The 1,141,600-nt window shown below is 48.4% G+C and overlaps 4 protein-coding genes, 3 long non-coding RNA genes and 1 pseudogene across 19 annotated transcripts; 4 read left to right on the plus strand and 4 right to left on the minus strand.

The window, feature by feature from the left end:
• The first annotated feature begins 259 nt into the window (after nucleotides 1-259).
• Nucleotides 260-155,556, plus strand: LOC140389431 (bile salt export pump-like). 4 transcript variants are annotated; one of them, XM_072473575.1, is made up of 29 exons: nucleotides 260-358; nucleotides 7,672-7,790; nucleotides 23,308-23,329; nucleotides 23,502-23,561; nucleotides 23,675-23,723; nucleotides 34,581-34,822; nucleotides 46,257-46,344; nucleotides 50,746-50,879; nucleotides 53,538-53,709; nucleotides 59,978-60,102; nucleotides 60,429-60,603; nucleotides 61,669-61,782; nucleotides 61,872-61,982; nucleotides 68,408-68,533; nucleotides 76,083-76,286; nucleotides 78,855-79,025; nucleotides 79,562-79,763; nucleotides 79,877-79,958; nucleotides 89,901-90,021; nucleotides 105,321-105,488; nucleotides 105,579-105,683; nucleotides 108,822-108,983; nucleotides 121,814-122,017; nucleotides 122,111-122,352; nucleotides 122,445-122,601; nucleotides 134,669-134,866; nucleotides 134,973-135,179; nucleotides 151,827-151,973; nucleotides 153,829-155,556. In XM_072473575.1, the coding sequence occupies exons 2-29, from the start codon at nucleotides 7,715-7,717 to the stop codon at nucleotides 154,027-154,029; spliced, it is 4,065 nt and encodes a 1,354-aa protein (XP_072329676.1). In that variant the 5' UTR covers nucleotides 260-358; nucleotides 7,672-7,714; the 3' UTR covers nucleotides 154,030-155,556. The 4 variants fall into 4 exon arrangements, with proteins under 4 accessions (XP_072329676.1, XP_072329682.1, XP_072329689.1 ...); XM_072473581.1 differs by lacking the exon at nucleotides 105,321-105,488; XM_072473584.1 differs by lacking the exon at nucleotides 7,672-7,790 and having other exon boundaries at nucleotides 305-358.
• Nucleotides 155,557-161,005: 5,449 nt separating this feature from the next.
• On the plus strand, nucleotides 161,006-164,645 carry LOC140389458 (uncharacterized). Its single transcript, XR_011934402.1, has 3 exons — nucleotides 161,006-162,005; nucleotides 163,845-163,936; nucleotides 164,370-164,645. It is a non-coding gene; the product is annotated as an uncharacterized lncRNA (long non-coding RNA).
• A 3,973-nt stretch (nucleotides 164,646-168,618) lies between these two features.
• LOC140389523 (uncharacterized) lies at nucleotides 168,619-187,782 on the minus strand. Its single transcript, XR_011934413.1, has 2 exons — nucleotides 187,609-187,782; nucleotides 168,619-170,092 (listed from the first exon to the last, which is right to left on the minus strand). It is a non-coding gene; the product is annotated as an uncharacterized lncRNA (long non-coding RNA).
• A 481-nt stretch (nucleotides 187,783-188,263) lies between these two features.
• Nucleotides 188,264-255,839, plus strand: spc25 (SPC25 component of NDC80 kinetochore complex). Of its 4 annotated transcripts, XR_011934412.1 has the most exons (9): nucleotides 188,264-188,542; nucleotides 194,744-194,957; nucleotides 208,212-208,357; nucleotides 209,783-209,848; nucleotides 209,935-210,081; nucleotides 220,851-220,955; nucleotides 221,651-221,749; nucleotides 237,272-237,383; nucleotides 255,228-255,839. XR_011934412.1 is itself a non-coding variant. In XM_072473671.1 (8 exons), exons 3-8 carry the CDS (start codon nucleotides 208,216-208,218, stop codon nucleotides 255,344-255,346), a joined length of 678 nt encoding a protein of 225 aa, XP_072329772.1. In that variant the 5' UTR covers nucleotides 188,273-188,542; nucleotides 194,744-194,957; nucleotides 208,212-208,215; the 3' UTR covers nucleotides 255,347-255,839. The 4 variants fall into 4 exon arrangements, 3 of the variants coding, with proteins under 3 accessions (XP_072329772.1, XP_072329783.1, XP_072329791.1); XM_072473671.1 differs by lacking the exon at nucleotides 237,272-237,383 and having other exon boundaries at nucleotides 188,273-188,542; XM_072473682.1 differs by lacking the exon at nucleotides 237,272-237,383 and having other exon boundaries at nucleotides 188,273-188,523.
• Nucleotides 255,840-256,689: 850 nt separating this feature from the next.
• nostrin (nitric oxide synthase trafficking) lies at nucleotides 256,690-342,835 on the minus strand. 6 transcript variants are annotated; one of them, XM_072473607.1, is made up of 17 exons: nucleotides 342,469-342,835; nucleotides 339,335-339,420; nucleotides 335,621-335,704; nucleotides 317,843-317,887; nucleotides 301,530-301,592; nucleotides 293,831-293,912; nucleotides 293,657-293,719; nucleotides 293,283-293,381; nucleotides 280,203-280,328; nucleotides 275,219-275,317; nucleotides 274,960-275,085; nucleotides 273,456-273,564; nucleotides 273,274-273,359; nucleotides 270,575-270,700; nucleotides 266,662-266,881; nucleotides 263,723-263,809; nucleotides 256,690-257,532 (listed from the first exon to the last, which is right to left on the minus strand). In XM_072473607.1, the coding sequence occupies exons 1-17, from the start codon at nucleotides 342,622-342,624 to the stop codon at nucleotides 257,396-257,398; spliced, it is 1,794 nt and encodes a 597-aa protein (XP_072329708.1). In that variant the 5' UTR covers nucleotides 342,625-342,835; the 3' UTR covers nucleotides 256,690-257,395. The 6 variants fall into 6 exon arrangements, with proteins under 6 accessions (XP_072329708.1, XP_072329699.1, XP_072329741.1 ...); XM_072473598.1 differs by having other exon boundaries at nucleotides 266,653-266,881; nucleotides 342,469-342,830; XM_072473640.1 differs by lacking the exon at nucleotides 280,203-280,328 and having other exon boundaries at nucleotides 266,653-266,881; nucleotides 342,469-342,833.
• LOC140389526 (uncharacterized) lies at nucleotides 341,275-435,674 on the plus strand. Its single transcript, XR_011934414.1, has 3 exons — nucleotides 341,275-341,311; nucleotides 342,859-342,987; nucleotides 435,549-435,674. It is a non-coding gene; the product is annotated as an uncharacterized lncRNA (long non-coding RNA).
• On the minus strand, nucleotides 408,395-921,192 carry cers6 (ceramide synthase 6). Of its 2 annotated transcripts, XM_072473649.1 has the most exons (11): nucleotides 920,771-921,192; nucleotides 813,437-813,542; nucleotides 751,336-751,466; nucleotides 678,823-678,880; nucleotides 534,716-534,766; nucleotides 524,787-524,879; nucleotides 465,758-465,886; nucleotides 455,997-456,103; nucleotides 426,276-426,432; nucleotides 424,219-424,242; nucleotides 408,395-409,257 (listed from the first exon to the last, which is right to left on the minus strand). In XM_072473649.1, exons 1-11 carry the CDS (start codon nucleotides 920,938-920,940, stop codon nucleotides 409,114-409,116), a joined length of 1,170 nt encoding a protein of 389 aa, XP_072329750.1. In that variant the 5' UTR covers nucleotides 920,941-921,192; the 3' UTR covers nucleotides 408,395-409,113. The 2 variants fall into 2 exon arrangements, with proteins under 2 accessions (XP_072329750.1, XP_072329757.1); XM_072473656.1 differs by lacking the exon at nucleotides 424,219-424,242.
• A 54,444-nt stretch (nucleotides 921,193-975,636) lies between these two features.
• On the minus strand, nucleotides 975,637-995,381 carry LOC140406719 (uncharacterized; annotated as a pseudogene).
• Nucleotides 995,382-1,141,600: the final 146,219 nt, after the last annotated feature.

Genomic DNA, 1,141,600 nt, shown 5'->3' on the forward strand with positions numbered 1-1,141,600 from the left:
GCAGAAAGATATTGAAAATCCACATTTCTAATTCCGTTCACATTTGTAGAAGTAACAAAACTGAATATGACCTCATAAATGAGAAGCAAATTAAGTGATGGGAGGTTTTCTTATTACCAGCTGACTGTGCATGCTTGTTTGTAATTATTTGCCACCAGCAGGACTTGCAAAATATCATTGACCTATTGGATACAATAAACTTCAAGTCATTTACCTTCACCTTTAGGCAGATAAATATTCGTATTCAAACTTTAAAGCTATTGGTTGCTAGTTTTGAAAGTAGTGAGCAGACCAGTGGCAACACAAATCATAGCTCAGAGTAGCCATGCGAGTGGATTCTGTTTTCTACATTGAATAGGTATGTTAGACAGATTTAATTGTCGATCTGTTATCCTCAAGCACAACAATATTGTTGAAATGCAGTATAGTTTTGACAATAATAAGATGTAATATGTTATTTTGCTAAATGTTCCAATTAAGCTGGTTATTACCACATGTATAGATCATAACTAGTTCTTTTGTAAGATTTTCAAAGGCTTTGATGTATGGGGCGACATGCTGGCACAGTGGTTAGCACTGCTGCCTTACAGCACCAGAGGCCTGAGTTCAATTCCGTCGTTTGGTGTCTGTCTGTGTAGAGTTTGCACTTTCTCCCCGTGTCTGAATCGGTTTCCTCTGGGTGTCCTGGTTTCCTCCAACAGTCCAAAGTTGTGCAGGTTAGGTGGGGTTATGGGGTGACAAGGATTGGGTAGGGGAGTGGGCCTAGGTGCTCTTTCAGAGGGTTGGTGCAGACTCAATGGGCCGGATGGCCCCCTTCGGCACTGGAGGAATTCTCTGGTGTTATGTTGAGGAATTAGAACCATGAAGTATTTGGAAATGACTTTCTTGGCAGAAAATATTGATTTCTATGCTGCATGAATGCCGAAGTGTGTAAATTGTCGCATTATTAATATAAAATTATTACAGTATTTTTATTTTACAATTAATTCTTAAAATCATTTTCCTTTCATTTTGGTCAAACAGTTGCTGTTGGTGAAGTCAGAAAATTAGTAAAATTATCGAAATATTCCTGTGCTCCTTATTTGCACTTATCCAGTACCAAAAAAAAATGTAATTACATATTATTATTAAAACATCTTAATAAGTTCATAAGTTCATAAGATACAGGAGCAGAATTAGGCCATTTGGCCCATCAAGTCTGCTCCGCCATTCAATCATGGCTGATCGCATCCTGGCCTTAACTCCACCGTCCTACCTATTCACCATAACCCTTCAACCCATTGCCAATTAAAAATCTGTCTAACCACTCTTTAAATTAACTCATTGTCCCAGCATCCACCGCACTTTGGGGTAGCGAATTCCACAGATTCACACCCCTTTGGGAGAAGTAGTTACTCCCCATCTCTGATTTAAATTTGCTACCCGTTATCCTGACACTATGATCTCTCGTTCTGAATGTCCCACAAGAGGAAGCATCAGCTCCCATCTACTTTATCCAAACCTTTTATTGTCTTGTATACCTCAATTTAATCTCCCCTCATTCTTCTAAACTCTACAGAGTATAGGCCTAAACTTTTCAATCTCTCTTCATATGACAAACCCTCTCATCTCTGGAATCAACCTAATGAATCTCCCCTGAACTGCCTCCAATATCACATCATTCCTCAAATAAAGGGACCAAAACCAAATCTTCTTGCTAAATTGCCCCTTAGAGTCTAAAAATGTTAGATGGGGTTACGGGGAAAGGGTGGGGGCATGGGTCTAGATTGGGTGCTCTTTCAAAGGGCCGGTGCAGTCTTGTTAGGCTGAATAGCCTCCTTCTGCACTATAGGAATTCTAATCAAAGTGAGCTGGGATTTTTGGAGCTGAGATCTCATTTTGATAGCTCTTAACTGTGACAAACAATTATGGAATCTCATGATTCAACACAAATGAACCAAGAAGATAAATAATTATATATATTATTGTTTGTTTCCTTTCCCATCTTAAAGAGTCTGGCATATTGCACTAAATTAATCATTATTTGGAGACTCCTAGCTCTCATAATGTTAACTCAAGGAACTTGACATTTACTAGAGTATGTCGGGTTGGGTGTTCCGATACACAAATGGTCCAACACAGTTGTAGATGGTACAACTCTGTTTTATTGTCTTAAACAATAACAACTAATAACTGCTGGCTGAGGTTTGTGCTTCACCAGCTAACCTGTGGACCCAGCCCTATCACTATCTTGATGAGGCACTCAGCACATAGTGTATGTCTGAGTGGCACGCTGTGAGCTCTGTGCTCTGAGCTATCTCCTGGTAGAATGAATGAAATTAAAATTAAAATCACTTATTGTCACAAGTAGGCTTCAAATGAAGTTACTGTGAAAAGCCCCGAGTCGCCACATTCCGACACCTGTTCATGGAGGCTGGTACAGGAATTGAACCGTGCTGCTGGCCTGCCTTGGTCTGCTTTAAAAGCCAGCGATTTAGCCCTGTGTGCTAAACCAGCCCCTATGAGCAGGAACTGTGGTGTTCCCTGTTTTATAGTGCGTGTGCTCTCACTGGTGATTGGCTGCGATGTTGTGCGTGTGTTGGTTGGTCCAACTACCTGTCCATCAGTGTGTGTGTGATTGCACCATGCTAATGTGGATATCATGACAGAGTAATGGTTTGACAACTCCTTGCAACAATGCTTCAGTTTCTTCGAATGATTTAAGAGGCTGAAATATTCTGCCAGTTGTTAAATCCAGGCAAGAATGTCGAAAAGATCTGGAGCCAGATTCTCCGTTCCTGAAACTGTTGACGCTGGGGCAGGATTAGTGAACTTCAATGACAGCAATATTGGCGCTGCACCTAGACCAATTCATCGATTGTTGAGGGCCTATCACCGGCACCATGTGGACTAAGATTAATTACAATGACAAATGGTGTTGGATTTGACGGCTTCAGGTTTGACACTCAAGAGGCTGGCATGCTCGGCCCAGGACCGCAAGAAACTTCAGAGAGTCGTGAACACCGCCCAGTCCATCACACGAACCTGCCTCCCATCCATTGACTCCATCTACACCTCCCGCTGCCTGGGGAAAGCGGGCAGTATAATCAAAGATCCCTCCCACCCGGCTTACTCACTCTTCCAACTTCTTCCATCGGGCAGGAGATACAGAAGTCTGAGAACACGCACGAACAGACTCAAAAACAGCTTCTTCCCCACTGTCACCAGACTCCTAAATGACCCTCTTATGGACTGATTTCATGAACACTACACCCTGTATGCTTCATCCGATGCCAGTGCTTTTGTAGTTACATTGTATATGTTGTGTTGCCCTATTATGTATTTTCTTTTATTCCCTTTTCTTCTCATGTACTTAATGATCTGTTGAGCTGCTCGCAGAAAAATACTTTTCACTGTACCTCGGTACACGTGACAATTAACAAATCCAATCCAATCCAATCCAATTAGTTGATAACTAATCAAATATGTCCTGTCAAATTAACAATATTTCATAATCCTCCCCATGTGTGCATGGGTTTCCTCCGGGTGCTCCGGTTTCCTCCCACAGTCTAAAGATGTACAGGTTAGGTGGATTGGCCATGATAAATTGCCCTTAGTGTCCAAAATTGCCCTTAGTGTTGGGTGGGGTTACTGGGTTATGGGGATAGGGTGGAGGTGATGACCTTGGGTAGGGTGCTCTTTCCAAGAGCCGGTGCAGACTCGATGGGCCAATTGGCCTCCTTCTACACTGTAAATTCTATGATTCTATGATAATGCTATGAAAGCAAAATGTGTACTCCCTGGTTTGTTTAACCATTGTGGTGGGATCACCTATAGGGTGCACACTAGCAATCACTGCATTATACCTTTGCTGCTCTTAATATATGCTGCCTATATATTGGATGATGTCTATAACTAGATGCCAACAATGGGTATTATCACCTTGCTCAGATCTGAATTGATCAGTGAACCTTGAAAGGAGAAAAAATATCATGCAAGATTGAGTGAGACGGTTAAGTGATAGGGTATTGGAAAAAGGGACCCAGAAGCAGGAGCAGATGTTTAACCTTCCTGGCCCTTGGTATCTGCTCATATTGAATAGTGAGGAAGCATGCCGGTTGTATAGTTGGACAGGGAAAAACAGAACCTTTTATTCTGTGGCAGAATATAACTGTTCGTGGCGCTCGGGAAGAGAGCAATTTTATAATGCAAAAAAGCTCTTTCCTGTCCACACCACTACATCACGATGCCTAGAGGCATTTGTTTGGTAGGTCATTAAGCAGTAGCACCATGTTGATATGGGGGCTATAATCTGTTCATGATTCTCACTTAGAGCTATCAGGTGTAATTTAGCTGCAGACTCACTTAACATTTTTTCATTCAAGTGAAGTGGGCTTCGCTGGCTAGGCCAGCAGTAATGCCCATCCTTAGTTGCCCTTGAGAAGGTGGTGATGAGCTGCCTTCTTGAAGTGCTGAAGTCCATGTGGTGTAGGTACACCCACAGTGCTGTTGGGGAGCGGGTTCTAAAACTTTGCCCCAGCGAGAGTGAAGGAACGGTGATGTATTTCCAAGTCATGATGGTAAGTGGCTTGGAGGGGAATCTCCAGGTGGTGGTGTTCCCATGTATCTGTTGCCCTTGCCCTTCAAGTTGGTAGTGATTGTGGGTTTGGAAGGTACTGCCTAAGGAGCCTTGGTGAGTTCTTGCAGTGCATCCTGTAGATGCGACACACTTCTGCTACTGTGCACCGGTGGTGGAGGAAGTGATTGTTTGAGTGAGGGTGCTAATCAAGCAGGCTGCTTTGTCTTAGATGGTGTTGGGTTTCTTGAGTGTTGTTAGAGCTGCACTCATCCAAGTAAGTAGAGAGTATTCCATCACACTCCTGACTTATGCCTTGTAGATGATGGACAGGCTTTGGGGAGCCTTGAAGTCACTTACTTGCACAAGATTTCTAGCCTGCCATTTCTGATGGTGTACCTAACAATTCTCACACTCACATTTGTCCATAAGACCATAAGACCATAAAAAATAAGAAACACAAAGGAAATCAGAAGCACAAAGGGACTTGGGAGTCCTTGTTCACGATTCTCTTAAGGTTAATGCGCAGGTTCAGTCGGTAGTTAGGAAGGCAAATGCAATGTTAGCATTCATGTCAAGAGGGCTAGAATACAAGATCAGGGATGTACTTCTGAGGCTGTATAAGGGTCTGGTCAGACCCCATTTGGAGTATTGTGAGCAGTTTTCGGCCCCATATCTAAGGAAGGATGTGCTGGCTTTGGAAAGGGCCCAGAGGAGGTTCACAAGAATGATCCCTAGAATGAAGAACTTGTCGTATGAAGAACAGTTGAGGACTCTGGGTCTGTACCCGTTGGAGTTTAGAAAGATGAGGGGGGATCTTATTGAAACTTACAGGATATTGCGAGGCCTGGATAGAGTGGACGTGGAGAGGATGTTTCCACTTGTAGGAAAAACTGGAACCAGAGGACACCATCTCAGACTAAAGGGACGATCCTTTAAAACAGAGATGAGGAGGAATTTCTTCAGCCAGAGGGTGGTAAATCTGTGGAACTCTTTGCCACAGAAGGCTATGGAGGCCAAATCACTGAGTGTCTTTAAGACAGAGATATATAGGTTCTTGATTAATAAGGGGATCAGGGGTTATGGGGAAAAAGCAGGAGAATGAGGATGAGAAAATATAAGTCATGATTGAATGGCAGAGCAGACTCGATGGGCCGAGTGGCCTAATTCTGCTCCTATGTCTTATGGTCTTATGATCTTATAGCTTCTTGTAGCAATTGTATTTCTATGGCTAGTTCAGTTGAGTTTCTGATCAATGATATCCCCCATGATTTTGATAGTAGGGATTCAGTGATGGTAATGCCTTTGAATGTCAAGGGACAATAGTTAGATTCTCTCTTATTGGAGATGATCATTGCTTGGCACTTGTGTGGTGTGAATGTTACTTGCCACTTTTCAGCACATGCCTGGATATTGTGCAGGTCTTTATGAATTAAGACATGGACTGTTTCAGTGTCTGAGGAGTTGCGAATGGTGCTGAATATTTTGTGATCATCAGTGAAAATCCCCACTTCTGACCTTATGATGGAAGAGAGGTCATTGATAAAGCAGCTGAAGATTGTTGGGCCCAGGACATTACCCTGAGGAACTTCTGCAGTGCTGTCCTGGAGCTGAGATGACTGACCTCCAATAACCCTAATTATTTTCCTTTGTGCTAAGTATAACTCCAACCAGTGGAGAGTTTTGCCACAATTTCCATTTTCTAGGGCTCCTTGATGCTATACTCAGTCAAATGCAGCTTTGATGTCAAGGGCAGTCACTCTCCCTTTACCTCAAGAGTTCAGTTCTTTTGTTCATGTTTTAACCAAGGCTGTAATGAGGTCAGGAGCAGAGTGACCCTGGCAGAAGTCAAACTGAGCATCAGTGAGCAGGTTATTTCTAAGCAAGTACCACTTGGTAACATTGTTGATGTTCCGTTCTTCAATTCATCTTTACCGATGATTGAACAGCCATTGCTATGTAAATTACATTTCTGGCCCCTCTTCAGGCACAATCAGATGTAAACAAGAATATTGGGGTAATTCTATTCAGGTCCAGAATTGGTTAAAGGATTCGTGTCTAATCTTTCATTGAATTAATGCAAGCAATATTTGGGAGCAAGTGCAGGAACATCTATCTTCCACCTTATGCCTCACAATGAGCAACTCCATGGAATATCTGTTAACATGATACATACCAGGAGCTTGGTGTGCTTTCTGATCTCCTGATCCCCTTCCAAGATGCCCAGTCTATTTAACCATTTTATTATTATTGTATGTTCTTCCATGTTTACATAGATGCCCTATGGTGAAGTATGAGTTCAGCATTGAAACATAGTATCAACAGGGGCTGAGTCAGACCCATGGAAATTCCTTCCAATGGTACATTCTCTTTCTCGTTATGGAATGGGTAACACTATCATTTCACTTTGCTACAAGGGTTCCTTTCTATGCAATTGGACTGCAGTTTGTTTATCATAAATGATCTCTTGGTTGAAAGGTTAACCAGCCAGCCATCTCAGGACTCTACTTAAGATGGTAGCAGCTGGAGAACCAGCATAAATAGGACAAAAAGTGACACAGTGCCATTTTCAGAGTGCTCTGGGCACAGTGAGTTAAAATCAGCCCTACTGTATCTGTAATAATATGCTATTTCCATGACCTCTTTTTCATATTTACAGCTGGTATTCCAATATAAATCCTCAACAACTGCCCTTTACAATGGTTACCATTCCGTCTCGCCTCATCTCGAAAACTGGGATGTTCTTGTTCCATTGTTCTATCCCCACAAATTCTGTATTCTCAACAGCTGGATTAATAAAGTTCATTCTGGTTAAATGGCCAGTTAGCCGTTTGTCATGACTAGTTGCTATTTCTTTCATTCTCAGTGACAAAATCATATTCTCAAAAAAAAACACATATCATGTCGCAATTATCATTATTATTGTTGTGATTTGGTCAGTGAGTTATAAATTACCGGGGTGTGAAATTTTCTCTCATTCTTGTACTGAGAGGGAAATCGGCAATCATTCAGAATTAGGCAGTAACTGTTAATTTTATTTATAATTTCATTGTTATCACTTGTTTCTGAGCTGCGATGTTCTTTGTATCTGTGCTTAAATGTTCCCTTGTTTTCAGTCAATCAACAGCTCAGTAGCCTGTGAAAGCAAAAATCTGGAAAATGTCAAACTCCGTTGTTCTGCGTCGCTTTCGAACACATGGTGAAGATAACAATGCATTTGAGTCTGAATACCTAGGTAACAAGAACGTGTAGGAGTAACTTCTTTGTTTCTGTAAAAACTGTGCTCTCACAACAACGCTTAGAAAAATTACATCCTGATCTTTTAAAAATTGCCTAGGCATTTTGCCAATAATTTATTTTGTTCATTTTCTGAAATTCCTATTTAATTTTGATGTGGAATTTCTGTGGTCATAAGAAATAGGAGCAGGAGTAGGCCATTCAGCCCATCGAGCCTGATCCTCCACTGAATAAGATCATGGCTGGTCTGATTGTGGCCTTAACTCCAATTTCCTCTGTTACCCATAACCCTTAATTCCTTTGTCAATCAAAATAATGTCTGACTCAGCCTTGAATATGTTCAATGACGCAACCTCCACTACTCTCTGTGAAAAGGGAATTCCAAAGGCTAACAAACCTCTTGAGAGAAAAAAATCCTCCTCATCTCTGTCTTAAATGGGAGACCCCATTATTTTGACTCTGTGCCCCTTACTCCTTATTCTGACTCTGTGCCCCTTAGTTTTTGATTCCAGCATGAGAGAGCACCCACCCTTCCAGTATCTATCCTGTCAAGCTCCGTCAGAATTTAATAGGTTGAAATAAGATCGCCTTTCGTTCTTCTAAACTACAATGAGTATTGGCCCAACCAACGTAAACTTTCCTCATCAGACAAATATATTCATTCTTAAGTAAAGAGAGCAAATTTGTACACAGGACTGCAGGTGGTGGTCTCTCCACTGCCCTGGCAGCTGTAGCAAGTTTATACGCTATACCTTTTGCAATAAAGGCCAATATTCCATTTGCCTTCCCAATTACTTGCTGTACCTGCATGCTAACATTTTGTGATTTGTGTACAAGGACACTAGGATCTCTCTGTACTGTGGCACTCTGCAATCTCTATTTAAATAATATTTTATTCGTCTATTCTTCCTGCTAAAGTGGACAACCTCACATGTTCCCACATAATACTGCATCTGCCAGTTTTTTTTGCCTATTCATTTAACCTATCTGTGTCGCTTCGCAAACTTTTTGTATGCTCCTCACAACTTGCTTTCCTACCTCTGTATTGACAGCAAATTTAGCTACAATACTGTAAAGTCTGTCCTTTCATCCAAAACATTAATACAGATCATAAATAGCTGGAGCACCAACTCTGAACCATGTAACACTCCACGAGTCACAATTTGCAAGTTGAAAATTATCCATTTATCCCAACTCTCTCCTGTTAATTAGCCCATCCTCTATCCACGTTAAACTATCACCCCCAACACAGGGGCCGGGATTCTCTGACCCTGAATCCCTGGGGGGAGCACGAGAATCGTGCCACGCTGCCCCGATGACGGCTCGCCGATTCTCCGGCACCGATTTTCGGGTGCCCGCGAGATCGCCGCCACGCCGGTCGGTGGCCGTTGAAAGCGTTTCCCCCCCACCCCCGCTGATTCTCCGGGCCTCGACAGGCTGAGTGCCCGCCAAGTTTGGCCGAGTTCCGCCGGCGTGGGTTACTATGGTCCCACCCGGCGGGACCTCGGACTACGGTTTGCGAGGGCCGTCCTGGTTGGGGGGGCGGGGGGGGGGGGGGGAATCCTCCACGGTGGCCTGGCGATCGGCGGGCGGGCTGGTTCTATGGGGGCCTATGTTCCTCAGCACCGGGCCCCTGTATTACCCGGGGGCTGGGGCGGAGACGGGAACCCACATGCATGCACAAACTCGTGCCGGCCATGGCGTGCATGCACGAATTCCCGCCGGCTGTGGCGCACCGGCTTTCGCTGCCGGAGCTGCGGAGACCACTCTGGCACCATACTAGCCACCTGGGAAGGGGTGGATAGCTGCCAGGTGAGGCCCGTTGATGCCGGAGTAGCTCGTGCCACTTTTCACACCGGCATCACGCCATGTTTGGAGAATCCCGGCCATGAACTCCTACCTTGTGAAGTAACTTTTTATATGGCACCTTACTGAATATTCTTTGGAAATCCAAATCCAAATACATCACATTTACTGGTTTTCTTTTGTCCACTCTGCTTGTTACATCCTCAAAGATCTCAAATAAATTTTTCACACACAATTTCCCTTTCACAAAACCTTGCTGACTCTGCCTGATTACATAATTATCTTCTAAATACCCTACTACTTCGTCCTTAATAATGGATTACGAAACTTTCCCAATGACATGTTTGACTAACTGCCTATATTTCCTGCTTTCTGTTTTCCTCCTTTCCTGAATAGTGGCGCTCCATTTGCATTTTTCCAATCTGCTCGGACCTTTCCAGAATTTAGGTAAGTGGGGAAGATTACAGCCATTGCAACCTTACGTCAGTGGTAGGGAAATTACTGGAGAGGATTCTTCGAGACAGGATCTACTCCCATTTGGAAGCAAGTGGATGTATGAGCGAGAGACAGCACGGTTTTGTGAAGGGGAGGTCATGTCTCACTAACTTGATAGAGCTTTTTGAGGAGGTCACAAAGATGGTTGATGCAGGTAGGGTAGTGGATGTTGTCTACATGGATTTCAGTAAGGCCTTTGACAAGGTCCCTCATGGCAGACTGGTACAAAAGATGAAGACACATGGGATCAGAGGTGAGCTGGCAAGATGGATAGGCAATAGAAGGCAGAGAGTAGCAATGGAAGGGTGCTTTTCTGATTGGAGGGCTGTGACTAGTGGTGTTCCGCAGGGATCAATACTGGGACCATTGCTTTTCGTAGTATATATAAATGATTTGGAGGAAAATGTAACTGGTCTGATTAGTAAGTTTGCGGACGACACAAAGGTTGTGGATTTGCGGATAGCGATGAGAACTGTCAGAGGATACAGCAGGATTTAGATCGTTTGGAGACTTGGGCGGAGAGATGGCAGATGGAGTTTAATCCGGACAAATGTGAGATAATGTATTTTGGAAGGTCTAATACAGGTGGGGAATATACAATGAAAGGTAGAACCCTCAAGAGTATTGACAGCCAGAGAAATCTAGGTGTACAGGTCCACAGATCACTGAAAAGGGCAACACAGGTGGAGAAGGTAGTCAAGAAGGCATATGGCATGCTTGCCTTCATTGGCCGGGGCATTGAGTATTAAAATTGGCAAGTCATGTTGCAGCTGTATAGAACCTTAGTTAGGCCACACTTGGAGTATAGTGTTCAATTCTGGTCGCCACACTACCAGAAGGATGTGGAGGCTTTGGAGAGGGTGCAGAAGAGATTTACCAGGATGTTGCCTGGTATGGAGGGCATAAGCTATGAGGAGAGGTTGAATAAACTCGGTTTGTTCTCACTGGAACGATGGAGGTTGAGGGGCGACCTGATAGAGGTCTACAAAATTCTGAGGGGCACAGACAGAGTGGATGGTCAGGGACTTTTTCCCAGGGTGGAGGGGTCAATTACTAGGGGGCATAGGTTTAAGGTGCGAAGGGCAAGGTTTAGAGGAGATGTACGAGGCAAGTTTTTTACACAGAGGGTAGTGGGTGCCTGGAACCCGCTACCGGAGGAGGTGGTGGAAGCAAGGACGATAGTGACGTTTAAGGGGCATCTTGACAAATACATGAATAGGATGGGAATAGAGCCATACGGACCACGGAAGTGTAGAAGATTTTAGTTTAGACGGGCAGCATGGTCGGCGCAGGCTTGGAGAGCCAAAGGGCCTGTTCCTGTGCTGTACTTTTCTTTGTTCTTTGTTCACCCACTTTCTCTGCAGCCACTTCTATTAGGAATCCAGGATGCAAGCCATCAGGTCTAAGCTACTTCTCAGCTTTTCGTGCCATTGTTTTTCTAGTACTTTTTCTCTGGTGATCGTGATTCTTTTAAGTTCCTCTCTCTTGATTTTCTACTGTTCTTAGAATGTTTTCTGTGTGATCTACTGTGGAGACAGATACAAAGTACTCTGTCATTTCTGTGACTCTCTTTATTAATTCCCCACTCTCACCCTCCCAGGGGCCAACGCTTATTTTAACAACAAAAACAGAACATACTGAACAATCTCAGCAGGCCTGGCAGTGTCTGTGAAGAGAAAAGAGAGCTGATGTTTCGAGTCAGGATGACTCTGATTACTTCAGCTACTTTCTTCCTTTTTATATGCTTGTAGGAACGTTTAATGCTTGTTTTTATTTTTTATTTTTTGTTCATTTATCTTGATTATTTTCTACTTGTTAGGAAATAGAGATAGATTTAAATAAGCTATATTTATATTAATATCTGTTGGGCATAACCAAAGCTTTAAATTTTAGTTTCATTTTAAAAGTTGCCTGTAAGTTTGTGGAAACGTTTTAAATGCCTGCGTGGTGAATGAGATTTACGACCCTGAAGAAAACGCAGGATATAAAAAATCTGGGCTGTTGCCTCATAACAGAGCGGCCACTGTAGAACAGAAAGCAATTTGAGTAGTTGAAGGAATGCAACCAAGAAATAAGAAGCTGGAACTGCTGAAACAATAGATAGCAGGGAAATTGCAGAGAGCAGGTCCCAAACTAAAGAACAGAAAAGTCCTGAAACCAGGGAGAGGGAAAGAAGCCAATTCTAAGAAGAGCTTCTGATCAAAGGAACAAAGAACAGGAAGCTGGAAAAAAAAGGTTCTCTTCCGTGAAGTTAAGACTGAAGAACAGAGGTGAAGGTTAGGTGGATTGGCCATGCTAAATTACCCGTAGTGTCCATAAGGGTTGGGAGGGGTTATTGGGTTGCAGGGATAAGGTGGAAGTGAGGGATTAATGTGGGTCGGTGCAGACTCGATGGGCCGAATGGCCTCCTTCTGCATTGTATGTTCTATGTAAACAGAGAGAGACTCCAATTTGAAAAGACAACGATGCAGACATCAAACATAAAGCGAAGTGGGCTTGCGAGAAGTCAGAGATCTGAGGTGGCTAGAAGGTTGATGACTCCTTACCATGGGCCTGTGAAGCAGTCGTGTTCTGTTGGCATGGCTGGGTATCTGAGAGATTGTGTGGAAAGGAAACTTGAAGGGCAATGGAACGCTGGAAAGAGAGGTTGATATCCTGGCAGTGAGTCCTTGGTGAAGACATCAGGGGGAAAGAGTCATTTGGGGAAGGATTCCGAGGTGTGTTGTTTAAGAACAGAGATTGAAAACCCTTCAATTGAAGAGTTCCAGAGAGATCAGTTGACTCAATGTAGCAAGCGTCTGGTAGGAAGTGATGAGAAATCTGTAGAAGTTGTTTTGGATGGCATCTGTCACATGGTATCAGAGTGTGGAGTGTCCAACCACAGTTTGGTTTACATGGACTGTGTACTTCTGGCACATTGGAGTATAAGTTGGATTTTGTAACTTGTGTTAGCCATACAAATCTGTATATATCTGCGAAGGTACAGTGAGGTGCAGGAGTAATGTATTATAATTCATGTTCTCCTATTTCAGACCATAAGACATTGGAGCAGAATTAGGCCATTCGGCCCATCGGATCTGCTCCGCCATTCAATCATGGCTGATATGTTTCTCATCCCCATTCTCCTGCCTTCTCACCAAAACCCCTGATCCCCTTATTAATCAAGAATCTATGTATCTTTGTCTTAAAATACTCATTAATTTGGCCTCCACAGCCTTCTGTGGCAAAGAGTTCCACAGATTCATCACCCTCTGGCTGAGGAAATTCCTCCTCATCTCAATTTTAAAGGATTGTCCCTTCAGTCTGGGGCTGTGCTCAAAGATTCTAGTTTTTCCTACTAGTGGAAACATCCACTCCTCGATCACTCTATCTCGGCCTCTCAGTAAGTTTCAATAAGTTCTCCCCTCATCTTTCTAAACTCCAGTGAGTACAGACCCAGAGTCGTCAACCGCTCCTCATATGACAAGCTCCTCATTCCCCAGATAATTCTTGTGAACCTCCTCTGGAACCTTTCCAAGCCCAGAACATCCTTTCTCAGATACGGGGCCCAAAACTGCTCACAATACTCCAAATGGGGTCTGACCAGAGCCTTATACAGCCTCAGAAGTACATCCCTGTCTTGTATTCCAGCCCTCTCTACATGAATGCTAACATTGCATTTGCCTTCCTGACTGCCGACTGAACCTGCACATTAACCGTAAGAGACTCATGAACAAGGGCTCCCAAGTTCCTTTGTGCTTTTTATTTCCTAAGCATTTCCCCATTTAGAAAGTAGTCTATGCCTCCATTCTTCTTACCAAAGTACATGACTTCATACCTTTCCATATTGTATTCCATCTGTCATTTCTTTGCCCACTCTCCTAACCTGTCAAAGTCCTTCTGCAGCCCCCCTGCTTCCTCAATATTACCTGTCCCTCTACAGATCTTTGTATCATCAGCAAACTTAGCAACAGTGCCTTCAGTTCCTTCTTCCAGTTCGTTAATGTATATTATGAAAAGTTGTCGTCCCAACACTGACCCTGAGGCACACCGGCTGCCATCCTGAAAAAGACTCCTTTGTCCCAACTCTTTGCCTTCTGCCAGTCAGCCATTCCTCTATCCATGCCAGGATCTTACCCTTAACACCATGGGCTAATAACTTATTTGATATCTTCATGTATGGCATGTCAAAGGTCTTCTGGAAATCTAAATAGATCATGTCCATTGGTTCTCCTTTGTCTATCCTCCTTGTTACTTCCTCAAAGAATTCTAACAGATTTTTCAGACATGACCTCCCCTTGATGAAGCCATGCTGACTCAGTCCTATTTTACCATGCACTTCCAAGTATTCCATGATCTCATTTTAATAATTGACACTAGAATCTTACCAAGGACCGAAGTCAGGCTAACCGGCCTATAATTTCCCGTCTTCTGCCTCCCTCCCGTCTTAAACAGGGGTGTTACATTAGCCACTTTCTAGTGTTCTGGGACCGTCCCTGATTCCTGAATAACTGTTATATTATTTTATTTAAAGTAGACATACAGCGGATGCTTCCTCTTGTGGAGCGTTCTAGAACGAGAGGTCATAGCTTTAAGATAAGGCGTAGCAGATTTAAAACAGAGATGAAAATAAATAATTTCTCTCAAAGTGTCGTGAATCTGTGGAATTATCTACCCCAGAGTGCGGCGGATGCTGGGGCATTGAGTAAATTCAAGGAGGAGATGGATAGATTTTTAATTAGTAATGGGTTGAAGGGTTACAGAGAACGGGCAGAAAAGTGGAGTTGAGGCCGAGTTGCGATCAGCCATGATTATATTGAATGGGGTGGACCAGGCTCGAGGGGCTGAATTCCCTACTCCTGCTCCTAGTTCTTGTGTTTTTATCAGCAGATCCTGTGACGCTGTTCAGTTGCCAGGTTCCATATACCTAAATAAAAAACAAAAGTTAAGAAGCAGGATTCTCTAAGCCCGTGCCGGGTCGGAGAATTGGCGGGGGCGCGCAAGATTCCCGCCACGCCACTCCGACGCCGGGACTCCGATTCTCCGACCGGGCCAGAGCCGCGCGAACGCTGAGTGCGCCGCGCGTGCTGGAGAATCGCCGGAAGTGGCGTGACGTGCTGGCCCTCGGGCCTGCAGCGATTCCCTCCATCCCACCACCCTCACCCCACCCACCATCGGATAACAGGGCTGTGTTCATGAATAGGACGGTGTCCTACTCCATGATAGGCGGTCTGTGACCACCGGATGAGGATCCTGCACGTCTGCGCCCTGTACCCGAGCAGTGTACATGACTCGTTCATATTGGCACAATCCTTCATCCCCGCCATGTTCGAGGGACACCCCTGCCAAGCTGCGGGGCTGGTTGCTGGGCGACGGGTTACCTGTTGTGGTCATGGCTGATGACGCCTATACGGAGGCCACAGACTGACGCGGAGCACCGCTACAACGATGCCCATTGTGTGACTAGGGGTGTGGTTAAGAGGTGCTACAGGCTGACGAAGATGCGCTTCAGGTGCCTTGACCGCTCTGGAGAGGCCCTCGTTGTAGTATGCTGCATCCTGCACAATATAGCCCAGCAGAGGGGCGATGTGCTGGAGGCAGACGGGGGAGAGGAGGAGAAGGAGGGAGAAGATCACGACGAAGGGAACACCTCTCCAGTTGAGGAGAATGGTGGGGGGGGCGGTGCAATGTACGGGACATAGGGGCTGGGCAGGGACAGGATGCTGCCCGACGATACCGGCCGGGCCAGCGGGCACAGGAGGAGTAGATAGTCGCACGGTTCACAGACTAGAGGGGGTATTCGCTGAGTATGGGCACGGACGGCACAGTACGGCACCCCCCACCACCCTCACCCCGCCCACTACCGACCTCCCTCACCCCTCCATCACACATCCACATGTGGCACAACGGTCAGGGCTCACACAGTCGCCAGTGGAAGCAGATCTATTGCATGGCATGGAGAATGATGACAACCTGCTCTGCAATGAGCTCCGGGCTCTACATCTTTAGACAATGTCTGACTCATGGCCACAGTTATACCCTCCACCTGAGTGGTCCCTGCATGTGACCTGGACACTGCATCGCATGGACCTGTCATCTGGCTGGGGGCAGGGTGGCAGGTGCAACCCAGGGTGATGGGGGAGCTCAACGTCTCATCACCCCTCACACACACTGGCGCTCACTTCCCACCCCAACCCCGCACGCATCGGACAGAACACAGAGGCAGCTTCTGTAGGTTTAATAGTAAGTTTAATTACAAACATTACATACACGTGCTCTAGCCCCTATAACTAGTCTGTGATCTGCACCCGTGCCAACTTACTCAGTGCCTACTTTTCTGGCCTTACGGGTCCTATGACACGGTGGTTCCCCAGAAGGTACAGCAGAGTTGGAGGTGGACTGCTGTGATTCTTGCCCTGTGACTTGGGTCCCCTTTGACATTCGTTTCCTGGGGCGGCCCGGCCTGGATGGCACCACCATGCCAACCCCTGGATTGCTTACCCATTCTGGGGACAACCCTTGTCCCTGCTCGTCTGCCCCAACAATCCACTCCTAACCCCCACCAAATGCCGAGGCCTCTGGCCGTGCGCCTGAAGGCTATTGCTGATAGGGAATCGGCATTCGTGGTTAAGTGAGCACTTCACATATCCCAAGTAGATTCCCGTGGGTGGACCGGACCATGTAGCATCTGTGAGTCATTGCCTAGCATCGCAATTAAATCTTGATGCCTGGACACTGTGCCTGAACACTGAGGGAGGCACCACCACACACAGAGCAGCCAACATCCGAACTCCCAGGAGGTGGGACACAGCTCCGGGGACATGTCCATGGCCGGAGAGTGGGTGGGTGCTACGTAAAGGGGGGGATGCCTGGAGAGATGGGCAAAGGCTTTGGACGTCAGCCTGCATTGTGGAAGAAAGTGACAGAGGCATCATAATAGTTGTGCACAAAGGCATATGATGTGTTTTGCAATTCCCCACTCTCCCAATGGCGCCACCCTCCCACCTTCCCCAACCCCTACCCCTCCAAACCCTACCTAACCCTCTACATCCTCCCCCCCTTCCCCGGTGCCCTCAGTGACCCTCAATGTGCTTGGCCCTCCTAGCGCTGCCGCTACGTCTCGGCGTCACCCCAGGATGCACACCTGAGATGGAGGCAACCGGCGCTTACCCCGTCCCATGGACGTCCTCTGGGGGCTCTGGGGCTGGAGGGCCCCGGCTTATTTGTCGGTGGCACATGCACAGCCGTGCCACCCTGTCCCATGTGTTGACTTTGAGACACGGCCTCATCAGAAGGGTGGAACCTGGGGAGTGGTGGCCACCGTCACCACTTCATGGGACGGGTCCGGGTTGGCACCCAACACCCCCTCCTCCTGGTCGTGCTCTTAAGGCCCTGGGATTCACCCTGGGATGGAGGGGCAGCTGGTTCAAGCCCCGGCTGCCCTGCATCATCTGGTTCTGCCAGCCCTGACAGTTCCTCATGGTCTGCATCATAGTGTCGACGCCCTCGGCGATGCTCCTCAGTGACTGGAACATGCTCTGCAATGCCCACCTATGACTGGGACAAGTTTTGCAGCACCCTGGCCATTCCCATCTGAGAGTGGGACATGTCCAGCAGAACCTCATCAAGCTTGGCACTGGGCGACATCCCCCAGCGAGTAAAACATTCTGCCAAGGCCCTCAGCCATGGCCTTGTTTGCATAATGATGCATCTAACTTCTTTATCACAATTAATTAATATACCATTATTACCATCATTATTATGATTGTGATATAGGACGATATACATACCCACAGGTGTATTTGTATATTATTTCCCTAATTCCATGTGTCATCCCACCTTGTAATTTCTTTTATAATCTTAATTTCCTCGCCAATTTTCTTTGTCTCTTGTTTAACCCTTACATATGTTTCAAACACTTTTTCCAGCATTCATCTTAACTCTTCGAGTTTTTCATCTAACTTCGGGATTTCTGCCAAATATTTCTCCTGCTATTGTGGGTGATAGGCAAAGTAAAATTTCTGATCTATCCTTAACAATGCCATAGTGTTTTGCATAACTTGGGCGGTAAATTGTGTTTCTTGGTCTGATTCAATACAATGGGGCAGTCCCAATCACGTAGTAACCTGTTGGACCAGAATGTTCACTGTGGCCATTGCCATGTTCAAGATTGTAGAAAAAGATTAAACCCCATTTGCTGAGAGTATCAATTATGACCAGGATGGACTTGTATTCCCCCTTGCACTGTGGCAGAGGATCCACATAATAAGAACATAGGAACAGGAGTAGGCCATTCAGCCCCTCGAGCCTGTCCCGCCATTCAATGAGATCATGGCTGATCTGTGACCTAACTCCATGTAGCTGCCTTTGGCCAATATCCCTCACTATCTTTGCTTAACAAAAACCTATCTAGCTCAGATTTAAAATTAACAACTGATTTAGTTTCAACTGTCGTTTGTGGGAGAGAGTTCCAAACCTCTACCATCATTTGAGGAAAGAAGTTCTTCCTAACACCTCTCCTAAACGGTTTAGCGTTAATGTTTCGACGAATCTACCTAGTTTTAGAGTCTCCGACCAGTGAAAATAGTTTATTTTTATCTACCCTGGGATGGATTCTCCGCCCCGCCACGCCATTTTTCTGCCCCAACCCGCCGGCGGGATTCTCTGTTGCCCCGGCCGGTCAATGGGGTTCCCCATTGTGGGGCAACCCCAAGCCCCGGGCGCTGGCAAAACAGAGAATCACGCCGGCGGAGAATCCCACCCCATGTCTTTCCCTGTTCATATCTTAAAATCAATTTGGAGATTAGTCTATAGGCCATCTACCAGTCGAATCTGTCTGAGAGCTGCTTTATTCAGTTCATAATGTCTCTTTTGTTTCTTCAGTGTCTCTGTTACTTGGCCTCATTTCCCAGCAGCCTTAGTGTCCCTTCACTTGGCCATGTTTCCCAGTAGGCTTTGGGCCAGGGTGACACTCTATCCTACTCATATGGGCCTTGTAAGTTGCTCCCACCAGTGACTTAGTTCCTCTGCCAATTCTTATCTCCACCTAAACTAATTCTGCATTTTGATCCCCCAAACCAAGATAATTTCTCACTACTGCACTGATCTCATTGTTAACAGAACCATCACACCTCCTTTTACTTTCCTCCTGTCCTTTTAAAATGCCAAATACCATTGAATATTCAGGTCCCAGCAGTGGTCACTTTGTAACCATGTTGTTGTAATGGTTGTACGTTCATACTTATTTATTTCTATTTGTGCTATCAATTCATCCATCTTGTTATGAATGCTGCATCCATTCAGATAAAGAGAAGAGATTGTTCTGAAAAATTAAAGCGCATGGGATTGGGGGAAATATATTGAGGTGGATAGCAAACTGGTTGGCAGCGAGGAAACAAAGAGTAGGAAGCAATGGGTCCTTTTCAAATTGGCAGGCAGTAACTAGTGAGGTGCCACAGGGATCGGTGCTGGGACCCCAGCTATTCACAATATTGGCGGGATTCTCCGCTCCCGGGACTAAGTGCCCGCGCTGTCGTGAACGCCGCCGCGTTTCACGATGGCGCAAACAGGGCCTGGGCACGACCTATTCTGGCCCCCACAGGGGGCCAGCAAGGTGCTGGAGCGGTTCACGCCGCTCCAGCCTCCTTACGCAGTGCCAAATGGGCGCCGTGCCAACCCACGCCTGCGCACTTGGGGCAGCTCATTCCTGCGCATGCGCAGTTGGGCCGCGCCATCCTGCGCATGCGTGGGGAACTTCTTACGCGCACCGGCCCCTCACCAACATGGCGCCGGAGTTCTGGGGGCGGCCACGGAAGGAGGCAGGCCCGGAGGGGGGTAGAGGCCGGCCCGCCGATCGGTGGGCCCCGATCGGGTGGCCAGACCCCATCGGAGGCCCCACCCCGATGAAGGAGCACCCCCCCTCACAGGCTGCCCCCCCCCCCCCCCAGCGTTCCCGCACAGTTCCCGCCAGCAGCGACCAGGGGTGAACGGCACCGGCGGGACTATCATTCTTTTCGGCAGCCGCTCGGCCCATCCGGGCCAGAGAATCGCCGCTTGCCGTTTGCAGCGATTCTCCGAGCGGCCCGGCGCGATTCTCACAACGCTGGTTTCGGGGGGGAAGAATCGCGTGCGGGTGTCGGGGCGGTGTGACGCGACTCGCATGGCGCCCCGGCGATTCTCCCACCCGACCTATATATTAATGATTTGGATGAGGGAATAAAATGTAACATCTCAAAGTTTGCAGATGATATCAAGTTGGGTGGGAGGGTGAACTGTGACGAGGATACAGGGATCCTACAGCATGATGTGGACAGGTTGGGCGAGTGGGCAAATCAATGGCAGATGCAGTATAGTTTGGATAAGTGTGAGGTTATTCACTTTGGAAGCAAAACCAGGAAGGCAGATTACTACCTGAATGGTTGTAAATTGGGAGAGGGGAGTGTGCAGTGGGACCTGGGTGTCCTTGTCCACAAATCGCTGAAGGTAAGCATGCAGTGCAGCAGGCGGTAAAGAAGGCTAATGGTATGTTGGCCTTCATTGCGAGAGGTTTCAAGTACAGAAGCAGGGATTTGTTGTTGCTATTATACAGGGCTATGGTGAGGCCACACCTAGAATATTGTGTGCAGTTTTGGTCTTCTTTTCTGAGGAAGGATATTCTTGCTCTCGAGGGAGTGCAGCGAAGGTTTACCAGACTGATTCTAGGGTTGGCGGGACTGTCATATGAGGAGAGATTGACTAGGTTAGGATTGTTCTCGCTGGAGTTCAGAAGAATGAGGGGGGATCTCATAGAGACTTATAAAATTCTAACAGGACAAGACAGGGTAGATGCAGGGAAGCTGTTCCCAATAGTGGTTGTGTCCAGAACTGGGGTCACAGTCTGAGGATTCAGTGTAAACCATTTCGGACAGAGATGAGGAGACATTTCTTCACCCAAAGAGTGGAATTAATTACCACAGGAAGTAGTTGATGCTAAAACACTGAATATATTCAAGAGGCGACTAGACACAGCACTTGGGGGAATGGGATCAAAGGCTATGGGGAGAAAGCAGGATTAGGCTATTGAGTTGGATGATCAGCCATGATCGTGATAAATTGTGGAGCAGGCTCGAAGGGCTAAAAGGCCTCCTCCTGCTCCTATCTTCTATGTATCTATATGTATCTATGTAAGCCCTTAATTTTGCCTGGGTACTATCTTTCCCTATTCTAAACCTATTAGCTGGTGCACTCGTTTATTTTTATGCTCAATCCCTTCCTGTCTTCCTGTGGCATTGCTCCCCTTCATTATCGTCTTGACCATTCTCTTTAACTTTCTAAATCTTCCCTCATATGAACCCTCATTCCCACTGTTTAGTTTAAAGCCCTCTCCACAGTCCTAGTTATATGATTCACCAGTACACCCGTCCCATCTCCCTGGTTCAGCTAAGGGCCATCTCAACAAGGACTGTAATTACTGTAGTGGCAACAAAATGGAGCTGATTTTAATTTTCAGGTGGCTAATTGGCACAGCACACTAGCTACCACCGTGCCATGAGGAAATATGCCAGAACCATTTCAAAACCTGGGCCTCAATTGAATAGAACCGACAATGCCTCAACCAACCAAGCTGGATTCAGACTAGCACTATGGTTGGGATTTTATGACCTCTCCTGCCCGATGAAATATTGTGCTTCCACCAAAGTAAATGGGAGTTTAAATTTCCCACCCTACTCACTGGCAGTTAACACACTATGGAAGTCTGTAAAATCCTGGCCTATACTTTATGGAGGCCACCTTGCTGGCAGCAAAGAAATTGAAAAAATAATTCCCTCAAACATTCTTCAGAAATTTGGAGTAGTATTCTCATTCTCTTGTTAATTCTTTTAATTTCACACAAATTTACTGATACCATCTTGACACAGAGTACATGTAATCTTTGCAAGGGTAAGTGTTTTGTAAGCAACATTCTAACCATATGTTCCCCTCCTAAATCCTTCCACTTCTTCAGCTTTCTCTCCTCGGAAGGGCTGCATTGCACATTCACTGGAAATGTCCCCATGCCGGCGTGGGAACGGTGGCGTTTTACACCAGAATAAATGGTGTAAAACGGCCACCGATTCCCCGTTTGGCTGGGGGCTAGCATGCCGGCGGCAGAGAGCACCCAGCTCTAGCTGCCGATATGGCTTGGAGAATTGCCGGATCCGTGGCTGCGCATGCACACGGTGGTGACCTGCAGCGGCCGCGCTGTGAAACATGGCGGTTGCCGCTTGCGGACCTGGTCAGTGAAATAGTCCCTCCTTTGGCTGGCTTGTGCGCCCCGGACCCCCCCCCCCCCCCCACACACACAGTGCCCCCAGCCTCTAATAAAGCCTGTGGATTGGCCCTCCCTGACTGTGGCAGTGCTGGACTGAGTCAGCAGCCTCCACATCAAGTTCCAACGGATGAGGCCACACATGACCGACACCGTCAGGAACTCGGCCGGTCGGGGACGGATTTCCTGAGGCCATCGATACGTGGCTTTGGAGGGGGTGGAGTATCGCTAAAGCGGCGCCCCCCCCCCAATTTGGTTGAGAACTTTGATTCTCCGGCCGATCGCCGAACGCATTTCGGCATCAGCAACCGCAGAATCCTGCCCACTGTCTCCTAGTGTTAGATTATAAAGACAGATAAATAAACTAGGTTTGTATTCCCCGAAATATAAAAGGATATATCGTGATTTGATTCAACATTTAAGGATTTTGAAAGGAATGAATAGTGTGGATGGGGATAAATACTTTTAATTGGTTGAGGACTCCAAGACATACCCTTAAATCAAAGCCAGGCCATTCAGATATTATGAAACATAAATAACATGTAAAGGATGATAGGAGCGTGAAACCGTCTCCCATAGAAAGCACCCAAACTCCATTATTAATTTTAAATCTGAGATTGGTAGTTTTGATAGCCATGGGTGTTAAAGTGGAGTTAGGAAACAGATCAACTATGATCTCATTGAACAGAATAGACTTGAAGGGCGGAATGGTCTACAATTGATGCTCTATTGTCCCTATGTTCCTTTAATCCCTTTGTTAAAAAAACACCTTACTGAATAAGCCTTTGGTCACTTATACGAATACCTCCTTCTGCAGCTCAGTTTCCATTTTTTATAATATGCCTTCGTGAGGTGCATTGATATATTTTCCACACTACAAATGATCAATTAATGCAAGTTGGTCCTTTTTTCTCCTACATTGTATGATGAGCTTTTTTTTCTATTACAGATATTGATGGTTCTCAACAAAAGTGAGTATGCTAATATAATTTACTTAGACGCTTATCAAATGAAGTGCCTTTGTACGTGTGTTTTATTCGATGGAAAATAAAGTGTTCTTTGGACACTGTTAGAATGGAAATGATTTCCTCTTTCTCACTCAGTAACTTACTCCAAGCCATATTCCTGTTTCCTGTCTTACAGAAATACCTACACGGTAAATGGACAACCCCTATCAAAAACTAAGAACAGTAATGGAGACAAGTAAGTATTATATAAATTCTTGCATATAAAATGTTGGCTACATGCTGATTGCAATTTCTTCATATTCATATATCCGAGGTTTAAATTGACATTTAATTTTGTTGTAATTAAAGATCGACACAGAAAAAAGAAAATAGCATTAGGATCGGCTTCTTTGAGCTGGTAATTCTGACTTTTCTTATTGCCAATGTTTCTGTGCTGTAAATTCTATGTAATACCTTTAAGTGTTCAGAATATTTTTCTGAAGAAAAATAATTAAACTGAAGTGAATTTCTTTGTGATTATTTTTTCCCTGGATTATAACCCAGGGATTTCAATTTTGTGCTTGACTATTTCCGGGTGAAAGTTGGCCAGTTTTTCAAAGCACTTAAATATCGCAGGCCTGAAATGACATTTTTGTGGTGCCAAAATTGGGGTAATTGTGGCTGAAGTGACCAAAACCTAGGGCATATATTAGATGCCTCAGACTTACACAATAAGGCCAAAATTTTCACTAGCTCCACTCCTCAGCCATAATGGTGCAGGAGAACCAATACTGGTGATCGTGCCCCTGAAGCCAACACCCAGAATTTTCACAGGGAAACGCGGTGGGTTGTAGTGTGCACATCCATCATTTCCAAAGATGGCTGAGCATTCTATAACTGCAGCTGCCAAACAGATGCAATTTTCTTAACTGGGATGTCCACAATGTGACTCATGAGCTTTCGACTTTTGAGGAAAAGGTGTAAAGCTGCCAGAATTATTTGGAAAGGCTGGGAGCCCCTTTGGAGACACCTATGTAGCCTTTTTGAAGAGGCTGGGTGCCCTTTGGGAGAGGTAAGGTGCTCTTTGAGATAGTTAAGTGTGGACATGAATGTGAATAAAAAACTTATAAGCTTAGCGGAACTCTCAAGCTGTCAATCATTTAAATTCTCAAGTCCTTTAATTATTTTGGCGAAAAAACAGCCTGCTAGGACTGCTTGCAATTTCACTCGCTCTCTATAGACATTAGGCTGAGGATTATCATTATAGGATTCATGCTGCATGACTGATTCCACAACCTATCATTATCACAGTGGGAAGCCTGTAAATTGACAGTTTGACAGCTTCATATGGTTATAATGGCGGAATTTAATGGAAAAATGTCTAAGTTTATTTGTGGCAGATTTTGCTGGGGGTTTCCCACCGGTTCTGCCAGCGAGTTCTCCACCTCTATCAAATGTCACTTAGTCACTTTTTTGGGCCTTGGGGAGTGTCTGACCGGTTTAGCCCACATTTGAATTTTTTTCAGTATTGGGGAGCTGAACACAGAGATCGGGCCGCCATTTTGAAAGAATGCTTCGATCTCTAAGTGAGTTTGTGGGTCACTCACCCCCCCCAAGCAATGGGCAATGTCACCCTCCACACACATGGGCACTGCCCCACACATCCCCAAGTGAGAACACCCCGCTATGGGGTCCCTGGGGGCCCCATTTCAGTCTTCCCCACGCCCCCCTAGAGGCCCCCCTCCAGGACCCCCACCCATCACCCCCCCCACATCCCAGAGACCCCAACCTACCTGCCCTGCACCTCCCCACCTTCTATCCCCCCCTCCACCCTCCTTTCATGGTCATGGCCCCCATTGGGCCCTGGCCTTTGGTGGTGCCATCCGGGCACCCTTGCACTGCCACCCTGGCATCCTAGCAGTGCTCCTATCAGCTTGGAAGTGCTACACAGGCACCTTGGCAGTGCCAGGGTGGCAGTGCCAAGCTGCCAGCCGGGCAGTGCCAAGATGCCCACATTCCAGGACGAAGGACCAGGGAGCACCCTGTACTATCCCTAGCCACTCAGAGGCCTCTGATGGCCTGGGAAACCCCTCAGGTGCCATTCCACCTGGTCCACATTTGTGTGGACCAGTACTGAACGGCACCCAGCTGCAGCCTTCCTGAGGAGGATGGTAAATCCCGGGAGGCCAGTAGATCCCAGGTAAGCCTGCCTATGTTGGTTTAAAACCTACATAGGTGTGCCGGTTTGTCAAGCCCCTTTTGGCCAGGATTCTGATGTCCCACGAGGTGTAAAGGCTGCTGGGAAGCCTGCGGGAGGCCTCTCCCGTCATCTACCAGCTGTGTCGCGGTAGACCATGACCATCCCCATGTTTGATGTGGGGCTATGTTTGTAAATGTTTGTTTTCATAATGTAATTGGGTACTTGAGGGGCGGCACTGTGGTGCAGTGGTTAGCACTGCTGCCTCACAACGCTGAGGACCCAGGTTCGATTCTGGCCCCAGGTCATTGTCTGTGTGGAGTTTGCACATTCTCCCCGTGTTTGTGTGGGTCTCACCCCCACAACCCAAAGTTGTGCAGGGTAAGTGGATTGGCCACACTAAATTGCCCCTTAATTGGAAAAAAAGAATTGGATACTCTAAATTTTTTTTTTTTAAAGTACTTGAAAAAAATATTCATTTTTATATGTGACTAAGCAATTGAAAAAATGTAAATGTATTGAATGTTTTTTGTTTATAAATGAGAGTGTATAAATCAGTGATGTCTGCAACAGAGACTCAAAACTTTATTTTATTTCATCTCACCATGGCTTCTAAGGTCAGCCCATGTCACATATTGGGTGAATAAGCATGGAGGATGTAAGGAAAAAGGGTGGGGAGTAGGGGTCATGGGTTTGCATGAATATGCACTAAGTTTCCATAGCAGCTGTAAAAGTGATTGCGTGTTGGTAGAGGGCATTGATTGACATGGAGGTATGAGAGGCCATGGGAATTGGGTACAGGGGAATGAGGTGGTATGAGTTGACATGGATGGGACATGGGGAGTGTTTGAGTTGAGATCTGTCTTTTGTTTTCTTGTTTTTATTCAACACTGAGGCTGGTCTGTTTAACAGGTGAGATACACTATAATTTACACCTGATTATACCTGACAGAAACATAGAAACTAGGTGCAGGTGCAAACACAATCTGCAGAAAAGGGGAACATATTACCTATAGAAATCAACAGAGCAGCAAATATTTCCGTTCACAGGCTTTGAATGGCTCCTTGCATGCTGCTAAGAAAGGATTCTGCAAACTGCCATTCAGGGGCGAGATTCTCCGACCCCCCGCCGTTTTGGGCGCCAGTCAGCGGACATCGCGCCGATACCGGAGAATTTCGCCCCAGAAGTTAATCAGAGAATTATTTAATTTCTCATTCTTCTGTTATGGAGTTCTTTGTCTTTGGGTTAACAATGGTTATTCCTTTGATGTTGTTATTATGATGTGGAGATGCCAGCGTTGGACTGGGGTGGGCACAGTACCCTGAGCCGTGGTACATTGCAGACGCTGCGACAACGGATGAACAGATATCGCGTGACAGTCGCCAAGCAGGAATGTTCCCTTCCAGTCGGGGAACACTTCAGCAGTCAAGGGCATTCAGCCTCTGATCTTCGGGTAAGCGTTCTCCAAGGCGGCCTTCAGGACGCGCGACAACGCAGAATCGCCAAGCAGCACGCATAAGTACGGCCTCAACTGGGACCTTGGATTCATGTCTCATTACATTCCGCTCCTCCATCTGGCCTGGGCTTTCGAAATCCTACCAATTATCCTGGCTTGAGACAATTCACACCTCTTTAACCTGTGATTATCCCTCTCTCCAGTCGCACCATCTAGACCTGTAAAGACTTAATTACCTGCAAAGACTGGCATTCAAAGGATCATCTTGCATCATTGACTTTGTCCATATAAGCGTTTGTGGAACCCACCTCTTCACTCACCTGATGAAGGAGCTGCGCTCCGAAATCTAGTGATTCGAAACAAACCTGTTGGACTTTAATCTGGTGTTTTTATTATGGAGGCAGAGGAGAACAGGAAGAAGAGAATATGAGAAGTTTACAGATGATTCTATATCAAATGGGAAGACTAATTAGGAAGTATCCTTTTTCCAAGGCCTATAGATCATGCTGGGATAATGTCTCAGAAATATCTATATGGAAGTAACAGGACATTAAAGAGACATAGGAGGAATAATCTTCCATTGCAAACTGATTTTGAAACATCTTTTCATGCATACATGTATTTCAGAATATGTATCACAAAATAGCTTAACTGTGCACATATATATATAAATGTTTTTTTAACCATCATGGCTACCTTGGAGGTCTGGTGGCACAATGGGTAGACTTTTTGCTTCTGTGACAGAACCTCCGAGTGCAAGTCCTATCTAAGACTTGATGGCAAAAGAAGGTGTGTTCATAAGGTGGCCAACACATTGAGCGTCAAGCCGCAAAGTCCTTCCAACACGCCAATGGCAGGCGGTAAGAGTGGGAGAGATTCTTGGCCATCATGCTGGATACAGAGTGGTACCCTTCAAGCTCTAGGCCTCTGATGACATGGTAGTGACCTGTTCTGGGAAAAACCTCGCTACGAGAACTGACCAATGTCTGCCTTGTGCACCACTAGGTCCAAGAAGAGAAACAATAACATCATGTTTATCTTGATGTCTATTGTTAAACATACCTGAAGTTTAGACAAGCACCATGTGCTTGGGCGTGTTTTAGTAATGAGGAAAAAAATGAATGAATCACTTTTTTTGGGGTGTGGAAGAGGCTGATATGATGACTAATTAAGGGCTGACTGCTGTTAAGTGGAGTCAGAGCATTGTTATGTTCAGTCACTTGAGGTTTTATTTTTGCCTCACAGAACAAGCTGTGAAATAGAGGATTGTTCCGCAGTGATTTATCACCAGTCACTTGCCTGTTTGCAAAGCATGATGCAAATAATTGATTCAGATTTTGGTCATGCAGTGCATTATATTTCCCTTTCTCCAGACTGTTGATAAAGAGCATGCAGCATGAGGGACCTGTAGGAGAAACTCAAGTATGCTGAACAAAAGCATCAGTTGCCACAAACCTGCCAATCATTCCTGTCCAGGAGCTATGCTCTACACTCCATGATACATTAAGGACTGGCTCCGACACACTTGGAGGCAGATCCAGAGTGAAAGTTTAAAAGGTTTCTTGGCAGTGCAATACAAGTAGCTAATGAAAAGAGCGCTGTCTCCATTAGGGCCATAGGAATTAGTAGTGATCCTGAAATCACTACTACCCCTGGCCTGTAATTGTCTCTGGACAAGTTAAAGTGGAAAGACCAAAAAAAAGAAATGATTGCCATCAGTAAAAAACTGACCCCACTTCTAAGTAGGACCATAAGACCATAAGACATGGGAGCAGAATTAGGCCACTCGGCCCATCGAGTCTGCTCCGCCACTCAATCATGGCTGATATTTTCTCATCCCCATTCTCCTGCCTTCTCCCCCTAACCCCTGATCCCCTTATTAATCAAGAACCTATCTATCTTTGTCTTAAAGACACTAAGTGATTTGGCCTCCACAACCTTCTGCAGCAAAGAATTCCACAGATTCACCACCCTCTGGCTGAAGAAATTCCTTCTCATCTCTGTTTTAAAGGATCGTCCCTTTAGTCTGATATGGTGTCCTCTGGTTCTAGTTTTTCCTACTAGTGGAAACATCCTCCCCACGTCCACTCTATCCAGGCCTCGCAGTATCCTGTAAGTTTCGATAAGACCTCTCCTCATCCTTCTGAACTCCAATGAGCACAGACCAAGAGTCCTCAACCGCTCCTCATACAACAAGTTCTTCATTCCAGGGATCATTCTTGTCAACCTCCTCTGGACCCTTTCCAAGAACCAGCACATCCTTCCTTGGATACAGGGTCCAAAACTGCTCACAATACTCCAAATGGGGTCTGACCAGAGCCTTATACAGCCTCAGAAGTATATCTCTGCTCTTGTATTCTAGCCCTCTTGACATGAATGCTAACATTGCATTTGCCTTCCTAACTGCCGACTGAACCTGCACGTTAACCTTAAGAGAATCGTGAACAAGGACTCCCAAGTCCCTTTGTGCTTCTGATTTCCTAAGCATTTCCCCATTTAGAAAATAGTCTATGCCTAAATTCCTCCTTCCAAAGTGCATAACCTCACACTTTTCCACATTGTATTTCATTTGCCACTTCATTGCCCACTCTTTTAGCCTATCCAAATCCTTCTGCAGCCCCCTGCTTCCTCAATACTACCTGTCCCTCTACAGATCTTTGTATCATCTGCAAACTTAGCAACAGTGCCTTCAGTTCCTTCTTCCAGATCATTAATGTATATTGGGAAAAGCTGTGGTCCCAGCACAGACCCCTGAGACACACCACTAGTCACCGGCTGCCATCCTGAAAAAGACCGCTTTATCCCCACTCTCTGCCTTCTGCCATCTGCATTGGCCATTCATCAACATAAACAGTTGTTGAATCACCTCTGGATTATGATCGAGCTCACTATCTTCTCCTGTACATTCTTTCATTGGTGGTTAAAAAGCCTTATCCATTACGACTTGTGCAACATGTTAAGAATAGAATTGAATCCCGACAGTGCAGAAGGAGGCCACTCAGCCCATCGCGTCTGCACCGACCCCTTTTAAAGAGTACCATCCCAATGTCCAAGACTCCAGGAGCACTCTGAGGCCACAAGATGGACATAATAATAATATTATATCCAGGGTGCAGGGTTGCTGTTGGCCTACATCATGAATTCCGCATTGCTTAGGTGAGTCCTGACATCTTCATGCCACGTTGTCTGTGATGTGTTTTGCGCTGCTGTGTTTTCCCGCTAGTGTCGCGGAGAATCGGACATTGGAGGTCAGGCGTTTATTTACATCTGATTAGCAGGATGCAAATCAGTTTCACGCCGGCCCACAGCAGATTTTCTGATCCGCCATGGGCACCAGCAGAGAATTCACACCAGCGTAAAACCGAGCTGGCCCACCTTCATTTCCGAATAGCTATGGATGGGCAATAAATGTAGTCGGGCGGCATTGACCGCATCGCAGGAATATATATATTTTTAATTCATTGTTCATTTTCATTGGTTGGTCTGCTGCGGAAAATTTTATTTTATTATTTTTTAACTAAGTGTCAACGTGGGAAAAAACAATGGGCTGGATTCTCCGTCCCGCCGCACCACATTTCTGTCCCAACCCGCCGGTTGGATTCTCCGTTACGCCGGCCGGTCAATGGGTTTCTCATTGTGGGGGGCAGTCCCACGCCGTCGGGAAACCCCCAGGCACCGGCAAAACAGGGAATCCCGCCGGCGGAGAATCCCGCCCAATGTGCTGCCCTCCAGTTCCACTGCCAGATTTTCCCACCATATATTTTGCCATTTAGTTGATAAAGTCCTGGAGGTGGGTCCCACAATGCCATGTTGCTGGAGGTCTCGGAATGCATCCATTGTGTGAGCAACTACAAATGATCGGGCCACGTTTAAAAAAAATCATAAATGAAAAGGGTCCCCCACACATGCGGAGACCACCACCACCCACGCATATGCCCCATCCCCTCAGGTAATCCCCTCTCGATGAACACAGAGACCCCCACCCATGCACACATCGCACCCCACCAGAAAAGCCCCTCTCCCACAGACACAGGAACCTCCCCAATGGAAGCTCCCCCCTCCCCGCCCCCACCCTCTCCCCCACAGCAGTGCTACATGGCACTGACCCCTGGCCCTGGCCCGTGCCAGGGGGCACTGCCTGGTCATGAGCCTCTTCCCCCCGGGGACTGTGTGCCACCAGCAGGCCCATTATGTCATTGGCGGTGGGCGTAGACAATCTGAATGGGAATCCTGCCAGTATAAAGCCGTTTTGGGCCTCCCATTGATTTCCCCACCAGTTTTCCTATCTGCCGAAAATGGGGCGGAGGATCCCGGCCCATATTTCAGTTGATGAACTGCAAACAGAAAATTATTTGCTGTGTGTTCTCCTTGTATCACTCAAGAGTTGCAAGCATTCCTTTCTTAATCCTACAGCAATGTAAACGCAAAACACTGCAGATTTTGGAAATCTGCAATAAAAGCAGAAATCCTGGAAATATTCAGCAAATCTGACAGCATTTGTGAAGAGAGAAATGGGGTTAAAGAGCCATATTGTCAAATGATGATGGGCTCGAGACTCAGTGCAAGCAAGATTTGAAAATCACCTCTATGTCCCGAAGCCTCTGAGACAGTTTGCAATTTTTCTGTTGGGGCGGGTGGGTTTACAAAGAACAAAGAACAAAGAAATGTACAGCACAGGAACAGGCCCTTCGGCCCTCCAAGCCCGTGCCGACCATGCTGCCCGACTAAACTACAATCTTCTACACTTCCTGGGTCCGTATCCCTCTATTCCCATCCTATTCATGTATTTGGCAAGATGCCCCTTAAATGTCACTATCGTCCCTGCTTCCACCACCTCCTCCGGTAGCGAGTTCCAGGCACCCACTACCCTCTGTATAAAAAACTTGCCTCGTACATCTACTCTAAACCTTGCCCCTCTCACCTTAAACCTATGCCCCCAAGTAATTGACCCCTCTACCCCGGGGAAAAGCCTCTGACAATCCACTCTGTCTATGCCCCTCATAATTTTGTAGACCTCTATCAGGTCGCCCCTCAACCTCCTTCGTTCCAGTGAGAACAAACCGAGTTTATTCAACCGCTCCTCATAGCTACTGCCCTCCATACCAGGCAACATTCTGGTAAATCTCTTCTGCACCTCTCTAAAGCCTCCACATCCTTCTGGTAGTGTGGCGACCAGAATTGAACACTATACTCCAAGTGTGGCCTAACTAAGGTTCTATACAGCTGCAACATGACTTGCCAATTCTTATACTCAATGCCCCAGCCAATGAAGGCAAGCATGCCGTATGCCTTCTTGACTACCTTCTCCACCTGTGTTGCCCCTTTCAGTGACCTGTGGACCTGTACTCCTAGATCTCTCTGACTTTTGAGGGTTCTACCATTCACTGTATATTCCCTACCTGCATTAGACCTTCCAAAATGCATTACCTCACATTTGTCCGGATTAAACTCCATCTGCCATCTCTCCGCCCAAGTCTCCAAACAATCTAAATCCTGCTGTATCCTCTGACAGTCCTCATCGCTATCCGCAATTCCACCAACCTTTGTGTCGTCTGCAAACTTCCTAATCAGACCAGTTACATTTTCCTCCAAATCATTTATATATACTACAAACAGCAAAGGTCCCAGCACTGATCTCTGCGGAACACCACTGGTCACAGCCCTCCAATTAGAAAAGCATCCTTCCATTGAAAAAAAAAATGAAAATCGCTTATTGTCATGAGTAGGCTTCAATGAAGTTACTGTGAAAAGCCCCTAGTCGCCACAGTCCGGCGCCTGTTTGGGGAGTCTGGTACGGGAATTGAACTATGTTGCTGGCCTGCCTTGGTCTGCTTTAAAAGCCAGCGATTTAGCCCAGTGTGCTAAACCAGCCCCTTAGTGTGTTAAACCAGCCCCATTGCTACTCTCTGCCTTCTATGACCTAGCCAGTTCTGTATCCACCTTGCCAGCTCACCCCTGATCCCGTGTGACTTCACCTTTTGTACGAGTCTACCATGAGGGACCTTGTCAAAGGCCTTACTGAAGTTCATATAGACAACATCTACTGCCCTACCTGCATCAATCATCTTTGTGACCTCCTCGAAAAACTCTATCAAGTTAGTGAGACATGACCTCCCCTTCACAAAACCATGCTGCCTCTCACTAATACGTCCATTTGCTTCCAAATGGGAGTAGATCCTGTCTCGAAGAATTCTCTCCAGTAATTTCCCTACCACTGAAGTAAGGCTCACCAGCCTGTAGTTCCCTGGATTATCCTTGCTACCCCTCTTAAACAGAGGAACAACATTGGCTATTCTCCAGTCCTCCGGGACATCACCTGAAGACAGTGAGGATCCAAAGATTTCTGTCAAGGCCTCAGCAATTTCCTCTCCAGCCTCCCTCAGTATTCTGGGGTAGATCCCATCAGGCCCTGGGGACTTATCTACCTTAATATTTTTTAAGACGCCCAACACCTCGTCTTTTTGGATCTCAGTGTGACCCAGGCTATCTACACACCCTTCTCCAGACTCAACATCTACCAATTCCTTCTCTTTGGTGAATACTGATGCAAAGTATTCATTTAGTACCTCGCCCATTTCCTCTGGCTCCACATATAGATTCCATTGCCTATCCTTCAGTGGGCCAACCCTTTCCCTGGCTACCCTCTTGCTTTTTATGTACGTGTAAAAAGCCTTTAGGGAATGGGAAATCCATTTGCCACCTGAAGGAGCTAGGGCATTCAAGAAAGCAATTTTGATGTCTCGTTTTGGTGATTCCACATAGTCTCGCACACATTAGTGCACAGTTGATGGCGTTAACCACAGGCCAAAAGAAAATGTGTTTGTCTTTGTGTTAAATTGAAATTTGAGGATTCAAATACTGTCAGGATCAGCACTGCACCTCAACATGACGTCCTTTTGGCCATCGTCATACTCCTGGGCCGAGAATGAGCTTCCTGATGTCCTCAGGAAGACAACGACCGCCCCCAACCCACCTTTGCCACTGGTGTCAGGCAGGCAGGCAGCTATTGCCCCCGGAGGCACTCAGTATTCACTCAGGGGGTCGTGTTCCCTGATCCCACATTGAAATTCCGGTCCAATGTTTCAGTTTGATGATCTTTCACCAGGACTAGAAGTGTAATAGCTGCATGCCAGGTAGGAGAGACAAATGAAAATCGCGTGGGAGAGAAGAGCAGAGCACCTCCAAGGTGGACATTCTCGAGGAGAAGTCGCAGTGAATTAAACATCAGGGTAAAAGCAAAATGCTGCTGGAAATCTGAGATGGAAGTAGAAAATAATGGAAACTCAGCAAGTCCAGCAGCATCTATGGAGAAAGAAACAGAGTTACACCTCAAGTCGATGAACCGAAAATTAGAGATGTAACAGGTTTTTACCAAGGTAAATTCTTGGTTAGGATCATTTGTCCGCTACACATTGACCTCCTCAGGATATATTTCTAAACTCTGTTAATATAATGGCCAAATTCATTAACAGATTGTTAGGCACACTCCATTGTCAATTTGTCATGTCACTTCATTACCATTGGGGAGTCTTTTTTTTTGACAAGTGCTCAGTTTTCTGAGAATGGAACATAGAAAACAGCTGCTCCTGTCACAAATAATATTAAATGTTCTTTCTTCCAGTTCAGGTTTGCTTCCTGCTCTGAAATCGTCCTGATGGTATTTGGAGGCCTCTGTGCAATGCTTCATGGAGTAGCCCAGCCTGCTATGTTATTGGTGTTTGGTTTGCTGACCGATACATTCATTGCTTATGACATTGAATTACAAGAACTAAATGACCCAGAAAAAATGTGTATGAATAAAACCATAACTTGGGTGAATGGGTCAGAGTACCAAAACCAAAACAATGAAACAGTGCCATGTGGGTAAGTTGATGCCTGAGTTACTTACTTTCTTTTTATATTCTTTGCCCATTTGTGGCTACTCACTGATATTGCTTCTGCAACAGGCAGATAGACAGTGTGGTGTAATCTTAGGTTGCTATTCAACATTCTGTCAGTGTTGGTTCATTATCGGCTAGCGATGCTCCGGCAGTGAACTGTGAAATATCAGTTGTCCTTTAAGTTCAACTTGTCATCCCATGCTCTCACTCAGTAAGCAATATTTTCTGTCTAGTGGGATGAGCCGGCAGGGGAAGAATTGATGAGAAGAGGCTGCAAATGACCTCGCTGCTGTTTTGCTCAAAATTAAGGAGGCTGGGCCTGTAGTTTCTGGAGTTCAGAAGAATGAGAGGTGATGTCATTGAAATATATAAAATGAGAGCTCGAAAGGGTAGATGCAGGAAGGATGATTACCCTGGCTGGGGGTGGGAGCGGGCTGGGGGCGCGGTTGGTTAACCAGAATCAGGAGAGATACTCTCAGGATAAGATGCCAGGCCACTTAGGACTGAGATGAGAAGGAATTTCTTCATTCAGAGAGTGGTGTATCATTGGAAGTCTTTACCCGAGAGAGCTGTGGAGGCTCAGCCATTGAGTAAGTTCAAGACGGAGATTGATAGATTTCTACATATTGGAGAAATCAAGGGCTATGGGGACAGTGCAGGAAAATGGCACTGAGGTAAAAGATCAGACATGATCGGGTTGAGTGGTAGAGCCGGCTCGAGAGGCTGTATGGCCATTTCCTCATTCCGATGCCTGAGAGGTTAAAATGCATTTAAACTAAGAACATTGCAACTTACCACCTGTTAAGGATGGGATTCTGCTGTGAATGCTACTCACCCACCCACAGCAGGCGGCAGGGTAGCACAGTGGTTAGCACTATTGCTTCACAGCATTAGGGTCCCAGGTTCGATTCCAGCTTGGGTCACTGTCTGTGCATGTTCTCACCGTGTCTGCGTGGGTTTCCTCTGGGTGCTCCAGTTTGTCATGGAATTTGCAGTGCAGAAGTTTATAAGTAATGGAGAGGGATAGGTGCGTGCAACAGGGCAAGGTTTACAATTGGGGGAAGGGTAAATACGATGTTGTCAGACAAGAATTGAAGTGCATAAGTTGGGAACATAGGCTGTCAGTGAAGGACACAAGTGAAATGTGGAACTTGTTCAAGGAACAGGTACTACGTGTCCTTGATATGTATGTCCCTGTCAGGCAGGGAAGAGATGGTCGAGTGAGGGAACCATGGTTGACAAGAGAGGTTGAATGTCTTGTTAAGAGGAAAAGGGAGACTTATGTAAGGCTGAGGAAACAAGGTTCAGACAGGGCGTTGGAGGGATACAAGATAGCCAGGAGGGAACTGAAGAAAGGGATTAGGAGAGTTAAGAGAGGGCATGAACAATCTTTGGCGGGTAGGATCAAGGAAAACCCCAAGGCCTTTTACACATATGTGAGAAATATGAGAATGACTAGAGCGAGGGTAGGTCCGATCAAGGACAGTAGCGGGAGATTGTGTATTGAGTCTGAAGAGATAGGAGAGGTCTTGAACGAGTACTTTTCTTCTGTATTTACAAATGAGAGGGGCCATATTGTTGGAGAGGACAGTGTGAAACAGACTGGTAAGCTCGAGGAAATACTTGTTAGGAAGGAAGATGTGTTGGGCATTTTGAAAAACTTGAGTATAGACAAGTCCCCCGGGCCTGACGGGATATATCCAAGGATTCTATGGGAAGCAAGAGATGAAATTGCAGAGCCGTTGGCAATGATCTTTTCGTCCTCACTGTCAACAGGGGTGGTACCTGGGGATTGGAGAGTGGCGAATGTCGTGCCCCTGTTCAAAAAAGGGACTAGGGATAACCCTGGGAATTACAGGCCAGTTAGTCTTACTTCGGTGGTAGGCAAAGTCGTGGAAAGGGTACTGAAGGATAGGATTTCTGAGCATCTGGAAAGGCACTGCTTGATTAGGGATAGTCAGCACGGATTTGTGAGGGGTAGGTCTTGCCTTACAAGGCTTATTGAATTTTTTGAGGAGGTGACCAAGCATGTGGATGAAGGTAAAGCAGTGGATGTAGTGTACATGGACTTTAGTAAGGCATTTGATAAGGTTCCCCATGGTAGGCTTCTGCAGAAAGTAAGGAGGCATGGGATAGTGGGAAATTTGGCCAGTTGGATAACGAACTGGCTAACCGATAGAAGTCAGAGAGTGGTGGTGGATGGCAAATATTCAACCTGGATCCCAGTTACCAGTGGCGTACCGCAGGGATCAGTTCTGGGTCCTCTGCTGTTTTTGATTTTCATTAATGACTTGGATGAGGGAGTTGAAGGGTGGGTCAGTAAATTTACAGACGATACGAAGATTGGTGGAGTTGTGGATAGTGTTGTCGGCTGCAAAGAGACATAGATAGGATGCAGAGCTGGGCTGAGAAGTGGCAGATGGAGTTTAACCCTGAAAAGTGTGAAGTTGTCCATTTTGGAAGGACAAATATGAATGCGGAATACAGGGTTAACGGTAGAGTGCTTGGCAATGTGGAGGAGCAGAGAGATCTTGGGGTCTATGTTCATACATCTTTGAAAGTTGCCACTCAAGTGGATAGAGCTGTGAAGAAGGCCTATGGTGTGCTCGCGTTCATTAACAGAGGGATTGAATTTAAGAGCCGTGAGGTGATGATGCAGCTGTACAAAACTTTGGTAAGGCCACATTTGGAGTACTGTGTACAGTTCTGGTCGCCTCATTTTAGGAAGGATGTGGAAGCTTTGGAAAAGGTGCAAAGGAGATTTACCAGGATGTTGCCTGGAATGGAGAGTAGGTCTTACGATGAAAGGTTGAGGGTGCTAGGCCTTTTCTCATTAGAACGGAGAAGGATGAGGGGCAACTTGATAGAGGTTTATAAGATGATCAGGGGAATAGATAGAGTAGACAGTCAGAGACTTTATCCCCAGGTGGAACAAACCATTACAAGGGGACATAAATTTAAGGTGAATGGTGGAAGATATAGGGGGGATGTCAGAGGTAGGTTCTTTACCCAGAGAGTAGTGGGGGCATGGAATGCACCGCCTGTGGAAGTAGTTGAGTCGCAAACATTAGGGACCTTCAAGCAGCTATTGGATAGGTACATGGATTACGGTAAAATGATATAGTGTAGATTAATTTGTTCTTAAGGGCAGCACGGTAGCATTGTGGATAGCACAATTGCTTCACAGCTCCAGGGTCCCAGGTTCGATTCCGGCTTGGGTCACTGTCTGTGCTGTGATGCTAGGCGATACCGTGCACGGACTACCCACGGATCATCATGGTGGAGGCTGGCCCCCCCGGTGGCTCCCCCACCCCCCTCTGAGCATCAGGGCAGCAACCCCAGTGCCCCCGGCCTCTTTGCCTGTGAATGAAGGTGGCTACTCACCTCCCCGGGTCCCCGCAGCAGCCCTTCCACCAGCTTCACGTTTTGTACCAATCGACACCCCCGTGACCACTTGCTGGGGTGGCCGTTAGATGGGGGGCTGCTCCTGTGAATTATATGGTGATTATTGGTTTCTCGCCATGCTGCGGCAGGACACTGATTTCGCCAATGGGAGTGAGCTGGTTAGATCACAAACAGATCGGCACCTGCCACGGTTCTTGTTTTTGGCCACTCCTGTGATTTAATGGCCTTATCGTGCTCACGCTTAAGCGCAATTTGGCCATTAAATCGCCCTCTAAGTCTCTGAAATGGAGAATCTAGCCCAATTTCTTTTGAACATACTTTTATTATCTATTCTTTGTAATTCATTTTGAGAATTTCGGAAGAGTAAAATTGCTTTGAATCAATCAGCTGAATATTCTAAACTTAGCAGGAAACGCTCTAATTTGAAACAGGGTGATCTCGTAAATGTTACAATGAAAATGTCATGTAGACCGGGAATCAACAAGACATCTGAAAGGAATCTGAAGCACATATAATCGCCAAATGTAATTTAACTTAACGATGAGGGTTGACCTTAAACTTCCCAAAACATAGCATTTAACATCTGTAATGATATAAAAGAAGATATGCCAGAAAATCAAGTATATCAGGATATATGAGGCACCAATGCTAAGCTTGAAGGAGGCCCGTGGGCCTCCATTTATTCTCTCCTGCATTTTATTAGGAGGAATAAGAGGTATAGCATTTTCAAAGTCAATGACTTTTAAGGTCTCAGCTCTCTCCCAGGTCAGACCTGTTCTCTTTTATTTTCCTAGAATCTTACAGCACAGAAGGTGTCACTCAGCCCTTCCTGCCTGGCAACTATCTGCGATATTGTTATGCAATAGTTTTGTGATGCTGTGAGGAAAAGGAGCAAGAGCACAATGACAGCTTTATGTCTAAACTGCAGTCCATCCTAAGTGCCATTAAGTGAATATGAGGCCGCTTCAAAGTAATTTTAACTGGTTAGTCCCTTGAAAGGGTTTCAGTTGTCGATAGCAGATTAAATTTGTGCCTTACTAGAGTATGGGCATGCATGAGAAGCAATTAAAGTGCTGTAAAGCTACATGAAGGCCTGGCTTGGGCCAGCAGTACCTGTTGAGGCATCATTTCTCGCTATTCCCAATCAACTTCGGGAAAGGTCAACTGAAACCTGGAGAAATGGTGTGATCAGCCTTTCCGTGCTTTTCCTAATCTTTTGATAAGCTACGACAGAAGCTTAAGAGAGATTTACAGGAATGTGACCACATGGAATAGATTGACAAGCAGCATCTTGTGCATACTTTGTCTGAGATATCTGTTAAATGGTGAGAGTGGATTTTCTCTTAAAATGACTGGCAACACCCAAGATCCCACACTCAAGTTGGCCCTTTAAATTATTGTGCATGCACTCTCACATAATAAGAATTAAAGGGACAGTTTACTTAAATACAAAGAAAAGTACAGCACAGGAACAGGCCATTTGGCCCTCCAAGCCAGAGCCGACCATGCTGCCCGTCTAAACTAAAATCTTCTACACTTCCGGGGTCCATATCCCTCTATTCCCATCCTATCCATGTATTTGTCAAGATGCCCCTTAATTGTCACTGTCGTCCCTGCTTCCACCACCTCCTCCGGCAGTGAGTTTCAGGCACCCACTACCCTCTGTGTAAATAAACTTGTCTCGTACATCTCCTCTAAACCTTGCCCCTCTCACCTTAAACCTATGCCCCCTAATAATTGACCCCTCTACCCTAGGAAAAAGTCTCTGACTGTCCACTCTGTCTGTGCCCTTCATAATTTTGCAGACCTCTATCGGGTCGCCCCTCAACCTCCTCGTTTCAGTGAGAACAAACCAAATTTATTCAACCTCTCCCCATAGCTAATGCCCTCCATTCCATGCAACATCCTGGTAAATCTCTTCTGCACCCTCTCTAAAGCCTCCACATCCTTCTGGTAGTGTGGTGACCAGAATTGAACACTATACTCCAAGTGTGGCCTAACTAAGGTTCTATACAAAGAACAAGAACAAAGAACAAAGAAATGTACAGCACAGGAACAGGCCCTTCGGCCCTCCAAGCCCGTGCCGACCATGCTGCCCGACTAAACTACAATCTTCTACACTTCCTGGGTCCGTATTCCTTTTTTCCCATCCTATTCATGTATTTGTCAAGATGCCCCTTAAATGTCACTATCGTCCCTGCTTCCACCACCTCCTCCGGTAGCGAGTTCCAGGCACCCACTACCCTCTGCGTAAAAAACTTGCCTCGTACATCTACTCTAAACCTTGCCCCTCTCACCTTAAACCTATGCCCCCTTGTAATTGACCCCTCTACTCCGGGGAAAAGCCTCTGACTATCCACTCGGTCTATGCCCCTCATAATTTTGTAGACCTCTATCAGGTCGCCCCTCAACCTCCTTCGTTCCAGTGAGAACAAACCGAGTTTATTCAACCGCTCCTCATAGCTATGCCCTCCATACCAGGCAACATTCTGGTAAATCTCTTCTGCACTCTCTCTAAAGCCTCCACATCCTTCTGATAGTGTGGCGACCAGAATTGAACACTACACTCCAAGTGTGGCCTAACTAAGGTTCTATACAGCTGCAACATGACTTGCCAATTCTTATACTCAATGCCCCAGCCAATGAAGGCAAGCATGCCGTATGCCTTCTTGACTACCTTCTCCACCTGTGTTGTCCCTTTCAGTGACCTGTGGACCTGTACTCCTAGATCTCTTTGACTTTCAATACTCTTGAGGGTTCTACCATTCACTGTATATTCCCTACCTGCATTAGACCTTCCAAAATGCATTACCTCACATTTGTCCGGATTAAACTCCATCTGCCATCTCTCCGCCCAAGTCTCCAAACAATCTAAATCCTGCTGTATCCTCTGACAGTCCTCATCGCTATCCGCAATTCCACCAACCTTTGTGTCGTCTGCAAACTTCCTAATCAGACCAGTTACATTTTCCTCCAAATCATTTATATATACTACAAACAGCAAAGGTCCCAGCACTGATCCCTGTGGAACACCACTGGTCACAGCCCTCCAATTAGAAAAGCATCCTTCCATTGCTACTCTCTGCCTTCTATGACCTAGCCAGTTCTGTATCCACCTTGCCAGCTCACCCCTGATCCCGTGTGACTTCACCTTTTGTACTAGTCTACCATGAGGGACCTTGTCAAAGGCCTTACTGAAGTCCATATAGACAACATCCACTGCTCTAGCTGCATCAATCATCTTAGTGACCTCCTCGAAAAACTCTATCAAGTTAGTGAGACACGACCTCCCCTTCACAAAACCATGCTGTCTCTCACTAATACGTCCATTTGCTTCCAAATGGGAGTAGATCCTGTCTCGAAGAATTCTCTCCAGTAATTTCCCTACCACTGAAGTAAGGCTCACCAGCCTGTAGTTCCCTGGATTATCCTTGCTACCTTTCTTAAACAGAGGAACAACATTGGCTATTCTCCAGTCCTCCGGGACATCCCCTGAAGACAGTGAGGATCCAAAGATTTCTGTCAAGGCCTCAGCAATTTCCTCTCCAGCCTCCTTCAGTATTCTGGGGTAGATCCCATCAGGCCCTGGGGACCTATCTACCTTAATATTTTTGAAGACACCCAACACCTTGTCTTTTTGGATCTCAATGTGACCCAGGCTATCTACACACCCTTCTCCAGACTCAACATCTACCAATTTCTTCTCTTTGGTGAATACTGATGCAAAGTATTCATTTAGTACCTCACCCATTTCCTCTGGCTCCACACATAGATACCCTTGCCTATCCTTCAGTGGGCCAACCCTTTCCCTGGCTACCCTCTTGCTTTTTATGTACCTGTAAAAAGCCTTGGAATTTTCCTTAACCCTATTTGCCAACGACTTTTCGTGACCCCTTCTAGCCCTCCTGACTCCTTGCTTAAATTCCTTCCTACTTTTCTTGTATTCCACGCAGGCTTCGTCTGTTCCCAACCTTTTAGCCCTGACAAATGCCTCCTTTTTCTTTTTGACGAGGCCTACAATATCTCTTGTTATCCAAGGTTCCCGAAAATTGCCGTATTTATCCTTCTTCCTCACAGCAACATGCCGGTCCTGAATTCCTTTCAACTGACACTTGAAAGCCTCCCACATGTCAGATGTTGATTTACCCTCAAACATCCACCCCCAATTCTATGTTCTTCAGTTCCCGCCTAATATTGTTATAATTAGCCTTCCCCCAATTTAGCACATTCATCCTAGGACCACTCTTATCCTTGTCCACCAGTACTTTAAAACTTACTGAATTGTGGTCACTGTTACCAAAATGCTCCCCCACTGAAACATCTACCACCAGGCCGGGCTCATTCCCCAATACTAGGTCCAGTACCGCTCCTTCCCTAGTTGGACTGTCTACATATTGTTTTAAGAAGCCCTCCTGGATGCTCCTTACAAACTCCGCCCCGTCTAAGCCCCTGGCACCAAGTGAGTCCCAGTCAATATTGGGAAGGTTGAACTCTCCCATCACCACAACCCTGTTGTTTTTACTCTTTTCCAAAATCTGTCTACCTATCTGCTCCTCTATCTCCCGCTGGCTGTTGGGAGGCCTGTAGTAAACCCCCAACATTGTGACTGCACCCTTCTTATTCCTGATCTCTACCCATTTAGCCTCACTGCCCTCTGAGGTGTCCTCCCGCAGTACAGCTGTGATATTCTCCCTAACCAGTAGCGCAACTCCGCCTCCCCTTTTACATCCCCCTCTATCCCACCTGAAACATCTAAATCCTGGAACGTTTAGCTGCCAATCCTGCCCTTCCCTCAACCAGGTCTCTGTAATGGCAACAACATCATAGTTCCAAGTACTAATCCAAGCTCTAAGGTCATCTGCCTTACCCGTAATACTTCTTGCATTAAAACATATGCACTTCAGGCCACCAGACCCGCTGTGTTTAGCAACTTCTCCCTGTCTGCTCTGCCTCAGAGCCCCACTGTCCCTATTCCCTAGTTCTCCCTCAATGCTCTCACCTTCTGACCTATTGCTCCCGTGCCCACCCCCCTGCCATACTAGTTTAAACCCTCCCGTGTGACACCAGCAAACCTCGAGGCCAGGATATTTATGCCTCTCCGGTTTAGATGCAACCCGTCCTTCTTGTATAGGTCACACCTGCCCCGGAAGAGCCCCTGTCCTGTCTTTTAACTTTCTGCCTAGCTCCCTGAACTCCTGCTGCAGGACCTCATGCCCCTTCCTGCCTATGTCGTTAGTACCAATATGTACAACGACCTCTGCCTGTTTGCCCTCCCCCTTCAGGATGCCCTCTACCCGTTCGGAGACATCCTGGACCCTGGCACCAGGGAGGCAACATACCATCCTGGAGTCTCTTTCATGTCCACAGAAGCGCCTATCTGTGCCCCTGACTATAGAGTCCCCTATTACTCTTGCTGTTCTGAGCTTTGACCCTCCCTTCTGAACATCAGAGCCAGCCGTGGTGCCACTGCTCTGGCTGCTGCTGTTTTCCCCTGATAGGCTATCCCCCCCGACAGTATCCAAAGGGGTATACCTGTTCGAGAGGGGAACAACCACAGGGGATTCCTGCACTGACTGCCTGCCCTTTCTGGTGGTCACCCATACAGCTGCAACATGACCTGCCAATTTTTATACTCAATGCCCCGGCCAATGAAGGCAAGCGTGCCGTATGCCTCCTTGACTACCTTCTCCACCTGTGTTGCCCCTTTCAGTGACCTGTGGATCTGTACACCTAGATCTCTCTGACTGTCAATACTCTTGAGGGTTCTACCATTCACTGCATAGTCCCTACCTGCATTAGACCTTCCAAAATGCATTACCTCACATTTGTCCGGATTAAACTCCATCTTCCATCTCTCCGCCCAAGTGTCCAAACGATCTAAATCCTGCTGTATCCTCCAACAGTCCTCATCACTATCCACAATTCCACCAACCTTTGTGTCGTCCGCAAACTTACTAATCAGACCAGTTACATTTTCCTCCAAATCATTGATATATACTACGAACAGCAAAGGTCCTGGCACTGAACCCTGCGGAACACCACTAGTCACAGCCCTCCAATCAGAAAAGCACCCTTCCATTGTTGCTCTCTGCCTTCTATGACCTAGCCAGTTCTGTATCCATCAAGGCAGTTCTGTATCCATCAGCCAGTTCTGTATCCATCAAATAAATCATCTGTGCACTTGAAATAAAATAGAGGAAATATTGGCCATTTTCCAATTGACAGTTTTCTTTCAGTGTGTCTCCTTCCTGTACATCTGCACACAGCATCTCAATTTGTTCAGTCTTCAGATTCAGTGACTTTGGGTGTTGCACTGATCCATCACTTGCCCATGGATTGGAAGCACATGGAATGAATTTGCCATTCAATGAAAGTGGTTAGAGGCTTCTTGACCACATCAATGCAAGTTGCCTGAACATTTGAAGAAACTTGTCAATCAAGTGGGAAGGATAAAAAAGTCTAATCAAGGTATTGGGGGGAGAGATAATCTCAAGCAAGAGGCATGGATAGTTATGGACTTGGGCGACTCAATTTTAGTGGAATAAAAAGTGTTAATGCTCCTCCTGACCTCACAAAAATCACTAAAAAAAAAACCTACCCGTCCCAATTTTGGAGCAGCCTCCCTTTTAGGATCAAGGTTCGGTCACGTTTAGGCTGCTCCAGTCCAATATTAAATCCGCTTTTACGGGCAGCCTGTTGGCGCAGTGGTGGGCACTGCTGCCTCACGGCGACGAGGACCCGGGTTCGATCCCGGCCCCGGGGCATTGTCCGTGTGGATTTTGCACGTTCTCCCCATGTCTCTGTGGGTCGCACCCCCACAACCCAAAAATGTGCAGGGTAGGTGGATTGGCCACCCTAAATTGCCCCTTCATTGGAAAAATATAATTGGGTATACTAAATTTATATTTTTAAAAATCCACTTTTGCAATTTAAGTGAAGGAAGATTTTTGTATGGAATGGACCAACCAATGATCACCACTCCCAGGTCAGGAAAAGTGATGCCTGGTATTAGGATGGTACTCGAGGTAATTTTGATGATTTACCAAATGACAAGAACTAAAGAGCCATCGTAGTGAATGCATATTTCATTCTATTGTAAGAAAACCCAAAACATAGTATGATAGGATATTCTTATGCATATGAGTTTATGAATTTCTATTAAATCAACAGGATGTTATGAAAAACAGGGGGCTGGATTTCCTGTTTCAGCGGTTAAGTGCCAGCACCAGCGGAGCATGCATGGTCTTTACGACCAAAATATCAGCGTGAAACCCTTCTCGATTCCGGCACTGGTGAGGGGCTAGCACCGACGCCAACTGAAACTCCCGCCTCCCCCGCCGAAAACGCTGGAGAATGGCCGTGTCTCGGGCCGCGCATGCGCACGACTGATAACCTGCATCCGTTGCGCCATACAACATGGCGCCAGCTGTGCACCAACCCAACCCACCATCCGTGACCCCCTGGCAATGCCCCTCATCATTCCCCCCAGTCCTAGCAGAAGCTCCCCCGGGCCTGCAGCACAGGCCCCGGCTGAGTGTGGTGGCACTGGACACAATCCACAGCTGGCACGCCAGATTCCCGACCGCTGAGACCGCACGTGTCCCGCGCCTTCGGGAACTCGGCCCATCGGGCCGGAGCATCGCAGGTGGACCGGCCAATAACGCGCCAAAGCTGTTGAAACGGCGCACGTCACAATGATGCCAGTTTGGAGGGGGCAGAGCATGGCAGGCCAACATCAAACCGGTGTCGGCCCCAATTTTAGCAGGAAAATCCATTCTCCACCAGATCGCAGAACACGATTTCGGTGTTTAGCTACGGAAAATCCCGCCCAGGATCTTTATTTAACAGAAGTCCAATGGCGCAGTGTCATTGTAAGCAATGACTTAATTAGGAATCAGACTATTAAAGTTAGCATTGCCCCAAATTATATAAATAAGTTGCTATCCATACAAATTGTGTCTTCAGCAATAAATAAAATTTGAGGCCGATAAATTTTGATGGTGTCGTTCCAGGGTCTTAGACATTGAGAAAGAAATGTCCATGTTTGCTTACTACTACATTTCAATTGGAGTATCTGTGTTCTTACTGGGCTACTGTCAGGTAGGTTTTTATTGCTGAACCTCATTTTCAACTGATAATTTCAGATAATTGATCATCAATTATGGCATCAAAGAGAAAATGCCGGAAAATCTCAGCAGATCTGGCAGCATCTGTAGGGAGAGAAAAGAGCTAGCGTTTCGAGTCCATATGACTCTTTGTCAAAGCGAACAAGACAGAGAAAGTGGGAAATATTTATACTGTGGAGTGAGAATGAAAGATGAGTCATAGCCACAGAAACCCAGGAAAACCGGGTGCTAATAGCCACATAAACTACGGGGAAAGAGTGTTAATGACAGTCCCCAGAGAGAACAAAAGATGTGAAAGGCCAAACAGCAGAGAAACTAACATCAGACGGTAAACTGTGACAGATGTAGATGTGGGGAGAGAGGAAGGGGAAAGCAAAGGGGAGAAAGGGTAAGGAATGAAAAATGAGCTTCACTGGAACATTGCAGCAGGCCTAATACACTCATTCCAGGCTAAACAGCGTCTCACTTGCACCTCTTCCAATCTGGTCTATTGCATTCGCTGCTCCCAATGTGGTCTCCTCTATATGGGAGAGACCAAACGCAGACTGCGTGATCGCTTTGCTGAGCACCTTCAGTCTGTGTACATTCAGGACCCTGACCTCCCCGTTGCTTGCCATTTTAACACAAGACCCTGCTCCCATGCCCACATGTCTGTCCTTGGCCTGCTTCAATGTTCCAGTGAAGCTCAACGCAAACTGGAGGAACAACATCTCATCTTCCGGTCAGGCACGCTACAGCCTTCCGGTCTCAACATCGAATTCAACAACTTCAGATGATTAGCTCTGCTCTACCTCGACCCATTTGTTTTCAGTCCATTTCATTTTAACTGTCTTTTACCATTTCTTTCTCTCTTGTCTTTCTTTATATATATTCAACCCCCCCCCCCCATCTTTTCCATCTTTCCTTACCCTTTCTTCCCTTTGCTTCCCCCTTCCCCTCCCCCCACATCTACATCTGTCACAGTTTACCGTCTGATGTTAGTTTCTCTGCTGTTTGGCCTTTCTCACCTTTTGTTCTCTCTGGGGACTGCCATTAGCACTCTTTCCCTATAGTTTCTGTGGCTATTAGCACCCTGTTTCCTGGGTTTCTGTGGCTATGACTCATCTTTCATTCTCACTCCACAGTATAAATATTTCCCACTTTCGCTGTCTTATAGCTTTGACAAAGGGTCATCTGGACTCGAAATGTTAGCTCTTTTCTCTCCCCACAGATGCTGCCAGACCTGCTGAGATTTTCCAGCATTTTCTCTTCGGTTTCAGATTCCAGCATCCGCAGTAATTTGCTTTTATCAATATGGCATGGTTTCTAAGGTGAGAAATATTTCAACCCCCAGTTAAACTGAGAATGTTTTGTGTCATGCAATGATAGGGGCCGTCAGCAATGGCAAATCTCTTACACTTCCTATTATTAAACAAGCTAGTAATTATTTATGGACCACATTTAGCTGAATGTTGCTCAAAATGGCCAACATTTTCTTCAGTAATGATATCCAAATATAAATTAATATTTACTTGGGGGATTTAAAGTCAGTAACCTGTCACATATATATTGTAGATATCTTTCTTGCTCTTTGTGTGAGTTTTGAATGAAATAGTTATTCAGAATGAGGAATTATCTCAAGCATTAAGGAATGGCTGTCACATGGATAGGCTCTGAGTTGTTGCATAACATGAATGCCAATCAGTTTTCCTTATGTTACTCACTTAATCCACTGATTTGTAAGAAATTATTTCAATAAACTTACCATCTTCTGACAAAGTATAAAAGCAAACCAAGTAAATCGTACTTTTTCCAATGATGACAAATATCTTTTCTTAATTTACTATTTCACAAATTGGGAGTGGAACAACAGCATAGTGGTTATGCTACTGGGCTAGTAATCCAAACACTTGTAATTATGATCCAGATAAATTCCCCCACAAGCAGTTGGGAAATTTAAATGTAGTTGAATACATCTGGACCCAGAAAGTTAGTTTCAGGAATGATGACAATGTAACTACAGTGTCTTAAAAACCCACCTGGTTCACTTTAGAGAAGGAAATCTGCCAATCTTACCTGTCTGGCCTGGCCTATATGTAACTTCAGATTCACAGCAATATGCTTCACTCATAACTGTCCTTGAAGTGGCCTAGCAAGCCACTCTGTTGACAAGAAGATGGCTCCCTATCACCTTTGTAAAGGCAATCAGGTATAGTCAATAAATGTTGGCTTTGCTCATGATGTGAATGAATAGAAAATATTTTTATACGAGGTGACAAGTTTTGTATTTTCAGTGTGATGGAATTATATTTCAATTCTGTAGCTGCAGTACTTCACTTCTGCATTGGGTCACTGACATTCTTTTGATTAAAAAAAATGGCATCCTGCTCTATCCCATCGAGTCCACTGAAACTCCAGGTCTGAAATTCCTGGGACTGAAGTTGCTCCAATAATGATGCTCACTGGCCATTTGCCTCACAAGAGAGCCTAAGATTTCAGAGCAGCAACTCAAGTTCCCATTGGGGCAATATAAAGATTCCGGCTGAGGATCTAAGATGTTTTGAACATAAATAATTAATTTTGCAAAAGCCACTTCCCAGTGATGCCATTAGGAAAGTGCCATTGTGGGCCCCGCTTCGGCCAAAATGTTATCCTGACACTCAACATGCAACCTGCCTTCAGGGCAAAGGGACTTTAGCAGGAGACATTAGTCCCATCGACTCCTTTGGGAATGGGACAGGGAGCTACCATTCCTGCACACAACACAGCCCCACCCCTCTCATCATCAGAACTTTTCATTTTGAAAAAGACTGTCTCTCTTTCCCCACCCAACCATAAAAGTGCAGAGAGATCTGGGTGTCTGTGTACATGAATCAAAATGGTTGGCATGAAGGTACATGTTATTAGGAAAGCAAATAGATGGCTGGCATTTATTGCAAGGGGAATGGAACAACAAAATCAGAAAGTCTTGCGACAACTATACAGGGCACTGGTGAGAGGCAACTGGTGAGAAGGGCTGGTTTAGCACAGTGGGCTAAGACAGCTGGCTTGTAATGCAGAACAAGACCAGCAGCGCAGGTTCAATTCCCATTACAGGCGCCGGAATGTGGCGACTCGCGGCTACGTATTCTGTACATTTTCAGTTTCCTTATTTAAGTAAGCAGTTCAGAGAACATTTACTAGATTGATCCTGGGATGAAGGAGTTGCCTTAGGAGGAAAGACAGAGCAGGTTCCGTGTAGACTTATTGGAGTTTAGAAGACTGAGAAATTATCTTAATGAATCATGTAAGATTCTGAAGGGGCTTGACAGGGTAGATGCCAAGATGATGTTTATCATCATGAAGGAATCTAGAACAAGAGGGCACAGTTTCAGAATAAGGGGCCTTAAGGAGATGAGGAGGAATTGCTTCTCTCAGGTGGTTTTAATCTTTGAAATCTTCTACCCCAAAGAGCAATGGAGGCTGGGTCATTTGGTATATTCAAGGCTGCGTTGGACAGATTTTTGATTTACAAGGGGGTAAAGGGATGTGGGGTGTAGGGGGGGGGGGGGGGGCAGGCTTGAAAGTGCAGTTAAAGCCACTTAGATCAGCCATGGTTTTCTTGAATGGGAAAGCAGGCACAAAGGGCCAAATTGCCCAGAATCCCCACAGTGCAGAAGGAGGCCATTCAGCCCATCGAGTCTGGACCTGAAAGAGCACTCCAGCCAAGCCCACTTCCCTGCCCTATCCCAATAACCCCTTAACCTAACCTACATATCCCTGGACACTAAGGGGCAATTTAACATGGCCAATCCACCTAACATGCACATCTTTGGACTGTGGGAGGAAAGTGGGGCACCTGGAGGAGACCCACCCAGTCACAGGGAGAATGTGCAAACTCCACACAGGCAGTCACCCGAGGTCGGAATTGAACTTGGGTCCCTGGTGCTGTGGGGGCAGCAGTGCTAACCACTGTGCCACCATGCAGCCTACTCCAGCTCCTATTCCTTATGTTCTTCTCGAAGGTCCAGGAATTTAAAAATCATTACTCTGTCCATTACTGTTTGTTTTGATACCCAACATCTTTTGCACTCACAAGTCAAGTATAGCTTAACTAGATATATAGCAGAGCTCCATCAATTCTGCTCCAATGGAGGAACCAAATGAAATGCACCTTTAGAAAACATGTTCAGACTTCCAAATTCATTTCATATAGAACACTTATACCTGACATGGAGAGAGGGGATATTATGTCCATCATTCTGGTTTGAATTGAAATTGTGATCTTGAATTGAAAAGAATAGCCTGCTACCTAATCCCAAAACCCATAAACTCACTGCCTCGCATATTAGAAAAGATGAAGGTAGTAATAAAAACAAATCTGTGTTCCTAATTTTGTGACATCTACCTCTGCTAGATATCCTTCTGGGTCACAGCTGCAGCCCGGCAGGTTCAAAAAATAAGAAAAGCTTACTTCAAACAAATTATGAGAATGGAGATTGGTTGGTTTGACTGTAATTCTGCTGGAGAATTGAACACAAGGATGTCAGAGTAAGTATATTATTTAACTTCCTCAAACAGCTTTCCTTTGGCTATAAAAACAACTGTCCCAATAAAGATTCATACTGGGTACACAGTTAATTACACCAATAATAATTGCAACTTAAAAATAGAAGTTCTGAAGATAGGCTTTAAATGATTAATTTGCTTTACATTATCTTTTGTTATGATCCAGTTGATACTATAACTGGACGCGAAGGTCCCAGAATGGAACCCGAGCTCAAATCATTGTAACTTTTCCTTTTCCTTTATAAAACATGGAGGAATAAAGTCACAGGACCACTAATTAGTGTTAACAAGGAAAAAACATATATTAAGGATGAAAATTTGCAGTATTATACAGTACTCCTGTACTTCCCCCTTAGTTTAACAGATACACACAGATTCTAGGATTGTCCCAGATTACAAAGTACATCGTAAACTACAATGGTCTCACTAATACAAAGTCCCTCTTAAACACACAGATTGGCGTGGTCAAATACACACTTTAAACAAAGCTTCCACTCCACATTTAATTTTGATTCCAGTCCAAGTATCTTACACCACTCCCTTTTGGATTTCTGTGGTGGCTCGAAACAATACACTGGAGACTTCCAGTCACAGCAAAGGGGATTTCTTAACAAAAAGCACAAATAACTATGTACAGGCGCAGAGCCATGATGGCTAGGGGTGAGATTTTCCGTCGGCCAACGCCAAAAATCATGGCCGGTGCTGGGTGCCAAACGGAATGCGATGCTTCGGCCCCTCAACAATGGCGTGAATGCGTTCTGTGCCACATGTCGGCGTGGCCATGCAAACTGCACAGTAAACACCATTGGCATATCATTAATAGGCCAGCCCCGGTATCCTCCAGGCCTCCAATGATGCTCCACCTCCGCCAGGAGGAATTACCGATGGTGAGATCTGCTTGTGGTATATAAAATCAGGAAGCAAGTGCCTTGGCTGCTGAGGGAGAGGGAGGCGGAAGGACATGTTCCCAAAGCGTAACAGTGGTGCTACCACTGGCCGTGGAGATATCTGCCGCGCCCAGGATGAGTAGCATGAGGTGGCCAGGGAATGGGCCATGGGGTCAGGGTGACACCCCAGGACCGGAGTGTGCAGGCAGGAGCCGCCAATGCCCTGGCTTGCAAGGCAGCCAGCTTTCTGCGCATCTCACTGACCATCCACTGTGCAGAGCGACACCGGCCGTATGGGTGCCCCCACCACCCATTCCCCACCCTCCCCACACACCCCGGAACCACCCTGCTGGCAGGGCATCACGTGGCTGGTTATCCCCCTAACCCCAAAACCTAACCTGCACATCCCTGGACACTAAGGGATAATTTGCATGACCAATCCGCCTAACCCGCACATTTTTGGACTGTGGGAGGAAACCAGAGCACCCGGAGAAAACCCATGCAGACATGGGGAAACGTACAAACTCCACACAGTGACTCAAGGCCAGAATTGAACCCGGGTCCCTGACGCTGTGAGGCAGCAGTACTGCCACCGCACTGCCCTAACGTTGAACACTTCATGCCCTCAATGAGAATCATAATCCATTTTGATGGCCGGATCTCATTTTCATAATGCCAGCAAGCTGAGAGCACTAAATAAGTGCCTCGAGGCAGCTGGTTGATTGAGGGGCAGCGGAAAATCCAGCAATTCTTTTAAACAGCTAAGGTAAAAGTTCAACATTAAAAGTTGAAATAGGGATGAGTGGCACGGAGGAGCTACTTGCAGGCTGGAATATTTTGGTGGAGCCAGGAGGAACATTCATTGTTTAAGAGCAGCTGAGTAGGCTGCTCAATGCCACTGGGCATTACCTTTGGTTTCTCAAAGTTACATTGGTCTACTTCACACTACCAGCAGCCCAATTTGCATATTTTAATTAACCTCCCACCTGAAAGATGAACTAATTCACAGCCAAGTGGATTAGGAGCAGGAACATCGTGATAAGTCCAGCTTCGTCATTTTTAGAATCCTACTTTTCTATTCCCATCCGAAAACAAGATGAAAATCGCTGAAAATGTTCATGACGCCGCCATATCAAATGTAAAATCTATTTCTTTCCTCGCAGAGTCTTTGGTTTTAAGCCTTTATTAATTGAACCCATTATTCTCCTCTATCATTACAAGAAAGTAAATGATCCCCATTCTCAGCCTCAGCATAATGGTTCAATTGATAACCAATACTTCCCGCACAGGAATTCCAGACATTAGATTGTCTTACTACTTAATGGCGCAGAGATTACAAATTGCAACCAGCCCTTAAAATTGATGAGTGACTAAGAGTTAGGTTATGCCTGGACTGTAGCAGAGTAGAGACCACTTTTGGAAGACGTGAAATAATTTGCTATATATAGATACTTCCCAATAATTTGCTATTGCTGTCACATACCCGTGTACAGTTTGGATATGATTGCCATTGTTTTCTTTGATTCACTTGACTTTACAGCAACAGCTTTGCAGCAGAATAACACACAGCTGAAGCTCTGCTTTCAACCAATAGTTAAGTTCTAAATTTACCACATATGTGTGGGCGCAGGGTGAAGGGGGCGTGTGTCAGTATTCTACAATTATAACAATAATCTTATTATGCTTCAGCATTACAGCTGTCAAAACAATTTGATGAACACAAGTGCCTTCAATGTTCTTCATATTTTTACAGTGATATTAACAAAATCAATGATGCCATTGCTGATCAAGTTGGGATTTTTATTCAACGTTTCACTACTTTTGTTAGTGGATTTCTGCTTGGATTTGTCAGCGGTTGGAAGCTTACACTGGTTATTATTGCTGTCAGTCCGATGATTGGTCTTGGAGCTGCTCTCATGGCATTGGTGAGGAAATAATTGCAGACACAACAATTTGTACCATAACTGCGCTTCCATCACATGTTTCTCAGGTTACATAGAATATACAGCACAGAAAAATGCATTTAACCCAACTGATCTGAACCATATTCTACACCTTCCACCCTACTTGATCTAATCCTGTCAGCAAACCCTGCAATTCCATTCTCCCTACTGCATTTATCTAGCTTTACCTTAAAAGCATCTATGATATTGATAAGTTCCATTTCTGCTCATTCACAGAAGTAGAAGGTGTAAGCGTGAAATTTAATATTGGTCTTTTTCTGCTGAGTGTTGACTGGGTATGTGTAGGTATTGGGAAGAGTACTCACTTTCAAAGATCAGGAGCTGGATTCTCTGCTCACCGACGCCAAAATCATATACGGCGATAGGCTGGAGAATCCACGTTTACGCTGGAATCGGGGGCGGTGACGTTTATGGGATGCTCCGCCCCCTCAAAAGCGGCATACTCCCCGAGTACGTATGGACGGCCTCAGGACGTCACCTGAGGCCCTTCCCCGATGCTCCGCCCCCGATGGGCTGGGTCCATGATGGCGTCGTTCGTGTGTACTCACATCGTTCGGGGGCCTTGCATGGTGGCTGTGGACTGTGTCCAGCACTGCCACCCGAACAGGTGCCAGAATGTGGCGACTAGGGACTTTTCACAGTAACTTCATTTGAAGCCTACTTGTGGCAATAAGTGATTTTCATTTTCATTTCATTTTGTGGGGGAGCCGTTCCACCAGCAGGGGGTGCTTCGGCGGGAGCTTGGGGGCTAGTAGGGGGTGGTCTGAGAGTGATAAGGCTGGTTACAGGGGGGCAGATTTTGGCAGGCCGGGTCCGCACGCACCCGGCGCCATGTTGCATGGCGCAGCCACCACTGGCCGCCGCCGTGCACATGCGTGGCCACCGACCCGGCCATGTCCGCAGGTAAAGCCGGGGCTGCTTAACCCCCCACTGGACGGAAGATCAGTGCGGGGGCGGCGCCAACTTCCTGGTCCAGACGGATCCTGCGGAAATAGCTGCAGGATCGAAGAATCCAGCCCCAGTACTCTAAGACCCATTACAATGACCAGGCGTTATTGATAGTTTGAACCTGGAAGGTCAATGTTGGTTGAGGCACAGGTGAAGAATTGGAGATACCTCGCAAATTTAGGAAGGTTATAAAAGATGTGTACGAAAAAGACTAAAAAAGCAAAGTACTGCAGATTCTGGAAATGTGATGTAAAAACCGAAAACACTAGATTACGCAACAGATTGGCCAGTACCAATAGAGAGAGAGAGGCAGAGTTCACATTTCAGAACGATGTCAGAACTTCTCTACTTTTCCCATCAACCTAAAACACTTGGGGGGAGGGGATTTTCGGATGCCGTTTTCAGGCGGCGGGATAGGCAGTGCGAAATCCGACAGAAGTACCAAATCGCATTTTATGCTGGCGGGTTTTCCCATTGCAATTGTCCCCGCCCCCGTCACTGATGCAACGGGTGTCCCGACATACAACATGTGGATATACTTAAATATAATTATCAGGCCTTTATGCCTGATAGTTCCCCACCCTCTTAAGTTGTCCACTCACGTTGGCATTCCCTCTCACCAACAAAAAGCAGAACTGGTCCCCATGACGTGCACATAGTGAGCAGAACCTGCCAGAGGTGCACAGGTGAGTGCATCACCATGGGGGGGAGGGTCATGCATAACTAGTACCCTAGCTCTGCCTGGACACTGCCTTTTAGCACTGTCTTCTGGCACTGCTCCCTGGCATCATCCAAGCACTTTCCCCTCACACTGCGCTGGGGGCAGTGCAAGAGAAAGCGCCTGGGACGTGCAAGGGAGCAGTGCCAGGGAGGCTTCCGTGGTTGTGGAATTACATAGAAGTTGAGGGGGGTGGGGAGGAGTTCCATGGAGGAGAGAGGAAAGAGATCCGTTGTGGGTGGAGGTTCCGCGATGGAGAGGGTTCCATGGTGCATGGGGAGTAGTTCCGCAATGGAGAGGTTCCATGGGGGCAAGGGGGCTGGGGGAGGGGGGTGATAGTTCAGGGCACCCACAATCTTTTAAAAATCCAGGTTGCTGGTGGGGTGTCGTGGGACCCGGCCCTTAACTTTTTAATTTAAATGTTCCTAAACATATGGCAAAGGACGCCACCCTTGGTAACAGCGGCTTCCACCCCGTTTTTCCCACCCACTGTGCCACAGAGAAAGTTCCGCCCTTTAACTCTATTTCTCACTTGATAGGTGACACGAGTCCTGTTGAGTTTTTTCAGAAATTCTGACTTTTTAGGTGGGTGAAAAAGACTATTTAATTGGAAGTGGTACAAGTTAATTACAAATCAGACTTGATAATTTGTAGGTTGATTCATTTTAAGTTCGATGCGAAAGAGTGACCAAATACTGAGGATTTCAGGAAGGCAACGGAAGAGAGAAGGAAATAGAAAAACAGATTAATTCTAATGGATCTAGAGAAAATCATAGTTCCTCAATATGGAAATATTCAAAAACAGGGTGAATGATACGAGCTACTATGCTCAGAGATGCTGCATATTGTAGCATAATAGTCAATTGGTTCGGCTACAAAAAAATAAAACTATCAAACAACAAAGAAAATCACAGCACAGGACCCTCCAAGCCTGCACTGACCATGCTGCCCATCTGAACTAAAACCCGCTACCCTTCCGGGGACCATATCCCTCTATTCCCATCCTATTCATTTAGCTGTTTTAGCTGGCGTTTGATTGTTGGATGAGCAGGAAGATAATTTTGTTACAGTTATTCAATTATCACATTACAGATAAAATAGCATAAAATATTTTTGAGTTCATGAATCTTGTTGAGATTACTTGGTACTAGTAATTTTAACATTAGTCCTGGTGTCTGGATTTTATCCTACTTTACATAAATTGTTGTTTTTCAATGCATCAAAGTTACCTTTCATAATCCAACCCATAATACTACAATAGTTTAAATGCTAAGTTTTATGTGCCTGGTCCATCACTGCCATCAGTAGATACTTTAAAGCGACTCCTGCAAACCAAACACTCGAAGCAGGATAACAAGCGAGGGAAGGTGTTTGTGTGCACAATCTGGCAGCATGTAAAGCAGCTCTGTTGCATGAATTAGGCATATTGGTTATAACGTATCTCACACCTCAGTGAGATCAACAGAGAATGTGAAACTGAAAGAAGTTACACTTCGCTCAGTTTCACAAGCTATGCAACATCTGAAAAGTGCATAGTTATGCAATTCTCCAATCTCAGTGAGACCCAGGTGACAATAGACAGCTACTAGTTTGGGAAAGCCCTGGATTCGAGACTGATCCTGACAAATGTCAAATTGTCCTATTTGTCCAATTGTCCAAATTGTTTGTGATATACATAAATGATCTGGATGAAGGTATAGGTGGTCTGATTAACAAGTTTGCAGATGATACTAAGATTGGTGGAGTTGCAGATAACGAGGAGGACTGCCAGAGAATACAGCAAAATATAGATAGATTGGAGAGTTGGGCAGAGAAATGGCAGATGGAGTTCAATCCAGGCAAATGCGAGGTGATGCATTTTGGAAGATCTAATTCAAGAGCGGACTATACGGTCAATGGAAGAGTCCTGGGGAAAATTGATGTACAGAGAGATCTGGGAGTTCAGGTCTATTGCACCCTGAAGTTGGCAACGCAGGTCGATAGAGTGGTCAAGAAGGCATATAGCATGCTTGCCTTCATCGGACGGGGTATTGAGTACAAGAGTCGGCAGGTCTTGTTACAGTTGTATAGGACTTTGGTTAGGCCACATTTGGAATACTGCGTGCAGTTCTGGTCGCCACATTACCAGAAGGATGTGGATGCTTTAGCGAGGGTGAAAAGGAGGTTCACCAGGATGGAGGGTGCTAGCTGTGAAGAAAGGTTGAGTAGATTAGGATTGTTTTCGTTGGAAGAAGGAGGTTGAGGGGGGACCTGATTGAGGTCTACAAAATTGAGAGGTATGGACAGAGTGGATAGCAACAAGGTTTTTCCAAGAGTGGGGGTGTCAATTACAAGGGGTCACGATTTCAAGGTGAGAGGGGGAAAGTTTAAGGGAGATGTGCGTGGAAAGTTTTTTACGCAGAGGGTGGTGGGTGCCTAGAATGCTTTGCCAGCGGAGGTGGCAGAGGCGGGCATGACAGCATCATTTAAGATGCATCTAGACAGATATATGAATGGGCGGGGAACAGAGGGAAGTAGATCCTTGGAAAATAGAAGACAGGTTTAGAAAAAGGACCTGGATCGGCGCAGGCTGGGGGGGCTGAAGGGCCTGTTCCAGTGCTGTAATTTTCTTTGTTCTACTCCTTTTACTCACCTCTCTTTTCCTGAAAACCCCATGCTCAAGATAAATGCTCTTCAAATCAACCGCAATCATTTTAATAAATAAAAATGACATAGCTCACCTCAATTCATAGCACTCCTTAATGCCTGCCAGAACACATTTGCTCAGAATCCTGGCATTCAGATAGGCAGCAGTTACCTTTTCGCTGCATCGGATCACACCAAGACATCCAAAGTACAAGCTAAAGGCACTGACCATAAAACATATTCATGAATGCTAAGGAGATAATACTGCACATAATCACTCTGATCACCACACTCCACAACATCATTCTAATAACAAAGATCTTGTGCAATTTTCAAATAAAAAACTCTTAAACAGAGGGCATGTCCCTCACATACTTGAGTCTTATACCTTTGCTTAGTTGGACTCTCGCTTCAGATACCTGGACATAAAGTTACATTGAAAATTATCTTGACAATTAATGGAAAAGATAGGCCTTTAAGCCCCTTAAACCTGTTAGGTCATTTAATTAGATCATTGTTAATCTGTACCTCAATTCTATTTACCTGACTTTGATCCATATCCTTTGATATCAATACTCATTCAAATCTGTCAGTCTCAATATTGCAAATTTAAACTGAGCCTGTATTTACTGCCTTTTGGAAGAAAAGGGGTGGAATTTTAAACCCGTCACGGGTTTAATGGCGGGCAGGGTGGCACAATGCAGCAGGTACTCAGAAATCTATTTTGTACCGGCGCAAAATTATGGCGAGATGTCTGCTCCCAGTTTCCATGGCGAGTCACAGGTCCCACCAGTGGCTAGTGTGAAAACTATTTGCATCCTGATCCTGCTGATATGATGCAAATGAAGGCCCAATCACAACCCCCTGAAGCTTAAGGGGTATGGGGAGATTGGTGCTGGTATGGGAAAGAGAGGGATTCAGCAGCGGCTTGCAATGGATGAGCTGGTACAGAATGGGAGGGTGGAAAGGGCCATGTTGTTTTGCAGGCTGCGAGGGCTTGTATAGAGGTGTGGATGGGTTGGGAGGGGGGGGGGGTCAAGGAGAGGGATCAGTGGAGTCACTGGTGATTCCTGTGGGTCAAACCAAGGGTACCAGTTGTAAAGAGGGAATAGTGACAGTTGAAGATGGAAGTGGGAGCCAGTAGGGTGGGAGGGTGCGGGGGCAGTGATTGTGTGAAAGGTGCCGAGGGGTGTTGGTGGGAATGCGAAAAGTGACTCGGATTCAGGAATGTCAGAAGGCTGAGGGGGGTAAGTCTATTGAAACTGGGGTGGGATTTTTGGGAAGAAAGGGGACCACCTCTACATTTACTTGGATAGGATAGAAGGTGAAGGGGGAGGGTTGAAGGGTGATGGTGAGGAGGTTGAATGTGATTCCTGTGGGAGTTAATAGTTATGGCGGAGAGAATGTGGGTGATGGGGGAAGGGGAAAAGGTGTTCTGAAGTTATTTCCAATTTCAAGCAGTCTCATTTTTGCTGATAACTTTACCTAATTAATTTTAATTCAAAGTCCATATCCATAAACATTCGATACACATCCACAAAAAATATCAACCAGATTAGTAGGCATGACCGATCCTTCACAAGTCCATGATCAGTTCATACATGTTCAAATACTCAATCCCTAATAATAGTTTCGAGTAACTCTCTTGCCAATGATATCCATCTGACAGGTCTTTACTTTCCTGGTTCCACCCGCCCCACTGTCGTAAATCATTGCATTTGTAGTCACAAATGAAATTTGTTGTAAATGACTGAAAATGCTATTAATTAATTTTCTAAAGGCTTCTATGTAGGGGTTCAATTTGATATATATGTGCAGAATCCATTACAATGCAAGCTGATTTAAAATAATATTTAAATCAATCTGCATACAATTGCATGTTTTAATAGAGAACATGGTTGGTGTATTGGAATAATATTAACTATAATTGTTTTACAGTCTGTCTCAAAACTGACTGGGCTTGGATTAAAGGCTTATGCTAAAGCTGGTGCTGTCGCAGATGAAGTACTTTCATCCATAAGAACAGTGGCTGCTTTCAGTGGTGAGAAAAAAGAGGTGGAAAGGTTAGTTACCATGGTACAATTGTTCTTTTACATATTGTATCAGTTATTAATAAAAAAAGATAAAAGTTATTTGATACATACAGTGAAGCCTGTATTAAAGATTGCAAATCCATAATCCGAATAATAGGTCAGGATTTATACTGACAAACATAATAAAGATGAGGAAATGACCCAAGCTCCAGAATTTATTTAAGCTGTTTTTAACATTTCCTAATATCCTATTTTGGATATTAGGAAATGTTTTTAAAAAAAACATTCTGCAAAATAAAATAATATGCTCACGAAATAATTATTCATTATTTATTATTTCAAAATCTATTATGCAGGTATGATAAAAACTTGGTCTACGCTCAACGCTGGGGTGTTAGGAAAGGCATGATCGTGGGATTTTTCACGGGCTATGTTTGGATGATAATCTTCTTCTGCTATGCTCTAGCATTTTGGTACGGGTCTCGGCTGGTCATAGAGCAGAATGAATATACACCTGGAGGTCTTTTACAGGTATATTTATAGAAAAATGTCCAATTGTTAATTGACATTTACTGAAGTCGCAATGAATATAAAAGAAAACTTCAGACCAAAAATAAATCGGGTAGAATTTTACCTTCTTGTCCACAGGATCAGTCATAATTTGATTGATAGGAGGAGCAGGTTCAAGGGGCATAATGGCCTACTCCTGCTCCTAATTCACATGCTCAAAAGTGTAAAACTTGCTTTGCAGATCAGCAGCTTTAATTTTTAATGTATTACTTTTTTATAGTTTAGAACAAGCCATGTTTCGTATTTACTTGGATAAATACAGTGGTAGTGTAATTAACTGCTAAGTGTTTCTGATTTAAAAATCATTAAATCTGAAATGTGGCACTCCAAAATCAGGTTGCGATCTGTCACGCTCCTCCCTCAAAGTTTACTGACAACGTCCAATTGTCCAGGGTGCCTGCCTGAAACAGGCATTCGACATACTGGTTATGCAAATCAGTGTCCGTTTAGGGCCCCTTCACCACACTTAGCAGTGACTTGGCAGAGCATAAACTGAGTGTGCTCCATTCAGTTTTCCTGGTCCACAACGGCTTAACCTTCAGAGACTTCTGGAGGCTCCCCATAAGTCATAAAGTAACCTTCTTGATCTGTGATACAGGAAGATTGTTCCCCTCAGCTCCTCTCAAGTATTTTAGGTTGTTGTTAGTCCTGCTCACCTCTCCACCCCCTCCCAAGAGTTATCTACGAGCTGGTTTAATGTCAGAGCTGACCAAATTTCCTAAGGCGTTAACCGAAGGCGTGGTTGGCATCTGCAGCTTTCTGGGTTTGTGTGAGGCGTGAGGCTCAGCTTGCAGCACACCTTGGTCCAGCAAGTTCTGCTGCATGCCTTTAGCCGCAGTGTCCATTTCATGCCACTTCTGGCAGCACACAAATTTTTCCTCCAAAAATTGTGAGTTAGCGCAGTCTCATCATTTGAAGGCTTTTTCAAATCCATTTTTCAATACCAGCATTATTTCCCAATTTCATCAATATTCATACATCAAAGTTGAATTTAGAGTGAGCTTTAAATGTATTATTTTATTTTAGGTGTTCCTGGGAGTACTAGTAGCTGCTATGAATCTTGGTCAGGCTTCACCTTGTTTGGAGACATTTGCCTCTGGGCGTGGCGCTGCCACAAATATATTTGAAACTATAGACCGAGTGAGTTCAAGTATTATTATTCAGGTCTTTGGTTCAGATTAAAATGATGTGAACTCAGCAAACTAAAGTAATAAATTCATTCTTCTTAGGAGCCTGAGATTGACTGCATGTCAGAAGAAGGATACAAGCTGAATAAAGTAAAAGGTGATATTGAATTCCACAATGTGACCTTCAATTATCCCTCCAGGCCAGAAGTCAAGGTATTCTCTGAAACATGTTTTATTTATTTACACAATACAGGTGGCACAGGCTCTGCAGTCAGAGTGAAATAAGGGTCCAAGTGCTTAAACTAATGTGATGTTAAGTAAAATCAGAAACATTTTTATAGCATGTCGATCCTTAATTTTTTTGATATCGTCAGTATTCATGATATTATTACACCAGTATTACACTACAAAAGATCGAGGAAGCTCCGGTTCAGCACATTTTGAACAAAGAACAAAGAACAAAGAAAAGTACAGCACAGGAACAGGCCCTTCGGCCCTCCAGCCCGTGCCGACCATGCTGCCCGACTAAACTACAAACTTCTACACTTCCTGGGTCCGTATCCCTCTATTCCTATCCTATTCATGTGTTTGTCAAGATGCCCCTTAAATGTCACTATCGTCCCTGCTTCCACCACCTCCTCCGGCAGCGGGTTCCAGACACCCACTACCCTCTGTGTAAAAAACTTGCCTCGTACATCTACTCTAAACCTTGCCCCTTGCACCTTAAACCTATGCCCCCTAGTAATTGACCCCTCTATCCTGGGGAAAAGCCTCTGACTATCCACTCTGTCTATGCCCCTCATAATTTTGTAGACCTCTATCAGGTCGCCCCTCAACCTCCGTCGTTCCAGTGAGAACAAACCAAGTTTATACAACCGCTCCTCATAGCTAATGCCTTCCATACCAGGCATCATTCTGGTAAATCTCTTCTGCACCCTCTCTAAAGCCTCCACATCCTTCTGGTAGTGTGGCAACCAGAATTGAACACTATACTCCAAGTGTGGCCTAACTAAGGTTCTATACAGCTGCAACATGACTTGTCAATTCTTATACTCAATGCCCCAGCTAATGAAGGCAAGCATGCCGTATGCCTTCTTCACTACCTTCTCCACCTGTGTTGCGCCTTTCAGTGACCTGTGGACCTGTACTCCTAGAACTCTTTGACTTTCAATACTCTTGAGGGTTCTACCATTCACTGTATATTCCCTACCTGCATTAGACCTTCCAAAATGCATTACCTCACATTTGTCCGGATTAAACTCCATCTGCCATCTCTCCGTCCATGTCTCCAAACAATCTAAATCCTTCTGTATCCTCTGACAGTCCTCATCGCTATCCACAATTCCACCAACCTCTGTGTGGTCTGCAAACTTACGAATCAGACCAGTTACATTTTCCTCCAAATCATTTATGCATACTACAAACAGCAAAGGTCCCAGTACTGATCCCTGCGGAACACCACTAGTCACAGCCCTCCAATTAGAAAAGCATCCTTCCATTGCTACTCTCTGCCTTCTATGACCTAGCCAGTTCTGTATCCACCTTGCCAGCTCACCCTGCTCCCATGTGATTTCACCTTTTGTAATAGTCTACCATGAGGGATCTTGTCAAAGGCCTTACTGAAGTCCAGAAAGACAACATCCACAGCCCTACCTGCATCAATCATCTTTGTGACCTCTTCAAAAAAATCTATCAAGTTAGTGAGACACGACCTCCCCTTCACAAAACCATGCTGCCTCTCACTAATTTGTCCATTTGCTTCCAAATGGGAGTAGATCCTTTCTCGAAGAATTCTCTCCAGTAATTTCCCTACCACTGACGTAACCACCGGCCTGTAGTTCCCTGGATTATCCTTGCTACCCTTCTTAAACAGAGGAACAACATTGGCTGTTCTCCAGTCCTCCGCGACATCACCTGAAGACAGTGAGGATCCAAGGATTTCTGTCAAGGCCTCAGCAATTTCCTCTCTAGCCTCCTTCAGTATTCTGGGGTAGATCCCATCAGGCCCTGGGGGACTTATCTACCTTAATATTTTTCAAGACGCCCAACACCTCATCTTTTTGGATCTCAATGTGACCCAGGCTATCTACACACCCTTCTCCAGACTCAACATTCACCAATTCCTTCTCTTTGGTGAATACTGATACAAAGTATTCATTTAATACCTCGCCCATTTCCTCTGGCTCCACACATAGATTCCCTTGCCTATCCTTCAGTGGACCAACCCTTTCCCTGGCTACCCTCTTGCTTTTTATGTACGTGTAAAAAGCCTTGGGATTTTCCTTAACCTTGTTGGCCAATAACTTTTCGTGACCCCTTCTAGCCCTCCTGACTCCTTGCTTAAGTTCCTTTCTACTTTCCTTATATTCGACTCAGGCTTCGTCTGTTCCCAACCTTTTAGCCCTGACAAATGCCTCCTTTTTCTTTTTGACGAGGCCTACACTATCTCTCGTTATCCAAGGTTCCCGAAAATTGCCGTATTTATCCTTCTTCCTCACAGGAACATGCCGGTCCTGAATTCCTTTCAACAGACACTTGAAAGCCTCCCACATGTCAGATGTTCATTTACCCTCAAACATCCGCCCCCAATCTAGGTTCTTCAGTTCCCGCCTAATATTGTTATAATTAGCCTTCCCCCAATTTCGCACATTCACCCTAGGACCACTCTTATCCTTGTCCACCAGCACTTTAAAACTTACTGAATTGTGGTCACTGTTCCCGAAATGCTCCCCTACTGAAACTTCTACCAACTGGCCGGGCTCATTCCCCAACACCATGTCCAGTACAGCCCCTTCCCTAGTTGGACTGTCTACATATTGTTTTAAGAAGCCCTCCTGGATGCTGCTTACAAACTCTGCCCCGTCTAAGCCCCTGGCACTACGTGAGTCCCAGTCAATATTAGGGAAGTTGAAGTCTCCCATCACAAAATGTGTCTACATATCTGCTCCTCTATCTCCCGCTGGCTGTTGGGAGGCCTATAGTAAACCTCCAACATTATGACTGCACCCTTCTTATTCCTGATCTCTACCCATATAGCCTCACTGCCCTCTGAGGTGGCCTCCCATAGTACAGCTGTGATATTCTCTCTAACCAGTAGCGCAACTCCTCCACCCCTTTTACATCCTCCTCTATCCTGCCTGAAACATCTAAATCCTGGAACGTTTAGCTGCCAATCCTGTCCTTCCCTCAACCATGTCTCTGTAATGGCAACAACATCATAGTTCCAAGTACTAATCCAAGCTCTAGGTTCATCTGCCTTACCCGTAATACTTCTTGCATTAAAACATTTGCACTTCAGGTCACCAGACCTGCTGTGTTCGGCAACTTCTCCCTGTCTGCTCTGCCTCAGAGCCACACTGGCCCTATACCCTAGTTCTCCCTCAATGCTCTCACCTTCTGACCTATTGCTCCTGTGCCCCCCCGCCATACTAGTTTAAACCCTCCTGTGTGACACCAGCAAACCTCGCGGCCAGGATATTTATGCCTCTCCAGTTTAGATGCAACCCGTCTTTCTTATATAGGTCACACCTGCCCCGGAAAAGCTCCCAGTGGTCCAGATAATGGAAACCTTCCCTCCTACACCAGCTGTTTAGCCACGTGTTTAGCTGCTCTATTTTCCTATTTCTAGCCTCACTGGCACGTGGCACAGGGAGTAATCCCGAGATTACAACCCTGGAGGTCCTGTCTTTTAACTTTCTGCCTAGCTCCCTGAACTCCTGCTGCAGGACCTCAGGCCCCTTCCTGCCTATGTCGTTAGTACCAATATGTACAACAACCTCAGCCTGTTTGCCCTCCCCCTTCAGGTTGCCCGCTACCAGCTCGGAGACATCCTGGACCCTGGTACCAGGGAGGCAACATACCATCCTGGAGTCTCTTTCACGTCCACAGAAGTGCCTATCTGTGCCCCTGACTATGGAGTCCCCTATGACTATTGCTCTTCTGCGCTTTGACCCTCCCTTCTGACCATCAGAGCCAGCCGTGGTGCCACTGCTCTGGCTGCTGCTGTTTTCCCCTGATAGGCTATCCCCCCCCCCCCCCCCCCCGACAGTATCCAAAGGGGTATACCTGTTTGAGAGGGGGACAACCACAGGGGATTCCTACACTGACTGCCTGCCCTTTCTGGTGGTCACCCATTTCTCTGCCTGCACCTTGGGTGTGACCACATTTATATAACTGCTATCTATGACGCTTTCCGCCACCTGCATGCTCCTAAGTGCATCCAACTGCTGCTCCAACCGAACCATGCGGTCTGTGAAGAGCTCCAGTTGGGTGCACTTTCTGCAGATGAAGCCATCCGGGACGCTGGAAGCCTCCCGGACCTGCCACATCTCACAGTCAGAGCACTGCACCTCTCTAATTGACATTGCGACAATTAATTAGTAAATTAAATTTAAAAGTTTTTTAAAAAAGTTACTGTTAACTATATGTTTCCTAGCACTAGATTTCTACTATAAATGTGAAAGCTAAATACTGTACTCTCTGATCTCTGGCTTAGATACCCCTCTAAATTATAATTAAGTAATTATGTTTAATTAGTTTACCAATGCTAAATTTTTTTAATTTAGTGTAGATTCCCAACCAGCCAATCAGGTCACAGCTTTTCTGTGATGTCACTTCAGTCCCCCCCCCCCCCCCCCCACCACACACACAATTTGAAAAGGTAATAAAAGTAAAAATGAGTAAAAATCACTTACTTACCTTCTGAGGGTCTCAGATGCTCTCTGGTTCTCTCCCTGCAGATTAAAAGTTACAGGCCAGAAAAAAGAGAACAAAACAATAGGGGAAAAGCACCTTCTCCCACTCTGCACCGAATTACATCACTGCACCAAATTACCAAGTTCCAAATTCCCACTCTGGATGTGTCTCACTCAGGCTGTGTCTCTTCGACCTGCGCAAAGCTTTTTTGCTGGTTATATGCCATTAATGCATTAAAAGTGAGCTTCATGTGAAAAGATGAAAATGACAGACGGGAAAATTGGCACTGGTTCATCCAGCCTGCCCGATATTGTTGTGATGCCACATGTATCCCAACGCAGGTACTCCCCATCCACCCAGAGCCATTTGATCTCCTCGGAGAATAAAAAATCAGGAAGAATCTCAGGACCTTAGTGAAGAGAGCGTGGGATATTTCCTTTGCAGCCTCATTCGGCAATCAAACCAGTCCAAGTCCTTCCATGATGTTATGCATTTATGATGTCACATAGACTAGTATTTATTTAATTGGATACTCACCTCTTGTACAAGATAATCTTTCTCCTAGCCACAAACAAATCTAGCTCTGAGTACAGGAATTTTCGGGTCCCTCGTGGTTTAATGGTAAGTGGTGCGAGGGCGGGCGGGGGGAGGGGCTGGGGGGAATAATATGGTGGGAACTAAAGGGTTTCCTCCCGGTGTAAAATGGCAGCAGATTTCTTTTTCCACTCATCATGGCGGGTTGCCAGAGGCTGATGGGAAACTGATTTTCATCCTGCTAATGGGATGCAGATGAAGATCCAACCAGAACTGCACCCCCACCGCCCAATTTTCTGCGCTGCCAGTGGGAAATCATGCTGGTCCAGAACACATCTGGAGCAACTTGAGTCAGACTTATCCGATGAAGGCTTGGGGCAGCTCACAAAGATCCAAAGACAAGATGGAGGCCTCCAGCGACCTGACCTTGGATCACCAAGTGCAGAAGTGGGTGACTTTGCATCAATGACGTGGATATTCTGACTTCAGGATCCTCATGGAGGTGGATCTTCTGTGTTCTACGGTGGGTCAGCTGATGTCTGGGTGCATTTTAAAACTGGTGCCTAGATATGACGGTGCAGCACTTGCCTTCCAATCTGCCCTGCCATATAAAACGGCGGGAAATCTCCATCTTCATAATAAATGTTGTGGGAGTCACATGGTACTGCATGTAAATCCTGGCTTCCACAGTGGGAAACGCCCCCACCCCCGCCACGGAACCTAGTCCCGGAAAGGAAAATTCCACCCAAGGTAGCATTCTCAAACCAACCAGCAGGAATTGTCTTCCACATATAAAGGAAGGCATGGGGCAGGATTCTCCGTGGGCTAACGCCAAAATCTCGAAACATGATTGGGCGGAGAATAGGTTCCAATGCTAAAGTCACAGCGGGCGCTGATTTGACGCCAAATCACAATTCTTTGTCACCTTGACAACGACATCAATGTGATCCGGAACGCACTGTTTGCATATCATCAGCGGGCCGGACCCGGTATTCGTGAAAGTCCACGAATTCTGTGTTGGCGTTAACACTTAATCTCAGAAACGGTGAAACCCGCACATCAGGCTGAATTCTGCACTGGCAGGATTCTCTGTTGTGCCGGCAACGCACCCACACCCGTGGATTTCCCGACGGCGTGGGGCTGCCCACAATGGGAAACCTCATTGGCCGGCTGGGGGGATGGAGAATCCTGCCCATTGACTTTCACTAAGTACCTTCGCACAGCATTATGGATGTGTTAGTTACCATGTTGCTCCATAAAGTAAATTTAAAATAAATGAATATTTAAAGAATATTCAAAATCACCTCCATTACAAATCTCCTCTTTGTCTGGATATATATTTTTTAATATATATATATATAATTTATTTTACTCATGCAGGTTATGACTTGCCTTTATACATTTCACAGATTCTTGACCGGCTCAGTATGGTGATTAAAGCCAGTGAAACAACAGCCTTTGTTGGACCGAGTGGGTCTGGTAAAAGCACCACAGTACAGCTCATTCAGAGATTCTATGATCCTAATCAAGGAATGGTATGCTTTCAAATTGTTTTCAAAAGTCAAAAATAAATACTAAAGCATTTTTATGATTGCCTGCCTTCTGTATGGATAAATGTTTCCTATAGCTTACAGTCATAGTCATTTGGGATATTCTGGTTGCCACATACACTATTCCTTTCCCAACTGCAGATGCTTGCTTTCTATTCAGTCCTGCAATATTCAACATGCATCCAAAAACCATTTGCCTCCCTCAGGTTACTATCTTGTTGTTAAAGTTCCTGATTTTGACTTGACTCTGTGGTTGATTGCTCACTGGAAATGTTAGCACTTGCAGCCATAGGTGTAAGTCTGCTATGACCATAACTTCATTGCAGTGTTAATGGAAGCCTACTTGTGACACTAATAAAGATTATTATTATTTTTTTCTGCATTGGGGTCATCATATGTAGGTCAAGCTCCCGGAGAAACAAAAGACGAACTAAGAGCACCTAACTGAGATCACACTGGCTTGTCTGAGGGTATACTGCAAGGCATACAGCCTCTGAGTTTTGAGATTTCTCAGAAGATATTTTATTGGCCCACATCAGATAAAGGAGGGAGGAGAGTTATTTGGTATCGATGGAACGAGGCCAAACAAAAGATGCCTTAAACACAGTAAAACGATAAATCGTAGGTAATCCTTGACTTTGGCGTAGCAACTATATGCTGGAGAAGGTTGAATTACCTCTGAGGCTACCGAGGTAGGAGAAGGTAGTTGAGATACCCTCAATTACGACTCAGGAGAGAAGATTGATAATTCAAAGGCTTTAATTACCAGAGAACCAGACAGCTGCCGAGAAGTGTGCTCACTGCACGCTGCCCATTGAACATAACCTTATATACAGTTACCTGGGGGTGGAGCCAGAGGCGGAGCCCCCCAAGGTTCCAACCCCGTTCTTAAAGGGGCCTACGCATTAAAGGTACATGTGTATATAGATATCATTCATCACATTCACCCCCTGTTTAAAAAAAAAATGCATAGTCCGTCGGGGATGAAGTGGAATTACATGTTCAGTCTTTTGAGTGGTCTGATTGTCCGTGTCGACCTTCTCAGCTCCGGCGGTGGTGCGATGGATACAGTCGTCCTCGGTGGTGGTATATCCGGGAGCACGGTTGTCTGAGCCTTTGCCCGCGTTGGAGCAGGGGGGGGGGGGTATCCGGGGTGACTAGGGTGATTGGTACCGGCGCCGGCTGGGGGGAGGGGGGCGCTCTGGGGGGGCGCTGTCAGAGTCGACAGCCGGTGCGGGGAGGAGAGTGTCGGTAGAAGGGGGGGCTTCGGTGGGCGAGCCAGCGGGTGCCAGGTCTTGCAGGGAAATGGTGTCCTGCCTGCCGTCAGGGTGCTCGACGTAGGCGTATTGAGGGTTTGTGTGTAATAGTTGGTCCCTCTCGACCAGCGGATCTGTCTTATGGCTCATCACATGCCTCTGGAGTAGAACTGGTCCAGGAGTCTTCAGCCAGCCTGGAAGCGAGACCCCAGAGGTGGACTTCCTGGGGAAGACAAACAAACGGTTGTGAGGGGTCTCATTCGTGGCCGTACAGAGTAGCGACCTAATGGAGGGTAGGGCATCGGGTAGGACCTCCTGCCAGTGGGCGATTGGGAGACGTCTTGACCGTAGGGCTAGAAGGACAGCCTTCCAAATTGTCGCGTTCTCCCTCTCCACCTGCGGGTTATAGCTGGTCATTCTGCTCGAGGCGATGCCCTTGTTGAGCAGATATCGACGAGCTCATCGCTCATGAACGATGTACCCCGGTCGCTGTGGATATAAGCGGGGAAACCAAACAGCGTGAAGATGCTGTGCAGTGCCTTGATTACGGAGGCCGAGGTCATAACAGGGCAAGGGACAGCGAAAGGGAAGCGGGAGAATTCATCGACCACAGTGAGGAAATAAATGTTGCGGTTGGTGGACGGGAGGGGCCCTTTGAAGTCCACGCTTAGTCGCTCAAAGGGCCCAGGGGCCTTTACCAGGCGGGCCCTGTCTGATCTGTAGAAGTGCAGTTTGCACTCTGCGCAGATCTGGCAAGCCTTGGTCATGGCCTTGGCCTCCTCAGTGGAGTAAGGTAGGTTGCGGGACTTGATGAAATGGGCAAGCCGGGTGACCCCCGGGTGGCAGAGGTCATCGTGGATGGCCCTCAGGCAGTCTCTTTGCGCGTTGGTGCACGTGCCGCAGGGCAGGGCATCTGGGGACTCGTTGAGTGTAGGTGGAGAGTTCGATCCTCCACCTCAGAATTTTATCATTCTTTATTTTGCCCTGTTGTGCGTTATCGAACATAAAGGCGACCGACCGTTGGTCGGTGACGAGGGCAAACCCCCTACCGGCTGGGTAGTGCCTCCAGTGCAGCACGGCCTCCACTATGGCTTGTGCCTCCTTCTCGACTGCAGAGTGTCGAATTTCCGAGGCGGTGAGGGTTCGGGAGAAGAACGCTACTGGTCTGCCCACCTGGTTGAGGCTAGCAGCGAGGGCGACGTCTGATGCGTCGCTTTCTACCTGGAAGGGAATGGTTTGGTCCACTGCGTGCATGGCGGCCTTGATGACATTGGCCTTGATACGACTGAAGGCCGACTGAGCCTCAGCCATCAGGGGAAAAACCGTGGTCTTAATGAGTGGACGGGCTTTGTCCGCATATCTGGGGACCCACTGGACATAATAGGAAAAGAGCCCCAGGCACCGTTTGAGTGCCTTCAGGCTACGGGGGAGGGGAAGTTCCTTAAGGGGGCGCATGCGGTCGAGGTCTGGGCCTAGGACCCCGTTTTCCACGACGTAGCCGAGGATGGCTAGCCAGGCTGTGTGGAACATGCATTTCTCTTTATTGTATGTCAGATTGAGGGCCTGTGCGGTCTGGAGGAACTTCCTCAGGTTTGCGTCGTGGTCCTGCTGCTCATGGCTGCAGATGGTGACGTTGTCCAAGTACGGATATGTACCCCGTAAGCCGTACTGGTCCACCATTTGATTCACTGCCCTTTGGAAAACGGAGACTCCGTTTGTGACGTCAAAAGGGACCCTGAGGAAGTGGAAGAGCCAACCGGCTGCTTCGAAGGCTGTATAGGGGCGGTCCACTGGGCGGATAGGGAGTTGATGATAGGCAGATTTTAGGTCGACCGTGGAGAATACTCGATACTGGGCGATTTGGTTCACTATTTCTGCTATGCGGGGAAGTGGTTACACATCGAGTTGCGTAAAGTGGTTTATGGTCTGACTATAGTCCACCACATATGTTGTTTTTCTCCGGAGCGGACTACCAGTACTTGTGCCCTCCAAGGGCTGTTGCTAGCCTCTATGACCCCTTCTTTTAGTAGCCGCTGAACATCTGACTTGATGAAAGTCATGTCTTGGGCACTGTACTGCCGACTCCTGGTGGCGACGGGCTTACAGTCGGGAGTGGGGTTCACGAAGAGGTGAGGTGGTGCGACTTTGAGTGTCGCCAGGCTACATACCATGAGCGGGTGCAGGGGTCCGCCGAACTTCAGTGTCAGGCTTCGGTGGCTGCACTGAAAGTCCAGACCGAGCAGCAGGGGAGCGCAGAGGTGAGGGAGGGCATAAAGTTTAAAATAGGCGTATTTGGCGCCTTGAATAGCGAGGTTCACGACACAATACCCCGTGATTTGAACCGAATGAGACCCAGATGCGAGGGCGATAGTTTGGGAGGCGGGATAGGTGCGCAGGGAGCAGCGTCTTACCGTGTCTGGATGGAATAAACTCTCCGTGCTCCCGAAGTCAAATAGGCATGGGGTGTCGCGGCCGTTGATTTGAACCTGCATCACTGAGTTTTGCAGGTGTTTCGGCCGAGATTGAGCGAGGGTGATCACTTCTAGTTGCGGGCAGTCAGAGTCCTCGGTTGAATCGGACTCGCAAAATGGCCACCGCCGTCGGTCGCACGTGTTGTGTTTTGAAGATGGCCGCGCCCATGACTCGCACAAGGCCGATGACGCGTCGGAAGTAGGCGTGCCCGGCCACCACCCGGGCGCGTTGCGGGGCCTGTGGTCCCGGGAGTTCGATTTCTGGGCCCGATGAGACTTTTGTTTCTGGCTTTTGGGCCCAGTCAGGCAGACCTTGCGAAGTGCCCCTTCTTTCCGCATTCGTTTCAGATAGCGGAGGGGGCCGGGCAACGCTGGTGTGAGTGCTGGCCTTGCCCTCAGAAATAGCATGGGGGGCCCCCGGTGTGAGCGGGTCATCGCGCGGCGCAGGCCTGTAGCGCGGCCGAGTCTGTGGGGGATCGAGAGGGGTTCGCAAGGACCGCGGAGTACGTGTGTAGATTATGGTGGGCCGCTTCCAGGGAAGAGGCGAGTGTTACCGTGCCTTGAAGGTCCTTAGCTCCGTCTTCTAGGAGCCGCTGCAGGATATACGTGGATCGGATACCGGACATGAAAGCACCACGAATATGTAAGTTCATGTGGACTTCTGCCGTCACCTCTTTATGGTCGCAGTTCCTGGCGAGCACGGTGAGTCTCTCCAAATATTCGTCTAGCGTTTCCCCGGAGCGCTGGCGACATGTCGAGAGCAAATGTCTGGCTTATACCTCGTTTATCGGCTTTACGAAGCGCTTCTGTAGGATTTCGACCACCGTTTCGTACGTCGTAGCTTTCTCGATCACGGAGGATAGTCGGTGGCCCACCAGGGCATGTAGTAAGCTCAGCTTGCGAGGTCCGTCAACTTCAGTCTCTGAGGAATTCAGATAGGCCTCAAAACACCGGAGCCAGTATTTAAAAATTTCATTGGCCTCCGGCGACCGAGCGTCCAAATTGAGCTTCTCCGGCTTCAGACCGCTGTCCATCTTGATATAGTCTGGTAATTAAATTGAGATACCCTCAATTACGACTCAGGAGAGAAGATTGATAATTCAAAGGCTTTAATTACCTGAGAACCAGACAGCTGCCGAGAAGTGTGCTCACTACACGCTTCCCACTGAACGTAACCTTATATACAGTTCCCTGAGGGCGGAGCCAGAGGCGGAGTCCCCCAGGGTTCCAAACCCGGTCTGAAAGGGGCCTACGCATTAAAGGTACATGTATGTACAGATATCATTCATCACAGTAGTCAGACCTTATAACAGTGCAGTGTGAGAAGCATATTTTATATTACCTTTAGTCGAGCGAACACCAATTATGTCCAATATCACCTGAGGAAGGAGCAGCGCTCCGAAAGCTAGTGACATCAAAACAAACCTGTTGGACTTTAACCTGGTGTTGTAAGACTTCGTACCAATTATAAATTAACAGAAGTATTCACAAGAAACCTCTTTCTTGTCCAATATGGGTGGTTTCACTTCACTAAACATGAATCCAAGCAGTAAAGACCTGGGGCGGGATTCTCCGACCCCCCGCCGGGTCGGAGAATCTCTGGGGGCTGGCGTGAGTTCTGCCCCCGCCGGTTGCCAAATTCTCCGGCACTGGAGGTTCGGCGGGGGCGGGAATCGCGCTGCGCCGGTTGGTGGGCCCCCCCCGGCGATTCTCCGGCCCGGATGGGCCGAAGTCCCGCTGCTGGAATGCCTGTCCCGCCAGCGTGGATTAAACCACCTCTCTTACCGGCGGGACAAGGCAGCGCGGGCGGGCTCCGGGGTCCTGGGGGGGGCGCGGGGCGATCTGACCCGGGGGGTGCCCCCACGGTGGCCTGGCCCACGATCGGGGCCCACCGATCCACGGGCGGGCCTGTGCCGTGGGGGCACTCTTTTCCTTCCGCCTTCGCCATGGTCTCCACCATGGCGGAGGCGGAAGAGACCCCCTCCACTGCGCATGCGCAGGGATGCCGTGAGTGGCCGCTGACGCTCCCGTGCATGCGCCGCCCGGCAATGTCATTTCCACGCCAGCTGGCGGGGCACCAAAGTCCTTTCCCGCCAGCTGGCGGGGCGGAAATCAGTCCAGCGCGGGCCTAGCCCCTCAAGGTTAGAGCTCGGCCGTTCAAGATGCGGAGGATTCTGCACCTTTGGGGCGGCGTGATGCGGACTGATTTGCGCCGTTTTTGGCGCTGGTCGGCGGACATCGCGCCGATTACAGAGAATTTCGCCCCTGATAGCTGTACCTAAAAAGATTCAAGGCTAATGATAGATTATCGTATCTACCTCTCAGCTAGATTTAAAAGGTTCCATCATTTCTTCGCCTTTTGGCTAACATCAAGAGGAGGAACAAGTGTGAGATGAGGTGCAATGCCTTTTCTTGTCAGCTTGGATCCTGTATGTCTCTCTTGTGGGCACTATGAATTGGATTCAATTTGAATTTGAATTGTATTTTGGAGAAATGAAGGAAATTGATTAGGGGCTTGCCCCGTCCACTCTGCACATTGCCTTTGTAACTCAGAGGATGGAATAACATTTTTTATTAAAGATGTAAAAGATTCCATGGTACCTTTTGCAAAAATGAGCAGAAAGTTTCCTGGACCATATTGTCTACAAATTGTTTACATTATTAACTACAGTGACCATTCTTCAAAAGTCTTTCATTAGCTGTGAAGTACATTGCGATATCCTGGAGATGGGAATGGTGCTGCAGTATGATGCAAGTTGTTTCTTTGGACAAAGCAATGAATTCCGAAATGTGGGGAGCGAAGGGGATCTTAAATTAGTTTGGATTTCTACTTGCCAAAGTATATTGTGCACCTATTAGGAAAAATGAATATATAAAATAGCACTCATGTTTAGGATTCAAGCCGGACCATCTCATATTCCTCAATTACTTTTTATTTCAGGGTGGAATTCTCCCAAGCCCCTTCTAGCGTGTTCAATGACGGGCATAGGGGGGAGAATATTGCGGGAGGCCCAGCAATCAGTTTCACACTGGCATGCTTTTGAAGGGGAACCTTCCATTGGTACCCACCATGGCTGGTCAGAAAACCCACCAGAAGCCGAAATTTGCATCCCATTAAGGCCCAACACCACCACCCCCTCTCCTACCCCCCACACCATATTCTCTGCAATACTAGCAGGAAAACACACCGGCGTGGTACACATTTGGAACAACGTGGCATGCAGATGTCGAGACTCACCTGATCAACATCAGGGGCTGCATTGGGAGCTCAGGACGGAAGCAGCCCACAATCCTGGACCCTGGGACACCACAGCAGTAGGTCTGGGATTCATCTACTGGTAGACCTTCCAGATTAGGTGTCCTGGAGAGGATTAATCTTCCAGCCTAAAAATGTTCGGCGATCCAGCTTCCAGTCCCAGTGCTCCCAGAGATCTATCTTTATTTTCCAGCTGTTCGCCTTCTTTATTCAATAGTGCCTTTTCAATATGGCACCCGGACACAACGGCGGACTACGCATCATCCAGGCCTGCCCTGCCACTGGATATGGCACAAAACACTTGTCTGCATAATTAATGAGATCAAGGCTGGAAAACTTGGCGTGTTTTCTTGCCGGCCTCGGCAGTGGAAATCACTCCATGTTTCTGCCTCTGTCGTGGCACTTGGTCTTAAAATGGGAGAATTCCACCCACCATATCAGTATTTATAGATCATAATTGATATAATGTATCGATTTACAATAAATTAACCTTTTTAATACAAAGTACTGCATATATCATGTGTTGTTATAAATTTGATTTGTTCTTGCAGGTAACACTGGATGGCCATGATATCCGCTCTCTGAATATTCAATGGCTGCGTTCTTTGATTGGAATCGTTGAGCAGGAGCCTGTCTTGTTTGCTACCACCATCGAAGAGAATATTCGCTATGGTTGTGACAGTTTGACAAAGGATCAGATTATCAGAGCAGCCAAGGAAGCCAATGCATACAACTTCATTATGGATCTGCCAGAGGTATCATCCAGAAATCACTATTCGCATGTGGCAAGAGTCGGTATCCAAATAGTAAAGTGACTCAATGGAACTGCCGCCCAGGCAATATAATTGATGTTCCCTTAATTAGCTTATTTAGTTCAGAATTGTAAGGAACTGGTATAGATGGAAATAATCAAATACTCTAATGAAGATAATAACCCAAAATAAAAATGGCACATAGAAATAAAATATTTACTTAATAGGATTGTCAATTTGTTTCCTTCATGTGTTGAAAGACTGTTCCAGCATTACTCTTTCACAAATTTGTGCAGGATGCACCAACATGATGTAATACTAATCTCCTCCATAAGAGGGACATGTCAGATTATTTTTGCAAATATCCTGTGAAAATCGTGTTGTTATTTGTTCTGTAATATGGAAAGTGAGGGAAAAATATACAGATAGTCCTTTAAAACTATGTGAACAACTCTTTTTATTAAATGCCCCCAAAATACATTGTTAAGAATAATGGGCGTCATTCTCCGACCCCCCGCCGGGTCGGAGAATCGCCGGGGGCTGGGGTGAGTCCCGCCCCCGCCGGTTGCCGAAGTCTCCGGCACCGGAGATTCGGCGGGGGCGGGAATCGCGCCGCGCCGTTTGGCGGGCCCACCCGCTCCATTCTCCGGACCGGATGGGCCGAAGTCCCGCCGAAAAATTGCCTGTCCCGCCGGCGTGGATTAAACCACCTTTTGAACGGCGGGACAAGGCGGCGTGGGCGGGGTCCTGGGGGGGGCGCGGGGTGATCTGGCCCCGGGGGGTGCCCCCACGGTGGCCTGGCCCACGATCGGGGCCCACCGACCCGCCGGCGGGCCTGTGCCGTGGGGGCACTCTTTCCCTTCCGCTCCGCCACGGTCTCCACCATGGCGGAGGCGGAAGAGACTCCCTCCACTGCGCATGCGGGGAAACTGTCAGCGGCCGCTGACGCTCCCGCGCATGCGCCGCCCAGGGATGTCATTTCCGCGCCAGCTGGCGGGGCAACAAAGGCCGTTTCCGCCAGCTGGCGGGGCGGAAATTCCTCCGGCGCTGGCCTAGCCCCTCAATGTTGGGGCTCGGCCCCCAAAGATGCGGAGCATTCCGCACCTTTGGGGCAGCGCGATGCCTGTCTGATTGGCGCCGTTTTGGGCGCCAGTCGGCGGACATCGTGCCGTTTCGGGAGAATTTCACCCAATATATTATTCTGGGCTGGATTCTTAGATTTTGAGGCAATGTCCCCATAACAGCGTGTGAACGGTGGCGTTTTGCGACAGAAAAAATGGTGTAATTATGGCCACCGATTTTCCGTTTGGCTGGGGGCTAGCATCACGGCAGCGTAGAGCACCCGGCTCTAGCTGCCGATACGGCCTGGAGAATTGCCGGGTCTGTGACCACGCATGCGCACGGCGGCAGCCTGCAGCAGCCACGCTGTGCAACATGGCACCAGCTGCTCACGGACCAGGCCTGCACAATAGTACTTCTCCCCTTGGCCGGCTCGCGCACCCCGGACCATCCCCCCAACAGTGCTCCCAGTCCCTGGCAAAGTCGCCCCTGCCCGCGGATCGGACGTCCCCCGACTGCGGCGGTGCTGGACTGAATCCGCAGCCACCGTGCCGAGTTCCAGACAAATGTGACCACATGCGAGCGACGCCTTCGGGAACACGGCCAGTTGGGGCAGAGCATCGTGAGGTGGGCCACAGGCAATGTCCTGAGGCCATCGATACGGCGTGCGGCGTATTCTCCGAGTATGCCGTTTTGGAGGAGGCGGAGCATCACAAAAGCGGTGCCGCCCCCGATTTGGTCGGAATCGGGTATTCTCCGCCCGATCGCCGAACCCGATTTCACCGTCGCCAAATGGAGAATCCCACCCCTTGTATTAGTTCCTTTTTATATTTTTGGGAATAGCCAAGATATCTTTGATTCCACAGGATATTTGAATAGTGTGCCGTGCTCTAGAAACAAAAAGTAAAATGTAATTTTTGCTGAATGTATTGTGTTCTTCCAAATGTAGGGTGTTAAGAGTGGGGACACAATTTTCCAACTTTTGGCACAAGGTCTTGTTATTCTCAAATCCGGTATTCCCAAAAACTTGCTGCACAGTTGTGCCATTTTTCCTAACTCCCCTGGCAGTTTTGTGCTGTACACCACACTTAAATAGAAATTAGCCAGGTTGATTCTAAATCGCTCCACATTGGATTCTTACAGTTGTCCAACAGAGGGGATTTTCTGTTCATCAGGCCATGCACAATTGGAGCCATAGTGACAAATAGAATTGATAATGTGTTAACTCCCTGTAGCGCACAAAGACTCACGAGAGACGAATAGAGATGAAGTCGATGAGGCTTTTTTAAGCGTGACTTGTTCCCCGCAGTTCAGTAGCAGACTGGCCTGCGGGGGAGAACACCTGGTTCTTATACTCCGCCTTCAGGGCGGAGCTAGAGGTCAACAGCCAACCAGGACCCGGGATCTGTCAGCCAATGACATCACGGCTTCACAGTCCCACATGACCCCTAATGCATACTACCACACTCCCTTCTTCCTCGACTTGCTCATACGTACTAATTTCTTTTTCAGAAATTTAACACCCTTGTGGGTGAAGGGGGGGGTCAAATGAGTGGAGGACAAAAGCAGCGTATTGCCATTGCTCGAGCTCTTGTGAGAAACCCCAAAATTCTGTTGCTGGACATGGCAACGTCAGCACTGGACAACGAGAGTGAGGCGGTTGTTCAACATGCATTGGACAAGGTGTGTTTCCATTACAAAAAAACAGTTGGCACATATCCTCTGAAACCTCCTTCAATTTCCCAACCTCCCCAGGGGTTCCCCAGTCCTGTGATGCTGGCCTTTATTGCATCCCTCTTCAGCACACATCCTTGCCTTCATCCTATCTTTAGCGGTGGTGCTTTCATCTGTCTAAATTCCACTTCCATTATTTTTTTTCTTCTTAAACCTGCCTTCCTCTATATCCCTGGCTCTCCCTGGAAATCTATCTCTTTAACCAAGTTTTTGGTGACCTTTCCTCATTTTCATTCCTGGGTTTGCTGCATGTTTAGCTTTACCCCTTTAAGAAGCTCCTTTGGATATTTTCCAACTTTAAAGGCCTGTATAAATGATTAATGTTGTTGCTGTTATTCTTATTGTTGTATTGCATTATTGTTTTACTACCCATCTTTTGTCCTATATAATTTAGTTAATGAAGTAACTAAGTAAATTTCATTATCATGTTTAAAGACATTAAATTCAACATTTCTGAAGCATGATGAAATTATTTTTGTGCAAAGGTTCGGTTGGGTCGGACAACAATCTCCATCGCTCATCGTTTATCCACAGTAAGGAATGCTGATGTGATCATTGGTTTTGAGCATGGAAGAGCTGTGGAACAGGGAAAACATGCAGAACTACTTGAAAGAAAAGGAGTTTATTTCACTTTGGTAACCCTGCAAAGCCAGGGCGACAAAGCTCTCAATGAAAAAGCACGGCAAAGTGAGAAACTTTACCACTTCAAATATTCTGCTTAAAACAAAATGCTCATCGATTAATTATATAATGAATGCCAGAAACATTTTGCTTACTTTCCACATTTGCTCATTTCTTAGTGGCAGCAAACTGCCCAGTTGAAGAACCAAGAATTGAAAAGCAACAGTCTTTCAGAAGAGGGAGCTATCAAGCAAGTTTACGGTAAGAAGCAAATGCTGCACTATGGAGATCTTGGGGGCCTCGCTGCACTCTCGCTCAAGCATAACGAGGCTGATGATTAGCGGGAGAGCGAGAAACGAGATCCGAGCCAGGCGCCAAACAGTCTGCAATGCAACCGGCCCACTCCCATAGGCGTAATCGGGATGGCGAGAAACCAATTATCATCACTGAAGCCCCATTTCCATACAATTAACAGGAGCTGCCCCATATTCTGTCATCCAGTGGTCTCTCCAGCAAGTGCTCACGCTGGCACCGATTAGTACTCCTTTTGAAAAATGTGAACCTGTTGGAAGGGCTTTTGTGGGAAGCCGAGGAGGTGACTAGCCATCTTTGCTCACAGGCAAAGAGCCCAGGGACTCTGGGCTTGCCACCCCAGTGCTCGGTGGCAGGTGGAGGGCCTTCGGCTGGGGGTGGGGACCCTCCACAGGGGTGGATCACCATGGGGGGGTGGGAGGCTGCGCTGGGGCGGACAACCAGGGGGCAACTGCTCACGGCACTGCCATGCCAACCCCTGAATTGTGTGTACCTGTTCCTGGGGCAACCCTTGGCCCTGCCCGTCCATCCCACCGACCGCCCATAACCCCCACCGACTGCCGATGCCTCTGGCTGTGCGGCTGAAGGCTATTTCTAGTTGGGAATTTGCAATCGTGGTTACGTGAGCACTTCACACCAGGCAAGTGGATTCCCATGGGTGGGTGGGCCATGTAGCATGTGGGGTCATTGCCTAGCATCCCAATCACATCTTGATGGCTGGACACTGTGCTTAAACACTGCAGGAGGCAAGACCATACACGCAACATCCGAACACCCTGGGGTTCTCTGGTTCCAAGGAGAGCACAGGTGTCGTCCTCGGAGTCAGAAGAGGGGGCCACCCAGGGTGGGTCGGCGCCATCAGCTGGAGGACCTGCAGGAGAATGGACATGTGGTCAGTGGGAGGGATGGGTCAGTCAGGAAGCCAATCACTACTCATGTGACAGGTCCTCCGGTGGAGCACGGTGGTTCCTCACCTCTGCGGCGTCCGCCAGCCTCCATGTTGGTGACCGCTCTGTCCACGGCAACCCAGTCACCTCCAGGGCATGCTCCTCGAAGGAAATGAGGATTTTTATATCTTGCAACCCTCTGCCAGTCTGGGCCCTCTCCTGATGATTATGGGAGAGCATTTCCTGAGGAGACACAGAGGGCATCGTTAGCCACATGCGTGGTTCACAGTGGTGGGGAGAGGGGGTGTGAAAAAGAGGTTTGAGGGGGTTAACGGAGAAGGAGCGGAGGAAGGGCTGGTGATTGCCTGGAGAGTTGGGGGTGGATGCTCCCTTGGGTGCGGGGGGGAGGCAGTGGGGGTGTTGGTGTCTACTCATTTGTGCTGCCCAGTGTAGGTCATTTACCTTTATTCGGCACTGAAGGTCAGTCCTCTTGGTCACAGTCCCTGAGCTGACAGCTGCCGCCACTTCGTCCCAGGCAGCGCTTGCTGCCTTGTGGCTGACTCTCCAGGACTCTCGGAACAGGCCAACCCTCCTGGTCTCCATACCGTCTAGCAGCCTCCCAGGTTAGCATCTCCAAATCTCGGGGCTGGTCTCCTCGGCGCCATGGTTGTGAGCTGGCTGGGGTTGGCTGAGCAAGTGCTGCTTAAGTGCTGCTTGACCTTGTTAGTGGGGAGCCGGCAAGTGTGGTCCCGGTGAATCATGTGGCGAGCCTTCATTTGTGACGAGAAGCCCATGAGGCTTCATTAAGTGGACCAATTAAAGTTGAATTGTGTTGCCGGCCTCGTTGGGCCGAGCGCCGGGAATCTTCTGGCAATTCCCACTCAGATCCACACTTAGACATTTTTCCAGAGAATTCCGCCCTTGGATCAAGATTTGTCTTGTTATTAAGTAAGTGCGCACCAAGGGAAGGCTATTTCCAGTATAATTTAAAAGGGGCCAGATTGCCATTTTAGGACATATTAAGTTTTATCGATCTTTTCTAATCTTCCTACTCTAGATTATTTCAACTCTCATATTGTAGCTCATATTCTTGAGTGCCAACTATCCATATGGTTGCCTTGCAACCTAAATAAGCTTTCATAATCCACCAAGGTAAATGGCTAAACCAAACTTAGTAATTGCTTTCAGGTTTTTGTCTCGGGTGTCGGCCGAAATCTTGCAATGCCAAATATGAGAAAAACATATTGCAGTCGAGTCCCTCATGGCAAGCCAATTGGCCGGTAAGGCCTACTGCCATTCTATCATCCCAACAAAGCTTTCCTTCTAATAGAAGAACAAAATACTGCAGGTACAAGAAATCTGAAATAAAACCAAAAGAAAAAAGTCAAAATACTTAGCAAATAAGGCAGCATCTTTAGAGAAACAGAGATCATGGGCGCGATTTAACTAAATGGGAACAAAATCCCAAAGCGAGCACGTTTAGCAGTGTGTTTCCCAAACACAAGGCTATAAAATGCGACTCGCGTTTGCTAAGGGGCCTCAACAGGGAACACACGGCCGAGGCAACACATAGTCCCGTTTTGTGCACTGAGGAGCTCCTCTTGCTGGAACGCCTCAGTGTAGCGAGAGATTTAATTTGGCGTCACAATCGCCAAGGCCCCCGAAGCAACCCCGACCCCCTTCCAATTCCTAACGCACTCTGGGAGGGTGCCCAGGCCTGCTCCCAACACCCCCACAGGGCACCCCCCGGCCCCGTGCAAAAAATGCCAGTTTGGCACTTTGGCAGTGCCTACCTGGCACCCTGCCAGTGCCCCTCACATCTGCAAGTGCCACCTGGGCACCTTGGCAGTACCAGACAGGCTTGTATCAGCCATGCTGTCCTGTGACGAGCTGCTTTTCGGGCGCAGCGTGGCCATTAATTTCCTGAGTGGGGAGTCTCTGTGGAGGGATAGAAATGGCGTCCGGGCTCGGATACTGAAATCATAGACACCTTACTGTGCAGGAGGGGGACAATCAGCCCATCGACTCTGCACTGACCCTCTGAAAGAGCACCATACCCATGCCCTAACCCCACCCTACCCCCGTTACCCCAACTAGGGGCAATTTAGCATATACAATCCACCTAACTGTGGGAGGAAACCAGAGCATCCAGAGGAAACCCACATAGATATGGGAAGAAAGACATCATGATCCCCATTCCCAGGGTTTACGTTTTTGAACAGTGCTATTTAAGGGTGTGAGCTGATTCGGGGCAGAATCTGTGCCCTGTACTCCCGACCTGACAAGTTCCATTGTGAGGCTAAGCATGTCCTAGTCCTCTGCACTTTTGATGGGGTCAGGTCAGCTTTTAAAGGACTCTGATTCACGAAACCTCTGAGGTGACGTGAACTATAGTGTGGATGAGGGAAACTTTAAAAAAGTTCAAAAATGCCTACCTAGAGGAAGAAACACCTGTAAATTCCAGGAAAGAGGAGATTAGTCAGCTGGGTTTAAAGCCCTTCAGATCTTTGATCTGCAAGCTTTTCATTCATCTCTCTGTGAAATTGCTTTCCCTCAGCTGTGATTTACAGCTTCCACACACACTCTATTGTTTGCATTTTCATTCATCTCCCTTCGGTGTTATGGGCCAGGGTTTAGAGAACCCCAAAGTGTATCATGGAGTTCACCTGACCCACAACTTTTAATAGATTGTGGTATGGGGAGCACACGGACCACTCTACAGGTGTGGTACAGCAGAAATGGAAAAGTATTTTTTTCAACAAAACAATGTTTTTTCTATGAACTCAAGTTAACCTTTCTAAAACAAAGTGAACATCTTAGCAACCAGTAAATCAAATACACCCCCCAAAGAATACAACACTAAGTAATCTGTATGCTGTCCTTTTCACCCAGAAGACTTAACAAACCTTTGAACAGGAGCACATCAGGGTTTACATTCAATACTGAAAACATTTATAAATCTGAATTCACCAAATGATTAAGAAATAGTCCTTCATGGCAGAGACCATCAGTGCAGCTGCTTTGTCTGACTTCAGCTGCGACACATTGCTAAACAAAACCAAAAATACAGACACACCCAAGCTTTTCTCAAAGTGAAACTAAAAAGCAGAACGAGAGCTCAGCTCTACCCACACTCTGACATCACTGCAGTAACATGAGCAGCCAAACATTTCTTAAAGCCACATTCTCATGACACCTCCCCCCCCCAAAAAAAACCATCAACTTCAAGATGGTTTCATTTTTCACCTTTTCACCATCCTTTAAGAAATGCACACAATAAATATACTTTATCGTTGCAAAAAACAACACACGCAAACAGGTATAATAATAGTCCATTTTTTTACGTTCTTCTTCCTCCAACTGAAATCCGTCTCGATTGACAGTCTCTTTGAACAAGAAGGTGTCTGCACGATCCGTCATTGCTCTAAGCCTCGGAGTTTTTCTTTAAAGTCAGGTACTTTAGTTCAATCTGATCACAGAGTCTCTTGCTTTTACAGGATCATCTACTACTGCTAACAACACTAAAACTTTATTCCCACTGGCAAAACGACGAACTTTGGATTTCTTGTCTGCTACCCGTTTCATCACATTTTGTGCACCTTTTAAATGTTGTCTAGCCAATTCACCTGCTCTATTTAATCGTTCCCTAAAATTTGACACGTAATCCAATAATGTAATTTCCGATTTCTCACTCACCAATTTTTCCTTAATCAATTTAAGTGGTGCTCTTACCTCATGACCAAAAATTAATTCAAAAGGACTAAATTTGGTTGACTCATTAGGTGCATCCCTAATTGCAAACAGTACGAATGGAATTCCTTTATCCCAATCCTCTGGATAATCTTGACAATAAGCCCTCAACAGTTTCTTTAATGTCTGATGCCACCTTTCTAATGCTCCCTGCGATTCTGGATGGTACACAGTTGATTTAAATTGTTTTATTCCTAAGCTATCCATAATTTCTTTGAATAACCTTGAGGTAAAATTTGATCCTTGATCCGATTATATTTCTGTGGGTAGTCCATATCTAGTAAAGAATTTAAGTAATTCCTCCACAATCTTTTTAGCTGTAATATTACGTACTGGAATGGCCTCTGGAAACCTAGTAGACACATCCATTATAGTCAAAAGATATTGATTCCCACTTTTCGTTTTCGGAAGCGGTCCTATGAAATCAATTAGGACCCTTGTAAAAGGTTCCTCAAATGCTGGAATGGGTATTAAGGACGCTGGTTTTATCATTGCGTGAGGTTTCCCTATCACGTGACATGTGTGACATGATTGACAAAATGTAACTACATCTTTATGTAGTCCAGGCCAATAAAAATGTTTCTGGATTTTAGCTTAAGTTTTCCTTATCCCCAAATGACCTCCCACTGGTACCTCATGTGCAACTCGCAACACCTCCTTTCTATACCCTACCGGCAATACTACTTGATGAACTTCTGCCCACTTTTCATCCGCCTGCATATGTAAAGGTCTCTATTGTCTCATCATGACATTACTTTTATGGAAATAACACTCTGGTATACACGCAGATTCCTCTTCCATGTATGCTTTCTGATAAATCCGTTTTATTTCTATATCTTTCTCTTGCAACTCCGCCAATTTTCCTAAAAATATCCGCCTCATCCTCCACCTGTTCTTGTTCTTTTTCAACCATCTGATCAAAAATCGTTTCTGACAATTGCACTTCAACGTCATCTTCACTCTTTGATTTCTCCTCTTGTCTTAACCTGTGACTTTGCGACCTTGTTACCACATAATCTGGAAAAATCCTAGGATATTCGTCCGTCAACACTTCAGTTGTCTGATTTTCCACTGGCTGATCAATCACAGTAGGCATCACTCCCACTTGCGATCCAGCTACATCATTACCCAAGATAAACTGTATTCCTGGACAAGATAGTTTCTTTATTACTCCTACTACCACTTCACCACTCTTTACTGGACTTTCCAACCTTACCATATATAATTGAACACTACTCCTCTCAACCTGAATTCCACATATTACCACCTTTTCTGGCAACATTCTTCCCAAACTACATGACTCCTCATCTCTTACCATTAAAGATTGACTAGCTCCCATATCTATTAAAATTGTGACTTCTTTACCTGCTCCTCCTGATACACATGAGTAAACTTTACCCACACAAGTAAATTCTTTAAAGAAATCTGGCACCTTCTGATCAATCACCTCTTGATCAGGCTGTACAATCTTTTACACTTCCTTCGCTTCACTTGGGCTTTCCTTTACCACTTTAACACACGCCACTGTCTTATCCTGTTTTACCACATCAGCCTTCCCAGTGCTTTTCTTCAACCACCAACACTGTGACTTTACATGGCCTAGTTTATTACAGTGAAAACATTTGAAACTTTTCATTTCTTTTCCACCCTCCTGGATTTCTTTTTTAATCTGAGGTACACTCTCCTTATTATCTCCCATCAGATCACCTTTACCTTTACCACTTGAGTATTTCTCATGTCCCCAGTTTCTATCCCTCACAGGCTGAAACTGATGTCGGAAACCAAGCTTTGATTTATGAACTAATTCAGAATCATCTACCATTTTGGCTGCTAATCTCGCAGTTTTAACCCTCTGTTCTTCCACATGAGTTCTCACTATATCAGGAACTGAATTTTTAAACTCGTCCAAAAGTATAATTTCTCTGAGAGCTTCATACGTTTGATCTATTTTCAAAGCCCTATCCATCTATCAAAATTACTCTGTTTGATCCTTTCAAACTCCATGTATGTTTGACCAAATTCTTTCCTTAAATATCTAAACCTTTGTCTGTAGTCTTCAGGCACTAGTTCATATGCACCTGAGATGGATTTTTTCACCTCCTCATACGTCCCAGATACGTCCTCCGGTAGTGATGCAAACACTTCACTAGCTCTACCTACCAGCTTTGTTTGAATCAGTAATACCCATATGTCCTGTGGTCATTTCCTTTGTTTAGCTACCTTCTCAAATGAAATGAAAAAGGCTTCCACCTCCTTCTCATCAAACCTTGGCAATGATTGGACATATTTAAATAGATTCCCACCAAGCCTTCGCCTTTGACGCTCTTTCTCACTATCCTCATCACACCAACTGTACATTTCCCTTTACATCTTCCAATTTTAACTGACTGTCATGTTTCATGGCCATTTTTTGAAGTTCAAACTCTCTCTCTTTATCTTTTTCCCTGATCTGTATCACCCTTTCTCTTTCTTTTTGTTCTGCTATTCTTTCTTTTCTCCTTTCTTCCTCTGTCCTTTTCTTTTTCCTCTCTCTCTCTTTCTCTTTCCGCTCTCTCTCTTTCGTATTCAAGCTGCTTTAATTATTTCTCATGTTCCATTTGTTTAATTTGCAACTGAATTTTTGCCATTTCCAATGAGTCAAACTGTATCTCAGGCAACTTTAAATGCTTAGCCACCGCCATAATTACTTCATCTTTTCGCATTTTGTCAGGTAATGTTAACTGCAATGTTTTTGCCAAATCTAACAGTCTGCTTTTAGTCTCTGTCCATAAGGTACTGTGTGTGACCGTCTCCACCCCGAAAAACTTCTGAGCCTCTGAAAGAGCCATTGTCCACAACACACTCCCCACTTTAACTAAAGTGCCACACCTGAAAAGCAACCACAATATGCTCACCCCTCACTGTCTTTAAGTTCACTAAGCCAATCCAATAGATATACTTTTATCCCCCTTGAGCCCCCAATTGTTATGGGCCAGGGTTTAGAGAACCCCAAAGTGTATCATGGAGTTCACCTGACCCACAACTTTTAATAGATTGTGGTATGGGGAGCACACGGCCCACTCTACAGGTGTGGTACAGCAGAAATGGAAAAGTATCTTTTAAAACAAAACAATGTTTATTCTATGAACTCAAGTTAACCTTTCTAAAACAAAGTGAACATCTTAGCAACCAGTAAATCAAATACACCCCCCAAAGAATACAACACTAAGTAATCTGTATGCTGTCCTTTTCACCCAGAAGACTTAACAAACCTTTGAACAGGAGCACATCAGGGTTTACATTCAATACTGAAAACATTTATAAATCTGAATTCACCAAATGATTAAGAAATAGTCCTTCATGGCAGAGATCAACAGTACAGCTGCTTAGTCTGACTTCAGCTGCACAAACTGCTAAACAAAACCAAAAATACAGACACACCCAAGCTTTTCTCAAAGTGAAACTAAAAAGCAGAACGAGAGCTCAGCTCCACCCACACTCTGACATCACTGCAGTAACATGAGCAGCCAAACATTTCTTAAAGCGACATTCTCATGACATCAGGCTTGAGTGACAGAAAACAATAACTCTCTTTGATGTGATCCAGGAGCTGTCAATCAAAGCTTGATGTTTATCAACGTTGCGGTTAGTTTCACAGTTAACTACTTCAAAGTCACTGAACCGTGAAGAGAGATGAATGGAACAATGCAGACAGCTGTGTGTGGGTGGAAGCTTTCAATCACAGCCTAGTGAAAGCAATTTCACAGAGAAATGAATGAAATGCTTGCAGATCAAAGATCAGAGGGAGTTTAAACCCAGCTGACTGTTTTGTCTTTTCAGGAATTGACAGGTGGTGCTTCCTCTGGGAAGAACTGCCATCCTGTGAATGGTCTCTCTTCTGGGGTGTGGGGGGTTCAGATAGTCGTCTCTCTTCTGGGGGCTTCCAGATAGGCGTCTCTCTCTTTGCGAGACTTCCAGAGAGGGGTTCTCTTTTGGGAGGTCTTTGGTGGGGGAGCTCTTTAATTAGGGGTCTCTGGGGGGTCTCTTTAATTAGGGGGTCTCTGGCAGAGTGGTGGGGGATCTGGTTGGGGTGGGGTGGACAGGGTTTATGCTGTGGGGGGGAGGGTGACCTTCTGAGGGGTTTTAGAGACAACTCCCTTCAAATGTTACCACCTTGGCCCATCGTGAGTTCCACCGCGTTAGGTACATGGTTGTTTAGACCTGCATCAATTCTTGCCCACATGATTCCTGTCCCAGAGGACCAGAGAATCACAAGGGCCCGGAGAATATGGTGCCCGGCCCTATAATAGGATGCAAATGGGTCTTAATGATCATTTGTATCCTCCCGCTGACGCGGGACGCAAACCTCGATCCCAACACCAGCAGGGGACTGGAGCACTGGAACGGGATCGACGCTGGATTCTTCGTCACTCACTGCTGGGAGCGAAGTTCCCAATACGGCAGAGAATACAGCCCGTTAACTCTGATTCCCTCAGCCTGACTTACTGAGTAGTTCCAGCACTTATTGAAGTTTTCCCTCTTCCACTCCCACCAGATCCCAGAGGATTTTCCTTCTTTCCGCCTTAAGTTACCACCACTTCTTGGAGTATATCTTGGGGAAGGTGGCAGTGGACCATGGTAAATAATAGTATATTGCTCTGAAGTGGAGTATCCATTCTACACTGAATGTTTTGTCCATTAAAAGTCTCAAGCTATGCTGAGACCCATCAGTGGTTTCCAATCTTTGGGATATTTATACTCATTTAAGGATCCATTCCACCTTTCACCTCTGCCCTTTCATATATAGGATTAGATCTTGTACACACTGTAATTCTTCAATATATCCAGCCTTCAAGAGTGCCTTTTTATGGGTAATTCTACTTTAAATTAAGTAGCTGTCTAGCAGATAAGACAACATCCTAAGGGATGACTCCTCGGTTGTGCATTACGTTTAGCATTATAATGTATTCAAGCAAGTACGTTTCTGTAATCCCCATTTATAGACCGTCTATACATCAGGAATAATTTCACCCAGATGCATGTTTTGATTTAATTCTTGAAGCACAATTGCACTTAATTAGTCTTTAACTTTGTTTAGATTAAACAATTTGATTAAATTCTTCAAAACGTAATCATGTAAAAAGGCAATGATAATCATAAATAGAGAAACCACGTCCTTCCTTAAGACTTGCCAATTGAACAAATTGAACCTCTTGTTGTTTTAAAGTGCATATTGGACAATATAATTGTATTAAAAATCACTATATATCTGCAGGTCCTCGATTCGTCAGCGTTCTAGGTCTCAAGTGTCAAACCTGCTTGCCGATTTGTCTATGCCTGGAGACGTTGCTTCAACTGTCCGTCGTTCCTCTGGGTATCTTGATGATGAAGACAAGGTTGGAAATTCCACTGAATTAATGCAAAATGCATTGTCAATTACCTGACTTTTGTTTTATTATTGTGAGCGGAACAAAAGTCACTTGTGATATTAAGTTGATATATCAAACGTGTCCAGGAATAGAATTGTACTGGCAATGAACAGAGTTCAGAGTGAATTCCTCAGAATCCAACAAGTTGATCCATTTCTTTCTGTTACATCTTATTCACAAGGAAAATAATACATTCTTTATTGTCCAGTATCATCTTTCGAAGAAAGGTATTTTCCTTTTTTTTTTTACTTCAAACTTGCAAAACAAAAATGCAAGTTTTAAAAAAAAGTATGCATGTCTTTCCATTTTTCTGTTCTGGTATACTGGATTTTATAGCAGACTGAGTATATCAGCAACTTTATGGTAGATTATTAAACCGTGTAAAGCAGAGTCTTGCTCTCCTGGCACAATGAACTCTCCAATCCCACTGGGGCAATCACATTTGTAATTTAACTCAAGTATTTTGTCTAAAAAGTCTGCTGTCTCACTAAATTTGGGGATTCAAGTCATTTCTGGTAGAGATACAAAGGCAGGTAAATTTATTCTTCACGCAATATGCATATATTTGCAGAATTCTATCAGTGGCTAAACTGTTTTGGAAATTGATAACAAATGGAAGCAACAATAAGGTCTTATAATGTTACTGAACTAAACAGGATACATCCTGAATCCTTAAGGAAAGATTTTAAAATATAAGCAAAGCACTAATTAAATTTTCTGGATCTCCCTGAATCAAAGGTGGGAATTTGTGTTAACATTTCCAAATTTAAAGTGCAAATTTACATTGATAAATTACAATTGTTGAAGCTCAAAAAGCATTAGTAACTAAAAAAAGAGAGTTTCTAAGTACGGAGAAGTCGGACAGCAATAGAGATGAGCAAGGACCACAATAAGGAATGGATCAGCTAAGCACTATTTCTAAATATTGGTCGAAGAATTAGGTGTTTGTCTGGGGCCCTCCTACTGCCCATGTTGTGTAGCGTTTTGGGTCTTTTTCTTGGTGTCTTTCCATTTTTCCTCAACACACTCTTGTTGGGTTTCAGCCACTTTACCAGCCCTCTATCTGCCCCAATATCTTTTGGTCTTCCGTGAGCATTTCTTCATGTCCTGCCGTCTCTTTCCTCCTCTTCACCTCCCCCCACCCCACCCATCTAATTAGAATATATAGAGAGGGAGGGAGGAATGCAGCAAAGAGAAAAGGAAGAGGGGAAGAAAAGTAGATGTGATTGAGAAAAATAGTAGAATGTGAAAAGAAATGGAGATAGAGAGAGAAACAAGTAAAATAGGAGAAAGAATGAATCAATAATGGATAGGATACTGAAAGACAAATTCAAAAAATATCTAGAACTCAAACTTATTACAACTCGTGGTCAACGTCAATTTCAAAAGGTAAAGTCATGCTTGACCAACATCATTGAATTCTTTGAAGAAGTACAAAAGAGTAAACTAGGGTGATGTAGTACATCAACATTTATTTCCAAAAGGCATTTGATTAGATATCACATAACAGACAAATTAATAAATTCAGAGCATGAGAAGTCATGGGGCAAATAGTAGAAATTATAACGTACTGGTGACAAGACAGAAAGCGGGGGTAGTGGTACCCAAGAGACCACACTTGCAGTACTGTGCACAATTCTACTTACCATGTAAGAAAAATTAATATTGAGGTACTGGGGAGGGTGAAGAAAAGACTTACAAGGATGATACCAGAACTGGAAGGTTACACCTATCAGGAAAGGTGGAAAAGTCAGGACCTGAAAAGGGAAAGCTGATGAGAGACAATGGACATCTTTAAAGTTATACAAAACTTTGACAGGGTCAACATAGAAATAAACCACTTGTGGGGAAATGCCTAAATCAGAGACCATTAATATAAAATAGTCAGAAAGGAATCAAATTGGGAATTCAAAAAACTACCTCTTTACCCTGAGAGTGGAATTCCCTACCATGTAAGAACTAGGCCATTCTCAATAATGCTGTTGCAAATGCTTGTTGAAGATACAACTTCTATGTAAGAAAGTGAATCAAAAAGGAAAATAAGTTAGTGTCGCACATAACAAAAATGGAAAAGGACATATAAACAATGAAAAGGGTCATAGTACATATAAAGGAAGAAAATATAAAATATAGCAAGGAAGTGAGAGTGCAGAGACCGAAGGGAAGGTGATAAGAAAATAAAATATAGAATGGAAGAAGAAATAGTGTTAAAAGAAAAAAAGAGACAATGCAGTATGAGCATGGGAGGTTGGCTCCTTAAATTGGACTTTTCTTCTGCCTGTAAAACAAGTTCAGTTAAGTCCAATTTAAACTACCTGACTTTGTAAAGGGCATTAATGGCAGATTGGCAGAGATGGGAAATGGGCAAGGCACTGCTTGTGGAGGAGTGATGGGTGGAACCCTTCAGGTGTATCTTAGAGTTCTACACTATTTGCACCATTTCTTAATGCGATCAGGAACAATTCCCAATATTATCAAATTTACAGATGACTTTGTGGAACTATCACTGAGGTTCCCTAGTTCCAAGGTTAGCTGGAAAATGATACAATCTGAAAAGCCCAGGCTTCAAGCTTTTTCAGGATATTTCCTTAAACTTGTTCCTCCATTCTAGATTATTATTGACAGTATCTTGGGTTGGACACCCTTTGATGATTAACTTTCATGATGAAAGGGAGGAATATCACTGAGCTTCAGTGAATGCAAGGCATATATAACAGTCCAAATGATGTGGCTTGGATTTTGGAATCAAACCATTTGGGCCGGGATTCTCCGAGCCCACGCTGGGTCGGAGAATCGGCGTTGAGGCCGTAAATTCCCGCCACGCCGCTCCGACGCCAGGACGCGCGGAGAATCGGTGCCAATCACGCCCACGCGGTCGACGCTGCGCCGGTCAGAGGCTGCTGAAAGAGGCCACCACGGTGATTCTCCGTGGTCGACCGGCCGAATTCCCACCAAGTTCCACCGAGTCCCGCCGGCATGGTACCACCCGGCGGGAGCTCGGACCTGCGTCCGCGGTGGCTGTCCTAGTGGGGGGTGGGGGGATCAGACTCCAGGTGGGGGCCTCCACGGCGTTCAGGCCCGCGATCGGTGGTAACCCAGCGGCGGGCGCCCGCAATCTGGAGATGCCCGACCTCCTACCGCACGGGCCTGCTGTAGGGCTCCGCCATGTTGCACGACACTGGCATGGAAACGGCCACCACACGCATGCGCCGGCGTGGAGACGGCCACCAAGCGCATGCACGGACGCGCACCGGCAGTGCAGGGCCGCGTATCGGCGTCTGAGCTGTGTGGAGCACTCCGGCTTCGTGCTGGTACCCTGTGGGCATCGCCGACTGGACCAGCAACTGTTGTCTTTCCATAATTGCCCTTGGTTAGTGAGCCACCTTCTTGAACCGCTGCAGTCCATGTGGTGTGGGTACATCCATAGTGCTGTTAGGGAGGGAGTTCCTGGATTTTGACTCAGCGACAGTGAAGCAATGACGATATAGTTTCAAGTCAGGATTGTGTGTAGTTTGGAGGAGAACTTGCAGGTGATGGTGTTCCCATGCATCTGATACTTTTGTGCCTTCTAGTTGGTAGAGGCTGCAGGTTTGGAAAATGCAGTCAAAGGATACTTGATGATTTTCTGCAACATTGTGCATCAGTGGTGCAGGGAGTGAATGTTGACTGTGGTGAAAGGGTGCCAACCAAGTGGGCTATTTGTTCCTTGATGATGTTGAGCTTCTTGAGTGTTGTAGGAGCTGCACTCATCCAGGCAAGTGGAGAGTGTTCCATCACAATCTTGACAAGTGTCTTGGAGATGGTGGACTAGTTTTGGAGAATCAGGAGATAAGGTAACTGCCACAGAATTCCCAGCCTCTGACCTGTTCTAACAGCCACAATATTCTGGTTAATATTGATTACCGCTATTGGTCATCGTACGATAAACCCAGGATGTTGACCGTGGGAGAACTCAATGTAACTGAAGTCTCTCATCTCATGAAGTTTTTTTTGCACCCTCTCTAATGCCTTCATATCCTTCCTGAAATGTGCTGCCCAGAACTGGATGCAATACTTCAGTTGAGACCAAACCAGTGTTTTAAACAGGCTTAACATACCTTCTATTACTTTTAGACCACAAGAGCATAAGATGTAGGAGCAGAAGTAGGCCATTCGACCCATCAAGTTTGTTCCATCATTTAATGCGATCATGGCTGATCTGATATAATCCTCAACTCCACTTTCCCACCTTTTTCCCATGATCCTTCAATCCCTTGCCGATTAAAAATTTGTCTGTCTCAGCCTTGAACATATTAATGACCCAGCCTCAACAGAACTCTTTGGTAAAGAATTCTGCAGGTTTACTACCCTCCGAGAGAGGAAATTCCACCTCATCTCCATCTTAAATGTGTGACCCCTTACTCTGAGATTATGCCTTCTGGTCCTAGATTCTGCCACAGGAGAAAACATCCTCTCAGCATCTACCCTGTCAAGCGCCCTGAGAATCCTACATATCTCAATAAGATCATCTCTCATTATTTTAAACTCCAATTATTACAGGCCCAATTTATTTAACATCTCCTCATAAGAAAATCTCTCCATTCCCAGGATCAATCTAGTGAACCTTCTCTGGACTACCTCCAATGCCAGCGTTTCTTTCCTTAGATAAGGGGCCAAAACTGTTCACAGTATTCCAGGTGTGGTCGAACTAGTGCCCTGTATAGTTTTAACAGGATTTCGCTATTTTTATGCTCCATGCCCTTTGAAATATAGGCCAACATTCCTTTTGCCTTTCGAATTACCTTGCATGCCAAATTTTTGTGATTTATACACGAGGACCCCCAAATTCCTCTATGCTGGGGTTTTCTGAAGTCTTTCTCAATTTAAATAATATTCAGCTCTTTTATTCTTTCTACCAAAGTGCATAACTCCACATTTTCCTACATTATATTCCATCTGCCAAGTTTTTGCCCACTCACCTAGCCTGTCTATATCCCTCTGTAGACTCTTTGTTTAATCCTCACCGCTTGCCTTTCCACCTATTTTTGTGTTGTAGCCACCTCGGTTGGCCATTTCCCGACTTAAAATGGAGATCCGCAAAGACTACAGGGAAATTCAGCCAACACAGGCAAAAACTAGAAAGTGCAAAAATCCTGTGTATTAGAACTTGCAAAAGCCCAGACAGCACTGAAACTCAGCCATCTGCATATTAATGAGCGATCCCCGGGTACAATTGAAACATGTAAGGTGAATAAGGCCAAGCCAGACTCCTCGGCGCCAGCAGGAGCCAAGACAAAGGAAGGCCAACGGACACTCGGGGACCGCCCAGCGATCAGGGAACAACTCCGGTATTGGAGAAATCGATCCAAGTGATCGGAACGTAGTCCAATCACTTGGAACCAGATACGGGTCCGCCCCGAAGGGGCGTGAAGCCCCTGGGGACTATAAAGTAGAGTCCCCAAGTTCAAATCGTCCTTCTTGGCAGGGTCACTCAGCAACGCGAACCAACCCTTGACCGTGACCTGCCTAGCTGCCGCAACAACCAAGTAAGTCTCCAGTCAACGCACGCTATGAGATAGGCGCTCCTAGCTACCAGTCCATACCAGCTTTTCAATCCTGCAGACTCAGAATCGAACGAAAGGCCATTTGTTCCCCTGACCTGGTAGGCCAGTTCCGAAGCTAAGTATAGGCCTTTTAGTGATAGAGATAGCCTAGAAAGTAGAGTTTTATGCATGAGTAGTGATTTACTGTGTATAATAAATGTGTTTTGATTGAATCTTACTAATTGGTGCATTGAGTTATTGATCAGTACTTGAACTTGAACCTCGTGGCGGTATCATAAAGATACCTCGCGACTCTAGAGCAAAGGTTATAGAAACAAAGCAAATTAAGTAAAGATACAACGGGCAACGAATTAAGAGCCAACCAAAGTTAGCAACATTTACTGGCGACATCCTGACGGGACCCAATTTAGAAGTGGCCTAACCACTCCGGGAGAACCCAAAATTTGAATTAAAATCCAATTGGGATCAGAAAAACCACAAGTGTTCAAGCAGTTCTGATCAATCCTCATAATTCGGAAGTGTGTTAATGCATGCGTAACTAACAGGGCTATAAGGAAAAACTGATAGATTTTTGTTGCGAAAAACTGTCAGGAGTTTGTATTCCGGAAAATAGCACATGCCATACCCGTGAGTACAGCACCGCCTTAGTACCCCTCGTTCCAAATTTGAAAAGAGCATTCAGATAGGAAAAATGGCAATGAAGGCAATAGAATGCCTTATGAACCCCCAGGAATTTGAGGTTGCAGCAACCAGCAGCAGAGTAGGACAGTGTCCCGTTTGGGAAGAAGAGATCAGAAAATATCTCAAAGGGAAAGGATGGCCCCTTTGGAGTGAATTCTGTGATAATGAGGAAACAGGACCCGGGAGTATAGGATATACTTGGTGGGAGAACCTGTCAGAGATCCATAAGAAAAGCTTAGGGAAAGCTCGCAAGCCGATGGCAATCGTGTCCTGTCTGGCACAATTGCGAGGCACAGAGGAGGTCGTTCGGACACTCTGCAAAGAGATAGAAGAGAGACATCGAATTAGCAAGGTCGATGTTAGTGAGATCGAGAGAAAGAATATAGATTTAAGAAGGAAGTTGGCAGCAAAGGATGGAGAGGTGGATGATGCCAAGTGGGCACACCAGTCCTGTCTAGTGCATCTGAGCAGCTTCCAAACCCAACATGAAAAGGCCTATCAGGACACGCAACGTGCAGTCCTGGTAAGAGAAGAGACAGAGAAACAGGTAGAGGCATTGCAAAGGCAGTGCAGCGATTTAAAAGCAGCGTTAAGAGCACTCCATGCTGCCACCACTGAGCACAGACAAAGCTCATGAGATCATGCGAAATGCAGGAAGCAGATTGCGGAACTGCAGTCTTTGCTTTCAGTGCAAAATGGGTTTCAGAGCACCTTTGGATCCCAATTAGATGAGGAAGATGGCCCTGATTGGCAAGAATTAAATGAAACCGCGCATAGGTATGTTCAGGGAACATGTGCGCAAGGAAAGCCCCAAAAGAGGAAAGCATCCCAACCCCCCACAGAGCAGATAGATCAGGCACCCATGAATCCAATCACTAAGCTCTGCACAGTCACATCGGAAGGAGACGCAGAATTCCTTTACACCACCCCCTTAACCGTGACCCAATTACGGGACGCATGCGAAAAGATCACACCGTTCCTCCCCACCTCAGACCCCCACCACTTATTTGCTAGAGTGAAGCAGCAGGCGACCATGTACGGCCTGGATGAGTGTGAGCAAGTGAAGCTCACAGTTTTAAGCTTAGACCCTTCGGTTGTAGCAGCCCTTCTCGACCCGCACAATGTAGGCGGAGGCATCCTTGCAGAGATGCACATGGCGATCCTAGACGTGATCGGTTATAACAGAGGTGACCCAGTAGAAGGCCTGAATAAGTGCAGGCAGAAAAAGACAGAACACCCCACAGTGTTTGCTGGACGCCTGTGGATCCATTTTACAGCCATTTTTGGAAACTTAGATCGCGCCCATTTGTCCCAAGATGATATGGCCAAATGGACCCGCACCCTTATCTCCCATGCCACAGAGGCAGGACAAAAGGCCTGTACCAACTATGACTCCTCGGAAGAAGCGCACAACGAAAAGTGGTTTTAAAAAGGTTGTCCCGCACCTGGGAGCAATCTGTCCAAAACAAACCCGCAATCAGGAAACCCGAAGAATAGCAGGCAGAGGCAGGTATCCAAGCAGTTAAAATGCACCAGAACCCCGCATGGGTGAACAAAGGCAGGAACAGCCCCCCACAGAAACCACAGGAGTATTACAACTGTGGACAATTCGGTCACTTTGCACGAGGGTGCAATGCCCCACAAAAGCCACAGAAAGCCCAGCAGGCAGGCACTCTGAATAATTACAGGACATAGCCCATACATAGTGTGAGTGCCCGTTCAGACCAGGCAGACCTGAACGGAACTGACTGACAGTGTTCGGGCTCCCCCAGTTGGGTCTGCGACACCCTTTGGGATAGGTCCAGCCGACCAGTCATTGCAGCGAAAATACGGGGTCAGCCCAGCGAATTTCTCTGGGACACAGGAGGGTCCCGCACCACAATTAATTCCTCCACCATGTTCCAAAAAGACACGTGGCCCACTACAGTCACAATCACCCTCAGCGGCTTCACAGGCCACTCACAGCAGGGACACATCACAGCCCCTGTACCCATTCAAATTGGCAACATTACGACAAAACACCCCATAGTTTTGGTCAATCTGGACCACACAGCAGAACACATTTTGGGCAGTGATTTCATGAACTCCCACAACCTTTCATTTGACCCAGTAAATCAATGTGTCTGGAAAATGACAAAGTCAGCAAGAGCCCCCGCAACGCTCACAGTAGGTGAGTATGCAAACAAGATTAGCGCCGTCGGCAATTTTTGGTTTGACCCGACCACGATTAGCGCAGACAAACAGGTTAGGGCAGTTCTTCAGAAGAACAGGACCGCATTTGCAAGTCATAAACATGACTGCGGCAGAATGGCTGGTTTGGTTCAAATAATAGGACCTGACCCTAGACCCCAGAAGCAATATGGATTTCCCCAAGAGGCAGAGGGAGAAATCTCAAAGGTTATTGCAACTTATTAGAACAAGGCGTACTTAGATCGGTAGCCTCTACTAATAATGCCCCGATTTGGCCAGTGAGAAAGCCCGATGGATCATGGCGACTGACCATCGATTACCAGGAACTCAACAAAGTCACCCCCGTAGCAGCCCCCACGGTAGCCACAAGTCCCGAGACCATGTTCAAACAGGGACTCAACTCACGATATTTTACGGTCTTGGACGGCAGTAACGGATTCTGGTCCATTCCATTGGCAAAAGCGTGCCAATACAAATTTGCCTTCACTTTTAAAGGTCAGCAGTACACGTGGACATGCCTTCCACAAGGATTCCACAACTCCAGGCCGAACTCCTGGAACTCCTACAGCAAATTGGATGCAAAGTAAACCCCCAAAAGGCCCAAATTTTGGAAAACAAAGTGGTATATTTGGGAACGATTATCACGCATGGTAAACGCAAGATCGAGCATAAATGAATTGACTCGATTGTCAAATTGCCCCTTCCCCGGAATGTTTCAGTCCTCCGGTCGTTTTTAGGACTGGTTGGCTACTGCCGAAACCATATTGACGGTTTTGCCACCAAGGCAGCACCCCTCTCGGAACTCCTGAAGAAAGGAGCCCCTTGGGAATGGCTTCCGCAGCACACGGATGCTGTAGATGTTTTAAAGCGCGCACTCATTGCAGCCCGCGCACTACAGGTTCCAGACCCGCTTTCCCCCTATGCTATAGAGATAGCTAGCACAGACCGTACCCTTTCAGCCGTGCTCCTCCAGGAACGGCACGAACAGTTAACGCCTCCAGAGTTTTAGATCCTGTGGAGCAGGGATTTTCAGCCTGTGAAAGGCCGGATCCATTTTCCACCGACAGCTGGCAAATGGTTTATCAAAATTCTCTCGCCCCAAATGTCTGGTCCAGTATGTGGACGACCTATTACTACAGACAGACACCAAGGCAGAGCGCAACACGCTTCTGGCCGAACTCCTGGAACTCCTACAGCAAATTGGATGCAAAGTAAACCCCAAAAAAGAGGCCCAATGGCTCGCAGTTTTCTGGGCAGTCCAATACTTCTCACACATCACTGGACTAAACCCCATCATAATCCTCACGGAACTCACCCCGACCCAACTTTTACTAGACGGACGACTTAAGGACGTTACAGTAAGGCAGATTAGAGCAGCCAGATGGACCCTTCTTTTGCAGGGATGGGACATTACTGTTAAAAGGACCAAGACCCACACTTTCCTTGCTGACAACCTTCAGTATCCAGGCACCCTCCACGAATATGAAATAATCTCAACGCACCACAACACAGGCCCCTTTATCGCAAATACACCCTCCAGAAAAATAGGTAGTTCACCCCAGAGCCCCCAGCACACAGACACGTGCGCACCTTTGCGATTATATGTGGCTGGTTCTTCCACTGTATTAGACGGGAAGCACATTACAGGATGCGGCATCTATGTTGAGGACGCGCAGGGATGTGCCCTGGAAGAAATCGCCTTAAAACTACCAGGCCACGTAGGCGCACAGGCGGCAGAACTAGCAGCCATTGCGTACATCATAGATCACCCAGATTCCTTCCCCAGCCCAGCAGACATATACTCGGACAGCCTCTATGTCTGTAACAGCCTCACAGAATTCCTACCCCTGTGGAAAGCAAGAGGATTTGTTTCCGCAGACGGAAAATCACTCCCTTCAGCCCCATTGCTCCGGCACATTTTAGACAAAGCACAGGACAGGATATTTGGCATCGTTAAAATTCGAAGTCACCACCGTTCCTCCCCACCTGGAAATGTAAAAGCCGACGCACTGGCCAAAGAAGGTTCCAGACATGGACATTTTTGGAACCCCCCCGAAAGCGCCCCAGTGAATGCAGTTCAGGTCTTGCAGACTAATAGCGAGGATTTAGTGCAGGCCCAGAAGCAAGACAGTAATCTCAGGGAGATTTTAAAAGGAAGCTTTCCAGCCCCATACGATAGGTTTAAAAATGCACTGACCACACATGACAGTGTGATCCTAAAAGACACCTGTGGTTCCTGAACAGGACAGGAATCAGCTCATTTGTTTGTTCCATGACAGTCATGGGCATCAGGAAATTGACCCCACTACAGCCCACCTCAGGCAGTTCTGTTGGTGGCCGAATTTAAAGGACGACGTCACGCAATATGTTGAAAATTGCCTTATCTGTGCCCAAAACAATCCGGACAGATACGCAAAGAAAGCTCAGCTTAGCCACACCCGCCCCGTTAATGGCCCCTGGACTAACCTCCAGATTGATTTTATAGGACCTTTGCCCCCTTCCAGGAATGGTTACAAGTATGTCTTAGTTGTCATAGACACATTTACAAAATGGGTAGAAGCATTCCCATCTAGGACGAACACGGCAAAGACTACCGCAAATACTTTAACCCATCACATTTTTACGAGATGGGGACTCCCCCACAGCATTGAATCCGACCAAGATTCCCATTTTACGGGATGTGGCATGAAGAACGTCCTCACGATATTTGGCATTGCCCAAAAATTCCACATCGCATACCACCCCCAGTCAAGTGGTATCATGGAGCGAATGAATCGGACTCTAAAATCCACCCTCAGAAAAATGGTCCAAAAAACAGCACCACTTGGGATTCAGTCCTCCCTTTTGCATTAATGTTTTTACGTAACACTGTTTCGACATCCACAGGATACACCCCACACACTCTCATGACTGGACGCCCCATGAAAGGCACAGAATTTTTATTAGGACTTGACTTGACCAGCCCCGAAGTGACGGCCCTCACACACGAGAACGCAGTCAAACAATTAGTGGAAAATGTAAAAATGGCTCAGCTAGCAGCCGCAGTAAGATAGGCACTAGGAAGAAACAGAGCAAGGCCTGTTTCGACAAGACAGTGCACGCGACTGAGTTTGAGGTAGGACAGCAGGTCATGCTCTCCATTTACAACCCCAGCACATTCCTGTCACCCAAGTATTTGGGTCCGTACTCCATTGCGGACAAAGTAAGCCCCTCCGTGTATAAAATTAAGTACCCCAACGGGAAGACCGCGTGGTTCCATATTAACCAGCTCAAGGCATATGGCTCGCAGTCTAACCACACACACCACGTCATGCTCGACGCAGCAGACCACACCCCGCCCAAAGCCAACGTATCCCCACCCTCCCCCAACACGTCCACCCCATCCACGGACTCGACCTTGACTCCACCCCCGAACTCTGGACTCCGCCCCGGAACGCCCACAGACAGCAGCAGCAGAGACAGCGACTGTGACACAGACAATAGCCACATCACGCCTCCCTCCTATCCCCATGCAACAGCACCCACACCCAGCGAATCTGAACACGATTCGAGTGATCCCTTCCTGATCGTATTCCTCAACAAACCCCACCAAAGTCCACCGCCCTCCCTTGTTTGCATACTCACCTACTGTCCACCAAAGTCACAACATGCAGCTTTGGCAACCCTCATCCATTCACGAGTATGGCATCCGGGAGAAGATGATGACATTGAGTCTGACTCCCAAAACGAGAACCCCTTTGTGACCCTGTTCGCAACTGATAACTGAGGTGTCCAGATGATGTTTTAAAAAGGAACCGCTTGGGAGAAATGGTGTCCTTTCTGATGGAACTTGCAGCATGTTGTCCAATGTTTGTTTATTAGTGTTATTGTTAAGTGTTGTTAATACACTCGGAAGTTCCACGGCCACACGCCATATTTGTCGGCAGAAACATGTGAAAACTTGCCAGCATGCTTATCGGCAGAAACCGCTGAGAGCTTGCCAGCCCCCGTTCATAACTGCTCTTCTGGTTCAACGGTAGAACCTTTACAGCAACCCCCCACAATGACTACATTTTTGCCCATTCTTGCCGGTTGCTCAGGCAATGGAGAAATGGCATTGGTCTCCGCCCTGCCTGAGGACCCCCCTCTGGTCAGCTACGCTCGGGTAGAGCACATACGGCATTGATCACCGTCCTACCCAGGGATTCCATCCAATTCTTACCCGCCGTGGCCCATACGCACCCCATTTTTGGCTCATTATGTTCAAAATTCTTTTGTTTGGTTTCGGCAGCCTATGGTTGCTTCCCTCTGCTATTTACATCCTCAAACACTAGGATGGTAAATCACACAGGCTGCGAGATGCCTCGCAGTACAGCAGTATTTTCTAAGATGTCAATCCAAATTTTCGGTTTAAAAAAAAAAATGAGGGAGTCACACATGGTGACCAATTAGAAAGGGAAATTGGCACTAAAAGACAGACATGCTAACAAGATATTACACAAGATAGTAACAGATATTATGCTTGTGTCCATAGAACTCCGGAACCTCAGGAACTCAAGAGGAAGAAAAGGAAGAAGACAGAAAGACGGAAAGATGAAGACAACCTTCATGTTCACCTGGATCTTAGCAGGATCCCTTCAGTTGTGCACGGATGCTACCCCCTTGACCCCTACCACACAGGCCGTGAATGATTCCCACCCCTACCATACACTACACCCTGACATAGTTAACCCTGAGATAGTTACCGACACCCCGACCTGGTGTGGCAAGTTTCTAACCTGGTATTCACTATCATACGGAATTGAATCCCTCCTAGTATTGGCAATATTCTGAAGCATCGTGCAGACTATCCGCATGAGAAAATGGCAAAGGAGAGCCTACCGCTCTAGCACCCTGGTATACAGGAAGAGATCCCCTATTTTCGATCTACAATAAAGGACATTTGTTCGGCGCGTTTTCTTCAATAAAGAATGTAAATCTCTGTGCTTGACTGCCAAGCCAGACAAACTTGTGTTGCTGCTATTTGTAAATATAAAGTGTTGTAGATTATATGAGTGAGGATAGTTTATTGAGGATAGTTAGAGGTACCATTTTTTAAATGTTGTAATGCATGCCCCTGTTGTGACATAGCGCCACTTAGAATTGTTAGTTAAAAATTTTCATACATAGTTATGGTCAGTGTAGAGGCCATGGAAGAGTGCTCGCTGGGTCAGGAAGTGAAGACAACGCAGTTATGTGATCCTTCACGCTTCGCGTTAGGGATCACAATGAGGGAGTGTAGCCACTTGGGTTGGCCACTTCTCGACTTAAAATGGAGGTCCGCAAAGACTACAGGGAAATTCAGCCAACACAGGCAAAAACTAGAATGTGCAAAAATCCTGTGTATTAGAACTTGCAAAAGCCCAGACAGCACTGAAACTCAGCCATCTGCATACTAATGAGCGATCCCCGGGTACAATTGAAACATGTAAGGTGAATAAGGCCAAGCCAGACTCCTCGGCGCCAGCAGGAGCCAAGACAAAGGAAGGCCAACGGACACTCAGGGACCGCCCAGCGATCAGGGAACAACTCCAGTATTGGAGAAATCGATCCAAGTGATCGGAACGTAGTCCAATCACTTGGAACCAGATACGGGGTCTGCCCCGAAGGGGCATGAAGCCCCTGGGGACTATAAAGTAGAGTCCCCAAGTTCAAATCGTCCTTCTTGGCAGGGTCACTCAGCAACGCGAACCAACCCTTGACAGTAAACTGCCTAGCTGACGCAACAACCAAGTAATTCTCCAGTCAATGCACGCTACGAGATAGGCGCTCCTAGCTACCAGTCCATACCAGCTTTTGAATCTTGCAGACTCGGGACCGAATGAAAGGCCATTTGTTCCCCTGACCTGGTGGGCCAGTTCCGAAGCTAAGTATAGGCCTTTTAGTGATAGAGATAGCCTAAAAAGTAAAGTTTTATGCATGAGTAGTGATTTACTGTGTATAATAAATGTGTTTTGATTTGAATCTTACTAATTGGCGCGTTGAGTTATTGATCAGTACTTGAACTTGAACCTCGTGGCGGTATCATAAAGATACCTCGTGACTCTAGAGCAAAGGTTATAGAAACAGAGCAAATTAAGTAAAGATACAACGGGCAACGAATTAAGAGCCAACCAAAGTTAGCAACACTGTCATCCGCAAGCTTGGCAAAGTGCATTCACTTCCCTCGTCAAAGTCATTAATATATATTGTCAATAATTGTGGTTCCAGCATGGATCCCAGTGTCACTCCATTAGTTACAGGCTGCCATCATTCCAATTCTCTGTCTGTATTCTATGCCGGATTTGATAAATCCCTGGATCCTGTATGTTTTATTAACCACTCTCCCAACCTGTCCTGTCACCTTTAATAATTTATGAATTATGTATGTATACACATAGGACCCTCTTATCCTGTTTAGAATTGTTCCCTTTATTGTCTCTCTCTGTTCTTCCTCCCAAAAATGAATCACATCACAATTCTCTGCATTACATTTCAGATATCTTTTTAGTATCTTCTCTTTGTTACTCTGATCTTCCATGATCTAAACATTAGTTTGACTGTTATGCGAATGTTAAATTAAAAGAAAATATTGAGTTTTATTAATTGGTCTCAATTGTCCTTCACCTAAAATGAAAAGACACCCAAGAATCAATGACATCTCCACATTCAGCTGAATCTTGCATGAATTCACAATCATGTTCATCTAATTTTCATTTTTTATTGCCAGTACAGTACTATCACATCATAAAATTTGATTGTTTTTTTTGTAAGAGCTGCCATCCTGTAAATGGTCAATAAATTTAATCAGGCCTAATTTAATTATGGTCTAAAAGAGATTTATTTTACAATAAGGTTATGGAGAAGGAGGAGGTGGAGGAGGATATTAAGCCTGCACCAGTGACTAGAATTCTGAAATACAATGTTGCTGAATGGCCGTATATGTTGCTTGGTTCACTTGGTGCCGCTGTTAATGGTGGAGTCAATCCAGTCTATGCACTGTTGTTCAGTCAGATTCTTGGGGTAGGAAACATCTTTTCCCATTATACTGTTAATTCAAATTGAAAACACAATCCGGACACGAGGTAATAATTGTTTCTTTCATTTCCCTAGACATTTTCTATCCAGAATGAAGAAGAGAAAAGGAATCAGATCAACTCAATATGCTTATTTTTTGCTATTGTCGGAATGGTGTCATTTCTGACACAGTTTCTGCAGGTATAAACTTATTCCGGTTTGATTCTAGATTTTCCCTGGCGATTTTCTGTGTGCTCATTAATCTTTAATGCTTTGTGGTCTCACTATGTAAGTAACATCCTCTGGTCATTTTTAGTACAGGCTAGGTGCAAGGACAAGTTACGTCTAATCTATCCCAACAATATGGGCGGAATGCTGCCATTTTGAGACAACCGCGGTAGTGCAAGAACAGGGGGCGGGATTGTCCCCTCTGGGGACTAAGTCCCCACGCTGGCGGGAAAACCGGCACCAATGACTCCGGCATCAACAGCCCCCAAAAGTGAGGAATTCTACAATTATTCAGGGGCTAGATTGACGCCGGAGCGGTTGGCGCCGCTCCAGCCTGCGGCGAAGGGTCGACGCAAGTTCGCGCATGCACAGAATGGCCTCGTGATCGCGCGCATGAGCGGACCGGCCGGCGTATTTCCGCGCATGCACAGGGGTTCCCTTTTCCGGGCCGGCCCCCAGGCAATATGGCGGAGCCCTACAGGGGCTCGGCGCGAAGGAAAGAAGGCCCCCCACGGAACCAGCCTGCCCACAGATCGGTAGGCCCCGATCGCAGGCCAGGCCATCGTGGGGGCCACCCTCCATGGTCGGATCCCCCCACGTCCCCCTCGCCCCCAGGACCGCCCCTGCACATTTAGCTGGCAGGTCCCGCCGTGCGTGAGGTGAGTAATTCACGCCGGCGGGATTGGCCAAAATATTACGGCCACTTGGCCCATCGGGACCCGGAGAATCACCGGGGGGGGGGGGGGGCGCTATCAACAGCCCCTGACCGGCGTGGCGAGAATCCCCCGGACCCCCAAATAACAGCGCCGGAAGATAGGGCAGCCAGCGTCGGGCGGGATTCGCGCCCCCCCCCCCCCCCCCCCCCCCGGGCCGGGCCGGAGAATCCCGGCCACGGAATGTTTCCCGCTGTGGTGGCTGGTGGGGATGCTTCCAGCCCTGATTCATTAATTATATACCTACCCAGTGTTTTAAGCTGTATTTAATGGTGGCATAGGCCTGGTTGGAATGTTGTCTGCCATTGTGTCTGGGTGCCATATTGAAAGGATTTCCAACATCACCAACCCACTATTGAAGAAAGAAACTGGATCTCCTTACAATGAAGATAGATCTCCAAGAGCATTCTGAGGCTGGAAGAGCGGCCTCTGGATGCAAATGGGTTTCATGCAAGCCTCTGGAAGGTTTTCCCACCTTCCATGATGGGACTAGCGGAAGATCCCGCTGCAAATTCACTCTGGCGTGAAACCAATTTCTAAGCCTCCCACCATATTCTCCCACCCTGCCTGTCATCAAACATGCCGACAGGAGCTTGGGAGAATTCCACCCTCTATCTTACTTCAAATTCAAAATTACATCCTCTACGTTATGAGATTCATGTTTGACACATCCATCATCCATCTGACCCCTCTGAACAACTAACCAATTGCCATTGGCCAGATCATCCGTGCAGCAGCAATGATCATTGGATCGCTGCTGCAATCAGAAATATCTCTGGGGCAGCACAGTGGCTAGCCCTGTTGCCTCACGGTGCCGAGGTTCCAGGTTCAACCCCGGCTCTGGGTCACTGTCCGTGTGGAGTTTGCACAATCTCCCCGTGTTTGCGTGGGTTTCGCCCCCACAACACAAAAATGTGCAGGCTAGGCGGATTGGCCATGCTAAATTGCCCATTAATTGGAAAAAATTAATTGTGTACTCTAAATTTTAAAAAAAATGTCCCTGACTCGATGATTCTGCACATTGCACCGGGACCTCCAAGAGCTGGCTTTCCTTGAAATCTGCAGCATCCCCCAGGAAACTCAGTCAAAGTGGGGAAGAGTCTAGGGAGAACAGGACCTGCCAACTTTTTACAGCTGCTGTATGATAAGTTTACAGGTCCTATTTGCATAGTAGTGAAGTGAATGTGTAAGTGGGTGAGGTTGGGGACTGGAGGTGGGTGGGTGGCAGTGTGGGTGATTGGATGGGTGAGTGAGGTGGGCATATGGGTAGGATGGGTGAGGTGGCAGTTGGATGGTTGGTTGGGTTGGGTCTGGAAGGTAGTCAGGTCAGGTCTTGGCTAAATCAAGTTGTTGAGGAGGATTAGGTTTGTCAAGTTTGGTTGGGAAGGCTGTTAGGTCGGGTGGGGTCTGAAGACTAGTTGGGCAATTCAGGGTGTAGTCAGGTCTGTTTGGGGAGTGTAGTCAGGTCTGCTTGGGGGGGTGTAGTCAGGTCTGTTTGGGGGTTGTAGTTGGGTCTGTTGGGGGGGGTGGAGTCAGGTCAGTTTGGGTAAGTTGTCGGGTCAGTTTGAGGGGTGTAGTTGGGTGGTTGGTGGGGCAGCCTGTTCAGGGGGCAATTGGTTCCAGTCAAGTGGGGTACATAGTCAGGTTGGGTTGGGGTGGGATAGGGGTGGTGTCGTGGTGATTGGGGCATCAGTTATTTCGATAACCGGGAAAAGCTAAACCAGGTTTTCACTGTCTAACATTTACTGGATAAATATTCAGGTGAGTAAAATGAAAATGAAAATCGCTTATTGTCACAAGTAGGCTTCAAATGAAGTTACTGTGAAAAGCCCCTAGTCGCCACATTCCAGCACCTGTTCGGGGTGGCTGGTACGGGAATTGAACCGTGCTGCTGGTTTGCCTGGGTCTGCTTTCAAAGCCAGCTCTTTAGCCCTGTGCTAAACAGCCCTGTCCAACAGATCTGTCCAAAGTCTTTGACCCTAACTCATAGTTGGAGACATTTGTGGTGGGTTTCAGGAAGCAGGAGATTTGCCCATTGCAAATATAAAGTTCCCAGTTAATTCCCACAAATGTGTGTGCATCGGAACATTCACAGTGTCCCGATGCACAGCATCAGCCGCACATCTGAAAACCAGAAGATTTGGGCCATTGACCTTTAAGTAATTTTGTAATTTTAACTAAATCTCAAAAGAATGTAAGATAATCTGTCCAAATTAATATTCGTTGGGACTTTACATTTTGGTCAGGTAAATTGCAAATTATTCAAATCCATGCCTAAGATGTGAAGGAACAGCTTCCCATTATGCCATTAAACCCTCCATTACTTTTTATTCTATTCTACGCTGCCATCTTATTCTGCATCCTTTTTGTCAAAAATAGGTGTTTTCTTTCCCAATAGAGCTACTTTTTTGCCAAATCTGGAGAATTGTTGACGCGAAGACTACGTAAGTTAGGTTTCCAAGCAATGTTAGGACAAGAAATTGGTTGGTTTGATGATCACAAGAACAGCCCTGGTACCTTAACAACGAGGCTTGCGACGGATGCATCACAGGTTCAAGGGGTAAGCTATGGTCATTTCTACTAATAGTATTTTAAAATGTAAATAGTTTTGTAATGTGCATTGATGAATTACAAGTTCTACTTCCTGATATCATGGTTTTGATCAATGAAGTATTCCTCAAATATCCTGAAATTAGCATTATTAGCATTAGTTATTATGTAAAACTTCAATAAATATATATATTTTTAATCCTGAAATTAAAGGCTTTTGAAACCGTCCAGGCAAATTTTGACTACAGGCTGAGATTAGGTGATCAGTGGATGGTGCGGGCCTACAGTCTACCATATCTTGCTGGCCTGAGGCTGGTGTTGCTTGTTGCCCAGCTTCATTAACAGGCCACTATGGTCATAGAACCCTGATTCGTATATTCTGTTTAACCTTCTCTGCAGGAAGTTGGGCACCCTGGCTTCTTATTTCAGGACCCAAGGGGTCAGAGCATCAGCACTAACTGGGCAGTAAGGGACCTGATAACTGTATTGAACAGCTACACATGTTTACAGATGCCAATGGAAACTGAAGTCTGCCCAGTTAGCTCTTGTTGACTCATGGGGCAACATTGATGTCAAAAAGAGTGAAGAAATTTAGCAAACTCCTTTGGTTCCCAAAAAGTATAACAGTTCTGTGGCAATAGGGTTATATAAAACAGACATACCAAGTAATCCTCTTTTGGTGGATGAAGCCCAAATTAAAAGAAAAAGATTTACTTACTTATTTTTTTTTCATAAATGTTTTTTATTGGATTTTTGAACAAAGTATATTTGCCGTTGTGTACACAGGATATGATATATATATATATATAAGTAGGCAGCTGTTTGTGCCGGAGAGACAATTCCAGAGGGCAATCCTCGAATGGGTCTGGTGTTGGTGTTGCCCCTTGTTTCTCCTGGACGGATTTCGCTGCCGTTGTCGTCTCGCGCTCACCTCCGCTTCAGCCGGCCCTCCCGTGCTCCGCCTGTATTCTCCTTTTTCTCTGTTCCTGTGGATGTCAAGTTAGTTAACGTTTCGCTGCCTCGTTTGTTGGCCACAAACAGGTCCCGGAACAATTGGGTGAATGGCTCCCACGTTCTGTGGAAGCCGTCGTCTGACCCTCGGATGGTGAATTTGATTTTCTCCATTTGGAGAGATTCTGAGAGGTCGGACAGCCAGTCTGCAGCTTTGGGTGGTGCTGCTGACCGCCAGCCGAACAGGATTCTACGGCGGGCGATCAGGGAGGCAAAGGCAAGGGCGTCCGCCCTCCTACCCAGGAATAGATCTGGCTGGTTTGATACCCCGAAGACTGCCACTTTCGGGCATGGCTCCACCCTCATCCCCACCACTTTGGACATTGCCTCGAAGAAGGCTGTCCAGTACCCCGCAAGTCTGGGGCAAGACCAGAACATGTGGGCGTGGTTGGCCGGGCCTCCTTGGCACCGTTCACATCTATCCTCCACCTCCGGAAGAACCTACTCATACGAGTTCTTGTTAAGTGGGCTCTATGTACCACTTTTAGTTGTGTCAGGCTGAGCCTTGCGCACGTGGAGGTGGAGTTGACCCTATGCAGTGCTTCGCTCCAGAGTCCCCACCCTAATTCGATCCCCAGGTCCTCCTCCCATTTCATTCTTGTTGCGTCCAGTACGGTGTCGGCCCCTTCTACCAGTCGGTCATACATGTTGCTACAGTTTCCTTTCTCTAATATGCTTGCATCCAGTAACTCTTACAGTAATGTCTGTCGTGGCGGTTGTGGGTAAGTCCTTGTCTCCTTTCGTAGCAAGTTTTTGAGTTGTAAATACCTTAGCTCGTTCCCCCTGGCTAGCTGTAATTTCTCTGTCAGTTCATCCAGTGTTGCGACCCTGCCGTCCGTGTATAGGTCTCTGACTGTCAGTGTCCCCCGTCCTGTCTCCATCTTTTGAAGATGGCGTCGGTCAGTGCTGGTGTGAACCAATGGTTGTTGCAGATGGGAGTTTTGTCCGACATTTTGGTCAGGCCAAATTGCTGCCGCAGTTGATTCCAGGACTGGAGGATAGCTATCACCACCAGGCTGCTGGAGTGTTTTTTGGGTGGGGATGGGAGTGCTGCCGTGGCGAGGGCCCGGAGGGAGGTCCCCTTGCAGGAGGCCTCTTCTGCGCGCACCCACTCAGCGTCTGGCTCCTTGGTCCATCCCCTTATTCGCTCGGCCGTCGCCGCCCAGTGGTAGAATTGTATGTTTGGGAGGACTGGCCCTCCCCTTGATTTTGTTTTTTGTAAGACCTTCTTTGGGATCCTAGCATTCTTCCTCCCCCCCCCCCACCCCCCCCTGCCCCCCCTAATACGAACGTCATGATTAGTTTGTCTAATGCTTTGAAAAAGGCCTTGGGGATGTAGATCGGGATGGATCTGAATAGGAAGAGGTACCTGGGCAGTACGTTCATTTTGATTGTCTGGACTCTCCCCACGAGGGAGAGTGGGAGTGTGTTCCATCTTTGCAGGTCCTTTTTTACTTCCTCTATCAGGCTGGTGAGATTCCATTTGTGGATCCCTTTCCAGTCATGGGCTATTTGGATCCCCAGGTAGCAGAATTTGTGTCGGGCTTGTTTAAACGGCAGTCCCGTTAGTGCTGCCCCACCTACTTGTCGGTGTACCGGGAAGATCTCGCTGTGGTAAACACCATTTGTGGTATATTGTATGTATTACGGTACTGCCCATATATTACAGGTACGACGGTAAATCCCTGCCTGCTGGCTCCACCCAGCAGGCGGCGTATAATAGTGTGTGCTCTCTTGCGCTGCAGCCATTCTGGTTCCAGCTACAGGAGGCACAACATCTTGTTAAATAAAGCCTCGATTGTTCCACCATTCTCGTCTCGTGGTAATTGACGGTACATCAATTTATTGAACAAGATTTTAAAAGATGGATTTCCTCATCAAGCCTGATCGCCTGCAGCTGAGCCCTCAAGCAGCCAACGCCACGTCCACCTTCAACCACTGGCTAGCCTGTTTCGAAGGCTACCTCAGAGCAGCCACTGAAGAACCCTCGGACTCGCAGAAGATCCAAGTCCTCTACCCACGTGAGCCCTGACATTTTTCCCCTCATCCGGGATGCGCCCACCTACTTCGAAGCGATGACGCTCCTGAAGGGACATTACGTTAAACCGGTGAATTAAATGTACGCCAGGCACCTCCTGGCCACGAGACAGCAACTCCCCGGAGAGACTTCTTATGGGCCCTGCAGATCCTCGGTAGGAACTGTGACTGCCAGGCAGTTTCGGCAGTCCAACACACCAAACTTTTAATTAGGGACGCTTATGTCACGGGCATGAAGTCTAGGTACGTCCGCCAGTGACTATTGGAAGGGGGTACGCTTGATCTCGCGGGGTCTAGGCAGCTTGCTAATTCATTAGAAGTGGCCTCCCGTAACCTGCAGTCCTACACTCCCGACCGTGCGGCACCCTCATGGGCATCGTGGGCCCCACCAGCTCCCGACTCCAGCTCACCGCAAGCCTGCGCCGCGCGGCAGCCAGCCAACCCTGGGGGGCCCAAGTGTTATTTTTGTGGACAAAGCAAACACCCCAGGCAGCGCTGCCCAGCGCGGAGCGCGACCTGCAATGGGTGTGGGAGGAAAGGGCACTTTAAGTTTCCGTTTGCCAGGCCCGGTCGGTCGCCGCTGTTTCCAGGCCTGGCATTTCTACACCCCCCACGTGCGACCCAGGGGCGCCGCCATCTTCCTCACCACACGCCATGGGCGCCGCCATCTTTGGCGCCATTTTTGACCGCGCCTCAGGTCCCCTGCTCGTCTGGCCGTTTGCCGCCTACCGCTACCTCCGCCACTGCTGATCAGCCCGGGACCTCCTAGCATCTTCCGCAGCTCGCCTCTATCACCCTGGATCAGTCTTGGCTCTGCAACCTCGCGACGCTACAACGACGGTGAAGATCAATGGGCACGAGACGATCTGCCTCTTTGACTCCGGGTGCACAGAGAGTTTCATCCACCCCACTACGGTAAGGTGCTGCACCCGGTACACCCCATCATCCAGAAAATCTCCCTGGCCTCCGGATCCCATTCCGTTGAAATCTGGGGGTACTGTATCGCGCCCCTCACCGTCCAGGTCGTAGAGTTGAGCAACTTCCGGCTCTGCGTCCTCCCCCTGGTGCTCGGCCTGGATTTTCAGTGCCATCTCCAGAGCCTGACTTTGAAATTCGGCCGACACCTGCCCCCCCTCACTGTCTACGGCCTCACGACCCTTAAGGTTGATCCACCTTCCCCGTTTGTGAACCCCACTCCGGACTGCAAACCCGTCGCCACTAGGAGCAGACGGGACAGTGCCCAGGGCAGGACCTTCATCAGGAGGTCCAACGGCTTCTGCGGGAGGGGATCATCGAGGCCAGCAACAGCCCCTGGAGAGCTCAAGTAGTGGTAGTGAAAACTGGGGAGAAGCACAGGATGGTCATTGACTACAGTCAGACCATCAATCGGTACACGCAGCTCGACGCGTACCCCCTCCCACGCATATCTGACATGGTCAATCAGATTGCGCAGTATCGAGTCTTTTCCACAGTAGACTTGAAGTCCGCCTACCACCAGCTCCCCATCCATCCGGAGGACCGCCAATACACTGCATTCGAAGCAGATGGCCACTTCTATCACTTCCTTAGGGTTCCCTTCGGCGTCACCAATGGGGTCTCGGTCTTCCAGCGAGAGATGGCAGCGACCGAATGGTTGACCAGTACGGGCTGCGGGCCACCTCCCCGTAGCTAGATAACGTCACCATCTGCGGCCACGATCAGCAGGACCACGATGCAAACCTCCAAAAATTCCTCCATACCGCCAAACTCCTTAACCTCACGTACAATAAGGAGAAATGCATGTTACGCACCAACCGCTTAGCCATCCTTGGCTATGTAGTGGAAAATGGAGTCCTAGAGCCTGACCCCGACCGCATATGCCCCTCCTGGAACTCCCTCTCCCCCAATGCCCCAAGGCGCTCAAACGTTGCCTGGGGTTTTTCTCATATTACGCCCAGTGGGTCCCTAATTATGCGGACAAGGTCCGCCTATTCATCACGTCCACAATTTTTCCTCTGACGGCTGAGGCCCGCCAGGCTTTCAACCACATCAAGGCGGACATCGCCAAGGCCACGATGCACATAGTCAACGAGTCCCTTCCCTTCCACGTGGAGAGTGATGAATCGGACGTGGCTCTGGCCGCCACCCTCAACCAGGTGGCCAGGCCCGTGGCTTTCTTTTCCCGCACCCTCCATGCCTCCGAAATCCGGCACTCCTCTGTCGAGAAGGAGGCCCAAGCCATTGTGGAAGCTGTGCAGCGTTGGAGGCATTACCTGGCCGGCAGGAGATTAATTTTCCTCACTGACCAACGGTCGGTTGCCTTCATGTTTAATAATACACAGCAGGGCAAGATCAAAAATGTCAAGACCTTGAGGTGGAGGATCAAGCTCTCCACCGATAACTATGAGATCTTGTATCGCCCGGGGAAGCTCAATGAGCCCCCAGATGCCCTATCCTGCGGTACATGTGCCAGCGCATAGGTCGACCGACTCCAGGCTCTCCACTATGACCTCTGCCACCCAGGGGTCACCCGGTTCTTCCATTTTGTCAAGGTCCGCAACCTGCCCTACTCCATTGAGGAGGTCAGGACCGTAACCAGAGACTGCCAAGTCTGCGCAGAGTACAAGCCGCACTTCTACCGTCCAAATAGAGCACACCTAGTGAAGGCCTCCCGCCCCTCTGAACGCCTCAGCATGGATTTCAAAGGGCCCTCCCCTCCACTGACCGCAACGTGTACTTCCTGAACGTGATTGATGAGTACTCCCGGTTCCCCTTCGCCATCCCATGCCCCGACATGACTTCTGCCACGGTAATTAAAGCCCTGCACAGCATCTTCACTTTGTTCAGTTTCCCCACCTACATCCACAGCGATTGGGGATCCTCTTTCATGAGCGATGAGCTGCGTCAGTTCCTGCTCAGCAAGGGCATCGCCTCGAGCAGGACGACCAGCTGCAACCCCCGGGGAAACGGGCAGGTGGAGAGGGAGAATGGGACGGTCTGGAAGGCCGTCCTGCCGGCTCTGCGGTCTAAACATCTCTTGGTCTCACGCTGGCAGGAGGTCCTCCCCGACGCGCTCCACTCCATCCGGTCGTTCCTCTGCATCGCCACTAATGAGACCCCTCATGAACGTGTGTTTGCCTTCCCAGGACATCCACCTCCGGGGTCTCGCTCCCAACATGGCTGACAGTTCCTGGACCCGTCCTCCTCCAGAAGCATGTGCGGACCCATAAATCGGATCCCCTGGTCGAGAACATGCAAACCCACAGTACGCCTACGTGGCACACCCCGATGGGCGCCAAGACACCGTCTCCCTCCGGGACCTGGCACCCGCTGGGTCCCCACCCACGACCCCCGACCTGACACCGCTCCTCCTCTCCCCCCCCCCCCCCCCCCAGTTGCCTCATTCACCCCTGCGCCACTCACCCTCCCTCCAGCAAACCTCACCACAGCCCCTCCCCCAGCAGGATCCGTCCTCCGAGGTGGATCCACTCAGAGGTGACGAAAATTAGGACAACACGCTCCCTGAGTCGCAGGTGACCACGCCGGTGCCCACATCACCACCAGGACTGAGGCGATCGCGGCGGAGGGTCAAAGCCCCCGACACACTTAACTTGTAATGTTTCCGTCACCCCCGCCGGACTCTTTCTTTAACAGGGGGTGAATGTGGTAAACACCACTAGTGGTATATTGTATGTATTATGGCACTGCCCGTATATTACATCTACGACGGTAAATCCCTGCCTGAAGGCTCCTCCCAGCAGGCGGCGTATAAAAGTGTATGCTCTCCTGCGCTGCAGCCATTCTGGTTCCAGCTGCAGGAGGCACAACATCTTGTGCAATAAAGCCTCGATTGTTCCACCATTCTCGTCTCGTGGTAATAGATGGTACATCACTCGCTTTTGCACATGTTGAGTTTGTAGCCCGAGAAGGCGCCAAACTCTTTCAGGAGCGCGATGATTCCATCCATGCTGCTTTGTGGGTCCAAAATGTGGAGGAGCAGGTAATCTGCATAGAGTGAGACTCTGTGCTCTCTGCCGCCCCTTTGGATCCCCCTCCAGCTTTTTGCCGCTCTGAGCGCAATTGCTAGTAGCTCGATCGCTAGAGCGAACAGCAGCGGGGACAGTGGGCATCCTTGTCTGGTGTATGTACTTTAACGCCTTGTGTATTTACAGTGATGCATATCACCACACAGGTGTCTATCCTGGTGGGGGGCTTCTGTCCCCTCGTTCCTGTGGGATTAACCATATTTACCTGGTGGACGCGCCCCTGCCCTCCGAGGTTCCCCCTTGTTAGGGGGCCGTCCAGGATGGCCGCTGTCACTGATCTGTCCATGCGGTCGAGCCCCTGCGCTCCGGGGTTTCCCTCTGTCCGGGGGGCCCCCGGCATGGCGGCCCGCTGTGCGACTGCCACGCGGGTAGATCCCTGCACTCTGGGGTCTCCCTTCGCCCAGAGACCGTACTGGGTGGATGCTTGCAACGATTCCCTGTTCTGAGCCCTTGGTTGTGGCACTCTGTAGCCCTATTACTGTTCCTATTCTAGCCTTGTTTGTCCGACCGTCCCTGTGTTCCGCCCCCCCCCAGTTCCCTCCCTTCCTGTGGCCCCACCCCCCCAGTCCCTCCCTTTCCTCCCCCTCTCCCGTATATTCTTCCTCCTTTATCCCTCTTTCCCCTGCTCCTATCCCCGTTTGCTCTCCCGCCTCTATTGAGTGGTCCCGTCCCGGCGCCGTCCACCCTGTTGGGGGTGCGCTGCGGCCCTGCTTTTTTGCATGTCCCCGGTGCGAGCTTTCTTGCTAGTGCGGTGACCCCCCTCTAGGGAGTTACTGTCTCGCTTCTCCCCTGCCCAGCCTCTGCACAGCGACCGGTCTGCTCTGTCCATTTCTGGTGGGTTGGGGAAAGTTTCCCTCCCCACTAAGTTGCCCAGCATCTCGGCCACGTAGGCCGTGGGCTTTCTACCCTCGATCCCCTCTGGTAGGCCCACTATCCTGACATTTTGTCTTCTTGAGCGGTTTTCCTGATCATCCACCCTGCCCTTCAGGCTCCCTGCGTTGTGCCCAGTCTCGCCACCACTTCCTCCAGGGCCGTGATCCGGTCGCTCATGCCAGTCGCAGCTTTTACCAGCTCCTTAATGGTCGCCTCTTGGGTTTCCAGTTTCTCCTCTGCTCTGCACAGCGTGAGCTGCCCCCCCCCCCCCACCAGGGCCGTGGCCATTGCTGCCTGTACTGCGGCCTCTATGTCTGCTTTGGTCCCTGCCTTGCTTTCCTGCTGGTGTTCCCTCAGCGCCTCGGCAAAGGCTGCCTTCCAGTTCCCCTCTGGCCCAGGGGGAAAATGCTCCTGGCTGCCCAGTTCTTTTTGTTGCGGCGAGGCTTCCATTCCGCCGCTTCGTGCGCCGATTAGCTCGTCTGAACGGGCTTGCGTATTGCGCCGTTTGCTTTTGGTGCCCTTTCTCCCTCTGCTTTGGCTCCCTTCTGGCATTTATTCCCCCCTTTTCTTTTCACCCCTCCCCCTCTTTTTTTCCCCCTCCCTTTTCTTCCCACCACCACCCCCCATTCTTTTTTCTCTCCCCCCTCCCTTCTAAAAAGACTCTTTTCAGGTAAGTTTTTTTTCTTTTCGGAAAAACGTGGAGAGAGGGAATTTTCTGTCCCTTTAACAGTTTTCTTTTCAAAGTTCCCGCCCCCCAAAAAGAGGAAGTCCTTGTTTTCTTTTTCTCCTCCTCACTCGCCCAGGGACCAGAGAGAGAGAGAGAGAGGCTTCTTGTCGGGCCGGGAGTCTTCCTTTGTTCCGCCGCCCGCCTCGTGGTGGTTGCCGCCCCGGGGGTGGGGGGCACGACTCTCTCCGCCCGCTTCCAGGCCTCCGGCCCCTCTCGCACAACTTTCCTCCCCCGGGCCCACAGCTTACCGGTCCGGTCTGTTGCGGCCTCTTCTCCTTCTCCCCGGGGGTTGGGTGGGGGGGGCTCTCTCTTTGTCACTCGCTCTGCTCCTGAGCGCTCAGGTCTCTGACTTTGCTCCATTTTGGAGTCCGGGTCACTCCTCTTCTTCCGCACTCTCTTACTGTGCCCAGTCGGACAGGTTTGCGCACTTAGGTGCACATTCTCCGCGGGGAACGGGACGCAACTGAGTCCCCCCCCCCCCCCCCCCCCAGAAGCTCGTCTACCCGCGACCGCTCTCTTCCCCCGCCGGAAGCCCAGATTTACTTACTTATGTCATTATTTGAAGATCTAGATTCTTATTCACAATAATCCATGCTGCCTGGATCTGTGGTAAACTTACTGTGTCTCCTCTCTGAATTTGTAGTTCCTGTCAGTGGATCCCTTTCTGTCATCTACCTCCCGTCTTGGACATGACTTAACGGGTGATGAGCAAGGCCTTGGATGGCCTGCCTGCCCTCATGCCAATTGAGGCACTTTACTTAACCGTCACTTCCCACCCAGCTGGAAGCCCGGCAGGTAAACTTGGGCCTCAGTTAGGAAAGAGGGGCTGCTCCCTTCAAGGACTCTCTATTCTGATCAGAGATCATGACAGCAAGGTTGTGCACCATGAATTAGAAGATGACAAATCCGAACACCCACCCTGCCGAATACTGCAGAGCCCTCCTGTGGGGTGCAGGCAGCAGAACCATTGTTTCAGTACGCCAATGGTCTGCTCTATCATATTTTGTATGAAACATGGCTTTTATTAGATCAGTGCAGCACACATGTGCATGGGCTCCACACTGGTATTATCAGTTGTCAGTGGACAGCCATTGTCATCAGTAGCAACGCTTTTGTTTATCATGGTGATTCAAATGCAGCCAGCACAGCAGATTGCTACAAACTGAAGGCATCATTGCTGCCAGCACAGCAAGGTTTGACCAGCATGATGCATGATTCTATGTCCATGGCTACACACCAGTTGCATATTGAGGAGCTTTTCAGTTCTGGTGTAGGACAGACGTGACATATGACTCTCACAAAACAATGTTATTGCAGTCAACAGGGCACCATGGGGAAACCTGCAATCCCAACAGAACTGCAGGCTCATTCTGTCTACTTCTCTCTGGCAAGAGGGAATGAAATGTAGTTAGCTCTCAATGAATAGAGAACCTCGGTGACCTCCCGTACACAACAGTCAATGACAAACTGTGGGATGTTACAAATATCACCAGCTCCAGACTGCAGAGCCAGGCACACAAATGTTCATCATCACGGTCACCTTCGCAGTCATTAATAATGTCGTCCTCACTCTGAGGTTGCAGTTGTGCTTGCAGCAACTGACCGATTTCAATAAGGACGTCCTTGCTGAAGCATAGCTATTTCACATATTGTTTCTTGCTGAGGTTTAAGACAGAAGGTTGCTGCCTGAACACCCCCATTGAACACAGCCTCCTGCTAAGAATTCATCCCCTCCCCCTTCCATCTTCTCTTCCTCCCCTTTCCAGAAGCTTGTCCTGCTCTGGCATGGCCTCGGCTCATTCTCCGAGTCATGCTATATTCCAAAGAGAATGCCAACTAGTTCACCATGTAATGGAGCAATTAATTTGAGCAAAAGTCGTACAGTCAAGAGAAACCAACCAACAATAATCCTTTAAATAGCATTGGCAGAGGGTTCCTCCTGCGGTTAAACATATGTTCAGGTCTGTGAGGTTAGTCAAGGACATTAACTAGAGCACTGAACACCAAAATGGCACTATCGGTGTGAAATCAGTATTACACACGAATAGATATCATAAAGCAACCATTTACTGCGTCCATGCTGACACTCTCACGAATATTACATTTGGTGCAACTCACCCAAAAAGTGTGCACAGGCATTCCATTACCATTTTGGTCACCAAATAGCACCCACAGTACCCAAACAGTGCCCAATGTGCGGTCAATTCCAGTCCCACTTGATCTGGAGTCATAACACAAATGAAATTAGATGTTATTTTTAAAATACCTGATGATCTTAGCTGAGCCCAATAAATTGCAGTCACCAGGGGCTGGATTCTCTGGTCTCCTGGCCGCATATTTCTCGATTGCACGCCATTCACTGGCAGCGGGATTCTCTACTTCTGCCGCTGGAATTTCCCAACAAGACACCCCACGTTGCCAGGGAATACGCTTCTGGCAGGAACAAAGAATCCCAACGGCCAAAAAATTCCAGCCCAGGTATGTAAATTTTACGTATTTATTTAACAGTAATATAATTAAACTGACAAAAATGTAACTGACTAGGACTTCCGGTGGCGGCATGTAGGAGGGCTCCTGCTCGAGGCTTGATTTTTTAGAATTTGATGCCCGGTCGCAGGGGCAATTTTGGGTTAAATAAGTGCAGGAAGACATAAGGAAGAAAGATGTCCAAAACCAAAGGAAAACGGCCGTGAAGAAGGGAGCTAATGAAGATCCGCCGTCGAGTGGAACGGTCGGCTCATGAACTGGAAGAAAAGCGGAGGCTGGGTCACCGGGTGAGGCCGCACTGCTCATTGCAGAAAAGATGACCAATGTGATGGTTCGTTCTCCTTTCAGGTCTAATCACTTCTGCTCCACCTCCTTCAGAAGATCATACAGGAACCAATCATTGGCTGTTGTCAGGCAGAACACGGTCCTGGCCAACTCACAGGTTGCCAGCCAGCCAATTGAACCGACTTCCTCCAAAGCTGGCTCTTAAGATTCACCCAGTACCGACAAGTCTATTTTCTCCTCTCCACCATACAAAACCTGGAACACAATGACCTGACTAGAAGGCTGCTTGAGCTTGAGTTCACTGCTTAAAGGCACATTCCGATTATGGGTCCACAGACCAAAAATAGTAAAATAAAATAATAATAATCTTAATTAGTGTCACAAGTAGGCTTACATTAACTCTGCAATGAAGTTACTGTGAAAATCCCCTACTTGCCACATTCCGGCGCCTGTCCAGATACACTGAGGGAGAATTCAGAATGTCCAATGCACCTAACAAGCATGTCTTCGGGACTTGTGGGAGGAAACCGGAGCACCCGGAGGGAAACCACGCGGACACGGGGAGAACATGCAGACTCCGCACAGACAGTGACCCAAGCTGGGAATTGAACCTGGGACCCTGGCACTGTGAAGCAACAGTGCTAACCACTGTGCTACCGTGCCACTCCCCGAGCTGACGGTCATTTCTACTTTCCCCCAGGCAGCACAGGCTCTCCTGCAGCTGACCCTCCGAGCCCTTCGAGGGAACAGGACATTCCATCTGGTCTTGGCTGCGTCCAGAAATCTGGCCAGGCTGGTATCATGGGGCTTGTCTCCTCAATGACATGGCTGTGAGCTGTATGGAATTTTCTCTACGGGATCAGTTTAAGTGCTGCTCCCCCTCGTTCGCGGGAATTGGCGGGTGCGGTCCTGGCAAATCAGCTGGCGGGATTTGGATTGGATTGATTTATTGTCACGTCTACCAAGGTACAGGGAAAAGTATTGTTCTGCGTGCGGCTCAGACAGATCATTCCGTACATGAAAGGAAAATACATAATAGGGCAAACATAAAAGACACAATGTAAATACATAGACACAGGCATCGCGTGAAGCATATAGGAGGTACTACATTGGCCATTATTTGCGGTGTGAAGCCAGTGGGGCCTCTTTAAGTGGACCAATTAGCATTTGATACCGGTGGCGACCTCGCTGGGCCACGCGTTGAGAAGCTCGCGGCAGTTCCCGCTTGCTATCACCCTTGGAAACCTTCCATTAAAACGTGCCCTTTAGCTCCACAGCAATGCTCCATCAAGGATGGTACGGTTTTGTTTTCAGTTTGCACAACAGTTGAACAACTGAAATGGTGCTCGCTGAGTGTTTAGTGTAACGGGTTTTCTATTGTGTCTCTTCCCTCAGGCAACTGGATCTCAGATTGGGATGATAGTGAATTCTCTCACCAACATAGGAGTGTCCTTGATCATCGCTTTCTACTTCAGCTGGAAACTAACTTTGGTCATACTCTGTTTCCTACCCTTTCTGGCATTGTCTGGCGCTCTGCAAGCTAAAATGTTAACAGGATTTGCAAACCAGGATAAGCAAGCCCTTGAAGTTGCTGGACGGGTATATAATTCAGATTATTATCTTTCTTGCCATTCAGGATTTTGTCTTATTCCAATAAACATACTCTTAATTCAGCATTCTTTTACTCTTTAGATTTCCAGTGAAGCCCTGAGTAACATTCGGACAATAGCTGGCTTAGCAAAGGAGAAAATGTTTGTGCAGTTGTACGAGAAGCAGCTAGAAGCCCCTTACAGAGCTGCAATTAAGAAAGCCAATGTTTACGGCTTATGCTTTGGTTTTGCCCAATCTGTAATCTTCATGGCCAATGCTGCATCATATAGATTTGGCGGTTATTTGGTTGTTGCTGAGAGCCTCCATTTCAGTATAGTATTCAGGTATGATTACGCTGTTGAATAATAAAAATGTGTATCATATGTAAGTCACAAAGTTTGGCAATTTTAAAATCGGTAATGTAACTTTATTTCAGGGTGATTGCTGCCATAGTAACAAGCGGTACGGCACTGGGAAGAGCCTCATCATACACCCCGGACTACGCAAAAGCTAAGATAGCTGCTGCACGCTTTTTTCAACTGATTGACCATGTTCCCAAAATCAATATTTACAACGATGAAGGCGAAAAATGGGTATTGTATCAATTTCTCATCAGTAGAAAGCTAGACTTTCATTTCAGAACAATGATGCATACAACATTAGTAGGTTTCATATTATCCCCTGAAAAGATCATTGTTTCGACAGTTCACTAATCAAGAAAACAGATACGGAAGAAAACCCTTCTATAACTGTTTTCCCATTTCAAGCGATAATTTATGAAATTAGTTATCAATTCCGCACAAAGTAGCACAGATTGGAGTGGGTTTCAGGACTGTAACACTGGGCAGGATTCTCCATTTGGGAGACATGGAGCGGGATTCTCCGGCCGCCGATGCCAAAGTCGCGTTCAGCAATCAGCAGGGGAATCGGGGGGAGGCGCCGCTTTCGCGATGCTCCGCCCGCTCCAAAGTGGCGTACTCTAGGAGTGTGCCGCACGCCGTATCAACAGCCTCAGGACAGCCTCGGGGGTTGGGCCTCAGCCTGAGGCCCAACCCCCGAAATTCATCCCCCCACCCGCCGAGTTCCCGATGGCATGGGTCTCTCATGCTACTTATTTTCGGGAACTCGGTGTGATGGCTGCGGACTCAGTCCCGCGCTGCCACAGTCAGGGGTGGGCCAATCTGCGGGCAGGGGAAATATTGGCAGGGGCTGGGGGCACTGTTGAGGGGTGGTCCAGAGGGCGCGAGCCGGCCAAAAGGCTGGCACTATTTTGCAGAACAGGTCCGCATGCGGCTGGCGCCATGTTGCACTGCGCGGCTGCTGCAGGCCACCGCTGTGTGCATGCGCAGCCACGGACCCAACAATTCTCCGGCCGTGTCGGCAGCTAGAGCCAGGTGCTCTATGCTGCCTTCATGCTAGCCCCAGCCAAACAGAGGATTAGTGGCCCTTCTGGGCCGAATTCTAGGTCTTAAAACGCCACCATTCCCCCGCCGGCATCAGGGCGTAGCCTGAAAATCATAGAATCCAGCCCAGGTTCTCCTGCCGGAGTAGAATTGCTCCTTCTCTGCGCTGGCATAGGAGCGGCGCACAAGAGCGGTTCACTCTCCCTTGCCATGCTAATTTATGAATGGCAGGGAGCTCCTGGGATTTCATTCCAAATCATGCTACCGGGTCAGCATTTTGAGCAGGCGGCCCGATACCAAGGTCAGGAGTTTGGCCCTTCCCCCATAGCATGTACTCATGAGGGTGACTCCACCCCGCCCCCCCACTTAGCCATGATTGACAGGTTGTCACCACATCAAAAGCATTTAAGTGCTTTCTGCCGAGAAAAAGAGGACATGAAAGGACTTATCTCCTCCATGTTTAGAAACATTGTAGTTAGCTTCACAGCAGGATATTCGAGATGCATTCAAGCATGAAGGGAAAAGAAAATAACCAATTCCAATGCCTGGCTTTCTAGATGCTATTACCTTGTCAATTATAGCCCACTAAAAGCAATTTCTCTTTGAAAGTGCATAGAATCCTCGCTGGTCAAAGGATCTGAAGGGGTGTAAAGACTTGTAATATGGTTTTGGGTTTCTATGAAGTGACAGCTGCTGCTTTCTACACCATTGTCTGAGGCAGCAGGTGTAAGGGACAGGTAAGTGAAAAAGCAGTTAGATTTCACTGTTTCTGCCTGGTCTGCTCTTTAGCTTTCAGGCATGAGTGACTGATGGGGGTGTTTCTGATATGGAGGCCTCTGATAGGCAGTCACCAATCTGGGTGGGGGGTCTCTGATAAGGGGGGGTCTCTGATATGGGGAGGTCTCCCTTATGGGAAGGTTTCTAATGTGAGGGATCTCCGATATGGGGTCTGATGGGGGTCTCTGATAGGATGGTCCGATGGGGGGTCTGTAAGGTGAGGTAGGCAGGATTTTCATTGTAGTTGGAGAGAGAGGCCCTCCGATGGACTTTGGGGAAACCAATGTTAAATATTTACCCCCTTGGGCCCACCGTGAGGTCCACCATGCCATGCGAGAAAATACTTGCAGCAATCCTTGCTCACATGAACCATGGCTGAGAAGGTTGGATCATCACGGCGGCGTGGAGACTCCGGTGTACAGCCTGTTAGTCAGCTCCAAATTGGTTTAAATCATCCAGTTGCACCCTCCCGCTCGTGTAGGGCATGTTGCCTGCTGTCACTGTGAGCAGGGGATCGGAGTATTGGAGACGGCGCCAATCCCATTTTTTGCTCGATGCGGGATTATCCGCCACATCAGGAATTCCGCTACTGACCACGAGCAGTGAAGAAAGGGGTCCCTTTAGTTAGGAGGTCTCTGTGGGGGGTTTCTTTAGTTAAGAGGTCTCTGTGGGGGGTTCCTTAAGTTAGGAGGTCTCTGTGGGGGGTTCCTTAAGTTAGGAGGTCTCTATGGGGGGTCTCTTTAGTTAGGAGGTCTCTGTGGGGGGTTCCTTTAGTTAGGAGGTCTCTGTGGGGGGTTCCTTTAATTCAGAGGTCTCTGGGGGGGTTCCTTAAGTTAGGAGGTCTCTATGGGGGGTCTCTTTAGTTAGGAGGTCTCTGTGGGGGGTTCCTTTAGTTAGGAGGTCTCTATGGGGGGTCTCTTTAGTTAGGTGGTCTCTGTGGGGGGTTCCTTTACTTAGGGGGTCTCTGTGGGAGGTTCCTTTAGTTAGGAGGTCTCTGTGGGGGGTTCCTTTAATTCAGAGGTCTCTATGGGGGGTTCCTTTAGTTAGGAGGTCTCTGTGGGGGTTCCTTTAGTTAGGAGGTCTCTATGGGGGGTCTCTTTAGTTAGGAGGTCTCTGTGGGGGGTTCCTTTAATTCAGAGGTCTCTGTGGGGGGTTCTTTTAGTTAGGAGGTCTCCGTGGGGGGGTTCATTTAGTTAGGAGGTCTCTGTGGGGGATATTTTTAGTTAGGAAGTCTCTGTGGGGGGTTCCTTTACTTCGGGGGTCTCTGTGGGAGGTTCCTTTAGTTAGGAGGTCTCTGTGGGGGAGTTCCTTTAGTTGGAGGGTCTCTGTGGGGGGGGTTCCTTTAGTTTGGGGTTCTTTGTGGGTGTTTCTTTAGTTAGGAGGTCTCTGCGGGGGGTTTGTTTAGTTAGGGGTTCTCTGTGGGGGGTGCCTTTAGTTAGGGGGTCTCTGTGGGGTGTTCCTTTGGTTGGAGGGTCTCTGGGGGGGGGTTTCTTTAGTTTGGGGTTCTCTGTTGGGGGTTTGTTTAGTTGGAGGGTCTCTGGGTGGGTTCCTTTAGTTAAGGGGTCTCTGTGGGGGGTTCCTTTAGTTGGAGGGTCTCTATGGGGGGGTCCTTTAGTTAGGGGGTCTCTGTGGTGGGGTTCTTTAGTTAGGGGGTCTCTGTGAGGGGGTTCCGTTAGTTGGAGGGTCTCTGTGGGTGGGGCGGGAGTCTCTCTATCAGGTATCCACATCTGTCACAGTTGCCCATGAGCTTTATGGTAGGTCAAAGCCAGAGTGCATCTGTGTTGGGATTTTCATGAGGTGTTTGTTTGTGACTTCTTGTGAGGATTTATATCATTTGATCGAACATATGACAGAGCTCATAATCAAAGTTTCCAGTTATTTTGTTTTGAATGAAATAAAAATAAAGTGAATAGTAAATGTTTCTTCTTACGATTCATTAATTTCTTTCACGCATTGTTGAAACTCTGCTGTTGAGAATATTCAGTAAAAAGAATCAATAGACATGCAGATTGCTTTGAAAGAAGGTTGGCTGACTTGTTTTGACAAAGACATATGTCTACCTTTCGCAATGAACTGATTGAGAATTCAGCATAATTCACAGATTGAAGAGTGAGTGTGGGGGCAAGGGGGGGGGGGATGGCGGGGGAGCGGGGACATTTTTGACCTGACCTACCAGCTGTGTCCCACCGGAAGCAGAGCGTGATGTGCCAGTAGATCCCGGGAGAGGCCTCACCTGGGCTTCTCGACACCTGATATGCCTCGTGAGTATCTATCCCGGTCCCACGAGGCGTTGTGATTGATGCATGATCAATTGCACAAAGACTAAGGTTGGGTACAACTGTGGCTTTATTGCAGTTAACTTACATCCCCAAATACAGGTGCACAGTGGTTCACCACAATGATCAATGTGCCCAGGTGGTACTGCCAAGCTGGCAGGTGCACTGCCAGGGAGACAGGCTGGTGGTACGAGGGTTCCTGGTGCTAGGGTGGCACAGCCAAGGGTCAGGGCCTGAGGGGGATCATGCCCATGAAAGTAGGTTGGAGGGGCGTTATGAATGGTGGAGGGTGCATGGCAAGTATGAAGGGGCCTCCGGAAGGTTGGGGGGCGTGAAGGGTGGGGGTCCTGAAAAGTGGGGGATCTCAGCCATTTCAGAGCAAGGTGTCATCACTTGGCGGGGGTGGAGTAGTGCAAGTCACCCAGAAAATCTCCCTGGCCTCTGGATCCCATTCCGTTGAAACCCGGGGGTACTGTATCGCGACCCTCACCGTCCAGGGCGTAGAGTTCAGCGAATTCCGGCTCTACATCCTCCCCTACCTCTGGGCTGCCCTGTTACTCGGCCTGGATTTTCAGTGCCATATCCAAAGCCTGACTGTAAAATTCGGCGGACCCCTACCCCCCTCACTGTCTGTGGCCTCACGACCCTTAAGGTCGATCCACCTTTCCTGTTTGCGAACATCACCCCGGACTGCAAACCCGTCGTCACCAGGAGCAGACGGTACAGTGCTCAGGGCAGGACCTTCATCAGGTCGGAGCTCTGATGGCTTCTGCGGGAAGGGGTCATTGAGGCCAGCAACAGCCCCTGGAGAGCTCAAGTAGTGATAGTGAAGACTGGGGAGAAGCACAGGATGGTCATTGACTACAGTCAGACCATCAATCGGTACACGCAGCTCGACGCGTACCTCCTCCCACGCATATCTGACATGGTCAATCAGATTGCGCAGTATTGAGTCTTTTCCACAGTAGACTTGAAGTCCGCCTACCACCAGCTCCCCATCCGCCCGGAGGACCGCCAATACACTGCGTTTGAAGCAGATGGCCACTTCTATCACTTCTTTAGAGTTCCCTTCGGCGCTTAGCCATCCTTGGCTACGTCATGGAAAATGGAGTCCTAGGGCCCGACCCCGACCGCATGCAAACACTCCTGGAACTCCATCTCCCCCACTTTCCCAAGGCCCTGAAACGATGCCTGGGGTTTTTCCTATTACGCCCAGTGGGTCCCCAATTATGCGGACAAGGCCCACCCACTCATTCAGTACACAGTTTTTTCATCGCCAAGGCCATGGTGCACGCGGTCGATGAGTCCCTCCGCTTTCAGGTGGAGAGCGACGCATCGGACGTAGCTCTGGCCGCCACCTTCAACCAGGCGGGCAGACCCATGGCCTTCTTCTCCTGCACCCTCCATGCCTCCGGAATTCGGCACTCCTCTGTCAAAAAGGAGGCCGAAGCCATTGTGGAAGCTGTGCGACATTGGAGGCATTACCTGGCCGGCAGGAGATTCATTTTCCTCACTGACCAACGGTCGGTTGCCTTTATGTTTAATAATACACAGCGGGGCAAGATCATAAATGACAAGATCTTGAGGCGGAGGATCGAGCTCTCCACCTATAATTATGAGATCTTGTATCAACCGGGGGAGCTCAACGAACCCCCTGATGCCCTATCCCGCAGTCCATGTGCCAACACACAAGTGGACCGGCTCCGGGCTCTCCACTATGACCTCTGCCACCCGGGGCTCACCTGGTTCTTCCATTTTGCCAAGGCCCGCAACCTGCCCTGCTCCATTGAGGAGGTCAGGACCGCCACCAGAGACTGCCAAGGCTACGCAGAGTGCAAGCCGCACTTCTACCGTCCAGATAGAACGCACCTGGTGAAGGCCTCCCGCCCCTTTGAACGCATCAGCGTGGACTTCAAAGGGCCCCTCCCCTCCATCGATCGCAACATGTACTTCCTGAACGTGATTGACGAGTACTCCCGGTTCCCTTTCACCATCCCGTGCCCCGACATGACTTCTGCCACGGTAATCAAAGCCCTTCACAGCATCTTCACTCTGTTCGGTTTCCCCACCTATATCCACAGCGATCGGGGATCCTCTTTCATGAGCGATGAGCTGCGTCAGTTCCTGCTCAGGAAGGGCATCGCCTCGAGCAGGGCGATCAGCTACAACCCCCGGGGAAACGGGCAGGTGGAGAGGGAGAACGGGATGGTTTGGAAGGCCATCCTGCTGGTTCTGTGGTCTAAACATCTCCTGGTCTCCCACTGCCAGGAGGTCCTCCCCGACGCGTTCCACTGGCGGCGCTCTTCTGCGCCGCCAGTAAGGAGACCCCTCACGAACGTGTTTGCCTTCCCCAGGAAGTCCACCTCCGGGGTCTCGCTCCCAACATGGCTGACAGTTCCTGGACCCGTCCGTCTCCGGAAGCATGTGCGGAGCCATAAATTGGACCCCTTGGTCGAAAAAGTCCACCTCCTACATGCAAACCCGCAGTACGCCTACGTGGCACACCCCGACGGGCGCCAACACACAGTCTCCCTCCGGGACCTGGCACACGCTGGGTGCCCACCCACGACCCCCGAACTGACACCGCCCCCCCCCCTCCCGGTTGCCTCATTCACCCCTGCGCCACTCACCCTCCCTCCAGCGAACTTCACCCCAGCAAGATCCGTCCTCCCACTGGATCCACTCAGGGGTGACGAAGACGAGGAGAACTTGCTCCCGGAGTTGCAGGTGACCAGGTCGGCGCCCACATCACCACCAGGACTGAGGTGATCGCGGAGGAAGGTCAAGGCCCCCGACAGACCTAATTTGTAATGTTTCCACCACCCCGCCGGACTTTTTTTCTAACAGGGGGTGAATGTGGTGAACACCACTAGTGGTATATTATATGTATTATGGCACTACACGTATATTAGAGGTACGATGGTAAATCCTTGCCTGCTGGCTCTGCCCAGCAGGCGGCGTATAAAAGTGTGTGCTCGCCTGAGCTGCAGCCATTCTGGTTCCAGCTACAGGAGGCACAACACCTTGTTCAATTAGGCCTCGATTGTTCCACCATTCTCGTTTTGTGGTAATTGACAGTACGTCATTCACTTAACATCCAAGAATATGATTATCAGTCAGGCCACTTGTTTAACAAGCTTATTCAAGTATCGAATATTTTAGAACTGCAGCACAGTGGAGCCTGAATTAGCACACGGTAAGTTTGAATGACAGTTATTTTGAAGCATTTTAGGAAACAATTAGACAGACAAACCAATCAGTGAATTTCTGAGTCATCTTGACATGAAGATTTTTAAGGTAATAGCACCGTGGTGGCATCCTAACCTAACGAGTTGTGATCACAGTCAGACTATGCAGGCATTTCCTCTTTTCATTCATTGGATGTAGGCATCACTGGCAAGCCCAGCATTCATTTTCCATCCCTAATTATTGTTGAGTGGGTGAGCTGCATTCTTGAATAGCAGTGATCCATATGGTGCAAGTACACTCATGGTGCTGTTAGAATGGGAGTTCCAGGATTTTGACCCAGTGACAGGTAAGGAATGGCAATATAGCTCCAAATCAGGATGGTGTGTTTACTTGGAGGGAATTGTGGAAGGACTGGTGTTTCCACACATAGAATAAGAATATAGAACATGCAGTGCAGAAGGAGGCTATTATGCCCATCGAGTCTGCACCGACCCGCTTAAGCCCTCACTTTCACCCTATCCCCGTGACCCAATAACCTTTTGGACACAAAGGGCAATTTTTTAGCATAGCCAATCCACCTAACCTGCTCGTCTTTGGACTGTGGGAGGAAACCGGAGCACCCGGAGGAAACTCACGCAGACACGGGGAGAGCGTGCAGACTCTGCACAGACATTGACGCAGCAGGGAATCGAACCTGGGACCATGGCACTGTGAAGCCACAGTGCTAGCCACTTGTGCTACATCTATGCTGCCTTTTTTCTTTGAGGTAATAGAGGTTGCAGGTTTGGAAGGTTCTGTCACAGAAACCTTGGCGAATTGCTGCAGTACATCCTGTAGATGTACAAGCAACTGCTACTCTGCGTCAGTGAATTTGGGCCTCAATCAAATGAACTGTTTTATCCTGGATGGTGTTGTCCCAGTATTGTCAAATCTCCATTTATCTGGATAAGTGGAGAGAGTATTCTATCATATTCCTGACTTGTATCTGTAACCAGTGAACAGGCATTGGAGAGTCAGGAGATGAGTTACTCTCTACAGAATCCCCAGCCTCTGACCTAATCATGTAGCCACAACATTTATGTAGCTGGTCCAGTTAGGTGTCTGGTCAATGGTAACCCCCAGGATATTGATAGTGAGATTCAACAACAGTAATGCCATTGAAGCCGGGGGAAAGAAGTGGTTAGTGTTCTATTCCAGAAAATCAGTTGATAAAGGATAGAACCAGAGCCAGTTGTGATTATAATTACAAGGTTACACATTACAACTCTACACCTCCGAACCCAGCAATTACAGTTTTAGTCTGTGTCTATTTTCATAGCAGATCAAGTAAATCCCCAGTTTATGCCGACTAACTATATAAAATTAAACATAATTAACAGTTAAGAGATTCTCTTTTGTTGAATAGGGTCATTGGGGGCACTTAAATGGCAAACATTGATGACATGTATCTGTCCAAGCCGAAATGTTGCCAGGCGTTGATGCATGCTGGCACAGACTTCTTCATTACCTGAGAAGTCTTGAATGGAACAAAACACTATGCAATCATCAGTGAACATCCCCATTTCTCATGTTAGATGAAAGAACTTTGATGAAGCAGCTGAAGATGGTTGAGCCTAGGATACTACCCTGAGGAACTCTTGCAGAAATGTCCTAAGGCTGGGATGATTGGCCTCCAAAAACCACAACCATTTTCCTTTGTGCTAGGTATGACTCCAACCAGTAGAGGATTCCCCCCCACCCATTCAAAATGATTTCAATATTACTAAGTTTTCTTGATTCCACACTTGTCCAAATGTTGCTTTGACTTCAAGAGCATCACTCGCAACTCACCTTTGAATTCAGATGTTTGTGCATGTTTGTACCAAGGTTGAAATGAGGTCAGGACCTGAGTGGTCCTGGTGGAACCCAAGCTGAGCATTGGTGAGCCAGTTACTATTGCCTAGTTCATACTTGAAAGCACTGTCAACAACATCTTCCATCACTTTTCTGGAGATTATGGGCGCGAACCAATGGCCACGTTGCACCAAAAAAGCAGCTCGCTGCGACGCAGTGTGACCGATAAAATCCAGGAAACCCCACTCCCGGGATGTACCCTGCTCAAATCGCCCTGGGTGACCCAATCCGATCTCGAGAGACGTTGCGATGCAAATCACGCCCATTGGGCCAGCCTGACACCCTGGCAGTGCCACCTGAGTGCAAGACTGGTACCGCCAAGGTGCATGGGTGGCATGGACAGCTAGCAGGATGGCAGGTTGTCACTGCAAGGTACCAAGGTGACATTTTCTATGTGTTAGCGGTCAGGCAAGGGGTGCTCTGTGCGGGTGTTGGGGGGTGTGCCGGGAACGATCCCATAGTGCGTTGGGGCTTGGTGGGGGGGGGGGGGGGGGCGTTGGGGTTGCATCAGGAGATTTTGAAATCGGGACGCTATTTAAAAATGGCATCACGATCTCTCGCCACACTGAGGGGTTCCGGCAAGTGGAGCTCCGCGGGGCAGCAAACGAGGAAATGCGCAGCCTCAGCCACGCATTCCCTGCTGAGGTCCCTTATTTAATGCGAGTGTTGTTGTATAGCCATGTGTTTCCTGGTGCTGTGAGTGCTGGGAAACTATCAGCTAAACGTGCTCGCTGTGGGACTTTGTTCCCATTTAATTGAATCGCGCCCTGTGTGTCGACTGTTTGGATGGCTGGATTGAATTTATCCTGCATTTTGTGGACAGGATGTAACTAGGCACTTTTCCACACTGCCAGTAGATGCTGCATTGGAACAGCTTGGCTGGAAGTGTGACTAGTTCTGGATTGCAAGTCTTCAGCAGTACGGTCTGAATGTTGGCAGGACCCATAGCCTTTGCTGTATCTCTTGTGCTCAGCCATTGTTTGTTATTTTGTGAAGTGAATTTAATTGGTACCTCGGGTGGGATTCTCTGCCCCTGGGCCGGGTAAGAGAATTGCTGGGTCGGGCGCGATTCATGCGACGCCGGTCCGCCGATTCACCGGTGAGATTCTCCGCACGGGATGGGCCGAGTGGCCGCCGAGTCCTGCCGGCGTCGTTCACATGTGGTCCTACCCGGCAGGACCTCGCCATCCATCCTGCGGGGGGGCGGCCTGGTGGGGGGGGAGAGGGGTTACGACCCCCGGGTGAGGCCTCCACCGTGGCCTGGCCCGCGATCGGGGCCTACCGATCGGCGGGCCGGCTTCTCCTGGTGGGGGCCTCTTTTACTCTGTGCCGGGTCCCTGTAGCTCTACGCCATGTTGCATCGGGGCCGGCGCGGAAAAGGAAACTAGTGCGCATGCTCGAGTTCGCGCCGGGCGCAGCGCCTATGCGCAAATTCGCGCCGGTCGCAGCGCGCATGTGCAGACCCGCGGCGCCCGTTTGATGCCAGTATCAGCAGCTGGAGCTGCGTGAGTCGCTCCAGTGCCGTGCTGGCCCCCTGTAGGGCTCAGGATCGCTGTTCCTGGGGACCTGTTGACTCCGTCATAAAACGCGACGGTGTTTACGATGGCGTCAACACTTAGCCTCAGGGTCAGAGAATACTGCCCCTCATGTTTAGGTGTATGTTGTACTGCTCCTGGCATGCTCTCCTTTTGAACAAGGGTTGACTGCCTACCTTGATATTAATGGTAGAGTGAGGTTATGTCAGGCCATGAGGGTATAGATTGAGTACACTTTTACTGCTGCTGATGGCCTACAGTGCCTCATGAATGTCAAGCATTTGAGCTGCTGGATCCGATCCAAACCAGTCCTGTTAAGCAAGTGATGGAGGGTATCATCAAATGCTTTTGTGACAAGTAGATTGGTGAGGATGTGGTCAAGCACTTATTCATTAATGTTGGGTTCCCTCGCCACTGCCTACAGGCCCAGTCCAGCAGCCAGATCCTTCAGGGCTTGGCCAGCTCAGTTAGTAATGGTGGTATAACAATGAACACTTAGTGATGGACATTGAAGTCGCCCACGCAGAGGGCATTCTATAACCTTGCTAAACTCAGTGCCTCGTGCAGTCATTTTTAATGCAGGGAAGCACTGATTCATCAGCTGAGGGAGGGTGGCAGGTAGTAATCAGCAAGAGGTTTCTCTGCCCATGTTTGACTTGATGCCATGAGAGTTCATGGGGTCTGGAGTCAATGTTGCGTACTCTCAGGGTCACTCTCTCCTGATGTATACCATTGTGCCATGACATCTGGTGGGCCTGCCTCGCCAATGGAGCAGGACATACCCACCGATGCTGACGGAGGTATTTGGGACTTTGGTTGTCAGGTATGATTCTGTAATTAGGACTATGTCAGACTGTTGTTTGACTAGTCTTTATGACAACTTTCCCAGTTTTAGCATAAAACATTAGTGAAGAGGATTTTGCAGAGTCGACTGGGTTGTGTGTATCTTTGTTGTGTCTGATGCCGATTGTCCTGTCTTGCTCTTATTTGACTTTCTGCAGCAGTTTGATACAACCAAATTTTTTACTTAACTGAACGGCTGGCTGGGTCATTTCAGAGTGCAGGTAAGAGTTTTCTATGCCCATGAGTGAAGCAGAGGTCTTACAAGGATTTGGGGTCACTGATTGTGGAGCAGGCTGCAAATATGGGGTGAGCGGGATGCTGAGAGTGGGGGAGCATCTGTTGTGAATCGTAGCAGTGGCTAGAAAGAGAGATGCCATGATTGGCTGTGTGCAGTTAGTGCAGACTCGATGGGCCAAATGGCCTCCTTCTGCACTTTCGGGATTTGATTAAATTCTGTGGCAAAGGGGAGGCCAAAGACTTCCTTTAGTGTCCAGAGGGGATTTCTCTGGTTCCTCAAGGCCCACTAGGAGTCGTACAAGAAATATTTACTTCTGAAGTCGGTGGTTTTGGCCTTCCTTTTACATCCAGGTTGCCAAGCCCAGGGAGATCAGTGGGGCAAGTGTCAAATTTAAATCCAAATTCCAATTGTGGGAGCCTGATTTATTTGGTAAAAAATTAACTGACTGTTCGCAATGAATGATCATAATAACTGCATTTAAAATAATACATTTCTTTTTGAAACAGGACAACTTTAAAGGAGAAATTCACTTCAAGGACTGCAAATTTACATATCCCGCTCGGCCAGACTTCCAAGTTCTGAATGGTCTTTCAATTTCAGTTAAACCTGGGCAAACACTTGCTTTTGTTGGCAGTAGCGGATGTGGAAAAAGCACGAGCGTGCAACTGCTTGAGCGATTTTATGACCCTAATGAGGGAAAAGTGGTGAGAGAATATATTCTGTTCCAATCTGTTGTGTTTGCTTGCAAACGTTTTACTTTGAAATGTCCTTTACTTAACTCAGTTTTTTTTCCTGTTTCATTAATTTCAGTTAATTGATGGCCATAACACAGAGACCGTAAACATTGTCTTCTTAAGATCTAAAATTGGAATAGTGTCCCAGGAGCCTGTCCTTTTTGACTGCAGCATTGCAGAGAATATTAAATATGGTGACAACAACCGTCAAGTCAGTATGGATGAAGTCATCGCAGCTTCAAGGAAAGCTCAACTGCATGACTTTGTGATGGCATTACCAAATGTACGGTTTGTTAGATTTTACTCGATTTGGAATTGGAAATCATTTTTAATATATAATATGCTCTGCCCATTGGTAATAATGTAATATCAGATCATCAAAATTGTATAATAGCTGCAAGATTCCCTGAAGGTACCACTTGATAAAGTCGGCATTAAACTAAGACATCCCAGGAAGAAGGTTGTTCAGTCAATTCCTGGGGAGGGGGGATTTTTCAACGGTTCTCGCCAGTGGGATCTTCCCTTCCTGCCGATGGCAAACCCCTGCTGTGGGTTTCCCGCTGGCCCGGGATGGATTCAATGGCAAATCCCATTGACAGTAGCGGGACCAAAAGATCCCGCAGCCAGCCAATGGCGGGCCACTGAGAAACATACACAGAGGTGCGCAGAAAATGCCCCCCCCCCCCCCCCCCATAGAATGGTTATGCCACAGAATGAGGTCATTCGACCTGTCATGTTTGTGCTGGTTTGCTGGAAGTTGATTGGTCCCACTGTGTGTCCATCAGTGAGTATCTGCACCATGATATACTGGTGTATATTATAACATCCCCCCTTTTATAAAAAATTTACCTGCGTGGCAATAAATAGTGTATGGTGAATGTTCCTGACTACGTGTGTGCGAAATATTTACAGGACTATGTACATAAAAACTAAGCTATTTACATGGGAAGGTGCCTGGTGCAGAAAAACAGTGTGTCACAAGAATAACGAGATGAACACTATATACAAACTACTTAAACGATTAAGCGGAAGAACAGAACAAATCAGAAAGTCCATAAGTCCACAAAGTTCACAAATTAAGTCTCTGCGGTGGGCGATGAATTCTGGTTGACCGCCTCAAGGGTGGGTCGGGAGCCGCCGGCTGAGGAGCGGGCTGGACTGTGTCAGAGTGAGGAGGATGCAGATTGACCGGAATCTCTGCATAGTCCAGGTCAGGGTCAACAGGAGGGCGTGGCAATGGTGGAGGATCACGTAGAGAGCGTGGAATGAGACGAAGGGCACGTCGATTGCGGCGCAGAATGGAGCCATCCGGTAGACGAACCAGCGGGGAGCCAACTGCCGAAAAACCACAGCGGTTGCAGACCAGCCACCATCCGGAAGATGGATACGGACGTTGTCATCTGGAGCCAGAGCAGGGAGATCAGCTGCACGGGAGTCATGAGCCGCCTTGTGCTGTGCACGAGACAGTTGCATTCGTTGAAGGACCGGAACGTGGTCGAGGTCTGGGACATGAATGGACGGCACCGTCGTCCTCAAGGTGCGACCCATGAGCAGGCGGGCTGGCGACAGGCCAGTGGACAGTGGGGCCGAGCGATAGGCCAGCAGGGCAAGGTGGAAATCGGACCCAGCATTGGCAGCCTTGCAGAGGAGCCTTTTGACTATGTGGACGCCCTTCTCTGCTTTGCCGTTGGACTGGGGGTACAGGGGACTGGATGTCACATGCACAAAGTTGTACCTCCTGGCAAAGTTGGACCATTCCTGGCTTGCGAAGCAGGGGCTATTGTCCGACATCACAGTGAGTAGGATGCCGTGTTGAGCAAAGGTGTCCTTGCAGGCACGGATGACTGCAGACGATGTGATGTGTAAACGTTCCACCTCCGGGTAGTTTGAAAAATAGTCTACAATCAAGACATAGTCCCTGCCCAGCGCGTGGAACAGGTTGATGCCGACTTTGGACCAAGGGGACGTGACCAACTCATGGGGCTGTAGGGTCTCATGTGGTTGGGCCGGCTGGAAGCGCTGACAGGTGGGGCAGTTGAGCACTGTGTTGGTGATGTCGTCATTGATGCCGGGCCAGTACACAGCCTCTCGGGCCCGTCAGCGGCACTTTTCCACGCCAAGATGGCCCTCGTGTAGCTGTTCCAAGACGAGCTGGCGCATACTGTGCGGGATGACAATGTGGTCCAGTTTCAGGAGAACACCATTGACCACCGCCAGATCGTCTCTGATGTTGTAGAACTGCAGACATTGGCCCTTAAGCCACCCATCTGTTAGGTGGCGCATGACCCGCTGTAGCAAAGGGTCAGCCGCTGTCTCGCGGCGAATGTGGACGAGGCGTTCATCCGTGGCAGGTAGATTGGAGGCCACGAAGGCCACATGGGCGTCAACCTGACAGACGAATCCCGCTGGGTCACACGGAGTGTTGACTGTCCTGGAGAGAGTGTCGGCAATGATTAGGTCTTTGCCCGGGGTGTATACCAGCTGGAAGTCGTATCGCCGGAATACGCTGGAGGTGAGGCGTCATGTCGCTCAAGTCTTTCTGTATTATATTGACCAGCAGGCAATGGTCGGTCTCGACGGTGAATTGGGGAAGGCCGTACACATAATCATGAAGCTTGATGACACTGGTCAAAAGGCCCAGGCACTCCTTTTCTATCTGCGCGTAGCGCTGTTCCGTGGGGGTCATGGCGCGTGACGCATATGCAACGGGGGCCCATGATGAGGCCTCATCACGTTGCAGGAGCACTGCCCCAATGCCAGACTGGCTGGCATCGGTCAAAATTTTTGTCTCTTTCGCTGGATCAAAAGAAGCTAAGACCGGGGCTGTGGTGAGTTTGGTTTTGAGTTCTCTCCATTCGCGCTCGTGGACAGGAAGCCACTGGAGGTCTGTCGTCTTCCTGACCAGGTTCCTGAGAGCCGTGGTATGAGAGGCGAGGTTAGGGATGAACTTTCCTAGGAAGTCGACCATGCCCAGAAATCGGAGGACCGCCTTCTTGACCTCTGGCGTTTTCATGGCTGTGATAGCAGCCACCTTGTCCGCATCCGGCCGGACACCCAACTGTGAGATGTGGTCCCCTAGGAACTTGAGTTCTGTCTGACCAAAGGAGCATTTGGCTCTGTTGAGGCGTAGGCCCTGCTCCCGTATGCATTTGAACACACGCTGGAGGCGACTGACATGCTCCTGCGGGGTGGTGGACCAAATGATTATGTCATCGACATAAACGCGAACACCTTCAATGCCTTCCATGATTTGTTCCATGATCCTGTGGAACACTTCTGAAGCCGATATGATCCCAAATGGCATCCTGTTGTAACAATATCTGCCAAAGGGGGTGTTAAAGGTACACAGTTTCCTGCTGAATTTGTCGAGCTGGATTTGCCAGAAACCTTTCGAGGCATCATGTTTGGTGAAGAGCTTGCCGCGAGCCATCTTGCATGTGATCTCTTCGTGCTTGGGAATCGGATAATGCTCCCTCATGATATTGCGATTCAGATCCTTGGGATCAATGCAAATTCTCAGCTCGCCGGAAGGCTTTTTTACGCACACCATGGAACTGACACAGTCGGTTGGTTCCGTAACTCTGGAGATCACTCCTTGGTCCTGGAGGTCCTGGAGCTGCTGCTTGAGGCGGTCCTTGAGGGGTGCCGGGACTCTGTGAGGTGCATGCACCACAGGCGTGGCATTCTGTTTGAATAGGATCTTGTAAGTATATGGGAGTGTGCCCATGCCTTTGAAGACGTCGCGGTGCTGGTCGAAGATGGTGTCGAGTTGCGCCCTGATGTCAGCGTCCTGGAAGGCAGACGTGTCATCGGGAGAGAGAGAGTGAACTCTTTGAACGAGGTTCAACAGCTTGCACGCCTGCGTGCCAAGCAGGGAGTCCTTTGAGGAGCCCACGATCTCAAAAGGAAGGATGGCTTTCTGTGACTTGTGCATCACTTCAAGTTGGCACGAGCTGGTAGCAGGAATGATGTTGCCATTGTAGTCCAATAGCTGGCAGGCCAATGGATGGCTGGTTTGACACGAAGGCTTTGGAAAGCAGACCACGCCATGAGATTGGCGGAGGCACCTGTGTACAGGCGGAATCATATTTGGGACCGGTTGACCGTCAGGGTGGCACACCACTCATCGTCTGGATCGATGCTGTATACCAACAGCGGCTGGTGTCTTTGCTTCGGGGACAGCCTGTTTTTCGTTACCGACTCGAAAAGGCGCCTTTGGGTCCTCGGTGTCACTGCTGTGTGGGAGGTCTGCATTGGACTCGGTGACCGTGGGTTGAATTGCCCGAACATTCCTGCGAGGCTGGCTGAAGCGATATGAATTGGAAGGCTGAGCTGCTCGACAAAAGGCAGCATAGTGGCCAAGTCTTCCACATCGTAGGCATTGTCGAGATTTTGCGGGGCATTGCCGCATTAAGTGGGCGGAGCAACAGTTGCCACACGTCGTGACGTCAGCACGTTCATTGTGCCACCGCGCATGCGCGGTGCGGTCGTGCGTGGTGCGCGCCTGCGCATTACGTTCCTCAATGTCGCCGTCCCCTCGTTTGGTGCGTACAAGCGTGGGAGTCCGCAAAAAGTGCACAAAATGGCCGCCCTCATCCAGGCTGAGGCCCTGCAGGTGCTCAATCACTTGGACCCGTTCCGCCTCGTGGGGACCTTGCCGCACCGTTTCAGCTGCTTGTATATGGGAATACCGACTCGTGGCGTTTTCATGTAAGACACAGGTCTCGATGGTGGTCGCTACGGTGAGTTGCTTTACTTTGAGGAGCTGCTGACGTAGGGGGTCCGACTGAACACCAAAAACGATCTGGTCGCGTATCATGGAGTCGGAGGTGGGCCTGTAGATGCAAGATTGCGCAAGGATGCGGAGGTGCGTGAAAAAGGATTGGAAAGGTTCATCGTTACCCTGCAAATGCTGCTGGAACACGTAGCATTCGAAACTTTCATTCACCTGCAGTGAGTGTCAAACTTGAGGAGGACCGTCTTGAACTTTGTCTTATCTTCGTCATCTGCAAAGGTGAGAGAGTTGAAAATGTGGATGGCATGGTCCCCGGCCGTGGAGAGGAGAAGAGCAATCTTTCTGGTGTCCAAGCCCTGTCCGTGGCTTCGAGGAAGAGCTGGAAGCGCTGTTTGAAAATCTTCCAGTTGGCCCCGAGGTTGCCGGCGATGCGGAGCGGCGGCGGCGGCTGATGTTGTCCATTTTGCAGGATGACGGAATGCTGGCGGAAGGCAGGTCACTTGCAGATAGGTCTAAGAAGTGCTAATATCCCACCACCCCTGGTATCATGATGTGTCGGGTGTTCTGGATCACATACAGGTCACCAACACTTGAAATAGTGCAATACCATTTTATTGAATCATTAACTGTTTAAACATACTCAGACTGTGGGTTAATACGATACTAGCTTTAAATAAAGACATTTGCCTTGTCCTAACCAGTCGATGCACTCAGAACATGGTGAATTTCTGTGTTGCAGGCTGTGAGCTCTGTCCTCTTAGCTAGCTGCAACCCGAATGAGCGGGAACTCTGATGCCCCCTGTCTTTATAGTGCGTGTGCTCTCACTGGTGATTGGCTGCGGTGTTGTGTGTGTTGATTGGTCCCACTGTGTGTCCATCAGTGTGTGTCTGCACCATTTAAATACTGCTGTATATTATGACAAGCCCTGTCTCTGAGCCGATAGCTCTGGGTTTGAGTCGCACCCCAGGACCTGATGCCCTAGGTGCAGGCAGGATAGCAAACTGTCCCAGGAAATTCTAGCCATCTAGTTAATGGACATGAGTGTGTGCTTTGTCTGCCTCATATGAATGGAATTACAGAATAGATGATTGATGATTGGACACTCTCAGGCAGTGCATTTCAGATTGTAGACACTACTGCTCAGGTTTTTGCCAATCACCTTAAATCCGTTTTCTCTGTTTTTTGATCCTTCCGCCAATCCTTCCTTTTCCACTATCACTGAGGATGTTCGAGACACCATAGACAGCCTGCCTGACACGGCAGAATTGCATTTGGGCAGCACGGTAGCACAAGTGACTAGCACTGTGGCTTCACAGCGCCAGGGTCCCAGGTTCGATTCCCCGCTGGGTCACTGTCTGTGCAGAGTCTGCACGCCCTCCCCGTGTCTGTGTGGGTTCGAGTGCTCTGGTTTCCGCCCACAGTCCAAAGGCGTGCAAGTTAGGTGGACTGGCCATGCTAAATTGCCCTTAGTGTCCAAAAAGGTTCTCCGGGTAAGCGTTCTCCAAGACGGCCTTCAGGACACGCGACAATGCAAAATCGCCGAGCAGAAACTTACAGCCAAGTTCCGCACACATGAGTACGGCCTCAACCGGGACCTTGGATTCATGTTGCATTACATTCACCCCCTACCATCTGGCCTGGGCTTGCAAAATCCTACCATCTGTCCTGGCTTGAGACAATTCACACCTCTTTAACCTGGGGTTACCCCTATCTCTGGATCTGTAAAGACTTAATTACCTGCTCGCATTCAAAGCATTGTCTTGCATATTTGACTTTGTCTATATATATGTTTCTGGAACACACCTCTTCATTCACCTGAGGAAGGCGCAATGCTCCGAAAGCTCGTGTTTGAAACAAACCTGTTGGACTTTAAACTGGTGTTGTAAGACTTCTTACGGTACTCACCCCAGTTCAACGCCAGCATCTCCACATCCAAAAAGGTTAGGGGGGATTATTGGGTTACAGGGATAGGGTGGAAGTGAGGGCTTAAGTGGGTCGATGCAGACTCGATGGGCCTAATGGCCTCCTTCTGCACTGTATGTTCTATGTTTTATGTAACCCACAGTGGAGGAGCTTAGCAAAGCTTTTGATTCTCTTGCAAAGGGTAAAGCCAGGGTTTGATGGAATATTGCCTGAACTTATCAAGCACGGATAGCCAGCATTCCTGCAGTGTCTGTACAAACCTCTCTGTCTCTTCTGGAGGGAGACAAATATAGTGACCCTGTACAAGGGCAACTGCAGTGATTGTAACAACAATCATGGCATTTGCCTGCTGAGTATCACGGGCAAAGTAATTTCCCATGGTGCGCTGGTCAGACTGCAGTCAGATGTGACTGGGCAACATCCAAACCATTAAGATCTGCAGTGGGGTCAAACAGGGTTGCGTTCTGGTACTGACATACTTTGGCATATTCTTCTCTTTGCTGCTGGTGTGACTTCAGATCATCTACAGAGAATATCTACTGAACTGACAGAATGCTGCTCAGCCTTGCTCAGCTGAGATCCAAGACAAAGATGCAATAAGTCCTCATCAGAGAGTTACTCTACGCTGACAATCCCACACCAATATTCTGTATTGAGGAACTCTTGCAGCAGCAAATGGAGAGACCCTCTGATGCCTGAAAATAGGTTGGTTAGTCCATCAGCATCAGGAGGACAAATGGATGTTGCCATACTTGGTTTAGCACAGGGCTAAATCGCTGGCTTTGAAAGCAGACCAAGGCAGGCCAGCAGCACGGTTCAATTCCCGTACCAGCCTCTCCGAACAGGCGCCAGAATGTGGTAACTAGAGGCTTTTCACAGTAACTTCATTTGAAATTTACTTGTGACAATAAGCGATTTTCATTTCATTTAAGCATTAATAACTTGATGCTGGAGTTTGTTGATAAGTTCACATATCAAGGCTCATCAGCAATCTGTCACATGATGCTGAAATCAACATATGTATCAGAAAAGCTGCAGCTGTTATGTCCAAGCTCATTAAGAGAATGTAGAACAACAGCATCCTGACTGAGAACAACAATCTGCAAATCTACCAAGCCTGCATCCCGCAATGCATCCCTCTACGGTGGTGAGATCTGGACAATATATGCTAATGTTATATTGAGGAGGTGTTGGATTTTCTAGCCTCTGCTTCCTCTGAGCCCTCATCTTGCTAGCTGAGCTTTCATTTCTGCCCACCTCCTCCAATGCCTTTCCAAACAGTCAGTCTCCAAAAATCACAGACATCAGAGATTATCTCCCAGTTGTCAGCATCAATATCTGCCACTTTCATTTCTCACTTGCAGGTGTCCTTGTAGTAGAAATAGGGATACTCAGGAGGCCATGACCCCCTAATGGGTTAGTGCGGGGTCATTTCCAGCCACACAGGCCCTGAAATCCCAACACAAGTGAATTAACCAAGAGTTTGTATAAATATTCCCGAAATCATTGACCCTTGGCTGCCCAATAATTACAATCACCAGGTTTGTAATTTGAAACACAATTATTGTTTATTTATAACAGAAATAAAGGTGAAATATGAGGAAATTTCAGCTGGATAAGAAGCAAGTTAATTTACTACCCCCCCTCCCCCCCCTTTAACTGTCCCACCCTCTACCCACACACATAGACAGACAAACACAGAGGGGTGGAAAGGGGTAAAATAATAAGGGTTAAGGACAAAAGAAAAGAGTCCTTGATTCATTTGATGAGTTCTTTGCAGTCGGCTTTCTTCTGGAGAGAAACTTCAGCTTTTATTAAACTGGGCCTTCAACTCAAACTTCAGGCCTGTTTCTTTCTTGAGACCCTTTGTCTCACATCAAACCTGGCTTTGAGCTCTCACGCTAGATTTTTAGAGAGAGAGACTTAGAGCTGCTTCCATGCTTCGGAACCAAAGGCGAAACGAGAAAATCAACTTTGTCTCTGAAAAACATATCAGTGAGATCAGAACCAATCACCTCTGGTTATCGGACAAAGCACAGCATTTCCAGCCAGTTCATTGGCCACCAACCAAGTCAATCGAATCGAGTTATCGCTGATGTCAGTCTAAAACAGCACAGCCTTCTACTTGTTTGAATTAAAGGCTGCTTCCAGGAAGCTTCTCTGCATTAAAGTCACAGATCTATTACTCATCCATGAATCAAAATGGTAATTGCAAAAATAAAAGAAAGGGAAAAAAATGAGGGAATAGACAGGAACAAACAGGAGGGCCCTTAAACAAGAAAAGGGTGACCATTTCCACCTTGCTGTCTTGGAATAAACCACAGCATCTCTTAGCAGGCTAAGCCAACAACACATTTGCACTGGCTTGACCACGTTCATCATATGGATGACAGCCAGAGATGGTGTATTGGCCTCTGGGGGGGTCATGGCCTCCTGAGTATCCCTATTTCTACTACAAGGACACCTGCAAGTGAGAAATGAAAGTGGCAGATATTGATGCTGACAACTGGGAGATAATCTCTGATGTCTGTGATTTTTGGAGACTGACTGTTTGGAAAGGCATTGGAGGAGGTGGGCAGAAATGAAAGCTCAGCTAGCAAGATGAGGGCTCAGAGGAAGCAGAGGCTAGAAAATCCAACACCTCCTCAACCCACTGTCATTCTCGGCAGAAAATGCAGTAGAGGCTACCATGCCAGAGTTGTAACTCCTGAGCCACAGGTAATGCTCAACAGAGTTGACCATCAAGGCACAAACTATCATCTTATGGAGATAGAAGGTTGCCACATAGAATTTTTACAAAACACAGTTCACAACTACTCCCTGTTCCCTGTCACTCAGCCAACTTTGTATCTGTGTCACTGTTCCTTTTATTCCATGGGTTGAACTTTGCTGACAAGCCTGTTGTGTGAGACTATCGAATGCCCTTTGGAAGTCCATGAACACAACATTAACCACATGACCCCACCAACTCTCTCTGTTAGATTGACCAAAAAAAAAACTCAAGCAGGTTATTTAAATGTGATTTACCCTTAACAAATACATAATGGTTCACCTTAATTAATCTACATTGTCTGAGTGACTGATAATTTTGTTTGAAATTATTGTTTCTAACAGCTTTCCTACACTGTGGTTAAAGTGACTGACCTAAGGGCGGCACGGCGGTGCAGTGGTTTGCACTGCTGCCCACGGCACTGAGGACCCGGGTTCAATCCTGGCCCTGGGTCACTGTCTGTGTGGAGATTGCACATTCACCCTGCGTCTGTGTGTGTTTCACCCCCACAACCCAAATATGTTCAGGTTAGGTGATTGGACACACTAAATTGCCCCTTAATTGGAAAAAAATAATTGGGTACACTAATTTGTTTTAAAAAGTGACACACCTAGGGATGCTGGGTCTTAAACATCCATCCTTTTTTGAAATGAGGTGTAACATTTGCAATTCTCAAGGATTCCAGCACAATCCCTGTATCTAAGGAGATTGGAAGATTATGGCCTATGCCTCTCCAGGTTCCACCCCATTTCCTTCAGTATCCGTGGATGCAACTCATTCAGACCTGGTGTCTTATCAATGTTTTTTTTAAATAAATATTTTATTGAAAATTTTTGGTCAACCAACACAGTACATTGTGCATCCTTTACACAATATTATAACAGCACAAATAACAATGACCTATTTTATATAAACAAAAAAAAAAGAATAAATATTAAATAACAAAAATGAAAACTAGCCCTAATGGGCAACTGCCTTGTCACAAGTTACACCCCCCCCCGCCCACCCCCCCCCCCCCCTCCCCCCCCCCCCCCCCCCAAATCCTGGGCTGCTGCTGCTGCCTTCTTTTTCCCATTCCATCTATCTATCCGCAAGGTATTCGACGAACGGTTGCCACCGCCTGGTGAACCCTTGAGCCGACCCCCTTAGGACGAACTTAATCCGCTCTAGCTTTATAAACCCCGCCATGTCATTTATCCAGGTCTCCACCCCCGGGGGCTTGGCTTCTTTCCACATTAGCAATATCCTGCGCCGGGCTACTAGGGACGCAAAGGCCAAAACATCGGCCTCTCTCGCCTCCTGCACTCCCGGCTCTTGTGCAACCCCAAATATAGCCAACCCCCAGCTTGGTTCGACCCGGACCCCCACTACTTTTGAAAGCACCTTTGTCACCCCCATCCAAAACCCCCGTAGTGCCGGGCATGACCAAAACATATGGGTATGATTCGCTGGGCTTCTCGAGCACCTCGCACACCTATCCTCCACCCCAAAAAATTTACTGAGCCGTGCTCCAGTCATATGCGCCCTGTGTAATACCTTAAACTGAATCAGGCTTAGCCTGGCACACGAGGACGACGAGTTTACCCTGCTTAGGGCATCTGCCCACAGCCCCTCCTCGATCTCCTCCCCCAGCTCTTCTTCCCATTTCCCTTTTAGTTCATCTACCATAGTCTCCCCTTCGTCCCTCATTTCCCTATATATATCTGACACCTTACCATCCCCCACCCATGTCTTTGAGATCACTCTGTCCTGCACCTCTTGTGTCGGGAGCTGCGGAAATTCCCTCACCTGTTGCCTCGCAAAAGCCCTCAGTTGCATATACCTGAATGCATTCCCTTGGGGCAACCCATATTTCTCGGTCAGCGCTCCCAGATTCGCGAACTTCCCATCCACAAATAGATCTTTCAGTTGCGTTATTCCTGCTCTTTGCCACATTCCATATCCCCCATCCATTCCCCCCGGGGCAAACCTATGGTTGTTTCTTATCGGGGACCCCCCCAAGGCTCCAGTCTTTCCCCTATGCCGTCTCCACTGTCCCCAAATCTTCAGTGTAGCTACCACCACCGGGCTTGTGGTGTAGTTCCTCGGTGAGAACGGCAATGGGGCTGTCACCATAGCCTGCAGGCTAGTCCCCCTACAGGACGCCCTCTCTAATCTCTTCCACGCCGCTCCCTCCTCCTCTCCCATCCACTTACTCACCATTGAAATATTAGCGGCCCAATAGTACTCACTTAGGCTCGGTAGTGCCAGCCCCCCCTATCCCTGCTACGCTGTAAGAATCCCTTCCTCACTCTCGGGGTCTTCCCGGCCCAAACAAAACCCATGATGCTCTTTTCAATCCTTTTAAAAAAAGCCTTCGTGATCACCACCGGGAGGCACTGAAACACAAAGAGGAATCTCGGGAGGACCACCATCTTAACCGCCTGCACCCTCCCTGCCATTGACAGGGCTACCATATCCCATCTCTTGAAATCTTCCTCCATCTGTTCCACCAACCGCGTTAAATTTAACCTGTGCAATGTGCCCCAATTCTTAGCTATCTGGATCCCCAGGTAACGAAAGTCTCTTGTTACCTTCCTCAACGGTAGGTCCTCTATTTCTCTACTCTGCTCCCCTGGATGCACCACAAACAACTCACTCTTCCCCATGTTTAATTTATACCCTGAAAAATCCCCAAACTCCCCAAGTATCCGCATTATTTCTGGCATCCCCTCCGCCGGATCCGCCACATATAGTAGCAAATCGTCCGCATACAAAGATACCCGGTGTTCTTCTCCTCCCCTAAGTACTCCCCTCCACTTCTTGGAACCCCTCAACGCTATCGCCAGGGGCTCAATCGCCAGTGCAAACAATAATGGGGACAGAGGGCATCCCTGCCTTGTCCCTCTATGGAGCCGAAAATATGCCGATCCCCGTCCATTCGTGACCACGCTCGCCACTGGGGCCCTATACAATAGCTGCACCCATCTAACATACCCCTCTCCAAAACCAAATCTCCTCAACACCTCCCACAAATAATCCCATTCCACTCTATCAAATGCTTTCTCGGCATCCATCGCCACTACTATCTCTGTTTCTCCCTCTGGTGGGGCCATCATCATTACCCCTAACAACCTCCGTATATTCGTGTTCAGCTGTCTCCCCTTCACAAACCCAGTTTGGTCCTCGTGGACCACCCCCGGGACACATTCCTCTATTCTCATTGCCATTACCTTGGCCAGGACCTTGGCATCCACATTTAGGAGGGAAATTGGTCTGTAGGACCCGCATTGTAGCGGGTCCTTTTCCTTCTTTAAGAGAAGCGATATCGTTGCTTCAGACATAGTCGGGGGCAGTTGTCCCCTTTCCTTTGCCTCATTAAAGGTCCTCGTCAGTACCGGGGCGAGCAAGTCCAAATATTTTCTATAGAATTCGACTGGGAATCCGTCCGTTCCTGGGGCCTTTCCCGTCTGCATGCTCCTAATACCTTTCACCACTTCTTCTACCTCGATCTGTGCTCCCAGTCCCACCCTTTCCTGCTCTTTCACCTTGGGAATTTCCAGCCGATCCAAAAAGTCCATCATTCTCTCCCTCCCATCCGGGGGTTGAGCTTCATATAATTTTTTATAAAATGTCTTAAACACTTCATTCACTCTCTCCGCTCCCCGCTCCGTCTCTCCTTCCTCGTCCCTCACTCCCCCTATTTCCCTCGCTGCTCCCCTTTTCCTCAATTGGTGTGCCAGCAACCTGCTCGCCTTCTCCCCATATTCATACTGTACACCCTGTGCCTTCCTCCACTGTGCCTCTGCAGTGCCTGTAGTCAGCAAGTCAAATTCCACATGCAGCCTTTGCCTTTCCCTGTACAATCCCTCCTCCGGTGCTTCCGCATATTGTCTGTCCACCCTCAAAAGTTCTTGCAGCAACCGCTCCCGTTCCTTACTCTCCTGCTTCCCTTTATGTGCCCTTATTGATATCAGCTCCCCCCTAACCACCGCCTTCAACGCCTCCCAGACCACTCCCACCTGGACCTCCCCATTGTCATTGAGTTCCAAGTACTTTTCAATACATCCCCTCACCCTTAGACACACCCCCTCATCCGCCATTAGTCCCATGTCCATTCTCCAGGGTGGGCGCCCTCCTGTTTCCTCCCCTATCTCCAAGTCCACCCAGTGTGGGGCGTGATCCGAAATGGCTATAGCCATATACTCCGTTCCCCTCACCTTCGGGATCAATGCCCTACCCAGCACAAAAAAGTCTATGCGCGAGTAGACTTTATGAACATAGGAGAAAAACGAGAACTCCTTACTCCTAGGTCTACTGAATCTCCACGGGTCTACCCCTCCCATCTGCTCCATAAAATCTTTAAGCACCTTGGCTGCTGCCGGCCTCCATCCAGTCCTGGACTTCGACCTATCCAGCCCTGGTTCCAACACCGTGTTAAAGTCTCCCCCCATTATCAGCTTTCCCGTCTCTAGGTCCGGAATGCATCCTAGCATCCGCCTCATAAAATTGGCATCATCCCAGTTCGGGGCATACACGTTTACCAAAACCACCGTCTCTCCCTGTAGTTTGCCACTCACCATCACGTATCTGCCCCCGTTATCCGCCACTATAGTCTTTGCCTCGAACATTACCCGCTTCCCCACTAATATAGCCACCCCCCTGTTTTTCGCATCTAGCCCCGAATGGAACACCTGCCCCACCCATCCTTTGCGCAGCCTAACCTGGTCTATCAGTTTCAGGTGCGTTTCCTGTAACATAACCACATCTGCTTTAAGTTTCTTAAGGTGTGCGAGTACACGTGCCCTCTTTATCGGCCCGTTCAGCCCTCTCACGTTCCACGTGATCAGCCGAGTTGGGGGGCTTCCCACCCCCCCCCCCTTGCCGATTAGCCATCATCTTTTTCCAGCTTCTCACCCAGTTCCCACGCAGCTGTATCTCCCCCAGGCGGTGCCCCCCCGCCCATCTTCTCCCGTACCCGCTCCCCCCTTTCCCCAGCAGCAGCAACCCAGTAATTCCCCCCTCCCACCCCCCCCCCCCGCTAGACCCCCCGCTAGCGTAGTTACTCCCCCCATGTTGCTCCCAGAAGTCAGCAAACTCTGGCTGACCTCGGCTTCCCCCCGTGACCACGGCTCGCACCGTGCGACGCCCCCTCCTTCCTGCTTCTCTATTCCCGCCATAATTATCATAGCGCGGGAGCCAAGCCCGCGCTTCTCCCTTGGCCCCGCCCCCCATGGCCAACGCCCCATCTCCTCTCCCTCCCCACCTCCCCCCATCACCCCCTGTGGGAGAGAGAAAAGTTACCACACCGCAGGATTAGAACATAAAACCCCTCTTCGCCCCCCACATTCGCCCCACCACTTTGTCCAAACGTTCTTTTTAATAATCCACTCATTCCAGTTTTTCTTCTACAATAAAAGTCCACGCTTCATCCGCCGTCTCAATGTAGTGGTGCCTCCCTTGATATGTGACCCACAGTCTTGCCGGTTGCAGCATTCCAAATTTTATCTTCTTTTTATGAAGCACCACCTTGGCCCGATTAAAGCTCGCCCTCCTTCTCGCCACCTCCGCACTCCAGTCTTGATAAACGCGGATCACCGCGTTCTCCCATTTACTGCTCCGGGTTTTCTTCGCCCATCTAAGGACCATTTCTCTATCCTTAAAACGGAGGAATCTCACCACTATGGCTCTGGGAGTTTCTCCTGCTCTCGGTCCTCGCGCCATAACTCGGTATGCTCCCTCCACCTCCAACGGACCCGCCGGGGCCTCCGCTCCCATTAACGAGTGCAGCATCGTGCTCACATATGCCCCGACGTCCGCACCCTCCACACCTTCAGGAAGACCAAGAATCCTCAGGTTGTTCCTCCTTGCGTTGTTCTCCAGTGCCTCCAGCCTCTCCACACATCGTTTCTGATGTGCCTCCTGTATCTCCGTCTTCACCACCAGGCCCTGTATATCGTCCTCATTCTCGGCTGCCTTCGCCTTCACGACCCGAAGCTCCCGCTCCTGGGTCTTTTGTTCCTCCTTTAGCCCTTCGATCGCCTGTAGTATCGGGGCCAACAGCTCTTTCTTCATTTCCTTTTTTATCTCTTCCACGCAGCATTTCAAGAACTCTTGTTGTTCAGGGCCCCATGTGAAACTGCCACCTTCCGACGCCATCTTGGTTTTTGCTTGCCTTCCTTGCCGCTGTTCCATAGGATCTGCTGCAATCCGGCCACTTTCCTCTCTTTCCATCCGTGTCCAGGGGGAATTCCCTTCTGGTTTACCGCACGGTGTTTTTAGCCGTTAAAATTGCCGTTGGGGCTCCTATCAAGAGCCCAAAAGTCCGTTCCACCGGGAGCTGCCAAAACGTGCGACTCAGCTGGTCATCGCCGCACCCGGAAGTCGTCTTATCAATGTTAAGCACAGTCCAACCTATCCATGCTTTCCCTTTATCAATTTTTAGTCTATCCAGTGTATCTCCCATGTCTGGGGTGGCGGGATTGATGAAAATGAAATGAAATGAAAATCGTTTATTGTCACAAGTAGGCTTCAAATGAAGTTACTGTGAAAAGCCCCTAGTCGCCACATTCCGGCGCCTGTTCGGGGAGGCTGGTACGGGACTTGAACCGTGCTGCTGACCAGCCTTGGTCTGCTTTAAAAGCCAGCTCTTTAGCCCTGTGCTAAACCATTCCCTTGAAGGTGGGGGACATTGGATCTCATGGAAGGTCAAGCCTCAGGGAGGTGGGACACCAGGGTTGTTCGGGGATGAGACCATGGGTGGGGTCTGGGAAGGCTGTCCTTGAGGATGTCTCGGGATTGGGTCATGTTGGGGTAGATCAGGCCGTGTCTACAGGGGCATTTGGTTTGGGCCTGTGGTGGATGAGGGTAGGGATCAGCTCGGGTCTTTGCTGCGGGGGAGGGGGGGGGGGGGGGGGGGAGAGAGAGAGAGAGAGAGGAGAAGTCCTGTGCAGGTGGGTGCAATCGATGGTGGTGGTGGTTGGATGAACGGGGGGTGTTGGGAAATACAGTGGGTGAATGGTTAATCAGGGGTTGGGGGAGTCACCGGATGTTCAGGGTGTGAGAGTAGTCCCCTGCGTGGTCAGGGTGTGGGGAGAGTTCCCCTGGGTGGCCGGGGTGTAGGGGTGTCCTGTGGGTGGTGGGGTTTGGGGGGGATCCTCTGGCTGGTCGAGGTGTGAGGAGTCCCGCCGGTGATTGGGATGTCAGGTGAGTCCTGTGGATGGTCGAGTGTTCGGGGGTGGGGTGCAACGCAAATGCCCAGGGAAAGTTGCACTTCGCGGCAATTGTCATTCAAACCCTCACCTGTGAAGTTCTGAGGGATTTCCCAACGCATCTTAGGGATACCCCTAATCCGAAGGTGGGGAGATGTTATGACTAATTATTTTATTATATGTAACATTACTCGCTCTATTCTGAATTTTTAAAAAATGTTCACATCTGACATAAAAGTCCAAAAGCTCCTAAACTGGTTACTTCATTCATAACATTACTCTCTATGATTTTTTTATATTTTTTCTCTTAGAAATATGATACTAATGTGGGTGCCCAAGGTTCTCAGTTATCACGTGGACAGAAACAACGTATTGCGATAGCTCGAGCCATTGTCCGCAATCCAAAAATTCTTTTACTGGATGAAGCAACATCTGCACTAGATACGGAAAGTGAAAAGGTACTAACAATGAAAATATTGAGGCATGACTGGTTAAAGGCTGACAGATATCTGGGGATATTTAAGGCTGTAACGCACCTGAAAGGCTAAATGACTACTTATGTGTCATCAAATCATCCATCGTAAGATGTATTATGGTCTTCAGCACACTTTCAGTTATCTTTTAACATCTAATTTGTTTCAAACCATTTCCTTTTCAAAATTTACATTACATTTTTCATTTCCATTATCCAAATTGTTATTGTGTTTTGTGTTTTGTAGCATGACGAGAACAGCTTTCATAAGATTACTGAGTGACTGTTGATCAGCCTCACACATATATATTTTTATTATTTTTGACAACGAATGATGCCACAGGACATCAATTAGTACCTTGCTCTTTAATTAAAAGTCCTATATTACTTTCTATGTTGTACTTTAAACCTGAATGTTATACTTTAAATCTGCCACACTTGAATAATTTGTCTAAATAATAAGAACCTCGGATAACTCTTTTCAATTTGCTTAAATATCCCATTACATCATCGTCAATTAGGAACAGAAGGGGCAATCCTTCGCTCTCTGTCTACCTGATTTTAGATGGATGCAGGGGGCTGGTGAGCTGGAAAGTTGGGGATGGAACCATTTAGCAAGTTCTTGCAGCCTGCTACCATGTCTAACAAAAGTGATGATAAGTGCTGTGTGCAACATTGCTTTGGAGGTGGAGGGAGATTTCCAGTTCTGTTTTCCTTGCCAATATTTTTACCTTTAGCTGCACCAGAGACAGACAGTACTGCTCGATGGGTCTAATGTTTTCCGTTACAAAATTCCATGTGCTCCTTAGGTATGGGCTCATAGGTGGGAATTTTTCTGGGGGGAGGGGCACAAAAATTGTTTAATTGAGGCAAACCCCATTAAATCAGCCCGGATTAGCATTGATTCTTTTATATAAAGTCTTCCTAGTTTAATAAAGTTGTGGTTAGTTTCCAATTGAGCAGAAAATATAATCTTATAAAGAAGCTACGAGCACAAAACTAACCAATTAAATTGCTCAAATAACTTATGTTGTTTTGATCCCATGCTGCTTTTACCCTAAATTAACTTTCTAATAAAATATTTTTGAAGATATTGCTACACATATCTGCACTGATCTTTAGTATTCCCCTTAATGATGTTCCTTCTACAAATGTGGTCCTTTTTCTGAATCATCATTCCAATATTTTGGTCTCTGTTGATGCATTGAGATCAGCCATACCTGAAAACTTTAACAGAATTCAACACGCAACGGGGTTGACTTGCACTTTATTGTGAAACACTGTGTTCAAAAATTATTTTAAAGTAATCATTTGATAACTGAAAACAATCAAGTGAAGGATCTGACCTGAAACCAACAATTGCAAACATTTATTTGTTTTCAACCATAGAAACTACACCAATTGAGAACAGCAACTGTTTACCTGACATCAGTTAGACCCTCATGGGTCAACGATTGTCCAGCTCCAAAGTGTGCTCATGCATGGCAAGTGCTTGGCCTGTTTAAGTGCCCACAGGTAGAATGTTGTTGGAAATTAACAAATGCCCTTTGTATTGGAACCTCTGTGCATGCATAGCTTGCTCATGATTTCATACCGAGAAATGTTTGATGCTTAAGACATCACAAATCCAGCCTTTGCCAACTGGCACCTCGAGGAAGTGAGTGACCCAACATGTGAGATTGTCAGCAGGTGAAACACAATTATTTTATGACTGGTTTACAATGATGAAGCTGGTGCAATATGAGTTTTACAACCTGCCACAGGCAGTATCTATTAGTATTTCAACTGTATTATGTAGTGTCCAACAGTCAAAAAAGTTTAATGCATTTTCTTGAGTTTAGATTGTCCAAGCTGCTTTAGATGAAGCAAGACAAGGAAGAACCTGCATCGTGATTGCACATCGGTTGTCAACCATTCAGAACTCAGATATTATCGCTGTCATGTCTCGAGGTCTCATTGTTGAGCAGGGAGCTCATGAGGAACTAATGGCTCTTAAAGGGGCTTATTATAAACTTGTCACAACTGGTGCTCCTATCAGTTAAACTAAATTAAATCCACACTGTTTATTAGACAAATTGCTTTCCAAATGAACCTTCAAATCATGCAATTTACTCCAGGTTTTTTGCCCTGCAGTAAATACAGTAACTTAACTACAATAAGTACTGTAAAACAAATGTGTTGACTATATTTTTTATGTCTACTTATTTGCAAGTAGTATTTCTTGGTACACTGTGATGGTAGTTTTTATATATCGGCAATACAATCATTGCACATCGCTTTAGCTCTGCTAATATGAGATACTAAAATATAATATGTCTATAGTATTAGTGATTTTGAATTAAAACTGTGTAGCGTCAGTAAGAGAAATCTTGAATTAAAGTGCATCGATAATTTTTTTGAAAATTAAAACACTTTCAATGAACTGCAGAAGTTTTTAATATATAATTTTAAGATGACTTATTTGAATTGAAAATAAAAATTATTGTCCTCATAGTGTTATCAACACAAACGATGGGGAAGATTTTGCAGTGCCAATTACGTTATCGGACTAGTTCAGCAGCTTCAGAACTGCGCACATTGTGTTGTGTAAATCTACAAGTTGCAGTGGGCTAACCAATGCTACTCTCAAAGCATCACAACTTCAATCATCGAGCTTCAGATTTCAGCAGTAGCTAGGGAACAAGCATGAATTTGGGTTAATTGCCCATTAAAAACAAAGTATTCACAAAGAAAAATATCTCTATCAGGTCGTCATCGAAGTACATGACAAATGTGTAGACCATCATGCTCTTTTAAACCATCCGAAAACAGCAATAGTAGATGACCTAATTTGAGGTTCTGTAAACCAGTTGTTACCGTTGTCTAACTGCTTCCTTTCCTGTTGGTTTGTTGATTTCCATCTGTTAATCCTTCAGATGGTGATTTGGCACTCCTCTTATTTTGCTAATGCTTGAGGAGCCAGCACAAAAAATAATCTATTTTTTTTCTATCCACTCAAGTGATGTGCACTTCGCTAGCTAGTTATTGCCTGTCTCTAACTGCTCTTGAGAAGGTGGCGGTGAGCTGCCTTCTTGAAACACTGCAGTCCATGTGGTGTAGGTACATCCACAGTGCTGAGGGAGGGAGTTCCTTTGATTGTTGAAATGGATTCCAAGTAATGAGTATTTAAAAACTTCAACCTGACTTTGTTTTAAGAAGTTACATCAGACTTTTTCACTAGTTTAATGTAAATATATTTTAAGCATGTTTTATCATTGCTTTAATGGTTAATTGTTTAATTTAAATAACTTTTTAAATGAGAAATTTTGTTGAAAGATCGCGTGAACACTTTTTAAAGATATGGTAAAAGTCATTCACATTAAAGTCTCATAAATCATTTTAAATCATGCTAGAAAATCCAGGGATTTTACTTCCCAGATTTTTCAAGTTTCAATGTAAATCACTTTTTAAAATTTCTCCAAATTACAAATAAACATGGCTTGGATCAAAATTGTTGCACTTTATTAAAATGCTTAAATTTTTTATTTTGTAACATGATATATGTCAAATAAATCTGATTTACTCCTTTGCTCCAATGTCTTTTCACTGAAGCAGCCTGGTTTACACAAATTTTCTGGTGTAGTGGGTGGGTGCCTCATTCACAACTGCCAATCGTTTTTCTTTTAATGTAAAAGAAGCTCTATGCTAACCCCCAGTACGCCTACGTGGCGTACCCCGACGGCCGACAAGATACGGTCTCCCTACGGGACCTGGCGCTCGCCGGAACCCCATGCACATTCCAACCACCAGTCCCACCCTCCCGTCCACCGCAGCACCTTACAGGAGAATCGGTCCTTCCGCCGCCCCCGTCTAGGCCGCCCCACCCAGACGCCCACCGCAGGCGCTCCCTTCCCAGGTCAGCGGTCAGCCGTTTTCCCCACCAGCGCCGTGGGGTGACGAAGCTGCCATCGAGACCGAAGCCACGCTCCCGGAGTCACAGACGCCCGAGCCTCCACCGGAGTCACCACCGAGGCTCCGACGATCACAGAGGACGGCCAGGGCCCCCGATCGACTGATTGCTTCATTTTAACTGTAATCTGCAAATATAAACCATCAAACGTACATAGCTACCAGACTTGTAAATAGTTACTAAACACTGTACGGAGGTATTACGGTACCTCCATAACTAATTATACCATGTTGTTATGTTTTGTAGTTTCTAGCCACCACCCACGCCGGACTCTTTTTTAACTGGGGGTGAATGTGGTATTATAGGTATGATGCATGATCAATGACCACTAAAGCAAGGTTGTAGTCCAACTGAAGGCTTTAATAAGCTAGATGTTTCCCCCAGCAGCTCAGGTACAGAATGAGTGCTGCTGGGGCAGCATGGGTTCTTATACCCCGCTTATCAGGGCGGAGCTATCATACACTGTAACCAATAGAAAGCATAGTTTCCACCAATGGTGCTTTAGCCTATCAGGTACTGTAATACCTATAATACCACAAGGTATTACGGTACCTGATAGGCTAAAGCACCATTGGTGGAAACTGTGTGCTTTCTATTGGTTAGAGTGTATGATAGCTCTGCCCTGATAGGCGGGGTATAAGAACCCGTGCCGCCCTAGCAGCCCTCATTCTGTACCTGAGCTGCTGGGGGAAACATCTAGCTTATTAAAGCCTTCAATTGGACTACAACCTCGCTTTCGTGGTCACTGATCGTGCATCAGGATGATAATATCTATAGGCCCCCATTAGGACTTGCCACCTTCAGTCCCATTAATTTCACCAATACAGCCTTCTTACTAAAGCAATTTCTTATAGTCGGTTTCATTCGTCTCATTGATCTTGCTTGCATCTTATTATCCAAGGCACAGGGTGATTATTATTCTGTGCTCGGTGGGCAAGTTGGACTGCTTCATGGACCCCAGTTCTCACATTTTGATTTAATGTTTTTAAGTTTCCGTTCCGCTATGTTCTTTTTGGGCTGAGCTCCGTTTGTCTTTAAAGGAGCGGCCCCCTTTAATTCATCCCTCAGTTAATTTCTGTTCTTCTATTTAGTCGATTGGGCCCTAAAATAAAACAACAACAACGATTTCCAAGACCGAGTTAGGGAACCCCAAGACCGAGTTAGGGAACTCCAAGACCGAGTTAGGGAACTGGAGCTGGAGTTGGAAGAACTTCGGATCATTCGGGAGGCAGAAGGGGTCATAGATAGCAGCTTCAGGGAATTAGTTACACCAAAGATTGGAGATAGGTGGGTAACTAAGAGGGACTGGGAAAAAGCAGTCAGTGCAGGGATCCCCTGCGGTCGTTCCCCTGAGAAACAAGTATACCGCTTTGGATACTTGTGGGGGGGGGGGACTTACCAGGGGTAAGCCATGGGGTACGGGCCTCTGGCACGGAGTCTGTCCCTGTTGCTCAGAAGGGAAGGGGGGAGAGGAGCAGAGCATTAGTAATTGGGGACTCTATAGTCAGGGGCACAGATAGGAGATTTTGTGGGAGCGTGAGAGACTCACGTTTGGTATGTTGCCTCCCAGGTGCAAGGGTACGTGATGTCTCGGATCGATTTTTCCGGGTCCTTAGGGGGGAGGGGGAGCAGCCCCAAGTCGTGGTCCACATTGGCACTAACGACATAGGTTGGAAAAGGGGACAAGGATGTCAGGCAGGCTTTCAGGGAGCTAGGATGGAAGCTCAGAACTAGAACAAACAGAGTTGTTATCTCTGGGTTGTTGCCCGTGCCACGTGATAGTGAGATGAGGAATAGGGAGAGAGAGCATTTAAACACGTGGCTACAGGGATGGTGCAGGCGGGAGGGATTCAGATTTTTGGATAACTGGGGCTCTTTCTGGGGAAGGTGGGACCTCTACAGACAGGATGGTCTACATCTGAACCTGAGGGGCACAAATATCCTGGGGGGGGAGATTTGTTAGTGCTCTTTGGGGGGGTTTAAACTAATGCAGCAGGGGCATGGGAACCTGGATTGTAGTTTTAGGGTAAGGGAGAATGAGAGTATAGAGGTCAGGAGCACAGATTTGACGTCGCAGGAGGGGGCCAGTGTTCAGGTAGGTGGTTTGAAGTGTGTCTACTTCAATGCCAGGAGTATACGAAACAAGGTAGGGGAACTGGCAGCATGGGTTGGTACCTGGGACTTCGATGTTGTGGCCATTTCGGAGACATGGATAGAGCAGGGACAGGAATGGATGTTGCAGGTTCCGGGGTTTAGGTGTTTTAGTAAGCTCAGAGAAGGAGGCAAAAGAGGGGGAGGTGTGGCGCTGCTAGTCAAGAGCAGTATTACGGTGGCAGAGAGGGTGCTAGATGGGGACTCTTCTTCCGAGGTAGTATGGGCTGAAGTTAGAAACAGGAAAAGAGAGGTCACCCTGTTGGGAATTTTTTATAGGCCTCCTAATAGTTCTAGGGATGTAGAGGAAAGGATGGCGAAGATGATTCTGGATATGAGCGAAAGTAACAGGGTAGTTATTATGGGAGACTTTAACTTTCCAAATATTGACTGGAAAAGATATAGTTTGAGTACAATAGATGGGTCGTTTTTTGTACAGTGTGTGCAGGAGGGTTTCTTGAAACAATATGTTGACAGGCCAACAAGAGGCGAGGCCACGTTGGATTTGGTTTTGGGTAATGAACCAGGCCAGGTGTTGGATTTGGAGGTAGGAGAGCACTTTGGGGACAGTGACCACAATTCGGTGACGTTTACGTTAATGATGGAAAGGGATAAGTATACACCGCAGGGCAAGAGTTATAGCTGGGGGAAGGGCAATTATGATGCTATTAGACGTGACTTGGGGGGGATAAGGTGGAGAAGTAGGCTGCAAGTGTTGGGCACACTGGATAAGTGGGGCTTGTTCAAGGATCAGCTACTGCGAGTTCTTGATAAGTATGTACCGGTCAGACAGGGAGGAAGGCGTCGAGCGAGGGAACCGTGGTTTACCAAGGAAGTGGAATCTCTTGTTAAGAGGAAGAAGGAGGCCTATGTGAAGATGAAGTGTGAAGTTTTGGTTGGGGCGATGGATAGTTACAAGGTAGCGAGGAAGGATCTAAAGAGAGAGCTAAGACGAGCAAGGAGGGGACATGAGAAGTATTTGGCAGGAAGGATCAAGGAAAACCCAAAAGCTTTCTATAGGTCTGTCAGGAATAAGCGAATGACTAGGGAAAGAGTAGGACCAGTCAAGGACAGGGATGGGAAATTGTGTGTGGAGTCTGAAGAGATAGGCGAGATACTAAATGAATATTTTTCGTCAGTATTCACTCAGGAAAAAGATAATGTTGTGGAGGAGAATGCTGAGCCCCAGGCTAATAGAATAGATGGCATTGAGGTACGTAGGGAAGAGGTGTTGGCAATTCTGGACAGGCTGAAAATAGATAAGTCCCCGGGACCTGATGGGATTTATCCTAGGATTCTCTGGGAGGCCAGGGAAGAGATTGCTGGACATTTGGCTTTGATTTTTATGTCATCATTGGCTACAGGAATAGTGCCAGAGGACTGGAGGACAGCAAATGTGGTCCCTTTGTTCAAAAAGGGGAGCAGAGACAACCCCGGCAACTATAGACCGGTGAGCCTCACGTCTGTAGTGGGTAAAGTCTTGGAGGGGATTATAAGAGACAAGATTTATAATCATCTAGATAGGAATAATATGATCAGGGATAGTCAGCATGGCTTTGTGAAGGGTAGGTCATGCCTCACAAACCTTATTGAGTTCTTTGAGAAGGTGACTGAACAGGTAGACGAGGGTAGAGCAGTTGATGTGGTGTATATGGATTTCAGCAAAGCGTTTGATAAGGTTCCCCACGGTAGGCTATTGCAAAAAATACGGAGGCTGGGGATTGAGGGTGATTTAGAGATGTGGATCAGAAATTGGCTAGCTGAAAGAAGACAGAGGGTGGTGGTTGATGGGAAATGTTCAGAATGGAGTACAGTCACAAGTGGAGTACCACAAGGATCTGTTCTGGGGCCGTTGCTGTTTGTCATTTTTATCAATGACCTAGAGGAAGGCGCAGAAGGGTGGGTGAGTAAATTTGCAGACGATACTAAAGTCGGTGGTGTTGTCGATAGTGTGGAAGGATGTAGCAGGTTACAGAGGGATATAGATAAGCTGCAGAGCTGGGCTGAGAGGTGGCAAATGGAGTTTAATGTAGAGAAGTGTGAGGTGATTCACTTTGGAAGGAATAACAGGAATGCGGAATATTTGGCTAATGGTAAAGTTCTTGAAAGTGTGGATGAGCAGAGGGATCTAGGTGTCCATGTACATAGATCCCTGAAAGTTGTCACCCAGGTTGATAGGGTTGTGAAGAAGGCCTATGGAGTGTTGGCCTTTATTGGTAGAGGGATTGAGTTCCGGAGTCGGGAGGTCATGTTGCAGCTGTACAGAACTCTGGTACGGTCGCATTTGGAGTATTGCGTACAGTTCTGGTCGCCGCATTATAGGAAGGACGTGGAGGCTTTGGAGCGGGTGCAGAGGAGATTTACCAGGATATTGCCTGGTATGGAGGGAAAATCTTATGAGGAAAGGCTGATGGACTTGAGGTTGTTTTCGTTGGAGAGAAGACGGTTAAGAGGAGACTTAATAGAGGCATGCAAAATGATCAGGGGGTTGGATAGGGTGGACAGTGAGAGCCTTCTCCCGCGGATGGATATGGCTGGCACGAGGGGACATAACTTTAAACTGAGGGGTAATAGATATAGGACAGAGGTCAGAGGTAGGTTCTTTACGCAAAGAGTAGTGAGGCCGTGGAATGCCCTACCTGCTACAGTAGTGAACTCGCCAACATTGAGAGCATTTAAAAGTTTATTGGATAAACATATGGATGATAATGGCATAGTGTAGGTTAGATGGCTTTTGTTTCGGTGCAACATCGTGGGCCGAAGGGCCTGTACTGCGCTGTATCGTTCTGTGTTCTATGACAGTTTTATCATTTATCGTCTGTGCCATTTCTGCATCCCTATTATAAACTCTCCTGACTGCCGGTCTGTGATATGACCGGTTTACAGCAGGGCCCCACCTCCAGCAGGTGGGCGTTCCCATTCCGCCATTTCACCATCGGGCGAGTCGGTGAGAAGCTGTCAGTTCGAAAATGTCTGCGGCTCCGGCCTGGGGTGCTGGCAGCTCAGCGAAATATAAATGTCCGTGGCTCCAGCGAGAAGGGGAGGTCGGCGAAACACAAACGTCCGGGCTCACCCCCACTTTGTGGGGAGACGGCCGGAGGTTTAGTGCCGGTGATTGAGGGGCGGTGAGGCCGCTCCAGGCGCGAGTATCCGATTTCCGGTGCACCTGGGCCCGAGGCGCGGGTGTGCGGTTCCGTCGCCTGGGCCCGAGGCGCCGGTGTGCCGTCCCCCCACCTGGGCCCGAGGCGCCGGTGTGCGGTTCCCCTGTCTGGGCCCGAGGCTCCGGTGTGCCGTCCCTCCTGCCTGGGCCCGAGGCTCCGGTGTGCCGTCCCTCCTGCCAGGGCCCGAGGCTCCGGTGTGCCGTCCCTCCTGCCAGGGCCCGAGGCTCGGGTATGCGCCCCCCCCTCCCCCCCCGGGCCCGAGGCTCTGATGTGTGGTCCCCCCGCCTGGGCCCGAGGCTCGGGTGTGCGGTCTCCCCCGCCTGGGCTCGAGTGTGCGGTCTTCCCCCGCCTGGGCCCGAAGCTCAGGTGTGCGGTCTCCCCCGCCTGGGCCCGAGGCTCCGGTGTGTGGTCCCCCCGCCTGGGCCCGAGGCGCCGGTGTGCGGTCCCTCCCGCCTGGGCCCGAGGCGCCGGTGTGCGGTCCCTCCCGCCTGGGCCCGAGGCGCCGGTGTGCGGTCCCCCCACCTGGGCCCGAGGCTCGGGTGTGCGGTTCCCCTGTCTGGGCCAGGCTCCTCTCGGTGGTTTGCCCGGGGGATTGAGGCTTCTGCGGGGCCGAGAGTTGGTGTGCCCAGACATGTCCTGGTAAGTGGACACCGGGTTTTATTTGTGCGGGGGGACTGACTGGAAAGCCCCGGGCCACACTGAACACCGGGCGGGGAAACGACAGTCATCGTGGTTATTCTCAGGAATTGCGTCCACGGTGAGTAAAAACTGCCTTTAATTAACCTGCAGTGAGAAACATTTTAGTTTATTATCTCGGGTATGGGTGACTTTGGAATCGGTATTGACCACATGAAGGTCTTAAATTAATTGGGAGGGTTCGACAGAAGCTGTCCACGTGGCGAATGTGGCTCGCGACAAACACCATCCAGGGCATTTTGTCTGGGGATCCATTCACACTTCAATCTTTTGGGGGGGTTTTGTGACTAAAATGAAAAACTGTGGAAGTGTTTTGTCAATGTTAATATGAGCTTGTGATTTTCCTGAAATGTGCGTACAAAGCATTTTCTGCTGAAATTTCCAATCTGACCTATTAAATGGGAATGTTTAAGCTACCACAGGGTGTAATCTTGGATATGAGGTTAAGAGGGTACAGGAATGATCTGAACGGTTTTTAATGCAAGTTTTGGAAACTGAACTAGTATTTTTTTTTTTTTAAATGATAGTTTAGCAAATGGAGGAATTGCAAAAGGTGGTGGGCTCCTTGATTAGAGTATGTCTAAACTGTAACTTCATTGTCTTCTGATGATCCTCATGACTGGAGGAGCCTGCTGCAAAATCTGATCCACCGAACTGCAGTTAATGTTACTGTTGGTGTTTGGGTGAGATTCTGTAGCTGTGCCACATTTGGCCACCACTAGATTTTTTGAGTTTGCTGCAGATAGCTTTGAAACATGCTAAACCAAATGTGTTGAATTTAGTTTCCCTGAAAGAAGGCCATGGGTGTTTGTGAGCATGGTTGTTTGTGAGCATGGTTTAGCTTTCTTATTGCTGGTTGCCAATGTTAACAGGAACCCTCCAGTCAAAGACTGACTTGTAAAATGTAGCAAGTTTGCATCATACGTGGAGGGAAGATGAAATGGAAGATACCTACGACTGGCCATGTTTTGCTCAATATACTGGCTGGTATACATTAATTCCAACAAATTCAGTCTTCATGAGCAGAAGTTTATTTTAATGTTGAAATTCATTGAAGGGGTTGAGCAGATGTAACCATGTTTTGTAATTTGAATGTTAAATATTTACCAAGTGTTTTGGTGGGGAGGGAAGTTTAAAATAAAATTATTTAGAATTTATAGCTACTGATTTTAATGCAGTATTGTAAATGTTTTAATCGTGTAAAACTTAGTTCTTTAAATTAGCTGTCAGCGATTCTGCTTCAATTATTTTCTACCAGCTCTCAGTCAAACATAATCTGTATTTTCAACAATTATCTTTTACTAATTTTAGTGTACAATTTTCAACATTCCTCTTCATGAAGTCCCATTACCACTTCATTCCAAGCTACTTCTGCCATCCTCTACAGATGTGTCCTCGCATATACTCTAGTCTTTCTGCCCTCTTGTTTGGCTGTGTCTTGTCTTCCCCGACTTTCAACCACACCTGCACTTTGGAATTCTCTGTAAATCCTACTCTGCTACTTCTCTTCAACCCTACCTCTTAAATCTATTTGGTTGCATTCCATACCTTCCACTTCCTGCATCTATATCCTCAATCACTAACTCTACAGTCCTGGAGATATTTGTTACATGAAAGAGTCTATATGTATGTTTGAAAACAGTGAACACATATGTATGAATGGGAATATTATCTACTGGGAATAATCTTTAAACTTCCTTCAGCAACTCTTTCTTTTCCTCTAAGTTGCTCCTTAAACCCCTTTTTGATTTTTTTTTTTGTTCAATTGTCATTTTTCCTGATGTAGCCTTGATGTCAAATTTTGTTTGAAGCTCTTGTGAAACACCATGGATTGCTTTACTACATTAAAGATGCTATATAAATGCTTCTTGTAATAAATTGTAGTACTTTGTTTTTTCAGGCATTTACATTTTTTTAGTATCTGAAGTCTCATTTTGAAAATTAGTGCTTGGCTCTACTGAGAAGGCCTTCCCTCTTGTGATATAAGCTCTGGTAAGACATATTTTCTCGTGTAACAATTGTGATTTTGAATAATACGATTCTTTAAGTTAGGAAACAGTTGAACCTAACACCGTTTGCTGAGTCATATAATGGAATTGGGCATTTTTATGTAAACTAAGCAATTATGCTGGCCTACTTGGCTACAGTTATTCTGGCATGTGTGGACTATTATAGTTACTAATTATAAGAATTTGATCCATAATGTTTTTAAGGGACTTTGAGACTTAGCTTTATAAAAGATCCTCCCACAAAGGCATGCTTGCATTGTTTTGCTTGCAAGCTTGTAAGAAATGGAGGAATATTAAGTGATTGGCTGCTTTTACAATGGACTATATTTTGGTAAATAGTTCATCTAAGTGCATATTCATACATTTTATTAATACTCAAATAGTTTGCTTAAGGTGAATGTTCTCCTATTTTCCAGATGTAAAGCGACTTGAACCCTGAAAGGTCGACAGCCTATTTTGGTATTCGTGCAGGAGAGCAATGTTTGGAGAATGCAGGCTTCAGTGTTGTAACTTCTCGAGCAGTAAACTTGCTATTTTGAAGAAATTTAGCATTGTGAATTGCAATGAAATCACATTCTGGAAAAATAATAGATTTTTAAAGCTAGATTGTGATACCAGCTAAAATAATGCTCTTTGCTATCGGTTATATTAATCTCTGGTGTCTACCTTCCAAATAAAATATTTATTATAAATATTTTTCTTGGCGTGAAAATTACTCACTGATTCTAAATTATTTGTATGCATTTCAGATATTCTAGTTTGTTTTAGAAAAATACTATTTCCTGGAAGTATACAAATAAAGATTTTATATAAGAAATCAATGCAAAGTATTTGAAGGACCATTAAGACCTTTGATAAGCTACAGCCAAGTTGAAGAAAAGTGACATCATGGATATGAAATCGGCTGGGTGACAGGGAATAGCAGTGGTGAATGGCTGTTTTGGACTGAAAAAATGTATGTAGTGTGGTTCGTCTGGTTGGTACCAGGACAACTACTTTTCTTGATACATTTAAATGACCTAGACTTGGGTGTACAGGGCGCAAATAAGTATTGTAAACTGAAGAGAATAGTGATTGACTTTTAGGATATGAGTGGATATGTGGCAGATTCATTTAATGTGGAGTGGTGAAATTATGCATTTCAGTGGCCGGATTGAGGAGAGAATATATACTAATGGCTACAATTCTAAAGAGGATGTAGAAACAGTGAGACCTAATGTTATATGCTCACGGGGCTAAATCGCTGGCTTTTAAAGCAGACCAAGGCAGGCCAGCAGCACGGTTCAATTCCCGTACCAGCCTCCCCGAACAGGCGCTGGAATGTGGCGACTAGGGGCTTTTCACAGTAACTTCATTTGAAGCCTACTTGTGACAATAAGCGATTTTCATTTCATTTCTACAGCCAATAAATTGAACAAATTACCAGTCCCCTAAAGAGGACCTGATTAAGTGCACAAATTATTAGGAGGTGGAAGTGCAGTTTAAGTGGTTAGGGCATATGAGAACTTGGGCTTTGTGCATAAGAGTACAAAGCAGGGAGATATAGTGGGACTTTATAAAGCTTGAACCATTGCATATAATTATGTAGGAGACTGACGGTTTTAGTGCATGCAGGAATGGTTCAGTGATGAGAAAAGTTGGGGGAAATTTGATTGCAATGCTTAATCGTTAGGAGCCCAGTTGGGAAGAAACGCTTAATTTGACAAGTCACAAATCAGGATGACAATTTAAGGTGATGCCAAACATCAACATTTAAAAACTTCTAATACAAGAGTGGTTAGGATCTGGAAAATATTGAGAATGTGGCGGAAGCCGAGGCAACTGTCGCTTTCAAAAGGCCACTGGATATAATCCCGAAGAGGGGGAAAAGTTGCTGAACTATGGGAAAGTGGGATTAGCTGAGTTGCTGCTGTAGAGAGTCACATGGACAAAATGGCCTCATGAGTCATAGATATTTACAGCATGGAAACAGGCCCTTTGGCCCAGCTTGTCCATGCCGGCCAGTTTCAATCACTAAGCTTGTCCCACTTGCCCACATTTGGCCCATATCCCTCTACCCACCCTGTCCATGTAACTTTTAACTTTTTTAAAGGAAAAAATTATACCGCCTCTACTACTGCCTCTGGCAGCTCGTTCCAGGGGTCTCACCGCCCTCTGAAAAAAATTCCCCTCTGATCTTTAGTATCTCTCACCTTAAACCTATACCCTCTAGTTCTAGCTTTGGGAAAAGTTGTTGACTATTTACCTTATCTATGCTCATTAAAAAAATTCAAGGATAGGCTGGTACTGCTGATGGTGGGGATGTTTGAGGATGCGATAGGGAAGGGGGTGTTCCCACAAACATTGGGGCAAGCATCGATTTCCCTGTTTAAGAAAGATAAAGATCTGACGGACATGGGTCGTATAGGCCCATATCACTTTTAAATGTGGCAAAGGTACTGACAGGTAGGAGTGCCTCCCGAAGGTGATGGGTGAGAATCAGATGGGGTTTATGAGAGGGAGGTAGATCTTTTTGAACATTGGGAGGGTATTGAACGTGGTTATGGCACCGACGGAGGCAAGGGAAACAGGTGGTTGTGGCAGTGGACGCTGAGAAAGCATTCAACTGGGTAGAATGGGGGTACTTGATGGCAGTTATGGAGCGGTTTGAGATTGGACCACGATTTGTGGACTGGGGAAAGCTACTGTAAAAGGAGCCAAGGGTGAGTGTCCACACAAATAACGTCAGCTCGGGATATTTTTCTCAATGTGGGACTAGGCAGGGATGTCCTATGTCCCCCCTGTTTGCACTCGCGATTGAGCCGTTGGCCAACGCGTTAAGAAGCTCTGAGTTCTGGAGAAAAGGATAATGCGGATATACACGGTTGATTTGCTGTTATACGTGTCGGAACCGAGTGTCAATAGGGGAAATATTGGAGCTGCTTCGTGTGTTTGTCTTTTCACGGGGTACAAATTATTAAATCTAGACGAGTGGGTATTTTGTGAAAGCTGATCTGGCAAGGTGGGATGGTCTCTTGCTGGTGGGTCGGGCACAGGTGCTTAAAATGAACATGTTGCTGCAATTTTTGTTTATTTTCAAATGCCTGCCCGAATTTGATCTACCAAAATGCATCACCTCACATTTATCCAAATATGAATAAACATTAAAGGAATGGGGGAAAACATGAAGCTGCCTCACTGCCAGGAGAAAAGGGACTTGTAACTTTAATGCTGTCCAGTGGTTAAAACACTTGCTTACAATTTAAGCTAACAATCACTATTTTGAACATGATTACTTGTCAGGAGTGGTGTTGATATGGTGGTTATTGCCTACTTAGAAACAACTTGTTGGCATTTGGCAAATGTGTACTCCATTTTCTTCCAAAAATATATTTTATTCCTAAAATTTATAAAAGTACAATGCATAGTTCAAAATTGGCATTCACATAAAGTCCAAAACTGATCAGTTTCAGTACAATATTGTGGCTCTCGGGTGCCTCATTACACATCACTAGGTTATATTTACATAGAACAGCCCTTCAGCCCACGATGTGTGCCGACCATTTATCCTAATCTAAGATCAACCAAACCTACACCCCTTCAATTTACTGCTGTCGATGTGCCTAAGAGTTACTTAAATGTCCCGAATGACTCTGACTCCACCACCTCTGCTGACAGTGCATTCCACACACCCACCACTCTAAAGAATCTACCTCTGACATCACTTCACATTTATCGGTTGAACTCTGCCACTTCTCAGCCCAGCTCTGCATCCTGTCTGTCCTGTTGTAATCTACAACTTCCCCAAACTTTGTGACATCGGCAAACTTACTAACCCACCCTTCCACTTCCTCATCCAAGTCATTTATAAAAACCACAAAGAACAGGTCCCAGAACAGATCCTTGCGGGACACCTCTGGTCACCGACCTCCAGGCGGAATACTTACCATCCACTACCACTCGCTGTCTTTCGGACAGCCAATTCTGTATCCAGCCAAATTTCCCTGCATCCCATGCCCCCTAACTTTATTCATTTCATGTTAAACTTACAGTCTATGGGGTTTTGCAGTTTCCAGCCCCTCAGTATACTATGGCAGGAGCACCTTGAAAGTGGCCTTTCCCCATAAACCTTTATGGCGGCTGGCCAAGTTTTAATCCATCCCTCAGCACGTCGCCCTGGACCATGGAATGTGCTAGTCAGCAACAGCTGGTTGTTCAGTTATTTTACTCAGGATTGTTCAGAAAGTGCTGCCCAATCATAGAATCATGTCTTATTTCGATTTGCTAGATGTGACATACATTCATAAACCAGGACACAGTCTGCAAACGTATACCAGGATTAAAAGCAGCTGCAAATAATATTGTTTGTGTAGGGCGGGGGGGCAATTATTCTGATCACACAATCTGAACATTGATGGAAATGAAACGCGTTCCTATTAATCCAACTGTTTGTTTTGGCGCTTGTTGCCAATTGTGTTTCTCTTAATTTGGCTCTGAAGATGGCGGCCAATATGGTCGCTTTCCTTCATTCTAATTACATTTTAGAACATAGTAAAATACAGCACAGAACAGGCCCTTCGGCCTACGATGTTGTGCCGAACCTTTGTCCTAGATTAATCAGATTATCGAGATACCACCACAAGGTTCAAAACCGAATACAGATCAAAGACTCGATACACCAGTTAGTAAGTTGAAACTCAATGCTAATTTATTTACACACAGTCAAATATACTCATGCATAAAACTCTACAAACTAAACTATCACTACTGCTAAAGCCTATACTTGGCTTTGGGTGCCCACTCAGTCAGAGGTACAATGGCCGTTCGGTTCTGAGGCTGCTGGGGTCAAACTGGTATGGAACAACAGCTAAGAGCGCCTGTCTCGTAGCGTGCGTTGACCTTGGACTTGTTCTGATGTTGTTGGGCAGGTCTCCTTGGTGAGAGCCGGAGCCAAGTGAGCGATTCTCTCTTGGGGGATCCTTCTACCCAAAAGGGGCTTCGCGCGCTTTTGGGCGGACCTTGAACTTGGCCCCAATTAATTGGGCCGTTTCCCAATCGTTCCTATAGATTCCCTCCAATAGAGGGGTGGGTGCCCTGATGGCTGGGCGTGTCCTAGGTGGCCGTTGGCCTGCTTTGTTCTAGTCTCCTCTGGCGCCGGGGTGTCTGCCTTGGTATTGTTTACTTAAATGTTACTCTTTTGTCCCCGGGGATGGTTTATTAGTATGGTAATGGTTTTGCAGTTTCGGTCTTGTCTGGGAGCTGCGGCCCCAATCAACAGACAAACCCTGCACCTGCTTGCTTTCTCAGTATTGTCCATTTTCCCTGCAATCTTTGCAAAGTGTCCATTTTGTAATTGGGAAGTGGCCATCCCAGATGTCTACATTCCCTCCTTGTGATCCTCAACGCGAAGCATGAAGGGTCACATTACTGCGTCATCGTCGTCTTCGTTCTTTGACCAAGCAGGGCACCCATAAGCACTTCACGGGCTCTATACTGCCCTATCCTATGAAACACAATTTTTACCTAAAATCATTTTACTTACATACATTAGTATAAAACTGCTATGACATTCAGGCATGCATTACAAAATTTTAAAAAACGAACCTCTAACTATCCTCAATAAACTATCCTTACTCAAACAAGCAACAATAATTCTACAACATTTTAAATGCACAAAATAGCAACGCAAGTTTCTCTGGCTTGGCAGTCAGGCACAGAGGTTTACATTTCTTTATTGAACAAAACACAAAGAGAAGCGGATGCACTTTAATTCATTCAAGGGGTTGGGGGGTTTGGTGAAGTCCGAAAATAGGGGACCTAAACGTGTATACCGGGGTGCGAGAGCGGTAGGCTCTCCGCCATTTTCTGATTCTGAGTGTCTGCACGACACTGCAGAGTATTGCCAGTACTAAGAGTGATTGTACGATGTACGATAGTGAATACCAGGTTATGAACTTGTCACACCAGGTCGGGATGTCGGTAACTATCTCGGGGAGTAGTGTATAGTAGGAGTGGGAATCATTCATGGCCTGTGTGGTAGGGGTCAGGGGGGTAGCGTCCGCGCGCAACTGAAGGGATCCCGCTAAGATCCAGGTGAACATGAAGGTTGTCTTCATCTTTTCCGTCTTTCTGTCTTTTTTCTTCCTCGGGTTCCGGAGTTCTATGGACACGAGCATAATATCTGTTATTATCTTGCTTAAGATCTCGTATGTCTGTCTGTCCTTTGTTGCCAATTACCCATTATGATTGGTCGCCATCTGTGACTCCTTCATTTAAAAAAAAACTTTGGGACAATACATCCAAGAAAAATACTGACACAGTGTGAGCTGTCTCGCAGTCTGTGCGATCTACCATCCTAGTGTTTGAGGATGTAAATAGCATACGGAAGCAACCTAAGGGTCGCCAAAAACAAACAAAAGAATTTTGAACTGAAAGTGCCAAAATGGGGTGTGTGTGGGCCGCGGCGGGTAAGAAATGGGTGGAATCGCCAGGTAGGACGGTGACCAGTGACGTATGTGCTCTACAGGAGCGTAGCTGACCTCAGGCAGGGCGGGGACCAGTGCCATTTCTCCACTGCCTGAGCGACCGGCAAGAACGGGTAAGAATGTGGTCGTCGTGGGGGGCTGCCTCTCGTGATCGAATCAGGAGAGTAGCTATGAGTGGTGTCTGTCGACAAACTAGTTCCTCTAACAGCCATTGGGCGTCAAAGGGTGGTGGCGTGGGGCCATGAAAAACTTTCAAATTCACAAACAACAAACATGTACCTTAAACGAACAAACATACAACAAACATGGTGCAGGTTCCATCAGAAAGGACACTATCGCTTCATCGGTTTCTTTTTTCCATCATCTGGACACCCCATTGCTCAGTAGCGAACAGGGTCACAAAGGGAGTTTGGTCAGACTCTGTCATCATCTTCTCCTGGCTGCCATACTCTTGATTGGAGTAGTTTGGCTAAAGCTGCGTGGGTGAATTGGGGTCCATCTCATCATTCCGGATGAGCCTGAACGAATTGTCGCGGTGCCAGAATCGTGTGTCGAGGTTGGAGTTGTTAGGTTGTAATCCGTAATCGTCAGGCGGTGGGTCGGAGCTTTGATGTATGTGATTTCGAAGGGGTCACTGGAATCATGCTCGGATTTGCTGAGAGTGGGGCCTGGTGCAGGGGTGTATTCATAACGTGGTGTGCTGTGGCTTTCGTCATTGCTGTCGCTATCACTGTCGCTGCTGGTTGAAGGAAGGGAGAGGCGGAGTCGTGCCTCTGGGGGTGGAGTTGAAGTTGTGTCTGAGGATGGGCTGGACTGGCTGGGGGAGGGTAGGAATACATTATCTGTGGGTGGGGCGTGCTCGTCTGCTGCTGCGAGCAAGATGTGGTGAGAATGGTTGTCTGTGTGCCATAATCCTTAAGCTGGTTTATGTGAAACCACGCAGACTTGCCATTGGGATATGTGATTTTGTATACCGGGGGCTTACTTTGTCCGAAATGGAGTACGGTCCGGAAAATTTGGGGGAAAGGAATGAACTGGGGTTGTAGAGGGAAAGCATCACTTGCTGCCCTACTACAAACTCGGCGGCGTGTACCTTTTTGTCGAAACAAGCTTTGCTTTGTTTCCTCCTGGTCCCAAGTCTCACAGCTGCTGCGAGTTGGGCTGCCTTTATATTCTCAAGTAACTGCTGGACAGCATTTTCATGCGTGAGGGCGGTGACTGCGGGGCTGGCCAAATCCAGTCCTAATAAATACTCTGTCCCTTTCATGGGGCGTCCGATCATGAGGGTGTGGGGGGTGTATCTAGTGGATGTGAATACCGTGTTTCGTAAGAACATCAGTGCAAATGGGAGAACTGAGTCCCAGGTGCTGTTCTGTTGTACCATTTTCCTGAGGGTGGCTTTTAGAGTTCTGTTCATCCTCTCTACAATGCTGCTTGACTGGGGGTGGTAGGCTATGTGAAACTTTTGCCTAATTCCGAAAATTGTGAGGGCGTTTTTCATTACTCGTCCTGTAAAATGGGAGCCTTGATCGGACTCTATACTGCGTGGGAGGCCCCATCTTGTAAAGATGTGCTGTGTTAGTATTTTAGCTGTTGTCTTGGCCGTATTCGTTCTCGATGGAAAAGCTTCCACCCATTTTGTGAAGGTGTCGATGACCACCAATACATACTTATAACTATTTCTGCAGGGGGGTAGGGGTCCTATGTAGTTATCTGCAAATTCGTCCAGGGGCCATTAACGGCGTGTGTGACTAAGCTGAGCCTTTCTTGCATATCTGTCCGGATTGTTCTGGGCACAGATCAAGCAATTTTCAATGTCGTGACTAACATCGGCTTTTAAATCTTAATTTAGTTTAATAGCTTATTGTCACAAGTAGGCTTCAATGAAGTTACTGTGAGAAGCCCCTAGTCGCCACATTCTGACGCCTGTTCTGGGAGGCCGGTAGGTGAATTGAACCCACGCTGCTGGCCTTGTTCTGCATTACAAACCAGCTGTTTAGCCCACTGTGCTAAACCAGCCCCTAAATCAGGCCACCAGGAGAGCGGTCTGAGGTGGGCTTGATGTCCATGATTGTCATGGAACTGACAAATAATCTGGTTCCTGTCCTGGCTGGGAACTACATAAATGCCTTCTTTTAAAATCACACCGTCGTGTGTGGTGATTGCGTTTTTAAAATTGTCATACGGGGCTGGGAAGGTTCCTTTTAAAACTTCCCTGAGTTTTTCATCTTCCTTCTGGGCCTTTGCTAGATCCTGAATGTTGGTCTGTGAGACCTGAACTGGGGTGCTCTCGGGGGGGGGGTTCCAAAAATAACCATGCTTGGAACCTGCCTTCGCTAGGGCGTCTGCTTTAACGTTACCGGGGGGGGGGGGGGGGGGGGGGAGAACGGTGATGACTGCGAACCTTAATTATGCCATATTTCCTATTTTTGGCTGTCTCTAGGATATGTCGAAGTAATGGGGCTGAGGGTAGGGGCTTTCCATCTGCGGAAACAAATCCTCTAGTTTCCCACAGGGATAGGAATTCCGTTAAGCTATTACAGACATATAAGCTGTCCGAATAGATGTCTGCTGGGGTCGGAAACGAGTCAGGGCAGTCTACGATATAAGCTATGGCTGCCAGTTCTGCTGCCTGCGAGCCTAGATGTCCTGGCAACTTTAGTGAAATCTCTTCAAGGGCGCGTCCCTGCACGTCCACTACACAAATGCCGCAACTGGTAATTCTCTTTCCGTTCAAAACTGGAGGAGCCATCCACATAAATGTTCAGGAATGCGCACGTGTCTGTGGGCTGGGGTCTCTGGGGTGTTATACCTGCTTTCCTGGGAGCTGTCTTAGGTATAAATGGGCCTGTGTTGTGTTTTGTGGTGATGATCTCACACTCATGTGGGGTACCGGCATATTGCAAATTATCGGCTAGGAAAGAGTGGGTCTTGGTTCTTTTAACTGTAATGTCCCGTCCCTGTAAAAGAAGGGTCCAACGGGCTGCACGGATTTGGCTGACTGCACCATCTTTAAGTCGACCGTCTAATAATAGCTGTGTTGGGGTGTGTTCAGTGAGAATGGTGATGGGGTTGAGTCCTGTAATGCAGGCGAAGTACTGTACTGCCCACAAAACTGCGAGCTGGTGCCTTTCGCAGGCAGAAATTCCTTGCTCGACAGGATCTAACACGCGTGAGGCGTATGCCACGGGGCGTAATTGGTCATGGCGTTCCTGGAGGAGTACGGCCGAAAGGGTTCGGTCGGTGCTTGCGACTTCAATTGCGTACGGGGAAAGTGGATCTGGGTCCTGTAATGCGGGGGCTGTGCTGAGGACTCTTTTTAAAGCATCCCCGGCTTCCGTGTGCTGTGGAAGCCATTCCCAAGGTGCCTGCTTCTTGAGGTCGGATAGGGGCGCTGCTTTTGTGGCGAAACCATCGATATGGTTTCGGCAGTAGCCAACCAGTCCTAAAAATGACTGAGACATTATGGGGAAGGGGCAATTTGACGATCGAGTCAATTCACTTTTGCTCGATCTCGCGTTTACCATGTGTGATTACTGTACCCAAGTAAATCACTTTTTCCCTGCAAAATCTGGGCCTTCTTGGGGTTGACTTTACATCCAATTTCTTTTAGGAGTGCTAGGAGTTTGGCGAGAAGCGAAATGTGCTCTCCCTTTGTGTCTGTCTGTAGTAACAAGTCACCTACATACTGGACCAGACAATCGGGGCGGGAAAATTTTGCTAGTCCATTTGCCAGCTGTCGGTGGAAAATGGAGGGGGAGTTGTGGAAGCCTTGTGGAAGGCACGTCCACGTATACTGTTGTCCCTGGAACGTAAAGCTGAATTTGTACTGGCACGCTTTATCCAATGGAATGGACCAAAAGCCGTTGCTAATGTCCAAAACCAAAATTTATTTTAACTGGAGTCCCTGTTTGAGCATGGTCTCGGGACTAGTGGTTACGTTGGGGGCTGCTACTGGGGTTACTTTGTTCAGTTCCCGGTAATCAATGGTCAGTCGACATGATCCATCGGGTTTCCTGACGGGCCAAATTGGTGCGTTGTTCGTGGAGGCTACTGATCTGAGTATGCCTTGATCAAGCAGACTCTCTATTACTTTGGAGATTTCTCCCTCTGCCTCTTGGGGAAAACCATACTGCTTTTGGGATCTGGGGTCGGGACCTGTAATGTTTACCAAGCATCGCTACAGGGGCTGTGATGTGTCCTTGTTGTAAATGACCTGTAAAGCCGCTGAGTGTGATGGTGTCTGTTGTGGGCCACGTGTCTCGCTGAAACATCGTGGAGGAATTGAGTGTGGTGCGGGACCCTCCTGTGTCCCAAAGAAATTCTACGGGGTGTCCCCGGACTTTGCCTGGTCTACCGGACTTGTCCCAAAGGGTGTCGCAGACCCAAGTTGGGGAGCCCGAACACCGTCAGTCGGTGCCGTTCATGTCTATGTTCTCTGAATGGGCACTAATGCTATGGATTGGCTTTGCCTATTCTTATTTAGGGTGCCTGTCTGTCGGTTTCTCTTCTGCTGCTTTTGGGGCACGTTGCACTCTCGTGCAAAGTGTCCTAAATGTCCACAGTTGTAACATTCCTGGGGTTTTGGCTGTGGTGGGCTGTTCCTGCCCTCATTTACCCATGCGGGGTTCTAGTGCGTTTAACTGGATTCATGTCTGCCTGCTCTTCCTCGGGTTTTGCAAATGCGGTTTTGCCTTGGACGGATTGTTCCCAAGTGCGGGACAATCTCTTCAAAACCCATTTCTCGTTGTGGGCCTCGTCTGAGGGGTCGTAATTTGTGCAAGCTCTCTGTCCTGTGTCTGTCGCGTGAGAGACTAGGATTCAAGTCCATTTGGCCATGTTATCTGGGGACAAATGGGCGCGGGCTAACTCTCCGAAAACTGCTGTGAAATAGAACATAGAACATAGAACAATACAGCGCAGTACAGGCCCTTCGGCCCACGATGTTGCACCGAAACAAAAGCCATCTAACCTACACTATGCCATTATCATCCATATGTTTATCCAATAAACTTTTAAATGCCCTCAATGTTGGCGAGTTCACTACTGTAGCAGGTAGGGCATTCCACGGCCTCACTACTCTTTTCGTAAAGAACCTACCTCTGACCTCTGTCCTATATCTAGTACCCCTCAGTTTAAAGTTATGTCCCCTCGTGCCAGCCATATCCATCCGCGGGAGAAGGCTCTCACTGTCCACCCTATCCAACCCCCTGATCATTTTGTATGCCTCTATTAAGTCTCCTCTTAACCTTCTTCTCTCCAACGAAAACAACCTCAAGTCCGTCAGCCTTTCCTCATAAGATTTTCCCTCCATACCAGGCAACATCCTGGTAAATCTCCTCTGCCCCCGCTCCAAAGCCTCCACGTCCTTCCTATAATGCGGTGACCAGAACTGTACGCAATACTCCAAATGCGGCCGGACCAGAGTTCTGTACAGCTGCAACATGACCTCCCGACTCCGGAACTCAATCCCTCTACCAATAAACGCCAACACTCCATAGGCCTTCTTCACAACCCTATCAACCTTGGTGGCAACTTTCAGGGATCTATGTACATGGACACCTAGATCCCTCTGCTCATCCACACTTTCAAGAACTTTACCATTAGCCAAATATTCCGCATTCCTGTTATTCCTTCCAAAGTGAATCACCTCACACTTCTCTACATTAAACTCCATTTGCCACCTCTCAGCCCAGCTCTGCAGCTTATCTATATCCCTCTGTAACCTGCTACATCCTTCCACACTATCGACAACACCACCGACTTTAGTATCGTCTGCAAATTTACTCACCCACCCTTCTGCGCCTTCCTCTAGGTCATTGATAAAAATGACAAACAGCAACAGCCCCAGAACAGATCCTTGTGGTACTCCACTTGTGACTGTACTCCATTCTGAACATTTCCCATCAACCACCACCCTCTGTCTTCTTTCAGCTAGCCAATTTCTGATCCACATCTCTAAATCACCCTCAATCCCCAGCCTCCGTATTTTTTGCAATAGCCTACCGTGGGGAACCTTATCAAACGCTTTGCTGAAATCCATATACACCACATCAACTGCTCTACCCTCGTCTACCTGTTCAGTCACCTTCTCAAAGAACTCAATAAGGTTTGTGAGGCATGACCTACCCTTCACAAAGCCATGCTGACTATCCCTGATCATATTGTTCCTATCTAGATGATTATAAATCTTGTCCCTTATAATCCCCTCCAAGACTTTACCCACTACAGACGTGAGGCTCACCGGTCTATAGTTGCCGGGGTTGTCTCTGCTCCCCTTTTTGAACAAAGGGAGCACATTTGCTGTCCTCCAGTCCTCTGGCACTATTCCTATAGCCAATGATGACATAAAAATCAAAGCCAAAGGTCCAGCAATCTCTTCCCTGGCCTCCCATAGAATCCTAGGATAAATCCCATCAGGTCCCGGGGACTTATCTATTTTCAGCCTGTCCAGAATTGCCAACACCTCTTCCCTACGTACCTCAATGCCATCTATTCTATTAGCCTGGGGCTCAGCATTCTCCTCCACAACATTATCTTTTTCCTGAGTGAATACTGACGAAAAATATTCATTTAGTATCTCGCCTATCTCTTCAGACTCCACACACAATTTCCCATCCCTGTCCTTGACTGGTCCTACTCTTTCCCTAGTCATTCGCTTATTCCTGACATACCTATAGAAAGCTTTTGGGTTTTCCTTGATCCTTCCTGCCAAATACTTCTCATGTCCCCTCCTTGCTCGTCTTAGCTCTCTCTTTAGATCCTTCCTCGCTACCTTGTAACTATCCATCGCCCCAACCGAAACTTCACACTTCATCTTCACATAGGCCTTCTTCTTCCTCTTAACAAGAGATTCCACTTCCTTGGTAAACCACGGTTCCCTCGCTCGACGCCTTCCTCCCTGTCTGACCGGTACATACTTATCAAGAACACGCAGTAGCTGATCCTTGAACAAGCCCCACTTATCCAGTGTGCCCAACACTTGCAGCCTACTTCTCCACCTTATCCCCCCCAAGTCACGTCTAATAGCATCATAATTGCCCTTCCCCCAGCTATAACTCTTGCCCTGCGGTGTATACTTATCCCTTTCCATCATTAACGTAAACGTCACCGAATTGTGGTCACTGTCCCCAAAGTGCTCTCCTACCTCCAAATCCAACACCTGGCCTGGTTCATTACCCAAAACCAAATCCAACGTGGCCTCGCCTCTTGTTGGCCTGTCAACATATTGTTTCAGGAAACCCTCCTGCACACACTGTACAAAAAACGACCCATCTATTGTACTCGAACTATATCTTTTCCAGTCAATATTTGGAAAGTTAAAGTCTCCCATAATAACTACCCTGTTACTTTCGCTCATATCCAGAATCATCTTCGCCATCCTTTCCTCTACATCCCTAGAACTATTAGGAGGCCTATAAAAAACTCCCAACAGGGTGACCTCTCCTTTCCTGTTTCTAACTTCAGCCAATACTACCTCGGAAGAAGAGTCCCCATCTAGCATCCTCTCCGCCACCGTAATACTGCTCCTGACTAGCAGCGCCACACCTCCCCCTCTTTTGCCTCCTTCTCTGAGCTTACTAAAACACCTAAACCCCGGAACCTGCAACATCCATTCCTGTCCCTGCTCTATCCATGTCTCCGAAATGGCCACAACATCGAAGTCCCAGGTACCAACCCACGCTGCCAGTTCCCCTACCTTGTTTCGTATACTCCTGGCATTGAAGTAGACACACTTCAAACCACCTACCTGAACGCTGGCCCCCTCCTGCGACGTCAAATCTGTGCTCCTGACCTCTATACTCTCATTCTCCCTTACCCTAAAACTACAATCCAGGTTCCCATGCCACTGCTGCATTAGTTTAAACCCCCCCAAAGAGCACTAACAAATCTCCCCCCCAGGATATTTGTGCCCCTCAGGTTCAGATGTAGACCATCCTGTCTGTAGAGGTCCCACCTTCCCCAGAAAGAGCCCCAGTTATCCAAAAATCTGAAACCCTCCCGCCTGCACCATCCCTGTAGCCACGTGTTTAAATGCTCTCTCTCCCTATTCCTCATCTCACTATCACATGGCACGGGCAACAACCCAGAGATAACAACTCTGTTTGTTCTAGTTCTGAGCTTCCATCCTAGCTCCCTGAAAGCCTGCCTGACATCCTTGTCCCCTTTCCTACCTATGTCGTTGGTGCCAATGTGGACCACGACTTGGGGCTGCTCCCCCTCCCCCCTAAGGACCCGGAAAACACGATCCGAGACATCACGTACCCTTGCACCTGGGAGGCAACATACCAAACGTGAGTCTCTCACGCTCCCACAAAATCTCCTATCTGTGCCCCTGACTATAGAGTCCCCAATTACTAATGCTCTGCTCCTCTCCCCCCTTCCCCTCTGAGCAACAGGGACAGACTCCGTGCCAGAGGCCCGTACCCCATGGCTTACCCCTGGTAATTCCCCCCCCCCCCACAAGTATCCAAAGCGGTATACTTGTTTCTCAGGGGAACGACCGCAGGGGATCCCTGCACTGACTGTTTTTTCCCAGTCCCTCTTACAGTTACCCACCTATCTCCAATCTTTGGTGTAACTAATTCCCTGAAGCTGCTATCTATGACCCCTTCTGCCTCCCGAATGATCCGAAGTTCTTCCAACTCCAGCTCCAGTTCCCTAACTCGGTCTTGGAGGAGCTGGAGATGGCAGCACTTCCTGCAGGTAAAATCAGCAGGGACACTAACTGCATCCCTCACCTCAAACATCCTGCAGGAGGAACATTGCACTCCCTTCCCTGCCATTCCTCTAACTTTCTACCAAGATCTGGCTAACAACTAAATTAAATTTTTATAAAAAATAATAATATAATAAAAATATGGTACTTACCTCCGACCAATGGGTTTTATTATTAGGTTAGAGGAGGAGGGTGGGTGGGAGACACTACACGTGTAGTGTCTCGGGTTTCCTCTCCACCAGAATTTATTGGTGAGGGTCTTCCCAGACGTCCGCGGGTCGACTTCCTGATCCCGCCTAAAAAACTAATTTAAAAAAAAAGAAAAATTCTCAGCTCCTGCTGAAATTGACTAACCAGCCAGCTCCACTCCCGCCGAAATCGACTGGCCTGCCCCTGCAAAGAGAAGTGCTTTTAAAGGTTGACTTACCTCCCAGCAACCTCCTTTCGCAATGCTCCCGCTGAAACTGACTCACCAGCTGCTCTCACGCCGCCGAAATCGACTGGCCTGCCCCTGCAAAGAGAAGTGCTTTTAAAGGTTGACTTACCTCCCAGCAACCTCCTTCCGCAATGCTCCCGCTGAAATTGACTAACCAGCTGCTCTCACGCCGCCGAAATCGACTGGCCTGCCCCTGCAAAGAGAAGTGCTTTTAAAGGTTGACTTACCTCCCAGCAACCTCCTTCCGCAATGCTCCCGCTGAAATTGACTAACCAGCTGCTCTCACGCCGCCGAAATCGACTGGCCTGCCCCTGCAAAGAGAAGTGCTTTTAAAGGTTGACTTACCTCCCAGCAACCTCCTTCCGCAATGCTCCCGCTGAAACTGACTCACCAGCTGCTCTCACGCCGCCGAAATCGACTGGCCTGCCCCTGCAAAGAGAAGTGCTTTTAAAGGTTGACTTACCTCCCAGCAACCTCCTTCCGCAATGCTCCCGCTGAAATTGACTAACCAGCTGCTCTCACGCCGCCGAAATCGACTGGCCTGCCCCTGCAAAGAGAAGTGCTTTTAAAGGTTGACTTACCTCCCAGCAACCTCCTTCCGCAATGCTCCCGCTGAAACTGACTCACCAGCTGCTCTCACGCCGCCGAAATCGACTGGCCTGCCCCTGCAAAGAGAAGTGCTTTTAAAGGTTGACTTACCTCCCAGCAACCTCCTTCCGCAATGCTCCCGCTGAAATTGACTAACCAGCTGCTCTCACGCCGCCGAAATCGACTGGCCTGCCCCTGCAAAGAGAAGTGCTTTTAAAGGTTGACTTACCTCCCAGCAACCTCCTTCCGCAATGCTCCCGCTGAAATTGACTAACCAGCTGCTCTCACGCCGCCGAAATCGACTGGCCTGCCCCTGCAAAGAGAAGTGCTTTTAAAGGTTGACTTACCTCCCAGCAACCTCCTTCCGCAATGCTCCCGCTGAAACTGACTCACCAGCTGCTCTCACGCCGCCGAAATCGACTGGCCTGCCCCTGCAAAGAGAAGTGCTTTTAAAGGTTGACTTACCTCCCAGCAACCTCCTTCCGCAATGCTCCCGCTGAAATTGACTAACCAGCTGCTCTCACGCCGCCGAAATCGACTGGCCTGCCCCTGCAAAGAGAAGTGCTTTTAAAGGTTGACTTACCTCCCAGCAACCTCCTTCCGCAATGCTCCCGCTGAAATTGACTAACCAGCTGCTCTCACGCCGCCGAAATCGACTGGCCTGCCCCTGCAAAGAGAAGTGCTTTTAAAGGTTGACTTACCTCCCAGCAACCTCCTTTCGCAATGCTCCCGCTGAAACTGACTCACCAGCTGCTCTCACGCTGCCGAAATCGACTGGCCTGCCCCTGCAAAGAGAAGTGCTTTTAAAGGTTGACTTACCTCCCAGCAACCTCCTTCCGCAATGCTCCCGCTGAAATTGACTAACCAGCTGCTCTCACGCCGCCGAAATCGACTGGCCTGCCCCTGCAAAGAGAAGTGCTTTTAAAGGTTGACTTACCTCCCAGCAACCTCCTTCCGCAATGCTCCCGCTGAAACTGACTCACCAGCTGCTCTCACGCCGCCGAAATCGACTGGCCTGCCCCTGCAAAGAGAAGTGCTTTTAAAGGTTGACTTACCTCCCAGCAACCTCCTTCCGCAATGCTCCCGCTGAAACTGACTAACCAGCTGCTCTCCCGCCGCCGAAATCGACTGGCCTGCCCCTGCAAAGAGAAGTGCTTTTAAAGGTTGACTTACCTCCCAGCAACCTCCTTTCGCAATGCTCCCGCTGAAACTGACTCACCAGCTGCTCTCACGCCGCCGAAATCGACTGGCCTGCCCCTGCAAAGAGAAGTGCTTTTAAAGGTTGACTTACCTCCCAGCAACCTCTTTCCGCAATGCTCCCGCTGAAATTGACTAACCAGCTGCTCGCACGCCGCCGAAATCGACTGGCCTGCCCCTGCAAAGAGAAGTGCTTTTAAAGGTTGACTTACCTCCCAGCAACCTCCTTCCGCAATGCTCCCGCTGAAACTGACTCACCAGCTGCTCTCACGCCGCCGAAATCGACTGGCCTGCCCCTGCAAAGAGAAGTGCTTTTAAAGGTTGACTTACCTCCCAGCAACCTCCTTCCACAATGCTCCCGCTGTAATTGACTAACCAGCTGCTCTCACGCCGCCGAAATCGACTGGCCTGCCCCTGCAAAGAGAAGTGCTTTTAAAGGTTGACTTACCTCCCAGCAACCTCCTTTCGCAATGCTCCCGCTGAAACTGACTCACCAGCTGCTCTCACGCCGCCGAAATCGACTGGCCTGCCCCTGCAAAGAGAAGTGCTTTTAAAGGTTGACTTACCTCCCAGCAACCTCCTTCCGCAATGCTCCCGCTGAAATTGACTAACCAGCTGCTCTCACGCCGCCGAAATCGACTGGCCTGCCCCTGCAAAGAGAAGTGCTTTTAAAGGTTGACTTACCTCCCAGCAACCTCCTTCCGCAATGCTCCCGCTGAAACTGACTCACCAGCTGCTCTCACGCCGCCGAAATCGACTGGCCTGCCCCTGCAAAGAGAAGTGCTTTTAAAGGTTGACTTACCTCCCAGCAACCTCCTTCCGCAATGCTCCCGCTGAAACTGACTAACCAGCTGCTCTCACGCCGCCGAAATCGACTGGCCTGCCCCTGCAAAGAGAAGTGCTTTTAAAGGTTGACTTACCTCCCAGCAACCTCCTTTCGCAATGCTCCCGCTGAAACTGACTCACCAGCTGCTCTCACGCCGCCGAAATCGACTGGCCTGCCCCTGCAAAGAGAAGTGCTTTTAAAGGTTGACTTACCTCCCAGCAACCTCTTTCCGCAATGCTCCCGCTGAAATTGACTAACCAGCTGCTCGCACGCCGCCGAAATCGACTGGCCTGCCCCTGCAAAGAGAAGTGCTTTTAAAGGTTGACTTACCTCCCAGCAACCTCCTTCCGCAATGCTCCCGCTGAAACTGACTCACCAGCTGCTCTCACGCCGCCGAAATCGACTGGCCTGCCCCTGCAAAGAGAAGTGCTTTTAAAGGTTGACTTACCTCCCAGCAACCTCCTTTCGCAATGCTCCCGCTGAAACTGACTCACCAGCTGCTCTCACGCCGCCGAAATCGACTGGCCTGCCCCTGCAAAGAGAAGTGCTTTTAAAGGTTGACTTACCTCCCAGCAACCTCCTTCCGCAATGCTCCCGCTGAAATTGACTAACCAGCTGCTCTCACGCCGCCGAAATCGACTGGCCTGCCCCTGCAAAGAGAAGTGCTTTTAAAGGTTGACTTACCTCCCAGCAACCTCCTTCCGCAATGCTCCCGCTGAAACTGACTCACCAGCTGCTCTCACGCCGCCGAAATCGACTGTATCCACAAGCATCCAGCAAACGCTGTGGGATACTCTGGCTTCTTTTGCCTACACTTGTTTAGGCCTTCTACGGGGTCTCCTCTGTTATAGCCGATCGCATCCAGGATCGCTGTGTGCATTTCTTGGAGTGTGCCTCCTCCTACATTACTGTCGGGAAGGGCTGCCACGACTGAAGGGCCGAGGCTTAAAACTGTGAGCTTCACTTGCTCCTTTTCGTCCAGGCCATACATGGTAGCCTGCTGTTTAACTCTAGCCAAAAACTGGTGGGGGTCTGATGTGGGAAGGAACGGTGTAATCTTTCCACATGCGTCCCGTAATTGGGTCATGGTTAAAGGGGTTGTATACAGGAAATCTGTGTTTCCTTCTGCTGCGGCCCTGCGGTGTGTGGTTACAGGGTTCATGGGGGTGTGTTCTGCCTGTTCAGTCGGGGGTTGGGGTGCTTTCCTCTTTTGGGGTTTTTCTTGCGTACATGTCCCATGTACGTATCTGTGGGCAGTCTCATTTAACTCCTGCCAATCGGGTACGTTTTCCTGGTCTAATTGGGGTCCAAACGTACTTTGAAACCCATTCTGGACAGAAAGCAGAGATTGCAATTCTGCAATTTGCTTCCGGCACTTTGCGTGATCTACGGAGCTCTGCCTTTGTTCCGTCGTGGAAGCATGGAGCGCTCGTAGGGCTGCTTTCAAATCAATGCACTGTTTCTGCAATTTCTTTACCTGTTGCTCGGTTTCTTGTCTTACCAAGACCGCATGTCGCGTGTCCTAGTAGGCCTTATCAGGTAGGGGCTGTTTAGCACAGGGCTAAATCGCTGGCTTTGAAAGCAGACAAAGCAAGCCAGCAGCACGGTTCAATTCCTGTAACAGCCTTCCCGAACAGGCGCCGGAATGTGGCGACTAGGGGCTTTTCACAGTAACTTCATTGAAGCTACTTGTGACAATAAGCGATTTTCATTTCATTTCATTTTCATATTGGGTCTGAAAACTACTCAAATGGGCGAGACAAGACTGGTGTGCCATCTTGGCATCATCCACCTCTTTGTCCCTCGCTGCTAACTGTTCTCTTAAATCTTTATTCTCTTTCTCAAACTCGCTCACATCTCCCTCACTATTTCTGTCTCTCTCCTCAATCTCTCTACGGAGCGTCCTAACGATCTCCTCTGTGCCTCGCAATTGTGCCAAACAGGACACGATTGCCATCGGCTTGCGAGCTTTCCCTAAGCTCTCCTTGTGGATCTCTGACAGGTTCTCCCACCAAGTATGTCCTATACTCCCGGGACCCGTTTCATCATTCGCGCAGAATTCGCTCCAAAGGGGCCATCCTTTCCCTTTGAGGTACTTTCTGATTTCCTCTTCCCGTACGGGACACTGTCCTACTCTACTGGTCGCTGCGACCTCGAATTCCTGGAGGTTCATAAGGCGTTCCATTGCCTTCATTGCTATTTTCTCTATCTGGGTTCTCTACTGAATTTGGAACAGGGGGTGAGAAAGTGGTGATGTAAACACGGGTACGGCTTACGCTAATTTCCGGCATACAAAACTCCCGACAGTCTTACGCAACAAAGTCTCTCCGATTTACCTTATATCCCTGTTAGTACGCATGCATTAACACACTTCCGAATCTCGGAGGTATGATCAGTATCGTTCTTACACTTGTGGTTTTTCTGTTTCCAATTGGATTCCAATTCAAATTTGGTTCTCTCGGAGTGGTTAGGCCACTTCTCAGTCAAGTCCCGTCAGATGTCGCAGTAAATGTTGCTAATTGTATTTCTCTTAATTTAGCTCTGAAGATGGCGGCCAATATGGTCGCCATTCTTAATTCTAATTACGTTTTGCTCTAGAGTCGCCAGGTATCTCTCGATACCGCCACAAGGTTCAAAACTGAATACTGATCAAAGACTCGATACACCATTAGTAAGTTCAAACTCAATGCTCATTTATTTACACACACAGTCAAATATACTCATGCATAAAACTCTACAAATTAAACTATCACTACTGCTAAAGCCTATACTTAGCTTTGGGCGCCCATTCAGTCAGAGGAACAATGGCCGTTGTTCGGTTCTGAGGCTGCTGGGGTCAAACTGGTATGGAATAACAGCTAAGAGCGTCTGTCTGGTAGCGTGCGTTGACCTTGGACTTGCTTGTTCTGATGTTGCTGTTGGGCAGGTCTCTCCTTGGTGAGAGCGATTCTCTCTTGGGGGATCCTTCTTATACCCAAAAGGGGCTTCACGTGCTTTTGGGCGGGTCTTGAACTTGGCCCCAATTAATTGGGCCGTTTCCCAATCGTTCCTATCGATTCCCTCCAAGAGAGGGGTGGGTGCCCTGATGGCTGGGCGTGTCCTAGGTGACCGTTGGCCTGCTTTGTTCTGGTCTCCTCTGGCGCCGGGGTGACTGCCTTGGTATCATTTACTTAAATGTTACTCTTTTGTCCCCGGGGATGGCTCATTAGTATGGTAATGGTTTTGCACTTTCAGTCTTGTCTGGGAGCTGCGACCCCAATCAACAGACAAACCCTGCACCTGCTTGCTTTCTCAGTATTGTCCATTTTCCCTGCAATCTTTGCAAAGTGTCCATTGTGTAATTGGGAAGTGGCCATCAAAGATGGCTACAAGCTGCATACTTGCAATTACTCTTTGTACCCATGGGAAACCAGTTATAGATGCAAGGCCTCTGGCTCTACTTGACTTGCATTGTTAGATACACCGATGGGGAAAGCTAAATAAATGTAGCTGTCACCACAGTCTGAGGGGACTATAGGCTGTTCTCCCCTATGAGAGCTAACTAATGGCGATTTAACTTGGTGATTCAGTTTACCAGCCGATACGGTAATTGAACCCATGCTGTTGGCATTGTTCCACATCATGAACCAGTCACCAGCCAACTGTAGCCACTAAAATTGGCCAACTCCCGATTCAAAATGGCGAACGGCAAAGGCTGATGGGCAAGTCAGCCAACAAGACAAAAACCAGCAGCTGCAGGTTTGCTGTGTATTTACCTCTGCAAAAACCAGACAACATCGATACCAGCGACCATCAGCATAACAAAGTGAACAGCCATCTGCATACTGATGAGCAATCCCCGGGAACAATAAGTAACATTTTGACACACAAAGCAAAGCCAGACTCCTCGGCGCCAGCAGGAGCCAACACAAAGGAGGTGAACGAGCACCTCAAGACCGCCCATCGATCAGGGAACCGCTCCAGTATTGGAGAAAATCGAACCAAGCGATTGGGACAAAGTCCAATCACTTGGGACCAGGTACAGGGTCCGCCCCGAAAGGCGGGAAGCCCCTGGGGACTATAAGAGTCAAGCTCAAATCGCACGCTTCTTCAACTCTTCGCTCTCTTCACGCTCTTCTTCCTGCCCGGGTCACCCAGCAACAACGAACCAACATTGACCGTGACCGGTGCAGTGACTCCAGTGATCATCGAACTCGTAAGTCTTAATTCAACGCTCGCTACGAGATAGGCGCTCCTAGCTACCAATCCGTACCAACTTTGAATCCCGCAGACTCAGAACCCGAACAAAAGGCCATTTGTTCCCATGACCTGGTGGGCCAGTTCAAAGTTAAGTATAGGCCTGTTAGTTGTAGAAGTAGCTTAGACGTAGAAATTGTGCATGAGTAGCGATTACTGTGTATAATAAATGTGCTTTGTTTTAAATCTTTTTAATCGGTGTATTGGATTATTGATCATTACTCGGACTTGAACCTCATGGCGGTATCATAAAGATACCTGGCGACTCGAGAGCAAAGGTAAAGCAGAGCAATTGAACCAAGGAGAAAATCAGCAACACAACTGAGCGAAGCGATCCCCAAAGGTGAATATGGCATCAATGAAGACCTTAATCCAGTGATGTACTGCCAGCCGCATAGAATTTACAGTGCAGAAGAAGGCCATTCAGCCCATCGAGTCTGCAGCGGCTCTTGGAAAGAGCACCCTATCCCCATAACCCAGTAACCCCACCCAACACTAAGGGCAATCTTGGACACTAAGGGCAATTTATCATGGCCAATCCACCTAACCTGCACATCTTTGGACTGTGGGAGAAAACCGGAGCACCCGGAGGAAACCCACACACACACGGGGAGGATGTGCAGACTCCGCACAGACAGTGACCCAAGCCAGAATCGAACCTGGGACCCTGGAGCTGTGAAGCAATTGTGCTATCCACAATGCTACCGTGCTGCCATGACGTCACTAAAGTCTCCACATGCAACCTGGAATCACCCGGAGGCAAAAACGTTCAGTGCCACAATTACTGTTCGAGCCATTGGGTGGCCACCCACACGGCTATCTCACTGGAAAGCATGTAACAAAGGGACGTGAGTATTTTGATACACAAAATCTTTGGAGGCAGTGTCACTCCGTCACTGCAGGCAAGACATCCTGACTCGGTACACTCAGTTGGCAGGCCTTCACCTACCCCTGCCTGCTGCTGCTGCCACCCCTTCCTCAGCCCCATACTCTGTAGCAGGTTGTCCACCTTTCTGCAACCCCTGGCCACCTGGCCTCCACCTTCTCTTCACTGGAATGATGTCTCAACAGAATGGACAAACCCTATATCAGACACAGGTTCACAGCGCAAGTGGTGCAGTGTTGGTGAGAACCCCTCCATTCTGCCCCTTTCTTTGAGGAGATTCTCCGGTGCAGATCTAACTGTTACCTTATCTGTCTTTTCGAGTGTCGCTGAAAAATAAAGCTGCCGCGACTCAACATTGGGCGCATGCGATGTTTTATTCCAGTTAAGCGGCTGCTGAACAAGTTCCATTGTTCAGTAATGATTTTAAAAAGCGCGGCGCCCACCCTCCTGCTACAAGATGGGGCTCGATGTGGTGACGTCAGGTTTTCATCCAGACACTGAGTGCCGGCAACTCGGCCCCGCCCCCTCCCGGCTCACTGCCCCGCCCCCTCACTGCCCCGCCCCCTCCCGGCTCACTGCCCCGCCCCCTCCCGGCTCACTGCCCCGTCCCTTTCCGCTCACTGCCCCGCATCCTTCCGGCTCACAACCCCTCCCCTCCGGCTCACTGCCTGCCCCCTCCCTGCTCACTGCCCCGCCCCCTCACTGCCCCGCCCCTTTCAGCTCACTGCCCCGCATCCTTCCGGCTCACAACCCCTCCCCTCCGGCTCACTGCCTGCCCCCATTCCTGCTCACTGCCCCGCCCCCTCCCGATTACAGCTCCGCCTCTCACCGCCCACAATCCCAGCTCCTGGATCACCGTCTGGCCCCCTTCCGCACCCAGCCTCTCCCAGCTCAGTCCCGCCCCCTATTTACAGTGCGTTCCTCCCTTTACACTTTGATCTTTGCCGGATGTTACTGTCTGGGTCCTGGGTTGTACCACCGCGAAATCATGCGGCTTGCAGAAACATTGTCCAAACCTGAAAGGGTTTAACGCCCAATCGATTAAAGAATTCCACATTATGGCTTCTATTTTGTTTGACAGGGAGTAAGACAGGTCCGCCTGGACCGCGCCCCCCCCCCCCCCCGGCAGCTTTCACTGACTTGGTACATTCCACTTGAGGCGCCACCGTTGAAATTTGAAAAGGAGAGAGCGCGAGACGGGGAATCGCCGAGGAGCGGGTGAGCGCGAGCTGGTCCTGTGAGTTCTTGCATTGTCCCACTGCCTGGCAGCGCCGCACAGCTCAGCCCATCACCTGGTTGTGCGATCGCTTAGCTCCATTAATGAGGGCGGCAAGGAGAGGGTGGAGCGGCGAGGTGGCAACTGCAACCTCGGAAGCTGTGGCAAAACCTACCCTTATTCTTGACAAAGTATTTTTTTCCCGATTCATTCTTTCGCAGGATGTGGTCGATATTGGCCAGGCCAGAATTTATTGCCCACTCCTAATTGCCCTTCAGAAGGTGGTGGCGAGCTGCTGCAGTCCCTGAGGTGTAGGTAGACCCACAGTGCTGTTAGGGAGAGAGCGCCTGGATTTTAACCCAGTGACAGTGAAGGAACATGAAACATCGAGTAAGATGTCTCACAACACCAGGTTAAAGTCCAACAGGTTTGTTTGGAATCACTAGCTTTTGGAGCGCTGCTCCTTAGGTGACTTTAACCTGGTGTTGTAAGACTTCTTACTGTGCTTCCCCCAGTCCAACGCCGGCATCTCCACATCATAGAAAATCAAAGCAGGAGGAGGCCATCCGGCCTTTGAGCCTGCTCGTCATTCATTATGATCATGGCTGATCAAGTTCAACACCCTGATCATGCCTTGCCTCCATATCCCATTAGCCCCAAGAGTTATATCCAATTCCTTGTTGAAATTACACCATGTTTTGGCCTCAACTACTTTCTGTGGCAGTGGATTCCACAGATTCACCAATCTGGGTGAAGACATTTCTCCTCCCCTCAATTCTAAAAGGTTTACCCTTTTTCCTCAAGCTATGACCCCTAGTTTTGGACTTCCCATGATGCGGAACAGAGAATCACTACAGTACAGAAAGAGACCATTTGGCCAATTGAATCTGCACTGATCCATATCCCACCCTATCCCTGCAACTCCATAATCTAACCTAACCTTCACATCCCTGGACACTAAGGGGCAATTTTAGCATGGCCAATTCGCCTACCCTGTACACTTTGGACTGTTGGAGAAAACCGGAGCACCCGGAGAAAACCCGCACAGACATAGGGAGAGTACAAACTCCACACCAATAGTGACCTAAGGCAGGGTATCATAGATTATCATAGAATTTACAGTGCAGAAAGAGGCCATTCGGCCCATCGAGTCTGCACCGGCTCTTAGAAAGAGCACCCTACCCAAGGTCAACACCTCCACCCTATCCCCATAACCCAGTAACCCCACCCAACACTAAGGGCAATTTTGGACACTAATGGCAATTTATCACGGTCATTCCACGTAACCTGCACATCTTTGGACTGTGGGAGGAAACCGGAGCACCCGGAGGAAACCCACGCACACACTGGGAGGATGTGTAGACTCCGCACGGAGAGTGACCCAATCCGGAATCGAACCTGGGACCCTCCAGAGGAAGCTGAGGTGTTTGTGCAGAAACAGTGACTGGGATCGAGATAACTGAATTATATTGGTTGGGAGATGTATGGCTCGGGGTGGGAGTGTAAAATGTGAGGTTTTGGTGGGGTGTTTATTGGGCATTTTGGAGCTTTGTACCTGAATTTGTACTGTGGGCTTTGTGGGATGGATGTTATTGCTGTTCGAACATTTTAAAGTTAGATTTCACTGGGGGGGGGGCGGGGGTGGGGGGGGGGGGCTGGTTGGCGTTATGGTTTTTTGTTGCAATGCTTTTTACTCTGATGGGGATCGTCCTGTGTGATAAATAGCTGAATAATTAGTTCCTTTTAGCATAAACTTGGGTGTTTTGTTTTGATTGGGTTTTGGGGAGGGGTGGTGGTCTTTATTTGCTTTGTTTGCTGGGTTATTTGGTGTGGTATTAATGCCAGAGGGGTGGTTCTGTGACAATGACTGTAAACCTTTCTTGCTGGAGGCTTTGGCGGCTGTGTTGGGTGGTTCTGGTGTCAGCTCCCTGAGCAGTTGCTGGACAACCTCCCCAGGTGAGAATGCCTGATTCTGGGGGGGGGGGGTTAAACGGCCCGGTAAAGTGTTTGTCCAGCTTTGAATAAGGGTCATCTGGATTTGAAACATTAGCTCTTTTCTCTCCCTATAGATGCTGCCAGACCTGCTGAGATTTTCCAGCATTTTCTCTTTGGTTTCAGATTCCAGCATCCGCAGTAATTTGCTTTTATTGAGCGTCATTGAGGAGGTTTATTGCTGAGCAAGTGTCACTTGCTAACACTGTTAATGTCACTTCCATTATCTTATGATGCCAAGACTAGACTGATAGAGCAGTAGTTGGCGAGGTTAGATATGCCCCACCTCTTATGCATAAGACATATTGGGCATTTTTCCACTTTACCAGACAAATGCCCGTGCTGTAGCCGTAGTGGAACAGTTGGGCTAGAAGCCCAGATAGTTTGGAGCACAGGTCTTCACTGCTATTGCTGGAACGCTGTCGGGGCCCATAATCTTTGCGGCATCCAGTGCCTTCAGATGTTTCTTGGTATCATGGAGTGAATTGAAATGGCTGAAGACTGGCATCTGTGATAGTGGGGGACCTCCAGAGGAGGTCAAGTTGGATCATCCACTTCTGGCTAAAGATTGTTGGCAATGCTTCAGCCTTACCTTTTGTGCTGGTCTCCCCCATCATTAAGTATGGGGATATTCCTGGGGTTTCCTCCTCCTGTTCGTTGTTTAATTATCCGCCACCATTCCCAACTGGAAATGGCAGGTCTGCAGCACTTAACCTGATCCGTTGGTTTATGGGATCAATCACGCAGCTCATTCTGTTTGAAATTTATCCCATATAACATGGTATCAGTGCCACAAAACATGATGGAGGGAATCCTCAATGTGAGGAGAGGACTTCACCTCCATATAAGGACTGTGTGGTAGTCACTCTGACGAATACTGTCAGATAGGTAGTTTGTTGAGGGTAAGGTCAGTTTTTCCTTGTATTAGTCAGGCCGCACTACAAAATGCTCAATTTTGTGGCTCTTTCTCCCCCCCCCCCCCCCACTCCCAAAAATGCTTGCATTGAAAACTGTACAGAGCTTTGCAGTAATTAAAATTATTTAAATTAAAATCGTCCAAAATTATATGTGTTGCATTAGAAAGATTGCTGATGCTCAAAAGGAGAAGGAAAGTACTGCCACATCTCAGGGCCTCTTCTGGATGCTTCCAGATCACTCCTGTACTGATAAAAAGGGGAGCAGAGACAACCCCGGCAACTATAGACCGGTGAGCCTCACGTCTGTAGTGGGTAAAGTCTTGGAGGGGATTATAAGAGACAAGATTTATAATCATCTAGATAGGAATAATATGATCAGGGATAGTCAGCATGGCTTTGTGAAGGGTAGGTCATGTCTCACAAACCTTATCGAGTTCTTTGAGAAGGTGACTGAACAGGTAGACGAGGGTAGAGCAGTTGATGTGGTGTATATGGATTTCAGCAAAGCGTTTGATAAGGTTCCCCACGGTAGGCTATTGCAGAAAATACGGAGGCTGGGGATTGAGGGTGATTTAGAGATGTGGATCAGAAATTGGCTAGCTGAAAGAAGACAGAGGGTGTTGGTTGAGGGGAAATGTTCAGAATGGAGTTCAGTTACAAGTGGAGTACCACAAGGATCTGTTCTGGGGCCGTTGCTGTTTGTCATTTTTATCAATGACCTAGAGGAAGGCACAGAAGGGTGGGTGAGTAAATTTGCAGACGATACTAAAGTCGGTGGTGTTGTCGATAGTGTGGAAGGATGTAGCAGGTTACAGAGGGATATAGATAAGCTGCAGAGCTGGGCTGAGAGGTGGCAAATGGAGTTTAATGTAGAGAAGTGTGAGGTGATTCACTTTGGAAGGAATAACAGGAATGCGGAATATTTGGCTAATGGTAAAGTTCTTGGAAGTGTGGATGAGCAGAGGGATCTAGGTGTTCATGTACATAGATCCCTGAAAGTTGCCACCCAGGTTGATAGGGTTGTGAAGAAGGCCTATGGAGTGTTGGCCTTTATTGGTCGAGGGATTGAGTTCCGGAGTCAGGAGGTCATGTTGCAGCTGTACAGAACTCTGGTGCGGACGCATTTAGAGTATTGCGTACAGTTCTGGTCACCGCATTATAGGAAGGACGTGGAGGCTTTGGAGCGGGGGCAGAGGAGATTTACCAGGATGTTGCCTGGTATGGAGGGAAATACTTATGAGGAAAGGCTGATGGACTTGAGGTTGTTTTCGTTGGAGAGAAGAAGGTTAAGAGGAGACTTAATAGAGGCATGCAAAATGATCGGGGGGTTGGATAGGGTGGACAGTGAGAGCCTTCTCCCGCGGATGGAAATGGCTGGCACGAGGGGACATAGCTTTAAACTGAGGGGTAATAGATATAGGACAGAGGTCAGAGGTAGGTTCTTTACGCAAAGAGTAGTGAGGCCGTGGAATGCCCTACCTGCTACAGTAGTGAACTCGCGAACATTGAGGGCATTTAAAAGTTTATTGGATAAACATATGGATGATAATGGCATAGTGTAGGTTAGATGGCTTTTGTTTCGGTGCAACATCGTAGGCCGAAGGGCCTGTACTGCGCTGTATCGTTCTATGTTCTAAATATGTGCTTAGTAATACTCCTTACCTTATCACCCAATGTTCTTGGATATCTGACTGAATAACGTCATAGGAATTTGCCAGTGGTTTTGCAATAAATTATTAAGAACGGAGCATTTTTAAAAATAAAAGTAAGAAGCGGGGTAGGAGACATTTCTTTGTAAGTTATCTTGGTCAGGAATAGAAAGGCCAAGTGAGTTGTAAATGTACTGAACAATGCAACTACACAGTGTCATGTTCTGTTGTGTGGCCGAAGTGAACAATGAGCTTCAGAACATGTAGTTTAAAATAATTTCTTATAGAACAAACTTCGTGGTAAGATAATTAGAGTAAATTAACGAACAAACAACTAACACCAAACAACTCTTGTGGAACTACTGCAAATACGGCGATCTATCTCCCAACACGATCAGCTCCCAACTCCCAGATCACATGGTGACGTGATGGGATTACAATGCCACCTACTGGTCGGAGGTCGTGCATAACAACATTATGTACAAACTCATATTATGCATATCATCACACATAGAATCTAAATTGATTTGTGCACATTATTTTGCAAATCTTCGTTCAAGAGAAGTGGGCTTCACTGGCCAGGCCAGAATTTATTGTCCATTGCTAACTGCCCTTGAGAAGGTGGTGAGCTGCCTTCTTGAATCGCTGCAGTCCATACAGTGCAAGTACACCTGCAGAGCTGTTAGGGAGGGAGTTCCAGGATTTAACCCAGTGAGCGTGAAGGAGCAATGATCCATTTCCAAGTCAGGATGTTGAGTGGCTTGGAGGGGAACTTGCAGATGGCAGTGTTCTTCTATATCTGCTTATCTTGTGTTCTAGGTGGTAATGGTCATTGGTTTTGAAGGTGCTGACTTAAGGAGTTGGTGAGTTCCTCCAGTGCATCTTGTAGATGGTACATACTGTTGCCACTGTGCATTGGTGGCGGCAGGAGTGAATGTTTGTGGATGGGGCGCCAATCAAGCGGGCTACTTTGTCCTGGATGGTGTCAAGCTTCTTGTGTTGTTTGAGCTACACTCATCCAGGCAAGTGGGGCGTATTTTATTACACTCAGACTTGTGACTTGTAGATGGTGGACAGGCTTTGGGGAGTCAGGAGGTGTCAGGGGCTGGTATAGCACAGTGGGCTAAAATAGCTGGCTTGCAATGCAGAACAATGCCAGCAGCGCGGGTTCAATTCCCGTACCGGCCTCCCCGAACAAGCGCTGGAATGTGGCGACTAGGGGCTTTTCACAGTAACTTCATTGAAGCCCACTTGTGACAATAAGCGATTATTATTATTAATTGCCACTGTATTCCTAGCCTCTGACCTCTTCTTGTAGTCACAGTATTTATGGCTAGTCCAGTTCAGTATCTAGTCGGTGGTAACTGCCAGGATGTTGATTGTTATTGGTATGTTTTCTATTTATGATCCTGTAATACCCCCTATTATATATTGCCGTGCTTTCATTTGATTAAAGCAACCCATTGACACTGTTTTTAATTTATTTAAAGAAGATTATAAGATCATGTAACAAAACATAGCACTCTCAAAGCTCTAAATTCTGCTTAGTTTGCCATGAATGGGGAACAGTACAACACCTTGGGAAGGAATTCGGTCTTTTATTGATTGGAAAAAAAAATGCTTGTTTCTTTCTGTAAATGTTTGACAAATTTCAACTTTTGCAGATCGCTGTTGAAATGTCGTTTTAAAACATAAACGAATGCCTACAGATTGACGTTACTGCCAAGAAAACTCCCTTCCTGAATTGATTCTCATTGAGGGTGAAAGATTGTATTGATCCTGGAACCGTTCCTTAGCCTGCCACGTAAAGGGTGCACTCTAATTGTCATCTGTTCATCAAACACATTGAAAGCTTTAAATATCACTGGACTACCTGAGGTGAGTGAGTGTGCTGGTGATCTGTATAATGCCAGATCTTGGACTGCATTCCAGTTCTTATGAAAAAACAGTTATATAAGATATAAACAAATGATCGCAAAGGAGGAGAAGTTGGACAAGGGACGTGAATGCACTACAAATTTGAGGATGACATAAATAGGTGGGTGGGAAGGCAAATAGTGTGGATGATGCCAGAGTCTACAGAGAGTTATAGACCGTTTGAGTGGGCAAACACTTGGCAGAAGGAATATAATGTAGGAAAGTGTGAAGTTATGTACTTTGGTAAGAAGAATAAAGGAGCTGAATATTATTTAAATTGGGAAAGATTGCAGAAAACTGGAACACGGATTTTAGTGTCCTCGTATATAACATAGAACAGTACAGCACAGAACAGGCCCTTCGGCCCTCGATATTGTGCCGAGCATTGTCCGAAACCAAGATCAAGCTATCCCATTCCCTGTCATTCGGGTGTGCTCCATGTGCCTATCCAATAACCGCTTGAAAGTTCCTAAAGTGTCCGACTCCACTATCACAGCAGGCAGTCCATTCCACACCCTAACCACTCTCTAAGTAAAGAACCTACCTCGGACATCCCTCCTATATCTCCCACCCTGAATCTTATAGTTATGCCCCCTTGTTACAGCTACATCCACCCGAGGAAATAGTCTCTAAACGTCCACTCTATCTATCCGCCTCATCATCTTATAAACCTCTATTAAGTCGCCTCTCATCCTCCTCCGCTCCAAAGAGAAAAGCCCTAGCCCCCTCAACCTTCCTCATAAGACCTATCCTGCAAACCAGGCAGCATCCTGGTAAATCTCCTTTGCACCCTTTCCAATGCTTCCACATCCTTCCTATAATGAGGTGACCAGAACTGCACACAATACTCCAAATGTGGTCTCACAAGGGTCATGTATTGTTGCAGCATAACCCCGCGGCTCTTAAACTCAAGCCCCCTGTTAACAAACGCTAACACACGATAAGCCTTCTTCACGGCTCTATCCACTTGAGTGGCAACCTTCAGAGATATGTGGACATGAACCCCAAGATCTCTCTGTTCCTCCACATTCCTCAGAACCCTGCCGTTGACCCTGTAATCCGCATTCAAATTTTTTCTACCAAAATGAATCACCTCGCACTTATCAGGGTTAAACTCCATCTGCCATTTTTCGGCCCAGCCCTGCATCCTATCAATGTCTCTTTGCAGCCTACAACAGCCCTCCACCTCATCCACTACTCCACCAATCTTGGTGTCATCAGCAAATTTACTGACCCACCCTTCAACCCCCTCCTCCAAGTCATTGATAAAAATCACAAATAGCAGAGGACCCAGCACTGATTCCTGCGGTACACCGCTGGTAACTGGTCTCCAGTCTGAGAATTTTCAATCCACCACCACCCTCTGTCTTCTATGTGATAGCCAGTTACTTATCCAATTGGCCAAATTTCCCTCTATCCCACACCTCCTTACTTTCTTCGTGAGCCGACCATGGGGAACCTTATCAAACGCCTTACTAAAATCCATGTATACGACATCAACTGCTCTACCTTCAACTACACACTTAGTTACCTCCTCAAAGAATTCAATCAAATTTGTGAGGCAAGACTTACCCTTCACAAATCCGTGTTGACTATCCCGGATTCAGCTGCAACTTTCCAAATGGTCATAAATCCTATCCTTCAGGACCTTTTCCATTAACTTACTGACCACCGAAGTAAGACTAACTGGCCTATAATTACCAGGGTCATTCCTATTCCCTTTCTTGAACAGAAGAACAACATTCACCACTCTCCAGTCCTCTGGCACTATCCCCGTGGACAGTGAGGACCCAAAGATCAAAGCCAAAGGCTCTGCAATGTCATCCCTTGCCTCCCAAAGAATCCTTGGATATATCCCAACTGGCCCAGGTGACTTGTCGACCCTCAGGTTTTTCTAAATTGCTAATACATCTTTCCTCAGAACATCTACCTCCTCCAGCCTACCCGCCTGTATCACACTCTCATCCTCAAAAACATGGACCCTCTCCTTGGTGAACACGGAAGAAAAGTATTCATTCAACGCCTCTCCTATTTCTTCTGACTCCATGCACAAGTTCCCACTACTGTCCTTGATCGGCCCTACCCTCACCCTGGTCATTTTTTTATTTCTCACATAAGAGTAAAAAGCCTTGGGGTTGGACTTTCGGGTGCGGCTATGCAGAGCTAGGTCGCATATTCGGTAGCTCCCGCTTGGAACGGACTTTTGGGCTCTTTTACAGGGCCCCCACGGCATTTGTTTGACATTTCCAGGTGTGGGAAGAAGACTGCAGCATTCCCCTGATAGTGTCCCCCAGGAATGTTATGTCTTTTGGCTACCAGACCCGGCAGAAACAGTAAAAGATTTGGCTTGAGCTGCAGGAATAGACAAAGGCCTCTTCCAGCATGCAGGCGGGGGAAGGGCAAGCTTAAAGCTGCAATCTGACTTGACTCTATCAAAGGTGAATTCTAGCAGCAGAGGGAACAACTGTGAAAAGATCTACCAAGGCCATTGAAGAAGCAGGGACGAGGCTTCCGGTGGCGGCCATGGAGGAGTAGGTTGCGCATTCGGCAGCTCCCGTCTGGAACGGACTCTCAGACCTTTTTCAGGAATTTCCATAGACTTTTTGGGGCAGACTGGTGAAGCGGACACTGCCAAAAGGATTCCCTCTCGACTTCCGGTTGCGGCTATGCGGAGCTAAGCCGCACGATTCGGCAGCTCCCGCTACCACGGACCTTCGGGCTCGTTAGAGGAGCCCCAACAGAACTTTTTTTTTTTTTTTTTTTTTTTGACGCAACCCGTGGGGAAGGGAAGAGAGAGGTCCCCCTCCAACTTCTATGAAACGGACCAGAAGTGTAACGGCCAAAGGGGCGGCACTGGAGCAACTGGAGAAGCGAGGGAAAGAAAACAAAATGGCGGCAGCCAGGGACAAAGGGGAGCCGCAGGAGTTCATCAAGCGCTGCTTCGAGGAGCAGCGCGAGGAGATGCGCAAGGAGATGTTGGCGCCTATGCTTTCGGCAATTGAAGGACTCGGGATCACCCAGAAGGCCCACGAAGCTAAGATCCAGGAGGTACAGAAAAGAGTCAGTCAGAACGATGAAGAGCTCGTGGGCCTGGCGGTGAGAGTGGAGCAGAACGAGGCACTACACAAGAGGTGGGCGGGAAGACTCGAAGACCTGGAGAACAGGTTGAGGAGAAAGAATCTGCGAATCCTGGGTCTCCCTGGGGGAGTGGAGGGGGCTGATGCCGGGGCATACGCGAGCACGATGCTCGAGGCGATGATGGGCACGAAGGCCCCTTCGAGGCCGCTGGAGTTGGACAGGGCACATCGGGTGCTGGCGAAGAAGCCCCAGGCAAATAAGCCGCCAAGGGCGATGGTGGTGAGGTTTCACCGGTTCACGGACAGAGAGTGGGTTCTGAGATGGGCCAAGAAGGAGCGGAGCAGTAAGTGGGACAATGCAGAGATCCGAATATACCCGGACTGAAGCACGGAGGTTGCAAAGCGGAGAGCGGGTTTCAACCGGGCAAAAGCAGCGTTGTACCGGAAAGAAGTGAAATTCGGAATGCTGCAGCCAGCGCGACTGTGGGTCACATACAAGGGCCAACACTATTACTTCGAAACGCCTGAAGAGGCGTGGACCTTTGTACAAGCCGAAAAGTTGGACTCTAACTGAGGGTTTGTGAGGGTGGGGGGGATGTTTTGGGGTTTGATGTGTGATGGTTGTTGTATATAGGGGGTCAATCACGCGCAGGAAATGTTACATGGGCTGGGGGAGAGAGACAAGGCCGCGACAGGAGCTGCGCCAGAGGGGGCGGAGCGGGCTTTGGAAAGCGCGGGATGTTTTCCCGCGTGCGGGAAGAAAGGCAGGAAGGGGAACTAAGGAATGCATTTGGATTGGGAGACTCCCACGCGGGGAGGTCAATGGGACGGCGGGGGAAGCCGGGGTCAGCAGGCGTCAGCTGACTTACGGGAGTGACATGGGGGCAGCAAAAAAGCTAGACGGATCTAGCAGGGGGGAGGGGAGGGGAGGGGGGGAAGGGGGGGGGGGGGAAAGGGTTGCTGCTGCACTGTCCGAAAGGGAATGGGACACAGAAGAGGTGGTCGGGACGGGGGTCCCCCCCTCAGGGGGACTGGAGGGTGAGGGAGGCATGTACATGGGACTGGACCAGAAAAGGAGATGGTTAGTCCGCGGGGCGTGGGGGGGGGTTGTGAGAGCCCCTCCAATCCGGCTGATAACGTGGAATGTGAAGGGCCTGAATGGGCCGGTGAAGAGGGCTCGAGTGTTTGCGCACTTAAAGGGACTGAAGGCGGACGTGGCCATGCTCCAAGAGCCACACCTGAAGGTGGCGGACTAGGTCAGGCTAAGAAAGGGATGGGTAGGACATGTATTCCACTCGGGACTGGACGCGAAGAATAGAGGGGTGGCAATATTGGTGGGAAAGCGGGTGTCATTTGAGGCCAAGACTATTGTAGCGGACAATGGAGGGCGATATGTAATGGTGAGCGGTCGGCTGCAAGGGACGTGGGTGGTGTTGGTAAACGTATACGCCCCGAACTGGGATGATGCAGGATTCATGAAGCGTATGTAGGGGCGCATTCCGGACCTGGAGGCAGGAGGCCTGATAATGGGAGGGGATTTCAATACAGTGTTGGATGCAGCACTGGACCGCTCCAAATCAAGGACTGGAAAGAGGCCGGCGGCGGCCAAGGTACTTAGGGGGTTTATGGATCAGATGGGGGGAGTGGACCCATGGCGGTTTGCAAGGCCGCAGGCCAGGGAATTGTCTTTCTTCCCCCATGTACACAAAGCCTACTCCCGGATAGATTTCTTTGTTCTGGGTAGGGCGCTCATCCCGAGGGTGGAGGGGACGGAGTATTCGGCTATAGCCGTTTCGGACCATGCCCCGCACTGGGTGGAACTGGACCTGGGAGAGGAGAGGGACCAACGCCCATTGTGGCGGCCAGATGTGGGACTGCTGGCGGACGAGGTGGTGTGTGGGAAGGTGAGGGGGTGTATCGAAAGGTACTTGGAGGCCAACGACAACGGGGAGGTGGGGGTGGTATGGGAGGCGTTGAAGGCGGTGATCAGGGGAGAGCTAATTTCCATTCGGGCTCATAGGGAGAAGACAGAGGGTATGGAAAGGGAGAGGTTAGTGGGGGAGATTTTGAGAGTGGACAGGAGATACGCAGAGGCCCCGGAGGAAAGATTACTTGGGGAAAGACGACGGCTCCAGGCGAAGTTTGACCTGTTGACCACAGGGAAGGCGGAGGCACAGTGGAGGAAAGCGCAGGGGGCGACCTACGAGTATGGGGAAAAGGCTAGTCGGATGCTGGCACACCAGCTCCGTAAGAGGATGGCAGCGAGGGAAATGGGAGTCATAGATGGAAGGGGAGCCACGGTTCGGAGTGCGACAAACGAGGTATTCAAGGCCTTTTATGAAGAGCTGTACAGATCCTAGCCCCCAGCAGGGGAAGAGGGGATGAGACGATTCCTAGATCAGCTGAGATTCCCGAGGGTGGAGGAGCAAGAGGTGGCTGGTTTGGGGGCACCAATTGGGTTGGAGGAGCTGAGCAAGGGTTTGGGGAGCATGCAGGCGGGGAAGGTCCCGGGACCGGACGGATTCCCGGTGGAGTTCTACAGGAAGTACGCAGACCTGTTGGCCCCGCTACTGGCGAGGACCTTTAATGGGGCAAGAGTGGAGGGGACCCTGCCCCCGACAATGTCGGAAGCAACAATTTCTTTGATCCTAAAGCGGGACAAGGACCCATTGCAATGTGGATCGTACGGGCCAATCTCGCTCCTCAATGTGGATGCAAAATTGCTGGCAAAAGTGCTGGCCACGAGGATCGAGGACTGTGTCCCGGGGATAATCCACGAGGACCAGACTGGATTTGTAAAGGGCAGGCAACTAAACACCAATGTGCGGCGGCTCTTAAACGTGATAATGATGCCATCGGAGGAGGGAGAGGCGGAAAAAGTGGCAGCTATGGACGCGGAGAAGGCCTTTGACCGAGTAGAGTGGGAGTACCTCTGGGAGGTGCTGCGTAGGTTTGGGTTCGGGGTAGGGTTTATCAATTGGGTTAAGCTCCTTTACAGAGCCCCGATGGCGAGTGTAGTGACGAACCGGCGGAGGTCGGAGTACTTTCGACTGTACCGAGGGACGAGGCAGAGGTGCCCCCTGTCCCCCCTGTTGTTCGCATTGGCGATCGAACCATTGGCCATGTCATTGAAGGAGTCTAATAAATGGAGGGGGGTGGTCCAAGGGGGAGAAGAGCATCAGGTGTCGCTATATGCGGATGACCTGTTGCTGTACGTGGCGGATCCAATGGAGGGGATGGTGGAGGTCATGCAGACTCTAAGGGAGTTTGGGGAGTTTTCGGGCTATAATCTCAATGTAGGGAAGAGTGAGCTCTTTGTATTACAGGCGGGGGACCAAGAAAGAGGGCTAGGGGACCTACCGCTGAGGAGGGCGGAGGGGAGCTTTCGGTATCTGGGGATCCAGATAGCCAGGAATTGGGGGACCCTACATAAACTGAATCTGACGAGGTTGGTGGAGCAAATGGAGGAGGATTTCAAAAGATGGGACATGTTACCACTCGCTGGAGGGTAGAGTGCAGTCGGTCAAAATGGTGGCCCTTCCGAGGTTTCTGTTTGTTTCAGTGCCTTCCCATCGTGATCACTAAGGCCTTTTTTAAGAGAGTAGGCAGGAATATTATGGGGTTTGTGTGGGCGAATAAGACCCCGAGAGTAAGGAGAGGGTTCCTGGAACGCAGTAGGGACCGAGGAGGGTTGGCGCTGCCAAACCTGGGGAGCTACTACTGGGCAGCAAATGTGGCGATGATCCGTAAGTGGGTTATGGAGGGAGAGGGGGCGGCATGGAAGAGGATGGAGATGGCGTCCTGTAAAGGAACGAGCCTGGGGGCGTTGGTGACGGCACCGCTGCCGCTCTCGCCGACAAAGTATACCACGAGCCCTGTCGTGGCGGCAACGCTAAGGATCTGGGGCCAGTGGAGACGGCACCGGGGTGCAATGGGAGCATCGGTGTGGTCCCCGATCAGGGGTAACCACCGGTTTGTCCCGGGGAAGATGGACGGGGGGTTCCAGAGCTGGCATCGGGCGGGGATTGGAAGAATGGGGGACCTGTTCATCGACGGGACGTTTGCAAGCCTAGGGGCACTGGAGGAGAAGTTCGAGTTACCCCCGGGAAATGCCTTTAGATATATGCAGGTGAGGGCTTTTGTGAGGCGACAGGTGAGGGAATTCCCGTTGCTCCCGGCACAAGAAGTTCAAGATAGGGTGATCTCGGGTGTATGGGTCGGGGAGGGCAAGGTGTCGGAAATACATCAGGAGTTGAAAGAAGAGGGGGAAGCGCTGGTAGAAGAGTTGAAGGGTAAATGGGAGGAGGAGCTGGGGGAGGAGATCGCGGAAGGTCTGTGGGCTGATGCCCTAGGTAGGGTTAATTCCTCCTTCTCATGTGCCAGGCTCAGCCTGATACAATTTAAGGTGGTCCACAGAGCGCACTTGACGGGGGCGAGGTTGAGTAGGTTCTTTGGGGTAGAGGACAGATGTGGAAGGTGATCAGGGAGCCCGGTGAACCATGTCCATATGTTTTGGTCATGCCCGGCACTGGGGGGGTTCTGGAGAGGAGTGGCGGGAGCAATATCTCAGGTGGTGGAAGTCCGGGTCAAGCCAAGCTGGGGGCTAGCAATATTTGGAGTAGTGGACGAACCGGGAGTGCAGGAGGCGAAAGAGGCCGGCATTCTGGCCTTTGCGTCCCTAGTAGCCCGGCGAAGGATCTTTCTAATGTGGAAGGAGGCGAAGCCCCCCAGCCTGGAGGCCTGGATAAATGATATGGCTGGGTTCATAAAGTTGGAGAGGATTAAGTTTGCCTTGAGAGGGTCTACGCAGGGGTTCTACAGGCGGTGGCAACCGTTCCTAGACTATCTCGCGGAGCGTTAGAGGAAGGTCGGTCAGCAGCAGCAGCAACCTTAGGGGGGGGTGGGAAGGGAGGGGACGTCCTGGGAGGCGGGGGGGGGGGGGGGAGAAGGGGGGGCTGCCTGGGAGGGTGGATGAGCAAGAGATAACATGAATGGTTGGGGAAACTGGCACGTACGGGTGAGGGCCAGTGTACAAAGCTGTGTAAATATATCATTTTGCCATGTATATATCTTGCTCTGCGCGATTTCTCTTTTTTTTTGTTATGGGGGGGGGTGGTAGTATTGTTTGTAAGGGAGAAAAACTGTGTTAAAAAACTTTAATAAATATATATATATTTTTTTAAAGCCTTTGGGTTTTCCTTGATCTGACCCGCCAAGGACTTCTCATGCCCCCTCCTAGCTCTCCTAAGCCCTTTTTGCAGCTCATTCCTTGCTACCTTGTAACCCTCAAGCGACCCAACTGAACCTTGTTTTCTCATCCTTTTTCCTCTTGACAAGACATTCAATCTCTTTTGTGAACCATGGTTCCCTCACACAGCCATTTCCTCCCTGCCTGACAGGGACATACCTATCAAGGACACACAGTATTTGTTCCTTGAACAAGCTCCACTTTTCATTTGTGCCTTTCCCTGACGGTTTCTGTTCTCATCTTATGCTCCCTAATTCTTGCCTAATCGCATCATAATTACCCCTCCCCCAATTATAAACCTTGCCCAGCCGTATGGCCCTATCCCCCTCCATTGCAATAGTGAAAGACATCGTATTGTGGTCACTATCTCCAAAGTGCTCTCCCACAAACAAATTTAACACTTGGCCAGGTTCATTACCCAGTACCAATGTGGCCCTCCCTCTTGTCGGCCTATCCACATATCGTGTCAGGAAACCCTCCTGCACACACTGTACAAAAACTGCCCCATTCGAACTGTTCAACCTATAGAGGTTCCAATCAATATTTGGAAAGTTAAAGTCACCCATGACAACTACACTGAGACCTCCACACCTATCCATAATCTGTTTTGCAATTTCTTCCTCCACATCTCTATTACTATTTGGGGGCCTATAGAAAACTCCTAACGATGTGACCGCTCCTTTCCTATTTCTAACTTCTGCCCATATTACCTCAGTAGGCAGATCCCCTTCGAACTGCCTTTCTGCAGCCGTTAAACTATCCTTGATTAACAATGCTACTCCTCCGCCTCTTTTACCACCTTCCCTACTCTTACTGAAACATCTATACCCCAGAACTTCCAACAACCATTCCTGTCCCTGTTCTACCCATGTCTCCGTAATGGCCACAACATCGTAGTCCCAAGTACCAATCCACGCTCCAAGTTCACCTACCTTATTCCGGATGCTCCTTGCATTGAAGTAGACACACTTCAACCCACCTTTCTGTCTGCCGGTACACTCCTGTGACCTTGATACCCTCCTCAGTACCTCACTACTCTATACACTGGCTTCTGGAACACAGCTCGTTTTCCCAGCCCCCTGACAAATTAGTTTAAACCCCACCGAAGAGCCGTAGCAAATTTCCCTCCCAGGATATTGGTGCCCCTCTGGTTCAGGTGCAAACCGTCCTGTCTGTACAGGTCCCGCCTTCCCCAGAATGTGCTCCAATTATCCACGTACCTGAAACCCTCCCTCCTACACCAACCCTGCAGCCACGTGTTTATCTGCACTCTCTCCCTGTTCCTCACCTCACTAGCACGTGGCACCGGCAACAAACCAGAGATGACAACATGGTTTGTCCTGGCTCTCAGCTTCCACCCTAGCTCCTTAAATTCCTGTTTTAAATCCCCGTCCCTTCTCTTACCTATGTCGTTGGTGCCGATGTGTACCACGACTTGTGACTGTCCGAGACGTCACGGACCCTGGCACCCGGGAGGCAACATACCATCCGTGAGTCTCTTTCGCTGCCACAGAACCGTCTATCTGTCCCTCTAACTATCGAGTCCCCAATAACTATTGCTCTCCTGCTCTCCCTCCTTTCCTTCTGAGCTACAGGGACGGACTCAGTGCTGGAGATCCGTTCACTGTGGCTTACCCCTAGTAGGTCGTCCCCCTCAACTGTATCCCCGTAACAGCCTCCCCGAACAGGGGCCGGAATGTGGCGACTAGGGGCTTTTCACAGTAACTTCATTTGAAGCCTACTTGTGACAATAAGCGATTTTCATGTATCAGGATTCACCTGAGGAAGGAGGTATGCTCCGAGAGCTACTGATTCGAAACAAAGCTGTTGGACTTTAACCTGGTGTTGTAAGACTTCTTACTGTGCTCAGCCCCAGTCCAATGCCGGCACCTCCACATCATAAATTGCAAGCTCAGCAGGTCAGACGGAAGGCAAATGGAATGCTGGCCTTTATTTCAAAGGGACTGGACTATGTGAACAGGGAAGTCTTGCTAAAACTATTTAGGGCACTGGTTAGACCACACCTGGAATACTCTGAACAGTTTTGGTTCCCTTATTTAAGGAAAGATGTATGGCAGTCTAGAGAAGATTCACTAGGTTGATCCTGGGTATGGATGGATTTTCTTTTTTTTAAAAAATATTTTTATTAAGGCATTTATATATACATTAAACACAATCAAAACAAGAACAAACAATAAATCTCATAACAAATAACTAGCACTCCCCCCGCCCCTCCCCTCCGCTGACATCTTAACTGTCCTTGAAGTCGATAAACGGCTTGCATCTCCGTCTATCTGTCCCTCTAACTATCGAGTCCCCAATAACTATTGCTCTCCTGCTCTCCCTCCTTTCCTTCTGACCCCCTCAAAGTGAACTTAATTTATTCCAGCCTAAGGAACTCCGCCAGGTCGCTCACCCACACCCCAGGCTTCGGCCACCCCAAGTCTCTCTACTCCCAACAAAATCTGCCTCCAGGCTCCAGGGAGACAAAGGCCAAGACGTTGGCCCATCTCGCTCCGTGGACTCCTGGGTCTTCCGACACTCCAAATAATCGCCACTTCTGGACTCGGAGGTCACCTTTACTCTCAGTACCTGACATAATGTCCGCGAATCCCTGCCAGTACCACTTCAGCTTCGGACATTCCAAAAAAATGTGAACATGGTTCGCAGGCCTCCCGGGCACCATTCACATCTGTGCTCCACCTCCTCAAAGAACCTGCTCATTCTGGCCACTGTCAAACGGGCCCTGTGCACTATTCTGAATTAAATAAGGCTAAGCCTAGAACACAAGGAAGATGCGTTCACCCTCCTCAAAGTCTCCTCCCACAACCCTCCATTTCCCCTCCCAGCTCCTTCTCCCACTTCAGATTAACGCCCCTTATCGGGGCTCCCTCCAAGTCCATTAACTCCTTGTAAATCTCAGATACCCTACCCTCACCTACTCCTTTCAGTACCACCTTGTCTTGTAGCCCCGGGGTGGCAGGTCGGGAAAGGACGGCACCTGCTTCCTCACATAATTCTGCACGTGTAAGTATCGAAACCCATTATAGCTGGGCAGCTCATACTCCTCTTCCAATTCCTCTAAACTTGAAAAACCGCCCCCACAAAAGAATCCTCGAACCGCACCACCTCCTCCCCATTACACCACAACACCCTCACCTTTTGCAGCAGTCCCTTCTCCCCTAAACAAAACAACAATACCATCTCCCTCTATTATTCTAACCACCTGTTCACCCCCCATCACGCTCCCGCTAACTAGCCTGCCGAGCTAGCCTGGAAGTCCTTGGCGCCAAACATCCTATACCCCACTGATACCCTCACCCCCGCTTGCACACTTCCATGGTGCAAACAATAAAATAAGAAAAAAGTGCACTCATCCTCCATGTTCCTCCAGCATCCCATCACAGAGTCCCCCACAAAAAAAATCTCAAAGAAGAGAGGTTCTCCCCTAACCATCACCCAAAAAAACAACAGAAAGAAGGGCAGAGAGAACCAATCTCTCCTCACGCTTCTTCCAAAGTTCAATGTCCTCCCCCGTCCTGCCAGTTTATTGTCTCTCAAAAACTCCGGTGCCTCCTCTAGTGTCCCAAAATAATGCTCACGGCCATTGTAAGTCACCCAGAAGTGGGCCGGGCACAGCATCCCAAACTTCACTCCCTTCTTGAAGAGGGCAGCCTTGACTCGATTGAACCCAGCTCTCTTCTTAGCCAGTTCCACACCCAAGTCTTGATATACCAAGAGCTCATTACCTTCCCAGATACACCTCCTCATCTGCCTGGCCCACCACAAGATCTTCTCTTTATCATGGACGGATTTTCTTATGGAGTATGTTGGGCTAGTACTCATTGGAGTTTAGAAGAATGAGAGGTGACCTTATTGAGACAAATATGATTCTCAGGGGCCTCGACAGGGCACAGGATGTTTCCCCTTTAGGGAGAGGCTTGGACCAGAGGGCATGATCTCAGAGTAAGGGGTTGCCCATTTAAGACAGATGAGGAGGAATTTCTTCTCTGAAGGTAATGAATCTGTGGAATTCTTTACCATAGAGGCTGGGCCATTAAGTCTGTTCAGAGCCGGAGATTTCTAATCAGTAAGGGATCAAGGGTTATGGGGACAAGGCGGGAAAGTTTAGGATTGTCACGTCAGATCAGCCATGATCTCACTGAATGGTGGAGCAAACTCAATGGGCTGAATGGCCTACTTCTGCTCCTACATCTCATGGTCTTCTCACTTGTCCAGGAATGATTCCTCATCGTTTAGTTTGAACATGTACAGTAACCATCATTTCAAATCTCCACTTGCATAAGGGTAGCTCTTTCACCCCCGCCCTAATTTTAAGCTCTTTGCTGTTGGATCTTTCATGTCTATCCCAGCGAAACATGGCTGGTTTCCATGTGAGTCTTTTGCATAAATGATACAAAGCAAGGAATCGCAAAATGTAATTTTTTCACAGGACTGGTTCACAGTCCTGTGAAAAATTAATCTCATTACTCCAGCTGAACACCTAGAGAAAACCATTTTATGAAATGTACAGTTTTAAGAAAGTGTGTTTCCCCTTTTCTGTTCAGTACCATTCATCACCTCACTACAGATGGGTAGCCATCTCTCATTGAACTTTTTCCATCTTTGATATTTGTTAATTAGCCTTTTTTAATGTTCAGTCACAAATTGTGTTCTGTGTAGCTGCACTACTTATCCTTTCCCAGATTAAGACTTTAATGGATTTTCAAAGTATATCAATACCAGTGTTATTAATGCCACAGGTTATTGTGATATGGTGAGTGATCTGATAACTAATTCTGCATATCTTAATGTATCTGGACGATACCAATTGTTTAATTCCCTTTTGTACTGTTGTGAAGCATTTTAACACTGAATAATTTGCTATAGATCAATGGATATCTTCAAAGAAGATGCACAATGTCAGTTAAATGAAAAACTAAATGAAACCAGGATCAAATTTTTGAGTTTGTGGGAAAATTATAATCCAGCAGGATTTAAACAGAAGTACAAAGAATCTTTAAAAATCACAAAAGGTACAGTCTCTAGTTTGTAATTTTATTTACTATATATGAAAATTAAGCTGAGTAATTACAAATGTTGTGAAGATAACTGATATCAATGTGAATAGTGTTGTATACACTTTAAACATAGTGTTTATGTTCCTTACAAATCTGTTTTTTGTGTTTTTAAAGAACTTATAGAGTCTGCTGTAAGAAAGGTAGAAAATATCAAATTCTTATCTGTAATGAAATTCCTAACTTCCCCTCATTCTTTTTCTGATTTTTGTTCCTTAAATTTTCAATGTTAGACTGATCACAGTCTTTCATAAACTTGAAGATTCTATTGAAGTTGAGCAGGAACTGATGTTACAAACATTTTGATCCAGCCTGAGTCTGTAGGTGAGGGATTTGGGTGGGGAGGGAGGGTGGCAGAGTTATTGGTGAAGATTATGGTGTTTATGTTGGGAGCTAAAGTTGACACCTTTGGCCTTTCCAATATTTAGCTGGAGGACCTCATGAGTTCATCAAAGATTGGATAACGTTTAAGCAGTTTGGTAGCACGAGAGCTCTTGAGGTGGTGGAGATGTAGAGCTGTATGTTAAAGATGTACATGTGGAAACTGATCCTATCTGTGTATGATGCCACTAAGTGGCAACATCTTGATAAGGAAGAGGATGGGGGTCAAGGATTGGGATTGTAAATATAATGGTGTGAGAAAATAATTTTTTTTGTTTTATGCCTTCTATGTCTGATGATTCATCATATTTCTGATTCCATTTTCAATTAACTTGTTTCACAAAAATAAATGTTGTTGGCTCAGCTAATAATTTTAGTGGCCATCATTAACCATTATTTAGATTGGTCACTGTACTTGAGTGCCTTTTGAAAATGTTGTAATATGCATAAAAACAATATAATAGTAAATTTAGGAGTTGCAATGATTTTCAATCTGCAGTTATCTTGTGTGTGTGTGTGTGTGTGTGTATATAGCGCTGATTTTAAAGCATCTCTTGCTAAATATACATTTTAAACGTTCATGCATCTTTAAAAACAAATTTCCAATGAGGGACAATTTAGCGTGGCCAATCCACCTACCCTGCACATCTTTGGGTTGAGTCCCATGCAGATGAGGGGAGAATGTACCTGTGCAAACTCCACACGGATAGTGACTCGGTACCACGAGGCAGCAGTGCTAACCACTGCACCACCCTGCCGCCCCAATGTTCGTGTATCTAATATTACGCTCCATTACCACATGCAAGATTTCAAAAGTTAAGTTGTGAAGTACTCTGTCAAAAACTCAGATTGAGTTTATTTTTCAATATTTAAACACTTTGTTCTAATATGAGGTACTGGCACTTTAGTATGGTATTAAGTATCATTTTCAAATGGCTAATTTCTAAGAATTAATTTGCTATCATCTTTAGAGAACTATCATAATTGTTAATTATTTTACAGGCAAATGCTTGGAAATATATGAAGAGGAGAAACAGATGTGTGAAAGGATCCAATTAACCAAAAAGGGTATTTGCTAATATACTACTTTACTACAGTTTTGTTCTTCAACTGAAACAACACACCACTAATTGGAAATGTCACTTTCCTTGCAGCTGTTGCTGAGCAGATTGCATTCCTAGAACAAACATGCTTAAAGATGCAGAGTGTGAACAAAAATTTTGAAAATATTGAAAGACAAAAGCAGGAAATGTTAGAAAAGATTGAGAAGCTGAAAGAAGGTCTTCACACAAAACAGGAATGTATGTATAATGTGATTTGTTCAGGGGAAAGAAAGGGTAACCTGACTACCTTTTATAAAAACATGAGAAATAGGAGCAGTAGAACTTGTGCCCCCCCCCCCGCCCCCAAGCCTGCTCCACTACGGCTGACCATTGGCCGTAACTACATTTTCTTACCTACTTCCCATATCCCTTGATTACCTGAAAGTTCTCAGCCTTAAATATATTCAACGATGGAATATCCACAGCCCCCTAGAGTAGAGAATTCCAAAGATTCACAATTGTTTGAGTGAAGTAATTTCTCCGCCAATGGAACCAAACTGTGTCTACCCTGTCTAACCCCTTCAGAATCTCATATGTTTCAATAAAATCATGTCTCACCTTCTAAAAGCCAGAGACCATGGGCGAAATTCTCCGTAATCGGCGCAAAGTCCGCCGATCGGCGCCAAAAACGGCGCAAATCAGACTTTCATCACGCCGCCCCAAATGTCGCAAAGTCTCCAGCCCGGAATGGGCTAGCAGCGACGTGATGGGATCCGCGCTTGCTCACGTGCTTCACGCCGTGCGGCGTGACGGCTCATCAGGACGCGCTGCTCCCACCCCCCATCCGACCGGAACACACAATCGGAACACCCGACCGGATGGCCGCCCACCGCTCAGCCCCGAGGTTCCAGTCACGGGATGTGGAGGCGCTCCTGGACGCAGTGGAGCAGAGGAGGGAGGCCCTGTATCCCGAACACGGCCGCAGAGTTGCCCCATGCCACAGCCGGCGTCTGTGGAGGGAGGTGGCAGAGGCCGTCACCGCTGTGGCCCTGACACCACGGACAGGCACCCAGTGCCACAAGAAGGTGAACGACCTCGTCTGAGCAGCCAGGGTGAGCCCCCCCCCCCCTGCCCGATATCCCCCATTTCCCCCCCATCCCCCCATATCCACCCATCCCCCCCATATCCACCCATCCCCCCCATATCCACCCATCCCCCCCATATCCACCCATCCCCCCCATATCCACCCATCCCCCCCATATCCACCCATCCCCCCCCATATCCACCCATCCCCCCCCATATCCACCCATCCCCCCCATATCCACCCATCCCCCCCATATCCACCCATCCCCCCCATATCCACCCATCCCCCCCATATCCACCCATCCCCCCCATATCCACCCATCCCCCCCATATCCACCCATCCCCCCCATATCCACCCATCCCCCCCATATCCACCCATCCCCCCCATATCCACCCATCCCCCCCATATCCACCCATCCCCCCCATATCCACCCATCCCCCCCATATCCACCCATCCCCCCCATATCCACCCATCCCCCCCATATCCACCCATCCCCCCCATATCCACCCATCCCCCCCATATCCACCCATCCCCCCCATATCCACCCATCCCCCCCATATCCACCCATCCCCCCCATATCCACCCATCCCCCCCATATCCACCCATCCCCCCCATATCCACCCATCCCCCCCATATCCACCCATCCCCCCCCATATCCACCCATCCCCCCCCATATCCACCCATCCCCCCCATATCCACCCATCCCCCCATATCCACCCATATCCCCCCATATCCCCCCCATCCCCCATATCCCCCCATATCCCCCATATCCCCCCCCATCCCCCATATCCCCCCCCCATCCCCCATATCCCCCCCATCCCCCATATCCCCCCCATCCCCCATATCCCCCCCATCCCCCATATCCCCCCCATCCCCCATATCCCCCCCATCCCCCATATCCCCCCCATCCCCCATATCCCCCCCATCCCCCATATCCCCCCCATCCCCCATATCCCCCCCATCCCCCATATCCCCCCCATCCCCCATATCCCCAAGTGAATCCAGCCCTAACCTTAACCCCTGCAATACACGTGCAACCGATGGCGTGCATTCATATACCTGTCTAACACTGTTGCCTTTTACCCATGCCACCCCCCCCCCCCCACAGGAGAAACGCGCACACAACACCAGGGAGCATGTGAGGACTGGAGGAGGCCCCGCTGATGAGAGGCCACTGACCGAACACGAGGAAAGGGCCCTGGAACTGGCTGGCGGACCTGAGGACCGGGAGGTTGCTGATGCAGGGGTCGGGGGTGTACTAGCAAGTGAGCCACCGACAGCCCGTTCCCATATCCCCCCTCCCCTATATCCCCCTCCCCCATATCACCTGATCACTGCCTGCGTGTCTAACCATGCATGCTTCATTGTGTATCGCAGGAGCAAACGTCGAGGCACCCATCCCCGCAGATGCAGACTGCCCGCATGATGCCCCTCGGAGACCACGGGAGACGGAGAGACCCGGACCCTCCGGCATGCAACGCCCGCATGATGCCCCTCGGAGGAGACGGAGAGACCCGGACCCTCCGGCATACGACGCCCGCAGGATGTCCCTTGGAGACCACTGGAGACGGAGAGACCTGGAGCAACAGGGAGACGACGCCCCGTCTCGTGCGGGTGCGACGACGCAGGCGTGTGCCAGCCAGCGACGAGAGGGGCAGCCACAGGCCCCTGTCACAGCCGAGCCAGGACACCAATCCCCAGGACACCACTCCCCAGGACACCACTCCCCAGGACGCCACTACCCAGGGCACCCCTACCCCGGACAGCACTACCCAGGAAGATGAAATACCGGACAGTGACTCAGAGTGGATGGGTGGAGACGAACCCCCACCCCAAAGTGCCATGGACTCAGAGTGGGACGAAGAGCACGACACAACGCCACTGCTGTCACCAACACCCTCCACCATCGCAGAAACACTCACCTTGGTTGGGCACTTTAGTGATGAGGCGTCTGGTACACTCACTGGTGTGCACAACACAGCCGTCCCAGTACAGCAGGTGGAGGTAGGAGCAGCAGAGTGGCCGGGCGGTCGGCGGGCAGCCCAGCCCAAGCGAACATCAGCCGCCCAGATGGATCCCGGGTTCCTGGAGTTACCACACCCACCCATAGATCCGATGCAACCACCGACCCGGAGACGAGCGAAGAGGGTGACGGCCGGCTTGCGGCGGCTGCAGTCGCAGATGGAGGAGTCCACCCGCGTCCAGGAGCTGGGAGTGGTGCCGGTCATGCGTGCCACCCAGGCCGACACCGCACGGGTGGCGTCCGCGGTGGAGGCAATGGGTGCGACGGTGTCAGACATGGGTAACGGTTTGCGAGGCCTGGGGCTTTCCGTGCAGGCGGCGTCTGTGGCCCAGGACATGGCTGCCCTCTCAGGAGGCCATGAGCCAGTGCCAGCACCAGATGGCAGAGGCGCTCAACGCCATGGCTCAGTCTCAGCAGGCCATGGCCCAGTCTCAGCAGGCCATTTCCCAGTCTCAGCAGGCCATGGCCCAGTCTCAGCAGGCCATGGCCCAGTCTCAGCAGGCCATGGCCCAGTCTCAGCAGGCCATGGCCCAGTCTCAGCAGGCCATGGCCCAGTCTCAGCAGGCCATGGCCCAGTCTCAGCAGGCCATGGCCCAGTCTCAGCAGGCCATGGCCCAGTCTCAGCAGGCCATGGCCCAGTCTCAGCAGGCCATGGCCCAGTCTCAGCAGGCCATGGCCCAGTCTCAGCAGGCCATGGCCCAGTCTCAGCAGGCCATGGCCCAGTCTCAGCAGGCCATGGCCCAGTCTCCGCAGGCCATGGCCCAGTCTCCGCAGGCCATGGCCCAGTCTCCGCAGGCCATGGCCCAGTCTCCGCAGGCCATGGCCCAGTCTCCGCAGGCCATGGCCCAGTCTCCGCAGGCCATGGCCCAGTCTCCGCAGGCCATGGCCCAGTCTCCGCAGGCCATGGCCCAGTCTCCGCAGGCCATGGCCCAGTCTCCGCAGGCCATGGCCCAGTCTCCGCAGGCCATGGCCCAGTCTCCGCAGGCCATGGCCCAGTCTCCGCAGGCCATGGCCCAGTCTCCGCAGGCCATGGCCCAGTCTCCGCAGGCCATGGCCCAGTCTCCGCAGGCCATGGCCCAGTCTCCGCAGGCCATGGCCCAGTCTCCGCAGGCCATGGCCCAGTCTCCGCAGGCCATGGCCCAGTCTCCGCAGGCCATGGCCCAGTCTCAGCAGGCCATGGCCCAGTCTCCGCAGGCCATGGCCCAGTCTCCGCAGGCCATGGCCCAGTCTCCGCAGGCCATGGCCCAGTCTCCGCAGGCCATGGCCCAGTCTCCGCAGGCCATGGCCCAGTCTCCGCAGGCCATGGCCCAGTCTCCGCAGGCCATGGCCCAGTCTCCGCAGGCCATGGCCCAGTCTCCGCAGGCCATGGCCCAGTCTCCGCAGGCCATGGCCCAGTCTCCGCAGGCCATGGCCCAGTCTCCGCAGGCCATGGCCCAGTCTCCGCAGGCCATGGCCCAGTCTCCGCAGGCCATGGCCCAGTCTCCGCAGGCCATGGCCCAGTCTCCGCAGGCCATGGCCCAGTCTCCGCAGGCCATGGCCCAGTCTCCGCAGGCCATGGCCCAGTCTCCGCAGGCCATGGCCCAGTCTCCGCAGGCCATGGCCCAGTCTCCGCAGGCCATGGCCCAGTCTCCGCAGGCCATGGCCCAGTCTCCGCAGGCCATGGCCCAGTCTCCGCAGGCCATGGCCCAGTCTCCGCAGGCCATGGCCCAGTCTCCGCAGGCCATGGCCCAGTCTCCGCAGGCCATGGCCCAGTCTCCGCAGGCCATGGCCCAGTCTCCGCAGGCCATGGCCCAGTCTCCGCAGGCCATGGCCCAGTCTCCGCAGGCCATGGCCCAGTCTCCGCAGGCCATGGCCCAGTCTCCGCAGGCCATGGCCCAGTCTCCGCAGGCCATGGCCCAGTCTCCGCAGGCCATGGCCCAGTCTCCGCAGGCCATGGCCCAGTCTCCGCAGGCCATGGCCCAGTCTCCGCAGGCCATGGCCCAGTCTCCGCAGGCCATGGCCCAGTCTCCGCAGGCCATGGCCCAGTCTCCGCAGGCCATGGCCCAGTCTCCGCAGGCCATGGCCCAGTCTCCGCAGGCCATGGCCCAGTCTCCGCAGGCCATGGCCCAGTCTCCGCAGGCCATGGCCCAGTCTCCGCAGGCCATGGCCCAGTCTCCGCAGGCCATGGCCCAGTCTCCGCAGGCCATGGCCCAGTCTCCGCAGGCCATGGCCCAGTCTCCGCAGGCCATGGCCCAGTCTCCGCAGGCCATGGCCCAGTCTCCGCAGGCCATGGCCCAGTCTCCGCAGGCCATGGCCCAGTCTCCGCAGGCCATGGCCCAGTCTCCGCAGGCCATGGCCCAGTCTCCGCAGGCCATGGCCCAGTCTCCGCAGGCCATGGCCCAGTCTCCGCAGGCCATGGCCCAGTCTCCGCAGGCCATGGCCCAGTCTCCGCAGGCCATGGCCCAGTCTCCGCAGGCCATGGCCCAGTCTCCGCAGGCCATGGCCCAGTCTCCGCAGGCCATGGCCCAGTCTCCGCAGGCCATGGCCCAGTCTCCGCAGGCCATGGCCCAGTCTCCGCAGGCCATGGCCCAGTCTCCGCAGGCCATGGCCCAGTCTCCGCAGGCCATGGCCCAGTCTCCGCAGGCCATGGCCCAGTCTCCGCAGGCCATGGCCCAGTCTCCGCAGGCCATTGCTGAGGGCATCGGCGCCATTGGCCATGTGCGAGCCGGCGTCGCACAGTCACAGACAGGGTTTGCCAATCCCCTGAGCTCCATGGCTGCAAACCGGCAGACCCCTGTCGATACCAGCACGGGCCTCCAGGACTGGCAGCGCCAGATGTCGGGGGGGCGTCGGATGGCCAGTCCGTTCGCATCCCCCACCCATGTAGAGGCCTGGGGGCCATCGGGCACCCCGAGGGAGGAGGAGGTGCTATGGTCTGTCCCGGGTCCCCCTGTAGGGGAGGTCCCGGAACACCGCGACACCTCGGACTCCCCCCTTACGTCCCAGGTGCATTGGGTGGGCAACGGGCAGGACAGGCTGGCAGCTCGCCATCCCAGTCGCTCGGGCCGCAGCCTGGCCCATCTAGGCCAGGACGCCCCAGGAAACGGCCGCCAAAGGGATCCCGTGTCAGAGGGCAGGAATCACAGGAGTCCACCTCCAGTTCTGCTGTGCCGTCTGGGGAACCACGTAGACGTAGTCAAAGGGCCCGTAAGGCCAAACAATTAGACACTGAGTAAGTTGGCACGGGTGCAGGGCACAGATGAGTTTTAGGGGCTAGGGCACGTGCATGAACTCCTTTTGTTATTAAAGTCAATGTTACACCTACAGAAGCTGCCTTTGTGCTCTGTCCAAAGCGTGCGGGGGTGTCATGTACGTTGAGTGCAAGTGTGTGTGTGTGAGGGGTGGTCTAACCTCAGCCACAGGTGAGTCTGCCCCCTTCCCCCTGGGCCGCCATCAACATCCCCCCGGGCAGAGGACGGGACCGTGCGCTGCAGTGTCACAGCCGCATGCAGGGATGGTCCGGGTGGATGGTGGTACTGTGGCCATGGGTCAGACATAGTCCAACGATGTTGAGCCAGGAGCTCATCATAGGGCGGGTTGTCATCATCCTCCATGGCCTGCAATAGACACGCGTCCACCGGCAACTGTGTGAGCCCAGCCGTTGTGCCGCAGGTGGATCGGCAATGGGGGGGTGGTGTGCATGCGGATGGGGTGGGTGGGGTTGGGGAGGGGGGTGAGGGTGCTGGGTGGGTGGATGGGTGGGGGTTGTGGGTGGTCGGCTGTTGCCATGGTGTGCGGTCTGTGGCCATACTACCCGATTCCCACGCCCATCTAGTCAGTGAAGCAGGCGTCTATCAGCCTGTCCCGTGCCCGCTGGCCCAGCCGGTAACGGTGGACAGCCACCCGCCTGTGTCTAGCCCGCCTGCCCTGACCATTGCCCCCATCCCCCTCATCTGGGGAGGACTGTGCCTCTTCCTGCTGCTCCTCCACTCCGCCCTCCTCTGCCTGCGGCACATCGCCCCTCTGCTGGGCTATATTGTGCAGGACGCAGCACACCACAATGATGCGGCCGACCCTATCTGACCGATACTGGAGGGCGCCCCCAGAGAGGTCCAGGCACCTGAAACGCATCTTCAGCACGCCAAAGCACCTCTCTATCACTCCCCTTGTCGCTACATGGGCATCATTGTAGCGGTTCTCCGCCTCATTGCGTGGCCTCCGTGCAGGCATCATCAGCCACGATCGCAATGGGTAGCCCCTGTCGCCCAGCAACCAGCCCCTCAGCCGGGGATGGCGTCCCTCGTACATGCCGGTGATGGATGACCGCGACAACACGTATGAGTCGTGTACACTGCCCGGGTAACGGGCGCAGACGTGCAGGATCATCATGCGGTGGTCGCAGACCCCCTGTGTGTTCATCAAATAGGTCCCCTTCCTATTGGTGAACACTGCCCTGTTATCTGCAGGTGGCCGCACGGCGACATGCATCCCATCAATCGCGCCCTGGACCATGGGGAACCCGGCCACGGCAGAGAAGCCGACGGCCCGGGCATCTTGGCTGGCCCGGTCCACAAGGAAGCGGATGTAGCGGTGCGCCATGGCATATAGGGCGTCTGTCACTGCCCGGATGCATCGGTGCACCGATGTCTGCGATATGCCGGACAGGTCCCCACTCGGTGCCTGGAATGACCCCGTTGCATAAAAGTTCAGGGCCACCGTAACCTTGACGGACACGGGGAGAGGGTGTCCCCTGCCAGTGCCGCGCGGTGACAGGTGTGCCAGCAGGTGGCAGATGTGTGCCACGGTTTCCCGCCTCATCCGGAGTCTCCTGCATTCCCGGTCCGTGAGGTCCTGGTATGACTGCCGGAGCCGGTACACACGGGGCGCCCTCGGGTTCCTCCGTTGCCGTGGTGCCGCGACATCCTCCTCCCCCTCCTCGTCCTGTCGGTCAGGTGTCCCTCCAGCCTGGGCGGCTGCCGCCTGCCCCTCTGTGGCAGCCTGCGCCGCCTCTCTGGCACGCTCCTCCTCATCCAGGGCAACATAGACATTAGCGGCTGCCGCCACGGCGGCCAACATCGCTGGCTGATCGGAAAACATGACGGCCTGGTTGGGGGACGACGACGACATGTCATCATTGCCCATACCCCCTCCTCCCACCAGCCAGGTGGCATGGACCGCATGGGTCCAACTGTTGGAGGCTGGCACCTGGCCAGGTGGACCAACTCACTTGCCCTCGCACCCCCTGTGCCCGGCACGGACCCCATCCTCCTCCCCGGCACGGATTCCCCCCTCCCCGGCACGGACCCCATCCCCCTCCCCGGCACGGACCCCATCCTCCTCCCCGGCACGGACCCCCCCCCATCCCTCCCTCCCCGGCACGGACCCCATCCTCCTCCCCGGCACGGATCCCCCCTCCCTGGCACGGACCCCCCCCCCCATCCTCATCCCCGGCACGGACCCCCCCCCATCCTCCCGTCCCCGGCACTCAACCCCCCTCCCGGCACTCCCCCGGAGCCCAGCCCACTCTAACCACCCCCCCCCCCCCCCCCCCCCCCCCCGCCGCGCACACACACAAAACCCTAGACACACCTCTCCCCCACACATTCAGACTGCGGCCACGCCATCACCTGTCCAGCGGTCAACCCCCCAGGCCGTCATCCACCTCCACGCTGGTCGGCGTAAACCTTGAGCACAGGTTGACGCCGATTAAAAGGAGGTTTGATTTACGCCGACGTGACCCATCATCACGTCGACGGGACTTCGGCCCATCCGGACGGGAGAATATCGGCAGGCCCAAAATCGATTGCCTTGCGCCCACCCGTGCCATTCTCCGAGGTCTGCGGCGCCATTGACGCCCCACCGACTTTTCTCCCTGCGGCGGGGGCGGAATTCACGGCGGCCAACGACCATTCTCCGACCCGCTGGGGTGTCGGAGAATCTCGCCCAATGATTCCAATTTTCTCAACCTGTCAATGTAGGACAACCCAGGAACCACACTATGTAAATTCACAGTACTGCTTCCAAAGCAAGTATATCCTTCCTTAGATATTGAGACCAAAACTATACACCAAACTCCAGATGTGGTATCACCAAAGCCTTGTAGCAAAAGATTTAAATCAAATAATTTTTGATTTAAATATTTTTGATAAATTATTCCTAATTGTTTAAAATGAAATTGTTGATTAATGTGGGTTTTGTGAAATTTGTTCTTTATTCTAATAATTCATAAATAATTGGAACTACTCTTTAAAATTGATGGGCTTTACTGGTGGGTCGGGTACAGGCGGTTAAAATGAACGTGTTGCCGCGATTTCTGTTTATTTTTCAATGCCTGCCGATTTTCCTGCCAAAGGCTTTTTTCAGAGAGATTGAGGGAAGGATTACTTCGTTCATATGGGGAGGGAAGGTGGCCAGAGTTAGAAAGTGCTGCTACAGAGGGGAAGGCAGGGTGTTTGGGTTTTCCAAACCTGATGTATTACTACTGGGCGGCGAATGTGGAGAAGGTGCGGAGCTGGGTCAGAGGGGTTGATTCCCAGTGGGTCAGAATGGAGGAGAGTTTGTGCAGGGGGTCGGGATTGAAATCACTAGCAACAGCGCCGCTCCCGATGGCTCCGGGGAAATACTCAGGGAGTCGGTAATAATAGCTTCATTGAGAATTTGGAGGCAGGTTCGGCAACACTTCGGGTTGGGGGTAGGGTCAAGGGAAATGCCGATTCGGGGGAACCACAGATTTGAGCTAGGGAGGTGGGATGGAAATTTTCGGAAATGGGAGGAGAAGGGGATTAAGACACTAAAAGATTTGTTTTTTAGGGATCGGTTTGCAGGATTGAAGGAGCTGGAAGCGAAGTATGGGCTGGAGCAGGGGAAATGTTTAGATACATGCAGGTTCGAGATTTTGCCAGAAAGGAGAGACAGAGCTTCCCGGTGGAGCCGGCCTCCACATTGCTGGAGGAGGTGCTGACAACAGGGGGACTGGAGAAGGGGGTAGTGTCAGCGGTTTACAGAGCTATTTTGGAAGTGGAGAAGGCACCACTGGAAGGGATCAAAGCAAAGTGGGAGGAAGAGTTGGGAGAGGATATGGAGGCGGGGTTCTGGTGTGAGGTGCTCCGGAGAGTGAATGCCTCCACCCCGTGCGCGAGGTTGGGGCTGATACAGCTGAAGGTGGTACACAGAGCACACCTCAAGGGCGAGGATGAGCCGATTCTTTGAAGGAGTAGAAGATGTGTGTGAACGTTGCGGGAGGGGGGGGGGGGGGGGGGGCGCTAATCATATGTTTTGGTCCTGTCCAAAGCTAGAGGATTACTGGAAGGAGGTCTTTAGGGTAATTTCTAAAGTGGTGCATGTGAAACTGGATCCGGGCCCCAGGGAGGCCATATCCGGGGTGTCGGATCAGCCAGGGTTGGAAACGGGTGCAGAGGCAGATGTTGTAGCCTTTGTCTCGTTGATCGCTCGAAGGAGGATCCTGATAGGCTGGAGAGCAACCTCTTCACCCTGTGCCCTGGTGTGGCGGGGGGACCTGTTGGAATTCTTGACTCTTGAGAAGGTTAAGTTTGAACTGAGGGGAAGGATGGAGGGGTTCTACAATTCATGGGCATTATTCATTATACACTTTCAAGAACTGGATAACATCGAACATTAGTTGGGGCGGGTGGGTGGGAGGGTTGAGGGGAGGGGGGCGGTGTGTGTTAATGGCGACTATGGGTGATCCCTAATTCCTTTTTGTCATTTGTTTGTGAATATGCGGGCTAATGTTTGGGGTTTGGTGGGAGGATGGGATTGTTGTTATTGGTATGGGGATTGATATATTTGTTACTGATTATTGCTTATTGTTGGTGGGTGTAAATTTGGGAGAAAATGTGAAAAAGGAGAATAAAATATATTTATTTAAAAATTGATGGGTTTTTCAACCATGAAAGTAATTAGTTCTTCCTCCATAAACAGTAATTTCTACACAACAACGAGAAAATAAAGCAAAGTTGAAGGAATTAAATAAGTCTGCAGACTTATTTAAAAAGCGGATGAGACTGGAAATTCGGAAGGTGCAGGGTAAGTAAGAACAAAGAATTTCTTTTTATAAAAGTTGCAAAGTTGGCAGTCGTTTAATACTGTGTGCAAATACTTTTAATATCCTCAATATCTGTTTTGATACACTGTTTTCTACTTCACACATTTAATTTAGTCTAACTTAGCTCATGCTAGTTTTCCAACTTTGGAATCTGACCTTTTTTTCTTATAAATTTAGAGTACCCAATTATTTGTTTTTCCAATTAAGGGTCAATTTAACGTGGGCATTCCACCTAACCTGTACATCTTTGGGTTGTGGGGGTGAAACCCACGCAGACACGAGGAGAATGTGCAAACTCCACACGGGCAGTGACCCAGGGCCGGGATTCGATCCCGGGTCCTCAGCACCATAGCCCCATTGCTAACCGTGCCGCCCCAAGGAATCTGACCTTTAAAATAGAAATTGACTTTGAAAACATAATTTAAAAAAGAAATTACTATCTGAATTGTCCAGATGAAATTAACCTTAATGCTAAGATTGAAATGCTAACAATGTTGCTTGCTCAAGTTAAATACAGTTGTATTGTGCAAAGCAAGTCACAAAATAGCAATCCAAGATCAATTTTGTTGCTTATAAAAAGTAAGGTGTGAATCGTTGGATTTAATTTTGAATTGTTCTTTGTGATCTACTTATTTGCGTTTTGTGGCATGAAACTAATTTAATGGTTCTTCAAAAGGGGAACAACTGCAATTCATCTTCAGAAACATCAGCTATAAAAATCTTGAGCAGCCGTTTACATTTCTGCTGAAATTCAATGAAGAAGGAAATTATGAAGGTATTGCTTTTTAAACATCTAATGTAGAACCTCCCTATGAACATGAAATGAGGAAAGGTGATTTGAACCCAACAAGCTTGTTTCTGCCATAAACCATGTACCACCTACCCTGTCATGGCTTCAATCCTTTTTATTTAATCTTTTGAGGAAAAGTTCTGCATAAATGCTTCCTAAGCATTCGCCTTTTCACAGTAACTTCATTGCAATATTAATGTAAGCCTACTTGTGACAATAATGATTGCTATTATTATCTCCAAACATCGAAGCAATCTTTGCATCTCTAGCTCCATTTTTGCTCTGGACTCCAGATAACATTAACCCTTTTTGCCCAGTGATATTAGAACTACCTTGGGATATTTAATGTATTCAGCCTGTACATGAATGATCAACAATGCCTTCATAGCTGCATATTTATCCAGCAATCTAGTTACATGCTCATACTCTTGTACGCGACACCTTTATCTCAACAGATAGTTCAATGGAGCTCCATCCAACTGATTAAATTGGATCAAAAGTTATTTGTTGGAACACTTAGTTGTACAGAGGCCTTACTAAGAGTAAAATGCTCAAAGTTTGGCTGTTGGCCTTCTCCGTAGAATCATGACCATATACTTGGCAAGGAATAGCTACGAGGCCCTTGTGAAGATGGGGTTAAAACTTTCAACTTCACATGAAACTTGAAAAAATCTGACTACTTTTTCTAGGCAGTCAGCATGGTTTTGGGAATGGGAAATCATGTTAAACCAATTTATTGGAGTTCTTTGAAGGAGTCACATGTGTTGTGGATAAAGGGAAACTGGTGAATGTACTGTACTTAGATTTCCAGACGACGGACTTCCAGTGGCGGCTATGAAGGAGTAGGTCGCACATTTGGTGGCTCCCGCTCAGGTCGGACCTTTGGACCTTTTCCCCCGATTTTGTACCGGACTTGATTTAGTAAATTGATTGTAGAGGCAATTGTGGAGTGGATTCCTACATCGGTGCATGGAGAGGCGGACTAGAAGTGCTCGCAAAGGAAGAATTAGACGAGCAGAGAAGGCTTGGGCTGAAGCTGCAGCAGGAGAAAGCATGGCGGATGACTGGAGTCCTGGTTTGTCAACCCAGCGGTCAACGGAGCAGCTGATGCAGTTTATTCAGGAGGGCTTCGCCAAGCAGAAGCAGGAATGCTTGGACCCGATTAAAGAATCGAATGCGTGGCTGGAACTGAGACTGGATGCCCAAGATCGGGCGATCCAGAAAGTAGAGAAGGAGCTGGCTGAGCAGGAGGAACATCAAACTGCGGTGGAGTTGGAGGTGGGATGCTGAGAGACCAGCAGAAAAGGCTCCTAGAGAAGGTGGAGGATCTAGAGAATAGGTCCCGCCGGCAGAACTTGAGAATCATCGGTCTCCCGGAGGGGTCTGAAGGAGCGTACGCTGGGGCATACATAGCGGGCATGTTCGAGAAGTGGCTGGGGGATGGGACGTTCTCCCGAACCTTGGAGGTAGACAGGGCAATGGTGGTGAGATTCCACAGGTACTTGGACAAGGAGCGTATTTTTCGGTGGGCCAGGCAGACACGGAGTTGTAAATGGGAGAACACTATCCTGTAGATCTATCAGCATCTGAGTGCGGAGGTGGCCAGGAGAAGAGCGGGGTTCAATCAGATAAAGGCGACCCTTTTTAAGAAATAGGCCCGTCTCTGGGTCACGTATGAGGAGCAACATTTTTTTTTTTTCAGTCGCCCGAGGAAGCAATGGACTTCGCTAGAAGAAAAGGACTGGTGGCAGACTGAGGACTTTGAACTTTGCTGCAGCGCTCAAGTTAAAAAAGTTTCTTTTTCTTTTTGGGGGATGTTTGTAATGCCTTCTGTATTGATTTGGGGCCTGTTGCAGAGCTGAGTGAGTTAAAGTTTACATTTGTACTGATGGGGGAATGGAGGTGTGTTTGTTAGATGCTGGATCTTCTGTTTGATCTTTTCTTTGTTTATTGTGCTTTTTGTTTGCTTTTTTTAAGGGCAATTGTGTTGGGACTGCTTTTCTTTTGAATATGTGTGTCCGAATGGGGGGGGAGGGAACGAGGTGGGCGAATGTCTGGCGCCATGGGCGAGGTTCACCAAGCTAGCTGGGTGGGCTACTCACGGAAGCGCAGTGGGGGGTGAGCAGATGTTATGCTTGTCGAAGGGGTCGGTTTACATAGTGCTGTTACTTGGGTTGGGGGGGGGGGTGAAATGTTCTGCTGACGGGGGAGGAAATTTTGGTGTGGGACAGAAAGGAGGTCGGGGACGGAGGCTGCCTGGGGGAGGGCCGGCGGATGCATTGGGCGCGGGCTGGAGACTGGCCCAAGAAATGTGATGGCTGATCAGCGAGGGGGGGGGGGGCGTAAGCCCCCCAACTAGGCTGATCACAAAGGTGATGGCTGATCAGCATTTCCCACATCTACATCATGTAGAGTCATTTTAGTACTTCCCAATTTATCTCTACAAACTTGCCCACGTGATATCAATAACTCTTTTAGGTCAGTTTGTTATTCCTCTGGAAGGTAACTCAACAATTTATCCCAATTTTTAAGAACATCCTCGTTTTCCAATTTAATTTGAGGTATGTCAAATTTACAGTCATATGGATTTGGTTTGTCACTTTGAGTTAGATTCATTAAAGCCTCCTCCTTTTTCTCTCCTTCCCTTTCAAAGTACCTTTTAAGCATATTCACATGACACACTCGGTGAGTCTTCCTTCTATCTGGTTACCACATAATTCACCTCGCTTAATTTCCTTTCAATCTGATAAGGTCCACAAAACCTTGCTTTTAAAGGCTCACCTACCACTGGTAACAACACACCTTTATCACCACTGGCAAAACTACGAACTTTAGATTTCTTGTCCGCTACCCGTTTCATCACATTTTGTGCAACTTTAAAATGTTGGCGAGCCAATTCACCTGCTCTATTTAATCGTTCCCTAAAATTTGACACGTAATCCAATAATGTAATTTCCGATTTCTCACTCACCAATTTTTCCTTAATCATTTTAAGTGGTCCTCTTACCCCATGACCAAAGATTAGTTCAAAAGGACTAAATCTGGTTGACTCATTAGGAGCATCCCTAATTTCAAACAGTATGAATGGAATTCCTTTATCCCAATCCTCTGGATAATCGTGACAAGTCCCCAACATTGTCTTTAATATCTGATGCCACCTTTCTAATGCTCCATGCGATTCTGGATGGTACGCAGTTGAATTAAATTGTCTTATTCCTAAGATATCCATAACTTCTTTGAATAACCTTGAGGTAAAATTCGATCCTTGATCCGATTGTATTTCTGTGGGTAGCTCATATCTCGTAAAGAATTTAAGTAACTCCTCCACAATCTTTTTAGCTGTAATATTAATCGAATACAATGTTGACAAATGTGAGGTTATCCATTTTGGTAGGAATAACAGCAAAAGGGATTATTATTTAAATGATAAAATATTAAAACATGCTGCTGTGCAGAGAGACCTGGGTGTGCTAGTGCATGAGTCGCAAAAAGTTGGTTTTCAGGTGCAACAGGTGATTAAGAAGGCAAATGGAATTTTGTCCTTCATTGCTAGAGGGATGGAGTTTAAGACTAGGGAGGTTCTGCTGCAATTGTATAAGGTGTTAGTGAGGCCACACCTGGAGTATTGTGTTCAGTTTTGGTCTCCTTACTTGAGAAAGGACGTACTGGCACTGGAGGGTGTGCAGAGGAGATTCACTAGGTTAATCCCAGAGCTAAAGGGGTTGGATTACGAGGAGAGGTTGAGTAGACTGGGACTGTACTCGTTGGAATTTAGAAGGATGAGGGGGGATCTTATAGAAACATAAGATTATGAAGGGAATAGATAGGATAGATGCGGGCAGGTTGTTTCCACTGGCGGGTGAAAGCAGAACTAGGGGGCATAGCCTCAAAATAAGGGGAAGTAGATTTAGGACTGAGTTTAGGAGGAACTTCTTCACCCAAAGGGTTGTGAATCTATGGAATTCCTTGCCCAGTGAAGCAGTAGAGGCTCATTCATTAAATGTTTTTAAGATAAAGATAGATAGTTTTTTGAAGAATAAAGGGATTAAGGGTTATGGTGTTCGGGCCGGAAAGTGGAGCTGAATCCACAAAAGATCAGCCATGATCTCATTGAATGGTGGAGCAGGCTCGAGGGGCCAGATGGCCTACTCCTGCTCCTAGTTCTTATGTTCTTATATTACGTACTGGAATGGCCTCTAGAAAGCTAGTAGACACATCCATTATCGTCAAAAGATATTGATTCGCACTTTTTGTTTTAGGAAGCGGTCATACTCAATCAATTAGGACCCTTGTAAAAGGTTCCTCAAATGCTGGAATGGGTATTAAGGGCGTTGGTTTTATCACTGCATGAGGTTTCCCTATCACTTGACATGTGTGACATGATTGACAAAATTTAACTACATCTTTATGTAGTCCAGGCCAAGAAAGATGTTTTTGGATTTTAGCTTGAGTTTTGCTTATTCCCAAATGACCTCCCACTGGTACCTCATGTGCAACTCGCAACACCTCCTTTCTATACCCTACTGGCAATACCACTTGATTAACTTCTGCCCACTTTTCATCCACCTGCATATGTAAAGGTCTCCATTTTTTCATCAAGACATCACTTTTATGGTAATAACACTCTGGTATACACTCAGATTCCTCTTCCGTGTATGCTTTCTGATACATCCATTTTATTTCCATATCTTTTTGTTGTAACTCCACCAATTTTCCTGAACTAAAAATATCCGCCTCATCCTCCACCTGTTCTTGTTCCTTTTCAACCATCTGATCAAAAATCATTTGATAATTGTACTTCAATGTCATCTTCACTCTTTGATTTCTCCTCTTGTTTTAACCTGTGACTTTGTGACTTTGTCGCTATACAATCCGGAAAAATCCCAGGATATTTGTCTTTCAACACTTCAGTTGTCTGATTTTTCACTGGCTGATCAACCACCGTAGGTATCACTCCCACCTGTGATCCAGCTATATCATTACCCAAGATAAACTGTATTCCTGGACAAGATAGTTTCTCTATTACTCCTACTACCACTTTACCACTCTTCACTGGACTTTCCAGCCTTACCTTATATAATGGAACACTACTCCTCTCACCATGAATTCCACATATTACCACTTTTTCGGGCAACATTCTTCCCAAACTGCATAACGCCTCATCTCTTACCATTAAAGATTGACGAGCTCCTGTATCTCTTAAAATTGTGACTTTTTTATCTGCTCCTCCTGATACACATGAGTAAACTTTACCCACACAAGTACATTCTTTGAAGACATCTGGCACCTTCTTATCAATCACCTCTTGATCAGGCTGTACAATCTTTTGCACCTCCTTCGCTTCAATTGGGCTATCCTTTACCACTTTAACAAACCCCACTGTCTTATCCTGTTTTACCACATCAGCCTTCCCAGTGCTTTTCTTCAACCACCAACAGTGTGACTTTACATGGCCTAGTTTATTACAGTGAAAATATTTGAAACTTTTCATTTCTTTCCTACCCTCCTGGATTTCTTTTTTAATCTGAGGTGCACTCTCCTTATTATCTCCCATCAGATCACCTTTACCTTTACCACTTGAGTATTTCTCATCTCCCTAGTTTCTATTCCTCACAGGCTGAAACTGATGTCGGAAACTAAGCTTCGATTTATGAACTAATTCATAATCAGCTGCCATTTCTGCTGCTGATCTCGCAGTTTTAACCCTCTGCTCTTCCACATGAGTTCTCACTACATCAGGAATTGAATTTTTAAACTTCTCCAAAAGTATAATTTCTCTGAGAGCGTCATACATTTGGTCTATTTTCAAAGCCCTTATCCACCTCTCAAAATTATTCTGATCCTTTGAAACTGCATGTAAGTTTGACCAAATTCTTTCCATAAATTTCTAAACCTTTGTCTGTAGGCTTCAGGCACTAGTTCATATGCACCAAAGATGTATTTGTTCACCTCGTCATATGTCCCAGATACATCCTCCGGTAGTGATGCAAACATTTCACTAGCCCTATCTATCAGCTTTGTTTGAATCAGTAATACCCACATGTCCTGTGACCATTTCATTTGTTGAGCTACCTTCTCAAATGAAATGAAAAAGGCTTCTACCTCCTACTCGTCAAACCTTGGCAATGCTTGGACATATTTAAATAGATTCCCACCAAGCCTTCGACTTTGATGCTCTTTCTCACTATCCTCATCACTACCACCCATCTGTACGTTTCCCTTTACGTCTGCCAATTTTAAGTGACTGTCATGTTTCATGGCCATTTTCTGAAGTTCAATCTCTCTCTCTTTATCTTTATCTTTTTCCCTCATCTGTATCTCCCTTTTTTTCTTTTTGTTCTGCTAAGGCTATTCTTTTCTTTTCTCATTTCTTTTCTTTCCTTTTCTTTTTCCTCTCTCTCTCTTTCGTACTCAAGCTGCTTTCAAGCTGTTCCATTTGTTTAAGTTGCAACTGAATTTTTTGCTATTTCCAATGAGTCAAACTATCTCGGGCAACTTTAAATGCTTAGCCAACGCCATAATTACCTCATCTTTTCGCATTTTGTCAGGTAATGTTAACAGCAATGTTTTTGCCAAATCTTAACAGTCTGCTTTTAGTCTCTGTCCGTAAGGTACTGCGTGTGACCGGCTCCACCCCCAAAAAGCTCATAGCCTCTGAAAGAACCATTGTCCACAACACACTCCGTACTTAAACTATAATACCACACCTGAAAAGCAACCACAATATGCTCACCCCTCACTGTCTTTAAGTTCACTAAGCCAATCCAATAGATAGACTTTTATCCCCCTCGTGCCCCCAATTTGTTATGGGCCAGGGTTTAGAGAACCCCATAGTGTATCATGGAGTTCACCTGACCTACAACTTTTACTAGATTGTGGTATAGTGAGTACAAGGCCCACTCTACAGGTGTGGTACAGCAAAAATGGAAAAGTATTTTTTAAAGTAAAACAATGATTATTCTATGAACTCAATTTAACCTTTTTAAAACACCCAGTGAACATCTTAGCGACCATCAAAAAAACCTTTAAACAGAAGCACATCAGGTTAAAGTCACTACTGAGAGCAGTTATTAGTTTTAAATCACTAGGATCGATTTGCGGTCTTTAGATTACAGAGAGAGATTCATACACCTTCTGGCTATGACTGCAGCTATCCAGCTCTGAAAATGAAACTAAAACACCCTGCAGCAAACAGCCTAAAACGAAAGTAAAAAGCTGGCAGACAGCCCAGCTCCACCCACTCTCTGACATCACTGCAGTAATAAACACCCATTTCTTAAAGGTACTCTCACTACAGATACTTATATACACACCCATTTATAAACACCCATTTCTTAAAGGTACTCTCACATGACAGTGTAAGGGTTGGTTTTTTTTTGTTCCCTCCTGTTTGGAGGTTTCTTTTGGTGGGGGGGTTGTTGTTTACTATTGGGTTGGTAAGGGGTAGCAGGGGTAAAATGTTTATGTAGGGATGGATGTTCCCATTCCCGCCCCCCTCCTGTTTCAAAAACCTGTTTGTTTGTGTTTATTGTTTCTTTGTTTGCTCTCGGGGGAGGTGACCTGGAGTTCAGGATGACGCTTTGTTTGGGTGGGGGAGGGTAAGGTCAGCAGGGAGCCTCCTTCTATGAATAGAGGGGGGGGGAGGCGGAGAGGAGGTCATTGGGAGCGACCTTAGGGCAGAGGCTGCCACGCTGGCAAGTAATGCTGGTGCACGGAAGTGAGGTAGGGTAGAAGGCCAAGAGAGGTGGCCGTGGAGAAGGGGGGTGCGGGGAATGGGAGGGTGGAGGGGGAGGTTGATGCGACGTGGCAGGGGGTGAGCGATGACATGGTCAGGGGCGATGAAGGGGGCCATCTGGGATGGTTTAGGTATAGGGTGGAAGTAATGGGGCTGGAGCTAAGTGGGGAGGATGACAGACGGGAGAGGGGGCTGGAGGCATAAGCCTCCGGTAAGTCTGGTGATGTGTAACGTCCGTGGGCTTACTGGACTGGTTACAAAATCGCAGGTGTTTGCATACCTCAGGAGCTTGAAAGCGGAGGTGGTTTTTCTGCAGGAGATACACCTCCGCGTGAAGGAACAGGTTAGGTTAAGGTAGGGGTGGGTCGGGAAGGTTTTCCACTCAGGAATTGATTCACTTGTGGGGAGTGTCAATTTTAATGAGCAAGAAAGAATGGTTTGTGAGTGTGAAGGAAGTGAGGGATCCGGGTGGGAGATATTTAATTGAGTGGGGTATTGGAAGGGACACTAGTGGTGTTGGTGAATGTGTATGCACCAAATTGGGATGATGTAGGTTTTATGAGGGGGTTGCTGGCAGCAATCCCGGGCTTGGCCGTGCACCAGGTGATTATGGGAAGCGATTTTAACTGTGTCCTAGAGCCAAGAGTGGATAGGTTGAGCCCCAGACCGATGGGTAGGGTACGAATGGCAAAGGAGCTGGGTGGGTTTGTGGAAAGGATGGGTATGGTGGATCCGTGGTGTTTTAAGAACCTGGGGGCAAGGGAGTATTCCTTTTTTTCACATGTTCATGACGTGTATTCGATAATTGATTATTTTGTGGTGAACCAGGAGATTTTGATCTGTGTAGAGGGGGCAGTGTAAGCGGGGATATTTATTTCGGACCATGCGCCCCACTGGCTGGAGCTTCGGCTAAGGCTGGGATGAGAGCAGAGGCCGGGGTGGAGGTTTGATTTGAGGTTGTTGGCGGATGGAGGCATTTGTGACAAGACAAGGTGTGGTTAGCAATTCAGGATTATGTGGAGTTGAATCAAAATGGGTAGGTGTTAGCAGCCACCGGAGGGAGGAATATGACCGTCTAATTAGCGAGATAGTGGAGGTGGATATTGAGTATTTGCAGATGTCCACCACTGAGGGATTGGCAAGGAGGAAACAGTTGCAGGGGCAATTTGACAGGCAGACAATGAGGAGGGCGATTGGACAGCTATGTAGGGCAAGAGGGGTATTTATGTAGGGCAGCATAAATATGGGGAGAAGGCGAGTCGCATGCTAGCGCACCAGCTGCGGAGGCAGCCTGCGTCAAGGGAAATATTGAGGATACTGCCCTGCGCTTGGCCAGGTCAGCCCCAAAGTCCTGATAAATTCGGAGTCTATGTCCTTCCTAACAGCAGTTTTTGGACTGCCTAGCCCAGCTCTGGCTTCCCTCTTGGTCCTAATACCTGTGCAATTTGGCTATGATGACCCTTGGTTATTGCCCAGCTTTGGGTTCCGGTCACAGCGACTGGTGGGCCCTGTCGATTTCTGATGGGCAAACTAGGAAGACATACAACAGCAGGTTAAAGTCCAACAGGTTTGTTTGGAATCACTAGCTTTCAGAACGTAGCTCCTTCATCAGGTGAGTGGATGAGAAGGGGAGGTGATTCAGCGGATAAAGGAGCTAAGCTCCGAAAGCTAGTGATTCCAAACAAACCTGTTAGACTTTAACCTGGTATTGTAACACTTCTTACTGTGCCCACCCCAGTCCAACGGCAGCATCTCCACACTATTTCTGGTGGGTTAGGGAAGGTCTCCCTTCCCACCAGGTTACCCAGCATTTGGGCCACCTAGTTTGTAGGGTCCGTGCCTTTGGTTACTTCTGGTAGGCCCACGATCCGCAGGTTATGCCTCCTTGACCGATACTCTTGGTCCTCGACCTTTCCCCTCGGGTTACCCTGCGTTGTGACCAGTCTCGCCACCTCCTTTGCCAATGCCACTTTCCGATCACTGGTCGGTTGCGGCTCTTTCATGGTGGATTCTTGGGCCTCCAGTTTCTTTTCGGACCTGCTCAGAGCAATCTGTATTTACACCAGGGTTTCAGCAACCGCATCTTTCACCGTCGCCTGTATGTCCGTTTTGATTTCTTGCCGGTGCTCTTTCAGTGCCTTTTGAGAGGGATGCCGTCCAGTTCCCTCCCGGTGAGGGAACTTGTACTTGGCTGTTCTGCCCTTTTCACTCCGGAGTGACTTGCGCTCCACCGCCTTGTGCCTCTGCTCCAGACCCCTTCCACTCCTGGTCTCCATGTGGCCCCAGGACTGGCTTTTTCCCGTCATTTTTTCTTTCACCTTTTTAACGCCCCGTCTTTTTAACGTTTGGGGAACAAATCAATGTGATTTTTGGTAAGTTTTGTTAAAAAGTGATTGTTTTACGGATCTGCGGGATAAGAGCCACTTGACGTCAACTGCTCAGCCCAATGTCATCACCGGAAGTCACAAACTGTATAGTTGACTGTTCGGAAGCATGCTTCGAGGAAGAGTAATAGAACATACAGTGCAGAAGGCGGCCATTCGGCCCATCGAGTCTGCACCGACCCACTTAAGTCCTCACTTCCACCCTATCTCCGTAAACCAATAACCCCATCTAACCATTTTTTGGTCACAGGGCAATTTATCATGGCCAATCCACCTAATCTGCACGTCTTTTTAAAAAATATTTCTTTATTCTCCTCCCTTTTTCACATTTTCTCCTAAATTTACACCCACCAACGATAAACAATAATCAATAACAAATATGTCAATCCCCATATCAATAACAACGATCCCATCCTCCCACCAAAGCCCAAATAGTAGCCCGCAGGTTCACATAAACAAATAACAAAAAGGAATCAGGAATCACCCATAGTCACCATCAACACACACCGCCCCCTCCCCCCAACCCTTCTCCCCCCCCCCCCCCCCCCCCCCCAACTAATGTTCGATGTTATCCAGTTCTTGAAAGTGCATGATGAATAATGCCCATGAATTGTAGAACCCCTCCACCCTTCCCCTCAATTCAAACTTAACCTTCTCAGGAGTCAAGAATTCCAACAAGTTCCCCCGCCATGCCAGGGCACAGGGTGGAAAGGCTGCCCTCCATCCCATCAGGATCTTCCTTTGGGCGATCAACGAGGCGAAGGCTACAACATCTGTCTCCGCACCCGTTTCCAACCCTGGCTGGTCTGACACTCCGAATATGGCCACCCGGGGGCTGGGTCCTGTTTCACACGCACCACTTTAGAAATTACCCTAAAAACCTCCTTCCAGTAATCCTCTAGCTTTGGACAGGACCAAAACATATGAATGTGATTAGTGCCCCCTCCCCCCCCACCCCCGCAACGTTCACACACATCTTCTGCTCCTTCAAAGAATCGGCTCATCCTCGCTCTCGTGAGGTGTGCACTGTGTACCACCTTCAGCTCTATCAGCCCCAACCTCGCCCACGAGGTGGAGGCATTCACTCTCTGGAACACCTTGCACCAGAACCCCTCCTCCATATTCTCTCCCAACTCTTCCTCCCACTTTGCTTTGACCCCTTCCAGTGGTGCATTCTCCTCTTCCAAAATAGCTCCGTAAACCGCTGACACTTCCCCGTTCTCCAGTCCCCCTGTCGTCAGCACCTCTTCCAGCAATGTGGAGGCCGGCTCCTCCGGGAGGTAACCGGCACATCTTTGTACTGTGGGAGGAAACCAGAACACCCGGAGGAAAACCACGCAACACGGGGAGAACGTCTAATATTCTAACCTCGCTTTACCTAGAAACTTCTAATATTCTAGGCTCTCTTCACCTAGAAACTTCTAATATTCCAGGCCTCCATGTTGGGCGCACTGAAGTTGAAACCTCACCACTATTCTTAGAATTCCCCCTATACCAAAAAAGGGTCAAGATATTCTAAATGGTGAACAGGGATTCTCACTCCCTGACTCCTATGCAGACTTAGGTGGGTGCTATTCGGGTCAAACTAGTGTTTCAAGTTATCCCCTGGCATAACCCATATCTTCATAGAAGAATTTTATTTACTTACCACTTAGTAGCTTACACACGGGTCCGACTTGCTAAGTAGAGTAAAGTAAACTTTCTAATAATAATAATAACCACTCTTTCAGGTTATCAATTTAAACTTAATTTTATTTTCAAGTTAAAAAGATAAAAACTACTTTGACAGAAAGGTAAAAAGATTTTTCTTGTTCGGACCAGTGTGTAAGACTTTCAAGTCTATCTTGTCATTCGTTTTTCTTTAGCTTTTGCTCTTCTGTTCGCTTCTCTGGGTTGCTCGGTCTTCAGATGCTGCTCGTCACATCGAGGAAGAATGAATGTTTCTGCTCACTTTTCATAGTTTTTATAGCAATTTGTGCAGCCTGACCTTTACAAATGACACCCTTCTGCTGTTTGAGCCCAACAGTTGAAGGTTAGTTTCTATCGGTTAGAAGCGTGGCGCCTTTGCAACAGCACAGCTTCATTCCACCAGCTCGCCATTACTTACTTTGAACTTTCTCACTTTGCTTGACATGTAATAAATTTGTCTGTGTCTTCGTCAGTACCCTTTCAGATTTATGTCTTTTTTAATGATTCTTTCAGTCTCAACCCGGGTCATCTTTGGATCAAGCTAATGTCATGTTCAGGTTACCCCCTTTGACTCTATCCTCATCTGGCTTGGCCATTTTCTAAAAGGTTTTAACGTCAAAATGGTGTATGTTATAGTGTAACCTTGTCACCTTCTAATTTTCTTTATTTGTAAATCAGTTGTCTCATAGATCATAGCATTTACAGTGCAGAAGGAGGCCACTCGGCCCATCGAGTCTGCACCGGTTCTTGGAAAGAGCACCCTACCCAAGGTCAACACCTCCACCCTATCCCCATAACCCAGTAACCCCACCCAACACTAAGGGCAATTTTGGACACTGAGGGCAATTTATCATAGCCAATCCACCTAACCTGCACATCTTTGGACTGTGGGAGGAAACCGGAGCACCCGGAGGAAACCCACGCACACACTGGGAGGATGTGCAGACTCCGCACAGACAGTGACCCAAGCCAGAATCGAACCTGGGACCCTGGAGCTGTGAAGCAATTGTGCTATCCACAATGCTACCGTGCTGCCGCATTACTGGTGTCAGCAAGTTTTCACGCTTAACAGTCATCCCTTATTTTAAACTTTAGATTCTGGCTGTTTTCTTAATTGTTCAATAAAATAATTTATTGCTTAAAGAATTGTGAAATACTGTTTCCTTTCATATAACTTAAGAATTTAAGTCAATCTTTTAACTTTTTAACTTGTAAATCAAAGTGAATTGTTCCTATCTGTTTTCCTCCCTGTCTGTGAAGCTGTCTGCTTTTCAAACATGCTGCTGCTGTTAACCCCTTGTGGGACTGCTCCCTATCATTAAAAGTCTCAGGCATTCTCAATGTTACTTTCATGTTTTAAATGCCATATTTTGCCAATTTTTCATTACACCCCGTCTTAACATTTGAAACATGACATATCACTTCCAACAATTATCTCCCTAATCATTTTGTCAATATCCAATTTCCTTTTTTAAATTTTGTGTAAATATCCCTCGCTCACACCAGTGCCGATAGACCGGTTATACCTTAATTGCAATTAGTTTGAATCATAGTGGCTACCGTCCACTATAGGTATTTGCCGCGTGTTCCACTATCTCCAAAGCGTTTTAGCTCCTTGGGATAGCAGCACCGGATAATCCTCCTCATGTCCCTTAGGATCAGTAAGCCTCTTAATCCAGCAATAACCAAAAAGGTTGTTTATTTATTGCTGGCATGCGAGAATCCCCTTCCTTTTGCATCCAAATCGCCTCGCATTCCTCATAGGTCTCATAAATGATTACATCATGTATTAACCATTTACACCCAGTCTTCATCAATCTAAAAGGTGTCTTTGTTCCTGCTTCTATCCCTGGATATCTCTCATGAGTTTGCAATATGTCTCTAAACGAAGTACTGCCGTGGCCATTCGCTCTACATCCTATCGAAACTGTTGCCATGTCTCATTAAGATCCCTGTCCTCTGTTATAATGTCCCGAAGGGCATGAAGTTTATACCTGCCTTGATAACAGTTACCACACAGCCATCCCAGGGTATTTGAAAACCCGTTCCTATTACTAGCCCTGAAACATTTAATACATCCAGCAGGTGGGGGAGTAACCCAGTCGAATCCACTTTCCTCACACCGAACCACGATCTTATCATTCTCCAGATAAACATCGATGCCGCCCTATTGTCAAATACAAAGTTACAAAAAGTAAGTCTTATCTTAACATGTTGTCTAGCAACTAATCACATAACTATTTGTGTGTCCTCGCACTACATAATTATTTCAACAACCATTACAATTCTATTAATAAAAGATAAAATGTAACATTGACAGTTCAAATCCTGGTCTGACCAGGGTGCTATTTGAGTTAACATTGGCGGACCCCCCGCTCGATTCTCCGGCCTGGATGGGCCGAAGTCCCGCCGATAAATTGCCTGTCCCGCCGGCGTGGATTAAACCACCTTTTGAACGGCGGGACAAGGCGGAGTGGGCGGGCTCCGGGGTCCTGGGGGGGGGCACGGGGCGATCTGGCCCCGGGGGGTGCCCCCACGGTGGCCTGGCCCGCGATCGGGGCCCACCGATCGGCGGGCGGGCCTGTGCCGTGGGGGCACTCTTTCCCTTCCGCCGCCGCCACGGTCTCCACCATGGCGGAGTCGGAAGAGACTCCCTCCGCTGCGCATGCGTGGGAAACTGTCAGCGGCCGCTGACGCTCCCGCGCATGCGCCGCCCGGGGATGTCATTTCTGCGCCAGCTGGCGGGGCAACAAAGGCTGTTTCCGCCAGCTGGCGGGGCGGAAATTCCTCCGGCGTCGGCCTAGCCCCTCAATGTTGGGGCTCGGCCCCCAAAGATGTGTCAATTGATTCCGCACCTTTGGGGCGGCGCGATGCCCGTCTGATTGGCGCTGTTTTGGGCACCAGTCGGTGGACATCGCGCCATTTCGGGAGAATTTCGCCCATTAGCAGCCACATGAACCTTCATTGTGATATCATATGCCCCATTACTCAGGTAATTTACCCACTAAACTACTACCATTATAAACTCAGTCAAACCTTATGGGACCCCTCTGTTTACATAGTCCCATACTACAGAGAAAAATAACTCTCACCCCCTGCGGTTGCTGATTTAACAGTATTTGTTCAAACGACTGCACGTCCTGCAGACCCCCAGCAAACAACATGCCGAGTTCTCCTGCTATCTTCAGCCGTGAGAGATGAAGTAATGTCCCTGTCACTTGCTCCAAATCTTTCTAAAAACTTTTAGCTGTTGCACATCTTTATATACCTATCCATGACGTACCTAACCCTCACTGGTGTCTTATAATAATTCATGCTTTACACAGAACCCACTGCTCTCTTGGTGCCAATCCTTCGATTGCCGACCTAACTGTAGCTTGTTGGTATTTTCAGAGTTGTAACTCTTGCTTTGAACAACAAACCATCAGCGTCAAGTATTTTCCTGTTATCCGTAGGCATCACATATATTTACTCTTTTTTTTTTTTTTTTTTTTTTTCTTCTTGCATACATAAAAATACTGTATAGATACATAATATCTTTTAATAAGTATCATAATGCCTCAAGGCAACTACGTTTAATACATTTGTCATGTATTCTCCGTCGCAACATCAAGCTTAAATATATTTGCTTCATTAGGTAATAAAAAGACATTTGTCTTCCATGCCATTGTTTTCTCTTTTTTTTTTCTTTCACTGTAGGGTTCCTCGTCAGGAACGAGGAGACCTGCAATAAATCCATCATGTAATACACATCCCATGGAGACCTCAGATCATCCATCAGCTGGCTCTCAGGACACATGTCTCGCCAGAGGTGTGTGACCGGAGATTTCACTCCTCAGCAATGATTTGATATCTTGGTTTATTTCTAAATCGAGAAGATTTCTTCCTGGCTTTATCATTTACTTTCCTCAAATATGTAGCCAATTGTATAATTTTTCTCTCTTTTCTTTGAGCAATTTTATTGCAACATTTACAGCATAAAATTCAACATAATTTAAAAATTCCCAATTTCCATAGCAATGCAGCAATGATCGCCCCTCCTGCAACTGATATTAGCAAGTACCAGTTGTTTATGATCCAGGTTCATATAGTCCAAAACCATTTAAACGGACTTGTTATAATCTTAATTGCTGTTTTAACTGTTTCTGTCATTTGTAAACCCACGTCTACCAAATCGTGTCCCAAAATCCTCCAGCTGGGATAATATGGAAGGTGTTCTATTCCAGACACGCAAGTGCTGTTTATTTTATCTGGGCTTGTCTTATTCCAATTTCCACCCTTACACCATTCTTCTTCCTTGAAATCTTTCCATCCTTCCATTAACATTTCGTTATCGTCTACCTGGCACACTATTCCTGATCCTACTGCCCTATCCAAATGCCAAGTGGCTTCTCCATCTTCTTTTCTGTGCGACCCATACCTGGTTGTTAATTGTTTCATCAGATTTGGCCCTGTTCCAGGGTGTTCTCGTCTTAAACATATCGGCTTTGCCCGACTACTGTCTTTTATTCTAATCATATCCCCCCATGAACACCGTTCAAATTCAATCTCCTTCGGTTCCCTCCATTTACTGAATTTTCATATAAATTTATATCCTTTCTTGATCTTTGCCCAAGGTATTGGAACAACAGCCCTATACCTGAGATCACAGCTCTTGATGCAATTTTAATTTCCCTGTTCCAGTGGTATCTCGCTCTTCTTAGTCTCACCCTTAATGGTGTCACTATTTTTAATGTGTTTTTGATAACGAAGTCGGCAAACCATTTTGCCAATACCAAATGTATATTCAGGTGTCCATGTAGTTGGTTTTTCTAATATCTTAATTAGTTCTCCCTCAGTAATCCAATAAACTTGTAGGCTTGAACTATACTTCCTTCATAGGCCTCAAGTTGACTAAATGCTCCTGCTACTCTTTGTCTCACTAGATATTTTTCCATTCTTCCTTCGTGTAACTGCTCAGTACAGTTGTATTTTCTTTCAGAGGCATCGCAATTTGTTGCCCTTTTTGAGAGACTGCTACTGACACATTGTTCTTTACACGGACCTAATATCCATTCTCCTTCAGCATCCTCTGGGTGGGTAGCCAAACCCTTCCATCCGTTAGTAACATCTTTCTTTTGTCGACCATGCCATAATTCCATTATTTTTCTCATCATCCCTTTTTCTATGTCCTGAATTTTTATCCATGACCACGTTTCATCCTTTACTAGAAAATATTCCTAATTTACTTAATTTGAGTTTTTCCCCTCGTATGCCAATAATTCCTTCTATACTTGCTGTTTATCCTGAAGTTGTTTGCTTCCAATCTATTGCTAATCCCCATTCCTCTCTATAATGTACCCATGGAAATGAATTGTTTAGTGCTACCTTTACTTTGCTCTTATCCTTCGGTCTTATTATCAGCCACACTGGTCCTTGTGTAAACAGGGGAGAACAGGCCATGCCATGCAATCCATTCTTCCATTGCCCCTTTAAATTGGTCCACCAAATCCTCATTTTGTTCTCTATATTCTTATTATTGTTATTATTCAAACTTGGATCTTCTAAACTAATTTGTGTTATGACTTCTTCTTGGTTTATTATCTCATAACATGTCCCTCTATCTATTAACGTTACATTCCTGATTATAGTGATTTCATTCCAGCCTTCTAATCTGTCCATTATTTCTTTTAGCCATACCTGTTCTTTTCCTGTCTTTACTTTAGTTAACTCAATACTTCCTCCATTCACCCATACATCACTAATGTTCCAACCTGTGAGATTGGATTTTAATTCACATAAACTTCCTTTTATTGGTAGTTTGAGGCATTTATTCCATCTATTTTGTTTCATTCTCCTACTAGTGGTTTTATTCTGTAATGCATTTCCTATCTTAATTTGTCCTTTCTCGGGGTCCCATTGAGTATCACTGGTTTTTCCCTCATTCTGTTTAAAAATCTTCAATCTGTCTGATGGGTTCAGTATGTATCCCAGACTGTTTGTAAGTGCTCCCCAGATCTTACTGAACATGTTGTTACTGGCGCTCTCTCTTGATTCTAACATACTGCTGTTAATGTCCTGAAAATTAACGATTTCCTCCGTTATATTTAAACATTTGTTTATTCTTATTTTTATTATGTGTTCTCTGTGATTCAATCTGGTACCTATTTTTCCATATCCCATTATTTCACCTGACTTCCCTAATGCAATTAGCCATACTAATACTCCCAAACTAATTACTGTAATCCCCATTAATATCGTTGCCCCCCATTTTAGCCAATCTATTTTACTCTTTGTCCTAATTACTTCCATTCCTTCTTCGACCCTGATTCTTATTTCCCTCTTGGTTGTAGTTCTTTTTCTCCTTCCAAACAAATGGGTCTGTATCATTCTTTCCATCTGAAAAATCAAACGAATAGGTTAAAGTTGGAGAGGGCCCTATTTCTTCTATTTTTAAAATTTGTGTTTCCTATTCTTGTCTGGATATTCCAGAAGTGCCCTCTCCAGGACTTCTGGATTTCCTTTGCCACCATCTCTTTCTTTTTCCTTTCTTTGCTGGTGTGAATTTTTTCTCATGTACATACATCATACCATTAAGAACAAAGAAAAGTACAGCACAGGAACAGGCCCTTCGGCCCTCCAAGCCGTGCCGACTATGCTGCCCGACTAAACTACAATCTTCTACACTTCATGGGTCCATCTCCCTCTATTCCCATCCTATTCATGCATTTGTCAAGATGCCCCTTAAATGTCACTATCGTCCCTGCTTCCACCACCTCCTCCGGCAGCGAGTTCCAGGCACACACTACTCTCTGTGTAAAAAGACTTGCCTCGTACATTTACTCCAAACCTTGCCCCTCGCACCTTAAACCTATGCTCCCTAGTAATTGACCCCTCTACCCTGGGGAAAAGCCTCTGACTATCCACTCTGTCTATGCCCCTCATAATTTTGTAGACCTCTATCAGGTCGCCCCTCAACCTCCTTCGTTCCAGTGAGAACAAACTGAGTTTATTCAACCGCTCTTCATAGCAATGCCCTCCAGACCATGCAACATCCTGGTAAATCTCTTCTGCACCCTCTCTAAAGCCTCCACATCCTTCTGGTAGTGTGGCGACCAGAATTGAACACTATACTCCAAGTGTGGCATAACTAAGGTTCTATACAGCTGCAACATGACTTGCCAATTCTTATACTCAATGCCCCGGCAAATGAAGGCAAGCATGCCGTATGCCTTCTTGACTACCTTCTCCACCTATGTTGCCCCTTTCAGTGACCTGTGGACCTGTACACCTAGATCTCTCTGACTTTCAATGCTCTTAAGGGTTCTGCCATTCACTGTATATTCCCTACCTGCATTAGACCTTCCAAAATGCATTACCTCACATTTGTCCGGATTAAACTCCATCTGCCATCTCTCCATCCAAGTCTCCAAACGATCTAAATCCTGCTGTATCCTCCGACAGTCCTTACCGCTATCCGCAATTCCACCAATCTTTGTGTCGTCTGCAAACATACTAATCAGACCAGTTACATTTTCCTCCAAATCATTTATATATACTACGAACAGCAAAGGGCCCAGCACTGATCCGTGCGGAACACCACTAATCACAGCCCTCCAATTAGAAAAGCACCCTTCCATTGCTATTCTTTGCCTTCTATGACCTAGCCAGTTCTGTATCCACCTTGCCAGCTCACCCCTGATCCCGTGTGACTTCACCTTTTGTACTAGTCTACCATGAGGGACCTTGTCAAAGGCCTTACTGAAGTCCATATGGACAACATCCACTGCCCTACCTGCATCAATCATCTTTGTGACCTCTTCGAAAAACTCTATCAAGTTAGTGAGACACGACCTCCCCTTCAAAAACCATGCTGCCTCTCACTAATACGTCCATTTGCTTCCAAATGGGAGTAGATCCTGTCTCGAAGAATTCCCTTGCCTATCCATAGATTCCCTTGCCTATCCTTCAGTGGGCCAACACTTTCCCTGGCTACCCTCTTGCTTTTTATGTACGTGTAAAAAGCCTTGGGATTTTCCTTAACCCTATTTGCCAATGGCCTTTTGTGATCCCTTTTAGCCCTCCTGACTCTGCTTAAGTTCCTTCCTACTTTCCTTATATTCGACACAGGCTTTGTCTGTCCCCAGCCTTCTAGCCCTGACAAATGCCTCCTTTTTCTTTTTGACGAGGCCTACAATATCTCTAGTTAACCAAGGTTCCCGAAATTTGCCGTATTTATCCTTCTTCCTCACAGGAACATGCCGGTCCTGAATTCCTTTCAACTGACACTTGAAAGCCTCCCACATGTCAGATGTTGATTTACCCTCAAACATCCGCCCCCAATCTAGGTTCTTCAGTTCCCACCTAATATTGTTATAATTTGTCTTCCCCCAATTTAGCACATTCACCCTAAGACCGCTCTTATTCTGTCCACCAGCACTTTAAAACTTACTGAATTGTGGTCACTGTTCCCGAAATGCTCCCCTACTGAAACATCTACCACCTGGCTGGGCTCATTCCCCAATACCAGGTCCAGTACAGCCCCTTCCCTAGTTGAACTGTCTGCATATTGTTTTAAGAAGCCCTCCTGGATGCTCCTTACAAACTCTGCACCGTCTAAGCCCCAAGGACTAAGTGAGTCCCAGCCAATATTGGGGAAGTTGAAGTCTCCCATCACAACAACCCTGTTGTTTTTACTCTTTTCCAAAATCTGTCGACCTATCTGTTCCTCTATCTCCTGCTGGCTGTTGGGAGGCCTGTAGTAAACCCCCAACATTGTGACTGCACCCTTCTTATTCCTGATCTCTACCCATATAGCCTCACTGCCCTCTGAGGTGTCCTCCCGTAGTACAGTTGTGATATTCTCCCTTACCAGTAGCGCAACTCCGCCACCCCTTTTACATCCCCCTCTATCCCGCCTGAAACATCTAAATTCTGGAACGTTAAGCTGCCAATTCTGTCCTTCCCTCAACCAGGTCTCTGTAATGGCAACAACATCATAGTTCCAACTACTAATCCAAGCTCTAAATTCATCTGCCTTATCAGTAATATGTCTTGCATTAAAACATATGCACTTCAGGCCACCAGGCCCACTGTGTTCAGCAACATCTCCCTGTCTGCTCTGCCTCAGAGCCATACTGGCCCTATTCCCTGGTTCTCCCTCAATGCGTTCACCTTCTGACCTATTGCTCTGGTGCCCACCCCCCTCCCACACTATTTAAACCCTCCGGTGTGACACTAGCAAACCTCGCGACAAGGATATTTATGCCTCTCCAGTTTAGATGCAACCTGTCCTTATACAGGTCACACCTGCCTAGGAAGAGCTCCCAGTAATCCAGATAACGGAAACCCTCCCTCCTACACCAGCTGTTTAGCCACGTGTTTAGCTGCTCTATCTTCCTATTTCTAGCCTGACTGGCACATGGCACAGGGAGTAATCCTGAGATTACAACCCTGGAGGTCCTGTCGTTTAACTTTCTGCCCAGCTCCCTGAACTCCTGCTGCAGGACCTCATGCCCCTTCCTGCCTATGTCGTTAGTACCAATATGTACAACGACCTCTGCCTGTTTGCCCTCCCCCCTTCAGGATGCCCACTACCCGTTCGGAGACATCCTGAACCCTGGCACCAGGTAGGCAACATATCATCCTGGAGTCTCTTTCACGTCCACAGAAGCGTCTATCTGTGCCCCTGACTATACAGTCCCCTATGACTATTGCTCTTCTGCGCTTTGACCCTCCCTTCTGAACATCAGAGCCAGCCGTGGTGCCGCTGCTCTGGCTGCTGCTGTTTTCCCCTGATCGGCTATTCCCCCCCGACAGTATCCAAAGGGGTATACCTGGTCGAGAGGGTGACAACCACAGGGGTTTCCTGCACTGACTGCCTGCCCTTTCTGGTGGTCCCCCCATTTCTCTGCCTGCACCTTGGGTGTGACCACATTTATATAACTGCTATCTATGACGCTTTCCGCCAGCTGCATGCTCCTAAGTGCATCCAACTGCTGCTCCAACTGAACCATGCGTCTGTGAGGAGCTCCAGTTGGGTGCACTTTCTGCAGATGAAGCCATCCGGGACGCTGGAAGCCTCCCGGACCTGCCACATCTCACAGTCAGGGCACTGCACCCCTCTAATTGACATTGTGTCAATTGATTAGTAAATTAAATTTAAAAGTTTTTTAAAAAAGTTACTGTTAACTATATGTTTCCTAGCACTAGATTTCGACTATAAATGTGAACGCTAAATACAGTATTCTCTGATCTCTGGCTTAGATACTCCTCCAAATTATAATTAAGTAATTATGTTTAATTAGTTTAACAATGCTTAATTTTTAAATTTAGAGTAGCTTTCCAACCAGCCAATCAGGTCACAGCTTTACTGTGATGTCACTTCAGTTTCTCCCCCCCCCCCCACACAATTTGAAAAGGTAATAAAAATAAATACAAATCGCTTACCCTCCCAGGTTCTCAGATGCTCTCTGGTTCTGTCCCTGCAGATTAAAAGTTACAGGCCAGAAGAAAGAGAGAGAACAAAACAGTAGGGAAAAAGCACCTTCTCCCACTCTGCACCAAATTACCTCACTGCACCAAATTACCAAGTTCCAAATTCCCACTCCGGCTGTGTCTCCTTGACTTGCGCAAAGCTAAGGCCAGTTAAGCCTCCTCCTTCTATCATTGCATCCCTAAGTGAGATTCGAAGAATCTCAAACACCTCCTCTTTTGCTCGCACAGTGGTCCAATCTGGTCTGAACTTTTCCTGATACATTTCGGGTATTGCTACTGTCTTCACTTCAATTTCTTTAATTCTGATTATGACAAGGTTTTTATGAAAGGTAAGTTCGGAACACGACATTTGAACTCTATCATGTGTCCTATCAATGCTGCTAACAGGTTTCAAGTCAGCGGTGTCCCACTCTGCTTCATCACACAAGAGTAGCAAATGTAGTAATCCCCTGACACTCATAACGAAACATTCCTTCCCTTCTACAGCCTGTTTACAATCTAGGGTCTTCAATCCTGCCTCAGGACCCTTTGTCACATCTACGGGTCTATTCTGATGCATATATTTCCCAAATCCATATTCCTGGTCAATCATTAACTTTGTGCAACACTCCTTCTTTACTTGTCCGATTGATTTGGGGGTATGATCTATCCCATGGCACGGTATTGTTGCAGTGATACACACTCTAAATATCATAATGCAGACTTTGTATCCCGGTGTCATTCCAACATCATGCAGTACGTACACTCCCTCACTAATTGGGACTACAAGTTTGTCACTCCTCCATAATCCTGCATAGCCTCTCAGAGTCACGTTGTTGTCGGCCAAATTATCCTTGCAGTAATTACACGTTGTAATTAATCTACTATCCCACTTACGTTGGCACTCTCCGGAGTCAAAATCTACCTTGTGGTCACAAACTTCAATCATTAAAGTTGCCTGATATTTCAATAAAACAATCGTGGCAAAACTGAATGCCTCAAGTCTCCCTGGGGGCAGCAGCATCTCCCCATCGCTGTCGTTGCAAATGCTTTATCAAATCTCCCGAATACCCAGGGCGAAATTCTCCGACCACCCGCCGGGTCGGAGAATCGCCGGGAGCTGGCGTGAATCCCGCCCCTGCTGGTTGCCGAAGTCTCCGGCATCGGAGATTCAGCGGGGGCGGGAATCGCGCCGGTTGGCGGGCCCCTCCGCTCGATTCTCCGGCCCAGATGCCGAAGTCCCGCCGGTGTAAATTAGACCACCTACCTTACCGGCGGGACAAGGCGGCGCGGGCGGGCTCCGGGGTCCTGGGGGGGGGCGATCTGGCCCCAGGGGGTGCCCCCGCGGTGGCCTAGCCCGCGATCGGGGCCCACCGATCCGCGGGCGGGCCTGTGCCGTGGGGGCACTCTTTCCCTTCCGCCTCCGCCACGGTCTCCACCATGGCAGAGGCAGAAGAGACTCCCTCCACTGCGCATGCGTGGGAAGCTGTCAGCGTCCGCTGACGCTCCCGCGCATGCGTCGCCTGGAGATGTCATTTCCGCGCCAGCTGACAGGGCTCCAAAGGCCTTTTCCGCCAGCTGGCGGGGCGGAAATTCGTCCGCCGCGGGCCTAGCCCCTCAATGTTGGGGCTCGGCCCCCAAAGATGCGGAGCATTCCGCACCTTTGGGGCGGCGCGATGCCCATCTGATTTGCGCCGTTTTGGGCGCCAGTCGGCGGACATCGCGCCGTTTCCGGAGAATTTCGCCCCCAGTATCTGACAATCACCTGGACTTCATATGACTACTGCCTGTCCAAACAATTGGGCTACAAAATGCCCCACAGCCTTGACATGTTGTCCCCTGATGCTCACAGCGAATCATTTTAAACTGAGGGCCATTAATAACGGCCCTTGATCTATCGTTCCATATGTTTAACACCTTACTGATTATGTTCTTGCGCTCACTGCCCATAGGTTGCCTATGGAGTATCATAATTCCTCTCTTATTATTCAATTGGGTCAGATTTTTTCGTTCTGATGCTATTTCTTTTGCTCCAGACGCCATGTTTCTCTAATTCAACTGTGTTTACCCAAATATTTTATGATCGTGTCTTTACCTGTCACGGCCTCACTGATTACCTTTCCTGTGGTTTTAGTCTGTAGTTTCACCCACACTTCCTCTCCTACTTGGTAACTGCCTGGTGTCCTCTTGTCCCTGGGAGACAGAGGTTCCAAGATTACTATTAAGATCAAACATCATTCTCAATATCTCCATTTTGATTTTTAATTATCCAATCTTCAACTTTTCTTAGCCATTCCATTACTCAGGCGCATATTTCACTGCCCAATTGATTGTTATTCCTCTGTCCGCACAAAAGTTAATAACTGTATTATTTCTGAAGTGTGATGCATTAAGTGATTTTGGCCTACCTCTCGAGTTCATCATTTCTGCTAACACCCTTTTGGTAGTGGCTCCATTTGCTTTGTAGGTGGGTCTAAGGTCAATTTTCCCCCATACAACTGTCAGCTTTGACCAAAAAGTACAGATTACCTCTGCTGCTTCTAGGTCCACCATTGGTTTCTCAGTTTTTATACTCCCATAAGTTTTATTCCCTTTCTGGCCTCCACAGGCCACACATCGTTCACAACCTCGTCTAACTGCCGCTAAGTGTTTCCTCCAATATGCTATTCTAATTCCTAGCTTTCTCATTTCTCTTGCCACCACAGTGGTACCTCCATGTCCTGTAGCTTCATGTATCTGTCTAATGATTATTCGATGCTCGGCCATTGTGTCCCCAATGTTCCCCAGAATGAATGTTCGAAGTCTGGCTAGCTCATCCACTTTCTGATTGCCCTTACACAGTTCTACTGTTCCTTTTGTGTGTGCTTTCTGATGAATTGTTTAGATATGGGCAGCACGGTAGCATTGTGGATAGCACAATTGCTTCACAGCTCCAGGGTCCCAGGTTCGATTCCGGATTGGATCACTGTCTGTGCGGAGTCTGCACATCCTCCCCGTGTGTGCGTGGGTTTCCTCCGGGTGCTTCGGTTTCCTCCCACAGTCCAAAGATGTGCAGGTTAGGTGGATTGGCCATGATAAATTGCCCTTAGTGTCCAAAATTGCCCTTAGTGTTGGGTGGGGTTACTGGGTTATGGGGATAGGGTGGAGGTGTTGACCTTGGGTAGGGTGCTCTTTCCAAGAGCCGGTGCAGACTCGACGGGCCGAATGGCCTCCTTCTGCACTGTAAATTCTATGATAATATCCATATTTGCCAAAATTTCATCTATCTTTTCCCACTGCTCTTTCTGTTCTAGTTGTTTATGTTTGCCGTTTGTCCAACCATTAAGTTTCCAGAACACCAGTCCCTTCTCTAAGCCCTGCTGTACGAAAAAGCTGTCGGTTACAATGGTTGCTTCCTGCAGCTGTCTCTGTTGGCACTCCTTTAACCCTTGCAATACTCCTTCAACTTCGGCGGTTTGTGCTGACCCAATAATTCCTTGTTTCTCCACCACTTTGTCTCCTGAATTTTTAAAAATGAATGCCCATCTGGCTTGCTCTTCGTCCTCCTTGATTTACTACCATCAGTATATAACACCCAAGCATTTACCAACTCCGTTTTGCTAACTGGTTTATCGAGTTACTGTCCCTTTTTGATGTCATGAGCAAAAATTAAGTCAGGGTTCAAGAGAATGGTTTCCCATCTCTCCTATCGTGCTGTGTTTGCGCCTTGCTGGCAAACTTGTCTCTTGGTTATCTCCGTCAACGCCAAAAATTCAGTTGTGACATAAATCTTTTTACCAGCTGACAAGTTTTCAATTTCTGCTTTTCTTTTTGTTATGGCCGCTAGACACTTCTCGAGGTCTGAAAACTTTTGTTCAGCCCTTGACCAATTTCCTGTCAGATGTTTGATAGGTGTCTGATTACTATGATTAGCAAGCACCATGCCATATCCGTTTGCGAGCAGGTCGAATTTAATGCTCAAATCGTCCTCTTCATGTCTCTCCGCTAATGGCCCTGATGTTGCTACAGCTGTTTTTAACTGATGTAAATCCCTCTGTGCTCCGCTGGTCCACCTAAAGTCCCCTCTCAAAGTTTCATAAATGGGTTTAGCATAAAGACTAAAGTCTTTCACTACGGGCCTCAAATACCCCCAAATTCCCGTGATTATTTGAACCCCGTTTCTCGAAACGGGCGCCGTGATCTCAGCAACTTTCTCTCTCATCCCGACACTAGTTTCCCTACCTTCCTTTGATACTGAATAACCTAAATAGTCGACTTCGCTCCTGCCAATCTGGCATTTCTTTAACCCTATATTAAACCCTGCATCACTAAGTGTTTTAATAATCTTGGTCACTCTCTCTACATATGTTCCCTGATCGTCATCTCCAATTAATACAGCATCAATATATACTAAGGCCAATTCATCTTCAATCCGCTTCCTTGCTATTGCCTGAAAGTGGTTTGGGGAATTAACATATCCCTGTGGCAATCTACAGTATACGTAATGTTGAGTGCCAAAGGTAAATGCTGTCTTCTCCCTGCTGCCTGGGTCTAATGGAACCCTCCAGAATCCATTTGCTAAATCTATACCAGTTAAGTAAGTTTTGCCTGCCACCTTTTCCAATGTAGTTTGTGGATTTATCAAATACCGTTTATCCTTTTTTGTTTAACGCTTTGTAATTCGTTACCATTCTAAATGTACCGTCAGGCTTGCTGACTGTGGGCTATTTGTCGAGGCATATGTGACCTCTTGAATAATCCCCTGCTGTTCTAATTCCTTAATCGTTATCTCCAGCTTGCATTTGGCACCACAGGTCAAAGGATATTGCTTTTGGGGCCTGTGTTGGCCTCCTTGAATTGTGTGTTGGAATTGTGTGCTGATTAACCCTGTGTCATTCTTTCCTATTGCTAGGTTTGCTCCCATTAACACCTCTTCCATCTTTCGCCATGCCTCGTCACTTAAAATACTTTTCTCCTTCTGTTTCCTCATTTCCTCCATGTTATCAATTGGTTTCAGTACCCTAATCTTCCCGGTATCTATCTTGATTAAATCTTTTCCTGCCATCAGATTCTCGTTTCCTGATACTGCCAGCAACTCGCCTAATCTCACTTCGGGTCTAACATTTCTATTTCCTCAGACTCCCTCAATAATGTAATCCTTTCCTGTCGGATTTCCAGCTTCTTCCCTGACCATTGACACTTCAGCCCCCGTGTCCACTATAAATCTCTCTCCACTATATTCTACTTCCAAATCACCGTTTTCAGTTTCTGTCGTTTGATTTTGGATTGCCAGTTTTAGGGGAGAAGCCACATCCGTTCAATTTGCACTGGGACCTCCTCTGCCTCTACCTCTGAATCCCCCTTTGAAGTGTCCCGAATACTTCTCCGGTTGTTGATATCTGCTTTGGTCAATTCTCCCCCGATCAGCCACTCCTCTTCTCCTATCCTCAATGAACCTGTCTCTTTCTTCCCGACAGAGGTCCATAAACTGCTCCCTTGGTAAGTAATTTGGGTTTTGTGGCAGGGGTGGTCCTTGTGACCGTAGATTGTATCTGAGTTGTCGCATTGATGATTGAGCTAAGTTTTGTCCCTCTCTATCAGACATTTGTCTATTAGGGGGTCGGGCTTGAATGCTTCGTGTCGAAATGTCATTCTGTTGTTCGTCTGTGTTCTCCTTTAGCTTGCTTATCCCTGATTGCCTTTCCAGCCAAATCTAATCTGACCAGCTCCTTCCCAATCTCTCTTTTGGAAGCTGTTAGCAGTATTGTAGAGAAACTATTTCCCCTTGAAATTTTGGGTCCCAATTCCTTCAGGAATCTGACCACTTCAGCACCCTCTGCTTTAGTAACCTCATATATCTGATCAATATATGACATGAGGTGTTCCCCTGCATATGCTTCATCTGTCATTTCCTTCATTAACTTAGCTCTCTCATTTCCCAAATCCAATTTGTCTATTAAATCAGACACTTCCCCTGTAACTGTCTCCCACGGTATGTAGCTCAATCAATTTGGTCGCTTCATCGGACGTCCCCATTTTCCTTCCTAATTGTTTAACCCTCTGTGAATACTCAATTTTTGTCTCCCCATCTTTCTTTGGGCCTGCTGTCTTCATTACTGCTGCTACTACTTTATACGGTACCATACCTCCCTGTCCTTCCTCTGGACCTGGTGTAAATGACCGGACTGTTTTCTCGCCTCGAGAGAGCAACGTTCTTAAAGGGGCGCTGTAAAGGGTTTCTCTCCTGTCGGGTTCCCTGCACCTGAAAAACGTATTTGTCGTTGTACTGGCTCTTTCTCCAAGTACGGGGTATGATGTATAAAATCCTCCACCGGTCCCCCATATTCATTAGACATTGCCATCGGTATTTGGCCATCCTCTTGGGTAAAATCTACCCCGTTTACCGGAGTGGGGGCAGCTTTCCTGGGTCTTGGGAGATTCTGTAACCTTGTGGTCGTAATGCTGCTGTTATCTGGCCTTGTGTTTCTGTCCTGTTTCGCACTCTATTCATGGCTCTCCCGAATGTGTCATACCCCTTGCTTATTTGCCGAATTTTCACTTTGAGAGTTACGTGTGCTAACCCCAGCAGTTGTGTAGAGTCAATTTGTTGACTTCCTCCTAATATTTCTCTTATCGTAAGTCCCCTAGATATGATTTCTTTATTCCATCCTTCCTGATCTCTGCTGTGTACTTTTTGCGCTACCGGATTATACATACAATATGGTAATTCCTCATTTACTGGTTGGTATGTGGGAGGCTGCCGCTGCTTCCAGAAATCGCCGTAATCCCCTATGTCCACTGGTTTTGAATTCCATCTATTCCCTGTTCTTTTTCTCGCTTTCCTTTTTTCCTCATTCTCTGAAGAGCATGATGCTTCATCCTGTTCCATAAAGGGAGCGCAGCAATCCCAGCTATGCTTTGTTCTTCCTCACTTTCGTGTCGATTAAAATAATCTATGAAAGCTCCTACTTTATGTGAGTTAGATTGACTGGGCCAATTATCCTTTCTAAACTGTGCCAAATCTGGGTATTGATACTGGTATCCTTCTGGAAAATCCTCAAAGGGGCTCTGATTCTCTTGGTTATCTGGGGCACTGGGGTGTATTTCATCTATCTCTGCCAGGGGCGACAGTACTTGTCTGAAGTGCTGTTCAAACCGCTGCTGTGTCTAAAAGGGCTTGTGACCAGTGCTGTCTCCAAATTATCTGATCCATACTAACCAGTGGCGATAACACACACACACCCTCATTATTGCTCTCAGTGATTCTCCTGAGTTATTTCAGAATATTCCGTCTCCGAACAATATCAGGTCCCCATCTCTCCCTACGCTATATCTTAGGATACCTTCCATGTTTGCTTGATTTGTCACTGATTCGTCTGCTGTAGTATGCGCTTGTCCAGAATTGTCCAATGATATTACATGTATAATATTTAACCCGCAGCTCAGGACTGTGGCTCTCGCTAACCCTTCTCTAAACTCTCCTCTTTCTGCTATTTCCTCATTCATTTTCTGCTGTAGCTCCGGATTTAACTTGTGAGCTAATACCCCCGATATTCCTGCTCCTAATTTTCCCTCTTTTTTGGAAGGATTGACCTGCACATTCTCTTTGGCATTCACAAAATCCCCTGCCACTAATTGTATTTGCTTTCCTCCTTGGTGTAGGATTTTTAAAATCTCCATCTGCTCCTTTTTGCCTCTGTTTTCACGTAACGCACTTGTTTGCAGCCCTACTGTTTTCTCAGTGCTATCTGATTCTAAAACTGATTACTCATCCTCCTCCATTTCTAACATTTCATTCTTTTGCAACTGTTTTCTGTACTCTTTTGCCAATTTTGACCTTATTTTGTATTCACTAGGAATCTGAGTTATCTCTTTGATATTTTCCTGATCGAGAATTCCAGTCCAGTGCATACCCTGCCCACTTGAGCAGCTGCTTGCTTCTGCTTGGGTCCGAACAAAATTAGTGATTCAGCTTTCTTCTCAAATGCAAATTTTCACTGCCTTAAGAACCCCGATTGGATCTCTATTCTTTAATGCTTTAGGTACTCTAACAAAGACTGATATGTCTCCTTCCTGATAAATCGTTTTCTCCCAAGGGTTTTTTTGCTTTTTTAATTTTTTCCACTTCTGTTCCATTGCTCCATCTCTCGCCCGTATTCCAGGGCAAGAGTATTACCCGAATTGCCATTTTTCATATTTTTAACTGTTTTCGTTTTTCTGTTCCTGGCGGTCCATTTCCGAGACGATTTGAAATCAAGGGATAAGTACCCGTTGTGGGTAGTTATCGCAAAGGTACCTAAGGCACTATCCTCCTGTGTTCGTTAAGGGTCGATTGATTGGTCCCCAAAGGTTTCTAGGCGTCCCTATTTCTCCAGGTTTTACCCTCACAATCTGCCTGACTCCAAGGAGGATTTATTTTTGGCCTACTTCTACCAGTGATGGATGCAGGACACTCGGTACTTGTTACTAAGCCGTCCTGCAGGCTTTTACTCTGGGTTAGCATCTTCTAGTCTACTAACACTCGCACCCAACTGAGTTTTATGCCCCCTCGATCCACAGAATATCCTTTTAAGTCTTTGACTTCGTCACATGACTTTCCAAACTAAACCCGGCCGGTAGAGTTTGACTCACACAGAGACTAAAAACTTCTAATATTTTAGCTTCTGTGCCGATTAGAAACTTCTAATATTCTAACCGTTATTTGGGAACTAGAAACTTCTAATATTCTATTCCCTGTGTCGGTCAGAAACTTCTAATATTCTAACCTCCACCTGCTTAACTAACAACTACTAATATTCTAGCCTCGCTTTACCTAGAAACTTCTAATATTCGAAGGCTCTCTTCACCTAGAAACTTCTAATATTCCAGGCCTCCACGCTGGGCGCCATGAAGTTGAAACCTCACCACTATTCTTAGAATTCCCCCTATACCAAAAAAGGGTCAAGATATTCTAAATGGTGAACAGGGATTCTCACTCTCTTGACTCCTATGCAGACTTAGGTGGGTGCTATTCGGGTCAAACTAGTGTTTCAAGTTATCCCTCGGCATAACCCATATCTTCATAGAAGAATTTTATCTACTTACCACTTAGTAGCTTACACACGGGTCCGGCTTGCTAAGTAGAGTAAAGTAAACTTTCTAATAATAATAATAACCACTCTTTCAGGTTATCAATTTAAACTTAACTTTATTTTCAAGTTAAAAAGATAACAACTACTTTTACCGAAAGGTAAAATGATCTTTTCTTGTTCGGACCAGTTGTAAGACTTTCAAGTCTATTTTGTCAATCGTTTTTCTTTAACTTTTGGTCTTCTGTTCGCTTCTCTGGGTTGCTCGGTCTTCAGATGCTGCTCGTCCCATCACTGAGGAAGAATGAATGTTTCTGCTCACTTTTCATAGTTTTTATAGCAATTTGTGCAGCCTGACCTTTACAAATGACACCCTTCTGCTGTTTGAGCCCAACAGTTGAAGGTTAGTTTCTATCGGTTAGAAGCGTGGCGCCTTTGCAACAGCACGGCTTCATTCCACCAGCTCGCCATTACTTACTTTGAACTTTCTCACTTTGCTTGACATGTAATAAATTTGTCTGTGTCTTCGTCAGTACCCTTCAGATTTATTTCTTTTTTAATGATTCTTTCAGTCTCAACCCGGGTCATCTTTGGGTCAAGCTAATGTCATGTTCAGGTTACCCCCTTTGACTATCCTTATCTGGCTTGGCCATTTTCTAAAAGGTTTTAAAGTAAAAATGGTGTATGTTATAGTGTAACCTTGTCACAGTATAGTTTTATTTACTTGTAAATCAGTTGTTTCGTCTTATTACTGGGTGCCAGCAAGTTTTAACGCTTAACAGCAATCCCTTATTTTAAACTTTACATTCTGGCTGTTTTCTAATTTAATTGTTCAATAAAATAATTTATTGCTTAAAGAATTGTGAAATACTGTTCCCTTTCATATAACTTAAGAATTTAAGTCAATCAAAAGACTTTTTAACTTGTAAATCAAAATAAATTATTCCTATCTGTTTTCCACCCTGTCTGTGAAGCTGTCTGCTTTTCAAACAGGCTGCTGCAGTTAACCCCTTGTGGGTCTTCTCCCTTTCATTAAAAGTCTCAGGCATTCTCAGTGTTACTTTCATATTTTAAATGTCATATTTTCCCAATTTTTCATTACAGCACATACAGTGAACCAGCAGGGAATCAAACCTGGGACACTGGCGCTGTGAAACCACAGTGCTAATCACTTGTGCTACCGTGCTGCCCATCAATGTTTCCCGGGATGTTTATGTGCTGTAACTTTTTTTTGATACACGTTTGTAATAAAATACATTTTTTTAAAAAAAATCTAAATATAGGTAGTAAAGGTACCACAATTTTTAGTTAAGGTATAAACCTAGCATTAATCCCAAATGTAAATTAAATTTCCATGTAGTAGTGTTGCAAATCCCCCCCAAATTTTCCGCATTTGTCAACTTAAAAAAACATTTTTGTTTTGGGATTTACAATTGCATGTGGGGATGAGAAGGGACGTGGACATGCTTTGAAAATTGCGATACTGGATGATCTATGTTCAATGCTCCTGGGATGCACAGAATGGTGGGTGGGAGCTTTAAGACCACTTCTCCAATTAATGGCCTGTTATACCCCTTGAAGAGCTTGTCAACAGGGTGGGAGGACCAGAAGGCTATTTTCACATGTAGTTCACTGACCTGAACAGTGTGGTGCATGTTTAGTGCAGGTGTTCGATTTCATATAGTTTTTTTTTATATAATGATCAAATTTTAACCACTAAGGTTTTCAGGTGACAGATTGGCACAGTACCATTTTGTTGGCTATTTGGCCACTTCTGTGCAGTGAGGCTGCTGGTCCTTCAGTGTTATGATGCAATTCAGCAGACCCCATCGTAGTTGCTATCTGCGTTTGACAATAATGCTCGGCAGGCAGTGCTTCTAATTGGGAGCTGAAATTGCCTCTAGCCCAATTAGGGTATCTACATTTGAAGATACGTGGTCATTTTTTCTACTGTGGTGCTGGTCCACACATTTAGTTTACTATCTTGCATTAATGGAATTTTGAGCTCATGACCTTTGGCCTCTGGCCCAGTGATCTACGCAGAAAAGAGCTGCTAAAATGTTGATCATGCAACAGTATTATGGACAGTATAGTATCTGAACGTATCAATTTCCATTTTGCTAACTTTCTGCTGTTTTCCTTTACCTTTTCAGTCACATCATGTGAACCACCATCGGAATGTATGCCTTTGCTGCTGGAAAAACTCAAAGAAACCAACAATTTCTCTGCATTTCTTGCAAATGTCAGGAAAGCTTTTACAAAATTGGTATAATTCTAGGTTGTAATCCTTGTTTTTGTATTTAGCTGAGCATTTCCCTTGCTGTGAAATCTTTTTCATCTCTGAATCCATGTTAGCACCTGGCTGTGTAATATAGTAATTTTCTAATTGAAGCCTTTCTTTAAAGAAAATTGTTTTCAAACCTGTTTCTCTGATATCGCTGCCAGGATTATTTAGTTTGTGATAAATTAAACATAAATTAACAATAGATGAAATGTTTCCATGACGAACATAAGAAATTGAAGCAGTCGGCCATTTGGCCCTTCAAGCTTGCTCCGCCATTTAATAAGATCATGACTTCTCTGACTGTGGCCGTAGCTCTTTCTTGGCTGACAATGCGCCCCCCCCCCCCCCTTAAACCGTGGACATCCATGTAGGTGAAGAATCTGTCTAATTGCTTTGAGTTCAGCCATTGTTTCTGACTTGAAGACAAGATTTTTTCTGTCTTAAGTTTACTATAGCTATGATTAATAAACATTTACATCAACATTTTTTGTACAAAGTGTTATTTAATTGTTAAAATAGTTTTCATGTGAATATCAATAAAATAATGGTAGAAATAGTCGGGCTCTTGGCTTCATTCTTTTGAGCTCCCACTTGGCATCCATTTGTATGTGCCTTGTAGAGCAGAATTTAATCAATAGTGCCTTACAAATACAAATTGTTGATGGTGTTGTGGATAGTGTTGTTGAAGTAGCAGATTAGATGTTCCATAAAATGCTGGAATTACCACGTCTGGACTATGCATCATGAAATTATCCTCTAGGCTGTTCTTTCTGGATTTTGAAGGAACATGACTTGAATCTAGTTACTTTCTGCACTATTTCCACATGAATGCAAATAAATTATAGTCTTGTAATGTTAGTTATGCTGGTAATTATGAGCTTTAGTTATTATTGACTTTGGCTGGTACTTGAAGTAGCCCTGTTTTCAACTGTCCCGTGCATACTTATTCATGTAAATACAAATTATGCAGATTACCTGTGTTATTTTTACAGTAGGAGCTGTTGAATGATGCTTGAATAGCCTCCGAGTTGATTAAAATTGTGTAACTGAGCACGAAATTTGTTTCCAAGTAAACAGTATTAATGGAGTGATATTTCTCAAGTGTAAATCTTACTTGTGATGGAAGTTGGATAAAATAACCAAGTGTAGGTTGACATATTTTTAAAGCATTTTAACAGCTTTCCATCTTTAAAAAGAAAATGCGTGCTTCGGATATAAATCACTGCCAGGTAAAGATTTGGCCTCATCCTGATTCTCCACTTAACCCGGGTTCATGAATTCAAAGTAGCCATAAGGACCATTATTTACTGTAAAAATGACAGCGAGACTAACAGTGTTTACTATCATTCATGTGCAATTCACACGTCAACCAAGCACATGATTACATTTGAAAATCCAAGATGCACCACTCTTCAGTAAGCTGCTTAAAACTATCTTGTTCTCTGCTCCACCATTCAAATGCATTGAATGATGTGGCATTCCGATATTGTACTTCCAATTAAGTACCCCTTTGTAATTGATAATAAGTCTATTGACAAGGTACCTCTTAATACTGAAAATTAACTTTTATAGTCGTCTAATTCCTTCAGAATTTAATTGGGGATTTAAAAAATATTTTTCTTTGTCCTGTTTCTCTCAATTATCCCCCATTGTTTTTCCAGACTACACTGTCCTATCTTCAACTTGATGAAGGAGATGCAGTTGCTTGTCTTGGTCACATAGATCCCAGATGTCCTATAGAGGGTGCTGTTTCCCTCTTCCATTTACAGTACTCCAATGAAAATGGGTTTAGAAATTGAAAGGGCAAATCCATTTTTTGACTTCTGTAAATTCTTTCCCATTAATGTTTGCTTTCTAGTACATATGCATAAATTGTCAGAATATTCATCAGATTAAAAAGGTCTTTGTCTAAAATATGAATCAACTTATTGAATTTAAAACCTAGTACAAATCCACATTATGGTGTTCTTTGTCTTTTCAGCATTTTGTTAAGCCAGTCTTCATCCAGAAATCAGTGACACCAAGGGTTTGCATTGTTTATGCATCTGTTGATCCGTTTTTTCCCACTTGGGCTAATTCCTCGACATAGGTAGCTGGGAAAATGCCCTTCTTTCCTCGCAAGCTGCCAAACCACCATCCAGAAGCATCCTTTTTGTGAATAATAAGTATATCGCCTACAGAGAAAAAATAAATTATCAAAATTTGTATCCAAGACTAGTATTTTCTGTTTACTGAATTTTGCAGGTATTCCTGTAATAGTTGCTACTGCCCATTGCTCTTCCATTAATGCATAAACTGTGATCAATTAACTAAATGTAGCCAGCTTTCTCAACGCTAATATGGGCAACATTACATTCATCTATTGGAGACATACATAAATAATCATAATACAATCACTGAATTTTACAGCGCAGAAGGAAGCCAATTAGGTTTGCACTTGCTCTCCAAATCAGTATTATGACTTAGTGCCATTGTGATGATTTGAAGATTTTAAGGAAAATTGGATTATAATTCTGTTGGGCAATTTTAAAGATTAAAAGTCAGGTCGAGTTAGAATGTGTTTTGAAAATAATTCTATTTGCAGAGCCTGCACGGTTTTAGCAACCAGCAAAAGAAATTGACAAATCAACCGTGTACCAGTCTGCCATGAGGTGGCTTTGACAAGGTGGCTCATGGCAAACTGTTACAAAAGGGGAAATCACACGGGATCAGAGGTGAGGTGATAAGATGGATACAGAACTGGCTCGGTCGCAGAAGGCAAAGGGGGGCAGTAGAAGGGTGTTTTTCTGAATGGAATGTTGTGACTAGTGGTGTTCCTCAGGGATCTGTGCTTGGGCCTCTGTTGTTTGTAGTGTACATAAACGATTTGGAGGAAAATGTAGCCGGTCTAATTAATAAATACGCGGATGACACCAAGGTTGGTGGAGTGGCAGATAGTGTTGAGGATTGTCAGAAGATACAGCAGGACATAAATAGGTTGGATACTTGGGCAGAGAAATGGCAAATGGAGTTTAATCCAGACAAATGTGCAGTAATGCATTTTGGTAGGTCTAACATAGAGGGGCAATATACAGTAAATGGCAAAACTCTTGGGAATATAGAAAGTCAGAGAAACCCATTTTACATCGGGAGCTATGAGGGAGAAATTCAGAGTGCAGCTTGGGAAGGTAAGTTATTCTCTGATTCACTAAAACTGACGAGTTCCGACTGGGGAGGGGGGGTGGAGCTGAAGTGACATCACAAGAAGTCTGATTTGATTGGCTAAAATTTGAAAATCCATATAAATTACTGGTTATAAATTGCTTTCAGACAGGTAATGAGATATTTTTTAAAAGTTTTTTTTTTAATTTAAAAAATAAATTAGAAACTAAATAAATGGAGATGGAGGGGCAAGTGATGTGTTGTTCCTGCATGATGTGGGAGCTGGTGCACCCCATTTTGGTTCCTAGTGACCACATCTGTAGTAAGTGTTGGCTGCTTGAGGAACTCCAGCTCAAGAGTTGATGAGCTGGATTCTGAGCGTCCGACTCTGTGACACATCAGGGAGGGGGACAGGTACCTGGGCACTGTTTCAGAAGGCAGTCACACCTCTGATTAAATACCTTGAATGTGGTCAGGGACAGGAAGGTGTGGCTATGTGAGGCAGGTAGAGGGATCCAGGAGGTAGGGTTGCAGGAGCCTCAGCCCTTGAGCTTGTCCAACAGGTTTGAGATTCTTGCTCCCTGAGTGGACAGGGACTGCAGGGAGCATGAGCAAACTGACCACAGCAGGTGGTACAGGGAGCCGTTCAAGTGGGGGGGGAGAGAGAAAGTAAATAGTCGTAATTGGGAATAGTATAGTTCGGGGCATTGACACTGTTCTCTGTGACCAAGATTGAGAATCCCGAAGATTTTATTGCCTGCTTGGTGCTCGGATTTGGGATATCTCATCTGTGCTGCAGAAGCACTTGGAGAGGGAGGGTAAAGATCCAGTTATCGTCCACGGAGGTACGAAAGATGCAGGTAGAACATGTACAGAGATTCTGCTAAGGGAGTATCAATACTTAGGAGATAAATTAGAAAGCTGAACCAAAAAGGTGGTAATCTCTGGATTACTACCTGAACCACGAGCAAACGCACAGGGTCAATAAGGTTAAGGCAGTAAATGTGTGGCTCAAAGATTGGTGTGGGAGGAATGGGTTTGAATTTATGGGGCATTGGCATCAGTACTGGGGAAGAGGGGACCTGTTCCGATGGGGCGGTCCTCATCTGAATCATGCTTGGACCAGAATCCTGGTGAATTGCATAACTGGGGCTTTAAAGTAAATAGTGGGGGGCACATTGAAATTGGCCGGTACGATGTTGTGGGCATCACAGAGACGTGGCTGCAAGGGGATCAGGGCTGGGATCTAATTATACAAGGATATGTGTCGAAAGGAAAGGCAGATGGGCAAAGGGGGCGGGGTTGCATTGTTAGTGAGGAATGAAGTTAAATCGATAGCAATATAGGATCAGAAGGCATAGAATCTGTGTGGATAGAGTTAAGAAATCGCAAAGGTAAAAAGTCCCTGATGGGAGTTATGTACAGGCCCCTTAGCAATGTGGGACAAAAAATAAATCAGAAGAGAGAAAAGGCATATTAAAAAAGGCAATGTTACAATAATCATGGGGGACTTCAATATGCAGGTGGACTGGGAAAATCAGGTTGGTGGTGGATCCCAAGAAAAGGAATTTGTGGAATGTCTAAAAGATGTTTTTTTTTTTTTTTTTTGGAGCAGCTTTTGACAGCCTACTAGGGAACAGGCAATTCTGGATTAGGTGTTGTGTAATGAGGCAGACTTGATCAGGGAACTGAAGGTGAAGGAACCCTTGAGGGGCAGTGACCACAATATGATAGAATTTACCTGCAGTTTGAGAGGGAGAGGCTGGAATCAGATATAATGGCGTTACAATTGAATAAAGATAACTACAAAGACGAGGCATCCACGGCTGATGAGGGAAGTCAAGGACAGCGTAAAAGAAAAAGCATACAAACTGGTGAGGATTAGTGGGAAGCCAGAGGATCGGGAAACCTTTAAGATCGAGCAGAGGACAACTAAAAAAGCAATATGGGGGGAGAAGATAAAATATAAGCTAGCTAGTAATAGAAAAGAAGTAGGAAGAGTTTTGTTTTCAATATATAAAAGGTAAGAGGGAGGCAAGAATAGACATTGGACCACTGGAAAATGAGGCTGGAGAAGTAGTAATGGGAAACAAAGAAATGGGAAAGGAACGGAATAGTTACTTTACATCAGTCTTCATGGTAGAAGACACCAGAGGGAACTGGAACTCCAGGAAATCAGGGGCATCGATGAGTAGTGGCCATCATTAAGGAGAAGGTTCTGGGGAAACTGAAAGGTCTGAAGATGGATAAATAACCCAGGCCGGATGGACTATACTGCAGGGTTCTAAAGGAGATAGCTGAGGATATTGTGGAGGCATTGGTGGTGATCTTTCAGGAATCACTGAAGGCAGGGAGGGTCCAGAGGACTGGAAAATGGCTAATGTAACACCCCTGTTTAAGAAAGGAGGGAGGCAGAAGATGGGAAATTATAAGCCGGTTAGCTTGACTTCAATCACTGATAAGATTTTAGAGTCCATTATTAACGATGAGATTGTGGAGTACTTGGAAGTGCATGATAAATTAGGACTGAGTCAGCACGGCTTCATCAAGGGAGGTAATGTCTGTAGAATCTGTTAGAATTCTTTGGTAACCAGGAAGTTGGACAAAGGAGAACCTGTGGATGGGATCTCTTTCAATTTTGAGAAGGCCCTTGACAAGGGTAAGATACTGGCATGGATTGAGGATTGGCTGACTGGCAGAAGACAGAGAGTGGGGACAAATGGGTCTTTTTCAGAATGGCAGCTGGTGACTAGTGGTGTGCCTCAGGCGTCAGGGTTGAGACTACAACTTTTCACAATCTGCATTAATGATCTGAAAGATGGAACTGAAGGCACTGTGGCTAAGTTTGCAGATGATACAAAGATATCCAGAGGAACAGGTAGTACTGAGGAACCAGAGGGGGCTGCAGAAGGACTTGGACAGGCTGGGAGAGTGGGCAAAGAAGTGGCAGATGGAATACAATGTGGAAAAGTGAGAGATTATGCACGTTAGAAGGAAGAATGGAGGCATAGATTTCAAAATGGGGGAAATGCTTGGGAAATCCAAAACATAAAGGAACCTAGGAGTCCTAGTTCAAGATTCTCGTAAGGTAAACGTGCAGGTTCAGTCGGCAGTTAGAAAGGCAAACAAAATGTTAGCATTCATGTCAAGAGGACCAGAATACAAGAGCAGGGATGTACTTCTGAGGCTGTGGGCGAAATTCTCCCCCAACGGCGCGATGTCCGCCGACTGGCGCCAAAAACTGCGCCAATTAGACGGGCATCGCGCCGGCCCAAAGGTGCGGAATGCTCCGCATCTTTGGGGGCCGAGCCCCAACATTGAGGGGCTAGGCCGACGCCGGAGGGATTTCCGCCCCGCCAGCTGGCGGAAATAGCGTTTGGTGCCCCGCCAGCTGGCGCGGAAATGCGGCGCATGCGCGGGAGCGTCAGCGGCCGCCGACAGTTTCCCGCGCATGCGCAGTGGGGAGAGTCTCTTCCGCCTCCGCCATGGTGGAGGCCGTGGCGGAGGCGGAAGGGAAAGAGTGCCCCCACGGCACAGGCCCACCCGCGGATCGGTGGGCCCCGATCGCGGGCCAGGCCACCGTGGGGGCACCCCCCCAGGGTCAGATCGCCCCGCGCCCCCCCCAGGACCCCGGAGCCCGCCCACGCCGCCTGGTCCCGCCGATAAATACCAGCTTTGATTTACGCCGGCGGGACAGGCAATTTCTGGGCGGGACTTCGGCCCATCCGGGCCGGAGAATTGAGCGGGGGGTCCCGCCAACCGGCGCGGCCCGATTCCCGCCCCCGCCCAATCTCCGGTACCGGAGACTTCGGCGGGGGCGGGATTCACGGCGGCCAACGGCCATTCTCCGACCCGGCGGGGGGGTCGGAGAATGACGCCCTGTATACGGCTCTGGTCAGACCCCATTTGGAATCTTATGAGCAGTTTTGGGCCCCGTATCAAAGGAAGGATATGCTGGCTTTTGAAAGGGTCCAGAGGAAGTTCACAAGACTGAACCCTGGAATGAAGAGCTTGTCATATGAAGAGCGATTGAGGACTCTGGGTCTGTACTCGTTGGGAGTTTAGAAGGATGAGGGTGGATTTTATTGAAACCTGCAGGATACTGCGAGGCCTGGATAGAGTGGACGTGAAGAGGATGTTTCCACTAGTAAAAAAAAAAACTAGAACCAGAAGGCACCGCCTCAGACTGAAGGGACAATCCTTTCAAAGAGATGAGGAAGAAGCTAAAGGGTAGTGAATCTTTTTTAAAATAATTTGTTCATGGGATGTGGGCGTCGCTGGCTGGGCCAGCATTTATTGCCTGTACCTAATTGTCTTTGAGTGGGCAGTAAGAGTCAACCAAATTGCTGTGGGTCTGGAGTCACATGTCGGACAGACCAGGTAACGATGGCAGATTTCCTTCCCTAAAGAACATCAGTGAACCAGATGGGATTTTACAACAATCGGCTATGGTTTCATGGTCATCATTAGACTTCTAATTCCAGATTTTTATTGAATTCAAATATCACCATCTGCAGTGGTGGGATTTGAACCTGGGTCCCCAGAGTTCTGGGTCCCCTCTGTTTCTGGTTTGCTAGTCCAGTGACAATACCACTATGCCACCACCTCCCCTAATGTGGGACTCTTTGCCGCAAACGGCTGTGGAAGCCAAATCATTGTCTTTCAGACAGAGATAGATAGGTTCTTGATTAATAAGGGGATCAGGGGTTATGGGGAGATGGCAGGAGAATAGGGATGAGAAAAATATCAGCCATGATTGACTGGTGGAGCAGACCTGATGGGCCGAGGGCATTATTCTGCTCCTATGTCTTATAGTTTCTCCAAAATTCTTCCTACCAAAATATATCACCTGACACTTGTCCGCGTTGAACTTCATTGGCCACCTATCTGCCCACTCCACCAATTTGTCCATGTCCTTTTGAAGTTCTACACTGTCCTCTTCACAGTATCATCTGCAATCTTTGAAATTGTCCCTGCACACCAAGCTCGAGATCATTAATATACATCAGGAAACGCAAGGGTCCCAATACCAACCCCAGGGAACCCCACAACAAATTTTCTTCCAGTCTGAATCCATTGACCATTACTCTGCTTCCTATTACTCAGCCAATTTTGTATCCACGTTGCTACTGTCCCTTTTACTCCATGAGCTATAACTTTTCTCACAAGTCTGTTGCACAAACTTGTTAATCCCAGCCCTACACTGGGGATGTGAGTCCTTACCTTGCTGTACGTTAAGTTCATCATCTCTGCCAGCCTGATAGTCATACAGAGCTTTACATGTTCCAATCTCCTGAGTGGGATCAGTTACTGCAGAATGAAATAAGAATCTTCTAAATGGTTTGAAATAACTAAGTTATCAATCTATGAACAAATATTTCTTCTTGGCCTACAAAACTACTTGTTTGAATTTTGTCATATCTTGACCAGACATCACATAATGAGAAGTAATTTAATGCCATCTAAGTTTCAAATGTAGGATGTTTTACTCGAAAAATCACAGGTAGCACACCTCTTTGAATAAGGGGTGTGAAACTGGCCTTTATGAGCACTTGTATCAGTGACAGTGAATTGGCAACATATTTTCACCTGTCCTTCATTTTCTTTTTCATTGACTGCCAATTTGTCATGAGCACATTTCAAACTACTGGTGAAACTCAATTTCACCCCCTTTCCTCTGCAAGTCAGACTGGTAATTGACAGGAAAGCACAACCTTGTTGGGGTGCGATGATATCTGAAATTCCAGACTACCTCGGAACATATTCCCAAGAACTGATTCTGTTTATTGCACAGAAACTTGATGGTACCTTCTATTGCTTTCCTTTTCTTTTACCCTGATGACAATCGTGGAAGACAGGATCCTTTAACTTGACATGTTAATTGCGAGCTGTGAAACTGATATTTTACTGACCTACACAGAGCAATATCATAGCTGCCGCATCTAATGAATATGCATAAGTGAAGTTGGATAACTGATGAAAATGTAAAATACCTCTGGTCACTCCAAAAATAGCAACTTCATATTGATTTAACTTACTACTCACTAACACTTCACTATAATTGATTTAAAAAAATTCTTAATGCTGCCATAACATTTTCCTTATATTGCTGAAAAAGATACATGCTGTCAAAGCTAGTCATCTTGTAATCATCAGGACATGGTTGCAAGACCACTTGGTAAAGAGAACAACTATTTATACCAGATGCGAGAGGGTGTTAGTTGCCAAAAATTATACTGACAACTAATTTGAAATTATCAGTCTGGCTCGCAGTGTGGCTCTCGTATGTGTGCTAGAAACAACATATATTTACGCATGGCACTGTCCTTTGCAGACAGAAGTAGTATGTCCATTCATTTCACCTTTTATTCAATTAAACAAAAGCCTGGTGGACAGCCATTCCCATGTCAATGACTTGATCACAGTCTAATTTGAATTTAAACAAAAGTTTGGTAGTTAACTATTCCCTGGTGCATTCTCCATGACAACTGCTCTACCAATCAGAGTTCACTTGTCAACCAATCAGCATCATCTTTTAATAACAGTATGAATTGTTCTTTTACTTTTTTTAATTTAAAGTACCCAATTCATTTTTTTCCAATTAAGGGGCAATTTAGTGTGGCCAATCGACCTATCCTACACATCTTTGGGGGTGAGACCCACGCAGACACGGGGAGAATCTGCAAACTCCACACAGACAGTGACCTGGAGCCGAGATCAAACTCAGGTCCTTGGAGCTGTGAGGCAACAGTACTAACCACTGCACCACCATGCCATCCTTGTTCTTCCTTTTACAATTGGTATTTTTGCTAATCTGGCCTGATTGCAAAATAAAAAGCGTCTTTTTCATCACTACTCACGTTCTGTACTACCAACCAACTATTTTCATTACAAAGAAGTTTCACTGTTTTCAATGTACTTCAAAGTACTTTGAAATAGCTTTGCAAAATGCAGTCATCTTGTAACATAATATATTTATATTCAATTTCATATTTAAACACTTATGCCCATATCCCTAACATTCCCTTATCAGTCTTTGTCTTGAATATACTTAACAACTGAGAATCCAGTACTTTTGGGGTTAGAATGAAATAAGACCTTCTTAAGCAAGTCCTAAATAACTAACTCCTTATTTTGGAACTTCAATCCATAGTTCTAGACTCCTGAACCAGAAGAAAAACTTTACCAGAATAAAACAATGTACAAACAATTAACATCTACTTTGATGAGATGTTTTGCATTCTTAGAATTCTGCGTCCTTGGCTACACACTATTCAATAAATACATTGCCTCCAAAAATATTTTCACTCTTATTCTTTGTAATGAAGGAAAATTGTTTTGGAATTTCAAATTCTGCAGTTGTTGATGTTCCAGAGCAGCGATTTCAAACATAAAAATTTTGAACCACCAGAATGCTAATTGTAAATGCTTCAAAAATATGAAAATATTAAAGTATGTGCTGCAACAAAAGCAAAAGAGCACAAAAAATAATTTTATTCTGCTTAAATTGTATTTCTCCCTGCTTCAGATTTTTCTGCTTTCAGCAACAAAGATCAGTTTGTTGCCGAAACTTTTCATCTTGCACTGATGAATGCCAAATTTCAAATAGTCACAACAATTTATACTACTGGAGCAAAGCCTGCTGATTGGTTGGCTAGTCGACTCTGATTGGCACTGTCACAGAAAAATCAATGGGGAACAATACTAAGCTCTCAGGCAAATTCATAAAAGGCACAAAGGTATTCCTTTTCTTTGCAGAGAATGTGTGTCCCTGTGTATGAATGTATATCACATCCAGCAAGCATAAATGAGCTTGATTAATTATCTTAAATTGCTTGTTAGTGTAGCTATTGGTGCACTCAGGATTGTTCAGCAATTGTCTGATGTTAGATGTGATTTCACGATTGAGAAGCACTTGCTCAACAATCCAGAATGTGCTAATAGCTACATATGCTAATAGCTACACTAACAACTAATTTAAGATAATCAGTCAGGCCCATTTTGTAGTTCATTAATACAATCTTGCTTTTGTCTTGAGGAGTGCAAGATGAAAAGCTTTGCAACATGTCTCTTTTCAGCAATATTCAAATCACTTTGCATAAAACTGATCAGAAAGGTTGTGCAATCATTTAGACCAAAATCGCCTTGTTTACCTAAATTACCATCGTCAGCTGAACTTGCATCTGCCTTTGATCGCTGAACTTCCATCTCTGAATGAATTGAATTAGTTGTGTGATTGCTGTATATGGGTTCAGCTATCTGCTGGGGGCTGTGTCTGTGGTGGTCTTGTCTGCCATCTGAAGATACTGAGTTTGTTCTGTGAGCCTGCACATTTTTCATTTTCATAGGACGTGATACCTGCACCAAACTGTGATGATATTCCTGCCAAATTAAAGGTTAATAATTAAAAATGATTTAAAGTTATTAAATTAACTGAAGAGCTTGGTGTATGAAATATCACATTATGCAACCCAATATTTTTCAGTAGGATAGCTTACGGTTCAGGTCTACGGTTCCCTCAAGTACTTTGATTTGGTAAAGAAATTAAGATTCCTAAAGTTGCCTACTCAAAAGGTACAGTGTTATACTGTGATTATTGTTCCGATGGTGGGTATCTCAAAAGAGCTAGAAGGAATCTTTGCAACTTCCAATCATATCTTGGATATCATCATCAGGTGCTGGCTACGATAAGTGAATAAAAATACCCGTCTCCCCAGAAATGTGTTGATAATGTTACGACACCCTGGGCGAATGCAGTCATTTCCAACCCCACAGACCTTGGAGTCCCAACATAAGTGAATTAACCAATAATGTGTGTTTTCCTGAGATCTTTAACCCCTGTCTGCTCCATTAAAGTACAGACACCAGATTTAAGTAAAACAGTAACAGACTTTATTTCCAACAAGAGTAAAAGATGAACATGTAAAGGAATTAATTGGAACTATGGTCTACTAGTCTACCTTGACCCACCCGCCACCCCGACATACATAAGACAGACACAAGGTGAAGAAATAAGAAACTGGTTAGAATAATGGGAATGGAAGGAAAAGATTTGAGATGAATCTTCACTGCTGCGGTTGTGGCCTCTGTAGGCACTGGTCTTCTCCGAATGCGGCCCTTTCTGAAATTGCTTTATACAAGAGAATCGGGTTGGTGCAATTCTGACCTCCAACAGCCATATGGAGCTTTACTGGAGATTCAGGTTGGTACAATTTTGACCTCCAACCACCAGGTGGATCAGGTCAATGCAATTCAGACCTCTGATCAGCAGATGGCGCCTCTGTCTCCCTGAGATACTGCTGGCACTTTAAACGTGAGAACCTTAGTGTTTTCCATTTGCCTGATCTCTGTGCAGGAATCCCAGCTGTATTATAAAGAGGGTTCTCAGTTTGGATTCTTCCCAGCCATTCAGACAGTGGATTAAAGAATCACAGACCTGGTGAGAAACGACTTCCACTCCAAAAGATCCATTCATAGTTTTGACTGCTGCCTGTCTTTTAGACAGGAGTGCCGTAACAGGTCTGACTAGGAGGTTTTAAATAACCTGACAGAGAGACGGAAGATGAGAGGGTCTTCCAGCTGCTTTCTGGCCTGTGTCTTCTCACAAAACTCAGGACAAAATGGAGCTCTTCACATCACCTGCCTTTCTTCCGGAAGGTTCAGTATGGCTCCACTAATCGTAAGCAACTTTTTTTTTTCTTTATTCGTTCGTGGGAAGTGGGCGTCGCTGGCTGGGTCAGCATTTTCTGCCCATCCCTGAGGGCATTTAAGAGTCAACCGCATTGTTGTGGGTTTGGAGTCACACGCAGGCAAGACAAGGTAAGGACGGCGGAATTTCCTTTCCTAAAGGACATTAGTGAATCAGATGAGTTTTTACAACAATCGATTCTGGTCGTGAATAGAGTTTTAATTCCAGGTTTTAATTGAATTAAAATTCCGCCATCTGCCCTGGTGGGATTCAAACCCAAGTGCCCTGAGCATCACCCTGGGTGTCTGGATTACTGGATCACTAGTCCAGTGACAATACCACCACACCACTGCCTCCCCTAACAAGAGATGGCTTAGATTTTCAGCCTCACTGATTGGCTGCTTGCCAAGTCTATCAAACTGACATCAGGGAACCTAAAAGGGAAGTCCTGGATTGTGCATTGGACACAGGGACCAGGATTCAACATCCGGCCAGCCCCGTTTTCTAGCATGGCGCACCACTGCCAGCAGCAGCATTCTCTGGTCCTGCTGCCGGCCAATGTGGTTTCCCATTGTGGGCCACCCCACACAGTCAGGAAATCTAGGAGTGTGGATCCGCTGCTGGTGAAGTGGAGGATCCCGCCGACGGAGAATCACGCAGAGGTTGTTTTGGTTTGCAGCAGCTAGCAAGAAGATTGTAGATTAAAGGCAGTAAGCAGGACAGGGGATAAGAAGAAAACACAGAATAGACAAAGGGTTTACAATAGTATCCTAACAATATGATTCTGATTTGTCTGCTACCATTTTAAATCCAAAATATATCTATCTCATTCTTGAAACCATTTAATCACTCAGATTCCACCGCTGTATGGGGCAGCGAGTTCCACAAATTCACCACCCTCTGCGAGTAGTAGTTCCTCCACATCTCAGTTTCAAATCTCCTGCCTCTCAATTTATATCTGTGACCTCTCGTTCTAGATTGCCCCACAAAGGGGAACATTTATTTTATCAATCCCTTTTAGTGCTTTACATACCTCAATCAGATCCCCTCTCAGCCTTCTAAACTCCAGCGAGTATAAGCCCAAACTGTTGAATCTCTCCTCATACATCAACCCTTTTATCCCTGGAATTAATCTGGTGAACCTACTCTGAACTGCATCCAATGCCACCACATCTTTCCTCAAATAAGGAGACCAAAACAGGACACAATTCTCCAGATGTGGTCTCACCAGCACCCTATACAATTGCAACAACAGTTTTCTACTTTTATACTCCAGTCCTTTTACAATAAACTGCAACATGCCATTTGCCTTTTTAATTACATGCTGTACCTGCATTACGACTTACTGCAATTCATGAACAAAGACACCGAGATCCCTCTGCCCAGATGCATTTTGAATCAGCTTTCCATCTACAAGATGCACTGCAGGAACTTGCCATGGTTCTTAGGCAACACCTTCCAAACCCACTCCACTATCATCTAGAAAGTCAAGAGCAGCAGGTATATGCGACCACCACCACCACTTGGACGTTCCCCTCCAGGTCCCTCACCATCCTGACTTCGAAAAATACTTCCCTTCTTTCACTGTAACTTGGGCAATATCCTAGAACCCCCACTCTAATAGCACATTGGGTGTACCTACACCACATCGACTTTAGCGGTTCAAAAAGGCAGCTCACTACCACCTGCTCAAGGGTAATTAAGGATGGGCAACAAATGCTGGCCTAGCCAGTGACGCCTACAACCCGTAAAAATTAATTTAAAAAAAGAAAAGGCCTGCTGGGTCGAAACCTGCCTCACATCATGATGGCTGGACCATTATGGAAAAACTTTCTTCCTACTGCCCTGCATCACCTAACCTCACCCCCAAAAGCTATGCAATCTTCCAAGAGAGAAAAATAAAACAAAAAATACCCTTTTGTATCTGGTCTGCTTATTCGGTATTGGTTGAAAGCCTCATTCCCAATTTAATGGTATTTTAAAACTTAGGTTAGTTTCCAGCCCAGATTACAACTCATTTATATATTCTGTAAATAGCATTGGTCTTAACACTATTTGACTACACATTCAAAATTTTTTGTAGACATTTCCTGATACTTAGGTTTTAAGCACAAAAAATAAATTAAAAGCAAAGTGAGAACTTAATGCAAAAAAAATTCAGGGTAAGTTGAATAGCCTTTATTTAACTGGACCCTCAAAGGAAAATTTAGTTGTGGATTAGTCAATTGTAATAAGTAACCAATTATTTTACAAATTAAATGAAGCCAAAATTCATCTTTTTCAATTTATTTATCAAAACCAATATAAAGTGATATATCATCATATGACAGTATAGTAAAGAAATTAGGAGACAAGTATAATACAGTTAGCTTAAATTTGAAATGCACCTTATCTTTCAATTTAATGATGCTGTCACTTAGTGGATGGGATGGCTTGGGATTCCCTTCTAGTTCCGCCACAATTGACGCCAGTTTGTAGAAATTTAATTCCAAGAGAATTAATTTCAGTGTTGCCTAGGAACAGAAATTAGATTGTTATAATTCTTAAAATGGATAAATGATATACAACAATTATTGCATTGGATTGATCTTATTTTCCGATCTCTTAGTTTGTGATAAATTGATTTCTGATATCCATTTTAATTTAACCACATTCTTCTGAAGAAAAAAATATAAAGCTATTTTTCAGTTCAGCACGCATTCTCACTATAACCATTGTCAATATGAAATGGTTTCTCTTCGAGTCTAATATGCAATTAGAGTGTTGAGTGTCGGGTGTAACTTCTTCAAACCGAATACAATGCTCTTTCCTAGTATTAGGACGTGATGTTTTTATATGGCTTGGACTTAGGGGCACAGGCCCAATTTAGAAGTTTACCGATGACACAAAACTTACAGTACAGTAAACCAGTGTTCTTCAAAGTCGGGGGCGCGACCCGCAGGTGGGTCGCGTGTCGGGAGGGTCGCGGAGCCGTTGTCCGCGGCGCTCCTGATCGCGCAAATCCCCCCATAGCAGCCGGCTGCAAGCGGCTGCGAACGTGTAAAAAAAAAATTTGCCCGCATTGCAGAAGCGCGCACGATGATCGGGCACGCATGCGCAGTGCGACCGCTATTTTTTTAAACGGTTGCAGCTTTTTGTTTTACAAGTTCTGTAGTGGTTTTTATTCATTTATTTTATTCATTAAATTTTTATTTTGTTCATTTATTTTATTCATTTTTTTTTATATACAAGTTCGGGGTTTCCATTTATTTTACTCATTTTATTTATTTATTTTTTTTACAAGTTCGGGGGGGGGGGTGTTATTTGATAAAATTTTACAGGAAAAAAAGTCAGAACTTTGGACAGATGGAGACTCCATACTTTCCGACATCAGAAGGCTTCACCTTCATCCAACAGGTTCCACTGGAGGAGGGTGTACGAGGGCCAAAGGGACCCAAAGCCATTTTCTCCATTTTTGTCAGCAGCAAACAAGGTAAGAGAAAATAGTGGGTCGTGCAGGTCGGCCGGCGTGGGTCGCGAAGGTCGGCCGGCGTGGGTCGCGAAGGTCGGCTGGGTTGGGTCCCGAAGGTTGGCCGGTTGGTAAAAATGGGTCCCCCCCAAAAAAGTTTGAAGGACACTGCAGTAAACGGTCAGAAATATCGCAATACACTTGAAGAGGAGTAGAGAGGCTGGTGGAATGGCAGACATGTGACAGATGATATTCAACATAGACAAGCATGAGGTGATGCAATTTGAGAGGAAGAACAAGGAGAGAATACAAGCCAAATGGTGTGTTGTTAAAGGTACACAAGAACTTGGTGATGTTTGTGCACAAATCTTTGAAGGTGGCAGGGCAAGTTTAACAAAACAGTTAATGAAGCATATGAGATCCTGGGCTTTATTAATGGAGGCATAGTGTAAAAAAAAATCCAAGAAATTATGGTAAGCCAGTATAAAACTCTAGCAGCCTCAGATGGAGTATTGTGTCTGGCCCTGGACACCACATTTTAGGAAGGAGGTGCAGGTTTTGGAAACATTCTAGAAGGAATTTACTAGAATGGTTCCGGGGATGAGAGATTACAGTTACATGGCTAGATGGGAAAAGCTGGAATTGCTCTCCTGACAGCAGAGAAGGTTAAGAGGAGATTTGATAGGATTGTTTGAAATCCTGCAAGGTTCGAGTGGAGAAAACAAAAAGAAAATGTTTCTAATAACAGAAGGATTGATAAACGGGGCACATATTTAAAGTGATTGGTTAAAGGAGCAGGCACAACAGGAGGAAAAAGTGTTTACATGAGTGGGTAGGATTTGGAATTCAATGTCTGATCGCGTAGTGGCTATAAATTCAACAGTAACTTTCAAAAAGGAATTGGATAAATGCTCGAAGAGGAAAAAATACAGCGATATGGGGAAAGAGCTGGGAAGTGGGACAAACTTGATTAATCTTTAAAAGAGCTTCATTGACACTACAATGAAGTTACTGTGAAAAGCCCCTAGTCGCCACATTCCAACGCCTGTTCGGGTACACGGAGGGAGAATTCAGAATGTCCAAATTACCTAACAGCACGTCTTTTGGGACTTGTGGGAGGAAACCGGAGCACCCGGAGGAAACCCACACAGTCACAGGGAGAACGTGCAGACTCCGCACTGACCCAAGCCGGTAATCGAACCCTGGTCCCTGGCGCTGTGCTTCTGTGCTGTACTATTGAGCACACTGGATTGAAGCAGACCAACCCTTCCTCGAAGTGTTGGTCTCACTCTACTTCCCTTTGAATTCAGCTTAGACTTTGACAACTGATCTACACTCTGAATTTAGCAATTAGAACATCACGTCAACATTAATCTTGTAGAGTGTGAATGGATTGAGTAATGTCACAGTTGGCATGAGTGAACCGAATGAAAAATTAAAACCATTTCAAAACAAGGCATTTTGGACTTATTTGCAAAAAAACAGAATTTTCCTAGTATTTACCAGGAGACCTACATTTGGTTCCTTTACATATAAGTATCTTTTATCCAATAATTACGTGGTGTTACTCACTGTTAAGTCTCAGAATCCCTTAGTCTAACTTTTATCAAAACACTAATGTGATAGTGAGCGATTTACCTCATCTCGCATTGATACAGTCTCTTCAGTCGGTGGACCTGAAAATGATGGACTTCTGAAGCCTGTTCTAATAATTTTCTCTAACCCTGAAAAAGCAACCAAAATATTTATTTTAATTAGAGTTTAAAAAATAACATATTCGCATTAAATCATTTTATATCTTTTTAGAGGAAAATCCCAACCTTCTTTGTCTTTATTTACTTTGGTTATATCATCTTGAAGTCTTTGTAATTTCAGTGCTAGTGCAGTCTTCCTTCTTTCCTTATCCATTGTGTTCCTATTATCTTCTTCCTGTTAGAAGAAGAAAGATTTTACTTTTTCTTCTTTCTTGGGATTTGGCCAGTATTTATTGCCCATCGTGTGTGCATTGACACCAGTCCCTTAAGGTAGCAAAGCAGGTGGATACAGTGGTTAAGAAGGCATATGGTATACTTGTCTTTATTAGCCGAGGCAGGGAGGTTATGCTGGAACTGTATAAAACATTGTTTAGGCCACAGCTAGAATATTGTGGCAGGACGAGGATCCACATTATAGGAGGGATATGATAGCAATGGAAAGGGCGCGGAGGAGATTTACCTGGATGTTGCCTGGGTTTTCGTTATGAAGAGAGATTGGATCAACTTGGGTTGTTTTGCTTGAGTGGGGAACATGATTGAGATGTGCAAAATTATGAGGGGCATAGATAAAGTAGACAAAAAATAAACATTTGCCCTTGGTTGAAGGATCAATGACCAGGGGCCATAGACTTAAGGTAATGGGCAGGAGGTTTAGCAGGGATGTGATCACTCTGTTATCACTCAGAGTGAGGTAGGAATCTGGAACTCACTGCCTGAAAGGCTGGAGGCAGAGATGCTCATAACATTTCAGAAGTATTTAGATGTGCACTTGCGATCCCAGGGATTACAAGGTGAAGTGTCAGAAAATGGGATCAGGTTAGGTGGTTGTTTTTGACTGGCGCAGAAGCGATGGGGCGAAGGCCCTCTCTGTGATGTAGAACTTTAATCTATCTCTAATTACTCTTGAACTGAGTAGCTTCATTTAAGAGTCAACCACATTTCTGTGGATCTGGAGTCACATGTCAGCCACACCAGGGTGGCAGATTTCCTACCCTTAAGGACATTAGTGAACCAGATGTGTTTTTATGACAATCGACAATGACATCTGCCGTGGTGGGATTTGAACCTGGAGCTTTACCCTGGGTCTTTGGATTACTAATCCAGGGATAACGCCATTTCACCACCACCTCCCTGTCTTCTCTAACCCTGAAAAAGCAACCAAAATATTTACTTTTATTCATGTTTTAAAACTAACATATTCACCTTTACATAGTACCTATCATCAGCTCAGGCACATCCCAAAGAGTATATAGTCATTTTGTGTTCAAATGTTCCTTCAGATTTTCTGAATCCAGAACACTTCTAAATCAAGAGTGGCAGTATGAATGTGGGAAAAGGCTTCCAATTGAAATATTAATATTTTTCTGCTGCTAACTGACTTGTTGCATATTTCCAGCACTTCCACTGTCTAATATTTCCCAACCCTTGCTAACATTATTTTTAGTCTTTGTTTACACAAAACTATGGGATAACTTGCAATCATTTGATATTTTACTTTTGGTACAATATAAACATATAAAGGAACAGTGCAGTATTTAGTAAAAATGACAATATTTAAATATCTACTTACATAATAATCTGTAAGCAAAAATTCTATTTTGTTTTCATCTGACAACATAGACGTGCTGTCCAGCAACGTCTGGATATCTTTCTCAATGTTGACATTTTGCACAGCTTCGTGAATTTGCCTTTGACGCTAAAGGTAACATAAATGTATTTCATTTAATTCCATAAACTCAGGATTTTAAAATATTTCTGCATCAATATTGCTTAACAACAGTCTTTCCTGGAATGGTAGGAATGAAGTGTACTGATGGCACAATTCTTACTTCAATGAGTGTTCTTCCAAAACAAGTGATGTGGTCGCTGTATTTGTTTAAGATATCACAAAGCAGCTTTATTTTTTCTTTTTCCAAAGTCTGTATTACCTGTTAGAAAGCAGAAAATAATCATGAATAATCAATGATCTGGAACACATTAAATGCAAATCAAACAGATAAAATCATAGAATCTGGGAGCTTTTTAAACAACTGAGAGAAATACAGATTTAAATTGTGGAGCAAAGGAACAGGACTATAACAATCAGCTGTACCAGATGTTTTCAGGTGTGTATTTGTACAATTCCTACAGTGCAGAAGGAGGCCATTCGGCCCATCAGGACTGCACCGACCCTCCGAAGGAACACCTCCCTAGATTCACTCATCTGCCCACCCCGCCCATCCCTGTAAACTAACCTGTGCAGCCCTGGACATTAAGGGGCAATTTAGCGTGGCCAGTCTACCTAACCTGCACATCTTGAGATGGTGGGAGGTAACCGGAGCACCCGGAGGAAACTCACGCAGACATGGGGAGAAGGCTGGAATTGAACCCGGGTCCCTGGAGCTGTGAAGCAGCAGTGCTAACCACTGTGCCAGCATGTCACCCATACTTTTTGCTAACGCATGATGTAATCACACCTAAGTACTTATTTTGGAGTTATTCTTCTCCTTGTGTTTAAATGAAATATATCCTCCACTTTAATAAAGGATTTAAAGAAAAGGGGCTGGATTCTCATTTGGGAGACTAAGGGCGCTATTCTCCCCCCCCCCCACCAACGCCGGGTGGGAGAATCGCCAGGACGCCGCGCAAATCGCGCCACGCTGCCCCGACCCCCACACGCGATTCTCCCATCCCCCGGAAACCAGCGGCGTGCAATTCGCACCGGGCCGCTCGGAGAACCGGTGATCGGTGATTCTCCGGCCGGATGGGCCGAGCGGCTGCTACGACACGAAAGGTTCCCGCCAGTGCCGTCCACCCCTGGTCGCTGCCGGCAGGAACTCTGCGGGAACGTTGGTGGGGCGGCCTTTGGGAGGGGAGGGGGGCTCCTTCACCGGGGTGGCCTCCGATGGGGACTGGCCCACGATCAGGGCCCACTGATCGGCGGGCCGGCCTATCCCACCCTGGGCCTACCTCCTTCCGCACGCGGCCCCAGAACACCGGCTCCATGTTGGTGAGGAGCCGGTGTGCATAAGACGTTCCCCCGCGCATGCGCAGGATGCGCAAATGATGCTGGAGCGGCGTGAACCACCGATTCCCTGCTCAGGGGAGGAGGCTAGCAGGGAGGCAGCGTAGAGCTCGCAGCACGGTGGCAGCCTGCAGCAGCCGCGCCGTGTTTCATGGCGGACTCAGCCCCCAGACCCGGACCGCAAAAATAGTACCCCCCTTCGGCCGCTCGCGCGCTAAAGGCAATGGCCTGAAGCCGTGGATAAGGCGTGCGGCATATGCCTTTCAGGGGCGGAGCATCGCGAAAGCGACGGAGCCCCCGATTTGGGCATCATCAGGGATTCTCCGCCCGTTGCCGAACGCGATTTTGGCGTCAGGGACCAGAGAATCCAGCCCAAGGTCTTTTTAGGTCGTCCAAACACCATTCTCTGACTTAGAAGACCTTAAAATGTCTGGCTTAGATATTGATATTTGCTGCTATTTTACAAAATAAAAATAATTAGAAGACACTCAGGACATGTTTCCAGGTCTCTACCCATACATCTCTGTATCTACAACCGAGAGATATAGAATCATTGAATTTACAGTGCAGAAGGAGGCCATTCGGCCCATCGAGTCAGCACCGGCTCTTTGAAAGAGCACCCTACCCAAGCCCACACCTCCACCCTATCCCCATAACCCAGTAACCCCACCCAACACTAAGGGCAATTTTGGACACTAAGGGCAATTTAGCATGACCAATCCGCCTAACCTGCACATCTTTGGACTGTGGGAGGAAACCGGAGCACCCGGAGGAAACCCACGCACACACGGGGAGAACGTGCAGACTCCGCACAGGCAGTGACCCAAGCCGGGAATCGAACCTGGGACCCTGGAGCTGTGAAGCAATTGTGCTAGCCACTGTGCTACCGTGCTGCCCATATGTAAGAGCATCACAGGTTAAGGCATAAATAGTAAAATTTCACCCTCCAACTAGCTGTAGTTATTTTCCAGATTCAATAAAGAAATCAACCTGCTTGTGATTCAATAAAGAAATCAACCAAACATTATTATGTTTGTTGTTTCAATTTATTGGCACTAGGACCAAGTCCTGGAGCTGTTTACCTAACAGCATTGTAGAAATGATTTAACTTGAGGACTGCAGCGGTTCAGGAAGAAAGCTTACCACTACCGCCACAAAGGCAACTGAGGGTAGGCAATAAAAACACAAGGACATACAAATGAGATGCAAGAGTAGAACATGTGGCCCTTCACGCCTGCTCCGCCATTTGATAAGATTGCAGCTGATCTAATTGTGGCCTCAACACTGATAATAATAATAATAATCTTTATTATTGTCACAAGTAGGCTGCAATGAAGTTACTGTGAAAATCCCCTTGTCGCCACACTCCGGCACCTGTTTGGATGCACAGACGGAGAATTCACCTAACTAGCACGTCTTTCGGGGCTTGTGGGAGGAAACAGGAGCAGACACGGGGAGAACGTGCAGACTCTGCACAGTGAACCAAGCGGGAATCGAACCTGGGACTCTGGCGCTGTGAAGCAACAGCGCTAACCACTGTGCTGCCTTTACTTTTCTCTTCTTTTTCTCTGCTCTACTTTTCTGTCTACCTCCTTTGATTCCCTTGTCAATAAAAAATCCATCTAACTCAGTCTTAAAAATATTCAATGACCCAGCTTCCATCGTTTTCTGGGGAATTCCACAGGTTAATGATCTTCTCCTCATCTCCGTCATAAATGGAAGACCTCTTAATTTTAAATTAGGTTTAAATTCTGGCCTGCCACTGATGTCCAACTTTCAAAAACGTGTTTTTTAAAAGATTCATTTGCTTTATTTAATTTGTGTTGTATCTAATGCTGCCTACCCACCCTAAGCTGTTACGTTTGTCCTTTTTCAAATTATTTAGCTTTTCAATGAGCATTTGTCTGGCTAAAATATTCATGTCAGATCCAGCCATATCTAGGAAATAATTTCCCAGTCAGTAAACATGTACCCTAATAATTATAAGGGCCAAATCTCCACTGATAAAAAAAATGGGAAATTGACGGTTATATGTTAACAACCCATTGGTTCCTTTTTGAAAAAATTGCACACTTCATCCAATGTAGCATTTTTTGATAGCAGACCATTAATAATGGAGATGAAATAGTTTGTTAAAAGAAGGAATTTTACCCTCCCCCTGACAAAGTTGGGAGCGAGCACATCCCTGCTTGGTTGGGTTGTCTTGCAGTCATTTAATAACCATTTGCCATTAATTGGTTTGAAGCAAGAATTCAGCCCTTATTGTGGGGAGGTGAAGTCCTGCCTCCAAGAGCTATTGGCAAAGAATGGTCAACAGTTCTCTGGTCTCAGCAGCGCCACCGGGACTGGTGGCCAATGTTGGGACTGCAACGGGTTTCTGAAGGAAGTGTGCTGCTATGGAACTGGACTTGACGGTGAGTCTCGGGTTTTGCCCGGCTGGCAGGCCCTGGTGAGCAGGGCAAGGGTGTGGGTGGCTGGGGTGGCCAGAGCATGGGGGAAGTGGAAGATGAGATTGGGGGAATACTTTGGTGGGGCCTCTTATTGGCACAGGGGACCAGAAAAGAACCCCTCCTCTAGCCTAGCCACCGGGTTTCAATGGGCAGGTAAACTCCTGGCAATGATGGGAAGAGGCCTTAACGCTCATTGCCCCACAGGTAAGCAGGCTGCCCAATGTTTCCCCTGATACTGCTAAGGTGGGAACGGTTAGGCGTCGGGATCAGTGTCACTGGTTTGTCACCCAATTGTACAGCCACTACTCTCCCAATTCTTAACCTGCCCAGAGGAGACGCAGGCCGAGGAGCTGAAGCGCAAGTGGGAGGAGGAGCTGGGGAGGTGAGATAGAGGATGGTCTATGGGTAGACGCGTTGAATAGAGTCAACATGTCCGCAACATGTGCCAGGCTCAGCCTGATACAATTTAAGGTTGTTCACCGGGCTCACATGACAGTGGCCCGGATGAGCAGATTCTTTGGGGTGGAGGACAGGTGCGCAAAATGTGCGGGGAAGACTGGCGAACCATGTCCACATGTTTTGGAATGTCCAAAGCTTAGGGGGTTTTGGCAGGGGTTTGCGGACGTCATGTCCACGGTGTTAAAAACAAGGGTGGCGCTGAGTCCAGAGGTGGCGATTTTCGGGGTGTCAGAAGACCCGGGAATCCAGGAGGAGAGAGGGGCAGAAGTTCTGGCCTTTGTTTCCCTGGTAGCCTGGAGACAGATACTATTAGCTTGGAGGGACTCAAAGCCCCCAAAGTCGGAGACCTGGCTATCGGACATGGCTAGCTTTCTCTGTTTGGAGAAAATCAAATTCGTCTTGAGAGGGTCACTGTTAGGATTCACCCGGCGGTGGCAACCGTTCGACGACTTCTTTGCGGGAAATTAATCGTCAGCAGACCGGGGGGGGGGGGGGGGGGGGGGCAGTAGTTTAGATTAGAGTAGGGGGTCAATAAGGGTGGGACTTGTACGAGAGGTAAATGGTTTTTGCACTATGTTTATAGTTTCATGTTTATTTTGTTGTTGTTACTATACCAAAAATACCTCAATAAAATGTTTATTAAAAAAAAAAAATTATTCACCTGCCATCCCACCCCTTCAAAACTTGGCCCATATTTATGCAGAACCTTCTATCACAAAGTTAGAAACATTTGGTGATAGATCTGAAAGGAGTGAACATCGACCTCAAATTGTAAGGAAAGAAATAATTGAGCCAGAATTTTACTTTCAAAATTAAAAGTACACTGCATGAATCATGTAAACCTTTAAAATAGGCTTCTGCAAACCTTTAAAATGGCTTTCTGAAATACCTTTAACTTGCCTGATAAGACTGCTCAAACATGGACTCCCACTTTAGTCTGATGTCCTCACCAGCCCTGTTTAGTTCATAGTACCTTTGGTCAATTTTTGTCAGTAATTCTGTTGACTTTTTCAGTTTAATCAGCAGCTACGGAATTAAACCATTAACAACAAGCATTTGGTTAAAATAGTTACAACAGCCCAATGTGTAAAAAATATACCTTCACTGGATAGTAATTCACGTTAGAGCATAGTTAATATAACACCTGTCAGGTTAGGTGAATGGTTATGATACTAAACGTATAATTAAGAGTTCTGATGAAAGGTGAACACCTCAAATGTTATTTGCAAGGGCCTATCTGTACGTCATCTTCGACTGGGACCACAGAAACCAGGTTACCAGGGCCATCCGCTTTGTCCGCAGAGCTGGCCTGCCCTAGGTGCAGGGTGTCATCGACTGCTCCAATGTGACTTGCGTTTTTCATGGTGGCATGGGGCACTGTTTGAGAACTGCAAGGGATACTACTCCCTTAATGTACAGATGTGCATTATGCTGTGACCACATGATGTGCATTATGCATTTGTGTACCCATTTCCCAGGGAGAGTTCATGACAGTTACATCCTGGGACACTCGCATATCCCAGCCATTTTTGAGGGAGAACAGCGGCTGGAGAGATGGTTTCTTGGGAACCAAAGGTACCCACTCATGAGGTGGTTGATAATGCCAATGTGGAGGCTCCAAGTACCGCTGAGACTCACTACAAGGAAGGTCAACGCTGGTTGAGCAGGTGATTTGGACTGCTCAGGATGGCATTCTGATGCCTGGACCTGTCATGGGGAGCCTTCCAATACAGCCCTCAGAGCGTGTCTCACATCATAGTGGTCTGCTGTGCTTTGCACAACCTGGCACCGTAGTGGGGAGAGCCTCTGGACCAGGAGGTGGAGGAGTGCCACATCATCTTGGAGATGGTCGAGGAGGGCAGCAAGGGGCCATCGACAGAGGAAGCAGAGGAAGGATCTTGGGAGATATCCAGGGTCTGCATGAGGCGTAGGGCAAGGGATGCCATCATTGCCTCTCAGTTTGGGGACAACCAGGACTAGGGTGCCAAGACTTCTCCCAACATGGGGTATTACATCTTCTCAGTACTGTGGTGCCCGTGGGAGGTCATCATGATGGTCCCACCATTCATGGGCAGAGTGCTAAAGCGACTAACCAGACGCTGCTGGAGAATGATGGTGACTTGCAGTGAGAACAGAGCGATGCTCCTCTTATCCTCTGCGATGTGTCTGACTCCTGCCTGACAGTGAGCTGAACATGACCTGCCATCGAACAGGGTGATCTTGGGGCTCAAGAGAGGCCGAATGACGCATCTCAACTGCTACTGCCTCCTCTGAGGTCAGGGGTCCTGGTGTGTTTCTCCACCTACTGAAGAGGTGGACAGCCTCTCAGATGTTTTCAACCCTTGGCATCTTTATCACAAGAGGATGTTGGCAGACATGAGAGGCCTGACAGTTGCTGTGGGGGGAACGTTTCATAGATGGGGGGGTTGTGGGGACTGGGCCCGGGGGGTCCATTCCAGGAGCGGTGCGTTTTTACTGCGTCATCAATGTGAGAGGTGGGAGAAACATAGCACTGCCATTCTCAAACTGCACAGGGAGGAAGGGCTGAGTTTGTGAAGCATAACGCTATGACATGAGAGCACGGAGGCTCTTTATGGTGATCAAAGTGAATTTGAATACATGCTAGCTATTGCAATGGTGTCTTTTCTCTACTATTGCCTAGGTTCACCCATTTTTCCTACTATTGCCCAGGTTCACCCGTTCCAAACTGCAGGGAGAGGCCTCCCACAGGCTTCTCGACAGCCAGTTCGCCTCATCAGATCTACCCAGGTTTCGCGAGGCGTCGCGATCAATGGGCAGGACCAAGCTTCACATGCCTAAGTAGGTTTGAAACCCGCTTAGGCGTGGTGACCCAGGATCTATCTGTCTCCTGGTATTTACCAGCATCCCCAGGGAGTGCCCTGCCGAGCGCCGTCCAGTACTGGTCCAAATTTCGAAAACCCGTGTGTTCAGAGACAGGACAGGGACAGGGACCCCTGGTCCTCCCCCTTGCAGACTGGCTTGGTACTGCCAGGGTGATAGTGTGTGGTGGTATGCATTAGGGGTATTACAGTACCCAGTGATGCCGAGAGGCTATTGGTGGATAGACGCCGGGTCCCGATTGGATCAGCCGCCTACTTGTTCCACCCAGTAAGGCGGAGTATAAGAGCCCGGGTTCTCCCAGCAGCCGCATTCTGTAACTGTGCTGCTGGGAAACAAGTCTGCGTAATAAAGCCATCGATTGACTCCTTCTCATCTCGTTTCATGAGTGATTGATTGTGCTACAATTTATTACGCAGACTTTAAAGGACATGGAGCTCCGAATCAGTGCGCTGCGAATCAGCCCCCACGCGGCAAACTCAGCGGCCACTTTTAAACACTGGTTAGCGTGATTTGAAGGATACCTCTGAACGGCCGCCTGCGTACCTACGGAAGACCAGAAAATGCTGGTCCTGCATTCCAGGGTGAGCCCGGAAATCTACACTCTCATAGAGGACGCGGACGATTACCAGGCGGCGCTAACCATTATGAAAGGACTCTATGTTCGGCCCGTCAACCAGATTTACGCACGCCACCAGACGGCAAATTCCCGGGGAATCGCTGGACAAATTCTACAGTGCGCTGCTAATACTGGGGAGAAATTGCAATTGCCCGATGGTTCCGGCTAATGAACATACTGATTCGGGATGCTTTCGTGGCAGGTATGTTTTTGTCCCAAATTCGCCAGCAATTGCTGGAAAGAGACTCACTAGGCCTCAAGGAGGCACGGGCCCTCGCGGCCTCGTTCGATGTGGCATCGCAGAACGCCCGTGCCTACGCCCCCGACCGCGCGGCAGCCCCTTGGGCACCCCCGGCAGGCCTGTGCTGTCAGAGCGCCAGATCACCCAGGTGGGACCCGCTGCTACTTTTGTGGGCAAGCAAAACACCCCCGACTGCGCTGCCTGGCCCGCTCAGCCCTCTGTAAAGAGTGCGGCAAAAAGGGGCACTTTGTAGCAGTGTGCCAGGCTCGGGGGGTCGGCGCAATCTCCGGGGGAGAACCAGGACCCCAACCCCCCCAACGATCCATGTGCGGCCACCGGGCACCGCCATCTTGGGTCCCGGACTCCATGCGGGAGGGATGGGCACCGCCATTTTGTGCTCCTCCGGCCACGTGTGATCAATGGGCGGCACCACCTTGTCCACCCCCGACCGTGTGTGACCCGTGGATGCCGCCATCTTGGCTGACGGCTAAGGACCCCGGGATGGACGGCCCCACGGGGCCTGGGGAAAACGCCCCAATGCAGCAACAGCGACTGGGTTCGGTAACCTTGGACCAGTCGCGGCCCCGAATGCTCCAAACGGCAACAACGACGATATTCATAAACGGGTACGAGACGCCCTGCCTGATCGACTCTGGGAGCACGGAGAGTTTTATACATCCCGATACGGTAAGATGCTGTTCCCTTCCAATTCACCCGAGTAATCAAAAGATTTTCCTGGCAGCAGGATCCCATTCTGTAGAGATCAAAGGGTTTTGCAACGCGAACCTCACGGTGCAGGGGAGGGAGTTCAAGAACTATCGGCTTTACGTCCTTCCACAACTCTGCGCTGCCACACTCCTAGGGTTGGATTTCCAGTTTAACGTTTCAATTCGGCGGCCCTATACCCCCACTCACTATCTGCGGCCTCGCGACCCTCAAGGTCGACCCGCCTTCCCTGTTTGCGAACCTCACCCCGGATTGCAAACCCGTCGCCACTAGGAGCAGACGGTACAGCGCCCAGGACCGAACCTTTTCCGCTCAGAAGTCCAACGGCTACTGAAGGAAGGCATAATCCAGGCCAGCAATAGTCCCTGAAGAGCTCAGGTGGTAGTTGTAAAGACCGGGGAGAAGCAGAGGATGGTCATAGACTATAGTCAAACCATCAATAGGTGCTTCCGGTGATGGCGGGCAGGAGGTGGCCGCACAATGGAGGGCTCCCATTCGGGAACGGCATTTTCGGGGCTTTAAGCCCGGTCCCAGGGTCCACGGAGGCGGCAAAAGCAGGGAGAAGGCACAGAGACGGCAGAGTGAAGGCTCAGTGAAGAAAAATGTCGAGGGTGAGCAAAAGAACGTCCGTAAGGAAAACAGCTGGAGGTCCGTCGGGGAGTGGAAAGGTCACTGCGGGGTCACCAAGGAAAATGGAGGATGGAGCACCAGGGGAGGCCGCATTGCTTACGGCTGAAGAAATAACTAAGGTGATGGCTGCGGAATTCGAAAGGCAGTTTACAAAATACATGGAGGCAATGAGGAAGGAGATGAGAGAGGTTTTGAGTGTGCTGGTGGAGGAGGCGATTTCCCCGGTGACTAAGGCGGTGGCGAGCGCAGTGGCGGAGGTGCGAGAGCAAGGGGAGGCGCTGAAGGAAGTGGAGGAGAAGTTATTGCAGCACGGTGATCAACTTGCCTCGATGGGGAAGGAGATGCGGAAGGTGATGGACATTAACAAGGATCTGCGAGGAAAAATGGAAGACCTGGAAAACAGATCCAGGCGACAGAATTTGAGGATTGTGGGGCTGCCCAAAGGAGTTGAAGGACCAAAGCCGACTGAGTATTTTGCCGCGATGCTAGCAAAACTATTGGGGTGGGGGAGGATCCCTCACGATATGAACTGGATCGGGCTCATCGGTCGTGGAGGCCTGTACCAAAGGCGAGTGAGCCGCCAAAGATAGTGACTCTGTGCTTCCGTAGGTACAGTGTGAAGGAGAAGGTCCTGAGCTGGGCCAAGCAGAAGCGGGTGGTGCAGTGGGCTGGAGCTGGTATACATGTATACCAGGACTTTACGGTGGAGCTGGCGAGGAGGCGGGCTGCCTTCAACCGGGTGAAGAAGGCACTGTACATTAGCAAGGTGCGGTGCGGCATTGTATATCCAGCGAAGCTGAGGGTGACTTACAAGCTCAGGGACTTTTATTTTGGAACGGCGGAAGCAGTGGAGGAGTTTGCGAAGGCAGAAGGACTGTGGCAGAACTGAGAAATGGCCATGTGCCGATGTAACCTCATGACTGTATTTTCTTCTTTTTTGTTTCACTGCGTGCGGATGTATGGGCTAAAGGAGCCAATGTTGTATATATTTGGACAAGGGAAGTGATGGGACTTTCACTCGAAACGAGAGTTCTTTGGGGTGTAGGTGGATATGTGGGGTTTGTGTGCTAAAAGGGGATTTCTGGGCTTTCCTAGGGCCGGGCAAGGGGGAAAGGGACCCGGGCGGGGGCCTCCACGCTGGCCGGTTTAAGCCGGCCTGTGAATGGGAGTGAGGCGGGGGGAGGGTCTGCGGCCATCGGAGCCTGGCAGAACAGGGTCCGAGTGGTCTAGCTGGGGTGGAAAGTTGGGGGGAAGGAACCGAGGTTGGGAGGAGGAGTTTTACAAGAGGCAGTGGACGGGAGGAGCTGGAGACTGGAGGGGGGGGGGGGGGGGGGTGGGGGTGTACAACTCTTGGGTAGCATGTACAGTACTCTTTCAGAGGTTGGAGGACGTTGAGTCTGGGGGGGGGGGGGGGGGGGGAACGACTCCATAGGTCAATGGTGACCATGGGCGGTCCCGGACTCCTTTTTCTCCTTTGTGTTTTTTGTTGCCACAGTGGGAGGAATTTGTTTTATTGGATGCATATATTGACAGGTGGACCGTTGTTTGGGGTGGTGGGAGGATGGGATCGTTGGTATTGTTAAGGGGATTGATTTTGTATTTGTTACTGTTTACTGTTTATGGGTGAGGTGTAAATTTTGAAGGAAAATGTGAAAATGGAGAATAAAAACATTTTTTTAAAAAAACCATCAACCCTCCCCTTCCAAGTACGCAGCGGGATGCGTACCCTCTCTCCCGCATATCCAACATGGTCAATCGGATTGCACAGTACAAGGTCTTTTCCACGGTGGACCTTAAGTCCGCCTATAACCAGCTCCCCATCCGCCAGAGCGACCGCAAATACACTGCTTTTTAAGCAGATGGGCAGCTCTATCACTTTTTAAGGGTTCCATTCGGCATCACTAATGGGGTCTCGGTCTTCCAACGGGAGATGGACCGAATGGTTGATCGGTACGGTTTGCGGGCCACGCTTCCGTATCTCGATAACGTCACCATCTGCGGCCACGACCAACAGGACCACTACGCCAACCTCCGAAAATTCCTCCAGACCTCAAAAGCCCTGAATCTCACATACAACAGGGAGAAATGCGTGTTTAGCACCAACTGTCTAGCCGTCCTCGGCTACGTAGTGCGAAACGGAGTTATAGGCCCAGACCCGGAACACATGCGTCCCCTTATGGAGTTCCTCCTCCCTCACTGCTCTAAGGCCCTGAAACGCTGCCTTCTCTTATTACACCCAGTGGGTCCCCAACTACGCGGACAAGGCCCGTCTGCTAATTCAGTCCACTGTCTTTCCCCTGTCGACAGAAGCCCGCCAAGCCTTCAGCCGCAACAAAGCGGATATAGCAAAGGCCACGATGCACGCCATCGACGAGTCCCTCCCCTTCCAAATCGAGAACGACGCGTCCGACGTAGCTCTGGCGGCCACCCTCAACCAAGAGGGCAGACCTGTGGCCTTTTTCTCACGCACCCTCCAAGCCTCAGAAATCTGACACTCCTCAGTGGAAAAGGAGGCCCAGGCCATAGTGGAAGCTGTGCGACATTGGAGACATTACCTGGCCGGCAGGAGATTCACTCTCCTCACTGACCAACGGTCGGTTACCTTCATGTTCGATAATGCACAGCGGGACAAGATCAAGAACGACAACATCTTGCGGTGGAGGATCAAACTCTCCACCTATAACTCTGAGATCTTGTATCGTCCCGGGAAGCTAAACGAGCCTCCTGATGCCCTATCCCACGGAACATGTGCCAACTCACAAGTGGACCACCTCCGAACCCAGCATGAGGACCTCTGCCACCCGGGGGTCACTTGGTTCTATCACGTCGTGAAGACCCGCAACCTGCCCTACTCCATCGAGGAGGTCAGAACAGCCACCAGGAATTGCCAAATCTGCGCAGAGTGCAAGCCGCACTTCTACAGGCCAGATAAAGCGCACCTGATAAAGACTTCCCGTCCCTTTGAACGCCTCAGTCTGGCCATCAAAGGACCCCTCCCCTACACCGACCGCAACCTGAACGTGGTTGACGAGTACTCCCGTTTCCCATTCGCCATCCCCTGCCCCGACATGACCGCGGCTACGGTCATTAAAGCCCTCTGCACCGGTTTCCCTGCCTACATACATAGCGATAGGGGGTCCTCCTTCATGAGCGACGAACTGCGTCAATTCCTGCTCAGCAAGGGCATTGCCTCGAGCAGGATGACCAGTTACAGCCCCCAGGGTAACGGACAGGTAGAGAGGGAGAACGGAACGGTCTGGAAGACCGTCCTACTGGCCCTACGGTCCAGAAACCTCCCAGTCCCCCGCTGGCAGGAAGTCCTCCCAGGCGCCCTTCACTCCATCCAGTCGCTGTTTGTACCACAACAAATCAAACACCTCACGAACACCTGTTGTCTTCCCTAGGAAGTCCTCCTCCGGAACGTCACTCCCGACCTGGCTGGCAGCCCCGGGACCCATCCTGCTCCGAAAACATGTGCGGCTACACAAATCGGACCCGTTGGTCGAGAGGGTTTACCTCCTCCACGCGAACCCTCAGTACACCCATGTGGCGTACCCCGACGGCCGACAGGACACGGTCTCACTGCGGGACCTGGCGCCCACCGGATCTACACCAATCACCCCCTCCCTCCCACTGGCGCGCCCCACAGCCGCCCCCTTCCCGGGTGGATCGGTCCTTCCCCCGGCCCCACCTAAGGATAGAGAAGAAGGAAGAGACATCGCTACGCTCCCAGAGACGACGGTGCCGGAGCCAGCACCTGCATCACCGCCGGGGCTGAGACGATCGGGGAGGACGACCAGGGCACCAATTCAACTCATCGAATCATTATAACAAAGCAAGAAATGCCTCTGTAAATAATTCAGTTGCCCAGTAAAAGAGGCATTGTAAATAGTGCTAGCAGTTTGATATCGGAGCATAGCCGCTGTGTTAGTGGCATCCCAGGTACCGATTCTGTAAACCCCTACCACCATACGGCCCACTACCCCCGCCGGGTTCTTTTTTAACAAGGGGTGAATGTGGTGGTATGCATTCGGGGTATTACCGTACCCTGTGATGCTGAGAGGCTATTGGTGGATAGATGCCGGGTCCCGATTGGATCAGCCGCCTACTGGCTCCACCCAGTAAGGCGGAGTATAAGAGCCCGGGTTCTCCCAGCAGTCGCATTCTGTAACTGTGCTGCTGGGGAACAAGTCTGCGTAATAAAGCCATCGATTGACACCTTCTCATCTCGTCTCGTGAGTGATTTCTTGTGCTACACAGTGCCTGAGTGCCAGGGTTGCACTGCCAAGGGTCAGGTCCTCAGGGGTACCATGTCCATGAAAGGAGTGTGGAGGGGGGTATGATGGGTGGGGGGGGAATGAACGCGCCTCCGGAATGTTGGGGGGGTGAAAGGTGGATGAAAAGGCCTAAAAAGGCAGGGCCCTCAGCGACCTCATGGCGGCGTGTCATCACTTAGGGGGGGGGGGGGGGGTTGTGGATTAATGCCCATGTGTGTGGGGGGGTGACAATGCCCATGGGTGGACAATGTGGGGCACCCAAGAGCACGTATAAATCGGGGCACCCTTTCAAAATGGTGGCCCGACCTTTCAGGAGCCGGTCTGGTCAATGTGTTCAGCTCTCGAGTGATGAAAATAATTCTTAAGTGTGGGCTTGACCTGGGAGAAACTCCCCAGGGCACAGAATAGTGACTAAGTGCAGTTACATAGTGGTGGGGAACAAAGAACAATCCAGCACAGGAACAGGCCCTTCGGCCCTCCAAGCCTGCGCCGACCATGGTACCTGATTAAACTATAAGCATATGCACTTACGGAGTCCGTATCCTTCCATTCCCACCATGTTCATATATTTGTCTCGATGCCCTTTAAATGCCGCTATCGTACCTGCTCCCAGCACCTCCCCAGGCAGCACGTTCCATATACTTACCACCCTCTGTGTAAATAAAATGCCTTGCACATTTGTTCTTTTCCCCACGCAATTTAAACCTATGTCCCCTCGTACTTGACTCTCCTACCCTAGGAAAGAGCATCTGACGATCCACTCTGACCATGCCACTCATAATCTTGTAGACCTCTATCAGGTCGCCTCTCAACCTCCGTTGTTCCAGTGAGAACAGACCGAGTTTATCTAACCCCTCCTCATAGCTAATGCCCTCCATACCAGGCAACATCCTAGTAAACCGCTTCTGTACCCTCTCCAAAGCAGCCACATCCTTCTGGTAGTGTGCTGACCAGAATGAGGCCAAACTAAGGTCCTGTACAGCTGCAACATGACTTGCCAATTTTTAGATTTAATGCCCCAACCGATGAAGGCCACCATGCCTCTTTGAGCACTTATCCACTGCGTTGTCACTTTCAGTGATCGGTGGCCACGCACGCCCAGATCTCTCTGCCTGTCAATACTCGCAAGAGTTCTACCATTTACTGTGTAATTCCTACATGCATTGTACGTTCCAAAGTGCATTACCTCACACTTGTCCAGATTAAACTCCATCTGCCATTTCTCCGCCCAAGACTCCAACTAGTTTATATCTTACTGTATCGGAACTCGGCGACAGAGCCGGGGTGAACCCCCAGCAAAATCCGCCACAAATGACACTTAGAAACGTTTCCATTAGTTCACGCCCCACAGATGCTGCCAGACCTGCTGAGTAGTTTCGGCACTTTCTGTTTTTATTTTTGTGATCTGGACTAGTTTCACCCTTCCCAGGAGATTACATTGTTCTGGACAGGTGGGAATAGCTGTATTGCAATCCACTAGGGATCACAACTCTATGAGACAAGCTAAATGGACCAAGGGGACTATGTTACTTCCATACTTTTGAAATACCTGCACATGCCACAAATAGTAATATTATGGTGGGGCAGGCAATAAACAAAGAAATAACGGATGCATGTAGAAATGGTACAGCAATTATCATGGGGGATTTTAAACTACATGTTGATTGGTTTAACCAGGTCGGTCAAGGCAGCCTTGAGGAGGAGTTTATAGAATGTATCTGCGATAGTTTCCTAGAACAGCATGTAATGGAACCTACGAGGGAACAAGCGGTCCTAGATCTGGTCCTGTGTAATGAGACAGGATTGATTCAGGGTCTCATAGTTAGGGATCCACTCGGAAGGAGCGATCACAATATGGTGGAATTTAAAATACAGATGGAGGGTGAGAAGGTAAAATCAAACACGAGTGTTTTGTGCTTAGAAAAGGAGATTACAATGGGATGAGAGAAGAACTAGCTAAGGTAGACTGGGAGCAAAGACTTTATGGTGAAACAGTTGAGGAACAGTGGAGAACCTTCCAAGCGATTTTTCACAGTGCTCAGCAAAGGTTTATACCAACAAAAAGGTGGGACGGTAGAAGGAGGGAAAATTGACCGTGGATATCTAAGGAAATAAGGGAGAGTATCAAATTGAAGGAAAAAGCATACAAAGTAGCAAAGATTAGTGGGAGACGAGAGGACTGGGAAATCTTTAGGGGGCAACAGAAAGCTACTAAAAAAGCTATAAAGAGTAAGATAGATTATGAAAGTAAACTTGCTCAGAATATAAAAACAGACAGTAAATGTTTCTGCAAATATATAAAACAAAAAAAGAGTGGCTAAGGTAAATATTGGTCCTTTAGAGAATGAGAAGGGAGATTTAATAATGGGGGATGAGAAAATGGCTGAGGAACTGAACAGGTTTTTTGGGTCGGTCTTCACAGTGGAAGACACAAATAACATGCCAGTGACTGATGGAAATGAGGCTATGGCAGGTGAGGACCTTGAGAGGATTGTTATCACTAAGGAGGTAGTGATGGGCAAGCTAATGGGGCTAAAGGTAGACAAGTCTCCTGGCCCTGATGGAATGCACCCCAGAGTGCTAAAACAGATGTCTAGGGAAATTGCAAATGCACTAGAGATAATTTACCAAAACCCGGCGGATTGGAAATGAGCAAACGTGACACCACTGTTTAAAAAAGGAGGTAGGCAGAAAGCGGGTAATTATAGGCCAGTGAGCTTAACTTCGGTAGTAGGGAAGATGCTGGAATCTACCTTCAAGGAAGAAATAGCAAGGCATCTGGATGGAAACTGTCCCATTGGGCAGACGCAGCATGGGTTCATAAAGGGCAGGTCGTGCCTAACTAATTTAGTGGAATGTTTTGAGGACATTACCAGTGCGGTAGATAACGGGGAGCCAATGGATGTGGTATATCTGGATTTCCAGAAAGCCTTTGACAAGGTGCCACACAAAAGGTTGCTGCATAAGATAAAGATGCATGGCATTAAGGGGAAAGTAGTAGCATGGATAGAGGATTGGTTAATTAATAGAAAGCAAAGAGTGGGGATTAATGGGTGTTTCTCTGGTTGGCAATCAATAGCTAGTGGTGTCCCTCAGGGATCAGTGTTGGGCCCGCAATTGTTCATAATTTACATAGATGATTTGGAGTTGGAGACCAAGGGCAGACGACACTCAGATGAGTGGTAAAGCAAAAAGTGCAGAGGATACTGGAAGTCTGCAGAGGGATTTGGATAGGCTAAGTGAATGGGCTAGGTTCTGGCAGATGGAATACAATGTTGACAATTGTGACGTTGTCCATTTTGGTAGGAATAACAGCAAAAGCGATTATTATTTAAATGATAAAATATTAAAACATGCTGCTGTGCAGAGAGACCTGGGTGTGCTAGTGCATGAGTCGCAAAAAGTTGGTTTACATGTGCAACAGGTGATTACGAAGGCAAATGGAATTTTGTCCTTCATTGCTAGAGGGATGGAGTTTAAGACTAGGGAGGTTATGCTACAATTATATAAGGTGTTAGTGAGGCCACACCTGGAGTATTGTGTTCAGATTTGGTCTCCTTACTTGAGAAAGGACGTACTGGCACTGGAGGGTGTGCAGAGGAGATTCACTAGGTTAATCCCAGAGCTGAAGGGGCTGGATTACGAGGAGAGATTGAGTAGACTGGGACTGTACTCGTTGGAATTTAGAAGGATGAGGGGGGATCTTATAGAAACATATACAATTATGAAGGGAATAGATAGGATACATGCGGGCAGGTTGTTTCCACTGGCAGGTGAAAGCAGAACTAGGGGACATAGCCCCAAAATAAGGGGAAGTAGATTTAGGACTGAGTTTAGGAGGAACTTCTTCACCCAAAGGGTTGTGAATCTATGGAATTCCTTGCCCAGTGAAGCAGTAGAGGCTCCTTCATTAAATGTTTTTAAGATAAAGATAGATAGTTTTTTGAAGAATAAAGGGATTAAGGGTTATGGTGTTCGGGCCAGAAAGTGGAGCTGAGCCCACAAAAGATCAGCCATGATCTCATTGAATGGTGGAGCAGGCCCGAGGGGCCAGATGGCCTACTCCTGCTCCTAGTTCTTATGTTCTTATGATCCTAAAGAGAACTACTTTCTTGTATTAGCTCTGATGGATAATAAGGTACCTTGAGTACCTTTTTTCTTAATGGTGTTACAAAATTTGACTATATCACTCATTATTGTGTCCACCCAATTTGTTGAATCCAACAAGACTCTGCCTGTAACGGTTACTTGACACAACCTGCCAATGGCAATTTTGTAATGTGTAACCAAAACAACTAGAGAATGGAAAGCAACCCAAAGATGAAGAGCCTGAAGTCTTTGTGGAAATATTAGAGCTGTTCAATGATAAACAGCTTGAAGTATTGCCAGCCAATAACCAGATAACAATGCAAAAAGGAAAATGCTGGAAAATCTCAGCAGGTCTGCCAGCATCTGTAGGGAGAGAATAGAGCTAACGTTTCGAGTCCAATAACTCTTTGTCAAAGCCAGATAACAATGTTAAGCAAGTAATTTCAATAAAATATTTCAGTCTCAGCACAGCTCACTTAAGATCAAACAGCAGCGTTAATGCGATAGTTAGCTATTTTATATACTCTAGTCTGAACAACCTTTCTTTTCTCCTTTTCAGATACTATTTGTTTGTTGTTTTCCACTAAATCAAAGGCAGCTTCATGGTCCTTGGTTGATCTCATCAATTTCTTTTTATTCTGTAATCCAAAAATATTGCAACAAGTTAGAATCTGAATTGGAAATTGTAAACTGAGCAACATCTTCGATGTGATAATGTTTGATAAAGCAAGAAAACAATATAATATTTTTATAATGTGGTTAATGCCTTTGAACCCAAAATCAAGGTGGACAATCTGTATCTAAAACTACTGGTTTCCAAACAAAATTATCTCGGTGCTTTTACATAATATGCCAAAAAAAAGTTAAAATGATTTTCAAGTATTGTGCTTATATGAAAAATGTTAAATTCTACCTTAATTTGTTGACTCCAGTTGTCGGTAACAAGCTTTGATGACTTTTCGACTGCACTATCCGACTGATGTACGTGATGGACAGGATAGGAAAGATTAATGCAAAAGGAGCAACAAAAATAGATGATCTAAAATCCATGAAAATATTGGTATTTTGTAGAATGCACAATACATACTGACTTTATCCTTTTAGTATGCTCGTCCAGCATTTGACGGATTGGTTTAATGGCTTCTTGCTGAATGGTACCGGCTAATTTCCTGTTTTAAATAACAGATACAATAGTTATTACATCTAGATTTCTCTGGATATTTAAAAAACATACGCCACAAGTTTATTTTTTCTATGGATGTTATCACCAACAAAAAAAAACAGTAAAAAGTTGCACTTATAAAGTGTTCATCAGAATGCTTTGGGAGAGGTAGACGCTGAATGGAGGGTACAGCAATTTGGAGGACCAAAGAATGACAAAAATAGATAAAGATTTTTCAAGGCAAGAGAGGGAGGAAGCCTAAGTGGTTTTAGAAGAGTGTTTTAGAGACATTGGTAGGAGCGAAGGGATTTAGGTGTGCCTTATTCAAATTATTAAAGATTAGCATACAAGAATAAAAAGTAATCAAAGAGGTTAATGGTATGTTTGCCTTTATCTCAAGAATGGAAATACAGCAGTGAAGACATGAGCCCTGGTCAGACCGCATCTGAAGTGCTGGATTGAGTTGTAGGCGCCCAAACTCAGGAGGGACATAATGGTATTGAAGAGGGTATGATAGGGCAGCAAGGTAACACAGTGGTTAGCATTGTGGCTTCACAGCGCTCGGGACCTGGGTTTGATTCCCGGCTTCAGTCACTGTGCAGAGTCTGCATGTTCTCCCCGTGTTGGCGTGGGCTTCCTCCGGGTGCTCCGCGGAGTTTCCTCCCACAAGTCCCTTTTTATTTTATTTTATTTAAATACATGCTGTTAGGTAATTTGGACATTCTGAATTCTCCCTCAGTGTACCCAAACAGGCGCCGGAGTGTGGCGACTAGGGAATTTTCACAGTAACTTTAGTGCAGTATTAATGTAAGCCTACTTGTGACACTAATTAAGATTATTTTTATTATGCAGATTCACCAGAATAATAATGGAGCAGAAAGGCTTTACTTATGAGGATAAACTGGGTTTGTATTAGGGTCACATATAGAATTTTGACAACATGAAAAGAGGTGCTCGGCCCATCATGTCATCACTGGCCATCAAGCACCTATCTACTTTAATCCCATTTTCCAGCACTTTGTCCATAGCTTTGTATGCTATGGCATTTCAAGTGCTCATCTAAATACTTCTTAAATGTTGTGAGGGTTCCCGCCTCAACGCTGGAGGGTGTGCAGAGGAGATTCACTAGGTTAATCCCAGAGCTGAAGGGGTTGGATTACGAGGAGAGGTTGAGTAGACTGGGACTGTACTCATTGGAATTTAGAAGGATGCGGGGGGATCTTATAGAAACATATACAATTATGAAGGGAATAGATAGGATAGATGCGGGCAGGTTGTTTCCACTGGCGGGTGAAAGCACAACTAGGGGGCATAGCCTCAAAATAAGGGGAAGTAGATTTAGGACTGAGCTGAGGAGGAACTTCTTCACCCAAAGGGTTGTGAATCTATGGAATTCCTTGCCCGGAGAAGCAGTTGAGGCTCCTTCATTAAATGTTTATAAGATAAAGATAGATAGTTTTTTGAAGAATAAAGGGATTAAGGGTTATGGTGTTCGGGCCGGAAAGTGGAGCTGAGTCCACAAAAGATCAGTCATGATCTCATTGAATGGTGGAGCAGGCTCGAGGGGCCAGATGGCCTACTCATGCTCCTAGTTCTTATGATCGTATGTAACCACCGTTCCAGATTCCAACTACTCTCTGGGGAAAAAGGTTTTCCTCACATTCCCTCCAAACCTCCTATCCCTTACCTTAAATCCATGTCCGCTGGTTATTGACCCCTCCGTTAAAGGGAAAAGTTCCTTCCTATCCACCTATCTGTGCCCCTCATAATTTTATCCATTAGATTTCAGAAGACTGAGGGCTCATCAAATGGTGATGTTTAAAATAATAAAAAATTCAACAGAGTACAAACAGAGAAACTATTTCTTCTTGTGGGTGAATCTGGAACAAAGGAATAATTTAAAACTTGATGCCAGGCCAGTTACGAGTGAAATCAAGAAGCACTTTGTCACATAAAGGGTAGTGGAAATCTGAACTCACTTCCCTGGATTGATTGGAATTTTCAGTGCTGAGAATAATAAATATTCGTTAGGTAAAGCTATCAAGGACATGGAGAAAATGTGGGTAAATAGAAGTAAGGTAGAGATCAGCCATGATGTAATAGAGTAGCAGAATTAGTTCTAGGTGCAGAATAGCCTCCCTAGTTCCTGTTACAGCTGCAATCAGCCTCTGATGATGGTGGAACAGAGGGAATGGTACAACACGCAATAATCCCGATTTGGAGGAAATGAGTACACTTCTAGTTAAATTCCCAGTTAGAGTGGAGTGAGACGATGGAGAAATACTACAGAGTTAGTGATGTTGGCAAAGAAGTAGAGTAGGGTGGCGTCAGGATACGTGTAGAAACTGACTTCATGGTTGTGACTATTAGAGGCTGGATGATGAGTGCACCGCCTTTGGAACGCTGCGCACATCATGAGTGATTGGACAAGAGAAAGCATTTGAGGAGACATAGTGGCTACTTTGGAATCAGGACAAGAACGCCTATGCAGATTGGTGTCACATTGTTGAATTCCAGAACAGAGGCAGGAGAATGGAAAGGGATGATTAACAGTTTCTGAGGCAGCACTGAGAGCGAGTAGGAGTAATTAATAGGCACACAAAGCTATAGTTTTAATCTCACAGACTGCCGTCAGTGTCTTTCATCAGACTGGTTAGACAGGTGAAGTGCAATCCGTTTTATAATGGAAGCATGTTTGCTGACCGATTCAACATTATTCAGTAAGCGTTTGATTAATCTGTAAATGTATTGCACAATTTGGCATCACATTCTCAGCATTAATTTATACAATCTCAATTCCTCTAAGGATCTTCATCCTCATTTTCCATGAGGCAGAATCCTCCCAAGCCCCTGCCAATCACCTTCCCAATCTTGTCACAGAAGCTTCATTCCGCCAATAACCCCACATCCATTCTCCATCCCGGCCTCTGGGCAGCCCCCTTATCCAAAACCATATCCATTCAATGCAGAGCATGATCCAAGATCACAATTGCCAAATACTCCAACCTCTTAACCGGAGCCAATAGTGCCTTATCCACCACAAAATAGTCAATCCTCAAATACACCTTGTGCACTGGGGAGAAAAATGAATTCTCTCAATCCCTTGGGTGTAAAAACCTCCACGGGTTTGCTCCTCCCATCTCTCTCATGAGCCCAGCCAACACCTTCGCCCCCACCGATTAGGTCAGCGAGCGCAGTTGGGACCTATCCATTTTCGGTTCCAACACTATGTTCCAGTCCCCCCCCTACTATCAACTCATGGGTATCCAAATCCGGGCTGGCACCCAGCACCCTCTTCACAAACCCCGCATCATTCCAATTGGAGCAATATACTCTTGCCAGCACCACCAGTCTTCCCTCTAACGCACCCGTCACTCACCCTTCCCAGCCTCCCTGATCAACCAGCACCTTCTCCATTTGGAACCTCACTCTCTTGCCCACCAATATCACTACCCCCCAAGCCCTACTATCAAACCCTGAATGAAGCACCTGACTCATCCAACCCTTCCTAAGCCTCACCTGATCCTTCACCCTCTAATTGGTCATCTGCATCGTCACCACATCAACCTTTAAACTCTTCAAGTGCCCAAAAACTCTCGATCTCTTCACCAGCCCCACAACCCCCTCACATTCTATGTCACTATTCTGACTGAGATCTCGCACCGCCCCCCTGCACCCCTTATCCACCATCTAATAACCCCGGGCTCTGCCCTTCGGGCCTCACCCACCCCATCCCTTTGTTGCCATCGAACCCGTCCCCCCCAGAATCTCCACATCAATTTCCTCTTGCAAACACCTCTCCCAGTATCGATCCCCAACTTTCACACCTCCCAGGCCCATCTAAACCTGCTCGACCAGGCTCCAACGACCGCGGTCCATCCCCCCCACCACACTCCCGTTCACGAGCCAACATTCGCTTCCTAGTGCAGTGACCCCTGCCAGCGCCCCCCCCCCCCCCTCCTCGCATCCCTCTCTTCAGTAACCTGGCCCCACATACCCTAACAATCCCCCACCTCCCTCATATTAAAGAACAATACAAAACCGTGCCCACAGAAAATAAGCGATAAACCCAAAACCAGTACACATGTGAATAAATGTAAACAACCCCCCCCCCCCCACCTATTCAAGAGACAGAAAATCAAAACCCAATCAAATAGAAAAGCCTCCATAAGAAAAACACCATCCCCATCCCCACCAACCAAGTCTAAATCCCAACTCTCATCTCAGTCCCAGTCCTTCAGTCTCCGCCGCCTCCGCCGTCTCAAAATAAAAATCCCTTGGGTTCTGCGTCACTCTCAGCTTTGCAAGGTAGACCACTCCAAATCTCACTCCGCTGCTATACAATGCCACCTTCACCTGTCCAAAGGCCACTCGCCTTCTCGCCAACTCTGCCATCAGTTTGGTATATTTGTATACCAGCACCTTCCCACTTCATAGAATTTATCATAGAATTTACAGTGCAGAAGGAGGCCATTTGGCCCATCGAGTCTGCACCGGCTCTTGGAAAGAGCACCCTACCCAAGGTCAACACCTCCACCCTATCCCCATAACCCAGTAACCCCACCCAACACTAAGGGCAATTTTGGACACTAAGGGCAATTTATCATGGCCAATCCACCTAACCTGCACATCTTTGGACTGTGGGAGGAAACCGGAGCACCCGGAGGAAACCCACGCACACACGGGGAGGATGTGCAGACTCCGCACAGACAGTGACCCAAGCCGGATTCGAACCTGGGACCCTGGAGCTGTGAAGCAATTGTGCTATCCACAACTGCTGCCCACTTCACCTCTTGTCTCTGCTTCACCCAACTCAAGACCTTCTCCTTCATGCGGATCTTATGAAAGCAGATTATAATCGCCCTTGATGGCTCATTTGCTTTAGGCTTTGGCCTGAACGATCGATGTGCCCTGTCCAACTCTTAGCGGAAGTGTTCTTTCCCCTCCCCTATCAACTCCGCTAACATTTCTGCGAAGTACTTGATGTGTTAAGTAAGTTGGTTCTGTGCGCCATCGCGCATGCACAGTACGGTCGGTCGACGTTCACGCATGCGCCTCAGGGTCTTCGGCCTCATCGTCCACCCGGTCGTGGCGCGCATGCGTGGGGACCCGAGAAAAGCGCGCGAAACAGCCACTCTCCTTGATGCTCAGGCCTTGCATTTTAGCTATGGCCTGCACCCTTTCTGCCTCGTGGGAGGCCAGTTTTGCAGTTTCTGCCGCCCTGATGCGGGAGTAGCGATTTCTGGCATGCTTATGGACAACGCAAGTTTCGATGGCGACCGAGAGGGTGAACTGTTTGATTTTTAGGAGCTGCTCCCACAGGGAGTCGGACTGGACCCCGAAAACGATCTGATCCCGGATCATGGAATCAGTCGTCGAGTCATAATTACATGACTACGCTAGGATGTGGAGATGGGTCAAGAAGGTCTGAAAAGGTTCATCCTTACCCTGAAGCCTCTGTTGGAAGATGTACCGTTCAAAGCTCTCATTCACCTCAATGTCGCAGTGGCTGTCGAATTTCAGCAGAACTGTCTTGAACTTTGTCTTGTCTTCGCCATCGGCAAATGTAAGCGAGTTATAGATGTGGATGGCGTGATCCCCCGCAGTTGACAGGAACAGCGCGATCTTTCTGGCATCCGATGCTCCTCGAGGTCGGAGGCCTCGATGTACAGGAGGATCTTTTGTTTGAAGACTTTCCAGTTGGCGCCGAGGTTGCCGGAGATCCGGAGTTGTGGACGAGGCTGGATGTTTTCCGTGCTGCTGGATGGCTGCTTGCTGGTCGTTGCAGATGCACTCGAGGTAGGTTCGTTCGGATTAATAACACTCTGGTACCATGATGTGTTCAGTAAGTTGGTTCAACGTTGACTGCAACTGGATGCAGTGAAACTAGAAACAGGTTTCTGACACAGGAGATGGTCCAACACTGTTTTATTGAACTTGCTGATTGCTGTACATAATCTGCTGTGAGTTGACACTCTATCAATCTACCTGATAACCTCTTACTGGCTTGACCAGACTAGCTCTCTACCTCATGGTGATAGTGCTCACTGGCTTGTGCACTCTTACTATCTCAGTAGCTGTGTCCTGTAGAGAGAGAGAGAGAGTCTTAATGCCCTGTGTGCTTTATAGTGGTGGTGTCCTGTCTGGTGATTGGTTGTTATGTGTGTCAATCACTGCCTGTCTGCATCTCATTATATACATGAGTGGATATTATGACAGTACTCGGTCAGCCTTGGGCCCTCCACCCTCTCAGGCAAACCCACGATTCACAACTTTTGCCTCCCGTTCTCCAGGTCCTCCACCTTAGCTTTGTGCCCTTTGTTGGTTTCCGCCACCCTCCGCAGCTCCTCACCTGTAGAGGCAAACTGGTCGCGATGTTGCGACAAAGCCTCCTCCACCCCCTTCAACTTCTCTCCTTGCTCCCGCACCATGACTGACATCTTCATCACTGCTGCCTTTACCGGGACAATCGCCTTCTCCACCCACTCTTTCATCACAGTCATCGTCTCCCTCCGCAGCACTTCCATATGCTTGGCAAACGGCCTCTCGAACTTCCCCGCCATTGACTCGGTCATAGTTTCTACTGTGAGGGGAGCGGCCCCACCAACGACGCAGCCGCCGCCATCTTTCTTCCTACAGGACACTCAGACTGACTCGATGGCGGACTTTCACTCAGCCCCTTCTTTCCAGCGCCTTTCTTCTGGGTCATTAACATTTCACACCTTCCTTATAACTTCCCACACCAGGGGAGCACGGTGGCACAGTGGTTAGCACTGCTTCCTCACGGCGCCGAGGGCCCAGGTTCGATCCCGGCTCTGGGTCACTGTCCGTGTGGAGTTTGCACATTCTCCCCGTGTTTGCATGGGTTTCCCCCCCACAACCCAAAGATGTGCAGGGTAAGTGGATTGGCCATGCTAAATTGCCCCTTGATTGGAAAAAATGAATTGGGTGCTCTAAATTTAAAAAAAATACTTCCCACACCAAATCATTCACAAACTACCTCTGAAGCCGGGCATAAAATTCCAAAAACCAGAGATTCTAGCCGGAGCCACCTAACATGCAATCTCCACCTACATGCCGCCACCGGAAGTCCCATAAAAAAGCTACCATAAAATTCCGACTGTGCAGGAGGCCATTCAGCCCATCGAGTTTGCACTGACCCTCTGAAAGAGCACCTCACCCAGGTCCACCCCCTAACCTAACCCTGCAACCCCACATAACCTGCACACCATTGGGCCCCAAGGGGCAATTTAATATGGCCAATCCATCTAACGTGCACATCTTTGGACTGTGGGAGAAAACCAGAGCATCCGGAGGAAACGCAGACACTTGGAGAACATGCAAACTCCACACAGACAGTCTTCCAAGGTTGGAATTGAACCCGGATACCTGGTGCTGTAAGGCAGCAATGCTAAACACTGTGCCATCTGCCCTGGCCAACAAATCTCTAAAACTTTGACCATTACAATGCCAGCTCTCAGCATTATATGTAGCAGAATAAAGTGAAATAAAAATCCTTCAATGCTCAAGATCACACAATAGTCAGGTAGACATGGTTCCAAACTATTTCTAAGACAGTGGCTCTGAGTCATCCCAGCCCATCGAAGGCCACGTAGACACCCACCCGTGCAAATCCGCTGTGAATGTCATTTCTTGAGAGACGCAGTTCCACCCATCAAAAATGGAGCTGCAAAATTAAATGTTAAATAATTAATAACATGAAGTCATCAATAAGTAAACTGAAAATAAATTTATTTTTTTTTAAAAATCATTTTGGACTGTCCAAAAATATTCTGAGAAAAAATATAGTTGAAGGTTGGTAAATATTTTTAAAGAGTCACTTTACTGGGGTGCTGGAAATGTAGTTACTACAGAAACTTGAGCAATTGAACATTACAAGAATATCTAGACCCAAAGATATAGGTTTCCATGGAGACTAGCACAAACAGTTCTTTATTTTTGCTGCCAATTGTCTGCCTTCGCTGTCACTCTTAATGACATTGACTCCCAGCTGGGACACAATTCCTTGAATGTCAGTTACCATCTGCCCATTATTCCTGTATGAATCCTACTGATGAGCGCTAACAGGCGGTTGACCACACAGAGCATCACTGCCAAGTCCGATCCTGGGCTTACTTGTGTTATAATCATAATAATAATCGCTTATTGTCACAAGTAGGCTTCAATGAAGTTACTGTGAAAAACCCCTAGCAGGGATGAATTTGCAGAAATCACTCCACACTCAGAGTCTTATTGCATGCAGTCTTCAAAAGTAGTTTATTTTACACTGACGAGCAAAGTGCCTGGTCTATCCCAGTGCTTCTCCAAAGATCAGCCGAAAGATTTCAGTATTTATAGATTTCGTAGAAAGATACATTCACACAGTTCAACTTGACTGGATGTCGTCCTGTCAAAGATAATCACTATTTCATTGTTTTAAGGGTCAGAGACATCAAAATACATTTCCATATGATGACCTGGTAAGCGCTCCACATTCATGAGAGGACAGGAACGTCGACTTACAGTGGGCCACATGGGTTTCATTCATAGATACCAGCGGGATGCCTTTAACAAGTCAACCCTTCCCGGTCTTATCTTTGTGTTTTAAACGCTGTTCCCTTGCTCTTTATTTTAACTAATGCTATCCCTGATTGCTGTCTGGTTCCAGCGATTTATCAGGATCTTAGATTGAGTGTCTGATCAGTGTCTTTCTGTTTGTGCTAATGTTTTTGAGGGTGTGGGCTGATTCAGATTTGCTATGTCCCGGCAGGACACCATTTTCTCTATGGCGTCAGTTCTGAGCTACAGAATCCCTGTCCTGGCTTGTCACAAAACGGATGCTGGGTGCCACCCCTGGCGTAGGGTTTTTTTGCCCCCTACCATACTTGATGTTTGAAATTCTATATGTCCGGTTGTATAGTGCTCAAGAATAGTAAACTTGGCTCTTAACCCCTACCTATCCAGAGATGCTGAACGATTCAGCAACTGTAGATAACCTCACAGAATAACTGACAGATTTGAATGCAAATGTTTAACCACTTGTAAATGAATATTTACTTTGTTCATTCACACATCATGACATATTGATGCACGATCAATTGCACAGAGACGAGAGTTGAATACAACTGAGGCTTTATTCTCTAAGATGTGTGGCCTCCTACTGCAGCTGGTGAAATGGGTGCTGTATAGGGAGCACACATATTTATACTCCGCCTACTGGGCGGAGCCAGCTGGCAGGGACTACCGCCGTACCTGTAGTACAGGGGCCTTACCACACACCTCCTAATATATACAACAGTGGTGATTACCACATTCACCCCCTGTTAAAATAGAGTCCGGCGGGAGTGGTGGGTAACTATATATAGAGCAAGTTTAATATGCAGAAGCAAAAAATATATATTTCTTTCTGAAGCCCTGTACAAGGTGGTTTGATAGTCCCGAACCAATTATAGATTTAGCCGGTCCGGGGCCTTGATGTGGCGTTGGGAGCGACGCAGTGGTGGTGGCAATTCTGGTGTTGGTCTGGTCCTCGGTGACTCCAGGAGCATGCCAAAACCCTCTTCATCCTCGGGCGTGGGCAGGGGGAGGACGGATGGTCCTGGGGGGGTTGATGCTGGGTGTGCCGGGGGAGGGGGGGGTGGAGCTGGGCCGGAGGGGAGTGTGTGTGTGGAACCTGCTCGTGCCAGGTTCCTGAGGGAGACAGTATCCTGGCGGCCATCGGGGTGCGCTACATAGACATACTGGGGGTTAGCGTGGAGTAACTGCACCCTTTCAACCAACGGGTCCGCCTTGTGGAGTTAGACCTGCCTACGTAGGAGTACGGGTCCTGGAGCTGCAAGCAAGTCGGGAGCGACACCTCGGATGTGGACTTACTGGGGAAGGCAAAGAGATGTTCATGGGGTGTGCCGTTAGTGGCGGTGCATAGTAGCGACCAAATGGAGTGCAGTGCATCAGGGAGGACCTCCTGCCAGCGGGAGGCCAGGAGGTTTCTGGACCATTGGACGGCCCTCCAGACCGTCCCGTTCTCCTTCTCCACCTGCCCGTGTCCCCGGGGATTACAGCTGGTCGTCGTGCTGGAGGCGATACCCCTGCTGAGCAGGAACTGACGCAGCTCATCACTCATGAATGATGATCCCCTGTCACTTAGGATGTAGGCGGGAAAGCCAAACAGACCGAAGATTATGTTGAGGGCTTTGATGACGGTGGCAGACGTCCTATCGGGGCATGGGATGGCGAAGGGTAATCTGGAGTATACATCGACCACACTGAGGAAATACGTGTTACGGTCGGTGGAGGGGAGGGGCCCTTTGAAATCCACGCTGAGGCTTTCAAAGGGGCGGGAGGCCTTCACCAGGCGCGCGCGGTCTGGCTGGTAGAAGTGCAGTTTGCACTCCGCACAGACCTGGCAGTCCCTGGTGATTGCCCTGACTTCCTCGACGGAGTAGGGCAGATTGCGGGCCTTTATGAAGTGGTACAACCGTGTGACTCCCGGGTGACAAAGGTTATCGTGCAGGGTCCGGAGTCGGGCCACCTGTGCGCTGGCACATGTACCTCGGGATAGGGCATCTGGGGGCTCGTTGAGCTTGCCGGGGCGATACAAAATCTCATAGTTGTAGGTGGAGAGCTCGATCCTTCACCTCAAGATTTTATCAGTTTTGATCTTACCCCGCTGTGTGTTATTGAACATGAAGGCTACCGACCGTTGGTCAGTGAGGAGAGTGAAACTCCTGCCGGCCAGGTAATGCCTCCAATGCCGCACCGCTTCAACGATGGCTTGGGCTGCTTTTTCGACGGAGGGGTGCCGAATTTCGGCGGCATGAAGGGTGCGGGAAAAGAATGCCATGGTATGCCTGCCTGATTGAGCGTGGCGGCTAGGGCGGCGTCTGATGCGTCGCTCTCCACTTGAAAGGGCAGCGTCTCGTCTACTGCGTGCATCGCGGCCTTGGCGATATCGGCTCTAATACAGTTGAAGGCATGTTGAGCCTCGGCTGTCAGTGGGACAAGAGTGGACTGGATGAGTAGGCGGGCCTTGTCCGGGTAGTTTGGGACCCACTGGGCGTAGTATGAAAAGAACCCCAGGCAGCATTTGAGGGCCTTGGGGCAGTGGGGGAGGGGAAGCTCCATGAGGGGGCGCATGCGGTCGGGATCGGGCCCCAGAACGGAGTTCTGGACCACATAGCCGAGGATGGCTAAACGGTTCATGCTGAACACACACTTCTCCTTGTTATAGGGGAGGTTTAGGAGCGTGGCGGTGTGGAGAAATTTGGCAAGGTTGGCATCATGGTCCTGCTGATCATGGCCGCAGATGGTGACATTATCTAGGTACAAGAAGGTGGCCCGCAACCTGTACTGGTCGACCATTCAGTCCATCTCCCTTTGGAAGACCGAGACCCCATTGGTGACGCCGAAGGGAACCCTGAGAAAATGGTAGAGGCGGCCAACTGCCTCGAAGGCAGTGTATGGGCGGTCCGCCTTCCGGATGGGGAGCTGGTGGTAGGCGGATTTGAGGTCTACCGTTGAGAAGACTCGGCACTGTGCAATCTGATTGACCATATCAGATATGCGTGGGAGGGGGTACGCGTCGAGCTGCGTGTACCTATTGATGGTCTGGCTGTAGTCCACGACCATTCTGTGTTTCTCCACAGTTTTCACCATTACCACTTGGGCTCTCCAGGGGCTGTTGCTGGCTTCGATGATGCCTTCCCGAAGCAGCCGCTGGACCGCGGACCTGATGAAGGCCCTGTCCTGGGTGCTGTACCGTCTGCTCCTGGTGGCGACGGGTTTTTAATCTGGGGTTAGGTTTGCGAATAGGGAAGGTGGGTCAACCTTTAGGGTCACGAGGCCGCACACAGTAAGGGTTCGTAGGGACCCGCCGAATTTCAAGGTTAGGCTCTGGAGGTTACACTGGAAGTCCAGGCCGAGTAGCAGGGCAGCGCAGAGGTTGGGGAGGACATAGAGGCGGAAGCCACTGAATTCTACGCCCTGGACCATGAGTGTGACAATACATTACTATACAGGCCAGGGAGATTCTTTGATTGGCGGGGCGTACCGCAAGGGAGCAGCGCCTTACTGTTTCTGGATGGATGAAGCTTTCGGTGCTCCCGGAGTCCAGCAGGCAAGAGGTCTCGTGCCCATCGATCTTCACGCTTGTCGAGGCGGTGGCTAGACTGGTCGATCGTGACCGAGGCGAGTCGTGGCTGGTCATCGTTGGTGTCGAATGAAGGGGTGCCCGGGTCCTGGAACAATGGTGGTGCCCATGTGACGTGGGGAAGACAAGATGGCGGCGCCTGATGATCTTGAGGTGGACAAGATAGCGGTGTCCACGGGCCGCAGGGATTGAAAAAGATGGCGGCGCCCATGGCAGCTCGTAGTCCGAGAAGGGGAAGATAGCTGCGCCCACTGGCCGCGCGTGATCTGAGGGGGAGAAGATTGCGGCGCTCATTGGCCGCGTGTGTCTGAGGAGGAGAAGATGGCTGCGCCCACTGGCCGCGCGTGGTCCGGGGAGGTGAAGATGGCGGTGCTCATTATCTGTACGCAAGGGGGGTCGGGGAATAGTGGCGACTGAGCGGGCCTGGCACACCGCAGCGAAGTGCCCCAACTTGCCGCAGGCCTTGCAAAGGGCAGTGCAGGCCGGGCAGCGTTGGCGGGAGTGTTTCTGTTGCCCGCAGAAGTAACATCGGGGCCCCCGGTGTTGGCTGGCTGGCGCGTGACACAGGTGTATTGACTGGGTGAGGCCCCCGGTGGGGCGGTCGTCTGCGGAGTCCACGATGTGTAGGAGGGGTGGGCCACGCGGCTGGGGGTGTAGGCCTGAATATTGCGCGAGACGACCGTCATCGATAGCGCCAGTTTTTTTGTTGCTGCGAGGTCGAGCGTGGCCCCCTCTAAAAGTCACTGGCGTATTGGGTCTGACCCTATCCCCGTAACGAAGGCGTCCCGCAGGAGGAGGTTTGAATGTTCCGTGGCCGTGACGGCCTGACAGTCGCAGTCTCTGACCAGAGGAATGAAAGCACGCCAGAAATCTTCTACGGACTCACCAGGGAGTTGACTGTGAGTAGAAAGTGCGTGCCTGGCGAAGAGCGTGTTCGTCTGCTGGGCGTAATTCTCTTTCAGTAGCGCCATGGCTTCGGCGTAGTTCGGTGCGTCCTGAATAAGAGGAATAACGTTGGAGCTCAGCCGCAAGTAGAGTATCTGGATCTTCTGAGCTTCCGGGATTGGGTCTGGTGCAGACCTGATGTAAGCTTCGAAACAAGCTTGCCAGTGTTGAAAGTCCTTTTTGGCGTCGCTTGATTGCGAATCCAGCTGCGGGCGATCCGGCTTGATGCGGAGGTCCATCTTCTGAAAATCTTAGAGTGATAAATTGATGCACGATCAATTGCACAGAGACCAGAGTTGAATACAACTGAGGCTTTATTACTCTAAGATGTGTGGCCTCCTACAGCAGCTGGCGAAATGGGTGCTGTATAGGGAGCACACATATTTATACTCCGCCTACTGGGCGGGGCCAGCAGGCAGGAACTACCCCCGTACCTGTAGTACAGGGCCTTACCACACATCTCCTAATATATACAACAGTGGTGATTACCACACATACCACATGAATCAATAAGACCACACCAAGAATGTAACCACTAAGACGCATCTATAGGTGGCTTCAAGTTGTTTCCTGCTTAGCATTAATTTTTTTTTTTTTATCATTAAGTAACTGCTCCGAGAATTTGAACAAATGGCTATGGGTGAGATTTGCTCTGATATCGGCAAAGGCCTGGGAAAAGCCGCGTTGAGGCCGACGTTGGCATTGCCGTCTTTTTCCGCTACCGTCCCACAGTGTGTGACATAGAAGAATAAGAAGGCTGGCAGGCGCTCCATGACATATCACTGGTCTCTGATTCGCCATCAAAGCAAATTGATGATCTGGCTGCCATTTTTAAAAGTTGCCGCAACACACAGCGAGCACACCAGGAAACAATTTTCACCCAGGTGCAGCCCCGGCACCAAACTGGCATCCAACTGACATTACCCTGGCACCCCTTGCCATGACCCACTCCCCCGAATGCTACACTCACCCCCGAGCTACCTTCAGATTTCTGCTTCTGAGACCAGCTGTGCATCCTGCCGGTCTGGGATCATGCCACTGTGGATGCATTTTTTGACGTGGGGGTAAGATCCTGACTTATGGGACCGATATGATATTCAAATATAGTACAATAAGATTCCTGACGTTGAACGGTGGGAAACACGGCCCGCCACTGAGACGGGAGCTGCTTTTATATCGACGTGAAACTCAATTTTGGCCTTCCTGCGATCTTTTCCACTCTCGTTGCCAAACCCACCTGACGTGAACAGGAGTGGAAAACCCCAGCTTTTGGAGCTTATTTATGAATTTGGTGAATGACCTGGGCCAATTCTTCGAGACAGAAAAATACGACTATCCATTTAATATTTGTTTGCCACCAAATAGGATAGCCTAATGCGATGTTGAACTTTAATCTTAACTCGCGGTGGATTGGTGCTAAATGACACACATTTTTATTTTTGTACATGTGGTAGTCACCACTAGCAGTATTATACGTATTACGGTAAGACACATATACTCGAGGTACATGGGTAAATCCCTGCCTGCTGGCTCCGCCCAGTAGGCGGCGTATAAATGTGTGTGCTCGCCGGTGCTGCAGCCATTCTGGTTCCAGCTACAGGAGGCACAACATCTTTGCTCAATAAAGCCTCGATTATTCCACTACTCTCGTCTTTGTGGTAATTGATAGTGCATCAGTACATTAATTCAGATTAATATGTTAGAGCCATGAGCAAACTTAAATTATATTTTTTCTTAAATAAACCTCCAAGCGTAACTAATGTTTTTGTCTTGTCCCCACTGGGGAAAGTCATTAACTATTCATCTGTAGTGATCCTGCAAATACTGGCTCCACATTCAGGTAATTATTATTTTAAAATAGCTTATCATTTTGGTGGCAATTTCAAGTGGTTCCTAAACGGACCACATTTCCCCTAACACTCGGTTCAAGGCAGCCAAATTTTACAAAAGGGGCAATTAACACATGTTGGGCTTCCTATCTGTTTATATCTCAAACACAGATCACAGATGCTTAAGTATCTATTACTTTTTCTGAATTACAAAGCCAGGGCTCAGAGTGTGGACAGGGGTGAGCCCCTCATCCAGCTCCTTGCCTGCTCCAAAAACCAATTCAAATTCAAATTGAATCCAATTCATGGTCCCCACAAGAGAGACATACCAGATCTGAGCCAAGAGGCAGAGCAGATTTTCAGCTGAAAAATGATGTGGTGAGAATTTTTTAGATCATGGTTTTGACATTTACTTTCAGTAAAGAATTAAATAATGTACTCCTTTTAAATGCGTTAGTCGCAATAAAAGTGGCATTATAATCAGTTCCGAAAATGTCTGTGTAGGAGCCGTCTTTTGGAATGAAGAGAGACTGAAGGAGGAGAGCCATAGTAATGTGCTTTCAACCTAAAAACATCATTCATCTCAGCTCATAATCACAGGCTTCTTTTTTTAAAAAAAATATGTTTATTCAAGGTTTTCAATAAATTTTTACAAAACACTCCAAAAAGGAAAGAAAATATACATAAGAAAAATAAACGCCATCCCCTCCAACAACTTAAACCACTAAACATTAAACTATCTCATAAACTAAGAACAAAAAAGGGGCAAACGCCCCTTCCAATAATAAAAACAAGGCAAACCCCCCCCCGGGTTGCTGCTGCTCTTGACCTCCGCCTAACGTTCCGTGAGAAAGTCTAGGAACGTTTGCCACCGCCTGGAGAACCCCTGCACAGACCCTCGCAAGGCAAACTTTATCCTCTCCAACTTGATGAACGCTGCCATGTCATTAATCAAAGCCTCCATGCTTGGGGGTTTCGCATCCCTCCACATTAGTAGGATCCTCCTCCGGGCTACCAAAGATGCAAAGGCCAGAACTCCGGCCTCTTTCGGCTCCTGTACTCCTGGCTCATCTGATACCCCGAATATTGCTATCCCCCAGCTCGGTTTTACCCACGTGTCCAAGACTTTGAACATAGCCTTTGCGAAGCCCCTCCAGGACCCCTCTAGCGCTGGGCACGCCCAGAACATATGGACGTGATTTGCTGGGCTCCCCGAGCACCTCACGCATTTGTCCTCCACCCCAAAAAACTTGCACATCCTCGTCCCGGTCATATGTGCCCTGTGAACCAGTTTGAACTGGATCAGGCTCAGTCTTGCGCAAGATGAGGAGTTAACCCTGCCCAGGGCCTCCGCCCACAAGCCCTCATTCAGTTCCTCGCCCAGCTCCTCCTCCCACTTGCCCTTCAGCTCCTCCACCGAGGCTTCCTCCACCTCCTGCAACTCCTGATAGTTCGCCGAGACCTTGCCCTCTCCCACCCATTCACCCGAGGTCACTCTGTCCTGAATCCTCCGTGCAGGAAGCAGCGGAAATTCCCTTACTTGTCTTCTCACAAACGCCCTCACCTGCATGTACCTTCTCCTCCAGCGGCCCCAGGCTAGCAAAAGCCCTGTCGATAAATAGGTCCCCCATCCTTTTAATCCCGGCCCGATGCCAGCTTAGGAATCCGCCATCTCTCCTGCTCGGTGCAAACCTATGATTATTCCGTATTGGGGACCAAATTGAGGCCCCCAACTCACCTCTGTGCCATCTCCACTGCCCCCAGATCCTCAGTATCGCCGCCACCACTGGGCTCGTGGTGTACCGCGTTGGCGGTAGCGGCAAAGGTGCCGTCACCAGCGCCATGCTAGTGCCCACGCATGACGCTGCCTCTAATCTTTTCCACGCAACCCCCTCTCCCTCCATTACCCATTTCCGAATCATTGCCACATTGGCTGCCCAGTAATAACTACACAGGTTCGGTAGTGCCAGCCCAACCCTGTCCCGACTACGCTCCAGAAAGAGCCTCTTGACCCTCGGGGTCTTACTTGCCCATACAAGCCCCATAATGCTCCTGCTTACTCGCTTAAAAAGGCCTTGGAGATGAGGATGGGCAGGCACTGGAACACAAACAGGAACCTAGGGAGGACTGTCATCTTAACGGACTGCACCCCCCCCCCCCGCCAGGGAGAGCGGCAACACGTCCCATCTCCTAAAGTCTTCCTCCATCTGGTCTACCAACTGCGCCAAATTAAGCTTATGCAGGGCCCCCCAACTCCTGGCCACCTGGATAACCAAATATCGGAAACTCCTCTCCGCCCTCTTAAGCGGAAGCTCCTCAATATATAGAACAAAGCAGCAGGTTGGACTAATACCCCATTCACCGCCTTAAGCATTCACTCCTTCCCTACTGGTACACAGTGGCTGAAAAGTGTGGCATACTTCCACAAGATACACTGCAGCAACTTTCCACTGCTACTTCGATAGCACCATTCAAACCGGTGACCTCTACTCGCGAAAGAGATAAGGTCAGCAGATGTATGGAAACACTACCACTTGTAGTTAAGTGCTTTCTGCAGAGAAAAAGAGGAAGTGAGAGCACTTAACTGTTTTTGATGTGATCCAAGAGCTGTCAATAATAGCTAGATGTTTATAAATGTTATGCCTTTAGTTTCACAGCAGGGAACTTGGGACCCATTCAAGCATGAAGGGAAATGAAATCAAACAATCCAAACAGCTGGTTTTGTGCAAGCTGTCAATCACAGCCTAGTAAAACTAATTTCCCTTTGATGTGAATGAAAGCCTTGCTGATCAAAGATCTGAGGGGGTTTAAACCCAGCTGATGTGGTTTACCATTTCTTGGAATTTACAACTACTGCTTTTTCTGCCTGAGCCAGCAGGTTTGGTGCACAGGTGAGTTTTAAAATAGTGATTTGTTTTCATTGTCTCCATTTGTACTGCTCTCTAGCTTCCAGGCAGGTGTCTACGTAATGGGAGAGGCGGGGAGGGTTTCTAGTGAGGGTCTCTCTTATGGGGAGAGTCTGTCTTGTGGGTCTCTTACGTAGGACGATATCAGTTGGGTGTCTTTGTAATGGGGGTTTCTCTGGTGATCTCTGTAATTGGGGGGGGGGTTCTGGTGGAGGTCTCTGTAATGGGGGGGTTTCTGGTATGGCTCTCTATAATGGGGGTTTCTGTGGGAGGCTCTCTTATGGGGTTTCTGGAATGGGGCTTTCTGGTGAGATCTCTTATTATGGGAGTCTCTGGTGGGGGTCTCTGTAATGGGAAGTTTCTGGTGGGGGTCTCTCTTATGGAGATGTCTGGTAGCGGGTCTGGTGGGGATGGGAAATATTTGCATTGCTGGGAGAGGGGGGCCCTTTGATAAACTTTGGAGGGAACTCCCTGAAAGAGTTACCCCCGGCTCACCGCGAGGTCCACTGTGCCTAGCAGGGCCAGGCTGGCAAACAATGGCACCAATTCTTGTCCGCGGGAATTTCGGCCAAGAGGACTGGAGCATCAGGCAGACTTCGAGAATCTGATGCCCAGCCCGGGACGTGAACCTCGCTGCCACTGCCAGCGAGGGACCGGAGCATTGGATCTTCTTTCGTCCCATTGCTTTGGGCCCTTGGCTTAGTTTGTCCTCTTGGGGTGAGCATCGTTTCATCACATAACCTCAATTTACCTTTGATGGCTTAATTTAACACTGTCAGCTTTGAGAAACTTCACACAGGTCTACAAAGATCATGGGCTGGGCTCTCCGCACCCAGACACCGAAACCGCGTTGGGCGCCGGGGTGGAGAATCCAGTTTCCTGCATGAAATCGGGACCGGCACCGGTTCGGCGATTCTCCGCCCCCTAAAAAGCGGCGTACTCGGGGAGTACGCTGCGCACAGTATCCACCACCGGAGGCCATTGCCAGAGGTCCGCCCCGCCATTCACCGCCCCCGACCGGCCGAATTCCCGACGGCGTCGACCACTCATGGTTCTGCTGTTCGGGATACCCGCGAGGCAGCTGCGGACTCAGTCTGCGTCCGCCACAGTCAGGGGCGGGACAATCGGAGGGCAGGGGGGGACCTCATTCAGGACCGGGGTATTTTTGAGCGGTCGGGTCGGGTCGGGCGCGCGGTCGATCGGGGGCACTATTTCTGCGGTCCAGGTCCGCGGTCGGAGTCCGCCATGGAGCACGGCGCGGCCGCTGGAGACCGCCGCCATGCGCATGCGCAGCCTCTGAGCCAGAAGTGCGGGAGGTCCTAGGCAGCTGGTGCTCCGAGCTCCATGACAGCTGTCTGCTAGTCCCATGCAAGGCTGTGAAGCTGCGGCCTTTTGACATCAGTTTTATCCAGCGTAAAAGACCACAGTTTTCACAACAGCGTGGGGACATAGTCTCTGAAGCGGAGAATCCAGACCCATGATGCTGCATGTGATACTGGCCATCTATCTGACACTTCATATTAACCTGAACTCTCCTTCTGCAGTTATCCTTTTAACAGTCGTAAGCCATTTTTTACCTTAGGAGTTGACAGTGCCAACCTGGGGTGGCACAGTGGTTAGCACTGTCGCCTCACGACGCCCAGGTCCCAGGTTCGGTCCTGGCTCTGGGTCACTGTCCGTGTGGAGTTTGCACGTTCTCCCCGTGTTTGCGTAGGTTTCGCCCCCACAACCCAAAGATGTGCAGGGTAGGTGAATTGGCCACACTAAATTGCTCCTTAATTGGAAAAAATGAATTGGGTACTCCAAATTTATATTAAAAAATAAAATGAAAAAGAAAGACAGCGCCAACTGGATGCACAGTGATTGGTCAGAATCATCATCTAACAATCCTCCAGCAACCATCTTTGCAGGTTTTATTTCCAGCAAAACACCAACATGTAAAGTGTTTTGGCTTCTTGCAGTTAGAGCACAGCCTTCCCGTGCTGGATGTACTTCCTTTTCTTTTGTGTGGTGTCCTCCGTAATATTTACATCCAGTACTCTGGCCTTGGTCTTTCTGCTAGCCTTTTGTAAATAGTTCTTCCGTTACTCCATTGTTTTGTGCTCGGAAGACCTGAACTCTCATCATTGTGCGAAGCCTCACCAATTCTCCCATCAATATTCTTCAACTGACGATTAACCACTTCAGAGCTTCTGCACAGATCAGTAGATTTCCTGAGAATAAGTTTCTCTTCTCTCACTGTCACCGGGTTTTGATTCCACGCAGCCCCTGCTACTGGAAAACCCATGGCAGGCGTTGGTGGGTCACAGCCAGAAAATTCCGGTCATCGTGCGCCCATATTGGGGGTTAAATCTAATGGCCGTGCCCGACTCAGGATGTAACAGGGCTGGTGAATCTCGCAAGAGTCCTCTCGCGAGATTTACCCGGCTCGCTACGCCTCGCGAGATCTATTGGGATCTCGCAAGACGTCGCGATCTGGATCCCGCTTGCAATGGGTGGGGCATAAATTTGCATATGAACGTGTGCAGTTTGACACTCTTGAATATGCACTCACCGGATCGAATCTCCTCGCAGAGAAGACCCCAGCTGGGCGTCGTTCAGTACTGGTCTCCATAAATGGGAACAAGGCAAAACGGCACTTGGGAGGATCGCCCAGGCAATCGGTGGCCCCCAAGTGATCAGCTCCTGGGCATGGTGGCACCTTCACACCGCTGGTGACACCTTGGCACCGTCAGTTGAGCACCCTGGCAGTGCCACCTGGGTGCCCAGATTGGCACTGCCAGGGTGCCCAGGTGGTCCTGGCAGGGGCACTGCTGGGCAGCAGGCTGGTGGTGTCAAGGTGTCATTTTGCTTTCACCAGGGATTGGGCCAGGGGGTGTCCTGCTCTAATGAGGTGGGGTGCTCGAGGACCCCGCAACAGGTAAGTTGGGGGGTTAGGGGATGTCATAGATGTCATTGATTTTTACAGCATAGAAACAGGCCCTTTGGTCCAGCTTGTCCGTGCCGCCCAGTTTCTATCACTAATCTAGTCCCACTTGTCCGCATTTGGCCCATATCCCTCTATACCCACCCTGCCCATGTAACTGTCTAACCATTTTTTAAAGGAAAAAACTGTACCCGCCTCTACCACTGCCTCTGGGAGCTCGTTCCAGACGCTCACCACCCTCTGTGTGAAATAATTTCCCCCCTGGTCTCCTTTGTATCTCTAACCTTAAACCCATGCCCTCGAGTTCCAGACTCCTCTACCTTTGGGAAAAGATGTTGACCGTATGTATACTCCTCATTATTTTATAGACCTCTATAAGATCACCCCTCAGCCGCCTACGCTCCAGCGAAAAAGTCCCAGCCTATCCAGCCTCTTCTTATAACTCAGACCATTAAGTCCTGGTAGCATCCTCGTAAATCTCTTCTGCACTCTTTCTAGTTTTACAATATCCTTCCTATAATAGGGTGACTAGCCCTGAACACAGTATTCCACGTGTGGTCTTACCAATGTCTTCTACAACTTCAACAAGGCGTCCCAACTCCTGTATTCAATATTCTGACCAATAAAACCTAGCATGCTGAATGCCTTCTTCACCACCCTGTCCACCTGCGACTCCATCTTTAAGGAGCTATGAACCTGTACCCCTCTATCTCTTTGTTCTGAAACTCTCCCTGACTCTCTACCATTAACTGAGTAGGTCCTGCCCTGATTTGATCTACCAAAATGCATCACCTCACATTTATCCAAATTAAACCCCATCTGCCATTCATCAACCTACTGGCCCAATTGGTCAAGGTCCTGTTGCAATCTTATACAGCCTTCACTATCCACTGTGCCACCAATCTTGATGTCACCTGCAGACTTACTAACCATGCCTCCTACATTCTCACCCAAATCATTTATATATATATAACAAATAACAGTGGACCCAGTTCCAATCCCCAAGGTACACCACTGGTCACAGGCCTCCAGTTTGAAAAAACAACTCTCCACAACCACCCTTTGACTTAGGTCGCCAAGCCAATTTTGTATCCAATTGGCTACCTCATCTTGGATTCTGTGAGATTTAACATTTTGCAACATCCTACCACGCGGTACCTGGTCAAAGGCCTTGCTAAAGTCCATATAGACAACATTCTGCACTGTAAATTCTATGAAATCTATGAAATCGACTGCACTGCCCTCATCTACCTTCGTAGTTACCCCTTCAAAAAACTCTAATCAATTTTGTGAGACATGACTTTCCCCTTACAAAGCCATGCTGACTTTCCCTAATTAGCCCTTGCCTGTCTAAATGCCTGAAGATCTTGTCCCTCAGAATACCTTCTAACAACTTACCCACTACAGAAGTAAGGCTAACCAGTCTGTAATTCCCAAGGCACAACATCTGCTCTCCTCCAATCTTCAGGCACATCTCCTGTGGCTGTTGATGATTCAAATATCTCAGCTAAGGGCCCGGCAATTTCCTCCCTCGCCTCCCCCAATGTCCTGGGATACATTTCATCAGGTCCCATTGATTTATCTATCTTGATCTGCTTTGATACCTCCTGCACATCCTTCTCTGTAATATGTACACTCCTCAAGACATCACTTTTTATTTCCCCAATTTCCCTAACATTCGTGCCTTTCTCAACAGTAAATACTGATAAGAAATATTCATTTAGGATCTCTCCCATTCCTTGTGGATCTGCACATAGATGACCTTGTTTATCCTTAAGAGGCCCTACCCTCACCCTAGTCAACCTTTTACCCTTTATGTATCTGTAAAAGCTCTTTGGATTTTCCTTTGCCTTATCGGCCAAAACAATCTCATGTCCCCTTCTTGCCCTCCTGATTTCTCTTGTAACTCTACTCCGACAAGCCCTATATTCTTCAAGGGATCCACGTGATCCCAACTGCCTATGCATGTTATATGCCTCCTTCTTCCTTTTGACCATGGCCTCAATATCCCGAGTCATCCAGGATTCCCTCCTTCTACTAGCCTTACCCCTCACTCTAAGAGGAATGTGCTCACCCTGAACTCTAGTTAGCACCTTTTTGCAAGACTCCCACTTACCAGCTGTCCCATTGCCTGCAACAAGGCACCCCCAATCAACTTTTGAAAGTTCCTGCCTAATACCCTCGAAATTTGCCTAGACACAATTAAGAATTTTAACTTTTGGGCCAGAACTATCATTCTCCGTCTCTATCTTAAAACTAGTGGAATTATGGTCACTGGTCCCAAAGTGATCCCTCACTAACACTTCCATCACCTGCCATTCCTTACTCCCCCTCTCTAGTCGGGCAATCCACATATTGAATGAGGAATTCTTCCGGAATACATTCGACAAATTTCTCTTCATCCAAACCCCTAGTGCTATGGCTGTCCCAGTTAATGTTGGGAAAGTTAAAGTCCCCAACTATGACCACCCTATTTTTCCCTCAGCTATCTGTAATCTCTTTACATATTTGCTCCTCCATATCCCGCTGACTAATTGGGGGCATATAGTACAGTCCTATCAAAGTGATCTCACCCTTCTTATTTTTCAGTTCTACCCATATAGACTCAGTGGACGAACCCTCGGATATATCTTCTCTCTGTACTGCCGTGATACTGTCCCTCATCAAAAACGCAACTCCCACTCCTCTCTTACCTCCTGTTCTATCTTTCCTGTAGCATCTGTACCCTGTAACATTGAGCTGCATGTCCTGCCCCTCCTTTAGCCATATTTCAGCAATAGCTATAATATGCCAGTCCCATGTACCTATCCATGCCCTAAGTTCATTTGCCTTGCCCGGTAGGCCTCTTGCATTGAAATAAATGCAGTTCAATCTGTTTCTCTGCATTCCACTTTCTCCTGTCCCTGAACTCCCACATCGCACAAGAGGAGCATGACACGGGTCTGGAATCTCCTGCCATGTCTTAAAACTCAGGTTAACTTATACAACTACAATGCCAACAAACAAAACGAAAACAAAAAAATGGATGAAAAAAAAAAAGAAAAACTACTTACCAGTCACCACTACTTACCAGATTCAAATTTAGCAAGTCCCCTTTTGGCCAATCTAATCACAGCCCTCCTGTGACGTCACGCTTTACTTTCTCTCCAGTCTAAAGCTCAGATTCACCGTTTACCCGCTTACCTTCCCAAGATGCCGTCGGTCCAACCACTCGCCTCCGCTCCGCTCCTAAAAAGCCAGAAGAAAGATCAAGAGATCGGGGCGTCATGCAGGAAATGGGACTGAGTATGGCCTCAGCGGGGAGTTCCTCGCCAAGGCCCCGGAATGAAGCAGGGTTCCGTTTAATAGCGGGGCTTTCTCGGCGCTGGAAGTGCTGGGAAACACCTGGCTAAACACACTCGATAAGGGACTCTGTTTCATTTCTGTTAAATCGCACCTCAGCAAGGTGCAATACAACTTGTGCCACAGTTCCCCGTCACTGATAAGAGATTCCATTCTTTTTCATTCAGGTTCCTTGTTTAATAATTCCCTCAAATGCGCGAGCATGCGTGCCCTCTTAACCGGCCCATTTGGCCGTCTAACGTTCCACGTGATCAGCCTGGTTGGGGGGCTTCTTGCCCAACCCTCCCCCGCCTATCAGCCATTACCTTTCTTAGGCCAAAATCCAGCCCGCGCCCCGGGTACCCACATGCCCGCTCCCAGGCAGCCTCCGACCCTGACCTTCCTCTTGTCCCCTAGCAACAGTCCCTCCCCCGTCAGCAGAGCAATTTCCCCCCCTCCCGCCCCCAATAACAGCAGCGTAAAAACAGTCCCCTTCAACAAGCATAACATCTGCTCACCCCCGACTGCGCTTCCGTGAGCCAGCCCACCCAGCTAGCTTGGTAGCCCCCGCCAAACATTTTCCCACCTATTGTTCCCCCTCCCCTCCCCCCCCCCCAACCTCTTCCCTGCTCGGACACACATATTCAAGAGAAAACATTCCGGGCCCAGTTAGCCGAACAAAACAAAAAGCAGAAAGAAAAACCCACATCGAAAATTCACACCTCCATCCCCCACCAGTACAAATGCAAACTTTAACTTACAAAAATACACGACAGCTCCTGGATCGATACAGAAGGCATTACAAATATAGTGTAAAAACAAAAACATATTTAACGTGATGAACACTACAGCAAAGTTCAAACACCTCAGTCCATTGCCAGGCCTTTCCTTCTGGCGAAGTCCATCGCTTACTCGGGCGACTCAAAATAAAAATGTTGCTCCTCATCGGTGAACCAAAGACGGGCCGGATACAACAGTCCAAACTTCACCTTCTTCTTGAAAAGGGTCAACTTTACTTGGTTGAATCCAGCTCTTCTCCTGGCTACGTCCGCACTCAGGTCTTGGTAGATGTGCAGGATGCTGTTCTCCCACTTACAGCTCCGTGTCTGCCTGGCCCACCGTAGAATACGCTCCTTATCCAGGTATCTGTGCAATCTCACCACCATCGCCCTCGAGTGGTCACCTATACGTGGCTTCTTCGCTAGTGCTCTGTGCGCCCTGTCCACCTCCAAGGGTCGGGTGAACGTCCCATCCCCCATTAGCTTCTCGCATCCGCCCCTTCGGTCCCCTCCGAGAGACCAATGATTCTCAAGTTCTGCCAGCAGGACGTATTCTCTAGATCCTCCACCTTCTCCTGGAGCCGTTTATGCTGATCCCTCAGCATCCCCACCTTCACCTCCATTGCTGTTTGGTGTTCCTCATGCTCGGTCAGTGCCTTTTCCACTTTCTGGATCGCCCGATCTTGAGCATCCAATCTCTGTTCCAGCCGAGCAATCGATTCCCTAGTCGGGTCCAAGCATTCCTGTTTCTGCTTGGCGAAGGCTTCTTGGATAAACTTCATCAACTGCTCCGTCGACCGCTGGGTCGTCGAGCCAGGACTCCGGTCATCCGCCATGCCTTTTCCGCCTGCAGCTTCAACCCAGGCCTTCTCTGTTCACCTATTTTGTCCTTTGCGAGCACTCCTGGTCCACCTATCCATGCACTGGTGTGGGACTCCTCCCGACAGTCGCGTCCACTCTCAATTTTCCAAGTAAAATCCAAGAGAAAGTCAGGGAAAAGGTCCAAAGATCCGACCCGAGCGGGAGCCACCAAATGTGCGACCTACTCCTTCATGGCCGCCACCGGAAGTCCCAGTCTGTGCTTCTTGATAAGTTCATTTGCATCCTTCGGCGCAACAAAACAATTATCTCTCTCCTTGAAAGTCACCCAATGACGAGCGGGTACACTACACCAAACCTCATGTTGCTCTTGTACCGTGCGGCTTAATTAAACACTGCCTGCCTGCTAGCCAGCTCTGCTCCAACATCTTGATATATTCTGATAGAATGGCCCTCCCATCTACAGTCTCAGTAGTCCTCCGCCGTCCTCAAGATCAGCTCCTTATCAAGGTATTGATGAAACCTGACTTTTGCCTCAGTGACCAATGGGCCCGGTCAAACTCAGGAGGGGTAGAAAGACGCCCTCCCCCACCAACATTCTGGATGTATATTTTGCAGAGTCGGAGCCCTCCGGCTGCCCAACGGTCCTTAGGTTTTGGCATCTGCAGCAGTTTTCCAGATCGCCAACCTTGGCCTTTAGCACTCTACGCTCCTCAGTCAGCGCTGCCATCTCCACCTCCAGGGAGACAATCCGATCACAATAGTCAGAGACTGCCATCTCCACCCTCTGTATCGTTGCCCCTGTACCTCTAGCCGTTGATCCATCATGTTCATGGCTGCCCGAATTGGGGCTAAAGCCTCCTCCATTACCTTCTCAGATCCTCAGTGACCGCTTGCTGCTGCTTCTAAAATTTGTCGGTAAAGAGCTAACCAAGTCCGGTTGCAGCTATGCCGAGGTAGGTCGCACGTTCGGCAGCTCCCGCCAGGAACGGACTTTTGGCCTCTTTAGAGGGGCCTCAATGGCAATTGTTCGACGGCTCCCAGTGTGGGAAGGTGACAGCAAGGTTCCCCCGGCAGTGTATGGATTGGACCAGGAGTGGAGCGGTTAAAAAAGTGATTCTGGTGCAGCGGAAAGTGCGAGGGATGAGAAGCAAGATAGCGGCGGGTGGAGACCAAGCAGCGTGGGCGCAGTGGTCGGAGGAGCAGCAGGTGTTCCTTAAACGCTGCTTTGCGGAGCTGAAGACAGAAATGCTGGCGCCAATGAAGGTGCCGATTGAGAAGCTTGTGGAGACCCAGAAGGCCCAAGGGGCGGCGATCCGGGAGGTGTGGCAAAAAGCCTCGGAGAACGAGGACGAGATCTTGGGCCTGGCGGTGAAGGTGGAGGCGCACGAGGCGCTGCACAAGAGGTGGCAGGAAAAATTTGAGGACCTGGAGAATAGGTCGAGGAGGAAGAATCTGCGGATTCTGGGTCTCCCTGAAGGAGTGGAGGGGCCTGATGCCGGGGCATATATGAGCACGATGCTCAATTCGCTGATGGGCGCGGGAGCTTTCCCGAGGCCCCTGGAGCTGGATGGGGCTCATCGGGTCCTGGCAAGGAGACCCAAGGTCAACGAGCCGCCAAGGGCTGTAGTGGTGAGGTTCCACCGCTTTATGGACAGAGAGTGCGTCCTGAGATGGGCCAAAAAAGAACGGAGCAGCAGGTGGGAGAACACGGAGATCCGAATCTACCAGGACTGGAGTGCGGAGGTGGCTAAGAAGAGAGCTGGTTTTAATCGGGCTAAGGCGGTTCTCCATCGGAAGGAGATGAAGTTTGGGATGCTGCAGCCAGCACGATTGTGGGTCACGTTCCAAGGTCGGCACCACTGTTTTGAGACGCCTGATGAGGCATGGAGCTTTACCCAGTCTGAAAAGTTGGACTCAAACTGAGGGTATGTCGTGGGGGGGTGTTTACTGCGTTTGGGGAATGTGCTTCTTGTTTTGGTGCTGGGTGGGGGATGGGTGAATGGATTTGGGGGCTGTGGGAGAGTGTGGGCATAGGTGTTGGAGGGGCAGGGCCCTGCGGAGGAAGGGGGGGGGGTGGAGGCCCAGGGATGGGGAGCTGGGGTAAGGCCGCAAAGAAAGGAGCTGCGCCAGAGGGGGCGGGGCCGGCTCAGATGGAAAGTGCGGGCTTTTTCCCGCGTTAGGGAAGGATGGGGTTGGGGCCGGGGGGGGGGGGAAGGGCGGTGCTGGAGAGGAGCGCACACTGGGGGGATTCTCACACTGGGGGGTCAATGGAATGGCGGGAGGCGCCAGGGTCAGCAGGAGTCAGCTGACTTACGGGAGTGTCATGGCGGGAGGAAAATGGCTAGATGAGGATCTGGAGAGGGGGGGGGGGTGGGGACAGGGTTGCTGCTGCATTGGCCAAAGGGGAGCTGGAAGTAGGAGAGGTAGTCGGGGCGGGGGTCCGCCGCCTGGCGGACTGGAGGGTGCGGGAGGCACGGGCACATGGCTGGCCTAGAAAAGGAGATGGCTAGTCGGCGCTGGATGCGAAGAACAGAGGGGTTGCAATACTGGTGGGGAAGGGGGTGTCGTTCGAGGCACTGAATATTGTAGCGAATAATGGAGGTCGATATGTGATGGTGAGTGGTAGGTTGCAGGGGGTGCGGGTGGTACTGGTGAACGTATATGCCCCGAATTGGGATGACGCCGGATTTATGAAACGCATGCTGCGTCGGATTCCGGATCTGGAGGTAGGAAGCTTGATAATCGGGGGGGGGGGGGGGACTTTAACACGGTGCTGGACCCAGCACTGGATCGCTCTAGGTCCAGGATGGGTAAGAGGCCGGCTGCGGCCAAGGTGCTCAGGGGGTTTATGGACCAGATGGGGGGAGTGGATCCATGGAGGTTTGCCAGGCCGCTGGCCAGGGAATTTTCCTTTTTTCCCCAAGTCCATAGAGCCTACTCCCGGATAGATGTTTTCATCCTGAGTAGGGCGCTAATCCCGAAAGTGGAGGGAATGGAATATTCGGCCATAGCCATCTCGGACCACACCCCGCATTGGGTGGAGCTGGAGTTGGGGGAGGAGAGGGACCAGTGCCCGCTGTGGCGCCTCGATGTGGGACTGTTGGCGGATGAGGGGGTGTGCGGGTGGGTGCGGGGGTGTATTGAAAGATACTTGGAGGCCAACGACAACGGGGAGGTGCAGGTGGGGGTAGTCTGGGAGGCGCTGAAGGCGGTGGTCAGGGGAGAGCTAATCTCCATTAGGGCCCACAGGGAGGAGAGAGAGAAGGGAGAGGGAGAGGTTGGTGGGGGAGATTTTAAGGGTGGACAGGAGTTATGCAGAGGCTCCCGAGGAGGGGCTACTTAGGGAGCGACGGAACCTCCAGACGGAATTCGACCTGTTGACCACGCGGAAAGCAGAGGCACAGTGGAGGAAAGCGCAAGGGGCGGCGTATGAGTATGGGGAGAAGGCGAGTCAGATGCTGGCACATCAGCTTCGTAAGAGGGAGGCAGCGAGAGAGATTGGTGCAGTTAGGGATAGAGGGGGGAATACGGTGCGGAGTGCGGTGAGAATAAACGAGGTATTTAGGGACTTTTATGGGGATCTGTACAGGTCTGAGCGCCCAGCGGGGGAGGAGGGGATGCGACGATTCCTAGATCAGCTGAGGTTCCCGAGGGTGGAGGAGGAGCAGGTGGCTGGTTTGGGGGTGCCGATTAGGCTGGAGGAGCTGGCTAAAGGATTGGGGAGCATGCAGGCGGGGAAGTCCCCGGGGCCGGATGGGTTCCCGGTTGAATTTTACAGGAAATACATTGACCTGCTGGGCCGTTGCTAGTCAGAACTTTTAATAAGGCGAGGGAGGAGGTGACCTTGCCCCCGACAATGTCCAGGGCGCTGATTTCTTTGATTTTGAAGCGGGACAAGGATCCATTGCAATGTGGGTCGTATAGACCGATCTCGCTCCTCAATGTTGACGCTAAGTTGCTGGCGAAGGTGCTGGCTACGAGAATTGAGGACTGTGCCCCGGGGGTGATTCATGAGGACCAGACGGGATTTGTGAAGGGTAGGCAGCTAAATACTAATGTGCGGAGGCTCCTCAATGTGATTATGATGCCCTCGGTGGAGGGGGAAGCGGAGGTAGTGGCAGCTATGGACACGGAGAAGGCCTTTGATCGGGTGGAGTGGGAGTATCTTTGGGAAGTGTAGCGGAGGTTTGGGTTCGGGGAGGGGTTCATCAGTTGGGTCAGGCTGCTATATAGAGCCCCTGTGGCGAGTGTGGCTACGAACCGGCGGAGGTCGGAGTACTTTCGGCTGTGCCGGGGGACGAGGCTTATAAGGTGTCCCTTATCCCCCTTGTTGTTTGCACTGGCAATTGAGCCGCTAGCCATGGCACTGAGGGAGTCCAGGAAATGGAGGGGATTGGTTCGGGGGGGAGAGGAACACCGGGTGTCATTGTATGCCGATGACCTGTTGTTGCATGTTGCGGATCCAGTGGAGGGGATGGCGGAGGTCATGCGGATCCTTAAGGAGTTTGGGGACTTTTCGGGGTATAAACTCAACGTAGGGAAGAGTGAGCTCTTTGTGGTGCATTCAGGGGACCAGGGAAGGGGGATAGACGAGCTACCACTGAAGAGGGCGGAAAGGAGCTTTTGGTACCTGGGGATCCAAGTAGCTAGGAGTTGGGGGGCCCTGTCAAGCTTAATTTGACGTGGTTGGTGGAGCAGATGGAGGAGGATTTTAAAAGATGGGATATGCTGCCACTCGCACTAGTGGGTAGGGTGCAGTCGATCAAAATGATGGTCCTCCCGAGGTTTCTCTTTGTGTTCCAGTGCCTTCCTATTTTGATCCTCAAGGCCCTTTTCAAATGGGTAAGCAGGAGCATCATGGGATTTGTGTGGGCGAATAAGACCCCGAGGGTGAAGAGGGTGTTTCTGGAGCGTAGTAGGGACAGGGGGGGCTGGCGCTGCCGAATCTATGTGGCTACTATTGGGCAGCCAATGTGGCGATGATCCGTAAGTGGGTAATGGAGGGAGAGGGGGCGGCGTGGAAGAGGCTAGAGATGGCGTCCTGTGTGGGCACGAGCCTGCGGGCGCTGGTGATGGCACCGCTGCCGCTCTCGCCGACAAGGTACACCACGGGTCCGGTGGTGGCGGCGACGCTGAAGATCTGGGGGCAATGGAGGTGATATAGGGGCGAGGTGGGAGCTTCGGTTTGGTCCCCGATTCGGGAGAATCATCGGTTCGTCCCGGGAAGGATGGATGGGGGGTTTCGGAGCTGGCATCGGGCAGGGATCAGAAGAATGGGGGACCTGTTCATCGATGGGACATTTGCGAGCCTAGGGGCGCTGGAGGAGAAGTTTGGGTTACCCTTGGGGAAACGCTTTCAGGTACGTGCAAGTGAGGGCGTTTTGTGAGGCGGCAGGTGAGGGAATTCCCACTGCTTCCGGCACATGGGATTCAGGACAGGGTGATTTCGGGTTGGAAAAGGCAAGTTTTCGGCGATTTACCAGGAGTTGCAGGAAGAGGAGGAGGCCTTGGTGGAGGAGTTTAAGGGCAAGTGGGAGGAGGAGCTTGGGGAGGAGATAGATGAGGGTCTGTGGGCTGATGCCCTGAGTAGGGTTAACTCTTCCTCCTCTTGCGCCAGGCTCAGCCTAATAGTTTAAAGTTATTCACAGAGCGCATATGACAGGGGCGAGGTTGAGTAGGTTCTTTGGGGTGGAGGACAGATGCGGGAGGTGCTCGGGGAGCCCAGCAAATCATGTCCCTATGTTCTGGTCGTGCCTGGCGCTGGATGGGTTTTGGAGGGGTTTTGCGAGGACTATGTCCAAGGTGGTGAACGCCCGGGTCAAGCCGAGTTGGGTATTAGCATTATTTGGGGTATCGGACGAGCCGGGAGTGCAGGAGGCGAAAGAGGCCGGTATTCTGGCCTTTGCGTCCCTGGTAGCCCGGCAGAGGATTTTGTTGCTGTGGAAAGATGCGAAGCCCCCTAGTGTGGAAGCTTGGATCAATGACAATGCAGGGTTCATCAAGCTGGAGAGGATCAAGTTTGTCTTGCGAGGGTCTGTGCAAGGGTTTTCCAGGCGGTGGCAACCGTTTCTGGACTATCTCGCGAAGCGTTAGGAGGAGGGCAGCAGCAGCAGCCCCGGGGCGGGGGGAGGGAGGGGGGGGGGGGGGGGTTCTTTTTCGGTGGGGTTTCGGTTAAGGTGGTTTTTTCCCCCTATTTGTGTGTTTTCTACTGTTATATGGGGGGTTGTTGTATTTGGGGGAAATCCAATGTATAATTTCTGCTTGTTGTGTTTTTGTTTCTTTTTCTTGTTTGGGGGGGGCGGGGGGGGGGGGGGGTTTGTTGAAAATTTTGAATAAATATATTTTCCAAAAAAAAAAAGCTAACCAACATTTCAGTTGACCACTCAAAAAAAATCATCCATTAACCAGTCAAAAAGGGCCAAAAACAAAGTATCCTGACGGGTGCCACTGCATGTGCGTCTGCTCACCAGATAGCCGCCACCAGAGGTCTGACTGAATTTTAAATTATTTGTTGCTGTTTCTTACAGCTGCTGATCTCGTACAGCTGTCAAAATCCATTCAAATTCAGCTGCGCACTCATAGAATCATAGAATTTACAGTGCAGAAGGAGGCCATTCGGCCCATTGAGTCTGCACCGGCTCTTGGAAAGAGCACGTTACCCAAGGCCACACCTCCACCCTATCCCCATAACCCAGTAACCCCACCCAACACTAAGGGCAATTTTGGACACTAAGAGCAATTTAGCATGGTCAATCCACCTAACATGCACATCTTTGGACTGTGGGAGGAAACCGGAGGAAACCCACGCACACACGGGGAGAACATGCAGACTGCGCACAGACAGTGACCCAAGCCGGGAATCGAACCTGTGACCCTGGAGCTGTGAAGCAATTGTGCTAACCACTATGCTACCGTGCTGCCCATAACTCACTCCTAAAACCATGTTACATATGTTGGCTAAAATTGTTTCTACCCAAATCCTTTACTCATAAAAGGAATGACAGAGATCACATGAGTCAGAGATCACATGGCGCTGCCAGCCACTGTACACAACATGCATAGAACACACTGGCACAGCATTTCTCCAAACAGTGTTTGCTGAGTATCTCATCCACTTTCCCACTATTGTTTTGAAGAAAAAATATTTTTCTGTTCTTTGGTCTTGTTAGGAGCTTATTAATTTTGCATTTCTATCCTTGTGACCTGTATCCACGCTTGACATAAAAACTTGTTCATATCCATATATTCTATTTTACAGATCTGATAACATCCCGCTCAATAATTTTGTTTGTGTAAACAGATTCAGTCTTGCAAGTGCCTCCTTAGGATTTAAGACCTGGGACTTAGAACCATGACACTTGTCCAATGCAAGCAGGATGGTAAAATTGTGCTTCCAGCTGGGAGCCACATTCAAAGGAAGCAAGGGCAAAGAACAAGAGCTCCAGTGTGAATGTGACTTTTCTGCATTGCATGCAGGTTCATGGAATCACACCTAATGTTTCAACAATGGCCACAGCAGTAATCTACATAGGTTATAACCCCATGAGAAATAACTTAGCATTTAATTAGCTTATTAAATATAAAATTCTCATTGACTGGGAATTTTCAGTAATTGATTTGTAATCACATTTAAGTCCATTTTATTTTCCACCTTTGCTATTGGACACTGCTTCATTATGTATCTTGTTCCCACGTGCATTATGCAATGTGCTATATCAATCTGTTTCTTTGAATGTAATTAATCTACCTTATGTTTATCATCAAATCACATTTCTTGCTGGTATCACACAACCGTATTTTACAGAAAACTGAATCTAAATCATGTGAACAGATCTCTGAAATTGGCCCAGGTGGGACTTTTTCCCATTTGTCCTCTTTCTATTGACAAGACAATTTTCAATTCAATTACTTAAGACCTTCTTTAAAAGTCACATACACAGAATCTTACTTCTTAAATGTGTTCTCAAAATTTAAGAAAATGTGGAGCGCAGTAGTGATACCCAGGGCAGGCGGCAACACTAAGAGGGAAACTAAACTACCAACGAAGGAAAGGGAGGGGAGTGGGGGAACCTCATTTAAAAATTATTGTAAATAAGAAACAAACTTATTTGTAAATACCAGATAGACTTGAGCTGTTGTTACTCTGTAAAAACTGAAAAATACCCAAAAAAATATTTTTATAAGATATTAAGAAAATATCACGATGGTTCCCTGACCCTGAGTACCTAGCAGGAACCGGCAAATGTTGAATGCACATCATCCACAATTTTCCCTCTATTAAAGTTAGTGAATGGAAAATCATGGACTGAATGTCCATGACTTCCAACAGTGAAGATAATTTCCTGCTGGGACCACTGAATCATGGAATCATTCCTTGTGTCCTGTTACAAACCTCTCTGCTGATTTTGATTTTTTTGATGATTTGATTTTGATTTGATTTATTGTCACATGTACCGAAGTACAGTGAAAAGTATTTTTCTGCGGCCGAGGGGACGTACACAGTACGTACACAGTAGACAAAGGAATAATCAACAGAGAATATTGACAAATGGTACATCGATAAATAGTGATTGGTTTCAGTGCGGAACAAAGGGCCAAACAAAGCAGATACATGAGCAAGAGCAGCATAGGGCGTCGTGAATAGTGTTCTTACAGGGAACAGATAAGTCCGAGGGGGAGCCATTGAGGAGTCTTTTTGCTGTGGGGAAGAAGCTGTTCCTATGTCTGGATGTGCGAGTCTTCAGACTTCTGTACCTTCTGCCTGATGGAAGGGTCTGGAAGAAGGCAATGCTTGGGTGGGAGGGGTCTCTGATAATGTTGATGTCATGTACCATACTTTTCAACCTGGTTTTGTGTGGTGTATTTTTGGGGGGATATTAGTGAGAAATGTTTGCGGAAACAGTGAGAACTCAAACCTCTCATTAAACAATAAAACTAGAAGAAAGATAATGAAACACTACAATACATTAGCAGTAAGCACTTAGTCCCTCAAAAACTGGAAACTGAAAAGCATCTATTTCCCCTGTAATCCTAAACTCTACTGGGACCCGTTTGTTTTACAAACAACCATAAATCTACTGGTCAAATCTAGCCAGTGACTACCACATCGTGCCACCTAAGTGACCAGGGCATGAGAATGGTAAAAACGATCTTTTGTGAAAACTGGCCCTTGCCCTCAGCACTTCATCTCTAGCTGAGCTGTTTCCTGAGTTGGCTGCCCTCTCTGTCTTGCTGTTGCTTCTTCAAAACCGTGGGCGGGATTCTCAGGACAATAACGGCAAAATCACGTTTAGCGATCGGCCGGAGAATCAAAGTTCCCGACCAAATCGGGTGCAGCGCCGCTTTCGCAATGCTCCACCCTCTCCAAAGCGTGCGATGTATCGGAGGCCTCAGGACGTTGCTCCACCCCCGATCGGCCGAGTTCCTGATGGTATGGGTCTCTCATGGGTCAGGAACTCAGCGTGGTGGCTGCGGACTCAGTCCAGCACTGCCACGGTCGGAGGAGGGCCGATCCGCGGGCAGAGTGGACTTTATCAGATGCTGGGGGCACTGTTGGGGTGTGGTCCGGGGTTCGCGAGCCGGCCAAAGGGAGGGCACTATTTTGCAGGCCGGGTCCGCTAACGGCCGGCGCCATGTTGCACGGCGCGGTCACGGACCCGACAATTCTCCGGGCCATATTGGCAGCCAGGGGATGGCCTGTGGAGCTGTATTTGTTGGGCCGGGTCCGCGCACAGCCGGCACCATGTTGTACGGCGCGACCGCTGCAGGTTGTCGCCGTGCACATGCGCGGCAGGGACCCAGCCACTCTCCGGCTGTTTTTGGCGCGGGAGCCAGGAGTTTCACCCAGTGCCGTTGCTTGTCCCTCACTGGTCTCAGAATCGATGAGGGTTCGGTGCTAATTTTGGCATCGTAAATCACTCGCAAATTCTCCGTTTCAGCTGGTAGCTGCTGAAACGGAGAATCCAGCCCGTTGTTTTTCGAAAAATATTATTGGTATCTTTGCCTGAGGATCATTATAATGCAAGTTTTGACATTGAAATAGACAACTGTCATGCAGAAGAGTTAATTAAATGAGACTCCCTGCTAATTTAATGCTTATAATTTAGTGTTCCCAGCACTCTAACCTGGTTTGTGTCCTGCGTCAGAGACTTTGAAATTCTCAAATTAAAATTCGTGAGCACTTAGAAATGTTCATAGAAGAAAGCCAGCAAGGATTTAATAAAGACAAAACATGTTTGACAAAGTTAATGGGAGAATTCTCCGCTGCCCGCTGCAGGTAGTGGAGTTCCTGACGCGGCAGAGAATCTTGTGTCGGGAAAAAAATTGGCACATGCGATGCTCTGGTCCTCCGCTGGTGGCAGTATCGAGGTTCATGTCCCAAGCCAGCGGGAGAATGTAAATGGGTCATTTGAACCCATTTAAAACCTATTAACAGGCTGAACATCAGATTCTTTATGCCTCTGTGATGCCCAGGCCCTCTGGGCCGGGATTCATGCGGGCATGGATTGGTGCAAATACTTTCCAACGTGGCCCTGATGCGGTAGATCTTGCGGGGCATGGGGATAATTATCTAAGGTAAGCGTCCTCAAAAGTCCATTGGAGGGCCCCCTCCCTCCATAACGCAAATCCTGCCTACGCCAACCCCAGCACCCCATCAGGCCCGCCACCAGACTCTCCAAATCAGTCCCCCCCACCAGAACCCCATCACACACCTCTATCAGAGACCTCCCATCAGAGAACCCTCCATTAGAAATCCGCACAAGACCCCTCATCAGAGACCCAATAAAACTTCCCATATCAGTGAACCCCCCTCGATCAGAGAAGCCCCCCCATTCAGAGACACCCCATAACAAAGACTCCCATGACAGAGAGTCCCCATGTCAGTAACCCCCATAACAGAGAACACCCCCAAATCAGGAGAATCCCCCCATAACAATGAACCTAACCACAATGTTTATAAACATCTAGCTATGATTGACAGCTCCTCATTACAACAAAATCAGTTATGGTTCTGCTGAGAAAAAGAGGAAGTGAAAGCACTTAACTCCAATGTTTGTAAACATTGTGGTTAGATTCACAGCAGAGTACTTGAGATGAATTCAAGCTTGAAGGGAAATGAAAATAAACAATCCAGACATATAGCTGTCTGGAAGTGATTACCCTGTCAATTACAGCCTATTAAAACCTATTTATCTTTGTAAGTGATTAGAAACCTTGCAGATCAAAGGATCTGAGGGTAATTGAGGGTGTATGATGTGTTTTGACTTTCTAATACCTGCTGCTTTTTACACCTCTGCCTCTGAAGCAGGTGTAGGGGAAAAGTGAGTGAAAAAGTTGTGGTTTTTCACTGTTTCTGCCTGGAATGCTCTTTAGCTTCCAGACAGGGATGACTGGTTGGGGGGAGGAGAGGGTGAAGTCTCTGTTATGGAGGGGAGGTTCCTGGATGTGGGGGGGATAGGTCTTTGATATGGGGAGGGGTCTCTGTTATGAGAGGGGTCTTATTTCGGGGGATCTCTGTTTTGGGGTGTCTGGAGGGGAGTCTCTGATGGTGGTCATTGATGGGGTCTTTGATGAGGGGAGGTCTGGTGGAAGATCTCTGATGGAGTTGGTGGGAGGGGGGTCGGGTCACCCTCATGAATGCATGATGTGGTGAGAGGGTGACCCAGCAATTCCCATGGTGGGGAAGAAGCCCTTACTTGTCAGCTGGGGGGAGGGGGAGGGGGAGTACAGGGGGCAGAATTTGCATTGTGGGGGGGCCTGTCCCCAGATTTTGCTGTCGGGCCGCTCGCTCAAAATGACTAGATAGTGGTATTCGGAACAGAATCCCTTGCATATATCTGCATTGCTGGGGCGAATGAATCGCTCTGGACACCACTCATAATGCCATGGCAAACCACAAGCGATTCAGCTCTGGCGGGAGAACACCGGGCTGGATTTTCCGTTGCCCGACGCCGATATCATAATCGGTGATCAGGCAGAGAATCGTCTCCGATGCCCAAATCGGGGCTGATGGGAGTCAGCCATGCTGCGCCCCCTTGGAAATGGCATCATCGCACCACGCGCCATGGCAACGGCCCTCCTGCGATGCTCTGCCCCCAACGCGGTGAGTTCCCGAAGGCGCGGGACAAGTGTGGTCTCAGCCGTGCGGGAATCCGGTGTGGCTCCTGCGGACTGCGCCCAGCACCGCCGCACACGGCCGGGATCTGTGTTGCTGGCTGGGGGGGGGGGGGGGGGGGGGGGCATCCACGAGGACTGGGAGGACTGGCAAGGGGGTGGGCTGTGGAGTCGCGGATGGCGGGTCGGGTCCGCGCACAGCCAGCGCCATGTTGTACCGCTGCAGTTCGGGGCGGGGTTCATCGACTGGGTTAGGCTATTGTATCAGGCCCCGGAGGCGGGTGTAAGGACGAACAGGATGACATCGGACTACTTTAGACTGCACCGTGGGACAAGACAGGGCTGCCCTCTCTCCCCACTGCTATTTGCACTGGCCATAGAGCCGCTGGCAATTGCACTGAGATCTTCTAGGGGCTGGAAAGGGCTGGTCTGGGGGGAGTGGAACATAGAGTATCGTAATACACGGATGATCTGCTGTTATATGTATCGGACCCAATGGTGGGGATGGATGGTATTATGGCAACCCTGAGGGAATTTGGCCGGTTCTCCGGATACAAATTGAACATGCCTAAGAGAGAGTTGTTTGTAATTCAGGCGAGGGGGCAGGAGAGTAGGCTGAAGGGGTTGCCGTTCAGGCTGGTGGAGGAGAGTTTCCGATATTTGGGGATTCAGGTGGCATGGGACTGGGGCAGGTTGCATAAACTCAACCTGTCCCGATTGGTTGAAAGACTGAGGGAGGAGGTCCGGAGGTGGGAAGCGCTCCCGCTGTCATTGGCGGGGAGGGTGCAGACTGTTAAGATGACGATTCTCCCATGGTCCTTGTTTGTTTTTCAGTGTCTCCCCATCTTTATCCCGCGGTCCTTCTTTAAGAGGCTGAATAAAATTATTCTGGGATTTGTATGGGCAGGGAAGTCCCCGCGGGTGAAGAGGGGGATGCTTGAAAGGAACAGAGGAGAAGGGGGGTGGCGTTGCCGATCTTCAGCAACTATTACAGGCGGCAAACAGAGAGATGATAAGGAAATGGATGGTGGGTGCGGGTTTGGTTTGGGAGCGAATGGAGGCTGCTTCGTGCAGGGGCACTAGCTCAGCATCCCTGGTCACGGCACCTCTGTCGCTTCCGCCGGCACGGTACTTCACCAGCCCGATAGTGGCTCTTCGGATCTGGGGCCAGTGGAGGAGGCATGTAGGGGAAGAAAGAGCATCGGTGTGGACCCCAATCTGCGGCAACCACCGATTTGCCCCGGGGAACATGGACGGGGGATATCGACTGTGGAGGAGGGTGGGGATTGTGAGGATGGGGGATCTATTCCTGGAAGGGAGCTTTCCGAGCATGAGGGCACTGGAGGAGAAGTTTGGGCTAGCAAGAGGGAACGACTTTAGATATTTGCAGGTGAGGGATTTTGTATGCAGACTGGTGCCATCCTTCCCATGTCTCCCGCCGAAGGGGAGGCAGGACAGGGTAGTTTCTAGGGGAGAGGAGGGAGAGGGTAGAGTTTCAGACGTCTACAAGGAACTAATGGGAGCTGAGGATACGCAGACCGAGGACCTGAAGCTTAAGTGGGAGGAGGAGCTCGGGGGGGGGGGGTTGTGCACCGGGGCCCACATGACGGTGGCCCGGATGAGCAGATTCTTCAGGCTGAAGGACAAGTGTGCTCGATGCGCCGGAGTGCCGGCTAACCATGTACACATGTTCTGGTCGTGCCCTAAACTCAAGGGGTATTGGCAGGGATTCGCAGGTGTCATGTCCCGGGTATTGAAAACTGGGGTGGTAATGAGCCCGGAGGTGGCAATCTTTGGGGTTTCGGAGGACCCGGGAGTCCAGGAAGAGAGGGAGGCCGACATTCTGGCCTTTGCTTCCCTGGTAGCTCGGCGACAAATAATGTGAGCACGGAGGGACTCAAAGCCCCCGAGGGCTGAGGTATGGCTATCGGACATGGCGAAAGAAAGTCTTGGCCTAGAGAAAGTCAAGTTTGCCTTGAGAGGTTCGCTACTAGGGTTCCCTCGAAGGTGGCAGCCATTTATTGACTTCTTAAAAGAGGAGTAAGCGTCAGCAGGGGGCGGGGGGGGCGAGTGGGGTGTGTGGCTAGGGTAGAGTAGGGTAGAGTAGGGGGATATTGAGGCAGGTCCGGGCGTGAACAGAGCCGTGGTTTGCACTATGTTTAATTTGTAATTTGTGTCTTGACTTCTTTTTTTTTGTACTGTACAATGTCACTTTTTCTATATGCCTAAAATACCTCAATAAAATTGTTTGTTTAAAAAAAAAATGTTTTACCGCTGCAGGTCGTCAGCCGTGCGTATGTGTGGCCAGGGACCTGGCCATTCTCCGGCCGTTTTCGGCACGGGAGCTTCACCTGGTGCCGCTGTAGCCCTACGCTGGTCCGGAATCGTTGAAGGTTTCATGCAGAAATTTGTCGTAAAAGACCACACATGCTCTGTTGGCTTCAACACTTAGTCGCTGAAACGGAGAATCCAGCCCCTAGTCTCCCAAATGGCGAATCCATTTCAATGGATTCAATGGCTCAGAATTTGCTGAGAAAATGATGCCATGTGAATAACACATGCCATTATTCGCCTGAACATTGTCTCGTAACTTGTGGTGAGGAAGAGTTCCCAGATGCCTGTTATCATTATCAGCATGCATTGCTGGCAAATACAAGTTGGTGCACATTTCGGTTTGAACAAGGCTGACTAGGATACGCCCTGCTCCAGCACATTCTGAGCCAATATTGTTTTAAAGAAGTGACTCACTCAACCAATAAATGGATTCTGTAGATGCAGTGGATATAAATTTTCATAAGACTTTCATGAGTGCACATTAAAAAAATAGGCATATGTTATGAGATATTGCGGACAGAAAGTTGCTGGTTGACAAACAAAGAGTTACAATAAACAATATTCCTCAGATTGGTGGGCAGTTGCAACTGGTGTACACTAGGGTCTAATTTTGTTCCTGGTGTATAAAGATGATTTGGACTTGGCTGGACTGAATAAAATCAGAGACTATGGGGAGACAGAGAGGCAATGGGATTAGTTAGGATTTTTTCTCGCAAAGAGCTGGCACAGAAATGATGGGCAAAGATTTAAAGTAATTGGCAGCAGGATTAGAGGGCAGATGAGAAGAAAATCTATCACCAAAGAGTTTAAAGGGGAGTCTCTGATGGAGACCTTTCATGGGTGGGTCTGGTAGTCACTGCGTAAAAGGTTGGTAGAGGCAGAAGCCTTCAAGACATTTAACAAATACCTAAATATTCATTTGAAGTGTCATAACCCACAGGGGAATGGGCCATTGGGAGGGGGGATGGTACAGGGGACACAGTTTAGGGTGAGGGGCAGGAGCTTGCGAGGGGATTTGAGAAAATAGAAATTCACTCAGAGGGTGGTGAGAATCTGGAATGCACAGCCTGGGAAGATAGTGGAGGCCGGAAACCTCACAACCTTTAAAAAGTACTTGGATGAGCAATTGAAATACCATCACATTCAAGGATATTGGAGTAGTGCTGGTGAGTGGGATTAGTGCGCAATTTTGGGTATTTATTGTCGGTGCAGACTCGATGGGCCGAAGGGCCTTTTCTGCACTGTACTACTCTATGACTCTAAAGTTGGAAGATGGGATTAGACAGATAGCAATTTTCGGTCTGTCATAAACATGATGGGCCAAACGGTCTCCTTCTCGACCATTAATTTTCTATGGCTCCTTGTTTATGAAAAAAACAGTTGACAAGATTTGCAGGCTTTGTATCAGCAACTTTAAAAAAATAAAACGTTAGTTTCTAAATTATAATTTTAACATCTAAACATTGGACAGTCTTTCACCTATATAAAATCAGATTTGAATCATCCAGGACACATCAATAATCTCTACATTCAAATTTTAGTATCCTCATTATTTAAGTGCAAAATCTTACATTTCAGATATGTTACTTACTTTTTTACGATGCTGGTGGATGCTTTGGTAATTTTGCTCGCCAGTCTGAGGAGTCCTTTAGCATACCTCTTTTCCAGATCAGCTCTTTAAAAAACACAATTATGTGATTATGATTAGAATTGTTAAAACTGTACGCCACACAGTTACCTTTTTATTTTTAAGGCTTGTGCCTGCTTTTTGTGGCATGCTTTTTAAAGCTGCAATGGCACACAATTGCTTTTCTTTGATACAACAGCCTGTTCAACTACATTTTTTTACCTGCAGCGAACTATCCAATTTGCAAATCTGTTGTATCTGATAGGAGCACCCATCTGAATTTAAATTGTCTCCTTAAATTACATTAGAGCAAAAAAAAAATTCTTCCCAAGAAATGTGCTCCACCACAAGTCTTCAAAATTCTCATCAGTTATTGCATCCTGTATAAATATACACTGGAGAGAGTCCAGCCACAGGAAGCGGAGGAAGTATCATGGAAAGGGAGGAGAATCTGGATAGAGATAATGATCAGCAAAAGAATGAGGACAGCTTAGAAAGTCATCCTGTCGTTGATCTAAGTAATGTCAGAAATGCTCTGATATGCGAGAAAAAGAAATGAAGTATAAGCAAATTTATAGGCACACCCAAACCTCTATATTTATGATCTGCACCATTTCCCGAATTCAAATTAAACATGATTGTAATTTTCCAAGTGTGCCAAGGTTATCACATGCTAATCCCTAATATTCCCATTAACAAGGAGGGAGCAAAATCTAAAAACGCAATTTATTACTGCATATTATGCAGAAGCTACATATAATCAAACAATACCATTGTGCTTCTCTCTGGTACAAATACTTCCTCAAACACCAGTATCTAAGCAAGAATGTCCATGTGCTGCCTGAACCGTCAAAAACCTGCTTTAGTCGGCTGCTGGCTGTCACACTGACAGAGAATTGGGATAGTGGCTGTATTCAGCAACCACTGTCTGGAGCGATTGCCAGATTGCATCTTCAAATCAGAAGCCTGAGTGATTTAGACCTGTACGTTCAAACAATGGGGGACCCAACAGTGAGGCTTACTGGACCTGCTGGCCTGAGAAAATGTCAGGTCAATGGCGCATGGTATATTCCCTGAGAGGCCAATGAATCTGCTGAAAAGATTGAATGGTCTCAATTGAGGCACAGAACCCTCTGTGGCTGCTTTTAATCTAGCTTGGTGAGGCTTTTTGCCTGGCTCCATTCTTATCTATCTACCAGAAGCCATAAAATCTCTTAACACTCCAGCACTCTAACTCTCCCCCCCACCCCACCAAACTCTTCCCCCCCCCTCCCCCACCACCTCCCATCCCCCGCCACCCCACCAAAGAATTTACCCAGGCCGCCTCCTATTTTTCATTACGTACTGCCTCTCAATGCCATCATTCCAAAACACAAAATCAGGTTCCACAAATATGCTGAAGTCACCCAGCTCTACACCGCCACCATCTCTCTCAACCCCCTCTACTGTCTCTAAGTTGTAAGAGAGCTTGTCCGACATCTAGTTCTACAGGAACAAAATTTCCTCTAACTGTATATATTGGGAAGACCCAATAATGAGTAGTGAGCATGGGATAGCCGAGTTGATGATTATGCAATCATTTTCAATGTTGACAGACTGACATTTGTATGTGTGAGAACTAGTTTTTTTAACAATGACCTTACTGACAGTACATGCACCTGCTTGCACCAGCAGAACAAGTATGGTAGATAGTGTATATTATTTTGCCTATCCTGATCACCTTGTTACATTTTATCGTTCATTGCATTGTTGATCAAATGGCACTCACTACTTCAGCTTCCTACTGTCACTCCTGTACTCTTACTATTGTGTGGGATTGTCTCTTCCCAGGATGCCAAATAATTTTGCCCAACTTTCCCTCATCTCTTCCAATAGTTACCCTCATTGCTACATCTGAGAAGTTGGAAATCCTACTCTCGGCAGCCATGACTTTCAGCTCTGTCCGAATTGTTAAAACTTGCAACACCAGGTTTAATATCCAGTAGTAACTTCAAAGGGCAGTGATCGATTGTCTGAGACCTCAATGCTGGGTTGCATGTTCTGATATATGTCAGCATTATCATAAGAAATCTGCTACTGGCATTAAATAATCTTATCCATTCATTTTTGCTCTTTGCGGATTGTGTGTTACAAAGGTATTCAAGTTATTACGTTGATATCAGGTTCTTTATCTTTATTATAGTCACAAAAATGAGTTACATTAAAACGGCAATGAAAATCCCCTAGTCGCCACACCACGGCGCCTGTTTGGGTACATTGAGGGAGAATTCAGAATGTCCAATTCACCTAACAAGCATGTCTTTCAGTAACTTCATTGAAGCCTACTTGTGACAATAAGCGATTATTATTATTATTACTTCAGGGCATGTGGGAGGAAATCGGAGCGCCCAGAGGAAACCCACACAGACACGGGGAGAACGTGCAGACTCCGCACAGACAGTGACCTAAGCCAGGAATTGAATCCGGGTTCCTGGCGCTGTGAAGCAACAGTGCTAACCACTGTGCTAACGTACCGCCCATCAGGATTGCTGTTGGCCCCTACGTTTTCCTTCTTGGTTTAGCCACTAACTCAGGGATGGTGAATGGAGGCAATTTGTGTGTTCCTGACTTTATAACACGTTATGCCTCAAAGAATGTCTTGATGAAGACAGAATATTTTAACAATACAAAGAATATAAGGCATGAGCAATTTAGCAATGGACCAAACATCTTCAGTGGAAAGAACTCTTGAACAAAGGGGAATATGTTTTTTGAAATCTTGGTGATTGAAAGAACACGATAGTAATTTGAAAATTGTTTCCATGCAAAGAACATGTAAACAAACAAAATGTTTTCTCTGATGGGGAAATATTTCTGCGAAAGAACATTCTAATAATGAGAGAAACATCTTTCATTAGTACTGGAATTCCCCAATAATGGACAAGCATTTCAGCCAAAGTAAAACCTACCAATAACAGGAAATGCATCTCACTCACAGAATGGTTACTTCGTGGATAGGAAGAAATTAAGTTATTAAGAAATGATGGTTAACTTTCTTGTCTTTAACCCCACATCATAAAAAAAAGATGGCTGCGGGTTTATAACCTGTTTTTTAAATTTTAAATTATTTGTGTTCACGTTTTCAAGACTTGCTTTCTCACAGTGACATTATGGTTTGAATTTGTTTGGTGTAAGCACACATGAAATTATTAATTTGAACCAATGCCTTATTCAATAGTTCTGGGAGCCAGAATAAATATGAATTACAATTAAATACGTATTAAATCACACTGCTTTGCGGATATACTATGATGTATTGTACAATATATTTAAATTGAGCCTGTAATAATGATGCAGCTACCATGTTTAAAACTACTCAAGTGGATACCGGTAATTCATTTATTCAACAATTATTAACTATCTAATTATTTTTTCCTCACCCGCTGGAATATCTAAGTAATCTAAGTGGTGCTCAAAGTGTCTTATTGTGTTTTAATGCTTTTATTCATCCCACTGAAGGATAATAGGATTCACATACATACAATCACACTTCATATTGCAGTAATATGGATCAGCATTGCCACACAACAAACTCCTTTTCCACCTTTAAAAAACAAGAATACAGGGCAACATTTATAATAGAATTACTTTGTGATTTTTGTAAAGGTAATCAACAAACTAAAGTTGTGTTCTTTGTACCTCTGCTGAAGGACGGATATGAGTTCTTTGCAGTAATTGTCACCATTTTTGGCAAACTTCTTGATGTGTTGATATATTCGGTTATACTGAAAACAACAATATGCCAGTTAATATTCAACAGACATTCATCTTTTTATTAAAAATAATTGGAAAAATAGAATTTTGTAAGTCAGGCCTAGGGTTGTCAGAAAAGAATAAAGGAAGCATAAGATTCGAATTTATATCATTTATTTCTCACGTTGGACTCACCGAGTACCTACTATTGTCATTTGAAATATAGAAATAGCAATAGACAATATAGTGCCTTGAACCTGTTACACCCTTCAATTAGATTATAGCTGATATGTTTCTCAACTCCATTTACTGCCTTTTCTATACCTCTTGATATCCTTACCTAATCAAAGACATTTACTAGTTTTCAATTGACCCTGCATCCACAGCCGTTTGCAGGAGAGAATTCCACATTTCCACTGTCCTTTGCTGAAAAGGTTCATCTTAATTTCATTCCTGAATGGTCTATCTCCAATTTTAGTAGGATGTCCCCATGTTCTGGATTCCCCCAACAGGGGAAATACGTTCTTCCTGTTTACTATATCAAAGCCTTTTATCATTTAAAGCTCCTCAGTTAGATTATTCAATTTTCTAAATTTGAAGGACCACAAACTAAGTTTAGGAAGCCTGTTCAATTAATTTATCCTTTTAAGACCTGTGCAATTCAGTTGACTCTGTGCTCTACCCCTCCTAGGTTAAGATATGCTTTTGAGTAACCAACACTCATCGCAATTCTCCAGATAGGGACTGATTCAAATTCTGTACAATTGGAGCATCACTCTCCTTTTTTTCCAATCCTCTATAGATAAAAGTGAACATTATGTTAACATTCCCAATTGATTTTCGTACCTGTGCGCTACTTCTTTGGGATTTGTGTGCCTATAAACTCGAATCCCTTCGCTGCTCCACAGTTTCTAGTCTTTTTTTCAAATTTAGAGTACCCAATTCATTTTTTCCAATTAAGAGGCAATTTAGAGTGGCCAATCCACCTACTCTGCACATCTTTGGGTTGTGGGGGCAAAACCCAAGCAAACACGAGGAGAATGTGCACACTCCACAAAGACGGTGACCCAGAGCCAGAATGGAACCTGGGACCTCGGCACCGTGAGGCAGCAGTGCTAACCACTGCGCCACTGTGCAGCCCACCACCGTTTCTAGTCTTTTGCCATTTTCCAATTTGTTCTTCTTGGATCCAAAGTGGATTAATTCACGCATCCCCATATTGAACATCATCTGCCATATTTTTGCCCAGTTAATTAATCAGCCTGTGACTCTTTGTAACCTCCAGCTCCCATCTACACAATGTATTGCTCCCCCTAACTAACCTGTCATCTGCAAAATTGGATATATAACTCTCTATTCCTGTACACACGTCATTGACAAAATAACGAAAAACAGATACCCGGTACAGATCCTTGGGAAAGAAAAAGGGGGAGCTTTAACCCACCTAAAAGCAGTGGATTTGGGAAGTTATCATATCAAAAATCAGAATCCCAACCCCAATCCATTATCAAGCTATCCACTTCAGGTTTTCACAGGGGCTGTCAGCCTCGTTTTGATAGGTGGCTTCTCCTTTAAACTCAGGCCGGCCAGATTTCCGGCACCTCGGAAAACCCGGCAGCTTAAAGGAAGATGAAGTCTATTGGATCCAGGATACCTGCAATCCCCCGACCCTTCTGATCTTTCACTGACCTAGCTAACTGGCCTAACTACTATCTGTTTTCAGGGAATTACTCAAATCCATTAAGGAGGATATTTAGAAAATGATAAGATGATCAGACAGTCAACTTGGCTTTATGAAAGGGAAATTGTGTTTAACTATTTAATTTGATTTGAATATTTTCAGGCAGTAACAAGCAAGGTGTTGGAGCCTTGGATTTCCCAAAAGCTTTTGATAAGATGCCATGTCAAAGTTTACTAGATAAGGTAAGAGCTCATGTTGTCGGTAACATATTCACACGGATAAAAGAATGGTGAGCTAACAGAAAGCAGAGACTAGGAATAAATTAGTCATTTTCAGGTTGGCAAGCTGTAACTAGCAGAGTGTCACATGGAGCAGTGCTGCGGCCTCAACTATTTACAATCTACGCCAATGATTTGGATGATGGGATTGAATGCATGGTAGCTAACTTGCTGATGACACCAAGATAGGTAGGAAAGTAAGTTTTCAAGAAGAGGCAGAGAGTCTGCAAAGGGATATAGAGATCTCCCAACTTCAATCCACCTCCCCAAGTCCTTTCTCTCCCCCAAACATTCTGTCAAGAATACTACATTCTCCCTGCTCTCCGCCTTCTACCCTCTCAATCAATTATCGAATCAACATGTGCCAGTTATCTCCAATGCCATGCACTCTCTTTTTTACTAATTAATATTCTCTTGTGCTGAACCTAACAAAGCGCCTCCTGGAATTCGATACAGAAAGCATCTATGTCCTTGTCCATCATGTTAGTAAACTCTTAAAATAAAACATCTGGATTAGTTAGACTTGCTCTTCACATATCAGAGCTGATTCTGTTTGATCAACTTACATTTTTTTCATCTGAAGATAGAGCCAGTGACCAACCCCCCCCCCCCCCCCCCCCCAAGGACCATGTCGCAGTGACAGTTGAGTTTCCCGGTTTCTCCCTCGCTCCTTGCCCCAGCAAATGGGTTGGCTGAATAAATGTTCCCATTTATCGTGTTTGCTCTCAACTTCATTCCACACCGAATCCCTACCGCCGGTACTGAATGAAGAGGTTTGAATTACCTAATTTAATCCATTAATTTGATTACATTCCACGCCAAAGTTTGCACACGCACATTTGCTTCAGTTGTATTTAGGACAGCTAACCCTTGCTTAAAAATCACATCGGCTGTCACAGGAGAGCGTCATTTGAACGAGGATGTCGTAAATAGCAACATTTGAAATAAGCAGACAAGTCGAGTTACACAGAAATAAAGTTGTCGTCCCGAGAAACTCATTACTCCCCCCCACACACACACCCGAGCTATGCGACAGTGTTTTAAAATGTTTTTCATTCCAGCTGTGTTAACAACAAGCCTGAAAAAAGAAGTGGCAAAAAAAAAGGGGAAAGTTTTCATACCGTGGACCCGCTCACTGGATCCTTCATTGTGCCTTTCCCTCCGGATTCACACGTTCCAGGAGTGGTGCTTTCGAGTTTGCACTTGTACTTTGAGCAGTCATCTGATAATGAAGCAGGAACCAAACATGTATGTGTCCCTTGGGTCCTAATGCCCATATATTAAAGAGCACTGCCAAATAAAACAAAATGATCTTCATCTGCAGGAGTTGTCAGAGGTTTACCAGAGGCTTTTGCATATCAGTCCCAACTGTCACTTTCCATTTACTTGAATGAAAGAGGTGGACCAGCAATTCTTCCATTTTACTTAATTTATCAGCGGCCTGTGTTCGTTGTAGCCAAACCACTCATCAGACATGCTGCAAATGATAATACAACCATTCATTGCTTTAGATATACCGAGTGTAAGTTACCCAAAAGAAGGTTCCCAAAACAGCCTGTGAAGATCTGGATCCAAGCCAGCCATTTCAAATGTGAATGAAGGAGTGACCTTGGACGATTACAATACAAAAGAAGTGAAAGGTAGGTTTCACGTGGCACTGTATCCCCTCATAGTTTTAATTACTCATCGGAATGCAATAGTTTATAAATGGGTGTACACCTCTATTAAACGAAATACCACAACAAGATTGGATGTGAATGCAAATATATGCTGTGCTGAAATGCTGAAGGTTATTGCCATGCTTTTATCCAGCAAGGTATAGGTCAAGCCCAGCATGTAATCATGATTGATAAATAAATTAGCGCAATACAGGCTCAGTATTCTAAATAGCAGCCATGGCCTTGAGAAACAATAATAGTGGCAATTCCCACAAAGAATATTTATCTGTAAAGGTAGAATCCTATGGAAATTAAAATTAGAAGGAAGGATTATCACTGAACTCCATAGCACTGTGGGAGCATACAGAGTTTGTTGGTGTAAACTTGCTGGCAATTATCACACTGCCTTTGAATGGGAATGTTCCCTTATGCTTAAATGCTATTCCTCTGTTAACGATTGATTGTTCATCATACTCATCTATTTTCTTTAATCCCATTAATGGCCCTAATTCTGTGCAATGAATTGTTAGCTTGAACAAATCGTTAGTGGGCACTACATTCAATTCCACCCTGCTTCAGATCTGTTCCACTATCAACTGAAAATAATTGTTTTGTGCAGAGACATGGAACTTTGGGTCTGGATAATGTCACATTGTTTCTAGGAATACAGGCAAGATGGAAAATAGAGAAGGCATCCCAGTGGTTATGGAATAATAGAAAAGAAATGGGAAATTGGGAGTGTGAAACTTCACAAAATACGAGTTCATGGTGTAGGGGTAACAGATTTCATGGATAGAGGATTGGTTAGCTAACAGGAAATAGAGGGCAGGGATAGTTAGATCTTTATCGGGTTGGTAAGCTGTAACGAGTGGAGTGCCATAGGGACCAGAGCTGGACCCTCAACTATTTGCAATCTATATTAATGACTTGGATGAAGGGGTTAAAGGTATGGTAAATTTGCTGATGACCCAAATAAAAATGGGGAAGTATGTCCCAAGAGGGCATAAGGGGCGGGATTCTCCAAAATGGAGGCGAAGTGTTGAGACGCCAGCATAAACACCGGAGCGTTTCATGCCGGCGTCAATGGGCCCCTTGGCCCAGCGATTCTGTGACCCACAGGGGGCCAGCAGGGCGCCGATGTGCTCCGCGCAGCTCCACTGCAAATACGGGGCTCTGCACTTCCGGCCGTGGGTCTTCGCATGCACACGGTGGCCCCGCGCAACATGGCGGACCCACGCAGCGGACCGGCCCCACAATATAGGCCACCCCAGATCCCAGCCACCCGCCGGTCGGTGGCCCCCGATCGCGAGCCTGGCCGTCCTGGAGCGCCCCCCCCCCCCCCCCCACCCCACGGTGATGAATCCCCCGCTCCTCACCTGGGGTGCCCGCCGGGTGAAACCATGTTACAACCACGCCGACAGGAACTCGGCCAGCTGTCGGCTGAGAATTGCTGTGGGGACCTCTTTCAATGACGCCGCGTCGACCGCACATGCACGTCTGACGCCCCATTCTCTGCCCCTGCGCCGAGCGCAATTTCGGCGCAGAGGCTCGGAGAATCCCGCCCAAGGAGTCCACGAAGGAATATGAATAGGTTAAGTGAGTGGGAAAAATTTGGCAGATGGAGTAAAATGTGGGAAAATCTGAACTTATCCGCTTTGGCAGGAAGAACAGAAAAGCAATATACTATTTGATGGCAGAACTCTGCAGCAAAGAGGCACTTGGTGTCCTGGTATATTGGCATGTAGGTACATTGATTAGGAAAGGAAATGGGATTTGGGCATTTATTACAAGGGAAACTGAGTATAAAAGTAGGGAAGTTATGCTTTGGTTGTATAGGGTGAGGCCACATAGAATCATAGAATCTCTACAGGTGCAGAAGAAGGCCATTTGGCCCATCAAGCCTGCACCGACCCTCCGAAAGAGGAAACTTCCTACCTAGGCCCACTCCCCCACCCAATCCGCATAACCCCACCTAACCTTTGGACACAAAGGGACGACTTAGCATGGCCAATCCACCTAACCTGCTCATCTTTGGACTGAGGGACAAAACCGCCTGGAGTACTGTGTCCAGTTCTGGTCTCTTTACATAAAAAAAGATATAATTGCATCAGAAGCAATTCAGAGAATGTTCGCTCAACTGATTTTCGTGATGAAGTGATTGTTGTGTGAGGAAAGGTTGAGCAGATTGGACTTACATTGGAGTTTTGAAGAATGAGAACTATTCTTATTGAAACGCACCCTCTGGCCCCAGCCGACCTATCAACAGATGGGCGAGCTCCAGAGCCACCAGTGCCATCCTGTTGGCTGGGATGAGTGTGTGTGTGTGGGGAGTGGAGTGCTAATATGTGGCTGCAGCTTGTCAGCCCCTCGTGTGTGTGGTGAATGTATAATTACCGATAATTCACCAGTGCACTGTGTTATGTTATTAACCCTGTTGGCTCTACCTATGGGCCATTGTGTGGCTTCACCCACAGGGGATATGTTGGGGCATGTACGGGCTCCGCCCATGGCTCCACCCCCTTTACAGGAAGTATAAGAGCTGCTGACCTGCGGGGCCGCCTTCAGTGTTGTACCGGTCACAGGCAGGCTCAGTTCTAAGCTGATTAAAACCATGGTTTACTTCTCCACGTGTCTTTGAGTGAATTGATGGTCGCATCAATTTAATCAGCTTAAAATACTACGATGGAATCAGCCCTCAAACCTGACAGACTGGAACTCGATCCACAGGCCGCGGAGGCGAAATACATTTTTTCACATTGGCTTCGATGCTTCAAGGCCTATCTCGCCGCGTCGTCTACGCCATCCGTCACTGACTAACAGAAGCTGAGCCTCCTCCACGCACGGGTGAGCCATCGCATTTCTGTCCAGCTCGATGAAGCCGCTTCCTATACAGAGGCCCTCGCACTACTCGAACGCCTCTGTACGGCCTGTGAACGAGGTATACGCGCGACACGTCTTCACCACTCGCCGCCAGCGCCCCGGGGAGTCGCTAGATGATTACCAACGCGACCGCAAAGCCCTCGCGCACAACTGTGACTACCAGGCCATTACGGCCACTCAGCACATGGAGCTCGCCGTCCGAGACGTTTACGTGGCGGGGGTCCGATCGAACTATGTGAGACAGCGCCTGCTCGAAAAAGGGGCCCAGCACCTGGACGACACGGTGAAACTGGCTACCTCTCTGGAGGCCGCTTTTCAGAGCCTTACTGCGATCCCGGCCGATCACGCGATCCTCTCGTGGCCCCCGACCCGAGACTACCCCAGGCTTGTGCCGCGCGGCCGCCCGCCCATCATGGGGGCCTACCCTGCTACTTTTGCGGCCAGTCCCAACACGCCCGACTGCACTGCCCGGCCCGCAACACGAACTGCAGCAGCTGCGGGTGAAAAGGACACTTCGCCAAGGTCTGCCTGGCCAGGTCTAAGAACTCGAATTCACAGACCCGATCCACAGACTCACAGGCCCGCAGACCCCGCATAGTGGCAGCGTGTCTGCCGCCTCCGCCTCCGCATAACATGTGCGAATCATGGGGACCGCCATCTTGGCCATTCTCCCCCACGCAGCTGGCCACGTGTGATCCATGGGGGCTGCCATCTTGGACATCATCTTCCTCACCGCCCGCCACGGTCAACCAACGAGGGCCGCCATCTGCTACGCCGCTCGACGCGTACGACCTACACGGACAGCCATCGTGGGGCCGCCCCAGCACCTCCGATCACGCCGCCGGCTACCCACACCTCAGCGCGGTCACCCTGGACCAGTCGCGACCTAAGCACCTCCAGAGCTCCATGATGGCCGTCCGGGTAAACGGGTACGGGACACCTTGCCTTTTCGACTCCGGGAGCACAGAGAGTTTCATTCACCCGGACATGGTAAGACGCTGCTCGCTCCCAATATTCCCGACGCAACAAACCATATCCCTCGCCTCTGGGTCGCACTCGGTGCAAATCCAAGGGTGCACTACTGCAACCCTAGCGATCCAGGGCGCTGAGTACGCTAATTTTCAACTATATGTGCTCCCAGACTTTTATGCTCCTCTCCTTTTGGGACTCGACTTCCAGTGCAACCTCAGGAGCCTAACTCTTACGTTCGGGGGGCCCCTGCCCCCGCTCACCATAGACAGCCTCGCGACCCTAAAAATCGACCCCCCCTCTTCGCAAACCTCACTGCCGATTGCAAGCCAGTAGCCACCAGAAGCAGGCGGTATAGCATGCAGGACAGGACGTTCATTCGGTCCCAGATCCAGCGTCTCTTGCATGAGGGGGTCATAGAGGCCAGCAATAGCCCCTGGAGAGCTCAGGTGGTGGTCATCAAGACCGGGGAAAAGTTCCAGATGGTGGTTGATTACAGCCAGACCATTAACCGGTTTACGCAACTCGATGCGTACCCCCTTCCCATCGCGCACTACCGCGTGTTCCCCACGGTGGATCTGAAGTCTGCATACCACCAGCTCCCAATCCGCCCGGAGGACCGCCACTACACGGCATTTGAGGCAGATGGCTGCCTTTTCCATTTCCTCCGGGTCCCCTTTGGCGTCACGAACAGGGTTTCGGTGTTCCAACGAGTGATGGACCGAATGGTGGACCAGTACGGGCTGCGGGCCACGTTTCTGTACTTGGACAATGTCACCATCTGTGGCCATGATCAGCAGGACCAGGACGCCAACCTCCACCGATTTCTCCAAACCGTCCAAAAACTCAACCTCACCTACAACAAGGAGAAATGTGTTTTCCGCACAACCAGGCTAGCCATCCTCGGCTACGTAGTGGAAAACGGAGTCCTAGAGCCCGACCCTGACCGTATGCGCCCCCTCCTCCAATTCCCTCTCCCTCACTGCCCCAAGGCCCTGAAGAGGTGCCTTGGATTTTTCTCCTATTACGCCCAGTGGGTCCCCTAGTATGCGGACAAAGCCCGCCCACTATTTAAGGCCACCCTCTTTCCACTGGCAGCCGAGGCTCGCCAGGCCTTCAACTGCATCAAAGCAGACATCGCCAAAGCTGCGATGCGCGCGGTGGACGAGTCCGTCCCCTTCCAGGTGGCGAGCGACGCCTCAGAGGTCACTCTCGCCGCCACCCTCAACCAAGCAGGCAGACCGGAAGCGTTTTTTTCACGCACCCTCACCACCTCCGAAATTCGACACTCTTCGGTCCAAAAAGAAGCCCAAGCCATTGTGGAAGCGGTGCGGCACTGGAGGCACTACCTCGCTGGTAGGAGGTTTACCCTCGTCACCGACTAACGATCGGTTGCCTTCATGTTTGACAATACGCAGTGGGGCAAGATCAAGAACGATAAGATCTTGAGGTGGAGAATCAAACTCTCCACCTATAACTACGATATAGTATATCGTCCTGGGAAGCTCAACGAGCCCCCAGATGCCCTGTCCCACGGCACATGCGCCAGCGCACAAGATGACCGACTACGGGCTATCCACGATGACCTCTGCCACCCGGGGGTCACCCGGCTCGCCCATTACATCAAGGCCCGCAACCTGCCCTACTCCACCGAGGAGGTCAGAACTATAACCAGAGACTGCCAAATCTGTGCGGAGTGTAAACCGCACTTCTATCGACTGGATAAGGCCCACCTAGTAAATGCATCCCGGCCCTTTGAATGCCTCAGTATCGATTTCAAAGGGCCCCTCCCCTCCAATAACCGCAACACGTACTTCCTTAACATCATAGATGAGTTCTCCCGCTTTCCGTTTGCCATCCCCTACCCTGATATGACCACCCCCACTGTCATTAAAGCCCTGCATAGTGTTTTCACCCTGTTTGGTTTCTACAATTATGTCCACAGCGACAGGGGCTCGTCGTTCATGAGCGACGAACTACGTCAGTACCTGCTCAGTAAGGGTATCGCCCCGAGAAGGACTACCAGTTATAACCCCAGGGGAAACGGGCAGGTGGAGAGGGAGAACGCGACGGTCTGGAAGACCGTCCTACTGACCCTACGGTCCAGGAATCTCCCAGTTTCTCACTGGCAGGAGGTCCTCCCCGATGCGCTCCACTCTATTAGGTCCCTCCTTTGCATGGCCACAAACCAGACTCCTCATGACCGCTTGTTTGTTTTCCCTTGGGGAGCTCAGGGGCCTCGCTTCCACCCTGGCTGATGACACCGGGTCCAGTCCTCCTCCGAAAACATGTTCGGAGCCATAAGTCTGACCCTCTGGTAGAGAGGGTCCAGCTCCTGCACTCCAACCCACACTATGCGTACGTCGAACACCCCGATGGCTGGCAAGATACCGTCTCCCTCCGGGACCTGGCGCCCGCAGGCTCCAACACCACTCCCACTACTGCATCCCCCACACTATGTCCCGTCCAATCTCCCATGTTCAGTGCCCCCACCCCTATATGGTTCCCGCGCTCCCTCCCACCTGCCGCACCGGTCCACAGGAATGAAGCTCCGGAAGAGCCGCTCCCGGAGTCCACGCCTGTGCCTGCTCCGGACCCACTTCCACAGCCACATGAAGCAGCTGCAACACCAGTGCTTCGGCGGTCGCAACGTATGATCCGGGCACCGGACTAACTGAATCTATGAGCCCGCCAACCCCGCCGGACTTCATTTTTAAAAAGGGGGTGAATGTGGTGAATGTATAAATACTGATAATTCACCAGTGCACTGTGTTATGTTATTAACCCTGTGGGCTCTACCTATGGGCCATTGTGTGGCTTCACCCACAGGGGATATGTTGGGGCATGTGCGGGCTCCGCCCATGGCACCACCCCCTTTACAGGAAGTATAAGAGCTGCTGACCTGCAGGGCCGCCTTCAGTGTTGTACCGGTCACAGGCAGGCTCAGTTCTAAGCTGATTAAAACCACGGTTTACTTCTCCACGTGTCTTCGAGTGAATTGATGGTCACATGAGTGTGCCAATCCCGACCCTGGCAAATCTGACACCATTTTTCATTGGAATCGTTTGTGTTGCACGTGGCGCCGGTGCTAGCCCATTGATGGTCATATCAATTCCAAGACTTGGCGACAAGGGTCACAACAAACCACCTCGTAATTCATGAGCAGTGAAGGAACCAGTTCTAAAACCCAGACCTGGGGCGGGATTCTCCGCAAACGGCGCGATGTCCGCTACCCGGTGCCAAAAACGGCGGGGATCAGTCCGGCGTCGGGCCGCCCCAAAGGTGCGGAGAATTCCGCACCTTTAGGGGCCAAGCCCTCACCTTGAGGGGCTAGGCCCGCACTGGAGCGGTTTCCGCTCCGCCAGCTGGCGGGAAAGGCCTTTGGCCAGCCGGCGCCGAAAGGACTTCGCCAGGCGACGCATGCGCGGAATCGTCAGCGGCCGCTCACTGCATCCCCGCGCATGCGCAGGGGAGGGGGTCTCTTCCGCCTCCGCCATAGTGAAGACCATGGCGAAGGATGAAGAAAAAGAGTGCCCCCACGGCACAGGCTCGCCCGCGGATTGGTGGGCCCCGATCGCAGGCCAGGCCACCGTGGGGCACCCCCCGGGGCCAGATCGCCTCAGGACCCCGGAGCCTTGTCCCGCCGTTCAAAAGGAGGTCTAATCCACGCCGGCTGGCGAGGGTTGACAGCGGCGGGACTTCGGCCCATCGCAGGCTGGAGAATCACCGGGGGTGCGCCCGCCGACCGGCGCGATTCCCGCTGACCGGCGCGGTGCGATTCCCGCCTCCGCCGAATCTCTGGTGGCGGAGAATTCGGGACATGGCGGGGGCGGGATTCACCCGGTGGGGGGGTCGGAGAATCGTGTCCCTTATTTGTGCTTCTTGCCTCTGAATTGTTCCGGGAGTTCCACCAATTGTGCTGTCGTAGAAGTCCACCGATTCTGTCCCGGCATCAGCACTTAGTCTCTGAAATGGAGATCCCGCCCAATATGTTTGGTCACAAATATCATGACCTGTACCTGACTGGTGTCGATGCGTTTAAATAAACTCTGTGTACTCAACTACTTTTATCTGATGTTTAAAAACGAACTAGCACTGAATATGTAAATGTGAAAGATTTTACTGAGCAGGTAAGTATCACAGTATTTGCTTTTCTTGATAATAACACATTAACAACATTTAACTCTGTTGTACGTTTAATGTGTCACTGCAGTCTTGCCGGTGTGAGTGTTGTGTACTGCAAAATTAGACACCACAGGCTTGCAGGAAACATCACAGTCAGGATATTGTACTTGTTATTATGTAACTGTCTAATTCTGAACACTTGTGTTTGGATGTTCTCCAATAAGAAAATGTATTATTTCTGTGCAAATCATCAATAATATTGTTCTCTACTTTCTTTCTGTTTTGCTCCACCAAGGCTGGAATTTTCCATTGAATTGAATGGAAATATGTAATTAACAGCCAAGAACTCATTTCCTGAAATCTTCAGAGTTTAAGCCCTTTATGTATTTCCTGTTGACAGTTTGCATTGCATTATTTAACGCATTCAGCAAGCATTTTACTTTTATTCTGAAAATATTTTGTTTTCTTCTGCTGAGCTGAACTTTTGAATATAATCATAGCAATCAAATTATCATCGTTGTATTCATCCTGCTCTCTTTGACTGTAATCTACATATCTTTGTGCAAGCCCACAGTATCGAAAATAAACTGAGAAGGCTCCTTCTTCTGTAAAACACAATATTGTTTAATGTGAAGGAAATTCTGTTAACAGAATTGAAAACAACTTTCTTAGAAATTGATACACTGAGAGAAAAAAAAAATCAAAGTCTGGGGCAGCTCCTCTGTGCCGGATGTTGATGGTATTAGCTGTACCATGTTAACATAAAAAGTTTGTTTGGATGAAATTAGCTTGCTCTTAATTTGATAAGAGATGGCTTCCCTTCTTTGTTGAGGTGCTGCTCTGTGGGAAGAATAGACATACCCCACTGACCCTGGTCCACTCTGCCAGCCTTGAAATTAGCAGAGGTTGGCTCCTTGACCTCTACTGGGGCAATGTGCCAAACTAGGGAAAGTTTTGCTAAGGACTGCTGCAGCGTAAAATCAGAATGTTATTTTGTTTTAGCCAGTGGCAGGCCAGGCTCTGTGAGTGCTTCTACTATAAACAAAACTTGAGTATGAACAGGACAGTGGACCTAGCAGGTGTTTCTTGTGTCTACTGCCCAAAGGATGTAAACACTGGGAACAATATTTGAGGTGTGCCGCCTGCTGCTGAATCCGTGGTCTGGTAAATGGAAGATCAAGCAAGAGGAGGCAGTGGAATGCATAACTAAATAATATTCTGGCCCTGCCCTTCCAGCGCTGTTGACAAATGCTTCAGGTGGCCAGGAAACCTGGCTTTATTAAAAAGCAAAATGGCTTTATTAAAAATGGTAGACAAAATCATTTAGTGTAAATTCTTGACGGGCGAAAGTTTCCCAGGCAAGAGGAGGCCGTTTTGGTGTGTGCAGGGAGTTAAGACCATAAGACATAGGAGCGGAAGTAAGGCCATTCGGCCCATCGAGTCCACTCCACCATTCAATCATGGCTGATTTCAACTCCATTTACCCGCTCTCTTTCCATAGCCCTTAATTCCTCGAGAAATCAAGAATTTATCAACTTCTGTCTTAAAGACACTCAACGTCCTGGCCTCCACCGCCCTCTATGGCAATGAATTCCACAGACCCACCACTCTCTGGCTGAAGAAATTTCTCCTCATCTCTGTTCTAAAGTGACTCCCTTTCATTCTAAGGCTGTGCCCTCGGGTCTCCCCTGCTAATGGAACCAACTTCCCTACATCCACTCTATCTAAGCCATTCATTATCTTGTAAGTTTCTATTAGATCTCCCCTCAACCTCCTAAACTCCAATGAATATAATCCCAGGATCCTCAGACGTTCATCGTATGTTAGGCCTACCATTCCTGGGATCATCCGTGTGAATCTCCGCTGGACCCGCTCCAGTGCCAGTATGTCCTTCCTGAGGTGTGGGGCCCAAAATTGCTCACAGTATTCTAAATGGGGCCTAACTAATGCTTTATAAACCTTCAGAAGTACATCCCTGCTTTTATATTCCAAGTCTCTTGAGATAAATGACAACATTGCATTTGCTTTCGGACTCAACCTGCAAGTTTACCTTTAGAGAATCCTGGACTAGGACTCCCAAGTCCCTTTGCACTTCAGCATTATGAATTTTGTCACCGTTTAGAAAATAGTCTATGCCTCTATTCTTTTTTCCAAAGTGCAAGACCTCGCACTTGCCCACGTTGAATTTCATCAGCCATTTCTTGGACCACTCTCCTACACTGTCTAAATCTTTCTGCAGCCTCCCCACCTCCTCAATACTACCTACCCCTCCACCTATCTTTGTATCATCGGCAAACGTAGCCAGAATGCCCCCAGTCCCGTCATCTAGATTGTTAATATATAAAGAGAACAGCTGTGGCCCCAACACTGAACCCTGCGGGACACCACTCGTCACCGGTTGCCATTCCGAAAAAGAACCTTTTATCCCAACTCTCTGCCTTCTGCCTGACAGCCAATCATCAATCCATGTTAGTACCTTGCCTCAAATACCATGGGCCATATTTTACTCAGCAATCTCCCGTGAGGCACCTTATCAAAGGCCTTTTGGAAGTCAAGATAGATAATATCCATTGGCTCTCCTTGGTCTAACCTATTTGTTATCTCTTCAAAGAACTCTAACAGGTTTGTCAAGCACGACCTACCCTTACTAAGTCCTAATCCGACCCTGCACTTCCAAGAATTTAGAAATCTCATCCTTAACAATGGATTCTAGAATCTTGCCAACAACCGAGGTTAGGCTAATTGGCCTATAATTTTCCATCTTTTTTCTTGTTCCCTTCTTGAACGGGGGGGTTACAACAGCGATTTTCCAATCCTCTGGGACTTTCCCTGACTCCAGTGACTTTTGAAAGATCATAACTAACGCCTCCACTATTTCTTCAGCTATCTCCTTTAGAACTCTAGGATGTAGCCCATCTGGGCCCGGAGATTTATCAATTTTTAGACCTCTTAGTTTCTCTAGCACTTTCTCCTTTGTGATGGCTACCATATTCAACTCAGCCCCCTGGCTCTCCTGAATTGTTGGGATATTACTCATGTCTTCTACTGTGAAGGCTGGCGCAAAGTACTTATTTAGTTCCTCAGCTATTTCCTTGTCTCCCATCACTAGATTACCAGCGTCATTTTGGAGCGGCCCAATGTCAACTTTTGCCTCCTGTTTGTTTTTAATGTATTTTAAGAAACTTTTACTATCATTCCTAATGTTACTGGCTAGCCTACCTTCATATTTGATCCTCTCCTTCCTTATTTCTCTCTTTGTTATCCTCTGACTTCCCACTACTCTTTGCCACATTATAGGCTTTCTCTTTTGCTTTGATGCATTCCCTGACTTCCTTTGTCAGCCATGGCTGCCTAATCCCCCTCTGATAACCTTTCTTTTCTTTGGGGTGAACCTCTGTACTGTGTCCTCAATTACTCCCAGAAACTCCTGCCATTGCTGTTCTACTGTCTTTCCCACTAGGCTCTGCTCCCAGTCGATTTTCGTCAGTTCGTCCCTCATGCCCCTGTAGTTACCTTTATTTAACTGTAACACCTTTACATCTGATTCTACCTTCTTTCTTTCAAATTGCAGACTGAATTCTACCATATTATGATCACTGCCTCCTAAGTGTTCCCTTACTTTAAGATCTTTTATCAAGTCTGGCTCATTACATAACACTAAGTCCAGAATGGCCTGTTCCCTCGTGGGCTCCATCACAAGCTGTTCCAAAAAGCCCTCCTGTAAACATTCAATGAATTCCCTTTCTTTGGGTCCACTGGCAACATTATTTACCCAGTCCACCTGCATATTGAAGTCCCCCATGATCACTGTGACCTTGCCTTTCTGACATGCCCTTTCTATTTCCTGGTGCATTTTGTGCCCCTGGTCCTGACCACTGTTAGGAGGCCTGTACATAACTCCCACTATGGTTTTTTTGCCTTTGTGGTTCCTCAACTCTACCCACACAGACTCCACATCATCTGACCCTATGTCGTTTAGTGCTATTGATTTAATTTCATTCCTAATAAACAAGGCAACCCCGCCCCCTCTGCCCACCTCTCTGTTTTTTCGATCGGTTGTGAATCCCTGGATGTTTAAATGCCAGTCCTGAACCCCCTGCAACCACGTCTCTGTGATGCCTACCACATCATACCTGCCAGTCACCATCTGGGCCACAAGCCCATTGATGCACAATCAATTACTCTCGAGACAAGGTGAGTCATAACTAATCGGCTAGAACTGTACCCAGCAGCTTCGATACAGAAAGTGAAGGCTGCTGGGACGGCATTGGTTCTTATACCCCGCCTCTCAGGGCGGAGCTATGTATGTTAGTCAATGGTAGACTCCTAGGTCGTGCCAATGGGCATCCACCAGCAATGCCTGGGATTACCACCTTCACCCCCTGTTAAAAAAGAACCCAGCGGGCTAATGGCCAGTGTTACTGTCGCCTTTTGCATGGTAGGACCAGGTATTGCAGGTACCGTGATGTCGAGGGTTACAGAGAAAGTTTTTATTGTTTTATGGTGCAGCAATCAGACAATCGGGTGGCCTGGTCGTCCTTCTGGAGTGTCTGGGCTTCGGCGATGATCCTGGTGGGGGCCCCGACGGTTGTGGCTCCGGGAACGTGGTGTCTTCCTCCCTGGCAGCTTCGTCACCCCTAGGCGGCACTGTAGGGGCGAAAAGTGGACAGGGGGAGGGGCGCCTATAGGGGGCGTCGGTGCCTGTTCGCCGCTGGGTAGGGGCGGCGGCAGTACTGACCCCCCGGTCTGGTGCTGCGGTGGGGGTGGGGGCAATGGTGCGGGTGCGCATGGGGCTCCGGCGGGCGCCAGGTTCCGAAGGGAGACCGTGTCTTGGCGGCCATCGGGGAACGCTACGTAGGCGTACTGGGGGTTGGCATGCAGTAGGTGGACCCTCTCGACCAACGGGTCTGACCTGTGCGCCCTCACATGTTTCCGCATCAGGACGGGTCCGGGTGTCGCTAGCCAGGTTGGGAGCGAGGTCCCGGAGGAGGACTTCCTGGGGAAAACAAGGAGACGTTCGTGAGGTGTCTGGTTTGTGGTAGTACAGAGCAGCGACCGAATGGAGTGAAGGGCCACTGGGAGGACTTCTTGCCAGCGGGAGACTGGGAGATTCCTGGACCGAAGGTCCAGCAGGACGGTCTTCCAGAACTTTCCGTTCTCCCTCTCTACCTGCCCGTTTTCCCGGGGGTTGTAACTGGTCGTCCTGCTGGAGGCGATGCCTTTGCTGAGCAGGAATTGACGCAGTTCGTCGCTCATAAAGGAGGACCCCCTATCACTATGTATGTAGGCGGGGAAACCGAACAGTGTAAAAATACCCTGGAGGGCCTTGATGACGGTGGTCGTGGTCATGTCCAGGCAGGGGATGGCGAATGGGAACCGGGAGTATTCGTCAATCACGTTCGGGAAATACGTGTTGCGGTCGGTGGAGGGGAGGGGGCCCTTGAAATCCATGCTGAGATGTTCAAAGGGACGGGAAGCCTTTATCAGATGCGCTGTCTCTGGCCGGTAGAAGTGCGGTTTGCACTCCGCGCAGATTCGGCTGTCTCTGGTGACTGTCCTGACTTCCTCGATGGAGTAGGGCAGGTTGCGGGTCTTACCGAAATGGAAGAAACGAGTGACCCCCGGGTGGCAAAGGTCCTCATGGAGGGCTCGGAGGCGGTCCACTTGCGCGGTGGCACAAGTGCCGCGGGACAGGGCATCAGGAGGCTCGTTTAGCTTCCCCGGGCGGTACAAGATCTCGTAATTGAAGGTGGAGAGTTCTATCCTCCACCGCAAGATCTTGTGTTCTTAATCTTGCCCCGCTGTGCATTATCGAACATGAAGGCCACCGACCGTTGGTCCGTGAGGAGAGTGAATCTCCTGCCGGCCAGGTAATGCCTCCAGTGTCGCACAGCTTCTACTATGGCCTGGGCCTCCTTTTCGACCGAGGAGTGGCGAATTTCGGGAGCATGGAGAGTGCGAGAGAAGAAAGCCACGGGCATGCCCGCTTGGTTGAGGGTGGCCACCAGAGCTACGTCGGACGGGTCGCTCTCGACATGGAAGGGGAGGGACTCGTCGATGGCACGCATCGTGGCTTTTGTGATGTCCGCTTTGATGCGGCAGAAGGCCTGGCGGGCCTCCGTCGACAGGGGGAAGGTTGTTGACTGGATCAGGGGTCGAGCCTTGTCTGCGTAATTAGGGACCCATTGTGCATAATAGCTAAAGAAGCCGAGGCAGCGCTTTAGGGCCTTGGGGCAGTGAGGGAGGGGGAACTCCATGAGGGGGCGCATGCGTTCAGAGTCGGGGCCTATGACTCCATTTCGCACTACGTAGCTTAGGATGGCTAGATGGTCGGTGCTAAACACGCATTTATCCTTATTGTAGGTCAGATTAAGGATATTCACGGTCTGGTGAAATTTTCGGAGGTTGGTGTCGTGGTCCTGCAGGTCATGGCCGCAGATGGTGACGTTATCAAGCTACGGGAACGTTGCGCGTAAGCCGTACCGGTCAACCATTCGGTCCATCTCACGCTGGAAGACCGAGACCCCGTTCATGACACCGAAGGGAACCCTTAAAAAGTGATAGAGCCGCCCATCTGCTTCGAAGGCAGTATACTGGCGGTCTCCATGTCGGAGGGGCAGCTGGTGGTAGGCAGACCTGAGATCCACCGTGGAGAAAACCTTGTATTGCGCAATCCTGTTGACCAGGTCGGCTATACGGGGGAGAGGGTACGCGTCCAGCTGCGTAAACCGGTTGATGGTCTGGCTATAGACGATGACCATCCTATGTTTCTCCCCGGTCCTTACCATCACTACTTGAGCCCTCCAGGGGCTGTTGCTTGCTTTGATGACCCCTTCCTTCAGCAGCCTTTGGACCTCGGACCTGATGAAGGTCCGGTCCTGGGCACTGTACCATCTGCTCCTAGTGGCGACGGGTTTGCAATCCGGGGTGAGGTTCGCAAACAGGGAAGGCGGGTCGACCTTAAGGGTCGCGAGGCCGCAGACAGTAAGGGGGTGTATAGGGTCGCCAAATTTAAAGGTCAGGCTTTGTAGGTGGCACTGGAAATTCAGCCCAAGAAGGGTGGCTGCGCAGAGGTGCGGCAGAACGTACAGGCGGAAATTGCAGAATTCCCTGCCTTGGACAGTGAGGTTCGCTTGGCAGAACCCCTTTATCTCCACTGCGTGTGACCCGGAGGCCAGGGAGATCCGTTGGTTTACGGGATGGGTGACAAGAGAACAGCGCCTTACCGTGTCGGGGTGGACAAAGCTTTCCGTGCTCCCGGAGTCGATCAGGCACGACGTCACGTGGCAGTTGATGGCGATCGTTGTGGTGGCTTTCGCTAGCGTCCGGGGCCGGATAACGGAGGCCAGCTGCAGCAAGGGGGAGTTCTGGTCAGGCAGCGTGGAGTCGGCAGTGCTGGGGGCTTGAGGCCCCACCAAGATGGCGTCAGCCACGGGTCGCACATGGAGTCCGGGGATGCAGAAGATGGCGTCGGCGAGGGACAAAATGGCGGCGCCCACACATCCAGCGTGGTGGCCGGGGGGCAAAATGGCCGCGCCCGTGGGTCGCACGTTGCCTGGGGATAGAAGGGCGGCGGTGGGCCTTGGACCGGCCGGGACCTGAAACAAAGGCTGCTGATAGTCGCCGGCGACCGCTGCCACAGCGCGGCCCTGGCAGACCGCGACATAGTGGCCTTTCTTGCTGCACCCTTTGCAGGTGGCGGTGCGGGCCGGGCAGTGCGCACGGGGATGATTCGCCTGACCGCAGAAGAAGCAGCGATAGCCGGCAGTGAAAACGGGCCGTCTTGCCGCACAGGCCTGCGGGGTTAGCGGGAAAGTCTGGGGGGCTGCCGCGACGGGGTGCCATGCAGCCCAGGCGGGCGCCGTGCGTCTGGGAGCAAAAGCCAGTGCGTTTTTGTACGCAACGTCCATGGACCCTGCCAGGGCCCGTGCCTCAGTGAGGCCCAGTGTGTCCATTTCAAGGAGCCTTCTGCGGATGTCGGGGGAAGTCATACCTGCCACAAAAGCGTCCCGAATTAAAAGTTCCGTGTGCTCGTTCCCCATGACTGCTGGGCAGCCACAGTTTCGGCCCAGCACTAGTAGAGCCCGATAGAAGTCTTCCAGTGTTTCTTCAGGGCTCTGCCTTCTAGTTGCCAGCAGGTGACGGGCGTAGACCTGGTTCAGGGGACGGATGTAATGTCCTTCTAGCAGCTCGATAGCTGCAGCATAATTCTCCGCCTCCTCGATCAGAGGGTAGATTGCAGGGATGACTCGGGAGCGGAGAAGGTGCATTTTCTGCCTTTCCGTCGGGGTGTCGGCGGCCGTGTCAATGAAGCTCTTAAAACACTCCAGCCAGTGCTTGAAGATAGCAGCGGAGTTGTCTGCGTGGGGACTAAGCTGAAGGCACTCCGGCTTGATGCGGAGGTCCATCTTTTCAGAAGTAATAGCTGATTAAATTGATGCACAATCAATTACTCTCGAGACAAGGTGAGTCATAACTAATCGGCTAGACTGTACCCAGCAGCTTCGATACAGAAAGTGAAGGCTGCTGGGACGGCATTGGTTCTTATACCCCGCCTCTCAGGGTGGAGCTATGTATGTTAGCCAATGGTAGACTCCTAGGTCTAGCCAATGGGCATCCATCTCTCAGGTACTGCAATACCTGGTATTACCACACTCATCTACCTTGTTCCGTACACTGCGCGTATTTAAATATAGCACCTTTAATTCTCTATTGACTGTCCCTTTTTGTTTTCTTAGTGTGGTGGACCTTGGTTTACTGAGCCTTTCTATACACTGTGTCATATTTTGTGAGATGGGGACTATCGTAACCTCTCCTGAGTTCTGTATTTTTGTGCTTTCTTGTATTCCTGAGCAGCTATGCTTTCCACTGATTACTTCACATCTTGGTTCCCTGACTTTCCCTTCCCCCTTAATAATCTCCCATAAGAGTGATATTGAGTCAGGATCTCAACAGCAATGACCCTTTCTTTGATGTAAGTAAGCACAAAGACAGCAGCTGGTCACTGAGTACAGCTACTCGCAGAATGTGAGCTTGAGAATTTGGTAAGTTAGGGAGCTGGTGCATTGAGGGAGGAGGTGCTGTTCACGTAAGTAGCTACCTTAACTTTGAGTTTAAAAGAGGGTGGAGAGCTGTGGATCTGATTAAGAAAGCTAGGAGTCTCAGTCTGTGGACTGGCTGCATTCTGAGAAAATTCAAAGTGTGACATCTCAGGGAAACAAGTAAGTAATTGATTGGTGAATATTTTGCTGATTTATCTTTCAAATTCTGGTAATTTTCTAGTAGTTTTAAGAACAAAGACCAATACAGCACGGGAACAGGCCCTCCAAGCCTTTACCGGTCACGATACTAACCTTGGCCAAAACCCTCAGCACTTCCTTGTGCTGTATCCCTCTATATCCATCCTATCCATGTATCCTTTTGAATGCCGTTAATGTATCATCTTCCACAACCTCCCCTGGCAACGCGTTCCAGGCACTCACCACCCTCTGTGTAAAAACGCTGCCTCACGCATCTCCTCTAAACTTTGCCCCACGGACCTTAAACCTATGTCCCTAGTGACTGACCCCTTCACCCTGGGAAAGAGTGCCTGCCCAAGCACTCTATCCATGTCCAGACCTCTTGTAGACCTCCATCAGGTCTCCCCTCAACCTCCGTCATTCTAATGAAAACAGTCCGAGTCCATTCAGCCTCTCTGCACAGCCAACACCCTCCAGACCAGGCAGCATCCTGGTAAACCTCCTCTGCACCCTCTCCAAAGTCTCCACATCCTTCTGGTAGCATGGCAACCAGAATTGTGCGCAGTATTCCAACTGCGGCCTTACAAAGGTTCTATGTAACTGCAGCATGACTTGCCTGTTTTTATACTCAATGCCCTGCCCTGTCCAATGAAGGCAAACATTTTGTGTGCTTTCTTGACTATCTTGTCCACTTGTGTTGCCACTTTCAAACATCTATGGGCCTGCACGTCCAGATCCTTCTGACTTTCTATATTCCTAAAAGTTTTGCCGTTTACTGTATATTTCCCCTCTATGTTAGACCTACCAAAATGCATTACCGCACATTTGTCTGTATTAAACTCCATTTGCCATTTCTCTGCCCAAGGCTCCAATCTATCTATGACCTGCTGTATCCTCTGACAATCTTCAACACTATCTGCCACTCCACCAACCTTGGTGTCATCCGCGAACTTACTAATTAGACCGGGTACATTTTCCTCCAAATCGTTTATGTACACTACAAACAACAGAGGCCCCAGCACAGATCCCTGCGGAACACCACTAGTCACAACCTTCCATTCAGAAAAATACCCTTCTACTACTACCCTTTGCCTTCTGTGACCGAGCCAGTTCTGTATCCATTTTACCATCTCACCTCTGATCCCGTGTGACTTCACCTTTTGTACCGTCTGCCATGAGGCACCTTGTCAAAGGCTTTACTGAAGTCCATGTAAACAACATCCGTCGCCGTTCCCTCATCAATCATCTTAGCCACCTTCTCAAGGTAGTCCCCTTCACAAAACCATGCTGTCTATTGCTAATGAGTCCATTTGTTTCCAAATGGGTATAAATCCTGTCCCTAAGAATTCTCTCCAATAATTTACCTACTATCAATGTGAGACTCACCGGCCTATAGTTTCCAGGATTATCCCTGCTACCTTTCTTAAACAGCCAGTTTCTCCAGTCTTCTGGGGTCTCACCTATAACGAATGAGGATACAAAGATGTCAGTCAAGGCCCCATCAATTTCCTCCCTTGCTTCCCTCAGTATTCTGCAGTAAATCCCATCTGGCCCAGGAGCCGTATCTACCTTGATATATTTTAAAAGAGCCAATACTTCCTCCTTTTCAATGTCAACATGACCCAGACTGTCCACACACCCTACCCAAGAATTATCTTGCACAAAGTCCTTTTGTTTGGTGAACACTGATGCAAAGTACTAATTTAGTACCTCACCCATTTCCACTGGCTCAACACATTGATTCCCCCCACTGTCTTTAAGTGGTCCAATCCTTTCCCTGGCCACCCTCTTGCTTTTTACACATGAATAAAAAGCTTTGAGATTCACCTTAATCCTACTAGCCCTCCTAATTTCCCACTTAAGTACCTTCCTACTTTCTTTCTACTCCTCAAAGGTTTTGACTGTCCCCACCCTTCTAGACCGTACAAAAGCCTCCTTTTTCTTTTTGACAAGGTTCACAATATCCCTCGATATCCAAGGATTCCTAAACTTCCCATACTTATCCTTCGTTCTCTCAAGAACGTGACTTTCCTGAATCCTAATCAACTGTTGCTTGAAAGACTCCCACATGGCCGATGTTGATTTACCCTCCAACAGCCGCACCCAATTCAAATTCTTCAATTCCTGTCTAATGTTGTTGTAATTTGCCTTTCCCCAGTTTAGCACCTTAACGCGAGGGTTACCCTCATCCCTATCCAAAAGTACACTAAAACTTACGGAATTCTGGTCATTCTCCCAAAATGTGCCCCGACTGAAACTTCAATCACCTGTCCAGGCTCATTCCCCAATATCAGGTCCAGTACTGCCCCTTCCCTAGTTGGACATCTACATATTGCATCAAGAAACCTTCCTGGATACACCTTACAAACTCTGCCCCATCCAAGCCTTTAGCACTAAGTGAGTCCCAGTCAATATAAGGGAAATTAAAATCCCCGACCACAACAACCCTGTTACTTTTGTACCTATCCAAAACCTCTCAACCTATCTGCTCCTCTATCTCTCACTGGCAGTTGGGAGGCCTATAATAAATGCCTAACATTGTGATTGCCCCCTTCCTGTTCCTGAGCTCTACCCAGATTGCCTCATTGTATTTATGAGCCCTCTGAGGTGTCCTCCCGCAGTACGGCTACAATATTCTCCTTAATCAGTAATGCTACTCCCCCACCCCTTTTACATCCCCTTCTATCTCTCCTGAAGCATCTGTATCCTCCAATGTTCAGCTGCCAATCCTGCCTTTCCTTTAACCGAGTTTCTGTGATAGCCATAACATCATAATTCCAAGTACTAATAAGTGCTCTATGTTCATTTGCCTTATCTGCTATACTTCTGGCGTTGAAACAAACTCACTTCAAACCATTGCGTTTGAGCAGACAGGGTTGTGGTGTTGGGCGTTCTGACACACAGATGAGCCAACACAGTTGTATATGGTACAAGGCTATTTTATTTAAACTTTCTATGTACAGTTTTGTCTTGATACTCTGCACGTGGGGATTCCCTGTTTGTGATGTTAAAACAGGTCGTGTCCGTGTCCTTGTCCCCAGACCTACTGTCCACCAGGTGTCGTGTTCGTGCTTTTATATGGTTCCTGTCTTTGTGTGTGATTGGTTGTGGTGTTGTGTGTTCTGATTTGCCTGTTGGTGTGTCCATCATGATGTGTGTGTTTGAATATCATGACATCCCCCCTTTTTACAAAGATATGTGCCTACGTGGTAATAAATATAATCGTGTCGTGAGTGCATCTAAGAGTGTGTGTGTGTTGTGTACAGCATGTGCATATGACGTAACTATTTACATGGGGCGATGTCGGGTGCGTCACATCAACAAGGTTGTACCATAACAGAACATGAATGCGAACGAGAAAAAAAACTTGAACAGTGTTCCAGTCAGACGATATCTGGAACGATAAACAACAACAGGTTATAATACAGAAGTGTGTAACTTTTTGAACATATGAACGGTGTTATATGTCCAGTCTAATGGGCTTGCGATGAGTTCGGGTTGACCGTCAGAGTGGCACACCACTCATCGGCTGGATTGATGGCATTGACCGTGTTGACATTGATAACGGAAACGCGGAAGGCATCCTGGTCATCTGCATCACTTAACTGGAAGTCTTGATGCGTGGGCTGGACGGTCCTGACTTGTCTGCGAGATTGTCGGGGATGTGCAGGATCCATGGGTTGAGCCGCACGACAGTGGGCAGCATAGTGGCCCATCTTGCCACATCTGAGGCACTGTCGGTTTTTAGCAGGACATTGCCCTTTTAAGTGTACAGCTCCACAATTGCCGCACGCCATGACGTCACGGCGTTCGTTGCGCCACAGCGCATGCGCAGTGCGATCTTGCGGTGGGCGCGCCTGTGCAGTGTGTCCCTCGATGTGGCCGTTATTTTTGGTGCGCACCAGCGCTGGAGACCGCAAAAAGCGCGGGAAACGGCCGCTCTCGTCGGGGCCGCGGGTCGGGAAGTAATCGACAGCCTGGATGCGTTCGGCGTCGTGGGCGGCCTGGCTTGCCGATTCGATGGCAGGGGACCCCCTCCATGCCAATTCGGACGCCTGAAATCGGGCAAAACGGCTGGTTGCATTCTCATGGAGGACACAGGCTTCCACAGCAGACGCTAAGGTGAGGCCTTTTATTTTAAGAAGCTGCTGGCGTAGGCCACTGGAGGCAACGCCAAAAACAATCTGGTCCCTGATCATGGACTCTGTGGTGCTGCCGTAACCGCAGGACTGCGCTAGAATTCGGAGGTGCGTCAAAAAGGGTTGAAAAAGCTCCTCCTTACCTTGCAGGCGTTGCTGAAAGAGGTATCTTTCAAAACTTTCATTCACTTCAACATTAAAGTGCTGGTCCAGTTTGAGGATGACCGTGTCATACTTGGATTGGTTTTCCCCTTCTTCGAACATCAGTGAGTTGAAGACGTCGAGGGCGTGCTACCCTGCGTAGAAGAGGAGCAGTGCAATCTTCGTTTCATCCGAGGCACTCTGTTTCTCGTTGGCTCGGATGTACAGGTCAAATCGCTGCCTGAAGAGCTTCCAATTGGTACCAAGGTTCCCCGCGACTTGCAACGGCTGCGGTTTGTCGGTGCGGTCCATGTCCAGAATGGCAGGTTAGTTGGCAGGTATCGATCCACTCCTGTGCCATGTGGTGTTGGGCGTTCTGACACACAGATGAGCCAACACAGTTGTATATGGTACAATGCTATTTTATTTAAACTTTCTATGTACAGTTTTGTCTTGATACTCTGCACGTGGGGATTCCCTGTTTGTGATGTTAAAACAGGTCGTGTCCGTGTCCTTGTCCCCAGACCTACTGTCCACCAGGTGTCGTGTTCGTGCTTTTATATGGTTCCTGTCTTTGTGTGTGATTGATTGTGGTGTTGTGTGTTCTGATTTGTCTGTTGGTGTGTCCATCATGATGTGTGTGTTTGAATATCATGACAAGGGTGATGTTCTTCTCTTATTTTTGTTCTCTATTTCCTCTTCAGTTGTAACACCTTCTAACCAATGCTCTGGTTCCCACCCCCCTGCCATCCTCCTGAGTGACTCTAGCAAACCTCCCAGCCAGGATATTATTAGTTTTATTAATAGTGGTAAAGTTTATTATCAGTAAAAGTGTTGATTCCCAAATTTCTTTCTCTGTCAGTCTGGCCTCAATAAAAGTTGAGATGGATTCGCACGTAAAAAGAAGTTATTTATTTAGCTTGCAAGCTTGATTCATTTCATAGAAATATAAGAGACATCCAGTTTCCTATATCCCAGAAAGCGAATGAACAAAGAAACAAAGGGATCTCTGCAAATCAATTCAAATGGTATCAAGTTTCACATACTCGACGCCCATAGGTCAGCCTATATCCCTCCTGACCTGTTTGATCTATTCTTATTGGCTCACTTCCAATCCCTTTCTCTGGCCCCTATCAATGCAGCATCACTCTCATAGACACACCTCTTCCTGCTTTTTCCATGCGGTCTCAAATCCCTTTCTCCCTAACTGCCAGAATCAAAGTGGCTTATTTCTACATTACATTAACTAGTATCTCTAAAGTAACTATTTTATATCACATTCGTCATTCCCTCCTTTTATCATTCCATGATAACCGAACTATCCAATCCATAGCTACGGTTCCTCATCTAAAAGATCCGTCGCTGCATTTCCAATTCCTGTCTTAGTCCCCCTTCATCTGCCTCACCCTCATGGATTTTAACAGTTAAATTTTTTTTCGGTGATTGGGGCGGTGATCTGATCCAGTGCACCCCGCATTCTACCCATCACACATTTAAGGATGGCCAGGCCCACAAAGATGCAGCCGATAGCTACCACTAGATACATGGCCATATTTATCAACCAGTCCTTCCATCCTCCAAATCCCCAGTTACCCCAAGAGCCAGGATCCTGCATCCCGTCCAAGTGATCCCGTATGCGATCCATAAATTTAGTAATGTTAGCGGTCAAGTCCTGAACTCCCATGATACACTTGCCCTGTACTATGGTGCATACCCCACCCTCACGGGCCAGAAGATAGTCAAGAGCATACCGGTTCTGCATTGCAAACAACCGTAGCTGAGACAACTCCTTGGTTATTGCCCCGAGGGCTCCCAAGGTTTACTATCCGGGTTTCCCTCAGTTTGGCCTTTAACTAACTTAAGTGTATCTCCCAGTAACCTACGTTCTAGCTGTACTTCCCTTCTCATACGCCCCGTCCTCTCTCTAGTCCCTTTCTCTTTCTCATAGCCTCTTCCTACACTCTTCTGACAGCCTGATGTTACCTTTATTGTACCACTCTTAACACATCCAAAATCAAATTTACATGTATTCCAAAAACAAGGCAATGTCCATATAATGTTCCCTTCCTATCGCCGGGACCGGTGCAACTGCTTCATGACTCCTGCATTCTCCTTAACTTTGATGACCTTCCATGAGTCGATACCATGTCCTCGTATATGGGGGCAGCGAAGAACATCACCTTTGCATAGGTGATGTATCCTTGTAGATTGGTTGGGGCTACACAGATACATAATATTCCCCTTCTCCATGTCCATCGCCAATAACACGCCAAGCGAAGTGAGGCCAAATATCAGACAGACGATGCGTAGCCACTCCATCATGCTCCACACCTGTAAAATAGCACTGGAGAAGGGAGGCAGGTTAGTATCCGACCTTTTACAGTAGTGGAGATGGACTCAAATTACAGTGATGTAGGTGGACCCAAGCACTTCGCCCCTCCACTTTAACTGCTGTGGGGGTGGTAAGGAGAACTTGGAAGGGCCCGTCCCATCGCGGCTCCGACCCCTTCCTAGTCCAATTTTTGACCATGACATAACTACCGGGCTGGACTGAAAGTGAGCTAGGTACTGGGGCAATGGCTGGTGAGCCGCGCGGACTTGGCCATGGAGTTCCTTGAACACTTGCGTAAGGGCTAGAACATAGGCGGTCATTTCTTCAGTCATCTAATGAAACTGAACCAGTCTGGGAACCTGCAGGCTCCAGGGAGTTCTAAGAGGCCTGCCATAAAGAATCTCGGCGGGAGAGAGCCGGGCCGGTCCCGCAGGTGTAACCCGCAGCTGGAAGAGGGCAACGGGGAGCAACTTATGCCATGTCAGTCCCGTGTCTGCTCTTAATTTAGCCAATTTAGTTTTGAGGGTCTGATTGTGTCTCTCAACCACCCCGGCCGCCTGCGGTCTGTAAGCACAGTGTAACTGCTGGCGTATGCCCAACTGGGAGCAAAACCCCTTGTTAATTTGTCCAATAAAATGAGGCCCATTATCAGAACTTAACTGAGCTGGTATACCGTACCGGGGAATGATTTCCCTCATCAAGACTTTAACCACAGTAGCAGCTTTATTATCGATAGTCGGATACGCCTCGACCCATCTGCTGAACACATCCACAATGACCAAAACATATTTGTAACATTGACACCTTTCCAACTCAATGTAATCCATTTGGAGCGTCTCAAAGGGACCACTGGGCAACGGGGTTTGCCCCTTCCCACAAGGGATACCTTTTCCGGTGTTATATTGCTGACAAATCAAACACCGATTGCTGATACTTTGGGCCAACCCCTGCATTTTAGGGTGCCACCAAGTGTCCAGCAACAAATCACTAGTCCCTCGAGCCCCACAATGAGTTGCAAAGTGTACACATTCAATGACCCATAAAGCCAGCACATCAGACATACAAGTCTGATGTGCAGGCGTGGTCCATAAAGAGGAAACAGAATCATATGTACAACCTAACCGTTTCCACATTTGTTTATCACTCTCAGGAGCGTCCTCCTGTAACCTTATGACGTCTTGGATGGTTGGCATTGACTTGTCAGAAGCAGACATATTTATAGTAGATCGTTTAGTCTGACTTAACATCTTAGGCACCATCACTTGCTGAATTTGCGCGGCTGTCCGCGCTGCACAATCTGCTCGTTCATTACCAACGTCAACTGGGGTTGTACCATTCGTGTGGGCAGCGCATTTAATAACGGAAATCTGCGCGGGCATAAGGAGGGCCTGCAGTAGGTCATTAACTAAACCCCGGTGGGATATTTGACCACACATAATCATGTCAGGTTGTTCTGACGAAATGTCACTCAAATCGCCCCTTATTGTGGTAGTTTCCTGAATCAAGGCTAAACAGTCGTGGCCAGGTGCGTCTTCATGGACAGGGGGACCACTAAGAAAACAGGCTGGATTGATAGTGGTACAGTATTTAAATGTCAGATGTGGATTGTTCAAAAGGTATATCTCATACCTATTCTGACGAGCTGCGGTAAGATGCTGAGTCTGCAGTTGCCTCAGTAGTGCGATGACCGAGTGGGAGCTATACACCGTAATATCCTGTTGGAGGGTGAGAGCATGTAACGGCTATGCGATGGCATTGATTGAACGTAAATCCTGTACTAATCGGTACTGGTCTGGTTTGGCTGGTTTAGGCACAGCAAGTATGGGGGTGTTACATTCTGATTGGCAAGGGACCAAAATACCCTGTTTCAACAGCTCTTGAATTAATTTATCTATTGATGGAGCAGCTTGAGATTTCAGGGGGTATTGTCGAATGGAAGGTAGCTTTACATGATCCTTAATCATCACCTTAATAGGTGTAACATTTGTCTTTCCCACTTGTGATGGGTATTCCGCCCAGACCTGTGGATTGACATATTCCAACACATCATGTCCCCTGTGATGCTGCAGTCGAGTGTTAATCGTTTCAGGGACCTCAAAATATTTTATGGTAGTGCCGTCCGGCATGACTTGAAGTGCGTAGTCTGTTGGATCCGAATGATCCACTGCCCTCCTGACCATTCGCCCCATATCCCTGGCATGGTACTGGTCATGGACCTGACGTGTAATATGAGGGCTTACCGAAGCTGACTGTGGCCATAAATGTGGTGATATTGTAACAAAATCGGCTGTACCTTCTTTTCCCGTGACTGTGGCTGTAACCTTGACTGGCCATTCGGTCTCAAGTAATGGCCGGTATTTGTCCTCCAACTCCCTGTTTCGTCCAGTTCTGTCATAGGCCAGGGTAACGTGATGCAGTGACTGTTCAACGTCTAACGTCCACCACTGGGGGGTGATAGAAATATAGCACTGTTGTCTCATCCTCCTCTTCGCTGATCCACCCACCCAAAGTCACTATATTGGAGCTCCTGCTGGTAAACTACCATTTCTGCCGCTTGTTGGGGTCGCAGATCATCCTTTTTCATTACATACTCAGTCTTACATACTCTACTGCGAGAGGACACCTCAGAGGGCAGTGAGGCTATATGGGTAGAGATCAGGAATAAGAAGGGTGCAGTCACAATGTTGGGGGTATACTACAGGCCTCCCAACAGCCAGCGGGAGATAGAGGAGCAGATAGGTAGACAGATTTTGGAAAAGAGTAAAAACAACAGGGTTGTGGTGATGGGAGACTTCAACTTCCCCAATATTGACTGGGACTCACTTAGTGCCAGGGGCTTAGACGGGGCAGAGTTTGTAAGGAGCATCCAGGAGGGCTTCTTAAAACAATATGTAAACAGTCCAACTAGGGAAGGGGCGGTACTGGACCTGGTATTGGGGAATGAGCCCGGCCAGGTGGTAGATGTTTCAGTAGGGGAGCATTTCGGTAACAGTGACCACAATTCAGTAAGTTTTAAAGTACTGGTGGACAAGGATAAGAGTGGTCCGAGGATGAATGTGCTAAATTGGGGGAAGGCTAATTATGACAATATTAGGCGGGAACTGAAGAACATAGATTGGGGGCGGATGTTTGAGGGCAAATCAACATCTGACATGTGGGAGGCTTTCAAGTGTCAGTTGAAGGGAATACAGGACAGGCATGTTCCTGTGAGGAAGAAAGATAAATACGGCAATTTTCGGGAACCTTGGATGACGAGTGATATTGTAGGCCTCGTCAAAAAGAAAAAGGAGGCATTTGTCAGGGCTAAAAGGCTGGGAACAGACGAAGCCTGTGTGGCATATAAGGAAAGTAGGAAGGAACTTAAGCAAGGAGTCAGGAGGGCTAGAAGGGGTCATGAAAAGTCATTGGCAAATAGGGTTAAGGAAAATCCCAAGGCTTTTTACACTTACATAAAAAGCAAGAGGGTAGCCAGGGAAAGGGTTGGCCCACTGAAAGATAGGCAAGGGAATCTATGTGTGGAGCCAGAGGAAATGGGCGAGGTACTAAATGAATACTTTGCATCAGTATTCACCAAAGAGAAGGAATTGGTAGATGTTGAGTCTGGAGAAGGGGGTGTAGATAGCCTGGGTCACATTGTGATCCAAAAAGACGAGGTGTTGGGTGTCTTAAAAAATATTAAGGTAGATAAGTCCCCAGGGCCTGATGGGATCTACCCCAGAATACTGAAGGAGGCTGGAGAGGAAATTGCTGAGGCCTTGACAGAAATCTTTGGATCCTCGCTGTCTTCAGGGGATGTCCCGGAGGACTGGAGAATAGCCAATGTTGTTCCTCTGTTTAAGAAGGGTAGCAAGGATAATCCCGGGAACTACAGGCCGGTGAGCCTTACTTCAGTGGTAGGGAAATTACTGGAGAGAATTCTTCGAGACAGGATCTACTCCCATTTGGAAGCAAATGGACGTATTAGTGAGAGGCAGCACGGTTTTGTGAAGGGGAGGTCGTGTCTCACTAACTTGATAGAGTTTTTCGAGGAGGTCACTAAGATGATTGATGCAGGTAGGGCAGTGGATGTTGTCTACATGGACTTCAGTAAGGCCTTTGACAAGGTCCCTCATGGTAGACTAGTACAAAAGGTGAAGTCACACGGGATCAGGGGTGAGCTGGCAAGGTGGATTCAGAACTGGCTAGGCCATAGAAGGCAGAGGGTAGCAATGGAGGGATGCTTTTCTAATTGGAGGGCTGTGACCAGTGGTGTTCCACAGGGATCAGTGCTGGGACCTTTGCTGTTTGTAGTATATATAAATGATTTGGAGGAAAATGTAACTGGTCTGATTAGTAAGTTTGCAGACGACACAAAGGTTGGTGGAATTGCGGATAGCGATGAGGACTGTCTGAGGATACAGCAGGATTTAGGTTGTCTGGAGACTTGGGCGGAGAGATGGCAGATGGAGTTTAATCCGGACAAATGTGAGGTAATGCATTTTGGAAGGGCTAATGCAGGTAGGGAATATACAGTGAATGGTAGAACCCTCAAGAGTATTGAAAGTCAAAGAGATCTAGGAGTACACGTCCACAGGTCATTGAAAGGGGCAACACAGGTGGAGAAGGTAGTCAAGAAGGCATACGGCATGCTTGCCTTCATTGGACGGGGCATTGAGTATAAGAATTGGCAAGTCATGTTGCAGCTGTATAGAACCTTAGTTAGGCCACACTTGGAGTATAGTGTTCAATTCTGGTCGCCACACTACCAGAAGGATGTGGAGGCTTTAGAGAGGGTGCAGAAGAGATTTACCAGAATGTTGCCTGGTATGGAGGGCATAAGCTATGAGGAGCGATTGAATAAACTCGGTTTGTTCTCTCTGGAACGAAGGAGGTTGAGGGGCGACCTGATAGAGGTCTACAAAATTATGAGGGGCATAGACAGAGTGGATAGTCAGAGGCTTTTCCCCAGGGTAGAGGGGTCAATTACTAGGGGGCATAGGTTTAAGGTGAGAGGGGCAAGGTTTAGAGTAGATGTACGAGGCAAGTTTTTTACGCAGAGGGTAGTGGGTGCCTGGAACTCGCTACCGGAGGAGGTAGTGGAAGCAGGGACGATAGGGACATTTAAGGGGCATCTTGACAAATATATGAATAGGATGGGAATAGAAGGATACGGACCCAGGAAGTGTAGAAGATTGTAGTTTAGTCGGGCAGTATGGTCGGCGCGGGCTTGGAGGGCCGAAGGGCCTGTTCCTGTGCTGTACATTTCTTTGTTCTTTGTTGTTCTTTGTTAACCTTTGTAACTGAGCCTCCTTCTTGGCCTACACCCTCCTTCCAGTAAAATCTGACTGCCCTTGCCATCTGGGAAGGGTCGTTCTCTGTCCAATTCATGTTATTACATTTCACAGCAGTAACCACAGAAGGTGGTAGGCAATGCATTAACATAGCACAGTATTGAGGGGAATTCTGACCATTTTGATACAGCAAATCGCCTGACTGCCCCCGGTAGATTTCATTAAAACGCTCCAGAAATTCCTCTGGCTCTTCAATCTTCCTAGGTTTTAGGTCTAAGATAACAGAAAGATTTATGGGCCTTTGAAATGTGCTATTCAACGCATTCAAGATCTGTGTCCTTCTTTTCTCTATTTGCTCTCTTTTTTTTTAAACTTAAAAATGTTTGAAAATTCAAATTGAATTACTGCAACTTGCAAGCTTAGCTCTGATCTCAACTCAGAACTAAATTTACAATTTGCTTAACACAAACTTGTATAACATTTACAACTTAATTATTTCTTTATCTTAACAATTTTTCTTTTAACAAGTTTTTTTTTTCTTTTTACATACACATAAGTATTAGCAAAATCAACTATCATCTCCAGATTGACACTTTTTAAAATGGTGTCCATGATCTTCTTTAAGTTTCTATTAATCTCCAGATAAAATGAGATAAACCTTATTTCAAGTAAGTAAAACTTAAGATTCTGGCAATTTCAATCAATTGCTTTCGAAAATAATAACTTTTATCAAAGAGGTGGAGAAACCCACTGGTTTCCTTTAATTAATTCAAAACGTAACTTTGCTGGTGTTCACTGACTCAAAGGAAAGGTATCCGATTACACTACGGCTGCTGCTGTTATCTCAAAGCCTGAGTGAGAAGCACTGTCTGTTTTCAACTTCGCCTGCTGCTGTTAACCCTTTGAGAGACTTCTGCTTCAACCAATATGCAGCATTCCTCACAATCTCAACTAGACCTCGGAACTGCGTTTTCCGCCAATACAGTCCAAGGAGACAATTTTAGCTTAATCAACTATATATTTAAAACACTCACACATAGAGTTGAACCATCTTCAGATTTAAAAACAGTTATACTGGACTGAACCTTCATTAATGAAGTCACATCAGCCCCTGAACCCATATAATAGACTGAACCTTCATTAATGAAGTCACATCAGCCTCTGAACCCTTATACTTGGAATTGAATCATCATTTGAGATGTCCCATCAACCCAAAACCCTAACCCAAGCCGAAACAACAATATGAAATCCCATCAATTAAATTGCTAATCCCCAGACTGACCTGTGATTTCGTCGAGGCGGTCTTTCTGTGCCAACCGCGAGTGACCAGACTAATCAGATGATAAGAAGAGGGGAACAATCAATGCGCGGTCGTTTTCCAGTTCTACATTGAGGGCCCTTTGTTCCCCATCCTCCTGTTCATAATCAGTCTAATTCTGATTTCGCAGTTGGATCAGGATCGCCCTGAGAAATCCCGGTTTTCGGCACCAAATGTTGATTCCCAAATTTCTTTCTCTGTCAGTCTGGCCTCAATAAAAGTTGAGATGGATTCGCACGTAAAAAGAAGTTATTTATTTATCTTGCAAGCTTGATTCATTTCATAGAAATATAAGAGACATCCAGTTTCCTATATCCCAGAAAGCGAATGAACAAAGAAACAAAGGGATCTCTGCAAATCAATTCAAATGGTATCAAGTTTCACATACTCGACGCCCATAGGTCAGCCTATATCCCTCCTGACCTGTTTGATCTGTTCTGATTGGCTCACTTCCAATCCCTTTCTCTGGCCCCTATCAATGCAGCATCACTCTCATAGACACACCTCTTCCTGCTTTTTCCATGCGGTCTCAAATCCCTTTCTCCCTAACTGCCAGAATCAAAGTGGCTTATTTCTACATTACATTAACTAGTATCTCTAAAGTAACTATTTTATATCACATTCGTCAAAAGCAGTAAAGCTTATTAAGAACAGGATGATCTAGGTTTCTAATAAATAGTCTGTAAATCTTAGGCACTGCAGGGCAACGTGGTCACATGGAATGCTCATCCTGTAACATGTGGAAAGTTGCGGACAGTTCTTGTCGCCGAGCTGAGAACGTGTCCAGGAAGTGTCACCAGCTGCAGAAATTTGGGTTTGGAACACGAGCGATGGCTAGCGCCACTGGCACATCTGCGAGGCTGAAAATCATAGAAAACCTACAGTGTAGAAGGAGGCCATTCGGCCCATCGATTCTGCACCGACCCTCTGAAAGAGCACCCTACCTAGGCCTAGCCCCTTAATCCCAGACCCCCACCTAATCGACACATCTTTGGAAACTAAGAAGCAATTTAACATGGCCAATCCACCTAATCTGCACTTCTTTGGTCTGTGGGAGGAAACCGGAGCACTCGGCAGTCACCCAAGGCTGGTATTGAACCCGGGTCTCTGTCCCTGTGAGGTAGCAGTGCTAGCCACTGTACCACCATGCCGCCCTAACTATGTGGATAGCACTTTCAGGGAAGCTATCACACTGCAGGTTAAGCGATTACAGGCAGAGAGGGAATTGGTGATTTCCAGATAGTCTAAGAAGACTAGGCAGGTAGTGTAGATGAGTCTAACTTACTCGACCAACAGATTTTCCATTTTAGATACAAATCAAGACAATGGTTCCTCAGAGGAGTGTAGCCAGAGCCAAGACTGCCAACATGAAGGGAGGAAAAAGAGTGGAAGAACAATAGTGGGAGGGGATTCAATGGTTATAATAATAATAATCTTTATTGTCACAAGGAGGCTTACATTAACACTGCAATGGCGTTACTGTGAAAAGCCCCTAGTCACCACATTTCGGCGCCTGCTCGGGTACAGAGTGAGAATTCAGAATGTCCAATTCACCTAACAGCAAGTCTTTCGGGAATCATGGGAGGAAAGCGGAGCGCCTGGAGGTAACGCACGCAGACAGATTGGCCATGCTAAATTGCCCATAGTGTCCAAAATTGCCCTTAGTGTTGGGTGGGGATACTGGGTTATGGGGATAGGGTGGAGGTGTGGACCTTGGGTGGGGTGCTCTTTCCAAGAGCCGGTGCAGACTCGATGGGCCGAATGGCCTCCTTCTGCACTGTAAATTCTATGTTCTATGTTCAGACACGGGGAGAACGTGCAGACTCCGCACAGACCAAGCCGGGAATCAAACCTGGGACCCTGGAGCTGTGAAGCAACAGTGGTACCCACTGTGCTACCGTGCCACCCAGGGAAACATAGCCTCCCTCGCACCAGGGTCAAGGATGTCACTGAGCAGCCGAAAGACTTTCTTATGGGGGAGGTTGAACAGCTACAAGTTACAGTTCACATCGGTACCAACAACATCGGCAGAAACAAGGATGTGGTCCTGAAAGCGGATTTTAGAGACTAAAACGCAGCTGTAAACTCAGAATTACTCCCAGTACTGTGTTCTAGTGAGTCACTGAAACCGAACATGCAGGTGCAGCAAAAAATTAGGAAGATAAATGGTATGTGCGTTGGCCTTTATTGTGAGAGGTTTTAAGTACAGAAGTAAAGATGTCTTGCTGCAATTGTATCGTGCCTTGGTGAAATTGCATTATCTTTAAATTATGTTTTTTTTGTGTCTGCTTGACAGTGAAAATGGCCCAGTATTTGTTCAAAATATAAAATAATTTCATTATTTTATAAATCCTCTAGATATTTGTTCATAATTCTGAATTTACGAAAGCTGATGGCTTCTAGCCTGTGTGACTCCACCTATTCTCTTTGGTGAGCATGTTATTGGATTGAGAATGTCTATCACATATTTGATAAGTTCATTCGTGTCTATTCTAGTTCATTCAACACTACAGTGCTTTCTGCATGATGAAATAGTTGAAGAAAAGAAAGGCAGTAATGCTGTAAAATCGGGAGTGTTACACTTCAATGTGGACTTGCCCGGTCATATTGAGAACAACTGTAACACAAGCCTGCAGTATAATTGGTCAACTCCTTTAGAATTCCAACTTGTCTTTAATTGAGGAAGGCTTGCCTGTCTCACCAGAATTAACAATTTGTAACAAATGATCTGAAATTGAAAACTAAAGATAGAAATGACACATGACATTAGTTTATGGGCATTTGGGTGAAAATGTGCCAACTTAATTCACAGCCAAAGGCTTGGACAATTTGCAGGTCAGAAAACATGTTGACTGTCATAATATACACCAGTATATCATGGTGCAGACACACACACACACACACACTGATGGACATGCAGTGGGACCAATCAGCATACACAACACCGCAGCTAATCACCAGTGAGAGCACACGCACTATAAAGACAGGGGACAGGAGAGTTCCCGCTCTTTCTAGTAGCAGCCAGCTCAGAGCACAGAGCTCACAGCCTGCAACAAAGACATTCACCATGTGCTGAGTTCATCACCTGGTTAGGACTAGGCAAGAGTCAACAGTTAAAGCTGGTATTGCATTTACCCACAGTTCAAGTATGTTAATATAGTTAACCTTATAATAAAATAGAGTTGCACTGTTGGTGACCTGTTTGTGATCCAGAACACCCAACACATCATGGTACAAGTAGTCGTTGCATATTAGCACTTCTGAGACCCACCTGCAACTAATCAGCATTCCGGCATCTTGAAGTATGGAGAACATCAACCCGCCGCCGCTCCACATCGCCGGCACCTCAGCGTACAGTGACAACCAGCAACGATACCCAGGCAAGATGTTCACGATCCGGGTTCTGCAGCATCTGCCACGGGATCTGCCACGGCGATCTCCGCGAAAACTGGCGGGCATTCCGGCAAAAGTTTGAAATCTTCCTGCTGGCAGCCGAACTAGAAGACCTGGCCGATCCTGAAAAAGCAGAGCTTCTCCTCACCATCGCCGGTGCCAGAGCAGAAGAAATCGTAACAAAATTCAAGTTCTCCAAGGGGCAAAACAGGAGCGACTTCCAGGCAGTCCTGGACAAATTCGGCAAATACTGTGAGGAAAACATACTCCAGCCAGCAAGAAAAGGTAAGAGAAGCGCCAGTACTCACCTCGAAGCCGAAATCCCGGAGCAGAGAACGATTTTGGTCGGCGGCCATCTTTCTAAAGGGACTGCACTTGTGCAGTTGCGCGACGCCGCGCATGCGCAATCACAAAAATGGCCATCAGTAAAGGAATCGCGATCTGCGCATGTGCAAACGCCTCCTACGTGCTACGTCACGCGCGTCACGACGTCAGAGGCCCCGGACCACACCCATTTAAAGGGGAAACGTACCTAATCAAAGAAAAAATCTTTTAAAGCTGTTAAGCAACCTTCCTTCACCTGGAATGACAGCACAATGCCTCAAATTGAACCAGGAAATGAAATTAACATCCGAAGAACCCTGCAACAAGCAGTTACCTACTCCCAAACCGAGCCCGATTCTGACTTCCCGCAGACCAGTGACACCGAGGACCCGAGGGAGCCTTTTTGAGTCGCTGTTATAACAAAGAACAGGCTGTCCCCGAATCAAAACCACCAGCCGCTGTCGGTGCACAGCATTGATCCAGACGACGAGTGGTCACCCTGACGGTCAACCGATCCCAGATACGATTCCGCCTGGACACTGGTGCTTCCGCTAATCTCCTCGCGTGGTCAGCCTTTCTGACCCTTGGGGTTAAACCAACCATTCTTCCAGCGACCTGCTAACTAGTGGACTACAATGGCAACGTCATTCCTGCTACCGGTTCATTCCAACTCGAAGTGATGCACAACCCGCGGAAAGTCATCCTTCCCTTCGAGATCGTGGGCTCCTCGAAGGACTCTGCGCTAGGCGCACAGGCGTGCAAACTCCTAAACCTCATTCAACGAGTACACTCTCTCTCTCCAGAGGACACGTCTGCCTTCCAGGATGCGGACTTCAGGGTGCAACTCAATGCCATCATCGACTAGCACCGCAATGTTTTCGAAGGCATGGGCACGCTTCCATACACTTACAAAATCCTGCTCAAACAAGACCAAGACGCCACGCCTGTTGTACATGCACCTCGCAGAGTCCCAGCACCCCTGAAGGACCGCCTCAAGCAGCAGCTGCAGGACCTCCAGGACCAAGGTGTGCTCACCAGAGTGACGGAACCAACTGACTGGGTCAGTTCCATGGTGTGAGTAAAGAAGCCTTCCGGTGAGCTCCGGATCTGCATTGACCCAAAGGATCTGAATCGCAACATAATGAGGGAGCATTACCCAATCCCCAAGCGCGAAGAGATCACATGCGAGATGGCTCGGGCCAACACCTTCACCAAACTTGACGCCTCGAAAGGATTCTGGCAAATTCAACTGGACAGGTACAGCAGAAAGCTGTGTACCTTTAATACCCCGTTTGGTAGATACTGCTACAACAGGATGCCGTTTGGGATTATATCGGCATCAGAAGTATTTCACCGTATCATGGAGCAAATGATGGAGGGCATTGAGGGTGTGCACGTCTATGTTGACATCATCATTTGGTCCACCATCCCGCAGGAGCATATCAGTCGCCTACAGCACGTTTTCAAACGAATACGGGACCAAGGCCTTCGCCTCAACAGAGCCAAATGTTTCTTCGGCCAGAAGGAACTCAAGTTCCGAGGGGACCACATCTCCCGGTTGGGTGTGCGGCCGGATGCGGACAAGGTGGCAGCCATCACGGCCATGCAGAAGCCAGTGGATAAGAAGACGGCCCTCCGATTTTTGGGCATGGTCAACTTCCTGGGGAAGTTCATCCCCAACCTCGCCTCCCATACCACAGCTCTCCGGAACCTGGTCAGGAAGACGACAGACTTCCAATGGCTTCCCGCCCACGAGCGCGAATGGGAGGAGCTTAAGACCAAGCTTACCACAGCCCCGGTATTGGCATTTCGCTGCTGTGTGCCGGTCCCGCGAGTTCGCCGCTGTCCCGGGAGAACAGGGAGCCCTGCATGCCGTTTACGCTCCCCAACCCCCTCAGCGCCCCATGTACGACCCGCAGGCGCAGCCACTCTGGGTCCCGACCACCGCTGTCCCGGGAGAACAGGGAGTCCTGCACGCCGTTTACGCTCCCCAACCCCCCCCCCCCCGCGCCTCATGTATGACCCGCCGGCGCTACCACTTTGGGTCCCGACCACCGCTCTCCCCGGAGAAGAGGGAGCCCCGCGCGTTCCTAACGCTCCCCAACCCCCCCAGCGCCCCATGTGCGACCCGCAGACGCCGCCATTTTGGGTCCTGGCCACCACGAGGGGAGGAAGGGCGCCGCCATCTTGGACCACCCCAGACCTGTACGACGCATGGGGGCAGCCATCTTGTTCACCCCGACGCCATCTTGGACGGCAACAACGGACCCCAGTGTCGACGGCTCCACGGGGTTCGAAGAAGACGCTCAACCATTACAACCACGTCTGGCTTCAATGACGCTGGACCAAGCTCGGCCCCGGACACTCCAGACGACGACGACAACGGTGCTGATAAACGGGCACGAGACACCATGCCTAGTCGACTCCGGGAGCACGGAGAGCTTTATCCACCCCGACACAGTAAGACGCTGTTCTTTGACCATCCATCCCAGCGCACAAAAGATTTCCGTAGCTGCAGGATCCCACTCCGTACAGATCAAAGGCTTCTGCATAGTTACCCTAATGGTGCAAGGGAGGGAGTTCAAAAACTACAGGCTCTACGTCCTTCCCCAACTCTGCGCATCCACATTACTGGGATTAGACTTCCAGTGCAATCTACAGAGCCTAACCTTCAAATTCGGCGGCCCAATACCCCCACTCACTATCTGCGGCCTCGCAACCCTCAAGGTGCAACCCCCGTCCTTGTTTGCAAACCTCACCCCGGATTCCAAACCCTTCGCCACTAGGAGCAGATGGTACAGCGCCCAGGACCGGACCTTCATTCGGAACGAAGTCCAGCGGCTACTAAAGGAAGGCATAATCCAGGCCAGCAATAGTCCCTGGAGAGCACAGGTGGTAGTAGTGAGAACAGGGGAGAAGCAAAGGATGGTCATAGACTATAGCCAGACCATCAACAGGTACACACAACTAGACGCGTACCCTCTCCCCCGCATATCCGACATGGTCAATCGGATTGCCCAATATAAGGTCTTCTCCACCGTGGACCTCAAGTCCGCCTACCATCAGCTCCCCATCCGCCCAAGTGACCGCAAGTACACAGCCTGCGAGGCAGATGGGCGATTATACCATTTCCTAAGGGTCCCATTTGGCGTCACAACCGGGGTCTCGGTCTTCCAACGAGAGATGGACCGAATGGTTGATCAACACGGGTTGCGGGCCACGTTCCCGTATCTCGACAATGTAACCATCTGCGGCCACGATCAGCAGGACCACGACGCCAACCTCCAAAAATTCCTCCAGACCGCTAAAGCCTTGAACCTCACGTACAACGAGGACAAGTGTGTTTTTAGCACCAACCGGCTAGCCATCCTGGGCTACGTAGTGCGCAATGGGATAATAGGCCCCGACCCCGAACGTATGCGCGCCCTCATGGAATTTCCCCTCCCGCACTGCTCAAAAGCCCTAAAGCGCTGCCTGGGGTTCTTTTCATACTACGCTCAGTGGGTCCCCCAGTACGCAGACAATGCCCGCCCCCTAATACAGACCACGACCTTCCCTCTGTCGACAGAGGCTTGCCAGGCCTTCAGCCGCATCAAAGCGGATATCGCAAAGGCCACGATGCGCGCCATCGACGAGTCCCTCCCCTTCCAGGTCGAGAGCGACGCCTCCGACGTAGCTCTAGCGGCCACCCTTAACCAAGCGGGCAGACCCGTGGCCTTTTTCTCCCGAACCCTCCACGCTTCAGAAATCCGCCACTCCTCAGTGGAAAAGGAAGCCCAAGCCATAGTGGAAGCTGTGCGACATTGGAGGCATTACCTGGCCGGCAGGAGATTCACTCTCCTCACGGACCAACGGTCGGTAGCCTTCATGTTCGATAATGCACAGCGGGGCAAAATCAAAAACGACAAGATCTAAAGGTGGAGGATTGAGCTCGCCACCTTCAACTACGAGATCTTGTATCGTCCCGGAAAGCTGAACGAGCCGTCCGATGCCCTATCCCGTGGCACATGTGCCCACGCACAAATTAACCGCCTCCAAACCCTCCACGAGGACCTCTGCCACCCGGGGGTCACTCGGTTTTACCACTTTATCAAGTCCCGCAACCTCCCATACTCTTTAGAGGAGGTCCGTACAGTCACAAGGAACTGCCACATCTGCGCAGAGTGCAAACCGCATTTTTACAGGCCGGATGGTGCGCACCTGATTAAGGCTTCCCGCCCCTTTGAACGCCTTAGTCTGGATTTCAAAGGACCCCTCTCCTCCACCGACCGCAACATATACTTCCTTAATGTGGTGGACGAGTACTCCCGCTTCCCATTCGCCATCCCCTGTTCTGACATGACCGCGGCCACAGTCATTAAAGCCCTGAACACCATATTCACACTGTTCGGTTGCCCCGCCTATGTCCACAGCGACAGGGGGTCCTCCTTCATGAGTGACGAGCTGCGCCAGTTCCTGCTCAGCAACGGTATAGCCTCGAGCAGGACGACCAGCTACAACCCCCGGGGGAACGGGCAAGTAGAGAGGGAGGACGGCACGGTCTGGAAGACCGTCCTACTGGCCCTACGGTCCAGGGACCTCCCAGTTTCCCGGTGGCAGGAGGTCCTCCCGGACGCCCTCCACTCCATCCGGTCACTACTGTGTACTAGCACTAACCAAACGCCTCATGAGCGCCTCCTTGTCTTCCCCAGGAAGTCCTCCTCTGGAACGTCGCTGCCGACCTGGCTGGCGGCCCCAGGACCCATCTTGCTCCGAAAGCATGTGCGGGCGCACAAGTCGGACCCGTTGGTCGAAAGGGTTCACCTCCTCCACGCGAACCCGCAGTACGCTTACGTGGAGTACCCCGACGGCCGACAGGACACGGTCTCCCTGCGAGATCTGGCGCCCGCTGGCAACACACACCCCCCCCCCGACACCAATCACCCAACCCCCCCCCTTCCTGCCACCGCCGCACCCCGCGACTGCCCCCTTCCCAGGAGGATCAGTCCTCCTCCCAGGCCCGACCAGGAATGAAGCCCAAGCTGAAACCGTAAGGCTCCCGGAGACGACAACACCGGAACAAGCACCACCACCACCACCGGGGCCGAGGCGATCGACACGGACGACCAGACCGCCCGACCGACTCGTGGCATCGATCTAACAGTACAATATGTGGACTTTTAACGAGAACATTTTGTCTTTTCCTGACGATTACTGTAAATAGTTTGAAACAAAAAAAAAACCTTGTACATACTGTAATAACATGCGAAAGTTTTCCTCCCAGGACCAGCCTTGTAAACCCTTACCACCATGCGAAGCATCACCCCGCCGGGTTCATTTTTAACAAGGGGTGAATGTGGTAGTATGCATTAGGGGTCATGTGGGACTGTGAAGCCATGATGTCATTGGCTGACAGATCCCGGGTCCTGGTTGGACGTTGACCTCTAGCTCTGCCCTGAGGGCGGAGTATAAGTACCTGGAGTCCTCCCCCGCAGGCAGTCTACTACTGAACTGCGGGGGAACCGTCACGCTTAATAAAGCCTCATCGACTTCACTCTATTCGTCTCTCGGAGTCTTTGTGCGCTACAGCCAGCCAATCCGGCATTGGGGCGGTGTTCCTGCAACGCGATGAGGCCTTATCATGGGCCCCCATTGCATATGCGTCACGTGCCATGACTCCCACGGAACAGCGCTACGCGCAGATCAAAAAGGAGTGCCTGGGCCTGTTGACTGGGGTCGACAAACTTCATGATTACATGTACTGCCTCCCCCAATTCACTGTCGAGACCGACCATCGCCCGCTGGTCAACATTATACAATAAGTCCTGAATTATATGACCCCTCGCCTCCAGCACATTCTGCTTAAACTCCGACGGTACGATTTACACCTCCTATACACCCCGGGCAAGGACCTGATCATAGCCGATGCTCTGTCCAGGGCAGTCAACACCCCGTGTGACCCAGAGGGGTTCGTCTGCCAGGTTGACGCCCATGTGGCCTTCACGGCCTCCAATCTGCCGGCCACGGATGAACGCCTTATCCACATTCGCCGCGAGACTGCGGCTGACCCCCTACTACAGCGTGTCATGCGCCACATGACGGACGGGTGGCTCAAGGGCCAATGCCCGCAGTTCTACAATATCAGAGACAATCTGGCAGTAGTCGATGGTGTCCTCCTGAAGCTGGACCACATCGTGATCCTGCACAGCATGCGCCAGCTCGTTTTGGAACAGCTACACGAGGGCCATCTTGGCGTGGAGAAGTGCCGACGGAGGGCCCGAGAGGCTGTGTACTGGCCCGGCATCAATGAGGACATCACCAACACAGTGCTCAACTGCTCCACCTGTCAGCGGTTCCAGTCGGCCCAACCACGTGAGACCCTACAGCCCCATGAGTTGGTCACGTCCCCTTGGTCTAAGGTAGGCGTTGACCTGTTCCATGCGCTCGGCAGGGACTATGTTCTGATTATAGACTATTTTTCGAACTACCCGGAGGTCGTACGCCTGCACGACATCACATCATCGGCGGTCATCCGTGCCTGCAAGGAGACCTTCTCTCGTCACGGCATCCCACTCACTGTGATGTCAGACAATGGCCCCTGCTTCGCGAGCCAGGAATGGTCCAACTTTGCCAGCAGGTACAACTTTGTGCATGTGACATCCAGTCCCCTGCACCCCCCAATCCAATGGCAAAGCGGAAAAGGGCATCCACATCGTCAAACGGCTCCTCTGCAAGGCTGCCGAGGCAGGATCCGTCTTCTACCTCGCCCTGCTGGCCTATCGTTCGGCCCCACTCTCCACGGGCCTGTCGCCAGCCCAGCTGCTCATGGGTCGCACCCTCAGGACCACGGTGCCGTCCATTCATGTCCCAGACCTCGACCACTTTCCGGTCCTTCAGCGGATGCAACAGTCTCGTGCCCAACACAAGGCGGCGCATGACGCTCGGGCGACTGATCTCCCTGCTCTGGCGCCGGATGACAACGTCCGCATCCATCTTCCGGAGGGTGGCTGGTCTGCAACCGCTGTGGTTCTTCGGCAGGTGTCTCCCCGCTCATTCCTGGTCCGTCTGCTAGATGGCTCCATTCGCCGCCGCAATCGGCGTGCCCTTCGTCTCGTTCCACGCTCGCTACGTGATTCTCCACCGGTGCCACGCCCTCCTGTTGTCCCCAACCTGGACTATGTGGAGATTCCGAATACTCTGTATCCTCCTCACTCTGCCGTGGCCCAGCCCGTTCCTCAGCCGGTGGCTCCTGACCCATCCTTGAGGCGGTCAACCAGAATTCGTCGCCCACCTCAGAGACTTGACTTATGAGTTTTACGATGTTGGACTCTTTGATCTGTTCTGTTGTCCTGTTTCATCGTTCCAGTAGTTTGTATATAATGTTCATTTTGTTGTTGGGGTGACACCCTATTTCTCTGCACCACGCACCCTCCCGTGTAAATAGATCAGCCTCATGTACATAGTCATGTAAATAACACGCACACACATAGTCAGGTACATTCACTACACAATATTTATTGTCACGCAGGCACATGTTCTTTATATAAAAGGGGCTATCTCATAATATACACCAGTATATCATGGTGCAGGCATACACACACACTGATGGACATGAGGCTGTTTAGCACAGGGCTAAATCGCTGGCTTTGAAAGCAGACCAAGGCAGGCCAGCAGCACGGTTCAATTCCCATAACAGCCTCCCTGAACAGGCGCCGGAATGTGGTGACTAGGGGTTTTTCACAGTAACTTCATTTGAAGCCTACTTGTGACAATAAGCGATTTTCATTTCAGTGGGACCAATCAGCATACACAACACCGCAGCCAATCACCAGTGAAAGCACACGCACTATAAAGACAGGGGGCAGGAGAGTTCCCGCTAATTCCTGTAGCAGCCAGCTCCGAGCACAGACCTCACAGCTTGCAACACAGACATTCACCATGTGCTGAGTGCAGCAACTGGTTAGGACTAAGCAAGAGTCAACAGTTAAAGCTGGTATTGCATTTACCCACAGTTCAAGTATGTTAATATAGTTAACCTTATAATAAAATAGAGTTGCACCACTTCCAGTGTTGGTGACCTGTTTGTGATCCAGAACACCCAACACATCATTGACCTCTGGACCACGCTATGCCAAACCTTTTTAATTGAGCTAAGACATTAGTATCCCATCTCCGTATTTCCTGCCCAATCAGGGTGGATGGGCAGGATGATGAGTCACACCGTCGAAAGGAAGGATTTCTAATTAAAGGATCCACAGTGTGTTTAAAATGGCTCCTGAGATCTGGACTTTTGAGGCTGTAGCAACCATTGGAATGGAAAGGAGACTTGGGACGGCTGTTCTCTGGGTCTCTCACTTTTACCTGGAGATCCTGCTGCAGGATCAGAGGGATAACAGTGAGACAAGCTCTGCCAAAGATCAGAGGAAGGGCACCAACTTCAAACAATCAGGTGAGGATGTGATGCACTATCAATTACCACAAAGACGAGAGTAGTGGAATAATCGAGGCTTTATTGAGCAAAGATGTTGTGCCTCCTGTAGCTGCTACCAGAATGGCTGCAGCACCAGCGAGCACACACATTTATACGCCGCCTACTGGGCGGAGCCAGCAGGCAGGGATTTACCCATGTACCTCTATTATATGTGCAGTGCCGTAATACATGTAATACCACTAGTGGTGACTACCACATTCACCCCCTGTTAAAAAAAAGAGTCCGGCGGGGGTGGTGGAAAACATTACAAGTTAAGTCTGTCGGGGGCCTTGACCCTCCTCTGCGATCGCCTCAGTCCTGGTGGTGATGTGGGCGCCGACTTGGACTCCGGAAGCGTGTTGTCCTCGTCTTCATTACCCCTGAGTGGAACCAGTGGGAGGACGGATCTTACTGTGGCGGAGACTGCAGTGAGGGTCACTGGAGGGAGGGTGAGTGGCGCAGGGGTGAATGAGGCAACTGGGCGGGGAGGGGGGTAGGGGGTGGTGTCAGGTCGTGGGTGGGGATCCAGCGGGTGCCAGGTCCCGGAGGGAGACTGTGTCCTGGCACCCGTCGGGGTGTGCCACGTAGGCATACTGTGGGTTTGAATATAGGAGGTGGATTTTTCGACCAAGGGTTCTGACTTATGGGACAGCCCATGCTTCCGAAGGAGGACGGGTCCAGGAACTGTCAGCCATGTTGGGAGCGAGACCCCGGAGGTGGACTTCCTGGGGAAGGCAAACACACATTCGTGAGGGGTCTCGTTGGTCGCGGAGTCGGTCCACTTGTGCACTGACACATGTACTGCAGGATAGGGCATCAGGGGGCTCATTGAGCTTCCGCGGGCGATACAAGATCTCATAGTTATAGGTGGAGAGCTCGATCCTCCACCTCAAGATTTTGTCATTTTTGATCTTTGTGGTAGTCACCACTGTTGTATTATATTGTATATACTGCACTGCATACGAGGGTATTACGGTAAGGCCCCTGTACTACAGGTACGGGGGTAGATCCCTCCTGCTGGCTCCGCACAGTGGGCGGAGTGTAAATGTGTGTGCTCTCCAAACTGCAGCCGCTGTAGGAGGCCACACATCTCTGTGTAATAAAGCCTCGATTACTCTCTACTCTCGTCTCGTCGTAATTGATAGTGCATCAATTTATTACACAGAGATTTTACAAAGATGGATCTCCGCATCAAGCCAGATTGCCGCAGCTGCATCCTCAAGCAGACAACACCAAAAAGGACTTCCAACATTGGCTAGCTGGCTTTGAAGCAGACATCAGATCTGTGACAGACCCAATCCCAGAAGCACAGAAGTTCCAGATTCTGTACACGCGGCTGAGCTCCGATGTCTTTCCCCTCATCCAGGACGCGCCTACCTACACATGGCTCTACTGAAGGAGACTACGCTCAGCAGATCAATAAGATCTATGCCAGGCACCTCCTGTCCACGCAGCGCCAACTTCCCGGTGAGTCTGTGGAAGATTTCTGGCGTGCCGTGCTCACCCTGGTGAGAGACTGTGATTGCCAGGCCATTTCGGCCGCTGAACATTCTAACCTGCTAATGAGAGACGCGTTCATTACGGGCATAGGGTCAGCCTACATCTGCCATTGGCTCTTAGAAGGGGCTATGCTTGACCTCGCGGCGACCATGAACCTAGCGCTCTCGCTCACAGTCGCCTCACGCATCATACAGGTGTATGCCCCCAACCGCACGGCCCACCCCTCCTGGGCGTGGACCCCATCAGCGACCGCCCCCAGCCAACCCCACGCCTCCGCCACGCGGCAGCCACCCAACCCCGGGGGACCCAAGTGCTACTTCTATGGACAGACAAAACACCCCCGGCAGCGCTGCCCGGCGCGGAGCGCGCTCTGCAAGGTCTGCGGCAAGAAAGGACATTATGCTGCAGTGTGCCAGGCCCGCTGAATCACCGCAATTGTCCCTGCAACCCCCGTGAGCGGCCAGTGGGCGTCGCCACTTTCCTCGCCTCAGGCCACGTGCAGACCGTGGGTGCCGCCATCTTGCTCCCCTCAAAACACGTGCGGCCCGTGGGCGCTGCCATCTTGTTTGCCTCACAACCAATGGGCGGAGCCATCTTGCCTGCCCTAGGACACGTGCGGCTCGACGGTGCCGCCATCTTGCCTGCCTCAGGACACGTGCGGCCCGTGGGTGCCGCCATCTTCCCCGTCTCAGGACCCCTGCCCATCGGGCACCTCATCGGGCCGCTCAACTCCTGCAACCGCCGACGACCAGCCGCGTCTTGCCTCCGTCACGATCGGCCAGTCCCAACTGCACAACATCGCGACCGCGTCGGCAAAGGTGAAGGTCGACGGGCATGAGATATCCTGCCTTCTGGACTCCGGCAGCACCGAGAGCTTCATCCACCCCGATACGGTACGGCGCAGCTCCCTCGCGGTACACCCCATTAACCAAAGAATCTCCCTGGCCTCCGGATCCCACTCTGTGGTGATCCGGGGGTACTGCATCTCCACCCTCACCATCCAGGGCGTAGAGTTCAGCGGCTTCCGGCTCTACGTCCTCCCCAACTCTGCGCTGCGTTGCTACTCAGCCTGGACTTCCAGTGCAACCTCCAGAGCCTAACCCTGAAATTTGGCGGGCCCCTCTCCAATCCTTACTGTATGCGGCCTCAAGACCCTTAAGGTCGACCCGCCTTCTCTGTTGCAAACCTCACCCCGGATTGCAAACCCGTCGCCATCAGGAGCAGGCGGTACAGTGCCCAAGACAGGATCTTCATCAGGTCTGATGTCCAGCGGCTGCTGCGGGAAGGAATCAACAAGGCCAGCAACAGCCCCTGGAGAGCCCAAGTTGTAGTGGTGAAAACGGGGGAGAAAAACAGAAAGGTCGTTGACTACAGTCAGACCATCAATCGGTACACGCGGCTCGACGCGTACCCCCTCCCACGCATATCTGATATGGTCAATCAGATTGCACAGTACCGGGTCTTCTCGACAATGGACCTGAAATCGGCCTACCACCAGCTCCCCATTCGCAAGGCAGACCGCCCGTACACCACGTTTGAAGCGGACGGCCGCCTTTACCATTTCCTTAGGGTTCCCTTCGGCGTCACTACGGGATCTCGGTCTTCCAACGGGAGATGGACCGAATGGTTGACCAGTACGGACTGCGGGCCACTTTCCCGTACCTAGATAACATCACCATCTGCGGCCACGACCAACAGGACCACGACGCTAACCTCTCCAAATTTCTTCACACCGCCAAACTCCTCACCCTAACCTACAACAAGGAGAAGTGTGTGTTCAGCACGAACCGATTAGCCATCCTCAGCTATGTGGTTCAGAACGGAGTTCGAGGGCCCGACCCCTATCGCATGCGCCCCCTCATGGATCTCCCCTTCCCCACTGCCCCAAGGCCCTCAAACGATGCCCGGGGTTCTTTTCGTACTACGCACAGTGGATTCCTAACTATGCGGACAAGGCCTGCCCACTCATCCACTCCATCGGTTTCCTACTAATGGCTGAGGCTCACCAGGCCTTCAACCGTATCAAGGCCGACATCGCCAAGGCTGCGATGCACGCAGTCGGCGAGGCGCTCCTCTTCCAAGTCGAGAGCGATGCATCAGACGTCGCTCTGGCTGCCACCCTCAACCAGGCAGGCAGGCCCATGGCATTCTTTTCCCGCACCCTCCATGCCTCCGAAATTCAGCACTCCTGCGTTGAAAAGGAGGCCCAAGCTATCGTTGAAGCTGTGCGGCATTGGAGGCATTACCTGGCCGGCAGGAGATTCACTCTCCTCACAGACCAACGGTTGGTTGCCTTCATGTTTAACAACACACAGTGGGGTAAGATCAAAAATGATAAGATCTTGCGGTGGAGGAGCGAGCTCTCCACCTTTAATTACAAGATTTTGTATCGCCCAGGTAAGCTCAACGAGCCCCCCGATGCCCTGTCCCGAGGTACATGTGCCAGCGCACAAGTGGACCGACTCCGGACCCTGCACGACGATCTCTGTCACCCGGGAGTCACCCGATTTTATCACTTCATTAAGGCCCGCAATCTGCCCTACTCCATCGAGGAAGTCAGGGCTGTCACCAGAGACTGCCAGGTCTGCGCGGAGTGTAAACCGCACCTCTACCGGCCAGACCGTGCGCACCTGGTGAAGGCCTCCCGCCCTTTGAACGCCTCAGCGTGGACTTCAAAGGGCCCCTCCCTCCAGCAACCGCAACACGTATTTTCTCAATGTGGTTGACGAATATTCCAGATTCCCCTTCGCCGTCCCATGCCCCGATATGATGTCTGCCACCGTCATCAAAGCCCTCAACACCATCTTCGCTCTGTTTGGTTTCCCCGCCTACGTCCACAGCGACTGGGGATCCTCATTTACGAGCGATGAGCTGTGCCAGTACCTGCTCAACAGGGGCATTGCCGCGAGCAGGACGACCAGCTACAACCCCTGAGGAAATGGGCAGGTGGAGCGGGAGAATGGGACGGTCTGGGAGGCCGTCCAGCTTGCCCAGAAATCTCCCGCCTCTCGCTGGCAGGAGGTCCTCCCCGACGCACTTCACTCCATTCGGTCGCTCCTGTGCACGGCGACTAATGAAACCCCCCATGAACGTCTCTTTGCCTTCCCCAGGAAGTCCACCTCCGGGGTTTCGCTCCTGGCAGCTCCAGGACCCGTTAACCTCCGCAAGCACGTGCGGCTCCACAAGGCGGACCCGTTGGTTGAGGGTACAGCTACTCCACGCAAACCCGCAGTACGCCTACGTCGCGTACCCCGACGGCCGCCAAGACACAGTCTCCCTCAGGGACCTGGCACCAGCTGGTGTGCCCCCCCCCTCCCCTCTGCCCCGGTGCCACCCTCCCTTCCCCCAGCGCACCCCACCACAGCCCCCGCTCCAGGACAATCCGTTCTCTCCTTGGTCCCACCCGGGGATGAAGAGGATGTCGACATGCTCCCGGAGTCACCGACGCCTGACTCGCCACCAGCACTGCGGCGCTCTCAACGACGGATCAAGGCGACCGACCGTCTAAATTTGTAACCTTCTCTGAAATTTTAATGACAACCTGTATGTAAATAGTTTTCCACCATCCCCGCTGGACTCATTTTTAACAGGGGTTGAATGTGGTAGTCACCACTGTTGTATTATATTGTATATACTGCACTGCAAATGAGGGTATTACGGTAAGGCTCCTGGACTACAGGTTCAGGGATAGATCCCTGCCTGCTGGCTCCGCCCAGTAGGCGAAGTATAAATGTGTGTGCTCTCCAAACTGCAGCCATTTCAGCAGCAGCTGTAGGAGGCCAGACATCTCTGTAAAGCCTCGATTACTTTCTACCCTCATCTCGTCGTAATTGATAGTGCATCAATCTTGTTCCGCTGTGTATTATTAAACATAAAGGCAACCGACCGTTGGTCAGTGAGGAGAGTGATTCTCCTGCCGGCCAGGTAATGCCTCCAATGTCGCACAGCTTCCACAGTGGCTTGGGCCTCCTTTTCGACAGAGGAGTGACGAATTTCGGAGGCATGGAGGGTGTGGGAAAAGAAGGTCAAGGGCCTGCCCACCTCGTTGAGGGTGGTGGCCAGAGCTACGCCCGACGCATCGCTCTCCACCTGGAAGGGGAGGGAATCGTCGACTGCGTGCATCGCGGCCTTGGCGATGTCTGCCTTGATACGGTTGAAGGCCTGGCGGGCCTCAGCCGTCAGGGGAAAAACTGTTGACGGAATGAGTGGGCGGGCCTTGTCCGCATAATTAGGGACCCACTGGGCATAGTGGGAGAAAAACCCCAGGCATCGTTGGGGTCCGCTGAATTTTAAGGTTAGGCTTTGGAGATGGCACTGAAAGTCCAGGCCGAGTAACAGGGCAGCGCACAGGTGGGGGAGGACGTAGAGCCGGAAGTTGCTGAACTCTATGTCCTGGACGGTAGGGTCATGATGCAGTACCCCCAGATTTCCACGGAATGGGATCCGGAGGCCAGGGAGATTTTCTGGGTGATGGGGTGTACCGGGAAGGAGCAGCGCCTTACCGTAGTGGGGTGGATGAAGCTCTCTGTGCTCCCGGAGTCAAAAAGGCAGGTCATCTCGTGCCCATCGATCTTCACCGTTGTCGTCGCGGTCCCGAGGTTGCGGGGCCGGGACTGATCCAGGGTGATAGAGGCAAGCTGCGGCAGATGCTGGGCGGTCCCGGGCTAGTCAACGGTGGTGGAGGAAGCGGCAGGCAATGAACGGCCAGACGAGCAGGGGACCTGAGACGTCGTCCAAAATGGCGCCAAAAATGGCGGCGCCCACGGGCCGCACGTGGCTTGCGAAGGGGAAAATGGCGGCGCCATTGGGTCGCATGTGGGGGGTATAGGAATGCCGGGCCTGGAAACAGAGGCGACCGATCGGGCCTGGCAAACAGAAACAAAGTGTCCCTTCTTCCCACAGCCGTTGCAGGTCGCGCTCCGCGCCGGGCAGCGCTGCCTGGGGTGTTTATTTTGCCCACAAAAATAGCACTTGGGCCCCCCAGAGTTGGCTGGCTGCCGCGCGGCGCAGGATTGCGGTAAGTTCGAGTCGGCAGCTAGTGGGGCCCACGATGCCCACGAGGGTGCCGCGCGATTGGGGGCGTAGGACTGGACGTTACGGGAAGCCACTTCTTACGAATTAGCGAGCTACCTAGTCAAGCGTACCCCCTTCCAGTAGCCGCTGGCAGACATATGCAGACTTCATGCCCATAACGTAAGCGTCTCGAATTAAAAGTTTGGTGTACTGGACTGCCAAAACTGCCTGGCAGTCAGTTCCTACCTAGGATGTGCAGGGCACGCCGGAAATCGTCCAGAGACACCCCGCGGAGTTGCTGTCTCGAGGCCAGCAGGTGCCTGGCGTATACTTGATTGACTGGTCGAACGTAATGTCCCTTCAGGAGCTCCATCGCTTCGGAGTAAGTGGGCACATCCCGGATGAGAGGGAAAATGTCAGGGCTCACCCGTGAATAGAGGATTTGGAGCTTCTGCGAGTCCGAGGGTTCCTCAGCGGATGTTCGGAGGTAGCTTTCGAAGCAGGCTAGCCAGTGGTCAAAGGCGGATGTAGAGTTGGCTGCTTGAGGGCTCAGCTGCAGGCAATCAGGCTTGATGCGGAGATCCATCGTGTAAAAATCTTTGATCAATAAATTGATGCACTATCAATTACCACAAAGACGAGAGTAGTGGAATAATCGAGGCTTTATTGAGCAAAGATGTTGTGCCTCCTGTAGCTGCTACCAGAATGGCTGCAGCACCAGCGAGCACACACATTTATACGCCGCCTACTGGGCGGAGCCAGCAGGCAGGTATTTACCCATGTACCTCTACTCTACGGGCAGTGCCGTAATACATGTAATACAACTAGTGGTGACCACCACAGGATGGAAGTGGCCAAAGATGTGAGTAGCTGGAGTGTGAACACTGCGACATGGAGACAGTATACCAAGAGGATCAAGAGGACAGGAAAGGCGATTGGAGTAACACCATCAGGTACCAAGCCCCACATTCTTACTTTCTCAGCATTCCCCTGCATTGTACTCAGAACACACCTTGCAACTGCACTGATTCCTCTCTCTGCAAGCACGTCTCATCACCATCAGAACAGCCAACACTCACACTCACATTCAGCCCATTGCCCTCTCGTACCTACGCTTCACTGTCGCCCTCCACTAATGTTGCACTTCCCTCTTCTCCACACAAGTCATTACACTCATTCATAACTTTCTGTTCCTCGTCTTATATAAGAAGGGAGCACACAACTTGTGGAGATGCAGAGGAGTTTGGTGTGTGTGTGGCGGGGGGGGCGGGGCGCGCGGGGGAGTTGGTAGTGGCAGAAGGTGTCAGGGGGGAAAGATGGGATAGTGTGGGGTTCCCTCTAGTAACAGACATATTTTTGGCAACTGGAAATGCGTGTCCATCTGTTCCACTGGGATGGAGGTCTTGTTGCCGGACACTATTCACATCAGCAGTGAACTGCTGAAAGACCCTGAACTTCCGGAAGCACTGGTGCTCAAAACATGTTGAGTGAACTGAACTTCTGCATGTAGACCCAGTGTTGGTGTGGGGCAGGGGAGGTGCGGGAGTGGTGTTCGCCTCCTTCCAGCTTGTCCTTGGTATCCATCCCCTTTTTGCTATGGGGCTGGAGGGGTGGGTATTGCAGCTGAGGAGAATGCAGCTGATGTTGTTCTTTCTGCTGATGTGGTCTTGCCCATATCAGAGGTGGAAGATGGAGCTGTACAATCTGCTCCCATGTCATGGTGAAGACTGGCAGTAAGGAAGGTGAGTGACGTGCTAGACAGGTGAAGTGCCTTCCAGGATAAATCCAGTTCCCTGTCAAGCAGTGAAGGCACTCTTTGAGAGAAGATGCTTCAATAGCAGCCTCTCAATGGCCATAGCTGGGACTCTTCATTTTCACTGATCCAGCTTGTCAGTTTCACTTCAGTGGCTCCAACAAGTTGCTGACAAGTTGGGAAACAGGTCTCCTGGGTTAAAACAGCACTTAATGAGCTACCTGATTATTTACACGACAGCTACATGGGTTCTTGCTTGCCTTCAAACCTGCCACATGACATCTGGCGAAGGAACAGAGGAACATAGGAATTAAGAGCAGGAGTAGACCATTCGGCCCCTTGAGTCTGCTCTGTCATTCAACTGGATCATGACGAACCTGCTCCCTCAACATCATTTTTCCACACTATCCCTGTGGTAGCGCAGCCCATTTAAGAGGGCGGCCCTGGTGGCCCACGTGACCAGCTCGGGGCCAATCACGTGGGAGCACGTGAACCCCGGCCAATAGCAAGTACGTGCAGGGCTCCGGGAGCAGGAGCCCCGGCAGTGTGGACCACAGAGCCGGAGAGCTAAAACCCACACTTTAGTGTTCTGTGCCTGTACATATACCAGCTTTTGCCTTTCATTACTTCTGGAAGCTTCCAGAGTGTTATTTCAAGCCACCATGTTGGCCAGTACCCCAAGAGATCATGTGGGGCTCACGAGTCACAGTTCCATCACCAGCCAGGAGGCCTCTCTTACAGGAGTTACATAGTCCACCCAGAGCAAACAAAGATGAACATGTTGGCATGCAGGTATATATGGTGACTCGGAATTGATAAAGCCATTGAAGAAATGGTATGGCAATGTATCCCCAGTCAGACTGAACAGTCATTGCCTCCATCGGCCAATCTCGACCTCTGGAGTGGATGGCTCACCCATGGACCAGCGTCGATGTTGGATATGTGGGCTCTTTCTTGGGCACAATTTTAATGAATGCACATTCCAAGTGGCTACCTATATAGACCACAACCATGGCAGCTACGGTGACACCTTACACCGAGTGTTTGCCATACACAGACTTCCAGAATACATTGTATCGGACAATGGCACCCCTTTTACAGGGACGACTTCCAAAATTTTGTTCGAGTAACGGCTGTCGCCACACCAGGATGGGCCCATACCAACCTGCATCCAATGGGTTGGCTGGGAAAACCATACAGACTTATAAAAACGTCATGAGAAAACAATGAGACAGACCACTGCTCCATCGGCTTGCTAATTTTCTGTTATCATGCAACACGACCTCCCCCCATACCACCACAGGAGTTACACCTGTTGAATTGCCTCAGAAGGGCAGCACGGTAACACAGTGGTTAGCACAGTTGCTTCACAGCGCCAGGGTCCCAGGTTCAATTCCCGGCTTGGGTCACTGTCTGTGCGGAGTCTGCACGTTCTCCCCGTGTCTGCGTGGATTTCCTCCGGGTGCTCCGGTTTTCTCCCACAGTCCAAAGATGTGCAGGTTACGTGGATTGGTCATGCTAAATTGCCTTTAAGTTAGGTGGGATATTGGTTTACTGGTGGGCTTAAGTGGGGTGCTCTTTCCAAGAGCCGGTGCAGACTCGATGGGCCGAATGGCTTCCTTCTGCACTGTAATTCCAATGGGGGCGATTCTCCAATATTGAGCCCAAGTGTTCGCGCCATCGTGAATGCCGTCGCGTTTCACGACAGCGCGAACCGGGCCCAGGTATGGCGGATTCTGGCCCCCACAGGGGGCCAACACGGCGCTGGAGTGGTTCAGGCCGCTCCAGCCTCTTTACGCGGCGCCAAATGGCCGCCGCGCCAACCTGTGCATGCGCAGTTTGGCCGCGTCAACCCCTTGGAGAACGTGTTTGAATTTGGTATTTCCTAACTTGACAGAGAGGCGGAAGTACACCAGGCCTCCCAGAGAAATCAAGAAATAAAGGGAGACAGATCAATCCTGGTGGAGGAACTGGTCTTTTTGCCTCAGGCCCATTGCAGCTAGCCAGGAGGGTGGGGCCCAATCTTGGCCCATGTCATACATAGTGAATGTAAATGGACGGACCGTCAAAAAGCACACTGACCATTTGAGAGGCCGGGGAACTTCAGAGCAGTCGAGTCCCACTGATTGTCAAACGCCTGTGATTGTTCCTGGGCAAATGGGAGCTGAGAACCCCTGAGTCAACACAGCCAGTTGTGCAGATGGGAACCGGTGAGAACAGTTGCCCTTCTGGGGAAACGGCACCACCTGAACTATCGTCTGTGCCAACAACATTATTGCCTCGGAATCTGTTGAGCCAGTAGGAGGACTAAGGAGGCTGGGGCGACTCAAAGTCTTTGATAAACTCTCTCTCTCTTCTGATGTCTTTTACCATGTATATAGAACCTGTACATAGTTATTGTGTAAAATGTATTAAGGGACTTAACTTAAGGGGGGATGTGGTACTAATAATACTAATCTTTATTAGTGTTACAAGTAGGCTTACATTAACACTGCAATGAAGTTACTGTGAAAATCCCAATGTCGCCACATTCCGACACCTGTTCAGATACACGGAGGGAGAATTCAGAATGTCCACGTCACCTAACAAGCACGTCTTTCGGGACTTGTGGAGGTAAGCGGAGCACCCAGAGGAAACCCCCACAGACACGGGGAGAATGTGCAGACTCCAGACACACACAAACAGTGACCCAAGTCGGGAATCGAACCTGGGATCTTGGCGCTGTGAAGCAACCGTGCTAACCACAGTGCTACCGCGCCGCCCACTGTGTTACATTAATACTGTGGCTACCAGGCCAGGTCAAAGGCTAGCAATCCTATGGCGAGTAACTCACCGCCAGTCCACCATCTACAAGGCACAAGTCAGGAGTGTAATGGAACACTCTCCACTCCCCTGGATGAGTGCTGCTCCAGCAACACTCAAGAAGCTCAACACCCTCCAGAACAAGCAGCCCTCTTGACTGCTCCCCCTTCCACAAACATTCAAACTCTCCACCACCGACAAACAGTGGATGCCGTGTGTACCATCTACAAGATGCACTGCAGTAACTCACAAAGGTTCCTTAGACAGCACCTTCCAAACCCATGACCAGTACCATCTAGAAGGACAAGAGCAGCAGATAACTGGAAACCCCACCACCTGGAGGTTCCCCTCCAAGTAACTCACCACCCTGACTTGGATATATAATATATAAATATATAATAATCTTTATTGTCACAAGTAGGCTTACATTAATTCTGCATTGAAGTTACGCATGTTCGGGTACACAGAGGGAGAATGCAGAATGTCCAAATTCCTAACAGCACTACTTTTGGGACTGTGGGAAGAAACCGAGCACCTGGAGGAAACCCACGCAGACACAGGGAGAACGTGCAGACTCCACACAGACAGTGACCCAAGCCAGGAATTGGACCTGGGACCCTGGACCTGTGAAGCAAAAGTGCTAACCACTGTGATACCGTGCCGCCCATCACCGTTCCTTCACTGTCATTGGTGCAAAATCGTGGAACACCCTCCCTAACAGCAGTCAGTGTACCTACACCTCAGGGACTGCAGTGGTTCAAGAAGGCAACTCACCATCTACTTCTGAAGGGCAATTAGGGATGGGCATAAATGCTGGCCTAATCTGCATTCCCACATGATAATAACCTTTATTAGTGTCATGAGTAGGCTTACATTAACATTGCAATGAAGTTACTGTGAAAATCCCGTAGGCGTCACACTTTCGCGCCTCTTCGGGTGCACTGAAGGAAAATTCAGAATGTCCAATTCACCTAACAAGCACGTCTTTCAGGACTTGTGGGAGGAAACTGGAGCACCCCTAGGAAACCCACACAGACATGCGAAAACGTGCAGACTCCGCACAGACAGTAGTCTATGCTGGGAATAAAATCCGGGTCTTTGGCGCTGTGAAGCAACAGTGCTAACCACTGTGCTACCGTGCCACCCATCCGTAACTCCCATAAATGAATTTAAAAAAAGAAAAAACACCTTCTCCATCCTCACCACAAGTCCAGTTGTTGACCTCTTTCATAAAGGATTGGGTCATTTCTATTCACTCTATGTAGGTTCTTCATCATTTTTTTACAACTCAATTAAATCTCCCCTCAGTGCATGCATAGTTTTCTACTCGGCAGCTGTTTGAGCATCACAATATTAGTGGGGTACTGAACTGTAAGCCTGGAACCAATGGAGTATAAATGCACAGTGCTGTAAGATATTGTCATAAGCAAATTCCCTATTTTTAAGAATCCCGTTGATGTTAAATGCGAGGGTATCCCAAAACCCAGAGGGGTAACTTGGAACATCAGTTCTTAGTGGTGTATATTTTCAATTTGGTATACTGTGAGGAAAAATATGCAAACCAGGGTGGAATTGACCAGTCATTGTGTGATCAGTTAATAAAGAATATTTAGTAACTTAAAAGAAAAAAAAACATACGACAAGAAGGACGGTAATACTCTGCAACACTTAACTACACTGATGGCTATACACACACAGTATTGCATGAATTTGTTCCCAAACAATATCCAATATTCTATAACTCAATGTGTGAAACCCAGCAATAATTATTACCCACAGGTTATTTGGCCATGTTTGGAAAAATTGTCTTCAATTTCAGCAAAGCTGAAATTTTCTCAGTTTGAGTTTTGGTTCTTAACCAACTGCCCATTTAGCGAAAACGTGTTTTCAGGAAACTGGTTCTGCAGCTGTGTGGTTGTGATGGTAGCTGTGACTGTGTCCTCATCTCTAGTTATTGTGCTATGAATATATAATTTCTTCCCTTTGATGTTACCCACCATGTGGATCCGGCGTTTAGCATATCCATGCCAATTTCTACATATCTCCACTTTGAAGTTACCTCTTCTATGTGAGATTATGTAGAATGTCTAGGATATAAAGGGTTAATGGAATATCATAATTTACCATGATGAAGCTAGATGCAGAACTATATAAAGCACTGACTCTCAGGCTTCTAGGAGATGACTTGAGAGAGTGCAGAGAAGAGGTCCAGAGAGTGCAGAGTACAGTTATAGATAGAGTGTAGAGACTAGTGTTAGGAGAGTGTAGATTGTAGATTACTAAATTATTGCTTGCTATAAGACTAAGTGGTCGCACTTTAATAAGTAGTGTAATAGACGTTAGCTTTGTTATTGAACTTAGCTTCTGTGGTCTTTGTGAACACTACAACATCCATCCTGATAATAAGAACACCACATGGTACTAGAAGTGTGTTTCTAAAGGTATAGCAGTAAGTTTAGAAAGTCAGATTAGCTTGTAAGAAGAACAATCCCGCCACTCAACAGAATCTCGTACCCAGAACCAAGTTACTGATCGTAAGATGGAAGGTCTGAAAAAGCCAGAACACTTCAGGATGACTAGTAAACAAAATCTAAACTGGAATAATTTCCAACAGCAATTTAAAGTTATTTTATCTGCCTGCGCGTTAGCACCAGCTCATGATCATCGCAAAATCATGCTCCTCTTAAAGTTGACTGGACTGCAGGCATTTGAATTATATAATTTGTTTGAATTTGAAGACAGCGAGAATAAGAAAAATTATGAGCAGGTCATGAATAAATTAAATGTTCATTGTAAAGCGCAAGTGAATTAAACGTATGAGCACAACATGTTTAAAAAAAAGGCTGCAGCTAAAAGGAGAATTGATTGATTAATTTTTCACTAACCTAAGGCTCAGAGCTCAGTCTTATAACTTTTCCTCCGAAACGGATTCATTAATTTGGGATCAGGTCGTGTTTGGTGTATATGATGAGCAGTTGCAAGAACGTTTACTTAGAAGACTGATTTTGCCGCTATAAGAAGCTATAAATTTCTGCAAGACTAGTGAACAAGCCACAAACCAGTATTTAGAGTTTAGGGCCCAAGAAAAAGGCACGAATTCGGGAAACGTGGCCCACGCCATTAACTCTGTGACGCAGTTTAGAAGCCAGCGTGCCTTTTTCTAGGGCCCTAACCTCTGCATACTGGTTTGTGGCTTGTTCACTAGCTGAGTGAGTTCACTAGATGAGTTAGTTCTCCAAGTGAGCCAGAGAAGAAACAGCCAGAGTGAGACAGCAAAGAGTGAGTTTGGGAATTTGAATCCAGGTGGGAATTGAATCAAATTCCCAGTCAGCTCCTTTTAAATTTCAGGAGTTTAAATTAATCTAGAATTGTGCAGTGTAGGTTAACAAGGGCTGCCCCACCCACTCACATAACTGGTTGGCAGTTAAGTGTCAGTCACTTTAATCTACTTTGATCTAAAAGCAGGTGGGGGAGGGGAGTCAACTCAGGCCAATTAAAAAAGAGCAACTTGTAAACTCACTCCCAGTGAGCCAGAGAAGACACAGCCAGAGTGAGATAACAAAGAGTGAGTTTGGGAATTTAAATCTAGGTGGGAATTCAAAGCTGGGTGGGGAGGAAGTGCTTTTTTATCTCTGGTAAGTGACTGGTAAGTAGTTTTTCTGTTTTCTTTTTCTTTTTTTTAAAAAATATATTTTATTTAAGTTTCTTTTTCTTTTCATTGGTATATTTATTTATTTTTTCTTCGTTGTTATTTTTTTGGGGGGCGGGGAAATTGGAGTTGTTGAAGTTAACCGAAGGTTTAAGACATGGCAGGAGATCTCAGACCCGTATCATGCTCCTCGTGTGCGATGTGGGAGCTCAGGGACTCGTCCACTGTCCCTGGCTCCTTCACGTGCATGAAGTGTGTCCAGTTGAAGCTCCTGTTAGACCGCTTGACGGCTCTGGAGCTGCGGATGGACTCACTTTGGAGCATCCGCGATGCTGAGGACGTCGTGGATAGCACGCTTAGCGAGTTGGTCACACCGCAGGTGAAAGGTACTGAGGGAGATAGAAAATGGGTGACCAAAAGACAGAGCAGGAGTAGGAAGGCAGTGCAGGTGTCCCCTGCGGTCATCTCCTTGCAAAACAGATATACCGCTTTGGACACTCTTGAGGGAGATGGCTCACCAGGGGAAGGCAGCAGCAGCCAGGTTCATGGCACCATGGCTGGCTCTGCTGCACAGCTGGGCAGAAAGAAGAATGGCAGGGCTATAGTGATAGGGGACTCAATCGTAAGGGGAATAGACAGGCGGTTCTGCGGATGCAATCGCGACTCCAGGATGGTATGTTGCCTCCCTGGTGCAAGGGTCAAGGATGTCTCGGAGCGGCTGCAGTACATTCTGGGGGGGGGGGGTTGGGTGAACAGCCAGCTGTCGTGGTGCACATAGGCACCAACGATATAGGTAAAAAACGGGACGAGGTCCTACAAGCTGAATTCAGGGAGTTAGGAGTTAAACTAAAAAGTAGGACCTCAAAGGTAGTAATCTCAGGATTGCTACCAGTGCCACGAGCTATTCAGAGTAGTAATGTCAGGATAGATAGGATGAATGCGTGGCTCGAGAGATGGTGCAAGAGGGCGGGATTCAAATTCCTGGGGCATTGGAACCGGTTCTGGGGGAGGTGGGACCAGTACAAACCGGATGGTCTGCACCTGGGCAGGACTGGAACCGATGTCCTGGGGGGTGTTTGCGAGAGCTGTTGGGGAGAGTTTAAACTAATGTGGTAGGGGGATGGGAACCGATGCAGGAAGTTGGAAGGTAGTAAAACAGGGACAGAAACTAAAGGCAGTAAGGGGGAAAGTGTAAGGCAGAGAAGCCATAGTCAAAAATCAAAACGTGCGACAGTACAAGGTACAATGACTGAGTGGAGCTCAGTGAATAGGACCAGGAATACTAAAAGGAATAAAACTGGAAGTAAAAACATTAATGGTAAGTGACGCGGCAGGTTGTTACATGAAGATATGGGTTCAACGACAAGGAAAATTAGAAGAAAAGTTAAGAGGAAATATAATTTAGGAGTGGTTACTGATCGAGGTGTTAAGATTCAGAACAGAGGTAAAAAAAAACCAACATAAGTGTACTTTACCTGAATGCCCGTAGTATTCGGAATAAGGCAAATGAGTTGATGGCGCAAATCATCGTGAATGACTATGATTTAGTGGCCATTACTGAAACCTGGTTAAAGGATGGTCACGACTGGGAGTTAAATATCCGAGGGTATCAAACTATTCGGAAGGACAGAGTGGATGGTAAGGGAGGTAGTGTAGCTCTGTTAATTAAGGATGACATCGGTGCTATGGAGGATAAGGTTGAATCCATTTGGGTGGAAATCAGGAATAGTAAGGCGAAAAAGTCACTGATAGGAGTAGTCTATAGGCCACCAAATAGTAACATTATGGTGGGGCAGGCAATAAACAAAGAAATAACTGATGCATGTAGAAATGGTGCAGCAGTTATCATGGGGAATTTGAATCCACATGTCGATTGGTTTAACCAGGTCGGTCAAGGCAGCTTGAGGAGGAGTTTATAGAATGTATCCGCGATAGTTTCCTAGAACAGTATGTAATGGAACTTACGAGGGAACAAGTGGTCCTAGATCTGGTCCTGTGTAATGAGACAGGCTTGATTCAGGATCTCATAGTTAGGGATCCACTCGGAAGGAGCGATCACAATATGGTGGAATTTAAAATACAGATGGAGGGTAAGAAGGTAAAATCAAACACTCGTGTTTTGTGCGTAAACAAAGGAGATTACAATGGGATGAGAGAAGAACTAGCTAAGGTAGACTGGGAGCAAAGACTTTATGGTGAAACAGTTGAGGAACAGTGGAGAACCTTCCAAGCGATTTTTCACAGTGCTCAGCAAAGGTTTATACCAACAAAAAGGAAGGACGGTAAAAAGAGGGAAAATTGACCGTGGATATCTAAGGAAATAAGGGAGAGTATTAAATTGAAGGAAAAAGCATACAAAGTAGCAAAGATTAGTGGGAGACGAGAGGACTGGGAAATCTTTAGGGGGCAAGAGAAAGCTACTAAAAAAGCTATAAGGAGTAAGATAGATTATGAGAGTAAACTTGCTCAGAATATAAAAACAGATAGTAAAAGTTTCTACAAATATATAAAACAAAAAAGAGTGGCTAAGGTAAATATTGGTCCTTTAGAGGATGAGAAGGGAGATTTAATAATGGGGGATGAGGAAATGGCTGAGGAACTGAACAGGTTTTTTGGGTCGGTCTTCACAGTGGAAGACACAAATAACATGCCAGTGACTGATAGAAATGAAGCTATGACAGGTGAGGACCTTGAGAGAATTGTTATCACTAAGGAGGTAGTGAGGGGCAAGCTAATGGGGCTAAAGTTAGACAAGTCTCCTGGCCCTGACGGAATGCATCCCAGAGTGCTAAAAGAGATGGCTAGGGAAATTGCAAATGCACTAGTGATAATTTACCAAAATTCACGAGACTCTGGGGTGGTCCCGGCGGATTGGAAATTAGCAAACGTGACACCACTGTTTAAAAAAGGAGGTCGGCAGAAAGCGGGTAATTATAGGCCAGTGAGCTTAACTTCGGTAGTAGGGAAGATGTTGGAATCTATCATCAAGGAAGAAATAGCGAGGCATCTGGATGGAAATTGTCCCATTGGGCAGACGCAGCATGGGTTCATAAAGGGCAGGTCGGCCTAACTAATTTAGTGGAATTTTTTGAGGACATTACCAGTGCGGTAGATAACGGGGAGCCAATGGATGTGGTATATCTGGATTTCAAGAAAGCCTTTGACAAGGTGCCACACAAAAGGTTGCTGCATAAGATAAAGATGCATGGCATTAAGGGGAAAGTAGTAGCATGGATAGACGATTGGTTAATTAATAGAAAGCAAAGAGTGGGGATTAATGGGTGTTTCTCTGGTTGGCAATCAGTAGCTAGTGGTGTCCCTCAGGGATCAGTGTTGGGCCCACAATTGTTCACAATTTACATAGATGATTTGGAGTTGGGGACCAAGGGCAATGTGTCCAAGTTTGCAGACGACACTCAGATGAGTGGTAAAGCAAAAAGTGCAGAGGATACTGGAAGTCTGCAGAGGGATTTGGATAGGCTAAGTGAATGGGCTAGGGTCTGGCAGATGGAATACAATGTTGACAAATGTGAGGTTATCCATTTTGGTAGGAATAACAGCAAAAGGGATTATTATTTAAATTATAAAATATTAAAACATGCTGCTGTACAGAGACGCCTGGGTGTGCTAGTGCATGAGTCGCAAAAAGTTGGTTTACAGGTGCCACAGGTGATTAAGAAGGCAAATGGAATTTCATTGCTAGAGGGATGATGTTTAAGACTAGGGAGGTTATGCTGCAATTGTATAAGGTGTTAGTGAGGCCACACCTGGAGTATTGTGTTCAGTTTTGGTCTCCTTACTTGAGAAAGGATGTACTGGCACTGGAGGGCGTGCAGAGGAGATTCACGAGGTTAATCCCAGAACTGAAGGGGTTGGATTACGAGGAGAGGTTGAGTAGACTGGGACTGTACTCGTTGGAATTTAGAAGGATGCAGGGGGGATCTTATAGAAATATATAAAATTATCAAGGGAATAGATAGGATAGATGCGGGCAAGTTGTTTCCACTGGTGGCTGAAAGCAGAACTAGGGGGCATAGCCTCAAAATAAGGGGAAGTAGATTTAGGACTGAGTTTAGGAGGAATTTCTTCACCCAAAGGGTTGTGAATCTATGGAATTCCTTGCCCAGTGAAGCAGTAGAGGCTCCTTCATGAAATGTTTTTAAGATAAAGATCGATAGTTTTTTGAAGAATAAAGGGATTAAGGGTTCTGGTGTTCGGGCCGGAAAGTGGAGCTGAGTCCACAAAAGATCAGCCATGATCTCATTGAATGGTGGAGCAGGCTAGAGGGGCCAGATGGCCTACTCCTGCTCCTAGTTCTTATGATGGTGGCCACTTTGAAAGTGACGCAAGCAGCGTAACGACATGCACAGCTTGATTCAGTTTAAGGTCGTGCATAGTGTACTCATGACTTGGGCGAGGATGTGTGGGTTCTTCCAGGGAGCGGCTGATGAGTGCGAGAAGTGTGGCTGGGGTCCGGCGAATCATGCGCATATGTTCTAGGGCTGCGAGAAGCTGGAGAGCTATTGGAAGGCGGTCTTTGGAACGCTATCCAAGGAAGTGGGGGAGGTGGTCAAACCAGACCCGATGGTGGTGATTTTTGGGGTCTCAGAAGTGCTGGTGCTTCTGGAGGGGAAGGGGGCCGATGGTATGGGGGGAGGGTGGGATCAAACTATTGAGTTGCATGATCAGCCATGATCATAATGAATGAGCAGGCTTGAAGGGCCGAATAGCCTCTTACCACTTCTATTTTCCACGTTTCTATGTTTCTCCTTACTCCCCTAGATCTAACAATCTAGTTGAATGAATGATTCGTCACATTTGAAAGTGAGACCTTTAAGTGCAACTATTCCATCTCTGGCAGAGCTCATGTTTGACAGACTAGTACATACTAATTTACCTACTTTGACACATTTTACTTTCACAGAACCTAGACAGCAAAGATGATCAACATGCACGATAAAAATTCAGGTATAAAATTGCCAAGGTTAATGTTGAGACAACAAGTTATTATCTAGGATCACACAGAATGTACATGGTAACCAGCTGAGGAGACAAGGATGTTTTCAGAACCAAGGTCCTATGAAGTCATTGCCCACAAAGGCGCAATGTTGAGGTGTAACCAAGGACACCCCAGAGCCATTCGAGCTCCTCAACCACCATGCAGTCCAATTATATCTAGGACATGATCCAAAATGCAACCATGAACAACATCCAAGGAAAACAAACCCATAGATCACTAAGAGCAACCAAAGAAACCTGCAGAGAAGGTGACCATCACAAGGTCTAAGCATACCAGCAGATTACCTCTATGTTTTAGAAACGCATTGATTCATAAGTTCTGTACACTTATGTAAGGGCAACTAAGCATGGACATGTATTACAAATAGTTATACTACTTTGGAAAGGGCAAAGTATCTTTAAACAAAAAGGGGATGCTGTAATATGCCTTTTTTAAAATAAATCTAGAGAACCCAATTTATGTTTTCCAAATAAGGGGCAATTTAGCGTGGCCAATCTACCTACCCTGCACATCTTTAGGTTGTGGGGGCGAAACCCACTCAAACACGGGGGGGGGGGGAGTGCAAATTCCACACTGACAGTGACCCAGAGCTGGGATGTGTCATATGACGCTACCTCGGTTTCACTTTGACCTGGAGCAGAACACAACACGGACAGCCCTGCTGCTGATGTCTTCAATCTTAATAGCCATGTATATCTGTTCTCATGTGTCGAATCGAAATAAATAAACACACATGTTTATACAATTCCTTATGAGTAATTGGTGCCTTTGTAACATTATAAAAGCATGACATTGATTACAACAAAGAACAATACAGCACAGGAACAGACCCTTTAGCCTTCCACACCTGCGCCGAGCATGGTACCTGCCTAAACCAAAACCGTATGCACTTATAGAATCATAGAATTTACAGTGCAGAAGGAGGCCATTGGGCCCATCAAGTCTGCACCGACTCTTGGAAAGAGCACCCTACCCAAGGTCCACACCTCCACCCTATCCCCATAACCCAGTAACCCCACCCAACACTAAGGGCAATTTTGGCCACTATGGGCAATTTAGCATAGCCAATCCACCTAACCCGCACATCTTTGGACTGTGGGAGGAAACCGGAGCACCCGGAGGAAACCCACGCACACACGGGGAGGATGTGCAGACTCCGCACAGACAGTGACCCAAGCCGGAATCGAACCTGGGACCCTGGAGCTGTGAAGCATTTGTGCTATCCACAATGCTACCGTGCTGCCCCTTATGGAGTCCGTATCATAGAACATACAGTGCAGGAGGCCATTTGGCCCATCGAGTCTACACCGACCCACTTAAGCCCTCACTTCCACACTATCCCCGTAACCCAATAACCCCTCCTAACCTTTTTGGACACTAAGGGCAATTTAGCATGGCCAATCCACCTAACCTGCACGTCTATGGACTGTGGGAGGAAACCCACGCAGGCACGGGGAGAACATGCAAACTCCACACAGACAGTGACCCAGCGGGGAATCGAACCTGGGACCCTGGCGCAATGAAGCAACAGTGCTAACCACTGTGCTACCATGAGCATTGAGGTGCTAAACACATAAAACCAGTTCTGCTGGGCGGGACATGTCATTTATATACCTGACAAGTCTCCCGAAGCAACTGTTCCACTCGGAATTCAGTTCAGCAGAAGACGTCTAGGCGGACAACAGAAATGCTTAGAGATGTCCTTAAAGCATTCCTATAAATGTCAAACATACCCACTGACTCATGGAAGACCCTAGCGTGTAACCAACCAAAATGGAGAAGGCTCATTTGGGAAGGCACCAAACACATTGCGGGATTTTGCTGGAAATGTTCAGAGGTGAAGTTGTTAGAAGTGAAGAAACCTCCAAACAATTTATCTACCTGCTCCTGAAGCCAACATCTGCCCCACATGTCGTAGAGTCTGTACATCGGACTTACCAATTATTTCAGAACTCATCAAAATGTAGTGGAAGCAAGTTATCCTCGATCCTGAGGGACTGCCTAGGAAGAACACTGTTCATGTCCATGAATCACTGGAGTATCTGAATCCCACACACAGGAATAGTAGACCATTCAGCCCCTTGAACCTACTCTGCAGTTCAGCAAGATGATGGCTGGTCTGTGCCTTTGCTCCATAACGCTTGATATCCTTACCTATGAAAAATCTATTGATCTCACTTTTGATATCTCTAAAGAAATGAAAGGCAAGTCCAATGGAGTCTGCCTTCGACACCAGTGCCTTCCATGATTTTCCTCCTATTTCAATATACGGATCCTTGAAAATGTTTGCCTTCTTTGCCCCTCCATTGCTGTGCCAATTGATTAAAATGGGAACAAAATGGGTGCACCTTTTCTTAATGGCTCTATCCTTCAGGAGTAACAAAGCATGATTATGAATGTTTTTTACTTTACTACAGCAAAGTACAAACAGAGCCCATACTAGCTTACTATAGGCAGCACGGTAGCACAGTGGGTAGCACTGTTGCTTCACAGTGCCAGGGTCCCAGGTCCGATTCCCGGCTTGGGTCACTGTCTGTGCGGAGTCTGCACGTTCTCCCCGTGTCAGCGTGGGTTTCCTCTGGGTGCTCCGGTTTCGTCCCACAAGTCCCGAAAGACGTGCTGTTGGGCGAATTGGACATTCTGAATTCTCCCTCACTGTACCCGAACAAGTTGGAATGTGGCGACTAGGGGCTTTTCACAATAACTTCATTGCAGTGTTAATGTAATCCTACTTGTGACAATAAAGATTACTTCACTTTACTTACTACTCTACCCTAACACTGTTATCTCTTGATAGCACATCTAATAATAATAGTTTATTGTCACAAGTAGGCTTCAATGAAGTTACTGTGAAAAGCCCCTAGTCGCCACATTCCGGCGTCTGTTCGGGGAGGTCGGTACAGGAATTGAACCCGTGCTGCTGGCATTGTTCTGCATTACAAGCCAGCTGTTTAGCCCACTGTGCTCTTTCTATTCCAGTGTTTGTCTTTGGGATAATTTGAGGGTCAGTATCAACAGAGGTGGTTGTTTTCAGGTTGAGCGAAGAACAAAATAGGGAAATTTTGCACTGCTGTTGCACAGAAAGAAGGTTTTTTTTATTTATCAGTGTCACAAATTCTAAGGTGATTGGATTGTTCCACAGAAACATATTCAAAGTAATCTTGCTGTATAGTTTAGCAATTTGCCTCAGGCATTTTTAAAAAACTTTCAATGGGGACAAGATGGCCTCTGTTAATATCATAGTAATTTTAAAGGAAATAATTAGAAACACAAAAAAAGCACAGAACATATCATTATCACTGGCTAAACCACAATACTCGAGAGCTAGACGTGGCCTACAGCATGTGACAGATCACAGATTACAGCAGATAGAACTGTGCACAACATAATTAATCTAAAATGGCTTTTACTCTTCCCAATGAATAAGTAATAGAGTAAACCACTGAGAAATTCCCTTTTTCCACAAATCTTAAACATATAAAAATAAATAATGTAATATACAAAGACAATACATATGAAAATACCATTCCCATTGAGTTGGACTACGTATACACACATAGCATGCCTACATGTACATAATGTTTATTGTCATTCGTTCTCATACAGAAAATGGCAGTGCAACTATTAGAATGTTTGATATTTCTAAACCTTCGTCTGATACTGAGTTACATGATAAAATGCATTCAATAATACATTTTGTGAAATACTTCCTGGATCAAGTTTCAGGTTGTCCGTGCCTTACGTACAATTAATGGGGTTGCAACACTATGTAAGTATTTTGCACTCAAATAGCTAATGTTCCTCTGAATAAACACCGCCACTCAGGTAACCATTTGTCCCATTGGTGGTGCTGTTATGTCCACTTTTTGAAGCAGAAGGTGGTGAATCCTCTTCATCAGAGCTGGTTTCAATGTCACTTCGGTCATCCTTTGATACCTAACATTCAAATTAGGAAAATAAGTCAGGCATTAAAGCAAATAGAGCCGGTTTTGTAGCTGCAATAACTACAAAGGAGACATGCAAATTAAAAGCACACTACTACATTCAGGAAATCCAAATTAACATGGCAGCTGAGATGAATGGATCAGACCAAGGTTGTACGAATTGGTTAGTATGAAGATAAGATTTGTGATCATTGATTTACAGAGAAAATAAATAAGAGTTCAGAGGCTTGATGCACGATCAATGACCACTAAAGCGAGGTTGTAGTCCAACTGAAGGCTTTAATAAGCTAGATGTTTTTCCCAGCAGCTCAGGTATAGAATGAAGGCTGCTGGGGCGGCACGGGCTCTTATACCCCGCCTAGCAGGGCGGAGCTACCATAGTTTGACCAATGAAAAACATACAATGATGTTCCAGCATTACCAGGTACCGTAATACCTCTACAGAGACTACCACATTCACCCCCTGTTAAAAAAAGAGTCCGGCGGGAGTGGTGGCCTGACATTACAGCATGGTAACGTGGTAGAAATTATAGTTATGGAGGTACCGTAATACCTCCGTACAACGTTTTGTAACTATTTACACTTATGTTTACTATTTACAATTTATGATTATACACTTTAAAATGAAGCAATCAATTGATCAGCGGCCCTGGTCGTCCTCTGTGATCGTCGAAGCTTCGGTGGTGACTCCGGTGGAGGCTCGGGCGTCTGTGACTCTGGGGCGTGGCCTCGATCCCTGTGGCAGCTTCGACACCCCTAGACGGCGCTGGTGGGGAAAACCGTTGACCTGGGAAGGGAGTGTCTGCAGGGTGCGTTGGTGGGTGGGGGGGCCTAGACGGGGCCAGTGGAAGGACCGGCCCTCCTGTAAGGTGCACAGGTGGGAGGGAGGCTGGGGCTGGTAACTGGGGTGTGCGTGGGGCTCCGGTGAGCGCCAGGTCTCGTAGGGAGACCGTATCCTATCGACAGTCGGGGTACGCCACGTAGGCGTACTGGGGGTTAGCGTGGAGAAGGTGGACCCTCTCGACCAACGGGTCCGACTTGTGCACCCGCACGTGTTTTCGGAGCAGGATGGGTCCGGGAGCTGCCAGCTAGGTCGGCAGCGAGGTCCAAGGAGAGGACTTCCTGGGGAAGACAAGGAGACGTTCGTGAGGTGTTTGGTTGGTTGTGGTACACAGCAGTGACCGGATGGAGTGGAGGGCATCGGGGAGGACTTCCTGCCAGCGGGAGACTGGGAGATTCCTGGACCGTAGGGCCAGTAGGACGGTCTTCCAGACCGTTCTGTTCTCCCTCTCTACCTGTCCGTTACCCCGGGGGTTGTAACTGGTCGTCCTGCTCGAGGCAATACCCTTGCTGAGCAGGAATTGATGCAGTTCGTCGCTCATAAAGGAGGACCCCCTATCACTATGTATGTAAGCGGGGAACCCGAACAGTGCAAAGGTGCTATGGAGGGCCTTGATGACGGTGGTTGCGGTCATGTCGGGGCAGGGGATGGGGAATGGGAACCGGGAGTACTCATCAACCACCTTCAGGAAGTACGTGTTGCGGTCGGTGGAGGGGAGGGGGCCTTTGAAGTCCATGCTGAGGCGTTCAAAGGGACGGGAAGCCTTTATCAGGTGTGCTCTCTATGGCCGGTAGAAGTGCAGTTTGCACTCCGCGCAGATTTGGCAGTCCCTGGTGGCTATCCTGACCTCCTCGATTGAGTAGGGCAGGTTGCGGGTCTTGATAAAGTGGAAAAAAATGAGTGACCCCCGGGTGGCAGAGGTCCTCGTGGATGGCTCGGTGGCGGTCCACTTGTGCGTTGGCACATGTGCCGTGGGACAGGGCATCAGGAGGCTCGTTTAGCTTCCCGGGACGATACAAGATCTCGTAGTTATAGGTGGAGAGTTCGATCCTCCACCGCAAGATCTTATCGTTTTTTATCTTGCCCCGCTGTGCATTATCGAACATGAAGGCAACCGACCGTTGGTCAGTGAGGAGAGTGAATCTCCTGCCGGCCAAGTAATGCCTCCAATGTCGCACAGCTTCTACTATGGCCTGGGCCTCCTTTTTGACTGAGGATTGGCGGATTTTGGAAGCACAGAGGGTACATGAGAAGAAGGCCACAGGTCTGCCCGCTTGGTTGAGGGTGGCTGCCAGAGCTACGTTGGACACGTCGCTCGCGACCTGGAAGGGAGGGACTCGCCGATGGCGTGCATCGTGGCCTTTGTAATGTCTGCTTTGATGCGGCTGAAGGCCTGGCGGGCCTCTATCAACAGGGGAAAAGCTGTGGATTGGATCAGGGGACGGGCCTTGTCCGCATAGTTGGGGACTCACTGGGCATAGTAAGAGAAAACCCTAGGCAGCGCTTCAGGGCCTTGGAGCAGTGAGGGAGGGGGAACTCCATAAGGGGGCGCCTGCGTTCAGGGTCGGGCCTATAACTCCATTTCGCACTATGTAGCCGAGGTTGGCTAGGCAGTCGGTGCTAAACACACATTTATCCTTGTTGTATGTAAGGTTAAGAATCTTTGCGGTCTGGAGGAATTTTCGGAGGTTGGTGTCGTGGTCCTGCTGGTCGTGGCAGCAGATGGTGACATTATCGAGAGACGGGAATGTTGCCCGTAAACCGTACCGGTCAACCATTCGGTCCATCTCGCGCTGGAAGACCGAGACCCCGTTGGTGACACCGAAGGGAACCCTTAAGAAGTGATAGAGCCGCACATCTGCTTCGAAGGCAGTGTATTTGCGGTCACTAGTGCGGGTGGGGAGCTGGTGGTAGGCTTAAGATCCACCGTGGAGAAAACCTTGTAATGCGCGATCCTGTTTATCAGGTCGGATATGCGGTGGAGAGGGTACGCGTCCAGCTGCGTAAATCTGTTGATGGTCAGACTGTAGTCAATGACCATCCTATGCTTCTCCACGGTCTTTACCACCACTACCTGAGCTCTCCAGGGACTGTTGCTCGCTTCAATGACTCCTTCCCTCAGTAGCCTTTGGACCTCTGACCTAATAAAGATCCGGTCCTGGGCACTGTACCGTCTGCTCCTGGTGGCGACGGGTTTGCAATCCGGGATGAGGTTCGCAAACAGGGAAGGCAGGTCGACCATGAGGGTTATGAGGTCTCAGACAGTGAGGGGGGGGTTTAGGGCCGCCAAATTTGAAAGTTAGACTTTGGAGATTACACTGGAAGTCTAAACCTAGGAGTGTGGCCGCGCAGAGGTGGGGAAGGACGTAGAGTCGGTAAGTTTTTAACTCCCTTCCCTGGACTGTGAGGTTTGCTACACAAAACCCCTTTATCTCTACTGAGTGGGACCCGGAGGCCAGGGAGATTTTATGATTAACGGGGTGGACGAGGAGAGAACAGCACCTTACCGTGTCGGGGTGTATGAAGCTCTCCGTGCTCCCAGAGTCGATTAGGCAGGACGTCTCGTGCCCGTTGATAAGTACAGTTGTTGTAGCAGTTGAGAGTGTTTGAGGCCGGGACTGATCCAGGGTCACCGAGGCTAATCTCAGCAGTTGAGTGTTCTCTTCGGGCGGTGTGTGGTCAGCCAAGCTGGGGTCCTGGGAGTCCATCCAAGATGGCGGCTCCCATTGGTCACACATGGCTGGATGTGCACAAAATGGCGGCGCCCATCCATCGAGCGTGGCGTCAGCGGGACAAGATTGCGGCGCCTGGGCACCGTACGTGGCCCTGGAGTAGGAAGATGGCGGTGCCCGCTGGCCGCCCGGGGGTCGTGGAGAGGTTTGTGACGGCGGTCCGCATTCACCGCCGGAGACAGCGGCGACCGCACGTGCCTGGCATACCACCACAAAGTGACCCTTTTTACCGTATCCCTTGCAGGTGAATGCGCGAGCCAGGCAGCGCTGCCGGGGGGTGCTTGGCCTGCCCGTAAAAGTAGCAGCGGGGCCCTCCGGGGTTGCCAGGCCGCCTTGCAGCACAAACTTGTGGGGGGATGTCTCGGGGTCGGCTGCGGAATGGTTCCACGCTGCCTAGGGGGCTGCCGTGCGGTCGGGAATGTAAGCGCGGCCGTTTTTGGAGGCCACATCCAGGGAGCCTGCAAGGGCCTGTGCCTCCTTGAGACTGAGAGTGTCTTTTTCCAGCAATCGCTGGCGGATTTGGAAGGACAGCATACCTGCCACGAAAGCGTCCCGGATCAAGAGTTCTATGTGTTCGCTCGCCGAAACTTGCAGCTGCAGTTTCTCCCCAACACCAGGAGTGCACGGTAGAATTCTTCCAGCGACTCCCCAGAGATTTGTCGCCTCGTTGCTAGCAAATGTCAGGCGTAGACCTGGTTTACCGGGCGAATATAGTGTCCTTTTAGCAGCTCTATTGCTGCATCGAAGTCTTCCGCTTCCTCGATGAGGGTGTAAATCTTCGGGCTCACCCTCGAGTGCAGGACTTGGATTTTCTGCTCTCCCGTGGGTGTGTTTTCGGCCGTTCCGAGATATCCTTTAAAACACGCCAGCCAGTGCTTGAAGATTGCCGCTGAGTTCGCCGCGTGGTGGCTGAGTTGCAGACACTCCGGCTTGATTCGGACCTCCATCTTTTTAAATCTAGCTTATTAAATTGATGCACGATTAATGACCACTAAAGCAAGGTTGTAGTCCAACTGAAGGCTTTAATAAGCTAGATGTTTCCCCCAGCAGCTCAGGTGCAGAATGAAGGCTGCTGGGGCAGCACGGGCTCTTATACCCCGCCTAGCAGGGCGGCGCTACCATACAGTTTGACCAATGAGAAACATACAATATCTACCAATGGTGTTCCAGCATTACCAGGTACCGTAATACCTCTGTATGGGAAGGACTGAGAGTGTCTGTTATTTCTTATCTCTTTTTTTCTTGTTTAACTTGAATTGTGCTATTGTGAGGGTTGTTTATGACTTGCATCGAGTGTTTGCTTAAGTAGGGCTGATCTGGGGAAGTGGTGTGGAGGTGTCGGGGTGACTGGGAACAATCGGTGGGAGACGGGCTGGAGACGAGGCTGGGAGCCCCAGGCTAGCTGAGTGAGGCTAGTCAACGGGAGCCGAGGTGGGGGGCGTCCATATAGTTAGATTAGGGCAGTGGTTAGGTGCTAGGAGGGTGTTGCTGGGGGGTGCGGCGGGAGGAGTTGTTCTGCTGACGGGGATGGAAACTGGGCATGGTAACTGAGGAGGTCATGGATGGAGCCGGCCAGGGGGAAGGCCAGAGGAAGTGCAATACGTGACTGGGGGGCTGGCCAAGGAAAGGGGATGGCTGATCGGCAAAGGGGGAGGGGTGGCGAAGTGCCCCCTTACCAGGCTGATCACCTGGAATGTTAGAGGGTTAAACGGGCCAGTGAAGAGGGCGCGTGTGTTTGCACATCTTCGGGTTCTGAAGGCGGACATAGTCTTGTTGCAGGAGACGGACCTGAAAATGGCAGACCAGGTTAGGTAAAGGAAGGGCTGGGTCAGTCAGGTCTTTCATTCGGGGCTTGATTCTAAGACAAGGGGGGTTGCGATCCTGATTAATAAAAGGGTACAATTTGAGGCGGAGGGCACGGTCGTGGATGGGGATGGCAGGTTCCTTATAGTGAGGGGTAAGCTCAAAGGGGTGAGACTAGTCCTGGTCAGTGTGTACGCCCCTAATTGGGACGACGTGGATTTTATTAGGAGGATGCTACGGAAGATCCCCGACTTGGATTTGCGTAAGTTGATCATAGGCGGGGACTTTAAAACGGTCCTGGACCCGAGCCTGCACCGGTCATGCTCAAGAATGGGCAGGTTGCCAGCGATGGCAAAGGAACTGAGAGGGTTCATGGAGCAAATGGGGGGAGCAGATCCGTGGAGATTTAGCCGGCCGACAGCGAGGGAGTTCTCGTACTACTCCCACGTCCACAAGGTGTATTCCCGAATTGACTACTTTGTTGTGAGTAGGGTCCTGCTGGCCGGAATGGTGGGGGCAGAATATTCGGCAATTGCCATATCGGACCATGCTCCGCACTGGGTAGACCTGCAGTTGTGTAACGACAGCTTTCAGCGCCCACCATGGAGGCTGGAAGTTGGACTACTCGCGGACGAGGCGGTGTGCAAGAGGTTGAGGAAATGCATGCAGAATTACCTGCAGGTGAACGATACTGGAGAAGTCTCGGCAGCAGTGCTCTGGGAGGCACTGAAGGCAGTCGTGAGAGGGAAGCTGATTTCAATCCGGGCGTACAGGGAAGGGACAGATAGGGCAGAGACGGACCGACTGATTAAAGAAATTCTACGGACGGACAGGAGTTACGCGGAATCCCCGAGGCCAGAGTCACTCAGGAAACGACAGAGGCTGCAGGCTGAATTTGGGATGCTGACTACACGCAAGGCTGTAGAGCAGCTTAGAAAGGTAAAAGGCGCGATTTATGAGCATGGGGAGAAGCCCAGTAGAATGCTTGCGCAGCAACTGAGGAAGAGGGAAGCAGCTAGGGAAATAGGGAGGGTAGTGGATGGGGAAGGTAATCTAGTGGTGATCCAGCAGGGCTGAACAAGGTCTTTAGGGACTTTTATGGGAAGCTGTACACTTCAGAACCACCCGGGGGACTGGGAGGGATGAGGTGATTCTTGGACGGACTGACCTTCCCAAGAGTGGGGAGGCGGTTGATGGACGGACTGGTGGCCCTGGTCAGGATCGAAGCGGTGTTGGGGGGCCTGAAGGTCATGCAGTTGGGTAAAGCTCCAGGGCCGGACGGGTATTTGGTGGAGTTTTACAAAAGATTTGCCGGGATAGTGGGGCCGGTAGCTGGTCAGGATCTTTAACGAGGCAAGAGACAGAAGGAGTTTACCCCCGACGATGTCGCAGGCCACCAGCTCGCTCATTCTGAAATGGGATAAGGACCCGGAGGCCTGTGGGTCATACAGGCCGATCTCTGATTAACGTAGACGCCAAGTTACTGGCCAAGATTCTGGCGACCAGAATTGAGGACTGTGTACCGGATGTAATTGTGGAGGACCAAACCGGGTTTGTAAAGGGGAGGCAGCTGGTGGTCAACATAAGAATGCTGCTCAACGTGAATATGATGCCCCCGGAGAGTAGGGAGGTAAAGATAGTCGTAGCCATGGATGCTGAAAAGGCTTTTGACCGGGTCGAACAGGACGACATCGAACTACTTTAGACTGCACCGTGGGACAAGACAGTGCTGCCCTCTCTCCCCACTGCTTGCTGTTTGCGCTGGCCATAGAGCCGCTGGCAATTGCACTGAGAGCTTCTAGTGGCTGGAAAGGGCTGGTCCGGGGCGGAGTGGAACATAGAGTATCGTTATACGCGGATGATCTGCTGTTAAATGTATCGGACCCAATGGTGGGGATGGACGGTATTATGGCAACCCTGAGGGAATTTGGCCGGTTCTCCGGATACAAACTGAACATGGCGAAGAGCAAGTTGTTTGTAATTCAGGCGAGGGGGCAGGAGAGTAGGCTAAAGGGGTTGCCATTCAGGATAGTGGGGGAGAGTTTCCGATATTTAGGGATTCAGGTTTCATAAGCTCAACTTGTCCCGACTGGTGGAACAAGTGACGGAGGAGGTCTGGAGATGGGATGCACTCCCACTGTCATTGGCGGGGAGGGTGCAGACTGTTAAGATGACGATTCTCCCATGGTCCTTGTTTGTTTTTCAGTGTCTCCCCATCTTTATCCCGCGGTCCTTCTTTAAGAGGCTGAATAAAATTATTCTGGGATTTGTATGGGCAGGGAAGTCCCCGCGGGTGAAGAGGGGGATGCTTGAAAGAAACAGAGGAGAAAGGGGGCTGGCATTGCCGATGTTCAGCAACTATTACTGGGCGGCTAACAAAGCGATGGTAAGGAACTGGATGGTGGGTGCGGGGTCGGTTTGGGAGCGGATGGAGGCTGCTTCATGCAGGGGCACTAGCTTAGCAGCCCTGGTCACGGCACCTCTGCCGCTTCCGCCGGCCAGGTACTCCACCAGCCTGATAGTGGTGGCGGCTCTTCAGATCTGGGGCCAGTGGAGGAGGCATGTAGAGGAGGTAAGAGCATTGGTGTGGACCCCAATATGCGGCAATCACCGATTTGCCCCGGGGAACGTGGACGGGGGGGCTTATTGACTGTGGAGGAGGGCGGGGATTGTGAGGATGGGGGATCTGTTCCTGGAAGGGAGCTTTCCGAGCATGAGGGCGCTGGAGGAGAAGTTTGGGCTGACGAGAGGGAACGGCTTTAGATACTTGCAGGTGAGGGATTTTGTACGCAGACTGGTGCCGTCCTTCCCACGTCTCCCGCCGAAGGGGAGGCAGGACAGGGTAGTTTCTGGGGGAGAGGTGGGAGAGGGTAGAGTTTCAGACGTCTACAAGGAGCTAATGAGAGCTGAGGATACGCAGACCGAGGACCTGAAGCTTAAGTGGGAGGAGGAGCTTTCTTGGCCTAGAGAAAGTCAAGTTCGCCTTGAGAGGTTCGCTACTAGGGTTCACCCGAAGGTGGCAGCCATTTATTGACTTCTTCGCAGAGGAGTAAGTGTCAGCAGGGGGGGGTGGGGGGGCTAGGGTAGAGTAGAGTAGAGTGGGGGGGATATTGAGGCAGGTCCGTGCGTGAACAGAGCCGTGGTTTGCTTTATGTTTCATGTCTAATTTTTGTCTTGACTTCTTTTTTTGTTTGTACTGTACAATGTCATTTTTTTCTATGTGCCTAAAATACCTCAATAAAATTGTTAAAATAAAAAGAGAGCTGGGTTCAATCGGGCAAACACGACCCTCTGGGGTGAAGTTCGGGATGCTGTACCCAGCCCGCCTGTGGGTCACACATGAGGAACGGGACTTCAACTTTGAAACGCCAGACGAAGTATGGACCTTTATTCATGACATGAAGCTGGAGGCGAATTAAAAGACACTGAAGCCTTGGAGAAGTATTGTGGCGGCGATTTGTTGTGCTGGAAAGTATAAATTTAAGTCGCGCTATGTGAAATAATGGGCTGTGTGGATGGTTAACCGTTGCTTTGTCTTGTAGGGAGCTGGTTAGAGGGGGGGATGGGCTTTGAATTTGGTTCTGCTTTCTGGGTGACTATTTTCTAAAGTGACTGTTTCTTCACTGTTTTTTCTGATGTTTGTTTACTGGGGAATGTGATGCATTTAAAATGTTTATTCATGTGGGGGGAGAGGGGAGAGAACAATAGGGAGACAGACTGCTTGGTGCCAGGGGCGGGAGCTACCAAGTCAGCATGGGTCAGCTGACTCTTGGAAGTGCAGTGGGGGGTGAGCAGGTGTTAAGCTGGGGCTTGACTTGGGGGATTGGGTTTCTAGTGTTGTTGCTAGAGCAGGGGGGGGGGGGGAGTTGCTTTGCTGACAGGGGAGGAACTGTTACTAAGGGACAAATGGGAGGTCGGGAATGGCTCGAGGAAGCGGAGGGCGCAAGCTAGAGGCTGGCCTAAAAAGGGTGATGGCTAGTCGGCAGGAGGAGGGGGGTTGGATGCCCCCCCGTCCAGGCTGATCACATGGAACGTGAGAGGACTGAACGGGCCAGTCAAGAGGGCTCGCATATTCGTGCATTTGAGGGGACTGAAGGCAGACGTGGCAATGGTACAAGAGTCACACCTACAGGTTACAGACCAGACGAGATTGAGGAAGGGGTGGGTCAGCCAAGTGTTCCACTCAGGGCTGGACTCAAAGACCAGGGGGGTAGCGATCTTGATCCGCAAACAAGTGGCATTCGAGGCAGGGAGAATTGTGTCAGACAAGTGGGGTAGGTACATAATGGTAAGTAGGAAGCTGGAGGGGGTGCGAGTGGTACTTGTGAACATATATGCTTTGAATTGGGACGGCGTGGAATTTGAGGTGGGTGTTAGGTAAGATCCCAGACTTGGAGTCACATAACCTGATCATGGCAGCAGACTTCAATACAGTCATTGATCCGCAATTGGACCAGTCAAAATCTAGGACAGGGAGGAGACCGGCTGCAGCAAAGGAATTGAAGGGGTTTATGGAACAGATGGGAGAAGTAGACCCATGGAGGTTTGCACGGCCGAGGACAAAGGAGTTTTCCTTTTTTCTTACATGTCCACAAGGTATACTCTCGTATCGACCTTTTTGTTCTGAGCAGGGCGCTAATACCGAAGGTGGTGGATACTGAGCACTCGGCAATCGCAGTGTCGGATCATGCCCCGCACTGGGTGGATCTACGGGTTAGTGTGGAGAGAGGGCAATGCCCACTGTGTACACTGAATGTGGGGTTGTTAGCGGACAAAGCGATCTGTGGGGGGTTAACAAGCCCATCCAGAACTACCTGGAAACAAATGATACGGGGGAGGTCCCTGCAGCGACGGTCTGGAAGCTTTGAAGGCAGTAGTCAGAGGGGAATTAATCTCAATACGGGCTCACAGAGAAAAGGTGGAATGGGCTGAGAGGGATAGATTAGTGGAGGAGATACTCCAGGTGGACAGGAGATACTCGGAAGCCCCGGACGCGGGGCTACTGAGGGAGCGGCGGAGGTTACAGGTGGAGTTTGGGCTATTGACCACAGGGAAAGCAATGGAACAGTTGAGGAAGACAAGTGGCGCGATTTATGAGTATGGAGATAAGGCAAGTAGAATGTTGGCGCACCAGCTCAGGAAAAGAGAGATGGCTAGGGAGATAGGTAAAGAGTAGAGACGGTAATACTGTCCTGGACCCAGCGGGGGTAAACGAGTTGTTTAAGTACTTCTATAGTAAATTATATGAGTCGGAACCCCCGGCTGGGGTGGAGGGGATGAGGCAGTTTTTGGATCAGTTGAGGTTACCGAGGGTTGAGGAGGACATGGTGGAGGGGCTGGGAGTCCGAATTGAGATTGAGGAAATAATCAAGGGGCTGGAGGGCATGTAGTTGGGCAAGGCCCCGGGGCCTGATGGCTACCCGGTGGAATTCTATAGGAAGTTTTCAGAGATATTGAGCCCACTGCTGGTGAGGGCATTTAATGAAGCAAGAGAGAAGGGAGTCCTCCCCCCAATAATGTCGCAGGCCTCGATTTCATTGATCCTGAAACAGGAGAAGGATCCGGAGCAATGCAGGCCATACAGGCTGATTTCTCTACTGAATGTGGATGCCAAACTGTGGCTAAGATACTGGCCACAAGGATAGAGGACTATAAATTGAACATGGGGAAAAGCGAGATATTTACGATCCAGGCAAGAGGACAGGAGAAGAGACTGGGAGAGCTGCCGCTTAGAATGGTAGGGAAGAGCTTTCGATATCTGGGAATCCAGGTGGCCCGAGAATGGGAGGTACTGCACAAGTTAAACCTATCCCGGTTGGTAGAACAAATGGAAGGGGACTTCAAGAGATGGGACATGCTCCCGCTATCACTGGTGGGGGGAGGGTACAGACTGTGAAAATGACGGTCCTCCCCAGATTTCTGTTTGTCTTTCAGTGCCTTCCCATCTTCACCCCAAGGCCTTTTTCAAGCGGGTGAATAAGATTATTTTGGGCTTTGTGTGGACGGGTAAAACCCCGCGAGTGAAGAAAGTGTTGCTGGAGTGCAGTCGAGGGGAGGGTGGGCTGGCGCTGTTGAACTTCTGCAATTACTACCGGGCGGCTAATATAGCCATGATTAGGAAGTGGGTAGTGGAGGACGGGTTGGCATGGGAGCGGATGGAGGTGGCGTCATGCAAAGACACAAGTTTGGGAGCACTGATAACGGCACCTCTTCCGTTCTCACCGGCCCGAAACTCCACAAGTCTGGTGGTAGTGGCGGCTTTGAGAATCTGGAGGTAATGGAGGAGATATAAGAGAGTGGAGGGAGCATCGATTTGGACCCTGATGTATAATAACCATAGGTTTGTACCGGGCAGCTAGATGGCGGGTTCCAGGGTTGGCAAAGGGCAGGAATTAGAAGGATGGGGGATCTATTTATTGATGGGAACTTTCCCAGCTTGAAAGCCTTGGAGGTTAAATTTAAATTGCCAGCAGGGAATGGTTTTAGGTATTTGCAGGTACGAGACTTCCTGAGAAAACAGGTGCCGACCTTTCCGCTGCTGCTGCCATGGGGGATACAGGATAGAGTAGTTTCCAGTACCTGGATGGGAGAGGGGAAGGTATCGGATATTTACCAGGAGCTTTCGGAGGCGAGGGAAACTCTGGTGGAGGAGCTTAAGGGCAAGTGGATGAGCTCGGAGGAGAGATGCAGGTGGGTCAATGGGCGGATGCCCTAAGCAGGGTTAATATCTCCTCATTGTGTGCCAGGCTTAGCCTGATATAATTTAAGGTAGTCCACCGGGCTACATGACAGTGGCTAGGATGAGCAAGTTTTTCGGGGTAGAAGGTAGGTGCGCGGGAACCCCAGCAAATCATGTCCACATGTTTTGGGCATGCCCGAAGCTTGGAGGGTTTTGGCAGGGTTTTGCTAAGGCAATGTCCACGGTGCTAAAAACACGGGTGGTGCCGAGTCCGGAGGTAGCGATCTTTGGAGTGTCGGAAGAGCCGGGAGTTCAGGGGGCGAAAGAGGCCGACGTCTTGGCCTTTGCCTCCCTGGTAGCCCGGAGACGGGTCTTATTAATGTGGAGGGACTCGAAGCCCCCGAGTGTAGAGACCTGGGTTAGTGACATGGCTGGGTTTCTCAGTCTCGAGAAAATAAAGTTTGCCTTGAGAGGGTCCATGGCTGGGTTCTCTCGGAGGTGGCAGCCGTTCATCGACTTTCTCGGGGAAAATTTAAATGTCAGCAGATGCAGGATTCCGGGGCGGGGTGGGGGGGGGGAGAATTGTTGTATGGTTGAGGTGCGTGAAGATTGGGCTGGGGGGAGAAATGTTTATTTTACCATGTTGATAACATTGTTTATGTTACTGTTATAAAAAATGTTCAAATACCTTAATAAAATATTATTAAACAAAAAAGTGATTTTAAATGATTGTGGTAAAATGACCAATGGCCTGAATCTTAGGCCCGATATTGAATTGGACACTTTAAATTAAAACCACAGTCAGAACCACAGGCAGGCTTGATGGGAAGTCAAACAGCCAAACACGAGTACACTGGACAGAGACAACAGCCAGGGCAAGTCTGGACTTGTCCCGGAAGATAATTGTCCCCATCCAATGGATCGATAGTTGTGAATTACCGAGATGAAGCCAGATTTTCTACCACCTATATCATCTTCTACGGGACAAGGTTACGTGCACACAATGCACCTGAGGACGGACCTCTGGGGGTAGTTTGTGGTGTCCTGCAGAGTTTCAATTGGCAACTCCATTGGGTGGTGCGACTATGCCCAGTGACCTCATTGGCTGAGGGCCAGAGAAGCTTCTGGAAAGGTGGGAAGAGGGGTATAAAAAAGAGGCATCCAGAGACCCTTCCCAACAAAAACTTGATGCAGAGGTAGCGGAGAAGACTCAATGGCAGACCAGAGGACAGAAGGAAGCACCGTGCGATACCCACCTTCACAGACGAAAGCCCTGAGACAACCGAGACTCAGAGGATTGGACCCGCACCTCGATCCAGTTCATCGGCACGGGTAGTATTAAGAATCTTAGGCATATTCTAGTTGAGAAAATTTGGGGGAGATAACCGTTTTATTGTGTTTAAAAATAAACTTGGGTTGAGCTGCTAACTTGTGTCTGTCCTTTGCTCATCTCGCAAATAAGGACACCTGGGTAAAACGTTTGAATAATAAACTGGTCGAAGTGCCTGAATTTTACAGCCAACATGATATTAGCAGAAGAATGCTTAATGTTGTTGAATGATGCTTCTCTGTTTGTAATGCTAATGCAGGAGTTAAACTTTTAAAATTTAATTTACTGCGTTAAATAACGAACAGAGGTCTGTCATATGTGTCATAAGGTATACCAGCATATTATAAAAACAGGGGACAGGGGAGTTCCCGCTCATTCTAGTAGCAGCCAGCTCGGAGCACAGAGCTCACAGCCTGCAACACAGACATTCACCATGTGCTGAGTGCATCACCTGGTTAGGACTAGGCAAGGGTCAACAGTTAAAGCTGGTATTGCATTTACCCACAGTTCAAGAATGTTAATATAGTTAACCTTATAATAAAATAGAGTTGCACCACTTCCAGTGTTGGTGACCTGTTTGTGATCCAGAACACCCAACACATCAATATGGGTGCCTAAAATTCATTAATAATGCACTTCAGGTTGAATATTTCATAAAAGTAGCAAGACAGAACAAAATCAACCTCTCTGAGCAGCTCTTAGGGGTGAGCTTTAACCTCGCCTGCCTTGTTCGGCCCTCCATTGAAGTCAGTGGAAATTAAGTTTGAGTTGGGCATAAAATGGATGCATCGATCGGCAGGTTATTTGCATTACTCTATTCGTGTTTTGTCAAAATCAGACATTCCTATCGCTCCTGTAATTGTTTTTGTTTAATAGAAACTTTATTCTTCAGTTTCTGAACAAACTTGTATAAAAAATCTAAAAGACCTTCCAACCTCGATGAAAAAACAAAGGCCGTTCTTCAAATGTTATATGAAAAATAAAAAGAACCAAGTTCCAGCTGGATAATATTGGAAATGTATACAGGTCCTCATCAGGTGATATTTTAATGTTTTGGATATGATCCTTTCAAAATGATTACATCTTGGAAGTACTGACTGCTCAATTCTGTATTTCAATTTGTCTTAAATATATTCTGAGATCGTCAACATTCACTGTACTCTTTTTGTATCTAAAGTACCCAGATCTTCATCATACTGAAACATTTCAGCATTTTGGACAAGGCTCGCTAAATATATCTTGTTGCTCCCAATATCTTTGTTGCAGAGGCTGCACTAGCAATTAAAGAAGCAGCTGAAATCCAAACTGCAACAAGCAGAGCTTTTAATTGTGACATTGTTGTCAGTGCAGGGTCACCTGTAACCTTCATATTCAGAACAGCTCCAAGTTGACTACTTATTCCTGAGATGAATATATTTAGCATGCAAAGAATGAATCACATTTAAAATGAAATGTGGCATCTGTGGGAGCATTAAGAGAAATCACATCAAGGATTATGGGAATGAAATGAAAGAGTTATTCTAATAGTTAGGAAATCCATTTGTCGAAAAATAACCAGTGTAACTTACATGCAAAGGATTCCACTTCCCAGCCTTTCCAAGTTTGCATGAGGAAGAGATTAAACAGGCAAAATGAGTGAATGCATGGTATGACGTGACATCCTGCTGTTTCAACTATGTTCAAAGCTAATGAGCTACAGTAACAATACTGATTACTAATGTACTATAGGGCTGGATTTTATGCTTCCCCACCAGCTTTGAAGGCGGATGGCCTTCTCACCATCTATCCGCTTGCCTATGATTTGTCTGAAATTTTACAAGAGGTGGGGTAGCATCAGGATTGTGAGAGGGCTCCCCCAACCTCCAACCTTTTAGCCGGGATTGTGGGGACCACCGGGACTGCAGCACCCTGTAAAATTCAGCCCATAATTTCCCTGTTGAATGGTCTGACCTCTCTTCAGTTCTGCCATAATATAGAGAGGAAAAAGTAACAGGAGTTGCTGTTCAATTAAATCATGGCAGATCTGTATCTTAATAGCATCTACCTGACTTGGTACTGCAACTCAAGGCTCGAAGTGGACTCTCATATAATCTCTCCCCACACTTCCTTTTGCGCCACCATTGATGGCTGTAATTTGCAGTCATGTAGGCCCCACAGTCGCTCAACTCCTTTACTTCAAACCTTTCTTTCCTTCATTAAGATACGCCTTCAAGCTATGCTCCCCGACCAAGGTTTTTTTGTCTGATTACATCCTGTTAAAGTGCCTTCATTTATTTGTGTGTTAAAGGCTCCAAACAAATATAAGATGCTTCTCTCTTTGTTGTTGATGATCCATTGGTCAGAACTGGAGCATTTTGCTAGTCAATCTCTTTCTAATTTTAGTCTGCAAATAATATGTAGAATGAATACAAATACAAGTCGTTAACAACATAGTTTAGTTGTGTGCTGTCAACAATTTTGGAAATGTGAAGGAGTTACAAATTATAATTAGTGCCACTAGAACTTTAATTATTTGTCTGAGCAATCTCCCGGCCTTGCTTTTGTACTGATTTGATCTTTCTCTAACATTGCCAAGACCCAAAATGAACAGCTGGGCCATCTCATTTAATACATTGAGTACAGCTGCATAGTGAGCTAGAGATCATATTTAAAAACAAAAGGTTCACCCAGCTGTTAAAATAACCATTTATGATGCCGGAGAATCCGAATGGTAAATATTTGTGCAAAAAGATTTTAATATAGCACTTTCGATAACTCGGAGTTCCTTTCAAACAAAAGAGCATTACCAAGGCAAGAAGTGAGGGAAGAGGATTTGGGGGAAAGAGAAATAGATTGCCTTTGGAAAAACAATGCTCTGATTTTTTGAGGGGTGTCAGAGGGGGACCTGGTTGTGGCAATGCGAGGTGGGGTAATGCCCAGGAATGTTGGTGGCACTGCCAAATTTAGCAGCAGGATTTCAACTTCATTATCTTATGCCGCTTCCCATTGAGCTGCCAGCCAAATTGACAGACTGGTCGGCTGCCAGGTGCAAAGAAGAATGGTCGAAGGCCACAGCTGGGGACTGTTGGGGATGCTCCACACTGATCTTAACAGATTGTTTTTTGGTAGGAGGAGTTTGGAGCTCAGCATTAGGGGGGTGGGAGGAAGGCAAAGATTGGGAGTTGGTCAACCATGGCAGTGGCTGTGGGCGGCAAATGATTTGCTAGAGGGTCTGGGGGGAAGCACTCCGGCTCTGCCTGGCTCACAGATAATGCTATAAAAAAAAGACCTAGCTGCTTAATCCACTGCTCTCATCTCTATTTAGCTGCTGGTGTTCCCTTGGGAAATCTGACCGGCTAGTGCTGCACCTGTACATTTGATTTCCGACTACAGACTTGAAGATCAGTTGCAACGCTGCTTTTGCAAGGGCTTCAATGCATTCATGCAGCACAGCACGAGTCAGATTTTGTTCCACTATACAGGTAGAATTACACAAGTTAGCTTGCAGATGGCTGGACGTAACTGAGTTATAGAGGTGCTAACTTGATTGAATACCAGGGAAATATATATTGCAAATAGTCACTTCACAGATTTAAGAGATTTCCAGTATCCACAGTATTTTACTATTGTGTTAAGGAGAACATACCTTTCCTTTAGCAATAGCTCTGCAAGTGATCCTTATGATGAGATATGACCAGAAACTATGCAACAACTGAAGCAGCAACAAAAGCAAGTTGAAAATCCACCATGATGGATATGGACCAACAATCTCCCAGCTTTCAAATAAGGTCGTATTTAATATCCTGAAACAAAACACACTTGTCAGCAGAGAATGCATTTATAAATCCAGTTGCAAATTCTGAAACACAAAGTATGGCGATTTGAAGATATATTTTGCAAAAACTCTAATACACCATTGTCTTCAGAGCACATTATCAATAAGCTCGCCACTTCGCACAATATAGCTAACACAACAAACCATTAATAGGAGCTTGCTTTATCCCCTGTCTCTCAGAGTCAGCATCATATATCTTTGTTTTGCAGAATATGCAATTGATTTTAACATTTTACTGTGTCGCAATTTGTTTCCTATTCATTAGACTCTACGAGTTCCATGAGTTACTTTTTTTAAAGCTACTAGCCAGTAACAATGATTTACAAAATACAATTAACAAGTTTGGGTCACTAATATCAGGTTCTTGCTGGGGGGTGGGGGGGTGGAATTAGAACAAAGAACAAAGAAAATTACAGCACAGGAACAGGCCCTCCGGCCCTCCCAGACTGATCCAGATCCTTTATCTCAAGCTGTCTTCTATTTTCCAAGGATTTACTTCCCTCTGTTCCCTACCCATTCATATATCTGTCTAGAAGCATCTTAAATGATGCTATCATGCCCGCCTCTACCACCTCCGCTGGCAAAGCGTTCCAGGCACCCACCACCCTCTGCGTAAAATACTTTCTACGCAGATCTCCCTTAAGGGGGCATAGGTTTAAGGTGAGAGGGGCAAGGTTTAGAGTAGATGTACGAGGCAAGTTTTTTATGCAGAGGGTAGTGGGTGCCTGGAACTCGCTACCGGAGGAGGTGGTGGAAGCAGGGACGATAGTGACATTTAAGGGGCATCTTGACAAATACATGAATAGGATGGGAATAGAGGGATACGGACCCAGGAAGTGTAGAAGATTGTAGTTTAGTCGGGCAGCATGGTCGGCACGGGCTTGGAGGGCCGAAGGGCCTGTTCCTGTGCTGTACATTTCTTTGTTCTTTGTTTGTTCTTTGTAAACTTTCCCCCTCTCACCTTGAAATCGTGACACCCTTGTAACTGACACCCCCACTCTTGGAAAAAGCGTGTTGCTATCCAGCCTGTCCACACCTCTCATAATTGTGTAGACCTCAATCAGGTCCTCCCTCAACCTCCGTCTTTCCAACGAAAACAATCCTAATCTACTCAACCTTTCTTCATAGCTAGCACCCTCCATACCAGGCAACATCCTGGTGAACCTCCTCTGCACCCTCTCCAAAGCATCCACATCCTTCTGGTAATGTGGCGACCAGAACTGCATGCAGTATTCCAAATGTGGCCGAACCAAAGTCCTATACAACTGTAACATGACCTGCCGACTCTTGTAATCAATACCCAGTCCGATGAAGGCAAGCATGCTGTATGCCTTCTTGACCACTCTATCGACCTGCGTTGCCACCTTCAGGCTACAATGGACCAGATCTCTCTGTACATCAATTTTCCCCAGGACTCTTCCATTGACCGTTTAGCCCGCTCTTGAATTAGATCTTCCTAAATGCATCACCTCGCATTTGCATGGATTGTACCCCATCTGCCATTTCTCTGCCCAACTCTCCAATCTATCTATATTTTGCTGTATTCTCTGACAGTCCTCCTCGCTATCTGCAACTCCACCAATCTTAGTATCATCTGCAAACTTGCTAATCAGACCACCTATACCTTCGTCCAGATCATTTATGTATATCACAAACAACAGTGGTCCGAGCACGGATCCCTGTGGAACATCATTAATCACCTTTCTCCATTTTGAGACACTCCCTTCCACCACTACTCTCTGTCCCCTGTTGCCCAGCCAATTCTTTATCCATCTAGCTAGTACAACCTGAACCCCATACGACTTCACTTTTTCCATCAACCTGCCATGGGAAACTTTATCAAACGCCTTACTGAAGTCCATGTATATGACATCTACAGCCCTTCCCCTCATCAATTAACTTTGTCACTTCCTCAAGGAATTCTATTAGGTTTGTAAGACATGACCTTCACTGCACAAAACCATGCTGCCTATCATTGATAAGTCTATTTTCTTCCAAATGTGAATAGATCCTATCCCTCAGTATCTTCTCCAACAGTTTGCCTACCACTGACGTCAAGCTCACAGGTCTATAATTCCCTGGATTATCCCTCCTACCCTTCTTAAACAAAGAGACAACATTAGCAATTCTCCAGTCCTCCGGGACCTCACCCGTGCTCAAGGATGCTGCAAAGATATCTGTTAAGGCCCCAGCTATTTCGTCCCTTGCTTCCCTCAGTAACCTGGGATAGACCCCATTCAGACCTGGGGACTTGTCCACCTTAATGCCTTTTAGAATATCCAAAACTTCCCCCTTCCTTATGCCGACTTGACCTTGAGTATTTAAACATCCATCCCTAGTCTCAACATCCATCATGCCCCTCTCCTTGGTGAATACCGATGCAAAGTACTCATTAAGAATCTCACCCATTTCCTCTGACTCCACGCATAAATTCCCTCTTTTGTCTTTGAGTGGGCCAATCCTTTCTCTAGTTACCCTCTTGCTCCTTATATACGAATAAAAGGCTTTGGGATTTTCCTTAACCCTGTTAGCCAAAGATATTTCATGACCCCTTTTAGCCCTCTTTTTTGCGCATTTGAGATTTGTCCTACTTTCCCGATATTCCAAAGCTTCATCAGTTTTAAGTCGCCTAGATCTTATGTATGCTTCCTTTTTCATCTTAGCTAGTCTCACAATTCCACCCGTCATCCATGGTTCCCTAATCTTGCCATTTCTGTCCCTCATTTTCACAGGGACATGTCTATCCTGCACTCTAATCAACATTTCCTTAAAAGACTCCCACATTTCAAATGTGGATTTACCCTTAAACAGCTGCTCCCAATCCACATTCCCTAGCTCCTGACGAATTTTGTTATACTTTGCCTTTCCCCAATTTAGCACTTTTTCGTTAGGACCACTCTCGTCTTTGTCCATGAGTATTCTAAAACTTATGAAATTGTGATCTCTATTCCCAAAGTAATCACCGACAAACTCTCTTGGCCAACCTATCATCGTCTGTAAATTTAAGCACACCCAAAACCCAGCTGTCCCTATTCCTTCCTACTCCAGGTCCCGATCAACATGGCTTTGTCAAGGGCAGGTTATTTCCGACAAATTTAATTGAGATATTTGACTAGGTGACACAGGCAGTGGATGCTGCATATTTGGACTTTCAGAGAGCATTTGATACAGAGCCACATGGCAGGTTGGTTAGCAAATTTAAAATGTTTGGGGTTGATAGGCCCTTGGCAACATGAATTAGAAGTTGGCTAAGAGATAGGAAACAGAGAGTAGGTATAGATGGGCATTTCTCAGACTGGAGACAAGTTGAAAATGGTGTTCCCCAGGACCCTTGCTCTTTCTGATTTGTAGGAATGATTTAGAAGTGGGTGTTGAGGGGAAAATCTCTAAATGTTGCATATGATACTAAGCTAAGGAGAATAGTGAATTGTGAGGATGATGCTGAGCGATTTCAAAGGGACATTGATAAGTTGGCCAATTGGACAGACACCTGGCAGATGAACATCAATGCAGTGAAATGTGAGGTAACGTGTTTTGGTAGAAGAAACATGGCGAGACAATATAGGCTCAATGGTATAACTTTGAGGTGAGTACAGGAGCAGTTATGCACTTGGGGTTCAAGTGCATAATTCTCTGAGGTTTCCAGGCAAGTTAAAACAGTTGTTACGAAGGCTTATAGCATCATTGGGTTTATAAATAGAGGCACAGAGTATCAAAGCAAGGAAGTGATGCTACACCTCTACAAATCATTGACCAGGCCACATTTGGAGTATTGTATTCAGTTCGGGGCACGTTATTTAAAGAAGGATGTTAAAACCTTGGAGAGAGTGCAGAGGAGATTTATTAGAATGGTACCAGGAATGAGGAATTTTAGATACAAGGAAAGTATGGCAAAATTGGGCTTGTTCTCCTTCGAGCAGAGAAGATTAAGAGGCGACCTTATTGAGGTGTTTAAAATTCTGAACAATTTTGACAGGATAAAGAAGGATATTTTGTTTCCACTAGTTGGTATGTCAGTGACTAGAGGCCACAATTTCAAGCTGGTCAGCAAGAGAGCTAGGAGTGAGACGAGGAGAAACTACTTTACTCCGAGAGTTGTTGGGGTTTGGAATGCACTGCCTGGGAGAGTGGTGGAGGTGGATTCCATAGGAGGTTTAAAAAGAGAGCTGGCTATATATTTGAAAGTGATGAATTTATATAATATAATAATCTTTATTGTCACAAGGTTTCTCTTTTGGGAGCCGGTGCAAACACGATGGGCCAAATGGCCACCTTCTGAGTTATAAATAACAAACACTCTAACAAACAATTAGCTGTCACCCCATACCTCGCTGATCTATACAGCCTCCAAACATGCAATTTTTAAATTCCCGCTGTCACTTTTGAATCCCTTCATAACCTTACCACCACATCCCTCTTTTTCTGTAACAATGCATGAAGCTCTCAGTCCTTTTATTCTGGTCTATTGTTCCTCCATTAATAGCGTCTTACCATTGCAGCCATGCTTTGAAGTGCCTGGGTCCCTTGGTCTGACATGCCCCCTCTAAACCTGGCCACCTTGTCACTTCTTCTTTCAGATCCTCATTACAATCAAACACTTTGGGCAAACATTTTGGTTGTCCCTCTGAATATCTCTTCCTTTTTCTTGGCAATCATTTATGTCTGTGGTATTGTGCAATGGCTTAGGATATGTTTCTACATTAAATATGTGATATATAGGGTAAATATGAGCTATTGCTATAGATTTATTTCTGTATTGTGTCTATAGAATCATTGCAACTGTTTTTCTTACAGTACATGGAACATAATTACATTCTCTTATCTTAAACTGCAGGGGTTTAAAACAGATGTTACAATCTCTAGAATGGATAAATTGCTCATTCTATTTATGGAATGGGCAGTTCAGTAATTAATGAAGGGTGAAAATTACCATTCATTCCAATCATTATTCTAAATAGTTTACTCAGCATCTAAAGTAGAACACTAATAAACTGTATTCATGTAGCAACCCAGTGTAGTAATACATCCTCAGGTGTTTCACAGGAGAATTGTCAAACAAAATCTGACAATGAACACATGAGGAGATGGTCGGGTTGATACCTAACAGCTCGGTGAAAGAGGTAGTAGGTCTTAAGGAATGCCTGACAGGAGAAAAGCAAGACAGTGAGGAAAGATTTAGTGGAGGGAATTTCCAAGATTCAGGGCTTGGGAGGTGAAGGCATAACCATCAATGTCAGATTCATTCATTTGGCGATACTCAAGACTGCAGAATTGGAGAGGCCCAGATATCTCTGGGGATTGTGGCGCTGAAAGAGATCATGCAGAAAGGGAGGGGTGGGTGAGGCCATGGAACAATTTGAAAACAAGAATGAGAATTTTTAAATTGAGACGTGGCTTAACCAAGAGCCAATGTTGGTCAGCGAACACCAGGACTGATGGGTGAACAGGACGAGGTGTGAGTTAGGATACAGGCAACAGTTTTAGATTACCTCAACTTGACAAGGGGTAGAATGTGGGAGGCTGGCCAAGAGTGCATTGGAATAGTCAAGTTTAGAGGTAACTAGGGCATAGGTGAAGGTTCAGGAGCAGATGAGCGGAAGCACATGGCAGAGTCAGGTGATGTTACAGAGGTGGAAATAGGTGGCCCAGTGATTTGTGGTCAGAGACATATCTCAGGATCAAATACGACACCAAGACTGTGAACAGTCTGAATCAGCCTCAGATGTTACTCGCAAGGGTTGAGCCATTGTCAAGGGACCAGAGCTGTTGGTGGGTACAGTGGCTTTAATCTTCCCAATATTTTACTGGAGGTAATTTCTGCTCATCCACTACTGGATGTTGGACAAGCAGTCTGACAATTTAGAGATAGTGGAGCAGCTAAGAGAGGAGGTGCTGAGTTAAAACTGGCGGTCGTCAGCATATATGTTGACATTGGTGCTTTTGGATGATGTCGCTGATGGGTAGCATTTAGAAAAGGAATAGGAGGGGGGACAAGGAAACCCCAGAGATAATGGTGTGGTCGCAGGAAAATAAGCTGTTGCAGGTGATACGCTCGCTGTGACTGGGTAGAAAAAAATACCTGTGATAATAGTCCCAGTCAGCTGGATGATAATGGATTCAAATATGGACACCAAGAAAAGGTGTGACTGCGGATTTGGAGGCGACATCATGTTCAAGGACTTTGGAAAGGAAAGAGAGGTTGGAGATGAGGCAATAATTAGCGGCAACTCCGGGGTTAAAGGGTTGGCAGATTAGAAGGAGGGAGGGACAATACCTGAAGAGTGAGAAAAGTTAATTATATTCTAACATGGGGACAAGGAACAGAAGTTGGATCGTCAGCAATTCAGTGGCGACAGGATCAAGAGAATAGGAGGTGGCTCACATGAACAAGATGACTGAATGATAGAGCATAACAGATATAGGAGACAAACTAGAGAAAGATATGGGGTGGAATTCTCCATCCCGCTGCACCCGTTTTCTGGTAGGGGTGCCCCTGTCGACAGTGGGATTCTCCGTCCCAGTAGCCAGCCAATGGATTTCCCATTGTGGGGACCCTCAAGCCATCGGGAAATCCGTGGGCGTGATGGTGAAGGCACGGTTGCTAAGTTTGCAGATGATACAAAGATCTGTAGAGGGGCAGGTAGTATTGATGAAGCAGGAGGGTTTCAGAAGGACTTGGACAGGGTAGGAGAGTGGGTAAATAAGGGTTTAAGGAGATTGTTTTTTTATTAAGAAAAGAAGCTGGGGGTTTATCATTGCATTCTATGATGATGCTACGGAATGAAGTCTGCATTTAGAGTGGAAATGAGGGCTGTACCTAGGAAACGGTCAGGTTGAGAGGGACCATAATGTCTTTCACATTGATTAGGGCACGGTGGAGGTTGGGGTGAGGTTGAGGATACCAGCATTGTAGCAATGTCACATTGAATGGATGATCAGAGCCAGTTGGATTTTTGCAACGCAGCTGGAAGTGAATTGAGTCAGAGTTTATTTATGGTTCAGGCATAGAAGGAAATAGAGTTGGGAGGGGGAAGGAGGATGTGGGTGTAGAACAATATAAGGAAGGGTTCAGAGATGGCCTTATCCATGATTGATACCGTGTGAGTAGCAAGGTCATGTGGAATAGCAAGTTGCAGGGGATGGCTCTGATTATGGACTGAGGAGTTTACAGAGAGAGGGTAGAGATTAGGGAGAATAGAATCTCGGAGGTGAGGGAGCATGAGATAGGCGTTGAAATCACTGAGAATAAGAACAGGCTGAATACAGAAGCTGAGGATGAAAGCGGCAAGGATATCTTTGTGAAAAAGTTTTACGATGCTTGGCTGGGTGATAGAGTATGAGTACTTTCAATGAGCCCATGAGAGAGGTGGAATAAAGTGAGATACTCAAAAGTGGAGTAGGACTGGGGACTCTGGAGCGAAGCACTGAGCAGGGTGAGCACCACCTCCTCCTGCGCAAGGCTAAGCCTAATGCAGCTCAAAGTGGTGCACAGAGCGCACCTGACCAGAACTCGAATGAGCAGGTTCTTCCCGGTGGTGGAGGACAAATGTGAACGGTGCCAGAGGGGCCCGGCCAACCACACCCACATGTTCTGGGCTTGCCCCAAGCTTGCTGGGTTCTGGACAGCCTTCTCCGAGGCAATCTCCAAGGTTGTGGGGGTGAGGGTGAAGCCATGCCCAATAGTGGCAATCTTCAGGGTATTGGAGCAGCCAGAGCTACACATGGGGAATGGGGCCAACGCCCTTGCTTTTGCTTCCCTCATCGCACGCCGGAGAATCCTGCTCGGCTGGCGATCGGCAGCACCACCCACAGCTGCAGACTGGCTCGCTGACCTTTCAGAATTTCTCCACCTGGAGAAGATTAAGTGTGCCATCTGAGGGTCAGAGGAAGGCTTCCTAGATACATGGGGGCAGTACATCAGCCTGTTCCAAAAGGGTGCTGAAACCAATGGGCGGTGGGGGGAAAAGGAAGGGGAGATATCATAGACTGATTCAGAGGGCAGCAAAATGTACGTACAGTTAGTCAAATGAAGGACAAAACAAACCTCTCTGTAAAAGAAAGCAAATTAGCACGGGCAAGCAACATGTAATGTATATAAGCAGCAACTGTTATAAATATGAGAAACGCCAATAAAAAGATTTTCAAAATAAAAACGGGGAGTAGGTCCCCGAGGAGTGGGGAACAGATAAAGGCATGATTTAGCCACTGCCAACATCTGTCGACCGATGTAAGGTGTAGCCAGGTGGTGATGGTGGTGGTGGTGGGGGGCTTCTGTTTGTGTGAGGTGCCATCAACCACCCATCATCTAGGTTTCTGTTCATCATGATATTGATGCAATTATGCACAATGAGCTCACAGCAAGTGCCTTATTCACAGCTACAGGCCAAGGGAGATATGGACAGGGGCAGTGGGAGCAAAGCTCCAGGTCAACTGCGAGAAATGAGATGAATTTGACAAGATTACCCCTCAGTAATGACACTGGGTGGGAATGATGGACAGACAGTCGGATCAATCAGTTGCAGTTTCTGCGCATTAGGGGGCAGCAATGAGTCCATCGATGGGGTCTTTGGAAGATGACAAATGAAGCACAGAGGAAAATTGTTAATTTATCCAAGAAGGAATCAAGCCTGGGATGGGAGAATGAAAATAGGAAGTTCAAGGAATATTGAAGAGTTAGATAGGGATAGGGCACAGTACCAGACAAGGGAAAAGTGAAAGGAGGCATGGTGTCAGGAGAGGGATAAAGAGAACAAAATAAAAAGGGGTTGAAAAAAGTAGGAATAAGAAAGATGGGCCTTTTTCCACAATGGCAGCCAAAATGTGCACCAATGGAGTGTGGTAAACCACTGTTGCACCTACATTAGGTGATGTATGGTAGGACCTGTACTACAGGTACGTCGGTAGTCCCTGCCTGCTGGCTCTGCCCAGTAGGCGGAGTATAAATGTGTGTGTCCTCCATGCAGCAGCCATTTCACCAGCTGCTGTGGGAGGCCACACATCTTAGAGCAATAAAGCCTCAGTTGTATTCAACTCTCGTCTTTGTGCAATTGATCGTGCATCAATTTATTTCTCTATGATTTTCAGAAGATGGACCTCCGTATCAAGCCGGATTGCCTGCAGCTGGATCCGCAATCAAGCGATACCAAAAAGGACTTTCAGCACTGGCTAGCTTGTTTCGAGGCGTACATCAACTCGGCGCCAAGCCCTGTCTCGGAGGCTCAGAAAATACAGACACTGTACACAAGGTTGAGCTCCAACGTCTTTCCGTTGATCCAGGATGCGCCAAACTACACCGAAGCCATTACACGTCTCTAAGAAAATTACGTCCAGAAGACGAACATGCTCTTCGCCAGGCACGTACTCGCCACTCGCTCTCAACTCCCTGGTGAGTCCATAGAAGACTTCTGGCGGGCCCTAATCCCACTCATCCGGGACTGTGACTGTCAGGCCGTTACGGCCACGGAACATTCAAACCTCCTTATGCGGGACGCGTTTGTTACGGGGATTGGGTCGGACCTCATACGCTAGCGACTGTTAGAAGGGGCCACGCTTGATCTCACAGAGATAAAGAAGCTAGCGCTCTCTATGACGGTCGCCTCGCGCAACATTCAGGCCTACACCCCAGCCGCGCGGCCCACACCTCCTATGCATCGTGGACCCCACAGACGGCCGCACCAGCGGGGGCCTTAGCCAGCCAATACGCCTGTGCCACGCGCCAGCCAACGAACCCCAGGGGCCCCCGATGTTACTTTAGCGGCCAGCGCTGCCCTTTGTAAGGCTTGCGGTAAGAAGGGACACTTCGCCGCGGTGTGCCAGGCCAGCGCAGTCGCCGCGAACGCCCCCACCCCCCTCGGTTACTGACAATGGGCGCCGCCATCTTCACCTCCCCGGACCACGTGCAGCCAGTGGGCGCCGCCAGCTTCTCCCCCTCAGACCAAGCGCGGCCAGTGGGCACCTCCATCTTCCCCTCTGCGCAACACGTGCAGCCTATGGTCGCCGCCATCTTGTTCAACCCCCGCCATGTGCGGCCAAAGGGTGCCGCCATTTTGTCCTCCCCAAGGTCTTCAGGCAACGCCATCTTGTCTCCCCCACGGCACATGGGCACCGCCAGCGTTCCAGGACCTGTGCCCCCCGGGCTCCCCATCATCCGACACCAGCGATGACCGACCACGACTCGCCTCAGTGACCATCGACCAGTCTCGTCCGCACAATCTGGCCACCGCATCGACCAGCGTTAAAATCAACGGACACGTGGCCTCTTGCCTGCTGGACTCCGGGAGCACCAAAAGCTTCATCCACCCGGATACGATAAGGCGCTGCTCCCTCGGGGTACACCCCACCAACCAAAGAATCTCCCTGGCCTTCGGATCCAATTCCGTGGCGATCTGGGGGTACTGTACGGCCACACTTACGGTCCAGGGCGTAAAGTTCAGCGGCTTCCGCCTCTACGTCCTCCCTAAACTCTGCGCTGCCCTACTACTCAGCCTGGATTTCCAGTGCAACCTCCAGAGCCTAACCCTGAAATTCGGCGGGCCCCTACCACCCCTTACTGTGTGCGGCCTCGTGACCCTAAAGGTCGATCCATCTTCCCTCTTCGCAAATCTAACTCCAGATTGCAAACCCGTCACCACCAGGAGCAGACGGTTCAGCACCCAGGACAGGACCTTCATCAGGTCCGAGGTCCAGCAGCTGCTTCGGGAAGTCATCATCGAGGCCAGCAACAGCCCCTGGAGAGTCCAAGTGATGGTAGTTAAAACTGGGGAGACACACAGAATGGTCGTCGACTACAGTCAGACCATCAATCGGTACACACAGCTCAACGAGTACCCCCTCCCACGCATATCTGATATGGTCAATCAGATTGCACAGTACCGGGTCTTCTCAACGGTAGACATCAAATCCGCCTACCACCAGCTCCCCATTCATAAATCGGACCGTCCACACACTGCCTTCGAGGCAGACGGTTGCCTCTATCACTTCCTCAGGGTTCCTTTCGCCGTCACCAACGGGGTCTCGGTCTTCCAAAGGGAGATGGACCGAATGGTCGACCGGTACGGTTTGCGGGCCACCTTTCCGTACCTAGACAACGTCACCATCTGTGGCCAAGATCAACAGGACCACAATGCCAACCTTGCCAAATTTCTCCACACCGCCACTCGCCTAAACCTCACCTACAACAAGGAGAAGTGCATGTTTAGCACGAACCGCTTAGCCATCCTCAGCTATGTGATCCAGAACGGAGTTCTGGGGCCTGATCCTGACCGCATGCGCCCCCTCATGGAGCTCTCCCTCCCCCACTGCTCCAAGGCCCTCAAACGCTGCCTGGGGTTCCTTTCATACTACGCCCAGTGGGTCCCAAACTACCCGGACTAGGCACGCCCACTCATACAGTCCACCCATTTTCCCCTGACGGCCATGGCACAACAGGCCTTCAGCCGTATCAGAGCTGATATTGCCAAGGCCGGGATGCACGCAGTAGACGAGACGCTGCACTTTCAAGAAGAGAGCGACGCATCAGACGTCGCCCTAGCCGCCACCCTCAATCAGGCAGGCAGACCCATGGTATTCTTTTCCCGCATCCTTCATGCCTCAGAAATTTGGCACTAATCCGTTGAAAAAGAGGCCCAAGCTATCGTTGAAGCTGTGCGGCATTGGAGGCATTACCTGGCCGGCAGGAGATTCACTCTCCTCACTGACCAACGGTCGGTAGCCTTCATGTTCAATAACATACAGCGGGGCAAGATCAAGAATGGTAAGATCTTGAGGTGGAGGATCGAGCTCTCCACCCATAATTGCGAGATGTTGTATCGCCCCGGCAAGTTTAACGAGCCCCCCAGACGTCCTATCCCGAGGTACATGTGCCAGAGCACAAAGTAGACCGACTCCGGGCCCTGCACGACAGCCTTTGTCACCCGGGAGTCACAAAGTTGTACCATTTTATAAAGGCCCGCAATCTGCCCTACTCCGTCGAGGAAGTACGGACAATCACCAGGGACTGCCAGGTCTGTGCGGAGTGCAAACCGCACTTCTACCGGTCGGACCGTGCGCGCCCGGTGAAAGCCTCTCGCCCCTTTGAGCGCCTCAGCGTGGATTTCAAAGGGCCCCTCCCCTCCACCGACCGTAACAGGTATTTTCTCAGTGTGGTCGATGAGTACTCCAGATTCCCCTTCACCATCCCATGCCCCGACATGATGTCTACCACCGTCATCAAAGCCCTCAACACAATCTTCGCTCTGCTCGGCTTCCCCGCCTACATCCACAGTGACAGGGGATCCTGAATGAAATGAAAAATGAAATGAAATGAAAAGAAAATCGCTTATTGTCACAAGTAGGCTTCAAATGAAGTTACTGTGAAAAGCCCCTACTCGCCACATTCCGGCACCTGTTCGGGGAGGCTGTTACGGGAATCGAACCGTGCTGCTGGCCTGCCTTGGTCTGCTTTCAAAGCCAGCGATTTAGCCCTGTGCTAAACAGCCCCTAACAGATCCTCATTCATGAATGATGAGCTACGTCAGTTCCTGATCAGCAGGGGTATCGCCTCCAGCAGAATGACAAGCTATAACCCCCAGGGAAACGGACAGGTAGAGAGGGAGAACGGGACGGTATGGAGGGCAGTCCAACTGGCCCTACGGTCCAGGAACCTCCCGGCCTCCCGCTTGCAGGAGGTCCTCCCTGATGCACTACACTCCATTCGGTCACTACTGTGCACCGCCACTAACAACACACCCCATGAACGTCTCTTTGCCTTCCCCAGGAAGTCCACATCCAGGGTGTCGCTCCCGACTTGGCTCGCAGCTCCAGGACCCGTCCTTCTCCGTCGGCACGTCCGACTCCACAAGGCAGACCCGTTGGTGGAGAGGGTGCAGTTGCTCCATGCAAACCCCCAGTATGCCTACGTGGCGTACCCCGACGGCCGCCAGGATACTGTCTCCCTCAGGGACCTGGCACCAGCAGGTTCCGCACACACACACCCCTCCGGCCCGGCGCCACCCTCCCCTCCCCCGGCACTCCCAGCAGCAACCTCCCCAGGACCATCAGTCCTCCCCCTGCCCACGCACGAGGATGAAGAGGATTTTGGCACGCTCCCGGAGTCACCGAAGAAAAGACGAGCATCAGCATCGCCAGCACCAATGCGTCGCTCCCAGCGGCACATCAAAGCCCTGGACCGGTTAAACCTCTAAGTGGTCCACTGGACTTCAATGGACATTTTTTTTCTCTCAAATATTGTAAATGTAAATGTAAATGTAAAATTCAGTTGTTGTATATAGTTCTCCACCACCCCCGCCGGACTCAATTTTAACAGGGGTGAATGTGGTAAACCACTGTTGCACCTACATTCGGTGATGTAGGGTAGTACCTGGACTACAGGTACGTCGGTAGTCCCTGCCTGCTGGCTCCGCCCAGTAGGCAGAGTATAAATGTGAGAGGTCATTTTGCCAGCTGCTGTGGGAGGCCTTACACCTTAGAGCAATAAAGCCTGAGTTGTATTCAACTCTCATATTTGTGCAATTGATCGTGCATCATGGAGGGAATTAGGTCTAATTACAGAACAATTTTTAGGATACAAGTGTTTTGATACTTCAAAAAAAAAGTGACAGGCGAGTGAAGTCCAGAAGCTATTTGAAGGGCAAAATGTAGGAGTGCACTGATGAAGAAGTTTCCATAGGAATGAAGATCCAGGAGGTGTGCAGAATTGGTTTCAGGGCAGGAAAAGGAGAAAGCAAAGGTGACATTATCAAAAAACCCAGAAGTGGTGTAGGAATGTGCTTCAGCTCAAGAGAGTGAATCTCTGGCCGGGATTGTATCTGAAGCTGACAAACCAGTGGAACCAGTAGAGCAGTCACAGCTTCAGGAGGAAACAGCAGTGGGGGTTGGGCTACAAACTGATCAAAGTTACTTTCTAAACTTTAAGGAACAGAGCCGCTACACAGCAGCTGTGTGTTAGAATGTATTCCAGCGCAGGAACAAACTGTTGCCATCTACAGAAGTCCAAAAATTTAGAGGTCACATTTGAGTAAAGATCGTGCTCCAATGAGAAAGAGAGAGAGCATCTAGTGGGGGAATGGGTAATGATGGTTTCAACTTTAGTTAACTTGTAATTGGGCTGAAATGCATCCACTTTGAAGCCGATGGAACTTGGATACTGGAAAAAAGTACTGGGACCCCCAATCTGGGAGAGAAAGGGAAATGGCTAGTAGCAGATTGGCAACAGACATAAAAAAGGAGCTCATAAAGGAGCTGACTACCGCAGCCATATTGAAAGTTGTCAAGGAATTGTTGACGAGGAGGTGCTCCAAACTCCACAAAAACAACCAGGATCCTGCCACTCTGGTTTCAGCACCACTTCCCCACACAACTCCGAACTTCCTTCCGAGAGCAGAACTCCTCTGGACCTATCCTCCAGCTACAGGTATTACAATGGTTTAGAGTTGGCTAGGTCTCTCTTTCTCTATGACAGTTTGCTGGCTCTATGCCAATGAGACCCAAACCTCAAAATGCACCATTAATACTGCCTTCAGACAGCTAACCTACATGTTTTGTCGATAATTAAAGTCTACCCCATTATTCCGGCATGCACTTCCTGTCGATATTTTCTGTTCTAAATTTGCTTGGTAGTACAAAATTTGAGTGTTGTTGAGAAAAGAGACATTCTGTCAAAACTTTTTGTCTTGCACTCACCAGGACAGAATTACAAGAATAGCAAATTTCAAAGGGAACAACAATTCATACCACATGAGGAATGGGTGCTGATTGGTTGGCGAGTGAATTCTGGTTGGTAGTGGCATTACTATAGAGAATGCACCATCCCTTGCTTTTGTTTCAATTCAAACCAGGCAAGTTGATTCTGATTGGTCGAGGTCTTGTCATGGGGAATGCATCAGGAATCACTTGTCCCTCAAGCTTTTGTTGTATTGAAAAAAGACGCAATGCCTGGACATGTTTTTTTTGTTTGCAAAGGACAAGGTCCTGCACATGAATATATTCAACTTCTAATAAGTGTAAGTCAGCCACACTGCAAGCCCAACTGATAATCTTAAATTCTCAGCACAATTGGGATTGTTTTGTAAGTTTGGCCCATTCCCAGGAGCACATCCAATGTTGAACACTATGTTCTGAGTTTTGCAATCTAAGGCTGGTTGAGTGTGGTCAATACGCAGCCTGTTGTGAACAGCCAAAGAGACATGCACTGGAAGTTTCTGGTCCCGCTGTTGCCGCACCCCCGCCAGAGGTTTCCTGGTGTTGAGGTGCCCATTCAACGGGAAACCCCATTAACAAATGGAGGGACGGGTAGAGCCTGCCATTGGCTAATGGCGGGCCGCCTCCGTGAAACATGTGGCGGGTTGTGTGGAAAATCCCACCCATGGTGTTTGATACGCTCCACTAGGCATTGGGACATACGGCTTACATGCCTTGCATCACACGAGCACTAAAATTCATACACCACATTACTCATTTGTGTGGTTGATAGAATGTCTTTTTGGCTTGGTGGCAGCATCCTGTTAGTGGAGAATACCACTTGTGTTGCTATTGCACAGTAGCTTCACGCATTACCCTTGCAGAGTAATCTGATGTAGACTGGGTACTTTTCAGGACCATATGTAGCAATTTATTAATTTGTGTGCTACACATAGAATCCCTACTGTGCAGAAGAAGGCCGCTCGGCCCATCGAGTCTGCACTGACCCTCTGAAAGAGAACCCCACTTAGGCCCACTTCCCCACCTGATCCCTATAATCCTGCAGCACCAATTAAACGTTGAACACTAAGGGGCAAATTAGCTTGGTTAATCCACCTAACCAGCACATCTTTGGACTGTGGGAGTGTGGTAGTCACCACTGTTGTATTATATTGTATATACTGCACTGCATACGAGGGAATTACAGTAAGACTCCTGTAGTACAGGTATGGGGGTAGATCCCTGCCTGCTGGCTCCGCCAAATAGGTGGACTATAAATGTGTGTGCTCTCCGAACTGCAGCCATTTCGGCAGCAGCTGTAGGAGGCAACACATCTGTGTAATAAAGATCTCATCTCTTCGTAATTGATAGTGCATCAATTTATTACATAGAAATTTTACAAAGATGGATCTCCGCATCAAGCCGGATCGCCTGCAGCTGCATCCTCAAGCAGACAATGCCAAAAAGGACTTTGCACATTGGCTAGCCTGTTTTGAAGCAGACATCGGATCTGCGACAGACCGAATCCCAGAAGCACAGAAGTTCCAGATTCTGTGCACGCGGCTGAGCTCCGATGTCTTTCCCCTCATCCAGGACGCGCCTACCTACGCAGAGGCCATGGCGCTACTGAAGGAGAACTACGCTCAGCAGACCAACAAGATCTATGCCAGGCACCTCCTGTCCAGTGGGACCAACTTCCCGGTGAGTCTGTGGAAGATTTCTGGCATGCTCTGCTCGCCCTGGTGAGAGACTGATTGCCAGGCCGTTTCGATGCTGAACAGTCTACCTTCTAATGAAAGACGCGTTCATTACGGGTATAGGGTCGGCCTACATCCGCCAGCGCCTCGGAGAAGGAGCTACACTTGACCTCGCGGCGACCAAGAAACTAGTGCTCTCGCTCACAGTCGCCTCACGCAACGTACAGGCGCATGCCCCCGACCGCACGGCTCATCCCTCCTGGGCATCGTGAACCCCGCAGTGGCCACCCCATCGTGGACCCCATCAGCAACCGCCCCAGCCAACCCCACGCCTGCACCGCGCGGCAGCCAACCAACTCCGGGGGACCCAAATGCTACTTCTGCGGGCAGACAAAACACCCCCGGCAGCGCTGCCCAGCGCGGTGAGCGCTCTGCAAGGTCTGCGGCAAGAAAGGACATTTCGCTGCAGTGTGCCAGGCCCGCTCAATCACCACTATTGTCCCTGCACCCCCCCGCGTGTGGCCAGTGGGCACCGCCATCTTCCTCGTCTCAGACCACGTGCAGCCCGTGGGCGCCGCCATATTGCTCCCCTCACATCACGTGCGGCCCGTGGGCGTATCAATCTTGCCTGCCCCAGGACACGTGTGGCCCGAGGGCGCCGCCATCTTGCCTGCCTCAGGACACGTGCGGCCCGTGGGCGCCGCCATCTTCCCCGCCTCAGGACCCCTGCCTGTCGGGCACCTCATTGGGCCGCTCATCGCCTGCAACTGCCGACGACCAGCCACGTCTCGCCTCCGTCATGATCGACCAGTCCTGACTGCACAACCTTGCGCCGCGTCGACAGAGGCGAAGGTCGACGGACATGAGATATCCTTCTGGACTCCGGGAGCACTGAGAGATTCATCCACCCTGATACGGTAAGGCGCTGCTCCCTCGCGGTATACCCCATTAACCAAAGAATCTCCCTGGCCTCCGGATCCCACTCTGTGGCGATCCGGGGGTACTGCATCGCCACCCTCACCATCCAGGGGGGAGAGTTCAGCGGCTTCCGGCTCTACGTCCTCCCCAACCTCTGCGCTGCGTTGCTACTCGGCCTGGGCTTCCAGTGCAACCTCCAGTGCCTAACCCTGAAATTTGGCGGGCCCCTACCACCCCCTACTGTATGCGGCCTCACGACCCTCAAGGTCGACCCGCCTTCTCTGTTTGCAAACCTCACCCCGGATTGTAAACCCGTCGCCACCAGGAGCAGACGGTACAGTGCCCAGGACAGGACCTTCATCAGGTCCGAGGTCCAGCGGCTGCTGCGGGAAGGTATCATCGAGGCCAGCAACAGCCCCTGGAGAGCCCAAGTGGTAGTGGTGAAAACGGGGGAGAAAAACAGGATGGTCGTTGACTAGAGTCAGACCATCAATCAGTACACGCAGCTCGGCATGTACCCCCTCCCACGCATATCTGATATGGTGAATCAGATTGCACAGTACCGGGTCTTCTCGACAGTGGACCTGAATCTGCCTACCACAGCTTTCCATTCGCAAGGCGGATTGCCCATACACCACGTTTGAAGCGGACGGCTGCCTTTACCATTTCCTTAGGGTTCCCTTCGGTGTCTCTAATGGGGCCTTGGTCTTCCAACGGGAGATGGACTGAATGGTTGACCGGTATGGACTGCGGGCCACTTTCCCGTACCTGGATAACATCACCACCTGCGGCCACGACCGGCAGGACCACGACGCTAACCTTTCCAAATTTCTCCACACCGCCAAACTCCTCACCTTAACCTACAACAAGGAGAAGTGTGTGTTCAGCACGAACCAATTAGCCATCCTTGGCTATGTGGTTCAGAACGGGGTTCTAGGGCCCGACCCCGATCGCATGACCCTCATGGATCTCCCCCTCCCCCACTGCCCTAAGGCCCTCAAACGATACCTGGGGTTCTTCTCGTACTACGCCCAGTGGGTCCCTAACTATGCGGACAAGGCCCGCCCACTTATCCACTCCACCGATTTCCCACTGACGGCCGAGGCTCACCAGGCCTTCAACCATATTAAGGCCGACATTGCCAAGGCCGCGATGCATGCGGTTGACGAGACGCTCCCCTTCCAAGTCGAGAGCGATGCTTCAGACGTCGCTCTGGCCGCCACCCTCAACCAGGCAGGCAGGACCGTGGCATTCCTTTCCCGCACGCTCCATGCCTCCGAAATTCGGCATTCCTCCGTCAAAAAGGAGGCCTAAGCTATCGTTGAAGCTGTGCGGCACTGGAGGTATTCCCTGGCCGGCAGGAGATTCCCTCTCCTCACAGACCAAAGGTCGGTTGCCTTCATGTTTAACAACACTCAGCGGGGTAAGATCAAAAATGATAAGATCTTGCGGTGGAGGATCGAGCTCTCCACCTTTAATTACAAGATTTTGTATCGCCCAGGTAAGCTCACCGAGCCCCCCGATGCCCTGTCCTGAGGTACATGTGCCAGCGCACAAGTGGACCGACTCCGGAATCTCCACGACGATCTCTGTCACCCAGGGGTCACCCACTTTTATCACTTCATTAAGGCCCGCAATCTGCCCTACTCCATCGAGGATGTCAGGGCTATCACCAGAGACTGCCAGGTCTGCGCGGCGTGTAAACTGCACTTCTACCGGCCAGACCGTGCGTGCCTGGTGAAGGCCTCCCGCCCCTTTGAACGCCTCAGCGTGGACTTCAAAGGGCCCCTCCCCTCCACCGACCGCAACACGTATTTTCTCAATGTGGTCGACGAATATTCCAGATTCCCCTTTGCCATCCCATGCCCCGATATGACGTCTGCCACCGTCATCAAAGCCTTCAACACCATCTTCACTCTGTTCGGTTTCACTGCCTACGTCCACAGCGACCGGGGATCCTCATTTATGAGCGATGAGCTGCGCCAGTACCTGCTCAACAGGGGCATTGCCTCGAGCAGGCCGACCAGCTACAACCCCCAGGGAAACGGGCAGGCGGAGTGGGAGAATGGGACGATCTGGAAGGCCGTCCAGCTGGCCCTACGGTCCAGAAATCTCCCGGCCTCCCGCTGGCAGGAGGTCCTCTCCGATGCCCTTCACTCCATTCGGCTGCTCCTGAGCACGGCGACTAACGAAACCCCCCCATGAACGTCTCTTTGTCTCTTTTCCTTCCCCAGGAAGTCCACCTCCGGGGTTTCGCTCCCAACCTGGCTGGCAGCTCCAGGATCCGTTCTCCTCCGCAAGCACGTGCGGCTCTACAAGGCGGACCCGTTGGTTGAGAGGGTACAGCTACTCCACGCAAACCCGAAGTACGCCTACGTAGTGTACCCCGACGGCCGCCAAGACACAGTCTCCCTCAGGGACCTGACAACAGTTGGGTCCCCACCCTCCCAACCCTCTGCCCTGGCGCCACCCTCCCTTCCCCCACAGCCCCAGCCCCAGCTCCAGGACAATCCGTCCTCCCCTTGGTCCCACCCGGGGATGAAGAGGATGTCGACACGCTCCCAGAGTCACCGACGCCTGACTCGCCACCAGCACTGCGGCGCTCTCAACGACGGATCAAGGCGCCCGACCGTCTAAATTTGTAACCTTCTCTGAAATTTTAATGACAACCTGTATGTAAATAGTTTTCCACCATCCCCGCTGGACTCATTTTTAACAGGGGGTGAATGTGGTCATCACCACTGTTGTATTATATTGTACATACTGCACTGCATACGAGGGTATTACAGTAAGGCTCCTGTACTACAGGTACAGGGGTAGATCCCTGCCTGTGGGAGAGCTCCGCCCAGTAGGCAGAGTATAAATATTAGTGCTTTCCGAACTGCAGCCATTTCGGCAGCAGCTGTGGGAGGCCACACATCTCTGTGCAATAAAGCCTCGATTACTCTCTACTCTCGTCTCGTTGTAATTGATAGTGCATCAGGGAGAAAACCGGAGCACCTGGAGGAATCCCACGCAGACATGGGGAGAAAGTGCAAACTCCACACTCCATATATAACGAGCAATGATCTGATTGGGTTAGCCATTATACCGCGGGATAGCTTTGAAACGCATTATTTTCACAAGGCATTTTAAATGTATTATCCAAGGGACCTTTGCGTTGATGGGCATGTGGCAGGGGAGTGAGCTGGTGATAAGGGTATAAAGCTTCTGCAGCAACCCTTGAAGAATTAACCAGTTTTATCCTGCTAATCACTGATGGCTTTTTAGTGAATAATCTCTCTTGCATCTGACAAGAATTAAATAATTTGAATAAGGAGCATGGTTTAATCTGATGCAGTCTTACCAACATAATGTGAACAACAGAAGCAGCAATAGGCCACTTGCCCCTTGGGCTGCCCAGTATCGTCTTTTTCAAGCCCTGCATTTCCATTCACTTAAAATTAATCAATCGTTGCTCCATGCTTTCTTTTGAAAGATGCAACTAAAGTCTTTAAATGAGAATTAAAGTCTAAACTTGCCACTTGTAATGAGAAGGTTGTGACCCTACTGATTAAATCTTGACAGCACTGAATGTGGCAGTAGATGCCACAGTCTAAATCTACCGTGTCTGTTACAAAATGAAACTTCTCTCTCCATTTTATAAACACTCTACTCTTTTGCTTTATGGAAATATGCATCTAAATGGAACTAATTTGCTGAAGAACTTGGAAAGAATGGGTTATCTCTGCAGGCATTTGCACACTCTGGATGCCACTGTGGAGCAGGTTTGTGGTTTTTCTTTCAAATCCAGTATTAACTGAATTACTTTTTCAATCATAATTTTCTCTTGGGTAAGTTCATTCATTATGAGGTTGTCTTCAAGATAAATTTCACTTTTTAACTTTATATGTATCAATAGCCAACCTTTCGGATGCCTTGTTTCTCTCGCCCTTTTTATGCTGATTAGGAATTTTAGTTGGGAATTCTGCACAATCGGGATTGGTTAGTAAATTTGGTCTATTCCCAGAATCACATCCAATGTTGACCACTATGTTCTGAGTTTTGCAAGTTTGGGCTGGTTGATTGCGGTCAATACCCAGCGTGTTGCGAGCTTTCTGGTCCCGGTGATACCCCACAGACTGTCCTAGCTTCTGCTTGTGGCCTAGTCTGCCTCTACCTTTCCCTCCTTGAAAACAGTTGCGTCAACTCTCAGTGAACTCTGACCCATTGTATGCCTGCAGTTGCCTGCCTTGTCAGTCAGGCCTATTATACATGGCACAAAGCCAGAAAATGCTGGAAAACTGCAGCACCTGTAGCGAGATAACAGAGCTAATGAGCGCGATTTAACAGGAAAAGTTTGAAGTGTCACATTGAGTGCAACATCCCGGTGCTTCCCAACAGCCAAGCCGGCGAGATCGTGGACAATTTAATAATAATCTTTATTGTCACAAGTGGGCTTACATTAACACTGGAATGAAGTTACTGTGAGAACCCCCTAGTCGCCACATTCCGGCGCCTGTTCGGGTACACTGAGGGAGAATTCGGAATGTCCAACTTACCTAAGAGCATGTCTTTAGGAATTTGTAGGAGGAAACCGGAGCACCCGGAGGAAACCCATGCAGACACAGGGAGAAAGTGTAGACTCCGCACAGACAGTGACCCAAGCAGGGAATGGAACCTGGGACCCTGGCGCTGCGAAGCAAAAGTGCTAACCACTGTGCTACCGTACCACTTACAGCACTTAGTGCTGAAAATGATCCCCCACGACCTTCAAACCAGAATTAGCTGTCCCATAGCTGATTCGCCGGAACTGTGCCCGGCAGCTTGCCTCTAACAAGGGGGAGCTGCTCATAAACACTCCCCCCGAACTCACTCTCAGGCAACACACGACCATGGCACCAAGTACACCTGCTCCATGCTTCGGAGACTCCAACCTAGCCAGGCTGCTGGACGCCGTGGAGGTGAGTCGGGACATGCTGTTCCCCCGAGGGGGTAGGCGGACAGTAATAGGGCCGCCAATGCCACGTGGGATGCAATGGCAGCGGCCGTCAGTTCAGTCAGCACAACCAGAGGATTGCTGTCCAATGTCAGAAGAAGACCAACAACCTTCACTGGGTTGCAAGTGTAAGTTAACACTGGCCACCTGCCACCCCCCTGACCTCCTGCACGCCCCCCTCCCAACAGGTCGGCGCTGACACCATACCCCCCGCCCCCACTTTATATCACTGCCTTATGCCCCAGCACACCCTAGCACCCACCAGCACAACCCCTCCACGCCCAGGAGCAGTGCCCACACATGCTACCTGCCGTAGAACCCCCCACTGCCCCATGCATCAAGGGTGTGGCTAACAATGCCCCCTCTCTCTGTCCCCGCAGGAAAGGTTGGCCCATATTAGGCAGGAAAAGGCCCAAATGGGCAGTGGGGTTCTGGATATCAGAGTCCTTGTCCCTTATAAGGAATGAGTCCTGGAGATCATGGGGTTGGCCGAGGAGAGAGCAGTCACCGACAGCGAGGTTGACCTGAACTGTAGAGGTGAGGATCTATTGCCCCTTCACCCTGTCCCAAGTGAGTTGTTCATGTCAGACAAATGATCCTTCCCTCTCTCTGACGACATGTCCATTCACTTGCAGGATGTTTACCTGATGGAGCCAGGCCATCTGGGCTCCCAAGAATGCACTTGATTAATATTTTATTGGCAAAAATGGTCAACAGTAACAATGATTCGAAAATCAATTACGTAACAGTCCACACATCACAATACCCATTTAACAACAAGGAAACATCGCCATTCCATATTGGTACCAGTACAAAGCCATATCAGCTCATTTTCCCCTAAAACCAAAGAGAAATGGAGGATAAGCCAGAAAACGTGTTATCATGACCAGACCTTTGTCGTAGAAATGATCAGTTCATCAATGCGTCACTTGTTGGTTGTTCCACATATCAATGCCATTCTCCGTCCTTGATTCACAGCTGTGCAGACCCTCCCACATGGCCCAATCTCATCGCAACCAAATTCTGGCACCTGGCTATTCCACAAGCGCACAAGGTGCAGGGGAATATCCTTGACCTCCAGCGTATTTAGCCTGCGGTGACGTGCTAGTTACATGCTGCACTCACCACACCAGCAACAAAAACATCAGCATTCTGCAAAATCAATTCTTCAACAGCGTCATCAAGTGGCCCATTTGGATCAATGTCGCGCACCAGGTCTCACAGCATTGTCTCACTTCAAACCGGATTGCTTTTTGGACTCATACGCCCGAGCCCAGTGTTCCAGGACCCAGGGATCTTAGAACAAGTTGGTCTTCTTTCCGGCTACAGAAAAGGAAGAAAGGAGCAACAACAGCCTCCAGGCATTTGCAGCAATCATGCAGGAGCAAGCAGCAAACACAACCTGCAGTTGTGAAGAGCTCTTACAACTAAAAATGCAGGTTCCTTATTAGCATTAGCCTTCAGCTATCAAAGTGACCATCAGCATATAACCAAGAACAAGAGCTCTAACCTGGAAGTGTTTGGTAGGACAGACAGGCAGCAGTTTAGTTGCCCCAGATATGGGTATGCACAATATGAGGCAGCATGGTAGCACAGTGTGTAGCACTGTTAACTCATAGCGCCAGGGTCCCAGGTTCGATTCCTGGCTGGATCACTGTCCGTGCGGACTCTGCACGTTCTCCCTGTGTTTGCGTGGGCTTCCTCCGGTGCTCTGGTTTCCTCCCACAAGTCCTGAAAGACGTGCTGTTAGGTAATTTGGACATTTTAAATTCTCCCTCCGTGTACCCGAACAGGCGCTGGAATGTGGCAACTAGGGGCTTTTCACGGTAACTTCATTGCAGTGTTAATGTAAGCCTACTTGTGACAATAAAGATTATTCATTAATATTGGAGGATGGCCTGTAGACACCGAGCCCCTCACTCCCCCAGCCCAGGGATGACCCCCGACTTATGGCAGCCAGGCCCTCCATGCAAGCCTGTCCCACACCCCCCTCACCCTCAAGCACTGGGGCTGCAGCTCCAGTGCCCCTGGGCTGCATGCTGGGGATTGGAAATAGCTACTCACTTCCTCAGCTCCCCATTTTTAAATAAAAGTGCTAAATGGCACCTGCAGGACCTATTGTTGGGGAGCTGGTTAGTTCCCAGGAGACCTAAGATTCGGCTTCCATCTGCTCTTAATTGGTCTCATTGGTGTCTCGTCATATCTGGGTGGGATCCGGAACCCACCAACGGCAGCGGGCAGGTTAAATCGCAAACCATTTACACCTGGCGCCAATCCCGATTTTGCCCTCTCCCATGGTTCAACTGTAACGCCCGGATCTGCACCAGGCACAATGCGGCCGTTAAATCCCGCCCAATGTTTTGAGTTCGGATGACTCTTCGTCAGACCTGCTGTTTTCCAGCATTTTCTGTTTTTGTTTTAGATTCCATCATCCTCAGTAATTTGCTTTTATTTTTATTATTCATGGCATCTGGCTGGCTCTCTGTCCACCTTCCTGTCTACTTACAACTTCAATGCTCTGTCTGTTACCTTGTAGTCCACAGGCCATTCCCTGCCTCTGCTTACCAAATGGTTGCCTGTTCTTGGCCCTAGCATTCTTTGGTCATAGGTCAATTATTCTCCATCCTCTATCCCTATTTGACCAGAAAACTAAATTTAGGTTTGATTCTCAGAGATTGACTGCTAATGTTTTATCTTTGCCCAATTAAAATTCCTCCAAAGAATCCCACATAATCCTTGTTTCATGGTAGGAAGGGTAGAATTTTGTGATGTTGAATAAACTGCGCCGAGGAAAATCTTGTTGACCTTAGTTCACAGATATTCTTGGTAGGTATTCATGATCTACTGAAATTCTTGGTCATGCCTATGCTCACTGTACTGGCATCATCTTTAATCATCTGCTTCTTTCCATCCCCAGCATTAACTTTATGGAATTTTACAGCCTTTCCAAGAGCAGTCAGGCAGGAGGCAATTGGGTGCCATGTGGCAGGCTCATGCCCATTGCCTATGCACCACCCAGGTATTTTACCTGCAGCAGAGGAGGCAATGGACATCTTGCCCCAGGGCCAAGTGAGGCCATTAAATACCCAATTAATAGACTCTTACGGGTTTATTCCCACTGTTGCTGGTATTTTACAATGGATAGGAGGTGTTCATTCCATGTGGCCAGGTCACCAGCTGAAAGTTGATGGTATTTTGCAGGTTGAAGGGGTATTGCATGCTCACCTCATATTCCCCCCTACTCTCCCAAACTAAGCCCGCACTCTCCTTCGCTTGATCCTGCCAGCCTGGCCCTCATAAACCCTGGACTAACCTCAGCATCTCATTCCATGGCTGCTCATTGTTGAGCACTGCCTGTAATCCCAGCAATGGCCACTGATCCTAGTGGCACTGCTGAGACTAGAGATGTGCTGACCATTTGATTAGCTGGCCGCTTTTGGAAGCAGGACTTCCTGTCAGATAGGGAAGGCAGCCTTGAGTCAATTAATGGTCCATGGGCTATCAAATGGTTGAGTGCCACCTGACTAAGTAGAGGCGGGTTCACAAACAACTCTTCAGCTGTGGGTCCACATAAAATTCCACTTACTTTGGGGACTGTTACCTTTGATTTGTCAGTTGTGGCTGAGTTAGTAGCGCTTTCATTTCTGAGTTAGAAGGTTGTGGGATCAAGTCCCATTCCAGAACCAGAGCACAAAAGTCAATGTTGTCACTCCAATGGAGTACTGAGGGAGTTCTGCACAGTTGGAACTGCCATCATTTGGATGAGATGTTTAACGAAGGTCCCTCTGCCCACTTAGGTGGATGTAAAAGATCCCACAGCACCATTTTGAAGAAGAGCAGGGAAGTTTCCCTGGTGCCTTAGCCAATATTTATCCCTCAATCAACACTAAAAACAGATTGGTCATTGTCACGTTGTTTGTGGAACTGTGTTGTGCACAAATTTGTTTTGACATTTCCTGCACTATATCAGTGACTGCACTTCAAGAGTACTTCACTGGCTGTCATCCACTTCAGAACATTCTGTGGTTGTGAAAGGCACCATATAAATGTACGTCTTCCCTTTTCTCCGTGTGGCATCTAGCTCCTGTCTGCATCCCTGCTCCTGTCCTGTTGCCAGAACCACCAGTTTCAGGAGGGAGACAGTGTTGCTGAATGCCAACGAGAGCCAGGATTTAAATTGTCTGGGATATCGTTCACTCTCTGTGGGCCGTCCCACACCCTGTCCACCCTGAAAATACTTAGTTAAAATTGGAGTTTAGGTGTCAAAACTTGACCTCTTCTTTTCCTGTTCACATCACAGAAAATATTCACTGCAACCGTCCTTTATTTGAAAAAACCCTCAGTCTTCACTTTCGTTTGGAAGAAAATACATTTATGAGTATTTCAAGTGCCATGGAGGCCATCACTCCAGTAAAATTGTAAGGTGATTAATGGAGTGGCTTCCTGTTGCACACAGGACTTTAGAGAATATAATGCCCTGACTTCTCAACTCCAAAATCAATGTTCAGTTCTTCACTACAAGCTCTTTGAACTACTTGAACATTATTATCCTCCAGGATGCTTATTTGGTCATCACAATCCATCCACTCATTTTAAAATGTGCTCATATTTCAAATGGAAGACCATTATCTACAAGGAAATATTAATGATCTCTAAACCTCTCCAATGGTGCATACTCTATAATCATGTAACTATTGATGGCTACATAAAGAGTTACAGATTTGAATTGAGATTTGACAGCACAAAGTCTGATTTGTAGCATTGATTTTTCCATCACTGTCTTTACCAGCATTAAACAAACTGTTCTTTAAGCTGCCAGGGCTTTCCCCCCCCAAATAGTATTATGCTTGAAGGGCTGTTTCAACATTGGATGAATCCATGGTACACCACTATTTCTTGCACAGAGAAATCGCCGAGAACACAAAATAAATAATTTTGATCACATAGTTTTAAGGATATGCATATGCAGTTAGTTTACAGTAATAGCTTCAATTGTTGCACTTATTGCATCAACAGCATTTTTAAATCCCAAATTTAAAATAAACCATCGTGCTTTGAATTTTAAATTCACGTCTTTGCAGGTGCTGAATTTCAATAGGATTCATTTTCCCCCAAAGCTTTACTCAATCGACATGGTAACGTCTGCACCATGCATGCTAATATTTTGAAACCAAAATCAAACAGAATTTATGCTGTAGCTTTGAAAATTCTTGCTAAAAATCACAATAAGGTGTAATAAATATGTATGTGAAAATAAATATCCAGCAGAAAATTACACAGCAGAAAATCATTTCTTAAAATGCCATAAGTGTGAGTGGAGCTGAATGCCGAATTGCTGTTTTTAAAAAAAAAATTCCAATTAAGGGGCCATTTAGAGTGGCCAATCCACCTACTCTGCATATCTTTGTGCTGTGGGGGTGTGACTCACGCAGACACGGGGTGAACGTGCAAACTCCACACGGACAGTGACCCGGGCCAGGATCGAACCTGGATCCTTGGAGGCATGAGGCAGCCGTGCTAACCACTGCACCACCGTGCCACCCCTGAATTGCTGTTATAAACTTTCTGTCAGCTATTTGTTGTTCCTTAAGATACTTGTCCTTTATTGAACACAACCATCTCAAGACTGGAAGCCTCAAAACTGCTGGCTGACTACCTCAGGACCTTGCCAAAGGTGGCGACCGCTGCTAGATCTTTGTAAATGAGCTGGCAAGTGTGGTTGCCGAGGCAAATTAAAACTGACTTAAACTGTCCACATAACTTTTAAAAATGCTTTTAAAGCTAAAATTATGATTTCATGATGCAATGAGAGAAACTACAGTGTTCAAGACTATAACTGATTTCAAGGCAAATTAGTCATTAGTTTAAGTGAAATACCGCTGAAGTCACACAAATGAAGAGAACATTGTTTTTATTTCATAGAAAGAGTCCTTAGACACTCCTACACATAATAGGATGTATTTGAATAAAGCAGCTTCATGTTCATAGGTTATTCAAAAGGTAAACTGCAATGAGGTACAATAATGTGGACACATTATTAATTTAATTGCCATTTATTTGGATGCTTCCATGACCTTCACATTATACAGGGCTTGTCAGCTCCTTCACTCAATCTAAAATCAATGATAGGAGAGTGCAAATAAAGCACGACAAAAAATAATAAAAAGAAGATAGAAATTGGAATGGGCGAACAATGATAACAATTTGCTTTCAGTAGAAAATTCTGAAGCATTTCACAGAGATGCAATCAGAGAACAAAATGAGCAAAGACAGGTTGAGAACCGTAAAAATTAGGGAGCAGCAAGAAGAGAGAGTGGGGGCGGGGTCACTGTGTCGAGTTTGAATGTTCTCCCCGTGTCTGTGTGGATTTCCTCCGGGTGCTCCGGTTTCCTCCCAAAGATGTACGGGTTAGGATTGGACATGATATATTGCCCCTTAGAGTCCAGGGTTGTGCAGGTTAGGCTATGGGGTTGCAAGGCTAGGGCAGAGTGAACATGGGTAGAATGCTCTTTCAAAGGTTCTGTGCAGACTCAATCGCCTCCTTCTGCACTGTAGGGATTCTATGATAGAAAAATCCAGAACAGGAAAACTGCAGTTTGCAAAGCAAAATAGTATATCATAATCATCATTTTTAATAATTCTCAATGAGGTAGGGATGATTGATATTTTGTTAATATTTTATTTCACTTCAGACTCAAGAGGCTGGATTCTCTGTCGTCAGGATGCTCCGTTTTGCCGGCAGCCCGGGGGTTTCCCGACGGCGTGGGGCTGCCCCACAATGGGAAACCCCATTGACCAGCCGGCGAAACGGAGCATCCCACCGGCGGAGAATCCAGCCTCTTGAGTCTGAAGTGAAGGGGCTGGTTTAGCACACTGGGCTAAATCGCTGGCTTTTAAAGCAGACCAAGGCAGGCCAGCAGCACGGTTCAATTCCCGTAACAACCTCCCCGAACAGGCGCCGGAATGTGGAGACTAGGGGCTTTTCACAGTAACTTCATTTGAAGCCTACTTGTGACAATAAGCCATTTTCATTTTCAAATAAAATATTAACAAAATATCAATCATCCCCACCTCATTGAGGATTATTAAAAATTATGATTATGATATACTATTTTGCTTTGCAAACAGATATCTGTCGAATAAGGTTATTTAATTAGAGGTGTCCCATTTCTGCTGTAATTGCATTCTTAGTGTGCATGAAAACGTGAGAACAGGCAAGTCGTTGTTAAATAAATTGAGCTATCTGATTGATAGCTTACTCACCATATTGGGTAAAGGCCAAGCCTTGTACTAATGAAGAGTAAGCCGAAGATTACAAACAGAAGGTCACACAGTCTTTGACACTTGGTGTAGTTTGCCATTTTAGCTGCCTGTGAATTAAAAAACACTGTTTGGATTTTCAATGTCTGACTAATATTAGCACGTCTTTAACATGCTGCTATCCAGAAGAACTCTTATCTGGATCAAAAGTGACCCAGCAATTCATTAAGCTGTGTCTAGTCACAAATAATATTATTGTACCAGGATCATTAAAAACGATGGTATCAAAAGGCTTGAAGTATTTTCTCACCTAATTAGAGTCTGCGAATCTTGCTCATTTACACAGTTACTGACATTCATTTGTGTTTAATTAGTCGAGTCAGCAAATGGAAATAATGTGAATGAAATAAGAAAAATCAAGAATGTAGCTTGTACATTCACTTAAAAGAGCAATAAAGCATCCATAATCTTGACAACTCACAGACCTATGGCTGATTTCATTTGTTACCTGAAGTAAATAGCTGACAATCATCCTTAAAAATCTACAAAGGAACCTCTTATATGGAGCCTATTTAAGGCAATTGTTTTATAACACCAAACCTAGTTGAAAATATGTGAAGAAACTGATAGAATAATTATAAAGTGTGTTGTTCTTGAGGTTTTGCACGTCTATTTGCAATGAGCCCATGGGTGGAATCTTCCTCTGGGCTCAGGAAAACCTAACCTGTGCAATTTCACAGTTCAAAAATTGCACACCTGATCCACGAGTGATTTCACATTCCATTTTTGTCTTTTCACGCTGAGTCAGGTTCACAGTACAGTTTGCAAGCCGTGCACCAGTGTAGGAGGAGTGTGGGTGTGGGGGCAGGCCTGGTTGAAACCCTGACATGGTTCTCCAGCACAGTATCTCCTGCCACCTCGATGCCTCTGTGTATGCTCCATGCCTCCTCAGATTCTCTATACTACCTCTCGTCAGATCCCATTGCAATGTACATGGAAATATTTTAAATTCCTTGGAAAAAGAAAACCTTTCCTGATGTAATAAATACACTGATACTAAGAAAAAGTGCATTCTGCTGTGTGAAAAAACTTTTAAATACTTGTAATCCTGGCTTATACAAACATGCCAGAAACCCAGGGGCGCATTTTATCGGCGTCAGCATGTCCAATTTGGTGTCGTGCCGAGGCCGCTTCATCTCACAAGATTCACGATGCTCAAAACGCTTCAGGAGATTCAACTGAATCTGGTGAGACGCTGCAATCTTGATCTTGCCCTCATCGGGTGAGATCCAGATATGCATATTTAAGTAAGCCATTAGGCTATCTGCCACTCCACCAACCTTCGTGGCATCCGTGAATTTACAAATCAGACCGGCTACATTTTCCTCGAAATCGTTTATGCATACTATAAATGACAAAGGCCCCAGCACCGATCCCTGTGGGTCACAACCTTCCATTCAGAAAAACACCCTTCTACTGCTACCCTCTGTCTTCTGTGACCGAGTCAGTTCTGTATTCATCTTGTCACCTCACCTCTGATACCATGTGACTTCACTTTTTAGGTTTTAAAAGATATATTTAGAGTACCCAATTTTTATTTTTTTCCAAATAAGGGGCAATACAGCGTGGCAAATCCACCTAACCTGCACATCTTTGGGTTGTGGGGGTGAAACCCATGCAGACATGGGGAGAATGTGCATACTCCACACGGACAGTGACCCAGGGCCGGGATTCAAACCCGCGTCCTCAGCGTCGCAGTCCCAGTGCTAACCACTGTACCACAACTTCACCTTTTGTACCAGTCTGCCATGGGGCACCTTGTCAGAGTCCATGTAAACAACATCCACCACCCTCCCCTCATCAATCATCTGTGTCACCTCCTCAAAAAACCCCGATAAAGTTAGTGAGGCATGACGTCCCCTTCACAAAACCATGGTGTCTATCGCTAATGGGTCCATTTGTTTCTAGATGGGTATAAATCCTGTCCTTGAGAATTTTCTCCAATAATTTACTGACTACCGACAGGAGGCTCACGGCCTATAGTTTCCTGGATTATCCCTGCTATCTTACTTAAACAGTGGTACTACATTAGCTATTCTCCAGTCCTCTGGGATCTCACCTGTAGCCAATGAGGATACAAAGATGGCCCCAACAATTTCCTCCCATGCTTCCTTCAGTATTCTGGGGTAAATCCCATCTGGCCCAGGAGACTTATCTACCGTAATGTCTTTTAAAACACGCAATACCTCCTCCTTTTTGATATCAACAAGATCTAGATTATCCACACACCCTACCCAATACTCATCTTCCACAAAGTCCTTTTCTTTGGTGAACACTAATGCAAAGTGCTCATTTAGTACCTCGCCCATTTCCTCTGGCTCAAGATTCCCCCCACTGTCCGTAAGGGGTCCAATCCTTTCCCTGGCCACCCTCTTGCTTTTTACATATGAATAAAATGTTTTGGGATTCATCTAAGCCCTACTTGCCAAGGACTTTTCATGACCCCATCTAATTTCCCACTTAAGTACCTTTCTATTTTCCTTATATTCCTCGAAGGTTTCAACTGTTCCCACCCTTCTAGACCGTACAAAAGTGTCCTTTTTCTTTTTGACGAGTTTCAAAGTATCGCTCATTATCCAATGCTCTCTAAACTTCCCATACTTATCCTTCGTTATCTCAGGAACGTGTATTTCCTGAATCGTAATCAATTGTCGCTTGAAAGACTCCCACATGTCCGATGTTGATTTACCCTCCAACAGCCACACCCAATCTAAATAATTCAATTCCTGTCTAATGTTGTCGTAATTTGCCTTTCCCCAGTTTAACACCTTAACGCGAGGGTTACCCTCATCCCTATCCCAAAGTACCCTAAAACTTACAGAATTGTGGTCACTACTCCCCAAATATTCCCCTACTGAAACCTCAACCACCTATCCAGGCTCATTTCCCAATTCCAGGTCCAGTACTGCCCCTTCCCTAGTTGGACTATCGACATATTGCATCAAGAAGCCTTCCTGGATACACCTTACAGACTCTGCCCCATCCAAGCCCCTAGCACTAAGTGAATCATTTATAACACAAATGGCCTCCCATTGTAGTTCTTGGAATTCTTGGCAGAATCTTCTGGTCCCGCCATTAAAGGGCAGCATGGAGAGTGGGAGAACTTGAGTGGCGGGAAACCAAAAAACAGTTTACTGACGCCAGGATGAACTTTAGGAATTAAATTCTCGGGACTTCAAAGGGGTTAAAGGTGGGTTGAGCCTCCTGATGAACAATGTCAGGAAACTTTATGCATGTAGTAGCATGTCATGCATCCTTATTGTAGGACCACCTCACCAGAATTAGGGGCGGAATTCTCTAAAAATGGGGCTATGTCCCCACGCCCATGTGAAAATGGGCGCAAATCGCTCTGGACCTTCCTGGCACCCGCGCAACATGCTGGACCCGCAGAGCAAGCCGGCCCCAACAATATAGGCCTCCCCCAGATCGCGCGTGCCCGCGATCGGTGGCCCTTGATCGGAACCCTGGCTATCCTGGAGGTCCCCCCACCGGTGATGGATCCCCCCGGCCCCTACCAGGGCGGCTGCTGACTGATTCAGATTAATGTATGATTCAGAGAGCACTGATTCAGATTAATGTATTATCAATGTTGTTTTACCCTCTACCGATATTGTCCATTTTACTTTCTGCTAAGGTCCTGAGGAAGTCAGTGGGAGGGTTTAGCACCTTTATATCGAACAAAATGAAACCTTGCTTAAAACTGGCTGAATTGGAACTTCCAAGTTCGAAAGGGGGCCTTGGGATGCTGAATATAAAATTATATCAGCCAGCCCCTCATCTGAGATTTATACAGGAATGGATAAGAAGCGGCCACACTTCCATTTTGCTTGATATTGTGGCCTGTCAGATTGAATATTCTTTACAAATTCTGTTGTTTCTTGGAGATTTTAAGACAGTGCCAGAATCCGATAATTATTAATACTCTGACGGCTTGGAAAATGGCCCGTCACTTGCAGGGAAGATCGATGTTAACTTCTGCTCTCACTCCTATGCAGGAAAACCCTCATTTCCCACTGGGTTCCATGGACAGTGGTTTTGACATTTGGAGTGAGGGGTGACTCACTAGATTGGCGGAGCTGATAGCGAGGCTTCCTTATTATCTTTTGAGTAACTATGACAACAATGCGCTATCCCCAGGCATTCTTTTTTCTAATATTTACAACTTAGAGACCTTACTTTTAGTTTTATGACACCCCAGGGGCTGGATTCCCCGATTGCCAATGCCGAACTCGCATTCGGCGATTGGCTGGAGAATCCGTTTTGATGTCGAAATTGGGTGCGGCGCCGTTTTACGGATGCTCCGCCCCCTCAAAAGCGGCATCATCGCTGAGTACGCCGCAAGCCGTTATCACGGTTGTTTTACCCTCTACCGATGAGGCCCCCCCAGATGCTCCGCCCCCAATGGACCGACTTCCCGACGGCGTGGGACACGTGTGCTTACAGTTTTCGGGGCCTCACGCGGCAGCTGCGGACTGTGTCCAGCGCCGCCATTATCCGGGGGGGGGGGGGGGGAGACGTTACGGTGGCCGCGGGGGCTTCGGCGGGGGATTGTGTAGGGTGGTCTGGGGATGGGGAGGTGGTTACAGGGGGGCACTATCTGGCAGGCCAGGTCCGCGTGCGGCCGGCGCCATGTTGTACAGCGCAACCGCTGCAGGTCGCCGCCGTGCGCACGCATGTCCACAGGCCTGGCAATTCTCTGTCCATATCTGCAGGTAGGGGCTTTACGTGGCGTGGCTGCTAGCCCCCCCACCGGGCGGAGCATCGGTGCAGAGATGGCGTGGAATTTTGGTTGTAAAACTTGACGCATGCTCCGGACATAGCCTCAAAATCGGAGAATCCAGCCCCAAGTTCTAGATCCTATACGAATAAGTCCAAAGATGTGCAGATTAGCTGGATTGGTCATGCTAAATTGCCCTCAGTGTCCAAAAAGTTTAGATGGGGTTACTGGGATTGGATGGAGGTGTGGGCTTGGGTAAGGTGATCTTTCCATGGGCCAGTGCAGACTCAATGGGGCGAATGACCTCCTTCTGCACTGTAAATTCTATGATCCTATGATCTATGTAGGAGATACTGTGGATTTGGGAAAGGGATCTCCCAGTGAAATTTGGTGAAGAGACCTGGGTGTATATCTGGGAGAATGCAAATAAAATTTCTGTCTGCGATAGAGCCAAGGAGATACAAATAAAAATTCTACATCATTTGCATATTACATCAAATATAAGACATAAGGTGGTGACTATACTCACTGGAGGGGATTCTCCATTGGCCAATGCCGGAATCGGGAAAGGCAATTGGACGCAGAATCAGTCGTGAAGCCAAAATCGTGGCGGGCGCCCAATGCATTCTACTCTGCAGGTACAGTAAACACCGTTCGCATATTATTAGCAGGCCTGACCCGGTATTTTCCAGGGCCTCCATGATGGGGGAATTACTGACGGCGAGTTTCTCCTGTGGTTTTAATAATTTGGAAATCATAGCCAACCAGGAGGATAGCTGGGGGGGGGGGGGGGGGGGGGGGGGTAACGCGGCTGACCAGGGGAGGGGTTTTGGGGTTGGGGTGAACCCTCACGGGACCAAGATGTCCAGGCACGGATCGTCATTGCCGCGGCCTGCAAAACAGTCATCGTGCTGCACACCCCATTGACCGCCTTCCGTGGCCTGCGGTTGTGTAGAGTGACACCGGCTGTATGGGTGCCACCACCACATGCAGCCCAGCCCCTACCCTCCACCTCCACACATCACCGCCCACCCTCCACCCCTTCCACCCCCAAATGGCTGCTACCCGTCCATAGTGGCCACTACAGGATGGTACCGGACAGGGGCCATGGAGCGTACCGCCAGTCAAAGATACCCCTGGTAGCAGGGATGGGCATCAGTGTCAAAGGCCCCCATGGTGCTCGGCACCGATGGGGTCAGGGGTGTAGAGGGTGGAATGCCAGGGGAAACAGCTGGGGGTGGGTGTGGGGATGGGTGAGGAGGACATGTGGGGGCAGGGTCTGCAGTGTAGGCCGGGCCACCGTGCAAACCGTTGGACCTGATTGGGCACGGGGGAATGCACCATGCTAACATGTCTGCCTTTCATTCCCACAGACAATGGACTTTGGAATCCAACCAGGAATAGTGGCCTTCAGCCTAGTTGCTGCAGCCTGGGGAATGCACTTAGGCTGTATGAGCTGCAACTCTTCGATGAGGACCCTGAGCAGCAGAGCCTGACCCAGAGGAATATGAGGCAGCCGGTGAGGTTGGAGTGCCGGCCGCCCGAGGAAGAAATGTGAAGGAGGCACTGCATGAGGCCTCGTGTATACCGGCAGCGCCGTTCCTTTGTGGACCTGTCGGACCAGGCATGCCGTCAAAGGCTCCGGCTGAGCAGGGGGGGGGCAATGTGACATTTCTGCCAGATCATGGCACCGGGACGGAAAGGGGGAGGGCACTCGCTCCTGATGGCCGTCAAGGTGACCGCCACCCTGAACGTTTATGCTAGAGGGATCCTACCAGGTGCCGGCCTATCCGGAATATCACAGATCTCGGGGCACAGGTGCATCCGCATCATCATAGAGGCCCTATATACCTGGTCGGTACAATATATCAAATTCAATGTGGACTAAACCCACCAGGATACCTGGGCAGCGGGGTTCTGCATCATCGCCGATGTGCCCTGGGTCCAAGAAGTAATCAATGGGATGCACTTCACCATATCAGCATTGGCCCACGACAGGCATGTTTTCACAAACCAAAAGGGGTTCCACTCGATGAACGTGCAGTTGGTTGGTGACTATGAGATGCACATTACGCAGGTCTGCGTCCCGATACCCAGGAAGCATGCACATGCCTTCATCCTGGCACACTCAGCGGCTCTAGACCTGTTTGAGGCACCCTCAGCCATGACCCGCTGTGACTGGGTCACGCTTTGGAGCACTGCTGCAATGCCCAGGTAGCCCTGGTACCTTGCCTGTGATAGGGTAACCCTGTCCTGTGCCTCGGCCATCGACTGCACACATTGCCCCAGGTCTTGGACATCCATTGCCAAAACCTTTGCCGCCAAGGCCTCCACCATAGACACCACCCATAAGGTGTTGGCCTGGGTGGCATGCAAGGTTGGCACCGCACCCTGCTCTTGCAGGCGGTTAAACTCCTCCAACTGAACCTGCAGGCCCTGACACCTCTTTATGTAGTCCCTTGCTCTATGACTGCATCTCCACTATAGATGGGACCACCCTTTCCAGAAGCCCAAAACCTGTGTGGATGGCAGCTGGTCCCTGGGGTCAGAACACCCTCCGACCGTCCAGCCCCTCAGGGGTTCCTACCTCCACCTGATGTACGGTGGCACATGTGTGGTGCGCACCCGGGCTGTGGGTCAAGGGCTCCCAAAGAGATGTAAGTGCATTCCAAGCACTAACTGCATTCCAATCACTCAAGCGTGTGATTTCACTGCACTTACCGCTCTTTGATGTGGTCAATGTTTACAAACATTGGGGTTTGACCACTTAGGCCACTGAAGTGTGAAGGGATTATGAATGGATCAAAGCTGCAGATGGTTTTTACAGTCTGTCAATCACAGACCACTACTCGAAAGCTATGAATGGCTTGCAGATAATGGCTTTGTGGGAACCAGATGGAGGCACAGCTGCTGTCCTTGGAGGAATGGGCACGTGGAGCTGCAAGGTAAGTATTACAGATTGCAATGCTCTTGTGTCTCGACGGCAGCGCCAATGCATTCCACTCCTCACAAATGGCCTCCTTCTGCACGGTAAATTCTATGATTTACTTATGATCTATGATTTACAGTAAATGCTGTTGGCATATTATTAACAGGCCTGACCCAGTATTCTCCAGGCTCCCGCGATGCTCCACCTCCACCAGGAGGAATTATCGATGGTGAGTTTGCCTTGTGGTTTTAAAAATCGGGAAACAGGTGCCATTGCTTGAGCTGAGGGAGAGAGAGGAGGTATCCTCTGGCCCCAGCTGCTGACCCATCAACGGGATGGGCGTGCTCCAGCGCAACCAGTGCCAACTTGTCGGCTGGGACGACTGTGTGTGGGGAGTGGAAAGTTAATAAGCGGCTGCAGCTTGTCAGCCTCTCGAGTGCTAGTCCCGACCCCAGAGAATCCAATATCGTTTTTCATTGGAGTCGATCCTATTCCATGTGGCGAAGGTGCTAGCCCATTTATGATTGATGAATTGGCCTGGGACTGGCACCAATTCTGTTGTCGTGGAAGTCCACCGATTCAGTCTCTGAAACAGAGAATCCCGCCACAGTCCCCCAAATGAAGAATCCCGGCCACTGTCCCTCGTACAATTACATAAGGATGTCAGCCCCTTCTCCCTTTCTTTGTATTCTGTTCTTTTTCTCTCCAGCCTTTTATCTATCTTCTTTTAGGTTGAAGCACTGTTTTTTTGCATATATGGTGAAATGTTTGTGCTGTACTGTACCAGTTTAATGGGTGTATTATTTTGTTTAAAAAAATGAAAAAACTCAAATAAAAATATTTACAATAAAAACTAAGCTTACTTTATATTCCTTCATGTGTCAAACCAGGAGACTTTATTTCCATCAGTATGAGCTATTTTTGGAACCAAAAATCTGAGATAAACAGATAGCTCTGTAACCCACTTTACTACATCAGAGTGCTTTCGAGCTTCAATTTCTAAAACAGATCCTGCTTGTTGGAATTGGTCTTTGCCAAAAATATTCAATATGGCACCTCATTTCCATTTGTTGCAACTATTTTTTAAAAATTTAGATTACCCAATTTATTTTTTCCAATTAAGGGGCATTTTAGTGTGGCCAATCCACCTACCCTGCACATCTTTGGGTTGTGGGGGTGAAAACCACGCAAACACGGGGAGAATGTGCAAACTCCACACGGACAGTGACCCAGAGCCGGGATCGAACCTGGGACCTCGGCGCATGAGGTAGTAGTGCTAAACACTGCGCCACCGTGCTGCCCCAATTTGTTGCAACTATTAAAATCTTTGATCTAACCTTTGAGCAATTGGGCCCTCGAACATGCTGAGCCATAGAGATCGAGAATGTAGTTGGTTCGATTCCCTGGCCTGTACTGAGTTAACTGATTGCATCCCAGCACTTGCTGAAATATAACTGATCTCGGAACTGCTGCATTAGAAAGTTGACTATCAGTCAGGGTTCCTGCTCCAAACCTTCTTGCTGTTAGTGCATGTGCGCATATATTGGGATATGGGTTTGGATCAGGGCATGGTCAGCATTCATAATTTAGGCACGTGAACAAAACATGATTGCTTCAGCAATGGCAAACTATGCCCTACCAAGGAGTTAATAGACAATTAGTCTGGAAGAAAGAAAGCATTAAACATCAAATTCTCATTACTTCTTTTATCTAAATTGAGAATGTCTTATCAGTCCAGTTAACAAGGTTTATTCAGCTGATTTTGTATATTGGCTAACTCATTAAGGGTAAATAAAGCCAGCTTGTAACCCACCAAGAGGGAGCTTACCTACTGTGTAACAGTGTAGAGGTTCAAAAGGCAATCAGTTGGAGAAAAGTAAAAAAAATAGAGTGGGAATAATAAGTATTTTTTAAATTTCTCCCCATTTCTGTTTCATGTAGTATTATCAGTTCAGATACTGTAAAAGAGGAAAAATATTTTCTCTAAAGGGATACGTGTGATATTGTCCAATTACTTTGTTATAAGGAATCATTAAAGGTGATGAACACTTTCCTTACCTCTAACAGAAAATCAGATGCATCATGAAGGCACATGACCAGTGCTCCTACACGCACCATATTGTTGACATATGAAAATGTTATAAGTGCTATTGCTGCAAGGTGATGCACAAACATTATGGCAAAGTCCTAAAACAAGAAGAAACAGCTAGGTAACAGTTTACTGCAAACTTCACATCAACTCTCCGATACACTATACAGCGTACAATTTACAAACTGAATATGAAAATATTATCATAAGATCTGACTTTCGAACATTCATTTTTGGCTGAGTACCCGACAGAAAATAATGTTTGACACAAATCTGCAGTGATTACAAACTGCCCTAAACGTCACCGGCTTTCATCTTTCTTCAAAAAAAACCGGATGAAACTTCACTGGCTCCCTGTCTTAATATTAAGGGTAGCACAGTGATTAGCACTGTTGCGGCACAGCGCCAGGAACCCAGGGTCACTGTCTGTGTGGAGTCTGCACGTTCCCCCCGTGGCTGTGTGAATTTCCTCCGGGTGCTCCGGTTTCCTCCCACAAGTCCCGAAAGACGTGCTTGTTAGGTGAATTGGACATTCTGAATCCTCCCTCCGTGTACCCGAACAGGCAGTGTGGTGACTAGGGTATTTTCACAGTAACTTTATTGCTTGTTAATGTAAGTCTACTTGTGACAATAAAGATTATTATTATTAAAGTTACACCATGCACGACATTCACCATGTGCCATACATAATACATATAACATGGGAGAAAAGGAAATGTAATCTTCAATTTCAGTATGGCTGGAATTCTTCGCTTGTTGGGATTCTCTTTTCTTGGGTTTCCCAACGGTGTGTGGTGGCTTCAATGGGAAATCCCATTGACTACCGGCGGGAAGAGAGAATCCCTTTTCTAGTGAACGGCGCACCGCTGCGAAACACACAGCTGGCTGTGGGGGTGGTTCAGGAGAATCCCACCCAGTATCTACAAAGGGTATTGACAACTGAGCTGATCTTATCCCTATGAACAATGTCCTCGTTTTAAACTGCAGTGCGCTTCACTGTGTTAAAAGAAGAAATTAGCTTCCATGTTAAAGACATTTTATAAGGAAGAAGTGTTCTTATTACAGTGTATCGAGAATAGTGAAGTGCAGGGACCATTTGCATCTCAGGGTTTCGCAACCTAATTCTCAGTCTGACTGAAAATTCACCTTTCAAGGGGAGGAGAATTATGTGATTGTGCCATAGACTACTGGCGTGTTTACTAAGTCAAAATTATTTGTTGTTTCTTGCTATAATTTCGCAGGATGCTGGGCAGAAAAAGAAACAGGTGCACTGTAAATAACAGGAGACATGGGCCGGGATTCTCCGACCCCGCACTGGGTCAGAGAATCGGCGGGGGGGGCACAAGAATCACGCCACGCCGCCCCAACGCCAGCCCGCCGATTCTCCGGCACAGATTCTTGGCCGCCGCACCGGCCGTGGGCTGTTGAAAGCGCACCCCCTGGCGATTCGATGGGCCGAGTGCCCGCCGAGTTCAGCTGAGTCCCGCCGGCGTGGGTTACGTGTGGTCTCACTCGGCGAGGACCTCGGAGTTCTGTCTGCGGGGGCCGTCCTGGCGGGGGGGTAGGGGGATCCAACCCCAGGGGGTGCCTCCATGGTGACCTGGCCTGTGATAGGGGCCTATCGATCGGCGGGCGGGCTAGTTCCGTGGGGGCCTATGTTCCTTCGCGCTGGGCCCCTGTAGGGCTCTGCCATATTACCCGGGGGTTGGCGCGGAGACGGGAACCCACGCGCATGCGCGAACACGCGCCGGCCGTGGCGCGCATGCGCGGACTCGTGCCTAGCCAGCTTTCGGCCGGAGCTGCGGACACCACTCTGGCGCCGTACTTGCCTCCTAGGAAGGGGTGGATACCTGCCACTCGAGGCCCGTTGAAGCTGGAGTGGCCCGCGCCGCTTTTCAGGGCGGCGTCAGAACTTGGCCGGGGGATTGGAGATTCCTGACCATGTTGCCTAATACTGAGAGTGGACAACTGAGTTTGCTGCCAATACAATGCATGTGCAGTTGTATTGCTTTGTTTTGTCACATTATTGCGAGCGACAGAGGTCGGGATCCCTACTCATTCCCCCAACCTCTGTGTGATACTTATCCTCTCTATTTAGTTTCTCGTTTTTAAAAAGATTTTGGAACCAAAATTTTCACCTAGGTAATATTCTTTAACTTTGTTTTATTGCATGCACCAATTTCAAACAAGTGAGCGTGTACATAGAGGCTGGAGACTTTGAATTCTTTTAAAAATGCAATAGAGCAGATTTTCATGTTTTTGATTTTGAAGCTACTGAAACACCTGGACACATGCACAAAGATTAAACATGGATTGAGAAATTGGCTGACTCCCTTATGTTATGGGATCCTCCTCATCCAATGTTCCTCAATGCCTTATATTTTATCTAACCTCAAATTCTAAATTTTAATTTGTGCATCTGTTTTCCATTGTCAGCAAGATTCAGCTTTCGGTTTTCTGTGTATGCGTGGACAAATGCACATGTGCAGACAGGTGTCGGAGGCCATCTTGTATTGTCAGGAGACACAATGTGGGTAGCAACTGAAGTTCAGATGGTATCTACCATAAACATGAGAGGAAGCTTGAAGCAAAATCAATTCTCTGCAGGGCGGCACAGTGGTGCAAAGGTTAGCATTGCTGCCTCACGGTGCCAAAGAACCCAGTTCAATCCCGGCCCCAGTCACTGTCCATGTGAAGTTTGCACATTCTACCCGTGTCTGCGTGGGTCTTACCCCCACAATCCAATGATGTGCAGGGTACGTGAATGGGCCACGATAAATTGCACCTTAATTGGAATTTTAAAAAAAAAAATCAATTCTCTGCGATAGATTTGGTATTCCCTCAATCTGGTTTGTACCTGTGCTTTTACTGAAAGTTGGTCTTGAGTCCCAAATAGGGCCCTCTGCTTTGATGTACCTCCTGCTGCAGGACCTTTTGCCTCTGCAACAACAAATGGAATAATATTTACCAAATGTCTTCACTGCACTCTAATGTGATCAATTTCCCTGTTCTTCTCTCCCACAACATCCCCCTTTAAAGGAGAGCTATGATCCTGTAAAAGTTGCTCCACATTCTGGATTTTCTACTCATCAACTGTTTGATACAGGCCCCTTTAAGATGCTCCATAAACTTACATCCTCGACCAAGCTTTTGGTCATCTGTCCTAATATCTCCTGAAGTGACTCGCTGTCAGACTTTGTTTGACAATGCTCCTGTGAAGTACATTGGCACATTTTACTCCACTAAAGGTGTTACACACATGGAAGTTGTTATGTATTGACTCTAATTATAGACACAGGTGTGCTTGAGAGTTGTACCAGCCCTGTCTTGTGTTTTCCTATTGTTAGACAATTGTGGATATTATGTTCATTTAAAGTCAGCATATTTCCTCCAAGTGGGGAAGTGGAAAATTTCCCAGTTTCTTGGCAACTTGCCTCAGAGGTTCTTAACCATGGTGGGTGTTTTTAAGAGTAACATTTCCAGCTAACTAATAAAAAGTTGTAGTAATAGCATGTGCAAGTGACACATTTAAGTGATGCAATGACAAATTTTGGTTCAAAGAATGTCACCTCATCAGCTACTTGACAAATATACTAAAGCTATGGCAATCTTCAGTCCCAACATTGTTCTCTTTGTAATTACACTGGAAATGTGGGGGAACTCCAAACAACAGTTTCCAGGCTTTGGAGGAGGGGCTAAGCCAAGCGTGCTCACTACAAAAAAAGGCAACTGGGGAGGAATGAGTCCGGAACTCCCTCAATTGGGGTCCTGATATTTCCTGACATAGTGGAAGACCCTGGATAATCATGGGGGCCCGAAATGCAGGTTGGGGGAGGGAGTATGTTGGTTGGGCGCTTTGGAAGATTGGGGCGATTGCAGGTTGGCCTGGAGTTCATCTGGGGTGGGATTCAGGTGGGGGATGGCATGGGGATGGGGAAGATTTTGAATCATGAGTTGGCATGGTGACAAATTAGTCAAGCATAAGTTCATAAGATATAGGAGCAGAATTAGGCCATTTGGCCCATCAAGCCTGCTCCGCCATTCAATCATGGCTGATCGCATCCTGGCCTTAACTCCACCGTCCTACCTATTCACCATAACCCTTCAACCCATTGCCAATTAAAAATCTGTCTAGCCACTCTTTAAATTAACTCATTGTCCCAGCATCCACCGCACTTTGGGGTAGCGAATTCCACAGATTCACAACCCTTTGGGAGAAGTAGTTTCTCCTCAACTCTGTTTTAAATTTGCTACATATTATCCTAAGACTATGACCTATTGTTCTAGAATGCCCCACAAGAGGAAGCATCTGCTCCATGTCTACTTTATCCATTCATTTTATCATCTTGTATACCTCAATTTGATCTCCGCTCATTCTTCTAAACTCAAGAGAGTATAGGCCTAAACTGTTCAATCTCTCTCTGGAATCAATCTAGTGAACCTCCTCTGAACTGCCTCTAGTGCCATTACATCTTTCCGCAAATCAGGGGACCAAAACTGTGCACAATACTCCAGGTGCAGTCTCACCAATGCCGTGTATAGTTGCAACAACACTTCCTTACCTTTATACTCTATTCTTTAGCTATAAATGCCAACTTTCCATTCTCTTTCTTTATTAATCAATCGTAGAGAAGGCGGCCAATTGCAACAAGTTAGCTGAGGTAGTTGGGAGGGGAAGCAATAGTGATCCTCCTGGATCGCAGCCTGGCCTGGAAAACCACTTACCTAGTGGGTCAGCTCATTCTTGTCTCCCTTCAGCACTGGGAAACCTGGCCCACATGGGTTAAATATAAAAACCTGTTAAAAACTGTGGCACATCACCTCATTACCATATTCAAATTACCTACCCATTCTCAAGAGTAAGTTACTGGTGGGTTGATGTACTCTAATTCCACAATTGTGGGTACTTGCTGGATTTCAGATTTTTCAACATTTACCTACTCCCCTGCTAGGGGGTGAGAATTCACCCTCCTGCCCCTATGGGGATGAGAACACAGGGTCGTATGTTGCCTGAGCCCCAGTCTTCAGAAAACAAAATCACCCACTTCGACTATCTTGCTTGGAGAGTCAAGCAGAACATGCTTGGGGTCATGGGACACTGACTTTGGCAGTCATCTTAGGACAGGCGCTGGATCTCTGCATCTATTCAGAATCCTGGATATGCGTTATCCCTTCTTAGTTCCCAGATAACAGAGATTCCAGACTGAACTTTTTGGCAAAGTTATTGGAAACTTTATTTGTCAGTTTGTTTAGTGTCTACTGGTGATTCAATGTCAGTACAAAATTTTAGAAAGTTCCAACTAGCCCTGCAGCAAGCTAGTCAGATCGATAGTCTTTAGCAAATGCAGTAGTTGAATTCAAAATACAATTATATTTCTTGTAATTTCTTCAAATCAATATGCACAGTACAAAATTACGGATTGATTTAAACAGAAGTAAAATAGTGATTTTGCAAAGCAAGCAGAATAGGTTTCAGAAAATAGGTAAGAGTGATTCCGGAATGGATTTCCCATCCCGATAATGGATCTTTTAAGGAGATTACTATCTTAAAGTTTCACCCTCTTTACAACTGTGACTGGTTTTAACTAATTTATAATTCGGCCGAACTGTCTGTCTATCAATTTAAGAGATAAGGATTTGGTGTAATTTTCCATAACATTGTTTGAGCGAAACACATTTCCCACAAGGACTTATCACTATGGGCTGACTTGTCGTGACCATGGAAACGGAACTGGGATTTCAGCCCAGCTCTTTAACACAAAGGATCTTTCTGCTATTTGACCTTGTAGACTCAAGCAGTTTGCTCGACTTGCAAAATCTGAAAATTAAGTCTTATCTGATCAATTCCCAGCCGTTCAGCTTTTCTCACTCTCATGGTTAATATATTGATTTAGTTAATTACTCTTAAGGATTTTTCCAACCATGGATTTCTTCATTAAAGCTTTTATCTATCTTATCTATAGCTAACTCCAAAGTTGATTTCTATCAACAGATGAACGGGTAAATGATAATTAGGGGGAAGGTTGGTACCAGAAATATGCCGATGGCTTGTGCCTTCCTGCCCTATATTAACCATGAGCCCTACCACTTTGTTCAGTGTTGCAGGGCACCATTGATTGCAATCTCATGAAACTGACAGGATCATGACTTGGAAGAGATGTGGCACCCCTAGTCTTTGAAGCTGTGAATTCTGCTCTTGAGTTTCTGCTTTCAATTCAATTTCAGGATAATAGAAGCATGGAAAAATTTGCATTGGACACATACCTAATAAATTTGAGGACACACAAAGTGTTTATTGCTTGGTGAGGTGACCACTCTGAATGTGCCTCAACACTATTTACCAAATGTCTGCAGGCAAATTGTAAAAATGACATTTTGAATAGGATGTGCCTGACAAATTACATGGCAATGCTTGGAATTTATTTTGGATGCAAGGGTGTCATCTTGCCTATAAAATAACAGGAAGATGCAATTTGTTTGGCCGATGTCAAATCACATCCCAAATAAGTTCTTCAAGCTTTCCTGAACATATCAATCCTTGACTTACCAAATGCCTGTATACAGACAGCCTATAAAGAGAGATCTTTATCTGCAGCATCTCTCACAATCCATTCCAAGTTTTCAAGCCATGGATAAAGATTCCATCTGTCCATTTGGTATAGCAATGCCATAAGCCTGCTCTTATTAATTTCATAAAGAAAATATTTCCCTCTTAAAAATTTAGAACATAAATAAAATACTTGGACAATTATCATCTTTCATAGAATGCAGTGCATCATTTCTGAGCCTGCAAGTCCCAGTATATAAAAGTAACAATTAGTCTGAAGTAAGTCATAAGCGGAAGAAAATGTGATATAATGATGGCATTATACATACTCTTAAATAACATTTGTCGTCAGGGGGGGGGCCTTTCTTGCCTCAGTCTGTTGCGCAAGTCCTGACCTAAAGTTCAGGTAACAGAAATTGGTTCTTGTTCTTCAGGTTGCGATGCCTGCTGTCTGACCTGTGCCTGCATTAGAGGCAATGCTGTCTTGTTGAAGGCTGTTTGGCAGGAGTCCTGGGTGGTTGTCAAAAACAGGTGTAAGTGTCTCGAAAGTGAACTCCATTTTGCTGGCTGTTGTAATATGCCTTCCAGGAATAGAAGCACACTATCACCTGTAGGAAAGTGCGTCATGTGATACAGTCTCAATTTCATTTTGGCCTGTGAGCAAAACACTGCATATACAGCTCTGCTGCTGATGCCTTCAACCTTTCTATCCATATATATATGCTCTCATGTGCCTTGTTTAAGTAAATGAACCTACGTGTTTATACAATCCCTTATGGGTGACTGGTGCTTTTATATAATTATAAAAACATGGTATGGTGTTCAGAAGTAGTCAAACAGCCTGGCAGTAAGGTGAGACATGGCGACAGCTCAGATCATGCTACATGGCTTGAGACAACCTTCGACGTTTTGGTGTTCACAGCACGAGTGTTGAAATTGGAAAGTGGTGACTGCACAGAAACGATTTGAAGGCACAGTGGTGTGATAGGCTCAGCTAAAGAGCTGGTAAGCAGACAGATCTCTCATGGTGAGATAGCAGTACATAGCCTGTCAGTTCTGTGAGTCGGACAGTGCGTCGAGTGGACCAGCACCAGCCGAGTTAGCCCAGATAGGAAAGGTGAGTGATCAGGCTGCGGGCCAAATCGATAGCAAATGAGGGAAAGTGAAACAAAAAATGAACAATCAGAACAGTCATAAGATCAGGCCAAAGAAGGCTGCGATTACAACGGGTGGCTTCAGGAGAAAACAAGGAGGAAGGTCAAAGGGATATTGTCAAAATGTCCACAAAATTCTCCACTTTGAATTGGATGCAGCTGACCTACTATCCAAATTAAAACAGTTTAAATAGTGTACAGACCCATGTGGCGCAATCTAGCGGCCTTCTTCGCTGCGAGCACAAATCCCGTTATGGCCGTTAAATCTCGTGAGCAGCCAAAAATGGGATTTTCTCCAGCGAGATCTCAGCTTGAGGGTGCCAACCTGATTTCAGTGAATTAAGATTTTCTAATAATGTAATTAAATGGCCTTATGCCACAGTATCTATGCACGCGTACCCACAGCAGCACTGCAGCATAGAGGGCAGCACGGTAGCATAATGGTTAGCACAGTTGCTTCACAGCTCCACGGTCCCAGGTTCGATTGCCGGCTTGGGGCACTGTGTGTGCAGTGTCTGCACGTTCTCCCCGTGTGCGCGTGGATTTCCTCCGGGTGCTCCGGTTTCCTCCCACAGTCCAAAGGTGTGCAGGTTAGGTGGATTGGCCATGATAAATTGCCCTTCGTGTTCAAAAACGTTGGGTGGGGTTATTGGGATTGGGTGTAGGTGTGAGCTTGGGTGGGATGCTCTTTCCAAGGGCTGGTGCAGACTCGATGGGCTGATTGGCCTCCTTCTGCACTGTAAATTCTGTGATTCCATGATCCTCCCCTTCCCCACCCCACCCCGACTACGGCGTGACTTCACGCTAACGCAAATCAGTACTGGCTTTGAAAAGCAAAAACCAGTTGTGATGACACTCAGGGGATGTGGAGGTGACTGGAAGCCCTGGCGTTGATGGACAAAGCTGCACTACCAAGTGGACAGTGCCACAGGGGCATATGAATGGGGCAATGCCAAGCAGGCTGTAGCAGGGGGTAACCGTCCTCCATTGGGGTTGTTCCACTTATGTGTAGGGAAGCAGAGGGGAAAGCCCCAATGCCAGTGAGGGAGGAGGCCTGATGCCTGCTAAGAAAGCGGTGCCCCAATGTTGTTGGTGTTGTGGTGGTGGTGGTGGTGGTGGTGGTGGGGGGGGGGAATTTCCCTGAAGCTTGGGGGGTGGGGGCACTGATATCCGTAGAGGAAAAAGGGGCCCTTAGATGCAATTTTGAGATCAGGAAACCCTTTAAAAATGGTGCCCCATTCTCAGAATCCCATTCACTGACATGTTTAAACCTTCCCTCCCCAAGCTGGCTGTGTGATCCTTGCCAGCACTTTGAACTTGCACAGAATGCAGTTCAATTAGGAGAGAAAAGGAATCTGTGAGGTTAGTGAGTTTCACACAGCTTTTCTCGTCTGATCCAACACTCTGTGCAATCCATTGGAAAATTCCACCCATGGCTCCTTAATTCGGGTATTTCTGAACCAGGCAAGCAAGCCACAAAGATTTGCCCAGCAATTGTAAATGAAAGTCTTCATAGGTTGAACACATCAGGATTAACAGCAGCAGGGCCTTCTGGTGGTGACATGTAGAAGAGCCAGAGAACTTTTATTTAAGCCCGATGTTTGGAGGAGATTGGACTGGAGTTTGGTTAGATTGATGGGTTAAGATTCCCAAGTCAAAGAGATGCCCAACAAAGACAAGACTAAGCAGCAGAAAAATAAGGAAATTAGGCCTGTGAGGAAAATGGCGGAGGTTCCTGCAGCATCGGTGGCTATCCCACTAACCACTGAGATGCTTACAGGCATCCTAGTGGGTGAATTTCCAAAACTAGGGCAGAAGGTCTTTGAGGATCATGAAAGAGCGATCGAGGGGGGTGATGTACTCTGTATGAGTGGCTTTGGGAAAAGTGGATGACGTGGTAAAGGTGGAGCGCGCAAAGCTAAAGGAGGTGTCTCTTTCAAGGCAAAGTGATCAGATCACTTCTCTGGAGATGGAGGTGGCGTGAGTGGCCGGTGACAACAAGGCATTAAGAGCCATGATGGGCGATTTGTAAAATTGCTTCAGAAGACAGCACTTGAGAATGGTCGGGTTGTTGGATGGTCTGTGTCCGACGAAGATTTATGTCACAGTTGTTTTGGAAGATGGTTGGAGAGGGGAAAATGGTATCCCCTCCTGAGCTGGATTAGGCCCACAGGTCGTTGAGGCAGGCACCCCATGCTGGTGAGTCACCACATGCGATCATCATGTGGTTTCACAGTTCTGTGGTGGGCAAAAGATCATCGGGACTAGAGATGGGTGGGCCATGTTGTGAGAGGATCTGTCAAGATGTTGGAGCCGAGCTGCCCAAGAGGCGTGCATTCAACAAGGCCAATGCTGTGTTGTATTGGAGCAATGTTCAATTTGACATGTTTTACCATGCATACCTCCGAGTGACTTATGAATCGAAAGATTACTGCTTTGAAACTCCAGAGGCTGAGGCGTTTGTGCAGAAACAGTGACTGGGATCGAGATAACTGAATTACATTGGTTGGGAGATGTATGGCTGGGGGTGGGAGGGTGAATTTTGTGGGGTCTTCATTGAGCGTTTTGGAGCTTTGTACCTGGATTTGTCCTGTGGGCTTTGTGGGATGGGTGTTATTACTGTTCATGTATCTTTCTTTTTTCCCTGGAATGATTAAAGTTGGATTTGGGTGGGGGGGCTGGTTGCTGGTTTGGGATTTTGTTGTTATGCCTTTTACTCTGCTTGGGGGCCATCTTGCGAGATAAATAGTTGAATCGCTAGTTAACGGGAGTGGGGGGTGGCAGGTCTCTGCAGCTCATGCTGTTGTTTTTTTTTTAGCATGAGTTTTGTTTTGTTTTTGTTTTGGTTGGGGTTTGGGAGTTAGGAGAGGGAAGATGGGAGTCTTTGTTTGCCTTGTTGTTTGCTGGGTTATTTGATGTGGTATTGATGGGGGAGGGGCAGTTCTCTGAAAGTGGCTGCAAACCTTTCTTCGTTCTGGCTTGATGGGGGATTTGGTGACTGTCTTGGGTGGGCCTGATGGCGGCTCTCTTTGAGTAGTTGCCAGATTGCCCCACAGGCTGGGAATGGCTGACCTTGGGTCGGGTGCACGACCCCTATTTGGTTGGTCATGTGGACTTGCAGCACGGTAGCACAGTGGGTAGCACTGTTGCTTCACAGCCCCAAGGTCCCAGGTTCGATTCCCGCTTGGGTCACTGTCTGTGCGGAGTCTGCACGTTCTCCCTGTGTCTGCGTGGGTTTCCTCTGGGTGCTCCGGTTTCCTCCCACAAGTCCCAAAAAAGACGTGCTTGTTAGGTGAATTGGACATTCTGAATTCTCCCGCTGTGAGAAATCTTTATCCCGCTTGGCAAACCTTTATGGCTTGTTTGCCTGGTTCAGAAATACCCAAATTAAGGAGCCATGGGTGGAATTTTCCACAAATTGCACAGCGTGCTGGATCAGACGAGAAAAGCTGTGTGAAAGTCACTAACCTCACAGATTCCTTTGTTAATATAAGCCTTCCTGTGACAATAATAAAGATTATTATTATTATTATAATTGCCAAGTTTACAGTTGGGGCAACAGGTTCTTCTCCAGGATCTCACAAAAAGTATGTGGCAACCAGTTGAGGTCACTTGGATTTGTTTAGGTCCTATGAAGTTATTACACATAAAGGTGCGACAGTGAGGCATAACCAAAGATAAATCAGTCCTATTGCATCAAGAACAAGACCCCAAATACAACCAGGAACAACATCCATGAATCACAACCCCGTAGAATATTGTGAACAATCAAAGATATCTCTGTGGTGATATACATCACTGTAAGCACACAAAGGGTTAATGTACATACACTACACCTAGCTAGACACGAGGGAACACCAGAGAGATGACACACAGACAGTCAACCAATAGGTCAGTAAGATAGGACACGACCAATGGGCATTCACGATACACACAGGGGTGACATTACCACAGGAGGACATTACACCAATCCACATATAAGGACACAGCCCACATGCTCAGTCTCTTTCCAGTGGAGACTCTCAGTAAGTACAGACACAGGGTTGATTGAACATCACACCGACCACATGTATTGTAGCAGACTGGTTAGGCAGTCTGAGTAGCTATAGCAGAATAAAGTAGCGTTGAATCCAAGTAGGAGAATTGTTAATAGTTCAATAAACGTGTTGAAGCTATCTCCAAATCTGAACCTTCCTTTGTCCGAGTGCACATCAAGGAAGCAGCTTATGCTACGTCAAGAGCATAACAAAACATGGTTCCAGGAGTGAACTGTTAAATCCATATAGTTTCAACTCAGCGAACTGTGACAACCAGCAACAACAGCCAGGCAAGATGTTTGGGATTCCGGTTCCACAGCGGCTCAGGTACCAAGGCAATCTCTGTGAAAACTGGCGTTGGTTCAGGCAGAGATTCGAGATCTACCTGGTAGCGTCCGACCTAGATGGCGTGGCGGATGCAGAGAAAATAAAACTTCTACTTACCCTCGCAGGTCCAGAAGCAGCTGAAATCTTCCAGACCTTCAAATACTCAAAGGGGCAAAACAAGAGCGACTTCCAGGCAGTCCTGGACAAATTCCAAGAATTCTGCGAGGAACATACAAGACGAAAAGAGGCGCCAAAACTCACCGCGAGTTAGGCTTGCAGCAACGAACGGCAGTTTTGAATTGCAGCCATCTTGGAAAAGGTGCTGCACATGCGCAGTTGCGCGAAGAGTGCACAGAACGGGAAGATCCGTTTGCGCATGAGCGAGAAGCCGCACATGTGCAATTGCGGAAAAGGCCCCAAGTAAAGGAACAGCGTTCTGCGCATGCGCAATCGCTTCCTATGCTCTACGTCACAAGCGTCATGACGTCAGAGGCCCCGGACACGTCCACTTAAAGGGGAAATTTCCCAAAACACGGAAAAAAAATTTAAAGCCATAAAACCCGATTCTTTCACAATGCCTGAAATTCGACCAGTAGCTGAAAGTTACCTCCGCTGAACCCTGCAACAAGCAGTTAGCACCGCCCAAAGAGATGATACAGTCCTTGAAGACTATGACTCAGACCTTGAATTCTTCTTTGGACATCGCGAGCCCAATGCCAGCTCCGACACAAAACGTGATGATATGGTCCTGGAAGACAACGACTCACACAAAGCTTTCATCTTGGGAGGCTCCCCCAGTACCAAATCCGATCCGCAACTAGACGTGTTGTACATTGACGACCCCGATGACGAGTTCTTCGGATTTGAGGATCTTCAGCCCAGCAGATATGACATCCCGACTCGTGAGTGCAGGATTATGCTGCGGCCTGACACCAAGAGATAGAGAGTGGTACAAGCCCACAGAGAGCGGCTTGCTGCCACACAGAGAGTGATGTGGAGATTCACCTGAGGAAGGAGCAGCGCTCCGAAAGCTAGTGACATCGAAACAAACCTGTTGCACTTTAATCTGGTGTTGTAAGACTTCTTACAGTGCTCACCCCAGTCCAACGCCGGCATCTCCACATCATGGCTACCATCGACACCGCAAACTGCTGGCTCAAAGTGGAGAGGATCTCCAGGAAGATCGCGCATATAGACACTGACATTAAGTTTCTACAAAGATGCAAGAAAGCAGACAAGATCCCGAAAGGGCTACAGATCACAAACCCACTCAAGTTGACCTACAACACAGACTTCGCAGAGAGACTCTGCCGTCGCACCTCTCTCACACTCCTCAACCACCTCGTACACCAGCTCTACAGCAGACGACGCAACCTGGAAACCAAGATAGAGGCCATATTGTCAACTTGCGCCCAGGATGCAGCAGACCAGCTGCGGAACACCGCCAAACAGATGAGACAACAATACTATGCCACCTATATGCACACCAAGAACAGAAAGCTTGAGAAACTTGGCATCACCACCGGCAGCAACCAAGCCACCCCCGGTGTCACAGTAGAAAACAATACAGGGAAATCTATTGTCAACTTGTCAGACTACACCCTTCAACCAGATGAAATTGAAGTCCTCAGCAGAGGGCTCAATTTCTGCACCACCACCAAAATGGACCCCATCAGTCTCGCGGCAGACACGGAGGAATTCATCAGGCGAATGAGGCTCCGGGAATTCTTCCACAGACCCCAAGAGGCCAACAGCGAACCCAAGCAGACTACCAATGAACCGGAACAGCAGACCGAGAGATCTGCGGTGCGGCAACCGAAGAGGAAAGAGTCGAATTGGACCCCTCCGGAAGGCCGCTGCCTTAGACTCGACATGTATGCTCAAGCCGTCAGGAGTCGCGTCAATGCCAGATTCATCAGTCGCATTCACAAGACAGCCCTGAACGTCACCCAAGCACAACGCAATGCCATCCACGCTCTCAAGACCAACCGCAGCATCGTCATCAAACCAGCAGACAAAGTGGGGGCCACTGTCGTACTGAACAGAACGGACTACTGCAAAGATGTATACCAACAACTGAACAACCAAGAACACTACAGACAGTTACCCGCAGATCCGACCAAGGAACTCATCCGCCAACTTAACAGACTGATCAAGACCTTGGATCCAGATCTTCAGAGCACCCTACCTGCTCTCATCCCACGTACTCCCCGCATTGGAGATCTCTACTGCCTCCCGAAAATACATAAGGCCAACACACCAGGCCGCCCTATCGTTTCAGGCAATGGGACCCTGTGTGAGAACCTCTCTGGCTACATCGAGGGCATCTTGAAACCCATCGTACAAGGTACACCCAGCTTCTGTCGCGACACGACGGACTTCTTACAGAAACTCAGCACCCATGGACCAGTTGAACCAGGAACATTCCTCGTCACAATGGACGTCTCGGCACTCTACACCAGCATCCCCCATGACGACGGCATTGCTGCAACAGCCTCAGTACTCAACACCGACAACTGCCAATCTCCAGACGCAATTCTGCAACTCATCCGCTTCATTCTGGATCACAACGTCTTCACCTTCGACAACAAGTTCTTCATCCAGACGCACAGAACAGCCATGGGGACCAAATTCGCACCCCAATACGCCAACATCTTCATGCACAAGTTTGAACAGGACCTACTCACCGCACAGGACCTTCAACCGATGTTATACGCCAGATACATCAATGACATTTTTTTCCTTCGGACCCACGGCGAAGAATCACTGAAACGACTACACGATGACATTAATAAGTTCCATCCAACCATCAGACTCACCATGGACTACTCTCCAAAATCAGTTGCATTCTTGGACACACTCGTCTCCATCAAGGACGGTCACCTCAGCACTTCGCTTTACCGCAAACCTACGGATAACCTCATGATGCTCCACTTCTCCAGCTTCCACCCTAAACACATTAAAGAAGCCATCCCCTATGGACAAGCGCTCCGTATACACAGGATCTGCTCAGACGAGGAGGAGCGTAACAGACATCTACAGACGTTGAAGGATGCCCTCGTACGAACGGGATATGGCACTCGACTCATCGATCGACAGTTCCAACGCGCCACAGCGAAAAACCGGACTGACCTCCTCAGAAGACAAACATGGGACACAACCGACAGAATACCCTTCGTCGTCCAGTACTTCCCCGGAGCGGAGAAACTACGTCATCTTCTTCACAGCCTTCAACACGTCATTGATGACGATGAACATCTTGCCAAGGTCATCCCCACACCCCCACTACTTGCCTTCAAACAACCGCACAACCTCAAACGAACCATTGTTTGCAGCAAACTACCCAGTCTTCAGAACAGTGACCACGACACCACACAACCCTGTCATGGCAATCTCTGCAAGACGTGCCAGATCATCGACATGGATACCACTATTACACGTGAGAACACCACCCACCAGGTACGCGGTACATACTCGTGCGACTAGGCCAACGTTGTCTACCTCATACGCTGCAGGAAAGGATGTCCCGAAGCGTGGTACATTGGCGAGACCATGCAGACGCTGCGACAACGAATGAACGGACATCGCGCAACAATAACCAGGCAGGAATGTTCCCTTCCAGTCGGGGAACACTTCAGCAGTCAAGGGCATTCAGCCTCTGATCTCCGGGTAAGCGTTCTCCAAGGCGGCCTTCAGGACCCGCGACAACGCAGAATCGCCGAGCAGAAACTTATAGCCAAGTTCCGCACACATGAGTGCGGCCTCAACCGGGACCTGGGATTCATGTCGCATTACATTCATCCCCCACCATCTGGCCTGCGAAATCCTACCAACTGTCCTGGCTTGGTACAATTCACACCTCTTTAACCTGGGGTTACCCCATCTCTGGATCTGTAAAGATTTAATCACCTGCTAATGCTCGCATTCCAAGCATTGTTTGGCATCTTTGAATTTGTCTATATATGTGTTTCTGGAACAGACCTCTTCATTCACCTGAGGAAGGAGCAGCGCTCCGAAAGCTAGTGACATCGAAACAAACCTGTTGGACTTTAACCTGGTGTTGTAAGACTTCGTACTGTACACAGAGAGTGATCCATGCACCGCGAAGGGTCCCCGACTCCACACAGAGAGTGGTCCATGCACCACAAATGGTTCCAGCCTCCACACAGAAAGCGATGAAAGACTCCACAGCGAGACAACTGTACGTCTCCACACAAAAAGTAACTCCAGTGACACAAGCCTCCACAGCGAGCTCGTGGACAGCCTCCACGAAAGAAGCAACGCAAGACTCCAGAGTGCAGTCCTCGCATGAACAAGACCATGAGGGTCTAGCAACCTCCTCTGAGCAACCAGCAGCAGACGATGCACGTCTGCCACGCTCAAGTTTACAGCAAGCAGACTATGACAGTCTACCACGCTCCAGTGAACAACAAAGCGACTATGACAGTCCATCCAGATTGTTTGAGCCACCACAAGTAGACTCTGACGGTCTACCCAGCTCCAGTGTACGACCAGAAGACACTGAGGCTCCACCCACTGTATGTGCGACAAGTGACGACGGCATTCCACTTCCCATACCAGATGTGCAACGTGACAGACCTCAGCTAGAATGTACAGAGGCACTCGACAATCACAGTGAGACTACTGGTAACTCCGGTGACACCACGTTACTTCATAACTCATTCGCTCGAGCCTCTCCACAAGCAAATGCATTCCTGAATGTTTTGACTCCGAACGTGGAGCATCAGGCAAGCTCAGAAGATGCAAGTGAGCCTGAAATGACTCCGGATGGGGAGCATCAAGAAACCTCAGCTGACTCAAGTGAACCTGCAAAGGCACCAGACAGGGAGCATCGACAAGCCAAAACTGACTCAGGTGGAACAGGCCAGACTCCAGACAGGGAGAATCGACAAGCCAAAGCTGATTCATGTAAGCTGGACATGACTCCAGACGGGGAGCGCCGCAAACTCAGTAACGGCATGCTCAAGAAAACAGCAGATGCCACAAAGCACGCTGACACGAGTAACTGTTTGAAGGACTCAAATTATCCACAGAGTGTGGTCCTTGAGCACAGCAAACACGACAACAAAACCAACAAACACAACAACATCAAAGACAACATCCAGAAGCGTACCAGAGGCAACAACGTCGACAGCAAGCACGACAAAAACAACAACAATGGAACAACGACTGGTATGACATGGTACAACTCTGCCCATGAGGGACATTGTTACTGCTCAGCTCAGTACAATGACATGCCATGGCAGGACGATGCATCTTACCAATTCATGTGTGTTGCACTACCAACAGGCAACCTGGCTTTCAGGACAGATGCCATCAAGAATTACCACCACAAGCATCGAAAGAAAAAAAAAAGTCCAAATCCGGCAATGAAGTGATTTGACCACTTCTTGGTTCCTTCAGCACAGGGACACTGATGGCGTTTACAATGCAATGCCACCATCAACATCACCAACTCACCAACCAAACAAGAAAGCCACTCGACCATAATAATTAATTAACTTTGGATTCCTGCATATGATTTGGACTTATTGTTTAATGATCACTCTTATCATATCTTGTACAGAGTATCACTCATCTACCTAGTTTGTTCAATTTTGTTTAACACTGTACAGAAAATATGTAACACGAAAAAAGGGGGGATGTGGTGATATACACCACTGTAAGTAGACAAAGGGTTAATGTGCATACACTACACCTAGCTAGACACTAGAGGGAACACTAGAGACATGACACACAGACAGTCAACCGATAGGTCAGTAAGATAGGACATGACCAATGGGCATTCAAGATACACACAGAGGTGACACTACCACAGGAGGGCATTACACCAACCCATATATAAGGGCACAGCACACATGCTCAGTCTCTTTCCAGTGGAGACTCTCAGTGCGTACAGACACAGGGTTGATTGAACATCACTCCCACCACATGAATTGTAGCAGACTGGTTAGGCAGTCTGAGTAGCTATAGCAGGATTAACAGTAGCGTCGAATCCAAGTAGGAGAATTGTTAATAGTTCAATAAACATGTCAAAACTATCTCTAAGTCTGAACCTTCCTTTGTCAGAGTACACATTAAGGAACCAGCTTATGGAACGTCAAGAGCATAACAAAACAATCTCCAGACAAAGGTACCATTACTAGATCTGGACATATCAGCCAAGTACCTCCAAGCTTTACAGAGTCATAGATTCATCACTTCCGTATATTTTTGTAATTGTAACTAAATATGAACATGTATTATTAATAGTTCTACTTCTTTGGATGGAGTCATGTATCTTGGAAATGAAAGGGGGATGTTGTAATATGCCTTTAAGGGATAGCAGCATGTGACCCAGTTTCAGCTTCACTTTGAACTCTTGAGCAGAATACAGCAAACACAGCTCTGCTACTGATGTCTTCAAGCTTTGTATCCAAGTATAAATGTTCCCATGTGCCTCGTTTATAAATGAACACACAACGTGTTTATACCATCTCTTGTAAATGATTGGGGCTTTTGTATCATTGTAAACATACAACACCAGCTGGCTACCTGAAGATGCACAGCAGATATGAAAAACTCACTGTGCTGTTAAATTGAGGCCCGAGGACCAATGCAAATCTTGCCTTGGAACCAGTTGTTCCAGCAAAAGGATCATTTGATGTACCTAGGCTGGGCCAGCAGAATGATGCCATCACAGTTTAATCCCACGATTTCTGACTTTCAGGCAGAAGAGGTAGAATAGCAACTGCATAAAGAAAACATCACACTGCTGTTTGGGGTGCAACTGCAGCGATCTAGGGGCAATACGGTAGCACTGTGGTTAGCACAGTTGCTTCACAGCTCCAGGGTCTCAGGTTCGATTCCCGGTTTGGGTCACTGCCTTTTGGAGTCTGCACATTATCCCCGAGTCTGTGTGGGTTTCCTCCAGGTGCTCCGGTTTCCTCCCACAGTCCAAAGATGTGCAGGTTAGGTGGATTGGCCATGCTAAATTGCCCTTAGTGTCCAAAAAAGTTAGGGGAGTTTACTGGGTTACGGGGATAGGGGGGAAGACGTGGGCTTAAGTAGGATGCTCTTTCCAAGGGTCAGTGCAGGCTCGATGGGCCAAATGGCCTCTTTCTGCACTGTAAATTCTATGATTCTATGCAATGTGGTTTCGCTTCACTGAGATGCCCCAATTACAGGCATAAATGTAGCATGACCAGGAAGGTTGTGCGGGAAGACTGTCTGAAGCAGGTTTGCCTCTGAGTCAGCTTACATCCTAACAACGAATGTGTGTTACACAATTGTAGAATTAACATGATGCCAAAACCACGTTGCACTAATGCTGATTTTGTGAGGTAAACTGACTCTTAAAATGATGTATCTTTAAAACTAATCATAAAAAGGATTTTTTCCTAACAGCTCAATATTTTCAATAATGCTGTTAAAATACTAGTTTCAAATAATATAAATTGTAGAGTTAATGTCAATTTAGGTAATTAATTGAGTTTATCTTGACCTTCCTATATTAATTTGCATTTTTACTACTGCTTTAAAACCTTGTCGGTACATAAACAACTGAAGCATTTATGCTCACTGAAGGAGTTAAATAAATACTGAAAAGGCAATTAAAATAATTTTCCCTGTAATGCATCAAAACACTCCCTTTAAATTAACTATTAGAACTGCATTTGGAATATGAAGGACTCTGGAGATAAATATTAAGCAAGAGAGAAAGGAACAGAGAGCAAGCAACATACTGTAGTTTACTGGTGTGCAGTGATGAAAGTCTCCACAGGGAACAATTTATGGACGGAAGAACTAAAAGGGAAAACAAAACACAAACACAATGTGCATACAGTCAGCAGGTACTTCCAAGGAGGGGACCGTGAAATGTGACGAAAAGTCAAGTACTGTTGTCCTCAGTCTGACAGTACAAACAATTCATTATACGTACTCTTAAAAGAGAGCATTCCTCATATATCTCAAAGGTGGCACGGAACATTAATAATGCGTTTAGCGCAGAGATTTACTGTAGTCTTAGAATGGGTCAGAAGATGGAGCAATGAGTCCTGCCAAAAGAACACACTGAGATCACAGATACATCAGTCCAGCTTTCAGAGTGTTTTTAAGCATTCCACTTACCACACACTCACTGCAGCCACCAAGATGGCCCAGAGAAGACCTGCCCTCGAGGTTGTGAGTCCGAGATGGACCCACAACTCCATGCCAATGAGGGGTGGAGGGACACTCTTCCCCAGCGTGGGCTGCAGACTCAAGCCTGCCCTCCTGAACACTGCTTGGGAGGTGGCAGAGGCAGTCAGCACTGCCAGTCTCACCAGAAAGAGACAGCTGGTGCTCCAGAGGGGTAGGGTCACTGGTGAGTCCTCTGCCTCGAGAGGGGCAGAGAACCAGGGAGGGTTCCAAAGGCTCTGGTGCAGATTTCCTCTGGTTGGGGTAAGTTCTGCTGACCCCCTGCTTCCCTGCAGTGGGGCAGTGCTTCTGAGGAATGCTCTTGATTGAGTTTGACCCTTGATGATAGAGCTGGTGTATAAGGGTGCCCAGAGCGGTGGCTTGGGTGGGCTATCAAATGACTAGAGATCTACTGAGCATTTGAAGGACATAGGTAGCTCTCGGCAGTGTGAACAGCCAGGAGCCCGTAGCACCAATGGGGTGCGTTTAAAAGACAGACTGCAGTAATGGTGGTCTGAGCCAGGCCATTCCATTCCTGAGGGGGACAGCAAGTCACTACCCGGTACTGCGCCTTTCAGTTTTCAACGGCTTTTTAGTGTTTCTCTAGCCTCACACTCCTCCTCTGCAGCCATGGCGCCCAGTCCACGTTTGTAAATACTTGTAGTAACTGATGCCCATCAGACATCCTCCTGAGAAGAGTGGAGAAGGGCGGGGCATATTGTATCCAACTCGCTAATCACATTTAAATGCATGCAATTGCTTGTCTTGCATACTGCCGCTGGCACAGGCGCAAACCTCGCTATCGCCAGCAATGAGTATTGGAGCATGGCGCCCAAACCGGCGCTGGCCGCGGACCTCAATTTTGGCCAGAGGATCAATTCTCCGCCCGATCATCGTTCACCTTTATGGCATTGGCGGGAGGTGAATTTCAGCCATTATTTAAAATAAAGGTGAGTATTATGCTGAATTCACCATCTCATCACAGACTTTGATGTGCACTATCATTGAGCTGATGCCCTTATGCCATCTCTTCTTCAATAATCAAAGAATAGTGAAGTCGATTGCTCCACAACATGTAAAGCTTCAATTTCTTTGCCCCACCCACACCTCTCCAAAACATAAAATAAGTTTAAACAATAATATGTAGTTTCCATTTTAAAAAGACATAGGCTGGGTTTTTCCTTCCCGTTTGCGTCAGCTGGTTTTGGGAGTGGAAAATATCGCTAGAACTGCAAAGTCGTGTTTTATGTTGGCGTGAAAGCATAAAGTGATTCTTCCCTCTTCCCATCAGTGACAGGCCGCATTTCCCGACATTGAATGTGGGGCATCTAGTGTCATGTGAGAGTACCTTTAAGAAATGGGTGTTTATTGAATAGCTGCAGTGATGTCAGAGTGTGGGTGGAGCTGGGCTGTCTGTCTTTCACTTTCGTTTTTGAGCAGGCAGCTACAGGGTGTGTTTAGTTTCGTTTTTGAGAGCTGGATAGCTGCAGGAAAAGCAAGCAGCTGTATAAGGATCTCTCTGCAATCTAAAGACTGTCGCCAGATCATTTGGGTGATTTCAAAGTGACAACTGCTCTCAGTAGAGAATTTAAACCTGATCTCTGTGTTAAAAAGGGTCTTTTGTCTTATGGATGTTGCAAGGAAAGATTAAGGGTTATTTATAGAATATTGTATCTGTGGGGATGATTGGTGTTTATAGTTGTTAAGATGTTTACTGTGGGTTTATAAAGTGTTAACTGGTTTAATAAATAAACATTGTTTTAATTTAAAAGTACATTAACGCTCTATTGCACCACACCTGTAAAGTAGGCCCGTGTGCTCCCCATAACCAAAATCTATTAAAAGTTATGGGTCAGGTGAACTCCATGAAACACTTTGGGGTTCTCTAAATCCTGGCCCATAACACTAGGTAGACTGGTGTGTCGCTGGAATGGTCTTTAAAACTGGCACGTTGGATCATTGAGTGATCTGAGTTGAAGGTGGGAGGGTGAATCGGAAGCTGTCCACCAGCAATACCTCATGGGACCCGTAATTTGAAGATTTGTTTTCAAAGATCTGCACTAGATGTTGAAAAAAGCCACCATTGCTGCTGCTGGCTTCAATGGAATTTTTCCTGGCTTACTTTGTCCTGTGCCAATATCGTGGCAATCCCCAGCCATACTTTCCCCTTCCTTTTCTCATTAATCAATTCTGTCCGTGTTCTCTTTTACTCGAAACCTACACTGTGTTACAGAGCAAAGGGCACTGGCACCCTCTAGCAGATGCACAAATTGCCATTTTTCATTCATGACTTTTGATAGTGGCCAACACGCTGACTGCTGTCATGCAATGTCAGGAGGAGGAACCCCAGCTAACTCTCTGCTCTTTCACCCAGGAGTGCATAAACCAATTGTTGCATCCTTAATGCTGCCCTTGCTGAGCTCAGCACATGACTGAAATCAAACTTTAGGGGCGTCATTCTCCGACCCCCCGCCGGGTCGGAGAATGGCCGTTGGCCGCCGTGAATCCCGCCCCCGCCCCCACCGAAGTCTCCGAAGGGAGAAAAGTCGGCGGGGCGTTAATGGCGCCGCTGCCGCGGAGAATGTCACGGGTCTGCGCAAGGCAGCTGATTTTCGGCCTGCCGATATTCTCCCTTCCGGATGGGCCGAAGTCCCGTCGACGTGATGACCGTTCACATCGACGTGAATCAAACCTCCTTTTCATCGGCGTGACCCGGTGCTCCAGGCTCACGCCGACCAGCGAGGAGGTGAGTGACGGCCTGGGGGGTTGGCTCTGGGCAGGAAATGGCGTGGCCGCAGACTGATTGCGTGAGGAGAGGTGTGTCTCGGCTTGTGTGTGTGTGTGTGTGCGGCGCGGGGGGGGGGGGGTGGTTAGAGTAGGCTAGGCTCCGGGGGAGTGCCGGGAAGGGGTCCGTGCCGGGGTGGAGGTTGGGGGTTGGGGGGGGTCCGTGCCGGGGTGGAGGTTGGGGAGGGGGTCCGTGCCGGGGTGGAGGTTGGGGGGGGGGGTCCGTGCCGGGGTGGAGGTTGGGGGGGGGGTCCTTGCTGGGGTGGAGGTTGGGGGGGGGTCCGTGCTGGGGTGCAGGTTGAGGAGGGGGTCCGTGCCGGGGTGGAGGATGGGGGGGGGGGGGTCCGTGCCGGGGTGGAGGTTTGGGGGGGGGGTCCGTGCTGGGGTGGAGGTTGGGGGGGGTCCGTGCTGGGGTGGAGGTTAGGGAGGGGGTCCATGCTGGGGTGGAGGTTGGGGAGGGGGTCCGTGCCGGGGTGGAGGTTGGGGGTTGGGGGGGGTCCGTGCTGGGGTGGAGGTTGGGGAGGGGGTCCGTGCTGGGGTGGAGGTTGGGGGTTGGGGGGGGTCCGTGCTGGGGTGGAGGTTGGGGAGGGGGTCCGTGCCGGGGTGGAGGTTGGGGGGGGGGGTCCGTGCTGGGGTGGAGGTTGGGGGTTGGGGGGGGTCCGTGCTGGGGTGGAGGTTGGGGAGGGGGTCCGTGCCGGTGTGGAGGTTGGGGGGGGGTCCGTGCCGGGGTGGAGGTTGGGGGGGGGGATCCGTGCAGGGGTGGAGGTTGGGGAGGGGGTCCGTGCCGGGGTGGAGGTTGTGGGGGGGGGGGTCCGTGCCGGGGTGGAGGTTGGGGGGGGGGGTCCTTGCTGGGGTGGAGGTTGGGGGTTGGGGGGGGTCCGTGCTGGGGTGGAGGTTGAGGAGGGGGTCCGTGCCGGGGTGGAGGATGGGGGGGGGGGGTCCGTGCCGGGGTGGAGGTTTGGGGGGGGGGTCCGTGCTGGGGTGGAGGTTGGGGGGACTCCGTGCCGGGGTGGAGGTTGGGGAGGGGGTCCGTGCCGGGGTGGAGGTTGGGGGGGGGTCCGTGCCGGGGTGGAGGTTGGGGGGGGGGGTCCGTGCTGGGGTGGAGGTTGGGGGTTGGGGGGGGTCCGTGCTGGGGTGGAGGTTGGGGAGGGGGTCCGTGCTGGGGTGGAGGTTGGGGGGGGGGGCCCGTGCCGGGGTGGAGGTTGGGGGTTGGGGGGGGTTCGTGCTGGGGTGGAGGTTGGGGAGGGGGTCCGTGCTGGGGTGGAGGTTGGGGGTTGGGGGGGGTCCGTGCTGGGGTGGAGGTTGGGGAGGGGGTCCGTGCCGGGGTGGAGGTTGGGGGGGGGGTCCGTGCTGGGGTGGAGGTTGGGGGTTGGGGGGGTCCGTGCTGGGGTGGAGGTTGGGGAGGGGGTCCGTGCCGGTGTGGAGGTTGGGGGGGGGTCCGTGCCGGGGTGGAGGTTGGGGGGGGGGCCCGTGCCGGGGTGGAGGTTGGGGGGGGGGTCTGTGCTGGGGTGGAGGTTGGGGGTTGGGGGGGGTCCGTGCTGGGGTGGAGGTTGGGGAGGGGGTCCGTGCCGGTGTGGTGGTTGGGGGGGGGTCCGTGCCGGGGTGGAGGTTGGGGGGGGGGTCCGTGCTGGGGTGGAGGTTGGGGGTTGGGGGGGCTCCGTGCAGGGGTGGAGGTTGGGGAGGGGGTCCGTGCCGGGGTGGAGGTTGGGGGGGGGGTCCGTGCCGGGGTGGAGGTTGGGGGGGGGGCCGTGCTGTGGTGGAGGTTGGGGGTTGGGGGGGGTCCGTGCTGGGGTGGAGGTTGGGGAGGGGGTCCGTGCTGGGGTGGAGGTTGGGTGTTGGGGGGGGTCCGTGCTGGGGTGGAGGTTGGGGAGGGGGTCCGTGCCGGGGTGGAGGTTGGGGGGGGGGTCCGTGCTGGGGTGGAGGTTGGGGGTTGGGGGGGGTCCGTGCTGGGGTGGAGGTTGGGGAGGGGGTCCGTGCCGGTGTGGAGGTTGGGGGGGGGGGTCCGTGCCGGGGTGGAGGTTGGGGGGGGGCCCGTGCCGGGGTGGAGGTTGGGGGGGGTTCCGTGCTGGGGTGGAGGTTGGGGGTTGGGGGGGGTCCGTGCTGGGGTGGAGGTTGGGGAGGGGGTCCGTGCCGGGGTGGTGGTTTGGGGGGGGTCCGTGCCGGGGTGGAGGTTGGGGGGGGGGGGTCCGTGCTGGGGTGGAGGTTGGGGGTTGGGGGGGCTCCATGCAGTGGTGGAGGTTGGGGAGGGGGTCCGTGCCGGGGTGGAGGTTGGGGGGGGGGGTCCGTGCCGGGGTGGAGGTTGGGGGGGGGCCGTGCTGTGGTGGAGGTTGGGGGTTGGGGGGGGTCCGTGCTGGGGTGGAGGTTGGGGAGGGGGTCCGTGCTGGGGTGGAGGTTGGGGGTTGGGGGGGTCCGTGCTGGGGTGGAGGTTGGGGAGGGGGTCCGTGCCGGGGTGGAGGTTGGGGGGTGGTCCGTGCTGGGGTGGAGGTTAGGGGTTGGGGGGGGGTCCGTGCCGGGGTGGAGGTTGGGGAGGGAATCCGTGCCGGGGTGGAGGTTGGGGGGGGGGTCCGTGCCGGGGTGGAGGTTGGGGGGGGGGCCGTGCTGTGGTGGAGGTTGGGGGTTGGGGGGGGGTCCGTGCTGGGGTGGAGGTTGGGGAGGGGGTCCGTGCTGGGGTGGAGGTTGGGGGGGGTTCCGTGCCGGGGTGGAGGTTAGGGGTTGGGGGGGGGTCCGTGCCGGGGTGGAGGTTGGGGAGGGAGTCCGTGCCGGGGTGGAGGTTGGGGGGGGGGGTCCGTGCCGGGGTGGAGGTTGGGGGGGGGGGCCGTGCTGTGGTGGAGTTTGGGGGTTGGGGGGGGTCCGTGCCGGGGTGGAGGTTAAGGAGGGGGTCCGTGCCGAGGAGGGTGATGGGAGGGCAAATGAGTTGGTCCACCTGGCCAGGTGCCAGCCTCCAATAGTTGGACCCATGCGGTCCATGCCACCTGGCTGGGGGGAGGAGGGGAAATGGGCAATGATGACATGTCGTCGTTCCCCTCCCCCCCACCAGGCCGTCATGTTTTCAGACCATCCAGCGATGTTGGCCGCCGTGGTGGCAGCCGCTCATGTCTATGTTGCCCTGGATGAGGAGGAGGAGGAGGAGGAGCGTGCCAGAGAGGTGGCGCAGGCTGCCGCAGAGGGACAGGCGGCAGCCGCCCAGGCTGGAGGGACACCTGACCGACAGGACGAGGAGGGGGATGGAGGACGTCGCGGCCCCACGGCAACGGAGGCACCCGAGGGCGCCCCGTGTGTACCGGTCCCGGCAGTCATACCAGGACCTCACGGACCGGGAATGCAGGAGGAGACTCCGGATGAGCCGGGAAACCGTGGCACACATCTGCCACCTGCTGGCACACCTGTCACCGCGTGGCACTGGCGGGGGACACCCTCTCCCCGTGTCCGTCAAGGTTATGGTGGCCCTGAACTTTTATGCAACGGGGTCATTCCAGGCACCGAGTGGGGACCTGTCCGGCATATCGCAGACATCGGTGCACCGGTGCATCCGGGCAGTGACAGATGCCTTTTATGCCATGGCGCACAGCTACATCCGCTTCCCCGTGGACCGGGCCAGCCAAGATGCCCGGGCCGTGGGCTTCTCTGCCGTTGCCGGGTTCCCCATGGTCCAGGGCGCGATCGATGGGATGCACGTCGCCGTGCGGCCACCTGCAGATAACAGGGCCGTGTTCACTAATAGGAAGGGGACCTATTCGATGAACGTACAGGTGGTCTGCGACCACCGCATGATGATCCTGCACGTCTGCGCCCGTCACCCAGGCAGTGTACACGACTCATTCGTGTTGTCGCGGTCATCCATCCCCGGCATGTACGAGGGACGCCATCCCCGGCTGAGGGGCTGGTTGCTGGGCGACAGGGGCTACCCATTGCGATCGTGGCTGATGACGCCTATACGGAGGCCACGCAATGAGGCGGAGAACCGCTACAATGATGCCCATGTAGCGACAAGGGGAGTGATCGAGAGGTGCTTTGGCGTGCTGAAGATGCGTTTCAGGTGCCTGGACCTCTCTGGGGGCGCCCTCCAGTATCAGTCAGATAGGGTCGGCCGCATCATTGTGGTGTGCTGCGTCCTGCACAACATAGCCCAACAGAGGGGCGATGTGCCGCAGGCAGAGGGGGGCGGAGTGGAGGAGCAGCAGGAAGAGGCGCAGTCCTCCCCAGATGAGGGGGATGGGGGCAATGGTCAGGGCAGATGGGGTAGACACAGGCGGGTGGCTGTCCACCGTTACCGGCTGGCCCAGCGGGCACGGGACAGACTGATAGCCGCCCGCTTCACTGACTAGATGGGCGTGGGAATCGGGTAGTATGGCCACAGACCGCACACCATGGCAACAGCCGACCACCCACACCCCCCACCCATCCACCCACCCAGCACCCTCACCCCCCTCCCCAACCCCACACACCCCACCCGCATGCACACCACCCCCCCCCCCCCCCCAATTGCCGATCCACCGGCGGCACAACGGGCCGGGCTCACCCAGTTGCGGGTGGACGCGTCTCTATCGCAGGCCATGGAGGATGATGACAACCCGCCCTGCGATGAGCTCCTGGCTCTACATCGTTGGACTATGTCTGACCCATGGCCACAGTACCACCATCCACCCGGACCATCCCTGCATGCGGCTGTGACACTGCAGCGCGCGGTCCCGTCCTCTGCCCGGGGGATGTTGATGGCGGCCCAGGGAGAACGGGGCAGACTCACCTGGGGCTGAGGTAAGACCACCCGTCACACACACACTTGCGCTCAACGTACATGACACGCCCGCACACTTTGGACAGAGCACAAAGGCAGCTTCGGTAGGTGTAACATTGACTTTAATAACCAAAGGAGTTCATGCACGTGCCCTAGCCCCTAAAACTCATCTGTGCCCTGCACCCGTGCCAACTTACTCAGTGTCTAATTGTTTGGCCTTACGGGCCCTTTGACTACGTCTACGTGGTTCCCCAGACGGTACAGCAGAACTGGAGGTGGACTCCTGTGATTCCTGCCCTCTGACACTGGATCCCTTTGGCGGCCGTTTCCTGGGGCGTCCTGGCCTAGATGGGCCAGGCTGCGGCCCGGGCGACTGGGATGGCGAGCTGCCAGCCTGTCCTGCCCGTTGCCCACCCGATGCACCTGGGACGGAAGGGGGGGAGTCCGAGGTGTCGCGGTGTACCGGGACCTCCCCTACAGAGGGAGCCGGGACGGACCACACCACCTCCTCCTCCCTCGGGGTGCCCGATGGCCCCCAGGCCTCTACATGGGTGGGGGATGCGAACGGACTGGCCATCCGACGCGCCCCCGACATCTGGCGCTGCCAGCCCTGGAGGCACGTGCTGGTATCGACAGGGGTCTGCAGGTTTGCAGCCATGGAGCCCAGGAGGTTGTCAAACCCTGTCTGTGACAGTGCGACGCCGGCTGGCACATGGCCACTGGCGCCGATGCCCTCAGCGATGGCCTGCTGAGACTGGGCCATGGCCTGCTGAGACTGGGCCATGGCCTGCTGAGACTGGGCCATGGCCTGCAGAGACTGGGCCATGGCCTGCAGAGACTGGGCTATGGCCTGCTGAGACTGGGCCAAGGCCTGCTGAGACTGGGCTATGGCGTTGAGCGCCTCTGCCATCTCGCGCTGGCACTGGCTCATGGCCTCCTGTGAGAGGGCAGCCATTTCCTGGGCCACAGACGCCGCCTGCACGGAAGGCCCCAGGCCTCGCAAACCGTTCCCCATGTCTGACACCGTCGCACCCATTGCCTCCACCGCGGACGCCACCCGTGCGGTGTCAGTCTGGGTGGCACGCATGACCGGGACCACTCCCAGCTCCTGGACGCGGGTGGACTCCTCCACCTGCGACCGCAGCCGCCGCAAGCCACCCGTCACCCTATTCGCTCGTCTCCGTGTCGGTGGTTGCATCGGATCTATGTGTGGGTGTGGTAACTGCTTGAACCCGGGATCCATCTGGGCGGCAGATGTTCGCTTGGCCTGGGCTGCCCTCCGACCGCCCGGTCCCTCTGCTGCTCCTACCTCCACCTGCTGTACCGGGACGGCTGTGTTGTGCGCACCAGTGAGTGTACCAGACGCCTCATCACTAAAGTGCCCAACCGTGGTGAGTGTTTCTGCGATGGTGGAGGGTGTTGGTGACAGCAGTGGCGTTGTGTCGTGCTCTTCGTCCCACTCTGACTCCATGGCACTTTGGGGTGGGGGTTCGTCTCCACCCATCCACTCTGAGTCACTGTCCGGTATTTCGTCTTCCCGGGTAGGGGTGTCCTGGGTAGTGCTGTCCCGGGTAGTGCTGTCCCGGGTAGTGCTGTCCCGGGTAGGGGTGTCCTGGGTAGTGCTGTCCCGGGTAGTGGTGTCCCGGGTAGGGGTGTCCTGGATAGTGGTGTCCTGGGTAGTGGTGTCCTGGCTCGGATGTGACGGGGGCCTGTGGCTGCCCCCCTCATCGCTGGGTGGTCGCTCCCGCACGTGACGGGGGTGTCGTCTCCCTGTTGCTCCAGGTCTCTCCGTCTCCCGTGGTGTGCGAGGGGCATCCTGCGGGCGTCGCATGCTGGAGGGTCCGGGTCTCTCCGTCTCCCGTGGTCTCCGAGGGGCATCCTGCGGGCGTCGCATGCTGGAGGGTCCGGGTCTCTCCGTCTCCCGTGGTCTCCGAGGGGCATCCTGCGGGCGTCGCATGCTGGAGGGTGCGGGTCTCTCCGTCTCCTGTGGTCTCCGAGGGGCATCCTGCGGGCGGTGAGCATCTGCGGGGAGGGGTGCCTGGACGTTTGGTCCTGCGATACACAATGAAGCATGCATGGTTAGACATCAGGCAGTGATCAGGTGATACGGGGGAGGGGGATATGGGGGAGGGGGGATATGGGGACGGGCTGTTGGTGGCTCACTTGCTCGTGGGCCCCCGACCTCTGCATCAGCAACCTCCCGGTCCTCAGGTCCGCCAGCCAGTTCCAGGGCCCTTTCCTCGTGTACGGTCAGTGGCCTCTCATCAGCGGGCCCTCCTCCAGTCCTCACATGCTCCCTATTGTTGTGTGCGCGCTTCTCCTGTGGGGGGGCGGGGGTGGTGGCAGGGCTAAAAGGCAACAGTGTTAGGCAGGTATATGAATGCACGCCATCGGTTGCGCGTGCATTGCAGAGGTTAAGGTTAGGGCTGGATTCACTTGGGGATATGGGGGATATGGGGGAGGGGGATATGGGGGAGGGGGGATATGGGGGAGGGGGGATATGGGGGAGGGGGGATATGGGGGATATGGGGGAGGGGGGATATGGGGGTGGGGGGGATATGGGGGAGGGGGGATAAGGGGGAGGGGGGATATGGGGGATATGGGGGAGGGGGGATATGGGGGAGGGGGGATATGGGGGATGGGGGATATGGGGGAGGGGGGGATATGGGGGATATGGGGGAGGGGGGATATGGGGGAGGGGGGATATGGGGGAGGCTCACCCTGCCTGCTCTGACGAGGTCATTCACCTTCTTGTGGCACTGGGTGCCTGTCCGTGGTGTCAGGGCCACAGCGGTGACGGCCTCTGCCACTTCCCTCCACAGACGCCGGCTGTGGCGTGGGGCAACTCTGCGGCCGTGCCCGGGATACAGGGCGTCCCTCCTCTGCTCCACCGCGTCCAGGAGCGCCTCCACATCGCGTGACTCGAACCTCGGGGCTGAGCGACGGCCAGCCATCCAGTCGGGTGTTGCGGTCGGGTGTTCTGGTCGGGTGGGGGGGAGCTGCGCGGCCTTATGAGCCGTCACGATGTGCAGCGCGTATGACGCTGCACGGCGTGAACCACTGCGCAAGCGCGGATCCCGTTACGTCGCTGCTAGCCCATTTCGGGCCGGAGACTAGCGTCCCATTTTTATGACATGACGCAAGTGGGATTTGCGCCGTTTTTTGCGCCGATCGGCGGACTTTCCGCCGATAACGGAGAATTTAGCCCCAGATCTTTGAGTTCGCTGCTCATTGGAAAAGAAATGCTGAGCCTTCAAGGAGTCCATAAAGGGAGTTTGTTCTGTCGCTAAAGATAGAAAATCAAGCTCAAATGTTTCTCATATAATTTCTGTTTCAGCGTTTGGAGTAAATAGATATGACATAAGCATAAAGACTGACGTCATTAAACATAGTGACAAAAAAAAAATGTCATTATGATTATTCTCTGGGACTTTTATTCACAAAAATTAGATTTGCTTACTTTGTAAATATAACTGATATTGGTTTTGGAATGGGTAAGAATAAATGCAATGTAAAACATGAATGAATATTACCAGGCCTACAGTACCCAGTATTGGCATAACAGTGAGGAGGAAAGGTCTGAAATAATTACAGGGTTGTATGCCAGTGCATGTAAAAATTATATTAAAACAGAAGAAATGTTGAAGAGCAGCCAAGCCTGACAAAGTGTGACATCATCGAACTGCAGGGTTGTGATAAAGTTTTCAACAGTGGGAGGAAATGAAACATAAGCTGTGATGGTGTCCTACAGAAGCTTACATATGTGTTCATTATATTAGATCAAGTCATTCCAGATTGAATGAACTTGGAATTTCAAAGAGATTTATTTTACACCCCACCTGCTGTCTTTGGTGGTCTTGATATAATTTACCTCCAAAATTACCCTTGGAAGCTGATGGGGCAGATATTGTTCAAGATTCTACTTGATTTCCTGTTTAATGACAGCTTTCACAGTACAGGACTTGCAAACAGAAATGAAGTCCTGGAAGAAGTTGTGTTTTTTTTCTTGGAGCTACGGACAAAAACTTTGATCAAATGGTTAAAATAGTAATGAGATATTATAGATTCTCACCTTGTTTCCTCTCTGTTATATTTCTTAATGGAAGCTTAATGCCAGAATCAGTATAAAGCATTTATTTTTACTGTAAAGTACCCCAATTTCTGGACCTTTGCAAACCATTCATCAGAATAATATATCACTCTGAGCTTGAGAATGATATCCCTTAGTCTGACACTGGAGTATCGCCTTTAAATAAAACATAGGTATTGGGGAAAGGTGGCTAAAGCAGATTGGGAAATCAATTTAATAGGCATGGTAGATAAACAATCGCAAACATTTAAATAAATATTTCAAAATCCTTTTTTAAATTCTTTCACAGGATGTGGTATCGTTGACAAGGCCAGTATTCGTTGACCTGATTGCCCATGAGAAGGTGGTGGTTAGCCACTGTCTTGAAGGGCTGCAGTCTATGTGGTGTAGATACATACACAGTGCTGTTAAGAAGGTAGTTCCAGGAATTTGACTTGTGACAGTGAAGGAACGGTGATATATTCCGAGCCAGGTTGGAAGGGAACTTGCAGGTGGTGCTTTTCCCATGCATCTGCTGTCCTTGTCCCACTAGGTGGTAGAAGTCATTGGTTTGGAGGATGCTGTTAAAGGAGCGTTGGTGAGTTGATGCAGTACATCTGGTATATGGTACACACTGCTGCCATTGTGCTGGTGGAGAGACTGAATGTTAAAGGTGGTGGATGGGTTGCCAATCAATGGACTGCTGTTTTATCCTGAACTTATCAAGCTTCTTAAGTGTTGTTGGAGTTGCACTCATCCAGGCAAGTGGAGAGTATTCCATCACGCTCCTGAATGTGCACTGTAGATGGGTACAGGCTTTGGGGAGTCAGAAGATGAATTATTCACTGCAGAAATTCTAGCCTCTGACCCGCTGTTGTAGCTACTGTATTTATATGGCTGGTCCAGTTCAGTTTCTGGTCAATGGTAACAACCAGAATATTGATAGTAGGGGACTCAGTGATCATAATGCCATTTAGTCTGGTCAAGGTGAGGGATCTGTAATTGGATGAAGGGTTCGCCAGTCTGGAGGAGCTAAGGGAGAGGGTAGAACTGCCGAGGGGGAGTGAGTTCAGGTATTTGCAGGTTAGGGACTTTGCGCGAAAGGTCTGGAAGGGGTTCACTAGGTTGCCGGGATATACCCTGCTGGAACGACTGCTGCTTCCGGATGTGGAAGGAGAGGGAAGAATTGGGGATATATACAAGTGGCTGGAGGAGCAGGAAGGCGAGCGGGTGGTGAAGATCAAGCAGAAATGGGAAGCGGAGATGGGAGGGGAGATCAATTGGGGAGTGTGGTGGTATGTATTAGGGGTCATGTGGGACTGTGAAGCCGTGATGCTATTGGCTGACAGATCCCGGGTCCTGGTTGGCTGTTGACCCATGGCTCCGCCCTGAAGGCGGAGTATAAGAACCCGTGCTTCTCCCCGTAGCTCCATTCTGTTGCTGAACTGCTGGGAACAAGTCACGCTTAATAAAGCCTCATCGACTTCATCTCTACTCGTCTCTCTCGTAAGTCATTGTGCGCTACAATTTATTAAGCGTGCTTAAAGGACTATGGAGCTCCGGATCGCCCCGGAATGCCTGCGGATCAGCCCCCACGCAGTGAACTCGGCAGCAGTCTTTAAACACTGGCAAGCTTGTTTCGAAGGCTACCTCCGAACGGCCCCCGGCCGGATCACAGAAGACCAGAAACTGCAGGTCCTGCACTCAAGGGTAAGCCCGGAAATTTACCCTCTCATAGAAGACGCAGAGGATTTCCCGACAGCGCTCGCAGCACTGAAGAGCATCTACGTTCGCCCCGTGAACCAGGTCTACGCACGCTACCAACTCGCAACGAGACGGCAAAGTCCCGGAGAATCGTTAGAGGAGTTTTACGCCACGCTGCTAATTTTGGGACGGGGCTGCAGCTGCCCGCCGGTAAACGCGACTGAACACACGGACATGTTAATTCGCAATGCGTTTGTAGCAGGTATGAACTCTCCCCAAATCCGCCAAAGACTTTTAGAAAAAGAGTCGCTAGGACTCTCAGAGGCACGGGCCATTGCAGCCTCCCTAGATGTGGCCTCGCAAAACGCCCGCGCCTGCGCCCCCGACCGCGCGGCAGCCCCTTGGGCTCCGTGGACCCCCGTCGCGTCAAACCCCCCCCCTCCCTCACAGGCTTGCGCGGTTAAAGCGCCGGATCATCCCGGGGGGGCCCGCTGCTATTTCTGCGGGCAAGCGAAACACCCCCGGCAGCGCTGCTCGGCCCGCGCAGCTATTTGCAAGAGCTGCGGCAAAAAGGGCCATTTCGCGGCTGTGTGCTGGTCCCAGGGGGTCGCCACGATCCCAGGAGAAGAACGAGCCCAGCGCATCCCAAACGCTCCCCAACCCCCCCAGCGCCCCATGTGCGACCCGCGGGCGCCGCCATTTTGGGTCCCGGCCACCACGAGGGGAGGATGGGCGCCGCCATCTTGTGACTCCCCAGTCACGTGCGATGCATGGGGGCGGCCATTTTGTCCACCCCCGACCACGTGCGATCCATGGGGGCGGCCATTTTGTCCACCCCCGGCTACGTGCGATTCATGGATGCCGCCATCTTGGATGACAACAAAGGACCCCAGCATCGACGGCTCCACGGGGTCCGAAGAAGATGCTGAGACAGTACGACCACGACTGGCCTCGGTGACGCTAGATCAATCACGGCCCCGGACGCTCCAGACGACGACAACAACGGTGCTGATCAACGGACACGAGACACCATGCCTGATCGACTCCGGGAGCACCGAAAGTTTCATCCACCCCGACACGGTAAGACGCTGTTTTTTGACCATCCATCCAAGTACGCAAAAGATTTCCCTAGCTGCAGGATCCCACTCCGTAGAGATCAAAGGGTTCTGCATCGCGAACCTAACGGTGCAAGGGAGGGAGTTTAAAAACTACAGGCTCTACGTCCTTCCCCAACTCTGCACGCCCACATTACTGGGATTAGATTTCCAGTGCAACCTGCAGAGTCTAACGTTTCATTCGGCGGCCCAATACCCCCACTCACTATCTGCGGCCTCGCAACTCTCAAAGTTGAACCGCCGTCCTTGTTTGCAAACCTCACCCCAGATTGCAAACCCGTCGCCACTAGGAGCAGACGGTACAGTGCCCAGGACCGGATATTTATTCGGTCTGAAGTCCAGCGGTTGCTGAAGGAAGGCATAATCCAGGCCAGCAATAGTCCCTGGAGAGCACAGGTGGTAGTAGTAAAGACCGGGGAGAAGCAAAGGATGGTCATAGACTATAGCCAGACCATCAACAGGTACACACAGCTGGATGCGTACCCTCTCCCCCGCATATCCGACATGGTCAATCGGATTGCCCAATATAAGGTTTTCTCCACCGTGGACCTCAAGTCCACCTACCACCAGCTCCCCATCCGCCCAGGTGACCGCAAGTACACAGCCTTCGAGGCAGACGGGCGTCTACACCACTTCCTAAGGGTCCCATTTGGTGTCACGAACGGGGTCTCGGTCTTCCAACGGGAGATGGACCGAATGGTTGACCAACACGGGTTGCAGGCCACATTCCCGTATCTCGACAACGTAACCATCTGCGGCCACGATCAGCAGGACCACGACGCCAACCTCCAAAAATTCCTCCAGACCGCAAACGCCTTGAACCTCACATACAACGAGGAAAAGTGAGTTTTTAGCACAAATCGGCTAGCCATCCTGGGATACGTAGTGCGCAATGGGATAATAGGCCCCGGCCCCGAACGCATGCGCCCCCTTATGGAATTTCCCCTCCCCCACTGCTCCAAAGCCCTGAAACGTTGCCTAGGGTTCTTTTCATATTACGCCCAGTGGGTCCCCCAGTATGCAGACAAGGCCCGCCCGCTAATACAGACCACTACCTTCCCCCTGTCGACAGAGGCTCGTTAGGCCTTCAGCCGCATCAAAGCGGATATCGCAAAGGCCACGATGCGTGCCATCGACGAGTCCCTCCCCTTCCAGGTCGAGAGCGACGCATCCGACGTAGCTCTGGCGGCCACCCTTAACCAAGCGGGCAGACCCGTGGCCTTTTTCTCCCGAACCCTCCACGCCTCAGAAATCCGCCACTCCTCAGTGGAAAAGGAAGCCCAAGCCATAGTGGAAGCCGTGCGACACTGGAGGCATTACCTGGCCGGCAGGAGATTCACTCTCCTCACTGACCAACGGTCGGTAGCCTTCATGTTCGATAATGCACAGCGGGGCAAAATTAAAAATGACAAGATCTTAAGGTGGAGGATCGAGCTCTCCACCTTCAACTACGAGATCTTGTACCGTCCCGGAAAGCTGAACGAGCCGTCCGATGCCCTATCCCGCGGCACATGTGCCAACACATAAATAGACCGTCTCCAAGCCCTCCACGAGGACCTCTGCCACCCGGGGGTCACTCGGTTCTACCATTTTATAAAGTCCCGCAACCTCCCCTACTCTGTGGAGGAGGTCCGTACAGTCACCAGGAACTGCCACATCTGCGCAGAGTGCAAACCGCACTTTTTCAGGCCGGATAGAGCGCACCTGATCAAGGCTTCCTGCCCCTTCGAATGCATCAGTTTGGATTTCAAAGGGCCCCTCCCCTCCACCGACCGCAACACATACTTCCTGAACGTGGTGGACGAGTACTCCCGTTTCCCCTTCGCCATCCCCTGCCCCGATATGACAGCGGCCACAGTCATAAAAGCCCTTAGCACCATATTCACACTGTTCGGTTGCCCCGCATATATCCATAGCGACAGGGGGTCCTCCTTCATGAGTGACGAGCTGCGTCAGTTCCTGCTCAGCAAGGGTATAGCTTCGAGCAGGACGACCAGCTACAACCCCCGGGGCAACGGGCAAGTAGAGAGGGAGAACGGCACGGTCTGGAAAACCGTCCTACTGGCCCTACGATCCAGGGATCTCCCAGTTTCCCGGTGGCAGGAGGTCCTCCCAGACGCTCTCCACTCCATCCGGTTGCTGCTGTGTACCACCACTAACCAAACGCCTCATGAGCGCCTCCTTGTCTTCCCCAGGAAGTCCTCCTCCGGAACGTCGCTGCCGACCTGGCTGGCGGCCCCAGGACCCATCTTGCTCCGAAAACATGTGCGGGCGCACAAGTCGGACCCGTTGGTCGAGAAGGTTCACCTCCTCCACGCGAACCCGCAGTACGCCTACGTGGCGTACCCCGACGGCCGACAGGACACGGTCTCCCTGCGAGACCTGGCGCCCGCCGGCAACACACACACCCCCCCGACACTGATCATCCCCTCCCTGCCACCAGCGCACCCCGCGACCGCCCCCTTCCTGGGAGGATCGGTCCTCCTCCCGTGTCCGACCAGGAGTGAAACAGAAACAAACAACGAAACGTTCCCGGAGACGGCAACGCGGGAACAAGCACCTGCACCACCACCGGGGTTGAGGCGATCGACGAGGAAGACCAGACCGCCCGCTCGACTCATGGCATCGGTGTGACATCAAGAATGTTATTGGGACTGTAACGAAAATGTTCTTTTCTCTTACGAATATTGTAAATAGTTCACAAACCTTGTACATAGCCCAGTGTAGGGCTAAAATTGTAACAACATGCCCAAAATTTCCTCCCAGGACCAGCTTTGTAAACCCCTACCACCATGCGAACCACCACCCCGCCGGGTTCATTTTTAACAAGGGGTGAATGTGGTGGTATGTATTAGGGGGTCATGTGGGACTGTGAAGCCGTGATGCTATTGGCTGACAGATCCCGGGTCCTGGTTGGCTGGTGACCCCTGGCTCCGCCCTGAAGGCGGAGTATAAGAACCCGTGCTTCTCCCCGCAGCTCCATTCTGTTGCTGAACTGCTGGGAACAAGTCACGCTTAATAAAGCCTCATCGACTTCATCTCTACTCGTCTCTCTCGTAAGTCATTGTGCGCTACAGGGAGTATGGAGTGAGGCACTGCGTATGGGTAAACGGGACCTCCTCTTGTGCAAGGATGAGCCTGATACAGTTTAAGGTGGTGCACAGGGTGCATATGACTCGGGCGAGAATGAGTGGGTTCTTTCAGGGGGTAGCAGATGAGTGTGAGAGGTGTGGGCGGGGGCCAGCGAATCACGCGCACATGTTTTGGGGTTGCGAAAAATTGGGAAGATTCTGGGCGGGAGTGTTTGTGGTTTTAGCCAGAATAGTGAAGGAGGAGCTGGACCCGGACCCTTTGGTGGCGATATTTGGGGTTTCAGTGAAGCCGGAGCTCATGGAGAGGACGAAGGCCAATGTTGTGGTCTTCGCCTCTCTGATTGCACGGCGGCAAACTTTGCTGGAGTGGCGGTTGGCATCGCCACTGGGGTCAGCGGTTTGGTTGTGTGACCTGTACGACTTCCTGCGGTTAGAGAAGATAAAGTATAAGTTAAGGGGCTCTTCAGGGGGGTTTGAGGAAAGGTGGGGGATGTTTGTGACCGTGTTTGAGGGGCTGTTCGTCGTGAGGGAGAAGGGGTGAAAAAGGGGAAAAGTCTGTACAGACTGTATAGTTGATTGCTGGGATGTATGTTTCCTGGGGTGTTTATTTGCTGTAATCTGTTTTGCTACATGTTTGTAATAAAATACATTAAAAAAAATTAATAATGCCATTTAGTATCAAAGGGAGAAGGTTCGATTCTCTCTTGTTGGAGATGGTCATTAGCTGGGACCTCTGTGACACGAATGTGCCACCTATCAGCCCAAGCCTGAATGTTGTCCAGGTCTTGCTGCATATGGACAAGGACTGCTTTAGCATCTGAAGAGGCATGAATGGTACAGAACATTATGTAATCATTAGAGAACATCCTCAATTCTGACCTTATGATGAAGGTCATGGATCAAGTAGCTGAGGATGGCTGGGCTGAGAACACTACCCCGTGGAAGTCTTGCAATGATGTCACAGGACTGAGATGACTGACCTCCAACCAGTGGTGAATTTTCCCATGTTTCCATTGACATTAGTTTTACCAGGGCTCCTTGATGTCATGCTTGGTCAAATGCTGCCATGATGTCAAGGACAATCACTCTTCCCTCACTTCTTGAGTTTTGTCCATGTTTGGATCAAGAGTGTAATGAGTTCAGGAGCTGAGTGACCCTGTTGGAACCCAAACTGCATCAGTGAGCAGGTTACTAATGTACAAGTGCCATTTGATTGCACTGTCAATGACTTCTTCCATCACTTTGAGAGAAGACTGATAGGACGGTAATTGGCCGGTTGAATTTGTCCTGCTTTTTGTGGGCAGGACATACCTGGGCAACTTTTCACAATGCCGGTAGATGCCAGTGTTGTAGCTGTGCAAAGAACAAAGAATGATACAGCACTGGAACAGGACCTTCGGCCCTCGAAGCCTGCACTGAGCATGCTGCCTGTCCAAACTAAAATCTTCTACACTCCCGGGGTCCTATCCCTCTATTCCCATCCTATTCATGAATATGTCAAGAAGCCCCTTAAACATCACAATTGTACCTGCTTAAACCACCTCATTCGGCAGCGAGTTCCAGATACCCACTACCCTCTATGTAAAAAAACGTCCCTCGCGCATCTCTTCTAAACTTACCCCCTCACACCTTAAACCTATGTCCCCTAGTAATTGATTCTTCCACCCTGGGAAAAAGCTTATCTACTCTGCCCATGTTCCTCATAATTGTTTGTAGACTTCTATCAGGTCGCCCCTCAAACTCCGTCGTTACAGTGATAACAAACCAAGTTTATCCAACCTCTCCTCATAGCTAATGCCCTCCATACCAGGCAAATCCTGGTCAACCTCTTCTGTACCCTTTCCAAAGCTTCCACATTCTTCTGGTAGTGTGGCGACCAGAATTGAACATTATACTCCAAATGTGGGCGAACTAAGGTTCTTACAGCTGCAGCATGACTTGCCAATTTTTATACTCAATGCCCCAGCTAATGAAGGCAAGCATGCTAACCTTCTCCACCTGCGTTAGTTTTCAGTGACCTGTGGACCTGTGCACCCAGATGCCTCTGCCTGTCAATACTCTTAAGGGTTCTTCCATTTACTGTATATTTCCCACTTGTATTAAACCTTCCAAAATGCATACCTCACATTTGTCCGGATTTGTCCATCTGCCATCTCTCGCCCAAGCTTCCAACTGATCTATATCCTGCTGTTTCCTCTGACAATCCTCATCGCTATTCGCAATTCCACCAACCTTTGTGTCATCCGCAAACTTACTAATCAGACCAGTTACACTTTCCTCCAAATCATTTTTTATATTACAAACAGCAAAGGTCCCAGCACTGATCCCTGCGGAACACCACTGGTCACAGCCCTCCAATTAGAAAAGCATCCTTCCATTGCTACTCTCTGCCTTCTATGACCGAGCCAGTTCTGTATCCATCTTGCCAGCTCACCTCTGATCCCGTATGACTTCACCTTTTGTACTAGTCTACCATGAGGGACCTTGTCAAAGGCCTTACCGAAGTCCATATAGACAACATCCACTGCCCTACCTGCATCAATCATCTTTGCGACCTCCTCAAAAAACTCTATCAAGTTAGTGAGACACGACCTCCCTTTCACAAAATCGTGCTGCCTCTCGCTAATACAATGGTTGATGGTTAACTGTGTTGAATGCCACAAGAGTTCAAGGAATAGAAGGTGAAATAGCAAACGATGGTTGTAATTCATAGTACAGAGAAAACAGGGACTATCATAGAATAGAATCATAGATTTCCTACAGTGGGAAAGAGGCCATTCGGCCCATCAGGTCTGCACCGACCCGCTGAAAGAGCACCCTACCTCGGCCCAATCCACCACCCTATCCCTGTAATCCCACCTAGGGGCAATTTAGCACATCCAATTCACCTAACCTGCATATCTTTGGGCTGTGGCAGGAGTCGGAGCACCCGGAAGAAACCCATGCAGACATGGGGCGAAAGTGCAAACTCCACACAGACAATCACCCGAGGTCGGAATCAAACCCAGTTCCCTGGCACTGTGAGGCAGCAGTGCTAACCACTGCCGCCCGTAACTATATCAACTACATTTTGTAACACTGTAACCATGGGAAAGAGCATTTAATGTACCATTCTGCAGCTGAATAGGCAGGCGGGTGATCTGTCTTTGGGATTCTGTCAGATCCCTGAATGACTTGAAGCAAATGATCTGGGGAACACTGAGTACTGATCTGCCTGTGGGGAAGCACCCCAGATCTTCTTTTGGCATCTTATCTTGATAACCCAAGTGAATTTAGGAATTTGACATGTGGTAAACATAGGCAACATCTGTATGTCTTTGGGGAACATAGGTACATAAACAGTATCTGCCAATAGGATGCTTTGGATCAGGTCCTAAATTTTCCAGAAACGAAACCTGCCGATAAACCTACGACAGCAGAGCTTAAGTATATGCAAGACTTTTAACATTTTATAATATTCTGTTCCAAAGGTGTTTTAGGAGGCACAGATAAGACTTAAATTAGTCAGATCACATGGCATGCATGAACTTTATTAGAGTCGACACATCGATGCAAAAGCAATGAATTTCAACAATTAGACTGAGATGAATCATAAGTTAACACAGTACTGAACAGCATGAAAATGTCAATTCAGTTTGCATAATGTGTGACACCTGCTGAATTATTTTACGGGTGGTTTGCTATTTTAGATTTATGCTGGAAGCAGAGAAATAGTCTGTAAGCACATTGCCTGCAATGTTGGATGGGATTCTCTGTTGGCTGACTCCAGAATTGGGTATTACGATTGGGTGGAGAATTGGTTTTAAAGCCAAAATCATGGCGGGCGCCAGTTTCACACCAAATCACAATTCTCCGGTAACTTGACACTTCGTCAATGCGTTCCACTCTGCATGTACAGTAAACGCCGTTGGCATATCGTTAGCAGGCCTGACCTGGTATTCTCCAGGGTCTCCACGATCCTCCTCCTCCACTGGGGCAGGGTGGGGGGGGGGGGGGAAATTCCCGATGACAAGGTTCACTTGTGCTTTTAAAAATCGAGAAACAGGCGCCGTGGCTGCTGAGGGAAAAAGGGGTACAGAAAGTGTCCAACATCGCTATCGTTTGCTGACAGTTGTGCCGCTGGCCTGGGGGGCTTCTGCCATGGCTGGGGGGAGCAGCGGGGGGTGGCCAGGAGGTGGGCTTTGGGGTCAGGGTGAACTATTGCCGCGGCCTGCAAGGCAGCCATGCAGCTGTGCATGTTGCTGACTGCGCACTGTTAACTTAGGGCCACAGGTCATATGGGTGTACCCCCAGGCTACCCTCACTAGGTGCTCTCTGGCCCCAGCCGACCCATCAGTGGGATGGGCGCACTCCAGCGCAACCAGTGCCATCTTGTTAGTTGGGATGAGGGTGTGTGGGGAGTGAAGCGTGTATATGCGGCTGGAGCTTGTCAGCCTCTTGAGTGTCAATCATGACTTTGTGAGTCCCTCACCGTTTCTCTTTGGAATCAATTGTGTTCTACCTGGCGCCGGTGCTCGCCCCTCAACAGTCGCTGAATCGGTCCAGGTACGGTGCTAGTTTTGCTGTCGTGGAATCCTGCCACAGTGTCAACACTTAGTCTCAGGAATGAAGAATCCCGCCGGCCATTTTTAACATGGTCAAACTTGCTTCTTCTCAGGTGAACATAGTTGGAAAACTCTGCAGCCCAGTTAATGTGCTTCTGACCAATGAAATGGGGTAAGGATGCAGAATTTCTCAACATGGGGTCTTGGTATGCAGAAGGAGCACTGAAACATTTGCCAGATACTTTACAGTGAGTGTAATGAAGCTGGCACATGATTATAAACTTAGAACGTGTAAGCAGGAGAAAGGGTAGTGTAAGACTTGGAGAATTCAACTAATTTTTTTCAAATCTGTAATATACTCTGTTAGCACAGTTTAAAATTAAGTGGTTCAGTTCTGTCTTGTTAGGCAATTAACAGTCAAGGTAGTTGGAGAAACAGGAAAAGCAGTTGTTGGTGAAGAAACACACTTGTTTTATGGTGTAACTTATTTGAGTCTTGAGTTGAAGCTGTCTCAATGGCTAAAATACGATTAGGTGTTTGTTCTTTCATCAGTTTGAAGCAATCCGAAGCAACCTGAACTTAGGATGGCACTGTGTTTAAAGAAACCATGCATAGCATCAATTGACCTGTACCAGCAGGAATCCTTTATTTCCTGATATTGTGATAAGAAGCAGTCTTAACTGTTGATTTTAATAGCTTTAATATGGGGCTTGGGTTAAGATATGTTGACAAGAGAATGTAGCTTTATTCATGGATTCTCTGTAGGAAATGTGCATTTGTTTGAGATGAAATTAAAACTTCTGGAGTTTATGACCTACAAAGCAGGAGTTGTTACAAAGATGGGGTGACACAAGATGAATTGCATCCTATAGCCAATAGGAGGAGTAAATTTGGACCATCTCCAAAAAAAGGGAGGAATGGGAGACTGAGGAATAAAAGTTGCGAATTGTAATCCTTGCTGGCACATGGCTCTGGGACATGACTTTTCTGGGCACAGTTCAACATCATGTCAAAGATAAAGACAAAGAAGAGGGATATTGTCTGTGCTGCTAATACCAAGGGTCCTAGGATCTTGAGAAGTGGAAGAAATCTATGTTGTCTTCACTGCTTCTTATTAAGTATATGTAAAATCTTGCCTAATAAATTCTACTTGATTCATAAATGTTTGTACCTTGTAGGTCAAACATAAATGAGGACTCTAGTGTTCAAAATTAAAAATTCAGACCTTAGAGTTTGTTCTGAAGAGTTTTATACCTCAAAACCTTACAAATGAGAAAGGGATAGCTAATCCTACTGCATTGTTTACTCAGATTATCGTGGTTCAGCATCTAGCAGTGTCATATAAATAGCATGTGTGATCAATGACTAGGGACTGCAGGATGTAATACTGCTGAAAATAAGAAGGAACGTTTAAGTAGCACTTGACTGAGTGTGATTTTAAGTCAGTCATTGAACAACAGGCCATTATAAAATACCTATTTACTGCAGACTATCGATCAAGTTAAGACACATTGACAAGAACATTGCCGTGCTTGCAAATTTTGATTTAGCTCTTCCTGTCAAATTGCAACCTTTCTGAAATGTTACGCATTTCCTCTTCTGACCTGAAGAACAGTGCTACTTACAGTCAACATAGTTTTCTATACAGTAGAATCAGAAATTGCTACAAACCCCCCAATATTAGTGTTGCTTTCATGTTCTCAAACACTTAAATTGTGCATAACCAATAAAGCCAATAAAATTTCCAGGTGGAAAGGGCACAACTGTTTTATGAAACATGGTTGACAGACCAGGCCATTGACATCCTATTTGGTAGTTGGATGCCCCACAGAATTCCCATATATATATTTTGCTGTGTGTTGCTTTTAATATGATGTGAAGATGCCGACGTTGGACTGAGGTGAGCACAATAAGAAGTCTTACAACACCAGGCTAAAGTCCAACAGGTTTGTTTCAAATCACCAGCTTTCGGAGTACTGCTCCGAATTCACCTGAGGAAGAAGCAGCGCTCCGAAAGCTGGTGATTTGAAACAAACCTGTTGGACTTTAACCTGGTGTTGTAAGACTTCATACTGTTGTTTTTAATAGTCTACTCCACATTAAGCATCATTTAATAACATTAACCAGTCTACACATACAAGATGTTTCTGTTAAAAATTGATAATAATAAGTTTCAATCCACTGTTTACCAAAAATCCAGCATTGTTCCTTCTCCTCACAACACATGTTACAAAGCCCTGACACATGCTGCCAACTACAACCTCACTTCTGCTCGCAATTACTATGCGTGTGCTATGTTAGGGATTGGATTAGGCTGGAGATTCAATTCAGTCAGACCAGGTTGGTTCTGCAAGTGCAAATTGCTCCGCTAATGCCTGTTTAAAGCAGGTGAAGATCACTGCTTCTGTCAGTTCTCCTTCCAGGTATGACTGTGAGCACTGTATTTAGATTTTGTACATATTCTACCCTAAGTAAAGTTGCAAGATTTGTTCCAGGTTGTCTTTTCACAAATATTTCACAACACTTAACATGCAAATCTGTTATTTTGTGATAATATTAGGATACTACTGTTTCTATTTGTTTCATTATATCTACCTGGTTGTATTTTATGAGAAAATTACAGTTTTAATGGAATAACAGAACAGACAACTTATTGCATTTTAAGTTACAATAAGACAGTGAATAAACAGAAGTCTAACCTCATGTAATTGTTATTTAATGGAGTTTTTATGTCAGTGTAAATTGTCACATGAATTCTTGTGTGGTAAGAATTCTGCTACAACTACTAACATGTTTCACTCAACATAATCAACTTAAAGTAATGATGTGGAGATGCCGTCGTTGGACTAGGGTGGGCACAGTAAAAAGTCTTACAACACCGGGTTAAAGTTCAATAGGTTTGTTTCGAATCACTAGCTTTCACTTGAGGAAGGAGCTGCGCTCCGAAAGCTAGTGATTAGAAACAAACCTGTTGGACTTTAACCTGGTGTTGTAGAACTTAAAGTAATGATGGGCAGGTATCAGAAACTATCAAAGTTAAAAATGCTCAACTGGAGAAGAGTTCATTTCAATGATTTCACGAGGGACGGAGTACAGGTAGACTGGAAAAGGTGATTCCAGGATAGCAGAGTAACAGAATAATGGAGGGGGTTTAGAGAAAGTTCAGTTACAAACTAGGCACATCTCTTTGAAGAAAAAAGGCAGAAAATCCAAAGCTAATGGATGATAAAGGAGCTAAAAGTTAAAATAAGTCAGATAAATGAGGCATGTGACAAAAATCAGGGGCAAGTAATAACCAGAAAGCACAGGAGAGAATTGGAAAAATAAAGTTAATATGGGAAACACAGAGTTCACAAGAAAAGATTAGCAGCAACACTAAATTAAGCTCAAACACTTTATAAACACAAAGAGCAAACAGTCAGCTAGGGAAAGGTTTGGGCCTCTGAAGAACCTAAAGGGAAATCTTCCTGCAGAGGCAGAGGACATGGCAAAAAGTAAGAACCGTTTATTTTACATCCGTCTTTACAAAGGAGGAGAATGATGCAAAAGTAACACTGAAAGAGAGGAAGATTATGGACTGAAACATAATAGAGTATTTGCGCGAAAAAGATTACTATTACTGCAAGCTGCTAAGTCACCTGATTCAGATCCTAGGTGGCTGAAAGAAGCAAATGTAAAAATACCAGAGGTACTGGTCACAATCTTTCAATCCTCATTTGATACAGGAGTACTGCCAGACAACTGGAGGGCTGCTAATGTTATAGAGCTATTCAGGAAGGGAATTGGGGATAAACCAAGAAACTAAAGGCCAGCCAACATTACGTCAACTGCTGGGTAAGTTATTAGAAACTATTATTATCAAGGACAAAATAAACTTTCATTTGGAAAGGCTTGGGCTAATCAAGGAGAGACTGCATGGGTGTTTTAAAGTTAAATCATTGTCATGATATGCAAACATGCAACCAATGAACACTCAGAATAGGACACAACCAAGGGGCAGCCAGGACACTCAGAGGTGGCATCACCACAAGGGGGCATGACATAAACACTATAAAAGGGATGAGGCCCTCACACCCTGCCTCTTTCCACAGACAGACATCTAGAGAGTTAGACAGAGTTGATCAGCAGCATCACACCCCAGCACGTGGCTTAGAGCAAGCTGGTACAGTTAGACTGAGTTACTACAGTTAGATTAGCAGAGAGTCGAACTCATTTGAGAACTGTGTTAATAGGTCAATAAACACGTTGAACTAATTTCAGAGTCTGGAGCATCCTTTAGTTAAGACTGCATCAAGTAGCAGCCTGTGTTATCCGAAGCAGCATAACACAACAATCATATTGACTCATTTGATTGAATTCTTTGGTGGAGCAACAGGAAAGATTGATCAAGGTAGTGCAGTGGATGTCTACATGGACTTTTGGAAGACATTCAACAAAGTGCCACACTGGAGATTTATTATGAAAATGGAAGACCATGAAATTAAAGAGAAAGTGATGGTATGGACACAGAATCAGCTCAGTGATAAGAAGCAAAAAGTGGTGATGGGTGGATTTATTCAGGCTGGGAGGAGGCTAGCAGTGCTGTTCCTTAAGGGTTCATATTCAATTAATTCCTCGTCATAATTTTCATAATGGTCTAGGTTCCAGTGTAGGAAGCAAAATTACAACGTTTTCAGATGAAACAAAATTTGGTAAAGTAGTAGATTATGATGTGCATAGACATAGGCTTCAGCATGATGTAGATACAGTTGTGAATTGGACAGAGCAAGTGGAGTTCAGTACAGACTAGTGTGAAGTAACAAACTTTGAGAGAACGAATATGTCCAAACCCTGGAACTCCCGCCCTAACAGCATTGTGGGTGTACTTATCACATGAACTGCAGCGGTTCAAGAAGGCGGCTCACCATCACCTTCTCAAGAGCAATTAGAGATGGGCAATAACGTCCAGTGGCGGCTATGTAGGAGTAAGTGGCACATTTGGTGGCTCCCTCTCGGGTCGGACTTTGGACCTTTTCCCCCGATTTTGTACCGGATTTGAACTGTAAAACTGAGGACAGAGGCAATTGTGGACTGAATTCCCACACTGGTGCATGGAGAGAAAGACTAGAAGTGCTCGTAAAGGCAGAAACGGAAAGACAGAGAAGGCTTGGGCTGAAGCTGCAGCGGGAGACAGCATGGCGGAGGACCGGACCTCTGGTTTGCCGACCCAGCGGTCAACGGAGCAGCTGATGCAAGTTATTCAGGAAGGCTTTGCTGAGTAGAAAGGGGACTGCTTGGACCCGATAAAAGAGTCGATTGAGCGGCTGGAGCTTAGATTGGACGCCCAAGATTGGGCGATCCAGAAGGTGGAGAAGGCGCTGGCTGAGCAGGAGGAACATCAAACTGCGGTGGAGTTGGAGGTGGGGATGCTGAGAGACCAGCAGAAGAAGCTCGTGGAGAAGTTGGAGGACCAAGAGAATAGGTCCCACCGGCAGAACTTGAGAATCGTTGGGCTCCTGGAGGGGTTTGAAGGAGCGGACGCTGGGGCATGCATCGCAGATATGTTTGAGAAGCTGCTGGGGGATGGAGCATTCTCCCGACCCTTGGAGATGGATAGGGCTCACAGAGCACTCGCGAGGAAGCCACAAATGGGAGACCCCCCGAGGGCAATGATGGTGACATTCCACAGATACTTGGATAAGGAGCGCATTCTACAGTGGGCCAAGCAAACACGGAGCTGTAAGTGGGACAATAGTATCCTGCGGGTCTACCAAGATCTGAGTGTGGAGATGGCCAGGAGAAGAGCAGGCTTCAACCAGATTTGGTCGATCCTTTTTAAGAAAAAGGTGACGTTCGGATTGTTGTATCTGGCCCGTCTCTGGGTCACGTACGAGGAACAGCGTTTTATTTTGAGTCACATGAGGACGTGCTGGACTTTGTGAAAAGGAAAGGACTGGTGGTGGACTGAGAACTTTTGAACTTTGCTGCAGCGTTCATGTTTCTTTTCTTTTCTTTTTGTTTCTCTATTCTTCAAAAAAAAGTTTCTTGTTTTTTGTTTTGTGGAAGCTGTTTGTCATGCCTTCTGTATTGATTTGGGACCAGTGGCAGAGCTGAGTGAGTTAAGGTTTTCATTTGCACTGTTGGGGGATGGAGGTGTGCTTGTTTAGATCTTGGTGTTTTTCTGTCGGGCAATTAGTGGGGGGGTGCATATGGTCGGTTTATCAAACGGGTTGGGTTACAGAGTGTTGTTACTAGTGGGGAGGAGGGGGGGGGGGAAATGTTCTGCTGACGAGGGAGGGACTTGGGCCAAGGGACAGAGGGGGTTGGGGGCAGAGGCTGCCTGGGGGTGGGACAGTGGGGGAGCGGAACATGGGCTGGACGCGGGCCCAAAAAAGGGGATGGCTGATCGGCGAATGGGGGGGCAATGAACCCCCCAACTAGGCTGATCACCTGGAATGTTCGAGGGTTAAATGGGCCGGTCAAGAGGGTTTGTGTGTTCACGCATCTTAGGGGACTGAAGGCGGACGTGGTAATGTTGCAGGAGACGCACCTTAGAGTAACTGACCAGATTAGATTGAGGAAAGGCTGGGTCAGTCAGGTCTTTCACTCGGGACTGGATTCAAAGACTAGAGGGATCATGATCCTGATCAATAAGCGGATGATGTTTGAGGCGGGTAGAATAGTTTCGGATGTGGGAGGTCGGTACATTATGGTCAGTGGGAAACTGGAGGGGGTGCAGGTGGTATTAGTAAATGTGTATGCGCAAAATTGGGATGATGTGGAGTTTATAAATAGGATGCTGGGGAAGATACCGGACCTGGACTCGCACAGGTTGGTCATGGGAGGGGACTTCAACACTGTTATTGACCCTGGCTTGAACCGGTCAAGCTCGAAAATGGGCAGGGTGGCAAAGGAACTAAAAGGGTTCATGGAGCAGATTGGGGGTGGGGGTGGGTGGAGGTGGATCCATGGAGATTTGGGCAGCCGAGGGTGAAGGAGTTCTCCTTCTACTCACACGTGCGTAACGTGTACTCCCGGATCAATTTCTTCATTTTGAGCAGGGCCTTACTGGCAGGGGTGGTGGACACGGGGTACTCGCCGATCACAATCTCAGACCATGCTCCACGCTGGGTTGACCTGGATGTTAGTAAAGACAGTAACCAGCGCCCGCACTGGAGGTTAGATGGGGGACTTTTGGCTGACGAAGGGGTGTGCAAGCGGCTGAGGAAATGTATTCAGAATTACCTGCAGGTCAACGACACGGGGGAAATTTCAGCAGTGGTGGTCTGGGAAGGACTGAAGGCGATGGTCAGAGGGGAGCTGATCACAATACGGGCCCATAGGGAGAAGGTGAACAGGGCAGAGACGGACCGACTTGTCAAGGATATACTACAGATTGATAGGAGGTATGCGGAGACCCCAGAGGCAGGGCTTTTAAGGGAACGGCGGAGGCTACAGGTGGAGTTCAGCTTGTTAACCACAGTGAGGGCGGTGGAGCAGCTGAGAAAGGCGAGGGGGGCGACTTATGAGTATGGAGAGAAGGCCAGCAGAATGCTTGCACAGCAGCTTAGAAAGAGGGAAGCAGCCAGGGTGATAGGGAAAGGAAATGACGGAGATGGGAACCTGGTTGGAGATTCAGCAGGGGTGAATAAGGCGTTTAGGGATTTCTACAGTAGGCTACATAGGTCGGAACCCCCTACGGGGCCGGAGGGGATGAGGCACTTCTTGGGGGGGCTGAATTTCCCAAAGGTGGACGGGGAGCTGGTGGAAGGGCTGGGGGCCCCGATCGGGTTGGAAGAGATAGTGGAGGGTGTGATAATCAACACTAACTGTATTAGATGTAGTACGGTAAGACTCATATATTGGAGGTACGGAGGTAAATCCCTGCCTGCTGGCTCCGCCTAGTAGGCGACGTATAAATGTGTGTGCTCGCCGGTGCTGCTCCAATTCTGGTAGCAGCAAGAGGAGGCAACACATCTTTGCTCAATAAAGCTTCGATTATTCACTACTCTCGTCTTTGTAGTAATTGATAGTGCATCAATTTATTGAGCAAAAATTTTAAAACGATGGAACTTCGCATCAAGCTTGATCGCCTACAGCTGAGCCCTCAAGCAGCCAACGCTACGTCCGCTTTTGACCATTGGCTAGCCTGGTTTGAAAGCTACCTCCAAACATCCGCTGAGGAACCCTCGGACGCACAGATGCTCCAGGTCCTTTATTCACGGGTGAGCCCTGACATTTTTCCTCTCATCCGGGATGCGCCCACTTACACTGAAGCAATGGAGCTCCTGAAAGGACATTACGTTCGGCCAGTCAACAAACTATACGGCAGGCACCTCCTGTCCACGAGACAGCAACTCCCCGATGAATCCCTAGACGATTTCTGGTGTGCCCTGCACATCCTGGGGCTGAACTGTGACTGCCAGGCAGTTTCGGGAGTCCAGCATACAGAACATTTAATCAGAGACACCTTCGTTACAGGTATGGGGTCGGCGTACGTCCGCCAGCGCCTATTAGAAGGGGGTACGCTTGATCTTGGGGGAACCAGGCAGCTCGCCAATTCGTTAACAGTGGCCTCCCGTAACGTCCAGTCGTATGCCCCCGACCGCACGGCACCCTCATGGGCATCGTGGGCCCCACCAGCTACCGACCCCAGCCCACTGCAAGCCTGCACCGCGCGGCAGCCAGCCAACCCCGGGTGGCCCAAATGCTACTTCTGCGGGCAGAACAAACACCCCTGGCAGCCCTGCCCGGCGCGGAGCGCAACCTGCAAAGGATGAGGAAAGAAGGGACATTTTGCTGCTGTGTGCCAGGCCCGGTCGGTCGCCGCTGTTTCTAGGCCCAGCGTTCCTACACCCGACACGTGCGACCCATGGGCGCCATCTTCTTCTCCACAGGCCACGTGCGGCCCATGGGCGCCATCTTCTTCTCCACAGGCCACGTGCGACCCATGGGCGCCATCTTCTTCTCCACAGGCCACGTGCGGCCCATGGGCGCCATCTTCTTCTCCACAGGCCACGTGCGACCCATGGGTGCCATCTTCTTCTCCACAGGCCACGTGCGCCCCATGGGCGCCGCCATCTTTGGCGCCATTTTGGACGGCGCCTCAGGACCCTTGCTCGTCGGGAAGCCCGTCTGGCCATTCATCGCCTGCCACCACCGCTGACCAGCCCGGGGCCTCCCAGCATCAGCCGCAGCTCGCCTCGATCACCTTGGATCAGTCCCGGCCCCACAACCTCACAACCGCAACGACAACGGTGAAAACCGATGGGCACAAGACTTCCTGCCTTTTTGACTCCGGGAGCACGGAAAGCTTCATCCACCCCATGATGGTCTGGCGCGGCTCCCTCGCGGTACACCCCGTTACCCAGAAAATCTCCCTGGCCTCCGGATCCCATTCTGTGGAAATCCGAGGGTACTGTGTCGCGACCCTCACCGTCCAAGGCATAGAGTTTAGCAACGTCCGGCTCTACGTCCTCCCCCACCTCTGCACTGCCCTGTTACTCGGCCTGGACTTCCAGTGCCACCTCCAAAGCTTAACTTTAAAATTTGGCGGACCCCTAACCCCCTTCACCGTATGTGGCCTCACGACCCTTAAGGTTAATCCACCTTCCTTGTTTTCAAACCTCACCCCGGATTGCAAACCTGCCGCCACCAGGAGCAGACGGTACAGTGCCCAGGACAGGACCTTCATCAGGTCGGAGGTCCAGCGGCTTCTGCAGGAAGGCATCATTGAGGCCAGCAACAGCTCCTGGAGAGCCCAAGTGGTAGTAATGAAGACTGGGGAGAAGCACAGGATGGTCATTGACAACAGTCAGACCATTAAACGGTACACGCAGCTCGACGCGTACCCCCTCCCACGCATATCTGATATGGTCAATCAGATTGCACAGTATCGGATCTTCTCCACAGTGGACCTGAAGTCCGCCTACCAGCAGCTCCCCATCCGCACGGAGGACCGCCAACACACTGCGTTCGAAGCAGATGGCTGCCTCAACCTGGTTGGAGATTCAGCAGGGGTGAATAAGGTGTTTTAGGGATTTCTACAGTAGGCTGTATAGGTCGGAACCCCCTACGGGGCCGGAGGGCATGAGGCACTTCTTGGGGGCGCTGAATTTCCCAAAGGTGGACGGCGAGTTGGTAGAAGGGCTGGGAGCCCCGATCGGGTTGGAAGAGATGGTGGAGGGTCTGAAGGCCAAGCAGTCGGGTCAAGCCTCGGGGCCAGACGGGTATCCAGTGGAGTTTTATAAAAAGTTCTCTGGGATATTGGGGCCGGTGTTGATGAGGACGTCCAATGAGGCAAGGGAAAGAGGGGTGCTGCCCCCGACGATGTCACAGGCCACGATTTCGCTGATTCTGAAGTGGGACAAGAACCCGGAGCTGTATGGTTCCTACAGACCGATATCCCTGTTGAATGTGGACGCCAAACTGCTGGTCAAAATCTTGTCCTCCAGGATTGAGGATTGTGTTCCGGACGTTATTGGGGAGGACCAGACGGGGTTTGTTAAGGGCAGGCAGTTGGTGGCCAATGTAAGAAGGTTGTTAAATGTGATCATGATGCCCCCGGAAGGTAGGGAGGTGGAGGTAGTGATCGCAATGGATGCAGAAAAGGCTTTTGATCGGGTAGAATGGGATTTTCTGTGGGAGGTACTGGGACGGTTCAGATTTGGGCGGGGCTTTATTGACTGGGTCAGGTTGTTGTATCAGGCTCCTGTGGCAAGTGTATGGATGAATAGGACAACATCAGACTATTTTAGACTGCACCGGGGGATGAGACATGGATGCCCCCTCTCCCCACTGTTGTTCGCGCTAGCTACAGAGCCATTGGCAATTGCTCTGAGAGTCTCAAGGGGCTGGTCCGGGGGGTGAGGGGAGCAGAGTCTCGCTCTATGCAGAAGACCTGCTTCTGTATGTATCAGACTCATTAGAGGGGATGGAAGAAATCATGAGGATTCTCGGGGAATTTGACCGGTTTTCGGGGTATAATCTAAATATGGGGAAAAGTGAGATGTTTGCGATCCAGGTGAGGGGACAGGAGAAGCGATTGGGGGAGCTGCCATTTAGATTAGTAGGAGGAAGCTTTAGGTACCTCAGCACTTAAGTGGCGCAGGAATGGGACCGGCTGCATAAATTAAATCTGGCCCGGCCAGTAGACCAAATGAAGGACGATTTTCGGAGATGGGACGCACTCCCGTTGTCATTAGCTGGGAGGGTGCAGACCGTGAAGATGATGGTCCTCCCGAGATTCCTGTTCGTCTTTCAATGTCTTCCCATCTTTATTCCACGGTCCTTTTTTAAACGGGTCAACAAAGTGATCACTGGCTGCGTTTGGGCGGGCAAGACCCCACGGGTAAGGAAGGTAATGCTTGAGCGGAGTTGGGGAGAGGGCGGGCTGGCGCTGCCAAATATTAGTAACTATTACTGGGCGGCGAATATAGCACTGATCAGGAAGTGGATGGTGGATGAGGGGTCGGCATGGGAGTGCATGGAGGCGCTTCATGCAAGGGCACCAGTCTGGGGGCATTGGTAACTGCGCCTCTGCCGTTCCCACCGGCACGGTACTCCACCAGCCCAGTGGTGGTGGCGGCCCTGAGAGTCTGGGGGCAATGGAGGAGACATGTGGGAGCAGAGGAAGCATTGGTCTGGTCCCCAATCTGTAATAATCACCGGTTTCCCCCCTGGAAGTATGAATGGGGGTTTCCGGATATGGAGGAGAGCAGGGATTGAGAGGATGGGGGACATGTTTATAGAGGGGAGCTTTCCGAGTATGAGGGCACTGGAGGAGAAGTTTGGGTTGGCGAGGGGTAACAAATTCAGGTATCTGCAGGTGCGGGACTTCCTACGTAAACAGATGTCAACCTTCCCGCTCCGACCACCAAGGGGGATTCAGGACAGGGTAGTTTCCAGAGGGTGGGTAGGAGAAGGGAGCGTCTCGGACATTTACAAGGAATTTATGAGGTCAGAGGAGACGCAGACCGAGGAGCTGAAGTGCAAGTGGGAGGAGGAGCTGGGAGGAGAGATAGAGGATGGTCTATGGGCGGATGCATTGAGTAGAGTCAACGCGTCCGCAACATGTGCCAGGTTCAGCCTGATACAATTCAAGGTCGTTCATCGGGCTCACATGACAGTGGCCCGGATGAGCAGATTCTTTGGGGTGGAAGACAGGTGTGCAAAATGTGTGGGAGGACCAGCGAACCATGTCCACATGTTCTGGGCATGTCCGAAGCTTAGGGGATTTTGGCAGGGGTTTGCAGATGTCATGTCCACGGTATTAAAAACAAGGGTGGCGCTGATTTTCGGGGTGTCGGAAGACCCGGGAATCCAGGAGGATAAAGAGGCAGACGTTCTGGCCTTTGCTTCCTGGTAGCCCGGAGACCGATACTATTAGCTTGGAGGGACTCAAAGCCCCCGAAGTCGGAGGCCTGGCTATCGGACATGGCTCGCTTTCTCTGTTTGGAGAAAATCAAGTTCGCCTTGAGAGGGTCACTGTTAGGGTTCGCCCGGAGATGGCAGCCGTTCGTCGACTTCTTAGCGGAAAATTAATCGTCAGCAGAAGCGGGGGGGGGGGGTAGTTTGGCTTAGACTAGGGGGTTAATAAAGCTGGGACCTGTAAGGGAGAGAGACGGCTTTTGCACTATGTTTATAGTTTCAGAACATTGTTTATTGTGTTGTTGTTATAATACCAAAAAATACCTCAATAAAATGTTTATTAAGAAAGAAAGAGATGGGCAATAAACGCAGGCCGAGCCAGCAATGCCCACATCCCATGAAGGAATATGTAAATGGCACAATTCAGAAAAATATGGATGAGCAGAGAGATCATGGATGGAATCATACCACCTTAGATTTTGGTGGAATGTTGGGACTATTTTTAGGTCTGGAACTCAAATGAAGAATAGTGGGCCTTCTGCTTCCTCTTTCTGGAAGGTGATCAATGAAGAGTCAACCTCCTGGATCAGTTAGGAAGGGAAGGCAGGATGATGTGGCCATTTTGCCAGAGCAATTACTTCTCTTTAAAGGGACCAATGCATGTTGCAGAGAGGCTCACCAAAAGTTGTGTGTTTTAGGCTGCAGCCCCCCCATGAATGGAGAGGAGACCTGGGAAGGCTGTTCCTTGGGTCTCCCACTTTAACCTGGAGGTCCAGCTGAGTGCCTGCAGTGAGGTGAGCTATCCAATCCTATGTGAGGAAGAGGACTGCCTCTCCAACCAACTAGACATGATGGAAGTGTTTGGTTAAGTGAGAAGCTAAATAAATGTGTTCCCTCTAATCCGGCGACCATGTACCAGGAAAGTCTAGGAACTCAGGAGGATGGGAACGGTAAATGGCATTGTATCTTTAGGTGTCCAGAGCCCAACACAGTGAATTGTCCAGCACGCTCCACCACAACACTCTGTAGATCAACAAACCTTCCAATTCGTTTCTCTCTCTGCAGATACCTCAATTCCCCATCTGGGCAGACAACACTCACACTCATCCCTGCACTCATGCCTTACAGTAACCCTCAACAAATGGTGACTTCCCCCTCCTACACACAAAGCATTATGAACAGCCTCAGATCTCTTCTTTCTCTCTTTGCAGAAGGGAGAACACAACTTGGTGAGAAGCAGAGATATGTAGCTGTGGGAGGCAGCGGAGGGATTGGGTCTCCCATGACAACCATGTCATTGTCCACTGGCAATGTATGTTCTCCCCCATAACCTAGTACCATGAAGATGCAGATATATCTGTGGAGCAAAGGTCTATCACTCCCCCACCCTTGGTGTCTGTATATATATTATGTATATGTACACACTTATGGGGCAAGTTGATAAATTGGTTAAAAAATAATCTGGGTCACTGGGGGTTATAAGTAACTGGAGTAAAGTAGTGGGGTTTACCAGCAAAAAGACCATGCTAGAAATTTATTTATTTTTTCCTTCTTTTTTTAAATAAACTTCGAGTACCCAATTTTTTTTCCAATTTAAGGGGAAATTTTAGCGTGGCCAATCCACCTCACCTGCATATCTTTGGGTTGTGGGGGTAAAACGAATGCAGACACGGGGAGAATGTGCAAACTCCTCACGGACAGTGACCCAGGGCCGGGATTCAAACCCAGGGCCTCAGCGCCGCAGTCCCAGTGCTAACCACTGCGCCACATGCCGCCCTTTGCTAGAAAATTATAAATCACTTATTAGGCATCAACTGGTGTATTGTAGACAATTCTGGGCATTACTCTTCACAAATGATGTGAAGGCATTCATTCAGAAGGGTACGGGGGAAGTTTACCATGATGTTAATAGGGATGGGGAACTCTTATGATCGGAGGTTGGAAACGTTGGAATTATTCTCCTTGGAACATGGAAGGTTAAGAAGTGACCGAATGAGGACTTTGATGGAGTAAATAATGAAAAAATATTCCCTCTAGTAAGCGGGTGAAAATAGAGGTCATGGTTTCATAATCATTGCTGAAAGATCGAGAGGGACGATGAGAATAACCTTTTTCACTTAGCTGCTGGGATGTAGAATATTCTAACTAAAAAGATGGTGGGATTGGAATCTGTAAATAGTTTAAATGGAGGATCTGGTGGCAGCCATAGAGTGACTGGTCGCACATTTGGTGGCTCCCACTCAAAGTGGATTTTGTTGGTCCTTCCCCACCTTTATGGGGGTTTTTTGAAGGCAAAAGGTGTGAGTGCTCAGGGTAGGTAATACTCCATGGGTGAGATTGGTGTATGGATCAGAGGATGAGAAGTGCCACCAGAAAGAGAGAGCAGTTGGAGCAAGACAGTCTTTGTGGTACACCACAGGTTAAGATGGCGGAGGTCAAGGGGGCAGCGCTGCCCGCCCAGTGAACAACGGGTGGAGTTTCTGAATGGAGAATTTCAGCAGCAGAGGAAGGAGGCCTCGGAAGACTTGTGGTGGAGCCGCTCAGAGCTTCGATTGAGAGAGTGGGGCAGAGATTGGAGGCTCAGGGCCTGGTGATTCAGAAGGTGGAGGAGACGGTGGGAGAACTGCTGCCTCGGTTTCTGTTTGTATTTCAGAACCTCCCAATCTTTGACCCTAAGTCTTTTTTAGGAAAGTCAATGTGTTGATCTCGGGGTCTGTGTTAGATTTGATAAATTATTATGGGCAGCAAACATTGCGATGGTGAGGAAATGGGCCGTGGAGGAGAGGTCGGTTTGGGGGCAGGTGAAGGCGACATCATGTCGGGGAACAACTTTGAGGGCTTTGTTATTGATGCCTTTGTCATTCTCGCCAACCAGGTACTCCATGGGCCCTTGGTGGTGTCAGCTTTAAGAGTGTGGAGGCAGCACTTGGGGTTGGAGGGTATGTCGTTGTGGGCACTGATTTGCGACAAATGTAGGTTCGTATTGGCAAGGCTGGATGCGAGGTTCTGGGAGTGGTGGCAGGTGGGGATTGTGTACTTCAAGGACTTGTTTATAGGGAGCAAGTTTACGGCCTGGAGGAGTTGGAGGAAGTGTATAAGTTGCCCAAGGGGAATGGTTTTAGGTACCTGCAGGTTCGGGGTTTTGTGAGGAGGTGCCATTCTTCCCGGGTTGCCGCCTCCGGTGTTGCAGGACAAGCTGTTGTCGGAGAATGAAATAGGGGAAGGGACGGTGTTGGATATTTATAAGGAAACGGCGGAGAGGGAGGGGCCTTTTGGAGGATGTTAAGCATAAATGGGAGGAAAAGCTGGGAGGGAAGGTTGGGGATCGGGACATGGGCCGAGGCCTTGCGGAGGGTGAACGCATCCTTTCGTGTGTGAGGTTAGGCCTCATCTTATTTAAAGTGGTGCATAGGGCACACATGATAGTGGCGAGGATGATCAAGTTCTTTGCAAGGCAGGAGGCTGGGTGTGGGCGGTGTACGTGGGGGGGGGGGGGGTGCGAATTGCGTCCACATGTTCTGAAGGAGTTCTGGCAGGGGTTCTTGGACGTGATGTCCGAGGTGCTGGGTATGGGGGTGATTCCTCGTCCGCAGGTGGCATTATGTGGTGTGCCGGAAGACCCAGGAGTCCGGGTGGGGTGAGGGGGGGGGGAAGAGGGCAATGTATTGGCCTTTGTCTCCCCAATAGCCTGGAGATGGAGTTTGCTGATGTGGAGGGACTCAGAGCCGCCGAAAGCAGGGGTGTCTGTGAGTGACCTGGCAGAACTCCTGAGGTTGGATAAGATTACGTTCGCTCTGCGGGTGTTGGCAGAGGGGTTCACCCGGAGGTGGAAACCATTCATCGATTTCTTCAAGGAGAATTGAGGGTCAGCAAAGGGGGAGGTAAGAGGGTTAAAATGGGAAAGGCGGGACATGGCGGGGGGTTGATGTCAGGGGGGCTGGAGGGTTGTGGTTGTTCATTGGATGTGTTGTTCTGATATTCTGTGTACATTTAATAATAGCTTGTTGTCACAAGTAGGCTTCAATGAAGTTACTGTGAAAAGTCCTTAGTCGCCACATTGCGGTGCCTGTTCGGGGAGACCGGTATGGGAATTGAACCTGCGCCGCTGGCCTTGTTTTGCATTACAAGCCAGCTATTTAGCCCATTGTGCTAAACCAGTCCCATTTGTTAAATGCCTTGAATAAAATATATTTTTTTAATAGTTTAAATGGGAGTTGGGACAGGTACTTGAGGATGAGGAACCCAAGAGCTGGGAATATAGAACTAAACACAACTGGTCTTTCAAAGAGACAGCAGAGATGGGAAAATGGTCTCCCTCTGAGGAGCAAGTTTCTTTGACTCTTATTCACGTGTAATGTTCTTACCTTTCTTTTGATGTCAGTAAACTGAGAGAACATTAAAGACCAGTAGAATGCCAGCTCCATTATGTAATAGTAATGGAGATCAGAGGTTAGAACCTGTTAATGAAAAGGAAAAGCTATTAGTATGCACTGCAGAACGGATGTGTCAGGGTCAGCAATGCAATATGTTAAATGGCTCTACAAAGGAGGTTGACTGCAAATTTCTTGAGTGACAAACTAATTGGGTCAAAATCAGTTTTTTGAGCACAAATATCTAGCACTTCATAATGTTGGCTGTTGTATTTTGACATTATTATGGTGCATTCATATAGTTCAAGTAAATCAGTGAATTTGCAGTGTGATGATATATTATAATAATAATAGCTTATTGTCACAAGTAGGCTTCAATGAAGTTACTGTGAAAAACCACTAGTCGCCACATTCCAGCGCCTGTTCAGGGAGGCTGATACGGGAATTGAACCCGCGCTGCTGGCATTATTCTGCATTACAAGCCAGTTGTCTTAGCCCACTGTGCTAAACCAGCCCCTAAAACATGTTTCCAATAAGGGGAAAAGTACCTTCCTATCCACCCGATGTCCCTCATAAATCTATGCAGTTCCTTCCAGCTGGGAGGAGCAGTTCTGCGTAACTTCTAACCCCAGCTCTTCTCTTCTTTACTTCTCATCATTGCCTTCAAATTACTGATGTGCATTTCTGTACCCCCTTTTACTACTGTCCCTCCTATTTGCAATTCTCTTGCAATCTAATACAATTTATTGAACAGGTAGACTTTTTATTTTCAGGCCAGGCCTCAGTTTTTCGCTTCAGCAATAATGAATTCTCCTGTCTGTGCTGTTCTACTTAAAATGAGACCACCTGCAGTCTGCTACCTAATTTCTGCTCCTGCTTAAACATCACAGCAGATAAACATTTACTATTTAAGCTCTCCTAAAAGTTAACAATGTTACTGAGACCCAATGCCTGCTGGGTGAGCCTGGAATCACAATTTGTACAATCCCTACAATGCTGCAGAACCCTTACACATGGTGAAGCTGGCTGGTTATTTAACTTTCACACCAGCGTTTTTCTTCGGTTGTGTGTGAAGGGTTGAAGCTTGTATAATTGCTCTGTCAAATCTTCAAGAACCGTACAGCCACCTTGTTACTTGCTGCTTGTTTTCAATATAAACATACAAATCATACACAAGGATATGGGCTCTTTATTTGAAATAAGATTATATATAGATAGATTTACTGGGAAGCTAAGTATAGTACATCTGATCGCTACCTGCTACTTGCTAACTACTGACAAGGCATAGGACTACAACATCATATCCTGTCAAGGTGGTGGTAAGGGCCCTTCCTGTTGATTCCCTATTTTACCCCTTTCTTTATTTTTGCTGTTATAATTTTGATCCATGGATGCTTAATGGACATGTATCTTTAAGTCATGCAGGGGAAATTAGGAACTCAAAAGTTACAACACAGTAACTGTGCTAGCTTTGGACACAGAACTCAGACTTTGTGGCACCTGAGAAATCGGTAGAACTCGGTTCGATTGGTTGGCTGGTGGCCAATGAATTGGCCAAAAGGATGTATTCTGCCCAGGAGCAGGTGATAAATGGGTCTTGCCTGAGTGGGATGACTTTCAGAGTGCCAGGGAAAGCAGTTGGAGACCTGGGCACTCAGAGGAAAGGACCTGCGCTCTCTTTTCTCTCTTGTTTTTCTCCAGAAAAGCTGTATAGCTGCTGTATTTCTGAAACTGCAGAAACCTGAATGAATCTACAATGAAAACCATTACAGACTGGAAACAGAGATCTCAAACTGAAAGCCTGGATTGAAGAAAGGGGTGCTAGAAACAACCATCTGAAGCAAAGAATCTTAGCTTTTTACTTCAAATATTATTTTTACACCCCTCTTATCGCTTCTGTGTTTGTCCGTCTTGTGTGTGTAGAGGTGAGTTTACGTGGGGCGGGCAAGGAATTAGATCATACTTAACCTGTTGTATTAGCTGCATATTTAATTATAGTTACTGCTGTTAATAAACTTAATTGTGTTTAAATTTACAAACCTGGTGACTGTAGTTATTGGCAGCCAAGGACCAAAGACGTTGGATGTTTTTCTGAGAATGATTTCAATTGTGTTGCGATTCCAGGTCAAGTGGAGCAGGAATTGTCTGTGCACTAGCCCAGGGGTTCGTAACAGTGGTAATGATTGACAAATATTTAAGATGCACAGCCTTAAAGGTGCATGTACATCATATCACAACAAGCAGAACCAGTAAATGTATGGATTTCCCAAAGGCACTCTTGAAGGTCGTACTAAAATGTAATACACGATATAAAGACTTGTGGAGTTGAGGGACAGTATAGGAAGATGGATAGCGGATTGGTTAACAGATAGAAAGTAGAGAGTAGGGATGAACGGGTCTCACATGTCCTGAAAGATGTGCTGTTAGGTAATTTGGACATTCTGAATTTTCCTTCTGTGTACCCGATTAGGCACCGGAATGCGGCGACTAGGGGCTTTTCACAGTAATTTCATTGCAGTGTTAATGTAAAGCCCACTTGTGACAATAAAGATTATTATTATATTATTTTCAAGTTGTCAGGATGTGCCTAATGGGTGCTTTGCAAATTTCAGTGCTAGAGCCTCGCCTTTTTATAATCAATGTTAATGACGTGGGCAAAGAGACCAAGTGTAATGTTTCTGAGTTTGCTATAAGCTGTGAGGCATACATAAAGAGGCTTCTTAGAGACAGAGGCTTCTTAGAGTGATTTGAGTGGGCAGCAGGTTTGGAATATAATGTGAGAAAGTGTGAGGTTATTCATATTAGAAATAAGAATAGAAAACCTGTCCTACATTCCTTGTGATCCCAGTCCTTCTCTTCCCCACTTCTCGTCACTTATTATTGTCACTACTTGTGACAATAAAGATTATTTAAAAGTTATTCCCATCATTCTCCTCGAATTACCGAGGCATACTTCAGTGTCTCTTTTTACTACTGCTTTTCTTCTCTGCAATTATCTCGTAATCTTTTGCAACTTATTAAACAGCCCAAAGCAGTAATTGACAGTTTAGGCATCGCAACTGTTTATGGGTTGGGCACATTCCAGGCAAGCTTAAATTATTGCAAGCAATGTGTATTGGAAGTCGAGGCTGAGACATTCTCCATTTTCTGTAATGCAAAGTAGTGTAGCTCTGCTTTGAATGAATTATTAACTCTTCAATAAGTGTTGCTGTGGAAGTTTTATCAATATGCATTTACTGAAGTTTGAAACAGTACTTAGCTCCTGTTATGTGCATTGCTTTTTGGAATTTTCAAAGTGAATCAAACACTGCAACCTTATCTTCTCTATCATTAGGGGCAGCACGGTAGCATAGTGGATAGCACAATTGCTTCACAGCTCCAGGGTCCCAGGTTCGACTCCAGCTTGAGTCATTGTCTGTGCAGAGTCTGCACATCCTCCCTGTGTGTGCGTGGGTTTCCTCCGGGTGCTCTGGTTTCCTCCCACAGTCCAAAGATGTGCAGGTTAGGTGGATTGGCCATGATAAATTGCCCTTAATGTCCAAAATTGCCCTTAGTGTTGGGTGGGGTTGCTGGGTTACGGGGATAAGGTGTGGAGGTGTTGACCTTGGGTAGGGTGCTCTTCTCCAAGAGCCGGTGCAGACTCGATGGGCCGAATGGCCTCCTTCTGCACTGTAAATTCTATGATAAGCTTTTACTTTGAGCGTGTATAATATAAGACACATATTAAGCTAATGACAATAAGTAGCAGAAAATGCCAGAAAGACACTCAAGATTTGGCAGCATCTAAGGAAAGAGAAAAGGTTTTGGGTTTGTATTACTTCTTCAGAGTAGTACTGCATACTGCTTAACCAGATAAAGCTCTGACAAATATCACAATTCTACTAAATGTGCTCTTGAAGATCTTAATTCAAATAAAGTACTGCCTCCAGTCATTGTATACCAGCCAAAATTGTAGTCTGGTAAAATATTTGGGTTTCACATTCTCATGCATGTACTGACTAGCAATCACAGCCTTGGAGTTTTTAATGGCCAAGTTGGGGCAATATCTCATTGCACAGAATGTAATTACTTTAAAAAAAATTTGTTTTACAAATCTGGCAGCATCAATGGGTAATAGCGTGAGAAATCTGTCACACTGTCACAATGATGTACAATAAAAATGATGATGAATTCTGCTGCAAATATTAATGCAGTACCAATAATTTACCATGAAACTTTGTCTATCAAACGAATATTATATATTCCCGGCACAATAAATGAAATAATGTACTGAAATACACTCAGCTTCTTCGTCAGACTGTAAAATAGTAATAAATGATCATTCTCTTTGGTACATCCCTGTTTATTGTTCCCATAAGATTCTAGTAGATCAGTTTATTAATGACAAATTATATTTTGACTCACACTGGGTCTAGAAAGCTGTATTTTTTATTACTCTTACCATATTATAATTCTTGGGAGATTATCATCATCAGTGCAGTTATAATGTAAAGATTTATAATGTGCATAATAATGCGATGATCAATGTTCTGACTTTGAAATAATGACGGTGTGAAATAACTGTTGCAAGAGAATGACAGATACTGGCCATGCTGTTGACTAAATCATGTTTCTCAAGTTCTAGCTGGAACAATCAGTGTTTGATATAGTCTTTCAGATCCAGTCTTTGCGGTTCCCATTCCACACTTAACGGACTGGGGAAAGGAGGAATCCATTCCCAAGGTGATTTGGGGCACTGGTGGTTTCATTATCAAAGGCAGCCACTGTCTCCCTGGTGGTGCTGCCCATCATTGAGGAGCCGCCAGGCTCTTATGGGCCTCAGCGGACTCCCTCTCACTCCACGTCCCAATGCCCACCTCCTCTATCAGACACCAATTGCCTCTAAACAAGGGACCTTTCACAATGCATAAATCTGCATGGCAAAGGATTGGGAATCACTACCCGATTTGCGCTCCCGAGTTGTAATTCAGCTCCGGCGGGAGAACAAAGGGCTGGATTCTCCGATTTTGAGGCTATGTTCGGAGCATGTGTCTAGTCTTACGATGAAAATGTCGCCGCCACCCACACCGATGCTCCGCCCGGTGGGGGCTAGCAGCCGCAGCGTTCCTGACAGAAATGGAGAATTGCCAGGTCCGTGGCCGCACATGCTGCATGGTGGCGACCTGCAGCGGTCGCACTGTACAACATGGCGCCAGCCGTGCGCGGACCTGGCCTGCCAGATAGTGCACCCTGGTAACCCCCTTGCCACCCCGGACCACCCCCCTGCAGTCCCCCTAGCCCCAAACGAAGCCCCCCCCCCCCGGCCAGCGGAACGACCCTCACCCCCTGACTGTGGCGGCGCTGGATACAATCCGCAACTGCCATGTGAGGTTGACGAAACCTCAGACCACAAGTGATCCACGCCATCGGAAGTCGGCCCATCGGGGGCAGAGCATCGGGGAGGGCCTTCAGGTGACGTCCTGAGGCCGTCCAAATGCGCGCGGCGTACTCACCGATGACGGCGTTTTGGAGGGGACGGAGCATTTGAAAACAGGCGCCACCCCTGATTTTGCCGTCAAAAGGGATTCTCTGACCAATCGGCGAATGCGATTTCGGCATCGGCAATTGGCAATCCCGCCCAGAATCTCCAAAATGGAGAATCCCGTCCAGGGTTTGGTTTTCAGGCTTCTGGAAAATCAGAAACTGCAAGGGAGGGAGGAGCTCTGGAAAATTACAATCACCAGGCAAGTGATACTTAGCTAACTGTTGGAGTTGTAGGATGACAAATCCCCGGGTCCTGATGGACTTCATCCTAGGGCCTTAAAAGAAGCAGTATTGAGATAGTTGATGCATTGGTTTTAATTTACCAAAATTCACTAGATTTGGGGAAGGTGCCTTTAGATGGGGAAATAGCAAATTGTAAAAATGCAAGGAAGACAGAAAGCAGGAAACTATACTTTAGCTAGCTTAAAATAAATCTCTTATGTGGCACCTTAACAAAGACCTTCTGAAAATGCATGTGTATTACACCTGCTGCACTGTCTCTGTCTACTCTTTTGTTACAGTGCCAAAAGTTCAATTCAGATTGGTAAAAGATGACCTTCCTTTTAGAAATCTATGCTAATTATTTTGTTATTATTTTTTGCTCTGGATACCTCATTTCGGAAAGGTTCCAGTATCTTTCCTACCACTGACATTAAGAACATTGATCTATTGTTCTCTGGATTGGTTCTATCTGCCTTTTTGATTATAGGAATTACATTTGCTGCACATCAGTCCTCTGGCACTATTCCCTTTTATAATGAATTTTAAAATATATTAATATTAGTTTCTGCTAGCTCCCCCTTGGTTGCTTCAAGTATCCAGGGATGTTATCCATCTGAATCCTGGGATCTTGTCCTCTTTATGTTTCGCTATTTTATCTATTATCTTTTTTCTCTATATTAATTATTGTCATATTCTTCTCGACTTATACTGTTGTAATTTTCTCTTTTAGCATCATCAATGAAGCAAAGTACCACTGGCACTGCTTATCTGTAATTCCCAGGTTCAATCCTTATAGTTTGCTACTGCAGTACTTGATCTCAGTAATTTAGTCTCTGGGCAGGATTCTCCATTGGCCGACGCCGAAATCAGAAACGCAATTGGGCAGAGAATAGGTTCCGATGGCAAAACCGCGGCGGGCGCCAATTTGATGACAGTGTCCAGTCCTGGACTGCCATTACCATGGTCTGCAAGGCAGCCACCTTGCTGCACACCCCACTGACCACCCACCTTGGCCCCTGGCTCTGCAGAGTGACACCGGCAGTAAGGGAGCCCCCCCCCTCTCTCCGCCACGCCCATACAGCAACCAGGTCCATAATCGAGCAGTGCTCCGGCTTCCTGAAGATGCGGTTCAGGTGCCTGGACTGGTCTGGAGGGGCCCTCCAGTATGATGCTGAGACGGTCGCCCGCATCATGGCAGCCAGTTGCATCCTCCACAACCATCATGCAGCAGAGGGGCGATGTGCTGGAGGAGGAATGCCAGGCCTCTTCCGATGAGGAGGATGCAGGGGAGGGCGAGGGTGAGCAGGACATGGGGCTCAGGCAGGCACGGGAGGCCGCACAACGTGTGTGCCAGGGCCAATAGGCAGGGATGCTCTGATCGCCTCCAGGTTCACTGAGGTGGGGGGGACTGGCCAGGGGCATGGACACCGCATCCCACCTCAACACCCCCTCAATTCCCCCCACCCACCCGCCTGCATCCCCCTCTGTGATACATACCTGCCGCACTACTGGGTGTGGGCTCGGGTTGGCAGCAACAGTGGGTCTCGTCCATGGGATGTAGAATGATGACAACCCGCTCTGCGTGAGCTCTGGTGCTCCGTATCGTATGCCAACGTCTCACTCCTGCCCACTTTCTACTGTCCATCTGGGTGATCCCGGCAGGCAATCTGGCCATTCCATCACACGGCCCCATCGATTCCCTGCGGTGACGGTGGTGGGGACCGTCCGAGTGGGGAGGGAGGGGAGGGTTAGGGGGGCAGTCCGCTCTCAACGTCTGCCAATTCAGCCCCTCCGCCCCCCTCTGACCAATCCAAACCAGCCCACCCTTCACACCCATCAGACAAAGCACCAGGACAGGTTGTAATAGTGGTAACAGGTGTTTAATGTGAACAAATATTTACAAGATACATGCCCTAGCCCGTATAACTAAACTGTGCCCTGCACCCATGCCAACTTAACTGGTGTCTAACCTTCTGGCCTTACAGGCCCCAATGGTTCCCCAGACAGCACTGCAGGCGTGGAGGCTGCCTGCTGTGATTCCCGCCCTGCAACCTGGGTCCGCGTGGGCGGGCATCTTCTGGGGCAACTGGGCCTGGATGGGCCTGGCTGCTGCTTGGTTGTCCCAATGACATGGTGTCGCACTGTTCCGCCCGCAGCCCACCTTATGCATCAGGGACTGGATGCAAGGGAGGGGTGGCTGTGTCTGAGGAGTTGCGGTGTTTCGGCACTCCACTGCAGGAGTCACCGGCACTGGCCCCATCACCTCCTCCTCCCTCGGGGTACCTGATGGCCCCCGGGCTACTCCAACAGGATGGGGGCGTGAGCGGAGCTATCCCCTGAGCCTCCCCCACCACCTGGCACTGCCAGTCCTGGAGGCCCGCTCAGGTCTCGACCAAGGTCCAGACGCTCGTGGTCATGGAGCACAGGGAGTGGACAATCTCTGTATGGGACTGCGGCATCTTTCTCTGGGACTGGGCCACCTCCCTCTGTGTCTGCGCCATGTTGGCCAGCGCCTGGGCAAGGCCGCCGATGTTCCCAGCCATGGCCTGCAGTGACTGGGCCACCTCAGGAGCACCGCTGCGATATCCAGGCGACCCTGACACTTGGTTGCCTGTGAGACGGCAACCCTGCCCTGGGCCTCGGTCTGCCCAGAATGCCCCAGGCCTTGGACATGTTGATCCATAGCCAAAACCTTCGTCCCCAAGGCCTCAACCGTTGACGCCACACGTGGTGGCCTGGGTGGCATGCATTGTCGGCACCACCTCCTTCTGCTGCATGTGGTTGGACTTCTCCAATTGCACCTGCAGGTACTGGATGCTCGATGTCAACCCCTCATGTAGTCCCTGACTCTGCGACTGCATATCCACGATTGATGGGACTGTCTGTTCCAGAAGTCCGAAACCCATCTGGACGTCAGCTAGTTCCGGGGTCGACCTGCCCTCCGACCGTCCGCCTCGTCGGGTGTTCCTACCTCCACCTGCTGTAGCGGATCAGCTGGGTGGTGCGCACCAGATAGTGTCCCAGGAGCCTCCTCACTCAAGTGCCCAACTGAAGTGAGTATCTCCAGGATGGTGGAGACAGCTGTGACAGGTAAACCATGTCATCCTCCAACTCGAACTCCGGGGTCTCCTTAGTCTCGGGTGGAGCGTTGCCATTCGAGCTGCTCTCATTACTGCTCCCCTCAGGGGAGAGAGGGGGGGTGCGCGAAGATAGCAACAGTGTTAGACAGTCCGGCAGCATGCAGCCGATGGGATGGGTAGCTGGTGGCTTCAGTGACTATGGCACCCGGCCATGGCGGTCAGTATGGGTACCGGCATGTGGTGCAGTGCGGGGGTTTGCCCACCCTCCGGGTGGGGTAGGGTTATGGGTGTGTGGGACGGGGGTTGGGGTTGGTGCTAGAGGCACGGTGCTGCTTACTCTCCCTGGCCACCCTGAGGAGGTCTTGCAGTATTTTGCGGCACTGCTGGCCGGTCCAAACGGAGTTGTTCATGGCACTCACTGCCTCTGCCACCTGCACCCTGCATGGCGAACGGCAGAAGCTGGCAGCCTCCTTCTTGGGCCTGGATAGAGAGTCATTCTCCTCTCCTCCACAGCGTCCAGGAGGGTCTCCAGCTCGGCATTCGTGAACCATGGTGCCGTTCTCCTCACTGCCATCTTGTTGGCTGGGATGGTGTGCGTGGGGAGCACAGTGTATGTATGCGGCTGCAGCTTGTTAACCTCCTGAGTGTCAATTGCAAAACCGGCGAATTCGGCCCCATTTCTCATTAGAATCGATTGTTCCATGTGCTAGCCCTTAACAATAACGGAATCGGTCCAGGTGTGGCGCCGGTTTTGCTGTCATGAAAGTCCACGAATTTTGCGTCAACATCAATACTTAGTCTCAGAAACAGTGAATCCCCCCCACCCATATGTTTGCAATATGATTCTGAACCTTGATCCCTCCATGTCTGAGAACATTAACAAGATGAACATCAGCTATCAAATTACTATCTCAACATAGTACAATGACCAAGGCTTGCAATTACAATGCTCTCTCATGAATTTTAAGCATCTATTGCTTTTTTAAAATAAAAGTAGTATTATTTGTACAGAAAACCTGAAGACACTGATGATTATTCATGCCAGTTTGCCAATATAACACCTCAAAGCTATGGGCTGAATGTCATTTAATATATTACCTGGTAGGGATAGCTGTACCAACAGTGCCTTGTTTCCCATAACCAAGGAACCTATAGAAGAAACAGAATAAATCTTAAGAAACAATAGGAATGCTGAACAATCTTTGGTCATTAATACATATATATAAGTTCATCTCTTTTTTCAAATCAGGCACAAATCTATGGTCAAGGAGAATTCATGTTTCTTTTCTTTTTTGATCTCTTTTCCAACCAGGCATTGGCCCTATTTCTTGTTTCATTGTCTCCTATTTGAAGAATTTACTTTGATTCCCCACTTCTAGCTCTCATAAGGGTTTCCTGCCAACTACCAACTTAAGAGATAATAATTACATTTACTCCAAACTCCTCACAGAAGTAAAACTGCTCCTTCAGCATTTACAGTGCAGTCTATTTCACTTGTTTAAAGATGAGTGAATAAAGTGTCCATTCTAGTTGGTCTCAAACTGGAGAAGCCGCAGGAAGGTCTGGGCTTGGAATGGAAGCAAAGGAACAAAACTGTATTGAGAAGTAGCCAGAAGTTTGGAAAAAACAATAATTAAAGGCAGCAGCAAATGTGAAACAATGTAACAAGAGGAAAAATCCATATTGATGCATTTTCACACAGACCTAAAAGCTCATGACTTGGAGAATGAAAAATCCCCCTTCCATTTTCATTTTTATCTCTCTGAGCCTCTGAGCTGCCATTTTGTTTAGCCGCATTTCTTTCTTCGCCTTGGCTGGAGTGATTTTTCCCAATCAGGTGACAGGTGCAGTCGTGAGACTGATGTTTCAATGCCTTCTCCCCTTAAAAGGAGAATGCTCATTTGCTGCCTATACTCCACCTAGTGTTTTAGCCTTGAACTGGCATATAATAATAATCTTTATTATTGTCACAAGTAGGCTTATATTAACACTGCAATGAAGTAACTGTGAAAACCCCCCTGGTCACCACACTCCGTCGCCTATTCGGGTACACTGAGGGAGAATTCAGAATGTCCAATTCACCTCCCAGTACGTCTTTCGGGACTTGAGGGAGGAAACCGGAGCGCCCGGAGGAAACCCACACAGACACGGGGAGAATGTTCAGACTCTACACAGACAGTGACCCAAGTGGGAATCAAACCCACGTCCCTGGCGCTGTGACGTAACAGTGCTAATACTGTGCTACCGTGCCGCCCTTGTGTTCAACATGCATCAGGATCTTCACATTTTAGCTGAGGACTGGCTTCAAACGCCATGGCTTGCAGATTGAGATTTGGGTGAACAAATAACAACGTAACTGAGTCGAAACATGTGAATTTACAGATTCACTAAAACATTAACATTGTTGTAAGGAAAAATACTTCTGTTAAATGCAGTACAACAGTGACTATCATTTCAAAAGTGACTTACTGGCTGCAAAGCACTTTGCTATGTCTGGTGCTTATAAAAAGAGCTATATAAGTGCAAATCTTTCTCTTTTTTTAAATAAGAAGGGAGTCTTACAGCTTTGTACAAAAATGCCTAGCCTAGTCTCACAGCTTTAGATTTTTGCCTTAAACCCTGAAGCAGTGTTAGGCACTCCCAGAAACAATTTGTCTTTTGGGATATGACCTACTTTCCAATTTCTAACTATACAATAGTACAACAGTAATATCCCCCTGTGAGGTATTCAATTTTTTCATAGAAGCAAAATACCATGGATGCTGGAAGCCTAAAATGGAAACTGTAAAAATACTGGACATACTCAGCTGATCTGACAGCAGTTGTGGAGAAAAGAGCAGAGTTTAATCAAAAATAGGAAAAGTTAGAGATGTAACAGGTTTTAAGCAAGTGAAGGGTGTTGGGAAAAAGAACAAAAGAGAAGTCTATGAGAGGGTAATGGTGTGAATGATTGGTGTGAATGATTTAGGATTTCTGACCTGGATGATTAATCTTACTTTTCTGTTTAGGACTAAGCCACGGAAAGAGTGAAAGCTACCTTCCTCGACAGAACAATAGGCAGTTCTCGCTATGGCGAGATAACCTTCAGAGCCCTGAGTAGTCAAACAACTAACAGTTATTTTCTAATGGAGACTTTCCAGATAAGTTGCTCAAACATAATTGTTACTTTGTCAGCGTGGGTCCTTGTCTCTTAGGACTTCCTAATGAGCGTCTAGGAACTTAAGCTTACTCAGTGTAACACATACACAGTTATAATTTTTAGTGGGGTTTTATTACAAACGTTTTAAAGTATATAACAGATTGACAGAGTTTATAGGATGTAAGTCTGTTAACAGATTGTCATTACTAAAAGAGAAATATCCTGACTATGGATATCCAAAGGCCATCTACTACAAAACTTTTAACAAAGTCATTCATACATGTCCAATTAACTTTGACAAACAGGCGAGAAACAACTTTCAACTCCTTTCTTGCAGAAGAGTGCTGCTTCAATCGGACCTGTGTTTTATATACACTTTCTTAGAATGCCCTAGTATTCCTTATCCTGGTAGTAAGCGGCCTGTACCACACTTTCTCAAAGTTAGTCATTTACATTTGCAGGTTATTTGATCTCAATGACAGTCGGTTTTCAGAAGGCGATGTATTGGTACTTTAATAACGGTTTGAGTGTGAAAATGTTTTAATCTACGGTCGAACAGATGGTTAATTGTAAAGTGGCTATATAGTATTATCTTTGTGGGCTTCTCGTTTTGCTGCTGCCATTTCTTAATTCAAAGCGATTTATGTTTATCAATCCAAGGTTTATCTATATGTTCCCTTCATATTATTTTGATTGTCTGAGGCAATTTAATGTATATAGTCTGATTTATAATTTATGTTTGTATGTTTTTTTAACGTGTATTATGGATCCTGAATCACAATTACATGATATTGAATTTACTTACACTGTTTAGCTATCCGGAAACTGGTGGTGTGACTGTTTAAGTGCATGGTTACACACGCTGTGCGCCATTTCAACTCTTGCCCATGAGTTTGATTCTTACAAAAGCTTTTACTTCATCTGATTCTGTAGTCAGTGTGATACTCATCACAATGGGGGAAGATGATCGGCTTCTCCTTGTTCTCAACTTCCATCCCACCAGTCTCTGTAGCCTCTCCACAAATGCTGTTAGCATGATGCCACCTCCAAGCACATCCTCCCCTCTCCTTCTCTTTCAGGATTCCAAAGGGGGTTTCCCTCTGTGACATTCTGGTCCACTCCTCAATCAGCCCCAAAGCCCGTCCCCTTCCCACAGCACTTTTCCATGCACACAGAAAAGATGTGGCTCCTACCTCGTAGAAACTTACAAAATTCTAATTGGATTAGACAGGGTAGATTCAGAAAGAATGCTCCCGATGGTGGGAGTCCAGAACTCGGGGGTCACAGTTTGAGGATAAGGAGTAAACCTTTAGGACTGAGGTAAGGAGAAATTTCTTTACCCAGAGGTGGTGAATTTGTGGAATTCGTTACCACAGAAAGTAATGGTGGCCAAAACATTGTGTCCTTTCAAGAAGCAATTAGATATAGCTCTTGGGGCTAAAGTGATCAAGGGATGTGGGGGGGAAGGCGGGATCAGGGTATTGAACTTGATGATCAACCATGATCATAATGAATGGTGGAACTAGGCTCGATGGGCTGAATGGCCTCCTCCTGCTTCCATTTTCTGTATGTTTCCAGGGACCTCATCACCGAAGACCCCAAACACTCCTTCCAAGTGAAACAACGATTGAAAATCTCAGCAGGTCTGGCAGCAACTGTAGGGAGAGAAAAGAGCTAACGTTTTGAATCCAGATGACCCTGTGTCAAAGCTCATTTCAATGTTACCTCTTCTACATTGGGGAGACTAAATGAAGACTGGGTGACCACATTGTGGAACACTTCTGCTCAGTCTGCAAGCATGACCAAGAGTTTCTGGTCACCTGTGATTTTAATTCTCCGCCTTTCTCCTGCTCTGAATGCTCTCTGTCCTCAGCCTCCTTCAGTGGTCCAAGGAAGCTCAATGTCAGCTTGAGGAACAGCTCCTCATCTTTTGATAAGGCACATTACGGATAAAATACTGAGTTTCACCATTTCAAATGGCAACCTCAGCCCCTCCTGTTTTGTCCCCATTTGCTGGTTTTGGTTATTCTCTCTTATTTTGCCGCTGGTCATGATTCTGTCATTCACACCTCCTCCTTTTGTTTCTTACTCATTGCCTTGCCACTACCTCCAATTTTGCACTATTAACATGTTTGTCATTTCATATCCTCTGTCTCCTACCCTATCACAGACTTTCCCTTTTCTTTGGTTTCCCACCTGTTATAACTCCGAGGACCACGGGGAAACCATTGTTGATCTCCCCATGGGACTTGTGGAGTATGAGCTTCCCAGGCAAGGGATGGAGGCCACCCAGCTCGAGCTTGATAAAGACTACACATAATCAGCTACAGCTAAGGTGCTTCGGGGATTCATGGAACATATGGTGGGATGGATCCGTGGAGATTCGGGAGGCTGGTGGCGAAAGAATTTTCATTTTACTCCCATGTGTACAAGGTGTATTCCCGAATAGATTTCTTTGTATTGGATAAGATACTGTTGGCAGGGGTGGTAAATGTTGAGAATTCGGCAATACTGGTGTCGGACCATACCTCGCACTGGGTGGATTTACAAGTGAGCTAGAGGGGGGCCCAGCGCCGCAAAGGAGGCTGGATGTGGGACTGTTAGTGGAGGAAGGGGTGTGTGAGTGGTGAGGAAGGCCATCCAGGGGTATGTTGAGATTAATGACACGGGGAGGTTTCAGCAGGTACAGTTTGGGAGGCACTGAAGGCAGTGGTCAGGGGGGAGTTTATTTTGATTCGGGCACACAGGGAGAAGGCGGAGCGGGTGGAGTTGGAAAGGCTAGTGGAAGAAATCCTGCAGGTTGTCAGGAGATATGCAGAGGCCCCGGAGAAGGGCTGTTTAAGGAACAGCAGAGGTTGCAAATGGAATTCGGGCTGTTATCCACAGCTAAGGCAATAGGGAAGTTGAGAAGTGTGAGAGGGGCGGTATATGAGTATGGGGAGAAAGCGAGCAGGATGTTAGCGCACCAGTTGGGGAAGGAGAACGCGGCGAGCTAGATTGGGGAAGTGGAGGACACAGGTGGGAATACGGTCTTGGACCCGGCGGGGGTGAATGGGGTGTTTAGGGAGTTTTATAGCAAATTATACAGATCGGAACCCCCAGCCGGGGAAGAGGGGATAAGGCGGTTTTTGTGAGGTTTGGAGGTCCCGAAGCGGAGCTGGTGGAGGGCCTGGGGGCCTCAACTGGGCTTGTAGAAGCAGTAGAGGAGTTGGAAGCGATGCAATCGGGCAAGGCCCCTAAACCGAACGGGTACCCGGTGGAATTTTATAAAAAATTCTCGGGGGTGTTGGGACCGCTGTTGGTTAAGGGCCTTCAATGAAGCAAAGGAGTTGGGAGTGCTCCCCTGATGTCACGGGCCTCGATCTCCCTCATATTAAAGCGGGATGAGGACCCGGAAAACTGTGGGTCATACAGGCCGATCTTCCTGTTAAATGTGGTTGCCAAACTATTGGCGAAGATCCTGGCCCCAAGGATCGAAGACTGCATCCCAGGGGAGGACCAGGCGGAGTTCGTTAAGGTTGAGTTGGAGGTGGCCATGGACGCAGAGAAGGCCTTTGGTCAGGTGGAGTGGGAATAGGGGCTGGGGGGGCGGTAGAGCACAGGATCTAACTCCGTGCGGATGATCTACTTATGCACGTATCGGACCCGCTGGGGGGGATTGGAGGGATTATGGGGGTATTAGAGGAATTCGGCCAGTTTTCGGGATACAAATTGAATATGGGTAAGAGTGAGGTCTTTGCAATCCAGGGGAGGGGGCAGGAGAAGAGATTGGGTGAGATGCCGTTCAAGATGGTGGGAGGGAGCTTTTGATATTTGGGTATCCAGGAGGCGCGGGAGTGGGAGCAGCTGCATAAACTGAATTTGGGTCGGTTGGTAGATCAGATGAGGGGGGACTTTCGGAGGTGGGATGTGCTCCCGTTGTCATTGTCGGGGCGGTTCAGACGGTTGAAATGACAGTCCTCCCAAGGTTTTTGTTTGATTTTCAGAGCCTCCCAATTTTTATCCCCCGTCGTTCTTCAAAAAAGTGAATGCAGTGATCTTGGGATTTGTTTGGGCAGGTGAAAAAGGTGCTGCTGCGATTTACACTTGTGACCATGGAGTGATTGGTCACATAAAGGGCTGTTCCTGTTCAAAGTCACAGAAAAGGGCTCTTTTTACCCAGATCCGGGTGGAATTTTGATGAAAAAGCGCAGGTGAATGTTAGAGGAGTAGTTTACCCCTGGAATGGTATGTCTTCTGATCACCGGACCCGGCAGAAAACAGTGTGAGGTTTGGCTGGAAAGTTGAAACAGTCTTGTGCTTCACAGACAGTCTCTTCCAGCATGCAGGCGGGGGAGGGGCAAGCTGTAAGGCCCCAGATACAGGAACTGATGACTATTAACAAGGAGGAATTCCTTAAACAGAGGAAAGATATGCATGAGGATCATGCAAAGGCCATTGCAGAAGCTGTGGCACCCCTGAAGAGTACTTTGGAGCAGATAGAGAGGTGTTTGGAGGTGCAGGGGTCACAGATTCGGGAGACTGAAGGAGTGATCTCGGACCACAGCGATCGTGTGGTGGCACTGGAGGCGGAGGTGGGGTTCCTAGGAGACCTTGGTAAAACACTGAGGGCAAAGGTGGAGGAGCAGGAGAATGCCTTGAGAAGGCAGAACCTGCGAATAGTGGGCCTGCCTGAAGGAGTGGAAGGTGTGAGTGCCCCGAGGTGCATCTCAAGGATGCTGGCGGGACTGGTGGTAGAAGGGGTGCGTGATAAGGCACCTGAAGAGGACTGAGCGCATAGGTGTCTGAGGCAAAAGCCTAGAGCTGGGGAGCCGCCACGAGTGGTGATCATGAGACTCCATAAATTTGTGGAGAAAGAGAAAATTCTATGGTGGGCCAGGGAGAAGCATAGCTGCGATTGGGAGGAAAATAACGTCCGGATTTATCAGGACATTGGAGCCGAGTTGTCAAAATGGCGGGCAGGTTTCAACAAGGCCAAGGCGGTGCTGTACCGGCGACAGATCAGGTTTGGGGTGCTCTACCCGGCGAAATTATGGGTGACGTTCGGAGGCCGGGAGTATTATTTCGAGACCCCACAAGCGGCAGAAGACTTCATTAAGGAGCATAAACTGGGGGAGAACTGAGTGGCCAATGCTTGGGAACCGGGGTGCTGGTACTATGTAATGGTCGGGAGCATGTTTGAAGTGGGGTATTTTCGCCTTTTTTGTGGGATGGCGGGTTTCTGTTCAATGTTGAGATTGTAAGGAGTTATAGGGGTGAAACGTTTATGTGGGGATGGATGTTCCCATCCCCCCACCTGTTTTATGGGACTGTTTGTGTTTAACATCTGTTTGTCTGCTTTTTGAGAAGGCTACCTGGAGTTCAGGAGAAGTCCTTGTTTGGGGGAGGGTAAGGCCAGCAGGAGGCCTTCTTCTTTGAGCTGAGGAGTGGGGGGGGAGAGGGAGGGGGAGGTCATTAGGATGTGCCTTTGGGCAGGGGCAGCCGCGCTAGCAGGTGATGCTGGTGAACGGAAGTGAGGTGGTGGGGGAGAAGGCCAAGAGGGGTGGCCAGGGGGAGGGGGAAAGGGGAAGTGGGGGGGGGAAGAAAGGGATGGGGACAAGCGGGGGGGGAGGGGGTTTCTGCGACGTGGCAGGAGATAAGACATGACATGGTCAAGGGCGAAGAAAGGGGCCATGTGAGATGGGCTAGGTACAGAGTGGAATTAAAGGGGCAGGAGTTAATTGGGGAAGATAACGGACGGTAGAGGGGATTGGAGGCGCAAGCCTCCGGTAAAGTTGGTAACGTGGAACGTCCGGGGATTGAATGGGCCGGTTAAAAGGTTGCGGGTGTTCACGTACGTCAGGAGCTTGAAAGCGGGGGTTGTCTTTTTGCAGGAGACTCACCTCCGTGTGAAGGACCAGGGACGGGATTCTCCCCTACCCGGCGGGTCCCGGCGCCAAGGAGTGGCGTGAACCACTCTGGTGTCGGGCCGCCCCAAAGGTGCGGAATCCTCCGCAACGTCAGGGGCCAGGCCGGCCCTGGAATGGTTTGCGCCGCGCCAGCTGGCGGGGAAGGGGCTAGGCGCCACGCCAACCGGCGCGAGTTGGTGCATGCGCGGGAGCGCCAGCGTGTGCTGCCGTCATCCCAGCGCATGCGCAGGGGGGATCTTCTCTGCGTCAGCTATCGCGAAGGACCACAGCGGCCGATGTGGAACAATAGAGTGCCCCCGCGGCACAGGCCCGCCCGCGAATCGGTGGGCCCTGATCGTGGGCCAGGCCACCGTGGGGGCACCTCCCGGGGTCAGATCCCCCCGCGCCCCCCCCCCCCCCCCCGAGGACGCTGGAGGCCGCCCGCGCCACCAGGTCCCGCTGGTAAGGACCTACTTTAATTTACGCCGGAGGGACCGGCAAAAAAAACGGGCGGCTACTTGGCCCATCGCGGGCCGGAGAATCGCCAGGAGGGCCGCTGCCAGAGGCCGCCGACCGGCGTGGCACGATTCCTGCCCCCGCCAAATCCCCGGCGCCGGAGACTTTGGCAGCCGGCGGGGGAGGGATTCATGCTGCCCAGCGGGGGGTCGGAGAATCCAGCCCTAGGTTAGGTTAAGGAAGGGTGGGTCGGGCAGGTTTTTCACTCGGGGTTTGAAATGAAATCGAAGGGTGTGGCGATTTTAATGAGCAGAAAAATGGGATTCGTGAGTGCGAAGGTGAGGGATCCGGTGGGAGATATGTGATTGTGAGTGGGGTATTGGAAGGGCACCGGTGGTGTTGGTAAATGTGTATGCCCCAAATTGGGATGATGTGGGTTTTATGAGGGGGTTGCTGGCAGCAATCTCGGATTTGGCCACAAACCTGTTGATCATGGGAGGAGATTTTAACTGTGTCCTGGAGCCGAGGGTGGATAGATCGAGCCCCAGGTCAATGGGTAGGGTACGAATGGCAAGGGTGCGGGGGGGTTTATGGAGAGGATGGGTTTGGTGGATCCATGGCGCTTTCAGAACCCAAGGGGAAGGGAGTATTCCTTCTTTTCACATGTCTGTTATGTGTATTCGAAGATTGATTCCTTTGTAGTGAGTCGGGAGATTTTGGTTGGGGTGGAGGGGGCAGAGTACGCGGGGATAGTTATCTCGGACCATGCACCCCACTGGCTGGATATTCGGTTTAGTACAGGACGAGAGCAGAGGCCGGGGTGGAGGTTTGACTCGGGGTTGTAGGCGGATGGAGGTTTTTGTGATAAGGTGAGGTTGGCGATTAGGGATTATGTGGAGTTCAATCAGAATGGGGAGGCGTCGAGGGGCATTTTTTGGGAAGCACTGAAGGCAGTGGTCTGGGGAGAAATTATCTCATTTACGGTTCGTGCGAATAAGGAAAGGAGGGTGGAACATGACCGTCTAGTCAGCGAGATAGTGGAGGTGGACAGGGACTATTCGAGTGTGCCCACCGTGGGGGGATTGGCGAGGAGGAAAAAGTTGCACGGGTAATTTGACAGGCTGACAACGGGGAGGGCGGTAGGGCAACTGCGTAGGGCAAGAGGGGTGCAATACGAGTATGGGGAGAAGGCGAGCCGCATGCTGGCGCACCAGCTGCGGAGGTAGGCTGCGTCCAGGGAAATATTGAAGATCCGGACTGGGGCTGGGAATGTGGTGTCAGAGCCAGGGAAGATAAATGAGGCATTTAGAGAGTATTACCAGGGACGTTATGAGGCCGACCCAAGAGTAGAGGAGGGGGACATGGGGTGGTTTCTGGACGAGCTGGAATTTCCCCAGGTGGAGGAAGCAAAGAGGCAGGAGTTGGAGGAGCCCCTGGGGATGAGGGAGGTGCTGGATAGTATCAGGGGTATGAAGTCGGGGAAGGCCCCTGGGCCAGATCGGTACCCGGCAGAATTTTATAAGGAATTTGTGGCGGACCTGGCACCACATCTGTTGGGGGCGTTTAATGAAGCACTGGAGAAGGGGGAGTTGCCGGAGACGATGAAGCAGTAATCACACTAATCCCCCAAAAAGGGAAGGATCCAGTGGAATGTGGGTCGTATAGACCCATATCACTACTGAACACGGTAGTGAAAGTATTGGCTAAGTTGTTGGTGGGGAGGATGGAGGATTGTGACCCAGGGGTGGTTACAGAAGATCAAATAGGCTTCGTGAAGGGCAGGCAGCTCGTGAGTAATATAAGACGGCTGTTGAATGTGGTGATGAATCCGTCGAGAGCTCTGGTACCGGAGGTGGTGGTGTCCATAGACGCAGAGAAAGCATCTGATCGGGTGGAGTGGCGGTACTTGTTCGAACTTTTGGGAAGGTTTGGGTTTGGGCCGAGATTTGTGGCATGGGTGCGGTTGCTGTATGTGGCGCCAAGAGCGAGGGTGAGGACAAATGATATGAGCTCAGGAAGCTTTGACTTACACAGGGGCAGGGGTGCCCGCTGTCGCTGCTGCTGTTTGTGCTGGCCATAGAGCCATTGGCGATGGCTCTCAGGGGGTCGGCAGAGTGGCAGGGGATAATGTGGGGACAGAGGGAGCAACGGGTGTCGCTCTATGCCGATGACCTCTTGCTGTATGTTTCGGATCCGTTGGAGAGTATGGGAAGGATTATGGGCCTGTTGGGGAGGTTTGGAGGGTTCTCGGAATACAAGCTGAATGTAGGGAAAAGCGAAGTATTCCCGGTGAATGAGCTGGCACAGCGGGCTAATTTAGGGGGGATGCCATTTACGGTGGCGAGAGATAGGTTTAGGTACTTGGGGATTCAGGTAGCGAGGGAATTGTCATGTGAGAGTACCTTTAAGAAATGGATGTGTAAGCAATGATGTCAGAGAGTGGGTGGAGCTGAGCTCAGTTCAGCCATTTTGTAGTTTCAGTTTTGAGGAAAAGCGCTTGGGTGTGTGTCTGTGTTTGCAGTGAGCTGGATCTTATCATAGATTATCATAGAATTTACAGTGCAGAAGGAGGCCATTCGGCCCATCGAGTCTGCACCGGCTCTTGGAAAGAGCACCCTACCCAAGGTCAACACTTCCAACCTATCCCCATAACCCAGTAACCCCACCCAACACTGAGGGTAATTTTTGACACTAAGGGCAATTTATCATGGCCAATCCACCTAACCTGCACATCTTTGGACTGTGGGAGAAAACCGGAGCACCCGGAGGAAACCCACGTACACACGGGGAGCATGTGCAGACTCCGCACAGACAGTAACCCAAGCCGGAATCGAACCTGGGACCCTGGAGCTGTGAAGCAATTGTGCTAGCCGCAATGCTACCATGCTGCCCCTCGATCTGCTTGATCTCTGCCAGGAAAGACTATCTATGGATCATTTGGGTGATTTTAACTCATAATAGTAAAGCCTTAACCTGATGTGTTTCTGTTTAAAGGTGTTAAGTCTCCTGGATGTTGAAAGGAATAACTGAAGGATTATTTAGTGTTGTAATATTTTCGGGGTTATCTTTGAAGTAAGGGGTGTTAAGAGATCCAATGTTTATTTAAGAGGTTAAGTGGAGTTCATGGAATAAACATTGTTTTGTGCTTTAAAAAACCACTGGCCCATGTCTGCTGTACCATACCTGTAGAGTGAGCTGTGTGCTCCCCATACCACAATCTATTAAAAGTTGTGGGTCAGGTGAACTCCATGATACACTGTGGGATTCTCTAAACCCTGGCCCCTAACAATTGGGGGCTCGAGGGGGATAAAAGTCTATCTATTGGATTGGGTTTTGTGAACTTAAAGACAGTGAAGGATTGTTGCTTTTCCGATGTGGTATTTTTGTTTAAATGGGAGTTTGTTGTGGACAATGGCTCTTTCAGAGGCTCAGAAGTTTTTGGGGGTGGAGAATGTCACACGCACTACCTTGCAGACAGAGACTAAATGCAGACTGTTGGGTCTGGCAAAAACATTGCAGTTAACATTACTGACAAAATGCGAAAAGATGAGGTAATTATGGCAGTGGTTAAGCATTTAAAGTTGCCTGAGATCGAGTTTGACTCATTGGATATGGCAAAAATTCAGTTGCAAATTAAACAAATGGAACATGAGAAAGAATGAAAGCGGCTTGAATACGAGAGTGAGAGAGAGGAAAAAGAGAGAGAAAGAGAGAGAGACGAAAAAGAAAAGGAGAGAGAAGAAAGGAGAAAAGAGAGAATAGCCCTAGCAGAACAAAAAGAAAAAGAAAGGGAGATACAGATCAGGGAAAAAGATAAAGAGAGGGAGTTTGAACTTCAGAAAATGGCCAGGAAACATGAAAGTCAGTTAAAATTGGCAGACATAAAGAGAAACGTACAGTTGGAGGATAGTGTTGAGGATAGTGAGAAAGAGCGTCATAGTCGAAGGCTTGGTGGGAATCTATTTAAATATGTCCAAGCATTGCCAAGGTTTGACGAGAAGGAAGTGGAAGCCTTTTTCATTTCATTTGAGAAGGTAGCTGAACAAATGAAATGGCCACAGAACATGTGGGTATTACTGATTCAAACAAAGCTGGTAGGTAGAGCTAGTGAAGTGTTTGCATCACGACCGGAGGAGGTATCTGGAACGTATGAGGACGTGAAGAAATCCATCTTAAGTGCATATGAGCTAGTGCCTGAAGCTTACAGACAAAGGTTTAGAAATTTAAGGAAAGAATTTGGTCAAACATACATGGAGTTTGAAAGGCTCAAACAGAGTAATTTTGATAGGTGGATAAGGGCTTTGAAAATAGACCAAACGTATGAATCTCTCAGAGAAATTATACTTTTGGAGGAGTTTAAAAATTAAATTCCTGATGTAGTGAGAACTCATGTGGAAGAGCAGAGGGTTAAAACTGTGAGATTAGCAGCAGAAATGGCAGATGATTATGAATTAGTTCATAAATCAAAGATTGGTTTCTGACATCAGTTTCAGCCGGTGAGGGGTAGAAACTGGGGACATGAGAAATACTCAAGCGGTAAAGGTGATCTGATGGGAGACAATAAAGAGAGAGTACCTCAGATTAAAAAAGAAATCCAGGAGGGTGGAAAAGAGATGAAAAGTTTCAAATGTTTTCACTGCAATAAACTAGGGCATGTAAAGTCACAGTGTTGGTGGTTGAAGAAAAGCACTGGGAAGGCTGATGTGGTAAAACAGGATAAGACAGTGGGATTTGTTAGAGTGGTAAAGGAAAGCCCAAGGGAAGCGAAGGAGGAGCAAACAATTGTACAGCCTGTTCAAGAAGTAATTGTTAAGAAGGTGCCAGATGTCTTCAAAGAATTTACTTGTGTGGGTAAAGTTTACTCATGTGTATCAGGAGGAGCAGGTAAAGAAGTCACAATTTTAAGAAATACAGGGGCTAGTCAATCTTTAATGGTAAGAGATGACGAATTATGTAGTTTTGGAAGAATGTTGCCAGAAAAGGTGGCGATATGTGGAATTCAGGGTGAGAGGAGTAGCGTTCCATCATATAAGATAGGTTGGACGGTCCAGTGAAGAGTGGTGAAGTGGTAGTAGGAGTAATAGATAAATTATCTTGTCCAGGAATACAGTTTATCTTGGGTAATGATATAGCTGGATTGCAGGTGGGAGTGATGCCTACTGTGGTTGATAAGCCAGTGGAAAATCACTCAACTGAATTGTTGAAGAATATCCTGGGATTTTTCCGGATTGTGTAGTAACAAGGTCGCAAAGTCACAGGTTAAGACAAGAGGAGAAATCAAAGAGTGAAGATGAAGTTGAAGTGCAATTATCAGAAACGATTTTTGATCAGATGGTTGAAAAAGAACAAGAACAGGTGGAGGATGAGGCGGATATTTTTAGCTCAGGAAAATTGGCGGAGTTACAACAGAAAGATGTAGAAATAAAACGTATATATCAGAAAGCATATACGGAAGAGGAATCTGAGTGTATACCAGAGTGTTATTACCGTAAAAGTGATGTCTTGATGAGAAAATGGAGACCTGTACATATGCAGGCGGATGAAAAGTGGGCAGAAGTTCATCAAGTAGTATTGCCGGTAGGGTATAGAAAGGAGGTGTTGCGAGTTGCACATGAGGTAGCAGTGGGAGGTCATTTGGGAATAAGGAAAACTCAAGCTAAAATCCAGACACATTTTATTGGCCTGGGCTGCATAAAGACGTAGTCAAATTTTGTCAATCATGTCACACATGTCAAGTGATAGGGAAACCTCAAGCAGTGATAAAACCAGCGCCCTTAATACCCATTCCAGCATTTGAGGAACCTTTTACAAGGGTCCTAATTGATTGTGTAGGACCGCTTCCTAAAACAAAAAGTGGGAATCAATATCTTTTGACTATAATGGATGTGTCTACTAGGTTTCCAGAGGTCATTCCAGTATGTAATATTACAGCTAAAAAGATTGTGGAGGAGTTACTTAAATTCTTTACTAGATATGGACTACCCACAGAATTACAATCGGATCAAGGATCAAATTTTACCTCAAAGTTATGCAAAGAAGTTATGGATAGCTTAGGAATAAAACAAAGTAAATCAACTGTGTACCATCCAGAATCGCAGGGATTGTTAGAAAGGTGGCATCAGACATTAAAGACAATGTTGAGGGCTTATTGTCAAGATTATCGAGAGGATTGGGATAAAGGAATTCCATTCGTATTGTTTGCAATTAGGGATGCACCTAATGCGTCTACCAAATTTAGTCCTTTTGAACTAATTTTTGGTCATGAGGTAAGAGGACCACTTAAATTGATTAAGGAAAAATTGGTGAGTGAGAAATCAGAACTTGCATTATTGGATTACGTGTCAAATTTTAGGAAACGATTAAATAGTGCAGGTGAATTGGCTCGACAACATTTGAAAGTTGCACAAAATGTGATGTAACGGGTAGCGGACAAGAAATCTAAAATTCGTAGTTTTGTCAGTGGGGATAAAGTTTTAGTGTTGTTACCAGGGGTAGGTGAGCCTTTAAAAGCTAGGTTTTGTGGACCGTATCAGATTGAAAGGAAATTAAATGAGGTGAATTATGTGGTAAAAACACCAGAAGGAAGGCTCACTGAGTGTGTCATGTGAATATGTTTAAAAGGTACTTTAAAAGTGAAGGAGAGGAAAAGGAGGTTTTAATGATTCTAACTCAAAGTGACGAACCAAATCCAGATGACTGTGAATTTGACATACCTCAAATTAAATTGGAAAATGAGGATGTTCTTAAAAATTGGGTTGAATTGTTAAGTTACCTTCCAGAGGAAAAACAAACTGACCTGAAAGAGTTATTGATATCACATGGGCAAGTTTGTAAAGATAAATTGGGAAATACTAAAATGGCTATACATGATGTAGATGTGGGAAATGCTGTTCCTATCAAACAACATCCATATAGACTTAATCCTTTAAAATTGGCACTGGTTAACAGAGAGATTGAGAGTATGCTGAAAAATGGCATAATTGAAGTGGGTTGCAGCCAATGGAGCTCACCCATAGTGCTGGTACCTAAACCAGACGGTACCCAACGGTTGTGTGTGGACTATCGAAAGGTGAATGCAGTGACAAGAACGGACTGTTATTCTATCCCACATTTGGAGGATTGCATTGAGAAAGTGGGACAATCCGCTTTTATTTCCAAATTGGATTTACTGAAAGGTTACTGGCAAGTACCTTTATCTGAAAGGGCGAAGGAAATTTCAGCCTTTGTAACTCCAGATGGTATATACCAGTTCAAAGTTATGCCATTTGGCATGAAAAACGCACCAGCAACATTTCAATGGTTGACTAATACAGTCGTTTCAGGATTACCGAATTGTGCGGTATACATCGACGATCTGGTAGTTTTCAGCCAGACATGGAAAGAACATTTAAAACATCTGAGGGAGTTATTCGATCAACTTCAGGAGGCGGATTTTGTGATGAACCTAGCCGAAAGTGAATTTGGAGAAGCCCGAATCACTTTCCTTCCGGAGTTTCCGATACCCTCAAGACGAAGGGGAATAATGTGATTTCTTAGCATGAGTGGATTTGATCGAACAGTTGTGCAAAAGTATTGTGGCGTGATTACTCCACTGATGGAATTGCTAAAGAAACGTAAAAATTTTTAATGGACAGCGGACTTTCAACAGGCATTTGACTGCCTGAAAGCTGTGGTAACCAATGTTCCTGTATTGGAGAATTGCAAGGGGCTCTGTGGTCAGATTGAACTAAATTATATGATTCTGAAGAGAAATGCCGAGGAGTGGAGGAATGGATGGTTCAAAGAGACTGTCAATCGAGAAGGATTTTGGTTGGAGGAAGAACAAAGAAAAATGGACTATATTATTATACCTGTTTGCGTGCGTTGTTTTGAGGTATATTTACTGTGTACATTTCTTAGTGGATGGTGCAAAAATGAAAAATGAAACCATCTTGAAGTTGATGGGTTTTTTTTCTTGGGGGGAGGTGTCATGTGAGAGTACCTTTAAGAAATGGATGTGTAAGCAATGTACCTTTAAGAAAACAGTGATGTCAGAGAGTGGGTGGAGCTGAGCTCAGTTCAGCCATTTTGTAGTTTCAGTTTTGAGGAAAAGAGATTGGGTGTGTGTCTGTGTTTGCAGTGAGCTGGATCTGCTGTGATCTCTGCCATGAAAGACTATCTCTGGATCATTTGGGTGATTTAAACTCATAATAGTAAAGCCTTAACCTGATGTGTTTCTATTTAAAGGTGTTAAGTCTCATGGATGTTGAAAGGAATAACTGAAGGATTATTTAGTGTTGTAATATTTTCAGGGTTATCTTTGAAGTAAGGGGTGTTAAGAGATCCAATGTTTATTTAAGAGGTTAAGTGGAGTTCATGGAATAAACATTGTTTTGTGTTTAAAAACCATTTGTCCATAATTGCTGTATCACACCTGGAGAACAAGCCATGTGCTCGGAAAAGCAACAAATACATTAAAGGGGGAGGTTGGTTGAACTCCATGATACATTTTGGGGTTCTGAAAACGCCTCTCCCATAACAGAATGGACGGGGCTCCATAAGTGGAACTTAACGAAGCTGGTGGAGGAGGCCAGGGAGGATCTTAAGAGGTAGGATACACTGTACTTAACGTTGGCGGGGAGGGTCCAAGTGGTGAAAATGAATATTCTGCCGAGGTTCTTGTTTACCTTTCAGGCTCTCCCGATCTTTATACCAAAGGCCTTTTTCGGAAAGTGGACACAATCATCTCTGACTTTGTATGGGCGGGGAAGGTGCCGAGGGTGGGGAGGACCCTGCTACAGAGACAGAGGCAGCAGAGGGGGTTGGTATTGCCAAACTTGCTTCCTTATTATTGGGTGGCGAATGTGGACAAGGTGCGGCGGGGGTGGGAAGGAGAAGAGGTCGAGTGGGTTAGGATGGAGGAGAAATCTTGTAAGGGGTCTAGTTTGAAGGCTACGGTGACGGCAGCATTGCCAATGGCTCCGAGTAGGTATTCAGGGAGCCCAGTGGTGCAGTCCACGGTGAAGATATGGAATCAGCTGAGGAGGCATTTTAGGCCGCTGTGCGAGAATCATGGGTTTGAGCCGGGGGGGGGGGGGGGGGGGGGGGATGGATAGTGTATACAGGAGGTGGAGAGAAGTGGGGCTGGTCAAGGTGAGGGATTTGTATTTGGAGGAAGGGTTCGCCAATTTGGAGGAGCTAAGGGAGAGGGTAGAGCTGCCAAGGGCTAGTGAGTTCAGGTATCTACAGGTTAGGGACTTTGCACGGAAGGTCTGGAGGGGGTTCCCTAGATTGCCGGGATACACCCTGCTGGAGCGACTGCTGCTTCCGGATGTGGAAGGGGAGGGAAGAATTGGGGATATATATAAGTGGCACAGAGACGAGCGGGTGGTGATGATCAAGGAGAAATGGGAAGCGGAGTTGGGAATGGAGATCAATTGGGGAGTATGGAGGGAGGCACTGCGAAGGGTAAACGGGACCTCCTCTTGTGCAAGGATGAGCCTGATACAGTTTAAGGTGGTGCACAGGGTGCATATGACTCGGGTGAGAATGAGTGGGTTCTTTCAGGGGGTAGCAGATGAGTGTGAGAGGTCTGGGCGGGGGCCAGCGAATCATGCGCACATGTTTTAGGGTTGTGAAAAATTGGGAAGATTCTGGGCGGGAGTGTTCGTGGTCTTAGCCAGGATAGTGGAGGAGGGAGTGGACTCGGACCCTTTGGTGGCGATATTTGGGGTTTCAGAGAAGCCGGAGCTCATGGAGAGGAGGAAGGCCGATGTCTTGGCTTTCGCCTCTCTGATTGCACGGTGACAAATTTTGCTGGAGTGGTGGTCGGCATCGCCACCGGGGGTAGCAGCATGGTCGGGTGACCTGTATGACTTCCTGCGGTTAGAGAAGATAAAGTATGAGTTAAGGGGCTCAGCAGGGGAGTTTGAGAAAAGGTGCGGGATGTTTGTGACCGTGTTTGAGGAGCTGTTCATCGCAGGGGGGTGGGAGGGGGTGGGGGGGGGGGATAATGGGTAGGGGGGGTGAAAAAGGAGAAAACTCTGTACAAACTGTATAGTTGATTGTTGGTAAGAATGTTTCCCGGGGTGTTTATTTGATGTAACCTACTTTGAAACAAGTTTGAATAAAATGCGTTTTTAAAAAAAAGAAAGAAAAAGGTGCTGCTGGACCGGAGGCGTTGGGGGGGGGGGAGGCTGGCTCTTCCGAATTTCATTAATCGTTGGGGGACAGGTCAGTATGGGAGCGGGTGGAGGCGGCATCATGCAAGGACACGAGTTTGGGGGCATTCCTCCGGCTCGGTACTCCACAAACCCAGTAGTAGTGGCATCCTTGAGGGTATGGGGACAGCAGATGTAGCACATGGGGTTAGAGGGGGTGTCGGTGTGGGCACCGATATGTGATAACTACCGGTTCGCTCCTGGGGGGCTGGACGGGTGGTTTCGTGGTGGCAGTAGGCAGGGATCGAGAGGTTTGGGGATCTCTTAATTGATGAGGGTTTCCCGAGCCTGGAGGAGCTGGAGGAGGAGTTTAAGTTGTCATGGGGGAATGGGTTCCGGTAGCTGCAGATGAGGGATTTTGTGCGGAGGCAGGTTTCGACCTACCCACACCTGCTGCCCCAGGGGCTACAGGATAAGGTGGTGTTGAGAACAGGAGTAGGAAAAGGGAAGGTTTCAGAGATCTATAAGGAGCTGATGGAGTGGGAGAGAGCCTCGATAGGGGAGGTAAAGAGAAAGTGGAAGAAGAGCTTGGTGGGGAGTTGGAGGCCGGATTATGGGAGGCGGCCCTGAGGAGAGTTAATGCGTCCTCGTCGTGTAGTCCACAGGGCACATATGACTGTGGCCCAGATGAGCAGGTTCTTTGAGAAGGTGGAGGAGATGTGCGGGTGCTGTGCATCCTGGCTTTCGCCTCCCTGGTGGCCCGGAGATGGATCCTACTAGGATGGAGGGACTCGGAGCCCCCAAAGTCAGGGGTATGGGTTAGCGACATGGCGAGGTTTCTCAGACTTGAAAAAATTAAATTTGCCTTGAGGGGTTCGTTGCAGGGGTTTGCTCGGAGGTGGGAGCCATTCATCGACTTCTTTGAGAAAGATTAAGCTGTCAGCGAGGGGGTGGGGAGAGACGAGTAACGACAGGAGAAGCAATGGTGGCACTGTTTGTGTAAGCCATGTTGGCTGAGGTTTGTGATCGGGGGGTTTGTTGGTTATATTGTTGTGTGATGCACGATCAATTACAATCAAAGACGAGGTTGTAACATAACTGAAGGCTTTAATCGACTAGAACTGTTCCCCAGCAGCTTCGGTACAGAAAGTGAAGGCTGCTGGTACGGCACCGGTTCTTATACCCCGCCTGTCAAGGCGGAGCTACATACCAACAGCCAATGGTAAACTCCTAGGTTTAACCAATGGTCTTAGGCCTCTTGGGTACTGTAATACCTGACAATACCACATTCACCCCCTGTTAAAAAAAGAGTCCAGCGGGGGTGGTGGCCAGTGGTTACAATTGCACCTAACATGGTATGATCAGATACGGAGGTACCGTGATACCTCCTTACAGAGTTGTCGAGAATATTTACAAGTGTGGAAGATATATACATTCAGTGTTCGTTTACAGTTACAGTTACAGTGAAGCAATCAGTTGGTCGGGTGGCCTGGTCGTCCTCCTGGATCGTCTGGGCTTCGGTGGTGATTCTGGTGGGGTTCCGGGCGTCTGTGACTCCGGGAGCATGGCTTCGGCCTCCATGGCAGCTTCATCAGGTGGGGCAAACGGATGGCCCGAGAGGGGGGCGCCTGTAGGGGGCGTCGGTGGGTGTGAGGGCCTCGGCAGGAGTGGCGGGAGGACTGACCCTCCAGTGAGGTGCTGTGGGGGGGGTAATGGTTCCGTTCTCCCTCTCCACCTGCCCATTTCCCCGGGGGTTGTAACTGATTATGCCCCTGATGAGCAGGAATTGACGCAGTTCGTCGCTCATAAAGGAGGACCCCCCTATCACTGTGTATGTACGCGGGGAACATGAACAGTGTAAAGATACCCTGGAGGGCCTTGATGACGGTGGTTGCAATCATGTCTAGGCAGGGGATGGCGAATGGGAACCGGGAGTACTCGTCAATCATGTTCAGGAAATACGTGTTGCGGTCGGTGGAGGGGAGGGGGCCTTTGAAGTCCATGCTCAGGCGTTCAAAGGGATGGGAAGCCTTTATCAGATGCGCCCTCTCTGGCCGGTAGAAGTGCGGTTTGCACTCCGCGCAGATTTGGCAATCCCTGGTGACTGTCCTGACCTCCTCAATGGAGTAGGGCAGGTTGCGGGTCTTCATGAAGTGGAAAAAACGAGTGACCCCCGGGTGGCAGAGGTCCTCGTGGAGGGCTCGGAGGCGGACCACTTGTGCAGTGGCACAGGGCATCAGGAGGCTCATTTAGCTTCCCAGGATGGTACAAGATCTCGTAGTTATAGGTGGAGAATTCTATCCTCCACTGTAAGATCTTGTCGTTTTTTATCTTGCCCCGCTGTGCATTATCCAACATGAACCCCACCGACCGTTGGTCAGTGAGGAGAGTGATTCTCCTGCCGGCCAGGAAATGCCTCCAATGTCGCACCGCTTCTACTATGGCTTGTGCCTCTTTTTCGACCGAGGAGTGGTGAATTTCGGAAGCGTGGAGAAGAAGGCCACGGGTCTGCCCGCTTGGTTGAGGGTGGCGGCCATAGCTACGTCGGACGCATCGCTCTTGACCTCGAAGGGGAGGGACTCGTCGATGGCACGCATCATGGCCTTTGCAATGTCTGCTTTGATGCGGCAGAAGGCCTGGTGGGCCTCCGTCGACAGGGGGAACGTTGTGGACTGGATGTGGGGTCGGGCTTTGTCTGTGTAGTTAGGGACCCACTGGGCATAATAACTGAAAAACCCGAGGCAGCGTTTCAGGGCCTTGGGGCAGTGAGGGAGGGGGAATTCCATAAGGGAGCGCATGCGTTCAGGGTCGGGGCCTATAACTCCATTTCGCACTACGTAGCCGAGGATGGCTAGGCGGTCGGTGCTAAACACGCATTTATCCTTATTATATGTTAAGTTAAGGATTTTCGCGGTCTGGAGAAATGTTTGGAGGTTGGTGTCGTGGTCCTGCTGGTCATGGCCGCAGATGGTGACGTTATCAAGATATGGGAACGTTGTGCGTAAGCCGTACCGGTCAACCATTCGGTCCATCTCGCGTTGGAAGACCGAGACCCCATTAGTGACACCAAAGGGAACCCTTAAAAATTGATAGAGCCGCCCATCTGCTTCGAAGGCAGTGTATTTGCGGTCACTAGTGCGGAGGGGTAGCTGATGGTAGGCAGACTTGAGATCCACCGTGGAGAAGACCTTGTATTGCGCGATCCTGTTTACCAGGTCGGATATGCGGGGGAGAGGGTACGCACCCAGCTGCGTAAACCAGTTGATAGTCTGACTGTAGTCAATGACCATTCTATGTTTCTCCCAGGTCTTCACCACCACTACTTGAGCTCTCCAGGGACTGTTGCTAGCTTCAATGACCCCTTCCCTCAGTAGCCTTTGGACCTCTGACCTGATGAAGGTCCGGTCCTGGGCACTGTACCGTCAGCTCCTGGTGGCGACGGGTTTGCAATCCGGGGTGAGGTTCGCAAACAGGGAAGGCGGGTCGACCTTAAGGGTCGCAAGGCCGCAGACAGTAAGGCCGAATTTGAAGGTCAGGCTTTGCAAGTTACATTGGAAGTCCAACCCCAGGAGTGTAGCCACGCAGAGGTGCGGCAGGACATAAAGGCGGAACTTGTTAAATTTCCTGCCTTGGACAGTGAGGTTTGCTAGGCAGAACCCCTTTATCTCCACCGAGTGTGACACGGAGGCCAGGGAGATTCTTTGGTTTACAGGGTGGGTAACAAGTGAACAGCGCCTTACCGTGTCGGGTGTATAAAGCTTTCCGTGCTCCCAGAGTCGATCAGGCAAGACATCTCGTGGCCGTTGATGAAGACCGCCGCCGTTGCTGTTGCGAGTGTCCGAGGTCGATTTTGGTCCAGAGTCACCGAGGCCAGATGAAGCAGTTGCGGGTTTTGATTGGGCAGCATGTAGTCGGCCGTGCTGGGGCCTGGGGCCCCATCCAAGATGGCGTCTCCCATGGGTCGCACATGGTGGTCGTGGATGGACAAAATGGCGGTGGGGATGGACAAAATGGTGGCGCCCATCCGTCCTGCGTGGTGTCCGATGGGCAAGATGGCCGCGCCCATGGGTTGGATGTGGCCCTAGGATAGGGGGGTGGTGGTGAGTGCTGGCCGCCTGGGGCCCGAAGGGAAGGGTGCCGCGGCGGTCCGGAGTTGCTGGAGACCGCGGCCACGGCTCGTGCCTGGCAGACCCCCACAAAATGGCCCTTCTCTCCGCACCCTTTGCAGGTGGAGGTGCGGGCCGGGCAGCGCTGGCGGAGGTGCTTCGCCTGCCCGCAGAAGAAACAGCGGGGCCCGACGGAGTTAGCGGGCCGTCTTACAGCGCAGGCCTGGGGGGGACACGGGGAAGGTCTGTGGGGCTGCCGCTGCGGGATGCCACGCAGCCCAGGGGGCCGCCGCGCGGTCAGGCACATAGGACTGCGCGTTTCTGGGCAACATCCATGGACCCTGCCAGGGCCCGTGCCTCTCTAAGTCCCAGGGTGTCTTTTTCTAAGAGTCTTTGGCGCATCTCTGAGGAGCTCATACCTGCTACGAAGGCATTCCGGATTAGAAGTTCCGTGTGCTCGCTCCCTGAAACTTGCGGGCAGCCACAGTTTCTGCACAGCACCAGTAGCGCATGGTAGAACTCCTCCAACGATTCCCCGGGGCTTTGCCGTCTAGTTGCAAGCAGGTGACGTGCGTAGACCTGGTTTACAGGGCGGATATAATGTCCTTTTAACAGTTCGATCGGAGCATCAAAGTCCTCCGCCTCCTCGATGAGGGTGTAGATCCCAGGGCTTACCCTCGAGAGCAGGAGATGCAGTTTCTGTTCTCCTGAGGGGGTGCCTCTGGCCGTCCCGAGGTAGCCTTTAAAGCACGCCAGCCAGTGCTTAAATATCGCCGCCAAGTTCTCCGCGTGGGGGCCGAGTTGTAGACACTCCGGCTTGATTCGGAGATCCATCCTTTCAGCTTAAGTCTAGTCGATTAAATTGATGCACGATCAATTACAATCAAAGACGAGGTTGTAACATAACTGAAGGCTTTAATCGACTAGAACTGTTCCCCAGCAGCTTCTGTACAGAATGGGACGGCACCGGTTCTTATACCCCGCCTGTCAAGGCGGAACTACATACCAACAGCCAATGGTAAACTCCTGGGTTTAACCAATGATCTTCAGCCTCTCGGGTACTGTAATACCTGATAATACCACATTGTGTTTTTGTTGAAATTTGATATTGAAAACTGTTAAATTATAAATGCCTCAATAAAATATTTTCTAAAAACAAACTACACATAAAAGCCAGCCCAGGCACGGTCTGGTGTGGTTAGTTCTCCCAGCAAGTTCTGGACTGTGAGCAGAATACAGTTTGCAGTTCCGTATATCTTTATTCCACAACGATGGCTTCCTCCAGTCACTAAACCACCCTTGTCCCTTTCACTTGCTTCAAACCTATTCCATCTCTAACTTTTCCGAGTTATGCTGAAAGGGGATCAGCCTGAAACCTTTCCCCACAGACACTGCAAGGTCTGTGTTTCCTGTTTGTAATTCACATCTTTTACATGTGTCCTTCTTCAACTTCTGTGAGTATGGAACGATAAAACCTTTGGCGGAATGAGGCAAGATACGAATCATGAAGCTGCATTTCATCGTCACTTAGTCCATTCAGGACAACATAATACAATGCCGTCAGTGGATTTGACTTCGACAAAATGGACCCTGCCTAAATGTAGTCTTCCAGCTTTCACTTTGAAGTCCTTAGTGCCTATCTGTATCACTTGTTTAATCATTTTGTATAGAGGGTGAGTGAGGCCAAAAATAATTTTGGTGGCCTGAAACTGTCAGTAATCATCAGCTGCAAAACCTGTTCGGAGGTAGAATGGCCACAAAAAAAAATTGCAGCTGCAGAAATTGCTGACCAAACCCTGCAGATTCCGAAACCTCTCACTGCCACCTGTGTCAGCTGAACAGGCAGCTGCTCTGCCCAATGCATCTCAGCGTGTTAACTACAGCACATTAGGAATGTAGAGCCAGCAAAGCCAGAATTTCACTGCCACTGCCCCATGCTGACAAGCAAATGAAATCAGTAAGCACTTGGTGGGTATATAATAGGAACATTCAAAAAGTGCATAGGGGATTTGGAGGAAGTGTTTTAATGATAGAAATTGGACAGACACAGCTTCTGGCAATTATCCTGCCTGAAAAGCTTTCCTGTGCCATTTTTACAATGCAAATATGCTAAAAACAGCCAGGAAATTCACTTTTAGTGCAAAATTGCAAGAATTCTAGATCATGCTGTGATGCTGTGCCAATGTACCATGGTATCTGCCTCATTACAGTACTGAAAAGACAAATAAACAAATCCTGAATCCAGTTGCTATTAGTCATGAGTGCATAGAATTGCCCCTAACTTGGTACTAATCTTCCTTAAAGCTGCCACAGAATGGTTGGTGTGGGAAATGAGAAATCATGCACTAAGATGGTTTACATTGCTCTTCTGAGGTTGGCCTGGGGCAGGTTGTTGGGTATACATGATGATGCTTAATGCTGATATTGGTAGTCATAAATGAGAAATGGTAGGGCAGCACGGTGGCGCAGTGGGTAAGCACTGCAGCCTCACGCGCTGAGGTCCCAGGTTCGATCCTGGCTCTGGGTCACTGTCCGTGTGGAGTTTGAACATTCTCCCCGTGTTTGCGTGGGTTTCGCCCCCACAACCCAAAAATATGCAGGCTAGGTAGATTGGCCACGCTAAATTGCCCCTTAATTGGAAAAAATGATTGGGTACTCTAAAACTTAAAAAAAAATGTTAAAATGAGAAATGCAGCACTAACAATTCTCAACTTAATCAGTTCAAAATTCGCAAACTCACAAACGCACCACTCACTGTGTGCCCAGTGGGCATCGCAGGGATTGGGGTGTGTTATTGACCCCTACAATCACATTTTGCTGCAATGTTTTAAGTTTCCTTTGAGTTTCTGTTCACTTTGATGCACTTTTCAGAAACTGCATTTTAATTTATCCATCAATTTGCTGGTTTAGTTTATTAGTTAATCAGAAGAAGCACACACAGACTCCAACAACATTTATGAATCACAGAATCACTACAGTGCAGAAGGAGACCATTCGACCCATCGAGTCTGCACTGACCCTCTGTTAGATCACCCCAACTAGGCCCATGCCCCCACCCTATCCCTGTAACCCAATAACCCCACCTAAACTTTTGGACACGAGGGGAATTTAGCATGGCTAATCCACCTAACATGCACATTTTTGGACTGTGCGGGGAAATCAGTTAAGTCATTCTGTGGGCTGGGGCGGGTTGAGTCTCGGCGGGGAGAGGGGGGTGCTTTGCTACTCACAGGCATTAAAGCCCTGTGAGCCTTCATTGTTGCGGACTTCCTGGTTCTCAAAGGGTCTGGCGCCTGATGTGGAGTTTATGATTCTCGGCAGCTGCTGGGGTTTAAACGATGTTTCCTCGGAGGGATGGCCTTTCTGGATTGGCAGCTGGAAGTAACTGGGAGTGGGTAAATTCAAAGGATCAGCACCGGAGGCAACAGTGAGGTTCTAGGATGGGGTCCATTGAAAGGCTGGGCTACATGGGCAGTGTGGGGAACTCTGTCATGGGGTGTGGATGAGTTCTATCAGGACAAGAGGAGACCTATGAATGCAGTCACATTGATTCCCTCAGCCTTAGGCTGCAAAGTGTACTGCCATGATGCCTGGGTGCCAGTGAACACTGTCAAGGGTGTGGGTTGGAGGGCAGGTCTATGAAGGGGCCTAATAAAGGTTTGGGGTGTCATGGGTGGGGCGGCGGAAGGCGAGGTCTAAAGAAGGGATGGGGGTCCTGAAAAGGGGGGCCCTCAGCGATCACATAGCGGGGTGTCCTCACTTGGGGTGGCGGGTAATGCCCATCTGTGTGGGGGTGATATTGCCTGCGGATGGGGGTTGTGGGGGACCTTCAAGCTCACTTAGAGATCGGGGCACACTTTCAAAATGGCGCACAGATCTCTGAGAAGCTGGACTCACCGGCACGTTGAGCTCCCAAGTGATCGAACGGCCGTGCCGTGCCCAACTCGGCTCGGCTGGTAAATTTCGCGAGCGGCCTCTTGCGAGATTTACCCAGCTCGTCATTCCTCGCGAGATCTACCAGGATCCCGTGATCTGGATCCCACCCACAATGGATGGGGCATATATTTGCATATTCAAATATGCAGTCAGGCTCACTTGAATATGCCCTCACTGGAGTTACCCAAAGTGTGATCTAACCCCTGTGACTCGAGGTCCCGAGCCAGGTCGTTTAGCACTGGTCTTCATCAGGCGGAATGGCACTTGGGGGTCACCCAGGCAATCGGAGGCCCTCGGCTTGTCAGCCGCTAGGCAAGGCGGTGCCCTAGTAACGCTGGTGCTACCTGGGCACCCTGGTAGGGCCACCCTGGCACTGTCAGGGTGCCCAGGTGGGACTGCCAGCCTGGCAGGGGCGATGCTAGGATTGCGGTGCCAAGGTGCCATTTTGCCTACATGGGGGATCGGGCGCAGGGGTGCCCTACGAACAAAGAAGTGCAGGAAATGGGATTAAGTGCAGCCTCGTTCAGATATTCCTTGCTGAGGCTGTGAAATGAAGCACAGTCCTGTTTAACAACGGGGTCGTTCACGGCACTGCCAGTGTCAGGAAACACCCAGCTGAAGGTGCTCGACATGGGACTCTGTTGAACTTCCATTAAATCATGCCCTAAGTGTGAGCCTGACTGGGGAGAAACTTCCCACGGCACAAACAAATGACTAAGTGTGGTTGAATAGTGGTGTGGAGCACATGAGAAACACCCTGCCAAACTCACCCAAAGTGATATTTCAAAATGTTTTGGTTGAATTGCGTCCAGCATGTGCTGCAGGGGACTCAATCTAAACAAAGAGACAATGCGACATCTGTGCTATGTCCTTGGCATCAAATTACCCCAGTGTCTCCCATTCCCCTTACCATCATGGCCAGCATGACCTCCTCAAGGGAAAGGATAGAATTGTGCTTTCCCTTCCCCTGTCAGGTCCTGCTTTATCTTGTCCAGCAAGAGAAAGAGCAGTGATTAATGAGTGTACTGGGAGGTATGTTTTTGTGTGATGCCTCACATTCTCAAAGAAGTTTGTGATACTTTTGTGGTCTGAGTAGTGCCTGTGCACTGGTGTGAGGTGTGTGAATGTCAGTGTAGCGTTAGTTGGTGGATGAAGTGTGTTGATGCTGGTGGTGATGCAATTCTTGAACAGTATGTTTGTCAGATGGGTTGTTTCATATCATACCACTCATATTTAATGGGACACCTCTTCCTACTTTCCTTGCCCCCTGTGTGTACTGGATGTCCTTCCTCCTAAAGCTCCTCCACCAGAACCTGGCAGTGCCATTTCTGAGGTGTGCACTCTCTCCTTTGGTTCTGAGACATCGTGAAATCTTCCATTGTCTGTCAGACATCACACTCCACTACTTCAGTGAAGTGAGTGCTTGAAGTCTAAATATAATACGATAAGAAAATTGCTTTCAGTCGGTGCTTGAGTGCTAAATATGCAGGTGCCCATTTCAACACATCCAGGTACATTTAAATTGTGGCAATTATCAATTAGCACCAAAGTTGCAGGCTAAAAGCAGAATTCTAACTAAGTGTGCTGAACGAGCAGAGCATCATTTGTACCTGTTTTCACCCTTTCCCCCAAATAACCCACTAATCCTTTATGAATATTTCCCTGAGAGGGTAAAAGCGTTTTGCGCGATCTAACGGCCTTGTCGTGTCCGACTCGGTGATGCAATGAGGCCGTTAAATCTCGCGTGAGGCCTCTAACGAGATTTGCGACACTCAGAACTCCTCACGAGACACCTCGTTGGGCAAGATCCAGATTAAGATAGTTAAATATTCGGCCCATTTAAATATGTCTGCGTGGATTATCCCAGCGCCCCGAAACTAACGACCTCTCTGGCGAGGCCTCGATTGGGCGCCATGTATCACTGGTCCGCACAAATGTAGATCAGGTGTATGGCACCTGGGGGGGGGGGGGGAGAGACTCCCAGGCCATCGGAGGCCCCCGGGTGGTCGGGCTCTAGGCTGGGTGGTACCCGGTGTGATGTTTTTTGATTTCTGAATGAGGATGGCTTCAAAGTGTCGTGTCTCACAAAGAACATCAGGCGATGTTTTGAACAAAGCTAATTTATTTACACTACAACAGAACAGATTTGACTTGCTTGCTAAGACATAAAAGATTACAGATTAACTAAAATTATGATTCTAACTACAGAACTCCTGATAACACGACTATTAATTATCTCATTTAACTACGTACTCCCCGAATCAAGAGTATCACGTGATCCACTTGTATGCGCTTGATCACCATCTAGTGGTTGGATGTAGTTACAGAAATCTTTTAACCCTTCATTATTCTTACAAACACATTGTCACACCCCGGCACTCCTGCTGCCACCTGGGCACCTTAGCATCGTCAGCCTGGCACCTTGGCAGTGTGGGTTGCACTGCTAGGCTGGCAGGGGCACTGCCAGGGTGTCAGGCTGGCAGTGTTGAGGTGCATAGGTGCCAGGCTTCCTGTGCTAGGGATCGGGCCCCGAGGTGCCCTGCCCTTAAGAGGTGGGGTGAGGGGAAGCTTATGGACCCCCGAAGAGGTAAGTTGGGGTTTCCAGTGGCTGTGGTGGGGTGGCTGAGTGGGCCAAAAAGATCGGGGTGGCATTTAAAAATGGCGCCCCGGTCTCTTCCTGCACTGAGGATCTGAGCCCGTCAATGCAGTAAGTGAGGTAATAATAATAATAATGTAAGTACGGGCTTGGCAGGATGTTGCTCGCTGATTCCCCCAGAAAACTCCAAAGTTCCGTTTGATAGCGGGATCAGGCTCCAAGAAGCAGGCTCCAAGAATCTCCTGCTATTCGCGTCTAAATTGGGACTGTTTTTTTAAATCATTAAATCGCGTCCCAAATCATTACTAAGCATTCTCAATAGAACAGCTCAGAAATGCTCTGTTATTTTATGAAAACAGGACACAACCAATGGGTAATCAGGACACCCAAAGATGGCATTACCACAAGGGGCCACTTCACAACCCATATAAAAGGACAGGGCACACATGCTTTGTCTCTTTCCACAGACAGACATCTGGAGAGTACATCAGGGTTGATCAACAGCATCACACCCAGCACGTGGCTTAGAGCAGGCTGGTAAAGATAGACTGAATCATGCAAGAATTCCTATAGCTGTAAATGTGCCTCCAGGATGGAAAAAAACTACGTGGACAGAAATCAGCAGAATATGGCAATCCTGCGCGTGGGCAACTGTCAACAAAATGTTTCTTGGGCCACACACTCAAGAATCCTTATGGGCCGCATGTGGCCCCAGACTGCCGGTTGCCCACCACTGTCAGAGAGGGAATGCAGCGAAGGTTCACCAGACTTGTTCCCAGGATGGCGGGACTGTCCTATGAAGGGAAATTAGGGAAACTGAGCCTGTATTCTCTCGGTTTTCGAAGAATGAGAGGCGATCGCATTGAAACCTATAAAATAGTTTCAGAAATAAACAGGCTAGATGCGGGTAAGATGCTATTCCTGGTTGGTGAGTCTAGAACCAGGGAACACAATTTCAAAATAAGGGGAACACCAATTAAGACTAAGATGAGGACAACTTTTTTTACTCAGTTGGTTGTGGATCTTTGGAATTCTCTACCCCAGGGGGCTGTGAAAGCTCAAAAGTATATTTAAAGCAGAGATAGAAATCTATCAATGACATAAAGGGATATGGGGATAGTGTGCGGAAAAAGGTGTCGAAGTGGATGATGAGCCATGATTGTACTGATTGGAAGAGCAGGCTCGATGGGCCAAGTGGCCTACTGAAATGTCCCTTTGATCTTTATCCAGTGGTACAATGGATCAAGAGCAAAAGACAATACGTTATGTTAAACATTGCAGCAGTGTTTATTTACAGTGGAACTATCTTAGGACTAGAGGAGAGTTGTTTTATCATTATAAAAAATACCCCAAAACCTAAAAGTACTTTGTTCCATCCAGAGGATTGGGAGGCTTGGTAACATTATAATATCTACCTTTCAAAGCAAATAAGCAAGCTTTTTGACTCTCATGAGCTTCATCTGAAATACAGCACGTTAGTCCCCATAGAAACCACAGCATCAGCAACAGCATCATTGCATTTCTAATGCTATCTAACTGTGTACTTTTTGTGCATATTAATTACAAATCAATTCTCGTTAAAATTCAGTTGAAGGCCTTCAACTGGTTCTCAGCTGAGATCTAATTGGATTTACTTGAAAGACCGGGTAAATAAAGGAAGTCTGGGCAATGAAGATTATTCCTTTCAACTATGATAAATAAAGCTTTTTAAGTTTTCTGTTTAATTTGGACAGCATTTGATTCATAGCTAACCAAATTGCACTCAGTTATTACACAAGAGACTCGCAAAGAAAAATGTTTATTTAAATGTTTCAACCAAAAGAAAAACTGTATCCCTTTCTCATTCATATATGCTTTCTGTGGAATATTTTAACTTCAAAACTTTAAAAGAAATTTAGAATTAACTTTAGATTTACGTTAACATCTCTCCCCCTGACTTACCCCACCCCACCCCTCTCCAACCCCATTTCTACACTCATGCACAGCAAACTGGCTATGATGAGTCACCGAGCCTGGCAGTGCAAAGCAGCTGAATTAACATAGACAGCTGAAAGAACAAGATTAATGAGCTGATTTCGGTAATTGATTATCCACTGATTCAGCTCCCTTGTAATGTCTAGCTCCTGGCAATGGCAACTCAAAACTCAAGTCAAGCCTCTGTGACAGATTTGGCAATCCAACACTTGAAGTCATTCGGTCTGCCATGTGCTGGGATATTGTTAATAATGAATAAGCACCCTTACACTCTAACGGAACCTGATGCGATAGATCTGTCACTCTGGGCCAAGATTCTTGCCATTCAATTCCAGGTTTCACTTAAAGTCAATATCCTAACGAGTACAGTGATCCTCACCAAACAAAAACTCCTGTTAGCGGTGTAATTTAGGCAGATTAAAATCCGCCAATATATCGACAAGCTGTTGAGGTCCTTAAGCTTTGGTTCTGCAAAACAATGGGCAGGATTCTCTGGTCCCCCAGCTGCGTGTTTCTCAGCAGCGCTGTTCACTGGTGGCGGGATTCCCTATTCCTGCCGCTTGTCAATAGGATTTCCCATTGAAGCCACCCCTCGCGGTTGGGAAGCCCTGGTATAGGGCTGCACTGTTGCTGGGAACAGAGAATCCCAACGGCCAGAGAATTCCGGCCAACGCCTCACTTTCCTGAACTTAGATCTGTATGTGACCCAATAAAGTGAGAGTGTGCACTCCATGTTGGGAAAACAGAAGTAGTACAGGTGAGTGTGTAGCCATCTGGGATGGCCACTTCCACAATGGATGTTTGCAAAGGCTGTAAGGAACTATGGACAATTCTAAGAAAGCAGGCAGGCACAGAGCCTGTATGCATATTGGAACCGCAGCTCCCAGACGGGACTGAAACTGTAGGTCTATTAGCATATTGATGGCCCATCTCCGGGAACAAAGGAAAGACATTCAAGCAACCGATCTAGCTCCAGACCTCGCGGTGCCAGTTTCCCAAACCGAAAGCATAAACAAAGCAAAGCCAACGGCCACCTAGGCCACGCCCAGCCATCAGGGCACCCACCCCTTTATTGGTCAAGATCAATACAAGTGATCAAGATACGGCCTAATTGATTGGGGCCAAGGTCAAGGCCTGCCCAAAAGCACGCGAAACCCCTTTGGGTATAAGAAGAAGGCCCCGAGAGAGAATCGCTCTCTTAGAATCGGCTCTCAAAGCGGACCCTTTCACCAGCTATACCAGAAGCAAGTAAGTCCAAGGTCAACGCTCGCTACCAGACGGACGACCTTAGCTGTTCTCCTTCACCACTTCGAACCCAGCAGCCTCACATCCGAACAACGGCCATTGTTCCTCTGACTGAGTGGGCACCCGAAGCTAAGTGTTAGCGTTAGAGGTAGTTTAGTTTGTAGTATTTTGTGCATGAGTAGATATTACTGTGTGTGTAAATAAATAGTATTGACTTTGAACTAACTAACTGATGTATCGGCTCTTTGATCAGTATTCGGGTTTGAACCTTGTGGCGGTATCGAGAGATACCTGGCGACTTTAAAGCAAACATAATTAGGATTAAGGAAGGCGACCATATTGACTGCGATATTTTGAACCAGAGAAACAGAGCAACATTTACTGGCGACATCTGATGGGATTCGACCTAGAAGTGGCCTAGTCACTCCGAGAGAACCCAGAATTTGAATTAGAATCCAATTGGAAACAGGAAAAACTACAAGCGTAAGAACGATACTGATCAAACCTCCAAGATTCGGAAATATGTTATTTGCATGCGTGCTAACAGGGATATAAGGTAAACCTGAGAGATTTTGTTGCGTAAAACTGTCGGGAGTTTTGTAGGTCAGAAATTAGTGTAAGCCGTACCCGTGTTTATATCACCACTTTATCACCCCCTGTTCCAAATTCGTTAGATACCCCAGAGATAGCGAGAAAAATGGCAATGAAGGCAATGGAACGCTTTATGAATCCCCAAGAATTCGAGGTAGCAGCGACCAGTAGAGTAGGACAGTGTCCCATATGGGAAGAGGAGATCAGAAAGTACCTCAAAGGGAACGGATGGCCCCTTTGGAGCGAATTCTGTGCGAATGATGAAACAGGTCCTGGAAGTATAGGGCATACTTGGTGGGAGAACCTGACAGAGATCCATAGAAAGAGCTTAAGGAAAGCTCGCAAGCCGATGGCAATTGTGTCCTGCTTGGCACAATTGCGAGGCACAGAGGTCGTTAGGACGCTCCGTAGAGAGACTGAGGAGAGAGAGAAGAGTAGCGAAGGAGATGTGCGTGGATATGAGAGAGAGAACAGGGAACTGAGAGAGCAGTTAGCGGCGAGGGACAAGGAGGTGGCTGTTGCCAAGTGGGCACACCAATCTTGGCTCGCCCATTTGAGCAGCTTTCAGTCCCAATATGACAAAGCCTACTAAGATACGCAACGCGCGGTGTTGGTAAGACAGGAAACCGAACAATAGGTTGAGCAGTTGCAGAAACAGTGTAACGACTTAAAAGCAGCCCTACGAGCACTCCACACTTCCACGACGGAACAAAGGCAGAGCTCGGTAGATCACGCGAAGTGCCGGAATCAAATTGCAGAATTGCAATCTCTGGTTTCTGTTCAGAATGGGTTTCAGAGCACATTTGGACCCCAATTAGAACAAGAAAACGGCCCCGATTGGCAGGAGTTAAACGAGACTGCCCACAGATATGTGCATGGCACATGTACACAGGACAGACCCCAGAAACAACAAGCACCCCAACCCCCGACTGCACAGGCAGAACACACCCCTATGAACCCTGTAACCACATAGCGCAGGGCCACAACAGAAGGAGACCCAGATTTCCTATACACCACCCCGTTAACCGTCACCCAATTATGGGACCCGTGTGATAAAATAACACCGTTCCTACCCACATCGGACCCCCACCAGTTCTTTGCAAGGGTAAAACAGCAGGTCACCATGTACGGCCTGGATGAAAAGGAGCAAGTGAAGCTCACAGTTTTAAGCCTCGACCCTTCAGTCGTGGCAGCCCTTCCCGACCCACAGAATGTAGGAAGAGGCACACTCCAAGAAATGCACACAGCGATCCTAGATGTGATCGGCTATAACAAAGGAAACCCCGTAGAAGGCCTAAACAAGTGTAGGCAAAAGAAAACAGAGCACCCCACAGCGTTTGCAGGACGCTTGTAGATACATTTTACAGTGGTGTTTGGAGAGTTAGCCCACGCCCATTTGTCCCCAGATAATATGGCCAAATGGAATCGCATCCTAGTCTCTCATGCGACAGAGGCAGGACAGAGAGCTTGTGCAAATTACGACCCCTCAGACAAGGCCCACAACAAGAAATGGGTTTTGAAAAGATTGTCCCGCCCTTGGGAACAGTCCATCCAAGGCAAAGCAGCGTTTGTTGAAGCAGAGGAAGAACAGGCAGACATGCATCCAGTTAGGACGCACCAGAACCCCGCATTGGGAAATGAGGGAAGAAACAGCCCACAGCAAACCAAATCCCAGGAGTGTTATAATTGCGGCCAATTAGGACACTATGCATGAGAATGCAATGCACCCCAGAAGCAGCAGAGAAACCAGCAGACAAGCAACCTATATAAGAATAGGGCAAAGCCAATCCACAGCATTAGATTCCGTGCGGACAGCACAGATATGAACGGCACCGACTGACGGTGTTCAGGCTCCCCAATTTGGGTCTGTGACACCCTTTGGGACAAGTCCGGTAGACCGGTAGTGGCAGGCACAGTCCGGGGACACACCGTAGAATTCCTTTGGGACACAGGAGGGTCCCGCACCATGCTCAATTCCTCCATGATGTTTCAGCGAGACACGTGGCCCACGACAGACACCATTACACTCAGCGGTTTTACAGGGCATTTACAGCAGGGACACATCACAGCCCTTGTAGCAATCCAGATAGGGAACATTAAAACAAAACACCCCGTAGTTCTGGTCGATCTACCCCAGACAGCCGAACACATTTTAGGCATTGACTTTATGAGCTCCCACAACTTCTCATTCGATCCAGTGAATGAATGTGTGTGGAGAATGGCAAAGGCAGCACGAGCCCCCGCCATGCTCACAGTTGGAGAGTATGAAAATAGAATCAGCGCAGTAGGAGACTTCTGGTTTGACCCTTGAGCCATTAGTCAGAATCAACAAGTTAGGGAAGTCCTGCAGTAACACAAAGCAGCATTTGCACAGCACAAGCACGACTGTGGAAAGATTGCTGGCTTGGTGAACATTCCAGGTCCCGCACCAGACCCCAAAATCAGTACGGTTTTCCCCAAGAAGCAGAGGGAGAAATATCAAAAGTGATACAGAGTTTGCTTGATCAAGGCGTACTCCAATCAGTAGCCTCCACAAACAATGTCCCAATTTGGCCCGGCGGGAAATCCGATGGATCATGGTGACTGACCATTGATTATCGGGAACTGAACAAAGTAACCCCAGTAGCAGCCCCCACCGTAGCCACGAGTCCCGAGACCATGCTCAAATAGGGACTACAGTCAAAAATGTTTTCGGTTTTGGACATTAGCAACAGCTTTTGGTCCATTCCATTGGGTAAAGCATGCGAATACAAATTTGCATTCACATTTCAGGGACAACAATATACAATCCCCCTCCATTTTCCACCGACAGCTGGCAAATGGTTTAGCAAAATTTTCCCGACCCGATTGTCTGGTCCAATATGTAGATGATCTGCTACTACAGACGGACACAAAGGGAGAGCACATTTCGCTTCTCGCCGAAGTTTTAGGACTCCGACAACAAATTGGCTGTAAAGTGAACCCCAAGAAGGCCCAGCGTTTACAGGAAAAAGTGATTTACTTAGGAACAGTAATCACGCATGGCAAACGCGAGATCGAGCAGAAACGAATCGACTCGTTCGCCAAATTACCCCTGCCCCATAACGTCACAGCCCTCCGGTCATTTCTAGGACTGGTTGGCTACTGCAGAAACCATATCGACGGTTTCGTCACAAAAGCAGCGCCCCTATCCGAACTTCTCAAGAAGCAGGCACCTTGGGAATGGCTTCCACAGCACACGGATGCGTGGATGCAATAAAAAGAGCCCTCAGCACAGGTCCCAGATCCACTTTCGCCGTACGCAATTGAGGTTGCAACTACCGACCGAACCCTTTCGGCCATGCTCCTCCGAGAACGACATGATCGATTAGGCCCTGTGGCATACGCCTCACGCGCATTAGATCCAGTCGAGCAAGGGTTTTCTGCCTGCGAACGGCACCTGCTCACAGTTTTTTGGGCAGTACACTACTTCGCCTACATTACAGGACTCAACCCCATCACCATTCTCACTGAACACACCCCAACACAGCTCCTACTTGATGGTAGACTTAAGTATGGCACAGTCAGCCAAATCCGCGCAGCCCGTTGGACCCTTCTTTTACAGGGACGGGACATAACAGTTAAGAGGACAAAGGCCCACACTTTCCTCACTGACAATTTACAATATGCAGGCACCCCACATGAGTGTGAAATCAATTCCACTAAGCACAATTCAGGTCCCTTTGTACCGAAGTTAGCTCCCCCGAAAGCAGGTACTTCGCCCCAGAGACCCCAGCCCACAGACACATGTGCACCCCATAGAACCTATGTGGATGGCTCCTCCACAGTTTTAAACGGAAAAAGGATTACCAGTTGTGGTATTTATGTAGAGGATGCGCAGGGACGCGCCCTAGAAGAGATTTTCTTAAAATTGCCAGGACACTTAGGCTCGCAGGCATCAGAACTGGCAGCCATAGTGTACGTTGTTGAACACCCCGACTCGTTTCCGACCCCAGCCGACATATATTCTGACAGTTTATATGTCTGCAACAGTTCAACCAAATTCCTACCCCTGTGGGAAACTGGAGGATTTGTTTCCGCAGACGGCAAGTCCCTACCATCAGCCCCAATACTCCGGCACATCCTAAAGACGGCCAAAGACCGTAAATATGGAATCATCAAAGTTTGCAGTCACCATCGTTCTTCCCCCCCTGGTAACGTTAAAGCAGACGCCCTAGCAAAAGCAGGTTCCAGACATGGTCACTTTTGGAACCCCCCCCCCGAAAGCGGCCCAGTATACGCGGTTCAGGTCTCACAGACCAACCTTCAAGATTTAGCAAAGGCACAAAAAGAAGATGAGAAGCTCAGGAAAGTTTTAAAAGGCAACTTCCCTGCCCCTTATGATAAGTTTAAAAACAAGTTAACCACACATGCCGATGTGATTTTAAAAGACGGAATTTATGTCGTCCCCAGCCAGGACAGGAATCAAATTATTTGTCAGTTCCATGACAACCAAGGCATAGAAGCCACCCTAGCCCACCTCAAACCTCTCTGCTGGTGGCCTGATTTAAAAGCCAATGTTACACATTACATTGAGAATTGCTTAATCTGTGCCCAGAACAATCCGGACAGAAATGCAAGAAAAGCTCAGCTTAGCCAAACCCGCCCCATTAATGGCCCCTGGACGAATTTGCAAATCGACTATCAAGGACCCCTACCCCGCTGCAGAAATGGTTTTAAGTATGTATTGGTGGTCATCGACACCTTCACAAAATGGGTGGAAGCCATTCCATCCAGAACAAACACTGCCAAAATGACAGCTAAAATCCTCACTCAGCACATCTTTACAAGATGGGGACTTCCACGCAGTATAGAGTCCGATCAAGGCTCACATTATACAGGATGGGTAATGAAAAACGTCCTTACAATTTTCGGAATAAAACAAAAATTCCATATTGCATACCACCCCAATCAAGCGGCATAGTAGAAAGAATGAACAGAACTTTAAAAGCGACGCTCAGAAAAATGGTGCAACAGCACAGCAGCACCTGGGACACAGTTCTCCCATTTGCATTAATGTTCATTCGAAACACAGTATCCACATCCACAGGATACACCCCCCACACCCTCATGACCGGACGCCCCATGAAAGGGACAGAATATTTGTTAGGACTGGATTTGGCCAGCCCCGCAGTCACCGCCCTCACGCATGAGAAAGCAGTACAACATGTTATAGAGAATGTGAAGGCCGCCCAGCTTGCAGCAGCCTTCAGGCTTGGAACCCGCAAGAAGCAAAGCAAGGCTTGCTTTGATAAGACAGCACACACCACCGAGTTTGTAGTAGGGCAGCAAGTTATGCTATCCCTATACAACCCCAGTTTATTCCTTTCTCCCAAATTTGCCAGACCGTACTCCATCTCTGATAAAGTCAGCCCCGCTGTGTATAAGATCACCTATCCGAATGGCAAGTCTGCATGGTTTCACATAAGCCAGCTTAAGGCTTATGGCTCGCAGAACAACCATTCACATCACATCTCGCTTTCAGCAGCAGATGAGCTCGCCCCGCCCACGAACAACGTATTCCTACCCTCCCCCAACCTGTCCAGCCTGTCTTCAGACACGACCACGACTCCACCCCCAGAGGCACGGCTCCGCCTCTCCCTGCCTTCAACCAGGAGCGACAGTGACAGCGATAGTGACAACCCCAGCACACCACGCTACGATTACACACCTGCACCAGGCCCCACTCTCAGCGACTCCGAACATGATTCCAGCGACCCCTTTGAGATAACGGACATTAAAGCCCCTGATCCAGACCTACCGCCCGACGATTATGGATCAACCCCTAGCAGCTCCCACCTCGATACAAAATTCTGGCACCGAGACAATTCATTCAGGCTCATCTGGAATGATGAGATGGACCCCAATTCGCCCCAAGCAGCTTTAGCGCACCTACTCTAGTCAAGAGTATGGCAGCCGGGAGAAGATGATGACATAGAGCCTGACTCCCACCAAACAAATCCCTTTGCGACTCTGTTCGCTTTAGAGCAATGAGGTGTCCAGATGATGGTAAAAAAGAACCGATGGGAGAGTTACGGTGTCCTTTCTGATGGAACCTGTACCATGTTTGGAATGTATGTTTGTTTGTTATTGTGAATGTTAAGTGTTGTTTGTTCATTTAAACTTCTTCATGGCGCCACGCCACATCTTGATGCAGTCAGAACTACCCTTCTGACGCCAAATGGCTGTTAGAGGAACTAGTTTGTCCACAGACAAGCGATCATAGTTACTCTTCTGCTTTGAAGGTAGAAGTTAGCAACAAATGCAACCCCAACGATGACCACAAATTCTTACCGTTCTTGCCGGTCGCTCAGGCTGTAGAGAAACGGCACTGGTCCCCGCCCTGTCTGAGGACCCCCATCTGGTCAGCTATGCTCGGGTAGAGTACGGCACTGGTCACCGTCCTACCCGGGGATTTCACCCATTCTTACCCGCCGCGGCCCTTACGCACCCCATTAGCACTTTTAGTTCACAACTCTTCTGTTTGTTTACATGCGACCCTTAGGTTGCTTCCAAATGCTATTTACATCCTCAAACACTGGGATGGTAGATCGCACAGGCTGCGAGACAGCTCGTGCTGTGACAGTATTTTTCTCGGATGTCTTGTCCCAAATATTTGGTTTAACAAAAAAATGAGGGAGTCACAGATGGTGACCAATTATAACGGGTAATTGGCAATAAAAGGACAGACAGACAGACATATGAGATCTTAAACAAGATAATAACAGAAATTATGCTTGTGTCCATACAACTCCAGAACCACAGAAGCCTCAAGAAGACAAAAGAAGAAGAAAAGATAAAGACAACCATCATGCTCTACAGTTGGATCTTAGCGGGATCCCCCCAGTTGCGCACGGACGCTACTCCCCTGACCCCTGCCACACAGGCCGTGAATGTTTCCCATCCCTGCCATACACTGTACCCCGAGATAGTTACCAATACACCGACCTGGTGTGACATGTTCATAACTTGGTATTCCCTGTCCTATGTTGTGGAAGCACTGTTAGTACTGGCGATACTCTGCAGTGTCGTTCAGACCCTTAGACTCAGGAAATGGCGGAGGAAAGCCTCCTGTACCCTGGTGTACACCTTCAGATCCCCTATTTTCAGACTTCAACAAACCCCCAACCCCTTTAAAGTGAATTAAAGTACATCCATTTTTTTTGTGTTTGTTTCGTTCTAATAAAGAAATGTAAAACTCTGCGCTTGACTGCCAAGCTAGAGACCTGTGTTGCTCCTATTGTACAGTTTAAAATGTTGTAAATTCTTTTGATTGATTACGGATAGTTTAGTTAAGGACAGTTAGAGGTTCCAGTTTTTAAAATTATTTTGTAATGCATGCCTGAATGTCATAGCGCCCCATAGAATTTTATAATGATGTGTGTACATAAAGTAAATTTAGGTAAAAATGTCAATCCATAGGACAGAATAGTGCAGTGCCTGTCCTTGCTTATGGGTGCCCGACTTAGGAGGAGAACTAAGAAGATGCAGTAGTATGATCCTTCACGCTTCGCGTTGAGCATCACAAGGAGGGAGTGTAGCCATCTGGGATGGCCACTTCCACAATACAAAATTGATGTTTGCAAAGACTGTAGGGAATTATGGACAATGCTAAGAAAGCAGGCAGGCACAGAGCCTGTATGCATATTGGAACCGCAGCTCCCAGACAAGACTGAAACTGTAGGTCTATTAGCATATTGATGGCCCATCTCCGGGAACAAAGGAAAGACAGTCAAGCAACCGATCTAGCTCCAGACCTCGCGGCGCCAGTTCCCCAAACAGAAAGCATTAACAAAGCAAGGCCAACGGCCACCTAGGACATCCCAACCATCAGCGCACCCACCCCTTTATTGGTCAAGATCAATACGAGTGATCAAGATACGGCCCAATTGATTGGGGCCAAGTGCAAGGCCTGCCCAAAAGCGCGCGAAACCCCTTCGGGTATAAGAAGAAGGCCCCGAGAGAGAATCGCTCTCTTGGAATCGGCTCTCAAAGCTGAGAGACCCTTCCACAGCTACACCAGAAACAAGTAAGTCCAAGGTCAGCGCTCGCTACCAGACGGACGACCTTAGCTGTTCTCCTGTATCACTTCGAACCCAGCAGCCTCAGATCCGAACAACGCCCATTGTTCCTCTGACTGAGTGGGCACCCGAAGCTAGGTATTGGCGTTAGCGTTAGAGATAGTTTAGTTTGTAGTATTTTGTGCATGAGTAGATATTACTGTGTGTGTAAATAAATAGTATTGACTTTGAACTAACTAACTGGTGTATCGGCTCTTTGATCAGTATTCGGGTTTGAACCTTGTGGCGGTATCGAGAAATACCCGGCGACTCTAAAGCAAACATAATTAGGATTAAGGAAGGCGACCATATTGACCGCCATATTTAGAACCAGAGAAACAGAGCAACAGTGCAGATTCTCATTAACTGGCTTCAGAGACTTTTAACAGACTGCAGACTGTAATGTTTCCAGTCTAGAAACACGGAATCCGGAAACATCAGGGGCTGCATTTTCTTCCTTAGTCTGTGCCGGAATGGAGGCAGACGGAATTTAAACTGACAGGTGGCACCTGATTCTGGGATTCCCGCCCACACTTCCATCAGGTGCGATTTTCATGGCGCTGGGGTAGGGATCCTACACAAAGTAATTCTGCCCTTGCCTACTCAATCGACAGCTAAAGTAGAAGGAATCAAGTGCAGTTGGAATGCCTGTCAAAGAAGTAAGACATGGTGGAGAAGCACTATTGGCATCAAAACATTACCTAATTTCCCTTATCTCGTAAGAGGAGAACATGCCAGCATGTCTCAGTGTGACACTTCAAGAAAGGTGACATGTCAGAATGCAGTAACTACAGAGGAATTTCTCTGCTATCGGCCAAAGGGGAGGTCATTGCAAGATTCCTCCTTAATCACCTTCTCCCTGTGGCTGAAGAGCTCCTTTCAGAGCCACAGTGTGGATTCTGCCCACCAGGTGGCACAACGGATGTGATCCTCACTGTGCAACAACTGTAAGAACAGCACCAACACTTAGAAATGGCTTTCATTGGCCTTACAAAAGCCTTCGACACTGTCAACCACAAGGGAATATGAAGCGTCCTCCTCCATTTCAGCTGCCCCCAAAGATTTGTCACCATCCTCCACCTGCTCCACATGACATGCAAGCCATAATCTTGATCAATGGATCCACCCCAGACGCAATTCATGTTTGAACTGGGGCCAAACAAGGCCGTCATCGTACCGGTGCTCTTCTCTATCTTACTTGCTGCAATGCTCCAGCTCACCCTCAGCAAGCTCCCTGGACTACAGGACAAACAGGAATCTATTCAAGCGCAGCATTATAGCGCCTGAGGAACAGCTCCCCCCACCCCGACTGTGGCGACGCTGGACACAGTCCGCAGCCACCACACGAGGTCCCTGGAAACTGAGAGCACACGCACCCCAAGACGTCAGGAAGTCAGCCCATTGGGGGCGGAGCATTGGGGGAGGGCCTTCAGGTGACGAGCTGAGGCCGCCCCAACGGCGTGTGACGTACACACCGATGACGCCGTTTTGGAGGAGGCGGAGCGCAAGAAAAACAGCGCCGCCCCCGATTTCAGCGTCAAAACGGATTCTCCGGCCAATCAGCAAATGTGATTTTGGCATCGGCAATCGGAGAATCCAGCCCATGAACTATATACAGCAGGCACCTCAAAACTTTGGAGAAGTACCACCACTGCTACCTCCGGAAGATCCTGCAAATCCATTGGCACAATAGGCACACCAACATCAGTGTTCCCACTCATGCCAATATCTCCAACATCAAAGCATTGACTATGCTCGATCTACTCCACTGGGTGGGCTACATCATCCACATGCCGGACATGAGACTACTGACACTCAGAGCTTCAACACGGCAAGGGAGCTCCAGAAGTGCAGAGGGAATGATTCATGGGCACCCTCAAAGGCTCCTTGAAAAAGTGCAACATCCCAATTGACACTTCGGAATCCCTGGCCTAATGCCATCCGAAGTGGAGGAAAAGCACCAAGAAGGAACCGAACACCTCGTGTTTCACCACCGAGGTAACAAGCTGAAGCCATGTATTGACAGCGGATGGAGCGCAATGCAACCCGGTCACCCCATCCACACGCTCCTCCAAGCACCTTCTGCCCCACCTGTGACAGAGACTGTAGGTCGCACATTGGACTCCTCAGTCACCTGAGAACCACAGCAAATCATCCTCGACTTCGATGGACTGCCTGAGAAGGGAATTCAATTTTAAATACCCTGCTACTTTCATGAAGTCCATGTCATTTTGTCAGGAGACACCAAGGCACATCAGAGAGGCTGTGAACTTTGAAGAAGCCTGTTTAGAAGTCTGGAACCTTTTGGCAGGAAAGTTTAATAGATCTTACTAACTTCCACTGTTATAATTAGACACTGTATGATAAGTTAAAGAAAGTTAAAGGCGCAGTGGTTAGTGTCATGATATGCAGACATGCACTTAATGAGATACAGACAGGCAGCTAATCAGCACAGGGAACAGGACATAACCAATCAGCAGGCAGAACACTTGGGGATGGTTTCCCACTATAAAAGGCACGAAGCACTCGCACTCCGCTTCTTTCCACTAGGGACATCTACAGAGTGAGTCCAGTGTACATCTCACATAACGCATACAGCACGTGGCTAAGAGCTAGTCTGGTTCACTCAGATAGAGAAATCACACTTAGGTTAGCAGAGAGTTGAACTCAGAGAACTGTGCTAACTGTGTGACAGGTTCAATAAATCAAATTGAACTAACTTCAAGGTCTGGTGTCTACTTGAGTTATAGCTGCATCCAGCTGCAGCCCATGTTATCTCAGTGTGCTTAACACGACATGGTACCAGTAGACTGCTATCCTTAGGTGGTTTACCTCAATCTGTTCCATGACGACCAGCAAAGACATCCCGGCACCATGGAGAAGATCCAGCCTCCTCAACTGCTGCGGACCTCCGGCAATCTCAGTGCCAACTGGCAGACTTTCAAGCAAAGGTTTCTGCCGTACATTGAAGCCTCAGACCTCGAGGGTGCGTCTGATACAAGAAAGATTGCGCTTCTCCTCTCAATTGCGGGGGATCAAGCCATCCAACTCTTCAACACATTTAACTTCACCGAAGGCCAGGACAAGACAAAGTTTCAGACCATCCTGGACAAGTTTGACTGTCATTGTGAAGTGGACACCAATTAAATCTTCGAGCGCTATCTCTTTAAGCATGCCTACAAGGTAAAGACAAATCTTTCAACTCCTTCCTCGCTAATCTCCGTCTACGAGCGCTATCCTGCAACTTTGGTGACATTGCTGATTCCATGATCAGGGATCAGATCATTTCCGGCGTTCACTCTGATCCTCTGAGAGAGCAGCTTTTAAAAATCAAACATATGACCCTGTCAATCGCGATGTACAGTGCACGAGCACGCCAAAAATCGGCATTCCCAATACAAATTGGCTGAAACTGAGAAACCTGCCTCCCACGAGGCAGAGAGTGTGCAGGCCATCGCCCGCAGGCAGCGCCTCAGCCTTGATGAAAGCGACCATTTCACGTGCTCTTCCCGGAGCCCCGCGCATGCGCGATGCGACTGGGATAACGAAGTGGTCGATCACCACACTGCGCAGGTGCGAACGTCTGCCGACCGCACTGCGCCTGTGCGATGACGCACGGAGCGTAACGACGTCACGACGTGCCCGAACTGTGGCACCACCCATTTAAAGAAACACTGCCCTGCAAGAGGCAGGCACTGTTTAAATTGCAGGAAGCCTGGACACTATGCAGCCTTATGCATGTCTGCACCACCGGTCAAGGGCCAGCGTACTCAACTCCAACGCAGGCGCGTTCCGAGTGTCCAGCAAGGTTTACAGGATTCTGATCCTGGCAGTACAACGGATCCAGAGGACGTTTGTCCGGAGTCCCCCTACCATGTGGGCATCATCACTACATGTGAACATGTCTCACCGACATCATCACGGAGCCTGCCCATCCTCACTGTGGATTCTGCAGACAAATGGCGTGCGGTGATGCAGGTAAATCAATGCTCTACCCAGTTCAAGCTGGACACAGGTGCTTCTGCCAATTTCCTTTCACAGGCAGATTTCAACCGCATCAAAAAGCCACCCAAGCTCCTTCCAGCAGTCTGCCAGCTCCTGGACTATAACGGCAATGCCATCACAGCACTGGGATCCTGCCATCTGCTTGTCTCCAACAGAAGCGTTCACGCGAGGCTAAGGTTTGAAATCATCAAGCCAGACAGGGCCTCCCTGCTCAGCGCACAGGCATGCAAGCAGCTACACCTTGTGCAGCGGGTCTTCACAATGACCTCCCCCAACGTGGATCTTCAAGCCGGCATTGACAACATCCTCGTTCAGTATCCTGATGTATTTGACTGGATGGGCACTCTGCCATATCGGTACAAAATCCTGCTGCGGCCTGATGCCACGCCTGTGGTCCACGCTCCACGACGAGTTCCGGCTCCACTGAATGAGCGCCTGAAGGCGCAGTTGAAAGATCTTCAGGACCAGGGCATCATCTCCAAAGTCACAGAACCGACTGACTGGGTCAGCTCGATGGTCTGTGTGAAAAAAACGTCAGGGGAGCTGCGCATCTGTATTGATCCCAAGGATCTAAATCAGAATATCATGCGGGAACACTACCCCATCCCGAAGCGGGAGGAACTGACAAGTGAGATGGCACACGCCCGGTTTTTCACAAAGTTGGATGCATCACATGGATTCTGGCAAATCCAGCTGGATGAGTCCAGCAGAAGACTCTGCACCTTCAACACACCGTTTGGCAGGTACTGCTAGAACGTATGCCGTTCGGTATTGTCTCGGCCTCGGAGATCTTCCATAGAATCATGGAGCAGATGATGGAGGGCATTGAAGGGGTTTGCGTGTCTGTGGACGACGTTATTATTTGGTCTACAACCCCCGAAGAGCACATCTCTCGTCTCCAGCAGGTATTCCGCCGTGTCCATGCCAATGGCCTCAAGCTGAATAGGGCAAAGTGTTCTTTGGCATGTCACCACTGAAGTTCTTGGGTGACCAGATATCTCAGCAGGGTGTGCGCCAGGACACAGACAAGGTCAAGGCCATTGAAACCATGAAGACCCCTGAAGACAAGAAGGTGGCGCTGCGCTTCCTCGGAATGGTGAACTTCTTGGGCAAGTTTATCCCAAACCTGGTCTCACACACCACGGCCCTCAGACACCTGGTAAAAAAGTCTACTGCCTTTGAGTGGCAGGCAGCTCATCAAGCAGAGTGGTTGGAGCTGAAAGCCAAGCTCACCACTGCACCTGTATTGGCTATTTTGATCCTGACAGGGAAACAAAAATCTCGATGAATGCGAGCCAGGACGGCATCTGCGCGGTGTGACCCCAGCGCGATGACACCTCATCCTGGGCTCCGGTTGCCTACGCATCATGGGCGATGACATCCACCGAGCAGCAGTATGCCCCAATTGAAAAGGAATGTCTGGGCCTGCTTACTGGAATTCTCAAGTTCCACGAATATGTCTACGGCCTGCTGACGTTCACCGCCGAAATGGACCACAGGCCTCTGGTCCACATTATCCACAAGGAGCTGTACGACATGACAGAGGGCAACCCCTCTGACTACCGGCATGTCACCGGCTCAACTCCTGATGAACAGGGACCTGCGGACGACTATTCCAGCCATACACTTGCCTGATCTGGATCACCTCCCGGTGCTGCAGAAGGTGCAGAAACTCCGGGACCGGCAAAAGCAGGGCTATGATGCTCATGCCACCGATTTGTCTGTGCTATCCCCGGCGGATGCTGTTCGGACCCAGCTGCCTGATGGTGGCTGGTCAGCTCCAGTGGTTGTTGTCCGACAGGCTGCTCCTCGATCGTATGTTGTGCGTATGGCTGATGGCTCTGTTGTGCGGTGCAACAGACGGGCCCTGCGCGCAGTTGCCGGCCCGCAACCACATTCTTCGTTGTTTCCATCTGTTATTGTGCCACCTCCTGACACCTCGAACCACGAAGCTACCAGTCTGGCTGCAATCTCACCCATCAAGGCGCCGTCGTCCCCACCACCACCTCTCCGGCGGTCGACAAGGATCAGACGCAAGCCCCAGAGACTGGACTTATGAACATTTGTTTGCTATGTTCTGTTTTTGCACATTAGACACTTGTTTTCATATGTACATATGTTCCCATCTGCCATCTCATGTAAATACGTTAGTTTTTCGGCCTATACATGTAAATACTTTCACATAGGCTGCAGAAAAACTTTTCTAAAAGGGGAGATGTCATGATATGCAATTCAAAAAGATGTGCAGGGTAGGTGAATTGGCCACACTAAATTGCCCCTTAATTGGAAAAAAATGAATTGGGTACTCTAAATTAAAAAAAAAGAAATTTAATGCAGTGACTGATCATGGGGATCTGCCCAACATTGTGTAATTATTCACATGTATAGGAGTACTTTCTCCTGTACAAAAAGTGCTCTTATGTATTAAACATTATTCAGAATCAGATATTAAAGTATCATCTGAACCTTAGTGGATCCATTGGTTGTAATATTCCAAAATTCCCTGAACGTGGGAACGGTTCCAGTGGATTGAAAAAATGCTAACGTGACAGCCTTATTCAAAAAGGGAGGGAGGCAGAATGTGGGAAATAACAGACCAGTTAGTTTAACAACTGTTGTTGGGAAATGGCTGGAATCCATTATTAAGGAAGTAATATCAAGATATTTGAAAAGTCAAAACTCAATCCATCAGAGTCAGCATTGTTTTATGAAGGGGAAATCAGGTTTGACAAGTTTGTTAGAGTTTTTCGAAGATCCACAAGACAAGTGGATAATGGGGATCCTGCAGATGTGGCTTCCGGAAGGTGTTTGATAAGGTGCCAGAATGAATGTTAATACATAAGGATAGATCACATGAGGTTAGGGATAATTTATTAATTCCCGTACTGGCCTCCCCTAACAGGCGCCGGAATGTGGCGGCTAGGCGCTTTTCACAATAACTTCATTGAAGCCTACTTGTGACAATAAGCAATTATAATATTATTATTATTAGCTTGGATAGAAGACTGGCTGACGGGCAGAAGATGAAGAGTCAGAATAAATGGGTCTTTTTCTGGATAGCAAGGTCTAACAAAGAACAAAGAAATGTACAGCACAGGAACAGGCCCTTCAGCCCTCAAAGCCCGTGCCGACCATGCTGCCTGACTAAACTACAATCTTCTACACTTCCTGGGTCCGTATCCCTCTATTCCCATCCATTTCATGTATTCGTCAAGATGCCCCTTAAATGACACTATCATCCCTGCTTCCACCACCTCCTCCGGTAGCGAGTTCCAGGCACCCATTACCCTCTGTGTAAAAAACTTGCCACGTACATCTACTCTAAACCTTGCCCCTCTCACCTTAAACCTATGCCCCCTAGTAATTGACCCCTCGACCCTGGGAAAAAGCCTCTGACTATCCACTCTGTCTATGCCCCTCATAATTTTGTAGACCTCTATCTGGTCGCCCCTCAACCTCCGTCGTTCCAGTGAGAACAAACCGAGTTTATTCAACCGCTCCTCATAGCTAATGCCCTCCATACCAGGCAACATTCTGGTAAATCTCTTCTGTACCCTCTCTAAAGCTTCCACATCCTTCTGGTAGTGTGGCGACCAGAATTGAACGCTATACTCCAAGTGTGGCCTAACTAAGGTTCTATACAGCTGCAACATGACTTGCCAATTCTTATACTCAATGCCCCGGCCAATGAAGGCAAGCATGCCGTATGCCTTCTTGACTGCCTTCTCCACCTGTGTTGCCCCTTTCAGTGACCTGTGGACCTGTACACCTAGATCTCTCTGACTTTCAATACTCTTGAGGGTTCTACCATTCACTGTATATTCCCTACCTTCATTCGACCTTCCAAAATGCATTACCTCACATTTATCCGGATTAAACTCCATCTGCCATCTCTCCGCCCAAGTCTCCAAACAATCTAAATCCTGCTGTATCCTCTGACAGTCCTCATCGCTATACGCTATTCCACTAACCTTTGTGTCGTCTGCAAACTTACTAATCAGACCAGTTCCATTTTCCTCCAAATTATTTATATATACTCCAAACAGCAAAGGTCCCAGCACTGATCCCTGCGGAACACCACTGGTCACAGCCCTCCAATTAGAAAAGCATCCTTCCATTGCTACTCTCTGCCTTCTATGACCTAGCCAGTTCTGTATCCACCTTGCCAGCTCACTCCTGATCCCGTGTGACTTCACCTTTTGTACCTTGTCAAAGGCCTTACTGAAGTCCATGTAGACAACATCCACTGCCCTACCTGCATCAATCATCTTTGTGACCTCCTCAAAAAACTCTATCAAGTTCGTGAGACACGACCTCCCCTTCACAAAACCATGCTGCCTCTCACTAATACGTCCATTTGCTTCCAAATGGGAGTAGATCCTGTCTCGAAGAATTCTCTCCAGTAATTTCCCTACCACTGACGTAAGGCTCACCAACCTGTAGTTCCCTGGATTATCCTTGCTACCCTTCTTAACTTGTGGGGTGCCAACGGGTTCGGTCCTTGGGCCCCAACTACTTACAATCTATAGGGCGGCATGGTAGCATAGTGGTTAGCACTGTTGCTTTACAGCTCCAGAGTCCCGGGTTCCATTCCCGGCTTGGGTCACTGGCTGTGTGGAGTCTGCACATTCCCCTTGTGTCTGCGTGGGTTTGCTCCGGATGCACCGGTTTCCTCCCACAAGTCCCAAAAGATGTGCTTTTAGGTAATTTGGACATTCTGAATTCTCCCTCTACGTAACTGAACAGGCGCCTGAATGTGGCGACTGGGGGATTTTCACAGTAACTTCATTGCAATGTTAATATCTATTTGTGACAATAAAGATGATTATTATTATTATTATTATTATTAATGACTTGGATACAGGGATAGATTGTTCTATCACCAAATTCACAGATGGCACAAAAATAAACAGTGAGTTGCAAAGAGGAAATAAGAACTGTACCAATGGATATAGATAGGTTAGGTGATGGAGCAGATGGAGTTTAACGTGGATAAGTGTGAGGTCATCCAGTTTGGTTGGAAAAATGCAACAACGACTTATAATCGAAATGTGGAGATACATTGGGGTGCTCAGGTGCAGAAGGATCTGGGTGTCCTCGTGCATCAGTGGCAGAAAACCACATGCAGATACAGCTGGCAATAAAGAAAGCAAATGGAATGTTGGCATTTATAGCTAAACAACAAGAGTATAAAGGTAAAGAAGTGTTGTTGCAACTATACAAGGCATTGTTGAGACTGCACCTGGAGTATTGTGCACAGTTTTGGTGTTTTGGTCCCCTTATTTGAGGAGGTTTTCGAGGAGGTCACTAAGATGATTGATGCAGGTAGGGCAGTAGATGTTGTCTATATGGACTTCAGTAAGGCCTTTGACAAGGTCCCTCATGGTAGACTAGTATAAAAGGTGAAGTCACACGGGATCAGGGGTGAACTGGCAAGGTGGATACAGAACTGGCTAGGCCATAGAAGGCAGAGGGTAGCAATGGAGGGATGCTTTTCTAATTGGAGGGCTGTGACCAGTGGTGTTCCACAGGGATCAGTGCTGGGACCTTTGCTCTTTGTAGTATATATAAATGATTTGGAGGAAAATGTAACTGGTCTGATTAGTAAGTTTGCAGATGACACAAAGGTTGGTGGAATTGCGGATAGCGATGAGGACTGTCTGAGGATACAGCAGGATTTAGATTGTCTGGAGACTTGGGCGGAGAGATGGCAGATGGAGTTTAATCCGGACAAATGTGAGGTAATGCATTTTGGAAGGTCTAATGCAGGTAGGGAATATACAGTGAATGGTAGAACCCTCAAGAGTATTGAAAGTCAAAGAGATCTAGGAGTACAGGTCCACGGGTCATTGAAAGGGGCAACACAGGTGGAGAAGGTAGTCAAGAAGGCATACGGCATGCTGGCCTTCATTGGCCGGGGCATTGAGTATAAGAATTGGCAAGTCATGTTGCAGCTGTATAGAACCTTAGTTAGGCCACACTTGGAGTATAGTGTTCAATTCTGGTCGCCACACTACCAGAAGGATGTGGAGGCTTTAGAGAGGGTGCAGAAGAGATTTACCAGAATGTTGCCTGGTATGGAGGGCATAAGCTATGAGGAGCGGTTGAATAAACTCGGTTTGTTCTCACTGGAACGAAGGAGGTTGAGGGGCGACCTGATAGAGGTATACAAAATTATGAGGGGCATAGACAGAGTGGATAGTCAGAGGCTTTTCCCCAGGGTCGAGGGGTCAATTACTAGGGGGCATAGGTTTAAGGTGAGAGGGGCAAGGTTTAGAGTAGATGTACGAGGCAAGTTTTTTACGCAGAGGGTAGTGGGTACCTGGAACTCGCTACCGGAGGAGGTGGTGGAAGCAGGGACGATAGGGACATTTAAGGGGCATCTTGACAAATATATGAATAGGATGGGAATAGAAGGATACGGATCCAGGAAGTGTAGAAGATTGTAGTTTAGTCGGGCAGTATGGTCGGCACGGGCTTGGAGGGCCGAAGGGCCTGTTCCTGTGCTGTACATTTCTTTGTTCTTTGTTCTTTGTTGAGGTTCACTGGATTGATTCCAGAGATGAGGAGTTTGTCATATGAAGAGAGATTGAACAGTTTATGCCTATAATCTCTCGAGTTTAGAAGAATGAGGGAAGATCAAATTGAGGTATATAAGATGATAATAGCTATGGATAAAGCAGTGGTGGAGCGGATGCTTCCTCTTGCGGGGCATTCTAGAACGACAGGTCATAGTCTCAGGTTAAGGGGTAGTAAATTTAGAACAGATTTTTGGACAAACTACTTCTCCTAAAGGGCTGTGAATCTGTGGAATTCGATACCCCAGACTACGATGGGTGCTGAGGCAGTGAGTAAATCTAAATGTTTTAATTTGAAATGGGTTGAAGGGTTATGGAGAATGGGCAGGTGGAGATGAGGCCAGGATGTGATCAGCCATGGTTCTATTGAATGGTGGAGCAGGCTCGAGGCTAAATTGCCCAGTCCTGCTCCTAGTTCTTAGAAAGAACAATTCTGTCTAATTCCACCATCCAGCTTGCGGTCCATAGCCCTGTAGGTAACAATACCTCAAGCACAAGCCTGGTTTCTTGATTAATAAGGGGATCAGAGGTTATGGGAAGAAGACAGAAGAATGGGATAAGGAACATTTCAGCCATGATTGAATGGCAGAGCTTGCTCGATGGGCCGAATGGCCTAATTCGGTTCCTATATTTTCTCATCTTATGGTCTGGTGTTTATCCATTAAAATTTAGACATTTGTTGAGCCTATGAAGCAAACTTCCAGTATCCACCATGGGCAGAACTCAAGAGCCCAATAATAACACTGGGAAACCTTTGAAATCTAAATAACCCAACAAGCATTCAAAAAAAAATTCATTGAAACATAATTCTTTCAGCAGCTCCTAAAACTCTCAAACAAAGTTCACAGTTTCCCTGACAGTTGTGTCAACAAGTTCTGCAGAGATGAATCCAGTTAGACGCCATTGTACAATGGAAGACTGTAGAGTGAATAATTAAAACCTCTGAAGCAGGTTAAACATCTATTAGTCAACTTCAGAGTGTGAACAGATGGCTGACCTATCAATCAAAAAGGTCAGCTGCCAGTTAAGCCAGGTGGCCATTGGTTCAGCTTGCTTCACAAGTTTCAATACATTCAGCTCTAAGAAAATTTGTTTCTACAGCTGTGAGAAGGAACCCCATGATGAATGCTTGACTGATCTCAACATGCAAATTGACATAGTGTAAATAAGATTGGAGAGATGAATGTGTGGCTCAAAGCCTCGTGTTGGAGAAGTGGGTTCTGGTACTGGGGAAAGTGGGTGCCGTACCATTGTGATGGACTTCAACATGGAGAACGTGCAAACTCCACACAGACAGTCACTGGAATTGATCCTGGGTCCCTGACGCTGTGAAGCTGCAGTGCTAATCACAGTGCCACTGTACTTACTACGTACCACCATGCCATCTCATGTATAGTAAGACTGAATAGATTTAAGGGAAATGACAAGGAAACCAAGGGTACAGGACAATCAGAAAGAACAGCAAGCAGGGAAAAGGTGGCCAGGCAGCTCTGTAAACTAAATAAGGCATTAGTACTGTAGTGAGAAATTAGCTTAGTTCTAAAGATCAAGATGTAGAATCAGTTTGGCTGGAACTAAAAAGCAAAAAGAAGCAGAAAACAGTGGTGACAAGGTAACCCAACAGCATAAATCAGAAAATTAGAGTTGCATGAAACTAGGGTATATAGTAATCATGGACGAGTTTGATCTAAATAGAGATGGGTAAACCTCAATATAACTAATGTTGTGGAGGATGAATTCTTAGAATGTATGGGAGATATGTTTTCTAGAGCAGCACATTAAGGAAACAACCAGGGTTCCAGCTATTTTAGATCTAGTGTTGGGCAATGAAGAAGGGCTGATTAATAATCTTGTTATAAAGTATCCTTGAGGAAAGAGTGACCATAGCATAATAGAATTTTACATTGAGTTTGCAAATAATGTAGTTCAATCAGAAACTAGGATTTTAATGCAGGGTGGCATGGTGGCACAGTGGATAGCACTGCTGCCTCACAGCTCCAGGGACTCGGGTTCAATTCCGGCCTCGGGTGAATGTCTGTGTGGACTTTGCACTTTATCCCCTTGTCTGCATGGGTTAGCTCCGTGTGCTCCGGTTTCCTCCCACAGTCCAAAGATGTGCAGGTTAGGTGGATTGGCCATGTTAAATTGCCCCTTAGTGTCCAATTAGGTGGGGTTACAGGGTTATGGGGATAGAGTGGAGGTGTGAACTTAAGTAGGGTACTCTTTACAGAGGGCCGGTGCGGACTCGATGGGCCGAATGGCCTCCTTCTTCACTGTAGGGATTCTCTGATTTGAAATCTAAACAAAGAAAACTATGATGGTTTGAGGGAAAAACTGATTCTGGCAGATTGGGAAACGGCATTGAAAGGTATGACGATAGGCAGACAATGGCTAACATCTAAAGAACTAATACATAATGTACAATAAAATTATATTCCTTTAATATGCACAACTGCATTTGAAAGCAATGAAAGTGCTCCAAATGTGGTTAACAAAATAAAACAAAGAGCCAAAACAAAGCTTGAGGATTGGGAGCATGTTTGAATTCTGCAAAAAGATGTTAAAAAAAGGAAAATAGAATATGAGCGATTACTAGCAGCAAAATGGAAAGGACTGTTAAAAGCTTTTATAGGTATATAAAAAGGAAAACATCAATGATAACAATTATGGGCCCAGTATAAGCAATCAGGAGAAGGTACAATGGGGAATAAGGAAACAGCAGAGAAACTAAACTAATACCGTGTGCCTGTCTTCACAGAGGAAAATACGAACATCCTCCCACAAAGTTCAGTGCTTGATCGGCAGCAATTCACAATCTACGCAGGTGACGGAAAGCATCATAGATAGGAGTTATAGAGACGTGGTCACACCCAAGGTGCAGGCAGACAGATGGATGACCGCTAGTCAGTGCAGAATCCCCTGTGGCTGTCCCCCTCTCTAACAGGTAGACCATTTTGGATACTGTTGAGGGGGATAGCCTATCAGGGGAAAACAACAGCAGCCAGAACAGTGGCACCACAACTGGCTTTGTTGCTCAGCAGGGGAGGGCAAAGTGCAGGAGAGCAATAGTTATAGGGGACTCTATAGTAAGGGGCACAGATAGGTGCTTCTGTGGACATGAAAGAGACTCCAGGATGGTATGTTGCCTCCCTCGTGCCAGGGTCAAGGATGTCTCTGAACAAACACAGGACATCCTGAAGGGGGAGGGAGAACAGCTAGAAGTCATAGTACACATAGGTACTAACGACATAGGCAGGAAGAGTGATGAGGTCCTGCAGAAGGAGTTCAGGGAGTTAGGCAGTAAGCTAAAAAGAAGGACCTCTGGGGTTGTAATCTCAGGATTACTCCCTGTGCCACCTGCCAGTGAGGCTAGAAATAGGAGGATAGTGCAGCTAAACACGTGTCTAAACTGGTGGTGTAGGAAGGAGGGTTTAAGATTTTTGGACCTCTTTCGGGGCAAGTGGGACCTGTACAAGAAGGACAGGTTGCACCTAAACTGGATGGGCACCGATATCCTGGCTGGGAGGTTTGCTCGGTTCACTCGGGAGGATTTAAACTAGTATGGCAGGGGGGTGGGAACCAGAATGTGAGCTGAGAAGGTGTAAGAACTGAAGGGGAAATAGTGAACCAAAATAAAAGAACAACATTACCCTCAGGCAGAGCAAAAAAGTGTGAAAAGGGAGGTGGTCAATGCAGGATTGAGGGTGTTGTACCAAAATGCACGCAGTATACGGAACAAGGTAAATGAGCTTGTTGCGCACATTGAAATTGGTCGGTACAATGTTGTGGGCATCACAGAGACATGGCTGCAAGGGGATCAGGGCTGGGATCTAAATATCCAAGGATATGTGTCCTACCGAAAGGACAGGCAGATGGGCAAAGGAGGCGGGGCTGCATTGTTAGTAAGGAATGAAGTTAAATCGATAGCAAGGAGCGATATCGGATCAGAAGACATAGAATCTCTGTGGGTAGAGTTGAGGAATCGCAAAGGTAAAAAGACCCTGATGGGAGTTATGCACAGGCCATCTAGCAATAGTTAGATGTGGGATAGAAAATAAATCAGGAGATAGAAAAGGCATGTAAAAAAGGCAATATTACAATAATCATGGGGGACTTCAATATGCAGGTGGACTGAGAAAATCAGGTTGGTCGTGGAGCCCAAGAAAAGGAATATGTGGAATGTCTAAGAGATGTTTTTTTGGAGCAGCTTGTGACAAAGCCTACTAGGGAACAGGCAATTCTGGATTTGGTGATGTGTAATGAGGCAGACTTGATTAGCGAACTTAAGGTGAAGGAACCCTTAGGGAGCAGTGACCACAGTATGATAGAATTTACCCTGCAGTTTGAGAAGGAGAAGCTGCAATCAGATGTAATGGTATTACAATTAAATAAGGGTAACTACAAAGACATGAGGGAGGAGCTGGCCAGAGTTGATTGGAAAAGGAGCCTAGCAGGGAAGACAGTGGAACAGCAATAGCACGAATATACAGCGAGAGGACACCTCAGAGGGCAGTGAGGCTATATGGGTAGAGATCAGGAATAAGAAGGGTGCAGTCACAATGTTGGGGGTATACTACAGGCCTCCCAACAGCCAGCGGGAGATAGAGGAGCAGATAGGTAGACAGATTTTGGAAAAGAGTAAAAACAACAGGGTTGTGGTGATGGGAGACTTCAACTTCCCCAATATTGACTGGGACTCACTTAGTGCCAGGGGCTTAGACGGGGCAGAGTTTGTAAGGAGCATCCAGGAGGGCTTCTTAAAACAATATGTAAACAGTCCAACTAGGGAAGAGGCGGTACTGGACCTGGTATTGGGGAATGAGCCCGGCCAGGTGGTAGATGTTTCAGTAGGGGAGCATTTCGGTAACAGTGACCACAATTCAGTAAGTTTTAAAGTACTGGTGGACAAGGATAAGAGTGGTCCGAGGATGAATGTGCTAAATTGGGGGAAGGCTAATTATAACAATATTAGGCGGGAACTGAAGAACATAGATTGGGGGCGGATGTTTGAGGGCAAATCAACATCTGACATGTGGGAGGCTTTCAAGTGTCAGTTGATAGGAATACAGGACAGGCATGTTCCTGTGAGGAAGAAAGACAAATACGGCAATTTTCGGGAACCTTGGATGACGAATGATATTGTAGGCCTCGTCAAAAAGAAAAAGGAGGCATTTGTCAGGGCTAAAAGGCTGGGAACAGACGAAGCCTGTGTGGCATATAAGGAAAGTAGGAAGGAACTTAAGCAGGGAGTCAGGAGGGCTAGAAGGGGTCATGAAAAGTCATTGGCAAATAGGGTTAAGGAAAATCCCAAGGCTTTTTACACTTACATAAAAAGCAAGAGGGTAGCCAGGGAAAGGGTTGGCCCACTGAAGGATAGGCAAGGGAATCTATGTGTGGAGCCAGAGGAAATGGGCGAGGTACTAAATGAATACTTTGCATCAGTATTCACCAAAGAGAAGGAATTGGTAGATGTTGAGTCTGGAGAAGGGTGTGTAGATAGCCTGGGTCACATTGTGATCCAAAAAGACGAGGTGTTGGGTGTCTTAAAAAATATTAAGGTAGATAAGTCCCCAGGGCCGGATGGGATCTACCCCAGAATACTGAAGGAGGCTGGAGAGGAAATTGCTGAGGCCTTGACAGAAATCTTTGGATCCTCGCTGTCTTCAGGGGATGTCCCGGAGGACTGGAGAATAGCCAATGTTGTTCCTCTGTTTAAGAAGGGTGGCAGGGATAATCCCGGGAACTACAGGCCGGTGAGCCTTACTTCAGTGGTAGGGAAATTACTGGAGAGAATTCTTCGAGACAGGATCTACTCCCATTTGGAAGCAAATGGACGCATTAGTGAGAGGCAGCACGGTTTTGTGAAGGGAAGAGGAAGATAGAGTTTTTCGAGGAGGTCACTAAGATGATTGATGCAGGTAGGGCAGTAGATGTTGTCTATATGGACTTCAGTAAGGCCTTTGACAAGGTCCCTCATGGTAGACTAGTACAAAAGGTGAAGTCACACGGGATCAGGGGTGAACTGGCAAGGTGGATACAGAACTGGCTAGGCCATAGAAGGCAGAGGGTAGCAATGGAGGGATGCTTTTCTAATTGGAGGGCTGTGACCAGTGGTGTTCCACAGGGATCAGTGCTGGGACCTTTGCTCTTTGTAGTATATATAAATGATTTGGAGGAAAATGTAACTGGTCTGATTAGTAAGTTTGCAGACGACACAAAGGTTGGTGGAATTGCGGATAGCGATGAGGACTGTCTGAGGATACAGCAGGATTTAGATTGTCTGGAGACTTGGGCGGAGAGATGGCAGATGGAGTTTAATCCGGACAAATGTGAGGTAATGCATTTTGGAAGGGCTAATGCAGGTAGGGAATATACAGTGAATGGTAGAACCCTCAAGAGTATTGAAAGTCAAAGAGATCTAGGAGTACAGGTCCACAGATCACTGAAAGGGGCTACACAGGTGGAGAAGGTAGTCAAGAAGGCATACGGCATGCTTGCCTTCATTGGCCGGGGCATTGAGTATAAGAATTGGCAAGTCATGTTGCAGCTGTATAGAACCTTAGTTAGGCCACACTTGGAGTATAGTGTTCAATTCTGGTCGCCACACTACCAGAAGGATGTGGAGGCTTTAGAGAGGGTGCAGAAGAGATTTACCAGAATGTTGCCTGGTATGGAGGGCATAAGCTATGAGGAGCGATTGAATAAACTCGGTTTGTTCTCACTGGAACGAAGGAGGTTGAGGGGCGACCTGATAGAGGTATACAAAATTATGAGGGGCATAGACAGAGTGGATAGTCAGAGGCTTTTCCCCAGGGTAGAGGGGTCAATTACTAGGGGGCATAGGTTTAAGGTGAGAGGGGCAAAGTTTAGAGTAGATGTACGAGGCAAGTTTTTTACGCAGAGGGTAGTGGGTGCCTGGAACTCACTACCGGAGGAGGTAGTGGAGGCAGGGACGATAGGGACATTTAAGGGGCATCTTGACAAATATATGAATAGGATGGGAATAGAAGGATACGGACCCAGGAAGTGTAGAAGATTGTAGTTTAGTCGGGCAGTATGGTCGGCACGGGCTTGGAGGGCCGAAGGGCCTGTTCCTGTGCTGTACATTTCTTTGTTCTTTGTTTGTTGTTTGAGTTTTGGGGGGTTATTCGAGAGGGACAACAGAAATTCATCCCAAGGAGGAGGAAACATGTTAAGGGGAGGACAAGGCATCCATGGCTGAAGAGGGAAGTCAAGGACAGCATAAAAGCTAAAGAAAAAGCATACAAAGTGGCGAGTTTTAGTGGGAAGCCAAAGGATTGGGAAGCCTTTAAAAGCGAGCAGAGGATAACTAAAAAAGCAATAAGGGGGAGAAGATGAAGTATGAGTGCAAGCCAGCTCGTGATATAAAAGAAGATAGGAAGAGTTTTTTTTGATATATAAAAGGTAAGAGAGAGGCAAAAATAGACATTGGACCACTGGAAAATGTGGCTGGAGAAGTAATAATAGGAAACAAAGAAATGTCAGATGAACTAAATAGTTACTTTGCATCTGTCTTCATGGTGGAAGACACCAGTGGGATGCCAGAGCTCGAGGAGAACCAGGGGGCAGAGGTGAGTGCAGTGACCATTACTAAGGAGAAGGTTCTGGGGAAACTGAAAGGTCTGAAGGTGGATAAATCACCTGGACTGGATGAACCCCAGGGTTCTAAAAGAGATACCTCAGGAGATTGTAGAGGCATTGGTGGTGATCTTTCAGGAATCACTGGAGGCAGGAAGGGTCCCAGAGGACTGGAAAGTGGCTAATGCAACACCCCTGTTTAAGGAGGGAGGGAGGCAGAAGATGGGAATTTACAGGCCGGTTAGCCTGACTTTGGTAATTGGCAAGATTTTTGTCTGACAAATTTGTTAGAGTTCTTTGAGGAAGTAACTAGGAAGTTAGACAAAGGAGAACCAGTGGACGTGATTTATTTAGCTTTCCAGAAGGCCTTTGACAAGGTGCCGCATCTGAGACTGTTAAATAAGTTAAGAGCCCATGGTGTTAAGGGTAAGATCCTGGCATGGAAAGAGGATTGGCTGATGGCAAAAGGCAGAGAGTGGGGATAAAGGGGTCTTTTTCAGGATGACTGCCGGTGACTAGTGGTGTACCTCAGGGGTCGGTTGGGACCACGACTTTTCACAATATCATTAATGATCTGGAGGAAGGAACTGAAGGCACTGTTGCTAAGTTTGCAGATGATACAAAGATCTGTAGAGGGGCAGGTAGTATTGAGGAAGAAGGCCAGCTGCAGAAGAACTTGGACAGGCTGGAATACTGGAATACAATGTGGAAAAGTGTGAGGTTATGCACTTTGGAAGGAGAAATGGAGGCATAGACTATTTTCTAAATGGGAAGATGTTGAGGAAATCAGAAGCACAAAGGGACTTGGGAGTCCTTGTTCACGATTCTCTTAAGGTTAACGTGCAGGTTCAGCCGTCAGTTAGGAAGGCAAATGCAATGTTAGCATTCATGTCAAGAGGGCTAGAATACAAGACCAGGGATGTACTTCTGAGGTTGTACAAGGCTCTGGTCAGACTCCATTTGGAGTATTGTGAGCAGTTTTGGGCCCCTTATCTAAGGAAGGATGTGCTGGCCTTGGAAAGGGTCCTAAAGAGGTTCACAAGAATGATCCCTGGAATGAACAACTTGTCGTATGAGGAACGGTTGAGGACTCTGGGTCTGTACTCGGAGTTTAGAAGGATGAGAGGGGAACCTTATTGAAACTTACAGGATACTGCGTGGCTTGGAAAGAGTGGAAGTGGAGAGGATGATTCCACTTGTAGGAAAAACTAGAAGCAGAGGACACAATCTCAGACTAAAGGGACGATCCTTTAAAACAGAGATGAGGAGGAATTTCTTCAGCCAGAGGGCGGTGAATCTGTGGAACGCTTTTGCCGCAGAAGGCTGTGGAGGCTAAATCACTGAGTGTCTTTACGAGAGAGATAGATAGGTTCTTGATTAATAAGGGGATCAGGGGTTGTGGGAAGAAGGCAGGAGAATGGGGATGAGAAAAATAGCAGCCATGATTGAATGGCAGAGCAGACTCGATGGGCCAAGTGGCCTAATTCTGCTCCTATGTCTTATGGTCTTATGGTCTTACATCAATGATTTGGATGTGGGGATTAAGTATAATGGGCTGGATTCTTCGTTTGGGCGATTATGTTCTACTGCTGGAGCTGAATTGCTTGTGGTTTACGCTGCTGCAGGGAGCGGCGGCCACAAGTGATTCACTCTCCTCAGCCATGTCAATTTATTAATGTTTGCGATCGCAAGGGATTCCATTGCAAAACCCGTTATCGTGCCACCATTTTGAGCGAGCAGACTGATAGCATGGTCCGGCGGCCAGCCCCCCCCCCCACCAATGCAATCTGTAACAAAGACTCCCCATCAAAGACCCTTACCAGACCCACCAGCTGACCTCCCGTATCAGATGCCCCCATGAGCAGAGACATCCCTAACAGAGAACCCCTCCATATCAGAGAACCTCTTACCCGAACAGGCGTCTGAGTGTGGCGACTGAGGGATTTTCACAGTAAATTCATTGCAGAGTTAATGTAAGCCTACTTGTGACAATAATAAAAATTATTATTATTATAATGTTTATAAACATCTAGCTATGATTCACAAGTCCTGGCCACATCAAAAGCAGTGTTTTTTGCTGAGAAAAAGAGGAAGTGAAAGTACTTAACTCCTAGATGTTTATAAACATTGCAGCTAGGTTCAAAGCAGGCTACCTGAGATGCATCCAAGTGTGAAGGGAAACGGAAATAAACAATCCAGGCATCTAGCTGTCTGAAAGCTGTCAATTACAGCCTACTAAAAATTATTTATCTTTGAAGTGAACAGAAGCCTTGCAGATCAAATGATCTGGAGGGGTTTTAAACCTTGTGATGTGGTTTTGGCTTTCTATGGAGTCAGTGCTGCTGCTTTCTAGACATCTGTCTGAGGCAACCGGTGTAAGGGACAGGGGCATGAAAAAACAATGCTTTTTTTTACTGTTTCTGCCTGGACTGTTCTTTACCTTCCAGGCAGGGGTCACTGATTGGAGGCAGGGGGCTCTCTGTTATGGGGGCTCTCTATTTTGCTGAGTTATCTGATATGGGGGTTCTCTTATATAGGGGGCCTAAGATGGGGGGTCTTGTGTGAGTCTCTAATGGGAGGTCTGATAGGGTCTGACTGGCGCAAGCGACTCTGGAGTCAATAGACCCCAAAAGTGCGGAATTCGATGCAGGAGGGGTTAGCGCCACGCCAGCCGGCGCCGAAGGGACTGCACGAGTTAGCCCATACGGTGAATGGCCGGTGTGATCTCGCGCATACGCGGAACCGCCGGCTTGGTTCCGTGCATGCGCAGACCGGCCAGTGTATTCTGGCGCGCAGGGGATTGTCCTCTCCGCTCAGGCCATGGTGGAGCCCTACAGGGGCTGGCGTGGAAGGAAGGAGTGCTCCCATGGCACAGGCCTGCCCGCAGATCACAGGCCAGGCCACCGTGGGGCCCTCCCCCCCCGAGGTTGGATTCCCCCGCACCCCCCGAGGACCGCCCCAGCCGACGTACCTGCCAGGTCCCGCCATATGGGACCATGTCTAATTCACGCCGGTGGAACTGGCCAGAAACGGATGACCGCTCAGCCCATTGGGGCCCTGAGAATTGCCGGGGGGGCCGCAGCCAACGGGCCCCGCCCCTGCCCAGAAACCGACGCTGGAGAATCCGGCAGCCGGCGTCGGGACGGGATTCGCGCCGCCCCCCATGGGGATTCTCCGACTCGGCGGCGAGTCAGAGAATCCCGCTGCTGGTATCCAGCCCATTAATGGGATGCAAATGCACTGGCAAGGGGCACAAACCTCGAAGCCGTCGGCATCTGCGACTGAAACATTGCCAACTGATCGGTGCCTGGCACTGATCCCATTTTTCCCACCAACACGGGATTCTCCGCCACATCTGGAACTCTGCTACTGGCAGTGGGCAATGGCCAATTCCCCCCCCCCCCCCTTCATATTTCCAAGTTTGCAGATGATCAGGTCGAAGTCTGAATTGTAAGAAGGACCGGGTAAAAACTTGGTTCATGGAATACAATACGGACAACTGTGAGGTTATTCACTTTGGTAGGAAAACAGGGATAACAGATTTGTTATGAAACACTGAGTGGCTGAAAAGTGTTCAAAGGGTGTCCTTGTACATGAGCCACTGAAAGCTTGCATGCAGGTACAGCAGGAAATTAAGAAGACAAGTGGTACATGGGCCTTTATGAGACAGTATATGAATAATTATGTTATCTCCTGATTTGGTAGATCACAACGGGACAGTTTTGGTCTCCTTACCTAAGGAAAGATATACTTGCAATAAGGGGTGTGAATGTTCAACAAACTAATTCCTGAGAAGGATATATTGTTGTATGAGGAATGATTAAATAGACTGGGGCTTTATTCTCCGCAGTTTAGAAGAATTGAGAGATGAACTAATTCAAACTTGCAAAATTCTTACAGTGCTTGATGGGGTAGATGCAGGAACGTGTTTTCCCTGCCTGGCGAGGGCGGTCCCGAACCAGGGGACACAGTTTCAGAATAAGGGCTGGGCTATTTAGCACTGAGGCGAGGAGAAAGTTCTTCACTCCAAGTGTGGTGAATCTTTGGAATTCTCTGCCCCATGGGCTGTGGAGACTCGGTCGTCCAATATGCTCAACACTAAAGATCAATAGATTTCTACATGTTAAAAATGTCAAAGGATATGGGGGTAGTGCAGGACAATAGTGTTGAAATAGAACATAAGCTATGATCTTATTGAATGGAGGAGCGGGGTCAAAGGGCTGAATGACTTCTATTTCTTATGTTCTTATAACCTGTCATCTCAACAGCAAGTTCCAGCAAGAATAATGGTAACTGGGATGGCAGTGCAGGAGGACTTCCCTCCATGAACCCATTGCCCATAAATGTGTTTATGTCTTCGATACAAGTGGTGAAGATGAAATTAATGGAGGAAGACTAGTGATACAAAAATACATTATAATCAGGTTGCAAAATATTATATCTCCACATAACATTTCAGTTTCTTATTCCAAGTAAATTGGTGCCTTCTGTGGTTTTAGTTTGTCAACTGGGAATCAAAGCACTTTCATTAAAGAGTAAAACATCGAATAAATTAGAAGGCACCCTGATTGAGGCATTCAAAAAAAGGAGCTTCTATATTTGAATATGAAAGGAAAAATATCACTCCCGCATTGAGCCTGGGTTATAATTTTTGTTTGTCAGTACAACAGGGTGATATTATTTAATTTAATGTTAGAATTTAAGATGGCGATGAGGAGGAATTACTTCTCTCAGAGGGTCATTAGTGTTTGGAATTCTCTCCCCCCAGCGAGCAATAGAAGCTGGGCCATTGAATATATTCATAGCTGCATTAGACAAGTTTTTGATTGAAACAGGAGTCAAGGGTTGTGGGAGGCAGGCTGGAAAGTGGAGTTAAGGCCATAATCAGATCAGCCATGACCTTAATGACTTCCAGAGCAGGCTTGAGGGGTTCAATATCCTACTGCTGCTCCTACTTTGTACGTTATGTTCTTAGCATTTAAATGATCAACTTGAAGTTTCTCCCATCCAGACAACACCCCAACCCTACCTCAGCAACGCTTTCCAATGGCAGGTCAGGCGGTGGCGTAGTGGGATTGTCACTGGACAAGTAACCCAGAGACCCAGGGTAATGCTCTGTGGTCCCGGGTTCGAATCCCACCACAGCAGATGGTGAAATTTCAATTCAATAAAAATCTGTAATTTAAAGTTTAATGATGACCATGAAACCACTTCCGATTGTCGTAAAAACCCATTTGGTTTGACAAAGAGTCATGGGACTTGAACAGCGGGATTCTCCACTCCCGCGCCGGGTCGGAGAATCTCCAGGAGGCGGCGCGAATCCCGCCCCGACGCCAGCTGCCGTTTTTCGGGTGGGGGTTCGGGGGCCGTTGGCAGCGGCCAACCCCCTGTGCATGCGCCAGAATACGCCGGCTGGTCTGTGCATGCGCGGAACCACGCCGGCGGTTCCGCGCATGCGTGAGATCACGCAGACCCTTCAGTGCATGCGCTAACTCGTGCAGTCCCTTCGGCGTCCACCTAGCCGGCTGGTGACGCCGGAGTGGTTCGAGACGGTTTTCCCGCCGGCGTGGGGACTTAGTTCCCGGAAAGGAGAATCCCGCCCGAAACGGTAGTTCTTTTCTCTCCCGACAGATGCTGCCAGACCTGCTGAGATTTTCCAGCATTTTCTCTTTGGTTTCTGGTTCACTAATGTCCTTCAGGGAAGGAAATTTGACATCCTTACCCGGTATGGCCTACGTGTGAAACTAGACCCACACTGCGATGCGTTTGACTCTTAACGGTCTTCCACTGATATGGCCTAGAAAGCCACTCAGTTTAAGGGCAATTAGAGATGGGCAACAAATGCTGGTCCAGCCAGTGCCTCCCAGATCCCAAGAACGAATGAAAACAAAATTGGGTATAAAGACTGATGGTCAATATGTTATTTGGAAAATTGGCCCGGTCTTAATCTCCTCCCTTCACCTCCTATTTTGAGTTACCCTAATGTTCGGTAAAGTAATACCCAATGAAGAAACAAATGAGAAAGAAAAAGAGGAGACATTACAGAAAACAAACACAAGACAATACAATAACAAAACCTGTTCTTGACATATTTATCATTAGATTCAAAGAGGAAAAAGTACAAATGAGCTCTTTTTTTATGAAAACGTCAGTTGTATTTTAACCACAGGTTTATCCTTTCTAACTTCTGTCTCAGAATTCGGCTAAATGTTCTCGGAAATAATCGGCTATGTTGCAAATCATGAATTATAAGCACACATCCTACAATTTTCATAGGCACACAAGAACAAAAACAAAATAGGTTTCTCCTTGTCTATCAGCAGTAAAAATACGGGCAAATGGTTATAATTAATGTCAACGCTCAACTAGTCCAGAAACCTACCCTCTCCTGGCAGTATTCACTGTCACACTTTATCGTTCAATAGAACGAATGGTGACTTGGAAATTGTGCTTTGCAGCCGACAATAATGAGACTCCCTAATGTTAAAGCTGTCGCACATGTAGTCATTTTCACAGTTTTAAAGTACAGAGTTGAAATGCCTGATGACTAACACAAGGTATGCATGGGGATCTGTTTCAAAGTTATTCGCATTTCTGTGCCTAACTGGAAGGTCGCAAATACAGTGAGGTAGAAATTGGACCTTGAAGTACCATTTACAACTAACTTGGTAATGAGTCAGGCCATTAGCACAAATGTTTCTGGTCCCTTACTGAAACATTCGGCTGGTACTTACATATATAGTTGAAGGACCTAACTCAGGCTCCTCTCTAGAGGGTGTGACATTGCAGAGCAAGCAGTCCTGCTCCATTCAGGATGATTCCGTGTTTGCCAAGGCCTTAGGCAGTGGATTCCAATAAAAGGGAAAACAGAATAAAGATAAAAAATCTTACAGTGGAGCCTAGAGAAGAGCAACTCTCTAAACTCCAGAGTATCTCAATCAGCACTCCGCATTGCTGCTTCCCATCTCTCTTCCAGAACATAGCTTCAAGTCACAGCGGTAGCAAGTCTGATTTTGACTTCCTTAAATGGGTAATCTGCCAGTGGAGGCACAAGCGGTGCCTTGGGGCTCTCGGTTCGGGTGCACATTGCAGTAGCTCCACTATCTTCATGCTCAAAACTGGATGCTGTTAAAATTCTACCTGTGTTTGTCAGTAATATTGACATGATTTGACCATAATAGTGTCTGGTTGACTGGCCAGGATACACTGACATTGCAAACTCCAAAGGACTTGCATGAACCTATACCATGACAGTAACAATTAAAGTGCTAAAGGCATGATTAACTAACGGAGAAAAGTAGCACGTCAAATATTGAATAGGAATAAAGAAAACAGTTATCAATTCCTAGTAGAATGGTTCCATTTAATCTAATTCCACAGGACACAGGCCACATCAACAGTTTAATTTGGTTGAATTCGAACATGCTTCATTATGTGTGTTGTATTGATCCTCAGCCCTGAGTGGTGCATGTCTAGACTACTGCATGTGGAATTTAAGTGTTCCTGAGGGATATAAACAAAGGTCAATGTGTTATTATCTGCCAAGATCTTCAATTCTCATGTGGGCATTCTGTTCTAGTGGCTCTGGAGCAGAAAATATTTTCTTTAATCACAGAATTGTTACGGTGCAGGAGCCATTCGGCCCATCCAGTCTGCACCAACTCTCCTAATTCCCTTGTAACCCTGCACATTGGTTCTATTCAAATAATCAGTCCCTAATTCTTTCTATTGTTCTATTAAAACCTCAGCTCAAGCAACATTTTTCTTAGTTTTTACCTAACTTTACAATGTTGTTTTTCAAAACCATTGCAGCATGACGAGACTACAGGGTTGAATTTGTCCTCCGAGGGCTGCAAACAGAGGTCAGGACTATTGAAGGGTGGCTGAGCCAGCCTCTGGGGCATACAGTCACTCACTGTGATTTTTATGGAGGCATCACTTAATTGGCAAGGGAGGAGCCTCTACAGGTTAGCCTAGGGTTGTTCCTGCACTCAGGCAGGCTGAAAGAGCCTCTAGGCCTGTTGGAGCGCTGCTCCCTCTCTCCTGGCCTGCCACCTGGTCATGCGTCCAGGCACTTAAACTGGCCAATGTCTTCCACTGCCTCTCGGAACCTGAAAGTCAACTGGAAAATTCCAGTGGGTCTATTGGCCTCAATTGGCTCTCACTGAACTTGGCGGTTGGTTAACATCTACAGGTGGGAAATGTGATCCTGACACAACAATAAATTGCAGACAGTGCCATTAAAAAATCCCAAGGTATATTCCACAAACCCTAATACCCAGACAGATAAACAGCCATATTCGGGCAGGTGACCTAAACCTAATTTAAGGAGATAAGTTTTAGGTATTGTCTTGAAGAAGGAAAGAGAGTTCGAGACACAAAGAGGTTTCTGGAGAGAATTCCAGAACTAAAAACCTAAGCAGCTGAGGGTGCAGCTGTTAATAGTGGAGCAACTGAAACGAGGGAGTGCAAGAAGCCCGAATTGGAGGACACAAAGATCTCAGAGAGCTATAGGGTTGGAGGAGTTGCAGAGTCAAGATGGGGTGAGGCCATGGGGAGATTTGAAAACAGGGATGAGAATTTTGATGAGCCATTGTTCCAGGAGCCAAAGTAGATCAGCAAGGACGTGATGGGTGATGTGGACTTGGTGTGAGTTAATAGATGGACAGGAAAGTGTGGGATGTGTTCAGGTTTATGGAGGGTGTAAAATGGGATGCCAGCCAGGGGAGTGTTGGGACAATGAAGCCCAGAGGTAACAAAGACATCGATGAGGGTTTCAGCAACAGATGTGTTAAGGAAGGATTGGAGACAGGTAATATTATGGAGATGGAAATATGCGGCTTTGGTGTCGAAGCGGACATATGGTGAGAGGCTCATTTTAGGAGTGAACGGGACATCAAGGTTCCAAATTGCCTGGTTCAGTATTGGACAGTGGCCAGGGAGAGAGGTGGAGTTAGTGGGGAGGAAACTGAGTTTGTGGCAGGAACTGAAGACAATGGTTTCTGCCTCCCCAATATTTGGTTGGATGAAGTTTCTGCTCATTCAGCTGTGCACTGTGAAAAATCAGAGACATTGGAGAGGTATCATAGAATTTACAGTGCAGAAGGAGGCCATTCGGCCATCGAGTCTGCACTGGCCCATGGAAAGAGTTCCCTACCAAGCCCACACCTCCAACCTATCCCCATAACCCCACCTAGGTCAAGAGAGATGGTGAGGCGGGACTGGGTGGCATCAGTATATATTTGGAACCTTACGTTGAACTTTAAGATGACCTCATTGAGGAGTAGTGTAAGATGTGACACAGCAGCAAAATGAGGATAAATCCTTGCTGGGACTCCAGAGGCAACAGCGTCGGAATGGGGAGATACACCATTACAGGTGATTCTCTGACTATGGCTTAATACATAAAAACCGAACCAGGTGAGAAAGTCTCATCGAGCTGAACGACAGAACAGAGGCACTGGAGGAGGCTGGTGTGGTCAACCGTATAAAAAGTTGCAAACAAGATTAAAAGGATGGGGAGGGATAGATTACTATGGTCGCAGTCACATAAGATGATATTTGTGACTTTGATAAAGGCCATTTTGTACTGTGGGAAGAGGCAGATGCCTACTTAGATTTGACTAGGATGAGCTTGACAGAACAGGAGTTTCAATAGGTGGTTTGTTATGTAAGGGTTATATTTATATTCTAGGATGATGCCGGGAGAGTGAACAATTTTGCAGAGGACAGCAGGGCTCAGTAGTGCTTTCTGTAGTGTAGCTAGACCTGATGATGAATCATTAAATCAGCTGTCCAGTACGCATCCCTTAAACATGGAGAAAAGAGTCATACTATGAGGGACGGGCAGTTGCGTGGTGAAGACAAAGATATCAAAACGGATGTGAATGGGTAACTGAACTGACTGGTAGCTACAAAAAATTGGAAATTTGAAAGTGTCAGCTTCGGAGATGGGTCCTTAGTTTAAATATTTGAATGAGGCTAGGTGCCTCAGATTGTCCCTGAGTTTTCGGCTTGGTTTTTTCAAGTCTCATGAGATATGAAACTGCAGAAAGGCAGGAATGGATGGATTCAACGTTCCAACTCATTCCAGCACTGTTTGAGGAACAAGAGTGCTATTGCAGGATCCAGCAAGCAAATCTCTAACCCTAAACACATTTGTGCTGTCCACCGACCACCATGCTCATCACTGGCCCCTGCGACTGTTCCCTTCACCTCCCCCACCTCTGTTGCCAACAACTTCCCCCACCCCCCAACCTGATGTCCAACCCAAGTCTCCAGATGAATATCGTTGGGCTATTCCATCCCCTGCCCCCCACCAACATTCTTCAATCTACAACTTACTCTCGCTCCTTGGCTGTGGTCTGGTGTCAAAGGCCTTTCCATTCAACAGCCAGATAATCTTTTCATCTGGTGAGCTAGAGCGGGAAACAGAATCCAAAAATTTACATCAGGCCCCGATTTTAATTTTGGCAGGACCCTGGGATACCCGTATTTCCAACTTTCCCAATCGTTATATTCTCCCGACCTTTCTCCATCCTGGTAAATACCAGGGCTGCATGCTCTGAGTTAGGCTTCAGAAGAAAATGAATAGGTTCTGCAATAGCTAAGTTACAGTTGAATTCATCCATTAAGAACAGTCGCTGGAAGTTATCCATCAACAGAAAGGTCTGAATCCCGATGCTCAGTGATTACATCCACACTTGCTACAGGTACTTCGCCAGTGATCCCCTGAACTGAGTATAAGCAAGATAGATTTTACACAAGACAGCATGACACAGAGGTACGGGAGCAACGAAAAACTGTCTCCACCAAATTGATTATATTACTATCTGTATAAAATACCGAAGGATTTTCTTTCATTCTTATGTGAATATCAATTTCATAGATATAGTGAATACAACAGAGTTCCAAACCCAATGTTGTCAAGGAAAGGATATTTATTCTGAAAGATCCAAAGTAGCAAGTGCAACAGCACATACAACATTTCCTCAAACTATCCCTGATTAATGTGTGATTGAGCCTGCAGGCATCCATCCTGACCCTACGTTTTATTAAAGTCAGTCAGCTTGATCATTTGTATTGCGGGTTGAGTAGTTATATCTTATACTACCATTTATCACTTTCACACAGGCTGCCATTGAAAGTGATAGGAATGGGATCTCAGCAGCTGAATAACAGTTGACATAAGCAGCCTCCTCATGCAACTGCCTGATATGAACACCATTAAATCTCTCTGCTGCAACTAACTGATTTGTAGATTCTTCTCTTTGCTTTTCAGCCCCTGCATGGATTGACTTGGATTGGATTTGTTTATTGTCACGTGTACCAAGGTACAGTGAAAATTATTTTTCTGCGAGCACCTCAAGCAGATCATTAGTACATGAAAAAAAAGAAAATACCTAATAGGGCAACACAAGGTACACAATGTAACTACATAGACACCGGCATTGGGTGAAGCATACAGGAGTATAGTGTTAATGAGGTCAGTCCATAAGAGGGTCGTTTAGGAGTCTGGTAACAGCGGGGAAGAAGCTGTTTTTGAATCTGTTCATGCGTGTTCTCAGACTTTTGTGTCTTCTCCCCCATCACTTGATCATGGATCTCCTCCAGCCATTTGATCTCCTCAAGTGAAGGCAAGCATCCAGAAGAGGGCAGTAGAGCGGAACTGCTGATTAGCTGTTGCGGATGAATTTGCATACGTGCATTATGGTCACCCTAACTTGAAGGTGTACCTGTGCAAGAGTGGTTTGTGGAGGAGCTGTTGTCAAGTGACACTTGAACCCGAAACACTTCTTCAGTGTTTCCCTCCCTACCCCCTCCTCTAACCAAAAAACAACCAACCGCTGTAAAGATCAAGAGGAAGGCTCGAGGGCAGGTATAAGTAGAAAGAAGTTGATCCGTGGCGTCATAGACTGCAGGTAAGTGATTGATGACTGGTAAGCAGGTTTTCTTTTCTTTTCCCTCAGGTGTTATCGTGCGGGGCGCAGAGGTTGTTGAGTGAGTGCTTGCTGAGAAGGGGAGTAAATTTTTAAAGAAACTTACTGTAGGGAGTAGGGATACCAGCTGAATCTGGTCGGAGCGAGGACAGAGTGACTGCTGGGTAAGTAGTAAAGATTTAAATTGTTTGCGCAGGCCAATAACAGCTCATTGCTGTTTTCGCGTCGGGTGCAGTGGTTGCTGGCTAAGTGTTTTATTTTTACCTGTATTTAAGTTGGGCAGTTTCTAAACCCTAGACACTACACTTGTAGTGTCCCCCACCCTTCCACCTCCTTTAACCTAAGGGGTAGAGTGAATACCAGGTAAGCTCTTTCTTTCTTTTTCTCTTTTTAGCTAGAGGGGATGGCAGGGAAAGTAATGCAATGTTCCTCCTGCAGAAAGTTTGAGGTGAGGGACGCCGTCAGTGTCCCTGCTGATTTCATCTGTGGGAAGTGCACCCTATCTCAGCTCCTCAGAAACCGCATTAGGGAACTGGAGCTGGATGAACTTCGGATCATTCGGGAGGCAGAGGTGGTTATAGATAGAAGCTTCAGGGATGTAGTTACTCTGAAGAATAAAGATAGATGGGTGACGGTGAGAGGGGCTGGGAGGAAGCAGTCAGTACAGGGATCCCCTGTGGTCGTTCCCCTTAGCAACAAGTATACCGCTTTGGATACTGTTGGGGGGGGGGGGGACTTACCAGGGGTAAGCCATGGGGTACAGGTCTCTGGCACAGAGTCTGTCCCTGATGCTCAGAAGGTAAGGGGGGAGAGGAGTAGAGCATGAGTCATTAGAGACTCCATAGTTAGATAGGAGATAGATAGGAGATTCTGTGGGAACGAGAGAGACTCACGGTTGGTGTGTTGCCTCCCAGGTGCCAGGGTCCATGATGTCTCGGATCGTGTTTTCGGGATCTTTAAGGGGGAGGGGGAGCAGCCCCAAGTCGTGGTCCACATAGGTACCAATGACATAGGTAGGAAAAGGGATAGGGATATAAGGCAGGAATTCAGGGAGCTAGGGTTGAAACTTAGATCTAGGACAAACAGAGTTATTATCTCTGGGTTGTTACCCGTGCCACGTGATAGCGAGACAAGGAATAGGGAGAGAGAGGAGTTGAACACGTGGCTACAGGGATGGTGCAGGAGGGAGGGTTTCAGATTTCTGGATAATTGGGGCTCATTCTGGGGTTGGTGGGACCTCTACAAACGGGATGGTCTAACCTGGGCCAGAGGGGTATCTATATTCTGGGGGGGAAATTTGCTAATGCTCTTCAGGAGGGTTTAAACTAGTTCAGCAGGGGATTGGGAACCTGAATTGTAGCTCCAGTATACAGGAGCTTGAGAGTAGTGAGGTCAAGAGTAAGGTTTCAAAGTTGCTGGAGTGTACCGGCAGGCAGGAAAGTGCCAGGAGCATCCGGAATAAGGTGGGTGAACTTGTGGCATGGGTTGGTACCTGGGACTTCGATGTTGTGGCCATTTTGGAGACATGGGTAGAAAAGGGACAGGAATGGTTGTTGCAAGTGCCGGGGTTTAGATATTCCAGTAAGCTCAGGAAAGGTGGTAAAAGAGGGGGAGGGGTGGCATTGTTAGTCAAGGACAGTATTACGGTGGCAGAAAGGACGTTTGATGAGGATTCGTCTACTGAGGTAGTATGGGCTGAGGTTAGAAACAGGAAAGGAGAGGTCACCCTGTTAGGGGTTTTCTATAGGCCTCCGAAAAGTTCCCGAGATGTAGAGGAAAGGATTGCAAAGATGATTCTGGATAGGAGCGAAAGCAACAGGGTAATTGTTATGGGGGACTTTAACTTTCCAAATATTGACTGGAAACGCTATAGTTCGAGTACTTTAGTTTTTGTCCAATGTGTGCAGGAGGGTTTCCTGACACAGTATGTAGATAGGCCAACGAGAGGCGAGGCCATATTGGATTTGGTACTGGGTAATGAACCAGGACAGGTGTTAAATTTGGAGGTAGGTGAGCACTTTGGTGATAGTGACCACAATTTGATTACGTTTACTTTAGTGATGGAAAGGGATAGGTATAAACCGCAGGGCAAGAGTTATATCTGGGGGGAAGGCAATTATGATGCGATGAGGCAAGACTTAGGATGCAACGGACAGAGAGGAAAACTGCAGGGGATGGGCACAATGGAAATGGGGAGCTTGTTCAAGGAACAGCTACTGCGTGTCCTTGATAAGTATATACCTGTCAGGCAGGGAGGAAGTGGTCGAGCGAGGGAACCGTGGTTTACTAAAGCAGTCGAAACACTTGTCAAGAGGAAGAAGGAGGCTTATGTAAAGATGAGACATGAAGGTTCAGTTAGGGCGCTCGAGAGTTACAAGTTAGCTACGAAGGACCTAAAGAGAGAGTTAAGAAGAGCCAGGAGGGGACATGAGAAGTCTTTGGCAGGTAGGATCAAGAATAACCCTAAAGCTTTCTATAGATATGTCAGGAATAAAAGAATGACTAGGGTAAGAGTAGGGCAAGTCAAGGACAGTAGTGGGAAGTTGTGCGTGGAGTCCGAGGAGATAGGAGAGGTGCTAAATGAATATTTTTCATCAGTATTCACACAGGAAAAAGACAATGTTGTCGAGGAGAATACCAAGATTCAGGCTACTAGACTAGAAGGGCTTGAGGTTCATAACGAGGAGGTGTTAGCAATTCTGGAAAGTGTGAAAATAGATAAGTCCCCTGGGCCGGATGGGATTTATCCTAGGATTCTCTGGGAAGCTAGGGAGGAGATTGCTGAGCCTTTGGCTTTGATCTTTAAGTCATCTTTGTCTACAGGAATAGTGCCAGAAGACTGAAGGATAGCAAATGTTGTCCCCTTGTTCAAGAAGGGAAGGAGAGACAACCCCGGTAACTATAGAGCAGTGAGCCTTACTTCTGTTGTGGGCAAAGTCTTGGAAAGGTTTATAAGTGATAGGATGTATAATCATCTGGAAGGGAATAATTTGATTAGACATAGTCAACACGGTTTTGTGAAGGGTAGGTCGCACCTCACAAACCTTATTGAGTTCTTTGAGAAGGTGACCAAACAGGTGGATGAGGGTAAAGCAGTTGATGTGGTGTATATGTATTTTAGTAAAGCATTTGATAAGGTTCCCCACGATAGGCTACTGCAGAAAATACGGAGGCATGGGATTCAGGGTGATTCAGCAGTTTGGATCAGAAATTGGCTAGCTGGAAGAAGACAAAGGGTGGTGGTTGATGGGACATGTTCAGACTGGAGTCCAGTTACTAGTGGTGTACCACAAGGATCTGTTTTGGGGCCACTGCTATTTGTCATTTTTATAAATGACCTGGAGGAGGGCATAGAAGGATGGGTGAATAAATTTGCAGATGGCACTAAAGTCGGTGGAGTTGTGGACAGTGCGGAAGGATGTTACAAGTTACAGAGGGACATAGATAAGCTGCAGCGTTGGGCTGAGAGGTGGCAAATGGAGTTTAATGCAGAAAAGTGTGAGCTGATTCATTTTGGAAGGAATAACAGGAAGACAGAGTACTGGGCTAATGGTAAGATTCTTGGTCGTGTGGATGAGCAGAGAGATCTCGGTGTCCATGTACATAGATCCCTGAAAGTTGCCACCCAGGTTGAGAGGGTTGTTAAGGTGTACAGTGTGTTAGCTTTTATTGGTAGAGGGATTGAGTTTCGGAGCCATGAGGTCAACAGCTGTACAAAACTCTGGTGCGGCCGCATTTGGAGTATTGCATGCAATTCTGGTCGCCGCATTATAGGAAGGATGTGGAAGCATTGGAAAGGGTGCAGAGGAGATTTACCAGAATGTTGCCTGGTATGGAGAGAAGTTCTTATGAGGGAAGGCTGAGGGACTTGACGCTGTTTTTGTTAGAGAGAAGAAGGTTAAGAGGTGACTTAATAGAGGCATACAAGATGATCAGAGGATTAGATAGGGTGGCCAGTGAGAGCCTTTTTCCTCAGATGGTGATGTCTAGCATGAGGGGACGTAGTTTTAAATTGAGGGGAGATAGACATAGGACAGATGTCAGAGGTAGGTTCTTTACTCAGAGAGTAGTAAGGGCGTGGAATGCCCTGCCTGCAACAGTAGTGCACTCGCCAATACTAAGGGCATTCAAATGGTCATTGGATAGACATATGGACGATAAGGGAATAGTGTAGATGGACTTTAGAGTGGTTTCACAGGTCGGCGCAACATCGAGGGCCGAAGGGCCTGTACTGCGCTGTAATGTTCTATGTTCTATGTTCTATTTCCTGTGCCAGAGGTTTGGTCCGCAGCATTCGCTAACTCCTTAACCTCACTCCCTGGGCGTGGTCGAATGGTCTCGACGTGTCCGACTCGGTGATGCAATGAGACTGTTAAATCTTGCGAGAGGTGAGATTTGCGACTCTCAAAACGCCTCACAAGATCGACCAAGATCTCACGATCTGGATACCGCCCTCGCTGGGCAAGATCCAGATTAACATATTTAATGAGCCATTAGACTCATTTAAATATGTTTGCGCCAGATTCCCCCGAGGTCCAGGGACTAACTCCCACGCCTGGGAGACCTTATGTTGGGTGGCTTGTGTTATTTGAGCAAAGAATTGTCTGTCAGATTCAGACCTTGGGTTGCCGGAGTATGTATTTACTTTTCTTTTCTTTTCATGTACTTAATGATCTGTTGAGTTGCTCGCAGAAAAATACTTTTCACTGTACCTCGGTACACGTGACAATAAACAAAAGCAAACAAACAATGTTTCTGCTGGGTTGATGGCTTTCAGGGCATAGAACATAGAACATTATGGAGATTTAAAAAGCGTGGGAGCTGCGAGTCGGAGCGGAGATTTAAAAAGCGCGGGAGCTGCGAGTCGGAGCGGAGATTTAAAAAGCGCGGGAGCTGCGAGTCAGAGCGGAGATTTAAAAAGCGCGGGAGCTGCGAGTCGGAGCGGAGATTTAAAAAGCGCGGGAGCTGCGAGTCGGAGCGGAGATTTAAAAAGCGCGGGAGCTGCGAGTCGGAGCGGAGATTTAAAAAGCGCGGGAGCTGCGAGTCGGAGCGGCCCTCAGAAAGAAGGTAAGTAAGTGATTTTTACTCATTTTTACTTTTATTACCTTTTCAAATTGTGTGTGGGGGGGTGGGGGAACTGAAGTGACATCACAGAAAAGCTACACTAAATTAAAAAAATTATTCATTGGAAACGAATGAAACACAATTACTGAATTATAATTTAGAGGGGTATCTAAGCCAGAGATCGGAGAGTACTATGTTTAGCTTTCACATTAATAGTAGAAATCTAGTGTCAGGAAACAGATAGCTAACAGTAACTTTAAATTTTTCAACTTTTATTTTTAATTTGCTAATTAATTGACGCAATGTCAGTTAGAGGGATGCAGTGCTCTGACTGTGATATGTGGCAGGTCCGGGAGGCTTCCAGCGTCCCGGATGGCTTCATCTGCAGAAAGTGCACCCAACTGGATCTCCTCACAGACCGCATGGTTCGGTTAGAGCAGCAATTGGATGCACTTAGGAGCATGCAGGTGGCGGAAAGCGTCATAGATCGCAGTTATATAAATGTGGTCACACCCAAGGTGCAGGTAGAGAAATTGGTGGCCACCAGAAAGGGCAGGCAGTCAGTGCAGGAATCCCCTGTGGTTGTCCCCCTCTCGAACAGGTATACCCCTTTGGATACTGTCGGGGGGGGATAGCCTATCAGGGGAAAACAGCAGCAGCCAGAGCAATGGCACCACGGCTGGCTCTGCTGTTCAGAAGGGAGGGTCAAAGCGCAGAAGAGCAATAGTAATAGGGGACTCTATAGTCAGGGGAACAGATAGGCGCTTCTGTGGACGTGAAAGAGACTCCAGGATGGTATGTTGCCTCCCTGGTGCCAGGGTCCAGGATGTCTCTGAACGGGTAGCGGGTATCCTGAAAGGGGAGGGCAAACAGGCAGAGGTCGTTCTACATATTGGTGCTAACGACATAGGCAGGCAGGGGCATGAGGCCCTGCAGCAGGAGTTCAGGGAGCTAGGCAGAAAGTTAAAAGGCAGGACCTCTGGAGTTGTAATCTCGGGATTACTCCCTGTGCCACGTGTCAGTGAGTCTAGAAATAGGAAGATAGAGCAGCTAAACACGTGGCTAAACAGCTGGTGTAGGAGGGAGGGTTCCGTTATCTGCACCACTGGGAGCTCTTCCGGGGCAGGTGTGGCCTATATAAGGACGGGTTGCATCTAAACTGGAGAGGCATAAATATCCTGGCCGCGAGGTTTGCTAATGTCACACGGGAGGGTTTAAACTAGTATGGCAGACTGGTGGGCACGGGAGCAATAGGTCAGAAGGTGAGAGCATTGAGGGAGAACTAGGGAATAGGGACAGTGTGGCTCTGAGGCAGAGCAGACAGGGAGAAGTTGCCGAACACAGCGGGTCTGGTGGCCTGAAGTGCATATGTTTTAATGCAAGAAGTATTATGGGTAAGGCAGATGAACTTAGAGCTTGGATTAATACTTGGAACTATGATGTTGTTGCCATTACAGAGACCTGGTTGAGGGAAGGGCAGGATTGGCAGCTAAATGTTCCAGGATTTAGATGTTTCAGACGGGATAGAGGGGGATGTAAAAGGGGTGGCGGAGTTGCGCTACTGGTTAGGGAGAATATCACAGCTGTACTACGGGAGGACACCTCAGAGGGCAGTGAGGCTATATGGGTAGAGATCAGGAATAAGAAGGGTGCAGTCACAATGTTGGGGGTTTACTACAGGCCTCCCAACAGCCAGCGGGAGATAGAGGAGCAGATAGGTGGACAGATTTTGGAAAAGAGTAAAAACAACAGGGCTGTTGTGGTGGGAGACTTCAATTTCCCCAATATTGACTGGCACTCACTTAGTGCCAGGGGCTTAGACGGGGCAGAGTTTGTAAGGAGCATCCAGGAGGGCTTCTTAAAACAATATGTAGACAGTCCAACTAGGGAAGGGGCGGTACTGGACCGGGTATTGGGGAATGAGCCCGGCCAGGTGGTAGAAATTTCAGTAGGGGAGCATTTCGGGAACAGTGACCACAATTCAGTAAGTTTTAAAGTGCTGATGGACAAGGATAAGAGTGGTCCTAGGATGAATGTGCTAAATTGGGGGAAGGCTAATTATAACAATATTAGGCGGGAACTGAAAAACCTAGATTGGGGGCGGATGATTGAGGGCAAATCAACATCTGACATGTGGGAGGCTTTCAAGTGTCAGTTGAAAGGAATTCAGGACCGGCATGTTCCTGTGAGGAAGAAGGATAAATACAGCAATTTTAGGGAACCTTGGATAACGAGAGATATTGTAGGCCTCGTCAAAAAGAAAAAGGAGGCATTTGTCAGGGCTAAAAGGCTGGGAACAGACGAAGCCTGTTAAGGTAGATAAGTCCCCAGGGACTGATGGGATCTACCCCAGAATACTGAAGGAGGCTAGAGAGGAAATTGCTGTGGCCTTGACAGAAATCTTTGGATCCTCACTGTCTTCAGGTGATGTCTCGGAGGACTGGAGAATAGCCAATGTTGTTCCTCTGTTTAAGAAGGGTAGCAAGGATAACCCAGGGAACTACAGGCCGGTGAGCCTTACTTCAGTGGTAGGGAAATTACTGGAGAGAATTCTTCGAGACAGGATCTACTCCCATTTGGAAGCAAATGGATGTTTTAGTGAGAGGCAGCATGGTTTTGTGAAGGGGAGGTCGTGTCTCAATAACTTGATAGAGTTTTTCGAGGAGGTCACAAAGATGATTGATGCAGGTAGGGCAGTGGATGTTGTCTATATGGACTTCAGTAATGCCTTTGACAAGGTCCCTCATGGTAGACTAGTACAAAAGGTGAAGCCACACGGGATCAGGGGTGAGCTGGCAAGGTGGATACAGAACTGGCTAGGTCATAGAAGGCAGAGAGTAGCAATGGAAGGATGCTTTTCTAATTGGAGGGCTGTGACCAGTGGTGTTCCGCAGGGATCAGTGCTGGGACCTTTGCTGTTTGTAGTATATATAAATGATTTGGAGGAAAATGTAACTGGTCTGATTAGTAAGTTTGCGGACGACACAAAGGTTGGTGGAATTGCGGATAGCGATGAGGACTGTCAGAGGATACAGCAGGATTTAGATTGTTTGGAGACTTGGGGGGAGAGATGGCAGATGGAGTTTAATCCGGACAAATGTGAGGTAATGCATTTTGGAAGGTCTAATGCAGGCAGGGAATATACAGTGAATGGTAGAACCCTCAAGAGTATTGAAAGTCAGAAGGATCGAGGAGTATAGGTCCACAGGTCACTGAAAGAGGCAACACAGGTGGAGAAGGTAGTCAAGAAGGCATATGGCATGCTTGCATTCATTGGCCGGGGCATTGAGTATAAGAATTGGCAAGTCATGTTGCAGCTGTATAGAACCTTAGTTAGGCCACACTTGGAGTATAGTGTTCAATTCTGGTTGCCACACTACCAGAAGGATGTGGAGGCTTTAGAGAGGGTGCAGAAGAGATTTACCAGAATGTTGCCTGGTATGGAGGGCATTAGCTATGAGGAGCGGTTGAATAAACTCGGTTTGTTCTCACTGGAACGACGGAGGTTGAAGGGCGACCTGATAGAGGTCTACAAAATTATGAGGGGCATAGACAGAGTGGATAGTCAGAGGCTTTTCCCCAGGGTAGAGGGGTCAATTACTAGGGGGCATAAGTTTAAGGTGCGAGGGGCAAGGTTTAGAGTAGATGTACGAGGCAAGTTTTTTACACAGAGGGTAGTGGGTGCCTGGAACTCGCTACCGGAGGAGGTGGTGGAAGCAGGGACGATAGTGACATTTAAGGGGTATCTTGACAAATACATGAAATGGATGGGAATAGAGGGATACGGACCAAGGAAGTGTAGAAGATTGTAGTTTAATCGGGCAGCATGGTCGGCATGGGTGTGGAGGGACGAAGGGCCTGTTCCTGTGCTGTACATTTCTTTGTTCTTTGTTCAAGTATTTCGCAATCTCACCCCAAAAGAAGCCCAAAAGAAACAGACATTGACCAACAGCATTATTTACAGAATACTGCCATATTTTTAAAATATTTTTTTAAAATATCATCCATCTTCACAAGAGACAGAAGACATTGGTGGGATTGTTTATAGCCGACCAAACAACAGTGGTAAGGTTAAATCACAGTAGAAATCAGAAAATTAGATGTGTGTTTATCAAGGGTGATCATGGGGAATATCAATCTACATATAGGCTGGGTCAACCTAATTAGTACGAATGTTGTGGAGGACAAATTCTTGGAATGTATGCAAAATATTTTCCAGAGCAGCACATTGACAGACCACCTACTATAGAACAGGTTATTTTAGCTCCAGTATTTATGCAGTGAAAACGACTAATTTATAATCTTGTTGTAACAGAAACTAAGGTTTTAAATCTAAACAAAGGAAATTATGAGGGTATGAGAGGCAAATTGGCTATGGTGGATTGGAAAACTATATCGAAAGTTACGATGGTAGATAGGCAATGGTTAATATTTAAAGAACTAATATGTAGATTACAAGATAAGTAGATTCCATTCATATACAAAAGTGTTCCAACCATAACTAATGAAAGAAATATGAAAGAAATCGAGGATAGTATTAAATGAAAGGAAGTGGCATATAAAATGGCTAAAAGGAATTATGTGGCCGAGAACTGGGAGAAGTTTGAAATCTGCAAAGGAGGAGAATGAAAAAGATTAAGAAAGGGGGAACAGAGCATGAGAACTAGTGAGAAACATAAAAAAGGACGGTGAAAATTACAAATGAGCAAAAATGAATGTGGTTACAATGCCTGCAAAGTCTGGGGAATATAATGGGGAATAAGGAAATGGCGGAGAAACTAAACAAATATTTTGTGCCCGTCTTCACAGAGGAAAATTCTAAAACCTTACCAGAAATAAAGGAGAATTGAAGGACTAATGTAAGCAAAGAACTGCAAGATATTAATATTAGTACAAAAAACTTGAGAAATTAATGAGAATTAAAGTAGATAAATACCCTGGATCTGATGAGCCACATCCTAGAGTGTTGAAAGAAGTGGCTTTAGAGATCGTAGATGCATTGGTGGCCATCTTTAAAAGTTCGATGGACTCTGGAGTGGTATCTACAGATTGAAAGCTGGAAAATGTAACCCCACAAAGAAGAGAAAGAGGTAACAGGGAAATATAGACCTGGTATCCGAACATTATTAGGAGGGAAATACTACAGTATATAATAAAGTATGTGACACCAGGACATTTAGAACACAATGGTAGGATTTATGACAAGGATATAATTTTTAACAAATTGAGAAGGTGGGCCCAGTGGACATAGAATCCCTACTGTGCTGAAGGAGGCCTTTTGGTCCATCGAGTCTGCACCAACTATCTGAAAGAGCACCCTACCATGGCCCGCCTCCCTTCCCTATAACTGTAACCCCACCTAACCTGCAGATCCCTGGACACCAAATGACAATTTTAGCATGACCAATCCACCTAACCTGCATATATTTGGACTGTGGGGGTGAAACTAGAGCACCCAGAGGAAACCCACGCAGACACGGGGAGAACATGCAAACTCCGCACAGTCGCCCAAAGCCGGAGTTGAACCCGGGTCCCTGGCGCTGTGAGACAGCAATGCTAACCACTATGTCATTGTGCCGCTCACATATGGTACACTTAGATTTTCAGAAAGCCTTTGATAAGGTCCCACACAAGAGTTTAGTAAAGAACATTAGACCACATGGGATTAGGGGGAATATACTGGAACGGATTGAGAACTGGTTAACGGACAGAAAACAGTGGGTAGGAAGAAATGGTTCATTTTGAGGTTGGCAGGCTGGGACTATTGGGGTACCATGAAGATCAGTGCTTGGGCGCCAGCAATTAATAATCTATATCAATGATGGGGATCAAAGTGGGGATTAAATGCAATATTTCCAAGTTTGCAGATGAAACAAAACAAGATGGAAGTGTGAGTCGTGAGAAAGATGCAAAGATGCTTCATGGGTCTTAGAGAGGCTAGGTAAGTGGGCAAAGGTTTGGCAGGGGGAATACAATGTGGCGAAATGTGAGGTTATCCACTTTGGGAGGAAAAACAGAAATACAGAGGCCGGAATTCTCCGAGCTCCTGCGCCGCAATCGCGCTCGGCGCGGGGGTGGAGAATCTGGCGTCGGACTCGCGATCAGGTCCGATTCTCTGGCTGCCAGCCCCTTGCGGCGCCGGTCGGGGGCCGTTGAAAGAGGCCCCCACGGCGATTCTCCATGGTCGACCAGCCGAGTTCCCCCAGCGTGGTTCCCGTATGGTTTCACCCGGCGGGAGCTCGGCCTCACGGCTGCGGTGACCGTCCTGGTTGGGGAGTGGGGGAATCAGACTCCAGGGGGGCCTCCATGATCGCCAGGCCCGCGATTCGGGGCTACTGATCAGCGGACGCGTGCGATCCGGGGGGGCTATCTTCTTCCGCGCCGGCCCGTTGTGTGGCTCCGCCATGTTGCGCGGGGGCCGGAGCGAAAACGTCCACGGTGCGTGTGCGCGGACCCATGGCTGGAAGTACAGGACCCCGTATCGGCAGCAGGAGCTGCGGGGCGCACTCCCGGGCCCTGCTAGCCCCCTTAACACCGGAAAATGAATCCAGACTTCTTGAAAAACGTCTGGAATGATTCGCACCCGTTTTCCGGCGGGCGTAGCCCCATTTTCGGAGATACCCAATTAGAGTATTTCATAAATGGTGAGAGGCTCGGATGTGTTGAACTTCAAAGGGACCTGGGTGTCTTTCATCATGAGTCATTGAAAGCTAACATGCAAGTCCAGCAGGCAATCAAGAAGCCATATAGTATGTTGGCCTTTGTTACAAGAGAGTTTGAGTATAGGAGTAAAGATTTCTTACTGCAATTATATAGGGCCTTGGTGAGACTGCACCTGGAGAATTGTGGTCAATTTTGGTCTCCTTACCGAAGGAAAAACATACTTGTCATCGAGGGAGTGCAACAAGGTTTGCTAAACTGGGCTGGAGGGGTTGCCCTACGAGGAATACTTAAATAGACTGGGCCTTGATTCTCTGGAGTTAGCAGAACATGAGGTGATCTGATTGAGACATATAGGACTCGACAGGATAGATGCAGGACAGATGTTTTCCCTGGCTGGGGTTCCAGAAGCAGGGGACTCTGTACCAGAATATGGGCCAGTCACTTAGTACTGTGATGAGAAGGAATTTCTTTACACAGAGGGTGCTGAATCAAGGGAATTCTCTGCTCTAGAGGGCTGTGCAGGCTTGGTCATTGAGTAATTTCAAGACTAAGACTGATAGGTTAAAAACACCAAGAAGTGATATGGGGATAGTGCAGGAAAAGGTCTTGAAGTAATAGTCAGTCATGATCATTTTTTTCATTTCATCTTATTAAATGCCAGAGTAGGCTCAAATGGCCTAATCCTGCTCCTGTTTCATATGTTCTTATGTTTTGAACTTTTTGATGAATGCCAAACTAATGTGTTGAAGTTTCTTCTTCGTTTTTTTAGTGTAATTTTATTCATCTACCTCAAGTGATTCTGGAAAACCGCAGTGCCACTCTTATTCCAGCAAGCTCCTTAATGATATTCACAAAGCTCAGAGATAGAGAGGATCAGATTCTACTTAAGTAGCTTGACAGCAATTAATGTTTATCTGTTCTTTGTATTACAGCGCAGTACAGGCCCTTCGGCCCTCGATGTTGCACCAACCTGTGAAACCACTCTAAAGCCCATCTACACCATTCCCTTATTGTCCATATGTCTATCCAATGACCATTTGAATGTCCTTAGTGTTGGCGAGTCCACTACTTTTGCAGGCAGAGCATTCCACGCCCTTACTACTCTCTGCGTAAAGAACCTACCTCTGACATCTGTCTTATATCTATCTCCCCTCAATTTAAAGGTATGCCCCCTCATGCTAGACATCACCATCCGAGGAAAAAGGCTCTCACTGTCCACCCTATCCAATCCTCTGATCATCTTGTATGCCTCAATTAAATCACCTCTTAACATGCAGCATGTTGAGCTGCTGCACATTGAATCTGGAAAATGTTGCGTTCTATTTTTAATCAGATCATCTTTTAGCTGTCTGAATTTACATGGCTCTGTCAGCTGGGTTGCTGTCATCATGTACCATTCAATAGTCTGTTTTCACTCTGAACTCTAGCGTTGAATACATATCACTCATTTGTATCACTTGGGTTCAAAATGTGCATTCAAGCCATTCAAATTCTCTGCCATCTCTTTTCGGAGGGTCGGTGTAGACTCGATGAGCCGAATGGACTCCTTCAGACGGTAGAGATTCTATGGATTCTATGGATTCTATGGGTTCAAAGAGAAATGTGAACAAAGGAGCCCACTATATATTGCCTTCATCAATCTCACCAAGGCATCTGACCAATGTCTGTAAAAAGGGGCATTAAAGCTGCTGGAGAAAATTGGCTGCTGCTGAAGCTGCACAATGTGATTCTTTTCTTTCCATGACAACATGATGTGGAAGGTCAACTAGGACGGGACAACATCTGAACTTTGTGAGTTCCACAGTGGTGTGAAACAGGGTTGTGTTCTGACACTGATAATTTTTGACATATTCCTCTCTTTACTGCTGTCAGATGCCTTCAGGTCATGTACAGAGTGTCTGTTTACATACCAGAACTGACAGAAATCTGTTCAGCCTTGCTCAGCTGAGATCCAAGACAAAAACGCACCAATGCCTCAACAGAGACTTGTTCTACACTTATGATACTACAACATTCCATCTCGAGGGATACCTTCAGCGGCAAATGGACAGGTTCCCTCATGTCTGGAAAATGTTTGGGTTTGACCATCAGCAAGAGGAAGACAAATGTCACTGTTCTGGATGTGGCAATAGTGTCACCAATCAGCATTGACCATGTTGCCTTGGAGGTTGTTGACAAGTTCATATATATCGGCTCCACAGTCACTAGCAAGCTGTCACTTGACGTTGATTCCCCACATTGAAAATGTGCAGCTGTCAAGTCCAAACCGAGTAAGAGAGTGTGGAACAAAAGCTACCTGACTGAGAACACCAAACTGTGAGTCTTCTAAGCCTGTGTCCTCTGTGCAGTCCTCAATGCTGAGACCTAGACAACATATGCTATGCGTTAGAAAAGGCTGAACAGTTTGCACATTTACTGTCTTGGACAGATCCTCTGCTTTTCTTGACAGGACAAGATCACAAACACAGAGGTCCTGGAGCACGCTAATTCCATCAGCATACAATCATTGCGAAACCAAGGCTGCCTGTGCTCGCCTGGCCATGTTCATTGGATGTATGATGGAGTATATCCAAAGACTTTCTATATGGTGAATTGGCCATTGTGTCTCGACCTCCTGGGTGCCCATTACCTCTGCTACAAGGACACATGCAGGGGAGATATGAAGATGGCGGACACTGACAACTGGGAGGTGGTCACTGATGTCTGTGACCTTTGGAGGCCCACAGTTTGGAAGTGCATTGGAAGAGGCAAGCAGAAAGGAAACGCACGCTGAGAAGGGGCCCTGAGAAAATTGTATACCTTCTCAGCTGTCTTTCTCTGTAGCAAATGTGGCAGAGACTGCCATGCCAGAGCAGGCTCCTGAGCCACATTAGCAGATGCTACACAGAGTTGACCACCAGGGCACAAACCATTGTCTTACATGACAGAAAAGCTGCTTTAATTATCTTAATTATCTCCAACGCCGGCATCTCCACATCTTAATTATCTTTGACTTACATTGATTTGAATTTCATAAAATAATTTAAATTTCACAATTAAATGATTTTAAATGTAAAAATGAGAGAACAAAGCCAAAAGCCAGGGCAACACTCTTCCAACATAAACGTGTATCTTTATTTACGAGCTAAGTTACGCCTTCTCCTCTTTGCCTCATGTAGCTATTCCATTCTGCATCGCTGATTAAATCTTGATGAATTTAAAGATTAAAATTGCTTTACTGCTTGTTTAGCTCAGTGGGTTAAGACAGCTGGCTTGTAATGCAGAACAAGACCAGCAGCGCGGGTTCAATTTCCTTTCCAGCCTCCCTGAACAAGCGGCGGAATGTGGTGACGAGGGGCTTTTCACAGTAACTTCATTTGAAGCCTACTTGTGACAATAAGCGATTTTCATTTTCATTTATTATTACTAGTCTTCTTTTAAAAAAATAAGTTTAAAGTACCCAATTAATTTTTTCCAATTAAGGGGCAATTTTAGTGTGGCCAATCCACCTACCCTGCACATCTTTGGGTTGTGGGGACGAAACCCACGCACACATGGGGAGAATGTGCAAACTCCACACGGACAATGGCCCAGAGCCAGGATCGAAACTGGGACCTCAGCACTGTGAGGCAGCTGGGCTAACCACTGCGCCACCGTGCTGCCTCTTTACGAGTTTTCTAATTGTAAATCAAGTACTTTATTTCTACGAACATATTAGCGTGGAAATTAGAAACATTTCTGATGCTTTGCTGTTCAAATAGACGTACACGACACACTGGCTACTTTAATATTGCTGCTGTGTTGATGACAAGCGTTTAATATTATACATATCTTTTACGATATTACCATTCATTTTTCAGTCACATTTTTAATACCTGTACTTGTTTACGATGATACAATTAAAAACTTATGACAAGTTTGTTTCTGTATTGTTCTTACTGGTTTCTTAAAGTTTCAAATAATTGATGATTTTTATATTAAATGTTGTAATTGTGACGGAGCAGAAGGATAAGTTACCAATCTCCACCCAAAAGAATACAACTTGGCTAAAAGCAGAGTCCCCACAGAGATCACCTGAGGAGACACGATAGCACAGTGGTTATCACTGTGGCTTCACAGTACCAGGTTCCCGGGTTCGATTCCTGCTTGGATCACTGCCTGTGCGGAGTCTACACAATTTCCCCGTTGCTGCGTGGGTTTCATCCAGGTGCTCCGGTTTCCTCCCACGAGTCCCAGAAGACGTGTTGTTAGGTGAATTGCACATTCTGAATTCTCCCTCTGTGTGCCCGAGCAGGCAGTGTGGCGACTAGGGGCTTTTCACAGTAACTTCATTGCCATGTTAATATAAGCCTACTTGTGGCACTATTAAAGATTATTTTTGTTATCTGTTGTTTTGGATATATTTGACCCACAGTTAATGTTAATAAATCACTTACAGCTTTAGCTACAAGTGTTCTTGTAATATAATATAAATCAGGCCATCCGACAAGAACATTACACATGGCTTGGAACAGAATTATATAAATGCAGCAGTTGTGAGTTACTGGGCGGGATTCTCCCAGCCCGGGCAGGGCCGGAGAATCCCCGCAACCGGGCCACGCCGCCCCGATGCTGGCACGCGATTCTCCGCAAAGCGGAGAATCAGCGCCATTGGCGCTGGCGCGTTGCCGGTTGCGGGGCGCTGTATGCGGCCGGGCCACTGATTCTCCAGCCTGGATGGGCCGAGCGGCCGCTCTAAAATGGCAGAGTCCCGCCGGCGCCATCCACACCTGGTCGCAGTTAGCGGGAACTCTGTGCGCAGGGTCGGGGGGCGGCCTGGTGTGGGGGGGGGGGGGGGAGGGGGCTCCGATCCCGGGGGGGCCTCTGATGGGGCCTGGCCCGCGATCCGAACGGCGGGCTGGCCTCTCGCTCCCTGGGCTTATTTTCTTCCGCGCCGGCCCCTGAACCCCCGTGCCATGTTGCGTCGGGGCCGGCGCGTTGAGGGAGGCCACCGCGCATGCGCGGGTTGGCGCCGGTGCCACTGCGCATGCGCAGATCCCGCGGCGCACAGTTCGTGCCGGGATGGGAGGCTGGAGCGGCGTGATCCGCTCCAGTGCCGTGCTGGCCCCCTGAAGGGGCCAGAATCGGTACTCCCAGTGGCCCGTTCACGCCGTGATGAATTCCGACGGCATGGGCACTTTGCTGCCGAATGGAAGAATCCCGCCCACTGACTTTTTTCTAAGTGCCGATGATAGCAAGATTTGATTTTGATAAAATGCAAAGTCTGGAGATTTACATCCTAACTAAAGTGAACAGTCCTTTTTGAACCAGGACTGATGATCCTGATACTGAAATATTACAAAGCATTATAAATAAAATGGAAAAAGTAAAAGATGCTGTCGATATTACAATTTCCAGGTCACCATAAACTTGTATTCATTGTTATTTCTGCCGTAATTGGTTCTTTGTTGTTTTCCTCAAAGCATCCTGTGACAGCTTGATATACTGCTGCTAGGTAACAAATTGGCACATACTGAGTGTTATAACCTGCCTACTTACCATTGGCTGGGGACTAATGACTATCCCACAATCCTGTGGGAGTATGAGCTTCCCCAATGAGGGGGGCGGAGAAACCACTAGTAAACTCCTAGTATAAATAAAGCTGGCCAGTTCAGGAACCAGCAGGAAGGAGTATGTAGCAAGGGAAGTTACTGCTCCTGTTATGTATATATGTTATAGTAAATAAATGTTATTACTTTGTATCCTTAAAACTCGTGCTGGATTCTTCGTGGCCCTCACAAAACTGAGAAAATAACTTCTATTATTGTGTTGACAGCGAAGTCAAATAACTGCCATCTTTATCATAACAAGTGGAAACTTACTGTGCAGGATAAAAATGGGTTCCCTTCAAACTAAAATCCAAAAGAATAATTTCGGATTAACATTATTTCCTTGGAAGATAACACCACGCGCGGTGTCATCTCCAAGATTAAGCTCCAAGTAACTTCTGAATTTAAATTAATCTGGATCATTGCAACCGAGGGCGAGATTCTCTGTGCCTCCCCATGGCGTACTTCTCACCAGCGGGTGGCAGCCCGCTGTTGGCCACTGGGACTTCCCATTGAATCCACCACATACCGGCGGGAATCCCACAGTGGGAGTGCGCCATCGGCAGGACCGGAAGATTGTGCCGGTGTGAACAGCCAGACGATCTCACCCATGGACTTATTCTAAAAAAAACTGTTGACCCAAATTGGTACTGCAGAGTCACTTTGCATAGCACTGATACACAAATACAGTGAGGATGATTTTATCTCTCAGCAGGTTTCTAGAGGGAAACCACATTGGAAATCAGTTTGGTTCTGACTCACCCGCCGCAGATTTGAACTGCCAGGCATCATTGTCATGTTGATGGCCCACTTTCCGCCTGGAACAAGCAGAAGGGCAGCTGTCAGCCTCTGGAAAATTAAGTGGCCCATAGCTGGCTGTTGGTATTTAGATAAGGGTAATATCATGGGAGGGAACAAGAGCCTAAATCCTTGCTCAGTAGTCGTATTAATAATAATAATCACTAATTGTCACAAGTAGGCTTAAACAAAGCTACTGTGAAAAGCCCCTAGTTGCCACATTCCGGCGCCTGTTCGGGGAGGCCAGTACGAGAATTGAACCCGCGCTGCTGGCATTGGTCTGCATTGCAAGCCAGCTATTTAGCCCACTGTGCTAAACCAGCTCCTTATTTAAAGCCCTGCAGCTTGGCTGTATAAGAGAATAGCTTGAAATTTGTCAGTAAAAGTAGGAAAGAAATTTGGCAATGTCATATTTATCATGGCAAAGGTATCAAAGACTTCAGTCATGACTAGTTGCAGACAGTGCAATAAGAGCTCCAGTGAAGCCTGGGAGCCCTATTGGATGCATTTCCCAGGTGCAAGTCTCATGGGCGACATTCTCCGACCCCCCACCGGGACGGAGAATCGCCGGGGGCTGGCGTGAATCCCACCCCCGCCGGTTGCCGAAATCTCCGGCACCAGAGATTCGGCGGGGGCAGGAATCGGGCCGCCCCGGTTGGCGGGCCCCCCCCCCCGCTCGATTCTCCGGCCCGGATGGGCCGAAGTCCCGCCGATAAATTGCCTGTCCCGCCGGCGTAAATTAAATCACCTACCTTACCGGCGGGACAAGGCGGCGTGGGCGGGCTCCGGGGTCCTGGGGGGGGCGCGGGGCGATCTGGCCCCGGGGGGTGCCCCCACGGTGGCCTGGCCCGCGATCGGGGCCTACCGATCCGCGGGCGGGCCTGTGCCGTGGGGGCACTCTTTCCCTTCCGCCTCGGCCACGGTCTCCACCATGGCGGAGGCAGAAGAGACTCCCTCCACTGCGCATTCGTGGGAAACTGTCAGCGGCCGCTGACGCTCCCGCGCATGCGCCGCCCCGAGATGTCATTTCCGCGCCAGCTGGTGGGGCACCAAAGGCCGTTTCCGCCAGCTGGCGGGACGGAAATTCCTCCGGCGTCGGCCTAGCCCCTCAATGTTGGGGCTCGGCCCCCAAAGATGCAGAGCATTCCGCACCTCTGGGGCAGCGCGATGCCCGTCTGATTGGCGCCGTTTTTGGGCGCCAGTCGGCGGACATCGCGCCGTTTCGGGAGAATTTCGCCCCTTGTCACTGACTGAGTGAATCTAATATCCCAAATCTACTACACCTGGCAGCGAATGAGGAAAAGCTTCAGTAGCATCAGGATATTATTAAAGTTAGTGCAAGAATCTTTGTACACACAAAGACTTTTCCTTCATACAGGGCAGGTTCATCGTTTGCATCCCCACAGAAATAAGCTGGAATGCACAAACAGAGCATTGACTTTTTGGTTAAAACCCACGTCGACGCTATCACCAAGAAAGCACAACAGCGCCTAGACTTCCTCAGGAAACTAAGGAAATTCGGCATGCCCACATTAACTCTTCCCAACTTTTACAGGTGCACCATAGAAAGCATCCTATCTGGCTGGTATGGCAACTGCTCGGCTCAAGACCGCAAGAAACTTCAGAGATTCGTGAACACAGTCCAGTCCATTACATGAACCTGCCTCCCATCCATTGACTCCATGTACACCTCCCACTGCCTGAGCAAAGCAGGCAGCATAATCAAAGACCCCTCCCACTCGGCGTAGTCACTCTTCCAACTTCTTCCATCGGGCAGGAAATACAAAAGCCTGAGAACACACACGAACATACTCAAAACAGATCCTTCCCCGCTGTTACCAGATTCCTAAATGACCCTCTCATGAACTGACTTCATTAACAGCTTCACCCGATGCCCGTGTTTATGTAGTTACATTGTGTACTTTGTGTTGCCCTATTATGTATTTTCTTTTATTTCCTTTTCATGTACTTAATGATCTGTTGAACTGTTCGCAGAAAAATACTTTTCACTGTACCTCAGTACACGTGACAATAAACAAATCCAAAATCCAAATCCAAACATCTCCTTATTTAACGCAAACTGGACAATATATTTGTACTGGATGAAAATAACACCATACGCATAACTCTTCACAGGTAAACCACAAAAGATTACTGCCAGGAAAAACATTTTATGCCCAGAATTTTGCTTCTGTATTCACCATAGAGGATACAAGAAACATTCTGGCAATAGCTGTAAATCAGGAGCTGGAGGGAAGAGAGGGAATGGGTAAAATTACAATCACTAGGGAAGCGGTACTGAGCAAACTCATGGAGCTGCGGGCTGACAGGTCTCTGAGTCCTGATGGACTTCATGCTAGGGTCTTAAAAGAGATGGCTAATGAAATAACAGATGCGTTGGTGTTAATTTTCCAAAATTTGTTAGATTCTGGAAAAGTTCCATTGGACTGGAAAGTTGCAAATATAACCCCTCAATTCAAGAAGGGATGCGGAAAACAGGAAATTATAGGTCAGTTTGCTTGATATTTACCGTGGGGAAGGTGATCATTAAATAAGTCAGAGCTGGGCATATGGACAAGCTCAAGGTAATTGGGAAGAATCAGCTTGGCATGTGAAAGGGAAATCATGTTTATCCAACTCTCTTGAGTTCTTTGAAAGAGTAACATGTGTTGTGGATACTGTACTTGAATTTCCAGAAAGCATTTGATTAGATGCCACATCAAAGGTTATTGCAAATAATAAAAGTTCATGGTATAGAGGGCCTGGATTGAAGACTGGCTGGTTGGCAGAAAACAGAAAGTATGCATAGATCATAGAATTAGAATTTACAGTGCAGAAAGAGGCCATTCGGCCCATCGAGTCTGCACCGGCTCTTGGAAAGAGCACCCTACCCAAGGTCCACACCTCCACCCTATCCCCATATCCCAGTAACCCCACCCAACACTAAGGGCAATTTTGGACACTAAGGGCAATTTAGCATGGCCAATCCACCTAACCTGCACATCTTTGGACTGTGGGAGGAAACCGGAGCACCCGGAGGAAACCCACGCACATGAATGGATCTTTGTATAATTGGCAGGATGGGATGGGTGGCAACTCTGTCTGACCCATTTCCCGCACCTCTGCACTCACCCCTTCCCCTGCCTCCCAGAACAAGGAGAGGGCCTCAACTTTTTATAAGTTACATCACTGACATAGATGAGGAGAACGAAGGCACGGTAGCTAAATGTTCAGATTACACAAAGGTAGGTAGGAAAGTGTATTGTGAAGAAGCCATAAGAGGTTTGCGGATGGATATAAAGAGGTTGAGTGAGTGGGCAAAAAATCTGACAGGTAGAGTATAATGTGAGAAAGTGTGAAGTTTGGCAGGAATAATGAAAAGGCAGAGTATCACTAAACTGGAGAACAACAGCTAAATGCAGAGGTGCAGAGGGATTTAGGTGTTCTCGTGCATCAGTCACAAAAGGTTAGTATGCAGGTGCAGCATATACTCAAGGCTAGTGGAATGTTACCCTTTAATATGAAAGGAATTGAATATAAAAGTAAGGGTGTTATGCCTCAGGTATACAGGTCTTCGGTGAGAGTGCAACTCAAATACTTTGTACAGATTTGGTCTCCTTAGTTAAGAAAGGATGTATATGCATTGGAGGCGGTTCAGAGAAGGTTTATGAGATTGATATGTGGAATGTGCGGGTTGTCTAATGAAGGCGTTTCAATGCTGCCACTTTCCTAAACAGTGCTGCTGACATGACTTCATTCTTTCTTAATCGTGGTTTCCCACTCACTGTGGTCGACAGGGCTCGCAACCGTGTCAGACCCATCTCCCGCACCTCTGCTCTCACCCCTTCCCCTCCCTCCCAGAACAAGCATGCGGCCCACTTTGTCCTCACTTTTCACCCACCAGCTTCTGCATTCAAAGAATCATCCTCTGCCAGTTCCGCCAACGCCATCATTTGGGCAGCACGGTAGCATTGTGGATAGCACAGTTGCTTCACAGCTCCAGAGTCCCAGGTTCGATCCTGGCTTGGGTCACTGTCTGTGCGGAGTCTGCACATCCGCCCCGTGTGTGCGTGGGTTTCCTCCGGGTGCTCCGGTTTCCTCCCACAGTCCAAAGATGTGCGGGTTAGGTGGATTGGCCATGATAAATTGCCCTTAGTGTCCAAAATTGCCCTTAGTGTTGGGTGGGGTTACTGGGTTGTGGGGATGGGGTGGCGGTGTTGACCTTGGGTAAGGTGCTCTTTCCAAGAGCCGGTGCAGACTCGATGGGCTGAATGGCCTCCTTCTGCACTGTAAATTCTATGATCTAAATTCTATGATCATGATGCCATCAAACACACCTTCCCCTCACTCCCCTGTCAGCATTTCGCTGGGGCCTCCGGGATACCCTGGTCCACTCCTCCATCACCCCCAACAACCTCACCCTCTTCCCACGGCACCTTCCCATGCAGTCGCAGAAGGTTTAACACTTGCCACTTCACCTCCTTCCTGCTCACCATCTCAGGGCCTAAACACTCTTTTCAAGTGAGGCAGCGCTTCACATGCAGCTCCTTCAATCTGGTCTATTGCATTCGCTGCTCCCAATGCGGTCTACTCTACATTGGAGAGACTAAACACAGACTGGGTGACCGCTTTGCAGAACACCTTTGTTTCATCCGCAAGCAGGACCCAGACCTTCCTGTTGCTTGCTATTTCAACTCAGCGCCCGGCTCTCACATCCACAGACCCATCCTTGGCCATGTTACGGTGCAATGTTACAGTGAAACTCAGCACAAACTGGAGGGACAGCACCTCATCTTCCGATTCGGCACATTACAGCCTTCCAGACTTAACATTCAGTTCAACAATTTCAAACTGTGAACACTCTCCTCCACCTTCACCACATTTTTATTTCTATCAGTTTATTTTCATTCCCTCCATTGATCTGTTTTTCCCTCATCATTAGCCCCCCTCCCCACACCCCACTTGGGCCATATGTTGCCAGTTCCTAGTTGACCTTTGAGACACTGCTCACCTTTGCTCTGCCATTAACACATTCTAATCTATTTATGTGCCCACACCCTAACCTGACATGGTGGACCTCATGGCGGGCCAAGGGGGCCCTCTTTGCCCACTGTGAGGCCCACCACACCAGGGCCACAATTGCTGAGACCATATGAGCCCATCCGAGGGCCAACCCCTTCCCCAACAATGCGCTGCCTGCCCAGGCCTCCTCTAGCAGCCCCCTGCCCCTCTAGCAGATCCCCCCATGTACCTCACAGCCCGCTATAATAGGGGGCCCGCAGGGACCCCTGCAATAGGGAGACACCCCCCGGATCCCTGTAATAGGGGGATCCCCTCTGGGGAACCATGTAATAGGAGGACCTCCACAAGGAGCCCTGTAATAGGGGGACCACCACATGGACCCCTGTAATAGGTGGACCCCCACAGACACTCCTGTAACAGGGGTCCCCCAAAGGGACACGCTGCCTAGGGGAACTCCCTTCACATATCCCTTCACGCTTCAGTGGCTTTGGTGGTGAAATTCCATTGTTGGTGGACATTGACCACATCAAAAAGATGTAAGTGAATTTCAATCACTGAAGACTGTGATTTCACTGCACTTGCCTCTCTTTGATGTGGTTAATGTTCACAGGCATTGGGGTTTCAGCACTTGGGCCACTGAAGCATAAAGTGATATGAATGGAACAAACTGCAGATGGTTTTCATAAGCGGTCAGTCAGTGACCACTACTCAACAGCTATGAATGGCTTGCAGATAGTGGATCTGTGGGAGCCAGGTGCATGCACAGCTGCTCTCCTTTGAGGAATGAATACAAGAAGCTGCAAGGTAGGTATTACACGTATAATGCTTTCTACTGACCCTATCCGAACTGCTCTCTCGCTTCCAGATAGGGGTCCCTTTTTTGGGGTGGAGGGGTTATGTGTGAGTGGTGTCTATGTGGGGGGGGGGGAGGAGGTCAGTCGAGGGGTTGCTTTAGGCAGGGGTCTTTGTAGGGAGTTCCCTTATTACATGAGTCCCTGGGGGGTGGGTGGGGGGGAGTACCCCTATTACAGCAGTCCTGGGGCAAGACTCCCTATTACAGGGGTCCCTGGGGGGGGTTCTGGGGGGTGTCCCCTATTAGAAGAACCAATTACTCGGGGGCATGGGTTTAAGGTACGAGGGGCAAGGTTTAAAGGCGATGTACGAGGCAAGTTTTATTGCACAGAGGATGGTGGAGCCTGGAACGCATTGCCAGGGGAGGTAGTGGAAGCAGATACAAGTGACTTTTAAGGGACGTCTTGACAAATACATGAATAGGATGGGAGTAGAGGGATATGGTCCTCGGAAGGGTAGAGTGTTTTAGTTCAGGCGGGCAGCATGGTCGGTGCAGGTTTGGAGGGCCGAAGGGACTGTTCCTGTGCTGTAATTTTCTAATAACCTCAATAACCCCCATTTACATTCCTTTTGTCTTTCTGTCCACAACATCTTTGTCAATCTCCACCTGTCACTGGCCCCCTATCCAGTCCCATCGCCCCACGTTTTCCAACCACAACAGGAGAAATCTAACCCGATTTCTCGTTCTCTACAGCTTTAGAATGAGTCATCCAGACTCAAAATGTTAGCTCCCTTCCCTCTCCACAGAAGCTGTCAGACCTTCTGCGATTGTCCAGTATTTTAGGTTGGACTTGTTTCCACGAGAGTTTAGAAGAGTGAACGGTGGCTTGATTGAAGTATATAACATCCTGAACAGGATTGACAAGGTGACAGTGCACAAAAATAAAAAATAGCAACAAATAGGGTCAAAAAGGGAAAAAATGGTAACAAGGCAAAATTAATGGTTCTTTACTTAAATACACGTAACATTCGACACCAAATAAATGAATTAACGGCACAAATTGAGGTTAATGGTTACGATCTTATAGCTATTACAGAGACTTAGTTACAGGGAGATCAAAACTGGGAACTATATATTCGGGGTATGTGACTCTTTGCAAGAACAGGCAGGAAGGAAAGGGTGGTGCGGTAGCTTTGTTAGTACGAGATGGAATAAGTACAATAGCAAGAAATGATCTTGGATCGGAAGATGTCGAAACCATATTGGTGGAGTTAAGAAATAACAAGGCAAGAAGACTCTGGTGGGTAAGTCTATAGGCCCTCAAACAGCAGCTATACTGTAGGACGGAGAATAAATCCGGAGAAAATAAAGGCATGTAAAAAAGGTAGCACTTAATCATGGGTGACTTTAATGTAGATTTGGAGAATCAAATTGGTAGAAGTAGCCATGAGGAAGAATTCATAGAGTGTATATAGAACATAGAACATTACAGTGCAGTACAGGGTCAGTTTCCAAGAACAATATGATATGGATCCAACCAGGGATTAGGCTATTTTGGATTTGGTAATGTGTAATGAGGCAGGTTTAATAAACAATCTCAGAGTAAAAGATACCCTAGGAAGAAGCGACCCTAACACGGTAGAATTTAGTATTCAATTGGAGAGGGAGAAGCTTGGGTCAGTCGCAACTGTGCTCCACGTAAATTAGATAAATTATAAAGTAATGAGAGCAGAGTTGGCTGGAGTGGATTGGGAGGGCAGTTTAGCAGGAAAGACGGTTGATCAGTAATGGCAGACATTTCTGAAAATAGTTCCTCAATTGCAACAAAAATAAGAATTATAACCTTTATTATTGTCACAAGTAGGCTTACATTAACATTGCAATGACGTTACTGTGAAACGCCCCCAGTCGCCACATTCAGGTACACAGAGGGAGAACTCACAATGTCCAATTCACCTAACAAGCACGTCTTTCGGGACTTGTGAGAGGAAACCAGAGCACCCGGAGGAAACTCACGCAGACACGGGGAGAACGAGCAGACTCCGCACAGACAGTGACCCAAGTAGGAATCGAACCTGGGACCCTGGCGCTGTGAACAGTGCTAACCACTGTGCTACAGTGCTGCGCAGTCCCAGTGAGGATGACGGAATCTAGGAACAGGATAATCAACCGTGGTTAACCAAGAAATTGAAGGATAGTATTAACCTGAAAGAAAAAACCTAGAATGTGGCAAAGATTAGTGGTAAATCAAAGGCTTGGGAAAGTTTTAAAAACCAGATGAGCGAAAAAAAAAAGTTGGAAGATAAACTATGAGGATAAACGAGCAAGTAATATAAAAATGGACAGCAAGAGCTTCTTTGAATATATAAAAAGGAAGAGAGAGGCCAAAGTGAGCATAGGCCCCTTAGAGAATGAGACTGGGCAAATAATAATAAGGAACTAGGAAATGGCAGAGGAATTAAACAAATATTTTGCATCTGTCTTCACAGGGGAAGATACAAATAAAATGTCAAAAATAATTAATCAAGGGGCAGAAGGGGGAGGAAATAAATACAATAACAATCACTAAGGAAATCAGTACTAGGGAAACCAATGGGGCTAAAGGCCGATAAATCCCCTGGCCCTGATGGGTTGCATCACAGGATATTAAAGGAAGTAGCTATAGTGATAGTGGATGCACTGGTAATAATCTTCCAAGAATACTTAAATTCTGGAGAAGTCCCAGAGGATAGGAAAACTGCCAATGTATCACCTTTATTCAAAAAGGAGGGAGATCTAAATTAAGTTACTAAAGGCTGAAGGCCAGTTAGCTCAACATCTGTCATTGGGAAAATGTAAGGGTCCAATTTAAAGGATATAATAACAAAGCATTTAGAAATGCATAATATATTCAAGGAGTCAGCATGGCTTCATGAAGGGGGAATCATGCCTGACAAATTTATTAGGATTCTTTGCGGTGACACCGAGCAGGGTAGATAAAAGGGAACCAGTAGATGTAGGGCGCGATTCAACGACACTGCCAGGGTGCCCAGGTGGCACTGCCAGGCTGGCGGGGCACTGCCAGGGTGCCTGGGTGGCACTGCCAGGCTGGCGGGGCACTGCCGAGGTGCCCGGCTTGCAGTGTCAAGGTGCCAGGTTACCTGTGTGTGAGGGGGCTCGAGGTCTCTGGTAGAGGTAGGTTGGATAACCGGGGATGGGGGGGGGGGGGGCTCCGGAGGCTGTGGTGGGGTTGCTGAGGGGGATTGAAAGATCTGCCCCGAGTAGCTGGAGTCATCAGTGCAGGAAGTGATGTACATGCAGCCTCGACGGGGCATTTCTCGCCGTGGCCAGAAAAACCAGCAAAGTGCCATTGGATAGCGGGGTCTTATTCCGGCTGCTGCCGCTGAGAAATACCCCCCTAAACTGCCTGAGACCTGACATAGAAATGTTTCAGGTGAATGGCGCCCGTTATATACTTGTATTTCCAAAAAGGGTTCAATAAGGTACCACCCAAAACACTTCTTAATAAGAGCCCATGGTGTTGAGGATAGTATATTAGCATGGATTGAGGATTGCCTAACTGATAAAGAAAGAGAGTTTGGAAAAGAGGGGCATTTTCCGGGTGGCAACTTGTACCACAGGGATCTGTTCTAGGGCCACAATTATTTCCAATGGCTGGTGTTCTCCAGCTGTTGGGATTCTCTTTTCCCACTGACAGCGCATGCCCACCTACGGGATTCTCAGCGGATTGGGCGGTTTGGAAGTCTCTGCCTTGGAAGGCGGTGGAAGGGAGATCACTAAATAGTGATAGATTCTTGTTGAGCAAGGAAACCAAAGGTTATGGGGTGGATGTGGAACTCAACACAAAAAGATCAGCCATGATTTTATCGAATGGCAAAGCAGTTTCAAGGGTCCCAATGATCTACTTCTGTTCCTAATTTATATGTTCGTATGTTGGGTATGTTCAAGGGAATTCAACCACTTGCCCTTGACATTAAATGGCATTAACATTGCAAATCCACCACTATCAACATCCCAGGGGTTACCAGTGACCAGAAGCTGAACTGGACCAGCCATATAAATAGTGTGCCTACAAGAGCAGGACAGAGACTGGGAATTCTGTGACAAATAACTCATTTCTTGACTCCGGAAAAGTCTGTCCACTATCTACAAGAAACAAGTTGAGATCCATTTAGCTGGATGAATGCATTTCCATCACAACCCAAGAGGCTCAACACCATCCAGGACAATTGATTGGCACCCCATCCACCACCCTCAATATTCACCCCCTCTATCACCAATGTACATTGGCAGCCGAGTGCACCATCTGCAAGTTGCACTGCAGCAACTTACCAAGCCTCCTTCAACAGTACATTCCAAACCTGTGATCTCTATCACCTAGAAGGACAAGGGCAGGAGATGCATGGGAACTAACACCACCAAGTTTCCCTCCAAGCCACCCACAATCCTGACTTGGAAATATATCACCGTTCCTTCACGGCCACTGAGTCAATATCCTGGAATTCCCTTCCTAATAGCACTACGGGTGCACCTACAATATATTGACTCAGTGGTTCAAGACGGAAGCTCACCACTATCTTCTGAAGGACAATTAGGAATGGACAATAAATACTGGCCTAGCTAATCACGCCCACATCCTGTGAAAGACCAAAATAGTACGAGAACTATCTGTTACAACTGCAGGAACAAGATACAAACTTATTAATTAGATTGAAAGCAAAAATTCAAATAATTAAACCAACTGACCTTTAAAACAATATCAAACAGAATGAAAACAATAGACCAGTGTTAAATCTTTGAGAATAAAAACAAAATATTACTAAACAATTGACATTATTTTAATTAAATGCAGCTGTTCCAAACTAATGAGGGATACATGATAAAACATCATGATGGCATTCCAATCATTGCTCCTGTTTGATAACCTGAAGGAATTCTCAATTAGTCTCAATTGAAACTGTTGTAAATTATATAACATAAAGTATGTGGTTTATGAGTATAAAATTTCAGTCTGGTATTTCAGTGCTTTGCTCCAGAGTAATGTTACCAAATATTTTATTGCTGTTTGCGTGTCCATTTCAACTCCTTGGTTGATGCTTCACAGTGTTACTTTTGATGTCATAGAACCTGAAGAAAATAGGAGGGGGCAATGGTGATGAGAATTAATATCACACTGGGATCGAGATTACCTAAAGTGGATTTACAGAAGGTACAGCGATATAGTCAATTCTCACCATTCACAGGGGCTCCATTCCCACAAATTCTCATTAAGTGTGAAATCGCAAATGGTGAACATGCACAGTGCGCGCGCTCTCTTTGGGAAAGTTGAGAGTTCAATGTTTATAATCGTGGATGAGTGAAGTTTTGGGGCCGTGAACCATGATTACACATGTACAACTATATTCGTGTGGATAAACAAATTCGCTATAGAGGCGGCATTGACTATACATATAAATAAAGGAACACAGAGGACACACAGCAGAATTTAAGTATTCTCATCCTAACACCAAGGGTTGTCTGGTGATCCAATGATTCCTTCTGTATAGTGCAATATATTGGGTAGGTGAGCTGCATTTGTTACAACTATAGCTTGCACTGCTTTTTACAACTTTTAAAGTCATAAAACATCTAATGTGCTTCACAGGAATGTAATCAGATAAACATTAATTGCTGTCAAGCTACTTAAGTAGAATCTGATCCTCTCCATCTCTGAGCTTTGTGAATATCATGAAGGAGCTTGCTGGAATAAGAGTGGCACTGCGGTTTTCCAGAATCACTTGAGGTAGATGAATAAAATTACACTAAAAAACGAAGAAGAAACTTCAACACATTAGTTTGGCATTCATCAAAAAGTTCAAAACATAAGAACATACGAAACAGGAGCAAGATTAGGCCATTTGAGCCTACTCTGGCATTTAATAAGATGAAATGAAAAAAATGATCATGACTGACTATTACTTCAAGACCTTTTCCTGCACTATCCCCATATCACTTGATGTTTTTAATATGTAGAAACCTATCAGTCTTAGTCTTGAAATTACTCAATGACCAAGCCTGCACAGCCCTCTGGAGCAGAGAATTCCCTTGATTCCCCTCTGTGTAAAGAAATTCCTTCTCATCACAGTACTAAATGACTGGCCCATATTCTGGTACAGAGTCCCCTGCTTCTGGAACCCTAGCCAGGGAAAACATCTGTCCTGCATCTATCCTGTCGAGTCCTATATGTCTCAATGAGATCATCTCATGTTCTGCCAAACTCCAGAGAATCAAGGCCCAGTCTATTTCAGTATTCCTCGTAGGGCAATCCCTCCAGCCCAGTTTAGCAAACCTTGTTGCACTCCCTCGATGACAAGTATGTTTTTCCTTCGGTAAGGAGACCAAAATTGACCACAATTCTCCAGGTGCAGTCTCACCAAGGCCCTATATAATTGCAGTAAGAAATCTTTATTCCTATACTCAAACTCTCTTGTAACAAAGGCCAACATACTATATGGCTTCTTGATTGCCTGCTGGACTTGCATGTTAGCTTTCAATGACTCATGATGAAAGACACTCAGGTCCCTTTGAAGTTCAACACATCCGAGCCTCTCACCATTTATGAAATACTCTAATTGGGTATCTCCGAAAATGGGGCTACGCCCGCCGGAAAACGGGCACGAATCACTCCAGACGTTTTTCAAAAAGTCTGGATTGATTTTCCAGTGCTAAGGGGGCTAGCAGGGCCCCGGCGTGCGCCCCGCAGCTCCTGCTGCCGATACGGGGTCCTGTACTTCCAGCCGTGGGTCCGCGCACACGCACCGTGGCCGTTTTCGCTCCGGCCCCCGCGCAACATGGCGGAGCCACACAACGGGCCAGCGCGGAAGAAGATAGCCCCCCCCCCCGGATCGCACGCGTCCGCCGATCAGTAGCCCCCAATCGCGGGCCTGGCGATCTTGGAGGCCCCCCCGGAGTCTGATTCCCCCGCTCCCCCACCAGGACGGTCACCGCAGCCGCGAGGCCGAGCTCCCACCGGGTGAAACCATATGGGAACCACGCTGGGGGAACTCGGCTGGTCGACCATGGAGAATCGCCGCAGGAGCCTCTTTCAACGGCCCCCGACCGGCGCCGCAAGGGGCTGGCAGCCAGAGAATCGGACCTGATCGCGAGTCCGACGCCAGATTCTCCACCCCCGCGCCGAGTGCGATTGCGGCGCAGGAGCTCGGAGAATTCCGACCTCTGCATTTCTGTTTTTCCTCCCAAAGTGGATAACCTCACATTTCTCCACATTGTATTCCCCCTGCCAAACCTTTGCCCACTTACTTAGCCTCTCTAAGTCCCCATGAAGCATCTTTGCATCTTTCTCACGACTCACACTTCCATCTTGTTTTGTTTCATCTGCAAACTTGGAAATATTGCATTTAATCCCCACTTTGATCCCCATCATTGATATAGATTATTAATTGCTGGTGCCCAAGCACTAATCTTCATGGTACCCCAATAGTCCCAGCCTGCCAACCTCAAAATGAACCATTTCTTCCGACCCACTGTTTTCTGTCTGTTAACCAGTTCTCAATCCGTTCCAGTATATTCCCCCTAATCCCATGTGGTCTATGTTCTTTACTAAACTATTGTGTGGGACCTTATCAAAGGCTTTCTGAAAATCTAAGTGTACCTACGTATGTGAGCGGCACAATGACATAGTGGTTAGCATTGCTGTCTCACAGCGCCAGGGACCCGGGTTCAACTCCGGCTTTGGGTGACTGTGTGGAGTTTGCATGTTCTCCCCGTGTCTGCGTGGGTTTCCTCTGGGTGCTCTAGTTTCACCCCCACAGTCCAAATATATGCAGGTTAGGTGGATTGGTCATGCTAAAATTAACCTTTCGTGTCCAGGGATGTGCAGGTTAGGTGGGGTTGCGGATATAGGGAAGGGAGGCGGGCCTTGGTAGGGTGCTCTTTCAGATAGTTGGTGCAGACTCGATGGACTGAAAGGCATCCTTCAGCACAGTAGGGATTCTATGTTCACTGGGCCCACCTTCTCAATTTGTTAAAAATTATATCCTTGTCATAAATCCTACCATTGTGTTCTAAATGTCCTGGTGTCACATACTTTATTATATACTATAGTATTTCCCTACTAATAATGTTCGGATACCAGGTCTATATTTCCCTGTTACCTCTTTCTCTTCTTTGTGGGGTTACATTTTCCAGCTTTCAATCTGTGGATACCACTCCAGAGTCCATAGAACTTTTAAAGATGGCCACCAATGCATCTACGATCTCTAAAACCACTTCTTTCAACACTCTAGGATGTGGCTCATCAGATCCAGGGTATTTATCTACTTTAATTCACATTAATTTCTCACGTTTTTTGTACTAATATTAATATCTTGCAGTTCTTTGCTTACATTAGTCCTTCAATTCTCCTTTATTTCTGGTAAGTGTTTAGAATTTTCCTCTGTGAAGACGGGCACAAAATATTTGTTTAGTTTCTCCGCCATTTCCTTATTCCCCATTATATTCCCCTGACTTTGCAGGCATTGTACCCACATTAATTTTTGCTCATTTGTAATTTTCACCGTCCTTTTTTATGTTTCTCACTAGTTCTCATGCTCTATTCCCCCTTTCTTAATCTTTTTCTTTCTCTTCCTTTGCAGATTCCAAACTTCTCCCAGTTCTCGGCCACATAATTCCTTTTAGCCATTTTATATCCCACTTCCTTTCATTTAATACTATCCTCGATTTCTTTCATATTTCTTTCATTAGTTATGGTTGGAACACTTTTGTATATGAATGGAATCTACTTATCTTGTAATCTACATATTAGTTCTTTAAATAGTAACCATTGCCTATCTACCATCGTAACTTTCGATATAGTTTTCCAATCCACCATAGCCAATTTGCCTCTCATACCCTCATAATTTCCTTTGTTTAGATTTAAAACCTTAGTTTCTGATTCAACTACATCTGTTTCAAACTTATTGCAAAATTCTACCACGTTATGGTCACTCTTTCTTCAATGCTCTGTTACAACAAGATTATAAATTAGTCATTTTCACTGCATAAATACTGGAGCTAAAATAATCTGCTCTATAGTAGGAGGTCTGTCAATGTGCTGCTCTGGAAAACATTTTGCATACATTCCAAGAATTTGTCCTCCACATTCGTACTAATTAGGTTGACCCAGCCTATATGTAGATTGATATTCCCCATGATTACCCTTGATAAACACATATCTAATTTTCTGATTTCTACTGTGATTTAACCTTACCACTGTTGTTTGGTAGGCTATAAACAATCCCACTAATGTCTTCTGTCTCTTGTGAAGATGGATGATATTTTTAAAAAATATTTTTAAAATATGGCAGTATTCTGTAAATAATGCTGTTGGTCAATGTCTGCTTCTTTTGGGCTTCTTTTGGGGTGAGATCACGGAATTACTTGGTATGATAAAATAGGACTGAGTCAGCACGGCTTCGTCAAGAGGTCTGCCAAATCTGTTAAGAGTTCTTTAACAAGGAAGTTAGACAAAGAAGAACCAGTGGACGTGATTTATTTAGATTTCCAGAAGGCCTTTGAGAAGGTGCCGCATAGGAGACTGTAAAATAAGTTAAGAGCCCATGGTGGTAAGGGCAAGATCCTGGCATGAATAGAGGATTGGCTGACTGGCAGAAGGCAGAGAGTCGGGTTAAAAGGGTCATTTTCAGGATGGCAGCCGGTGACTAGTGGTGTGCCTCAGGAGTCTGTGCTTGGACCACACCTTTTAACAATATCATTAATGATTTGGAAGAAGGAACTGAAGGCACTGTTGCTAAGTTTGCAGATGATGCAAAGATCTGTGGAGGGCAGGTAGTATTGAGGAAGCAGGGGGGCTGCAGAAGGATTTGGACAGGTTAGCAGAGTGGGCAAAGAAGTGGCAAATGGAATACAATGTGGAAAAGTATGAGGTTATCCACTTTGGAAGGAGGAATTGAGGCACAGACTATTTTCTAAATGGGGAAATGCTTTGTAAATCAAAAGTACAAAGGGACTTGGGAGTCCTTGTTCACGATTCTCTTAAGGTTAACGTGCAGGTTCAGTCAGCGGTTAGGAAGCCAAATGCAATGTTAGCATTCATGTCGAGAGGGCTAGAATACAAGACCAGGGATGTACTTCTGAGGCTGTATAAGGCTCTGGTCAGATCCCATTTGGTGTATTGTTGCAGTTTTGGGCCCCATATCTAGGGAAGGATGTGCTGGCCTTGGAAAGGACCCAGGAGAGGTTCACAAGAATGATCCCTGGGATGAAGAGCTTGTCGTATGCGGATCCTCCCCCTCCCTCTGCAAATCATTCTCCAGCCGTGCGCAGATATCCCAAAACCTGGCACCAGGCTGGTAACACATTCTCTGGATTATCGCTCTCCATTGCAGAGTGTATAACGATGAAAACAAGAGAAATAAATCATAAATCTTCTGGACCAATTATAACCATGAAAACAATTTGCATATGTATCCTTACTTTACATGGGTCCACAATGCCAAAATGTTTCTACAAACCAAGGCTGAACACATTATCCATTTATTTCCAAAGCTATTGTTAAATCAAGTTTAACAATCTGTTTGGAGGTCTCTCTCAGATCTGGGGTGACATTCTCCGACCCCCCGCCGGGTCGATTCTCCGGCCCGGATGGGCCGAAGTCCCGCCGATAAATTGCCTGTCCCGCCGGCGTAAATTGAACCACGTACCTTACCGGCGGGACAAGGCGGCGCGGGCGGGCTCCGGGGTCCTGGGGGGGGCGCGGGGCGATCTGGCCCCGGGGGGTGCCCCCACGGTGGCCTGGCCCGTGATCAGGGCCCACCGATCCGCGGGCGGGCCTGTGCCGTGGGGGCACTCTTTCCCTTCCGCCTCCGCCACGGTCTCCACCATGGCGGAGGCGGAAGGCTCCCTCCACTGCGCATGCGCGGGAAACTGTCAGCGGCCGCTGACGCTCCCGCGCATGCGCCGCCCGGAGATGTCATTTCCGCACCAGCTGGCGGGGCATCAAAGGCCTTTTCCGCCAGCTGGCGGGGCGGAAATTCCTCCGGCGTCGGCCTGGCTCCTCAATGTTGGGGCTCGGCCCCCAAAGATGCGGAGCATTCCGCACCTTTGGGGCGGCGCGATGCCCGTCTGATTTGCGCCGTTTTGGGCGCCAGTCGACAGACATCGCGCCGTTTCCGGAGAATTTCACACCAGCCCCCGGCGATTCTCCGACCCGGCGGGGGGTCGGAGAATGTCTCCCATGGTTCTGCATGGGTGCACCTTTAATCCAGTTCCTGGAAAAGGAATGAGACGTATAAAGGCATTCCATTTTTCATCACTGACTTTACTTTCTCATATTGATCAACTTTCTATTCACCACAAAATAATTATTTAGTTGATAGTTACAGTTTTTCTGTCTATTAATGGTGGAATGTATTGTATGTCCCAAAGAGATGATTGGGAGACACCAAAATGATTGTATCAGGTTAAATAATTAGCCAGCCTGACAGTGCCACCTGGGCACCCTGGCAGTCATTACCATAAGGGATATGTGTGTAGATGTTAAATAGTATCTGCCACTATAGTTGTAACACAAGGTTTTCTCAGAACGTAAATCAAAATTGACTTATTAATAATGAAACGCACTGTCTGTCTTACAGCAGAATTAATGCTGGTGCTGATAATACGGTGGTTACACCACAAACAGCTAATTCAAACCAAAATGTTGTAACTTAAAATTTACATTGTAAGAAATTAATTTCACGTGCAACATAATTCATATAGTCCTGTCTCTCCTGTCACCATTTTGCTGTTTATTGCCCTGGACAAACAGCCTGACACATGTGCATTCTGCCCCCTCCCATTCCCAGATTCATAGTGTAGCGAGAGGCACTGTAGAATCACTGGAATTTTAAGATCCATGTGGCGGACTCATTGGACAGTAAGGGTATAAAAAAACAAATTGGGCTAGATATTAGGGCCTTGGTCCCTGCTCCACCCCCCCCCCCCTCATTTGTCCTTACTACATAGCTGAATGTCTAAACTTGTAATATTATACTTATGCCTTCTGACAATGTTGGCACTGCAATGCAACCAGTTAATAAAATGGGCAGCACGGTAGCACAAGTGGATAGCACAGTGTCTTCACAGTGCCAGGATCTCAGGTTCGATTCCGGCTTGGGTCACTGTCTGTGTGGAGTCTGCACGTTCTTCCCCGTGTGTGCGTGGGTTTCCTCCTGGTGCTCCGGTTTCCTTCCACAGTCCAAAGACGTGCAGGTTAGGTGGATTGATCATGATAAAATGCCCTTAGTGACCAAAATGGTTAGGAGGGGTTAGTGGGTTACGGGGATAGGGTGGAAGTGAGGGTTTAAGTGGGTCGGTGCAGACTCGATGGGCTGAATGGCCTCTTTCTGCACTGTATTTTCTATGGGTTTTTTTGCCAAATAATTTCAATATGGCCCCCATCTCTCTGAGATCCAGCTGACAGTGGAAAACAAGTAATAGAAAAATTGGTTTCAGATAGAAATAAAATCAAATAGAATTTAGCGAAGATGGATGAAGTAAATGTGCAGAAGAAAGGTGTTAGAAAATGTAATTTTGTTTACATTTTTAGTAATTAGTGTAACATAAATATTTTATTAAAATTAGTCTTGATATCCAAGTTATTTTGCCATTTTGCTATTGGTCTCTCTTTCAGCATGATGGTATGTCAACTGAAAACTTCAAGAAATGGCCAGCCTTTAAAGAACATTCAATACATGCCCCATCGGTTGAATTCTCCGCAATATTTGAACCAAATGTAAAGAAACTATTTGGGTCTTTAACATTGGTTAGCACTGTTGATTCACAGTGCCAGGGTCACTGTCTGTGCGGAGTCTGCACGTTCTCCCTGTGTCTGCGTGGGTTTCCTCCGGGTGCTCCGGTTTCTCCCACAAGTCCCGAAAGACGTGCTGTTAGGTAGTTTGGACATTCTGAATTCTCCCTCTGTGTACCCGAACAGGCGCCAGAATGTGGCGACTAGGGGCTTTTCACAGTAACTTCATTGCAGAGTTAATGTGAGCCTACTTGTGACAATAAAACATTATTATTATTTTTATTTATAGCTGAAAACGTTTCCTTGGATTCCTCTGGCTGCTGTCCATGATCTTTGTCTTGTGCCTTCTGCTCTATTTCGTATCTTCAACTGACTTCTAAAGGCTTCCAGGCTTCGCTATTTTTTGATTTCTTTAAAAATAGAAATTCTTATTACTCCCACACCCCACCCAATCCATCACCGGAAATCAGCGTCACCCCTCCTATTACCTATCTGATTCAGCTGCTGTGATTCCGGTTGTTATTTTCCCCCTATTTTACAAAAGATAAATTAATCTCCATATTCTTAAAAATAGTTTGAAAATAATTCCGTTCTTCTACTCGTTGTTCTAGTTCTGTTTTTCGTTTGATCACTGTTATGTCTTATTGTAACCCAAAGAACACTTTCTAAAATCTTGAACATCTGTGTTTTTATTACTGGCCATATGCTTTATTACAGCAATGAAACTAACAATACAACCATCACAAGGATTGTGCTGCACAAGCCTTTCTATGACATTCGTTTCAGTTCTGATCATTTTTTAACTGTAGTAAACAGAATTTCTATCATCGGAATAACGGCATCCTGTGTATAAAACGTGTCATTATTAGTTGCTTAATAAAGCTTTCTATTATTGCGTTGCAATTTATTGTCGTATGCTTCTTCATCTTAAAATCAATTGCTTTAAAAGAAATTCATAATGCATTCAGTGGAATTCAGCTCATCCATACGAAGCAGGAAGGATGAACATTTATGGCTCTTGTTCTGTGTTATATAATCTTCGCTGAGACAATGATGGGGTCAGAAATGAGGGCACTGGCCCCAGGCTAAGAATGGAAAAATATGCTTAGCTTCCCTTCTTGGGGAGGAATTTAATGTGGCTTCCGGGAGGGGGAAATGTGGAAGACAAGAGAAATGAATTAGACATGCAGTGAAATTCCGGTTTTGCAACGGCAGATTGAAATGTAGAGATGAAGTCACCGGCATTGTGTTGACACGCCAGGCCTCATGCTGTACAGTGGTGAGTTCCTATTTTCAAAACATTTACATCCCTTGAATGCTCTCCAGATTAAAACTTTTGAAGTTAAATCCTCCCTTCAAGATGAAGCCAGCTTGGCACCAGTTTCCTCCAGCTGTTCCGGTTTCCTCCCACAGTCCAAGGATGTGCAGGTTAGGTTGATTAGCCATGCTAAATTGCCCATTGAAATGAGGAAATAAGAACCTTACAAATGGCTACAGATAGATTAGGAGACTAGGCCAAAATGTGGCAGATGGAGTTTCATGTGGATAAGTGTGAGGCCATCTATTTTTGTCTGGAAAATGGGAAGCCAACTTCTTATTTAAATGGGGAGAGACTTTGGATGCTCCGGTGCAGAGGGATCTGGGTGTCCTCGTGCATCATACAATTTACAGTGCAGAAGTAGGCCATTTGGCCCATCGAGTCTGCACCAGCTCTTGGAAAGAGCACCCTACCCAAGGTTAACACCTCCACCCTATCCCCATAACCCAGTAACCTCACCCAACACTAAGGGCAATTTTGGACACTAAGGGCAATTTATCAGTCACAGAAAACTAGCATGCAGGTGCAGCAGGTAAGAACGAAAGTGAATGGAATGTTGGCATTTATTGCTAAAGGAATAGAGTATAAAGGTAAGGACGTGTTGTTGCACTTTCAAGGAATTGGTGAGACTGCACCTGGAGTATTGTGCACAGTTTTGGTCCCCTTATTTGAGGAAAGATGTTGTGGCATTGGAGGCAGTTCAGAGGAGGTTCACTAGATTGATTCCAGAGATGTGGGGGTTTGTCTTATGAAGAGAGATTGAGATGTTTAGGCCTATACTCTCTCGCGTTTAGAAGAATGGGAGGGATCTAATTGAGGTATATAAGATGATAAAAGCTATGGATAAAGTAGTGGTGGAGCGGATGCTTCTTCTTGTGGGGCATTCTAGAACGAGAGGTCATAGTCTCAGGTAAGGGGCAGCAAATTTAAAACAGAGATGAGGAGAAACTATTCCCAAGGGGTTGTGAATCTGTGGAATTCACTACCACAGAGTGCGGTGAATGCTGGGACAGTGAGGAAATTTAAGGAGGAGTTAGACAGATTTTTAATTAGAAATGGGTTGAAGGATTACGGCGAACGGGCAGAACGGTGGGGTTAAGGCCATGATCAGATCAGCCATGATTGTATTGAACAGTGAAGCAGGTTCGAGAGGCTAAATTGCCTACTCCTGCTCCCAGGTCTTATGTTTTAAGAAAGAACTATTCTGTCTAATTCTACCTTGGTCTGTAGCCCTGTAGGTAACAGCACCTCAAGCTCAAACCTGGTGCTCTTAATTAATAAGGGGATTTCTTGATTAATAAAGGAATCAGGGGTTATAGGGAGAAGGCAAGAGAATGGGGATGAGGAACATATCAGTCATGATCGAATGGCAGAGCAGACCCGATAGGCCGAATGGCCAAATTCTGCTCCTATATCTTAATAGTCTTATGGAATGTCCAAAGATGTGTAAGTTAGGTGGAGTGGCCATGCTAAATTTCCCCCTGGAATGTCCAGAGATGTGCAGGTTAGGTCGCCATGATCAGTGCAAAGGGGCACAGGATAAATTGGGGAGTGGGCACAGGGAGTGCTCTTTCGGAGGATTGGTGCACATTCGATGGCCCAAGTGCCTCCTTCTGCACCGTAGGGATTCTATGGATTCATGTTTGTTTAAACGTAGCAAGCACCAGTCAAGAGTTTGTCCATTTGGATGAGTTGAGTGGTTGTTTCTATTGAACTCTGGAGCACAGGGAATAGGAGTAGGATTTTGGCAGCTTAGATGAAGGGGCAGGAGTGGTATTTGTGATTCAGGATTGATGCACAGTGTTTGGGTCAGGGACATCTATAGGAGCAAGAGGGCTTTGAGAAAGGAGAGCGTGTGGGGTCTGGGCAGTGCTCAACAGGAAGGGCCTGGCATAATGAATGTGATCAGGGGAGAGAGGGAGCTGTCAGGAAATACAAAATAAGGGGCCTAAAAGTCCCTCCAGGACTGTTCGGTGCTGTCCACTGTCGGGTGCTGCATGTTTAAATGAGAAAGCTGTCTGACCATTGGGAAGGTCCCCAGTTACCGGTGGAGGTCAGTGCAGAACAAGAGCAGGTCCATTTGGAGGTAGAGATAATCAAGGGTTTCAGAGATGAGTCAAGGGATTCTGAGGACATGTACAAAATGATGGGGGGAGAGCCCAGAGACAGAGGAGGAATGTCAACAGTGAGCGGGTAGGATCATGGGGGTGAGGTGGCCTGAGTACTGTCACAGGATCAAGGGTGATGGTGAGTGGCTCAAGGTTGACAGAGAGAAGACACAGAGACTCAAGAGGAATGGGCACAAATGCAAAGGTGGACGAGGAAGAGTGGAGAGTCCCAGGTGGAGGATGAGTCTGATTGAGTTATTGGCTATTTCTGCTGGCTGTCTTTCAGCGGGCAGGAGTCCAGATCCAAGAGGAAAGAGGCCACTGATGGGGGTGGGGAGAGGAAGGAGTTTTGGGTTCTTACAGGAAGACAAGAAAATCACATTGCTCTGCAGCATTATGATTGAAACTTCACACAGTTAACTTGATGGACTCATTATGAGGAGCCTGCATGCTCAGCCATGTTCCTCTGACTGGTGAGTACAAAACTGTACACAAACATGAACATCCAATGAAAGCTGGACACAAACGCACAACATTGTTTTCTTCATAGTAAATGAAATGTCCCCAAATTCACCGCAGCCATCACTGCATGCCAAACATGAAGTGTGCCAGCACATTTAGCTCTCTGACTTAGCCAATCTCAGCAAATGATGAGGATGCACACAAGAATGAAATGAAACCAATATAATGTGCATTATTTAGATGTGACTAACTGAAGACCAGAGCCACCATTGTGCTCTCGGACCTTCTTAAGTTTTTGCTTACGTCCACTATGCCTCAGGACAACTCCGACATCAGCAGCTGAGATGCAGGCAGACTGCTCAGTGTGGTACCCTGTTGCCTTTGGTGACCATGGCGGGTGTCCTCTGGAGGTCCAAGGCCTTGATGACTCCAGTTTACTAAGGATCTACAGAATGAGTGCAGGAGCATCCTCCATAGCATCACCTACTGAATGCAATGGGGTCAATGGCAGAGGAAATGAGGATAGGTCTCACCCTGAAGGAGTCCAAAGGAAACGCCAGGCGGATGGCATGTTCTCCTCCTCCATCTTGTTGCCGGTGTCACCTCCTATTTCTCTGAGGACAAAGGGCACCTGGAGGGAGGTCCAGGTGCCTCACTCCCTCATGCATAGCTACTGTTGTATGCAGCCCATGGGTAGAGTGACAGATTGCAGGTCAGAGCGCATATAGATTATTTGCTGGGTCTGGCTATGAAGATTGCCAACATTTCCATGGAGGAAGCTATTTGCTCATATGCCTGAGACATGGCAGAACTCATGGCTTGCATGGACTCTGAAACATTCCACACGAAGCTGCGCACAGCCTCTGGCACCTCCACCATATGTTCCCTTACCTTTTGCTGCATGTCCAGCAAGCTTCTTGTGGCTGTGACCAGAGGCCCATCTGCAGCTTATAATGGCAACCAAAAACCCCAATTCAGTTATGTTGTTCAGTCTTTTAACTGGTCAGCCAATCTCCTGGAACCAATCCAAAGTTCTCGCAGCTCCCAAGGATTAACTTTCTTTTCTTTTTCTTTCTAAATACTATCTTCCGCTCTAAAATGTTCCTGAGATTCTCCCTCTAGCTTTAGCTAGGTTAACCCTTTAACTTATTTAACTTTTCACAAACTCAAGTCTTCAAATTAAGCACAAACTCCCACAAGGATTCCATGTGGCGAATGAAAGAGTCAACATTTTCTTTGCTTATGGTGCAGGCCTTGCTAATATCTATCCCTTTCTCCCCCCAACTCCCAATCAGCTGCAGATCATCCAGGACCAAACTATAACTGCAATTCCCTTTTCCGGTGGGCTTTTCTGGTTGCTCTTGCCAACAGGACCTTCCAGTCTAGCTGATAGTGGCTCCTTGCAACCTGTTCCCTGGTGGCAGAGGACGTGGCACATGCAAAACGGCGTAGACATCGGTGGGACCAGAGGATCCTGCTGCCAGCCAATGGCGGGATGCCTCCACCGTTGGAAAATACGCCACGGGGTGGGGAGGGGAGGGCATGGTAAATCCCTCTTTCTGACTGTGATATTTCTGGGTTTATAGGGAAGCCTATAATCTAATCTCAGAATGGCTTCCTCTACCCTCCTCTCCATGGCAGCTAAAAACCTACTCACCTGGACTTCGAGTATAAATGTTAATCAGCTATCTCTGATCATAGAATCATAGAATTTACAGTGCAGAAAGAGGCCATTCGGCCCATCGAGTCTGCACTGGCCCTTGGAAACAGCACCCTACTTAAGCCCACACCTCCACCCTATCCCTGTAACCCAGTAACCCCACCATATAGTCCTGTCTCTCCTGTCACCATTTTGCTGTTTATTGCCCTGGACAAACAGCCTGACACATGTGCATTCTGCCCCCTCCCATTCCCAGATTCATAGTGTAGCGAGAGGCACTGTAGAATCACTGGAATTTTAAGATCCATGTGAACATAGAACGTAGAAAATACAGCACAGAACAGGCCCTTCGGCCCACGATGTTGTGCCGAACCTTTGTCCTAGATTAATCATAGATTATCATTGAATTTACAGTGCAGAAGGAGGCCATTCGGCCCCCTGAGTCTGCACCGGCTCTTGGAAAGAGCACCCCACCCAAACTCAACACCTCCACCCAACACTAAGGGCAATTTTGGACACTAAGGGCAACTTAGCATGGCCAATCCACCTAACCTGCACATCTTTGGACTGTGGGAGGAAACAAGAGCGCCCGAAGGAAGCTGACACAGACACGGGGAGAACGTGCAGACTCCATACAGTCATCAAGCGGGAATCGAACCCGGGATCCTGGAGCAGTGAGGCAACGGTGCTAACCACTATGCTACCGTGATCACCACCGTTATTTTTATCTTTGAAACAAAGTAACACACTTCAGCACAACAGTTTGAAAATTGATACTGATAACACCTTTCTTGGATTTTGAAGACTTAGGGTCTCCTCATTGTGAGCATAGAACATAGAACATACAGTGCAGAAGGAGGCAATTCAGCCCACTGAGTCTGCACAGATCCACTTAAGCCCTCACATCCACCCTATCCCCGTAACCCAATAAGCCCTCCTAACCTTTTTAGTCACTAAGGGCAATTTATCATGGCCAATCCACCTACCCTGCACGTCTTTGGACTGTGGGAGGAAACCGGAGCACCCGGAGGAAACCCACGGAGGAAACTTAGAAATAGTTTTCATTGTTCCCAGTGTGCAAATATCTGCCAACAAAAATTCACAATCATGAGGACCTCTGCTTCTAGTTCTGTTCTGAGATTGTTCTGTGGTCTGCCAGGGTGTCTGGGTGGCATTGCCAAGTTGGCAGGGTTTTGCCAGTGTGCCAGGCTGGCAGTGCCAAGGTGCCAGGTTGTCCTTGCCAGTAATCGGGCCCAAGGGTGCCCTGCCCTTATGAAGTGGGGTGAGGGGGGTGCTTGAGGACCCACTAACAGGTTAGTTGGGTTGTTGGGGGGGTCTGGAGGCCGCATTGAGGAAGCCAAAGGGATTGAGAGATTTAAAAGTGGCAGGAATCGAGGTAAATGTGGCCTCGATGGGGCTTTCCTTGCCATGGCCAAATGGAGAAACAGAGTCCCGTTTGATAGTGAGGTCGTTCTCAGTCCTGCAGAAGCTGAGAAACACCCCACTAAACACGCCCAAAACAAGACTCTGTTTGTTCCCCATTAAGTTGGGCCCAATAGCTCTGTCCTTTCTGGCATGATCACTCACATTGGCACTATCCAGCTCTTGATGGAATGTATTCTGTTCCTCAGGACCTTCATCACAAAACACATGAGCACTGGACATATAAGGTGCCTCGTTTACTTCAATGAGCCGGTCAAGTCTGAGATTTTGTAATTAATTCGGAGCAAGCATACAGATGCCATGTTTGATAAGTACTGTTTTCCCATCATGACCTTATCAGGGCCTTGTCATTGCCATAACCCTCTCCTTTATAATATCTCAAATTTTCTGAATTAAATTCTGTCTCAGATAGTCTACGATGGCTCAGAGTGCTTTGAATTTACTCCTAGACCTCAACCTTTATAAAAATCTACTGTTTCCCTGCAGGTAAACCATTCAAATGAGCAGAAAAAATGGAATTAATTGCAGTGCCTTCCAGAACATGAGGACCATCGCACAGCACAGATGCAGTTTAGAGTTTTTGCCCAGGGACAAATAAGGATTACAATATAACATGGAGTGAATTCTTTGTATGAACCACATATGCCTGGGTGGATGTCAACTTGCAGTTTGGTGAACAGCTCAAATTGTATGCAGCACACATCGATCCCCACATCACCAGAGTCCACTGTTGATAGGAGCTGCAGCTGCAGTATTCATGACCATTGAATTTGTATTTTCATGCATATTTGGAACTTGTCATTGGCAAATTTCTCTCTACTCACAGTCAGAAACTTCCCCGGTGCCTCAAATCCAGGTCCTATTCATTTCTCCATGGTTGTTTTGATAATAACACTTTTGACCTCAGTAAATATTATTGTAGAAAGACTAAGGGCGCGATTTAATGGAAACATTTTGAAGTGTCATTTTGGGCACGATTGCCAGGGTGTTTCTCGACAGCTGCAGTGATGGCAGCCCGTACTTAATGGCACTTTAGTGCCGGTAATGAGCTCCCACGGGCTTCTCACCATTACTGGCTGTCTCACTGTCTGATTCGCCAGACACGCGCCTCAGCAACTCACTACTAACAAGGAGAAGCATCTTTTAAACACTCCCTCACTACTCACTCCCAGTCAACACTCAAGAATTGCAGTATGCAGACCTGCTCCTCGCTTTGGGGATTCCAACCTCACAAGTCTTCTCGATACTGTGAATGAGAGACGAGGCATCCTGGTGCCCCGAGAGGGTCGGCAGGCCAGCAGCAGGGCCACGAATACGCCTGGGAGGCAGCGGCTGTCAGTGAGGGGAACATGACCAGGAGGACTGCTGTCCAATGTAGGAAGAAGACCAACAACCTCCAAGGGGAGGTTACCACCTGTATCCTGGCATCAGTTCCGCCTGCCAGCCCTCAAATTCCCAACTACCCCCCAAATCACTGGCTGAACCTCGCACCCTCCCCACTTCTGATTTTCCTGCTTGTTCCTCAGCACTGTCTGGCACCTACCGGCACAACCCCTTCATGTCCAGTTGCGGTGCCCACACATGCAACCAGCTATAGACCCTCCATGATCCATCAAGCACGTGGCTTATAATCCCTCTGTTTCTCCCCACAGAAGAAGATAGCCCTTACCCCCTGTGAGGATCGAGCCCTGTAAATCGGGGTCCCGCCCGAGGAGAGAGCAGTCACCGATAGCGCGGTTGGCCTGCGCCGCAGAGGTGAGGATCCACTGCTGAGGATATCACTCATATGACCTGTCTCAAGTGAGTTTTTCCTGTCAAACAAAATTACCCTTCCCTCTCACTGACCACATGTCCATTTTCCCGCAGGATCTCCATCTGATTGGGCCGGGTCACCTGGAGTTGTTCAACCCCACGCCACCCAAGGGACCCACTCAGGGGAGAGCTCCGAGAAGACCACCGGCAAAGCATCACAGCTATCACCCTCACCTTCCACCAGCGGACACACACCTCGGTGAGTGACATTATTGGACAGGCTTCTGGGGCACACGGTAGCATAGTGGTAGCACAGTGGTAGCATTGTGGCTTCATAGCGCCAGGGTCCCAGGTTCGATTCCCCGCTGGGTCACTGTCTGTGCGGAGTCTGGACGTTCTCCCCATGTCTGCGTGGGTTTCCTCCGGGTGCTCCGGTTTCCTCCCACAGTCCAAAGATGTGACGGTTAGGTGGATTAGCCACGCTAAATTGCCCTTAGTGTCCAAAAAGGTTAGGAGGGGTTAAGGGGATAGGGCTGAAGTGAGGGCTTAAGTGGGTTGGTGCATACTCGATGGGCCGAATGGCCTTCTGCACTGTATGTTCTATGTACTATGTATAATCTGGTGGGCATCACACAGTTGCTGATGCACATCACGTGGAAGCAGGAACATCCAAGGAAGTCAGCAGTCAGAGGTCTGCTGAATACCAGGACTCAGTTGAGTCCCAGTCAGATGCCAAACCTTTGGACAAGGTTCTGCCAGAGCTGATACAGATGCAGATGCTAGGATACGGGTGTGAGAATCAAGAGGGGATGTCAACGACATTCCAACAAGTGCATAGCCGATTAGAGGAGTTCCAAAGGCTATGGGCATAGGAGATGCTGCCGATAATGTGTGGCACCAAGGCCAACACTGCTAGGATGGCAACCGCAGTGGAAAACCTTGAGCACGAGGTCAGAATCTTGAGTGGTGGTGCCCAAGGCATAGCTCAGTCCACGACAACCATGGCTGAGGGCCTCGACATCATGTCCCAGTTGATGAGGGACATGTCCCAGATGTAGGTGGACATTGCTGAGGCACTCCAGAGCACGGCCCAGTCACTGAGGTGCATTGCTGAGGGCATCAACATCATGGTGGAGATAATGGGGAGGCACCAGGGCTGGCACGGCCAGATGACACAGAGGCCTCTGGCACTCACTCCAGCTGCTCCCCCCCCCCCCCCCCCCCCCCCCCCCCGCCATCCCATGGAACCCCCCAGGGCCCCCCGGGGACCATCAGGGAATTGGAAGCACTCGAGGCTAACTGAGACCTGGCACCAAGGAGACAACGGCGGCTTCCAGTTCTTCTGAATACTCCCCTCCTGACACCAGCACATCTCAAGGGCAACAGGCAGAAGAGGGTGGCATGGCAAAGCCAGTGACACTGGTAGGTTAGCTGGAGCCTTCTGGCTCCAGGCCCTCCTGAGGACATCCACCAAGGGCTACAAAGGCCACAGGGTGCGAAAAGCAGCAGGCTGGCTCCACCTCTGATGTACATCCTGGGGACACACCTAGACATAGCAGTAGGCCACACAAGATCAAGAAGATTGAGGGTCACTGAGTGCGCATGGAAGGGGGGAGGAGTGGTGGGGGAGGCACTATCTGTAGCTCGAGGAATGAAAATGTCAAATGTTCACTATTAAAACATGTTACACCAGATACATGTGAAGCTTCTGTCATGTTAATCTTCACAGAGGGCCTGCCTGAACTCCTAACCCGTGTTAAACACCCACTCCCCCACCCCCGGGCACAGTGGCAAGATCAATCCCATCCTCCCACCCTCCCGATGCAGACCCCATTCAGAGGATGGGTGTGAGCGCGCTGTCAGCAGAATGACAGGAGTCAGACTTCGGCATAAATTGAGGAGCATCAGAGCTTACCTCACAGAGAGAGTGATCATCACCCTCCTGCCTTCTATATTGACCCGCTGGCTGTGCTGACACAGGCCCATCACCCTGGGGTAATGTTACACAGACTCTCGCCATCGCTTGTGCTCCATCCTCCAGCTCCTCCTGTGGGCCCTCCCCGAGCTCATCTTCCATCCCCTCCCAGGGGCTGGTTTGGCACAGGGCTAACTCGCTGGCTTTGAAAGCAGACCAAGGCAAGCCAGCAGCACGGTTCGATTCCCATACCAGCCTCTCCGAACAGGCACCGGAATGTGGCGACTAGGGGCTTTTCACAGTACCTTCATTTGAAGCCTACTTGTGACAATAAGCAATTTTCATTTTCATTCATTTTTCAGTATGCCTCCTCCTCCAACAATGAGGCCGCAAGTTCCACATCCTCCTCCAGCCGCGTTGCTGTGCCAGGTTGTGGAGGGCACAGCAGAGCACCACAAAATGGGAGGCCCTCTAGGGGGTGTACTGCAGTGTCCAGCCATCGGAACCACCTTTTGAGCAGTCCAATGCACCACTCAATGACAGCACGGGTGGCAACATGGGTATTCTCGTTATATCGGGTCGCTGCATCGGTCTCTGGCCTCTGCACTGGTATCATCAGCCAGCCCCTCAGTGGGTACCCCCTATCCGTCAAGAGCCAACCCCATCATCCTGGGGTGGTCCTCAAACGCAGCGGGGATCTCCAAGTGTCTCAGGATGTGGCTGTTATACAGGCTTCCTGGCTAAACCTCCCACGCTCGCAGGGCAGCACAGTGATTAGCACTGCTGCCTCACAGCTCCTGAATCCCGGGTTAAATTCTGGTCTCCGGTGACCGTCTGTGTGGAGTTTGCACCTTCTCCCTGTGTCTGCGTGGGTTTCCTCAGGGTGTTTCAGTTTCCTCCAACAGTCCAAAGATGTGCAGGTTAGGTGGATTGACTATGCTAAATTATGCCTTAGTGTCCAAAAGGTTAGGCTGGGTTCCTGGGTTACCGGAATAGGGTGAAAGCCTGGACTTGGGTAGGGTGCTTTTTCCAAGATCCAGTGCAGACTCGATGGGCTGAATGGCCTCCTTCTGCACTGTAAATTCTATGATCTGTGACACACGTTCATGATCCGGAGGTAGTGATCGCACACGAGTGGAATCCCTTTCTGTTATTGGAGGGCACTCCCTGATGCCCCAGTGTGCGCAAGGCAACAATTACCTGGGGCATCCTGGCGATGATGTAAAATCCTGCAGCCCAGGCGTCTTGGTGGGCCTGGTCTAGCTCAAAGTTGAAAAAGTTAGCTGCCCAGGCATACAGGAGACCCGTGACCTCACAGATGCACTTGTGGACTGTAGCTTATGAAACACCGCACAAGTCCCCGCTCGAGCCCTGGATGGAACCGGTGGCATAGAAGTTCAGGGCTGCGGTGACCTTCATAGCCACCAGCAGCGGGTACCATCCTCCTCCTCAGGATGCCTAGTCTGCAAGGACATGGCACAGATGTCACACTGTCTCTTTGTTGAGACAGAGTCTTCTGCGCCACACGCTCTCCGTCATCTCCTCGAAAGACCAACAACATCTGTACACATTGAGCCATCGCTGGCATCCCCCTTTGGGTTCTTCCTCGGCCTGATGGGCGGCCGGGCCTTTAGGGGGTTCGACGGCCCCTTGCACATGGGGTGCACCCCTCCAGCCTGCGTTGACACTGCTGCCTTCTCCAATATCTGGCCTCCTGGGCTGCCACCAGCACCGTGAGGGCATCTCTGCGGGACCGACACCACCATCCATTTTGGTATCTTTAATATTTGAAGAAGGAGAGACCGACAATCAGTTAGGACTCCCACCCCGGGACTCTCAAATCCCCCATGCCTCCCCACCCTTACATGTCCCGCCTTCTCTCAGAGTGCCATCCACCGAGCTGGTTGTGCTGGAGAACCTCACTCTGTGCACTCACACCTGGCCACATCAGGAGCCCGAGACACCAGACCCCTGGTGGGAACATTAGGGAGACCGTGCACAAATGCCCTCCCCTGATCCACACACTCACCCTTGGGTCACGAGGATACCCACAGTGCTAAAGCCTAACTCTTGAGTGTTTGGTTGTTGGTTGCTGCCTCTATGGTGCTGACGCTTCTCAAGGTCAGGCAAACAGTTCAGTCTTCAAAGTTTGACTGAAATGTGATGGACAATCATCGTGTGAGACATGGCACATACACCTACAAGAATCCACTTGAGAATATTTTGTCTATTAAACAGTCAACAGGAACAAAGATTTGAAAATCAACTGTATAACGTTTCCACAAATCACACTAATCATTAAACACACACGAATCATCACCATTCTATATTGGTACCAATACAACGCTACATCAGCTCATTTTCACAGAAATAAACAAACACACGGTATCACCTCTCACAGGTTCCTCAACAGAAACAGACGATAAGCTTGAGAATGTGTTACCATGCGCAGACCTTTGACGTAGACATGATCTGTCATAAACGGGTGACTTGATCCCCATATCAGTGTCATTCTCTGACCAGGAGTTGCAGTTGTGGAGGGCCCCCCACAAGGCCCAATCTACAGGAACCAAATTCTGGCATCCACATATTTCACTGCCGCTCAAGGTGCAGTTGAACATCCTTGACTTCCAGCGTGTTTGGTTTCGAAAGATAAATTTAGTGTACCCAATTCACTTTTTCCAATTAAGGGGCAATTTATCGAGGCCAATCCACCTACCCTGCACATCTTTGGGTTGTGGGGGCGAAACCCACGCAAACACGGGGAGAATGTGCAAACTCCACACGGACAGTGACCCAGAGCTGGGATCGAACCTGGGATCATGAGGCAGCAGGGCTAACCCACTGCGCCACCGTGCTGCTCTTCCAGCGTGTTTAATCCACGGTGATGTGCCAGATATATGCAGCACTCACCATACCAGCAACAAAAGCATCAGCAACCTGAGAAATAATTTCTTCAATAGCGCTAGCAGGTGGCCCATTGGGAACAATGTCGCGCACCAGGTCACGCAGCATCTTCTTGTTTCAAACCGATAACCTTCTGGACTCATGTGCCCAGGACCCAGGTATCTTAGAAAGAATTGTCCTTCTTTCCGGTTACAGAAAAAAAAGGAAACATCAACAGCAGCCTCCAGGCATCTGCAGCCACCAGCAGGAGCAAGCAGCAAACACAGCTTGCAAATATTTTAGTTTATTGACAGTATCAAAATACAAAAGACAATACAATGAGGACACCAATCACTTGGCAACAGAACACCTCCCACCACCCCCCCCCCCCAACCGACCTTCTACATCGGAGGAAAGACTCACCATTCCAGTCCACCGGTAAAGTCCGCTCAAACACAGAGCACGGCGGAGGAGAGAGAGAAATCCATTCCACCCCTCCCAGGGGCACAGTTCAGCCCAGAACAGGTCCAGCACATTATAAACAAAACCAAATACAGAGCAACCACCGAAGGAAAACACAGAACAGACAGGATGATGAAGAAGACACCAGCCATACACCAAAGACGAAAACACAAACAAAGAACAAACGAACAACGCCACCAGCTGCCAAGGCAGCGCACGCCTGCCCCCCGTTTCCACCCCTTGCCCCATGCCCCCTGCATCAGACCTACACTGGCAGCAGGGCGCTAAGAAGCATCTCGAACCACCAGAAAAGGACACCCACACGGGTCCAGCGGAAGGAGGCGAGAGAACACCCCACCCCCTCACCAGCAGCTTGCACTGAAAGAAAGCACAAAACGGGCAGGAATATAACGAGGACACAGCTGCACACCAAAGACAAAATCAAGACAAAAAAGCAAAAAGAATACAACACCGCGTCGGCTGAGACAGTGCCCCCCCCGCCCCAAACAGCAGGCCTCTCTACAGTGGAAAGGCACCCGATGTGTGTACAGTAAAGCAGTGAACGTCAGTGCGTGCATATTGGCAAGAGTGTGCATGCATAAAGAGTATAGACGTGAATGACTGCTTATGCGTACCAGTTAGTGTGCGCATGTGTGAGAGCGAGCAACACAGACCACCGGAAAAGGTCACACCGACACGGGGCACAGCGGAAGAAGGAGAAAGAACACCCCTTCTCCAGCACTGTTAATTTTCTGGGGACCAGGCAAAAGGACAAGCACATAGTCGCTGTGCAAAAGAGCAATTCACTGCCAACGGTGCAAAAATGATTCTCCCCACCCCCTCCCCAGCCCTCCAAGCCTGCGCCGATCATGCTGTCCATCGAACCCAAAAACCTTCTACACTTCCAGGGTCCGTATCCCTCTATTCCCATCCTATTCATGTATTTGTTAATACGCCCTTTAAACGTCACTATCGTACCTGTTTCCACCACCTTCCGTGTGAAAACCTTCCCTCACACAGCTCCTCTAAACTTTGCCCCTTGCACCTTAAACCTATGTCCACTAGTAATTGACTCTTGCGGCCTGGGAAAAAGTTTCCGACTATCCACTCTGTCCATATCACTCATAATCTTGTAGACCTCTATCAGGTCGCCCCTCAACTTTCGTCGTTCCTGTGAGAACAAACCGAGTTGATCCAACCTCTCTTCATAGCTAATTCCCTCCAAACAAGGAAACATCCTGGTAAACCTCTTCTGTCACAACTACCAAGGCAATTCTTTATTGACAATAGCCTTCAGCTGCAAAGCGAGAGGCTGATCACAGTTAAAGGGCATTAAAGTGGCCCTCAGCATATAACCACGAACAGGGCTCTGTCCTGGAAGTGTTTGGTAGGATGGACAGGCAGCAACAACATTAAAAGATGGCTTGAAGGGCTCATAGAGATTCCCTCAACATCCTCCAGTCCCTCCCCCCTCCCCCCAGGCCCGGGGTGTACCCCGCCCTGGAAAGCTTCAGCTCCCTCCGACCAAGTCCAACCCCCTTGAGGCGCCCCTCACCCCCCTCGAGCACTGAGGCAGCAGCTCCCGTGCCCTTGAGCTGTACGGATGAAAATGGAAATGGCTACTCTCCTCCTCAGTTCCCCTCAGCAGCCATTGCTCCAGCTTCACGTTTTTAAAAAGGAGTACGAAACGAGACCCATTTGATTCCCCACTGGAGAGCCGGTTAATTCCGCGGAGGCCCTTACGCACAATTTCAATCTTGCTAATGAGAATTAAATTAATGCAAAGTGGGGTTAATGATATGCTTGCCATATTTGGGTGAGATCCGAAACTCGCCATCGGGACCAGGCCAGCTGTTTGGCAAACAGATTTGCACCCAGTGATTTTGGCCTTTCCCGCTATTTAACTGCATGCCCAGATCAGCGCTGGGCGCACGCGGTGGCTAGATCGCGCCCTAAATCTAGTTACTAGATCTATAAAATGTAGAATGAAAATATTTGTTTTTGCCCCACGTCTTTAGATCTGTGGCAATTGCCTCGTTAAAGGCACATGCCAATGGAAAGCTTGCAACAGGACGTAGCCATGTTCTGGATACTTTGTACAGATTTCACACTTCTCACTAATCTCTTCTAAAAGCTTGGCACACTGTTTACTGATCATACTTGCATCTTTCAGCAGAATTTAACAAGTAGGGTTGACAAATTATGTAACTTTAAGACTATTTGCTTTATTTTGCTCTGATTCTTATCACCTCATGTCATTAACACCAGCCTAATACTTGTCTGAATGAGAAACATTAGACCTTGTTAAGGCGATACAATAGTGTACTGACTGGGTAAACTTCAGATCCACTGACTTTCCAAAAATAGTTGCCTTTTAACACTCCATGTCAAGTTTAATTTCCGCTTTTTAAATAGGTTTACTAAACAGCAACGGTATTTTCACTCGACAATGAATAAAATAACTAATTGCAGCATATTACATGAAATGACAACTCTCCTTAATGACCTCAATGTGTTGGATGGCACGTTGGCGCAGTGGTTAGCACTGCTGACTGTGACGCTGAGGTCCCGGGTTCGATCCCGGCCTCGGGTCACTGTCTGTATGGAGTTTTCACATTCTCCCCGTGTCTGCATGGGTCTCACCCCGTCAACCCAAAGATATGCAGACTAGGTGGATTGGCCACGCTAAATTGCCCCTTAATTGGAAAAATATATAATTGGATACTCTAAATGTTTTTAAAAATGACCTCAATGTGTTGACATCACCAAACCTAAAGCAAGTAATACATTTATATTCCTCAGACTTATGTTGATCTTCACTACTTAGTAAATCAAGGTAACATTTTATTGAATCTGTTTCATGCACTGTTGAAGTGCAAGCACCGCAAAATTAAACAAATCTGTGACTAGCACATCCATCAAAGAACTAGAACTCTTTTGTGGCCTGTATACTTGGTTTGGATACATCCTTGATGTGTTGGGTGTTCTGCATCACAAACAGGTCACCAACACTTGAAGTGGTGCAACTCTATTTTATTATAAGGTTAACTATATTAACATACTTGAACTGTGGGTAAATGCAATACCAGCTTTAACTATTGACCCTTTCCTAGTCCTAACCAGGTGATGCACTCAGCACATGGTGAATGTCTGTGTTGCAGGCTGTGAGCTCTGTGCTCCGAGCTGGCTGCTACTAGAAAGAGCGGGAACTCTCCTGCCCCCTGTCTTTATAGTGCGTGTGCTCTCACTGGTGATTGGCTGCGGTGTTGTGTATGCTGATTGGTCCCACTGCATGTCCATCAGTGTGTGTGTGTGTCTGCACCATAATATACTGGTGTATATTATGACATCCCCCCTTTTATATAAAGAACATGTGCCTGCATGACAATACATATCGTGTAGTGAATGTACCTGACTATGTGTGTGCATGTTATTTACATGACTATGTACATGAGGCTGATCTATTTACACGGGAGGGTGCGTGGTGCTGAGAAATAGGGTGTCACACCAACACCGAAATGAACATTATATACAAATTACTGGAACGATGAAACAGTATAACAGAACAGATCAAAGAGTCCAACATTGTAAAACTCATAAGCCAAGTCTCTGAGGTGGGCGACAAATTCTGGTTGACCGCCTCAAGGGTGGGTCAGGAGCCACCGGCTGAGGAACGGGCTGGGCCACGGCAGAGTGAGGAGGATGCAGAGTATTCGGAATCTCCACATAGTTCAGGTTGGGGACAACAGGAGGGCGTGGCACCAGTAGAGGATCACGTAGCGAGCGTGGAACGAGACGAAGGGCACGCCGATTGCGGCGGCGAATGGAACCATCAGGCAGACGAACCAGGAACGAGCGGGGAGACACCTGCCGAAGAACCACAGCAGTTGCAGACCAGCCACCCTCTGGAAGATGGCAGCGGACACTGTCATCCGGCGCCAGAGCAGGGAGATCAGTCGCCCGAGCGTCATGCGCCGCCTTGTGTTGGGCACGAGACTGTTGCATCCGCTGAAGGACCGGAACGTGGTCGAGGTCTGGGACGTAAATGGACGGCACCGTGGTCCTGAGGGTGCGACCCATGAGCAGCTGGGCTGGCGACAGGCCCATGGAGAGTGGGGCCGAACGATAGGCCAGCAAGGCGAGGTAGAAGTCGGATCCTGCATCGGCACCCTTGCAGAGGAGCCGTTTGATGATGTGGACGTCCTTTTTCGCTTTGCCATTGGATTGGGGGTGCAGGGGACTGGATGTCACATGCACAAAGTTGTACCTGCTGGCAAAGTTGGACCATTCCTGGCTCGCGAAGCAGGGGCTGTTGTCCGACACCTCAGTGAGTGGGATGCCGTGACGAGCAAAGGTCTCCTTGCAGGCACGGATGACCGCCGATGATGTGATGTCGTGCAGGCGTACGACCTCCGGGTAGTTTGAAAAATAGTCTACAATCAGAACATAGTTCCTGCCGAGCGCATGGAACAGGTCAACGACTACCTTAGACCAAGGGGACGTGACCAACTCATGGGGCTGTAGGGTCTCATGTGGTTGGGCCGGCTGGAACCGCTGACAGGTAGGGCAGTTGAGCACTGTGTTGGCTATGTCCTCATTGATGCCGGGCCAGTACACAGCCTCTCGGGCCCTCCGTCGGCACTTCTCCACGCCAAGATGGCCCTCGTGTAGCTGTTCCAAAACGAGTTGGCGCATGCTGTGCGGGATCAAGATGCGGTCCAGCTTCAGGAGGTCACCATCGACTACTGCCAGATCGTCTCTGATATTGTAGAACTGCGGGCATTGGCCCTTGAGCCACCCGTCCGTCATGTGGCACATGACACGCTGTAGTAGGGGGTCAGCCGCAGTCTCGCGGCGAATGTGGATAAGGCGATCATCCGTGGCCGGCAAGTTGGAGGCCATGAAGGCCACATAGGCGTCGACCAGCGGGCGATGGTCAGTCTCGACAGTGAATTGGGGGAGGCCTTATACGAAATCATGAAATTTGTCGACCCCAGTCAACAGGCGTAGGCACTCCTTTTTGATCTGCGCGTAGCGCTGTTCCGTGTGGGTCATGGCACGTGACGCATATGCAACGGGGGCCCATGATGAGGCCTCATCGTGTTGCAGGAACACCGCCCCAATGCCGGATTGGCTGCATCCGTTGAAATTTTTGTTTCCTTCGTGGGATCAAAAAATGCCAATACCGGGGCCGTGGTAAGCTTGGTCTTAAGCTCCTCCCATTTGTGCTCGTGGGCGGGAAGCCATTGGAAGTCTGTCATCTTCCTGACCAGGTTCCGGAGAGCTGTGGTATGGGAGGCAAGGTTGGGGATGAACTTCCCCAGGAAGTTGACCATGCCCAAAAATCGGAGGACTGCCTTCTTATCCGCTGGCTTCTGCATGGCTGTGATGGCTGCCACCTTGTCCACATCCGGCCACACAGCCAACCGGGAGATGTGGTCGCCTAGGAACTTGAGTTCCGTCTGGCCGAAGGAACATTTGGCTGTTGAGGCGAAGGCCTTGGTCCCGTATTCGTTTGAAAACGCGCTGGTGGCGACTGATATGCTCCTGCAGGCTGGTGGACCAAATGATGATGTTGTCAACATAGACGCGCGCACCCTCAATGCCCTCGATCATTTGCTCCATGATCCGGTGGAATACTTCTGATGCCAATATAATGCCAAACGGCATCCTGTCGTAGCAGTATCTGCCAAATGGGATATGTCTAGTTGAATTTGCCAGAATCCTTTTGACGCGTCAAGTTTGGTGAAGATGTTGGCCCGAGCCATCTCACACGTGATCTCCTCGCGCTTGGGGATAGGGTAATGCTCCCTCATTATGTTGCGATTCAGATCCTTTGGGTCAATGCAGATCCGCAGCTCGCTGGAAGGCTTCTTTACGCACACCATGGAACTGACCCAGTCGGTTGGTTCCGTCACTCTGGAGAGCACTCCTTGGTCCTGGAGGTCCTGCAGCTGCTGCTTGAGGCGGTCCTTGAGGGGTGTTGGGACTCTGCGAGGTGAATGAACACAGGTGTGGCATCTTGTTTGAACAGGATTTTGGAAGTGTATGGAAGCGTGCCCATGCCTTCAAAAACGTTGCGGTGCTGGTCGATAATGGCATTGAGTTGCGCCTTGAAGTCCGCATTCTGGAAGGCAGACGTGTCCTCTGGAGAGAGAGAGTATACTCGTTGAACGATGTTTCAGAGTTTGCACGCCTGAGCGCCGAGTCCTTCGAGGAGCCCACGATCTCGAAGGGAAGGGTGCCTTTTCACGAGTTGTGTGTCACTTCGAGTTGGCATGAACCGGTAGCAGGAATGACGTTCCCATTGTCGTCCACTAGTTGGCAGGTCGATGGAAGAATGGACCCCCCCCCCCAAGGGTCTGAAAGGCTGACCACGCTAGGAGATTAGCGGAAGCACCAGTGTCCAGGCGGAATCGTATCTGGGATCGTTTGACCACCAGGGTTGCACACTCGTCGTCTGGAACAATGCTGTGCACCGACAGTGGCTGGTGGTTTTGATTCGGGGAGAGCCTGTTCTTTGTTATAACAGCGACTCGAAAAGGTTCCCTCGGGTCCTCGGTGTCACTGGTCTGCGGGAAGACGGAATCGTATTCGGTTTGGGCGTAGGTAACTGCTTGTTGCAGGGTTCTTTGCAGGTTTATTTCATTTCCTGGTTCAAGTTGAGGCATTGTGCTGTCATTCCAGGTGAAGGAAGGTTGTTTTACAGCTTTAGAAGATTTTTTCTTTGATGGGACGTTTCCCCTTTAAATGGGCGTGGTCCAGAGCCTCTGACGTCATGACGCGCGTGACGTAGCACGTAGGAGGCGTTTGCACTTGCGCAGATCGCGGTTCCTTTACTGATGGCCGTTTTCGTGATTGCGCATGCGCGGCATCGCACAACTGCAGTCCCTTTAGAAAGATGGCCGCCGACCAAAATCGTTCTCTGCTCCGGGATTTCAGCCTCGAGGTGAGTACTGGCGCTTCTCTTACCTTTCCTTGCTGGTTGGAGTGTGTTTCCTCACAGTATTTGCCAAATTTGTCCATGACTGCGTGGAAGTCGCCCCTGTTTTGCCCCTTGGAGAACTTGAATTTTTTAAAGATTTCTTCTGCTCTGGCACCGGCGATGGTGAGGAGAAGCTCTGTTTTTTCAGGATCGGCCAGGCCTTCTAGTTCGGCTGCCAGCAGGAAGATTTCAAACTTTTGCCGGAATGCCCGCCAGTTTTCGCGGAGATCGCCGTGGCACTGGAGCTGCTGCGGAACCCGGATTGTGAATATCTTGCCTGGGTATCGTTGCTGGTTGTCACTGTACGCTGAGGTATGGCTATCTGGACTGAACCAGTTCACTCCTGGTATCATGATGTGTTGGGTGTTCTGCATCACAAACAGGTCACCAACACTGGAAGTGGTGCAACTCTAGTTTATTATCAGGTTGACTATATTAACATATTTGAACTGTGGTAAATGCAATACCAGCTTTAACTGTTGACCCTTGCCTAGTCCTAACCAGGTGATGCACTCAGCACATGGTGAATGTCTGTGTTGCAGGCTGTGAGCTCTGTGCTACGAGCTGGCTGCTACTAGAAAGAGCGGGAACTCTCCTGTCCCCTGTCTTTATAGTGCGTGTTCTTTCACTGGTGATTGGCTGCGGTGTTGTGTATGCTGATTGGTCCCACTGCATGTCCATCAGTGTGTGTGTGTGTGTCTGTACTGGTGTATATTATGACAATCCTCTCCCTCAGAGTTCTCTGCATTGTGTCATTTTGGAGCCTGTCTCTCCATTTTGGAAGTGCACCATGCAAAAACACGTCGATTCACACCTGAAGCAGCTTTCTGCTGTTCCTTGAACATTCTCGGGGTTAATTTGTTTATTCTGTCCCAATCATCTGCTGCAATATCTAAATCTAATAAATATGCTTTCTTCCTCATTCTGCTTGTCTTTAGCCTTTCTATTGTATTGAAACCTGTGCGCATTAGCTGGACCATTTTGAAACCTGGCAGTCATTGAGTCGACCATTCTTTGTGTCACCATGAAATGTCCCATTTGTTCCATGAGGAACTGATTATGTCCCCAGGGACATCTTTAAGTAAGCAGACATCTGGTCCAACAGGGTCTGCAACTGTAAGAACTGAAAACCAGTTAGAACCAGGAGTATGTCGACAGGAGATACCTTGGCATAATTCAGCAATTTAAATGATCTACAGTTCCCTCAGTTTAATTTTGTCAATCTTTTATACAATCTGTTAAAGTCCACGATAGACTCCTCTATGGAATGGTCATTTATTTTCTAAATTCTATCAAAATCTGGCCATGCTTCCTCTTGGAATTTTACAGATTATCTTTCTTGTAAATTTCATCTAAGAACTCTAATAGAAGACCCCAAATTTCATCACTAGGCCATAACTTGTTTCCTCTTTGGTAGGACTGTAACCCATATCCACATATCCACTCATTATTCCATTAGTCATAATGTTCAGACTCTGAGAACATTGGATGGTAATCATATCTCAACAATTTACACTGGCTGTGAGGAGTGCAGTTTTATATCTGCAATTTTTCTGTCTCAGCTTCCAAACTTCAATTTTAGACAAAAATCTTCCACCATGTTCTAAATCCAGAAAGCCAATTGATGAAGGGTAGAACTGGAGCCAATCTTTATACATTTTTATATTTACAGAATTAGGCATTATAAACATTATTCTCTGAATTCCAACAACACAATCTTAGTCTGTGTATATTTTTAAGATTTAAAATCAATCCCCAGTTAAGGATAATAGAACATAGAACATACAGTGCAGAAGGAGGCCATTCGGCCCGTCAAGTCTGCACCGACCCACTTAAGCCCTCTCTTCCACCCTATCCCCGTAACCCAATAACCCCTCCTAACCTTTTTGGACACTAAGGGCAATTTAGCATGACCAATCCACCGAACCTGCACGTCTTTGGACTGTGGGAGGAAACCGGAGCACCCAGAGGAAACCCACGGGGAGAACATGCAGACTCCGCACAGACAGTGAACCAGTGGGGAATCGAACCTGGGACCCTGGCGCTGTGAAGCCACAGTGCTATCCACTTGTGCTACCGTGCTGTCCATAAATCATTATACATTGACCAGATAAACGACATCAAGAGCAACATGTACAGTAAACTAGAGTGAAAGAAATACAAGTGAACCACTGTATCATCTGCAAGGAGCGCTCGGGGGTTTGGATGGTCAGAAGGGAGGATGTAAACATGTGGGTGTTGCATTTGTGCTTTCATGGAAGGTTGCCATGGGAAGGGCAGGGGCAATGAGGTGGGCTGATTATGGAGAACATCAGGATGTTGTGGAGGGAACAGTCTCTTGGGAATGCCGAAAGGGGAATGAGGAGAAAAAATGCATATTGTGGTGACATCACGTTGGTTTGGCAGAGATGGTGGAGGGTGATCTATTTAGTATGGAGACTGGTGGGAGGAAGGTGAGGATAAGGGAAAGGCTATTGGGTTATGGGAGGGGGGGGGAAGGGGTGAGAGAAGAAGTGCAGGAAATGGAATGGACATGATTGAAGGTCTTATCAAAGACATTGGGCGTCATTCTCCGACCCCCAGCCGGGGGCTGGCGTGAATCCCACCCCCGCCGGTTGCCGAAGTCTCCGGCACCAGAGATTCGGGCGGGGGCGGGAATTGCGGCGCGCCGGTTGGTGGGCCCCCCTCCCGCTCGATTCTCCGGCCCGAATGGGCCAAAGTTCCCGCCGATAAATTGCCTGTCCCGCCGGCGTGGATTAAACCACCTTTTGAACGGCGGGACAAGGCGGCGTGGGCGGGCTCCAGGGTCCTGGGGGGGGCGCGGGGCGATCTGGCCCCGGGGGGTGCCCCCACAGTGGCCTGCCCGCGATCGGGGCCCACCGATCCGCGGGCGGGCCTGTGCCGTGGGGGCACTCTTTCCCTTCCACCTCCGCCACGGTCTCCACCATGGTGGAGGCGGAAGAGACTCCCTCCACTGCGCATTCGTGGGAAACTGTCAGTGGCTGCTGACGCTCCCGCGCATGCGCCGCCGGGGATGTAATTTCCGCGCCAGCTGGCGGGGCAACAAAGGCCATTTCCGCCAGCTGGCGGGGCGGAAATTCCTCCGCCGCCGGCCTAGCCCATCAATGTTGGGGCTCGGCCCCCAAAGATGCGGGGAGGGAGAGGGGGGAGGGGGAGTGGGGGAGGGGGAGGGGGGGGAGGGGGGGGAGGGGAGGGGGAATGGGGGAAGGGGGGGAGGGGGGAGGGGAGGGGGGAGGGAGGGCGGAGAGGGGGAGGGGGAGGAGAGGGGAGGGAGGGGGGAGGGGAGGGGAGGGGGAGGGGACGGGGAGGGGGAGGGGAGGGGGAGAGGGGGGAGGGGGAGGGGGGAGGAGAGGGGGGGAGGGAGAGAGAGGGGGGGGAGATAGAGGGGGTGGGAGAGAGGGGGGAGAGAGAGGGGGAGAGAGTGGGGGGGGAAGAGAGGGGGGGAGAGAGGGGGGGAGAGAGAGGGGGGAGAGAGGGGGGGAGAGAGAGAGGGGGGAGAGAGAGGGGGGAGAGAGAGGGGGGAGGGGGGAGAGAGGAGGGGGAGGGGGGAGAGAGGGGGGAAGGGGGAGGGGGGAGAGGAGGGAGGGGAGAGAGGGGGGAGGGAAGGGGGAAGGGGGAGGGGAGAGGAGGGGGGAGGGGAGGAGGGGGTGAGGGGGTGAGGAGGGAGGGAGGGGGGGAGGGGGAGGGGAGGGAGGGAGGGGGGAGGGGAGGGGACGGGGAGGGGGGAGGGGAGGGGAGGGGGAGGGAGGGGAGAGGGGGGAGGGGGAGAGGGGGGAGGGAGGGGAGGGGAGGGGACGGGGGAGGGGGGAGGGGAGGGGGGAGGGGAGGGGAGGGGGGAGGGGAGGGGAGGGGGGAGGGGGAGGGGGGAGGGCGGAGAAGGGGGAGTGGGGAGGGGGAGGGGAGAGGGGGAGGGGAGGGGGGAGGGGGAGGGGGAGGGGGGAGGGGGAGGGGGGAGGGGATGGGAGGGAGGGGGGAGGGAGGGGGGGAGGGGATTGGGATGGGGGGGGGCACGAGACGGAAAAAGGGATGTCACAGGAAAGGTGTGACCTGATTGGCTGATAGGGGATCTGCACTAAATTTAAAATTAAAACATGTTAAACCTAATTAAACATAATTAAAGGGGTATCTAAGCCAGAGATTAGAGAGTACTGTATTTAGCATTTACATTTATAGTAGAAAGGTAGCGCTAGGAAACATATAGTTAACAGTAACTTGTTTTAAAAATTATTTTTTAATTTAATTTATTAATTAATTCACGCAATGTCAATTAGAGGGGTGCAGTGCTCTGACTGTGAGATGTGGCAGGTCCAAGAGGCTTCCAGCGTCCCGGATGGCTACATCTGCAGAAGGTGCACCCAACTGCAGCACCGCACAAACTGCATGGTTCGGTTGGAGCAGCAGTTGGATGCACTTAGGAGCATGCAGGTGGCGAAAAGTGTCATAGATAGCAGTTAAATAAATGTGGTCACACCCAAGGTGCAGGCAGAGAAATGGGTGACCACCAGAAGGGGCAGGCAGTCAGTGCAGGAATCCCCTGTGGTTGTCCACCCTCTCGAACAGGTATACCCCTTTGGATACTGTCGGGGGGAATAGCATATCAGGGGAAAACAGCAGCAGCCAGAGCAGTGGCACCACGGCTGGCTCTGATGGTCAGCAGGGAGGGTCAAAGTGCAGAAGAGCAATAGTCACAGTGGACTCTATAGTCAGGGGCACAGATAGGCGCTTCTGTGGATGTGAAAGAGACTCCAGGCTGGTATGTTGCCTCCCTGGTGCCAGGGTCCAGGATGTCTCCGAACGGGTAGAGGGCATCCTGAAGGGAAAGGGAAAACAGGCAGAGGCCGTTGTACATATTGGTACTAACGACATAGGCAGGAACGGGAATGAGGTCCTGCAGCAGGAGTTCAGGGAGCTAGGCAGAAAGTTAAAAGACAGGACCTCAAGGGTTGTAATCTCGGGATTACTCCCTGTGCCACATGCCAGTGAGGCTAGAAATAGGAAGATAGAGCAGCTAAACACATGGTTACACAGCTGGTGTAGGAGGCAACATCCTGGTAAATCTCTTCTGCACCCTCTCTAAAGCCTCCACATCCTTCTGGTAGTGTGGCGACCAGAATTGAACACTGTACTCCAAATGTGGCCTAACTAAGGTTCTATACACCTGCAACATGACTTGCCAATTCTTATACTCAATGCCCCGGCCAATGAAGGCAAGCATGCGTATGCCTTCTTGACTACCTTCTCCACCTGTGTTGCCCCTTTCAGTGACCTGTGGACCAGTACACCTAAATCTCTCTGACCGTCGATACTCTTGAAGGTTCCACCATTCGCTATATATTTCCTAGCTGTATTAGACTTTCAAAAATGCATGACCTCACATTTGTCCAGATTAAACTCCATCTGCCATCTCTCCACCCAAGTCTCCAAACTATCTAAAACCTACTGTATCCTCTGACAGTCCTCATCGCTATTCGCAATTCCACCAACCTTTGTGTCGTCCGCAAACTTATTCATCAGACCAGTTACATTTTCCTCCAAATCATTGATATATACTACGAACAGCAACGGTCCCAGCACTGATCCCTGCGGAACACCACTAGTCACAGCCCAACAGCACAAAGGAACAATCCATCAATCCTCCACAATCCCTGCATCTTTGCAGGACCGGGGCGAAATTCTCCGGTATCGGCGCGATGTCCGCCGACGGGCGCCCAAATTGGCGCAAATCAGTCGGGCATCGTGCCGCCCCAAAGGTGCGGAATGCTCCGCATCTTGGGGGGCCGAGCCCCAACCTTAAGGGGCTAGGCCTGCGCTGGACGAATTTCCAAAGAAAAGGCCTTTCTTTGGTGCCCCGTCAGCTGGCGCGGAAATGACATCTCCGGGCGGCGCATGCGCGGGAGCGTTAGCGGGCGCTGACGGTATTCCCGCGCATGCGCAGTGGAGGGAGTCTCTGCCGTGTGCGAAGGCGGAAGGGAAACAGTGCCCCCACGGCACAGGCCCGTCCGCGGATCGGTGGGCCCCGATCGCGGGCCAGGCCACCGTGGGGGCACCCCCCCGGGGCCAGATCGCCCCGCACCCCCCCCAGGACCCTGGAGCCCGCCTGCGCCGCCTTGTCCCGCCGGTAAGGTAGGTGGTTTAATCTACGCCGGCGGGACAGGCATTTTAACGGCAGGACTTCAGCCCATGCGGGCCGGAGAATCGCGGGGGGGGGGCCCGCCAACCGGACGGCGCGATTCCCGCCCCCGCCGAATATCCGGTGCCGGTGAATTCGGCAACCAGCGGGGGCGGGATTCACACCAGCCCCCAGCGATTCTCCGACCCGGCGGGGGGTCGGAGAATCTCGCACCAGTTTGCCAAGTAGTCAATGGCAAAGAGTTAGCTTTTCAATGTCTACCCAGGACTAGGGTGCCTTGAGTGAAGGACCACCTATTCTAACAGGTTGATAATATTTCACAGCAGCTGTCTGCAACTCAGATTCCACGTCCTCAAGTAACACGTGCCAGAAGAATTGGAATACGCCAAAAGAAAGCTTGCATGGTCAGAAGGAGTGTGCACAGTGACAAAACAACCCATTGTTTTTGTAAATAAATGCAATAAATCACTGTTAAGTGTAACGTAGGGACTGCTGACGATTTGGCTCTTTTGTTTGACAGTTTTTTGATGTAGAATTTCAGGATAAGGATGGAATTGTGTAACTATGAGCAGCATAGTTAATCTCTTAACCATAAAGAGGTCAGTGAAAGGAGGCCAATCTTTGGTGGGTTGAAATTTTCAAATAGTACTAGTCCATTCATTTGTGACGATGCACCAAATGAGTTTGCCTCTTAGCTGTCGATTTACCTTCATGTAGACACAATGCCACATGGGTCTAATTACTGGAACAGCTTCCAAAGCTTTCTGGAATCCAACAATTCTCTGTAATTTGCCTGGAACCTCAATAAAATGTATTAACTCCAATGTTCTGGTATAGAGTATTGGTAACTTGCTTTATAAAGGAATATACAGCGGATTAGTTGACTGACACAACAGTTAAAAGCTATCACAAAATCTGTAGTATGTGCGTATGAGACCGAGAGGGGTGTGTGTGTGAGAGAGGTGTATGTGTGTAAGAGAGAGATGGAAGTGTGTGTGTATGAGAGAGAGATAGAAGTGTGTATGTCTCGGAGAGAGGGTGTATGTGTTTCTGTGTGGGAGTAAAAGAGAGAGGGGGGTATGTGTGTGAGAGAGGGGGTGAGTGCATGTGTTTTTGAGAGAGGGGTGTGTGTGTGAGCGGGTGGGTGAGTGTGTGTGTGTATTTGGGAGAGTGTGTGTGTGAGAGAGAGAGAGAGAGGGGAGGGTGAGTGTGTGCGCGTGTGTGAGAGGCAGAGATAGAGAGCGGTGTGTGTGTGTGTTAAAGAGAGAGGGTGTATGCGTGTGTGTGTGTGAGAGAGAGAGGCGGAGTGAGTGTGTGTGTTTGTGAAAGAGTGGTGTGTGTATGAAAGGGTGACTGTGTATGTGAGGAGAGTGTGTGCGTGTGTGTGACAGAGAAAGAGAGAGAGAGTTGAAAGGAAAGGGAAAGTATGCGCACAATGGAACGGAGTCATAGCGCCCGACTTGATGATGTGGCGAGGCCATTAAATTTCCCAAGAAGCCTCTCGCGCGATTTGCAACACTCTGAACACCTTGCGAGAAATAACGAGATCTTGCGAGACCTCACAGTCTGGATCTTGCCCTCACTAGGCGAGATCGAGAGTTACATATTTAAGTGAGTCACGGGGCTGCATTAATCCCATCTAATATGTTGGCGCCCAATTCTCCCGAGGCCTGGGAACGAATGGCCACTCCTGAGAGACCTTATCATGGCGCCATTTAACAATGGGCTACACAATGTGAACCATGCGTAACGGCACCTGGGGGGGAGGGGGGGCTCCCAGGCCATCAGAGGCCCTTGGGGTGGTCAGATTCTGGGGTGGATGGTACCCTGGCACTCACACTGCCACCAGGGCAGCTTGGCAGTCCCAGCCTGGCACTGCCACTCTGGCACTGCCAGGCTGTCAAGGACACTGATAGGGTTGTCAGAGCAAGTTGACCCATGCCAGGGATTGAGTCCGGGGGGTGCCCTGCCCTAAAGTGGTGGGGTGAGTGTATTTCTGTTACTTGGGTTATTGTTACTGTTGTTGATTGTAATTTTTTGATACATGTGTTGGTTTTGTTTACTAAATTTGATATAAGATGCTAAAAGTTCAATAAAAATATTTTTAAAAAGAGGTGACGTGAGAGGTGCTCGTGGACCCCCTATAAGGTGGGGCTTTTGGGGGCTCCAGAGGCTGCGGTGGGGAGTCCCAGCGGGTCCAGAGATCGGGGCAACATTTAAAAATGATGTGAGGTAAATGGGGCATCAGCCAGATGTTGCTGACCTAGACTAAAAAAAAGCCCCGTTTGATAGCAGGGTCATCCTCAGTGCTGTAGGCGCCGAGAAACACCTCACTATATGCGCCCAAATGGACCTCCTTTTTAGGCCTTAACTCACAGTATTTGTCTGCCTAATTCCCAGTCTCAGGGTTCTCAATTACCACACACGAAAAAGAACTCTCCCAGCAGGTGAGGGAGTGACTGAGCTCCCTGAGACTGCGAGTGAGCCGGCCACACATGGTCTCACTCCTTCACACTCCAATGGTTGTTTTTATTAAAAAATTATCAATTTATTGTTGTGACTTATTCTTTTGCTCAGCAAGTTGTATTTTTGGACACGTCAGCTTTTGAAATTCATGTTTAATGTTGTGTTTATCCTTAGCTTTCTGACATTTACTCATTGCCCCCTGCACCCTCCCTAATGCCCACCCCACCCCACCACAACTGCCAACACAATGCGATAAGGTTGGACAAGCCTGGTCCAGATGATTGACTGTCCTATTCTGCTGCGTGGTCAATCTGGTTTCCTCTACTGTCTCTTCTTTTCCTCCTGCATGCAAATAAAGAGAAAACATTTGCGGGGCTATGGGAACAGGGTGGAGAAATGAGACTAGTTTAGTTGCTCTTGCAGACAGCCAGCACAGGCAGGATGGGCTAAATGGCCTTCTTCTGCATTTTAACCATTCTATATTTCTATGTAATTTGGGATTCCCAATGAGGAGTCCATTGTGCAGCCCTCAGATATTACTTCAGTAATTGGCTTGAAACACAATGGGCGGGATTCTCCGCTCCGCTCGGTTTGGAGAATCGCCTGGGTCGCCAAAATTTCCCGCGACGCCGGTCCGACGTCCTCCCGCGATTCTCCCAAGCGGCGGGAACGGCCGAGACACCCAAAATGGCGATTCTCCGGCACCCCTGCTATTCTCAGGCCCGGATGGGCCGAGCGGCCAGGCCAAAACGGCAGGTTCCCCCCGGCGCCGTCCACACCTGGTCGCTGCCGGCGGGAACAGTGCGGGAACGCTGGGGGGGGGGGATCCTGCACCGGGGGGGAGCCTCAAATGGGGTCTGGCCCGCGATCGGTGCCCACCGATCATCGGGCCGTCCTCTCTGAAGGAGGACCTCCTTTCTTCCGCAGCCCCGCAAGATCCGTCTGACATCTTCTTGCGGGGCGGACTCGGAGAGGACGGCAACCACGCATGCCGCATGCACGGGTGACGCCAGTTATGCGGCGCCGGCCGCGTCATGTATGCGGCGCCGCCTTTACGTGGAGACAAGGCCTGGCGCGTGTAAATGATGCAGCCCTGCTCCTAGCCCATTATCGGGCCCTGAATCGGTCGGGATAGGGGCTGTTTCGCGCCGTCGTGAACCTCAACGGGTTTCTCGACGGCGTGGGCACTTCGGCGCGGGAGCGGAGAATCGCGCCCAATGCTTTCCAAGGATGATGCAGAATATAGAAAGTGGTCTCTTGAGTATAACAGTAGAAATATTACTCGAATACTTGCATATATGGCCAAAAGTCAGCAAATCAATCTCAGTTTAACTAAACACTACAGCTTAGTTATAGGAAACTGTGTATTTTAAATAGTGGCACACATTCCGAAGGACAGGTGCAAAGGTAAAAGAATTGAACTTGGCTGACATCAGCCATCCCTAATTCTATTCTTTGCACATGGTTGCCACCAGCAGTCTAACGGCTTATTTAGCACATCCTACAAATCCATGAAATTTGTATCATAGGGCTGCTGTAGTGGAAACCTGAGTGTCTAGTGACTAAGTCAAAAATCCCAGATTCTACAAAGGCACAAATTTTGACATTTTAAGGCTGAAGTGTCGCGATTCAGCTGCCTCATTTTTTACTATAGATCCTTGGTTGACTTAAAGCAACATAAAGGAAGCAAAAAGGTTTATTTAGTATTCCTGGAATAATATCCCTGTAAACTTCACTTTTGCAAAAAAAAATCTGTTGGCACTTGGCGAAAAACCATTAAAGAATACAGAGACGGTAGCGGAATCCTCTGCCCTGCCGGCAGCGCACCCACGCCCGCACGTTTCCCATGGCATAGGGTGGTCCACAATGGGAAACCCATTAGGCGAATGCGGGAACAGAGAATTCCGCTGCCAGCGGGGGCATGCTGCGCCGGAAAAAAAGGTTGGCAGGACGGAGAATCCTGCCCATTATCTTCAGAGTCCCAAGGACTGATTTCGATGTACCTTTTTTGCCTGATATATTGAGCATTGTGCAAGTACATAGATTTCATAGAATTTACAGTGAAGGAGGCCATTCAGCCCATCGAGTCTGCACCGGCCCTTGGAATAAACCCACGCCTCCGCCCTATCCCTGTAACCCAGCAACCCCACCGAACCTTTTTGGACACTAAAGGCAATTTAACATGGCCAATCCACCTAACCTCCACATCTTTGGACGATGGGAGAAAACCGGAGCATCCGGGGGAAACCCACGCAGACACGGGGAGAATGTGCAGACTCCGCACAGATAGTGACCCAAGCCGGGAATCGAACCTGGGAACCTGGAGCTGTGAAGCGACAGTGCTAACCACTGTGCTACCGTGCCACCAGTTGCAAAGTGTTTCGGGGGCGGGGGGGGGGGGGGGGGGGCATCCAGAGGATTGTGAAAGCTACTACATAAATGCAAGCTCTTTATTTCCATTGCTAGATTGCAATGATGGGCGACCATGCGATCAGCCGACTACAGGTGAATCATTCCGCTGCACAGAATTAGCACTCTGTGGGAAGGTGCGGTGGTGGGAAACAAAAGGGAGGGACGTGGGGATACTGGAGGAGGGCAGAGTGAACCAGATAGCAATATTCCCGACTGTGCACCAAACACTGCTGTCTTACAGCAGAGAGAGAAAGTTCCCACCAGGCTCATTTTCAAGACTAATCCAATGTCCGGTGAGACAAAGCCAGTTTGATCGCAATCCTGTCACAAATTTACTGAGGTCACCAGTCAGTTTTGTTTTAAAATCGGTACACTCTCCAGCCCGCCTCACGTCAAGCTGAACAAAGAGCCTCGACGATGAGAAAAAAATTACTCGGCATTTAAACAAAAATACAGACGTGGATTTAAAACCAACAGAAAGGCAGGAAAAACAAATAAAGGGATGTGAGGCCTAATCAGAATATAACGATTTGAGGGGCTACGTTTTAATGAAAAGGAGGTTAGTAGCACAGAGATTCTGTCCATTATAAGAACTTTGCAGCACTGAGAAACTATGTCCACCCTTCCGGAACAATCTGAATTGCAGGTCACAATAGCAACCTGCATTCATATAGCACCTGCGACGCAGCAAAAGGTGCTTTACGGGAGTGTTAACAAACAATATTTGATATCGTGCCACAGTAGGAGATAACAGGACATATCACCAGAGACCTGGGGCGCGATTCTCCGACCCCCCACCGGGTCGGAGAATCGCCGGGGGCCGCTGTAATCCCGCCCCCGCCGTGTAGCGAATTCTCTGCCACCGGAGATACGGCGGGGGCGGGAATCGCGCCGGTCGGCGGGAATCCCCCGGCGATTCTCCAGTCCGCGATGGGCAGAAGTCCCGCCGCTGTCAACCCACGCCAGCCGGCGTGGATTGAACCACCTATGGGACGGCGGGACACGGCTGCACAGGCGGGCTCCGGGGTCCTGGGGGGGCGCTGGGCGATCTGGCTCCAGGGGGTGCCCCCACGGTGGCCTGGCCCGCGATCGGGGCCCACCGATCCGCAGGCGGGCCTGTGCCGTGGGGGCACTCTTTTCCTTCCGCCTTCGCCATGGTCTCCACCATGGCGGAGGCGGAAGAGACCCCCTCCACTGCGCATGCGCGGGGATGCTGTGAACGGCCGCTGACGCTCCCGCGCATGCGCCGCCCGGCAAAGTCATTTCCGCGCCAGCTGGCGGGGCACCAAAGGCCTTTCCCGCCCGCTGGCGGGGCGGAAATCAGTCCGGCGCGGGCCTAGCCCCTCAAGGTGAGGGTTCGGCCCCCCAAGATGCGGAGACTTCCGCACCTTTGGGGCAGCGCGATGCCGGACTGATTCGCGCCGTTTTTGACGCCGGTCGGCGGACATCGTGCCGATATCGGAGAATCCCGCCCCTGGTTGGAGGAGCTGGCTTTAATGATGATTTTAACAAAGGCGAGTGAGAGGCAAAGAGGTCTAGGGAGGGAATTTCAGAGCTTGGGGTCCAGGCAGCTGACGGCACGGCCGCCAATGGCAGAGCGATGAAATTAAGCAGATGTTCCAGAGAAGAAAATTGGAGGATTGTAGGGGCTGGAGGAGATTACTACACAGTGACAGGGAGAGGATAGGTCATGGAGGGATTTACAGCAAGGCTCAGTACAGGCTGAGAAATGAATAGAAACCCGCCAGTTCTGCATTTCAGCCATTGAATATTGCCCTGTGGTTTTTGGGGCAGTCCGATGGAGCCAGCACATATTTGCGGAAGGGATGTGCCAAGTGGAGCATTATGAAAGATGTAAGAGGAGGGATTCCCATGTTTACTGCCATTTGAAAAAATTGCCGGATGTTCCAGTGCAAGGAAACTTCGAACAATGTAACATTGTTGCCTGCACTGCCACTGAATTTCTAGATCCGACTGCTGTCATTGGCAAGTGTGTTGTTACAGGTGTGCTGGGTGCTGTTTAACTCTCAGGCAGGAGGGACCAAGGATAGTAGGCCCTATAGAATCTTGGAATGTCACAGCACAGAGATAGATCATTTGATTTTTTTTTTGCTAGTTTCTCTTCATGAGTCACATAATCTAATCCTGTTCTCCTGCTTGCTTCGCATGCCCTTTAATATTCCTGTTACTTGAGACTTCAGCAAAGATTTCTGGCAAAGGATTCTACGTTCTCATCACCTGTCATAATCATAATGATTAGTTTAATTATGCTTCTGAGTTGAATTCGCAGCAATTGTTGAAATAATAAATTAGCAAGGATATGCTCCGTAATGTTTTCTGACTAAGTGGTAACAGATTTTAAGTCTGCAGGAGGAAATTTTAATTCAGCTTAATTTATTGTATTTTTAAAAGAGATTGAAAGCTTAATGATGGATTCAATTGTTACTGTATTTTTGACATGTAATTATTGGGAATCACTCTCAGCACTTTCTAGTTCTTCCAGTCAAAGCACTCCTTGTATTTATCTAGGCTAATTGAGTTTTCCATGAGGCATATTTTATCTGCGAAGACATAGTGATAATTAATCCCGTTAAGGACACACACCTCCTCTGTAAATCTCACGTATCACATTGGTAGTTCCTTTACAGAGAAGAATAGGGATTAATCACAAGCTCAATTTTGTTAAATAAAGATTGATTTTGCGATTGCGTGCTTTACCCACTGGAGCTTATACCAGGGACGCCTCACAATTTCTCAATATGTGCTCCCAATAGAAATAACATTACACTGGAAGCATAGGAAAATTGGTCCTAACATAGTGTTTACACATCTGAAAATATATGACACTTTAAAAATCATAACTATGTCTTTTTAAATCCTCTCAGATTGTCTGAATTTGATTATGACATTTATTTTGAAACAGCTCCATCCATGTTAACAGGTATTTAATCTGATGCCCACCTCATAAGTGTTCGCTCAACTCATTCATTGCTTATTTAAAGACACCAAACTCCAAGGTCACTGCAAGGAGTATCATAGGAGCACTTACTGAGTTTAAGGTATTCAACCATTCAGCCCAATATTAAATTGCACAATACGTTGCACCATATTGCCAGCCAGATGAATACAATCAAGTACATTACTCAATTTAATCCCCAAGAGAAGTATAAAATGGTTTTCATCATATTTCACAAACTTTGAATCATAATCGTGAAACCTAAAAGTTACAAATAGCCAATGAAACACCCAATTATAACTGCATGATTACATCACAGATTTCTGATCTTATCCATGATTATGTGGGAGATGACCAGTAGTTTTAAAGCTGAAATTTCAAAATGCAAACAACTATCACATAAATTCAGGAAACATCTGTGAAACTGACCTTCCAGACAGTTGGAATTGCAGAAGGACTTCAACAATACATAGAGTCTAATATTGTATAGGTATTAAGTAAATAATCCAATATTTTATAAGTATTAAGTAAATAATCCAATGTTGTATAGGTATCAAGTAAAGAATTCAATGATGTATAGGTATCAAGTGGAACACAATAATTTACCTCTGTGTGGCCATTAAGTTGACTTAATCCTTATTTTTAGTGACTTAAATCACAGTCAGACTAAAGGTCAGGATTTTCCAGTCCCACCCATGGCGGGGATTGTTGCAGGTGGGACAGAAAATTTGACGGACCAGTGTAAGTTACTTAGGGTGGTATTTCCAGTTCCTCAGTGGGTGGGACAGGAAAATCCCACCCTAGGTCTTTTTTTCTCTGCACTGTCCATAGTTAGAATGTCTTTCAAATGTCTGATTAACATATAGCCCCATTCTTGAAGTCTATTAACTTTCTCAAGACCAGCAGTATGTTGGACACAATGAAAAAGAGGCATTCATAGAATCCCTACAGTGCAGAAGGAGGCCATTCGGCCCATCGAGTCAGCACCGACCCTCCGAAAGAGCACACCACCTGGGCCCACTCCTCCGCCCTATCCCCGTAACCCCATGCATTGACCATGGACAATCCACCTAACCTCATCTTCAGGCTCATTTCTCAACATTATTCACATATCGTAAATACTCCATTCCTTCACGGATTTTAAACGGGAAACAGATATGAGCATAAAGCAGTGTTCTCTTTGTTATGCTTGCATCAACTTGTGTCATTAAAATTAGTGAATTGAATAAAAGATATCCCAACATATTTCAACATGGTAAGCCTTACCTTCTTCAGAAACCTTACACCATAGGAAAATACGTAAAGGTAAAATGTAAACCTCCACCTGCAGAGGAAGAAAATATACAACAATCATAAGAAAGCAGTTACTCATTGTAAATTATATCAGAGACTGACAAAATCAATACCAGTAACATTAGGAGAATATGAAATAGTTATGACGGTCAAGATATGCTACAAAACACATCTGAAAAAGAGTCCAGTATTAAGATGGAAACAGGCATAGGTTTGTGCAAATACATGTCAAGAGTAACAAGTTTGCTTTTATTAATTGTTGAGCAATACTGAACAGGACACCGTAGTCTTTGTGATGGTAGATCATTGATCTGTGTTCTGGGTGCACATAAGTTGAATTGACCCTGGAATCTTGTTGCACTCACTTAAGAAATGTGCTACATCTTTGACTCACAGATGAAGTACTCATAGTAGCTTCAGCCTGTCTAATACATACAGTAATATAAACATCAAAATAAGACGTATACGATAATGATTAAAACATCTTTTTTTCTCGTGCTATTACAGTCCTTTTCCTATATAAATTTGTTCAGGAATAAATCTTTGCCTGTCATATGATACAGTGACAGAAAGCTTAATTTGGCAATGCGATGTTAGCAGCTAGCAGTGGCAAGATGTAGGGAACTAAATTAGTCTTAATGCTGTGTGCTCTTTTCAATGATTTCAATGCCCAGCCAGCATGAACAACATTGTTGACTGGTTGGACACATCAGCAGAGGGCCAGTATCAAAAGTGGCGCGTATTACTTAATGCTAGCTTGCACAGCTTAAAGCTAGCCTGCACCTCTTCAAGGTATTTATGGCTGGAGCAGGTGCTGGCAGTCATGCAGGAAGTGATACTGACAAGGGAAACATTGAAGGATGACACAACAAAGCTCTTGGACACTGCAGTGAAGGTCTCGATGAACTAGATAGAAAGGCGGAGAGGTGTAATGGATCCATGGAGCGTGAGGAAGGAATCCAGATACACACAGAGAAGGCAATGAGAGCAGATAGCTATGGAGATCGATGCCAGGAGGCATGGAAACAGTGATGCAAGAGATTCAATTACCTCATAGGAGTAGTCATGATCATAGCAACAACACCAGTAGCCTTGGCCACGACTAAACTCACTGCACAAAGGGCGATGCAGTTGGGACCCAGTGCGCAAGCTTTGAAAACACAGTATTGGAGCTTGTGCCAGAATCCCAATGCCTCCAGCACAGTTATAAAGGGAAAGTGACCACCTCCAATCAATGGCCCCTAAAGTTTGTTACGGGGCCTGTCCAGAACAGAATTAAATTTTCAAATCTTTTCCTTGTGATATTGCACAGTCTGGCACACGTCAGTGCTTGGCACTGCCAGGGTGCCCGGATGGCACTGCCAGGCTGGCAGTGGCACTGTCAGGATGCCATGGTGCCAAGGTGCCCGGGTGATGGCTGCCCATGCCAGGGATCTGGCCAGGGAGTGGCCTTCCCTTAAAAGGTGGGGTGAGGGGGGCCTGAGGACTCCCTAAGACGCAAGCTGAGGCAGTGGGGTGGGGGTCTGGAAGCCGCTGTGAGGATGCCAAGGGACGTCAAGAGACCGAGTGGTCTTTAAAAATGGCGCCCCGATCTCTTCCTGTACTGATGAGCTGAGCTCAGTGCAAGAAATGAGGTAAGTGCAGCCTCGGTGGGGCATTCCCCACAGAGGCTAATAAAAACAGCATTTGATAGCTGGTCGTTCTCGACGCTGCAGGTGCCAAGAAATTCTGCTATACGTGCCCAAAGCGGAACTCTGTTTTTTACCCGTTAAATCGCACTCTTAGATCCAACCAAAGCAAAATGGTGGTGATGTGCATACATTGTTTATGGAGTAATGAAAAATAGTTAAAAGTCATGCTGGGAGCCAAAGGGGGAATTGAAGATTTTCCACTTTTGTTTGAAGTTCTGGTACAATGGGACTTTCAGAAACCATTCTGTATCTGCCTCAATCATAACCCATTTTCCTGGTGAACATTACAAATGTTTAAGTAAAAATGGGAAATTATTTTAAAATTTCAATTTCTTTTCTTGAATAAGTTATATTTTAAACCCTTATTTGTGCCTTTGTTACCTCCAGATTCGACTATTCCAATGCTCTGCTGACAGGCTTTCCACTAACACCCTCCATAAACATCAGCTCTTTTAATATTCTGAGTGACCCTGAAGTATAATTTGCTGATATGTTGGGTATTGTAAACTCTGAAGGGCAACCTTAACTTTACCCAAGGAAGTACAATTGTTCCATTATGGAATGCATTATCCCAAAATGAAAAGCAGATTGAAGCTGATGCTAATCAGTAAGTCTCCCTTGGACAACACAACGTGGTTTCTCCTTCCTAGCTATAATCATTTCTAACAAGTACTGCTTGCAATTAAATGTCAAGCTATTTAACTTTTTTCAAAGCAGACAATTAAGACAAGTGTCATTATTTCACAGCAGCAGCTAATGTTTGTTTCTCCACTTATGACCTATTTTGCAATCAAATCACAATCTTACCAGGAGCACAAATCTAACTACGTCTGCAAGTAATATGTCTGGTAATATGGGGCTGTTTAGCACTGGGCTAAATTGCTGGCTTTGAAAGCAGACCAAGGCAGGCCAGCAGCATGGTTCAAATCCCATAACAGCCTCCCCGAACAGGTGCCGGAATGTGGCGACTAGGGGCTTTTCACAGTAACTTAATTTGAAGCCTACTTGTGACAATAAGTGATTTTCATTTTCATTTCATTAATAGAATTGTGTACTGAGATACTTTGAGATCCAATTATATTATGGAAGTAGAATAAGGTTCTACCATACTTCACAAGAGGAAGATTTTGTGGTGTCTTGGTAGTGTCTGGGTTCAAGTTCCACTCCAGGACTTGACGGCTAAGGAAGGCGTGCGCATGACCAACTCCGTTGAGTATCAACTTATAATCCTTTCAACACACACCAATGATGTACAGTATGACCGGGAGAGATTCTGGTCAGTCCTGTGATGGAAAGAAAATTAGAGCCTCTGCCTTCATTATTGATCGCTACGGAATGCAACACGTATGTAAAGGTGGGCAGCATCCTTTATATATTCCTGTGTAATTGTTCTTGTAACTGAGGCTAATTAAAGTGACAGCATCCGATCTACATGGATGGAATTAGATGACCTATTAGATCAATGCCAATAAACAGATCTGTTTGAATTTGGTAACATTGAAAATCACATTTGAATAAACTGCTACCATGTTGTTATCAGTGTAACAATGAAAACAAACTTGGAGGGTAAATTTTTGTGTCACCTTTAACTCAGCAGCAGTGACGCTAAGCACTCAAACATCCTAGTAACATCAGAACAACTGGAAGTGCAATCGAACTAAAATGGTTAAGTTGCAGTACGATTAAATATGTAAGGAACAAGTTGGTACTATGTAATAATACAGAAAATCCTTCAAGCAAAAGGACCAGGAAAATGATGAAGTCAAGAAAAATCTAATTAAAAGTAGAGGCACAAAAGAAAAGAATATCAAACTATTAATTCACAATAAAATATGCTTTAAATATTGGGCAGCCTTCATAATTATGATGGGAAATTTAATTGGGGTGGGTGAGGAATGTAAAGAAAATATAGGCTTGATAAATTGCACCACCAATATTTACGGAGGATAAGGTTGGAAATTTTTGTATGTCAGGGATCAACAGTGTGCAAAAAACGGTCTAAATGGTTTTTAAAGTACTATTGTCACAAAGCACCAGGGTAAACAATGTAGATTGCAAAGGAAAGCATGTAGGGTTTCATGAAGATTTTACAGATATTTTTAAATGTCCTCTAGATTTGTCAGACATTTCTGATGGCTTTGGAAAATGCCAAACTAAATTCTCATTTCCGACCACTTTCAGCTCATCAGTCCTGACCTCGACTGTCAGATTTCCATGAGGCATACCCGGCTCTTACGGTTGTGTACTTGACACAACAAAACTCATTCTACAAGTCGGCAGGATGAAACCTGGAGGGACAAAAGAAAAACATCAACCGACCATGGAAAAAAGGAGTGATGAGAGGAAAATGCTCCAGTTTGAACTGATCCATTCTGTAAACCTCTATGACTCTATGAATCAGTCCTGCTTAGATTTACAATAAGGGGTGACTTTGCCTCCTACAACACCGTCATAACCTTTGCAAGATACGAATGACCCACCATAGGCCTAGCAAGTACAGAGTGTTCATTAGAAACTGGCACTCAGCTAGCTTTTTAAAATTCATATGGTTACACTACCTCATGAAATAAAAGGAACATCAGTCAAGAACAGTCAATGTACTCTGCTGTAAGAAATTTAAAGATATAGTAGCAGAAGAAATAGCATTTTAACTCAGAGGCTTACTCTGGTAATTACAACTGTATGTGCAAGAGTATCTCCAGGATATTATTAGTTCAATAATATTTACTGATTTAAATAGCTTAAATGTGTCAGTGATAGTTCTTTTCCACTGGGTTGCAGTAATGACCTGCTTCACAATAAAAAGGCAAATTTGATTCATTGCTTTGAGCAATTCCTCACACATCGTTCCTAGCTTGAAGCAATATTAATTATTCACATCTCTAGCCATTGAAAACAGACTTACTATTAAATTGATAAAACAATATATTTCGTCATTTTTATTTTCAAAAAGCACAATATTTCCAGCATGGTGCATTTTGCGAAAGGGAATTAATGAAATGTATTAAATTGATTTTCTAAGCAATAATTTAACCGCCAAATGGAAGGCAGGCTCAGATTCAGATGCAGTATTCATCCAATAAATCATGCTATTTCTACTCTGATTAGCATGTGGCACTGGTAGTAATCCTAAGATCATTACCTTTGACATCTATTTTGCAAGTAACTTCCTAACTTTCTATACTCTGCTTTTAAGTCCTCAACCCTTTTTTTTGCCTTTTGTCATTTGTACAAATGTGTACCATGACCACTGGCTGTTCATGGCCCGAAACCGTTCTGAGACATCCTTTTCACTGTAGCTCAGTACATATGACAATTAATCAAATCCACTCCAATGCAATCCTTGATCCTAGCACCAGGGAGTCAATGTGCCATTCTGGCGTCTCGTTTATGGCCAGAGAAACACTTATCTATTGAATTCCCTATAACTATTGTCTTCCCGCTCTTTGTACTTCTCCCCTATGTAGCAGAGCCAACAGTGGTGCAACAAATTTGGCTGCTGTCTCTCCCTGAGAGGCCAATTCCCTCAACAGTATCCAAAGTGTGGAGATGCCGGCGTTGGACTGGGGTGAGCACAGTACGAAGTCTTACAACACCGACACCGCAAACTGCCGGCTCAAAGTGGAAAGGATCTCCAGGAAGATCGCGCATATAGACACTGACATTAAGTTTCTACAAAAAAAAACTTTAACCTGGTGTTGTAAGACTTCGTACTGTGCTCACCCCAGTCCAACGCCGGCATCTCCACATCATGGCTACCATCGACACCGCAAGCTGCCGGCTCAAAGTGGAGAGGATCTCCAGGAAGATCGCGCATATAGACACTGACATTAAGTTTCTACAAAAAAAAACTTTAACCTGGTGTTGTAAGACTTCGTACAGTATCCAAAGTGGTATATCTGACTTGCAAGGGAATACCCACAGGAGTCCCTGCGCTATCTCCTAGTCCTCTTGCTCTGCCTAGTAGTCACCTATTCCCTTGCTGCCTGGAGACTCTTAGACTGTGATGTGACCATTCTTGTGCTATCCATGATACTCTCTGCCTCACGGATGCTCCACGAGGGGCTGGTTTAGCACACTGGGCTAAATCGCTGGCTTTTAAAGCAGACCAAGGCAGGCCAGCAGCACGGTTCAATTCCCGTACCAGCCTCCCCGAACAGGCGCCGGAATGTGGCGACTAGGGGCTTTTCACAGTAACTTCATTGAAGCCTACTTGTGACAATACTTTGTGGGCAGCATGGTAGCATTGTGGATAGCACAATTGCTTCACAGCTCCAGGGTCCCAGGTTCGATTCCGGCTTGGGTCACTGTCTGTGTGGAGTCTGCACATCCTCCCTGTGTGTGCATGGGTTTCCTCCGGGTGCTCCGGTTTCCTCCCACAGTCCAAAGATGTGCAGGTTAGGTGGATTGGCCATGCTAAATTGCCCTTAGTGTCCAAAATTGCCCTTAGTGTTGGGTGGGGTTACGGGGATAGGGTGGAGGTGTTGACCTTGGATGGGGTGCTCTTTCCAAGAGCCGGTGCAGACTCGATGGGCCAAATGGCCTCCTTCTGCACTGTAAATTCTATGAAATAAGTGATTTTTATTCATTTCATTTCATTCAGTGTCCCCAGCCACCGTTCCATCTGTGGAATCTGAGCTACCAGGGGCTGCAGCTGGAAGGACTTCCTGCACATATACTGGCCCCGGGCAAATGAATATGTTTCCAGCTTCCCACATAGAGCAGGATAAGCACACCACCACTTTGAGTCCTCCTGCCCTTTAAATTAATTAAAATCTTCGAGAAGATACTTAATATTAAATAATAACAATTACCCTGGGGCCAGATTGCCCTGCTCCTCGTTGTTACAGAATATAGCCCTTACAAACGATGACCCACAAAATAAGACCTTAAAAACTATAGGGGTGATGATTCTAGTTCCTCTATACAAGATACCGTTTTGGGAAATTAGTTCATCCCAACATGCACAATATTCTTATAATAGGTGTATCCTTGATGGTGTCCAGCCGTACTTTCATCACCACTTCCTGCAGCACTGTTGCATGTTGTTGTGTCATTTGCTTGTTTTGCACAAGACGCTTGTCTGTCAGACTTAATGGGTGGGATTCTCCTTTCCGGGGACCATGTGGGACCATGTATAACTCACGCTGGCAGGACGGCCGCTTGGCCCATCAGGGCCCGGAGAATCCTGCCCCCGCCCGAAAACCGGCGCCGGAGAATACAGCAGCTGGCGGTGGGGCGGGATTTGCGCCGTCCCCCGGAGATTCTCCGACCCAGCGGGTGTGTCCGAGAATCCTGCTGAATGTCTCTACTGGGTTTATGATTTCCAGAGTATGTCGTGCTGTTGCTTCTTTTTAAGTCTGGACGGTTTCACACTCTGTACTAGCATCATCACATTCATTCAAAGTTCAGCTACTGACAGCATGTACATCTTCTTACCGTGCTTCTTCTTCACGATCAAATGATTATCTTTGCAAATGAAGTAACATCCTTTGCAGACAATTTGGAGCAGGTAGAAATGGTTGGAGAAAGATGCTTTGAATTGGTTTGTGGTTAGACTCTGAAATCAGTTTGTCTCTCCAAAGAGGTACTGACTGAAACGCTCACAAACAAAAACAGTAGCCAATTTCTCAATCTGTGCATAGTGTTGTTCATTTTGCGTTAACACTCTAGATACAAATGCATGAGGACTGCTCCAAGTAATGTCTTGCCAACATCACACTGTAGGGTGACTTTATCATTACCATCATAGTATTTTCAGTAATTCGCATATATTTTCTGAGATATTTGAAACTTGGACTTCTCCAATGGCTTACAGGCACCAGATTTGTAAGTAAAACTTAATAACTGTTTATTTATAACAAGAAAAGAGATAAACATGTACTGGTGATAATAGAACAACGGTCTGCTAATCTAATTACTCCCCCTTTTACCATCCCACCCTCCAACCATATATGCACAAGACAGACACACAGTGAGGAAAGGAAGGATCAAAATAATGGGCATTAAAAGGGACGTGAGATGAGTATCTTCGCTGCTGACATAGTATATTCGCTGCTGAGGTTGTAGTCTTTGTTATCAGCTATCTTCCGGGGCGCAAAGTGGTGAAACGCACTGTTTGGATCAGACCATCTGGTTTGTGTCTTCACTTAGAACCCACAGGCTGTAGAATTTCCCCTGGGGAGTTATTTTCACTTGACTGACTTCCACCAGATTGGCTTTCAGGCTCGTTGAGATAAACTTTGAATTTTCGGCCTGAGAATTTAAAAGAGGATTTTCTATCCACTCCATCTCTCGGCCGCTGTTCTGTTCTTCTGGCAGGTTTTAGCTGTTTGTGGTGTAGAGAGAAAGAAAAAAGTATTTTCTTCAAGGCCTTTAGAGATCTCAGGAGATATATCAGAGCTGTACCTTACACAATTCCTCACCTAGAAGTTAGAACATTCACAGGCTGGCTATCGTGAGCTTCAATCATCAGGCATTAGATGATAGTGTCAAAACATGTGTCTCTGCTCTCTCCTGGACTAAGCAGATGTCAATTCAAAAGGGGGTCTGCCCTCCTTCTTCCAGAACTTCTGAAACTCTTTCTCAATCAAAGCCGAAAGCCACACAAGTCTCGGGATTCCAAAAAGGTTAGTTGGCTGCTAACCAAGTTCATCAAAATGTGACATCACTGGACCATGCCAAATAGTGTAACCAACGAAGGGATTCCTTGGACCAGTCCAAACAGCACAGTTGATGGGGTTATTTCAGTTTAAAAGTAGTCTGCAGAATTGTAGCAGCCAGCATAATGGAACCTAAAGGGGATTACACAGGGAAAGCAAGTTTTAAGATGGGGATACTTACATAAAAGCTTCAGAAGCAATTCAGAGATTACTAGACTAATACCATGAGTGGCTTGCCTTATGACAAGGCGAAGCTTGTATCCACTAGAATTCAGGTGAGGCTTGTATCCACTAGAATTAAGAAAGCTACGAGACAGCATGATCAGAATCTTTGGACCCTGAGGGGTCTTGACAGGGTCGATGTGGAAAGGATGTTTCATCTTGTGGGAGAATCTGGAACTAGGAATCACTGTTCAAAAATAAGGGGCAAAATTCTCCGACCTCCCGCCGGGTCGGAGAATCGCGGGGGGTTGGCGTGAATCCCACCCCCGCCGGTTGCCGAAGTCTCCGGCACCGGATATTCGGCGGGGGCGGGAATCGCGCCGCGCCGGTTGGCGGGCCCCCCCGCTCGATTCTCCGGCCCGGATGGGCCGAAGTCCCGCCACTAAAATGCCTGTCCTGCCGGCGTAAATTAAACCACCTACCTTGCCGGCGGGACAAGGCGGCACGGGCGGGCTCCGGGGTCCTGGGGTGGGCGCGGGGCGATCTGGCCCCGGGGGTGCCCCCACGGTGGCCTGGCCCGCCCGTGCCGCCTCCGCCCATGCCGCCGATCCGCGGGCGGGCCTGTGCCGTGGGGGCACTCTTTACCTTCCGCCTCCGCCACGGTCTCCACCATGGCGGAGGCGGAAGAGACTCCCTCCACTGCGCATGCGCGGGAATGCTGTCAGCGGCCACTGACGCTCCCGTGCATGCGCCGTCCGGAGATGTCATTTCCGCGCCAGCTGGCGGGGCACCAAAGGCCTTTTCCGCCAGCTGGCGGGGCGGAAATTCGTCCGGCGCCGGCCTAGCCCCTCAATGTTGGGGCTCGGCCCCCAAAGATGCGGAGCATTCCGCACCTTTGGGGCGGCGCGATGCCCGTCTGATTTGCGCCGTTTTGGGCGCCAGTCGGCGGACATCGCGTCGTTTCCGGAGAATTTCGCCCAAGGGGTTGTTCATTGAAGACAGACCCTTTTTTTCTCTGAGGGTCGTGAGCCTTTGGAACTCTTTTTCTCAAAGGGCAGTGGAAACAGAGTTTTGAATGTTTTTAAGGCAGAGCTCGATAGATTGTTAATAAACCAGGGGGCAAAAGGTTATCGGGGTTGGCAGAAATGGCAGAGCATGCCCGTGGGACTGAGTGTCCTACTCCTACTCCTCTTAATTCCCATGTATGTTCTGTAGTTGTTGGTAATTTAAAAAAATTATTGTACACCGAGGTTGTCCTTGGCTTTGAATGCGGTCAAGGTGATCCAAAACGTAGTTCTTGGCACGTTCTCACTTCGGCCAAGTTGACCCAAGAGATTCAAACTTGTTTAAAAGACACAAAATGATCCTTCTGATGCTTTTTCAATATGATGTTTTAGTGAAGCAATTTAAAAAAATAGTAAAAGTGAATCTAAGTTGCTTGTGCCAAATTAATGTTCAAAGAGATTTTAGAAAAACTTAATGGTTTAAAAATAATTTGTAGCATAGTTTTGTGCATTAGCAAATGTCCAAACTCCACATAATCAGGAATTAATAATTTTACAGGTTAAAAATGATGCCGAGGTAAATGTCACAGTTTTGCATCACCTCGCGGCCACCTTGGTGGAATGACACCCTCTCACCCGGTTTTAAACAGAGGTTTATTAGATTATCTCAGTTTATTTTCTGTTGTCCACAGCAGCCTTTTCCATCTATCAAATTGGAATAAAATTGTTATTGCTGTTTGTAAGTTAGCAACTTGTTTGATCAGATCTGTTGTACACTTTCTAATCTTGTAGTAATAACTTTTGCATGTAACTTCTTTGTAGCTTCTGTTATAACTATGTTTATATGATGGTTTTACCCAGTCAGCATTTGTTGATGCATGAATGATGGAAATAATGGCACCCTTGACAAAATTGCTTCAATTCCTGTGGTATAATTTCCTAGGTGTAGTCAGTTTGAACACATTTTGGACCAATTAAGTTCAAATGTTAGCAATTGCTGCAGCAAAAATCTATAAAAATCACCAGCTGGGATGCTGCAGTTATCCTCAAAATGTTGGCTTTTCCCCGGGGTAGAGGGGTCAATTACTAGGGGGCATAGGTTTAAGGTGAGAGGGGCAAGGTTTAGAGTAGATGTACGAGGCAAGTTTTTTACGCAGAGGGTAGTGGGTGCCTGGAACTTGCTACCGGAGGAGGTGGTGGAAGCAGGGACGATAGTGACATTTAAGGGGCATCTTGACAAATACATGAATAGGATGGGAATAGAGGGATAGGGACCCAGGAAGTGTAGAAGATTGTAGTTTAGTCGGGCAGCATGGTCGGCACGGGCTTGGAGGGCTGAAGGGCCTGTTCCTGTGCTGTACATTTCTTTGTTCTTTGTTGTTGTACTTTCACACAGGAATTGGAAAGATTCACAATAAGTACATGAGACTCACCATAGGAGCAAATTTTATTATGTAATATGTTTATATATGTATAAATATATATATATATATTCTTTTTGTGATGGTAACTTTCCTGTCATCGCTGATCAGGTGGATAATAGTAACAATATTGATAATGTACTGTATGGTGGAACCTTTGCACAAAACCAAGAATTTGGATGTAGTCAAAGCTAAATTCAAGGCGCATTCTTGGTTCAGCTACCTTTGGTGCATACATTCAATTTTGGATAGGGTTTTATACAAAATGAAGGTAATGTTTTTCTCAAGAAATTATGTTTTTAAAAAATCCAGGATTCTTGGCATTGCACTCTCGGCTATTGATTGTGTCAATGCTGCAGACTCCACCATTCTCGTTAGTAATATTAACAAATACCTTACTGCTGAATGGAGAATTTCCATTCTGTTTGATGTACCCAAGCCTTCTAAAATGTACAGTTCTTTATTTGAATGCCTTAAACTGTGTCAACTTCATCTACTAAATTTGTCAGATGCCAGTTTAGTCATTTTAATCCTGGGAAGTGATAGTTTTGGGGATTTAATTACAGTAGTGAAAGGGAGGAGGGTATTCCAGCATTTAACGTAAGCACCAGAGGCATTGAACCATTAATTTTTATTGAGAAGAATTCCTTTGTAAATTATGGTTTAAGATTGGAATTATTGTACACATTGGTTGCTTTATGTAATCAAGGTCGATATACCCTTAAAAGAAAATATTTGATCTTCTCTTTCTTAATTGACAAATTTATGGCATCTTAGATGTTCTCCAGTAACTGGTTTACCATTATTGGGGTTATCCATGAGGCCGGGGTTGTGCCCACTCAGTGATGCAGAGACCAGTAAGACACGAGGCTCAGTTCCCAAGCAACATCTGTCTTCTTACAGAAACTGTTCACGAAGCTAGGCTGTTGGTTGAAGCCCAAATCTTTACTGTTTCCCCTTAATATTCAGAATGTGGGCTACAATGGCAAGGGCTAATTTATTGCCCATCTTTAATTGCTCGGAGAACTTGGTGTTGACGATCTTTGTGGTGATGTGGTGATGCTTTCACAATGGAAGCAGGCAATGAATTCCAAAATATGTAGTGACATGGCAAACCATGTCCAGTGGTGACTTAACGATTAACTTGAAGGTTCCCATTACATTGCTCCTTTTGTCGTCCTCACTGATAGAAGTTATTATGGCTGGTCTAATTCTGCTTCTGGTCAATGGTGGCCAGCATCCCCCACCTTCCCTGTCCCCCTCCCAGATCTTGAAAGTGGAGGATATGGTCATTGTAATGCCATTGAAGGTCAAAGAAACTGGTGACTGGGGTTTCTCTTAGTTGAGTTGCATGTCACTTGTTAGATACACAATTTGTATTTATACAGCACCTTTTAGTATTGTAAACCGTTTCAAGGCTCTTCACAAGAACATTATCAGAACTAATTTTGACACAGATCCCGCTAAGGAGAGATGAAGGCTGGTGACAAAAAGCTTGGCCAAAGGTGGGTTTATGCAGTGTCTTTATTTTTTTTTTGGACAGCACGGTGGCACATTGTTTAGCACCATTGCCTCACAGCTCCAGGGACCCAGGTTCAATTCCGGCTTGGGTCACTGTCTGTGTGGAGTTTGCACTTTCACCCCGTGTGTGTGTGGGTTTCCTCCGGGTGCTCAGGTTTCCTTCCACAGTCCAAAGATGTGCAGGTTAGGTGGATTGCCCCTTTGTATCCAAAAGGTTAGGTGGGGTTACTGGCTTACAGGGATATCGTGGAGGTGCGAGCTTAAGTAGGGTGCTCTTTCCAGGGGCCAGTGCAGACCCGATGGGCCGAATGGCCTCCTTCTGCACTGTAAATTCTATGATTCTATGAACCTTGCTAGGTAGTTCACAGATCCAACAAATTGTTGCTCCGCCTTCGCATCTGTAGGGTGCTACAGCTCGTACCTTATCAGGATTGGAGCAAACTCCTTTTGCTGTCAGTACATCACCTATGCACTTGGCTTCAATCTTCTGCAGCTTCAGTTTTTTTCTTATTCAGTTTCAGGATAATCACATGAGCTCTCTCGAACAGTCTCACTGGATTCTGATTCTGGTCAGCTATGCCTTCTTTAATCATATCTCTACATACCTAAACTAGCAGATCACCTACGATCACTTCCGCTCTTGGAAGATCATTGACTATCTCATGCTGTCTGCATTAATACTCTTCCGGCATGTCACATGGCATACCATACGGTATGCACAACAATCTGTACTTTCCAAATGACATCCAGAACACAGTCAGAAAACTGCTACTTTTATCCAACTTCACTTGTCAGTATCCATCCTTTGCGCCTAGGGTGGTAAAGAACTTTGCCATGGCAAGTTGCTGCAAATTTCTTCAATGGTTGACAGGGGGTAGTGAGAGCTCTACAAAACTTTATTGAAATCCTTTGGATCTCTGCACACACCCAGCTTTCCGGTTTTTTTTCACTGATCCCATGCTGCTGATCCAGCCTGTCGGACTTGTCACTTTATCCATTACTCCCATCTTTTCAAGCTCCTCTATCTTGGGCGGGATTCTCCGAACCCCGCTGGAACTCTCAGAAGATGTCCAGTTGGTCACATCCTCTCATCTGCTTCAAGAAGAGGTTCACAAGGAAGACATCGCAGAATTATGAAAACACAGTTGTTATGTTAGAATATGCTCAGAAGCTTTGGCCGTTCTTTTCCTGGCTCCGACAGGTATCGTCGTGGGTGGGACAGGAAAATTTGGAGAGCCGTGAAATGCCGGAAAATCCCACCCTTCGTACCATGTGAAACACTGTAAACCTCTTCTGCCTGGTACATGGATGGTTACCAGTCCCAAGCTTTTAACTTGTTTCAGCCGAGTCGAGTGGATTTTTCCTGGTGTCTACTATTTGGAACTGCAATTCTTCTTTCATCTCATTACATTGGGCTGTCAGGTTAGTTTGTCCTCTTGTCGTGAGAATTGTTCTATCATATAACCTGGCTTCATTTAGTTCATACCGTATTTAGTGAAGTAGGTAGCTGGGTAAATCTGGTTCAGAGCAGAGCTGACTCATCTAAGAGAACCAGACAAGTAGTGCAGAAGCCTGCTGAGTCGATCTCATTCACTAACCGGTTTTCAATTTTGGACTCTGGTGAGGGTGATGGCTCCACAGAGAAGTACAGCAACTGGCACTGTGTGTGGCTCAGCTGCACATAAGGGGAGAATGAAGAGTGGAAGAGCAAACTGATAGGGGATTCATTAGTCAGGGGAACAGACAGGCATTTCTGCAGCCTTAGACATGACTCCAGGTTGGTATGGTGCCTTCCTGCTGCCAGGGTCAAGGATGTCACAGAGCAGCTACAGAACATTCTTCTGGGAGAGGATGACCAGCCAGACCTTGTCATCCATATTGGTAGATATCCTGAAAGCAAACTTTAGGGAGTTATAAAATTTAAAAGGAAGGACCTCAAAAGTAGTAATATCAGGATAATTCCCTGTGCCACATGCTAGTGAGCAAAGGAATAGGAGGATTGAGTGATTGAACACGTGGCTGGTGAATCGATGTCACCAGACCTTTGAGTCTTTGGCATCGGTTCTGGGGCAGGTGGGACCTGTAAAAATGGATGGGTCGCACCTTAACAGGACTAGGATTGACATCCTTGCAGGGAGATTTTCTCGTGCTTGTGAGGAGAGTTTCAACTAGATTGGCAGGTGTAAGGGAACCTGAGAGGGAGCTCAGGTTAGAGGAAAGCAAAACTGGTAACAGGAACTAAAGTAGCAAGCAAAATTAGAAATCAGATGAGGTGAAGGCAGGCCTCAGGTTCAGATCAGAGTGTGGAATAATGTTAAAAAGGCAAAGTTAAGGGCACTCTATCTGAATGCGCTAAGATCATTCGCAATAACGTAGATGATTTGAAGGTGCAAATACAGGTAAACGGGCATGATTTATTGCCATCATAGAGATGTGGTGGCAAGATGTCCAAGACTGAGAATTGAATATTCAAGGATAATCATCATTTAGGAAGGATAGACAAAAAGGTAAAGGATGTAGTGTAGTATTGTTTTAATAGGGGGTGTGAACAGTATATAAGTGAAAGAAGATCTTAGATAGAAGGATCAAGATGTAGAATCAGTTTGGGTGGAGTTAACAGCAAGGGGCCGAGGACAGTGGTGGGAAGTGTTTACACGCCACAACACTATAGTGGTTCTGTTGAGCACAGTATAAATCAGGAAATTGGAGCTTTATGAAACAGTGGAAAGACAGTAATAATGGATGACTTCAGTTTACATATAGACTGCGTAAACCTAATCAGCACTAACACTGTGGAGGATGAATTACGGAGTGTGTACTGGGCTTCAGGAGTAGTACATTGAAAAGCCAACGAGGGATTGGGTTTAAATTTAGTATCAAGTAAGACCATAAGACATAGGAGCAGAATTAGGCCACTCGGCCCATCAAGTCTGCTCCACCATTCAATCATGGCTGATAATGAGAAAAGACTAATTAGTAACCTTGCTGTAAAAGAGTCTTTAGGAAATAATAACCATAATATGACAGAATTTTACATTAAGTGTGAAAGTGATATAGTTCATTCTGAAAATAGGGTCTTAAATCTAAAATTAAGCGGCAATTTAGCATGGCCAATGCACCTAACCTTTGATTCATTGATTTGATTTATTGTCACATGTACCGAGGTATAGTGAAAAGTATTGTTCTGTGTACAGTCCGGACAGATTGTTCCATACATGAAAAACATAGGACATGCATAAATACACAATGTAAATACATAGACATAGGCATCGGGTGAAGCATACGGAGTGTAGTGCTACACAGTAGAAAAGACGTGTGAAGAGATCAGTTCAGTCCATAAGAGAGTCATTCAGGAGTCTGGTAACAGCGGGGAAGAAGCTGTTTTTGAACCTGTTAGTCTCAGACTTTTGTATCTCCTGCCTGATGGAAGAGATTGGAAGTGAGAATAACCCAGGTGGGAGGGATCTTTGATTACGCTTCCTTGCTTTCCCAAGGCAGCAGGAGGTGTAGACAGAGTCAATGGATGGGAGGCAGCTTTGCATGATGGACTGGTCTGTGTTCACAGCTCTCTGTAGTTGCTTCCAGACTTGGGCCAAGCAATTGCCATACCAGGCTGTCATACAGCCAGATAGGATGCTTCCTATGGTGCATCTGGGTAAAAATTGGTTAGAATCAATGTGGACGTGCCGAATGTCCTTAGTTTCCTGAGGAAGTCTCGGTGTTGTTGTGCTTTCTTGGTCATAGTATCAACATGGGTAGACCAAGGCAGATTGTTGGAGATGTGCACACCTGGAATTTGAAGCTGTCAACCACCTCCACCTTTGCACCATTGATGCAGTCAGGGGTGTGTACGATACTTCGCTTCCTGAAGTCAATGACGAGCTCCTTAGTTTTGCTGATGTTGAGGCAAATTGTTGTCATTACACCACGCCACTAGGATCTCTATCTCCCTCCTGTACTCCAACTCATCGTTGTTCGAGACCCGACCCACTATTGTCGTGTCATCAGCAAACTTGTAATGGAGTTGGAGCCAAATTTTGCCACACAGTCATGTGTGTACATATTTGGACTATGGGAGGAAACTGGAGCACCCGGGGGAAACCCACGCAGATCATGGGAAGAACGTACAAACTCCACACAGTCACCCAAGGTCGGAATTGAACCCATTCCCTGGTGCTGTGAGGCAGCAATGCTAACCGTAGTGCCACCGTGTCACCCTAAATGTCCTGTACAAAGTCACAGACTGAAGTTTTAATTATTCTCCACTGTTTTTGACAACTGCTGGCTCTCTTACAGCTGTCATACTGCACAAAGGTACTTCTCCAAACAATATCTTCCCTTAAATAAGAAGACCAAACCTGCGCACAATGCTCAGGTGTGGTCTCACCAAAGTTATCATTCTTGTATTCCAATCTCCTTGCACTAAAGGTCAATTTGCTTTCCTTTTTTAAAAAATAATTTTTATTAAGGTTTTCACAGAATATCAATAACAAAATGAAAAAGGAACCCAACAGGGTTAAATGCAAAACACAGTCAAAAAACAACCCTCCATTTCCCCTCCTCCAGTACATAAATAATAAATTAACACCCCAACTTAACACAAAGCCAACATAGCAAATATATACACCCCCTCAGATCCCCCAGTGTCAATAAACATAAATAAAGTAACCCCCCCCCCCCCCCCCCCCACCCCCCCACCGCCAAGTTGCTGCTGCCATTGACCAATGTCTACCGTTCTGCCAGGAAGTCCAAGAACGTTTGCAACCGACTGAAGAACCCTTGTACCGACCCTCTCAAGGCGAATTTCACCCTCTCCAACTTAATAAACCCCGCCATATCGTTGATGCAGGATTCCACGCTTTGGGGCCTCGAGTCCTTCCACTGAAGAAGAATCCTCCGCCGGGCTACCAGGGACGCAAAGGCCAGAATACCGGCCTCTTTCGCCTCCTCACTCCCGGCTCCTCTGCCACCCCAAATATTGCGAGCCCCCAACCCGGTTTGACCCTGGATCCTATCACCCTCGACACCGTCCTCGCTACGCCCTTCCAAAATTCCAACAGCGCTGGGCATGCCCAGAACATATGGGTGTGGTTTGCTGGGCTCCTTGAGCACCTAACACACCTGTCCTCACCCCCAAAAAACCGGCTCATCCTTGTCCCAGTCATGTGTGCCCTGTGCAGCACCTTAAACTGTATGAGGCTGAGCCTCGCGCACGAAGGTGAAGAGTTCACCCTCCCTGGGGCATCTGCCCACGTCCCTTCCTCGATCTCCTCTCCCAACTCCTCCTCCCACTTACCTTTCACCTCCACCACCGAGGCCTCCTCCTCCTCCTGCATCACCTGGTAAGTTTCCGAGATCTTCCCCACTCCCGCCCACCCCCCCGAGAGCACCCTGTCCTGTACTGTGCATGGCAGCAGCCGCGGGAATTCCACCACCTGCCGCCTGGCAAATGCCCTTACCTGTAAGTACCTGAAGGTGTTCCCCGGGGGGAGCCCATACTTCTCCTCTAACTCACCCAGGCTCGCGAACTTCCCGTCCACAAACAGGTCTCCCAACCTTCGTATCCCTGCCCTGTGCCACCCCAAAAACCCTCCATCTGTCCTCCCTAGGTCGAACCGGTGGCTGCCCCGAGGCCCCAACTTCCCCCCTGTGCCGCCTCCACTGCCCCCAGATTTTGAGGGCAGCCGCCACTACTGGGCTCGTGGTACACCTCCTTGGAGGGAGCGGCAGCGGCCCCGTTGCCAGCGCCCCCAGACTCGTAACCACACAGGACGCCGTCTCCAGCCTCTTCCATGCAGCCCCTCCCCCTCCATCACCCACCTACGCACCATCGTCACATTGGTGGCACAGTAGTACCCACAGAGTTTGGGCAGCGCCAGCCCCCCCATCTCTACCCCGCTCCAGGAACACCCTTCTCACCCTCGGAGTCCCTCGCACCCACACAAACCCCATTATACTCCTGTTAACCCGCCTAAAAAAGGCCTTCGGGATAAACACGGGGATGCACTGGAACAGGAACAAAAACCTTGGGAGCACCGTCATTTTGGCTGACTGCACCCTACCCGCCAAGGACAGCGGCAACGTATCCCACCTCTTGAACTCCTCCTCCATTTGCTCCACCAGCCTTGTGAAATTAAGCCCATGCAGGGCCCCCCAGCTCCTGGCCACCTGGACCCCCAAATACCAGAAGCTCCTCTCCGCCCTTTTTAGTGGGAGCTTGCCAATCCCCCTCTCCTGGTCCCCTAGCTGAACTACGAACAGCTCGCTCTTCCCCATGTTGAGCTTATACCCTGAGAAATCCCCGAATTCCCTGAGGATCCTCATTACCTCCGGCATTCCCCCCACCGGGTCCGCCACACAAAACAGCAAGTCATCCGCATAGAGCGACACCCTATGCTCCTCCCCACTCCACACCAACCCCCTCCAGTTCCTCGATTCTCTCAGTGCCGTAGCCAGGGATTCAATCGCCAGTGCGAAGAGCAGGGGGGACAGGGCATACCCCTGCCTCGTTCCTCGGTGCAACCGAAAGTACTCAGACCTCCTCCTGTTCGTGGCCAAACTCGCCATCGGGACCTCACCTAACCCTGACCTTCAGCCTGACCCACCTGACAAACCCCTCCCTAAACCCAAACCTCTTCAGCACCTCCCACAGGTACCCCCACTCTACCCTATCGAAGGCCTTCTCAGCGTCCATCACCACCACAATCTCCGCCTCCCCCTCCTTCGCCGGCATCATGCTAACGTTCAGAAGCGTTCAACTGTCTCCCCTTCACGAACCCTGACTGGTCTTCGTGAATGAGCTGCGGCACACAATCCTCAATCCTCTTGGCTAAGACCTTCGCCAGCACCTTGGCATCTACGTTTAGCAACAAAATCGGCCTGTAAGACCCACACTGCAGGGGATCCTTGTCCCGCTTCAGGATCAAGGAGATCATTGCCTGGGACATCGTTGGTTTCAAAGCCCCCCCCCTCCCTTGCCTCATTAAAGGTCCAAACTAGCAACGGGCCCAACAGGACCATATATGTTTTGTAGAATTCGACCGGGAAACCGTCTGGCCCCGGTGTCTTCCCCGCCTGCATGCTCCCTAGCCCTTTGGTCAGCTCCTCCAGCCCAAATGGGGCCCCCAATCCCGCCACCAGCCACTCCTCCACCTTCGGAAACCTCAATTGGTCCAGAAAGCGGCCCATCCCTCCCTCCTCCAGTGGGGGCTCGGACCGATACAATTCTTCATAAAAGTCCCTGAAGACCCCATTGATGCCATCCCCACTCCGTACCACACTCCCTCCCCTGTCCTTAACTCCCTCGATCTCTCTAGCTGCATCCCGCTTCATCCCCTCACAACCGACCCTCAGTCCGTGTCCAACTTCTCGGCCTGAACAAAGGTCCACGCCTCTTCCAGAGACTCAAAATAATGGTGCCGGTCCTTGTAGGTGACCCACAGTTGCGCCGGCTGCAGCATGCCAAACTTCACCCCCTTCCTGTGCAGCACCGCCTTCGCTCGATTGTACCCGGCCCTCCTCTTCGCCACCTCCGCACTCCAGTCCTGGTATATTCGAACCTCCGCGTTCTCCCACCTGCTGCTCCTCTCCTTCTTGGCCCACCTGAGCACACACTCCCGATCAGCGAACCGATGAACCCGCACCAGCACAGCCCGCTGAGGCTCGTTAGCCTTGTGCCTCCTCGCCAGCACTCTATGGGCCCCTTCCAGCTCCAGGGGCCCCTGGAAGGACCCTGCTCCCATCAGCGAGTTCAACATGGTGTCCACATAGGCCCTCACATCCGACCCCTCCCGCCCCTCCGAGAGGCCCAGAATCCGCAAGTTCTTCCGCCTCGACCGATTCTCCATCTCCTCGAACTGCTCCTGCCATTTCTTGTGGAGCGCCATGTGCGCCTCCACCTTTACCGCCAGGCCTAAGATCTCAACCTCGTTGTCGGAGATCTTTTGTCGAGCCTCGCGGATCGCCACCCCCTCGGCCGTCTGTGTCTCCAGCAGCTTATCAATAGAAGCCTTCATCGGCTCAAGCAGGTCCGCTTTAATCTCCCTCAAGCAGCGCTGGATAACCTCCTGTTGCTCCTGCGCCCACTGCATCCACGCTGCCTGGTCCCCGCCCGCCGCCATTTTGTTCTTCTTCCCTCGCATCTTCTTCGGGTCCACCACCACCTTTTTAGTCGCCCCGCTCCTGGTAAAAGCCATATACTGTCGGGGAACTATTGTACTCTCCTTCCCACCGTGGGAAATGTCGAAAAAATGCCATTGGGGGCCCTGAAAAGAGCCCAAAAGTCCGTTTTTTGCGGGAGCTGCCGAATGTGCGACTTAGTTCCGCATGGCCGCAACCGGAAGATGCTTTCCTAATTGCTTCCAGTAACCGCACGCTAATTTTCTGTCTTCCTTGTGTGAGTATACCCTCGAAAAATGAATGACCTTTCACTTCCCCAAATTATGCTCCTTACATTGTTGCCCACTCACTTAACCTGTCTATACCTTTTTGCAACCCCTGCACAGATTACATTCCTTCCAGCTTTGCATCATCATTGCTCTTGGTCTCTTTTGCATTTCCTCAATAATAAACAAAGAAATCAGCAATGAGAAATTTGGTAATTCAAAAATAAGTGTTGCTGTTCTCTCAGGCAAGAAAAAAAATGTGAAAGAATTGCAATTCCTTGGTCAAGATTATCAACAAATGATGAGAGACAGAACCAGTGTGTTGTTTTAGTTAAAATTACCTCCATGATCATACTATAAAATGAAGAATAATTATGCATCTAAACTGGAGGCAGCGCAGCTTTGAGCAAGTGAAAAAAGTGTTGCGAAGCTCAAAGATTTTTTCACAGAAGGTTACTGTTCAAGGTTTCTGTAGCACAATACTATATTGATCAAACAGTAAAGTCTGTGGACAACCATTGTGACTGAAAAAATAAGAACATTTTCTATTAGAAATATGTGACTGTTTTGTTCTGAATCGTTCTGTAAACAGCAGCAATTGTCCTGTGATAATGGCATGAAATCACCTCAAAGTCTGCACAGTTTAAATGGATCACCATGCGTAAAACTATTGATTGCACCAAATTTAGTTTAAATGGATCACCATGCATAAAACTATTGATCACACCAAATTTAGTTTAAATGGATCACCATGCGTAAAACTATTGATTACACCAAATTTAGTTTAAATGGATCACCATGCGTAATACCATTGATCACACCAAATTTGCGTTTATTGGAAGCTTTCAGTGAACACTCACTCATCAAACCAAACTGTTTTCTGTATATGCTCACTTCGTATCATGTTTATATTTTATCTCTCTCGTTCTTATTTGTATCATCTCATAGCAATCTACAACAAATACACCTGTCTTTCAGAAATTCATTTATGTAATGGGTTCTGCTGAATCTTCGCCGGATTTGCTCTCCCACTGCATTTACATAAGAGGAGCTTCATAATAACGTGTGAAATAAGATTGAGTGCCATCATTTCGATGTACACCTTGTTTTCTTATGTTCTAACAGCAATGAGGGATCTTTGCTTCAATTTATAATGGATTTCTCGGGTTGCTAGGCACTGGGTTGCATACAGAATTTAAATTAAAGTGTGTAACAACAAAATTCATACAACATTTTCAATGCCATTACTGCACTCCTTTTGTTTTATTTTACGTTCCATTTTTCTTTGGACTAACTAGTATACTAAAATACTGGTAGATAATTAAAAAATATATATAAATGCATTAGAGCTGTTCAAAGAAGTTTCACATGGTATGTTATTCTCTAAGTCTGAATAAAGATTGTAGACTTCCAGTTAACACAAATATTTTATTCAATGGGTTCGTTCTGTTTCCAGAACTTAACTAGATATAATACAGTCAAGAGGTATGACCAGTGAAGCTAAGGTAAACTGCCTATGCTGAGCTGTCTCTGTCTGCTGCTGCTCACTAGCCCTGTGCTTCTGAAAGAGGCGGATCCTCCCTTGGGCTGGACCCTTTATACCCGTCTCTGATTCTGCCCTCTAGTGATGCTGTGGCTGTTACATCTGTCTGTAGTCCCTGGTGTATGTGCAGATGTATGTACAGATCACAACATCCCCCCACTTTTATTGGACATGCTTTCTAGACTGGTCTCAAGAAAACTGTACATAACAAGTGGTGAGAATATGTAAATCTGCACACTGTGAAAATGATGAAAGTAATACAGAAACAATTAACTGTGTTGTGAGTCCATCGTGAGAAATGTCCATATTCGTCTTGTGCATATGCTAAACGGTTGTTACAAATCTAGCTGGTAGGGTGCCTTACGGCTTCTGCTGGAGCATCTTAACGGTGGTAGTAGGGATGATGGTTTGAGGTCATCAAGAGTACTGTCTGGTGTTGTGTGGCGAGGAACGTCCTGTGGACTCCGTCATGTCCAGTGTGGGAAATACTGGCGTTGTAGGTCGAATTTCTAATAGATCCCAGCGGTTACGGCGAATAAGTACTCCCGCTGATGATTTGACAATGTAGGACCGTGGTGCCTCCTGCCTGATCACCGTGGCTGACTCAGAGCATCCGCCTTCTGGGTCCCTGATTCTGATGGTGTCACCTATTGTCAGTGGCTTGAGTGGGATCGCATGCTGATCGTAGTGTAGTTTCTGTTTGGAGCATAGTGCCCGCATGTCGTCGAGAACCAGTGCGTTGCCGGGGTCTCAGAATTGCTTTGCCGATAGGATTGCCCGAATGTCTCTGCCGAAGAGCATTTGCGCTGGCGACAGTCCTGAGCTCAATGGGGTTGCTCAGTACGATAACAGACCTAGGTTGATGTTGAAACGTGACTCAGCTGCTTTGCTGATGAGTTGTTTAATGATGTGGACACCTTTTTCCCCTGTTCCATTTGATTGCGGGTAGCGATTCTGTGTCGCACCGTTGTCTGACCTCGACTTTTTCCTGTGTTTGTGGTAATGATTCTGTATGTCATCGTTCGTGAAAGCTGTTTTGCTTGTTTGTTCTGGAGCAGATGTGAATTCGTGAGATTCTTTATCATGCCATGGCATGTTTGTAGTCTTGTCATTGTTTCACAGTGTGCTGTGGCATTGTCCTTCACGTGCAGAGTTGTACCATGTTGTACGGGTTGTTGTCATTCTTGTTGTTTTCATTGGGGTTCTTGTTGTTGTCGTTCTTGTTGTTCTTTTTGTCGCGCTTGTTGATTCTGTTTTCATTATTTTCGCTTTTATTCTTGTTCTTTTTCTTGTCGTGCTTGTTGTTTCTGGGATGCTTCTTGTTGCTTTTGTCGTTCTTGTTGCGCTGCATGTTGTTTTTGTTGTTGCTGTTGTTCTTGTTTCTGATGTGCTTCTTGCGGTTTTTGTTGTTCTTGTTGCGCTCAATGAGTGTGCCATGTGGATGATTTGAGTCATTGTCACAGTTATTGATGTCAGTGTCCTTTGTGGTATCTGCTACATTGAGCGTATCTTCTTGAGAATTGTGAGAATGATCTGATGTTGCATTGATGTTGGTGACTCTTGGTGCTCCTCTTCTGGAGTCAAGATCTTCAGGATTTCTATTGACGTGGTGTCTCTGGACTCTTGGGTGGCTGTCCTCTGATTGTTGAGTGCTTCTGTGCAGACAAGCTGAGATATGTCAGTCTCGCTGTGATCCTGCACATCCTGTATGGGAATTGTGATTTCTTCGTCACTTGTCTCACATGCAGTGGGTAGACATTCAGTGTCTTCTTCTGGTGGCTCAAATAAGCTTGATAGATCTTCATGGTCTTGTACATGCATGGCGTTTTGCTTGCTTCCATTTTTGAGTCTGTCACCAAGCTGTCTGTGGAGGCTTGCGTCACTCTCTTTGTGGAGGCTTGCGTTGCTCTCTTTGTGGAGTCCTTCATCACTCTCTCTGTGGAGTCCTTCATCGCTCTCTCTCTGGAGTTTTGATGTGGAGATGCCGCCGTTGGACTAGGGTGAGCACAGTAAGAAGTCTTACAACACCAGGTTAAAGTACAACAGGTTTGTTTCGATAACACTAGCTTTCAGAGCGCTGCTCCTTCCTCAGGCTCCTTCACCTGAGGAAGGAGCAGCGCTCCGAAAGCTGGTGATATCAAAACAAACCTGTTGGACTTTAACCTGGTGTTGTAAGACTTCTTTCTGTGGAGTTTGTCATCGCTCTCTCTGTGGAGTCCTTCATCGCTCTCTCTGTGGAGTATGTCATCGCTCGCTCTGTGGAATCTGTCATCGCTCTCACTGTGGAGTCTGTCGTCATTCTCTTCGTGGAGTTGTGCAGTGTTTTCGCTGGAGAGTCGATCTGTGCTCTCTCAACTGAGTCATTCTGTGCTCTCTGTGTGGCGTCGTCTTCGTCTTGGGTATTGCTGTCATCCAATGTATCGACGATCTGCCATGGCACCCTGGTATTGGATTCATCTACCATGAGAAGAGTCGTATTGAGCTTTTCAACCGTGTTGCTGATGCTGTGATCAGGATCTCTGAATAACTCAGCCATGTCTGAGCAGTATTGTGTGTATTGTTCGTTGGACAAATCATCGCTTTTTGTTTCGGAGTTGTGATCGTTCTCTTCATGTTCAATGAACAAATCATCTTCTTGTGGGGAGTCTGGGACCCTTCGTGGTGCGTGGACCACTCTCTGTTTCTTGGCGTCAGGCCGCAGCATAATCCTGCACTCACGAGTCGGGATGTCATATATGCTGGGCTGCAGATTCCCCATTCCGAAGAACTCATCGGAGTCTTCACGGTACAACACCTCTCGTTGCGGTTCGGATTTGGTACTGGGGTAGCCATCATTTTCTAGGGCGGTGCTAACTGCTTGTTCCAGGGTGTTGTGAAAGTTATTTTCAACTGCCGGTGTAAGTTCGGGCATTGTTCTGACTTTTGAGGCAAGAAAATTGGGTTTTGCAGCTTTAAACTTCTTTTTGCCCATTTTCGTGCATTTTTCTTTAAGTGGGCGTGGTCTTGGTCCTCTGATGTCATGATGCTCGTGACGTCATGCATAGGACTCGATTGCCCGTGCGCACACCATGTTTCCTGTACTGTGCCCTCTTTACGCAACTGAGCATGTGCGGCTCCTTTCTCAAGATGGCTACCGCTCAGAACCTCCGTCTTTCTCCGTTTCAACCCTGCCTCCGCCTCGTGGTGAGTGTTCGGGCCATTTTTACCGATTTTGTTTTCCAAATGATGATTCTGTTTTTGTAGAGACTCAAAGAACTGATTTTGTTTTTGTTCATAAGCAAGCCATTTTTGTATAGCGATTTCTAGACTTAGATACTTATTTTGTGAAAGTTCTTCCCTCAAATTTTTATCAGATAGTCCAGAAATTAATTGATGCATTATCACAATGTCTGTGAAATCAGCATAATCACAGCCTTGTGGTATTAACTTGAGATTTGTAATAAAATCAGAGATGGGCCCTCCATTTCTCTGACAAGAGTTAAATCTGTCCAGCATCTCACCGGACTGACTGTTACAGCATTCAGCAACTTTTATGAGTATAGCGTCTAGTTTGGTGTTGTCCTCACCTTCTAAGTAATTAAAGCAATTATAGATTTCTCTAGCTTCATGCCCTCCTGTTGAGAGTAGTAGGGCTATTTTCATTGCGTCAGAGGCAGTGCTTAAATCATTAGCTGTGATAAATATTTGGAACAGCTGTTCAAACATTTTCCAGTTATAACTTAAATTACCGGTTGTTTCCAGCTGCCATGGAGTTCCAACAAGTTCCATCGAATCAGTTAGTCATCGAGGATCCATTTGCTGCGAAGTCCTCCACAGTCGAATATCCGGTTTAAGTTTTTCTTCTCTTGCTGGTGTCTAGCTAGCTTTCTGAAATCACTTCTGGTATCATATGTTATTCTCTAAGTCTGAATAAAGATTGTAGGCTTCCAGTTAACACAAATACTTCATTCAATGGGTTTGTTCTGTTTCCAGAACTTAACTAGATATAATACAGTCAAGAGGTATGACCAGTGAAGCTAAGGTAAGCTGCCTATGCTGAACTGTCTCTGTGTGCTGCTGCTCACTAGCCCTGTGCTTCCGAAAGAGGAGGATCCTCCTTTGGGCTGGACCCTTTATACCCGTCTTTGATGCTGCCCTCTAGTGATGCTGTGGCTGTTACATCTGTCTGTAGTTCCTGGTGTATGTGCAGATGTATGTACAGATGTACAGATCACTACACATGGCTGATTCCTGGGATGCAGGGATTATTTTATGAAGAAATTTTGAACAGGCTGGGCTTACAGTGGAGTTGAGAAGAATGAGAGGTAATGTTCTTGAAACATATAATATTCTGAAGGGGCTTTACGGGGTGGATGCCTGTCAGGATGTTTCCCGTTGTTGGTGAAACTAGAACTAGGGGCACCGTTTAAGAATTAGGGGTCTCCCATTAAAGACTGAAGTAAGGAGATTTATTTTCTCTCTGAGAGGATCATTAGTCTCTTCCACAGTGCAATGGAGGTTGAGTAATTGAATACATTCAAGGCTACGTTAGATATATTTTACAGGGGGCAGACAGGAAGGTGGAGTTGAGGCCACAATCAGATCAACGTGTGACTATATTGAATGGCAGAACAGGCTTGAGGAGTCGAATAGCCTACTCCTGTTCCTAATTCTTGTGTTGTGCATTAATGTTTCAATTCATCTGCTGACTGACCACTTTGATTCAAAAGTGTGATTTATTTTTGCACAAGAGACAAAACTCCGCCAGGCTTTGTTAACACATTTATTAATCTGTATTCATGTATGACATTTATTCGATCGATCAATGTACTGTAACAACACCATTACATTTTTCCCACAAGAAAAACAGACCTCCCTCCTCCTTCATACTCTATTAACATCTATAAAATGAATTTTCCTTCCAGAAGAGATCAAGAAGTACCGATCTCTGCCTCCATCATGCACTGGAATCAGTATAATCAGTAGCATATTTTATATTATTATTCATCTGCATACTTCCCCACCGTGATACCATCTACATAAGGAGGTCAGCTTTCTTTTTGAAGCTAATGCATTACAGTTTCTGGGAAAAGGAGCCAGTAGATTGAGTTGGATAATTCACTGAGTAGACTGTCAAAGTCATTTGGTAGAATTCCTCATCGCCAGAAGGTCACAACAAATACCAAGACAAAGCTTGGCTGTTGATGAGAATGACCTTACCAGTTAGATCCTTCATGTACATACAGGGTCACGACACCACCGCACACTGTTCTTGAAATGACTTCAGTCGGAAAGTGACTGTCATCAATTTCCTTCTCGAATGTGCCTTTGCAAGAATGTCTGGAAAAAGATGTGGGCCGAAATTCTCTGCCTCGCTCTGCCGATAGTGTAATGTTCTTGTTGGATGGTCTGATTTATATTACAAGAATACTTGTCGCTAAAGCTGTAAACAATTTATTAATATTAACATTAACTGTGGGTCAACTATATATAAAACAACAGGGGAAATAACAGTCAGATCATGCACAAATAACCTCTCTCTTCCCTGGTCTCCAGTCAGTCTGAGGTCACCTGGGGCGGGATTCTCTAAGGGTGTCCACGCTGTCATAGACACTGAAGTGGTACACGCCGCTCCAGCTGCTGATCCCAGTACGAACTGGGTGCTGCGGGATCCGCGTACAAGCAGTGGCGTCGGTGCCAATGCGCATATGCGCAATGTCTTAGCTCAACGCGCCAGCCCCAACACAACATGGCGCAGGACTACAGGGGCCGGCGCATAGGAAAGGAGGCCCTCAGCCAGAGAGGCCGGCCCGCTGATCAGTGTGTTCCGATCGCAGGCCAGGCCACATCGGAGGCCCCCCCCCCCCCCCCCCCCCGGGTCGGACCCCCCTCCCCCCCCACACACACACACAGGCCGCCCCCCCGACCCTTCCACGCCTACGTCCCGCCGGCTGAGAGCAGGTGTGGACTGCGCCGGCGGGCCTCAGCGTTTTCACGATGGCCGCTCGGCCCATCCCAGGCCGAGAATCGGCGGCCGGCCGTGTAGCGCGGTCCCCGACCAGCGGCGCGCAAACGGCGCCAATTCTCCGCTCTGCGGAGAATAGCATGCCGGCGTCGGGGTGGTGTGGCGCGATTCACGCCAGTCGCGGGGATTCTCCGGCTCAGCCCCGGGCTGAGAGAATCCCACTCCTGATTCTAACATTCACTTGCTAGTGAGACTCCTCTTCATCAGTCGGGGAATTACAACACAACCATGGTATCACTACATCGACTTTCCTTTGAAGGAATAAATAAATTATCATCAGTACATTTACATGTGATATCATGCGCCTGTGAGTCTAACTGTATTTTTCTTTATTTTTAAAGCTGGTTTAACAAATATATATTATACACACACACACACACACCTGGTATAGTTTGTACAAATAGTCCAAATCTACAAATTGAGTTGATCAGGTTTTCTTCTGACTCTGGTTGATCTTCTCAAGAGTTTTACCTTGCTGCTCAGAACTTGTAGATTCAATCCTTGACATTCTCATGCTCAGGAACTGCTGAACTATCTGACACTGCAGCTGACGTTGATTCTGATGCAGATTCGTTATCCATCACGTTGTTGTGAAAGTCTTCTCTGGTTTTCCAGAGTGCGTGGCGATTTCTTCTTTAAAACCAACCCATGAGCGACGATTTATTCTGTCTGTACATTGTCGGAACGAGAACCCTTCTTCTGTCTAGGCATTGTAGGAACGAGGTGCTACTTCTTCAAGTACAATGGCTTTTTTAGACCACTTGCCTGAATCTTCTATTCTCACAATGTCATCACTACTCAAGAGGTGGTATAGTTCCAGACATTCTATCATAGAACTGCTTATGTTTTGCATATCTTGCAGTACCACTGCATTCTCCTCCTTCTTTTCCAAATATGCAAGTGTGGTACGCAACCTTGTATTCATGAGTAACTCTGCTGGCGATGCACCATGTGACATTGATAATGCTTTGTAACGTGATTATGCGAGATATGGATCAGATTGGCTGTCAATTGCTTTCTGTAATGATTGTTTTACATATGTACACTTTTTTCATTAAGATCTTTGAGATCCATACTTATACGAGCATCACCATTTTTTTGTTTCACACATACCATGGAATTTACCCCATCTTCTATCTTGATAACTTGTGCTGTTGTATCTGATACGGGTGGTAGGGTTGAAATAGGATTAACATGCAGATCTACTTCTTCAGCAATTTCACTACTAATAGTTTGTATCAGTGCTCTAGATAATGCATCTTCTTTATATTGTATCTCGTTGGCAAATGGTAGTGCACTAAAATCAGTGAACACATCGCTGAATTTGCTGATAATGTACTCAGGATCGTTGGAGTGTTGATCCAATCCTATGTGGATGCTGTGCACCAACTGCACTAGACCTAATTCTTCACAGGACTGATCACCTAACAATGAATCCAAGCCCTCAGATACAATATATGGGGCCGAATAATCTGTGCTCTTTACCACCTCGCTCAGGTTACAAGCACCATAACAGTTAATGCTTGAACCACTCTAATCTCTCAGAGACATTTCTTCTAATCGGCGGAAATTTTTGATTTTTTAAATTAGTCATGCTGATTTAATTGGCTTTGGCACCAGTGTCTAACTTCAATTGGACCACAGTACCGTTCACTTCAAATGGTAGCAGCCATTTGTCCTCATCAACTGCGTTTATTTTAAATGGAGTGTCAGTTTACAATTTTTGTAATTTTGATAATTTTTTCATGTCTCCAAAAAATTCTTCTTTTCCGTTATTACTCCAACAAACAATGATGTTTCATTACTGAAGACTGTGTCTTCCACTGTGCTGACTGAACTGGGGTTGAGCCTAGAGTAACAATTCTGAGCAAAATAATCTTTCCCTTTGCATCTGGAACAAAACTTGCCAAACGCTGGACACTGCCTTAATTTGTGCATTTGACCACATCTTTTACACAGAAATACTTTATCCTGATCTTTAACCTGTTTGTTGGTGGGCGAGGAGCTGCAGGAACTTTCCTGCCCTTTTTTCGTAAGTGTCCCGTCTTTTTGGAAACAGGGCGGCAACTGGAGTGCTTTCCTCTAAGAAGACGCTGCCATTACTGAGAGATACTTTAGAAGCTGTGCTGCTTTCTCGTGAGCCTGACAAATCTTAATGGTTTGTTCCAATGACAGCTCCGTTTCACTCAGCAACCGTTCCCTCAGTTTATCTTCATTCACATCAAACACAATCTGGTCCCGCATCATGGAAGATTCCATTTCAGAAAAATGACAGGTTTTAGCTTTTAATTTTAAATCAATGATGAAATGATCTATGGTCTCTTCTGTCTTCTGTAAATGTGATCTAAACACATAGCGTTCATAGATTTCACTCTTTCGGGGGGTGCAATGTTCAGCAAATCTTCGAATTACTTCATTAAAATTTTTACTATCTTTATCACACACGATCACACACGAGGCGAGACGTAAGAACTTCAATCGAGGCTTTATTGAGCAGACTTGTTCAGACTTGTTCCCCAGCAGCTCAGTCACAGAATGCAGCTGCAGGGATTAACCCAGGTTCTTATACCCCGCCTATCTGGGTGGAGCCCAGTAGGCGTCAGGTCCAATCGGGACCCAGCATCTGTCCTCCAATAGCTCCTCAGCATTCATGGTGTACTGTATTACCCCTAATACATACCACCACAGTACACTAACACTCTGATATGATCAATACTCTCTCTCACAAGCACACTCTGTGTACACAAGCACTCTGATATGATCAGTGCTCTCTCTCTCTCTCTCTCTCTCTCACACATACACTGTGTACACTAAAACTCTGATACGATCAATGCTATCTCTCACACACACACTGGGTACACTAACACTCTGATATGATCAATGCTGTGCCTCTCTCACGCACGCTGTGTACACTAACACTCCAATATGATCAATGCTGCCTCTCTCTCTCACACACAGTGTACACTAACATTCTGATATGATCAATGCTGTCTCTCACCTCACACACACTGTGTACACTAACACTCTAATATGATCAATGCTACCTTTCTCCCTCACACGCACACTCTGTGTACACTACCACTCTGATATGATCAATGCTGTCTCTCTCACCTCACACACTGTGTACACTAACACGCTGATACGATCAATACTGCCTTTCTCTCTCACACGCACACTCTGCGTACACTAACACTCTCATATGATCAATGCTGTCTCTCTCTCTCTCACAAACACACACTGTGTACACTAACACTCCAATATGATCAATGCTGCCTCTCTCTCTCACACACAGTGTACACTAACATTCTGATATGATCAATGCTGTCTCTCACCTCGCACACACTGTGTACACTAACACTCTAATATGATCAATGCTACCTTTCTCCCTCACACGCACACTCTGTGTACACTACCACTCTGATATGATCAATGCTGTCTCTCTCACCTCACACACTGTGTACACTAACACGCTGATACGATCAATACTGCCTTTCTCTCTCACACGCACACTCTGCGTACACTAACACTCTCATACGATGAATACTCTCTCTCACAAGCACACTCTGTGTACACGAACACTCAGATATGATCAGTGCTCTCTCTCTCTCTCACACATACACTGTGTACACCAGCACTCTGATACAATCAATGCTATCTCTCACACACACACTGTGTACACTAACACTCTGATATGATCAATGCTGTCTCTCTCACACACACTGTGTACACTAACACTCTGATATGATCAATACTCTCCATCACAAGCACACTCTGCGTACACTAACACTCTCATATGATCAATACTCTCTCTCACAAGCACACTCTGTGTACACAAACACTCAGATATGATCAGTGCTCTCTCTCTCTCACACATACACTGTGTACACTAACACTCTAATATGACCAATGCTACCTTTCTCCCTCACATGCACACTCTGTGTACACTAACATAAGAACATAAGAACTAGGAGCAGGAGTAGGCCATCTGGCCTCTCGAGCCTGCTCCACCATTCAATGAGATCATGGCTGATCTTTTGTGGACTGAGCTCCACTTTCCAGCCCGAACACCATAACCCTTAATCCCTTTATTCTTCAAAAAACTATCTATCTTTATCTTAAAAACATTTAATGAAGGAGCCTCTATTGCTTCGCTGGGCAAGGAATTGCATAGATTCACAATCCTTTGGGTGAAGAAGTTCCTCCTAAACTCAGTCCTAAATCTACTTCCCCTTATTTTGAGGCTATGCCCCCTAGTTCTGCTTTCACCCACCAGTGGAAACAACCTGCCCGCATCTATCCTATCTATTCCCTTCATAATCTTATATGTTTCTATAAGATCCCCCCTCATCGTTCTAAATTCCAACGAGTACAGTCCCAGTCTACTTAACCTCTCCTCGTAATCCAACCCCTTCAGCTCTGGGATTAACCTAGTGAATCTCCTCTGCACACCCTCCAGTGCCAGTACGCCCTTGCTCAAGTAAGGAGACCAAAACTGAACACAATACTCCAGGTGTGGCCTCACTAACACCTTATACAATTGCAGCATAACCTCCCTAGTCTTAAACTCCATCCCTCTAGCAATGAAGGACAAAATTCTATTTGCCTTCTTAATCACCTGTTGCACCTGTAAACCAACTTTTTGCGACTCATGCACTAGCACACCCAGGTCTCTCTGCACAGCAGCATGTTTTAATATTTTATCATTTAAATAATACTCCCGTTTGCTATTATTCCTACCAAAATGGATAACCTCACATTTGTCAACATTGTATTCCATCTGCCATTCACTTAGCCTATCCAAATCCCTCTGCAGACTTCCAGTATCCTCTGCACTTTTTGCTTTACCACTCATCTTAGTGTCGTCTGCAAACTTGGACACATTGCCCTTGGTCCCTAACTCCAAATCATCTGTGTAAATTGTGAACAATTGTGGGCCCAACACTGATTCCTGAGGGACACCACTAGCTACTGATTGCCAACCAGAGAAACACCCATTAATCCCCACTCTTTGCTTTCTATTAATTAACCAATCCTCTATCCATGCTACTACTTTCCCCTTAATGCCATGCATCTTTATCTTATGCAGCAACCTTTTGATTGGCACCTTGTCAAAGGCTTTTTGGAAATCCAGATATACCACATCCATTGGCTCCCCGTTATCTACCGCACTGGTAATGTCCTCAAAAAATTCCACTAAATTAGTTAGGCATGACCTGCGCTTTATGAACCCATGCTGCGTCTGCCCAATGGGACAATTTCCATCCAGATGCCTCGCTATTTCTTCCTTGATGATAGATTCCAGCATCTTCCCTACTACCGAAGTTAAGCTCACTGGCCTATAATTACCCACTTTCTGCCTACCTCCTTTTTTAAACAGTGGTGTCACGTTTGCTAATTTCCAATCCGCTGGGACCACCCCAGAGTCTAGTGAATTTTGGTAAATTATCACTAGTGTATTTGCAATTTCCCTAGCCATCTCTTTTAGCACTCTGGGATGCATTCCATCAGGTCCAGGAGACTTGTCTACCTTTAGCCCCATTAGCTTGCCCATCACTACCTCCTTGGTGATAACAATCCTCTCAAGGTCCTCACCTGTCATAGCCTCATTTCTATCAGTCACTGGCATGTTATTTGTGTCTTCCACTGTGAAGACCGACCCAAAAAATATGTTCAGTTCCTCAGCCATTTCCTCATCTCCCATTATTAAATCTCCCTTCTCATCCTCTAAAGGACCAATATTTACCTTAGCCACTCTTTTTTTGTTTTATGCATTTGTAGAAACCTTTACTATCTGTTTTTATATTCTGAGCAAGTTTACTCTCATAATCTATCTTACTCTTCTTTATAGCTTTTTTAGTAGCTTTCTGTTGCCCCCTAAAGATTTCCCAGTCCTCTAGTCTCCCACTGATCTTTGCTACTTTGTATGTTTTTTCCTTCAATTTGATACTCTCCCTTATTTCCTTAGATATCCAGGGTCGATTTTCCCTCTTTTTACCGTCCTTCCTTTTTGTTGGTATAAACCTTTGCTGAGCACTGTGAAAAATCACTTGGAAGGTTCTCCACTGTTCCTCAACCAAACCACCATAAAGTCTTTGCTCCCAGTCTACCTTAGCTAGTTCTTCTCTCATCCCATTGTAACCTCCTTTGTTTAAGGACAAAACACTAGTGCTTGATTTTACCTTCTCACCCTCCATCTGTATTTTAAATTCCACCATATTGTGATCGCTCCTTCTGAGAGGATCCCCAACTATGAGATCCTGAATCAATCCTGTCTCATTACACATGACCAGATCTAGGACCGCTTGTTCCCTCGTAGGTTCCATTACATACTGTTCTAGGAAACTATCGCGGATACATTCTATAAACTCCTCCTCAAGGCTGCCTTGACCGACCTGGTTAAACCAAACGACATGTAGATTAAAATCCCCCATGATAACTGCTGTACCATTTCTACATGCATCAGTTATTTCTTTGTTTATTGCCTGCCCCACCATAATGTTACTATTTGGTGGCCTATAGACTACTCCTATGAGTGACTTTTTCGCCTTACTATTCCTGATTTCCACCCAAATGGATTCAACCTTATCCTCCATTGCACCGATGTCATCCCTTACTGTTGCCCGGATGTCATCCTTAAATAACAGAGCTACAGCACCTCCCTTACCATCCACTCTGTCCTTCCGAATAGTTTGATAAAACTCTGATATGATCAATGCTGTCTCTCTCACCTCACACACTGTGTACACTAACATGCTGATACGACCAATACTGCCTTTCTCTCTCACACGCACACTCTGCGTTCACTAACACTCTGATATGATCAATGCTGTCTCTCTCTCTCTCACAAACACACACTGTGTACACTAACACTCTAATATGACCAATGCTGCCTTTCTCCCACTCACACACACAGTGTACACTAACACTCTGATACGATCAATGCTGTCTCTCACACACACACTATGCACACTAACACTCTGATATCATCAATGCACTCTTTCTCTCTTTCACACACAAACACACACACACTGTGTACACTAACACTCTGATATCATCAATGCACTCTTTCTCTCTTTCACACACACACACTGTGTACACCAACACTCTGATATCATCAATGCACTCCCTCTGTCATTCTCACACACACACTGTACACTAACACTCCAATATGATCAATGCTGCCTCTCTCTCTCTCACACACACACTGTGTACACTAACACTCTGATATGATCAATACTCTCTCTCACAAGCACACTCTGTGTACACAAACACTCTGATATGATCAATGCTCTCTCTCTCTCTCTCTCACACACACACACACACACACACTGTGTACACTAACACTCTAATGTGACCAATGCTGTCTGTGTCTCTCTCTCACTGTGTACACTAACACTCTGATATGATCAATACTGTCTCTCATCTCTCTCTCTCTCACACTGTGTACGTACACTAACACTCTGATATGATCAACGCTGTATCGCTCTTCACACACGCTGTGTACACTAACACTCTGACACTATCAATGCTGTCTCTCTCTCTCTCTCACACACACACTGTTCACACCAGCACTCTGATATCATCAATGCACTCTCTCTCTCTTTCTCACACACACTGTGTACACTGACACTCTGATATCATCAATGCACTCTCTCTCTCTTTCTCACACACACTGTACACTAACACTCCAATATGATCAATGCTGCCTCTCTCTCTCTCACACACACTGTGTACACTAACACTCTGATATGATCAATACTCTCTCTCACAAGCACACTCTGTGTACACAAACACTCTGACACGATCAATGCTCTCTCTCTCTCTCTCACACACATACACTGTGTACACTAACACTCTGATACAATCAATGCTATCTCTCATACACACACACTGTGTACACTAACAATCTGATATGATCAATGCTGTCTCTCTCTCACACATGCTGTGTACACTAACACTCCAATATGATCAATGCTGCCTCTCTCTCTCTCACACAGTGTACACTAACACTCTAATATGACCATTGCTACCTTTCTCCCTCACATGCACACTCTGTGTACACTAACACTCTGATATGATCAATGCTGTCTCTCTCACCTCACACACTGTGTACACTAACATGCTGATACGACCAATACTGCCTTTCTCTCTCACACGCACACTCTGCGTACACTAACACTCTAATATGAACAAGGTAGATGAGCTTGTGACCCAGATTGTGACTGGCACGTATGATGTGGTAGGCATCACAGACACATGGGGCGAAATTCTCCATTATCGGCGGAAAGTCCGCCGATCGGCGCAAAAAACGCGCAAATCCCACTTGCGTCACGTCATAAAAATGGGCCGATAGTCTGCGGCCCGAAATGGGCTAGCAGCGACGTAACGGGATCCGCGCTTGCGCAGTGGTTCACGCCGTGCAGCGTCATACATGCTGCACGGCGTGACGGCTCATAAGGCCGCGCAGCTCCCCCCCACCCGACCGGAACAGCCGACCGCAACACCCGACTTGATGGCTGGCCGTCGCTCAGCCCCGAGGTTCGAGTCACGCGATGTGGAGGCGCTCCTGGACGCGGTGTAGCAGAGGAGGGACGCCCTGTATCCCGGGCACGGCCGCAGAGTTGCCCCACGCCACAGCCGGCGTCTGTGGAGGGAGGTGGCAGAGGCCGTCACCGCTGTGGCCCTAACACCTCGGACAGGCACCCAGTGCCACAAGAAGGTGAACGACCTCGTCAGAGCAGGCAGGGTGAGCCTCCCCATATCCCCCCTCCCCCATATCCCCCATATCCCCCCTCCCCCATATCCCCCATATCCCCCCTCCCCCATATCCCCCCTCCCCCATATCCCCCATATCCCCCCCTCCCCCATATCCCTGATATCCCCCCCTCCCCCATATCCCCCCTCCCCCATATTCCCTCCTCCCCCATATCCCCCCTCCCCCATATCCCCCCTCCCCCATATCCCCCCTCCCCCATATCCCCCCTCCCCCATATCCCCCATATCCCCCCTCCCCCATATCCCCCCTCCCCCATATCCCCCATATCCCCCCTCCCCCATATTCCCCCTCCCCATATCCCCCCCTCCCCCATATCCCCCATATCCCCCCTCCCCCATATTCCCCCCTCCCCCATATCCCCCCTCCCCCATATCCCCCATATCCCCCCTCCCACCTATCCCCCCCTTCCCCATATCCCCCATATTCCCCCCTCCCCATATCCCCCCTCCCCCATATCCCCCATATTCCCACCTCCCCCATATCCCCCCTCCCCCATATCCCCCCTCCCCCATATCCCCCATATCACCCCCTACCCCATATCCCCCTCCTCCCCCATATCCCCCCTCCCCCATATTCCCCATATCCCCCCCTCCCCCATATCCCCCCTCCCCCATATCCCCCCTCACCCATATCCTCCATATCCCCCCTCCCCATATCCCCCCTCCCCCATATCCCCCATATCCCCCCCTCCCCCATATCCCCCATATCCCCCCTCCCCCATATCCCCCATATTCCCCCCTCCCCCATATCCCCCCTCCCCATATCCCCCATATTCCCCCCTCCCCCATATCCCCCCTCCCCCATATCCCCCATATCCCCCCTCCCCATATCCCCCCTCCCCCATATCCCCCTCCCCCATATCCCCCCTCCCCCATATCCCCCATATCCCCCCTCCCCCATATCCCCAAGTGAATCCAGCCCTAACCTTAACCTCTGCAATGCACGCGCAACCGATGGCGTGCATTCATATACCTGCCTAACACTGTTGCCTTTTACCCCTGCCACCACCGCCCCCCCCCCAGGAGAAGCGCGCACACAACAATAGGGAGCATGTGAGGACTGGAGGAGGGCCCGCTGATGAGAGGCCACTGACCGTACACGAGGAAAGGGCCCTGGAACTGGCTGGCGGACCTGAGGACCGGGAGGTTGCTGATGCAGAGGTCGGGGCCCCACGAGCAAGTGAGCCACCAACAGCCCGTCCCCATATCCCCCCTCCCCTATATCCCCCTCCCCCGTATCACCTGATCACTGCCTGATGTCTAACCATGCATGCTTCATTGTGTATCGCAGGACCAAACGTCCAGGCACCCATCCCCGCAGATGCAGACCGCCCGCAGGATGCCCCTCGGAGACCACAGGAGACGGAGAGACCCGCACCCTCCAGCATGCGACGCCCGCAGGATGCCCCTCGGAGACCACGGGAGACGGAGAGACCCGCACCCTCCAGCATGCGACGCCCGCAGGATGCCCCTCGGAGACCACAGGAGACGGAGAGACCCGCACCCTCCAGCATGCGACGCCCGCAGGATGCCCCTCGCACACCACGGGAGACGGAGAGACCTGGAGCAACAGGGAGACGACACCCCCGTCACGTGCGGGAGCGACCACCCAGCGATGAGGGGGGCAGCCACAGGCCCCCATCACATCCGAGCCAGGACACCACTACCCAGGACACCACTATCCAGGACACCCCTACCCGGGACACCACTACCCGGGACAGCACTACCCGGGACAGCACTACCCGGGACAGCACTACCCGGGACAGCACTACCCGGGACACCCCTACCCGGGAAGACGAAATACCGGACAGTGACTCAGAGTGGATGGGTGGAGACGAACCCCCACCCCAAAGTGCCATGGACTCAGAGTGGGACGAAGAGCACGACACAACGCCACTGCTGTCACCAACACCCTCCACCATCGCAGAAACACTCACCACGGTTGGGCACTTTAGTGATGAGGCGTCTGGTACACTCACTGGTGCGCACAACACAGCCGTCCCGGTACAGCAGGTGGAGGTAGGAGCAGCAGAGGGACCGGGCGGTCGGAGGGCAGCCCAGGCCAAGCGAACATCTGCCGCCCAGATGGATCCCGGGTTCCTGCAGTTACCACACCCACACATAGATCCGATGCAACCACCGACACGGAGACGAGCGAATAGGGTGACGGGTGGCTTGCGGCGGCTGCGGTCGCAGGTGGAGGAGTCCACCCGCGTCCAGGAGCTGGGAGTGGTCCCGGTCATGCGTGCCACCCAGGCTGACACCGCACGGGTGGCGTCCGCGGTGGAGGCAATGGGTGCGACGGTGTCAGACATGGGGAACGGTTTGCGAGGCCTGGGGCCTTCCGTGCAGGCGGCGTCTGTGGCCCAGGAAATGGCTGCCCTCTCACAGGAGGCCATGAGCCAGTGCCAGCGCCAGATGGCAGAGGCGCTCAACGCCATAGCCCAGTCTCAGCAGGCCATGGCCCAGTCTCAGCAGGCCATGGCCCAGTCTCAGCAGGCCATAGCCCAGTCTCTGCAGGCCATGGCCCAGTCTCAGCAGGCCATCGCTGAGGGCATCGGCGCCAGTGGCCATGTGCGAGCTGGCGTCGCACTGTCGCAGACAGGGTTCGACAACCCCCTGGGCTCCATGGCTGCAAACCTGCAGACCCCTGTCGATACCAGCACGGGCCTCCAGGACTGGCAGCGCCAGATGTCGGGGGCGCGTCGGATGGCCAGTCCGTTCGCATCCCCCACCCATGTAGAGGCCTGGGGGCCATCGGGCACCCCGAGGGAGGAGGAGGTGGTGTGGTCCGTCCCGGTTCCCTCTGTAGGGGAGGTCCCGGTACACCGCGACACCTCGGACTCCCCCCCTTCCGTCCCAGGTGCATCGGGTGGGCAACGGGCAGGACAGGCTGGCAGCTCGCCATCCCAGTCGCCCGGGCCGCAGCCTGGCCCATCTAGGCCAGGACGCCCCAGGAAACGGCCGCCAAAGGGATCCAGTGTCAGAGGGGAGGAATCACAGGAGTCCACCTCCAGTTCTGCTGTACCGTCTGGGGAACCACGTAGACGTAGTCAAAGGGCCCGTAAGGCCAAACAATTAGACACTGAGTAAGTTGGCACGGGTGCAGGGCACAGATGAGTTTTAGGGGCTAGGGCACGAGCATGAACTCCTTTGGTTATTAAAGTCAATGTTACACCTACCGAAGCTGCCTTTGTGCTCTGTCCAAAGTGTGCGGGGGTTTCATGTACGTTGAGCGCAAGTGTGTGTGTAAGGGGTGGTCTTACCTCAGCCCCAGGTGAGTCTGCCCCCTTCCCCCTGGGCCGCCATCAACATACCCCGGGCAGAGGACGGGACCGTGCGCTGCAGTGTCACAGCCGCATGCAGGGATGGTCCGGGTGGATGGTGGTACTGTGGCCATGGGTCAGACATAGTCCAACGATGTAGAGCCAGGAGCTCATCGGAGGCGGGTTGTCATCATTCTCCATGGCCTGCGATAGACACGCGTCCACCCGCAACTGGGTGAGCCCGGCCCGTTGTGCCGCCGGTGGATCGGCAATTGGGGGTGGGGGGGTGGTGTGCATGCGGGTGGGGTGTGTGGGGTTGGGGAGGGGGGTGAGGGTGCTGGGTGGGTGGATGGGTGGGGGGTGTGGGTGGTCGGCTGTTGTCATGGTGTGCGGTCTGTGGCCATACTACCCGATTCCCACGCCCATCTAGTCAGTGAAGCGGGCGTCTATCAGTCTGTCCCGTGCCCGCTGGGCCAGCCGGTAACGGTGGACAGCCACCCGCCTGTGTCTACCCCGTCTGCCCTGACCATTGCCCCCATCCCTCTCATCTGGGGAGGACTGGGCCTCTTCCTGCTGCTCCTTCACTCCGCCCTCCTCTGCCTGCGGCACATCGCCCCTCTGCTGGGCTATGTTGTGCAGGACGCAGCACACCACAATGATGCGGCCGACCCTATCTGACCGATACTGGAGGGCGCCCCCAGAGAGGTCCAGGCACCTGAAACGCATCTTCAGCACGCCAAAGCACCTCTCGATCACTCCCCTTGTCGCTACATGGGCATCATTGTAGCGGTTCTCCGCCTCATTGCGTGGCCTCCGTATAGGCGTCATCAGCCACGATCGCAATGGGTAGCCTCTGTCGCCCAGCAACCAGCCCCTCAGCCGGGGATGGCGTCCCTCGTACATGCCGGGGATGGATGACCGCGACAACACGAATGAGTCGTGTACACTGCCTGGGTGACGGGCGCAGACGTGCAGGATCATCATGCGGTGGTCGCAGACCACCTGTACGTTCATTGAATAGGTCCCCTTCCTATTAGTGAACACGGCCCTGTTCTCTGCAGGTGGCCGCACGGCGACGTGCATCCCATCGATCGCGCCCTGGACCATGGGGAACCCGGCAACGGCAGAGAAGCCCACGGCCCGGGCATCTTGGCTGGCCCGGTCCACGGGGAAGCGGATGTAGCGGTGCGCCATGGCATAAAGGGCATCTGTCACTGCCCGGATGCACCGATGCACCGATGTCTGCGATATGCCGGACAGGTCCCCACTCGGTGCCTGGAATGACCCCGTTGCATAAAAGTTCAGGGCCACCGTAACCTTGACGGACACGGGGAGAGGGTGTCCCCCGCCAGTGCCACGCGGTGACAGGTGTGCCAGCAGGTGGCAGATGTGTGCCACGGTTTCCCGGCTCATCCGGAGTCTCCTCCTGCATTCCCGGTCCGTGAGGTCCTGGTATGACTGCCGGGGCCGGTACACACGGGGCGCCCTCGGGTGCCTCCGTTGCCGTGGGGCCGCGACGGCCTCCTCCCCCTCCTCGTCCTGTCGGTCAGGTGTCCCTCCAGCCTGGGCGGCTGCCGCCTGCCCCTCTGCGGCAGCCTGCGCCGCCTCTCTGGCACGCTCCTCCTCCTCCTCATCCAGGGCAACATAGACATGAGCGGCTGCCACCACGGCGGCCAACATCGCTGGATGGTCTGAAAACATGACGGCCTGGTGGGGGGGAGGGGAACGACGACATGTCATCATTGCCCATATCCCCTCCTCCCCCCAGCCAGGTGGCATGGACCGCATGGGTCCAACTGTTGGAGGCTGGCACCTGGCCAGGTGGACCAACTCATTTGCCCTCCCATCACCCACCCCGGCACGGACCCCCCCCCCAACCTCCACCCCGGCACGGACCCCCCCCCCCCCCAACCTCCACCCCGTCACGGACCCCCCCCCAACCTCCACCCCGGCACGGACCCCCTCCCCAACCTCCACCCCGGCACGGACCCCCTCCCCAACCTCCACCCCAGCACGGACCCCCCCCAACCCCCAACCTCCACCCCGGCACGGACCCCCCCCAACCTCCACCCCGGCACGGACCCCCTCCCCAACCCCCAACCTCCACCCCGGCACGGACCCCCCCCCAACCTCCACCCCGGCACGGACCCCCCCCCCCCCAACCTCCACCCCGGCACGGACCCCCTCCCGGCACCCCCCCGGAGCCCAGCCTACTCTAACCACCCCCCCCCTCCCCCTCCCCCCCCCCCCCCCCCCCCCGCCGCACACACACACACACAAGCCGAGACACACCTCTCCTCACGCAATCAGTCTGCGGCCACGCCATTTCCTGCCCAGAGCCAACCCCCCAGGCCGTCACTCACCTCCTCGCTGGTCGGCGTGAGCCTGGAGCACCGGGTCACCCCGATGAAAAGGAGGTTTGATTCACGTCGACGTGAACGGTCATCACGTCGACGGGACTTCGGCCCATCCGGAAGGGAGAATATCGGCAGGCCGAAAATCGGCTGCCTTGCGCAGACCCGTGACATTCTCCGCGGCAGCGGCGCCATTAACGCCCCGCCAACCTTTCTCCCTTTGGAGACTTCGGCGGGGGCGGGGGCGGGATTCACGGCGGCCAACGGCCATTCTCCGACCCGGCGGGGGGTCGGATTAATGACGCCCATGGTTGCAGGGGGTTCAGGACTGGCATTTAAACATCCAGGGATTCACAACCTATCGAAAAGACAGAGAGGTGGGCAGAGGGGGCGGGGTTGCCTTGTTAATTAGGAATGAAATTAAATCAATAGCACTAAACGACATGGGGTCAGATGATGTGGAGTCTGTGTGGGCAGAGTTGAGGAACCGCAAAGGCAAAAAACCATAATGGGAGTTATGTACAGGCCTCCTAACAGTGGTCAGGACCGGGGGCACAAAATGCACCACGAAATAGAAAGTGCATGTCAGAAAGGCAAGGTCACAGTGATCATGGGGGACTTTAATATGCAGGTGGACTGTGTAAATAATACTGCCAGTGGACCCAAGGAAAGGGAATTAATTGAATGTTTACAGGAGGGCTTTTTGGAACAGCTTGTGATGGAGCCCACGAGGGAACAGGCCATTTTGGACTTAGTGTTATGTAATGATTAAAGATCTTAAAGTAAGGGAGCACTTAGGAGGCAGTGATCATAATATGGTAGAATTCAATCTCCAATTTGAAAGAAAGAAGGTAGAATCAGATGTAAAGGTGTTACAGTTAAATAAAGGTAACTTACAGGGGCATGAGGGAGGAACTGACGAAAATCGACTGGGAGCAGAGCCTAGTGGGAAAGACAGTAGAACAGCAATGGCAGGAGTTTCTGGGAGTAATTGAGGACACAGTACAGAGGTTCATCCCAAAGAAAAGAAAGGTTATCAGAGGGGGGATTAGGCAGCCATGGCTGACAAAGGAAGTTAGGGAATGCATCAAAGCAAAAGAGAAAGCCTATAATGTGGCAAAGAGTAGTGGGAAGTCAGAAGATTGGGAAGGCTACAAAAACAAACAGAGGATAACAAAGAGAGAGATAAGGAAAGAGGGGATCAAATTTGAAGGTAGGCTAGCCAGTAACATTAGGAATGATAGTAAAAGTTTCTTTAAATACATTAAAAACAAACGGGAGGCAAAAGTTGACATTGGACCGCTCCAAAATGTCGCTGGTAATTTTGTGATGGGAGACAAGGAAATAGCCGAGGAACTGAATAAGTACTTTGCGTCAGTCTTCACAGTAGAAGACATGAGTAATATCCCAACAATTCCGGAGAGTCAGGGGACAGAGTTGAATATGGTAGCCATCACAAAGGAGAAAGTGCTAGAGAAACTAAGAGGTCTAAAAATTGACAAATCTCCGGGCCCAGATGGGCTACATCCTAGAGTTCTAAAGGAGATAGCTGAAGAAATAGTGGAGGCGTTGGTGATGATGTTTCAACAGTCACTGGAGTCAGGTAAAGTACCAGAGGATTGGAAAATCGCTGTTGTAACCCCCCTGTTCAAGAAGGGAACAAGGAAAAAGATGGAAAATTATAGGCCAATTAGCCTAACCTCGGCTGTTGGCAAGATTCTAGAATCCATTGTTAAGGATGAGATTTCTAAATTCTTGGAAGTGCAGGGTCGGATTAGGACAAGTCAGCATGGATTTAGTAAGGGGAGGTCGTGCCTGACAAACCTGTTAGAGTTCTTTGAAGAGATAACAAATAGGTTAGACCAAGGAGAGCCAATGGATGTTATCTATCTTGACTTCCAAAAGGCCTTTGATAAGGTGCCTCACGGGAGACTGCTGAGTAAAATAAGGGTCCATGGTATTCGAGGCAAGGTACTAACATGGATTGACGATTGGCTGTCAGGCAGAAGGCAGAGAGTTGGGATAAAAGGTTCTTTTTCGGAATGGCAACCGGTGACGAGTGGTGTCCCGCAGGGTTCAGTGTTGGGGCCACAGCTGTTCTCTTTATATATTAACGATCTAGATGACGGGACTGAGGGCATTCAGGCTAAATTTGCCGATGATACGAAGATAGGTGGAGGGGCAGGTAGTATGGAGGAGGTGGGGAGGCTTCAGAAAGATTTAGACAGTTTAGGAGAGTGGTCCAAGAAATGGCTGATGAAATTCAACGTGGGCAAGTGCGAGGTCTTGCACTTTGGAAAAAAGAATAGAGGCGTGGACTATTTTCTAAACGGTGACAAAATTCATAATGCTGAAGTGCAAAGGGACTTGGGAGTCCTAGTCCAGGATTCTCTAAAGGTAAACTTGCAGGTTGAGTCCGTAATTAAGAAAGCAAATGCAATGTTGTCATTCATCTCAAGAGGCTTGGAATATAAAAGCAGGGATGTACTTCTGAAGCTTTATAAAGCATTAGTTAGGCCCCATTTAGAATACTGGGAGCAATTTTGGGCCCCACACCTCAGGAAGGACATACTGGCACTGGAGCGGGTCCAGCGGAGATTCACACGGATAATCCCAGGAATGGTAGGCCTAACATACGGTGAACGTCTGAGGATCCTGGGATTATATTCATTGGAGTTTAGGAGGTTGAGGGGAGATCTAATAGAAACTTACAAGATAATGAATGGCTTAGATAGGGTGGATGTAGGGAAGTTGTTTCCATTAGTAGGGGAGACTAGGACCTGGGGGCACAGCCTTAGAATAAAAGGGAGTCACTTTAGAACAGAGATGAGGAGAAATTTCTTCAGCCAGAGAGTGGTGGGTCTGTGGAATTCATTGCCACAGAGGGCGGTGGAGACCGGGACGTTGAGTGTCTTTAAGACAGAAGTTGATAAATTCTTGATTTCTCAAGGAATTAAGGGCTATGGAGAGAGAGCGGGTAAATGGAGTTGAAATCAGCCATGATTCAATGGTGGAGTGGACTCGATGGGCCGAATGGCCTTACTTCCACTCCTATGTCTTATGGTCTTATGGTCTAATATGACCAATGCTGCCTTTCTCCCACTCACACACAGTGTACACTAATACTCTGATATCATCAATGCACTCTCTCTCTCTTTCTCACACACACACTGTACACTAACACTCCAATATGATCAATGCTGCCTCTCTCTCTCTCACACACACACTGTGTACACTAACACCCTGATATGATCAATACTCTCTCTCACAAGCACACTCTGTGTACACAAGCACTCTGATATGATCAGAGCTCTCTCTCTCTCTCTCTCACACATACACTGTGTACACTAACACTCTGATATGATCAATTTTCTCCATCACAAGCACACTCTGTGTACACAAACGCTCTGATATGATCAATGCTCTCTCTCTCTCTCACACACACCCACTGTGTACACAAACACTCTAATATGACCAATGCTGGCTGTTTCTCTCACTGTGTACACTAACACACTGATATGATCAATGCTCTCTCTCTCTCTCACACACACACACTGTGTACACTAACACTCTAATATGACCAATGCTGGCTGTTTCTCGCTCTCACTGTGTACACTAACACTCTGATATGATCAATGCTGTCACTCATCTCTCTCTCTCACACACTATGTACGTACACTAACACTCTGATATGATCAACGCTGTATCTCTCTTCACACACGCTGTGTACACTAGCACTCTGACATGATCAATGCTGTCTCTCTCTCTCTCACACACAGGGTGTACATTAACACTCTGATACAATCAATGCTGTCTCTCTCTCTCTCTCACACACACACACTTTCTATACTAACACTGACACAATCAATGCTGTCTCTCACACACACTGTGTACACTAACACTCTGATGTGATCAATACTGTCTCTCACACACACTGTGCACACCAACACTCTGATATCATCAATGCACTCTCTCTCTCTTTCTCACACACACACTGTGTACACTAACACTCTGATATCATCAATGCACTCTCTCTCTCGTTCTCACACACACTGTACACTAACACTCCAATATGATCAATGCTGCCCCTCTCTCTCTCTCTCACACACACACACTGTGTACACTAACACTCTGATATGAGCAATACTCTCCATCACAAGCACACATTGTGTACACTAACACTCTGACACGATCAATGCTGTCTCTCTCTCTCAGACACCCACTCTGTGTACACTAACATTCTGACACAATCAATGCTGTCTCTCTCTCTCTTTCTCACACACACTGTGTACACTAACTCTCTGATATGATCAATGCTCTCTTTCTCACACACACTCTGTGCACTTACACTGATGTGAACAATGCTGTCTCTCTCACACACTGTACATTAACACTCTGATACAATCAATGCTGTCTCTCTCTTACTCACACCCACATTCTGTGTACACTAACACTCTATATGATCAATGCTGTCTCTTTCTCTCTCTGCCTCTCTCAATCTCTCTCGCACACTGTGTACGCTAACACTCTGATGCAATCAATGCTCTCTCTCTCTCTGTCACACACTGTACACTAATGCTCTCTGATATGATCAATGCTTTCTTCACTCTCACACACACAGTGTACACTAACGCGCTCTGATATGATCAATGCTGTCTTCACTCTCTCACACACACACACTCTGTACACTAACGCTCTCTGGTATGATCAATGCTGTCTTCACTCTCTCACACACACACTCTGTACACTAACGCTCTCTGATATGATCAATGCTGTCTTCACTCTCTCACACACACAGTGTACACAAACGCTCTCTGATATGATCAATGCTGTCTTCGCTCTCTCACACACACACTCTGTACACTAACGCTCTCTGATATGATCAATGCTGTCTTCACTCTCTCACACACACACTGTGTACACTAAAGCTCTCTGATATGATCAATGCTGTCTTCACTCTCACACACACTGTAGCACGATCAATCACTCACGAGACGAGAAGAGATGGAGTCAATCGATGGCTTTATTACTCAGAGCTGTTCCCCAGCAGCACAGTTACAGAATGCGGCTGCTGGGAGAACCCGGGCTTTTATACTCCGCCTTACAGGGTGGAGCCAGTAGGCGGCTGATCCAATCGGAACCCAGCGTCTATCCACCAATAGCCTCTCGGCATCACAGGGTACCGTAATACCCCTAATACATACCACCACATTCACCCCTTATTAAAAAAGAACCTGGCGGGAGTAGTGGGCCGTATGGTGGTACCTAGGATGCCGCTAACACGGCGGCTATGCTCCGATATCAAACTACCAGTACTATTTACAATGTCACTTTTACTGTGCTACTGAATTATTTACAGAGGCATTTCTTGCTTTGTTATACGGATTCGAAGAATCGAATGGGTGCGCTGGTCGTCCTTGCTGATTGGCTCAGCCCCGGTGGTGATGCAGGCGCTGGCTCGGGCACCGTCATCCCTCGGAGCGTAGCGACGCCTCTTCCTGCTCCACTACCCCTAGTCGCGACTGGGGGGAGGACCGATCCACCCGGGAAAGGGTGGCTGTGGGGTGCGCAGGTGGGAAGGAGGGGGTGATTGGTGTTGGGGGGGGGGGGGGGGTGGAGCTCCGGAGGGGGCTGCTGTGGGGTGCGCCGGTGGGAGGGAGGGTGTGTGTGGAGCTCCGGCGGGCACCAGGTCCCGCAGGGAGACCGTGTCCTGCCGGCCGTCGGGGTATGCCACGTAGGCGTATTGAGGGTTCGCGTGGAGGAGGTGAACCCTCTTGACCAACGGGTCTGATTTGTGCGTCCGCACATGTTTTCGGAGCAGGATGGGTCCCGAGGTGCCAGCCAGGTTGGAAGTGACGTTCCAGAGGAGGACTTCTTAGGGAAGACCAGGAGGCGTTCGTGAGGTGTTTGATTCGTTGTTGTACAAAGCAGCGACCGGATGGAGTGGAGGGCGTCCGGGAGGACTTCCTGCCAGCGGGAAACTGGGAGACATCTGGACCGTAGGGCCAGCAGGACGGTCTTCCAGACCGTTCCATTCTCCCTCTCTACCTGACCGTTCCCCCGGGGGTTGTAACTGGTCGTCCTGCTCGAGTCAATGCCTTTGCCGAGCAGGAATTGACGCAGTTCGTCGCCCATGAAGGAGGACCGCCTATCGCTCTGTATGTAGGCGGGGCAACCGAACAGTGTAAAGATAGTGTAGAGGGCTTTAATGACCGTGGCCGCGGTCATGTCGGGGCAGGGGATGGCGAAAGGGAACCGGGAGTACTCGTCAATCACGTTCAGGAAGTACGTGTTGCAGTCAGTGGAGGGGAGGGGGCCTTTGAAGTCCAAACTGACGCGCTCAAAGGGACGGGAAGCCTTTATCAGGTGCGCTTTATCTGGCCTGTAGAAGTGTGGCTTGCATTCTGCGCAGATTTGGCAGTTCCTGGTGGCTGTCCTGACCTCGATGGAGTAGGGCAGGTTGCGGGTCTTTACGAAGTGATATAACCGAGTGACCCCGGGGTGGCAGAGGTCCTCGTGGAGGGTTCGGAGACGGTCCACTTGGACGTTGGCACATGTGTCGCGGGATAGGGCATCGGAAGGCTCGTTCAGCTTTCCGGGACGATACAAGATCTCATGGCTATAGGTGTAGAGTTCAATCCTCCACCGCAAGATCTTGTCGTTCTTGATCTTGCCCCGCTGTGCATTATCGAACATGAAGGCAACCGACCGTTGGTCAGTGAGGAGAGTGAATCTCCTACCGGCCAGGTAATGCCTCCATTGTCGCACAGCTTCCACTATGGCCTGGGCCTCCTTTTCCACTGAGGAGTGGCGGATTTCTGAAGCGTGGAGGGTACGTGAAAAAAAGGCCACGGGTCTGCCCGCTTGGTTGAGGGTGGCCGCCAGAGCTACGTCGGATGCGTCACTCTCGACTTGGAAGGGGAGGGATTCATCGATCGCGTGCATCGTGGCCTTTGCGATATCTGCTTTGATGCGGCTGAAAGCCTGGCGGGCCTCTGTCGACAGGGGATAGACCATGGACTGGATTAGCGGACGGGCCTTGTCCGCATAGTGGGGGACCCACTGGGCGTAATCAGAGAAAAAGCCCAGACAGCGTTTAAGGGCCGTGGAACAGTGAGGGAGAGGGAACTCCATAAGGGGGCGCATGCATTCAGGGTCGGGGCCTATAACTCCATTTCACACTACGTAGCCAAGGATGGCTAGACGGTCGGTGCTAAACACGCATTTTTCCCTGTTTCAGGGCATTTGCGGTCTGGAGGAATTTTCGGAGGAAGCGTCGTGGTCCTGCTGATCGTGGCCGCAGATGGTGACGTTATCGAGGTACGGGAACGTAGCCCGCAAACCGTGCCGGTCAACCATTCGGTCCATCTCCCGTTGGAAGACCGAGACTCCGTTAGTGATGCCGAATGGAACCCTTAAGAAATGATAGAGCCGCCCATCTGCTTCAAAGGCAGTGTATTTACGGTCGCTTGGGCGGATGGGGAGCTGGTGATATGCGGACTTAAGGTCCACCGCGGAAAAGACCTTGTAATGTGCAATCCGATTGACCATGTCGGATATGCGGGGGAGAGGGTACGCATCCAGCTGTGTGTACCTATTGATGGTTTGACTATAGTCTCTAACCATCCTCTGCTTCTCCCTGGTCTTTACAACTACCACCCGAGCTCTCCAGGGACTATTGCTGGCCTGGATTATGCCTTCCCGCAGCAGCCGCTGGACTTCCGACCGGATAAAGGTTCGGTCCTGGGCGCTGTACTGTCTGCTCCTAGTGGCGACGGGTTTGCAATCCGGGGTGAGGTTCGCAAACAGGGAAGGCCGGTCGACCTTGAGGGTCGCGAGGCTGCAGATAGTGAGTGGGGGTATAGGGCCGCCGAATTGGAACGTTAAACTCTGGAGGTTGCACTGGAAATCCAACCCCAGGATTGTGGCAGCGCAGAGGTGGGGAAGGACGTAAAGCCGGTAGTTTTTGAACTCCCTCCCCTGCACCGTGACGTTCGCGATGCAGAACCCTTTGACCTCTATGGAATAGGATCCTGCTGCCAGGAAAATGTTTTGATTACTCGGGTGGATCGGAAGAGAACAGCGTCTTACTGTATCGGGGTGTATAAAACTCTCCGTGCTCCCAGAGTCGACCAGGCAGGGCGTCTCATACCTGTTGACGAGTAGCGTCGTTATTGCCATTTGGAGCGTTCGGGGCCGCCACTGGTCCAGGGTCACCGAAGCCAGTTGCTGTTGCTGCATCGGGGCGTTTTCTTCAGGCCCCGTGAAGTCGTCCATTCCGGGGTCCTTGGCCGTCAGCCAGGATGGCTACGTCCACGGGCCGCACACGGTCGGGGGTGGACAAGATGGCGCCGCCGATTGATCGCACACGGTCGGGAAGCACAAAATGGCAGCGCCCATCCATCCTGCATGGAGTCCGGGACCCGAGATGGCAGCGCCCCTCCCTCCCACATGGAGTCTGGGACCCAAGATGGCGGCGGTCCACAGTGCCCAAGAGGCAGCCGTGCGGTCGGGGGCGTAGGCACGGGCGTTCTGTGACACCACATCGAGCGAGGCAGCGAGGGCCCGTGCCTCCTTGAGGCTAGTGCATCTCGCTCCAGCAATCGCTAGCGAATTTGGGACGGGTGCATACCTGCTACGAAGGCATCCCGAACTAGTAGTTCTGTATGTTCATTAGCCGAAACCGATGGGTAGTTGCAGTTTCTCCCCAGTATCAACAGCGCACTGTAGAATTCGTCCAGCGATTCCCTGGGGATCTGCCGTCTCATCACGAGCTTGTGGCGTACATAGACCTGGTTGACGGGCCAGGAGATGGTGATAACCCGCAGAGTGCTAAGAGCCAGTGCTCCTCATAGTCTGCCATAGTCTGACACCTGCTTGGCTGCTAAGTGCTCGCTCACACCCATCACCTGTGCCCGCGGATGGGGGTGGGGGGGGGGGAGATGCCTGGAGAGATGGACCAAGGTTTCGGAGTTCACCTACAGGGCCTGCCCCTTCAAGGAGGTGAGGATTCTTATGTCTGGCACACCTCCTCCAGTCTGGGCCCTCTCCCGACGGTTGTGGTAGGGCTTTTCCTGATGGGACGCAGAGAGGGCATCACTACCCACACGCGCGTTCACAGTGGTGTGAGTGTGGGGAGGGGATGTAGTGATGCAAAGAAAGGGCTGTAGGGAGGAGAGGTGAAGGGAGTGTTGTGGCCCGCATGGAATGTTGTGGGTGGATCCTCTGTGTGGCAGGGTCTCGGGGCGGGGGGCTGCGTGGCACGCTGGCATCTACTCACCGTGCTGCCTGGTGTCGGTCATTGACGCTCCCGGAGCTTGCAGCCGCTGCCGCCTCGTCCCAGGCAGCACTGGCTGCCCTGTGGCTTACCCTCCGGGACCCTCAGGAGAACAGGACATCTGTCCTGGCCTCCACAGCACCTAGCAGCCTCCCCAAGTCTGCGGCCCCGAATCTTGGGGCTGGGCTCCTTGGCCCTTTGTTGCGAGCTGACTGGGGTTGGCTGAGCATGTGCTGCTCGACCTTGTTAGCGGGGGGCTGGTGAGCGCTGTCCCAGAGAATCAACTGGCAAGCCTTTGTTTGCAGCGAGAAGCCCGTAGGGCCTCATTCAGTGGACCAATTAACGTTGGCTAGTGTTGCCGGACACGCTGGGCTCGCTACCAGACTGAGAAATCTTTCCGGAGAATCGCGCCCAGTGTGTGTAAGAGAGAGAAAGTGCGCGAAAGAGAAGGAATGAGAAAGACGGCTGCACGGGCAGAGGCTTCAGCAGTCAGTGGGGCCCCCCACCCTAGCCAAGGTTTCCCCCATTCCCTCCAGCCGAAGATCCCCCAACCCCCGCCAAGCACTGGGGTGGCAAGCCTAGCGCCCCCGGGTTTTTTGTGTGTGAGCAAAGATGGCTACTCACTTCCTCGGCTTCCCACAGAAGCCCTTCCGCCAGGTTCACGTTTTCAAAAGGAGTACTAATTGGTGCCAGTGTGACCAGTTGCTGGGGAAGCCGCTGAATGGATATGTGGTCGCTCCGTTAATTGTAAGGAAATAGGGCCTAAGTGGTGAGAATTGGTTTCTCGCCACGCTACGGCGACATCCATATTTCATCTACGGGAACGCGCCGGTTGCATCGCAAACTGTTTGTCGCCTGGCGCGATCTCGTTTTCAGCCTCTCCCGCTATTCACCGACCTTGTTTCACTTGAGCGAGAGCACAATGAGGCCGGAGACTCGTGCTCACTGTGTACACTAACACTCTGATACAATGCAGTCTCTCTCTCTCTCTTTCTCTCTGCCTCTCTTTCTCTTACACACTCTGTGTACACTAACACTCTGATATGATCGATGCTGTCTCTCTCACACACGCACACAAACGCTTTGTGTGCAAAACTGTGTACAGTTTTGATCTCCTTATCTGAGGAAGGATGCCTTTGTTATAAATGGAGTGCAGTAAAAGTTTACCAGACTGATTCCTGGGATGGTGGGGCTGATGGATGAGGCGAGATTGAGTGGGTCAAGATTATACTCAATGGAGGTTAGAAGAATGAGAGGGGATCTCATAGAAACCTATAAAATTCTAACAGGACTAGACAAAGATGTTCCTGATGGCGGGGGTGTCCAGACCAGGGGTCACAGTCTGGGCATACCGGACAAACTGTTCAGGACTTAGATGAGGATAAATTCCTTCATCCAGACAGTGGTGAGTCTATGGAATTCGCTACCACAGAAAGCAGTTGAGGCCAAACGGTGTATGTTTTCAAGAAGCAATTAGATATAGCACTTGGGGCTAATGGGATTAAAGGATATGGGGGAAAGTAGGAAAAGGTTACTGAGTTGGATGATCAGCCATGATCATAATGAATGGTGGAGCAGGCTTGAAGAACCGAATGGACTCCTTCTGCTCCGATTTTCAATGTTTGTGCGACAAGCAACCCCAATTACTAAAATTCACAGGTACATATATTCAAAATATGTTTGCTCTGAATGATTTTTGTTAATAATGGCATGGGGAATTATAATTTAATTTGTCTAAAATATCCTGTCAATGTATTATGCTACACTTGGTCTCTTTGGCCCTCTGTGCATATCAGTGAGTGCTGTGTTATCTGAAACACATCTTTGCTGTATATTTACATGTGTTTGCTTCCATTGGATTGGAAATGTTCAGTACACTCACCCATTGGAAGCAGTTTGAGGCCCAGCCAATCTGGACCATGGAGCCCCACTCGCCCAATTTACCTAAAGGACTGGGAGGGAGAGGCGATCTATGAGGAAGGCTACGAAAGGTTTCGCATTGGAGCGCCAACCTGAATATCAGTGGAAATTGGCGTGGTTGGATTAAGGGTTGGCATTTTAATTCTTTTGCCATCTTATTCCCACCTGTGGAAGGATTTAATGAACTTCTCTCATAACTCATTTAATTTCTAAATTTTGTAAATAATGGGGACCCTTCACATTCCCTGCATGTTTCAAAGCACTACATAACCAATGAATCACTCTTACCTCTGTGGTTATGTCAGGAAACATCAAATGCTGCCCACACTGTTATTAGGCAGGCAAATAAGAATAAATTAAATGCTTGTCAAATGGAACATATGCTTTCCATCCATCTTAGTCTATGATTCCATGATTCTAGTCAATAGTGCAAAGCATGGTCTTAACAGCACAGTGGGTGTACCTGCACCTAAGGGACTGCAGCGCTTCAAGAAGGTGGCTCAACACAACCTTCTCAAGGAAAAATAAGGACAGGCAATAAATGCTGACCTAGCCTGCGACGCCCACATCCCCAAAATTAATTTAAAAAAAGATAAAACTTTCAAGGTTCCTCGTCAACTCAACCAGAGCTGCAGGGCATGGGCAGCAGATACATGAACCACTTAAGATACAATTGTCATGATGTCAAGTATTTCCAGAAGATCAATTAGTCAGTAATGAAATAAATTTTTCTTATAAATGAGACCAACTGCCGATGAAGTGAAACATTTGCAGTGTGATTCTAAGTAAGGAAAGGAGAATGAACATATTTATGTAGAGTCTTTCACATCCTCAGGAAACATCAAGGTGCTTTAGAGTCAGTGAAGTAGTTTTGAAATATAATTGCTGTTGGAATTTCGAAAACCCATGAGCCAATTTATACTGAGGGATAGGGATGCACAAGGAGAGCCTTGGGAGGGCCATGTGTCCTCATTTAGTGCATTAAAAAAATGACAGTCATTTCATAGAATCATAGAATTTACAGTGCAGAAGGAGGCCATTCAGCCCATCGAGTCTGCGCCGACCCCTGAAAAGAGCAACCTAACTAAGTCCACACTTCCACCCTATCCCCGTAACCCCACCTAACCTTTTTAAACACTAAGGGCAATTTAGCCTGGCCAATCCACCTAACCTGCACATCTTTCGACTGTGGGAGGAAACCGGCACACCTGGAAGAAACCCACGCAGGCACGGGGAGAACATGTAGACTCCACACAGACAGTGACCCAAGCCGGGAATCGAACCTGGGACCCTGGAGCTGTGAAGCAACTGTGCTAGCCATTGTGCTACCATGCTGCCCATAATGCCCACAATTTTCTACTATTTATTTTTATGGATTGGCCATCTGTTATAGCTGAGGATTAAATTCAAAACAAAGATCAAAGAGCGAGATCTAGCGGCCAGTTTGATGCGGGTGCAAATCCCGTTCTGGCCACTAATGGGCTGGCATGGTAGCACAGTGATTAGCACTGTTGCTTCACAGCACCATGGACCCGGGTTCGATTCCCACTTGGGTCACTATCTGTGCAGAGTCTGCACGTCCTCCTCGTGTCTGCGTGTGTTTCCTCCGGGCGCTCAGGTTTCCTCCCACAAGTCCCAGATGACGTGCTGTTAGGTGAATTGGACATTCTGAATTCTCCCTCAGTGTACCTGAACAGGCACCGGACTGTGGCAACTGGAGAATTTTGCAGTAACTTCATTGCAGTGTTAATGTAAGCCTATTTGTGACACTAATAATGATTAATATTAAATACCACAGTTCAAAGACGTGCCGGTTAGGTGGATTGGCCATGATAAATTGCCCATAATGTCCAAAAAGGTTAGGTCGGGTTACTAGGTTACTGGGTTACGGGAATAGGATGGAGGCGTGGGCTTGGTAGGGTGCTCTTTCCAAGGGCCGGTGCAGACTCGATGGGCCGAATGGCATCCTTCTGCAGTGTAAATTCTATGATTCTATGATAAGACCAAACGAGATTTGCACCTGCAAGATCTCCGTTTGAGATCTTCCCTGCCACCCGCCAGTGACGTGAACAGGTTACACCTAGAAAGGGCGTGCACCTGATTTCCATCAATTTAAATTTAAACGTACTTAAATAGCTTTACACCATAGCGGCTGGCCGTGATGGATCTTCCCCTGCTGGCGGGGTGCTGTCCTGTGTCGCGAATGACTACAGCTTTTCAAAAGCGAAAACCAGTTGTGATGACCAGACCAGGGGTGCGGAGGTGCCTGGAGGCTCCGGGGGTTGAGGGCCAAGGCTGGCCATTGCCCCCTGACACCCTACCAGGGGGCAGTGCCAAGTGGGCACTGAAGTGGGCAGTAACAAGTAGGCACTGCCAGTAGGAATGCCAAGTGGGCAATGTCAAGTGGGCACTGCCAATAGGAATGCCAAGTGGGCAATGTCAAGTGGGCACTGATGTGGGCAATGTCAAGTGGGCAGAATTGGGCACTGAAGTGGCTAGTGATGAGCGGGCACTTCTAGGGGTAACCTTCCACCATTGGGGGAGTTTCCCCTTCTGTGTGGTGAGGGGGGAGAGGGAAGAACCCTGATGACAGCACGTAGGGGGGTGCCCCCCCAATACATTTGTGGCGAGGGGGAGGGGGAAGAGGGAGAAAATGCCCCAGATACATCTATGGTCGGGAGGGTGTCACCCCGAAGCTTGATGGGTGGTCTTCCCTGTTCATGGGAGGGGGAGGAGGGGTTGGGGGAACTTATTTTAAATGCATATCGGGGTGCCCTTTGAAGCCGGCGCCCCAATGTCTGTGGAGCAGGCCTTTCTGGCTCTATTCCACCCTGCCAGAATGATGCCGCAAACAATGGCATCAGATTTTCTGTGCACTATGTTCCAGAACATCTGGCTCGAAAACGCAGCTGTGTTTCTGGAAAGAAACATGTCAGTTTTCAGTCGGCCTGACACTCTGACAAATGTCGGGAAAAAGCCACCCAATGCTTTGTGGGTAGTTCATATCTGCACAAAAAAGATCAGCACAGAAATATTAACTGACTCCAACCGATTCCACTTTTCAAAGACAATTCGGAATTTACTGATTATTCATATTAATGCACTTTTGAAATGCTTTCAAGGTAAACCTGCTTATGAAAGTCAGCAATTCATTTTAAGTAATTTGATTTATTGATTGAATAATTCATAACATTAGAGCAAAAGGGCTTTTACAGCTTCCTCACTTGAGGATTGCCAGCTAAGCAATATTTAGAATCAATTCATGAAAAACGTGCATTCAATGTCTTTCCTGAAAACCCCACAAACCACACCATACAAAATAGGACTGCTGAAAATATCTGGCTTTATTCTAATTAACTGCTCAAATACAAAGGTCATTTAAGCGTATTACACTGACTATTATACAGCCTTTATCAGTTGAAGATTTTAGAATACTGTAGGCCCGCTCAGCTGGATGAATTGCAATAAGCAAAGCCAATCAACAATAAAATATGCTGGTGTCATCCATGGACTGCAGCTCCCCAAACTATCATTTCTCCACCATACTGCATTCATAAAAAATTATAGATTACTGGGCAAAAAAGAACATAAATCTGAGCTATGTACACATTGCCTGAGATCTGTATGATTGGAATGTACATTTGTTATCAGCTCACGCTTACCTATTTCCAATGTCAAGTTTAAATTGCTATGTGAGTAATGGTATGGTGCATCTAGCTCGGCTAATGCCCTGTCTGGACTGACAAAAAGTATTAGCCTAACAACAATTTCAGAATTTGTTGTGCGTTATGCATCACTGCACTTCTGGCACCAAACATTTCAAGTTTCAAAAACACATTCTAAGAAACCATAAATCACGTGAAATGACAATACCACAAGTAGGTTCTAATAGTTCCATATCATGCAGGCAGCTCCAAGCATTTTTTTCAGCAGCATATATAACTTAATATAGGTTGAGATAATTATCAGTATGCAATAAATATTCTCCATCACTATAGTTATAAACTATTTGTTCTCTTTTGCATCGACTAACCTCCATGAGATCTCTCCTGACTGATATAATGAGGTGGGACAAATGATTATTTCTCCAGCATTCACAGGACTTGGAGCAAAGGCAGGTTAAATGGAGTTTCTGGCTGGGATTCCCAACAGCCCACTGAATCCCACGTCAGACCAGTGTGAATCTCTCGGCCCATCCTGCCAGCCCTAACGGGGTTCTCGATGTTCCCCAATTAGTTTCCCACCCAGATCCGGTTGGAACACACATAAAGCTCTTTAGAACTGTTTTGAATGTGATTCACAGGCAGGACACCCAATTCACTTGCCTCCAGGGATGCTCCAGGCACCGCGCCCCCCCCTCCCCTCCCAGCCGGGAGTCCCGCTGGCGTGAATTGGTGCAACTCCTGAGAAACGTGGACCTGGCAGCTTGCAGTCCGAGGTTCTGAGTTGTAGGGGTTCAGGCCATGGGTCTTTCTTGGGATGGGGGTCACTTGGCTGCTGTTCCCATCTGCAGGCTTTAAACACTTTAGACAGTCTGTCAGTATCTAAAAATTAAGGTTCTTTCATAATAAAGTGAAGATTTCCCCCACCCGTATCCCAAAACATTTTTAAAAAGTCAGTCAGTATGCCAAGTTTAAAGATCTGTGAGATGAAGATAAAAGTAATTGTTTTAATGCAGTAGAAACCTTTGAAGTAGATTTCTCACAGTCAATTTCATTGTGCTTTAAAGTATAGAAGCCTGTTTGTATGCCTAGAAATCTAAAAGCTTTGAACTGCATTGTTTACATTCAATTTCACACACCACTGCCTCATAAGACCTTTATGATTGACAGAGCAAGGCAGATTCAAAGGAGGGATAAGATTGTTTATTTATATAACTTTGCAGGGATCCATCAACGCAGGTGAGCAGGTGGTTTCCTAATGACAGTTTTTTAAAAAGTCTGCCTCTTTGTTCTTATGAAGACCCAAGAGGCCCTTGTAAATGAATAAACATAAGTTTATTATAGCTCCAGAAAACTACCGCTTTGCCAACGTATACAGAGAATAATTCCCTGTCGGGACTACCTGAATGCTGGACCCTGTCCGAGATGGTGTTTACATGATCTAGTAAAGAGTCCCAGCTGGTTGGGCCTCTGCCCACTAGCGGGGAAGCTCGTATTCCACGAGTCCCATGATGAGACCGATTAGACTATCCTCATGGGCCTTGTGAAGGTTATTACAACCCTTCCACCCCAAGTCAGAACGTTCCCCTCCAGTGGTCAGCAGGATGGGCCTACTTCGCTGCTTCGCTTGCTTGTGCCTCTGCCAGTGCTCGGGCTGGGTCGGGGGGACGGATATCGAGCCGCTGATCGCCTTTTCGCAACGATCAATGGAGGGTCACTGGCGGGTGCTCAGCTCCACCAATAAGTGCTGGTACTTCCGTGGTCCATCCCCGAGGCTGAATTGTCATTATCTTGATAATCTGGATGCTGGCCCACGGTGGGTTGTGTCTCTTGACTTTACGGCGGTACCAGGGGTGGTAGAGGCACTGACGTGCCTGCCGTTGTTTCCTCTGAGGCACGTTCCCTGACCTTGAGGTGGTCCAGATGTTTGCACAAGGTCTTCTCTCGGGTTCTGAACTTGTACGAAATGGGCCCTGTTCTCTTTACACGATTCCAGGGACCCAATGGAAGCTGTCACATAATTTCTGGACATAAATGGCGTCTACGGGTTTAAAACAAATCCCGGACATCCAGTGGTAATGGTACTTATTTTGGATGACCTGCTTTGTCTCTACTTCTAGACTTGGGAATGCCAGGCTCAGGCAGGTTCGGAGGCATCAGCCCATGAATAGCTCCGCCGATGTTTCCCCTGTTATGATGTGAGGTATGGTCTGATAATGGAACAGGAACTTATCCAGCCTTATATCAAGAGAGCCAGTATTCTGTTTCCTCATGCCTTATTTGAATGCTTGAACCGCCCGCTCTGCCAAACCATTTGAGGACGGGTGGTACGGATATGCTTTACCCCATTGGCACGCATTAATGATTGGTACTCCTCATGAGTGAACGGGGTCCCGTTTTCCGTGACTAATGCCTCTGGTATCCAGTGGGTTCTAAATGATTACTGTAATTTCTCCATGGTAGTTCTCGAGCTGGTGGTGGATATCTGGTGCATGTCCAGCCACTTGGAGTGGGCGTCTACGAGGACCAGAAACATGGACCCCATGAACGGCCCAGTAATCTCAATTACCAGGGTGACTGTTGACTTGAAGTCTAATCCGAATCGGTGTACTTTAGAGACTGTGATGCAATTCAGCTGCATCAAGTCGGCCTCCTCGGGCTGGGCCACCTGTAAGGCCCTGGCTTGGAGCACCATTGTAATCTGCCCAGGGCGGTGTGATCTTTGTCGATTCTGATGGCCTTGGTTGCCGCGCACTCTGTGACCGCAGGTCTGGCAATGTCGCTGGTACTTCCCATTTCAAAATCTATCAATCTTTATTTTAAACATCCTCAAAGACTGAGCCTCCACAGCCCACTGGGATAGAGCATGCCAAAGATTCACAACTCTCTGAGTAAAACAAGTTCTAATCATCTGTCTTAAGTGGCTTTTTTAAGTGGCATATTTTGAGTTTGTGCTCCCCTGGTTCTAGACTTCCCAACCAGTGGAAACATCTTGCATACATCTACCTTGTCTGCTCCTTTATGTGTTTTAGAGGTTTCAATGACTCTTATTCTTCAAAACTCTGGAGAATACAGGTCTAGTTTCCCCAATCTCTCTTCATAGGACCGTGAGACCAATCACCCCAGGCACAAGGCCGGTGAACCTTCATTGCACTCCCGCTGTGACATCAATATCCTTCCTAAAGCAAGGGAACGAAAACTGCACATAATACCCCAGGCAGGTCTAACCAAGGTTCTATACAATTGAAGCAAGACTTTGCTACTCCTGTACTGAAACCCTCTTGCGATAAAAGTTAAATCTCTTGCGTCCGATGCCACCCATGAGACAACCCGCTCCTGATTCACTCTTGCAGGAGAAATGTGCACAATGCCCGTGAGATACAGGGAAATGGAACAGGGAATCTTCAAGATTGAAGAACTCACTCCCAATGAAGAGCAACCTGGAACTCCACTGTAACTATGGAAGATGGTGAGGTTGCTAGCACAGTGCCTGTACATGGTTAGTGGGTACACATTAACTCTAAAGAATGCAGGCCCATTTTCTCCAATGTCTCTTCAATGAGACCAACCATCCCGGGCACAAGGCCGGTGAATCTTCATTGCACTCCCTCTGTGGAATTAATATCCTTCCTTGTAGCATCAGCATCCCCGGTCCCACCCCATGAATATTTGATCTACCACCAGGAGCTTAAGGAACCCCTACACTTGCAAGGTAACACAGATCTTTCTTGTCGTAGCAGGAAGGTGCAGTTCACTGTTCTCGAACAATCAAACATATTCTATAGCAAATATGTGGACATTTCCCAATTGCAGGAAGTAAGATGTAGACTTGGGAAACCGGATTTGAAGAGCCTGCTCTGCCATGATCATACTGAATGGCAGAGCAGGCTCAATGGACTATTCCTGCTTCTATGTTCCTATCATGTAAAAGTGGGAAAATGGCTTTAAGGGTTTATATGAAATAAATTGGTATTAGAGTAGAAGTTGATGAATACTGTAAGCTTCCAAGTTATTGCAATTCTTTAAACACTGTTGTGTGAAGGGTTAACTTTTTAGTTCTAAATATGGAAGGTAAAGTTGATCAGAAAAGAAAAAGGAACGTGGTTAGTATGTTTATGTTGTCTATTATTGCTCATTCATTGAACACTGGGGCATTGATCTTCAATGAAAAATTCATACCTTTCAAGTTTTTACTAATTTATTTGTTCCCAATTTACTGACTACTTGTGATCCCTTTTGTTCTGCCATATGCTTCGAGATATTTTTGTTGCGTCTTCTGTAGAGACCATCATTAAGAAGATTTTGAAATCTTTTTATGAACTGAGTGCTCTCCATTTGTAACATTTTACAATGTCTTCACCCATCTTTTTCCAAGTCCATCAGTGCACCTACATAACAGTCAACTTGTTGAGCTAAGGACTTATCTATGTACCTGCTACTTTGTCAGCCTTCTGCTGTATTCTTCATTCAAACCTGGCTTGTCAATATTGCACTCACTGCTTGGACTGTCCTTCCATTTTACATTAGGACTACCAAATATGGTGAGATTAATTACAGAACATTAACAGGCCATTTGGTCTAACTATAGTCTATGGTGCTATTTATGCTCCAAACGATCCACCTCCTAATGCTACAGAGCACTGGTGATCTGGAATCCCAACTCAACGGTGCAGATCTGAGACTATTTAGATCTCTGCATTTTTGTGATCCATGAAGTTTACTCTGAAGTAGTCTTCTGGATCCACCTTATTTACACCATTTAGAATTGTTTGTCTTTATAAAGTCATCTCAGCTGCCTTCTTTCAAAACTTAGAGATTTTCACAGTAACTTCATTGCAGTGTTAATGTAAGCCTGTTTGTCACACTAATAAAGATTATTATAAAATCTTTTTCCTGTCTTTCCTCATTGATCAGTGTTCTGACAGTATTGCTTTGTCTAGTGTTTGTTTCCCTCTCTGACTTACCATTGGGCTTTCATTACCTTTGAACAAGAATTCAAATTGTCATCTGATGGAAATGCTGTGGGTCATGAACAGAACTTCCGCTAATGTGTACACTACTTTTCTGGTTAAATAATTCAGCAGTTCTATTTACTTTGCTGGTACTTTTCCTACAATAATTATATGCCTTGAGCATCAATTCAACAAAATTTTCGTACCTTCCTGGAATTTACTAATTTATTTGTTCCCAGTTTACTGACTAATTGTGGTCCATTTTCTTCTTCCAATATACACTACTTTACAATTGTCCACATTAAATTTGATCGACTATGACCCACCTACTAATTTTGTAGTTCCCAAGGTTCATCCACAGATTCATGAGGGGTCCCTCTCAGTTTGGTATTGTAAATGAACTTGTTCAGCTTGCATTAGGCTTTTGAATCCAAGTCATTGGGCAGGATTTTCTGGCCCAGCCCACTGCCGAGATCGTCAGACATTTGGCTGGGCTGCCAAATTTTCCCGCAGCCAGTCCTGCCACGATGGGGCCAAAAAATCCAGGCTATTATTGTAAATTAGAAAACAGTCTGAGTCTCAACATTTGTCCTTAAGATACTTCATTTAGCACTTTCCTCCCAGCCCAAAAGTTACAAATGCGCTGTCCTTTTCAGGGCACTTTTCAGGTTCAAGAGTGGTCGCCTTCGGCCAATTTGTGAGGATGTGCAATGAACAGCGAGGAATGATCTGATCAGGGCATCTATTATCCCGCAGGATAGGGGTAATGTGATGTATTTCAGTGCCAAGTTTGCACAGTGAGCAAATGACTCAGGTCCTATTTATAAAATTGTCCAAAAGGTCAATCTTGTAGCATATGGAGCTGTAGGAATCCCAATGGCAATTATTAGGAACTCAGACCAGACCACAACAGTTGCTAGGATACCGGACAGGAACCCCAATATTTTTTTAATTTGTAAGACTGTGAGGAAAGGATAATTCGCTCCAGGACTGACTCAAAGTACAAAGAACAAGACTCCATGCACAAATAGGGACATGGTATATTAAAATAAACTTTATTACTAACACAGGATTAAACTAACTTTAACATCATACAAGAAATAGCTTTTAATTTCCAGTTAAACAATGCTTAACAATAACATCCAGGAGTGATAGGCGAGGACCAGACGGGGTTTGTAAAAGGGAGGAAGTTAACGGCCAACGTCAGGAGGCTCTTAAATGTGATCATGATGCCCTCTGAGGGTAGGGAGGTGGAGGTAGTGGTCGCTATGGATGCGGAGAAGGCTTTGACCAGGTGGAGTGGGAATACCTGTGGGAGGTCCTGGGGCGGTTCGGGTTTGGCCGGGGTTTTGTAGACTGGGTCCAGTTGCAGTATCATGCACCGGTGGCGAGCGTGCGGACCATCCGAGTGAGCTCAGAATATTTTAGGCTGCACCGGGGTTCGAGGCAGGGATGTCCACTCTCCCCACTGCTGTTTGCCTTGGCTATAGAGCCACTGGTGATGGCACTGAGAGCGTCAAAAGACTGGCAGGGGTTAGTCTGGGGAGGGGTGTGGGGGTGTGGGGGGGGGGGGGGGGGCACTGGGTCTCATTATACACGGACAACCTACTCCTGTATATTTCTGACCCACTGGGAGGATTGGAGAGATTATGAAGATCCATGGGGAATTTGGTGGTTTTCGGGGTATAAACTGAATATGGGTAAGAGTGAGGTCTTCACGATCCAAGCGAGGGGGCAGGAGAGGAGACTGGGGGCGATGCCGTTCAAAGTGGTGGGAGGGAGTTTTCGACACTTGGGAATCTAGATGGCCCGGACGTGGGAGCAGCTACATAAATTAAATTTGGCCCAGTTAGTGGAGCAGATGAAGGAGGACTTTCGAAGGTGAGATATGCTCCTGTTGTCACTGGCGGGGAGGGTACAGACTGTAAAAATGACGGTTCCCCCGAGATTTTTGTTTATATTCCAGTGTCTCCCTATTTTTATTCCAAAAGCCTTCTTTAAGAGGGTTAATGCGGTGATATCTGAGTTTGTGTTGCTGGGCAAAACCCCGCGAATAAGGTGCTATTGGAGCGGAGCCGAGGGAGGGGGGGGTGGGGGGGTTGGCGCTACCGAATTTTAGGAACTATAATTTGGCGGCAAATATAGCTATGATTAGGAAGTGGGTAGTGGGGGAAGGGTCGGTGTGGGAATGGATGGAGGCGGCATCATGTAAGGGCACAAACTAGGGGGCACTGGTAACGGCACCTCTGCCATTCTCGCCGGCTCGGTATGCCACAAGCCCGGTGGTGGTGGCAGCTTTGAGGGTGTGTGGACAGTGGTGGAGGCATATGGGAGTGGAGGGAGCGCCAGTGTGGACTTCGATTTGTGGCAACCACCGGTTTGTGCCAGGGAGGCTAGATGGGGGATTTCGGAGATGACAGCGAGCTGGGATTGAGCGATTAGGGGATCTGTTCATTGACGGCAGCTTTCCGTGCTTGGAGGACTTGGGGGAGGAGTTTGAGCTGCCAGGTGGGGATGGTTTCTGGTACTTGCAGGTGAGGGACTTTGCACGGAGGCAGGTTTCGACCTTTCCGCTTCTACCGCCTCAGGGGATACAGGGCAGGTTGGTTTCGAAAACGGAAGTGGGGGAGGGGAAGGTCTTCGAAATTTATGGAGAGCTCATGGAGTGGGAGGGAACCCAGGTAGGGTAGGTGAAGAGTAAATGGGAGGATGAGCTGGGTAAGTTGTTAGAGGCAGGTCTGTGGGAAGATGCTCTGAGTAGAGTCAACACGTCCTCATCGTGTGTCAGGCTCAGCCTGATACAATTTAAGGTGGTTCACTGGGCACACATGGCGGTGGCCCAGATGATCAGGTTTTTTGAAGGAGTGGAGGACAGGTATGGGCAGTTTGTGGGAGGGCCCGTGAATCATGTCCACCTGTTTTGGGCGTGTTAGAAGCTTAGTGGATTCTGGCAGACATTTGCCGATGTCATGTGCACGGTACTAAAGACAAGGGTAGCGCCAAGTCCAGAGGTGGTGATTTTTGGAGGGGCAGAAGACCTCGGAGTCCAGGAGGCGAGAGGCTGATGTTTTGGCCTTTGCCTCCCTGGTAACCCGAAGATGGATCTTATTGGTGTGGAGGGACTCGGAGCCCCCAAAATCGGTGGTTTGGGTTAGTGACATGGCCAGGTTTCTCAGGCTTGAGAAGATCAAGTCGGCCCTGAGAAGATCGACGTTAGGGTTCGCCCGGAGTGGCAGCCATTTATTGACTTCTGTGGGGAAAATTAAGCTGTCAACAGATACAATAGTGGGAGTGGGGGGTTAGGGAGGGGGGTGCAGGGGGAGATAGCTAAGGCGCAATCGGCAAGAGAAGGATGGGGGACTGGGGAACTGTGTTAGTTTGGGAAGCACGGTAGCACAAGTGGCTAGCACTGTGGCTTCACAGCGCCAGGATCCCAGGTTCGATTCCCCGCTGGGTCGCTGTCTGTGCGGAGTCTGCACATTCTCCCCGTGTCTGCGTGGGTTTCCTCCGGGTGCTCCGGTTTCCTCCCACAGTCCAAAGACGTGCAGGTTAGGTGGATTGGCCATGCTAAATTGCCCTTCGTGTCCAAAAAGGTTAGATGGGGTTATTGGGTTACGGGGATAGGGTGGAAGTGAGGGCTTAAGTGGGTCAGTGCAGACTTGATGGGCCGAATGGCCTCCTTCTGCACTGTATGTTCTATGTTCTATGTTCTGTGTGTGTAAGCCATGTTGTCTGGGTATGGTTGTTGGTTGGGGAGGTGTTATTTACTGTGTTATGTTTGCATTCAAAATTGTTGTTAAAAAATCACAAATGCCTTAATAAAATGTTTTTTTTAACAAAAACAATAACATGAAACACATTTATTCCTAACTGCTATCTTTTCATCTCCAATCAAGCAAACCGGTCTCAAGTCAAAACTCACTTTTAAAAATACAGTTAGCAAACCCAGGAATATTTGTTGTATAGAGATGTCTTGAAGAAACTGCTTTGAGAGACACAGATCCTTCAGGAAACAACCTGCAGATTCTTGCCTGTATCAAACTAACTGGGGTATGACCATCTTTCCAAGGCTAACCACAATGGGCTGGATTCTCCGCTGCTGAGACGCTGTTGATGCTGGGGCAGGATTCGTGGTCATCCACGACAGCAAAACTGGCGCCAAACTTGGACTGATTCCAGCGACTGTGGAGGGGCTAGCACAGGCACCACATGGAATACAATCGATTCCAATGAAAAATGGTGCGGGATTCGCCAGGTCTGTGATTGACACTCGGGAGGCTGTCGAGCTGAAGCCTCATATACACATTGCACTCCCCACACATACTCATCCCAGCCAACAAGGTGGCACTGGTTTTGCTGGAGAGCGCCCATCCCGCTGATTGGTCGGCTGGGGCCAGAGGATACCTAGGGGAGTGCCCTGGGGGGACACCTATACGATCCATGGTCCTAGGTTCACAGTGGGCTGTTAGCGGCATGCACAGCTGCATGGCTGTCTTTACGACTGGGCAATGGTGCTCCGTGTCCATCCACCCGGACCCCGCAGCCCACCTCCTGGCCACCCCAGCTACTCCCTTCAGCCCTGACAGAAGCACAACTGTCAGCAAACTATGGCGATGTTGGACGCTTTCCGTATCCACTCTCTCTCTCCCTCAGCAGCCATGACACCGGTTTCATGATTTTTAAAAGCACAAGTGAACTGCGCCGTCGGGAACTCAGCCCATCGGAGGCGGAGAATTGCGGAGGCCCCGGGGAATACCGGGTCAGGGCCGCTAATGATATGGTAAAAGTGTTTTCTGTACGTGGATTCCGGACAGCATTGACTCCGCCAGGACGGAGAATTGCGATTTTATGTCAAATCGGCACTCGCCGCGATTTTGCCGTCGGAACCTATTCTCCGCCCAACCGCGTTTCCCAATTTCGGCGTCAGCCAACAGACAATCCCACCCATGATCTTTAATTATCTAATCCCCAGGGAACCTTCTTTCTATAAACAAAATTCCATTAGCCTTTTCTGTAAACAATATACATGGTTGGAATGAATTATGATCTTACTTTTACAATGATTGAATTATCCCTTCTGTAGCCAATGTCTACCTGTCTCTGAAACCAGGATTTTCAAAAACATTACAGCAGCAGTTATATACACATTATAATTCAGGCTTTCAACCATCACTGCACCAGCTACGTATAATGCAATATATATCTGAAATTCCTACATTCATCGCACTATATTGACCAGTGAAGGGAGGCTTGCGGTGGAGAGTAGAAGAGAACCCATTTGTGGATTTCTCAACTAGCAAATCAGGAAAGGTAGCAAGTTAGACCTCTTCATCTCAAAAGTAAATTTGAATGTTGGATGGCATGTATTAAAGTATGCAGGAAAATTCTTGCATGCAGTTGCAACTTGGAGCTACAAATACGAGTATAGCAACCATGTAATCTACATATCAGAAATATGCATAGGGTAAGTTCGGGGGTATGGAAAGAAATAGTGCGGGGGGTGGAATAGAGCATAGAGTGTCCTTATATGCCGATGACTTGCTGTTATATGTGTCGGAACCGAGTGTGTCGATAGGAAGAATATCGGAGCTGCTTTGAGTGTTTGGGTCTTTCTCGGGGTACAAACTAAATCTAGACAAGAATGAGTATTTTGTGGTGTCTCGGCAGGGGGTGGGTGCAGGGGTGGGGGGGGCTGCCATTCCTTATGGCAGGGACTCACTTTAGGTTCCTGGGGGTGCAGGTTGCCTGGGAGTGGGGGGGGGGGCTTCGCAGGTACAACATCTCTAGTTTGGTGGGGAGAATAAAAGCTGATCTGGCACGGTGGGATGGTCTCCCTCTGTCACTGGCGGGTCGGGTACAGGCGGTTAAAATGAACATGTTGCTGCGATTTCTGTTTATTTTTCAGTGCCTGCTGATTTTCCTGCCAAAGGCTTTTTTCAGAGAGATTGAGGGAAGGATTACGTCGTTCATATGGGGAGGGAAGGTGGCCAGAGTTAGAAAGGTGCTACTACAGAGGGGAAGGCAGGCAGGGGCTTTGGGTCTTCCGAACCTGATGTATTACTACTGGGCGGCGAATGTCGAGAAGGTGCGGAGCTGGGTCAGAGGGGTTGATTCCCAGTGGGTCAGAATGGAGGAGAGTTTGTGCAGGGGGTCGGGATTGAAAGCACTAGCAACAGCGCCGCTCCCGATAGCCCTGGGGAAGTACTCAGGGAGTCCGGTAATAATAGCTTCATTGAAAATTTGGAGGCAGTTTCGCCAACATTTCAGGTTGGGGGCAGGTTCAAGGGAAATGCCGATTCGGGGGAACCACAGATTTGAGCCAGGGAGGTGGGATGGAAATGTTCGGAAATGGGAGGAGAAGAGGAATAAGACACTGAAAGATTTGTTTCTTAGGGGTCGGTTTGCAGGATTGAAGGAGCTGGAAGCGAAGTATGGGCTCTAGCAGGGGGAAATGTTTAGATACATGCAGGTTCGAGACTTTGCCAGAAAGGAGATACAGAACTTTCCGGAGGAGAGTTGCTGGAGGAGGTGCTGACGACAGGGGGACTGGAGAAGGGGGCAGTGTCAGCGGTTTAAGAGCTATTTTGGAAGAGGGGAAGGCACCACTGGAAGGGATCAAAGCAAAGTGGGAGGAAGAGTTGGGAGAGAATATGGAGGAGGGGTCCTGGTGTGAGGTGCTCCGGAGAGTGAATGCCTCCACCTCCTGCGCGAGGTTGGGGTTGATAGAGCTGAAGGTGGTATTCAGAGCACACCTCCCGAGGGCGAGGATGAGCCGATTCTTTGAAGGAAACTGGACCCGGGCCTCCGGGAGGCCATATTCGGGGTGTCGGACCAGTCAGTGTTGGAAACGGGTGCGGAGGCAGATGTGGTAGCCTTCACCTCGTTGATCGCCCGAAGACGGATCCTGATGGGTTGGAGAGCAACCTCTCCACCCTGTGCCCTAGCGTGGCAGGGGGGACCTGTTGGAATTCTTGACTCTTGAGAAGGTTAAGTTTGAACTGAGGGGAAGGATGGAGGGGTTCTACAATTCATGGGCATTATTCATTATGCATTTTCAAGAACTGGATAACATCGAACATTAGTTGGGGGAGGTTGGGTGGGAGGGTTGGGGGGAGAGGGGCGGTGTGTGTTAATGGTGACTATGGGCGATTCCTGATTCCTTTTTGTCATTTGCTTATGTGAACATGTGGGCGAATGTTTGGGGTTTGGTGGGAGGATGGGATCGCTGTTATTGATATCGGGATTGACATATTTGTTACTGATTTTTGTTTATTGTTGGTGGGCGTAAATTTGGGAGAAAATGTGAAAAAGGAGAATAAAGAAATATTTTTATAAAAGAAATATGCATAGGGTAAAAGGTCATTCCATCTAAAACACATTCCATGTGGAAGCCGGCGAAATTGTTAGCGAGAGCTGGGCTTAGAGCAGAACCCATGGCACCATCCATTTGGGCACACATGGTGTCGTTAACGCTGAATTCAACTGTGCATGTTTCTAAGTTTATAAGTTCGTGAACACAGCCCAGTCAATCCACACAAACCTGCCTTCCATCCATTGACCCTATCTACACGTCTCGCTGCCTGGGGAAAGTGGGCAGCATAATCAAAGACCCCTCCCACCCAGCTTATTCACTTTTCCAACTTCTTCCATCGGGCAGGAGATACAAAAGTCTGAGAACACGCATGAACAGATTCAAAACAGCTTCTTCTCCGCTGTTACAGATTCCTAAACGACCCTCTTATGGACTGACCTGATTAATATTACACTCCTGTATGCTTCACTCGATGCCGGAGTCTATGTATTTACATTGTGGACCTTGTGTTGCCCTATTATGTATTTTATTTTTATATTATATTTTCTTTCTCATGTACTAAATGATCTGTTTGAGCTGCTCGCACAGAAGTACATTTCACTGTACCTCGGTCACATGACAATAAGCAAATCCAACATCCAACATCAATGAACACAGATTCAGAACATGGTGGCACATGTAGAGTGCTGTGAAAAGTGATGCGGTACAAATGTCTGTGGCTTTCTTCAGTGGTTTATTAATGAGTGGGCTCGCAGTGTCGAATGAGCACATAGGCATTGGCATTGATATGCATGTCTGTATAATTTTCATGGAAGTGAAGGAATCTTACACCGTGTTTGTGAATCTCTGAACTGGTTAGGAAGAGGAGCAGGAGTAGGCCATTCAGCCCATTGAGCCTGCTTCGCCATTTAAGATGATCATGGTTGATTAGACACTTCAATGCCTTTTAAACCTACTATTCCCATAACCTTTATGTTATTGTTAATCAGAAATCTATCAATCCCTTTAAACATACTCAATGACTGAGCTTCTCTACCCTCTGGGGTAGAGATCTTCCAAAGATTCACAACCCTCTGTATGGATACATTTCTCCTCATCTCAGTTCGAAGTGGCTTCCCCCTTATTTTGAAATTCTTCCCGCTAGTTCCAGATTCCCCAGGCAAGAGAAACATCTTACCTGCATCTACCCTATCTATTCCTTTAAGTATTTTGTAAATTTCAATGAGATCACCTCTCATTCTTGGAACCTCTGGAGAGGTTTTACCCAGAGAGTGGTGCTGGTCTGGAATGCACTGCCTGGGAGGGTGGTGGAGGCTGGATGCCTCACATACTTTAAAAAGTACCTGATGAGTACTTGGCACACCATAACATTCAGGTCTATGGGCCAAATGCTGGCAAGTGGGATTAGTTGGGCAGGTCAGGGTCTTTCATGCGTCGGTGTAGACTTGATGGGCCGAAGGGCCTCTTCTGCACTGTAGTATTGTGTGATTCTGTGAATACAAGCCTAATTTCCTCAATTTCTCTTCGTAAGATAGTCCCGCCATCACTGGAACAAATCTGATGAATCTTTGTTTCACACCCTATAATGCAATAATAACTGTCTGAGGTAAAAGAACAAAAACAGCACACAGTACTCCAAGTGATCTAACCAAGCTCCTACATAATTGAAGCAAGACCTCACTAATTGTAGCAACGTGCTCAACCAATTGGCCAATTCATGTTGTGTGAAACCTGTCATAGATAAGATAGAGAACAATGGAACATCGTTTTTTATGTCCCAACAACTACTGATTATATCGAACAGCACATACTTTCAGCTGTTTGAGTATTGGCCGTATTGAATGAACCTGTGCTTGCAAAGCTCAGAACATAATAACATCTAATATTAGATATAATTCTATGTTTATGCAGCACTTGCTGAACAATCCCGAGTGTGCTAAAAATTACACTAACAACCAATTTAAGATTAGCAGTCAGGTTCACAAAGTGGCTCATTAGAAGCTACATACATTGATGCACATGGACCTGTCCTCCACAGGCAAAAGAAATATGTCCAGACATTTCACCTCCTTTGAATAAACAGAAATATGGGGGCCAATAGCTCCCTGGTGCATTCACCACAGCAACATCTCAAGACCCGGGACCGACATTTCACCCAATTAGCACCCTTTTTCTCAGTATGCAGTACAAATCTTTGTTCCCTGTGAAATCTGGCATTCTTGCATCTGGCCTGATGAGTGCAGGGCAAAAAGCTTCAACAGCATGTCTCTTTTTTTCAGGGATACCGAGGTTCAGTACTACCAAACGGCTCTAATCTGTTCCATTAGTTTAGCCTGTATTGACAATCCACACCACCTTGGTTTTATTAACGGTGTGCTTAGAGTAACTCAAGTATCCCGTTGCTTTTTATACTTTATATCCCACAACAAAATCAAAACTACACTGGTAACCTGTTTGAATACTTCCAATACATCAAGCAGACCTAATGCCAGCAACTGAAACCCTTTTCTCATACTGTCATATTATAAACTCTCTTTAATTTTACCTAAGTAAAACACAACAGATTAAATCCGTACATGCTCTCACAGAATTTGGTAAGGGTGCTGGGCTTCTCCTGGTTCCTTCGCTGCCGAAACCAACGCTGAATTGTGCGGACATCCCAATCCAGTTGTTTGGAAAGCCCTTCCAGTCTCTTTTCATCTGGATGCTAAAAAAAAATAAACCATCCAATTAAGAAATTCTTCTTCAACAACAATGACAATTTACATTAATCCAGCACCATTAGTATCAAAGTGTTTCAGAGAGGTGTCATCAAAAAAATAGGCACTGGGTCAGAAGGGAATGAAGAAGGATTAAGAGGGGAGTTTTAATCAAGGACTCAAAGGAGGACAGTGAAACTGTGAAGTTTATGGAATTCCAGAGTGCTCTTTAAAACCATAGAATTCCTATGGTGCAGAAGGAGGCCATTTGGGCCAGCGAGTCTGCAACGACCCTCTGAAAGAGCACTCTACACAGACTCACTCCACAAACTTATCCCCATAACCTGTCATTCTTTGGACTGCGGGAGCACCCGGATGAAACCCACGCAGACACAGGGAGAAAGTGCAAACTCCACACAGACAATCACCCAAGGCCGGAATTGAACCCGGGTCCCTGGTGCTGTGAGGCAGCAGTGCTAACCACTGTGCCACCATGCCGCCCTCTCTTCTCACTCCCAGGTTCTTGAAATAAAAATGAAAGACAATGGGCTGGATTCTCAGTCAGCGGGATCCTCCGCTTCGCTGGCAGCGTACTCACGGCCACAGATTTCCCGAGGGCGTGGATGTGCAAACAATGGGAAACCTCATTGGCCGGCTGCCGGGACAGGGGATCCTGCTACCGGCAGGGACAGGCCGCATCAGAATACAGGTGCGCCGGACAGAGAATCCCGCCAAATACCTTTTGTTTTCATTCGTTGTTCACCATGATTAGTTCCTATTTAAATTACTCCAAATCTCATACATTATTAAACAGAAAAGTGTTACAACTTAAAATGATGCTGCATCTTTTATGTAGATGTAGAAAGTTAACAGTTCCCACCAAAACAACAAATTGCAAAACCAACAAGTATCCTAGCCAGAAGAGTATGATCAACATCTGGGAGTGTAGAAATAGAATTTGTAGCTGCTTAATCCACACTGCTGTTCCGGGGTGTGTTGTGGCAGAGTCATTCCTTAGATGAAAAAGTGTGGGATTATGAAGATCAGAGGGAGAAATGCAAGCAATGTACTCTATGTTCCCAGCTGTTACCAAGCTTTTTAAATGCACCTTTCCTTTTGAATAGTGTTTGTAATGGGCAGTGGTAATGATGTCCAAGTAACGGTGCTCTCTAATACCTATGTGAAAATGCTACAGCAATTTCAGGTAAGGGGAAAATGTGTGGGCAAACTAAAAAACCCATGTCCACTCTGCAATGAGCTCCAAAAGAAACGGCTGACAACCTGACCATCAAAATGCATTGAATGCCATGAAATTGCTGTATTTGCCCAATAGAGATGAACTAAACAAAACATTGTCAGTGTTTACTTACACCACAAGTGGATTGGACTAGATTTTTGATTGCTGCCCTCGGGGGACAAGACACATTGAACACTTTGTCTGGAATATATAATTTGATCGTGCATCCTGTAGTGTCGTTCAGTGTTTCTGCATTGTGCAATTAGATCTAGTCATTGTCAGGCAAGCTCCAAAACTCATAATGATAACACTCCTGCTTTCAGAGGCTCACGCTCCTCAATTTGAAATAGGCAGGATACTCACCATACCAAGTTCAGATACTGTGAAGTGCTCACGCTCTTGAGTTCAGGGAACACATACGGCCCTGCTTTCAGCTAAAGAGGGCTGAGGGATGGAAGGATTTCAACATGAGCGGTAGAACTTTAACACTGAGAATGGTAAGCCATTGTAGATCAGTGAATGGGACTTGCTGCAAGTTCGGATACATGTGACCGAGTTTCGATGAGCTCACGTTCATTGTGGGTGAGATATGGCCAACAGAAAACTGGAATAGAAAAGTCTGGCAAATAATATAAATGCAACATAAAGCATGTTGGCAGGAAGACAAAATATGCTCTCATTTTTTTCAAGAGAACACCCTCGGCTTCTCCAGTCTATTCACATAACTGAAACTTTTCAGTGTTGGGGCCATTTACTAAATTTCCTCTGTATCCGCTCTGAAGTGTTCACATCCTTCCTAAAGTGTGGTGCCCAGTATAAGCCACGCAGCTCCAGCTGAGGTTTAGCAAACTTCCGATCTTTTCTGTTCTACGTTTATATCACAAAGGCTAAGGACCCAGGAATCCTTTTGTAACCTTCCAGACTTACCCTGCCACCTTCAAATCACTCACTTCCGGTGCCCTTCTTAAAATTGTATCATGCAGTTTATACATGCCTCTCCTCATTCTGTCTACTTCTCCCCCACCAACGCCCTCCCCCCACTACCACCCAATCCCAACGAGTTCTTGTCCGTGTCCTCCATCCCTCCTCCTGAGTTCCTACTTTCCCAACTTCCTCTGAATTCCAAGCCAGTTTCCTTCCCTCATACCCCTACTATTCTCAGACCTTCTTCTTCCTGCCACTACTCCAAGTTCCTAGTCACCCCCCCCCCCCACCACACAAGTTCCTGGCCTTGTTCCCTTCCCAAGTTCCATGACTTCTCCCTCACAGCCTCATGTTCCAGGCCACCCATAAATCCCAGGCCACCCATAAATCTATCCCGCACCGCCATGTTTCAGGCCTTCTCCCCCACTTCAGTTTTAGGCCTTTCTGTCCCTTGCCTCAACCCAAGTTTCAGGAAAGTTCCCCCATCACCACCTAGTTTCTCTCTATCGCCCTCACCACCACACTGCTCCCATGGTCCAAGACTTCTCTGCACCCTGAGTTCCAGATCTTCTTCTGCCCCACCAACCTGGAATTCCACCAGGACATCTAAGCCAACCATACCACACATGGCATCACTGCAAAGCAGGCTGAATGATTTGTAACTAACCATCAATGAACTATTCCCTCCCTCTACTACTGATGGTGTTGTAAGACTTCTTACTGTGCTCAACCCAGTCCAACGCCGGTCACTAGCTTTCGGAGCGCTGCTCCTTCCTCAGGTGAATGAAGAGGTATGTTCCAGAAACATATATATAGACAAATTCAAAGATGCCAGACAATGCTTGGAATGCGAGCATTAGCAGGTGATTAAATCTTTACAGATCCAGAGATGGGGTAACCTCAGGTTAAAGAGGTGTGAATTGTGTCAAGCCAGGACAGTTGGAAGGATTTTTCAGGCCAGATGGTGGGGGATGAATGTAATGCGACATGAATCCCAGGTCCCGGTTGAGGCCGCACTCATGTGTGCGGAACTTGGCTATAAGTTTCTGCTCAGCGATTCTGCGTTGTCACGCGTCCTGAAGGCCGCCTTGAAGAACACTTACCCGGAGATCAAAGGCTGAATGCCCTTGACTGCTGAAGTGTTCCCCGACTGGAAGGGAACATTCCTGCCTGGTGATTGTCGCGCAATGTCTGTTCATTCGTTGTCGCAGCGTCTGCATGGTCTCGCCAATGTACCACGTTTCGGGACATCCTTTCCTGCAGCGTATGAGAACGCCAGGGGTTTTATGTGGCACAGCTGCTAGCCCCCCCACCTGACTGAGCATCGGTGTGGGGGCGCCGCCGACTTTTTCATCATAAAACTAGACACTTTCTCCGGACATAGCCTAAAAATCGGAGAATCCAGCCCGATACATCTAAGAGGTCAGGAAAATTGATATTTGCCTAAGACCGATGCATCCTTTGCAACCTGTACCCGGCACCTTCTTAATTGCCTGAATATCCTTCCTTAAGCTAAGGGTCCAAAACTGGTCACAAGCCCAGGTGTATTGGACCCGGAGTATAGTATTCTTTGTTTGCCTTCATTGGTCCTTCCAATGCTATAACAACTTACATTATTATAGTGTCTTTAACACAGTAAGAAGTTTCAAGGTGCTTTGCACCAACATTTGACCTTGTATGCCTATGGAGATAATGGCCCTGATTCTCTGGTCAAACTAATAGTGATGGCAATTGCACTGTAACTTCAGGTGAGATACAAAAAGTGGTTAGATTCAAAACTCCAGAACTTGCTGTGCAGGTTGCAATACTCTGCAAAAATGGCATCTGGTTGTCTGCCACATTCCTGACTTGCATTGAGTGGCATACATTTGCTGTATTTCCACAGTAGGCAAGAACTAAACTGCCACAGAAAGTTGTATTTTCTATTCTAGTCGAATTTCCCTTAGTAACAATGTAATAACTATTCATTATTGCCAATCAATCTCTGTACTGGAAATTAACTATTGCAAGTGTGGATTCTTATTTCACAACAACTTGTTTTTTTATAAAGCCTTTAATGTCATAGGCGTGTTAGAGAACAAAATTCGACACATAAAGTGGGCTGAGGGCTGATAATTAATAGCTTTGTCAAAGTGGCTTGTTTTAAGAGGCATCTTAAAGGAAGAAGTAGAGTAGGAGTGCCAGGTCACATGGGTGGCAGTGTCAAGGGTGCCAGGAGACCACCATGCCCAGAGTCTGACCATCCCGGGGCCTCCAGTAGCCTTGGAAACCACTCTGGGGCCTCCAGTGACCCCTCCAGTGACCTGGGGAACCCCCCCCCCTCCCATTCCCCATCATATGCCGTTATGGCTGGTCCACGTTTGTGTCGACTAGTCCCAAAGAATAAAGAACAATATAGCACAAGAATAGGCCTTCGGCCCTCCAAGACTGTGCCGGTCACGATACCACTCTTGGCCAAAACCCTCAGCACTTCCTTGGGCCGTATCCCTCTGTACCCATCCGACCCATGTATTTGCCGAGATGCCTTTTGAACGTCGTTAATGTATCTGTTTCCACAACCTCCCCTGGCAATGCGTTCCAGTCACTCACCACCCTCTGCGTAAAAAACCTGCCTCGCACATCTCCTCTAAACTTTGCCCCATGGACCTTTAACCTGTGCCGCCTGGTGACTGACCCCTCCGCCCTGGGAAAGAGTGCCTGGCCATCCAATGTATCCATGACCCTCATAATCTTGTAGACCTCTATCAGGTTACCCCTCAACCTCCATATTTCTAATGAAAACAGTCCGAGTCTATTCAGCCTCTCCGCATAGCTAACACCCTCCTGACCAGGAAACATCCTGGCAAACCTCCTCTGCGCCCTCTCCAAAGCCTGCACGTCCTTCTGGTAATGTGGCGACCAGAATTGTGCGCAATATTCCAAGTGTGGCCTTACCAATGTTCTGTTCAACTGTAGCATCTGCCAGTTTTTATAGTCGATGCCCCGTCCAATGAAGGGAAGCGTTCCGTATGCTTTCTTGACTACCTTGCCCACTTATGTTGTCACTTTCAAAGATCTGGGGACCTGCATGCCCAGATCTCTCTGACTTTCTATATTCCGAAGAGTTTTGCCATTTACGGTATGTTTCCCCTCTCTGTTGGACCTACCAAAATGCATTACCTCATATTTGTCCAGATTAAACTCCATTTGCATTTCTCTGTCCAAGTCTCCAACCTATCCATGTCCTGCTGTAACATCTGACAATCCTCAACACAATCTGCCGCTCTACCAACCTTGGTGTCATCCGCAAACCTACTAATCAGACCAGCTACGTTTTCCTCCAAATTGTTTATATATACTACAAACAACAGAGGCCCCAGCATCTATCCCTGTGGAACACCACCTGTCACAACCTTCCATTTGGAAAAATAATCTTCAACTGCTCCCCTCTGTCTTCTGCGACCGAGCCAGTTCTGTATCCACCTTGCCACCTCACCTCTGATCCCATGTGACTTCACCCATGAGGCACCTTGTCAAAGGATTCACTGAAGTCCATGTAAAAGCATTCTCTGCCCTCCCCTCATCAATCATCTTTGTCACCTCCTCAAAAAACTTGATCAACTTAGTGAGACATGACGTCCCCTTCACAAAACCGTGCTGTCTATCGCTAATGAGTCCATTTGTTTCCAAATGGGTATAAATCCTGTCCCTGAAAATTCTCTCCAATAATTTACCTACTACCGACGTGAGGCTCCCCGGCCTGTAGTTTCCTGGATTATACTTGCTACCTTTCTTAAACAGTGTTACCACATTAGCTGTTCTCCAGTTCTCTGGGATCTCACCGATAGTCAATGAGGATATAAAGATGTCAGTCAAGGCCCCAGCAATTTCTTCCCTTGCTTCCCTCAGAATTCTGGGGAAAATCCCATCCGGCCCAGGAGACTTATCTACCTTAATGTCTTTTTAAAACACCCAATACCTCCTACTTCTGATGTCAACATGACCCAGACAGTCGACACACCCGACCCAAGAATCATCTTCCACAAAGTCCTTTTTTTTGGGTGAACACTGATGCAAAGTACTCATTTAGTAACTTGCCCATTTCCCCTGGCTCAACACATAGATTCCCCCCACTGTCCTTAGTGGTCCAATCCTTTCCCTGGTCAGTGCTAAACGGCGCCATGGCGAGGTCTCCTCGGCCTTGGCATAATCGGGGGCCGACATATTTAAATGAGCCTAACTTAAATATGTTCATCTGAACCTCGCCCAGCGAGGGCATGATCCAGATCGCGATGTCACGGAAGATCTCGCGAGATGTTCCGAGAGTTGCAAATATCATGAGGTCTCTCACGAGATCTAACGGCCTTGTTGCATCACCGGGTCAGGCGTGATGAGGCCATTTGAGTGCACCTTAGAAGTGTGTTGGAAATGAAGTCTAGAGGCAGCAAAGGCATGAATGATGGTTTCAGCAGCAAATCAGCTGAGGCCTGGTGGAGTCAGGTGTTTCCAGAGGCAAAAACAGGCAGTCTTAGTGATGGAATGGATATGAGGTTGAAAGCTCTTTTCAAAGTGACAATGGCACCTAGGTTGCAAACAATCCAGTTCAGCCTCAGATACTTGTCAGGGAGAGGGATTGAGTCGATGGCTAGGGACCAGAGTGTGTGGCAAGGACCAAAGACAGTTGCGTCAGTCTTCCTGCTATTTGTTTGGAGGAAATTTCATGTTTTAATTGTTGGATATCAAAGAAATGCTAAATTCAAAATTTCATTTACTTTTCCTTGCCTTTGTCTTTTTTTCTCTCTCTTATCCAATCTTTTTTTTCCTCTCTTTATTTCCCTTTCTGTACTTGATGTGCCATTATCCACTTTGATGCACACTTCTCAGTTCTTGCAGTGCGAATTTCACAATCCTTTGATCTTATTGGTTAAGGAAATACACAGCTGGTTGCCCTACTCACCCAGATGTCTGATTTTCCTCATTTCAACATTACCAGTTTGGACTTTCAGAAACTTGCCATGTAGAACATTTCAAATCTTAAACATCTGGCTAACTGAAGTCTGTAATTCCAACTCATGGCAGGCACCATTAAGTTCACTCCTACAGCAACATCTTGCCCAATATTGAAGAAAATAAGGTTGCTGTGACATTTTTGCTATTTTCATCTTTGTTTACCAAAACAATTTTGAGATCGAGTTACATTTAAGAGCATGGGATCTGCAGCAAAGTGAATTTACAGGTGAAAAATGAAGTGCACAGACAGCAGGATACGCAGCATGTGTATTTGTCAGGGGGCGGGGTTTTCCACTCCCGCCAGTGATGGGATTCATGGCGAGTGGGGACACTAAATTTGGAGTGAATGAAAAAGTCGGTTTCCCGCCAGCGGAAAATTGGATTGTAATTTTGTTCTCCTGACTCTGACGGCAGGTTAAAGGCAGTCGAGTTTCCCTCTGCGTTGTGTGAGGAATCTCATGAATGATCATTAAAAAGGTAAATTTACCGGAATTACATTGTCTTTCCAAATTAAGTGCCCCGCCAGCATATAATTAGAATGGTCTAATTCACTACCATGTATAAGTGGCAGGCGCATGACGAGCTTGAGTTAATCCATGATTTGGAGGTCAGTAAATGTTGTTTTCCGCTTCCTTTAAGTCCGCAACTGCAAAATGTCAGGTGCCTGTAGCACAATCGCACTAAAACTGGGCACAGGACCCCCAGCCACCGGGGAGGAGTGAGGCAGAGGCAAGAATGGAGAGGGGAGGCCATATTGGATTTGGTACTTGGTAATGAACCAGGCCAAGTGATAGATTTGTTAGTGGGGGAGCATTTTGGAGATAGTGACCACAATTCTGTGACTTTCGCTTTAGTAATGGAGGGGGATAGGTGTGTGCAACAGGGCAAGTTTTACAATTGGGGGAAGGGTAAATACGATGCTGTCAGACAAGAACTGCAGTGCATAAGTTGGGAACATAGGCTGTCAGGGAAGGACACAATTGAAATGTGGAACTTGTTCAAGGAACAGATACTACGTGTCCTTGATATGTATATCCCTATCAGGCAGGGAAGAGATGGTCGAGTGAGGGAACCATGGTTGACAAGAGAGGTTGAATGTCTTGTTAAGAGGAAAAAGGAGACTTATGTAAGGCTGAGGAAACAAGGTTTAGGCAGGGCGCTGGAGGGAAACAAGATAGCCAGGAGGGAACTGAAGAAAGGGATGAGGAGATCGAAAAGAGTGCATGAAAAACTTTGGTGGGTAGGATCAATTAAAACCCCAAGGCCTTTTACACATATGTGAGAAATATGAGAATGACTAGAACGAGGTTAGGTCCGATCAAGGACAATAGCGGGAGATTGTGTATTGAGTCTGAAGAGATAGGAGAGGTCTTGAAAGAGTACTTTTCTTCAGTATTTACGAATGAGAGGGGCCATATTGTTGGAGAGGACAGTGTGAAACAGACTGGTAAGCTCGAGGAGATACTTGTTGGGAAGGAAGATGTGTTGGGCATATTGAAAAACTTGAGGATAGACAATTTCCTCCGGTCTGACGGGATATATCCAAGGATTCTATGGGAAGCAAGAGATGAAATTGCAGAGCCGTTGGCAATGATCTTTTCGTCCTCACTGTCAACAGGGGTGGTACCAGGGGATTGGAGAGTGGTGAATGTCGTGCCCCTGTTCAAAAAAGGGAATAGGGATAACCCTGGGAATTACACGCCAGTTAGTCTTACTTCGGTGGTAGGCAGCAAAGTAATGGAAAGAGTACTGAGGCATAGGATTTCTGAGCATCTGGAAAGACACTGCTTGATTAGGGATAGTCAGCACAGATTTGTGAGGGGTCTGTCTTGCCTCACAAGTCTTATTGAATTCTTTGAGGAGGTGACCAAGAACGTGGATGAAGGTAAAGCAGTGGATGTAGTGTACATGGATTTTAGTAAGGCATTTGATAAGATTCCCCATGGTAGGCTTATGCAGAAAGTAAGGAGGCATGGGATAGTGAGAAATTTGGCCAGTTGGATAACGAACTGGCTAACCGATAGAAGTTAGAGAGTGGTGGTGGATGACAAATATTCAGCCTGGAGCCCAGTTACCAGTGGTGTACCGCAGGGATCAGTTCTGGGTCCTCTGCTGTTTGTGATTTTAATTAATGACTTGGATGAGGGAGTTGAAGGGTGGGTCAGTAAATTTGCAGACGATACGAAGATTGGTGGAGTTGTGGATAGTGAGGAGTGCTGTTGTCGGCTGCAAAGAGACATAGATAGGATGCAGAGCTGGGCTGAGAAGTGGCAGATGGAGTTTAACCTGAAAAGTGTGAGGTTGTCCATTTTGGTGGGACAAATATGAATGCGGAATACAGGATTCACGGTAGGGTTTTTGGCAATGTGGAGGAGCAGAGAGATCTTGGGGTCTCTGCTCATAGATCTTTGAAAGTTGCCACTCAAGTGGATAGAGCTGTGAAGAAGGCCAATGGTGTGCTAGGGTTCATTAGCAGAGGGATTGAATTTAAGAGCCGTGAGGTGAGATGCAGCTGTACAAAAACTTGGTAAGGCCACATTTGGAGTACTGTGTGCAGTTCTGGTCGCCTCATTTTAGGAAGGATGTGGAAGCTTTGAAAAAGGTGTAAAGGAGATTTACCAGGATGTTGCCTGGAATGTAGAATAGGTTTTACGAGGAAAGGTTGAGGGTGCCAGGCCTTTTCTCATTAGAATGGATAGAGGTTTATAAGATGCTCAGGAGAATAGATAGAGTAGACAGTCAGAGACTTTTTCCCCGGGTAGAACAAACCATTACAAGGGGACATAAATTTAAGGTGAATGGTGGGAGATATAGGGGGGATGTCAGAGGCAGGTACTTTACCCAGAGAATAGTGGGGGCATGGAATGCACTGCCTATGGAAGTAGTTGAGTCGGAAACATTAGGGACCTTCAAGCGGTTATTGGATAGGTACATGGATTACGGTAGAATGATGGGGTGTAGATTAATTTGTTCTTAATCTAGGACAAAGGTTCGGCACAACATCGTGGGCCGAAGGACCTGTTCTGTATTTTCTGTGTTCTATGTGACACAAGGGGGAGGGGTGAGAGGGAGGTAAGACCGAGGGAGCAAAAGCATGTGAGGGGAAGGTGTGATGGTGGCAGGACTGTGCGGGGGGAAATGATCAGTGAGGGGTGAGTCAGAGTCAGGACTGGAGACAAACACAAATAGGGGCAGGGTGAGGCAAAGACAGGACTATGTGGTGGTATAGGAGAGGGTGAGGTGGAGACAGTTGTAGAGATTGGTCAAGGAATAGAGTGGAAGAGTAAAGGACTTCCTGGGGGATGTGAGTGGTTGGGATTTTCCTGACTCCAAATGCTAATCTTACTAGTCTGTTTCTGACTAAGCCCCCAAAGGAGGGAAAGCTATTTAACAGTACAGCTCTCACGAGAGGGAGATTACTCTTCCGGGTCTTAAAAAGATTTGTTACCCACTAGTGGGAGATTTGTCGGGTAGGCCACTCAAAACTAAATGATTTATTCTGTTAAGCATGGATCCTTGTCATTTAAGACATTCTAAAAGAGCGTCTAGGATTTTAAACTTACTCAAAGTAAAAATACAGTTTATATGTTTTGTGGGGTTTTATTATAACCATTTCAAAGTATAAAAACGAGTTACAAAGTCTTCAAAATATGTATCTGCTAACAGTTTGTTATTATCTGCTGACAGCTAATCTTCATTAAGAGAAAAATTTAAACATGGAAGTCTGAAAGTATCTCCAAGTATCTGTACCTAATACATTTCTGAAAGAGTAATAGGCATATATTCATCAAAGTCTTGAGAGACTTATTTGACAGACTGGGAACAGGAATTTGACTCCTAGCTCTCCCCTTTTGGAGAACTGCGGGAAAGGAGCAGTTTTCCATTCCGGACCCGTTACTTATATGTATATTTTTTTCTATTTCTGTTAATAGCCCAATTGTCCCTTATCTCTATATTGAGCAGTTACCTTAGAGTTAAGCAACTATGTTTGCAGTTTTACTTAATCTTCTTGACAGTCTGTCTTTTAAAGTCGATTGATGTTTCTTTTAATGTTGGTTTGAGTGTCAAACGTTTTATCATATGTTCGGTCAGCAGGTCATTCTAAGAGTGGTTTCATTTAGTTTTCTCTTATGTGTTGAGAGTTTTAAATATATAGTTGGACAGAAAGTCACTTATTGGTTCTATTCTGTTATCTCTTTTATAGCCTCTTTTGTTCGGTTGCAGTAATAGCTGTAATTCAAAGGAATTTATGTTCTGTCAAACGAAGGACCTTTTAACTTCGGTTCTTCTGACTACTTTGTTTGCTCGAGGCAACTTAATTACTCTGAGGGTGAGGTACGTGTCCTTTTCAATATGTCTAATAAATTCTAAAAAATACTTGTGCTATAGTGATTTTCCTCTTCTTGAGTTAAACACACTGTACATCAGTTTGACTTCTGAGTCCCACAAAAGCTTCTTTATTTTAGTCTGAATCCTTTGGTCAGTGTTTCACATGACACGAGTAAAAAGATTGGCCGTGCAAGGGTCAGAGTCTATCTGGGCTGAGGCCATGTTGTCTGGAGAATATATCAGAGACGTTTCTGGGGCTGAGGCCACTTTGTCATATGAACATATGTAAGTACAAACATACAAATTAAGAGCAGGTGTAGGCCATTCAGCCCCTTGAACCTGCTCTGCCATTCAGTAAGATATAATTATGGCCTCAGCTCCATATTCCACCCAACACTCCCCCCCCCCCCAACCAATAACATTTAATTCCCTTGTTGGTCAAGAGTCTACCGATCTGTACCTTAAATATATTCATTTACCATGCCTCCACCTCTCATTGAGCAAGAGTTCCACAGATCCACAATCCTCTGAGAGAAAGAAAATCCTTCTTACCGCCATCTTAAGTGGGAAGTCTTATTTTTAAACTGTGTCCTTTGGTGCTAAGCTCTCACACATGGGTAAATATCCTTTCAGTATCCACCCTGTCAAGTTCCGCAGGATCCTAAATCAGTAGTCCAGTTTAATCCAGATGTTGTGCAGTAAATGTTAATAAGAGGCTGCCCCAGCCACTCACATAACTGAGTGGCAGTTAACTGTCAATCACCTAAAGCCTAATTAGGAGGCAAGCGGTGCTGATTCCTTTGTTCTAAAGATACCAGGTGTGTGAGTCATCTGAGGCCTATTTAAGAAGGGGATTCGAAGCTCACTCCCAGTGAGCACTCCCAATGCCCAGCGGACACATCCCAAGTGCGACACATCGAAGAGTGAGTTTGGAAGCTGGGAATTTGAAGCTAGGTGGGAATTCGAGGCTGGGTGGGAGGAAATGCTTTTTGTCCCTTGATTTGTTGCACTCAAATTTCCAGTGAGTGGCCTTGCCTTGCTGCAGGTGACTACAAGGGAGAGAGCTGATTGGTGAGGAGCAGGTAAAGCTTTCATTCTTTCATATCGAAGCGGAGCTGAGCGGGAGGAATCCGGAGTGCAGTCTAGGAAGGTAAGTGGTATTTGTGTCTGTGTCTCTCTGTGTTTTCAAATTGTGGGGGGAAAAACTGAGAATTAACGTCACAGTAAGTCTGATTGGCTGGTAGGGAATCTGTGTTAAATTTGAAAACAAAAACATTGAAAAAACTAATTAAAACTTATTATTTAACTAGTTAGAGGAGTAACTAAACCTGAGGGCAGAGATTAGTATTTGGCATTTAATTTTACAGTACCAAACTAGTGCCAGGGACCATATAGCTAATTATAACTTAATCTAATAACAATTTAAGGATTTATTTTAAATTAATTAACTAGTGATTAAATGTCACTCAGTGGGTGTCAGTGCTCAAACTGTGAGATGTGGGAGATCCGTGATGCTTCCAGCATTCCTGTCGACTACGTCTGCAGGAAGTGTAACCAATTGCACATCCTCAAAGACCACGTGGTTCGGTTGTAGCAGCAGTTGGATGCACTTAGGAGCATGCAGGTGGTGGAAAGCATGATAGATGAGAGTTATAGAGACATGGTCACACCCAAGGTGCAGGCTGACCAATGGGTGACCATGAGAAAGGGCAGGCAGTCAGTGCAGGAATCCCCGGTGGCTGTCCCCCGCTCTAACAATTCTACCAGTTTAGATACAGTTGGGGGGGATAGCCAATCAGGAGAAAACAACAACAGCCAGAACAGTGGCACCACAACTGGCTCTGTTGCTCAGCAGGGGAGGGCAAAGTGCAGAAGAGTGATAGCGTCCAGGATGTCTCCGAACGGGTAGCGGGCATCCTGAAGGGGGAGGGCAAACAGGCAGAGGTCGTTGTACATATTGGTACTAACGACATAGGCAGGAAGGGGCATGAGGTCCTGCAGCAGGAGTTCAGGGTGCTAGGCAGAAAGTTAAAAGATAGGACCTCTAGGGTTGTAATCTTGGGATTACTCCCTGTGCCACGTGCCAGTGAGGCTAGAAATAGGAAGATAGAGCAGCTAAACACATGGCTAAACAGCTGGTGTAGGAGGGAGGGGTTCTGTTATCAGGACCACTGGGAGCTCTTCCGGGGCAGGTGTGACCTGTATAAGAAGGACGGGTTGCATCTAAACTGGAGAGGCATAAATATCCTGGCCGCGAGGATTGCTAGTGTCACACGGGAGGGTTTAACCTAGTATGGCAGGGGGGTGGGTACTGGAGCAATAGGTCAGAAGGTGAAACAAATGAGGGAGAACTAGGGAATAGGGCCAGTATTCTCTGGGGAAGAGCAGACAGGGAGAAGTTGCTGAAAACAGTGGGACTGGTGGCCTGATGTGCATATGTTTTAATGCAAGACGTATAACAGGTAAGGCAGATTAACTTAGAGCTTGGATTAGTACTTGGAACTATGATGTTGTTGCCATTACAGAGACCTGGTTGAAGGAAGGACAGGATTGGCAGCTAAACGTTCCAGGATTTAGGTGTTTCAGGCGGGATAGAGGTGGTTGTAAAAGGGGTGGAGGAGTTGCGCTACTGGTAAGGGAGAATATCACAGTTGTACTGCGGGAGGACACCTCAGAGGGCAGCGAGGCTAGATGGGTAGAGATCAGGAATAAGAAGGGTGCAGTCACAATGTTGGGGGTTTACTACAGGCCTCCCAACAGCCAGCGGGAGATAGAGGAGCAGATATGTAGACAGATTTTGGAAAGGAGTAAAAGCAACAGGGTTGTTGTGATGGGGGACTTTAACTTCCCCAATATTGACTGAGACTCACTTAGTGCTAGGGGCTTGGACGGGGCAGAGTTTGTAAGGAGCACCCAGGAGGGCTTCTTAAAACAATATGTAGATAGTCCAACTAGGGAAGGGGCTATACTGGACCTGGTATTGGGGAATGAGCCCGGCCAGGTGGTAGAAGTTTCAGTAGGGGAGCATTTCGGGAATAGTGACCACAATTCAGTAAGGTTTAAAGTGCTGGTGGACAAGGATAAGAGTGGTCCTAGGGTGAATGTGCTAAATTGGGGGAAGGCTAATTATAACAATATTAGGCGGGAACTGAAGAACCAAGATTGGGGGCGGATGTTTGAAGATAAATCAACATCTGACATGTGGGAGGCTTTAAAATTTCAGTTGAAAGGAATTCAGGACCGGTATGTTCCTGTGCTTAAGAAGGATAAATACTGCACATTTCGGGGAAACTTGGATAACGAGAGACATTGTAGGCCTCGTCAAAAAGAAAAAAGAGGCATTTGTCAGGGCTAGAAGGCTGAGAACAGACGAAGCCCTGTGTGGAATATAAGGAAAGTAGGAAGGAACTTAAGCAAGGAGTCAGAAGGGCTAAAAGGGGTCACGAAAAGTCATTGGCAAATAGGGTTAAGGAAAATCACAAGGCTTTTTACACGTCCATAAAAAGCAAGAGGGTAGCCAGGGAAAAGGTGGGCCCACTGAAGGACAGGCGAGGGAATATATGTGTGGAGCCAGAGGAAATGGGCGAGGTACTAAATGAATACTTTGCATCAGTATTCACCAAAGAGAAGGAATTGGTGGATGCTGAGCCTGGAGAAGGGTTTGTAGATAGCCTGGGTCACATTGAGGTCCAAAAGGTCGAGGTGATGGGCGTCTTGAAAAATATTAGGGTAGATAAGTCCCGAGGGCCTGATGGGATCTACCCCAGAATACTGAAGGAGGCGAGAGAGGAAATTGCTGAGGCCTTGACAGAAATCTTTGGATCCTCACTGTCTTCAGGTGATGTCTCGGAGGACTGGAGAATAGCCAATGTTGTTCCTTTGTTTAAGAAGGGTAGCAAGGGTAGTCCAGGGAACTACAGGCCGGTGAGCCTAACGTCAGTGGCAGGGAAATTACTGGAGAGAATTCTTCTGAGACAGGATCTACTCCCATTTGGAAGCAAATGGACATATTAGCGAGAGGCAGCACAGTTTTGTGAAGGGGAGGTCATGTCTCACTAACTTGATAGAGTTTTTCGAGGAGGTCACAAAGATGATTGATGCAGGTAGGGCAGTGGATGTTGTCTATATGGACTTCAGTAAGGCCTTTGACAAGGTCCCTCATGGCAGACTGGTACAAAAGGTGAAGTCACACGGGATCAGGGGTGAGCTGGCAAGATGGATACAGAACTGGCTAGGTCATAGATGGCAGAGAGTAGCAATGAAGGGTGCTTTTCTGATTGGAGGGCTGTGACTAGTGGTGTTCCGCAGGGATCAGTGCTGGGACCTTTGCTGTTCGTAGTATATATAAATGATTTGTAGGAAAATGTAACTGGTCTGATTAATTTTTTTCAAAAAATATTTTTATTCAATTTTAGCAAATTTTCAACAAACCCTTACAGAAAAAAGAAAAGCATAACACACACAGATCAACATCGTACCCTTGTATCGCGAATTCCCCCAATGTACAAACCCTCCCATGAAACAATAATAAACACATACACCCCCTCTCCCCCTGGGTTGCTGCTGCTGCTGACCACCTCCTAACGTTCACGTGTAGTGTCTCCCACCCGCCCTCCTCCTCTAACCTAATAATAAAACCCATTGGTGTGAGGTAAGTACCATATTTTATTATTATTATTTTTTTTTTTTAAAGTTAATTTAGTTGTTAGCCAGATCTTGGTAGAAAGTTAGAGGGATGGCAGGGAAGGGAGTGCAATGTTCCTCCTGCAGGATGTTTGAGGTGAGGGATGCCGTTAGTGTCCCTGCTGATTTTACCTGCAGGAAGTGCTGCCATCTCCAGCTCCTCCAAGACCGAGTTAGGGAACTGGAGCTGGAGTTGGAAGAACTTCGGATCATTCGGGAGGCAGAGGGGGTCATAGATAGCAGCTTCAGGGAATTAGTTACACCAAAGATTGGAGATAGATGGGTAACTGTAAGAGGGACTGGGAAAAAGCAGTCAGTGCAGGGATCCCCTGCAGTCGTTCCCCTGAGAAACAAGTATACCGCTTTGGATACTTGTGGGGACGACGACTTACCAGGGGTAAGCCATGGGGTACGGGCCTCTGGCACGGAGTCTGTCCCTGTTGCTCAGAAGGGAAGGGGGGAGAGGAGCAGAGCATTAGTAATTGGGGACTCGATAGTCAGGGGCACAGATAGGAGATTTTGTGGGAGCGTGAGAGACTCACGTTTGGTATGTTGCCTCCCAGGTGCAAGGGTACGTGATGTCTCGGATCGTGTTTTCCGGGTCCTTAGGCGGGAGGGGGAGCAGCCCCAAGTCATGGTCCACATTGGCACTAACGACATAGGTAGGAAAGGGGACAAGGATGTCAGGCAGGCTTTCAGGGAGCTAGGATGGAAGCTCAGAACCAGAACAAACAGAGTTGTTATCTCTGGGTTGTTGCCCGTGCCACGTGATAGTCAGATGAGGAATAGGGAGAGAGAGCAATTAAACACGTGGCTACAGGGATGGTGCAGGCGGGAGGGATTCAGATTTCTGGATAACTGGGGCTCTTTCTGGGGAAGGTGGGACCTCTACAGACAGGATGGTCTACATCTGAACCTGAGGGGCACAAATATCCTGGGGGGGAGATTTGTTAGTGCTCTTTGGGGGGTTTAAACTAATGCAGCAGGGGCATGGGAACCTGGATTGTAGTTTTAGGGTAAGGGAGAATGAGAGTATAGAGGTCAGGAGCACAGATTTGACGTCGCAGGAGGGGGCCAATGTTCAGGTAGGTGGTTTGAAGTGTGTCCACTTCAATGCCAGGAGTATACGAAATAAGGTAGGGGAACTGGCAGCATGGGTTGGTACCCGGGACTTCGATGTTGTGGCCATTTCGGAGACATGGATAGAGCAGGGACAGGAATGGATGTTGCAGGTTCCGGGGTTTAGGTGTTTTAGTAAGCTCAGAGAAGGAGGCAAAAGAGGGGGAGGTGTGACGCTGCTAGTCAAGAGCAGTATTACGGTGGCGGAGAGGATGCTAGATGGGGACTCATCTTCCGAGGTAGTATGGGCTGAGGTTAGAAACATGAAAGGAGAGGTCACCCTGTTGGGAGTCTTCTATAGGCCTCCAAATAGTTCTAGGGATGTGGAGGAAAGGATGGCGAGGATGATCCTGGATAAGAGCGAAAGTGACAGGGTAGTTATTATGGGAGACTTTAACTTTCCAAATATTGACTGGAAAAGATATAGTTCGAGTACATTAGATGGGTCGTTTTTTTGTACAGTGTGTGCAGGAGGGTTTCCTGACACAATATGTTGACAGGCCAACAAGAGGCGAGGCCACGTTGGATTTGGTTTTGGGTAATGAACCAGGCCAGGTGTTGGATTTGGAGGTAGGAGAGCACTTTGGGGACAGTGACCACAATTCGGTGACGTTTACGTTAATGATGGAAAGGAATAAGTATACACCGCAGGGCAAGAGTTATAGCTGGGGGAAGGGCAATTATGATGCCATTAGACGTGGCTTGGGGGGGATAAGGTGGAGAAGTAGGCTGCAAGTGTTGGGCACACTGGATAAGTGGAGCTTGTTCAAGGATCAGCTACTGCGTGTTCTTGGTAAGTATGTACCGGTCAGGCAGGGAGGAAGGCGTCGAGCGAGGGAACCGTGGTTTACCAAAGAAGTGGAATCTCTTGTTAAGAGGAAGAAGGAGGCCTATGTGAAGATGAGGTGTGAAGTTTCAGTTGGGGCGATGGATAGTTACAAGGTAGCGAGGAAGGATCTAAAGAGAGAGCTAAGACGAGCAAGGAGGGGACATGAGAAGTATTTGGCAGGTAGGATCAAGGAAAACCCAAAAGCTTTCTATAGGTATGTCAGGAATAAGCGAATGACTAGGGAAAGAGTAGGACCAGTCAAGGACAGGGATGGGAAGTTGTGTGTGGAGTCTGAAGAGATAGGCGAGATACTAAATGAATATTTTCCGTCAGTATTCACTCAGGAAAAAGATAATGTTGTGGAGGAGAATGCTGAGACCCAGGCTAATAGAATAGATGGCATTGAGGTACGTAGGGAAGAGGTGTTGGCAATTCATGACAGGCTGAAAATAGATAAGTCCCCGGGTCCTGATGGGATTTATCCTAGGATTCTCTGGGAGGCCAGGGAAGAGATTGCTGGACCATTGGCTTTGATTTTTATGTCATCATTGGCTACAGGAATAGTGCCAGAGGACTGGAGGATAGCAAATGTGGTCCCTTTGTTCAAAAAGGGGAGCAGAGACAACCCCGGCAACTATAGACCGGTGAGCCGCATGTCTGTAGTGGGTAAAGTCTTGGAGGGGATTATAAGAGACAAGATTTATAATCATCTAGATAGGAATAATATGATCAGGGATAGTCAGCATGGCTTTGTGAAGGGTAGGTCATGCCTCACAAACCTTATCGAGTTCTTTGAGAAGGTGACTGAACAGGTAGACGAGGGTAGAGCAGTTGATGTGGTGCATATGGATTTCAGCAAAGCGTTTGATAAGGTTCCCCACGGTAGGCTATTGCAGAAAATACGGAGGCTGGGGATTGAGGGTGATTTAGAGATGTGGATCAGAAATTGGCTAGCTGAAAGAGGACAGAGGGTGGTGGTTGATGGGAAATGTTCAGAATGGAGTTCAGTTACAAGTGGAGTACCACAAGGATCTGTTCTGGGGCTGTTGCTGTTTGTCATTTTTATCAATGACCTAGAGGAAGGCGCAGAAGGGTGGGTGAGTAAATTTGCAGACGATACTAAAGTCGGTGGTGTTGTCGATAGTGTGGAAGGATGTAGCAGGTTACAGAGGGATATAGATAAGCTGCAGAGCTGGGCTGAGAGGTGGCAAATGGAGTTTAATGTAGAGAAGTGTGAGGTGATTCACTTTGGAAGGAATAACAGGAATGCGGAATATTTGGCTAATGGTAAAGTTTTTGGAAGTGTGGATGAGCAGAGGGATCTAGGTATCCATGTACATAGATCCCTGAAAGTTGCCACCCAGGTTGATAGGGTTGTGAAGAAGGCCTATGGAGTGTTGGCCTTTATTGGTAGAGGGATTGAGTTCCGGAGTCAGGAGGTCATGTTGCAGCTGTACAGAACTCTAGTACGGCCGCATTTGGAGTATTGCGTACAGTTCTGGTCACCGCATTATAGGAAGGACGTGGAGGCTTTGGAGCGGGTGCAGAGGAGATTTACCAGGATGTTGCCTGGTATGGAGGGAAAATCTTATGAGGAAAGGCTGATGGACTTGAGGTTGTTTTCGTTGGAGAGAAGAAGGTTAAGAGGAGACTTAATAGAGGCATACAAAATGATCAGGGGGTTAGATAGGGTGGACAGTGACAGCCTTCTCCCGCGGATGGAAATGGCTGGCACGAGCGGACATAGCTTTAAACTGAGGGGTAATAGATATAGGACAGAGGTCAGAGGTAGGTTCTTTACGCAAAGAGTAGTGAGGCCGTGGAATGCCCTACCTGCTACAGTAGTGAACTCACCAACATTGAGGGCATTTAAAAGTTTATTGGATAAACATATGGATGATAATGGCATAGTGTAGGTTAGATGGCTTTTGTTTCGGTGCAACATCGTGGGCCGAAGGGCCTGTACTGCGCTGTATCGTTCTATGTTCTATATCTTCTATGTTCCGCTAGAAACGCTAGGAACGGTTGCACCACCTGAAGAACCCTTGCACAGACCCTCGTAAGGCAAACTTTACCCTCTCCAATTTAATTAACCCTGCCATGTCGCTGATCCAGGCTTCTATGCTAAGGGGCTTCGCATCTTTCCACTATAGCAGAATCCTCCGCCGGGCTACTAGGGACACAAAGGCCAGAATACCGGCCTCTTTCGCCTCCTGCACTCCCGGCTCGTCCGATACCCCAAATAATGCCAATCCCCAGCTCGGCTTGACCCGGGCGTTCACCACCTTAGACACAGTCCTCGCAAAGCCCCTCCAAAACCCATCCAGTGCCGGACACACCCAGATCATATGGGCATGGTTTGCTGGGCTCCCCGAGCACCTCACACACCTGTCCTCTACCCCAAAAAATCTACTCATCCTCGCCCCTGTCATATGCGCTCTGTGAAGAACCTTAAATTGTATCAGGTTAAGCCTGGCTCAAGAGGAGGAAGAATTAACCCTACCCAGGGCACCAGCCCACAGACCTTCATCTATCTCCTCCCCAAGCTCCTCCTCCCATTAACCCTTTAGCTCCTCCACCGAGGTCTCCTCCTCTTCCTGCATCTCCTGATAGAACGCCGAGACCTTGCCTTCTCCAACCCACACGCTCGAGAGCACTCTATCTTGAATCTTACGTGCTGGAAGCAGCGGAAATTCCCTGACCTGCAATCTCAGGAATGCCCTCACTTGCATGTACCTGAAGGCATTTCCGGGAGGCAGCCCAAATTTCTCCTCCAACGCCCCAAGGCTCGTAAATGTCCCATCTATAAACAGATTCCCCCATTCTTTTAATTCCTGCCCGATGCCACCTCAGAAACCCCCCATCCATTCTCCCCGGGACGAACCGATGGTTCTCTCGAATCGGAGACCAAACCGAAGCCTCCACGTCACCCCTGTGGCGCCTCCACTGCTCCCAAACTTTCAGAGTCGCCGCCACCACCGGGCTCGTGGTGTACCTTGTCGGCGGGAGCGGCAACTGTGCCGTCACCAGCGCTCTCAGACTCATCCCCACACAGGACGCCATCTCCAGCCTCTTCTACACTGCGCCCTCCCCCTCCATTACCCACTTAGGGATCATCGCCACATTGGCAGCCCAGTAGTACCCACATAGATTGGGCAATGCTAGCCCTCCTCTGTCCCTGCTACGCTCTAGTAATACCCTTTTTACCCTCGGGGTCATATTCGCCCACACGAAGCCCATGATGCTCCTGCTGACCTGTTTAAAAAAGGCCTTCAGGATCAGGATGGGAGGGCACTGGAACACAAAGAGGAACTTCGGAAGGACCGTCATTTTCATCGACTGCACCCTACCCGCCAACGACAGTGGCAACATATCCCACCTTTTAAACTCCTCCTCCATCTGCTCCACCAGCCATGTCAAATTGAGCTTCTGCAGGGCCCCCCAACTCCTAGCCACCTGGATCCCCAGGTACCGAAAGCTTCTTTACGTCCTCTTCAGCGGAAGCTCGACTATCTCCCTTCCCTGGTCCCCTGGTGTAACACAAAGAGCTCACTCTTCCCTACGTTCAGCTTATATCCGGAAAAGTCCCCGAACTCCCTGAGGATCCACATAACCTCCGGCATCCCCTCCACTGGATCCGCCACGTACAATAACAGGTCATCGGCATTCAGCGACACCCGCTGTTCCTCTCCCCCCCCCCCCCGAACCAGTCCCCTCCAGTTGCTGGACTCCCTCAGTGCCATGGCCAAAGGCTCAATTGCCAATGCGAACAACAAGGGGGATAGGGGGCACCCCTGCCTCGTCCCCCGGTACAGCCGAAAGTATTCTGACCTCCGCCGGTTCGTGGCCACACTCGCCACCGGGGCTTCATAAAGTAGTCTAACCCAACCTATGAACCCCTCCGCGAACCCAAACCTCCTCAGCACTTCCCAAAGATACTCCCACTCCACCCTATCGAAGGCCTCCTCCGCGTCCATAGCCGCCACTACCTCCGCTTCCCCCTCCACTGCAGGCATCATAATTACATTGAGGAGCCTCCTCACATTGGTGTTCAGCTGCCTACCCTTCACAAATCCCGTGTGGTCCTCGTGAATCACCCTCGGGACACAGTCCTCAATTCTGATAGCCAGCACCTACGCCAACAACTTCGCGTCGACATTGAGGAGCGAGATCGGCCTGTACAACCCACACTGAAATGGGTCCTTGTCCCGCTTCAGGATCAGCGAGATCAGCGCCCTGGACATTGTCGGGGGCAGGGCCACCCCCTTCCCTCGCCTCATTGAAAGTCCTCACTAGTAGTGGGCCCAACAGGTCCATGTACTTCTGGTAGAATTCCACCGAGAACCCATCTGGCCCCAGGGCCTTCCCTGCCTGCATGCTCCCCAACCCCTTAACCAGCTCCTCCAGCCCAATCGCTGGCCCTAGCCCAACCCACTTGCTCCTCCTCCACCCTCGGGAACCTCAGCCGATCCAAAAATTGGCGCATCCCCCCCTCATCCGTCGGGGGCTCAGACCTATACAGCTCCTCATAAAAGTCCCTGAATACCCCATTTTTTTCCCACCGCACTCCGCACCGTGTTACCCCCTCTATCCCTAACTCCCCCAATCTCCCTCACTGCCTCCCGCTTCCGAAGCTGATGCGCCAACATCCGGCTCGCCTTCTCCCCATATTCATACACCGCCCCTTGCGCTTTCCTCCACTGCACCTCTGCCTTCCTGGTAGTCAACAGGTCGAATTCGGCCTGGAGGCTTCGTCGCTCCTTGAGTAATCCCTCCTCGGGGACGTTTGCATACTTCCTATCCACCTTTAATATCTCCCCCACCAATCTCTCCCTCTCTCTCCTCTCCTTCCCCTCCTTATGGGCCCTAGTGGAGAATAGCTCTGCCCTGACCACCGCCTTCAGCGCCTCACAGACCACCACCTGCACCTCCCCATTGTCGTTAGCCTCTAAATATCTTCCAATGCACCCACGGATCGGCCCGCTCACCTCCTCATCCGCCAACAGTCCCACATCGAGGCGCCACAGTGGGCGCTGGTCCCTCTCCTCCCCCACCTCCAGCTCCACACAATGTGTGGCATGATCTGAGATAGCTGTGGCCAAATATTCCGTGCCCTCCACTCTCTGGATTAGTGCCCTACTCATAATGAAGAAATCTATCCGGGTTTATGGACGTGGGAAAAAAAGGAAAATTCCCTGGCCCCCGGACTGGCAAACCTCCATGGGTCTACTCCTCCCATCTGGTCCATAAATCCCTTAAGCACCTTGGCTGCCACCGGCCTCTTACCCGTCCTGGACCTGGAGCGGTCCAATGTTGGGTCCAACACTGTGTTGAAGACCCCCCCCCATTATCAAACTCCCTGTCTCCAGGTCCGGAATCCGACCCAACATGCGCCTCATGAATCCGGCATCGTCCCAATTCGGGGCGTATACGTTCACTGGTACCACCCTGCACCCACTGCAGATTACCACTCAGCATCACGTACCGACCTCCATTATCTGCCACGATGTTCAGCGCCTCAAACGACACCCGCTTCCCCACCAAGATCGCCACCCCTCGATTCTTCGCGACCAACCCCGAGTGGAAAACCTGCCCTACCCACCCCTTTCTCAGCCTAACCTGATCTGCCACCTTCAAATGCGTCTCCTGGAGCATAACCACATCTGCCATCAGTCCCTTCAGGTGCACGAACACACGGGTCCTCTTGACCGGCCCGTTCAGGCCTCTCACATTCCAAGTTATCAGCCGGATCAGGGGGCTTTCCGCCCTCCCATCCCCAGCCGACTAGCCATCTCCCTTTCTAGGCCAGCCACATGCCCGCGCCTCCCGCACCCTCCATTTCCCCAGGCGGCGGACCCCCGCCCCGACTCTCTCTCCGAACTCCAGCTCCCCTTTGGCCAATGCAGCAGCAACCCAGTTTCCCCCCCCAGCTAGATTCCCCCCTAGCTGTATTGCTCCCCCATGGCACTCCCGTAAGTCAGCTGACTCTTGCTGACCCTGGCCTCTCCCGCCACTCCGTCGATCCCCCGTGTGAGAATCTCTCCTCCCCCTCCTGGCAATCAGCGTGCGCTCCTCTCCAACACCGCCCTTCCCCCCGGCCCTGCCCCCTTCCTTCCCTAGCGCGGAAAAAAGCCCGCGCTTTCCACCAAGCCGGCCCCGCCCTCTCTGGCGCAGTTCCCTTTTGCGGCCTTATCTCAGCTCCCCCACCTCGGGCCACCCATTCCCCCTCCCCACCGGTGGGGCCCCGTCCTTCCAACCACTGACGCCCACACTCTCACACCACCCCCACTTCGAACTATTTACCCAACCCCACCCAGCACCGAAGAAAACAGAACAAAACATCCCCCAAAACACAATAACCACAATAACCCCACCTCGACACCCCCTCCCAACAAACCCTCAGTCCGTGTCGAACTTTTCGGCCTGGATAAAGGTCCACGCCCCCTCCGGTGTCTCAAAGTAATGGTGTCGGTCCTTAAACGTGACCCACAATCGCGCCGGCTGCAGCATCCCGAATTTCACCCCCTTCCGATGCAGAACCGCCTTAGCCCGGTTGTATCCGGCCCTCTTCTTGGCCACCTCCACGCTCCAGTCCTGGTATATACGGACCTCTGCATTCTCCAACCTGCTGCTCCACTCCTTTTTTGCCCATCGCAGGACACACTCCCTGTCTATAAAGCAGTGGAACCGCACCATTACCGCCTGCGGCGGCTTGTTGGCCTTGGGCCTCCTCGCCAGGACTCGGTGAGCCCCATCTAGTTCCAGGGGCCTCGGGAAAGCTCCCACGCCCATCAGCGTGTTCTGCATCATGACCACGTATGCTCCAGCATCCGACCCCTTCACTCCCTCCGGGAGACCCAGAATCCGAAGGTTCTTCCTCCTCGACCGATTCTCCATGTCTTCAAACTTTTCTTGCCACTTCTTGTGCAGCGCCTCGTGCGCCTCCACCTTCACTGCCAGGCCCAAGATCTCGTCCTCGTTCTCCGAGGCCTTTTGCCGCACCTCCCGGATCGCCGCCCCTTGGGCCTTCTGGGTCTCGACCATCTTATCGATCGATGCCTTCATCGGCTCCAGCAGCTCTGCCTTCACGTCCGCAAAACAGTGCTTGAGAAACTCCTGCTGCTCTTGCGACCATTGAGCCCTCGCTGCCTGGTCTCCACCCGCCGCCACCTTGGTTCTCCTCCCTCGCACTTTTCGCTGCACCAAAATCACTTTTTCCTCCGCTCCACTCCTGGTCCAATCCATACAGTGCGGGGGGAATCGTACTGTCGCCTTCCCACACTGGGGACCGTCGAAAAAATGCCACTGGGGCCCCTAAAAAAAACCCAAAAGTCAGTTTCTGAAGGGAGCTGCCGAACGTGCGACTTAGCTCAGCATAGCCGCAACCGGAAGTCCTGATTAGTAAATTTGCAGACGACACAAAGGTTGGTGGAATTGCGGATAGCGATGAGGAGTGTCAGAGGATACAGCGGGATTTAGATCGTTTGGAGACTTGGGCGGAGAGATGACAGATGGAGTGTAATCCGGACAAATGTGAGGTAATGCATTTTGGAAGGTCTAATGCAAGTAGGGAATATACAGTGAATGGTAGACCCCTCAAGAGTATTGACAGTCAGAGAGATCTAGGTATACAGGTCCACAGGTCACTGAAAGGGGCAACACAGGTGGAGAAGGTAGTCAAGAAGGCATACGGCATACTTGCCTTCATTGGCCGGGGCATTGAGTATAAACATTGGCAAGTCATGTTGCAGCTGTATAGAACCTTAGTTCAGCCAGACTTGGAGTATAGTGTTCAATTCTGATCGCCACACTACCAGAAGAATGTGGAGGCTTTAGAGAGGGTGCAGAAGAGATTTACCAGGATGTTGCCTGGTATGGAGGGCATTAGCTATGAGGAGAGGTTGAATACACTCGGTTTGTTCTCACTGGAACGACAGAGGTTGAGGGGAGACCTGATAGAGGTCTACAAAGTTATGAGGGGCATTAGACAGAGTGGATAGTCAGAGGCTTTTTCCCAGGGTAGAGGGGTCAATTACTAGGGGACATAGGTTTAAGGTGTGAGGGGCAAGGTTTAGAGGAGATGTACGAGGCAAGTGGGTGCCTGGAACTCGCTGCCGGAGGAGGTGGTGGAAGCAGGGATGATAGTGACGTTTAAGGGACATCTTGACAAATACATGAATAGGATGGGAATAGAGGGATACGGATCCTGGACGTGCAGAAGATTTTAGTTTTGATGGGCAGCATGGTCGGCATAGGCTTGGAGGGCCGAAGGGCCTGTTCCTGTGCTGTACTTTGCTTTGTTCTTTGTTCTGTAGGAGACCCTATAGTGAGGGGTACAGATAGGCACTTCTGTGGATGTGAAAGAAACTCCAGTATGGTATGTTGCCTCCCTTGTTCCAGGGTCAAGGATGTCTTTGAATGGACACAGGACATCCTGAAGAGGGTAGGTAAATTATTGGAGAGAATTCTCAAGGACAGGATTTATACCCATTTGGAAACAAGTGGACTCATTAGGATAGACAGCATGGTTTTGTGAAGGGGCTGGTCGTGCCTCACTAACTTGATCGAGTTTTTTGAGGAGGTGACAAAGATGATTGATGAGAGGAGGGTGGTGGATGTTGTTTACATGGACTTCAGGAAAGCCTTTGACAAGGTGCCTCATGGCAGACTGGTACAAAAGATGAAGTCACATGGGATTAGAGGTGAGATGGCAAGATGGATACAGAACTGCCTTGGTTACAGGTGGCAAAATGTAGTAGTAGAAGGCTGTTTTTCTGAATGGAAAGTTGTGACTAGTGGTGTTCCACAGGGATCTGTGCTGGGGCCTCTGTTGTTTGGAGTATACATAAACGATTTGGAGGAAAATGTAGTTCATCTGATTCGTAAGTTTGCAGATGGTGGTGGAGTGGCAAATAGTGCTGAGGATTGTCAGAGGATACAGCAGGACATAGATAGGTTGGATCCGTGGGCAGAGAAATGGCAAATGGAGTTTAATCAGGACAAATGTGAGGTAATGCATTTTGGTAGGTGTAACATAGAGGGGAAATATACCGTAAATGGCAAAACTCTTAGGAATATAGAAAGTCAGAGAGATCTGGGCGTGCAGATCCACACATCTTTGAAGGTGGCAACACAAGTGGCGAGGTAGTCAGGAAAGCATACGGAATGCTTGCCTTCATTGGACGGGACATCAAGTAAAGAAACTGCCAAGTCATGCTGCAGTTGTGTAGAACCTTGGTAAGGCCACACTTGGAATATTACGCACAATTCTGGTCACCACACTACCAGGAGGATGTGGAAGCTTTGGAGAGGGCGCAGAGGAGGTTTACCAGGATGTTGCTTGGTCTGGAAGGTGTTAGCTATCCGGAGAGGCTGAATAGATTGGTACTGTTTTCATTAGAACGATGCAGTTTGAGGGGTGACCTGATAGAGGTCTATAAGATTATGAGGGGCATGGATAGAGTGGATGGGCAGACACTCTTTCCTCGGGTGGAGGGGTCAGTCGCCAAGGGGCATAGGTTTAAGGTCCGTGGGACAAAGTTTAAAGAAATGTGCGAGGCAGGTCTTTTACACAGAGGATGGCGAGTGCCTGGGACGCATTGCCAGGAGGCGTTTGTGGAAGCAGATACATTAATGGCGTTCAAAAGGCATCTCGACAAATACATGGATAGGATGGGTATAGAGGGATATGGCACTAGGAAGTGCTGAGGGTTTTGGCCAAGAGTGGTATCATGACCAGTACAATCTTGGAGGGCTGAAGGGCCTGTTCCTGTGCTGCATTGTTCTTTGTTTCAAAAGATCACCTGTCAATCTTCTAAACTCCAATGGATACAGGTCCAGGGTGCCCAAATTTTCTTTGTAAAATAACCCCCTCATCCCATGTATCAGTCAAGTGAACATTCTCTGAACAGCTTCTAACTCAATCATATCCTTTCTTAATTAAGAAGACTAAAACTGTAAACTGTGCTTCAGATGTGGTCTCATCAATTCCCTGTACAACTGTAGCAAAGCATCACTACTTTTATATTTCATTCCCCTTGCAATGAACAACAACCTTCCATTCGTAAGATTTTAGAGTATTATTAAGGATGAGATTGCGGAGTACTCAGAAATGCATGGTAAAATAGGACTGAATCAGCACGGATTCGTCAAGGGCAGGTCATGCCTGACAAATCTGTTAGAATTCTTTGAGGAGGTAATGAGGAAGTTAGACAAAGGAGAACCAATGAGCGTGATCTATTTGGATTTCCAGAAGGCATTTGACAAGGTGCCACAGAGGAGGCTGCTAAGTAAGATAAATGCCCATGGTGTTAGGGGCAAGGTGTTGGCATGGATAGAGGATTGGCTGACTGGTATGAGTCAGAGAGTGGGGATAAAGGGGTCCTTTTCAGAATGGCAGCTGGTGACTATTGGTGTTCCACAGCGGTCAGTGTTGGGACCACAGCTATTCACGATATTATACATTAATGATCTGGAAGAAGGAACTGAGGGCATTTTTGCTAAGTTTGCAGATGATTAAAACGTATGTAGAGGGACAGGTTGTGTTGAGGAAACAGAGATGCTGCAGAAAGACCTGGACAGACTAGGAGAGTGCGCAAAGGAGTGGTAGATGGAATACAATGTAGAAAAGTGTGAAGCTATGCACTTTTGTTGCAAGAAGAGGCATAGGCTATTTTCTAAATGGGAAAGTCTTCAGAAATCAGAAGCACAAAGGAACTTAGGAGTCCTAGTTTTGGATTCTCTTAAGATTAACAAGGAGGTTCAGTTGGCAGTTCGGAAGGCAAATGCAATTTCAGCATTCACGTCGAGAGGGCTAGAATACAAAAGGAGGGACATACTATTGAGGCTGTATAAGGCGACTTCTGGTTGCGGCTATGCCTAGGTAGGTCGCACGGTCGGCAGCTCCCGCTGATAACGGACTTTTGGGCCCTTTTAAGGAGCTCCGGCGGCATTTGGACGACGATTCCCGGTGTGGGAAGGAAACAGAGTGGCTCCCCCAGCACTGTATGGAGTGGACCAGGAGTGGAGCGGTCAAAAAAGTGGCTTTAGAGAAGAGAGGAGAACGGGCGCGAAAAAACAAGATGGCGGCAGGCGGGGATCAGACAGCATGGGCCCAGTGGGTCCGGGAGCAGTAGGAGTTTTTAAAAAGCTGCTTTGCGGAATTGAAGGCGGAGATGTTGGCCCCTATGAAGGCGTCGATAGAAAGGCTGGTGGAGACCCAGAAGATGCAGGGGACGGCGATCAAGGAGGTGCAGCAGAAGGCCTCTGATAATGTGGACGACATTCTGGGCCTGGCGGTCAGAGTGGAAGCGCACGAGGCGCTGCACAAAAAATGGCAGGAGAAGCTGGAGGACCTGGAGAATAGGTCGCGGAGGAAGAACCTGCGGATTCTGGGTCCCCCTGAAGGCGCGGAGGGGTCGGATGCTGGGGCATATGTGACCATGATGCTGAGTACGCTGATGGGCACGGGGGCCTTCCCGAGGCCCCTGGAGCTGGATGGGGCGCACAGAGTCCTGGCAAGGAGGCCGAGGGCGAACGAGCCGCCGAGGGCTATGGTGGTAAGGTTCCACCGCTTCACCGACAGGGAGCGTGTCCTGCGATGGGCGAAGAAGGAGCGGAGCAGCAGGTGGGTGAATACCGGATTTATCAGGACTGGAGTGCAGAGCTGGCCAAGAAGCGGGCAGGATTCAATCGGGCCAAGGCGGTCCTCCACGGGAAGGGGGTGAAGTTCGGGCTGCTACAGCCAGCGAGGCTGTGGGTCACATACCAGGACCGACACCAATATTTTGATACGCCGGATGAGGCGTGGACTTTCATCAAGAATGAGAAGTTGGACTCGAGTTAATGGATTGCAGTATGTTATGGGGGTTGTTGATGAGGGGGATGGGGCAGTGTTTGGGTGTGGTTTTCCCCGCGTTTTCTTGATTCTTTGTGGCCCCGTGGCCCGGGGCCCTCGCGGGGGGGGGGGGGGGGGGGGGGGGGGGGGGAGTGGGGGGGTATAGCCCACTGATCCGGCTGATCACGTGGAACGTGAGAGGCCTGAATGGGCCGGTCAACAGGGCCCGGGTGTTTTCGCACTTAAAGGGGCTAAAGGCAGACGTAGCCATGCTACAGGAAACACACCTGAAGATCGCGGATCAAATCAGGCTGAGGAAGGGATGGGTGGGGCAGGTTTTTCACTTAGGGCTGGATGCGAAGAACAGGGGGGTTGCAATCTTGGTGAGTAAACGGGTGGCATTTGGGGTGGTGGATATTGTGGCAGATAGGGGGGGTCGTTATATTATGGTGAGTGGCAGGCTACAGGGGACCGGGTGGTGCGAGTGAATGTGTATCCTCCGAACTGGGATGATGCAGGGTTCATGAAGCGGCTGCTGAGCCGGATTCCGACTGAGGCAGTTCCTGGACCAACTGAGGTTTCCAAAGGTGGATTGAGGGCGGGTAGAGGGATTGGGAGCCCCGATTGAGATGGAGGAACTAAAAAAGGGGTTGGGGAGTATTGCAGGTGTTCTATAGGAGTCTGAATGTTTCCGTAGAGTTCTGTCTGTGCGGAGTCTGCACATCCTTCCCGTGTGTGCGTGGGTTTCCTCCGGGTGCTCCGGTTTCCTCCCACAGTCCAAAGATGTGCAGGTTAGGTGAATTGGTTATGCTAAATTGCCCTTAGTATCCAAAATTGCCCTTAGTGTTGAGTGGGGTTACTGGGTTATGGGGGTAGGGTGGAGGTGTGGACCTTGGGTAGGGTGCTCTTTCCAAGAGCCGGTGCAGACTCGATGGGCCGAATGGCCTCCTTCTGCGCTGTAAATTCTATAGGAAATTCTCGGAGCTGTTGGGCCCGTTGCTGTTGAGAACTTTTAACGAGGCCAAGGAAAAGGGAATCCTTCCCCCGACAATGTCGCAGACTCTGATCTCGCTTATCCTAAAGCGTACTAAGGACCTGCTGCAATGTGGCTCCTATAGGCCGATTTCGCTCCTTAATGTGGATGCCAAGCTGTTGGCCAAGATCTTGGCCACTAGGATTGAGGACTGTGTCCCGGGAGTGATTCATGAGGATCAGACGGGGTTTGTGAAGGGCAGGCAGCTGAATACGAATGTGCGGAGGCTTCTGAATGTGATCATGATGCCCTCGGAGGGTGGGGATACAGAAGTGGTAGCGGCAATGGACGCGGAGAAAGCCTTTGACCGGGTGGAGTGGGAGTACCTGTGGGAGGTGTTAGGCAGATTTGGGTTTGGGGAGGAATTCATAGGGTGGGTCAAATTGTTGTGTCAGGCCCCGGTAGCGAGTGTTTCGACGAACCAGCGGCGGTCGGGGTACTTTAGACTATATCGTGGAACGAGGCAGGGGTGCCCCTTGTCCCCCCTACTGTTTGCCCTGGCGATTGAGCCGTTGGCCATGGCGTTGAGGGAGTCCAGAAACTGGAGGGGTTTGGTTCGGGGGGGAGGGGAGGAGCACCGTGTTTCACTGTATGTCGACGACCTGCTTCTGTACATTGCGGATCCGGTGGAGGGGATGGGGGAGGTCATGCGGATACTTAGGGATTTTGGAGACTTCTCAGGATACAAGCTAAATGTGGGAAAAAGTGAGCTTTTTGTGGTGCATGCAAGGGGCCAGGAAAAGAGGTTGGGAGAGCTGCCGCTCAAGATGGTGGAGAGGAGCTTTCGGTACTTGGGCATCCAGGTGGCCAAGAGCTGGGGGGTCCTGCACCAGCTCAATTTAGCACGACTGGTGGATCAGATGGAGGGGGACTTTAGGAGGTGGGACATGTTGCCACTCTCCCTGGCGGGCAGGGTGCAGTCCGTAAAGATGACGGTCCTCCCTAGGTTCTTGTTCGTCTTCCAGTGCCTTCCCGTTCTCATCCCCAAGTCCTTTTTCAAGCGGGTAAATAGGAGTATTACGGGATTTGTGTGGGCAAATAAGACCCCGCGGGTTAAGAGACTGTTTTTGGAGCGTAGTCGGTGTGGGGGGGGGGGGGGGGGGGGGGGCGCTGCCGGACTTGTGCAGCTATTACTGAGCAGCGAATGCGTCTATGATTTGGAAATAGGTAATGGAGGGAGAGGAGGCGGCGTGGAAACGTTTGGAAGCGGCGTCCTGTACAGATACTAGCCTGGGGGCACTGGTGACGGCACCGTTGTCGCTTCCGCCGAAACGGTATACCACGAGCCCGGTGGTGGCGGCGACACTGGGGATTTGGGGGCAGTGGAGATGGCACAGGGGGGAGGTAGGGGCCTCAGTCTGGACCCCGATACGGAACAACCACAGGTTTGTTCCAGGTAGGATAGACGGCGGGTTCCTAAGCTGGCATAGGGTGGGAATCAAAAGGATGGGGGACTTGTTTATCGATGGGGCTTTTGCCAGTCTGAGGGTGCTAGAGGAGCAATTTGGGTTGCTCCCGGGGAATACCTTTAGGTACATGCAGGTTCGGGCGTTTGTGAAAAAGCAGGTGGGGGAATTCCTGCTGCTACCTGCCCGGAGGATACAGGACAGGGTGGTCTCCGGCGTGTGGGTGGGGGATGGCAAAGTATCAGACATGTACCAGGAGCTGCAGGAGGCGGAGGAGGCCTCGGTGGAAGAGCTGAAGGGCAAGTGGGAGGAGGAGCTGGGTGAGGAGCTGGATGAGGGCCTGTGGGCTGACGCCCTGGGCAGGGTCAATTCCTCCTCATCTTGCGCCAGGCTGAGCCTGATTCAGTTTAAAGTGGTGCACAAGGTGCATATGACTTTACAAAGGCTATGTCCAAGGTCTTGGACACTCGGGTAAAACCGAGCTGGGGGATAGCGATATTTGGGTTATCGGATGATCCGGGAGTGCAGGAGTCGAAAGAGGCCGGAGTTCTAGCCTTTGCCTCCTTGGTAGCCTGGAGAAGGCTCTTGTTACTGTGGAGAGACGCGAAGCCCCCAAGCGTAGAGGCTTGGGTTAGTGACATGGCGGGGTTTCTCAGGTTGGAGAAGATGAAGTTTGCCTTACGAGGGTCCTTGCAGGGGTTCTCCAGGCGGTAGCAACCATTCCTTGACTTTCTCGCGGAACGCTAGGTGGAGGTCAGCAGCAGCAGCAATCCGGGCCGGGGGGGGGGGGGGCGCGGTTGGTTTCATTTTATTTGTAAGGGGCAAATGCCCCACCTTGTTTTGTTTGTTAAATTGTTAATTTGGTAGAGGGTTAAGTTGTTTTTGTTGGCATATTGTTTTGTTCTCTTTGCATTATATTTTCTTTTGTAGTGGTTTGTAAAATATATGGAAAAATTTTGAATAAAAACATTTTTTTAAAAAAGAGGCTGTATAAGGCTCCGGTAAGATCCCATTTGGAATATTGTGAGCAATTTGAGGCCCCGTATCGAAGGAAGGTTGTGCTGGGCTTGAAGAGGGTCCAGAGGAGGTTCACAAGAATGATCCTGAGAATAAAGGGTTTGTCATATGAGGGACAGTTGAAGACTCTGGGTCTGTACTCGAGTGGAGTTTAGAAGAATGAGGGGGGATCTCATTGACACTTACAGAATACTGAGAGGCCTGGACGGAGTGAATGCGGAGAGGATGTTTCCACAAGTAGGAGATACTGGAACCCAAGGACAGCCTCCGACTGAAGGGATGATCCTTTAAAACAGAGATGAGGAGGAATTTCTTCAGCTAGAGGGTGGTAAATCTGTGGAATACTTGGCCGCAAAAGGCTGTGGAGGCCAATTCACTTTAAGACTGAGATAGATGGGTTCTTGATTAATATGGGGATCAGGAGTTATGCGGGGGAAGGCAGAAGAATGGGGATGAGAAAAATATCAGCCATGATTGAATGGCAGAGCAGACTCGATGGACTGAATGGCCTAATTCTGCTGCTCTATCTTATGGTCTATTTGCCTTTCGAATCACATGGTGTACCTGCATGCCAGCTTTCCTGATTTATGTGCCAGGACACTCAGATCCTTCTGTACCTCAAGAGTTCTGCAATCTCTCTACATTTGAATAATATTCAGCTTTTCTAGTCTTCCTGCCAAAGTTAACGGCCAGGAATCTCCGAGTCCGCGCCGGTCGGAGAATTCGCTGGGAGGGCGCGAGTATCCCGCCACGTCGCTCCGACGCCGGGCCGCCGATTCTCCGTTCACCGGAAATTACAAGCAGACCGAGCGGCGATTGTCCGCGCTCGACGGACTGAGTGCCCGCCGAGTTCCACCGGCGTGGTTCACATATGGTCCCACCCGGCGGGACCTCAGAGTTCTGGCTGCGGGGGCCGCCCTGGTTGGGGGGGGGGGGGGGGTGAGGGGTCCGACTCTGGGGGAGCCTCCATGATGGCCAGACCCACGATCAGGGGCTACCGATCGGTGGGCGCACTCATTCCGGGAGGGGCCTATGTTCCTCCGCGTGGGGCCCCTGTAGGGCTCAGCCATGTTGCGCGGGGGCCGGCGCGGGGACGGCCATCGCGCGCAAGCGCTGGCATGGGGACGACTGGCATGCGCGTGCGCGGACCCGCGCCATCCGTCGCGCACATGCACGGTCCCGCGCCGGCCATGCAGTGCTGTGAGCTGCTCTGGAGTCGTTCTAGCCCTCTGAGAACCGGAGAATAACTGGGCCAGGAGGTCCGTTGACGCCGGCGTACACCACTCCGGTGTTTACGCCGGCGTCAACACTTGGCCGGGTTTTCGGAGAATCCAGGCCAACATGTTCACATTTTCCCACATTATACTTCATCTGCCAAATTTCTGCCCACTTATGTAGCCTATCTATGCCCCTTTGCTCAGCTACCTGTCAAACTCGGGAATGTAAAGATAAAGCGCATGGGGTTGCAGGCAGTGTTTTGAGATGGATAGAAAGTTGGCTAACAGACAGGAAGCAAAAAGCTGGAATAAATGGGTCTTTTTCTGATTGGCTGGCAGTGACTAGTGGGAATCTGTGCTAGGACTCCAGCTGTTCACAGTATATATTAATGATTTGGACGAGGAAGCTAAGTGTATTATCTCCAAATTTGCAGATGATACAAATGTGGGTGGGAGGGTGAGCTGTGTGGAGGCTGCAGAGATACTTCAGCAGGATTTGGACAGGCTGAGTGAGTGGGCACATGCATGTCAGATGCAGTATAATGTGGATAAATGTGAGGTTATCCGCTTTGGTAGCATAAATAGGAAGGCAGATTATTATTTTAATGGGTGTAAAACTGAGAGAGGTGGATACTCAGCGAGACCTTGACCTCCACGCGCATCAGTTGCTGAAAGTAAGCACACAGGTAAAGAAGGCATAAGGTATGTTGGACTTCATAGCGAGAGGATTTGAGTATAGGAATAGGGATGTTTTACTGCAATTGTAATGTTGTAATGGTCATTGGCGAGGCCACACCTGGAGTATTATGTGCAGTTTTGGTATCCTTATCTGAGGAAGGATATGCTTCACCTGGTGTGTGTGTCTATGTATTTACATTGTGTATTTTATGTTTGCCCTGTTATATATTTTCTTTTCATGTATGGAATGATCTGTTTGAGCTGCTCGCAGAACAATACTTTTCACTGTATCTCGGTACACATGACAATAAACCAATCCAATCCAATCCAATCCAATGTTCTTGCTATGGAGGCAGTGCAACGAAGGTTTACCAGGCTGATTCCTGGGATGGCAGGACTGTCATATGAGGGGAGATTAAGTCGGTTAGGATTATATTAATTGGAGCTTAGAAGAGTGAGAGGGGATCTCATAGAAACTTATAAAATTCTAACAGGATTAGACATGGTAGATTTAGAAAGAATGTTCCCGATGGTGTGGAGTCCAGAACTAGGGATCATAGTTTAAGGATAATAGGCAAACCTTTTTGGACTGAGGAGAAATTTCTTCACCCGAGAGTGATAAATCTGTGGAATTCGCAACCACCGAAAGTAGTTGAGGCCAAACCATTGTTTAACTTCAAGAAGGAATTAGATATAGCTCTTGCGGCTAAAGGGGTCAAAGGATATGGGGGGAAGACGGGATCAGAGTGTTGAACTTGATGATCATAATGAATGGCGGAGCAGGCTCGTAGAGGCTAATGGGCTCCTCCTCATGCTTTTTCTATGTATGTTTCTATGTCATCAACCTGCAAGGGGAGGCTGGGGGATGTTATTTGCAGACTGTGGGAAGGGTAAGGGCTAGAGACTGGTTCCTGCCATGGATATGGAGGGAGACAATTCATGGGGAGCCACCATTGATTGCTCAATTATATCTGTTAACAGATACAAGGAGAAGTGGAGGATGCAGGCAATTCTGCCTTATCGAATGCTATGATGAGAAGAGGGGCACGTCACTGATTGGCCCAGCTTAGGGAAGATTCTCTGAGGAGCCAAGAGCCAGTGGGGTCACCGATGCTGAAAACGAGGGGGCAAATCCAGGAAGTTGTTTGACATGACTACGGGTCGACAGAAGACGGTGATGTAGATGAAGCTCATACATGGAGATGAGTGACAGGCATTGCCACAGGCATCTTTGCTTGTCTAGGGATGTGATAGCTCTCATTTGCCACCTTCTCTGTGAGGAACTCACGCCGCAAGGACTTGGGAGGGCATCCAATGCCTGTTGCTTCGAAGATTACTGCCGCAATTAACTTATTTGCTAGAGGGTCCTTCCAGGGCTCCCCTGGTGACCTTTACAGAATCACAGAATCTGCGACACACAAATGCATAAGGGAGGTCACAGATGGCCTTTTCAGTAAAGCTCACCATTACGTGCAGTTCTTCATGATGATGCAAGCCAGGCTGCCTGAGCTGTGGGATTTGCTGTGATCTCAGGTTTCCCACAAATTTAGGGTACTACTGACTGGAAACATGTGACCTTGAGAGCTCCCTCACAGAAGCCTGTGAGAGTCATAAATAGAAAGGGATTGCACTCTCTGAATGTACAGCTCCTTTGTGAGCGCAAAAAGCAGATCCTACATGTTTGTGCTCGATACCAAAGAGCTCACCCTAGAAGACATGCCAATGACATATGTTCATCAGATACAGAGTGCATCGAGGAGAGATACAATGCAGCATATTCCACCACAATGTCTTTAATAGGGCAAACCTTTGGTTCTCTAAAGAACCAAATATTTGGACCGGTCTGGTGGGTCTCTCCAATACTTTTTGGTCGAAGAAGATTTGGTGGGAGATGACTCTGAAGAGGGTGAGGATTCAGACGAGCCAATGAGGATGCCACTTCATGGGGACAACATGGCAGACCTGCCTGTGACAATCGCTTGGCTGCAAGATTCCAGGAGAAAAGATGTTGGTAAGATTTCATAATCAGAGTTCTATTCAGTATTTGATGCAGAGGCAGCAACAACACCTTCAGTCTCAGCGCGGAATTACAGGAAAGGTTTTAAGTCTCACAATGATCACGGAAGTAGCATTAGTCACTTTCTGCCCGAATGATGGGATCATACATGGAAGGCACAGGAGCCTTGGCAACATGTGAGAAATAAGAGGATGATCAGAGTGGATAGTGAAGGGAACTTGTGCCTAGAGTCTGAGGAGGTTGGGGTAGGCCCTAAATGAATGTTTTGCTCCAGTATTCACTAGAGAGGGGGACCTTGTTGCTTGTGAGTACAGCGTGAACCAGGTTAATAGGCTCAAACAGGTTGCTATTAAGAAGGAGGGTTTGCTGGAAGTTTTGAAAAGCATCAAGATAGGTAAGTCCCCTGGGTCAGACGGGATATACCAAAATTACTACGGGAAGCAAGGGAGGAGATTGGCGATGATCTTTGCGCCCTCACTCGCCACTGGAATAGTACCGGCCATGGCGGAGGTCCGTATTAGGGAGTAATGTGACACGGTCAGTATTGACACACCGTCAATGAGAACATCTTCCCTGAACAGACCCTGCTGAGGATTTAGTAGATATGCGAAAGCAACGCTTTCAAAGCATGACTGTCCTCGACACAATCCAACTCACAAAGGCCAATTCTTTCCATATACCCGAAGTTAATGAGTGCACAGTCGGGTAGCACTATTGCTTCACAGCTCCAGGGACCCAGATTCGATTCCCTGCTTGGGTCACTTTATGTGAGGAGTCTGCGCGTTCTCCCTGTGTCTGCGTGGGTTTCCTCTGGGTGCTCCAGTTTCCTCCCACAAGTCCCGAATGACGTGCTGTTCGGTAATTTGGACATTCTGAATTCTCCCGCCATGTACCCGAACAGGCACCGGAATGTGGCGACTAGGGGCTTTTCACAGTCACTTTATTGCAGTGTTAATGAAAGCCTACTTGTGACAACAGTAAAGATTATTATTATAATTCCATATTGAGCTGTGTGCTGTGCCTTTACACAAAGACCATGTAAAGCATCGCTAAGCAGTTGTCCAGGAGCAATGTAAGATTCTCACAGATAAGGAGATGGCTTCATCAAAATGAGCACACACTCTAACATCACACACTCATACCCCACTGGCAGACATTTGCAATGCTCCCGATTGATTCAAGGCTTCCCTAGTTCAGCATCATGCACAGGGAGAGTGGGAACTCAGCCTGGAATGATGTTCAGCCTTAAACAATAACAAGCTGGAGAGGCACAAAAGCTGATAGTGTTCGGTGTTTAAAACGGCTTTTTCAAAAAAAATCACTGTCATCAAATAAATGCCATTGCAAAGTACACATTGGAGAACAATTAAAATGTTAGTTGAGACAAATAATTGTGCGATCCACAAACATACTTCAGTGTGACAACAGCAGGATAATCACGAACCTAGACGAGCAATTCTCCTGAACCCAAATGTCTGTCTGAGATTTAAGGGTGACAGATGTATTGGCTAAGAATCAGTGTCACATAGGATGTGCCTTTATTGACATCAAAGATGAGAATTAATGCAACTGAGGATCCAGATGGGAGTTCAGTGTGCGTGTGTAACACAGGACCTTCAGTCACACAGATCAGCCATTCAATCTGTGAGACTTTGAGGCAAATTTACAGAAGTGAAAAGTATATGCAATAAGTCAAAACCCAAGCCACCACTTAGCAGAGGTGGAAGAGGCCCGCTGACTGCTATGCTCTTGATTTTCACAGTAACTTCATTGCAGTGTTAATGTAAGCCTACTTGTGACACTAATAAAGATTGTTATTATTATTAACTGCGGCCTACTCTGGTGCTCAGAGGCTTGGATGTCCCCCACATGCTAAAGTTCTCCTGCACTGGGTCAGGTGCACCCTCCCCAGCTTGACATGCTAGAGTTGATGGGGTGACTAGCAGTGGGGATTTGGAGTGGCAGGACACCTTTGGGAGTTTCTTGGGTGGGGCTTCGGAGGTGCCTAGCTGATGCTCCTCCTCTCTTTGGATACCCAATGGTTTCTCCCTGACTCTTTAAGAGAGACCTGAGTGAAGATAAAAGTGCCCCCATTTCCCACTCACCCATCTACTGGTGGAACAATGCCTTTAGCGATGGTCTGCAGGTACGAGTGTAACTCCAGCAGAAACTGCTGGATCTGGGTTTGCGAGGTAGCTGCCACCCTTCCCATGGAGAAGCCATAATATTAGACAGACCATGGACAGACTCCTGTACCCTTTATTCCTGTCGGGCAATGGCCTCTGACAACCCAGTCTGATGTTCCGCTGCCTGTCTCCGCATCTCCAACATGTCTCTTAGGGTCCATCCAGAGGTTCGACATTGGTCTCGGTCTAAGCAGGGTCCTGGTCTCCAGCAGTCCTCTGAGACTCCGAGACTTCGGCTGTCACCGTCTCTGCCTGCTGTGGACCCGTGTCCGTGAGGCAATCATCAGCTGTGAACCTGAGCTTACTCTAGAACTAGGTTCCATCCCACCGATGGCGAGGTGCATGCATCTGCACTGGTGGAGGTTTTTTATCAAATGGTAGTTCTGCCTCCACTTCAGAGTTGGTCTGGGGGCTGTGTCGTCTGCAGGAGGGCATCCTTCATTTTTCTTGCTGGTATCTGGAATAGCGAGATTAGTGATTGGCTAGGGAGACTTGTTGGGAGGCCAATCTCGCCTTCTGTGATCCCCACCCTCTCCAGCAGCTCTGCAGCCTGTCCCTCGAACTGGGAGAGTGAGTTTGGAGTGAGCAGAAGTTTCACTTACCATGAAGGAGTGCATTCAAGCATTCACTCTTTAGCGTTAGGGTTAGCACTGCTGGGTGGTCCTTTTTTGTTGGTCATGACCACTCACCTCCCTGGCAATCTCCTCTCAGGCCTGCCCCACCATTTGCCAATAGTGAATTGGACCTTCTGAATTCTCCCTCCCAAAAGCTGTGACAAAGCTTGTCTCGAAAGCCTTGTCTCGAAACGTTAGCTATTTTCTCTCTCGACAGATGCTGCCAGACCTGCTGAGACTTTCCAGCATTTTCTCTCTCAGCTGGCCATCCTTACCTGACCTGGCCTACGTGTGACTCCAGGTCCATAGCAATGTGGTTGATCCTTAGTTGCCCTCAGAAATGGCGTCACAAGCCACTCAGTTCAAGGGCAGTTAGAAATGGCCAACAAAAACTGGCCTTGCCAGCAATGCTCATGAAAGAATCAACAACACATTTTTTGATTTGACCTTTTCTCCAGGTTTCCCACTTTGATCTGCTGACTTGTTTGGAAATCACGCTTTTGATCAATAAGCTGTCCTCTGTTAAATTCAACACTTCACTTAATAAAGCAACAAAAGATGAAAGGAAGAGGGTGCCTGAAAGCAGGTAGCACAAAAGGTGGCTCCTGCCAAGTTTATTTTTCGTTGAAGAAGGCACCAGGGAAATCCCGGTCGGAGGAAGCCAGCTGTCGTTACTCGATGTCTTGAATGAGAGAAAGCGAAGGAAAAGACAGCATTGACAGAGAGAGAGATGAAATGAAAATCGCTTATTGTCACAAGTAGGCTTCAAATGAAGTTACTGTGAAAAGCCCCTAGTCGCCACATTCCAGCGCCTGTGCAGGGAGGCTGGTACGGGAATTGAACCCACGCTGCTGGCCTTGTTCTGCATTAAAAAACAGCTGTTTAGCCCACTGTGCTAAACCAGCCCCAGATATCACACGCGTGGAGAGATCAACCGACCACCCGCATTTGAACGGAATCCTCAATTTCCAATACAAGAAATGGATGAGGAAACTGACAAAGGGAGTCAAACCTTCGTGAACTGCTGGATTTGATTATTATGTTATTATGAACACAAGTAGTTTTAGAAACTGGTCTTGGTGTGTTCAGCGGAGCGGCTGCACGTGGGGGAGTTCCCATGGGGGATCGCAACTTTGTTCCATTTTAAAAAAAACTTTGAACTTGGGTTCAAGAGCAATAGATAGACTTGGTTGTTTAAATCCCCCACAGAACAGAGATACTGAATAGGTGTTGGGCTGGACACTAAGAGAGGAAAGAAGAAACAACTTTAAAGTCGGGGGGGAGCTTAAAGAGCACGGAGAGGATTTTTTTTTTTTCCCCGGAAATTTTAAAACAAATGTTTGTTTTTCTTGAAAAAAAATTTTTTTTACACCAAAACCCAGCAAAAGGCACATACATAAAAGGAAAATGCCTGCATGTAATAATAAATCAGGGGGACGGCAGGATGCAAGGAGCAACAGCGGAGGTGAAGGAAAAGGGCAGGAGCTGCAGGCATGCAGGCAGGTGACCCCCACGAGGCAGGAAGGAGGTTCAGGCGAACCAGGAAGGGGAAAAGCTGGCGAGCCAAACAGCGGAACAGGATGCGGCGACCATCACTCCCCACCCCGCACTGGGGGAAGAATGGAGAAGCGTGCTGAAAAGGGAGCTAAACACCATAAAGGAGGCGATCAGGATGGAGCTCCACATGATGATGAAGGAGGTGCTGTTGGAGGCGACGGACAAAATGCAGCGAACCATCGAAGGCCTGGGAAGGAAGATGGCGGCACAGGAGAAAACAATCCTGGAGTTGGAGAGGGCTGCCTCGGACCAGAGCGACAGGATGGTAGCTCTGGAAACCGAGGTCAGAAGGTTGGTAACGACCCAGGGAAGCCTAAGAGGGGAAGTGGAGGACCAGGAAAACAGGTGCAGACGGCAGAACATCAGAATAGTGGGTCTGCCAGAGGGGATAGAGGGCAGAGACCCAACAGGCTACATCTCCTAAATGCTGGGCAAGCTAGTGGGGAGGGAGGGCTTTCCAAACGCCCCCCCAGAAATGGACAGGGCTCACAGGTCGCTTCGACCCAGGCCCAAAGCCGGGGAGCAGCCCAGAGCGATTATCACGAAGCTGCACCGGTTCCAGGACCGAGGAAAAATCCTTTAAAATCCCGGCAGACAAAATCGTGTACATGGGAATGGAAGAATACAAGGGTGTACCAGGACATTGGGGCGGACCTGGCCAAAAGCAGGGCTGAGTTCAACAGAGTAAAATCAGCACTCTACAAAAGTAGGATACGATTTGGGATGTTATTCCTGGCAAGACTCTGGGTAACATTAGAGGGAAAGGAACTGTACTTTAACACCAGCGGAGGTTGAAGAATTCGTTAAATCGAACAAATTGGAGGAGGAACAGCCGCAAGCACAATGAAAGCCGCAGGGGCGGGGGAAAAAAGAGAATCGGAACAAAGAGCGGAGGACAGATCGCAAACAGAGACAATAAGATCATGAAATGTACATGTTGTTTTCTGTTTAACGGAGGACAGTGCTGCCTCGTTTTTGGGCTCATCTCTTCCCTCAATGTGAGGAGGGGGAGCAGAGCAAGGGGAGCGAGTGTGAGATAAGCAGACAGGAGGGCGAGACAAGGGGTGGAAGGAGGCAGGTAAAGCAGGGCCAGAGCTGGGAGGGGAGCCACCGTGGTAGTGAGGAGGGCCAACACGGGAGGGCAGAAAGAAAGGAAGGCCGCGGCGCACCTCTCAGGGGAGAGGGAGCGCCTGGCACAAAGAGGGGGGGAGGGACGGGGCAGAAGGGGGGGGCGGGGGAAGAACACGGGGGGGGGACAGAGGGACAGGGACTGGAGGGGGGGGGGGTCGGGGGAGGAGCGCAGAACAAAAGACAAGCAAAGTGAAGATTGAGGCAGAGAAGCAGAAAGGACACAGACCTCGGCAGCGACCGTGGCCATTTTGGACGGCCCCCTAACAAGGGGAAACCCCGGAGTGCAGGGGCGCATCCACCAAGTAAGTATGGGTGACCCCGCAGGATCGGGGGGGGGGGGGGGGATCAGGGACCCCCCCCACCAGTATTGTTACTTGGAGGGGGGGGGGGCAGGGACCCTCCACCAGTATTGTTACTTGGAGGGGGGGGGGCGGTCAGGGACCCCCCCACCAGTATTGTTACTTGGAGGGGGGTGGGGGGCAGGGACCCTCCACCAGTATTGTTACTTGGAATGTAAGGGGACTCAATGGTCCAGTGAAAAGATCCAGAGACTTTCCCCAACGAAGAATCCTAAAAGCAGATATAATCTACTTACAAGAGGCGCACCTGCGGGAGAAGGACCGACTGCCAGGAAGGGCTGGTTGGGACAGACGTACCATTCATGTTACGGGACGAGGGCTGGGGGGGCATCAATACTAATTAACAAGAGGATGAGGTTTACAGAAACAAAGACAGTTACAGACCCAGGGGACGGTACGTCATGGTCAGCGGTGTCCTGGAAGGGGCACCGGTCGTACTGGAAATGTGTACGCTTCCAACTGGGACGACACAGAATTCATAAAGAAGACCATAGTGGAAATCCCCGACAATGACACATACCGACTGATCATGGGGGGCGACTTTAACTGCGTGCAGGACCCACTGACCGACCGATCAAACCCTAGAACGCGAAAAAGGTCTGGCATGGCGGTGGACCCATGGAGGTTCCTGCACCCGGGAGAAAAGGAATTCTCATACTTTTCACAAGTACACAAGGTATACACATGCATCGACTTCTTTGCAGTGGGGAAATCGGTGCTTCCAGGGACCATGGGAGCGGAATACTCCGCGATCGTTATCTCCGACCACGCTCCACCCTACATGAATGTGAGGTTGGAGACAGGCCGTGCCCAGCGCCCCACGTGGAGGCTGGACACAGACCTCCTGGCCGACATGTCCTTCTGTCAGAAAACATCGCGGGCCATAGGCGACTACGTGAGTAACAACCAAAACGGGGAGGTCTCACCCTCCACATTGTGAAGGCCGTGATTAGAGGAGAGATCATAGCCTGCAAGGCAAGTAGAGAGAGGGAAGAGAGGGTGGCCAGGCAACAACTGGTGGACTCCATTTTGAAAGTGGACAGAAAATACTCCGAGGCCCCGATCATAGAGCTGCTGGCGGAGAGGCAAAAGCTGCAAATGGACTTTAACCTGCTATCCACTAGGAGAGCAGTGTACCAACTCCGCCAGACACGGGGGACCTTCTACAATCATGGAAACAAGGCTGGCTGCCTATTGGCTCACCAGCTGAGAAAGCAGGCAGCCGCAAGGGAAATAGCACAGATAAAGGGTGGCAGAGGCAGATTGATAACAGAACCAAAGGAGGTCAATCAGGCATTTGAGACCTTCTACCAGGGACTGTACGCCTCTGAGTCCCCCAACGGGAATGAAACAGTTCCTAGACAGACCAGTTCTGGGGGGAGACAGATGGGGGGAGCTGGAAGCACCAATAAATCTGGGAGAAATCATGGACAGCATCAGCTCCATGCAGGCGGGAAAGGCACTGGGACCTGACGGGTACCCGGCAGATGTCTACAAAAAATTTGCACCAGTCCTGGCCCCACACCTAAGGGACATGTTCGCAGAGTCACTGGCATGGGGCACTCTGCCCCGAGGCTAATGCAGGCCACAATTTCACTGATACCTGTGGTAGTCGGTATTAGGGGTATTACAGTACCCAGGTTGATGCTGTAAGACCATTGGTGTGGGAGGTACCTGAGACAGCAATATCATTGGGGAAGCCTGCCTGCTGGTTCCGCCCAGTAAGGCGGAGTATAAGAGCCTGTGTCTCCCTAGCAGCTGCATTCTGTACCTGCGTTGCTGGGGGAAACATCTAGTCCAATAAAGCCTTCAATTATCTTCCAATCTCCCTTCTAGAGTTATTGATCGAGCATCAATTTATTGGACTAGATTTTAAAGAATGGAGCTCCGAATCAAGCCGGAGTGTCTGCAACTAAGCCCCCACGCGGCAAACTCAGCGGCAACCTTCAAACACTGGCTGGCGTGCTTCAAAGGGTACCTCAGGACGGCCACGACTGAACCTCCGAAGGACCAGAAACCGCAAGTTTTCCACTCGAGGGTGAGCCCAGAGATCTACACCCTCATCGAGGATGCATACGATTTCGAGGCCGCAATGACCCTGCTGAAAGGACACTATATTCGCCCAGTAAACTAGGTCTATGCCCGACATCTGCAAGCGACGAGGCGACAAATCCCCGGGGAATCGCTGGAGGAATTCTACCGTGCGCTCCTGGTGTTAGGTAGGAACTGTGACTGCCCACAAGTTTCAGCCAGCGACCACACACAACTTTTAATCTGGGACGCTTTTGTTGCAGGTATGCTGTCCTCCTAAATCCGCCAGCGGCTGCTAGAATCAAAGACACTAGGCCTCAAGGAAGCAAGGGCCCTTGCTAGCTCCCTGGATGTGGCCTCCCGAAACGCCCGCGCTGATGTACCCGACCGCGAGGCGGCCCCTTGGGCAGCGTGGAACCCCCCCGCGGCCGACTCCGATGCATTCCCCATCCCCCCATAAGCTTGCGCTGCCAGGCAACCCTGGGGGGCCCCGCTGCTATTTTTGCGGGCAAGCCAAGCACCCTTGGCAGCGCTGCCCGGCCTGCTCCTCCACCTGCAAAGGGTGCGGCAAAAAGGGCCATTTCGTGGTGGTATGCCAGGCCCGGGCGGTCGCCGCGGTCTCCGGGGGCGAACCGGGTCCGCCACCCCAACCATCTCCACGAGCCACATGCAGCCAGCGGGCGCTGCCATCTTCCTGTTCCAGAGCCACCTGCGGGCCCCGGGCGCCGCCATCTTGTTCCCCGGGGACCACTTGCACACCCCCAGCCAGTGCGACCAGTGGGCGCCGCCATCTTGGCTGGAGTCTCCGGACCCCAGTTCGGATAACCACACACCGCCTGAGGAAACCCTCCAACTTCTGCCACGACTTGCCTCGGTGACCCTTGACCAGTCTCGACACCGAACGCTCTCGACTGCGACGACGACCGTGCTCATCAATGGGCACGAAACATCCTGCCTGATCGACTCCGGGAGCACAGAGAGCTTCATACACCCCAACACAGTAAGGCGCTGTTCTCTTCCCATCCACTCAGTTAATCAAAAAATCTCCCTGGCCTCCGGGTCGCACTCTGTAGAGATCATGGGTTCTGTGTAGCGAACCTCACGGCCCAGGGAAGGGAATTTAAAAAATTCTGTCTCTACGTCCTCCCTCACCTCTGCGCTGCCACGCTCCTCGGGTTAGATTTCCAATGTAACCTCCAGAGTTTAACTTCTAAATTCCGCGGCCCGATACCCCCCTCACTGCCTGCAACCTTGCGACCCTCAAGGTCGATCCGCCTACCCTTTTTGCGAACCTCACCCCGGATTGCAAACCCGTCGCCACCCGGAGCAGACGGTACAGTGCCCAGGACCGGACCTTCATTAGGTCAGACGTCCAGCGGTTAGTGAAGGAAGGTATTATTGAAGCTAGCAACAGTCCCTGGAGAGCTCAAGTAGTGGTTGTAAGGACCGGGGAGAAGCAGAGGATGGTCATCGATTATAGTCAGACCATCAACAGGTGTACGCAGCTCGACGCGTACCCTCTCCCCCGCATATCTGATCTGGTCAATCAGATTGCACAGTACAAGGTCTTTTCCACGGTGGATCTAAAATCCGCCTACCACCAGCTCCCCATCCACCCTAGCGACCGCAAATACACTGCATTCGAAGCAGACGGGCAGCTCCACCACTTCCTAAGGGTTCCCTTCAGTGTCACAAATGGAGTCTCGGTCTTCCAACGGGAGATGGACCGAATGGTTGACTGGTACAATTTGCGGGCCACGTTTCCGTACCTCGATAACGTCACCATCTGCTGCCACGACCAGCAGGACCATGACACCAACCTCCGAAAATTCCTCCATACCGCAAAAATCCTTAATCTAACCTACAACAAGGAAAATGCGTGTTCAGCACCGACCGTCTAGCCATCCTCGGCTACATAGTGCATGATGGGAGTTATAGGCCCAGATCCCGAACGCATGCACCCCCTCATGGAGTATCCCCTCCCCACTGCTCCAAGGCCTTGAAAAGTTGCCTGGGCCTTTTTTTCATATTATGCCCAGTGGGTCCCCAACTATGCGGACAAGGCCTGCCCACTAATTAAATCCACGGTTTTTCCCCTGTCGGCAGAGGCCCGCTAGGCCTTCAGCCACATCAAAGCGGACATTGCAAAGGCCACGATGCACGCAATCGATGAATCCCTTCCCTTCCAAGTCGAGAGCGACGCATCCGACGTAGCTCTGGTGGCCACCCTCAACCAAGCGGGCAGACCCGTGGCCTTCTTCTCACGCACCCCCACGCTTCAGAAATCCACCATTCCTCAGTTGAAAAGGAGGCCCAGGTCATAGTAGAAGCTGTGCGGCACTGGAGGCATTACCTGGCCGGCAGGAAATTCACTCCCCTCACTGACCAACGGTCGGTTGCTTTCATGTTCGATAATGCACAGCGGGGCAAGATAAAGAACGATAAGATCTTACGGTGGAGGATCGAGCTCTCCACCTACAACAATGAGATCTTGTATCGTCCCGGGAAGCTAAACAAGCCTCCTGATGCCCTATCCCGCGGCACATGTGCCAACGCACAAGTGGACCGATTCCGGGCCCTCCACGAGGACCTCTGCCACCCGGGGGTCACTCGATTCTTCAATTTCATTAAGACCCGCAACCTGCCCTACTCCATCGAGGAGGTCAGGACCGCCACTAGGAACTGCCAAATCTGCGCGGAGTGCAAGCCGCACTTCTACAGGCCAGAGAAAGCGCACCTGATAAAGGCTTCCCGTCCTTTTGAACGTCTCAGTATGGACTTCAAAGGGCCCCTCCCCTCCACCAACCACAACACATACTTCCTGGACGTGATTGCCGAGTACTCCCGGTTCCCATTCGCCATCCCCTGCCCCGACATGGCCGCAGCCACCGTCATAAAAGCCCTCCACAGTATCTTTACACTGTTCGGTTTCCCCGCCTGCATACACAGCGATAGGAGGTCCTCTTTTATGAGCGACGAACTGCGTCAATTCCTGCTCAGCAAGGACATTGCCTCGAGCAGAGCGGCCAGTTGCAACCCCCCTGGAAATGGACAGGTCGAGAGGGAGAACGGAACGGTCTGGAAGACCGTCCTACTGGCCCTACGGTACATGAATCTCCCAGTCTCCCGTTGGCAGGAGGTCCTCCGGATGCCCTCCACTCCATCCGTTCACTGCTATGTACCACGACCAACCAGACACCTCACAAACGTCTCCTTGTCTTCCCTAGGAAGTCCTCCTCCGCCGAAACTGCGACGATCGTAGAGGATGACCAGGGCCCCCGACCGACTAATTGCTTAATTTTGAATGTAAATAAATACTGTAAATAGTTGCGACATGTAACGAGGCAAAACACTGTACTAATGTATACCGGGTACCACCATAACCTCAACCTCTACCACTGTATAAAGCGAGACCACCACCCCCGCCGGACTCTTTATTTTAACAGGGGGTGAATGTGGTAGTCGGTATTAGGGGTATTACGGTACCCAGGTTGATGCTGTAAGACCATTGGTGTGGGAGGTACCTGAGACAGCAATATCATTGGGGAAGCCTGCCTGCTGGTTCCGCCCAGTAAGGCGGAGTATAAGAGCCTGTGTCTCCCTAGCAGCTGCATTCTGTACCTGCGCTGCGGGGGGGAAACATCTAGTCCAATCAAGCCTTCAATTGTCTTCCAATCTCGCTTCTGGAGTTATTGATCGAGCATGAATACCCCAAAAAGATAAAGACCTGACGGAATGTGAATCATACAGACCCATTTCACTGCTGAACGTGGATGTGAAAATACTTGCAAAGGTCCTGGTCAAAAGGCTGGAGGACTGTATACCGGAGGTGGTCGCAGAGGACTAAATGGGCTTTGCCAAGGGTAGGCAGCTCACAGCGAACATCAGGTGGCTGCTGAACGTAATAATGACACCACCCACCCCCACAATACCAGAGGTGATCGTCTCCCTAGACGCAGAAAAGGCCTTCGGCAGAGTCGAATGGAGTTACTTCCTGAATGAAATGAAAATCGCTTATTGTCACAAGTAGGCTTCAATGAAGTTACTGTGAAAAGCCCCTAGTAGCCACATTCCGGCACCTGTTCGGGAAGGCTGGAACCGTTTGGGCTAGGAGCGAGGTTCACTGCCTGGATGAAACTCCTGTACAACGCTCTCAAATCGAGCATCCAAACTAACACCATCAGCTCTGAATACTTCCAGCTACAGAGAGGAACAAGACAGGGCTGCCCCCTGTCTCCACTCTTTTTCGCGCTAGCGATCAAACCGCTGGAGATAGTCCTGCAGGGTGCGAAAAGCTGGAAGGGAATCCGGAGAGGAGACAGAGAGCACAGAGTCTCACTCTATGCAGATGGCCTGCTCCTCTATGTCTCGAAGCCACAGAAGGCACTGAAGGCAATACTGCAGATCCTGAAAGAGTTTGGAACTTTCTTGGGCTACAAACTTAACCTGGGCAAAAGTGAGGCATTCCCAGTGAACCCAAAGGGGGGAGGGGCAGAGCTGGAGGGGCTCCCTTTTAAAATGGCCCAGAACAAATTCCGTTACCTGGGCACTCAGATAGCCAGAGACTGGACACAGATCCACAAGTGGAACCTGACCAGCTTGGTGGAGGAAGTAAAAAAGGGCCTACAGAGGTGGGTCTCACTCCCACTCTCCCTGGCGGCGAGAGTGCAGACGATCAAGATGAACGTACTGCCAAGGTTCCTCTTCCTGTTTAGATCCATTCCGATCTTCATCCCCAAGGCCTTTCTCCAAAATGTCGACATGGTGTTCGTGTGCAGTGGGGGTAAGAACCCGAGAATTCCCAAACCGACACTGTAAAGAAGAAAAATCAAAGGGGGCTTGGCTTTGCCAAACCTACAATATTATCACTGGGCAGCAATGGCAGAAAGAGTGAGGGGATGGGTAAAATAACCCAGCACAGAGTGGGTACAAATGGAAGAGGCATCCTGTAAAGGCACGACCCTCCGAGCCCTGGCAACAGCAGCACTCCCATCCTCCTCAACAAGATACACAACGAGCCCAGTGGTAGCGGCCACGCTGAGAACGTGGACCCAGCTGAGACAACACTTCAGGCTAACTAAAATGTCCCCCATGGCCCCCATCTGCAGCAATCACAGATCTGCAGCATGGTAGCATAGTGGTTAGCACTGTTGCTTCACAGCTCCAGGGTCCCAAGTTCTATTCCCACTTGGGTCACTGTCTGTACGGAGTCTGCACGTTCTCTCCGTGTCTGCATGGGTTTCCTCCGGGTGCTCCGGTTTCCTCCCACAGTCCAAAGATGTGCAGGGTAGGTGGGTTGGCCTGATCAATTGCCCTTAGTGTCCAAAAAGGTTAGGTGAAGTTACTGGGTTATGGGGATAGAGATGCATGGGCTTAAGTGGGGTGCTCTTTCCAAGGGCCGGTGCAGACTTGTTGGGCCAGATGGTCTCCTTCTGCACTCTAAATGATATGATATATCATATTATTCCTCCCAGCCATGCTAGACACCACCTTCAAAATATGGAGGCGGGACGGGGGCACACTGACTGTTGGGAACTTTCATGTGGAGCACAGACTCGCGACACTGGCCGAACTGACGAGGAAGTGGAAACTAATAAAAGGACAGGAAATGAGCCACCTCTTAATAAAACACTTCCTATACAAAGAGACAGTAGGGCACCGCGAGGTTCCAGAAACCACACTACTAGAGGACCTGATAGGCACAAGCAGCAAGGAGGAAGAGCTATGTGGGAAAATATACAGACAGTTACTGGACAGAGCCCGAACATCACTAGACAAGACCAGACAGAAATGGGAGGACGAATTGGGGACGGAGGTTGGGTGGTGACTCTGGGGCGAAGCACTGAGCAGGGCTAACTCCACCTTCTCCTGCGCAAGCCTCAGCCTAATGTAGCTCAGAGTGGTGCACTGAGCAGTCCTGATCAGAACCCCAATTAGCAGGTTCTTCCCGGAGGTGGAGGACAAATGTGAACGGTGACAGAGGGGCCCGGCCAACCCCACCCACATGTTTTGGGCTTGCCCCAAGCTTGCTGGGTTCTGGTCAGCCTTCTCCGAGGCAATGGCCAAGGGTGTGGGCGTGAGGGTGAAGCCATGCCCAATAGTGGCAATCTTCGAGGTACTGGGGCAGCCAGAACTAACATGGGAAAGGGGGCTAACACCCTTGCTTTCGCTTCCCTAATGCTGCTCGGCTGGCGATCGGCAGCACCATCTGCAGCTGCAGACAGGCTTGCTGACATTTCAGAATTTCTCCACCTGGAGAAGACTAAATATGCCATCCGAGGGTCGGAGGAAGGCTTCCTGGATAGTCATAGAATTTACAGTGCAAAAGGAGGCCATTCGGCCCATCGAGTCTGCACCGGCTCTTGGAAAGAGCATCCTACCCAAGTCCACACCTCCACCCTATCCCCATAACCCAGTAACCCCACCCAAGACGAAGGGCAATTTTGGACACTAAGGGCAATTTAGCATGGTCAATCCACCTAACCTGCACATCTTTGGACTGTGGGAGGAAACGGGAGCACCCGGAGGAAACCCACGCACACACGGGGAGGATGTGCAGACTCCACACAGACAGTGACCCAAGCCGGAATCGAACCTGGGACCCTGGAGCTGTGAAGCAAATGTGCTAACCACTATGCTACCGTGCTGCCCACTATACTTGGGGGCAGTTTGTCGGCCGGGTAAGAAATACGTGATGTATATGTACAACTGTTTATAAATATGAGAAATGCCAATAAAAAGATTTTTTTTTAAATAAAGCAACAAAAAAGACACAATTTGGTTCTTATTCGCCATTTTAAAAGGTGCAAATTTAAACCATTTGGATAAAATAAAACACAGCTCTTCTATCTCTAGAAACCACTCCTGTTAAGCAAGTCAACTCAGCATAAATTATTTGTTTTCAACAGCAAATAAACAGTTACTTTGAATATTTAGATGCATACTGAAAGTCTTTCCAAAAGAAGATTATTAACTACAAGTTTTTCCAGATAAAAATCTGGGAAGATAGTTTAATTGCAGTCACAATGGTTATTAATAGTACACTTTTCACTGTAGCACATACTAAAATGCACCATTTGTCTCTGTGGCAAAATTTAACAAATCTTGTGAATGACTGGTGTCAATGATGAATGTGAAGACAGCTTTGTACGATGGATTTATGTCCATAAGGAATAAGACTATCACAGACAAATTTAGAATCTTAATAGTTGTCAAAGCATAAAACATTTCCTCGGACTGATTCTGAACCTTGGCTTTACATGTGAGTGATCAGTGGTTTGCACAATCTACACTACTAAATGTTTAATTCTTGACCTTTATATGCATTAAAAGTGTGAATTTGGTATAACAAATTAGCATTCATCTCTGCATAATCTGATTTGCATTTCACCAAAGGAATTAACTGAAATTATGACATGTTCATTAAGCTATCAGTTCACTCCTTTATCTACATAGAAAAAAATGGTCTGTGATTAAAAAATCTATACATCCATATAATCCCTACAGTGCAGATGAAGGCCATTCGACCCATCAAATCTGCACCAACCCTCCAAATGAACACCCTACCTAGGCCCACTGCCCTGTCCTTACCCCCATAACCCTGCACATTGATCATGCCAACCCACCTAACCTGCACATCTTTAGACACTAAAGGGCAATATAGCATGGCTAATCCATCTTACCTGCACATCATTGGACAGTGGGAGGAAACTGGAGGAAACCCACACAAACATGGGGAGAACATGCAACCCCACACAGACAGTTACCCAAGGCCGGAATCATACCCGGGACCCTGACATTGTGAGGCAGCAATGCTAACCATTGTGTCACTCACAATGCTCTTACTTTATCTATTGGTGGCACTGGAAACCAATATGACTAACTGATCACAAAGGGCTGCATGACAGCCCCCTACAAAACCTTCAGAAATGATAACGTATTTATTTTAGAAGAGAATCTGTGATCCCATGCATCCAAGGTAGGTGCAAGTGAGCAGAACAATATTATATAAGATCAACCTGACCGTAAAGTGATTGCCACTGAAGAGAATGGAAATACTGAACGGGAAAGTTGCTATTAACCAGTGAAAGACCATCATAAGACCAAATCAAAAAGTCACAAACAAATGAACAGCTCTCCATAGAAAAGCTGGATGAAGGAAAATGCGATCAACAAATTAAATGAATGGTAAATTGATTATTTATGGTATCACACAAGACTGAAATAGGATTGATTGGACAATAGAAAAAAAGAAAAGAAACCCATCCACCAGTTTCCCGTCTCATCCACCCCCTCTCTTTCATTCCTCTCTGCTCCATCCAGCTTACTCTTCCCCTCACCATCCACCAACTTGGCCTTTGTTACAATGAAGAAATGGGCCATGGCACTGTGCCACACATCCCATATCTCACAGTCCTTCACCCTTCCTTCTGTCTTCCCCAATCTTCTTCTCTCACTCTCCTCTCCACCTACCGCGCCACCCCTACCCCCTACACACACCCTAGGTCCGTCCTTCCCCTGTACCCCCGCCCCTCCAACAACCTTTCAAGTTATCCTACAATTTGTATAGCCTGTTTAACTTGAATACTGAATCTGGGACGGGATTCTCCCCTACCCAGCGGGGTGGGGGATCCTGGCGTGATGGAGTGGCGGGAACCAGTCCGGCGTCAGGCCGCCCAAAGGTGCGGACGTCTCCGCAGCTTTAGGGGCGAAACCTTCACCTTGAGGGGCTAGGCCCACGCCGGAGCGGTTTCCGCTCCACCGGCTGGCGGGAAAGGCCTTTGGCGCCACGCCAGCCGGGGCTGAAAGGTCTTCGCCGGGCAATGCGTGTCCACGCATGCACGGGAGCGCCAGCGGCTGCTGACGTCATCCTCGCGCATGCGCAGGGGGGTCTCTTCCGCCTCCGCCATAGTGAAGACCATGACAAAGGCGGAAGAAAAAGAGTGCCCCCACGGCACAGGCCCGCCCGTGGATCAGTGGGCCCTGATCGCGAGCCAGGCCACCGTGGGGGCACCCCCCAGGGCCAGGTCGCCCCGTACCCCCCCCCCCCCCCCCCGAGGACCCCGGAGCCCGCCCGCGCCGCCTTGTCCCGCCGTTCAAAAGGTGGTTTAATCTACGCTGGCGGGACAGGCATTCCAGCAGTGGGACTTCAGCCCATCGCGGGCCGGAGAATCGGCGGGGATGGGCCCGCCAAATGGCGCGGCGTGATTCCTGCCCCGCCGACCGGCGCGATTCCCGCCCCCGCCGAATCTCTGGTGGCGGAGACTTCGAGACACGGCGGGGGCGGGATTCACGCAGGCCCCTGCCGATTCTCCGACCCGGCGGGAGTCAGAGAATCCCGCCCCTGATCTTGACTCTAAATGGGCAATCAATAAACAATTTTAAAATTCTTGTGCATGGACACATTGCTGTCCAAAATCATATTCCTTTTAATTATTTTAGAAAATGCTTGTTTGTCAGCATTTAACATTGAAACTGCCTGTGCAAACATAAAATGATAATGTCCAATTATCTGTCATGGTATATTAATGAACCAATTATTCAAAGTGTTTCCTCTCAGTAACAATTTTGAATCACCAATGAAGATCATAACTAAAACAAAAAGATCAAATTCTGTATTTCAGAAGAATGTCAGTGAGTATGCTGCAATGTGTTTGGGAGGGACCGTGGGAGGGTTGCGAACAGTCTGGATAATTTGAGGGCCAGGATCTGGAAATATTGCAATGTCAGTGTTTGCAGGCTTATGATGGGAGGGGACAGGAGAGTGGAGCATAAACTGCCATAGCCTTGTTCAGACCATTATGCCCTCAGCTCTGTCTGTCAATCTTTTTGCCTGGATGGAAGTAATCACCTTTCCATCATCAAGTACCTGCTCATCACTTTCCCTGTAAGTTGTAAATATCTGTCTTTCCGTCTGTTTAAAACAGTGCATCTGCTATCAGTGAGTTTACTGCATTGTTTTTATTAAACAAAAAAAAATCACTTTATAAAATACTCAAAAGTTAATGGCCAGGACTCTCCATCGGGCGACGCCGGAATCAGGTAACGCAATTAGGCAAAGAATCGGTTTTGATGCCAAAATCGTGGCGGCACCGGTTTCACGCCAAATCACAATTCCCCGTCACCTTGACAGCGGCGTCAATGTGTTCCAGAATGCATGTACAGAAAACACCGTTGGCATATCATTAGCGGGCCTGACCCGGTATTCTCCAGGGCCTCCGCGGTGGCTCTGTATCCAATGGGGCAAATTCCTGGCGTCGCGGTTCACTTGTGTTTTTCAAAATCGTGACAAGGAGCTATGGCTGCTGAAGAACAGCGAGGGAGTACGGAAAGTATCCAAGCTCGCCATAATTTTCTGACAGTTGTGCCGCTGTTTGGGTGCTTCTGCTAGGGGGGAGAAGCGGGCGCTGGCCTTGAGGTGGGCTGTGGGGTCGGGATGGCGAGACACCATTTCCGTGACCTGCAAGGCAGCCATGCAGCTGCATACAGTCCTGACTGCCCACTGTGAAGTTAGGGCTACAGGTCATAAGGGTACTCCCCCCACACCACCCTGCTAGGTGCTCTCAGGCCTGAGCTGACCCGTCGGGGGGGGTGGGCGCGCACCAGACAACCAGTGCCATCTTGTTAGCTGGGATGAGTGTGTGTGGGGATTGCAATGCGGATATGCTGCTGCAGCTTGTCAGCCTCCCAAGTATCAATCTCGGACCCGGCGAATCCCGCACCGTTTTTTATTGGAATCGATTTGTGTTCCACCCAGCACCGGTGCTAGCCTCTCCACGGTCGCTGAATCTGTCCAGGTGCGGCACCAGTTTTGCTGTTGTGGAAGTTGACCAATCTTGCCCCGGCGCCCATACTTAGGGCGAGATTCTCCGTAGCCCAACACCGAAATCGGGAACGTTGATCGTGCGGAGAATGGCTCCCGACGCCGGAATCGGGGCAGGCGCCCGCTTGATGCCGGTCATGATGCTCCGCCCCTCCAAATCAGCATCATCGGGACGCACATCGTGCGCAGTCACAACCCGTTGGTACGTCATTAGCCGGCCCACCCGTGATGCTCTGCCTCTGATGGGCTAAGTTCCCGATGGCGCAGGCCACCTGTGGTCCCAGCAGTCGTAAGCCTAGTTTGCCATTGCGGAGAGGGAGAGCACGGCTGAGATCTGTGTCGCTGGCCAGGGGGCTTCTGCCAGGCCTAGGGGAGTGGTGGGGAGCGGTCAGGAGGTGAGCTGTGGGGTTGGGATGGGTGAGTACGCGGTCCAGCATGGCCAGCAACGTCTTTTCTGGCGCGACCAGTGCGTGTGTGGTGGGTGTAGGCGTACAAGCAGCTGCAGCATGTCAGTCCTGCGAATGTGCAGCACGGGACCCGGCGATTCTCCAACCTTTTTCCGCACATTCAGCAGGTGTTTCACGTGACGCCGGTGCTAGCCCCTCGCCGGTAGTGAAATTGGCACTTAGCCTCAGGAACGGAGAATCCTGCCCTTAGCCTCAGGAACGGAGAATCCTGCCCTTAGTCTCAGGAACGGGAAATTCCGCCGAGAATTCTTAATGCTGCAGATTGCCAAATGTGCATAGTATTTCCAGCATTTTCTGCTTTTATTCACTAACAAAAACTGTCTTCAGCAATTTGCCACAAAAGGATCTCAGTATGTACCTGTATTGACCACTTAGCTAAGTGGATTTCCTTTAATTCCTTCATTGGATGTGTGAATTAGTGGTAATCATGTTCACACCCTCGCTCGGTGTGAACCTGATTAGGTTGCCGGCAGTGGACCTCCCTGGCGCAAATCCCGCTATGGCTCTCTCGCGAGAGTTAGCGGCCATAATGGGAATTGTGTCTGTGGAGAACAGGGCTGGAAAATTGCCCCCTTAGGGTTTTTTTCTCTGAGACACAGAGACAGAAAGCCTGGACATGATTTCACCCAACCAGTGTGAAATTTCTTGACACCACTATAATTTCTAGGGTCAACCTAATTTATACAAATCAGGACAATCTCCAGGAGTTGACAACACCAAAGATTGGGAGCTTGCCCATTTGTTGTTGTGTATGGGGTGGGAAAAAAGAGCTAATGTACATCTGTATGATTTAAAAAGCCTTCAGAAGATTCAAATGTCAGGTAGCCATGGAAATAGGATTACACAGGGCATGCAAAAGGTTGGTCATCCTTGCAGGAAATCAAAAAGCCTCAGCTTCACCAATGCAGGTGAACTTCTGGATGAAGTTCGGCAGAGGAGTGAGATCTCATTTGCAACAAAGGCTGCCAAAGTAAGGTGCTGAGATGGCTATCACACAAGTTAAGAGGAGCCAACCACTTTCAAAAAATGTATTCCAATTTACAATGGGTCCCCAAATGTTGATAAAGTTCTTGAGTTGCTTTCCATCAGCAGGTCAGTGCCCTTTATATCACAACCATCATTTGGAACTGTTCCTTCACTCATAATTGATCCCACTATAAGCCACACATGGTACTTAATTGAAACAGCAAGTACTGGAAAAACTCAGCCCGTCTTGCAGCATCTGTGGAGTAACGAACAGAGTTAACGTTTCGATATAACTTCTGCAGAACTGAGTTTCTCTCTCGAAAGATGCTGCAAGACCTGCTACTTTTTTCCAGCACTTTTTGTTTAAATTCCACACCTGCAGTATCTGCAGTATTTTGCTTTTATTTTAACATAGAATTTAATGGTTTGGTACATGCTCACACCTAGAGTTACTGCAAGTTAAAAAGCAATGCTCAGTTCTTGCAATCTGTTTTCAAATGCAAGATATCAACAAGAAGAGCAACAGGAATCAGCCTTCCAAATCTCCAACCTCTCACCTTGCACAACAACAGCTAGCATTCATGTCGCAGCTTTAGTGCAGAAAAAACATTCCAAGGCACTAGTGTTTTTCAGACTCGAAACGTTAGCTCCGTTCTCTCGCCACAGATGCTGTCAGACCTGCTGAAATAATCCAGCGTTTTCTCTTTTTGTTTCAGAGTCCAACATCCACAGTAATTTGCTTTTATCCAAAGGCACTTTAATGATAAATGAGGAAAATTAATGGGCACCAAGCCAGGGAAAGTACCATTCTTACTGATGACCAAAACATTGGTCAATGAGGGCTTTAAGGAGATGGAAAGTTAGTGGGGTTTGCAGATGGAATCCCAGGACATCAGCAGTAAACAGCTGAAGGCCCATCTGCAAAAGGATAAAGGGAAGGGATTCAAAGAGGTCGAAGAGTGAGGAATGGAGAGCTCTGGGGTGGGAGGTTGCAAAGCACGAAGGTGCAGAGACAGAAGGTAGTGAGGTCCTGGAGAATTTTAAACACAAGGATGGGAATGTTAAATTTTAGGCATCGGGGTGCTGAGATCAAGAGTAGGTGAGTAAGGACAGAGATGACAGATGAGCAGTATTTTGTACGGAATAAAATATGAGTAGCAAAGTTTTGGATGAACCGATGTTTATGGAAAGTGGGAGATAGGAAAGCAGTCAGGAGAACATGGAATTTTTGAGTATGGAGGCAACAATGACATGTATGAAAGTTTCAGTGGTTGATTGGCCAAGGTAGGAGAAGTAGAAGTAGCTGGTGCTTGTTCTGGAGAGTAAATGGGCTTGGAAGTTTAGCTCACACTCAAACAGAATCAAAAGGTTGAATATGAAATCTCACAATCTACAAAGCTTTGGGCCAAAATCTAGAAAGTGGGTTTAAGTTAGATAGCTGCTTCATGGCTGACACAGACACCATGAAGCGTGGCCTCCTCTGTGCTGTAAATTTCTATCATTCAATTATTTTAAACATTCAACTAAAAGAAAAAGAATATTCCTGTCCTCCAGCTCATGCTTCACTCTTCTTATGCATATTTTCCCAGCTGGTGACTTATTTGTTAATGTCTTTCAAGAAAGCAAAAGATTTGGCCTGCTAAATCCCTCCACCCATCTTTTTCTGTTAGGAGAATATAAGTATAGAAATCAATAAGTGACGACTTAACACTACGCACTTTAAGCAGCAACAGTTAAATCACCAGCTGAATAGATACCTTGCTGACAGAAACTGTGCAGGAACATGTGACCGCTAAACAAATACTTTGTAAGAAATAGGTTATTTTTCAAATATCCTTTCAGTCTCACCTGCTAGATGACTTCCTACTGGCGTTCTGTGCGATGGTCTTCCACACTTGTCTGACCATTTGGATACTTTTTTTTCCTCAACTCCATGCATTTCACAATGCTCTAATATGGTCCATAAATCTTGGCCAAATAAATGTTAGTTTATGCCTTCTGCACTCTCTCACCATTGCTTGCAAAACAAAATAACCACTTCACAGCTGGATATGACTGTTTACTTAGTTAAGTAATATTTTTGCTGGTGCTTTCTGACTGGCTATTCAATTGTGCATTACTTTTATCACTCCCTAATGCATCTCAGCTTCCAAACATTACCCAGTAATTCACATAACTGCATTAAAACAAATGAGAACATCTTTTAATGGTAAAAGAAAATTGCATTGTCTACGTAAGTTGCTGCATGTCTGTGAAATCCGTTATGCCAACATGTAAAAATGAAGAATTCTACTGGCTAGTTTCAGATATAATGGTCTGGATTCTCCAAAGATGGGGCTATGTCCCCACGCAAGCGTCAAAACACTACCTTTTCACTCTGGACTGGAAAAGTCCAGAGTGAAACCGCTGGCGTGGGGACACAGCCCCATCTTTGGAGAATTCTCCATCTTTGGAGAATTGTCCTACCTGCAGGGGACAAGCAGGGCCCCGGAATGCTTCTCGCAGCTCTGGCTGCGGGTACGGGGCCTTTCACTTTCAGTCGGGGGTCTGCGCATGCGCATGGCGGCGGCCTGAGGCGGCGGCCCCATGCGACATGGCAGACTCGCACCACGGAGCGGCACCAAAAATGTAGGCTCCCCCCTGGAGCGGCACCAAAAATGTAGGCTCCTCCCCTCCCCCCTGGAGCGGCACCAAAAATGTAGGCCCCCCCCCCCTCCACCCCGTGATCCGTGTGCCCGCGGATCGGTGCCACCCGATCGCTTGCCTGGCCATCCATGAGGCCCCCCCTTGCCTGGCCATCCATGAGCCCCCCCTCCTTTGCCTGGCCCCCCGCACACCCCCCCCCCCCCCCCGGTGAAAGATCCCCCCGCCTCTCCACCAGGACAGCCGTGGACTGAGTCCACAGCCGCCATCCGACACGTCACCTGTTCCACCAGAGGCCCAACCATTCTGGACCACTGCTACACAAATACCAAACACGCGTGCCGCTCTATCGCCCGCCCACACTTTGGCAAATCTGACCACTACGCTGTACTCCTGCTCCCGGTCTATAAGCAAAAACTGAAGCAGGAGAATCCGTCAAAGAAAGTTGTGCATTGTTGGTCTGAGGAATCGGATGATCTCCTACGGGACTGCTTAGAGTCAGTAGACTGGTCAGTATTTAAAAACTCTGCGACCAGCCAGAACGAGTACACCACTACAGTAACTGACTTCATTAGTAAGAGTGTAGAAGACTGTGTGTCAAAGAAACAAATCCGTGTGTTTCCCTGGATGAACAGGGATATCCACTGCTTGCTGAAGTCTAGGTCTGAGGCAATCACGTCAGGAGACCCTGACCTATACAAGAAAGCCAGATATGATCTAAGGAGATCCATCAAAGATGCCAAAAGACAGTACAAGCTCAAGTCCCAGGCTAGCCACACGGACCCCCGCCGACTATGGCAAGGTCTGCAAGACGTAACGGGCTACAAGATGAAGGCATGTAAAATCACCGGCTCCAATCCCTGATGAGCTAAACGCATTCTATGCCCGCTTTGAGCAAGATGTCAGTGAGAGCAAGCCCTCCACCCCAGAAGCCTCGGATGAACTTGTATCTGAGATCACCATTGCAGACGTCAGATCAGCCTTCTCGAAGGTCAACCCACGGAAAGCTACTGGCCCAGATGGGGTATCCGGATGGGCACTCAGGTCTTGCGCGGATCAGCTGGCGGGGGTATTCACAGACATCTTCAACCTCTCTTTACAACAATCTGAGGTCCCATCTGCTTCACGAAGACAACCATCATCCCTGTACCAATGCCTTAATGACTATCGTCCAGTGGCTCTGACATCCATCATTATGAAGTGCTTTGAAAGGTTAGTCATGGCACAAATCAACTCCAGCCTCCCGGATTGCCTTGATCCACTACAGTTCGCCTACCACCGCAACAGGTCCACAGCAGACACCACCTTCATGGCCTCTGTCAGTGGCCCCATACGCCGAGTAGACCGCACGGGGACCGGAGAATCGCTTCAGCGGCGCCGGCCACGATTCCCGCACGAACGCCCATTCACCGCCCCTGTGCCGAACGCGATTTCGGCGCGGAGGCTCGGAGAATCCAGCCCAATTACTTAAATAATTGATTGTTCAAGACTGGCTGAAATTACCATTGGTACTATAATCAATGCTCTGTGATTTCTTGTATTTCAGAAGAAAAACAGTCTGAACTGAGGTCATTCTAACATAAAATGTTCAAATTTCTGAGATAAAACACAACAAAGGATGCTCCACATAGTAATATTTGCTTTATGTTTAGAGAGAAACGGAGAGTATCATGTTTATCTTGTCTTTTACCTTTTTTTGGCTCACACAAATCAACCTTGGCTGCAGCTGTGGAGAAGACCACACAGTCCAAGCCATCACCAGTTGGAGGAGGAAACCAGCAGTGTCATCCAAAGAAAGATAAGGGCAATATTTACAAAAACGAAGTTTGAAAATTGACTAATTTATCCTTTTTGCACACTTTCACTTCATTGAATAATATATACTTGCCTTAGTGATTGCAGTGAAGACTTTTTCCAGGATAGCATTTGGCTGAGCTTTTTGCGGTCCATTTGCTTGAATTTTTAGGCCTAAAGCACATGGTTTGGCAATGAACCTGTGGAAATACAGATATTTAAAAATGACTCACTAAATCAAGGAAGATGGTGGGGTTGACGTAATATCACTGGATTAATAATCCAGAGGCCCAGGGTAATATTGTGAGGAAAGGGATTCAAGTCTCATGAGATCAACTGGTGGAATATAAATTCAACTCATTAAAAAAAATGTCCATAGAACCATAGAACCCTTACAGTGCAGAAAGAGGCCATCAGCCCATTGAGTCTGTGCTGAACCTCTGAAAGAGCACCCTACCTAGCACTCCCCCACCCTATCCCCATAACTCCATAACCCCCCACCTAACCTGCACATCTTTAGACTGTGGGAGGAAACCGGAGCACCCGGAAGAAATGCACGCAGACATGGGGAGAAAATTAAAACTCCACACAGTCACCCAAGATCAGAATTAAACCTGGATCCCTGGCGCTGTAAGGCAGCAGTGTTAAGCACTGTGCCACCAGATTGTTGACTTGTGTTTCAGTAATGGTGATTATGGAAGTATCATTGTTTGTTGTAAAAACCCATCTGATTCACTAATGCCCTTTAGGAAAATTGCAATAGTTCAAAAGATTGGCTCATCATGACCTTCTCAAATGAAATTAGGGGCAGGCAATAAAAGCTGGCCTAGTCAGAGATGGACACATCCATGAAAGAAGAAAAAAGGACACATTAAGTTAGAATACAAGCTGATTTACAAATTAAACCTGCCTTATGATAATGGGTTACGAGGAAAAAATCAATACAACCTTACATTTGTCCTTCAGTGAATTTTGCTGCGATTCTGGAATGCTTTCTTTATATATTGCTGAAAAAATACATGGTGCTAAAGCTTTTCATGATGCACTCATCAGGAATGCCAAATTTCAAACAATTGCACCAATTTATACTACAGGAGGAAAGAGAGTTAACTGGTTGGCATGTTGACTCTGATTGGCTGAGTGGTTGCCATGGAGAAAACAACAGGGAACTACATGCTTCCAAGCACCCAGATAATTAAATAAAGGCGCGAGGCTTGAACATATTCCTTTTGGTTTGAGAAAACTAATCCCTGCATATGAATGTCACTTCTATCAAGAGTAAATGAGTCATGTTATGAGTTCAACTGATTATAGAACATAGAACATAGAACAATACAGCGCAGTACAGGCCCTTCGGCCCACGATGTTGCACCGAAACAAAAGCCATCTTAAATTAAATTGAATTAAATAGTGCTCACCCCAGTGCAACGCCAGCATCTCCACATCATATCTTAAATTAGCTCAGTAAGAATTCTTACAACACCAGGTTAAAGTCCAACAGGTTTGTTTCGAATCACAACCTGGTGTTGTAAGACTTCTTACTGTGCTCACCCCAGTCTACCGCCGGCATCTCCACATCTTAGGTTAGCTGTTAGTGTACATATTAGTCCGCTCAGGGTTGTTCACCAACTGCTGCCCAATTGCTGAATCACATTTAAAAGTACTAATTTTGTTTAGGGACTATGTCTACCAACAGCGAATTAGAGTTGATTTGCCGACATATCAGCATCCTTTCCTCCTGTGGTATAAAGTGCTGTAATTGTTTGAAATTTGGCATTCTTGATTTGGCATCCTGGTGGATGCAAGGCGAAAAGCTTTCTCTTTTCACCAATATTCAAGTCTATACTACCAAGTAACTATTCTCTTTCTGGTACCAAACATGGCATTGCTATTTTTCAAATAACTGGCAATGAAATAAATTTATTATAATTTAAGTATGATGGACTTCTCAATGAAATCTTATTTTTCACCATCTGGAAAATTCTTGAAAAATATCAGTTTTCATATCAAATTCAATATCAGTTCATATCAAAACATATTCAAAGAAGAAACTAATCATGAAAGCTACTTAAAGAATGACACAGTCAAATAACTAGCTTCAAGTATGTTTGGATGACATTATCAAAGATATTGGGGAATGATCCCGGCCAGGTGGTTGAAGTTTCAGTTGGTGATTACTTTGGGAATAGCGATCACAATTCCGTAAGTTTTAGAATACTCATGGACAAAGACGAGAGTGGTCCTAAAGGAAGAGTGCTAAATTGGGAAAAGGCCAAGTATAACAAAATTCAGCAGGAGCTAGGGAATGTGGATTGGGAGCAGCTGTTTAAGGGTAAATCCACATTTGAAATGTGGGAGTCTTTTAAGGAAAGGTTGATTAGAGTGCAGGACAGACATGTCCCTGTGAAAATGAGGGCTAGAAATGGCAAGATTAGGGAACCATGGATGACGGGTGGAATTGTGAGACTAGCTAAGATGAAAAAGGAAGCATACATAAGATCTAGGCGACTTAAAACTGATGAAGCTTTGGAGGAATATCGGGAAAGTAGGACAAATCTCAAACGCGCAATAAAGAGGGCTAAAAGGGGTCATGAAATATCTTTGGCTAACAGAGTTAAGGAAAATCCCAAAGCCTTTTATTCGTATATACGGAGCAAAAGGGTAACTAGAGAAAGGATTGGCCCACTCAAAGACAAAAGAGAGAATTTATGTGTGGTGTCAGAGGAAATGGGTGAGATTCTTAATGAGTACTGTGTAACGTTATTCATCAAGGAGAGGGACATGACGGATGTGGAGGCTAGGGATGGATGTTTAAATACTCTAGGTCAAGTCAGCATAAGGAAGGGGGAAGTTTTGGGTATTCTAAAAGGTGGACAAGATCCCAGGTCCGGATGGGATCTATCTCAGGTTACTGAGGGAAGCGAGGGACAAAATAGCTGGGGCCTTAACAGATATCTTTGCAGCATCCTTGAGTACGGGTGAGGTCCCGGAGGACTGGAGAATTGCTAATGTTGTCCCTTTGTTTAAGAAGGGTAGCAGGGATAATCCAGGGAATTATAGACCTGTGAGCTTGATGTCAGTGGTAGGTAAACTGTTGGAGAAGATACTGAAGGATAGGATCTATTCACATGTGGAAGAAAATAGACTTATCAGTGATAGGCAGCATGGTTTTGTGCAAGGAAGGAAGGTCATGTCTTGCAAACCTAATAGAATTCTTTGAGGAAGTGACAAAGTTAATTGATGAGGGAAGGGCTGTAGCTGTCATATACATGGACTTCAGTAAGGCGTTTGATAAAGTTTCCCATGGTAGGTTGATGGAAAACGTGAAGTCGTATGGGGTTCAGGGTGTACTACCTAGATGGATAAAGAACTGGCTGGCCAACAGGAGACAGAGAGTAGTGGTGGAAGGGAGTGTCTCAAAATGGAGAAAGGTGACTAGTGGTGTTCCACAGTGTTCCGTGCTCGGACCACTGTTGTTTGTGATATACATAAATGATCTGGACGAAGGTATAGGAGGTCTGATTAGCAAGTTTTCAGATGATACTAAGATTGGTGGAGTTGCAGATAGTGAGGAGGACTGTCAGAGGATACAACAAAATATAGATAGATTGGAGAGTTGGGCAGAGAAATGGCAGATGAAGTTCAATCCAGGCAAATGCGAGGTGATGCATTTTGGACGATCTGATTCAAGAGCGGACTATACGGTCAATGGAAGAGTCCTGGGGAAAACTGATGTACAAAGAGATCTGGGAGTTCAGGTCCATTGTACCCTGAAGGTGGCAACGCAGGTCGATAGAGTGGTCAAGAAGGCATACAGCATGCTTGACTTCATCGGACGGGGTATTGAGTACAAGAGTCGGCAGGATATGTGACAGTTGTATAGGATTTTGGTTAGACCACATTTGGAATACTGCATGCAGTTCTGGTCTCCACATTACCAGAAGGATGTGGATGCTTTAGAGAGGGTGCAGAGGCGGTTCACCAGGACGTTGCCTGGTATGGAGGGTGCGAGCTATGAAGAAAGGTTGAGTAGATTAGGATTGTTTTTGTTGGAAAGACGAAGGTTGAGGGGGGCCTGATTGAGGTCTACAAAATTATGAGAGGTATGGACAGGGTGGATAGCAACAAGCTTTTTCCAAGACTGGGGGTGTCAATTACAAGGGGTCACGATTTCAATGTGAGAGGGGGAAAGTTTAAGGGAGATGTGCATGGAAAGTTTTTTACGCAGAGGGTGGTGGGTGCCTGGAATGCTTTGCCAGCGGAGGTGGTAGGGGCGGGTATGATAGCATCATTTAAGATGCATCGAGACAGATATATGAACGGGTGGGGAACAGAAGGAAGTAGATCCTTGGAAAATAGAAGACAGGTTTAGATAAAGGATCTGGATCGGCACAGGCTGGGGGTGCCGAAGGGCCTGTTCCTGTGCTGTAATTTACTTTGTTCTTTGTTCTTATATAGGTAAAATTCAAATCTGGTTGGTAGGCGGTAGAAGATTGGACAACTGCTATACCCTGTGTAATTTCCTTTCCACCAAAAAAGCACCATTGCAAGCTCAGACTAGGGCCAAAAACGTCAGGACTCTGGGTTTGAAATGTGTGGAGGAGCTTCATTCCAAACCAGTCACCATGCCCAGCGAAAATAAAGTCACCTATCAATTTAGATATGGCTCAAACCCCCATACACACTCTGCACTACCACATTGGCTGTTCCCGTTACTGACCTATAAAATAGCTGCAACAGTGATAAATTTAGAAAATAACTAAAATTAGCGGTGTTCCCATAGTTATGGGTGTCTGTTAAAAAAATATGAAATAATTCCAGCAATTGTTAAGTTCTAATCAGTTGGCTTAGTTTGCATTTATAAGTTTGCTCATCAATCACTTACATAATTTTGGTGCAATTTCTTCATTGTACTTACTACAGTGATAGCAGCATAATTACTGTGAGAAAGAACAATACAAATGAAGGATCACTATTATTGTTCAATATTTCAACTGAAGCTGAGTTGAGGGAGAAAGGAATAGAGGATACCGATTGGGTGAGATGCAATAAATGTAGGTCTACCTATAGAAGATGGCAGCGCATCACCACCTTCTCAAGGGCAATTAAGGATGGGCATTAAATGTTGGTCATGCCAGTGATGCCAACACTTCTTGAAAGAATTTTAAAAAGGAAGCCCTTTGAAACACAAATACCGGCATAGACTGGTTGGGTCAAATGGCCTGTTTCTGAATTATAGATGCTGTGTACACAAGCACACTAGAAATAGAAGCAGGGGTAGGCCACGGGTGAGATTATCTGGCCTCCCTGCAGTGTGTTTCTCAGCGGGGGGAGGCGGCCTGCTGTTGGCCGGCTAGCGATGGCATTTCCCATTGAATCCACCTCACGCCGCCGGGAAATCAGCAGCAGTGGCATTGGGTCAGCAGGACTGGAAGATCTCACCAGTGTGACTAGCTGGAAGATCTCACCCCAAATGGCCCATCGAGCTATTCAATATGATCATGGCTATCTTGGACTCCAACTCCATTTTCCTGCCCATTCCCATATGTCTTAATTCCCTGATACCCCAAAGATCTGCTTTAAACCAGCCTTAAATGTATTCAACTGTAAACAGAGTTCAGATATATCTCTATATAGCTTACAATGAACAATGTAAATGCAATGATTCTGTGCATTAATCTTTCACCAAAGACTAAACGAATCGAAACCTCTCACTCTGGAGGAAACCACATAAAGGTGTTCCTGTGTAGTTATATGCCTAGCAATATAAATACATATTTTGCAAAGAGTCTTGCCTTGTGGTTTGTTAATAGTCGTCATATATGAAAGCCTAAATAAGAATTGCTTCCTCTTATGTTGAAAAGGTTGGTTTAAATCTGTTGGGACTCACTATTACTCGAGGAATGAACACTACTTCCTTGAAATTTTCCTGCTATCATTTCAGCATCTATCAAAGAAAACAGATTCCTAACTACCAAACTTGTTTCATGACAAAATACTTGTTCAGGATTCAAGTTTTGTTGCAACAGTATGAGTGTGCCTACCTTGAGTCTAGGTTTGTGGGGTGGCATGCAAATTGGTGTTCGACTGTGTAAAAACACTGGAGGGCATAGACTGTTATCTTCGTCGGGCGCGCTTTTACGGCCACGTTGTGGGCGTGATCACTTTTGAGTAAATCTGCATATTAGAGCGAGACAGCTAGTCTTACTTTAATGTGGCATTTTTGCACGGTGGTGATCTGGCCAGGCTTGCCCAGTGCAGGGGTTCAGGGGACCCTCCCATAGGTATTGGGGCTCAGGGGTCGGGTGTCACTTCGGGGCTCCAGCGAATGGGACATCTCTCGCTAAACCTGTTTTCTCATCTCATCCTATGCCACACAATTCCATCCATCCTATCTCTCTCATGCCATTCTGATTCTATTCCATTCCCTTCCATGACATCCCAAACCTGGGGCGTCATTCTCCGACCCCCCGCCGGGTCAGAGAATGGCCGTTGGCCGCCGTGAATCCCGTCCCCGCCCCCACTGAAGTCTCCGGTACCGGAGATTGGGCAGGGGTGGGAATCGGGCCGCGCCGGTTGGCGGGACCCCCCGCTCAATTCTCCGGCCCGAATGGGCCGAAGTCCCGCCCAGAAATTGCCTGTCCCGCCGGCGTAAATTAAACCTGTTATTTACCGGCGGGACCAGGCGGCGTGGGCGGGCTCCAGGGTCCTGGGGGGGGCGCGGGGCAATCTGACCCCGGGGGGTGCCCCCACGGTGGCCTGGCCCGCGATCGGGGCCCACTGATCCGTGGGCGGGCCTGTGCCGTGGGGGCAGTCTTTCCCTTCCGCCTCCGCCACGGTCTCCACCATGGCGGAGGCGGAAGTGAGTCTCCCCACTGCGCATGCGCGGGAAACTGTCAGCGGCCGCTGACGCTCCCGCGCATGCACCGCATTTCCGCGCCAGCTGGCGGGGCAACAAACGCCATTTCCGCCAGCTGGCGGGGCGGAAATCCCTCCGGCGCCAGCCTAGCCCCTCAATGTCGGGGCTAGGCCGCCAAAGATGCGGAGCATTCCGCACCTTTGGGGCGGCACGATGCCCGTCTGATTGGCACCGATTTGGGCGCCAGTCGGCGGACATCGCGCCGTTGGGGGAGAATTTCGCCCCAGATCTTGCCAAGTCCATTCCTCTCTTCAATCTCATTCCATCCTTCATGGAAACAATCCCTCCAGTCAGGATAACTTTGTTGTTGGGCTCCCTTATCATCAACTTTTTGTTTCGTCACCATCCACCGAACACCCTGCGACCACCACCAACCGTCAGCAGGCACTCCTGCATCACATGCTCCAATTCTCCACCTGCCCCACATGCCCCAAGTGTGCCAGGCACTGCCTCCAAATAAATCCATTAACAGATGCACCCCTTAAACTAACCAATGAAAACAGTTGGACAGGCAAAAAATTCAGTCTTAAATTATAGGTATGTCTGCTTATAGTAAAACCTGCAGTTCCCTCTTTTCATTTCGGCTATCGCTGGTTTTACTTTCAAACAAACATTTGCACAGGAATTGCCTTACTTCCCTTGGGAAATTATCTTGCACTGGGAACCATCCGAAAATGCAATTTAATCCATAGAATCCCTACAGTGTAGAAGGAGGCTATTAGGCCCATCAAACCTGCACCGATCCTCTGAAAGATGCACTCTATCTAGGCCCACACCCCTGCCCGATCCCTTAACCCCATCTAACCTGCATACCTTTGGACTGTGAGAGGAAAAGAAATACTGGGAGGAAATCAGGACAGACATGAGGAGAATGTGCAAACTCCACACTGACAGACACCCAAGGCCAGAATTGAACCCTTGACCCTGGCGCTGTGAGGCAGCAATGCTAACCACTGTACAAACTTTGCATGGTCCCAACAGTGTTATACCAATAGTTCCGCCAAAAAATTTAGAAGCATTAAAACCATAGAATCATAAAATCCTAGAAAAGCTACAGCACAAAAGGAGGCTATTCGGCCTTTCTTGTCCATGCCAGCCCGAGGACCCGCAGGTGCCCTTTCTCATCACTCCTTCCTGTACCCGGTCCATAGCCCTGTAACTAAGAGCACTTATGTTGCAAATCCAGGTTCCTTTAAAAGAGTTTAGGTCTGCCTCCATAACCAACTTGGGCAGTGAATTCCAGACTTTCACTACCCTCTGCGTAAAAGTATTTTCCCTCATGTCCCCTCGACACCTTCTGCCACTTATCTTGAATCTATGTCCCCTGATTCTAGAATTCTCCACCAAGGGAAACAATTTTATCTTGTCCACCCTATCTCTTCCCCTCATAACTATGTACACCTCAATTAAGTCACCCTCAGCCTTCTTTGTTCCAAGGAAAATAACCCCAACCTATCCAATCTCTCCTCATAGTCACACTTTTCTCGCTGTGGCAATATTCTTGTCAACCTCCTCAGCACTCTCTCCAGAGCAATAACATCCTTCCTGTAATGTGGTGACCAGAACTGCACACAATATTCCAGTTGTGGCCTCACGAGTGTTTTATACAATTCCAACATTATATCCTTACTTTTGACGAATGTGATATAAAATAGTTACTTTAGAGATATTAGTTAATGTAATGTAGAGATAGGCCAGTCTAATCCTGGTGAGTTCACAGACAAAGGATTTCAGACCGCATGGCAAAGCAAAGGAAGAGGTGTGTCCACCAAAGGAGGAGAAAAGGATGCTGGGTAATAGGGGCCAGAGGAAGGGATTGGAAGTGAGCCAATCAGAATGTATCACCAGGTCAGGAGGGGTATAGGATGACCTATGGGAATCGTGTATGTGAAACTTGATGCCATTTGAATGTATCAGTAGAGACTTCTTTGTTCTACAGACTCACTTGATTCCAGAGGTGTACGAAGCAAGATGTGCTTTGTACCGCTGTGAACTGAGTCAGGCTTGCAAGCCAAAGAAAATAACTAATGCTGTACCTGCAAATCCATCTCGACTTTTATTGAGGCCAGACTGACAGGTAAAGAAATTTGGGATTTGTCACTTTTATACTCTATACCTCTGCCAATGAAAGAGAGCATTTCACATGCTTTCTTAACAACGTTGTCTACTTGAACTGCTGCCTTCAGAGATCTGTGTACCTGTACGCCAAGATCTCTCACTTCGTCTACCCTGCTTAGATATTCCCATTTATTGTGTACGCAATACAACTGTTTGACCACCCTAAATACATCACCTCACACTTCACTGTGTTAAATTCCATCTGCCACTTTATTGCGCAATCCACCAATCCTTCTATATTGTTTTGAAGGTTACAGCTAATCTCTACACTGTCCACTACTCAGCCATACTTTGTGTCAACCAGTTCCAACTTCTGCATAACTATTGTACACAACCACACCCACTCCTCCACAGACTCTCTCTGACTATCCCCCCACAGGGACTCTCTATCCTCACAGTATTCCTTTCTCCCGGAACTCCCCCTCAAGAACTCTCATCCCCACAGGATACCCCCTCCCATGGAACTATCTCCCCATGGAATTTTGCCCCCGCCTTCACCACAACTGGAACCACCCCCTCTTCAAAAGGCCCAACCGCTGGCTTTCACCATCCTCATCCACCCATAAGCCGATCCTCGTGTGCCTAAGATGTTACCCAACCTGACCCCTCGTTTGGACACAATCTGACCCAACCCCCCCACTGCCCAGGGACCTGACACTACCTGAACCAGCACCCTACCCCCAAAGACCCAACCCACCCCAACACACTCCACCCCCTTCCCGTCCACCGCAAGGCTCGAACCACCCCCCCCCCCCCACAAGGCCTGACCCGCCCCCCACCCTAAGGTGTAAACCCTCCATCCCCAGAGACTCAACTTACCCTTCTGAGGCGCATCACCTGAGGCCCAACACTCCCCCCTCCCCCGACCAAGTCACAGAAGGAGCACAGAAGTTCAGGCCCGGTCCTTGTTTAAAAATACCTTTTATTACAACCTCTATGTATAGACTGACTTCAAATTGTTGGTCTTGCCTCACCTTTGTTTTGTTCAATTCAATAGCGGATAATTTTTTATCATGCTGAACAATTGATTTGCATTTGCTTTCTCAATACGATTCGGGAAAACAGCTTTTTGTTAAAATACCAAAAATTGTCAATCCAATGACAGCTAGGAGTGGCACTTGTCATGTGAGAGTACCTTTAAGAAATAGGTGTTTAAGAAATGTACCTTTAGGAAATGGGTGTTTATCAGTGATGTCAGAGTGTGGGTGGAGCTGGGCTGTCTGTCAGCTTTTTACTTTTGTTTTAGGCTGTTTGCTGCAGGGTGTGTTTTAGTTTCGTTTTCAGTGTTGGACCTGAAGCCTGACCAAGCAGATGTACTGCGGTTCTCTCTGCCATCAAAAGACTATCTCTTGATCATTTGGTGAATTCAGAATTATAAATGTTCTCAGTAGTGAATGAAAACCTAATGTGCTTCTGTTAAAAGGTGTGTCTTTTGTCTCCGGATGTTGTGTGGGAAGATATTAAGGATTACTTAGTGTTTTATTCTTTGGGGGTTGTATTTGAATTGATGGTTGCTAAGATGTTCGCTGTATGTTTTAAAAAGGCTAACTTGAGTTCATAGAATAATAAACATTGTTTTTCTTTAAAAAATACTTTTCCATTTCTGCTGTACCACATCTGTAGAGCGGGCCATGTGCACCCCATACCACAATCTAGTAAAAGATGTGGGTCAGGTGAACTCCTTGATACACTTTGGGGTTCTCTAAACCCTGGCCCATAACACACTAGACTGAACATTTTCACATAGGACAAATAAGAAACTCTACAATGTATTAAATGACTCTGACAAAGCTGAAGCTACAAGTTTGATTATTGAAAACAGGTTAAAAAGCCAGGGCCAACAAAATGCATGAAATATTGAAAGACATAGAATCGTGCAACCACAAGGCACAACTTTGTAATTAGCGTAAAATGTTTAAGCATTTATTTCCTTTCTACTGGAACAATACTTAAAAAAAGATACTTGATCAACAAATCTATAGCACCAAGTACTTGCTTAATTTAGACATTTTGTTTTCTTTTTTAAAAATTTCAAGTGCCCAATTGTTTTTTCCAATTACGGGGCAACTTAACGTGGCCAATCCACCTACCCTGCACATCTTTGGGTTGTGGGGGTGAGACTCATGCAGACACAGGGAGAATGTGCAAACTCCACATGGACAGCGATCTGGGGCCGGGATTGAACACGGGTCCTCGGCGCCGTGAGACAGCATTGCTAATCACTGCGCCACCATTCTGCCCCTAGAGATTTTGAGCTAAGATTAGAATTTTTTTTTTAAAACAGAGAGACAGAAGTTAGAGGATATTTGCACCGAATTCATAAGCATCGGGAACTGCACACGGAGAATGAGTAGAGAATAAATTGTGACTAAAAGCAGCAAGAAATTCTGTGGGTGGAATAAGTAATAAAGGATGTGAAAGTCAAATCCCTTTTGTACTTCTCAACAAACCAAATACAGAAAATATGCCGTTGCATGATAGGAGAAGCTTAAATACTATGATGGGGAGCCCAACTTAAATGAGTTGTGATTCATTACAGGTAAAAACCATATTAAACTGATTTTCACTTTAAAATTGTCTCTGCATTTGTAAATACTCACATCATAGTGTAATGTCTAATCTACATAAGCTTAATAAACTTTGCATGATCTCTACATATTTAATCACCAGAGGAAATAAATAAATATAAGAGAAAACCCCTAAACATTGAGATTAAAGACCAGTGCATAAAATAAGAGTGCATTGCGATAAGAATGTATCTTCTGTAGTTCTGAAGTTATAAGGAGGCAACAGTATCCTCGTATTATTTATGTATGTGTATGTGTGTGTCTGTGTGTACATTAAGATTGCTGAAGGAGCCCTAAAAAGTTATGTGAAAGTACAGAATCAGTGGTAGGTGTTATAACGAATTGATGGAACTAGAAAATTAGAACATTTCTAAATGGGTTAGGTGTGCAATAACTTCTGAATGAGCTATGCATCGCAATTGAGAGAATACTTTTACTTTTCTTCCTCATTTCGGTGGCATTTTGTGCTGAACACCAGGTCATTGAACATTTCAGGCACGCACCACAGGGTTGTCCCTGTGGGCCTCTGAACCCCGTTATCAGACTAAAATAAGGATCAGAAGACTGCACTGCGTGGGAAAAAGTCATTCATTATGATTTTCCCCGGGGGGGTCAATGGATGACCAGAGGGTGAACTCACTGTCCAACTCGGGATGGTGGGCGCGCTCTCTAAACTGGAAGGACAATCAGAGGCCTATTTGCTTCAAAGGGGCAGCAGGACGCAAAAGAAGGAAAAAGTGAGGGAGAGGGTGCTTCAAAATGGAGGTGCCCTCTCGTCAAATCTTTTGAAACTAAGAAATAGCTTTTGCAACCAGGTCACTTTCGTGGTATCACTTTAAGGGAAAATGAAAATGAGCAAGTAACCAGGATGTAAAGCAGCATGTGACCAGCTCTTACATGTGGAGGAATTATAGCTAGCTGTGCTGTTTTTATGAGTAATGATTTCTGAATCCATAAAGTAGATCTGTCCGTTGGGCCATTCTGTAATGAATCTACAAATAATACTTTACTAATTCTGCTGTGAGATTGGAGAATCTGTGTAAAGCAGACACAGCAGCCACCATAGAGGGTGGGATGGGACCATCTCCAGGCAGCCTGCACCTGCTGCACCCGCCCACCAGGCAGGGCGGGGAGTCTAGGGCTGCCTGCCGTGCTAACACCGCTGTCTGTCACTGGGAGACAACCTCCGAGCAGTTAAGCTGACGCTGGCTGTCTGTGGGAACATGGAGGCCAACTGGAATATCCCTTAGTTACTTGGACATGACCCTCAGATCCCCCTATCCCATCGCTGAAAAAAGGGTCCACCCTGCCTCTGATCGCAATCCCAGTGGGGACCAAAAATCCCCTGTTTAGCACAGGGCTAAATCGCTGGCTTTGAAAGCAGACCGAGGCAGGCCAGCAGCACGATTCGATTCCCGTAACAGCCTCCCCGAACAGGCGCCGGAATGTGGCGACTAGGGGCTTTTCTCAGTAACTTCATTTGAAGCCTACTTGTGACAATAAGCGAATTTCATTTCATTTCATTTTCAAATCAAGTCCTCATTGTCGACATCAATCCTTCACAGCACTTTCCTACAATGACATGCATTAATCACAACCTTAGAAAAAACACACTCTTGGTGTACCAATAATACATTTGATTCTGTCAGCCTGTAAGCCTTGAAACATTTCCTATCAGTATTAAATTAAAGGCAGTTTTGTACTGTGTCTGTACCCATTGGAGACCACTCAATTATATAATAAGAATCTTTATTAGTGTCACAAGTAGGCTTACATTAACACTGCAATGAAGTTACTGTGAGAACCCCCTAGTCGCCACATTCTAGCACCTGTTCGGGTACACTGAGGGAGAATTCAGAATGTCCAATTCACCTAACAAGCACGTCTTTCGGGACTTGTGGGAGGAAACCGGAGCAGCCGGAGGAAACCCACGCGGACACAGGGATAATGTGGTGACTCCGCACAGTCAGTGACCCAAGCTGCGAATTGAACCTGGGACCCTGGTGCGATGAAGCAACAATGCGAACCACTATGCTACCATGACACCCATGTAGGACCCTTACCATTGCCAGACTAAGAAAACATTCATCCCATTAATCAGGCTGGAATGAACTGAAGTTACTAGTTGAAGGCAGTGTGCTGACCCCTCTCATCATCCAATCCTTCTGTAAGTTATTTTCACATGCCTGGTCATCTGGACTCGAAACGTTAGCTCTTTTAGCTCCTGACAGATGCTGCCAGACCTGTTGAGATTTTCCAGCATTTTCTCTTTGGTTTCAGATTCCAGCATCCACAGTAATTCGCTTTTATGGCAGTGGATCTAGGTGTTCTGGGAGTATGGAGTTGATGCACTTTATCTTACAGACCCAAAGGGCAAGCCGATGCCATGATTCTGATCCATGTCGATGTCAACTCTCTGCACATGTTCAAACTTCATTCCTCATGCCTGGGAAAATTCCTCCATTATCGTTGTGTTTATTCGATCAAAATCTGTCATAGTTTTCAAGAGGCCTACAAGGTCAGCCCTCAGCTTTCTCCTTTCAAGAGAAAAGAAACACAGCCTGTTCATCCATTGCTGATAGGTGTAATTTTGCAGTTCTGGTATCATCCTTGTTGTTCTACATCCTTTTCATTATATGGTGATACTTCACACATTACTCCAAACAAAGTCTAACCAAGGTTCAATATAAGTTCAGCAAAACTCTTCTATATTTCAATTATATCCCGCTAGAAATAAATCCTAGTGCTTGGTTTTGCATTTACTTTATTATCTTATTAACCTGCACCATTACTTTTAATAACTTATGTATTTGTACTCCTGTATCCCACTGCTCCTCAACCCCATTTAGATTTGTATTTATTTTCCAAGGAATATTCAGCTTCCTCGTTTTTCTTATCAACTTCAATATCTCACAGTTATATCTGTGCTGAAAGTTATTTACCAATTATATACCCATTCTGCAAGTTCACTAATGCTTTCTTGTAATTAGTTGCAGGCCTCTTCAGCATTGACTGCCTTCCACCTCCAAATTGTCTACCAGTTTAGAAAGATTTTAAACAATTCTTTGATGGAATGTGGGCGTCACGGTAGGTCAGCTTCTGTTGTCCATTTCTAATTGCCTTTAAACATATTAGCCAACTAGACCATGGCATTGAGGGCAATTAAAAGTCAGCCCCATTACTGTGGACCTAGAGTTACATGTCGGCCAGGCCGGTTAAGGAATGGAAGATTTCTCTCAATGGGAGAATTTTTTTTATTCATCATAGGCAGCCAGCATTTATTGCTCATTTCTAATTGTGCTTGAGAAGGTGATGAGGGCAACATTCTTCAGCGGCTGCAGTCCATGTGATGTGCTGTTAGAAAAGGAGTTCCAGTGGAGGAAGCAAAGAGGCAGGCACTGGAGGAGCCCCTGGGACTGAGGGAGGTGCTGGATAGTATCAGGGGTATGAAGTCGGGGAAGGGTGGGTACCCGTCAGAATTTTATAAGGAATTTGCGACGGACCTGGCACCACATCTGTTGGGGGCGTTTAATGAATCACTGGAGAAGGGGGAGTTGCCGAAAACGATGACACAGGCAGTAATCACACTAATATCGAAAAAGGTGAAGGACCCAATGGAATGTGGGTTTTATAGGCCCATATTAATATTGAACATAGATGTGAAAGTATTGGCTAAGTTGTTGGTAGGGAGGATGGAGGAGTGTGTCCCCGGGGTGATGGCAGAAGATCAAACAGGCTTCATGAAGGGCAGGCAGCTCGCAAGTAATATAAGATGGCTGTTGAAAGTGGTGTTAAATCCGTCGGGGGCTCTGGTACCAGAGGTGGTGGTGTCTGTCATGATATTCAGATAAACATCATGGTGCAAACATACATACACACTGATGGACAGATCAACGGACCAATCAATACACACACAACATCACAGCCAATCACAGGCAAGAGCATACACACTATAAAACGGGGAACATGACACTTCCCGCTGATTTCCAGCAGGAGACAGCTCAGGGCACAGAGCTCACAGCAAGCCACTCAGACATTCACCATGTGCTGAGTGCTTCTCCAAGATAGTGTTAGGGCTAGGTCCACAGGTTAGAGGGTACTGAACGAACCACAGTAACCAGTTTACAGATGTTGTTATTGTTAGTAATAAAACTGAGTTGTACCATCCGCAACCGTGTTGGTTCGTCTATGCAGCAGAGCACCCAACAAGACAGTGTCCATGGATGCGGAGAAAGCATTTGATCGGGTAGAGTGGCGGTATTTGTTCGGGGTTTTGGGAAGGTTTGGGTTTGGGCCGAGATTTGTGGCATGTGGCCGAAGGATGCTGTATGTGGCACCAAGGGCAAGAGTGAGGACGAATGTTCTCGGGGGTGTGTTTGCTAGTGCAGTTGGGGAGGGTTTAAACTACTGTGGCAGGGGGATGGGAACCGATGTAGGAAGTCAGTGGGGACAGAAACAAAAGGCAGGAAGGGAGAGTGTGTAAAGCATGACCTGAGAAAGCAGGGCAGAGAGCAAGGAAGGTCTACATTAAACTGCATTTATTTCAATGCAAGGGGCCTGACGGGCAAAGCGGATGAACTCAGGGCATGGACGGGCACATGGGACTGGGATATTATAGCTATGACTGAAACATGGCGAAGGGAGGGGCAGGACTGGCAGCTCAATGTTCCGGGGTACAGATGCTATAGAAAGGATAGAACAGGAGGTAAGAGAGGAGGGGGAGTGGCGTTTTTTATTAGGGAGAACATCACGGCAGTACTTAGAGGGGATATATCCGAGGGTTCGCCCACTGAGTCTATATGGGTGGAACTGAAAAATAAGAAGGGAGAGATCACCTTGGTAGGACTGTACTACAGGCCCCCAAATAGTCAGCGGGAAATTGAGGAGCAAATATATAACGAGATTACAGATAGCTGCAAGAATAATAGGGTGGTAGTAGTAGGGGACTTTAACTTTCCCAACATTGACTGGGACAGCCAGAGCATTAGGGGCTTGGATGGAGGGAAATTTGTTGAGTGTATTCAGGAGGAATTTCTCATTCAGTATGTGGATGGGCCGACTAGAGAGGGGGCAAAACTTGACCTCGTCTTGGGAAATAAGGAAGGGCAAGTGACAGAAGTGCTAGTGAGAGATCACTTTGGGACAAGTGACCATAACTCCATTAGTTTTAAGATAGCTATGGAGAATGATAGGTCTGGCCCAAGAGTTAAAATTCTTAATTGGGGCAAGGCCAATTATGATGGTATCAGACAGGAACTTGCAGAGGTAGATTGGGGGAGACTGTTGGCAGGCAAAGGGACGGCTGGTAAATGGGAGGCTTTTAAAAATGTGTTAACCAGGGTGCAGGGTAAGCACATTCCCTTTAGAGTGAAGGGTAAGGCTGGTAGAAATAGGGAACCCTGGATGACTCGAGATATTGAGACTCTGGTCAAAAAGAAGAAGGAGGCATATGACGTACATAAGCAACTGGGATCAAGTGGATCCCTTGAAGAATATAGAGATTGTCGAAATAGAGTTAAGAGGGAAATCAGGAGAGCAAAAAGGGGACATGAAATTGCTTTGGCAAATAATGCAAGGGAGAATCCAAAGAGATTCTACAAATACATAAAGGGGAAAAGAGTAACTAGGGACAGAGTAGGGCCTCTTAAGGATCAACAAGGGCATCCATGTGCAGAGCCACAAGAGTTGGGTAAGATCCTGAATGAATATTTCTCATCGGTATTCACGGTGGAGAAAGGCATGGATGTTAGGAAACTAAGGGAAATAAATAGTGATGTCTTGAGAAGTGTGCATATTACAGAGGAGGAGGTGCTGGAAGTCTTAAAGCGCATCAAGGTAGATAAATCCCCGGGACCTGATGAAATGTATCCCAGGGTGTTGTGGGAGGCTAGGGAGGAAATTGCGGGTCCCCTAACAGAGATATTTGAATCATCGGCAGCCACAGGTGAGGTGCCTGAAGATTGGAGAGTGGCGAATGTTGTGCCCTTGTTTAAGAAGGGCAGCAGGGAAAAGCCTGGGAACTACAGACCAGTGAGCCTAACGTCTGTAGTAGGTAAGTTGCTAGAAGGTATTCTGAGAGACAGGATCTACAAGCATTTAGAGAGGCAAGGACTGATTCGGGGCAGTCAGCATGGCTTTGTGCGTGGAAAATCATGTCTCACAAATTTGATTGAGTTTTTTGAGGGGGTGACCAAGAAGGTAGATGAGGGCAGTGCAGTAGACGTTGTCTACATGGACTTTAGCAAAGCCTTTGACAAGGTACCGCATGGTAGGTTGTTGCAGAAGGTTAAGGCTCACGGGATCCAGGGTGAGGTTGCCAATTGGATTCAAAATTGGCTGGACGACAGAAGGCAGAGGGTGGTTGTAGAGGGTTGTTTTTCAAACTGGAGGCCTGTGACCAGTGCTGTGCCTCAGGGATCGGTGCTGGGTCCAATGTTATATGTGATTTATATTAATGATTTGGATGAGAATTTAGGAGGCATGGTTAGTAAGTTTGCAGATGACACCAAGATTGGTGGCACAGTGGATAGTGAAGAAGGTTATCTAGGATTGCAAAGGGATCTTGATCAATTAGGCCAGTGGGCCGACGAATGGCAGATGGAGTTTAATTTAGATAAATGTGAGGTGATGCATTTTGGCAGATCGAATCAGGCCAGGACCTACTCAGTTAATGGTATGGCGTTGGGGAGAGTTATAGAACAAAGAGATCTAGGAGTACAGGTTCATAGCTCCTTGAAGGTGGAGTCGCAGGTGACAGGGTGGTGAAGAAGGCATTCGGCATGCTTGGTTTCATTGGTCAGAACATTGAATACAGGAGTTGGGACGTCTTGTTGAAGTTGTACAAGACATTGGTACGGCCACACTTGGAATACTGTGTGCAGTTCTGGTCACCCTATTATAGGAAGGATATTATTAAACTGGAAAGAGTGCAGAAAAGATTTACTAGGATGTTGCCGGGACTTGATGGTTTGAGTTATAAGGAGAGACTGGATAGACTGGGACTTTTTTCCTTGGAGCGTAGGAGGCTTAGGGGTGATCTTATAGAGGTCTATAAAATAATGAGGGGCATAGATAAGGTAGATAGTCAACATCTTTTCCCAAAGGTAGGGGAGTCTAAAACTAGAGGGCATAGGTTTAAGGTGAGAGGGGAGAGATTCAGAAGGGCCCAGAGGGGCAATTTCTTCACTCAGAGGGTAGTGAGTGTCTGGAATGGGCTGCCAGAGGTAGTAGTAGAGGCGGGTACAATTGTGTCTTTTAAAAAACATTTAGATAGTTACATGGGTAAGATGGGTATAGAGGGTTATGGGCCAAGTGCGGGCAACTGGGACTAGCTTAATGGTAAAAACTAGGCGGCATGGACTGGTTGGGCCGAAGGGCCTGTTTCCATGCTGTAAACTTCTATGATTCTATGATTCTATGATATGAGCTCACGAAGCTTTGACCTACACAGGGGTATGAGGCAGGGATGCCCGCTGTCACCGTTGCTGTTTGCGCTGGCCGTAGAGCCTTTGGCTATGGCTCTTAGGGGATCGGGGGAATGGTGGGGTTTATGAGGGGACAGAAGGAGTATCAGATGTCGATCTATGCCGATAACCTCTTGTTTTATGTTTCGGATCCATTGGAGAGTAAGGGAAGGATTATGGGCCTGCTGGGGAGGTTTGAAGTATTCTCAAATTTGAAGGGGTACAAACTGAATGTAGGGAAAAACGAGGATTTCCCGGTGAATGAGCTGGGATCGTGGGCTAATTTAGGGGGGATGCCATTAACTTTAGCGAGGGATAGATTTTGGTATTTGGGGATTCAGGTAGCAAGGGAAGCAACGGGGCTTCAAAGTGGAACTTAACGAAGCTGGTGGAGGAGGCCAGGGAGTATCTTACGAGGTGGGATACACTGCACTTATCGTTGGCGGGGAGTTTCCAAGTGGTGACAATGAATATTCTGCCGAGGTTCTTGTTTATTTTTCAGGCTCTCCCCATCTTTATACCAAAGGCCTTTTTTCGGGAAGTGGACACGATCATTTCGGACATTGTAAGGGCGGTGAAGGTGCCGAGGGTGGGGAGGACCCTGCTACAAAGGCAGAGGCAGCAGGGGGGGTTGGCATTGCCAAACGTGCTTTATTATTATTGTGCAGCGAATGTAGACTAGGTGCGGCGGTGGTGGGAAGGGGAAGGCATAGAGTGTGTTAGGATGGAGGAGGAATCATGTAAGGGGTCCAGGTGGAGGGCTATGGTGACGTCAGCTTTGCCAATGGCTCCGAGTAGGTATTCAGGGAGCCCGGTGGTGCAGTCCACGGTGAAGATATGGAATCAATTGAGGAGGCATTTTAGGGTGGAAGGGATGTCGGTGTTAACGCTGCTGTGCGAGAATCATGGGTTTGAAACGGGGGGATGGATAGTGTATACAGGAGGTGGAGGGAAGTGGGGCTGGTCAAGGTGAGGGATTTGTATTTGGAAGAAGGGCTCGCCAGTCTGGAGGACCTAAGGGAGATGGTTGAGCTGTCGTGGGGCAGTGAGTTCAAGTATCTGTAGGTTCGGGATTTTGCGTGAAAGGTCTGGAGGGGGTTCCTTAGGTTGCCGTGATACACCCTGAGCGAGTGACAATTGCTTCCAGATGTGGAAGGGGAGGAAAGAATTGGGGATATATACAAGTGGCTGGGGGAACAGGGAGGCGAGCGGGTGATGAAGATCAAGGAGAAATAGGAAGCGGAATTGGGAGATCAGTTGAGGAGTATGGAGTGAGGCACTGTGTAGGGTAAACGGGACTTCCCCTTGTGCAAGGATGAGCCTGATACAGTTTAAGGGGGTGCACAGCGTGCATATGACTCGGCCGAGAATGAGTGGGTTCTTTGAGGGGGTCGCGGTTGAGTGTGAGAGGTGTGGACGGGGGCCAGCGAATCATGTCCACATGTTTTGGTGTTGCAAAAAACCCGGAAGGTTCTGGGCAAGAGTGTTCGCGGTCTTAGCCAGGATAGTGGACCCGAACCTTTGGTGGCGATATTTGGGGCTTCAGAGAATCAGGAGCTCATGGAGAGGAGGATGCCAATGCTGTGGCCTTCGCCTCTCTGATTGCACGACGGCGAATTTTACAGGAGTCACCGAGGGTAGCAGCGTGGTCAGATGACCTGTATGACTTCCTGCAGTTAGAGAAGATAAAGTATGAGTTAAGGAGCTCTGTGATCGTATCCTGGATGGTGTTGAGCTTCTTGAGTGTTGTTGGAGCTGCACTCATCTGGGCAAGTGGGGAGTATTCCATTACACTCCTCACTTGTGCCCTGTAGATGGTGGACAGGTTCTGGGGAGTCAGAAGGTGAGTTACTCTCTTTGGAATTCCCAGCCTCTGAACTGTTCTTTGAGTCACAGCATATATATGGCTAGTCCAGTTCTGTTAGTGAACCAGATGGGTTTTTGTGACAATCAATGATAGTTTCATGGGGCGAAATTCTCCGTTATCGGCGCAAAGTCCGCCGATCGGCGCAAAAAACGGCGCAAATCCGACTTACGTCACGCCGCAAAAATCGTCACGAAGTCTCCGGCCCAAAATGGGCTAGCAGCGACGTGACGGGATCTGCGCTTGCGCACGTGGTTCACGCCATGCAGCGTCATACACACCGCACGGCGTGACGGCTCATAAGGACGCGCTGCTCCTCCCCACCCGACCGGAACACCCGACCGGAACACCCGACTGGATGGCTGGCCGTCGCTCAGCCCCGAGGTTCCAGTCACGGGATGTGGAGGCGCTCCTGGACGCAGTGGAGCAGAGGAGGGAGGCCCTGTATCCCGGGAACGGCCGCAGAGTTGCCACACGCCACAGCCGGCGTCTGTGGAGAGGGGTGGCAGAGGCCGTCACCGCTGCGGCCCTGACGCCATGGACAGGCACCACAAGAAGGTGAACGACCTCGTCAGAGCAAGCAGGGTGAGCCTCCCCCATATCCCCCTCCCCCATATCCTCCCCATATCCCCCCTCCCCCATATCCCCCCCTCCCCCATATCCCCCCTCCCCCATATCCCCCCCTCCCCCATCTCCCCCATCTCCCCAAATGAATCCAGCCCTAACCTTAACCTCTGCAATGCACGCGCAACAGATGGCGTGCATTCATATACCTGCCTAACACTGTTGCCTTTTACCCCTGCCACCACCCCCACCCACCCACCCGCCACAGGAGAAGCGCGCACACAACAATAGGGAGCATGTGAGGACTGGAGGAGGCCCCGCTGATGAGAGGCCACTGACCGAACACGAGGAAAGGGCCCTGGAACTGGCTGGCGGACCTGACCACGGGGAGGTTGCTGATGCAGAGGTCGGGGGCGTACTAGCAAGTGAGCCACCGACAGCCCGTCCCCATATCCCCCCTCCCCCATAATCCCCCCTCCCCCATATCATCTGATCACTGCCTGCGTGTCTAACCATGCATGCTTCATTGTGTATCGCAGGAGCAAACGTCGAGGCACCCATCCCCGCAGATGCAGACCGCCTGCAGTATGCCCCTCGCACACCACGGGAGACGGAGAGACCCGGATCCTCCGGCATGCGACACCCGCAGGATGCCCCTCGCACACCACGGGAGACGGAGAGACCCGGACCCTCCGGCATGCGACGCCCGCAGGATGCCCCTCGCACACCACGGGAGACGGAGAGACCCGGACCCTCCGGCATGCGACGCCCGCAGGATGCCCCTCGCACACCACGGGAGACGGAGAGACCCGGACCCTCCGGCATGCGACGCCCGCCTGATGCCCCTCGCACACCACGGGGACGGAGAGACCTGGACCCTCCGGCATGCGACGCCCGCAGGATGCCCCTCGCACAGCACGGGAGACGGAGAGACCCGGACCCTCCGGCATGCGACGCCCGCAGGATGCCCCTCGCACACCACGGGAGACGGAGAGACCCGGACCCTCCGGCATGCGACGCCCGCAGGATGCCCCTCGCACACCACGGGAGACGGAGAGACCTGGGGGCAACAGGGAGACGACACCCCCGTCACGTGCGGGAGCGACGACACAGGCATGTGGAACCCAGCGACAAGGGGGGCAGCCAAAGGCCCCCATCACATCCAAGCCAGGACACCACTGCCCAGGACACCACTACCCAGGACACCACTACCCAGGACACCACTACCCAGGACACCACTACCCAGGACACCCCTACCCGGGACAGCACTACCCAGGACACCCCTACCCGGGACAGCACTACCCAGGAAGACGAAATACCGGACAGTGACTCAGAGTGGATGGGTGGAGACGAACCCCCACCCCAAAGTGGTATGGACTCAGAGTGGGACGAAGAGCACGACACAATGCCACTGCTGTCACCAACACCCTCCACCATCGCAGAAACACTCACCTCAGTTGGGCACTTTAGTGATGTGGCATCTGGTACACTCACTGGTGCGCACAACACAGCCATCCCGGTACAGCAGGTGGAGGTAGGAGCAGCAGAGGGGCCGGGCGATCGGAGGGCAGCCCAGCCAAGCGAACATCTGCCGCCCAGATGGATCCCGGGTTCCTGGAGTTTCCACACCCACACATAGATCCGATGCAACCACCGACCCGGAGACGAGCGAAGAGGGTGACGGCCGGCTTGCGGCGGCTGCAGTCGCAGGTGGAGGAGTCCACCCGCGTCCAGGAGCTGGAAGTGGTGCCGGTCATGCGTGCCACCCAGGCCGACACCGCACGGGTGGCGTCCGCGGTGGAGGCAATGGGTGCGACGGTGTCAGACATGGGGAACGGTTTGCGAGGCCTGGGGCTTTCCGTGCAGGCGGCGTCTGTGGCCCAGGACATGGCTGCCCTCTCACAGGAGGCCATGGGCCAGTGCCAGCGCCAGATGGCAGAGGCGCTCAATGCCATAGCCCAGTCTCAGCAGGCCATGGCCCAGTCTCTGCAGGCCATCGCTGAGGGCATCGGCGCCAGTGGCCATGTGCGAGCCGGTGTCGCACTGTCACAGACAGGGTTTGCCAACCCCCTGGGCTCCATGGCTGCAAACCTGCAGACCCCTGTCAATGCCAGCACGGGCCTCCAGGACTGGCAGCGCCAGATGCCGGGGGGGGCGTCGGATGGCCAGTCCGTTCGCATCCCGCACCCATGTAGAGGCCTGGGGGCCATCGGGCACTCCGAGGGAGGAGGAGGTGGTGTGGTCCGTCCCGGCTCCCCCTGTAGGGGAGGTCCGGGAACACCGCGACACATCAGGCTCCCCCGCCTTCCGTCCCAGGTGCATCGGGTGGGCAACGGGCAGGACAGGCTGGCAGCTCGCCATCCCAGTCGCCCGGGCCGCAGCCTGGCCCATCTAGGCCAGGACGCCCCAGGAAACGGCCGCCGAAGGGATCCAGTGTCAGAGGGCAGGAATCACAGGAGTCCACCTCCAGTTCCGCTGTACCATCTGGGGAACCACGTAGACGTAGTCAAAGGGCCCGTAAGGCCAAACAATTAGACACTGAGTAAGTTGGCACGGGTGCAGGGCACAGATGAGTTTTAGATGCTAGGGCACGTGCATGAACTCCTTTGGTTATTAAAGTCAATGTTACACCTACAGAAACTGCCTTTGTGCTCTGTCCAAAGCGTGCGGGGGTTTCATGTACGTTGAGCGCAAGTGTGTGTGTGAGGGGTGGTCTTTCCTAAGCCCCAGGTGAGTCTGCCCCCTTCCCCCTGGGCCGCCATCAACATCCCCCCCGGGCAGAGGACGGGACCGTGCGCTGCAGTGTCACAGCCGCATGCAGGGATGGTCCGGGTGGATGGTGGTACTGTGGCCATGGGTCAGACATAGTCCAACGATGTGGAGCCAGGAGCTCACCGCAGGGCGGGTTGTCATCATCCTCCATGGCCTGCAATAGACACGCGTCCACCCGCAACTGTGTGAGCCCGGCCGTTGTGCTGCAGGTGGATCGGCAATGGTGGTGTGCATGCAGGTGGAGTGGGTGGGGTTGGGGAGGGGGGTGAGGGTGCTGGGTGGGTGGATGGTTGGGGGGTGTGGGTGGTCGGCCGTTGCCATGGTGTGCGGTCTGTGGCCATACTACCCGATTCCCACGCCCATCTAGTCAGTCTGTCCCGTGCCCGCTGAGCCAGCCGGTAACGGTGGACAGCCACCCGCCTGTGTCTAGCCCGTCTGCCCTGACCATTGCCCCCATCCCCTTCATCTGGGGAGGACTGCGCCTCTTCCTGCTGCTCCTCCACTCCGCCCTCCTCTGCCTGCGGCACATCGCCCCTCTGTTGGGCTAAGTTGTGCAGGACGCAGCACACCACAATGATGCGGCCGACCCTATCTGACCCACACTGGAGGGCGCCCTCAGAGAGGTCCAGGCACCTGAAATGCATCTTCAGCACGCCAAAGCACCTCTCTATCACTCCCCTTGTCGCTACATGGGCATCATTGTAGCGGTTCTCCGCCTCATTGCGTGGCCTCCGTACAGGCGTCATCAGCCACGATCGCAATGGGTAGCCCCTGTCGCCCAGGAACCAGCCCCTCAGCCGGGGATGGCGTCCCTCGTACATGCCGGGGATGGATGACCGCGACAACACGTATGAGTCGTGTACACTGCCTGGGTAACGGGCGCAGACTTGCAGGATCATCATGCGGTGGTCGCAGACCACCTGTATGTTCATCGAATAGGTCCCCTTCCTATTGGTGAACACGGCCCTGTTCTCTGCAGGTGGCCGCACGGCGACGTGCATCCCATCGATCGCGCCCTGGACCATGGGGAACCCGGCCACGGCAGAGAAGCCCACGGCCCGGGCATCTTGGCTGTCCCGGTCCACAGGGAAGCGGATGTAGCAGTGCGCCATGGCATACAGGGCATCTGTCACTGCCCGGATGCACCGATGCACCGATGGCTGCGATATGCCGGACAGGTCCCCACTCGGTGCGTGGAATGACCCCGTTGCATAAAAGTTCAGGGCAACCGTAACCTTGACGGACACGGGGAGAGGGTGTCCCCCGCCAGTGCCACGCGGTGACAGGTGTGCCAGCAGGTGGCAGATGTGTGCCACGGTTTCCCGCCTCATCCGGAGTCTCCTCCTGCATTCCCGGTCCGTGAGGTCCTGGTATGACTGGCGGGGCCGGTACACACGGGGCGCCCTCAGGTGCCTCAGTTGCCGTGGGGCCGCGACGTCCTCCTCCCCCTCCTCGTCCTGTCGGTCAGGTGTCCCTCATGCCTGGGCGGCTGCCGCCTGCCCCTCTGCGGCAGGCTGGGCCGCCTCTCTGGCACGCTCCTCCTCCTCCTCCTCATCGAGGGCAACATGGACATTAGCGGCTGCCGCCACGGCGGCCAACATCGCTGGATGATCGGAAAACATGACGGCCTGGTTGGGAGGGGGGGGGGGGGGGGGAACGACGACATGTCATCATTGCCCATATCCCCTCCTTCCCCCCAGCCAGGTGGCATGGACCGCATGGGTCCAACTGTTGGAGGCTGGCACCTGGCCAGGTGTACCAACTCACTTGCCCCCCCATCCCTCTCCCCGGCACGGACCCCCCCCATCCCCCCCCCCCCCCCCCCGGCACGGACCCCCCCCCCCATCCCCCTCCCCGGCACGGCCCCCCCCCCCATCCTCCTCCCCGGCACGGACCCCCCCCATCCTCCTCCCCGGCACGGACCCCAACCTCCTCCCCGGCACGGGCCCCCCCCTCCCATCCACCTCCCCAGCAAGGGCCCCCTCCCCCATCCTCCTCCCCGTCACGGACTCCACCATCCTCCTCCCCGGCACGGGACCCCCCCCCCCCCCCCCCATCCTCCTCCCATCCTCCTCCCCGGCACGGACCCCCCCATCCTCCTCCCCGGCACGGACCCCCCATCACCCTCCCCGGCACGGGCCCCCCACCCCATCGCCCTCCCCGGCATGGACCCCCCCCATCCCCCTCCCCGGCTCGGACCCCCCCTCCGTCCCACTCCCCGGCACGGACCCCCCCCCCCCGCCCATCCCCCTCTCCGGCACGGACCCCCCCATCCTCCTCCCCGGCACGGACCCCAACCTCCTCCCCGGCACGGACCCCCCATCCTCCTCCCCGGCACGGACCCCCCTCCCAGCACTCCCCCGGAGCCCAGCCCACTCTAACCACCCCCCCCCCCCCGCCGCACACACACACACACAACCCGAGACACACCTCTCCCCACACATTTAGACTGCGGTCACACCATCGCCTGCCCAGCGGCCAACCCCCCAGGCCGTCACTCACCTCCACGCTGGTCGGCGTGAGCCTGGAGCACAGGTTCACGCCGATGAAAAGGAGGTTTGATTTACGTCGACGTGAACGGTCATCACGTCGACGGGACTTCGGCCCATCCGGAAGGGAGAATATCGACAGGCCCAAAATCGGCTGCCTTGCGCAGACCCGTGACATTCTCCGACGTCAGCGGCGCCATTAACGCCCCGCCGACTTTTCTCCCTTCGGAGACTTAGGCAACCGGCGGCGGCCAACGGCCATTCTCCGACCTGCTGGGGGGTCGGAGAATGACGCCCCTGAATTCAGGCAACCATTTCTTTTAAACTTTTAATCCAATTACAAACCTAATCTGATCAACAATCTATTTCATTCATGTCCAAGATGCTCTATGTATCTAATTACAGCTAAAGATTACATTACAGATTAATTGTTCAGTCACTAACAGTATACTCCATATGGAATTAGTTCACAGTTCACCCATGATCTCACTGAAGGTACAGGCTTGAGCTCGGAGCTTAATGGCCTACATCTGTTCCTATGTCCCAACAAATGAAATATTGTTTGAGATTTTTCTATAGATATACAGATTGCTTTGTTCATTAAAGCAATATTTCTGGACACATTGGTTAGCCATTTGCTCAGGTCACGAGGGAGGGCAGCTGAATTTACCCCAGGTTTGTGCCAGTGGCATTCTGATTGCTAGAATGTGTGTATCTGATTTCCCCTATTCTCTTATACGTGAATACATCCATCTATTGCAGAAGTTCCCAACTGTTGTGCTGTAGCACACTGGCGTGTCGTGGGAAGCTTACAAGTGCGCCACTGCCCGGAACAGGTTTTAAATAGCGCCCGCCACAGAAGCCCAAGAAAGATCATAAACCCAGCATTGGGACCCAGGAGCATGACACTGAGGGGAGCGAGGGGAGAGTGTCAGACCCGGAGGCAATCATAAATTAATCCACCTCCACCCCAACAGACCAGTAAAACACGTTGCAACTCATTAAAACAAATATGGCGGTGAAAGGCTATTGGCATTGCTGCCTGAGCAGGGGCTTTAGGAAGAGCCTGTGAGCAGTCGGAGGGGATTCCAGCCTGTGTCAGGGCTGCCTCCGGTATTTTTTAAGAAGGACATGTGCCAGGTGGAAGATTGTATGTAAGCTGTATCCTGACAAACCAGTCGCGGCAAGAGCAAGATCTGTGGGACACCAGGGGCGACATTCTCCGACCCCCCGCCGGGTCGGAGAATCGCCGGGGGCTGGCGTGAATCCCGCCCCCGCCGGTTGCCGAAGTCTCCGGCACCGGATATTCGGCGGGAGCGGGAATCGCGCCGCGCCGGTTGGCGGGCCCCCCGCTCGATTCTCCGGCCCGGATGCGCCGAAGTCCCGCCGATAAATTGCCTGTCCTGCCGGCGTAAATTAAATCACCTACCTTACCGGCGGGACAAGGCGGCGTGGGTGGGCTCCGGGGTCCTGGGGGGGGCGCGGGGCGATCTGACCCCGGGGGGTGCCCCCACGGTGGCCTGGCCCGCGATCGGGGCCCAACGACCACGGTCTCCACCATTACGGAGGTGGAAGAGACTCCCTCCACTGCGCATGCGCGGGAAACTGTCGGCGGCCGCTGACGCTCCCGCGCATGCACCGCCCGGAGATGTCATTTCCGCGCCAGCTGGCGGGGCAACAAAGGCCGTTTCCGCCAGCTGGCGGGGCGGAAATTCCTCCGGCGTCAGCCTAGCCCCTCAATGTTGGGGCTCGGCCCCCAAAGATGCGGAGCATTCCGCACCTTTGGGGCGGCGCGATGCCCGTCTGTTTGGCGCCGTTTTGGGCGCCAGTCGGCGGACATCGCGCCGTTTCCGGAGAATTTCGCCCCCGGGCAGAACTTGACCTGTAACAAAATTAAGGTGAACAGAGTTATTGGGATTTTCTGTGTTGGTGAGGCTATTCTAGGCGAATGGGGGTGGAGGGGTGTAAAATTGTAAACATGCTCTAAATAAGTTTGTGGGAATTACGTGGCTGTGTTGATATTGCCAATCGCTGCAATGGTGGGAAGCCACGGGCAAGACTGACCATATGGATGAAGTGAGTGGCCAGGAACAATCCCCACAGTCCCCCCCGAGGTGAACTTGGCCTGATGAACAGCAGGTACCCCGCAAGGTAAAGTTTAAAAGAGGCCTCCTGTTTGCTGAGAAATGTTCATTTAACATATTCATTAGGAATTGTGTGGCACTAAACTCCACATTTACTACTGCTGCTCTATGTCATGTTTTGACTGGTAACACTCCTGTGAATCTACGTGGGGCCTACTTACAATAAATATATTATTTAAGCACGTTGCATCAGTTAGATCTGTGAATAGCTTACCCCCAAACTCCTTTCAACAGCACCCATACCCTCCACGACTGAATTCCTCTCATTCACTGTCTCCCTCCGCTCACTCACTCTCTCCCTCTCACTCAGCATCTCCCTCTCACTCACCATCTCCCTCTCACTCACCATCTCCCTCTCACACACCATCTCCCTCTCACTCACCATCTCGCTCCGCTCACTCTCTCCCTCCGCTCACCCTCTCCGTCCGCTCACCCTCTCCCTCCGCTCACCCACTCCCTCCGCTCACCCTCTCCTTCCGCTCACCCTCTCCCTCCGCTCACTCTCTCCCTCCGCTCACCCTCTCCCTCCGCTCACCCTCTCCCTCCGCTCACTCTCTCCCTCCGCTCATCCCCTCCTTCTGCTCACCCTCTCCCTCCGCTCCCTCTCACTCTCTCTCTCCCTCCGCTCACTCTCCCTCCGCTCACCCTTTCCCTCCGCTCACTCTCTCCCTCCGCTCACTCTCTCCCTCTCACTCTCTCTCTCCCTCCGCTCACTCTCTCCCTCCACTCACTCTCTCCCTCCGCTCACTCTCTCCCTCCACTCACTCTCTCCCTCCGCTCACTCTCTCCCTCTCACTCACTCCCTCCTTCCGCTCACTCTCTCCCTCCGCTCACTCTATCCCTCCGCTCACTCTCTCCCTCCGCTCATTCTCTCCCTCCGCTCACTCTCTCCCTCTGCTCACTCACTCACTCGCTCCCTCCACTCACTCTCTCCTTCCGCTCACTCTCTCGCACCGCTCACTCTCTCCTTCCACTCACTTTCACTCATTCGTCCTCCACACTCTCCCTCCACACTCTCCCTCCACTCTCTACCTTCGCACTCTTCCTCCATTATTTCTCACTCTCCACGTTCTCTGCACACACTCTCTCCCTCAACATCCTCTATCTGCAATCTCTCCCTCCACCTCCTGAAACCCACCAAAAATATAGTAGGTGCCAACTTTCCATCTCCATGGAGACGAGACACTGGGTGGCCCTGCCTCTTGTTTGTGATTGGCCAGTGTTGGTTCACTACGACATTGTGAGGCATTTATGAGCAATCGATTCAGCTGAAAGAAAATGGGTGTGCCATGGAAATGTTTGTCTCACTGAAGTGTACCGCGTTACTGAAAAGGTTGGGAAGCAAATGTAACATGCAATAAAAATATTTAACAAAAAAAAAACGGTTGGGAACCACGGATCTATTACAGTAATGGCTCCATGAAGACAAAAGCGTGTCCACCATCTGCAAGGCACAAGTCAGGAGTGTAACGGAATACTCTCCACTTGCCTGGATGAGTGCAACTCCAACAAAACCTAAGAAGCCCTCAACACCATTGTTATAACCTGCCTACTTACGATTGGCTGGGGACTAATGACTATCCCACAATCCTATGGGAGTATGAACTTCCCCAATGAGGGGGGCGGAGAAACTCCTAGTATAAATAAGCTGGCCAGTTCAGGAACCAGCAGGAAGGAGAAGGTAGCAAGGGAAGTTACTGCTACTGTTATGTATATATTGTTAGAGTAAATAAACGTTATTATTTTGTATCCTTAAAACTCGTGCTGGATTCTTCGTGGCCCTTACAAAACTGGCGACGAAGGTAAAAGTGAATAGCTGTCTACACTGCTGAAGCCACCTCCCTGGATTTTTGTTGGATACAGGTTGGAAGTTGTTTTCTATTATACCATGCCTCTGTACGGACGTTTGGATGTTTTTGATGCTGCGCTGGAAAGCTGGAACCAGTACACACAACGGATGCGTTACTATTTCCGGGCAAACAATATCACTGAAAACGAGCGCCAGGTGGTCATATTGCTCACCGCCTGCGGGCCGCATACGTTTGGGGTGATTAGGAGCCTTACGTACCCAGCTGCCCCGGACACCAAAACGTTTGACGAACTTGTGAATATAGTGGGGCAACACTTTAACCCAACCCTGTCCACGATAGTCCAGCGTTACCGGTTTAATACCGCTGAGAGGACCCCTGGAGAATCCCTTGCTGATTTTTTTTTTATCCAGGCTACGCGGGATTGCGGAATACTGTGACTATGGTGAGACCTTGTCAGAAATGTTACGCGACCGTTTGGTTTGCGGTATTAACAATGCAGCAACCCAGAGAAAGTTGTTAGCGGAGCCAACATTGACTTTTCAACAGGCAATACAAATAGTCTTGTCCCGAGAGAGCGCAGAGCGAGGAGTACAGGAGCTACATGGAATGGAAGTGCATGCCTTGGGGCGCAACCCTTTCCGCCCAAAATCGTCCCCCCGCACTCCTGCGGTACCTTGGGCGAGGCAACGACCGGACCGACGCCAGTGGCCATCGGACATTCCTCCCCGAAGGGAGCCTTCTCCAGAGCCAATGGATGAGGAGCCATGTCCGTGTCAGACTTGTAGGCGCCGACCCCGTCGCGGACGGCCGTCCTGGGTACGCCAGAGGCGCCGTCGTTCCGACCGAAACTGGGACCAGCCCAGGGGCCGTAACTGGGACCAGCCCAGAGGCCGTACCTTCCATGTGGATGAACCTGCGGCGACCACTCCTGAGGACGTGGAGACGGAGGACGACTGCCTGCAGCTGCATTGTGTGGCAGCTCCCCGTGTGGCCCCCATTAAGGTGACAGTACGGGTCAATGGCCACCCGCTGGAGATGGAGTTCGATACTGGCGCAGCGGTCTCCGTGATCGCCCAGAGGACATTCGACCGCATCAAGCAGGGTATACAGACCCTTACATTAACAGACTCACAGGCCAGGTTGGCCACCTACACGGGGGAACCACTGGACATTGCAGGAACAAAATGACCCCTGTTGTCTATGGACGCCAGGAGGGGCGTTTCCCACTTATCGTAGTGCGTGGCCATGGGCCCAGCCTGTTGGGTCGGGACTGGTTGCGCCATTTGCGGTTGCAATGGCAGCACATCCTCCAAACAGTTTCTGGAGGGTTGACTGAGGTGCTAGGACGATACCCAGAGGTATTCCAGCCTGGTTTGGGGAAAATAAAAGGGGCCGTAGCCCGTATCCAAGTTGAACCAGGAGCCACGCCGCGCTATTTCCGGGCGGGCCCAGTGCCTTACGCTTTGCTTGAGAAGGTAGAAGGGGAGCTCACTCGTTTGGAGAGTTTGGGTATTCTCAGGCCTGTCCATTTTGCTGACTGGGCAGCACCAATTGTACCAGTATTGAAGCCAGATGCCACAGTTCGCTTGTGTGGCGACCATAAACTTACAGTGAATACAGTTTCCCGACTCGACCGATACCCAATGCCTCGCATAGAGGATCTCGACGCGAAACTTGCAGGTGGGCTCTCATTCACAAAATTAGATATGAGTCACGCCTACCTGCAGTTGGAGTTGGACCCTGCCTCCTGACCATATGTAACAATTAACACACACCGGGGCCTGTATGAATATACACGGTTGCCCTTTGGAGTATCCTCTGCCTGCGCAATTTTTCAACGTGTTATGGCGGGCATTTTGAGAGGTTTACCAAGTGTGGCTGTCTACCTAGATGACGTGTTGATTACAGGGACGTCGGAGCAAGAGCATTTGGAAAATATGGAGGCTGTCCTTAGACGCCTTTCGGAGGCTGGAGTCCGTTTACGTCACACAAAGTGCGTATTTCAGGCACAAGAAGAAGTCTACCTAGCTTATCGGGTGGACCGCGAGGGTCTGCACCCCGTCGCAGAGAAGGTGCGTGCAATTCAACATGCCCCCACCCCAACTGAAACTTTGCATCTTCGTTCTTTTCTCGGTCTCGTAAACTATTACGGGAAGTTCCTCCCCAATCTGGCAACTACGCTGGCCCCCTTGCACCTGCTGCTAAAGAAAAATCACACCTGGGTTTGGGGTCAGCCGCAAGAAACCGCTTTCCGGCGGGTAAAGCAACAATTGTCGTCGTCTGGGTTACTAACCCACTATGATCCGGGAAAGCCTTTGCTCGTCACATGTGATGCATCCCCGTATGGTATTGGGGTTGTCCTGTCCCACAAGATGGAGAACGGGGCCGAGCGACCGATAGCTTTTGCCTCCCGCACATTGACTGCAGCGGAGAAAAAGTACGCGCAGATCGAGAAGGAGGGCCTGGCAGTGGTTTTCGCGGTGAAACGCTTCCACCAGTATGTGTACGGCTGCCATTTCACTATCGTGACTGATCATAAGCCCCTGCTGGGACTCTTCAGAGAGGATAAGCCAATACCGCCCATTGCTTCTGCACGGATCCAGCGCTGGGCTTTGTTGCTTGCTGCATACGAGTATTCTCTGGAGCACAAACCAGGCACACAGATAGCAAATGCCGACGCACTGAGCCGATTGCCTTTATCAACCAGCCCCATGTCGACCCCCACGACCAGTGAGGTGGTTGCAACCCTAAATTTTATGGACACCTTGCCTGTCACGGCATCACAGATCCAAAGGTTCGGCACATAGTCCTGTATGGTGGGCAGCATAGACAGCTCCCAGGCGAGTTGCGGGCATTTTCCTCCAAGCTGTCAGAGTTCAGCGTGGAAGACGGCATCCTCTTGTGGGGGACGCGTGTGATTGTCCCGGAAAAAGGCCAGGAGCTGATATTATCAGACTTGCACAATGGGCATCCGGGCGTGACCAAGATGAAAATGTTGGCCCGGAGTTATGTCTGGTGGCCAGGCCTCGACACCGACATTGAGAAGGTGGCCCAAAACTGCTCCATTTGCCAGGAGCATCAGAAGCATCCGCCGGCCGTGCCCCTACATCACTGGGAATGGCCAGGGCGGCCTTGGGCACGCTTACATGCAGATTTCGCAGGCCCTTTTCAGGGATCCATGATCCTTCTACTAATTGACGCCCAGTCCAAATGGCTGGAGGTGCATAAGATGCAGGGGACAAAGTCCTGCGCAACAATTGAAAAGATGCGTTTATCATTTAGTACGCATGGCCTCCCCGAGGTGCTGGTCACGGATAATGGTACTCCATTCACGGGTGAGGAGTTTGCTAGGTTTACAAAGGTGAACGGCATCCGCCATATCTGCACTGCCCCTTACCACCCGGCTTCAAATGGGTTGGCAGAGCGTGCAGTGCAAACATTCAAAAGAGGCCTAAAGAAGCAGTCTTCCGGATCAATGGACATGAGACTGGCTCGCTTTTTGTTTTCGTACAGGACCACCCCCCATGCAGTGACTGGGGTAGCTCCCGCAGAACTCCTAATGGGCCGAAGACTTCGCATCCGACTTAGTATGGTCTTCCCGGACATTGGCGCAAAAGTACGCCGCACACAAGAACGGCAGGGACAGGGATTGTCTCGGCATCGTCCGATTCGGCAGTTTGCGCCCGGTGACCCAGTATTCATGCGGAATTTTGCTGGTGGTGCCCAATGGGTTCCTGGTGTAATCTTTCGCCAAACGGGCCCTATATCTTACCAAGTGCAAGCCCAGGGTCGTCTCCAGCGAAAACATGTAGACCACGTCCAGTCCAGAAGATCATCCCCTCAAAAGATTCCCCGCCCCCGGAGCTCATTTCAACAGCCGCAAAGACCAGAGTCAAGGGAAGGTAGTCCTCAAAATCTTCCACTGGTGCCTCACTCGAAGCCTGCGCAGGTCGTTACGGGACCGAATGGAGATAGAGACGCTGACATGACGGAGGCAGCAGACTCTGACTCCGAGATGGAGACACAGGATACATCAGAGGGGGAATCCTCGGGTCCACAGGCCGTGGATGTACAGCCGCGCCGTTCATCATGGAAGCGCCGGTCTCCGTCTCGTTACACGCCGCCTGATCCAGCACCGCGTGCAAATGGCGTCCGGCCTGCGGCCAAACGAGTTCGACGCCTTCCTTCGCCAGGGTCTTCGGTGGATTCCTTGGACTTTGGGGGGGAGGGATGTTATAACCTGCCTACTTACGATTGGCTGGGGACTAATGACTATCCCACAATCCTATGGGAGTATGAACTTCCCCAATGAGGGGGGCGGAGAAACTCCTAGTATAAATAAGCTGGCCAGTTCAGGAACGAGAAGGTAGCAAGGGAAGTTACTGCTACTGTTATGTATATATTGTTATAGTAAATAAACGTTATTATTTTGTATCCTTAAAACTCGTGCTGGATTCTTCGTGGCCCTTACAAAAACCATCCAGGACAAAGCAGCCCGCTTGATTGCTCCTCCTTCGATAAATATTCAATCCCTCCACCACCGCCAAACAGTGGCATCCATGTGTACCATCTACAAGATGAACTGCAGTAACTCACCGAGGTTCCTAAGACAACACCTTCCAAACCCACTACCATTCTAGAAGGGTAGATACCTGGGAATCCCACCACCTGCAGGTTCCCCTCCAAGTCACTCACCACCCTTACTTTGGAAATATATCGACGTTCCTGTCACGGGGCAACATCCTGGAATACCCTCCCTAGCAGCACAGTGGTTGTACCTACACCTCAAGGACTGCAGCAATTCAAGGAGGCAACTCACCACCATCATCTGAAGCGAAACTATGGATGGGCAACAAATGCTGGCCTAATCAGAGACGCCCACATCCCATAAAATGAATCAAATTAAAATAACAATTAAACTGAGTTAATGGAGTGTATTTAATTCAGCCCAACGCAGGAAACTTGGCAGCACCTAATCGCAGGAGAGGTCACACATCAGTTACCCGAAGGCGGGAAAATCTACCGTGGTTGAGCTGTAGGCGGGAATAGACCAATGTGGGGAACTCACCCACTCACGTCAGATTGTCAGTTGGACTCATTATTGAGCCAATAGATAACAATTATCCCTGAGACCTCTGGAATGTTGTGGCGGCTCAGGGGTTACATGTGAGTGGCACAGCTTTCCTATGCCTCCAGGCGGCTGCCCAGCAAACCTTGTTGCATTTTCCTGTGGCCTTCTGGGGATGGGGTGAGGTTTGGGGGAGAGGGGGGAGGAAGGGAGAGGCACTCTTTCAAAGGCACTTAGCCCAATCAAGGGATCCAGCATCAAGCAAGGAGACTGCAGAAAGCCACCCCCTTATCTCCAATCTCCACTCCCTCTCATGAGCCCCCTTCCCTCCCACTCCCCATTCCATGAACCCCCTCCCCTTCCCATGACGGAGGCTGAGGGGCGACCTGATAGAAGTTTATAAAATTATTAGGGGTACAGATAGGGTGAACAGTTGAAGGCTTTTTCCCAGGGCGGAATTGAAAATTACAAAGGGCCACGAGTTCAAGGTGAAGGGGGGAAAGGTTCAGTGGAGATTTACGGGGGAAGTTTTTTACACAGAGGGTGGTGGTGGTCTGGAATGCACTGTCAAGTGAGGTGGTTGAGGCAGATACGTTAGCCTTTAAGACTTATCTAGATAGGCACATGAACAGACAGGGTATAGAAGGGTACATGCGGTTGGTCTAGATAGGACACATGGTCGGCGCAGGCTTGGAGGGCCGAAGGGCCTGTTCCTGTGCTCTATTGTTCTTTGTTCTTTGACCCCAGCTCCCTCTCACATGACACCCCTACCATGACCCCCTCCTGCTCACATGACCCTCGCCCCCTCGCATGACACCCTTCCACTTGCATGACCCACCCTTCCAATCCTCCCCCTCACATGGCCCCCCCACCCCATCACATGAACCCGTTCCCCTCACTTGATCCTCCTCCCACTTGCATGATACCCCTCCCATTGCATGAACTTCTCAGAATCCCCACCTACCCTCAGTCATCTGTGGACTGGGTCCCTCGGAAACCATAAGCCTCTCCATGGGTGCATTACCAGCAGTAGTCCCAGTGGCACGGTCTGGAATGGAGATCTGTCAGCTTCTGAGTGACCAGCAGCTCTTGGCTGCTGGGATTTCCACCCCAGGATCCTGAATCAGATCGCCAACTGGAAAGGCTCCTCGTAGATCGGGGTGCCATTTTGTCCGGCAGCCCCGATCTTGCCACCTCACCTTCAACCCCAACCATGGGGAGGCCCCTGGGAACACTCACACCCCATTCCCCTTCTACCTGGCAATGCCCCCGGGGTCCAAACCCTAGTAGGGCCAACCTGACACCCAGGCACCCTGCCACTGCCAGCGTGGCACCATGGCTGTGCCAGACTGTCAGTGCCAGAATACCCAGGTGCCAGGGAGAGTGACAGGGTGCCATCCTGGCCTGTCTCCAATCACCTGGGATTCTCCAATGGGCTGGGAGCTCCCCCAAGGTGCCATTACGCCTGGTTCATGGTTGTGTTGGCCAGTACTAAACGGTGTCCTGGCGAGGACTCCCAGGCACAACCAGAGAGTCCCAGGCACCAGGTGAATCCGACATTAGGATATTTAAATATGCAGATCTGGATCTCGCCCAGCAAGAGAAAGATCCAGATCACACCAGGTGGAGCGGGTCGAGTCACTCACAAGGTTTTGCACCCGGCGGGGAACCCGATTCGGGGCACACGCGCGATTCACTGAATCGCACCCTTAATCTGATTGTGCTTCATTGATGTCTAACATATCTGTACCTTTTTCCATTTTGATCTGTAACATTAAGGGCACAATTCTGTGGAAAAACTTCTAAGTGAGGTAGCGAGTGGGAACTGCCGCAAGCTTCCCAGCTCTCAGCCTGGCGAGGTCGACAACACCATTCAACATCAATTGGTCCACTTAACGAGGCCCCATGGGCTTCTCACTGCAAATGAATGCTCGCCATTCACCAGAAATGATTTACCGGCACTGCGCTCGCTAGCCCCAGGCTAACAAGGTTGAGCAACATGTCAGCAGCACGTGCTCAGCCAACCCCGGTGAGCTCGCAACAATGGCAACCAGGAGGCCGTTCCCAAGATTCGGGGATGCAGACCTGCGAGACGGAGGCCAGGAAGAATGTCCTATCCCTCCGAGGGTCCCAGAGGGTCAGCCACAGGTCAGCCAGAGCTGCCTAGGATGAGGTGGCAGCGGCTACAAGCTCCTGGAGTGTGACCAGGAGGACTGGCCTCCAGTGCAAGAAAACGGTCAACGACCGACACCGGGCAGCACGAGTGAGTAGGCACCAACATCCCCACCTCCCAACACCTTGCCGCCCCCACGCGAGCATCCACCCCCAATTCTCCATGTGACCCCCTAACCCTGCCTTCCCCACCAATGTTCCTTCAACCCCCCAACCCTTCCTTCACACACCCCCTCCCACCTTTGTGAACCACACATGTGGCTAATAATGCCCTCCCTGTGTTTCCTCAGGAAAAGTTCTCCCGCAATCGCCAGGGGAAAGCCCAGACTGGCAGTGGACTGAGTTGTTGTTGCCTTACTGACTGACCCATCCCTCTCACTGACATGTCCATTCTCCCGTCCTCCAGCCGACAGAGACGACTCATCACGGGTTGTGCCGTCTCCTGCCTCCCAGTAGAACACCTCGGAAGAGAGCGGCACGGTAGCACACAGGTTAGCACTGCTGCTTCACAGCGCGAGGGGCCAGGGTTCGATTCCCGGCTTGGATCACTGTCTGTGTGGTGTCTCTATGTTCACAGTATTTCTGCGTGGGTTTCGTCCGGGTGCTCCGGTTTCCTCTCACAGTCCAAAGATGTGCAGGTTAGGTGGAGTGATGCTAAAGTGCCCGAGTTTCCAAAGGTTAGGTAGGGTTACTGGATTACGCGGATCGAGTGGAGGTGTGGGCTTAAGTAGGGTGCTCTTTCAAGGGTCGGTGTAGACTCGCTGGGCCGAATGGCCTCCTTCTGCAGTGTAAATTCGATGACACTTCGATGAGAGTTCCGAGGATGCCACCATAATAGTCGCGGCACAGCTGTCATTCCCACCCTCCACCAGCACAGATACACATACCTCGGTGGGAAATGTTAGTGGTCAGGCTTCTGAAGCACATTTTGGTGAGTACCTCAACAGTTGCTGATGTACATGACGTGGAGGCAGGAACCCCCAGGCGAGACAGCAGTCCGCTGAATGACAGAAGGCCATTGGACATGGGGTGGCTCTCGTTAATTGTATGGAAATAGGGCTTCAGTGGTGATAATTGTTCCCGGTTTCGCTGAAGGGAGCCGGCCGGTTGCATCACAAACTGTTTGGTGCCTGACCCAGTTCCCGTTTTCTGCCTCTCCCGCTATTCACCAGCCTGGTTTCGCTCGAGCGAGAGCGCAAGGCCGGAGAATCGCGCCCAAACTCTTTCTCTCCATAGATGCTTCCAGACCTACTGAGTATTTCCAGGATTTGCTGGGGATTTTCAGATTTCAATCATCCGTGCGATTTTGCTTTTGGGTATGTTTATAATCTATATTAATTACTTGAATGCAGGGATAGCATGTACTATTGCCAAATTTTCAAGTGACACTAAAATAGGTGGGAAAGCAAGTTGAGATGAGGAAATAAGAAATTTACAAAAGATTATAGATAAGTTAGGTGAGTAGACAGAAATTTGGCAGATGGAATTTAATGTGGATGTGAAGTTATCCATGGAGAGAAACTTCAAAATGCTTCAGTGTAGAGGGATCTGTATGTCCTCTTGCATGAAGCGCAGAAAGTTAGTATTCATGTGCAGCACATATTAAGGAAAGCAAATGGAATTTTGGCATTCATTGCTAATGGAATAGAGTATTAAAGTAGGGAAGTACTGTTGCAACTGTATTTGGATTTGATTTATTGCCACGTGTATTGTTTTTCATACAGCTCAAATAGATCATTCTATACATGAAAAACATAGAACATATGATAAATACAAAATGTAAATACATAGACATTGGGTAAAGAATACGGAGTCTAGTACTACTCAGTAGAGAAGATGCGTGGAGAGATCAGTTTAGTCCATAAGAGGGTCATTCAGGAGTCTGGTAACAGCGGGGAAGAAGATGTTTTTGAGCCTGTTAGTGCGTGTTCTCAGATTTTTTTTAAACTCCTGATTGTTGGAAGAGGTTAGAAGAGAGAATAATCCGGGTGGGAAGGGTCATTGATTATGCTGCCTGCTTTCCCAAGGCAGGGGGCGGTGTAGACAGAGTCAATGGATGGGAGGCAGGTTCGTGTGATGGACTGGGTTGAGTTCACGACTCTGTAGTTTCTTACGGTCTTGGGCCGAGCAGTTGCCATATCAGGCTGTGATGCAGCCAGATAGGATGCTTTCTATTGTGCATCTGTTCGAGATCTGACCCACTACAGTCGCAACATCAGCAAATTTGTAGATGGAGTTGGAGCCAAATTCTGCCACACAGTCGCGTGTGTATAGTGAGTATAGTGGGGGGTTAAGTAAGCAACCGGCATTGAGGACAATCGTGGAGGAGGTGTTCATTTTTATTCTTACTGATTGTGGTCTATGGGTCAGGAAGTCGAGGATCCAGTTGCAGAGTGAGGAGCCAAGTCCGATGCTTTGGAGTTTTAATATGAGCTTGGCTGGGATTATGGTGATGAAGGCAGAGCTGTAGTCAATGAATAGGAATCTGACAGGGGAGTCCTTGTTGTCGAGATGCTCCAGGGATGAGTGTAGTGCCAGGGAGATGGTGTCTGCTGTGGACCGGTTGTGATGGTATGTGAATTGCAGTGGATCATGGCATTCTGGAAGAATGGAGTTGATGTGTTTCATGATTAACCTCTCAAAGCACTTCATAATGATAGATATCAAAACCACCTGACGGTAGTCATTAAGGCACAGTGCCTGGTTCTTCTTTGGCACTGATATGATGGTGGCTTTCTTGAAGCAGGTGGGAACCTCGAAACAGAGTAAGGAGAAGTTGAAGATGTCCGCGAACACTTCCGCCAGTTGGTCCGCACAGGATCAGAGTGCACGATCAGGGACTCCATCAAGACTCATTGCTTTCTGAGGGTTCACTTTCATGAAGACCGATCTGACTTCGGAGGCTGTGACGGTAGCTATGGGTGTGTCCAAGGTTGCTGGGGCAGTTGACAATGGTTTGCTGGTTTTCTGCTTGGGGAGGAGCGCGCTGCTGCCAGAGATTCTACTCGGCTTTGCTTTGTAGCCCGTTATGTTGTTTGAGTTTTGCCACAACCGATGAGAGTCCGGGTCATTTATCTGTTACTCTAGCACAGTCTGGTATCGTCTCTTGGCATCCCTGATGGCTTTGCGCAGGTTGTACCTGGATTTCTTGTATAGGTCAGGGTCGCTAGTCTTGAACACCCCAGACCTGGCCTTCAGGCAGGAGTCAATCTCTCGATTAAATTATAGTTTCCGTTTGGGGAATGTACGTACTATCTTCTTTGGCATGCTATCTTCTACACACTTGGTGATGAAGTCTGTGACGGTGGTGGCATACTCGTTTAGGTTGGCCGCTGGGTTCTTGAATATGGACCAGTCCACTGACTCCAAGCAGTCACTTCGAAGCTCTTCTGTTGCCTCGGACCAGTATTGCGCGCCCGTCTTAACCAGATTCTCCCACTTACGTTTCTGCTTGTATGTCGGTGAGAGGGCATCTGAAGTACTGCACATAGTTTTGTTCCCCTTGTTTGAGGAGGGGCATAATTGCATTAGAGGCAGTTCAGAGAAGGTTCACTAGATTGCTTCCAGGGATGGAGCACTTGGCTCATAAAGAGGGATTGAGCAGTTTAGGCCTATTACTTGCTGGAGTTTAGAATATAGAACATACACTGCAGAAGGAGGCCATTCGACCCATCGAGACACTAAGGACAATTTTAGCGTGTTCAATCCACCTAACCTGCACGTCTTTGGACTGTGGGAGGAAACCGGAGCACCCGGAGGAAACCCACGGAGACACGTGGAGAACGTGCAGAGTCCGCACAGACAGTGACCCAGCGGGGAAGCGAATCTGTGACCCTGGCACTGTGAAGCCACAGTGCTAGCCACTTGTGCTACCGTGCTGCCTGTGTGCTAGCGTGCTGCCCCAATGAGAGGAATGAGAGGAATCCAATTGAGGCCTTTAAAATGCTAAAGGGGATTGACAGGGTAGATGTAGAGCAGGTGTTTCCCCTTGTTGGACATTCTAGAATGAGAGGCTATAGCTATTAGGCTTCACTCAAAGGGTATTGAATCTGTGGAATTCTCCAGCCCAGAGTGCAGTGGATGCCAGACCACTATACAAACTTAAGGAGGAGATAGATAGGTTTTTAATTAGCAGCGGGATGAAGGGTTATGGGGAGTGGGCTAAGAGATGGAGATGAGGCCGAGATAAGATCAACAATAATCGTATTGAATGGCAGAGCAGGCTCAAGGGGCAGCACTGCCTATTCCTGCTCTAGATTCTTATGTTTCTATGTGAAGAATCATTGTAGCAACCATTCATTATTACCGCCCATCTCTTTAAGTTATATTAATGCAAACTCACTTTCAAAATTAAAAAGAAGTAATGAATGGAAAGGAAAAAATACATTAAAAATTGATATACAGTTTTTTCAAATGTATTTGTCATATAGAAATCACAGTCTAAGCAGAACATTCTTTAGGAGTTGATAAGTATTCAATTCTAATACGTTGCATTAAAATAAGTGTTTATTCTTAAAATCGAGTGATGCTTGTTTAATTTGAGATCCATTTTGAAATTGCTGATTAATTTTTTAATAAAGGAGCAAAGAGAGAATCTGACATTAGTTGGGAGCTCTGTCACCGATGTAATTACATTGACTGCAGTTGACTGTCGAGTTGGCTTTTATTCACCTTCCATTATAATATCCAGTATAATTATTGAAACAAATATTTATTTATTAGCATGCTCAGACAGCTGACATGCGTACACTATGGCCGTGTTGTCTAATTAACTTAACAATGAAGAGTAATGGCCACATGCAATACTAGTAAATTTCCCCAACTCAACAGTGTTGAGTGCCTTACTTCAGTTCCAAGTTGCACCAACATAAAAAAGTGTATAAAAACTTTTGACGCTGTACCTCACCATGATAGTGGAATCTAAGCTGACTGACTAAACCACTCAAATTCACATTCAGTTAACATATTCGTAAATCCCCACTGCCCAGAGTCCGGTGTCTGCTCAATTACATCAAACTACATGAAAGTCAAATCCTCTCATGTCTAAAGGCACATGAGGCAGACAAAGCACACAGGCTTCTGTCTGTTTCCATAGCTAGTTTTCCCTCGAACAGAGGTTATAGCTTGAGGGGTGCCACTCCATATCGAGCATGGCAGAGCATTACTGCGGATACACTTTCATTCTTACCATCTGCCATAGGTATACTGGAAGGAGAATCAACCTGCTAGGCCACATTATGATCGCATGTTGCATGCTATCGAATCCCAAAATGTGACCTGAAACCACAGCTTCTGGTTGAGAGGCGAGAATGCAACTCACTACCCTATAATTCATAAATCACATTCAGTTGTACTGTTGAAATATTCCTGTCACAGCGCAAAGTGTAATTGCACAATCCTAATTTTAATTTCCATTTTAGGTGCACTTGCTGTGAACTATGCAGCTGACATCTATCTCTTCTGATGCATGCTGCATTGCAGTGTGGTGGCACGATACCGTTCACTGAGGGATTCTGAGTTGCTGTGGTAATATGCCCTTTTACATACATGTTACAGTCTGGAGCTATGGATGGTGATGGCAGAGGCCCCAACAATTTTCCCATCACATGACTGACCAAGACTCTCTCCCACTCTTAGCACCTATCACTGGCTTGTGTTGGACGGGTTTGCAGGTTGACACTGAACCTGTTTGGCCACTTTATGAACGCCCCTCCTTGGCCATCATCCGGGGGTAGAACCCGAGCCCAAAGTTTCGGGCTCAAAGGCAGGAGCACTACCCATTCCACCACAAGATCTCCTGGTTCCTGTGTACATGGTAAGTTTATGTAACTCCTTAAGTTTTAGAAAGATGCATTGCATATAAATGAGCTCCGCTATATTTTGGAAATTAAATCATGAGTTTTAGGGCAAGCATAAATAAATGTCACTTCCCTCGCTGGCCCATCTCTATTGTTCAAATCATAATTTGAAAGGGGGTTTGACCAAAAGTAAGGTTGATGAATGATAATGTGAGGCACTGCCAGGTTAACTGCACAAAGGGATGGAAACAGAAGAAAATACCATCTGCTCTGAACCTAGCTCAGAACTAATTACTGTGGATTTTTGTTACTTGTGCATCCTGTGGCCTTTCCAAATACAACTGGAAATGTGCTCCCAATTCATGCTAAATCCTGGGCCAATATATGGTGCATCTTTTCAAAAATAATCTTTTATATTTAGCTACATTCTCAACATGCCTTCTGAAATGGCACCATGCAAGACATGCGGGTTTTTTTAAAAAAGGAACCAACGCAGAGAAGGAAAAACATATCAGTGTTGAAATTAAAATGAAACCAATATTAAAGTTCACGCAACTGCCAATGACTAATTTCATCAACACAGGATCAGAAACTTCAGCAATGGGAGCAGAGCTGGCTTAAACAGTAAAGACCTGCCTTCATGCACTAAAAAGGATACATAATAAATTAATTCCATTAAAAATGTAACACTGCCTGCTGTCATTGATCTGTAAGCTGCTTCTGAAATCTGTTCAACCTTCTTTTGTTTCAGTTTTGGCTCAGTGGTGGCATTCTTGTCACAGAAACAGACGATTGTGGGTTCAAGCCCCACTCCTGCGACAGCAGCTCCGGTGCCATGCTGAAGGATTGTTGCACAAGTGGAGTCTTTCCTGTCAGGTTATTTCAAAAGGTCCCATGATATTATTTGGGGAACGGTAGAGGGGTTTTCCTGGTGCCTTGTCTGCATTTATCCCACAAACCCCACTGCTGAAACAGATTGTCAGGCATTCATCTCAGTGGCATTATGGACCAGCTGTCCTCTCTGAGCATGGTAACATTCAACCTTCCACCCCTGCCAGATTTTGCCAGTGTCCTTGCAGTCAGCTAGCCTGTCCACCCTTTTGCTGTCCATACCAAGATGGTGCAGTCCAGTCACATTTTCAAAGACCAAGGGCACAATCTAACGGAGAGGTTTCTAAGTGTCATTAATGGCAGGTTTTGCTGGGAGTTTTCCACAGCTTTGCCGGCAAGTTCCCCACTGCATTCAAACAACACTTGGTCACTTTTTTGAGCTCTGTGGCATTTCTCACCAGTTTAGCCCACACCTACAGCGCGATTTAACTAAATGGGTAGAAAGCCCCATAGCGAGCGCATTTAGCTATTAAACACACCACCAGTTAGATAGGGGACCTCAGCGGGGAGCTTGTGCACTGAGGAGCTCTCCAGCCCCCCCCCCCCCCCTCCACACTACCCCAACACCCGCACAAGGCACCCCGGCCCGATCGCCACTGCATGAACAATGCAGCTTGGCACCTTGACAGTGCCAGCCTGGCACTGGAGTCCTCCGATCCCCTGAGAGATCCCGCCGAGTGCCGTTCCAACTGATCCCCATTTGTGGAGACCAGTACTGAACGGCACTCGCGCGATGTTACCGAAGTGAAGGAGATTGATTTCACGCCTTGGGTACCTCGAGAATGGTCAGCATGGTGGCACAATGATTCGCACTGCTGCCTCATAGTGCCGGGACCTGGGTTCAATTCCGTGTGGGTTTCCTCCAAGTGACCCAGTTTTCACCCACAGTCCAAAAATGTGCAAGTTAGGTGGATTGGCCATGTTAAATTGTCCCTTCGTGTCCAAAGATTAGGTTAGGTGGGGTCACAGGGAGTGGCTGGGGATTGGGTCTCGATAGGATGCTCTTTCGGAGGGTCAGTGCAGACCTAATGGGCCTATGATTCTATGAATCTGCACATTAAAGTGAAACTATCTGCCTCGCTTTAATATGCAGATTTGCTAAAAAGTGATCCCGCCTATTATGGGCAGGGATTACATCGTTACATCTCGCGAGATTGCGTGAGATCTCGCAAGGCGTTGTGAGCCGGGGAGAGCCTGCTGTGCTAAGCTGCTTTTCGGGTGCAGCTTCACCATTAAATTGCACCCTTTGAATTTTTTTCATCACTGGGGAGCTGAGCCCAGAGAGCGTGCCGCTATTTTGAAAGGGTGCACCGATCTCTAAGTGAGTTTGTGGGTCTCCTACACCCCCCATCATGGGTAATGTCACTTCCCACATATGTGGGCATTACCCCACATCGTCCTAATGAGGACACCCCACTATGGGGTCCCTCAGTGCCTCACCTCTTCAGGCCTATCCACACACCCCTACAGGACACCCACCCATCACCAAACCCCTAACCTCCCAAAGGTCCCTTTTTATCTGCCCTGCACCCACCCCCTACATAGCCCCCCACCCTCCTTTCACGGCATGCTCCTAACAGGCCCTGACCCATAGCAATGCAACCTGGCACCTGGGCACCCTTGCACTGCCACCCTGCCAGTGCTCCTACTGGCTTTGCGGTGCCACCTGGGCAACTTGGCAGTGCCAGGTGGCAGTGCCACGCTGCCAGCCAGACATTGCCAAGCTGCTTGGGTTCCAGAGGGAGGGCCAGGGGGGGCCACCCTGCACTATCCCTGACTACCCAGGGACCCCAATGGCCAGAGTGACCCCCCGGGTGCTGTTCCACCTGATCCAAATTTGTGTGGACCAGTACTGAACGGCGCACAACTGAGGCCTTGCTGGGGAGGAGGCTGGTAGATCGTGGGTAAGTGTTTTTAAGTAGGTTTAAAACCTACTTAAGCACTCGTGACCCGGTCCTGCGCATTGTGGGCAGGATTCTGGTTGTGCTGCCTCACAGGACTTGAGTAGATCCAGTGGGTCGTCGTGGCTACGGGGAAACCCACGGGAGGCTTCACCCGGCATTACCAGCCACGTTGCGCTCCCGGTGAATTTAGCAGCCGGTTTTGAGTGCCTCATGGAGGGACACCAGTTGTGGGGAAAAGCATCTAGTGAATGCTCAGATATCCCTTGGAACAAAAACTGTTTGCAACAGGCCCAGCCCAATCAAGAAGCCTTGGTTTTAAAATGGTGGTAAATTATTCTATTTTGGTCCAGTCTAGAAAGACAGCCTGAGAGATGTTAAAATTGATGAAATGCACTGTGTGGTTTGTTTATTAGAAACAAATTTGTCTCATGTCCTTTCTCCAAGCATATTGTCAAAGGATTTTGAATAATTAATTTGTGGCTGAATTTCTACCAGTCAGCAGAGATAAGACGCTAAAATCAGCACAAATGTAAAACACTTTGGGTGCCAGCACTGAGAAACATTGTGCTATTTAACGTCACTTTGCCATTTATTTTGGCCTCGGATAGGAACACCCCGCTGAGGCCGCACTTGCCTCCTTGATGACTTGCGGATCAGGCCGGCCCCTCAATAGACCAATCCCACTTCTTAGGGGATCCTCGAGACCCCCCTCACCCTACCTCTTAAGGATAAGGCCTACCCCGGCCCAAACCCTGGCATGGGCAGCCAAGCACCTATCAGCCTGGGTGTCAGTGCCAAGGTGCCAGGATGGTAGGTCCAAGGTGCTTGGGTGAAAGCCAGGGTACCACCCTGCCCAGAGCCCAACAATACAGAGGTCTCTAAAGACCTGGGAGACTCCCCCAGGTGCCATTATGCCTGGTCCACGTTTGTGCTAAACGGATCTCTGGTGAGGTCTCCAATCAAGATCGTTAGTTCCCAGGTCCCAGGCATACATGATGCAGACATATTTAAATTAGCTTATTGGCTCGCGAGATCTCGTTAAATATCGCAAGGCATTTCCAGCGCCACCATTAAATTGCAGCTAACGTCTCAGGCTGATGACTTTTCTTCAGAACTCTGAACCTGAATCAATGGTTTCTTGCCCCCGATATAGGTATAGGAACAGAGGTGGACAGATGCGGAAGTTCCCGATGCTAGTCAATATGCTGGTTCCTAACTACAGTCCGACCAAATTCCTGAAGGCCGGATCAGTTGCGGAACGGCTACCAGCCGCAAGCAGCAGGTAGTCTTAAGGCAATTAAAAGGTTACTCACAGCACCTCAGGCCTGGGTTTCGATCCCAGCCCTGGGTCACTGTCCGTGTGGAATTTACACATTCACCCCATGCCTGCGTGGGTCTCACCCCCACAACCCAAAGATGTGCAGGGTAGGTGGATGGCCACGCTAAATTGCTCCTTAATTGGAAAAAAAAATAATTGGGTACCTTGAATTTCCAAAAGTTTAAAAAGCATTACAAGAGTCCAAAGCTGACACCCAAAGACACATCCAGAAGATGATGGACAAGTGTTTGGAAGGGAAAGCCCAAGAGATCCACCAGAACCATCTACAGACCAAGATCAAATGGACAAAAACACATTGGCTCACAAGATGCTGTCTCTCTTCTTGAGGATGACTATGTCATCTGTCAATTTTGGAAATAAACACTTTGAACAACTCTTCAACTGCGAATCCACAGTGGCAGCTACTACTCTGCAGGCTGTCCCACATTATCCTCTGGTATAATCCATGGGTGACCCACCATTGTTGGGAGAGCTGCAACGAACAGTTCAATGGAACGGGAACAACAAAGCCTGAGGCCCAGTGATATTCTAGCTGAGCTCTTTTCAAAGCTGTTGGGCTTTTTCTCACATCCATGCACTCAACCTGCTCATTTGGGAGGAAAATAACTTCTCCACCGACTTCAGGAATGCAAAAATTGTAGCTTTTATTAAGAAGGGAGATAAAACGTGTTGTGGAAACTATCGAGGTATTTCCGTCTTGTCCACAACAAGAGAAAACCCTGACATAGACTTTCCTGAATTGCCTACTCCCTGTGGCTTTGAAAATCTTCCCAGAAACACAGCGTGACATTAAACCTTCCAGAGGAACCTCTGACAGATCTTTTTTGTCACACCAATCCAGGAAAATTGTTGAGAACAATACAATTTTTCATTGCATTCATCGGCATGACCATAAAATGTGACTCAATCCATTGAGGTTTGTGCTCCAAGAAACTTCATCACAATCCTGAAACTGCTTCATGAGACAAACATATGAACAAGAAGCAAGAGTAGGCTATTCAGCCCCTCGAGTCTGCTCCACCACTTATTAAGATCTGATAGTAACCTTAAATCTGCATCCCGTCAATCCCCGATAATCTAACGCCCCCTTACTTCCCAAGAATGTATCCACCTCTGCCTTGAAAATTGTCAAAGACTCTGCTTCCACTACCTTTTCCTCAATATCCTCTGTGTCAAAACTAAGCTGACCAAAACATATATCAATGATCTATAGTTTGTGGATGAATATAGTGTCGTTGTGCAATCAGACCCTTAAACCATCTCTATCTCTTTAACTCTGCATACACGAGACTCGGCCTAAACTTGAATGTTGCCAAAACGAAAGTTGTATATCAACCCACGCCTGGTCAGCCAAATATCCCACCACTCCTTGTTGGGGTAGATAGAAACTCTGTAATGCGATGAGTACTTTCCATGTGTTGGCAGCCACCTCTCTCAAAAGGCCACCATTGCTGAGGAGACCCAACATTAGATCAGCTCTGCCAACCCATCCTTCTACAAACTACAGCAGCAAGTCAACAAAAGCCATTGTCATCACCACACACCTGTACTGCAGTGAGACCTGGGGAGGGATTCTCCAACCCCCCGTCGGGTCGGAGAATTGCCGGGGGCAGGCGTGAATCCCGCCCCTGCCGGTTGCCGAATTCTCGGCACCGGATATTCGGATGGGGCGGGAATCACGCCGCGCCAGTTGGCGCCCCCACCCCCCCCGGCGATTCTCCGGCCCGGATGGGCCGACGTCCCGCTGCTGGAATGCCTGTCCCGCCAGCGTGGATTAAACCACCTCTCTTACTGGCGGGACAAGGCGGCACGGGTGGGCTCCGGGGTCCTGTGGGGGATGCGCGGCGCTCTGGCCCCGGGGGGTGCCCCCACAGTGGCCTGGCCCGCGATCGGGGCCCACCGATCCGTGGGTGGGCCTGTGCCATGGGGGCACTCTTTTCCTTCCGCCTTCGCCATGGTCTCCGCTATGGCGGAGGCGGAAGAGACCCCCTCCACTGCGCATGCGTGTGGATGCCGTGAGCGGCCGCTGACGCTCCCGTGCATGCGCCGCACAGCAAAGTCAGTTTTGCGCCAGCTGGCGGGGCACCATAGGCCTTTTCCGCCAGCTGGCGGGGCGGAAATCAGTCCGGCGCGGGCCTAGCCCCTCAAGGTTAGGGCTCGGCCACTCAAGATGTGGAGGATTCTGCACCTTTGGGGCGGCGCGATGCCGGACTGATTCACGCCGTTTTTGGCGCCGGTCGGCGGCCATCCCGCCGATTGTGGAGAATTTCGCCCCTGGACTGTAACTCAGCGGCACATAAGAGCACTAAACAAATTACATTAGTAATGCCTCCACTGCACCCTTCAGATTCAATGGGACGACCGCAAAACAAACAACCATTGAAGAAACTGTCCTTAAAGGAGAATAATGACTGGGAGAGATTTACTACCAAAAGAAGCAATCCAGCACACCATAAGCCACTACATGTGTGATATGCTGCCCCATCCGCCCAACGAACTGGAGTCGGGAATGAAGACCCAAGGCAGAAGCTCGCAAACCAGATTAGACGTCATCATTGAATCGAGGGAAGCTGATGACGACAGTCATAACTGTAACAGGAGACTCCCAAGAGGACACCAGACATGATTTAGGAACATCCGCAAAGCATCCTTGAAGAGGTCAAATGCCCCCATCAACTCGTGCAAGTCCCTGGTTTGTAACACACCACACTTAAAAAGGTTTATTCAGGAAAGCACAAAGAACGTTGAGAGGCTTAATCTACAACATGCAGAGGTGAAGTTGATGTATCCAAGAGAACAATATCCCAACGACTCAATTGCTCGACCCTCCAAGCACCAGTTCCCTATATGTGGCATGACTTACCTGCCACCTCAAAACCCATTGAATCAGAGAGGAAGTATCTCATCCTTGATCCAGAGGGATTTCTTAAGAAGAATTTGAAGTCCTCCAGCTGTATAATCCTCTGAGATCTCTACATTCCACTAATCCTGGCATCTTGCACTATCCCTGTGTCTCTGCAGCCCAGGCCCAAAGATCCAAAATTCTCACCCTCTCTCTTCTCCTTTGGGACACTCCTTGGAATCCACCTTATTGATCACATTTTTGGTCATCTGTTCTAATATTTGCTTATGTAGCTTGTTGTCAATTTATGTTTGTGCTGTATTGTTCTTTGTTCTTTTGGCAAATATATGGATAGGATGGGGATAGAGGGATACGGCACAAGGAACTGTTGAAGGTTTTGGCCAAGTTTGGTATCATGACCGGTACAGGCTTGGAGGGCCGAAGGGCCTGTTCCTGTTCTGTATTGTTCTTTGTAACATTCCTGTGAAGTGCCTTTTTTTAAAATAAATTTGGAGTACCCAATTTTTTTTTTCCAATTAAGGGGCAATTTAGCATGGCCAATCTACCTACCCAGCACACCTTTGGGTTGTGGGGATGAAACCCGCTCAGGCACGGGGAGAATGTGCAAACTCCACACGGACAGTGACCCGGGACGGAATCGAACCCGGGTCCTCAGCACCATAGGCAGCAGTGCTAACTACTGTGCCACCGTGAAGTACCTTTTAACTTAAAAGTGCAATATAAATGTAAATCATTGTTGTTGTATGTCAAAATTCTGATTCTGCTTTTCAATTGATCATTTGAGGAACTTACTAAATGCAGGTCCAAATCCAACATTCCAAGGCCTCCAATGTTGGAGTCCAAAGGAGGCCTCCAAAATTTAAATAGCCCAAGTAGGACGACACACCTAAAGGAGCACATCTCAACCACACAACACACCTGGCAAAGTAGACTGGAAATCTTAATGCAGTCAGGTGGTTCAAGGGAGGGTTCCGTTGCTGTCTCTGCAGAAAGAGGAAAATGTTCCTCCTTGGCCTTCTTCATTCAGGAATCAAGACATGCAAACATTGAATCAGAAATCTTCCATTTGTCGGTTCCCTAAACCCACTGTACAGCACCACTTCTACCACCAAAGCAGTCCTTAGTGCATCTTATACTGTGGCCTTCAGAATGAAAGTCTGAATCACTGGTCTCACCCTCTGCTACATTTTGTTAGTTCGGAAGCTCTGTGGGAAACTTGGGACCAGTCTAATACTTCACCACATTCTTGCCAGAATACGATGGAATTGCACCATTATTACTTCATATTTTTTCGAGAGTTAATCAACATGATCAAACAAATATGTTTGAAAATTCTCTGGTGAAACAATTTGAGGAAGAAGTTATTAACATATGGGGCGAAATTCTCCTACCCGCCCCGCCACATTTCTGCGCTGACCGGCCGGCGGGAGTCTCCGTAACGCCGGCCGGTCAATGGGGTTTCCCATTGTGGGGCAGCCCCACGCCGTCGGGAAACCCCCGAGCGCCGGCAGAACGGAGACTCCCGCCGGCGGAGAATGACGCCCATTATGTGGGTCTCTGAAGTCGTAGATGAACATTTTCTCATTTAGCAATAACCAAGACCAAAGTTCTTTTATCCAGTTCCAAAATTTCTCAACATTAGCCTGAGTCTGTCTTCGTCCCAGCTACTCACTTAGCACAGGCATGGTGCTGAATTTGGTACTTGCTTGATCCATAGTGGAGCTTCAAGCTAACATTCCAGCTAACACCAAGATGCACATGTCCATTCACATAATATCACTCCACAACAACTGAAACCCACATTTCAGCTTTCATCGCCCAACTAATTCAATAGTCATTTTGCTAGCTCCCCAAGTTGTGCCGACACAAAATACAACACATTCAAACATCCACTACTTGTATCTCATTATGCACAATATCTCACCCCTCTCATCCTTGCTCTCTACTCATTCTCCCTCACCACACTGAACTGATATGATGTCCTTGCATACCACACCTTCTATAGCCTCCTACAACCCAATCTGCCCTCCATACTAATACATGCCCTTTACTGTTTTGACTCTGGTCTTCCATGTAAACCTTACTCCATGGTCAGCAACAGAGGCTCCAGCCACCCTATATCCATACTTCAGGTTTCTCCCTCAATCCCTCAGTCTTGCCAGCATTCTTCCTTAATTAAAAATCTACCTCTTTGGATATATCTTTTGTTAGTTTAGAAACATAGAATCCCTCCTGTGCAGAAGGCCATTTGGCCCATCGAGTCTGCATCGACCCTTTTGAATGATCACATTACCTAGGCCCCCACCCTATTCCTGCAACTTCAATTCAGCATGGTCAATCCACCTAACCTGCACATCTTTGGACTGTGGGAGGAAACCGGAACACCTGGAGGAAACCCACGCAGACACGGGGAGAATGTGCAAACTTCACACAATTACCCGAGGTCGGAATCAAACCCAGGTCCCTGGCGCTGTGAGGCAGCAGTGCTAGCCATTATGCCACTGTGCCGCTTCCTAACACTTATTCCATCATCACTCAGTCTCATACTGTAAAATATGTTGGGATGCTTTATTATATCAAAATGTGCTTTTCGGACTCATATTTGCAAAGTCAACATTGGCTATCAAACAAATATGTTTGTGCTTCCCTTCATTCATATTGAGCTGCTTATAAAGTTACTGTACGTCCACAAATTTTGGACTATTAACTCCCACTGGATATTGCAAATAATCTAATCAAAAACATTGAACAATGGCAAAGAAATGCATTGTGTTCTACATTTTTGTTTTCTTTCTGATTCTCATGGTAGCTTATGGTACCTGATAGGTTAATGGGAGATTGGTACAGCTGAGGGCTGCTCATCAAATTTTGTTGATCAAGCAAGACAAATCACTCTGTAAAATATTTTCTCTGAACATTTATTTTATAGCTGAGAAACAGTCAAGGTGAGGTTCAATTTTTGGCCTTGAATTTTCCCAATTTATATATAATCTCTTCAAACTCTTCAAGTCACAGACAAAAATATATTACACACCAACAGTTTTTTTGTAATGTTGCTGAATGCATTGCAAGCCACAAACTAATAATTTTGTAACACTAGTTCCCTTTTGCTTTTTGCAAAACTCTTACCTCATCCCTCACAGGTTTCAGATTGCTTACGGATAACTAGCCCAACATGTTAGTTGGTAATTCATTCTGCTGCTACTGACTACTGAAGTAAAGAGGATCGTTATTGAAGCTGAGATCAAACTGCTCAAGGTATAACCTCAGATAAAAAGAAGCAAAATTAATAATGGTGACTGTACATTATAACCTAGATATTCATCGAAGCAGATTATGTAGGTGAGGGGCGGAAGGATGGGAAGGGGGGCAGGATTTTCAGTACAAGTCTCAATTTCCCTGCTTTACCCTTACATTATGTGTACTTTATACCCGGCAGGCTCTCTGCCCAAGTGTCAGCCTGATTGACAGACTTGGCTTCCAGTCAGGCAGGGAGGACTCTGGAGCGTGTCGCAGGAACGGGTATGTTAAATCCACAATCACAGGGGCAGGGAGATGGTTGGTCTGATCTCAGATGGGATGGAGGTGAGTCTGATTCCTGAGCTTAGGGGTTGGTGAGACCGATCCCTCACCCGAGAAGTTCAGATGAGGAGGCTGGAGATTGGGAGATTGGGGGGAAACATTCTGTTCTTCCTGGCCCACAAGCAATGCTATAAAGGCACTTATCTTCTCCTTGCCCCCCTCCAGCTGCCAGGTTTCCCAAGGCCTGGAAATCCCAACCAACCACTGCCAAACCTGCAAAGCAGCAAAAAGTAGAGATTGCCAAACTCAGTAAGACCATAAGATATAGAAGCAGAATTAGGCCACTCGGCCCTTCGAGTCTGCTCCACCATCCAATCATAGAACATAGAACATAGAAAATACAGCACAGAACAGGTCCTTCGGCCCACGATTTTGTGCCGAACCTTTGTCCTAGACTAATCATAGATTATCGTTGAATTTACAGTGCAGAAGGAGGCCATTCGGCCCTTTGAGTCTGCACCGGCTCTTGGAAAGAGCCCCCTACCCAAACTCAACACCTCCACCCAACACCAAGGGCAATTTTGGACACTAAGGGCAATTTATCATGGCCAATCCACCTAACCTACACATCATTGGACTGTGGGAGGAAACCGGAGCACCCGGAGGAAACCCACGCAGACACGGGGAGGATGTGCAGACTCCGCACAGACAGTGATCCAAGCCGGAATCGAACCTTGGACCCTGGAGCTGTGAAGCAATTGTGCTATCCACAATGCTACCGTACTGCCCTTAAGAACAAATAAATCTACACTATATCATTTTACCATAATCCATGTACCTATCCAATAACTGCTTGAAGGTCCCTAATGTTTCTGACTCAACTACTTCCACAGGCAGTGCATTCCATGCCCCCACTACTCTCTGGGTAAAGAACCTACCTCTGATATCCCTCCTATATCTTCCACCTTTCACCTTAAATTTATGTCCCCTCGTAATGGTTTGTTCCACCCGGGGTGGCTGATATTTTTCTCATCCCCATTCTCCTGCCTTCTCCCCATAACCCCTGGTCCCCTTATTAATCATGAACCTATCTATCTCTGTCTTAAAGACACTCAGTGATTTGGCCTCCTCAGCCTTCTGCGGCAAAGAGTTCCATGGATTCGCCACCCTCTGGCTGAAGACATTCCTCCTCACCTCTATTTAAATTGTATTTAAATTGCCAACTCATCTCCTGGGAGCATGTTGGCTGCCAACTCCTCATCCCATCTCTATTGAACATAGATACGTATAAGGTGGAGACAGGCTCAGGCCAGGTTTCAGCTTTTTAAAATTTTAAACATCTGCCGCAATCCTTACCCATCCATTTTTAGGTATTAAAATTCACCTTTAAATATATGACTGTACAATATCATTTTCAAAAGGTACCTATACAAAGTGATTTATTCGAGAATGTTCTCTGCAACGAAAAGCAAGAGTCCTATTAATCACTCAAACATCCTGAAAGACATTTAGGTATACAAATGACATGAGCTACTATTTAAATGCGATAACCAATTGAGAGATTGATTGTTGAGAAGTTTGCAGCACATGTCAACACATTAATATTTTGGTATTTTAACTGCTAATGGGAAGGGCAATTTTCTAGTTCTAGTTCTAATTGAGCCAAACAATCAACTAGGCTTGTTGCATCCTCCATAACCTTGTTCTTTCTGTCTACCATTCGTATTTTTGAATACTCAATTGCTGACGACCAATTTCTGTACTGTCCTCTTTTGATTAGGAACCTTTTGCTGACTTTTTACAGCTGGAGTCACAATGTTTAGTCAGCTGATGATGTTCTCACAGGCATCGAGATTTCTATGTTGATTGAGGGGTTGTTTGCCGTGGTGGAATATCGTTGACTCTTTACCATTAGTTCCTTTATAATGATGATGGAATTCACAGTATCATTAAACAAACATTCCTGAACCATGGTGCTAGAGTTTCCATCAGTCAACCAAGGGTCAAGGGGTTCATTTACTACTTATTCAGTTGCTAATCTGTAATAATTACAGGTACAGTTTGATCAGTTAATGGACTTTCTAAGCATTAAATGTAACCAGTCTGCTTAGAAAAAATGTAGCATATCCTTAAGTTCAACAACAATTACTTGAATTTACATAGCATCTTTAAGGCAGGAAAATGTTCCAAGGTATCTCAAAGATGCAAAATAATATACATTGACAATCAACGATGGAAATATTAGGGCAGGTGACTAAACATTTGGTTAAAGGGGTAACTTTAAGGGGGTTTAAAAAAATGTATTTATGGGATGTGGGCGTCGCGGCCTAGGCCAGCACTTATTGCCCATATCTAATTTCCCTTGAGAAGATGGTGGTGGGCCGCCTTCCTGAACCACTGCAGTTCATGTGGTGTAGGTACACCCACAGTGCTATTAGAGAATGTGTTCCATGCTTTTGACCTAACGACATTGAAGGAAGGGTGATATATTTCTAAGTAAGGATGGTGAGTGACTTGGGGGGGGGGGAACTTCCAGGTTGTGGTGTTTCCCTGTGTCTGCTGCCCTTGTCCTTCAAAATGGTAGCAGTTGTGGGTTTGGTAAGTGCTGCCGAAAGAGCTTTGGTGAGTTCCTGCAGTGCGTCTTGTAGATGGTACACACTGCTGCTGCTGTGGTGGAGGAAGTGTGGAATCAAGCGGGCTGCTTTGTCCTGGATGATGTGAAGCTCCTAGAATGTTGTTGGTGCTGCACCCATCAAGGCAAGACCCCTTGGAGTGTTCCATCACACTCCTGACTTGTGCCTTGTAGATAGTGGACAGGTTTTGGGGAGTCAGTATGTGAGTTACTTGCCACAAGATTCCAAGTCTCTAATCAGTTTCTGGTCATTGGTAACCCCCAGGATGTTGATAGTGGGGGACTCAGTGATGGTAATGCCATTGAGTGTCATGGGGCGATGGTTAGATCCTCTATTTTTGGAGATTGACATTGCCTGGCACTAGAGTCATGAATGTTATTTGTCAACCCAAGTCTAGATATTGTCCAGGTCTTGCTGCATTTGTACATGGACAGCTTCAGTATCTACTGAGTCACAAATTGTGCTGATCATTGTGCAGTCATCAGTGAGCATCCCCACTTCTGATCTTAGTATCAGTGGAAGATCCTTGATGAAGCAACTGAAGATGGTTGGGCCTAGGTCACTACCCTGAGGAACTCCTGCAGTGATTGACTTCCAACCATCAAAACCATCATCCTTTGTACCAGGTATGGCACTAACATGAGTTTTCCCCTGATTTGCATTGACTCCAGATTTGCTAGGGTTTCTTGATGCCACACTCGGTCAAAAGTTACCTTGATGTCAAGGACAGTCACTCTCACCTCACCTCTGGCATTCAGCTCTTTTGTCCATGTTTGAACCAAGGCTGTAATGAAGTCAGGAATTGAGTGACCCCGACGGAACACAAACTGAATATTGGTGAGCAGGTTATTGTTGAGTAAGTGCCACTTGATAGCACTATTGATGACTCCTCCCATCACTTTACTAATGATTGAGAGTAGATGAATGGGGTCATAATTGGTTGGGTTGGATTTGGGCTACTTTTTGTGTACAGGACATACCTGGGCAATTTTCCACATTGCCGGGTGAATGTCAATATTGTAGCTGTACTGGAACAGTACAAAGGTCATGTCTTCAGTACTATTGCCGGAATATTGTCAGGGTCCATAGTCTTTTGCAGTATTGGGTGTCTTCAGCCATTTCTTGATATCACGTGGAGCGAATTTAATTTGATGAAGACTGTCATCTGTGATGTTGGGGACCTGCAGAGGAGGCCGAGATGGATCATCCACTTGGCAATTCAGGCTGAAGATTGTTGCAAATGCTTTATCTTTTGCATAGATGTGCTGTGCTCCTCCATCATTGAAGATGGGGATATTTTTGGAGCCTCCTCCTCCAATGAGTTGTTTAATTGTTCACCATCATTCATGACTGGATACAGCAGGACTGCAGAGCCTAGATCCGATCAATTGGTTGTGCAATTGCTTATCTCTGTCTATTACTTGCTGCTTATACTGTTCAGCACATACGCAGTCCTGTGTTGTAGCTTCAACAGGTTGAATAGGCATTTTTAGCTATGCCTCAAGTTGCTGCTGGCATACCCACTCCTCATTGAACCAGGGTTGGTCCCCTGGCTTGGTCGTCATGGTAGAGTGGGGATATGCCAGCTTATGATGTTACAGATTGTGACTGAATACAAATCTGCTGATGGCCTAGTGCCTCAAGGATGCTAGATCTGTTCCAAGTCCATCCTATTTGGCACAGTGGTAGTGCTACACAACACGATGGAGGGTATCCTTAATATAGTCACTTTGTGCGATCGTAAAGGACAGGGATGGAGAAACAAAGAGATTTAGGAATGGAATGTCAGCATTTGGAGACAAGGTGGCTGAAGGTATGGCTGCTAATGGTAAAGCAAAGGGATTGAGGGATGCCCAAAATTCCTGAGTTTGAGGAAAGTCAAAATTCTGGGAAGTTTGAAGCTGGAGGGATCTGTAGATTAGGATAATAGAGGCATATCCAGAAACTCAATTGCTTCATGCTATATTATACTGAAAGCATGTAAATTATATAGTATAATATTGTATTAATAGAATTTTGTCTGTGTGAAATACATAAATATTATGAAAATGGCTTATTGGCACAAGCAGTCTTCAAATGAAGTTACTGTGAAAAGCCCCGAGTCGCCACATTCCAGCACCTGTTCGGGGAGGCTGTTACGGGAATTGAACCGTGCTGCTGGCCTGCCTTGGTCTGCTTTTAAAGCCAGCAATTTAGCTCTGTGCTAAACAGCCCCTGCTGGAAATGCATGTAAATTAATGCAGGGAAAGGTTCATTTATAAACAGAGATTTTCCACAACAGCAGCTAACTTTGGGATTTTTCTTTTCTTCTTGTTGAGTATGGATTAAATGGTCAATGCATTTGTGGTATTTCCACAATTGTTTTCAATTTTATTGGAAAATTCTTAATTCCTCTTGAGGGATCTCAAAGAAGCATTGGTCTTGACTTCAGCAGGTATTTGATTCCTGCCCTCAAAGGATAAAGTGAGAGTAAGCGGCAAAATATAACTGTATTCTCAATCAACTAAGCACATATTGGTATTCAGCCTCATTTTAATGTAATGTTTTCAGGAGATAATACTGCACATGCCTAATGCTGTCACCCATTAAGTATGATGATCATCGATCAAAGTTCTCACTAGCACTCCAGGAGCGAAGTTTGGTATTGGAAGATTGTGGTTATTAAGACCTTGAATAATGAACAAAGTCTAGTGAAACTCCCAGGTGTAGGCTCTGAAGCTCTGAAGGAGAATTATACGGACTTGAAAAATAAACTCTATTTCTCCTTCCACAGATGTGCCAAACCTAATGGGCTTTCCCAGAATTTTCTGTTTTTATTTCAGATTTCCAGCATTCACAGCATTTTGCTTTTATTTTAGCTCATTCAAGTCATTGAAGAGGAAAGGGAAGTTGGGGATGGAACAGTGGTTTGCAAGGACTGAGGGGTACAGGTTGGTTATTTTGAGGAGAGGGGTGATGATGGCAGATTTAAAGGAGAGAAGGACAACACCTGAAGAGAGAGAACCATTTGCAATATCGGCTAACATGGGGGCCAGGCGGGGAAGTTTGGTGATCAGCAGTTTAGTGGGTTTAGGATCGAGGGAACAGGATGTGGGTATCATAGATAAGGTGTTAGTGAGGCCACATCTGGATACAATGTTCAGTTTTGGTCTCCTTACCTGAGAAAGGACGTACTGGCGCTGGAGGGTGTACAGAGGAGGTTCACTAGGTTAATCACAGAGTTGAGGGGGTTGGATTACGAGGAGAGGTTGAGTAGACTGGGACTGTACTCATTGGAATTTAGAAGGATGTGGCGGGATCTTATAGAAACATATAAAATTATGAAGGGAATAGATAGGATCGATGCGGGGAGGTTGTTACCACTGGCAAGTGAAAGCAGAACTATGGGGCATAGCCTCAAAATAAGGGGAAGTAGATTTAGGACTGAGCTTAGGAGGAACTTCTTCACCCAAAGGCTTGTGAATCTATGGAATTCCCTGCCCAGTGAAGCAGTTGAGGCTCCTTCATTAAATGTTTTCAAGGTAAAGATAGATAGTTGTTTGAAGAATAAAGGAATAAAGGGTTATGGTGTTCAGGCTGGAAAGTGGAGCTGAGTCCACAAAAGATCAGCCATGATCTCATTGAATGGCGGAGCAGGCTCGAGGGGCCAGATGGCCTACTCCTGCTCCTAGTTCTTATAAGATGAGCTCAGAAACGGCTTGCAGCGAGATAGGAAATAAACTAGTGAAAGATGCCAGATCAGAGCTAGGGCAAGGAGGAGCATTAAAGAAAATTTGGCGAGGTGGGCTTGTTGGAGCAAGCGATGTGGCAGAGGCAGCTAATCGGAATATCTCACCCTTTGTGACAAAGACGTCCAGAAGCTTCTCGCAATAGTGGGTGGAGGTGAGGATGGAGGGGAGTAGGGTTTGAGAAAATGATCTGCAGCCAAGAAAATAATTTAGCCAGGCATTATCTTTTCATTCCAGGCGAGTCCTCAAATAGTGACCAGGTTTAGCAGACAGTTAGACCCAGAAGTGTTTAAGCTCTCCAGGAGAATGGAGTATTTATTTTGGTAAACTTTATATTGCGATTTGCTAGAATGATTCAAGCAGATAAGTTACTGAGTAAAAATGTTTCTTCCTGGCTCCAAACTTTAAAAAGGTTGCTTTAATTTTGGCAAGTATTCGTCAAAGTGCATTCCAGACCTGAACCACTCACTGTGTGAAAACGTTTGTTAGCACTTCGCATTTGCTTCTCTTGCAAATCACCATATATCTGTGCCCTCCCGTTCTTGTCCTTTTGTGAGCGGGAACAGTTTCTCCCTCTCTCTCTGTCCAGCCCCTTCATGATTTTCAACATCTTTATCAAATCTCCTCTCAGCCTACCTCTCTCCAAGGAGAACATTCCCAACCTCTCCAACCTATCCTCAAAACCTTTACAGATGCACCATAGAAAGCATCCTATCGGGCTGCATCACAGCCTGGTATGGCAACTGCTCAGCCCAGGACCGCAAGAAACTTCAGAGAGTCGTGAACACCGCCCAGTCCATCACACAAACCTGCCTCCCATCCATTGACTCCAGTTACACCTCCCGCTGCCTGGGGAAAGTGGGCAGCATAATCAAAGACCCCTCCCACCCGGCTTACTCACTCTTTCAACTTCTTCCATCAGGCAGGAGATACAGAAATCTGAGAACACGCACGAACAGACTCAAAAACAGCTTCTTCCCCACTGTCACCAGACTCCTAAATGACCTTCTTATGGACTGACCTCATTAACACTACACCCTGTAAGCTTCATCAGATGCCAGTGCTTATGTAGTTACATTGTATACCTTGTGTTGCCCTATTATGTATTTTCTTTTATTGCCTTTTCTTCCCATGTACTTAATGATCTTTTGAGCTGCTCGCAAAAATATACTTTTCACTGTACCTCGGTACACGTGACAATAAACAAATCCGAATCCGAAAGCTGAAGTTTCTCATCCTTGGAACCATTCTTGTAAACCTCTTCCACAATCTTTCTAATGCGTTCACAACCTCCCTAGTGTAGTGCCCAGAACTGCACACAATAATCCAGCTGAGCTCTCATCAGTATCTTGTAAACGTTCCGCATATTCGCCTTGCTTGTGTTCTCTATGCCCCTGTTGATAAAGCCCAGAATACTACACATTTTATTGACTGCTCCTTCCACCTGTCCTGCTCTGGTTAGTCTCAATAAATTTCTGTGCTCTTTTTTGACACTTCTTTGCAACACAACCTGCTCCCTTTTTTGCGTGCTTATGCCAGATCATTGATTTGAAGACATGCTTTATAACATCTGTTCAGGGCTCCTTGGGCAGTTCCTTCTAAACCCGCAACCTCTACAACCCAGAAGAACAAGAGCAGAAGGCACTTACGAATACAACCATCTCCAACCTCACCTCCAAGTCAGATATTATCCTGGAAACATTCAGGCTTGTGCTAATTAGTGGCAATTACCATTTGTGCCACAAATGGTACCATTGCGGAATCCTGTATCAATTACTCGGGCATTCACATTGACCACAGCTTCAGCTGGACCAGTCGCATAAATCCTGTGACTACAAGGGAAAGTTACGGTCTGGGAATTCTATGGTGTATAACTCATCTCACGACTCCTCAAAGCCTGTCCAACATCAACAGGGCACAAGTCAAAAGTCTGATAGAATACTCTCCATTTGCCTGGGTGAGTGCAGCTCCAATAAGCACCCAAGAAGCTCCAGGACATAGCAGCTAGTTTGACTGACAGTCCTTCCACCACATTAAACACATTCCCTCCCTCCGTCAGCGGTACACCATGGCAGCATGTGTGTACCATCTACAAGATGCAATATAGAAACTCACAAGGCTCCTTCAACAGCATCTTCCATAACTTTGGCTTCCACCACCTGGAAGGACAAGGGCAGCAGACACATGGCAACACCACCACCTGGAAGTTGCCCTCCAAGTCACACACCACCCTGACTTGAAAATATATAATTGTTCCTTCACTGTCTCTGGGTCAAATTCCTGCAACTCCATTTCTTACAGCACTATGGGTGTAGCTATACCACATGGACTGCAGCAGTTTAGAAAAAACAGCTCTTTACCACCTTCTCAAAGAGATGGACAATAAATGTTGACTTTACAGATGATGCTCACTTCCCCTGACAAAGAAAAATGAAAAGAATACAATTCATGGTGGCGGCTAATGTTGGCCAGCAATAGTTGGTTCAAGTCCCCTTTCAGAAATGCAAAACCAGTATAAGTGGCTCTGCAGCATTTCAGAAACATTGCAGGGTAAATATTTCTTGTTTTACTTGGCTAATCAACATGTTACTGCTTCCTGCTTTTGGTGCTTTATGTTCTAACTTCCTAAAATAACATTATACTTCACATTTTCTTTGCCAGTTTCCTAAAATTGTGGCTGAGATTCAGGCTTATCCAAAGTCAAACGTTGCCTGGTCCTTGACAAGTGTCCTCTTGTTAATTGTGATAAGTGTGAAATTGTTTGGATTTGTTTTGCACTGATAAGCACATCACAGTGACTGTGACTTCCCATGACTGTATTTAGAGATTACGTCCATCCATTCCCCACTATGTAACTCTAAGCACTGATACCTTTGAGGTCTTTGTCGTTGAACACTCCTGAGGAAAACATTAAAGGAGACAGAACACAAAACATTAATTAAAAGCTCAATTTTACTCATTCATGGTTATGACCTCTACTTTCTTCTTACTAAGGTATTAAATGTCCATAATTGGCAAACTCTAACCCAAGTCCAAGATTCATCATCATCTTGCATTGTGCTCTGCAGATTGCACATCTACCTGTTCACTACAACTTCAAAACCTTCAGGAAGAATTTCAGGAAATGGGTAAACACACGCAAGCAAGGTTATGTGACACTTCCAACAAAAAAGGGGTTTGGAATATTGCCAGGATGAGAATTAACACCCTTACCTTCATCAAAGGTTGCCAAGAATTGGATTCCCAAAAGCTCTCTGCACACAGGTAAATTTAATTTTCTGAACATTAACTGCAAATTAAATTATCTTTATTACAATGCTTCCAGCACAAATGGTAATAGTTAAATCAACCAGCACTATTCTGACAGGATAATTACAGTCAGATATGCAAAATCAGTGCTCATATATGAAAAGACATATGTCACACCTTTGGATACATGATGAGATTTTAACTCATTCAAAACCCACCCAATTGCACAGAGAATTATTTTGTGCATCTGCACTGTGTTTTCATTGAAAGAGCCAGGCAGCCTGAATGGAGTGGGTAAGATTCAGACATTCGCAATTTTGCCAACATTGCCCGACTTATGCGGTTTGGATTTTCAATGTAAGTTAGACCTTTAAATATACTTTCAAGTCACAACCTGTCAAAAGTGCCTTTTCCAACTGTGCTAGAATTAATTTCACTAATTCAACTAAAATGTATGCAAACATTAACAACAATAGAAACGCACTGAATTCACCTGCCGTGATTTTTCAGCAAAGGGCCACAATTCATGATGTACCGACAGCCAATGGAAATAAAGACGGTAAGACACAAATTTGTCTACGCACCTTATTTTACTGCTAGTGGCATGGCTGCAAGCAGCCCCCATATCAACCCAGCTTCCATTTCTCTGTCAGCATCCTCTGTGCACTGCAGCAGATGGAGCAGGATTATGAAGAAAAGGGGTCACAACTTCCACCCAGCAGAGTAAAGTGATGAACTGTCTGAATTACGAGAGTTTAAAGTGCACTTACTGCTCTGGAAACCTTCGATCAAACCTCTGCTTGCTGCAGCTGCTTGGGGCCTGCACCAAAAAGTCCCCTGATTGGCCTCATTGGATTTGTGAATTGGACACATTTGGGAAGTTTTCCACATTATTGGGTAAATGCCTGTCATAGAACTATAGAAAGGTTACAGCACAGAAGGTAATCCGGCTCATCTTGTCCATGCCAGCCCGAGGACACCCAGGTGCCCTTTCTAATCCCCCTCCCTGCACCCAGTCCATAGACATGTAGCTTACAGCACTTAAAGTGCAGATCCAGGAGCCTTTTAAAATAATTTAGGGTCTCTGCCTCCACCACCAACTTGGGCAGCGAAGTCTAGACTCCCACTACCCTAAAAAGGTTCTTCCACATGTCCCCTCTATACCGTCTGCCACTTATCTTGAATCTATGTCCCAGGTTCTAGAATTCTCTACCAAGGGAAACAATTTTATCCTGTCCACTCTATCTCTTCCCCTCATAATTTTGCATATCTCAATCAAGTCACCACTGAGATTTCTTTGTTTCAAAGAAGATAACCCAAAACTATCTAATCTTCCTTCACAGCCACACATTTTGAGCCCTGGCACCATTCTAGTAAACCTCCTCTGCACTCTCTCCAGAGCAATTACATTCTTCTGTAATGTGGTGGCCAAAACTGCACACAATACTCCAGTTATAATAATAATAATCTTTATTAGTGTCACAAGTAGACTTACATAAACACTGCAATTATGTTACTGTGAAAAGTCCCTAGTCGCAACACGCCAGCACCTGTTCGGGTACACTGAGGGAGAATTCAGAATGTCCAATTCACCTAACAAGCACATCTTTTGGAACTTGTGGAGGGAAACCGGAGCACCCGGAGGAAACCCATGCAGCCACGGGGAGAACATGCAGACTCTGCACAGACAGTGACTTGAGTTGAGAATTGAACCCGGGACCCTGGCGCTGTGAAGCAGCAGAGCAACTCGGAGAGTCTCGCAAGCCATTGGAGAACCCCGGGTGGTCGGGGATAAGGCAAGGTGTCACCAGGTTGGCGCTATTGGAGGTCAGGTCTGGGGGGGGTCCTAGTTAATTGGCGAGGCAGTGAAAGGGTTCCAAGGGACCTCTACAAGGTTGGGAAGGGCGTGGGGGGGGGGGGGGGTTGATTAAGTGGCCTGAAAGGGAAGGAAGTGTTAGATCGGGGCAGCCGATTAAAATTGCGCCCGATCTGTGAACAGCTGTCCCTGCTGTTTAGATCAGCTTGCCAGCAAGAAATCCCTCTAAGTGCGGCCTTGGCAGGGAGAAACTCCCCAAGGCCAAATAAAACAGCAAAGTGCCGTTGAATAATGGGGTGAATCTTGGCGGCTGCAACGCTGAGGAACACCCCGCTACACGCACCTAAAAGCGGACTTAAACATTTTCCTGCTGAATCACCCCCAGAGAATGAGATTCCCAATTTCTTAATTTATTGAAGTGTTTTTGAAAAATTGGTGGTGGTTCTGTGAAGAGACTTTCTCTTGCTTCCTCTTTACAAAGCTTCCCCTCTCCACAGCCTCTGTTCCATTTGTTGGTCATGTTCCAGCCCCAAAGGCACTACAACCACGTCAATACCACGTGTTAAGTTAGGTCACCAGATGCTCTGGCCTCACTACATGTACACAGCAACATACCACAGAACGTCCCAAAAAAAATTAACAACACTTCCACTAACTTTGCAATAGCAGAAGTCAAAAGCACCTCACCTGCAAGTTGGATATTTGGACCTTTAATTAACACTAGTTGGGGAAGGGCTGTATGTGATTGCACAGGCATTCAGTATAAATAAGCAGACCAAGTTTCTAAAACATGTACTGCTGGTTGGCGTCATGATGGACACTTTTCTGACACTTCTGGCATATCCGTGGGTCACCCACTTTAGTCCTCTTTCCAGCAATGTTGGATTCAATTGGAAATCCCACTGACAGCGGCGGGACCAGAAGGTACCACCACTGGCCAACAGCGGGCCACTGCCCGCTACCGAAAAATACTCGGCGGGGAGGCCAAAGAATCTCAGACATAATATAATATCCTTTTCGTGGCCCTAAAGTAAACCTGTTCTGTAACAATACTGCCTTCACTCTCCTTTAATTTTCTCTGGTCTGACTTTCCTGATGTAGAAATTCTAGGATGAGTATGGTACAGAGTGGGCCAACCACCTCGCTGCTTCTGTGAAGTCCATTCCACTCTGATTCAACCCTCACAACATATTCACAGTCAGCTACCATCCACACAATAAGCTATTGCTAAGACACCACAAGCAGGGTTGCTGGATTTTCTATACTGTTGCAGTTGGTTAAAGTATACAGCAGTAAAGGGAAATGAACTTTCAAAGTTAATTGACCATTGTGAGTTCAGTCAACAATCAATCTATCCACAATTAATGGGGCATGAACTAAATCACAAATCGCAACACCCATTTTACAGATGCAATATTGAATGGGGTTATCATTGTTTAATATCCCGGTGTACCCCCTTCAGGACAGCACAGCATAGTAGGCCATTGAAGAGATGGAAGCGACAGCACATGTTGGCAGGAATTCTCCGACCATTATGATGAACTTTTCCCGCTGGCAGCGCACCCCTGTCCACGGATTTCCCGTCGACATAGGATGGCTTCAATGGGAAATCCCATTGACAAGATACAGGAATAGAGAATCATGCCGCCAGCGAATGGTGCGCAGTCGAGAAACACACGGCTGGGGAACTGAAGAATCCATTCCGTTAACCTGCAATTCCCAGGTTGTTTACGGGACCGGAGGTTAAATACAGATGAAGTCAGCAGACATGAAAAAATTACCACCGTAAAGCAACTCAACAGTTGTCTACTTGAAGTAGATGATCAAAATATTCTCAGCACAAAGTTTTCCAATCAGCTAGTTCTAAATTGACTACAGCTCTACAAAACATATAGACAACTTTATTGTTCATTAGTTGTTTATAAGGTATTACTTCAACCACACACACATTCAGCTACAATTTACAACTGGAATTCTCATCATCTATATCTTACAACGAATCTCCAAAAATCTTTCCTACACAATCTATGGGAAACATGCCAATCCATTACACCCATGGACACACCTAAAGCAACATTGTGACTTACAAGATTTTTCTATGTAAGCATCACAAGGTATCCTGAAGTCAGCATTCTAATTTATGCTTCTCTTCTGATTGCGATCCAGTTAGAAGTTGTAGTTCCAAGAGGAAATCAGCACTTCATTGCAGCAGCATCATTGAAGTATTAACATAGACACATCCAACCAGAGGAGTTAAGTAGTGAGCCTGAGATCTGCTCCCAGTTAGGTTATTGCATAATCTAAGAAAATGCTCAGCAGCGGAATAATGGCATAGATGTTGCCGTGGTCTCTTAAAATTTGAGCATGGTTGGATTAGAGATTCATTGGCCCTCAATTTCCATGGGGATTCTATGCATCATCTGCCATACCTTGTTTACTCCTCTAACTCTGGTGGGAGATCAGCAGAATGGCAGAAATCCTGCCCTACCCCTAAAAGATTATTGATGGGCATGGGCAGTGATTCCATTACCATAAGGTTCTTGTTCCTGTTACGGATGCCTGTTCAGCTCTTAACGATGTTAAGAGGCTGAACCAGGTGCAGTAACTTTTTAAGTTTCAATGCGGTGCAGAATGATCGATTCATTCCAGGAGTGATAATATATGAAATAGGGCTTGGTTATTTTATAAACAAACTTCATTACAAGAAAATAAAACAATATTTAAACTTTTACTTCAGTTCAACACAAACAGATTACATGCAGTTTCGCAACCTTAACATATTGGTTCCCATTAGACAACACATGCAACAAACATACAGCTCTCATTCCACTTATATAGACAAGCAAAGATGACATTTGTGTTTACTAAACAATTCTCTGCTGCAAGTCAAGTTTTAGAACCCTTTTGAAAGTCTGTAATCTGAAGCAGCTTCCTTCATGACCTCTCTGGGTGACCTCCACAGCCTTCTCTGCAACAGTTGAAAACAGTATTTCCTGTCTCTCTCTCTCTCGCTATGCTCTGCCCAGCCCCTCAAACAAAGATTCTCCTCTGAGGTGGCCAGACTTAAATCTATTGTTATCTTGGCTGATTGCCCACTCCTGTTTATACAAAAGATCAGAGTTATGCCATTTATATGAAAATAACCTTCCAAATAGATCATCAAACTCTGTGATGGGATTATGTCTGGTCAAATAAAGTTGTCCCGAATGGTATTGGAGCTTGAGTGGATCATCCTGGCTGAACTGGGACATCATGGGCGGAATTCCCCCCCCCCCCCACACCGGGTGGGAGAATTGCCCGGGCGCCGCACGAGTCCCGCCATGCCGTCCCAACACCCGCATGCGATTCTCCCACCCCCCCACCCCAAAACCGGCGTTGGTAATGGGCGAGCGGTGATTCTCCGGCCCGGATGGGCCAAGCGGCCTGCCCAATACGACGGGTTCCCGCTGGAGCTGTCCACACCTGGTCGCTGCCAGCGGGAACAGCGCGGGAACGCTGGGGGGGGTGGCCTGTGGGGGGGCGAGGGGGGTTCCTGCACCGGGGGGGGCTCAAAAGGGGTCTGGCCCGCGATCGGTGCCCACCAATCGGCGGGCCAGCCTCTCTGAAGGAGGACCTCCTTTCCTCTGCTGCCCCGCAAGATCAATCCGCCATCTTCTTGCGGGGCAGCCGCGGGGAAGACGGCAACCGCGCATGCGCGGGTGACATCATTTACGCGGCGCCAGTCGCGTCATTTACGCGCCGCCGCTTTTACGCGGGCACGAAAATGATGTGGCGCCGCTCCGAGCCCCCCGGGGGCGGGAGAATAGAGGGCTGGGAACGGCCTCTGACGCCGGAGTGAAACACTCCGGTTTTCACCCCGGCATCAGGACTTAGTCTCCCGATGGGAGAATTGCGCCCCATGTGTATTCCTATTAACGAGGCTAAGCCTGAATGGGACAAAGTAACTCAGGTTGTGGACATATCCCTTTGACTCTGCTGCTGGCAGTCTTTTCCTTCAGTCTGATTAACCCCTAAATTGCTTGCTACATCTTGGACCCCATTTCTGTACCCAGGGGCGAAATTCTCCCGAAACGGCGCGATGTCCGCCGACTGGTGCCCAAAAGGGCGCCAATCAGACGGGCATCACGCTGCCCCAAAGGTGCGGAATGCCCCGCATCTTTGGGGGCCGAGCCCCAACATTAAGGGGCTAGGCCGACGCCGGAGGAATTTCCGCCCCGCCAGCTGGCGGAAACGGCATTTGTTGCCCCGCCAGCTGGTGCGGAAATGACATCCCCGGGCGGCGCATGCGCGGGAGCGTCAGCGGCCGCTGACAGTTTCCCACGCGTGCGCAGTGGACGGAGTCTCTTCCGCCTCCGCCATGGTGGAGACCGTGGCGCAGGCGGAAGGGAAAGAGTGCCCCCACGGCACAGGCCCGCCCGCGGATCGGTGGGCCCCGATCGCGGGCAAGGCCACCGTGGGGGCCCTCCCCCCGGAGCCAGATCGCCCCGCGCCCCCCCCAGGACCCCGGGGCCCGCCCACGCCGCCTTGTCCCGCCGTTCAAAAGGTGGTTGAATCCACGCCGGCGGGACAGGCAATTTATCGGCAGGACTTCGGCCCATCCGGGCCGGAGAATCGAGCGGGGGGGCCCGCCAACCGGCGCGGCCCGATTCCCGCCCCCGGTGCCGGTGCCGGAGACTTCGGCAACCGGCGGGGGCGGGATCCACGGCAGCCCCCGGCGATTCTCCAACCCGGCGGGGGGTCGGAGAATGACGCCCCAGGTTCCTAATATCTCGCTATCATGACACGTCTTTTTTTTTAAATAGATGTTTTATTAAAGTTCCAGTGAGCGTTTTTACATAACAAATACAGATAGTAACAAACAATAACAATAAACATATCCCAAAGCTTACAGTGAAACTACTGATACAACAGAATTTTTTTTTTAAACAGAACAAGGTGGGTTTTGTCTCCATGCCCAACTCACATTATATCAACAGTACCCCCCCCCCTCACCTGAACCCCCTCCCCCCCAGGATGCCGCTGCTGCTGACACTTACTGCTCCCCTAGAAAGTCAAGGAAATGTTGCCACCGCCGGGAGAACCCCATCAAGGACCATCTCAAGGTGAACTTTATTCGCTCCAGGCTGAGGAACCCCGCCATGTCGCTAACTCAGGTCTCCACACTCGGGGGTTTTGAGTCCCTCCACATTAGCAAGATCCGTCTCCGGGCTACCAGGGAAGCAAAGGCCAGTATCCCGGCCTCTTTCGCTTCCTGCACTCCCGGATCCTCCGACACCCCAAATATCGCTACTGTTGGACTCGCCTTCACCTGAGTGTCCAAAATCCTAGACATCACCCTCGCAAACCCCTGCCAGAATTCTTTAAGCGCCGGGCATGCCCAAAATATATGGGCATGGTTCGCCGGACTCCCTGCACATCTCGGGCACCTGTCCTCCACCCTAAAAAACCTACTCCTTCTTGCCGCCGTTATATGCGCCGATGCACCACCTTAAACTGAATTAAACTGAGCCTGGCACATGATGAGGAGGAGTTCACCCTGCCCAGGGCGCCGGCCCACAGGCCTTCACCAGCTCCTCAGCCAACTCCTCCTCCCACTTGCCCTTCAACTCCTCCACTGAGGCATCCTCCACCTCCTGCAGCTCCTGATATATGGCCAACACCTTCCCTTCCCCTACCCAGACGCCAGACACCACCCTGTCCTGGATCCTACGCGGGGGCAGCAGAGAAATGTCCCCACCTGTTTTCTAAGAAAGTCCCGAACCTGGAGGTACCTGAACGCATTCCCCGGGGGTAGGCCGAACTTCTCCTCCAGCGCCTGCATGCTACGGAAAGTCCCGTCTATAAAGAGGTTCCCCATCCTCCTAATACCTGCCCTATACCAGCCTTGGTATCCCCCATCCAACCTACCCGGAGCAAATCTGAGGTTATTCCGTATCGGGGTCCACACCGAGGCCCCCTCCTCTCCCCTGTGTCTCCTCCACTGCCCCCAGATCCTCAGTGCCGCCGTCACCACCGGACTAGTGGTGTATCACGCCGGCGAGAACGGCAGCGGAGCCATAACAAGTGCCCCTAGACTGGTGCCTCTACACGACGCCGCATCCAACCGCCCCCACGTCGCCCACTCCTCCATCATCCATTTCCTGATCATGGCCACATTGGCCACCCAGTACTAACTGCAGAAGTTCGGCAGAGCCAGTCCTCCCCCCCCCCACCCCGGCTAGCCTCCAAGAATACCCTTCTGACTCGTGGGGTTTTATTCGCCCCACACAAATCCCGTCACAATCCTATTCACCCGCTTAAAGAAGGACTTGGGGATGAAAATGGGGAGGCACTGAAATACGAAGAGGAACCTGGGGAGAACCGTCATCTTCACAGTTTGCACCCGTCCCGCCAGGGAAAGCGGAAGCATATCCCACCTTTTAAACTCTCCCTCCATCTGCTCCACGAGCCGGGTTAAGTTGAGCCTGTGCAGGGCATCCCAGTTCCTGGCCACTTGTATCCCCAAGTACCGAAAGCTCCTCTCCACTATCCTGAGCGGGAGCTCCCTCAGTCTCTCCTCCTGGCCCCTACCGTGGACCACAAACAGCTCACTCATCCCCACGTTCAACTTATACCCCGAGAACCTCTCGAAGTCCCCCAGGATCCACATGACCTCCCCCATCCCCTCTAACGGGTCCACAATATACAACAGCAGGTCACCCGCGTAGAGGGAGACCCGGTGCTCCTCCCCTCCGCGCACCAGTCCACTCCAATCCCCCTAAGTCCTGAGCGCAATGGCCAACGGCTCAATTGCCAGGGCAAACAGCAACGGGGACAGGGGACACCCCTGTCTCGTCCCCTGATGCAGCCTGAAATATTCCGACCTTAGCCGGTTTGTGGACACACTCGCTACAGGGGCCTGGTACATCAGCTTGACCCACCCTATAAATTCCTCCCCAAATCCAAAACTGCCTAGTGCCTCCCACAGATACTCGCACGCCACCCTGTCAAAGGCCTTCTCCGCGTCCATCGCAGCCACCACCTCCACCTCCCCCCACCCCTCCGAGGGCATCATGATAATATTCAGGAGCCTCCTCATGTTCGCGTTCAGCTGCCTGCCCTTAACAAAACCCGTCTGGTCCTCCACAATTACTCCCGGGACACAGTCCTCTATTCTGGCAGCCATGTTCAGGAGCGATATCGGCCCGTAGGACCCACACTGAAGCGTATCCTTCTCCTTCTTCAGGATAAGCGAGATCAATGCCTGCGACATTGTCGGAGGGAGGATCCCTTTCTCCTTTGCCTCATTGAAGGTTCTCATCAGGAGCAGGCTCAGCAGTTCCGGGAAGTTCTTATGAAATTCTACGGGGAAGCCGTCCGGGCCCGGGGCCTTGCCCGTCTGCATGCCTGCCAGCCCCCTGACTACCTCCTCCAACCCAATCGGGGTCCCCAGTCCCTGCACCTGCTTCCACCATTGGGAACCTCAACCGGTCCATGAACCGCCTCATCCCTTCCCCCTCCCCGGGGGGTTCCGACTCGTATAACCTTCCGTAGAACTCCCTGAACATAAGAACATAAGAACTAGGAGCAGGAGTAGGCCATCTGGCCCCTCAAGCCTGCTCCACCATTCAATGAGATCATGGCTGATCTTTTGTGGACTCAGCTCCACTTTCCAGCCCGAACACCATAACCCTTAATCCCTTTATTCTTAAAAAAACTATCTATCTTTATCTTAAAAACATTTAATGAAGGAGCCTCTACTGCTTCACTGGGCAAGGAATTCCTGAGATTCACAACCCTTTGGGTGAAGAAGTTCCTCCTAAACTCAGTCCTTAATCTACTTCCCCTTATTTTGAGGCTATGCCCCCTAGTTCTGCTTTCACCCGCCAGTGGAAACAACCGGCCCGCATCTATCCTATCTATTCCCTTCATAATCTTATATGTTTCTATAAGATCCCCCCTGAAGACTTCATTGACACTCTCTGGGCTCAGTCCCATGTTGCCTTCCCTCTCCCGCACTTCCCCAATCTCTCTGGCCGCGTCCCTCCTGCGCAGCTGGTGCGCCAGCATCCCACTCGCCTTCTCCCCATACTCATAAACTGCCCCCTTCGCTTTCCTCAGCCGTGCCTTAGCCTTCCCCGTGGACAGCAGGTCAAACTCCGCCTGTAATATCCGGCGCTCGTTCAACAGCCCCCCCTCTGGGGCCTCCGTGTACCTCCTATCTACCCTGAGTATCTCTCCCACCAGTCTCTCCCTCTCCACCCTCTCCTTCTTCTCTCTATGGGACCTAATGGAGATTAACTCTCCCCTAATGACCGCCTTCAGAGCCTCCCAAACCACTGCCACCGTCACCTCCCGTGTCATTCGCTCCCACATAATTCTCAATACTCCTCCTTATCCGCCCGCACACCTCTTCGTCCGCCAGCAGCCCCACATCCAGTCGCCAGAGAGGGCGCTGACCCCGTTCCGCCCCCAGTCGCAGGTCCACCCAGTGCGGGGCATGGTCCGAGACCGCAATGGCTGAGTATTCTACCCCCTCCACCCTCGGGATTAACGCCCTACTGAACACAAAGAAGTCTATTATTTATGGACATGGGAGAAAAAGGAAAACTCCTTCGTCCTTGGCCGCGTAAACCTCCAGGGGTCCACTCCCCCCATCTGGCCCCTGAACTCCCACAAGGCCCTGGCCGCCGCCGGTCTCTTTCCCGTTCTGGACTTGGAACGATCCAAGCTCGGATCCAAGACCGTATTAAAGTCCCCTCCCATAATCAGGTTACTTGACTCCAAGTCCGGGATCCTACCCAACATGCGCCTCATAAAGTCCGCATCGTCCCAGTTCGGGGCATATACATTCACTAACACCACCCAGGCCCCCTGCAGCTTGCCACTCACCATTAGACACCTGCTCCCCTTATCCGCCACGATGCTCCCCACCTCAAATGCCACTCGTTTACTGACCAATTTAGCCACTCCTCTGGTCTTTGAGTCTAACCCCGAGTGAAACACCCGTCCCACCCATCCTTTCCTTAGCCTCGTCTGGTCCGCGAGCTTTCAGTGCGTCTCTTGCAACATGGCCACGTCCGCCTTCAATCCCTTTAAATGCGAGAACATGCGGGATTGCTTGACCGGCCCATTCAGGCCATGTGATCAGCCTGGTCGGGGGGGGTAACCACCCCCCGTCCCGGCGACTAGCCATCTCCCTTTTTCGGCCAACCGCGTGCCCCCGCCTCCCTCCTCCAGCTCTCCCCCCTGCGGCCCCCTCACCCAACTCTCCATCCATACCCCTCATCTGGCTCCCCTTCAGTCAGCAAAGCAGCACCCCTTCCCCCCCCCAAACCCCCGCACCACCTGCCAGCCCCCTGCCAAGCATCCGCTTAGCTCTGGTTTCCCCCCCATTATGCTTCCGTGAGTCAGCTCAGCCTTGCTGACCCCGGCCACTCCCGCCTCTATATGCCACCCGTAACTTGTTGCCTCCTTCTGACCGCCCACCCCCCTCCCCCGCAGGGTAGAGGGGCAAGTGCCATCTGGGGCTGGTTTAGCACAGGGCTAAATCGCTGGCTTTGAAAGCAGACCAAGGCAGGCCAGCAGCACGGTTCAATTCCCGTACCAGCCTCCCCGAACAGAACTTCATTGAAGCCTACTTGTGACAATAAGCGATTTTCATTTTTCATTTTCAAGCGACTGTTGATTAGGATTAAGGAAAGTCAGGTTCCTGAGAGAACGAAGGATAAGTATGGGAAGTTTGGATAACGAGGGATATTGTGAACCTTGTCAAAAAGAAAAAGGAGACTTTTGTGCGGTCTGGAAGCATGGGGACGGTCAAAACCGTTGAGGAGTATAAAGAAAGTAGGAAGGTAGTTAAGTGGGAAATTAGGAGGGCTATATGGGGCCATGAAAAGTTCTAGGCAAGTAGGATTACGGTGAATTCCAAAGCTTTTTATTCATATGTAAAAAGCAAGAGGATGGCCAGAGAAAGGATTGGACCACTTGACGACAGTGGAGGGAATCTTTGTGTTGAGCCAGAGGAAATGGGCGAGGTATGAATTGAGTACTTTGCATCACTGTTCACCAAAGAAAAGGACTTTGTAGAAGATGATTCTTAGGTGGGATGTGTGGATAATCTGCATCATGTTTACATCAAAAAGGAGGTATTGGGTGTTTTAAAAGACATTAAGGTAGATAAGTCTCCTGGGCCGGATGGGATTTGAAAAAAGAAATGAAATGATAATCGCTTATTGTCACAAGTAGGCTTCAAATGAAGTTACTGTGAAAAGCCCCTAGTCGCCACATTCCGGCGCCTGTTCGGGGAGGCTGTTACGGGAATTGAACCGTGCTGCTGGCCTGCCTTGGTCTGCTTTCAAAGCCAGCTCTTTAGCCCTGTGCTAAACCAGCCCCTTTTCCCCAAATTACTGAGTGAAGCAAGGGAGGAAATTGCTGGGGCCTTAACTGACATCTTTGTATCCTCATTGGCTACAGGTGAGATCCCAGAGGACTGGAGAATAGCTAATATGGTACCGCTGATTATAAAAGAAGCAAGGATAATCCAGGAAACTATAGGCCGGTGAGCCTCACATCGGTAGGAGGTAAATTATTGGAGAGAATTCTCAGGGACAGGATTTATACTCATTTGAAGACAAATGGGCTCATAAGCGATAGACAGCATGGTTTTGTAAAGGGGAGATTGTACCTCACTAACTTGATCGAGTTTTTTGAGGAGGTGACAAAGATGATTGATGAGGAGAGGGAGGTGGATGTTGTTTACATGGACGTCAGTAAAGCCATTGACAAGGTGCCTCATGGCAGACTGCTACAAAAGATGAAGTCACACAGGATCAGAGGTGCGGTGGCAAGATGGATACAGAACTGGCTCGGTCACAGAAGGCAGAGGGTGTTTTTCTGAATGGAAGGTTGTGACTAGTGGTGTTCCACAGGGATCTGTGCTGGGGCCTCTGTTGTTTATAGTATACATAAACGATTTGGAGGAAAATGCAGTTGGTGTGATCAGCAGATAGTGTTGATAATTGTCAGAGGATTCAGCAGGACATAGATAGATTGGAGACTTGGCAGAGAAATGGCAAATGGAGTTTAATCTGGACAAATGTGAGGTAATGCATTTAGGTCAGTCTGACAGCGAGGGGAAATATACAGTAAATGACAAAACATTTAGGAATATAGAACGTCAGAGAGATTTGGGCGCACAGGTCCACAGAGCTTTGTAAGTGGCAACACAAGAAGACAAGGTAGTCAAGAAAGCATATGGAATGCTTGCCTTCATTGGACGGGGCATTGAGTATAAAAACTGGCAAGTCATACTGCAGTTGTATAGAACATTGCTGAGGCCACACTTGGAATATTGTGCACAATTCTGGTCACCACACTACCATAAGGATGTGGGGACTTTGGAGAGGGTGCAAAGGAGGTTTACCAGAATGTTGCCTGGTCTGGAGGGTGTTAGCTATGCGGAGAGGCTGAATAGACTCGGACTGTTTTCATTGGAATACAGATTCCAAATTTCACTGGTTGAGGGGATACCTGATAGAGATCTACAAGATTATAAGAGGCATGGATACAGTGGGTGGGCAGGTACTCTTTCCCAGGGTAGAGGGGTCAGTCACTGGGGGGCATAGGTTTAAGGTCCATGGGGCAAAGTTTAGAGGAGATGTATGAGGTTTTTTACACTGAGAGTGGTGAGTGCCTGGAATGCGCTGCAAGAGGAGGTTGTGGAAGCAAATACATTAACGGCGTTCAAAAGGCATCTCGACAACATGAATAGGATGGGTATAGAGTACGAGGAAGTGCTGAGGGTTTTGGCCAAGGGTGGTATCATGACCAGTACAGGCCAAAGGGCCTGTTCCTGTGCTCTATTGTTCTTTGTATGACTTTCACCTCTCTCTCATTATGACGCCCTGTCTTAGAGAGCAGTCAACCAACTGTGGCAAAGTTGTCAGGCTTCTTGCATGGCATACATCTCCCCTACTGTGTGAAACAGTGAAGGAGAGAAGATCAGCGGGTAAGTCAACTTGAAGATCTTTTATGCATCTTTCTGTAATTGAGAGCTTATGGGACAATGTAAGTTCGAAAAACTTTGGAAGGAAAATTCATTAATTTTTAAATTATCTATTCCCATCATGACAACTTATTTGTCTTTGAAAAATGTACCGTTTGTTCATGACTAGTTTCTTCAAAGACATTTTGTTTTACAATGCCCATGCAACTAATCTTCTTCAAATAATATATTTCACAATTGTTGGAGCTCCTCAAAATTTTCATAATAACAGACAACATTAGCATTATCATGTAACTTTCAAATTTAGAATCATATGAATGGTTAATTTGCTGGATATCTTTACTCTTTTTATTCTAGGTATTTCTGATTTTTATGTGTAAAATTGTTTTCGTAGGTCAGCTCTTGTTCGCTTTGTCACAGAGTGCCTTGATTTGCCACTTCTAGACAATTTCAGCAATGAATAAAAAACATTATTAGTTTTACCCCATGCTTTCAATTGAATCTCTCTGTCTTTGAGAGGCAATAAAATAATGCCACAAGAGATGTTTATTTAGACTTTAAGTGCTGAGCAAAGTCATTAAATGGTGTAAGTGAATAGTAATTATAACACAACTGGTTTAGCTCAATGGGCTAGACAGCTGGTTTGTAATGCTGAGCAAGGCCAACAGTGCGGGTTCAATCCCCGTACCAGTTTACCTGAACAGGCGCCGGAATGTGGCGACTAGGGGCTTTTCACAGTAACTTCATACTTGTGACAATAAAATATTATGTAGGTACTATGGGAGGCAATTTAGCGCAGCATTTCAAGACTCGCTCCTTTTCCCCATACTTTCCAAATAGTCTCATAACTTTGTGTATTTCAAATATTGGTCCAATTTTTCCTTATAAGATGCAATAATCTTTGTTTCAACTATTCCATGAGAAAAATTCCAAGGCCCCAACTGTATCTACTTACTCGTGTCCTTTACATTACATATTTGAACCCCTAGATCTCTAAGTGCAGTCATATCCCTTGGCATCTTTCTATGATGTATATCAAGCCATTCCATGTTTTTTCTCCAAGAGTGCATTAACTCAGAATTCTCAAATTAAACTGTGTTTTTTGTCTATTTCTGTGCATTTCACAAAATTGTCAATGTAAGTTTTTCACTTTCCTCCTCACTGTTTGCTGAGCCCCCTAAGTGGTATCAGCATACTTTGTGATTATTTTCCCTAAAACCCAGTTCAAAACAACTCTTTGGAGCAAAAAGGCCTTGAACTGACCTGAGATAAACCACATCTGACAAACACTAGAGTTGACGAATAACATTGCTGACTAGCCACAATTATAGGTACAGCAACATCGCTTTACCCTATGCACTAATGTTAGAAGAAACCCCTTTACACATACTTACACATTGCAAATAAGTGTGCTTCACAGTTCCATAGAATCCCAACGGTGCAGAAGGAAGCCATTCAGGCCATCAAGTCTACGCCGGCCATCTGAGAGCCCAACCTAGGCCCACACCCCTGCTCTACCACCATAACCCCACTTAACCTGCACATCTTTGGACACTAAGGGCAATTTATCATGGCAAATCTACCTAACCTGCACATCTTTGGACTGTAGGAGGAAACCGGAGCACCCGAAGGAAACCCACGCAGACATGGGGAGAACGCGCAAACTCCACACAGTTCACCCAAGCCCGGAATCAAACCTGGGTCCTTTGAGCTAATCGTGTCGCCCTTTACATATTTACATAATAAGCATCATAATCATTCAGATACCAAGCACTCACAACAATTTAGTATACCAGATGGAATGGGCATATATTCTCTACAGTTTAGAAAAATGAGAGGTGATCTAAGTGAAACATATATCTTTGAGAGTGTGACAGAGCAAATTCTAAGAGGTTGTTTCCCCTGGCTGGAGAGTCTAGAACCTAGAACCAGGAGTCACAGCCTCAAGATATGGGGCAAAATTCTCCGGTATCGGCGCGATGTCCGCCGACCGGCGCCATGAACGGCGCAAATCCCACCTGCATCACGCCGCCCCAAACGTCGCTAAGTCTCCGGCCTGGAATGGGCTAGCAGCGACATGACGCTATCCGCACTGGCTCCCGTGGTTCACGCGTGACGGCTCATAAGACGCGCTGCTCCCCCCACCCGACCAGAAGACCCGACCGGATGGCCGCCCGCCGCTCAGCCCCGAGGTTCCAGTCCCGTGATATTGAGGCGCTCCTGGATGCAGTGGAGCAGAGGAGGGAGGCCCTGTATTCCGGACACGGCCGCAGAGTCGCCTCACGCCACAGCCGGCATCTGTGAAGGGAGGAGGCAGAGGCCGTCAGCGCTGTGGCCCTGACACCACGGACAGGCACCCGGTGCCACAAGAAGGTGAACAACCTCGTCAGAGCAGCCAGGGTGAGCCGCCCCCCCCCCCCGCCCGATATCCATATCCCCCATATCCCCCCTCCCCATATTCCCCATATCCCCCTCCCCATATCCCCCTCCCCATATCCCCCTCCCCATATCCCCCCTCCCCCATATCCTCCCTCCCCATATCCCCTCTCCCCCATATCCCCCTCCCCATATCCCACTCCCAATATCCCCCCTCCCCCATATCCTCCCTCCCCCATATTCCCCATATCCCCCCTCCCCCATATACCCCATATCCCCCCTCCCCCATATCCCCTCCCCATTTCCCCCTCCCCCATATCCCCCTCCCCATATTCCCCTCCCCATATCCCCCACCCCATATCCTCCCTCCCCCATATCCCCCTCCCCCATATCCCCATCCCCATATCCCCCATTTCCCCCTCCCCATATCCCCCTCCCCCATATTCCCCATATCCCCCTCCCCATATCCCCCCTCCCCCATATCCCCCTCCCCATATCCCCCATATCCCCCCTCCCCCATATCCCCCATATCCGCCTTCCCCCATTTCCCCAAGTGAATCCAGCCCTAACCTTAACCTCTGCAATACACGCGCAACCGATGGCGTGCATTCATATACCTGTCTAACACTGTTGCCTTTTACCCCTGCCACCATCCCCCCACTGGAGAAGCGCGCACACAACACCAGGGAGCATGTGAGGACTGGAGGAGGCCCAGCTGATGAGAGGCCACTGACCGAACATGAGGGAAGGGCCCTGGAACTGGCTGGCGGACCTGAGGACCGGGAGGTTGCTGATGCAGAGGTCGGGGGCCCACCAGCAAGTGAGCCACCGACAGCCCGTCCCCATATCCCCTCTCCCCCATATCCCCCTCCCCCATATCCCCCCTCCCCCATATCCCCCCTCCCCCATATCACCTGATCACTGCCTGCGTGTCTAACTATGCATGCTTCATTGTGTATCGCAGGAGCAAACGCCGAGGCACCCATCCTCGCAGATGCAGACTGCCCACACGATGCCCCTCGGAGACCACTGGAGACGGAGAGACCCGGACCCTCTGGCATGCGACGCCCGCACGATGCCCCTCGGAGACCACGGGAGACGGAGAGACCTGGAGCAACAGGGAGACGGCGCACCCGTCTCATGCGGGTGCGGCGACGCAGGCGTGTGCCACCCAGCGACGAGAGGGGCAGCCACAGGCCCCCATCACAGCCAAGCCATGAAACCACAACCCAGGACACCCCTACCCAGGACACCCCTACCCAGGTAACTGAAATACAGGACAGTGACACAGATTGGATGGGCGGAGACGAACCGCCACCCCAAAGTGCCATGGACTCAGAGTCGGACGATGCGCACGACACAACACCACTGCTGTCACCAACACCCTCCACCATCGCAGAGACGCTCACCTCGGTTGGGCACTTTAGTGATGAGGCGTCTGGTACACTCACTGGTGCGCACAACACAGCCGTCCCGGTTCAGCAGGTGGAGGTAGGAGCAGCAGAGGGGCCGGGCGGTCGGAGGGCAGCCCGGCGCAAGCGAACATCTGCCGCCCAGATGGATCCCGGGTTCCTGGAGTTACCACACCCACCCATAGATCCGATGCAACCACCGAACCTGAGACGAGCGAAGAGGGTGATGGCCAGCTTGCGGCGGCTGCAGTCGCAGGTGGAGGAGTCCACACGCGTCCAGGAGCTGGCAGTGGTGCCGGTCATGCGTGCCACCCAGGCCGACACCGCACGGGTGGCGTCCGCGGTGGAGGCAATGGGTGCGACGGTGTCAGACATGGGGAGCGGTCTGCGAGGCCTGGGGCTTTCCGTGCAGGCGGCGTTTGTGGCCCAGGAAATGGCTGCCCTCTCACAGGAGGCCATGAGCCAGCGCCAGCGGCACATGGCAGAGGCGCTCAAAGCCATGGCCCAGTCTCAGCAGGCCATGGCCCAGACTCAGCAGGCCATCGCTGAGGGCATCGGCGCCATTGCCCATGTGCTAGCCGGCGTCGCACAGTCACAGACAGGGATTGCCAACTCCCTGAGCTCCATGGCTGCAAACCTGCAGACCCTTGTCGATACCAGCACGGGCCTCCAGGACTGGCAGCGCCAGATGTCGGGGGGCATCGGATGGCCAGTCCGTTCGTATCCCCCACCAATGTAGAGGCCTGGGGGCCATCGGGCACTCCGAGGGAGGAGGAGGTGCTGGGGCCTGTTCCGGGTCCCATTGTAGGGGAGGTCACAGAACACCTCAACACCTCGGGCTCCCCCCCTTCCGTCCCAGGTGCATCGGGTAGGCAACAGGCAGGACAGGCTGGCAGCTCGCCATCCCAGTCGCCCGGGCCGCAGCCTGGCCCATCTAGGCCAGGACGCCCCAGGAAACGGCCGCCAAAGGGATCCCGTGTCAGAGGGCAGGAATCACTGGAGTCCACCTCCAGTTCTGCTGTACCGTCTGGAGAACCACCTAGGCGTAGTCAAAGGGCCCGTAAGGCCAAACAATTCGACACTGAGTAAGTTGGCACGGGTGCAGGGCACAATTGAGTTTTAGGGGTTAGGGCACGTGCATGAACTCCTTTCATTATTAAAGTCAATGTTACACCGACAGAAGCTGCCTTTGTGCTCTGTCCAAAGCGTGCGTGGGTGTCATGTACGTTGAGCGCAAGTGTGTGTGTGAGGGGTGGTCTTACCTCAGCCCCAGGTGTGTGCCCCCTTCCACTGGGCCGCCATCAACATCCCCCCGGGTAGAGGACGGGACCGTGCGCTGCAGTGTCACAGCCGCATGCAGGGATGGTCCGGGTGGATGGTGGTACTGTGGCCATGGGTCAGACATAGTCCAACGATGTGGAGCCAGGAGCTCATCGCAGAGTGGGTTGTCATCATTCTCCATGGCCTGCAATAGACACGCGTCCACCGGCAAATGTGTGAGCCCGGCCGTTGTGCCGTAGGTGGATTGGCAATGGGGGGGTGGTGTGCATGCGGGTGGGGTGGGTGGGGTTGGGGAGGGGGGTGAGGGTGCTGGGTGGGTGGATGGGTGGGGGGTGTGGGTGGTCGGGTGTTGCCATGGTGTGCGGTCTGTGGCCATACTACCCGATTCCCACGCCCATCTAGTCAGTGAAGCGGGCTTCTATCAGCCTGTCCCGTGCCCGCTGGCCCAGCCGGTAACGGTGGACAGCCACCCGCCCGTGTCTAGCCCGTCTGCCCTGACCATTGCCCCCATCCCCCTCATCTGGGGAGGACTGTGCCTCTTCCTGCTGCTCCTCCACTCCGCCCTCCTCTGCCTGCGGCACATCGCCCCTCTGTTGGGCTATATTGTGCAGGACGCAGCACACCACAATGATGCGGCCGACCCTATCTGACCGATACTGGAGGGTGCCCCCAGAGAGGTCCAGGCACCTGAAACGCATCTTCAGCACGCCAAAGCACCTCTCTATCACTCCCCTTGTCGCTACATGGGCATCATTGTAGCGGTTCTCCGCCTCATTGCGTGGCCTCCGTATAGGCGTCATCAGCCACGATCGCAATGGGTAGCCCCTGTCGCCCAGCAACCAGCCCCTCAGCCAGGGATGGCGTCCCTCGTACATGCTGGGGATGTATGACCGTGACAACACGTATGAGTCGTGTACACTGCCCGGGTAACGGGCGCAGACGTGCAGGATCATTATGCGGTGGTCGCAGACCACCTGTATGTTCATCGAATAGGTCCCCTTCCTATTGGTGAACACGGCCCTGTTATCTGCAGGTGCCCGCACGGCGACGTACATCCCATCAATCGCGCCCTGGACCATGGGGAACCCGGCCACGGCAGAGAAGCCCATGGCCCGGGCATCTTGGCTGGCCCGGATGACAGGGAAGCAGATGTAGCGGTGCGCAATGGCATATAGGGCACCGGTGCACCGATGTCTGCGATATGCCGGACAGATCCCCACTCGGTGCCTGGAATGACCCCGTTGCATAAAAGTTCAGGGCCACTGTAACCTTGACAGACACGGGGAGAGGGTGTCCACCGCCAGTGCCACGCGGTGACAGGTGCGCCAGCAGGTGGCAGATGTGTGCCACAGTGTCCCGGCTCATCCGGAGTCTCCTCCTGCATTCCCGGTCCTAGTATGACAGCCGGGACAGGTACAGATGGGGCATCCTCGGGTGCCTCTGTTGTCTTGGGGCCGCGACGTCCTCCTCCCCCTCCTCGTCCTGTCGGTCAGGTGTCCCTCCAGCCTGGTCGGCTGCCGCCTGCCCCTCTACGGCAGCCTGCGCCGCCTCTATGGCATGCTCCGCATCCTCCTCCTCATCCAGGGCAACATGGACATTAACGGCTTCCGCCATGGCGGCCAACATCGCTGGCTGACCGGAAAACATGACGGCCTGTGCGGGGGGGGGGGACACATCATCATTGCCCATACCCCCTCCAACCCCCCAGCCAGGTGGCATGGACCGCATGGGTCCGACTGTTGGAGGCTGGCACCTGGCCAGGTGGACCAACTCACTTGCCCTCGCACCCCCCCCTCCCTGGCACGGACCCCCGTCCCCCGTCCCCCTCCCCGGCACGGACTCCCCCGTCCCCCTCCCCGGCACGGACCCCGTCCCCCTCCCCCTCCCCGGCACGGACCCCCCCGTCCCCCCGTCCCCCTCCCTGGCAGTCATCCTCCCGTCCCCGGCACTCACCCCCCGCTCCCGGCACTCCCCCAGAGCCCAGCCCACTCTAACCACCACCCCCCCCCCCCCCCCCCCCGCCGCACACACACACAACCCTACACACACCTCTCCCCCACACATACAGACTGCGGCCACGCCATCACCTCTCCAGCGGCCAACCCCCCAGGCCGTCACCCACCTCCACGCTTGAGCACTGGTTGACGCCGATTGAAAGGTGTTTTGATTTATGCCGACGTGACCCGTGATCATGTCGGCGGGACTTCGGCCCATCCGGACGGGAGAATATCGGCAGCCCCGAAATCCATTGCCTCGCGCCCACCCGTGCTATTCTCCGAGGCGTGCGGCGCGATTGCCGCCCCGCCGACTTTTCTCCCTTCGGAGAATTCGGCGGGCGGCGGGGGCGGAATTCACGACGGCCCACGGCGATTCCCCGACCCGTCCATGGAGTCAACCATAGAGGACTGAAATGAGGAAAGATTTCTTCACTCAGAGTGTTGTGAATATTTGGAATTTTCAATCGCCAAAGGATGTGGTGCTCAGTTGATGATTGTATTGAAGACAGAGAACAATGGATTGCTGGACATTAAATGAATCAAAGAATAGGGTGAGATAATGATTTTGAGGTGAAATATTAGCCAAGATCTTATTGAATGGCAGAGCAGGTTCAACAGGCTGTATGGCCACATCCTGCCCCTATTTCTGATCTAAATCACTTGCTAACTTGTTTATATTCTTAATATTTTACCACAAACATGCAAAACAATTAAACTGTTCATGCATACTTGGTACAAATATGAATATTGAGAATAGTGAGAATGCCGGCGGGATTCTCCGTTCCTCTAGCCGTGTGTTTCTTGGCCATTTGCTGTTCGCTGGTAGCGGATTCAATCCTCCCATCGCTTATCAATGGGATTTCCCATTGAAACCACCCCACGCCGCCGCGGAACCTACTGGCGGGGGAGCGCTGCCAGCAGGAAAAGTGAATCATGACCGCTGGAGAACCGGGTGCTCCGGTTTCCTCCTACAGTCCAAAGATGTGCAGGTTAGGTGGATTTGCCATGCTAAATTGCCCCTTAGTGTCCAAAGATGTGCAGGAAGTTGGAAGGGAGTAAAACAGGGACAGAAACAAAAGGCAGTAAGGGGGAAAGTGTATGGCAGAGAAGCCATAGTCAAAAATCAAAAAGGGCGACAGTACAAGGTACAGTGACTGAGGGGAGCTCAGTGAATAGGCCCAGTAATACTAAAAGGAATAAAACTGGAAGTAAAAACATTAATGGTAAGCGACGCGGCAGGTTGTTACATGAAGATATGGGTTCAACGACAAGGAAAGTGAGGAGAAAAGTTAAGAGGAAATATAACTTAGGAGAGGTTACTGATCGAGGTGTTAATATTCAGAACAGGGGTAAAAAAGCCAACATAAGTGTACGTTACCTGAATGCCCGTAGTATTCGGAATAAGGTAAATGAGTTGATGGCGCAAATCATCGTGAATGACTATGATTTAGTGGCCATTACTGAAACATGGTTAAAGGATGGTCACGACTGGGAGTTAAATATCCGAGGGTATCAAACTATTCGGAAGGACAGAGTGGATGGTAAGGGAGGTGGTGTAGCTCTGTTAATTAAGGATGACATCCGGGCAATAGTAAGGTATGACATCAGTGCAATGGGGGATAAGGTCGAATCCATTTGGGTGAAATCAGGAATAGTAAGGCAAAAAAGTCACTGATAGGAGTAGTCTATAGGCCACCAAATAGTAACATTATGGTGGGGCAGGCAATAAACAAAGAAATAACTGATGTGTGTAGAAATGGTACTGCAGTTATCATGGGGGATTTTAATCTACATGTCGATTGGTTTAACCAGGTAGGTCAAGGCAGCCTTGAGGAGGAGTTTATAGAATGTATCCGCGATAGTTTCCTAGAACAGTATGTAATGGAACCTACGAGGGAACAAGCGGTCCTAGGTCTGGTCCTGTGTAATGAGACAGGATTGATTCAGGATCTCATAGTTAGGGATCCTCTCAGAAGGAGCGATCACAATATGGTGGAATTTAAAATACAGATGGAGGGTGAGAAGGTAAAATCAAACACTAGTGTTTTGTGCTGAAACAAAGGAGATTACAATGGGATGAGAGAAGAACTAGCTAAGGTAGACTGGGAGCAAAGACTTTATGGTGAAACAGTTGAGGAACAGTGGAGAACCTTCCAAGCAATTTTTCACAGTGCTCAGCAAAGGTTTATACCAACAAAAAGGAAGGACGGTAGAAGGAGGGAAAATCGACCGTGGATATCAAAGGAAATAAGGGAGAGTATCAAATTGAAGGAAAAAGCATACAAAGTAGCAAAGATTAGTGGGAGACGAGAGGACTCGGAAATCTTTAGGGGGCAACAGAAAGCTACTAAAAAAAGCTATAAAGAAGAGTAAGATAGATTATGAGAGTAAACTTGCTCAGAATATAAAAACAGACAGTAAAAGTTTCTACAAATATATAAAACAAAAAAAGAGTGGCTAAGGTAAATATTGGTCCTTTAGGGGATGAGAAGGGAGATTTAATAATGGGGGATGAGGAAATGGCTGAGGAACTGAACAGGTTTTTTGGGTAGGCTATGACAGATGAGGACCTTGACAGGATTGTTATCACTAAGGAGGTAGTAATGGGCAAGCTAATGGGGCTAAAGGTAGGCAACTCTCCTGGCCCTGATGGAATGCATCCCAGAGTGCTAAAAGAGATGGCTCGGGAAATTGCAAATGCACTAGTGATAATTTACCAAAGTTCACTAGACTCTGGGGTGGTCCCGGCGGATTGGAAATTAGCAAACGTGACACCACTGTTTAAAAAAGGAGGTAGGCAGGAAGCGGGTAATTTTAGGCCAGTGAGCTTAACTTCGGTAGTAGGGAAGATGCTGGAATCTATCATCAAGGAAGAAATAGCGAGGCATCTGGATGGAAATTGTCCCATTGGGCAGACGCAGCATGGGTTCATAAAGGGCAGGTCGTGCCTAACTAATTTAGTGGAATTTTTTGAGGACATTAACAGTGCGGTAGATAACGGGGAGCCAATGGATGTGGTATATCTGGATTTCCAGAAAGCCTTTGACAAGGTGCCACACAAAGGGTTGCTGCATAAGATAAAGATGCATGGCATTAAGGGTAAAGTAGTAGCATGGATAGAGGATTGGTTAATTAATAGAAAGCAAAGAGTGGGGATTAATGGCTGTTTCTCTGGTTGGCAATCAGTAGCTAGTGGTGTCCCTCAGGGATCAGTGTTGGGCCCACAATTGTTCACAATTTACATAGATGATTTGGAGTTGGGGACCAAGGGCAATGTGTCCAAGTTTGCAGACGACACTAACAAGAGTGGTAAAGCAAAAAGTGCAGAGGATACTGGAAGTCTGCAGAGGGATTTGGATAGGCTAAGTGAATGGGCTAGGGTCTGGCAGATGGAATACAATGTTGACAAATGTGAGGTTATCCATTTTGGTCGGAATAACAGCAAAAGGGATTATTATTTAAATGATAAAATATTAAAACATGCTGCTGTGCAGAGAGACCCGGGTGTGCTAGTGCATGAGTCGCAAAAAGTTGGTTTTCAGGTGATTAAGAAGGCAAATGTAATTTTGTCCTTCATTGCTAGAGGGATGGAGTTTAAGACTAGGGAGGTTATGCTGCAATTGTACAAGGTATTAGTGAGGCCACACCTGGAGTATTGTGTTCAGTTTTGGTCTCCTTACTTGAGAAAGGACGTACTGGCACTGGAGGGTGTGCAGAGGAAATTCACTAAATTAATCCCAGAGCTGAAGGGGTTGGATTACAAGGAGAGGTTGAGTGGACAGGGACTGTACTCATTGGAATTTAGAATACCCAGATAGCCACATGTAATTAGTGATCGATCTATTAGACAGCATTGCCTTGACACTTTGAGCGAAATGTTCCCAAATATCAGCAAAGGCCAACAGCGGAGGGAAAAGCAGCATTGAAGTCACTGGCACCAAAAGCGGCTTTTTCCATTCTCAACTGTATCATTCGGGACATAATAGAAATAATGACAAGAGTCGGGTCTGACAACATTATTCTGGCAGAGCCCACCGACCAGCATCTTTGCTTTTTGAAACCCAGGGCACCATTTTTAAAGGCCGCCCCAGTGCACAATAGTTCACTTGGAACCCCCGCCCCCCTCAAACCCCCTCCCCCCTCAACATGCCCCCGGCAGTGGAGGCAATGCCGGTACGTAATACCCAGACACGATCCTCTCCCCCAAAGTGATGCATTCACCTAAGTTCTTCTGGCAGCTCTCCTTGCCAGGGGTACACCTTGGGAGACCAGTCATGATTCATGCCGGCCTGCCCTCAAGCTGATGTGAATGGACTTTCTTACCGGGGGGGGGGAAGGACTTGATTCAGTCACAGGGGCCTGATAATTAGATGTTTATGTATGGAAATGATGTTATGATAATATGATGCTCTGTTAATGGCAGGGGGAGGGGACAATAATGTTACACTTTTATATTGGCTTGAAACATGATTTAGACATTGCATGAGATTTTCCGCTCCTGATGCCAAACCTGCCTGGTGAAAACGGGAGCTAATTTCCTGTCTGTCAACTAATATTCTAATCAGCCCTATGAGACACGTTATTGAACATCGTCTAAAATTCCTTATAAATCTACCACATTCACTTTACCTATTTAATCAGTCATTTCTTCAAAAAATCCTTTGAATTAATCAAATACCGTTTGCTTTAACAACTCACACTGACTATCCTTGCTTAACCCATTTATTTTGAAATGCTTATAAACTTTCTTGAATGTGTATTCTAGGAGTATTCCTACAACCAAAATTGGATGGCTTGGTTTTTAGTTATAGTTTGTTCTTCTGTCACTTCATTAAATACGAATTTTACAACTGTTAAACCTCATTTTTTCTTCATTCATTAGATGCATATGTCTCTGATGAAGCTACCATTAATTGCCCTTCCCTATTTGCCCTTGAGACGGTGGTGATGAGCCACCTTCTCGCATGCTGCAGGTCACCCACAATGTTGTTAGGGAGGGATTTCAAGGATTTTGATCCAGCAACAGTGAAGGGGTGACTATAAAGTTCCAAATCAGGATGGTGTGTAACTTAGTGGGAAACCTGCAGGTGACAGTTTTTCCATGCAGCTACTGCCTTTGGCCTTATAGATGGTGGAGTGCACAGGTTTGGAAGATGCTGCCTTGATGAGTTGGTGCAGTGCATCTTGTAGATGGTACATACTGCTGCCTATGTGCTTTCATGGTGGAGGGAATTAATTTTCAAGGCGATGCTTGGGGTGCCAATCATGCAGGCCGCTTTGTCCTGGATGGTATTGAGCTTCTTGAGTGTAGCTGCCAATTGTAATCCCAGGATGTTGATGTTGTGGAGCCACTGATGCCAGCAATGCTGTTGAATGTCAAGAGCGGATGGTGAGATTCTCCCTTACTGGAGATGGTCATCACTTGGTAATTGTGTGACACAGTTGTTACTTTTGTGCATGTTACAGGTATTCATGCCATGGAAAATAATAAGTGCAATATAATTTTTCAATTTGAACAAAAATAGGCTTGTACTGGCCCAAATCCTAGGCATACACATTCCCATGTGGCAGAGGCTAGTTGCACCAAAATTCTGACAGAAGCTATTTAACTAACTTGCCTGGGAGCTTGATCCACCACATAGTTGGCAAGGCTTTGAAATCTGGGTCCAGGTGGAGCACTTCAAGGGGTAAAGATCCCCATATCACTGACAACATCAAAGATGTCCAATTGACTCCTTTCTCTTTTAATGACTCCTTTCCTTGGCAAATGGACACCAAAGAAGATGACAGTGTTTCTGTGCTCCACCAAACATGAACTGAATGCGATACTTCCCCCTTCATCAAGGCGGTGGCTTGACATGAAGAACCCTGACAGATACATGGGGTACCAGTCCCAACTTTCTGCATCCCAGGGAAGCTCCTATCCTATGAAATCTGTATTTACTGCCTATCAAACATTCTTCCCTACAAGAAAAATGCTGAACGTGTTGCCCACTGTTTAATGGGTAAGCTCACACTGTAATTTGAGCCTCAACCAGGATTCAAAATTGGGAACAAGGTCATTTATGACCTTACCTGATGAAATTAGAAGGTTAATCAGAAGAGGCATCCAGAACAAACCAACATTCATGCAAATACCTAGTTAATGTACGGTGAGCCCTGTAACCCACAAAGGAATGCAGCTTTTACTCAAATCCACACAAAATGCACTCCAGGATTGACTACTTTGTCCTGCTGCATATGTACCTTCTCCTGTGATGGGGCCCATAACCATCTCTAACTGTGCACCAATTACCCGACAGTTAATGCTCACTATCATACCAATCCACCAGCACCAGTGGCAAATATTTTATCGCGTATTTGAGACAGGAACCTCTATGAACCTATTTTACTCTGTTTACTGCCCCTTCATTGAGTCACAATTTGGAGGTTACGTTAAACCAAAATCTTATATTTACAGAATTCTCAAACTATTTCAAAATAGCAAATGATGGATCAACACCAAAATCTGTTTATTCACTTTGCATTAAAATTATTGTGATAATCCTTAGTTCATTTTTGATTATAAGCATTCCTCTCTCATTATCTTACGACAGCTATAAGTACAAATATTAAGTGTAAAGGTGCCAAAGGAATAAGGAAGGATCGTTTCCTGGAATAACAAGTGGTTCAGGACAAATAATAATAAACGCTAATATAAAAAAGATGCAGCTATATGATTCAATTATTAGAACATCTGCAATTCAGCCTTGGTATATTAAATATTTATCCCCGTTAATAATCAGCAAGGTCATTGTTTTGCAATCACTGAATAAATCGACTTCTGTTTTTATTAAATGAGATTAGGAGAATTTCTGAGATTTTTACTGGTTTTTAATCTTGAATTATGTCCTTTGATCTATGTCAACTGCAACTCATCAACTTTGATAATTTTAAGCTTAGGAAAGCAATATCTCAAGAGTGGGGATTACAAATCTAATATCTGAGGACATCAAATCATAAATGACAAAATGGGCAAGAAAATCTTTATCATGTTTAACCCATTAATTCCAATAGTTTTGAATACATTGGATTTCAAAATGTAAATGATTAACAGAAGCAGCAATTGAACTGTACATGCTGGTACAAATCTACAACTACATGAAGGAACTTTTGGAAAATGTTCAATCAATTCATGCTCTTGAATATACATCTCAATTAATAACCGGCAGGGCCACTGATTGACAGTCACTGAGCAAGTCAATTTCCATTTTTATGAAATGCAATTTTTGAAATTTTACCGGCATTTTGGGAGTAGCAATTCAGGATCCTGCTCACTAATAATTAGGCCACTTGCTTTTGATTATTGAGTAAATTAAACTATATTTTAACTGTATGGGGACAATGTAAGGAAGTACTTCTGACACACTAAATTCCAGACCTCTACAGACAGAGAATAAAGACTTCAGTAAATAAAGTTCAAAGGAGTATAAAAGTAAATTCTTTCTCTGGATGAAAGCAAATTACTGCAGATGCTGGAATCTGAAACCAAAGAGAAAATGATGGAAAATCTCAGCAGCTCTGGCAGCATCTGTAGGGAGAGAAAAGAGCTAATGTTTCGAGTCCAGATGACCCTTTGTCAAAGCCTTTGCTGCCAGACCTGCTGAGAGTTTCCAGCATATTCTCTTGGATTTTCAATCCTTTCTCTACTTTTCTACCTTAAAAGAGAGCCTATTCGCCATTATCTACAGTTAAGTATATATGTTATGTTGCCTAGCATTTCCTTTTTTTTTTATTAAATATTTTATTGAAAATTTTTGGTCAACCAACACAGTACATTGTGCATCCTTTACACAATATTATAACAACACAAATAACAATGACCTATTTTATAAACAAAAAATGAATAAATAATAAATAACAAAAATGAAAACTAGACCTAATTGGCAACTGCCTTGTCACAAGTAACACTCTCCAAAAATATAATTTAACAGTCCAATATACAATTATCTGTAGCAACGACCTATACATACTATACAGTATATATTAACAACCCTGAGAGTCCTTCTGGTTCCTCCTCCCCCCCCGCCTCCCCCCCCCCCCCACCCCGATCCTGGGCTGCTGCTGCTGCCTTCTTTTTTCCATTCCGTCTATCTTTCTGCGAGGTATTCGACGAACGGTTGCCACCGCCTGGTGAACCCTTGAGCCGACCCCCTTAGGACGAACTTAATCCGCTCTAGCTTCATAAACCCCGCCATGTCATTTATCCAGGTCTCCACCCCCGGGGGCTTGGCTTCTTTCCACATTAGCAATATCATGCGCCGGGCTACGAGGGACGCAAAGGCCAAAACATCGGCCTCTCTCGCCTCCTGCACTCCCGGCTCTTGTGCAACCCCAAATATAGCCAACCCCCAGCTTGGTTCGACCCGGACTCCTACTACTTTTGAAAGCACTTTTGTCACCCCCATCCAAAACCCCTGTAGTGCCGGGCATGACCAAAACATATGGGTATGATTCGCTGGGCTTCTCGAGCACCTCGCACACCTATCCTCCACCCCAAAAAATTTACTGAGCCGTGCTCCAGTCTTATGTGCCCTGTGTAATACCTTAAACTGAATCAGGCTTAGCCTGGCACACGAGGACAACGAGTTTACCCTGCTTAGGGCATCTGCCCACAGCCCCTCCTCGATCTCCTCCCCCAGCTCTTCTTCCCATTTCCCTTTTAGTTCATCTACCATAGTCTCCCCTTCGTCCCTCATTTCCCTATATATATCTGACACCTTACCATCCCCCACCCATGTCTTTGAGATCACTCTGTCCTGCACCTCTTGTGTCGGGAGCTGCGGGAATTCCCTCACCTGTTGCCTCGCAAAAGCCCTCAGTTGCATATACCTGAATGCATTCCCTTGGGGCAACCCATATTTCTCGGTCAGCGCTCCCAGACTCGCAAACTTCCCATCCACAAACAGATCTTTCAGTTGCGTTATTCCTGCTCTTTGCCACATTCCATATCCCCCATCCATTCCCCCCGGGGCAAACCTATGATTGTTTCTTATCGGGGACACCCCCAAGGCTCCAGTCTTTCCCCTATGCCGTCTCCACTGTCCCCAGATCTTCAGTGTAGCCACCACCACCGGGCTTGTGGTGTAGTTCCTCGGTGAGAACGGCAATGGGGCTGTCACCATAGCCTGTAGGCTAGTCCCCCTACAGGACGCCCTCTCTAATCTCTTCCACGCCGCTCCCTCCTCCTCTCCCATCCACTTACTCACCATTGAAATATTAGCGGCCCAATAATACTCACTTAGGCTCGGTAGTGCCAGCCCCCCCCTATCCCTGCTACGCTGTAAGAATCCCTTCCTCACTCTCGGGGTCTTCCCGGCCCACACAAAACCCATGATGCTCTTTTCAATCCTTTTAAAAAAAGCCTTCGTGATCACTACCGGGAGGCACTGAAACACAAAGAGGAATCTCGGGAGGACCACCATCTTAACCGCCTGCACCCTCCCTGCCAGTGACAGGGATACCATATCCCATCTCTTAAAATCCTCCTCCATCTGTTCCACCAACCGCGTTAAATTTAACCTATGCAATGTGCCCCAATTCTTAGCTATCTGGATCCCCAGGTAACGAAAGTCCCTTGTTACCTTCCTCAACAGTAGCTCCTCTATTTCTCTACTCTGCTCCCCTGGATGCACCACAAACAACTCACTTTTCCCCATGTTCAATTTATACCCTGAAAAATCCCCAAACTCCCCAAGTATCCGCATTATTTCTGGCATCCCCTCCGCCGGGTCCGCCACGTATAGTAGCAAATCGTCCGCATACAAAGATACCCGGTGTTCTTCTCCTCCCCTAAGTACTCCCCTCCACTTCTTGGAACCCCTCAACGCTATCGCCAGGGGCTCAATCGCCAGTGCAAACAATAATGGGGACAGAGGGCATCCCTGCCTTGTCCCTCGATGGAGCCGAAAATATGCAGATCCCCGTCCATTCGTGACCACGCTCGCCACTGGGGCCCTATACAACAGCTGCACCCATCTAACATACCCCTCTCCAAAACCAAATCTCCTCAACACCTCCCACAAATAATCCCACTCCACTCTATCAAATGCTTTCTCGGCATCCATCGCCACTACTATCTCCGTTTCTCCCTCTGGTGGGGCCATCATCATTACCCCTAACAACCTCCGTATATTCGTGTTCAGCTGTCTCCCCTTCACAAACCCAGTTTGGTCCTCGTGGACCACCCCCGGGACACATTCCTTTATTCTCATTGCCATTACCTTGGCCAGGATCTTGGCATCTACATTTAGGAGGGAAATAGGTCTATAGGACCCGCATTGTAGCGGGTCCTTTTCCTTCTTTAAGAGAAGCGATATCGTTGCTTCAGACATAGTCGGGGGCAGTTGTCCCCTTTCCTTTGCCTCATTAAAGGTCCTCGTCAGTACCGGGGCGAGCAAGTCCACATATTTTCTATAGAATTTGACTGGGAATCCATCCGGTCCCGGGGCCTTTCCCGCCTGCATGCTCCTAATTCCTTTCACCACTTCTTCTACCTCGATCTGTGCTCCCAGTCCCACCCTTTCCTGCTCTTCCACCTTGGGAAATTCCAGCCGATCCAAGAAGTCCATCATTCTCTCCCTCCCATCCGGGGGTTGAGCTTCATATAATTTTTTATAAAATGTCTTGAACACTCCATTCACTCTCTCCGCTCCCCGCTCCATCTCTCCTTCCTCATCCCTCACTCCCCCTATTTCCCTCGCTGCTCCCCTTTTCCTCAATTGGTGTGCCAGCAACCTGCTCGCCTTCTCCCCATATTCGTACTGTACACCCTGTGCCTTCCTCCATTGTGCCTCTGCAGTGCCCGTAGTCAGCAAGTCAAATTCTACATGTAGCCTTTGCCTTTCCCTGTACAGTCCCTCCTCCGGTGCTTCCGCATATTGTCTGTCCACCCTCAAAAGTTCTTGCAGGAACCGCTCCCGTTCCTTACTCTCCTGCTTCCCTTTATGTGCCCTTATTGATATCAGCTCCCCTCTAACCACCGCCTTCAACGCCTCCCAGACCACTCCCACCTGGACCTCCCCATTATCATTGAGTTCCAAGTACTTTTCAATGCACCCCCTCACTCTTAGACACACCCCCTCATCTGCCATTAGTCCCATGTCCATTCTCCAGGGTGGGCGCCCTCCTGTTTCCTCCCCTATCTCCAAGTCCACCCAGTGTGGAGCATGATCCGAAATGGCTATAGCCGTATACTCCGTTCCCCTCACCTTCGGGATCAATGCCCTACCCAGCACAAAAAAGTCTATTCGCGAGTAGACTTTATGGACATAGGAGAAAAACGAGAACTCCTTACTCCTAGGTCTGCTAAATCTCCACGGGTCTACACCTCCCATCTGCTCCATAAAATCTTTAAGTACCTTGGCTGCTGCCGGCCTCCTTCCAGTCCTGGACTTCGACCTATCCAGCCCTGGTTCCAACACCGTATTAAAATCTCCCCCCATTATCAGCTTTCCCATCTCTAGGTCCGGAATGCGTCCTAGCATCCGCCTCATAAAATTGGCATCATCCCAGTTCGGGGCATATACGTTTACCAAAACCACCGTCTCCCCCTGTAGTTTGCCACTCACCATCACGTATCTGCCCCCGTTATCCGCCACTATAGTCTTTGCCTCGAACATTACCCGCTTCCCCACTAATATAGCCACCCCCCTGTTTTTCGCATCTAGCCCCGAATGGAACACCTGCCCCACCCATCCTTTGTGTAGCCTAACCTGGTCTATCAGTCTCAGGTGCGTTTCCTGTAACATAACCACATCTGCCTTAAGTTTCTTCAGGTGTGCGAGTACTCGTGCCCTCTTTATCGGCCCGTTCAGCCCTCTCACGTTCCACGTGATCAGCTGAGTTGGGGGGCTTCCTACCCCCGCCCCCCTTGTCGATTAGCCATCACCTTTTTCCAGCTCCTCACCCAGTTCCCACGCAGCTGTATCTCCCCCAGGCGGTGCCCCCCCGCCCATCCTCTCCCATACCAGCTCCCCCCTCTCCCCAGCAGCAGCAACCCAGTAATTCCCCCCTCCCACCCCCCCACCCCCCGCTAGATCCCCCGCTAGCGTAATTACTCCCCCCATGTTGCTCCCAGAAGTCAGCAAACTCTGGCCGACCTCGGCTTCCACCCGTGACCTCGGCTCGCACCGTGCGACGCCCCCTCCTTCCTGCTTCTCTATTCCCGCCATGATTATCATAGCGCGGGAACCAAGCCCGCGCTTCTCACTTGGCCCCGCCCCCAATGGCCAACGCCCCATCTCCTCCACCTCCCCTCCTCCCCCCATCACCACCTGTGGGAGAGAGAAAAGTTACCACATCATAGAACATAGAACATAGAAAAATACAGCACAGAACAGGCCCTTCGGCCCACGATGTTGTGCCGAACCTTTGTCCGAGATTAATCATAGATTAACATTGAATTTACAGTGCAGAAGGAGGCCATTCGGCCCTTTGAGTCTGCACCGGCTCTTGGAAAGAGCACCCTACCCAAACTCAACACTTCCACCCAACACCAAGGGCAATTTGGACATTAAGGGCAATTTATCATTGGCCAATTCACCTAACCCGCACATCTTTGGACTGTGGGAGGAAACCGGAGCACCCGGAGGAAACCCACGCAGACACGGGGAGGACGTGCAGACTCCGCACAGACAGTGACCCAAGCCGGAATCTAACCTGGGACCCTGGAGCTGTGAAGCAATTGTGCTATCCACAATGCTACCGTGCTGCCCTTGAGAACAAATAAATCTACACTATCATTTTACTGTAATCCATATACCTATCCAATAGCTGCTTGAAGGTCCCTAATGTTTCCGACTCAACTACTTCCACAGGCAGTGCATTCCATGCCCCCACTACTCTCTGGGTAAAGAACCTACCTCTGATATCCCTCCTATATCTTCCACCTTTCACCTTAAATTTATGTCCCCTTGTAATGGTTTGTTCCACCCGGGGAAAAAGTCTCTGACTGTCTACTCTATCTATTCCCCTGATCATCTTATAAACCTCTATCAAGTCGCCCCTCATCCTTCTCCGTTCTAATGAGAAAAGGCCTAGCACCCTCAACCTTTCCTCGTAAGACCTACTGGACCCTCGCAGGATTAGTACATAAAACTCCTCTTTCCCCCCTTTTTAACCCCACTCTTTGCCCCCCACATTCGCCCCACCACTTTGTTCAAACGTTCTTTTTAATAACCCGCTCATTCCAGTTTTTCTTCCACAATAAAAGTCCACGCTTCATCCGCCGTCTCAAAGTAGTGGTGCCTCCCTCGATATGTGACCCACAGTCTTGCCGGTTGCAGCATTCCAAATTTTATCTTCTTTTTATGAAGCACCGCCTTGGCCTGATTAAAGCTCGCCCTCCTTCTCGCCACCTCCGCACTCCAGTCTTGATAAACGCGGATCACCGCGTTCTCCCATTTACTGCTCCGAGTTTTCTTCGCCCATCTAAGGACCATTTCTCTATCCTTAAAACGGAGGAATCTCACCACTATGGCTCTGGGAATTTCTCCTGCTCTCGGTCCTCGCGCCATCACTCGGTATGCTCCCTCCACCTCCAACGGACCCGCCGGGGCCTCCGCTCCCATTAACGAGTGCAGCATCGTGCTCACATATGCCCCGACGTCCGCTCCCTCCACACCTTCAGGAAGACCAAGAATCCTCAGGTTGTTCCTCCTTGCGTTGTTTTCCAGTGCCTCCAACCTTTCCACACATCGTTTCTGATGTGCCTCCTGCGTCTCCGTCTTCACCACCAGGCCCTGTGTGTCGTCCTCATTCTCGGCTGCCTTTGCCTTCACGACCCGAAGCTCCCGCTCCTGGGTCTTTTGTTCCTCCTTTAGCCCTTCGATCGCCTGTAGTATCGGGGCCAACAGCTCTTTCTTCATTTCCTTTTTGATCTCTTCCACACAGCATTTCAAGAACTCTTGTTGTTCAGGGCCCCATGTTAAACTGCCACCTTCCGACGCCATCTTGGTTTTTGCTTGCCTTCCTTGCCGCTGTTCTAAAGGATCCACTGCAATCCGGCCACTTTCTCCTCCTTTTTCCATCCGTATCCAGGGGGGATTCCCTTCTGGTTTACCGCACAGTGTTTTTAGCCGTCAAAATTGCCGTTGGGGCTCCTATCAACAGCCCAAAAGTCCGTTTCACCGGGAGCTGCCAAAACGTGCGACTCAGCTGGTCATCGCCGCACCCGGAAGTCCCTTGCCTAGCATTTCCATCAGACCATTTACATTTCAATAATGAAATTAAGCATTTCAAAAATTTACACAACTCGAGTCTTCAATCAACTTTTTTCTGTGTACACTATCATCTAAAATAAGCAGGTTCCCACAGACCAAGTTAACAGCAATATTGAGAACAACTACTTCCAAAATCTTTTGAACAAGTAAGTTAAGCATTCAACTAGCTATCCTAACATGGAATTACTGTAATTTCTCTGACATGGGATTGATTTCATTTTCCATAGATTAAATACACATTATATTCAACAGAAATTCCCAATTTTTAGTTGTATTAACTGGGAAGTACTAAAGAAAAATAAGTGACCTTGAGTGCAACTGACTAAATATATCAAGAATATAGCGACCAAATATTTTAGTGTTACACATACCGATACCATAATCACATTGGCCTCAAGTGCTGGAGGTTAGAATGCAGAGGTAAGCATTCTATTTCAGTTCCTTCTCAAAAAACTGAACATGAACATTTTCCCATGTACTGGCAGTTTCATGATAAAACATGGAAGTTCATATGAGTAACACTGTGTTCTGAAACACTAAAGTACAAATAAATATTTGAAATTAATTCCAAATCCTCAATACTTTTATTTACCAAATATAATTGTCTAAATTAAGTAAAAACAAACTTTGCTTATATTGTACAAAATGAATGAAGCAACTCTGAACAGTCCCTGCGAGAGTTCGGAGGAAAGCATATGATCAAGAATGCATTCCAGACAATTATCAATAGGTTCAGGTTCCTTTGATTCAGGAAAACAGCACTATCGAATGGTCAGGAACTTGGAGGTGACTATGAACATACCATTTAATAGATTAAACCAGTAGCAAAGAATTTAATTATTGGATTCAAAGCATTAAATCTCAGTTGGATTTTTGATAATGCCATCAATGTTGTGTATATGGACTTTCAAAAGACATTAGTTAATTACCACGTGGAATTATAGAGCAGTACAGCATGGCCATTTGGCCCATTAAGCCTGCATTTCCTCTTTCGAAGAACAATCCAGTTATTCACATTCTCCTGTTTCCCCCTATATTCTTCCTATTTTATTTAAAACAGGCTTATTTGGGAAACAGAAGTACATGGGGTGAAAGGAAATAACCCGGGCTTGGACATACAGAATACAATTTGAGAACAATTACTACATTTTGTAATTGTCGACTTCAGCTGGACGAAATCAAATTGGTGAATTGGGCAGACAGGTGGCAGATGCAATTTAATGCAGATAAGTTTAAGGGCGCACTTTGGAAGGAATAACATGAAGAGACAGTATAATATGTATCATTGAATTGAATCATTTTCAGGAGCAGGGAGATGAAAGAAGAAGGGCCTGGGGGTACACATTCAATCTTTAAAGGTAGCAAGACACGTTGATAAAGCAGTTAAGAAAGTCGATGGGATACTTGACTTTGTAAACAATGAATACAAAAACAAGCAAGTCATTATAAACCTTTACAAATCAATGATAACATCTCAGCTGGAGTATTCTGGACAGTTCTCGGCACCATATCAATGAAAGTACAAAGGAGGTTTACTAGAATGATTTCATGCTGTAAACCTCTGCCTCTAAGAGGGGAATTCAGCAGATTGGAGAAGTTGGGACTGTTGTCCTTAGAGCACTAATGATATTAGAACTGCTCAAAAGCATGTGGTGGGTGGTATGCATTCAGGGGTATTACGGTACCCTGTGATGCCGAGAGGCTATTTGTGGATAGACGCCAGGTCCCGATTGGATCAGCCGCCTACTGGCTCCACCCAGTAAGGCGGAGTATAAGAGCCCGGGTTCTCCCAGCAGCTGCATTCTGTAACTGTGCTGCTGGGGAACAAGTCCGCGTAATAAAGCCATCGATTGACTCCTTCTTATCTCATCTCGTGAGTGATTGATTGTGCTAAAATTTATTACGCAGACTTTAAAGGACATGGAACTCCGAATCACTCCGGAGTGTCTGTGAATCAGCACCCCCGTGGCAAATTCAGCGGCCACTTTTAAACTGGTTAGCGTGTTTTGAAGGATACCTCCGAACGGCCGCCTGCGTACCTACAGAAGACCAGAAAATGCTGGTCCTGCATTCCAGGGTGAGCCCGAAAATCTACACTCTCATAGAAGACGCGGACGATTACCAGGCGGCACTCGCCATGCTGAGAGGACTCTATATTCGGCCCATCAACCAGGTTCACGCACGCCACCAGTTCGCGACGAGATGGCAAATCCCCGGGGAATCGCTGGACAGATTCTACAGTGCGCTGCTAATACTGGGGAGAAATTGCAACTGCCCATCGGTTCCGGCTAATGAACATACGGAGCTACTGATTCGGGATGCTTTCGTGGCAGGTATGCTTTCGTCCCAAATTTGCCAGCGATTGCTGGAAAGAGACTCAGTAGGCCTCAAGGAGGCACGGGACTTCGCTGCCTCATTCGATGTGGCATCGCAGAACGCCCGTGCCTATGCCCCGGACTGCGCGGCAGCCCCTTGGGCACCGTGGACCCCCGCCGCGACCAAACCCCCGGCACCCCCCGCTCCCCCGCAGGCCTGTGCTGCCAGAGCGCCAGATCACCCGGGTGGGCCCCGCTGCTACTTTTGTGGGCAAGCGAAACACCCCCCGACTGTGCTGCCCGGCCCGCTCAGCCCTCTGTAAAGGGTGCGGCAAAAAGGGGCACTTTGTAGCAGTGTGCCAGGCCCGGGGGGTCGCCGCAATCTCCGGAGGAGAACCAGGACCCCAACCTCAACCCCCCCCAATGATCCATGTGCGGCCACCGTGCACCACCATCTTGGGTCCCGGACTCCATGCGGGAGGGATGGGCGCCGCCATTTTGTGCTCCTCCGGTCATGTGCGATCAATGGGCGGCGCCATCTTATCCAATTCCAACCGTGTGCGACCTGTGGACACCGCCATCTTGGCCGACGGCTAAGGACCCCGGGATGGACGGCCCCATGAGGCCTCAGGAAAACGCCACGATGCAGCAACAGCGACTGGCTTCGGTGACCTTGGACCAGTCGCGGCCCCGAACGCTCCAAACGGCAACAACAACGGTATTTATAAACGGGTACGAGACGCCCTGCCTGATCGACTCTGGGAGCACGGAGAGTTTTATACATCCCGATATGGTAAGACGCTGTTCCCTTCCGATCCACCCGAGTAATCAAAAGATTTTCCTGGCAGCAGGATCCCATTCTGTAGAGATCAAAGGGTTCTGCATCGCGAACCTCACGGTGCAGGGGAGGGAGTTCAAGAACTATCGGCTTTACGTCCTTCCCCACCTCTGCGCTGCCACAATCCTGGGGTTAGATTTCCAGTGCAACCTCCAGAGTTTAACGTTTCAATTCGGCGGTCCTATAGCCCCACTCACTATCTGCAGCCTCGCGACCCTCAAGGTCGACCGGCCTTCCCTGTTTGCGAACCTCACCCCGGATTGCAAACCCGTCGCCACTACGAGCAGACGGTACAGCGCCCAGGACCGAACCTTTATCCGGTCAGAAATCCAACAGCTGCTGAGGGAAGGCATAATCCAGGCCAGAAATAGTCCCTGGAGAGCTCAGGTGGTAGTTGTAAAGACCGGGGAGAAGCATAGACTACAGTCAAACCATCAATAGGTACACGCAGCTGGATGCGTTCCTTCTCCCCCGCATATCCGACATGGTCAATCGGAGTGCCCAGTGCAAGGTCTTTTCCACGGAGGACCTTAAGTCTGCCTATCACCAGCTCCCCATCCGCCCGACTGACCGCAATACACTGCTTTTGAAGCAGATGGGCGACTCTATCACTTTTTAAGGGTTCCATTCGGCGTCACTAATGGGGTCTCGGTCTTCCAACGGGAGATGGACCGAATGGTTGACCGGTACGGTTTGCGGGCCACGTTTCCGTATCTCGATAACGTCACCATCTGCGGCCATGACCAGCAGGACCACAACGCCAACCTCCGAAAATTCCTCCAGACCGCAAACGCCCTGAATCTCACATACAACAGGGAGAAATGTGTGTTTAGCACCGACCGGCTAGCCATCCTCGGCTACGTAGTGCGAAACGGAGTTATAGGCCCAGACCTGGAACGCATGCACCCCCTTAAGGAGTTCCCCCTCCCTCACTGCTCCAAGGCCCTGAAACGCTGCCTGGGCTTTTTCTCTTATTACGCCCAGTGGGTCCCCAACTACGCGGACAAGGCCCGTCCGCTAATTCAGTCCACTTTCTTTCCCCTGTCGACAGAGGCCTGCCAGGCCTTCAGCCACATCAAAGTGGATATCGCAAAGGCCACGATGCACACCATCAACGAGTCCCTCCCCTTCCAAGTCGAGAGCGACGCGTCCAACGTAACTCTGGCGGCCACTCTAAACCAAGTGGGCAGACCTGTGTCCTTTTTCTCACGCACCCTCCAAGCCTCAGAAATCCAACACTCCTCAGTGGAAAAGGAGGCCCAAGCCATAGTGGAAGCTGTGAGGCATTGGAGGCATTACCTGGCCGGCAGGAGATTCACTCTCCTCACTGACCAACGGTCGGTTGCCTTCATGTTCGATAATGCACAGCGGGGCAAGATCAAGAACGACAAGATCTTGCCCTGCTCCACCTATAACTATGAGATCTTGTATCGTCCCGGGAAGCTAAATGAGCCTCCCGATGCCCTATCCCGCGGCACATGTGCCAACGCACAAGTGGACCGCCTCCGAACCCTCCATGAGGACCTCTGCCAGCCGGGGGTCACTCGGTTCTATCACTTCGTGAAAACCTGCAACCTGCCCTACTCCATCGAGGAGGTCTGGGCAGCCACCAGGAACTGCCAAATCTGCGCAGAGTGCAAGCCGCACTTCTACAGGCCAGATAAAGCGCACCTAATAAAGGCTTCCCGTCCCTTTGAACGCCTCAGTCTGGACTTCAAAGGCCCCCTCCCCTCCACCGACCGCAACATGTACTTCCTGAACGTGGTTGACGAGTACTCCCATTTCCCATTCGCCATCCCCTGCCCCGACATGACCGCGGCCATGGTCATTAAAGCCCTCTGCACTATCTTTACATTGTTCGGTTTCCCCGCCTACATACATAGCGATAGGGGGTCCTCCTTCTTGAGCGACGAACTGCGTCAATTCCTGCTCAGCAAGGGCATTGCCTCGAGTTACAACCCCCGGGGTAACGGACAAGTAGAGAGCGAGAACGGAACGGTCTCGAAGACCGTCCTGCTGGCCCTACGGTCCAGAAATCTCCCATTCCCCCACTGGCAGGAAGTCCTCCCAGACGCCCTTCACTCCATCCAGTCGCTGCTGTGCACCACAACAAATCAAACACCTCACGAACGCCTCCTTGTCTTCCCTAGGAAGTCCTCCTCCGGAACGTTACTCACGACCTGGCTGGCAGCCCCGAGACCCATCCTGCTCCAAAAACATGTGCGGGTACACAAATCGGACCCGTTGGTCGAGAAGGTTCACCTCCTCCATGCGAACCCTCAGTACGCCTACGGGCGTACCCCAACGGCCGACAGGACACGGTCTCTCTGTGGGACCTGGCGCCCGCCGGATCTACACACACACCCCCAACACCAATCACCCCCTCCCTCCCACCGGCGCGCCCCACAGCCGCCCCCTTCCCGGGTGGATCGGTCCTTCCCCCGGCCCCGCCATGGGTAGAGAAGCAGGAAGAGACATCGCTACGCTCCCAGAGACGACGGTGCCCGAGCCGGCGCCTGCATCACCACCGGGGCTGAGACAATCGGGGAGGACGACCAGGGCACCCATTCGACTCATCGAATCTTTATAACAAAGTAAGAAATGCCTCTGTAAATAATTCAGTTGCCCAGTAAAAGCGGCATTGTAAATAGTGCTAGTAGTTTGATATCGGAGCATAGCCGCTGTGTTAGTGGCATCCCAGGTACCGATTCTGTAAACCCCTACCACCATACGGCCCACTACCCCCGCCGGGTTCTTTTTTAACAAGGGGTGAATGTGGTGGTATGCATTAGGGGTATTACAGTACCCTGTGATGCCGAGAGGTGGATAGACGCCGGGTCCCGATTGGATCAGCCGCCTACTGGCTCCACCCAGTAAGGCGGAGTATAAGAGCCCGGGTTCTCCCAGCAGCCGCATTCTGTAACTGTGCTGCTGGGGAACAAGTCTGCGCAATAAAGCCATCGATTGACTCATTCTCATCTTGTCTTGTGAGTGATTGATTGTGCTACAAAGCAGAAGAGATTTTGATAAAGCAAATAGATAGAAAGTGTTTCCTCTGGCAAGTGGGTTTGCAACTAGTTGTCATTAATTCAAAATAATTGGCAAAAGAACTAGAGGGGCAATGAGAAGTAAGTTCTTTGCACAGGTTTGTTAAGATCTAAAATGTGTTACCTGAATGGGTAATGGAAGCAAACTCCTCAGGAACCTTCAAAAGGCAATTTGGCATACACTTGAAAAGAATTATAATGCAGGATGCTGAGGAAAACTGGTGCGTCAGATTAAATTATACAACTCTTTGCAAGGAGCTGGCACAGGTATGGCTGACTGAATAGTCTCCTTTTGTGCTGTCCAATGTTATGATTCCAAGATCTGCAAGTCTAAAATAGCCGGTCAGTGGTTTGTAGAGGGGGGTAGTGGTGTAGGGGGTTCAGGTGACAGGGGGTGTGGCTTTCGCATAAATAAAGCATGAAGATATCCTTTGATTGGTATTTCGAACAAAATCTCAAACATATTTTTAACACAATTTTACAAATAGAACAAAGACAGAGAATGAAGAAAATAGTCCTACTGGATTTATATCATTGCTAACACTTGGAAATCAAAAGAAACAGTTCTCATGTCAAGCAAAATTATTTTACCGAGCAGGTTGATAGCTTATTTTACTCAGACTGAAGTAAAACGTCATGGTGGAGATGAACACTGCAAATGCTATGAGAAATAGAGCGGACGGATCAGAAAGTATGAGTTGGTTAAATATAAAAGTTGCCACAGAATTAAAGCATCAAGTGAATACAGGGCTTGTATTCAATTAATGATATCTTCTATCTAAAATAAAAAACTGCATACAGTTCCTTAAACGTTCAATCATTAGTTTTTTTATTGTATGGTATCCAACATATTAAAATTCTCTTATTCTGCATTTGCACAAATGTGTATATATGCAGGCTTAATGGTTTTGGCTGTCAAAACTCAACTGTTTCAAGCTCATCCTCGGTGTTGCTACTTTACAAATCTTTCCAATTGGCCACAATGAAGGATGAACAATGCCCATCATTAAGGACTGAACGATGGGCCAAAAAAGTTGATTTGAATATAATAGAAGTGCTTTCTTTAAAAGGTGCTCACTATGGTGGGTCTTGTCTTGAAAAGCTCGTTGTGTGGCAATGACAGCTGCATATTGCTTTACTCGGCTTGCCTGCCAATATTAAAGCCACCTTTTTGTGAGAGCCATAATGCCATAGCAGGTGGGTGATCTCCTGAATTGCAAATAACCTCATCAACCAGAACTTCATGGCAGTGACTTCATTGCCTACTTGTAATGTTAGCCTATTTGTGACAATAAAGATTATTTTTAAAAAAGAAAAGAACCTGGCAGCTGACCGAGTGGTGAAGTCTCAAGCTGCCACTTTGCACAAAAAATCTGGACACCCCTCAGCCACTTGAGGACATGCCAGGGAAGATGGGGCCCACTTGGTCCACAAGTGAAACATAAGGAAAGGCTCAAATTGTGACTATGGCCATCCAAGTCTATCTTTACCACTGTCCGTATCTAGAACCTCTGCCCGGTTAGATCCATTCCTGGTGGCATCACAACCATTCTCACTGCATCAGCTGAATCCCTTGAGAGAATTGTCAACCTCGACATCTGAACTATTACTGCTTTCCCCAGGTATAGGAATAAAAAAAAGATTTCCAATGAGACAATTCTGCTCACAGCTCCCTGCACAACCGAGGCATCACCGACTTTCCCACATGAGAACGAACGGCGCTTGCCTAAACTCACAGGACATAGCTGGATTTGGCTTCTTAGGGCTATTTCTGTCGGAGTGAGGTCCACAGGCGGCGTGTGACTATCATTTCGCTATTTGCAAAGGATATACTTTGCACACATTGCGCTCGCCTGGCTAAGTAGGGCTAGGTGTTGGTTATCTCCTTCGCACTGCAAGTGAATCCTGGGCAGCTGGCTGCGGCTTGCAGACTGGAGGAAGTGTTTACCGATCAATGGAATATCACCCAGTGGGCAAGTAGCAAGTTTACTGAGCTCGCTTCGCCCCGTTACCCACCACTCGGCTCTATTGAAATGGCCACGTTACAATGCAATATATTTATTAAGATCTTGCCGGCAGAGGACAGAAGGAGGCACAGCACAATGATAAGCACTATTGTACGGGATATGTATTTAAACAACGCCAGTTTAAATATTACATTAGAGAGCCAGGCCTATACTCGGCAGATCTGAAGCAGCTGAGACGTGTCTGTGTTCCCTACCTTTCGAAAATCAGCCGAACCATAAAAATGCAGAAAGCCAGAGGAAAGGCCAGGTAGAGGTCCTCCGCCTGCGGGAAAGTGGCTTCGTCCGTGTTTTTCAGATCTGCCCAGGTCACGTTGTGGGGCAGCCAAAACCTCTCATTCCAGAACCAGGCGAGGATACCTGCCATGTTCACTGCTTGGAGGGTTCGACTGGGGGGCGACTGGATGGCTTGTGCCTGCAGCTGCTGAGTGCTGCCTGGATCCCTCCTCGTTCCGTCTGTCTGATCCTCTCTCGTCTGCTTGATGCACTCGGCCTGATTGAGTCGGTCTTGCAGACGAGCCAGAGATTCCCCCTCTCCCTTCCCTCCTTTCTCTGCTCTCTCTCTCTCACACACACACACACAGTGTCGCCTACCTCCAATGGGAAGTGTCACACACACCATCCACTCTACACCAAGTGATTGGCTCCCACAACTGTCGCACACTATTCACCACAGCAAAAAGGAAAGTGTACCCACGGGTCAAAGTCAATGCATCATATGTTACAGATTTTTAAAGCTGATTGTTTTGATTATAAATAATAACAAAATGTGATCTTCCAGTTCACTATGCAGGATTGGCAGCGATATAGATAGAAAAATATACCAATAACCGCCCCTTAATGTGTGCATTTACAAACATTATTAATTTCACCATGATAACAATTCTAACCTAATCTTGATCATTATAATAGGATGAATAAGACGAAGTATGTTTAAGGATAAACCTCAATAATCCAATGAGAACACTTAACATATTACAAGCTTTGAAAATTTGTGAAGTGTTCTTTTATTTGCATTAATGAAAGCCTTTTTCAGGTATTTTGTTTCCTGTTTGTTATTCCTAAGAGAATAATTTTAGGAGTGTATTTTGATCATTTTGGCTCATCCAATGTCTGACTCTATTTTGACCAGGATTGGATATTACAGTCCTGGACCAGACCCCAACGCTGGCTAGGTTACCAAACAGCAACCCCAATATTTTATTTTAATTTTGTATGACTGTGAAGAAAAGATTCCTCACTCCAAGAGTGCTGTCACACGAAATAGTGATATAGTATATTCAAACAAACTTTATTACTTTTATGAACTATCCTTAATATCACACAAGAAAAATAGCTTACAATTCCCCCTTAAACAATGGTAATCAAGATGTGGAGATGCCGGCGTTGGACTGGGGTGAGCACAGTAAGAAGTCTTACAACACCAGGTTAAAGTCCAACAGGTTTGTTTCGATGTCACTAGCTTTCGGAGCACTGCTCCTTCACCTGAGGAAGGAGCAGCGCTCCGAAAGCTAGTGACATCGAAACAAACCTGTTGGACTTTAACCTGGTGTTGTAAGACTTCTTACAATGTTAATCAATATAGTGACACAATAACCCTTAATTGCTATCTTTACCTGTACGCAAGCAACAGAACCATTTTAGAACTCAATCCACTTTTAAATACAATTAGCAGACTCAGGCATACTTGCTTTACAGTGACAATCTTTGAGACTGTTTTAAAGAAAAGACCTGAATCCTGACAGAACTATGCAAAAATTCTGGCTGTATTTCTTCAGAAGCTGCTTCTTAACTTGTTTCAGCGTACCTTGCAGCCATACAATTCTGAATTGCTTGGAAAGAAACTGCTAATCTACAAACATATCTTTAACTGAACTGCAGTGAGTGCAGATGCTTGGCGTCTGCTCACACCCCAATAAATTTAACATCTTATTCAAAGGAGAGTATCTCCAATAATGCAGCACTCCCTCATTATTGAACTGCATTTCGAGCCTAAATGTTGCGTTCATGCCTGTAGAATGAGCCTTCAAGCCACAATCTTTTGACTCAGAATCGAGAATGTTAACAACTGAACCTGTTACCACTGAATCATGAATTTGACAAATGAATCACTTTGTGTTATCTGATCATGAAAGTACTCTTTGAATGTAAAATCATATAGAATAAGGCCAGGTGAAAACACTGACAACCTTTTTTTTATATTCAGCATATAGGATAAAGACAATTCACTCACATTTAAATTTGACAATTATGCCTTCACTGATCTAATGATCCTGCTGAAAAGTTGCTGGAACCAATTGGACCATTTGGGGAAAATCTGATTTACTTGATCTCTGCTCATTTTTCCCTGTCCAATTTTGTTGATCCATGCAAGAAGCAACTTGAAACAGATTCAGGTAAATCCGGGCATTGTAAAAGTGATTTTAATTAGCTGATCACCTGTTTTTCCCATTAACCACACATAAAACTGTAGAGCCAGTTGCACAGGCACTGAGTTACATATGGCAATATGTTTAAAAAGAAGCTTGCCTGTGTCTTGAATTTTCTATTGTTGTAGGAATCCCACAAAGTTGCTCATCTTTGTGCCAACTTATCTCATTCCACCCGACTAAATAGGCAGGGTACTAAAAAAAACCCTATTTTTCTTCCCAGATCCCTCATCCCTTTCAGACTCCTGTCCATGACCTATTGTTGATCTAACCTGACTATATCACATCCATTCCTTGTTTAAATATGCTGTCTCTACCTGACACCCTGGCCTCGTGTAAACCACTCAGAAGGAATACAGAAGGATGCACTGAGATTGATATCAGGTCTACAATACCAGTCATATCAAAACTCCCTTCATGTCACAAACATGAGGAGTTAGTATTTGTGACAAGTTTGGAAACTCTCTTTTGCAATCTACCAAATTTCAGACCTGGTTACCACCACCACACGAGAGCAATGAAGGCAACTCAGAGGTTTGGCTAAAGTCATCCCTGTAAGATGTAGCACTGAAAGGTACCAATATAGCCCTATTCCGTATGTGGTTTGTGTCCTCAGTGAAGTGCTTAAGTAATGAAGCATCTGTATGTTCTTTATTCTTTATTACATGTAATGTAGGAACGGTGTACTTATATTCCATTTTAATTCAACATTCCTTCTTTTAATACCCTGTCCACCACCTGTTTCCTGCCGAATTATTTGTCACTTTTTGTTTTTACATGACTGTCACATGATACCAGGATTTTTAGAATGGTGAGGTTTCCCTTCCCGCATCAGAAAGTCAGCGGATAATGCATCCTCAGCGACCCTGGCTGCCCTGCAGCCATTTAACGTTCCACCAAATGCTAATTGGCTGGAGACGAGACTTCCACCCCTCAGTCAGGAATAAGTTCCACCTCAGGAAACTGTTGGCCTATCTGCTTGGCCAGAAACATCATCGTCTCAGCAATGCTCAGAGCTGCAGTGGACAAGACTGGGACTGCAAGCTTGTCATTAATTGGCCACTCAAGGGCCTCAATTGTGGCAAGGGCCGGCAGATTGGCCTAGGCGTCATCTATCCCATTGTAAAATTTCAGAGAGGTCAGGGCAGGCGGGAGCCTGGTGGGAAGATTATCTGAGGAATTTTAGGGTTCCTCCACCTCCTGCAAACCCACCAACAGGAGAATGTAAAATTGTGTCCCTGATTACTTCATGGGTTTATGAATTTTATGAATTTGTTCAACGTAAGTTACAATGTAATTCAGTCTTTGGGCAACAAATGTGTTTCTTAAGAGAGCGGGTGAGTTTGTGTGTGCGTGAGTCAGAGAGAGGAAAGGGGGTGAGTGTGTGTGTGAGGGAGGGTTGAGTGTGTGTGAGAGAGGGGGGTGAGCATGTATGTGTGAGAGAGAAGCAATGGGGTGAGTGTGCATGTGAGAGTGGGGTGAGTGTGTGTATGTGTGTTAGAGGGGGATGAAAGTGTATGTGTGAGAGAGAGGGGTGAGTGTGTGTGTGGTTGTGTGAGGGGGTGAATGTGTATGTTGTGAGAGAGAGGGAATGAGTATTCATATGTGAAGGGGGTGAGTGTGTATGTCTGAGAGAGAGGGGGTGAGTGTGTGTGTGTACATGTGCTTGTGAGTGAGAGAAACAGGTGACCGTGTGTGTGGGAGAGAGGGATGGATATATGTGGGAGAAAGAAACCTTAACTCATACTTTTGAAAAAAATACAGCAATAGATATAAATGTAATAGCTAACAATTTCTACAGTCATCACAATTTGTGACTGTGCCTCTTCCTCATTCCTAATACATACAAAGATTAGAGCTCGAAAAGATTTGTTCACATTGATTTCTGTGTTTGCAACCAATTTTGCGACAAAAAAAAGGCGTCGTCATTATGAAAGTGCTTGGGGTTCCCAGACATTCTTGGGCAGTCACGAAGGATTCCGCAACTCGAAACGTTTTGGAAACCCTTCTTATGGAATTTCATTAAGTTTTCTATCTGTAAATACCCAGGGCAGAATTCTTCAAAGCCCTGCCTCCAGATCGATGGTGGGGGTGGAGGGAGAATATGGTGGGTGTCATGTGGATATCCCTTTAAGAAAAATGTGATTTATCAAATGGCTGCAGTGATGTCATTGTGTGGGTGGAGCTGAATGCTCTTTTTGGCTCTGTGTTTAGTTTTGCTTTCAGTTGGAGAGCTGCATTAAAACCAATCATATGTGTATTGATCGTTCTCTCTGCAATCTAAAGAATGTCTCCAGATCACTTGATGATTTCAAAGTAATACCTATTTCTGGAAGGAATGCAAACCTACTGTCTTTGTTTAAAAGGGTTTTTTGACTTATGGATGTTGTTTGGAAAGTTATTAAGGGTTATCTATAGAGTACTGTATCTTTTTGGGGGGTTATCAGTGTTGGTAGTTGTTAAGATGTTTATTGTGGGTTTATAAAATGTTAACTGGGTTCACAGAATAAACATTGGGCAGGATTCTCTGACCCCCCTGCCTGGCCGGAGAATCGCCAGGGGGCGGCGTGAATCCCGCCCCAACGCTGGCTGCCGGAATCGCCCCCCCCCCCCCCCGGCGATCCTCTGCTCCATGATGGGCGGAGTGGCCGCCCGTTTTCGGCCAGTCCTGCCGGCATAAATCAAATAAGGTCCTTACCGGCGGGACCTGGCTCTGCGGGCGGCCTGCGGAGTCCTCGGAGGGGCGCGGGGGGATCTGGCCCTGGGCCCCCCCCCCCCCCCCGGTGGCCTGGCCCGCGATCGGGGTCCACCGATCTGCGTGCAGGCCTGTGCCGTGGGGGCACTCATTCCCTCCGCGCTGGCCACTGTAACGGTCCGCCGTGGCCGGCGTGGAGAAGAACCCCCCTGCACATGTGCTGGGAACACGCCAGAACATGCTAGCGCTCCCGCGCATGCGCCAACTCGCGCCGGCCGGTGGAGGCCTTTCAGCGACGGTTGGCGCGGCTCCAACCTCGCCCGCCCAGCCACTGAAGGTGCGGAGGATTCCGCATCTACCGGGCGGCCCGACGCTGGAGTGGTTCACGCCACTCCTCGCCGCCGGTACGGCCCGCCCCACTGCATAGCGGATAATCAGGGCCATTGTTTTTGTTTAAAAATAGTTTTAGATCTTTGTTGCATCACACCTGTAAAGTGGGCCCTTGTGCTCCCGATAACCAGAAACTATTCAAAGTTATGGGTCAGGTGAACTCCATGATACACTTTGGTGTTCTCTAAACACTGGTCCATAATAGTCAGTGACCCAGAAATCAGTTTTGCGGCAGCGTGTATTTACAGCGGGAGTTTCAGCTGGTGACTGCCATGTCAGGTCAGAAAACCTACCAGAGGCTAGTGTGAAACTCATTTGCAAATTAGTTTGTAAATTAAATATTATGTAAATGAAAGCCTGATCTCCCCCCACCCAGGTCAAATTCTCCACGATGCCAGCAGGTAAACATGCCAGTTTGAAACACGTTTGTAACAACGTGGTGTGCAGGTGTTAAGCCTCACCTGAATAATGCCTGGGACTGCCTCCAAAGTTCAAGATGTCAAGATGGAGGTTGCCCACAACCCTCGGCCCTGGAACACTACAGCAGTGGGTGAGGAGAAGCAGGTGGACATTGCAGATTAGATGTCCTGGATGGGGTCCGTGTTCCAGCCTCAGAATGTTCCAGAAGATCCATCTTCTTTCTCAGGGGGACCGACGGCTCAAAGATCGAGCTTCATTATCAGGCGGTCCACTTTCCTTATTTACTGGTGGGTCAGTAACGTTGGATTCCTTTTTGATATGGCATCCGGGCACAACAGCGGATTATGTACCATCCAGGCCTGCATTGCCTTGGAATACGCTGTAAAACACCTGAGCGCATCATTATTGAGGTCGGGGTCAGAGGATTTGGCCTGTTTTCTCACTGGCCTCCATAGCAGAAAACACTCCACGTTCCCACCTCCACCACGGCACTAATTCTCAAAATTGGGAAATTCCACCCTCGTCTCTTTTTTGCTTTTTCATCTTTTTCAATGTTTTAAAATTCTTGGATTGACAACTCAGCTTTATTCATGTTCTAATTGGACATTCTGAATTCTGCCCCAGTGTACCCGAACAGGCGCCCGAGTGTGACGACGAGGGGATTTTCACAGTAACTTCATTGCAGTGTGCACAGTAAGAAGTCTTACAACACCAGGTTAAAGTCCAACAGGTATGTTTCGAATCACTAGCTTTTGGAGTGCAGCTCCTTCACCTTCAAGGACAGGCCAAGTTTCTTGTGTGTAGAATTGAAAAGATCGAGAGGTGGCTTGCAAATCTAATGCAGCACAGGCAGCACTGCTGTTTCTTCTTAGCAACCTTCCATTTCATGAGATAATGGTTTTGCATCATGGTGATGAACTCTGTGTTAATCCTCAGCTTGTGTGGCTCCGGAACAACACTCTGGCATAGCAGTCTCTGCTACAGAGGATGTCAGGGGACTGAGAGGGTGCAGGATTTCAAAGCATTTACAGTGCAGAAGGAGGCCATTTGGCCCATCGAGTGTGCACCGGCCCTTGGAAAGAGCACCCTACCTAAGCCCACACCTCCACCCTATGCTTGTAGCCTAGTAACTCCAACTAACGTTTTTGGACACTAAGGGCAATTTAGCATGGCCAATCCATCTAGCCTGCACATCTTTGGACTGTAAGAGGAAACCGGAGCACCCAAAGGAAACACACACAGTCACAGGGAGAACATGCAGACTACGCATAGACAGTGACCCAAGCTGGGAATCGAACCTGGGACCTTGGAGCTGTGAAGCAACTGTGCTAACCACTATGCTACTATGTTGCCCCATTTGCTGGCCTCTGTTTTCTATGCACTCTCTTCTCAGCTGGCTCAGGTTTCAATTTCGGTTCACCTCCTCCAATGTACATCCAAGCAGTTAGCCTACAGTGATCATGTCCTTCAGGGACTTCCTCACAGTTGTCAGTGCTATTGTCCATCATCTCCATATCTCGCTGACATGTGCTCTTGTAGGGACATCCAGGAGGTCATGAGTCAGTGGTCAGTTCACCTGGGAAGGTATTTGATCGTCATCTATCCCATGAACTTGGCTGAGCCAGCATGGGCAAAGCAATGACACAGGCTTAGCAATGAGTGTATGTTAAGGGAATTAGCAGACTTCAGCATCTTTGAGTTGGTCACCTTGTCCTGAAAGTCTATCCCATTTAGCACGGTGATAGTGCCACACAACACGATGGAGGGTACCCTCATTGTGAAGAAGGGACTTTGTCTCCACAAGGACTGTGCGGTGGTCACTTCTACTGATACTGTCATGGGCAGATGCATCTGCAGAAGGCAGATTGGTGAGGATGAGTATGTTTTTCCCTCTTGTTGGTTCCCTCACCACCTGCTGCAGTCCCAGTCTAGCAGCTATGTCCTTTAGGACCTGGTCAGCCGGTCTGTGGTGGTACCACTGAGCCACTCTTGCTTATGCACATTGACATCCACCATCAAAGCATATCCTGTGCCCTTGCCACCCTCAGTCCTTCCTTCAAGTGGTGTTCAACATGGAGGAGTACTGGACTTCCGGTGGAAGCCATGGTGTGAGTGGTTGCACACAGGGCAGCTCCTGCTTGAAGGCACAGGAAAGAGCTCTTTTGACCTGATACTGGGTGGAACTTTGATGAAAAGGCATAGGTGAAGTTTGGACGAGAAGTTTCCCCCAGGAGTGGTGTGTCTGCTGGTTACCAAACCCGGCAGAAGATGGTGAGAGACCTGGCCAAAGAGTTAGAGGAAACTTGTGCTGCAGCAGCCAGTGTAAGGACGGCAGAGGGGGAAGGGCCAATGCAAGGTGGAAGGCCCCAGATGGAGCAGTTGATAGATTTTATTCAGGAGGAATTTTACCAGCAGAGGAAGGAAATGCGGGAGGATCGCTCAGAGGCCATTGAAGGAGCTGTGGCACCCCTGAAGAGTTCTCTGGAACAGGTGGAAAGGTGTTTGGAGGTGCAGGGTGTCACAGATTCGGGAGATCGAAGGAGTGATCTCGGACCACAGCAATCATGTGGTGGCTCTGGAGGCAGAGGTGGGGCACCTAGGGGACCTGTGCAAAACATTGAGGGCAAAGGTGGAAGAGCAAGAGAATACCTCGAGAAGGCAGAACCTGCGAATAATGGGCCTGCCTGAAGGAGTGGAAGGTGGGAGATGCTGGCGGGGCTGGTGGCAGAAAGGGCGCTAGACAAGGCCCCTGAAATGGACCGTGCGCATAGATCCCTGAGGCAGAAGCCTAGAGCTGGGGAGCCGCCTCGGGCGGTAATCATGAGGCTCCACAAATTTGTGGAGAAAGAGAAAATTTTGTGTTGGGTCAGGGAAAAGCGTTCCTGTGAGTGGGAAGGGAACAAGGTCCGAATTTATCAGGACATTGGAGCCGAATTGGCAAAGTGGTCGGCAGGGTTCAACAAGGTCACGGCGGTGCTGTACCGACGGCAGATAAGGTTTGTGGTACTCTACCCAGTGAAATTATGAGTGATATTCGGTGGTCGGGAGTATTATTTCGAGACCCCAGAAGCAGCCAAAGACTTCATTAAGGAGCAGAAACTGGGGGAGAACTGAGTGGACAATGCTTGGGAACTGGGGTACTCGCACTTCGTAATGGTTGGGAATATGTTCGAAGTGCGGGTAGGGATTGGGGGATTTTCGTCTCCTCCGGTTTGGAGGAGGTCCTGGTTTGACTTTGTTGTTTACTGTTGGGATTGTAAGGGGTGAAATGGGGCTGTTTGTGTTTAGCATTTGTTTGTTTTCTTTTGGGGAGGTGGCCTGGGATTCAGGAGGAGTGTTTGGGTGGTGAGCAGTGAGGTGAGGGTACCTTTGGGCAGGGGCTGCCATGCTAGCAGGTGATGCTTGTGAACGGAAGAGAGGTGGTCGGGGAGAAGGCCGAAAGGGGTGGCCGGGGAGGGAAAAGTGGGGAAAGCGGGAGGTTGTTGAGACGTGGGAGGGGGTGAGAGATGACATGGTCAGGCGCGGAGGATGGAGCCATCTGTGATGGGCTAGGTATAGGGTGGAATTAAGGGGGCGGGAGTTAAGTGGAGAAGATGACGGACGGTAGAGAGGTTTGGAGGCGTAAGCCTCCGCTAAGGCTGGTAACGTGGAACGTCCGGGGACTGAATGGGCCGGTTAAAAGGTCGCGGGTGTTTGCACACCTCAGGAGCTTGAAAGCGGGGGTGGTCTTTCTGCAGGAGACGCACCTCCGTGTGAAGGATCAGGTTAGGTTAAGGAAGGGGTGGGCCGGGCAGGTTTTTCACTCGAAATCAAGGGGAGTGGCGATTTTAATGAGCAAAAAAATGGGATTTGTGAGTGCGAAAGAGGTGAGGGGTCCGGGTGGGAGATATGTGATTGTGGGAAGGGGAGCCGGTGGTGTTGGTAAATGTGTATTCCCCAAATTGGGATGATGTGGGTTTTATGAGAGGGTTGATGGCAGCGATCCCAGATTTGGTCACGCACCAGTTGATCATGGGAGGAGATTTTAATTGTGTCCCAGAGCCGAAGGTGGATAGGTCGAACCCCAGGTGGATGGGAAGGGTACGAATTTCAAGTGAGCCTTCATCTCTGATTGCATGGCGGCGAACTTTACTGGCGAGGCAGTCGGCATCGCCACCGGTGGTACTGGCTTAGTTGGGTGAACTGTACGACTTCTTGCGTTGGGAAGATAAAATCTGAGTTAAGGGGCTATGCAGAGGGATTTGAGAAAAGGTGGAGGATGTTTGTGACCATGTTTGAGGAGCTGTTCGTCATTGGTGGGGGAGGTTGCGGGGGAGTGGGGGGGGGAAGAGGGTGAAAAAGGGGAAAACTTTGTACAGATTGTATAGTTGATTGCTGGGAAGTATATATTGCTGAGGGCAGCACGGTAGCATTGTGGATAGCACAATTGCTTCACAGCTCCAGGGTCCCAGATTCGATTCCCGGCTTGGGTCACTGTCTGTGCGGAGTCTGCACATTCTCCCCGTGTGTGCGTGGGTTTCCTCCGGGTGCTCCGGTTTCCTCCCACAGTCCAAAGATATGCAGGTTAGGTGGATTAGCCATGCTAAATTGCCCTTAGTGTCCAAAATTGCCCTTAGTGTTGGGTGGGGTTACTGGGTTATGGGGATAGGATGGAGGTGTGGACCTTGGGTAGGGTGCTCTTTCCAAGTGCCAGTGCAGACTCGATGGGCCGAATGGCCTCCTTCTGCACTGTAAATTCTATGATCTATGTTTCCCGGGGTGTTTATGTGTTGTAACCTGTTTTGATACATGTTTGCAATGAAATACATGTCATGATATCCATATTAACATATCATGGTGCAATCATACACACACACTGATGGACAGGTAGACGGACCAATCAACACACACGCAACATCACAGCCAATCACCAGTGAGAGCACACGCACTATAAAACAGGGAACACCACAGTTCCCGTTCATTCCATCAGGAGATAGCTCAGAGCACAGAGCTCACAGCGTGCCACTCAGACATACACCATGTGCTGAGTGCCTCTCTAAGATAGGGCTAGGGCTGGGTCCACAGGTTAACTGGTGAAGTACGAACCACAGCCAGAAGTTAACAGTTGTTATTGTACAGAGTAATAAAACAGAGTTGTACCATCTACAACCGAGTTGGTTCGTTTGTATATCGGAACACCCAACACGACAATACATTCAAAAAAACATGGAATACTGATTCATCAGCTCATGGTGGTCAGTATGAAGTAATCAGCAGGAGGTTTCTTTGCCCATGTTTAACCTAAAGCCATGAGACTTCATGTGGTCCAGAGTCGATGTTGAGGACTCTCAGGGCAACGCCCTCCCAACTGTTGCCATTTAGAAAAGTGAGAGGGTATCTCACAGAAACTTACAAAATTCCAACAGGATTTGACAAGGTAGATTCAGAAGGAATATTGCTGATGATGGTGGTGTCCAGAACTAGGGGTCATCGTTTAAGCACAAGGACTCAGGTGAGGAGCAAATTCTTCATCCAGAGAGTGGTGAAATGTGTAATTCTTTGTTACAGAAAGTAGTTGAGTTATTTCAAGAAGGAATTAGATATCGTTCTTGGGGCTGAAAGGATCAAGGGATATTGGGGAAAGGCGGGATCAGGGTATTGAACTTGATGATCAGCATGATGCCTCCTGATTCTATTTTCTCTGTTTCTATGTATACCACTGTGCCAAAAACCCTCGAGATTGGGAGAGGAAAATGAGAGTGCTGCTCCTAATCATTAACCATTACCCCCTGCTGGAAGGTGGCTATCATATAGGGATCGGGTAGCTGTCGAGGCACTGCTGTTATAGACCTCTCAATCAAATAACTTACTCATGCATTATCTAAGTTTACTTATGAAGTATTGTCATTTGCATCGGCTACTGCTAGCTTAGATGGTGCAAGACACGCCTTCAGGACTGGACAGAAGAACGGAGACAGAAAATTTGTATACAAAATCTCTTGGCTTTCTATAAGCTTTTGCATTGGAAGTTCTTTTCAGCAAACTACCGAATAATTGCAGTGCCCTCTACAGAGCATCTGGGTCATGTGTAAACCAGACAGACAACAGTGTATCAGTGTATCTCTCTAACCAATGAGGTTGAAAAATAAACATGAGCACACTGCCAGTTAGAACAGTGAATGCCAAATCAAATCCAGAAAGCAAAATAAAGAGAGGAAAAGAAAGATGGGATTAATAGAGAGAGAGATAAAAGGGAAAGAAAAGTTCAAATAAATACATACTTTTTAATTTAAGTTTCCAACAATAATTCAAATGCAAAGAAATGGGATTCCACACTCGCTCAAGTTAAATTTTTTTGATTTGATTTATTTTGATTTGATTTATTGTCACATGTACCGAAGTACAGTTAAAAGTATTCTTCTGCGGCCAAGGGAGCGTACACAGTACGTATATAGTAGACAAAAAAAAAAATCGACAGAGTACATTGACAAATAGTACATCGACAAACAGTGATTGGTTACAGTGCGGAACAAGGGACCAAACAAAGCAAATACATGAGCAAGAGTCCCAGCTAGGTTATTTGGTACTTTTGAATGGACAAACCTTAACATATTCAAGTGATTTTAATGTACATGTATTAGATAGGTACAGTAACATGATACAAGTAGTTCATGGGTGGTCAGATGGTGAGATATTGTTATTGCACAACATCTGGGGGAACCATTCATTTAGTAGCTTCCCAATTTATGTGTTTAATGGCGCAAGTGCAGTGGATGGAGGTAGTTATTCATTTTGCACATCAGTTTTTAAATATTCTTCCACAGGATGTGGGCATTGTTTGTTAGGCCAGCATTTGTTGCCCATCCTAATTGCCCTTGAGAAGGTGGTGGTAGTAATATGCTGAGAGCTTAACTATTATTTTTGTTGTAAAATCTGACCCATCGTGTACCATTTTATTTTCTTACTGATATTCATTATTGAAAATTCCTGTATCATTATTATAAGTTCAACAAAACGCAAGTGAACATTTTATGATATTTATGCCAAGTTGGGTTTCTCTTTTCAGTTGTGTGCAATTGTGAATTTCTTCTGAGCTTTCTCTGTGTTGCATTTTAATTTTGATGGAAATTTGTGAGAAGTTAAGAGAAATTCTCACTAAATGACGGTCGCCATATTAAGTTCACTGTGCAATTAATGCTTCCTTACTTTTGTGGGCATTTTGTTCACATCTTTTTCATCCATGAACTTGGAGCATGGATAACTTTGCCAGTTTTCCTGTCAATAAGAACATAAGGCAATAAGACAGAGGAGCAAAAGTAGGCCATTCAACCCATCAAGTCTGATCTGCCATTTAACAAGATCATGATCATGATATGATAATCCTCAACTCCACTTTTCAGCCTTATCCCCATAAACCGTGATCGTTTCTGAAAGATAGTGCTTGTACTGTTCTGTGTATTGAACCTCATGCAAAAGGTCAGGTGAGAATTTTAAATTGCAATCATAATGCTGATAGTAATGTTTTAACACTTAAGTATTTGTTCACCTGTTTATATGTCCTTCAAGTACATGCTGCTATAAAAACATACTTGTAAAAATTAACATGCACATAGTGAAATCTTACCTACTATATCAACCATGGTTCAATTAGTAGCATTCTTGCTTCTGAGTCAGGACGTCATGGATTCAGGACCTTAGCATGAAAATCTAGATTGACACTCCAGTGCTGAGGGAGCATTCCTCTGTTGAAGGTGTCACCTTTCATCGTTATCTGAGGCCTTGTCTGCTCTGTATAATGCTGACTCAATATAGCATTACAGTAAAATGGTTCAATTTTGCTATTTTTATTGATGTTTATAAAGTGATTTTAAAAAATTATACAACATACTTTCAGACATTCGGCAATGGAATATTTAATAGGAGGGCCAACTTAACTAAAGTACAGTAGCTTATATTTCATTCATTGATTTTAACTTACATACAATAGACAATTTATGATACAAAGATATGAACATACGACCCCTCGAGCCTGCTCTGCCATTCAAGAAGATAATGGCTATTCTGTTTGTGTTTCAAGTTCTACATTTCTATCTACCCCAAAAAGAATCTATCCATTTCCTCCTTAAAAATATTCAATGACCCTGCCTCCACCGCCTTGTGAGGCAGAAAGTTCCAAAGTTGCACAACTTTCTGAGAGAAAATATTTCTCCACATCTCTGCACTAAAGGGGCAACACCTACTTTAAAACAATGCCCCCTATTTCTGAACTCATCCAGAAGCAAAAACATTCTTTCCATGCTGACCTTCTCAAGACCATTCAGGATCTCATACACTTCAGCCAAGCCACCTTTCGCTCTTCAAAACTCCAGTGAAAAGAAGCCCAACCTTTCCCCATACAACAACCCACTCATCCCACGCATCATTCTAGTAAACCTCTGAACTGCCTCCAATGCACTTACATCCTTCCTTAAATAAGGACACCAAGACTGCACATGGTATTCAAGATGTGGTTTCACTATTGCCCGTGTAACTGAAGTAGAACATCCTTACTTTTATGTTAAATTCCTCTCATAATAAAAGATAGAATTTCAGTAGTCTTCTTCATTACATGAACCTGCAGACTAGCTTCTTGTGACTCATGCACTGGAGCACCAAGGTCCCTCTGCACCTTGGAATTCTGCAGTCATTCTCGGTTTAAATAATACTCTGCCTTTTTATTCTTTCTGCCAAAGTTAACAACTTCATACTTTCCTACATTACACTTGATCTGTCAGATGTTTTCCCACTCACTCAACCTATCTATATCTATCTGCACTCCTCCTATGTCTTCTTCGCAACATACTTTCCTACCTATCTTTGTGTCATCTGCAAATTTAGCGACCATGCCATCATTCCCCTCATCTAAGTCATTGATATAAATTCTGAAAAGTTGAGCTGCAGCACAGAGTGCCAGTTGGACTCCACTCATCACATGCTGCCAATCAGAAAAAGACCTATTTAAGCATACACTCTGTTTCTGCCAGCCATTCTTCTATCCACGCTAACATGTTATCCCCTCAACCATGGACTTTTATTTTTTGCAATCACGCTTAATGTGGCACCTTATCAAATTTCTTCTGGAAATCCAAGTACAGTACACCTATAGGATCCCCTTTATCCACAGTGCATATTATTCCATCAAAGAACTCCACTCGGTGGTTTAACCTGATTTCCTTTCACAGCACCATGCTGATTCTTCCCGATTATCTTGAGCTTTTCTAAGTGCTCAGCTATAACCTCTTTAATGTTAATTCTAGCACCTTCCTCACAACAAATGTCAAGCTAACTGGCCTCTAGCTTCCTGTTTTCTGCCTCCCTCCCTTCTTGAATAGAGGGGGAACATTTGCTACTTTGCAATCTGATGGAACCTTTCCAGAATCTACCAAAGTTTGGATGGTTAGCACCAATGCATCTACTAACTCATTCGCCACCTCTTTTAGGACCCTAGGATGAAGTCCAGCAGGACCCAGATACTTGTCAGCCTGCTCAGTATGCTTATCTAGTGATTGTAACTTCATCAAGTTCCTCTCTCCCTTCCACCTCCTGATTTACAGTCGTAACTGGAATGTTTTGTATCTTCTTTAGTGAAGGAAAAAGCAAAATATTTGTTCATTTCATCTGCCATTTCCTTATTATCTACTATTAACTCCCCATTGGCACTCTCCCAAGGACCAATACTCACTTTACTTACTCTCTTCTTCATTAAATATCGCAGAAATTTTTACTAATTGTTTTTACATTCCTAGCTGGCTTCCTCCCATATTCTAATTTCTTTCTTCTGACCTTTTAGTCATTTTCTGCCATAATTTATAACCTGACCAATCATCTGACCTGCTGCTCATCTTTGCACAGTGATACGCTTCATCCTTAAGTTTGATTCTTTCCTTAATTCCTTCAGTTAACCACGAATGTCGGGGGCCGCACAGTAGAATTTTTCTTTGTAGTAGGAATATACTTGTTCTGAAATATCCTCTTAAAAACCTGCCACTGCTTCACTTTTGATCTGTCATTTGGCCTCAAATCCCATTACACTTCAGCTCGCTCAGCTTTCATGTCCACATAGTTGCCTTTATTTATGTTTAAAATAGTAATCTTAGACCTACTCTTCTCCCCTTCGAACTGCATGGAAGTTTCAACCATATTGTGGTGGCTGCTACCTAGGGGGTTTACTATGAGGTCATTAAGTAATCCTGTCACATTACACAATACTAATTCTTATATAACCTGTTCCCTGGTTGATTCCAGAATGTGCTGCTCTAAGAAACTATCTCAAAAGCGTTCTAGAAGCCCCTCCGCCAAGCTGCTGCTGCCAATCTGATTTTTGCAGTTTATGTAGATTAAAATCACCCGTGATTATTGCTGTCCACTTATCACAAGCCCCTTTTGCATACTTTGCCCTACACTTTGGTTAATGTTAGCATGCTTATAGGCCACTCCACTAGTGACTTCTTTCCCTGACTATTTCCAGTCCCCAGACAGAACAATTCCTCATCCTGATTTCCTGAACCAAGATCATCTCTAGCTATTGCGCCAATGCTATCCTTGAATAATAGTGCTACCTCCCCCTCCCCACCTTTACACAGCTTCCTGTTCTTCTTGATGTCCATTTCCTGAAGCATTATATACCTTTTAATTGTATCTTTTTTAAGGTAAATTATTATTAGTTTCCATTGGGATGTCCCAGGTGGATTAAGCTTTTCTTTCACCTGCACAAATATCTGACAACTCCAGGTTAAAGTCCAACAGGTTTATTTGGAATCACTAGCTTCCGGAGCGCAGCTCCTTCATCAGGTGAGTGAAGAGGTAGGTTACACAAACGCAGCATATAAACAAAAAGCCAATGATGTAAGATGATCCTTTGATGCGAGCCTTTGCAGGTAATTAATTCTTTACAGGTCCAGACGGTGCGAATGGAGGGAGGGATGATCACAGGTTAGGAAGGTATGAATTGTCTCAAGCCAGGACAGTTCGTAGGATGTTCATCTTCATCGATGATGTGTTTAAGGCTCTGAAAAAGATGTCATAGTTTTTCCGCTCCAGGGATGTAATGAACGACGAAGGGTACTCTGTCGGTTGTGTCCCATGTTTGTCTTCTGAGGAGGTTGGTGCTTTCTTTTGCTGTGGCACGTTGGAACTGTCGATCGATGAGGTGAGCGCCATATCCCGTTCTTATGAGGGCGTCTTTCTGCATCTGTAGATGTCCGTTACGTCCCTCCTCGCCTGAGCAGATCCTGTGTATACTGAAGGCTTGTCCATAAGGGATGGCTTCTTTAATGTGTTTAGGGTGGAAGCTGAAGAAGGAGAGCATCGTGAGGTTAGAATCATAGAAGTTTACAGCATGGAAACAGGCCCTTCGGCCCAACCAGTCCATGCCGCCCAGTTTTTACCATTAAGCTAGTCCCAGTTGCCCGCACTTGGCCCATAACCCTCTATACCCATCTTACCCATGTAACTATCTAAATGCTTTTTAAAAGACACAATTGTACCCGCCTCTACTACTACCTCTGGCGGCCCATTCCAGACACTCACTACCCTCTGAGTGAAGAAACTGCCCCTCTGGGCCCTTCTGAATCTCTCCCCTCTCACCTTAAACCTATGCCCTCTAGTTTTAGACTCCCCTACCTTTGGGAAAAGATGTTGACTATCTACCTTATCTATGCCCCTCATTATTTTATAGACCTCTATAAGTTCACCCCTAAGCCTCCTACGCTCCAGGGAAAAAAGTCCCAGTCTATCCAGCCTCTCCTTATAACTCAAACCATCAAGTCCCGGCAACATCCTAGTAAATCTTTTCTGCACTCTTTCTAGTTTAATAATATCCTTTCTATAATAGGGTGACCAGAACTGCACACAGTATTCCAAGTGTGGCCGTACCAATGTCTTGTACAACTTCAACAAGACGTCCCAACTCCTGTATTCAATGTTCTGACCAATGAAACCAAGCATGCCAAATGCCTTCTTCACCACCCTGTCCACCTGCGACTCCACCTTCAAGGAGCTCTGAACCTGTACTCCTAGATCTCTTTGTTCTATAACTCTCCCCAACGCCATACCATTAACTGAGTAGGTCCTGGCCTGATTCGATCTGCCAAAATGCATCACCTCACATTTATCTAAATTAAACTCCATCTGCCATTCGTCGGCCCACTGGCCTAATTGATCAAGATCCCGTTGCAATCCTAGATAACCTTCTTCACTATCCACTGTGCCACCAATCTTGGTGTCATCTGCAAACTTACTAACCATGCCTCCTAAATTCTCATCCAAATCATTAATATAAATCACAAATAACAGTGGACCCAGCACCGATCCCTGAGGCACACCACTGGTCACAGGCCTCCAGTTTGAAAAACAACCCTCTACAACCACCCTCTGCCTTCTGTCATCCAGCCAATTTTGAATCCAATTGGCAACCTCACCCTGGATCCCGTGAGCTTTAACCTTCTGCAACAACCTACCATGCGGTACCTTGTCAAAGGCTTTGCTAAAGTCCATGTAGACAACGTCTACTGCACTGCCCTCATCTACCTTCTTGGTCACACCCTCAAAAAACTCAATCAAATTTGTGAGACATGATTTTCCACGCACAAAGCCATGCTGACTGCCCCGAATCAGTCCTTGCCTCTCTAAATGCTTGTAGATCCTGTCTCTCAGAATACCTTCTAGCAACTTACCTACTACAGACGTTAGGCTCACCGGTCTGTAGTTCCCAGGCTTTTCCCTGCTGCCCTTCTTAAACAAGGGCACAACATTCGCCACTCTCCAATCTTCAGGCACCTCACCTGTGCCATATTATATTATTAGCATTGTGCAGGTCAAGGATTGGAGGTGGAGGAGCAGTCTCTGTCAGCGAGAGAACCTGAGAACATCTCAGAAGGTAAGCAAGTGATTTTTACTTTTATACCTGTTTTTCAAATTGTGTGTGTCGGGGGGAAACTGAAGTGACATCACAGAAAAGCTGTGACCTGAGTGGCTGGTTGGGATTCTAACCTAAATTTTTTTGAGTATTTGGGAACTAATTAAACATAATAACTTAATTATAATTTAGAGGATATCTAAGCCAGAGATCAGAGAATATTATAGTTAGCTATCGCATTTCTATTAGAAATCTAGTGCTAGGAAACAGATAGTTGACAGTAACTTTGAAATTTAAAAAAAGTATTTATTAAAAAAAAAAAAAGACAAATTTTAATTTTAATTAATTGACGCAATGTCAGTTAGAGGGGTGCTGTGCTCTGACTGTGAGATGTGGCAGGTCCGGGAGGCTTCCAGCGTCCCGGATGGCTTCATCTGCAGAAAGTGCACCCAACTGCAGCTCCTCACAGACCGCATGGTTCGGTTGGAGCAGCAATTGGATGCACTTAGGAGCATGCAGGTGGCGGAAAGCGTCATAGATCGCAGTTATGTAAGTGTGGTCACACCCAAGGTGCAGGCAGAGAAATGGGTGACCACCAGAAAGGGCAGGCAGTCAGTGCAGAAATCCCCTGTGGTTGTCCCCCTCTCGAACAGATATACCCCTTTGGATACTGTCGGGGGGGATAGCCTATCAGGGGAAAACAGCAGCAGCCAGAGCAGTGGCACCACGGCTGGCTCTGATGTTCAGAAGGGAGGGTCAAAGCGCAGAAGAGTAATAGTTATAGGGGACTCTATAGTCAGGGGCACAGATAGGCGCTTCTGTGGACGTGAAAGAGACTCCAGGATGGTATGTTGCCTCCCTGGTGCCAGGGTCCAGGATGTCTCCGAACGGGTAGAGGGAATCCTGAAGGGGGAGGGCAAACAGGCAGAGGTCGTTGTACATATTGGTACTAACGACATAGGCAGGAAGGGGCATGAGGTCCTGCAGCAGGAGTTCAGGGAGCTAGGCAGAAAGTTAAAAGACAGGACCTCGAGGGTTGTAATCTCGGGATTACTCCCTGTGCCACGTGCCAGTGAGGCTAGAAATAGGAAGATAGAGCAGACAAACACGTGGCTAAACAGCTGGTGTAGGAGGGAGGGTTTCTGTTATCTGGACCACTGGGAGCTCTTCCGGGGCAGGTGTGACCTGTATAAGATGGACGGGTTGCATCTAAACCGGAGAGGCATAAATATCCTGGCCGCGAGGTTTGCTAGTGTCACACGGGAGGGTTTAAACTAGTATGGCAGGGGGGTGGGCACGGGAGCAATAGGTCAGAAGGTGAGAGCATTGAGGGAGAACTAGGGAATAGGGACAGTGTGGCTCTGAGGCAGCGCAGACGGGGAGAAGTTGCTGAACACAGCGGGTCTGGTGGCCTGAAGTGCATATGTTTTAATGCAAGGAGCATTACGGGTAAGGCAGATGAACTTAGAGCTTGGATTACTACTTGGAACTATGATGTTGTTGCCATTACAGAGACCTGGTTGAGGGAAGGGCAGGATTGGCAGCTAAACGTTCCAGGATTTAGATGTTTCAGGCGGGATAGAGGGGGATGTAAAAGGGGAGGCGGAGTTGCGCTACTTGTTCAGGAGAGTATCACAGCTATACAGCGAGAGGACACCTCAGAGGGCAGTGAGGCTATATGGGTAGAGATCAGGAATAAGAAGGGTGCAGTCACAATGTTGGGGGTATACTACAGGCCTCCCAACAGCCAGCGGGAGATAGAGGAGCAGATAGGTAGACAGATTTTGGAAAAGAGTAAAAACAACAGGGTTGTGGTGATGGGAGACTTCAACTTCCCCAATATTGACTGGGACTCACTTAGTGCCAGGGGCTTAGACGGGGCAGAGTTTGTAAGGAGCATCCAGGAGGGCTTCTTAAAACAATATGTAAACAGTCCAACTAGGGAAGGGGCGGTACTGGACCTGGTATTGGGGAATGAGCCCGGCCAGGTGGTAGATGTTTCAGTAGGGGAGCATTTCGGTAACAGTGACCACAATTCAGTAAGTTTTAAAGTACTGGTGGACAAGGATAAGAGTGGTCCGAGGATGAATGTGCTAAATTGGGGGAAGGCTAATTATAACAATATTAGGCGGGAACTGAAGAACATAGATTGGGGGCGGATGTTTGAGGGCAAATCAACATCTGACATGTGGGAGGCTTTCAAGTGTCAGTTGAAAGGAATACAGGACAGGCATGTTCCTGTGAGGAAGAAAGATAAATACGGCAATTTTCGGGAACCTTGGATGACGAGTGATATTGTAGGCCTCGTCAAAAAGAAAAAGGAGGCATTTGTCAGGGCTAAAAGGCTGGGAACAGACGAAGCCTGTGTGGCATATAAGGAAAGTAGGAAGGAACTTAAGCAAGGAGTCAGGAGGGCTAGAAGGGGTCATGAAAAGTCATTGGCAAATAGGGTTAAGGAAAATCCCAAGGCTTTTTACACTTACATAAAAAGCAAGAGGGTAGCCAGGGAAAGGGTTGGCCCACTGAAGGATAGGCAAGGGAATCTATGTGTGGAGCCAGAGGAAATGGGCGAGGTACTAAATGAATACTTTGCATCAGTATTCACCAAAGAGAAGGAATTGGTAGATGTTGAGTCTGGAGAAGGGGGTGTAGATAGCCTGGGTCACATTGTGATCCAAAAAGACGAGGTGTTGGGTGTCTTAAAAAATATTAAGGTAGATAAGTCCCCAGGGCCGGATGGGATCTACCCCAGAATACTGAAGGAGGCTGGAGAGGAAATTGCTGAGGCCTTGACAGAAATCTTTGGATCCTCGCTGTCTTCAGGGGATGTCCCGGAGGACTGGAGAATAGCCAATGTTGTTCCTCTGTTTAAGAAGGGTGGCAGGGATAATCCCGGGAACTACAGGCCGGTGAGCCTTACTTCAGTGGTAGGGAAATTACTGGAGAGAATTCTTCGAGACAGGATCTACTCCCATTTGGAAGCAAGTGGACGTGTTGGTGGGAGGCGGCACGGTTTTGTGGGGGGGAGGTCGTGTCTCACTAACTTGATGGAGTTTTTCGAGGAGGTCACTAGGATGATTGATGCAGGTAGGGCAGTAGATGTTGTCTATATGGACTTCAGTAAGGCCTTTGACGAGGTCCCTCGTGGTAGACTAGTACAAAAGGTGAAGTCACACGGGATCAGGGGTGAACTGGCAAGGTGGATGCAGGGCTGGCTAGGCCGTGGAAGGCAGAGGGTAGCAATGGAGGGATGCTTTTCTAATTGGAGGGCTGTGACCAGTGGTGTTCCACAGGGATCAGTGCTGGGACCTTTGCTCTTTGTAGTGTATGTAGATGATTTGGAGGAAAATGTGACTGGTCTGATTGGTGAGTTTGCAGACGACACAAAGGTTGGTGGAATTGCGGATAGCGATGGGGACTGTCTGAGGATGCAGCAGGGTTTAGATTGTCTGGAGACTTGGGCGGAGAGATGGCAGATGGAGTTTAACCTGGACAAATGTGAGGTAATGCATTTTGGAAGGGCTAATGCAGGTAGGGAATGTACAGTGAATGGTAGAACCCTCAAGAGTATTGAAGGTCGGAGAGATCTAGGAGTACAGGTCCACAGATCACTGAAAGGGGCTACACAGGTGGAGAAGGTAGTCAAGAAGGCATACGGCGTGCTTGCCTTCATTGGCCGGGGCATTGAGTATAAGAATTGGCAAGTCATGTTGCAGCTGTATAGAACCTTAGTTAGGCCACACTTGGAGTATAGTGTTCAATTCTGGTCGCCACACTACCAGAAGGATGTGGAGGCTTTAGAGAGGGTGCAGAAGAGATTTACCAGAATGTTGCCTGGTATGGAGGGCATAAGCTATGAGGAGCGATTGAATAAACTCGGTTTGTTCTCACTGGAACGAAGGAGGTTGAGGGGCGACCTGATAGAGGTATACAAAATTATGAGGGGCATAGACAGAGTGGATAGTCAGAGGCTTTTCCCCAGGGTAGAGGGGTCAATTACTAGGGGGCATAGGTTTAAGGAGAGAGGGGCAAAGTTTAGAGTAGATGTACGAGGCAAGTTTTTTACGCAGAGGGTAGTGGGTGCCTGGAACTCACTACCGGAGGAGGTAGTGGAGGCAGGGACGATAGGGACATTTAAGGGGCATCTTGACAAATATATGAATAGGATGGGAATAGAAGGATACGGACCCAGGAAGTGTAGAAGATTGTAGTTTAGTCGGGCAGTATGGTCGGCACGGGCTTGGAGGGCCGAAGGGCCTGTTCCTGTGCTGTACATTTCTTTGTTTTGTTCTTTGTGGCTGTCGATGATTCAAATATCTCGGTTAGGGGACCCGCAATTTCCTCCCTAGCCTCCCACAACATCCTGGGATACATTTCATCAGGTCCCGGGGATTTATCTACCTTGATGCGCTTTAAGACTTCCAGCACCTCCTCCTCTGTAATATGCACACTTCTCAAGACATCACTATTTATTTACCTTAGTTTCCTAACATCCATGCCTTTCTCCACCGTGAATACCGATGAGAAATATTCATTCAGGATCTCACCCAACTCTTGTGGCTCTGCACATAGATGTCCTTGTTGATCCTTAAGAGGCCCTACTCTGTCCCTAGTTACTCTTTTCCCCTTTATGTATCTGTAGAATCTCTTTGGATTCTCCCTTGCATTATTTGCCAAAGCAATTTCATGTCCCCTTTTTGCCCTCCTGATTTCCCTCTTAACTCTATTTCGACAATCTCTATACTCTTCAAGGGATCCACTTGATCCCAGTTGCTTATGTACATCATATGCCTCCTTCTTCTTTTTGACCAGAGTCTCAATATCTCGAGTCATCCAGGGTTCCCTACTTCTACCAGCCTTGCCCTTCACTCTAAAGGGAATGTGCTTACCTTGCACCCTGGTTAACACATTTTTAAAAGCCTCCCATTTACCAGCCGTCCCTTTGCCTGCCAACAGTCTCCCCCAATCTACCTCTGCAAGTTCCTGTCTGATACCATCAAAATTGGCCTTGCCCCAATTAAGAATTTTAACTCTTGGGCCAGACCTATCATTCTCCATAGCTATCTTAAAACTAATGGAATTATGGTCACTTGTCCCAAAGTGATCCCTCCCTAGCACTTCTGTCACTTGCCCTTCCTTATTTCCCAAGACGAGGTCAAGTTTTGCCCCCTCTCTAGTCGGTCCATCCACATACTGAATGAGAAATTCCTCCTGAATACACTCAACAAATTTCCCTCCATCCAAGCCCCTAATGCTATGGCTGTCCCAGTCAATGTTGGGAAAGTTAAAGTCCCCTACTACTACCACCCTATTATTCTTGCAGCTATCTGTGATCTCCTTACATATTTGCTCCATTGGTTATCCGTGGACTTGCGGTAAAGCGAAGTACTGAGGTGACTGTTCTTGAGGGAGATGCGTGTGTCGAAGAATGCAACTGATTCAGGAGAGTAGTTCATGGTGAGTCTGATGGTGGGATGGAATTTATTGATGTCATTGTCATTTTAGTGATTCTTTGCCATGGGTCCAAAGGAAAAAATGTCATCGATGTATCTGGGGTATAGCATCAGTTGACGGTCCTGTGCGGTGAAGAGGTCTTGTTCAAACTTGTGCATGAAGATGTTGGTGAAATGAGGTGCACATTTGGTCCCCATGGCTGTTCCGTGTGTCTGGATGAAGAACTTGTTGTCGAAACTGAAGACGTTGTCATCCAGGATGAAGCGGATGAGTTGCACAATTGCATCTGGAGATTGGCAGTCGTCGGTGTTGAGTACTGAGGCTGTTGCAGCAAAGCCACCTTCATGAGGGATGCTGGTGTAGAGTGCCAAGGCATCCATTGTGACGAGGAATGTCCCTGGTTTAACTGGTCCATGGGTGCTGAGTTTCTGTAGGAAGTCCGTCGTATCGCGGCAGAAGCTGGGCGCTCCTTATACGATGTAGCCAGAGAGGTTCTCACACAGGTTCCCATTGCCTGATACAATAGGGCAGTCTGGTGTGTTGGCCTTGTATATTTTTGGGAGGCAGTAGAGATCTCCAACACAGGGAGTACATGAGATGAGAGCTTATAAGTTACTCTAAAGATCTGGATCCAAGGTCTTGATCAGTCTGTTGAGTTGGCGGGTGTGTTCTTTGGTCAAATCTGCGGGCAACTGTCTGTAGTGTTTCTAGTTGTCGAGTTGTTGGTACACGTATTTGCAGTAGTCCATTTTGTTCAGTAAGACGATGGCCCCTCCTTTGTCTGCTGGTTGGATGACAATGTTGCGGTTGGTCCTGAGAGCATGGATGGCATTGCGTTGTGCTTGCGTTCGTGGCTGTCTTATGAATGTGACTGATGAATCTGGCATTGACTCGACTCCTGACGGCTTAAACATACATGTCGAGTCTAGGGCAGCGGCCTTCCGGAGGGGTCCAATGCAGTTCTTTCCTCTTTGGTTGCCGCACCGTAGATCTCTCGATCTGCTGTTCCGGTTCATTGGTTGTCTCATTGGGTTCACTGTCGGCCTCTTGGGGTCTGTGGAAGAACTCCCGGAGCCTCATTTGCCTGATGAATCCCTCAGTGTCTGCTGCGAGACTGATTGGGTCCATTTTGGTGGTGGTATAGAATTCTTTTTTTAAAAAAATAATTTTTATTAAAGGTTTTCATAAAATATCAATAACAAAATGAGAAAGAAAAAAGAACCCAACAGGGTTAAGTACAAAATACAATTTAAAAAAAGCAACCCCCAAACCCCTCCCCCCCGTACATAAATAATAAATTAACATTAACACCCCGACTTAACACAACAGGTGTATACACCCCCTCAGACCCTCCAGTGTAAATAACATAAACAAAAATAAAGTAAACCCCCCCCCCCCCCCCGAGCTGCTGCTGCCATTGACCAATGTCTATCGTTCTGCCAGAAAGTCTAAGAACGGTTGCCACCGCCTAAAGAACCCTTGTACCGACCCTCTCAAGGCGAATTTCACCCTCTCCAATTTAATGAACCCCGCCATATCGCTGATCCAGGATTCCACGCTTGGGGGCCTCGCATCTTTCCACTGAAGGAGAATCCTTCGCTGGGCTACCAGGGACGCAAAGGCCAGAATTCCGGCCTCTTTCGCCTCCTGCACTCCCGGCTCCTCTGCCACCCCAAATATTGCGAGCCCCCAGCCCGGTCTGACCCTGGATCCTACCACCCTCGACACCGTTCTCGCTACCCCCTTCCAAAATTCCTCCAGCGCTGGGCATGCCCAGAACATATGGGTGTGATTTGCTGGGCTCCCTGAGCACCTAACACACCTGTCCTCACCCCCAAAAAACCGGCTCATCCTTGTCCCGGTCATGTGTGCCCTGTGCAGCACCTTAAACTGTATGAGGCTGAGCCTCGCGCACGAAGAGGAAGAATTCACCCTCCCTAGGGCATCTGCCCACGTCCCCTCTTCGATCTCCTCTCCCAACTCCTCCTCCCACTTACCTTTCAACTCCACCACCGAGGCCTCCTCCTCCTCCTGCATCACCTGGTAAGTTTCCGAGATCTTCCTCATTCCCACCCCCCCCCCCCCGAGAGCACCCTTTCCTGTACTGTGTGTGGCAGTAGCCGCGGGAATTCCACCACCTGCCGTCTGGCAAACGCCCTTACCTGTAAGTACCTGAAGGTGTTCCCCGGGGGTAGCCCGTACTTCTCCTCCAACTCACCCAATCTCGCGAACTTCCCGTCCAGAAACAGGTCCCCCAACTTTCGTATCCCTGCCCTGTGCCACCCCGAAAACCCTCTACCTGTTCTTCCTGGGGCGAACCGGTGGTTCCCCCGTAATTGGGTCCACGCCGAGGCCTCAACTTCCCCCTATTGCCGCCTCCATTGCCCCCAAATTTTGAGGGCCGCCACCACCACCGGGCTCGTGGTATACCTCCTTGGAGGGAGCGGCAGCGGCACCGTTGCCAGCGCCCCCAGACTCGTACCCGCACAGGATGCCGTCTCCAGCCTCTTCCATGCAGCCCCCTCCATCACCCACTTGCGCACCATTGTCGCATTGGCGGCCCAGTAGTACCCACAGAGGTTGGGCAGCGCCAGCTCCCCCCTATCTCTACTCCGCTCCAGGAACACCCTTCTCACCCTCGGAGTCCCTCGCGCCCACACAAACCCCATTATACTCCTGTTAACCCGCCTGAAAAAAGACTTCGGGATAAACATGGGCAGGCACTGGAACAGGAACAAAAACCTTGGGAGCACCGTCATTTTGATTGACTGCACCCTACCCGCCAAGGACAGCGGCAACGCGTCCCACCTCTTGAACTCCTCCTCCATTTGCTCCACTAGCCTTGTAAAGTTAAGCCTATGCAGGGCCCCCCAGCTCCTGGCCATCTGGACCCCCAAATATCTGAAGCTCCTCTCCGCCCTTTTAATGGGAGCTCGCCAATCCCCCTCTCCAGGTCCCATGGCTGAACTACGAACAGCTCGCTCTTCCCCATATTGAGCTTGTACCACGAAAAGTCCCCGAATTCCCTAAGGATCCTCATTACCTCGGGCATTCCTCCTACCGGGTCTGCCACATACAACAGCAGGTCGTCCGCATAAAGCGACACCCTATGCTCCTCCCCACCCCACACCAACCCCCTCCAGTTCCTCGACTCTCTCAGTGCCATAGTCAGGGGTTCAATCGCCAGTGCGAAGAGCAGGGGGGACAGGGGACACCCCTGTCTCGTCCCTCGGTGCAACCGAAGGTACTCGGACCTCCTCCTATTTGTGACCACACTCGCCATCGGGACCTCATACAACAGCCTAACACACCTGACAAACCCCTCCCCAAACCCAAACCTCTTCAGCACCTCCCACAGGTACCCCCACTCTACCCTATCGAAGGCTTTCTCAGCGTCCATCGCCACCACTATGTCCGCCTCCCCCTCCCTCGCCGGCATCATGATAACGTTCAAAAGCCTCCGCACATTCGCGTTCAACTGTCTCCCCTTCACAAACCCCGTATGGTCTTCATGGATGATCTGCGGCACACAATCCTCAATCCTCGTGGCTAAGACCTTCGCCAGCACCTTGGCATCTACATTTAGCAAGAAAATCGGTCTGTAAGACCCACATTGCTGGGGATCCTTGTCCCGCTTCAGGATCAAGGAGATCAGTGCCCGGGACATCGCGGGGGTAAACCCCCCCCCCTCCCTTGCCTCATTAAAGGTCCTAACTAACAGCGGGCCCAACAGGTCCATATATTTTTTATAGAACTCGACCGGGAAACCGTCCGGCCCCGGTGCCTTCCCCGCCTGCATGCTTCCTGTCCCTTTGATCAGCTCCTCCAGCCCAATCAGGGCCCCCAGTCCTGCCACCAGTCCCTCTTCCACCTTTGGAAACCTCAATTGGTCCAGGAAACGGCCCAACCCTCCCTCCTCCCGTGGGGGCTCGGATCGGTACAATTCCTCGTAGAGGTCCCTGAAGACCCCATTGATGCCAACCCCATTCCGCACCACGCTCCCTCCCCTGTCCTTAACTCCCCCGATCTCCCTAGCTGCGTCCCGCTTCCGAAGCTGATGCGCCAGCATCCGGCTTGCCTTTTCCCCATACTCATAGACCGCCCCCTGGGCCTTCCTCCACTGCACCTCCGCCTTCCTGGTGGTCACCAGGTCGAATTCGGCCTGGAGGCTGCGCCTCTTCCTCAACAATCCTTCCTCAGGCTCTTCCGCATGCCTCCTGTCTACCCTCACCATCTCCCCCACCAGCCTCTCCCTCTCCCCCCGCTCCCTCCGCTCCTTGTGGGCCCTAATGGAGATCAGCTCTCCCCTCACCACCGCCTTCAGTGCCTCCCATACCATCCCCACTCGGACCTCCCCATTGTCGTTGGTCTCCAAGTACCTCTCTATACTTCCTCGGACCCACTCGCTCACCTCCTCGTCCGCCAACAGCCCCACCTCCAAGCGCCACAGCGGGCGCTGGTCCCTCTCCTCCCCCATCTCCAAGTCCACCCAATGCGGAGCGTGGTCCGAAATGGCTATTGCCGAATACTCGGTATCCTCTACTCTCGCTACTCAAAATGAAAAAGTCGATTCGAGAATAAGCCTTATGGACATGTGAGAAGAATGAAAATTCCCTAGCCCCCGACCTTGCAAATCTCCAAGGGTCCCCCCCTCCCATTTGGTCCATAAATCCCCTCAACACTCTAGCCGCCGCCGGCTTCCTACCCATCCTAGACCTGGAGCGATCCAGTGCCGGATCCAACACCGTGTTAAAGTCTCCCCCCATTATCAGGCCCCCCACTTCCAAGTCTGGGATCCGACCCAACATACGCCGCATAAAACCCGCATCGTCCCAGTTCAGAGCATACACATTGACCAGTACCACCCTCTCTCCCTGCAACTTACCACTTACCATTATGTACCTACCGCCATTATCTGCCACAATGCTCGACGCCTCGAATAACACCTTCCTTCCCACCAAGATCGTCACCCCTCGATTTTTGGCATCTAGCCCCGAATGAAACACCTGACCTACCCACCCTTTCCTCAGTCTTACCTGGTCTGCCACCTTCAGGTGTGACTCCTGGAGCATAACCACATCCGCCTTGAGCCCCTTTAGGTGCGCGAACACGCGGGCCCGCTTAACTGGCCCATTCAGTCCCCTTACATTCCAGGTTCTCAGCCGGATCAGGGGGCTACCCGCCCCTCTCCCCTGCCGACTAGCCATGACCCCTCCTCGGCCAGCCACTGCACCCAACACCCGGCCCGTTCCCCACAGCGGCATACCCCCGTCTCGACCCCCCCCCACCCCCACCCACTCGCTCCAGCTCCTCCTTGACCTTAGCAGCAGCAACTCGATACCCCCCCCCCGTCTAGGACCCATCCTAGCTGGTTTACTCCCCCCATTGCACATCCGCAAGTCAGCTGACTCCTGCTGACCCCGGCCACTCCCGCCTCCCCTTCGACTCCTCCCATTGTGTGGCACACCCTCCTCTCCCGCTCTCCATCCACAGGCTCTCCCTCTCCCCCCTCCGTTCTAAGCGCGGGAAACAATCCTCACTTCCCCGCCCCGGCCCCCCACCCCCCGGTCTTTGGCGCGGGAAAAAAGCCCGCGCTCTCCACCTACCAGGCCCCGCCACCAACCAAAACAGTGCCCAACCCGCCCCATCCACCCTCCCCAACCTGAAAGAGAAAAACACAGAGAAAAAGAAACCCAAAACAATGCAAAGCCCGCCTCAAACCAAAAATAGGCATAACATATCCACCGCAGTCCCCAATCGCCCATCCCGACCCTCAGTCTGTGTCCAGCTTCTCGGCCTGAACAAAGGTCTACGCCTCTTCCAGAGACTCAAAATAATGGTGCCGGTCCTTGTAGGTAACCCACAGTCGTGCCGGCTGCAACATGCCAAACTTCACCCCCTTCCTGTGCAGCACCGCCTTCGCTCGATTGTACCCGGCCCTCCTCTTCGCCACCTCCACACTCCAGTCCTGGTATATCCGAACCTCCGCGTTCTCCCACCTGCTGCTCCTCTCGTCTTGGCCCACCTGAGCACACACTCCCGATCGACGAACCGATGGAACCGCACCAGCACCGCCCGCGGAGGCTCGTTAGCCTTGGGCCTCCTCGCCAACACTCTATGGGCCCCTTCCAGCTCCAGGGGCCCCTGCAAGGACCCCGCTCCCATCAGCGAGTTCAACATGGTGACCACATAGGCCCCCACGTCCGGCCCCTCCAGCCCCTCCGCGGAGCCCAGAATCCGCAGATTCTTCCGCCTCGACCGATTCTCCATCTCCTCGAACCGCTCCTGCCATTTCTTGCGGAGCGCCTCGTGCGCCTCCACCTTTACTGCCAGGCCTAAGAGCTCATCCTCATTGTCAGAGATCTTTTGTCGAGCCTCTCGGATCGCCACCCTCTGGGCCGTCTGTGGCTCCAGCAGCTTATCAATAGAAACCTTCATCAGCTCTAGCAGGTCCATTTTAATCTCTCTGAGGCAGCGCTGGATACCCTCCTGTTGGTCCTTCGCCCACTGCCTCCACGCTGCCTGGTCTCCGCCCGCCGCCATTTTGTCCTTCTTCCCTCCCTTCTTCCGGTCCACCACCACCTTTTTTGTCGCCCCGCTCCTAGTTGAAGCCACATACTGACGGGGAGCTATTATTAACTCCTTCCCACACCGGGAAACGTCGAAAAAGTGCACTTGGGGGCCCTGAAATGAGCCCAAAAGCCCGTTTTTGCGGGAGCCGCCGAATGTGCGACTTAGCTCCGCATAGCCACAACTGGAAGTCTCGAGAGGGAATCGTTTTGGCAGTGTTCGCTTCAGCAATCTGCCCCAAAAAGTCTGTTGAAACTCCTGAAAAAGGTCTGAAAGTCTGTTCCAGACGGGAGCTGCCGAATGCGCGACCTACTCCTCCATGGCTGCCACCGGAAGCCTCGTCCCCGCTTCTTCAGTGGCCTTGGTAGATCTTTTCACAGTTGTTCCCTCTGCTGCTAGAATTCACCTCTAATAAAGGCCCTCAAGTCAGCTTGCAGCTTTAAGCTTGCCCTTCCCCCGCCTGCATGCTGGAAGATGCCCTGTTTATCCTGCAGTTACAGCCAAATCTTTCACTGTTTCTGCCGGGTCTGGTAACCAAGAGACATACCATTCCTGGGGGACACTGTTGGGGGAATGTTGCAGTCTTCTTCCCACACCGGTCAATGTCAAACAAATGCTGTGGGGGCCCTGTAAAGAGCCCAAAAGTCCGTTCCAAGCGCGAGCTACCGAACATGCGACCTAGCTCTGCATAGCTGCACCTGGAAGTCTGGTGGTATAGAAATTGAGCTCTCTGCGGAGGATTTCGATTTTGTCTGGTTGAAGGATGTAGTCCGACAAGATTTCCCTGTATTGTTTTCTACTGTGGTACTGGGGAGGTTTGGTTGCTGCTGGTGGTGATGCCGAGTTTCTCAAGCTTCCTGTTCTTGGTGTGCATATTGGTGGCTTGGCACCGTTGTCCTATCTGTTTGGCGGCATCCCGCAGCTGGTCTGCTGTGTCCTGAGAGCAAGTTGAGAATGGTTTCCAGATTCTATCTTGGTTTCCAGATTGCGGCGTCTGCTGTAGAGCTGGTGCACGAGGTGGTTGATGCGTATGAGAGAGGTGCGATGGCAGAGTCTCTCAGCATAGTCTGTCTTGTAGGTCAACTTGAGTGGGTTTGTGATCTGTAGTCCTTTCAGGATCTTGTCTGCTTTCTTGCATATTTGTAGAAGCTTGATGTCAGTATCTATATGCGCAATCTTCTTGGAGATCCTCTCCATTTTGAGCCAGCAGTATGAGGTGTCGAAGGTAGCCATTATGTGGAGATGTCGGCATTGGACTGGGGTGGGCACAATAAGAAGTCTTACAACACCACATTGTCGAGGCCCCACTACTTACCTTCAAACAACCGCGCAACCTCAAACAAACCATTGTTTTCAGAAAACTACCCAGCCTTCAGGAGAACAGTGACCACAACACCACACAACCCTGCCATTGCAACCTCTGCAAGATGTTCCAGATCATTGCCATGGACACCACCATTACACATGAGAACACCACTCACCAGGTACACGGTGCATACTCATGCGACTTGGCCAACAATTTCTACCTCATACGCTGCAGGAAAGGATGTCCCGAGGCGTGATACATTGGTGAGAGCATGGAGACGCTGCGGCAACGAATAAACGGACATCACGCGACAACCACCAGGCAGGAATGTTCCCTTCCAGTCGGGGACATTTAGCCTCTGATCTCCAGGTAAGCGTTCTCCAAGACTGCCTTCAGGATGCATGGCAATGCAGAATCGCTGAGCAGAAACTGATAGCCATGTTCTGCACACAGGAGTACAGCCTCACCAGGGACCTTGGATTGTCTCACTACATTTAACTGCATTTAACTCCCCCACCATCTGGCCTGGGCTTGCAAAATCCTACCAACTGTCCTGGCTTGAGACAATTCACACCTCTTTAACCTGTGATTATCCCTCACTCCAGTCGCACTGGCTGGACCTGGAAAGAATTAATCCCTATATATCAATATACATGATCAATGTATGTAAAACTAGTACAGTCAATTCAACACTAGATGTCTCACTATCAGGTGATATAAAAAGGGATTTCCTGCTCTTTCTGAGAGAATGTGCTTCAGGAGAGTGAACAGACAAGGCATAGAATAGCTAGAGCGAGAGAAGTTATAAGTTATTTCATAATTACATTGTATAGTTAGTTAGTTATCTTTGCTATATTTTATTTCTTTACCAGTTGAGTATTAAGTAAATAGGACTCACAAATATTATTTATAATACTCAATAAATTAGTTTATCTTTTCAAGAAGACTATTGTCCATTTCATCAACTCAGCTGGTTCAAGAGTAATATACTATATAGCACAAGGTAATATAACATGCTACCAGGAGTTTAAAATATAACATGGTACCAGAGTGAATTAAGCTTTTAAGAAAGACTAGTAAAGATTTGCAACAATAAGAAGAAAAAAAAAATTGGACTCAACTATTCGACTGTAGAAGTCATCACAACATGGGAATCTTCGACTTTTTATACTGCAACTTTTTGATGGACCAAGTTCAAGCACCGAGACATCTAAAGACCACTGGTAGTCTTAATTTGAATTGGACATTGTTCAAACAACAGTTCCAGCTCTATTTCGAAGCTCGTGATTTAAATGCTGCACCAGATGCTGGAAGAATTGCTTTATTTCTGTTCCTGGCAGGACAGCAAACAATCAAAATCTTTAGTTCCTTTAATATTAATGCTGGTGAAGATAAATCGAAGTTTGATCAAGTAATCGTGAAGTTCGATGAACATTGCAAAATGCAAACGAATGAAAATTTAGAAAAACTCAAATTCCATAAAAGAGTTCAAAAAATTGGTGAACCGATGAATAACAGATCTGCAAATTCTCTCCACCTCCTGCAATTTTTAATGCTACATGATTCTAAGATTCGTGATCAGATAATTTTTGGAATAAGAAATGAACGTTTATGGCAAGAACTTTTAAGGCAAAATGATTTAACACTAAAATAACAATGGGAAAGTGTTGATATCAAGAACAATCAAAGAATCAGTATAATGACTACCTAGAAAATAAATGTTGTGAAAATGGCGTGAAAACTTACCACAAGGTAGAGACAGTATCGCACTTGATGCAGAAGCACATTTGGAATGGTATCCATCTTGCGCGAGACCAGTACGCACATCCAGAAAAGACAAGATTCCATTCTGCGCATGTGCAGCTGAAAAAAGAGCACAGTCTGGGAGAAAATCGATTTGCGCATGCGCAACCGATGACTACGCATTACGTCACGAGCGTCATGATGTCAGAAGACTCAGACCACGGCCACTTAAAGGGAAACTGCCCTTAAATTTTAAAAAACTGTTTTAAAACTACAAAACTCAAATTTCTTTTACCTCGAAAGGCACAACAATGCCTGAACTTCAACAAACAGTTGAAAATAACTTTCGCAACACCATGGAACAAGCAGTTTGCAGCATAAAAAGTGAAGAGCACAATAAAAACTCCGAAATCAAAGAAGATGATTACTACTCAGACATAGCTAAGTTATTTGGATATGATGATCATAGCATCAGCAGCACGGTTGAAAACTACTCCACACAGAGAGTACTGACCAACTCCATTGAGAGAGCGCTGATCGTCTCCACAGAGAGAACACCGCACGACTCCACAAAGAGAATGATGACAGACTCCACAGAGAGAACGATGGAAGCCTCCACAGAGAGATCGTTGGCACACTCCAGAATGGAAGCAATTCAAGACTCCAGAGTGACAACCATGCATAAAGAAGACTATGAAGGTCTCTCCACTTTATTTGAGCAACTGGAAGAAGGCTATAACAGTCTGCCCAGCTCATTTGATCAACAGCAAGAAAGCAAAGAAAGTCTACCAACTGTATGTGAGAACAGTAACACAGATATCACAATCAACATACAAGATGTGCAAGATCACAGCGAGACTAATAGATCTCAGCTCGACTATACAGAAACATCCAACAATCAAAGTAAAACTACTCATGAATCCAGTGAGACCGCATCAAATAAAACCTCATCTACTCTTGACAATCTACAAGAGATCAAAGATGAAGAAAATCAACCAGAAATGACTGTTATCATCAAGATCAATGAAACATCAGATACCACAAAGGATACTGATACCAATAACTGTGAGAATGACTCAAATTTTCAACAAGGAACAGTCATTAAGTACAACAACGAAACAACAACCTGTACAACATGGTACAATTTTGCACATAAAGATAACATAACATGGCATAAAGGACAATGTTACAGCATAGTCCAAAACAATGGCAAGAGTACAAACATCTTGTACAGACCAACCAAATGTCATGCCAATGAATTTCAAGAATTCATATTTGCTCCAACACAAAGAAGCAACACAGTTTTCCAGGCAAATGACATACAGCATCATTACCACAAGCACAAGAAAAAAGTCGAGGTCTCATCTTATAAAAACATCAGATGAAATATTCTGAGAAGAAATTGTAGAGATCAACTTCAAGTCACAGATACTGCGAAGCTGTTTCCTAATCTTGACTTGAATCAAACAATTTCAAAACAAATTGAACAGCAACTGCATTCAAATTTGATGCTCAACAGACATTAAAACTTCTTCATCACCTTTGACATTAAAAAGATCGACAAGGAGAAGAAAACCCAATTGTCTAAATTTGTGAACTTTTTCATAATTCTAGTGATTGCTGTACATTGTATACAGTGCATTTCATATGTACAATTTTCTTGTAAATTTGTAAGAAAATGTTAAAAAAAGGGGGGGTGTAGTGATCTCTGTATATCAATATACATGATCAATGTATGTAAAACTAGTACAGTCAATTCAACACTAGGTGTCTCACTATCATGTGAGAGAAAAAGGACTTTCCCGCTCTTTCTGAGAGAGTGTGCTTCAGGAGAGTGAACAGCCAAGACATAGAATAGCTAGAGAGAGAAGTTCTAAGTTATTTCATAATTACATTGTATAGTTAGTTCGTTTCTTTACTATGTTTTACTTCTTTACTAGTTGAGTATTAAGTAAAAAGGACTCCCAAATATTATTTATATTACTCAATAAATTAGTTTATCTTTACAAGAAGACTATTGTCCATTTCATCAACTCAGCTGGTTCAAAAGAGTTATATACTATATTGCACAAGGTAATATAACATGCTACCAGAAGTTAAATTTAACATTAATTATCTGCAAAGACTAGCATTCAAAGTATTATCTTGCATCATTTGCTTTGTCTTTATATGCTGTGTTTGTGTATCCTACCTCTTCACTCACCTGATGAAGGAGCTGCACCGCTAGTGATTCCAAATAAACCTGTTGGACTTTAACCTGATGTAAGACTTCTTATTGTGCTCACCCCAGTCCAACGGCATCTCCACATCACAAGTATCTAATGCAGGGGATCATACTGTTAACGTTAATACTTAGAAAAAACAATGATTTACATTCAATATGAAATATTAATAGTGATTTTATATAAAATACTTTTTCACACTTGTTACCATAATTAGATTTTTGTTTAATTTCCTAAATTCAATAGCTTGTTGAGACTTCACTGAATTTTCCAATTTGTATAGTTAATGTTTCATAAGCCTAGTCGATAGAGTCTATTTTTGTGCTCCAATGCAAAAGAAATAATGGTGCATACTATCATAACATTAGAATCAGTGTTATCACTTGTTCCCACCACTACTGTAAATCTGTCATGTTCTGTTATATGTAGACCTAAAGCCCACTGTACAAAATTAAAATGACAAGTGCAGCTTTTTCATGCAGAAAATCAACTGGCAGTAATTTTGACAAGATATTTATTATTTTTGTCCTCTTGTGAAGGGCTAAATATGCATACTAGGTCTATTACTTACTGGTTAAAATTATTATTTTGAGTCAGTCTAAATTGATGGATAATCTACTGCTCTGAAGATTTTGTTGATGATTGTTAGCCACATCTGGAGAAGCTGTGAACAATTCATTTGCCAGTCTGAGACTTTATGTGTTTATCATATATCTAATAAAATCTATCTAATAATCTTATAAAATCTAATAATCTAATAAAATCTAATAAACTTAAATTGAATGCAAAATAATAATATTGCATAGACTTCCATGATAGCCTGGAGTTTTGGGGAAGTGAGAAATTTAGTACTGGGGCAGTTGGGTCTACTTATTGAGTATGTGACTAAGACACAATATCACACCTATTTTCAGGTGTCAAATGATCTCTTAAGTCTTCATCATTGTGGACATGGCGCACACATTCATTACAAGCTGGAAGTATGTTATGAAATAACAGATAGTAATTGCCGGGCTGACCAAATCCCAAAGGAAACTTGGTCAAGCTATTACAGTAATGTGCAATTTGCAGTTTTGTTATGAGAAGGTATGTGTACTGAAGTCAGAAGCAAAGATTCCAATACCATGTTTGGAGATTTTAAATATTGAATTAAAACATTTATGCCAACAGAAAAGAAAACTTAAACACACAGGATTACAATGACACCGTTAAAATCAGTCCTACAAACATTTCCCACAAGATTTCTACTTAGTTAGACTCACAAATAAATATCATTTTCCTGCAAAAGTCCCTCTAGATCAGGGCTTTTCAAACTTAGGGTCGTGACCCACCCATGGGTTACGGCGGATGTCAAGAGGGTCGCGGAGTGATTGAACGTGGCATTCCTGATCGCTGGAAAAGAAGCTTTTAAGAATGGCTGGCCGTAACTGGATTTTATGTTGAGAATGCCAGCTGGGACTGGCTTTTAAATGCAAATGATGCAGTCTTCCCATCAGAAGCGGCAGTAGAGAGCAGGTCATGCACCCGGCACCTACACTGATGTCACACGCCCTGTGCTTATGGCACAACATCATGGAGGAAAGATTGCTTCATTTTCCAGCTGCGAACAAATAAGGCAATAAGACTGTGAAAAGCTGAAGGTGCATAGTTTTTTTTACAAAGAAGAGAGGACCAGAGACACAAACAGGCCAGGATCTCACAACTGAATCTGCTGGGGAGAGATTCTCAGGTGAGTCTGCAGCAGGACACAGCAGTGCTCATGTGAGCTGTATTCACAGGGCTGCAGGGCAGCACGGTAGTATAGTGGTTAGTACAATTGCTTCACAGCTTAAAGGTCCCAGGTTCAATTCCCGGCTGGGTCACTGTCTGTGTGGAGTCTGCACGTTCTCCCCGTGTCTGTGTGGGTTTTCTCCGGGTGCTCCGGTTTCCTCCCACAGTCCAAAGATGTGCGGGTTAGGTGGATTGGCGATAGAAAATTGCCCTTAGTGTCCAAAAAAGGTTAAGTGGGGGTTCCAGGGTTACGGGGATAGGGTAGATACGTGGACTTGAGTAGGGTCTCTTTGTAAGGGCCGGTGCAGACTCGATGGGCCGAATGGCCTCCTTCTGCACTGTAAATTCTATGATTCTATGATTCAGAGCTCCAGGGCCTTTGGTGAACAGCCTACTAAGAAGAAACTGATATCGGGAACAAAAGAGTGTAAAGATGATTTCCTGAGGTATGACTTTATTAATTGTGCCAATGCAAATCAGGATGCAAAGCCCATGTGTGTCATATGCAGGGGAGTACTGGCAAATGAGCGTTGGAAGCTAACTAGGTCTTATCTTGCAGACATCTTTTCAATTCTAAAAGAACCGAACCTCAAATTGCAAGGAAAGAATGGTGATTGCTTTTAGCACTGTGAAAAGATAGATGCTTTCCAAAAATCATTGAGTGTTTGGCAAGTGTGAGTACAAAGCCAAAACTACTACATGTTCCCCACACTGCTATGATACATTGAAGAAAACAGTGTTAATAGCAGAACTGTCAATAGACTGGCAAGCCTTATTCAATCACATCTGGCTGCGCTGATCAACAGTTTTTTGTTGCTACTTTGTAGAGGAGAAGTTTCAGATTTTGAATGAGAAGAGGTGCGTGAAAAGTCCTTTTGTGTTTGAGACCCCAGAGTTAATTATTAACTTGCAGCTGATTGCAATTGAAGTGACTGAACTTCTGCGCCTTACCAGTGACAGCACATTAAAAGCACAGCACAAGTCAATGAGGCTGTCATCATTCTGGAATAGAATCTCCAAGGAGTATCCAATGTTGAGTAAAACAAGAATTTTGTTGCTATTGCCCTTCACAACAACTGACATGTGCGAGGTTGGGTTATCCGTCCTCACAAAGATGAGGACAGCACAAAGGAACTGGCTGAACCCTGCACCTGATATGCACATTGCCCTCTCCTCCTGTGAAGTTGATTGGAGTGAGAGTGTGAGGACCAAGCAGGCTCAACTGTCACATTAAAGGTAAGTGAAAATGGTGTGTTGCGAAGGTCGGCCAGTGTGGGGTCACGAAGGTTGCCGGGCATGGGTTCCAAAAGGTCGGCAGTTGGTTAAAGTGGTCACGGGGAAAAAAAGTTTGAAAAACACTGCTCTAGATTGTTCATCTATAAAAAATACCAGTAATTCGAGAGGGCAAGGCACTCACTGAAGTATTTCAGAGGGCTTCTCTCGCCCTTTCACTCAACAATGGAAATCCAAGGCTTGTAACAAAAGCCTTCTGGAAAAATCAAACACTTCTTTGGGGTGGCTAGAGACTGCTCATTTCATAGGTTTGTCCGCGCCAAGCACACTTTTCAGGATATCACATGGCCACTCCTCCTCACAGTTCTCAATCGTTCCATAAATATGTTTTCCTACTTTCAATTTTAAACCCATTGTTCTTAACTTTCTTTATAAGTTACCTTTCCCACAACATAAAAATCTTTCACGTTGTCTTTATGGCCACTAATTTTGGGTAAAATAAATGTAATCATGTTGCTTTCTTCATTTATGATCTTTGCCAGTTTTAAATCCTCCTTCTATTCCCCTTTGAAATTCAACAGATAATCACAAACAATCCTTCTTTATCGCCTCATGAAAATCCATCCATGTTGTTTGTTTGAATCCAATGTAGCTTTGCTAATTTGCACTTCAAATGCCTGCTTTTACATCCAACCCTTGGATGATTTAAATCTTGCCATCTGATTGTCTTCAGTTTAATTACACACACGCACAAACATATACACAAATCCCACAAGTCTGCTTCACAATATACCACTGTAATATTGGAAAATGATTTTTCTTTACAAATGTGACACCTGCCAACCTTATTGTTAAAGAACAAAATAATTGCTGAAAGAGACATTCGGTATTTTGCTAATGAACGTAAGGACATCAATTCCTGTTTGTTGGTGTATCATTTTCAAAGGGGAGTTACTGAGAGTATGAGTATATCAATGGATGAAAAAATAGCTTTCTGCAACAACAAACCTGCAGCAATTAATGATTTTTGACACTTCCAATAAGCTATTATGCCAATTTGCCAGTGTTTAAAAATAAATTATTTATGGAATGTGGGATTCGCTGGTTAGGCCAGCATTTATTGCCCATCCCTAGTTACCCTTCAGAAGGTGGTGATGAGCTGCCTTCTTGAACTGCTGTAATCCCTGATGTGCTGTTGGGGAGGGATTTCCAGGATGTTGCCCCAGCGAGTGAAGGAATGGAGATATATTTCCAAGTCAGGATGGTGAGTGACTTGGAAAGGAACCTCCAGGTAGTGGGGTTACCACGTATCTGCTGCTCTTGTCCTTCTAGCTTGTAGTGGTCGTGGGTTTGGAAGGTGCTGTTTAAGGAACCTTGGCAAATACCCGCAGTGAATCTTGTAGATGGTATACACGGCTCCCACTGCATTAGTGGTGGAGGGTTTGAATATTTGTTGAAGGGGGAGCAATCAAGCGGGCTGTTTTGTCTTGGATGGTGTCGAGCTTCTTGAGTGTTGTTGGAGCTGCACTCATCCAGGCAAATGAAGAGTATTCCATTACACTCCTAACTTGTGTCTTGTAGATGGTGGACAGGCTTTAGGGGATCATGGGGTGAGTTAGTTGCCGTAGGATTGCCTGTGTTGGGGATCAGGCCTGGGGGTCTCTGTCCTTATGAAGTGGGGTGCGGGGGACTCGAGGACGCCTAATCAGCAAGTCAGTACAGGAAATGAAGCTAAGTGCGGCCTCGGTGGGACGTTCTTCGCCGAGACCCCCAAAACAATCAAAATCCTGTTTAATAGTGGGGTCGTTCTCGGCGCTGCAGGCTCCGAGGAACACCCCTCTATTCTTGCCCAAAATAGGATTCCGTTAAACCGCACCCTATATGCATTGATAACATCAATAATGTACCATTGCAAACAGATTTATGATGGTAGAGAAACGAGGCAACACGAAAAAATATTTGTCATTGAAAGAGTGAAGGAGAAGGTCTGCCTAATGGTTGAGAAGAAGCTTCATAAATTAAAGAAGTGCACAATGGTAGTTACATACATATGAAACATAGACAAACAATGAGCAGAAGTAGGCCATTCAGCCCCTTGAGCCTGGATAGGATTATGGCTGATCTGATAATAACCTAAAATCTGTATCCCACCTACCTCTAATCACCCCCCTTGTTTACCAAGAATCTATCCACCTCTGCCTTAAGAATACTCAAAGATTCTTCTTCCACCACTTTTTCTGGAAGAGAGTTCCAAAGACTCACGACCCTCTGGGTGACATAACTGTGTCTCACCTCTGTCTTAAATGGGCAACCGCTTATTTTCAAACAGTGACCCCGAGTTGTAGATTCTCCCACAAGAGGAAATATCCTCTCCACATCCACCCTGTCAAGACTCCTCGGAATGTTAAATATGTTTCAATTGCGTGGACTCCTACTCTTCTAAGCTTCACCAGATGCAAGCCAAGCCTGTCCAACCTTTCCTCATAAGATAACCTACCCACTCCAGGTATTAGTTTGATAAACCTCCTGTGGACTGTTTCTGATACATTTACATCCTTCCTTAAATAAAGTGACCAATACTGTGCACAGAGCTCCAGATGTGGTCTCCCTAGTTGAAGTATAGCCTCACTATTCAATTCCCCTCGCAAATAAATTATAACGCTCTATTAGCTTTCCCAATTAATTGCTGCACCTCCATATTGCCTTTTGTAATTCATGCATGAGGACACCTAAATATCTCTGCATCTCAGAGCTCTGCAATCTCTCACCATTTAGATAATATGCTTCTTTTTATTCATTCCTGCCAAAATAGGCAATTTTACATTTTATCACATTATACTCCATTTGTCAGATCTTTGCTCACCCACTTAACCTGTCTCTATCCTCGTGCAGTCTCCTTATGTTCTCTTCACTGCTTACTTTCCTACCTATCTTTATGTCATCAGCACATTTGGCAACCATTCCTTCACTTTCTTCATTCAAGTCATTTATATAATTGGAAACAGCTGAGGTCCCGGCAACAATCCCTATGGCACACCGCTCGTCAAATCCTGCCAACCAGAGAAACACCCATTAATGCCTACCCTCTGCTTCCTGTTAGCCAGCTAATCTTCTATCGATGCCAACATGTTACCCCCAATAACATGAACTTTTATTTTCTGCAATAGCCTTTGATGATATTACAGAATATCAGTGTAGTAAGCAGCACAGAACATAAATGGTCATAGAGGAAAGTAGTGGTTGTAATAGTAGTAATAGATATGTGCAAAAAAAAAACATGCTTTCATGATGCAGAAAAAGAGAGAGCAAGACAAATGGGAGAAGTGGAAAAAAAAGCAAATTATATACTGGTCCCAATGAGAAAGAAATATGAAGAAAGTAATTCTAAGATGAAAGAATACTGTGTGAATTTCCAATTCTGTTGTGTTCAAAAGCAAAACTGACACACAGCATGAGGCACAGTTTGCAAGCACCAAAAGCTCATTACATATGAACAAGTAACAATTAATATATCAGCAGGGAAAAGCTTTCAAAGGGTGCACAGTTCTATTGGCATACATCATTTTACAATTTGTTTAATCAGTGTGTTCACGCCCACTTTATGCATTTGGATAATGTTCTGAGTAATAAAAATCCAATAACCAAAAAAATACTTGTGCCTACGGTGCTCATAATGTCTGTCCGCCTCTTCACAGAAAAAAGACCAACACCGACTAGGAAGATGAATGTAGCAATATTGAAGGGAAAGAACAAGCTGATGCATTGAGCATTGGTAATGAAGCAGTAGCAGTGGTGGGTGTTGAACATGTGACACATGGCAAAAATCCAGAAGGTTAAGCTCGCTTTTTGAGTAGTGGAAAAAGGGTACAGACCCTCGTGAGCTTGTGCATCCCTGATTTACATTGCTCTCTGCCTTCAGCTGCCTAGGCACCAAATTTTATTCTCAAACATCCCTGCCTCAGTAACTCTTTGAAGATAGTCCTTAAAACCTAGTCCTTTGGTCAAGTTTTTGGTTACCCGTCTTAATTTCTCCTTATGTGGCTCAGCATCAAGTTTTGTTTAATAATGTTCCTGCGTTGCAGATATAAAGGTGTTATCCTGTGCAACTTGTGATGATTTACTATGCTAAAGATGCTATAAAAATTCAAATTGTTGTTGCTATCCATTGGAAACTGATAGAAAAATTGAAGTCACATAATTTCACAAAGACCTTTGCTAGAATTGCCTTGGGTATGGCCTACTGTCACTTGTGCAAGGCGATGTGATGACATAATACTGCCATCTATAGGAGAATTAATCACCTTTTATTATGCTATTCCAAGTATGGTTAAATTGAGACAACTGTTGACTATTTTACAGTCTGCCTTTGAGCATTTGGCAAAAACTTGGGCACTTGCAGTGGAGACTTTACTTGGGATAGCCATCAACATAACTGGAGTGCATCTCATAAATGATCTTATTCCTGCTATGGACATTATTGCCAATTTTAGCACTTTTAGACAATGATTACAAGCATCCATGATGGAGGGAGTTTGAGACTTCGATACACATTGTTCTATAGTCATACAGGCGAAAGCACATTCTGAAGAGATGCCTGCCTGGAGTAACACAATAGCATTTGCTTAGTCTCTACAGGTGACAGTTTCATTTCATCACATACCTTGCAAAAGTGACAGGCAGTACTTCTTTTTTAAATACATTTAGAGTATGCAATTAATTTTTTCCAATTAAGGGGTAATTTAGCGCGACCAATCCACCTACTCTGCACATCTTTAGGTTGTGGGGGCGAAACCCACTCAAACACGAGGAGAATGCACAAACTCCACACGGACAGTGACCTAGAGCCAGGATCGAACCTGGGACGTCGATGCCGTGAGGCAGCAGTGCTAACCACTGTGCCACAGTGGTGACCTACAGGCATTACTTCTAATAATTTCAGGAAAGAAATTAGAATCTACTGACGTCGATAGACCATCTTATATGTCCCATGCAGGTTATTCATCAGCTATGTAGCAATCCATCCAGGGCGGCATTCTGTATTCAAGCTCAAGCAACACCGAAAAGATCATGGCTGTGAAGAACAGTATTGATAGAATATGCCACCAAGCTCACACACTAAAGTTTAGAACCTTGATTATTTCTCTGTCACTGTTAGCAGATGGCATACCTGTAACCACAGATTGAAATGAGTCAGGTAACACATCTCAGTCCAGTCTCTGATGAGTTTGTTTTCATGTCTAGCCATATAATTGACTCTACTGAATTACAATTTACTGTCTGGGATTGCACCTGTTGGGCCATGTGCATCATACATCTTCTATGATCTCGATTAATACTTACAATTCATTACAATTAACCTGCCATTACCTGTAGAATGCTTTTCTTTGTAGAACATTTTATTCCAGTTCTTTCAACTCTTCAGGAACCTCCCTTTTCAATTACCTCAGTGAGACAGGATATCGGCTGCATGGCAGCACTGTGGTTAGCACTGCTGTTTCACAGCAGCAGGGTCCCAGGTTCGATTCCTGGCTTGGGTCACTGTCTGTGCACGTTCTCCCTGTGACTGCATGGGTTTCCTCCAGGTGCTCCGATTTCCTCCCACAAGTCCTGAAAGACTTGCTGTTAGGTAAAATGGACATTCTGAATTCTCCCTCCCTGTTCCCGAACAGGCACCGGAACGTGGCGACTAGGGGCTTTTTACGCTAACTTCATTGCAATGTGTTAATGTAAGCCTACTTGTGACAATGAAAAAAAAGATTATGAGATGGGATTATCTGAGCACAGGACATAGAGGAAAATCAAGTGGGGACAGTTACATATATGGAAGGGATCTTACATGTTTTTTCATCCATTTCTTTAAATAGAAAGGAGAGAAAGAAAATAATTGGACTTTCATATCCACAGGGCATCCCAGTCACTATCACATGTAGTCCTGAAGGTAATGATGAAAAAATAGGCAGACATTAGACTCCAATTAAATGATATCTACTTTTCCACTAAAACTAGTAATGACATTAAATGTTTTCTGTAATATTATTGAAAAAGAGTAGTTATCTAAAGTGGCTGCTTACTGTAGCGCACAAAGACTCTGAGAGACGAATAGAGTGAAGTCGATGAGGCTTTATTAAGCGTGACTGTTTCCCCCGCAGTTCAGTAGTAGACTGCCTGCGGGGGAGGACTCCAGGTACTTATACTCCGCCTTCAGGGCGGAGCTAGAGGTCAACATCCAACCAGGACCCGGGATCTGTCAGCCAATGACATCATGGCTTCACCGTCCCACATGACCCCTAATGCATACTACCACATTCACCCCTTGTTAAAAATGAACCCGGCGGGGTGATGCTTCGCATGGTGATAAGGGTTTATAAGGCTGGTCCTGGGAGGAAAACTTTCACATGTTATAACAGTATGTACAAGGTTTTTTTTTGTTTCAAACTATTTACAGTAATCGTCAGGAATAGACAAAATGTTCTCGTTAAAAGTCTACATTGTACTGTTAGATCGACGCCACGAGTCGGTCGGGCGGTCTGGTCGTCCGTGTCGATCGCCTCGGCCCCGGTGGTGGTGGTGCTTGTTCCGGTGTTGTCTTCTCCGTGAGCCTTACGGTTTCAGCTTGGGCTTCATTCCTGGTCGGGCCGGGGAGGAGGACTGATCCTCCTGGGAAGGGGGCGGTCGCGGGGTGCGGCGGTGGCAGGAAGGGGGGGGGTTGGGTGATTGGTGTCGGGGGGGTGTGTGTGTTGCCGGCGGGCGCCAGATCTCGCAGAGAGACCGTGTCCTGTCGGCCGTCGGGGTACTCCACGTAAGCGTACTGCGGGTTCGCGTGAAGGAGGTGAACCCTTTCGACCAACGGGTCCGACTTGTGCGCCCGCACGTGCTTTCGGAGCAAGATGGGTCCTGGGGCCGCCAGACAGGTCGGCAGCGACGTTCCAGAGGAGGACTTCCTGGGGAAGACAAGGAGGCGCTCATGAGGCGTTTGGTTAGTGCTAGTACACAGTAGTGACCGGATGGAGTGGGGGGCGTCCGGAAGGACCTCCTGCCACCGTGAAACTGGGAGGTCCCTGGACCGTAGGGCCAGTAGGACGGTCTTCCAGACCGTGCCGTTCTCCCTCTCTACTTGCCCGTTCCCCCGGGGGTTGTAGCTGGTCGTCCAGCTCGAGGCTATCCCGTTGCTGAGCAGGAACTGGCACAGCTCGTCACTCATGAAGGAGGACCCCCTGTCGCTGTGGACGTATGCGGGGCAACCGAACAGTGTGAATATGGTGTTCAGGGCTTTAATGACTGTGGCCGCGGTCATGTCAGAACAGGGGATGGCGAATGGGAAGCGGGAGTACTCGTCCACCACATTAAGGAAGTATATGTTGCGGTCGGTGGAGGGGAGGGGTCCTTTGAAATCCAGACTAAGGCGTTCAAAGGGGCGGGAAGCCTTAATCAGGTGCGCACCATCCGGCCTGAAAAAATGCGGTTTGCACTCTGCGCAGATGTGGCAGTTCCTTGTGACTGTATGGACCTCCTCTAAGGAGTATGGGAGGTTGCGGGACTTGATAAAGTGGAAAAACCGAGTGACCCCCGGGTGGCAGAGGTCCTCGTGGAGGGTTTGGAGGCGGTTAATTTGTGCGTTGGCACATGTGCCGCGGGATAGGGCATCGGACGGCTCGTTCAGCTTTCCGGGACGATACAAGATCTCGTAGTTGAAGGTGGAGAGCTCAATCCTCCACCTTAAGATCTTGTCGTTTTTGATTTTGCCCCGCTGTGCATTATCGAACATGAAGGCTACCGACCATTGGTCCGTGAGGAGAGTGAATCTCCTGCCGGCCAGGTAATGCCTCCAATGTCGCACAGCTTCCACTATGGCTTGGGCTTCCTTTTCCACTGAGGAGTGGCGGATTTCTGAAGTGTGGAGGGTTCGGGAGAAAAAGGCCACGGGTCTGCCCGCTTGGTTAAGGGTGGCCGCTAGAGCTACGTCGGAGGCGTCGCTCTCGACCTGGAAGGGGAGGGACCCGTCGATGGCGCGCATCGTGGCCTTTGCGATATCCGCTTTGATGCGGCTGAAGGCCTGGCAAGCCTCTGTCGACAGAGGGAAGGTCGTGGTCTGTATTAGGGGGCGGGCCTTGTCTGCGTACTGGGGGACCTACTGGGCGTAGTATGAAAAAAAACCCAGGCAGCGTTTCAGGGCTTTTGAGCAGTGCGGGAGGGGAAATTCCATGAGGGCGCGCATACGTTCGGGGTCGGGGCCTATTATCCCATTGCGCGCTATGTAGCCCAGGATGGCTAGCCGATTGGTGCTAAAAACGCACTTGTCCTCGTTGTACGTGAGGTTCAAGGCTTTAGCGGTCTGGAGGAATTTTTGGAGGTTGGCGTCGTGGTCCTGCTGATCGTGGCCGCAGATGGTTACATTGTCGAGATACGGGAACGTGGCCCGCAACCCGTGTTGATCAACCATTCGGTCCATCTCTCGTTGGAAGACCGAGATCCCGTTTGTGACGCCAAATGGGACCCTTAGGAAATGGTATAATCGCCCGTCTGCCTCAAAGGCTGTGTACTTGCGGTCACTTGGGCGGATGGGGAGCTGATGGTAGGCGGACTTGAGGTCCACGGTGGAGAAGACTTTATATTGGGCAATCCGATTGACTATGTCGGATATGCGGGGGAGAGGATACGCGTCTAGTTGTGTGTACCTGTTGATGGGCTGGCTATAGTCTATGACCATCCTTTGCTTCTCCCCTGTCTTTACTACTACCACCTGTGCTCTCCAGGGACTATTGCTGGCCTGGATTATGCCTTCCTTTAGTAGCCGCTGGACTTCGGACCGAATGAAGGTCCGGTCCTGTGCACTGTACCGTCTGCTCCTAGTGGCGACGGGTTTGCAATCCGGGGTGAGGTTTGCAAACAAGGACGGGGGTTGCACCTTGAGGGTTGCGAGTCCGCAGATAGTGAGTGGGGGTATTGGGCCGCCGAATTTGAAGGTAAGGCTCTGTATATTGCACTGAAAGTCTAATCCCATTAATGTGGGGGCGCAGAGTTGGGGAAGGACGTAGAGCCTGTAGTTTTTTAACTCCCTCCCCTGCACCGTTAGGGTAACTATGCAGAAGCCTTTGATCTGTACGGAGTGGGATCCTGCAGCTAGGGAAATCTTTTGTGCGCTGGGATGGGAGGTCAAAGAACAGCGTCTTACCGTGTCGGGGTGGATAAAGCTCTCCATGCTCCCGGAGTCGACTAGGCATGGTGTCTCGTGCCCGTTTATCAGCACCGTTGTCGTCGTCGTCTGGAGTGTCCGGGGCCGAGCTTGGTCCAGCGTTATTGAAGCGAGACGTGGTTGTAGTAGTTGAGCGTCTTCTTCGAACCCCGTGGAGCCGTCGACACTGGGGTCCGTTGTTGCCGTCCAAGATGGCGTCGGGGGTGAACAAAATGGCTGCCCCCATGCATCGCACATGGCTGGGGGGTCACAAGATGGCGGCGGGGGTGGACAAAATGGCCGCCCCCATGCATCGTACAGGTCTGGGGTGGTCCAAGATGGCGGCGCCCTTCCTCCCCTCGTGGTGGCCGGGACCCAAAATGGCTGCGCCTGCGGGTCGCACATGGGGCGCTGGGGGGGTTGGGGAGCATTAGGAACGCGCGGGGCTCCCTCATCTCTAGGGACAGCGGTGGTCGGGACCCAAATTGGTAGCGCCGGCGGGTCATACGTGGGGCGCGGGGGGGTGTTTGGGGGGCGTTAGAGCCGCGCAGAACTCCCTCTTCTCCGGGGAGAGCGGTGGTCGGGACCCAAAGTGGTAGCGCCGGCGGGTCATACATGGGGCGCAGGGGGGCTTGGGGAGCGTAAGCGGCGTGCTCCCGGGACAGCGGCGGCCTCGCGGGACCGGCACACAACCGCGAAATGGCCCTTTTTCCCGCAGCTCTTGCAGATCACTGCGCGGGCCGGGCAGCGCTGCCGGGGGTGTTTCGCCTGGCCGCAGAAATAGCAGCGGGCGCCCCCGGTGCGTCTTGGCGTTTGGACCGCGCAAGCCTGTGGGGTGTCCGGGGGGGGGTGGGTTTGTCGCGACGGGTACGTACGGAGCCCAATGGGCTGCCGCGCGGTCGGGGCCGTAGGCGCGGGTATTTCGCGCGGCCACGTCTAGGGAGGCTGCTAGGGCCCGTGCCTCTGAGAGTCCTAGCGACTCTTTTTCTAGAAGTCTTTGGCGGATTTGGGAGGAGTTCATACCTGCCACAAAAGCATCGCGCATTAACATGTCCGTGTGTTCATTTGCGTTCACCGACGGGCAGCTGCAGGCTCGCCCAAAATTAGTAGCGCGGCGTAGAATTCATCTATCGATTCTCCAGGACTTTGCCGTCTCGTTGCGAGTTGATAGCGAGCGTAGATCTGGTTTACTGGGCGGACATAGAGACTTTTTAGTGCTGCGAACGCCGTCTGGAAATCCTCCGCGTCTTCGATGAAAGAGAAAACCTCCGTGCTTAACCTCGAGTGCAGGACCTGTAGTTTTTGGTCTTCTGTGACCCGGCCGGTGGCCGTTCTGAGGTAGGCCTCAAAACAAGTCTGCCAGTGCTTGAAAGCTGCTGCCGCGTTCACTGCGTGGGGGCTGATCCTCAGGCATTCCGGGATGATCCTGAGCTCCATAGTCCTTTAGTCACGCTTAATAAATTGTAGCGCACAAAGACTCCGAGAGACGAATAGAGTGAAGTCGATGAGGCTTTATTAAGCGTGACTGTTTCCCCCGCAGTTCAGTAGTAGACTGCCTGCGGGGGAGGACTCCAGGTACTTATACTCCGCCTTCAGGGCAGTGCTAGAGGTCAACGTCCAACCAGGACCCGGGATCTGTCAGCCAATGACATCATGGCTTCACAGTCCCACATGACCCCTAATGCATACTACCACACTTACCCCTTAAAGTAATTGTTTATAAAATCCTGAACCTTATTTTCTTGGCACATGACCAACAAATTATGTATTAACGAAAGAGAAAATGTGGAAAATCTCAGCAGGTCTGGCAGCATCTGTAGGGAGAGAAAAGAGCTAATGTTTCGAGTCCGATGACTCTTTGTCAAAGCTAACAGACAGAGAAAGTGGGAAATATTTATACTGTGGAGTGAGAATGAAAGATGAGTCATAGCTACAGAAACTCAGGGAAACCGGGTGCTAATGGCCACAGAAACCAAGGGGAAAGAGTGCCCAGAGAGGACAAAAGATGTGAAAGGTCAAACAGCAGGGAAACTAACATCAGAGGATGAACTGTAGATGTGGGGGGAGGGGAAGGGGGAAGCAAAGAGGAGAATGGTGAAGGAAAGGTGGATAAGATGGGGGGGGGAGGGGGAATTAAATGTATATTAAGAAAGAAAGAAATGGTAAAAGACAGTTAAAATGAAATGAAAACAAATGGGTCAAAGTGGGGCAGAGCTGATCATCTGAAGTTGTTGAATTCGATGTTGAGACCGGAAGGCTGTAGCGTGCCTAACAGGAAGATGAGATGTTGGTCCTCCAGTTTGTGTTGCGCTTCACTGGAACAATGCAGCAGGCCAAGGACAGACATGTGGGCATGGGAGCAGGGTCTTTTGTTATGGCAAGCAACAGGGAGGTCAGGGTCCTGAATGCGCACAGACCGAAGATGCTCAGCAAAGCGATCACCCAGTCTGCGTTTGGTGTCTCCTATATAGAGGAGACCACATTGGGAGCAGCGAATGTAATAGACCAGATTGGAAGAGATGCAAGTGAAACGCTGCTTAACCTGGAATGAGTGTTTTGGGCCTGGGATGTTAAGCATGGAAGAGGTAAAGGGGCAGGTGTTACACCTTCTGCGATAGCATGGGAAGGTGCCATGGGTGATGGGAGAGGTACTGGGTATGGTGGAGGAGTGGACTAGATTGTCTCGGATGCTGAGCATCTTCGGTCTGTGCGCATTCAGGACCCTTACTTTCCTGTTGCTTGCCATTTTAACAAAAGACCCTGCTCCCATGCCCACATGTCTGTCCTTGGCCTGCTGCAATGTTCCAGTGAAGCGCAACGCAAACTGGAGGAACAATACCTCTTTTCCCTTGGTTTCTGTGGCCATTATCACCCAGTTTCCCTGGGTTTCTGTGGCTATGACTCCTCTTTCATTCTCACTCCACAGTATAAATATTTCCCACTTTCTCTGTCTATTAGCTTTGACAAAGAGTCATCGGACTTGAAACGGTAGCTCTTTTCTCTCCCTACAGATGCTGCCAGACTTGCTGAGATTTCCAAGCATTTTCTCTTTCGTTTCAGATTCCAGCATCCGCAGTAATTTGCTTTTATTAAATTATATATTAATCTCCGCATCTAAATGTGAAGAATATGTTGTGCATAATGTTGCTGATTTTCTCCTTGGTTCAATTGCTCTGTTTTATTACCTTTGCTCTCGAGTCACCAGGTATCTTTATGATACCGCCACGAGGTTCAAGTCCAAGTAATGGTCAATAACCCAATACACCGATTAGTAAGATTTAAATCAAAGCACATTTATTATACACAGTAATCGCTACTCATGCACAAATTCTACTTCTAAGCTACTTCTACAACTAACAGGCCTATACTTAACTTCAAACTGGCCCACCAGGTCAGGGGAACAAATGGCCTTTCGTTCGGGTTCTGAGTCTGCGGGATTCGAAGTTGGTACGGATTGGTAGCTAGGAGCGCCTATCTCGTAGCGAGCATTGAATTAAGACTTATGTCAGTCGATGATCACTGCACCGGTCACGGTCAATGTTGGTTCGTGTTGCTGGGTGACCCGGGCAGGAAGAAGAGAGCGAAGAGGAGCTGCTGAAGAGAGCGATTTGAACTTGGGCTTAACTCTTATAGTCCCCAGGGGCTTCCCGCCTTTCGGGGCGGACCATGAACCTGGTCCCAAGTGATTGGACTTTGTCCCAATCGCTTGGTTCGATTTTCTCCAATACTGGAGCGGTTCCCTGATCGATGGGCGGTCTTGAGGTGCTCGTTCACCTCCTTTGTGTTGGCTCCTGCTGGCGCCGAGGAGTCTGGCTTTGCTTTGTGTGTCCAAAATGTTACTTATTGTTCCCGGAGATTGCTCATCAGTATGCAGATGGCTGCTACTTTGTTATGCTGATGGCCACTGGTATCGATGTTGTCTGGCTTTTGCAGAGGTAAATACACAGCAAACCTGCAGCCGCTGGTTTCTGTCTTGTTGCCTGACTTTCCCATCAGCCTTTGCCGTTCGCCATTTTAAATCGGGAGTTGGTCACTTTAGGTGGCTACAATAAGTTAAAGAAAATCATATATAATCCTTAACTCCAACAAATACTACAAGGCAGCATTTAAATGTTGTTTTACAGTTTAAATTTTTAGTATAGCAGAAACTTGCACTGTAGTCCACCCTTCACCAAAAAAGGTATCGGAGTGGCTTGAAGAAAAGACATTCTTGTGATCACCTCTTTGCAATTATGATTTGCAATCAGAGTATTGTTGGTTAGAACGTCTCTTCAGATTCCTGCTGGATAGTAGGATCTTCCATAACATTTCCAGTTACTGCCCAAAATATTAGAAATGTGAGATCTTTTGACAAAAACTAGTTTGCTATTATGAAGATGGTTGCGGAGTCTAATTATTTCAGTTTCAAGAGTTCGTCAAGGTAGTCTCCTAGGTCCAAATATCTCCACCCGCTTCATCAATGACCTTCCCTCCATCAGAAGGTGGGATGCTCACTGATGATTGCATTATGATCAGTCCCATTCATCAATCCTCAGATAATGATGCAATCTATGCCTGCATGCAGAAAGACTTGGGCAACATTCATGCTTGGGATGAAAGGTGGCAAGTAACAGCTGTGCCACACAAATGCCCATCTGCAACAAGAATGAATTTAAACATCACCTCTTGAGGTTCAACAGCATTACCACTGATGAATTCCCCTCTATTAACATCTAGTGAGCCTCCATTGACCAGAAGCCCGTTAAAAAATGTGGCACCAAGAGAAGGTCAGAGGTTGGGAATTCTGCAGCAAGTAACTCTTGACACCAGCAAACCTGTTTAGCAATTAGGCTGAAGTCAGGAGTTGTGGTGGAATGATTTCCACCTGCCTGGATGGACGCAGATCCGACAACACTCAAGAAGCTTGATACCATCCAGGACAATTGACACCACATTCACCATCTTAAACATTCATGCCGCCCGCCACCAGCATACTGTTGCAGCAGTGTTTATCATCTTTATGAATCACTGTAGCAAATTGCCAACCCACCTTTGACACCACCTTTTAAACCTGTGACCTCTACGAACTATGCAGGACTAAGGCAGCCAGTACAGGTGAACACCACCACCCGCAGGCTCCCCTCCACCTCACACACCAAATTTACTTGGAAAATGTATCCCCGTTCTTTAATGATCACTGGATCAAAAACCTGGAATCTCCTCCCTGAAAGCAGTGCGGGTGTACTAAAACCACATGAACTGCAGTGGCTGAGTTTAAGATAGCACCGCCCCTCAAGGGCAATTAGGAATCAGCAAGAAAGTTGGCCTTATCAACAATGCTCACACTGCAGGAATGAAAACATGGTATGTTATTTGCTTGATCATTCAACAGATTCAGTTTGTAGAATCTATTTGTAACTGTCAAACTCAAGAATCATTTGGGTATGATTTTTGCTGTCAGTATTAAAATTCTAACCTTTCTCCCATCACCCCCCCCCCCCCCGCCCTCCCCTCCCCCCACAGCCCCCCACCGCCCCCTCCCCCGTTAACACTGGGAATAATACTGTGAATTTAAGCCCTCCTGGTTTTTCAATTTCAACATAAAACTGAAGATGACGCTTACTGTGTTCAATTCCATATCACAGTTCTGTTCTTTAAATTAATATACTGCCGTGCAGTTGGAAATTCAATCACATTGGATTCTGGCCCACTGGTGATGGCATTCTCACTAGGTAGCTGGGTTGGGTCTTCGATAAAAACATTTTGCTTATTAGTATCCAAGACAAGCTGTAAGAATGTCAACCCACTCCTTTTTGTTTGTTTTCGTTGAAAGCTTTTCTTGAACATTGCCAGGAATATTAAAAGAGTCACTTGGTAGTACAGAATTTGAGTATTGTTGAAAAAAAAGATATATGCTGTTGAGGTTTTTGTCTTACACTCATCAGGGCAGATGCAAGAATGCCAAATTTCAAAGGGAACAACAATTTATACTGCATGAGAAAAGGGACTTGCCAACCAAGCAGCACCCACATGCTCATGCACGTCACTTTTCTCAGCAGTTTTCGAATGGGCGTCACGGTGGCAGTGGTTCGCATTGCTGCCTCCCAGCGCCAGGGACCCGGGTTCAATTCCGGCCTCGGTTGACTGTGTGGAGTTTGCCCTTTCTCCCCGGGTCTGCGTGGGTTTCCCCTGGGTGCTCTGGTTTCCTCCCACAGTCCAAAGATGTGCAGGTTAGGTGGATTGGCTACGCTAAATTGCCGAAAAAGGTTAAGTGCGATTACTGAGTTACGGGATGGGGTGGCAGTGTGGGCTTAAGTCGGGTGTTCTTTCCAAGGGCCTATGTGGACTTGATGGGCCAAATGGCCTCCTTCTGCACTGTAAATTCGATGGTTCTATCAATATATTAATATATTCTAGTGGTGCACTGACCAAAATGATAGCACAATGGATTTAAGCTTTTGGCGAAGTGTCACCAATTTCTAAAATGTAGTATATCAGAAGATATGCAATCAAATCTTCTTTATCAATTTTAAACTTGTTAGTTTTTTTGTTCTGTCAGCCATGGCTCTACTGGTAGCACTCTCATCTCTGAGCCTCACTCCAGGTGTTGAGCCCAAGAATCAAAGCTGACACTCCAGTGCGATACAGAGGGACTGCTGTCTTTTGGAAGAGACATTCAGCTGAAATCACACCTGCTCTCTTGGGTGGACATAAAGGATCTCATGGCACTTGATGAATAGTTGTGTGACCAAGCAGCGCGTAGCTTAGGGGCAACACAGATAACAGGACATAACTGCAGGATTTCCTCAAAGTTGTGTCTTAGGCATAACCATCTTCAGTTGCTTCATCAATGACCTTCCCTCCATCATCAGCTCAGAAATTGGGATGTTCGCTGATGATTTCACAATGTTCAGTATCATTTGTGGCTCATCAGGTACACAATCCATACCAATATGCAGCAAGATCATGGGCTTGGGCTGTTAAATGACAAATAACATTCGTGCCACATAAGTGCCGAACAATGACAATCTTAAACAAGAGAGAATCCAACTATCTCCCCTTTACATTCAATGGCATCGTCATCTATCAGCATCCTTGGGGTTGCCATTGACCAGAAACAGAACTGGACTAGCCATATAAATACTGTGGCTACAAGAGCAGGTTAGAGGCTGGGAATTCTGCAGCAAGAAACTAGCCTCCTGACTTGCCAAAGCCTGTCCATCACATGGTCTGAGTCAGGAGTATGATGGAATATCTTCCATTTATCTGTATGAGTGTAGTGCCAACAACACGCAAGAAGCTTGACACCATTCAGGACAAAGCAGCCTGCCAGACAGAATCCCATTCAGTCACTCCCTCCATTACTGGTGCACAATAGTAGCAGTGTGTGCCATCTACATGTTGCACGACAGCACCTTCCAAAGCCTCATCAAGGCTTCTTCGACAACACCTTCCAAACCCATGACCTCTTTGACCAAGCTGAACAAGGGCAGCAGCCACATGGAAACATGACCACCTGAAAGTTCCCCTCCAAGTCACATACCATACTATCTACAGAACTATGCAATAGCCTCAGGCGCACAGCCCGAGGCCTCAGCAGTCGGTGGGGGTTATGGGTGATCGTTGGGGCAGACGGACAGGGACAAGGGTTGCCCCTGAATGGATACACATGATCCAGGGATTAGCATGGTGGTTTCACGCGTGGTTGCCCACCCCCCAGCGCCTCCTCCCCCCTACCCTCCCATGGTGGCCAACCCCTGCGGAGGGTCCCCCACCCACCTGAGGGTCCCCCACCCCCTGCCGAGCACTGGGAGATGGCAAGCCCAGCGCCCCCCAGGCTCTTTGCCTGATGACTACTCACCTCCTTGGCTCCCCAAAGAAGCCCTTACGCCAGGTTCACATTTTTAAAAAGGAGTACTGATTGGCGCCTGCGTGACCACTTGCTGGGGAGGCCGATGAATGATGGGAGACGATTGGATAAGAGATGGCTCCCGTTAATTGTATGGAAATGGGGCTTAAGTCGTGATCATTGTTTCTCGCCACGCTACTGCGAGATCCTGATTTCGCCTAAGGGAGCAGGCCGGTTGCAACGCAAACTATTTGGCGCCTGGCGTGGTTTTGTTTTCGGCCTCTCCCGCTATTAACCATCCTCGTTTCACTCGAGCGAGAGTGCAACGAGGCCGGAGAATCATGCCCTCTTTGCAGCCTCTCTTTTCAGCCTCTTTGTGGCTCCATAGTTCACATTCCAACCTAGCGTTGTACTGTCAGCAAACCTGGATACATTATTCTTGGTTGTTTCATCTGACATGAATAGAAATTGTAGATAGTTGCAGCCCTGGATCATGGACCCTGTGCCACTCCAGTTGCCATGGCCAACAACTTGAAAATGCCCTGTTTATTACTTCTTGCTGCTCCCTATCTGTTAACCAAGCCTCCATCCATGGTCATGTATTACACCCAGCTCTTGAGCTCTTATCTTGCATATTAACCTTTAGTGTAGTACTTTCTCAAATATATTTTGGAAATCCAAGTTTACCCGATAGTTACATCTTCCAGAGACTCTGAAGAAATATTCCAAATATACTTTTCCTTTTGTAAAACCTTCTTCACTCTGGGTCTGATCGCTGTAAGAATTTCTAAGTGCATTAATAAGCCTTCCTTAAAAATAGTTCCCAATATTTTCCTGAAAACTGATGTGAGTTAACTGCAGTTCCCTGCTTTCTCTGTCCCTCCTTTTCTTGAACAGCAGTTTTAAATTTGCTAATTTAAAATCCACTCGAGAACCAACGGAACATTGGGAAATCAAAACCAGTGCATCCAATATCCCTGCATATATGCCATCAGGTCCTGGGGGTTTGTCAGCTTTGAGTTTCTTAGGTTTTCTCAATTCCTATTCTCTGCTGACATTAATCGCTTTAAGGTCCTCACTCTTATTTGCCCCGTGGTCACCCTGCGTTTCTGATCTATAAGTTGCAATTTCTATCATGAAGGCAGACATAAAGAGCTTGATCAAGTCTAAGTGGATGGAAATCAGAAGTCAGGGCTGTTTCCTGGTCTCCAAGCTGCCCTCAGCAGCAAGTCACTCATTGGGATTTTCACAGAGGTTGATATGCGGACAGGTTTCTTATCCTATTAAGGACAGCAGACAGGCTTTTGAAGCTAGGCAACCAACCTAACCGCAGGCCTTCCATCTCATGAGCAGCAGAAGGCTGTGGAACAAGTGACAAAGAGGGTGCTTCAACAGGGAAGCACACTCTCACCAACTTCCACAAAACTTGAATTTAAAAATAGTTCTTGCAGCCAGGTCAGCAATCGGAGGTGGGGTGGTTGTGGAGTTCTCCTCTACAGGTCAGCATATGGCTGCTCTCGCAACCAGGCAGACAAGGTGGGCATCTAGCCTTGCCTGGAATGCCACCAGATGTTCGCCTCCAGGCACCTAAACTGGCCGCCTCTCATGCTGGAAACTGGAGGGCGAGTGAAAAATTCCAGTCGGCCTCCTTTAATTGCAGTTAACAAGCTCGTAACAAACCTAATCAGTGGGGTCGAGTAACCGTACCAGATCCAATCCAGCCTCCTCCTCACTGTGAACAGAATCAGGAATCCGGCACACCAGCTGGCATCAGCATTTTTGAGTCTCATCAACCTTCGTTCCTGCTCATGGTAGGGCCCAAAAGTCCTGTCAAAATATTTGTTCAACATCTTTGCCATTGCCTCATTCGCTATGATAATTTCTCATGTCACTGCTGCTAGGAGACCAATGTTTAAAGTACTCTTTTTATATACCAGTAAAAGCTCTTCATACATAGAATAGATCCATAGAATCCCTACAATGCAGAAGGAGGCCAGTCGGCCCATCGAGTCTGCACCGACTCTCTGAAAGAGGACCCTACCTGGGCCCACTCCCCACCCTATCCCCACAATCGCACCTGACCTGTACACCCCTGGACACTAAGGGCAACATATCATGATTAAAACACCTAACCTGCACATATTTGGACTGTGGGAGGAAACCAGAGCACCCGGAGGAAACGCACTCAGACACAGGGAGAAAGTGCAAACTCCACACACGAAGTCACCCAAGGCCGGGATTGAACCCGAGTCCCTGGTGCTATGAGGCAGCAGTGTTAACCACTGTGCCAATGAGCTGCCTCCATGTTTTTAAATTCCTGGCTAATTTATTCTTGCAGTATTTTCTATCCCGTTTTTCAACTGTGTGGTCGCACTTTGCTGGTTTCTATAACTTGAATAACTCAAGTTATTGTCACAAGTAGGCTTCAAATGAAGTTACTGTGAAAAGCCCCTATTTGACACATTCCAGCGCCTGTTCGGGAGGCTGGTACGGGAATTGAACCGTGCTGCTGGCCTGCCTTGGTCTGCTTTAAAAGCCAGCTATTTAGCCCAGTGTGTTAAACCAGCCCCTAACTTTCTCAATGCTTGCTTATTACTGTTCTTTGCAACATTATATGAGGCTCTCTTTTAACCTAATACTATCCTTAATTTCACCAATAAGCCATGAATGGATCTTTCTTAAAGTTCTTTGTCTATTCATCCAATCAATCCCAACTCGCTCTCCTTTTATACCTTTGTAATTGCCTCTTATTTTGGACTGGAGTCAAACATAAATACCGACTTCAATTATATTAAGATCAAATCCCAGAGGATCTTTTACTATGAGGCTACTAATTAACCCTACTTCATTACACAATAATAGACCTAAAATAGATTTATCCTTAGTTGGTTTCACAATGTATTGGTCCAGGAAACTGCTGTGAAAGCATTCAACAAGCTTATCTTCCAGACTACTTTTGCCAACTTAATTTGTCCAGTCTATATGAAGATTAATGCCTCCCATGATTATTTCATTGCCTTTGTTATGAGTTCCAATTATTTCTTGCTTAATGTTCTGTCCAATAGTAGAACTACTATCAGGGGGCCTATAAACTACTCCCACCAGTATTTCCAATCCTTGTTATTCCTAATATCCACCCATACTGATTTTACTTCCTCACTTTCTGAGACACGATCCTTTCTCATGACTGAAATTATTGTGGTAAACCACTGAATATACATTACATGTATTATGGCACACTGCCATTGTACTACAGTTATTATGGTAAATCCCAGCCTGCTGCCTCCACCCAGCAGGCTCTGTATAAAAGTGTACGCTCTCCTGCACTACCCCCATTCTTGGGTCCAGCTACAGGAAGCTTTACATCTAGCACAACATAGCCACAATAGTTCACCATTCGTCTCATGGTCATTGATGGTACATCAATTATGCCATCCTTTACTATCAGGACTGCTTTTCGTCCACCTGCATGTTTTATTTTCCAAAATATTAAGTGTCCTGGAATTTTGGTTTGCCAACCTCAGTCACCTTGTTATCATGGACTTAATATCAGTGGAGGACCGGAATGACAGCCTGGTAAGACAGAACCATGTTGTGGCGGTCAGGCATTTAATTTCCTTAGGTCATGGCTTCCCTGCATACCACTCCCCCACCTACTAACCTGCCGTCCCTCCCCCCCGTCCCACCCCTAAGAGCTGCTGACCAATAGGATAGCCGACAGCTCTCCAGTGGCTGTGAGAGCGTTGGGAGAGGCCACTTCCTTCAGGAGGTACTTCCATTGACAGGAGGGCCCCTTCCCCCCAGCCCACATAATTAAATAAAATATAATGACCCCTAACTTCCTCGGAGTGGCGATATCCGGCGGATCGCCACTCTCGACGGACTTACCCATGATGGGATTCCAAAGCCCCCATCTGCCCAACCTTCCTCACTCAGGCTGGGTAGGACAGGAGCGGCGAAGCTCTGCCCCACCTACATTGGCAAGGGATAACTGGGGTGCAAAGATATCTAAAATGCTTCCTTTTTAGGGCACTAGCTGTCGTGAAGGAGGTGTTTAAAGGGACAATTAAAAGATAGTGGTTCAGAATTCAGACAAATGGGATGGGGGTGCCAGGCCAGACCGAAGAGGGGGAGGGTCAGGTCAAATATTGGCGAAGGAGGGGGAGTCAGACAGGAGAGGATGGGGGAGTCAGACCGGATCGGGGTTGTGGGGCTGTACCAAAGAAATGGGGGGTTGGCTGGAACAGAGAGTTGGGTGGTCGGACCAGAAGTGGCAGGATTGGGTCGTACCGGGGGAAAGCATTGGAACCATAGAGGGGGAGGTCAAGTTGGACAGGTGAGAAGGGGGGGCATGGTAGGAAGGGAGGGGGTTGGGTCGGACCCAACCGGAGAGGGTGAGGAGATGGGCCGAGTGAGGAGTCAGTCAGGGAGAGAGGTGGTCACACCACAAGAGGGGGCCAATTGGGAGGGGTGGGGGAGGTTTGGACCAGCGAAGGGGGGCTAGTCTGTGAGAGGATGGGGTGGGATTGGTGCGAGTCATTCCTGGAAGAGTGGGACCCATCCTCCCAGATGGGGGTTCACTCAGGTAGGGTGTTCAGTTCAGGAGAGGAGGCGGTTGGATGCGGTGGGGTGTCAGTTTGAGGGGTGGTCAATCCTGGAGGGAGGGGGGTGTCGGACTGGGTCGCACATGGTTAGGAACGGAGGAATAGGGCAGTCTGGGAGGGGGTCGGGAGTAGGACTGGGGGGGGCGGGTGGGTCAATCCGGATGGAGGTGTCAATCCGGGTGTAGGAAGGCAGTCTGGGTGGGGGAAGGGGAAGGATCGGACTGGAGGAGGCTTGTCAGTCTGGGAGGGGATGGCCCGACCGGGTGGGAGGTGTGTGTCTGTTTGAGGGTGTCAGTCTGCGTGGGGGTGTTATCAGTCCGGTGGGGGGGTCAGTCTGGGAGTGGGGTTATTCCGGGAGAGGGGGGCATATTGTGGGATGGGGGCTCAGTGCGGGAAGGATCGGACCAGAGAGGGGGGGGGTCTGTCGGGAATGGGGTAGTCAGACTGGAGGGGGGGTCAGTCCAGGAGGGCATTTCAGTCTGGGAGGGGGTTCAGTCCAGGAAGACGGCGTGGTTGGACTGGACGGGGGGGGTCAGTTCGTGAGGGTTGAGGGGCAAGTCCAGGAGGGTTGGAGTGCCAGTCCGGGAAGGGGCACATCAGTCCGGGAGGGATAGATCAGTCCGGGAGAGGGGCGTAAGTCCATGGAGGTGGGAAGGGGGGTGGTCAGACCTGGGGGTGGGGCCAGTCTGGGAAAGGGGTGTTTATACCTCGCCGCATTGGGAGGAGGTGTCAGATCGGGTAACAGCGGGAGGGTGGGTCAGGTCTGGCGGATGTTGGGTTGAGGGGGGGAGAATAGTTTGGAATGAGGGGGTGTCTGACCGGGTCACACCGGGAAGGAAGGTCGGGTTGGGCCAGGGGTGGGGAGTCAGGATGGGGCTGGGGAGTGTTACGTTCTGGCGCTTGACCGGTTGGATTAAGTGCACTAGAGAACGTGACTAGTTGAATGTTTATTGTTAAACAATAACGTGGGTTAGGTAACCATAGGAAAATTATCAAAAACTACTAACAACTATAAATTATCTAAGAGCTACTGCAAATGTAATTATTCCCTGCGAGAACTATCTCCGGACTCCCTGAACAGTGCCACGTGCGTGTTCTCTTTTGAACTATTTACATTATTGCTTACGCATGTCATCACAGGGAGGTCGCATCGGGTTGGGAGTGATCGGGTCGTCTTGGGGGCGGGGGTGGTGCGGTGGGTCCCCGGGGTGGGGGGGGGTTATCCCATGCAAGGCTGGGTCTGGTTTATTAAACAGTTACTCTGGAGTTAGAAGTGTTTTTTTTCCCTCTAACTCTTTCAGAGTAACAACCAGGGTAAAATTGGTCGAACCATCCAAAGTTAGTGATTTAAATCTCTTCCGTCAGGTGGATCCCAGCCAAACGCAATTGTCTAGAGGAAGTTAGCACTTCTGGGCAATTGCTGGGTAAATGCATACGTGGGAACTTCCACGAGGGATTCCCCAGAGCATCATTGGGGTACCCCTAAATGTGATGTTCGGGAACCAGGAGGTTATGGCCCATTAGAAACCGCGAGAGGGTGCCCTTAGGCTGTCATTAATTAGCCCCTTGAGGGCCTCAATTGGGCCAAGGAAGGACATCTACTACACCCCTGATTCAATGTCCACAAAGGTGGGTCAGTGACAGGCATAATGCCCGACTACTACTCGATTTTACCTGCATCCCACCTGCCAGCCCGGTCAGGTGTAACATTCTGACAAACCCATTTACCCCCACTGGTGTCATTGGCTTAAATAAAAACAGAAAATGCGAAAACTCATCTCAGCAAGTCTGACAGCTTCTGTGGAGAGAGAAATTGACTTAACCTGTTCAGTCCATGTAACTCTACTCTAGCTGCGTTCTCTGAAGAACAATCGAACTCTGAAGAAGAGTCATATATTTTCTCTTGACTTTTCTCTTTAACTTTTAATTTAAATCCTATCCACAGCCCTAGTAATACAAATTCCTCAGGACGTTGATAACATCCAGGTTTAAGGACCCCTATCCTATCTGAACAGCGCCCTCTTTCCCCGGTGTTGTTGTCAGTACTCTGTGAGTTCAAATGATTTTTTTCCCACACCACTCTTGGAAACAGATGTTTAGTTCCACATTCTGCCTGACCCTATGCCAATTTGCATGTGGGCCAGGTATTAATCCAGAGATTCTGTTTATTGATTTAAAACTCAGTTCCTCCATCTTCCTCTGCTGAACCTCATTCTTAATTCTACCTATGCTACTGGTCCTCAATGGCCCATGACAACTGGATCCGTCCCCCTCCCTCCCACTCCAAATTCTTCACCAGCTGTGAGGAGATGTCTCCAACTCTGGCACTGGGCAGTCAGTACAGGCTTCAGAACTCAAGCTGCATGGAACAGTATCTATTATTTTTAAAATTATTTCATGGAATTTGGGTGTCGCTTCAAGGCCAGCATTTGTTGCCCATATCTGAAAGCCAAACAATGGCTGGAGTCAGATGTAGGCCAGATGTCCTTCCCTAAAGGGCATCTGTCAACCAAATGGACATTTACAACAATTGATGATAGTTTCAAGGTCACCATTACTGACACCGATTTTGGATTCCAGGATTATATTAATTGAATTAAAATTCTATTAGGTGCTACAGTGGAATATGAGTATTAGGCCATGCTTCTGGATTACCAGTCCAGTGACATAACCACTATGCCACCATTTCTTCCATCTCCTCAGCTCCGGACTGTACTGACCCTTATTGTACTGCAGTTAGTTTATAAACTGAAGGTTCACTTTGATAAATCTCTTTGAACTGCTTCTTTAAAACTGCTACATGTAGGAACTGTAGATTATTTGGTGGGTTAGGGATGCAATGTGTTAGTTGTTACCTCCTTCGTTTGGGTAGCCTCAGCTGTTTACCTGTAACAAAATGGCACAGGGAACCATCCATGAATGCCCCCTTTTTGTGAAATCTGCGAATGCAGTCTCTTTGTGTGGCTCCCTAAATTTCAAAGTACTGAATGAATGCCCAAATCTTGTTAATGTTTTCCTACTGGCAAGTTCAGCTAGCTTATGAATTGAGGTGTAAACTTAATTCAGAATACTCAGCAACATTTCTTCAAATCAAAAAGTGAAAGGACACCATTAGTATTTAATGCAATTTGATAAGCTTTGAACAAAAACACTTTCATAACAGCCTAAAATTCCGAAATTATCGTTATTGTCAAGGACTTTGTTTCAGAAATGAAATGAAATGAAAATCACTTATTGTCACAAGTAGGCTTCAAATGAAGTTACTGTGAAAAGCCCCTAGTCGCCACATTCCAGCACCTGTTCGGGGAGGCTGTTACGGGAATCGAACCGTGCTGCTGGCCTGCCGTGGTCTGCTTTCAAAGCCAGCGATTTAGCCCTGTGCTAAACAGCCTGTTGGCATGGCAAAGGTATTCCGTTTTCCTCGCCACTTGGCTATGTTTCAAAATATATTATGAGTTTACAGTAGAAAATAGTTTTATGATTATATATGAGACAAAGACGTGCACATTGGGTTGTGCACGAGGTCCTCCTGTGTTTTGCAGCAGTAAGATTTATGTCAATTATTTTGAATGTTGATAGAGCGCATGTTTGCTGAGAATGAAAAATAAAAGTGCTGGAAATAACAGGCTTGTTCAAATTTGAAGAAGAGAAACAGACCCATTGTCATAACTGATCTGACCAAAGGTCTTTATCCTAAACATCCACTTAACTAGTCCTGCTATTTAGCTTCAGCATTTTCTGTTTATATTTCTCATATGTGGCATTTGCAGTGCTATTTCTTTTTATCTGTTTGGAGTGAAGTTAAAATTAAGTTTGTGATTTATTAAATTTTACAAAAGGAGTACTCCATCATAATCCCCAAAGCAACGTTATCATTTAATACTTGTATATTTTGGAGCTGTCATCTTCAAAACATACCAACTGATGGGAAGAAAAAAGTGGCATTGAGTCACCTAATCAAACTCCCTTTTTCCCCTACTGCTTACATATGGTTCAAAGAATAGCTGCAAATGTTCCTGGATTAAATCTGACAAATTTTGTACAAAACTTACGAAATATTTATTTCAAATGAGAATTTTTAAAGATTCACTTACGGGATGTGGATGTCGCTGGCTAGGCCAGCATTTATTGCCATCCCTATTTGCTCTTGAGAAGGTATTGGTGAGCTGCCTTCTTGAACCACTGCAGTTGATGCGATGTAGGTACTCCTACCTGATAGAGGGGGGGGGCGGGGGGAGTACCAAGATTTTGACCGAGCGACAGTGAAGGAACGGTGATGTATTTCCAAGCCAGGATGGTGAGTGACTTGAAGGTAATAGTGTAGGGGGCGCAACAGCACATTCATTCTCAGTTTCAACATTTCAGGAAAAGTCACAAATCTCGCAATGATCACAGAAGCAACATTGGTCATCTTCTGGCCTAACTATAGGATCACCCTAGTAGCTTTGCAACATATGTTTACTGTGGAATATGATTGGCATTCCTTAGTGCATGTCCTTAATCAACTTCCTATGGTAAAGTCCATTCAACCATTGCATCACCAAGGGGGTGATTCAGTGAACAAAAGTTAAAGTCCACGTTTGGGCGCATTTGACGGAGTGTTTCACGGTGGCTGCAGTGCCGAGATTCACCACGCTATTCACTGGCACTTTGCTGGTTTTTTGGGCCTCAGGGAGTTTCTCACCGCTGTGGCCATACTTTAATTGACTTCCTGCTGACAAGCTCACCTCACCAGCAGGAATGATCCCTCGCAGATCGGTTTGTTCCATTTTGTTCAGCTGCCCTGATCTCTGCACCCCACCCTTTCAGGCCCACCCTGCTTTATTGAACCCCCCTTTACCCCTCCCCCCAACATTGTCAAGGCCTCTGGAACTTCCCTCACCCCTGCTCCAACTGGCACTGACAGGGTACCTGCGTAACAATACCAGGGTGCCCACAGGTGGCACATTGACAGCTCAGTCCATCACATGAACCCGCCTCGCATCCATTGACTCTGTCTACACCTCCCATTGCCTTGGGAAACCAGGCAGCAAATCACAGACCCCTCTCACCCAGATTATTGTCTCTTCCAACCTCTTCCATTGAGCAAAGGATACAAATATCTGAGAACATGCTCTAACAGATTCAAAAACAACTTCTTCCCTGCTGGTACCAGGCTCGTGAATGACCCTCTTATGGACTGAACTGATCTCGCTGCACATCTTCTCGACTGTTGTAACTCTATACTCCATATGCTTCACCCATAAGACCATAAGACATAGGAGCAAAATTAGACCATCAAGTCTGCTCTGCCATTCAATCATGTCTGATATTTTTCTCATCTCCATTCTCCTGCCTTCTCCCCATAACCACTGATCCCCTTATTAATCACAATGTCTTTGTCTATGTACTTACATTGTATACTTATCATATGTCCTATGCTTTTCATGTATGGAACGATCTGCCTGGACTGTACGCAGAACAATACTTTTCACTGTACCTCAGTACACGTGACAATAAATCAAAATCTAATCACTGCCAGGTTGGCAGTGCCAAGGTGCTGGGGAAGCGCCAAGGTACCACCCTGCCCTGTCCACCCGGGAATTCCTAATGGCCTGTGCGACCCCGCAGGATGTCGTTGCGCCTGTTCCATGGTGCCCTGACGAGGTATTGCAGATGGGGCCATTAACTCCTGGGTGCATATGGCGTCTGGGTATTCAAAAAAGCCATGCAGATGGCATCGGGTGGAACAAGTCGGGTGACTCGGGATCAGCCCGGCATGAGCCTGATTCAGGCCCTTGCACGATTCACCCCGTTGCGCCGGGCTCTGCACTGGGCTCAATGCAGTCACTGGATCTCACCCAAGTCAGTGTGCATGGCAGCTTGCAAGCAGCTGGAAAGCTAATTCAAACATAGATGCACTCATGTCAGTGTGACACCAGCTTAGTAAAGCAGCCCAAACACAAAAACATTCTTCAATGGTTTGCATTTGGACATCTCAAGAGGGAGCAGCGAGCAGAGAATTCTATTTTTCCCATTGCCAGCTATTGTGAATGAATAATGCAGAGGCATCATCTTGCTACTGATCCCAATAGTCCTTTGCACATCAAGACTCCGTAACCTTTAAACTCTACATCATAAAGTAAAACTGAGATGTGTTTGTACTGTCCTCACAGAGAGTGCCTCACAGGACAATCTTTTGATTAGTCATAAACATTCAGGACCCTACATTCATTGGAAGCCTCCCAGATTTCTGTCCTGGATGACCTTTGTATTACGGAGTAATGTGACACGGGCAGTATTGGCACACCGTCAATGAGAACATCTTCCCTGAATAGACCCTGCTGAGGACTTAGGAGATGTGCAAAAGCATCACTTTCAAAGCATGACTGTCCTCGACACCGTCCAATTCACAAAGGCCAATTCTTTCCATATGCCTGAAGTTAATGAGTGCACAGTCATGCAAATAATTCAATATTGAGCTGTGTGTTGTGCCTTTACACAAAGACCATGTAAAGCATCGCTAAGCAGTTGTCCAGGAGCAATGTAAGATTCTCACAGATAAGGAGATGGCTTCATCAAAATGAGCACACACTCAAACATCACACACTCATACCCCACTGGCAGACATCTGCAATGTTCCTGATTGATCCTAGACTTCCCTAGTTAAGCATCATGCACAGGGAGAGTGGGAACTCAGCCTGGAATGATGTTCAGCCTTAAACACGGAGACAATAACAAGCTGAAGAAGCACAAAAGCTGATGGTGTTTGCCATTTAATACTACTTTTATCAAATCCTCACTCTCATTATGTAAAAGACATTGCAAAGTACACATTGGAGAACAATTATAATGTTAGTTGAAACAAACAATTGTGCGATCCATACTCACTTGGTGTGCCTGAGGGCCCCTCCCTTGATTCTGTCCCCCTCTCGTCTAGCCACTGATGGAATGCACCCATAGCCAGACCAATGGTGAGCAGGTCCGAGTGCAAAGGGCCAGACTTTCATGGAGGTGACAGGAAGGTCAAGCTGGGAAACTTCATGATTCAACATAACGGTCTCCTTTATACAGATCCCCGACGGGGAGATGGGGCGGGATTGTGTCTGGCCTGTCATCTCCAAAGACAAGCCCAATGTGACAATGGAGCTGGGTGAATGATGAATGTGGAAAATTGCATGGCAAGGGATAGGGAATTGATTCTGGATTTGTGCTCCCAGGGTGAGCGCAAATCAGTGGTGGTTCATCTCCGGCAAGAGAACATAGGCCGGAATTCTCTGACTATTGTGATTTACTTTTCCTGCCGGCAGCACCCGCCCTCCCATGGGTTTCCCAGCAACATGGGGTGGCTTCAATGCGAAATCCATTGGCGAAGCAGCGGGAATGGTGAATGGGCTGTCAGATGCTACATCATTGGCCCCACAGAGACACCGGGCATGATTTAACGGCCTAGTTGCCCCCAACTTGGTGTTGCGATGAGGCTGTTAAATTGTGCGAGGGGCATCTCGTGAGATTCGCGATGTTCAACACATCTCGCGAGATTCAACCGAAACACGCGAGAAGTCGCGAGATCCAGATCAGCATATTTAAATATTCATGCGCGGGATTCTTTAGGCTCCTGGGAACTAATGCAAGTGTAACGGGACCGGGGGGTTTCCCAGACCATTGGAGACCCCTGGGTGGTCGGGGACAGAGCAGGGTGGCACCCGGACAACTTGACACTGCCAGCCTGGTACCTTGGCACTGCCACCCTGGCACTGAGAATGTGCCTGGGTGGCTCTGACAGGCTGGCAGGGACATATCCAGTTGGAGTCTGCTGCCCATCCTGGGCGAATTTGTTGGTGTGTTTCCCGCTGGCTCTTTGGGTGAGATCCACACCTCTATTCACCCACACATTGGGCGCAACTTATCGGCTGCGTCTCGCTGGAATCGAGACGAGACACAACCGTTAAATCCCAGGTGAGTACTCTCCTGGGGTTCCCTGTTTCAAAAAATGTTTTTTATTCCAAACTTATTCAAATAATACAAAAACATAAAGAATCCAAGGAATACTATCCCCTTTTTCACCCCCTCCCTGTGATGAACAACTCCTTGAACATGGCCACGAACAATCCCCACCATGCCTCAAAGCCCTCCGCTGAACTCTCAATTCAAACTTAATTTTCTCCAGCTGGAGGAAGTTGTACCGGTCCTGCAGACAGGCCGCCACCCCCAGTGGCATAATCGACCGCCATTCCAGCAAAATACTTTGTTGCGCAACCAGAGAGGCAAAAGTCACGACGTCGGCCTTCCTCCCCTCAATCGGCTCCGGCAATTCTGATACACCAGAAATCACCACCATTGTGTCCGGCTCGACCTCTACCCCCACAATCTTTGCGAGTGTCCTGACCACTGCCGCCCAGTATCACTCTAACTTCTTACAGCGCCAAAAGATATGCGTGTGATTGGCTGGTCCTCGCCCACACGTCTCACACTCGTCTGCCACCCCCCGGAAGAACCCACTCATTCTCGCCCGAGTACCACTTAAACTGTATGAAACTCCTTGCACACGAGGAAGTCGAATTCGTCCTTCGCAGTGCCTCACTCCACACTCCCCAACCTATCTCCCCTCCCCTCCCCCAATTCCTCCTCCCATTTTTCCTTGATCCCCATATATGTCCCAAATTCCTCCCCTCCCCTTCCACTGTAGCCACGTAAAATGGCTGCTTCCCGATTAATTTGGCCAAAGCCTGATTTAAAATGACTAACCGGAAAGGCTGATGGGAAAAGCAGGTAACAAGACACAAACGGACAGCTGCAGGCAGAATATCACATTCGGCTCTGGGGAAGTCGGCCCAGATCGATACTCAGGACTATTAACAGCCCATCAACCCAGACATCTGCAGTTATACTCAGGACTATTAGCAGCCCATCAACCCAGACATCTGCAGTTTAATCGGCTATCCCCGGGAACAATTGCAACATATTAGCAATTGAATACCGGGCCAGACCTGTCGGCGCCTGCAGTGGCCGAAACAAAGGCAGGTGAACGACCACCCCCCGATCGGGGAATCGCCTCGCAATTGGACGTATCGAACCCAGTGATTGGGAACAAGTCCAATCACTTGGGACTCAGGGTCAAGGGCCGCCCCGAGAGGCGGGAAGCCCCTAGGCCCTATAAAGTGAGGGGCCAAATTCAGATCGCTCTCTCTCTCCCTTCTTCGCCTGCTTGAGACCGATAAAGACTCCTAGCCATCGACCTGTATCAGCCTTTTGAATCCCGCGGGCCAGATCCGATTGGATAAGCCATTCGTTTCCATGACCTGGTGGGCTCTTCCTAAAGTTAAGTATTGTCCAGTAGTGATAGGTTTATTATATAGATAGTAGGATTATTGTATAAACATCACTTGTTGTATATAATAAATGACCGTTGATTTCAATCTTACTAAGCGGTGTGCTGACTTATTAATCATAACTTGAGCTTGAACCACGTGGTGGTATCAGAAAGATACCTGGCGACTCGTGAGCAAAGGTGACGTAATCAGAGCTAATAGACTAAGGCTAAAAAGAGCAACACCACGTCCGGAAGCAGAAACCTTTCCACAAGGACATTTTTCAGCAGCCTGGGATGGGAAACCCTTTCCATATCTTCCTTGCAAAGTCCCTTACTTGTAAACACCTAAATTCACTTCCCTTCGGGAGCTCTACTCTCTCCCGCAACTCCTCTAGGCTTGCAAATCTCTCTTCCAGATACAAATCCCTCGCCCTCACCAGCCCCACCTCTCTCCACCTCCTCTACCATGCGTCTCGTCTGGCTTAAACCCGTGGTTCTCACACGATGGCGTTAACACCGACATCCCCTCCATCCTAAACTGTCTCCTCAGCTGGTTCCTCACCTTTATTGTGGACTGTACAACTGGGCTCTCAGTCTATCTCCTCAGTGCCAGCGGCAGCACCATCGTCACCATGGCCCTCAGGCTGGACCCCCTACAGGACTCATCATCCATCCTAACCCATTCTAACCCCTCTCCTTCCCACCACCACCTCACTTTCTCCACATTTGCTGCCCATTAGTAGTGCAGCAGGTTCAGTAACACCAGCCCCCCCCCCCCCCCCCCCCACCCTTCTGCCTCTGCAGCAGGGCCCTCTTCACTCTTGGCACCTCCCTGCCCAATCAAACTCTGAAATGACTGTGTCTAACTTCCGAAAAAATGTCTTTGGACTAAAAATAGGGAATGTCGGGAATATAAATAGGAACCTTAGCAGGACATTCATTTTCACCACATGAACCCTCCCCGCCAGCATCAGGTGCTGTGTATCCCACCTCCTAAAGTCCTCCTTTATCTCCTCCGCCAACTTTGTTCTGTTCCACTTCTGCAATATCGCTCATTCCCCCGTCACCTGGATCCCCAGATACCGAAACCTATCCCTGGCTGCCCTAAATTAGCTCCCCGACCCAACTCATTCACTGGGAACATTTGACTTTCCCCCATGTTCAACTTATAACCCAAGAAAGCCCCGAACCTCTCGAATAGGCTCATAATCCTCCCCATACTCTCCAGCGGGTTTGAAACATGTAAAAGCAGATCGTCCACGTACAGCGACTCCCGGTGATTCCTACTCTCCCTCCTAATCCCCTGCGCTCTACTGACCCCCTAAAGGCCATCGCCAAGGACTCTATTGCCAGTGCAAACAGCAGTGGTGACAGCGGACATCCTGCTTTGTTCCCCTATGCAACCCGAAACTCCGTGAGCTCATCTCATTGGTCCGTACACTCGCCATCGGGGCCATGTACAGCAGATGCACCCATGCCACACACGTTATCACAAACCAAAACCTTCCCAGGACCTTGAACAGGTACAACCACTCCACCTGATCAAATGCCTTCTCCATGTCCATAGACACCACTACCTCTGGTGCTCGTCCTCTCGATGGGGTCATGTTCACATTCAATTGTCACCTTGTATTACTCGAGAGTTGCCTGCCCTTCACAAAGCCCATTTCATCTTCTGCAACCATCCCCAGAACGCATCTTTCCATCCTCCCTGCCACTAACTTAGCCAGCACTTTCACGTCCATATTTAACAGCGATATAAGCCTGTACAACACACATTCTAACAGGCCTTTCCCTTTCTTTGGTATTAGCATGATTGTCGCCTGTGTCATTGTCTCCAGCAACTCCCCCTTCTCCAATGCCTCGCTAAATTCCCCCAGTAGGTGTGGCGCCGCAAATTCCTTATAAAATTCTGCCGGTAACCATCCAGCCCCGGAGCCTTCCCAGACTTCATCCCTCTTATGCTTTCCATTACCTCCCTCAGCCATAAAGGCTCTTCTAGCGCATGCCTCCTCATTCAACCCATCCAGGAACCACCCCATATCCCCATCTTCCACCACCGGATCCGCCCAGTACAATTCCTCATAATATTCCCTGAACGCCTCATTTATCTTCCCCAGCTCTGATACAACCTCCTCCTTCCCTCTTCGTCTTTTGTTGGAGAACTGATTGATTGTTCATCCTCATCTGATATAACGATACATGCTTCGTCTTTCGTTGGAGAACTGGACGAAGATGTATCCACCTGTTCATCCTGCAAGTCTTTTGGTGGACTGGAACGAAAGAGAAAATGCTGGAAAATCTCAGCAGGTCTGGCAGCATCTGTAGGGAGAGAAAAGATCTAACGTTTTGAGTCCGATGACTCTTTGTCAAAGCTAACAGACAGAGAAAGTGGGAAATATTTATACTGTGGAGTGAGAATGAAAGATTTTGGTGGACTGGCCTTGAGTATTGGGGACTCCACTGCAGGGACCAAACGTGGGCATAGGATGATTCACCGTACGACTCTGGTGCCAATTGCTCCAAAACGGATAAGTTACCAATCTGTTCACAGTTGATTTGCTCTCATCAGCTTGATCTGCTGTTGCAATCTGACTTTCAGCCTCTGCACACGTCACCTTAGAGCTTTCACAATTATTGTTGTCCAGTGCAGATTGGGTGCTGCATGTGATCACCTCGGCACGACTGCCAACTGAACTAAATAGACTTTCATAGTCTTCCTCTTCTGGCTCATCATCTGATTCTTCACTTTCCTCATCGTGATCAAAGTCATCGTAGTTATCATCATTTGCAATGGCTTCTCCGGTAAGGTATGACATTGCACCTGGAATGATGTGTTCTTGCAAGAAGTGCCCAATTTCAAAGTCAGCAGCGAGTATTGCTGCAGAACCTTCATCCAGCTCTCCCTGCTCTGGAACTTCAGGAGGACTAAAGGAATTGAAAAAGGAGTCATTTGGTACAGTTTTTGTAACTGTGCTGCCAGTGGCCCGACCCTTATGCTTCTGCTTTGTTTTAATGGTTTTCAATGTGATGTTTTTTTCTTTCTTCCAGTCAATCTGTCACCCTGTGCATCCCATGATTTTTGGTTCGTTGGAGAAGAAAAAATCTGACTCATCAGGCTGCGATTCCATCTGCTATGTTTTTGTCACTACCACATCTGTGAAATAATCATTTAGCTCAAACTTAAACTCCAGAGTAAAGCTCATTGGCTGTCCAGGATCTGAAAATTTTACATTCACATCCTGATCATGCTCTGGTATCATGCCACTGAGAAAATCCATATTTTTGAAGACTGTTAACCAGAATTCTGGAATTCCATTTGGCTCCTCCATCTCTTCAAAGAACAAAGAAAATTACAGCACAGGAACAGGCCCTTCGGCCCTCCCAGCCTGCACCAATCCAGCTCCTTTATCTAAACCTGACGCCTATTTTCCAAGGATCTACTTCCCTCTGTTCCCCGCCCGTTCATTTATCTGTCTAGATGCATCTGAAATGATGCTATCGTGCCTGCCTATACCACCTCCGTTGGCAAAGAGTTCCAGGCACCCACCACCCTCTGTGTAAAAAACTTTCCACGCACATCTCCCTTAAACTTTCCCCCTCTCACCTTGAAATCGTGACCCCTTGTAAGTGACACCCCCAATCTGGGAAAAAGCTTGTTGCTATCCACCCTGTCCATACCTCTCATAATTTTGGAGACCTCAATCAGGTCCCCCCTGAACCTCCGTCTTTCCAACGAAAACAATCCTAATCTACTCAACCTTTCTTCATAGCTAGCACCCTCCATACCAGGCAACATCCTGGTGAACCTCCTCTGCACCCTCTCTAAAGCATCCACATCCTTTTGGTAATGTGGCGGCCAGAATTGCACGCAGTATTCCAAATGTGGCCTAACCAAAATCCTATACAACTGTCACATGACCTGCCGACTCTTGTACTCAATATCCCGTCCGATGAAGGCAAGCATGCTGTATGCCTTCTTGACCACTCTATCGACCTGCGTTGCCACCCTCAGGGTACAATGGACCTGAACTCCCACATCTTTCTGTACATCAATTTGCCCCATGATTCTTCCATTGACCGTATAGGCCGCTCTTGAATTAGATCTTCCAAAATGCATCACCTCACACATGCCTGGATTGAACTCCATCTGCCATTTCTCTGCCCAACTCTCCAATCTATCTATATTTGCTGTATTCTCTGACAGTCCACCTCGCTATCTGCAACTCCACCAATCTTAGTATCATCTGCAAACTTGCTAATCAGACCACCTATACCTTCGTCCAGATCATTTATGTATATCACAAACAACAGTGGTCCGAGCACGGATCCCTGTGGAACACCTTACTCCATTGAAGTCACCTTACTCCATTTTGAGACTGATGCACAATCAATTATTCTCGAGGCAAGGTGAGTCATAACTAATAGGCTTTAATCAGCTAGAACTGTATCCAGCAGCTTCGATACAGAAAATGAAGGCTGCTGGGACGGCATTGGTTCTTATACCCCGTCTCTCAGGGCGGAGCTATGTATGTTCGCCAATGGTAGACTCCTAGGCCTAGCCAATGGTCATCCACCTCTCAGGTACTGCAATACCTGGTATTACCACAGAGACACTCCCTTCCACCACTACTCTCTGTCTCCTGTTGCTCAGCCAGTTCTTTATCCATCTAGGTAGTACACCCTGAACCCCATACAACTTCACTTTTTCCATCAACCTGCCATGGGAAACTTTATCAAATGCAAATCTGGTTTATCTTCCTCCACTTTAAGTTTTGCTTTTATCTCATTGGATAACTGTGCCATTATATCTCAATGCCAGTCACAATGGTTCTTGCTCGCTGCACTGTCAGGAATGTACAGCCACTCAACTAGGGCCTCACATGCGTCCATTCCTATGATGGACCTGTGTTCCGTGTCCACAATGGGAAATGGTATGATATGACTTCTGTTGTCACATGCTCACATGCTTCCAGTGTTGCAATCTCATTTCCATTGTAGTCTTTCAGTTGTCTCGTTTGATTGATGGCTTTAGGTTCAACCCGCAGCCGATTCAAATCGGACAAACTGAGAAGGTTGGCACTCGCTCCTGTGTCGAGCTTGTGAGAATGTGGCATTCAGCATCACTGGAATTGTCCATCTGTCTTCGATGGTATCAGCATCAACATCACTATTGCTGCTACTGGTCAGTAAGACATCTTCACTCTGCATATTCGGACTCATCGTGTCCATAGTCGAAATCAGATCAACAAAAAGGAGGTCTTCAATGGACATCTCATCAACCGCGTTGACTGATCCTGTTTGGTCCACTGTTGGACGTGGAAAGCATTGCTTGGCAAAGTGATTTGTTCTGCTGCACTTGGAACACACCTTGCCAAATGCTGGACATTGTTGTGGCCAATGTCGATTGCCACATCGCTGGCATAAAATGGCGGATCCAGTCGGCCGCTTAAAATGGCCACCTGCATGGAGACCATGTTTCTTATTCAACTGCATCACAGTGCTTATGGCACTGGCATCTGTTTCCAGATTGGCAGCAACAGTTTTTAGGTTGTGCGTACTAATCTGCTGAGAAGCTAGCTCACTTGCATGACAAATCATGATAGTGTTTTCTAATTGAAGTTCTTCATCCCTCAATAGTTTCTCACGTAGCTTATCATTCGATATCCCGAACACTATATGATCGCGGATCATCGACAACTTTAATGTACTAAAATTGCACGACTGCGCCTTCAACCACAAGTCGGTTAAAAAGCTATCAAAAGATTTGCCTGCCTTCAGGGTACATGTACAAAATATTTTTAAAACGTTCAAATGTTTAATTTTTCTTCGGAGAGCAATGCCGATCAACGTACTTTATTACTTCATCAAAGCTCTTGCTTTCTGCTTCGCTGTTGCACGCAAAGGCATTATAAATTTCTATCGCTGGAGGACCTGCTACTGTGAGCAGCAATGCAATCCGACTCTCGTCAGGCTGTGCCTGCATGCCATGGGCTGCAAAGTAGAGTCTTAATTTCTGCAACACGCCAATTCTCACCTACATTACTGGGGACTTGAAGCTGGTGGAGTGCCTTCAACCCTTCCATCGCTAACTTCACAGTCTTTCCGTGCGTTGAGTTTCAGTTGCCCATAGTTTATCAGGTAAGTGGAAAAATTTCGTTTTTTCTTTCTTCGGCCTGTTTCAAAGAACGAAGAACAATCCAGCACAAGAACAGGCCCTTCGGCCCTCCAAGCCTGTACCAGTCATAATACCACCCTTGGCCAGACCCTCAGCACTCCGAGTGCCGAATCCCTCTATACCCATCCCATCCATGTATTTGTCAAGATGCCTTTTGAGTGCCGTTATTGTATCTGCTTCCACAACCTCCCCTGGCAACGCGTTCCAGGCACTCACCATCCCCTCTATAAAAAACCTGCCTCACACATCTCCTCTAAACTCTGCCCCACGGACCTTAAACAAATGCCCCCGAGTGACTGACCCTCCACCTTGGGAAAGAATGCCTCAGGTCATCCCTCAACTTCCGTCATTCTAATGAAAACAGTCTCAGTCTATTCAGCTTCTCCACACAGCTAACACCCTCCAGACCAGGCAGCATCCTGGTAAACCTCCTCTGCACCCTCTCCAAAGCATCCACATCCTTCAGGTAGTGTGGCGACCAGAATTGTGCGCAATATTCCAAGTGTGGCCTCACCAACGTTCTATACAACTGTAGCATAACTTGCCAGTTTTATACTCGATGCCCCATCCAATGAATGCAAGCATTCCATATGCTTTCTTGACTATCTTGTGCATTTGTGTTGCCACTTTCAAAGATCTGTGGACCTGTGCGCCCAAATCTCTCTGACTTTTTATATTCCTAAGAGTTTTGTCATTTACTGTATATTTCCCCTCTATGTTAGACATACCAAAATGAATTACCTCACATTTGTCCGGATTAAACTTCATTTGTCATTTTTCTGCCCAAGTCTCCAACCTATCTATGCTCTGCTATATCATCTGACAATCCTCAACACTATCTGCCTCTCCAGCAACTTTGGTATCATCCGCGAACTTACTAATCAGAAAGGGGACCAGGCACACTGCGGGTCTCCCAGGTGATTGGAGGCCCTTGGGTGGTCGGTCTCTGCTGGTGCCACCTGGGCAACTTGGCACTACCAGCCTGGCACTCTGGAAGTGCCATTTGGGTGCCACACTAGCACTGCCAGAATGGCCAGGAGGCACTGCCAGATTGGCAAGGGCACTGTCAGGAGCCAGCCTGGCAGTGCCAAGCACCAATCTGGCATTTTGCCCACGGGAATCAGGCCCGGGGGTACCCTGCTGGTATGTGGTGGCATAATGGGATGCTCGATGATACCCCAACAGGTGAGTTGGAGTGTTGGGTAGGTCCGGGCCGCTTCGTGGGTTAAAAATGGCGTCCCGCTCTCTTCCGGGACTGACGAGCTCCGCCCTTCAGAGCTCCTCACTGCAGGAAATTACGCTAAGTGGCCGATAGAGCAACAGAGTGCTGTTAGATTGTTGGGTCGTTCACAGCATTCCCGCTAATACCGCCCAGAACGGACTCTGATTAGTTTTGGTCAGATCGCCCCTTAGTCATTTGTTTGGACCTTGAGGAGTTTCTACCCGGTCTAGAATTATTCTAAATATTATCACATAACGCACAGCAGGCCGTGTGCATCACAATCCTCTCGCCGCCGGGCGGGAATCTAATTTTTGCCTCTCCCACTATTCACCGGGAATAGCAGGATCAGCACCAATCGCAATGCGGTCCATATATTTTTTAACTATTTCTTTTATCTCAGTCTCTTAATTCCATCATATTTTTTCATTTCTTTATTTTGCTTTCTATATCTGATTTGGCACTGAATGAACTATTTTAGCTCACAATTTCCTGTTCAGGTTCTGCCTGCTTCAATAATAATAATAATCTTTATTAGTGTCACAAGTAGGCTGACATAAACACTGCAATGAAGTTACTGTGAAAAGCCCCTAGTCGTCACATTCCGGCGTCTGTTTGGGTACACGGAGGGAGAATTCAGAATGTCCAATTCATTTAACAAGCATGTCTTTCGGGTCTCGTGGGGGGAAACTGGAGCACCCGGAGGAAACTCACGCAGACACAGGGAGAACGTGCAGACTCCGCACAGACGATGACCCAAGCGGGAATTGAATCCGGGTCCCTGGCGCTGTGAAGCAACATTGCTAACCATTATGCTGACGTGCATGAACTCTTCAATCTGTTTGGCTGAGTTAGAAATATTTTTGATCTTCAAGAAGTTCAAAGATTAGCTTCACAGGCAAGAAAATGCAGTTGAGGCCAAGATCAAATCAGCCTTGATCTTATTGAATGGTAGAGCAAGACAAAGGAGGGCAGAATGGCCTACCCCTTCTCCTAATTTTTATTTTCCAAAGGAGTACATTTGGTTGCTGTGTTCATGCGGGTCCTAGATGCCCTGCAGAGGGTGCTGCACCAAAATGGCTTTCCAATCATAGCAAGTTCCAGTATAAAACCATCTTTAGAGCCTGATTTTAACCAATTCAAGACCCACTCACTTGCACAGTTAATATTGAGCTCATAAAGTCTGTGGACATGCTAAATGCAATAAATAACTGGTGCCATTTGTTCATCACAAAACCCAGCCCGTTGAAAATTATAAAGGATTCTATTTTACTTACTCAGCCAGATGGACCTTGCGATGAGAATGGACACCGGTGCTAAACGGTGTCTGGTCATGGTCTCACAGGCACAGTTATTGACTCCATCTTACCCTCAGCAAGCTCCCCACTGGGATATTAAACTACAGGACAAATGGGAATCTGTTCAAGTCCGGCTGCCTTAAGGCCAGATCCAAGGATGTCCCATCCTCTGTCTTTGAACTACAGTGTACTGCATTTGCGCACACGCAGAGATGGAGCTCCATGCCATCGTCAACACCTTCACCGAGGTATCGGAGAGCATGGGTCTTACACTAAACCCCTGCAAGATAAAGGTCCTCTACAAACCTGCCCCTGCCACAGAGCACTGCCCACAATTATCAAAACAAGGTCTTGGACAATGTGGACCACTTTCCTGACCTTAGGAGCCTACTGTCAACAAGGGCAGACATCAAGACGAGGTCCAATAGTGCCTTCAATGTGCCAGTGTAGCCTCCGGTCACCTGAAGAAGAGGGTGGTTGAAGACAACGATCTCAAATCTGGCACCAAACTCATGGTCTACAGAACAGTAGCGATACCTGTCCTGCTGTATGGCTCAGAGATGTGGACCAGGCAGTGTTGGCATCTCAATACCCTGGAAAAGCACGGTGGGCAGCAAGGTAGCATAATGGTTAGCACTGTTGCTTCACAGAGTCAGAGTCCCAGGTTAGATTGCCGGCTTGGGTCACTGTCTGTGTGGAGTCTGCATGTTCTCCCCATGTCTGCGTGGGTTTCTTCTGGGTACTCCGGTTTCCTCCCACAAGTCCCGAAAGATGTGTTGTTAGGTAATTTGGACATTCCAAATTCTCCCTCTTGCAAGTTCATTAGTAGGGTAGGCACACCAGTGTCAATGTTCTCACTCAGGGTAACATCCACAACAATGAAGCATTGACCATGCTTCATCAGCTCCGCTGGATGGGCCACATCATCTGTATGCCTGACACAAGATTCCTGAAACAAGCACTCTACTTGGAGATCAACATGGCAAGTGACCCCAAGAGGACAGAGGTAAAACCGCAACATCCCCACCGACAGCTGGGAATCCCTGGCCCAAGTCCATCTGTAATGGAGGAAATGTATCTGGGAAGAAGCTGAACACCTTGGGCTTCATTGCCAAGAGCAAGCTGAAGCTAAACATCAACAGTGAAAGGAACGTATAGCAATCCGGGCACCCCACCCAGTCGCTCCTCCAACCATATCTGCCCTACACTTGTGATAGAGATTGTAGGGCACACACTGGACTCTTCAATCTCCTGAAAACTCACTTTTAGTGAGGAAATAAGTCATACTCGACTTGGGGGACTGCCGAAGAAGAAGATCCTTTTCCCTTGCAGTGTAAATTGTCATTCCCTTTGAAATCTGGTATTCTTGCATCTGTCCTGTAGTGCAAGGAGAGAAGCATTGACAACATATCGCTTTTTGCAACAAGGCTCAAGTGACTGTATTTAAAAATGATCTAAGAAAGTAGAATTTGATCAAAATATTTAATCATGAAGTTTTTGACATGTTTGATTTTAGATACAAAAGAATTGTGAAACATTAAGACAGCATGCTTCAGGGTATAACCATTTTCTTTATCCTTGAAAATTATTTGTACTGTACCTCAGTTTGAATCCTAATTTTCAAGCAAATGTGTTCTGTGATCATTTTATTCAGAGTGCCGTTTGAAGGATTGGGGTCTGGGGGTCTTTTGCATCTTAATTTTCTGCCTTTCCAGCAGAGGGAGTAAGGGATCTCTTGAGATAATGAATGTTTTTAATGAACTGTGGAGCTTAGCATCAAATTAAAAGGATAGAATATGTTTTGAAAGCCTGGATTAGTTCCTAGCAGGAAAGCACAATAATACATAATGCAATAATTAAAGGATGACATTTATATGCACTTTAGTGTCCGTAATGTGGGACTGGTGTGTTGCTTTTTATGTTAACACCATTTTAATAGAACATCCTCCTTCCTTAATATCACATCCATCACTTCCCTGTTACCTGCTGAATTTGTTTGTCTATTCATGTTATTAACATATTCCAGCCATAAAAATACTACGGCTACAAGAACAGGACAGAGACTCTGAGTCCTTCGGTGAGCAACTCACCTCTTGTCTCACCAAAGCATGTCCACTATGTACAAGGCACAGGTCAGGAGTATGATGGAGTAATCTCCACTTGCCTGTGTGAGTGCAGCTCCAACAACACTCATGAAGCTTGACACCATCCAAGACAAAGGAACCTACTTGATTGGCATCCCTTGCACAAACATTCACTCCCTGCACCACTGACGCACAATAGCAGCCATGTGCACCATCTACAAGGTGCACTGCATGAACTCACCAAGGTTCTTTGGACAGCACCTTCCAAACACTACCATCTAGATGGACAAATGCAGCCGATTCATAGGAACACCACCACCTGCAGGTTCTCCTCCAGGTCACTCGCCACCCTGACTTGGAAATACATTGCCGTTCCTTCACTGTCGCTGGGTCAAAATCCTGGAACCCCCCACCCTAACAACACTGTGGGTGTACCTATACTACATGGACTACAGCGGTTCAAGAATGCAGCTCACCACCACCTTCTCAAGGGCAATTAGGGATGGGCAATAAATGCTGGTGTCGCCAGTAACACACACAATCCTTAAATGAATAAAAGAACATGCTTGTTACATGTTTGCATGTTTATTAATTTGATTATTTAGTCTACATATGAATACTTTGATGTAAGTCACGTTGCAATTTGGCCTTCAGGCTGCAAATATGTTTCCTGAATAGAATCTGATAATGATTATTATGACACAAAGAGTACAAGAATATATATAAATCAAAAAAGTACAGATTTTAGCAATCTTCTGATACCATTTTTATCACAAAAGCTGGTGGTCTCAAAATGATTCCATTTTCATCTTTAAAGTGCTTAATAACACTGTATTAGATGTAAAATGTTTTGAAGAGATCCTGAAAATATTTAGATATACTTTCAACTGTACAGAGGTAATTTTCACTGCAAAAAAGAAAGAAAAAAATGCCGTTCATGACCACAGACCCCAAAGTGCTTTACAGTCAATGAAGTACTTTTTCATTGGTAGAAAGGAAGACAATTAATTTACATGCAGCAATCTCCCTCCAACGCCAATGTGATAATGACCAGATAATCTATTTTTGTGATTATGGTTAAGGAATAAATATTGCCCGGCACACCAGGGATAACTTGACTGCTCTTCCTTGAAATAATACATCAACCAGCGAAGGCAGATATGGACCTCTTTTTTAAAAAAGTATTTTTATACCAAACTTTCAACTTTTTACATTTTACAAGAACAATAAATCCCTCAACACATTAAACCCCCCACCCAACCAAACCTCCCCTCCCTCCCCCCTCTCACCCCTCCCACCACCCCTTCAGCAGTCAATGGTAACCAACTTAGAGCAAATTTCACCTTTTCAGCGGCTAGGAACTCCAGCAGGTCCTTCCCCTGCTACACTGAGGCACAGGGTGGAGAAGCTGACCTCCACCCAACAAGACACCCCTGCAAGCAATCAACGAGGTGAAGGCTGAAACATCTGCCCCCGCACCCATCTGCAACCCTGAAGGGTCCGACACCCCGAATATGGCTTCAAGGGGACCAGGTTCCACATCTACATGCCAAAACCCCAAATGGTGATGAAAACTGCCCTCCAAAACCTTTCCAGCCTTGGGCAGGACCAGAACATATGCACATAATTCGCAGGACTCGGCCCATAGCACTCACAGATGTCCTCCTCCCCCTCAAACATCCGGCTCATCCTTGACTTTGTCAGCTGCACACGGTACACCACCTTCAGTCCAGCCTCACACACGAAGTCGAGGTATTTACCCTCCACAGCACCTCACATCGCAATCCCTCCTCCAACTCCGCCCCCAAACCCTCCTCACACTTAGCCTTAACCCCCTCCATGGACACCTTAACCTCCTCCAAAATCCTCCCATAAATCGCCGAGACGACCCCCCTCTCCAAGCCCTTCCCGGCTGACAGCACCTTCTCCATCAATGAGGAGGCAGACGCCATCAGGAAGGTCAGGAAGACCTTCCTCGCAAAGCCCCACATCTAAGCGTACTGGAAACTCTCCCCCCGCACCAACCCAAACTTCTCATTCAGCTCCTCTTAGTTCGCAAACTGCCCTCCCAGTAAATAATCCATCATCGCTCTCATCCTCCTCCCCTCTCATCCCAGAAATTTGCATCCATCTTCCCCGGTTCAAATCTGTGATTCCCCCTGATTCCGCTCCCAACCTAAGATACTACCGAAAATGCCTCCAAATCTTCAGCATGACCATCAGTACCGGACTTACTGGATATTTTCCTGTAGCCAACGGGAGCGGCGCAACTGCCAGCGCCCACAATTCTTCCCCCCTACATGAACCCACCTCCATCCTTACCCACAAAGTACCCGCCTCCCTATTCCTGAATCTTCTTTGCATTCGCCGGCCAATAATAGTACATTAGGTCGGGAGGCCTAACCCTCCAGACTGCCGTCCCCTTTGTAGCACGATATTGGCCTCATTTAACTTTTCATCCGAAAGAGTAAGAGTATCCAAAAGTGGTATGAAAGGTTGAACATGTATGTATTCATAAAAAAATCTAATTAGATTAAAATTCTTATATAGAAATAGCTGCAGCTACCCGTAGCAATTTACAAATGGAAAGGAATTCCATGGAAAACCGACAATCAATAGTGCAAAGTGCTCTTGAACATCTGTGATTTTAAAACTAATCTGATTTAAAATTGATATGATATATTCAAATTGCCTTACAATAAAATTGTCTTTTGTGTCTATTTCTCTCTTCCCTATTAGTATTGCACTTCCTCACCTTTACCCTTCATGTGTAAAATATCATTGATGGATTCAAATCTCAGTAAAACACTACTTAAAGTATCTTCTTATTTTCACAATCACATTAAAATCTGAAGACGATATCCATGGATTCAGGATATTTCAAAGTCCCCAGCAGCACAGTTAAGGTAATTCACGCAATTCTATTCTCTCCACGTGATATCAAGAAATGGCTGAAGGCACTGGACACTGCAAAAGCCACGGGCCCTGACAATATTCCAGCAATAGTACTGAAAACTTGTGCTCCAGAACTTGCCGCACCCCTAGCCAAGCTGTTCCAGTACAGATACAACACTGGCATCCTGCCAGCAATGTGGAAAACTGCACTGTTATGTCCTGCCCACAAAAAGCAGGACAAATCCAACCCAGCCAATTACCACCCCATCAGTCTACTCTTGATCATCAGCGAACTGAAGCGGAGTCATCAAAAGAGCTATCAAGTGCTTATCACTTGGGTTCTGCCAAGGTCATTCAGCTCCTGACTCATTACCGCCTTCATTCAAACATGGACAAAGAGCTGAACAAAAGAGCCTTTGACATCAAGGCAGCATTTGACTGAGTATGGCATAAAGGAGCCCGAGCAAAACTGGAGTCAATGGGAATCAGGGAAAAACTCTCCACTGGTTGGAATCATGCATGGCACAAAGGAAGATTTTTTTAAATTCCTGGGATGTGGGCTTAGCTGGTTAGGCCGACATTTACTGCCCATCCCCAATTGTGATTGAGAAGGTGGTGGTGAGCAGCATTCTTGAACTGTTGCAGTTCATGTAGTGTAAGTGCACTCAATGTGCTGTTAGGGAGGGAATTCCAGGATTTTGATCTTGCAACAGTGAAGGAAGAGCAATATATGTCAAAGTCAGGATGGTAAGTGGCTTTAAGGAAAACCTCCAGGTGGCGGTGTTCCCTTGTCCTTCCAGATGGTAGTGGTCATGTGCTTGGAAGGTTCTGTCTAAGAATCCTTGCTGAGTTCCTGCAGCGCATCTTGTAAATGGTACACACAGCTGCTACTGTACATCTGTGAGGGAGAGAGTGAATGTTTGTTGGGGTTCAATCATGTCAGTCCCAGGACATCAATACAGGAGTTCCTCAGGGAAGTGTCCTAGGCATAATCATTTTCAGTTGCTTCATCAATAACCTTCCCTTCATCATAAGGTAATGATTGCACAACGTTCAGCACTGTTCGTGGCTCCTCAGGTACTGAATCAGTTCATGTCCAAACGCAGCTAGACCTGGACAATATTCAGGTTGGGCTGACAAATGGCAAATAACTTTTGTGGCACACAAGTGTCAGGCAATGACCATCTCCAACAAAAGAGTATGCTACCATCGTCCTTTGACATTCAATTGCATTATCATTGCTGACTTCCTCATTATCTACATGCTGAGAGTTACCATTGACCAGAAGCTGAACTGAACTAGCTGCATAGATACTGTGGCCATAACATCAGTTCAAAGATGGGGATTTCTGTGGTGAGTGATTCCCCAAAGCCTGACCACTATCCCCAAGGAACAAGTCAGGAGTGTAATGGAATATTCTCCACTTGCCTGGATGAGTGGCGCTCCAACAACATTCAAGAAGCCCGTCACCATCCAGGACAAAGCAGCCCGCTTGATTATTCCCCCATCCATCACCTTCAACACTCATTCCCTCCACCAATGCACAGTGGTAGCAGTATGTACCATTTACAAGATACACTGCAGCAGCTCACCAAGGATTCTTCAACAGTAACTTCCATTCTCGCGACCTCCAGCACCTCAAAGGACAAGGGCAGCAGATACATGGGAAAATCGGCACTTTCAAGTTCCCCTCGAAGCCACACACCTCCATGCCACATTGCCCTTTCTTCAGTGTTGCTGGGTGGTTAAAATCCTTGAATTCCCTTCCTAACAGCATTGTGGATAAACTTACACCACCTGGCTTTCAGCGATTCAAGAAGGTGGCCTACCAGCACCTCCTCAAGGGCAATTAGGGATGGGCAATAAATGCTGCCCTAGCCAGTGTTGCCGACATCCATTGAAAAATATTTTTAAGACTTGGAGCTTATTTTCCATTAGCAAAACTGTAACAATTTTCATTACTGTCTTGAATATGTAAGACAATATTCGCTCTGGAATCTAATTTTAATTTATTTTGAGATCTGTTTGATTCAAGCTGCTTTATATTTTATTAGGATTGAATGAAAATGTAGATAGACGAAGAGATAGGAAGGTATTCAGGATCAGTTATGGCACGGTGGCACAATGGTTAGCACTGCTGCCTCACAGCTCTAGGGTCCCAGATTCAATTCCGGCCCCAGGTGACTGTCTAAGTGGAGTTTGCACTTTCGCCTTGTGTCTGTGTGGGTTTCCTCCGGATGCTCTGGTTTCCTCCCACTGTCCAAAGATGCACAAGTTAGGTGGATTGGCCCTTAATGTCCAAAAGGTTAGGTGGTGTTACTGGGTTACGGGGATAGGGTGGAAGCGTGGGCTTAAGTAGGGTGCTCTTTCCACTGGCTGGTGCAGACTCGATGGGCTGAATGGCCTCCTTCTGCACTGTAAATTCTATGATTCTTGTAATGAAGAGAATTAATCAAATTTATCAAATGAGAAGGAAAATCAGTTTTGGGTAGGACATTTGAATTTTATTTTTCAACAATAAGCATAAATTCTGACAATTTCCCATTTGGTCATTAAGGGGTTATTTTGCATCGGTCTTGTTGCTCCCTGAACTTCCTTCAGTTTTTATCAGATTAAATAATAAAAGGTATATAATTCCAGGATTGTGTATCCATAACATTACTGCGGCCATTTTCACATTGTGTAGGTCAGCTCCATTTGTTCTTTCTCATTCTGTATCTGAATATTAAAATACTCATGCATAATGCAAGAGACAATGATATATATGCACGTTTGCATCATATATTCATCCTTTGTTCCTTTCAAATGGATTCAATCCATAAATTCCAAAATATAAGTAAGTTGGCATGTAGAGGAGCTCCTTTCCGAGAACTAGGAACACTGGGGCGAGGGCCATGGCAAAGCTTGATGTCCCCTGGTGAAAGTATGCTCCCAGAGGACATAGGCCAAGCCAAGGTTGTCCCCTGAATATAAGTGGTGCGCACAGACTTGACGACGAGGAAATATAATGATGTTCATTGGTTTCCTGGCGACATAGAAATCCCATTGACAAGCGACGGACGTAATGAATACCACCGCCTGTGAACAGTGTGCCGCTGAGAAACGCCGAGAATCCAGCTCCAGCCCTTCTAAAAGTGCAGCCTCAGAGGGTCTAACATACCATAGTGATAGAGGGTCTCAGAGGGTCTCAATACCCCAGTTGAGACCAAACCAATGTTTCATATATGTTCATCGCAACAATCTTGTTTTTGTATACCATGCCTCCATTTATACATCCAAAGACGTTGAGGTTTAAGGTGCGAGGGGCAAGGTTTAGAGAAGATGTACGAGGCAAGTTTTTACACAGAGGGTAGTGGGTGCCTGGAACTCGCTGCCAGAGGAGGTGGGGAAGCAGGGACGATAGTGACGTTTAAGGAGCCTCTTGACAAACACATGAATAGGATGGGAAAAGAGGGATACGGACCCCGGAAGTGTAGAAGATTTTAGTTTAGAAAGGCAACATGGTCGGCGCAGGCTTGGAAGGCTGAAGGGCCTGATCCTGTGCTGTACTTTTCTTTGTTCTTTGTTCTTTTGACATGCAGGTTATAATAATAATAATCTTTATTGTCACAAGCAGGCTTACGTTAACACTACAATGTGAAAAGCCCCTGGCCCCCACATTCCAGCGCCTGCTCGGGTACACAGAGGGGGAATTCAGAATGCCCAATTCGCCTACAAGCACGTCTTTCGGGACTTCTGGGAGAAAACCGGAGCACTCAGAGAAAACCCACGCAGACACAGGGAGAACGTGCAGACTCCTCACAGACAGTGACCCAAGCCAGGAATCGAACCTGGGATCCTGGCACTGTGAAGCATCTGTGCTAACCACTGTGCCACCATGCCACCATGCTAAATTGCCCTTAGTATCCAAAAAGGTTAGGTGGGGTTACTGGGTTACGTGGATGGGATGGAGGTGTGGGCTTGTGTAGGGTGCTCCTTCCAGGGGCCGATGCAGACTCAATGGGCCAAATGGCCTCCTTCTGCACTGTAAATTCTATGATAAAGCCCAGGATTTCATGTTTCTTTTGAACCACTTCCTCAACTGCCTTGCAACCTTCAACAATTGTTCTACAGGTATCCCCCTGCAGGTTTCTATGTTCCTGAACACCCTTTAAATTTGTATCCATTAATTTATCCTTTCTCTTTTTATTCTTCTGACCAAAATAGATTACTTCATCCTTCTCTGCATTAAATTTCCTCAGTCACATGTTTTCCCCATTCCACTAGCCTGTCCAGGGAGCCTTGAGTCCACCATTATCCTCCTCACAGTTTGCAATACTTTCAAGTTTCATATCATCTGAAAATTTGAAGTTGTGCCCTGTATGCCAAAGTCTATGGCCGAGATTTTCCACTCAGTGCCCTGTACCCTGTGACAGGGGCAGGAAGTGGGACAATTTCTCCCCATGGAGACCAGAGGTAAATCTTGCTGAATAACATAATGCTGAGCTCACTAATTATGCGGCTGGGGTTTCCCGACCTTGTTAATGGCAGGGTGGGCAGGAAGTTGTCCATCCCACCACGGTAGCACAGTGGTTAGCACTGTTGCTTCAAAGCGCCAGGCTCCCAGGTTCAATTCCCGGCTTGGGTCACTGTCTGTGCGGAGTCTGCACGTTCTCCATGTGTCTGCGTGGGTTTCCTCCGGTTGCCTCCCACAAGTCTCGAAAGGCGTGCTGTTAGGTAATTTGGACATTCTGAATTCTCCCTCCCTGTACCCAAATAGGCGCCAAAATGTGGCGACTAGGGGATTTTCACAGTAGTTTCATTGCAGTGTTAATGTAAGCCTACTTGTGACAATAAAGATTATTATTATTATTATATCCGGCTGCTTTATAAAAAAGTGAGTTGAGAGATGAAGAGGGTAAAAGTGCTAAATGCATATATTTGTAACAAGGTCATCGCGAAGTGGATTTATAAATAAATATGTTGTGCAATAGGAGATAGATAGAGGTTTGGCTTTGCAGCTGTTAAATTCCAAAGGAGATAAGAAACCTGAAAACCACCCACCCCCATTCCACATCACCCTTCGTCCAGTGGAGGTTAACATTACCGCCCCTTCCTTCCCATGGATCCCGGAACAATAACTGTTGTGATTCTACCCTTTGTCCTGTTCCCAAGGATCCATGTTTATTTTCATCTTACCTCCACAAACCCTCAGCACAACTTTGCCTGCCATTGAAAGACCCTCGCTCTCCCACTCTGCAGGATGCCATCCCTCTGAACCCTTACCCTCCCAACTGCCCATTCACATTTGCACACACAGCCTTCCTAACTGCCTGTACTCATCTACAGCCCTTCCCCTGCTCACACTCCATAAAACACTCACTCACTCCAGACCCCCACAGCTTTTCATTTCTTCCCCCCCACTTACAAACCTCAATGTCCCCTCTAGGCTACCGCACCCATGTCAATGTGTTAACAATTTCATCCTTTGACAATTACATTGATAAGCCAATTATAAGAACATAAGAACTAGGAACAGGAGTAGGCCATCTGGCCCCTCGAGCCTGCTCCGTCATTTAATGAGATCATGGCTGATCTTTGTGGACTCAGCTCCACTCTCCGGCCCGTACACCATATCCCCGAATCCCTTTATTCTTTAGAAAGGGTATCTATCTTTTTCTTAAAAACGTTTAAAGAAGGAGCCTCAACTGCTTCACTGGGCAAGGAATTCCAGAGATTCACAACCCTTTGGGTGAAGAAGTTCCTCCTACCCTCCGTCCTAAATCTACTTCCCCTTATTTTGAAGCTATGCCCCCTAGTTCTGCTTTCTCCGACCAGTGGAATCAACCTGCCCGCATCTAACCTATCTATTCCCTTCATAATTTTATATGTTGCAATAAGATCCCCCCACATCCCAATCCCAGTCTACTCAACCTCTCGTCATAATCTAATCCCCTCAACTTTGGGATCAACCTAGTGAATCTCCTCTGCACTCCCTCCAGTGCCAATATGTCCTTTCTCAGGTAAGGAGACCAAAACTGAACACAATACTCCAGATGCGGCCTCACCAACACCCTATACAATTTCAGCATAACCTCCCGAGTCTTAAACTCCATCCCTCTAGCAATGAAAGACAAAACTCGATTAGCCTTCTTAATCACCTGTTGCACCTGCACACCAACTTTTTGCGACTCGTGCACCAGCACACCCAGGTCCCTCTGCACAGCAGCATGTTTTAACATCTTACCGTTTAAATAATAATCCATTCTGCTGTTATTCCTCCCAAAATGGATAGCCTCACACTTGGCAACATTGAATTCCATTTGCCAGACCCTAGCCCATTCACCTAACCTATCCAAATCCTTCTGCAGACTTCCGGCATCCTCTGCACTTTTTGCTTTACCACTCATCTTAGTGTCGTCTGCAAACTTTGACACATTGCACTTGGTCCCCAACTCCAAATCATCTGTGTAAATTGTGAACAACTGCGGGCCCAACACTGATCCTTGAGGGACCCCACTAGTTACAGGCTGCCAACCAGAGAAACACCCATTTATCCCCACTCTCTGCTTTCTGTTAGTTAACCAATCCTCTACCCATGCTACCACTTTACCCTCAATGCCATGCATCTTTAGTTTATGCAGCAACCTTTTGTGTGGCACCTTGTCAAAAGCTTTCTGGAAATCCAGATATACCACATCCATTGGCTCCCCGGTATCTACTGCACTGGTAACGTCCTCAAAAAATTCTACCAAATTAGTCAGACACGACCTACCCTTTGTGAACCCATGCTGCGTCTGCCCAATGGGGCAATTTCCCTCCAGGTGCCTCGCTATTTCCTCCTTAATGATAGATTCCAGCATTTTCCCTACAGCCGAAGTTAAGCTTACCGGCCTATAATCACCCGCTTTCTGCCGACCTCCTTTTTTAAACAGTGGTGTCACGTTTGCTACTTTCCAATCCTCTGGGACCACCCCAGAGTCTAGTGAATTTTGATAAATTATCACTAGTGCGTTTACAATTTCCCTAGCCATCTCTTTTAACACTCTGGGATGCATCCCATCAGGGCCAGCAGACTTGGCTACCTTTAGCCCCATTAGCTTGCCCAATACTGCCTCCTTAGTGATTACAATCATCTCAAGGTCCTCACCTATCATATCTTTATTTCCATCAGTCACTGGCATGTTATTTGTGTCCTCCACTGTGAAGACTGACCCAAAAAACCTGTTCAGCTCCTCAGCCATTTCCCCGTCTCCTATTATTAAATCTCCCTTCTCATCTTCCAAAGGACCAATATTTACCTTAGCCACTCTTTTTTGTTGTATATATTTGTAGAAGCTTTTACTATCTGCTTTTATGTTCTGAGCCAGTTTACTTTCATAGTCTACCTTACTCTTCTTTATGGCTTTTTTAGTAGCTTTCTGTTGTCCCCTAAAGACTTCCCAGTCCTCTAGTCTCCCACTAATTTTTGCCACTTTGTATGTTTTTTCCTTCAATTTGATACTCTCCCTCACCTCCTTCGATATCCACGGTCGATTTTTCCCCTTTCTACCGTCTTTCTTTTTTGTCGGTATGAACCTTTTCTGAACATAGTGAAAGATCGCTCGGAAGGTTCTCCACTGTTCCTCAACTGCTTCACCATGAAGTCTTTGCTCCGAGTCTACCTTAGCTAGTTCTTCTCCCATCTCATTGTAATCGCCTTTGTTTAAGCACAAAACACTAGTGTTTGATTTTACCTTGTCATCCTCCAATTGTATTTTAAATTCCACCATATTGTGGTCGCTCCTTCCAAGAGGATCCCGAACTATGAGATCATTAATCAATCCTGCCTCATTACACAGGACCAGATCTAGGACCGCTTGTTCCCTTGTAGGTTCCATTACATACTGTTCCAGGAAATTATCCCGGGCACATTCTATAAACTCCTCCTCAAGGCTGCCTTTACCAACCTGGTTAAACCAATCGATATGCAGATTAAAATCTCCCATGATAACCGCTGTACCATTTCTACATGCATCCGTTATTTCTTTGCTTATTGCCTGCCCTACCATCCTGTTACTATTTGGTGGCCTATAGACTACTCCTATCAGTGACCTTTTCGCCTTACTATTCCTGATTTCCACCCAAATTGATTCAACCTTGTCCTCCATAGCACCAATATCATCCCTTACTATTGCCCGGATGCCATCCTTAAACAACAAAGCTACACCACCGCCCTTACCATCCATTCTATCCTTTCATATAGTCTGATACCCTTGGATATTTAACTCCCAGTCGTGACCATCTTTTAACCATGTTTCAGTAATGGCCACTAAATCATAGTCATTCACGATGATTTGCGCCATCAACTCATTTACCTTATTTCATATACTACGAGCATTCAGGTAAAGTACACTTATGCTGTTTTTTATGTCGTTGTTATGGATCCTAACACCTTGATCAGTAACTTTTCGCAATTTATTTTTCCTCTTACCCTTTCTCCTAATTTTCCTTGTCTTTGAACCCATATCTCTACATAATAACCTGTCACGTAACCTGCTGCCTTGATCTCCATTAACCATTATACTGTCCATAGCTTTACACTTCCCTTCCCCCCAACTTGCTAGTTTAAAGTCGTTGTGACCAACCTATTTATCCTATCCGCTAGAACACTGGTCCCAGAATGGTTCAGGTGAAGACCGTCCCAACGGTACAGGTCCCTCCTGCCCCAGTACTGATGCCAATGCCCCATGAAATGGAATCCCTCTTTCCCGCACCACTCCTTTAGCCACGTGTTAACTTCCCTAATTTTCTCAATCCTATGCCAATTGGCATGTGGCTCGAGTAGTAATCCAGAGATTATAACCCTGGAGGACCTGTTCTTTAATTTAGTCCCTAGTGTTTGATAATCCCCAAACAGGTCCTCTTTCCTAGTCTTACCTATGTTGTTAGTCCCAACGTGGACCACAACTACTGGATCCACCCCCTCCCTCTCCAAAATCCTTTCAAGCTGATCAGAGATGTCCCTCACCCTGGCACCGGGCAGGCAACATACTATGCGGGACTCATGATCTGGCTTACAAAGGATGCCATCAATCCCCCTAATTATAGAATCCCCTACAACTACCACTTGTCTTTTTGCTCCCCCCTCTTGAATGGCTTCCTGTACCACGGTGCAGTGGTCAGTCAACGAATCCTCCCTACAGCCCTCTTCCTCATCCACACAGGGAGCAAGTACCTCATACCTGTTGGACAAGGTCAAGGGCTGAGGCTCCTCAACTCCTAAACTCCCTTGCAGTCACACCACTCTGTCCCTGACCACTGTCCGAATTAACAGTACTTATTCTACCGGGTGTGACTGCCTCCTGAAACAAAGTGTCCAGGTAATTTTCCCCCTCCCTGATGTGCCGCAGTGTGTGCAGCTCGGTCTCCAGCTCATCAATTCTGAGCCGAAGTTGCTCGAGCAGCCAACACTTGCTGCAGATATGGTCACTGACGGTCTCAATGGGATCCACCAGTTCCATCATCGTACAGCAACAGCACATCACCTGTCCAGCTATATTCAACTAGTTGATTAATTTAAATAATTTTTTATAGAACCTCAAGGATAAACCCGAACACCAACAAAAACACAGCCACTCACCCGAACTCAGAGGCACTCTGTTCCAATCAGCACTCCGTGACTAAAGGCACTCCTGCCACACCTTTTGTTCACTCACCTCTCCCAGCATTGTCCCGGCTCTCTCCTCCCGCGCTTTTTAAATCTCCCGGCTCTCTCCTCCCGCATTGTTAAAGACAGGTAACTATCATTGGCTCAACCTCCAAAAAACTATAAATGGACACAGCACGTTGGACTGGATGTGGTCCTGACCTGCACAAATTGAGGTCAACGGATGAGGATGATTCTCCAGGGCCTTGGGCTGGGGTGAATTCCCGTCAGGGGTTCATTTGAATCATTTCAATGGGATGCAATGATCTTTCCAAAGGCTGCGGTCGGATTGGCAACATACCAATATTCAGGATGGTCAAGAACACAAGTTCCTGGACTTCCAGTGGCGTGGGTGAGCAGGGCGGTCGCAACAACAAGAGCTCCCGCCGGTGGCCGTGATTCGTGGCGATTTCGGGGAAATCCCCGAGTCTTCACGCACCCCCCCCGACTATCGTCGGCCTTTGGGGCCGCCACGAGAAGCCAGTGGGGCCGGTTTAAAAACCAGCGAAGAACCCCGCGTGGGTGTCGGGCGGCGGGGGGGTTGAGGCGCCAGGCCCGGCGCGGCAGGTCAGAGCAGCGGGGCCAGAGCTACGAGGAGGCCGAGGCGGCAGGCCCGAGGCCAGGGCACTATGTAGGGAGGGTGCTCCACGTCGGATGGCTCCCACCTAGGAAGAAGAAAGAAGGTTAAAGCCTGGTCCCAGGTGAATGCAGAGGAGAAAGAAAGAAGATTTAAGGAAGTTTGGTGAAAGTTTCTTTTTCCTCTCCCCCCTTTTTTTTCCAAAAAAGAAGAATGTCAGATTGATGAAGGGCAGGAGAGAGGAGATGAGAAAGAAGATAAAAGACAGTAAGCCGCTAAAGGATGCGAAGAGCAGCGTCGAAGAAAGGAGGAAACGCGGGTTCGCCGCCGAAGGAGAAGACGAGCAAAAGTGTTGACAGGATGGCGGAAGCCGAACTGCAAGGCGGGGCCGCACTACTTACGGTGGAGAAGATGACTGAGGTGATGGCGGTGGAGCTGGAAAAACATTTGGTGAGGCACATGGAGGCCTTGAGGAAAGAGATGGCAGTCGTGTTGAGGTCATTGGTGGAGGAGGCAATCGGCCCGATGAGGGTGGAGGTGGCAAAGGCATCGGCCGAGGTGAGAGAGCAGGGCGAGAAGATGAAGGAGGTGGAGGGGGCCGTGTCACGACACAGCGACCAGGTCACCTCGATGGGGGATGAGCTGCGGAGGGTGGTGGAGGTTAACAGAGGACTCCGAGCAAAGCTGGAAGACTTAGAAAACCGCTCAAGGTGGCACAATTTGAGAATTGTGGGCTTGCCCGAAGGGACAGAGGGCCCAAGGCCAACGCAATACTTAGCTAAGAAGTTGGCGGAGCTGATGGGGGAGGGTGAGAGCCCCACCCTGTATGAGCTAGACCGAGCTCATCGGCCATTAAGGCCGAAGCCCAAAGTGAACGAGCCGCCAAGGGCAGTAATTATCTGCTTCCATAAGTTTTGCATGAAGGAGAAGGTATTAAGCTGGGCGAAGCAGGAGCGTGAGGTGCTGTGGGATGGTGCTGCGGTTCGGATCTACCAGGACTTGACGGTGGAAAAAAGACGAGCGGCATTTGGGCGAGTGAAGCCGGCTTTGTACAAGAAGGGGGTGCGATTTGGTGTGGTGTACCCGGCGAAGTTGAGAGTAACATATCACGCCAAAGACTTTTATTTTGAGTCAGAGGAGGCGGCTGAGGCGTTCGTGAGGGCAGAAGGCTTGGGACAGACGTGAAGAGCGGAACTGGAAGAGAGACTGTGGACTGTGCTTGAGCGGCTGGAAAATGTACAAATGTTACAACTTTCTTTTTACTGATTTGTATTGAAATTTACTTCTCTTTGCAGTATTACAGAGTTCAAGTTAATGGCGTTCTGTGTTGCGACAGTTAAATGTTATGTTAGTGAATTGTAGGGGTTGGATTGTTGGGTTTGTTTTGGTGTTTCTTTCTCTGGGACTGGGTGGAAGGGGGCGAGAGGTCTTGGCGGGGGGAGCCACCTGCGCTAGTTAACTAAAGTCAGTTAGTGAACGGGGGTGAGGTGAGAGGAGGACTGCGGACGTTGGAGCCTGGATAGCAGGCTTCAATGGGCCTACAAGGCGAGCAAGAGGGGGTGGAGGGATGGATGTTGGGGGATGTTTTTGGAGGGGGGGTTCTTGGGAGAGGGGGAAGGGGTTCGATGTTAACAATGGACAGGGGCGGGTCAGGCTTATGGGGCAGGGCCTGGTGGTATGGTGATGGTGGATAAGAAAGGTGGGGGGGGGATGAGAGAACCCCAGTAAGGATAATCACGTGGAACGTGAGAGGGCTAGGAGGTCTGGTCAAGAGGTCAAGGGTGCTTGCACATCTTAAAAGTTTGAAAGCCGATGTAGCAATGCTGCAGGAGACTCACTTGAGGGTGAAGGACCAGGTGAGACTTAAAAAGGGCTGGGTTAGCCAAGTGTTTCACTCCGGATTTTATGGAAGGGCTCGAGGGGTAGTGGTGCTGGTCAGCAGAAGGGTACGCTTCCAGATGGAGAAGGTGGTGGCAGATCAGGGGGGTAGATATGTGATTGTGACAGGGGCACTGGAGGGGAGATTAGTGGCGCTATTAAGTGTTTACGGTTCCAATTGGGATGATGTGGGATTCGCGAGGAAGGTGTTTGGGGCTATTCCCGACTTGGACACGCATGAGCTGATTGTGCGGGGGGTACTGGAACTTGGTGCAGAAGCCAAGGTTGGACAGATCACGGCCGCGCTCGCTGGTCCCATCAGGGGGTGGGCGAAGGCGCTGGCTGGGCTAATGGTGGAAATGGGAGGGGTGGACCCTTGGAGGTTCCTGCACCCAAGGGAACGGGAGTATTCGTTTTTCTCAGCGGTCCATAAGGTATACTCGCGGATCGACTTTTTTGTGGTGGGGAAGGCTTTGCTGGCTGGAGTCAAGGGATCGGAATACTCTGCAATTGCAGTGTCAGATCACGCTCCACATTGGGTGGACATGGTGCTGGAGAAGGGGGCAGCGCAGAGGCCGGGGTGGAAACTGGATGTGGGTCTTTTGGGGAACCAAGTGTTCTGTGAGAAAATTGAAAAGGTAATTAAGGAATATGTAGGTTTCAATTGTACGGGTGAGGTGTCGAAGGCAGTCGTCTGGGAGGCTCTAAAGGCGGTGGTGAGAGGCGAGGTAATTTTTTTTAAGGCCAGGGTGGATAAAGAGGAGAGGTTGGAGCGGCAGAGGGTAATAGATGAGATGTTGGAGGTAGATAGGAGGTGTGCAGAGGATGGGGACCCGGCGAAGCTGGAAAAGAGGAAGGAACTGCAGGCGAGCTTCAACCGACTGTCCACCAGGAAGGCGGTGTGCCAACTGAGACGAGCAAGGGGTGCAGTTTATGAACATGTTAGCAGGTCAGCTCCGGAGGGAGGCAGCGGCAAGGGAAATTCTTCAGGTGAAGGATAGGGCAGGGAAGTTGGTGGTGGCCCCAGTGCTGATTAACAAGGTTTCTGAGGAGTTTTATGAGAGGTTGTACAAGTCAGAGCCACTCGGCGGAGACCGTGAGATGCAGGAATTTCTAGATGGGTTGGAGTACCCGAGGCTAGGGAAGGGCTACATTAGAAGGAGCAATAGTGGAGCAGGAGATAAAGGATGCGATTGGGAGGATGCAGTCGGGGAAGGTGGCAGGGCCGGATGGGTTTCCGGTGGAATATTATAAAAACTTTAAGGATAGGTTGGCACCCCTGATGGTGGGGATGTTTGAGGAGGCGAAAGGGAAGGGGGTGTTGCCGCAAACCTTGGGGCAGGCATCGATTTTCCTGTTACTAAAAAAAGATAATGATCCGACGGAGTGTGGGTCGTATCGGCCCATATCACTTCTGAATGTGGACGTAAAAGTGTTGGCGAAGGTACTGGCGGGTAGGCTGGAGGAGTGCCTTCCGAAGGTGATAGGGGAGGATCAGACGGGGTTTGTGAAAGGGAGGCAGCTGTTTTCGAACATTAGGAGGGTTTTGAACGTTGTTATGGCACCGGCGGAAAGAAAGGAAACAGAGGTAGTTGTGGCATTAGACGCCGAGAAGGCGTTTGATCGGGTAGAATGGGGGTACCTGATGGCAGTGCTGGAGCGGTTTGGGATTGGACCAAGGTTTGTGAACTGGGTAAAGCTATTATATAAGGAAGCGAAGGCGAGTGTCCGCACAAATAATATCAGTTCGAGATACTTTTCTCTCCACCGTGGGACGAGACAGGGATGTCCTACGTCCCCCCTGCTGTTTGCACTTGTGATTGAGCCGTTGGCCATCGCATTGAGAAGTTCGGGAGCATGGAAAGGAATAGTGCGGGGGGGGGGGCGGGGGGGGGGGGGGGAATAGAGCATTGGGTGCCCTTATATGCCGACGACTTGCTGCTGTATGTGTCGGAGCCGAGTGCGTCGATAGGAGGAATATTGGAGCTACTGCGGGTATTTGGGTCTTTCTCGGGGTTCAAATTGAACCTGGACAAGAGTGAATACTTTGTGGTGTCTCGGCCGGGGGTGGGGGCAGGGGTGGGGGGGCTGCCATTCCGTAGAGCAGGGACTCATTTTAGGTATCTGGGGGTGCAGGTTGTCCGGGAGTGGGGGAGGCTTCACAGGTACAACATCACTAGTTTGTTGGGGAGAGTGAAAGCCGATCTAGCAAGGTGGGATGGCCTTCCTCTGTCACTGGCAGGTCGGGTACAGGCGGTTAAAATGAATGTGTTGCCGCGATTCCTGTTTATTTTTCAATGCCTACCGATTTTCCTGCCAAAGACTTTTTTCAGGGAGATTGAGGGAAGGATTACCTCATTCATATGGGGAGGGAAGGTGGCCAGAGTGAGAAAGGTGCTGCTACAGAGGGGAAGGCAGGCAGGGGGTTTGGGTCTCCCGAACCTGTTGTACTACTGCTGGGCGGCGAATGTGGAGAAAGTGCGGAGCTGGGTCAGAGGGGCTGATTCTCAGTGGGTCAGAATGGAGGAGAGTTTGTGCAGGGGGTTGGGGCTGAAGGCACTAGCAACAGCGTCGCTCCCGATAGCTCCGGGGAAATATTCAGGGAGTCCGGTAATAATAGCTTCATTGAAAATCTGGAGGCAGTTTCGTCAACACTTCGGGTTGGGTTTAGGGTCAAGGGAAATGCCGATTCGGGGGAACCACAGATTTGAGCCAGGGAGGTGGGATGGAGGTTTTCGGAAATGGGAAGAGAAGGGGATTAAGACGCTAAAAGATTTGTTTCTTCGGGGTCGGTTTGCAGGATTGAGGGAGCTGTGTAGATTAAGGGTGACTACGGGTAATCCCTGATTCCTTTTTGTCATTTGTTTATGTAAACATGCGGGCTGATGTTTGGGGGTTGGTGGGCGGATGGGATCGTTGTTATTATGGGGATTGACATATCTTGCTGATTATTGTATATTGTTGATGGGTGTGAACGTGGGAGAAAATGTGAAAAAGGAGAATAAAAATATTTTTTTTAAAAAAGAACACAAGTTCCTGTTGTCCAATCCGGCCATCCAGAAACTAATTTTCACGTTCCCATGGGATCGTCCGACCTGCCCACCACAATGCCCATCAGTGCCTGAATGACGAGGTTTGAATTGCACCCAATGTCATTAATATATAAAAAATAAAACAGTGTTCCTGGAACCAACCCTTGGGGAATCTCATTAATACCTCCACCAGTGCTACCAATTTCCCTTTAATTCCTTGGTCTGCAATTTTGCTGGAAAGTCTATTAATTGGCACTTTATCAAATGCCTTTTGAAAATCCATGTACCGCACATCATCACATTACCCAGATGATCCATTGCTGTTACCTTAACAACAAACTCCATCAAATTGGTTAAACACGATTTGTCTTGAAAAAAATCTGTGCAGGTTTAAAAAATTAATTTGCACTTGTCCAAGTGACTGTTAACTTTGTCCTGGATTATCATCTCGAAAAGCTTTCCTGCCACTGAGTTATTATCATCTCCAAAAGCTTTCCTACCACTGAGTTTAAATATCCTGGCCTGTACTTCCTTGAACCAGAGTGTCGAATTTGCAATTCTCCAGTCCTCTGGTAATAACCCTGTATCTAAGGCGGATTTGAAAATGATGTCCAGATTCTCAGCACTTTTCACCCTTGATCCCCTCAGCATCCTAGATGCTTCCCATCTGATCCTGGTGACCAACCAACTTTAAGTAGAACATGCTTTTCCTATACCAGCTCTTTATCATATTTAGTTAATCCAGCATCTCAACTATTTCATCTTTGGCAGCTTTAACTTCCTTGTCAAAGAGAAACACAAAGTAGTCATTATATGTCACGGCCATGCCCTCTGCCACCATGATAGATCCATTTTTTGGTCATTAATCTTCCCCACACCTCCTCCGACTATCCTTTTTCCTATTTATATGCTTGCTGAATATTTTTGAATTCCCTTTTATATTAGCTGCTGCTCTTTTCTCATCCACTCTCTTAGCTTTTCTTATTTCCTTTTTCACTTACCCACTGAACTTTCTATGTTTTTCATTGGTTCTCGCTTTCATTATGAACCTCATATCTGGAATACATTTTTCTGCTTTATCTTACTCTATTTGTCTGGCCATCCAGGGTCACTGGGCGAGATTCTGTGCAAATCATCGGGGCGGGAAAAAATGGCGCAAACCCTGGCGGGAACCACTCCGATGTCGAGCCGCCCCAAAAGTGCACCAAAAGGACGGCGCCGGAGTGGTTTGCGCCGCGCCGGCCGGAGGGAAGGGGCTTGGCGCCATGCATGCGCGGGAGCGCCAGCGTCTGCTGGCGTCATCCCCGCGCATGCGTGGGGGGGGTTCATCTCCGCGTCGGCCATCGCGTATCGGTACAAGGCTGACGCGGAGGAATAGACTGCCCCCACAGCACAGGCCCGCTCGTGGATCAGTGGGCCCCAATCGCGGGCCAGGCCACCGTGGGGGCACCCCCCGGGGCCAGATCGTCCCGCCCCCCCCCCCCCAAGGACCCCGTAGGCTGCCCACAGAGCTGGGTCCCACCGGTAGGGACCAACCTTGATTTACGCTGGCGGGACCCTCGTTAAACGGGTAGGACTTCGGCCCATCGCGGCCCGGAGAATTCGGGCAGCCCTGGGGCTCATTGAGTCGTGTGGTCCCCGCCATTCTCCGAGGCGGGCGGTGTGATTCACGCCGGGGCAATTTTGGGGGGGCCGGAGAATTTGGAGGACGGCAGGGAGGGATTCACGATGACCCCCGGCAATTCTCCGACCCGGTGGGGGGTCAGAGAATCCTGCCCACTGTCTTTGGTTGCCCTACTTTACCCCTTGTGGAAATGTACTGTAACTGCACCCAAACAATCTCTTCTTTAAAAGCAACCCATTATTCCATTACAGTCTTCTCTGCCAAACTTTGATTCCAATTTATATAGGATGGATCCATTCTCACCCCATTGAAAGTGACCCTCATCCAATTTAGCATTTTTACTTTAGAATGTTCCTTGCCCTTTTACATGGCTACTCAAATGCCCCAGGAATTCCTTCCTGGACCATCTCCAGCCACACTGTATTCTCCTATTTCTATACTCACTAGGGTGAGTATAGAACAAGGTGCCTGGAGATTATTACCGTTAAGGACCTACTTGTTAATAATATTCCTGATTCCTTAAAATCTGCTTGCTGGAAATCATATCTACGTTGTTGGTACCAATATGGACCATGACCTCAAATTGTTTACACTTGCATCCTTGATTCTGACACCAGGGAGACAACATACCATCCTGGATTTATGCCTGTATCCTCAGAGACCTCTGTCCTTACCCCTAACTATAGAATCTCCTGTCACTATTGCCTTCCTAATCTTTCTCCTGCTCCCCTATACTGCTAAATCACCTGTGGCTGGATTTGACACCTCTCAGATCAATTGAGACCCCAAGAACATATGGTTGTCTCTGATGACACTGAGATGAAATGCACTTAGGGGATACTTGTACTACCTGCCTGGTCCTTCTTGACGTTCCCTCTCTGCCTACAAACGCTTAAGCTGTGGGGATGCTCACATCCTGAAACATGCTATCCGTGTAACTTTCAACTTCACAAATGTACCACAGTGACACCCAGGCTGCTCAAATGGCAAAACCCAATGTCCAAGTTTCTCTGGTCAATGACATTTGCTGCATGTGTGGTTGTCCAGAACATGAAAAGTTTCTTATGAGTTCTCACATGAAATAGGATTTGCACTTTGTGGAACTGAGGTACCCTCCTATGCCTTTCTTTATTTGACTCACTAAAGTTAATTGAAATACACTAAAAACTTATTAAAGGCTAACATGAAAAGTATTCACCAACTCTTCACCAATCAGCAGCTTCCCTCATGTTGACAACATTTTTCGTCGTTTTCCACCTTAATCCCTGATGCTCACTCTGCTTGACCGCTCCCTGTCCCCAAACCCCTTCAGGTATGTGCACTTTACCTCTGGACTCTGCAAATAACCAACCACTTACCTCTGCCCTGGAACGCCACTCCTTGATTTTATGATGATTTATTCTCGCAGCGCTCCCGCTGCCTCCTGCTACCATGTTTACCTGTTAGTATCTGGCACTGTTTCTCTCAGTTTGATCTCTGACTCCTTTTAACACTCCATGCCTGCTTTTACCTCTTGGAGTCCTGCACTGTTTCCCTCAGGCTCTCTCAATCTCAGAAAATGAGCTGAGATGTGAAAGCTTTTACACTGCTCTGAAGGGGAAATCATGTGCATCTTTATTGGAATTGATATCAGTTTCTTAATGTGTTGTTGATATTGCAACTACGTTGGAATATTTCCACGCACCAGAAAAGACATATTTAAACCAAATGTCTCAAACAGCATCAAATTTTAAGCTGCAATTATATCACATGTTTAGCATTAGTAGGAAGTTGAAGTGGTGGGATAAGATTCCGCCCGAGGGAATTGACTTGGACCTTTGAGAAATCAGTTGGCAACCCTTTTGGCTTGTTGCCTGCATCCTTGGTGAAGAGACTACATTGTTGAGGCATAGAGTCATAGAGTTCTATAGCACAGAAAAGACCCTTCACCCATCTCATCTGCGTCGGTCTAAAACAACCACTTAGCTATTCTAATCCCATTTTACAGCACTTGGCCCATAGCCTTGTAAGACTGGGCATCACAAGTGCACATTTAAATACTTCTTAAATGTTATGAGGGTCTCTGCCTCCACCATTCTATCAGGCAGTGAGTTCCAGACTCCCACCACCCTCTGGGTGAAAAAGGTTTCCCTCACATCTTCTCGAGGGCGGTAGCACAGTGGGTAGCACCGCTGCCTGCTGCTCCAGAGTCCCAGATTCGATTCTCGGCTTGGGCCACTATCTGTACGGAGTCTGCACATTCTCACTGTGTCTGCGTGGGTTTCCTCCGGGTGCTCCGGTTTCCTACCACAAGCCCCAAAAGACGCGCTGTTAGGTAATTTGGACATTCTGAATTCTCCCCGTGTACTGTTGCCAATCGACACCGGAGACGCCAATAATGTTGCTCTTTTTAATGAGTGGAATACTATCCCACCAGCGTCACCAATAATGTTGCCAAATTAACTAGGTATGGCAGTTATTAATGATAATATTGCTTTTCAGAGTCACCAGGTATCAGATTATACCACCACAAGGCTTTACCGGATATCGATCAAAGGACCAAACAACCAGTTAGTCAGTTCAAGTTCAAAGATAGTTTATTCACACACAAGGATTACTTCGACATGCAACATAAAACACTACAAGTTAAACTACACCTAACAACTAAATAACCTATACTTAACTTCAGGGCAACCGGCTCTTTGCAGATGAACAAGGCCTTTGTTAGGATCTTGAGTTGCTGGGTAGAAGAAGAGGCTTCGTTTCTGCTGGGCTCAACTGTCTGGTAGCGATTGTTGGTCTTGAACTTGTCTTCTGGTCGTAATGCTACACTTGGTTTCAGGCGTAGGGGCCAAAAGAGACTGAACACATGGCTGTGTCTCTTTTTTATCCCTCTGGGATTTCGCGCTCTTTGGGGCGGTCCTTAGCTTTGGACCCAATAATTTGACAGGCTTCGATCACTGCCTTCGATTTTGGCCAATAAAGGGGCGGGTGCCTTGATGGCTGGACGTGTCCTGAGCGGTCATTGACCTTGGCTGTTTGGACGTTCTTAGCAAAGGGAGTGGCGCCGGTTAGTCTGCACCTGTATCAGTTACCTGAGTACAGTCCTTTTGTTCTGGGGAAATGGGCCATTAGAATGCAAACGAGCGGGGGTTTCGATCACGTCTAGCTATCTGAGTTGCAAATACACACACAAGCTCTGAGTGTGTCGGAGTCCTGGGTTGGCCATAATTCCCATGGTCCTTTGCAGGTGGCCATCTGAGATGGCTACAGTACGCAAACAGACGCCAGAATGTGGTTGAGCAATTGCGCATTTCTTTTTCTACCCATGGAATCCCTGTGGTGCTTGCAACGGATAACGGGGTCTCAGAGATTATGGGGAGAAGGCAGGAAAATGGGGATGGGAAAAATATCAGCCATGATTGAATGGTGGAGCAGACTCGATGGGCCCAGTGGCCTAATTCTGCTCCGATGTCTTATGGTCTTATGGTCTTTTACGAGTGAGGAATTTGCCGCTTTCGTGAAAATTAAAGAGATTTGCCATGCCCGCACTGCACTATGCCATCCACCAGCGTGTGGCTTGTCAGAGAGGGCCGTGCAGACAGTTAAACAGGGGCTAAAGAAACTGGGCCTTGATGGACACCAGGCTGGCAAGTTTTTTATTCTCATTAAGGACCATGGCGCACACAGTAACTGGGGTGGCCCCCGCTGAGATGTTCATGGGTTGTTGGCTTCATATCCGACTGAGTTTGATTCACTCGGATATCGGCGCAAAGGTGTGTCATAACCAAGATTTACAAGGGCTCTGCCGAGTTTGACGTCAACCTCTTTGACTCTTCGCACCTGACGATGCAGTGTTCGTTCGGAACTTCAAGAACGGTACTCGCTGGCTGTCTAGGATAGTTGTCCATCAACCAGATAATTGATTTTAAACTCAATAAAATATCTGGAATTAGAAGTCTAATCATGACCATGAAACCATTGTCGATTGTCTTAAAAACCGACCTGGTTCACTAATGTCCTTTAGGGAAGGAAATCTGCCATCCTTATCTGGTCTGGCCCACATGTGATTCCAATTCCACAGCAATGTGGTTGATTCTTAATTGAACAGCCATTCAGTTGTATTGAACCGCAACGGAAACACAAAAAAGGAATAAAACCAGACTGACCACCCGGCATCGACCCAGGCACCGGAAACGACAACGGCAAACCCAGCCTTGTGGACCCTGCAAAGTCCTCCGTACTAACATCAGGAGGCTTGTGCCAATGTTGGTAGAGCGATCTCACAGACTAGTTAAGCGACATCCTGGCATAGTCATACTCACAGAATCATACCTTACAGACAATGTCCTTGACACCACTATCACCATTCCCGGGTATGTCCTGTCCCACCGGCAGGACAGACCCAGCAGAGGTGGCGGCACAGTGGTATACAGTCAGGAGGGGGTCGCCCTGGGAATCCTCAGCATCAACTCTGGATCCATGAAGTCTCATGGCTTCAGGTTAAACATGGGCAAGGAAACCTCCTGCTGATTACCACATACTGGCCACAATCAGCTGACAAATCTCTACTCCTCCATGTTGAACACCACTTTGAGGAAGCACTGAGATTGGCAAGGGTGCAGAATATGCTCTGGGTGGGGAAATTCAATGTCCATCACCAAGAGTGGCCTGTTAGTACCACCACAGATCGAGCTGGCTGGGTCCTACAGAATATAGCTGCTGGACTGGGATTGGGATTGCAGCAGGTGGTGAGGGAACCAACAAGAGGAAAAACATACTTGACCTCATCCTCACCAATCTGCCTGCTGCAGATGCATCTGTCCAAGACAGTATCGGTAGAAGTGACCACTGCACAGTCCTTGTGGAGGCAAAGTCCCGACTTCACATTGAGGAAACCCTCCATCGTGTTGTGTGGCACTACCACTTTACTAAATGGGATAGACTTTGAACAGATCTAGCTGTAATAATATGTATATAGGCACGCCAGTGAAAGTTTAATTATTACATCTTAGTGTAATTCAAACACTAGAGGGCACCACCAGTTCTCAGTATAAATATCAGACCTCAGGGAATGCTGGATAGTTAGCAGAGGAGAAAGACTGAGAACAGCACGAGGAGTGGAATAGATTATAGAGAGTTAAAACGAGGATAAAATTACTGACTACTGGATTATTGATTACTGCTAGACAGATTCAATATTACTTTATTATTAGTTATAGCTCAGTAGTCTGTGCGAACTTCATTTAATTAATCATTATCCAATGAATTAGTTTTGATTCAATCTAATGATTGGTGGTTTCTTTGTCATCAACTCATCGGACCATTCTGGACCAAAACGCAAAGAATAACGATATATTACCACAAAAGGTAAAATAACACTAGCAACTCAAATCTGGGCATCTATGAGGTGCTATGGGCCATGAGCAGCAGCAGAATTGTATTCAACCACAATCTGAAACCTCATGGCCTGGCATATCCCCCACACTAATATTACCACCAAGCCAGGGGATCAACCCTGGCTCAATGAAGAGTGCAGGAGAGCACGCCATACCGAAAAATGAGGTGTCAACCTGGTGAAGCAACAACATAGGACTACTTGTGTGTCAAACAACATACGCAACAAGTAATAGACAGAGCTAAGCGATTCCACAACAAACGCATCAGATCTAAGCTCTGCAGTCCTGCCACATCCAGCTGCGAATGGTGGTGGACAATGAAACAACTCACTGGAGGAGAGGCTCCACAAATATTCCTATCCTCAATGATGGAGGAGCCCAGCATATCTGTGCAAAAGGCTAGGCTGAGGAATTTACAATAATCTTTACCAGAAGTGTTGATTAGTTGATCGATCTCGGTCCCTCCGGAGGTTCCCAGCATCACAGATGTCAGTCTTCAACCAATACGATTCACGATTATCAAGAAACTGCTGAAGGTACTGGATACTGCAAAGGTTGTGGGTCCTGACAATATTCCAGCAATAGTACTGAAGACCTGTGCTCTAGAACTTGCTGCACCCCTAGACAAGCTGTTCCAGTACAGCTACAACACAGGGCATCTTCCCAGCAATGTGGAAAATTTCCCAGGTGTGTCCTGTACACAAGAGAGTCATCAATAGTGCTATCAAGGGCAGCACGGTGGCGCAGTGGGTTAGCTCTGTTGCCTCACGGTGCCGAGGTCTCAGGTTCGATCCCGGCTCTGGGTCACTGTCCGTGTGGAGTTTGCACATTCTCCCCTTGTTCGCGTGGGTTTCACCCCCACAACCCAAAAATATGCAGGCTAGGTGGATTTAGCAGTAAATTCATTGCAGTATTAATGTAAGCCTACTTGTGACACTACTAAAGATTATTAAAAAGAAAATACCTGCTCACGGATGCTCAGTTTGGGTTCTGTCAGGATCACTCAGCTTTTCGCCTCATGGTTCAAACATGGACAAAAGTGCTGAGTGCCAGAGGCGAGGTGAGAGTGACTACCCTTGGCATCAAGGCAACATTTGACCGAGTATGGCATCAAGTAGCCCAAGCCAAACTGGAAGCAATGGGAATCGGGGGAAACTCTCCGCTGATTGGAGTCATACCTGGCACAAAGGAAGTTGGTTGTGGTGGTTGGAGGTCAAATATCTCAGCTCCAGGACATCATTGCAGGAGTTCCTCAAGGTAGTGTCCTCGGCCCAACCATCTCCAGCTGCTTATTCAATGACCTTCCTTCCATCATAAGGTCAAAAGTGGGAATATTGTTGGATGACTATACAATATTCAGCATAATGAAGCCATCTTTGTCCAAATGCAGCAATACCTGGACAATATCCAGGCTTGGGCTGACAAATGGCAAGTTACATTCACGTCACAGATGTGCCAGGCAATGACCATCTCTTCCAAGAGAGGATCTAACTATTGCCCCTTGACATTCAATGGCATTACCATCTCTGAATCCCCCACAATCAACATCCCGGGGGTTACCATTGATCAGAAACTGAACTGGACTAGCCACATTAATGGCTACCAGGGCAGGTCAAAGGCTAGGAATCCTATGATGAGTAACTCACCTCCTGACCCCCCAAAGCATGTTCACAATCTACAAGGCACAAGTCAGGAGTGTAATGAAACACTCTCCACTTGCCTGGATGAGTACAGCTCCAAAACACTCAAGATGCTTGACAAAGCAGCCCACTTGATTGCTCTCCCTTCAGCAAACATTAAAACTCCACCACTGATGAACAGTGGCAGCCATGTGTACCATCTACAAGATGCATTGTAGTAACTCACCAAGGTTCCTTAGATAGCACCTTCAAAACACACGACCACTACCATCTAGAAGGACAAGAGCAACAGATACCTGGGAACCCCACCACCTGGAGTTTCCCCTCCAAGTCACTCACCATCCTGAATTGGAAATATATCGGCATTCCTTCACTGGCGCTGGGGCAACATCCCGGAACTTCCTCCCTAAGAGCACAGTGGGTGTACCTACATCTCAAGGATTGCAGCAGTTCAAGAAGGTAACTCAGTACCATCTTCTGAACGGCACTAGGAATGGGCAACAAATGCTGGACTAAACAGTGACGCCCACATCCTGCAAAAAAATAAAATAAATAAACAAACAGGACTAGTTTCTTACCAAGTTCGGGTCCGGGGCAGCTGAAGAGATGGCACTTGGATCACATTCGCTCACGGTGGTTGCTCTCTCGTGAGGCTCCTCAGAAGAAACCTGTCCTGGATCCACCGATTCCATTACGGAACCAGCCTGCTGTGATGCATCCAGTCTGTGTCAACGGCAACATGCCTGACGTTGTATCTTCAGATTCTGAAATGGAGACTGTAATAACCTGCACGGGATATACGGGGCGGGTTTGATTGTTTTCCCCATGTGGCTCAAGGAGTATAAGCTCCCCCGGTAACTACGGGACTGATAACCATGTTGAACCGACTGACAGAGAGAGAGGACCCACTGAGGTACAAGTGGGCATCATATAAATAGTTGTTCCTATGAATAAATGTCTTATTTTGTTTACTCGACGGACTCCCCTCACCTTTGTTAAAGAGACGCACACATCTGAAGTCTCGGATACACGGCGAATTGTTGGAACCGAAGAAAGTCTGATGTCCTCACTTGTTTCTCATTCTCTTCCTCATCGGTCATCCAGGGTGTGGTGATATGCCTGTAAACAATATTGTATACACTTGGCTATGTGACCTCCAACCAGCAGGGGGTGTCAGATATCAGTCATGTGACATTGGGCTATCGAGAGTAGGTTGTAAGGCGTACATGAGGACAGTCGCACTTAGGGGCAGTTCCAGGAGAGCCTATGTAACTCACTCAGTAATTTAGTCTGTACAGCATTCGGATTGCTACCTTACCACATGTAAATCAATAAACATCATTCTAGTTAAGTCATCAGCAGGCCTTTATGAATCATTGCAAAGACAAGGGGCTGGATTCTCAGCTGTCTGGATAATCCGTTGCGTCATAAGCCCGGGGATTTCCCAATTACATATATACAACAGCAGCAGTACTCCACCACTGCTCACTCCTCTCTCTCTGGTTCCACACTGGCCAGCTCTATTTATGCAGGGACTTGGTTTCTCCGCCCCCCTCATTGGGGAAGATCACACTCATTGAGGATTGTGGGATTGCCATTAGCCCCCTGCCAGTAGTAATTAGGCAGGTTATAACAGATGCCCACAATGGAAAACCCCACTAGCCGGCTGGCGAGACACAGAATTCCAGGGGCACACCCGTTGAGACAGAGAATCCCGTTAAAGGTCACAAGACACAACATAGTACCAGAATTGTTGAAGATTTGAAGGTAACAGCAGAAAAGATGAAGTGAAAACGGCTGAAAAACAAATAAAGAGAAGATTCTTCTACCGACCTGGTGAATTAAGGCCATTGGTGCCTCAACGCAACAGACGACATTGACATTTGAGATGGAAGGTTGAAAGACACCCCACCAGCTTCAAGTCTCAGGTAACATAGATGAAAACTGTCGTGATTTCAACCAGCAGTCTCAGTCCTTGGCTTGCAGGCACAGCCTGACAAAAGGTGAATTGCGTTGCTGCTCACGGTGGCGGGTCTACAGGCAATTTGAAATCTACAATACATTTTCTTTTGATAGCGAAGAGGAGAGCACGAGATATGATGAGGTCATTAGGTACTTCAATCGGCGTTGCTCTCCAAAAAAAAATGAAACATTTGAAAGAAATATTTTTCGTACGTGAACCCAGAAACCAGGCAAATCGTTCAACTGTTTTGTAACCGGCTTCAGGCTGAAGGCCCAGTCCAGCAATTTCAGTGACCTCAGATCATCAGTGATACGTGACCAAATAGTGTTTGGCATATCGAATGATAAGCTCCTTGAAAGGTTGTGATGGGAGGAAGACCTGAAATTGGAAAACGCGATTAAGATTTGTCATGCGAGTGAGTTGGCTGCAGAGCAAATCAGCACATTCACTTGGAAGCATTTTGGCACCAACGTGGAAGAGGATGCCAGCGCCATCAGCACTGTGACATAGGTCAATAAGAAATGTGGTCTCAGTACAGGCGGCCATTTTAAGCGGCCGACAGGAACCACCACCTTATGCCAGAAATGTGACAACCAACATGGCCCATGGCAATGTCCAGCATATGGAAAAGTATGCTCCTGGTGTGGTCGTACAAACCATTTTGTGAAACAATGTTTTTCGCATCCTACAGTGGACCAAATGGGGTCAATCAATGCAGTTGATGAGATGACCCTCGATGAATTATTTTCCGTTGATCTAATCTCAACCAAGGATCCGATGAGTCCTCCGAAAAGAGGAAGACATTTTAATGACCAATTGGAACAACAGTACTCATCTAGCTGATACTGTCGAGAACAGGTGGACCATTCCAGTGATGCTAAATAGCACGCTGATAAAATGCAAGCTCGATACAGGGGCAAAGGCAAACCTCCTCAGTTTGGGCGACTTGCACGGCCTGCAAGTGCCGCCGAAATTTGTAACCCGACCAAGAATGCTGATCGACTGCAGTGGGAGTGAGTTTGAGATGTTGGGGGAATGTGACCTCCAAGCATGGGTATACACAGAAGACATATCGTACCATTCTCCATTGTGGACACGAAATGTGAGCCTATCTTAGGGGCAGGTGCGTGTGAAGCCCTGAACCTAGTGGAGTGGTTAGTGCACCGCAAAAGACTGCAGTGATTCGCAACAAGATACAGTGGCGCAATTATATGATGAGATACGAGCAATAGTGAAAATGGAGGAAGATCAACCCAAGGCAGAGAGGGAGGATCTGAAGGACACTGCAGAGTTGTGGTTCGCGGTCTTTGAAAATGAGGTTAGGCTCAATCACATGATGCAGGAGCATGATGAGCCCATATTAAAGCATCTACAAGGTATTGCCATAAACATCTCAGATCCCGGACAGCCAATGAGGTTCGACCTGGAGTTCAAGGGCGGCATGGTAGCACAGTGGCTATCACTGTTGCTTCACAGCGCCAGGGTCTCAGGTTCGATTCCCACTTGGGTCAATGTCTGTGCGGAGTCTGCACGTTCTCCCCGTGTCTGCGTGGGTTTCCTCCGGGTGCTCGGTATCCTCCCACAAGTCCAACAAGACGTGCTTGTTAGATAATTTGGACATTCTGAATTCTCCCTTGTCATGATATGCAGACATGCAGATAATGATATACAGACAGGCACAGACAGGCAGCTAATGAACACAGAGAACAGGACATGACCAATGAGCAGGCAGGACACTCAGGGGTGGTATCTCACTACAAAAGGCACGAGGCACTCACACTCCGCCTCTTTCCACTGATGAACATCTGCAGAGTGAGTCAGGGTGTATTTACAGTAGCACACCTCCAGCACGTGGCTAAGAGCTAGTCTGGTTCAGTCAGACAGAGTAATCACACTTAGATTAGCAGAGAGTCGAACTCATAGAGAACTGTGCTAACTGTGCTACTGGTTCACTAAATCAGATTGAACTAACTTCAAGGTCTGGAGTATCTTTTGGTTAAAGCTGCATGCAGTTGCAGCCTGTGCTATCCCAGACTACATAACACAACATCCCTCAGTATACCTGAACAGGCGCCGGAGTGTGGAGACTAGGGGATTTCCACACTAACTTCATTCCAGTGTTAACCTAAGCCTACATAAGCCAAACTAAAGATTTTTTTTTTTTAAATTTGAAATTAAAGTTTGAATCGAATAAGTACTTCACGAATGAGGTACTCACAAAAGGTACCAGATGGAGTCATGGCCTACTCGGGCAGGCTTCTTCGTATTTACAAACACGGGGTGCACAGGTTGCCACACCAACTGGAAGAATAAAAAAATGTCACAATAAAAACCATTAGAGAGTGCAGCAGTTGCATGAGGGTAGACCCCAGCAATCACGAAAACTGTACCGAATGACAACTTCTTCACTCGTCCTGAGGTTCCAAAGCAAGGAGTGTTAGATGGAAGCTCTGCCGCAAGACTCGCTGCTGATTTAAGAATAGGTCAATTCCTGCATGAACACGTACTCCCCCGAGCAGTATAATACTTCACGGAAGGTGATGTTGATCAGTACGATGATGTTGACTCCGACAATGAGGACTATGAGGATATTGATGATGAGGACTTGAGGATATGCACGAAGAAAATGAATACAATGAAGGAAGTGAAGGCTTGGAGGGCGCGTCAAATGAGGGCGATGATGAAGAGCTAGTGAGATTGTTTCAAGGGAATGAAGAGGTGATCACAAAAGATACAAAACCAACTTTGGAGAAGCTATAGCGGAACACGCCGAATCGTCTCAGGACCTATGAAATGGTTCCGGTAGTGGACTCCCTGAGACTTGAGGCCACTCCACCTAGAGATGATTTAAATAAGCAGATAGTATGCAGATCTATGACGACAGATGACACATAATAGTGAAAGACCCGGGTGAGTCATCGCCTGGTTCGTCAGGACCAGAGAAAATATGCATTGTGAATTTGAGTGATGAGGAGTCATCACTTGAGGCTCATACACGTGAGGAAGGGTCAGCACTTGATGTTGTAGATGTGGCTCCAACCCAGGCACCAGAGTGCGAGGCTCTGCAACTATCCATTGAAGGCACAGGGTTGGTCGTGACCACACAGTCCCTTGGAAGCACACCGGCAAGGAATGTCCCAACTGATGATCCGAACAGTGCTGCTCCCATGGCGCAGACCTACGGCAAGACAGGGATTGCTAAACCCTGTAAAAAGAGGAGGACTCACACAATCCCTCACAAAATGGTAATCAAAGCAAAAACGAGGAAGAGCAGAGAGTGGGAGATGCTGTGAACCCCACTAATGACACCAAGAGAGAAGACGTCGACGTTGTGGCGGACAAGCCAGAGAATACACAGCAACGCAGCTGCAGCAAAGAGCATCGTGTAAGGAGACGGAAAAAGAAAAAGCTGGTGACGCAGGTACAGCTAACAAGGACACATGCCTTCAAAAAGCATCGCGCCAAAAGGATACGAAGCAAGGAACCGGCACAGAAACCAGTCTTCAAAAAAGCTGACAAGAGCCCAGACGATCAGTGGGGTGATCACGTTATGGAGGCATAATGAGCTGTGTGCAAGGGACACACACCTAACAGGCATATCATGTCTATGGACGTTTTAGTTAAATCTGTTTATACATAAACCACAGGTGTAAGTAAAGATATTTATCATCTTTGTATGCAAAGATCAACATCGCCAAAGGAAAGGTGGTGATATGCCTGTGAACAATATTGTATACACTTAGCTATGTGACCTCCAACCAGCAGGGGGGTGTCAGACATCAGTTATGTGACATCGGGCTATTGAGAGAAGGTTGTAAGGCGCACATGAGGATAGCCACACAGAGCGTAGTTCCAGGAGAGTCTATGTAACTCACTCAGTAACAGTCTGTACAGCATTTTGATTGTTACCATATGTAAATCATAAAACAACATTCTAGTTAAGTCAGCAGCAGTTCTGTATGAATCATTATAAAGATAAGGTCACAGAACACAACAGTGGGGTGTTCGGACTTTAGAGGGGGAATGTAATATCCTGCACGGGGTCTTTGGGGTGGGAATGATTATCTTCCCTGTGGCTCTTGTGGAGTACAAGTTCTCCCGCTGAGGGGCAGGCATCTCTATTAACCATTGTATAAAAGGTCAGCTAGTAAGGCACCAACCAGAGAAGGGACCCAGTAGGGATCTACCGGGTTGTGTACTTATCATTATTGTAAATAAATCTAAGTTCTTTATTCTACTCTGTGTGGGCTCCCTTTGCCCTTATTAAAGTCGCTTCATAACTAAAATGCTCCAGCCCAGGCAAAATCCATCACATCCTTGCTATAATATGGATTTCAGAACTGCACACAATACTCTCGCTGTGGCCTAACCAATGTTTTATACAGTTCCAGCATAACGTCCCTGCTTGTAAACTCTATGCCTCAGCTAATAAAGGCAAGTATACCATAAACCCTCTTAATCACTGTATCCAGCTGCTCTGCTACCTAAGGGTCCAGTGTACTGAGGCACTACCCTAATTTTCAACCTAAAATGGGACTGAGTTGAAGGGTTCCAATTTTCAGATTGAAAGCAGTATAGCACAAGAAACAGCCAAGCATTTTCAACATTGAGTGACAGGATTCCTTTTGTAGTTAAGAGTTCACAGAATGTGAGGACGACTCCAATTTGAAGTCTGCTACAGACAACAAATTAAAATTCAACCAAAATTTTGAAGTCAATGCTTTGGATGGATTTGTTTGTTGTCACATGTACCGCGGTACAGTGAAAAGTATTTTTCTGCCTGCAGCTCAAGCAGATCATTTAGTACATGAAAAGAAAAGAAAATACACAATAGGGCAACACAAGGTACACGATGTAACTACATAAAACCAGCATTGGGTGAAGCATTCAGGAGTGTAGTCTTAATCAGGTCAGTGCATAAGAGGGTCGTTTAGGAGCCTGGTAACAGCGGGGAAGAAGCTGTTTTTGAATCTGTTAGTGCGTGTTCTCAGACTTTTGTATCTTCTGCCCAATGGGAGAAGTTGGAAGAATGAGTGAGCTGGGTGTGGAGGTCTTTGATTATGCTGCCCGCTTTCCCCAGGCAGCGGGAGGTGTAGATAGAGTCTATGGTTGGTAGGCAGGTATGTGTGATGGACTGGGCTGTGTTCACGACTCTCTGAAGTTTCTTGTGGTCTTGGGCCGAGCAATTGCCATACCAGGCTGTGATGCAGTGATGCAGCCAGATAGGATGCTTTCCATGTTGCACCTGTAAAAGTTGGTAAGAGTCAATGTGGACATGCCGAATTTTCTTAGTTTACTGAAGAAGCATAGGCGCTGTTGTATTTCTTGGTAGCAGCGTCGATGTGGGTGGACCAGGACAGATTGTTGGTGATGTGCACACCTAGGAATTTGAAGCAGTCAACCATCTCCACCTCGGCCCTGTTGATGCTAAGAGGGGTGTGTAAGATTTCTTCATGAAGTGTGGAAAAGAGAAGCAATGGAGATCGGGGGCGAAATTCTCCCCAAACGGCACGATGTCCGCCGACTGGCGCCCAAAACGGCGCCAATCAGATGGGCATCGCGCCGCCCCAAAGGTGCGGAATGCTCCGCATCTTTGGGGGCCGAGCCCCAACATTGAGGGGCTAGGCCGGCGCCGGAGGGATTTCCGCCCCGCCAGCTGGCGGAAACGGCCTTTGTTGCCCCGCCAGCTGGCGCGGAAATGACATCTCGGGGCGGCGCATGCGCGGGAGCGTCAGCGGCCGCTGACAGTTTCCCGCGCATGCACAGTGTGGCGAGTCTCTTCCGCCTCCGCCATGGTGGAGACCGTGGTGGAGGCGGAAGGGAAAGAGTGCCCCCATGGCACAGGCCCGCCCGCGGATCGGTGTGCCCCGATCGCGGGCCAGGCCACCGTGGGGGCACCCCCCGGGGCCAGATCGCCCCGCGCCCCCCCCAGGACCCCGGAGCCCGCCCACGCCGCCTTGTCCCGCCGGTAAATAGGTACTCTAATTTACGCCGGCGGGACAGGCAATTCATCGGCGGGACTTCGGCCCATGCGGGCCGGAGAATCGAGCGGGGGGGCCCGCCAACCGGCGCGGCCCGATTCCCGCCCCCGCCGAATATCCGGTACCGGAGACTTTGGCAATCGGTGGGCGCGGGATTCACGGCAGCCCCCGGCGATTCTCCAACCCGGCGGGGGGTCGGAGAATGACGCCCCAGATCAGAGCAATGAACGTGCAGGGCTTTGTGTGGTTAGGTTGTGGGTGACAGAGTTCTGGATAAGCTGCTGTTGGGGAGAGATCAGGTGGAGCTCGGGTAGATGACAAAGAAGGCAGTAGAGAAATCTAGCCTGAGGATGAGCTCATCATGTGTTGAGCATTCTCAGGCTGGTTTAGTGTTCATTTAGTTACTTTTAAGTTTGAATAATTGATATGCCATCAGTGAACACACGGCGAGTGGTGAACGTAACTGAGGCTTTAATAAACTAAACAGAAAGCCTCCTGGCCTCGGATCCCGAACTGAGGCAGCGGCGGAGACTAGCCACCATTATACCGAGCCCGGGGAAGTGGTAGATGTCCCCGTCTTGACGACCACCACTCCAGGGGCTGGCACTAAACTCAATGATCCCCTCTCGCAGGAGTCGCTGGACCTCCGACCTGATAAAAACCCTGTCCCGGGCACTGTATCGTCGGCTCCTAGTAGCGACGGGCTTACAGTCCGGGGTGAGGTTAGCGAAGGTGGGGCGACCTTAAGGGTCGCGAGGCTACAGACGGTGAGAGGGGGGCAGGGGTCCACCGAACTTTAAAGTCAGGCTTTGGAGGTGGCACTGGAAGTCGAGCCCCAGTAATAGGGCAGCGCAGAGATGGGGAAGGACATAGAGTTTAAAGTTAATATACTCTACGCCTTGTACGGTAAGGGTCGCGACACAGTACCCCCGGATTGCTACTGAATGTGATCCGGAAGCCAGGGAGAGTTTCTGGGTCACGGGTAAAATTGGGAGGAAGCAGCGCCTTATCGTATCTGGGTGTATGAAGCTGTCTGTGCTCCCAGAGTCGAAAAGGCAGGCTGTCTTGTGCACGTTGATCCGGACGGTCATCGTAGATTTTGTGAGGTGATGTGGCCGAGACTGGTCGAGCGTGTTGGAGGCAAGCTTCGGAAGGTGATGGGTAGGTCGGTCGGAGGTAGCAGCGGCCAGTGTATGACCAGGTGAGCAGGGCTCCCGGGAGGCTGCGGAGCGGTCCCAAGATGGCGCCCCCCATGGGTCGCGCGTGGCGGGTGGAGTGTAAGATGCTGTCAAAGATGGCAGCCACCATGGGTTGCACGTGGTGGGCGAAATCGATGATGGTGGCAAAGATGGCGGCGCCCACGGGTCGCACATGATGGGTGGCGTGGCAGCTGGGGGCAGCCCCGAGAAGCAGGCAGCGCTGCTGGGCCTAGGGGTTTTCGGGAGAGATTGGGCTTGGCAGGCTTTCACAAAGTGGCCCTTCTTCCCACACCCGTTGCAAGTTGCATTCCGTGCAGGGCAGCATTGTCTGGGATGCTTACCCTGGCCGCAAAAGTAGCACTTCAGGCTTCCGGCGTTGGTGGGCTGCTGCGCGGCACAGGCTTGCGCCGCACTCGAGTCGGGTGATGACGGCGCCCACGAGGTCCACGAGGGTGCCTTGCGGTCGGAGGTGTAGGCCTCCATGTTCTGGAAGGCCACCTCCAGTGAGTTTGAGGGTTGCACTGTCTCTGAGAGGCCGAGTGTACCCTCTTCTAGCAATCGCTGGCGGATGTAGTTTGATTTCATGCCTGCGACATAAGCGTCCCTGACCAACAGTTCCGTGTGTTGGGTAGCCGATACCGCCTGGCAGTCACAGTTCCGGCAGAGTACCCGCAAGGCACGTAGGAATTCTGCTAGTGATTCCCCAGGGCGTTGTCGTCTCGTGGCAAGAAGGTGCCTAGCATACACTTAGTTTACAGACTTTACATAGTGTCCCTTCAGCAGCATTATTGCCTCGGTAAACGAGGGGGCGTCCCTGATGAGAAGAAAGACTTGAAGGCTCACCAATGCGTGGAGGATCTGCTGCTTTTGGAGGTCGGTGAAGTCTTCGCTGGAGGATCCGAGGTACGCTTCGAAGCAGCTTAGCCAGTGCTCGAATGTTGCAGTGGCGTCGGCTGCCTGTGGATCCAGCTCCACGCGATCATGCTTGAGTGATGAATTCATCTTAATGTTTAGTGTATTAAATTGATATGCCATCAATGAGCACACGACGAGTGGTGAACGTAACTGAGGCTTTAATAAACAGAAAGCCTCCTGGCCTCGGATCCCCAACTGAGGCAGCTGCAGAGACTAGCCACCTTTATACCGAGCCCGGGGGGAGGCGGAGCCAGCAGCCAGTTGTTTACCACATTACATATAATACAGTGGCAGTTTACCACAATACACAGAATATATACTACAGTGGTTCAGACCCAGCAGGGACAAGCCCAGGCATGTAACAGTACAACAGTACAATACAATGCAGTGGTTTACCACAATAATTATTTGAAATTGATGGTTAAGTGAATGAGGGGAAATTATTTTTCAATATTCACCACATCTGCCAATTGAAACACACTTTTAAAAATCCGCTAAATCTTTAATGAAGTGCTGAAGTGTAATTTTATGACTTCATGCTCGAGTGGAGAAGCTTGCCCAGGAAATACATATTGGAAATCTGGCATCCTACAAACCAATCGAACTCTATGTCCATCTCACTCGGGAGTAATTACTAACTTGTTTGGATGAACATGAATCACCCCCCCCCTCCACACACACCCCCCACACACTCACCCCCCTCCACACACACCCCCCACTCCACACACACCCCCTCCACACACCCCCCCTCCACACCCCCCCCTCCTCCACACACACCCCCCACACCCCCTCACACCCCCTCACACCCCCACCCCCCCACCCCCCCACCTCCCCACCCCCCCACCCCCTCACCCCCCCAGCCCACCACCCCCCCACCCCCCCACCCCCCCACCACCCCCCCGCCCCCCCTACCCCCCCAACCCCCCCACCCACCCCACCCCACCCCCGCACCCCCCACCCCCCCCACCCACCCCCACACCACACACCCCCCCAACCCCCCCCACCCCCCACCCCCCCCACCCCCCCACCCCCCCACCCCCCCACCCCCCCCGCACCCCCCCACCCCCCCCACCCCCCCCACCCCCCCACCCCCGCACCCCCCTCACCCCCCCCACCCCCCCACCCCTATTCTGTAAATAGTTTCAACTATTTACAGAAGGTATCGGGAGAAAAGCAAAATGTTCTTGTGAAAAGTCCAGATATTGATTTAGATCGACGCCACGAGTCGGTCGGGCGGTCTGGTCGTCCGTGTCGATCGCCTCGGCCCCGGTGGTGGTGGTGGTGCTTGTACCGGTGTTGTCGTCTCCGGGAGCCTTACGGTTTGAGCTTGGTCTTTATTCTTGGTCGGGCCTGAGGGGAGGGGAACCGATCCTCCTGGGAAGGGGGCGGTCGCGGGGTGCGGCGGTGGCAGGAAGGGGGGGGGGGGTTGGGTGAAAGGTGTCGGGGGGGTGTGTGTGTTGCCGGCGGGCGCCAGATCCCGCAGGGAGACCGTGTCCTGTCGGCCGCCGGGGTACTCCACGTAAGCGTACTGCGGGTTCGCGTGGAGGGGGTGAACCCTTTCGACCAACGGGTCCGCCTTGTGTGCCCGCACATGCTTTCGGAGCAAGATGGGTCCTGGGGCCGCCAGCCAGGTCGGCAGCGACGTTCCAGAGGAGGACCTCCTAGGGAAGACAAGGAGACGCTCATGAGGCGTTTGATTAGTGCTCGTACATAATAGCGACCGGATGGAGTGGAGAGCGTCCGTGAGGACCTCCTGCCACCGTGAAACTGGGAGGTCCCTGGACCGTAGGGCCAGTAGGACGGTCTTCCAGACCGTGCCGTTCTCCCTCTCTACATGCCCGTTCCCCCGGGGGTTGTAGCTGGTCGTCCTGCTTGAGGCTATGCCCTTGCTGAGCAGGAACTGGCACAGCTCGTCACTCATGAAAGAGGACCCCCTGTCGCTGTGGACGTATGCGGGGCAACCGAACAGTGTGAAGATGGTGTTCAGGGCTTTAATGACTGTGGCCGCGGTCATGTCAGAGCAGAGAATGGCGAATGGGAAGCGGGAGTATTCGTCCACCACATTAAGGAAGTATGTGTTGCGGTCGGTGGAGGGGAGGGGCCCTTTGAAATCGAGACTAAGGCGTTCAAAGGGGCGGGAAGCCTTAATCAGGTGCGCACCATCCGGCCTGAAAAAATGCGGTTTGCATTCCGCGCAGATGTGGCAGTCCCTTGTGACTGTACGGACCTCCTCTAAAGAGTACGGGAGGTTGCGGGACTTGATAAAGTGGAAAAACCGAGTGACCCCCGGGTGGCAGGGGTCCTCGTGGAGGGTTTGGAGGCGGTTAATTTGTGCGTTGGCACATGTGCCGTGGGATAGGGCATCGGACGGCTCGTTCAGCTTTCCGGGACGATACAAGATCTCGCAGTTGAAGGTGGAGAGCTCGATCCTCCACCTTAAGATCTTGTCGTTTTTGATTTTGCCCCGCAGTGCATTATCGAACATGAAGGATACCGACCGTTGGTCGGTGAGGAGAGTGAATCTCCTGCCGGCCAGGTAATGCCTCCAATGTCGCACAGCTTCCACTATGGCTTGGGCTTCCTTTTCCACTGAGGAGTGGCGGATTTCTGAAGCGTGGAGGGTTCGGGAGAAAAAGGCCACGGGTCTGCCCGCTTGGTTAAGGGTGGCCGCTAGAGCTACGTCGGAGGCGTCACTCTCGACCTGGAAGGGGAGGGACTCGTCGATGGCGCGCATCGTGGCCTTTGCGATATCCGCTTTGATGCGGCTGAAGGCCTGGCAAGCCTCTGTCGACAGAGGAAAGGTAGTGGTCTGTATTAGGGGGCGGGCCTTGTCTGCGTACTGGGGGACCCACTGGGCGTAGTATGAAAAAAAACCCAGGCAGCGTTTCAGGGCTTTTGAGCAGTGCGGGAGGGGAAATTCCATTGCATTCGCGCATACGTTCGGGGTCGGGGCCTATTATCCCATTGCGCACTACGTAGCCCAGAATGGCTAGCCGGTTGGTGCTAAAAACGCACTTGTCCTCGTTGTACGTGAGGTTCAAGGCTTTGGCTGTCTGGAGGAATTTTTGGAGGTTGGCGTCGTGGTCCTGCTGGTCATGGCCGCAGATGGTTACATTGTCGAGATACGGGAACGTGGCCCACAATCCATGTTGATCAACCATTCGGTCCAACTCCCGTTTGAAGACCGAGACCCCGTTTGTGACGCCAAATGGGACCCTTAGGAAATGGTATAATCGCCCGTCTGCCTCGAAGGCTGTGTACTTGCGGTCACTTGGGCGGAAGGGGAGCTGATGGTAGGCGGACTTGAGGTCCACGGTGGAGAAGACTTTATATTGGGCAATCCGATTGACCATGTCGGATATGCGGGGGAGAGGGTACGCGTCTAGTTGTGTGTACCTGTTGATGGTCTGGCTATAGTCTATGACCATCCTTTGTTTCTCCCCTGTCTTCACTACTACCACCTGTGCTCTCCAGGGACTATTGCTGGCCTGGATTATGCCTTCCTTTAGTAGCCGCTGGACTTCGGACCGAATGAAGGTCCGGTCCTGGGCGCTGTACCGTCTGCTCCTAGTGGCGACGGGTTTGCAATCCGGGGTGAGGTTCGCAAACAAAAACGGGGGTTGCACCTTGAGGGTTGCGAGGCCGCAGATAGTGAGTGGGGGTATTGGGCCGCCGAATTTGAACGTAAGGTTCTGTAGATTGCATTGGAAATCTAATCCCAGTAATGTGGGGGCGCAGAGTTGGGGAAGAACGTGTAGTTTGTAGTCTTTGAACTCCCTCCCCTGCACCGTTAGGGTAACTATGCAGAAACCTTTGATCTGTACGGAGTGGGATCCTGCAGCTAGGGAAATCTTTTGTGCGCTGGGATAGGTGGTCAAGGAACAGCGTCTTACCGTGTCGGGGTGGATAAAGCTCTCCGTGCTCCCGGAGTCGACTAGGCATGGTGTCTCGTGCCCGTTTGTTAGCACTGTTGTCGTCGTCGTCTGGAGTGTCCGGGGCCGAGCTTGATCGAGCGTAATTGAAGCGAGACGTGGTTGTAGTAGTGGAGCGTCTTCCTCGAACCCCGTGGAGCCGTCGACACTGGGGTCCGTTGTTGCCGTCCAAGATGGCGTCGGGGATGAACAAAATGGCTGCCCCCATACATCGCACATGGCTGGGGGGTCACAAGATGGCGGCGGGGTGGACAAAATGGCCACCCCCACGCATCGTACAGGTCTGGGGTGGTCCAAGATGGCGGCGCCCTTCCCTCATGGTGGCCGGGACCCAAAATGGCGGCGCCTGCGGGTCGCACATGGGGCGCTGGGGGGGTTGGGGAGCGTTAGGACCGCGCGGGGCTCCCTCATCTCTGGGGACAGCGGTGGTCGGGACCCAAATTGGTAGCGCCGGCGGGTCATACGTGGGGACGGGGGGGACGGGGGGATTGGGGAGCGTAAGTGGCGTGCAGGGCTCCCTGTTCTCCCGGGACCGCGGTGGTCGGAACCCAGAGTGGCTGCGCCTGCGGGTCGTACATGGGGCGCTGGGGGGTTGGGGAGCGTAAGCGGCGTGCAGGGCTCCCTGTTCTCCCGGGACAGCGGCAACTTCGCGGGACCGGCACACAACCGCGAAATGGCCCTTTTTCCCGCAGCTCTTGCAGATTGCTGCGTGGGCCGGGCAGCGCTGCCGGGGGTGTTTCGCCTGGCCACAGAAATAGCAGCGGGCGCCCCCGGTGCGACTTGGCGTTTGGACCGCGCAAGCCTGTGGTGTGTCCGGGGGGGGGGGGGGGTGGGTTTGTCGCGACGGGTACGTACGGAGCCCAATGGGCTGCCGCGCGGTCGGGGCCATAGGTGCGGGTATTACGCGCGGCCACGTCTAGGGAGGCTGCTAGGGCCCGTGCCTCTGAGAGTCCTAGCGACTCTTTTTCTCGAAGTCTTTGGCGGATTTGGGAGGAATTCATACCTGCCACAAAAGCATCGCGCATTAACATGTCTGTGTGTTCATTTGCGTTCACCGAAGGGCAGCTGCAGGCTCGTCCCAAAATCAGCAGCGCGGCGTAGAATTCGTCCATCGATTCTCCGGGACTTTGCCGTCTCGTCGCGAGCTGGTAGCGAGCGTAGATTTGGTTAACTGGGCGGACATAGAGACTTTTCAGTGCTGCGAACGCCATCTGGAAATCCTCCGCGTCTTCGATGAGGGAGAAAATCTCCGTGCTTAACCTCGAGTGCAGGACCTGTAGTTTTTGGTCTTCTGTGACCCGGCCAGTGGCCGTTCTGAGGTAGGCCTCAAAACAAGTCTGCCAGTGCTTGAAGGCTGCTGCCGCGTTCACTGCGTGGGGGCTGATCCTCAGGCATTCCGGGATGATCCTGAGCTCCATAGTCCTTTTTAGGCACGCTTAATAAATTGTAGCGCACAAAGACTCCGTGAGACGAATAGAGTGAAGTCGATGAGGCTTTATTAAGCGTGTCTGTTCCCCCGCAGCTCGATAGTAGAATGGCCTGCGGGGGAGGACTCCGGCTTCTTATACTCCGCCTTCAGGGCGGAGCTAGAGGTCAACGGCCAACCAGGACCCGGGATCTGTCAGCCAATGACATTAGGGCTTCCAGTCCCACATGACCCCTAATACATACTACCACACCCCCTCCACACACTCTCACCCCCTCCACACACACTCAACCCCTCCACACACACTCACCCTCTCCACACACTCTCACCCCCTCCACACTCTCTCACCCCCTCCACACTCTCTCACCCCCTCCACACTCTCTCACCCCCTCCACACACTCTCACCCCCTCCACACACTCTCTCCCCCTCCACACACACACTCACCCCCTCCACACACACTCACCTCCCCCACACACTCTCACCCCCTCCACACTCTCTCACCCCCTCCACACACTCTCACCCCCTCCACACACTCTCACCCCCTCCATACTCTCTCACCCCCTCCACACTCTCTCACCCCCCCCACACACTCTCACCCCCTCCACACACTCTCTCCCCCTCCACACACACACTCACCCCCTCCACACACACTCACCTCCCCCACACACTCTCACCCCCTCCACACACTCTCACCTCCTCCACACTCTCACCCCCTCCACACACTCTCACCCCTCCACACACTCTCACCCCCTCCACACGCACTCACCCCCTCCACACTCTCTCACCCCCTCCACACTCTCTCACCCCCTCCACACTCTCACCCCCTCCACACACTCTCACCCCTCCACACACTCTCACCCCCTCCACACGCACTCACCCCCTCCACACACACTCACCCCCTCCACACTCTCTCACCCCCTCCACACTCTCTCACCCCCTCCACACACTCTCACCCCCTCCACACTCTCTCACCCCCTCCACACTCTCTCACCCCCTCCACACTCTCTCACCCCCTCCACACTCTCACCCCCTCCACACACTCTCACCCCTCCACACTCTCACCCCCTCCACACACTCTCACCCCCTCCACACTCTCTCACCCCCACCATACTCACTCACCCCCTCCACACACTCTCACCCCCTCCACACTCACTCACCCCCTCCACACTCACTCACCCCCTCCACACTCACTCACCCCCTCCACACACTCTCACCCCTCCACACACACTCACCCCCTCCGTACTCTCTCACCCCCTCCACACTCACTCACCCCCTCCACACTCTCTCACCCCCTCCACACTCTCTCACCCCCTCCACACTCTCTCACCCCATCCAAATCACTCACCCCCTCCACACTCACTCACCCCCTCCACACTCACTGACCTCCTCCACACTCTCTCACCCCTCCACACTCTCTCACCCCCTCCACACTCTCTCACCCCCTCCACACACTCTCACCCCCTCCATACTCTCTCACCCCTTCCACACTCTCACCCCCTCCACACACTCTCACCCCCTCCACACTCTCTCACCCCCTCCACACACACTCACCCCCTCCACACACTCTCACCCCCTCCACACACTCTCACCCCCTCCACACACTCTCACCCCCTCCACACTCTCTCACCCCCTCCACACACTCTCACCCCCTCCACACACACTCACCCCCTCCACAAAATCTCACCCCCTCCACACACTCTCACCCCCTCCACACACACTCACCCCCTCCACACACTCTCACCCCCTCCACACACTCACCCCTCCACACTCTCTCACCCCCTCCACACACACTCACCCCCTCCACACACTCTCACCCCCTCCACACACTCTAACCCCTTCTCACTCTCTCACCCCCTCCACACTCTCACCCCCTCCACACTCACTCACCCCCTCCACACACTCTCACCGCCTCCACACACACTCACCCCCTCCACACACACACACCCCCTCCACACTCTCTCACCCCCACCACACTCACTCACCCCCTCCACACACTCTCACCCCCTCCACACTCACTCACCCCCTCCACACTCACTCACCCCCTCCACACACTCTCACCCCCTCCACACACACTCACCCCCTCCGTACTCTCTCACCCCCTCCACACTCTCTCACCCCCTCCACACTCACTCACCCCCTCCGTACTCTCTCACCCCCTCCACACTCTCTCACCCCCTCCACACTCCTCACCCCCTCCACACACTCACCCCCTCCACACTCTCTCACCCCCTCCACACTCCTCACCCCCTCCACACACTCACCCCCTCCACACACTCTCACCCCCTCCACACACTCTCACCCCCTCCACACTCTCTCACCCCCTCCATACTCTCTCACCCCTTCCACACTCTCACCCCCTCAACACACTCTCAGCCCCTCCACACTCTCTCACCCCCTCCACACTCCTCACCCCCTCCACACACTCACCCCCTCCACACACTCTCACCCCCTCCACACACTCTCACCCCCTCCACACTCTCTCACCCCCTCCATACTCTCTCACCCCTTCCACACTCTCACCCCCTCAACACACTCTCAGCCCCTCCACACTCTCTCACCCCCTCCACACACACTCACCCCCTCCACACACTCTCACCCCCTCCACACACTCTCACCCCCTCCACACTCTCTCACCCCCTCCACACACTCTCACCCCCTCCACACTCACTCACCCCCTCCACACTCTCTCACCCCCTCCACACTCACACACCCCCTCCACACTCACTCACCCCCTCCACACTCTCTCTCCCCCTCCACACACTCTCACCCCCTCCACACTCTCTGAACCCCTCCACACTCTCACCCCCTCCACACTCTCTCACCCCCTCCACACTCTTTAACCACTTCCACACTCTCACCCCCTCCACACTCTCTCACCCCCTCCACACACACTCACCCCCTCCACACACTCTCACCCCCTCCACACACTCTCACCCCCTCCACACACTCTCACCCCCTCCACACACTCTCACCCCCTCCACACACTCTCACCCCCTCCACACTCTCACCCCCTCCACACTCACTCACCCCCTCCACACTCTCTCACCCCCTCCACACTCTCTCACCCCCTCCACACTCTCTCACCCCCTCCACACTCTCTCACCCCCACACTTTCTATCACGTCCACACGCTTCTTCCCACCACAATCTCTTCCCCCACACACTCTTTCTTCCCCATCATCATTTCTCCCCATCACACCCACTCTTTCTCCTTTCTCCCTATTTTGCACTATCTCTCTTACACATTCTCCAGCCACTCACTCACTCAGACACCAATGGGCACCGCTCCTGTTGCCTCATGCGCCGCTCTGGCATGTGTGGGCCTCTCTCAGACATGCTCAGGCACCACCCCAGCATGCCTGGTATCTCTGCTCCCTGGCAGCCCAGTTCCCTGGGCCCTGTACCCTAACGTATCTCCACTCCCTGGGCTTTGCACCCTGTAACCTCCACTCCCTGCACCCCACACACTGGCACCTTCACTCCTGGGGCTACTCACCCTGGCAATTCTACCTCCCAGTCCACATGCCCTGGCACCTCCACCCCCTGGGGCCCATGCTCATGCAGCTCTGCTCCCTCGCCTCCTTGTCTTCCCAGCGCTTGGTTCTCCGGGTCCATAGCTCACCACTGGTGGTACTCACTAGTGAGCCTATCAGCAGCAAAGATGGGATCAAATGGGCAGATTCTTCCATTCAAACTTACCTGTTTGACCGGCATTGTGACAGCTAACTCCGGGGGCTGCATCGAGAGGCTTCGAGGGCCACATTTGGGAAACATATCTTTGAATTACGAAGCATATCGGCGTTCCTTCACTGTTGCTGGTAGAAAATCCTGGAGCTCCCTCCCTAACAGCAGTGTGGGTTTACCGACACAACATGGACTGCTGCGGTTCCAGAGGAGCTCACCACCACCTTCTCCAGAGCAATTAGGGTTGGGCAATAAATACCGGCCTAGCCAACGACACCCACATCCCATAAATTAATTTTTTTAAACTAATGGCGGAAACCCACCATATTTGGCTTGAAGCCCAACCTGCCACAAGTACAGCACTCAGTTAACTTCTAAATTTTAATTTGTCATTAGGAAAGCAAAATCTCAGTTCCCAGCTAATCAAACCACTCTGCCCGTCATGTTTCCAGCTTAATGCAGGCCTCATAAAACTCTTCCATTGTGACTGTCATCCTCAAAAGGTAGCATCCAATTTCTTTACATTCAGCCGCTAGACATCATTATCATAAATATTTGAGTCTCCAGTTTTAATAGGCGACCACAGCAAAACTACATTTGAGTTTAATGTTAAAAAAGAATGCAAGATTCCTGATTCAGAATTAAATGGCTGGGACTAAATTAAAGAGTCCCCTCTCATCAATGTCCACACAAGACCCTAACATTTAGCACCTAGTAGTTTGAAATAGCCGAACGATTTTGAAAGGCCGCAATTCTGTTTGAAGCAGGGTAAACCACAGTCATTTGCTTTGATCCTTGTTTGGAAGAAGCATGCTTTTACCACTGCTAAAATGTACAACAGCAAAAGTTTCACAATTTGTGATATGTACACATGTCTGCTATTTGAAATGGGCTTTTCTCAGCAGAGGTGCACAGCCCTTTCGCCTCCATTGTATTTTTGGAATAATTCTACAGGCATGACATCTTTTCAATTGCTTGCAATGCAAAGTTATTTCATGGATGATTTTGTGAGCAGAGTCTGCAGAATCATGACTTCTGACCCCTATACACAAACCTAATGCAACAAACAAAATAAACTTTACTGCGACATTGTCAGAAAAGTAAAACAATTTTCAATACCCATAGATTTTTGTGCCACTTTGACAGTGTTAAAAATTATACTAAGGAGCGGAATGGTTGTGCATTGAAATCCCATTGCAGACGTCGACTCTGACTGATGGAGACTTTGCCATGGAGAATGCACCAGTTTACTGATGACTGAGAGTTAAACAGCAAGCAGGCCACCTGTCAACCAATCAGCACTCGCTGCTCATGAAGTATAAATTGTTGTTCCCTTTACATTTGGTACTCTGGTGATTGGCCTGATGAATGCAAGACAAAAAGTTTCGGCAGCATCTATCTTTTTTCAGCAATTCTCAAGTTCTGCACTACCAAATGAATATTTACATCCTTTCTGTCATGAGGACACCATACTCAAGCTGTGGCCTTACCATTACTTTATTGAGTTCCAGTATAACCTCCCTGCTCTTATAAAAGAAAATTACTGCAGGTGCTGGAATCTGAAACGAAAGAGAAAATGCTGGAAAATCTCAGCAGGTCTGGCAGCATCTTTAGGGAGAGATGCTTACAGAGTATAAATATTCCACAGTATAAATACTCCACAGTATAAATATTTTCCACTTTCTCTGTCTGTTAGCTTTGACAAAGAGTCATCGGACTCAAAACGTTAGCTCTTTTCTCTCCCTACAGATGCTGCCAGACCTGCTGAGATTTTCCAGCATTTTCTCTTTCTCCTCCCTGCCCTATATTCTATGCCTTTGCTAATAAATGAAAGGATTCCATATGCCTTCTGAACTACCTTATCAACCTACCCTGCTACCTTCAGGGATCTGTGCACATTCACTCAAAGATCCCTCATTTCCTCCATTATCCTTCCATTTATTGGGTAATCCTTTGCCTTCCCAAATCACCTTGCACTTTTCTGGGTTTAGTTCCATTTGACACTTTTTTGCCCCCCTGACCAATCCATCGATATCTTCCTGCAGTGTACTACAATCCTCCTCACGAAACCACCCGGCCAATTTTTGTGCATCTGCCAACTTCTTGATCATTCCCCCTACATTTTTGTTCAAATCATTAAAATGTACCACAAAAAGCCAGGTACCTCATACTGAGCTCTGTGGTACCCCACAGGAAACAGCTTTCCAGTTACAAAAACATCCATCAACAATTAGCCTTTGTTTCATGCCACTGAGCCAATTTTGTATCCAGCTTGCAACATTCCCCTGGATCTCGTGGGCTTTTACATTTTTAACCTGTCTACCATGAGGGACCTTGTCAAAAGCCTTGCTAAAATCTACGTTAGCCAGAACAACTGCAATACCCCCATTAATCCTCCTTGCTACTTCCAGACAAAAATTCAATCAGCCAGACTCGACCTTCCTTTAACAAATCAATGCTGACTGTCCTTGATTGATCCGTGCCTTTCTAAGTGACAGTTTATTCTATCCCTTAGAATTGATTCCAATAATTTGGCACCACTAAGGTTAGACTGACTGGCCTATAACTATTTAGTCTATCCCTCACTCCTAATAAATAAAGATGCAATTATATGTTACTGCCCTTAGTCAGGTCCTGGGACGTGGGTTAGGTGGGTAGGGGGGAGGGGAGATCTGTTGGGGACCAATATGTTTTTGTTTAAAGTAGATAAAGATTGAGATTCAAACACTTACTAAGTGAATAAAGCCACAAGATTCCATAGGTTTTGAACAACCAAAAATAAACTTTATTATGAAGTTCAGAAAGATAAAACCACTTACAATATCTAGCTTGTACTCTAACATTCAGGGTAGGTATGAGGTGCATGTGAATTAACAGGTGAGTTGTGGTTGGACACACCACATAAGACCATAAGACCATAGGACCATAAGACATAGGAGCAGAATTAAGCCACTCAGCCCATCGAGTCTGCTCCGCCATTCAATCATGGCTGATATTTTCTCATCTCCATTCTCCCCCATTCTCCCCATAACCCCTGATCCCCTTATTAATCAAGAACCTATCTATCTCTGTCTTAAAGATACTCAGTGATTTGGCCTCCACAGCCTTCTGCGGCAATGAGCTCCACAGATTCACCACCATCTGGCTGAAGAAATTCCTCCTCATCTCAGTTTTAAAGGATCGTCCCTTTAGTCTGAGATGATGTCCTCTGGTTCTAGTTTTTCCTACAAGTGGAAACATCCTCTCCACGTCTACTCTGTCCAGGCCTCGCAGTATCCTGTAAGTTTCAATAAGATCGCCCCTCATCCTTCTAAACTCCAATGAGTACAGACGCAGAGTCCTCAGCCGCTCCTCACACAACAAGCTCTTCTTTCTAGGGATCATTCTTGTGAACCTACTCTGGACTCTTTGCAAGGTCAGCACATCCTTCCTAAGATACGGTGCCCAGAACTGCTCACAATACTCCAAATAGGGTCTGACCAGAGCCTTATACAGCCTCAGAAGTACATCCCTGGTCTTGTATTCTAGCCCTCTTGACATGAATGCTAACATTGCATTAGCCTTCCTAACCGCCGACTGAACCTGCACATTAACCTTAAGAGAATCGTGAACAAGGACTCCTAACTACCACTCCACATTACACAATACACTCCACAATAGATGATAGGTGTGACCCACTTCCATGGATTTTGCAGCAACCAACCCAGATGTTTGTCACAACCAATCTCACTGCAACATTGACTTTCTCACAAGGGTTTCCAATCTCTACATTTAAAGATTTCACCATGGAATTCTCTCCAAAAGACTGTCCCACTTGGACAGCTTCAACAGCAGCCCACCTCTGAGAATTTCAATTTTGCCATTTGTTATGGGCGAGGGCTTAGAAACTCCAAAGTGTATTGTAAAGTTCACCTGACCTATCGGCCGGGAGTCTCCAAAACCACGGCTAAGTGTTGACGCTGGCGTAAACACCGGAGAGGTTCACGCCGGCCTCAACGGGCCTCCTGGTCCAGCGAGTCTGTGGCCCACAGGGGGCCAGCACGGCGCCGGAGTGCTGCACGCAGCACCGGCGCCGATATGCGGCCCTGCACTGCTGACCGCGGGTCCGTGCATGCGCGTGGCTGCCGCTTCCACGCTGGGCCCGCGCAACATGGTGGAGTCACACAGCGTGCCGGCGCAGAAGATGGTAGGCCCCCCCCCCCCCCGATCGTGCGCGCCCGCCAATCAGTGGCCCCCGATCGCGGGCCTGGCAGTCGCGGAGGCCCCCCCCCGGAGTCTGATATACCCCGCCCCCACCAGGACGGCCACCGCGGACGGCCGCCATGTTATTGCCACGCCGGCGGGAACTCGGCTGGTCGACCATGGAGAATCGCCGCGGGGGCCTCTTTCATCAGCCCCTGACCGGCGGCAGGTTGAACGCGTGCGCGCGGCTGCCAGCGATTCTCCGGTCGCCGGAGAATCGCGTCCCGGCGTCACGGGCCATCTTGGTGTCATCTACGATTCTCCGAGCCAGCACGGGCTCAGAGAATCTCAGCCACAATCTTTATGTTGAATTTGGCTAGGATGAGCACAAAAGCCTTCACTGCAGATGTGATTCATCAGACTTCCCAGGCGCTTTAATCAAAACAAGGTTTATTCTAAGAATGTAGTTAACATATATAAAGCACAGCAAGAATTTTTTTATCAATTACAAGCATAAAGACAACGCAACAGCTACAGTAATCTTTCTATATAACACTTAATGAATTCCCCCTTTGCTGTTCCAATTCAGTAACAAAATCCTATAAACCAAAACCACTTTCAAGCGTATGGCCCAACACACTGTATTCTCACTTGACTGGGACTGGTCCTTTCCCTGAGATTCTGACCCAGTTTCAACCAGCAGTTTCAAACTCTTTCCGGAAAACTCTCTCTGTAAAGTTACCTGATGTGTTAAGTAAGTTGGTTGCTGTGAGTTGACACTCTATCAATCTAACTGATAACCTCCTACTGGCTTGACCAGACTAATTCTCTACCTCATGGTGATAATGCTCACTGGCTTGTGCACTCTTACTATCTCAGTAGCTGTGTCCTGTAGCGAGAGGGAGAGTCTTAATGCCCTGTGTGCTTTATAGTGGTGGTGTCCTGTCTGGTGATTGGTTGTTATGTGTCGTGTGTGTTCATTGGTTTTCCTGTGTGTCAATCACTGCCTGTCTGCATCTCATTATATACATGAGTGGATATTATGACATCTCCCCTTTTAGAAGTAAATTTTGGAACGTGGCGATAAATATACATGCATGATTATATACAAGTGGTGAATGAATGAACACATGTACATGGGAAGGTGTCTATCATGCAGATACAGAGCAAACTGAACAAAATTTACAAGATTTAAGTCTATAGATTCAGTCTTTGTGGCGGGCGACAAATTCTTGTTGATCGCCTCAGAGGTGGAGGGGGGGAAGGCACTTGGACAGGCGGGATTGCTGCCATGTCGGTGGCCTCATGGAGAGGCGGGATCACTGCCAGATCGGTGGCCTCGTGGTGCGAGATGTCCAGAGGAGGTATGATGACATGCGGAGAAGTGCAGCCAGGCAGTGGGCAGGGAACATTTCGTAGCACCCTCCTGTTGCGCCATAGAATGGAGCCATCAGCCATTTGGACAATGAAGGACCTGGGGGCAGCCTGCCTGACGACAATAGCTGGGGCTGACCAACCTCGTCCGGAGCCAACGGAGGTAGATCCTTGGCATGAGCATCATATGTGATCTTCTGCTGGTCCCTGGATTGCTGCACTTGCTGCAGCACCGTGAGGCGGTCAAGGTCTGGAACATGGATGGCTGGAACAGTCGTCCTCAGGTTGCGGTTCATGAGCAGCTGCACCGGAGACAAAGCAGTCGACAGAGGGGTTGCCCTGTATGCCAACAGCGCCAGGTTGAAGTCCGAGGCTGAGTCTGCAGCCTTGCACAGCAACCGCTTGACAATATGGACCCCTTTTTCGGCCTTCCCGTTTGATTGCGGGTAATGGGGACTGGATGTGATGTGACTGAAGTGGTGGAATCGTGCAAAGTCGGACCACTCTTGGCTGTAGAAACATGGGCCGTTGTCACTCATTACTGTGAGTGGTATGCCGTGCCTGGCAAACGTCTCTTTGCAGGCTTTAATCACTGACTTGGACGTGAGGTCCGAAAGTTTCACCACTTCTGGGTAGCTGGAGAAGTAGTCGGCCAAGAGCACGTAATCACGCCCATTTGCGTGAAAGAAGTCTATCCCCACGTTGGACCACGGAGAAGTCACAATCTCGTGCTGTTGCAGTGTTTCCTTGGGCTGTGCTAGTTGAAACTTCTGGCATGTTGTGCAGTTGAGGACCGTGTTGAAATGAAATGAAAATCGCTTATTGTCACAAGTAGGCTTCAAAAGAAGTTACTGTGAAAAGCCCCTAGTCGCCACATTCCGGTACCTTTTCGGGGAGGCTGGTACGGGAACGTTGGCAACGTCCTGGCTGATGCCAGGCCAGTAGACTGCCTGCCGAGCTTTGCGTCGACATTTTTGGACCCCAAGGTGACTCTCATGGATCTGATGGAGCAGCATGGCTTGCATGCTTTGGGGAATGACGATTCTATCTAGTTTAAGAAGGATTCCCTCGGGCAGCACGGTAGCATTGTGGATAGCACAATTGCTTCACAGCTCCAGGGTCCCAGGTTCGATTCCGGCTTGGGTCACTGTCTGTGCGGAGTCTGCACATCCTCCCCGTGTGTGCGTGGGTTTCCTCCGGGTGCTCCGGTTTCCTCCTACAGTCCAAAGATGTGCAGGTTAGGTGGATTGGCCATGATAAATTGCCCATAGTGTCCAACATTGCCCTTAGTGTTGGGTGGGGTTACTGGGTTGTGGGGATAGGGTGGAGGTGTTGAGCTTGGGTGGGGTGCTCTTTCCAAGAGCCGGTGCAGACTCGACGGGCCGAATGGCCTCCTTCTGCACTGTAAATTCTATGATCTATGATCTATGATCTGTGACAACCGTTAACTTGTCCTTAACGTGGAAGAACTGGGGGCACTGCCCCTTTTGCCAGCCATGGGCAAGGTGTTGCATCACGCGCTGCAGTAGATGATCTTTGGCAGTTTCTTCGCGTATCTGGACAACTCATTCATCAGTGGCTGGGAGGTTGCTGGCACACAACTGCACCTGTGCCTCGATGTGGCGAATGAAGTCGCCCGGTTCACACGGCATGGTGAAGGATCGGGATAGGGCTTCCGCGACGATCAGCTCCTTGCCCGGTGTATAGACGAGTTCAAAGTCATATCGGCGGAGACGAAGACGAATTTGCTGCAGCCGAGGTGTCATGTCATGTCATTTAAATCCTTCTGGATTATGAGGACTAATGGCCTGAACTTCGGCAGATCATATACGTAGTCACAAAACTTGACTATTCCTGTCAGGACACTCCTTTTCGATCTGGGCATACCATTGTTTGGTTGGAGTCATGGCCCTGGAGGCATATGCCACTGGAGCCCAGGACGAGGAATCGCCTCGTTGGAGGAGAACCGCCCCAATGCCATCCTGGCTTGCGTCTGTGGATATCTTGGTATCCTTGGTTGGGTCAAAGAACGCCAGTACTGGGGCTGTGGTGAGCTTCGCCTTCAGCTCAAGCCACTCCGCTTGATGTGCGGGAAGCCACTGGAACACTGTTGACTTTTTAACGAGGTGCCAGAGGGCCGTGATGTGGGATGCCATGTTGGGAATGAATTTTCTGAGAAAATTTACCATCCCGAGGAAACAGAGGACCGCCTTTTTGTCCTCTGGTGTCTTCATGGCATTGATTGCCAGCACCTTGTCGGCGTCAGGTTGCACACCTTGCTGTGAAATGTGGTCACCTAAAAACTTGATAGAGGACCGCCCAAACAAACATTTGGCCCTGTTGAGCTGGAGGCCATTTTCATGAATCCTCTGGAAAACCTGTTTGAGGCGAACAATGTGACCCTCGGGCGTCGTGGACCAGATGATCACATCGTTCACATAGACTCGCACCCCCTCGATGCCCTCCATCATTTGCTCCATTATGCGATGAAATACTTCGGAAGCTGATATGATACCAAAAGGCATGCGGTTGTATCAGTACCTCCCGAACAGAGTGTTAAAAGTGCACAGCTTCCGACTGGACTCGTCCAGCTGAATTTGCCAGAAACCACGGGAGGCATCCAGCTTGGTAAAGAATTTGGCGTGAGCCATCTCACAGGTCAATTCTTCACACTTCGGGATCGAGTAATGCTCTCGCATGATGTTGCGATTCAGGTCTTTGGGATCAATGCAAATACAGAGTTTGCCAGAGGGTTTCTTGACGCAGACCATGGAGCTGACCCAGTCTGTGGGTTCCGTGACCTTAGAGATGATGCCCTGGTCTTGGAGCTCGCATAGCTGCGTTTTCAGACAATCCTTGAGAGGAGCCGGCACCCGGCGTGGTGCATGGATGACTGGGGTGACATTCGGCTTGTGCAATATCTTGTAGCTATATGGGAGCGTGCCCATCCCATCAAACACACTGTGGTATTGTGTGAGAATGTCGTCTATCTCAGCCTGGAGATTCGCATTAGGCGAGGCCGTCGTCGGTGTCGAGGACATGGCATGAACTCGCTGTACCAGATTTAGGAGTTTGCATGCGCGAGCACCGAGCAGGGATGCCTTGTCAGGCCGGACGATCTCGAATCTCAACGTCGCCTTGATTGCCTTGTGAGAGACACCTAGCTGACACGACCCACTGGCAGCTATGGCATTACCATTGTAGTCAAGGAGCTGGCAGGCTGGCGGAAGAATGCTAGGTTGGTGTCGGATGCTGTCGAGGTCCGATTGTGATATGAGGTTCGCAGACGTGCCAGTGTCCAATTTAAATCGGATGCGAGACTGGTTGACTCTGATGACGGCACACCACTCGTCATCAGGATCCACACTGAGGATCGAAAGGCGGTTGGCAGGCACGGTAGAGACCAACTGGCATGTGGTGATGATGCCCACCTTATATGAAGACTCGAGGCAATCAGCATCGGGGTCCGTTGGGCTGTGTGGATCAGAATCCTGCATGCCTTGTTATACGCAGCGGACACGTCTGTGCTGCAGCTGGGATCGCTGGCTATTGCTCGGTGGAGCGGCCCTGCTGAAGGCCGCGTAGCGGGCAGGCTTTCCACACTGTAGACATCGCCTGCATTTGGTTGGACATTGCCGCTTTAAATGGGCGGAGCCAAAATTCGGACACTTCATGACGCTGACGTCAGCGCGTTCTGTGCGCCATCACGCATGCGCAGTGCGGTCGGTCGACGTTCACGCATGCGCCTCAGGGTCTTCGGCCTCATCGTCCACCCGGTCGTGGCGCGCATGCGTGGGGACCGGAGAAAAGCGCGCGAAGCGGCCACTCTCCTTGATGCTCAGGCCTTGCATTTTAGCTATGGCCTGCACTCTTTCTGCCTCGTGGGAGGCCAGTTTTGCAGTTTCTGCCACCCTGATGCAGGAGTAGCGATTTCTGGCATGCTTATGGACAACTCACGTTTCGATGGCGACGGAGAGGGTCAACTGTTTGATTTTGAGGAGCTGCTCCCGCAGGGAGTCGGACTGGACCCCAAAAACGATCTGATCCCGGATCATGGAATCAGTCGTCGAGTCATAATTACATGACCGCGATAGGATGCGGAGATGGGTCAAGAAGGACTGCAAAGGTTCATCCTTACCCCGAAGCCTCTGTTGGAAGATGTACCGTTCAAAGCTCTCATTCACCTCAATGTCGCAGTGGCTGTCGAATTTCAGCAGAACTGTCTTGAACTTTGTCTTGTCTTCGCCATCGGCAAACCTAAGCGAGTTATAGATGTGGATGGCATGATCCCCTGCAGTCGACAGGAACAGTGCGATCCTTCTGGCATCCAATGCTCCTCGAGGTCGGAGGCCTCGATGTACAGGAGGAACTTTTGTTTGAAGACTTTCCAGTTGGCGCCGAGGTTGCCGGAGATCCGGAGTTGCGAAGGAGGCTGGATCTTTTCCATGCCACTGGATGGCTGCTTGCTGGTCGTTGCAGATGCACTCGAGGTAGGTTCGTTCGGATTAATAACACTCTGGTACCATGATGTGTTAAGTGAGTTGGTTCAACGTTGACTGCAACTGGATGCAGTGAAACTAGAAACAGGTTTCTGACACAGGAGATGGTCCAACACTGTTTTATTGAACTTCCTGATTGCTGTACATAATCTGCTGTGGGTTGACACTCTAATCAATCTAACTGATAACCTCCTACTGGCTTGACCAGACTAATTCTCTACCTCATGGTGATAGTGCTCACTGGCTTGTGCACTCTTACTATCTCAGTAGCTGTGTCCTGTAGAGTGAGAGAGAGTCTTAATGCCCTGTGTGCTTTCTAGTGGTGGTGTCCTGTCTGGTGATTGGTTATTATGTGTCGTGTGTGTTCATTGGTTATCCTGTGTGTCAATCACTGCCTGTCTGCATCTCATTATATACATGAGTGGATATTATGACATTACCAAGGCAGTTTGCCACACCCAATGTGCTTTTCACTGGAACAGCTCTTAAAATGAAAACAGAGAAAAACAGGGTAAACGTTTTTTTCCTTCTGCAGTCCAAAGCAACCAAACAAAAACTGAAACCAAATAAAAACCCTCTCACCTGAAAGCCACAGCCCAGCTCCACCCACAAAATGACATCACTGAAGCCGTGCTACAAGTCACATGACAAGAGACCAAACTTTCTTAAATAGACACTCACATGACACTTCTGAGATTCCTTTCTCTTGGGTCCCCGAACACACTCAAGCTACACCAAGCACAATTTCAGATTTCTGGCTATGCCAAGCAGTAGGGGGCAGCACGGTAGCATTGTGGGTAGCACAATTGCTTCACAGCTCCAGGGTCCCAGGTTCGATTCCGGCTTGGGTCACTGTCTGTGCGGAGTCTGCACATCCTCCCCGTGTGTGCGTGGGTTTCCTCCGGGTGTTCCGGTTTCCTCCCACAGTCCAAAGATGGGCAGGTTAGGTGGATTGGCCATGATAAATTGCCCTTAGTGTCCAAAATTGCCCTTAGTGTTGGGTCGGGTTGTTGGGTTGTGGGGATAGGGTGGAGGTGTGGACCTTGGGTAGGGTGCTCTTTCCAAGAGCCGGTGCAGACTCGATAGGCCGAATGGCCTCCTTCTGCACTGTAAATTCTATGAAAATCTATGAAGAACATCCCTGTTTCAAAGAGTCACCGTTTCCCCAGTGCCTGGCAGCACAGAGTCACCAACCTTCAGCTGCCTTCTTTGATATTCGGGGCTCCTCTTGTGCCTATTTCATATAAAGTCCACTCCCTGCCGCTCGTTCTTTAATTTGGAGCCTATTACTCGGCTCCTTCGCTTAACAGGACCTCTTCATGCCCCCTATCTTCATTCCTTACCCGGTCCAAGCTTTTGGGACCTCCACCTGTCCTGCTTCCTAGTTTGAGACATTCTCCCTATACCCTGATGTATCCTGCTCCCTGGGACAATTACAAGTTAATAGCACTCTGTATCAAGTCAACTGGCCTGGTTTTATATGCTGTTTTGTTTCTTTCCTTCTGCCCAAGTGTGTAGGGCCGGTTCTCCAAAGTGGTAATAAAAGCAACCTGCGTATCTGTGCCCATTTTCCACCGGTGCAAGCACAGGAAGCCCAAGGTTCTTTGGAAACTGGAATTCTCAATCTACAAACTAAAGAAGCTAAGTATTTGAGTTTCTTTTCCTTTTATATTTAGAGTCGCCAATTATTTTTTTGCTTTTCCAATTAAGGGGAATTTAGCATGGCCAATCCACCTAACCAGCAAATCTTTGGGTTGTGGGGGTGAAACCCATGCAGACATGGGGAGAATGTGCAAACTCCACACGGACAGTGACCCAGAGCCGGGATTTGAACCCAAGTCCTCAGCGCCGCAGTCCTAGTGCTAACCACTGCACCACATTATTTGAGTTTCTTAACAGTTAGCATACCTCCAATCCTCCGACACCAAACCTGTGTCCAGTGAGGAATGTAAAGTGATGGTCAGGCCACCACAATTTAATCTTAGCTTGGAGTGCATTTCATCTGCCGCTGGTGACCAACAAAGATGCTTCTGCTCTTAATCTCACATTCCCCCTCCCCTTAACTATAATGTCTAGATTGTCCCTTATTTTGTGAAAACAGACACAAAGGGGTGGATTCTCCGATTTGCAGACAAAGTGCTGACGCTGGCGTGGGAACTGTGGCTTTTTATGCCAGAAAGAATGGTGCAAAAGCTGCACCGATCCTCTATCTGTAGGGGGCTATCAGTCACGCAGCGTAAAGCCCGGCTTTACCTACAGATATGGCCTGAGAATTGCTGGGTCCATGGCTGCTCATGCGCATGGCGGCGGCCTGCAATGGCCTCATCGCGCAACATGGCGCCGTCCATGCGTGGACCCGGCCTGCCACATTCTGTCCCCCAGTAACCTCTGGACCACCCCCCACCAATGCACTCAGCCCCCGCCAAAGCCCCACCCTGTCCACGCAATGGCCCCGCCCCCTGCACCCCCCGACTGTGGAGTCGCTGGACTCAGTCCGCAGCCACCACACCGGGTTCATGAAAAAAAAGGATAAGTGTTCCACACCATCGGGATCTCGGCTCATCGGGGCCGGAGCATCGGGGGAGGGCCTCGGGTGATGTCTTGAAGCTGTCTCGACTGCGTGCGGTGTACGCCGTTTTCTAGGGGCAGAGCATCGCCAAAGTGGCTCCGCCCCGATTTCTACGCAAATGGGGATTCTTCGGCCGATCGCCGAACATGATTTTGGCGTCGGCAACCGGAGAATCCCGCCCGTGGTGTCCAGCCCGTTAATACGATGCAAATGGGTCCTCATGACCCATTTGCATCCTCCCATTGGTGCGGGGTGCAAACCTCGATACCGCCGCCAGCGAGGGACCGGAGCATCAGAATTCTCCACCACATCAGGAATTCCGCCGCTACCGCCGGCGGACGAATCCAGCCCTGGATATTTGGAGCCACACATCTTATGGGTCGATTCCTCCAATGTTTAAGCATGGAATTTTCACTTTCTCCAGGAAATTTGGCATTTATTCATACATTGGTTGCATGAGCTCCAGCCTTTGTCACTTGTCTGATGACACCTGAGGCTCACCATCTGCATGGAGCTGAACACCACTGGGCGTCTTCTCACTCCTCTGAGGAAAAGTGGCACAACTGTCACTGCCTCTGCTACCTTCTTGTGCAGATGTAACGTGCTCACCAGATAGTGCACCAACTCTCCAGGTGCAGTGGAGCCCACCAATGTATGTAGCTGTATGCTCATGGAGGATGTGCAGGAGTGAAGTGGTGTAGTGTCTTTTGATGGGGTAATATCTGGTTAGCTTTCCAGGATGGGTGCATCATCACTCATCTGTTCTTCATCTGATGCTAGACTTGGTGGAGGTAACATATAAAAGTGTAACTGTTATTTCTACACGATGCCTCCATCCTATTTTTTGTTTTCAAATGTTTTTGTTGAGGATTTTTCATAACTGACAGAACAAAGATAAGTGTGGACATACATTGAAGAAAATAAATAAATAAAGAGAAATATATATAAGTAAATCATCTTCTCTTATTTACATTGGTTACCTTTCATTATTTACAGTGGTTACAGATTCTTGTTTTTAGTTTTCTGACAGACGTTTAGTTCTGGTTGGGTTCCCAGCTTCCCTCTACCCCCTTTCTTCCTTACCCCCTCTCCTTCTGGCCATCTGGCATGCCTTCTCCCCTCATCAGATCTTAGATCCTGTTCCTGTTGGGTTGGTTTGATGCTGTGTATTTTGTCATTTGCTGGGTATAGTTAGGCTCCATGTGTCTTTATCCCCTCCCCCCCTTCCCCCCCCTCTCCGCACCCTCCCCCCCTCTCATTGTTATACCATGGCTACACTCCTTTGGCTTATTGGCTATTGGCTACAAACAGGTCTTGGAACAACTGGGTAAATGGCTCCCACATTCTGTGGAAGCCCTCTTCAGACCCCCGGATGGCGAATTTAATTTTCTCCATCTGGAAAAATTCCAATAGGTCGGACAGCCAATCTGCAGCTTTGGGTGGTGCTGCTGATTACCAGCTGAGCAGGATTCCCTGATGGGCGATTAGGGAGGCAAAGGCAAGGGCCTTGGACCTCCTACGCGTGAACAGATCTGGCTGTTCTGATACCCCAAACATTGCCACTCTTGGACAAGGCTCCACCTTCATCCCCACCCACCTTGGACAAGACCAGAAGATGTGAGCGTGGTTGGCGGGGCCTCCTTGGCACCATTCAAATTTGTCCTCCACCTCCGGGAAGAACCTGCTCATTCGGGTTCTGGTTAAGTGGGCTCTATTTACCACTTGCAGCTACATTCGACTTAGCTTTGCACATGTGGAGATAGAGTTGATCCTGTACAATGCTTCGTTCCAGAATGCCCACTCTATTTCGAACCCCAAGTCCTCCTCCCACTTCTCTTTCGTCTCGTCTAGTTGGATGTTAGCCCTCCCCAATAGTCGCCCATACATGTCGCTGCAGTTCCCCTTCTCTACGATGTCCATGTCCAGTAGGTCCTCTAATGATTGTTACAGTGGTTGTGGGTATGTCCTCGTTTCCACACGTAAGACGTTTTTGACCTGCATGTATCTTAGTTCGTTTCCCCCTGTCAGCTGGAACTTCTCTGTTAGTTCCTCGAGCATTGTCAGTCTGTTGTCAGTGTAGAAGTTCCTAACTGTCAGCGTCCCTTCATCCTGTCTCCACATTTTGAAGACGGGGTCCATTGTCGCAGGAGTGAACCTGTGATTGTTGCAGATGGACATTTTGATTAGCCCAAAGTGCTGTCGGAGCTGGTTCCACAACCGGAGTGTTGCTATCACCACTGGGCTCATTGAGTATTTATTCGGTGTGGATGGAAGTGCCACCGTGGCTAGGGCCTGGAGGGAGGTCCCTCTACAGGAGCCCTCCTCCATAAGCACACACTCAGCTTCTGGCTCTTATATCCACCCTTTTACCCTCTCTGCGATTGCCGCCCAGTGGTACTATTGTAGGTTTGGGAGGGCTTGGGTCTCCTCCTCTGCAGTACCCTTTTTGGGATCCTTGCGTTCTCTCCCCCCACCCCCACAGACACACACGCAAACGGCACAATCAGTTTTTCCAATATGTTGAAGAAGGCCTTGGGGATGTAGATTGGAAAGGATCTGAATAGGAAGAGGAAACTAGGCTGTACGTTCATCTTGATCATCCACACTCTCCCTGCCAGGGAGAGTGGGAGTGTGTTCCATCTCTGTATGTCCTTATTAACTGAGGCACGATGAATTTGACTGGAGACAAAGTTGAACTCAAACTGAGGCTTGATTAGTATCAGATGTGTGGCCTCCCACAGCAGCTGACGAAATGGCTGCGAGCTGAAGGCCATGCATATTTATAACCTGGCTCCTGGGCGGAGCTAGCATGCAGGGCCCCAGGTGAACCTGGAGTGCAGGTTCTACCGCGCAACCCCTAATATCAGAACACAGTGGTTTACCGCGTTAACTTCCTCCAACAGGCTGGTCAGGTTCCATTTGTGAATCCCTGTCTAGTCATGAGCGATTTGGATCCCCAGGTAGCGGAATATGCGTTGGGACTGTTGAAAGGGCATTTCCTCCAGCTCTGCCCCTCCCCCTTGCTAGTTCACCGGGAATACCTCGCTTTTGCTCAGGTTGCGTTTGTAACCCGAGAAGGCTCAAAACTCTTTTAAGAGCGCCATGATTCCTTCCATGCTGCTTTGCGGGTCCGAAATGTAGAGGAGCAGGTCAGTCACATAGAGTGCGACTCTGTGCGCTCTGATACCTCTCCGGATCTCCTTCCAAGTCTTTGCCACCCTAAGCGCGATTGCCAGTGGTTCGATCGCTAGGGCAAACAGCAGAGGGGCAAGGGGGCATCCCTGGCTTGTGCCTCTGTGCAGCTGGAAGTACTTGGAGCTGGTGGTGTTTGTCTGTACACTCGGTGTGGGAGCGTTGTACAGGAATTAGACCCAGGCGGTGAATCTTGCTCCAAACCCGAACCCTCCAGTACCTCTATGAGGTACTTCCATTCGAGTCTGTTGCAGGCCTTTTCTGCATCAAGGAGACGATCACCTCAGGTGGGGTCATGATCACGTTCAGCAGGCGCCTGTTGTTTGATGTTAGCTGTCTATCCTTGACAAAGTTGATTTGGTCTTCTGCTACCACCTCTGATATACAGTCCTCCAGCCTTTTGGCTAGGATCGTGGCCAGTATTTTCACGTCTGTGTTTAGCAGTGAGAAAGGTCTGTAAGACACGTTCTTTTGGGTCTTTGTCTTTCTTGGGTATCAGCGAGATTGAGGCCTGCGCTAGAGTAGGCGGCAGGGTGTCCCTCGCCAGTGAGTCTGTGAACATCTCTTGCAGGGGAGGGGCCAGTTTGTCATAGATTTGGTGGAGAAGTCTGCGGGGAACCTATCTGGCCTTCCCTGCCTGCAGGGAGTTGATGCTCTTCATGACTTTTCCCAATTAGAGCGGTGCTTCCAGCCTCCGTTTCCTATCCTCCCCCACTACTGGCATGTGCAGTCCATCGAGGAACTGCTTCACCCTCATGTTCCATGCTGGGGGTTTCGGAGGTGTACAGCCCCCAGTAGAAGATCTCAAATGCTTCGTTGACCTTTTCTGGCTCCACTACTGGTTTGTCTCTGTTGTTCCTGATCTGGGCTATTTCCTTCATGGCTGTGGTGAACCACTGTAATAGGAGATGTAAGGTGGGACCTGCACTACAGGTTCGCCGGTAGCTCCTGCCGGCTGGCTCCGCCCAGGGAGAACTGTATAAATATGTATGACCTCCAGTGTCCTGCCATTTCGCCAGCTGCAGCAGGAGGCCACGCATCTGACTGTAATAAAGCCACAGTTGTGCCCAACTTTAGTCTTTGTGCAATTGATTGCGCATCAATTTATTACAGTCAGATTTTCCACAGAATGGATATCCGAATTAAGCCCGATCGCCTGCAGCTGGATCCACACTTGCCCGACACCAGGAAAGACTTTACTGACTGGCTAGCACGTTTTCAGGCCTACATCAACGCGGCGGACCCTGCGCCAACGGAGGCTCAGAAGATAAATGTCCTGTACTCCAGACTGAGCTCCAGCGTGTTCCCGTTGATCCAAGACGCCACGACTTACACAAAAGCAATGGAACTCCTTAAGGGACACTACGCGCAGAAGGCGAACACGCTCTTCGCCAGGCATGTACTTGCCACCCGCTCACAACTACCTGGTGAGTCCATCGAAGACTTCCGGCGGGCCCTAATTCCACTCGTCCGGGACTGTGACTGTCAGGCCGTTAGGGCCACCGAACACGCAAATCTCCTCATGCGCGATGCCTTCGTGACGGGGATTGTGTCGGACCGCATCCGAGAACAATTGCTGGAAGAGGCCATGCTTGAACTAGCGGAGACAAAAACCTTGGTGCTCTCCATGACGGTCACATCCCGTAACGTACAATCATACCCCTCCCGCCGCGCTGCCCACCCTTCTACTCCTTTCTACCCCTCCTGGACTCTGTCGACGACCTCCTCAGCCGGGGCCCTGCCTTCCCAATACGCCTGCACCGCACGCCGATCCACGCACCCCGGGGGTCCCCGCTGCTACTTCTGCGGTCAGCAGAACCACCCCCGCCAACACTGCCCGGCCTGCACTGCAGTTTGTAAAGCCTGCAGTAAAAAGGCCCACTTCACGGCTGTGTGCCAGGCCTGCGCAGTCGCTGCGATCGCACCCGCTATCGCCCACTCCCCCACACCAGACGCACAATGGGAGCCGCCATCTTCTTCCCGGGACCATGTGCGACCAATGGGCGCCACCATCTTGTCCACCTTCGGCCATGTGCGCCCCATGGGCGCCGCCATCTTGTCCCAACCCCGCAATGTACACACCACGGATGCCGCCATCTTGTCCTGACCCCGCAATGTGCTCACCATGGGCGCCGCCATCTTGACCCCCACACGGTCTCCGGACATCCCGACATCGGAACCGCACACGCTCGCCACCCGAAGCATCCGATGGCTACCCGCAGCTCGCTTCGATGACGCTGGACCAATCTCGCCCGCACAACCTGGCCACCGCGTCGACGACGGTTAAAATCAACGGCCACGCGACCTCGTGCCTGCTGGACTCCGGGAGCACCGAAAGCTTTGTTCGCCCAGATACGGTAAGGTGCTGCTCCCTCGCAGTCCACCCTGCCAATCAAAGGATCGCCCTAGCCTCCGGATCCCACTCCGTCCCGATCCGAGGCTTTTGTACAGTCACTCTCACAGTCCAGGGCATAGAATTTAGTAACTTCCGCCTCTCTGTCCTTCCTAATCTCTGTGCTGCACTCCTGTTGGGCCTGGACTTCCAGTGCAACCTCCAGAGCCTCACTCTCAAATTCGGCGGGCCCTTACCCCCCCTTACCGTTTGCGGCCTCGCGACCCTCAAGGTCGATCCCACCTCCCTTTTTGCCAATCTAACTGTGGATTGCAAGCCCGTTGCCACTAGGAGCAGATGGTACAGCACCCAGGACAAGACCTTCATCAGGTCCGAAGTCCAGCAGCTGCTTAAGGAGGGTATTATCGAGGCCAGCAACAGCCCCTGGAGAGGCCAAGTGGCAGTGGTAAAAACTGGGCAGAAACACAGGATGGTCATGGACTACAGCCAGACCATCAATCGGTACACGCAGCTTGACGCGTACCCCCTCCCACGCATATCTGATATGGTCAATCAGATTGTGCAGTACCGGGTCTTCTTAACAATTGACCTGAAATCCGCATACCACCAGCTCCCCATCCGGAAGTCGGACCGGCCATACACTGCCTTCGAGGCAGACGGTCGCCTCTACCACTTCCTTAGGATCCCTTTCGGTGTCACAAATGGGGTCTCGGTCTTCCAAAGAGAAATGGACCGAATGGTCGACCAGTACGGTTTGCAGGCCACCTTTCCGTACTTAGATAATGTCACCATCTGCAGCCATGACCAGCAGGACCACGATGCCAACCTCGATAAATTCCTCCGCACTGCCACTCTTCTCAACCTGACCTACAACAAAGAGAAGTGTGTGTTCTGCACGACCCGGTTATCCATTCTTGGCTATGAAGTGGGAAATGGTTCAAAAGGGCACTTGGCACAGAGGATGGCTGCCTGACACACAAGATGTAGACACAGAGAATAAAGCAGACATAACTGATGCCTTGAGTCCAGCGGGGTGCCAGTAGGACAGACAGGAACAGATCCAGGACAAAAGAAGCCAGACAGGAAGATTAAGAAATACATAAATGCAGGACATCACTTGAATAATGCTGACTTCAGCCAAGGTGTACACAATGATATGCTGATACGAATGTCTTGGGTCATTTCCTAAAACATAGGGACAATCGATACTACCTCCCTGCCACTGCCTGTAACCTGTTAAACCTATTTGACTGTGGCCATGTGTAAATGGCAAAATGCTTACAAATAGTGATGTACAATCTATAAAATGTTTAAAGGTAACAAGGTGATAATTGTTTTGTATCTGGGCTCATTGTGAACCCGAAGTGGCTGTTTAAAGATAACAAGGTGATAATTGTTTTGTATCTGGGCTCATTGTGAACCCAAAGTATAAAATGAATGACTGCTATTCAAACCGAGAGAAAGGCTGACTACTGTACCGCGGGGTTCATATGCTTTCTCCCGAAGCTTTGTGTAACAATAAAACTGCATTTATCTGATCACAGCAAGTCTGACTCCTGAAGTGGTTGATTTTTCCCACAACATATTGGCGTAGTCGGCAGGATCTTACTTCTGGTGAGTTCAGGGTAAAGATCATTTCGAATCTGCAGGAGTCAGACAGGTCAAAAGGTGCAGTTAAAATAAGGTACCTATAGTGATAAGCATAGTGATATATGTCTTGACTGTATAGTGACATGATAATAGATCAGATTTGGTACTAACTGCTGATAGTATTAAGGATTTGTGGCTTGTGCTGATCAACAAACGGAAAAGATAGTGCTGCCTCAAACGCCCAGCCTTAGACTGGCTGTCAAGAGGAGGAATCTCCCACGCGAAGGTCAGGATTTGAAGTGGGTATTGAGGCACCAAAGACACTAAGGATTGTGAAGCACAAGTGGCAGAAATCGGCTAACCCCGAACTCTGTAGTGGCGAACAAACGCAGAGTTCTTGTATGAAAGTAGAGCATAAGTTGGGTACTGGGCTGTCCAATGTCTTATTAGCGGTGCGGAAAAGGAGCTGATCAACTCTGACCTAGAGCCGAACTCCGGTGGAGAAGCACGTTGCCAAGGTGGTAATAGTGGACACTGTGAGTATAAGTCAAACCCTGAGAGACGGTAGCGATAGCGCGGCGCTGGAATAGCAATAGTGGCTGGGGGGTAGTGAAGTCCCTTCAGTAGAGAGCACACTTTGCTAGGAGGCAGCTGCGGCCGTTCAGACGGTGCTAGGGTAGTAATAGTGGCTGGGGGGGGCGGGGGGGGGGGGTAGTGAAGTCCCTCCAGCAGAGAGCACACTTTACTCAAAGTAACCAGGGATATTGAAGTCTGCGAGATGGCAGACAATGATATAAAAAGGGGATCTGCAGGTTCTCTTATCGAGACATATATGACAGACAGACACGTGTTGATAAAAAAGATGAAGAAGGACGGCTGGGACACTTCCCAGACTTTAGAACACCAGAGGGGTTGGATAGACAAAGAGAAGAGAAACAAGACTAAAAAGATAGGGATAATGTTAGTACATCAGTTAGTAGGACTAATTGAACAAATAGGCACCTCTACTGAAAAGTGGAAGGAAGACGAAGAGAAGATCAGGGAATTAGAATCTAGAGTAAGGGAACTGGAGAAACACAACCACGTGTTGAGAGAACAACAAGGGAGTGGGGAAACTGATCCCCTACCCCCTTACAAGCCCACACAGCAGGGGCCAACCGCCCCTCCGGCAGGGTGGGGTGCGTTAGAATACAATTTAGCGGCAGTAACCCGAGGGGGAACAGAGGCGCAGCTAAAAGCGAATTATAAACCCTTTACCCCAGGTGAGAGACAGCAGATAATGGCTTCCCTGGGCAAGTTACAACCTAGAAGCGCAAACACCAAATTCTGGGAAGAATTAGACACAATCTGGGTAGGACACCAGTTACACCTAAGAGACGTTCACCAGCTGGTCAGGGCAGCCTGTCCAGCAGATAAGTGGAGGCAGGTAGCTGGCGGACCCGCCACTCCTGCAGCCCAGGATTATAATGGGGGACGGTTGTCACATGCCGTCGCTTTAACAGCAGAGATAGATGCACAGCAGGACCCCTTTGCCCAATTTAAAATGGAAATCCAGAGAGTGTTAGGGAATGCTCCCACTAACTGGAGCAAGATCACTACAACAAGACAGCAGAAAGGGGAAGGAGCTTCTGAATACGGGGAACAATTGTTCCAGGTGTACCAAGAGTGCTCAGGGCAAGGGAACCCATGCCATGAGGATCGGGCGTTCACCCAAGCTTTTAAAGATGGACTCTCTAGTGCCCACCAGGCTATCCTAAAAATGGGAGTGATTATGTCCCAGGATTACGACGAGTTGGTAGAGTGGGCTAGCGGTGTACAGGTAGAGGAGACGTCCCAGGTCAGAGCACGACCAGAAAGAGTAGCAACCCCCAGTAACGGGAACTGGGCCAAGTCGAAACTGACCTGCCACAATTGTGGCCGGTAAGGGCACTAGGCGAGGGATTGCGGGGCCCCACAGAAAGGAGACAGACCAGGAGACAGTGGGAAGCAATGCAGCCACTGTAATAAGTATGGACACTCAGAGGCAGTGTGTTGGGAGAAGCATGGGAGACCCCCGACCCGATCCAGGACCACCACAGAACCGGAGGGATCACGGAACCTCCGAGGTCAGCAGGGCTGACTGTCTGCAGCCCCCACTCACAAGGGTAAAAAGGAGGGAAAAATGTATGTGTCTGCACTAGTAGGGGGCAGACAATGTGAGATGCTAGTGGACACAGGAGCGTCCATATCTGTTACCAACCTACCCTTACTCCATACAAACAAAATGGTTCACCTAACCGGGATAGGAGGGAACAAAACACCCGCCTACCTGAGCGAAACCACGTTAGTAGAAATAAATAATTTGTATATACCCATGAGATTCTATGTATGCCAAAATGACGAGGGTATAATAATGGGAAATGATTTAATGAAGGAATATAAAGTTTTAATAGATTGTGGAAAGGGAGAATTGATTTGGCCGAGACAGGACGGTCGGAAAACTAAAATAGGGAAACTTACAAATCACTTGGAAATCATTAAGGTGGCCACAGTCACCGCCAGAAATTGGGAATTAGAGACAGGGGGGTTTGGAGCCATCTGTGCTTCCATCCCCAGAGTGTGGGCGGAGACAAAATTAGATACTGGACTGACTAAAATGGACCCGATGAGGGAACCAGGACCAGAGCATAAGCCCCACCGACAGTATCCAATTAAGCCAGAGGCAGAAAAGGCCGTAGTAGAAATAGTCAAAGGGTTAGTGGAGAGGGGAATCCTAAGGGAGACCACAAGCACCACTAACTCCCCAACCTGGCCAGTAATCAAGCCTGATGGGTGGTGGTTGATGGGAAGTGTTCAGACTGGAGTCCAGTTACTAGTGGTGTATCACAAGGATCTGTTTTGGGGCCATTGCTGTTTGTCATTTTTATAAATGTCCTGGAGGAGGGCGTAGAAGGATGGGTGAGTAAATTTGCAGGTGACACTAAAGTCGGTGGAGTTGTGGACAGTGCGGAAGGGTGTTACAAGTTACAGAAGGACATAGATAAGCTGCAGTGCTCGGCTGAGAGGTGGCAAATGGAGTTTAATGCAGAAAAGTTTGAGGTGATTCATTTTGGAAGGAATAACAGGAAGACAGAGTACTGGACTAATGGTAAGATTCTTGGCAGTGTGGATGAGCAGAGAGATCTCGGTGTCCATGTACATAGATCCCTGAAAGTTGCCACCCAGGTTGAGAGGGTTGTTAAGAAGGTGTACGGTGTGTTAGCTTTTATTGGTAGAGGGATTGAGTTTCGGAGCCATGAGGTCATGTTACAGCTGTACAAAACTCTGGTGTGGCCGCATTTGGAGTATTGCGTGCAATTCTGGTCCCAGCACTATAGGAAGGATGTGGAAGCATTGGAAAGGGTGCAGAGGAGATTTACCAGGATGTTGCCTGGTATGGAGGGAAGATCTTATGAGGAAAGTCTGAGGGACTTGAGGCTGTTTTTGTTAGAGAGAAGAAGGTTAAGAGGTGTCTTAATTGAGGCATACAAGATGATCAGAGGATTGGATAGGGTGGACAGTGAGAGCCTTTTTCCTCGGATGGTGATGTCTAGCACGAGGGGACATAGCTTTAAATTGAGGGGAGACAGATATAAGACAGACGTCAGAGGTAGGTTCTTTACTCAGAGAGTAGTAAGGGTGTGGAATGCCCTGCCCGCAACAGTCGTGGACTCGCCAACACTAAGGGTATTCAAATGGTCATTGGATAGACATATGGACGATAAGGGAATAGTGTAAATGGACTTTAGAGTGGTTTCACAGGTCGGCGCAACATCGAGGGCTGAAGGGCCTGTACTGAGCTGTAATGTTCTATGTTCTATAGGCTCACGCTAGACTATACCGGACTTAATAAAGTCACGCCCAAATTGCACCCCATTGTAGCAAACCCCTCGACAATCCTGAACGGACTGTCGCAGGAACATAAAATATTCACAGTATTGGACATAGCCAATGGATTCTGGTCCCTACCATTGGATCCAGAATCCCAGGGCAAATTCGCCTTTACAGTAGGGGACAGACAATACACGTGGACCCGCCTACCACAGGGATTCCACAACAGCCCCGCTATCTTCCATCGGGTAATGAGTGACATCCTGAGTAGGGTAGAACTACCAGAGGGCAGCACGGCCCTACAATATGTAGACGATATCCTAATAGTTTCAGGGTCCAAGTCGGGACACCAGGAAGCACTGTACCTAATCCTGCACGAGTTAGAAACTGCAGGGTTAAAGGTAAGCCCCAAGAAGGCACTAATCGGGAAGGCCAGGTCCTATATCTAGGACACCTTCTGTTCCAAGGACTTAAAGAAATACCAGCAGATCGGAAGCAGGCAATTCAACAAATGTCACGACCCGTCACCATAAGAGGAAGGTGTTAGGGTTATTCAACCATAGCCGAAGTTTTATCCAGGGGTTCGCAAATTTGGCCGAACCAATACAGGGACTAGTCACAGGGGGAAAATCAGCGTTAGAGCCCGTAAAATCGGGACCGGAGCAGGAAGAGGCTTACAGTAAACTAAAAACAGAACTAATATCAGCCCCTGGACTAGGGTTACCAGATTCGAATAAAGACTTTCATATCCATTGTAGCAATGAGGGAGGATTCTATTCCGCAGTAGTGACACAGGACCATGGCGACAAGAGGAGACCCATAGGGTACTATTTGACTGCAGAGGGACCGACAGTCACCGGGGGTTGCCAAGATGCATAGCCGCTTTAGATTGTGCCGCCTGGGCCATAAGAATTAGCGAACCAGTAGTGATGGCAGGGAACATAATCCTCCACACCAAGCACACCTTGATGGAAATGTTAAATACGGGGAAATTGAGGTCAGTCTCGAACATAAGGAGGGCCAAGTGGGAAGCTGTCCTCCTACCCCCAAGCAAGTCCATAGTAATAGCAAGAGATATAGGGGAGAACCCAGCAGAAGGGATTTTAGATGCAGGAGAGCCACACACCTGTGGAGATGTAGACAGAGTTGAAGGAGAAGATAGAATAAAAGACACATCATTAACAACAGCTGAGGAGACCCTCTTTGTAGATGGGTCACAAAAATATGTGGAAGGATCACCCCGGACAGGGTGGCAGTAGTGAATGATAAGTTGGAAAGCATAAGGTCAGGAAGGATTGATGGAGGTCAATCCGCACAAGTAGCTGAACTAGTGGCGCTCACACAGGCACTAGAGTTATCTGAGGGAAAAACCGTGAACATATACACGGAGAGCCGATATGCATTTGGAATTATACATGATTACATGACAACATGGGGAAGGAGAGGGTTCATAACCACTGGCGGAACCCCTATCAAACATCAGCAAAGAAGTAAGGCGCTATTAAAAGCCAGTGAGAAACCCCGAGAAGCCGCAGTAATCAAAATTAAAGCGCACCAGAAGAAGCCAGGAAGAGACAACCTGGATTGGTTGAATTTCAAAGGAAACCAAGCAGCTGATGCAGCAGCACAACTGGCTCTAGAACAAAAAACGATTAGCGAGCTACGAATAGCAGCTACAGAACCAGTAGAAGAAGATATAGATATTAGGGAATTACAGGAGGACACCCCAAGTGAGGAGAGAGAGAGATGGGAAGCGCAGGGTGCAGCCAAAGGGGCTGATAATGTTTGGAGACGAGAGGATAAGGTGATAGCACCGGAATGCATACAGAACACCCTATTGGAATTACACCATGGGCTCTCGGTAGAGAGGCCATGATAACCAGCTTAGGAAGAGAATGGTGGTGGAAAGGGATGGGAAGAGACGTAGCCCGACACTGCCACCGATGCGTGATATGTGCACAACACAACCCTGGTAAACCCATCAAAATTAAAATGGGACATCAACCCAACCCAGACCCAAGGGACCCTGGGAACACCTGCAAATGGATTTCACAGGGCCACACCACAATCCCATGGAAAAACTTATTGTCTGGTCATCATAGACCAATTCACCCGGTGGATAGAAGCATTCCCTACCAGAAATTGTACTGCTACCACAGTAGCCAGAATATTGGCAGAGGAAGTAATCCCTAGATGGGGAGTGCCCCTACAAATTGATTCGGACCACTTCACTGGGAAAGTGATGAAAACAGTATGTAAGCTGATGGGGATAAAACAAAAATTCCATATCCCCTATCATCCACAGAGTTCTGGGATGGTGGAACATATGAATAGAACACTTAAGAATACATTAGCTAAAGCCATGCAAACATCGGGAAAAATGTGGACAGAGGTGTTGCCCACTATACTAATGAGGCTAAGAGCTACTACAAACCGGACAACCGGATTAACCCCTTATGAGCTAATGACAGGACGGGCGATGCAATTACCAGAAAGCATCATAACAGGTGGGACGGATGTAGGTCCGCTGAAAGACAGAATTAGGAGATATGTTTCGGAACTGAGCACCCAGCTAAAAGGGATGCGCAAATTCATAAAAGACAATCAAGAGCAAAAAGACACACAAAGGGAGCCTGAAATATTTCCTGATGTCCCAGCAGCGGGAAGTTGCGTCCTAATAAAAACACTACCTGTTAAGCCAGGATTTGCCCCAAAATGGAATGGGCCATATGAAGTCATAATTAGTGGAGACACCTGTGCCTGTATTGACATAAGAGGGAAGGGAACATGGAAACACTGGACCCAGCTAGAATTGTATAAACCTGCACATGAATGAACTAATCCGATTGCTTTCCCCCAAACACAGGAGGAGACCGCGAGCGAAGGACAAGTGTACTCGGAAAGTGTAGAACAGTTCTGCAACCAAGCATACAGACAGATTATAAACGATAGTGTTAGAATTGATACTTGCTCGTTGTAAAAATGTGTGTCACCACGGGTGTGATATTGATACTTTGCGTTGTCGCGACTGTAAATTTGACTGGGCTAGAGGATAATCTATTTTACAAAGCCCACATAAACTTACACGGGAATCGAACCGTATGCTACCCATTAGCTCAGTCGGTAGAAGCCCTATTTGTAGCCACCTCTGGGTGGATCCCGAGCAATTTATATACAGTTGACACATCAGGTGCACCTTGTAAGGGAGAAATCAGAATGTATAAAAAAGGGATACAGGGGAGATGTGTGAAACTTGTAAATCCCACCGACTCTGGGGGCGGGGAGCTCCAAAAGGAGGGAGGGAAAGCTGGTCAAGATACAGCAAGCTATCCGCTTTGTTTCACAGGGCAGGGATGGGGATGTGCCTACGCCCTGGTCCCCACAAATAATTCCTGCAGACAGATGCAGTGCATCCGCCAGCATTGTCGGGTTAATAAAGGCAGTTTACTTGCACCTGCAATGAACTAAAATGCCTGAACATAACCGCAGGAAGACTGCTCATGTGTGGGCAGTGCAATTGGAGTCACATAAGCTCAGCCACATGGACATACCCGTTTGATACTTACCAGGTGGTGGAATCCAACGGGGAGTCAGGGGAACTGAAAAATTGGGAATACAGGCAGACTCATAATCAGGACACTAAATGCTACCAGGCAAAGGAGGGATACGTCTTCCTCTTCAATGAAACGTGCGTGACAGAAACACTACATCGCCCAGGCCTTTTTGCAGTGAGAACCATAGGACCACTCACCGTACCATGCCCTCAGAAGGGACATATTCGGAGAAGAATAGTGACCCGGGCTATCAGCAAGGAATTCTGCGCTGATTGGGAAACCCTGAGCACATTAGGATCATCCCTGGGGTACGGGTTCCTCGGGACTCTATCTCTGGGGGGAGCAGCAGGCGTGATTAGTGCTAAGAACAGAAATGTAATTGTTTGTGGATTAACAATCTTGGGAAACTACCTCAAAAGCGCTAGAGGCGACAACAGCCCAGACCAAAAGGAGGGGTTGAAGTGGGAAATGGTTCAAAAGGGCACTTGGCACAGAAGATGGCTGCCTGACACACAAGATGGAGACACAGAGAATAAAGCAGACATAACTGATACCTGGAGTCCAGCAGGGTGCCAGTAGGACAGATAGGAACAGATCCAGGTCAAAGGAAGCCAGACAGGAAGATTAAGAAATACATAAATGCGGGACACCACTTGAATAAAGCTGACTTCAGCCAAGGTGTACACAATGATATGCTAATACGAATGTCTTGGGCCATTTCCTAAAACAAAGGGACAATCGATACTACCTTCCTGCCACTGCCTGTAACCTGTTAAACCTCTTTGACTGTGGCCATGTGTAAATGGCAAAATGCTTACAAATAGCAATGGACAATCTATAAAATGTTTAAAGATAACAAGGTGATAATTGTTTTGTATCTGGGCTCATTGTGAACCCAAAGTATAAAATGAATGACTGCCATTCAAACCGAGAGAAAGGCTGGCTACTGTACCGTGGGGTACATTCGCTTTCTCCCGAAGCTTTGTGTAACAATAAAACTTATCTGATCACAGCAAGTCAGACTCTTGAAGTGGTTGATTTTTCCCACAACAGCTATACAGTTCAAAACGGACTCCTCGGGTCCGACCGCATTGAACTTCCCCTCCCCCACTACCCCAAGGCCCTCAAACGCTGCCTGGGGTTCTTTTCCTACTACGCTCAGTGGGTCCCAAACTATGCAGACAAGGCCTGCCCACTCATTCAGTCCACCCAATTCCCCCTCGCGGCAGAGACTTTCGCCCACATCAGAGCAGATATCGGCAAGGCCGGGATGCACGCAGTGGACGAGTCACTGCCTTTCCAAGTAGAAAGCGACGCTTCAGACGTCGCCCTTGCCGCCACTCTAAACCAGGCAGGCAGACCCGTGGCATTCTTTTCCCGCACCCTTCATGCCTCTGAAATTCGACACTCATCCATCAAAAAGGAGGCCCAAGCTATTATTGAAGCGGTGCGGCATTGGAGGCATTACCTGGCCGGTAAGAGATTCACTCTCCTTATGGACCAACGGTCGGTAGCCTTCATGTTCAGTAACACACAGCGGGGCAAGATCAAAAACGATAAAATCTTGCGGTGGAGAATCGAGCTCTCCACCTATAATTACGAGATTTTGAATCGCCCTGATAAACTCAACGAGCCCCCAGGCGCCCTATCCCGAGGTACATGTGCCAGAGCACAAGTGGACTAACTGCGGGCCCTCCACGACAGCCTTTGTCACCTGGGGGTCACTCAATTGCACCATCTGGTCAAAGCTCGCAAACTGCCCTACTCCGTCGAGGAAGTAAGGACAGTCACCAGGGACTGCCAGGTCTGTGCGGAGTGCAAGTCGCACTTCTCCCGGCCAGACCGTGTGCGCCTGGTGAAGGCTTCCCGCCCCTTTGAACGCCTCAGCGTAGATTTCAAAGGGCCCCTGCCCTCCACCGACCGTAAAACGTACATTCTCAGTGTGGTCGATGAGTACTCCAGATTCCCCTTCGCCATCCCATGCCCCGATATGACGTCTGCCACCGTCATCAAGGCCCTCAGCACCATCTTCGCTCTGTTCGGTTTCCCCGCCTACATCCACAGTGACAGGGGATCCTCATTCATGAGCGATGAGCTGCGTCAGTTCCTGCTCAGCAGGGGTATAGCCTCCAGCAGGACGACCAGCTACATCCCCCGGGGAAACGGGCAAGTAGAACTGGAGAATGGGACGGTTTGGAGGGCTGTCCAGCTGTCTCTACGGTCCAGGAACCTCCGAGCCTCTCGCTGGCAGGAGGTCCTCCCTGACGCTCTACACTCCATCGGGTCACTATTGTGCACCGCTACTAATAACACACCCCATGAACGTGTTTTTACCTTCCCCAGGAAGTCCACATCTGGGGTGTCGCTCCCGACTTGGCTCGCTGCTCCAGGACCGGTCCTTCTCCGTAGGCACGTCCGACTCCACAAGGCGGACCCCTTGGTGGACAGGGTTCACCTGCTCCACGCCAACCCTCAATATGCCTACGTTGAGTTCCCCGACGGCCGCCAAGATACTGTCTCACTCAGGGACCTGGCACCATCAGGTTCCAGCCCAAAACCCCTCCCCCCACCAATGCGCCCCCCCCACCTCCCACCACGCCGCTAATATTGACCCCACCAGACCACCCCCCCCCACCCCTTTTCCGCACAAGAGGACGAAGAGGACTTCGGCCCGCTCCCGGAGTTCCCCGATGACTGGCCAGCATCAGCACCGCCATCGATGCCACCTCCACCACCACCAGCATCGACTACGCCGCCACCGTTACGCCGCTCCCAACGAAGCACCAAAGCCCCGGACCGGCTGAGCCTTTGACAGACTCCGGACAGTCAACATGGACTTTTCCTTCCCTACCACTGTACATAATTGCACTAATTGTATATAGTTTCATGTCACCCCCGCCGGACTCATTTTTAACAGGGGGTGAATGTGGTGATTCACTGTAATAGGAGATGTAAGGTAGGACCTGCACTACAGGTTCGCAGGTAGCTCCTGCCGGCTGGCTCCGCCCACAGAGAACTGTATAATATGCATGACCTCCAGTGCCCTGCCATTTCGCCAGCTGCAGCAGGAGGCCACGCATCTGACTATAATAAAGCCACAGTTGTACCCAACTTTAGTCTTTGTGCAATTGATCGTGCATCAATGGCTGCCTGCTTTCTCAGCTGGTGAGCCAGTAGGCGGCTGACTTTGTCTCCGTGCTCCGTGCCCATACTTGACGGAGTTGGTGCACTGCTTTCCTCGTTGACAGCAGGTCAAAGTCCATCTGTAGCTTTTTCCTCTCCGCTAGGAGCTCTACTGTTGAGGCCTCAGAGTATTGCAGGTCTACTTCCAGAATTGAGTCGACTAGCTGTGGCCTAGCCACCCTCTCTTCCCTATGTCTCCCTACTTTGTAAGCAATAATTCATTTCTTTTTAAAAAAATATATTTTATCAAAGTTTTCAAACACAATTTTTCCCCCTTACAAATCAACAAAAACGGTAACATGATAACTGATAGGTAACATTGTTTAAATAAAATAGTGAACTAACAAAATAACACGAAATAGTGCTCCCCCCCGCCCCTTCACCCCATCTAGAACAAAAACAATTTACCCCCCCCCTTCCCTCCCCCCCCCCACCCCCCCCCCCCCCCCCCCCACGCCCTGCACTCTGGGCTGCTGCTGCTGGCTATCTATTTTCCCCCTAACGATCCGCTAGATAGTCGAGGAACGGTTGCCACCGCCTGGAGAACCCCTGAGCCGATCCTCTCAGCGCAAACTTCATCCGCTCCAGTTTTATGAACCCTGCCATATCGTTTATCAAGGCCTCCACGCCGGGGGGTTTATCTTCCTTCCACATGAGTAAAATCCTTCGCCGGGCTACTAGGGACGCAAAGGCCACAATATCAGCCTCTTTCGCCTCCTGCACTCCGGCTCATCCGCTACCCCAAATATAGCTAACCCCCAGCTTGGCTTGACCCGGACCTTCACCACCTTCGAGATCACTCCCGCCACTCCCCTCCAATACCCCTCCAGTGCCGGACATGACCAAAACATATGTGTGTGGTTCGCCGGGCTTCCCCCGCACCTCCCGCACCTGTCCTCCACTCCGAAGAACCTGTTCAACCTCGCTCCCGTTATATGTGCTCTACGTAGCACCTTAAATTGGATCAGGCTAAGCCTGGCACACGAGGAAGAGGAATTTACCCTACTTAGGGCATCAGCCCACAAACCCTTCTCAATCTCCTCCCCGCGCTCTTCTTCCCATTTTCCTTTCAGTTCTTCTACCAGCTCCTCCCCCTCTTCTCTCATCTCCCGGTATATTTCGGACACTTTGCCCTCCCCGACCCACACCCCCGAAAGCACTCTATCCTGGATCCCCTGTGTCGGGAGCAGCGGAAATTCCCTCACCTGCAAAAATCTAAAGACATTCCCCGGAGGCAGCTCATACTTTTCCTCTAGCGCTCCCAAGCTCGCAAACATCCCATCTATAAATAAGTCTCCCACTCTCCTAATTCCCGCCCGGTGCCAGCTCTGGAACCCTCCGTCCAACCTCCCTGGGGCAAACCTATGGTTGTTCCTGATCGGGGACCACACCGAGGCTCCCAACACACCCCTCTGTCGCCTCCATTGCCCCCGGATACTTAATGTTGCCGCCACCACTGGGTTCGTGGTAAACCTTTTCGGGGAGTGCGGTAGTGGCGCCTTCACCAGCGCTTTTAAGCTCGTTCCTTTACAGGACGCCATCTCCAGCCTTTTCCACGCCGCCCCCTCTCCATCTATCATCCACTTACGGATCATCACCACGTTGGCGGCCCAGTAATAGTCGCCCAAATTCGACAACGCCAGTCCCCCTCTGTCCCTGCTACGTTGCAGGAACCCCCTCCTTACCCTCGGGGCCTTCCCTGCCCACCGAAGCTCATGATGCTCCTATCTATTTTCTTGAAAAAGGCCTTAGTGATCAATATAGGGAGACATTGAAACACAAATAGGAACCTCGGGAGGACCATCATCTTAATCGCCTGCACTCTGCCCGCCAGTGACAGCGGCTGCATATCCCACCTTTTGAAATCCTCTTCCATTTGCTCCACCAGCTGAGTCAGATTGAGTCTGTATAAGGTTCCCTAGCTCCTGGCTATCTGAATCCCCAGGTATCGGAAGTTTCTTTCCACTCTCCTTAGCAGCAGGCCATCAATCCCTCTACTCTGGTCCCCAGGGTGTATCACGAAAAGCTCACTCTTTCTCATGTTAAGCCTATATCCCGAGAAATCTCCAAACTCCCTCAATATCTGCATAACCTCTGTCATCCCCCCCACTGGATCCGCCACATACAGCAGTAGGTCATCTGCGTAGAGTGACACTCGGTGTTCCTCTCCCCCTCTAACCACCCCTCTCCATTTCCTGGAGTCTCTCAGCGCTATGGCCAGTGGTTCAATTGCCAGCGCGAACAGTAATGGGGACAGAGGGCACCCATGTCTTGTTCCCCTATGTAGTCGAAAATACTCCGATCTTTGCCGATTTGTGACTACACTTGCCATTGAGGCCCCATAGAGGAGTTTAACCCACCTGACAAACCCCTCCCCGAACCCAAACCTCCTCAGCACCTCCCATAAATACTCCCACTCTACCCTATCAAATGCCTTCTCTGCATCCATTGCCGCCACTATCTCTGCCTCCCCCTCTGCTGGGGGCATCATTATCACCCCCAATAGCCGTCGCACGTTGACATTCAATTGTCTCCCCTTTACGAACCCTGTCTGATCTTCGTGCACCACCCCCGGGACACAATCCTCTATCCTCATTGTCAGCACTTTTGCCAACAACTTGGCGTCCACATTCAGGAGCGAGATAGGCCTAAAAGACCCGCATTGCAGCGGGTCTTTATCTCGCTTCAGGATTAGTGATATCATCGCCTCCGACATTGTCGGGGGTCGGGTCCCCCCTTCTCTGGCCTCGGTAAAGGTTCTTACCAGCAGCGGGGCCAACAAGTCCATGTATTTCCTGTAAAATTCCACCGGGAACCCGTCAGGTCCCGGGGCGTTCCCTGCCTGCATGTTCCCCAGCCCTTTGGTCACCTCGTCCACCCCAATTGGCGCCCCCAGGCCTTCCACCTCCTGCTCCTCCACCCTCGGGAACCTTAGTTGGTCCAGAAACTGCTGCATCCCCTCTTTTCCCTCCAGGGGTTGGGACCTATATAACCTCTCCTAAAAGGTCTTAAACACCTCATTTACCTTCCCTGCTCTCCGCACCGTGGTTCCCGTTTCATCCCTAACTCCCCCTATTTCCCTCGCCGATGTCCTCTTACGAAGCTGGTGGGCCAACAGGCGACTCGCCTTTTCCCCATATTCATATCTCATTCCCTGTGCCTTCCTCCACTGTGCCTCTGCCCTCCCTGTGGTCAGCAGGTCGAACTCCGTCTGGAGTCTTCGCCTCTCCCTATATAGCCCTTCGTCCGGGGCCTCCGCATATCTTTTATCCACACTCAAAATCTCCCCCAGTAATCTTTCCCTCTCTTTGGCCTCTGTTTTCCCCTTGTGAGCCCTGATGGAGATCAACTCTCCCCTGACCACCGCCTTCAGCGCTTCCCATACTACCCCACTCAGACCTCCCCATCATCATTGGCCTCCAGGTACCTTTCGATACATCCCCGCACTCTTCCGCAGACTCCCTCATCAGCCAATAATCCCACATCCAGTCACCAGAGTGGACGCTGTTCCCTCTCCTCTCCTAGTTCCAGATCCACCCAATGTGGGGCATGGTCTGAAACAGCTATGGCCGAGTGCTCCGTTCCTTCCACTCTCGAAATCAGTGACCTTCCCAAAACGAAGAAATCTATCCAGGAGTATACCTTATGGACATGGGAGAAAAAGGAGAACTCTTTGGCCAGCTGCCTAGCAAATCTCCACGGATCCACTCCCCCCATTTGGTCCATAAACCCCCGAAGCACCTTGGCTGCTGCCGGCCTTCTTCCGGTCCTGGATCTAGATCTATCTAACCCTGGGTCTAGCACGGTGTTGAAGTTGCCCCCCAGTACCAGGTTTCCTACCTCCAGGTCCGGGATATGTCCCAGCATCCGCTTCATAAATCCCGCATCATCCCAGTTCGGGGCATATACATTGACCAGCACGACCTCCATTCCCTGCAGTCTGCCACTCACCATCACATATCTGCCCCCGCTGTCCGCTACAATGTTCCTAGCCTCGAACGACACCCGTTTCCCCACCAATATGGCCACCCCTCTATTCTTTGCGTCCAGCCCTGAGTGGAACACCTGTCCCACCCATCCTTTCCTTAACCTAACCTGGTCCGCCACCTTCAGATGCGTCTCTTGAAGCATGGCCACGTCTGCCTTCAGTCCTTTTAAGTGCGCGAGCACGCGGGCCCTCTTAATCGGCCCATTTAGGGCTCTCACGATCCACATGATCAGCCGGACTGGGGGGCTGCCCGCCTCCCTCCCCTGTCGACTAGCCATCACCCTCTCTGGGCCAGTCCCACGTCCCGGTCCCGCGCACCCACCCGTCCCCCAGGCGGTGCATTCCCGCCTGGACCACCTTTTCTCTTACCAGCTCTCTTTTGATCGCAGCAGCAGCTACCCAGTTGTCCCCCCCCCTCCCCCCTCCCCCCCCCACTAGATCCCCATCTAGCATGGTTACTCCCCCCATATTGCTTCCGAAAGTCAGCTGACTTCAACTGACCCCAGCTCCTCCCGCTCTCTCCTTGACCCCCCCCCCGTGCGAGGAACTCCCATCCTCCTTGCGCCTATCTTCCCGCCATCATCTCTCTAGCGCGGGAAGAAAAAACCCCACGCTTTCTAGAACCATCCCACCCCCTATGGCGCAGCTCCCCCTACAGCCCCGTTCCCATTCCCCATCCCCCGCCTGTGTCTCTTTTACCCCCCCACCGGCGCCCACATTTCTCAGTGTCCCCCCCCTCCCCAATTTACACCTCTATACATCAACATTGTCGTTTCCCCCCCAACATCAGTCCCTCAGTTCTGGTCCAGTTTCGCTTTTTTGAATGAGAGTCCATGCTTCTTCCGACGTTTCAAAATAGTAATGTCTATTCTGGTACGTGACCCATGATCGCGCCGGCTGCAACATCCCGAACTTTACTTTCTTCTTATGCAGCACCTCCTTGGCTCGATTGAAACTCGCCCTCCTTCTTGCCACCTCCGCACTCCAGTCCTGATACACTCATACCACCGCATTCTCCCATCTGCTACTTCGTACCTTCTTGGCCCAGCTCAAAACAACCTCTCTGTCTTTGAAGCGGTGAAATCGCACGACCATCGCCCTAGATGGTTCTCCAGCCTTTGGTCACCTCGCAGGGACCTGGTGGGCCCCTTCCACTTCCAAGGGGCCCGAGGGGGCCTCAGCTCCCATTAGCGAACGTAGCATCGTGCTCACATAAGCCCCGCCGTCAGCTCCTTCCACTCCCTCGGGGAGACCCAGGATCCGGAGGTTCTTTCTCCTTGATCTATTTTCCTGGACTCCAATTCTTTCGATGCACTTCTTATGGAGCGCCTTGTGCATCTGCATTTTGACCGCGAGGCCCAGGATCTCGTCCTCGTTGTCAGTTACCTTCTGCTCCACCACACGGAGCTCTATCTCCTGGGCCTTTTGTGTCTCTTTAAGCCCCTCGATTGCCTGTAGCATCGGGGCCAGCACCTCCTTTTTTAACACCTCCACACACCGTCTTAGAAATTCATCCTGGTCCGGTCCCCATGTCACCTGGGCTCCCTCCGACGCCATCTTGTTTCTTTCTTTCCTCTGCCGCTGCCCTCGAGGAGCCTCCGTGATCTGGCCGCCGCCGATCTTTTTCTTTCGCACTGAGGGGGGGGGGGGGGGGCTCCCTGTTGCTTCACCCATCACCGCGTTTCGTCCAGTGGGAGCGTACCTGCTTACCAGGACTACCAGTGCTCCATCCAGGACACCGCTTACCATGACTTATCGTCCCCCTGGGTCCATAACCGTCCTCGTCGCAGTACAGCATGACTACCCCCCTGGCTCTTGTCCCTTAGCAGGAATGGTAGGTCTGTCCCACCCAGCCCTTCCTTACCCGCAGTTGGTCCTTCTGTCTCAGGTGCGTCTCCTGGAGGAAGACTATGTCAGCTTTCAAACTTTCCAGGTGGGCGAAGACTCTGGATCTTTTCACTAGACTGTTAAGTCTCTGACATTCAAGGTGACTATCTAGGTGGGAGGGTTTTGTGTGTGTGTGTCCCCGCCCCTTCTGATGGATGACCCATACTTACCTGGTGGACGCGCCCCTGCACTCCAGGGTTTCCCTTTGTTAGTGGGCCGTAGAAGATGGCTGTGGTCACCGTTCTCCCCATGAGGCCGAGCTCCTGCATGCTGCAGTTTCCCTTTGTTCAGTCATGTGGCCTGTTGTAGCCAGTCTAATGCCCTTGCTCTCTTTGTTCCTGTGTTCCCCTTATGGTCTTTGTCCACTCCGTCTTTCTCCCCCCTACCTGTAGCTGCCCCCCTCATTCCCTTCCCTCTGTTTGTTCCCCCAGTCGTCCTCCTGTTACTGGTGTCTGCCCTCCCCTCCCCCTCATCTTGCCAAGCGCTTTCCCTCTTGCGGGAGATGCACTGCAGCCTCTCCTTCCTGCACGCTTCCCAGTGCTAGTTTCGCTAGTGTTGTGGGCCCCCCTCCTGGACTTAGTTGTGTGTCCTCCCATCACCCGATCTCTGAGTTCCCTACTTGCCGTTCCCCTCACCCTTTCCTGCGCTCTGCTGCCTTTACTCTTTTCTTTTTCACTTTCCTCCCTTGGCCCCAGAACGAGGCAGTGAAGTCATTCATGGTTTCACAGGTCGGCGCAACATCGAGGGCCGAAGGGCCTGTCCGGCGCTGTAATGTTCTATGTTCTATTAGACATATGGACGATAAGGGAATAGTATAGATGGGCTTTAGAGTGGTTTCACAGGTCGGCGCAACATCGAGGGCCGAAGGGCCTGTACTGCGCTGTAATGTTCTATGTTCTATGTTAGACGTTTAAGTTGTTGTGATATGAAGAGTCTAAAGTTCTGTTCCTCCTTCACAAACACACATTTATTTCATTCCAACAGCCTTTGCACAAAACTCTAACTATACATCGCCTGACAAAGGCCACCTGAAGCCCCTTGACATATCAGTGTCAATTAATGGATACTTAACATAAATGAGACAACTAATTGCAATGTCTCTTAACCCATTACTTAACTGTCTCCCCTTCCTTGGAGAAAAAATAATAAGTAGGCGAAAACAAAATTTCAAGAAACTCAAAAACACACACATGATTTCCCCCCCCTTTTTTTTTGTTTGGATGAGAAAAAAAAACAGTCACAGAAACAAGCGCCCTTCATTAACAATATCCAAAAGTTTACTGTGAATTCGCCCCTCTTTTCGTAAAACACTCTGACAATTGATAGCTCCTGTCGACTCATTTAATTTTTGTTATTTCCCCTCTGTCCAACATCTGCTTCAAACTTGCGATGTCTATCCGTAGCCTCTTTTCATTGACACTTTTTGTAGAATGCACATTTTCCGACAGGGATTTATTGTCAATGTGACAGTCAATAGGTATCTTACCCAAATCCCCTAATCCCCAAAATTTCTGTCAATATCATACTTATATAAAAGGCCATATCCACTGCCTCTACAAGGCTTAAAGTCTCAGCAGCCAAAGTGCATTTTACCACTCTCCTTATTTTCTTTGTTTCCCACACAAGCGGGCAACATTTACCATTGTTCCCCAAAAGGAAAATTATAAAACCTCCTGCGCTTGAAACCCCATCACATAAATTTGCATAGGACACATCACTATAAACTATGAGTTTCAAGTGCCTAAGGTCACCAAAAAGCGAGAACTTCAAAACACACTCCTGCATTTTTAGTTTGGCCAACACTTTATTTGCTCTTATTATGTCTTCCACTTTGGGATCATTCATTTTTGTACTCAACTCTAAGACATCAAAACTCACATCCGGTCTAGTCTGTCTACCTAACCAGTTCAGTTGCCCAATTAAACTTCGCAGTTGCTCTTTTTCTATCTTTGAAACCATTGCGTCTTTTTGTGAAACTTGGCCACGACTAATTGCTATTGGGCTGATGCTTTCCAAATAAGATTGCTGACGTAAAGTTGCCCCCAACTTAGTCTGTCCAATTTCCAATCCAATATATTTAAATGCACTGGAAGCCTGACTTCCAACCCTGAATTCTTTCCTCAAACCAGAGATTATAATAGCTTCAAAATCACTAGTCCCACCCCACAAAAAATCATCGACATGCATCATAAAAATGCCAGAAAGATTTCCTTTATAGTGCCAGTAAAACATTGCAGGATCTGCTTTCAACTGGCAACAGCCTAACTTTAACAAAACTGACCTTACCGAAAAATACCAGACTCTAGATGCATCATTTAATCCATATACACATTTGTTCAGCTTCCAGAGTACCCCTTCTGTGTTAGCTGCTTCTTTAGGAGGACAGAGAAAAATGTCTCTCTGGAGCTGATGCCCCTGCAAAAAGGCAGCTTTTATATCTATAGATTTGCATTCCCATGCCTTTGTGGCTAATAGAGCCAAGAAGGTCTTTAAAATAACCTTTCCTGCTGTAGGTGAATCTACCCTTAAATCCTGATCTTCTAAGTTTTCTTCAAATCCCCTTGCCACAAGCCTGGCCTTTGCCTTCTAAGTTCCATCCGGAAGAACCTTTTCCGTGCAAATCCATCTGTGGGATAGAGCTCTTTGTCCCCTATTCAGTACTTCCGTGTATACCCCAAATTCACTCCAACTATGCAATTCTTGCTGTTTAGCTTCTTTGATAACTTTTTCATCTAATTTAATTGAAGCCATCAAAACCTCACGTGCATGTGGGCTTCTACTCCTATTAGTATTCGTAGTCTTACTCATTTTCCGAGATCTTGACAAACTACGTCCCCTCTCCCGCCTGTTATCTCGTTCTGTACTGCTACTGCTTGATCTTTCCCTTCTGCTGTGGGATGTCCTTTCAATAGTTCTCCAGCTTTCCCTGCGGACCTGTTCACTATCCGATGTACTATCTGAACTGGCACTGCCAGTTTCTGTGTCCTCCATTTTTGAACTTCGTTTTCCCAATCCATTGTCTTAACTCCTTCCCCTGAATGCTGTACATTCAACCAATGTTTATACTTTCCAGTGGCCTTCCCTGCTCTACTAATAACAGTTGCATCCTTCCATTGACTAGACCCTTCAGGCAAGTATGCCACTTTTGTACCAACTTTTGACAGTTGCCCTTTTGGAAAAATGGCCTGTTCTAATTCATCAGAAGTGTTGAGTTCCTCCACAGAAACCCTGTCTATATCAGTTAATTGGTCCTCATAGTTTTGTAACACATGCATACCAGATGACTCTGGTTCCTCGTCATGTCTGTCTGCTAAATTTGAAAACTTGTAATCTGTACCCATTATCCTTGATGCATGTACCCTAACAGTTTGATTACCAAGTTGCAAAATAATTGTTTTGCCATCCATGCCTATGATCTTCCCTGGGCCTTTCTATTCATTAGAATTGTCTCTCTTATAGTATACCATGCCTCCTTGCTGAAAAACGACATCTGATGGCCGTAAGTTATGTCTTAAAGCTCTGCGAATTCTTTCAGAGACTTCTGCTTCCAGAAAAGCTTTTCTACTGCTATGTAAAGCATTTAAATGTTCAGCAAAACCAGAACTAATTGTAGTCCCCTCCCAAGCTGGAGGCTGGCCATCCAAAATGGACGGAATTTTAAGATTTCTACCAAACACTGATTGATAGGAACTACAGCCCCCAACCATCTGCAATGAATTCTTTGCATGTACTGCCCATGCTAAAGCTGAATTTAGCCCGCAATTTGGTGGATCTGTCAAATTTTTCGGAAGCATGTCATCGATGACAGCATGATTTCTTTCACAGACCCCATTACTAAATGGGCTTTGTGCAGCCGTATTCATAACTCTGAGATTCATGTTATCACACATATCCCGAAACTCATCATGAGCAAATTCTCCCCCCTTGCCCGTAAGGAATTTTGCCGGTGGACCCATTCCTGTCCCTATCCATTTTTCCACGATTTGATCCAGGATTACTCTCTTTTCTTTACTTCGTACAATCGTTGATTGACTAAATCTAGTTGCGAAGTCTACAAAATGCAAAATAAATATATTATTTGCTTTATTCCAGATCTTAAGGTCCATGGCCACAATGTCGTTAAAATCCCTGGCCAAAGGTAGGGTTACTATCGGTCGTGCTGGTGTCCTTCTGTACTTCCTACAAACTTCACAGCGGTCACTAACCTGTTCTATCAGTTTAGTATAGTCGTCATCCCTTACCCTGCATCCTTTAATACATTTTTCAGCCTCCGAGGAGACGGATGTGCAAATTGCCTATGCAGTTTTAATACCACAAGCTTTTTATCAGCTAAAGTCCCATTTTCAACTGCCATTAACACATACTTAACCACTCTACTTGAAATATTATTTGTCAGTAATGGAATACAATAGTGTCCCAACTGTGTAAATTGTAAGTCCACCGACTTCCCAAAAACTGTTGCCTTATCCTGTTCCATATCCAGTTTCATGTGTGCTTTCTTCATCGACGGTCTGCTCAGAAGCAAAGGTATCTCACTTGATACAACATCCAAGCTAATAAAATGATTCACTCTGGCAATATTGCAAGGGATCACCACTCTTTTCAGCGACTTCAGAGTATTATCATCCCCAAACCTGAAACTTGTGGAACTTTCAAATCCCTTCACCTTGTTACGATTTTCAGCATTCAAAGAGTCCAGGTAACATTTTAACCAGTCAATTCCACACACAGAGGCTGCCGGTGGGTGAGTATTTAAGTTTAAAATAACTTACCTTGCAGGAGCAGCACTTGGAGTTTCGGCGGGAGCAGAGTGCAGGGGCTGCCGGTGGGTGGGTATTTAGGTTTGAAACACTTACCTGGTCCCGTTTCTGTTCCTCTTTGCTGTTGTATTTTTAAAAAAACATTTTTTTTTAAGGCGGGAACCGGAAGTTCGACCCACGGACTTCTGGGAAGGCCCCCCCCCTCCCCTCCCCTCACCAATAAATTCTGGTGGAGAGGAAACCCGAGACACTACACGTGTAGTGTCTCCCACCCGCCCTCCTCCTCTAACCTAATAATAAAACCCATTGGTGTGAGGTAAGTACCATATTATATTATTATTATTATTTTTTTTTTTAATGTATTTGTTAGCCTGATCTTGGTTGAAAGTTAGAGGGATGGCAGGGAAGGGAGTGCAATGTTCCTCCTGCAGGATGCTTGAGGTCAGGGATGCCGTTAGTGTCCCTGCTGATTTTACCTGCAGGAAGTGCAGCCATCTCCAGCTCCTCCAAGTCCGAGTTAGGGAACTGGAGCTGGAGTTGGAAGAACTTCGGATCATAGATAGCAGCTTCAGGGAATTAGTTACACCAAAGATTGGAGATAGGTGGGTAACTGTAAGAGGGACTGGGAAGAAGCAGTCAGTGCAGGGATCCCCTGCGGTCGTTCCCCTGAGAAACAAGTATACCGCTTTGGATACTTGTGGGGGGAACGACCATGGGGTACGGGCCTCTGGCGCGGAGTCTGTTCCTGTTGCTCAAAATGAAGGGGGGAGAGGAGCAGAGCATTAGTCATTGGGGACTCGATAGTCAGGGGCACAGATAGGAGATTTTGTGGGAGCGAGAGAGACTCACGTTTGGTATGTTGCCTCCCAGGTGCAAGGGTACATGATGTCTCGGATCGTGTTTTCCGGGTCCTTAAGGGGGAGGGGGAGCAGCCCCAAGTCGTGGTCCACATTGGCACTAACGACATAGGTAGGAAAGGGGACAAGGATGTCAGCCAGGCTTTCAGGGAGCTAGGATGGAAGCTCAGAACTAGAACAAACAGAGTTGTTATCTCTGGGTTGTTGCCCGTGCCACGTGATAATGAGATGAGGAATAGGGGGAGAGAGCAATTAAACACGTGGCTACAGGAATGGTGCAGGCGGGAGGGATTCAGATTTCTGGATAACTGGGGCTCTTTCTGGGGAAGGTGGGACCTCTACAGACAGGATGGTCTACATCTGAACCTGAGGGACTCAAATATCCCGAGGGGGAGATTTGTTAGTGCTCTTTGGGGAGGGTTTAAACTAATGCAGCAGGGGCATGGGAACCTGGATTGTAGTTTTAGGGTACGGGAGAATGAGAGTATAGAGGTCAGGAGCACAGATTTGACGTCGCAGGAGGGGGCCAGTGTTCAGGTAGGTGGTTTGACGTGTGTCTACTTCAATGCCAGGAGTATACGAAATAAGGTATTGGAACTGGCAGCATGGGTTGGTACCTGGGACTTCGATGTTGTGGCCATTTCGGAGACATGGGGCGAAGTTCTCCCCCAACGGCGCGATGTCCGCCGACTGGCGCCAAAGACGGCGCCAATCAGACGGGCATCGCGCCGGCCCAAAGTTGCGGAATGCTCCGCATCTTTGGCGGCCTAGCTCCAACATTGAGGGGCTAGGCCGCGCCGGAGGGATTTCCGCCCCGCCAGCTGGTGGAAATGGCGTTTGTTGCCCCGCCAGCTGGCGCGGAAATGCGGCGCATGCGCGGGAGCGTCAGCGGCCGCTGACAGTTTCCCGGCGCATGCGCGGGAGCGTCAGCGGCCACTGAAAGTTTCCCGCGCATGCGCAGTGGGGAGAGTCTCTTCCGCGTCCGCCATGGTGGAGGCCGTAGCGGAGGCGGATGGGAAAGAGTGCCCCCACGGCACAAGCCCGCCCACGGATCGGTGTGCCCCGATCGCGGGCCAGGCCAGCGTGGGGACACCCCCCGGGGTCAGATCGCCCCGCGCCCCCCCCAGGACCCCGGAGCCAGCCCACACCGCCTGGTCCCGCCGGTAAATACCAGGTTTGATTTACGCCGGCGGGACAGGCAATTTCTGGGTGGGACTTCGGCCCATCCGGGCCGGAGAATTGAACGGGGGGCCCCAATCTCCGGTACCGGAGACTTCGGCGGGGGCGGGATTCAAGGCGGCCAACGGCCATTCTCCGACCCGGCGGGGGGTCGGAGAATGACGCCCATGGATAGAGCAGGGACAGGAATGGATGTTGCATGTCCTGGGGTTTAGGTGTTTTAGTAAGCTTAGAGAAGGAGGCAAAAGAGGGGGAGGTGTGGCGCTGCTAGTCAAGAGCAGTATTACGGTGGCGGAGAGGATGCTAGATGGGGACTCATCTTCCGAGGTAGTATGGGCTGAGGTTAGAAACAGGAAAGGAGAGGTCACCCTGTTGGGAGTTTTCTATAGGCCTCCAAATAGTTCTAGGGATGTAGAGGAAAGGATGGCGAGGATTATCCTGGATAAGAGCGAAAGTAACAGGGTAGTTATTATGGGAGACTTTAACTTTCCAAATATTGACTGGAAAAGATATAGTTCGAGTACATTAGATGGGTCGTTTTTTTGTACAATGTGTGCAGGAGGGTTTCCTGACACAATATGTTGACAGGCCAACAAAAGGCGAGGCCACGTTGGATTTGGTTTTGAGTAATGAACCAGGCCAGGTGTTGGATTTGGAGGTAGGAGAGCACTTTGGGGACAGTGACCACAATTCGGTGACGTTTACGTTAATGATGGAAAGGGATAAGTATACACCGCAGGGCAAGAGTTATAGCTGGGAGAAGGGCAATTATGATGCCATTAGACGTGACTTGGGGGGGATAGGTTGGAGAAGTAGGCTGCAAGTGTTGGGCACACTGGATAAGTGGAGCTTGTTCAAGGAACAGCTAGTGCGTGTTCTTGATAAGTACGTATCGGTCAGGCAGGGAGGAAGGTGTAGAGCGAGGGAACCGTGGTTTACCAAAGAAGTGGAATCTCTTGTTAAGAGGAAGAAGGAGGCCGATGTGAAGATGAGGTGTGAAGTTTCAGTTGGGGCGATGGATAGTTACAAGGTAGCGAGGAAGGATCTAAAGAGAGAGCTAAGACGAGCAAGGAGGGGACATGAGAAGTATTTGGCAGGTAGGATCAAGGAAAACCCAAAAGCTTTCTATAGGTATGTCAGGAATAAGCGAATGACTAGGGTAAGAGTAGGGCCAGTCAAGGACAGGGATGGGAAGTTGTGTGTGGAGTCTGAAGAGATAGGCGAGATACTAAATGAATATTTTTCGTCAGTATTCACTCAGGAAAATGATAATATTGTGGAGGAGAATGCTGAGACCCAGGCTATTAGAATAGATGGCATTGAGGTACGTAGGGAAGAGGTGTTGGCAATTCTGGACAGGCTGAAAATAGATAAGTCCCTGGGGCCTGATGGGATTTATCCTAGGATTCTCAGAGAGGTCAGGGAAGAGATTGCTGGGCCTTTGGCTTTGATTTTTATGTCATCATTGGCTACAGGAATAGTGCCAGAGGACTGGAGGATAGCAAATGTGGTCCCTTTGTTCAAAAAGGGAAGTAGAGACAACCCCGGCAACTATAGACCAGTGAGCCTCACATCTGTAGTGGGTAAAGTCTTGGAGGGGATTATAAGAGACAAGATTTATAATCATCTAGATCGGAATAATATGATCAGTGATAGTCAGCATGGCTTTGTGAAGGGTAGGTCATGCCTCACAAACCTTATCGAGTTCTTTGAGAAGGTGACTGAACAGGTAGACGAGGGTAGAGCAGTTGATGTGGTGCATATGGATTTCAGTAAAGCATTTGATAAGGTTCCCCACGGTAGGCTATAGCAGAAAATACGGAGGCTGGGGATTGAGGGTGATTTAGAGATGTGGATCAGAAATTGGCTAGCTGAAAGAAGACAGAGGGTGGTGGTTGATGGGAAATGTTCAGAATGGAGTTCAGTTACAAGTGGAGTACCACAAGGATCTGTTCTGGGGCCGTTGCTGTTTGTCATTTTTATCAATGACCTAGAGGAGGGCGTGGAAGGGTGGGTGAGTAAATTTGCAGACGACACTAAAGTCGGTGGTGTTGTCGACAGTGTGGAAGGATGTAGCAGGTTACAGAGGGACATAGATAAGCTGCAGAGCTGGGCTGAGAGGTGGCAAATGGAGTTTAATGTAGAGAAGTGTGAGGTGATTCACTTTGGAAGGAATGCAGAATATTTGGCTAATGGTAAAGTTCTTGGAAGTGTGGATGAGCAGAGGGATCTAGGTGTCCATGTACATAGATCCCTGAAAGTTGCCACCCAGGTTGATAGGGTTGTGAAGAAGGCCGATGGAGTGTTGGCCTTTATTGGTAGAGGGATTGAGTTCCGGAGTCATGAGGTCATGTTGCAGCTGTACAAAACTCTGGTACGGCCGCATTTGGAGTATTGCGTACGGTTCTGGTCACCGCATTATAGGAAGGACGTGGAGGCTTTGGAGCGGGTGCAGAGGAGATTTACCAGGATGTTGCCTGGTATGGAGGGAAAATCTTATGAGGAAAGGCTGATGGACTTGAGGTTGTTTTCGTTGGAGAGAAGAAGGTTAAGAGGAGACTTAATAGAGGCATACAAAATGATCAGGGGGTTAGATAGGGTGGACAGTGAGAGCCTTCTCCCGCGGATGGAAATGGCTGGCACGAGGGGGACATAGCTTTAAACTGAGGGGTAATAGATATAGGACAGTGGTCAGAGGTAGGTTCTTTACGCAAAGAGTGGTGAGGCCGTGGAATGCCCTACCTGCAACAGTCGTGAATTTACCAACATTGAGGGCATTTAAAAGTTTATTGGATAAGCATATGGATGATAATGGCATAGTGTAGGTTAGATGGCTTTTGTTTTGGTGCAACATCGTGGGCCGAAGGGCCTGTACTGCGCTGTATCGTTCTATGTTCTATGTTCTACAGTAGATGTGCAGCCACTGTCCAATACAGCACAGTTGAAGGATTCTGCAACCAACACCCTCATTACCGGCGTAAACCTGCTTGTCAATAGAACAATGCCTTCTTCATGGTCACTATCTTTTTCCTCTTCTGACTCTTCCGTGTCATGTGTCGCTTCAAACACTCTATCATAACGAGTTGGACTGTTGAAAGCATAATGATATTGAGAGTCACACCGAAAACATTGATTTATCATGCCCCATGCATTTCTGGGGTTCATCTTCCTGTTGTATGTTCTAACTGGGTTTCTGTCTTCATAATTTCCTTGTCTCGGTCTCCTTCTATAGTCTTGAGCCCTGTTTGTAGCCATACAATTTCACCATCCTGTTAGTAGTGTATCTTCCCTATTCTGCCTTATTGCAGGCTGACCTATTTGGGTCATCAGAGCCATCGGAATCAAATGTTTCCCCAGAAACATTTGTAAAGCTTTTGTCATCTGTTTGAATAAGGTATCCATATCAAGAAACTGAACTCCTGTCAAAACCAGGAGCCTATCCATGTTGCTCACTCTAGCACAGTCAAGTAATTTAAAGGCCAACACAGACTGTGGAAATTCCAGGTTGTGTTTCTGCAGCCTTTTATATAGTCTGCCAAGTTCCATTATATAGTCTTCCATGGAGATATCCTCCATTTTCCAGAACTTATCAAAATCCGACCATGCTTCATACTCACTTAACAAGTCATCTTTCTTATAAATCTTATCCATATAATGTAATAAAGTCTCCAGACCTTCTTCTGAGTCTAACTCTTCCAATTCCAGCTCAGAAAGCACTTTGCTTCGGATTTTACTGCCATATGGTAGAGAAAGAGCCAATGCCATACCTTGTTTTCTCTTTCCCAAAACAGTTACCTCAGTCCACATAACTACTGCACTTCTCCCTTGGTCGTACGATTCCCTTTCAGAAAATAAGGGAGGATAGTCATATCCAGCCACCTTTATCCTCGGTTCAGCCATATATCCTTTTTTTTTTTCTTTTCTCACTCACTCCTTGGTTTGACCTGGAAAAATTGTATCTTTCAAACTTTCACATTTACACAGCAACCATCCTCCGCTACCAATTGTTAGATGTTTAAGTTGCTGTGATATGAAGAGTCTAAAGTTCTGTTCCTTCTTCGTAAACACACATTTATTTCATTCCAACAGCCTTTGCACAAAACTCTAACTATACATCACCTGACAGAGGCCACCTGAAGCCCCTTTACATATCAGTGTCAATTAATGGATACTTAACATAAATGAGACAACTAATTGCAATGTCTCTTAACCCATTACTTAACAATTCATAAAGTTGTTTCACAGTTAGCAAATCAAAAAGTAAAAGTGTCTTCTGATTATCTCTTCATCGCTGTCCCTGCTGCCATTTCTCGAGTCCGTTTTCCAGGAGAAACATGTCCGCATCCGCAGGGGCCGTGAAAAAGTGCTCCCTACCTTGGAATGTGACCCAGAGCTTGGCTGGGTACAGCATCCCAAACTTTACGCTGCTCTTGTACAGCACGGCCTTCGCACTGGTGACCTTCCCAGTTACAGTTCTTTGCTTGTCTTGCCCAGCACAGGATTCGTTCCCGATCTTGGTACCGGTGCATTTTAACGATTATCGCCCTCGGCTGTTCCCCGGCGCTGGGTTTTGGGCGAAGCGTCTTGTGGGCTCTGTCTATTTCTGGTCGGTTTGAGAAGCTATTCCTTCCCACCAGATTGCCTAGAATTTGGGCCACATAGTCCGTTGGTTCCTCCCTTCGATCCTCTCCGGCAGGCCCACGATCTGTAGGTTCTGGCGCATCAATTGGTTTTCCTGGTCGCTGATTTTCCACTTCAGGCTCCCCTGTGTCTAGACCAGCCTTGTTACTTATTTTTCTAGGGCGATGATCCGGTTGTCCTGGCTTGTTGCGGCCTGTTATGGTGCTTTCTTGACCTTCCAGTCTTGGGCCACCTGCATGGTCGCCAGAGCTTCCGCGACTGCCCCCTGACACAGCTTGAATATCGGTTTTCGTCTCTTCCCAGTGTTTTATCAGTTCTCTTGAGAGAAATATCTTCTACCCATCCCCTGGTGTCAGAGGGCTCATTGTGCGGTGGGTCGGTCCTTCTCGTTCTGGCAATGCCCGAGCTTTGCCATCTCATGCGTTTGCCGGCTCAGCCGTTTCTTTCTCCTGGCTTCTTCCACTCCTAGTTTCCACGCAGCTTCTGGAGTGGCTGTTGGTTGGCTATTTCCCTTGATGTTGCTGCTGGTTGAGATGAGGGGATGTTTTATCCTTTGTATAAGTGGGCTATTTCGGGTGAAAAAGCCTATTTTGAGGTTTGTGGGAGGAGAGCCACCTGATGTGCGACTTCACAGCACATCCCCATTACTGGTAGTCGCCTCCATCCTATTCATGATGCAAAGCTCCTGGCGGCATTGAAGGCCTTCAGATCAACCTGGTGCCAAATATAAGAAATGTTGGACGCAACAAATATTTAGGTACTTTCCATACCTTCTATACCAAACTCACCCTCAACAAAAGGCTGCCCTGCACTAACCAATCTGATTTTCAAATCTGCCTCCTCACTCGGTGTCAAGTTGATGTTAATGGCTCGTCCACCTCCAGTCTGTTGGCGGTACTTAACATTCTGAGCGTGATTCTCCACATGAACATGGACAATGTCAATGCCGTCACATGGTACCTGTGTGCAGCTTAGTCTCAGGCAATGTAAACATTCAGTGCGATGTCTCAGGTATGATGGCATGGTGAGGTCGTTTATTTTATTTTTTTAAAAATATTTTATTGAAAATTTTTGGCCACCCATCACAGTACGTTGTGTATCCTTTACACAGTAATATCACAATATAAATAACAGTGGCCAGTTTTATAAACAAGAAATAAATAATATATAAACAAAAACAAAAACAAAACTAAATGGCAACTGCCTTGTCCCAGATAAATATTCTCCAAAAATATGTTTTAACAGTCCAATATACAATTATCTATAACAACAACCTGTACATATTATACTTATATATTAACATCCCTGAGAATCCCTCTGGTTCCTCCCCCCCCTCCCCCCCCCCTCCGCCCCCCCCCCCCCCACCCCCCCTGGGTTGCTGCTGCTGTCTTCTTCTTTTCCATTCCCTCTATCTTTCTGTGAGGTATTCGACGAACGGTTGCCACCGCCTGGTGAACCCTTGAGCCAATCCCCTTAGGACGCACTTAATCCGTTCCAGCTTTATAAACACTGCCATATCATTTATCCAGGTCTCCACACCCGGGGCTTGGCTTCCTTCCACATCAACAGTATCCTACGCCGGGCTACTAGGGACGCAAAGGCCAAAACATCAGCCTCTCTCACCTCCTGCACTCCCGGCTCTTCTGCAACCCTAAATATAGCCAACCCCCAGCTTGGTTCGACCTGGACCCCCACTACCTTCGAAAGCACCTTTGTCACCCCCACCCAAAACCCCTGTAGCGCCGGACATGACCAGAACATGTGGGTGTGATTCGCTGGGCTTTTCGAGCATCTCACACACCTATCCTCTACTCCAAAAAATCTACTGAGCCGTGCTCCAGTCATATGCGCCCTGTGTAACACCTTAAATTGTATCAGGCTTAGCCTGGCACACGAGGGTGAGGTTGTTTATTAAGCCATCTCAATGCAGCTTCCACTCGTGCCTGAGCATGAATGTGTGTTACATGATGGCTGGTCATCTCATTGCCAACGTTGATATTACCTCATGCATGGCTCCAGCAACTGGCTTCTGATTCCATCTCAGCACTCCCTTCAAATCTGTCCACCCCATCCCTCCATCTGTGATCTGGTCACAGTTGCCTGAATGCTCCACAGGTTTCTTGTAAAATGGCAACCGCGTGCAGCCTTCCAGCATGAGGACCCACTCGTCAACGTTAATTGGACAGCTTCCCCGCTGGCAGCCCATGAACTGGCGGCTCTCTCGGAAAGTACAGGGGGAAGTCCCGCGGCCCGCCCATGTGTGTTGCCAACCTAACGCCGGGATCTGGACAGAATCAGTAAAATTCTGCCCTTGTGCCTGATGCTGCCAGCCAATGCCACAAGTGAAAAAGTTTCCTTTTGTGACACAGCTACAATTATAGTTTGTAGCTGTATCCCCAGGAAGGCAGGCCATCCACAAGACACATGAAAATCATTATGCTTGAGCAATTTTTGAAAATAATGACAGCCTTGTGGCACAAATTGTACTCCTTCCTGTGATTTACCAACAACTATCAACGCAAGTAGGCACGATAATTTTGATAAATATTAGAATATTTATTTTTTTCCTGCCACTGTTAACGGATTGCTGCTTCAGCCACTGTAAATATATTCAAATTAAGTGATAGAGGTTCTTACATAACTGGATTTATTCTGCTATTAATGTGATAGAATACGTCTTCATTTATTTCAGGCCATAAACTGGAAATGACTTTGTTCTGGCAGTGGGTATGCAATCTATATTAATAAGTTGTGTTACCTTCAGGGTGTTTTTGCTACAGAGATGCAGTTCACAAGTATACTGCTTTGATGGGGTTAGTGGTGCTGATGTGTGATGCATGGTTCATATTGCCCTCTGCACGTCTGGGATTATTATTTCCAGGAAATTCTTTGGAGTTAATTAAACATGAAATTATAAATTATTTCTCTCAGCGGTAGTGGTGGACTGCAATGTAATAGGATGTAATTTAAACAAAGAGGTCTACAATGCATCAGTTTAGCGTTATTTCCAAATCTTAGAAACATAGAAAATAGGAACAGGAGGAGACCATTCGGCCCTTCGAACCTGCTCTGCCATTCATTATGATCATGGCTAATCATCCAACTCAATAGCCTAATCCCGCTTTCCGCCCCATATCCTTTCATCCTCTTCGCCCTAAGTGCTATATCTAACTGCTTCTTGAAAACATAAATGTTTTGGCCTCAACAATTTCCTGTGGTAACAAATTCCACAGGCCGATCACTCTTTGGGTTAAGAAATTTCTCTTCATCTCTGTCCTAAATGGTCTACCCTGTATCCTCAGCCGATGACCTTTGTTTCTGGACACACCCACCATCAGGATCATCCTTCCTGAATCTACCCTTTCCAGTCCTGTTAGAATTTTATAGGTTTCTATGAGATCCCCTCTCATTCTTCTGAACTCGAGCGAATACAATCCTAACCGATTCAATCTCTCCTTCTACATCAGTCTTGCCATCCCAGGACCGTCAGTTGGAACGTTCAAGATTTTGTTTTTGGTTGACATTACATTTCAAATTGTTCAACAATATTAATGACATGTCATTTTGAGCTCCTGCATCTTTGAACTATTATGTGTCATAGTGCTGTTGTGCTTAAAATGGCTGAGCAAAATTTGTAAGTGTATGTTACAAATTAATTAATACATTCTGATTACATTAGAATTGTCAAACTGACTATTTTAATTATATGTTGCTCAATTAGATTTTAATTATATGCACCATGTTTATCTTTATCGTAAGAATTGTAGAAAAGAGCTAAGAGATACAGGTTAAGCTTACTCCAAGGAAAGATGAGTATCAAATTGAACTGTTTTAAAAGTTATGCAATTTTAAGTTGACAGTGGGCAGATGGTAAATAACACTGAATGACCAATAGTATTATTGGATTTAAAATGCAACATGTTATGCAGGTGATAGTTGCAGATAGAACTGTTTAGGCTATGGAAAGGAATTTGATCAATGTGCAAATTGAGATAATGCTGGCTTAATCCTTGATTAAGTTGAATTCAAATTCTGGTGGGTGGTTTTCAGCCTTTTTAAAAAGCGATCATTATGTGGAACCATTCTTTACAGAAGTGTTGTCTCATTTGAGGAAGACCTTTCCTGCGCCTTGCTCATCTTTATTTAGCACTTCATAAGGCCATTTGCAAAAAGATTTTTTGAAAATTATGCTCAGTAAAATCTTTCTTTATCCGGCATGCATGGGGATCCTGTGACATTAACGTTGAGGGGTGACCTTCATAGCCACAGACAGTGCTATCCGTGATCTAGTTTGAGAATGACATAACTCAGTCACAACCTTCTTGGTCAAGCAAAGGTGCTTAATACATTAATCCTCAGTGAGCCGGAGTTAGGATCACTGCTTCCTGAAAACCACTTTAACCTTTAAAAATAAAAAAAATTGTAAATATATGACACTTTAACTTTAACATTTGCTTTGATTTCAATTACAACCTCAAATATTCAGTACGCCTAGTGTGTCAATATAGATTTGAAAAAGATAATTATTATTGGTTAGCAGCGAGAGAATATTTTATTTTAAATGAAGCATTTTCTTCTTCTTCAGTTCTCTGCCCAAAGATAGGTCTGACCCACAATGCCATAATTTGCGCGACAGGTAGAGGAATGAAGTAGGTCCCAAATCCAACACAGCCAGAATGGGGATTGAACCTCGTGCTGTTGGCAACAGCCCGATCCACAGCAGCCATCCAAGTCTCCGAGGAGGCTGAGCTGCTGTGGCAACATATGTTTTTACAAGCAGATGGTCTGGAGCTATGGATAGTGATAGCAGAGGCTTCAATTCCTTTTCATCGTATGGTTGCCATTGGAATACATTGGAAGGATTTACAAGTTGATACTCAACTTGCTTGCCATGTTCTGAACCCCTCTTTCTTGGGAATCAAGTCCTGGAGTGGGGCTTGAACCCAGATCTTCTGGTTCAGAGGCAGGGATGGAACCAACTGTCCCAAAAGACCTTCTCCAAATGAAGCACTGTAGATTGGTGGCTGTGAAGAAGCAGATGTGAATGGTCTATGTGCTTCAATCTACCCTCATCCCACCACCTTGGACAAGATTCAACATGCTAATTATGAAAAGCAAGAGAAGATATTAAATGAATACAACTTTGATGAGTGAATGTAAATTAATTAATGACCACCAATTAATGTTCTTAATAGACAATATGAACAAGAAGCAAATTATTAACTTTGTATTGATACTGAAAGCAAACAGATAAGTGTAGAAACTAGTATATCACAGATAACAATATCAGGTCATTATCTTTGAAGTAAACATAGAGGTTAAAATGTGTACGGAAGAGTGTTAATCTTGGTCGAATGAAGTTTTCAATGCATTGCTTCGACATGCATAGAGATGTATTGTATTTAAAGTTAGAGTCTATTTATTTTTACTTTTCAGCCTCTGGCTGTGGTGGGAATGAGATTCCTGATGAGGTCAAACTGATCGGATTTGCACCTTCTCCCTTGACCCAAATTTATTGCAGGTACAGACTGGAAGTTGGTTCATCCATCACAAACCAAAAGGAAGCGGAGAAATTGATGTCTGTGTGATTGCTTCTCATAACTACATTTCCTTTCATTAACCATAACACTCAGAGTGCAGAAAAGGCTTACCAGGATGTTGCCTGGTATGGAGGGTATTAGCTATGAGGAGAGATTGAATAAACTGGGATTGTTCTCCCGAGAGAGACGGAGGCTGAGGGGCGACCTGATGGAAGTTTATAAAATTATGAATAGATAGGGTGAACAATTGGAGGCTTTTTCCCAAGAGGGCACAAGTTCAAGGTGAGGGGGGGATAGGCTCAATGGAGATGTACACAGCAAGTTCTTTTACACAGAGGGTGGTGATGGCGTGGGATGCACTGCCAAGTGAGGTGGTTGAGGCAGATGCGGTAGCGACCTTTAAGAGCTTTCTGGAGAGACACATGAACAGACGGTGTAGAGAAGGATATAGCAAGTTGGTCTAGATAGGACACGTGATCGGTGCAGGCTTGGAGGGCTGAAGGGCCTGTTCCCATGCTGTACTGTTGTTTGTTGTTTGTTCTTTGTATTCAATAAATGTTTACTTGAGGAATAAATTCTGTCAGCATCCTTCAGTGCTGAGAATTATGGATCAATAAGAATTCCTTCAATATTTTCTAAAATATGTTATTGCAGATGCCTAGAAGTATGTAAGCAGACTTGTAAAGAGAATGTTTACTGGAAACATGTTTTTGTCTTTAACGTAGCCATATGCCCATGGAGATTACAACAACATATGCAGTATCTCACAGCCCCAGGATGCATTTAAGGGAAACAAGGGAATAACAGTGTTTTCAAGCACAAAATTTACTTCAGTCTAAGTCAGCCAACATTTAGGTTTGTTTTAGGCTAAATAAACATTTAGCTTTCAAACCCTATTCTCTTTAACCATATCAGTAAAGGCATATGAATGATCATTGTGTCGGATTATGTCTCAGTCTTGCGACTACCAAACTACCATTAAAGTTTGCATCCATGATCACTTTGCATGCCATCTAACAGTAATGTTTTGCACTCAATAGCTGGAATAATGATGATTGGGATATTTACAGTTAAGCAGTTTTGTTTTAGCTTCTTCAGAATACAGCATATTACAGGTATATCATAATCAACAGATATTTCAGCATTATTAAAAATGTTTCTTGAAGGAAGCTTGGGTCGGATTCTCTGTTCCTGAGGAGATGCTGGGCAAGATTAGTGGACTTCTATGACAGCAGAACTGGCGCCGCAGCTGGACCAATTCACCGACCGTGAAGGCACTAGCACTGGCACCATGTGGAACACGATCGATTCCAATGAGAAATGGTGCAGATTCGCCAGGTTCCTGATTGACACTCAGAGGCTGACAAGCTGCAGCTGCATATACACACTGCACTCCTCACACACACCATCCCAGCCAAGACGATGGCAGCAAGACGAGTGACACCAAAGTTTATGGATGTCAAACTGGAAACCCTACTGGATTCCATGGAGGAGAGGCAGGCAACCCTGTAACCGGGGGTGGGAAGCAGGCTGCAAGCCCCTGTCATTCACCTTGCCTAGACACAGGTGACAGAGGTCGTCAGCGATGTGGGCAACACTGCGAGGACTGGCCAGCAGTACCGAAAGCAACTGCATGACCTCCTCAGAGCAGCCAGGGTGAGCAGGCAGCACTCTCCCTCTTGCACCAACCCCCATCCCACACATCCGTAACCACACACCCCAACCCAGAGGGTGGCCGAACCCCCACCCTGCACTACATGCCGCTAGACTGTCTAAAACTGTGCGTTTTCTGTTTCCACCCTCCCCCGGAGACGACTGCTCACAACCGCCGAGAGAGGGAGAAGGCTGGAGGGGGACCCCTGACCGCAGCAGAACAGATGACACTGGATGTGGTCGGAGGGCCCAAAGAAAGGGCAGTCACTGGGACGTAGGTCGGCATCAGGAGAGGAAGTGCGACCCCACTGAGTTGCAGTTCTCCATAGCACGTGCCCCCCCCCCCGCCCCCTCAACCATCAACCCCACAGTCACCCTTCCCCCCAAATCATGTTGTGGAGGAGAGGCGGGCCACCCTGTACCCTGCGTCTTGTCTTGTTTTTTGCAGGAGCTGCTGGTGATGAGGCTGGCCCTTCTGGTGTCCCCCGCCCATGATTCCAACCACAACCTCAGGTGTTGACCAGTGATGATGATGACACCAAGCGGTACGTTCTGTTATTGAAAATATGGAAAGATGTGTCATTTGAAACATGGAAGTCTGGCAATATCTGGTGTGAGAGAAACATGAGAGGATACAGGGAAAGATCCCACAAAGGGTTAACAGCAGCTGCCAGGAGAGGATTGTAAAATGCAGATAGTCTTGGTCAAGCAGGCTTAGCAAACAAGACAAACAGGATTTTGAATGAAGCCAAAAACAATGGCTCACACCTTCATTGAAAGTAACTACCTAAGGATCTGGAAAAGCATGGATGAGGTTCATTGAATTTGGTGACAATTCTAAGTGTGAAAATTTGCTAATACCAGGTAAATTAAAGAAAACTGGAGACTATCAGTCTGCGAGAAACATAATTCAAAGTCAAAATCAAAGTCAAAATTATGAGCTGAGGACACAATTGGAAAATAAAACTATAGAAATGACAGGAATTAAAATTCACACCTCGATTGAAACCAAAGCATTTTGAACATCACAACAAAGAACAAAGAACAAAGAAATGTACAGCACAGGAACAGGCCCTTCGGCCCTCCAAGCCCGTGCCGACCATGCTGCCCGACTAAACTACAATCTTCTACACTTCCTGGGTCCGTATCCTTCTATTCCCATCCTATTCATATATTTGTCAAGATGCCCCTTAAATGTCCCTATCGTCCCTGCTTCCACTACCTCCTCCGGTAGCGAGTTCCAGGCACCCACTACCCTCTGCGTAAAAGACTTGCCTCGTACATCTACTCTAAACCTTGCCCCTCTCACCTTAAACCTATGCCCCCTAGTAATTGACACCTCTACCCTGGGGAAAAGCCTCTGACTATCCACTCTGTCTATGCCCCTCATAATTTTGTTACCTCTATCAGGTCTCCCCTCAACCTCCTTCGTTCCAGTGAGAACAAACCGAGTTTATTCAACCGCTCCTCATAGCTAATGCCCTCCATACCAGGCAACATTCTGGTAAATCTCTTCTGCACCCTCTCTAAAGCCTCCACATCCTTCTGGTAGTGTGGCGACCAGAATTGAACACTATACTCCAAGTGTGGCCTAACTAAGGTTCTATACAGCTGCAACATGACTTGCCAATTCTTATACTCAATGCCCCGGCCAATGAAGGCAAGCATGCCGTATGCCTTCTTGACTACCTTCTCCACCTGTGTTGCCCCTTTCAATGACCTGTGGACCTGTACTCCTAGATCTCTTTGACTTTCAATACTCTTGAGGGTTCTACCATTCACTGTATATTCCCTACCTGCATTAGACCTTCCAAAATGCATTACCTCACATTTGTCCGGATTAAACTCCATCTGCCATCTCTCCGCCCAAGTCTCCAGACAATCTAAATCCTGCTGTATCCTCCGACAGTCCTCATCGCTATCCGCAATTCCACCAACCTTTGTGTCGTCTGCAAACTTACTAATCAGACCAGTTACATTTTCCTCCAAATCATTTATATATACTACAAAGAGCAAAGGTCCCAGCACTGATCCCTGTGGAACACCACTGGTCACAGCCCTCCAATTAGAAAAGCATCCCTCCATTGCTACTCTCTGCCTTCTATGGCCTAGCCAGTTCTGTATCCACCTTGCCAGCTCACCCCTGATCCCGTGTGACTTCACCTTTTGTACTAGTCTACCATGAGGGACCTTGTCAAAGGCCTTACTGAAGTCCATATAGACAACATCTACTGCCCTACCTGCATCAATCATCTTAGTGACCTCCTCGAAAAACTCTATCAAGTTAGTGAGACACGACCTCCCCTTCACAAAACCGTGCTGCCTCTCACTAATACGTCCATTTGCTTCCAAATGGGAGTAGATCCTGTCTCGAAGAATTCTCTCCAGTAATTTCCCTACCACTGAAGTAAGGCTCACCGGCCTGTAGTTTCCGGGATTATCCTTGCTACCCTTCTTAAACAGAGGAACAACATTGGCTATTCTCCAGTCCTCTGGGACATCCCCTGAAGACAGCGAGGATCCAAAGATTTCTGTCAAGGCCTCAGCAATTTCCTCTCTAGCCTCCTTCAGTATTCTGGGGTAGATCCCATCAGGCCCTGGGGACTTATCTACCTTAATATTTTTTAAGACACCCAACACCTCGTCTTTTTGGATCACAATGTGACCCAGGCTATCTACACCCCCTTCTCCAGACTCAACATCTACCAATTCCTTCTCTTTGGTGAATACTGATGCAAAGTATTCATTTAGTACCTCGCCCATTTCCTCTGGCTCCACACATAGGTTCCCTTGCCTATTCTTCAGTGGGCCAACCCTTTCCCTGGCTACCCTCTTGCTTTTTATGTACGTGTAAAAAGCCTTGGGATTTTCCTTAACCCTATTTGCCAATGACTTTTCATGACCCCTTCTAGCCCTCCTGACTCCTTGCTTAAGTTCCTTCCTACTTTCCTTATATTCCACGCAGGCTTCGTCTGTTCCCAGCCTTTTAGCCCTGACAAATGCCTCCTTTTTCTTTTTGACAAGGCCTACAATATCACTCGTCATCCAAGGTTCCCGAAAATTGCCGTATTTATCTTTCTTCCTCACAGGAACATGCCGGTCCTGTATTCCTTTCAACTGCCACTTGAAAGCCTCCCACATGTCAGATGTTGATTTGCCCTCAAACATCCGCCCCCAATCTATGTTCTTCAGTTCCCGCCTAATATTGTTATAATTAGCCTTCACAAAGGAAACAATGTAATCAGATCTATGAGATGAAGTCATGTCAAAATGAATACTTAGTTGCATTAGAAAGTTTAGATCAAAGATACTTTTTACAATCAAAGTGAAAAATGTTACTTTACAATAACGTCATAAAAACTTAATAAATGTTAGAAAGAGAATATATACCTAGAGACCAGGGCAACCAGAACCAGAACTCAGAGAGAGGCGGAGAAGTAGCTCAGAGTCAGATTACAGTCAGCTCGGCCATGGGAAAGAGACAGTGCAAAGCAGCCGAGTTAAAACAGCTAATACATCGAAGGAAGACTACAATTTAAAGAGTAGGCAGATTCAGCTCAGAGTCAGCTCAGCGATAGCCAGCAGAGTCACCTCTATTTGCTCAGTACATGGGAAAGATAGAACACAGCAACCGAGCTCATCAGCGAATACATCTAAAGAAGACCAGACTTTAAAAAGAAGATTGATTGTCAAGTTGGGCCTCAAGGTCCCTTCCAACCAACCAGAAGGATCCAGAAGCAAGATCTGTTTCCTTTCTGTAAAGAAAGTATTTGCATCTTTTAAAAGAAAACATATAATAATAAAATAACTTAATTTAACCTGAAATAGTGGTTATTCCAAAGTCTACTTTACTTACTTAGCAATGCGGGACCCAGGATCGATGCTACTAAGTGGTAAGTAGATGAAGTTTTCGGTGAAGGTGTGGGTTATACCGGGGGATAACTTGAAAATATAGTTTGACCTGAATAGCACCCACTGAAGCCTGTATCGGAGTCGGGGAGTGAGAATCCCTGATCACCATTTAGAATGTCGGCCCTTTTTGATATAGGGGGACTTCTAAGAATAGTGGTGAGTTTTCAAAAACATGGCGCCCAATGTTTTAATTAAAACCCTGTTAATTACGCCCAGCGGGTTGCTTTATTTTCTACATGGCACCCTACGTGTTAACACCGTGTTTATTACGCCCAGCCGGTTGTTTTGCTTTCTCCATGGCATCCAGCGTGGAGGCCTAGAATATTAGAACTTTCTAGGTAAAGCGAGGCTAGAATATTAGAAGTTTCTAGTTGAGCAGAATGGGGGCTAGAGTGGGGGCTAGAAAATTAGAAGTTTCTAGTTGAGCAGAATGGGGGCTAGAATATTAGAAGTTTCTAGTTCCCAGGAAACGGTTGGAATATGGGAAGTTTCCAACCGGCACAAAGGCTAGAATATTAGAAGTTTCTGGTCTATGTGTGAGTCAGACTTTACCTGCCGAGTTTAGTCTGGAAAGTCATGTGTGATTGACTTTTGTAAGGATATTCAGTGGATCGAGGGGACATAAAACTCAGGTTGGGTGTGAAATCAGCAGACTAGAAGATGCTGACCCTGAGCAAAAGTCTGCAAGACATCTTGGTGACAGCACTAAAATTCTTGCATCCATTACTGGTAAAAGGAGGCCAAAAAATAAATCATCCTTAGAGTAAGGCAGATTGTGAGGTTAAATCCTAGAGGAATAGGGACACCTAGAATCTTTAGAGACCAATAACCAATTGACCCTTAACTAAAATAGGAAGATAGTGCCTTAGTTAGCCTTGTATAGTGCCCAGAAAGGGTACTTATCCTTAATTTCAAATTGCAACTGAAAGGGACAACCAGGATCAGAACTTAGAATTCTGAAAAATAGCAATTAGAATAATCCTTTTGCTCTGAAACACGGTCAAGAGAGTTGAAGCAATGAAACAAGAGTGGAAGAAATTAACAGAGGCAAAAAACTCCTGCATAAGTGAAACTTATCAGCACGGAGGGGTCTTGATTTTTGTTAAAAGTAACTAAAACCCCACTGAATAGAGGTCCAAGATCTCAGTGGATAAATGTGTGTGTGTTTAATAAGGGTTTATGAAACCCTACAAAGTAGAGATCCAAGATCTGAGTGGATGAATGAGTGTGTATGTTTAATAAGGATTTGTGAATTTCCTTTGCTGTTTGTATTTTTAAAAATGTTGTATTTTGCAAAACCGAGTTTCACATCAATTAGAAGTTATAAATGGCAGGTAGAATTTTGATCAGTGTTATGAGGTGGTAAATCAGTATGTTCAGAACTAAATTGGTCTCAGAATAAACAGATAAAGAGTTTGTACTGGGCAGCAGTCAGCTGCTTGCAGGTAATCACTTTGAAACTGAGTGTTGAAATTGACACTGCATAGCTCCGCAGGGTCCTTGTGCCCGACAATCACAAGAATGTCACTAGCAAAAATAATGATGTTTAGAATGTTAAATACATTGAAGAAGCAGTACCAGGAAATGAGAATCTGATGGCAGGAAAAGATTTGATAAAAATAGATGCAGGTAGTAAAATTAAGATATTAAAACAATTGATAACACAGAGGAAGTTTGGGTGAAGCTACCAACTAAAACTGCAGGAAAAATAATCAGAGAAGCTGTAAAATGTAAAGACAAGATTGTTCGGAATCTGGGTAAACATACAGTTGAATTAGAGAAGCATGGTGTCTGGAGCAAAAGAAATTGTATCATAATTAAAACACATGACCCAACTGGTGGGAAGACAGTAAATTAAAAACAGTTCGCAGCATTGATTGGACAGATGATAAAGTTAAAATGTCATGTTTGGAACTTAACTTCACAAAAATCCGGCCGTAATAAAAATAAAGTAATTAAAGTAAATGCAACAGCAATATCAGGACTGTATCAGGGTAAGGTTTCAATGATTGGATCACTGAGTCAGCAAAAGAGGAGGAGTTTGAGATTCTTTGAATCTCACTCAGGGGTGCAATGACAGAAGGAGGAGGCTTAACAGCTTTAATTGTATGAAGGACATAAAGGACAAGGAAAATAAACCAGTTCAAAAAAGAAAAAGGAAAGAAATGGTGGCAAAAGAAATCCAGAACTCCTGGAGAGGGCACTTCTGGGGTTTCCAAACAAAAATGGAAAGTACAAATTAAAGAATAGGGCCCTCTCCACCCTTGACCTGCTCATTTGATTTTTCAGATGGAAAAACTAAATAACAGACAAACCAGTTCACAAGAAGGAAGAGAACTACACTCCAGAGAAGAATGTTTTAGGCAGGATTGGGGGGAAACTAATGATACAATTGGCTACATATTTGAGGGAATTAAATGACAGAATCCAGAGGAAAACTTTATGGGTTAGAAACAAATCAAAATATCAAATTATTTCTGAGCAAGGAAACCTCCGGTCAGACATCTCTAATTGGACATCAGCTGATGGATGATCTGCGGTTTCCACGGGGTATGTACTACGTGGCAGAGTTATTAAGGGTCTCGGCAGACAGCAGCGACTGACGAGGAACCCCAATATGATAAAAGACAATAGTTTAAGAATTTTTGTAGCTTGATGCCACGGCGGGAAAATTATTACCAATGCAGCAAACAATATTGCATTGAAGAGCTGTAATAGTTATTAAGGAAGAAATGTTATGTAAATTGGTAGGGACTGTTACGTTATGATGATGAGGGTATGTGTGCCGTTCAAGAACTTGATCAGCATTTCTAAACTGTGTGAATGTTTTCATAGAGGGGGAATAGTGGTAGTTTAGCGTGTTTTCTTGATTTAAATACATAGAACAACACGAGTAATATTGATGTTGTTTACACGCCATATTTAGTATATAATGACTATTGGTCCCAAAGCCACAAAGGGATGTTAGAAAGAGAATATAAACCTAGAGACCAGGGCAACCAGAACCAGAACTCAGAGAGAGGCGGAGAAGTAGCTTCAGAGTCAGATTACAGTCAGCTCGGCCATGGGAAAGAGACAGTGCAAAGCAGCCAAGCTAAAACAGCTAATACATCTAAGGAAGACTAGAATTTAAAGAGTAGGCAGATTTAGCTCAGAGTCAGCTCAGAGAGTGCCAGCAGAGTCAGCTCTATTTGCTCGGTACATGGGAAAGATAGGACACAGCAACCGAGCTCATCAGTGAATACATCTAAAGAAGACCAGACTTTAAAAAGAAGATTGATTGTCAAGTTGGGCCTGAAGGTCCCTTCAACCAACCAGAAGGATCCAGAAGCAAGATCTGTTTCCTTTCTGTAAAGAAAGTATTTGCAGCTTTTAAAAGAAAAAATATAATAATAAAATAACTTAATTTAACCTGAAATAGTGGTTATTCCAAAGTCTACTTTACTTACTTAGCAATGCGGGACCCAGGATCGATGCTACTAAGTGGTAAGTAGATGACGTTTTCGGTGAAGGTATGGGTTATACCGGGGGATAACTTGAAAACATAGTTTGACCTGAATATCACCCACTGAAGCCTGTATCGGAGTCGGGGAGTGAGAATCCCTGATCACCATTTAGAATGTCGGCCCTTTTTGGTATAGGGGGACTTCTAAGAATAGTGGTGAGTTTTCAAAAACAGTTCTGCAGTCCCCATCCAGAGCCGTCCTCTCGGGGCTACTGTGGGCATTGTCTTTGGCTGGGCCGCATGATGCCCCCAGCATGGCGGAGTATGGGATGCGGAGGTGGTGGGGCCACCCATACGGCAGGTGTCACTCTGCAGAACCCGGGCCAAGGTGGGTGATCAGTAGGATTCGCAGAGAGATGGCTGCCTTGCAAGTTGCGGCAATAGCGCTCCGGTCCCGTGGGGGGTCACCCCAGCTCCTAAGCCCTTCCCGTGGTCAACCCTCACCCCCCGTCAACCCCCCGTTACGAACCCCTGGCCCTGGCAGACCCTCCCCCCATCCAGCCAGGCTAGTGTCAGGACTGGAAGCCCACAATCGTGCCTCTGCATGTTCTACCTCCTCTCTCTCCCTCACTAGCCATGATGCCTTTCTAAAAGCACAAGTGAACCTCGCGGTTAGGAATTTCCCCCCCGGCGGAGGCAGGGCATCGCAGAGGCCCCGGAGAACACCAGGCCAGGCCCTCTTATTATGTGCAAACTGTGTTTACTGCATATGTGGTGTAGAACACATTGACACCGCTGTCAATCCAACGGAGAATTGTGATTTGGCGTGAACCCGGCACAAGCCACAATGTTGGCGTCAAGCCCGATTCTCCGCCCAATCGCCTTTCCCGATTTCGGCATCGACCGATGGAGAATCCCATCCCATAGATTTCAATTTTATGAGTTTTTGTGCCTCTTAGTAATCTGTTTACAGTCAATAAATAGCCCTCTTTTACATTCAACACAAATTGTGTTGTCTTAGTCTTTAAACTTATGTTATGTAATCTGTGCATTGTGATCCTACAGTCTACTGCAGAGGATTTCTGCAGCATTTCAGAGTCAGCGATCCACCATTGCACCAGACAAGTCCCTGACTGTTTACCAGAGCTGGCTTATTCATTTTAATCCCCATGGGTGCGCTTCCTCAAAACAAAACAGAATTGTTTTTTTTTAAAGTTACAGGCTGCATCGACCATTATCGTGAAGAACTGGATATCAATTTTTAAATTTGCAGAGCTGCTACGTAGCCAGAGGCATAGATTCTGCAGGTCAAGGCAAGATACCCTGGCAGCTGTCACCAGACATTTATGTCAGGCAATCATGTATGCCAGTTTTTTCCAATTCGGCATGGATAACTCCTGTTGACAGATGCAGCATATTTTGGAAGATATCTAAATGGATTCCCTTGCCCGAGTATTATTAATTTAATTGTGGCTTCTGAAAGGGAATTGGCTATGCAACTGAAGGGAAGGATTAACAAGGATCAAAAGGAGAGGGACAGGGAGTGGGACTTGCTGAATTGCTTTTGCAGAGACCCAGCATGGACTTGACTGATTGAATGTCCTAGTCTACACTACAACGGTTCTATGATTCTATGATTATTAGTTTAAATTTAAGGCCCATGAGATTACATACAAATTAAATAGAACATACAGTGCAGAAGGAGGCCATTCGGCCCATCAAACCTGCACCGACCCACTTAAGCCCTCACTTCCACCTTATCCCCGTAACCCAATAACCCCTCCTAACCCTTTTTTTTGGTCATTAAGGGCAATTTATCATGGCCAATCCACCTAACTTGCACGTCTTTGGACTGTGGGAGGAAACTGGAGCACCCGGAGGAAACCCACGCAGACACGGAGAGAATGTGCAGACTCTGCACAGACAGTGACCCAAGCCGGAAATTGAACCTGGGACCCTGGAGCTGTGAAGCCACAGTGCTATCCACTTGTACTACCGTGCTGCCCATTAAAGAGATCTGTACATTAAAGATTCAACACCAAAGTTCAATGTCTCTGTGCTGTTTAATCAGAGATAACATCATTGTTTTTTCCATTCCACCTTCTCCATGATATATGATTCTTTATGATCCCTTTCCTGAAGTCCTTGCATGTGCATCCTTGCAGAGGATACTGGAAGTCTGCAGAGGAATTTGGATAGGCTAAGTGAATGGGCTAGGGTCTGGCAGATGGAATACAATGTTGACAAATGTGAGGTTATCCATTTTGGTAGGAATAACAGCAAAAGGGATTATTATTTAAATGATAAAATATTAAAACATGCTGCTGTGCAGAGAGACCTGGGTGTGCTAGTGCATGAGTCGCAAAAAGTTGGTTTTCAGGTGCAACAGGTGATTAAGAAGGCAAATGGAATGTTGTCCTTCATTGCTAGAGGGATGGAGTTTAAGACTAGGGAGGTTCTGCTGCAATTGTATAAGGTGTTAGTGAGGCCATACCTGGAGTATTGTGTTCAGTTTTGGTCTCCTTACTTGAGAAAGGACGTACTGGCACTGGAGGGTGTGCAGAGGAGATTCACTAGGTTAATCCCAGAGCTGAAGGGGTTGGATTACGAGGAGAGGTTGAGTAGACTGGGACTGTACTCGTTGGAATTTAGAAGGATGAGGGGGGATCTTATAGAAACATATAAGATTATGAAAGGAATAGATAGGATAGATGCAGGCAGGTTACATAGATTACATAGAACATACAGTGCAGAAGGAGGCCATTCGGCCCATCGAGTCTGCACCGACCCACATTAATCCCTCACTTCCACCTTTTCCCCGCAACCCAATAACCCCTCCCAACCCTTATGGACACTACGGGTAATTTAGCATGGCCAATCCACCTAACCTGCACGTCTTTGGACTGTGGGAGGAAACCGGAGCACCCGGAGAAAACCCACGCACACACGGGGAGAACGTGCAAACTCCGCACAGACAGTGACCCAGCGGGGAATCGAACCTGGGGCCCTGGCGCTGTGAAGCCACAGTGCTAATCACTTGTGCTACCGTGCTGCCCAACTGGCGGGTGAAAGCAGAACTAGGGGGCATAGTCTCAAAATAAGGGGAAGTAGATTTAGGACTGAGTTTAGGAGGAACATCTTCACCCAAAGTGTTGTGAATCTATGGAATTCCTTGCCCAGTGAAGGAGTTGAGGCTCCTTCATTGAATGTTTTTAAGATAAAGATAGATAGTTTTTTGAAGAATAAAGGGATTAAGGGTTATGGTGTTCGGGCCGGAAAGTGGAGCTGAGTCCACAAAAGATCAGCCATGATCTCATTGAATGGTGGAGCAGGCTCGAGGGGCCAGATGGCCTACTCCTGCTCCTAGTTCTTATGTTCTTATGTTATGTGTGTCTTTGGGCTAGTACTTGGAAGTAATTGAATGGAAAGATGGTGGGGGAGATGGCAAGTAGGCAGTGCAGTAGCCAGATTTGGAAGACTTTTACTTCCTGCATGTCATCAGGCACATTTTGCTATGCTTCATCTGGATGGAGAATAGATTAAAATAAGGTCACCTAAAGTCAACCATCAATGAGCTACATGAAAGTTTCACAGTACGATGTTATTATAGTTGGCTAAGCGAGGGTCCATGTTGTCTGGTGAAGTCTAAACAGTAATGATAAATTTATATACAAATCGGTTTATGCCACCTGGGTGTGAAGTTTTTTATCTCCAGCTCCTTCCACAACCAGACAGCGCAGAATGTTGATTGCTTCTTCCCCAAATGAGATTAACTTGAATATATTTGTCACCTCTTCCCCAGTGTATTTCTGCTCCTTTGCATTTAGAAACATTTTTTTTCAGCAATATAGGGTTGGATTTAATTGGCCTAATGGGGGTCGTGCCCACTGATCAGAGAACCAGCAGGAAACACCCGTCAGTTCCGTGCGGGAGGCCCAATTAAGTGCCCTATCAAGTACTAAATGTGAACTTATCAATTAATTATTAATTAGCATCATTAGTGAGTCGAATTGAGATCCTGCCAAAGATGGTCAGGAATTCTGCCTCATCCAATGTCTGACTTAATCGGGAGAGGTCTTTTCCCACTCCTCATTTGATTGGAACAAGGATTTTATGAATAGGATATACTCGGCAATTCAATGAATGTTGAACAGTTTACATCCTGTGATCATAAAAGAACCAACCATCCAGGTTTTTCTTAACAAAGGGGCTAGCTTTAGTGTACTTAACCCTGTCTAAGGAAAAAGTAATAAAATGAGCTCCCACTTTTGCACACACTCACAAATAAATTACAGGGGAAGGATAGAATGATCAATTTACAGTCCAGAAAAAAAATGGTTATAGCAGTCCATAGTTTAATGATTTATAATCTATAATCTTGATTAGGGTCACAGTAGGCTTACATTAACACTGCAATAAAGTTACTGTGAAAAGCCCCTTGGCGTCAGGAAGAATTTGGTCGTCCTACTGTTTCCCTTGTTCTGGCAATCCTCAAGAAGTCTAAAGGCACGATCTACCGGTCACGTTGTGCTCGAAATGTAGATCCATTTCCGGGATCTCACCAGCTCGCTACGCCTCCCGGGATCTAACACGATCTCGCGAGACATCGCAATCTGAAGCCTGCCAATTTTGCGAATCACTATTTTGCTAATCTACATATTCGAGTTAGACAGCTAGTCTCACTCTAATACGCTCTCTCATGATCTACCCGAGGCGTTGAGATCCAACCCCTTCACCTCAGCGAACTTGGGCGAGTGCACTGGTGCTTTAGGCACCGGTGGGGGTCTCACAGGGGATCAGAGGCCACCAAAAGCGTGCCCTCTGGGCAAGGTGGCACCTGGACACCATGGCACTGCCAGCCTGGCAGGTGGTGCCAAGCTGACATTTGTTCCACGACGGGGATCAGGCCCGGGGATGACCTGTGAGGGTGGGGGGGGTGGGGGGGGGGGGGGGTGTGGAGCAAGGACTCCCTTTTAGGTGAGGGTGGGTCAAAGACACCCTTATAGATGAGTTGCGGCTTTTGGGAGTTTGAGAGTCTGCGGTAAACCACTGTGTTCTTATATTAAGGGTTGTACGGTAGAACCTGCACTACAGGTTCACCTGGACCCCTGCATGCCCGCTCCGCCCAGGAGCCAGGTTATAAATATGCGTGGCCTTCAGCTCGCAGCCATTTCATCAGCTGCTGTAGGAGGCCACACTTCAGATACTAGTAAAGCCTCAGTTTGAATTCAACTTCGTTTCCAGCCAAATTGATCGTGCCTCAATTTATTAGTATCTGATTCAGAAGGTGGACCTCCGGATTAAACCAGATCGACTGCAGCTGGATCCACACCCAAGCGACCCCAGAAAGGACTTTCAGCACTGGCTAGCTTCCAGAGGCTCAGAAGATTCAAATCTTGTACTCCAGACTCAGCTCTAAAATCTTCCCGCTGATCCAGGATGCGCCCAATTACGCTGATGCTATGACTCGACTCAAAGAAAATTATGAGCACAATACGAACATGCTCTTCGCCAGACATGCGCTCGCAACGCGTACTCAACTATGAGTCAATCGAGGACTTCTGGAGGGCCCTGATCCAACTAGTTCAGGACTGTGACTGCCAGGACGTTACAGCTAAGGTGCGCTCAGATCTCCTTATGAGGGACGCTTTTGTAACTGGGATTGGGTCTGACGTTATCAGGCAGCGGCTCCTAGAAGGGGCCACGCGCAACCTCGCAGAGACTAAAACACTAGCGCTTTCCATGACGGTTGCCCTGCGCAATGTCCAGTCCTACGCCCCCAACCTCGCGGCCCACTCCTCCTACGCTTTATGGGCGCCACAGACAGCCACCCCAGCGGGGGCGCTACCCACCCAATACGCCTGCGCTACACGCGAGCCAGTGATCTCCGGGGGGCCCCATGCTATTTTTGCAGCCAAGAAAGACACCCCCGCCAATGCTGCCCGGCCCGCGCTGCCCTTTGTAAGGCCTGCGGGAAGAAGGGCCACTACGCAGCGGTGTGCCAGGCCTGCTCAGTGGCAGCGGTCGCCCCACCCACCCGGTCACGGACAATGGGCACAGGCCATGTGCGTGCAATGGGCGCTGCCATCTTCTCCCCCGCACAACACGTGCGTTTCAAGGGTGCCGCCATATTGCTCCACCCCTGCAACGTGCGTTCCATGGGCGCCGCCATTTTGTGACCCCCAGGACCTCCGGGCGCCGCCACCTTGTCCACCCCGCAGCACATGGAGACCAACGGCGTTTCAGGACCCCGACTCAGCGGCCGCCTCACTACCCGACGATCAACCACGACTCGCATCCATGGCAATCGACCAGTCCCGACCACACACTCTGACCAACGCATCCACCAGCGTGAAAGTCAACGGCCACGTGACCTCCTGCCTACTGGACTCCGGGAGCACCGACAGCTTTGTACATCCAAATACGGTAAGGCGCTGCTCCCTTAAGGTACACCCTACCAATCAAAGTATCTCCCTGGACTCCGGATCCCATTGCATAGCGATCCGGGGGTACTGCACGGTCACGCTCACAGTCCAAGGCGTAGAGTTCCACGGTTTTCACCTCTACGTCCTCCCTAACCTCTGCGCTGCACTTATCCTTGGCCTGGATTTTCAGTGCAACCTCCAGAGCCTGACCCTTAAATTCGACGGACCCTTACTACCGATCACTGTGTGCGGCCTCGCGACCCTAAAGGTCGATCCTCCTTCCCTCTTTGCCAATCTAACTCCAGATTGCAAACCCGTCGCCACCAGGAGCAGACGGTACAGCACCCAGGATAAGGCCTTCATCAGGTCCGAGATCCAGCGGTTGCTTTGGGAGGGAGTCATCAAGGCCAGCAACAGCTCCTGGAGAGCTTAAGTGGTAGTGGTTAAGTCTGGGGAGAAAAACCGAATGGTCTTGGACTACAGCCAGACCATCAACAGGTACACGCAGCTCGACGCGTATCCCCTCTCACGCATATCTGACATGGTTAACCAGATTGCCCAGTACCGGGTCTTCTCAACGGTGGACCTGAAATCCACTTACCACCAGCTCCCCATCCGTAAATCGGACCGGCCACACACCGCCTTCGAGGCAGACAGCCGGCTACATTACTTCCTTAGGGTCCCCTTCAGCGTCACCAATGGGGTTTCGGTTTTCCAAAGGGAGATGGTCCGAATGGTCGACCGGTACGACTTGCGGGCCACGTTTCCGTACCTAGACAATGTGACCATCTGCGGCCATGATCAGCAGGACCACGACGCCGACCTCGCTAAATTTCTCCGCACCGCCACTCTCCTCAACCTCACGCATAACAAGGAGAAGTGTGTGTTCCGTACAAACCGCTTAGCCATCCTCGGCAACGTGGTCCAGAACGGAGTTCTGAGGCCCGATACCAACCGCATGCACCCCCTCATGGAGCTTCCCCTCCCCCTCTGCCCCAAGGCCCTCAAACGCTGCCTGGGGTTCTTCTCGTATTACGCTCAGTGGGTCCCAAACTATGCGGACAAGGCCCGCCCACTCATACAGTCCACTCATTTCCCCCTGACGGCAGAGGCCGTCAATATCAGAGCTGATATTGCCAAAGCCCGAATGCACGCTGTAGACGAAACACTTCCTTTCCAAGTAGAAAGTGACACATCGGACGTTGCCCTTGCCGCCACCCTCAACCAGGCAAGCAGGCCCGTGGCATTCTTTTCCCACACTCTTCATGCCTCCGAAATTCGGCACTCATCCGTCGAAAAGGGGGCCCAGGCTATCGTTGAGGCAGTGCGACATTGGAGGCATTACCTGGCCGGCAGGAGATTCACTCTCCTCATTGACCAACGGTCGGTTGCCTTCATGTTCAACAACACACAGCAGGGCAAGATCAAAAATGACAAAATCTTGCGATGGAGAATCGAGCTCTCCACCTATAACTACGAGATTAACAACGAGCCCCCAGGCGCCCTATCCCGAGGTACATGTGCCAGCGCACAGGTAGACTGACTCTGGGCACTGCACGCCAGCCTTTGTCACCCAGGGGTTACTCGGTTGTACCACTTCATTAAGGCACAAAATTTGCCCTACTCCGTCGAGGAAGTAAGGACGATCACCAAGGACTACCAGGTCTGTGTGGAGTGCAAACCGCACTTCTACATGCCGGACCGCGCGCACCTAGTGAAGGCCTCCCGCCCCTTTGAACGCCTCAGCGTGGATTTCAAAGGCCCCCTCCTCTCCTCTGACCGACACACATATTTCCTCAGTGTGATCGATGAATACTCCCGTTTTCCCTTCGCCACCCCATGCCCTGACATGACGTCTGCCACCGCCATTAAAGCCCTTAATTCTATCTTCAGTCTGTTCGGCTTCCCCGCGTTCATCCACAGTGACAGGGGATCCTCATTCATGAGTAATGAGCTACGTCCGTTCCTGCTCAGCAGGGGTATCGCCTCCAGCAGAACGACGAGCTACAACCCCCGGGGAAACGGACAGGTAGAAAGGGAGAATGGGTGGGACGGTATGGAGGGCCGTCCAGCTGGCCCTACGGTCCAGAAATCTCCCGGCCTCCCGCTGGCGAGAGGTCCTCCCTGATGCACTACATTCCATTCGCTCATTACTTTGCACTGCTACTAACAGTACACCGCATGAACGTCTTTTTGCCTTCCCTAGGAAGTCCACATCCGGGGTATCACTCCCAACTTGGCTCACGGCTCCTGGAACCGTGCTTCTCCGTAAACATGTGCGGCTCCAGAAGGCGGATCCGTTGGTGGAAAGGGTGCACCTGCTCCATGCAAACCCACAGTACGCCTACGTGGTGTTCCCCGACGGCCGCCAGGATACCGTCTCGCTCAGGGACCTGGCACCAGCAGGTTCCACCCCCGCACCGCCCCCGGCGCCACCCTCCCTCCCCTGCCGCCCCCATCACCACCACCCCCCCCCCCCGCCCCCCCAGGACTGTCCGTCCTCCCCCTGCCCACCCCCGTTGATGGAGAGGATTTCGGCACGCTCCCGGAGTCAACTTCGACCACGACAGCACCAATATCGCCGGCTCCACTTCGTCGATCCCAGAGGACGATCAACGCGCCGGACCGGCTGAACCTCTGACCGGCCCACCGGATGACCAGAGACATTTTTTCTACCGTTCTGTAAATATTAAAGATTGCGAATTGTTTACAGTTATCCTCCACCCCCGCCGGTCTCAATTTTAACAGGGGGTGAATGTGGTAAACCACTGTGTTCCTATATTAAGGGTTGTACGGTAGAACCTGCACTACAGGTTCACCTGGGCCCCTGCATGCTAGCTCCGCCCAGGAGCCAGATTATAAATATGCATGGCCTTCAGCTCGCAGCCATTTTGTCAGCTGCTGTAGGAGGCCACACTTCAGATACTAATAAAGCCTCAGTTTGAATTCAACTTCGTCTCCAGCCAAATTAATCGTGCCTCAGAGTCATGTCAGGGTGTCAAGAAATTGGAATGCCATAAGCGAGGTCCTCAGTGCATGAAACGGGACTAAGTGCAGCCTCGGCTGTGCATTCCCTGCTGAGTCTCTGAATAGAACCAGAGTTCAGGTACATGGTGTGTACCCGAGCGCCAGGAAACACCTGGCTAAGCACACTCTTTACGGGACTCTATTCCCATTTGGTTAAATTGTTCCCTCTGTCTGTGCAGGGGCATATCTGGGTGGTCAGGATCAGCAAATCAGGTTCGAAATCTTGCAAGATAGGGTGGAGAGGGAGAGAGGAAGACGGGCCTCAGGTCTGCTCTTGTCAGAATATCAGAGGCTTGTCCTCTTGTTTAAGAGAAAGCAGAAGCTTAAACAGACAAAGGGTAGGTCTGTCACATGACCATTACCCAATGATTCAATATCGCCGTTCTGGTGTATTTCTCCTTGTAACGCAGTCCCCCTTTCTCAGGCAAGGTCCATTGTTCAAGTTATTGGGTTTAAGGCATTCCCATTGTATCTTGATGACTTTATGTGCGGGAACACCCCCCCCCCCCCCAAACCCACCCTATTTCCCCCATTCCCACCCCGCACCACCAACCCCACAGCGAAGGACTGTAAGGGCCCTTCCTGTTGATTTCCTTATTTCCCATTTCTTTTACTTTGTGGTTATCATTTTTGATTGATGGATGTTTAACCTTTAAGTCGAGCAGAGGAAGTAAGGAACTCAAAACTTTGAAAATAGTACACTGTGCCATTGGATATTTTGAACATCAGGGGCGGGATTCTCCGACCCCCCGCTGGCCGGAGAATCGCCGGGGGGCGGCGTGAATCCCGCCCCTGCCGGCTGCCGAATTCTCTGGCGCCGGGGTTTTGGAGGGGCAGGGAATCGCGGCACACTGGTCGGCGGCTGCTCGCAGCGCCCCCTCCCCCCCCCCCCCCCCCCCCCGGCGATTCTCCGGCCTGCAATGGGCAGCCCATTTTAGGCTGGACAGGCTGGCGTAAATTAGACCTGGTACTTACCGGCGGGACCTGGCTCTGCGGGCGGCCTCCCGGGTCCCCGGGGGGGCGCGGGGAGATCTGGCCCCGGGGGGTGCCCCCACGGTGGCCTGGCCCCCAATCGGGGCCCACCAATCCGCGGGCGGGCCTGTGCCATGGGGGCACTCTTTCCCTCCGCACCGGCTGCTGTGGACCCCCGCCACGGCCGGTGCGGAGACGAACCCCCCTGCGCATGCGCTGGGATGACGCCAACACATGCTGGCGCTCCCGCGCATGCACCAACTCGCGCTGGCAAGGGATTCCTCACCTTCCGGGCGGCCCGACGCCGGTGTGGTACACGCCACTCCTCAGCGCCGGGACCGCGTGCCCCACCGGGTAGGGGAGAATCGCGCCCCAGAATTCAGACGTTTTGGTATCCAAGAGGTTGGAGGAATTTGGTTCGATTGGTTGGCTGGTGGCCAACGAATTGGCTAAAGTCTATATTCTGCCCGACGACAGGCGGTAATAGGATCCTACCCGAGTAGGATGGTTTTCAGAGGACACATGAAGTGACAGTCTTATTCTGGATGCAGTGATGAGCAGCTGTACGTATCTTTCTCTCTCTCTCCAGAAATACTGGGGTCAATTCTCCACCCGTGACGTCAGACAGGGAATTGGGCATCCACTGAAAATAGAGATTGGCACTGAACCCACCTTCATGCTCTGGGGCGCCACTGGTGGCGGCAACGTGCTCCACTCCCCGCGCCGGTGACGGCTTGCAAAACCAGCATTTGCATGCGTTAGCATATCATCACCGGGTTCGGCCCAGTATTCTCTGGGCAGCCTCGATGCTCCGCCCCTACCAGGCAGAAGTGACATGGGTGCAGTTCACTACAGCTAACTAAACACGGGGACCAGGTGCAGTGGCCCTGAGTGAGAGAAGGGGTAAGAAAAGTTTTCAAATTTGCAATAGTGTGCGGACACTTGTGCCGCTGGCTGGTGGGGCGTCTGCCAAGGCCAGGGCGTGTAGTGAAGATCGACTTGGAGACAGGCCGTGATCGGGGTAGCCGGGCACAGACCGCCAATGTCGCAGTCTGCAAGGCAATCATTGTGAACAGGTTATAGGCTCCCGGCTGCGCACTCCGCTGACTGTCCACTGCATCTTGTAAATGTTCAGAGCGCCACCAGTCATTTGGGTGCCCCCCCCCCAGGCCACCGTCGTGGGAACCCTCAGAACCCAGCCGACCAATCAATGGGATGGGCGTGGTGTGGTCAAGCGCTACCATTGGCCCACCAGATGCAGCCACTCCTTAGTGAACCCATCAGTAGTGCAGCCCCACTGCAGGGGAATAGCAGGGTGTACCCTGAACAGAGGATGCACGCACCCTAGCCTTTGGCACCCTCCCTGGCATACTGCCCCTCTCTGGGCAGAGGCCCCATCAGTGACACTATCAGCGAGCCCATTCCGCTGTCTCCAAGCCCTGTCACCAGCTGTCTCCAAGCCCTGTCTGTCCACTGTGTTCCTGCGCCCATCCGTCCAGCTCCTGGATTGGTTACCACAGCCCCTGTGCCACATCCAGGACCCACAGCATACTACAGCTGCCATCCCAACAGTTGCCCATCCCTAATTGCCCAGCCCCATCCATGGGCCCTGCCCGCACACATGCCACCAAGCATGGGGCCAGTCGATCGCACACGGTTACCCCCCCCCCCCCCCCTCCTCCCAGGAATGGTTGTCATCTACCTGGCCGCAGCAGCCCTTGTGAACGCACTGAGGCTGCAGGCACAGGTGGTACTCGGGGGGGGGGAAATTCCACAATTTCAGACATGTAGGGGCCAGCCGGTGAGGCCTGGCGGGGAGGAGTCAAGGGGGTGTTGGATCCGGGCATGTGCACACCCTCGGCACCTTTCCTTCAAGAAGCTGCTGGACCAAGTGTGTTGCCAAAGACATCGGCTAACCAGAGACACCGTGCGACATCTGTGCCAGATGATGGCGCAACTGGAATCACGGGGAGATGGAGGAGGACACCTGCCATTAGTGGCCATCAAGGTAACAGTCGGCCTGGACATTTTTGCCTCCAGTTGACAATCGAGGACCTGTCTGGAATCTCACAGATATCTGTACACAGGTGCACCTGTGCTATCATGGGTATCCTATATTATGGGGTTGGGTACTGTCATGTGAGAGTATCTTTACGAAATGGGTGTTTATAAATGGGTGTGTATATAAATATCTGCAGTGAGAGTACCTTTAAGAAATGGGTGTCTTTACTGCAGTGATGTCAGAGAGTGGGTGGAGCTGGACTATTTGTCAGCTTTTTACTTTCGCTTTAGGATTTTTGGTGCAGGGTGGGCTTGGTTTCATTTTAGTTTTGGAGAAGCTGCAATCACAGCAGGATGTGTGTGAATCTCTGCAAGCTTATGAGTGTCCATTTGCTGATTTCAACATGGTAACTGTTCTCAGTAGTGAAGTTAAGCCTGATGTCTTTCTGTTAAAACGTGTTTATAAGTCTTATGGATTTTAAAAGGAAAGCTTAAAGGATTACTTAGTGTTGTAGTCTTTGGGGGTTGTATTTGAACTAATGGTTGCTAAGATGTTCACTGAATGTTTTAAAAACATTAACTTGAGTTCACAGGATAAACATTGTTTTGCTTTAAAAAATACTTTTCCATTACTGCTGAACCATACCTGTAGAGTGGGCCGTGTGCTCCCCATACCACAATCTATTAAAAGTTGTGGGTCAAGTGAACTCCATGATATACTTTGGGGTTTTCTAAACCCTGGCCCATAACAAATTGGGGGCTCGAGGGGGATAAAAGTCTATCTATTGGATTGGCTTAGTGAACCTAAAGACAGGGAGGGGTGAGCATGTTGTTGTTGCTTTTCAGGTGTGGTAGTTTAGTTTAAGTAGGGAGTGTGGACAATGGCTCTTTCAGAGGCTCTGAAGTGTTTGGTGGTGGAGAGGGTCACATGCAGTACCTTACAGACAGAGACTAAAAGCAGACTGTTAGATTTGGCAAAAACATTGCAGTTAACATTACCTGACAAAATGCGAAAAGATGAGGTAATTATAGCGTGGCTAAGCATTTAAAGTTGCCTGAGATACAGTCTGACTCATTAGAAACGGCAAAGATTCAATTGCAGATTAAGCAACTTGAACATGAAAAAGAATTAAAGCAGCTTGAATATGCAATGAGAGAAAAAGAAAGAGAAAGGGAGATATGTATCAGGGAAAAGAAAAGGAGAGAGAAGAAAGAAACAAAGAAAGAGATAGAGAGGAAAAGGAAAGAGATAGAGGGAAGGGGAAAAGAGAGAGTTTGAACTTCAGAAAATGGCTATGAAACATAAGTCTGTTAAAATTGGCAGACGTAAAGGGAAACGAACAGTGAGAGGATAGGGATGAGAATAGTGGGAAAGAGCTTCATAGTCGAAGGCTTGGTGGGGATTTATTTAAATATGTCCAAGCATTGCCAAGGTTTGACAAGAAGGAGGTGGAAGCCATTTTCATTTCATATGAGAAGGTTGCTAAACAAATGAAATGGCCACAAGACATGTGGATATTTCTGATTCAAACAAAGCTGGTAGATAGGGCTAGTGAAGTGTTTGCATCACTATCGGAGGAGGTATCTGGGACGTATGAGGAGGTGAAAAAATCCATCTTAGGTGCGTATGAACTAGTGCCTGAAGCCTACAGACAAAGGTTTAGAAACTTAAGGAAAGAATTTGGTCAAACATACATGGAGTTTGAAAGGCTCAAACAGAGTAAGTTTGATAGGTGGATAAGGACTTTGAAAATAGACCAAACGTATGAAGCTCTCAGAGAAATTATGCTTTTGGAAGAGTTTGAAAATTCAATTCCTGATGTAGTGAGAACTCATGTGGACGAGCAGACGGTTAAAACTGCGAGATTAGCAGCAGAAATGGCAGATTATTATGAATTAGTTCATAAATCAAAGCTTGGTTTCAGCCTGTGGGGGTTGGAAACTGGGGACATGAGAAATACTCAAGTGGTAAAAGTAAAGGTGATCTGATGGGAGACAATAAAGAGAGTGTACCTCAGATTAAAAAAGAATTCCAGGAGGGTGGAAGAGAAATGAAAAGTTTCAAATGTTTTCAGTGTAATAAACTAGGCCATGTAAAGTCACAATGTTGGTGGTTGAAGTTGAAGAAAAGCACTGGGAAGGCTGATGTGGTAAAACAGGATAAGACAGTGGGGTTTGTTAAAGTGGTAAAGGAATGCCCAAGTGAAGCGAAGGAGGTACAAAAGATTGTACAGCCTGATCAAGAGGTGATTGATAAGAAGCTGCCAGATCTCTTTAAAGAATTTACTTGTGTGGGTAACGTTTACTCATGTGTATCAGGAGGAGCAGGTAAAGAAGTCACAATTTCAAAGATACGGGAGCTAGTCAATCTTTAATGGTAAGAGATGAGGTGTATGTAGTTTGGGAAGAATATTACCAGAAAAGGTGGTAATATGTGGAATTCAGGTTGAGAGGAGTAGTGTTCCATTATATCAGGCAAGGTTGGAAAGACCAGTGAAGAGTGGTGAAGTGGTAATAGGAGTAATAGAGGAACTATCTTGTCCAGGAATACAGTTTATCTTGGGTAATGATATAGCTGGATCGCAGGTGGGATGCCTACTGTGATTGATAAGCCAGTGGAAAATCAGACAACTGAAGTGTTGAAGGACGAATATCCTGGGATTTTTCCGGATTGTGTAGTAATAAGGTCGCAAAGTCACAGGTTAAGACAAGAGGAGAAATCAAAGAGTGAAGATGAAGTTGAAGTGCAATTATCAGAAATGATTTTTGATCAGTTTTTTGAAAAAGAACAAGAACAGATGGAGGATGAGGCGGATATTTTAGTTCAGCAAAATTGGCGGAGTTACAACAGAAAGATATAGAAATAAAACGGATGTATCAGAAAGCATATACGGAAGAGGAATCTGAGTATATACCAGAGTGTTATTACCGTAAAAGTGATGCCTTGATGAGAAAATGGAGACCTTTACATATGCAGGCGGATGAAAAGTGGGCAGAAGTTCATCAAGTAGTATTGCCGGTAGGTTATAGAAAGGAGGTGTTGCGAGTTGCACATCAGGTACCAGTGGACGGTCATTTGGGTATAAGGAAAACTCAAGCTAAAATACAAAAACATTTTTATTGGCCTGGACTACATAAAGAAGTAGTTAAATTTTGTCAATCATGTCACACATGTCGAGTGATAGGGAAACCTCAAGCAGTAATAAAACCAGCGCCCTTAAAACCCATTCCAGCATTTGAGGAACCTTTTACAAGGGTCTTAATTGATTGCGTAGGACCGCTTCCTAAAACGAAAAGTGGGAATCAATATCTTTTGACGATAATGGATGTGTCAATAGGTTTCCAGAGGCCATTCCAGTACGTTATATTGCAGCTAAAACGTTTGTGGAGGGGTTACTTAAATTCTTTACCTGATATGGACTACCCACAGAAATACAATCGGATCAAGGATAAAATTTTATCTCAAGGTTATTCAAAGAAGTTATGGATAGCTCAGGAATAAAACAATTTAAATCAACTGCGTACCATCCAGAATCGCAGGGAGCATGAGAAAGGTGGCATCAGACACTAAAGACAATGTTAAGGGCTTATTGTAAAGATTATCCAGAGGATTGGGATAAAGGAATTCCATTCGTACTGTTTGCAATTAGGGATGCACCTAATGAGTCAACCAAATTCAGTCCTTTTGAGCTAATTTTTCGTAATGAATTAAAAGGACCACTTAAATTGATTAAGGAAAAATTGGTGAGTGAGAAATCGGAAATTACATTATTGGATAACGTGTCAAATTTTAGAGAACAATTAAATAGGGCAGGTGAATTGGCTAGACAACATTTAAAAGTTGCACAAAATGTGATGAAACGGGTAGCAGACAAGAAATCCAAAGTTTGTAGTTTTGCCAGTGGAGATAATGCTGTTCCTATCAAACAACATCCATATAGACTTAACCCGTTAAAATTGGCACAGGTTAACAAAGAGATTGAGAGTATGCTTACAAATGGCATAATTGAAGTGGGTTGTAGCCAATGGAGCTCATCCATAGTGATGGTACCAAAACCAGACAGTACCCAACGGTTGTGTGGACTATAGAAAGGTTAATGCAGTTACAGAAATGGACTCTTATCCTATCTCACGTTTGGAGGATTGCATTGAGAAAGTGGGACAATCAGCTTTTATTTCTAAACTGGATTTACTTAAAAGTTATTGGCAGGTACCTTTATCCGAAAGGGCGAAGGGGATTTCAGCTGTTGTGACTCCAGATGGTATATACCAATTCAAAGTTATGCCATTTGGCATGAAAAACGCCCCAGACACATTTCAACGGTTAACTAACAAAGTCGTTTCAGGATTACCCAATTGTGCGGTATACATCGACGATCTGATAATTTTCAACCAGACATGGAAAGAACATTTAAAACATCTGATGGAGTTATTCGATCGACTTTAGGAGGCGGGTTTGGTGGTAAACCTAGCCAAAGGTGAATTTGGAAAAGCCCAAGTCACTTTCCTTGGCCATACAATTGGACAGGGTCGAATGGTCCCACGGGATGTCAAACCAAATGTTATTGGGGAGTTTCTGATGCCCTCGATGCGACGGGAAATAATGCGATTTCTTGGTTTGAGTGGATTTTACCGGAAATTTGTCCCCAATTTTAGCAGTGTGGTCGCTCCACTGACGGACTTGCTCAAGAAGCGTAACAAATTCCAATGGACAGCGGAGTGTCAACAGGCATTTGATGGCCTGAAGGCTGTGTTAACCACTGCTCCTGTGTTAGCCATCTCAAATTATACCAAATCATTCAAAGTGGCGGTTGATGCGAGTGATGTAGGTGTAGGTGCAGTGTTTCTACAAGACGACGACGAAGGGCTAGAGCGGCCTATTGGTTATTTTTCAAAGAAATTGAATTCTCACCAGAAAAAGTATTCAACGATTGAGAAGGAGACTTTGAGTTTGGCGCTGGCTTTGCAACATTTTCACATTTATGTGACCAGCAATCCATCTGACACCATTCTATATACTCATCATAATCCGTTGACGTTTTTGGAGCGATTCTGGAATAACAATGCAAGGCTGTTTCGCTGGAGTTTATTGTTACAACCATTTCATTTAAATATCGTACATGTGGCCGGACGAGAAAACATGATAGTCGATGCTTTGTCACGAATGTGATGAACAGAAGCAGGTCCAGTTGGAGGAAGAAGAACAAAACAAAAATGGACTATATTATTAGTCCTGTGTGCATGTGTTGGTTTATTGAAACAAAAATGTATATTTACTGTGTGCATTTCTTAAAGGATAATGAAAAGGTGAAAAATGAAACCACCTTGAAGTTAATGGTTTATTTCTTTTTTCTTGGGGGGTGGTGTCATGTGAGAGTACCTTTAAGAAATGGGTGTTTATAAATGGGGGTGTATATAAATATCTGCAGTGAGAGTACCTTTAAGAAATGGGTGTTTATTACTGCAATGATGTCAGAGAGTGGGTGGAGCTGGGCTGTTTGTCAGCTTTTTACTTTCTCTTTAGGCTTTTTGGTGTAGGGTGGGTTTGGTTTCATTTTAGTTTTGGAGAAGCTGCAATCACAGCATGATGTGTGTGAATCTCTGCAAGCTTATGAGTGTCCATTTGCTGATTTCAACGTGGTAACTGTTCTCAGTAGTGACGTTAAGCCTGATGTCTTTCTGTAAAAAGGTGTTTTTAAGTCTTATGGATGTTAAAAGGAAAGCTTAAAGGATTACTTAGTGTTGTAGTCTTTGGGGTTGTATTTGAATTAATGGTTGCTAAGATGTTCACTGTATGTTTTAAAAAGGTGAACCTGAGTTTATAGAATAAACATTGTTTTGCTTTAAAAAATACTTTTCCACTGGTTTAGGGGCTGGTTTAGCACACTGGGCTAAATCGCTGGCTTTTAAAGCAGACCAAGGCAGGCCAGCAGCACGGTTTGATTACCGTACCAGCCTCCCCGAACAGGCGGCGGAATGTGGCGACGAGTGGCTTTTCACAGTAACTTCATTGAAGCCTACTCGTGACAATAAGCGATTTTCATTTCATTCATTTCATTTCATTTCTGCTGTTCCACACCTGTAGAGTGGGCCGTGTGCTCCCCATACCACAATCTATTAAAAGCTGTGGGTCAGGTGAACTCCATGATACACTTTGGGGTTCTTTAAACCCTGGCCCATAACAGTACTGCATACTCAATGTGGACTGAGCCAATCAGGATGCCTGGGCAGCGGGATTCACTGCCATCGCTGGCATGCCCCAGGTCCAGGAGGGGATCGATGGGACACATGTCCCCCTAGGGCACTGGCGATGAGAGCCAGCCTTCATCAATAGGAAGCTGTTCCACTCCATGAATGTTCAGTTGGTGTGTGACCACCAGCTACACATCTGCACCCAATATCCAGGCACCGTGCATACGTCCTGGCACATGCGACGGTGCTCGATACCTTCGAGGCGCTCCCTCGGGCAGCTGGATCTTGGGCAGCAAGAGTTATCCGCTGTGATCATGGTTAATGATGCCTGTCCATTGGCCCCAGAATGACATGGAGAACAGCTATAACGTTGCCCATGCAGCAACCATGTGTGTCATTGATCAGTGCATCGACGTCCTAAAGATGTGGTTCAGATGCCTGGACCATGGAGTTGTCCATGTTCAATGTTGGCCTTCCGATTGTCCGCCCCCTTGGGGGTTTCTACCTCTACCCAATGTACCCCTGTATGTGTGATGTGTGCATCAGAGATTGTCCCAGAAGCCTCTTCATTAAAATGACCCACTGAGGTGACAGTCTCTAGGATGGTGGAGGGTGTAGCTGACAGCAGTGACAAAAGGTCGGTGTCGAACCCCAGAGTAGTGTTCCGGGGTTGCGGCTGGAGGCGAGGTACACCAGACGGTCCGACCTCGTCGAATGGTGATCCTGCAAGACAAAAGACAAGACACATAGTGGGGGAAGGGGTGACTCACTTGCCATAGGAACATGGTAATTCATTGGGGGCTCACTTGGTTGTGCCATGCCAACCTCGGCCTGGATGACTGCCCGCTCTCCCATCTTCCCGACCAGCTCCATTGCCCTCTGCTCTGCAGCTATCAGGGCTCATTGATCCGGCGGACACCTCCGGTCTTGTCTCTCTTCTGGCGGTTGTGGGCTGTCTTCTACTAGGGGGACAGAGAATGCACAGTGTGAGGCACTTGAATGGGATACACAGGGGTTCTGTAGTGTAACCATCTGGGATGGCCACTCACAACTAGGGACAGAGAAACTTGCAAAGCCTAGCGGGTAAAATGGACAAGGCAAGATTCAGGCAGGCTCAGAGCCTGAAATGTATATTTGCAAGCAAGGAGTCCAGACGGTATTGAAACTCCGACCAATTAGCATTTTGATGGGCCAATTAGCATTTGATGGCCCATCTCCACCAAGACAAAGGACTAGTACTTGAGCGATGGGTACAGTCCCAGACATTTCGGCGTCACTCCCTGTTCTAGGGAAACGTAAACAACAGGATCAGTGACCGCTTGGGACACGCCCAGCCATCCAGACACCCGCCCATTTATTGGTTAGAAATCGAACATAGTGATCGAGGATCACCCAATTAGTGGGGTCCAAACTGAAGGACCTCCCAAAAGAGCGCAAAATCCCCCAAGCATAAGGAGAGAGTCCGCCATGCGTTCGTCCTCTTTTGGACCTGGCGCCCCGGCTACGACCATCTCCAATCGCAACACCACCAGAAGCAAGTCCCAGTTCAACGCCCGCTACCAAACGGATGAGCCTAGCTGAGCAGCAGTTACTTCTCCAGACTCGATAGATCCAGAATCGAATAACGGCCAATGTTCCTCTGACCTAAGCCGGGTGCCTGAAGTTAAGTACAGGTTGCCTTAGTCGATAGGTGTAGTTAATTAGTAGTGTCTGTAACATGACTAATTGTGTGTGTAAATAAAGTACCCTTGACCTTGAACTAACTAACTGGTGTTTGGCTTTTTGATCGATAGCCAGTTGAACCTTGTGGTGGTATTATTTGATACCTGACGATCTGAGGATTAGAATATAGATACCAAAAGAAAGGAGGGCAAACCCTCTGATTGCCGTAGTTAGAGCAGAGCCATAGAAAAGGCAACAGTAGCTAGTGGCCTGTGTGTGCAGGGTACCCAGCCAAAGCCGCTGGTACAGGTGTTGGCATGTTCTGCAGGGTGGGGTTCAAGAGAGCTGATGATGGCTGGGCTTCAACCACCCTCGGCGGGGGGAAGCAGGGTGTGAGGTGGGTGTGATGCCAGGATAACAGAGCACACCCTGACTGGCCTATAGCGGCTGGTTTAGCTTAGTGGGCTAGAAAGCTGGTTTGTGATGCAGAACAAGGCCAGCAGCGCGAGTTCAGTTCCCATACCAGCTGAGAATTCTGAATTCTCCCCCTGTGTACCCGAACAGACACCGGAATGTGGCGACTAGGGGATTTTCACAGTAACTTCATTGCAGTGTTAATGTAAGCCTACTTGTGACAATAAAGATTATTTATTTATTTTAATCCTCATGCAGCACTGCCTCGGTGGGGGCCGAATGGGGGGTCAGAGGCTGTGACTGGTGTGGGCCGGGGATGACGCCAGGGGCACAGAGGAGGTGTCTCACCTGGCCCGCACTGAAGAGGTCTTTCAGCTTCTTCCGGCATTGCAGGCTGGTCCACATGGTGGGGCCCACGGCGCTCATCCCCTGTGCCACCTTCACAAAGGCTCTCCTCCAGCTCACCCAGCATTGTCTCCAGCTCTGTATTCGCGAACCTCGGAGCTACACTCCTCGGTAGCATCTTCTTGACTGGAATGAAGGTGTATGGGTGAAAGTGACACATAGGCATCTTTGCTGTGAACTCAAGTCACCTTTAGTCTCTGCTTTAAAAAGTACAATTCAGGTTTCCAGTCAGTGGATTAAAAATCATTGTTTGACTTCAGTATATTTTTGTGACAGCATCAAGTGGCTGCTTTCAAACTGGACATCCCATAACCGTGGCACATGCAGGTCTAGCAATGACTGTGGAAGAAATGGTCTCTTCATCTGTGTCCCAGTGTCCTACCTTGCTTGTTTTCAATAAAACGTCTATCTCAGCAGAGGTGAAGCGAGATGCCATCCTTACCGCAGATCTTCTGCTTGCCATGGCTTTCAATCTTCTCTCCTATACTATTCATGTTGACAGCTCCTCTTTCTATTGCCATATTGAAATAGGAGCAGGAGTATGCCAGTTGGCCTCAAGCCTGCTCCACCAGTCAATAAGATCATGATATGATTGGAGCCTTAACCCACTTTCCTCCCTTTCCTCATCACCCTTAATTCCCTTGACAATCAAACATCTGTTTAACTCAGTCTTGAATGCATTCAATGACCTCTGCAGAATATTCTGCAATCGCTCTCCATATAAATAATATGCTGCTTTTCCATTCTTCCCGCCAAAGTGGACAACCCCATAATTTCCCACATTATACTCCACCTGCCAATGTTTTGCCCACTCACTTAACCTATCTAAATCCCTTTGCAGACTCTTTGTATCCTCCTCACAGCTTGCTTTCCTACCTATCTTTATATCTTCAGGATGTCTGACTCCAATACCTTAATCCAAGTCAGTAATGTAGGATTAGATAGTTGAGACCCAAGTACTGATCCCTGCAGTACTCCACCAGTTACAGTTTAACAGCCTTAAAATTACCCAATTATCCCAACTCTCTATTTTCTGTTTGTTAGTAATCATCTAACCATCTGATATATCATCGCAACAATCTGAAATCTTATGTTGTCACCTTTTATGTGAAATTTTATTGAATGCCTTTTGGAACCCAAAATATGTGACATATACATGTTCCCCTTTACCCAATCTGCTTGTTACATCCTCAGAGGACTTGAATAGATTGCTCAAACTGTTTTCCTTTCACAAAACCATGTTGATTTTTCCTGATTGTAATATGATTCTCTAAATGTCCTGCTACTACCCCCTTAACAGTAGATTAAGACATTTTCATAATGACTTAGCTGGCCTATAGTTTCCTAGTTTCCTGCTTTCTGCCTCCCTCCTTTCTTGAATTGCGGTGTTAGGTTTTGCAATCCTCTGGGACCTTTCCAGAATCTAGGGAATGTTGAAAGATTACGATCAATGCATCCATTATCTCTGTAGCTACTTCCTTTAAGACCTAGGATGCAAGCCCTCAGGTCTGGAAGAAAATGTGCTTATCAGTGGTAGGCAACATGGTTTTGTGCAGGGAAGGTCATGTCTTACCAACTTAATAGAATTCTCTGAGGAAATGCCAAAGTTGATTGATGAGGGAAGGGCTGTAGATGTCATATACATGGACTACATCAAGGCATTTGATAAGGTTCCCCATGGTAGGCTGATGGAGAAAGTGAAGTATCATGGGGTCCAGGGTGTACTAGCTAGATGGATAAAGAACTGGCTGGGCAACAGGAGACAGAGAGTAGTAGTGGAAGGGAGTGTCTCAAAATGGAGTAAGGTGACTAGTGGTGTTCCACAGGGATCCATGCTCGGGCCACTGTTGTTTGTGATATACATAAATGATCTGGAGGAAGGTATTGGTGGTCTGATTAGCAAGTTTGCAGATGACACTAAGATTGGTGGAGGAGCAGATAGCGAGGAGGACTGTCAGAGAATACAGCAGAATATAGATAGATTGGAGAGTTGGGCGGAGAAATGGCAGATGGAGTTCAATCCGGGCAAATGCGAGGTGATGCATTTTGGAAGATCCAATTCAAGAGCAGACTATATGGTAAATGAAAAAGCCCTGGGGAAAATTGATGTACAGAGAGATCTGGATGGTCAGGTCCATTGTACCCTGAAAGTGCCTGCACAGGTCGATACAGTGGTCAAGAAGGCATACAGCATGCTTTCCTTCATCTGTAGGGGTATTGAATGCAAAAGTTGGCAGGTCATGTTACAGTTGTATAAGACTTTGGTTCGGCCACATTTGGAATACTGCGTACAGTTCTGGTCGCCACATTACCAAAAGGATGTGGATGTTTTGGAGAAGGTGCAGAGGAGGTTCACCAGGATGTTTCCTGGTTTGGAGGGCACTAGCTATGAAGAGAGGTTAAGTAGATTAGGATTATTTTCATTAGAACGACAGAGGTTGAGGGGGGACCTCATTGAGGTCTACAAAATCATGAGAGGTATAGACAGGATGGATAGCAAGAAGCTTTTTCCCAGAGTGGGGGACTCAATTACTAGGGGTCACGGGTTCAAGGTGAGAGGGTAAAAGTTTAAGGGAGATGTGCGTGGAAAGTTCTTTACGCAGAGGGTGGTGGGTGCCTGGAACGCATTGTCGGCGGAGGTGATAGAGGCGGGCACAATAGCATCATTTAAGAGGTATCTAGACGGATACATAAATGGGCAGGGAGCAGAGGGATACAGATCCTTAGAAAATAGGCGACAGTTTTAGATAGAGGATCTGGATCGGCGCAGGCTTGGAGGGCCGAAGGGCCTGTTCCTGTCCTGTAATTTTTCTTTGTTCTTTGTTCTTTGTTCAGGGGTCCTGTCAGCTCCATTAACTTTCCTGGTACTTTTTCCCTTGTGTTCATGATTATTTTAAATACCTCCCTATCTTTTGCTCTTGTTTTTTCTAGTATTCTTGCGATGCTTTCTTCGTCTTCCACAGTTCAAAGTCTCCACCACTTCCTTGTTTCACATTATTCATTTTGCAGTCTCACCCTCCAAGTGACTGATGCTTACTTTAGCCACTCCCTTCCTTTATTAATAGTGTGGAAGCTTTTAATATCTGTTTTTGCATTTTTGTTGGTTACTTTCATACCCCAGTTTCTACCTTTTATTTTGTTTTAGTTATCCTTTGCTGGTTTCTAATATGTTCCCAAACTTCTGTGCTACCACTAACCTTCACAGAACTGTACATTTTTTTCTGTCAATTTAATTTGGTCGTTATACACTCTTGTCGGGGGTGGTCATTGCCTGGCACTGATGTGGTGCACATATTACTTGGGACTTATCAACAGAAACCTGGATGTTGTCCAGGTCCAGCTGCAGACTTGCACCATTTGTTGCCCATGCCTAATTGCCCTTGAGAACAGTTAAGGGTCAACCACATTGCAGTGAGCCTGGAATCACATGTAAACCAGACAGGTAAAGTCAGCAGGGGCTAAACCCTCCACTTTGCGACGCTCGAAATGCGAATTGCGATCAGGCGGAGAATCGAGGATAATCCAAAAGTTGAGGTTTGCACCCGGCGCCTATTCGAACGCTATGATCCGGTCCCTTGTTGTTTGTGCCCCATGCCAACGGATCCATGAAAAACAGTCATTTGCATGGACTTCAATATTATTAGTGGCTTGGACACAGAATGCTCACCCTTCCGCGATGCTCCACCCCTCTTGGGCGAAAGGCATGCGGGTGCGAATTAGTGCAAGTATTGACAAGTGGGGCCTGGATATCATGGCCGGGATTCACCGAAATCCCAGCCAAGTGTTGACGCCGGCGTAAACACCGGAGTGGTGTACGCCGGCGTCAACGGGCCTCCTGGCCCAGCAATTCACCGGTGTTCAGGGGGTTAGCACGGCGCGAAATGTTGCGCGCTGCTCCGGCGGCCCTGCATGGCCGGCGCGGATCCGCGCGACGGCTGTCTCCCCGCCGGAGCATGCTCGTGGTTACCATCTCCGCGCCAGTGTGGAGCAACATGTCGGGGACCCAACAGTGGGCTGTGCGGGAGGAGGTAGGCCCCCTCCAGATCACGACCGCCCGCCGATCGGAAGCCCCCGATCGTGGGCCTGGACCCCGTGGAGACCCCCGACCCGGAGTCAGATCCCCCCGCCCCCCCACCAGGATGTCCACCGTGTCCGCGGGTCCGACCTCCCGCCGAGTGATACCAGGTTGGAACCATGCCGGTGGGATTCGGCAGGAGTTTGGGCGGTCGCACGTGGAGAATCGCGTATTTCAGCGGCCTCCGACTGGCGCCGCGGCGACCGGGCGGGCGCAATTGGCGCCGATTCTCCAGCCGCCGGAGAATCGCGGCCCGGCATCGGCGTGCCAGCCCAGGAATTTACCGCCCTCCCCCCCCCCCCCCCGCCGATTCTCCAACCCGGCACGGGCTCGGAGAATCCCACCCCTGGTCTATGGAGAGGGAGTGTGAAACTTAAAAAACACTGAACCCTTGAAAACTGTCGGACGTGCTGGGTGTGGCTGCCTGGGTGGAGGAGGGAGTGAAGAACAACTTGATGCCGTTTTTGTGGACTCGAGGTGCCCCCCTCGGGATCAGGGTGGCCTGGCTCAGACCACCATTGCTGCAATGTGTCTTACAGGCCACTGCTGAGTGCTGTCTGTGTTCTTTAAATGCTCAGAGAGCGCCATGTCATCTCGGAGCCCACCCAGGTCGCTCCTCTGGACACTCTTATACCCCGGGGATGGGCATGGCCAAGTTCAATCGGGGGCCCACCACGTGTTGGCACTCCTCAGAAGCGCTGCCCTACTGCAGAAGACATGCATAGTGGCCTTTGCAGCCCTCCCTGGTTCTATGGCACCTCACCAGTGATGCCCACCCTTCTAGATCACCAGCTGTCTCCTCCTGTTGAGACGGACAGTGCTGACAGCCTCTGCCACAACCTCCCTGGCAGTGTTCAGGAGAGCAGGCTTGAGTCTGCGGTCCACCCTGGGGAAGAGGGTGTCCCTCTGCTCTTCACTGGCTTAGAGCTGTGTGTCCAGTTCAGACTCCCGAACCTAGGAGGCAGGTCTCCAGTGAGCCATTTCCGTGGCTGCAGTGTGTGTGGTAAGCTCCAGCTGCCAGATTCTTTACCATTACTCTGGCCCCACAAGTTAGTGTGCTCGCGGGCTGGGAATTGCTCTGAAATCACGCCGGCAGAGTGTCATGATATGCAGACACACCCATAATGATATACAGACAAGCAGCTAATGGACACAGAGAACAGGACATGACCAATAAGCAGGCAGGACACTCAGGGGTGGGATCTGACTATAAATGACACGAGGCACTCACACTCTTTCCACTGATGAACATCTAGAGTCAGACACCTCCACCACGTGGCTAAGAGCTAGTCTGGTTCAGTCAGACAGAGTAACCACACTTAAGTTAGCAGAGAGTTGAACTCACAGAGAACTGTGCTAACTGTGCTATTAGTTCAATAAACCTGATTGAACTAACTTCAAGGTCTGGAGTATCTTTCTGATCTAAGCTGCATCCAGTTGCAGCCAGTGTTAGACCAGTGTACCTAACACGACATGATACCAGGAGACTACTAATTTAAGGTGGCTTACCTCAGTCCGTTCCGTGACGACCAGCAAATGTATCCCGGCACCATGGAGAGGATTCAGGCTCCTCACCAGCTCAGGACCTCCGGCAATCTCAGCTCCAACTGGAGGATATCCAAGCAAAAGTTTCTGCTGTACATCAAAGCTTCAGACCTCGAGGGTGCGTCTGATGCAAGAAAGATCGCGCTTCTCCTCTCGACAGCGGGTGATCAAGCCATCGAACTCTTCAACTCATTTAACTCCACCGAAGGCCAGGACAAGACAAAGTTTCAGACCATCCTGGACAAGTTCGATAGTCACTGTGAAGTGGATACCAATGAAATCTTCGAGCGCCATATATTCAAACAACGTCTTCAAGGTAAAGATGAATCTTTCAGTGCCTTCTGAACTAATCTCCCTTGCTAGCGCTGTCCTGCAACTTTGGTGATATTGCTGACTCCATGATCAGAGACCAAATCGTATTTGTAGTTCACTCTGATCCTCTGAGAGAGCAGCTACTGAAAATCAAGCATATGACCCTGCCAGTCGCGATTGAAACAGGCACAGTGCACGAGCACGCAAAACTTCGGTATTCCCAATACAAATCGGCTGAAAATGAGAGACTAGCCGCCCACGAGGCAGAGAGTGTGCAGGCCATCTCCCGGATGCAGCACCTCAGCATTGAAGACAGCGGCCACCTCGCGTGCTTTTCCCGGAATCTGGCCCAAGTTAGTATGCTCGCTGGGCTGGGAATTGCTCTGAATTCACGCCGGCCGAGTGCTGGCCCATTTGCATGTCCTGACCCGCTTTCCGAATAGCGCCCCCAATGGGAACGCAAATTACAGGCTATTCAGCCCCGACGGCAACACTTAGGGCGCAATTCCCTGGCCTGATTACGCTCTCGATCAAACAGAACGAGGCCGGTGAATGGCGGGAGAGGCCAAAAACGAGAACTGCGCCAGGGGCCATACAGTTTACGATGCTCCCATAGGCGAAATTGGGATCTTGCCGCAGCATGGTGCTAAACCAATTGTCACCACTTGGGCCCCATTTCCATACAATTAATGAGAGCCACCCCATATCCAACGGCCTCCCGTCATTCATTAGGCTCCCCAGCAAGTGCTGACGCTGTCGCCGATTAGTACTCTTTTTGAAAGAGGTGAACCTGGCGGAAGGGCTTCTGTGAGGTGCCAAGGAGGTGAGTAGCCATTTTTGCTCACAGGCAAAGAGCCTGCGGGCGCTGGCCTTGCCACTCCAGTGCTCGGCAGGGGTTGGCGGACCCTCCTCAGGGTGCACCTTCCATAGGAGGGTGGGGTGGCGATAGGGGGCACCCACGCGTGGTACAACCATGCTAACCCCGAATCATGTGTACCCATTCCTGGGGCAACCCTTGCCCCTACTCATCTGCTCCACTGACCACCCATAACCTTCGACAGCCGAGGCTGCTGGCTGTGCCGCTGAAGGCTATTGCTAATAGGGAATTGGCAATCATGGTTAAATGAGAACTTCACACGACCCAAGTGGATTCCCCTGGGCGGCATGAGCATCATAGCCCTGCTTTTGCTGGGTTCAGAACTGCTGCACCTTCTGCAGCACCGGGAGGTGATCCAGGTTGGGCAAGTGTATGGCTGGAAGTGTCGTCCGCAGTCCCTGTTCATCAGGACTTGAGCCGGTGACATGTCAGTGGACAGTGGGGTCGCCCTGTACGCAAGCAGCATGAGGTAGATGTCAGAAGCAGAATCCGCGGCCTTGCAGATGAGCTGTTTCACAATGTGCTCCCCTTTTTCAACCTTCCCATTGGACTGCGGATAGTGTGGGCTGGAAGTGACATGTTTGAAATGGTATGACTTGGCAAACATAGACCACTCACGGCTGTTGAAGCACAGGCCATTGTCACTCATGACAGTGAGTGGGATAACATGCCTGGAGAACGTCTCCTTATAGGCCTTGATGACGGTCCGAGATGTGAGATCTGAGAGCTTCATGACTTCAGGGTAATTGGAGAAATAGTCAATAATCAACACGTAGTCACGACCATTCGCACAAAAGAGGTCGATGCCAACCTTGGACCATGGGGTGATCTCGATTTCATGCTGCTGGAGCGTCTCCTTGCTCTGCGCTGGCTGGAAGCTTTGATAGGTCGCAGAGTTGAGGACCATGTTCGAGATGTCCTGGCTAATACCGGGCCAGTAGACAGCCTGCCGGGCTCTGCGTCTTCACTTCCCGACACCCAGGTGTCCCTCATGGATTTGGCGGAGCACCAAGCTCTGGAGACTGAGTGGAATGACAATCCGGTCCAGCTTGAGGAGATACCATCAATCACCGTCAGGTCGTCCATTACATTGTAAAATTGATGGCACTGCCTTTTCTGCCAGCCATTGGCGAGGTGGTGCATGACACGCTGCAAGAGGGGGTCTTTGGCTGTCTCCTCGTGGATTCGAACCACCTTCTCATCAGATGCCGGGAGGGTGCTAGCACACAGCTGCACCTGTGATTCAATCTGCCGGATGATTTCCAGCGGTTCACTAGGCAATGTGATGGAGCGGGACAATGCATCAGCGATGATGAGCTCCTTGCCAGGCGTGTACACTAAGTCAAAGTGGGACCTTCTGAGTTTGAGGAGGATGCGCTGCAACCGAGGCGTCATGGCGTTCAGGTCCTTGTGGATAATGTGGACCAGAGGCCTATGATCCATCTCGACAGTGAATGTCAGCAGGCCGTAGTCATAGTCGTAAAACATGAGAATGCCAGTAAGAAGACTCAGGCATTCCTTCTCTATTTGCACATACCTTGTTTCGGTGGGTGTCATGGCACTCGATGTGGAGGCTACCGGTGCTCAGGATGAAGTGCCATCGCGTTGAAGCAGCACTGCACCGATGCCATCCTGGCTCGCATCTGTCGAGATCTTTGTGTCCCTGTCTGGGTTGAAAAATGCCAAGACGGGTGCAGTGGTGAGCTTGGCTTTCAGCTCCAACCACACTGCCTGATGTGCTGCCTTCCACTCAAAGGCAGTGGACTTTTTCACCAGGTTTCGTAGGGCCATGGTGTGTGAGGCCAGGCTTGGGATGAACTTACCCAGTAAATTGACCATGCCCAGGAAGCGCAATACCGCCTTCTTGTCTTCAGGGACCTTCATGGCTTCGATAGCCTTGACCTTGTCTGTGTCCGGGCGCACGCCCTGCTGAGAGATCTGGTCACCTAAGAACTTGAGTGTCGACATGCCAAAGCAACGTTTGGACATGTTCAGCTTCAGGCCTTAGCATGGACAGACCATGGACACGGCGGAATACCTGCTGGAGATGGGAAACATGCTCTTCAGGGGTCGTGGACCATATGATGATGTCGTCCACGTACACACGAACCCCTTCAATGCCCTCCATCATCTGCTCCATGATGCGATGGAAGACCTCCGATGCCGAGACAATGCCAAACGGCATGCGATTATAGCAGTATCTGCCAAACGGTGTGTTGAAGGGGCAGAGCCTTCTGCTGGATTCATCCAGCTGGATTTGCCAAAATCCATGTGACGCATCTAACTTGGTGAAAAAACGTGCGTGTGCCATCTCACTGGTGAGTTCCTCCCACTTCGGGATGAGGTAGTGTTCACGCATTATATTCTTATTGAGATCCTTGGGATCAATGCAGATGCACGGTTCTTCCGAAAGCTTTCTAACACATACCATCGAGCTGCCCAGTCAGTCGGTTCGGTTACCTTGGAAATGATGCCCTGTTGCTGAAGATCCTTGAGCTGTGCCTTCAGGCGCTCCCTCAGCGGAGCCGGGACCTGGCGTGGTGCGTGGACCACTGGCTTCACATCAGGTCGTAACATAACCTTGTATCGATATGGCAGCGTGCCCATCCTGTCGAATGCATCCGGATACGGAGCGAGGATGTCGTCAATGCCGGCCTGAAGTTCCACATTGGAGATTGCTGTTGTGTAAACCCGCTGCACGAGGTTCAGCTGCTTTCAGGCATGTGCGCCAAGTAGGGATGCCCTGTCTGGCATGACAATTTCAAAACGTAACCGTGCATGGGTGCTCTGGTTGGAGATGAATAGATGGCAGGATCCCAGTGCCGTGATGGCATTTCCATTGTAGTCCAGAAGCCTGCAGGAAGGTCCTTGGGGGGCTTCTTGATGCATTTGAAATCTGCCTGTGAGAGGAGGTTGGCAGAAGCTCCTGTGTCCAGCTTAAACTGGATGGAGCAATGGTTGACCTGCATCACGCACGCCATTCGTCCGCAGAATCCACAGCGAGGATGGATTGAATTTGTGATGAGTTGGATGTGGCATATTCACATTTGGTAATGATGACCACACAGTAGGCGGAGTCCAGGCATTCTTCCTCTGGATCCATTGTGCTGCCAGAATCAGAATCCTGTAATCGTTGTTGCACACTCTGAACACGCCGTCGTCGGAATTGGGAGCGCTGGCCCCTGACTGGTGGTGCAGACCTGCACAAGGCTGCATAGTGTCCAGGCTTCCTGCAGTTTAAACATCGCCTGCCTCTTGCAGGGCAGTGTTTCTTTAAGTGGGCGTTGCCGCAGTTCGAGCACGTCATGACATCGGCGTCCTGACACACCGCGCGTCGTCGCACATGCGCAGTCCGGGTGTCGGCCGCTTCGTTATCCTGTTCGCATCGCGCATGCATGGGGCCCCGGGAAAAGCTTGCAAAATGACCACTTTCATCAATGCTGAGGCGCTGCATCCGGGAGATGGCCTGGATACTCTCTGCCTCGTGGGAGGCAAGTTTCTCATTTTCAGCCGATTTGTACTAGGCATAGCGATTTTTGGCGTGCTCATGCACTGTGCATGTTTCAATCGCGACTGGCAGGGTCATATGCTTCATTTTCAGTAGCAGCTCTCGCAGAGGATCAGAGTGAACTCCAAAAATGATTTGGTCTCTGATCATGGAGTCAGCAATATCACCAAAGTTGCAGGACAGCGCTAGCAGGCGGAGGTTAGTTAAAAAGGAGTTGAAAGATTCATCTTCACCTTGTAGACGCTGTTTGAATATGTAGCGTTCGAAGATGTCATTGGTGTCAACTTCACAGTGACTGTCAAACTTGTCCAGGATGGTCTGAAACTTTATTGTGTCCTGGCCTTTGGTGAAGTGAAAAGAGTTGAAGAGTTTGATGGCTTGATCACCCGCTGTTGAGAGAAGCGCGATCTTCCTTGCATCAGACGCACCCTCGAGGTCTGAAGCTTCGATGTACAGCAGAAACTTTTGCTTGGATGCCTGCCGGAGATTGCCGGAGGTCCTGAGCTGGTGAGGAGCCTGAATCTTCTCCATGGTGCCGGGATACATTCGCTGGGCGTCACGGAACGGACTGAGGTAAACCACCTAGATTAAGCAGTCTCCTGGTAGCATGTCGTGTTATGTACTCTGGGATAACACAGGCTGCAACTGGAAGCAGCTTTAACCAAAGGATACTCCAGACCTTGAAGTTAGTTGAATCTGATTTATTGAACCAGTCGCACAGTTCTCTATGAGTTCGACTCTCTGCTAACCTAAGTGTGGTTACTCTGTCTGACTGAACCAGAGTAGCTCTTAGCCACGTGCTGGAGGCATGATACTGTAAATACATCCTGACT

The sequence above is a fragment of the Scyliorhinus torazame genome, chromosome 2 (assembly GCF_047496885.1).
Source record: "Scyliorhinus torazame isolate Kashiwa2021f chromosome 2, sScyTor2.1, whole genome shotgun sequence".
Taxonomy (NCBI): domain Eukaryota; kingdom Metazoa; phylum Chordata; class Chondrichthyes; order Carcharhiniformes; family Scyliorhinidae; genus Scyliorhinus; species Scyliorhinus torazame.

What these genes read in the sequence shown, in the direction of transcription:
- LOC140389431 (XM_072473575.1), top strand. Translation starts at nt 7,715, where the DNA reads ATGTCAAACTCCGTTGTTCTGCGTCGCTTTCGAACACATGGTGAAGAT. An exon ending in GGATCGGCTTCTTTGAGCTG is followed by an intron (nt 23,724 to 34,580) that starts GTAATTCTGACT and finishes TCTTTCTTCCAG; the next exon opens with TTCAGGTTTGCTTCCTGCTC. An exon ending in CCTCCAGGCCAGAAGTCAAG is followed by an intron (nt 61,983 to 68,407) that starts GTATTCTCTGAA and finishes TACATTTCACAG; the next exon opens with ATTCTTGACCGGCTCAGTAT.
- spc25 (XM_072473671.1), top strand. Translation starts at nt 208,216, where the DNA reads ATGGATATCTTCAAAGAAGATGCACAATGTCAGTTAAATGAAAAACTA. An exon ending in ATCTTTAAAAATCACAAAAG is followed by an intron (nt 208,358 to 209,782) that starts GTACAGTCTCTA and finishes ATTATTTTACAG; the next exon opens with GCAAATGCTTGGAAATATAT. An exon ending in TCTTCACACAAAACAGGAAT is followed by an intron (nt 210,082 to 220,850) that starts GTATGTATAATG and finishes CTCCATAAACAG; the next exon opens with TAATTTCTACACAACAACGA.
- nostrin (XM_072473598.1), bottom strand. Translation starts at nt 342,624, where the DNA reads ATGGGCATTAGGACCCAAGGGACACATACATGTTTGGTTCCTGCTTCA. An exon ending in ATCCAGTGAGCGGGTCCACG is followed by an intron (nt 339,421 to 342,468) that starts GTATGAAAACTT and finishes TGTTGTTTTCAG; the next exon opens with TATAACCGAATATATCAACA. An exon ending in ATATCCGTCCTTCAGCAGAG is followed by an intron (nt 335,705 to 339,334) that starts GTACAAAGAACA and finishes TGTTTTTTAAAG; the next exon opens with AGCTGATCTGGAAAAGAGGT.
- cers6 (XM_072473649.1), bottom strand. Translation starts at nt 920,940, where the DNA reads ATGGCAGGTATCCTCGCCTGGTTCTGGAATGAGAGGTTTTGGCTGCCC. An exon ending in ACCAAATTCTGTGAGAGCAT is followed by an intron (nt 678,881 to 751,335) that starts GTACGGATTTAA and finishes CTTCCTCTGCAG; the next exon opens with GTGGAGGTTTACATTTTACC. An exon ending in CTTGGCCTTTACCCAATATG is followed by an intron (nt 426,433 to 455,996) that starts GTGAGTAAGCTA and finishes GTTTTGTTTCAG; the next exon opens with GATATTAAATACGACCTTAT.